Source organism: Armigeres subalbatus, chromosome 3 (assembly GCF_024139115.2).
Source record: "Armigeres subalbatus isolate Guangzhou_Male chromosome 3, GZ_Asu_2, whole genome shotgun sequence".
NCBI lineage: Eukaryota > Metazoa > Arthropoda > Insecta > Diptera > Culicidae > Armigeres > Armigeres subalbatus.
The window spans coordinates 402593612-403618611 of record NC_085141.1 but is presented as its reverse complement, the minus strand read 5'-3'; the positions used below and the strand labels follow the sequence as shown (position 1 = coordinate 403618611).

General features: G+C 40.9%; 6 protein-coding genes across 6 annotated transcripts; 1 reads left to right on the top strand and 5 right to left on the bottom strand.

Annotated features, from left to right (window-relative positions):
• Positions 1–38618: 38618 nt before the first annotated feature.
• Positions 38619–40740, bottom strand: LOC134224079 (esterase B1-like). Its single transcript, XM_062703312.1, is given in 5 exon segments — positions 38619–38898; positions 38960–39740; positions 39743–39965; positions 40023–40274; positions 40337–40740. Coding segments are annotated over 5 exon segments (1695 nt in total). The 5' UTR covers positions 40547–40740; the 3' UTR covers positions 38619–38669.
• Positions 40741–286456: 245716 nt separating this feature from the next.
• LOC134223042 (uncharacterized) lies at positions 286457–287410 on the bottom strand. The gene has a single exon (XM_062702180.1). It carries the CDS (start codon positions 287408–287410, stop codon positions 286457–286459), a length of 954 nt encoding a protein of 317 aa, XP_062558164.1.
• Positions 287411–287542: 132 nt separating this feature from the next.
• LOC134223041 (uncharacterized) lies at positions 287543–289533 on the bottom strand. Its single transcript, XM_062702179.1, has 4 exons — positions 288693–289533; positions 288251–288585; positions 287927–288138; positions 287543–287867 (listed from the first exon to the last, which is right to left on the bottom strand). Exons 1-4 carry the CDS (start codon positions 289531–289533, stop codon positions 287543–287545), a joined length of 1713 nt encoding a protein of 570 aa, XP_062558163.1.
• An 80-nt stretch (positions 289534–289613) lies between these two features.
• On the bottom strand, positions 289614–291120 carry LOC134223040 (uncharacterized). The gene is made up of 2 exons (XM_062702177.1): positions 290430–291120; positions 289614–290305 (listed from the first exon to the last, which is right to left on the bottom strand). Exons 1-2 carry the CDS (start codon positions 291118–291120, stop codon positions 289614–289616), a joined length of 1383 nt encoding a protein of 460 aa, XP_062558161.1.
• A 117293-nt stretch (positions 291121–408413) lies between these two features.
• Positions 408414–409097, top strand: LOC134223036 (uncharacterized protein K02A2.6-like). Its single transcript, XM_062702174.1, has one exon. It carries the CDS (start codon positions 408414–408416, stop codon positions 409095–409097), a length of 684 nt encoding a protein of 227 aa, XP_062558158.1.
• Positions 409098–485897: 76800 nt separating this feature from the next.
• LOC134223034 (peroxidasin homolog) lies at positions 485898–977766 on the bottom strand. Its single transcript, XM_062702172.1, has 11 exons — positions 977660–977766; positions 717954–718135; positions 649600–649746; positions 636791–636991; positions 636600–636721; positions 626302–626449; positions 584874–584971; positions 566797–566918; positions 554623–554803; positions 526960–527130; positions 485898–486125 (listed from the first exon to the last, which is right to left on the bottom strand). Exons 1-11 carry the CDS (start codon positions 977764–977766, stop codon positions 485898–485900), a joined length of 1707 nt encoding a protein of 568 aa, XP_062558156.1.
• Positions 977767–1025000: the final 47234 nt, after the last annotated feature.

Sequence of the window (1025000 nt, the reverse complement as noted above, 5' to 3'; positions counted from 1 at the left end):
TTTCAATACAAAACAATGGGACAAGATTCCGCATCGAATGCAACTTGATGGGAGCAAATCCGTTAAAAATAAGTGCCTGAAAATTGAGTGAGAATTTTGTATGTGTTTCTCATGTAAAAAATGAATTTTGGCCATAACTTTGAAACCCATAGTCCGATCTGTCCAATTTTCAATACGAAACAATTAAACAAGATTCTACGTCGAATGAAACTTATTGCGAGTAAATCAGCTAAGTGTAAGTGCCTAAAAAGTGAGTGAGATTTTTTCTTGTAAAAAAATATATTTTGGCCATAACTCCGAAGCCCATAGTCCGATTAGGCCAATTTTCAATACGAAACAATGGGACAAGATTCCGCGTCGAATGCAACTTGTTGCGAGCAAATCGGTTAAGGATAAGTGCCTGAAAAATGAGTGAGATTATTTTGCGCACACACATACACACACAGACATCACCTCAATTCGTCGAGCTGAGTCGATCGGTATATAACACTATGGGTCTCCGGGACTCCTATAAAAAGTTCATTTTTGGAGCGAACATATAGCCTTTACGTATACTTTGTATACGAGAAAGGCAAAAAGATGAATTTTAGGGAATTCCATTTCTAGCTATGCGAAACCGAATTAAGATTATTTGTCACGATTCATAAAACTTCTGTGTTGAATAGTGAAAACTTTTGAAATTCTCGGAAAACTTGGTGAGATCCATCCTTATATCCTTATTAACTATCAGTTGAATAAACCATGTATTGTTTTCTTGTTTCTGTTGATGAACGTTTGTTTACATTCATAATTGTCTCTCTTGACGATCTCTTGTGCCGTTTTAATTTAAACTAAGACGTTGATGAGTTAATCTTTCGCGTAATAGTATAATAATGTTTTAATACATGATAAGCATAATTGTAAGGCGGCAAATATCGCAGCACGTTTTGCAAGGTTTGGTTCGTGCCTAGATCATCTACGTGTGAAACTTGATACGCCCAAACTTAAGATGTCACCAAGACATTTGAAGATGAGCACTGGCGGAGACAGAGGTGGGGCACCACACGATGCAATCACACCATTGTTCTTGCGCCAAGTGGTGCCCCACCAAATAACAATAGCTGGCGACGCCAGTGGAGATGAGCTTAAAAATTCTGAGCTCATTGTACTGTACACTGATTTTGGAGTCAGTTTATAAAAAGTGTACGTGATGCCGGAATTGCCGCTTAAAATATTGTTCGCTGAATCAAGAAGCTATGACCAAAGAGCAGACAATGCACTCCCAGGATGAAGTTCGAATTGTCCTGCTTTCCCGTTGTTCACCCTAGCACCGGACAGACCTCAAACGGCAAGGAAATTTGGTGAGCTTATTCCAATTTGTCTTTTTGTTGGGTTATTACTTTTGACTATATAATCATTTGAATTTGAAATATTCAAATATGGTATGGACTGCGTTGCGGAAAGAATGACATAAGTCAATGTCTACCATTTCCAACCCTAAATCCTGGTTTTAATTTGAATAGTACTTGAAAGATCGTGTTAAAGTGCGCGTCTGTTCGGTTCAAGTTACGCAATTCTCGATATGCAAAAGTTACCAAGCTTGCATTGTGCGAGATTTTCTCTAAATTGCGGGACAATCCAGGTAGTAAATGAAAGTTGATCTTGAGTGTGCATCGGTTCGGTCGTAGAAGCGCGATCCTCAGTATGCACAATAGGACAGCCCCATATAAAGGAGTGGCCAAAACTACCAAAAGGCCAACTTTCGATTTGAGCGTGTAAAATGTGATGAAAACACAGCTTATAACATATATATATATTTTTAATAAGGACGGTTTTTATTTTTTAGATTTTTTGGGGATGGTGGGGGCGTTCAAACTAGCCCTCCTAGAAATGATATTTTACGTTTTTGGGAAAACGGCCAGCTTTGCCATATTTTCGTCTAAAACGTAACATATTTATATATCGTTACAAAGCTCTTAAACAGATCTATGCAATAGGCTTTATAATGTAATAATAGCTCCGTCCAGAATTTAGTTTTAAGTAGTTTTGTAAAAGCATATTTTATGCAGTTTTTAACGAACAAAACAGTTTGGTACCCCGCAATACCCCGCAGTAAAACATCATGCACTATACTATTGAACTCTTAAGCTTTGAGGACCATGAGTAAAATTCTGCCCAAATTCACAACTTTGTAAGATACATGATTTTTTAAAAATGCCTATTTTTGCCTTTCTCGTGTACTAAGTATACGTAGAAGCTATATGATTGCTCCAAAAGCATTAAAAAGAACGCCCAAACACTCATAGTGTTGTATACCGATCGACTCAGTTCGACGAATTGAGGTGATGTCTGTGTGTACGTGTATGTTAATGTCTCTATGTGTGTGAGCAAAAATTATCTTAACTATTTTTTAGGCACTTAGACTCAACCGATTTACTCGCAACGAGTTTCATTCGTCAGAGAACGTTGTTCCATTGCTCCCTATTAGAAATAGGCTGGATCGAACTATGGGCTCAAAAGTTATGGCCAAAATACATCTCGCGCTTAGTTTCATAGGGGCGTAACTGTATTGATCGATTTCTCTTAATCGATTTTATATTTTGCTTATAACTCAATTGTTTCAAAAGCTACAGCCGTGATTATTGATTCTGGTGCAAGATACCATCATCATTTATCACATCAAACCATTAAATCATCGACAAACTAGCGTAATTCGGTACAATAATAAAAAGAAAACATCGACGAAGAGAAATCGATCAATACAGTTACGCCCCTATGAAACTAAGCGCGAGACATTTTCTTATAATGTACGAGAAAGATAACATTACCGCTAGGGGGATTAATCAGGTGTTTTGGTAAACTTCTTCTTTTTCAATTTTCATCTGAGTTACTCAATAATGCCACTTCAATTGAAAATGGTGACGAACACAATTTACATAACATTTGAAAGGGGAGGGTTATGTCTTAACGTTGCGCCTAATTTAAGAAAAAAACAACTAACACATAAAAAGCGTCACGCAGTAGAAGGGAAGGGGTTCAAAATTTACAATTTTGACATTAGTACATAAAAGAAGCGAGTCGCATTATCTCTTATATTGTTCGTAATGATTGGTTTTCTAGGCGGCTTATTGGGCCTGCGCAAACCTCCTGTCTCGTCGGAGGGCCGTCGTGTCAGGGCTGTTTAGCGTCCCACCTAACACCAGGACTTGGGCTTGTGCGCTTTGAGCGGCACACGGTCGCTTTGGTGGGGCCTACTTGCGGATACATGCAGCTTTTTATAGAGGTTTAACAGGGCCCACTGTCAAACCCCACCACATCCTAGGCAAGCCCCACAACTCGCAGATGGCCTGGGGAGGGATCGTCAAGCCCTTGGACATAGCCCCTGCTGCCCGCCCGAGTTCGTGGGGCAGTACCAGGCGGGTTTTATGGGCGAACGCTCCACCACGGACCAGGTGTTCGCCATTCGCCAAGTACTGCAGAAATGCCGCGAATACAACGTGCCCACACATCATCTATTCATCGACTTCAAAGCCGCATATGATACAATCGATCGGGACCAGCTATGGCAGCTAATGCACGAACACGGTTTTCCGGATAAACTGACACGGTTGATCAAAGCGACGATGGATCGGGTGATGTGCGTAGTTCGAGTTTCAGGGGCATTCTCGAGTCCCTTCGAAACCCGCAGAGGGTTACGGCAAGGTGATGGTCTTTCGTGTCTGCTATTCAACATCGCTTTGGAAGGGGTAATACGAAGAGCAGGGATTAACACGAGTGGTACAATTTTCAATAAGTCCGTCCAGCTATTTGGTTTCGCCGACGACATAGATATTATGGCACGTAACTTTGAGAAGATGGAGGAAGCCTACATCAGACTGAAGAGGGAAGCTAAGCGGATCGGACTAGTCATCAACACGTCGAAGACGAAGTACATGATAGGCAGAGGTTCAAGAGAAGACAATGTGAGCCACCCACCGCGAGTTTGCATCGGTGGTGACGAAATCGAGGTGGTAGAAGAATTTGTGTTCTTGGGCTCACTGGTGACTGCCGAAAATGACACCAGCAGAGAAATTCGGAGACGCATAGTGGCTGGAAATCGTACGTACTTTGGACTCCGCAAGACGCTCCGATCGAATAGAGTTCGCCGCCGTACCAAACTGACAATCTACAAAACGCTAATTAGACCGGTAGTCCTCTACGGACACGAGACCTGGACGATGCTCGTGGAGGACCAACGCGCACTTGAGTTTTCGAAAGGAAAGTGCTGCGTACCATCTATGGTGGGGTGCAGATGGCGGACGGTACGTGGAGGAGGCGAATGAACCACGAATTGCATCAGCTGTTGGGAGAACCATCCATCGTTCACACCGCGAAAATCGGACGACTGCGATGGGCCGGACACGTAGCCAGAATGTCGGACAGTAATCCGGTGAAAATGGTTCTCGACAACGATCCGACGGGCACAAGAAGGCGAGGTGCGCAGCGGGCAAGGTGGATCGATCAGGTGGAAGATGACTTGCGGACCCTCCGTAGACTGCGTGGTTGGCGACGTGTAGCCATGGACCGAGCCGAATGGAGAAGACTCTTATATACCGCACAGGCCACTTCGGCCTTAGTCTGAATAAATAATAATAACATAAAAGAAGCGAATTATAGATTTAACCATAACGTGTCATAAAGTGGTGGATGAGTAGTTTGTTAAATAACTCCTTGTCACAATCCGTTTTTATATTTATGAAAGAAATCTTATGGAAATATCAAATTAATGAAATTCCATTTCGTTGATGTCACAATATGACGCCAATTGAATCTGTTCTATTCTCCTTTGCTGGTTTAATAAGTTTTATTCAGTGAATTTTCAACACCAGAAGCTAATAGTGCTTTTTTGATCATTTTAGGAAAACTTTGTTGCGTCCATTTGTCTGTGACACGAATATACAGTAAAACCCTTTATATGACCAGTAGTATTTTATCCAGCATCAAGCGGGCTTATTGCAAGCCAAAAAAAGTGACAAAATTCCGTTGGTTTTGTAGAATATGACTAAAATCTATACTATGCCAAAAATTGGTCCCATACCCCATTAAAGGCTCGAAAAAAATATTTTTCGTTTCTATCTATGTTTTTATGATTAATACCACCATTTATTGCAGGATTCATAATTTTGGCCAAAAATACCTTCTTTTTTCCTATTGTGGAATGCAGAAAACACCGAGCCTGCACTGTATTAGTTCTTCTTTGTCGCGATACCATGAAGGTAAAAGAGTTTTTAAAATAGTGTTCACTTATAAAGTGGAACGGTCTCGAGACCACAGATTTTTGTTCTGCTTTGTGCGGTAAGTTATTCAAATAATTGAGTGAGCGATCGGACGTGTTTGTTTAAAACAGAACGGTCTCGAGACTACGGAATTTTTGTTCTACTTAGTGCGGTCAGTAATTGAACTAATTAGTGCGCGATAGTCAAACTACACGTTATACACAGCATACCGTTTACCAAGACGAACCCCGCCACATGCCCTACCCTCTATTTTCCAACATCCCAGTGATTTCTCGTGGAAGTGCAGATGACTCGTCGGCTTCCATCAAAGCGAGTATCACGTCAACATTTTCCTACCCATTCCTTAATTGACCTACATTCCGACACGGTTGGCGCTGGTATTGCTTTATATTGGGTCACCAGTTTTTACACATTGAGGATGATGTTAGTCCCAAACATCATCTGTTGGTTCTCTGTGTAATTACAGCTAGCCTGGCAATAACGGAGTAGCAACCGTGGGCGGTCAATCATGCTCATGCTCATGCTCAGCATTAAGAATGGTCAGCTGGAGGTCTCACACTCCAACGTGTCGCCTTTTTTAATAAAACTCCATTATTCCACTGTTAGCTGTTCTGTTTTGTTCAGACAAATGATTAGCGTTTCCGGGCCCTTCTTGATGAGTTCATCTCCAATATGATCCTTTACCAGCTGCTTTATTGTTTTTGAGCTTCTGAATGGTATCCTTAACTTTTCTCAAAAGGTGACTGGTTGGGTACTATCGTGTAACGAACTGATATAGTCGTCTCTTCCGTTGCCTTAACACTCACTGCCTATACACTCAGCGACAGCGACAAGTGTTTCTCGTAATGCTGCTTCCATTTTCAACATTACGTTCGCCAAAAAAAATAGAGCTTTGCGGGATGCGTTGAGCTTCTTGTGAGTTTCTAAAGAAAGGTACAGTTGTTCCACCTCCTCGCCAGTGCACAGTGGTTCCATTCCCTTAGAAGGGCGGTCATAAATATAAATTACGGAAGTTATACGGTAAAATGGTGTACTTTTAGTATTTTTCGGGTTAAACAGCTTTTTTTAATAATTTGGTAGGCTCAGTCATTATCATACTTTACGGAGCCGATTTCAGTATTATATGCAAAAATCCAACAAACAACGTTCAATATACATTCTTGATGAAGATGCGTGGGTGAGAAGATGCCTGTCATTGTGAAAGTAGTAAACGAAAATAAACCTGATTAATCCACCTAGCCGGTGTTAATGCCTTTCTAGTGCATATGAAAAAATAGTATTTTGCCATAACTTTTAGACCCATTGTGCGATCAGTCCAATTCTTATTAGAAAACAAATGGATATGATTCCACGTCGAACGCAACTTGTTCCGAACAAATCGGTTAAGTCTAGATCAACATTTGAAAAGGGCGTAACAGCCAATTTTTTTTCTTCTGATTCTTTGTCCACATATATAGCTAAATATATAGACGAATAATCAGAAGGAATAAATCTAGACCAATATTTGAAAAGGGCGTAACAGCCAAAATTTATTCCTTCTGATGCTTCGTCTATATATATATAGCAATATATGTCGACCAAGAATCAGATGGAATAAATTTTGGCTGTTACGCCCTTTTCAAATGTTGGCCTTGAAATATTGGCTGTTACGCCCTTTCCAAATGTTGGTCTAGAAGTAAAAGTGCCTAAAATAAGTGAGTTTTTTTGCGCACATGCATACGCACTAGGGTGGTTCAAAAAATCGATTTTGCTCCACAGTGCTCATCTGATTCTTTACCATGTTCTGAGTGTCCTCTGAAAATTTGAGCTCATTTGGATTAAAACTGATTTAGCACAAGCCGTTTCAAGTTTGCATGCAAATTAGTATGGGGAAATTATTTTTTTCATTATACTGTTAATGACGTTTCCCCATTAAGCGCAGGCCAAAAGAAAACCTACATAGCTAAAAGGGATACTTAACAGCTTTCACCCAACGAAAACCGCATGTTGATTAATCATCCCAATAATTAGTAATCGATTTTAAGACAGGTTGCGAATCTTTAGTCATGATCGTTAAACTTCTTTGAGGGCATCACTGAAATGTGCAGTGCAACATAGTAGCCTGAATTTGTGTCTGCTATCTTTCGCGCCACGAGCAGCAATGTTGCCTGTTGAGTTATGCAATTAGCGCCAGAAAACCACGATATAGATTAAATTCGATTACTAATTATTGGAACGATTGATTGAGATGCGGTTTTCACTGAGTAAAAGCTGTTGAGGAATCCTTTAGCTATGTAGGTTTTCTTTTAACATGCGCTTGATGGGAAGCGTCATTAACAGTATAATGAAAAAATAAATTTCCCCATACTAATTTGCATGCAAACTTGAAACGGCTTGTGCTAAATCAGTTTTAATCCTCATTTGGATTTTCAGAGGACACTCAGAACATGGTAAAGAATCAGATGAGCACTGTGGAGCAAAATTGATTTTTTGAACCACCCTAATACGCACACATACACACGCACAGACATATATCATCCGGTATCTAATACTATTGGTCTCCGGGCATCTTATAACAGTTCGTTTTGGAACAAACGTAAAGCCTTTACGTATACTTAGTATATGAAAAAGGCAAAACGGTTTAATAGATCAATTTAAAGTTAAATATAATACTATTATACCACGATATACTATTTAATAATCTGCACCCAGATAGCTCTTGAATGACAGCTTAAAATTTAAATATCTTCTCAGAGATGTCTGAGAATGAAAATCGGGGGGAAATATGCTTTTCAGTCTCATAAAGTTGACCATGATAAAGAAAACTTAATACTCGTGTTCATCAATTTAAATAATTTTTTACCATCGATTATTTATTTCCAAGCTCAGTCATAGACTGTGGTAACTGAAATGCCATTTAGGCAGCAGCCAGAAATATGAATACACTTAAAGGATATTCAAAAAGAAATTGAAGCGGTACACGATTAAATTGAGCAAAAAATATGATATCTGTTAAACAAACATAATTTTGTTATTTGTTTACACTTAGCTTTCTCGTGGACGGTTACAGCTGAAATAGCCTTTAGATGAAAGATAGGAGTGTAAATATTTACTCAGAGGATGTTTCTGGAGGGGATTCGAAGGGGAAACATACTTTCTTAGTTGATGAAGAAGATAACAAAATTGAGTATAAAATTGTGTTTTCGTCAAAGAAACATAGTAAAGCTATTTGTTAACCATTTGCTTGGTCGCAGATGGTCGCAGCTGAAATAGCTTTTAGACGACAGATCAGAGTGTAAATATTTACTTAGAGGATGCTTCTGGAGGGGATTTGTAGGGGAAATATACTTTCTTGGAGGATAGAGACAACAAAATTTAGAAGAAATTTGTTTTTCCGTTGAAGAAACATAGAAAAGTAAGTTGTTTACCATTTGCTTGGTCGCAAACGGTTGCAACTGAATTAGCCTTTAGATGTCAGATTAGAGTGTAAATATTTGCTTAGAGGATGTTTGTGGATGGGATTTGAAGGGGAAACATACTTTTTTGGAGGGTAGAGATAACAAAATTTAGAAGAAAATTGTTTTACCGTCGAGGAAACATGAAAAAGTTATTTGCTTACCATTTGCTTGGTCGCAAACGGTCCCAGCTGAAATAGCATGTAGATGACAGATTAGAGTGTAAATATTTACTCACAGGATGTTTCTGGAGGGGATTTGAAGGGGAAACATATTTTCGTAAAGGATGAAGATATCAAAATTAAGAAGAAAATTGTTTTTCCGTCGAAGAAACATAGAAAAGTTATTTGTTTACCATTTGCTTGGTCGCAGATGGTCGCAGCTGAAATAGCCTTTAGATGATAGAGAATAGTGTAAATATTTACTCAGGAAATGTTTCTGGAGGGGATCTGAAGGGAAAACATATTTTATTGGTGGATGAAAATAATGAAATTCATAAGAAAATTGTGAATCTGTTCATCAAACACAGTAAAGTTTTTCGTTGACCATTTGCTTGGTTGCGGACGGTCCCAGCTGAAATAGCATGTAGATGACAGATTAGAGTGTAAATATTTACTCACAGGATGTTTCTGGAGGGGATTTGAAGGTAAAACGTAAGTTTCATGAGGTATGCCATCATTTTCACGTATATTCTATTTAACTGGATTATCTTCAATTCGAAGCCTTATACAGATCATATTAGCTCAAATTCTACAAAAATGACGATTGAATCTTATATAGTATACCATAAAGTAGCAGTTTAGGGAAAACTTGTTGAATTTCGATAAAGTCATGTTTTTGGATTTATGACCTATGGGGGAACCACTGTGCAGTGTTGGTAAAAACTCAAATTCTCAAATCTCATCCACGATTCAAATCAAGCGCGAGGCAACCCTCTCCCGATTCATGGCGCAGAGAATCGTCCATGATTCAACTCACGATTTGCATCATTGCGTGTTCTTATTTGTTAAATTCATCGGAATAACTTTCTTTGCTTAAAACAATGGATAACAAATCCATATATAAGCATAAAATGCGCTTCGATTGAGTATAGACACTTTTTTGGAACGAAATCAGTTTTCGGCAAATGAGCGAAACGATGCGATTCTGAGTGAAAAACTCATGCGCGATGCTCTCCATACAGTATCGCAAGCGAGTCAGCTCGCGCATGAGGCTTCGCTGAGTGAGATTTGAGCATGATTCTACCAACACTGCTTCTCGCATTTCGCTTCATCCAAGCGCCATTTCTACACCAAAAAGAAGTGAATATAGCGTTCCATGTTCTGCTGGGTCGCTTGCTGCAGCGCAACTTATCCTCCCTCAAAGTATGGCAGCGTAAGGGTATGCGGTAACACACTTTTTCCTAACGAAACAAAACGAAACGAAATTCAAAAATGTTAATTCGAAACGAAATATAGATTTACTTTCGAGACTTCGAAACGATACGAAATCAAGGTCTATTTAATTCGAAATTTGACGAAACGGAACGAATTTTTAATTAATTGGTTTTACATTATGTAAGGAATTCTGATTTCACTTTTCAAAGTCAAGTGACTATTTTGCAACCAATAGAGTTATAATAGCAAAATAAAAAAATTTGTGATGAATCGACGCGTTCCCGTTTATATACCATTAACAATAAGGCAATACCCCAGCATTTGTGCCACTTTCAGAGGAATTCATCGTTGAGTCTGTGATCCCCAATTTAATCAATCAGCTCAGTTTTATATTAGTAAGTATATACAAATATAGAAATTGTGTGATTTTCGTTTCAAATTTCGTTAAAAAGCTTAACTTACTTAAGAACTAGGTATGTGATTATATGGAAGCATAATTCATATTGTCTTATCAGCGCTGTTTTATGGCAGTGAGCTAACTCGAAATTAGAAAATAAATGAATGAATTTTTATTTTTATACAGCGGAATACTCTGCCGTGCGTATACGCAGATAGAGAATTGATAATAGCATGCATTTGCTCACTATCCTGTGAACCTTTCTAAAATGCATTTCAGTTTGTATTTCACAAATATGACGTAAAGTTTTACCAGCAGCAGTTTGCCAGATGTAAAATAATTTTTCATTTCTCATTCAAAAAGTTGTATTAGAAGGCTATCATTTCTTACAAACTAAAACTTTTTACTGGAGGCTCGGCCCATATAGTCTTATATACAATCAGCTCGACGAACTGTGTTATGGTCTGTTTGTTCTTGTGTATGTGCTTGTGTATATAAGGCTTCCAGATATTATTGCCAAAATTTTATCATCAACCGACTTCAATTAAGTGAAAGAAACAGCTACTATGGTCAGTATGAGTTGAAAGCAATCATGAGTGAAGAACTTTCAGCAATTTTAATGATCTTCTAACCCGTTCTGGATTTTCATGCAAAGATCTAGAAATGCCCACGAATCTGCAATGTTCCTTAAATTCTGTCTTAAATTCTTAAATGGTCAGAGAAGAGCTTAGCTTGATTAACTGTACACATTGTAGTTGCTAATCATGATTGACCGAGAAACAGCAAATAAGTTGGATAAAAAAAAGTTATTATCATTGTACTTGTATAATGATAATAACTTATAGAATAGAATAGTTAAAGATACTTTTTGTTTTCTGTTAAATGTTTCTAACCAAACACTGAAGACGTTTTTTCGCAAGCTCGAATCAGGCCAAGTTGAAACGCAGGCCAACTTTCCGTTGGAATGTAAAGCCATTGAAGAAGAAGAAGTAAGCGTTAAACTAAAAAGGTTTTCTTTTTTTGTGTCTTTATTAAGGAGACTTTCAGCCCTACGCTGGTTCGACGAAAAAGTTGTGTAACATAGTTTGTAAGTTTTGAAAACAGTTTTATGATTCAACTCAGCGACGAAGCTAACATTTTTGATATTATAAAGTATGGTTTAAGTTTAAATTTGTTTCAAAATTCCGTTAAATTTCGTTAGAAGCTAGTTTTTTTTAAGCGAAATTTTTGTTATTTTACGAAATGAAACGAAATCATGAAATCAGATTTCTCCATACTCAAATTCCGCGAAATTCTCCGGAATTTCGTTTCGGGCCACCTGAAACGAAATTTTTCGAAATACCGCATATGCTTAGCAGCGTGGTATATAAATATGCAATGCCTTAGCGTTTTAAGCAGAGAGCTAAATTTGGAGTCAAGACATGAGGAGAAAAAACTATATAGTAAAATCGGGTGAACGAATCCTGATTGTGCTAAATGAGAAAAACTCATAATAATAGTAATTTATTATCATTGTTATTATTTGTTTTTTTTTTGGGATAAGGCGAATTTGTGACCAAAATAGTGATCAAAATAGTTGCCAAACAGGATAAACCAAAAACTATCAGTGCCCAATATTTTCCATAATCAATGTGAATCATTGTTGAATTATCAACACCCATCAAATAATCTTGTGGAAGTGCTTTGTGCCTGCAATTGAAACTTTAATTTGAAATGCTTTGAAGTTTTCATACGTAGTTCATCTGCTGTTTTCGTTGTTATCATACGTACGTACAATGTAAGTGCACATAACTTTCTCAGCAGACATTCCCGATTTGTTTTCAAGTCACAACTTCCATCTATTTAACTGCCATTGACAGATAACTTCCTGGCATACTTCTCGCTGTCACTATCGGTTCAACAGTGTGTCGTCGTCCGTGGTGGAAAACCATCAGCACGTCCTTCTAAAGTGGAAAAATGGAACCACTGAACCGAAAAGAATGGAAGTTTCTCTTCTCCTTTGTCACAGTGGATTCCAATGTATTGTCTAATGCTCGCCCCCATAACAGTTCGTTCCCGTTCACAGTCACAAGTTGTTAAGTGAATTTTCAATTGAATAGTTGGCTAATCTGCGAAAGCAAACCACGAAACGATTCCGGTCCCGTCCCGTTCTCGCTCCAAAAAAATATAACAAGTACAGAAGCTGGGATCTCACTTGGATAGAAATTGTCTGCCCGTTGCATCATACCGCATGGTGGTGAAAGGATGTTGACCATATTAGCTATAGAGATTGAGGGCGGTGGCGAACAAATCAGTTCATTATTCTGCTTTTCCGCTTGCTCGCTTCTTCAAACGGCGTTAACTAGGCAAATGTTGGCTTTGTTCTGTGCGACCAGTTCAAGAACCGTCCTCGATGAATGAAACATAGAGCTGTTATCTGGGGTAATGATTTAACGTTTCTCGGATTTCAACAAAGTCCTCCAATTGAGCCACCGCTTGCGGTTCATCCCACACAGTATGTCCCACCCGATTTCGATTTCAGTTCCGTCCTCGTGAGAAGGCTGGCCTCTGTGTTCTGCCGGTCACATTACGACTAATAGTCATGTTATGGCCACGTTCTTGACTGGTTTCGGTACAGGAGTGCACCGTGAGTGGGTGGGCTTGGTAGACTAGTTTGTAGCTTCCTATAATAACAGAGCTATTCTGAAGTCGTTTAAAGACTGCACGGTCATAATGGAGAGCAGAACCGGCAAGCAACTATGTCCTGTTATCTTGCTCGGCTGTGCTCAAGTCATATTGTTGGGAAACGTGCTTTTGTGCGGAGGAGGGGAGCTCAAACTCGGTAGTTTGAATTAATTTCCCTTTTAGCAACAGCTATCCTACTACGATAGAAGTCGATCGAACGACAGGGAAATGTCCAAAAGCAATTTGAACGATATTAAAGACAAAGCCCGAAGTGATGAATGAATATATCCTGCTATCAGGAAGGATCAAGAATCAGATGAATTCTCAATTCTATCTGCAGGCGCCCCTGGAAATAAAAGCTGTTCCATATTCAATTTGCACAATTACATAAAGGCACAACCCTTTTGTACATGAAAAACTCATCAGCATGACTTTGGCACCCTAACATAAGCAAGCAAACTCTTCATTTTGTCCCACGGTTTTGTTGCTTAGTTTGTAAATATGTACGCTCTTGAAACTTTTGCTTGTTAAATGCTAAGCTGATTTCCGTCGTTTCCGCGCACACCTGCGGCATTTTGGTCTCTGCTAGTAGCAGACCATCAACATCGTCACAGAAGTATCTGCCCTGACAGTAAGGGATAACAAAATTAAAACTAAGAAAACAAATCGAGTCTAGTCACTGTCTACTGCTCAACAACAACTCCAATCCTGCTGATACTGTGGATTATGACGTTATTTTGGATTTAATAATGGAAGCAATAAAGAATCCTTTCTTACATATGAACACAGTTTTGCAATTGAAATAAAAGCCAGTGTTCGTATGTTTGTATTAATGTTCCTGTTCCCGCATAACTTCTCCTTTGATAAAATTCATTCGAATTTGGAATACGATTTCTATAACCTAAAAAAGAGAATCTTATAAGGCAAGACCCTTGGAGAAGAAAATGTCGTAGTGGGGAGGGCTACTTAATTGAAACTTATAACTACATGTCACTTCCGAACGTCTAGGTTGATTTCAATCAAAATTGAGACAGATTTTCCTGAGTGAGAGCTAAGAGGAATTAATCAAATTCAACCAAATTAGAAATATTTTTGCTGAAAAATCTCTAATAAGAACGTAGAAAGTGGGAGCGCTATTCTGATTTTTGGGGTGTTTAATTTTAGTCTGCAATCCTATAAGTAGATAAGGATTGATATTTAATTTAGTTTTAATTCACAGATGCACAGTTTTACTAAGTTAAGTGTTAAGGTCATGCAATTTTTGTCAGTATCAGACCACGACGCCTCGAAATAGAGTTAAAGATCTATCAACTAAACAGAAGACGTTTCAGAGCAATTGGTCTATATATGCTGATAGCTTTCGCCTACAAGCTCAGCAGAGAGCATTTTCGGTTCATTCATGAGGAATGTAGCATCAAATTGATACCAAAAAAAAGCTAAGAACTAAAACCAAAAAGCAAATTACAAAAATCATTACTCTGTTTACTTCCAAAGTACAAATAAAATCAAAATTACAAATAAATCAAAGGAGGCTTCCGAGGCCTCTTGAAAGGAGGCTTCCGAGGCCTCTTGAAAGGAGGCTTCCGAGGCCTTTTGAAAGGAGGCTTCCGAGGCCTCTTGAAAGGAGGCTTCCGAGGCCTCTTGAAAGGAGGCTTCCGAGGCCTCTTGAAAGGAGGCTTCCGAGGCCTCTTGAAAGGAGGCTTCCGAGGCCTCTTGAAAGGAGGCTTACGAGGCCTCTTGAAAGGAGGCTTCCGCGGCCTCTTGAAAGGAGGCTTCCGAGGCCTCTTGAAAGGAGGCTCCCAGGCCTCTTGAAAGGAGGCTTCTGAGGCCTCTTGAAAGAGGCTTCTGAGGCCCTCATGAAAGGAGGCTTACAAGCCTTTTGAAAGGAGGCTTCCGAGCCTCTTGAAAGGAGGCTTCCGAGGCCCCTTGAAAGGAGGATTCCGAGGCCTCTTGAAAAGAGGCTTCCGAGGCCTCTTGAAAGGAGGCTTCCGAGGCCTCTTGAAAGGAGGCTTCCGAGGCCTCTTGAAAGGAGGCTCCCGAGGCCTCTTGAAAGGAGGCTTCCGAGGCCTCTTGAAAGGAGGCTTCCGAGGCCTCTTGAAAGGAGGCTTCCGAGGCCTCTTGAAAAGAGGCTTCCGAGGCCTCATGAAAGGAGGCTTACAAGGCCTCTTGAAAGGAGGCTTCCGAGGCCTCTTGAAAGGAGGCTTCCGAGGCCTCTTGAAAGGAGGCTTCCGAGGCCTCTTGAAAGGAGGCTTCCGAGGCCTTTTGAAAGGAGCCTTCCGAGGCCTCTTGAAAGGAGGCTCCCGAGGCCTCTTGAAAGGAGGCTTCCGAGGCCTCTTGAAAGGAGGCTTCCGAGGCCTCTTGAAAGGAGGCTTCCGAGGCCTCTTGAAAGGAGGCTTCCGAGGCCTCTTGAAAGGAGGCCTGAGGCCTCTTGAAAAAGGGCTGAAGCCTCTTAAAAGGAGGCTTCAAGCCTCTTGGGAGGAGGCCTGAAGCCTCTTGGGAGGAGGCCTGAAGCCTCTTGGGAGGAGGCTTCCGGAGCCTCTTGGGAGGAGGCTTCCGAAGCCTCTCGAAAGGAGGCTTCCGAGCCTCTCGAAAGGAGGCTTCCGAAGCCTCTCGAAAGGAGGCTTCCGAAGCCTCTCGAAAGGAGGCTTCTGGGCCTCTTGAAAGGAGGCTTCCGGGCCTCTTGAAAGGAGGCTTCCGGGCCTCTTGAAAGGAGGCTTCCGAGGCCTCTTGAAAGGAGGCTTCCGAGGCCTCTTGAAAGGAGGCCTGAGGCCTCTTGAAAGGAGGCTTCCGAGGCCTCTTGAAAGGAGGCTTCCTGAGGCCTCTTGAAAGGAGGGCTTCCGAGGCCCTCTTGAAAGGAGGCCTGAGGCCTCTTGAAAGGAGGCTTCTGAGGCCTCTTGAAAGGAGGCCTGAGGCCTCTTGAAAGGAGGCCTGAGGCCTCTTGAAAGGAGGCTTGGAGGCCTCTTGAAAGGAGGCTTCCGAGGCCTCTTGAAAGGAGGCTCTGAGGCCTCTTGAAAGGAGGCTTCCTGAGGCCTCTTGAAAGGAGGCTTCCGAGGCCTCTTGAAAGGAGGCTTCCGAGGCCTCTTGAAAGGAGGCTTCCGAGGCCTCTTGAAAGGAGCCTTCCGAGGCCTCTTGAAAGGAGCCTTCCGAGGCCTCTTGAAAGGAGGCTTCCTCTTGAAAGGAGGCTTCCGAGGCCTCTTGAAAGGAGGCTTCCGAGGCCTCTTGAAAGGAGGCTTCCGAAGCCTCTTGAAAGGAGGCTTCCGAAGCCTCTTGGGAGGAGGCTTCCGAAGCCTCTTGGGAGGAGGCTTCCGGAGCCTCTTGGGAGGAGGCTTCCGAAGCCTCTCGAAAGGAGGCTTCCGAAGCCTCTTGAAAGGAGGCTTCTGGGCCTCTTGAAAGGAGGCTTCCGGGCCTCTTGAAAGGAGGCTTCCGAGGCCTCTTGAAAAGAGGCTTCCGAGGCCTCTTGAAAAAAGGCTTCCGAGGCCTCTTGAAAAGAGGCTTCCGAGGCCTCTTGAAAAGAGGCTTCCGCGGCCTCTTGAAAGGAAGATTTCGGGCCTCTTGAAAGGAGGCTTCCGGGCCTCTTGAAAGGAGGCTTCCGAGCCTCTTGAAAGGAGGCTTCCGAGCCTCTTGAAAGGAGGCTTCCGAGCCTCTTGAAAGGAGGCTTCCGAGCCTCTTGAAAGGAGGCTTCCGAGCCTCTTGAAAGGAGGCTTCCTAGCCACTTGAAAGGAGGCTTCCTTGCCTCTTGAAAAGAGGCTTCTGAGCTTCTTGAAAGGAGGCTTTTGAGCTTCTAGAAAGGAGGCTTCCGAACCTCTTGAAAGCAGGCTTCCGAGCCTCTTGAAAGGGGGCTTCCGAGCCTCTTGAAAGGAGGCTTCCGAGCCTCTTGAAAGGAGGCTTCCGAGCCTCTTGAAAGGAGGCTTCCGAGCCTCTTGAAAGGAGGCTTCCGAGCCTCTTGAAAGGAGGCTTCCGAGCCTCTTGAAAGGAGGCTTCCGAGCCTCTTGAAAGGAGGCTTCCGAAGCCTCTTGAAAGGAGGCTTCCGAAGCCTCTTGAAAGGAGGCTTCCGAAGCCTCTTGAAAGGAGGCTTCCGAGCCTCTTGAAAGGAGGCTTCCGAGCCTCTTGAAAGGAGGCTCTGAGCCTCTTGAAAGGAGGCTTCCCGAGCCTCTTGAAAGGAGGCTTCCCGAGCCTCTTGAAAGGAGGCTTCCGGGCCTCTTGAAAGGAGGCTTCCTGAGCCTCTTGAAAGGAGGCCTGAGCCTCTTGAAAGGAGGCTTCCTGAGCCTCTTGAAAGGAGGCTTCTGAGCCTCTTGAAAGGAGGCTCTGAGCCTCTTGAAAGGAGGCTTCCTGAGCCTCTTGAAAGGAGGCTCTGAGCCTCTTGAAAGGAGGCTCCGGGCCTCTTGAAAGGAGGCTCTGAGCCTCTTGAAAGGAGGCTTCCAGGCCTCTTGAAAGGAGGCTTCCTGAGCCTCTTGAAAGGAGGCTTCCAGCCTCTTGAAAGGAGGCTTCCTGAGCCTCTTGAAAGGAGGCTTCCGAGCCTCTTGAAAGGAGGCTTCCTGAGCCTCTTGAAAGGAGGCTCTGAGCCTCTTGAAAGGAGGCCTGAGCCTCTTGAAAGGAGGCTTCCTGAGGCCTCTTGAAGGAGGCTCTGAGGCCTCTTGAAAGGAGGCTTCCGAGGCCTCTTGAAAGGAGGCTTCCGAGGCCTCTTGAAAGGAGCCTTCCGAGGCCTCTTGAAAGGAGCCTTCCGAGGCCTCTTGAAAGGAGCCTTCCGAGGCCTCTTGAAAGGAGGCCTTCCGAGGCCTCTTGAAAGGAGGCCTTCCGAGGCCTCTTGAAAGGAGGCCTTCCGAGGCCTCTTGAAAGGAGGCTTCCGAGGCCTCTTGAAAGGAGGCTTACAAGGCCTCTTGAAAGGAGGCTTCCTGAGGCCTCTTGAAAGGAGGCTTCCAGGCCTCTTGAAAGGAGGCTTCCGAGGCCTCTTGAAAGGAGGCTTCTGAGGCCTCTTGAAAGGAGGCTTCCTGAGGCCTTTGAAAGGAGCCTTCCGAGGCCTCTTGAAAGGAGGCCCTGAGGCCTCTTGAAAGGAGGCTCTGAGGCCTCTTGAAAGGAGGCTTCCAGGGCCTCTGAAAGGAGGCCTGAGGCCTCTTGAAAGGAGGCCTGAGGCCTCTTGAAAGGAGGCTTCTGAGGCCTCTTGAAAAAGGCTTCCTGAAGCCTCTTGAAAGGAGGCTTCCAGAAGCCTCTTGGGAGGAGGCCTGAAGCCTCTTGGGAGGAGGCTTCCAAGCCTCTTGGGAGGAGGCTTCCAGGCCTCTTGGGAGGAGGCCTGAAGCCTCTTGAAAGGAGGCCTGAGCCTCTCGAAAGGAGGCTTCCGAAGCCTCTCGAAAGGAGGCTTCCGAAGCCTCTCGAAAGGAGGCTTCTGGGCCTCTTGAAAGGAGGCTTCCGGGCCTCTTGAAAGGAGGCTTCCGGGCCTCTTGAAAGGAGGCTTCCGAGGCCTCTTGAAAAGAGGCTTCCGAGGCCTCTTGAAAAAAGGCTTCCGAGGCCTCTTGAAAAGAGGCTTCCGAGGCCTCTTGAAAGAGGCTTCCAGGCCTCTTGAAAGGAGGCTTCAGGCCTCTTGAAAGGAGGCTTGGGCCTCTTGAAAGGAGGCTTCCAGGCCTCTTGAAGGAGGCTTCTGAGGCCTCTTGAAAGGAGGCTCTGAGCCTCTTGAAAGGAGGCTTCCGAGCCTCTTGAAAGGAGGCTTCCGAGCCTCTTGAAAGGAGGCTTCTGAGGCCTCTTGAAAGGAGGCTTCCTGAGCCTCTTGAAAGGAGGCTTCTGAGCCTCTTGAAAGGAGGCTTCCTGAGCCTCTTGAAAGGAGGCTTCTGAGCCTCTTGAAAGGAGGCCTTGAGCCTCTTGAAAGGAGGCTTCTGAGCCTCTTGAAAGGAGGCTTCTGAGGCCTCTTGAAAGGAGGCTCTGAGCCTCTTGAAAGGAGGCCTGAGCCTCTTGAAGGAGGCTTCTGAGCCTCTTGAAAGGAGGCTTCCGAGCCTCTTGAAAGGAGGCTTCCGGGCCTCTTGAAAGGAGGCTTCTGAGCCTCTTGAAAGGAGGCTTGAGCCTCTTGAAAGGAGGCTTCCTGAGCCTCTTGAAAGGAGGCTTCTGAGCTCTTGAAAGGAGGCCTGCTGAGCCTTCTTGAAAGGAGGCTTCTGAGCCTCTTGAAAGGAGGCTTCTGAGCCTCTTGAAAGGAGGCTTCTGAGCCTCTTGAAAGGAGGCTTCCAGAGCCTCTTGAAGGAGGCTTGAGGCCTCTTGAAAGGAGGCTTCTGAGCCTCTTGAAAGGAGGCTTGAGCCTCTTGAAAGGAGGCTTCCGAGCCTCTTGAAAGGAGGCTTCTGAGCCTCTTGAAAGGAGGCTCTGAGCCTCTTGAAGGAGGCCTGAGCCTCTTGAAAGGAGGCTTCCGAGCCTCTTGAAAGGAGGCTTCCGGGCCACGTGTGAGCTGCCGTCCCGGCCTCTCGAAAGGAGGCTCGCCAGCCTCTTGAAAAGAGGCTTCCGAGCCTCTTGAAAGGAGGCGTCCGAGCCTCTTGAAAGGAGGCTTGAGCCTCTTGAAAGGAGGCTTCGAGCCTTGAAAGGAGGCTCTGAGCCTCTTGAAAGGAGGCTTCCGAGCCTCTTGAAAGGAGGCTTCTGAGCCTCTTGAAAGGAGGCTTCTGAGCCTCTTGAAAGGAGGCTTCTGAGCCTCTTGAAGGAGGCCTGAGCCTCTTGAAAGGAGGCTTCTGAGCCTCTTGAAAGGAGGCTTCTGAGCCTCTTGAAAGGAGGCCTGAGCCTCTTGAAAGGAGGCTTCTGAGGCCTCTTGAAAGGAGGCTTCCTGAGGCCTGAGCCTCTTGAAAGGAGGCTTCGAGCCTCTTGAAAGGAGGCTTCCGAGCCTCTTGAAGGAGGCTTCCGAGCCTCTTGAAAGGAGGCCTGAGCCTCTTGAAAGGAGGCTTCCGAGGCCTCTTGAAAGGAGGCTTCAGCCTCTTGAAAGGAGGCTCTGAGCCTCTTGAAAGGAGGCTTCCGAGCCTCTTGAAAGGAGGCTTCTGAGGCCTCTTGAAAGGAGGCTGAGCCTCTTGAAAGGAGGCTCTGAGCTCTTGAAAGGAGGCTTGAGCCTCTTGAAAGGAGGCTTCCAGGCCTCTTGAAAGGAGGCTTCCGAGCCTCTTGAAAGGAGGCTCTGAGCCTCTTGAAGGAGGCTTCCGGGCCTCTTGAAAGGAGGCTTCCGAGCCTTGAAAGGAGGCTTCTGAGCCTCTTGAAAGGAGGCTTCTGAGCCTCTTGAAAGGAGGCTTCTGAGCCTCTTGAAAGGAGGCTTCCAGAGCCTCTTGAAAGGAGGCTTCTGAGCCTCTTGAAAGGAGCCTGAGCCTCTTGAAAGGAGCCTTCTGAGCCTCTTGAAAGGAGGCTTCCGAGCCTCTTGAAAGGAGGCCTGAGCCTCTTGAAAGGAGGCTTCCAGCCTCTTGAAAGGAGGCTTCCGGGCCTCTTGAAAGGAGGCTTCTGAGCCTCTTGAAAGGAGGCTTCTGAGCCTCTTGAAAGGAGGCTTTCCAGGCCTCTTGAAAGGAGGCTTCTGAGCCTCTTGAAAGGAGGCTTCCGAGCCTCTTGAAAGGAGGCTTCCGAGGCCTCTTGAAAGGAGGCCTGAGCCTCTTGAAATGAGGCTTCCGAGCCTCTTGAAAGGAGGCTTCCGGGCCTCTTGAAAGGAGGGTTCTGAGCCTCTTGAAAGGAGGCTTGAGCCTCTTGAAAGGAGGCTTCCAGGCCTCTTGAAAGGAGGCTTCTGAGCCTCTTGAAGGAGGCTTCCGGGCCTCTTGAAAGGAGGCTTCTGAGCCTCTTGAAAGGAGGCTTCCGAGCCTCTTGAAAGGAGGCTTCTGAGCCTCTTGAAAGGAGGCTTCTGAGCCTCTTGAAAGGAGGCTTCGAGCCTCTTGAAAGGAGGCTTCTGAGCCTCTTGAAGGAGGCTTCCGAGCCTCTTGAAAGGAGGCTTTGAGCCTCTTGAAAGGAGGCTTCTGAGCCTCTTGAAAGGAGGCCTGAGCCTCTTGAAAGGAGGCTTCCGAGCCTCTTGAATGGAGGCTTCCGAGCCTCTTGAAGGAGGCTTCCGAGCCTCTTGAAAGGAGGCTTCCGAGCCTCTTGAAAGGAGGCTTCCGAGCCTCTTGAAAGGAGGCTTCCGAGCCTCTTGAAAGGAGGCTTCCGAGCCTCTTGAAAGAAGGCTTCCGAGCCTCTAGAAAGGAAGCTTCCGAGCCTCTTGAAAGGGTCATCGTTAAAATGACGCAGGTATGCTTTAGGAAAAATCGGTAACGTAGTATACAGATACTATAATAAAAAACTTACTGCGAGGTGAAAAGAAATTTATCTGGACACCAAAAGCTTTCGAAGACATGAAACGAGCGGTGGTAAGTATCATACATTAAGGGTTCTTCAGTCTTAGTATCTACTATCATCTTGATTGTGAATGCTGGGGCAACGAGCCTGGGAGCCATTATATTGCATTAGGATAAGATAAGCTAAATTGTTAATATTTCAAGGAAAGTTCAGACACCTTACGATGCTTTTGGCCTTTCTCGTACAACAAAGTAGTACCGAAAGAAGGCTCAGAAACCCATAGTGTTATATACCGATCTACTCAGCTCGACGAATTGAGGCGATGTCTGTTTGTGTGTATGTGTTTGTGTGTATGTTTGTGTATGTGTGTGCGCAACGGATCGGACAATGCGCTCAAAAGTTATGGCCAAAATACGTTTTTTGTTCATACCAAAAGTGCGTAGAAATTATTCACTCGAAAAAACGAGAAAGGCACCATCACCGCTAGCTGGAAATATCTGGATTTTTTGCCTCATTTTCACTTCAAGGATCTGCAACAAATCCTATTTCTAATATTTATGAACAAAGATCTGTCAGTTTTTCCTAAAATATTAGAAGAAAATTTTAAGAAGTAAATCAAGCCGTATCTGGGAAAACATTCTTGATGTTCATCAACTATCGCTTCGCCATACAAACACGAGTACTTCTTCCACACGATAATGGAGACGCATGGTTGCTCAACATGGAGTTACACGAATCAATGACTTTTAATTATCAAAACGTTTTATCTTCAGATATACTTTTGTTGCGTTTCCCTGATCGGGCACGAGAAGTAGCACGATGGCAGCTCGACTTTTCCTGAGATTAATAGCGGAGCACGTTCCTACTCGCGCATACGAAAAAGTCGTCATCATCCCGGAAGGTCGCGTAAAATTCTTCTGCCTCGAGGTCGACCCCCGCTGCTGCTACCGCTGTGCTGCTACATGCAAATTGTTTCATATACAATGTGCATTAGCTAATTTGTATGCAAATGGAAGCTTGCCTGCACAGCAGACATCAGAAACTCCGGAATGATTATGATACGGGGAAAAGAATAACTTGAGCGAATTATTTCGTAGCTTAGCAAAAAGGATAATCTGATCAAAAGTTAAATTCATCTACTTGAAAACGGGTTGAAGGGGAAGCATTTTAACATTGTTTGAGGTTTACGAAGAATGAATTGCACTGCAGGTCATCAAATGACTGTTATTATGCATGTGCTTCAACTACCTCCTCAAAAACAATAATACGAAAATAATACATTTACCTGCTTCAAAACCATTTCACTAAATCTTTTTTCGAGTGAGTTTAAAGTTTCATAATACGTGCTTCACTGGCAACTGCACGATATAATATCAAACTCGACAAATCGTTACAGAATAGAAAATCATAACAGAATAATCAAATAGGAAAACACGAAACTTTTGTAGACCATAACGTTTGGAAAGTTTGTTATAGAATCGTCCTGGCATAGAAGCACATATTTTGCGATTCTTACCAACATTGTGTGCTTGGTTATTAATATTGTGTTTAAAATAATATAAGTGCTTCATTCAATATAGACCGCATAAGAAATACATGTTTGAAAACAATATCAGATAATCTGAAATGAAAAAAAAATCCCCGCTGTACAAACAGCTATGATTATATAAGTTCTTATTTTATTTCGCCTGCCTAGGTAAACAAATCGCGATCTAAACATTTCTGCGGCTTGTTTGAGTTTTTACAAAGTCGAATGACATTCGTTCTGCAAGCTATCAAGCATTCCAAAATAACGCAGATTTTTATGAGTAAAAGCGAGCACCATACATGTAACACGGCCCTGATCATAGTTTTGATCAAAATTGAAGCTATTCAGGTTCTATACTTGGTTGTTTATGCAGCATTGCAACCAGAGTCTATGTTTATCAACATCAACAGTCAAGAGCACTTGGTAGTATGCAGTAGAGGAGGTTGGACCAATATGCCCTGGTAAAGCTTTTTTGATAACAGACGTGCAGACGTGCAGACACACAATTCATAAAACTAATGAATAACAATGATCTTCTACGCAAAATAACTAGGTTCTTGTTGCTTTATAATGCGTTCAAAAATTGTTTAAATATTTAATCTGATGCAAAACCCATAAAAGGTGAGAAAAAATGCTGCATTCACTTGTGAAATAAACGGAGAACGCATAGTGCAAACAATTTTAGCGGATTAAGTGTCAATTTTTCGAGTAATGAAAAAGCAAGGGATTTTTCCCCAATCCTCTCGCAACAATTTCATAATAAAATACTAATATCGAATCGTAATAACAATCTTCGCTCAGAAATGTAGTATGGACGGTCATATGTGTTGGACCGGTTTGCCCCATGGGTGCATTTTGTAATATTGTCCCTTACTTGGTCTCGCGTGAGACTGCAAAAAGCTGCCCATTCATTCGTGATGCTGGGGTGATTTGTTTCCCTCGCGGCGGGTGGCATGTATTTCACCTTTCTCTAACGTCGCGGTATGCTGAAGGGTGTTGCTCAAATACATTGGCGCTCCACATAATGATTAATGCAGTAACGAAGTAACAAATAGGTTTACGTTACATGTTAATATTGATAATTATTCTTGAAAGAAAAATATGTAAGAAAATTAATAACAAATAGTCGAAAGATGAATTGATCCAAATTTTTCTTGTGGAACTGCATTCCAACGTGAAAAATGAGTGAATGTGAAATGTAAAATACCACTCGTTTTCACCGGATAAATTGCACCTGCACCAGCATTGACGCCAGACTGTAGAGATGGTGTGATAATGGCAGAAAGTTTATTCAATTCAATGAATGCGAGAATGTGAAGCTTACAGTTCAACATTTCCGTGAAATAAGGTCAAGCTCATTTAGAATGTTCTTCATTCGTTCTCAATTTAGTATATCTTTTCTAATGAACGAATGACACTAAAGTACGAGTGTTGAAAGAGAAGAAATAACTACACGACATTCTATTTAGCAACGAAAGCGTCCGTCAACTGACAGAAATTCAGACGAAAACTGCCACTCACTGCGTTCCATTAAGCAAAGCTTTTTTTTTTCTCTCTCTACTGTGCTCGGAAAATAATTGTTCGAAATGAGATGAATTCTTGCGAATCGTGACAACTCACAAGGATGAAGGAACACAAAAATAAAAGTAGTTCATTATAGGATAGAACTGCTTTACCTAATTGCTTTTTCTAACATAATTGGACGATGTTTCGAACACCTCCACAGAGTAAAAAGTATTAGAAACTATACGCTTAGTGAAAAGAAATCGTTAATGCAAAAAATATAATATCAATATAAAAATATACATGCTTTAAATGTGTATGGAAAAGTAAAAACTACTTTAATTAAATTATTGATTATATGTACGGCTATTTCTGAGTTTTTATATCAACAGTTTATCTACAGTTTATATCAACAGTTGTTAATCACTGGCTATTAATGGTATGCGATAACACAATTTTTCCTGGCGAAACGGAACAAAACGAAATTTAAAATGTCTATGCTGGTTCGAAACAATACGAAATATGGATTTTCGTTCGAGACCTCGAAACGCTATGAAATCAAGGCCATTTGATTAAAACATTTACGGAACGAAACAATTTTTGTTTGCGTTGAATTTTTATTGAACTGGTTTTACATTATGGACGCAATTTCGATTTTATATTTCAAATAACTGTTTTGCGTCCATCAAAACTTTGGAATCAGAAAAAATAGGCTATGATAAAACGCTGCGTTCTTGTTTATAAATCTAGACCAACATTTGAAAAGGGCGTAACAGCCAAAATGTATTCCTTCTGAATCTTTGTTCACATATAAAGCTATATACAGGGATGTCCAAAATAACTGGGATAGGCAAATTTTGGGCATAATTAGATGTGTTGTAACTATGTCAATTATTATCCGATTTTGGCAATTTAGGAATTCCTGAAATAGAAATTTAATGTAGCTTCATCATATGTCCATGGTCATCGGATACCGGAGATATTCCGGGTTTTTCGAAGGTAGGTTCAGAACCGTGAATTTGTGGTGGGTATTAGGATAAGTTGTGGTTAAAAACAGAATAATATTAGTAACCATAAATAAAGTAGGGCTCTTTCTGATTGGAACCATATGTTGAAATTCGAAATCGGACCAGGATCAAGTGAGATATGGCCATTTGTTTAGAATCGGTGCCGATCGGGAGTTTTAAAAGGGACCAGGCCACAAATTCATTTGAATCAAGCTTTTTGACCGATCTTCCATTATGATTACATTCCAAAAGTCTTCTGATACGTCAATAATGAAAAACCAATTAAAAAGACGAATCCTAAAGTCGCTGGGGTGCCCGCGGGGAACCTGTAGAGGGGGAGATTTCAGTTTTAGCGTCAAAACTGGCCATTCGACGGTTCGTTTTTCATGGTTTTCTATCAGGAAGCGAGGTATGAATATAAAATGGACCACTGACGGCTTTGACCGCTACCGGGACCTACGGATTGTCCCCGCGGAACCTGTAGAAGGGGACATTTTAGTTTTAGCGCCAAAACTGGTCATTCGACGGTTTGTTTTTCATGGTTTTCTATCAGGAAGCGAGGTATGAATATAAAAAGGACCATTGACGGCTTTAACCGCTACCGGGACCTACGGATTGTCCCCGGGGAACCTGTAGAAGGAGACATGTCAGTTTTAGCGCCAAGACTGGTCATTCGACGGTTTGTTTTTCAGGGTTTTCTATCATGAAGCAAGGTATGAATATAAAATGGACCACTGATGGCTTTGACCGATTCCGGGACCTACGGATTGTCCCCGGGGAACCTGTAGAAGGGGACATTTCAGTTTTAGCGTCAAAACTGGTCATTCGACGGTTCGTTTTTTATGGTTTTCTATCAGGAAGCGAGGTATGAATATAAAATGGACCACTAACGGCCTTGACCGGGACCTACGGATTGTTCCCGGGAAACCTGTAGAAGGGACATTTCAGTTTTAGTGCCAAAACCGGCCATTCGACGGTTCGTTTTTCATGGTTTTCTATCAGGAAGCGAGGTATGAATATAAAACGGACCAGTGACGGCTTTGACCGCTTCCGGGACCTACGGATTAAACTATGCTTGGAGAAGGCACTTCTTTTTAACTGGAATAAAACATCTACTACACTTGTTGAATGCTGTTCATCGAATCAATTTATTGAAACTTTGTTACAATTAGATTGGTTCTTAATTCTAAATACAGTTACAGTTTGTTCGATACTTAATTCTAGTACTATAGTAGGAGGCGGAGAGAAACCCGGAGCTTATTGACTAGTTGTCCAATCAGAGAAAAGAAGGGTACATAGTTAAATACCAATACGTGTACACTTAGTGTGACACTGGTATGTCTCCAAGCTATGTGCTGTTGGCATAGATCAGCACCGAAGAGGAGTTAATATGAAAGCATAAGAATGCATAGCTTATTGAGGGTTATGTAAATGCAATATGACACCATGGGACCGTTTGTCTGATGGTGCATTGCGGTACCGATTATGACTAACTCATTGGCTGGGAGGTAAGTGTTTTGAAAATGTTACAACGTTTGGAACAATGTAAGGAGTCAATTGCTACACTTGTGTTTTATGGAATGTGGGCAATAATTGATTAACTGTGACGACATGTCCCAGATTAATTCATGGAACATGTCTTGTAAAAGAAATATGAGTAAGCATAACCACACTTGCTTGGGATCATAAATGAGGTGGATTTGTTATGGTTTGAAAACATGTGAAACTTGAGAAAATATTAGAGTGACTAATTTATAGTCCTGGGAAAGTCTATTATAGTACAGGATTGACCCTGGGAACCTGTTGAGGGGACATTCCAGTTTTTGCACCAAAACTAGTCATTCAACGGCTCGTTGCTTATGATCTTCTATCAGGAAGCAAGGTATGAATATAAAATAAATCATTTACTACTTTGATTGCTTCCGGAACCAACAGATTACCCAAAGGATACCTGCAGAAAGATGGTTTTTTGTTTCTGCGTCAGAGCTAGTCATTCGACGTTTCTTTTTAATAGTTGTCTATCAAGAAGTGGGGTATGAATATGCTTCTTCCGGGACCAACTGATTGCTCCAGGGGAACCCGTAGAAGGAGACCTTTATGTTTTATCGCCATACGAAGTATGACTGCTAAAACTGAAATATCATTTTATACAAGTTTCCCTGGGTCAATCCATAAGTCGCGGAAGCGGTTAGAATCGTCAATGGTCCATTCTATATTCAAACCTCGCTTAATGATCAAACCATGAAAAAAAGATTCGTCGAATGACTAGTTTTGGCGTCAAAACTTTAATGTCTTCGTCTATAAGATCACCTGGAGCAATCCATAGGTTCCGGAAGTTATCAGAATCGCCAATAATATATTTTATGTTTATTCCTCGCTTCATGATCGCAAAGCATGAAAACACAGTAGTCGAATGACTTCTTTTGGCGCTCAAACTGAAATGTCCTCTTCTACAGTCTCTCCTGGAACAATCTGTAGGTTTCGGAAGCGGTCAGAATCGTCAGTAGTCCATCTTATATTCAAACATCGATTCCTGATCGAAAACCATGAAAAACAGCGTTCGAATGATCAGTTTTGGCGCAAAAACAGGAATGCTTTCTTCTATAGGTTGGGACAGTTGGTAGGTTGGTAGCTTCCTGATAGAAAACCATGAAAAAGAGCCGTCCAATGACTTGTTTTGACGCTTAAACTGAAATGTTTCCTTCAACAGATTTTCTTGATTTCCTTGGAGCAATGGAAGCGGTCAAAATCGTCAGTGGTCCATTTTATTTTCATACCTCGCTTCATGATAGAAAAATCATGAAAAACGAACCGTCGAATGACCAGTTTTGGCGCTAAAACTGAAATGTCCCCTTCTACAGGTTCCCCAGGGCATCCAGCGACTTTAGGATTCGTCTTTTTAATTGGTTTTCATTATTGACGTATCAGAAGACTTTTGGAATGTAATCATAATGGAAGATCGGTCAAAAGCTTGATTCAAATGAATTTGTGGCCTGGTCCCTTCAAAACTCCCGATCTGCATCGATTCTAAATAAATGGCCATATCTCACTTGATTCTGGTACGATTCCGAATTACACAATCAGAAAGAGTTTCACTTTATTTGTAGTTACTAATATTATTCTGTTTTTAACCAAAACCACAATTTTACGGTTCTGAAACTACCTTCGAAAAACCCGGAATATCTCCGGTATCCGATGACCATGGTCGGTTACATGAACATATGGTGAAACTAAAATAAATTTCTAGTTCAGGCATCCCTGAATTGTCAAAATCGGATAATAATTGACATGGTTACAACACATCTAATTATGCCCAAAATTTGCCTATCCCAGTTATTTTGGATATCCCCTGTATGTAGACGAAAAATCAGAAAGAACAAAATTTGGCTCTTACGCCCTTTTTAAATGTTGGTCTAGAAATCATTAACGATAAGACATTTTCACGCTGTGTGGAACAACATATCAAGACAAAATTTTCAAAACGACTTATCTGCTTTTGTAAACAATGATTCAAACGACGATTTGAGCTCTACCACGCAAACCAACACCATCAACAGGTAGCGGAAATCTTCAGCTACCTGTTGGTGGTGTTAATTTACGTGAAGCTTTCAATTATCAAATCGTCGTTTGAATCTTTGTTACAAAGCAAATAAATCATTGAAATTTATCTTGATAATATCAACATATTTTTCCTCTGTTCGGATCTTCCACTGCGAAGTTAAATATAAGTTACCTATAGATTGCTATAGTGTTCTGCTCAAATGAAATTTGTTTTCCTATTCCAATCATTCCAGTCCCATGTTAAATACTTCAACCAAGCGTGCAGTTGCCGTTCAATTGTGTGCTTCTTTTATTCCCTGGACGAAACAGAAGGATGTTTTAATTGGTGTAAAATCAAAGAGAAGAAATTTGTTTTTCTATTTGTAAGAAAACAGTGTTCAAAAGCTAGGCAGAGCTAATCTCAAATCGATGTATAATTGAACCGGTGCCAGTGAAAGTGGTAAATGTTACATTGAGTAAATTTTACAGAAGACGCATTTTCGCAAAAACTTCGAAAATAAAATTCAAATTTGCAATTTTCTGCATTTCAACTGCACCAACGTGTTATGAGTGATGTGTCTAAAGGTACTAATGAGAAATATGAAAAGTTTCTTACCGAATTGGTGGTACATGTACATTTATACAATTATTTTAAACGGCAGTAAACCATCTTGAAATTCAAAATAAAGGGTAAAATTTGAAGCGAAAACATCCATGTTGTCAAATTTTCTTATCAATAAGCTGATTTTAGTGGGTGGAACTACATGTACCACTTTTCCTGGCAACGGAATTGCCATTGTGATATATACCAGAAATTAAAAAGTGCATATCTCCAGATTTAGTTGTCGAAAATCACTTTTTCATTATTCCCTTACTAGATCTTTAGGTCGCTAACCGCACGACCACGAAGCCCAGTTAGTTGGACGAAAGCTCATAAATATACCTATCTATCAGTTTTTGGGGTTTGAGTAAGTTACGTGTCAATCGGTGATTAGTAAGCCATGACTCTGCCTCTTCTTGTCAGATCTTCGTGACATGCACACGCACCTACGGATAGCTGCACTGATCGCATTTTGCTCCGGTCATTTGCGGTCACATATTTTTGCGATCCTGCCACGTGATTTTTTTGCAGCTGTTCTTAACCTGGGGTACATGTACCTCTGGGGTACCTTCGCTGCCCCAGGGGGTACCTAGAACAAAAATGCGTAATGGCGGATGTACTACAATTCCAGTTAACACTTATTGATCAATTTTGATAATCGTGTATTTTTATTAAAAGCTTTCCATTGTACATAATATGCATGGCGATTAGTAAACAAAAACCTATCAGGGTGATCCCCAAGCGTCGGACATTTTCCAATGACAATACCCAATCATCAATGATCATATTTTGTGTATTCAAGTAAACATAATCCGAATAATCAGAGTTTTTTCGTTAAATAGCACATGTGTATTTTAATCCTCCTTCCAAGAGGCTCAGGCCTCCTTCCAAGAGCTCAGAAGCCTCCTTCCAAGAGGCTCAGAAGCCTCCTTCCAAGAGGCTCAGAGCCTCCTTCCAAGAGGCTCAGAGCCTCCTTCCAAGAGGCTCAGAAGCCTCCTTCAAGAGGCTCAGAAGCCTCCTTCCAAGAGGCTCAGAAGCCTCCTTCCAAGAGGCTCAGGCCTCCTTCCAAGAGGCTCAGAAGCCTCCTTCCAAGAGGCTCAGAGCCTCCTTCCAAAGGCTCAGAGCCTCCTTCCAAGAGGCTCAGGAAGCCTCCTTCCAAGAGGCTCAGAGCCTCCTTCCAAGAAGGCTCAAGCCTCCTTCCAAGAGGCTCAGAAGCCTCCTTCCAAGAGGCTCAGGAAGCCTCCTTCCAAGAGGCTCAAGGCCTCCTTCCAAGAGGCTCAGAAGCCTCCTTCCAAGAGGCTCAGAAGCCTCCTTCCAAGAGGCTCAGAAGCCTCCTTCCAAGAGGCTCAGGAAGCCTCCTTCCAAGAGGCTCAGAGCCTCCTTCCAAGAGGCTCAGGCCTCCTTCAAGAGCTCAGGCCTCCTTCAAGAGGCTCAAGCCTCCTTCCAAGAGGCTCAGAAGCCTCCTTCCAGAGGCTCAGGAAGCCTCCTTCCAAGAGCTCAGGCCTCCTTCCAAGAGGCTCAGAAGCCTCCTTCCAAGAGCTCAAGCCTCCTTCCAAGAGGCTCAGAAGCCTCCTTCCAAGAGGCTCAGAAGCCTCCTTCCAAGAGCTCGGAAGCCTCCTTCCAAGAGGCTCAGAAGCCTCCTTCCAAGAGGCTCAGAGCCTCCTTCCAAGAGGCTCAGAAGCCTCCTTCCAAGAGGCTCAGAAGCCTCCTTCCAAGAGGCTCAGAAGCCTCCTTCCAAGAGGCTCAGGCCTCCTTCCAAGAGGCTCGAAGCCTCCTTCCAAGAGGCTCATAAGCCTCCTTCCAAGAGGCTCAGCCTCCTTCCAAGAGGCTCAGAGCCTCCTTCCAAGAGGCTCAAGCCTCTTTCCAAGAGGCTCAGAGCCCCCTTCAAGAGGCTCAGAAGCCCCTTCCAAGAGCTCCTAACCTTCTTTTGAAAGGTTGATGATGATGGTTTGTTTTTGAGGGATATTAACTCAGGCGGTCATTCTTTTGAAAGGCTCGCAAGCAGTGTTGGGAAATGTACAGTAAAACACTGTGATTATGCGAATGTTTACATTTATCCGGTCAAATTTCACGCCCGCACAAACCGAAACGGTTTTCCAAAAAAAATTTACGCCTCATTGTGACATTTTTGTCGATGAGGCAAACTGTTTTTTGCTGCTGCGTGATAGTCGAGCCGTCGGTGCGGTCAGCATTTGCATGAGATTTTTTGTTTCGGTTCGTGCGCAGCGCGAGCAGAACAAAATCGAGTTTTATTGCCTGTGGTGCAAAGCCTAGAAAGAATGCTAGCCGTTGGTACTGATTCATTAGTTCTAGTCTCTAAAACGACCAAGGAATAATGAAATAATCATTTACCACCTAAAACAGTCATACGTCGTGAAATGAGCGTACAGAAACATTAATTATGGGGAGAGAAAATAATAAAAACATGGGCTGACTGTCGTTTGCTTGGTCGTGGCTGCTGCTGCGGCTGCCGTGGTTTTGTTTTTCTGTGACTGCGTGGCAGAATGAATGATAAAAAGAAATGTCAACCGTTCCCGTCTCTGCTCGCAAGCCTTCTTTCAGTAGCTTCGAAAACCTCCTTTATAAAAACTCGGAAGCCTCCCTTCAAGAGCCACTGATGCCTACTTTCAAGTGGCTCAGAGGCTTCCTTTTAAGAGCCTCATAAGCTTCCAAAAGTCCTCAAAATATGTATAAACCTAATTTGAATGGAAAAGTTGGAAAAGAATGGAAAAAATGGAAAAGTCACGGAACAGCGAAAATTTCAGTCAACTTTTTGGAGTGCACTATATCCCGTATGATGGGGTTCTTCTTCTTCTTATTGGCATTACATCCCCACACTGGGACAGCGCCGCCTCGCAGCTTAGTGTTCATCAAGCACTTCCACAGTTATTAACTACGAAGTTTCTAAGCCAGGTTACCATTTTTGCATTTGTATATCATGAGGCTAGCACGATGATACTTTTATTTCCAATCCGAAAATTGCCTAGACCGGCATCGGGATTCGAACCCAGCCACCCTCAGCATGGTCTTGCTTTGTAGCCGCGCGTCTTACCGCACTAACGAATGTAATATCTCGAAGGGGTACCTCTGAGTTGAGTTGAATTCAAGTGGTTAATAAGCGAAGAATAAAATATTTGATGGTTTAAAAAAATCACAAGGCAAGGTGGTTAGTATGGCCACAAGCGCGTCTGGAACACCGCTGGAAAATGGATTGTGGTTTGGGGAATGTTTTTTGGATTTGGAAAATCACAAAGCGCATCTAGAAAACCGCTGGAAAATGAGGCTTGAGACCGTTGCCCAACAAGGGATTACAGAAGTGAAGAAAACTTGAAAATCTATTAAAGTTGTTAGAGAAAAGTTAGAGAGTTAGGAAAATACCCGAATTTCCACTCCAAGGAAGAAGAAAGGAGATAGCAAAATGCAACCTTACGAAGTGGTCGACTATGTCAACTCAAAAGCAGAACAATTCGATAATTCTACCAACCAAGATGAGGATATGGGGTCCTGAAGTCGAAATCACATCCAATGAGACCATAAACAACACCAACACATAACTTGACGAACAGCGAAAATTGTCTGGTCTCTTGGAATGTAAGGGGACTACGGAGAAGAAGAACTGAAATAAAATTGTTTATGAATACAACCAACCCCCAAGTGGTACGCCTTCAAGAAACAATGTGTCAAAATAATTATCAATCTTGCATAAGCAAGCATAAAACATACCATCGACCAAAACCAGATGATGCGAGCTAAGCAGGCGGGGTAATAACAGCAGTATAAGAATACATTGATAGTGAATCCATCGATATAAACACAAGCTTATATACTGAATATATATCTACCTCCCGTAAAACGGATTCAAAAGAATGAGATTTTAGATCTGCTGTCTCAGATCTCTAAGCCTTTCATATTGGTAGGAGACCTCAATGTACATCATCCACTGCGTGGATCCAGCGAAATCGGTCAGCAAGGCAAAATATAGTCACATCAAAAATACAGAAACACTATCGAAATCTCTTACATAGATGACGTAACCGAGCAGATATAATGAATTATTGGCAGTAGCTGATTTTCTACCCGCCGCTGTCACATCCAGGCGCTATAGTATATGCGCAAAATAGCCAGCATGAGTTAACCACCAGAAATTTGTATGGCGAAAGACATCTAACGTGGGTTTTCTCTAAATTAGAAACATTTCATGAAAAATTATTTGGTTATGTAGTTATATAGGAAGGTGTCCGCTACTACGACGCCTACCAAATATTTGTTTGATTAAGGTGCTTAATTTTGAGAAATCGAACCTTAGATGCCTTTCGCCATACTATTCAAAGTTAACTCCTAATGTGCCGCTGTAAGCACGCTCAAAGCAGGCGATTCATTGATAACAAGACAGATAATAAAAGCAGCCGAACAATCAATTCTAAAAACGAAAGGGATTGTCAGGGAAAAACAGGTACTCTGGTGGGATAATGAACTTGAGCTTGAGCTAATGAGCTTAGCTTCTGCAGTGAAAGCGAGAAGAAAGGCCCTACGAAATTTGCAAAAGAAGTAATAGAGTATCTCCAAATCCCAATCATACACTAGACTTCCGGGAATCAAATATCAAAGCACAAGAGATTATCCTGAAGACAAAAAATAAATCATGGGACGACTTTGTTAAAAAATTTAACATGCATACACCAGTAAAAGAGTTGTGGAACAAGGAATTCAAGGAAAATATAAATCCTCACATATCAGAGGAGTCAAACTAAAAAACCAACGAGCAACTAACAACAAGAGCATCGTTGATAGCCTGGCTTAACATTTTGGACAAATATTCAGTTACAAATAATATACCATCGAAAAATCTCCGCCAAAAATCAACCAGGATGCCACGGCTGAATATAATACGGTATTTTCCAAAAATGAGTTGGAAGAAGCGATGGCAGCACTAAAAGGATCCGCCCTTGTTCCAGACGGAATCTATTATGTCATGATTACTAACCTCCTAATAGAATACAAAAATCTTCTTCTCAAAACTTATAACGGACTATTTGAAAGTTCAATTTATCCAGAAATCTGGACTAAATCAAAAGTAGATCCCATATACATACAAGGGAAAAGGAGAAAGGAACTGTCCAGGGAATTACAGCCCAATCTATTTGAATAGCTGTCTCGGAAAGATTTTTGAGACAATGATTAAAAGTCGGCTTATGCACATAATTGAAGAACGTTAGCTTATCAATGATCACCAACCGTCTAAGACGAATTAAGTACTCTCCATTTAATTCCACCAATTAATTTTCGATATCTTTGCAGATACATATTTTGACCTCGTACCTCCCGGGAATTGTTCTTCAATAATTTAAGGAAATGTTCGTAGAATACATTCGGATTATAATAGAATAATAGAATTCTTTTAGTCTGAAATTCAACAGGGCATGGAAAATTTGTTTACTGGACTGAAAACCTATCCGAAAATCGACTCAAAATTCTATCAATCCTCTGTAAATTTCTTCTAAAGATGATTTGGCAACTTGTTTTCAGTTTTTTTTTTTCAAGGATTGCTCCAGGAAGCCCTTTGGGAAAACCATCCTATTACATCATGGGAGAACTCTTGGCGAAATTGGGTCTGGAGGGGGGAAAGGGGGAATTGCCAATATAATTTCTCAAATAATTTCTGGGTTGATTCTAATTTCCGGAAAAAAAAAACTCTGTAGAATTTTCTGATGAATTTCTGGAGGAAGCGCCGGGGAAAAATTCTAGAGTAGCTCCTAGCGGAATTTTTAAACTCAAGAGAAGCTTTCAAATGAATTCCCGGAAAAACTTTCTGGAGTAGCATCAGGAAGGATTCCTGGAGGATCTTCTGGAAGAATTCCCGGAGGAAAATCAGGAAAATTTTCAGGAAAAACTTCCTAAGGAATATCCAGAGGAATTCCGGAATGAACAGCCAGAAGAATTCCCTGAGGAACTTCTGGAGGAATTCCGGAGAATTTCCGTTGCACGCGGCCCTTTCCGATGGATGGCTGAAAATAATCTTACACGCCACGGCCGCCGATGAAATTTCAATCGGGGCACAGGTCTAAGTATTCAAGTATTAGTTGCTCATGCAGCTTAGAGTAGAGTATTCGTATAGTTGGGCAAGTTGGTTAAAGCTGAGAGCAGAGCGGATAAATAAATCAATTAGTACTGAATGATGATGCGTTTTCTATGATAGAAAGAAGATTCTTAGTAATATTTCTGACTTTGATTCCAAGTGCTTAGTAGTAGACGATTTTCATATGTACTGTCTATTACTCTTTTAACACTTTTCACATGCTCTAGTATTCTGGCAAACGACAAAAAGACATTCTCGGTTAAATGGTGCTTCTGAAAAACAACCATTTCTGCCAAACGACATTTTCCGCCATAGGTTCGCCCAAATGGCCCTTTCTGGCAAACGACTATTTCGGGCGATCGACGTTTTCGGCTAAATGACCCATCGGCTAAACGGCTTCTTTGGCCAAATAACAAGTTCGGCCAAACGTGATTTTCGGCCGTATGTTCATTACGGCCAAATGACATTTTCTGTCAATTGAATTTTGACCAGAAGACCAGATTGGTTTCAGCCATTTTTCTAAAAAATTTCGGCCCATTGACCTTCAGCCAAATTACTTCTGGCCAAACAACCCTTCCACATGACAGACAAAATTTAACCAAATTGTTCAGTTCAATGCATTCGTTTATTTCAGAAAGTGGTTCTTCTGAATTCATTCATTGCCTCTATGGTATGGTATTTGCCATCAATTATTTCTCCGTACTGTACGCACACAGCCAAAATCACCACAAATCACAGTGGCTAAAACTGTATTCTAATAGTACCTTTATTATTCAATTTAGCGTAATGGTGTCTTCGAGACATTTTATCAGTAAGTTAATGCGCTTCTTTGAAGGTATTCAGCTTATTGATCAATCCCTCTAAAAGTGAGATGAAGAATTTAATTTTTCCACTACACAACATATAAGGTTTGATTTCTCATAAAAGTTGTAGCAAAAGTTCTTCTGAAACACCAAGTTCGTTATTCCGTTACTTTGGGATCTTTTACGTTTTATACAGTCAACCCCTTAGAAATGTTTTTTCACCATGTCTTTTTCACTTAAATTTATACATTTTGAGCTTGGTCTAGAAAGTTTTAGATAATATTAAAATACACTGTTTGATGGCTATTGTGACTTAAAAGCTTGAAAAATAGAAAAGTTATAACAGTTTTATTGGATTTATTGGTCATATTCGCTACTACGGGCGAATTGAATCAGTCAATCTCATATGCATAACAAAGTACAAGTAATGAACTTTAAATTAATACCTGAACTGTAGGTAGAGTTGTAAGCGGATGTAAGGAATGTTTCATCAAAAACCATTTCCTACTATGCAAGGTAGAAATCACAAGGAGTTGATGATCCAATGGTACTATTGAATAAACGCACTAAAAACACGATTTTTGCCACTGTGCAAAGGTAGGAAGTTTCGATGGAACAACACAGCGACAGAAATTCCGATGTAACAATTGCATTTGGAAAATCGAAGCAATGCCTTTCTAAAAATTAATACAAACTAAATAACATCAACCAAAAATGGCCATGAAGAAAAACGGTTCCTTTTTGCAGAGACACACATGTCCCAACATTTGAGAAACTTTTTCAACAATATTTCAGACTCTAAAATCAGATGATTTCATCTATTTGTTTTCACTTCCATAAATAATAAAGAGATTATGAAATATGTTTCACCATTATATTTGCTAATCTATCCATTCTCCTCTGGTCGAATTTTTGTAACAGGAGAAACTGGATTTTCAAGAATGATGTAGATGTTTGCACTTTAATTTCTATTGACGGTACTGCATAACATCAGTAACATCGATATGGTGGAGTACCGATATACTATAAAGAAATTGCTGAGTTTGATCGAACCACGGCTCCTCATTTCCTGAAGTACTCTTCTTTTATCTGTTCGGTAAATGAATTAATTATAATTTCACCCCTCTCCCCTTCCTAAGTTTTATTGAAAGGAATTCCGTGACGCATAAAATGCTTAGTTCAATAGCACATCATAACAGTTATCGTCTTGATCTATCCCAAAAGAGCAGCAACTTTGCTGCACGCCACATTTAATTTACCTTCCAACTGTCTGCAACTAAATTACCGGCACCAGCCCAACGGAGTATTTCGAAGTGTTAAACAAAATCAACTGGTCTCCGCCTTCATTGCATTCCAGCAATTTTCCTCTCCTCTGGACGGCAGCGTCACTTCTCTTCATTCGACCCAACGCTGGCCCATTTTCACTGGCACTTGAGCTAAGCAGCAGCAAACACCCGGACGACCGCTTCACCGAAACCAGCCGACAGCGCCCGCCATGAATAAAACAATTGCAAAAGTACGCGCGAAAATTGAAAATTGAATTTCAAACAAAAATGAGCAGCAAACTTCGCTTCGGCAATTTCATTTCCTTAGGGGCATACTTTTGGGGGAGAGGCAGCGAACAATACCCGCAGACAGTTTGAAGGCAGGGTGCTGCAGTTCGGTGGGAAGAGGGCGAATATATTCGTCAAACAATTATTTCTAATAATGCCCCAAACTGTTTGCTCCGCTCGCCTCGCGCCTCATTTTTATTGTTCGTACTCAACCGTCAGCAGCGGAACAAAATATGGATGACGGGTAATAAAGTGAAAAATTAATAAACCAGTCCAATCTACGGTTCATGGAATGGAATCTTGAGCGAAACTGGTGGAATTAAATCTTGTGCGAGAAATGCGACTTCAATATGCTTGTCTTATTCGATGAGGGAATTCCAACCAATCCGAGTGAAATATTCTTTTTCTCTAGTGTTCTGGAAGCTTATGCCTTTGGCAATAAACTTGTTGCCGACTTCCAACTAATTGTTTTGGATTCATTTTCAACGCAAAGCCAACGCATTCGGTGGAATTTATCCCCTTCTGGCTTGTGGAAAATTCCGCAAAGCAAAAAACCTCGTTTTGTTCTGTAAGCATTGGTTAGATACAATTGATTCGGACAAAAAGAAAATTATTCAAGTTTCCACATCTGGTTCATTAAGTTGATCATAAATACAATCTACATAATTTTATTCTTATTTAATTATTAGTTAATCGTTTATCTTTCTCAACTATCCTTAGCAGATCCTTGATATCATTGCAATTATAATGATACAAACACTGATATATTGCACCCCAAAACGAGTGATACAAACTCCACTGATCCGACCGTATTTCGAATGTCTTATCAATGTTCAAGTACTTTGGATTAGCTGAATTTCCGTCGTACGGAGGCCACAACGGCCTTGATCCAGGATTATTTGGAGTCCTACGACGAAAAATATTCTATTAAATATGTTCAATGTCATCAGATATCTATCTAAACCCACCCGAACTTGATGAAGTTTGTCACAAACTGGACCGTTTGCTCATGTATCCGCCACTCATCTCTGAAACTACTTCGGTTTGCCAACGCCTCTCTCACATTATGAGGAGTGAAGATGTAGCCCAACTCGTCGCCATGGACCGCACCGTAGTGCTTCACATCATATTCGTAAGCCTTCTTGTACCAGCCAAATTTTCCATCGAATTGAAATCGGAAGAAGTAGGTTTTATCTGGAACCCATTTGGAATACTCTCTCAGTAAATGCTTGTTCGGGAAGAACCAGTTTGCTGTATTCGCCAATTCCAAATAAAACACATTTTTGTCCAGCTCAATTCCTCCACGTTCCGCAAGTTCCGCAGCTCTGTCCACAATTGCATCGATGTAGCTTTTTAGCGTTTCATTTTGAAAATTGGGAAAGTTCTCACCTATCCAATAGTCATCAACATAGCTGAGAAACAGCTCAAACTCTTCAGAGGATTGACCAAACAGCAATGCCACGTCGTTGTGAGGCTTCGAGCGGATCAGCTCTTGCGGTGATCGCGTTACAACTGCATCCGCAGCGTCGAGTTCAGCGCTTGGCACACAAAATCCATAGTTGACGGTTGCAAATTTGTAAATAATATCTTTGTTCCAGAACGACTTGAAGTCGACCGATTTCATTTGCTCGATCGATGTGATATTTAATTCCTTAAAATACTGATGTGTGTAGAGGCCGGCATCGTAGAGAAAAGCCCACGGGGCCAGCATTGATCCTCCTAAGGCAAAAGCCTGTTTGAACAGTCCTTGGAGTTTTCCGAATACAGATGATAAGTAACTGAGGCGGCACCAGCACTGTGTCCCATGAGAGTAACTATTCGCGGATCGCCACCAAAATGACGAATGTATCTTTGAACCCATTGCAGGGCAGTTCGCTGATCTTTGAGCCCAAAATTTCCGCTAATGTTAAACTCATCTGATCGTAAGAATCCCAGCTGATCCAGTCGATACTGAATACTTACAATAATGATTTCCTGGAGCAATTGATATTAGTTAAAATATGAAAACTGTATTCTTGTATCTTGACTCACGTTATCAATAAGCAGGTCCACTCCGTGTAGGTCGCTGGTGGAGGACCCAACTGAAAAACTTCCTCCGTGGACGAACACCAACACGGGTAATAATCGCGAGCTATTCAGGCCATAAGGTCGATAGACATCCAAGAACAGGCAGTCCTCATCGCCCAAAACCTGCGTCGCGTTATTCAAATCGTCAACTTGTGGGCATACGCTTCCCAATGTGAGGTAGTTTTGTTCGCCACGAGGGGGAAGCAACACTGGATTCTACAAACAAGAACAGATTTGTGTCACATTCTCCAACAAGCATCTTCATTTGCATCCCATACCTCGAATCGAAGCGCACCCTTTGGAGGCTCTGCATAGCGAATCCCTAGGAATTCGCAGTACGGATTCCTGTTAAACGTTTGTCGGGGAATTCCCCGACCTCTGCTCTGTTCTCCAAATTCCACGATGCACCCATTTCTCGGAACCGATGCGCCACTTATTCCACAGAGAATCACAATCGTCACGAGCAGAGCACCCGTCTGCGATAACATTTCACACTAGTTTTGTTTGCTCGTTCAATCGGGCGAAAAGAAAAGATGAACGCGCGCGAGCCGAGATACACTATCGCATTAAATTACGATGCAAAACTCGTCAAACGCTATTCTGGAAGCGCGTAGTCGTCTTCTAATCGCTACTACTTCCGACCGCGGAACTGTACGAAGTGTGCACTGAATCAAAAACAACAAACTGCCCAATCTTGACCTTTTCTATGTGACCTGCATTTCATTCATTCAGCGGCAGCAGAATAAACTCTCAAGAATAAAACAGTAAATAAAATTCAACGGTCCTGTAAACAATTTATTTTTCACTTAATTTTATTTGAGGGCACTCTAATTTAATCTGACATACATGACTAAGGATGAGATAGGCATGGACTGGCCTTTAACACATTAATTGGGCCGGTTTCTGAAAGTACAAAACTACAAAAGAAAAAGCGGGGTTTAGTGTTCCAGTGTTTCAAGAATGGTCTTTTTGGGAAAACTACAACTACAAGAGACTTTTAGAACCTGGACAGTATACTGGCCTAGGAAACAAAATGTTATCGAATTCACTGAAAGACACAATCCTGAGGGGTGCCCCGTGGAACTCGATATTTTTTTTGCTGAAAGTTTCGTAAATAAGGACATAAAAAACATTTTTTTTCTCCCCATACTAAGCTGGGTCAGTATACTGGACAGTTGACCCAATTTTCTATACCGGATTCGGAACCCTGCCAGCTTCAGCATGTTGTTGCTGCGTAGCCCTTACTCGTATGATTTGAAAAAACTTAAAGGTGCAGCCCAATCGGGTTGTACGCAAGGTGACGTAGGACTACGTAGCTATACGAAATGGATGGTATTTGCCATTATGATTAGTATCTCTTTATTAACATTGAGCAAACTGCTCGGAGGTCAACTGAATCAAGAAGCCGAATAGTAGCCTCCCAGTTGGATGGACTTTGAGTCTCCAGCCGTGGAAGAGGGATTAACGCGTTAACAAGTTCTCCCAACAAACAATTTTAGTTGAATAAGCTAGTTTCCTAGCTGAAGAAAAACTATTTTTGGTTGAAAGAAGTGCTTTATTAGCTTTCAATGTTTGGATGACCGGTTTTTGCCCACGATGGGAAGCGCACGTGTATCGTTTTCTATGACGCCATAGATTAGCAAAATAAGAGGAACCTTCAAGACTTAATTACACACAGGAGTCAGGATTTGACCTATTTATCCAAGAAGAGGTATAGACCGTTGGGAAAAATCTTCATCCAGATAAAGCAGACTTAAGTTTTTCGAATTTATCCGTTTAAACTGACCACTGACGATTCTGTAGATATCATTAAGTACCATACTGCGCCATTTCAAACTTTAAAGCGGCTTAACGAGAATTTTCCACTAAGATGGCGTCTTCATCGATTTGGCTGTCGTCGGCGGAAAGTGCATTTTTCTGGCAATATTATTTGGTTTTGTTTCTGTTAGTCATTGGAAATGAAATCGATTCTTTTCCGGGCAACCATTTTATAGCAGAAGAGGTTAACTAACTACAACCAAACGCTTGTCGGAAAATTGCGTTGAAATTTCAGCATCACCACTGGTGGCGCGGGATCGCAACGGACGCCTGTTTGATAACAAAACACATTTTTCACATAAATGCTGGTCAGGGGTTGAATGATCTGCAGCAACCATTCCGACGACCACCACCAATGCGATGGTTTTCCATTGCAACTTCTACCATCGCATTCGTACTGCTGAGTCCGCGTGCGCCGGAAAGCAGCTTTCTTGTATTCAATGAATTAAACCCGTTAGCCCCGCCCCTTTGTAGTAAGTAGTAGTAGTAAAATTCTTCTTTATTTAAACAATTTTTGTTCTACAATTATTTTTAAACATGTACAGTGATCGGCCGGCTTGGCCCTCCAACTTCAATTTTAATTATTATTATTATTTTTATGTTGTTACTTAATTTTTAAAATATAATGTATCATGACGGCCTTCAGGAGGCGCTAGTGTGTGTGTGTTTTTTTTTTAATTTGATAACCTAACTACTATGTACACTAATATTTACAACTAGTTTATTTGTGGACGCAATAGCGCCCGTGGCAAGTGTTTTATTTTTTAATTTTTGAGAGTGATATGTTCTTTTTGCTTTAAAAAAATCCAAATTTTCAACGTCTATTGTCTGTGATTTTTCATCAAATGCTGTGTCTGGTTGTCTAAGGTTGTCGCTGGTTTTGTTTTCTACATCTGATAGTAAAGAAGAATTGAAGTGTCAAATATTTTATTTTTTTGTGAGAATTTCCCCGCGTACTCCGTCTGGTTTGCTAGTCACCGGACAGACAAACAGGGCTATTATATTTATGATAAAAATTTGATAACCTAGATTGGAACTAGCGCCCTAATTGGAGCCTGATCCGAATGCAAGTAACGGACCCTAAACTTTTCTTTACACTCACCAAAGCGTTCATGTAAGGTTTTATTCCGGCCAGACGGTGGACCTCGGATGTTCTTGTCCTGGGAGGGTGTTGAGGATCATCCTCAGGAATTTGTTTTGGACCCGTTGAAGTTTGAGGTGGTGGGTTTTAGCGCAGCTCTCCCAGACCGGCATGCCATATTCGACCACAGGGAGAATGATTTGCTTGTAAACAACAAGCTTATTGTTCAGAGACAATGACGACCGGCGGTTGATCAAAGGGTACAGTAGTTACACTTTGTCACCGTTTTGTCAACCTGTTGCCTGAAAATAAGCTTAGTGTCAAGGGTCAAGCCAAGGTAGTCGGCCTCATTCGCCCATTACACAGTCGTGCCATTGATTTTACAGTCCACAGGCGGAACAAGTTTAGGGGATTTAGAGTGGGGAAAAATGATGACCTGAGTTTTCGCCGCGTTGATACAGATCTTCCAGCTGGTGAGGTACTCTGTCAGTGCATCCAGGCCTCGTTGGAGTTTTGGCACAAGCGCTATGATCACTCTACCATTGTAGACGATGGAGGTGTCATATGCGAACAGAGACAGCATGCCACCTTCTGGAGGTTCTGGCATGTCGGAGGTGAACGGGTTGAACAACAGGGGCCCGAGGATACTGCCCTGGGGGACGCCTGCGACGATGTTGTGCGCATTGGAACTCGCTCCGCTGCTTGAGACCCGGAATGTCCTTGCCAACAGATAATTGTTGATGATTTTCACCAGGTAGCTGGGAAGATTGTAGCGTTGTAGTTTGTACACCAGGCCATCATGCCATACATTGTCAAATGCCTTCTCGACATCGAGATGTTTTTGAGACAAACTTTCGGAAGACTCAAGTAACCGGTGATGAATAGCTTTTTCGAATAGCTTGGATAACCCTGAGAGAAGGCTGATGGATCGATAACTTTTGGGGAGGAAGGATCCTTCCCAGGCTTCCGGATAGGGATGTCTTTCGCTGACTTCCAGGACGATGGGAAGTAGCTGAGCCGGAGACACTGATTAAAGATCAGCGAGAGGTGCTCAAAGGACGGAGCACTCATGTGTTTGAGCTCGAGATTCAGGATGCTTTCGACGCCTGGGGCCTTCATGTTCTTCGATGATTTGATATAGGCCGTCAATTCGCCAGTTGAGATCTCCAACTCCTCCGAGACGTCGTTGGGAATCAAATGGATGTTGTTAGCATGCTTGTTGACGGCTGCTTCGTGTGGACTGACGCTGTTCTGCCCAAGATTGTGTGAGCTGACGAAGTGACGACCTATTTCAGCGACCTTCGCTGCAGGATTTCAATTTCATTTAATCGTACATACATGACTAAGGATGAGATAGGCATGGACTGGTCTTTAACACATTAATTGGGCCGGTTTCTGAAAATACAAAACTACAAAAGAAAAAGCGAGGTTTAGTGTTCCAGTGTTTCAAGAATGGTCTTTTTGGGAAAACATAACCAAGAGACTTTTAGAACCTGGACAGTATACTGGCCTAGAACAAAATGTTATCGAATTCACTGAAAGACACAATCCTGAAGGGTGCCCGTGGAACCGATATTTTTTTGCTGAAAGTTTCGTAAAAGGACATAAAAACATTTTTTTTCTCCCATACCAAGCTGGGTCAGTATACTGGGCAGTTGACCCAATTTTCTATACCGGATTCGGAACCCTGCCACCTTCAGCATGTTGTTGCTGTGTAGCCCTTACTCGTAAGATTTGAAAAACTTAGAGCAGCCCAATTGGGTTGTAGCAAGGTGATAGGACTACGTGAGCATGAAATGGATGGTATTTGCCATTATGATTAGTATCTCTTTATTAACATTGAGCAAACTGCTCGGAGGTCAACTGAACAAAGAAGTCGAATAGTAGCCTCCCAGTTGGATGGACTTTGAGTCTCCAGCCGTGGAAGAGGGATTAAAGCGATATTTATTTGTAAGTTCTCCCAACAAACAATTTTAGTTGAATAAGCTAGTTTCCTAGCTGAAGAAAACTATTTTGTGAAAAGTGCTTTATTAGCTTTCAATGTTTGTTGAACGGTTTTTGCCCGCGATGGAAGCACACGTGTATCGTTTTCTATGACGCCGTTAGCAAAATAAGAGGAACTTCAAGACTTAATTACACACAGGAGTCAGGACTTGACCTATTTATCCAAGAAGAGGTATAGGATGCAGAATAAACTCCCACTAATAAAGCAGTAAATAACATTCAACGGTCCTGTAAAAAATTTATTTTTCACTTACTTTTATTTGAGGGCACTCTAAATATCTGACCAAGGATGTTATCGATCATTTAGTAATTTGCTTTCGATCATTTAGTAGTTTATCAATAACTCATTCCAAAATGTGTTGTATGGTGGACTTTTAGTGTAAAGGTTTTTCTACAACTTTGCCTAATGGTTCGTTGTTTGAACTCCACTAGTAACGGAGTTATAGCGCTAGTTGCAGTAACTTAGACTAAATGACAACAAAACTCCAATCATTTAGTTTAAGTTACTGCAACTAGCGCCATAACTCCGTCATTAGTTGAATTCTAACAACGTGCCATTAGGCAGAGTTGTAGAAAAACCTTCGCACTAGAAGTCCACCATACAACACATTTTGAAATTCAGCTTTTGGAATGAGTTATTGAAAAACCCTGAATCATCCACCTAGCGGTGTTGGTGCCTTTCTCATGCAAAAAAAATACTGAAAAATATGAGTGAGTGTTTTGTATAGCGTGTTTTGCGCATAGAAAATAGTATTTTGACCATAACTTCTGATCCCATATTCCCATCTGGCCAATTTTCAATAGCAAATAATGGATTCTCAGTCGAATGGAAATTGTTACGAGCAATTCGGCCAATGCTAAGTTCCAAAAAGTGTGTCTACAAAATTTTGTACACATACACACATATACACACACAAACACATACATACACACAAACAGACATCACCTTAATTCGTCGAACTGAGTCGATTGGTATATAATACTATGGGTGTCCGAGCCTTCTATCAAAAGTTTGGTTTTGGGAGTGATCATATAGCCTTTACGTATCCTTAGTATACGAGAAAGGCAAAAACTACTAAATGATCTAGCGCAAATTATTAAAATTACTAAATGATCGGTAACATCCTTGACCTGACATACATGATGAGATAGGCAAGGGCTGTCCTTTAACACATGAATAGGTCCGGTTCCTGAAAGTACGAAACTACAAAAGAAAAGGCGACCATTCTGTTGGGTTTAAGAGAGATCTTTTTGGGAAAACTACAACTACAAGAGACTTTTATAAACTGGACAGTTGATCAAATTTTCTATACCGGACACCTTCACTGCCGTAATCTGAAAAAGTGACGTATGCGCCAAATTACAAACTGCATGTTTCGCATTTTTCTGTTAATGAGATGTCAGAAGTACAAAGAAAGCTGTAAATGACCTGCATATAGACAACATCACGATCTCCCAAAATACCTCGAACTTCTCTGAAGGGTTGTTTACCTCGGGCCTCAAGGGTATCCAATGATTTCTCTCTGGAGGCGTCATTTTCCGAGCAGAACCAAACTACGTGATCGATGTCATCATAACCGGCTCCGCACATACAAAAGATGCTGTCGACAAGGTTTATTCTGTACATATGTCCGTTTAGTTATTGGACATTAGTCTCGACATCACGCGAATGAAATTAGGTGATTATCAAACTTATAGTGGCTGAACTACTTCTAGACCAACATTTGAAAAGGGCGGAACAGCCAAAATGTATTCTACAGGTCTACATAAAAAGGATAAAGAATCAGTAGGAATAAATTTTGGTTGTTACACCTTTCTAAATGTTTGTCTAGACTTAGTTTTTAAAGCTACTAAACATCAAGACGTAACAGCAACTAAACAATCTCAAAAACAATATATCCAGGGCAGATTTACAGTTCTGTTATTTTGAAAAGTATGGCGAAGCAATGATTGCTTTGTGATAAGGTAGTATTAATATTTTTCAATGTTTTTATCGATAAAACTTACTGTGTACCTTTTCCATTGGATATTTACCGTACTTTTTTAAAATCGGGTCGATAAAAACGTAAAAAAATATTTCGATCATTTTTAAAAAACCAACTAAAAAAAAAATTATAACTTTTTTGTCCAACATTTCTCCATTATGACTCATAGTGCAAAAAAATACATATATTATCTGCTACAACATATCAAAAAATAAAAAATATTGAAAAAATCGATTTTGGGAAATCGATTTTAAAGTTTTCTTTTCAATGTTCGAACAATTTTTTTCCACAGTTTATATTTTTTTCACATAGCCTCATTGATTACCTAAAACTTTGCGAAGACATCAAAACGATCGGACAAGCCGTTTTTAAGTTAATTTTTTAAAGTGTTCAAGGTGTTTTTGCCAAGGCCAATGCAAATGGCAAAGCAATGATGCAAATTTTGTTTTTGATCATAAAGAATGTATATGCAAAATTTCAAAGAAATCAAAAAATACAAAAATAAATCGACCCTTGATTTCACAGAGAATTGCTCTTCTTGCTTTTTCCTCCTCCCTTTTCCTATATCCGTCTTTCTTTTTCCTTCTTTCTTCATCCTTCTTCCTCCTTTCTTCTTTACTCTTTATTCATTATTCTTTATTTTGGATTTTTTGGCTTTCTCAGTCTTATGTATTCAATATGGTAAGTTTTACTAAATTAATGATTTCGTGTGTGTTACTTCTACGTGAAGTTAAACGATTTACAATGATATGGAAATGCTAATATCATCTTCCAAACTTGGACGTACATGTTCATGATAGAATTAGAGGCGAAAGTATAGAATTGATAGTTCCGTCAGGATACGGCAGGCATGAAGAATGTTTTTATAGAAGTCGATTTGAAAGCGAGCGGAGGGCAATATTTGTGACGGCACATATCACACGACCTTCCTTCTGCCAAGCTCCCGTATGAAGGGGGAGGGAAGAATATCAGTGTGGAAGCTGATATATCTCCACTGGCTCCATGTCCTTTCTACCAAATGTCATTCGACCAAATGTCATTCGACGAAATGTCTTTCGACGAAATGGTATAGATTCTTATGAGGGTGTCGCTAAGTCGGAGGCCTCTCGTTAAGTAAGTTCCACATCAACACTTCCTCCCTCTCACTAGTTACGGTGAAAATGGGCGTGGCCAGGAGTAGAAATCCTTATGCTTTTGTAATTTTTGTTTAAGACTGAAATCAAGGACCTCTTGATTTCTTATAACAGTCTAAATAAGGATCTCAAAAGTAAAACATGAGTATCACTAGTGTCTAATCTACAAGCTATGCCGTAACAATGCTTATGCTAATGTTATTGCATACTAGCTTTATGTACCCGGCCTTGCTCGGAGTTGCCAGTTTGGTTTGCAGTTTTTTTTTCACAATCTGAAAATAATTAACCAATTGCCTAACAGGGTAACTGTGTTTACTTGTTGATACTTTATCATTTGATTAAAAGAAGACTTTTGGAAATATTGACTGATTTTGAAGAAGGGATTGTGGGTTTGAATAGCCTTATTCCGGACAAACGTCTATTTCTAAAGAAGGGAAAAAATCCACCGATGTCACATTTCGGGCAAATGCATATTTTTAAAGAAGGGATCACACCCATCATTGCCTTATTCCAAGAAAATGCCTACTTTTAAAGGAGCAATCACATCCACCATCCAGAGGGAAACACATTATTCATTGCTTTTCACTGGGCAAACTATGATTCCGATAAAGGGTAACATTTATCATTGCTTTATACCCAGCAAATGCATGCTTTCTATGAAAGATTTTTCCGTTGCTGTTCAGTATTATCCCAAATTCACTTCATGTTGAATGACCTTATGCCAAATAGCGTTATGTTAATGACCTGCTTCATTCAGGGAAATGTTACTGTCGACGATTTTGAGGAATTGTTTTCGGAGCATTGTACAATGTCAAAGAACCTCGGATGAACTAAATAAGAGGGATTTTAAATTAAGTCGTTTTCTAAACAATATCCAACCCCAACATCCTCTCGCATTTCAAAAACTCCTCCCGGCCTCTCTAAAATAATTTCCTTTGGGTAAACAATACGTGTTTAAATATTTGATTTGAATTCACCCATGCGATAAAAAGGTATACTAAACTGTTCGTTTAATAAATATACCCTCTCTCGTTCAGCTATGACAGTCCTACCCAGTCTGACATAGTCTTCCTTAGACAAATTTGGTTAACATCGGTGAATGGGTTCAGAAGTTATGTTGAATTGATCGCTAACTAAACAATACCCCTCTCATAAAACCTCCCCATTTTAAAAGGACCTACCCATATCCACTAAAATCGTTTTCTTAGGACAGACAATATTTGATACAAATTTGGTTCAAATCGGTCATGGGGCTCAAGACTTACATTGAGTTGATCGATTGCTAAACAATACCCCTCCCCCCATACCATCTCTTATTTCCAAAGAGCATGCCTAACCTCCCTATCGTCGTTTCCTTAAGATAAAGAATGTGTGTTCCAAATTTGGAAGAAATCGGCTAAGGGGTTCAGAAGTTACACTGAGTTGATCGATAACCTAGCAATAAAAAAAGTTGACATTGACTGAAATACATTTACCTGTAGGACGCACTTGCCCCTTCAAACGGGGCAAGTGAGACCTATTCTGTTTTATACTGTCGAACGAAACTAATTTGAGGAATGTAGATATAATGTTCATATTATTTCTAAGTTGTAATATTTTCAAATCATGGATGGAAACAAGACAACAGTCGATTTACTTTTTAGTTGGCTGTTGTCTTGCTTTCCATTAGCTTACTTTTGTACCAAATGTTTTAGGTGGAAAGGATAAGCAAATCTTTATTCACTTTTCGAATGAATATTTCTCTGTTTAGAACACAAATTATTACATAAATCAGTACTTCAAAAGAAACGTTTTTATTCAGGCGATGCGCAGTGTTGTAAATTTGTAATAGAACGAAATTGCCAATTTATGTCTTAAGCAATTTATTTATCTGAAAATCTGTAAATCTGATGCGAAGTTTGAAAATATCAAATCACAAGACTGTTGACTTATTGTAAAATAAATAGATTATTTGCACTGTAAACGCATAGGTAGTTATAACCATTGATTTTTTTCATGCGGGAGATAATTTTCAGAATGTAAAATTCACATTTGGTAATCAACTGTACAATACTTTTTAACAACAAAACCTACGATATCAACTGAATCTGAATCAGGTCTATATGATATATGAGTGTCGAAGTTATTTTTCACTAGAAAACACTCTGAAAACAGCTAAAACCGGAAATATTGTTCAAATATGTTCCACTTGCCCCATGTATGTTCTAACTCAAGGGGAAATGAAAAAAGACAGATTTTGGCTTCAATCAAAACTTTTAAATCGTTTTCGATGCAAATTCATTGAATTAAAATAAAAGAAATAGCTTTCCCCGGTAGTTTGAAGTCATTTCATTTCATTTATTTAGTTAACATCTAAACAGATAACACTGAATCAACAATTTGACGCCACAATGCACGGTTCGAGGCCGCATCTCTCCATCCTCGGATACGCCCCACGCTCGCCAAGTCGTTCTGCACCTGGTCTGCCCATCTCGCTCGCTGCGCTCCACGCCGTCTCGTACCTGCCGGATCGGAAGCGAACACCATCTTTGCAGGGTTGCTGTCCGGCATTCTTGCAACATGTCCTGCCCATCGTACCCTTCCGGCTTTAACTACCTTCTGGATACTGGGTTCGCCGTAGAGTTGGGCGAGCTCATGGTTCATTCTTCGCCGCCACACACCGTCTTCTTGCACACCGCCAAAGATGGTCCTAAGCACCCGTCTCTCGAATACTCCGAGTGCTTCGGCCGACAATGTCCATGTCATCCGCGAAGCAAATAAATTGACTGGATCTGTTGAAAATAGTACCCGGCTGTTACACCCGGCTCTCCGCATGACACCTTCTAGCACAATGTTGAACAACAGGCACGAAAGTCCATCACCTTGTCTTAGTCCCCGGCGCGATTCGAACGAACTGGAGTGTTCGCCCGAAATCTTCACACAGTTTTGCACACCATCCACCGTTGCTAGTTTGAAGTCATGATCAAGCAATAGCATTAGTGTGGTGCCGTAAATGGTTTTGATTCCAAATTTTTGTGTCGGGTGAATTTGTTGATAGTTCTGCTTCATCTTTCTAGAACATTGTTACTGTTAAAAACGTTCATCGACTCATCGGCATCCATAGTACCTACTTACTCGCAGGACGCAGGACATTTGGTCGAAAGGACATTTAGTCGAAATAAGATTTTAGAATGAAGAATCTTCGTACATTTGGTCGAATGACGTTTGTTCAAAAGCGGATTTTCGAATTAAAAATCTTAGTATATTTAGTCTAATGACGTTCTGTCGAATGCCTATTTAAAAGAAGAACTTAAGTCAATAACAATTGAAAAATGAATGGTTTATTTTGGTGTTTATAAAAGTCACATCATTATTGCTCAAATATTGTCCAAAGAATGATAATCATAAAAAAAATAAATAATTTGAAAACGGTGACTTTGGTGAACCCCTCTAACCGACTACGAATTCAGTCGAATAAATGAAAAAAATAATAAATAAATTCTTCAATAGACATGACGTCAAATAGATTAGGTTATATGACCATTTGGTCTAAATTAAATTTTCGGCCAATAATAAACGAATTATGATTGAAATTTTATTCTGAACTAATTATTGTATAAATATTGAGTGGAAGAAAGAGTTTGAATGAAAAGAATAAGAAAACCATTTCCATTCTACTAACTAAACGTCCTTTCGACGAAATGTCATTTGACCAAATGTCATTTGACCAAATGTCATTAGACTAAATGTTCCAAAGCCGACTACGATGAAGTATTGGCAAAATAACATTGATATCATTGGTTTGTGGCCATGTTCAGAAAAATAGATCAGAGGATATTTCACCATCAGTATCTAAGATACTGAAGTTTCTGTTAGCCTAGGTGAAAAATCCTCATTGGTATCCGTATTCGTTTCTTCAGCTGCTGATTGAACTCCTCACTACCAATTTGACTAAAATGTCATTCGACGAGCTGTCCCAAAGCCCCTCATAAGTACCCTGGAGTTGGATAATGAGGAAGGTATTCGTTGGGTTGGGGGCCCTCCTTAGCCGTGCGGTAAGACGCGCGGCTACCAAGCAAGACCATGCTGAGGGTGGCTGGGTTCGACTTCCCTGGGCATAGAAGTATCATCGTGTTAGCCTCATGATATACGAATGCAAAAATAGTAACCTGGCTTAGAAACCTCGCAGTTAATAACTGTGAAAGTGCTTAATGAACACTAAGCTACGAGGCGGCTCTATCCCAGTGTGGGGATGTAATGCCAATAAGAAGAAGAAGAATTCGTTGGATCAGGATTTGCCTGTAGCTAACAATGTAACCGTGGTAGATCTTACCCCGTAACACACCGCGTAAGGGTGTCTACCCAGCGATACGGGTCAATGTTCTGTAATATGCAATATGAATTGAAAACCAAATGTTGCAAATATAATGCGGCCCGCTTCAACTGCTTAAAATTTCTTTGCGGCCCTTGATAGCAAGCATGCTGGGGACCATTGGTCTACTGTCATCCTTTAAAAATGCCCAAATAAAAGGCCGAAACGTCAGGCAAAACAAAACTCATCGTTCTGAATACATAAGACTGAGAAAGCCAAAAAATTTAAGAAGAAATCTTCCAGTCGATCTCTCTTCAATTATTTCTTATTTTATGTTAGCTGACCCGTCAAGCTTCGTTTCACTCTTAATTAGTTAGAAAAAACAAGTCGAGTTAAGTACGAGACACTGAAGACGACCACACAGTTTGGTCGAAATACGTATCTGCAAAGATATTAAAATAATTGGTGGAATTAAATGAAGAGTACTAAACTCGTCTTAGACGGTAGAAAAAACAGTTGTATTCGTTTTCACCCTTTACCTTGAGGGGAAAGGGGTCTCGAACCACAATAGAGAGCCACCATTTGCCTACACAATGTGTAGTACACATGCCAATTTGGTTCCATTTGCTCCAATAACAGAAAATAAAAATGTGGGTTCCGAACATTCGTTCTTCAGAAAAATATATAAAGCTCTTTTAGTGGAATGTATTCAACCGTCTAAGACGAATTAAGTACTCTCCATTTAAGTCGAGTCAAGTACGAGACACTGAAGACGACCACACAGTTGCGGTCGAAATACGTATCTGCAAAGATAACGAAAATTAACTGGTGGAATTAAATGGAGAGTACTTAATTCGTCTTAGACGGTTGATTCGTTCTTCGTTGCTACACCACTGAGCCGGAGTGATTCTTTCCACTTTTACAATGGTATCATCAAATAAACATCTACCTGAAAATCATCACAATCATTGCATGAAGCTGTTAACCACCTAAATCCTAAATTCACGCACTTCAATTTTTCTATTTGTTGGTATCACTAGAACTTATATAAACATATTAGAATACATTAAAAAATGTATCCTCAAACCGAACAAAAATTCACCTCGGCCTAAGAACTTCTAGCCGCACCGTGCTGCCAAATGGCCAAGATTCTTTTTAGTATGAAAATAATCCTTCATCGTTAATAGGAAAACTATCTAATACGTTGACGCTATCATGTCATTCATATTTCTCTCGATTTCAAAAATACAGTTTTTAAGTGTTTGAAAGGAAATTGGTTAAGTGAATATATCCTTTCAATCAAACAAAAATTATTATAAATAATACCATCTGGCATAATGTTCTCGTAGAGCGTGCATAATTTTGTTTACGTCGCATTTTCTACCGTCCCGAGAGAGAATGAGAGTGAGATGTTGAGAGATTGAGTGAAATTTTGTTTAGCCCGGAAACTAGTTTGAAGTGTGCCGGAAATGCGATAGCTATGACTGAAATGAGTGCTGCACCTCGTTAATTTAAATCAAATAAAATCTTTTTCAAACAATTTTTAGCAAGAATAGATATTTTAAGCAGAAGAGAACTCCATTGCAGTAATTCACGGAAAAGTTGCTTCGTGTCATAGATATCAATTAAATGATGCATTCGTATGCATGTTAGGCCGGGAATGGGGTAAGAAACCCTATTCATTTACGAGCGAAAATCGAACAAAAGCCCGCTCAATGAGAGTCCAACACGTTACTACACAGTTATCTTTGTTTCTTGAAAGAGGGGTGGTCGAAGTAAATCAGATTCCACGATTTGCACTGAACAAGTATTTCACTGCATCAAGTCATCAAGTAATTTCACGGCTTGTGCGCTAAGTGCATCGCACCGGGTGTTGTGCTTAGGTTCCGTGAAATGTAATTTTAAATCATCCGACATTGAAAAACGAGCAACGGGTAATGTTTTTAACATAACCGCGAGTAGACGTAGGACTTGTATGAACGTAACGTACTAACATTTAACTTATAACTTTTGGATCTATGGAGTCTTAAAGGTATTGATATTGGAACGACAACTTCCATGCTGTGTAGAATTATCAGCAATTTGTTTATTCAAAACTTCTGGAAACAAAATTAATAATCAAATAAATAATTAGATTTGCTTTGTTTCTAACTATTAAGCCCTTATTTATTCAAGCAAATGTAGGGCATATATAGATTTCTTAATTATGATAGTATTAAAAGCTTGAAATACTATCATAATTAAAAATGTTTACCTACACAGCATATAGTCGGCAGCTCTCCCGCTGGCGACTACATGCTGTGTAGGTGAACACAGCGAACGAACTATACGAAAAATGGGCGAGCAAAAAGAACGTCAGTTCACGCTGCTGTCACAAATTGTATTGACTCGCACACGGCAAGCACTGCTTCTTTTATACACAAAGAAAATCTTGCGGTGGACCCGAAGGCCCGTGACTCACAGCATTCTGATGTCCGTGCTAGGGATGCACGGGATTGGTTACATACATATGAAAATTTTGCTGGCTTTGACAAGAATTGAAATTTTCAATAGCTTATCGTTAATAATCTTAAGTTTCAATGAAATTGGCAAATTGCTGGAGAGTGTCCAAGTCGATTGATATATAAATAATCAAAATCTATCGAAAAATAAAGGCGCTAGTAATGTTCAAAATTTTCCCTTTCAGCTTAACGCTACACCTAAGGTGGCAGCCCCATCATCGCGATGTAGGTAACGCGACCCCGGTAAGGTAGCTTACTGAAGCCTCTCAAATACCACGAAAAATGGAGATAGAAAAAAAAGAGAACGTTATTTTTGGCAACCGACCCGGCAACGAAATAAGGACTATGATTGGAAACTCGGTACCTGGAATGTCAGGACCCTAAATGAACCTGGACGAGTGAGCCTTCTGGCTCGTGAACTGCAGAAGGTTGGAGTGAACGTGGCTGCTATTCAAGAAGTCCGATGGCCTAGATCCGGAGAACGTGAATTCCGAGCCGTGGACCCCACGACCAATACTGCATTCAAGTATAACATCTATCACAGCGGCGGTGAAAAAGCAGAGCATGGAGTTGGTTTCGTAGTGATGGGCAAGCAGATGAAGCGAGTGATGCGATGGAAACCCATTAGCGAACGAATCTGTGTGTTGAGGATACGGGGCAAATTCTTCAATTACAGCCTAATCAACGTTTACGCACCGACAAACGATAAATCCGACGACGTGAAGGACACGTTTTATGAATGTCTTGATAAAGCCTATGGAGAGTGCCCAAAGCATAACGTGAAAATTGTTATCGGAGACGCTAACGCTCAGGTCGGTAGAGAGGACTTTTCCGTCCCATAATCGGTAGGGAGAGCCTTCACTCCGCTACCAATGACAACGGCCTGCGGCTAGTAAATTTTGCTGCTGCCAGAGGGATGGCCATCAGTAGCACCTACTTTGCACGAAAGAACATCCGAAAGCACACCTGGAGACACCCAAATGGTGAAACTTGCAACCAGATAGACCATGTTCTGGTGGATGGGCGCCATTTCTCGGATGTTATCGATGTGCGGACATTCAGAGGTCCGAACATTGACACAGATCACTACCTCGTTGTCAGTAAAATTCGATCACGCTTGTCAACTATATAAAACGAACGATGCGTTACAATATCCAGCGATTGTCGGCGGAAGGAGTATCAGCTGAGTACCGCCAGAAGCTCGACGAACGGATAAGTGCAATCAACTTTAGCGACAACATCAACGATCTATGGGAGTCGATCCATGGAGCGGTGAGCACAACAGCACGAGAAGTGGTAGGCACTGCACAGAGGCGACCCAGGACGGATTGGTTCGATGTGGACTGTCAGAGAGTGACAGACGAGAAGAACGTTGCCAGAAGCCGGATGTTGGTGTCAGGTACCCGATCGAATAGAGATCGGTACAAGGAAGCAAGAACAGCCAAAAAACGAACCCACCGCAGGAAGAAAAAAGAGTACGAAGAATAAGTTATTAGTGAGGCGCAGGGAAAAATGGAGCAGAACGATATGCGGAGGTTTTATGAGTCTGTCAATGGCGTGCGGAGAAAGACAGCGCCATCTCCCGTCATGTGCAATGACCAACAAGGGAATTTGCTGACAGATAAAACTGAAGTGGCTGCCAGGTGGAAGCAACACTTCGAGACTTTGTTGAATGGAGGAAGTGACGGTGCATCGGTGAACAGAATAAATATTAGCGACGATGGACAAGCTGTGGAGTCACCTACACTAGATGATGTTAAAAAAGCTGTTAAAGAGCTGAAAAACAATAAGGCTGCGGAGAAGGACCAGCTCCCGGCTGAACTTCTCAAACATGGCAGTGAGCAGCTTTATGAAGTTCTGCACCATATTATGTCGAAAATATGGGAAGACGAGGAAATGCCTGCTAGCTGGTTGGACGGCCTCATTTGCCCTCTCTTTAAGAAAGGGCACAGACTGGAGTGCGCCAATTACCGAGGAATAACCCTCCTTAATTCGGCGTTCAAAATTATGTCCCGTATTCTGTTCAACAGATTGAGACCGCTTGAAGAGTCCTTCGTCGGCGAATACCAAGCGGGTTTTCGTGAGGGCCGATCAACGACGGATCAAATGTTTACCCTGAGACAAATCCTTGAAAAATTCCGGGAGTACAACTTGCAGACACATCATCTGTTTATTGATTTCAAGGCGGCGTACGACTCAGTGAAACGGAATGAATTATGGCAAATTATGCTTGAACATGGTTTTCCGACGAAACTGATACGGCTGATTCGTATAACGTTGGACGGATCGAAATCAAGTGTAAGGGTTGCGGATGAAATATCGACGTCATTTGTTACCTTAGATGGATTGAAGCAGGGTGATGCACTCTCGAACCTACTGTTCAATATAGCGCTCGAGGGAGCGATTAGGAGAGCTGGTGTGCAAAGAAGCGGTACCATTATCACAAAATCGCATATGCTCCTGGGATTTGCGGACGATATAGATATTATCGGAATTGATCGCCGTGCCGTGGAAGAGGCTTTTGCGCCTTTTAAGAGGGAGACAGCGAGGATTGGACTCACGATCAATACCAGCAAAACAAAGTACATGGTCGCTGGCAATCAACGTGGGTTCATTAGTGGTGGTGGTAGCGGAATAGTGCTGAATGGTGAAAAATTTGAAGTGGTAGAAGAATTTGTGTATCTTGGAACATTAGTGACGTACGATAATGATGTTACCCGCGAGGTGAAAAGGCGTATTGCAGCTGCAAATAGGGCTTATTACGGACTTCGTAACCAGCTTAAGTCCCGTAGTCTGCAAACGAAAACAAAACTCGTGCTGTATACTACTCTGATTCTTCCGGTGGCTTTATACGGCCATGAGACATGGACGTTAAAGGAGGCTGATCGGAGAGCTCTCGGAGTGTTTGAGCGTAAGGTGCTGCGGACAGGTAAACAGGAGAACGGTATCTGGTGGCGTCGCATGAATCACGAATTGTACCAGGTGTATAAAGGGCTGGATATTATTAAGCTTATACAACACGGCAGACTACGGTGGGCTGGTCACGTTGTTTGTATGCCAGAAGAACGTCAAGCGAAGATAATATTTAGTAGAGAACCCGGAAGAGGCCGCAGGCTTCGTGGAAGGCCGCGTACACGATGGCTAAGAGGTTAAAGAGGACCTGAGGGCGCTCAATGTTCAGGGTGACTGGAAGCGATTGGCCCAGGATCGAGTCCAGTGGAGAAGGATACTCCATTCGGCGTAGGTTCATCGAAGAGCTGTAGCCCATCAAGTCAAGTCATAGTAAAGAAAGACGTAAGTTCTACGTCAAAACGATTCAGATTTTTTTCATGTGGCTTTGTGTGATTTTATTCAGATACGTCACCTGTAATATTAATATTTTTTTGGTGTGTTGAAAATAATATCGAGGAAAATCCTTAAAACTTTCCAGCCAATCAAGTGCAATAAAATATTGGCACTCCGATTAACGCCGCCGCCGACGGTTAAAATAACTGCTGGCGTGCCACAACAGAGCAAAATCACGACTAACGCAGCCGCCGACGATTTCTGGACCGGTGCATACCTCTAGCGGTCTTAGTTATAGGTTTTATTTAAATTCAATATTTTGTTTTTAAAATTGTTTTCGGCCTAATGAAACTAGTTTAGCGCGATTTATTGAACCGTCTAAAACGAGTTTAGTACTCTCCATTTGATTCCACTACGTTTTGTTATCTTTCCAGATACGTATTTCGACCTCATCTGTGAGGTCGTTTTTAGTGTCTTGTACTTGAATCGACTTGGTCCACTAAAAAGAGCTTAAAATATTTTTTTCTGCGATTTATTACTTCATTTTTTACGTTGCCTTCGCTTTTTATTTTTTTTTTTCAACGAAGTTTACTAACATGTTAATGCGGGTTTTTATTTCTGGCGTCATAAAATAAGCGAATCGTTTGAAGCGTAGGCAGTTTGATTGAGTGCTTTGCTTTTGACAATGTGAAATAAGAACTCAGTACAAATCAGACGTTCTTCTTCTTCTTATTGGCATTACATCCCCCACTGGGACATTGCCGCCTCGCTGCTTTGTGCTCATTCAGCACTTCCACAATTATTAACCGCGAGGTTTCTAAGCTAAGTTACCATTTTTCCATTCGTACATCTTGAGGCTAACACGATGATACTTTTATGCCCAGGGAAGTCAAGACAATTTCCAAACCGAAAATTGCCAAGACCGGCCACCCTCAACATGGTCTTCCTATATAGCCGCGCATTTTACCGCACGGCTAAGGAGGGCCCCTCAGACGTTATACAATATTATGATTAGACTATCATTTTGGGGTTTTCCAATAGATACTTTTTGATTATCTTCAGTTGACTGAATATGTTTGGTTGATAATAGAATAATTCATAACATATAAGGTTGGACTTTCAACTTAAATTGGGTACGCAGTCTTTGAAGAATAAAACAATATTTTTATTTGTAAATAAAAATCTTGTTTCAATCTTTAAAGACTGTGTAGTCAGTTTAAGCTGAAATAATAATAAACAGTCGATCCTTCAAAAAGTTTAAGGTAGGATTTTTTTCTACATAGCACTTTATTATTACTGAAACTTAGCCGATCGACAATTTAAATGTTTGTCATTTCGTCCCTTAATATTGCACAGAAACTATACAATTTGTGATCTTTGAGTAAAAGTAAAGCGTCAATTATTATGTTATTTGAATAACTACTTCGTTCAACTGATATGACCAGCCGGAAAAATGTCATTCTAGTCACATGGACGGACATGGTATGAATCCGAAATACAAAATCAACGTTTAAATCATTAAGATGAAAATCGAGATCGTAGCTTTAAAATTTTAATTAAACACCATGTTTAAATTCCCTCTACTAATGCTAATCATTTAACCATTCAAGTAAGTTTATTTTTGAAATCCTGCTTAAGTTCTAACAGCTGTTGAAGCAGGAAAATCATTCTGGATAAGTAGCCAAATTTCAGTGATCAATTAGGTCAAGATGAATCATGTGTTGGTCAATTGCCTTTAATTTGCCCGGAAAAAAATTAAATCAATCTAACTTATTGCAAACTGACATAAGCCGTTGGAAAATATTAAACTTGAGCAGTTAACTGCTGTTGTCGTTCAACTTCAGAGGGTAACATCAATCGAATTATTTCACGGCTTTCATTTGTTCGACAGACGCAAACAACACGCGCTATCTTTCATAGGTGACGACATTTTTAATGAATATTTAACACGCGACAGCAATTCCTACCTCTACCGTGCAAGCACTCCGTGTTCACAGCAATCCAAATTTAATTAATTTCCCCCTAATCCAGTGCGCCATTATCGTGAGCCCGGAATGACGACGATAATGATCTCTAATATCCCATTTCTCCGCCGTTGGTGATGGAGCCCATCCTTGTAGAAGGAGAAGAATTGCTCCGCAGAACAAAAGAGACTCTGCTCGCAAAATATAAAGACCAAAAACAGCGAATTTGCTTAATCCTTCAATCTTTCTTATCGTGCATCGGGTGTTTTAGTGTTTTTCTTTGCTTTTTGTTCTACGCTAGTTCGAAGAAAGTCCTTTACTGTCAAAACGAGAGTGCTTTCGAGACGTTGATTTAGATGGGTACAATTATTCATATAGTGGTGTTAATAATTAAACAAGAGCAAAGTGACGCACCAGAAAATCCTAATCTATCTCAATCCCAATTTATTCACCTTCTCGGTGATCATTAATTTATATTACTACCAGTACCTGGTCCCTCGCGAAGAAGACATTGTTGTTGTTGTCATCATTCGCTGTCGCTTTCCGACCAAGCCACCCGACATCTGACGAGCAGCGCAGCTGAGCGTATTGCGTGAGCACAAACAATAATGGAATCAGCAGCGGTGCCAAGGATGAGCAGATATATTCCGTTTTGTGATAAAAAAAACTAAAGCTCACCCGCAAAACTTTATCTCGCCGAACAATTTTTAATTGACAAAAATAATTCCTGGCATTCATGGTTCTGTGATGGCACTTGAAATAGAAAATATTGAATGAAAAACAAATCCTTAAAATAATTTAATTAATATTCTTTCAAGGCCAACAAGGACAATGGTAGCCCTGATATTTTTCAGCTTCCTTAATATTAAAATACATCACCTAACTCTTTTGGGACGTCCAAAAGCATCGCCTGGCATCCCGGGGAATCAGCGACCCGGCGGCGACAGCAGGCAGCGTGACGACCAGGTGCTCGTGACAAACAAAAACAAAACCCGACAGCGGGAAGTGCGTTTCAGTATTCCACCCACCCATTCCTTCTTTTCGTATGGCCGCACCGCCCGGTTCCCATGGAAAGCTAATGGCAAAGCTCTTTCTTCATTATGGATGGCGGAGGACTCGGCCGTCTATCGCTGCCACTGTCTCTCGACGCACAATATCCTCCCAGTCAACTTATTTATCTTCCGACTGTATCGCCAACAAATGGCGGCTCTGCCCGAAAGCCCAAGTGGAAACGAAATTTCCCGCTCATGGGCACGGAACAACGGGGCTCTTTTATTTTCATTCGAGATCACAGAATCGGTGCGGTTATTTCGGAATCTGTGTACCGTTTCGAATCATAATTCGAGCATGAGTTTAATCCCAAAACGTTTGCTTTCAAACAGGCACTTCAAAATTTCCTTTTCATGTGACTTCGAATTAATTTGTGATCTCGATCTTTCATTTTCAATCTATGAAAAATGGTTTAATGATGCTCTAACGCCAATATTCGAAATTTGAGTCATGTTCGTGATTTGCGCCAGAACGGTATCCGTTGGCTTTTGCTACCTATGGCTACCAGTGTTTCAGAATCGCCGCCGTAATTTGGGACCGGCATGGCAGTTGTTGTTCCAGTTAGTGTCAGATTTGGCGAATAAAATTGATATAAAATAAACATCGGCACTAAAGCTTGGGATGGACGACACGGACTCGTTTCTTTGCAGCTGGGCCCAACAAGGGATGTGACTTTTATGCGAGATACACTTATTTATGTATCGTAAAACAGGACGTTCGGAAGGTGAATGGCCCCGTCGAATTAGGGCTCAGTTTTTTTGGTAGGGAAAAGATCAAATGACGCCTCTCGGAATTTCCTCATATTTATCGTGGTTTAGATGGACGTTATAAAACTTGACCTAAAATTATGCAGGCTGGGTGTAAAAATTGTCCAAATAATTGACAGGAAGGTATGTAAAAGTGAGATTTTCGGCATCAGGATGTAGAATGTAATATTTTTTTAGGGCAGAGCAAAACGACTTTGCGTCACTAATCTACGAGGCACCACGCGGCTCTGCTCTGTGTCCAAACCAGAATAAGAATATTAAACGCGTAGTGCGTTGTTTCCTAAGAGCATTGCATCCACGCGTTTTCTGACATCACCACTTTTTGCCTTTCTCGTACACCAAGGTGTACCGAATAAGCATATGCGGTATTTCGAAAAATTTCGTTTCAGGTGGTTCGAAACGAAATTCCGCGGAATTTCGCGGAATTTGAGCATGGCGAAATCACATTTCTTGATTTCGTTTCGTTTCGTAAAATTACAAAAATTTCGCTAGAAAAAACTAGCTTCTAACGAAATTTAACGGAATTCCGCGGAATTTCGGAACAAATTTAAACTTAAACCATTCTTTATATTATCAAAAGTTTTGGCTGCGCCGCTGAACAAAATCGTTAAGTTGTTTTCAAAACTTTAGGTTATGTATTTTTTTCTATGAACGCTTTCTACATAACCCCATTCTTAGTCGACAAATACGTATGTAGTTTTCTTCTATAAAACGTCCTCAGTGTTTCCAAGATTCAAATTTATATTTTGTGATATTTTTTACTATTTGTACAATGTGAATGCGGAATTGATCGTGTTGCTGCTGGTCATGGGACGGCAGCTAGTCCGGGAGAACGCAAAGTGAAAAAAAATCTACCTAGCGTAGCAGACATTTGTTTAACCAGTGTACAATCGATCTTGTAGATGCTGATCACGCCGCCAGCTAGTGTGGGAGAACGCAAAGTGATAAAACGAATGTCTGCATCGAAAAGCACAAAAATATTTAGTGCGGTTTCGATCGTATTGTAGAAGCTTATTAAACGAAGTACATTGATCTTGCGTTGGATTGATTTGGAACACAGTTTGCGTCTTCTTGTTTTCAAAATAACTTTGTTTACAATAAATATTTAGTCTGTTACCAAGGGGCTTCACATGAATTACCTTCTCTACTAACCAACGATTACTTTCCCGTTACACTCACGGAGATGCAGAACATTCTTCGGTCTTTTATAACAATGAGTGTTAAGGAATTATGTTAAGGAATGTTAAGGAATAAGTTTTGGCTGTTACGCCCTTTTCAAATTTCAATTCTCTATCTGTGTATGCGCTTGGCAGATGTGGATTAAGGGTATGCGATAACACACTTTTTCCTAACGAAACGAAACGAAACGAAATTTAAAATGTCTATGTTGATTTGGATCGAAACGAAACGAAATATGGATTTACTTTCGAAACTTCGAAACGAAACGAAATCAAGGTTCATTTGATTCGAAATTTTTCGAAAAGAAACGAAAATTCAATTTTTTTCCGCGGAATTTTGATTAAATTGGTTTTACATTATGTACGCAATTCGGATTTCACTTTTTCGAAGTCAAATAACTGTTTTACGACCAATAGAGTTATAATAACAGAAGAGGCAGTCTGTGATAAATCACCGCATTCTCGCCGCATATACCATTGGCGATAAGGCAATAACCCAGCATTTATGCCGCTTTCATATCAGAAAGTATAAAAAAAATATAGAAATTGTGGGATTTTTCATAAACGGAATCAAATTTCGTTTAAAACCTTAGTTCACTTAAGAATAATGTAATTATGCTGAAGCATACTTCATATTGTCTTGTCAGCGTGGTTTTATAGTATTGAGCTAATTCAAAATCAGAAAATTAATGCTTAAATTTATTTTTTTATTTAGTGGGATACTCAATTATGTATCCACATCTGCCAGGCGCATACACAGATAGAGAATTGATATTTGAAAAGTGTGTAACAGCCAAAACTTATTCCTTCTTATTATTCGTCTACATATATATATAGCATACATTTGCTCACTAGAAGAATCCTGTGCACCTTTCTAAAATGCACAAAGATATGTACTTCAGATTGAATTTCACAGACCCATAGTCTTATATACAATCAGCTCGAACTGAGCTATTGTCTGTGTGTCCTTGGCATATGAGAACAGTTGTTTTAGTCAGTATGAGCTAAAAGCAATCATAAGTAAATAACTTTCAGCAATTTTAATGATCTTTCAACTCGTCCTGGATTTTTTTTTTGCAAATTCCATGCGAAGAAATGCCCACAAATCTTTAATGCTCCTTACATATTGTGGAAATAGTTAAAGAAGAGCTTAGCTTGATTAACTGTACACATCGTATTTGCTAATCATTATTGTCCGAGAAACAGCAAATATGCATAGCTCACCAATTAAATAATATTCTTGGGATACAAAAAAGTTATTCTTATTGTATACTTGCTTCGGAGTTTCCAAATCATGACCGATAACGATGCTGGTCAACGAACACTCCAGTTCGTTCGAATCGCGCCGGGGACTAAAGACAAGGTGATGGACTTTCGTGCCTGTTGTTCAACATTGCGCTAGAAGGTGTCATGCGGAGAGCCGGGTGTAACAGCCGGGGTACGATTTTCAACAGATCCAGTCAATTTATTTGCTTCGCGGATGACATGGACATTGTCGGCCGAACATTTGCAAAGGTGGCAGAACTGTACACCCGCCTGAAACGTGAAGCAACAAAAGTTGGACTGGTGGTGAATGCGTCAAAGACAAAGTACATGCTTGTGGGCGGAACCGACCGCGACAGGGCCCGCCTGGGAAGCAGTGTTACGATAGACGGGGATACCTTCGAGGTGGTCGAGGAATTCGTCTACCTCGGATCCTTGCTAACGGCTGACAACAACGTTAGTCGTGAAATACGAAGGCGCATCATCTGTGGAAGTCGGGCCTACTACGGGCTCCAGAAGAAACTGCGGTCGAAAAAGATTCGCCACCGCACCAAATGTGTCATGTACAAGACGTTAATAAGCCCGGTAGTCCTCTACGGACATGAAACATGGACAATGCTCGAGGAGGACTTGCAAGCACTCGGAGTATTCGAGAGACGGGTGCTTAGGACCATCTTTGGCGGTGTGCAAGAAGACGGTGTGTGGCGGCGAAGAATGAACCATGAGCTCGCCCAGCTCTACGGCGAACCCAGTATCCAGAAGGTAGCTAAAGCCGGAAGGGTACGATGGGCAGGACACGTTGCAAGAATGCCGGACAGCAACCCTGCAAAGATGGTGTTCGCTTCCGATCCGGCAGGTACGAGAAGGCGTGGAGCGCAGCGAGCGAGATGGGCAGACCAGGTGCAGAACGACTTGGCGAGCGTGGGGCGTATCCGAGGATGGAGAGATGCGGCCTCGAACCGTGTATTGTGGCGTCAAATTGTTGATTCAGTGTTATCTGTTTAGATGTAGACTAAATAAATGAATGAAATGAACGATTCTGGTCAAGTCCTTACAGTCAATTTAGGATTAGGGGAGGAAAATTAGTTAACACTCATTGTTATAAAACAGCGGTTCTCAACATTTTTCTCGAGAGGTACCCTTCGAACTTTTGCATTAATTTAAGTACCCCCTATGATTTTTTTTTGCTGTTAATGAAAATAGTCGTAGCTCTTCAAGTATATCAAAAATGGACCTGAAATCTAACGGAATATATGGCTCTCAATAAACTTGTCTGAAATTTTCAATTTTTTAAACTTCCCAATTAAAATTAAGTTCTTACATCAGGGGACTGACTGTAGGAAATGTTTTGACTATTGAAGGCTTCCGAGCATATTGAAAATAGACTTTCGAGCCTCTTGAAAGGAGGCTTCCGAGCCTCTTGAAAGGAGGCTTCCGAGCCTCTTGAAAGGAGGCTTCCGAGCCTCTTGAAAGGAGGCTTCCGAGCCTCTTGAAAGGAGGCTTCCGAGCCTCTTGAAAGGAGGCTTCCGAGCCTCTTGAAAGGAGGCTTCTGAGCCTCTTGGAAGGAGGCTTGAGGCCTCTTGAAAGGAGGCTTCTGAGCCTCTTGAAAGGAGGCTGAGCCTCTTGAAAGGAGGCTTCTGAGCCTCTTGAAAGGAGGCTTCCTGAGGCCTCTTGAAAGGAGGCCTGAGCCTCTTGAAAGGAGGCTTCTGAGCCTCTTGAAAGGAGGCTTCTGAGCCTCTTGAAAGGAGGCTTCGAGCCTCTTGAAAGGAGGCTCTGAGCCTCTTGAAAGGAGGCCCTGAGCCTCTTGAAAGGAGGCTTCCGAGCCTCTTGAAAGGAGGCTTCCGAGCCTCTTGAAAGGAGGCTTGCGAGACAACGGTTCCAAGCATTGGGAAGAAGAATTCCGACGCTTCGAGCCTCTTGAAAGAGGCCTTCCAAGCCTTTTGAAAAGAGCTTTCCGAGCCTTTTAAAACAAGGAGAAAAGAAAAAAAAAGAAAGTTTAAAGAAGAAAGCTTAAAAGAAGATTTCCGGGCCTCTAGAAAGGAGGAGAGTAGGCTTCCGAGCCTTTTAAAATGAGGCTGTCGAGCCTGTTCAAAAATCCCTTCCGAGCGCCTTGAAAAGATCCGAGGCTTTTAAAAGAAGCAGAAATAAAAGGAAATTTCTAGAAAAAAAGCTTGGCTTCCGGGCCTCTTAAAAGAAAGTCCGGGTCACTTGAAAGGAGGCTTCCGAGCTGCTTGGAAAGAGGCTTCCGAGAAGCGAAGAAGGATGCTTCCAACTCTCTTGCAACGAAGCAATTGAGATTTGCGGGAAAAAGTCTTCATGTCTTTCAAATGGAGGCTTTCGAAACTGTAGACTCTAGAATCATATTCTTAACATATTATTCAACATTCTGTTTTGACCCGGTAGATTGCATAGAAGATTTTTAACATTTGCCCTTTTGATCTTTTGTCCCACATCTCTTCATCCATTGGACTGGTTGTGAAGGACAGGGTTCAATAGGCCATGATTTACTGATCGCCATGCATAGGATAAGGGAAGTATTTTGGACATTAAGCATTTCGTCCGTGGTACCCCCAGGGGTACATGTACCCCAGGTTGAGAACCGCTGTTATAAAAGACCGAGGAATGCTCTGCATCTCCGTGAGCGCTATGGGAAAGGAATCGTTGGTTAGTAGAGAAGGTAATTCATGTGAAGCCCCTAGGTAAGCGACTGAATATTTATTGTAAACAAAGTTATTTTGAAAACAAGAAGACGAAAACTGTGTTTCAAATCAATCCAATACAATTCAATGTGCTTCGTTTAATAAGCTTTTACAATACGATCGATTCCGCACTAAATAATTCTGTGCTCTTCGCTGCAGACATTAGTTTTTTCACTTCGTTCTCCCACACTAGCTGACGTGATCCGCATCTACAAGATGCCATCCCGTGACCAGCAGCAACACGATCGATTCCGCATTCATATTGTACAAATAGTAAAAAATATCACAAAATATAAATTTGAAACTTGGAAACACTACATACGTTTTATAGAAGAAAACTTCATACGTATTTGTCGACTAATAATGAGGTTATGTAGTAAGCGTTAATAGAAAAAAATGTATAACCTAAAGTTTTGAAAACAACTTAACGATTTTGTTTAGCGGCGCAGCCAAACTTTTTGATAATATAAAGAACGATTTAAGTTTAAATTTGTTTCGAAATTCCGCGGAATTCCGTTAAATTTCGTTAGAAGCTAGTTTTTTCGAACGAAATTTTTGTAATTTTACGAAACGAAACGAAATCATGAAATGCGATTTCGCCATGCTAAAATTCCGCGAAATTCCGCGGAATTTCGTTTCGAACCACCTAAAACGAAATTTTTCGAAATACCGCATATGCTTAATGTGGATACATAATTGAGAATCCAACTGAATAAAAAAATAAATTGAGGCATTCATTTTCTAATTTTGACTTAGCTCTTTGACTTAGTACTATAAAACCACGTCGACAAGACAATATTATGCATCTCGAGATAAAATAGAATACTGCGACTTCCTGCTGATTGCTTCTCAGGTAATCGCAACGGTCACTAAACACGACAGAGTTTATGAAAATCTTACCCACCGTATGCACTTGCCATTATAAACACTCTCCATGTACTCAGTGACTCCGGTTGCCTCTCACTAATACAATCGAACACTGCTGTCATTTGCCGAAAAGCACGTGGTTTTGTTTTGAGCGGGAAAATTTTGCCTATCTTTTAACACCAGGGGACTGAAGAGAAGGCTAATACGCCTACCCACCATTCATTCAATATGGCGTGCAATGTTTTTGTCTTAATTTCGTTTAAATCGTGATTAAAAAACCTCGGAAGTATCGACGGACTATTTCTCGACATGAGGAAGCCGTACAAACACAAAAAGCTCGATGTACCTCAACTAATTGTACTGTTTTAAAGATAATGTTTTGATGAAGTTTTCGCCAGGAGAAGTTAATTGCCGATAATTAACACTTACTGCGTATGAACCAATCACCCATAATGAACGTTGAATTCGGGTATACTACCCAGAAGTACCAAAACCGATGTTGGGTAGAGTGCCATTGTACCGCGGATGACAGGCGTTTCACCCTCCTGTTTAACACTGCGACTATCTTGACGTTTACCTTCGCAGTCAAGCCTGCGAGTGTAAGACCGCCGCAGCATTCTAATAAAAGATAAGCGCGACAATATGAAGTATACTTAAGAGCGGCACAAATGCTGGCTCTATCGCCAAAGATATGCGGCGAGAATTTAATGATGATTCATCATCGACTGCCTCTTCTGTTATTATAACTCTATTGTTCGCAAAACAGTTATTTTACTTCGAAAAAGTGAAATTGCGTACATAATGTAAAACCAATTTAATAAAAATTCCGCGGAAAAAATTAAAATTTCGTTTCGTTTCGAAAAATTTCGAATTAAATGAACCTTGATTTCGTATCGTTTCGAAGTCTCGAAAGTAAATCTATATTTCGTTTCGTTTCGATCCGAATCAACATAGACATTTTAAATTTCGTTTCGTTTCGTTTCGTTAGGAAAAATTGTGTTATCGCATACCATTAACCGAACCGTTTCGAGTATATCGGCTTTTTAAAATATAAATGTCTGGAACATTTGATCTTGCTAACGGATGCTTGTTTAAATCAATCGTAAAAGTCGCGTTAGAGTGCGATTAGCAAACCATTTTAATGTAGTTGATTGCGTTTCACGACCTTATTGTAATTTTTGGTTTACAACTTGTGCATCACACAAACTTATTAGCAGATGGACATCCGAACGGTTGAACAGTTCGGTTATTTGTGGCCGCAGATTTTATTTCTGGACTCTAACACGCTTGCGTATTCTTACACCAGCTACGGCAAACTCTACGAACTAGGGTTTCTGTTCCAGTCCAGTTCTTCACCTCATAGCTCCCAAATTTATTCTATGCAAAACAGGTATATTAAAAGCCATTTCGTACCGTTGGTACCTCACGTAACTGAAGGTTTTTATAACCCCTTTTCGAGGTCCTCTTACTCAGAAACTCCTATGGTACCTCTCCATGGTGCCAGTCTGGGTATTGGCACTATGGCTGATTGAAAACTATGGGCATATGCTGAAAGAGAAGGGCGGGTTTGCTCCTCTTCTGAGATGAAAATCTGATTGACGGCGTCTGTTCCCAATGTTGGGGGTGGCTGACCATCATTCGAGTGCCAGTAAGACTTTCTACGCAAAATTGTGCAGCACAGTAGTGTCAGCATCGAACAGGCAACCCCTTCAACACGATGTAGGTAGCGCACCACTAGTAAGGAGTTTCTACAGTTACCTAGAATAAATAAAGGAAAAAAATTGAAAGTCAAAGAACTTTGAATGTACTCGCACGTGATAAGCTCCTGGCTCGGGAACTGCAGAAGATTGGCGTAAGCGTGGCAGCAATCTAGGAAATACGGTGGCCCAAAACCGAAGAACGAGAATTCCAAGCGGCGGATACCTGGTACCGCCAGAAGCTGGCCGAGCGGATAGGAGATGCCAACGGATCTGGCGACGTAAATAGATTGGGGGAAGGGTCGTTTGCCGAAACCCATCCGGCCGAAAACCATTAGGTCGAGTGCCACTAGGCCGAACAAACCATTAGGCCGAAACCCATCTGACAGGAAATCATTTGGCCGAATAGGTTCTTTGGCCGAACAGGTCAATTGGCCAAATAGGTACGAATTGTTCGTTTGGCCGAATAGGTCATTTGACGTCTTACTTTTCAATCTTTCTTCGCTTTTCGTACTACGGCCAAATGTTCGGTTCAGCCAAATTACCTATTCAGGGCTTTGTTCACCATGCCGACACTGTTTGAAAGTCAATCGAATAGCACCTGCATCTAATTACATAAAGTAATCGGATCCTGAATCCCAAGCGGACAAAGGACAACCATCATTTTGATCATAAATGCCTGAGTCTGGCTAAAATGTTCTACGCTGTAGGACTTTTTAGTACAGGTGCTAAACGTATAATCAAAAACTTCGTTGCTTGTATAACAAAGCTTTTCGCTATGCATCTGACGTATTCATCAACAGTCCTATTTCGGCCATTATGTCTGAATGTGGTCAATTTCATTTGGAGCACTTGCTGGCGCTCAGCTTTGGTGGTCGTACGGAACTCCTTCCAATAGCTGTCCTACTCAGTGCTAAAAACAGATCATGAAATCAGTCTCCCCCTAAAATTGACCTATGCTTTCTCAAAAAGTAAAAACCGGTAGCCCCCTGCCATTATACAATCTCATTTCCACAAACTCTGAAGGAAAAATATTCCAACCTATAATACATCTACACTGACGGCTCAGTGTGCAATGGCCAAGGTTACGAAATATCCCTCCTCAACATCAGTTCTGCCCTCTCTCTCCATATTTAGTGATGAAACGCATGCTTCAATGATAGCCTCAAACCTAAACACCCACACTACCGACCCTCATACTATCGTTCTTAGTTACTCTGTCAGCTGTCATCAAGAGATGAACTCCTCCTCCTCAAAGCATCCCTGACTTCAGGAGGCTGAAAGACTGACTGTGGCCAATACCGTCGCGTTCTGCTGATTCCTCGAATACTCAGGTATCCATGGCAACGAGGAGGTCGATCGTTTGGCCGGTACCAGTTGGGAAGCCTGACATGACGCTATCTTTGTTCCCTCCATGGACGCCGTAAGATGGCTCAAGAGATCAATTCGAGAGCATTGGGGTTCCAAATGGTTCTTCAGAAGAGATGTTGCTTTGAGAAGAATAAAACCAATCACTCTATCCTGGCCAGACAATAAAAATCCGAAATATCGTCACACTCTCTCCTGTCTACGAATTGCCATGCCCGTGGCTACATACTTGATAAAAAACGAAGCCCCAATCTGTACCATTTGCAATACTTTCCTAACTGTCTCCCATATCCTATCAGAATGTTTCGCTTATGCAACGCAACGCTTGACTTTAAATTTGAGTAGCACACCTGAAGAGATTGCTATTCAACATCGCTTTGGAGAGAGTAATACGAAGGGCAGGGATTGACACGAGTGGTACGATTTTCACGAAGTCCATCCAGTTATTTGGTTTCGCCGACGACATTGATATCATGGCACGTAACTTTGAAAGGATGGAGGAAGCCTAGATCAGATTGAAAAGTGAAGCTAAACGGATTGGACTAGTCATCAACACGTCGAAGACGAAGTACATGATAGGAAGAGGCTCAAGAGAGGTCAATGCAAGACGCATCATGGCAGGAAATCGTACGTACTTTGGACTCCGCCAAAAGCTCCGATCGAATAGAGTTCGCCGCCATATCAAACTGACTATCTACAAAACGCTCATTAGACCGGTAGTTCTCTACGGATACGAGACCTGGGCGATGCTCGTGGAGGACCAACGCGCACTTGGAGTTTTCGAAAGGAAAGTGCTGCGTACCATCTATGGTGGAGTGCAGATGGCGGACGGTGCAGGAGGCGAATGAACCACGAGTTGCATCTGCTGTTGGGAGAACCATCCATCGTTCACAACCGCGAAAATTGGAAGACTGCGGTGGGCCGGGCACGTAGCCAGAATGTCGGACAGTAATCCGGTGAAAATGGCGAGGTGCACAGCGGGCAAGGTTGAGGTTGATCGATCAGGTGGAGGACGATTTGCGTACCCTCCGCAGAGTAAGCGGTTGGTGAAGCGGTATTGCAGAGGCCACTCCGGCCTTAGTCTGATGATAAATAAATAAACCTGAAGAGATTCTATATCGCCACCCAATGAAGATAAATTGATCGAATTCCTGAATTCCGACATGATCGACCAGCTGTGAGAATAAACTACTAGTGATGAATGACCTTCTGGATTAATATCCTTCAAAAACAAACTGGCAGATAGCGAGCCGAACACATCGTCTCCCAGCAGCAGCAAGTGTTGACCAATCGTTTTGAAAGTTGATGAAATAATTTTCCAAGGGCAGGGTTTGCAGAAATCGCTCTCAATAGATAACGAACAACGATAAAAGAGAAGCAAAAACCCCTTCGAATCATAACAACCCATGAAAACTAAACAAGTTGAAATGCATCATAAAAACCGGTGCCCCCACAATTGGGGCTTATTAAAAGAAATTTATCATGGGTTGTAGCCCCCCAAATTAGTTCAATATCATTACAGCTACCGAAAAACGTCTCTCACGGTATGCTGACATGACAGACATGATAAGTGAGAGATTTTCTCATTCTCCTCTGTATTCAAACCCTGTCTAAGGGTTTATTGATCGAGACTACCCAAGAGTTAATTTAAAATAATAATTCTTTGAACTGCTGTCTTCATCCAGTAATAAAAGCGACAGACATGAATAGCACTAAATCTGAATCTTCTCAGACATTGCGTCTTCTCAATTCCGTTTTTGTTTTTTTTTTTTCAGGCACTCTTCCTTTAATATCTTTGATACATGCCACTTTTCAAAATCCATTTGGTAAGAAATGTATAGAAGGTACTCCAAAAATCGCATCCATGCATGTAATGAAAATGTCCCTTAAACAAGTGTCCCTGTCTCTGGTGAACATCCCTTTTTTGAACTGCTAAAAAATTTACCTTCAGAAGTTTATTTCCTTGATATTGATAGTTTTTTTTTGTTCGGGATGGACCACCGCGTCTATTACATTGAACTTTTGTAGTATACCCGTGTCATTTGTTTAGTGCAAGATCCATTTCTATTAAGAAGAAAAGAAGTAGTAGTTTTTCATTCAGATATTTCTCAAACTTAATGTGAGGGCTCTTTAGATTGAGGTACCCTTCGAGAGGTTGCAACTCTCAAAGGCCGCCCCTTCATCAGTTTCGGCTTCAACAAAAAGTAGGATAATACTGATTTTGAACATGCATCGGTACTGAAGTTCAAACATATTTTCGCTTCTTCTTATGAGTTCCGAATTAATTTATGTACAGAGATCTGATTTCATTGCGTTTGGCATTTCAGAATCTCACCTTTACACATAATCACTCAGAGGGCATAGCAGATCCACCAAATTTGTATCCGCTTCTTGCCTAATTAATGAGCGCTCTGGAGATTGGAGATTCATGTCGTCGGCTTCGAAACCAGCCTAACATTGAGTTCCGTTTCTATAATTTACTGCATTGACTCCATCCAAAAGGAGCAAAAGGTGGGTCATCTAAAAGCAAATGATAGTCGTTCCATACTCCTCCGACCATCACGCATAAGTATCAACAAGAATAGTAAGAACTAGAGCACAGTTTGGTAGATCTTACTTCGTAATGTACCACGTAAAGGTGTCTACCCAGCATTACTTGATAGATAATGGGCACCTTCCTCTTGGTGGACCCACGCCTAATGGAGCTTCATTGGCCTCATATGCCCGATCTGTAAGAAAAGGACTAGAGTGTGCCAATTACAGAGGGATTATTCTTCTGAGCTCGACGTTCAAAATTCTGGCGCGTATTTTGTTTAACAGACTGAGATCGCTCGAGGTCCTTCGTCGGTTTTCATGAGGGTTGATTAACGAAGAATGAGATGTTCAACCTTGCGGATGAACTTTGTTCTTTTTTTTTTTTTTAGGTCTTTATTTGAGTGATTTTTTAAATTTGAATTAAGTTCATCACTATTAAAAGTAATAGAGTAGACCTTACGGGCCTACGACCCTACGGGCCCAACCTTGGGGTCCCGCCAATGAGTGATTGAAATTATCGATTATAATTCGTTTTCCGACTAAATAACACAGAGATCAGGATATTCGAATTTGACAACAGTTTTACTAATTTAACTGCAACCTTTACGATAGTTTACGCTATTGCCTACTAGAATAGCTGTGGAGCCACTGAACTAAAAAATATGCTTGCATGTGTTATCGCTCTTGATGGGTTGCCCTATTCTTATTTCTAACTATAATGAACTTGGGCATGTGCAGTGGTGGTGAGATCCTCGAGTATAGGATTTTGAGCTGTACGTACATATTAGTTGGTTTACTCTACTTTACAAATGCCCTGTCTAATAGATTTGCTTTTTCTCTGGTAGGCACGATTGGTGTGGGGAAAAATATAGAGGAGGTGTTTGTGTGGTGTTTTTTTACATTTTGTTTTGTGTGATTCCCTGCGGAGAACGGCTGGGAATAGTAGTTCTAGTTTTGATTTATTTATTTTACTTTGTTTCTTATAGATTCTTCCATGTAACCCCGTCAAAAACGTAATTGACCGAGGTAGAAAGTGTGGATCCAGAGTTGGCTGGCGAAGATCGACAGCATCCAGACATTTCGGCATCAAACGGCTAGGGCCGGGCTGGCTGCCTCCGGTTAAACTGTGATAGCAAGGGAGGTTGGAATTCGTTGACGTCCTTTACTCTCGTGTTGTGTTGTGCCGTTGATTAATAGATCGTTGCAGATTTTATTTCTTTTTCGACAGCGCGCCCGAAGTAACTCCTTGAGGTTTTATTTTCTTATGGTTGGGATTCGCATCGGTGTTGCTAAGACTGCTTTTCTGTCGTTTTGGTGGTTTATTGGACATCATATCGGAGGGGAAAGGCGTGTCAGACCTCTTTCCTTTTGATTGATTTGAGCTTTGCGGTATCCTGACAGGCCGTGGAGTAGCGATTATGATCTTATTGGGGCTTGAATCCGGAGAGGTATCACTGGAGTCGGTCATAAAAACTCCGACCATGCTAGGATTATTGTCTTTCGGGGTTGCAGATTCTACCACGATTTGGGATTGAGTTTCAATCAGTTGTGTTCCGATGGGAGCTATTATTGCGCTAGGGGTAGTGTTTTTAACGACGGAAATACTATTGGCGGGCATGACCGCAGTTAAGAAAGTATTGAGCTGTTTGGTCAGTTCCTGGATTTGATTTCCTTGTAATATGAGTTGGTCTCCTAGCTCTTCTACTGTACGATCCTTGCCGAATTCTGTAGTAGACGGATTTGCCGCTAATTGGCTTTGAGAAAGGAGGTGAGAGTTACGAAGCTCATTAATGAGAACGTCCTTTTCTTTCAGTTGATAAGTAAGAAAATCAATTTTGCTGCTCATTTGTTCCAGAATTTCTTCGTTTCCAGCTACAACTACATTAGCGTATGCACCAGATCCGTTCCTCACTTCATAAGCCCGTTTGGCATCGGGGTACGACAGCCCTTGATCAACCCTAATTCTTTGGATTTTATTCTCTTTCTCATAGATAGGACAGGACCTCTCAGACAGGGCATGTTCGCTTGTCTGACATCTTCCGCAGAATTTTTCAAGTTGGCAGTTACGATCACCAGCAATGATGTGTGCACCGGAGCACTTTCCGCAGACAGGATGCTTCGATTGGCACCTCTTACCCGTATGCCCGTACCCCCAGCAAGTGAAGCACTGCATCGGGGACGGGTAATAGGGCCTGGTTCGACAGCGAATGTAGCCGAAATCTACAAAACTGGGCATAATAGTGCCGCGAACGGTGAGAATAATCGAAGGTGTGTTTTGCCGATTTTCGCCATTTTTCGAGTTATCCTACGAACCTCTATAACTCTCTGTTCTTTTAACTCTTCCAGCAGGTCTTCTTCGGACATTGTGATGACATCGCGGCAACTGACAACGCACCGAGTTGTGTTTAGACTCAGGTGCTCGATAACAGTGATTCGGGTTCCATCAATCAGTTTTTCATTTGCAGAAGTAAGCCGTACTGCCGTAAGCTTCTAACCTTTAGTGCGTAGGTGGCACCCTGGGATTCGGGAAACGCTCCGTCGATTCTTCCGTTCAGGTATTGCTGAATAGACTTCCGAATGAGGAAAGGCGTATTTGGAAGTGATCCACTTTCCGCTGACATCCTTAGGACGTGTAACGCCCCATGCATATTCCCTCCGTCCATGAAGGGAGGAAGCGTGGGACCCGTGTGGCTACCATCAATGATGTTTGATCCACCAGGAGGTGGATCGTTCAGCCATGGGGATGCATTCCCCGCTATTGCTGCCATATGGCAGCGTTTATTTTGCGCTAATTGCAGTGAGCGCTAACTTTTGCGAGAAACGAAGAGAAAAATACCCTCAGTACACTTGTTTGGTGAGCGCATTCACTCCTTTTCCTCTTTAAGAGTACTGTAGATGAGCGACTAACCTTCACCCCTTAGTCTTTGGGCACTCCACTAACTCAATAGTTCCTCACGAGTGAAAGCTTTACGCTTTACGCCAACAAATCCCCTTTTACACTTTACGTTTTTTTCTTGTTTTCTTTTCTGTTTGCTTCGTATTACTCTCACTCTCACTGCTGCCCGAGCAGCACAAATAAGACAAAAATGGTTGCAGCAACTTGATTGTGACTAAATCTGGTCACATATTAGTTGCAGTAACTTATGTGGAACAAGTGTGCTGCTAGGGTGGATGTTTGTCTTGGACTAGTCAGCCCCACCGCCATAAGGCACAACACAACCGAAATCCTCAACTCTCTTCACTCTTTGACCACTTTTGCTTCTTGGTTGATTCTTGGCCACAAAAGCCGGCACTGGGCTCCCGTCTCACCAAGGGAGGTGAGTATTGGAGAGTAAGTATAATCTAGCAGTAGGTGGTAATTCTTACATTCTCACACTTTGATTCAGGGTCAATCCGGGTCAGCTTAGGTCACTGCCCTGACGCTAGACTTGGCGTCCTTCAAGGCACGCAATTTCACTGTTTCAGATTTTTTTTTTGCCGCAAACAAGCGGCTCCGATGTTAGGGAAAACCGGTTTTCCGATTCAAATTAACACGGGATAGTACATCACGAGACGATAACGATTTAAACTTTGGATGGACAAATTAACGACGATTTAAAATAGATAGGCGAACATACCAAACGAAATAAAATTACACTTAACGGCAAAAGCGCTGACGAAACACGTCCTGTCGCTCCAAAAGCTGACAAGATCTGAATGAACTTTGTTGAATTCATAATATGTTCATCGATTTCAAAGCAGCGTACGATTCAGTTAAAAGAAATGAGCTGTGACAGATAATGTCTGAACAAGGTTTTCCGGTGAAACTGATTAGGGGCTGTCCATATAGCACGTGGACAGGTTTGATCAGTTTCAGATAGTTTGATCAAGTTTTCGGATTGCATACGAAGTGTCATCCTCGTTTGTGACCTTGGCTGGAATGAAGGAGGGTGACGCACTTTCTAATTTATTATTCAACATTGCACTCGAAGGGACGATTAGGAGATTTGGCGTGCAGAGGAAAGGCATCTTCATCACACGGTCGCGTGTGCTGCTTTGCTATACGGGGCAAATTCTTCAATTACAGCCAAATCAACGATTACGCACCGACAAACGATCTCATTCCTCATTTCTCACTTTGAAAAGTGAGAAGCGCGAAGTGAGTAGTGATACATATCACTGAATGATATTTTCGGCCTAATGACCCTTTCGACCAAATGACCTTTTAGGCCAAACGACTTTTTCGGCCAAATGACCCTTTCGACCAAATGACCTTTTAGGCCAAACGACCTTTTCGGCCAAATGACCCTTTCGGCCTAATGACCCTTCCGGCTAAACGACCCTTTCGGCCAAATTACTTTTTCGGTCAAATGACCTTTTCATACACATGACCCTTTCGGACAATCGAGCGAGAAAGTGAAAGTTTGTCTCTTGTCCAGTCGTGTTTCTCCAGTAAACGGATCGTCCGATTGTCGAAATTTAGTTTTGCTTCGTGCGGAAAGCAAAACGATCGGCCGATCGCCGTAATTTTGTTCGGTGGCTCATGCGCATGTATTGCGCTTTGCTCCGGTCGAAACAAGCGCGATCTCCAATAGTTTGCTGTAGCCATCAAACAAGTGAGTACAGAGTGCTGCGCTTCCGTTCGGTCGTCCAAAACGCGAATCTCCCCTAGCAGCACACATACCACGTAGGTTACTGCAACTCATATGTGATCAGATTTGGTCAAAATCAAATTGCTGCATCCATTTATGTCTGACTTGTGCTGCTCAGGTTCTCAGTTTTTATTACCACCGGGCGGGCATGTTTTAACTTTTTCGTCGCGAAACATTTTTTTTTGTTTAAGCTTTATTTATGTGTTTTTTTTAATTCTCGTCGCGAAACAGCGTATTAGTGTTATTTCCCATCCCATAGATCGCATCGCTTACCGAAGTGAATACAAATAAATTATCCCGGTATACCCGGTCTCTAGTAGCAACAAGAGCCGGACTAACAATCCTTGCTTTTCTATATGACCGTTAGGACGTGGCCGGCGCCGTTATTGACTTTAAATATTTGAGCTCCCGAAACATGTACATTGAGAATGGGTAGCTAATCTCAAGCCTCATTCATTGTGTTCTCTGTACAATTTCGCAAGTTCAGTCAATCACGGAGTAGCAACTACGAATTGTGCGGTCATGATACTCATGCTCATGCTCATGTTCAAAATTTGAGTCATGAGGTCATTTAATGACCCTTTCTGCCAAATGACCCTTTCAGTCAAACGACCCTCTCGGCCAAACGACCCTTCCGGACAAATGACGCTTTCGGCCAAATGACCCTTTCGGCCAAACGACTATTTCGGTCTAATGACTCTTTCAGCCAAATGACATTTTCGGCCAAACGATCCTTTCGGTTTCGGCCAAATGACCCTTTCGGCCAAATGACCCTTTCGGCCAAACGACTTTCGGCCTAATGTTTGATTCGGCCTAGTAGCATTCGGCCAAATTGGTTTCGGCCAAACGACCCTTCCCCAAATGGTTATCGGAGACGCTAACGCTCAGGTCGGTAGAGAGGATTTTTTCGTCCTATAATCGGTAGAAGAGGCTTCACTCCGCTACCAATAACAACGGCCTACGGTTAGGAAATTTCGCTGCTGCCAGAGGGATGGCCATCAGTAGCACACCTGAAGACACCCAAATGGTGAAACTTGCAACCAGATAGACCATGGTGGATGGGCGCCATTTATCGGATGCCATCGATGTGCGAACATTCAGAAGTCCGAACATTGACTCTGATCACTCACATTATCAGTAAAATTTGATCACGGTTGTCAACTGTATCAAACGAAAGATCGCAGCGAACGATGCGTTACAATATCCTGCGATTGTCCGCGGAAGGAGTATCGGCTGAGTACCGCTAGAAGCTCGACGAACGGATAAGTGCAATCAACGTTAGCGACAACATCAACGATCTATGGGAGTCGATCCATGGAGCGGTGAGCACACACAGCAGGAGAAGTGGTAGGCACTGCACAGAGACGACCTAGGACGGATTGTTTCGATGTGGAGTGTCAGAGAGAACGTTGTCAGAAACCGGATGTTGATGTCAGGTTCCCGATCGTATAGAGATCGGTACAAGGAAGCAAGGGCATCCGAAAAACGAACTCACCGCAGGAAGAAAAAAGAGTATGAAGAGCAAGTAATTAATGAGGCGCAGGAAAGAATGGAGCAGAACGAACGATATGCGGAGGTTTTATAAGACTGTCAATGGCGTGCGGAGAAAGACAGCGCCATTTCCCGTCATGTGCAACGACCAAGAAGGGAATTTGCTGACAGATAAAACTGAAGTGGCTGCCAGTTGGAAGCAACACTTCGAGACTTTGTTGAATAGTGGAAGTGACGGTGCGTCAGTGAAAAGAATTAATATTAGCGATGATGGACAAGCTGGGGAGTCGTCTACACTAGATTGGGGTAAAAAAAGCTATTAAAGAGTTGAAAAATAAAAAGGCTGCGGGGAAGACCCGGTCGAACTTCGCAAACATGGCAGTGAGCAGCTCAATGAAGTCTAAAATATGGGAAGACGAGGAGTTGCCTGCTAGCTGGTTAGACGGCCTCATTTGCCCTCTCTTTAAGAAACGGCACAAACTGGAGTGCGCAAATTGCCGAGGAGTAACCCTCCTTAATTCGGCGTACAAAATGATGTCCCGTGTTCTGTTTAACATATTGAGACCGCTCAAAGAGTCCTGCGCCGAATACTAAGCAGGTTTTCGTGAGGGCCGATCAACGAAAGATCAAATGTTTACCCTGAGACAAATACTATATATAATAGCCCTGTTTGTCTGTCCGGTGACTAGCCAACCAGACGCAGCACGCGGGGAAATTCTAACAAAAAATAAAATATTTGACTCTTCAATTGTTTTTTACTATCAGATACAGAAAACAAAACCAGTGACAACCTTAGACAACCAGACAAAGCATTTGATGAAAAAAAATCACAGACAACAGACGTTGAAAATTTTGATTTTTTTAAATGCATGAATTAATGAACCATTAACATAAAAAAAAAAACACTTGCCTCGGGCGCTTCTGCGTCCACAAATAAACTAGTCCTTGATAAATTCCGGGAGTACAACTTGCAGACACATCATCTGTTTATTGATTTCAAGGCGGCGTACGATTCAGTGAAACGGAATGAATTATGGCAAATTATGCTAGAACATGGTTTTCCGGCGAACTGATGGAAATCGGACCGGACCGGATCGGATCGGACGGATCGAAATCAAGTGTAAGGGTTGCGGATGAAATATCGACGTCATTTGTTACCTTAGATGGATTGAAGCAGGGTGATGCACTCTCGAATCTACTGTTCAACATAAAACTCGAGGGAGCGATTAGGAGACAAGATCGCATATGCTCCTGGGCTATGCGCACGATATCGATATTATTGTGTCTTTTATGAGGGAGACAGCGAGGATTCGACTCATGATCAATACCAGCAAAACGAAGTACATGGTCGAAGTACAATCAACAATTTTCATGCTTGTTAGATTTATTTAATTCTTATAGCGGATTTATGACAGCAGTCACCATGGCTAGTTGCTCAGATTTATTGGCGATCTTATTGCTATCAATAAACCTCTAATAAATCTGCTCGAAAAGCTTCAAACGTCAAATGCCGACTGGTCTTGTTAGCAGCACAACGGTTGTAACGAAGAGCATAATAAGTTCAATTTTCAAAGCTTGATCAAAGCCATAATTTTGGGTCGTAATGTGGTCAAATGAATAACCCCAATAAGAATATTTACATTGAAATGTTACTTGGGATCATTAGTGGTGGTGGTAGCGGAATGGTGCTGGATGGTGAAATATTTGAAGTGGTAGAAGAATTTGGGTTTATTGCGGACTCCAGCCAGCTACGAACAATACTCGGTGGTAAAGAGGAAAACTGTATCTGGCGGCGTCGCATGAATCACGAGTTGTACCAGGTGTATAAGAGCTGGATATAGTTAAGCTTATACAACACGGCAGACTACGGTGGGCTGGACACGTTGTTTGTATGTCGGAAGAACGCCACGTGAAGATAATATTTAGTAGAGAACCCGGAAGAGGCCACAGGCTTAGTGAGGCCGCGTACACGATGGATTTTTGCAGTTGAAGATGAATTGAGGGCGCTCAACGTTCAGGGCGGCTGGAAGCAATTGGCCTAGGATCAAGTCCAGTGCAGAAGGATTCTTCATTCGACATAGCTTCATCGAAGAGCTGTAGCTGATCAAGTAAGTAGCAAACAATTATGCATGCATCTACTCATGACAATATTGTACGGAAATCAAGCTCATCTTTATATTTATTTCCAAAAAGTGTTTCATGTATTTGATACTTGTGGAAACCCTCGGATCGAGATCGATTATCATTGGCTGATAGCGTGAGCAATATCGTTCCCTGAAATACCATGCTGCCACGTCAACAAAATTGGATGATGGCGTTCGTAAGTTTCCTTACCGTAATACCGTTTGTGGGTTTTGCACAAGAATTATGTCCCGCAATTCCTTGCGAAAAAGTGATGTCAGAAGTAATAAAAATAGCAAGCAACCGACTTGGACAGTAAATTCTTCGAATTCTGCCGTCAATTAGGAGCCAATGAGATTTATGAAAGAGCAGCGATGTTTTATGATGCTTTGAAGTGCCGGCCTCGAAAAAAATAATTGGGTCAAACTGAAAAGTCTCGAGGTAATGAATAACCATTTTCTGTTCTGCGTCGGTAATTAAGGTCTAACGAGGCCATCAGCAGCAATTTCTTATCAAGACATTGCGAAAGTTTACATGAGATACGTTTGCGTTGATTTTAAAATACTAACTTCTTTCGTCTTTGTTTCCAAACAGTGAGGGAATCACACTGCCGTTCAAATGCGTATTCCAAACTTTAAACAATTACCTTATCGATTGGTAAAAGAAGCGTATTGTGGGAAGACAAAATCACAACAAAACACCCGAAAGAAGGAAATAGATTATCCCACGATGTTGTTTTACACCACGATTGAAAAAAAATCCTTCGGATCGCTGTTCCTTAACATTGATATCTTACGCCAATTTAACAAAAATGCAATTACTTTGAAAGCTTTAAACGAAATAAAACCACTCTCTGTATGACCACTGCTCGTCGGGCGTTTCGTGGTGGTGGGCGGAATCCTCGAGGGAACGTAGTCCATCATTTCCCAGAACCGTTCTGCCCGCAAGGCAGTGTACCGATTTTTGTTTCAATCCAGCTTGAAGCTGTTGTCGAAAATGGGATTGATTTATGGGGAATTGGATTCCCGTTCGCTTGCCTTTCCGAAATCATGTTTTCTGTGGAATCGTTTTCCCCTTTTTCCACTTGCAGACTGGATTGGCCGTTCGTACGTACTTTCCTCAGACGGAGAAAACATACAAGCAGCCTTTCGCATGGCAATTGGCGATACGTGCAACAGTCAGTGCATTTTATTTCAGATAACTTTCTCGTATTTCTTGACTCAAGTTAACTTGGTTTTGCTAAAGTGGGTTGGACGGTGAGTTCAGAAGGCGAAGTGATAGCACGGCATAATTATGGGGGTGATGGATACTTTTGAGATGCGATGCCATGCATCATGCGATTGATATTTCAATTTTAACAGTTTGGTCCGTTAGTTTTTTTTAATCGAATCTGCGATATCAATGATTATAAATTATGAATATAAATTTTAAAGAAATACCATTGGGATTTGTTTATAATGAACATCGGTGCTCTACTGCTTCATAGTTACGAGCCTGAAATACGTGGATTCTCTAAAAGCTAGAACTTCTTTCGGTAGGTAAAGAACTTGATTATTACCGCTGAAATGAACTAATAAAAACTCTGGGTGTCTGTGCGCTAAAGATGCCATTAATTTTTCAGGCACTTATCCTTATCCGATTTGTTTGCATCGAATTGAATTCGACGGGAAATCCATTGTTTCCTATTGAAAATGGACTAGATCAAACTATGGGATGAACTGAACAGTTTTGGCCAAAATACTATTTTATGATAATCCACGAGAAAGGCACTATTATCGTAAAGTGGAATAATCAGAGTTTTTTTTTTGCAAATATTCAGACATGTATCATACACAGAGGCTTTATTCCACGACACAAGGCTCAAAAGTCTGATGCCAATTTTTCCGTCCCAAAAAAACTCACATCTCTCGCAGGAATAATATTTTAGTGAAACATAAAATCTCGACAAGACGTACTCATTATAACACGAATCACAGTATTATCAACTTTAGCAAACCGTCGTCGACTCATAAATCGTCGACCTACATGTATGCCGCAGTAGACGGTGACGTTTTATGACGCTTGTGAACAAAAGATACAAAAAACCTCCTTTCCATGAATGCATTTCAACCTGTGCTACACGCTGTCGCAAATGACTGCATCATTTTCCATGTTCTGAAATGGAAGCGTGGGCTGGGGGTTTTGGTATGATATGAACTTTATCTACGTTTACATTTGTTCAAGACTTAAATTCGGAAGTTATGTTGAATTCCATATACCGGATTGAATTTACTTAACTTATTCTATTGTATATACTTTATTGATCTCACTTTTGAACTCCACACTATCGATGAGAGCCGCTTCGAACATACATATAATTCGCCATTTTTCGAACTCTTGATTAAACTTTTTTGGTTGTGCAGAAGCAGTCATTCCACATGCATAATTAATAAATTCCTGAAATATCGATATATTTCATCTGACATTGATATGTAATACAGTAGATCACAATCAACAAACACACATTCAACACCATCAAATCATGTGCCTATTATTATGATAAACTACATCAGGAATGCCATTCAGAAGCATGCACGATATTTGGATGTCCAAAACAGGCTCCGATTAACATTTTAATTTTCCACCGTTAATTAAAAGATCCAACCAACTGAACATACCGTCGGTGACGAAATTAACATTTCAATTGAATTTCCTCGAAGCGAAACTTTGATCCGATGCGCGCTGATGGTGCAGTGAGGTTTCATAGTGCGGCTTGAATGTTTTGGGTGTGACGGTATTGAAATTTTCGGATGAAAGAAAAAAAAATCGATGTTATGTTGAAAGGGTTTTCTAATTCGACAAAAATATCAATAAAATAGATTGAGATTCGATTCGCTGAACTTAAATTTCACTAAAAAGCGTAATCCAAATCCAATCCAAATCCAATCCAAATCCAATTCAAATCCAATCCAAATCCAATCAAAATCCAATCAAAATCCAATTCAAATCCAATCCAAATCCAATCCAATCCAATCCATTTCCAAACCGATCCAAATCAATCCAAACCAATCCAAATCCAATCCAACCAATCCAAACCAATCCAAACCGATCCAAAGCCAATCCAAATCCAATCCACATCCAAACCAAATCCAATCCAAATCCAAACCAATCCAAACCAATCCAAACCAAACCAATCCAAACCAATCCAAACCAATCCAAACCAATCCAATCCAAATCCAATCAAACCAATCCAAACCAACCAAACCAATCCAAACCAACCAATCCAAACCAACCAAACCAATCCAAACCAATCCAAACCAACCAAATCCAATCCAAACCAATCCAAACCAATCCAAACCAATCCAAACCAATCCAAACCAATCCAAACCAATCCAAACCAACCAAACCAATCCAAACCAATCCAAGTCCAATCCAAACCAATCCAAACCAATCCAAACCAATCCAAACCAACCAAACCAATCCAAACCAATCCAAACCAATCCAAATCCAACCAAACCAATCCAAACCAACCAAACCAAACCAAACCAAACCAATCCAAACCAACCAAACCAATCCAAACCAACCAAACCAATCCAAACCAATCCAAACCAATCCAAACCAATCCAAACCAATCCAAACCAATCCAAACCAATCCAAACCAATCCAAACCAATCCAAACCAACCAAACCAATCCAAACCAATCCAAACCAATCCAAACCAATCCAAACCAATCCAAACCAATCCAAACCAATCCAAACCAATCCAAACCAATCCAAACCAATCCAAACCAATCCAAACCAATCCAAACCAATCCAAACCAACCAAACCAATCCAAACCAAACCAATCCAAACCAATCCAAACCAATCCAAACCAATCCAAACCAATCCAAACCAATCCAAACCAATCCAAACCAATCCAAACCAATCCAAACCAATCCAAACCAATCCAAACCAATCCAAACCAACCAAACCAATCCAAACCAATCCAAACCAACCAAACCAATCCAAACCAATCCAAACCAATCCAAACCAATCCAAACCAATCCAAACCAATCCAAACCAATCCAAACCAACCAAACCAACCAAACCAATCCAAACCAATCCAAACCAATCCAAACCAATCCAAACCAATCCAAACCAACCAAACCAATCCAAACCAATCCAAACCAACCAAACCAATCCAAACCAATCCAAACCAATCCAAACCAATCCAAACCAATCCAAACCAATCCAAACCAATCCAAACCAATCCAAACCAATCCAAACCAATCCAAACCAATCCAAACCAACCAAACCAATCAAAACCAATCCAAACCAATCCAAACCAATCCCAAACCAATCCAACCAATCCAAACCAATCCAAACCAATCCAAACCAATCCAAACCAATCCAAACCAATCCAAACCAATCCAAACCAATCCAAACCAACCAAACCAATCCAAACCAACCAAACCAATCCAAACCAATCCAAACCAATCCAAACCAATCCAAACCAATCCAAACCAATCCAAACCAACCAAACCAATCCAAACCAATCCAAACCAATCCAAACCAATCCAAACCAATCCAACCAATCCAAACCAATCCAACCAATCCAAACCAATCCAAACCAATCCAAACCAATCCAAACCAATCCAAACCAATCCAAACCAATCCAAACCAACCAAACCAATCCAAACCAATCCAAACCAATCCAAACCAATCCAAACCAATCCAAACCAATCCAAACCAATCCAAACCAATCCAAACCAATCCAAACCAATCCAAATCCAATCCAAACCAATCCAAACCAATCCAAACCAATCCAAACCAATCCAAACCAATCCAAACCAATCCAAACCAATCCAAACCAACCAAACCAATCCAAACCAATCCAAACCAACCAATCCAACCAATCCAAACCGATCCAAACCAATCCAAACCAATCCACATCCAAACCAAACCAATCCACATCCAACCAATCCAAACCAATCCAAACCAATCCAAACCAATCCAAATCCAATCCAAACCAATCCAAACCAATCCAAACCAATCCAAACCAATCCAAACCAATCCCAATCCAATCCAATCCAAACCAACCAAACCAATCCAAACCAATCCAAACCAACCAAACCAATCCAAACCAATCCAAACCAATCCAAACCAATCCAAACCAATCCAAACCAATCCAAACCAATCCAATCCAAACCAACCAAACCAATCCAAACCAATCCAAACCAATCCAAACCAATCCAAACCAATCCAAACCAATCCAAACCAATCCAAACCAATCCAAACCAATCCAAACCAATCCAAACCAACCAAACCAATCCAAACCAATCCAAACCAATCCAAACCAATCCAAACCAATCCAAACCAATCCAAACCAATCCAAACCAATCCAAACCAACCAAACCAATCCAAACCAATCCAAACCAACCAAACCAATCCAAACCAATCCAAACCAATCCAAACCAATCCAAATCCAATCCAAACCAATCCAAACCAATCCAAACCAATCCAAATCCAATCCAAACCAATCCAAACCAATCCAAACCAATCCAAACCAATCCAAACCAATCCAACCAAACCAATCCAAACCAATCCAAACCAACCAAACCAATCCAAACCAACCAAACCAATCCAAACCAATCCAAACCAATCCAAACCAATCCAAACCAATCCAAACCAATCCAAACCAATCCAAACCAATCCAAACCAACCAAACCAATCCAAACCAATCCAAACCAATCCAAACCAATCCAAACCAATCCAAACCAACCAAACCAATCCAAACCAATCCAAATCCAATCCAAACCAATCCAAACCAATCCAAACCAATCCAAACCAATCCAAACCAATCCAAACCAATCCAAACCAATCCAAACCAATCCAAACCAACCAAACCAATCCAAACCAATCCAAACCAATCCAAACCAACCAAACCAATCCAAACCAACCAAACCAATCCAAACCAATCCAAACCAATCCAAACCAATCCAAACCAATCCAAACCAATCCAAACCAATCCAAACCAATCCAAACCAATCCAAACCAATCCAAACCAATCCAAACCAACCAAACCAATCCAAACCAATCCAAACCAACCAAACCAATCCAAACCAATCCAAACCAATCCAAACCAATCCAAACCAATCCAAACCAATCCAAACCAATCCAACCAATCCAAACCAATCCAAACCAATCCAAACCAACCAAACCAACCAAACCAATCCAAACCAATCCAAACCAATCCAAACCAATCCAAACCAACCAAACCAACCAAACCAATCCAACCAATCCAAACCAATCCAAATCCAATCCAAACCAATCCAAACCAATCCAAACCAATCCAAACCAATCCAACCAATCCAAACCAATCCAAACCAATCCAACCAACCAAACCAAATCCAATCAAACCATTTCAAACCGATCCAAACCAATCCAATCCAAACCAATCCAAACCAATCCAAACCAATCCAAACCAATCCAAACCAATCCAAATCCAATCCAAACCAATCCAAACCGATCCAAACCCAATCCAAACCAACCAATCCACATCCAAACCAAACCAATCCAAACCAAACCAATCCAAACCAATCCAAACCAATCCAAACCAATCCAAACCAATCCAAACCAATCCAAACCAATCCAAACCAATCCAAACCAATCCAAACCAATCCAAACCAATCCAAACCAATCCAAACCAATCCAAACCAACCAAACCAATCCAAACCAATCCAAACCAATCCAAACCAACCAAACCAATCCAAACCAATCCAAACCAATCCAAACCAATCCAAACCAATCCAAACCAATCCAAACCAATCCAAACCAATCCAATCCAAACCAATCCAAACCAATCCAAACCAATCCAAACCAATCCAAACCAATCCAAACCAATCCAAACCAATCCAAATCCAATCCAAACCAATCCAAACCAATCCAAACCAACCAAACCAATCCAAACCAATCCAAACCAATCCAAACCAACCAAACCAATCCAAACCAATCCAAACCAATCCAAACCAATCCAAACCAATCCAAACCAACCAAACCAATCCAAACCAATCCAAACCAATCCAAACCAATCCAAACCAATCCAAACCAATCCAAACCAACCACATCCAAACCAATCCAAACCAATCCAAACCAATCCAAACCAATCCAAACCAATCCAAACCAATCCAAACCAATCCAAACCAATCCAAACCAATCCAAACCAACCAAACCAATCCAAACCAATCCAAACCAATCCAACCAATCCAACCAACCAAACCAATCCAAATCCAATCCAAACCAATCCAAACCAATCCAAACCAATCCAAACCAACCAAACCAACCCAAACCAATCCAAACCAATCCAAACCAATCCAAACCAATCCAAACCAACCAAACCAATCCAAACCAATCCAAACCAATCCAAACCAATCCAAACCAATCCAAACCAAATCCAATCCAAACCAATCCAAACCAATCCAAATCCAATCCAAACCAATCCAAACCAATCCAAACCAATCCAAACCAAACCAATCCAAACCAATCCAAACCAATCCAAACCAACCAAACCAATCCAAACCAACCAAACCAATCCAAACCAATCCAAACCAATCCAAACCAATCCAAACCAATCCAAACCAATCCAAACCAATCCAAACCAATCCAAACCAACCAAACCAATCCAACCAATCCAAACCAATCCAAACCAATCCAACCAATCCAAACCAACCAAACCAATCCAAACCAATCCAAACCAACCAAACCAATCCAAACCAACCAAACCAATCCAAACCAACCAAACCAATCCAAACCAATCCAAACCAATCCAAACCAACCAAACCAATCCAAACCAATCCAAACCAACCAAACCAACCAAACCAACCCAAACCAATCCAAACCAATCCAAATCCAATCCAAACCAACCAAACCAATCCAAACCAATCCAAACCAATCCAAATCCAATCCCAAACCAACCAAACCAATCCAAACCAAACCAATCCAAACCAATCCAAACCAATCCAAACCAATCCAAACCAATCCAAACCAATCCAAATCCAACCAACCAAACCAATCCAAACCAATCCAAACCAATCCAAACCAATCCAAACCAACCAAACCAATCCAAACCAACCAAACCAATCCAAACCAATCCAAACCAAACCACATCCAAACCAATCCAAACCAACCAAACCAATCCAAACCAATCCAAACCAATCCAAACCAATCCAAACCAATCCAAACCAACCAACCAAACCAATCCAAACCAATCCAAACCAATCCAAACCAATCCAAACCAATCCAAACCAACCAAACCAATCCAAACCAATCCAAACCAATCCAACCAACCAAACCAATCCAACCAATCCAAACCAACCAAACCAATTCAAACCAATCCAAACCAATCCAAACCAACCAAACCAATCCAAACCAATCCAAACCAATCCAAACCAACCAACCAATCCAAACCAATCCAAACCAATCCAAACCAATCCAAATCCAATCCAAATCCAATCCAACCAATCCAAATCCAATCCAACCAATCCAATCCAAACCAATCCAAATCCAATCCAAACCAATCCAAACCAACCAAATCCAATCCAAATCCAATCCAAACCAACCAATCCAAATCCAATCCAAATCCAATATAATTCAAAATTTATGGAAAGCCATAAAATATAATAATTGGGAAAGTTTTTGATCACCGTACATGACTCAATCATTATTGATTTATTGGCATTTATCGGTGAGTACAACATCTAAAGCTCAAAGTAAGAGGGAGCGCAACAATGAAGAACAGTATGGATAGGTGTCACAAGCGAGCGACGAGTATGAAGCGAACAGAAATATAAATTTTTTAGCCTGTCTTGGTAAGAGTAGTCACCATGCTACTACCCAAGCCGTTCCTGGGTGGACGTTAGGCAGAATAACAGCGATTTCAACAATGCTGTTCTCACAACTGGCCCTCTACTAAAATTTCAATTTCTGTTCGCTTCATACTCGTCGCTCGCTTGTGACACCTATCCATACTGTTCTTCATTGTTGCGCTTCCTCTTACTTTGAGCTTTAGATGTTGTACTCACCGATAAATGCCAATAAATCAATAATGATTGATAAAATATAATAATATAAAGCCATAAAATATAATAATATAATAGAATTCAAAATCTTATGGAAAGAATTACATCAGTAAAGCCAAAATGGCCATTTAAAAGCGAGTGTTCGGAATATGAATTATGTTCGGAATTTGAGTCGAAACGGTAACTCGGATCTTGCAATTGTTCCGCACGTTCAATCGCACACTTACTCACCGATCGCTGAAAACCGAACCACCAACTCGGATTTCGCGAATGTTCTGCACCTCTCCCACGTCCGATCGCGAATCAAATAATTGACTCACTTTAGTGTCCGGGTTATTAAAATAAATAAATTAAATTAAATCTTTATTGGCAACTGTTATTAGAGGTGTGTTTTTTATAGGTGTCATTGTCAAAAATTATTTCCAGTTGACGAAATTAAGCTAATTTCTGTACTCATAAATGAATACAAAAGGGTCGACGACTAAAACTTTTAAACAATTTTAGGCTAAACACTGTGCTTAGGAAAATTTGGCAAGGGTGAAAAGCTCCGTCATTCAATAGCAAAAGATAATCAGTTTGAAACAAATTTCCATCTCAATTCTCCCACTCAAAACACCGTCATCATCTCCCATCATTTCCATAGAGACAAATCGTCAAACTCGTCACTTGCCTACAAAGTGTAGATACGAACGTGCGAGGACTCTTTCTGCCCAACACGCAGGATTATACAAAGCCAGCACCGGGAAACCATCCAAATTTTACAATCGTTGTGTCACTGTGTGCTCCTCCGTACCTATGTGAACGATTGTTTGTGTGCCCGTCAGCGCCCCATCATCGTGCCGGGTCTCTTCCTCCGTCCTACGAGCGACGCCGGCGACAACCAGTCAATCAACATTCTGTCACTCGTCGTTCATCCGGTTCGTTCGAGTGCCTCCGACAACTCAATTTGGCATTTCAAGCACCCACACCTGAACAGCCGGCTGTTGATCCCGGGGCAAACTGAGCTGACGCTGCCAAACTTCCGATTTGAGCCACAGCAAAGTTAATCCGTTAATTCTCCCATTGTTGGTGCATTCGAGTCGCGTGCGTGTTTAGAATTTGACACGTCTGCTGGTCGAGTGTATGATAACAGACCTTGGCATTCCGGGAGAACCGGTTGAATGGAATTAGCCAAAATTTGTCTGCTGTTTTGGTGATTCCAGACTCCGGGACTTGCGCTTGGTATGGGCATGGAGAAATCAATCAGCAAATTCGCAAAATTCATCAACCAAAGTGGCATCATATCACTGATGAGTGGCTGCTCATGACGGACGGTGATTATACCCCTTTTTGGACACCGGGCGGTGCCCGTTTGCAGTGAGTTTCACTGCCAAAGGCCGTTCTGATGGATTCTTAGGATCGTTAATTACCAAAATTAGCTTTTTGTAAAATCAATGCCTTCGTGGTTGGTTATGGCGTGTAAATGGGTTGAGTTTGCAAAACTTGCATAATAACTTCCAAAAAATATTCGAATAGCATAGTAAAAAAAAAAAACATCACATCAAAAGAAAACCACCAGACGTATTCCGATGAATTCGGGTTTTTTCTTGCTATTCATCGAAATAACATGAACGGTTGTACAGCACTTGCCGTTTCAAAAGACCAGCAAAACGAAAGGATTTTTCTCCTCTATTCGTTCCGATGGCTTCCGCTTATGAACCTTGTTCTGTGTTTGTTTCAGCAGTCATTCAATTCTTCACCAATGGTGTACAAAGTTGTCTGTATACCGCGGTCCCTATTGTTTGCAATAGTGTAGGCGACAGTGCGTGGTATTTCACGTTTGTTGGACACTATTTCATCGGACCGGATAGTATGCACACCGTATCGAATGACAACGGCCAACGATGCATAAACTTCGCAGCCTCCCGCGGAATGGTAGTCCGAAGCACCTTCTTTCCCCGCAAAAATATCCACAAGGCCACATGGAGATCAACTAACCAACTAAACTAAACCAAATCGACCACGTTCTAATCGACGGTAAATTCTTCTCCGACAACACGAACGTCCGCACTTACCGCAGTGCGAATATTGAATCCGACCACTACCTCGTTGCAGTATGCCTGCGCTCAAAACTCTCGACGGTGTACAACACGCGTCGAAGTCGGACGCCGCGACTTAACATTGGGCGGCTACAAGATGGTAGACTAGCCCAAGAATACGCGCAGCAGCTGGAAGTGGCACTTCCAACGGAAGAGCAGCTAGGCGCAGCGTCTCTTGAAGATGGCTGGAGAGATATTCGATCCGCCATTGGTAGCACCGCAACCGCTGCACTTGGCACGGTGCCCCCGGATCAGAGAAACGACTGGTATGACGGCGAATGTGAGCAGTTAGTGGAAGAGAAGAATGCAGCATGGGCGAGATTGCTGCAACACCGCACGAGGGCGAACGAGGCACGATATAAACAGGCGCGGAACAGACAAAACTCGATTTTCCGGAGGAAAAAGCGCCAGCAGGAAGATCGAGACCGTGAAGAAACGGAGCAACTGTACCGCGCTAATAACACACGAAAGTTCTATGAGAAGTTAAACCGTTCACGTAAGGGCCACGTGCCACAGCCTGATATGTGTAAGGACATAAACGGGAACCTTCTTACGAACGAGCGTGAGGTGATCCAAAGGTGGCGGCAGCACTACGAAGAACACCTGAATGGCGATGTGGCAGACGAAGATGGCGGTATGGTGATGGACCTGGGAGAACGCGCGCAGGACATAATTTTCCTGGCCCTGGATCTTCAGGAAGTCCAGGAGGAGATTGGCCGGCTGAATAACAACAAAGCCCTGGGGTTGACCAACTACCAGGAGAGCTTTTTAAACACGGTGGTGAGGCACTCGCTAGAGCGCTGCACTGGGTCATTACCAAGATTTGGGAGGAGGAAGTTTTGCCGCAGGAGTGGATGGAAGGTGTCGTGTGTCCCATCTAACAAAAGGGCAAAAGCTGGATTGTAGCAACTACCGCGCAATCACATTGCTGAACGCCGCCTACAAGGTACTCTCCCAAATTTTATGCCGTCGACTAGCACCAACTGCAAGGGAATTCGTGGGGCAGTACCAGGCGGGTTTTATGGGCGAACGCTCCACCACGGACCAGGTGTTCGCCATTCGCCAAGTACTGCAGAAATGCCGCGAATACAACGTGCCCACACATCATCTATTCATCGACTTCAAAGCCGCATATGATACAATCGATCGGGACCAGCTATGGCAGCTAATGCACGAACACGGTTTTCCGGATAAACTGACACGGTTGATCAAAGCGACGATGGATCGGGTGATGTGCGTAGTTCGAGTTTCAGGGGCATTCTCGAGTCCCTTCGAAACCCGCAGAGGGTTACGGCAAGGTGATGGTCTTTCGTGTTTGCTATTCAACATCGCTTTGGAAGGGTAATACGAAGAGCAGGGATTAACACGAGTGGTACAATTTTCAACAAGTCCGTCCAGCTATTTGGTTTCGCCGACGACATAGATATTATGGCACGTAACTTTGAGAAGATGGAGGAAGCCTACATCAGACTGAAGAGGGAAGCTAAGCGGATCGGACTAGTCATCAACACGTCGAAGACGAAGTACATGATAGGAAGAGGTTCAAGAGAAGACAATGTGAGCCACCCACCGCGATTTTGCATCGGTGGTGACGAAATCGAGGTGGTAGAAGAATTTGTGTACTTGGGCTCACTGGTGACTGCCGAAAATGACACCAGCAGAGAAATTCGGAGACGCATAGTGGCTGGAAATCGTACGTACTTTGAACTCCGCAAGACGCTCCGATCGAATAGAGTTCGCCGCCGTACCAAACTGACAATCTACAAAACGCTAATTAGACCGGTAGTCCTCTACGGACATGAGACCTGGACGATGCTCGTGGAGGACCAACGCGCACTTGGAGTTTTCGAAAGGAAAGTGCTGCGTACCATCTATGGTGGGGTGCAGATGGCGGACGGTACGTGGAGGAGGCGAATGAACCACGAATTGCATCAGCTGTTGGGAGAACCATCCATCGTTCACACCGCGAAAATCGGACGACTGCGATGGGCCGGGCACGTAGCCAGAATGTCGGACAGTAACCCGGTGAAAATGGTTCTCGACAACGATCCGACGGGCACAAGAAGGCGAGGTGCGCAGCGGGCAAGGTGGATCGATCAGGTGGAAGATGACTTGCGGACCCTCCGTAGACTGCGTGGTTGGCGACGTGTAGCCATGGACCGAGCCGAATGGAGAAGACTCTTATATACCGCACAGGCCACTTCGGCCTTAGTCTGATTAAATAATAATAATGGAGACTATTTAAGTTCGCTCTTTTATGGACGAAGCTTCCAGTACGTTTTTTACAAAAAAATGCATCGGTCGTTTCTTGCATCGTATCACGTTTTCACAACTAAGGATTAGGTATGCGAAAATGGAGATAGATCGACCACACATTACGAAAAAGTGGATACGAAATCTGTAAGCAAGCGTTGCAACGCGTTTGATTGGAATCCAGTAGAACATCGTATCGTATAGACTGCTGAGCCTTTGATTACACCAAAGCGCGTTGCAAAGCCACATAAGCCTATGTGAGAACTGCTCGAAAGACCATCCGATTGCTGTGGATAGGAAATGCGACAGGCAGAAGGTCTGCAGAAAATGCAACAGTGAGTAACACGTCTTTGGGCACCATTCCTATCCCTCTTATAAAGATGATAACGAAGTGCAGAGGAAACACCCGCTTAAAGGAGCAACTAGGCTATAGAAACACTCAAGAAGCTCCTACCTGAGTTCAAGATGCCCTCTGCATTGACAATACTCCCCTTATTATTCCCCAGACCGAAATTCAAAATTCAAAGAAGTCACCCAAATCTCAGGGTTAATGGGCGAAAAACCCACAAAATACAAATAACCAAGTTCCTCAGTTAACGCCATCTATGATTTCAGTATCCCACGCACTTCGAAACTTAACCAACACATCCCCGACTCAGAAGATGGCAACCCTTTTGTCAAGTAAAACCATCATTTTCCATTTCATGATCAGTAACCCAGTCTTCACAGCCTCCAATGCGCCAAAAACAACAACACTATCATCTTCCTTCAGTCAACACCTAATCGAGGCGCCTTTGGACAGGAAGCCATACCTCAACCGGAACCTACGGATCGTTTTCGGCACACGATGAAGGCCGTGGATGAAGAAGCGAAGTGTCGCATCCAGTGGACAAAGATAACATAAAGAGCTTGTCCAGATCTCCAGGAGGTCGAGACTCTCCCCACCCAGTGTAGACGTCCTACCTACTCTGGAACTGGGGAACACCCCTCAGCGTTGGGAAATAGACGGAAGAGAGACGCATTATAGCTCTGCCAGGCATATACTAAGCGCAAGGTATGAAGTCGCTTATTCTCCGGAAGACTTCCAGGGAATTGAGCGTAACCTGCCTGGAGTTATCGGGATGTTTTTCTCTTCCCCGACGGATGACGTAGGATACAAGCTTGCAAGTGACACCATTTCGTCCAAACAGATCTTACAGCTCCTGACTACGGTCGGAACACTGAACGCTGCGAATACCGCCAGCCATTCTGAGCACCCCAATTCAAGAATGATCCCTCCTCATTGGGCCGCTTTCCGGGAACCCCAACAGTCCAATCCGGATAATCAGTCCTGCTCTGCCGCGATTCGCATAAGAGTCCCATGTCGATTTTCGACAATTTTGATGTTCTTCCAGAAAAAAGCTTAAAATGACATCATCTTTAAGGTGACTCGGGGAAGCACTATACACCATGTTATTTTTCGTATCTTTTGTCACTTTCTAGCATTGTCACCTCGTAATTTTAGAGCGGCGTATTTCGGTTTTCAGTTGTTTCATGTAACTGTAAATGTATCAGCATGTAGATTGCGAGTAAGCACGAGCTGGTGATACTTTTTCAAAATTATATTTGTTGTGGAAAAAAAAATTAAGCATTCAATGATGAAAATGATGACGATTTTATGATTGTCCGTGCTTCCCGTGTCACCTTAAGAAAAACTGATGAAATAATAGGCTTTGTTCTAGAAATTTGAAAATCAAAACCCACTTCTATTGTCCTATCTTGCTATTTATTCGCACAACAGTCACATTCCAGATTTTGGAACACTTTTGCACAAAAATAAATATAATTATCGCCCATTTAATAGTTCATATGCTAAGCAAACAGATAACAAATATTGAGCATGAGCATTATGACCGCACAATTCGTAGTTGCTACTCCGTGATTGACTAGAACTTGCGAAATTGTACAGAGAACACAATAAATGGGGCTTGGGACTAGCTACCCATTCTCAATGTACACGTTTCGGGAGCTCAAATATCTAAAGTCAATAACGGCGCCGGCCACGTCCTTACGGTCATATAGGAAGGGTTAGTCCGACTCTCGTTGCTACTAGAGACCGAGAACACCTCTGCATCTCCACGATTGTCTTGGGATAGGATATCGTTTTAGTTACAAAGGATAATTTATCTGGATTCACTTCGGTAAGTGATGCGATCTATGGGATGGGAAATAACACTCTCGCTGTCTGAAACTTTCACTTTCTGATTTATTCACTCACCCGCGCAAACCAGAACAAAATTACGACGACCGGCCGATCGTTTTGCCTTCCGCACAAAGCAAAACTAAACTTCGACGACCGGCCGATCCGCTTACTGAAGAAACGCGACCGGATAAGAAACAAACTTTCACTTTCTGATTTATTTACTCACCCGCACAAAGCCAAACTAAACTTTGACGACCGGTCGATCCGCTGACTGGAGAAACACGACCGGACAAAAAACAAACTTTTACTTTCTGATTCATTTACTCACCCGCGCAAATCAGAGCAAAATTACGGCGACCGGCCGATCGTTTTGCCTTCCGCACAAAGCAAAACTAAACTTTGACGACCGGTCGATCCGCTGACTCGAAACAAGAGCCAACACGCACTGAACTAATTAACTTTACTACCGGCCGCGCAATGCAAATCTCAAAATTTCGACAAATCGCGCGATCGTACGGCCGTCCGAAACAAGAGCCAACACGCACTGAACTAATTAACTTTACTACCGGCCGCGCAATGCAAAACACAAAATTTCGGCAAATCGCGCGATCGTACGGCCGTCCGAAACAAGAGCCAACACGCACTCGCTAAGCAAACAGATAACAAATATTACGTAAAAAATTTCAGAGACATTGCACGTTTATTTTAATTTATTTTAAAAAAAATTGTACTTCTCTATGTGAAACGAGTTTGAAAAATTCAACGGCACATTACTCAAGTGGAAAAGAACTGACATGGCACGCTTATGCGAATATGGGCAGTGCTATGGCCAGCAGTTAACTCCTGATTCAACTCCGTTCGGTAACCCTATTCCAGGGCACAGATGTCACTGAAACTCGACCCCTTAAGGGACTTTCACTAATAGCAGCACCATCTTGGACACAACCGAGGGCCACAACGTTGATCCTCCAGATGGTCTCTAACCCTTGGACCACCACAACTCTATCAATACGTTGGCCAGTTTGCCCCTACCCTCAATCAGCTCGCTTCAAAATAGTCTATCAACATCCTATCCGACACCAGCCTTTCCATTGCAGGTCAAGCTTTGCCTATAACGGAATGTAAACGGCTATTGGAATAACTTGCCGAGCCTCGAGCTATTAATCAACAACAGACCCCCCTTCTTGGGTATAGGCTCACAGAAGGTTAACCATGCATCCTCCGGCTCTATCGATCGCACACTCGGAGGAAGATATAAGTGGGTTGCTAAGATATCGGCCTACATTCGGCATTCAGTGGCAATTGGGGCCCTTCAGCACATCCTTTTTGGCGTGCTAAAGTTCAACGAAGACATCCCAGTTGTTGGAGTTCGTTTCCAATGTAGCATGCGAATAAGCGTAGTCAACGTACCTGGCAACCTGCTACCAGACATCAAAAACAAGGCGATTAACATTATTGACAACTCTCTCTCCACTCTTTTTCTCTTTATAGACATAAACACGCACCACCCAGTGGCCTGGGGCGATCTAAGGTCCGCTCCCCGTGGTGTCGGCTTACTGGAAGCTTTTGAGTCTGCTGACCTGATGCCGCTCAATAATGGTTCAACAACTTTTTCCAACGGTAATTCGGCCATCGCCATCGACGTGACCACCGCCATCCTCCCCGTATTGGGATGTGTCTGCCGACCTTTTTAGGAGCAATCACTTTCCAATAATGGTCACTGCCCATCATCTCCCAGACTCCATAATGGGAATACAGTGCCGCCGACTTGGAAGCTAGTGAGCATGAGCACCACCTCTGACGCGTTCTTGAGAATTGAACTTTCTCGTCAAAAATTGTATCTCGTTTTATTGTCGCAGTCGATTCTTTGGCTTATTTAAGGTCAACTTTCCCAAGGAACTCATATTTTTTAAAGCCTCTATCTATTTTTAAAATCGAAAACAAAAATGGAAAAAGTGCTGTTTTTTTAGACTGACCCGATTTTGAACGAACATTTGGTGAATTTTTCAGGCCGGTTCACACAGCCAGCACTTTTTTGGTTTTTGTTTTCGATTTAAAATTAGTTAGAGGCTTAAAAAATATGGGTTCCTTGGGAAAGTTGACCTTAAATGAGCCAAAGAATCGAGCGAGCGAATAAAAAATTTTGACGGGAAAGGTCAATTGCCCTCCATGAACACTATTTGTATTCGCCCAGGTCGTCGTGGATGCTGCTGGGGCATCTATCAGCCGGCCTGGATGTAAAGCCCTTTGTTGATAGTCGGACGAAATGCTTTCTTCTTATTATTATTGGCATTACGTCCCCCACTGGAACATTGCCGCCTCGCTGCTTAGTGTTCATTCAGCACTGTGGAGCAAAGTAAATGCTCTTAGTGGCAAGCGTAGTTTTTCCCGCATCCATCTTGATATTGAAGATCACACCATATTCGATTCTCTGGAAGTAGCCAACGCACTCGGGGAGTTATTTGCCTCGCTTTTCACGGTAAGTGGGTACCCAGCCGAATTCCAGAGGTTCATCCCAACTAGATCCTGTTATCTCAAGATCTTTCAAGTCCCACGGGACTTGTCGAATTTCACATTCAACCAGCCTTTCTCTGCCACCGAGCTGTCATTCGCGATCGCCAGGAGTAACGAGAAATTCTCTGGTCCACATGGAATAGGGTACCCGATGATCAAAAACCCGCTGAAGCCTTATTCCTAAATTTGGTCAACCAAGCCTGGTAGGGCCAAATCCTTTCAGACGATTGGCGGCTCAGACACATCATCCCAATACCGAATGATAGCGGGAAGCCTTGAAATATCGCCCTAACTTGCTAAGCTTCGAAGACTAAACTGGAGAGACCCGCTGCATCTTCCTAGTTACGAGGATCGCTGTCGCTTGATTGCCGCGGGGATGTGGGCAGAGCCCTATGTGTAGCTGATGTACTTCAAGGAAGAAAAGATAGCGAAAGGTTTTTACAACAAGTCAACATGAACGTTCAACCAAGAACGCTACGAAAAAGTTCGATGCTGAGTCGCACTAACTACGGTCAGAAACTACAATCTACGGACTCCAGAGAACGTTTAATAGAGTTTCTTCCTTGTTCAACTTCTACTTAACGCGGAATGTTCTTCGTCGTAGATTTTCTGAATTTTTTCGTTGTTGATTGTATGTGATAAGTCTGCATTTTATTTGTTTTAATTTTTTATCCTGACAATGCTACTATGTTATATTTTCTTGACTATGTGCGTTTTTTTAGTATTAATTAATATTTACATACATCATTAGGGCCAATTGTAGTCTGTTGATGAAATCACACAATAAACAATAACCTCTTGCGTCTCTAAGGTTGTCTAAAGGTTAGTTAATCGTCGTCTATGCGAGAAACTCGAGGCCGACGGAATATTCGGCTTCCAACTACATGCCTTCCATCCTGGGTGTGTTACCGGGACCTACTTCGCCGTCCTAGAAAATTGTCTCGACTTCCCTGGGCATAAAAGTATCATCGTGTTTAGCTTCATGATATACGAATGCAAAAATGGTAACTTGGTTTAGAAACCTCGCAGTAAATAACTGTGGAAGTGCTTAATGAATACTAAGCTGCGAGGCGGCTCGGTCCCAGTGTGGGGATGTAATGTCAATAAGAAGAAGAAGACATCTTGAAGGTGTTCAATTGGACAAAGAAACCACAAATTTTGCAGCAACTTAGCGAATCGTCATTCTCGGGCAACATACTGGCATTTGCTAGGAATTTCTGAAAGGGTGATCATTTCAAGTCGTCATCTAAAACCAGTTTTCCGGAATCTACCAAAAGGAAACTGGCGTATCCCGAGGGTCGGTCCTGGCGGTCACCTTATTTTTGGTCGCCATGAACGGGGTCTTTCGCTGCTTACCACCCAATGTTTACGTCTTCATTTTCGCCGACGATATCTTATTGGTTGACGTCGTAGACACACCTATACACACTCGTATCACAGCGCAATCGGTCGCAAGCACCGTTCTGTGTTGGGCCATCTCGGTAGGATTTAGTATGATCGTGCGCAGTGACATATGTCGATGGAGGCATCAATTGTCAGGACCGTGCATCAAGTTGGAAAAGTAGTCACATTTCTGCCTCATCTCCGCTCCGCTAAAGTCAACTTCCGTACCAACTTAATCAAAACCCTTTCAAAGCCACACAGTACCAGTGATCGGGGTATTCGTCTCCGCATTGGAGAAGCCATTATAGACAGCCGGCGTCTGAACGATTTTGAACTCATTTGTAATGAATACCGTAACCTCCCCAACATACTGTCATCGACCTTCAACAGCTCTAGACTGTCTCCTTCGCCGCTTCTTTCACCGGATTTTTTTGCCTTTCTCGTACAACAAAGTTGTACCGAAAGGCCATAGGATTACTCAAAAAAAAAATCGATGGAAGGCCATTAGTGTTATATACCCATCGAATTAGCTCGACGAACTGAGGTGATATCTATATGTGTGCATGTGTGTATCGAAAAAAAAGTCACTTGCTGTTGAATTAAAAAAGCGGATGAGATGACAAAATATTTAAGATCAAATCTTTTATATTAAGAAATGTAAAAACAGTCAAGAATAGCAAATTCAATCGGCAAATGAAGAGGACGTAGTTCTTTGAAGTGGAAGAAATTCGAATTTAGTACAGGCAGCCGTTCAACATTACTCTAGTGAGTGACAATGCGTATAATGTAAGTGCTATATGATTGTGGGACAAAAGTATTAAGGCCCAAGTAGGGTAAGACAGTATAATATGCCCCGCCAACCCCCCCCCAGGCAACTCCTTGATAACTTTTTACTTTTCATCACAATTGATGCAAACTTTGTGTTATTTCGTAGTCCAGAGAGTTGCAAATGTATTGCCCATGAATAGCCATATAAAAATACAGTGTTGACCCGATTTTGTCACTCCCCGATTTTGTCTACCCCCGATTTTATCACGTTTTCGACCCGATTTTATCACGTCCCGATTTTGTCACCCCAAAAAATTTTGTCATTATTTTTATTTTCGAAAATAATACCGAAAACAACATTGATTTTCATGAAATAACTTTCACCGCCTGTAGTTTATTACGAACGACTTCTGAGTACCAGCAAAATATTCTGTAAGCAATTCCGACAAGAAAAAAACGGGTACCGTTCATGCATTTGGCCTTTCCAAGGCATAAAATGATTCATATTTGTGGAATGAATATAAAAAAAAGAAAATATTTTTTTCCGATTTTGTCACATACCCTGTTTTATCACCCCAAAATTTACCAGGGGGGATGATAAAATCGGGATATTACTGTATTACAGATAACACTTAATAAAGCTTTTTCGAAAAGTCCTTTGAGTATAGAACTAAGTTTTGAGAAACGTAGCTGCTCGAGGCTCAGGTAAGGCTTTTAAGAATAAATATGGGATGTGATGGTAATCACGATTTAGTGAGGTGCTATTTGGTGCGTATACGCCATTATACTTTCTTTTCTTTCGTTATGGATCTGACATCCTTCACGCGTATTGGTTCATGCCGATCCCAAGAACCGGAGTGTTGGAAGCTACAACTGCTCGAATGGCATGGGACAGCAATTTTTCTCGGATCTACTTTCTGTTGTATAAAATGTTGGCTTCGAAAAGAATCGATTCATTTTCAATAATGTGTTTTTTCAATCACTAACAGCAACAAAACAAAATCTAAATCTTAAGAGCAGTGTTGGTAGAATCACATTTAAATCTCAATCATCGAAGCTAACTCGCTTGCGATTCTGTAGGGAAAGCATCGCGCTTGAGTTTCTCGTCAAAATTGCATCGCTTCGCTCACTCGTCGAAAAATGATTTCGCTCTAAAAAGCGTCAAAACGCAATCGAGGCGTATGTTTTGTTAACATATGGGTTTATTAGCCATTGTTTTAAGCGAAAAAAGTTAATCCAATGTAATTAACAATGAAGAACACGTAAAAATCATGCAATGATGCAAAAGCGATTCTCCGATGAGATTTCAGTATTAGAGATTTTACCAACACTGCTTAAGAGAAAATTTCACCTGGCTGTCACTGACGCCAACATTAGCCACTCTATTATTTGTCGCTGAAACGGGACTGACGCTATTTTGCAGCGTCTCCTAAGTCCTAAGGACGAATACCGTTTTGCTTCGAATTGCCGGACGCTTCGAAAACCGGACACTTCAATTGTTATTTGACTTTATTTACCATCTCAACAAGTATTTTTTGGGTTATCAATGCAGGGAACGATTCTTAGACTTGAAACCATTTTAACAAATGTAAGTAATCCGTGATCTGTGGTCAAAACTTGAAAATTAGAGGTAAAAAATGAAGGCATGTCATAATTAACGGTGAATTTCGTTTTTCTTAGAATGCAGTTTTAGACTCAACATAAGAAAAACTGAGCTCATATTTTCTATATTCTATCATTTGCAACGGGTATTAGTATTTTATTAACATAGTATGATAGCACTTTTTGTCATGAATTAGAGAAATTGCTTGGGAATTCATGGATTTGTAATTTTTATTGCATTTTCTGTATGTCCGGACTTCGAGGCAAGTTTTTACAATTGCTTCGATTGCCGGACATTAGGGTGGCTCAAAAAACACTTTTTCAAATTTTTTGATGGGCCGCCCTCTTATTCGGTTCTATTTGATGCCCTGATGCTTTTGACAAATTTTCAGCCAAATCGGTCAACGTTTGGGCAGTGCTAAACTCGTTGGAAGTTTATATGAAAAAATGTATGCAGAAACATCCAAAAACTGTAATTTGCAATTGGACGGCACAATTTACGATCAAGAACCATGATACTCATTCAGTTCTTGTAAAATAAAATACAGAATGTTATGCTGAAAACCGCGAGAAGATTACAGTTCATTACGCAAAGATATTAGCATTTTACTGGAGTGTTGTAGGGGTGAATTTATTTCTTTTCAAAGGTAAAAGAAACGAAATTTGCTCAAACCCCACTGCAGAGAAATGCTAATAACTTAGCCGGGCAAGCTAAAATCTTCCCGCGGTTTTCTGCATAACATTCTGTGTTAAATTCTCCAAGATCTGAATAAGTATCATAGTTCTTCATCGTAAGTTGTGTAGTCCAGCTGCAATTTACTGTTTTTGGATGTTTCTGCATACATTTTTCCATATAAACTTCCAACGAGTTTAGCACCGCCCAAACGTTGACCGATTTGGCTGAAATTTTGTCCAGAGCATCAGGGCATCAAATAGAACCGAATAAGAAGGCGGCCCATCAAAAAAAATGAACAAAGTTTTTCCCATACTAATTTGAGCCACCCTACCGGACATGCTGAAATGATGTTAAATAACTGTTTATCAGTTAAGTTAAAGGAAATCAAATGATTCGTAATAAGCAAGCATAGTTACAATCTCGTTAGATTTGAGTTGCTGCACCCCAAAAGAAACATTGCTTGCTCTCAGCTTATCGATATATACTCATACACATATTGTAAATGGTATCACTTTATTAATTGCACACAAGTAGCAAAACTTGCCTTCAGTTTCTAGTGAAAGGTTGTCTTCAAAAGTATTTTTTTAGCCATTCACATTTTGTAGAAAAAAAATGAACAAGTTTGTAAAAATAGCTTTTTTAACAGAATTGTACAAAAAGACACGCTGTGAACGACACCCGTCAAATTAAAAAAACTCAACATTTCTCGGACACGCCCTGATTTATCAATAGCATTAGCATTAGCATTAGCATTGTTACGGTGTAATTCGTAGATTGGACACTAGTGATACTCATGTTTTACTTTTGAGATCCTTATCTAGAATGCTATCAGAAATCAAGAAGGGGAGTGGTCCTTGATTCCAGTCTTAAACAAAAATAACAAAAGCATGAGGATTACTACTCCTGGCCACGCCCATCTTCACCGTAACTAGGGAGAGGAAGGAAGTGTTGATGTAGTACTTACTTAACGAGAGGCCACCGACTTAGCGACACCCTCATAAGTACCACGGAGTTGGATAATGAGGAAGGTATTCGTTGGGTCAGGATTTGCCTGTAGCTGGCAATTTAACCGTGGTAGATCTTACCCCGTAACACACCACGTAAAGGTGTCTACCCAGCATTACGGGTAAAATGCCTAGCTCTGGATTCGAACTCGTGACCTCTGGAACGGGAAGCGGTTACTACACCACTGTACCATCGATACACATCTCGGACACGCCCGGATTTATCAATCCGCATGAATTCATTATTTCAATCGCTCCTTTCAATTCTTGATTTCTAATAGCAAACTGAAACGGATTTCAAAAGATACATAAATACCACTAACCTCTATATTTCGAAGTATATCTTAACAATGATAAGATAATGCATAATTTTAATTCTCCGATGTTCATCCCATCAAAAACAAAAAAAAAATTAAAAATTGTTTGATTTATTTCTTTTTTTGTGATTTTTTCCGCAGTAAGCACGCAGGTTGATAAAAAGAATCGACGAATTTGGTACCGTATTTCTTTGTTTCGCGATGCGATGAATATATATTCAGTGAGATGGAAATCGGCACATTTCCCCCTATCATATTTATTTCTCATTCATTTATATTCCTCCTATCATATTTATTTCTGGTATCATTGATGCGAATAGAATTTTGGTCATCTAATGATTCTCATGATCCATTGCAACTTATCCACGTTGAATTTGAGAGGTAGTTTTGAAGAAAATTTTTCATTACCCACAGACACGTCAAATTTCTAAAAAGCGCTCTACCTTAAAAAGGGGAGAGGGGGGAGATCGTATGAAATTATTAGATTCCCAATGTTGTATATTGCAGTTAAATGCTCCTGCTTGGTTTCAAATAATGTTTTTTTGGTAGTCCTGGTCAATCTCGGAACAGAAACTTCGGATGGTACACACAACGGGGGGATGCCAGATTCCATACAAATGTCTATAGAAACCTTACCTTACGGATTTATATTAATCGAGAAATATGAAGGCTATGTTCTAGTTGTCTTTGAACGGATTAAATTGGCTATTTGAGAATCAGTATAGGCCAAACTCGAAGTGTCCGGAAATTCGAAGCAAAATTGTCCGGTATTTGAAGCATGCCTCATACTGTGTCCGGATTTCGAAGCAAGCGATGTTCAATGTTTTTGATAATATTAGCTATTTTGTGCATACAAAATGTAATTTTCAGTACACAACAGCAAATTTGATAAGTTAATCTTGACAGGGTGTGTTATCACTCAGTGTCAAATACTTAATTACGTTTGAAATATTGAACTGAACATTCAGCAGTGCTTAGGTGTCCGGACTTCGAGTCAAAACGGTAATGCTTGCGTTGCTACCGAAGGAAAAAAAATTTCCAGCCGCGCTGACAGAAGAGAGGGGTTTTGACGAAGTTTTCGTACCGCGCATAAGCATTTTAAAAGAAAATTCCACTTCACCGCTACTGATTCCAACGTCACCTTCTCGAAGATTTACCGAAGCCTGATAGACGCCATCCATTCAAATATGTTTTTGCAGCGTATCCCTCGCTGTTACCAACGGAAAAATTCTGCCGTGCCGTCGCGAAGCGATTATGATTTGCACATTGAAACCTCAACCTTCTCTTGTGTACAATGGTGGTTCTAAAATGAACCAATTTGTTTTCAATAATGCGTCTTTCCAATCACAAACAGCGACAAATCCTAGATCAGAAGCTAGCGAAAATTTCACTTGACTGAAACTGACACTCGATGTTTTGAGACGTCATCGCTGCGAGTAAATTTTTGGCGCGTTTCCCTCCGCTGAGTGCTTGTGCTGCTACCAATGAAGAATTACTACCGCCACAGATGCCCCGGGACCACAACCAACGCCATTTTGTCCTGAAGAGAACCGATATTCGTTTCTCAATGCGCCTTTCTAATCACTCCTAACAACAACCAATCTAAGGTCCAAACATTGCTTGGAAATTTATCTTGAGTGTTGTTGCATTTGCCGACGTTCAATCGATGAATAATTTGCTATCTCCGCTAGGACTGCTCTCCTTGATGTCATGATTGAACTGAGGATTAGAATCCATTCCGTCTGTTCAATACTGCATGGAACCCTAAAAACCTGAAAAGTAAAAGAACCTGGAAATGAAAATTGAAATTGTATATAGATAGATAATGAATTTGTAAATAATTAACCTTACCTTTAAGCCCACTAATCGTAGAATTAAGGAAAATATTTGTATAGAATTTTTGTCATCGAATTACCCATAGCGCGCAAACATATATTGTAAATAGTTGAATTAGTAAAACTGGCAACCCAGTATGTTTATGCGCAACATAATACACAACAACGGTTGGAATAGAATTATCGTCGCGAGCGGTTTATCTCCCCCACGAAGTTGTTCGTTTTGTTGGTTTTCAAGTGGAAGAAAGGTTCCAAACAGTCGCCGTGTGTCTCCCTGCGTCAAAGGGGAATTACTTCTAAGTGGTTGAAAGTGCGGAAATTGATCGAAAGCAGCAAAAGTGATCGAACAGCGAAGAGGAAGAATTGCTATAGTTGAGAAAGTGAACGAATACAGTCCGAATAAATCGAAGCAATTACGCTAATTACTGTACATAATTTGGTCCTTCGAGCCGGATTTTGCGTGCGAAAGTGAACAAAAAGTGCAAAAAGCCGTTGAAGAGGCAATTAATTGCGAAGAAATCATTTTCCCGATAGTGACCGCAGTGCAATTTCGCCATCACAAAAAATAGCCACTCAGTGAGTGTGACACGCCGAGCCAAATAAAAGAGACTGTTGTCGCCGTGAGTGTTGGTGTGGAGCCCCACGGTTGTAACGTAGTTTACAAAATGTTGCTTTTCGTATGTGCACACTGAGTAAAGTGGACTCACGTTGGTCAAAATTGTGCTTAGACGAAAGCTTTGCGAAACCGGGAAAATTTAAGAAGTGCAAAGAAGTAGTGCCAAAAATGTCGGAGGAAGTGCTGAAGAAGAGGATGTGTGGAATTGTTGAGCCCAACAAAATGTCAGTACTCGTAAATTCCTCCACTCAATCGAATCCACCATTTCGCTGTGTTAAGGACACTCCTAACGGAGTCCAAGTTTCAAAGTGCTCGCGTTTTCGGGGGCACACCACTTGATACGGAGGCGGCGCACAACTGTCATTTTTGTTGATTTAGCTTTGCTGCGTCGCAGCATGCGTGAAATAATAAAAATGACAATTGTGCGTTGCTTCCGTATCGAGTGGTGTGCCCCCGAAAACGCAAGCACTTTGAAACTTGGATTCCGTGAGGAGTGACCTTAGCTTCCGGAGCTGAACCTGCCAAAGTTCTCCGGGAAGCTCGTAGACTGGTGCGCTTTTCGAGATTTGTTAGATTCAGCTGTAGGCTCCCGCGCGGACATTGGCTTGGTTGAAAAACTCCAGTATCTGAAGGGATCCGTTCAGGGTGAGCTGCACGTCTGCTGGAGCCGATCAAAACATCCGAGCAGGGGTATAGAGATGCCTGGAGAACCCTATGGCTGAGGTACGAGAATAAGCGGCAGCTGATCAAATGTCACATTAGGTTGCTTTTCGAAGTTCCGATGATGAAGAAGGAGTCTGCCGACGAGTTACTTGGTTTGGTCGATCGGTTCGAGCAACAAATCTCTGTGCTCAAATCTCTTGGTGAGCCAGCAGATAAATGGAGCTCGATCTTAATATACTTGCTATCTACTCAACTGGAGGCTTGCACACTTTGCACCTGGGAGAGCAACTGTACCAAGATGGATTCCGAAAACGTTGCTGCAGTACTTGGAGGAATCGCCTCCAAGCAAGAAGATGAGGACGCCGATGGAATGCCATCGTATGTGTCAATGGTGAACTTTCTGCAGAACCACGCACGACTTCTACAAGCTGCATCTCTTGATCCAGATCGCGAGGTACGAGGCAGAGGCGCAATCACCGCTTCTGCCGACGACGCCAGCTTACAGGAAGTGTTTCATGCAGTGTGATGCACCCCACTTCCTTTAACACTGTACCAAGTTCCAGAAGCTTGACTTTAAGGGAAGAATCAACGTTGTGAGACATCACAATCTGTGAATGAATTGTTTGCGCTCTACGTCTTACTATTCACGGGACTGTCCAGCGCAATGTTGTCATCGTTGCCAGCAGAGGCACCATACTATTCTCCACGTCACCAACCCCACTCAAAGAAACACCCCAATGGAAACAAGAGGAGAATCTTGTGATTCCTGCCCAATTCGGAAGCTGCCCAATTCGGAGGATCCTCCCAATAATCCGGAGACCCACATGTTACCCACTCTGACCACTATCTGGCAAAGGTTCAACTGCGCCCGAAACGGTTTAAAATACCTAAACCTCACAACATGAACAACGAACATCGCTACACCGACAGCTCCGTTTCGAGATTAAGGGTTTAGAAGTCATATATAGTAGCCTAACAGTGACAAAATAAAAGCCTTCCCAAATAATGCAGCATTTTTCGGTTGAATCTACCACTCTGTCGCTGCCACTACAACCTCCGTCAAACCGATCCTAGTCCTGATTGACTCCGCCAGTGCAATCGTTGCGCTTCAAAGCGATTACTCAAGACATTTATGGATTCAGTCCATTTAGCATGGATCCCGGGACATTGTAGGGTCCCAGGGAATGTTACAGCTGATAACATGGCTGGTGTCGGTCACCAAGGCCAGCGTTTTACTACTTCGGTTTCTTTGGCAGACGCCAAAAACTAGATTTCATTAGTCAGGATTGGAAGAAAATCATCAGTCAGGATTAAAAGAACCAGTCGGCGGCCTCCAACTCCACGCAGCTATGGAAGGTTAAGCGAACTGATTTTGTATAGAACAGGTTTTGTGAATTCCTTAAACATAATTGTAAAGAAATCTGGCAATATTGTTATTTATTATTCACTCTTTGAAATGAAATTGAAAAGCTGTAAGAAATCAGCCACCTGGAATTGCCTACGTGGATAAGCCTAATGACGCTTATGACAGAGTAAAGCCCACTTCGGATGCGTCCGTCCTCCATAGCACTGAAGCTCCGGGTCGCCGGCATTCACACCAGTTCTGAGTAGTGCTCTTTCATCCCTATCTATAGGTACACATCTCGTGTTTATCCTATTCCGCAACCAGCGTAGGAAAAAATCATGTCTTCCACAATTTTTTCGTATTCATTCATTCATTCTTTGGCAGCCTGTAGCGGCAGCTCTTAGTCCCCAGCACGGACTCCACGCCACACAGTTTCGGTTTAAGAGGATTTTCACTGTTAATGTTGTTTTTGCAATTATGATAATTACGCCCTTTCTGAGCGGTTTTTCCCCGCAACTTGGGATGAGGCAAACGAATTCAACTAGATAAGTTAGGGCCGTTCGCCTGCCGACCGCGGAAAGAACTTCCCTCGTAAATACTCCACGTGACAGATGATTGTGCATGGCGGAAGGAGGTCTGTGCTGTGTTGAATCCCCACAATGAGGTTGGGTTGTTGAATTTTGTTAGCAGTGATTTACATTTTGCTCATCCGCGTCGGCATACAGCTCGAGCGCGCAAGCATCTGAAGATGGTCTTTTGGTATTTATTTTTCCGTGAAGCATACGCATATCTTCGGGAGCCGGAAACGGAATCTACATGCATCTGACAGTTGCATGGGGCGGTTTTTTGTGTTTCTGAATTTCATAATTTACTTCTGTTTATTGTTGGCGGAGGGAAATTGTTTATATAAAGTTTTCAAGTTTTGTACGACAAATGAAGCAGTTTAAGGATGACAGGATATTCTTGCAGCTTAAAGCGATGTATTTTAATAATTTTGTTGATATTCAAGCTTGTGGCAAAGTTTCTATTCGTCATTGCAACGTGCTTTCCTTTCAACGTGACATACATTTATTAAACTTATTTAACTGCAGCAAAAAAGGATTTCGAATATATTCGTCTTTGTTCCAGAAGAAGCATCAAACCATCTTTGATAGAAATAAAAAATCCATCATGCCCTCTAGCGAATTCAAGACATAAAAAGCATCCTCGCTTTCCCGGAATCATTGCTGCGAAATTATTGATGTAGTGATTCATCCGTACCCATCATTTCCTTGTGCCAGCAATGAAGAATCGAGGAAGCTTAAAAAAAGAATTTTTCAAGATGAAAAAAACGGCGCGCGGGTGGTCGCGTTACGTGGAATTTACGATAGGAACGTGATTGAAATATTCCCGTTTCAACTTGGTTCGGTCAGGTCCAGGGTCGGTCCCCTGGCCCTATTTGGAACGAAAGCTACACCGCAGCACCGTAAATAGCGCAGTTGCATAATTCTTTTTTAAATATTAAAATTCATATCCAATCGGTTCTGGGACGTTGGGGTTTCATTTCGTGTCGAGCGATCCATTTGCAGCGCCCGAAGTTGTCCGTAATTATGGTTCGATACCGAAACGTTGTGACAGGATGATGGCTCACAGTTGTTCGAAGCGTGAAAGCATAATGGCTTCCACGTTTTCACAATTCGTTCGTTAGAATGTAGTTATCGAGCAATTTCTGCATACGTCTAGTTTCAGAAGCACTCGTTACCATCCATGACTGGGGATAAACAAACACAGGTATCCCCGCTCAATTGGACACGGCAAGTTCGCAGGAGGATGGGTTGATGAACGGCAGCAACTACTTCCCTTCTAATCATTTGTTCTGTTTTTGCTTCTTCCATGATTTAGCAGCACCATCCGGGTCCCGCCTGATGACGGTGGTACCGACAGAGACAGGGCAAGAACGTTTAGTGTAAATGACTGGTTTGTTTATTTGTTTGTCTGCTAGCTTATTCTGCCTTTTATTTGCGTTGCTGAGTTTCACGGCGATTGCTGTAATTATCCACTGGCTGTGAAGCGCTAATTGGCATCATTATAACTAAGTTGGAACTTCTAGAATGGTAAATGGAACTCAATTTCATTTGTTGTTGTAGCATGGTCAAATGGTGTAGTTGTTTTAGTATCCACGTAAAGTTGGAAATTCATTACATTTAGTACAAATCGAGATGATGTATGAATGTAAAAAAGGATTATGTTCGCTCATAGTGGCTGACTTCGGTTCTCGATTCTCCCTGTGAGATTCCCATTTCTAAAATGCCAAAATGCAATTTGACATATCCTCATATTATGTTTTATACTACTGCAAGTTTCGCGTATGCTCAAAAATGGATCACTACCAAAACATTATTGGAGTGGAAAGTCCGCAGATATGGCAACCTACAGTAGTAGATTGGTATAGCCACAAAGTCCAAAACTTTTTAGCTAGGGTGGGTGTACCAATTCTCGCCATACATAAGAACAACTATTAAAAAATAAGTAAAAGGCATGTGATTGGACGTTATATATCAAGCGAAAGATTTTACTTCCTGCTCCTTAGAACAGCTGTGAATACCACAATAAAATTTGTTATTATCTTCAAAATTGATTAATCCATAATAGGAACGCTTGCACCAGTTGTGGCACTATTCTTAATTTTGGTTCCTTATTTGGCAAATCCCAATGTTTTCTTATGGGACTGGCGAAATTGGGACCACTAGTGCGACAACTGGTGCAGAGGACGTCAAAAATAAAGCAAAATCAATTTTTACAATTATGTTTTGCTTCTTTTGGAGGAAATCAAAGGTGTTATCGTATCATATGAATATGCTTTATCGATCTGAACTTGGTTTGCGGTGATTTGATTGGCCATTTGGCATATAAAGCACTAGTGCGACAACTGGTGCTGGTAACCATCTAGCTCATGTCGATTATCTGTCTTGATTTTTAGTTCTTAACCGTGATTTGGCGCCTCTTCGGAGCCATTCGAATCATGGAATATACTGTTGGCGATCATGCTCAGGATAAGGTTTGCCTGTTTTTTAAATATCTTTTGGCCGAAAGGGTCATTACGGCGAAAGTGTGATTAGGCCGAAAGAATCATTTGACGGAAAGTGTCATTTGGCCGAAAGGGTCATTTGGCCGAATACGACATTCAGCCGAATAGGTAATTTGGTCGAATAGTTCATTTGAAAAGTGAGGGTTTCGTCTCACTTCTCACTCTTTATTTTTATCTTCTCACTGTAAAAAGTGAGTAGTGCGAAGCAGGTAGTGAGACGTCTCACTACTCATTTTGCGCTTCCCACTTTTTACAGGGAGAAGATAAAAATGAAGAGTGAGAAGTAGGGCGTCTCGCATCTCGCTCCTCATTTCTCACTTCTCGCTGTAAAAAGTGAGTAGTGAGATGTCTCACTACCCACTTCGTACTACTCACTTTTTACAGTTGAAAGATAAAAATGACAAGTGAGAGGTGAGACGTCTCACTTCTCACTCCTCATTTCTCACTTCCCACTGTAAAAAAAAGAGAGCGATGAGAGTAGTGAGACGACTTTGCGCTTCTCACTTTTTACAGCGAGAAGTGATATAAGAGGAGTGAGAAGTGAAACGTCTCACTTCTCTTTCTTCATTTTTCTCTTCTCACTGTGAAAAGTGAGAATCGCAAAATGAATAGTGAGACGTCTCACTACCCAATTCGCACTACTCACATTTTACAGTGAGAAATAAGAAGTGAGTAATGAAGAGTGAGAACTGAGACATCTCACTTCTCATTCTTCATTTTCTTCTTTTCACTTTAAAAAGTGAGAAGCGCAAAATGGATAGTGAGACGTCTCACTACCCACTTCACACTACTCACTTTTCGCAGTGCGAAATGAGAAGTGATAAATGAGGAGTGAGAAGTGATACGTCTCACTTCTTACCCCTCATTTATCACTTCTTATCACTTATACCCTTCCGGCTTAATGACCCTATTCGGCCAAATGGCTCTTTCGGCCAAACGACCCTTTTGGACAAAAGACCCTTTCGGTCAAATTACCCTTCCGGCCAAACGACCCATTCGGCCAAACGGCCCTTTCGACCGAACGACCCTTCCGGCTAAATGAGCCTTTCGGCTAAACTACTCTTTTGGCCAAATGACCCTTTCGGCCAAACGACTCTTGCGGCGAAATGACCCTTTCGGCCAAATGCGCCTTTCGGCCAAACGACCCTTTCGGTCTAATGACCCTTTCGATCTAATGATGACCCTTTCGGCTAAATGACCCTTTCGGCTAAATGACCCTTTCGGCTAAATGACCCTTTCGGCTAAATGACCCTTTCGGCCTTTCGACCCTTTTGGCACGGCAAATGCTGGGTAAAGCGTACCATTATTGGTACTTCGCGTACCTGAAGGAATAAAATAGACCCCATCTCGCGGTCCTTAGCCTCTTACCCAGCAACTCCTATCCCTACCTCCCCGCGGTGCTGGCCGGGATACGAGCAACCTTAGGGAAGATCGGGTAACCAACCCCGGTGGGAACTATGGTCGTATGCTGACAGGGAAGGGGGGGTTTGCTCCTCTCCGGAGGTGCAAATCTTATTGAGCGTCTGTTCTCCATGTCAGGATCGGCTCACAACAGCGTCTGTTCTCCATGTTAGGGCGGCTGATCATCGTCCGAGTGCCAGCGAGGGACTCTAGTGAAACTGTGCACCATGGTCCACCGGAAATAAGGAGGAATGGTCCTCCGGAAATTTAGGGGTTTGGTGTCAGGCCCTGCAAGCCAGCCTTTAAAAAATCATAAGCAACGAACAATCAGCAAGAGAGTACGGACCGTAACCATCGGCGAAGACCACTGCGACGAAAAGGGACTAGCGATTGGAAACTCGGTTCGTGGAACTGCAAATCTCTCAACTTCATCAGGAGCACACGCATACTCGCCGATGTGCTCAAGGACAAATGGATTCGGCATCGTAGCGCTGCAGGAGGTTTGTTGGAAGGGATCAATGGTGCGAACGTTTAGAGGTAATCGTACCATCTACCAGAGCTGCGGCAACACACACGAGCTGGGAACAGCTTTCATAGTGATGGGCGATATGCAAAGGCGCGTGATCGGGTGGTGGCCGATCAATGAAAGAATGTGCAGGTTGAGGATCAAAGGCCGGTTCTTCAACTTCAGCATAATCAACGTCCATAGCCCACACTCCGGAAGCACTGATGATGATAAGGACGCATTCTACGCGCAGCTGGAACGTGAGTACGACAACTGTCCAAGCCACGACGTCAAAATCATCATAGGAGATTTGAACGCTCAGGTTGGCCAAGAGGAGGAGTTTAGACCGACTATTGGAAAGTTCAGCGCTCACCGGCTGACGAACGAAAACGGCCTACGACTAATTGATTTCGCCGCTTCCAAGAATATGGCCATTCGTAGCACCTACTTCCAACACAGCCTCCCGTATCGGTACACCTGGAGATCACCACTGCAGACAGAATCACAAATCGACCACGTTCTGATTGATGGACGGCACTTCTCCGACATTATCGACGTCAGGACATATCGTGGCGCTAACATCGACTCTGACCACTATCTGGTGATGGTTAAACTACGCCCAAAACTATCCGTCATCAACAATGTTCGGTACCGACGACCGCCGCGGTACGACCTAGAGCGACTGAAGCAACCTGATGTCGCCACTGCATACGCGCAGCATCTCGAGGCAGCGTTGCCGGAAGAGGGTGAGCTCGATGGGACCCCTCTTGAGGACTGCTGGAATACAGTCAAAGCAGCCATTAACGACGCAGCGGAGAACAACGTCGGGTATATGGGTCGAAGTCGACGGAACGATTGGTTCGACGAAGAGTGCAGACAGATTCTGGAGGAGAAGGACGCAGTCGCGCTGCAGCAAGGTACCCGGCAGAACGTGGAACGTTATAGACGGAAGCGGAGACAGCAGACCCGCCTTTTTCAGGAGAAGAAACGCCGCCTGGAAGAAGCGGAGTGCGAGGAGATGGAACAGCTGTGCCGTTCTCAAGACACACGCAAGTTCTATCAGAAGCTCAACGCATCCCGCAAAGGCTTCGTGCCGCGAGCCGAAATGTGCCGGGATAAGGATGGGAGCATCTTGACGGACAAACGTGTGGTGATCGAAAGGTGGAAGCAGCACTACGAGGAACATCTGAATGGCGCTGAGAGTACAGGCAGTGAAAGTCAAGGCAGCGGAGGAGATGACTACGTCAGTTCAGCGGACGATGGAAGCCAACCAGCCCTCACCTTGAGGGAAGTTAAGGATGCCATTCAACAGCTAAAGACCAATAAAGCAGCTGGTAAGGATGGTATTGGAGCTGAGCTCATCAAGATGGGCCCGGAAAAGCTGGCCACTTGCCTGCACAAACTGATAGTCAGAATCTGGGAAACCGAACAGCTACCGGAGGAGTGGAAGGAAGGGGTTATATGCCCCATCTACAAGAAAGGCGACAAACTGGAGTGTGAGAACTTTCGAGCGATCACCATCCTTAATGCCGCCTATAAAGTGATATCCCAGATCATCTTCCGTCGTCTGTCACCATTAGTGAACGAGTTCGTGGGAAGTTATCAAGCCGGTTATGACTATGACGGCCGCTCGACAACGGTTATGACGGCCGCTCGACAACGGACCAGATCTTTACTGTACGGCAAATCCTTCAAAAATGCCGTGAATACCAGGTCCCAACGCACCATCTGTTCGTTGATTTCAAGGCGGCATACGACAGTATAGACCGCGTAGAGCTATGGAAAATTATGGACGAGAACAGCTCTCCTGGGAAGCTTACCAGACTGATCAAAGCAACGGTGGATGGTGTGCAAAACTGTGTGAAGATTTCGGGCGAACACTCCAGTTCGTTCGAATCGCGCCGGGGACTAAGACAAGGTGATGGACTTTCGTGCCTGTTGTTCAACATTGCGCTAGAAGGTGTCATGCGGAGAGCCGGGTGTAACAGCCGAGGTACGATTTTCAACAGATCCAGTCAATTTATTTGTTTCGCGGATGACATGGACATTGTCGGCCGAACATTTGCAAAGGTGGCAGAACTGTACACCCGCCTGAAACGTGAAGCAACAAAAGTTGGACTGGTGGTGAATGCGTCAAAGACAAAGTACATGCTTGTGGGCGGAACCGAGCGCGACAGGGCCCGCCTGGGAAGCAGTGTTACGATAGACGGGATACCTTCGAGGTGGTCGAGGAATTCGTCTACCTCGGATCCTTGCTAACGGCTGATAACAATGTCAGTCGTGAAATACGAAGGCGCATCATCTGTGGAAGTCGGGCCTACTACGGGCTCCAGAAGAAACTGCGGTTTTCGCCACCGCACCTAATGTGTCATGTACAAGACTTTAGTAAGACCGGTAGTCCTCTACGGACATGAAACATGGACACCCGAGTAGCATATTTGTCACATATCAGTAACTGTGACTCATATGCGACCAAATTCAGTCACATTGGAGTTGCTGCAGCCAAATCGATCTGAACTGTGCTACTAGGGCAATGCTCGAGGAGGACTTGCAAGCACTCGGAGTATTCGAGAGACGGGTGCTTAGGACCATCTTTGGCGGTGTGCAAGAAGACGGTGTGTGGCGGCGAAGAATGAACCATGAGCTCGCCCAACTCTACGGCGAACCCAGTATCCAGAAGGTAGCTAAAGCCGGAAGGGTACGATGGGCAGGACATGTTGCAAGAATGCCGGACAGCAACCCTGCAAAGATGGTGTTCGCTTCCGATCCGGCAGGTACGAGACGGCGTGGAGCGCAGCGAGCGAGATGGGCAGACCAGGTGCAGAACGACTTGGCGAGCGTGGGATGTATCCGAGGATGGAGAGATGCGGCCTCGAACCGTGCATTGTGGCGTCAAATTGTTGATTCAGTGTTATCTGTTTAGATGTTAACTAAATAAATGAAAAAATGAAATGAACCCTTTCGGCCAAATGACCCTTTCAGCTAAATGACCCTTTCGGCTAAATGATCATTTCGGCCAAATGACCCTTTAGGCTAAACGACTATTTTGGCCATATGACCCTTTCGGCCAAAAGACTCTTGCGGCTAAATGACCCTTTCGGCTAAATGACCCTTACGGCCAAATGACCCTTTCGGCCAAACGACTCTTGCAGCGAAATGATCCTTTCGGCCAAATGCGCCTTTCGGCCAAATGACCCTTTCGGTCTAATGATCCTTTCGATCTAATGATGACCCTTTCGGCCTAATGACCCTTTCGGCCAAATGACCCTTTCAGCTAAATGACCCTTTCGGCTAAATGATCATTTCGGCCTAAAGGTCATTTAGGCCTAATGGTCTTTACGGCCGAATGGTATATTCGGCCAAACAACTTTCGGCCTATTGGCATTCAGCCAAATGGCTTTCGGCCAAATGACCCTTCCCCTCCGATTTTATCACATTCCGACATGTTATTAACGGTAGTCACCTTATCTTAGGGAACGTCAAAAAATTACGTCACACTTTCAGTGGGAGGGAAAAGGTTTCTAAAAGTGTGACTACCCATATCAATTTTCTGAAAATTTCATACAAAAAGTGCGACAATGAAGCGAGCAGGGATTGAAAATGTTTAGTTTTTGCATGACATCATTCATGGACGTTCCCTTGATGTACTCTTTACTTGCCAGGAACCTCAACCACCGACGAACCGACGTGTCACTGGCGCTCTCTGATTGTCTCACACTTTTTAACGGTCATTCGGTTTTTCGGGCGATCGCTCCTGTCAAATGAGCTAAGACACAACTCCGCTGCAATGTTAATACACGTAGGTTGGCGGCTGAGCTACGAAAACTTCGCGAGCCATTATGCGGGTGGCGGTAGTGTTCGATGATTTATCATCATGGCGTCGTGGGCAGCAAATTTGAATTATTTTCCACGGGGTGACACGTCGGTTCGTCGGTGCCTCAACCATTGATTGATATAATTCCTATGTATATTATTTTGGCTTTTTTTATTAACCCTCACGTTCACGTAGAACCTAAAGATCAAACATTTTCCCAGCAAAGTTTTTTTTTTACTTAAATTCTAGCTAAAAAATCGCCAAAGAAAATTATTCCGATATTGTCACTGTTCCGATTTTATCAGCTGAAACTCACGGATCTTGTTGATAAAAACGGAACATATCTGTATTCATATACAGTCAAACCTTCATGAGTCGATATTAAAGTGACCATCGTCTAATGGAAATATCGAGGAGTGGAATGGAAAATCCTTGGAAAGTTGTTTCAAGGGACCATCACAGTAACCCAGAAACATTTTTTTAGTATGGCAGAATTTGCTTTCATGAGTCGATATCGAGTCATAGAACACCGACTCATGGAGGTTTGACTGTACGACCAAATTCAGTCATATATGCGTTACAGAAACCAAATCGGTGTATATTGTGCTGCTAGGCTGGCCAAAAATATGGTTTGATCGTGTGATCTCACTTCTCACTTCACATTTCGTACTTTTCACTATACACCTTGATCTTCTCACTTTTATCAGTGAAAAGTTAGTAGTGGGAAATGAAGAGTGAGACGTGAGAAGTTAGTCATGTCACTTCTCATTCATCAGGTCGTACTTTTCACTGCGAAAATTGACAAGTGCAAATAGGAGTGAGAAGGGAGGAGTAAGATGTCTCACCTTACACTTTTTACTCCTCGGTTCTTTCTTCTCAGTTTTTACTTCTCACTATGAAAAATTAGATGTGCAAAGTGAGAAATGAGAAATGAGACATCTTACTTCTCACTTTTTATTTCTTACTTCTTACTTTTTACAGTGAGAAGTGAGATATGAACGTCTCACGTACCACACCTTATTTCCTGCTACTTATTTCTCACTTTGCACTACTCACCACCCATTATGAATAGTGAGAAGTATAAAGTGAGAATTAAGAAGTATGGTGTGAAAAGTGCCACGTCTTACTTTTCGTTTCTCACTAATCATTTCTTGCTTTTCATTTCTCGCTTCAGAGTTCAGTGCGTGATCTCTCATGTTTCGGACAGCAGAACGATCGCGCGGTCGGCCGAATTATTGTGTTCTGCATTGCGCGGCCGGTAATAAAATTAATCAGTTCAGTGCCTGATACTTGTTTCGATGCGGGCTTGATAGTCATATGGCTACTGCTTCTGCCTCATACGCAGGAGGTCGTGAGTTAAATCCCAGGTCCGTTCCATTCTCCTACTTTGTATCTTTCTCTTTATTTCTCATGTTCTAACAATCGCTAGAACTGGAAATGGACTTCCATACCGTTTCCATTACTATTTCTATACCTTCAACTCGAGTATTCTAACAGTAATATGCTAGAATTGGAAATTAACTATAGAGCTCGTTTCCTACATCCAATTAGAAATTCCATCAGTAACCTTCTCCTATCCATCACATTGGCAGCTCGTTAACCAAGACGGACCTCTGCCTCTCCAACCTAACCCATAAATTCCAACAAATTCCGCATGAACTCGTGGCAAGTGCAGTGGTATATTCGGCTTGCAGTGGGCGAGTGATTGCATCATCATTTCCTCCCCCTTCCCTACATTGACTTGCATTCTGACGTGGCAGGCACCAGTATGACCTAACAAATGAGATCACCAGTACTTGTACATTGAAGATGTGTGCTAGTCCCAAGCAAACATCTGTTGGTTCCCTGTGCAAGAACAGCTGATCTGGTCATAATGGAGTAGCAACTACGAGCAGTCAATCAAGCTCAAGCTCAAGCTCAATCATTTCTTGCTTTTCATTTCTCGCTTCATTCATATGATGAATGAGAAGAGAGAACCCTAGCAGCACCATCCAGACCAATTTGGTTGCAGCAACTCAAATGTAACTGAATTTAGTAGCATGTTGGTCACATAAACTTTTGTGCATCATGTGTGCTGCTTGGGAAGTGAGGAATTACAAATAAGTTCAGCAAACGACATGTACGGTCGAATGATTCGTTAGTTCAAATGACATTTTCGGCCATATGACCCTTTTAGCATACAACGTTTCTGGCCAAATAGCTCTTTCTACTAAACGACCGTTTCGGCCAATCACTCTAAGCTAAGTTAAGCCAAATAACCTGTTCGAACAATCGACATCACGGCCAAACGACATTTTCGGTTAGATGATCAATTCGGGTGAATGACTTTTTCGGCCAAATATCCCTATCTGCCAAACGATAAAAACGATTTCTGTATGCGACAGTGCACTATGGTCCAGGATACAGATTTACGCGGAAAGATGAATTTTACGCCAAAACTATATTTTTTAGAAAAAACTGTTGTTCTACAAAATTGTTCGAAATAGTAAGGCCATCATTATGGTTCTACCGAAAAATAGGATGGCCCATCATATAAAAAATAGGAATTTTTTTTTTTATTTTTCGAAATATTGACATGTTATGTTCTACAAAGTTGGAGCGTAGCTTATTCCAATCAATTTTGCTGAAAAAACTTTTTCTGTAGCTCTTAAGTTGGCTGATTTAGAGCAATTTTACCTAATTGGATTAGGGTGTACCTCAAAAAAACAGTATTTTCGATATAATTTTTTTGTTTTAGATTTCTCGAAAAAGTCGTCTTCAGGTGACTTTTAGAGCTCAAAAAAATGCAACTTTTGATGGGTAAATATGCACAAAATCTTTTTCCAATCAAAAGTTATAATCGTTTTTCTGTCAAAATTACATTTTTTTCATAAGTTGATATCTCCGGTTAGGGCAGACCAAAAAAATATGTTTACACGGCATTTGAAAGATAAATTAATATTTTTTATTATGTCGAAAAATTGGGGATATGTTATTTTTTTATCTCAAGTTTCACCAATTTTACTAAAACCATGTTTTTTCAAATAAATTAATATAACTCGACAACGGAAAAAGATACAGACGATATTCTTATAGCAAAACACGCGTTATGAAAAGCCCCAAAAGTCTTCAGAAGATGACATTCGTGAGAAATGAAAAATAAGAAATCTACAGCTCTAACACTTTTTATAAGTTTTATCATTATCATCGTATTGCAAGATTTACGAGAAAAGATGCATTTTCGGTCTGAAGCATACTTTTAAGAAACAAAATTTGTTCTACAAAGTTGTTCTGGATACTTGGGCCCTTATTATAGAGTTACCGAAAAATAGGGTGGGCCATTTTATAAAAATGTAAAATTGAATATTGACGTAAAATGTTCTACAAAGTTGTAGCGCAGCTTTTCCAATCAACTTTGCTATATAAACTTTTTATGTAGCTCTTAAGCTCACTTGTTTAGAGTAATTTTACTTACCAGGATTAGGGTGTCCCTCAAAAAACAAGATTTATGATCTGCTCATTTCATTTTTTATTTTTCACGGATGTCATCTTCTGAAGACTTTTGGAGCTTTTCAAAACGCGTGTTTTGCTATAAGAATATCGTCTGTATCTTCTTCCGTTGTCGAGTTATATCAATTTATTTGAAAAAACATGATTTTAGTAAAATTGGTGAAACTTGAGATAAAAAAATAACATATCCCCAATTTTTTGACGTAATGAAGGATATTAATTTCTCTTTTAGATGCCGTGTAAACATATTTTTTTGGTCTGCCCTAACCGGAGATATCAAATTATGAAAAAAATGTAATTTTGAAAGAAAAATGATTATAACTTTTGATCGGAAAAAGATATTGTGCATATTTACCCATCAAAAGTTGCATTTTTTTGAGCTCTAAAAGTCGCCTGAAGACGACTTTTTCGAGAAACCTGAAACAAAAAAATTAGATCAAAAATACTGTTTTTTGAGGTACACCCTAATCCAATTAGGTAAAATTGCTCTAAATCAGCCAACTTAAGAGCTACAGAAAAAGTTTTTTCAGCAAAATTGATTGGAATGAGCTGCGCTACAACTTTGTAGAACATAACATGTCAATATTCTGAGAAATAAAAAAAAATATTTTCTAATTTTTTTTATATGATGGGCCACCCTATTTTTTGGTAGAACCATAATGATGGCCTTACTATTTCGAACAATTTTGTAGAACAACAGTTTTTTCTAAAAAATATAGTTTTGGCGTAAAATTCATCTTTCCGCGTAAATCTGTATCCTGGACCATAGTGCAGTGTATAAGCAAATCGCGCTACCTTTATTTTATTATTTTATTTTATTTATTTATTTTTATTGTGACAATTTATAAAAAAATTATTTTCGCTTCATTTTCGCTACAATCATTACAATAGTAGAACTAGTTAGTTCTACATTACACAATAGGTTAAATTTATACACTTAGTTTTATTATCCTGGAAAATTATCAAATATGCAAACGAGAAAGATTTTCACTGTATCTACATGAAAAGGTTATTTTCCTCCAATCATCCAAATTATATTATATCCCTCAGCTTTCATATCATCTGCAGGTGAGTATATTCACAAAAAAAAGTTTTCATCAATCTTATCAATTGTTTCTTCCATTCCACGGCGTAAAAGACATCTAACCAAGTTTACTAATCCAAGTGCGAAAGCTCATTATGCAGATTTCATTTGAAACTGTGCGATTTTCGAGTGAAAGCCATCAAATGAAAGCTGTAAGCACTCTCTAAAATCCTACAATCAAACGAACCGAATCTACGCCGCAGACGAAGTCACAGTCGAAAAGGTTTTTACCGAATAATCTAATCAAAAGTCAACATCTATCCTGTAGACATGGTAACGAGCAGACTGTCACTCTTATCACTTCTATTGATTGCTTTAGGGTTCCATGCACCACACCGCCATCAGGAGTCAACCGTCTCCATTCACGTTACTCATGAACCCATCAAGCAACATATTTCATGTCACAGCTACCTATGTATGTGCTTGTTTCGTGTTGCCTCCGACAAGATGTGATATTAGCACGTCTCCAACCTTGTCAACCATGTTTCCATGTGCTGCTGCTTGTAGGTAGGTAGGTACCTACCTAACCTGAAGTGAAGGAAAACAGTTGAAGTGTTGCTCGACAATCGCCACTTGCATGTGTTTGCCCCTGTCGACACCGATGAACTCCGATCGTTTCCCCTTTCAACCGACGACGACGTTATCCTTTCGTGGAATATTTGATAAAGTGTCTTTCCACTAGAGCTAGAGCGAACGCCATCGTTGAAGGCGCTCGTCTCTCTTTCAAGCCTTTGTCTTGAGTGCGAGCAAACTGGAAAATTGCTCCAAAAACAATATAAACTTGAATTTATTTGTTTTCTCTCCCGAAGGGCTGCCCCGGACGTGAGTTAGTTGGTTCTAACCAAATACTATTAAGAGTCAATTATCAACTTGGTCGCCTTCTGCTCGGGGCCGGGCATGAATATGCATTGTGGAAAGCCAAACGAGAGTGGTAGGATGTCAACAAGATCGATGGGTATGAAGCATGGACCATTATACTTCTGATCGGAAGTGCAAACAAGGAACTGCAACAGTGGCTTCGGCCACTGTTTCACTTTTGACGTATCATTTTCCGACATTGAAAGAAAATTGTTTGAAGAAATGCAATGGATGGTCAACTGAACTAGATGAGAATGGCGTTGATGATGATGATTTATTGTGGAATGTGGTTCAAACAGTCGATGGAACATATTTTCTTGTTTTGTGTGATGCACTTTTGATATTTGAATTGGAAACTTTACAAAATTACGGAATATCCAACTTTCATGAGTTTTGAAGCATCCGAAATGAGTTGCATGAAATATAATCAATGGCACTTCAAAAAGCAAAAATGGACTAGGGGTTATTAGGAAAGTTAGAAACCGAACAAATGACCATTCGTTCATAAGGCGAACGTGTAACCAACTACGCTACTACAACTACAACTGCAAAAAACGGAAAAATATACAGAAATCCCAATCCCAAATCAAATTATTAAATTTTTACAAATTCATCTCATCTCGAAATGAGGCACCAATTCCGTAACTTCCTTTTGCTATAGCAAGCGTGTACGTAGCTAAAATAAAACACAAAAATAAGAAACAAAACGAACTGCTTTTCATTTCTTTAGTTTGATTTTGAATACGGGAGCCGTGAGACGAGGAATAAAAACGGTTATCCTATCTGCCACCATAATTTCTTATAATGTCGATTCGGAGTAAGTGTTAATACGGTACCGACTGTTTACTTCGAGGAATTTGACTAAAATAAAAACTCCTCCTAAACATAAGAAATTAATTTTATTTATTTGTGGAAAATTTTATTATTTATTTGTGTGCTTTTTATTATTTATTTGTGGAAAATTTTCTTTTTTCATAGTAAAATTATTATATTTATTTTGTGGAAATTTTTGTAATTGTTCATTGCCAATATTGGTTTAGCAATGTATTTTTTTTAATGAAAAATTTTGATTTGTCTAAGGAATTTTTTTCTTAAAGTATTTTTCAAGTCAATTAAATCTATTTTGAGGTTCAGGGACGGTTGCCATCATAATTTTAGCACGAACGTTTTTATTCATGTTCAAAAAAGGCTGTGAAATTCGATTGTGGGCACTCTTATTGGTTTGGTTGAGGGCACCCTCATTTTATTGACAAATCGTTCATGAGCATTAAATGTCGCTGTAGTTGTCACATATCTAGGACTCGATATCTACAGCTGCAAAAAAGCTTTTTTTCGTTACTCAAAGTTTATTTGAGAATTAAACCGTGTTCATTACATCTTATAGAAGGTGATAAAAGCACCGCAAGGTAGTTCTGAGATATTCTGGGTTATCCAAACTATTCTTGAGTTCGGGGCTTGAGATGTAAAGCTGCTTTAGAAGCTTTTTTCGGTACTCAAAGCTTATCCATAATAATCTTGCGATATGAAACGTTTTTATTCAGGCGATGCGCAGTGCTGTAAATTTGTAATAGAACGAAATGGCCAATTTATGTCTTAAGCACTTTATTTATCTGAAAATCTGTTAATCTGATGCAAAGTTTAAAATAACAAAACACAAGAAAAAACCTGTTGATCTATTGTGGAATAAATAGATTGTTTCCACTGTAAACGGAAAATTTCGCATAGCTATAATCATTGCTCTTTTCCATGAGGAAGATAATTTTCAGAAAGTAAAATACACATTTGGTAAATCAACTGTACACTACTTCTTAACAACGAAACCAACCAAACGAAACCAACGATATCGACTGCATTTGATTCAGATCACTAGACAACAATCTAAAAACAGGTAAAATGGCTCTATCGAAAATGTTGTTCAAATATATCCCACTTGCCCCACGTATGTTAAAACTCAAGTGCAAGTTAAAATTGCTGTTTTTGACTTTAATCAACTTTTAAATCGTTTTAGAAGTCAAACAATTATTCAATTCCTCAAAATATTCACTTTCCACATCAATGATGAATTTAGAAACGACTATTTTGTTGGAAATTCATTGAATTAAAATAAAAGTAATAGATTTTGCCGGTAGTTTAAAGTCATGATTAAACAATACCATTAGTATGGTGACACAAATGGCTTTGATTACATTTTTTGTTGTGTCAGGCAAGTTGTTGATAATTCTGCTTCATTTTTCTAGAACATTGTTACCATTAAAAACGTTCACCGATTAATCGGCAGCCATTAGTACCCACTTACCCCGTATTTTCACTTGCCCCGGTGTACCTTACTCAATATTCATTCAATTATATCCATTACAACTCCCGGCAGGATATCGTAGGATAGTTATGAAATATTCTGCGTCATCTAAACTGTCCTTGAGTTCGGGATTTGCGACCTACAAGCTCTTTTCGAAACTTGAAGCTTCAATATGAATTCAACTATATCCAATACACCTCCCGGGAGGTCAACGAATATGATAAGATAGTTTTGAGATATTTTGGGCAATCCAAACTGTCCTTGAAGTTCGAGACTAGAGATCTACAGCTGCTTAGAAGCTCTTTTCGACACTCAAAGCTCCAATATGTATAAAACTATATACAGTACACCTTGGGAGGCTGATTGTTTGGATATACTGTAAGTCACCATTTTGGGGCTCTCCTTAGCCGTGCGGTAAGACGCGCGGCTACAAAGCAAGACCATGCTGAGGGTGGCTGGGTTCGATTCCCGGTGCCGGTCTAGGCAATTTTCGGGTTGGAAATTGTCTCGACTTTCCTGGGCATAAAAGTATCATCGTGTTAGCCTCATGATATACGAATGCAAAAATGGTACCTTGGCTTAGAAACCTCGCAGTTAATAACTGTGGAAGTGTTAAATGAACACTAAGCTGGGAGGCGGCTCTGTCCCCCAGTGTGGGGATGTAATGCCAATGAAGAAGAAGAAGAAGTAAGTCACCAAAACTGTCCTTGAGTTCGGGACTTCAGATCTGCTGCAACTAAAAAGTCCTTTTCGTCAAATTTTATTTTGTGATTTCAATAATGAGTATAACATTTCTTAAAAGGCTAACAGACACAGTTTTGGAATATTCTAGTTGATGCAAACTGTCTTTTAGCATAGAATCTACGATCTTAAGCTTTTAAAGTAACGTTTATTGTTATGGTAGTCCGAAGCACCTTCTTTCCCCGCAATAATATCCACAAGGCCACATGGAGATCACCTAACCAAGAAACGGAAAAACCAAATCGACCACGTTCTAATCGACGGTAAATTCTTCTCCAACATCACGAACGTCCGCACTTACCGCAGTGCGAATATTGAATCCGACCACAACCTCGTTGCAGTATGCCTACGCTCAAAACTCCGACGGTGTACAACACGCGTCGAAGTCGGACGCCGCGGCTTAACATTGGGCGGCTACAAGACGGTAGACAAGAATACGCGCAGCAGCTGGAAGTGGCACTCCCAACGGAAGAGCAGCTAGGCGTAGCGTCTCTTGAAGATGACTGGAGAGATATTCGATCCGCTATTGGTAGCACCGCAACCGCTGCACTTGGCACGGTGCCCTCGGATCAAAGAAACGACTGGTATGACGGCGAATGTGAGCAGTTAGTTAAAGAGAAGAATGCAGCATGGGCGAGATTGTTGCAACACCGCACGAGGGCGAACGAGGCACGATATAAACGCGCGGAACAGACAAAACTCGATTTACCGGAGGAAAAAGCGCAAGCAGGAAGATCGGGACCGTGAAGAGCAACTGTACCGCGCTAATAACACACGATAGTTCTATGAGAAGTTGAACCGTTCATGTAAGGGCCACGTGCCACAGCCTGATGTGTGTAGGGACATAACGGGAACCTTCTTCCGAGCGAGTGTGAGGTGATCCGAAGGTGGCGGCAGAACTCCGCAGCGCACTTGACAGACGATGAGGCAGACGAAGATGGCGGTATGGTGATGTCCTTGGGAGAACGCGTGCAGGACATGATTTTACCGGCTCCGGATGTCTAGGAAATCCAGGAGGAGATTGGCCGGCTAAAGAACAACAAAGCCACTGGGGTTGACCAACTACCAGGAGCAGGGACGGGAATGGTTGACATTAATTTTACCATTCATCGTTCCATGCAAAAAATAAAACAAAATCACGGCAGCCGCAGCAGCAGCACGCCAATGCTTTTTACTATTTTCTCCCCCCACGATTAATGTTATCGTACAATAATTTCACAGCGTATAACCGTTTTTGGTGAGAAAAAATCATTTCATTACTCCTTGCTCATTTTAGAGATAAGAAGGAATAAATCAGTACCTACGGATAGCACTCCTTCTAGGCTTTGCGCCACAGGTAATTAAACTCGATTCTGTGCAGTTTGCGCTGCGAACGAGCAGAAACCAAAAATCTCATGCAAATGCTGACCGCACGCCGACACGACTCTAACGTAGCAGCAAACAAATAGTTTGCTTCATCGGCAAAAAAATGTCACGATGTCGCGTACATTTTTTTTTGCAAACTATTTCGGCTTGTTTGGTGCATGAAATTTGACTGGATAAAATGTGAATATTCACATAATCAGAGTTTATTAACGTACATTTCCCAACACTGACCAGGAGAGCTATTTAAACACGGTGGTGAGGCGGTGGCTAGAGCGCTGCACTTGATCATCACCAAGATTTGGGAGGAGGAAGATTTGCCGCAGGAGTGGATGGAAGGTGTCGTGTGTCCCATCTACAAAAAGGGCGATAAGCTGGATTGTAGCAACTACCGCGCAATCACATTGCTGAACGCCGCCTACAAGGTACTCTCCCAAATTTTATGCCGTCGACTAGCACGAGTTGCAAGGAAGTTCGTGGGGCAGTACCAGGCGGGTTTTATGGGCGAACGTTACACCACGGACCAGGTGTTCACCATTCGCTAAGTACTGCAGAAATGCCGTGAATACAACGTGCTCACACATCATCTATTCATCGACTTCAAAGCCGCATATGATACAATCGATCGGGACCAGCTATAGCAGCTAATGCACGAATACGGATTTCCGGATAAACTGACACGGTTGATCAAAGCGACGATGGATCGGGTGATGTGCGTAGTTCAAGTTTCAGGGGCATTCTCGAGTCCCTTCGATACGCGCAGAGGGTTACGGCAAGGTGATGGTCTTTCATGTCTGCTATTCAACATCGCTTTGGAAGGGGTAATACGAAGAGCAAGGATTAACACGAGTGGTACAATTTTCCATAAGTCCGTCCAGCTATTTGGCTTCGCCGACGACATAGATATTATGGCACGTAACTTTGAGAAGATGGAGGAAGCCTACATCAGACTGAAGAGGGAAGCCAAGCGAATCGGACTAGTCATTAGCACGTCGAAGACGAAGTACATGATAGGAAGGGATTCAAGAGAAGACAATGTGAGCCACCCACCTCGAGTTTGCATCGGTGGTGACGAAATCGAGGTGGTAGAAGAATTTGTGTACTTGGGCTCATTGGTGACTGCCGAAAATGATACCAGCAGGGAAATTCGGAGACACATAGTGGCTGGAAATCGTACGTACTTTGGACTCCGCAAGCCGCTCCGATCGAATAGAGTTCTCCGCCGTACCAAACTGACAATTTACAAAACGCTCATTAGACTGCTAGTCCTCTACGGACACGAGACCTGGACGATGCTCGTGGAGGATCAACATTTGAAGTTTTCGAAAGGAAAGTGCTGCGTACCATCTATGGTGGGGTGCAGATGACGGACGGTACGTGGAGGAGGCGAATGAACCACGAGTTGGATGAGCTGCTGGGAGAACCATCCATAGTTCACACCGCGTAAATCGGATGACTACGGTGGGCCGGGCACGTAGCAAGAATGTCCGACAGTAACCTAGGGAAAATGGTTCTCAACAACGATCCGACGTGTACAACAAGGCGAGGTGCGCAGCGGGCAAGGTGGATCGATCAGGTGGACGATGACTTGCGGACCCTCCGTAGACTGCGTGGTTGGCGACGTGTAGCCATGGACCGAGCCGAATTGAGAAGACTTTTATATACCGCACAGGTCACTTCGGCCTTAGTCTGAATAAATGAAATGAAGAAACGCCGGTGTCGTCACCCAGCGAATCTATGACAAAAGGTTGAAAGGACAAAAGGTTGAAAGGACAAAAGGTCGAAAAGACAAAACGTCGAAATGGACAAAAGGTCGATCTAGAGCAAGTTCATATCAAGTTGCATGAATTCCAAAGGAATTTGTGAAATGTAGTTAAACTCAATAAAAGTGAAGGCATGAGTAATTACTATGATACAATGTTATGAATATGAAGATAATTCTGTTAGAAATAAATAAGATTGTTAATTTACGAAGTGAATGAAACTTGTATTGTGCGAGATTGATTTTTCTCCGTTTCAGTTTCTTGTCTATTTCGACATTTTGTCTCTTCGACTTTTTTCTTCTCGAAGTGTGTCTCTTTCGACCATTTGCCCCGTTAGGCGTTGTGTCCTCTAAATTTTTTGTCCCTTTCGACCATTTGTCCTTTACGACCATTTGCCCCTTAGACCTTTTGTCTTTCAACCTTTTATCCTTTCGATCTTTTGCCTCCTGTAAACTTGATGCTCGGTAGGCTTTTATTCGTTGTTGCTGCCAGCTAGAAGTGATTTTCATCGACATAAAAGTTGGTAACTTACTAACGCACAATAAGATGAGCCTCTTCCTCTAACACTGATTATCCTCTTTGTAGTTCGAGATTAAACAGAACAAACTCTCTGCTGTCCATCTTCCACCTACCTTTTAGCCGCAGGTCAAGCTTTGTATCCCGACATGTTTTGGAACAAGGCACACAATCTCGAACTGCTTACCAATGCGCGGATCGATCGGATTCAGAGTTGATAGTTTCTCTTTTGTGACCACCCTATTTAAATTTAGAAATGTTGTCATTGAACATAATAAAAATATATTTCACAAAATTGGTCACAAATGGGATACCCTAATGGCATCTAACACCAAAAATAGATCTATTCTTGTAGATTATTCCTTAAGAAACCGTCAAATCTCTAACACTGATTATTCTCGTGTTATCGAATTATGAGGTTGAAGTCGACGAATCCGGCCATTATTTACTATTTTGCAATGATAGTTTACCATGATTCATTAGACTTAAGGAGGTCAATCGCGTATTAAATTCTGTCTTCTGAATTTTTGAAAATTTTCACAATCCACTGAGACTATCAAATTACATAACAGCTAAATCTGTCCGCTTTATGTACCGCTTTCAGCATTCTATAATTCACGCCCAAGTTGATACAATGGAGTCAAATCAATTAAACATTGCCTACATATGTGTCCGAAATTTAACAACAGGCTTCTACCCAGGGCAGGGATCAAGTAGAATCATTTCTTCAATTACCCTTAGAGGGGGGTCCATGAATACTCACCCTGCCTGGGGCGGTTCAAGTGTCTGCACAGTTCACACACTTCCCCTCTTACTTTTATCAAGCATTATTGGTGGCACTTTGACAACTTTCGCAAATCACTTCCCTTTTCGAGCACCCTTAAATGGTCTTCATCCTCTCAAAGACAGTTCCATCGAAGTTAAACATTATTTTCAAAGATGCCAAGAAAAAACAGTGGGAGAAATTCCTCGAAGCGGTTAGCCCGGCCTAATTCGCTGTTGAACTCCTAAACTTTCAGTAGCTTCTGAAAATTCATTGACGCTTAATGCTGGTAAATCACAAGCTTGTTTTATCACACGCCAAAATTGGAACTATGGTAAACCAGAAATATATCTCAATAATGCTCCTATTTTTTACGGTGTGACTGTTGAACATAGCTTTGAATGGAACATTTTCATTTTGAAACAATGCGGAAAAATTTATTCGGTGCTGCGCACTTTGCGTTATAATGCCTATTTCTTACGAAAAGACACGAGATTAAAATTATTCAAGAGCTTGATTTACCCTCATTTCCTATTCTGTGATTTCATTACCTCCCAAGCATCCACAACTGTTTTAAATAAACTTAAAGTAGCTTTAAGCTGTTGCATAAGGTACGTATATGGCTTAAATCGATATGCTCGGGTTTCGCATCTGCAAAGTTCGTTGATTGGCTGCTCATGGAACGATTTCTCTCAAGTAAGATCCTTGCTTTTATTTTATATTATTTATTCTCTTGTAACGGTCCTCAATATCTACATTCAAAACGAGTTCGTTTGAGAAGTAAAAGAGGTATAAAGTTTTTAATGCCGAGATCTAGGACGGCATACTACTCGCGTTCTTTTTTGTCAGAAGTATTTATAATTGGAAGAGTTTACAATCAAGTGTACAAAATCTCGTTTCGATATCAGCATTCAAGAAAGTAGTTTATCAGCTAGTGAATTGATCCTGTTAAGATCAATGTAGAAGTCAATCAAAGAAGTAACTTATTTTCAAATCTTCTAAACGACGCACTTCATGTTATCATCATAAATCTTAAACATAAAAGACATTGTCTTAAGTTAATGGAAAGCAATAAATAAATAAATAAATAGCAAGCGGACAATTTGACGACACGCATTTTGCCCTAGTAACGGGACAACCTTCTTTTTCACCGACCTAGTGGATGTCCTTCAGCGCGCATTCGAGTAGGGTAAGCATAAGCAAGAAAAAACAATCTCCAGGGGATCTCGAAGGCGTTCAACCGCGCATGGACGCCGCTAAAAACAGTTGGGTACTGGGAATCTTCTAACCTTCATACGAAATTTCTTCTCTGAGCGTTCCTTTAGAGTGCTCATAAAGCTCCAAAACTTGAGTTCATACCAAAAAGAAGCAGATGTACACATAGGCCGACACTGGCGATCATAAACTTTTTTTTGTGTCTTTATTAAGGAGACTTTCAGCCCGAGGCTGGCTCGTCTCCGGCGATCATAAACTCTTTCTAGTTGTCATGATTGAGATTTTCCGTTTCTGCAGTTCTCGGTTGGGAAACTCCGATGAGGTTCTCCATGAAAGACAGCAAATATGTTTGCGGCTATGTCTATGGGCCTTATATCAAATTAGGTGAGCACCCTATCCCAACCGAAAGATCGTTGAAGCCTATCCAAGCCCTACAGATCTAACAACCGAGTGAGCTATGGACGAGCTGGCCAGTTGGGCTCAACCTGATTATTTCGGAAAGCCTTCCAAAGTATATTGCCGCATCTTATCCATCCTCATACTCACAGATTTTGCCAGCTATACTGCAGCTGATCCAAAATATCCTAGCTAATAAACACCAGCACACGACCTTTGTCTAGATCCCAGGACCAAAGACTAATTAGTCTTTACCAGGACCCTACAGAATACCAAGGAATGTGACTGTTGATCTCCTTGCGAAATTTGACTATCATTGGTTGCATCACTTCCGATAGCTGATGCCAAGGTCTGCATTGACAAGGCAGTTAGACAGAACTGGGAAAACAAATGAAAGGAACTACCAATCTTTGAGTCGATTTACCCACTCAGAAAAAGTCGCAGATAGTCTCTCGTTTACGAACATGAAAACATTATAAAACTTTGGAGGGGTACCTATTCCAATTTTCTTTTAAATCTTTGGGGCGCTCAACACTATGGAGCATATCCTATGTCTTAAATTTGAATGGTTTTGAATTGCATAAAGAAACATTGTAGATAATGAACTGGATAATGAAAACACAACTAGTGTGAAGTCAATTGAACATGCGATAAAATTAGAAGCAAGAACTTTTCAAAAGCTCCGAGATACATGGTTTGGAAATTAAAAACTTGTCCCGGGTATTTATACGCAATTTGAATAGATTTAATTGCAATACTTTAATGTGGTTGAAACTAGTTGTAAACATGTCATATACACTTTTCTCTAACAAAAGAATTCATCAACAAATCAATTTGGCACTATAACCGACCGACATGTAGAGCTGTTTGACTAACTAAATTATCAACTCGATTCGTCAAACAGGGCCAATGTCAATGGGCGTGTACTCAACGTTGGCCAAAAAGGCTCGACCGAGAGTTCTATCACGTTCTATCAACATCCACCATTCATTCATCAACATCAATCCATTAAACACCTCTCCGTCTCGCCATTCATCAAAACGATTCATCATTATTTTCCTTACGCTTCGGCATCGTCATCACGACCATCATTTTCGTCTCCGTTATTTCGACGTATTCTTTATCCAAGTGTCAGAGCAAAATTCGGTACATAGAGTCGGGAGCACCTGTTCCTCGTCCATTAATGCTCTGAGGACCTGCAGGGAATATCTGCTTCTTTCAATCTTGTTTACATGGCTTTACTTTCCTTTTGGAACTTGGACTACTTAGTACTCGAAAATTTTCGCAACCTGCCGTTATAAAATTATTTATCTTGTATGAATAGATCCTCCCCCGCCCGGAAAACGTAATTGACTTTACTGAGAATCCATCTCGTTGGCTGAAAATCCTACTCCTCTGATCACAAGGCTAACTAGAGACTGCACCTCAAATCAGCCAATGGAACCCTCCTTCGCTCACTTCCCAACTCTAGACGACATCTTTATCAATTGCCCTGACAACGATGGAAGACGTCGGCGGCGACGACGACGACGACGACCATGACGCCGGACGTCGCGCCGGTAACTATGGGGTTGACTGACGAGCGGCATCACGTTTCGTTCTCATTACGATAATGGCTGGCACAAAAGCGTCCTGCTTGGCTCACGCGAGGACACGAGAGATACCCACTTCCAAAGGCAGGCGTTCCCCGAAGCGAACGCTGCCAAACTTCTTTCGAAAGTGCCGGTTCACCTGTCAGCGGAAAATTACATATATTTTCTTGGTCTGTCCTACATGAAGTGGGGATTTGTCTCCACCGGTGTGGAGCTATCCTTGATTGTGAATGGATTGGGGTGTCACAATCTCGATTGAGCCGATTTTGATTTTCGATTTTGCTCGATTCTGTTTTTTTCAAGGGCCTCATACGCCTGTCACTGGCGAACAAAGTTCGTGTACTCTGCATCGAAGCTTAGAACCAGTGTTAGGGCGCAATCGTTAATGCGTGCATATTTATATTCGGTTAGTTACTGCAAATAAATTCTTTTTCGAGTCGCCATAATCAAGCAGGTATCTAAATAATACCACATCGTTACATTTCTACATGATTGAGTGGTTGGGTTTGATAAAATATCGAAAACAAAAGTGTGCATAAAAATTGCCTCGCCATAACAAAAAAGTGGTAGAGAATTAACACTGTTGTTTACATTTTAGAACCAAATCCAGATGTCGCACATGTCAGGGTAGGGCTTCAGTGCTCCGCCTTCTCCCCTGGTTTTTAATCACAGGGAGCTAGTCGATGTCAATAGTTGTTATGATAGTTTGTAATTCGGAAATTATATATTCATGATGTTCTGAAATTACTATTTAATCCGAACCAGTTTATGGACAAGCCTCCCGCAATCCAAATTTAAATCTACTCGCGTTTTCTAGTGCACACTATTTTATACAGAATACGCAGAACTGTCATTTTTATTATTTCAGCATGCGTGGAATAATAAAAATGACAGATCTGCATTGCTTCCGTATTGAGTGGTGTGCCCTTGAAAACGTTGCGAGGTTATTTAGTTTTGAATTACGAAAGACTTGTCCTTAAAGATTCAGTTGTTTGGATGCTGTAAGTGTTGTGAAAGGCTTCCGAGTGTTTAAAAGTAATTAAATGATTTCATCGACTTTTGTTCTAGAATCTACAGAAGCCTTGTAAGTTATGTATCCAGCACATGAAAATACGTACGAAGGGAGGGTGGTTCAAATTGCATCCCGAATGCTGTTCCAATATTTACTCAATATGGGTCACTGTTACAACTACTTAGAATGCTTGTAGAATAGGTTGAATGTGTCTGAAGGCAAGCATACTAAATTACAAGAGACTTTTTTGAACGATTTTGTTATCCGACCTCCACAATGTTAGTGAGCGCGACGAGTCATTCTCACCCCCAGACCCATTGTCACTCCCTATGGCGGTACTGTCAGTTTCTTTCTCGTAATTCCGAAACATTAGAAATACTTGAACAAAAATTATAAGGCTTTTTCAGTGGAATGTCTTCACCTGTCATAGCCGAGTTAGTACTATTTCATTTATAAATGTAATAAAACTAGCTCGCCTTATGACACTTAAAGATTGTGTATGCTGTTCGAATTTCCTCGATCACTTCACATTATTGAGAATCCTTGAAATATTGGTATTAAGATGTGGTTTTCATTGAAAATACTATTTGAATGATTCGCAAAATATTTTCCATTTGTTACTCTTCAAAGGTTCTATTGCAGCCCCAGTCATCCAACGTGTGTGATGGACAACGTGAGAAAAATTTAATTGATTGTTCGCGTGACGAGGAGCAATCCGGTATGGCAAAAAAAATGTGCGAAATGCCGGAAAATGTCGACCAGGCGTAATCAAGCATATTTCCATTCGGGTGAGCTTTCCACATTCTACACAAGCCGGTCAGGAAAGGGGTGTTTATTTTACCTTTGTTCCGCTTGTTGGATGCTAAAAGGGTTGCGGAATAAAAATAGCGCGGTGTGCCAGTGTAAGGAAAACACACTCTGTTTGACCCACCTTGCGAAGTTTGTATATTTTCCACACTAAAATACATTCAGCGAACTTCGACCCAGTGATTTAAAAAATAAGTCTTTTCGAGTATGATCATGATCAACCATGCTCAAATTTAGAGAAAAAAATATTTGTCACCGTCATTATCGTATGTATCGATGATCCACCAAAATATAATCGACGTTCTCAAAAAAGTCCAAAAAGAATCAAAGACTAGAATATAATATTCTATTCGTCAGTCACGAATGTCACAAAGCGTCTTTTTCTTGTAAAAAAAATGCCATAAACACACCGTTGACGAAAACCTCGACCCCACCATATTCGCATTGCTTCATCGTCAGTCGTCCCGGTTGTTCCCCGTTCGTTATTCGAGCAAAGGTGTTAGGAGGAAGTTTGTTTGTCTGGAAATCTGTTGGCTGGATAAAGTTTACGTCGGGTTATCAGTCACGCAATGGCGAAATAGAGGCGTTGGTGTGAATAAGAGTTAATGCAAAAAGGGGCTCAAAACTAGTGGGCTGCAAAATCTTGATTTGATCAAGCGGAAAAAAGCATTCAATATAGGGTACGGGATGATGTTTTCGTCCATAGCCAAATGATGAGTCGACAGTTCTCTCTCCATGCAAAGTATTTTATTCATTTATTATTATTATTATTTATTCAGACTAAGGCCGAAGTGGCCTGTGCGGTTTATAAGAGTCTTCTCCATTCGGCTCGGTCCATGGCTACACGTTGCCAACCACGCAGTCTACGGAGGGTCCGCAAGTCATCTTCCATATGATCGATGCACATTGTTCGTTGCACACCTCGCCGTTTTGTGCCCTTCGGATCGTTGTCGAGAACCATTTTCACCGGGTTACTGTCCGACATTCTGGCTACGTGCCCGGCCCACAGCAGTCGTCCGATTTTTGCAGTGTGAACTGCAGCTCATGCAACTCGTGGTTCATTCGCCTGCTCCACGTACCGTCCGCCATTTGCACCCTCCATAGATGGTACGCAGCACTTTCTCGAGCATCGTCCACGAGCATCGTCCACGAGCATCGTCCACGAGCATCGTCCAGGTATCGTGTCCACAGAGGACTACCGGTCTAATGAGCGTTTTGTAGATTGTCAGTTTGGTACAACGGCGAACTCTATTCGATCGGAGGAGGTTGGGTCTTGCGGAGTCCAAAGTACGTACGATTTCCAGCCACTATGCGTCTCCGAATTTCTCTGCTGGTATCATTTTCGGCAATCACCACTGAGCCCAAGTACACAGATTCTTCTACCACCTTAATTTCGTCACCACCGATGCAAACTTGCGGAGGGTGGCTCACAATGTCTTCTCTTGAACCTCTTCCCATCATGTACTTCGTCTTCGACGTGTTGATGATTAGTCCGGCGGCGGCGTTCAGCAATGTGATTGCGCGGTAGTTGCAACAATCCAGCTTATCGCCCTTTTTGTAGATAGGACACACGACACCTTCCACCTACTCCTGCGGCAAAACTTCCTCCTCCCAAATCTTGGTAATGATCCAGTGCAACGCTCCAGCCAGTGCGTCACCACCGTGTTTAAATAGCTCTCCTGGCAGTTGGTCAACCCCAGGGGCTTTGTTGTTCTTCAGCCGGCCAATCTCCTCCTGGATTTCGTGGAGATCCGGAGCTGGTAAAAGTATGTCCTGCGCGCGTTCTCCCACCATACTGCCAACTTCGTCGAGTTTTGTCTGTTCAGCGCCTGTTTATATCGTGCCTCGTTCGCCCTCGTGCGGTGTTGCAGCAATCTCGCTCATGCTGCATTCTTCTCTTCTACTAACCGCTCACATTCACCGTCATACCAGTCGTTTCTCTAATCCAGAGGTACCGTGCCAAGTGCAGCGGTTGCGGTGCTACCAATGGCGGATCGAATATCTCTCCAGCCATCTTCAAGAGACGCTGCGCCTAGCTGCTCTTCCGTTGGGAGTGCCACTTCCAGCTGCTGCGCGTATTCTTGGGCCAGTCTACCGTCTTGTAGCCGCCCAATGTTAGGCCGCGGCATCCGACTTCGACGCGTGTTGTACACCGTCGAGAGTTTTGAGCGCAGGCATACTGCAACGAGGTAGTGATCGAATTCAATATTCGCACTGCGGTAAGTGCGGACATTCATGATGGAGAAGAATTTACCGTTGATTAGTACGTGGTCGATTTGGTTTTCCGTTTCTTGATTAGGTGATCTTCATGTGACCTTGTGGATGGTTTTGCCGGAAAAGAAAGTGCTTCGGACTACCATTCCGCGGGAGGCTGCAAAGTTTATGCATCGTTGGTCGTTGTCATTCGATACGGTGTGCAGACTATCCGGTCCGATGACCGGTCTATACATTTCCTCCTTTCCTACCTGTGCGTTCATGTCACCGATGACGATTTTGACGTCCCGCAGTGGGCATCCATCGTATGTCTGCTCCAGCTAGGCGTAGAACGCTTCTTTCTCGTCGTCGGGTCTCCCTTCGTGTGGGCAGTGCACGTTGATGATGCTATAGTAGAAGAAACGGCCTTTAATCCTCAGCTTGCACATCCTTGCGTTGATTGGCTGCCACCCAATCACGCATTGGCGCATTTTTCCCAGCACTATGAAGCCGGTTCCCAGCTCGTTGGTGGTGCCACAGCTTTGGTAGAAGGTAGCCGCTCGATGCCCGCTTTTCCACACTTTCTGTCCTGTCCAGCAAATCTCCTGCAGCGCCACGACGTCGAAGTTGCGGGGATGTAATTCATCGTAGATCATCCTGTCGCAACCTGCGAAGCCTAGCGACTTGCAGTTCCATGTTCCAAGCTTCCAATCGTGATCCTTTATTCGTCGCCTAGGTCTTTGCCGATTATATCGAGTCGCATTATCTCTTATATTGTTCGTAATTATTGGTTTTCCAGGCGGCTTATTGGGCCTGCGCAAACCTCCTGTCTCGTTGGAGAGCCGTCGATTCAGGGCTGTTTAGCGTCCCACCTAACACCAGGACTTGGGCTTGCGCACTTTGAGCGGCACAAGGTAGCTTTGGTGGGGCCTATAGTATACTTGCGGATTCATGCAGCTTTTTAGAAAAGTTTAATAGAGCCCACTGTCAAACCCCACCACAACCTAGGCAAGCAGCACAACTCGCAGATGGAGAATTGATAATAGTAGGAGGTTGAGGGTTCAGTCCCTCCAAGGCAGATGGATTTTTTTTCTCAAATTTAGTATCACTTTGTTAATTTCGGATACATGTGCTGTGCATATGCGCAACCAAGTTATTTAACAAAAAAAATATTTTGTACGGCCGTTTGACCGAATAGATCATTTACCGGATAAGTGATTTGACCGAAAAGGTCATTTGCCGAATACGTCGTACGATCGAATAGGTTATTTGGCCGAAGAGGCCATTCGACCGAAAAGGGTGTTTGGAAGAAAATGTCGTTTCGCACAAAGGGCCATTTGGCCGAACGGGTGTTATGGCCAAAAGTGTCGTTTGAATAGGTCATTTGGCAGAGAACGCCGTTTGGCCTAAATGTTATTCCGCAAAATAGGCTGTTGTGAAAAATGAGAATGAGAAATGATAATTATGGAATGAGGAGGAGCAATAATATGTCTTACATATCACTTCGCTTTTTTCAATTTGAATTTTCTTACTTTTCAGTGAGAAGTAAGAAAGGAGGAGTGATAAGTTAGACGTGTGTGATATTGTTGGTTTAATGAATTGTGTATTCGGCCGCTGTTGGAAAACCATGGTGAATGCTTGTTTAAACGAGGGATGGAGTCAATGTTGACCAAACTGCAAAGAAGATGAGAATTAAAACACATGAAGAGAATTCTACCACTAAATTATAAAACAAACAAACACTTGGAATTACAAATTATTTATCAACACACAAAAACAAATCGGTCTAATGAAATTTGGCTATATGACTTTCGTCTTAACATGCTATTCAGCCAAATGACTTTCCGTCGACTAACGTTTGGCTGATTTGCGAAAATCACTTTCATTGAACAACGGACATCGATTAAAGAGAGGCAAAAACCTTTTCGAAAATCCAGAATCGGATAGGCAACGTAACGTAACGACGGCGTAACGACTAGTGAGACTAGCAACTTATCACAGGGTGCACCACATATCGTGAGTGTATACATACATGATAAGTGAGATACTTTTCCCTGCTTTCTGCCGTACGACGGGAAGAAGAAGAGGAACCAACTTTCCCCAGCAGATATAGCATTGCATGGGAGACGGGTAGAATGACCATTTGACATTTTTCCAAAGGAGGACAGTTCCTCCAAATCTTGCCGAAAAGGAGGACATTTAGTTGAAAAAGGAGGACATGAGAAACAAAATATCAAACACAAAACTTTTTGTATTTGACATTAAAATGACAGATTTTTCTGGATGTCGATTCAAATACGACATACGAATTTATTAAAATAAAAAATAAAACCAGATTAATCCACCTAGCGGTGATGGTGCCTTTCTCGTTTCTTTCGAGTGAGTAATTTCTACGCACTTTTGGTGAAAAAAAAGTATTTTGACCATAACTTCTGAGCCTATAGTCCGATACGGCCAATTTTCAACAGGAAACAATGGGACCGGATTCTGCATCGAATGCAACTTCTTGCGAGCAAATCGGCTGAGGGTACATGTGTGACTAAAATGAGTGAGATTTTGAAAAATGTATTTTGGCCATAACTCCATAGTCCGATTCCGCCAATTTTCAATACGAAACAATGGGACAAGATTCCGCGTCGAATGCAACTTGTTGCGAGAAAATCCGTTAAAGATAAGTGCCTGATAAATGAGTGAGAATTTTGTACGTGTGTCTTATGTGAAAAAAATAATTTTAGCCATAACTTCGACACCCACAGTCCGATTGGGCCAATTTTCAATACGAAACAATTGGACAATATTCTACGTCGAATGAAACTTGTTGCGAGTAAATCAGCTAAGAGTAAGTGCCTAAAAAGTGAGTGAGAATTTTTCTTATAAAAAATATGTTTTGGCCATAACCCCGAATCCCATAGTCCGATTCCGTCAATTTTCAATACGAAATAATGGGACAAGATTCTGCGTCGAATGAAACGTGTTGCGAGAAAATCAGCTAAGAGTAAGTGGCTAAAAAGTGAGTAAGAATTTATCTTATACATAGATATATTTTGGCCATAATTCCGAAGCCCATAATCCGATTGGGCCAATTTTCAATACGAAACAATGGGACAAGATTCTACGTCGAATGAAACTTGTTGCGAGCAAATCGGTTAAGGATAAGTGCCTGAAAAATGAGTGAGATTATTTTGCGCACACACATACACACACACATACACACAGACATCACTTCAATTCGTCGAGCTGAGTCGATCGGTATATAACACTATGGGTCTCCGGGACTCCTATAAGAAGTTCGTTTTTATATAGCATATAACATATAGCCTTTATGTATACTTTGTATACGAGAAAGGCAAAAAAAGCTTATGAGCGTAGACATATCAATCAATCCTACAAAAATCCAAATGTCTTCTAAATCTTTCGCATCTATATCCAGTTACCATTTTCTTGGGGAACCCCCATGATATTACCGCGGATACTATAGGACCTCTTTATGAAACTTAGTACGTATGTGCGCTATGAACGGGTAGCGTGACCAATCAACTATACCTCATGGTTACACTAGCGGGTAAGGACTTGGTCACTGTATTGACAGCATGGTTCTATTCTCGGCTACAGGTTACTCCAGCCCAGTGTATGAGATAGCTATATATGGTCTGAGTTATGCTAAATCGCACCAAGCGCCATTGAAAAGTTATTGTTTATTTCCGTTTGCTTTTACGGACTCTCTCTATCTTATTGGCATTACATCTCCACACTAGGACAGAGCCGCCTCGCGGCTTAGTGTTCATTAAGCACTTCCACAGTTATTAACTGCGAGGTTTCTAAGCCAGGTTACCATTTTTGCATTCGTATATCATGAGGCTAGCACCATGATACTTTTATGCCCAGGGAAGTCGAGACAATTTCCAATCCGAAAATTGCCTAGATCGGCACCGGAAATCGAACCCAGCCACCCTCAGCATGGTCTGGCTTTGTAGCAGCGCATCTTACCGCACGGCTAAGGAGGGCTTTTACGGACTAAGTATCGCAAATTCATCAAAAAGGTGTTTCACCGAACCATGACCATCGACCATTTGAAGCAGCGAGAGATCTCGGATTGCCTGGTTTGACGTTGTGCCATTTCTACGAGTGACAGCGCTTACAAAGAGTGATTACTCTGCAGAAAAGGACTGGGAAATTGGGGGTTACTTGAATGGATTTATTGACTCGGTAATACTGACGATGGACGCATAGTTGTCCTTAAATTGAAACGATATCAACATGTTATTAGTCTGTTTCGGAAGCTTGGAGTGATGGGTCAGTAAAGGTACAATGGAGTAACTTTGTTGCATTTTGTACTTCTGGCTAGATTCTTCTTCTTCTGATTGGCATTACATCCCCACACTGGGAAAGAGCCGCCTCTGGCTAGATTAATTGCCATAAATACCTGCTCTTGGATTACGTTGATAATTATTATTATTAATATCTTTATTAATGAGGTTTTCGGCCCTGGACAGGTTCGCCTCGTAAACGTTGATAATCTTCTATATAGACTAACGCAAAATGAACTCCCCCAAGAAATTATGACGTTTGAGCGGGTCGCATAATGAACTTTTGTTCGAGAAGACGAGCCGCTCAAATGTAAAAATCAGGCTACTGTCATGCTATTGTTTAGCCCATCGCCAAATCGTAGCCAGGATGTCCCGGGCTATATTTTTTTTCATACTACTTTTCAATGATGACAGCGGTCTATGTCTATTGATGATGATGAAACCGCGCTTGTTACAGGCTCAGTAAAAATCCATCGGGTGAGTGAATTCGAAAACAACTGTACAGGTCTATACATAAAAATGAATTTCTGTCTTTCTGACCATTATAGACTCCGAAACTACTAAGCCGATCAGCGTGAAAATTTGTATGCAGAGGTTTTTTTGGGACGGGGAAGGTTCTTAAGATGATTCGAGACCCATCCCCTTTAGGAACGGGGGCTTCCATACAAATGAAACATAAATTTCTGCATAACTCGAGAACTAATCAGAGAATAAATCAATTTTAGATGAATCGAAGTTCGTCGGGTCTAAATAACTGGAATAAATAACTGGTCTTTGATGATTCTGCGAGCGTTACGGCCCATACAAATTTTAGAACCCTTCCATACAAAACACATTACGAGGGGTGGGCTTTTCGGTAAATGACAGCCGATGTCACTGAGTACATCGAGAGTATTTCTCATGGCAAGTGGATACGGTGGGTAAGATTTTCATTGACTCTGTTTTGATTAGTGATTGTTGCGATTACCGGAGGGGCCAACAGGAAGCCGCAATATTCTATAATATTATTTTCTCGAGACACTCAAAAGGAAACCGAGAAGGAAACAATGGAACAGGATTCCGCGTCGAATGAAACTTGTTGCAAGCAAATCGGTTAAGAGTAAGTAAAAATATGTTTTGGCCATAACTCCGAAGCCCATAGTCTGATTAAACCAATATTCGATAAGAAACAATGAGACAAGATTCTGCATCGGGCAAATCGGCTAAGAGTAAGTGCCTAAAAAATGAAAAAAAAATGTATTTTGGCCATTACTTCAAATCCCATAGTTCGAATCGACCAATTTTCAATACGAAACAACGGGACAGGATTCCGCGTCGGATACAACATGTTGCGGGCTAATCGGTTAAGAATAAGTGCCTAAAATGAGTGAGAATTTTGTACGTGTTTCTCATGTGAAAAAAGGCAAACAAATAAACTTTGGCTATATCTGTTTAATACCGATCTGTTTAATTTTCAATACGAAACAATGGAACAAGATTCTGCGTCGAATGCAATTTGTTGCAGGCAAATCGGCTAAAAGTAAATGCCTAAAAATGAGTAAGAATTTTTCTTGTCAACAAATGTAGTTTGGCCATTACTTCGAATCCCATAGTTCGATTCGACCAATTTTCAATACGAAACAATGGGACAGGATTTCGCGTCGAACGAAACTTGTTGCGAGCAAATCGGTTAAGGATAAGTGCCTGAAAAATGAGTGAGAATTTTGTACGTGTTTATCATGTGAAAAAGTGGATTTTGGCCATAACTTCGAAACCCATAGTCCGATCTGTCCAATTTTCAATACGAAATAATGGGACAAGATTCTGCGTTGAATGAAACTTGTTGCGAGTAAATCAGCTAAGAGTAAGTGTCTAAAAAGTGAGTGAGAATTTTTGTTGTAAAAAAATATATTTTGGCCATAACTCCGAAGCCCATAGTCCGATTCGGCCAATTTTCAATACGAAACAATGGGACAAGATTCCGCGTCGAATGCAACTTGTTGCAAGCAAATCGGTTAATGATAAGTGCCTGAAAAATGAGTGAGATTATTTTGCGCACACACATACACACACATACACACACACACACACACATACACACACATACACACACACATACACACACACATGCACACACACACATACACACAGACATCACTTCAATTCGTCGAGCTGAGTCGATCGGTATATCACACTAAGGGTCTCCGGGGCTCCCATAAAAAGTTCGTTTTTGGAGCGAACATATAGCCTTTACGTATACTTTGTATACGAGAAAGGCAAAAAGAACGAACTATGTAGATGAGTTTGGGATTCAAATAAAAAAGCTACAACATATTTTAATAATAGTGGACAAATATTTGATACATCAACAAGCTGGCATTCAGGTCGGCATTGCACTGAATTTTAGCAAGAAAAACTGACATATTATTATTTTTTGATGACTTGACCGTCTCATGCAATTCGAAATGTTGAGAAATAGACAACTGACGGTATATTACACTGCACTGAGTTCTGCGCAGATTATTTCTTGAATATCAACAAGTTCATGGCGAATGAAGCTAGACGGCTTACACCGTTAACTGTATGTCCACGATGAGGCTGGCAAAAGTTGTTTGTAGAAATAAAAAAAATGTTTTCAGGGTTATCTTAATACCGGAGACTTTCATGGCGACTTTTCAGCTTGGTGGGATGTTTTTTTGAAATGGTTATAAGATAATGAATCCAAGAAAGATTACAATTCAATCAATTGCCTTATTGATAATATAAGGCTGTCTAAAATGTCTTATTGATAATAAATGTCAAGCATTGTTAATTGTTTCCTCATGATATACAAAAAGAAGTACAATTCAGGGCAAAAAGAAGGACATCCAATTTTTATCAAATAGAAGGGCATGTCCTCCTTTAGGATACCATATGGTCACCCTAGGGACGGGTAGTAGGGCCTCGTGCGGCAACAAATGTATCCAAAATCAATGTAAGGGGGGCATGACGGTGCCATGAACAGTAATAGCGATGAATGGGGTGTTTTCTCTTGTTGAGCCATTCTTGCGTGTGATTCGTCTCATCTCTTTTATTCCCTGGTCTTTCAGCTCACCTAATAATTTGGGCTCGGTCATGTTAGCTACGTCTGGGCGGCTGGTTCGGTTGCTCATCCATAGTAACTTTCATGCCATTAATCAGCTTCTTTATTTGCAATACGGAGTAACCGGATGCCGGATACTTCTGACCTTAAGGGCGTAAGAAGTCCCTTGGGTTCAGGGAACGTACTATCTATCTTCCCGCCTACATGTTGCTGTATGAATTTCTTGACTGAGAATGGGGACTTCGAAAGGGAACCATTAACCGCTGACATTTTTATGACGTAAAGAATACCGTGGTTATTGGTACCATCCATATACGAGGCAATAGTAGGACAGCTGCCGTCGTGTAACTCTTCCACTCGTTTTCCTTCGGTTCGTTTTTCCGACACTGAGACGAGATCTAATCACCAGAGAAATCGAAAAAATAACAAGCGCTCCATTTTCTTCGCCGCTCTCTTTCACGTAGCTTCAACGCCAATCGGATCGTCCGCCGATAGTACCGAATACGGTGGTTCTTGTTTTTCTTTTTCTATCCTGATCCACTTATAAACGCAATTTTCTCTCGTTCCATTTCCACTATTGTTTAAAATCAACCGATGACGATACCGAGGACCGAGGACGAGGGTGGGTATGTTACGATGAGCAACCCTCGAAAACTCGTGAAATGGACCCGGGGTCACCCGGATCAGCTACGGTGGATGTACTGACACTGACGTCAACTTAAAGTTACACGCCACGGAACAATAACGATAACAACTTTGACCGGAGTAATAATATTTAACGGACAAATATTTACCGACGAATACGAGTTAAAAGGCCACAATGCCGAACAAAATAGCGTACTGAATCCGAAAGCGGGAGCGCAGACAAAACACGTCTTGTCGCCCCAACTGCAAACGAGTTATAAGAAAACACGTACTTTTGTGAATTGATGGGTTTCACGAAAACTGGATGCGTTACAAAAAATCTAAAAACACATTTCTGAATTCAGTGAAAAAAAAACCTTTTAAGAACAATGGAAATGGTTGAAGCAGCGATGCCAGATTGTTTCAACATCAATTCCGTAGATTTACTCAAAAAATTTGGATGGCCCAATTCCGGTGATCAGTCACAAACCTTCCAGTTCCAGTACAAATATGAAGTGAGATCTGGCGTTAGTCGAGTTTTCTCTCGTTTTCAGATGTCACAATTGCCATGTGCGCCATCATGTGCATTACTCATAACAGTCGCGACAACCGAATATGGGAAAAATCGATCACAATTTGTACGCAATTGAACGAATGTTATGAACCAAGAACAAAAGTGTGCTGACAACCGATCACCGTTTTCTACTTTGATTACTTTGACTTTGTTGATGATTAGGTTCTTTCTATATTTTTTCCCAATCATTTGTAACTATTACAAATAAAGAAGTCAACAGAGTACCCTAAGTCTCTAAAGTATCAATTGTTGGACTTGAAGTAGTTCTAGGGCGAAAATATACTACTATTGCAATCGAAATAGTACAGACAAACAGACATAACACATTGAACATTTTCCGAAAAAAATAATAGCCACACAAACACTAACGACATCTGTTGTTTACACCGAATTTGGCAAATCAGGCAGGTGGCGGTAGTTGTCAAACTTTAAACTCGAACAAAACAAATTAGCTCGTCGCCGGCGATCAATTAGCTAGCTAATGATTATTAGAACTGACCAGTAAATCAGTGAACGATGAAATAATCTCGAGTGTTATGTTTGTTTTTCTGTGGAAATAGTGAGTTGACTCCCCGAAAAAACCGAAAAAACCAGGTGATATTTAGAAAGTTATTGAAATTAAAATGTTATTTCAGTAAAATGCATTTAATTCTATCGATATTTTGAATAACATGATGAAATGTGAGATTTTGTTCGGAAGAAATGCACTAAAATAGCAATCCAACGTGTCCCATATTGAATGTACCCGCATATCAGTTTCATTGTTCAACAGTAATTAATTAAACAAGGAATAGCTTATCAAAATTTCAACAAGATAAAAGTATGATTGAGACTTTTTGTTTGAAAAGTTTTACATGGAAAACCGATTTGGGACCATTGGCTACCATCCAGTATGCGAAAAACCAGTTTCGAATAAATACAACAAACGTTTAATTGAATATTTGGCTTTCTGGTGACTATATGTTTTATTTTGGTAGATTTTTGGCTTCGCAGTCTTGAAAGGAATTGAAAACTATGTTTTTATATTTTTCCCGACGTTTCGGTCCATTCAAAAGCAGAAAGCAATGCAATGGTAGAAATGGGCAAGTCCAGTCACCGAATTTCGGATAGCAGAATTTTATTCAAATTGTCCGATACTAAATTCGTCCGATACTAAATTCATTGAATCATATAGTTCACATGATATAGTACGTTACATAGAAACATATTTGACGAAGAAACTTAAAATCGACCCCCTGAAAAATGCCCTGAATGGACCGAAACGTCGGGAAAAGATTAAAAACATAATTTTCAATTCCCTTCAAGACTGCGTTAGGAAATCCTGCTAGGAGAGTTAGGGGCAGTTTTATGCAACGTGGTGCATCATTCCACGCCGCACTGCAAATCATGTGTTAGGCTGAGCAAAATGCGCAAGGTAAGCATTATTAATTTTATAGTAAGTCAAAAATCTACCAAAATAAGTTCAATAATACAGTCGAGTAGAAACAAAAAAAATTTTTTTTTTTCGAATGATTTATCAGGAAACGCACGTACAAAGTCAAAGCCGCAGAATATATTGTAGCTTGAATCACAACATCAACGAATGTTCATCGATGAATACATAAAATTGTATTCACTGGATACCCAACAAACATTCACTAGTTGAACTAACATCAGTGTGATGATTTAATTCAGCGCTGTGTTGAATTATGTCTGTACTATTTCTTATCACAACTTCTGTTCAAGCTTTGTTCACACAATTTTGGCGAAGTTATACAACTACAACATCTCATTTTGAAAAACAACTTTATTAACTGATTCGTTAAACCTTTAATATGCATTTTACTAAGCCTCTATTCAGCTACATGTGAATTCTTCGAAAATAATAACGCATAGAAGGTAACATCATCAAGATCTCCAATGAACGTATTTTGAAGCAATTGCTATTTTCATATAATCTTTTTAAAATTTTCCTAAATCGGGTCTCGAACTGCTGTCATTTGATCATCCGCCGGTAACGTTGTCATCCGCGCCATCCTTGATTTGTTAGATATGGCTCACTCAATGCATAACATAACTAATATTATTGCTGAATACGAATCATAATTGGACTCTTGTTCAATAAGTCGATCTGTCAAACCATAGTTTGTTAATAACTGAACAAGATTTTTATTTCAACCATTGTTCAGCCAGTCATAACCATCGCACACTAGGAAAAATACGTAAAAATAATGTCGATAAACGATAAATTAAAATCCATCCCCAATGCTATTTATGAATTTATGAAAATAAAATCAATGTATATTCGGCCTTCCTCAGAATCTCTTGATAAACGGTTGCGATATGATTGTCAAATGCTAAGATTATTCCAATTTCTCCGCAATAAAGATCATCATCCATGCGATAATAGTGGGATTCCACACATCAAAGATTAAATAATTTTCCGACGTTATTCAACGGGGTTATGTCCGGCTTTCAGTAAATTTATTTCCGCATGAATGCATGATTTTTTTATTGCTCCAGCAGTTTTGTTCGTTTATTTTTTTTTTGTCTTTATTAATGAGGTTTTCGGCATAGTTTTGTTCGTTATAATCTCCGACAGCTTATTAAATCACGAATATATAAAGCATGTCTTGAAAATAAATCATTATTTTATTGTCTTTTTATTGTCTACATTGATTTATTCATGTCTATTTGTATTATTCAGCATCCATTTTTCCTACAAATCAAATTTTCCAGATCTAGAATCCAGATTTGCTCTCAAACTGAAAAAGCATAATGTTTTTTTCCACTGTGCGATAGATCAGATAAATGTGAAATCCAATGGTTAAGAAGGACAAAGGTTAAGAAGGATGTCTAAATGCTTGCTTATCAACTTACTATTCAAACTCAATTCGACCACCCTTTCAGAGCATCACATCATAGTTGAACAGAGAACTTTAAAAATAATTAGTTCAGCACATTGCTAAACTTCCCCAATGTGCTGAAATATGATAAAACGAAAACGTTAGTTCGACTTCAAATAAAGGTAGTAAACAAATAGATAGGTCATGTCGAATATCAGTTAGATTAAATGGTGAAATGAAATCTGTCTAGCGAATTATTCAGCATCCATTTTATACAGCTACGAAGATCACAAATAAACAATAATTCAACCTAGATGCTTATTTGTAGCTTGTCGTTGTTTGTTGGGTAAACAGTACAGTGGATTTTGCTGCAAAATAAAATGTGCTGGAGTACTAATAAAATGTATGTGTATTGCTGAATAAATTGCTCAATTTTAGACATGGCCACGTTAATCTCTATTTAGGTCCCTATCCCTATTTCTGAGCCTTATATAAAGATCCACTTTTACACCGGCGGTCTAAACGGGAATGGAAAAACATAAAATAAAATTATCTGCTAGTTCCCAAATTTAGCGGTCTGGTTGGGATTTTGCCTGTTTGTGAATGTGAAGTTCTTCTATGAGTCCTCAAGAAGTTATTCTACGAGGTCATCTAAAAATTATTTTATGAGAGATGTGCCGGCAGTGTCCGTAGACTTTTAGGATTGTTTTCAGAAATATTTCCGGGACTTCGCATATAACCTTCCCTATGATTCGAGTTCTTCCATTAGTTGTTTTTGTTTCTGGTTGTTCTTACAGCAATTTCTCCGGGAATTCCTCCAGTAGAAATTTGTGGAAGAATTTCTGGAGGAAGTTCATGGATGGAACTCTTTTCAGTTAAAAAATCCTTAAAAAAATCCTGAAACATATTTCAGAATACATGCTTGAAGAAAATTCAAGACAAGCTCCAGTTATTTTGAAATATTGAAATGGTCCACAAAACAACAAGTGTTTGATTCGCTTTAAAAAATCAGTGCTTTTATACACCGCAATACATATGCTTATACGTCGCACAAAAAGGAACTACTCTAGCAATGCACGTTGTGAGCCCAATATATTTATGAAATTGCTAAACTTACGAGTACTCAAGGTTTTCAACAAAAATCATGAATAACGTGTCGTTGAATTTCTTGTAAGGGTGTGTGAACCAGTGTTGGTAAAACTCAAAATCTCAAAAGTCATGGATGATTCAAATCAAGCGTGAGTTGAAACGCACCCAACTCAGCACCAAAAACTCATGGATGAGTTGAATGAGTAGGTTTTCTTTTGTTCTCTTTCGTTAAAAACAATGAATTAACGTTTGTCGCATAAAATATTAGACACTCTTTTATGTAAAGCAATAGGTTGCCCCCAAATTGATTTCAAATGCGTTTTTAAACCAAAATGATTTTTCGGCAAATGAGTGAAATGACGCGTTTTATCATGAAAAGTTCAAGCGTGATGCATTCCTTTAAAATCGCAGACGATTTCGTTCGCTCGGGAGCGCTCGTTGATTGATGGACTGGTGTGAACAAGTCACCAGAAAGCCATTACAGACTAATATGAGACTATGTCCTCATGAATTAACGATAAAAATTAAAACTGAGAAAATAATCCGTAGATTTCCGCAGAAATTTTCGAATTTCCGTAGATTTTATCTACGGATCCGTAGATCCGTAGAAAGCATTCAATTCCGTAGATCTACGGAAATTTCCGTAGATCTGGCATCGCTGGGTTGAAGGGGGTGAAACACTGTTGACTGTAATGTTCATAATGTGGACATTATCGGTCGAAGGTGGTACACACTTAACTCATTTCACCGTATTCGGTAAGTTTTACCGAAATCTCAACAACAGAACTGTTCGGTAATTTATTTTACAGATTTTTGTAATTTTTCCATTGCTCAACTGTCAAAATCACCGAAAATCAGTTAAATTATTTACCGAACAGTTCTGAGGTTGTGATTTCAGTAAAATTTTACCGAATTCGACGATTTGTTTTAAGTGTGTAGATCTGATATTATCACCTGCAAAGCAAACAAATTGACTGAGTATATTGAAAACCATACCACGATTGCTACATCAGGCATTACACATAACACCATCCAGCGCATTTTAATTTTAGGAATCTCGTCAAAGTTCACAAGTTTTGTAGACAGTTCTCTTTTAGATTTGGCGGGGTTTCGGTCACCGTTAAACTTTATTTTTTCTGGTTTGTTGATTTTTATCGGTGATGAAAATACACAATTTCCGGTTTTAATAACGTTTCGGCTTACTCCATTCAGCGATCATCAGATCTGTGGTCAAATTTTATTAATTAGTTCAAAATATTCAAATTAGTTACAATTTTCTTTTCTCCCACTTACATTGAAAAACGTACACTTGCCACCAGTGTGGTTTAATAACTAATCCCCTGAGCCTAATACTATCGAATTCCTTCTATGTGTTGTACCATGTGCGTCGTGTCTACCGAGTTGCTGTTCGTTTGTATAACGATCGGAATTTGCACACTAGTGCGTAGAGATGTCGTAAAATCTCGATTAATCGATTAGTAACTAATCGATTACTCTCGATTCTTATCGATTATTGAATCGATTAATCGTTGGGTAGTAATCGATAAAAAATTAATCGATTATCACAACGATGAATCGATTAATCGAAGTAATCGCTTAATTTGCGACATCCTTATGATGTCGTAAAATCCCGATTAATCGATTAGTAACTAATCGATTACTGTTGATTCTTCTCGATTATTGAATCGATTAGTCGTTGGGTAATAATCGATTCAAAATTAATCGATTATCACAACGATTAATCGATTAATCGAAATAATCGATTAATTTGCGACATCTCTACTTGTGCGTTGTACGCCGAGTGAATGTCACCACATTCTCGTTGTAGGTTCACCGTTGCATCGTTTCCCATCATCTTTATGTGGAAGGCCTCTGCGATGATCCTGCTCCCCTGGTTTTCTATCCGTTCTAAAATTTCCGTATTTCCAAAATCAAAAGTGTGTCCTTCTGTCATATAATGTTGTGCAAGGCCAGTCTTTGCTTCCCTTATCCTAATGCTGGTTCTATGTTCATTGATTCGTGCGTCTGTTAATTTAATTGCTCGGTCTATCAATGCCATCGCGGTGTTTCGTTTATGTTGAAATGGGCTGTCAGAGTGAAAATCCAGATACCTCCCATTCGCCTGTTTTGGTGTCCAAGTTTTCTTAATGTGTTGAGATGTCCTGTGTAGTGTCATGTCCAGAAACTTGAGTTTGTGTTTCTCCTCTTTCTTTATCTCTTTTAGAACCTGAGCAACTAATATTTTCATAATTTCTTTGGGATCTAAATTCCAGCATTGTTTACAAGTTTACGTAAATGCACTTCTGTTCGATGGCACTTTGAAAATGAAGTCTGCATTCGTAATTCTCTTGTCATCTTGCAATTCATTCCAAAATAACAAAAGCAAAGGTAGCAAAACATATAAAGCGAGAATGTAATTGAGGAATGCATTCCTAGGATGATGAACCCAGTCAATTCCAAGTATTCAACATTTAAGAGCACGGCTTTTGTTCAAATTTACGTGGTTTCTGGACAACGAACTTTACCATCTTTGACTGTTAAAGAGGTTTTAAAATCTCTCCGAAAATCGGTTTATTTTTGCAGTCCCAAGCTCCCTGTTGAATATGAATCTGTTCATAATTACTTAACGAATAAATCAGTTTTGATATCCTCATTTTTTATTGGTTTCGGTGCTTGACTAGTACTTTTGACCAAAGCTTATGAGCTTACTGGAATTTATTCCAGACCGCAAACACTCGTCGCCGTCACAAAACTGCGTATTTCACATCTTCTAATCGCATAACTATCAGCGGAGAAATAAAAATCGATTCGCTCCAATTCCTCGCAAATCGACCGTTATCAAATTGTTCAGCAGAAAATCGAATCACCTCCCGGTTCGTGTCTGCATTCGAGACGTTCGCGTCAATGGATCCGAATCCGGTGCCATTTCTTGCTCGACAGCGTTCCGCAAGGAAAATAAAAACCAGTTTGTGTCCGAATCAGGATCTAATTTGAATATAAGGTTGGGAAGAAATCTGGGTAATATGGCTGTCCACCACTTGGATGCCGTTTACCGACCAACCGGCAGATATTGATCTCTCATACATTTTTATTTCGCACGGAGCCATAAACTGGAGACGACTGGATTTCTGTCGCCTCCGGGTGGCATTTTTCTCATATTGGAACAGATGATAACGGTAAAAAGGTCTGACAGGCGGAAATGGAGAATTATGATGCGAATGTTGGACACTTCCAGGAACGACGGCATCTTTGATGGCGTTCTAAAATGTGAAGGTGAAAATGATGATTGAGATGTTGAAGCAGGTATCTAATTCGGCATATGATAGAGAGACAGACCCGTCATATGATAGAAAGACAGAATCCCTTAGGTCACGTAGTTACAAATCCTGTCCTGACCATATTGGAGGTGGCGGGGTCCAAATTCCTATTGAGACTTATGCGAGTTAACTATTTCCTTGGCTTATCGATATAAATCGCACAGTAATATCATATGGTATTGAGTTAAAACAGGATAAGCATGGATGATGGAATGATCAAAATAGAATTGAAACTGAATAAAGGAATCTCGAAATGAGTTCCCGCTTTTCTAGACGTCTTCTCGATGCTCAGCATTAAAGCAGATTGTTTCTTAAATAATCAGTGAACCAGATTTTTCGCTGAAATTGCTGTTTTCCCCTTGTTGATTGTTCTTTGTGTTCTAACGAGTGACTACAACCTACTCAAAGTTCAAAAAGGTACAAACAATCACACCTACTAATTCTCCACGCTAACACACCATTTCGTTCACTTCCCAACCCGTGCAAAAATGCCATTATTATAATGTTCGATTTAATAGCAGAAAATTTAATGCTAGCGGAAAGCTTTTTCAATTTATAGTAAACGTTGGCACGCTACACTCGTTTCGTTCGCCATTCGTTCGGCCCATCGACTGCATACCAGGTGTATCGGTACTTCTGCTGTCTGAAGACGTCCACAGAACAAACTGACTGAATGGGTGGAAATTTCGCACCTTCAACCAGCCAGCAACCATCAGTCGTCCTCCGGGGTTACCTCGTGACAGCAGCAGTAGACGACGACGTCGGCGAGCGAGCGGTGCGGTGGCGGTGCCATTTTCCTTGCGGAACCGAACACGTCGAAAGCCGCGCCACACCGACTGCTTGACTTGACTTGACATGCCATCGTGGGATTGCTCGGCGAGGAAGAATGGAAAAGACTTTCCGTCGTTCAAGTGGGGTTTATGCTTTTTGCTGGGTGTTGCCTTTCGCGTGCCGTTTTTTATTTTATTTTATTGCATTTCAGTATCGGTGGGTGGGTGGGGGTGATACACAACGCAGCGGTGCAGGATTCCCTTTGCCTAGGCGCGCGTGTAGAGCCATCGAAGAGAGGCTCTTGGTCTCTTGGTAATGATTTTTCGTGTTGAAGTGGATCTTCACTTCTTGGTATTTATTTTCGACCCTTTTACGTTGGGTTTGATGGATACTTTCGCAAACGAGAAGGCTTTTTTTGGGGGCTTTATGGGGCTGAGTGTTTAATCAAATAAGATTGTGGAAGCCGTAATCTAAATGGGTTTGCTCTGCTCTCTACCTTTCTAATGGAGGTAACTGGAAGGATTTTAAGAATAAAAGTTCATTTAATTTTAGTCCCATTTCTGAGCTTGAAAGGTTATTAATGTATTACAATTAGGTAATGTGAGTAGTTCAAGGCGCTGCAATAAAGTGTTGCCTCTCAATTTGAATTGAAAATATTAAGCTCTCTGGATCGAGAGGACAGTAACACAAAAACCATTACCCGGAGAGAACAATTATCCAGAATGATATGGAAATGCTAATATCATCTTCCAAACTTAGACGTACATGTTCATGATAGAATTACTGAACCTAAGATGACTGATAGTTCTGAAGCAAGTTTAGTTTTGGTTCATTATGATGATGAGATGGAATTAGGCTGAAACATGGATGACTCCTTCCTATAAAGCTTCAATTTGCTCAGTTAAATAATTTGTTGGGGACTTTCTCGTTTGAAGCGCGTTTTGGCTCGGAATAAGGAGAAACTTTAGATGACTTCTATTTTAAAGCAAGCGTTTGTGTTTGAAATATGACATTGTAGATTATTCTTCTTTGACATCACAGGTTTTTAAATGGAATACGATGAATGTGTTTTGATTTTTTCTAAATTGACGATTCTTATTTCGAAGATTTTTTCCCGTTTTCAAAAAACAAGAAATGCTGCTTATCGTTGGAATCGGTGACCAAATTGCAGTATCGAAGTGATACAACGCAAAATATGGGCATGTTATTTGACCAATATGTCTACACCACAACCTTTTAAAAGCTTCTTCACAATATTCGATAAAGCCAAAAAGTAGAATACCACATGCCATCTAACGAAACGTCGTTTAAGTGATATTTTGCTTCTCACGCCTAAAATTGCGTATTAACAATAATCTAATGTTGGACATAGTTATGGCAATATTTAAGCGTTACAAGTTCGTCAAACATCATGCATCGATTTTCAGCTTCTGAAAAAAACTCGACGAGAACTTAACAAACAAAAGCCAATGGCATTCGACAAAGCTGCCTTCAACACTCAAAATAATTGTCACTTTAATTCCACTATAAAAAGTCATGTAGACTTTAAAAATTGAAACTTTCATCTGCTTTACTGGAATCAAATAAAACTTACTTAAATCACAAGTGCATCTTAATAAGAAATGTAGTGGAATTTATTAGAAAACATAGAAAATAATATCTATATACTCTTCCAGTGAATTCTACTCAAAATGAATGTATGAAAAATATATGAGTGGGGTTCTCAGAGCGAAATGTATGTTTATTAACAATCGCTAATATAACATTTTGCAGAAGCATTATGAGAACGATTTGCAAAAAAATACGTTCGAGTGTGAATTAATTTTCTACTCCATTTTTTGAGCTCGTCCACTTCTAGTGGACGGGATAACAACTACAGGGATACTATAGAAAAAAAATATCGAAGTTTCACTTAAAATTTAAGTATATGGTCAAACGAAAATTCACTTAAATTTTATTTTATTTTCTAGTGAATTAAGAATAATGAGTGCCATCACTAATGAATCATTTAACTTTTACACCTGAAACTACATGGAAAATATCTGCATATGTTTTCAAGTAGCTTCTAAGTGAAAATTATTTTGAGTGAATCAACATTATCAACTTCCACTTGTAGTGATGAACTTTGTACTACACTCAAAAATCACTTTAACAAAGAATTAAAAAAAAACTTCCACTTGTCCAACTCTTGTCACATTCATGATTATGACCCAATCAAAGTAGTAACATTCTTGGTGGTGGCATTCCCTCCAGGAATTCCGAAATATTTTCCTCTGGCAATTCTGAAGAACTTCCCCCCGGACATACCGAAGAATTTGCCAACGTAGATACCGAAAACTTTTCCCTCCGGTAATTCCAATGAACTTGACGACAGGACTTGTAAAGGACTTCCCCACCAGAATTTCCGAAAAATTTCGCGCCGCATATTCCGAAGAATCTCCACCAGAAATTCCGAAAATTTTCCTCGGGAATTTCTGAAAAATTTTCCTCCGGAAATTCAGGAGCACTTTCCACCACACATACTCAGAAGAATTTCCCACCGAAAATTCCGGAGAATTTTCCACCGGACAGACCAAAGAATTTCCCAACAGAAATTTAAAAGTTTTTTTCCGTAAAATTTCCAACCGCAAATTCCGAAGAATTTATCATCGGAAACTCAGAAGAGTCTTTGCCTGAAATTCCGAGAAACATCTAAAAGAATTTCCTTCGGAAATTGCGAAGAATTTCCAACCAAGATTTTACCACCGGAAATTCCACCGGAGAATTGCCCACCGAAAAATAAGAATAATTACCCACCGAAAAATCCGAAGAATTTTCCACCGTAAGACCCGAAGAATTTCCCAATGGAAATTCGGAAGAATTGCACACCGCAATTAATGAAGAATTCCCCGAAATTCCCACGAAAATCCAAACAACTTTTCAGATATTGCGAAGGAATTCTCACATTTCCATCCAACAATTTTCAAAGTGAATTCCTAAGATATTTCTACCGGAATGGGAAATGGGGATTCCGAAAAATTTCCCACCGGAAATTCCGAATTTTCCATCGGAAATTTCGAAGAATTCCCCATCGGAAATTCCGAATTCCGTAAAATTTCCCATTGGAAATTTCGGAAAATTTCCCTTCGGAAATTTCGGAAAATTTCCCTGCGGAAATTCCGAATAATTTCCCATCAAAATTTCCGAAAAATTTCCCATCGTAAATTCCGGATAATTTCCCATCGGAAATTCCAAAGAATTTCTCTTCGGAAATTGCGAAGAATTTCCCATTCGGAATTCTGAATAATTTCCAATCGGAAATTGCGAAGAATTTCCAACCAAGATTTTACCATCGGAAATTCCGGAGAATTGGCCACTGAAAAATATGAATAATTACCCACCGGAAAATCCGAAGAATTTTTCACCGTAAAACCCAAAGAATTTCCCAACGAAAATTCGGAAGAATTTCCTACCGCAATTAACGAAGAATTTCAAGAATTTCCCACGAAAATCCAAACATTTTTCCAGATATTGCGAAGGAATTCTCACTGGAAATGTCCAACAATTTTTAAAGTGAATTCCTAAGATATTTCTACCGGAATGGAGAATGGGGATTCCGAAGAATTTTCCATCGAAAATTCCGAATTTTCCATCGGAAATTCCGAAGAATTCCCCATCGGAAATTCCGAAGCCTTTCCCATCGAAAAATTCCGTAAAATTTCCCATCGGAAGTTTCGGAAGAATTTCCCATCGGAAATTGCGGAGAATTTCCCATCGGAAATTGCGAAGAATTTCCCATCGGAAATTGCGAAGAATTTCCCATCGGAAATTCCGAAGAATTTCCCATCGGAAATTCCGAAGAATTTCCCATCGGAAATTCCGAAGAATTTCCCATCGGAAATTCCGAAGAATTTCCCATCGGAAATTGCGAAAAATTTCCCTCGGAACTTCCGAAGAATTTCCCATCGGAAATCCGAAGAATTTCCCATCGGAAATTCCGAAGAATTTCCCATCGGAAATTCCGAAGAATTTCCCATCGGAAATTCCGAAGAATTTCCCATCGGAAATTCCGAAGAATTTCCCATCGGAAATTCCGAAGAATTTCCCATCGGAAATTCCGAAGAATTTCCCATCGGAAAATCCGAAGAATTTCCCATCGGAAATTCCGAAGAATTTCCCATCGGAAATTCCGAAGAATTTCCCATCGGAAATTCCAAAGAATTTACCATCGGAAATTCCGAAGAATTTCCCATCAGAAATTCCGAAGAATTGCACATCGGAAATTCCGAAGAATTTCCTTCGGAAATTGCGAAGAATTTCCAACCAAGATTTTACCACCGGAAATTCCACCGGAGAATTGCCCACCGAAAAATAAGAATAATTACCCACCGGAAAATCCGAAGAATTTTCCACAGTAAAATCCGAATAATTTCCCAACGGAAATTCGGAAGAATTTCCCACCGCAATTAATGAAGAATTCCCCGAATTTCTCACGAAAAACCAAACATTTTTCCAGATATTGCGAAGGAATTCTCACTGGAAATGTCCAACAATTTTCAAAGTGAATTCCTAAGATATTTCTACCGGAATGGGGAATGGGGATTCCGAAGAATTTCCCATCGGAAATTCCGAAGAATTTCCCATCGGAAATTCCGAAGAATTCCCCATCGGAAATTCCGAAGAATTTCCCCTCGGAAATACCGAACAATTTCCCCTCAGAAATTTCGGAAAATTTCCCATCGGAAATTCCGAATTTTCCATCGGAAATTCCGAATTTTCCATTGGAAATTCCGAAGAATTTCCCATCGGAAATTCCGAAGAATTTCCCATCGGAAATTCCGAAGAATTTCCCATCGGAAATTCCGAAGAATTTCCCATCGGAAATTCCGAAGAATTTCCCATCGGAAATTCCGAAGAATTTCCCATCGGAAATTCCGAAGAATTTCCCATCGGAAATTCCGAAGAATTTCCCTTCGGAAATTCCGAAGAATTTCCCTTCGGAAATTCCGAAGAATTTCCCTTCGGAAATTCCGAAGAATTTCTTCGAAATTCGAAGAATTTCCTTCGAAATTCGAAGAATTTCCTTCGAAATTCCGAAGAATTTCCTTCGAAATTCGAAGAATTTCCTTCGAAATTCCGAAGAATTTCCTTCGAAATTCCGAAGAATTTCCTTCGAAATTCCGAAGAATTTCCTTCGAAATTCCGAAGAATTTCCTTCGAAATTCGAAGAATTTCCTTCGAAATTCCGAAGAATTTCCCTTCGAAATTCCGAAGAATTTCCTTCGGAAATTCCGAAGAATTTCCTTCGAAATTCGAAGAATTTCCTTCGAAATTCGAAGAATTTCCTTCGAAATTCCGAAGAATTTCCTTCGGAAATTCCGAAGAATTTCCTTCGAAATTCCGAAGAATTTCTTCGAAATTCCGAAGAATTTCCTTCGAAATTCCGAAGAATTTCTTCGAAATTCCGAAGAATTTCCTTCGAAATTCCGAAGAATTTCTTCGAAATTCCGAAGAATTTCCTTCGAAATTCGAAGAATTTCCTTCGAAATTCCGAAGAATTTCCTTCGAAATTCCGAAGAATTTCCTTCGGAAATTCCGAAGAATTTCCTTCGAAATTCCGAAGAATTTCCTTCGAAATTCCGAAGAATTTCCTTCGAAATTCCGAAGAATTTCCTTCGAAATTCCGAAGAATTTCCTTCGAAATTCCGAAGAATTTCCTTCGAAATTCCGAAGAATTTCCTTCGAAATTCCGAAGAATTTCCTTCGAAATTCGAAGAATTTCCTTCGAAATTCCGAAGAATTTCCTTCGAAATTCCGAAGAATTTCCTTCGAAATTCCGAAGAATTTCCTTCGAAATTCGAAGAATTTCCTTCGAAATTCGAAGAATTTCCTTCGAAATTCCGAAGAATTTCCTTCGGAAATTCCGAAGAATTTCCTTCGAAATTCGAAGAATTTCCTTCGAAATTCCGAAGAATTTCCTTCGAAATTCCGAAGAATTTCCTTCGAAATTCCGAAGAATTTCCTTCGGAAATTCGAAGAATTTCCCTTCGGAAATTCGAAGAATTTCCTTCGAAATTCCGAAGAATTTCCTTCGAAATTCCGAAGAATTTCCTTCGAAATTCGAAGAATTTCCTTCGAAATTCCGAAGAATTTCCTTCGAAATTCCGAAGAATTTCCTTCGAAATTCGAAGAATTTCCTTCGGAAATTCCGAAGTTTATGATGGTCACTTGAACGTCGTGCGCAGTATTTCGATATTGTGCTGAAGTAGTTTTTTTTTAATTTGCAGTCTTCCATTAATAGCATTTGAATCTTATTCCCAATTCCAAAGAAAACAAAAGAAGTTCAGAAAGATGTCTTGTAAAAAGTGGAAACTATTCGTGCATTTAGTCTATTTTATTGTCATTTCTTTCTGAAGGTTGTCTCAGACGGGAGCGGGCTATTTGGCATAAAGTCATTTGGCATAACGCCATTTGGCATAAAGGCCATTTGGCATAACGGTCATTTGGCATAACGGACATTTGGCATAATTGTAAACAACGTCAAAAGTGAGGGTCTTTTGGCATAACGGACATTTGGCATAATTTTTCTTTGCGTTCGCTAAATGGTGACTAAGTGGTGCGGGGAACACCCCGGAATAGTAAATATAACACCCGTCGATAACAATATTAGAAAGACATTATCCTATCATGGAAATAATGCATTTGCAATGCAATGCAAAAGTAGGCGCATGCCCGGATTAGAGCAGTGGTGGATATAATCCCCTCTTTAAAAGAAGGCGTGTGGACGGATTATGGCAATGATGGATATGATCCCTTCTTTAGAACTAGGCGCTTGCCCGGATTAAGGTCATGGTGGATCCGATCCCTTCTTTAAAGGTAGGCGCTTGCATGGATTATGGCAATTGATGAAGTGATCCCTTCTTTAAAATTAGGCGCTTGGCCGGATTATTATAATGGTGGATGTGATTCCTTCTTTAAAGTAGGTGCTTGACCGGATGATGGCAATGGAGGATATGATCTCTTCTTTAAAAGTAAGCGCTTGCCCGGATTAAGGTCATGGTGGATACGATCCCTTCTTTAAAGGTAGGCGCTTGCATAGATTATGGCAATGAATGATGTGATCCCTTCTTTAAAAGTAGGCGCTTGTCCGGATTATGACAATGGTGGATGTGATGTCTTCTTTAAAAGAAGACGTTTGCCCGGATTAAGGCAATGGTGGAAGTGATCCCTTCTTTAAAAAATAGGCGCATGCCCGGATTAAGGCCATGGTGGATGCGATCCCTTCTCTAAAAGTAGGCGCTTGCATGGATTATGACAATGGAGGATGTGATCCCATTTTTTAAAGTATGCGCTTGCCCGGATTATGACAATTTTGGATGTGATTCCTTCTTTAAAAAAGGCGTTTGCCCGGATTGAGGCAATTGTGGAAGTGATCCCTTCTTTAAAAGTAGGCGCATGTCCGGATTAAGGCCATGGTGGATGCAATCCCTTCTTTAAAAGTAGGCGGTTGCATGGACTATGGCAATGGTGGATGTGATTCCTTCTTTAAAAGAAGGCGCTTGCCCGGATTGAGGCAATGGTGGATGTGATCCCTTCTTTAAAAGTAGGCACTTGTCCGGATTATGACAATGGTTGATGTGATTCCTTCTTTAAAAGAAGGTGCTTGCCGGATTGAGGCAATGGTGGATGTGATCCCTTCTTTAAAAATAGGCGCTTGCACGGATTATGGCAATGGAGGATTTGATTTGTTCTTCAAAAATAGGCGCTTGTCCGGATTGAAGCAATGGTGGATGTAATCCCTTCTTTAAAAGTAGGTGTGTGGCCTGAATTGTGGCAATGCAATGGTGGATGTGATCCCTTCTTTAAAAGTAGGCCCTGCCCGGATTATGGCAATGGTAGATGTGACTCCTTCTTTATAAGTAGGCGCTTGTCGGGAATAAATCAATGGCAGATGTGATCTATTCCTCGAAAAGCTCAATTCAGATTGATTTGGTTGCAATAACTCATATGTGACTGGATTGATTTTAGTAACTCGTCTACGACAAGTGAGTTGCTTGAGTTTTTAAAGTTAGGCGCTTACCCGCATTAAGGCAATGGTGGATTTGATCCGGTCTTACGGCCATGCTCGGATTGAAGCAATGGTGGGTGTAATCCCTACTTTAAAAGTAGGCATGTGGCCGGAATAAGTCATTGATGGATGTGATCCCTCTCTCGGATGTAATTCTGCCGTTTTGTTATTTCGTTCTCCCGGAAATGTCTACCATCAATCTAAATTTATCAGAAAACAGCCTCGACCTACTTTATCTACGCTAAACATTACATGAAATGGGCAGCAGGGACTATGTCCAAGGGCTTGACGATCCCTCCCCAGGCCATCTGCGAGTTGTGGGGCTTGCCTAGGATGTGGTGGGGTTTGACAGTGGGCCCTGTTAAACCTCTATAAAAAGCTGCATGTATCCGCAAGTAGGCCCCACCAAAGCGACCGTGTGCCGCTCAAAGCGCACAAGCCCAAGTCCTGGTGTTAGGTGGGACGCTAAACAGCCCTGACACGACGGCCCTCCGACGAGACAGGAGGTTTGCGCTGGCCCAATAAGCCGCCTAGAAAACCAATCATTACGAACAATATAAGAGATAATGCGACTCGATATAATCGGCAAAGACCTAGGCGACGAATACAGGATCACGATTGGAAGCTTGGAACATGGAATTGCAAGTCGCTAGGTTTCGCAGGTTGCGACAGGATGATCTACGATGAATTACATCCCCGCAACTTCGACGTCGTGGCGCTGCAGGAGATTTGCTGGACAGGACAAAAAGTGTGGAAAAGCGGGCATCGAGCGGCTACCTTCTACCAAAGCTGTGGCACCACCAACGAGCTGGGAACCGGCTTCATAGTGCTGGGTAAGATGCGCCAACGCGTGATTGGGTGGCAGCCAATCAACGCAAGGATGTGCAAGCTGAAGATTAAAGGCCGTTTCTTCAACTATAGCATCATCAACGTGCACTGCCCACACGAAGGGAGACCCGACGACGAGAAAGAAGCGTTCTACGCACAGCTGGAGCAGACATACGATGGATGCCCACTGCGGGACGTTAAAATCGTCATCGGTGACATGAACGCACAGGTAGGAAGGACCGGTCATCGGACCGGATAGTCTGCACACCGTATCGAATGACAACGGCCAACGATGCATAAACTTCGCAGCCTCCCGCGGAATGGTAGTCCGAAGCACCTTCTTTCCCCGCAAAAATATCCACAAGGCCACATGGAGATCACCTAACCAAGAAACAGAAAACCAAATCGACCACGTTCTAATTGACGGTAAATTCTTCTCCGACATCACGAACGTCCGCACTTACCGCAGTGCGAATATTGAATCGGACCACTACCTCGTTGCAGTATGCCTGCGCTCAAAACTCTCGACGGTGTACAACACGCGTCGAAGTCGGACGCCGCGGCTTAACATTGGGCGGCTACAAGATGGTAGACTAGCCCAAGAATACGCGCAGCAGCTGGAAGTGGCACTTCCAACGGAAGAGCAGCTAGGCGCAGCGTCTCTTGAAGATGGCTGGAGAGATATTCGATCCGCCATTGGTAGCACCGCAACCGCTGCACTTGGCACGGTGCCCCCGGATCAGAGAAACGACTGGTATGACGGCGAATGTGAGCAGTTAGTGGAAGAGAAGAATGCAGCATGGGCGAGATTGCTGCAACACCGCACGAGGGCGAACGAGGCACGATATAAACAGGCGCGGAACAGACAAACTCGATTTTCCGGAGGAAAAAGCGCCAGCAGGAAGATCGAGACCGTGAAGAAACGGAGCAACTGTACCGCGCTAATAACACACGAAAGTTCTATAAGAAGTTAAACAGTTCACGTAAGGGCAACGTGCCACAGCCCGATATGTGTAAGGACATAAACGGGAACCTTCTTACGAACGAGCGGGAGGTGATCCAAAGGTAGCGGTAGCAGAGTACCTGAATGGCGATATGGTAGACGAAGATGGCGGTATGGTGATGGTCCTGGGAGAACGCGCGTAGGACATAATTCTACCGGCTCCGGATCTCCAGCATATCCAGGAGGAGATTGGCCGGCTTAAAAACAACAAAGCCCCTGGGGTTGACCAACTACCAGGAGAGTTATTTAAACACGGTGGTGAGGCGCTGGCTAGAGCGCTGCACTGGGTCATTACCAAGATTTGGGAGGAGGAAGTTTTGCCGCAGGAGTGGATGGAAGGTACGATTAGCTGGATTGTAGCAACTACCGCGCAACCTCATTGCTGAATGCCGCCTACAAGGTACTCTCCCAAATTTTATGCCGTCGACTAGCACCAACTGCAAGGGAGTTCGTGGGGCAGTACCAGGCGGGTTTTATGGGCGAACGCTCCACCACGGACCAGGTGTTCGCCATTCGCCAAGTACTGCAGAAATGCCGCGAATACAACGTGCCCACACATCATCTATTCATCGACTTTCAAGCCGCATATGATACAATCGATCGGGACCAGCTATGGCAGCTAATGCACGAACACGGTTTTCCGGATAAACTGACACGGTTGATCAAAGCGACGATGGATCGGGTGATGTGCGTAGTTCGAGTTTCAGGGGCATTCACGAGTCCCTTCGAAACTCGCAGAGGCTTACGGCAAGGTGTTGGGTTTTCGTGTCTGCTATTCAACATCGCTTTGGAAGGGGTAATACGAAGAGCAGGGATTAACACGAGTGGTACAATTTTCAATAAGTCCGTCCAGCTATTTGGTTTCGCCGACGACATAGATATTATGGCACGTAACTTTGAGAAGATGGAGGAAGCCTACATCAGACTGAAGAGGGAAGCTAAGCGGATCGGACTAGTCATCAACACATCGAAGACGAAGTACATGATAGGAAGAGGTTCAAGAGAAGACAATGTGAGCCACCCACCGCGAGTTTGCATCGGTGGTGACGAAATCGAGGTGGTAGAAGAATTTGTGTACTTGGGCTCACTGGTGACTGCCGAAAATGACACCAGCAGAGAAATTCGGAGACGCATAGTGGCTGGAAATCGTACGTACTTTGGACTCCGCAAGACGCTCCGATCGAATAGAGTTCGCCGCCGTACCAAACTGACAATCTACAAAACGCTCATTAGACCGGTAGTCCTCTACGGACACGAGACCTGGACGATGCTCGTGGAGGACCAACGCGCACTTGGAGTTTTCGAAAGGAAAGTGCTGCGTACCATCTATGGTGGGGTGCAGATGGCGGACGGTACGTGGAGGAGGCGAATGAACCACGAATTGCATCAGTTGTTGGGAGAACCATCCATCGTTCACACCGCGAAAATCGGACGACTGCGATGGGCCGGGCACGTAGCCAGAATGTCGGACAGTAACCCGGTGAAAATGGTTCTCGACAACGATCCGACGGGCACAAAAAAAAAGAGGTGCGCAGCGGGCAAGGTGGATCGATCAGGTGGAAGATGACTTGCGGACCCTCCGTAGACTGCGTGGTTGGCGACGTGTAGCCATGGACCGAGCCGAATGGAGAAGACTCTTATATACCGCACAGGCCACTTCGGCCTTAGTCTGATTAAATAACATTACATGAAATATCTCTTTCGCTTTCACAGTTGGAATGAACCAAACCATGCCAAATGGCCCACTCTTTTCTTACAGTTCAAAATTATGCCAAATGTCCGTTATGCCAAATGACCATTATGCCAAATGGCCTTTATGCCAGATGACCTTATGCCAAATGACGTTATGCCAAATGACTTTATGCCAAATGACCCAGACCCGTCTCAGACTATTATTATGTTCTAACAAGTATCTTAACCGTTTCCAAACTATTAGGCATCAGGTATCAGAACATCGGCTCCAGGGGCACGTTCACCTCAATTTGGGAGATTTGTGCCATCGTCAATCACAGATAACAGACGTTGAAAATTTTGGTATTTTTAAATGCATGAATTAATGAAACGTTTATATTGAAAAAAAAAAAACACTTGTCACTTAAGATGGCGCCAGGTTCCTAGTTTTGATAAAACTTCTACTCATTGAATCCAACAGTCCATTCCCTAAGAATTACTCTCCGGGAATCCCAATATTTACCAGAAAATGCAAAGAGTTACCTTCTGGAAGTTGTCAAAAATCTCCCTCCGTATATTCCGAAGAATATTTTTACGGAAATCTAGCAAGTAAGTACAATGCGTCTTTAGTCGTTGCGAAGTGGTTAAGATATCAGATCAGTCTTCGGAAAAATACGTTGCACACTTAACTCATTCTACAGTATTCGGTAAATTTTACCGAAATCTCAACAGCAGAACTTTTCGGTAATTTTTTTTACAGATTTTTTGTAATTTTTTCCATTGCTCAACTGTCAAAATCACCGAAAATCAGTCAAATTATTTACCGAACAGTTCTGCTGTTGAGATTTCGGTAAAATTTGCGTGCGGTCAGCATTTGCATGAGATTTTTTGTTTCGGCTCGTGCGCAGCGCAAACATTACATAATCGAGTTTAATTACCTGTGGCGCAAAGCCTAGAAGGTGTGCTATTCGTAGGTACTTATTTATTAGTTCTTATCTCTAAAATGAGCAAAGAGTAATGAAATGAATATTTCCCACCAAAAACGGTTACGCGTTGTGAAATTATTGTACGAAAACATTAATTGTAGGGAGAGAAGATAGAAAAAAAACTTGAGCTGACTGTCGTCTCCTTGGCGTGGCTGCTGCTGCGGCTGCCGTGGTTTTGTTTGTCTGTTATTGCATGGAAGAATGCATGGTAAAAAATATGTCAACCATTCCCGTCCCTGTACGCGTTGTGTTTCCGTCTTTGTATCATCATGAATATGGCGTCGTTTAAAAGAAATAATTAGTCGCTCACCAAGAAGATTTCCAATAGATTTCCTTTCCTACTAATATATTATTTCTTTCCAGTGCGCTCATGGAGATGCAGAGGATTCCTCGGTCTTCTGCAGCAATGGGTGTCGAACTAATTTGCCTCCCCTTCCTGGAATATTCTATTTCCTCACATTTTTAAAATATTCCAAAATTAGTTAATTTTTGTCAATCAGGCCTAACCATTTTACTTGTCCGAGTAGCCAATATTGTTTGATTTGTCTTAGAACATGGAATACACCAGCGAGAAAATATAACCGTCGTTAGAAGTGATTTATTGCATTTTTGTGACTGCTTACAGATTAATATACCAAGTCGTTTGACAAATAATACTAAATTTTCAACAACTCTCGGAACATGACTCACAAATGACGATCAATGCTTTATGAATAAAATGAACGATGCAAATCACTTTACCACGTTCCACTGTAATAAATGACTCTACCACAGTCCGATTTCAATTACTTTATGGCCCGGCGAACAGATTTTGGCTTCGTTCCGTCCCATTTAGCGGCTACAACCCGATGCAACTGTCATGTAGCAATCATAAATTTCAATTCTAACCCTACTCCAGCGTGCCACAGCCCTCCCTAACTTCTGGGCGCCGTCGAACCAAGTTGTGCCACCGTGTCACGCTCCATATGAGCGGAAGTCATTCCTTCAAGATTATCCATCATAAACCATCCACTGGCAGCAACACCGAGCAGGGAAGCAGTCAATTCAAATAAAACTTGGAAACTGCAAACAAATAAAAACCCAAAATTGACATATTTCCTTGCGAAAATGTAGCAACGGAAAGTAAAACATCTCCATCCACCAAAGTCACCGAACGACGACGTCTTCACAAATCATTAATTATTTAATATTTCCTCCCCCTCGAACAGCCATCCCATAGTTAGTATGGTGCGACTTGCGAGAACGGGAATTCCGCCTTCAGGGCAATCCTGGCGCCATCATCGTCGTCGTCGTCGTCCTTTCTCGTTCTCAGTAAACAATCATAAAAATGAATCAACTTCATTTTCTCCCGTTCCCGGGCCGGTTTTCCCAAGTAGTTTTTAGTATCGTACCACGACGATAGGGTACGTGCTTCCAATGAAGACGAAGCGGCGGCAAGGCTGGTTCTGTGCCATGATGCCAGTACTGTTCGTACCCTACCGCTTCGATAAAGATCCCTCCGAGGAGGATGGAATGTAACGATTGGTTTCGGTTCGCCCCTTAGGTTGAATCACTGCTACTCGATGGACAGCGATTTCCAATTTGGGTATGGCACGTTTATTTAGTGCTTTGTTTATGTTATGTTGAGAAATGTTATATGACAATATTTTTTTATGTATCACAACATATTTTTGTGAAATTGCCTGAAAACAACAGAAATTCACGTAAAAAGAGGGCTTAATAATTCAAAAGAAAAACTAATTGCGATTTCTACACACGGTTGAGAAACTCTGATCTAGAAAATCACCATCTACTGCGGTCATGTCTTTCCGGAGGACGGACCCCCAGCAGTGCGCAACAATTCCACTTCACTTCATCTCTATCATGTTTACATTCACTGTTATGCATCTTTAATGCTGTTAATGATATAAGCGATCGTAAATTCATTATTTATTGCATGCTTTATTGGGCACTGGCCGGTGGTGGTGCGGTACGGTGTGGTGGCGCCAGCCACCGTCAGGCGAAACAACCGTTCGAATCCAATGAAAACAATTCCTCCGGTGGCAACATCAGAACTGCTTCATACTTGTGAGTTTTTCGTTCACATTAGTCGCCCAGAGCAAGTTATTGTCTCTTTGTGCTTCGTGATTGTGGGTTGCGTATTTTACGGCATGTTGAATGCGAAGCTAAATTTTTGTTATTGCTGCAGTTAAAAAGTTGGATCTGCTCATACTTTCTTGTTTATGTTATTGGGAGAAGTCAGTAAAAATATGAATTAGACTCAATAACTAGTCATTTCATTGCGGCAAGATGGCTATTTTGTGATTTATGATAGTGTTCGAACTGTTTTGCCATGCCTAATTTATTTCGATAATATTTCTTTCAATAACGTGTTTTACGAGTTTCGCATTAATTAGTTCACTTCGAGTGTCCTTCTCTGTTTGTCGTCGTTATGCTTCCTGGCCTCCCTCTACCACTTGATGAAAGAATGTTTCAAAATGCATTCGTAGTGTAGAATTGGTAGAACGACGTTTGTAGACTAAATATGTTTCCTATGGTTGATTGTGCAATGAAGATTAAAATTACGGAAGCATCAATATCTTATGGAATCCAAAACTAAATGCACTCGCGTTTTCAAGGGCACCCCATTCATAACGGAGGCGACGTAGGTGCAACTGTCACTTTTGTTATTTCACGCATGCTGCAACGCATCAAAGCTGGAATAATAAAACCATTTCCATTGGCCCTTTTTTTTGAGCTAGTCCGATCCGGCCAATTTTCAATAGGAAACAATGGGATAGAAGTCTGCGTCGAATGCAATTTGTTGCGAGTAAATCGGTTAAGTATAAGTGCCCGAAAAGGGCTTGGTGGTCATATGGCTACCGCTTCCGCCTCATACGCCAGAGGTCGTGGGTTCAATCCCAGGCCCGTTCCATTTCTCCTATTTTGTATCTTTTCATATATTTCTCATGTTCTAGCAATCGCTAGAACTGGAAATGGCGCTTTCATGACGTTTCCATTTCTAAACCTTCCTATACCTTCAACTTGACTATTCTAGCAGTAGTTGCTAAAATTGGAAATGCACTAAAAAAGCTCGTTTCCTACATACAATTAGAAATTCCATCAGTTGCTTTCTTCTTCAACTCGCCAGACATGCTGTTTTTGGAAGTTATACAGTTTTCCCCATCTGGTGTCAGTCATGGATCATGTATCTTGTTTATGTACTGTATAGTCTTCCATTTGCACCCCACCTTAGATGGCACGCCGCACTTTTCTTTCAAAAACACAAAGATGGCTTCAGGCTCCAGTATTTGGACAATGTACAACTTCGTCTGGGGGCCAATTCACTGCGAGGCTCGGAAGCCTCATTTCAAGAGGCTCGGAAGCCTCCTTTCAAGAGGCTCGGAAGCCTCCTTTCAAGAGGCTCGGAAGCCTCCTTTCAAGAGGCTCGGAAGCCTCCTTTCAAGAGGCTCGGAAGCCTCCTTTCAAGAGGCTCGGAAGCCTCCTTCCAAGAGGCTCAGGCCTCCTTTCAAGAGGCCTGGAAGCCTCCTTCAAGAGGCTCAGGAAGCCTCCTTTCAAGAGGCTCTGGAAGCCTCCTTTCAAGAGGCCTGGAAGCCTCCTTTCAAGAGGCTCGGAAGCCTCCTTTCAAGAGGCTCGGAAGCCTCCTTTCAAGAGGCTCGAAGCCTCCTTTCAAGAGGCTCAAGCCTCTCTTTCAAGAGGCTCAGAAGCCTTCTTTCAAGAGGCTCAAAGCCTCCTTTCAAGAGGCTCAGAAGCCTCCTTTCAAGAGGCTCAGGAAGCCTCCTTTCAAGAGGCTCAGGAAGCCAGCCTGCTTTCAAGAGGCTCAAGCCTGCTTTCAAGAGGCTCAGAAGCCTCCTTTCAAGAGGCTCGGAAGCCTCCTTTCAAGAGGCCCAGGAAGCCTCCTTTCAAGAGGCTCAGAGCCTCCTTTCAAGAGGCCAGGAAGCCTCCTTTCAAGAGGCTCAGAAGCCTCCTTTCAAGAGGCCCGGAAGCCTCCTTTCAAGAGGCCCGGAAGCCTCCTTTCAAGAGGCTCAGGCCTCCTTTCAAGAGGCTCGGAAGCCTCCTTTCAAGAGGCCTCAAAGCCTCCTTTCAAGAGGCTCAGAAGCCTCCTTTCAAGAGGCTCAGAGCCTCCTTTCAAGAGGCTCAGGCCTCCTTTCAAGAGGCTCGGAAGCCTCCTTTCAAGAGGCTCGGAAGCCTCCTTTCAAGAGGCTCAAGCCTCCTTTCAAGAGGCCCGGAAGCCTCCTTTCAAGAGGCTCGGAAGCCTCCTTTCAAGAGGCTCAGTAGCCTCCTTTCAAGAGGCTCAGAAGCCTCCTTTCAAGAGGCTCAGAAGCCTCCTTTCAAGAGGCTCAGAAGCCTCCTTTCAAGAGGCCCGGAAGCCTCCTTTCAAGAGGCTCAGGCCTCCTTTCAAGAGGCCCGGAAGCCTCCTTTCAAGAGGCTCAAGCCTCCTTTCAAGAGGCCTCAAGCCTCCTTCAAGAGGCTCAGGCCTCCTTTCAAGAGGCTCAGAGCCTCCTTTCAAGAGGCCCAGAAGCCTCCTTTCAAGAGGCCCGGAAGCCTCCTTTCAAGAGGCTCAGAGCCTCCTTTCAAGAGGCCCGGAAGCCTCCTTTCAAGAGGCTCTGGAAGCCTCCTTCAAGAGGCTCAGAGCCTCCTTTCAAGAGGCTCAGAGCCTCCTTTCAAGAGGCCTGGAAGCCTCCTTTCAAGAGGCCTCAGGCCTCCTTTCAAGAGGCTCAGAAGCCTCCTTTCAAGAGGCTCAGAAGCCTCCTTTCAAGAGGCCCGGAAGCCTCCTTTCAAGAGGCTCAGAGCCTCCTTTCAAGAGGCTCAGAGCCTCCTTTCAAGAGGCCTCGGAAGCCTCCTTCAAGAGGCTCAGAAGCCTCCTTTCAAGAGGCTCAGGAAGCCTCCTTTCAAGAGGCCCGGAAGCTCAGAGGCCTCCTTTCAAGAGGCTCGGAAGCCTCCTTTCAAGAGGCTCAGGCCTCCTTTCAAGAGGCTCAGGAAGCCTCCTTTCAAGAGGCTCAGGAAGCCTCCTTTCAAGAGGCCTGGAAGCCTCCTTTCAAGAGGCTCAGGAAGCCTCCTTTCAAGAGGCTCAAGCCTCCTTTCAAGAGGCTCAGAAGCCTCCTTTCAAGAGGCTCAGAGCCTCCTTTCAAGAGGCCTGGAAGCCTCCTTTCAAGAGGCTCAAGCCTCCTTTCAAGAGGCCCGGAAGCCTCCTTTCAAGAGGCTCAGAGCCTCCTTTCAAGAGGCTCAGAAGCCTCCTTTCAAGAGGCTCAGGAAGCCTCCTTTCAAGAGGCCCGGAAGCCTCCTTTCAAGAGGCTCAGAAGCCTCCTTTCAAGAGGCCTGGAAGCCTCCTTTCAAGAGGCTCAGAAGCCTCCCTTTCAAGAGGCCTGGAAGCCTCCTTCAAGAGGCTCAGAAGCCTCCTTTCAAGAGGCTCAGAGCCTCCTTTCAAGAGGCTCTGGAAGCCTCCTTTCAAGAGGCTCAGAAGCCTCCTTTCAAGAGGCTCAGAGCCTCCTTTCAAGAGGCTCAGAAGCCTCCTTTCAAGAGGCCTGGAAGCCTCCTTCAAGAGGCCCGGAAGCCTCCTTTCAAGAGGCCTCAGCCTCCTTTCAAGAGGCTCAAGCCTCCTTTCAGAGGCTCAGGAAGCCTCCTTTCAAGAGGCTCAGAAGCCTCCTTTCAAGAGGCCTGGAAGCCTCCTTCAAGAGGCTCTGGAAGCCTCCTTTCAAGAGGCTCGGAAGCCTCCTTCAAGAGGCTCAAAGCCTCCTTCAAGAGGCTGGAAGCCTCCTTCAAGAGGCCCGGAAGCCTCCTTTCAAGAGGCCTGGAAGCCTCCTTTCAAGAGGCTCAAGCCTCCTTTCAAGAGGCTGGAAGCCTCCTTTCAAGAGGCTCAGAAGCCTCCTTCAAGAGGCTCAGGAAGCCTCCTTTCAAGAGGCCCGGAAGCCTCCTTCAAGAGGCTCGGAAGCCTCCTTTCAAGAGGCTCGGAAGCCTCCTTTCAAGAGGCTCAGGCCTCCTTCAAGAGGCCCGGAAGCCTCCTTTCAAGAGGCCTGGAAGCCTCCTTTCAAGAGGCCTCAAGCCTCCTTCAAGAGGCCCGGAAGCCTCCTTTCAAGAGGCCTCGGAAGCCTCCTTCAAGAGGCTCGGAAGCCTCCTTTCAAGAGGCTCAGAAGCCTCCTTTCAAGAGCTCAGAAGCCTCCTTTCAAGAGGCTCAGAAGCCTCCTTTCAAGAGGCTCAGGAAGCCTCCTTTCAAGAGGCTCAAGCCTGCTTCAAGAGGCTCGGAAGCCTCCTTTCAAGAGGCCCGGAAGCCTCCTTTCAAGAGGCTCGGAAGCCTCCTTTCAAGAGGCCTGGAAGCCTCCTTCAAGAGGCCTGGAAGCCTCCTTCAAGAGGCCTGGAAGCCTCCTTTCAAGAGGCTCGGAAGCCTCCTTTCAAGAGGCCTGGAAGCCTCCTTTCAAGAGCTCTGGAAGCCTCCTTCAAGAGGCTCAAAGCCTCCTTCAAGAGGCCTCAGCCCTCCTTTCAAGAGGCTCGGAAGCCTCCTTCAAGAGGCTCAGAAGCCTCCTTTCAAGAGGCTCAAGCCTCCTTTCAAGAGGCCCGGAAGCCTCCTTTCAAGAGGCTCAGAAGCCTCCTTTCAAGAGGCTCGGAAGCCTCCTTTCAAGAGGCTCAGAAGCCTCCTTTCAAGAGGCCTCAAGCCTCCTTTCAAGAGGCTCAGAAGCCTCCTTTCAAGAGGCTCAGAAGCCTCCTTCAAGAGGCTCGGAAGCCTCCTTCAAGAGGCTCAGGAAGCCTCCTTTCAAGAGGCTCGGAAGCCTCCTTTCAAGAGGCTCGAAGCCTCCTTTCAAGAGGCTCAGAGCCTCCTTTCAAGAGGCTCAGAGCCTCCTTTCAAGAGGCCTCAGCCTCCTTTCAAGAGGCTCAGAAGCCTCCTTTCAAGAGGCCTCAAGCCTCCTTCAAGAGGCTCGGAAGCCTCCCTTTCAAGAGGCCTGGAAGCCTCCTTCAAGAGGCTCAGAAGCCTCCTTTCAAGAGGCTCAGAGCCTCCTTTCAAGAGGCTCAGAAGCCTCCTTTCAAGAGGCCCGGAAGCCTCCTTTCAAGAGGCTCAGAAGCCTCCTTTCAAGAGGCTCGGAAGCCTCCTTTCAAGAGGCCTCAGAAGCCTCCTTCAAGAGGCCTGGAAGCCTCCCTTCAAGAGGCCTGGAAGCCTCCTTTCAAGAGGCTCAGAAGCCTCCTTTCAAGAGGCTCGAAGCCTCCTTTCAAGAGGCTCAGAAGCCTCCTTTCAAGAGGCCCGGAAGCCTCCTTTCAAGAGGCCTCAGAAGCCTCCTTTCAAGAGGCTCAGAAGCCTCCTTTCAAGAGGCTCAGGAAGCCTCCTTTCAAGAGGCCTCAGAAGCCTCCTTTCAAGAGGCTCAAGCCTCCTTTCAAGAGGCCTGGAAGCCTCCTTCAAGAGGCCCGGAAGCCTCCCTTCAAGAGGCTCAGCCTCCTTTCAAGAGGCTCAGGAAGCCTCCTTTCAAGAGGCTCAGAAGCCTCCTTTCAAGGCCTGGAAGCCTCCTTTCAAGAGGCTCAGGCCTCCTTTCAAGAGGCTCAGGCCTCCTTTCAAGAGGCCTGGAAGCCTCCCTTTCAAGAGGCTCAGAAGCCTCCTTTCAAGAGGCTCAAGCCTCCTTTCAAGAGGCTCAGAAGCCTCCTTTCAAGAGGCTCAGGAAGCCTCCTTTCAAGAGGCTCAGAAGCCTCCTTTCAAGAGGCCTGGAAGCCTCCTTTCAAGAGGCCTGGAAGCCTCCTTCAAGAGGCTCGGAAGCCTCCTTTCAAGAGGCTCAGAAGCCTCCTTTCAAGAGGCTGGAAGCCTCCTTTCAAGAGGCCTGGAAGCCTCCTTTCAAGAGGCTCGGAAGCCTCCTTTCAAGAGGCCTGGAAGCCTCCTTCAAGAGGCCTCGGAAGCCTCCTTTCAAGAGGCTCGGAAGCCTCCTTTCAAGAGGCTCGGAAGCCTCCTTTCAAGAGGCTCGGAAGCCTCCTTTCAAGAGGCTCGGAAGCCTCCTTTCAAGAGGCTCGGAAGCCTCCTTCCAAGAGGCTCGGAAGCCTTCTTCCAAGAGGCTCGGAAGCCTCCTTCCAAAAGGCTCGGAAGCCTCTTTTCAAGAGGCTCGGAAGCCTCTTTTCAAGACTGACGCTGACGCCATGATTCTGCTACCGACGCCAAATAATTATGTTTCATTCTATGAACAAAGTTCGTCTAAAATCAATTTTCTCAATCACCAAAAGCACATAACCAAATAATCGCACCTTGAAAAATAAATTCAAAACCAATTTTATATGTCTAACTAAGAGCAACCATTTGACCGCCAACCGATGATTCAGCGCTACGGACACCGTCGATTGCCAGATTCGCAGACGATGCTGCTTGATACACGGACGTAAACGATGCGTTGCTGCACCACCGTATCGAAAAATGTTCTGCTGCAATACCACCGCTGTGACAGCCGTTCCCGCTGGGACCGCTTCTGGGCGCCCTGGTCCACTATCCGTGAGATTCTGTATGCAAATGACACGCGCACGCGAAACACGGGTCTTTTTATAAACAGTGAACATGAAGTAGTGGGCTAAAAGGCTCATACTTTACATCAAACTGATGTCCGTGTTTGGGATGCATGAACAGGATAGATTAATTTTGATTTTTTTACCGGAATTGGAAATAAATGAAATTGGAAATTGATGGACTGACTGGTCGGGGACTTAGGAATCTTACTCGATTTTTTTAATTTTGAAGCACTTTATGAAAACAAAAATCCGTGAAAACAAAACACTGTTATTTTGCAGCACGCTTAAACGCCGGGCACTTCGAACCCCCAATGGGGTGCTTGCTGTTCACAGCTTTGCTGGATCAAATCAAACAATTGGGAGGGTTCGTGCAGCGTTGTGCCTTATGTCCCTCCAATCCGCAGCGTCGGCAGAGATTGCTTCTGTCAGGGCCTTTGCAGTCCCATTGCTTGTACCCCGGTTCCCGGTTGAAGCAAACTTCGGGTTGCTCGTATATGCCCACAGGGCACACCGACCATCCCACCTTGACGCTCCCTAACTTGACTACCTTGGAGGCATCCGCTGCAGATAGCCGAACCAATGCTACCTGTGTCCCTGCCGGACCTTTCCGTAGCCGAACGGCTGCGGTGGGCGTCTCCACTTCACACTGTCGCCACAGTGCCGTGACGAGCTCTTCGACTTCGGTGATCTCGTCCAGGTCAGTTTCCTCTTGTTCTTGACCAGGGTCAGGGAGGAGTCATCCCCCTATATTTCCCTGGTCTGGGGCGGCTGACCCCCAGACGTGCCCGCGAATTCTTGGGCCTCAGTCTGGGTAGACCTCGACTCCACTGATTTCACGAGTTTGCACTTGGCCATCCCGACCGCCTTCTCCAGCTTGGCGTACAACATTGACTTTCGAAGTTTCAGCATGCTCCCCTTGAGGTCCTTGTTGATATTATGCTTCGATGACGCAAAGTCGATGATGGTGTCCAGCTGTTCCGTCGCCACCTGGAAGGCCGAAAGCCCATCGCGTTTACGGTTCATCGCCCTCACAAGCCATGGGCCGTCCATAATCTCTACTCTGCCGTAATCTGGAAAAGTGACGTATATGCCATTTTCCAAAAATAGTGTTAACGAATACTACTCATCGAGCTCTTTAACAGAAAAATGGAAATCATGCATGTTGTAAAATGGCTGTTACGTCACTTTTTCAGATTACAGTAGTACTGGCGTAGACGAACTGGCGTGAGATTGGAACTTGTGAGGACCAGAGCAGTGTAGGTCGCTCCTTTCCAGGCGTCAACTCACCATTTCGCAGCCCTGTCTGTGCCTGTGTGTCTGTGTCTGTGTGTGTGTTTTATTTTGTTCACTCACTTTTCGAAACTTTGCCTTGGCAGATTTTCTCGCATCAGGTTAGATCGGACAATGAGCTCAGAAGTTAAGGCTAAAATATTGTTGTTATACGCAAACCACGCTAAAACATCTCACTCATATTTTTGATTGATGCACGAGAAAGACACCGCTTAGGGGTCTTTTACTTGTGTTTATTAAATCTACAATAAGTATTCCATTATGAACGTTATTTTGAATAAGAAATTTCCACCCAATACACATTCACATAATCGAAACAAATCTAGCTTGCGACGGTCCTTCGGTAATTGTCGTACATTATCTTCCCAGAGAATCTCAGCGAACCAGAAATTACGATAATTTATTTATCCTCATAATTGTGTTGACTAACTGCGATGCAAACAATCTCCATCGTGTACGCGCAGCCCAGGCAGTTAGCGACTGTCGAAGCGAGAAAAGGAAACATTATTTCCACTTGTAAACACACGAGACACTGGCAGCAGCACCCAGAGCCCGGGGTGCGTAAACGATTCAATTTCGTCCCCTTCCAGACGCTGCAGCGGGATGTATATTACTATTCCCCTCTTCGCAATCTGTAGCGCGTTTACAAAATTCGCGTTCAAAGCAAAAATTGAATGAACTGAGAAACTTGTTTCGCCCAAACAGCAACTCAGTAACGAATGTCCTTTGGTCCCCTCCGAGACGTCTTTCGATATTTATTATATTGCCAGAAGGTATTTATTTTCGATTTTCTCTGGATTCGCTCCCTAAGGAACCGCGCGCCGGCTCGCCCCGTATTTTGAGCATGGAGCAAAAAGAAGGGATCAGTGTTATTTTTCGATTATCCCTCTGCTAAGGCCAGGTCTCAAGTGGCGGATATTTGCTTGTTGAACACATCGATATGATGTTTATTTTTGGAAAGTCGATCTACCGTTGTGATTCTTTTTATGGACATTCTATTCTGTTTTGGGGCCCTGGACATTATATTGTTTTCTGAACATATTTATTCAATGGCTAACATAAAAAATCTTTCAATTAATAAGCAATGAAATAACTGAAAATACTGAAAAAACACATGAAAGTTGAAAAGAGGATTTGAAATACACAGCCTATCAAGAAAGAACGCCTAGGTTTTTGCCTTTCTCATACACCAAAGGTGTAACAAAAAAGCTATATGTTAACTCCAAAAACGAATTTCTGATAGGAGGTCGGAGGGCCGACTGTTATATGCCAATCAACTCAGCTTGACGAATTAAGGTAATGTCCCGAGCAACACACTTGCTGTATAAGAGCTTCTGTGACTCAAATGCGACCAAATTGAGTTGGTGCAACCAAATTTGCCAGAACTCAATAGTTATGGTCCTAATACATTTTTTTTTTCAAAATGCACGAGAAAGGCATTATCATTGCTAAGTGGGTTAATCAGGATTTTTATGATTTAATCTTAATTTAAGAATAATAAAGCCATTCATAACTTGCTTTCCATTCAAAATCTAGTAATCAAAATTTAAAGATGCCGCAAATATGATTTAGAACGGTACAAAATAAAGCTAGAGTGCGACAATTGAGGATAGAGCGTAAACAGCGTGCCAACAAGAGTTACAAACTGTGAACTCCAAAGAAGCAGCACGCACTGCCGCCGGTGCGGTGGCAGACTTCGGTTCTGAATCCGGCTGTGCAGAATTGGTCGCCTCCCAAAAACAGGATTGGTTTGGTGCCACATTTGGGTTATTTGATTTTTATGTAAATTCGGTTCCACGGTCGAGAAGTGCCTTGTCGAATCTGCGGAAATATACGTGTAATTGATTTTTCACGGTGCACGAGCGGTTGGGGACCCTTGTAAAAATTCGTCGCCGTAAATCAAGAGCAAATGGTGCACAATGAGTGTCAGGCGGGATCGGTGAAATAGTGCTCTCCGTTCGGCAATAAACTGGAACTCACTATTCGCTATATTATATTTGCCACCATTGCATTGACTTTGGGTGTGTACGATATCGAAAACGAGGGTGCTCCGAACGTAAGTAAAATTGATTCTGTTTCCCAACCTTCCAATAACCTCAAGCTTAACCATACGTGTGAAAGATGTTGATGCTGTTTCCAGGAGACGAAATGCGGTTTTTCGTGTGAGCTCACAAGTGCCGTAGAGCAGCGAAGCTGTTTTGCATACAAGCATCGTCTCAGTATATCAAGGCTTGTGAGATAGATGAAAGCAGTCATGTTCTAGGGTGGGTCAAAATAATTCATTGCTGGAATAGTGCAATTCGGTTAAATATGAATAAAAGAAACCAATTTAAATACTTCAATACTAGATTACTAGTTTTGAATGCTGAACAGGCAGACATGTCAATGAATTATTAGCCGAATATGCATTACATCGACTCGAGTCAAGTCAAGTACGAAACACTGAAGACGGCCTTACAGTTGATATCGAAGTACGTATCTGTAAAGATTACAACGTGGTGGAATTAAATGGAATAATACTAAAGCTAGGATTATAACAGGTGAAAACATTCCACTAAAAAGAGCCTAATAATTCTCTCTTTGATCGGCGATCGAAGTGTTCCATGCGATGCTAAATACATACAACATTGAACCATCAATGCAATGAGAGCTTCGAGCGTAGTGCCACGGGAGATCAAATCGGGGGGGTTTTCGCCGGATGTAACATGGTGCCGGCAGGCTTTTGAAGTCAGCTCTTGTATTTCCACGGCGACGGCGTTGTTGGAAGACAGTTTTGGTTTAGGACGATCCTCGAAGCAGATCAAAGGCAAATCTTGTTGTTGATATCAACGCTTCTGGAGAACTTCGTAAGGACCAGCAGGAATGCAGCGCACAGTTCTAGTTTTAGATTGAATCCGCAGTTCAGCGTTCATTTCTACACCCAACCTAGGCTAGAATGTACCAATTAGTCATTAAAAATGGTACCGATTTCCTGCCATAATCGTACCGATTACTGATTGGAAGAAAATGACATTCGATAACTTAAATGACCTTTGCGGCTGGAGACGTCGCAAATTAATCGATTATTTCGATTAATCGATTCAAAAGATATTTTAGTTACTAGATAAAGATTGTCGCTGTCCGGAACATCTTTTGCTGGCGAGGATAGGAAAGCTAAATGTCAAAGAAGGAAAATCCATACGATTTGACAGCTTGGTACCCAACATGTTCCGGACAGCAGAACAAAGGGAACCGAAGCGACAATCTTTATCTAGTAACTAAAATATCTTTTATCGATTCATAGTTGTGACAATCGATTAATTTCGAATCGATTAATACCCAACGATTAATCGATTCAATAATCGACAAGAATCGAGAGTAATCGATTAGTTATTAATCGATTAATCGGAATCTTACAACATCTCAATCTGCGGCACTCTATACCACCCCCCTGAAATAAGATGTAGTTCTTGAAGCCGTCTACCGATTGGGTGGCGCTAGTGTTGCCTTTCCTATTTTAAGCTCTGTTCATACCGCCGAAGCAATTTAAGGCTCCCCCAGACCTAAGTGATTTCATCGCCGCGACGGCGACAACTGGTCGTCGCGATTCTATCGTTGGGTCGCTGCAGTCAATGTTCTATCTATGCTTCCATACCAACGGCGACAGAATCGCTGTCGCCAAGCGATAGAATCGCGTCGCGTGTGTTTGGGGGAGCCTTTAATTAAAAACGATAAGCAGTACGGGGTTAGTCTTGTTGTCTACTGCACAATATTTTAATTTCAATTTTTATTCTATGATATCATACTTAGTACACAATATAAGAAAAGTCCAACCCAGCACTGTTTACCGTTTTTAATTGAATTGCCTCTAGAATTTCAGAGAAGAGTTTCAAAAATATCCTCGTATGTTTCACCGTGCGAAATTTTTTAAATATCATCTTTCTGCTTCATGCAACATCAAAGCGCCAATTAATGACGTCCAAAATCACGCAGCAATGCAATACATCTCGTTGAATATAATTTAAATAACAATGCAACACATGCCGCTTACGCATCCGACTGATCTGACTTCGTGTGTTTATTGCTTAACCGGCAATGTTTCCATCCAGAACCAGGTTGCAGCACCATGTTTTTGGCTTCAAGCGAGTTGTTCGTGGATGACAGCCGTTTCATGGGGGTGCTCTATACAAAGGGCAGCCTATTTGTAGTGTAGCCGTCCTGCGTTTTTGGAAAAATATATTCAGCAAAAAAAGCTCAAATGTTTGTTTTCTGATCATTCTATGCAGCGCCGTAACGTATGGTTGGCTGGGTTGGCCCCCGCCAAGGGCGCCAGTCTTTAGAGGGGCGCCAAAATCAAGAGTTTTTTTTTTGTTTCTGAGTCCTGTAGGGGAAAGTAGGTAAAGACGGACACAGTGGTAAAGATGGGCACTTTTCATATTTAAAGGATAAAAGTTGTTTTGAAATATTCCAACAATGTAGGATCAAATTTGAACGTGTAACAAAACATTTGAGAACCACTGTTGACATCACAAACGCAATCTGTCAATTATGTCAACAAAACAAAAGTTTTCTTCGTGCCCGTGCTAGTGGATGTAATTTGGCTATTACGGATATCAAGCTCTACATTTTGCAGTGTTTTTATTTCCGGCAGATTTCCTACGCGAACGAGTTGTTTTGATTACAAAGCAGAAGCCTGGTAGAAGAACGGTAATTATTGCAATTAATTTTTTTGTATTCTGGTGGTTTAAATATCACGCACTAAAGTGGGAAAGACGGACATTCTGTCGTAGGGAAAGACAGACACAGAAGTGTTTAATCCGTTTTACTTATGTTATCGATTTTTTGTTCACAGATGCCAACAAATTACGTTCGCAAAAGCAACCGGAAGTCATGGACCTCTGTGCAGATGGAACAGGCATTGAAATCTGTGAGGAATGGGACACCAGTGAAAACAGCAGCCATAAATTATGCTGTTCCTCGAACGACGCTTATGAGGCACCTCACGAAACCCGATCTCTTGCCACGACTTGGACCTCTTGCTTCTGTGTTCAATCAACAACAAGAAGAGGAACTGGTGCGACACCTTTTAGATTTAGAAAAGAGGTTCTATGGGATTTCGATGATCGATGTTCGAAAGCTGGCTTTTGACTTGGCGGAAAAAATGGTTTGCAGCACCCATTCAACAAGTCCACCAAACTTGCTGGTGTCGCATGGTTGAGCAACTTCCTCAAGCGAAATCCTAAGTTGTCCTTCCGGAAGCCTGAAGCAACCTCAGCTGCCCGTGCCAGAGGTTTCAATAAGGTCTCAGTTTTTGCATTCTACGATTTGTTGGAAGTGGCGCTCACAAACCCTAAATTCACGGCGGATCGAATTTTCAACGCAGATGAGACAGGTGTCTGTACTGTGCGTTTTTACCTGCATTTTGTATTTTGTGAAAAACAAACTTTTAGTTTATCTATTCTTCAAAGGTCCCACGTAAGAAACGGAAGATTGCAGCTTTAAAAGTTATGAAGCAGGTTGGTGAAATTACGTTCGCTAAACGTGGGAAACAATAATGGCAGTAATCTGCATGTCAGCAGCAGGGCAACATATTTCTTCGATTCTAATTTTTGCTCGTATGCGGATGCAAGACGCTTTGAAAAAATGGTGCACCATGTGAAAGCAAATTTGCGTGCAATTTTTCGGGTTACATGACTGTGCATATCTTCAATGACTTGATCGTTCTTGGAACACGTGCAGCCATCTTATGATAAACCGGCCTTGCTCATTATAGACGGACATTCGTCCCACAAGAAGAACTTAGCATTTACTAAGAAGGTCAGAGCCAATTTCGTCACTGTCTTGGTGCAAGATGCAACCGCTGGACGTGTCCTTTATGGCACCTTTCAAGTCATACTACGCATCTGAAGTGGAGCGGTTTCTGCAACAGAACCCCGGGAGAGTCGTCGGTCAGTACGACATTGCAGAGTTGATAAAGCCTGCATTCATCAAGGCAGCCACCATGAGCGTAGCTGTAAATGGGTTCAATAAAACAGGTATCTGGCCTTGCAATCGTAATATCTTCGACGACGATGCTTTTGCTCCAGCTGAGGTAACCGATCAACCTGCTGGTGCTTACATAGACGAACTGCCTCAGCAAATTCAAGTAGATGCTGTTACTACACCAATCTGCTTCGAAGATAAGGAAGTTCAAGTTTCCCCTGAAGATATCTTAGAAACCTGCAACTCTGAAAATGAAAAGGATTCAACTGTCAAACCAGCGTTCCAAGTATCACCAGTGGCAATTCTTCCGTTGCCTAAGATGGTAGCCCCGAAAACCAGCAAACGAAAACGTCGAACAGAGAAAGCAGCTGACATAACCTCCGATCAGTACGCCGGTACCTTGAAGAAGGCAAAAGCTTCAAAAGATATCCAAGCCATAAAAAAGGAACGAAAGCGGTCTTCGAAGAAGACTAATCAAAAGCAATGCAACTCCAAAAATTAAACAATTTTCGAGTGTTTTATTAGCTGTAACAGGAGATACTTATATCCTTATATACTTATCTTATATCCTTATACTTGTATTCGCTGTAAAAATGATCGATAGTTTTTGCAAAATATGTATTTTTCAGGGTTGGCCAAATTAGGCACTAAGGTGGCCAAAACCGGTACACTTCCCCTATGGGTTTTGTGCAGATTCAAGATTCTTGTTGTCTTTATTAAAAAGGCTTGCAGCCCTAAGCTGGCTCATCTCTGATTCGAGATAAATTTGCTTGTTTTGTTCAAAAAATGTTCATGTGATCCAAAAAAGATCATTTCGGTCGCATTTAACCTAGCGACTTTTCGGATCTCAGCATGCCAGAAACTTGTACAAGCACAGTGGTGGAAAAACAAAACAAAGCCATTGAATATCTTCTTCTTCTTCTTATATATAAAAATGAAATGGTCTGTGTTCGTATCCGCATAACTCGAAAACGGCTGGATGGATTTTTTTCATTTCTTCAGCAGAAACATTCGTTATAGTTTCCGACGGGTTTATATGATATTTCCTCATGTGAAAATCATAAGTAAAGTTGAGTAAATCGTCAAAAACTAAAATAAAGATTCGTATGGGAATTTCGCATAGCCAGTTCACAACGCGCATTTTCGCCTACTATGCAGGACAACGTCTGCCGGGTCGACTAGTTATATGATAGAATTTGACTTCTTGAATCTATGAGGCTATGAGACTAAAAATATTTGTTTTGTAAAATTGGTTGACATTAGATGATTGGAGAAGAATGACCATAACGTCCCCAGTTTCCAAAAAAATACCAAATGTTGGTCCAAAGTTATATTTTTTCCAGTCCTGATGCTTTTGATAGCGACTACGACCATCATCGACCAACTCCCTGTAGAGTTGCATTTTATTTATTCAACAATTTACCGAGCTCAGTAGTGCCACCAATTTGCCACCAATTTGAATAGGACCAATGTCAATTTCGGTCACCAACCAATCTGCTCAAGAGTTGGGTTTTTTTATGCGACTAAGTCCAATAGCGATTTCGATCATCGATCAACCCTATTCTTAGCTGAATTTTATTGAACTTACTAGGTCCAATGGTGTCTTCAAACCATTGACATACTCCAGAGTTGAATTTATCTTGATCTTAGTCTTAACAAAATGCTAGTTTTTTGGCTGAAGAAGTCTATTTTGGACTAAATATGTCAGCGCATTACTGGCTTCCATTATTTTTTGGGGTTGATCCGATTTCGATTTGGGCCATTAATTAATCTATTCCAGAGCCGGGTAACAAATAGGGCTATGATTCCTATCATCGGTCTACTTACGTCAGGTTTTTTAATGTAACTAAGTCCAGTAGTATTCCTTCAAATCTCCGACCGGCTTTGGATTTTTCTTGATCCGAATATGTCCGATGGTGATTTCGGCCATAGGGCTTTTCGTTATCCAACTAGGTCCGACAACGACTCTTACCATTGACAATCTCACTTTAGCGTTTTAATGACCCAACTTAGTCTAGTAGTGCGTAGGTTCACAAAAAAAAAACATTTTCCTTTTGATTTGCATAAGCTTTTTCTATCTTTCGGAAATTTATTAGAATTTTAAGAGTTTTCTAGGAATGTTAATTTAATTTTAGGACCTTTGACCATACACGAACATAGATAACATATAGAATTAATTATAAAGTGCATTATTATGATTCCTGTCACTCTACTCAAATCACTCGGCATTGCTCTGCTAAGTGCCTTCCTTAGCCGTGCGATAAGATGCGCGGCTACAAAGAAGAATAAGGCTCTGCTAAATTCCCAGAATATTTTGGGAATAGTAAAAAAAATTCTTCGGAATTTCAAAAATTCTTAGGAGGATTTCCTTCAATATGCAATTCCTGAATTTCAAATTGTTATCCAAATGAAAAATATTGTAGATTTTTTTTCCTTAGTAGAAAAGAGGCGCCTAATGAATGGAATTCCACGCTACGGCTCTGATTCTGTGCTAAATTGATTAAAAACTTTTCACTGTTGTATGTACACTGTAAAATATAAACACACTTTAATTGGCAAAAATAAATTAATTTAATTTTGAATCATGATGATTATTAGTGCAAACATAACCACTCTCCACGCAAGTACAAATAGAATCTATATTCAAATGAAGTTTATGTGTGATCTGTAATATGCAGTTATTGAATTCATGTGTGGATTTATATTGAATATATTTGTGTCCCCAAATTGTAAAAAAATATGTGTGCGACACAAATATTCAATATGAAGAATTTTCTCAGTGTAGCATTTTTTATCATGTACGATGGAGAAAATGAACGAGAAGACTTCAAATCCTGATACTGAGGCTCTGTCTCATTTGGATAATTAAACTGAAATTAAACTTAAAAGTGACATCTCAATAATTATCGAATAACCCTGCTTGCAGAGCATGATTACTTTTGACAGATATCGAATCATTTTGCACCGATGTCTTATTAGAATTGCTGGGTAGCACCAGCCATTCTTATGACCGGGTTATTTGTTAATTTCCGAACTGTCACTTTTAAGTTTAATTCTCCAAATGAGACAGACCCTGAGTATTCGTCGGATTTTGCGACAAAATGTTTTGGCAGCACTGATGTTCTCCTCTTCTGAGCAACCGACCAAAGAAACAACAAGGAAGTCACATTTTAATTGTCACATCCTTGCACTAGAAGTGCACTAGCGATGCCAGAACTGCGGAAATTTCCGTAGATTTACGGAATGGAATGTTTTCTTCGGATCTACGGATCCGTAGTTGAAAACTACGGAAATTTGAAAATTTTCTGCGGAAATCTATGGATTTAAATTGAAGTATTTGTGAGTTAAATCATCAGTCATCAACATTGTACTGGGCCACTGTATTGAATCCGAATCTGAAATAGGCATTTCCTCAGCAAGCCGTACATGATTCATCTCTATAATAGGGTAACTGTACCTGGTTTGGCCATGTTTCTAAATTGGCCAGTTTCTCTCATAACTTTTAAAATTAGGAAACCAGATAATTCAAAATTGTCAAATATTATCACTTGATTTCAAATTTTAGTAAATTCCTGGTATATGGGTTTCTATTGGGAGGGAAAGGCCATTTCTGGAAATTTTATTGTCGCCCCTATAATCCATGGGTGGGATTTTTTTTAAATATTTGTATCGGCTTAGGGTCTCACTGATTGAAATCGAAAGAGGTAAGCCGGCTACCCAAAATTTTGTCCATCGAACCGCTTATTATCCCAATAACCCGACTCTAAGGGCCATTATGTTGGATTACCGGACCTTCTTCAACATAGAGATAATTGATAAGAAAATATTTTGAGCTTTTTAGTGGAATGTCTTCACTTGTCATCAGACGAGTTTATACAATCCCATTGAATTCCACCACTTAATTGTATCTTGACAGATTCGTATTTCGACCTCAACAATAAGGTCGTCTTCAGTGTCTGATACGTATCGAAATACGTATGTGTCGAAATACGTATCTGTCAAGATACAATTAAGTGGTGGAATTCAATGTGTGCGGTGCACAACGTCACGAATGGGACGGAAACGGACCCAACCTTCCGGGGGTGCAGTCAAAATTTTGCTACTGGCTAACACTCAACAGACCAGAGAACAACATGTAATCCATGTGCAAGGCGAACCGATATCCACAAAAGATTACCGGAAGGGTCTTATAATGGATCGGCTCGCTGGGATACAATGTTGTTTCTTGTTGAGGCTCCAGCAGCGGGGATCTTTACTGAGGAAAGCAACAGATTGTCCGTGTGCAGTCGAAACGGTGTCCACATTAGATTACCACTGGTGAGGTCTAATGTGGATCGTATCGAAGGGACAATTCTTGACTGTTTGATTCCTCCGACGATGCTCCGATGAGCGGCAGAACGGATGGACTGTATAATAGTGGATCAGCAGCAGCGATCGGTTCTCTTGCAGCGGCGCAGTAGAAACTGGATCTGGATGGTGGTCTGGTAGCAGAATTGACATATTCGTTGACAGTCAAATACAAAATTCAAATTCTGCACGAAAGTGCCTGGTTATTTATAGTTAAATTGTTTGAATGTGTGTGTATGTCAAATGGACATTAAACTAATCTCCAAGCTGGACATTAAACTAATCTCCAACCCATTACCATGGCAACGCCTATACAACAAAACCTAACTGTTCCTGGTGGGCAGAGCCTGCTTTGTTAATTGCAAGATTGAATTCAAATTTATTTTTTGTTTACGATTTAAGGGAAAGGTACTATTTCAATGTACATCTATAGACTAAACTAATCATAGGTACGAATCAATTATCGCAAATTTCATACATATAGATAACACACAAAAGTATAAACAAAATTACACGTTCGGAACCGAACACAATGGGATTGTATAAACTCGTCTGATGACAAGTGATAAAGATATTTTTTTTTGTTAAATATCTTGGCTGTGCATGTGGGCAGCACATGTTTCGAAATGGTCAAATTGATACTCTGTAAATAGGCGTGATAACTTCTACACAACAAGACCACTTAAAGGTCCGGTTTGCGGAAAAGCCATCAGAATCCGAGTACCAACCTCCACCGAGGTTAACTTTTTTTTTGCAAATTGAATATCACGCCTATCTAGAGAGTAGGAGGTTGAGGGTTCGAGTCCCTCCAAGACACGTGGATTCTTTTTCGCAAATTTTGTATCAATTTGTCCATTTCGAAACATGTGCTGCCCACATGCACAGCCAAGATATTTAACAAAAAATGATTTTCGTACGGCCAAGTTACCGAATAATATGCAATTAATAGAGAGGTAATTAGAGGGCGCTACCATAAACGTGATTGATTTCAAGGTTCAAGCAAATCCAACCGTCTGGATTTTTGACTGCACAATTCATAACACAGCTTACACATTTATCAAACAAGTTATTACATATGCCGTGGTAATCCGAACCAAGTAATTTATACTTTCAACTAGGGCATGAAAGAATTATTCGAAATTATTCTTTGGGCTTTTGAATGAACTTCCTAAAAAAGATCTGTATTTATTTTTGGAGCTGTTTCCTAATGATTGTTCAATAAAATACCTGGAAGATATTCCAAATGATGTCTTGAATGAATGTCCAAAGGAATTATTTAGAAAAAAATAAGAATGTCCTTTGTAATTTGTCCGGATGTTTCTATAGTTTCGTCCTATAAAATAAAGGAGGAAATTCCAAATAAGGTACTGGAAATTTTTTCAAAGAAATGGAATTTTCGCTGTAACGACTTCCCTAGGAATTAGGGTAATTCGCCAAATGTTGAACGGCTAATTTCTTCGCCTATTGTTGAACTCACGTGCATTTCTTATGGGAGTTCAACAATAGGCGACAAAATTAGGCGTTCAACATTTGGCGGTTTCCCCTAATTATATTATTTCGGAATGAAATCTTTTAAGAATTTCAGTAAATATTTCTAAAAGAATATTTGAAGGCATTTCCTGAGGAGAATTTCCGGACGAATTCCCTACGGAACTTACAAAGGTATTCGGTACAAAGTAAAATTCCAAAGAAATTCCTTTGGGAGTTTCCGAAGAAATTTCTGAATTTATTTGCAGAGGATTCTTTAAAAGAAGTCCTGTTGGAATATTAAAATGAATTCTTGGAATAATTTTCAATGGAATACCTAGAATTTATAAAATAATACCAGAATGAATATTCCAAGATTTTTATTGATGAATTTCTGTAGGAACTATTGAATCAAATAAGAGTTTGGTAATTGATGGATTATAATCTTGATTTTTTAGGGGGTTTCTTTGTTTCAATCTTAGTTTCAATGTCAAAAAAGGATTTTGTTGGGGAAGGGTCGTTTTGCCGAAACCCCCCATTCCCCGAAAGGGAAAGCCATTTGGTCGAATACAACTACACCGAACACACCATTAGGCCGAAACCTTCGAAACTTCAAAACCCACCGAAAGTCATTTAGCCGAAAGGGTCGTTTGGCCGAAAGGGTCGTTTGGCCGGAAGAGTCATTTGGCCGAAAGGGTTATTTGGCCGAAAGGGTTATTTGGCCGGAAGGCTCATTTGGCCGCAACGATCGTTTGGCCGAAAGGGTCATTTGGCCGAAAGGGTCATTTAGGCAAAAGGGTCATAAGGCCGAAAGGGTCATTTGGCCGAAAGGGTAATTTGGCCGGAAGGGTCATTTGGTCGAAAAGGCCATTTGGCTGAAAAGATCGTTTGGCCGAAAGGGTCATCAGGCCGAAAGGGTCATTTAGGCAAAAGGATCATAAGGTCGAAAGGGTAATTTCACCGAAAGGGTAATTTGGCCGGAGGAGTCATTTGGCCGAATAGGACATTTGGCTGAAAAGGTCATTTGAAAAGTGAGAAATTAGGAATGAGAAGAGAGACGTCTCACTTCTCACTCCTTATTTATCAGTTTTAGCTATAGAAAGTGAGTAATGCGAAATGAGTAGTGAAACGTCTCACTACCCACTTTGAACTACTCACTATCCACAGTGAGAAGTAAGAAAAAACTCAAAAGTTCAGCCCAATCGGGTTGTACGCAAAGGTGACGTTGAACTACGTAGCTGTATGTAATGTACAGGTTTTCGACTATTCTGTGCGATGAGACCAAAGCAAGCGTTTTTCAAGCCCATCCTGAATCTACTTTCGATGTTTATCCTATGCTCCTGAGATTGAGTGAGCATAACTGGTGATGAATATAATTTTTGGACTGGTGATGTATATAACATTTGAAAATGAGGATTAAAATAAAATTTTCAAATAATCGAGGATGAACAACACTCTCAAGCAGGGTTTCGACTTTTCGTTTCAATGAGACCAAAGCAAGCGTTTTTCGGGCCAAGGGAAAATCTTGTTTCGTTGTTTATGTTGAGGATCATCTTTCACCCATCAATCTTTTCTCTAGAATTATCATTGGAAGATGAACGAAAATCTTGCCTATTAGATGAAAATCCTTTTTCGTTTCATTACTTTCACCTCTCACTCACTTTTCGCGAGAATTATCGCAGAACAATTACAAAATTGTATGGCCGCGCCGGGATTCGAACCCAGAATAGTAACAATAATAGCTGTGGATATGCGCTTACTTTAGCCACACCACCACGCTATCTGTATGAAAGCGTTAAGTTATTTGTTGCACATAAGCTACAACCATTTGCATTGATGATGCCACGAAAAGACTCGAATATGAAAGAAAAAGAGCAAACCAACGTTTAGCGGCAATCGAAGTGAGCGAAAAATTGTTATCACTCTCCAGGCTGTTTTTCTTTCCCGAAAAGCGATTTCTCCCCGAAAACTTTCGTGAGGGGAAATTATGTGCTCCTGAGATTGAGTGAGCATTATGAACCCTGCTCTCAAGCGTTCACATATCCAAAATACCAATTGATAAAAACTCGCTAGAGAGTAAGAATCATTCGATAATTGTATCTCGATCCGAAGCATTGGTAACAATGCCAAACATCCGATTGAACTTCATTGTTGACATTAAATTGGTATTAATTAGGTTTAGGTTATTTTAAATGATAATCGATTACACAATTTGAAAAGCACAAGCCTGGCTGATAGTGTACAGCTGCAACCATCACCGACGCAAACTGCTACAGAGACATACCACTCGTCGCTAAGTCAGTCTAAGCCCCTGGTGGCTCATTACAGAAAAACCCATTGCAAAAGCTGGGCTGTCAACGGCGTTATTGATAATAATAATTATTCCTTCACGTGAATTGCGTCTTACTTAGCGTTTACTCCGGCAGACACCTACGAATCAGCAAAAACGAGCCAAAGAAAGTTTACCAGAACGCATTCACTGCAACAGCGAAGAAGATTCCGAGCCCCTCTACTGGCATCAACAGACGTAAGCAAGAAGCTACCGTCAAACGCCTCCAAGCTTTCCAAGGAAAACGCACGTTTAAGTTAGCATAAACGAACTGCACCAGCTAAAAGCCCTGCAATGGCGGACATAAAAAAAACTTTCAATGAATAACTAAAGAAATGCTAATAAATTACTAAGTTGAAAAGCAGGCCAAGTTCTAGTTGGAATGTAGTGCTATGGAAGAAGAAGCTTGCGATGCACTTACGAGATTGACTGATTCACCGAAACCAAGTGCTAAACTGTTAGCAAGTTTTTAATAGTAAATATTATCATACATAGATATTGTAACACACTAGAGTCGGTTTTTACGCGGAAGATATGGGCCGCGTAAATTAAAACAACGTAAAAACCGCGTAAATCCCGAAGTATGTCTGAAGGAACCGCGGAAATCCAGAAACCCGCGTGAAAAAAAAACGCATAAAAAACGATTCTTGTAAAAATAATTGCGTAACAAACGACTTCAGTGTTCATCACGTATGAAGCGTTGACTCTTCCTTGATCGAATGGTCCAAGAAAATTTAAAATCCATCGAAAAACGGCTGAGATATTAACGATCGAAGTCTATCATATTTTCGTGACGATTTTCAATTTTTTGCAATCGTAAAGTGTTCCCCAATATAGAAAAGACAGACGTAGTTTAACGTCAAAAGGAGTGAGAAGTGAGACGTCTCACTTCTCACTCCTTTTTTCTTACTTTTCACTGTGAAAAGTGAGTAGTGCAAAGTGAGACATCTCACTTCTCACTCCTCATTTATCACTTCTCACTGTAAAAAGTGAGAAGTGCAAAGTGGATAGTGAGACGTCTTACTACTCACTTCGCGCTCCTCTTTTTTCACAGAGAGAATTGAGATGTCTTTCTTCCTACTTTTGATTTCTCACTTTTCAAATGACCCTAATAACCCTTTCAGCCAAATGACCGTGGAGGTCAAACGACCCTTTCGGCCAAATTACCCTTTCGGCCAAATAACCCTTTCGGCCCAATAACCCTTTCGGCCCAATGACCCTTTCGGCCAAACGACCTTTTCGGCCAAATGACCCTTTCGTCCAAATGACCCTTTCGGCCAACCGACTCTTTCGGCCAAACAACCCTTTCGGCCAAACAACCCTTTCGGCCAAACGACCCTTACAGCCAAATGGTCTGTTTGGCCAAATGGTATATTCGGCCGAATAACTTTCGGCCTAGTGGCATTCGGCCGAATGGGTTTCGGCCAAACGACCCTTCCCCATTACGCCAAAATTTCTGATGAACCAACATTATCACAACTCTGGCACTGCCAGTGCTAATTTACAAGGGTCCAGAAGATCTATTATGTGATAAAAACATAATTATTTCCATAAGCTGAAAAGAGATCTGCATGAATTTGAGAAAACTAAACTACCAGTGACATAGTCAAATGGGCTCGCTCCAACAGGCGCAATCAATAGAAAGGATCAATAATATTTGTTTAATTCGTACAATTCCGCTGTCCTTGCTTATTTCGTAGTGACTGATTGTCATCGGATCGTTTCCATATGTAAAATAGGACGTTTCTCGGGAATGTTTCCATGCAGGGTAGTAACTGCATACGCGCAGCATCTCGAGGCAGCGTCGCCAGATGAGGGTGAGCTCGATTGAGGACTTCTGGAATGCATTAACGACACAGCAGAGAACAATGTCGGGTATTTAGGAAGAAGTCGACGAAACGATTGCATTGGTTCGACGAAGAGTGCAGACAAATTTTGCAGGAGAATGACGCAGCGCGGGTGGTCGCGCTGCAACAACGGACCCGACAGACCGTTGAACGCCATAGACGGAAGCGGGGTCTGTGAACCCACCTTTTCAGGAAAAACACCGCCTGGAAGAAGCGGAGTGCGAGGAGATGAAACAGCTGTGCCGTTTTCCGCAAGTTCTATCAGAAGCTCAATGCATCCCGCAAATGGTTCGTGCTGCGAGCCGAGATATGCAGGGATAAAGATGGGAGCATCCTGACGGATAAACGTGCGGTGATCGAAAGGTGGAAGCAGCACTACGAGGAACTGAATTCGTCTCCCTTGGATCCTTGCTAACGGCTGATAACAATGTTATTCTTGAAATACGACGGCGCATAAACTGTGGAAGTTGGTTCTACTACGGGCTCCAGAAGAAACTGCGGTCAAAAAAGATTCACCACCGCACCAAATGCTGATAAGACCGGTAGTCCGTTACGGACATGAAACTTGGACAATGCTTGAGGAGCACTTGCAAGCACTCGGGGTATTCGAGAGACGGGTGCTTAGGACCATCTTTGGCGGTGTGCAAGAAGATGGTGTATGGCGGCGAAGGATGAACCACGAGCTCGCCCAGCTCTATGGCGAACCCAGCATCCTGAAGGTAGCTAAAGGTTACGAAAAGGCCATGTTGGAGGAATGCCGGACAGCAACCTTGCAACGCTTCCAATTCGGCAGGTAGGAGCGGCATGGCATGGAGCGCAGCGCAGTACAGAACGACTTGGCGAGCGTGAGACGCATTCGAGGATGGAGAGATGCGACCTTGAACCGTGTATTGAGGCGTCAAATTGGTGATTCAGTGTTATCTGTGCAGATGTAAGCTAACTTCTTTTTAGGAAGAAATCAGTTTCAGATTCGCTCCTCCGCCAGCTTTTTGGTCCAAAGCGTCCTACCTAATCCTGAGGATGGCGATTCTTGCACCAGTCAGTGTTGTTCGCTCGGTCGCGTAGGCTGCAGTCGTTATAGCTACACGTAGTTTTTTTTTTACAAATAACTAATTCATTTGCTGAAGAGGGTGACGGTGGTATGATAGTAGGTACGCTGATTTCGGTGCATGCAACAGGAGTCCTTCGTCGAGAGATGGATATCAGCATGTTGATTCTGTAAGAAACAATCGCTCCGGACCAGATTAATGTGGCCATGCAAGTTCAGCCAACTGTCAACTGTGATACCCAGTCTTATAGTCTTTCAGGTGGGTATGAGAGTACCATCGATTGTAGATTTGGTGCTCGGTTCATGCGCATGTAGCCATCGAGCAAGTAAGTACAGAGTGCTGCGCATCCGTTCGGTCGTCCAAAACTTGTTTCTTCCCAATTTTCATAAGTCACCGGGCATGATTCAACTTTTTTCTCGTCGTCAGACAGCGAATTAGTGTTATTTCCCATCCCATAGATAGCATCGCTTACCGAAGTGAATCCAGATAAATTACCGTTTGCAACTGAAACGATATCCTAACCCAGGATAATCGTCGAGATGCAGATGTATACTCGGTCTCTAGCAGCAACGAGAGTCGGACTAGCAATCCTTTCCTTCCTATATGACCGTAAGGACGTGGCCGGCGCCATTATTAGCTTTAAATATTTGAGCTCCCGAAACGTGTATATTGAGAATGGGTAGCCCAAGTCCCATTTATTGTGTTCTTTGTACAATTTCGCAAGTTCTAGTCAATCACGAAGTAGCAACTACGAATTGTGCGGTCATTATGCTCATGCTATTAATGGTATGACAGTACCATCGATTGTAATGTGCTGAAGGGAAAGTTGGTGGTTTAAATCACAGACGTGCGTTCTGAAGCATGTTGCAGTACCTATGTAGAATAGAAGTTATTTTGGTACACCCTTTCACATAATCACGAAAGAGTGTACCAGACGAGCCCATAAATGCAACGCTAAAAGTGCAATTTTTGCCAGACAATGTAGAAATATGGGTGTGCATTGCTCCCAAGTTCAGCATATTGGTTAGTAAGACGAGAAAAGGAAAAAAAAGTGTTTTATAAATGCTTCCAAGGAGAAGTGTGGCTCGTTCGTTCACATGGCACAAAAAGCGTTTCCGGCATTTATCTTCCTGCCTCACGACCACAATGTCACTTGGTAGCCTTGGTTTACCATTTTGGTACGTTGGTTGGCGTTGGAACGACCGAGATTTGAATCGGCTGGCTGTCTCTTTTAGGAGATTTACTGAACTGGAGAATTATGGCCACGCTACAAAATTGATTGAAAATAGTGTTTCAATCAAATTTGACCGATGAGTTACACCATTTTCGAGATTTAAAGATATGATACGAAGATGAAGCAGAACGTTTTGCCAAATGTTTCAACTGGTGTTGAATTCCGGGTTCTGTTAGTAGTATTGAAGAATCTTAGAATAAAAAAAATGATAGAAACTTTCAACATTTTTGATAATAAAAATTCAACTGTCCCATAAGGAGTCCAGAAAGAAAAGATTTTAAACTGGACTTCCCGCTAAAAGTAACATAAATACTACATATTTGGATTCAGGATTTCCTTGACCTTGTGATAAGATGCGTAGCTACAGAGCCAAATCATGCTGCAGGTGGTTGTGTTCGGTCTAGGGAATTTTCGGGGTGGACTTCCCTGGGCGTTGGAGTATCAGCGTGTTAGCCTCATGATATACGAATGCAAAGATGATAACTTAGCTTAAAAACCTCGCAAAAGTGCTTAGAGAACGCTGCGAGGCGGCAATGGCCCAGTGGGGGATGTAATGCCAATAAGAAGAAGAAGTTGGATTCAGATCAGAGAGTAAAGGAATCATTCTAAATGCGTCTAACTTATTGCGATCGTTGTCGGGAATAACGATTCTTTCCCGGAAGCAAGTAATTTTCGTAAAATAACAATTTATTTATTCATCACCAAACATTCCTCGACAGCAGAGACCAGGGGCATTATCATAAGCTCTGAAAATAAAATCTCGAATTATCGACGCTCTGTCAGCAGGAATTTCCCCAAATATTCACCACTGCTTATCGCAATAAAAATAGGCAAACAAACTTTGTTTATAATCTTCCACGTTCCCCTCCTCCTCAAAATTTCCACCCCAAAAATCGAGAAAAATTTCCCGATGACAATGCAAACGACTCATGCCAATAAATGGGACAGAAAATTACATCCCCATTATCAGCAGTAATCAATCTTGGTGCTTTGGCATCTCTCCATATTTGGCCGCCCCTACTTTCCTCGTCATCATCCCTGATGGTTGCTTACTCTTCTTACCATTTCAATTTATCTCTTTGTTCGGTTGGTTGGCTTCAGTAGCGGTACGTGTATTCCATTTCTATCCTCCCGACGGCACTTTAGCAACGATACTGCTATTAACAGATTGTGATTCACCCCAACAGAAGCATCAGCAGCAGTGATGTCGAATACGTATGAAGAAAGGCTTCTTCGCTCCCTCTTGGGCACACTCGGTTTCCCGCAGTTCGACTCGCGTAATAGAATCGTTATCAGTAACAAATTAAATCGACGACGAGTTGTACAAATGTAGAAAATGAGAGGAAAAAAAGTTATGGCATTTCTTATTGCCGATGGCAATGGGAAATTGTGTAAAAGACAAGCCTATGTAGGAAAGTCTCAAAAATGAGTCCCATAGTCGTAATTGGATATAGGTACCATTGAATAAAGATATCGGACTGACCCAAAAGTCAACGATCAACTTTGATATTCCTATTTGTTAGAAAGTTTTATTCAGTGCTTTTACTTACGGACAGTTTCACCACAAACCCATATCTAGAGCTTGAGAAATCATTTACAAATTTACAAATTTTGAAGTAATTTATCGAGTTACATACTTCCCTATGGTCATCGACGAAGTACGTGCACGTGGAGACGTCAGCTATTTGGTTACCAACCAAAGGTTAGCCACAGGTACGCTGACGTTGCAGTAAACATCCGGCCATCGAGGTTGCATCAGCCGGGACCCAATTGACGAACCAGGAATTCCGCTGAAGCAGCAGTTTCCAGTTAGGCGGCCATAGCCAGGTAACTAGGTAGCTTCAGTCAGGGCGATCAGTTCAGTGCGGCATTCGATAGGGACAACACGTCCAAGTGTAGATAATTAAAATTTGTAAAACATCAAGTGTATAACGAATACGAATAAATAGTGAATGTGAATCGAACTTAGAATTATTTTTTAAAAACTTTATCACGTTCATGACAACGTAACTCTATATATGCAGTCCAGTAAGGTGTTCGGCAGTAAGAGATCCATCCCCTGCTATTGGTTCAGGAACAGGGACATAATCTTCTCAATCTCTACCGAACCACTATGAAATAGGTTTACCACAAATGTTCTATCAGGAATGATTCGGAGTATCAAACAATTTCACAAATGCCCAGCTCTTTCTCAAATCTTGGTATGCTCTGATGCAGAACTGTGAGAAAATTTGGATAATGAAGGTGTTCATAATATTCTTTTTGCGAGTTTAACTAAACTGCACACTCCCGAGGACAATCTTTAAACATCTGTTACAATACTTGATTATAGATTTTTTTCCGTCCGAGCACGCAAAAGTCCCAGTTCTGCACATATGTATGCACGCTGTTTTCTGCTTTTCTCACTGTCGGCTTTCATGCTTTTCAGGCTTGTCTCGCACGGGAGTTATTTAGTCACATTCATGCATGATTATTGTGCGCATACACCTGAATAAACCTGCATTATTCATGCCGTTCTCGAGAGCTGATTTAAAATGCGATTCCCGAGCTGCCGCTTCTGCTGCCATTCTATTTGGCAGCTGGGCTAATAACTCCGCTGCGCTCTCTTTCCAGCACACCGGGAATATGCATTGTGCTTTGTGCCGGTCCTCCCGGCACATGCTGGCTGTGCAAATTTAGTGTGCGGATCGACAAGCAAACGTGCCAACCGCCACGTGAGTTGTCAAACAAAAGCGTGCCATTGGAGACGCTGGGGATTCAGTTGTGCTTTTGAATGTTTTATTGGGATTGCACCGGATAGGGGAAAACGATTTCATCGATGATTTCCGCTCGAGGCAGTCTATTGAAAAATAAACTTGAAAACTTGTTCAATTAGTCATGGAAACAAGAGAAAAACTACGGTAATCGTATTTTCATGAGAGGATATGTTACTCATCAGAACCTAATCAACTTGGCGCAAACAAACAAAACTGTTCGAATGTAAAGCAACATCTGCTACTCGTGTTTTTCACAAGTTTGTACAGAATATCTCAAACCCGACAGGCGAAAGTGGTTAGCTTCTCGAATAAATCAACTTATGCACCGTCAACGGGGGTGAAAATGAATCCACGGGATAGAATTAGGGTGAGGAAACATAAGTTGCATCTCAAACGAATTGAATGTATTTTGCGGAAGGAAAATATGATACCATGTGATGACCCATTCTCATTCCTTGGATCCAGTGTCACCCACGGTGACGGTAACCCATCGTAAGCTCCGTCCGTCAGATAGACGAAGAACCTCAGCAGATACTTGTTTACGGCTTTGCACAAAGCAACATGTTCTCACCCTGGTTATTTGTCGGTCGTTGCTAGTAAGTGGCACTTGGTGCATTACATTGCATGGTGTGCAAAACAATTGCTTGGCGAAGAAAAACATTTTGCTGTCATATAGGAGGTTAACGGAGATTGTTGCCCTACTACTGGTGTAACAGTACAGAAAGTTGGTGCCCTACTACTGGAGTAAAAGTACATGAAGTTGGTAATTCTCATATTCATAATGTTTATCGGTACACGTTAACAACCAACATCACACGATGGTACATAATTATTGCAAATTTGTAATGAAAAATGTTATAACAACATAAAATACTTTGTATACGACATAACTACATAACAACATAAAATAATTTTTAACTTCAAAATAATATTAATAAAAACCCATGCAGTGGCATAGTTTGGTACAATAAAAGCAAATAGCTTGCTGATCGACGAATTAAAAAAAAAAACAAAAACAAAATACTCGGTAGGTAACTGCCGTAGGTACAATGCATCAGCTTGTGAGTAGAAAATAAGGATTGAAGTTAATCATGAAGCAATGTTTACTCTACAACATACCACAACCCTTACAGATGGCTGGAACATTTCCAACAGACTTTAGATTCGCCTAAAATTAGTTTTGCTATAAACAACATGAAAATTGTTTGAATTAGATTGTTTCCTCCGAATACACGAACTCTATGTTGACATATAAATAATAATAAATAATGAATCAACTGTTTAGAGAAGATTCTTGTTCTAAGAAAACCGTTTAAAATGACGTTATTGAGAAATCAAAACTCCTAATAGGGGCATATATTCAGTTTTCCATCCCACTGAACATATATTCATCTCGTCACGAAACATAGAAATCACAAAACACAGCACCAATTTTGTCACTTCTTTTTTCACTGCAAAAAAAACACACCTCCTTTCACTCGTTCGGCTTAATGGCCAGACAGGATAATCAGGGCTCCATTGAACATGAAGCCAGAATCATGGGACCATTCCCAACACCTCAATACAGCTCTGTGCCGTGGATAGCATAGGTGTTGGTCGTCTGAAGACCGCCAAAGCGATGAAATCGACCTAACCGTCCATCATGTAAAGTAGATGCCATTGGCGAAGGAATGAAGAATCCGTTGATACTCCGTGGTAGTTGCCTCCTCTCCTCACATTGTGAACGTTTTTTTGTACATCAGAACTGGTGAACAATACAGTTCTCTGCGGTAAAACAAAGCATCCAGCTTCTATGATTACCAATAATAATCAATACCAGTCCTGTCGTTTCCCCGATGGACACCGCGGATTGCAAGCGCACGCCAGCTGGTAGTATCGGGACACACATAACTTTTCGGCGATGAACACAATAGAACACTATTAACATTCTCCTGAGATGAAATCTGAAGACATATTTGAATAACCTCTTAGTATGAAGGCGGGGAAATCAACCTGGAGGGCTACTCCGAGAGATGTCATCTACCTGGAGTCTTGCTATACTACGACCTGACGTGGTACTTGGTACCTCGATCACCGGATGATGAGGTAGGAAACACCGCACAGTAGTGGTGCGTTTGGCGAAAATCGTGAACTTTTTTTACCACTTCAGGGTTTTATTTTTTGGCATCGGTGTCTTCGGGAATAAATTTTACAAAAATATGGCGCATCAAATGACGGAAAGTTGTAGTTCCAATTTTTGCCACAGGTGGCGCTGCAAAATGTAACTTCTTCAATAAACGATTTTTAAATATGGTGTCTTTGGCAAAGTTGAAGTGCAATTTATTATGAATTTCATCGATGAAGACACCGAGTGTTCATATATCATCGTTTTTGAAATACGGGGCGTTTTTTATGGACCGACCCTAAAATTACAGTTTTTAAAGATATTTTCGAAACTAACAGTTTCAGTTCAATACAATGTTCTACAAAAATGTACATATAATCAAAATGGACCACTTTCTGGAAGATACCAGGAATATTTTTTGCAAACATGACTTGTTATCGGCAATATAAGGTCAAAAATAGTGATATTTGAAGACTTCATATGCAATAGAGGGGCAAATTGGGGCAAGGAAATCCCCACAGGATTTAAAATATCTGGCCTGTAGTTTCATATGCGTATAATTATGTCTGTCTTCACGTGTATCCGAACAAGTATTTCTAAATTTCATAAATCGACATTTTCAAACTGATATTTATATAATAATTGAGATTTCGCCACACTGGATACCACGCTGAAGAATGTTAATGTAAAAAGAAGTGCAGCGGGAAGCTATTTTTCTGTTCTCTTCATCCAATCATTTCACACAATGCAAATCTGTCGTCATACGCTTCTAGAGATGTCGTAAAATCTCGAATAATCGATTAGTAACTAATCGATTACTCTTTATTTATGGGTGAACGCTCTACCACAGACCAGGTGTTCGCCATACGTCAGGTATTACAGAAATGCTGCGAATACAACGTGCCCACACATCATCTATTTATCGACTTCAAAGCCGCATATGATACAATCGATCGGGACCAGCTATGGCAGCTAATGCACGAAAACGGATTTCCGGATAAACTGATACGGTTGATCAAGGCGACGATGGATCGGGTGATGTGCGTAGTTCGAGTTTCAGGGGCATTCTCGAGTCCCTTCGAAACGCGTAGAGGGTTACGGCAAGGTGATGGTCTCTCGTGTCTGCTATTCAACATCGCTTTGAAGGGAGTAATACGAAGGGCAGGGATTGACACGAGTGGTACGATTTTCACGAAGTCCGTCTAGTTATTTGGTTTCGCCGACGACATAGATATTATGTTACGTAACTTTGAGAGGATGGAGGAAGCCTACATCAGACTGAAAAGCGAAGCTAAATGGATTGGACTAGTCATCAACACGTCGAAGACGAAGTACATGATAGGAAGAGGCTCAAGGGAGGTCAATGTAAGCCACCCACCACGAGTTTCTATCGGTGGTGACGAAATCGAGGTGGTTGAAGAATTCGTGTACATGGGCCATGGGTGACCGCCGATAACGATACCAGCAGAGAAATTCGGAGGCGCATAGTAGCTGGAAATCGTACGTACTTTGGAGTCCGTAAGACACTCCGATCGAATACCAAACTGACAATCTACAAAACGCTTATAAGACCGGTAGTTCTCTACGGACACGAGACCTGGACGATGCTCGTGGAGGACCAACGCGCACTGGGAGTTTTTGAAAAGAAAGTGTTGCGTACCATATATGGTGGGGTGCAGATGGCGGACGGTACGTGGAGGAGGCGAATGAACCACGAGTTGCATCAGCTGTTGGGAGAACCATCTATCGTTCTCACCGCGAAAATCGGACGACTGCGGTGGGCCGGGCACGTAGCCAGAATGTCGGACAGTAATCCGGTGAAAATGGTTCTCAACAACGATCCGACGGGAACAAGAAGGCGAGGTGCACAGCGGGCAAGGTGGATCGATCAGGTGGAGGACGATTTGCCATGGACCGACCATGGACCATGGACCATGGACCGATATTCCCAAAGACACCGATGTCATAAAAAAACACCCTGAAGAGGTAAAAAAAAAGTTCACGATTTTTGGTAAACGCACCACTGTGCACCGTTTGACCGTCATATCCTTAGCTTCGGCCGCCATGCGCACTTGACCAAGATCGAGATGCTCGGTCATGTTATCGTTGTACCGCAGCTTCTAATCAGGATCTTTCGTCAACCCTTGCTCTACAGCCACCCCAGTGTGATGTGTTTCAATTGACCAATTTTTGCCAATCCGTTTCCCACTTCACCGTGTTGTCGTATAGCTCTTCGCTGCAACCTTCTTTCAGTGAGTGTTTGTTTATTCACTCATCGCAGAATCAAAATCGTACTATTAGCATCTATTAGCTCCTCCAGACCGTCCGATACTGCCATGTTAAATAACAATCTAGTCGTCTGTCTCTCCGATCTCACTTCGTCTGTCACTACTGACCCCAAAAATGAGTACAAGTCGATTTTCGTCGATCGGAAAAACCCTGTTTTTTACATTTGCCCAAACGGTGGAGGTTAACTGGCTTTCTGTGTCCTTCGAAAAACAAGGAATTCCATCGATCGTGCGTACGACAAAATTTCAGACTTGACTTCTTGCGAGATGCCTTCATTCAGGACTGCCCGATGCGCAGAATCAAGATGTTGGTCTTCTGGAGTGAAATGAATCTAGAAGTGGTTATGCTGGATAGCGACACCCGATCACTACTCCAGCTGTAGTAGTCAAGAGAACGCCTGATGATACGCACTGCAGCGACCGATTCGACCGATGAAGCGTTCGCTGCCCTGGGACCTTGTTTGAATCAATTGAAACAGGGGGATTCTCCGTGCAAGATATGCTGGACAGCGATTTGTAAACGATAAATACTCGGGTCCAGACGAGAAGGTAAATATTTGACCATCAACAGATTTTTGTATTCGACTGGTTGTATGATCCGATTCAAGGTCAAGGCTCTCATATTGAGAACACCTCCAATAATACATAATCTCAGATTCCAAGCCAGCAGATGTGAGGGCGTGGAAATACAGCTCTAGTACTCAAAATTTAAACTTGGGCTGGACATTTACTGTTCGCCTTACCTATGCAGTAACAGCAGGTACCAGTAGTCGAGTAGGCAAAGGTTCATATCCTGTTCAATACCTCTAACCTAAGTGGTTGTTGATGCCCCATCGAAAATTCTAAATTTAACCCTCAATGAAGCATAATGTGATCAATTGCCTAATAAATGTAAAAGGGATGATAGAGCAAGAACTTTTTTTTCTATAACAAAGAAGGATATTGAGAATTTTGACTGCCAATTTTCATTTACAAGGCTCAAGCTCCTTTTTCTGTGCTATGAGTTTTACCTACAATGTTATCGATTCCAACTTTCTCTGCTATATCAGCAAATATTTAAAGAATAGAACTCAATGCATAACATCCCTGTTACACAACGCTGAGGAAATGCAACAAAAATCGCCCCCTTCAACATAGCTTCGATCCCATCGCCCGTTAATTGCATTGCTTCTTTCAATTTCGAACCACTCAACTTTCCGAACGATTTCCCCAGAAATGGTACTCGGATACCTAAACGTTTTTTTTCCTTCTTCATCAACTACCAACGCTCCAGTTCGCACAGGCCGATTGAAAGAAGCAACCACTTTGCGAGAAGATGGAAAATTGCTTCGCGCCTCAAACATGAAAGCGTTTTCGATTCGTTGCGTCGTCAGTCGGTTGCTTCCTCCCAAGATTATGCTGCAACTTTTCTCCTGATTGCATCTCAATTTGATTGTGCGGGCAGGGAAAAAAATCGTGAAACGAAAAACACTATCCCTGACGATGTCGCCTCTATTGGCATTTCCTCGTCGGGCAGAGCTGAAAAATGGGTGCTCTTCAAACAGCGAACAATTAAAAGGTAATTGAATAATTTGAAAGGAAGTGATGATTGTTGCAGGTTTTTTTTTTCGTTTGAAAATGGATGCCAGTGAAAGGATACCCGCGGCAAGTGGGTTACAATCCAAAATGAAACGAGAAAGTTTCGCCCACTACTGCAGCAGCTGAGCGATTGTTCGAGCTCGTGCTCATTGGCATAATGGATACAATTAGCAATTTGACTCTCAATTGTTGTAAATTGTTTTCCGACTTTTGTGAAGGTTAATTGAAATGGAATAGTAAATTTCACAAAGTGCACTCAGTTGAGTGGTTTATTGTGGTGGGAAAATTGTGCTTGCATTGGAATAATGATGTTCCGAGAAATGATCTATTAGTAGTGACGAACTGTGGTTGTTAACAGAGGGAGCCATTTGCTAACTTAAGTGAATCGAGTGGCGAAGTCATTAGGTCATCAGCAAGAAATCTGAATTGAAATTGAACAAATTTGACAATAAGCTCGGACAGTCAAATGTCCCAAATTAAGCAATTAGCTCACAAAAAGTAACAAGAGAAACCTGTTCCATCGAACAGGTTGTGTGCAGTTGAAGTGAACAACCTTTGGATTAGACTGGCCCAGGATACAAAAAGTCGTCGGATTCTACGGCGCACACCCCAGGATTTTGCCTTTGGGTAAGAAAATTATTCTCCGAAAATTTCAGCCTGATTATTGCATAAGCTGGCGCAATTGATTTTAATTTAATATGGGGATTTCAGCCGAAATATATGGGAAAATACACCTCTGTTACTATTTCGTACAGGAAATTGGATGGAAGAGCCCGATTGAGCCCAGATTTGCAGGAAATGAAGTTAACATGCCAGTGAACAATCCACATAAAATTCTACTATGGTTAAATAAACTTTAAATTAGTTTTTAGCTGATTAATTTGGAGTTGGGTTGAGCACTTTGGAATTCATTAATTGCCATGAAAACAAGCGCATGTAATCGAAGGTAGCTGCGATATGTGTTGTGACGCGCGTGCAGTTAGTTATGTTTCAGTGCGCGCGAAACCACGAATCGCAGACACCTTTGATTGCATGCGTATGTTTATGGCAATTACAGGCCTGAAGTGCTCAACCCAACTCAAACAAAATTAAAGTTAAAAATGAAATGGTTAAATCCAGCTGAAATTTTCGAAAATCGGCTGCAGAAAGAGGCATCTGAAACGATTATACTAGGCTGGGCCAATCTACTGTGGATACTGCAGCCTCACTTATCATAAATTTATCCGGCTGATCAATAACCGGTAGACTGGATGTGCTTCAATCTTTTAACGACATATAGGGTAACCGGCGGTTATGTTGGCCCTGGATGTAACATTGGCTCATCACGCAAGGTAATCAATATTTCAGCGATAATACGTCGATTTTTAGGGAGATATTAACCACTTTAGAAAAGTGTATCAAACATATATCTGCTTCATAACTCTAGATTTATACAGTTCCTAAACTATTAAAAGCAATTATCTTGCGTGAAAAATCACTTTGACTCGGTTTTTTAGCAGACATCTTTCGTTGACTTATGCAGGCTGACTGTGCTAGAGTTTTTCTTTTGCCCAATAAAAGAGTTTTCTGAATGAACATACCTGCTTTCGCACATCAGATAAATGGTTAACAACCACACTATGTCAGCTATCCATACAATTTCCATTAGTATAGCGACATAATTAACCAAAACTTTTTTGGACATTACTGGGGCACCCGTAGCCAAATGGTGGCATGTGTTTTCGATTTGTAGCACTACGTTAGTATAGGTGAACCTCTAAAATCAAAACATTCTCACCAATAACCCGTACTGGAGAAAATAACCGAAAGCTGTAGATAGAATATCCGATGCTTGCGATTAGGTTGCTAAGAATTTTTGTAAAAACAGGTTAATCCACTCAGCGGTTAAGTTTCATTCGCAAATTACATAACGCAAAACTCAACCCACACCAAGTCTCTAGTAATGCTTCATGTATGGTAGGGTTCTGAAATTTATAAAGTCCTTAACGCTCAAACAAGTACCCTCCCACAACCTAAAACGTCATGTAGTTTGTGAATGGGCCCTCATGATGCTTTTCTCGAATCACGATATAATCACTTTCATTCGCAGAACATACCAAACATAATTGCCTACCTTACGGCTTCCAAACGCGATTCAAGCAAAAGCGATTCAAGCATTAACCTTTCGTGGTTCGATACATCATTTTCATCATAATTTCGCAAATAAATTATTCAATTGGGGTAAATCACTACTTGGGCCTATGGACCCGGTTCCCGGCTCACTGCACAGAAAACTAATGATTTAAACTGTTTGGAAGTCGTAGGTTTATGGTTGATAATTTTTAATAAGTCTCCCATTTATTTTTAACAATACTGAATATTTTTCTATCACTTGTTTTACTCCCAATTGATTCAATTGCAGAAAATAAAAATGTAGAATTCAAAATTTCACTCTTCGATGCCACACCACTGAGCCGGAGTGATTCTTTCCACTTTCACAAAACGGTATTATCGAATAAACACCTACCTAAAAATCGTCACGGTGCTCGATACAACCATTGCATGAAGCTGTTAATCACCACACCACAATTCTAAACACCCGCACTTCAATTATTCTTATTTGTTCGTTTCACTAGAACTTATTTAAACATACTAGAATACATTTTAAATGTATTCACAAACCGAACAAAAATTCACCTTGGCCCAAGAACTTCTAGCCGCACCGTGCTGCCAAAAGGCCAGAATTATAAAAATGATCCTTCATCGTTAATAGGAAAATTGTCTAATACGTTGACGTTATCATGTTATTTATAGTTCTCTCGATTTTAAAAGGTGAAATAAATATTGTTTTAAGGTATTTGGAAGAAATTTTGATGAGTTTATATATCTTCTCAACCAAATAAAAATGATTATGAATAATACCATCTGGCATCTTGTTGTCGTGGAACGTGCATGTTTTTGTTTACATCGCATTTTCTACCGTCCCGAGAGAGAATGAGAGTAAAATGTTGAGAGATTGAGTGAAATTTTGCTTAGGCCGGGAACTGGTTTTTTGTATGCCGGATTGGGAATCGCTATGACTGAAATGAGTGCTGCACCTCGTTCATTTAAATCAAATAAAAGCTTCTTTGAACGATATTTAGCACGAATAGCTATGTTTTAAGCAGAAGTGAACCCCAATGCAGTATTATACAGCCTACAAATTTCAGAAAAAGTTGCTTCCTGTCATAAATATCAATTAAATAATGCAGTCGTACGCATGTTAGGCCGGGAATGGGGTAAGAAACCCTAGTTTAAGAATATTTAGTTTTATCATCTTTCGCCCGAATACTACAAACATTTTCTCATTTAATAATGGAAAGATACAATGGATCGTATGTTTCATTAGATAAACTTTCAACGTCATTTCATGTGAATAATTTCAAATAAAATTACTTGACAAATACATCATAATTTAGATTTATTATTGCTTGCAAAAAGTATTCTGATCTGTAAAATGATACCGAAAAAGTATTCTTTCAACTCGGGAAGTCGAAACACGTGAGAGTTTTGAGAGGATTCACAACAGCTGATTGATATAGAGAGGAGTGGAATCAAACGCACGTACTAATCATGAAACTTCAATGCAGGCAGAGCTAAAAACAAACATCCAATAATTGTATTTATGAATAATTGTGTAATAATATCAGGTAGCTGGCACACTTATAACTGTTTATGCACAGTACAAAGCAAGGAATTGCCTAGAATAAGTTTTACAATTGGCTTTCTTCAGTAGTGCGTTATGCATCATCCCCACCTAAAGCATTGTAAACGTTTTGGAAAAAAGTTTCTTTGAGAGTATCGCGACTAGCGAGAGCAACACAACTGTCATGGTTTCAATTAGCAGTAAATCTCAAAATTATGCGGCAGTCAATAATTAAGGTGGCACGGGAAGCACTAACAATCATCAAATCGTCATCATTTCCATCATTGAATGCTTAACTTTTTGACGTAGAACTACGTCTGTCTTTTCTATATTGGGGTACACTTTACGATTGCAAAAAATCGAAAAACGTCACGAAAATATGATAGACTTTGATCGTTAATATCTCAGCCGTTTCTCGATGGATTTTCAATTTTCTTGGACCATTCGATCAAGGAAGAGTCAACGCTTTATTCCCAATGTACACTGAAGTCGTTTTTTACGCGGTTTATTTTTACACGAATCGCTTTTTACGCATTTTTTCACTAGAATTTCGGGATAAACGCGGTTCATTTATACATATTTTAGAATTCATGCGGTTTTTTACATTGTTTTAGTTTACGCGGTCCATATCCTCTTCGTAAAAGCTGACTCCAGTGGGTTACAATATTTATGTATGATTATTTACTACTGAACACTTGCAGTTTAGCAATCGGGTTTGGTGAATCAGTCAATCTCGTAAGTGCGTCGCAAGCTTCTTCTTCCATAGCACTACATTCCAACTGCAACTTGGCCTGCTTTTCAACTTAGTGATCTATTAGCATTAGGAAAATATGTTTAAAAGTAGCATTTACCAATTCAATGCTTCGAATCGGGATACAATTATCGAACGACTTTTACTCTCTAGCGAATTTTTATCAATTGATAATTTGGATATGTGATCGCTTGAGAGTATTGTTCATCCTCGATTATTTGTAAATTTTATTTTTATCATCCTGTTCAAATTTTGGTCTAAAAATTATATGCATCACCAGGGTTCATAATGCTTACTCAATCTCAGCAGACAATCACAAAAACTACCAATACTGCCACGTAGTTCTACGTCACCTTTGCGTACAACCCGATTGGGCTGCACCTTTGAGTTTTTTCTACAACAAATATGTTCGGACAAGGAGTGAAACACGTCTAGATAGCAGCTAACAGCAGCTTCTTAGCTGAAATTATATTTTAGATGTTCATTTTTATAGTTCATAGTTTAATTTAGAAATCTTACATTTTCGTTTTCTTCTTCTCCGACTGTGTCCAAACTAACCCTTTGTTTCTGTTTTCTTTGCGTGTCCTAGGTTAAGTTGTATATAGTTAACAAATTGTTCGTACATGGTCTTAGTTCATACTCACTACTTAGAATATGGTTAAACAGCCAAATTTCACGTAGTTTAACACCTTTCGATCCCGTACTATTGGCGGCGTAAGTATCTGTAAGCTTTCGATTCTACACATTTCTTCGCATGTTATTTTAAGCTAGAGCATTTACCTTAGTTTCCCAATTATCGGCTAAACTTGATTTCATTAGAATATTTCAAATGATAGAAACTAATTTAGGTAGGAATTTTAACAAATTATAATAGTAATTTAGGTTTAGAAACTATTTTTCTCTAGGTAGATCAACTAATAATTGCACTGTGTCTTCTTGCCACGTTGAAGGTATGCTGCATTTGACAGTTGAAGTTTTAATGTCATGTTGCCTGTCATTTCTCGCGTTGATGTCTATGCTACTTTGACAGGTACGGGCGGTACTGAACTCACTCAGTTTCGTGCCCAGAGGTTCCGCAACAAAATATGATTTTGATAAAGTATCACCGGTCCGTGCTTACTCGCAATCTACATGCTGATACATTTACAGTTACATCAAACAACTGAAAACCGAAATACGGCGCTTTAAAGTTGCGAGGTGATAATGCTAGAAAGAGAGGTAGGATAGGAAAAATAACACGGTGTTTAGTGCCTCCCCGAGTCATCTTAACGTATGCAATTTGTTTGAAGGCACAACATGAGAGCTAGAACATGTAGCCTTTTTGCAATTGCAGTTTTTAATAGTTTTCATTTTTCTAACTTCTTCACTTGCTAATATGGTAAATATTTGGGAAATAAATGATTCATGTAAGAGTATTTTCGTAAGAATGTCCTTGGTAAGCGTGCTATTGGGGGAATCTGAAACGCACTAACTCTCACAATCAGTGTGGTAGTATTTTACATGCAACCAATTAGAATTCACGCTCAATAAGATGATTTGATTTTCTCTATTTTTTTGCATACTGCCTTTATTCAACGCAAGCAAAATGACTGGTACTGTAAACAGCAACCCATCTTTATCTCTCGTATGTTCGAAATCAACAATCACTCGTCTCAAGTGGGCTGAAAAATTATCCACCTGATAGGGACAAGGATGCCGACATTTTGTCAATTTCTCTCGAGACTTTCGCTGGTTTCAATGAGATATTGCGGACATTCATCGTCGTTTTTTGCTATTTGGGGTCAAAACCAAATGTAAGCAAGACGGCTGGTGAAATAATTCTGGTTGGAAATGCAATATATGGAGATTTATAACGATAAATGTGCTCAACCGTAGCATAATGGGCCAAGGTTTGAGCCGTTACCCCTGTATGTCGCTTCACTAAAGCCTTTATGGAACAACCAACTCCTACACAGTCAATGTGGTGGTATGGCTATAGTGACCGCATTCCATCGCCATTTTTGTTGATGTTCTAGGTTCGAATCCCGTTGCGTTCATAAAGTTTTTGTAATTGCTTGCCGTAAAAGTAAAAAAGTAAAAGTGATGAAACGAAAAAAGAAATTTATCAAGTATGCACGATTTTCGCTCTAGAGAAAAGAGAGGTGGGAGAAAGATGTTTTTCACTACAAACTCCGAAAAAAGATTCTTCTCCGACCCGAAAATCGCTTGATTTCGTCTCATCGCAACGAAAAGTACGAACCCTGAATATACGATGATTCGAGGCTACGATCGAGTTGTGTTTGCAGTCATGCCGAACAAGGCAACCAATCTATTGCATACGAAATGCTACGACCTTTTGTCGATAAAAATTATCGCTTAGCGATACGAATTGACATTAAAATGTATTTTTTTTATTGCAAGACTTCCTTCCACATGGACATCAGAAATGATGCATGCTTGACGGTAACTTTAAAACCAATGTACGATGATTGTTGGAATGAAACATCGTGGACTAAAGAACGTCGTCTTTTAGTTGGTTGGCGTCTTATATCTGTGGTTATGATCAAGGATCGCGCATTCGGAGATAACGGCGAAATAAATTAAAGGGGGACTTCCACATATGCTTAGTTTAGCTTAGACTGACTGTACATATCTGGTGCAAATTGCACTTCGATCCAAGCGAATAGTGGTTGGGATTTACCATCTATTCTCCAAGTGCACGTTTCAGCAGCTCGCAAATGTTGATCTATAACTACGCCAGCCAAGTCCTTACAGTCAGTTGGGAAAGGGAGGGAATGTTAGTGTGTGGTTATTGTTGCTACTAGAGACCGAGAATACCTCTGCATCTCCACAATTACCACGGGAAGGAAGTTTGGTTAGTTGGGTAGGGTAATCAGTAACATAGATCGGGATTCACCTTGGAAAGTGATGTGACCTATGCAACTTCTATACAACATTATTTATTTTTTATCTTGCTTAATTGTTAATCCTTCGCGAAAATAAACAAAGTGAGCGATTGTTCATTTGAATTTTAGTTTTATTTGAATTTCATTTCTTTAACGTAAGGAAAGTAGAAAAGAAGTGGGATTGAAATTGAAAACAAGGAGATATTCACACTGTTTAACCGCATTAATATTAATCGGAATGCTGATGTCAATCAGCAACCCTCATTTGCTAACCCAATTGTAATGCATTGTCCAAAAAGCATGAGCAGGGTTGATTGCCATTTACATAAAAGTAAAAGTGTGTTGTTGCAAAACCATAACTACAGCAACAGAAAGTTTTTCAATCTATTCTGGCGCCACTCTTAGAACAAACATGATCGGACGCGTACGCCAAAATACGATTTTATTGTGATGCACGAGAAATGCACTATTACCACTAAATGGTTTCTAGAGTGCTGGTAGATATCGAGAACTTCTGACAAGAATCTTCAAACCAAAAAACCATAGATGAAGAAATGTTAGTGAAACAAAAAAGAATATCTATTTTCTAGAAAATATCTTAACTTTGTTGACTTTTCTAAGTGAAAATTTCGAGAAAAATCATCAAACTTAATGTATAAAAGTTTACGGTAACCCAAACCTTACCAATTTTTTCTAGAATGTTCGGAATGTTCGGAATTAACAACAAACATTGATAAAAATTAATTCAATTCTGTTATCTAAGAGCACAATAGAATCAGTTTTGTTTCATTAGAATGATAGAACAAGTAAAGCAAACACATTGATGCTAAAGATGAATTGCAAGAGAATTCATGCTACCCTACCAAATGCGAGCATTGTTACTAAGTCGTTACTAACAAAGATCAGCAAGTTTGCTATCGACTTTGAGTCTCGGGATTGCAAGAAACGTCTATAACCTTATAGCGAGTAGGAGTGTAGGAATAACGACACAAACGCTTTGATTCTTAAATTACAAATCGCGTATTACACCTTGCTTTCATTCCATCATCAAAATTAAAACATGTTATCCATAGTAGTCCATTATTCTTATAATGCTTACATGCTCGATCGTTCGCTTGGTAGTTCAAATGCCCCTAGCCGTTCCTTACAAGGAGATGGTGTACGCAGATTAATTTTTGGTCAACGTTCATTTGGCGTGAAAATTATTTTCAGTCTCTCGAGTTAAACCATGGATTATGAGACATAATGAATGAGGAATCTTGGAAAATCTTATGATAAAACTACTGATCCCCAAATATATCGCAACTTACCTTCTGGGTCTCGAACAGCTGAAAAGCATCTTACCAATTTCCATTTGAAAAAGAACAGCAGCGTTACCGTCTACACCTACTCAGGTTGGCTTGAAAAGCTGCTCTTCTATCAAATTAAATGTCATCCAGTCTGCATTCCTGGAGCGGTTCATGCTGAAGCTCTATTGGTTGGACATCCTTCAGGGACATGGACCTCGGCAGTATCATTGAACTAGTTGGCAACGTTATTTTAGCCAGGCATGCTCCGACAGCTAGCAAGTGGGTTCACTCACTTTGTGGCCGTTCTGCTGGTTGCGCCAGATAGTATGCGTTAATACCAATACCAATTGAACCTTCCATATCATAAATTAAAGGGGGACTTCCACATAAGGCTGAAAACTCACAAGGCTGAACACAAAAGGCTGAAAAAGTTAAAAACTTACATAAGGCTAAAATAACAACCGGGTTAAATAGAAAGGCTGGAAATTCGCGAGAAAAAGATTTCAATGGAAAAATTCGCATTTGACGTAAACGGAGGCACAAACGGAAATAAACCAAACTCTTCTTGCGACTACTTTCTTTCAATTTTGATTCATAATTTTCATTTTTTTGTCCGTACTGCACAATTCATTTTGAGGTAGAGGGCTGTACAAAAGATATTTTAGTTACTAGATAAAGATTGTCGCTTCGGTTCCCTTTGTTCTGCTGTCCGAAACATGTGTGGTACATACCTGTCAAATCGTATGGATTTTCCTTCTTTGACATTTAGCTCCCCTATCCTCGCCAGCAAAAGATGTTCCGGGCAGCGACGACAGCGACAATCTTTATCTAGTAACTAAAATATCTTTTGGCTGTACGCACCATATAAATAAAAAATCATTTACTGATTATGGATCGACTGTACGTTTTAATTTAATTTATTGAACGGCTACTCAGTCTTGCACTTATTACAACGAGTTTTTTATTTACCTGACGTTTCGACACGGGGATTGTGTCTTTTTCAAGGTGAACCGTAATTTAATGAGTACTCTAATTGTCCTAATTTTATAGATAATAGTTAATTGAACTTACAATATTTTTGTTGTTTGTCGTCATATGTTTAGTCTAACTTGCACCGTCTGTTTGGTCTATTTCACCGTACATGCTGTGAATCGTTTATTTTATTTAATTTGTATGAAAATTTTGTTTTGGATATTTAGGAAAATTTGTTTAAATTCTTACACTTCGGAAGCACTGTTATCTATTTTCATTTTTTTCCTTAGCTAATGGCGCAAATTTTCTTTGTTCTACCTCCCCTAACATGAACATTCATTTTACCCCGTGTCGAAACGTCGGGTAAATGAAAAACTCATTGTAATAAGTGCAAGCCTGAGTAGCCGTTCAATAAATTAAAATAAAAAATCATTTGTATGAAAGAAATCTTACATGGGGGGAGGGGGGTTAGAAAAAACCAAAAAAAAACCTTATTTAATAAGTGTACGACCCCTAGCATAAAAAGGAACAAGATTAAATTTATTGTTGTTGGTACATGCATTCGGGTTTTTATTTATGCCAAGATTACTTCCATATTTTTTATTCTTTATGCTTCGCTCTCTCTCTCTTTTTATTTTTTATTCTAATTTCATTCGTCTTCTTCTTCCGTTCTTTCTCTTCTCTCTTCCTTCTTCCTACTTCCTTCTTTTTCTTTTTTCTTTCATCCTTCTTCTTTCAACCTGATTTCGTCTTTCTTTTTCCCTCTTCCTCTTTCTTCCTTCCTTCTTTGTTCTTATTTCTGTTCTTCCTTCTTCTTTCTTCAATCTTCTTTCTTTTGTCTTCCTTCTTCCTTCCTTTTACCTTCTGTCTTCTATCAATCTTCATGCTTCTTCTTTCTTCTTTCTTGTTTTCTATTATTTTTCTTTCTTTTTCCTTCTCCCTTTTCTTCATTCATTCTACATTCTGCTTTCTTTGTTCCTCCTTCTTCCTTCATTCTTAAACTTTTTTCTCTTTCTTCCTTCCTTATTCTTCTTGCTTCCTTGTTTCTTCATCCTTATTTCCTCCTGATTTCTTATTTCTAATTTATTTATCATTCTTCCTTTTTCTTTTATTCTTCTTCTCTATTAATTCTTTCTTCCCCTTTTCCTTCTTTGTTATTTCTTCTTTTTCGTCTTCCTTCTTCCATCTTTCAACTACCTTCTACATGCTTTCTTTCTTCTTCCTTCTTCCAATATTTTTTTTCTTCCTAATTCCTTCTTCCAACTAGAGGTGTGCGACGCCGCCGGCAGTTTTTTGTACGCCACCGCCGCCGACAGTTTTGAACCGGGGCGCCGCCGTTTAAAATTTGTCACGCCGCTAATCTACAATTTTCCACGCCGATTCAATATTGAAGAAGTCCGTAAATGTCCTGTTTGATCTCTTCGACATCTTATTGAAATTTCTAAAAACTGTCTGTAAAAACTAAGAAGTTCCGTGATTTTTTTTTAATTTTAAGTTTTGAGAATTCTTTGGAATTACCAAGTTTTTACATTAGAATCTCATCAGGATATTGTTGTTGAAGTCAGAAGTTGTTCAAAATTTCTACAGAAGAATATTATGAATATCCCCGGAAAGTTTTTGTTGAGTTTTTTTAAGTACTCTTCAAAATTTACACAAAATATGTTTCTTGTGATTGGAAGATGCTTTAACGTTGATTTTCTCAATCTAGATTAATGAAGATGACCACTTTGGTTTGGCATAGGCAACATTAGAACAGAAAATTCTTCGGAATATCCGCGGGAGAATCCCTGGAATTTTCAAAAATTCTTCAAGTCTGCCGCGGAAGATTATTGAGAATGTAAATAAAAAAACCCAGATTAATCCACCTAGCAGTGATGATGCCTTCCTCGTGCATTATAAAATATATTGAAAGAATCACATTAGAAAGGTCAAAAAAGCTCTTTAGGAGAATAGATCACATTTTTTCTATCATTTTGCAAGTTTTTGCATTAGTTAAAATGTATTGCCACCATTCTCGGAAAAAATTTTTTTTTCGTTTTTGGATTTTTTTTTCCAAGGGTGGACTCTTGGGAAAAAACAATGATTTTTCAATAATTCCGAAATGCAACGTCCGATCGGGCCAATTTTCAATAGCAAACAATGGGACCGAATTCCCTGTCGAATGCAACTTGTTGCGAGTAAATTGAATAATGCTAAGTTCCATAAAGTGTGTCTACAAAATTTGTACGCATACACACATTTACACACACATACATACATACACACATACAGACATCACTTCAATTCGTCGAGCTGAGTCGATTGGTATATGAAAATCGGCCCTCCGGGCCTCCTACTGACTCAACTGACGTTACTACCAGATAGGTCGCAATCTATTATTTCTGTTGGGTGCATGAGTTGATCAAAATGCCCTAGCGCTGCACGAACTGCTTTGTCTCTTTCTCGCTGCAAAAGAAATTAGAAAACAACAAGGCCAGTAAACGTCAAAATTTATGAAGAACGAATATCCGTGCAAAGCACAATAATTATTCCAAAAATCAAGGCCAGAATCAATTAGGTCCATTTAAAAAAGTTCCTAGATATGGTAAAAAATGGCCACTCGTCAGCGAAATTGTCAAATGACAGTTGAACACAATTCCGAAACCTTTCTATATAGCCAAAAGTCATCTAAGCAATTTCCATTTAGCGGAGCCGAAGTGAACGTTTATCTAAACTGATATCAGGTCGGAAATTGTTTGACCAGAAATGTAGTTTGGCTGAAAGCAACATACAGCCGAAAGGAACATTCGACTGAAAATGCCGTTCGGCCGAAAAAGTCGTATGACCAAATAGATCATTTGCCCAAAAATGCAATTTCGTAAGAATTCAATTTTGTAAGAAGTCGAGTAGGTCATTTGACGGAAAATTCCGTTTGGCCAAAAGGGTTGTTTTGCAGAAAGGACATTTTCGGGCCAAATGGCTTTTTCTGCCAAATGACCATTCCTACCAAACGGCATATTTTTGGTCAAATCTAGGAACTTTTTTCAAATAGGCGTAAAAGGCCCCCACGCAATACAGCGGAACGGCGACGGAAACGGCAGATTTGACAGTTAGCCCATATATTTTCTGTCAAATTTTCCGTTTCCGTCGCCGTTCCGCTGAATTGCGTTTGGGGCTTAACTGTATTTGACCATAAAATTTGAAAGGACGCATACTCTCTCTATTCTCCATATTTCGTTCAATTGACATTACTACCTGATAGATCGCAATCTATTCTTTCTGTTAGGTGTATTAGTTGTGCAAAATAGTTTGAATTCAGAGCACAATCGCCATTTCAAAAATCATGGACAGAACTAATTAGGCCTATTTGAAAAAGTTCCAGCTTTGCAGACTTTGTTTGAAATCGTTTTGATGTTCAGAGGTCCGATAACTGCAAAACTGTTGAAACTATCGAATTGCAGTCGAAAAGACTTGGAATTATCGAACGTCTGCTGTGCAATGAATTTTCCTTGGAAGTCCAACGAAATTCCTTAAAAACTCCTAGCAATTTTCCGTTGAAATCCAAATATTTTATTATTGAAATCTACATTTTGAACAACTTTGCGCGGAAATTATAAAGAACTAGTTGACCCGGCAGACGTTGTCCTGCATAATAGGCGAAAATGCGCGTTGTGAACTGCCTATGCGAAATTTCCATACGAATCTTAATTTTAGTTTTTCACGATTTACTCATCTTTATTAATAATTTTCGCATGAGGAAATATCATATAAAACCGTCGGAAACTATAACGAATGTAACTGCTGATGGAATGCATAAAATACATCCAGCCGTTTTCGAGTTATGTGGATACGAACACAGACCATTACATTGTTATTATATAGATTTTCCATTAAAATTCTGGAGAATTTCTCATGAAAATTTCAGAGAATTTCCCTTGAAAACTCCATAGAGTCTCCCCTCTGAAGATTTATCTGTTTTAACGATGTCCATGCCAAACTAGCCGTCTTATTTTTCTAGACACATTCTACTAGCCACGCTCTTCTACAATTATGAAAAAAATTTCCGAGTAAATTTCGAAAAATATTCAACAGGAACTCAACAGGAACTTTCGGCGGACATTTTTCTGTAGTAATTTGGAACAATTTCTTATGTAAACTCCAAAGAATCTCCTGCTGAAATTCAAAACAATTTTCTTTTGGATTACCAATCTGATCGTGCGACACAGTAAAATGAAGAAAAATCATTATCCGACACCTGGAGTGCATAATGAAGAAGAGAATAATATTCCACTGGAGAATAATCAGCAGATTACGAACATCTTTTCAAACGAATCGGTAAAGCTTCAGTTGGATCATTTGCAAAGGGAACACGCAATCAGGATAAAAGCGATATCCGACCGTGAAGCTATACACTGTGCCAGCAAAGTACTCTTTAATGGGTAAAAAAGTACCCATTTCGAAGTTAAATAGTTCAACTCATTAAAAGAGTAAACATCGTTTAGGGGCCGTCCAGAAACCACGTGGTCATATATGGGGGAGGTGTTTGGAAAATCACCACGATAAGCCACATGGGGGGAGGGGGGGTGTTGCTCTCGAACCACGTGGTTTTTTTACACGAAAAACTTTTGGTGAATAACAATAGCGGTGTAAAAAATACAAATCATTAAAAATTAATGATTCAGTCATTAAACGAAAAGCGCATCGTAGCGTCTTTTCAACTCAGCGTTAAAAAGACGTAGGTGTGCATCTAGAAAAATCGATAACGCAGCGTCAGTCGCAACGCCGATCCATATCTGCGTTATTGGACCATCTTAGCCTTTGATCCTATTTCCATAAAAAAATAAACGAAAAAACAGGTTGCGATTCAGTCTCAATTTCCACAAAAAAAATTTGGAAAGGAAAAACGGAAAAATATTTTAAAAAGTTCCGCCGCAGAGTGTTTTTGGCATCACGCCACCGACACTTTTGCATCAGCGGACTGCAGCTACAATTTTGAAAAATGTTCATGTTTTTACAATAATCCAAGATAAAAACTTAAGAAGAAAAATTCAAAAGAATTTCTTGTGGATATTCAGGAAAAATCAAGTAAAGAAATTCCCTGCAAAAACTTTGACATTACTTCATACAATCCTGATAAAGTGCTGGCATTCAGATTTTTTTTTAACAATTATCTCTGAAAAATTTTGCTACAAATTGATAATGAAAAAAAACAATACATCTCCAGTGTAAATTCCGAAAAAAATTCCTTAAAACTCCGAAAAAAAATTCCATGTGAATTCTGTCTGAAAATTAAAAACAGTCCCGTGGGAATTACATATCATTTTCGGTGGAAAAACATTCTAATGTATTTCTTCGACAAGTTCTTCCGAAATGCTAATAGAATATACTAAGTTGAAAAGCAGACTAACTTCCAGTTGGAATATGGAGCCAATGCCACATAAAACACTTTGATATTTCCGTTGATTTTTTTTTTTCAATTTTGGAATTTTGAAATGAAAATTTTTCGGAATACTTTTTTATGCTCTTTGTGAATTCTATCACTTTTTTTTTTAATTTTCCAAGAATTTTTTTATTCGAGGCATTATTTAGAATTTCCACGGAAGAGTCTATGGATTATCTTCAAAAAATTCTTTGGAATTCTCAAGGTTCATGTATTTTTAATTTGAACCAGAAATCATTTCAAAATTTCATCGGGAATTCATTCATCTTCGGGATGTCATTTTGATTTCTTTGTAGGTTCAGCTAAACATTGCTTTAATTCTTTACCATGCAAAGATGCACAGGAAATGATTTAGAAAATTTAAGAAATTTTCACATCAGAAAATCTTTAAAATTTTGATTTAATTTTTTAAGGAATTCCTACTGGAAATGCTTTAAAAGTACAACCTTTACAAGTACTACAAAAGTACATTATTTTTGTTATTTCCACTTGTAAAAACATCGGAATTTCCTCGGGAAATTCATTATTGGTGTTTCAGATGAAAAAATAGAAATTTTCCATAATAAAATAGGAAATTGGCAATTAAGAACAATAATACACACAATAATAATAAATTAGCACTTGTAAAAGCAAAAATTGCAATTATGAAATAAGAACTTTCCATAAAGAAATCAGAAAGAAAAAGAAAAAAAAAATTAAAAATCATAGGGATATTTTGGAAAATTTCTAAACCATTATAAATTTTTCTCGAAATTTTCATAAGATATTCGCGAGTCTACATTTTTTTTGTATCCTCCTAATGCATTGAAGGTGTGCGAGTTCTAGATATCCTAATAGGGGGAATGATGGCTTTGGCAGGTTTTGTTCTATTATTGTCAGGAGGGTTTTTTATGACTGATTATGCTCAAATTTGGCCTAAACATTCTTTGCGTATCAAAGAATATTGTGGCTAAATTTCATAAAATTTGGTCGACAAAAACCTCCCTGACAATAATAGAACAAAACCTGCCAAAGCCGTCTTTTCCCCTACCTGATACACATTACAACATGATAACATCATCAAAATTTTCGACTTCATGAAAATTTATAATTTCCATGCTGGGTTTAGTTTGATTTTTAATCAATTAAAATTGTCCATCTTCAAAATTGATCGGATTAACCATATGTTTTAGTTACACAAGGTTTTTTTTTTAATTTTTGTACTTGAAAAAAAACCACGTGGTCATAGGGGGGGGAGGGGGGGTCTGCCAAATGACCACGATAAGCCACATGGGGGGAGGGGGGGGTGAAAATCTTCAAAAATATGACCACGTGGTTTCTGGATGGCCCCTTACTCATTAATGAGTAAAAGGCATGTACGTCATATTCGGGCGTACTTTTTACCCATTATAGAAAAAAACATTTTTGGAGGAATGGGTATTTTTCACCCTTAATTATTTAAAAAAATGACCTAAATGTAATAATATTAATCGAAAAAGGGACGCAATTATGTACAAGGTATATGTAAAATAACTCTTTATTTTATTTATTATTTTCTCGTAAATACATAACAAGCCATCCCGAGCAGCACAAGTCTGACCAAAATGGTTACAGCAACTTGATTGTGACTGAATCCGGTCACATATAAGTTGCAATAACCTATGTGGAACATGTGTGCTGCTAGGGATAATATGTATTTAGAACAGCAACTTTGCTATTTTTGAACGCCAATCTGTTTTACCCGGTCGCATCGAGGAACGCATTGGAAGAACAGATTCCGCAATCAAGGACGCGTATTATGGGTGGGTTCTCCCACGGCGGCCGCCTCTGGAACCAGTCAACCAAATCGATGGCTATGTACTCCCGATCGCCGCAACAACGGAATCGCCAGGGGAATATGAATATATGAAGATGGCATGCTGCAGACCGTGCACTGCACTCACTTCCACAAAGTCCGATTTCCCGAGGTGGTAGAAGAATTTGTGTACTTGGGCTCACTGGTGACTGCCGAAAATGACACTGTAGGAAATAGTATAATAATACTGCGAATATAATAAAATCAATACATTGAAACAATAGGATAATATTTAGAAGAATAGTTTACTAATTAAATAGCAATTATTAATATCATTTGAATTGAATTAAATCATACATAGCGTTATTTGTTGAATTTGTTAGACAAATTATTAGAGTGCCATCGAATCATTGAATTGTGGTGAAATACGCGAGAGAGAAAAGAGAGTTAGAATGAGCATCGAACATAGACCCGCTGAGTGACAGCCTAAAGCGTTACCCCTTGGCTCTCTCCGCTTCTTACGTATTATTATACTATTCCCTACAGACACCAGCAGAGAAATTCGGAGACGCATAGTGGCTGGAAATCGTACGTACTTTGGACTCCGCAAGACGCTCCGATCGAATAGAGTTCGCCGCCGTACCAAACTGACAATCTACAAAACGCTCATTAGACCGGTAGTCCTCTACGGACACGAGACCTGGACGATGCTCGTGGAGGACCAACGCGCACTGGGAGTTTTCGAAAGGAAAGTGCTGCGTACCATCTATGGTGGGGTGCAGATGGCGGACGGTACGTGGAGGAGGCGAATGAACCACGAATTGCATCAGCTGTTGGGAGAACCATCCATCGTTCACACCGCGAAAATCGGACGACTGCGATGGGCCGGGCACGTAGCCAGAATGTCGGACAGTAACCCGGTGAAAATGGTTCTCGACAACGATCCGACGGGCACAAGAAGGCGAGGTGCGCAGCGGGCAAGGTGGATCGATCAGGTGGAAGATGACTTGCGGACCCTCCGTAGACTGCGTGGTTGGCGACGTGTAGCCATGGACCGAGTCGAATGGAGATGACTCTTATATACCGCATAGGCCACTTCGGCCTTAGTCTGATTAAATAATAATAATAAAGTCCGATTTCCCTGTGACGTTATCGGATGAATCTGGCTGAAATACAGCAGCATATCGTTGCATCATGAACATCAACAAATAATTACCGCAGTCCGATGATTCTATTCTGGAAATAAAAGTAAGATAAAAATGGAAAGGCTCTGCGCATCCAGCAACCAACTTACAATCCGTTGGCAATCCTTGTCTTGGGAATCCTCACATGATTTAACAGCTCCTAATTCCCGTTGGGTGCCGTTTTAGCCTTGCCATCCATGACGGAGTACCGCGCGTAATAGTATGGTAATATATTTCGTAATATTTTAAAATATTTACCTTACCAACAAACTAGCAAATATGCTAGAATCGACAAATCGTTTGTTTGAAAGTACATTTTGTTTTTCACTCATTAAAGGGTATAAACAAGGAACTTGAAAATGGGCATAAAAAACTCATTTTGCAAAAAAAATAATCACCCATTTTTTGACAGTTTCATATATCGCCAAAAAAGGGGTGATTTTTACTCTTTAAAGAGTATTGTCGGGTTTACAGTGTACATCTTATCATTGAGCGAAAACGGTACAATTTATTGCGATCGCTTTTAAAGTGGAACAAAGGAAACGAATCCCTCGAAGAACCATTGCATCAAAATTCTGATAAGGATGATGACAGGAGCAGATGTAGTAGTGTTTCCCACCCCAGTACCTTTGAATACAACCCGTCGTCAATTGTTCAGCCATCTAGACCAAATGGTGATCAACTGACTTCTGAACAAATACATGCTCGGCAGGTTATACCAACAGATTTGCCTGTTTTCGAAGGGGACCCAGAACATTGGCCTGTGTTCTATAGTCAATACAGGAATACTACGTTGGCTTGTGGGTAAAGTAATTCAGAGAATCTGGTGAGGCTACAGAGGTGTATCAAGGGGAAAGCATTGGAGTATGTGCGCAGTCGTTTCTCCTACCCGAACTAGTACCAAAAGTCATAGAAACGTTAAAAATGTTATACGGACGTCCAACTATAATAATAAATTCATTGATAAACAAAGTACGCTCTACGCTCTACGGAGACATCCCTGGCACAGTACGAAAGTGCAAACAATAGGTACTGTTTCGTTTGTCGGTCCCGGAATCATCGTGTGAAAGATTGCAGCGTATTTCAGTCGTTTGAAATTTGTCGAAGATGGAAAGCAGTAGGAGAACTAAAACTGTGTAGGTGCTGTCTTCATCGTCACACTAGTAAAGCATGCCAGGAAGCGTATGAATGTGGAGAAGATCGATGCCAACTACTACACCATCCACTCTTGCACCAATCGCGGAATCAATAGGGTAATCAATATGACGCGCTAGAAAAAAAAATGTTGTAAATCTCCATATAATACGTAGAGTTACGGGGGGGACTGTTGACGCGACCACGCCGCCGAACAAAATTCAAACCAACGCCGCCGCCGCTGAATATCGGACCGGCGCACACCTCTAGTTCCAACATTCTTCTACCTTCTTTCTTCTTTCTTCCTTTTACTTACTCACTTATTCTTTCCTCAATCTTTCTTCCTCCGTTTTTCATTCTTCCTACATCTATCATCCTTATTTCTAACGGGCTTGCTAGTCATATGGCTACTGCTTCTGCCTCATACTCGGGAGGTCGTGGGTTCAATCTCTGGGTTCAATCTGGGTTCGTTCTATTCTCCTACTTTGTATCTTTCTCTATATTTCTCATGTTCTAGCAATCGCTAGAACTGGAAATGGACTTCCATACCGTTTCCATCTGAATTCATATACCTTCAACTTGAATATTCTAACAGTAATCTGCTAGAATTGGAAATGAACTATAAAGCGCGTTTATAAACATCCAATTACAATTCCATCAGTTGCTTTCTCTTATCTATCACATTGGCAGCTCGTTAACCAAGACGAACCTCTGCCTCTCGAACCTAACCCAAAAACTCTAACAAATTTCACAAGAACTCGTGGCGAATGCATACCTCTGCATTCGGCTGGCAGTGGGCGAGTGATTGCATCATCATTCCATCCCGCTTCCCTACATTGACTTGCATTCTAACGTGGCAGGCGCCAGTATGACCTAACAAATGAGATCCCCTGTACTTGTACATTGAAGATGAGTGCTAGTCCCAAGCAAACATCTATGGCTTCTCTGTGCAAGAGCAGCTGTTCTGGTCATACTGGAGTAGCAACTACGAGCAGTCAATCAAGCTTAAGCTCAACCTTCCTACATCTATCATCCTTATTTTTTCTTACTTTTTTCCTCCGTCCTCTTTCTTCTGTCTTTCTGCTTCCTTCTTTCTCCTTCCTTGTTGCTTCTTTCCGCTTCCTTCTTTCTTTTTTCTTCATCCTTCTTCTGCTTTTTTCTTTTTTGTTCCTTGTTTTTATTTTTTACTTTTACCTCTTCCCTCTTTTCCTCTTCCTTCCTTCCTTCCGTCTTTCTTCTTCATTTTTTCTTCATTCTTTTTACCTAATTCCTTCTTTCCTCTTTATTCTTTGTACTTAATTTTTTATTCTTTATTTTTTAAATTAATATTTTTTAGTTTTTTATTCTTTATTTTTTGTTCTTTGGTCTTTAATCCTAATTTTTAATTCCTTTTTTGCATTATTCACTTTTCAATCACTCCACTTGTACTCCATCGTACGGTTGGGATTCATTGCATTCCACCAGTTTCAGCCTTCAGGGTACTTACAGTCTTTTGATACTTTTAGCCTTATGAGACTTTCAGGCTTTCAAGATTTCATCCTTATGAGTATTCAGCCTTTAGGTTTGTCGGTCTTACGTAGGACACCCACTAAAGTGCCTTTCTTTAGCTGTGTGGTAAGATGCGTGACTACATAGCAAGACCATTTTAAATGTGAGAAGATCCAATTCCCGGTCAGGTCTAGGAAATTTCCTCGACCTCCTTGCATCAGTCGTATTTTAGTCGGATCAGTATCATCGTGTTAACCTCATGATATACTTGATACTTGATACTTGATGAGCTACAGCTCGTCGATGAACCTACGTTGGCCAATCGCTCCCAGTGGCCCTGAACATTGAGCCTTAGGTCCTTTTCAACTGCAAAAAGCCATCGTGTACGCGGCCTTCCTCGAAGTCTTGCTCGGCCTCTTCCGGATTCTCTACTAAATGTTATCTTCGCTTGACGTTCATCCGAAATACGGACAACGTGACCAGCCCACCGTAGTCTGTCGTGATGAATAAGCTTAATAATATCCAGTTCTTCATACACCTGGTACAACTCGTGATTCTCCTGTTTACCGCCGAGTATTGTCCGCAGAACCTTACGCTCAAACACTCCGAAAGCTCTCCGATCAGCCTCCTTTAACGTTCATGTTTCATGGCCTTATAAAGCCACCGAAAGAATCAGAGTAGTATACAACGCGAGTTTTGTTTTCGTTTGCAGACTACGGGACTTAAGCTGGTTACGTAATAAGCCCTATTTGCAGCTGCAATACGCCTTTTCACCTCGCGGGTAACATCATTATCGCACGTCACTAATGTTCCAAGATACACAAATTCTTCTACCACTTCAAATTTTTCACCATCCAGCACCATTTCGCTAATGAACAGCACTAATGAACCCACGTTGATTGCCAGCGACCATGTATTTCGTTTTGCTGGTATTCATCCTGAGTCCAATCATCGCTGTCTCGCTCTTAAAAGGCACAAAAGCCTCTTCCACGGCACGGCGATCAATCCCGATAATATCGATATCGTCCGCAAATCGAAGGAGCACATGCGATCTTGTTATAATGATACCGCTTCTTTGCACGCCAGCTCTCTTAATCGCTCCCTGGAGCTCTATATTGAACAGTAGATTCGAGAGTGCATCACCCTGTTTTAATCCATCTAAGGTAACAAATGACGCCTATATTTCATCCGCAACCCTTACACTTGATTTCGATCCGTCCAAATCAGCCGTATCAGTTTCGCCGGAAAACCATGTTCAAGCATAATTTGCCATAATTCATTCCGTTTCACTGAATCGTACGCTGCCTTGAAATCAATGAACAGATGATGTGTCTGCAAGTTGTACTCCCGGAATTAATCAAGGATTTGCTTCAGGGTAAACATTTGATCCGTCCGTCGTGCGTAAACGTTGATTAGGCTGTAATTGAAGAATTGAAGAATTTTCGACAAATCAAATAATTTTGTTCGCCGAACTCCGGCGGGTTATTCCTCGGTCCTTGGTGCACCCCCCCCCGTGCCCTTTCTTACAGAAACGGCAAACTAGGCCGTCCAACCAGCTAGCAGGCATTTCCTCGTCTTCTCATATTTTCGACATAATATGGTGCAGAACTTCATAAAGCTGCTCACTGCCATGTTTGAGAAGTTCAGCCGGGAGCTGGTCCTTCCCCGCAGCCTTATTGTTTTTCAGCTCTTTATCAGCTTTTTAACTGTTCATCGATGCACCATCATTTTCTCTATTCAACAAAGTCTCAAAGTGTTGCTTCCATTTGGCAGCCACTTCGTTTTTATCTGTCAGCAAATTCCCTTGTTGGTCGTTGCTCATGACGGGAGATGGCGCTTTCATATTCTTTCTTCTTCCTGCGGTGGGTTCGTTTTTCGGTTGCTATTGCTTCCTTGTACCGATCTCCATTCGATCGGGTACACGACACCAACATCCGGCTTCTGGCAACGTTCTTCTCGTCTGTCACTCTCTACCACTCCACATCGTACTAACCCGCCCATTCACCAGAACATGGTCTATCTGGATGCAAATTTCACCACTTGGTTGTCTCCAGGTGTTCTTTCGGATGTTCTTTCGAGCAAAGTAGGTGCTACCGATGGCCATCCCTCTGGCAGCAGCGAAATTTACTAGCCGTAGGCCGTTGTCATTGGTAGTGGAGTGAAGGCTCTTCCTACCGATTATGTGACGGAAAAAGTCCTCTCTACCGACCTGAGCGTTAGCGTTTCCGACAACAATCTTTACGTCATGCTTTGGGCATTCTCCATAGGCTTTATCAAGGCATTCATAAAACGTGTCCTTTACGTCGTCGGATTTAACGTTTGTCGGTGAAGAATTGAAGAATTTTTGACGAATCCGTATTTCAGACTCTACGTCGACCCAGTCGACCAGACAGGGAAAATCTGACGGAATATGGCACAAATTTGGTTGATGCCCTGAACTGATTGCAAGATCTACTGCAAATTTTGAAGGACAATGATTACAAAGAAAATATAAATAGTTAAACCGTCTAAGACGAATTAAGTACTGTCCATTTAATTCCACCAGTTAATTTTCGTTATCTTTGCAGATACGTATTTCGACCACAACTGTGTGGTCGTCTTCAGACGACACTGAAGACGACCACACAGTTGTGGTCGAAATACGTATCTGCAAAGATAACGAAAATTAACTGGTGGAATTAAATGGACAGTACTTAATTCGTCTTAGACGGTTTAATACATTCCACTAAAAAGAGCTTAATATATTTTTCTATAAATAGTTACTTCCTTGACATATTCATACGTTGGCACTCAAACTTAAAAAAACACTCTTAGAACCGAATATGACTCCCTTCAACCGTTTCACACAACTAAGTGTAAACTAAAGCAAGCTTCTAGATTTCTGAAAACAGTGGAGGCGGGATTGATTCCGATGGAAAAGAATGAATTTTATTTCACATTTCACAAGTCACAATTCATCATGTAACGACGACAATGACAACAATGACTAACATGACGAACACAAATGTGAAAAATTTCATTTCGTTGTAGAAGACGGTTTTATGTTCATTCAGATACAATGACTGTTGAATACGGAGATCTGGGAAATTCTGTTGTGCAATCCAAATAAAAATGACTAAATCTACACCGCGAAAGTATAGCATTCGAACACCACCAATAGGATAAAAGAAGACTGTCGACATCTGACGATAAACATAGAATAGAAAGAAAAATTTTAAACATATCTCTATTTTAGAAGAATTAAGTGTTTTCGGTTTATTAGCTCTGTTTCTACGAGTAGGCTACCAAAACGGCTCTCAGGTGAGAATTATCTATTTCAGTGGGAATGGTGGAAATTGATGCTTTTCTCGTCACTTCACTCTTAGCAAAAGCCCATTTGTTAAAGGATAAGGGACAGAAAACTGCCCGTAGAATAATTCCACGCATTTGGTAAAGCTATAACGATTCATGTGTCACCAGCGATTTTCTATAATGTATTACTGCCCTTTTTAACCGTAATTTCCCCACAGGCATAATGAGCCTCAAAGTCTTTGCTGGCAGGTATTTGCAAATTTCAATTACCAAACCGACACAAATATACTTCTGGGATCAGCGGGAGATTGCTGCACAGAACGCCAGAAATATGAGTTCCAACAAACCGGAACTAAAGGCAGCTCTGACACGAACATGCCCTACCAACCAACCAACATCCAAATTGCTCACACCTCCTCGTCCACCGAGTATGTATTATGTAGGTATGTCAATTCTACGAAGAATGATTACGATCGCTGAGCCCCCTCAACAGGCTCTGCTTCCACGGCACGTACCGAAGTGATAATAAACTTCCAAGCAAAACGACACGACGGTTCAAAACGGGACTCTCTTCCGCCAAGCCATGTCACCGCTGTTGGTTGTCGGCGTCGTTTACCACCGTTCGATATAAATGGTTTTGCGTTGATGTCGGTTGACTCATGTGCCAGAGTGGAAGCGTTCGCGACATTCAAGCCACATATGCTTATGCGCTTACATAAACATGAACCGTCGGATCCCTTCGGGGGAAAATGTGGTGCTGGCAGGAGGAAAAATTAAAAATTTATTACCCTTATCGAAGTGCTGCGGCCGTTGATGTTGTTTGCTATGAAATGTCAGACGAGGGAAATAAAAGAGAATGACACCCCCTCACGTAAGCCTTGAGGCTTCCGCCGCTCAAGCCTTCTATCAGGATTGATACATCAGAAGCTGCTACACACGTCGGTACAAAACAATGACAAATCACATTCCATCATGTAACGACGACGATGACGACGACGACAAGCATGACGGACGCAAGTGTGAAAAATTCCATTCCGATGCAAAAGGGCAGTTTTCCTCTCTTTCCTAACAAGTCCTGAGTGACGCATCACATTCCCATGGATTCCGTACATTTCCCTCAGCTCGTTATATCTTCATACCTCCAGGACGGCCGCTGGATTCACTGTTCCGTTCGAGCTTTTTTTATGATCCAATGCCGTAACAACGTCCGCTTCGTGGAATAAAAAGCGATAAAAGCATCCCATTCAGTAAATTATAAACTGAATGAGAGATTACTACTGCTTCGTTTCCGGCTAGCTTAGGAGGTCCTCTAGAAAGTGCCCACTTCGCTCGCTCTCTCTGTCTGGTGTAGATTGCATGTCCAACGGATGATGATGATGTTGGAGGTTGATGTTTGGTTGTTTGGCTTCGTCCAATGGAGGAAGTTATTCAGTCAAAAGCATCTCCACATATCGTACCAACAGAAATGAGCTCTTGTAATCACACCTACCGGCATCGTTAAGGTCAGACAGCAGGGATTGGAAGTGGATTACTACAGTCGTCATAAAAAAGGGCTAGGATCGTGATCCTTATTGCCTTTTTTTGTTACGCCATGGTGAACCGAAAAGCTAGGAGAGCATGAGAAAAAATGTTTTTGATGGGCGAATTTTGTATCTATAACAAACGACTCGGCTTGACAGATTGTGACAATATTTTATTAGAATTTGTATGTACATAAACAAACAGTTAGGTTTGCTTGGTTGTGTCCAACATTTACTTGAACAGATCTTAACAAATCGATAGATATAACTTATATTTTATATCATATAAGTGTCTAAGTAATCAGAAAATCAGAACTTTTACAGCTTCGTGTCAAGGTTCCTATCGGTCATCCTTAGGGGGCCTTCTTAGCCATGCGGTAAGATGTGAAGCCACAAAGCTAGACCATGCTGAAGATGGCTGGGTTCGATACCCAGTCCGGTCTATGAATTTATCGGAAATTTTCTCGACTTCCCTGGGCATAGGAATATCATCGTGTTAGCCTTATGATATACGAATGCAAAAAAAATAGGAACTTGGGTAAGAAACTTCGCAGTTAATAACTGTGGAAGTGCTTAGAGAACAATAAGCTGTGAGGCGGCAATGTCCTATTGGGATATGTAACAGCAATAAGAAGAACAAGAAGAAGAAGGTCCGATTCCTCTTCGTGCAGCCAGCGTTCTCTGTTGAATATTATTTTCGCTATTTATTCTTCTGACAATCGCACTAATAGATCAGCCCACTGAAGTATGCCGTATTTTATACGATTCACAATATTTTCTTCTTTGTATACTTGATACAACTCATGATTCATGCGTCTGTGCCAAACACCATTTTCTATTTTTCTTCCGAGTATTGTACGCTGCACTTTTCGCTCGAAAACCCCGAAAGCTCTCCGGTTCGCCTCTTTTAACGCCCATGCTTCATGTCCATACAAGGCCACTGGTAGAATCAGAGTTTTGTATAAAGCAAATTTCGTTTCCGTCTGCATGTTGAGGGACCTAAGTTGTCTACGTAATCCTTAAAAGGCGATATTTACAGCAGCAATACATCTTTTCATTTCACGGCCATCCAGCGTTGTACGAATCAGTCTTATCAGTTTCGCCGGAAAACCATGTTCGGACATTATCAGCAACAGCTCATTTCTTTTCACTGAATCGTACGCTGCTTTGAAATCAATGAACAGATGGTAAATCTTCAAGTTGTACTCCCGGAATTTGTCAAGGATCATCCGCAGGCTAAACATTCGATCCGTCGTTGATCGGCCCTCACGAAAACCTGCCTGGTATTCGCCGACGAAGGACTCCTCAAGCGGTCTCAGTCTGTTAAACAGGATACGCGAAAGGGTTTATGTACGTCGAGTTCAGAAGGGTGATCCCACTCTAGTCTGTGCCCTTTCTTATAAATTGGGCATATGAAGCCATCCAACCAGCCGACAGGCAGTTCTTCATCCCCCCATATCTTCTCGATAATGTGGTGGAATGATAGATGCAGCTTCCCAACAGTTTTACTGTTCTCATCTCGTTTAGAGCCTTCTTCACCTCGTCCAGCGTTGGTGGTTCTACAGCTTGACCATCGCCGACTATGTCCATCCTGCTCCATAATACACCTTCATTTCCACCGTTCAACAAATCATCGAAGTGCTCCTTCCAACTGGCTGCCACCATAGTCTTGTCTGTCAGCAAATTCCCCTCTCGGTCATTGCACATGGTGGGCACTGGCGCAGTCTTATGCCACGCGCCATTGACAGTTGCGTAAAACCTCCGCATATCGTTTCTATCTATGTTCTCCTGCGCTTCAACTATCACACTCCTGTCGCGTTGCCTTTTTTTTGCGGTGGATTCGTTTCTCTTCTGCCCTTCCTACACTGTACCGTTCTCTGTTGGAGCGGGTACGAGCCACTAGCATTCACTCGTCACCCGACACTCGCTGGCACTCCTCATCAAACCAACTCTTTCGTTGGCGTCGCTGTGCAGTGCCTAACACTTCCTGCGCTGTTGTAGTCACAGCTTCGTGAATATTTTCCCACAATCTGTTGACGTCGCCAGATCTGGTGGCATCTCCTATCCGCTCGTCTAGCTTCTGGTGGTACGCTGAACAGTACCTTCAGTACCTCCTTCAACTGACAAGCGTTGTATATTGAAACACATCGTTCTGTTGAATTTTTGCAACTACAAGGTAGTGATCCGAGTCAATGTTCGAACCTCTGAAGGACCTTACATCTATCCAGCTTTTTACGCTAGCCATAAAAGAACAAGGGGTGATACAATTTTGACATATGCTGTGTACAAATTTTTATTATATGATCTAAGTAGACTTTGTTTTTTCTAAAGCCAATTGTTGTTGTAGTTGACAGTTTAAACAAATATCCCAAAAATACTAGAATGAATTCGTTGCAATTGCGGAGTTATGCCGATCGCTTTTCAATGAAAGTTCGTAGGCTATCTCCTGAGGATATGGAACGTTATCGTGAGAAGATTATGAAAGTTGGGGGCGTAGATCCATACACCATGGATTGTCGAGAAGATGTTCTACCGCTAACAGTTGATTATGATCGAATTTTCTGTTATTTGATAAGAAATTTATCATTCAGAAGCGGATTGCCAAATCGCAATAACAAATCCTTGAAAGCTTTCAAAGCCTTTCAGTCGGGATTCGTTAAGGCCGTAAATGGTTGTCAATATGAGGATGTCTACGTTGTACAAGGCAAGGTAATTGAGAATGAAATCATTTTAGCTGTGTTTTTTATATTTAAAATACACCCAAGCTACCAACTAGCTCACTTTTAGTCTCATCAGTATCATTGTTCTTTTAAGGTGTTGCATAGTATGAACCTTAGCGATCCACCAGCAGAGTGCTGGGTCATCATAAACAATTCTTGCGATGTAGATGACGTTGAAGATGTAGGATCCATCGAATCTGCCCACTGTGATTGTACTGCTGGTGCAGGGGAAACGTGTTCTCATGTCGCGGCAACTTTATATGCATTATCGTATGCTAGAGAGATTTGCCTTGGAAGACGGGTAAGATTGCTATTTTATTGCACGCTGAGTGGTGCCTCAGTTATCTGAATATCTCTCAAAAAATCCCGGCACTTTTTCGAGACTTTTCGGAAGAAAGACTTGTGTCTTTCCCCTCGATATTATCTGGAAGATAGCAGAGAATATTTGGTATATAGATGCTACCACTCACCGTGCAGTTGGGAACCGTAATTGAATATTTTTCTATGAATAGATTTCGACAAGTGTTTCTAAATGTATTTTAAATTAAAATATCGTATGAGTTACATAAAAAACTTATTTATAAAATGACGAGATCTGTTTTGTGATACATTATCTACAACATTATATGAAATTGCGTTTTTTTTCTGTTTGAATTCAATAGTTATCTGTAACTGAGCTACCGTGGGGCATCGAAATCCGTACACTTAAGCACCTTAGTGTATGAAAAAGTCATTAGAAAATAGGAATTAAATGTAAATAAAACGTTTGTCATTGACACAGGCGCATGAAGGCTTCTACTTTGAAGTGTTTCACATTTACTCATTAAAAACTACGAAAAACATGATAAAATAATGAATTAAATCAACTACTCCTGACTCGAAATCCGTTCACCGTGGACGGATTTCGAATCAAAGGATCAAAATCCGTACAGCTATTTCTTAACTAAATATTTAAATTGAAACAGTCTGATTGACTAAACTAGCACTGTGAATAGTTCGATAAGCACCTTGAGAAGCGATCCCTTCGATTTGCATTCCGTTGATCTTATGTAATGATTTGCAATTAGCAATTAAAACACAGTTACTTTTGGTGCAATTATGCTCTACCCGAAAACAAAATGGCGGCACAAACTCTGCGTTTGTGGGTGGAGATTTGTTTTTTATTTTTGTTGTTTTAATATCAAAGCCTTCTTCCGAATTCTATGCCCTAAAAGCTTACTGTCAAGTATCTGAACAGGATAAGATTGATTATTCCTACATTAATTACCTTTAACCTCCTTTAATTTATTGATATCTCATGAGGTGGACGGATTTCGGTACTGTACGGATTTCGGTCCCGCACGGTACCTGCTTATTGGATGCAGCCCGGAGGCAGTGGTGCTGATGAAAACCTGTATGCTACGGTTGATTCGATTTGATTTGGACGCAAGCGTGAAACTGAATCTGCGTTGCGTGACGTTAACTTGGATAAAACAGATAAAGATTACCAGGAGTTGATTCAATCAATCATCAACTCAGGTCATACAGTTGCTGCCAGCAGAGCATTCTTCCGAGAATTAAATGATGACGAAGACACTGAGCTCATCCTAAGAAGATCACAACTCGAGAAACTCTCATTCAAGCACTTTTTTGATGAACAAAACACAACTAAAACGTTAAACGAATTGATCGGTATGGTAGATCAAGTCAATTGGCAGATTTCAGAAGATGATCAAAACCTAATTGAGCAGCACACACGTGATCAAGCAGCTAATATTTTGTGGTTTCAATTAAGATATGGCAGAATAACCGCATCTATTTTTGCACGGTGTGTTAAGACAAGAAAGCAAACTCCATCAAAATCTCTGTTTTCTGCTATTTTTGGAGAAAATGTCTTTCAAAATATCCCAGCTACTATACATGGCAAACGGTGTGAGCATAAAGGCGTGGCCGAAGCTGTTAAATATTTTCGATCTCAAAATCATCGTAACGTAATCGATCGTAAATGTGGATTGATTGTGTCCGACAAGTTCTCGTTTTTTGCGGCATCGCCTGATCACTTGTTAAGTTGCGACTGCTGCGGAACCGTCGTGGTTGAAGTCAAGTGCCCCTTCAAATTCGATACACTTACACAAGAAGAGGGTCTCAACGTTTTACTTAACCGTCCGCAGCCGTATTTGATTAAGCTCCCGGATAATACCATCGTTCTAAATCAGTGCCATCAATATTATTTTCAAGTGCAAATGCAAATATTCATGGCCAGAGCTGCATACGGATTATTTGCAATATGGGCGCCAAGATTCTCAATATTCCTGAAGATTGAGAAAAACGAAGAGTTCTGGGTTCTTTTCAAAAATGTATCAAGTCCAGAAATACTAGGTCATTATTTTACCTTGAAATAATGCATTAATTATGTCAGTAATAAACAATGCAAAACAGAACCGTTTTTTTTACAAGATGTACAGGTCTCAAAACGTATTGAGATTGGCATTGTTCATAATCGTAAGCTCGTAACACTTGTGTAAGGAGCTGGTTCCCCGGATATTGGCAGGCATACGCGACGAATAGTAATCTTGCGTAGGTATATGGCTTCACCGACATAATAAAACGCGAATTGAAAATAAAGGTCTTTGAAAAGCAGAGGTACACTGTTCTAAACGGTAGACAAAGCTCACAGCACTTTTTTATTTGATTCACTTTTCCAATGAACAATTGATATTATGAGGATAAACAGTGAAACAAATCTGTGGGTGATTCGATGTCTAGTGTAGTTTGAAATTAGATGACGTACAATACAATATTTTTTTCCAATGTTTGAGAGTAAGCCTCCTAATTATGGTAATTTCTGAAAGCAAGTCTCAACAATTTGCTCTTTTTTTAATTTGATGTTAAGTTTATGAGTCATATCTTTAATTCTTTCAGCAAGTCAAATAAACATTGAAAGTTTGTTCATGATCACCATGATCATTTTTTTTATAGGTCAATGTTTCTTAGGTCCATTCAGGGTTAAAAAACAACTGTACAGAAGCTTGGTTTATTTGGTTGCATCCTCGCTTTCCCCATGGTGTTTGACGTTCCTATGGAAAAAAGTATGAGAAAATATAGATTTTTGTATTTTTGCTCCTAGAGGTTCCAAGGATAAAAAGAATGAGAAGAATAAGCTGCCGATGTTTTAGGTTTTTCGTGTATTGGATTTCGTTTATAAGATATGATTAGATAAAAGTTGAACAAATAACCGGAGTTACATTGATGTTACACGACAATAGATGGACATAAATTATACACCGCACTACAAACAGCGACGATCATGTCTAAAACAGCCTCTCCATTATGATTGTGATTTAATATAGTTATTGGTAAACGTTGAGACAAAACTCCGTATTTTTGTCTCAAACTTCCAATCGACCTCTCTACTTCATTCCTAACTGACGCCAATGCTCTGGTCCGTTCGATTGCGGATGAACTCATTTGATTTTTTCTACTTGATGAATCAGGAACTTTAAGCACCGCTTCCCTGTCATTGATTGCTTGTTTGATGGTAAATCCACGATCAGCAAGTACAAGATCACCATGAGTGAGATTGTCCAAAAAATCCAGAATTTTCTGTTACATATTTATCGGAGCTGCGACCAGAATAGGGCTTCGATATAAATGAAATCGATCCGAATGGTGTTATGCCGATCATTTTTTTAATGATTGCATCCTTCATTCCCGGTTTTTCGGTAAATATTTCAAAGCAGTCTACTATTACTGTGATATTACTGGAAAATATTCTTCTATACTTTTGAGGGCAGTTGACTTCTAAAAGTTCTTGAGTTGGCCATTTAACTAATCCTTTCAATTGCTTATATAAAGAGAAAAGCGTCGAATAGAAATATTTAGTAATAGTTGCAGCTGCAGGACAAACATCAAAAATAAAGGCTAAAGTGTTAAAACTCAATCCAAGCCTCAAGTACATCAACACAAGAATGAAGGATTGCTGTTTGCTTAGCACATTCGAAAAAGTAAGCAAACCTGAAAAAATAATAATTCTCGTTTAATTTATTGAGTTATAATAAAGCCGATACACTTTTATCTTAAAATTTTTGTCTTTTATCCCATTTTTTGTAAGTTCATAATAAATTTAGGGAGCACTTTAAGAAAAAAATAAAAAGATCAAAAACGTTCTTCAAAAATTAGTATTTTTACCTTCACCTCAAATATAATTTTTATTTAAAATTTGTATCGGCCTAAGGGAAGATCCATTAATTACGTAAAGCAAAAATAGGCCATTTTAAACCCCCTTCCTCCCCTATGTCACATTTTTTGTATGAATCATTGAACATTTTTGTATGGATTGACACAGTTCGGTGAATCCCCATCTCCCCTCTGAGCGTTACGTAATTAATGGAAGCTCCCTAAGAGTGCTTAAAAAAGAAACAAACCTTTTTCCACAAAGTTGAAGACAAGTGAAAGCACAACATATGATGGCAGTCCAGTGAAATGCTTAACTTTGGAATCATTGTTCTCAAAAGAGTCGAAATCGAATTTGAATAGTTTGATTATTTTGCGTTGGTCTTCAATGATTTTCTCTAATTTTTCAATATGACAATTCTTCTTCTCTAATTCCGCTTCGTATACTTTTCTCAATTGTTCATCAGTCATAACATCATCTAACCATTCCTCATTCATTTGAACTCTTTCATGCTGCAGGTTAAGAAACTGATTAAAACCTAATTTCAGGAAAATTACATCAAGGTATTTCGTCGAATGTTTAACGGTTAAAACGCTTGCTTATTGTCGAACACTCAGTGGAGTATTTACCAATATGTATGCGTTCTAGTTATTCAACATTTAGCGATATTTCATATTACACATAATAAAATTTAAATTTATTTAGCTACGTAGAAACATTCGATAACAGCACAACAAGAAATCTGTATTACCGTAAACCAACGCTCTGAATTCGAAGTATTCTCTGAACCAAGAAAATCCTCACCGTCTTCCACGTCCTCCAATATTATATCATTTTCTGTATCTATAAATGTAATATAGTACATATTATTATAAAATAAGGGAAAAGGCAGAAGCATAAACGTCTATCAGGAATAGCTCCTCAGTTCATGTACAATCCACAGTACAGTTCTTTCGGAGATTCCGCTGAGTTGTATACAACCTCATTTTCATCTTCCTCAATTATATCGTAGCCTGAATTAGAAACATTTTTAATGTTCTTATTTTATCTTATTTTGATTGATACGAACATTATTTTATGCTTTTAGTGGAATGTATTTACTTGTCATAAGACGATACTCGACTAAGTCAAGTACGAGACACTGAAGACGACCTTACTGTTGAGGTCGAAATACGTATCTGTCAAAAGTACAATGAAGTAGTGGAATTAAACGGAATTATACAAAATCGTCTTATGACAAGTTATTTTGATTGTTATTTATTAAGCAAAGAAAACACGAACCTGGATGTGTCTGATCTATGCATGGAGGTACATGACTCAAGCGAAGGGTGAGAATCCAATCTCGATCATTTGTGTTATTTGAGGATGCAGGTTTCCCTATATGAATGCGAAGAAAGTTATAAAATTTATGGGATTTATTACGTCCTAATGCCAGATACCTGTTTCAAAATGATGTCCACATATATGTTGTTCTGTATGATCTGCGATATTTCTGCCCACAGCTTCCACCCACAGTTTTCTTCGAATAGCATCACGGGCTGTTCGCGTAGTTGGAAAACGATGGAAACTTACTTTATCAATGCCATACTTGGCGTTGCAACTACCGACGCAACATTTTCGTGGCATTTTGTTAATAATATTAAATAGTGAATAATCAGGTGAATATGAACGATATTTTTCGTTTACGAATATAGCCTTGGTTACCAATGTTTATAAGTTATGATGGCCGGAGACGAGCCAGCCTCGGGCTGAAAGTCTCTTTAATAAAGACACACAAAAAAAAAAAGTTATGATGTTGTTATTTGTTAAATCAAAGCATACTAGATCCATGCCATAACTGTACAACTCATACGTCAAAAGGGGTGATTCACTTTTTTATGGCGGTTGAGCGTAAAAACCTGGATAACATCCGAGAAATGTCGTCCGTCGATCAGCACGTGGACGTGGCTCCACTCAGATGTTGCCAGGTGTGTTTGCGGATATTCTTACGTGCAAAGTAGGTACTGCTTATTGCCATCCCTCTAGTAGCAGCAAAGGTTACAAGTCGCAGACCATTATCGTTGGTAGCGGAATGAAGGCTTTCCGTACCAATGACAGTGCGAAAAAAAAATTCTCTTCCGATCTGCGCATTTGCATCTCCGATGACAATCTTTACATCATGTGTTGGGCACTCTCCGTAGGCCTTATAAAGGCTCTCATAAAACTCATCCTTCACGTCATCAGGCTTATCGTTCGTTGGGGCATAGATGCTGATCAGGCTATAGTTGAAGAATTTGCCCTTCACACGCAAATGCGGTCGCTTATCGGCTTCCACCGGATAACACGCTTCATCTGCTTCTCCAACTCCTCGTTCTGCTCTGTCATCGCCGCTATAGTAGATGTGGAACTTGAATGAAGTGTTCGCTATGAGATCCACCGCCCGGAATTCACGTTCTTCAGTTCTGGGTCACTGTATTTCCTGGATGGCTGCCACACTCACGCCGACCTTCTGCAGCTCACGAGCCAGGAGCCCAACACGTGCGGGTTCATTCAAAGTTCTCACGTTCCAAGATCCGACTTTCCAATCGTTGTCCTTTATTCGTTGCCGGATCTGTCGCCGTTGAATCAATCCGTTTGATCTACTTTTGCCTTTCTTGGTAGTTGAAGAATCTTCGGTAGTCTACCTTACCAGGGTTGCGCTATCTACATCGCGTTGAAGTTTAGTTTAGAGTCCCTCGCTGGCACTCGGACGATGATCAGCCGCCCCTAATATGGGGAACAGACGCTGTTGTGAGCCGCTCCTAACATGGAGGACAGACGCTCGATCAGATTTGCACCTCCGGAGAAGAGGAAATCCTCCCTTCCCTGTCACCATAAGATCAATGTTCCCACAGGGGTTAGTTACCCGATCTTCTCTAAAGTAGCTCGTATCCCGGCCAGCGCCACGAGGAGGTATGGATAGGAGTTGCTGGGTAAGAGGCTAAGGAACCTGTAAAAGGTACAATTAAGTAGTGGAATTAAATGAAAAAGTACAAACTCGTCCTATGAAAAGTACAATATAAACTTTTTTGTTCACTTGAAACAGCTCGTGAATCATGCATCTGCACCACACACCATTTTCCAGTTTCCCTTCGAATATTGTAGGCAGCACTTTTTATTCAGAAATCCCGAAAGCTCTTCGGTTCGCTTCTTTTAGCGTCCACGCTTCATGTACGTAAAGAGTAATTGGGAGAATAAAATTTGTATAAAGAACCAATTTTGTTTCCGTCTGCTGGTTGCGAGTGCTACGTAATCTGTAGAAGGCGTCACAAGCGTTCCAAGTTAAACAAATTCAAATTCAACTAGTTCAAACTCTAGCACTACCTCTGCACCAAAACCTCAAACGGCTATCTCTATCTTTACCCGCAACCATGTACTTTGTCCTGGTAGAGATAATGGTGATTTAGGTGATTTGCAGTTCCATGTTCCAATCGTGATCCTTTCGCGTAATCTGCTTGCGGATATATACAGCTATTTATGGAAGCGAAATTTTAGATTTTAATAATTCAGCTGCTCAACTTTTTTACGATTTATCCAAAGGTACTGGGCGCCAAATCAGAAGCTTAAGGTCACTCCTGACGGAATCCAAGCTCCAAAGTGCTCGCGTTTTCGGGGGCACACCACTCGATACGGAAACAACGGACAACTGTCATTTTTATTATTTCACGCATGCTGCGACGCAGCAAAGCTAAATTAACAAAAATGACAGTTGTGCGCCGCCTCTGAATCAAGTGATGTGCCCCCGAAAACGCGAGCACTGTGGAACTTGGATTCCGTCATGAGTGACCTTAAATTGTAAACCGTGACGATTTAATGTTAGATTTTGAACGTTATTGTAGTAGATAAGACAGAAGATGCTAGAATAAATAAAACATATTAAAAATAACTAATGATTTACTCACCGATTGCTTTGATTCTGCACCTGTTCTGCACTAATCAAAATGACAAACCATTTCCTAGATCAAAACAAACGCGAAATAGACTGACAGATACTTGAAAAATATACGCGTTCATAAATTGCTGAATAAATGGGAGTATTGGGCGCATATGTTTATTTATATCAAATCATTCAAAGTTTAATCTGAGAGGGGAAAATTGAAAGCTTTGAGGTGAAAGTTAGAAAGACGTTAGGAAAAGTTCTGTAGAGTTAAGTTTCTGATTTAGAGGATTAAATATGTATATAACTTGAATTGCGTTCAAATAAGAATGGATTCGTTCTGATAGTTTGTGTAACCGTATTGGTTGGATAACTTTAGGGTTGTGTGTGTGAAAAAACCAAGGGTTTGTGCAATTTGAGTTGGAATGTTGTCAATCAGTTCCGTGAATGAACCCTTACGATGTAACATTTTAAGAGCCGCAGTACGAACTTCCTTGCATCTTGCGTGATTTGCTACGGTGCCCATAATAGTTTCTGATTCTCTTTCCGTATCGTATTTACACAGCCGGGCTGTAGCACCAACTCTGGTTATGTACGCCGAGTCAGATTCCCCTTGCTTTTGGAACATAAGGGCTAGTTTTCGTCGCTGCAACATTATATCCGAGCCGGATCCGAAATAGGTTTTTAATCGGTACATCGCGTTCGAGAAAGGGTTTGAAACGACATCTGGTGCATTTTCGTCTGATTTGGTGTTCCTGAATATGTCCAGTAAGGGTCTGTTCACAAATTACGTAACGCTTTTGGGGGAGGTCTACCTTGCGTTATACTTTGTACCACTAAAATTTGGGGAGGGGTGGGTACTACCAAATTTTACGCGTAACGCGAATAAAAGTTTATCTCAAAGGGTTTTTAAATTATTGATTGAAGTAATTGCTAATCACGACGATGAATACGTACCAACCTTTCCTGTTTAGTACCATACTACGCATAATTGTCCCATGCTAGTCTTTGTAGTTTTGACTTTTTATCAGTGCAGGCTATTTTGATGTTTTTTGGGAATCCTAAAACACAGCGAATTTTGTTCGGATAATTGTTGCTAAATTTCGAGGCTTTTTTGTCTCACGATGAATGTTAACGATTTCTGCAGATTATAATATTTTATGGAACGACGCTTTTATTTGTATTGTATTTCATAATTAGATTTTCCAAACCAAGCCAAAGTTAATAGAGGCAATCCAGAGAGCTTTCATTATAACCAATCGAATTTTGGTTCAACCACTTAAAGTATATCGACAGAACAGTCCCGCTAAACAAAAATTTGAATGGTCGCAAATTCTATTTTAGTTTTTACAAGCTGCATTCTTGATATCCTTGGTTTTAATCATGTGCCGTACCTATTCTAACAGTTTTCAATAAATACCAAAACTCACATGCTTCAGAGAAAGAAAAAAATATATTTTAAAATTTTCTCAGTTACGCGTTATATGGGGGAGGGAGGGGGTGCGAAAAATGTTACTTTTTGTTACAAGGGGGAGGGAGGGGGTCAAAAACTCAGATTTTTGCGTTACGTAATTTGTGAACAAACCCTAATAGGATTACCGCCTTCACCTTGAAAATCATGTATTTAGTTGGTTCATCAGAAATACCAGCAAGCTGCATCGAATCCTCCAGCAAATACCTCCATTGGTCAAAAGCGTGTCGCTGTATCTCTCCATCATCACCGATAGGCTTGCACTCCGGGACATTAACAGATGAGATCGATAGCTGGTTTATCGAGGACATAAATCGAGAATCGTCAAAAGGAACCGACTTGTCACGCTGGGTACTATGTGGCCTGAAGTGAACACTAATGTCGTTCAAGCTCTGATCATCGACTTCACTGGTCGTCCCAGCTGTCACAGACGAAGGCTTGTTTGATGTTTCAAGCAGCTCTTTTTCCTTTCGAATTTTCTCCAACTCCTTACGTAGCTCAGCAGTTAGAGACTTTTCAGCTTCCAATTCACTTGCCATTGCATCAAAATCCTTGGAAACATGGTCGTCTGCCTGCTTTCTCTCGTCTTTCATCTTTAGCGCGCCACCTTTCGTTATCGGCACTTTCTTTTCTCCTCCCAAAAATGCGCACGCTTTAAACTTTTTTTTTCTTGTTTGTCATTTTCCTGTAGGAAAAAAAATATATAAGAACTTGCTCCCTACGCACATATGTTCATACTCGGTACAGTGTAATTTGCCGTTAATTTGCATTCATCCATTAACTTATCGCTATTCCAGTGAAATTTTTTTTTTGTAAAGTATATATCTCGCACATTTCTCGTAATGTTTTTTTATGCTCTAAACACAAAAGCATAGCAAGTTTGTCTTTCAAGCTTTTCATCACCACAACTGTGCCATGATGAGCAAACCTATTTTATGTTATTTTCTTAACTTTGTGTCATGTTAAGCCTACTGGTTATCCAGCCTACTCAACACCATCGCAACAGTATTTTTTTTATTATTATTACTCAACTACCAGCATGAAACTTGTTACAATAAGCGTCTTTTGTTTTTTTTTTTTTTTTTATAAGAGAAATATGACTGTCATAGCGAGTTGTTTTCCTTTTTTATGTCTAAATCGCTATCAATATGACATGATTAGCATCTTTCCATCGTTTTTTTATGCGTTGTGTCATGTTAAACCTTTATTCAGTCACTTAACACCACATTTACTTTACTATTTTAAATATTCAACTTTTCACCATATAGTCGCCATTGTTACTGCGATATATATATATATATATATATATATATATATATATATATATATATATATATATTTTTTTTTTTTTTTTTTTTTATAATTCGTAATAACTCTATGTTTAATGCAAATGTTTTTTTTTTTTTTTTTGTCTTTATTAAAGAGACTTTCAGCCCGAGGCTGGCTCGTCCCCGCAATGCAAATGTTCGTTAACTGTTACATGGCCGTAATACTTACAATGTGGGAGCGTACGCCGCGCCATTGTGGTGATTTTGTTCGGATTCGCCTTCCATTTTCACTCAATAAAACGTTGAACGTCGAGTACCGTCTTGTCTCTCCTAAACTAGTTTTCAGAATGACTGTACTCGTCCAACTCAAATTGCGCAAACCCTTGATTTTTTCACACACGCAACCCTAAAGTTATCCAACCAATACGGTTACACAAACTATCAGAACCAATCCATTTTTATTTGAACGCAATTCAAGTTATATACATATTTAATCTTCTAAATCAGAAACTTTACTCACAGAACTTTTTCTAACGTCTTTCTAACTTTCACCTCAAAGCTTTCAATTTTCCCCTCTCAGAATGATTCGATATAAATAACCATGAGCGCCCAATACTCCCATTTATTCAGCAATTTATGAACGCGCATATTTTTCTAGTATCTGTCAGTCTCTTTCGCGTTTGTTTTGATCTAGGAAATGGTTTGCCATTTTGATTAGTTCAGAACAGGTGCACTGGGGACCATGTCCAAGGGCTTGACGAACCCTCCCCAGCTGTCTGTGAGTCAGGGAGAACTGCCTAGGGCGTGGTGGGATTTAGCAGTGGGCTATGCTAAAATCCTTCCCAAAAAACCACAAGTGCCCGTAAGCAGACTCTATCAAAGCGACTGTGTACCGCTTCAAAAGCACAAGCCCAGGGAGTGCCATTGGTACATTAGGATTGATCCCAGTAAGATCCTGATTATGGTATACTGGCTGCATGTTATTGGTCTTGTTTTTGGATATTGAGATATTGTGAACGCGAGGGCTGGTAGTCTGGTTATTCTATTCTCTTAGTAAGGTCGGGTGACACCGACCTGAAACGGCGAATGGGCTAATGGCCAGGCTGTCTTCCGTCCCCTAAAACCGTGGCGGGCTTTGTACCACGCGATACAATCCTGTTGCTCAGCTGGCAGCTGAGTGGGAGTAGGCTCAGATGCTCTTTCCTGACTAGCGCTGGTCTGGCCCTGAACACGAAAGTGTCAGCCCTCGCATGGCCTCCCTGCATGACGCAAGGTATGTATAGATAACCATGGGATCGCGAAGGCGACTACACCAGCAGGATTTGACAGCAGCCGCAAGGGAACCCAACAGCGATGAATTCTAACAACACAAAACACAAAACGTCGAGGGATGCAGGTGAGGCGAATGGTGGTAAGGAGAACCCTTTCACCAGACGTAGCGGCCTTGAAAGGTCTCCCCAAAGATCGCCGGGGGAAGGCGATGGAGAAGCCCGTGGAGGGTCTGAGGAGGTGCCGGTTAAAGTAAAGATGGACGGCCCCACCCTGACCCGCGTCATCCAATCTGTGATGGTGAACCACGAAGAACGCGGTGGTCACACGATGGAGGTAGTCACGGAGGTATCCGACGTGATTATGTCGTTCCTAGACAACCGGGTTAAGTACAGCAAGGATCTGAAACTTGCTACCCTAGCAGCACACATATTTCACATAGGTTATTGCAACTCGTATGTGACCTGAATAAGTCACAACCAAGTTGCTGTAACCAATTTTGTCTAACTTGTGCTGCTCGGGTATGCAGGCACTCTGTGCCCTAGTAGTTGAGGCCAAATCGGAGTGGAGGTCCCTACTAGAGGCCAGCAAGAGTGCGGAGAGAGAGCTCCGCAAACTTGTCAAGGAGCGGAAGCAGGCGGATAAGGACAAAGAGGAGGCAGAATCGAAAATTCGTCTCCTGTCCGAGGGCAAACGACTGGCGGAGAGCCAGGTCGAGGAACTCCGCAAAAGGATGGCTGTAACAGGGGCGACCCCGAAGCTGAGTAAGGTTACGCAGGAGGCGAACCTGAAAGCAGCTGTCGAGAAGTCCGCAGCCCCGAAGCCAGAGAAAAGGAAGAAGGTCGAGCAAAAGGATGGCCATCCCAAGCCGGTGAACCCAGTGCCTCCACCATCGAGGACTACTGAAGCTCGCCGGGAGGAAGATCTACCGTGGAGGGAGGTCGTGAATCCCAAGAAGGCGAGAAGGCAACGGCAGCAGGCGGCAGAGAAAGCGGCAGGCGGAGCGATACGCGCCACTGTTAAGAAGGGTAGAGCCCAGAAGGAGACGGGTGCGCCTTCCAATGTCAGTGGTAAGCGTAAAGACAGAGGCGAGGCGATTATCGTAAGTACTGACGACAAGAGCTACGCCGAAGTCTTGAAGGCCATGAGAGTTAATGACAAACTCGCTGGCCTAGGAGAGGATGTCAACTGCATCCGAAGGACGCGGAGAGGCGAGATGATTCTCGTCTTGAAGCGGGATGCTGCTCAGAAGAGTACTGAGTACAAAAGTTGACGGAGGAAGTCCTGGGCGATGGGGTTCAAGTAAGAGCCCTATGTCCAGTTTCGAACATCCAGTGCAAGGGCCTGGATGAAGTAACCGAGGCTAGAGACCTGGTCGACGCACTGAGAGATCAGTGCAATGTCGAGATCCAGGAATCTACGGTTCGGTTACGCAAAGCTTCATGCGGAATGCAGGTTGCCTCATTCCAAGTACCTCAGGCTGAGGCCAAAAAGGTAATGGATAAGGCTAAACTGAAAGTGGGTTGGTCGGTATGTCCGCTAAGTATAAGCCAACCGCTTCAGACCTGTTTCAGGTGTCTTGGCAACGGTCATAAATATTATGACTGTAAAGGACCTGATCGCAGTAAGCTATGTCGTAGGTGTGGAGCTGAAGGCCACCAAGCTCGCACCTGTCAGGCTGCACCAAGGTGTCTGATCTGTCCCCCGGGTACAGACAACAGACACCTTACCGGTGTCCAAGCCTCTAGAAGGATCCAGACACGCAGGTAACACAGCTGAATCTGAACCACTGCAAGGCGGCTCAATTGCTGCTACAACAGTCGGTTACTGAGTGTAAAGCTGATGTAGCTTTGCTGTCCGATCCATACCGCATCCCTGCCGGTAACGGTAGTTGGATTGCGGATAAGTCTCAGATGGTGGCCATCTGGACTTGCGGGCGATATCTCATCCAGGAGATCGTATCATCACCTGATGATGAGGGTTTCGTTACAGCAAAGGTAAACGGTGTTTACTTTTGTAGCTGCTTCTGTCCTCCCATGTGGAGTATAGTGCAGTTTACTATGGTAGTCGACGTTCTTGCAGCGCTTAAAACTGTTAGTTGTAGCAGGCGATTTCACTGCGTGGGCAGTGGACTGGGGATCCTGGTCCCCCAACGCTAGGGATCATACCCTGCTAGAGTCGCTAGCGGTATTGAACGTAGTCCTGCTGAACGAAGGCCAAGTGTCAACGTACAGAGGACCGAACGGTGATTCATGCATCGATGTGACCTTCTGTAGCGCGGGATGGACGGTGGAGCCAGAACGGAAGGTTCATGAGGGGCATACCTCAAGCGATCATCAGGAAATTCGTTTTTATGGTCCCGAATACCCCCATCGCAACCACAAGGCGAATCGGCAAAACCGATCTAGGATGGCGCACCTCACAGTTCAACCCAGGAATCACTACGATGGGAAAGACGAACAACGGGCGACGAGTTAATCGATGTACTAATTCGTGCATGCGTTGTGACGATGCCCAGGAGGACTAAACCCCCCGGAAATCGACATCCAGCGTACTGGTGGACAGACACAATTGCAGACCTTCGTAGAACCTGTCTTCGAGCAAAGAGAAGGCTGCGACGTGCCAGAACAGACGCTGATAAGGTCGAGAGACGCAGGGTGTTCCAGACAGCGAGCAGAGCTCTGAACTACGAGATCAAATGTAGTAAGAGAGCCTGCTTCGAGCGGCTGTGCAGGATGGCAAACGACAATCCATGGGGAGATGCATACAGGATGGTGATGGCTAGGACCAATACCACGCCACCTGCGAAATATCCGGGGATGTTGGCCAAAATAGTCGACGGGTTGTTTCCGAGGCATGAATCATCGAATTGGCCCGCTACTCCGTACGAGTCAGTTGACGTGGTACCGCTAGTGACTAACGAAGAGCTTATCGTAGCCGCAAGAAAACTTAAGCTCAATAAGGCGCCAGGCCCGGATGGTATTCCAAACCTGGCCCTTAAACACGCCATTCTTGCCAATCCAGATATGTTCAGGAGCTGCCTCCAGAGATGCATGGACGAAGGAAACTTCCCATATCGATGGAAACGGCAGAAATTGGTGCTATTACCGAAGCCTGGCAAACAGCCGGGGGATCCTTCGGCATACAGACCAATTTGCCTACTCGACACAGCTGGAAAGCTGCTAGAGAGGGTCATTCTGAATAGATTGTCGGCTTATACCATCGAAGCAATTCGAGCGGTAACGGATACGGCCAAGATAGCGAGAGGTTTAAACAGAAGCGGTATTAGGTACTGCGCGTTGGTTACACTTGATGTAAAAAACGCGTTTAACAAAGCTTAGCTGGGCAGCAATTTCTGACTCCCTGCACCGATTGAGAGTTCCGGATTACCTGTGCAGGATACTGAAAAGCTATTTTCAGAATAGGGTGCTGATATACGACACGGATGCTGGTCAAAAGTCGATCGTAGTGTCTGCGGGTGTTCCACAGGGGTCGATCCTCGGACCGGTTCTGTGGAATATTATGTACGACGGAGTATTACGCTTAAGTCTCCCGGCCGGCGTGGAAATAGAAAGTTGCGCGGATGACGTAATGCTAGAGGTAACAGGAGACACTCTCGACGAAGTCGAACTGAAGGCTTCTTACGTGATTGGCAGAGTGGAGGAATGGCTCAACTCGAGGCGGTTGTCCCTTGCACATCACAAGACGGAAGTCGTGGTAGTGCATAACCGTCATGGGCTGCAACAGGCGAGGATAAGAGTAGGGACCTGCACAGTTAACTCCGTGAGGTCTCTCAAGCATCTGGGCGTGATGATCGATGATAAGCTCAATTTTACGAGTCACGTCGATTATGCATGTCAGCGGGCTTCATTGGCGATAAAATCTTTATCACGAATGATGTCCAACAGATCGGCGGTGCATAGTCAAGTGCGTAGGCTGATAGCTGGCGTAGCATTGTCTATCATCCGTTATGGCGTGCCGGCATGGGCCGTAGCACTAAAAGCCGAGTACAATGTAAAGAAATTGATCAGAGTACACCGGCTGATGTGTTTACGTGTCGCGAGCGCATATCGCACCATATCATATGAGGCGGTGTGCGTTATAGCTGGAATGATGCCGATCGACATACTCTTAGAGGAGGATGTGGAGTGCTACAACGAAAGGGACTCGGTGCAAGTGCGACGTGTCAAGAGAGCAGCTTCGTTGCTTAAATGGCAAAGAGCATGGGACACCGCAGTCAAAGGTCGTTGGACCCACAGACTGATTCCAGGGCCCTGTAGCATAATCAGACTAATAATATTAGCTACAAGTTACAAGTTACAAGTCAAAAAATTACAAGTACTTGTAGTTTGTGTTGCATAAAAGTGATTCGTCAACTAATAATATTAGTACTTGTATTATTAGTAAGGTTGAAATGACAAGTCTGTCAGGTTCATTTACCTGTCAAAATTCATCCGATAGTTCATTGCTAATGCGGAGATAAATTATTTGTTTATGTTTTTCTGCAAGTTTGTGCATGGAATACTGCGATAGGCTTACACGGAACACGAATTTATTTAATCTTTAATTTATTGATTCAATCCGATTTTGTGGTATTGGCATTTTTTACAAAGAAAAAGTAATGCACACTGGAGTGATTTTTTATGTGGTTTTTGAGATTGACATGGGTTTTAATTATTGCGATTTGTACTTTATGTGGGTTTCAATTTACGTGTTTTGCGGAACTTTTGCGGGTTTGGCTTGACTTCAACTTTAGGTAAACTAAAGTTACTAAACTTTGCTTTGGGTAATATGTTTTTACGTGGATTAATGTAAACTACGTGGTGTTAGAAAAGTTATTTTACACAAAAATGGGTTATTGGGCCAAAGTACGATTTGAGCGAAAACAGCCCACTTTTGAGTTAGCACCCCACCATTTGAATACTTGATGTCAGCACTCAAAGTATTTCTGCTTCCTCCAGAGTTATTTGAAAAATAAAAATCATAATTCTCAGTTTTGTATTGGAACGAGAAATTTATTCTTAGTCCATAGTATTTCACTGTATGGTAATTTAAAGCACTTTGAATAATAATTTCTTTCTCTGTTAAGTCGTTAAAAACAATAAAACGATGTATATTTACTTTGCACAGCTGAAATAATAAAATAAAAGCTACTTGTAAATTAAATTACAGCACCATTCATACTTGTAAAAGAAACTACAAGCCAACGCTAATAATTTGTACTTGTAATTTCTTTATGCAACAGTTACTTGTAAATTCTGCTAATATTATTAGTGCGCTTTACTTGTAATATTAGACTTGTAAATTGATACTTGTAGATTCATTATGCAACAGAAAAATACAAGTTACAAGTTATTCTACTAATATTATTAGTAAAATTTCGATTATGCTACAGGCCCCAGATGTGTCCAACTGGGTTGATAGGAAGCATGGTCAATTCAACTTCCACCTAACACAGGTGTTGTCTGAACATGGCTGCTTTAAGAAATTCCTACACAGGTTTGGCTTCGCAGATTCTGCGGAGTGTCCTGAATGTGTAGGTGAGGTAGAATCGGCAGAGCATGTGATGTTCGCATGCCCGCGATTCGAGATAGAACGCAATGCCATGCTGCTTATTAGTGGTATGGATACAACCCCGGACAACCTCGTCGAGAGGATGTGCCGGGAGGAAGCTATATGGAATGCGGTGAACACAGCATCTCAACATGTCGAAACTACAGCGGTGGTGGCGTCTTGAACAAAACCAACGTGTGCAGTAGGGGCACCTGTGATGCAGTGAACACTTTGCTCACCCCGACAACCAACATGTCGCGGGTGGGCTGCGGGGACCTCAGTATGTAGATATAGAGGTCATTGCGGTTCACGCGCGGGCTCGTCTCCAACGTGAGATTATGATACGGACCGTTAGGTTACTATCATAGCTTGCGATCGACGGGTGGTGAGGTAGCCACCCTTGAAGTCGATGTTGTGTGTATTGACGTCAAGTGCGTTAGCATAGGCGTGAGCGTTCTCAATAGTCCCCCCCTGATGTATTGCTTAATTGCGGGCCGGGGGTACGGACTGGCGAAAGGGTTTTGGTTTTAGTGGGTCGGGTAAGAGTTACATGACATACCCATCCCCACACTACCTGAGTACCTCCTCAGGTGTCTGGTTGCAGATTTCCGTTTACCCTTGCTCAAGGAAAAAAAAAAGAGAACAGGTGCAGAATCAAAGCAATCGGTGAGTAAATCATTAGTTCTTCTTCTTCTTATTGGCATTACATCCCCACACTGGGACAGAGCCGCCTGGCAGCTTAGTGTTCATTAAGCACTTCCACAGTTATTAACTGCGAGGTTTCTAAGCCAGGTTACCATTTTGCATTCGTAATATCATGAGGCTAACACGATGATACTTTTATGCCCAAGGAAGTCGAGACAATTTCCGAAAATCCAATCCGAAAATTGCCTAGACCGGCACCGGGAATCGAACCCAGCCACCCTCAGCTTGGTCTTGCTTTGTAGCCGCGCGTCTTACCGCACGGCTAAGGAGGGCCCCAATCATTAGTTATTTTTAATATGTTTTATTTATTCTAGCATCTTCTGTCTTATTTACTACAGTTATTAGTGCCATTTTATTACGATGTATTTGGCAGATTCATAATATAACCAATTTGCCAATTTCACTGTAACTTTGAAAATTTCAATTCTTGTCTCTGGAAATGAATTATAATTCTTTTGGAGGCGGATGTGGTGGGGGTAATTTTGTTTACAGACGGTTTCATGAATAATTGAATTTCAGTAAATAAAATTTGTTATTCAAAAGTTTTATGGTTGAGTGTTGCATAATGGTTCATCACCATAGTTTTGTTCAGGAGGATGTAATTCTGTGCTGGTACTAGTGGAGCTTAATTGGTACCCATCCAGATCGGTAGATGGAATAAAGTGGTGAAAATTTGGAAATTGCATTGAAGGTTCGTACTCTCCTACATGGTTTCCTGAATGACCAACAGGGCGCGTGCTACCGGTCGCGGATCGAAGCTATTCCCGAGCAGCACACATGTTGCACAAAAGTTTCTGTATCCCATATGTAACCAAATTAAGTCACATTTGAGTTGCTGCAACCAAATCGGTCTCGATTGTGCTGCTAGGGTTGGAGGTGGAGGATAATTCAACATACATGATTCCTATAACACGAGTGGGACAATTTTCAATAAGTCCGTCCAGCTATTTGGCTTCGCCGACGTCATAGATATTATGGCACGTAACTTTGAGAAGATGGAGGAAACCTACATCAGACTGAAGAGGGAAGCCAAGCGGATCGGACTAGTCATCAACACGTCGAAGACAAAGTACATGATAGGAAGAGGTTCAAGAGAAGACAATGTGAGCCACCCATCGCGAGTTTCATCGGTGGTGACGAAATCGAGGTGGTAGAAGAATTTGTGTATTTGGGCTCACTGGTGACTGCCGAAAATGATACCAGCAGAGAAATTCGGAGACGCATAGTGGCTGGAAATCGTACGTACTTTGGACTCCGCAAGACCCCACCTCCTCCGATTGAATAGAGTTTGCCGCCGTACCAAACTGACAATCTTCAGAACGCTCATTAGACCGGTAGTCCTCTACGGACAGGAGACCTGGACGATGCTCGTGGAGGACCAACGCGCACTTGGAGTTTTCGAAAGGAAAGTGCTGCATACCATCTATGGCGGGGTGCAGATGGCGGACGGTACGTGGAGGAGATGAATGAACCACGAGTTGCATGAGCTGCTGGGAGAACCATCCATCGTTCACACCGCGACAATCGGGCAACTGCGGTGGGCCGGGCACGTTGCTAGAATGTCGGACAGTAACCCGGTGAAAATGATTCTCGACAACGATCCGACAGGCACAAGAAGACTAGGTGCACAGAGGGCAAGGTGGATCGATCAGGTGGAATATGACTTGCAGACCCTCCGTGGATTGCGTGGTTGGTGACGTGTAGCCATGGACCGAGCCGAATGGAGAAGACTCTTATGTACTACACCGGCCACTTCGGCCTTAGTCTGAATAAATAATAATAATGTTTCCTATAAGGTTTACATTAAATTCAACAAGTTCACAGAAAACAACATGATTTAAAAAAAACTCAAAGGTGCAGCTCAATCGGGTTGTACGCAAAGGTGATGTAGGACTACGTAGCTATTCGAAATGGATGGTATTTGCAATCATAGTGCGTCTTTTTTATTAACATTGAACAAACTGCTCGGAGGTCAACTGAATCAAGAAGCCGAATAGTAGCTCCCAGTTGGATGGACTTCGAGTCACCAACCGTGAAAAAGGGAATAACACAAGAGGAAACATCGGCCGTATCGCCGCTGTAGCTACTCGACTGGCTTCCAGTGGATGACATCACAATCGTAGAAGACACCATACTCAAAAAAGTCCGAAATAAAGGAGAAATAAGCAGAAGTGGAAGTGGTGCGAAACCAAACGGAAATGTAATTATTTGCAACCTCCGGTTTCCGCCCGCGATGGAAACATACGTGTATCGTTTAAAAGAGGGGTCTTGGTGGGGCCTCTGAAATTCCCAGCTTTTGCACCAGACGTCCTAAGGTTCTCTGCCAAGAACTCCAAAGTGCCCAGCTAACTTAATTGTTCAACCCCACAGCAAGACCACACTTGAAGACTTATTTCCCAATTCACTGGTTCCCAAATTTCCGTATAATTTGATTGTGAAATCCTAATTCAATAAAATTGTTAACGACGTGTCAGAAGTTCATGGTAAAAGATTTATTCAAAAATAGTGCATATTTTTCATGCTAACACGATCGCGAATTAAGAACAAATTTTATTAATATTTTCAAGGCATTTCATTTTTCTATCGTTCCGTATCGATCTACAATTCTAGTTAACGATCGCTTTCGATCGGATCTCTAACCTATCTGTGACGTCACTGTTTGATTTCATCTTGGTATAAGTTGTAGACTATTAAACTTTCTCTCTATGGTGTTTTTTCTGGCTATATACGTTTTACTAGTGTGTATCCTTAACAATGTATGGTACTTACTGCCTCGTACCTACTTCACCGTACCCTCCTAGACTGATGATGGGCCTTGACGAGCTGCATGCAGGCGATGGCGATCGTTGACGAACGTCGGCGCCGATAGTGCGGTGGCCGCCAGCAAGCGACGAATGGTTGGACGCCGGCTTGGGTGATCGTAGTCAAAAGACGACGCCGATATTGTTGTGGTCGCCAGCAAGCGACGAATAGTTAATCGCCGGCGAGAAAGATTGTGGTGATCGATGCCGATGTAGCCGATCCTAAACCACGGTGGTGATTGCACAGGACGGCAGCGGCCGATCGGCGGCGCATATAGTCACCCCCAGGACAGTCGAATACGACCGGGTAGGATGCACTTAAACGAACTACGGTGGTCGCTACGGGTATCGCAGTTGTCGCTAGGAGATAGGAAGGCTGATAGCTAATCTCGATCTTGGGTGGACAGAAGCTTGCACAATCTTGGCGCTTGGAAGCACGTGAGCCAGTGATCAATCCTGCTGGCGTGGCAATCTTTCCCCGCTAGATCACTCGCAGGAAACCACCTTAACACTGTGGGAATGCGAGGCCGAGTTTTCGTATACGTTGGCCGACTTTTCTGTTTGTTTCACAAATTTTAGTTTCGTTTATTCGGAACTCAAACTGATTCTCAGTTCTGTTAAATAACATTTTTTCAAAATTAAGAATTTCTTTTTTTTTCACCAGATCATTGGACTTACAAAAATATTATATCGTTAATTTGTTGATATTTTTCGGTGAAAACTAAACACACACTTTGCATAACTTTGCATAACGTTTCGGCCTACTGCTTTTCAGCCATCATCAGATTCGCAATTAATCAAACGTTCACCACCAGTGTGGTTTTCATTTTTCAGTTTTCAGTTTGAAAACCACACTGGTGGTGAACGTTTGATTAATTGCAAATCTGATGATGGCTGAAAAGCAGTAGGTCGAAACGTTATGCAAAATTATGCAAAGTGTGTGTTTAGTTTTCACCGAAAAATATCAATAAATTAACGATATAAAAGTTCACGGTGACCAAAACCCTACCAAGTTACAAAAATATTGTCCATACTCTTCACGACTCACGATTTCGTAACTTTGGCTATTGTAGAATTGTAATACCTCTGAAAATATTAATAACTTTAATTATATCACTGTAAAGATTATCTTATTCTTATTTAAATACTTTTTAAAGGAAGAACTACGGCACGGTTTCATAAAACTTTTTTTTATATAACTTTCTGACTCGGCGGTCTAGCAGGGAAAGAACGAGTATGTATTTCGCCCCCACAGGAGACCTCGGTTTTTCTAGAATTTCGCATTTCCACAATTATTTCCGTTCTTTTGATTGGCATTAACCTTAGGGAAATTTTCTTGATAGTTCATCCAGTTACTAGTCACCCATTAAACGCTCATTTACACTATCATCAAAATCCGCACTACTCGAGTCGAGCACTACATAGTCTTATAGGACTTATCGTTTCTTATTTGAAACGAACGTTGTCCGTTTCACGTTTTCATGCGGGCGGTGGTAAAGTGAGGTAACTTCATCCACTATTTATCCAAGAAGAGGTATTGACCGCTGGGAAAACCCCAGACAAATAGGTTATTCGGCAAGATCCATTAGTTTTAATAATGCGCCATTTCAAATACTAGAGCATCTAGATGGCATCTTCATCAATTTGGTTGTCGTAGGCGGAAAGTGGAATTTATGGAAAGATTCTTTGGTTTTGTTCCTGTTTGCCATTGGAAATTAAATCGATTTTTCACGGGCCACCATTTTATATAAAAAAGGTCAATCCGAGATAAATTTTCTTCAAAGTGCAAAATTGAATCGACGATATGAATTTACCCTTCGGTAGCAGAATCTCAAGCGCTCGACGGAGGGGATGATGCAATAATACTTTTGTTTGAATAGATGGAAGCACTAACAGCAACCAAGCTACCACACCAAACGCCGATGCCACTGAAGCAATCAACCCTAGCTGTTGCTGGTACTGAGAAGAACCAATTTTTTTTTCCAATACGCCTTTCCAATAACTTACTGTAACCAAACGCTTGTCGGAACCTAGCGCCTAAATGTCACTTCGTACCGTTATTGTCTGACAGCCACTCCATGAGTTTTCGCTAAGGCGCCACCGCACCGTTTGGAAAAAAAATTTCAGCTTCACAACTGGTGGGACGGGATCGCTACAGACGCCACCACCAATGCGAGTTGAGTTCGACCACTCTCTGTGGAATCCCGATATAAAGGCTCGGGCGCGCCGGAAAGCAGCTTTCTTTTATTCAATAATTTATTTTGATCTAACATGGGTGTAAATATGATGTGCACGCATAACGATTAACGAAAGGTTGGGCTAATGGAATTACTTCATAAGATACACGAAAACTGCTTTCCGGCGTGCGCGCCATTTGATCGGGATTCTACAGAAAGTGGTCCCGGTCCTGGAAATTAAAAGCATCCTGTGAAATTTTCTCGTTAAATTCTGAATTTGGTTGTGAGCTGTTAATAAATCAAAATACGTTTTGTTGAAAACGGTAACATAATAAATTTTACCCAAGGCGAAATTTCTTCATCGAACAAAACATATTTGCTTGGCGTCTGTAGGTCTTAGTGACGGTCGCCCACTGGGTAGGTAGTTGCTGTAGAAATTTTCTTCTAAAGTAGCGTCTTTATCGATTTAGCTGTTGTCTGCAAATTCTTTGGTTTTGTTTCTGTTAGTCATCGGCAGGGAATCGATATTCGAGCAACGCTTTACAATATACCATTTGTCATCAACAGAAATTGTTACTGACGAACGCACCTCGCAACAAGCCTTCATCAGAATTCGTTGATTTACCTTTTATGGTCTGATATTTCTGAGAATACGATGCTAGTTTTGTAATCAGAGTTAGATTCTCGAATATTTCCATAAAAGCAGAAACTACGAAAGCATAAAACCGAAATTTACTTTAGAGATAATGCAAAATAACGGACTGAAAGTCAACAACAAAATTGGTTTCTTCTTTTTTGTTGCTGACAAAAAATTTCGGATCTTTGTCATTATTATCTTCGACAAAAACATAGTTTTGTTCCGGAGACGAGCCAGCCTAGGGCTGAAAGTCTCCTTAATAAAGAAAAAAAATAGCTTTGTTGTGGGTCCTCTTTTGTCGGTTGTTTCGCATGCGCATCCAAGAAAAGTTGATTCCCTGCAACCAACCTCGATGTCTTTTCGGTAAGACGTCACCATTTTGAATAAATTTTCAGCATCACGCGGGATTGCAATAAACGACATTTTTGTAATTAACCCTTCACATAAAATACTGGTTCGTTGAGGTTGAACGATGACCACCGATGCCGACGACCACCATCAATGCGATGATTTTCCGTTGACAATGGTACCAGTGTCATCGTGCTGCTGTTTCCGCTCCACTGCATGCGCTCTGCGTGAAATCTTGTTCGATTAGATTAGATCCAAACCCGCAAGTTGCTAGGTTTTGATGTCTGTGCTTGCGATGCATGGACGGGATTGGTTGTTTTACTATTTCTAAAATTGATTGCCAATTTACAATAATGAATAGTTGATCTGTATTTTTAGAACACTACTATGCAGCGTTGACTCATCCTTGATCAAATGATCCCAAAATATTGGAAATCCATCGAGGAACGGAACGGTTCACGACTTTCGTAATCGCAAATTGTACCCCAATATAGAAATGGCGTCAATAGTGGGAAGCGCGAAGTGCTATTCAGCCAAATAATTTAATTACGAAGCGCTATTCCGCCAAATATCCTATTCGGCCAAATGTCCTATTCGGCCGGATGACCCGTTCGACCAAAATACCTTCGGCCGAATGAGTTTCGGCCAAACGACCCTTCCCCAAAAAGATCCGTGTTTTGGCGCGCGAGATTTCACGGAGAGCGCACGAGGCATCCCATTTGCGGTTCCACCAGCAACAACTGCAGCAGCGATGCCGTTGTTGATGGCAGCACACAATTTTGCTACGATGGAATCTGTGTTGGTCATGACAGCAGCAGTGAAGAACAATTTCACAACAGTTGCGGTGGCAGGGAACCATCGTGAATTATTAATGGAAGCAGCCCTCAAGCCGCAATTTTCTCGCAAGCTTTTAATTATTGAATGATTACTGTAAATGATTGAAAAGGTGCATTATAAGAAAAAATAAATTAATCCTTAATAAAGTGTCTCCAGTTTTTTGACAGTGTTGTATTTTAGGATACTCGTTATCCTTTAAGAAATTCACATCTCAAATAAGAAACACTGAGAAGTCTAGTTTTCACGATGGTTGTCGATAATCTGTTCTTTATTAAGTTGCTTTGCTTACAGCTAACCTATCGGCTTAATCTAGTACGTTGCTTAACTAGAAGATAGGAACAACCCATTTTCCAATTTGTCCAATCAGAAGAATACTAACCAATACTAATAAGCATGCACAAACGCATTGCTAGTTCAACCTATGCGCTGTTGGGTTAGGTCAGCGAAGAACGGAAAAAGGAATGTTCTTGCGCTTTGCATGTTCTCATGAAATTCGATGCCACTAGACCGATTGTCAAGTGGTGCAATGTGTTGTCATTTGATGACTCAGTGTTACATGCATGGGAATGCAAGTGTTCTAGAATGTTGCCACCCATGATGGGTATTGAGCTGTAAAATATAAACAATTAGCTGTTAAGCGACATGACCCAGATTTGTTCATGGGAAAAGACTTTGTGAAGAAATATAGAAATGTACATCCAAGCGATGTAATGTTCGACCAACATGTAAGCATGTCGTAAATAACTTGAAAGCGTCAAAATACTTAATTTATGATATTCTGGAAATTATCATGTTACACCATCCCCCTTTAGGTGAATGATGTAATGAAATGGAATCATTCAAATATTGTCAACATATTTCGAATTAATGCTAAAAATAGGGTTTTGCTCCAATCTTCTTTACATATATTTTTTTGAATAAAAAGATAAAATAAACTAAAATTTATGTTTAATTACTGCTAAACCGAATTTCGCACTTCTTAGATGGTCTAAGAATTTTTACCTATCTCATTTTTGTTTATTATTTTTTTGAGTTTCATTATTTTTATGAGATTAGGCTCGGTATGTTTTAACACTTCTTAACTTCTAATTAGTCTATTTTTATGTACTAACAATTCTTGATTTGTTTGCAAATGGATAATTGCACAATTTGGTTCATATAAACTTTCAACTTTGTAAGGGCCTACGTAAAAAAAATCTAACTTTTTCTGTTCTCGTTTTAAGATAAACTATGTCTCCAATTTTATTTTAATAGGATTTGCTTCTCTATCTGCTATGTCTTTACGCAAGTGTTTTTGTTCTATTAATTTTCTTTTAGCTATTTTGTGTGACTTTTGTAACTTATATTTCAATTCATTACTGTACAAATCAAAATTATAGACAGGATCGATATCATTTATACAAGCCTCTTGTGGTAATTTTGCCTTAACACCAAACACTAATTCAAAAGGTGTAAACCCATGATCGGTATGAGGTGTTGTGTTGTACGAAAATGCGTAATATTGTAACCAATCATCCCAATCTGATTGATGTTCATTGACGAATGACCTCAAATACTCATTCAAACATCTGTGGTTTCGTTCCAACGAACCAATAGTTTGCGGATGATAGGCAGTTGAAAAAGTTTGTTTAATTTGTAGAAACTTACATATTGAATCAAGGATTTCGTTTTTGTATTCGGTCCCTTGATCTGATTTTAACTCTAAAAATATTCCATAAATAAGAATAAAATTATCAACTAAAGCTTTAGCTACCACATTAGCTTCTTTAGTTGGAATTGGTATTGCTACTATATACTTTGTGAGTTCACACTGTATTGTGATCCCATATCTGTTATTATTACTTGATTTAGGAAGTGGTCCTATCGTATCGATAGACACAACTTCAAAAGGTTTCGATGGTGTTTTTGTTATAATCATCTTCTCTTTCGTATGTTTGTTTACCTTGTTCAATTTGCACAATTCACAGGCCTTGATGAATTGAGCTATGGAACATTTCATATTCTTCCAGCAATAAACTTCTCGTAATTTCAGATACAGTCTGTGCTGACCTACATGTCCTCCAGTGGGTGTTTCATGATACTTTTTTAAAATAGTTTGGATTTCACCATGATCACTAATGAACATAGGTGGTTTATAAATAATTATCTGCAGATTTTTAATTGTTTTAAGAGCTAACTCTTTAAACATTTCCTTAGGTACCATTTCAAATATATTGTCATGACTTGATAGCGCAATTCTATTTATGTTTTTCATGGCCATTTCTTTCTCTAACACTGAAAGTGCAAACACTAATGTTTGTCTTATACTTTGTAATCGCGTCGTTATTCGTATTATTGTATCATTCTTTTGCGCTCCTTTATATATTTCAAATATCAAATTATTGTTTACTATAGTACTTCGAAGTTTTGGTAATTTTCTAGTCTCAGTTGGGTTTTCAGTCGTGTAAATAATGAGTTGATCAGGCTCACTATTGTCAGTCTTTTGTTCGTTAGTCTTATTATGCTGTTCTTTTCTCCTGCTTTCCTCATTCATTTTCTTCCGTGTCATTGCTCTAGTATTAACAACAAGCACGCTTGTTGCTTTAAGTTCCTCAGATGTTGTTATTATACGCGACAAAGCATCAGCTGAAACATTGCTCTTTCCTGCAATATATTCGATATTAAAATCAAAATCTTCCATATCCAGTCTCATTCGAGTTAATTTAGAAGTTGGGTTTTCATATTAAAAAGAAATACTAGTGGTCTATGATCTGTACGGACTGTAAATCTACGCCCATACAAATAAGCTTTGAAATAATCAATTGCCCAGTGAATTGCAGTCAGTTCTTTCAAAATTACTGATTTATTCTTTTCACCTGGCGTGAAACTTTTGCTAGCAAACGCTATAGGCAAATCGTTTCCTTCGAAATTTTGGGACAACACTGCACCGCATCCTACATCAGATGCGTCGGTTGTCAAAATAAAGGTCCTAGAAAATCAGGATATTGCAGTAATGTTGGTGACATCAAAAATGACTTAAGTGTTTTAAAAGCATCTTCGCACTGCGAAGTCCATGCAAATTTCACATTTTTCTTCAACATTTGGTTCAATGGATATGCTATTGTAGCAAAATTAGGTACAAATTTCCGGTAGTAGTTACAAAATGCTACAAACCTTCTCACATCATCACTGTTCAAAGGAACTGGATAATTTTTAATTGCTTCAAATTTATTACTATCTGGCAGAATACCTCTATCCGTTATTCTGTGACCAAGATAAGTAACCTCAATATTAAAAAATTTACATTTTGCTAGATTCAATTTTAAATTGTATTTTCTAATTCGTTCAAAAACAATAGATAAATTTTGTAAATGATGTCGCATTGAACATCCTACTACAATAATATCATCAATGTATACAAAGGCATATTCTGGTGTAAGTCCAGACATTGCGATTGTCATCATTCTTTGAAAACTGTTTGGGCTTATGTTTAAACCAAACGGTAATCTAGTAAACTGATAATGACCTGATTGGGTCGAAAAAGCTGTGAATTTTCTTGAGGTTTCATCTAATGGAATTTGATGAAATCCTGACATCAAGTCTAAAGTTGAAAAATATTTTGCTCTACCAAGCTGATCTAGTATAGAATCTATTCTCGGTAAAGGAAATTTGTCCGCTAGAATTTTTTTGTTTAGCTGCCTGAAATCAATGACAAGTCGCCATTTCTGACTACCTTCCATTGACTTTTTTGGTACTAACAGAATCGGGCTGTTGTAAGGAGATACTGAAGCCTCTATTATGTTATCCTTCAACATCTTATTAACTTGAGTTTGTATCTCTTCACTTTGCGAATGAATAGTTTTATAATTAGGTATATATGTTGGAATATTGTCATTCAAAGTAATACTTTGCTCATAAAAATTGTTTGTTGTAATTGGTTCTTCTGGCAATGCAAAAATATCTGAGAATTTAGTTATCAACTTTTCTAAATCCTTTTTAGCAAATTCAGGAACTTTTGTCATATCAATCTCTTCCAATATTTTCTTATCCCTGTCTCGGCTATTCTCTGATCTGTTTTTGCTTTAATATTTAAAATCTGAAAACTTTTCAAAGGTTCCATTTTGAATTTAAAATCATCATTTGAACAAGTAATTGGTTCCATAGAAGTATTCATAAGCTTTTATAAATTGACTTTCAGGTGAGATTATTGAACTTCCACAAAATAGACCAGGTTTAATTTCCTGAGAAAATAAAACCATGTCTTCTGTTATATCCAATTTTTAATTTTCCGAACCACTTCACATCTCTGTGGTATTAAGTATTTCTCATCCACTGTATCCTGAATTGGAATAGATACAGATCTGTTATTAACATTGAAATTTAATAACCAGAATTCATAATCTATGTTACATTTAAAATATGATAGGAAATCCCTTCCTAAAATTCCATCAGTTATTATCGGAAAATCTGGTTTGACAATATGAAAAATATGTTTTACCTGTATATTATCTCCGAAATCTAAATATGTTTCAGTTACTGCTAACGTTTCAATTTCTCCTTCGGTTATGCCTACTAGCTTTGTTCTGTGTTGCTGATTTATTTTTTGAAAGCTACTAATTTTATTTGATTTGAATATTGAAATATCGGCACCTGAATCAACAAGCAAGGTGCAAATTGAATTAGCCATACGTACACCAACTTTTATAAAATTGGCTGCACTTATGCTTATTGTTAATACTGACCTAAAAAATTTTGCTGTTGTTGTTGGTTTTGTTGAGGAGTCGGTCTATTGAGTCCTCTACTATTTGTTTCACGAATTAAATTCTGGTGTTGGTCAAGTTGTTGATCAACATTCGCTACATACATTCTATTCATGCCATCAAACCGAGGGCGATTGTAATTATATCGTCCTTGGTTATTGTATCCTCCGCGTGAATATCTACCCCGCTGCTGTTGATAATTGTTATTGGGTCGGTTTCTTGAATAGAAACCTCCTCTGTTAAAATTTCTGGTATTGCGATTTCTATTAAAATTGTTTCCACGAAAATTCTCCTTGCCAGTATAGTGTTTGTTACTGTGTTTATTGTGTAAATTGTATATGTTTGAAACTGGATTATCGTTGGCACACTCTTGTGCTTTCTGCAAGGCTTCCTTAATTGAAGAAAAAGTACCAGCCTTCAGAATTAATTTTGTTTCGCTTGTTTGAATGCCGTTAATAAGAGCATTCACACCGGCTTTAGTCGTCATAGTTTTAGCTACATTTTCAGGGACTTGCTGAACTATGTAACTATTCTCAAGTTTATTGCAGAGGTTTTCAATTTCCTCACAAAAACTTGTTAATTGCCCACGTTGCTTTGTAGAATTTAATTTCGCAATTATGGAGTCAGGAGTGGTGGTATCCCTACATTTGTTTATAATGTGATCGACAATTTGATCAATCGTATTAATTGTTTCAGGAAATCCATATCTAGCTTTTCCTTTCAACCGCGTTTTTATGAATTTTACTGCCAGTGGCATATGAGCTGGCTGAATGAGCTCCTTCAATAAATTAACAGAATCTATGAACGCATCAAACCCAGATGCCGTTCCATCATACGGCTGTATAATTGCCGTAGCTTGCTTTATATCGAAAGCAGTTTCATTTTCGGCACGAGCCATTGTGCTTGTTCTAATTTTCGCAACTTTGCAAGAGCTGTATGTGCTTCTTGTAGTAATCTGGTTTTTAAGATGAAGTTTCTCTAATTTGCATTTAATAATATTCTTAATTTCCAAATAAAATCTATTTACGTTTGATAGCAATAAATCAGAGTCCTCTTCAGAGAACTGATCAATATTCTGATAAAATTTTAACTCTAAGGCTTTGTATAAATCATCGCACTGTCTTAATTTTTCTCGTAAAGTACTCTCTTTTAAAGTAGTATTGATTGATTTTTTTATGTATTCATGCAATAGTTTCAATTTTTCATAATCATTCATTGAAAAGAATTTGTATAATAATCTTAAATTAAATGAAATTTAAATAATTTGATTGACACATATAAATCAGAATTTGAAATCTTTAACATATAAATCAAATTTAAGCATTCTAAAACATATAAATCAGATTTGTGTATTCATTCATTAGTACATTACCCATACTCTTCATCCATTGACTTAAACTGTGGTGTCCAATGCTGCTTCTTCACGCCGCACCGTCAATCTCGCTCCGTTGCACTCGTGGCTCCAATTTCATTCGCTCACTATCGGTCATATGCATCGCTTCCTTTGCAATGGCACGCGCACACCGGGTCCCGTTCCGCCGTATTCGTAGTTCCAATTCCATTCACCATTCATCACTTATGTTTATTTTTGCGACGTCCACTTTCGTTACCACATTAGCACCCTCACTGTTAACGTACGGCACATGTAGAGTGATGCTTCTTCTGTCCGAATCGCAAAAGCTCAAGTATAAATCACTGTTTCTAAATTCAGTCACTGTCGCATCAATAATACGTTCAACTCGAACTCGTTCGAGGACATCACTCCACCAGTCGTTGCTCATTTTCGTAATAGTTTTGTCGGTTTTTCAATTCTGTTATTGTCAATAATTATGAGGCACTAAACTTGCCGGAGTGTGTTCAATTGCACTTCTCTTCTTGCCATTTCGCTCATATTACTTCTCACGTATTTGGCGTACATCTTGGCGAAAATAAACACAATAATCACTAGCACTATAATCACTAGTGTTCCCGCTATCACTGTGCTTTCTGTCGTAGTGTTATTAGCAACAATCTCGTCGCTACTGAAGAATCCCATGGCTAATTTGACTATTCTCCAAACACTTTATTTTGAAACACACTTTAACAATTCAATTGGCACTAGGTTCACTTAGTCCGGTCGCCATTTAGGATACTCGTTATCCTTTAAGAAATTCACATCTCAAATAAGAAACACTGAGAAGTCTAGTTTTCACGATGGTTGTCGATAATCTGTTCTTTATTAAGTTGCTTTGCTTACAGCTAACCTATCGGCTTAATCTAGTACGTTGCTTAACTAGAAGATAGGAACAACCCATTTTCCAATTTGTCCAATCAGAAGAATACTAACCAATACTAATAAGCATGCACAAACGCATTGCTAGTTCAACCTATGCGCTGTTGGGTTAGGTCAGCGAAGAACGGAAAAAGGAATGTTCTTGCGCTTTGCATGTTCTCATGAAATTCGATGCCACTAGACCGATTGTCAAGTGGTGCAATGTGTTGTCATTTGATGACTCAGTGTTACATGCATGGGAATGCAAGTGTTCTAGAATGTTGCCACCCATGATGGGTATTGAGCTGTAAAATATAAACAATTAGCTGTTAAGTGACATGACCCAGATTTGTTCATGGGAAAAGACTTTGTGAAGAAATATAGAAATGTACATCCAAGCGATGTAATGTTCGACCAACATGTAAGCATGTCGTAAATAACTTGAAAGCGTCAAAATACTTAATTTATGATATTCTGGAAATTATCATGTTACAGTATCGAAAGACTATCGTCACAAAAAAAGTAAATTTTGCCGCGGGATTCTGACTTTAGTTCTGTTGCTATTAGTGATTGAAAATGCGCATGATTGAAAATAAATCAGATCTTTTCAGGACCCCAATTTTAAGCAAAAGAAGGTTAGGTCAAAATAAATTTTCTACAAAGTGCCAATCATAATAGCTTTGTGACGGCAGAAAGTTGTCGTCGGTAACGGAATCGAAAGCACGCGTAAGAGGAAGCCAATGCGAAAATTTATTCGCATGGATGGCGTTTTCAGCGTTTTAGTGACTGATACTGGCGCCTGTGGCAATCAATGACATTTTTTTTTCGCAAGGTTCTGATTCGGGTTTTGTTGCGGCAGGTGACTGGAATGGCGGGACCACATTTAAAAAAAATAAAATTCATCCGAAGAGACTTACATCGAGTGGCTGTGTTTGGCTTCAGCAGGGCTCAAGATAAATTTGATCACAAGATTCAGATTTTAATTTTGTCGCTGTTAGTGATTGGAAGTGCTTATTATTAAAAAGAAAGCAGATCCGAAAAGAATCTTCTTCAAAGATCAAAATGCAATCGCATGGTGGCCACAGAAGCATAAATCGCAGCGATTGCCATTTCCTTTTTTGCTCAAATTCAAATGTTGCTCAATTTTTTAAAACAATAAGAAATAAAGAAAATATCTACTACCAAACGAAAAAGATGTACATCATTCAAACTAGGTGTAGCATCGTTTATTTTGGTTAAATTAAAATTCGGATCCCTTCCCTGAAAAAACAATTTTTACATATTTTTTGTAACAGGAAACGAGTCTATAGAATATCCGACCATAAAGGCCTTCATTTATTTAATTATATCATTTCATCCAGAGGAGTCAAATTCATTCATTTTCAACATAGAATCCTAACTGAATCTGTTACACATTAACGCACTCCTAACTTTCTTCTTTCCAGTGCATGAACACCCACTCCCTTGTGTTGTACAGTTCATATTGCAACCACACACTTGACGAAGGCGCTGCTCTCACCACCACCCATTCCTGATAAAAGAGCGAGAATGCATAGGCCATAATGGCCTATCCCAACTATGGCTGCAGCATCGCATTGAAAACTCCGTTGACTAACTGCACTTGTTACCGAGAGTCACATTCACACGCACCTTCGTCGGTCGAGCAAGGACTCAGAAGCTTCGGGAGGCAAACGGTGCGGTGGACCAAGAACAGCGAGACGCATTGACTGAATTCTATCTAGCCTCGGTGCAGCAGCATGCATGTGCTCTCGCAACCAGATAAGGGAGGACCGCTCGTTGGTAGTTTATGAACAGTTTTTCTCGGTTTTATGCTTTTTGGGGCGAACCAGCTTGTGTGACTTGCTGTTTTTGTTGCATTCCGGCCAAACAGAGAGCTGCTGGAACTTTTTCAATGCATTCCAATTTTCGGGTATCGTCGTCACACATATGGGCATTAGTTCAACCTGAGTGATGCAAAAAGAATTTAGGTATTCGGAGAACCCGATATTACATTTTCTGTGTGTTAACTGTGTCTGACTAACTGGCACTCTATGACTATATTACTAACTTATTTTTCATCCATTCTTCCTTGTTAAGCACATATACCATTTCATGTGAAGGTTTGTTGTTTAAGTGGTCATATGCGTCCCCGGAAATAAGTATAATGCCAATGAAAATATGTCTCTCCCACATTTTTTTAAAATATTTATGTAGGTTTTAGGAACTAAAAAATACATAAATTTAAAAAACATTTCTTAAAAACTTCGCAACTTTTTCAATTTCCCTCTCTTTTCATTCTTCGTAAGGCACTAAGATGTGTAATACAACAATAAAATCATTACAGTACTTACATTGAACTGAAATAATAATCATCGGAATAAAATACATTATTTATAAAAACAAATAAATACTTAATGCTTTGATATTAGTATATTAATGCTCAGACATTTGGTTACAAAAGATCTTATTGACCAACATGGTTGAACAATTCCGATCAGCCAAATTGTTGAAATCCCCCACCATGAGTTCCATCGTCTATTCACACTACGACACGACGACAACGGTGCCTGATGCATCTGGAAGTTTATAACTGCCTGGCTTTGGAAGTGGTAAAAACTACGGCGACCGGAGTTTATATTTGTTTGGTATATTATATGATTATTATTGCTGTCACCGTACTGTTTTGCATTAGTTTTTTCTCCTCTTCTCCCGCCTTGTCCCACAGGAAAAAGTTTTCAATATTCATGCCAACGCCGAAAATAAACAGCGAGCTGAAACCAAGCGTACGTAATTTTGATAGATTTACCGACGCCCCAGAATGTGGTGTTTATTCTGGCTCTTTGATTTCCGATTGAAATTCAAACTCATTCTAAATTAACTGCTAACGAGTTTCATCATTCCGGTCCGATGCAGCTGCTTATTATCTGATTGGTTTTCGCGCGTGTTGCCCGCACGCATCCTCAACGCGACAGCCACGGCGATGAAGCCTCGTTGGGCGGATGGACACATTTTTCCGCTCAATCAATTTTTCCAATTCAATCAATATAGGTCGGCTCTGGGTGTAGAAGAGGGTGGTGTGAAATGCAAAATTGGAAGTTTTGATAGTTACTCTAATAAAGACTTAGAATTATTTAATAATGAATAATTTTATCATGTTTATGAAATGTTTATAATACTAGCCATGCTCATAGAAGTGCAAAAACTATCGTTTGTTTGCTTTGTATGTTTGTAAATAGATAACCTTAGCCATGACTAGCAGTTTCTCTGTTTTAACCACCCAATTATTAGAGTAGATCTTCCATTCGAGAGTCGGCCAAAGATTTTTTAACTTGCGTTGCTGGAAGACGATGGAAGTGTTGGTGGTTTTCGGTACAACTTTTACTTTTAAATGTTTTTCGCCAGAAACTTCAGCCGTTTCTTCTTGGTGATTGCCTGCTGCTCAGACGCGGATTTCTTCTACTGACACTAGTCCATCCGTTTGGCCAGTTGCTTCGAACTCCCAACTTATGACGGGGTACGATGAGCGCACAATGCCCTTGGATTTCCTTTTAAGCTTCTATTACATTTTCGAATGAACAATGTAACTTTTTTCAACGTCAATCTTTCGGTCGAGTCGAAGACACTGATTTTTCGATTTATTTCTAATGATGACCTGAAAGTGGAATCAAGGATATGACTTAACTATTTTTAATCTCATTTGATGCTCTTTCGTCGACGCTACCATTTTCAGTATGAAGAAACAACTGTCATTTGGCCGAAAGGGTCATCTGGATAAAAAAAAAATTTTTTTGGCCGATAGGGTCATTTGAACAAAGGGTCGTTTAGCCGAAAGGGTCATTTGGCCGAATAGGTAATTTCAAAAGTGACAAATGAGAAGTGAGAGTGGAGAAGTGAGTGCGACGTCTCAACTCGCACTCCTCATTTCTCACTTCTCTCTGTCAAAAGTGAGCAGTGGTTTTTACAGTGAGAAGAGAAAAATGGAGAGTGAGTGACGTCTAACTTCTTACTCCTTATTTGTCACTTCTCGCTGTAAAAAGTGAGAAGCGCAAAATGAGTAGCGAGACGTCTCACTATTCACTTCACGCTCCTCTTTTTTTACAGTGAGAAGTGAACAGTGATGAATGAGACTTGAGACGTCTCAAGACGTCTTGAGACGTTCTCACTTTTTAAATGACCTACCTAGGCACCAGCACAATTTGAACTGATTTGGTTGCAGAAACTCATATGTGGCTTGATTCAGTTATACAGAGGTTTTAATAACTGTTATATAACAAGTGTGCTATTAAGGTATTCGGCCAAATGACCGTTTAGGTCAGGGCTGACAATAGTCATCTTCGCAGCAAGAAAAGCCACAGTAGCGACGAGTTGTATTGTCTTCATTGCTACTCGACGCATCGTCAATGACGCGCACGACGATAGTTTTCGTCGTGCAACCAAATCGTCATGACGACATCGAAGAACAAAGACTTCGTACCACTATTCCTCAAACGGTGGCTGCCAAGCGAAAAATTTTATTAATTCTTTGAAATAATGAATTTGAAGTGACGTATGAAGACGATATAAATGTTATCGAAACATTTATATTACCAAAGATGGTAATGGTAACTTAGTACTCGTCAAAAGCTTTCTTTTCGTGTATTAAGATCCAAAATCGGACCATTTTCCATGAAGTTACACTAGTTACAAAAATATGGTGTCGCGTTACGCGAATTGAATGTGCTTCTGTGATAAGCGATAAAATGCTTTTGGTTTATTGATACAGTATCACAATGGTTTCTTTCAAGTAATTTAGGGCTTGTACATGAATAGCGTAACAAAATTGGGGGTGTAACGGGGTGTGTCATTTGGTAACTCTCCATACTACAAAAAATAGGTTACCATACAAAAATGTTACGGAGTGGTGGGAAATTACAAATGTTTGGTGTTTGGTGACCCCTTTGTTGTCATTCGTTAATAAGTCACATGAAACTGAGTTTTTTTTTTCGAATAAATTGTGAGGCTTTTTTAATCTTCTCTCTTTTCCACGCAATATCACCATGCCACTCATATGAGTAAACGTAACTAACAGTTTGCTGACGAACACGGTTTCCTGCTACCATGTAACGAACCGTCAAACTTGTTTGTGGATGCCAAGTATGCTTATATTTTTTTCAATAGTTCGTTTATTTGAAAGGCTCATATGACGTGAAGCGGTACGGAGCCGCAGTTATGTTTTTGCCTTTCTCGTTTAATACAAGTTTTATCTTGATTTTTAAACATATTTTTAACTTTGAAGAACCGAAAGACTCGTGTTTCCTTTTCTCCATTTAATTTGATGATTTTTAATATTTTAGTTAATTTTCCTTTCGTTCGCTCTCACTAGCTTGGCATTTTTTATTCTTTGACCAAGATCGTCACAGCCGAGTACGTCAGCGCTTAAAGAAGATGCCGTGAACATACGTCTATTTAGTCGATATTTCATCTTAAGAACTTTAGCAGAGATTTTCACAGTCAATATGTGAAATAATTTAAGAGTGTTGGTCACCGGTAGTCGAAAATATAATGAATAGCGTCAGGCAAAAAACTTCACTAAACCAATGCAAGAATAAGGGGGTATCGAAAAAGGTTAACAGAGAGTTGCTGAGTGATAAATTGAAAAAAAAATATTTCCATTTTATGTTAATCCAGATGAACCAGCATTAGGCAGGTTCGTTAATAAAGACATATTATATCAGGCATCCTAATGAACTTCGCTTTGACCTAAATGAATATACAATAATAAGACAATTATTTTACACCAGGATATAAACACTATTTTCAATATTGAGTATTTATTTTCTGAGTAGTGTTGATGATAGCGTAAAGATTGAAAATGTAGTTAAAAGTAGTGCACTCAGGGCACGACGCATACGTTCTTGTGATGAACATTGGTTGAGACATGAGACGTATTCCAATCTTTTCGGAAATAAATAAAAAGTTGAAAACAGACAACGTTCCTGTAGAAACGTAGAATAAAAAACGACAGAAATATTCCTCTTCAACATTGCTGAGCTTCTTGGGCCATCATCACTTTTCAAAATGGTTAACGTAGAAAAAAGGCAATATAGAACTTTTCAGTGTAAAAAAAAACTCACTTCTAGGCGGATCGATCGTCTGACCACGTACTTAAAAACCGATCCGGGTCATACTTGGGTGTAACATATATAAAATAAGGAAAACATTATTACCATTTTAATTTGTTTCTAAAACTGAATATATGATACGAATGGAATTGGTTCAGATCTATATTTGTGCCGGTTAGTCCCTCAAACTTTAATAACTGAAACTACAGATCGTAACCACCAACTCGAACTACATTCAACGATAGATAATGTGATAATATTCTGTGTCGAATATAACATGTCGCATCGAAATCGGCTGAAATTACGTATTCTATCAACGATAAACACGTTTGCGTAACGCGACACCATTTGCAGGAGACTGTTTGTCGATCAGCGTAACGCGGCGGTGTTCATATCAATTCAGTTATTTTCATTATAATTTCCGTTTTTTCCTGCGATTTTAATTCACAGCCTCATTTCTGTTGATGTATACGAGAAATGCTTAGAATAAGTCGAGACTCCAAACCGTATACCAGAGCTGAAAAACGCAATTGCATTTCAAAATGCGAAAAAGTGCAATTCAGCGATGGTGTCGCGTTACGAAATGCAGCGCGCTATATTTATCATATTCAAAGCGAAAAATCTCAAAATGAATATTCTATCAGAAAGGAAAATTAGTGAGGATAATTTTACACCTGTTTAATCATATGTCCCCGAGGCTAATTTTCGAATGCAGACCTAATTTCTCGCTGAAAGCCGGCTGCTCATGGTGTCGCGTTACGCTGGAATGTGTCCATTATGTTTTTAACCACTCCGTCTATAATGACGTGCAATCAATTATGAGAAGAAGCGACAACGGAAATCGTCATAACTTTTGACTGCGCGACTATCTTCGTCGTAGGTATGCGGTTCAACTATAGCATCATCAACGTGCACTGCCCACACGAAGGGAGACCCGATGACGAGAAAGAATTGTTCTATGCACAGCTGTAGCAGACATACGATGGATGCCCACTGCGGGACGTCAAAATCGTCATCGGTGACATGAACGCACAGGTAGGAAGGGAGGAGATGTATAGACCGGTCATCGGACCGGATAGTCTGCACACCGTATCGAATGACAACGGCCAACGATGCATAAACTTCGCAGCCTCCTGCGGAATGGTAGTCCGAAGCACCTTCATTCTCCGCAAATATATCCACAAGGCCACATGGAGATCACCTAGCCAAGAAACGGAAAACCAAAACGACCACGTTCTAATCTCTAATCGATGGTAAATTCTTCTCCGACATCACGAACGTCCGCACTTACCGCAGTGCGAATATTGAATCCGACCACTACCTCGTTGCAGTATGCCTGCGCTCAAAACTCTCGACGGTGTACAACACGCGTCGAAGTCGGACGCCGCGGCTTAACATTGGGCGGCTACAAGACGGTAGACTAGCCCAAGAATACGCGCAGCAACTGGAAGTGGCACTCCCAACGGAAGAGCAGCTAGACGCAGCGTTTCTTGAAGATAGCTGGAGAGATATTTGATCGATGGGAATCGTACGTGAAAATGGTTTTCGACAACGATCCAACGAGCACAAGAAGGCGAGGTGCGCAGCGGGCAAGGTGGATCTATCAGGTGGAAGATGACTTGCGTCCCTCCGTAGACTGCGTGGTTGGCGACGTGTAGCCATGGACGAATGGAGAAGTCTCTTCAATACCGCACAGGCCACTTCGCCCTTAGTCTGAATAAATAAATAAATTATTGTGGTGCGAAAAAATGGAAGTGTTGCGTCGTGCAATGTAATGACGAAGACTATATTTTTTTTCAATTCTCCATACAACGAGAATGACTATGACTGATGACCCTTTCGGCCAAATAGACTTTTCGGCCAAATTACTCTTTCGGCCAAACGACCCTTTCGGCCAAATGAGCCTTTGGGCCTCGAAATTCGAAACGACTGTTTCAAATATTCGGTCAGGGTTGGTATTATAGATTCACGTCAGTTTGTCGGTGGCATAACCGCCCTGTCCAACCTATAATTAGGAAGCATCATTGCTTCACGCAGAAGGGCGATCCTTCCACCAGCAACGGATTTGGTTACCGTACGGCCAATCACTCGCATTTGAGTCGCTTTCTCTCTAATCGGGAAACGCACAACGTCGTGGAGCCACATCGTCCACCGGTAGCCATTTTGGCCTATAGCGAAGAGCCGGCCCTGGGAAAAGAGATTGAGATTGTTGTAACTATAGACCTGTGCGCCGCCGCTACCACCTCCGTCAAAAATGAATAGGCGGGCCGCCGTATGAAGATTTACCGTGGCCGCCGAGTATTTTATTACCACGCCGATGGCTATTGAAGGACTATTGAAGCCTTAGGGTTTCGTACATTTTTTTTGACATTTAACAGGTGGGAATTGTTCTACAGAAATTTAAGAAATTACTTCTAGAACACCTTTGAACATTTTACTAGGAATCTGTCAGTATTTCGGTCTCAAATTATTTCAGAATTCCTAGTAAAAGTTGTTTCAGAATTCAATTAGATTTTTTTTAGAAACTCCTTATGAACTCCTTTGAAATTACTTCAAATTTTTGAATTTCTCCTACAAGTTTTCAGGATTTTTTTTTGGAATTTCTCCAGTAAGTCCGTGTGGTAATTACCACATTACATCAAAAATTCGCTCAAGAATTTATCCGAAACATTTTCAAAGCATTCAAACCAGAAATTCATCTAGTCATCTAGGAACTTCCGGGAGCTGGATGGGAGGTGAGTTTAAAGGAGTTCCTGAACGTTTATGGAGTGGAATTTTAGAAGGATTTTTGGGAGAAGTAGAAGAACGAATTTCTGACCTTATTTTAGACGATTTTCAGACAGAATTCTTGAAGGAAATTACGGAATAATTTCTGGTGTCTGGTGGGAGGTGAGTTTAGAAGAATTCCATGTGAATTTCGAAACGAAAAAAGACTCCAGGGAGAATTTGAATAGGAATTTCATAAGGACTTACCGGAGGAGTTTTTAGGGGAGTATTTGTGAAAAATAAATCTTAAGAATTTTTCTAGACGAACTTTCGGAAGAAGTTCTTAATAAACTTCCGGAGGAATTCCAGAACGAACTTTAAAAGAAAATCGGAACTTCCGGAAGAACATCCAGCGAAACTACTGGAGGAAGATTCCGAACAATAGCAGAAATGTTTCTCGTAATTCCAAGACATCTGGAATAACTTTCATAGGAAGGACACTCTGCGAAAGCCTAAGTCTCCCAAAACAGCCGAGCCATCGAATGCTGCCGTCTTCAAACTGTCAGGTCATCAATCGTTTGTCTCCTGCCGTCAAATTCGTTCTGTTCCTGTTTTTGTGGATAGGAGAAGGACTATCCGAACTCTAATCTCAGGCGAGTACTCATTCGATTCTCTTGTTCTCGTGCTTGATGTGCTTTCGGCTTACATTACATTACTTTTGAAGCAACCAATTCATCGAACGAGGATGAAGCTAATTCACCGTTTGTAAACTTTTGTGAAACATCTTCCTCACGACCAGGAAGCAAGCCTGCTCGCCTTAAGGAAGCCCCTAAGCCCTCCATCACAGTCGTGCATTTCCAGCCAGCGATTGACAGTCTTTCCGGCCTTGTGTATGGATGTGGTGAAGTGGCCTTTCAAAATCCGAATGCAGGCAACTAGATCCATGCTTTCAATAATTTCACTACCTGATGCAGTCATCATTCCTAGTCAACTATCATCGGCTCATTCGCTCAATATTCGACTTCCACCGGGATGCATGCCTGCCAGCCGAATAGAAGCACCAAAGCCCCCCATCACAGTCGTACATTCCCAGCTAGCGGCAGACAGTCATCCCGGACTTGTGTATGGGTGTGGTAGAGGGATCATGATCACATGATCCAAAATATGAATGCAGGCAAGTACACGGTGTCTTTGTTCGAAGAGGCTTATTTTAAAAAAAAATCAGTATCTCTAAAACACCCACACGGTTAGAAAAAAGTAGCTAATTTTAGGTACTTTTTTTCTCTTGCATCTCCCTCCCTCTTCCCTTTGTTGTCATAAAATGAAGAGCGAAACCACTCAACATGGGCATTAAAGTGTGGGAACCCAACGTTGAGTAATCTCATGTTTACAAAAGTTGAGTGAAATTTACCTAACTTTTGGTTAGTTTCTATTTAAAATTAAGTATATTTTGAAAAAATTACTTAATTTTGGGTTCCCACACTGAACCCCCGATTTGAGTGAAAAGTACCTAATATTAGGTACTTTTTTCTAACCGTGCACTATACGAAAGTATAAGTTTTCCTCTTTCGCGTAGGTGCATTTTTAAAATGTTTTATCGATTTTTCCATACGTTTTTGGGGGTATAACATCGCCTATCATTTGAGATTTCTATGGAGTTTGCACTAAAAATTGGGAAAAAATTAAAATTGTTCTTGATCCCCGATAGAACATTGTAGTTTACCCACTATATGAAAAAGAAGAGCATATACTTTCCCGTGGTGGGTATTTCGGAGATACTGATTTTAAAAAAATAAGATTTCCCCATAAAGACACCGTGAGTGCTTATCGGCAACTAGCAGTTGTGCTATTATTAAAAGAAGCTTTTCAATTGCCAGCAATTGTTATCGCTATTATCGATGTTTTGGCCACCCCTCTGTGCATACTATTCAACCTTTCACTTCGTCAGCAAAAATTTCCTATTAAATGGAAATGCTCTACCATGTTTCGTGTATTTAAAAAAGGAGACAAAAGCGACTCTAAGAAACTATCGGGGCATTACATCACTTGAGGTTCAATCGAAAGTGTTTGAGTCGTTGATCTATGAGAGATAAGTCGCGGCATGCAAGAATTATATCAGCCCGTTCCAACATGGTTTATTTCCTGGTCGATCTGTAGAAACGAATCTCGTAAGCTTCACATCGTTTTGTATGGACAACATGTCCAAAAACTTTAAAGTCGTTGCCGTGTATACAGATCTCAAATCAGCCTTTAACAAAGTTAATTACTGCTTGTTAAATTGGAAAAAATGGATGCTCTTCATGGTTCTGCAACTGGCTTCGTTCCTACCTAGCGCAACGACTAGTGTATTGTCCATAAGAAATTCTTGGGAAATTCCATTGGCTTAAAGCAAAATACTGGTGATTTGGCCAAAAAAGGTTGTGTTCCCTAACAGGTCGTTTGGCCGAAATGGTCATTTGGCCGAATAGGTCATCAGTCCGAAAATACCTTTTGGCCGAAAATGTCGAAAATTTCGTTCAATGGTCGTTTGACAAAAAGGCCAATTCGCTGTAAATAATATTTGGACAAATGGGTGGAAATTGTGGCCATATTATTAGTTCAGTAATTGACATTTGGCTGTATGACCCTCTGGGCCAAATGTCAAACACTGAACAAATAATATGGCCACAATTTCCACCCGTTGGCCAAATAATATTTACGGCGAATTGGCTTTTTTTTGTCAAACGACCATTGAACGAAATTTCGTAATCTCTCTACTTAATAAGTCGATTTAAGCAAAAAGTCATCTAACCAAATCCCATTAAGCCAAATTGAATGTATATCAGAAGCTGTTATCAGGTCGAAAAAGGTTTTTCAACAAATGTAGTTTGGCCGAAAGCGAGATATAGCCGAAAAGAACATTTACCGAACTGGTAATTTAGCTGAAAAAATCGGTAGACTGAATAGTTCATTTGACCGAAACTATTCAGCTAAACGACTTTTTGTCTTAAGGGTAGCCTCACATCTCTAGAATTTGGTCCGCGGTTTTTTTTCCTCATGCATTTTTACATATGCGATGTTTTCGGGATTTTGGCTCGGAAAATCAAATCCCGGCCCCATTTAAAATACACGGGGTCCAAAATCCGACGGAAAATTCTCCCGAGGTGTGCCCCAGTAGCATTTTGGTTTTATAATGGTTTTAGAGCACTCTTGTAGAGTAAATAAAAATCCTGTTGAAATCTAAAGAATTGCTTTAAGCAATTTTCCGTTGAAAACCAGTTTTTTTTTTCAATCTGCATTTCGAACAATCCCTATTTTGACCACAAATTCCGGAAAATTTCTAAGAAAAGTCCAGAGAGTCTCCCACGGAAATTCAGAAGAATTTTCTGTTTCAACGTCGGCTATGCCAAACTGGTCGTCTTAAATAATCTAGATTGAGAAAGTCAACGTTGAAGCATTCCTTCCACCAGTCCTGTGGAAATTTGAAACAACAATGTATAATCCGAAGAATTTTCCGATGAAACTCCAAACAATTGGGAAATCTAAAGAGCTGCTCTTGGTAATTCCATTCCGCGTAAAATCTTAAAATAATTTCCAAATGAATATACTGGAAAAACTTAAAGAATTTTCTGGGGAAGTTGATTAGATTTTTCCTATTCACCGAATTTTGGGCCGAATGTTCATTTCGGACAAATAGTGCTTCTGCCATACGACCATTTTGCCCAAAGGGCATATTCGACCAATTGAGTTATTCAGCCAACCGATATTTTTGGGCAAATGAGTTATTCGACCAAATGACATTTTCGGTCGAATAACTTTAGGCTAGATAATCTTCTACCAAATGGTCATTCCGGTCAAACGATATATTCTGCCAAACAATTCTCAGCCTTGTGATCTTCGGCCAAATGGCTTTTTTCCGGGCAACCTTTTTTCGTTCTAAAATTCAATTTCGATGAGAAATTCTTTGGTTTTCCACGGAATATCCTTCGCAATTGCCCAATTTACGGGCACTTCGTATGATGACTCATAAGTCTCAACTCCGAAGAGATTGGATACATTAGACCGGAATATTCATTTCGGCCAATCCAAGCATGCAAGTAAATAGCGAAAACGAAAAATGAAAATACGTTGTCAAAAAACAACACGACTGACCGCGCCCAAAGCCTACTTCGATATATCAAGAAAAGTATATTCATCCAATTGGATCAAAACCGCATCAAGTTTTAAGGCAATGAGCTCAAGTTTGGGATCAGTTTAGTCAATGACAGCGTTTCAGATCGTTTTCCCCTAAGCTGGAATGCTTTCATACACCCAGACCGGTGAAAGGGTGCTAGGTTTAAGAACCACCGATGATACCAGGTGATCAATAGAATTCTCAATAAATAACTACATGAGCTTTTTAAGAGTTTTAAACAAAATGGTATGGAGTTTCCAACAAGGTTTTCAACATATTTTACGATAATTTTATAAATTAGCATAAGACTTATTTTTCTTGGAAATAAAGATAGCCTGTTTTCACTTGCTGTTACTGTTGGTTTTTAATATTGCCATTTTGTTAACAGATAAAAACATATAGCACATAGCATTGTCGGTTATAACCAGGATTTCTTGCTCAACAGAAGAACAGATGCAATTGCAGTAGCCACACAGCATTATACCTATAATGGATAATAATATGACGCACTTCTGCTCAGATAGCAGCTATAAAAAATATTTCCTCAACAAACTCAAGGTCCAAAATTATTGCATCTCAGTTGTAATAGTAGAGTATAATCAGGTTCTCTTTAGGGTGACCCACTTTTTATTGTTTTGCTTTTATATCTCATTATGAAAAAACAGACAACAGCGAAAAGACTTTTTTGCGTTAGATCATCCATAGATTACTCATTTGTCATAAGACGAGTTTGTGCAATCCCATTGAATTCCACCACTTAGTTGTATCTTGACAGATACGTATTTTGACCTAAACAGTAAGACCGTCTTCAGTGTCTCGTACTTGACTCGACTATGACAAGTGAAGACATTCCACTAAAAAGCTCAAAATAATTTTCTTACATAGATTACTATTTTAGGGTATTTCCAATGGCTATTCATTGTTGTATGATGCAAATGCATTGATGCAAAGCTCCAATGGAACTATTGTGGCTCAGGAAAATGCTGCCATTTGCCAAACATAATTGTGCCTTACTTTTGATTAAATCATTCTCCGTATGAGAGTGGGCACTGGTATGCAGTTGATTTTTTAAATTTTATTAGAGCCACTAAATTGATTTTACGCATTTTCGAAAAAAAAATATTTCGTTAAACTCCCGGATATGCCCATGAGCTCGGTCACATGGAAAGTGTAAAAGCGAAAATCCAGCTTTTCGAACGTCAACCTCAAATCGGACTCGACAATGCATGTGCGAATAATTACTCGAGTGCCAACACAATATGTGACAATATTCGCGCGGGCCCTGGAGGCCGATGGACGTCATTCGAAACGGGCGATCGGGTCAATCAGCAACGGATGGGAGGGAAAGTGCCTTTACTTTGAAATGCGCATTTTTATCTCATTAACTCAATGAACTTTCGGTTGATTTAAAGCAACGTTCCAGCTCTTTTTGCCTTGATACATAGGGTAAAGGGAGGTAATGCACGGAATGAAGCTCCCTCCATTTAGCCTCAGAACGACATGTTGGACAACTCAAGATTTTTCATACCATATAATGCATTGATTTCTACAATTTACAAGACAAGATCTTATTCTGCAAGATTGTCTCCTGAACCTTGATTTATAAGAGTGTCCTCTAGGTGCCTCATGCTCTCCTACGTATGATGGTCTCCTCACTCTCCACCATGACCATTCAGCGCATTGCATTGGAGTTCTGTTGCTGCATTCCTCGAGGGTATTTTTAATTAGCTTGCGTGATTGATTATTTGATACGTATTCGATGACGTGATTGCATTTTTTTTTAATTTCTCTTCTCATTTCCGAGAGTTGAAAAAAATCCCGTTAATCGATTTTATTCATCCCTATTTATGTGGCAACCCCCGCAATCCTGTTGAGAGGTCATGTTGGCTTGCACGAGTTCCCATTTTCACTTTACCGAAAAAGCAATCCATTCAGGTAACAATAACATAAATAGCCTTCATTCAAAATGCCCAATGAAAATATTCGAAATTCGGCCAAAGCCGACCAACGAGGCACCGCCGTCGGCTGGAAAGCAATTTAACTAATGGAACATTTATATGGCTGCAGTGCGCTTGTCCATCTGACCCTATCGTGGATGGGCCGAATTAGCGGCCGTCAGGTATCAGAGAACGTACGGTCATGAGCGCGATAATGATCTGTCTACATAGGCAGTGCCTGCTGATAACAAGGAAACATTCGGCCCTTCTCCTTCCACCCGTTCCGCCTGTCCGATTTTTCCTTCGTTGTCGGTAATTGTACCGGAAGCACTCGTAAAGATGCCACCCAAGCGATAGAAATCCTGCTTATTGTTGTTCCCTGTAACAAGCTGGAACTGTTGCCGCCGACGGAGTAATGCGTTGTCAGAGCGCGTACCAATGGGACTACAAAGAAGAGTGTATACAAGAGAAAATGATATTTCCTAAGGGATGGTGAAAAGCGGGAAAAAAAAACCTTGAGACAACTGCTTCCGTCATATAGCGACCTTCCTACGCGTTGGAGCTTTATCAATTAGAGGGGGAGCACGTGTGGGTGGCACACAGTGATGGAATCGAAGTATCTTGAAAAGGAAAACTTTCTTAATCACATTAGGCGAATTCACTTTCGTGATCTTAAAACTAATTGAAAGTGAGAAGGATTATTCAATTTTCTGCAGTATCTTATCCTTAGCACACTAAATGGTTGATGGATAAATGAGGATGGTTTATTAGGACCTATAGTAAGAGCACAGTTGAAATTGTATTGCTTTTATTAGTTCTCGAACGATTTTATATCTGTTGCTTTATTTTATTACACCTTAAGACCAAATAGTAGTGCCAAAACTCGAATCTTCTGTCGAACTTATGAAAAGAAAAACCTCTTGCATGCTAAGCCAATCGCATGTCTTTTTATTATAATTTAAAACCTTAAGTTTGATTGATTTTTTTTAATTGAGAGCAATAAGTTTTTTGCAATTTGTAACTGCATGTTTTATTTGAAGTCACTCAAAGCTCACAACTATTAATTATTCGCATGACAACACAATCATAAAATACCTTACCTATATACAATATATGCAGCTTGTTCACCATAAACTGGTTTCAAAACACCTCAACGCCCATTTCTCTCTAGTGTGGACCACACGGAACGAGGAAAAGCCCCCTCAAGCGCTTTCAAGAAACGGAAGTAAAAAAATGTCACACTGCGTAACTCACCGATGACTTCTCCGAGTCAACATGGCATAAAGCCTTTCACCTTTGCAGAGAAAAATCCGCCGGTCGTCGTTTAGCACGTTGTTGGTATTTTTCACTTTGTCCCTTATCCGTCCATTTGCCGTGCCGTGCACTCTCGTTGGCCGGCCCATCAACCGGTCCTTAGTCATGACGGGAAGAACGAGGCACCAATCTTTCTACGAGAGAGCATTCGTCCATCACGAAATGGCCATAAACACGCCACGCTCCGGAGGACAAACGACACAACCGACACGGAATGTCCGGGTAGCCAGCTCGGAAGCGCCACAGTGGCCACAGTGATTTAAGGCGACATGTCTCGTTAGGGGATTTGCATTCCGGGCGAGAGGTAATGGCGAGCAAATTGATCCCGAGCGGCACCCTAATTGATCTACGGAAGGGAAAATTATCCACAATTTATTCAAATAACTATATGCGGTGTTGTGGAAGCAAAGGGAGTCGGGAAAATGCCAGGCAGGATATTGCTATCTTTATTATATTGCAGATTAGATTATGTTTCCGGAAGTTTTTCTAAACTAGTTTAGTTTTGAATTTATGATAACATATTTGGAAAAAGTTTGAGATTACAAAATCGATATAACTTTGTGTCAAATTTATGAACAGAGGAAGCACATTATAATCATTGTAGGTGGATAAGTTCACAACTTGAATATTCGTACTTCCCAAAACATGTGGTGACAATAGCCCTTCATTCATACGGTCAACCATGTGTGATGAATATTGACTCCGTTTCGGATAAACGGACAAGTCAACTCGTTGGGTCACCGTTTGTGGAGCTGTTCGACAAACCATGGTCTTTCATTCGATTTGTACGCGGCCAAGCACAGCATCATGTTGTCTGTGTCTCTTTGGGCAGTTTCTCTGTTCGTTGAATATGTTTGACCGTGTGTGAGGGAGATAACACGTACGACTATTCCCCACCACAAGTGCTGTATGTTTGGGTTAGACAGTAATCACGTTTTAGCACGCACTGGTTATAAAATATGAATGCAAAACATTGTGACCAAAAACTGAGTGGCTTGGAGCATTCTGATTTTTTTGGATGAGTGTTTCCTTTTGCTGATATCACGAATGCAACAAAATTGTATGGTTGTTTATTATTTCTATAATTTTTGCAATCGAGTTATACAAATGAATGATAATGACATCCTGCTGCAGAATTTATTCCACCAAAAACTTTTGAAAACATTTAGAGGTAACTAGTACAGTCCTTTCAACGTAACTTCAGATCCAATCATCATTTCACTTTTGTATAATTATTATATAAAGAAAAACATTCTTCTACAGTTTACTTTGTATAGGGGGAATGACGGCGTTGGCAGGTTTTGTTCTATAATTGTCAGGGGGGTTTTTATGACTGATTATGCTCAAATTTGGCAAAATATTCTTTGCATATCAAAGAATATTGTGGCCAAATTTAATAAAATTTGGTCGAAAAAAAACCCCCTGCCAATAACAGAACAAAACCTGCCAATACCGTATTTTCCCCTGTCAGCAAAATATGGCTTATTATCATTTTAAATTCATGCTAAAATACTTATTTCTTGCTCTTCATTCTTATTTATTCTTATATTTTTTATTTCAATACTTCTCGGATACCTAGGGGGAGATCCCACCGTGCCGGACACATAAGTTATTTAACAAAACACTCTCTTATTATTCGGATTCTGTTGCCTTGTATACCATATAGGGGAAAAAACGGCTTTGGCAGGCGAGTGAGCCTTCTGGCTCGTGAACTGCAGAAGGTTGGAGTGAACGTGGCTGGTATTCAAGAAGTCCGATGGCCTAGATCCGGAGAACGTGAATTCCGAACCGTGGACCCCACGACCAACACTGCATTCAAGTATAACATCTATCACAGCGGCGGTGAAAAAGCAGAGCATGTAGTTGGTTTCGTAGTGATGGGCAAGCAGATGAAGCGAGTGATGCGGTGGAAATGCATTAGCGAACGAATCTGTGTGTTGAGGATACGGGGCAAATTCTTCAATTACAGCCTAATCAACGTTTACGCACCGACATACGATAAATTCGACGACGTGAAGGACACGTTTTATAAATGTCTCGATAAAGCCTATGGAGAGTGCCCAAAGCATGAAGTGAAAATTGTTATCGCAGACGCTAACGCTCAGGTCGGTAGAGAGGACTTTTTTCGTCCCATAATCGGTAGGGAGAGCCTTCACTCCGCTACCAATGACAACGGCCTACGGCTAGTAAATTGTGCTGCTGCCTGAGGGATGGCCATCAGTAGCACCTACTTTGCACGAAAGAACATCGAAAGACACACCTGGAGACACTCAAATGGTGAAACTTGCATCCAGATAGACCATGTTCTGGTAGATGGGCGCCATTTCTCATGCGGACATTCAGAGGTCCGAACATTGACTCTGATCACTACCTCGTTGTCAGTAAAATTCGATTACGGTTGTCAACTGTATCGAACGAAAGATCACAGCGAACGATGCGTTGCAATATCCAGCGATTGTCGGCGGAAGGAGTATTGGCTGAGTACCGCCAGAAGCTCGACGAACGGATAAATGTAATCAACGTTAGCGACAACATCAACGATCTATGGAAGTCGATCCATGGAGCCGTGAGCACAACAGCACGAGAAGTGGTAGGCACTGCGCAGAGGCGACCCAGGACGGGTTGGTTCGATGTGGAGTGTCAGAGAGTGACAGACGAGAAGAACGTTGCCAGAAGCCGGATGTTGGTGTCGGGTACCCGATCGAATAGGGATCGGTACAAGGAAGCAAGAGCAGCCGAAAAACGAACCCACCGCAGGAAGAAAAAAGAGTACGAAGAACAAGTTATTAGTGAGGCGCAGTTATTATAATGGAGCAGAACAATATGCGGAGGTTTTATGAGTCTGTCAATGGCGTGCGGAGAAAGACAGCGCCATCTCCCGTTATGTGCAACGACCAACAAGGGAATTTGCTGACAGATAAAACTGAAGTGGCTGCCAGGTGGAAGCAACACGTCGATACTTTGTTGAATGGAGAAAGTGACGGTGCATCGGTGAACAGAATAAATATTAGCGGCGATGGACAAGCTGTGGAGTCACCTACACTAGATGAGGTTAAAAAAGCTGTTAAAGAGCTGAAAATCAATAAGGCTGCGGGGAAGGACCAGCTCCCGGCTGAACTTCTCAAACATGGCAGTGAGCATCTTTATGAAGTTCTGCACCATATTATGTCGAAAATATGGGAAGACGAGGAACTGCCTGCTAGCTGGTTGGACGGCCTCATTTGCCCTCTCTTTAAGAAAAGGCACAGACTGGAGTGCACCAATTACCGAGGAATAACCCTCCTTAATCGGCGTACAAAATTATGTCCCGTATTCTGTTCAACAGATTGAGACCGCTTGAAGAGTCCTTCGTCGGCGAATACCAATCAGGTTTTCGTAAGGGCCGATCAACGACGGATCAAATGTTTACCCTGAGACAAATCTTTGATAGATTCGGGGAGTACAACTTGCAGACACATCATCTGTTTATTGATTTCAAGGCGGCGTACGATTCAGTGAAACGGAATGTATTATGGCAAATTATGCTTGAACATGGTTTTCCGGCGAAACTGATACGGCTGATTCGTATAACGTTGGACGGATCGAAATCAAGTGTAAGGGTTGTGGATGAAATATCGACGTCATTTGTTACCTTAGATGGATTAAAGCAGGGTGATGCACTCTCGAATCTACTGTTCAATATAGCGCTCAAGGGAGCGATTAGGAGAGCTGGTGTGCAAAGAAGTGGTACCATTATCACAAAATCACATATGCTCCTGGGATTTGCGGACGATATCGATATTATCAGAATTGATCGCCGTTCCGTGGAAGAGGCTTTCGTGCCTTTTAAGAGGGAGACAGCGAGGATTGAACTCATGATCAATACCAGCAAAACGAAGTACATGGTCGCTGGCAATCAACGTGGGTTCAATAGTGGTGGTGGTAGCGAAATGGTGTTGGATGGTGAATAATTTGAAGTGGTTGAAGAATGTTTAAGAGTACAACGAACCCTACTTACTACAGCCCTGTCATCGTTAACGTTAATGTGATTTGAAGCCAACAAATTCCCACGCCACCGACGATGTGCACCGCTCCTTATTTCGCGTAGATCGCCACACAGCAATGTATCGGCTGTCCAACAGTACCTAGGCAGAAGCCAAATGATTGCCGAATAGTAGCTTCTCTGAGCACGATCATCATTACCATCGTCATGACCCTCATCATTGCCACCCGCTCTTTAAACCGATGGAAATATCATCGCATCAATGGTGGACAGGCTGACCGATAGCAGCTTACGAGCAGCAGCAGCAGTTCACATCATCCAGTTCACCACGAAGAACGCACGGGCAAAGGTCTCACGGTCGTTTATTTTATTAGATTTAGACTCCACTAGTGATAAGACCAATAAAGTTTGTGCATGTGACTGTTTCGTTTTATAGTTAAAAATAAAGTGTAGTTAATTTATTTAATCGACGCGAGTGTTATTCTAATTACTGGATAGAATACCAGAAGCATCTGGAAGGCTGAAGGGACCTAGGATTGAAGAAGACCGAGTGCATGCAACAAACTATCCCGTTGGTCTGGTTTCCAAGCATCATCGTCAATGTTGGGGTGGAAGATTTATTGCAATCCACTGTTGAGCTATCAAAATTAAGGTATTTGGACCTCCTCCCAACATTCTGGATAATCACCCACCCTGAAATTCCATTCTGGATCATCACTCACCCTGAAATTCGTCGGATTTCTGAAAATAGAAAATAACCCTCTTCGACGGGATGGGATGGTAGATAGGGAATTTTAACTATTGTATGGAATTGACTGAATGACTGTCATTTGCCTGGTCATAATTTTCTGGAAGCGGCAGGATACAAAGCTTTTCAACTGGTCTTGTCAAGGCGCCCGTGGCAGTTTTAAGTGTCACAACTCTCACAACTCCGTCGCTCCCAGGATGTAATTCGCTGATACGTCCCATTCTCCACTTCATGGGAGGCTGGTTTTCGTCCTTGATAATTACCAGCCTACCGACATCGATTTTAGCAGCTAGTTGCCAACGCTTGGTCGTAGCCTGTAGTTGGCAGAGACCTTTTCCAAAAATCCTGCAATCTCCTTTGAAAGATATTGAGACGATTGATTGGAAGATTTGATAAATCTGGTTCCGGAATCGACTGCAGAGATGAACCGATCAAAAAATGCGCCGGCGTCAATGGCTCAAGGTCGTTGGGATCATCAGAAAGAGGCGTTAGGGGGCGAGAGTTAAGGCAAGATTCTACCTGAGCAAGAAGTGTAATGTAGTCCTCGGGAGCCACCGGTGATTCACCCATTACGCGCAGTAAATGATGTTCGGTTGAACGAACGGCTGCCTCCCATAACCCTCCGAAATGGGGGGCACTCGGGGGTATGAAATGCCACTGGATTCCATTCGTGGCACACTCTCTGGATACAGCATGGTTATGGTCGTGGCTTTCAGCAGCTTCAGCAGGTCTTCCATTTTATTACGAGCACCAACGAAGTTCGTTCCATTATCGGAGAACATATTTGTACTTCGACCCCTTCGTGCTATAAATCGACGAAGCGCTTGTAGGAACCTGTCAGTGGATAGATCAGATACCAGCTCCAGATGAACTGCTTTTGTACACAGGCAGACAAAAACTGCCACATAAGCCTTAACTGTGGCACGTCGCGGAACGGGTCTGAGATACACAGGGCCAAAGTAATCAACCCCTGTTTCTGAAAACGGGCGTGATATGGTGACTCTTGAAGCCGGCAAATCTCCCATAAATTGTTGCACGGAAGTGGGCTTGCAACGGAAACATTTATGGCATCTGTGAACGATGTTCCGAACTACGCTCCCACCTCCTAGTGGCCAGAATCGAATTCTTAATACGCTCAGCATTAACTGTGGCCCCGCGTGGAAAAGACGTTCATGGTAATGTTGAAGAAGTAGTTGAGTAAACGGATGCCGGGCTGGGAGAACAACGGGATGCTTCGCATTTTCCGTCTCTAATGAGTGCTTGAGTCGTCCTCCAAGTTTGAGCAGCAGGTCCGTGGACAGAAAAGGATTGAACCAACGTAGCCGAGATTTATTTGAGACATTACATCCCGCCGAAATTGCCTTCAATTCAGCGGCGAATACTTCCTTCTGCACCAGACGAATCAACGTATCTTCTGCTTCCTTCAATTCAGCTGTGGTGAGGAATCCTGCTTCATTTCGTCTAGTTGGCGTTGTTCGAAGTAGCTTCATCAGACGCAACCAATAGGCAGTTCGGCGAATCATGTCAGTATACGAAGAAAACTTGCTAAAATACTAGTGGTTGAACTCGCGTACTGTAGAAGCAGCTGCTGTGACTACTGTTCGTCGTTTTTCTTCTTCCTCCTCCTCAGATATTACCGATCCTGGTGGTCGTGGCTATTGATCCGAGCTATCCTCCAACCAGGTGGGACCTCTCCACCAAAATTGGTTTTCCAGGATGTCCTGAGGTGGTATTCCTCGGGATATTAGGTCTGCCGGGTTTTGCGTTTCGGGAACATGCATCCATCGACAGCCTTCCGTGATTGTTTGGATTTTCGCCGTACGGTTGACGACAAACGTGGTCCACGTCGTTGGGGAAGCCTGCAACCATCGTAGATCGCATGTGGAATCCGTCCAGAAATAGCCGCTTACTGTTGTTTTGATAGACGTTCGGACCTTTTCGTAGAGCTGGGCAGCCACTACCGCTCCGCAAAGTTCGAGTCTAGGAAAGGTCTGACATTTTAACGGAGCAACCTTCGATTTGGAAGAAAGAAGTCGAACCTTGACCCTTCCGTCTGCATCAGTGCTCCGAACATACAGACATACAGACAAGCACCGTAAGCCTTCTCCGAGGCATCAGAGAAACAATGTAGTTCAACTGCAACCGCTTCCGGGATGATAACGCATCTTTTGACCTTGGCTTGATTGAGAAGATGTAGTTTCTCGTGGAACCTTCTCCTCACCCACCGTTGGAGGTAGTGGTTGATCCCATCCTAAAGGTTGATGATTTCCATCGCGTATTGTCCACAAAAGCTGCATAAAAATCTTCGCCGTAGTGATAACCGCTCCCAGGAGTCCTAGGGGATCGAATAAAGTTGCAATTACAGATAACACGCTGCGTTTCGTAAGAACCTTATCGCCATCCAGCGGAGGAATGGTGAACTGGAACCTTAGAATGTCCGAAGATGGAATCCAAGTCAATCCCAAGGTTTTTACCGATGGATCTGGGTCCAAGTTGATCCCATCGGAAGTGCGAATCGCTAAATTCTCCTCGGGTATTCCCAGTAGGGCTGCTGGACAGTTGGATGCCCATTTACGAAGTTGAAAACCTCCTCTTGAAAGCATCGCATTCAGTTGAATATGCATCTGCGTTTCTGTTCCAACATCGTTCGCGCCCGTGATGACGTCATCCACGGAGGTGTCTTCCATGGTTGCACGAGCTGCAAGAGGGAAACGTCCTTCCTCATCCACAGCGAGTTGTTGCACCGTCCAGCCAAAAACGGCGCGGGCTTTGTGCCGTACGTAACCGTATTCAACTCATACGTACGGACACTTTCCGATGGCGATTTTCTCCAGAGTATGCACTGTATAGGGCGGTCTTCGGGACGAACGATGACTTGGCGGAACATTTTATCCTCATCTAACACCAGCATGATCTGTTTGGTCCGGCATCGAAGCATTATGGACCGGAGATCTTCCTGTACTATCGGTCCCCCCAGTAGTACACCATTTAGCGACACTCCTGAAGACGTTTTACAGGAGGCATCAAAAACCACGTGAACTTTGGTTGTGGTTGAAACTTCTTTCACCACAGGGTGATGCGGTAAACAGCACCTTCGAATTAATATTTGGGAATCCTCATCCACCATCTCCATATGTCCGAGATTGAGGTATTCTTCCATAAAACCGACGTACTGTTCTCGAAGGGATGAGTCCCTTGCCAACCTTCTCTCGGTTCCTTGCAGCCGTCGAAATGCTATGTTTCTCGATTCACCCAACCTTGACACAGCGCCTTTCATCATTGGTAGAGCAACGGTATACCGACCATTATTCGTATTCCGCTGCACAGTACTGGAGAACCACTCCTCACATCGCTTCTCCTCAGGCGAATGAGCTGTGCCTGACTCTACCTCCTCGCAGGACCAAAACCGAGCAATTAAGGTATCCAAACCATCCAACGCGGAGACATTACAGCTTATGTGAAGAGAGGAAGTTGGTACCGAAATACCACCGCTGATAACCCAGCCAAACACGGATTCATTAAGGGTTGGAAGTTGTTCCCCCAAGGAAATCCTTTTGCCTGTTTCGAAAAAGTCGAAGAAGTACTCGATGCCAAGTACGATATCCACCCCATTCGACTCGAAGAATGTAGGATCCGCCAACTGCATTCCACTCGGCAGTGTCCAATCAGCCGTATTGATAGTGGTTGTTGGAAGGTTTACCGTGACCCTTGGAAGAACCAGCAATGCTAGCTCACGGGAATAGTCAGAAACTCGCGAATGAAGTACCGCTTGAATCCTTTGCCGAACCTTGGTCGCCGCCTGACGATGTCATCCTCAATCATCACAACTGCTGTTGCCAAAAGAACCCGTGTTGGATGTTGGTGAGCTGTAGCGGACACTACAGCTTCCGTGGCTGCCACGTTAGCCACTTGGGTGTTGGATAAATCCCTTTGATTCTTGGGTACCAATGGTTGGTTGCCCCCAGCAACTGCCGCCACCTTGGGTTCTTTCTCCTTTCCCTGCTTAAAACATACTAGGGTATGGTGCCGACCCTTGCAGTTCTTACAGGAGTATTTTGATTGGCATTCCTTGGCATGGTGCCCCGTCCTAAAGCAGTTCCGACAAAGTCCATGAGTTTTCAGTAGACTATCCCTGTCCGATACCGTCATTCGATGAAACTCGTTGCACTGGTAAAGAAAGTGATCTGATGAACAGACAACGCAGCGTCCCCTTGACGCTTGGGTAGAGCTATAGCTGGCCTTCACCGTTAATTGCTTCACCTTCGAGTACTGCTGTATTTGACCGGCACCCCTAGTGTCGGTAGATTTTGCCGGAAGGCTGTCCAAAACCTGGATTCGACGCCGCAGAAACTCGAATAAATCCTCCAAGGTGTCCTGCGGCTTCGCCGATGAGACCTCTTCCCACCCCCTTCGCGTTACTGGATCCAATCGTGATGTGAGGATGTTCACAAAGAGAAGACCCTTGTACTCGTCCGGCTGTACGACCTGGTCGAGTGTGTGCACGATTCGTTCGAAGCCTTCAACCAGGGTGTGAAGTTCTACACCTGATTCCTTCGAGTGTGGGCAGCTTGAAGAGAGCTTGTATCTGCCGCTTCCTTAGCTGCTTGCTGTTATTATAGCGCTTTAACAGCAAATCCCACGCCACTTGATAATTGGCTTTTGTGATGGGAAGTGGATCTATAAGAGCCTTGGGTTCTACTTGAAGACAGCCCTTCAAATAATGAAGTTTTTCCACTTCCGGTAGATCCACCTTCCAGTGGATGAGCGACGTGAATAGGTCGCGGAAACTCAGCCACTCATCGATGTCCCCGTTGAACGTCTGCAACTGGATCTGCGGCAAACGTACGTGATCGACAATTGTTGAAGCCCCATCTCCACCTCGATTGGGCTGTTCCAGAACCTGGGGTTTCTGGAACGATTTGATCTTGTCCATTAGGAAGGACTTGATCTCATAATATCGATCGCTGAATTCCGCACGTTCCTTCTCGAGCGACGTCTTTTCCTCGTTGTATTCTTCATGAGCGAAGATATCTACCATGGTAGCACTGTAGCTCTCCCACAACTCGTCCAGTTTTGCAATACATACTTCCACATCGGTAGCAGTATTGGCATCAGAAAATGCCTCGGTGAACCGCTGAATGTCGTTAAAGGACAGTTGAGCTGCCTTCAGCCTCGCAGTCAATGCCCTCATCGATGGCGCCTTGGAAGTTGATGCTCCAGCAGGTGGTGCCATGTTGCCGTCGTCACAATGGTGATAATTAGGAAGAGAGAGGTACGGTGTAGTATACTGCGAAAGGCCTAGCTTCGCCAGGCATATACTATGTTAAATTACCCGGAGAAACGAGTATGTTGCTCCAATCCAAAATCTACAACCGCAACCAGATGACGTCACACTTTCGGCTTCGAAAATGGCAACTCAGGAAATCTCCGGAATAACGAGGAATATTGAAGAGGAAATTTGATTGTGTAGTAGGCAGAGTGCAACCCTAGCTTCGCAAGGCATATACTGCTTAAATTTACCCGACAAAACAGGAAATGATGCTCCAAGTTACGAAATCCCAGCAATCAATCAGTCATACAAACAGCCTTGTGCTCAGTTCCACATAAATGTCACATCAAATCGTCATAACTCGAACAGAATCAGATATGTATGAAGAGGAGAGATATTGGTGTAGTATCCAAAAGAGATGGCTTCGGCCAGGCATATACTGCGGCAACTCACCACAGGGAACAATAACTGCACAAAATTAGCAAAATGTCCACCGAAATTCATAACCGCTCAAATACAAATCGATTGCAATTATTCTCAAAGATGGAGGAGCCTAAAGGGGCAAGCAGGGCTCAGCGGTCAGAGAGGGTTTCATCCAAATTAAAATGGTGCATTATCATTTGCCTTGCTTCGGCAGTACACTAATCTAAATTTACCTTGGCAAAAATAACCAAGGGCTCTCTCTCTGCGCTGGAAACGTTTTACTGTATCCACCGAATAACGTCTAATCTTATCCTTGGATGCCGTTCGATGGCATGGACGATGAGGCCCACTAGCTACGACGCCGTGCGACGAATTCTTCCACTAGCTTGACGATAACATTCGATTTCACTGGATTGTTCGATGTCCCAAAAGCCAGCGATTTCTTCACCCATGACCCTCTCCGATTGTTACCAGATGACTAATCCGAAGTAATCAGCTAGTTGACACAGTATCGTCGTCGGTCACACCGTTGTGACCAGATCTAGAACCACGAAATCACGGAGAGAAAAACCAGGTGTAAGTAGGATGCAATGACCTAGCTTAGCTGGACATATAACAGTAGCAGGAGTTCACTAACCTGCACAAAACTTCCCTTTGGCTTAAGTCCAAGCCAAGCTGATGATGGTCATCCGCGATGGCGATCGAGAAAACGCTAAATCCTAAAGCGTGCGGATTCCTTCAATGGAACAAAGCCTCTGATTGTTACCCGGTGTGATGGCGCTATTGACTCCTGTGTATTCCAAACGTTCAATGGAAACGATTGTTCTACGGTGTGATGGCGCCAACTATCCAAAGTTGATGGGTTTCTAATGGCCGGTCCTTGCCTTAATCCAGCATTAGGAGCATCCGTAGTTCCAATTCCTGGTGGTCCTCATCCGGTTCGAAGGACCAGAATGTTGGGAGGAGGTCCATATACCTTAATTTTGATAGCTCAACAATGGATTGCAATACATCTTACACCCCAACATTGACGATGATGCTTGGAAACCAGACCAACGGGATAGTTTGTTGCATGCACTCGGTCTTCTTCAATCCTAGGTCCCTTCAGCCTTCCAGATGCTTCTGGTATTCTATCCAGTAATTAGAATAACACTAGCGTCGATTAAATAAATTAACTACACTTTATTTTTAACTATAAAACGAAACAGTCACATGCACAAACTTTATTGGTCTTATCACTAGTGGAGTCTAAATCTAATAAAATAAACGACCGTGAGACTTCTGCCCGTGCGTTCTTCGTGGTGAACTGGATGATGTGAACTACTGCTGCTGCTCGTAAGCTGCTACCGGTCAGCCTGTCCACCGTTGATGCGATGATATTTCCATAGGGTTAAAGAGCGGGTGATATTCTCGCCGCTCTTATCAAGCATGCTGGTCATCCTTATCACTCCCTCACGTCGGGTGGCAATGATGATGGTCATGACGGTGGTAATGATGATCGTGCTCAGAGAAGCTACTACTCGGCAATCGTTAGGCTTCTGCCTAGGTACTGTTGGACAGCCGATACATTGCTGTGTGGCGATCTACGCGGAATAAGGAGCGGTGCACATCGTCGGTGGCGTGGGAATTTGTTGGCTTCAAATCACATTAACGTTTACGATGACAGGGCTGTAGTAAGTAGGGTTCGTTGTACACTTAATACTCTGTGTATCTTGGAACATTAGTGACGTGCAGTAATGATGTTACCCGCGAGGTGAAAAGGCGTATTGCAGCTGCAAATAGGGCTTATTACGTACTTCGTAACCAGCTTAAGTCCCGTAGTCTGCAAACGAAAACAAAACTCGCGCTGTATACTGCTCTGATTCTTCCGGTGGCTTTATACGGCCATGAGACATGGACGTTAATAGAGGCTGATCGGAGAGCTCTCGGAGTATTTGAGCGTAAGGTGCTGCGGACAGTACTTGGCGGTAAACAGGAGAACGGTATCTGGCGGCGTCGCATGAATCACGAATTGTACCAGGTGTATAAAGGGCTGGATATTATTAAACTTATTCAACACGGCAGACTACGGTGGGCTGGTCACGTTGTTCGTATGCCGGAAAAACGTCAAGCGAATATAATATTTAGTAGAGAGCCAGGAAGAGGCCGCGTACACGATGGCTTTTTGCAGCTGAAGAGGCCCTGAGGGCGCTCAATGTTCAGGGTGACTGGAAGCGATTGGCCCAGGATCGAGTCCAGTGGAGAAGGATACTCCATTCGGCGTAGGTTCATCGAAGAGCTGTAGCCCATCAATTCTTCAATTCTAAAAAACGACGATGTATTTTGATGTTAGATTTTGCATTTACGGTGCAGAAAAGTGTCCACAAGTACCGGACACTATTGCATAATGTTCAAATATGACCCAGTATGTGTTACACATGAGTAATCATTTAGAATAGTAATATTTTGCAGTTGCTTTGAAGTGTAGATATTAAAATGTGTTAGTAGAGCCACAACAATACAACCAAAGCAGCTCAAGGTATGATACACGGTCAATCGCACCCACCAAGATCTGTTCGATTACACTGAAAAGTAGCAGTGCAGATGAAATGCATCCTTGCCTCATATCAACGACTACCAGAATGAGGTCAGACAAAGCTCTGATCCTATTTGAAAATCCCTTGCATCCCTGGGCACTAAACAGATCTTTGTGATTCAGACAGACAAAATAGACAACATAGGGTCACCTCCGCCGACTGCCGATGGACCTTGGAGCCCCTTTAGATTTCCTGCATCGGAAAGCTGCTTTTCGGAGAACGCAGCTGAGACTATAAGAAGTTTTTCGAAGTGATCGAACCAACATTTCAGCTTTCTAAGTCAGTGAGTTATTGAGGCGAAATCTTCGGTTGTTGCAGACATCTTTTCTTTATCGGCCAGCAGCGATGGGAAATATCAAATTTTCAAAAAATCGAGGATGATCAAAACTCACCCGCGATCTTACTTTTAAATTATCAAGTGATAAAAACTCGCCAGCGAATAAGAATCATTTGGAAATCGTATCTTGATTGAAAGCATTTACCGTTATATTTTGAACTCTTTTTCCTTACTACCATGAAACCATAACGCCAAATAGAAGATATAACGAGACTTTTGACAATTGGCTGATATTAGTAAAGATTAATGTTTGAATGAAAATTATGTGTTTATTATCGTTTGAGTGCAAAGTTTGAGAAGTTGTCGCCAGCGACAACACGCCTACTGTTTTCGCGTGAAAATTTTTCGCATGAAAATTTCAATCATTATCGTCTGATAATGATTCAGCACAACACTGTCAGCCAGGATGTCCATCTCGCCAGCCTGTTCTGTCTGCAGCAACGCCCGACTCCCACTTACAGAGATATATACCGTAGACGGGACTCTCCTCTGATTCACTCCTCTGATTCTTCCCCTTGTTCAGCCTTTGATTCTATTCGCTTCTCAATCTCCAGTCGGGTTACATTTATAATCTATTCCATTCACTGAGTGCGCAGCTCATTCAAGGTGATGTCGTCGGTTTTGATAAAAGTATTCTTCGCCACCCACTTCTATTCTACGCTGCCACCTTCCAGAACATTCACTACTTGATTTCCATATTCTTCAACGAACGATCTCTTCACAGCTGGATCTTCTAGTCGATCTATGGTGAATCGACACCCGAGTGAATTCTCCTGCCGCTGAATTCTGGAAATGTGTGGTTGGATCTTTGCCCATTTAAAAGATGATAGTCCAACGCGATGTCATCGCTAGCGTTTACTACGGACTCGAGAAGGCACCGTCTACATTTTCAGGTGATCCATTTCCAGAAGAGCCAAATACTAGTCCTCACAACTAAAAGTGAGTCAAACGCGATAATCGCCTACTCCACAATATTTCACGCCGCCTGATTGGAGGAAGGACAAATCCGTGGGTGCCAGAGAAAGACGCGACATGTCAGTCACCAACTGATCAGGTGAAACGTTCGTTCAACCTCTTAGAACATTTTCTTCGAGTTTTGACGACTTATCCTAATTAATAATGGGGACAAGTTGACAATTCTCCGACGGCAGCAGGCAATGTGAGAACCATACTGTCATGCTTTGCATTATCCTGGAGCAGGTCAATGTATTTGAAAAGTCCCTCCATTTGGTTCTGATTGACCACGGAAAATCCTGCGATCGTCTGAATGACGCAAAACTGAGCGGCGTCTCTAGAAGCAAGGGAGGTCTAGACAAAGTGAGGCAAGGCTGGATGTATTATATCTCTGTTGCTTTTGCTCATAGTAATCGACGACATCATGGGCCGCTCTAGCAGCCCACCACTATAGAGCAATCGTACTACCTCGACCCTGATGATGATACTGTAGAACTATCGTGAAGTAAACTGAATGATCTGGTTGAACGCTCCCCTCATCAACATCAACATCAACAACACCGAATCATTGGATGTGAACAACTCCAACTCCACGGAGACGAGCCAGCCTCGGGCTGAAAGTCTCTTTAATAAAGACACAAAAAAAAAAAAAACTCCAACTCCACGGTAGCCGGACAAATAGTGAAGAAGTTCGAAAACCAAATTCAGTCAACGTTGGGCGGTGGTCTAGGCAATGCGCCAAATCCCGAATACTCATCTCTAACGTGGAATCTGTAATGTTATACGTCAGTGATACGTGGTGCGTATTAGCAGAGATCACATAGATTTGCAAGTATTCATCAACCGATGTCATTATTTTTCAGCTCGGACCTGGTGGCCACACAACTGGATTCTGAATGTTGAGTCCCATCGACGACGCCATCGAAATCCGATACCAACAGCAACTCCACAGTGTGACGTAGGTCTGCCACGTAAGAGCGGAGACGAAATCTGCAAGCAAGCGCTGGAATCCGTCCCAGTTTATAAATACCTCATGTACATGGGACTAAAAAGGAAACCAACATAGCCTATGCATTGTATTATATTTATTTAGCTATTTTTACAAAGCAATAGAGATTTATTTTGAAACTGTTTGGAAGAATGTTTTATTTTTCATAAATCAATTGGAACTGTAACTCTCAAAAAGCAGGGTTATTTTCAGTGTATTGTATCTTTACTTGGAGTAAGGTAAACGAAAATTTTCAACCAGACGCCTGAGAAGACATCTCAAATTGCGTGGGGGTCGGGAAGCGCCCCGGCAGTAATCGTCATCCATGAGCCATTGCATCCTCTCTATGGGTTTATTCGAGGTCGTATCTATGCTGCTAACAAGTAGCATGGCATTCCAATAACTTTAGGATCGTGGACATTAAAGTGATTCAAATTTTGACTTTTTTGCCCCCCGATGCTTAAACGATTGCATTTGCCTTTTAATCAACCCACCTAAATTTTTAGCTAATTTGGATGTAAATTAAGTGAGCACGCGCGGTTTGAACTTTGTATGAAAATTTCTATGAAAACAGTATCTTTCAGGGAAAACCGTTCCCCAACGCTTCCCTTTAAGCTCTAACAACATATAAGTACATCAATCAGTTTTCACAGTAATTTCCATACAAACTTCAAATGACGTGTGCACAGTCAAATTACATCCAAAATTGCTAAAAATTTAGGAGGATTATTGAAATGGCAAATGCAATCGCTTAAGCATCGGGGATCAAAAAAGTCAAAATTTGAATCACTCTAGTGGACATGCTGAATGACGCGCTTCACCGATTCTACTTCAGACGTCACCTAAGTATTCCGTAAAGTAGTCTGCAATTTCGAGCCTATGCAAGAACGTCATGATACAACTGTGTTCAAACAACACATACGTGTTTTCACAAGTACCTCTGACCATTGTCCCTATTGATTCAACCAGTTTGAGTTTCATACTTGACTTAAACAGAAGCTTATAATTCTAGCAGTACTTTGGTGTTATGGATTCAACAGTTTACACACTTAATTTTTTTTTACCGGGATCTCAGCTAAATGTTGAACTTTTACCAGGAATTGCACAGCCGTGCCCTAGTAAACATGTTTTTTGCCGAGATTTCTGTCAAAATTGCTGATAATCAGCAAATAATTTGCCGAAAATCAGCTAACAAACGCTATTTTTGCCGGAATACCAGTTATTTGTTTTGCTGGCGCACGGCTGTGCGGATTTTTGGCGAGCTGCAGAAATTAAAACTTAGTGTGTACTTAGAGTTTATCAGCAAAAATAGCCCTTTTCAAAAAGAGAAACAGAAATTTCTACAAAAATAAGGTCCAGTACTTTTCTAATTATATAAATTTTGTCCTAAATGCACTGCTGGATAAATATGATACATATATTCATATTCTTTGCTTTTCCTAAACATTCTTTGCTATCATTTTCCATAAAAATTTTAAATTTTCCATGGAATAATTGCATTTTTGAACTTTTTTTTTATTCTTTGTTATTTTTTTAATAGCACATTAAAGGTACATAATTTCTTCTACTTTATGAGGAAGTTGATAGTTGTCAGATTTATCGATTTATCGAATCTTACATTTTAGATACGGTTCAATCATAGTTTGTTTTATTTTTTTTCATCATCCATAATCCGAAGGACCTAAGGAATGGCCACTTCCCAAATTGAGTCGAAACATTTCGTATGACACTTTAAACTTAATGATTCAGCAAGGCAATGATCGGAATTTTAGTTTTAAGAATTGCTGGGTCAATTAGGTTCAAATAGCTGTTAAAGTTATAATCAAGTGGTGGAATTAAACTCCGCCGAACGAGCTATCCGTTGGTTTGATCGCTTGTATGCTATCTTATCGAGCGTTGATTGCCCGTCAATGTCGGCAGCCGAACCGTTCTACGGTTAATATTTGCATATCTGTAATCAATGCACGCTGGAAGCGGATTGTTCAATCTCTAATATATCATAGTACGAACTGGTCTTATGACAAGTGAGTACAAAAGGTTTTGTCCAACGAAAACAGCGATCATAACTGATTTTTTAGATTATGAAGTTTGAGGTGCCAAATGACCTGTTTTGTCTGAATTTTGCTAATTTTCTTCCGGTAGGTTATTCGAATCGCGGCCAATGTGACCTGATTGATTTCGAATAGTCAAGAAACTATGAAAGCACAGTATCTACCGTTGTTTCATGAAATCATGAAATTTGAGATGTCACACGACGTGCTTTGACTCAATTGTGGAAATGGTCATTCCGTTCCTTCGGATTGTAGCCGATGTGGCCGGATTGAATCCGAATGACCCAGGATAGTTCTGTGCACCATCGCCGCCGTAAAAAATGAACCTGCGCGCCACCGTATGAAAATTTACCACGCCGCCGAGTGTGTTTTTAGCACGCCAATGGTTATTGAAGAACTCTCGCTTAACTTTTCAAAAGGACCTAAGTAACATTTTTTTCATGAATAAATTTGAATAGCACAATCAAAAGCTTTCGTGTTTTTCTGTTGATTGCGCTATTCAAATTAATTCATGAAAAAAATGTTACTTAGGTCCTTTTGAAAAGTTAAGCGAGAACTATTTTAGCAGTAGGGTTTCGTATATGTTTTTTCTTGCCGAAAATACACATTTTCAGTAAAGTGTATATGGCATTTATCTATAATTAGGATAATCCGCACATATTTGTTGGTGAAAATCTATTAATTTTAATTTTAAGAATTATAAGTGCGCACATAACCATCCACTATTCCAGGATGCAATGCACTTAAAACAAATTAGTGTAATATATATCATGAGCATTTGCACATAAATTTCATTAGCGGAAAACGATTTGTATTAGCCAACTAAAAAAAAAGTGCTTAGTTAGCTGGTCAACTAGTGACCAGCGTTTCGGTGGGAGAGAGTTTTTAATTGGTTTCGGTGCCTGTCGAAGATGGATGGAGTACTTTGTTAATCAAATGTTAAGAAAAGTGATAAATAAATGTAATTTGTTCTAGATGGTAATTTCAATGTACGCGAGTGAATATACGAGGAAGAATTATTACTGAATAGATCTTACGGAAATTGTACCTTACCGTCGCGACGCTCGTTCCTCAAAGCCTAGGAAACAAACTACTCGGTCCCCAACCAATTGGAATTCAGCAAGAGAAAGTTGCACTAGCTGATAACGAAAGAGGGAAGCTGACAACATTCTATTCATTCTACTCATTCTATTAATTCTATTCATTTGATTCATTCTATTCATGCCTGTTGAAATTTCTTAAAGTTCTTCGTTTAAATTAAGAGATCCTTCGAGTGGAAATTCAGTAGGATCTCCCGTTGAAATCCAAAGAACTTCACATTAAATTTTTTTTTTCAACGGAGAAAAGTGGTTCAGCAGCAAGCCATTTGGCCGAAGGTCACTAAGCAGAAAGTTGCTTCACCATGTTAGAGAATCTTTTTTGCTGGGGACTTTCGTCTGCCCTTATCGTGACCTCAGGGTCGTTTTCTGGTAGCTCTCAGGAGAAATTGGAGGGGTGGTGGCGGAAATACTTCCCAAAAAAGAAACGAAGTGGACCAAGCAGAAATTATCTAAAATAATTAATTGTTCTCGGAGAAAGAACTATAAAATAATAGGCTACAAAGGTAATCTGATTTTATATTTTATAGTTATATTCAAGTTATTCTCATGATGTTATTAACATTCTCTTTGGAATGGAAAATGGAAGTCTTATGATGAGGAATTGAAAATAGGAATTTGCTCACATACCATATCATCACCTTGGTTTACGTTGGTCAATGCGATCTCGGCATGTTGACACACCAGACCTTCGGCTGTTTGGATTCGGCGAACTCGTTCTCCAACGGATGGTCTCAGATACCCGGGTTCGTTCGTCGGTCCGAATAGTAGGAACTTCTGGTCGGGTCCACGCTCTAATCACACCTCCCTCGGATTGCTCTTTCGGTTGTGATCTTCCCTTCAGCTTATTGTAGTTGTGCAGCACGTCCGTAATACCGCTGGATTCAGTATGCTTTTGGTCGGGTTACTCTTCTAGCGAATTCACATTCACAAAATGGCTTCCACCCGCTGCCGAAACAAAGGAATATGGTTCTCCGTAAACGGGCACGGTATCACCCCTGCAAAATGGCCTCGTTCCGAGCCAAGACTGCACTAAACGACAACGGTGATCGCCGAACCGGGCCACAGGGCAGTAGCACTCCGGTAGAAACTGGACGCAAAAGGTTCACTCGATGATAATCGGCACACACGTCTTACGCTGATGGTATCTTTCACTTTTAGACCCGAATGCAGTTCTTGCCCCGGCGGGCTGATCAAGCACTTTTTTTTTCGGCGGTTTCTATACGGATAGAAAATAACGAGAGAAACGTTTAGGTGAAAAACGCGGACTACCCTCCGGTTATGATGGTAGTTCACCTAATAGAGAGCTCATACCGCGTCGTTCCGCTCCTTTTTGCTCTTTTTTTCGGGCTTGTGTTGGTGAACGCTGCCGAAAGTGGTCGTTGATTGACGCTTGACAGCGCAGATGTCAGTGCTACGTTACGGTAGTTACGTTACGGTAATTGCGGGATAGGAATAGAGATGGGCAAGATGCTTTCCGTATTTTTATTTTCGATATTTGTTTAATATTTTGATTCATTTTATTTTAATTCCATTAGATTTAAGTTCATTCCTAGTTTTTAATTTTCATTGTATATAGCAATTATAAGTAGCAGTTTTATGTAAATAGTAAGTAGGATTTTATGAATCAATAATTAAATATAATATGTACAGTAAATTTAGGTAAATTTCTAATGTAAGCAATTTGGCAGGTTACAACCAAATATGTCGTTTTACCGAACATACCATTTGGCCGAAGCCCATTTAGCCTAAAGGGTCCTAAAGGCATTTGGTCGAAAATGTTATTTGGTCAAACAGTTCCTTTAGTTGAAAAAAATGGTTGGCCGAATAGCTCAATTGGCCGAAAATTCACATTGACCGAAATGATTGTTTGGCAGAAAGGGTCTTTTGGCCGAATGTTTCGTTTGGCTGAGTTAGGGTAGAGAACCATTTGGGCAGTACCCCCTATTCCCGTCAGCAACGTTTATTACTCGAGCGCATTACAACCGAATTACTTGTTTTTTAGTACATGGTTAGTTCCTGTCGATATCTAGTGATGTACAAACAATCAAGCCATTCGGTTGGAACGCGGTCGAGTTATTAATGTTGTAGACGGGAAAAGGGGGTGCTGCCCAAATGGTCCCGCTCCCTATGTTGTAAAAATTCGTTTAGCCGAATAAATCATTCGGCAGAAAATGTCGTTTGGTTGTTTTCCAAAAAAAACTGCTAAAAGACCATTTACATCAAATCGCATTTTCGGCCAAATGATTTATCGCGTTAATCGACTTTTCCGGCCAAACGGAATTTTCAGCCAATTGACCTGTTAGGTGTCGTACACATATTATGTAAGTATTTTTTCAGAGTTTTTCGACCACCCCTCCCCTCCCAAGGATGTTATCGATCATTTAGTAAACTGTCTTCGATCATTTAGTATTGTAGGGTGCTGTCAATACGACACACCGCGCGGCTGTTGTAATGTTTCCAAAAGCGCATTTGCACAAGATTCCACGCGGCGTTTCCCATTCGAATGGAACAACCGCACCCTAGGAAACGCCGCAATGTTATCTCCCCATAAGAATCGAGTATACGGGCTGCAAAAAGCGCGGTGCGTCGTTTCCTTTGGGGAGCGCCGCGTGTACTTTTGGGCAAATGCGTTAATAGTTTGTCAATAACTCATTCCAGAGGCTAAATTTCAAAATGTGTTGTATGGTGGACTTCTAGTGCAAAGGTGTATCTACAACTCTTCCTAATAGTTCGTTGTTTGAATTTCACTAATAACGGAGCTATATCGCTAGTAACAGTAACGAAGATTAAATGATTGCTTATTTTGTTATCATTTAGTATAAGTATATCAACTAGCACCGTAACTCCTTCAATAATGGAATTCGAACATCGACCTGTTAAGGAGATTTGTAGAAAAACCTTCGCACTAAAAGTCCACCATACAATACATTTTGAAATTGGGCCTATGGAATGGGTTATTGACAAAATATTAAATGATCGAACGCAGATTACTAAATGATCGATAACATCCTTGCTCCCCCCCTGTAAGATTTTTTTCATACAAAGGTTTTTTTTATTTATATGGTGCGTAAGAAAAGGACGGACCCCCTCCCTCCATAATTGCTTACGTAATATGCGTACGGCCCCTTAGAGCAAAACACTTTTTCGGTCAAATACCAGTTCGGCTGAATATCCCTTTTTGCTGTCGGTCGGTTTCGGTAAAACCATTTTCGGCCTAATAACCGTTTCGGACAAACATTCAATTGGGCCAAATGGATTTAGATGACTTTCGGCTTTATGCCTTATTCGGCCAAATGGAATTCAAATAAATGGCTTTTCACCGTATGACTTCCGGCCAAGCAATGGGAAGGCCGAAGGCCGAAATAACGAGAAATGTTTGGCCGAGCAAACCATAAAGCCAAAACTCATATGGCCAAAAATGTCATTTAGTCGAAATGGTCATACTGTCAAAATTTACATACGGTTGAACTTGTCATTTGGTCGAAAAAATGGTTTGGACAAATAGGCCAAATAGACAATTTGCCGAAATGGTGCTTTGCTCGAAAAGGTCATTTGGCAAAAGCCTTTTTTTCAAACGACCATTTCGGCCAAACGGCATATTTGTCCTGATGCTTCGGCCAAACCGTATGTTAGAAAAATATATAAAGCTCTTTTAGTGGAATGTATTCAGCCGTCTAAGACGAATTAAGCACTCTTCATTTAATTCCACTAGTTAATTTTCGTTATCTTTGCAGATACGTATTTCGACCACAACTGTGTGGTCGTCTTCAGTGTCTCGTACTTGACTCGCTTGACTCGCTTGACTTGACTCGATAAGTCGAGTCAAGTACGAGACACTGAAGACGACCACACAGTTGTGGTCGAAATACGTATCTGCAAAGATAACGAAAATTAACTAGTGGAATTAAATGGAGATTGCTTAATTCGTCTTAGACGGCCGTATGTTAGATCAAACGGCTTTTCGGCCTAATCATCAGTTCAGTTGTATGTTGAATTGGCCAAATGCAATTTTTGGGCAAACATTTTCCGATGTATAACTATGTTGCCCAAGCGTTAATTTCTGCCACATGCAATACGTCTAGATGACTTTCGGCTTAACGTGTTATTCGGTCAAATAGTTTTCTACCGAATGATTTTTGGCCAGACGCACTTTTCCTTTTTTAATAATTTCTCAAAGAATTTTCGAAGAATTTTCTATGGATAGTAATATGAATTTTCCGTAGAAATCCAAATAAATACTTTAAAATACCGAATAATTTTCTGTAAGTATGCCGGTAAGTAAGAACGGTTTTTCGCGAAAATTAATAAAATTTACGCGGAAATTTCGGAGAATTTTCCATTACATAATAAAAAAATCCGTGCAAATTCCAATGAATCGTACAATCTTTGGTTAAAATCCAAAGATTTTTTTTATTGAAATCCACATTTTGAGCAATTTATCGCGGAAACTCTCAATAATTTTGGAAATTCCGGAGAATATCTCGTAAATATTCAAGACAATTTTTTGTCTTGTGGACAGTGTTGGTAAAAACTCAAAATCTCAAGACTCATGGATGATTCAAATCAAGCATGAGTTGAAACGCACTCAACTCAGCACCTAAAAACTCATGGATGAGTTGAATCATCCATTTGAATCATCGTAGGTTTTCTTTTGTTCTCCTTCGTTAAAATCAGTTTGTCGCATAAAGTATTAGATGCTCTTTTATGTATAAGCAATAAATTGTCCCCAAATTAATTTCAAATGCGTTTTTAACCAAAATGATTTTTTGGCAAATGAGTGAAATGATGCGTTTTAGCATGAAAAAATCAAGCGTGATGCATTCCTTTAAAATCGCAGACGATTTCGTTCGCACGGGAGCGCTCGTTGATTGAGATTTATGAGTGATTTTACCAATACTGCTTGTGGATACTCCGCTTCCGCGGATACTTCGAAGCATTTTCAGTGTAAACTTCGACGAATATTCAGCAGAAACTCATCAGGATATTTCCATGAATATTCCGAACATTTTTTGTTGAAATTTGTAGCAAGATACCGAAACAAATATTAACAGCTAGTCATTTCTAATCGTTTTCCGCGGAAATTTCCAACAACTTTCTTGTGAATTCCATACAGCTTCTCTTGGAAATTCCGTGTAGAATCCAAAAATAATTACCAAATGAGTTCTTGAAAAAAAACTTGGGAAAAAAAGATTTTCCCGTTAGGCTCTAAATACAATTGAAGGGAATAATTGTAATTTGTAATTGTAATTTGACTTAATTTTCCGTAAACTCATTCCATAAGAGCAGCGTACTAGGCTTTAATGTCTTGAAAATATTCTAAAAAATGCAGAATTTGTTTTTAATCAACGATATAAAAAATTTGCCACGCCGATTCATGCCGCCGCCGCCGGCTTATTTTTTGACAAACGCCGCCACCGACTAGGTTTGGGCCGGCGCACACCTCTATTCATTGCATTTATTGCTTTTATTATATTCATTGCATACATTTAGAATTCGTTTGAATCATTTCATCATTCATCATCTATTTAGGCCGATACAAATATTAAAAAACCCAGATTAATCCACCTAGCGGTGATGGTGCCTTTCTCGACCTTCGTAAAATGTGTTTGCTTGAAAGTAGATGAGCTAGTAGCTAAGAATAAAAAGAAAAACTTCTAGGCCGGAAAAACTTGAAAATCGGATTATTTCAAGCAAAGATATTGTAGGTCCAGAACGCGAGATCTCGGTTCGGTTTTCAACTTGATCTACAATATGCTAATAAGAATTTCGACAATTTTTTTCCTTTTCCAATCTTTTTGATGTACGTACCCCTGTTTTATTTTACCCAGTTAGATATTTTAAGACGTATTGTTTTATTGGCTTAGCAGTCTTAATATTGTATCAAACGAACTATAATGTTCTTGTTCCGACGTTTCGGTCCGTAATACGGACCCAAATACGGACCGAAACGTCGGAACAAGAACATTATAGTTCGTTTGATACAATATTAAGACTGCTAAGCCAATAAAACAATACGTATTAAACAAAGTTCAGTCGAAACTCTACAACATATATATTTTAAGTACATCACATTTGGATGTTTGTTAAACTGAAGCTCTGACTACACAAAAAGAAAACGGAAATGTCATTCCCATCGAGCGAGCGGAGGGCAATATTTGTTATGATATAAATCTCATGACCGTCCTTCTGCCAAACTCCCGTATGAAGAGGGAGGGAAGTGTATCAGTGTGGAAGCATCCAATGGTTCGTTTCGGAGAGAAATAATAGCCTTTCGGTACAACTTTGTAGCACAAGAAAGGCAAAAAGTATTTTGGCCATATTTTCTAAGGTCCAAGCTGGCCAATTTTCAATAGAAAATAATAGAATAGGATTCCGCGTCCAATGCAATTTGTTGTGAGTAAATCGATTGAGGGTAAGTGCATTAAAAATGAGCTTTTTACGCGCTTTTTTATAACATAAAGCATTTTGGCCATAATTTTTGTGCCCATAGTCCGATCTTCCAAATTTTCAATAGAAAACAAAACGACAGGATCCCGCGTCGAATGGAATTTGTTGCAAGTGGATAAGTACCAAAAAAGTGAGCTAAACTTTTCGCACTTTTGGTGCGCGCACACACATACATACACACACAGAGACATCATCTCAGTTCATCGAGCTGAGTCGATTGGTATATAACACTATGGGTCTCCAGGTCTTCTGTAAAAGTTTGGTTTTTGGAGCGAACATTTAGCCTTTTTGTATACTTTGTAAACAAAAGGCAAAAATGGTGTTTCGGCCATAGCATCCGATCCCATATTTCGATCTGGCCAATTTTCAATAGAAAACAATGGGACAGGAATCTGCGTCGAATGCAACTTGTTGCGTGTAAATCGATCAAGGTTAGGTGTCCGAAAAATAGGTGACATTTTTCTTTTCTGATTTTTCTATTAAAAACCCGATTTAATCCACCTACAGTGAACGCAACCCTTCTTACACTTTTGAATGGTTGTGTGTGCCCAGTGCATATTACAATTTCTATGCATATGACTTTCAATTGAATATAAAATAACTGATATTATCATGCTTTTATCGATTTCAAAATAAAAAAAGGATATTTCTGGAAATTTAACAATTTTAAAAAATACAAAAAGACTGCAGATTTGATTTGCCGCCTTAAATGGCAATATTACAGCTTCTGTTTAAGCCCAAAAGAGTTCAAATCGGGTCATAGACGGCTGAGATATTGGTGTGACAATTTTTCATTAGTAGTCTGAAAATATGTCTCATATTCGTATTTCACAGATATCTCTGAAACCGAATTTCCGATTGCAGAAAAAAATTAATGAGTCCAATGACAAAAACATAGCTTTCGTTTAAAGATAACATCGCACAAATCGGTCCAAGGACGACTGAGATCTTGATGGGACATATTTTACCAATGTGTGAAGTTGATACGTCTAATGCTTTATGTTCGTATTTCAGAGATATCTCCGGAACCCAATGTCTAATTGCAAAAACAAAATACAATGGGTTCAATGGCAAAGTCATAGCTTTCGTTTAAAGATAAAATCATGCAAATTGGTTTACAGATGGCTGAGATATTCATGTGACAGTATTTTGTTAGTTTTCTGAAAATACACTTCATGTTCGTATTTCTCACATATCTCTGGAACCAAATGTCCGATTGCAAAAAAAATTGAACTTGTCCAATGACAAAGTCATAGCTTTCGTTTAGTGTTAAAATTGTGCAAATCGGTCCACGGACGGCTGAGATCTTGATGTGAGATTTTTGTAACGCACACACATACGCACACACGCACACACACACACACATACATACATGTGCTCAGGCTGTCGAGCTGAGTTGATTGGTATATACGACTTGGGTCTCCGAGCCTCAGATAAAAAGTCGATTTTTCAAGCGATCTTTATACCCTTCTTAGGATGTAAGAAGGGTAAAAGGTGGTTTGGTCATAACTTCCGATCCCATAGTCCGACCTGGTCAATTTTTGATAGGAAACAATGGGAAAGGATTCTGCGTGGAATGCAATTTGTTGCGAGCAAATCGGTTGAGGATAAGTGCCCGAAAAATGAGTGACATTTTTTACGCGATTTTTACGTATAAATTTGTATTTTGGCCATAACTTCCGATCCCATAGTTCGATCTGGCCAATTTCAAATAGGAAACAATGGGACAGGATTCTGCATCGAATGCAACTTGTTGCAAGCAAATCGGTTGAGGATAAGTGCCCGAAAAATGAGTGACATTTTTTACGCGATTTTTTCGTATGAATTTGTATTTTGGCCATAACTTCTGATTCCATAGTCCGATCTGACCAATTTTAAATAGGAAATAATGGGACAGGAATCTGCGTCGAATGCAACTTGTTGCGAGCAAATCGGTTGAGGATAAGTGCCCGATAAATGAGTGACATTTTTTACGCGATTTTTTCGTATGGATTTGTATTTTGGCCATAACTTTCGATCCCATAGTTCGATCTGGCCAATTTCAAATAGGAAACAATGGGACAGGATTCTGCGTCGAATGCAATTTGTTGCGAGCAAATCGTTTGAGGATGAGTGCCCGAAAAATGAGTGACATTTTTTACGCGATTTTTTCGTATGGATTTGTATTTTGGCCATAACTTTCGATCCCATAGTTCGATCTGGCCAATTTCAAATAGGAAACAATGGGACAGGATTCTGCGTCGAATGCAATTTGTTGCGAGCAAATCGGTTGAGGATAAGTGCCCGAAACATGAGTGACATTTTTTACGCGATTTTTACGTATAAATTTGTATTTTGGCCATAACTTCCAATCCCATAGTCCTACCTGCCCAATTTTCAATAGGAAACAATGGGACAGGATTCTGCATCGAATGCAAATTGTTGCAAGCAAATCGGTTGAGGATAAGTGCCCGAAAAATGAGTGACATTTTTTACGCGATTTTTTCGTATGAATTTGTATTTGGGCCATAACTTCTGATTCCATAGTCCGATCTGACCAATTTTAAATCGGAAATAATGGGACAGGAATCTGCGTCGAATGCAACTTGTTGCGAGCAAATCGGTTGAGGATAAGTGCCCGATAAATGAGTGACATTTTTTACGCGATTTTTTCGTATGGATTTATATTTTGGCCATAACTTTCGATCCCATAGTTCGATCTGGCCAATTTCAAATAGGAAACAATGGGACAGGATTCTGCGTCGAATGCAACTTGTTGCGAGCAAATCGGTTGAGGATAAGTGCCCGATAAATGAGTGACATTTTTTACGCGATTTTTTCGTATGGATTTGTATTTTGGCCATAACTTTCGATCCCATAGTTCGATCTGGCCAATTTCAAATAGGAAACAATGGGACAGGATTCTGCGTCGAATGCAACTTGTTGCGAGCAAATCGGTTGAGGATAAGTGCCCGATAAATGAGTGACATTTTTTACGCGATTTTTTCGTATGGATTTGTATTTTGGCCATAACTTTTGATCCCATAGTTCGATCTGGCCAATTTCAAATAGGAAACAATGGGACAGGATTCTGCGTCGAATGCAATTTGTTGCGAGCAAATCGGTTGAGGATAAGTGCCCGATAAATGAGTGACATTTTTTGAGTAGTTTTGCGCACACACACATACACACACACACACACATACAGACATCACCTCGATTCGTCAAACTGAGTCGATTGGTATATAACACTATAAGTCTCCGGGCCTTCTATAAAAAGTTTGTTTTTGGAGCGATCATATAGCCTTTACCGTATACTTAGTATACGAGAAAGGCAAAAACATTTATGTCTCCCCCCCTAGTATTTTTTTGTCAAAAATTTATATTTTGAGAGGGCAACAACAATTTGAATGATTTTGAGGATTTTCAAAACATTCTTTAACAAATCCAAGGAGTTTTATTGATTTTTTTCTATTTAAATATTTATTTTTTACTAGCAGAGCATGAGCATGAGCATGATTGACCGCCCACGGTTGCTACTCCGTTATTGCCAGGTCAGCTGTAATTACACAGAGAACCAACAGATGAAGTTTGGGACTAACATCATCTTCAATGTGTAAGAACTGGTGACCCAAACATAAGCAATACCAGCGACGGCCGTGTCCGAATGCAGGTCAATTAGGGAAAGGGGAGGAAATTGTTGACGTGATACTCGCTTTGATAGAAGCCGACGAGTCATCTGCACTTCCACGAGAAATCACTGGGATGTTGGATATTTGGGGTAGGGAGTGTGGCAGGGTTCGTTTTGGTAAACGGTATGCCGTGTATAGCGTGTAGTTTGATCGATGAAAACAAAACTTTTTTTATTAAAGGCCGCACAAAGCAGAACACAATTTCGGTGATCGGCTGGTCGTTCTGCTTACCGCACAAAGCAGAACAAAACTTTGATGACCAGCCGATCGTTCTGCTTACTGAAGAAAACATGTCTGGACGCAATTCAAACTTTAATTTTGTAATTAATTCACTCACACGCACGAATCAGAACAAAATTTCGGTTACCGGCCGATCGTTCTGCTTACCGCACAAAGCACAACAAAATTTTGATGACCGGCCGATCGTTCTGCTTACTGAAGAAAACACGTTTGGACGCGATCTCCGATCATTCTACGTTCAATACAAAACACGATCAAATCTGCACTGCACTGAACTGATTGTTTCACTTTTCAATTTACTCGCCCACACAGCAGAATATTTCAGTCACGTTTATGATAAGTGATCACAAAAACAACATTTAAAATACAATTTTGGAAGTATCATCATTCGTGTATAATCTAATGAAATATATAAAAAAAGATACCTAATGCATGTTTAAGTTCAAAACATTTTTTTAAATGTTAATAGAATGAACTATAGAAGATGGTGGGTAAAGTGTGGACATTAACATGTAATTCAATAAATACTCAAACACTGAAGACGATCTTACTGTTGTTACGTGAAATACGTACCTGTAAAACTACAATTCAAGACAAAATTTTCAAAACGACTTATCTGCTTTTGTAAACAAAGATTCAAACGACGATTTGACGAATCTGATAGCTCTCCCACGGAAACCAACACCATCAACAGGTAGCGGAATCCTTCACCTACCTAATGATGGTGTTGGTTTGCGTGGGAGAGCTATCAGATTCGTCAAATCGTCGTTTGAATCTTTGTTTACAAAAGCAGATAAGTCGTTTTGAAAATTTTGTCTTGAATTTAAGTATTAACTCGTTGTAAGACAAGTGAAGACATTCTACTAAGGGCTCAAAATATTTTTTAATCAGTAACAACTGTTATTTTTCCGCCTTTGAGGTTCCACAAATACGATTGAATGATCAATTCCTAGTGGAAAGGAAAATCCTAAACTGAACCACGAATTGAGTCTCGCGGATGAAGTATTCAAAGCCTCTAGCACGGAAGACAGCGCTCTGAAAAATTCTGCATAGATATGCATATGGCAGCAGTGCTCAGGAGAAATGACACTATTTTTTGGAAATTTATTGATGTTTTTACATACCTGTATGGGCCCACATAATCATATTGTTACCAAATTTCGGAAGCAGCGCAGGTATGCCATATATTATGTTTTGATACGCTATCATTGCAAATCCGCCGACGTCTACGCGTACTTTCATCTTGATAGGCACGAACAGTTGGATCCCGGTCGTTAATAAAATACTTGATTTCTTGATTTTTGTTGTCACTGTCGTTTTTTTTATTCACTTTATATCTCCCGGGGAACATCGTATTCGACTTTTTATGCTTATAACATAAAAGGATTTTTTTTTAATATTATTTAACTTCAGTTTGAAAATTGAAAATTGAAGGACGTCAAATTTTTACGTCCACTTCCATTCGCGACCTACTACGATTCCCTTAAATATTTATTTTTTACTAGCAGACCCGACAAACTTCGGAAATTGATTTATTCTCTGATTAGTTTTCGAGTTATTCAGAAATTTCTGTTTCATTTGTATGGGAGCCCTCCTTTCCAAAGGGGGGAGGGGTCTCGAACCATCTTAAGAACCTTCCCCGGCCCCAAAAACCTTTGCATACGATTATTCACCCTGATCGGTTCAGTAGTTTCCGAGTCTATAAGGTTCAGACAGACAGAAATTCATTTTTATGTACAGTATATTGAAAAAAACATGTGCAACTCAAATCGAGAAATCATAAAAAGCATCAGTAAACTTCAATATTTCTAAATCGAAATCGAAGAAATTACTGCTGTTGACGGTTCAAGAGTCTAGATGTATGCTACATGATTATTGCAGCAATCAGCTGTCAACCGACAGTTCACCGGCAGTGTTTTGTTGACGTGAGCCATTTTGCGTTGATCAAAACAAGTGCAATTTCTCGTTTTCATGGAATTATTTCTATAGAAGTGCTAAAAAAAGGGGGAAAAAGATTCGTTTGTTGACAAAAGTGATCTTACTTGCGTTATTGTACCATAACAAGGTAAATGATACATGATAGACATTGAAAATGTCAACACTCATGTTTTCAATATATTTATGTGATTAGGCACCAAAATGGCTCCTGACAGCCTTGGATTGGAATTACGAAAGAAAGTAATCGATTATTACAAGAGCGGAATGTCCCAAAAAACGATTTGCGACAAATACCAGCTCAATAAATGGACCGTTTCAAGACTGTGCTCAAAATTTCGTTCAACTGGGAAGATTTCTGTGGACAATAGAGGTGGAAGACCACGGTCCACCACGTCAAGAGAGGACTCTATGATCGCCAGATGTATTAAGAAGGATCCTTTTAAATCTTCCTTCAAGGTGCAAACGGATTTACAGTTATCTGTATCGGACCGGACAATCAGACGACGTGCCGTTGAAGCCGGATAATTCTCTCGCCGCCCTTCGAAAAAACCTCTGATTTCACTTAGGAACCAGAAGAAACGACTCCTGTTTGCTCAATCTCATATTGGCTGGAAATGGCGGACGGTTCTGTTCAGTGATGAATCGAAATTCAACATCTTCGGAAGCGACGGGATTTTCCGTGTACGTCGACCGACTGGAAAACGCTTAGATTCACGGTACTGTTAGAAGACGGTGAAGCATGGCGGAGGCAATGTGATGGTCTGGGGAAGTTTTTCTGCAAACGGCCTTGGTCCAATTCATCGAATCGATGGAACAATGAACCGTTACATGTATGTACAATAACATCCTGAAAGATGTTATACTGCCTTATGCTGAATGGAATATGCCATTAAATGGATATTCCAACAAGATAACGACCCCAAGCACACCGCCAAAGTGGTCAAACAGTGGTTTAATGGTAACCAAATAACTGTTGTGGACTGGCCGCCCCAATCTCCGGATCTGAACCCTATCGAAAACCTGTGGGAGATCGTAAATCAGCGAATTGATCGTGCAGGTGTGCGAAATAAGGATCAGTTGTTTGTACAAATTCAAAAGGCTTGGGCAGCAATTCCACAAAACTTCATTGACCACCTGATCGAGTCTATGCCTCGCAGATGCAAGACCGTAATTGAAAATAAAGGATTCGCTACGAAATATTAAAATCTAAACTGAATTCGGTAAACAACACGCGAAGTTGCACTTGTTTTGTCCAGGAGGAAAATATTGAATTTTTGGTTTTTAATTTTTTTTTCGTGAATTGTTATTTAAGAATGAGGATTTTTTGTTTGTTATAATAAACATGAAAAGTGCTGTTTCTACAAACTAAAAAACATTTTTCTTCACTTTTTATAAACCTTCAATGTAAAGTTTCATGATTGGGATTGACTGATTGCAAATGTTTTGTCCAATACTGTATATAGAAGAAGAAGATTATTCTTTTTACTTGTATCCCATTTTATTCATTTTACTATTACCCATTTTATATATTTTATTCATTTATATGATTCATTTGATTCATTTAATTATTTTCTTTCAGTTCATTCAGTTCATTCAGTTCATTCAGTTCATTCAGTTCATTCAGTTCATTCAGTTCATTCAGTTCATTCAGTTCATTCAGTTCATTCAGTTCATTCAGTTCATTCAGTTCATTCAGTTCATTCAGTTCATTCAGTTCATTCAGTTCATTCAGTTCATTCAGTTCATTCAGTTCATTCAGTTCATTCAGTTCATTCAGTTCATTCAGTTCATTCAGTTCATTAGTTTCATTTGTTTCATTCGAAAGTTCAACACAGAATCTAACATCGATTGAAACTAGTGGTGATCAAATCGTTAAAGGGTAAGGCTTGAGTGACCTTTCCGAATCCATAGTATGACTTGGCCAGATTTTTTTGGTGCCCAGTCATACACATACATACACAGACATTACTTCGACTCGGACTAATTCAATCGGTAATGTTTAACGGGCCTTCTATGAAGGATTTGTTTTTGAACCGAACATCTATGCTATAGACCGGTTCGATAATAATAAATACACTTTGTTTATTGAATGATTCCATTTTTTTTTCAAGTACTTTCATTTTTTATGGCTACATATGGCCCAAAATTTTATTTGCTTTCATATATCATCGAGTATTCGAGAATGTTTCGAATATTTATCATGTTCTATGAATTTTCAGGATTTTGCACGACATGTTTTTCGACTATTACTCAAAATTTTTCATAAATATTTCTACTTACTCCATATAATCTGTTTTTGGCACTAATTTATCAAGCATTACAGATTTTAAAAATTAAATAATTGCAATCGGACAAGAATTAGAACAAGTTCAAAGTTACAGCAACAAGCCAAAAAAACATTAAAAATTATTTCGAGTCTTCGTCACTAATGCAACCAGTTTTTTACTTTTTGGAGCAATGTGGTCTGTGTCATCAGTGTCCAGATCAATTCCCAAGATATACCGTACCTGAAAATCGTCTGATTCTAAAGCCATTATTTCATTTTAGAAATAATTTTTGAGGTTTTTCGAAATTTTCAGGTCATTGAAATCATTTTTATGTATCTGTATTGAAAATTATATTGATTTAACAGTTATACATGGTTATACGTTGTTTTCTAGGTCATTTACCAAAAAAAAAAAAACGTTCCAAAAATAATTATTTTTTTGCAAAATCGACATTTTCATGAAATATTATGCTCCACTTCAAATGCCGACTATTTATTAGTGTATTTATAATTATCGGAACGGTCTATATTGGCACACTTAGTTTATGAGAAAAGCAAAAAATCGATTCCAAAAAATAAGGTTTTTATCTTCCGGCATGTCAATATAAGCAATCACCAAATTTTCCTTCACTCCTGTCAACTGATGATTCATAATACAGCCAAATTGTTTAACGCAAAAAAAATACAACAACAAAAAATCTTTGATAGAATACTGATCAAGCCATAACTCCCCCACAAAGCAAACTGCACCACGCGGCAGGGAGATGGCGAAAATTTGTCACTTATCCGCACCGGGCGACGAGACGGTGTCAAACAGCCACCGGGGCTCAAGTGGTTTGATCAACACTTCATTAAAGCGCCGAACTCTCTCGCGCGCGCTTCAACAGCGCTAATCCTCGCCACGTGGCCGTTCGCCTGCAGACGGAATGGCCCATTAGTGCGATGGGATGCGGTCTGGCAGACATCGCAGGTCTTTCATTCAGTCGAAAATAATAGCATTCGTGAACCGGGCCGGAGTGTTTGCTTTAGTCCTTTCGTCGTTGTAATTTCCTGACTGCACTAAAGAGGGTAAACGGCTTTAATGGCGATTCCAATTCAATCGAAGTACGTCGATGATGTTGGTCTCCCATTTTGAATAAATTGATATTGTGTGAATGTATCCTGAGGGATGAACCAGCAATGGTGTCTTTTTGCAAGTGGGAAATTGAATTTTAAATGAACAGGACACTGCTCAGCCCAAGCGTACAAGGATTCAGCATTTTAAAACTCGTGTTTCCATTTGTCTTTCTCGCCGGTGCTGTGGTGTTTGAGTTTCTGTGCTCGGAGAGGAGATCAGCAAAATCAATTTCAGTTTTTTATCGTCCTGTACCAAGTCATACTCGGTCCTACTCGTCTGTTCTACTTTCCGTAATCCAGATTTTCTGCTTGAATATGTGCATAACACTGTCTCGAGCGAGCGACTATGCTATTCAGAGGAACATTGTTATCTTGATTTTTCTCGTCTTCTCTACAGTTTCGAACCCAGCACTAGTCAGTAACCCGAATGACACTCAAATTCCTGTTGAGCTTCGCTCACTATCAGCACCATCTTCCAGTTGCCGGTGTTCGTTGCACAAGCTATCAACCCCCACCACTTCCTTCCCTCAACTGCAACCGCTCTTCGATTTTGCGGTTTTTATCCTTCTAGGCCAGTGTTTTTCAATCCACATAGGGTATCTGTTCTTATATCAATAACAATAAGGCAATGCGCATATGGAATGCATTGATTTCTCACCCAATAATCAAGAAACATGAGAATAATTATGCTCAGCTCATGTAATTTTTAATTGAAAACAATTTGGTAACTCCAAAAATGAAATTTTCATCACATTATAGAAGTATTTAGTTAAAAAACATCATCACCGCCATGCACCTATTTCAATAACATTCAAAAACAGTTAATCCTATGCCTGTACCTATATCAATAATACTGTTTCCAACATAAAATACGCACACTATCACATGTGTGTATACGTCAGCCGGATGACACACAGCTATGCTTCTGGCTCCAGCATAAAATTCACGTTATTATTTTGCTATGGGCGTTATTTTCTGATACAATATTGTTACCAAATATTCAAATTTGTTTTGCACCGTACTAACCGTGTTGTGTTGAATGACGGTCTTATTACAATTAAATTGAAAATCGAACACATTTTTCACGGCACGGAATACGTGGTACATAACGATAATAGTAATAAATTCATTCAAATCGCTTAACAACAATTACTCCATCACAGAAAATTAGTCCTGAAATGATGTTTTTGTTTACTAATTTTGAATTGTCAGTGGGGCCCACCGCGCGCTAACCCCAGAGATGTTAGCCACCATTTTTTCCCATTGGAGAGATAGGCGATGACAGTAGGGTGGTATACGTTACGATATGATTGCAGTGATGCCGAACTCTTCAATATTTTGTATTTGAGTTGAAATATAAATATAATTACAAAATTGCTGTTCTTGTTGCAGTTTTCCATCTTATCAGTTCAATTTTGTGTTTGTCATAATTTATCTTTTCGATATAATTTATTTTACAAACATAAGAGTTGAATTTCACTGTGAAAGCTCATTCAAGCGCTTTGAAATGAAAATCTAGTTCGGCAACCCTTGAGAGTACTGCAAGCGATGTATACAGTTTGAAATACGGACAAGGATAACTTAGAAGTTGTTCGAAATAAACCTATATCAAACTATAGGAAATCGCGTTGGTTTTTCAAATATAATTATATTTATCGTGAAAATGTGATGTGCTTTATGTGCTGTGAAGTGAATTTTGAAGGGATAGAATTGTTTTAGCTCGAAATTGAGTGGAAAACAACGGCGTGAAAACAGATGAATCTGCTAGTAGCAATCGAGTAATGCATCAAACCATCTTTTAATAATTTGATTCTTGTGAATTAAAACATTACTCAAACAAAATTTTGAATAATATTCCAAACATCCAAGAATGTGTTCCATCCATTATTGTGTACATACGAAGTGAGAAATTGTAAATAAATTGATTTTTTATTTGGTTTATCGACGGTTGGGATTAATATACGGGCTGTTATTAATATGGGAACAGATACCCTATGACTTAACTATGCGGGTCACTTTTTTCAGGTTTGCTTCGTTAGGAATCGTTTGTAATTAACATTTTTGAGGGTAAAAAACCTTCCTCCGGATTTTATTATGTCAAACAATTTACTTCCGGGATTTTTTGTGAAACTTTGCTTATCTTTTATTTCACTTCAGTGACATGCGGAAGTAATGAAGTGATTCTGGATGAAGTTCTCTGCAGAATATGGATGTAACCAGTTGCTAGAAGATATTCTCCAGATGACAAGGAAGAATGACCAACAACCCTGGTTTAGCTGCTTACTTCCAATTTGAAAGCTTAACGGCATTCTGGAAAGTAAGTTAAGTTGTCCATATAAAGCTGATATTTCAAGTACAAGAGCTATATGTAAACAGCACTGTAAGCCTGGTTTTAGTCTAACTTTAAGTCTTTGTTTTAGGACACAGATTGGTGACCCCTGTTCTAGCCCCAAGAATAGAGTCTGGCACCCACTTGCGAGTCGATACATTCGTTTTCGAAGTCTTGTTTCCTACTCATCAGTCTATTCACTGCTGCTGTCAACTGGTTGTGGAATTCTGCCACAACCCACCTAGTTTTTTGGTACGGTCGGCGACGGTGGCAATTCAATGCCGCTTGCAGGAACGGTAATCCTTGTGGGGCGGATTTTGAACAACATCGACGTGGCGAACGAAAGAGGGGCGCTTTATCGTTGCGGTGTACCACGTCATGCGAAGGGTGGCTGCATTCCGGTGGTATGCATAGCGGAGGATGGGTTCCTTACTAACCGCTTGCTTTCCTTATCGACATCACATCGCTTCGTCGTTGTCGTCCTTTCGTCTCGCTGTTAGTTGGTTGCTGGCATTGGCGCGATGGCGTATCGTTAGATATAAAATGCATAGCAACGTTTGTTATCCGATCGTGAGTGTTGCTTTTACGGTGCTTCGCTCGTGTATATTGATGCAGTAATTTCCAATTTAAAGCAAATTACTGAAGTGGGATACTGGTTTAGAATAATGCTGCAAAATAAAGAAGCTGTTTGATGTTCAAAACTTTCTTTAGTTCAATTTATTCTTGGATCGCGACGGTCTTAAGTCTGAGAAAGGAGATGCAATTTTTTTACACCTTTTATCTAAGTTGTTCCAAATAGGAGCTCAACATAAGAAACAAAGTGGATGACACGGATAGCAACTCGGAGAATACGAAAATTCCTAAATGATAAATAATCGCAAAGAAGTCTATTTCATGTCGTTGAAACGTGTTTTTCTGTAACTTCACGTTGTTCTAAGTTTCCAAAGAAATTTATTTAGCCTTCGAACTGTTATAACAGCATTTCCATAGTTATGAACCATCCAGTTTATATTGATAGGGAGACAAGACCATCTTTTTTTCCTCGAAATGTTATCATTATCTTAAATTACGAAACAACACAAGCACAAAGCATGCAAAAAAAAGTGCGATAAACTCTCTGGCGTGTAGTTCACGGCATGTAGGTCGAGCATAGCCTACAATGACATTTTTCTTGTCTAGACGCTTGCAGGAGCGCCATTTTTCGCTGACCACACATGTGGTTGGTGGCCTTTGAGAACGTATAGCTACCTATGCTGGTGCCAGACGTCGTATAACCGAAAGATAAAATTCTAAAACAGGATGCAGTCATAGTAAAGTGCATTACTTTAGTATGCTGGATGGGTATATCATGCTGGTGTCTATTTAGCGAGTGCCGAGAATTGCTGTTAACGTGACACTTTGTCTCCGAGTTTTGAATTTTTTTTTCATCCTGGCACAGCATCGTAACTTGGTAGCTGAAAATCACTATAAAAAGGTGTGAATTTGATGTAGATTATTTATGAAATGCTAGTGGAAAAGTATCAGTAACAGCTAGAGGAATTTTTAGAAAGGTTCTCAAGAAAAAAAATGTTTCCTGCATGTCCTTCCATTTTTGAAACAATTTATATTTTATACTAAATGCAATTCTTCATTATGTTTGGGATGGAATTCAAATGTTACCGTAGCAATGAAGAATTTTTCTTACAGTCATTAATTAAATCTACATAAAGTGAGCAAAATTATTTAACATAGAAAAGTTTCCCCTTTACAATGGGTCGTATATATTTCTAGTCTAATCGTCCATGGCTAGCGCTCAGTCCGGAAACGGCGAGTTGTTTCCGTGGAAATGGTTGATGCACACTCTCTCAAGTGAACATTATGGTGGTTACATTGGCTGGCTAGAATTTTACTACCATCAGACAATCAAATTTATGAGTACTCTGAATTAAGCTACAGTGAGCCGTCCTGACAGTGTCTGTTGGTTTTTTATGAGCTTCACAGCTTGTAATTTTACACTTAAAAACTTCATGATCAAACCCATTGTTACGATTTAATAATATTGTATAACATTGGCTATTTCTGAACTCATGTGCTAAAATATTTCTATGCAAAGAAACGGAGAAATTGTGGTTTTTTGCTCGTTTTGTGACAGGAATAGATCTCGGGTACTTATTCAAAAGGACGCATGTGATTTTGTCAACAAAGATTCATACGTCGACTTATCCAATCTGATGGTACTCCTACGCAAATCAACACCACCAACAAGTAGCCGAAGCCCTCCCCCACATGTCAAGGTTTGCGTGTGTATGTCATCTTCTTCTTCTTCTTGGCATTACATCCCCACACTGGGACAGAGCCGCCTCGCAGCTTAGTGTTCATTAACCCTTTTGTTACCGACAAAAAAACACCCTTACGTTACCGACAGGGTACCCGGGCACTTGCATCATGACTAATAAACTTCGTTGGAAATTTAAAGAATATAACTTAGTTACGTTACAGGACCATCTCATGAATTAACCCGTTTCGGTCTGACTTAGAAATCAAAATTGAAATAACCCGTGTAGACTCATTTTTCGTCCGATTGCCTTGAAATTTTAAGGGAAGAAGCGTCATCATGTCTATTTTTTGGTACCTGACCTGATTTGACCATGGTGCCAATCCAGCCGGATTTATTAAGGGGGGGTCCTGGGTCAGATGCAGTCAAAAACGGGTCATTTTTTTTAAAACCATTGATAAATGAACGAAAGTGACCAGAATGCTGATGCAAACGTGGTCAATCATCATTGACCAGCATCAGAAGTTAGTTTTGATACATTTGAATCACCAGGACATGGTTCCAGATGTTCCGGGAACCTGGTTCCCTGGGGTATCCCTGGGGTGGTGGACACTTTTCAAGTGGACACAACCCAGTCTTGCGACATATCAAACTTCATGGTTTTGGAAGACAATGCTAATAGATGAGTTTTTGGGAGGTTTTGGACACATTGCCCACATCCGGAAGTGTTCCCGGGAACCTGGTTCCCTCAAGGAAGTGGACAAATCTCGATTAGCACCAAAACCCATCTTGCGACATATCAAACTCCATGATTTTGAAATACAAGCTCAATAGATGAGTTTTTGAGAGGTTTTGGACACAGTGGCCACGTTTGGAAGTGTTCCCGGGAGCCTGGTTCCCTCAGGGAAGTGGACAAATTTTAATTCGCACCGAAACCCATCTTGCGACATGTCAAACTCCATGATTTTGAAAGACAAGCTCAATAGATGAGTTTTTGAGAGCTTTTGGACACATTGGCCACGTCCGGAAGTGTTCCCGGGAATTTGGTTCCCCAAGAAAGTGGCCAAATCTTGCCTAGCACTAAAACCCATCTTGCGACATATCAAACTCCATGATTTTGAAAGACACGCACAACACATGATTTTTTAGAGGTTTTGGATACATTGGCCTCGTCCGTAAGTGTTCCCGGGAGCCTGGTTCCTTCAGGGAAGCGGACAAATTTCGATTAGCACCGAAACCCATCTTGCGACATATCAAACTCCATGATTTTGGAAGACAAGCTCAATAGATGAGTTTTTGAGACGTTTTGGACACATTGGCCACATCCGGAAGTGTTTCCGGGAACCTGGTTCCCTCAAGAAAGTGGACAAATCTCGATTAGCACCAAAACCCATCTTGCGACATATCAAACTCCATGATTTTGAAAAACAAGCTCAATAGATGAGTTCTTGTGGTGGTGCAAAGTGGTGGTGCAAAGGGCCGACTTGAAAGATCTCCATCCTGAGCGTTGCCCGGCTATCGCTTTAACCTGTTGCCACGTTAGATTTCGGTCGACTTCTTTTATTTCTTTATTGAGGCTTCGCCGCCATGAGCCTCTGGGTCTGCCTCTGCTGCGATGTCCCGCTGGGTTCCAGTCTAATGCTTGTTTACAAATTTCGTTTCCGCCCCTACGTAGAGTGTGGCCGACCCAGCCCCACTTCCGATCCCGAATTTCTGTTGCTATCGGCCTCTGGTGACAACGACGATGGAGCTCGTTGTTTGAGATCCAGTTGTGAGGCCACCAGGCCCGAATTATATACCGCAGGCATCTGTTGATGAACACCTGCAGCCGTTGAGTGTTCTCCACTGATACACACCATGTTTCGCTAGCGTATAACAGCACAGATTTCACGTTAGAGTTGAAAATTCGTATTTTGGTGCGTTCATTTATCTGCCTGTTTTTCCAGATATTTCTTAAACTCGCAAAGGCAGCCATTACTTTCTCGATCCGTGCGCCTATGTCGATCTTGGTACCTCCGTCTGACGCCATTTGGCTACCAAGATATTGGAAGCTTTCAATATTCTCCACTGGTTGCCCGGCTACTGTGAAACTGGAAGAAGTCACCGTGTTTACATCCAACGATTTGGTTTTGTTGACGTTGATGACTAAACCTGCCGAAGAGGAGCGCTCGGCAAGGTCGTTGAGCTTACTCTGCATATCAGAGCGCCGTTGCGCGAGGAGTGCAACATCATCCGCCAATTCGAAGTCATTTAGGTGCTCCATGGTTATAGGCTGCCATAACAGCCGGCAGTTTGGTTCACGGTCAATCGCATCTACCAGAATCTCGTCGATTACGATGAGGAACAGTAACGGTGATAGAATACATCCTTGCCTCACACCAGCTACGACCCGGATAGGGTCGGACAAGACCCCATTGTGCAGCACTCTACACGAGAAGGCCTCGTACTGTGCCTCGATGAGGCCGATGATTTTCTCAGGAACTCCCTTGCGTCTCAGGGCGCCCCACATATTCTCGTGATTGAGACGGTCGGAAGCTTTTTCGTAGTCAATGAATACCAAGTAAAGGGACTCTTGGAATTCGTTGACCTGCTCCAGAATGATGCGGAGCGTGACAATATGGTCCACACAGGATCTTCCGGTACGGAATCCGGCTTGCTGCCGCCGGAGAGTCGCATCGATCTTCTCCTGAATCCGGGCTAGGATAATTTTGCACAGAACTTTAAAACGGTACACAGCAACATAGTGCCCCACCAGTTATCGCATACAGTCAGGTCACCCTTTTTTTGACCGGGAAAATTGCGGTGTCCCAGATATTACGAAATAAACGATGCAGTAGTTGAGCGGATGTCATGGGGTCAGCTTGAGCATCTCGGCTGATATGCGATCGACCCCTGGAGCTTTATTCGATTTCATGCTTTGGATGGCTGTTTGAATCTCAAGCAGTGTTATACGTCGGATCCTAGGCAGATCATGCCGAGACGGTGGTGGCCTGGCAAGCACTTGAAAAAGTTGTTCGAAGTGCTCGAACCAGCGTTTCAGCTGGTCAGTTGGGTCGGTCAATAACTGATCATTCGCGTCTTTCACAGGCATCGTTGCATTCATCTTCGCCCCGCTTAAGCGTCGTGAGATATCGTAGAGGAGGCGAATGTCCCGGTTGCGGCGGCTCTCTTTCCTTCGTCGGCCAGAGAGTCTGCCCACGCTCGCTTGTCCCGTCGACATGAGCGTTTTACTTCCTTCTCAAGAGCCGCGTATCGTTGACGGGCTAAGACTTTGGCTCCTCTGGTTTTCGATCGCTCTATCGCGGCTTTGGCTTCTCTTCGCTCCTCTATCTTCCTCCAGGTCTCATCGGTGAGCCATTGTTTTCTCTGGGTGCGTAGTTCGCCCAGATTGTTCTCGCTGGTGGTGATGAAGGCATTCTTGATGGCGGTCCATTGGTCTTCCACGCTGCCACCTTCCGGAATATCTGCAGTACGCGTCTCCAGTTCTTCAACGAAGGACCGTTTCACCGTGACATCTTCCAGTCGGCGTGTGTTGAATCGTCGTACTCTTTCCTCCTGCCGACGAATCCGCGCAATGCGCAGACGTATCTCACCGATGAGGAGGTGATGATCAGACGCGATATCGGCACTACGTTTATTCCGTACATCAAGAAGGCTCCGTTTCCATTTTCGGCTGATGCAGATGTGGTCGATTTGATTTTCTGTAAAGCCGTCACGGGAGACCCACGTGACCTTGTGAACCGGTCGATGAGGGAAGAGCGATCCCCCGATCACCATGTCGTTATTACCACAAAATTCTGCGAACAGCTCTCCGTTTTCGCTCATTCCTCCGAGACCATGGCGTCCCATAATGCGCTCATGGTTCGAGTTGTCGGATCCGATCTTCGCATTGAAGTCGCCCAAACAGATCTTGATATCACCTTCGGAATTTCATCTACGACGGCATTGAGTTGACTGTAGAAGTTCTCTTTGTCTTGCAGATCGGCAGCATCGGTTGGCGCATAACATTGGATTATAGTAAGGTTTCGGACCCGTGTTCTTAATCTGGCAACGATTATCCTTTCACTTATAGGTTCCCACTTCATAAGCGCAGAGTGTGCCTGAGCGCTTAGTAGGAAGCCAACTCCGCGATGCCGGGGAGCGTGTTCACCTCGTAAACCAGAGTATAGCAGAACTTGTCCCGACGGCCGGTTTTGGCCAACGGACTTCACTCAGTCCCAGGATCTCAAGCTTCATGCGGCGTGCCTCATTGGCAAGTTGTGCCAATTTACCCTGCTGGGCTAGGGTTGAAACGTTCCATGTTCCTATTCGTGTCCGTTGTTTCGCGCTAAGAGTCGTCGCCGTAAAATCAGTCCGTATTCTTTCATTATCGGATTCTCGAACAAATTGATGTTTCGGGAACAGTAGGTTGTTGGCCCAACGTTCCCCATCTACCGGGATGGGGCTGCCATCTTAGGTATAGCTTCCGGGGAATAGCATTTCATACTCAGCTGCTGGATAGCATAACAGACGCTGTTGGAGCCGCACCTCCTTGGTGAACAGACGCTCGGTCAGTCGGGTCAAATTTGTTTAAAGTCCCACCCAACACCAGGACTAGGCTAGTGCGCTTTGAGCGGCACACGGTCGCTTTGATAGGACCTGCCTGGGGACACATGCAGCTTTTTATAGGAGTTCAACAGAGCCCACTGTCGAACCCCACCACATTCTAGGCAGACCCCACAGGACGAATCTCTCACTCTAGCTGATGTCAGAAGGACAACAGTGCCCAGGCTGCACTACCAGCTAAGTACGCAACCCTTAGCTGGCGGTCAATTGTCATCGGAAGACCCGTGGAAGCGTGAGTATTGGAACTTGTGAGGACCAGAGCTATGTTAGGCGCATCTTCTCGGATGTCAACTCACTATTTCGCAGCCCTGATTCCTTCAGGGAAGCGGACAAATTTCGATTAGCGCCGGAGCCCATCTTGCGGTATGCCAAACTCCATGATTTTGAAAAGACAAGCTCAATAGATGAATTTTTGAGAGATTTTGGACACATTAACCACGTCCGGAAGTGTTCCCGGGAGCCTGGTTCCCTCAGAGAAGCGGACAAATTTCGATTAGCACCGAAACCCATCTTGCTACAAATCAAACTCCATGATTTTGAAAGTCAAATTTAATACATGAATTATTTTTTGAGATTTTGGATACATTGGCCACGACCGGAAGTGGTCTTGGGACCTGGTTCCCTCAAGGAAGTAAACAAATTTAGATTAGTACCGAAACTTATCTTGTGACAAACTCCATGATTTTAAAAGTTAAGCAAAATAGTGAAGTTTGATATGTCGCAAGATGGGTTTTGGAGCCAATCGAAATTTGACCGCTTCGCTGAGAGAACCAGGCTCCCGGGAACACTCCCAGACGTGGCCAGTATGTCCAAAATCTCTCAAAAATTCATGTATTGTGCTTGTCTTTTAAAATCATGGAGTTTGACATGCCGCAAGATGGGTTTCGGTGCTAATCGAACTTTGTCCGGTCCCCTGAGGAAATCAGGCGCCCAAGAACACTTCCGGACGTGGCCAATGTGCTCAAAACCTCTCAAAATTTCATCTATTGAGCTTGTTTTTCAAAATCATGAAGTTTGATTTGTCGCAAGATGGGTTTCGGTGCAAATCGAAATTTGTCCGCTTCCCTGAAGGAATCAGGCTCCTGGGAACACTTTCGTATGTGATCAACGTGTCCAAAATTTCTCAAAAATCATGTATTGTGCTTGTTTTTCAAAATCATGGAGTTTGATATATCGCAAGATGGGTTTTGGTGCTTGGCAAGTTTTGTCCACTTTCTTGGGGGAACCAGGCTCCCGGGAACAGTTCCGGACGTGGCCAATTTGTCCAAAAGCTTTCAAAAACTCATCTATTGAGCTTGTCTTTCAAAATCACGGAGTTTGATATGTCGCAAGATGGGTTTCGGTGCTAATCAAAATATGTCCACTTCCCTGAGGCTCCTGGGAACACTTCCAAACGTGGCCACTGTGTCCAAAACCTCTCGAAAACTCATCTATTGAGCTTGTATTTCAAAATCATGAAGTTTGATATGTCGCAAAATGGGGTTCGGAGCTAATCGAAATTTATTCACTCTCCTGAAGGAACCAGGCTCCCGGAACATCTGGAACCATCCCCTGGTGATCCAATTGTATCAAAATAACTTCTGATCCTAGTCAATAATAACTGACGTTTGCATCAGCATACTGGTCACTTGTTCATTTATCAATGGTTTTAAAAAAAATGACCCGTTTTTGACTGCATCTGACCCAGGACCCCCCCTTAATAAATCCGGCTGGATTGGCACCATGGTCAAATCAAGTCAGGTACCGAAAAATAGACATGATGACGCTTCTTCCCTGAAAATTTCACGGCAATCGGACGTAAAATGAGTCTACACGGGTTATTTCAATTTTGATTTCTAGGTCAGACCGAAACGGGTTAATCCCGGAACGGTTATTCCGGAAACAGGTTCCCGTCGGGCCTAAAGTAGCCACAAACTCATTTTGAAGAAACCCTGGCAATATGGGTATCAAAATTCATGAAATTGTATCGGAAGCATGATCCGATAAGTAATTGGACCATAGGATGGTTTAACAATGGATGGGTATCAAAATTCATGAAATTGTCTCGGAAGCATGATCTTTTGGGTTATTAGGCCATAAGATGGTTTGACAATGGACCGGTCATTCTCAAACAGGTTTCCGAGGGGACCCTCATTTAGATAAAAAACACTTGCTATCTTCTTTTTCCGTTATTCCTTGTCAAAAAGACTTAAAAATTCTTGACAGGTACTCAGAAATGATTTATAATGAATCCCAGGCGCTGTAAGTATCATTGGTGCTTGCTGAATAATTTCCAAAATAAAAAAGAACGACTAAAATGTTCAAAATTTTTTGTAGTGACAAAATGGGTAAAAAAAAGTGACAAAAGCGGGACGTGATAAAATCGGGTCGAAAATGTGATAAAGTCGGAGGTAGATAAAATCGGGGAGTGACAAAATCGGGTCAACACTGTGTAACTTTTCACTTCTCTCTTCTCTCTTCTCATTTCTTTCATTTCACTTTTCACTTTTTACTTTCCACTTCTCATTGCCCACTTCTCACTATTCACTCATCATTTGTCATTCGACTTAATGACCATTCGGCCTAACAGCCATTCAGCCTGATGACCCAACATCAGTCCCATATTCTTGCAAAAACATGTTTCCGAAAATATTCCAAGAATTTTGATGCCAGGGTGTCTTCTAAATGAGTTCGTCGCCACTAAAGGCCTTTCGGGAACTTGTTCTGTTCTGGTTGATATTAATCCTATGGTTTCAACTTTATGGATAACATATTTCCGAAACAATGCCAAGAGTTTTGATACCCATATTGCCAGGGTTTATTTTAAATGAGTTTTTGGCCCCTACGAGCCCTCCGGGAACCTGTTCCATAATGACCGTTCCGGTTCATATCCATCCTAGGGTCTCAACTACATGAAAAACATGTTTCCGGAACAATTCCAAGAATATTGATACCCATATTGCCAGGGTTTCTACCAAATGAATTAATGGTCACTTTAGGCCCTCCGGGAACCTGTTCCAGAATGACCGTTCCGGGTCATATCCAATCTATGGTCTCAAGTACATGGAAAACATGTTTCCGGGACAATTCCAAAAAAAAATTATACCCATATTGCCAGGGTTTATTCCAAATGAATGTTTGGCCCTACGCACCCTCGAGGAACCTATTCCAGAATGACCGGTTGATATCCATCCTTTGGTCTTAACTACATGGAAAATATGTTTCCAGAACAATTTCAAGAATATTGATACTCATATTGCTAGGGTTTATTCTAAATGAGTTTTTGGCCACTACGGGCCCTCCGGGAACCTGTTCCAGAATGACCGTTCCGGTTCATATCCATCCTATGGTTTCAACTATACGAATAACATGTTCCCGAAACAATTTCAAGAATTTTGATACCCATATTGCCAGGAATGAATTTGCGGCCACTATAGGGCCCGCGGGAACCTATTCCGGGATGTCCGTTCCGAGTCCATATGATCACGTGATCCTAATACGTTGGGAAGTCATAATCCTCGAATTTTCTGCGAAACTGGTAACTCAGGGTACAAGAAATCATCATTTGGATTCTATAAAATCCACTTCTCCATTTTTGAGACATGGTCTAGCAAATCCGGAACTCCGGTAACCAGGTAATCCGGATCGGTCCTATGTGACATGGATCGGATAGAGGATGAATTTCTTAATCCATAGCAAACGGAATCGTCCAAATCGGTTGAAAACTGACAAAGTTATGGTCATACCAAAACGTGGGTACCCGGGTACCCTGTCGGTACGTTACGGGGTAAAAATATTCAGAAGCCCCTCCCCAAGCCCCCCCTTACTGGATTTTCATTTTCGTACCACCCAAACCTTAATTTTGCCGAGTTTGAAGATGTCACGGAGTTTCAATTTCCTGCGATGTTTAGAACCCTAAAAAAATTTCACTTGAAAACGAAAAAGGTACCCGGTAACAAAAGGGTTAAGGGTTGAGCGTACAACAATTTAAGGGAGATTTTTTCCACGCCTGTGAGACCAATGAATATTAATGAATATTAACACATGAAACCAAATCCAAACCAAATCGAAACAATAATGATTAAAACAATAATGGATTCAAAAATGCGTGATTTATTGCTCATCAGATATTTTTAAATAAAGTGAGAAAAATATTAACGAACTTAGTATTCAGAAAGAATATAAAATCGGCTATAACAATTATTATAAAAATCATGCATTCTTCCATAAGTTTAAGAAAACTAGAACCATACATCTGAATTTCTAAACAAATCCTCTCTGAAATAATATTTATTATAAAATAGGCAAAAAAATCAATATGCTAGCTTTCTCCAGGAATTCCTTCGACAATTGCTCCTGGCATTCTATCCGAAATTCTATCAGGAATTCTTTAGGAATGCCTCCAGCAACTTCTTCGGCAGTGTCTTCAGGAATTCCACCATAAATTTTTCCGGGAATTGATCCGAAAATTCCACCATTATTTACTCCAAGAAAATCTTCACGAACTTCTTTATAAGTTCTGCAGAATTCCCTGCAATAATTCAAATAATTTCGTGCTGTTTCCCATAATTTTTAAGAATAAGAATATTCCGTGGAAATTCCGCAGAGCTGCCAGTAAACATTCCTGAGAATTTCACGAAAAATCTTCTAATTTCTTGTGTAAATTCCATAAAATTTTCCGTGAATTGTTTCGAATAATTTCTTGTGAAAATTTCAAAGAATTTCTCCAGGAATTCCACCGGAAATTTATACAGAAATTATACCGAAAATGAAATCAACAATGGATTTTTCGGAGGAATTCCTAGAATAATTCGCAATGAAATCCTGAAAGAATTCCGGTGGAAACTTCAAGATTTCCACTGGGAGATCCTCCAGGAGTTTCTCCGAAAATTCCTCCTGGAATTCTTCCAGGAGTTACACCGGCATTTCCATCACGGCATTGAAAGCGACGATCGGCAGCGATAGACAACAACTTTGCCGTTGTCGCGAGAAAAAAAAGTACCGTGCGTGATTGACAGTGCGCCGTGAATAAAAGTATCTACGCGGGTGATAACCATTTCCCTAAACGGAAAAGATCTGCCTGATTTCTCCGGGTTTGGCGCTTGGCATCAAAACGCCAAATTAACCTCGCCACGAACGACTGCACCTGCGGAGGAAAGGCACGTGTGAGATTGTGAATCGTTCTCTACCACTCGCAATCGAGGCAAAAATCTGGGTGCGATCGGATCTCGCAGGCGAAGGCGGAAGTTTGGACAGTAAGCACTCAAAAAGCACAATACTCGAGGTGGTTCAACATCGACGCACGCTACAGTTCCGAAAAATTGCCGGAGAACAACACCAAAGGGCGATTCCGGATGGCAATTCGTTTCAGTACTGGAGCTTGACAAACATCAGCTGTTGCAGAAAACGGCTCGAAGACGAATCGCGTGAAATTGAAGGATTGTTTCGATTGACGGAGGCGACTAACGGATCTGCAGAATCCAGGCAGCGCAAAAAAATCCCCACGGACTGGGGTTTTTATGCCGGATTTTGTTATTCGTGCCGGATCGAATTCGTCCGCCGTCGGCGCGCGATCGTTGCTGTTTGGCTATCGGTGGGGACCGGCTTCGAAACCGTCGAGTGGTGTGCACTGGTGCAAGTTTGGTGACTGTGGTGTGTGGAGTCATCGTCATCTTCGAAGAGAGCATCGACTGCCTAGGAGGGACCCCATCCAGCAACCCGGTCGTACTGGACGGCCAGAGGGGTCTCCAGCAGAGGAGTATCGTCGGTGCGAACATCGAGAGTGGCAGGCGAGACTCGCGGCGGCGAGATGATCGCAGCACAGGCGAAACGTAGGGGGACGCCCCGTTAGGTGGTACCGTGAGTACTGAACAAATTAGTTTGTAAGATGGAAGAAGTAGAGAAGAGGAAGTAAGACGAAGAGAGTAAGATGGAAGATGTAGAGAAGAGGAAGTAAGACGAAGAGAGTAGGGATGAGAAGGCAGTGAGAGGAAGATTAGGGCAAATGCCCCAAATATATGTATTGATTTGAGATTTGTGGCTTTATTTGTCTTGTTGGTGCTTTAGCCCTCCAGTTTTGTTTGCTTTGTGTCCGCTTTGGTAGTTCTGCTCTACCCGCTACCGGAAGCTCGCAATAAACTTTCCGGAGGAATTCAGAAGTTCCCAGGGGAGCTTCTAGAAGGATTTCAAGGAGAATTTTTGAGCCCGAAATGTTTCGAGTTGTTTTGAACTTTCCTATATTATGGATCCTGGATGCCCTAATAAGTTTTGGGAATCTTTTGAATTTCAACCACCTATTTCTGTATATGATTGGATCGTAAAGTGCACATGTTTGAAGGAATTCATTTCAGTACCCGTTCAATCTTTCCACAATTTAGGGGGGGAGACGGCCCCCCCTGCCTCCCTCTGGCTACGCCCTACCATAACACGGACGCTTAGACCAATACCAAATTCTCAAAACGACTTATATCCTCTTGTTTACAAAGATTCAAACGTCGATTTGACGTATCTGATATCACGCAAACCAACGCCATCAACACGTAAGTGTAAGCATCTGCTACCGAGTAAACACTCGGGAACGCCGTCAGATTAGTCAAATCTGTGCGGTCTATTTCTGCCGAACGAGATATCACGGGGTGTGCTGTCTAATCGCGCGTGCGACTCCGTTTTTTGTCCCACGAGGAAAGGGGCAAAGTCATGGCCTGCTATTTACTAGTTAGTGTTGGCAACCAAACCGTTATACGATATTTGCATATCTGTCATCAATGCACTCTAAAAGTGGATTGCCCAACTCCTAATATATCTCACCCTCACAAAATCGACTGACGTGTTAATCTTATACAAAATCTGTATACAAAACAGATAAATCTCGCTTAACTTTTCAAAAGGACCTAAGAAACATTTTCATCATGAATTAATTTGAGTACTGCAATCAAAAGCTTTCATGTTGTTCTATTGATTGCGCTATTCAAATTAATTCAGTTAAGCGAGAAATCGTTTTGTAAATTTGGTAGTAGAACGATCCGATAAAGCCACATACATGTCTTTTAACCAAAGATCACCAAAGCTTCTTCTACTTTTTATACAGTCATTAATTGAGAGCTTTCGTCGAAAGCTAATGCATGAATTTGTAGAAGTAAAGAAAATGAGAATCTATATCATTTCGGCGAATGACATTTGATCAAAAGGACATTACGTCGAGCGGAAATTAGGTCGAAGGGACATTTAGTCGAATATGAATTCTAGTTCATTTTAATCGTAGGACATTTCATTTGGTCGAATTCAGATTTTAGAATGAAGAATCTTCGTACATTTGGTCGAAAGCGGATTTTCGAATAAATAATCTTATTACATTTAGTCGAATGACGTTCCATCGAATGGATATTTAAAATAAAGGAGCTTTAGTCAAAAATAATTAGAAAATAAGTGATTTATTGCGGTATTTCAAAAAGTCACATAATTATTGCTACAATATTGTCCAGGGTCTCCAGCAGCCTTGCGAACAAAGGCTTAGGATTGCCAATCCGGAGGTGGTGAGTTCGGTTCTCGGTCCGGTCTAGGAAGTTTTCGGGCTGGAAATATTCTCGACTTCCTGGGCGTAGTGCATCCATTGTACTTGCCACTAGATATATACTCATGCAATTGCGGGCATAGAAAAACTTTCAATTAATAACTGAGGAAATTCTAATAGAATACTAAGTTGAAAAGCAGACCAAGTTCCAGTTGAAATGTAGAACCATAGAAGAAGAAGATTGTTCAAAAAACGATAGGAAAACGGTAAATATTTCCGACAGGATATTGAATTTGGCGAACCCCTCTAACCGACTACGATGAATCTTTACCACCTGGTAAAAAAATATTGAATCGAATGATGTTTCGTAACTTGGTCGGACAGACATTACGTCGAATATACATTAGGTCATATGACAATTTGGTCGAAATAAAATTTTCAGCCAATAATAAAAAAAATATGATTGGAAGGAAATTTTATACTGAACTAGTTATCGAATAAATATTAAATGGAAGAAAGAGTATCAATGAAAAGAATAACAAAACCATTTAATTCGACCAAATGTTCCTTCGACTTTTCGTCCTTTAGATGAAATGTAATTTTTGCTCTTTGTCCAGAAATTTGTCCAGATATCACTCCTGTAAGATCTCCAGATATTTTTCAGGAATTCCTCTGGATAATCCTTCAGGAGTTGCTTCAAATATTCCTCCAGGAATTCGAGCGAATATTCTTCCAGAATTGCTTCCGGATATTTCACCAGAAATTCATCCGGATATTCCTCCAGGACTTCGTCCAGATATCCCTCTAGAAAATACTTCGGATATTCCTCCACGAATTTCTCCGCACATTCCTCCAGGAATTCCTCCGGATATTCCTCAAGGAATTCGTCCGGATATTCCTCCAAAAATTTGTCCAGATATTACTCCAGGAATTTCTCCTGATACTTCTCCAGGAATTCTTCTGGAATTTGTCCAGGTATTCTTCCAGGAATTGATCCTGACATTTCTCCAGGAATTCCTCCGGACATTACACCAGAAATTGCTCCGAATATTCCTGCAGGAATTCCCCCAGATATTCCTCCAGAAATTCGTCCGTATATTCCACTAGGAAGAATTCCTGGAGAAATATTCAAAGAAATTCCTGGGAGTTTTTTTATTATTGATATTGAATTCCGAAGAAATATTTGGAGGAATTTTCGGATGAATTCCTGGAGAAATATATAAACGCAAATTCAGTGGAAGTTCTGGAGGAATATGGTATTGGAAACGACTGGAAATAGTTTTTATGTAGAAATTTTGGCTATCTCAGTCTTTAAAACCATTAAACGATTATCGTTTTACTCTGCCCGACGTTTCGGCCATTGGATGTGGCCTTTTTCAAGGGAAAAACTATATTTTTTGAGAGAATGTTTTGTTACAATGTTGCACAGTTTCAGTTACTTAATCTAATCTTACTTGGTCAATCGTTTTGTCCTAATTTACATGTCGTTCTGGGTGTCGTATGGTCATAGTATTGGCTTCTAAATGTGTCAAATATTAGTATTTAGTTAATATACATTGTTTTATGAGGTAATTCTTACTTTTGCGGTGGTTTTGTTCTACAATTTGATATTTTATCAACGGTCACAGTGCTCGACATAACAACGACTGTTTTGAAAATGGTGAATTTATGTTCATTAGTTTTATCCCGGATTCAAACTCTGTGTGTTGCTAATCTCATCTGTTCGTCTGTGCTTTCTACTCTTATAGTTTTTGATAGTGTGTAGTATGCCAGCGTATGTTGTGTTGAGATTATCAACATCTGTACGGTAGTTGACAGTATTGGTGTGATTTGAGATGTGGCACATCTCTAAGATGGGGAGAGCTGAGGCTCTGCGAGAATGGTCTAGTATGCTTGTTTTAGTTAAGTCAAATTCATGGTCTTGATCAATAATGTGTTTCATCAGTGCTGTTGTTTCTCTTAGTCTAGCTATCTCATTATTTGTCTGTGTGGTGTTTACTTCTACGAGCTTTTGGTGTTTATTTATGTGTGTTTGATGTCCACTTAGTCGTGTTTTTAATTGGTTTCTAGTCATACCAATGTATGTGTTATCACAATTTTTGCATGGGATTTTGTAAATAACATTTGATTGATGTGTTATGGGGACTGGATCTTTTACCTGTTTTAAGATGTTTTAGTTGTTTTTATGGTTCGATATGCTAATTTTACCTGTGGATAGTCAATTTTAAGGCAGTGTGCGATGTTGGTGGTCAGCTGGGGGATGAACGGAATCGATTTGTAGGCGGTTTGTGTTGGCAGATGTGGATTTTGGATGCTGATGGAGTTTGGAGCGGAAGTCATGTTAGCTGTTGCTGAATTGATGCTGTTCGGATCCATTTGATGTTGTGGTGATGTGGTTGAGCTATGTTGATGGCATGATGATGGTTGCGAAACAGATGAAGATAGTTGGGTTGTGATGGGTGATTGGTCGTAGGTTTGGTTATTGTCCTGGGTGTTGATGTGACATAGGATTCTGTTGATTAATGCTGCAGGATAGTTGTTTTGGCGAAGATTTTGAAATATGATCTGCTTTAGGATGTTCCAGTTTGTAATGAGCGTGTCTAGAAACGGAAGCTTGTTGTTGGATTCTTTTTCTACGGTGAACTGGAGATGTGGGTTGTAGCCATTGAAGATATCCAGGACTTCATGGATTTTATCTTCTGGTAGTGCGAGTATCAAATCGTCAACATTTTTTAAATATAGTTTTTCCCTTGAAAAAGGCCACATCCAATGGCCGAAACGTCGGGCAGAGTAAAACGATAATCGTTTAATGGTTTTAAAGACTGAGATAGCCAAAATTTCTACATACGTTCTGGAGGAATTTTCGGAAACATTGTTATGAAATTCCCGTTACGGTAGAACAAGGTAAAGTAGCTACCTAAGTGGATTACTCACAAACACTGAGGGCTAAAGGCACCAATCAAATAAAAAACAACAGTCTCATGATTCATCACATTATCTAGATAAGAAAATTATTTTGAGCTTTTTAGTGGAATGTGTTCACTTGTCATAAGACGAGTTAATACAACCCCATTGAATTCCACCACATTAAGTGGTGGAATTCAATGGGGTTGTATTAACTCGTCTTATGACATTATCTAGACCAACATTTGAAAAGGGAGTAACAGCCAAAATTTATTCCTTCTGATTCTTCGTCCACATATATAGCTTTATATGTAGACGAAGAATCAGAAGGAATAAATTTTGGCTGTTACGCCCTTTTCAAATGTTGGTCTAGTTATATTCACAACGCTTTTCATTTTCCCCTGCTCTGGGCTCCTACTTCTCCTATTCTGTGAGTTTCTAATCTTATTTTAGGTGCACTGTCTCACGATTTGCTGCATCATAGTGGCTGCTCAGTGCCGTGCCTGACCGAGTGGCCTGGTCGTGCTCTCCTCAGTCCGCGCCACGCCTGTCACGCGTTGCCGCTCGAGCGGAGCCTTCGATGCCGAATGTTCGCACAGCCAGCTAGCCCTGCTATTCTCCTTCCGTCTCGCGCTAGGTTCACTTGCCGACAGAATCTCGAAATCGTCCAATCGTCGTGGCCTACTGCCGTCATTCCGTCACCACTCGCCCCGTTTCACCGCTTGGCTCCCGACACGAAAATCAAACCTGCGAAAGAAGCCCCTTGATGGGGCTTCTCTTCTTGCGGGCGATGCTAATCCAAACTCCACTGCCTTTTCGCGACTGGCGCGCTTGCGGGTATCCACTGTTTGACGGGGTTTCAAGCGCCGATGTGCTCCCTGCCTTGGCTGAATCGGGACCTACGCAGTGGCCTGAAACTGAAGCGACCGCTGACGTCACGTATCGGAGTTTTATTCGGTCAGATGACTATTACACTGCCCTCTAAACGGCTCCTATTCCAGACCACGCGCTCGTAGATTCGTCACATCAGATGACCCGATTCTGCTTCGAATTCCTTGCAAGGAATTATGCGACTTATCAATCATGCACAGGGCACCTCAAGTCCTACTTCCGGCTTTTCTTTCGTTTTCACGATTCTTGCTACCTCACGCTAGTAGTCCAAAATGTACAGTTGCAATGGATCAATCAATAAGCAAAAACTGCCGCTATGAAACGAACAGATCGAGCTACCGTAGACATGTTCTGTCAAAACAACACGAATAGAAATATGCGTATACAGTGTCGCCGATGTTTCGATGCGGTGAGTGCAAAATGAGTTACCTTGATTGATCCATTTTCTGTCGTGCAAATCGATGGACGTTCGATTTGTCGCGGGGCCTAGGTAGTACGAACTGTTTCTCTCGGTGCTCTGACATCCGTGCCGACCTGCGATCGGCGACGCCTGCTTCTAGTCGTCGGAGACTCACTTGAACTGCCTCAGTGTAGGTAGGCGTGAGAGTTCTCTGGCCACACGTTCTCTCACTTCCGTCTCTTGTGTTGGTTTCGCGAGCGGCGGTGGTGATGAACAACAGCCCAGCATCAACTCACAGGAATGTGTGCTTGTACCGGTGTCGTTTTAGCGATAAATGGTGTTGCATTTCGTTACTCTCGATGAACGCGCATCCGTGTGAGTTTGTGTGTGTTGCATCTATCGGTCATACTCAGGGATGCCAGACATACAGACATGTCTGTATTTATACAGACATTTGGTCTTGCATACAGACGTCATACAGATTACAGACATTATACAGACTTTTTATTTAAGTTACAGACTTTTGCAGACATTCGAATACTTTGGGCTGCCAATAGTTTCCTGTTGGGCTTTCCAATCAAACCATTTTAGGGTTTCAAACAAAATTGTTATGGGGATTTCGTAAAGATTTCTTTATAACCGGTATCATTTTGGAATTCCGAGAGCAACCTTTTAGGCTTCTGAACGGGATTCCTTTTGGGTTCCAAACAGAATCCTTTTAGAATTCCAAACAGAAAGATTTTTTGATTCCTTTTGGAAACCTAAAAAGATTCAATCCATTCTGAAACCCAAAATGATTTCGTTCGAAAGCGCAAAAGGAGTCCATTAGGGTGCCCAAAAGATATTCGTTCGTACGGATTTCCGTACAGAATTGTGTGAACTTCCGAACGCAATCCTACTGGATTTACTAACAGAATCCCTTCGAGTTTTCGAACGAAATTATGTTGGGCTTTCGAAAGGAATCACTCTGGGCTTCTCAAAGATATCCTCTTGGGTTTCCAAACAGAATTCTAATGGGATTCTGAACATATTCATTCTACAATCCCGAACGGAATACTTTGGTCGTCCGAACGGAATCTTTTTGGACTTTCTAAAGAAATACTTCTAGACTTTCGATTGGAGCGTTCTTGGCTTTTGAACGGAATATTTTTCTGCTTCTGGACAAGGGATTCCCATTAGAATACTTAAAGGATTTCCTACCGAAGCCCTAAAAGGATTTTGCTCGGTACTGCAAAAGGAATCGATTCGAAAACCCAGAAGAGTTCTTTCCGAAAGCCAAAAAGAACTCCGTTCAGAAAACAAACAAAAATCTCGGTTCGTAAAACCAAATAAGTCCTTTCTCTGGGTTTCCGAACGAAATTATTTGGGATTTTGGAACAAACTCTTATATTTCATGAACGAAATTCTTGTGAACTTCCAGAACAGAATTCTTTTGAGTTTCCTAACGGAACCTTGTTGGGCTGCTGAACGAAATTATTTTGGACTTTACTTTCATACGGATTCCTTTTAGACTTTTGAAGGAAATTCCGAGTGAATTTTAGATTTTTTTCTCATCCTGTACAAGGGTCTTTTGGAAGTCTTGGAAGATTCCGTTTGGGAGCCAAAAGTATTTTGTTCGAAAGCGCAAAAAGAGTTCCGCTCGGAAGCCAAAAAAAAATTTAAAAGACCCAATGTTCTCCGTATGTAAACCCAAAAGATGTCCTTTCCAAACGGATTTATTCCTTCTGTGCCTCTTTTTCGAACCAAACTCTTTCGAACTTCCCAACGGAAGTTTAGAAATTGCGTAAATATTATCAATTTATGCTAATGTAACAATATACATATTGATAAGAACATTATTCAAAGCTTTTTAGTGGAATATCTTCACTTGTCATAAGACGAGATAGTATTATCCCATTTAATTCCACCACTTGGTTGTAAACAGTCACTTCAAGAATACGTATTTCGCCCTCAACAGCAACCTTACTTGTCTTCAGTATCTCGTACTTGACTCGACTAAGACTTACACCGACTTTTTGATTATTGAAATCTCGATATTCTACGTTGTCAAAAGTGCATGGTTTTTGAATAATTTTCTTATTCCTGTACCTTCTAATCTCCATACAGACAAATACAGACATTTTGCTGAGATTGATACAGACTTATCAAAATTGTATCTGGCATCCCTGGTCATACTGTGGCGAGGCGATTGTGTTTCTGTGGCTAACTGACTGACTGGATTTCAGCAAAGTGTTCAACAGGGGTATCCGAACTGTGATACACGGGACAGTGCGTATTTTGATTTTACTTTGTTATTTTCTAATGTTTCATGAGACTATTTTATAACGTTTTTTACGTTAGCACATACGAATAAACTAAAACGTAACAACATGCATGGAGGAATTCTTGGAGGAGTATCCATAGGAATTCTAGGACGAACATTCGGATGAAATCCTGAAGGAATATCCGAAGAAATGTTTGAAGGAATATGGGAAAGAATTCCTGACGAATTATCTGGAAAAATTTCCGTAGAAGGCATTCCTGGAGGAATATTAGGAAGACATAAATTTCCGGATGAATTCCTAGAAGAAAGTACGAAGTAAATGCTGGTGTAATATCCGGAGAAGTTCCAGGAGGAATATTCGAAAGAATATCCGGAGGAATATTCAAAGGAATTCTTGGAAGAATATTTGGAAGAATTTCTGAATGAATATTCAGAGGAATTTAACGAAATTCTCACTATTTTACAATTATGATAAATATCTGTTTCAGAAAATGTTGTCAATTTTTCTTTTTTTCGTGCACCAAGGTGCAAAGAACGATGGGTTTACTTATTCACGATGTTTGGACACCGACAGGGCCAACCGTCATTTACCAATCGACTAAGCTCGGCGAATTTGGGTGATGGTGAATTACTGGACCAATACTACCATTAGCATTATTTTTAATAAATAATTATTAATGTTTCATATTATTAATTATTAATATTGGCAGCAGCTTCCAATATAAATAATTAATAATAAGAAACAATAATAATTGTTATGTAGGAGTTACCAATATTATTAATTAATAAAAAGAAACATTAATTGAAGAATTCCTAGAGAAATATCCAGAGGAACTTCTGGAGGAATATCTGGAGGAATTACTGGAGGAATATTTGAAAGAATTGCTGGGAAAATATTCTAAGAAATTCCTTGAAGAATTTCTGGAAGAATACCTGGAGGAATATTCAAAGGAACTCCTGTGACGAAATCAGGAGAAACTCCTGGAGGAAAATCCGAAGGAATTCTAGGACGAATATCTGGACAAATTGCTGGTGGAATATCCAGAGGAATTCCGGAATCCGGAAGAATGGCCGGAGAAACTCCTGGAGGAATATCCGAAGGAACTCTTGGGAAAATATCAGCAAGAATTCCTGAAAGAATATCTGGAAGAATTCCTGGAGGAATATCCGAAATAATTACTAAAGGAATATCCGGAGGAATTTCTGGGAGAATAACAGCTGGAACTGGAGGAATATCCGAAAGAATATCTAGAGGAATATTCGGAGGAATTCCTGTAGGAAAATCGGGAAGAATTCCTGAGAAATTTTTGGAATTATTCTTGGAGGAATATTCGGAAGAATACCTAAAGGTATATCCATACGAATCCCTGGGGCAGTACCTGGAGCAATTCGTGGAGAATATTCGAAGGAATTCTTGATGGAATATCCAGTGGTCTACTTCTTGAGGATTATCCGGAAAAATTCCTAGAGGAATATTCGAAGGAATGTCTGGAGGAATTATCCAAGGACTTCCTGGAAGAATATCTTAAAGAATGTCTGAAGGAATATCTGAAGAATTCTTGGACCTATAGCTGCAAGAATATCAGGAAAATACTATTTCTAGATTTGGTTTATGGTCTTGATGACCAGATGTCAGAAAGTTTAATAGTATTTGAACTTACCTACAACAAGTTATTTAAGTTTCAATATCAGAATGGGTACTCGGGTACCCCATCACTCACATAAGGGTTAACTACAGGATTGGTTAAAACATGCGACCTATTGTGAAGCATATAGGTGGTCACGTTACGGTTTGAGGTGCTTTTAGTTCATACGGTATCAAAAACATAACGTTTATCACTATTACTATGGCTCAAGTAATTCTCCTGGATATTTTGAAGGATAGCTTGTAGCAAGCGCCATGAAATCGGGTCTCAGATGCAATTTTTGATTAGTTCAAAACATCCTTCTAATTCACTCGTCAAAAATAGGCTGCTTTACAGAATTTAGGGGAAGAGGCCCCAAAACCGTAAGAAAACTAGATCTTAAATTATTTCGGTTGGGCGAAAAAAGTTTCAAAATAGTGTATGGGAAGGTCGGAAAAACCGAAAATTTCCACATTTTGAAGAAACATCTAACATTTTGGCGAGACAAAACGCCTACAATGTACTAGCGTCTCCACGCACTATCCATACCAGAATGCAAATTCGCCGACGCATGGTGCTTTGTTCCCTAGGAGCTGCCAGCTAAAAGGCGTTTTGCCTCATGAGTTTTCCGGCAACAGAATATCACCACTTTTTTGAAATTTGAATATTATCAATATAATTGAGATTTTTGACAATCTTTGAATGGCATCAACTAGCTATCTTGTTTAACTGTTGCATAATGTAAAAATACGCATGAATAGCGTTACAAATAAGACAATCAAGCAGTCTATGCTTAGCTAGGGAATATTGCCCCCCCCCCTTCCCCTATTCAATGCTCCCGCACCCTCCCCAGTCACCCTACATAAACCCGAAATAGTTTTAACTGGCTAGTGTTTGATAGTATGTAGGTAGATGCTAATATAGACGTTTGAATACACATCTGCTAATTTAAATCCCAAATGGTACTCAAAGCCAATTAATCATGGTTTGATGGGAAAGCATGCTACAGTTACAATTCTATTACCGTCACTAATTCGCCAATCTCCACCCCCGAACATGCGAAATTCTTTCAATGCTCTAATTACAATCGACGGTGAACTCCATACCCCCTGTGTAGAGCTCACCAAGCCATTCTTGCTCAATTGGAACAGTTTTGTTGTAACTCAATTACATCGACCATCCCGATTGTTGGCCCACGCGAATGAACAGGTCGCAATCGGTCCAATTAATTGTGAAAAACGACCATTCTGAACGGTCAATCCGTTTTTCCGTGAACCGCCAAACCTTCCGCGAACTGTGGACCACATGCGACGGTGCGGGCGACGGGGGTGCTTTCTGGCGGCATACCTGGATCAAATTTGGCTATCCCCCGTACCGTCGCAAACTGAGCAATCTCTCCCTTTCATCAGAGTTCAAATAATTAAAACGGGAATGCCAATGAATAAATAAAAATGGATCACCGATTGTCTGTTCGAGGGGTTCATCAACGGTGAAATCCTGTTTCATGTTTGCCGAATCGAACCCAGCACTCACTGGCATCAAACATTGAAACCATCCGAAGCACCACCGACCCTCCTCCTCTCCTGCACAAGGCCGCTATTCGTGGCCGTAGTAATTATGTTTCCGAGATAAAATCGGTTGAAATATTCATTTTATTGATCTGCACACTTTTCCACCCCGCTGCGCTTTCATCACGGGATCCGGTCCGGCACGAGCGCTGGCGCTGGTCTGCTGCCCGCTACCAAATTACGGATTCTGTTGCGGAAACATAGCGATTGGCAACGGGATGATGAACGCACGAAGGTGCAGAAGTGTGTAAATAGGTCACTCGTGGAAAAAGGTCCAGCTGGTGGGCCCTCATGTGTTCGGTGCAGTGCAGAAGGCTGGCATCAGTCTCCGTGGCGAGCGTGTTGCGTCGCTTCGCTGAGGGTGAGATTTCCACCACTGATTTTTGCGGCGAAAGCGCGCGTGATTCGGTGGAGGTGTATTACACTGGCATTCATTGCGTGCTCATTTTTCCCATTTTTACCGTCGAGGGCAACGTATGACAGGGTAGAGGGCGGTCGCACGCAGCACGGAACCACGCAGGTAATGGTCCTTGAATATGCGCTAATTACGATCACCACAAAAACCAAATAATTTCATCAACTCGGGAGATGATGAATCGCTGTGAAGTGAGTTGGTAAAGAGGAAACAACTTTGTTCAGTAAATGAAAGTTAATTTTGTACGGTTTGAAAAGAAATGGATCAGTAAGATTGCTTTGTTAGTGAAGTTAATCCTAAAAGTTTTAAACATTCCCAAAAAAATTAATCTAGAGTTTATTAAACATTGAAACAGTGAAACAATATTTTTAACCTCACTTTTGTTGAACAGAATTTTTAGAATATTATAATACAAACTGTCAGAAAACGTCAATATATGCATTAATTTATTTTTATTTGTATTTTTATTTTTCTTGAATTCATTTGGTCGAAAATTAAAGATGATGTCATTTTCTGATTGCATAGACAAAACAATATTTTCAATAGTTATAAACCAAAGAGACATCTCTGTACAAGTTCATATTTGAAAAGTTGAACTAAACAATAATTCAGTCAATTACCGAAAGTGTCCTACTTCATGAAATGTTTCACTGTTATCCTGCGAGTAAACTGTTTTACCGGCAGGATAACAGTGAAGGTACATTCCTTTTAGCGTGCCTCAGAACCTAATTGCGTCAGAGCTGTCATCTTGTGGAATGGTGCTGAAGTTGGCGGATATCTTGAATAGAACATGCGCAGAAGCTTCCTTCCCGAACAGATGTTTCATTGGTCTGGATAAACCTGCCGCGTACAGGATGGGGGAAGAAACCGGTAGAAGCACTGATGGTGTCACATGGGCATGATGCAAATGATAATAGTAACTAGCTTGTCATGAAGTGAAACGGGATTGACCGATTTGCAAGACGTCTGCTGTATTTATATCGTCTTACGCTCAGCAGTGTTTTTGTATTGGAAAACATTTCAATGGGAAAGTTACAATTGTGAAAACCGAAAAATTTTCTGAATTTCGAAAAATTTTAAGTTGAAATTCCGACTCCGCGAATGAGTTTTGATAACCTTGAAAGCTTCCAGGTAATACTCCAAAGAACTCTCCGTGATAATTCCGATGCTTTTCTTGAAAATTCCTTGCAATATCTTGCTGAATAATCATCTGTTGAAATCCCAAGATTTTTCTTCTTAATTCCAAAAGTTTCCCTGTAAAACCCCGAGGATTTTTCCTTGAGAATTTAGAATTATTTCTCGTGGAAATTTAGAATGGTTTTCTACGATATTTTTAAATGTCTCTTGCAAATGTGGAGCAATTTCTTGAGGAAATTTGAATAAATCTTATGGGCATTGCAAAGAATTTTCTGAATAATTATCGGTGGAAATTATGGAGAATTTTCAGTTGAAATTTTTGTGAACTTCTCGTAAAAAAATCTAATAAATTTTCATGAAAATTAGAAAGGCTCTTTTACAAAAATTGCATTTTTTTTGTGGAAACTCAAACTGTTTTTGGTGGGAAATTCAAATAATTTCTCGTGAAAGTTTTCAACAATTTATTTAGAAATTCCGAAAATTTTCCATCGATAATTCCAAAGAATTTGCATTAGAACTGCCGAAGAAAATTTCAAAGTTTTTTCACGGGAATTTCGTATTATTTTACTTATATGTATAAAGAACTCTTCGCGAAAATGCCGAAGAATTTCCGAAAGTAGGAAAAAAAAATTCGGAGACTTCCCAAAAAATCACCAGTGAATATTTTGAAGGGTTTCACGCGGAAATTTCGGAGAATTCCCTTTACAATTTCCAAAGAATATCTTTTGGACATCCCAAAGATATTTACTTAGATATTCCAAAATTAGTAAATTTAAAAAAAAAAATCCGTTGAATTACGACATAATTTCCAAAGTTTGCAAAAAAAACTCCTGCCGAAAATCAAAATAAATAGTAATAAAATCCAAGCGAAGATTTTGAAATTTTTTCGAAAGTTTTTATAGCATACGTTGGAGAATTTTCCTGCTCAACTCAACACAGAAGGATTTCCTGGTGAAAATCCATGATAGTTTTAAGCCGTAGTTCAGACTTTTACTTCAGTGATATTCATAACATTCTTATGGAGAAACGCAAGAGATTATTTCGGTAAAGTCATGCAAAAAAAAAACGAAAAATCCTTTAAAAAATCAAACTAGTGAACTCTGCACAAAACTGCTGTATAAATCGTCCTAAAAAAATAAAAATTAAAAAAACCCCGGTATACCCCCCCCGTCCCCCTTCGTAGACTATCGTAGACTTTTTCAAAACCCCTCCCCCCCCTCTCAAGAGTCTACGTGGTTTATGGACAGCCCATAAATAAACGCTTCAACTTTTATTCAGCTAGAGAAAACTCTAGTATTGTGTCCAGTTGCTGAAAGGTCGATTTTGATCACTGTGTACTAGGGCGCCAATGGAATGTAGGTATGGGAAAAAAAATGTCATCAAATTTCAAAAAACGACATTGCTCACAAGTTTTATTACCCCAATATATGACCCCATGCAAAATTTGAGCTCTATCAGACATGATTTAGGGGTGCCTAAACTGCCGCTAACCGCAGGTCGAGCACATCTGAACTTTTGGCAATTTTGAGTATTAATCATATTTCACTTCATTTTCACATGTACTATACGTTAGGCTGTTCTATTCGAGAAGTTTGTTCTAGAAAAGTGAAAAAAATACCAAGTCAAATTGTCCCATATGGAAAAGTAATCGCAAGTCAGTCACATCGAGTCACTTCGTAGAATGGCATACAAATTGATCATATTTGTTCAATACATGTGCTCAGAACACCTCTCAAAGACAAAAACAAATCATTTCGAAAGAAAAATAAGGAAGAAAATTGTGTAAACATTTGTAATTTTTTAGTTTATGTTGGGGTTGGAAGTTAGGTTGAATTTAAGATTGATGCAGAGAGGAATATATGTTGCATCAGTAAATTCCAATATAACGTGTTGAAACTTGCACGCTGCATATACACTAGACTGGCCCAGGATACAAAAAATTCGTCGGATTCCACGGGGCACCCTCCATGATTTTGCCTTTAGGTAAGAAAATCATTCTCTGAAAATTTCAGCCTGATCGGTTATTGCATGAGCTGGCGCAATTTATTTGAAGTTAATATGGGGGTTTCAGCCGAAATATATGGGAAAATACACCTCTGTTACTATTTCGTACAGGAAATTGGATGGAAAAGCCCGATTGAGCCCAGATTTGCAGGAAATGAAGTTAACATGCCAATGAACAATTCGACATAAAATTCTACTATGATTAAATAAACTTTAAATTAGTTTTTAGCTGATTTATTTGGAGTTTGGTTGAGCACTTTGAAATTCATTAATTGCCATGAAAACAAGCGCATGTAATCGAAGGTAGCTGCGATATGTGCTGTGGCGCGCGTGCAGTTACTTATGTTTCAGTGCGCGCGAAACCACGCATCGCAGGCACCTTTGATTGCATGCGTATGTTTTCATGGCAATTAATGATTTTCAAAGTGCTCAACCCAACACCAAATAAATCAGCCAAAAACTGATTTAAAGTTTATTTAGTAATAGTAGAATTTTATGTCAAATTGTTCATTGGCATGTTAACTTCATTTCCTGCAAATCTGGGCTCAATCGGGCTTTTCCATCCAATTTCCTGTACGAAATAGTAACAGAGGTGTATTTTCCCATATATTTCGGCTGAAACCCCCATATTAACTTCAAATCAATTGCGCCAGCTTATGCAATAACCGATCAGGCTGAAATTTTCAGACAATGTTTTTCTTACCTAAAGGTAAAATCCCGGAGAGTGCCCCGTAAAATTCGACGACTTTTTTTTCGTCAGATACTAGGCTGGGCCACTCTAATATACACTGACCCACAATCATGGGTCACACACTAATGTAAGTAATTTTCATTTAATCAACATGCAAATTTGAGTGACTAATTATTGTTACAAAGTGACCCATATATGTTGGGTCAGTGTAGCAAAAGTTCTTTGGAATATGTTTTAGTTTATGATAATGAAGACTTTTTAAGGTGACGTTCACTTCACATTTTACTTAATAAACAACGAACTTACTATTGAGAAATCATTCTAATTTCTCACTCAGAGAATGAGTTGGATTTTAAACTGATTTACTTCAGGGCTTTGATACATTTACGCCTTGTTTTTTACCATTTAATCAATAAAATTAAATGATGAGAATAAGGCGTAATCAACCTATTTCCGAATGTTATTCATATGAGTCGCGATGCTATCCTTCAAAATCACAAGCGAGGTTGCTCGGTGAGCGCATTTTTGAAATCTGAGAATGATTTTATCAACAGACTCATCAGCTAATAGAATCATTTACAATAAAATTGCTACTATTTGTATTCTCAGCAGGGTTCCCAATGAGTGCAAAAACCAATGATAGTCATGCTTACAGACACGTCCACATGCTAAAACATGGGTGGGCCTTGGGACAAAATGACGAGTAGCAGAAATGACGTAGCGGGATTCTTAAGAAGCATGAGATACATCCTACAAGCTATGAACCAGAGAAATTCAAAGCCACTAATTTCAAGCAATGATCATTAACTTTCAGAAATCCTCAGAAATGTATATGGATCGCTACGAATTACTTAAAAATCTTATGACCGTTCATGAATGTTCTAAAGTTCCGGTTCTTATTTCGGACAAGATATGTGGAATTAGGGATGATTATGGTTTTACAATGGACTTCCAACAATTTATCTAAACTTGGAATATTTTATAACTAAACTTGTAATTAATCATATTAGCGGATTTCAACAATCTTTATTTTCATCAATAAATCATATAGAATTTCAAACATTCTTTTGAGAATCCAGAAATATTTTTAAAAGAAATTATTGCGTACTTCCTGTAAATGTTTAATAACCTTGAGGAAAACCATAAAACCATCAAAACATTTAATTTCTTGGAAATCCTAAACATTCTTGATTCCTGAGCCTCTAGACATTCTTGGATTAAAAATACTTAGAAAACTTCTTGGATAAAAATCCTTCCGGACTGTCAGGAGACTTTTTGGAAAAGAAAACTTTAAAATTTTTTCTTTAAAATTCAGGATACCTTCACGATTATCAGTTTAATTTTAATTTAATTTTGAAATAATTAGTTTTAATAAAAATTTGTGGAAAAGTTTTTGTTCAAAGGTGTGTTCAAAGGTTGTTTCATACTTGTTAAGTCTTGATATCGATACTACATTACCGACATTATATTATGCCTAATAACGGACTACCATCACATCACGAAAATCTGCGATGTGAGCTTTCAAAGCATCCAAGAGTTTCAAAATGTTCAGATTGTATGCTTCACCATGTTTGTTATTAGAGCATTATTTTTGTTTTTTACAAATTTGAGTTTTGCAAAAACTTGCAAAAACTTTGCAAGCAGTTTTCTCATTTGTACGTTTTTCCAGATGTGCTCGAATTGCGGTTAGCGGCATCAAAGTTTTAAAATTTTTACCCATGAAAATTTTCCCAAGGGTGACCATTAGAGTGATTCAAATTTTGACTTTTTTGCCCCCCTATGCTTAAACGACGGCATTTGCCATTTTAATAATCGTCCTAAATTTTCAGCTAATTTGGATGTAATTTGACTGAGCACAAGCAGTTTGAAGCTTGTATGAAAATTACTATGAAAACAGTAACTTTTGTGAAAAACCGTTCCCCATCATTGTCCATTTAGCTCTAAAAATGTATGAATACGTTAGCAACATAGGAAATTTAACAAGGGAAAATATCGTCGCTGTTGCTAAACGATTTGATGCTGGCAATAAAAGTTATTATGGAAATACTGAATTGTGGGAAATTCAATTTAACACGTAAAAGAATAACATCAATATCAATAATGAGCATTTCTGTTTTCTCTATAATTTTGCTCACAAAATTCAGATTGCTTCGCAACAACAACTGACTTTCAGCTTAGGATCTATTCTGTGATGGTGATGCTTTAAATATATTCAAATAGATTCTGGGCTGCTTCACGAAACGATCCTTTACATAAGTGGCAATTCTCATAGTAATTTTCATATAACCTTCAAACGGCACGTGCACAACAAAATTACATCCAAATCAGCTAAAAATTGGGGAGGACTATTCAAATAGCAAAAACAATCGTTTAAGCACAGGGGAGCGAAAAAGTCAAAATTTGAATCACTCTAGTGACCATAGGAAATGTCGGAAATCGATTTTTTTTAAATATTATTATTAGAAATACTATAATAAGAGATCGGCGAAGACGCCATCTTGTTTTCAATCAAACCGTCGAAAACGGTTCCAATTCTACTTGTTTACATTTTGCATCCATAAGAAGCAAGCAAAAAGATCAAGTGCTGCCAGTATTATTTTCACGATTCCATGCATTTTCATACGTTGCCATTTCGTCAGTTTTTTACTCCGCTGGTCTCTGGTTATAGGTTTGCTAATTATTATTTTCGTCTTTATTAAAGAGATTTTCAGCCCTTGGATGGCTTACCTCTGGTATCTGATTTTTTTTTGTTTTTGATGCCAAATGACTTAAAAAAGCATGAAACGTCGAGATCTGATGGCATTAAAAAAAAAAAACAAATTAAAAATATCGATTTTTTTTTAGAATTTTAGAACATTTTTGGGACTTGGATTTTTTTTCAAATGATGAAAATTTATTTCATCGAATTTTAACACCGGACGATTCGTAGCCAAAAATATACCCCTATGCAAAATTTGAGCTAAATCGAAATCGGCTAAAAAGTAATCAAAACTTTATTTTTTTCCGTTCTAGGTTTTTCCTATTGTTTATTATTATTATTTCTCATAAAATGGAGGATATTCTGCTTGTTGATTTCTACGGTTTCTATGGAAGCTCCACCGGAAGTTTCTTCGGAAGCTCCTTCAGAAGTTTCTCCAAGTCTCTGCAGTAGTTTCTCCAAGTCTCTGCAGTAGTTCCTCCAAGTCTCTGCAGTAGTTCCTCCAGAACTTCCTCCAGGTTTCTCCGGAAATTCCTCAAGTTCCCCCAGAAGTGCCTCTGGAATTTATCCAGGAATTCTTCTGGAAGTTCCTCCGGGAATTAAACCGGGAATTCCTCCAGGAACTCGTCTGGTAGTTCCTCCAGGAATTCGTTTGGAAGTTCCTCCAAGAATTCCTCCGGAAGCTCCTCCAGGAGTTCGTCCAGGAATTTCTCCGGAGGAGCCTTCAGGAATTCTTTTGGTGGTTCCTTCAAAAACTGCTTCAGAAATTCCACCGAAAGTTACTTTTTGAATGCTTCAGGATGTTTGCTCAGGATATCCCCGGGTTCTTAAATAATTACTCATTTCAATTTCTCCCAACATTCTCTCTTGAGTGCCTCCATAAACTCATCGAAGAACACTTGATACATTGATTAATTATTAAATATTATATTAATTATTAAATATATTAAAAACTTGATACATTATTTCGCATACTTTACAGAGATTACCACGAGGGCTCTTAAGATATTTCTTCTGAATTCATTCCGAAATTCATATGGAATACCAGAACACCCACCTCCCGGGAATTCTCCCTGAAAATTGTCCAGGAACTCCCGAAGAACTTCTTATGGAAATTAAATGGCGAAATTTAGATCTAGAAAATCTTCAGCGCATTTCTCTGGTAATTTTCCTAGAAGTTCCTACCCTAAAATTCCTCCTGAGATTCTCCCGGAAAGTCGTTCACAAATAAAATTATCCTGGAAATTAATTCTCCGGAAGTTTGTTTAAGAATGTTTCCAAGAACTCCATCACAAATTCTTCCAAGAATCTCCTCGGCTATTCCCGCGGAAACTTCTGAAAAATTTGCCCAGGACATCCTACAGTTTTTTTTTCGGAAATTTCCTCCTTCCCACATATCACAAGGAAATTACTTATGAAATTCTCCTGTTTTTTTCTTCAGAGATTTCTTTAGAAATTTTCCAAGAAGTCTCTCAAAAATACCTACAAGAATATCCTTAAAATGTCTTTCAATGATGCTTCCAGAAATATCTCTATATGTTACCCTGGAAATTCCTTCTTCATGAACAATTTTTGACGGAATTTTTTGTGAGAATATCCGAAGGAGTTCATACAAGATTTTGATGATTAATTTTTTTTACTATCATTTATTTGGAAGGCTTACGGAGCCGAAATCATGTTTAAGAGTACAGTTTTTCATGATTCCTATACACTAATGTTAGTTTTGAGCAACCGAAAGACTCGCGGTTTGGTCGAGGTTAGGGAATACAATTATACAATAGGAAAGGAAGGGAATTTAGGGTGCCTAATTAATTACAATACTGATGTTTACACAGTTGAAATCCTTGGCAATATTTTGATGATTAATATATGAAGTATTTCTTGACGAAATTCGCAAAGGAATCCCTGGTTTAAAACTCAGGATTTTTTTATATAATTTTTTTTATATGAATTTCGTATGGATTACCCGATGGACTTACAGGAAAAATTTTCGAAGGAATTCCTAAAAGAAAATCTGAAATTTGGAAAAAAAATTCAGACCGAAATAATTTAGTACGTACTACCGAAGAAGATCTAGAAGCAATTCTTTGAATTCCTGAAGAACAATTCCCTGAATTTTCTGAATAATCAATGTCAGGTGCATTTTGTTTGAACAAATATTGTTTTGTTGACCGAGCATACGATGTACAACAAACAATTCATGCTGAATATGCTATTTTTAGCTAGAAAAGCCTGATTAAAATTATATAAGCCCTTCATCAACCTTCAATTTTGTTGGGTCTATACTTTATTGGACTTTATTGCTGCATAATTGTAAAGAAGATAATTGTCATATGAACTTGGTTGGAAATATTTTTTTCTAAAACATATAGATAAATCTGGAGTTTCTGGGAAAATGCCATTGGCATGGTAAAAAAACATTCGGCGGCGTGGGCAATTTTCATACGGCGGCGCACCGATTAATTTTTGACGGCGGCGGCGGCGTGAGAAAATCGTCGGCGGCGACGGCGTGGTGCGGCGGCGCACAGGTCTACTGTCTACATTAATAGTTTTCTTGATCTTTGCATTTTGCATCTAATTAGAATATAATTAGAATATAATAATTTTCTGAATAGAAACATTTTTAACAGAAAATCTGTTGGAATAACATGTGGCTGATTTTAAACAGCGGAAAAGTGTAGGTCATTTGGTATTACTCTAAATAGTGAAAAAGGAAAGTATCATTTGGTTTAAAACTCTTTATAAAATTCTTGCGTGAACATTGATGTTCTTATTAATTAAACATCCTATAAACTTAATATATACCGAGAAGATCAAAGACTTCTTACGGCAAAACTTAAATGTTTGGCAACTCGTCGCTCAAACAATTGCTCAATGATCAGTTAAATCGTGATAGGTTTTTAGAGACTAATTATGATTATTTCTATGACCTTTCATGAGTTGTTTGGTTTAACAAGAATCTTCACGAATTACCCGAGCTCTAACGAATTTTCACGAATATGCTTCTTGGAATGCCTATTTGAATTCTATAAGAAACCTTTTCGAATGCTCACAAGCAGCCAGAAATTTTCACAGACAACCAAAAATTATTTTGAACTATCCACTTGGTAATCTCACTTTTACAGATTACGGCTAATTATTTACTTGTATGACTGATATCAAAATATCTTCTTCATTGGCAGAACATCCCCCTCTGTGACATTGCCACCTCGCAGCGTAGTGTTCCAAATAATCAAATTACCATTTTTGCATTTGTATATAATGAGGCTAAAACGATGATACTTTTATGCCCAGAGGAATCGAGAAAATTTCCAACATGAAAATTTCCTAGACCGAACCAGGAATCGAACTCAGCCACCTTCAGCATGGTCTTGCTTTGTAGTCGCGCGTCTTACCGCCCCGCTAAGGAGGAAACGAAGGATATTTAATAATTAAAAATACCTCTACATACCAAAGAAGCTCCATATATCGAATCTCATAGAACATTTTGTTTTATTCTGATAAAGTTTCAAAAACCCTAAAGTGAAGGAAATGCATAATTTCTATTCCGCTTTCGCAGTTAATGTTCACTGCACTACTTTATAAGCGTATTTTTCATCTTCTCGCAAACTTACACAGTGTCCCACGAGATCTCATTTGAGATAAAATCATCAGCACCTCACAGGAAAAAACTCCCGAAACCATTCTAGAGCCAACAATAGTTCCTCAAGAATGACTCCTAAAGAATAAAATGAAACGTCATCAGAATAAAAGTTTCCCTTCTTCTAAAACCCAGCCGGGTTTCTAGCTCGGAGCCCAGCGAACTAGCAAGCAGCAAGTGCAGTTGAAAAATTTGATTCTTACATGACACAATTTTCTTTTCTTCTCCCCGGCGAGCGGGCGGCCGGGTGCGCGGTGCTGCGACGAATGGGTGGGACATTTTCCCTGCATGCCTTGGCAGCGCAGCCAAATGGGAGAAAATTGCTCTTCCAAACAGCTGATGCAATGCATTTCCTGTTCCGTTTCACTCCAACGTCGATTTAGTCGGGCGACAGTGAGTGTGGGATTAAAACTTCGTGCCACATTTAACGATGATTTCTTTTCGGGTTCCACCCTCGATGCAGAAGTGTGCAATCATTTTTCCGGCTCGCTTTCCTATTTGGTGGTTTATTTTTTCTCCCTTCTCACGCTCCGGAGGAGGTTTTTATCCATTGCATCGTCTTACTTTGGTCGGTAGCATGGCGGAACTGAGTAGTGAGCTCATTTTCCAGGAAACGAGTACAGTGTTTAGCGTTCCGGTGGATATGTGCACGCTGGAATACTAATGGCTTCTCTGGGGAAGAATTTTGATCGGTAAAAGACACCGCTTTTTCTTCTGATTCAACAGAAAGTCGTTAGAATTGTGGTATCTATATCACAAATTATCGTCATTGTTTTTTAATGAATGTTGTAAAATTGCTTGTGTGCTTTGATTAGTTGAGGATGAGGTTAGAAAAATGAAAAATGTACTTTCAATAACATAAAAAAATATTCGTAGCATACTAACATGATAAGCTATGTGATTTATTCGACTTAAATCATGCTGCTTTCATTTTTAATATGCAATCTAAGGATGTTACAAACAATGCCATTTTCATGGAAAAACTCTTAATTAAAATCAACATTCTTCTTCGCATCAGAACTGCCAAGCATCTCACCCTTTCAGCCACCTTCTGAGATTGGAAATTTACGATGAAAGTTATCGGGAAAAAAGAAGTCCTACACAGTGTGGATAAGGTTTCCTTTGAACAAAAACTTCGCTTTGTGCGAGAAAAATTCTTTCTATTTCTCTCCTTTCTTCCCGAATTTCCGTCAACTGACGCTACCTGATGCCCACGCTACTGTCGACGGGAGAAACGCCCATCAATTAAAGCGGCGAACAAAAAGTGCTACCGAAATTGATTCCCTCGCTGCATGGCATGGGCAGTGTAGTGTGTGCGGTCCCCGGCTTTGAAAACTATTGCACGCAGCTTGATGCAAAGATGGAGCCGACTGCCGTAGCGCGGAAAACTTTTTTCCCATTTCTTTTGTGGGCTGCATCGTTCGCTGGGAAACTTAGCTTCCCAATAGGAAGGTACGCTATTGCGGTGACGATATCTATTTACGACATAAAACAGAAAATGCAGGCTCTTCAATCAGTCTCTTAGACAGTAGTTTCGTTTCACAGCGGAAATAAGGACATTTTTTTTGTCTGCGCGTTGAGATGCACGGCCATGCTGAAGGTGGCTGGATTAGATTCCCAGTCCGATCCAAAAAAAAAATCGGGGTAGAAATACTTTCGACTTCTTTTGCCCATCAAAGTATCATCGTGTTACCCCTATGAAATACGAATGCAAAATTTTTAACTTGGCCCGCAGTTATTAACTTGGGAAAAGCTTTATGAACGTTAAGTTGCGAGGCGTCTTGTCCTAGTGGGTGATGCAATGACAACGAGAAGATGAAGAAGTTCCCTATTGAGACCCTTGCGGTGCGGTGTAGTGATCCTGTGAATCTTAATGTAGGATATTAGGACGCATAAGATACTTCCTCTTGTTGAAAACACTCCATTTTATTGAACATTGGCTGCGCTCGGAAATGACCCAATAACAAATAACGAATTAGCTTTGACTGACTACACATATCTATGGTTGCCACTCCTTGGTTGACTAAAATCAGTGAAATTGTACAAAGAATTAACTCAAGGATTGATTGGGATTGTTCAAACATTCTCACTGTGCAAGGTTCAGTGACGAAAATGTTCAGTTATTAATTTCAAAACTGTCCCATAACTGTGCCTATAAGCAAGTGGTTTTCCACAATTATGGAACATTCTCTTTTGAAGTATCGGTACCGTGAGGTACCGTTCGGAAGCCTTTTTTCAAGAAGCAAGGAAGCCTCCTTTCAAGAAGCCCGGGCCTCCTTTCAAGAAGCTCAGAAGCCTCCTTTCAAGAAGCTCAGAAGCCTTCTTTCAAGAAGCTCAGAAGCCTCCTTTCAAGAGACCCGGAAGCCTCCTTTCAAGAGGCCCGGAAGCCTCCTTTCAAGAGGCCCGGAAGCCTCCTTTCAAGAGGCCCGGAAGCCTCCTTTCAAGAGGCCCGGAAGCCTCCTTTCAAGAGGCCCGGAAGCCTCCTTTCAAGAGGCCCGGAAGCCTCCTTTCAAGAGGCCCGGAAGCCTCCTTTCAAGAGGCCAGGAAGCCTCCTTTCAAGAGGCCCGGAAGCCTCCTTTCAAGAGGCCCGGAAGCCTCCTTTCAAGAGGCCAGGAAGCCTCCTTTCAAGAGGCCCGAAGCCTCTTTTCAAGAGGCCCGGAAGCCTCCTTTCAAGAGGCCCGAAGCCTCCTTTCAAGAGGCCCGGAAGCCTCCTTTCAAGAGGCCCGGAAGCCTCCTTTCAAGAGGCCCGGAAGCCTCCTTTCAAGAGGCCCGGAAGCCTCCTTTCAAGAGGCCCGGAAGCCTCATTTCAAGAGGCCCGGAAGCTTCCTTTCAAGAGGCCCGGAAGCCTCCTTTCAAGAGGCCCGGCAGCCTCCTCAAGAGGCCCGCAAGCCTCCTTTCAAGAGGCCCGGAAGCCTCATTTCAAGAGGCCCGGAAGCCTCCTTTCAAGAGGCCCGGAAGCCTCCTTTCAAGAGGCCCGGAAGCCTCCTTTCAAGAGGCCCGGAAGCCTCCTTTCAAGAGGCCCGGAAGCCTCCTTTCAAGAGGCCCGGAAGCCTCCTTTCAAGAGGCCCGGAAGCCTCCTTTCAAGAGGCCCGGAAGCCTCCTTTCAAGAGGCCTGGAAGCCTCCTTTCAAGAGGCCCGGAGGCCTCCTTTCAAGAGGCCCGGAGGCCTCCTTTTCAAGATGCCTGGAGGCCTCCCTTTCAAGATGCCCGGAGACCTCTTTTCAAGAGGCGCGGAGGCCTCCTTTCAAGAGGCCCGGAGGCCTCCTTTCAAAATGCGTGGAAGCCTCCTTCCAAGAGGCCCGCAAGCCTCCTTTCAAGAGGCCCGGAAGCCTTATTTCAAGGGACCTGGTAGCCTCCGTTCAAGAGGCCCGGAATCTTCTTTCAATATGCTCAGAAGCCGCCTTTTAAATGGCTCGAAAACCGTTTTTAATAATGAAAATTTTAGCCAACTTTATGGAGAGTCATATAACCCGTAGGTCGAGAACCGCTACTATGGTCGAAGAAACGACCTTTTATCCTCAACTTGCAGTTCCATGTTCCAAGTTTCCAATCGTGATCCCTTATTCGTCGCCTGGGTCTTAGACGATTGTAACGAGTCGTATTATGTCTTATTTCGTTCGTAAGTTGTGGTTTCACAGACGACTTTTTGGGCCTGTGCAAACCTTCTGACTAGTCGGAAGGTCGTCGTGTAAGGTCTTGTTTAGTGTCTCGCCTCACCTGGATTATGGCTTGTGTGCTTTGACCGGCACACGGTCGCTTTGACGGAGCTGGCTTGCGGATACATGCAGCTTTTGATAGAAGTTTAAAATAAACCCATTGTCAAACTCCACCACATCCTAGGCAGGCATCACAACTCGTTGTCCCTGCTGCCCCTGTCGCAAACATATCTGCCCGAATTTTATCCAATGACCCTATACCAAACTAGTGCTCGTGACTGGTTGATTTTCTGCGAAAAGTTTGGTGAAAATACCTTTTTTCTGGTCTCTTAGCAGTGGCGCGTGTAGTTTTTTTCCTCCTTCCTCAGTGCTTTGTGCGTTTTGCGGAAAGTTGTCAGGGAGTTGTAGGTTTTTCTTCCTTCCCGCTCGTTATTCTTATCGTTCGTCATATCGGCCAAAAGCCGAACGGAGGCGCAGCGCAGTCAGTCGAACCCGATGGGGTTTCATCGAAGTTGAAAGGGGTTTTTCTCGCTGCGGGAGGGGGTTTTCCTGTTGGTGACGACTGTGGAAGGAAACGCCGATGCGAGAAGTTTTTCAAATGGAGTACATAGAAATGAAAATAGACGAGCAGAAAAATATGAAGCTGCGAGGATGAAAAGAATCACTAACGGGAGCTATTGGGAGTGGTGTATGGTTTCTGTTTCCTTGACTTCCTAGCAGTGACAATGGAGACGGAATACGGGGGTCATACAAATGAACAATTGAGAACAACTACAACTATTAATTACCTAATTTGTTGTGGACATTTGCAAAGTTATTGATTATGGCAATTATTCTATTGCTCATTCCGTAGCTACTAATTGAGGGCTGTCGATGCCCTCAATATTGCACAAATTAATCAATGCGTTGCTTCAGCTGTTAAATCCAAATACGCTCTATCTGTTTCGGATAATTATGAACTTGCTGTATATGTACGTGCTCCGAAGAATATGTCCAAGAAGATGAAGTAATTTCTCAACTGAACCGAACAAAAAATCACAACTGGTCTTAGGTCAGCCTGCGACTAGTCTAGGGATAGAGTGCTGCTGAAATAAGGAGGAAATACAGGATCAATCCCGTCGCTTCTTTTTGCTAACATGCGTGTTCACAAAAATAAGAAGCAAATAAAATTAGTTTTCATTGCTTTGTTTTCGAACGTAGGAGTGCAGAAGAAGTAAACCTGAATTGAGGTGTTTGACAATATGCAACAATACTTTCCTATTTATCCTCGAATGAACATCAGAACGGCATGAACCCACTTTGTCAAATAACGTCGGTATAATAATCTATTATTTTTCAACAATATCAATACCCGTCAACCGTTTGTCCAGAAACCGCTGGACCGTTCCACATATTACTCTGCCTTGGTCTCATGCCCGATGCAGTGCAAACTTTTTCAAATAAATTTCAACAAAATTGTTTTTGGCATTAACTTTGCAGAAATTATGACGGAAGTAAGGCACCGATGGACTCGTCGCTATTCACTTCACCCGGCGTTGGCACAAAAGCCGTTACGTCCAGGAGAACGACCAACGGAGAAAGAAAAAAAAAACTTTCGCCATACTATTGGAAGAAAATCTGAATAAAAGCGAAGGAAATTAACTCCAGTCCAACGACGAGGGCCAGCAAAAATTGGACTGAGAAAAATTTCTGAAGAAGTGGGATTATAAAAAAATCGACTGCAGTCGACAAAGCTTCATCGCCAACCGGGGCGGTCCCTCCCCGTAACTTTGCCACTTTCCTGTTTATTAAAAAGAAGATCCCCGGTATCATCGGCCGCAGAAAAAAAAGAAGACTCGAATCTGCCCGTTTGAGAAAAAGGTTTGTCTTGGAAAGTGCCAGGGAAAAGAGTGCGAATGGGCGGATTACCAGTACGAGGCAGTTTGGAAAAACTTTGTTTGTTGTTTGCTGCTCGGTCGTTTTGTTTCGTGTTGTGGGACACCTTCTTCCGACCTTCCGTGTCGGTTTTCTCAACCCTCGCGATAGCAATCTTAGGGTTCGGTGACAGCTCCAAAGAGGTGTAATAAATTTGAAGAAAACGTACCCAATAAAACTCGAAAGAGGTAAATTGAAATGGACCTAAAAGTTTCGGGACAAGTGGTTCGGATTTGAGGGAGGGATTGCAGTCAATCTTTTTTTCAGTTTTTTTTTTCTTTTTGGGTAGAGCTGAGCCAGGGCGGATGGTTAAATGGAAATGAATAGCAGGATAGCGGGGATTATCTAAAGCATGTTTGCGATTGTAATTACATGCTTAGGCGTTGGCTTGTCAACTTGATGGAGTGAGCTAAAAACTTTATAAATATAATAAATGTTGGGAGAAAAGAGTAGACAGCAGAGTCAGCGAATAATTCAAGACACTGTGATTTATTGTTAACTTCTTTTGTCCGTGTATTTCCATTTCATTCGCTGCACGTTGGTTTCTTATGAAATTAGTTATACATAGCTTTAATAATAATTTTTCCGAAGCGTAAGGCGTAGTAAGACCTGGAACAAATAATTTGGTAAACAAGTAAATATCACACTAACAGAATAAATCAGAAAAAGATAATTGAACTATGTTATTTAATGTAATGTACTTCTGTGCGTGAAGTCAAATGCTTTCACAATAATAAGGAAATGTTATTATTATATTCCAAACTAAGTCGAACATGTACATGTTCAAATGGTATGGAGAAGGATCGTTTAGCCGACACCCATTCGGCCGAAACCCATTTGGCAGAATGCCACTAGGCGAACAAACCATTAGGCCATCAGACAAACCGACCCATCAGGTCGAATGTCATTTGGCCGAAAGTCATTTTGTCGGAATGGTCATTTGATCGAAAAGACCATTCAGCCGAATAGGATATATGGCCCAATTGGACATTTTACCGAATAGGTCTTTTGGCCGAAAAGACCGTTTGGCCGAAAGAACACTTAGCCAAATAGGTCATTTGGCCGAATAGGAAATTTGGCCGAATCGGACATTTGGCCGAATAGGTTATTTGTCCAAACAGATCAATTGGCTGAATAGGTCATTTGGCCGAACATGTCATTTGGGCGAGCAGGACATTTAGCCGAATAGGTCATTTGGCAAGTGAGAAATGAGGTGTCAAAAGTGAGACATCTAAAATCTCACTCCTTATTTCTTGCTTCTCACTGTGAAAAGTGAAAAGTAAGACGTCTTACTTCTTATTTCGCACTAATCATCTTTTACAGTAGGAAGTGAGAAATTAGGAAAAAGAAGTGAGACTTCATACTTCTCACTTTTACAGTGAGAAGTGAGAAATGAGGAGTGAGAATTTGGGCGTCTTACTTCTCACTCCTTATTTACACTTCTCACTACGCACTACTAACTTTTCACAGTGAGAAGTGGGCCAAAAGACATGTTCGGTCGAATGATCTGTGCGCCAAAAAAATCTATTCGGCTAAATTTCTTGTTCGGCCTAATGTCCTATTCGGCCAAACAACTTTCGGCCTAGTGGCCTTCGGCCAAATGGCCCTTCCCTATAGAATTAGAGGCAAAAGTACGGATTTGATAGTTTTGTTAGGAAACAATGTGTGGGGGAGAAGAAATTTAAATGAATAAATGATGCACGATGAAAATGTGCGCGATTCGTCATTCATCTTAATTATTCAACTGGATTTTTTTCAATGAACGTAATTGTTCGCTTGATCTTCAGTTTCAAAATGTTAAGTACTCGGAGTTTTTGTTGTTCAGACCACTTATCTGAATATCAATGCAGATTGATTGCCATTTCTGCTATTACATATCTTCAATTTTCTCCCACGACATGTGTGCTAATAAACGATTGAAAGACAGTTATCATCGTAAAACTATTTTCGTTGCAAATGACTTTCACAAGTTTCTTTTCCGTGTTCTCCAAAAAGATCTATTCCTTCAGCATTTCAATGATCGTTTACATATTTAACAGGCTACTCCGACTTTACATTAATATATGATATGAACATATGAACACTGAACGGAAGTACGAGACAATTTAGTCTCTATCGTCCATTCATCGTGAAACACCATATCGGAAGCAATTTATGTTATATTCGCTCTCAATCGATTTTCTCCCGTGAAATACTCGCTTGTACCACTTTGAGTTTATTGCAACATCGGGTGCACTAATCGAGTGCTTACAATTGACACCCGGTCCCGGAAATGGACGTCTTTATCGAAGACCTACTGAAAACACGCTTGCAATCACCTATCTCTGAATGGCCCAGTGAGCAAGACGATGACAAATGATGTTCGGTTCGACTCAATTTCGATTCTAGCCCACCTGAAAATTTATTCACGACTTCATACAAGATCCTAAATCGAAATTCTACAAGTTAAAAGGTTGATCTATTTCCACTGTAGACGTAGTGTTGTAACGGTCAAGAAGACCACCTAAACATTGAACCAGCATGCGCCCATGCCCGTAATTTGCAAAGTCCAGTGAGGTAAAAATTGAAATCAAGCAATTTACGAAAACACCATTCCATAAAAGACACATGTTGAACAGCGAAGTGTAGTCGGGGGCCGATGCAGGCCCGTGGAATTTTGTTAGCCAAAACGAGAGGCGATTAATCATTTCAGGTGCCATTTATTATTCACACCTGACTCAGTTTGTTTTACAGAACGCTGGGGTGTTGTTTCCTGGTTGATCTGAAAATGGCACGTTCGCCACATCCGAAGCCATCCGATTCCAGCTTGCTGGCAATTTCGAAGGGATCAGCGAGGGAAAATCTCGGCGAAAATAAATTTCCATCCTGTTTCGTGTGCCTTTCCACTCCATCATCCAGTTTTCGCATTTGAGCGGCGGCTTGCTCCTTGGGGAGCGATGATGAAAGTCCGTGTTGGATTGGAAAATAAAATATTGGGAGAAACGAGTTTAGGCTTTAGAGGTGGCTGACAAGCGTGGAGAAGTGCGCGGAGGAACGAGCGACTGTAGAGAGGATGTTAAATATTTTCCGGTCGTTATCGCCGCTGGAGTAGGCTCACCTGGGGTGACTATTGGAGTGGGATGGGGGGAGGGTCTATTTGTTTGACTGAATGAAGTTTATTGAAACGAATGGTGGGAAAAGAGAAATTAAATGGCTCTGGTGCAGCGCTTTGACGAGGACATCATAGAAGACTGAGTGACTGCAATAATTCCCTAAATTGATTTATGTAGGCTGAGATTACTGGTCTGATGATTGTATTTTTGAATAGTCATTCGCTTTTTATTTATAGCAATAACCTTCATCCAAGGCACGGTGAACTCTGCATTACTCGATGCCAAAAGAATCATTCCGTAGAATAATAAAAAGTAGTTCCCGCAGAATTATCAAATATAGTTGCAATCCCTATTCTCTCATCATCTATGAAAATCCATGAGCCCACTAGGCTGACCTTTCAGCCGATCGACCGTTGGACATGGAAAAAGCTAAATTTTGAAAAATTTGGGATATCACAAGCTCCACTTGAATCAAAATCTGTGTACTTAAATGTCTTGCGAGGTTCAAATTAAGAATCATTAGAGGTGTGCGCCGGTCCGAAAACCATCGACAGCGGCGTTTGTCTCAGCTTTGGCCGGCGGCGGCGGCGATTTTAACGTCACACCGAAAGCCATTTAAGTTGGCGTGAACCGGCGTGGAAATTTTTTTATTACTTTCATTTTTTAAAAGTTTTTCTGCCTTTTTTTCGGATATTTTAAAGTTAACGGAAGAATCTTTAGAATTTCATGGGAAAAGTCTGAGGATCTTTCCCACAAAATTCTTTAAGTATTTCCAAAATATTGATTTGGAAACTATTTCCGAATTTTTCACGGGAACTACTATGAAGTTTTAAGAATTCTGTGTTATATTCAAGAAAAGCTCTTTAGAACTCGCAAGAAAAATTATTAGTGAAAAAGAACATTAAAATTTCTACAATAAATTTATTTAAATTTCCTAATGAAAATGTTCAGGATATCCGCGGAAAGTTTTTGGAATTTCTGTTTAATAATTTTCGAAATACAGTCGAACCTTCATGACTCGATGTTCTATGACTAGGGTTTGAATCCAAAAGAGAATGAGAAAGTCTCTCACTTATGATCGCTGTATACAAATACGATATGTTGAATTTTTTTACGCAGGCTGTCATGATTTGGACCTTTTTTTAGAGGCTGTACCTCATGATAAATTTCTTTAAAGGACTCTCCTCTGGAACAGGGACGGGAACGGTTGACATTTCTTTTTATCATTCAATCTGCCACGAAGTAAAAGAAAATCTAAAACACGGCAGCCGCAGCAGCAGCCACGACCAAGCAAACGACAGTCAGCACATGATTTTATTATTTTCTCACCCCACAATTAATGTTTCTGTACGCTTATTTCACGACGTATGACCGTTTTTGGTGGTAAATGATTATTTCTTTACTCCTTGCTCATTTTAGAGACTAGAACTAATGAATTAGTACCAACGGCTAGCATTCTTTCTAGGCTTTGCGCCACAGGCAATCAAACTCGATTCTGTTCTGTTTGCGCTGCGCACGAACCGAAACAAGAAATCTGCTGACTGCACCGACGGTTCGACTCTCACGCAGCAGCAGGCAGGAACATACAAACAGTTTGCATCATCGGTAAAAAAATGTCACAATGAGGCGTACATTTTTTTGGAAAACTGTTTCGGTTTGTGCGGTGCGTGAAATTTAACCGGATAAAATGTAAACATTCGCATAATGACAGTGTTTTACTGTACATTTCCCAACACTGCTCTGGAATCCATATTTAAAAGTAATCTGTGAGGAGTGGTCTTAAAAAGCTCCAAACGCGGGGAGCTCTAATTCTGATGATGCATTTCAACTTGTTCTACACAGCTGTGCGGTCCTCAACCCAAAAAGAGCAAGAACAAAGCGAGAATCATCACTTCTCTGTGGGGGCTGCCTATCCATTTTTTTTATAAATAACAATAATAAGTTTGAAAAATAATGTGTTTGATAAATAAAAAAAAGTTTGATACATTTGTTATCATGACATGTTATCTATTATGAGTGATTTATACAAACCCTGTCTATGATTAGATATTGACTCAGATATTGCCGTAATCTGAGAAAGCCAAAAAGTTTGTTCAATAATTTAATTTGGCTAGGGCGACAATGAGTCGGATAAGCTGTTGTCTCGAACAGAATGTTTGGCCAAAATGGTCGTTTGGCCGAATGAGTCAACATAAAATGTCGAAAGGGTCATTTGGCCGAATGATCATACGACCAAATGGCCTTTCAGTAAGACGGCCATTTCGGTCAAAGAACGTTTTCGGCAAACGGTATTTTGGTGAAACTACCTATTTGGCCAAACAAATTTTTCGGCCAAATGTCTAGGCCGGCTGAACGATATTTTCGGTCGTATATCCATTTCGGTTAAATGACATTTTCGGCCAGATGGGTCTAATGATTTATTCGGCCAAATACATTTCGGCCAAATTGCCCCTCCTGTCGTTTGGAAAAAAATCGGTAATCCGAAGGAATTAAACAATTGTAGGAGCATGAGCATGCATGAGCATGATTGACCGCTTTGGGACTAACATCATTATCAATGTGTAAGAACTGGTGACCCAAATATTAAGAAATACCAGCGCCGGCTGTGTCCGACTGCAGGTCAATTAAGGGATGGGTAGGAGAATGTTGACGTGATACTCGCTTTAATGGAAGCCGACAAGTCATCTGCACTTCCACGAGTTGGGCTGGGATGTTGGATACATGGGGTAGGTATTGTAGCAAGGGTTCATTTTGGTAAACGGTTTGCCGTGTAGAGCGTGAAGTTTGATGAAGCTTAAACAAAAAGACAATAGAAAGCGCACTAGTAAATCGACTTATCAACCGCACATAGCAGAACAAAATATTTCAATGATCTCGCGATCGCTCTGCGTACTAATACAAACACGACAGAAAACGCACTAAATTTTTATTTGTTATCCGCACAACGTAGAGCCAAATATCTCAATGATCACGCGATCGTTCTGCTTATTAGATGAAACACGATCGAACGCGCACTAATATTTCATTTGCTAATTAATTTATTCACCCATTTAAAGCAGAACAAAATATTTCGCAGATCGCGTGATCGTTTTGTATTCTTTAATTAATTTCCTTTTTAAAATAAAATTAAAAATAATAATAAATATAAATTATAATGTACTGTGGTTTCAGAGACAAATTAGTCTTTGATGACTATTAAAATCATCTTTCTACTAAAAATGTAACAAGTAACTGACTGAACTGATACTTGCTATCTAACATCCAATTCTGTATTGGTAGCATTGAGAGCTGGAAACAGAAATTCAATATGTTGTTATTGTAATATTTCTGAAAATTTAATATTTTTGTAATTCGGAAAATAATCTAAAAATTTCCAATGTTATTCCAATCCAATATTATATAAGAAATGATATAATAAATTTGGTAATTGTATTGCTGTGAATGTTAGGATTATCATGATACCATTAATATATTTTTTCTAGCTATATGTTTCAGGTCTTGCTCAGAATTGAAAAACAGAGTTTTGAAAACAAATGTTCAATTCTGAAGCTGAATGCAGCACTACATTTTTAAACATGGACAGATAGATAAATGCACTACAGATAAATATCTGTTAAGTACTCTTTAATCATTTTCTTCACAAGGTGACTGTCCCGTATTTGGCATAGTGTTTTACTTTGGCCACAGTTGTGAATAAAACAACAACACAATTTTCTGATGTATGCTGGGGTGTTTTTTTTTTCTCGGGCTAGTTGATTTAAAGGCAATATTTTTTTGTTTTTGATTACAATGGAGCTCGATGTGGAAAAACTGCACTAAACAAATTGTCAATCAGACATTAGACGTATTGCGTAGCATTATCTTGAATTTGAATTGTCTCGTCAATTCTAGCAGGCTTTCACAAAAACTTTCGTAATCCACGCACTGTTAGAAGTGGTAGGTGTGAGGTTTGAGTAAAATGCCTTCAGCGTGTGTTAATAGATTCACACATCAGCGTGTCAATCAGAGTGGCCTGAACTACCGATTTATCGGTAGCCCTACCGATTTTTGCCTCATCTACCGTATCACAGACAGCCGGGTCAAAACTACCGATTTTATCCTGTTCCTACCAGAAAATCACAGATTTTTATATATTTTCTTAGGCAATTAAGCATCACCGAAAAAGTGTGATTTTTTTTTCTAGTGTATACTGACTGATTTACAGTCCATTTGTTTCCCGTCGATGAAAACAAAATGTGATTGGCAGCATGGCAGCCCTGTTTTCGCTGTCAACATTGCGGTGTTTTTTTTTCAGTGGGACCCGCCAGCTCTTTTACATTTTCGCACTCTTTCACACTTCCCGCCCGTTCACGCTCTCGCGCTTATTTTCAAAAGTATTTTTCATTGTTCGATTCATCAACCCATAGCAGCAAGTACGACTTCCGACTAGAGCATAGAAGCAAGAAGTCATTTTTAAATTTCCCAAATTAAAATTCGGGTTTAAAATGAATAGCATTATTTTGAGAAAAGGCATACAATGCCAAAACCAACAAGGTAAGAATGAAATAATTTAGTTTGAACCAAAATTAGCAACATTTTTATTTCACAGCAGCCGAGACTCCAGCAGGATCGAGTCTGGGCGAATCTGGTTCCGGCGGTGCAATTTCCTGCGCAGATTCCAACCAACGGAAAATGATTCGGAAATTGTCATCAGAGGATACACTGAAAAAAAAAACTTTGTAGTAGAAATTACAATTTTATGGTCCTCCAGAGGTGAGCCAGCCGAGGGCTGAAAACCTCTTAAATAAAGACGATAATAATAATAATAATAATTTTATGGTAAAATTAAGAACAGTACCGACGTTTTTCAACTGAAGGGACAAATCGCTTAATTTTACCATAAACGTAGTTAATCTGATTGAAATTATTTTCAATTTCACCACAACAATTGTTATTTAGCATAGACTCAAACAAAATAGTTGATTTGACAATAACCATGTAAGCGGTTGAATATACTATGTTTATAGTAAGATAGACCATATTTTAGTTATTTTAAGACGATTGGCACTTCGGTTGAAAAACGTCGGAACTGTTCTCAATATTACCACTAAAATGGTAGTTTCTACTATAAAATTTTTCTCAGTTTAGGAGAAGTACTAGAGTATTTGAGAAAAACGTTGGTCAGAGTGAATGTAAATAAGAGTGGCGACACTGTCAGAATTGGAACAGAATTCATCTGTCATTCCCATACAAAATCGTGTTCCAAACGAGCAGGAGACCTGTCAAATGCGGCACATGTCGCCACTCTTAATTACATACACTCTGACGTTGGTGATACTCGGTTGAGCGCTGAGAGAGGGTACGCCACGGTTGGAACGGTGTCAACGTCTTCCGGTAAGAAATATTAAGAGTAATTCGACTAACCTTCTCAATAATTCATGCTGGGCTTATTTCAAAAAGCAAAAGAACTTAACGAAAAGAAACTTTCCTTTAAAATAAGTAGATGCAGTCGCAAAGAAGATTAGCCAACTATTAAATAGTTTTGTTTTTGCATTTACAGGTAGTCCAACTTCTAAAGGCGATGGTGAGCAAACATTGGTCGTCGACCGTATGTCCTATGATGACGGAAGTGACTGCGAGGATCCAGGTATGTCTCTTAGTTAATATAAGTGCTGTCCAATGAGAGCTTGAAGTAGCTCGAAGTTTCTCACTGTCCTGCTCATACCCTTTTGTTGACAAAAAAGAACGAGCAGAACGGGAACAACTTCATATTTTTCTTGCAAAATATGAAAGCATTCTAGTTTTACCAACCAAGTTTGTTACCGTTTTTCAAAATAATATTCCTGTCATTAAATTTTGTAATTTAAACTAGCAAGGAATGAAGCTTTTAATGAGAATATTTATAGTATCATCATATTCTTGAAACTTAAAAGTGCAGCTATGTCTATTTCATAGAAAGTCTTCTATCTTATGAATACTCATCCATACTCAATTTATTAGTGAAATCATTTATGTGTATAAAGTGAATTCAATCCGGCCACACCTTTTTTAAAAATCGACAGGGTGTCGGACCATATGGGCAGCACCTCCAATTCCCGTCCGCAATGTTTATAACTCGGGCGCATTACAACTAAATTACTTGGTTTTTAGTATATGGATAGAAACTACAGAATTCTTGTGATGTACGAACAAACAAGTCATGTGGTTGGAAGGCGGTCGAGTTATGAACGTTGCGAATGGGAATGGGAGGAGCTGCCCAAATGGTCCGATATCCTATTCATTCAAAGCAATCCGTTGTATTAAAACTCTTAGGGTCGATCTTACGACTTCCGACTTCCGCATACCTATCTATTACTTTTTCTTGGCTGATAAGAATGAACAGTTACTACTTACGCCCCATAATACATTAAACTATTTTCAATTTATTTTCTTTCAAGTGAAATTTTAAAACCTAGCCACGAAAAGGGTTTTTGGCTAAATTGCTAGGAAAATATAACACTTATTATTATTATACTTATTACATTCCTGTTGAATACATGTTCGACAGAAATTGTTGAACGGCTGAAATTCTTGCTGTTTCCAACTTAGAAAAGAGGGGACCCACTACTTTTGAACATTATTTCTGTTATCATTGTTTGCAATATTCAGCCCCCATATATACATATAAATTGAATTATAGCTTTTTGAACATACTTAATACTGACAAAATACTGTTCGAAAATACTTTGTTCTTTATTAGAACCAACTATGGTGAAGACGAAAGACAAAAAGAAATGGTCTCAGAAATACTTGACGGATTGGGAACAGAAGTTGCCATGGGTTTCCAGAAGCGAGAAAGGAAATTCTTTCGCTTATTGTAAAGTTTGTGACAAACATGTTCGAAGCACTGGTGGATTCACCGATCTAGAAAGGCATGGTAAAACAGCGAAACATCTACAATGGAATCTACAATGGTCGCTGAATTACAAATTTGTGCATGGGGAGCAGAGCATAATGTTTCGACAAGGGATGTCGAAAGTTTTGTCGATTTTTCAAAGCGAATTTTCAAGGATTCAATCGTTGCACAAAACCTGAAACTGGGAAGAACAAAAATTACAGCTATACAAACCAATGTCATAGGCAGAGCTAGCCTCAAAGAGTTGGCCGAGATTATGAGAACTAGTTTCTTCAGTTTACTCATCGATGAGTCAACGGATCTTTCTGGTTTAAAATCGCTCGCAATGGTTATCCGATCGAGCCAACAAAATGGTGATCAACTCTCAGTGCGCGATTATTTTTACCACATTGAATCTGTGGTCGATGCTACAGCAGATGGGCTGTATAGGATGATCGTCGATAAGTTCGAAGCCGACCAGGTTCCATTTAGAAACAATATGATAGGATTCGGATCCGATGGTGCTAATGTGATGATGGGAGCACATCACTCGGTGGCCAGCATGCTTAAAAAAGATTGCTCAAATATTTTCATCATGAAATGCATTTGCCATTCTTTAGCTTTGTGCTCTTCGTATGCTTGCAAACACATTCCATGTTATGTCGAACAGCTTTGTCGCGACGTTTATAACTTCCTTAGTTCTGGAGGACAAAGGGGTAGTCGGTTCAGGGAGCTACAAATTATCGTCGAGTTGAAACCGTTAAAAATGCTGCATCCGGCTGCCACGCGATGGCTATCATTGGAGTCCGTTGTGGAACGCATACTGAAACGATACAATGTACTGCTTATTTATTTTAGTTATGTTGATGTCCGTGCAGACAAATCGACTCGTGAAAAGATGGCTGCTATCCATAACAGTTTGAAAAATCCCGCCGTTATAATTTATTTGAAATTTCTGAAATACATTCTTCCCATCATAAACCAAATGAACAGATTGTTTCAGTCAGAAAAACCGGAGCTCTGTCGGTTACATACTGAAATATCAAGACTGTATCGCACAGTGCTTGATAATTTTATGAAAGCAGAATACATGGCAGAATTAAAATATTTAAGTAAAGTCACTTTCAATCAGCAGAATTTGAAAAAACTAGAAACGTTGTACATAGGTACCGAAGCGAGGCAGCTTTTGTAGGAGCATCATCATTCACGAACAATCGGTGTGGAATGTGCAACGGAAATTACTACTAACATGATGATCTTCTTCATAACAATATGTAATCAGATTAAATCCTGCATCGATCTTGGTGATCCAGTGTTTATTAATATCGCTGTGCTGGACCCAGAGAATATCATTAAAAGGAAGTTCGACACCATCATGCCGTTGCTCCAGTGCTTTCCTAATCTAGTGAAACCTGGCGATCTGCAGAAAGCCGATTCGGAATACAGGGCAGTTCGCAATATTGACCTGAATCAGTTTACAGCGGAAGAACGACAAAACAGCGTACTCTTTTGGAGTAAAGTGTTGGCAACGAAACGTGTGAACGATGAGATAGCTTTTCCGATTCTCAGTAAAATAATTCCGGCCTTACTGTCGTTGCCGCATTCATCAGCGTGCGTAGAACGATTGTTTTTGCAGTACAACCTCAATAACAACAAATTAAGGAATCGCTTATCACCAGAAACCATGGAGGGCATTTTGTCTACGAAAGAATATGTGAAGGCACATACATCCGAAGAAATACTGCGAATTACAGATGGTGTTAAAAAGCTGTTCAAGAGTGATATGTATAACATGAAAGATTAGTAAGAATTATTTTAACGTGTATAATAAAATAGATTATTTTTCCAATCATGGCGACATCGAAGCAACTAAAGTAAGTATGTTGCCCTTTATTTGTATTAAACATAGCCAAAAATAAACATGTGTAAACAATCATGTTGTAAATAGCATATGTCACCATTCTAAACATTTAAACTAACATATGCATACAAAAATATGCCCTACCAATAACTACCGATAAAATTCCAATGGATCCTACCGATTATTATGAAAACAATCTGGCCACCCTGGTGTCAATCGGTGAGCAGCAAGCCATGATTTTGCCCCCTTCTAGTCAGACCTCGGCGGCGTGCACACGCATCCACGGAGAGTTGCTGTCATAACTTCGTTCCGGCCATTTCAGGCAACACATTTTGGCGATCCTGCCAGTCTATTTTTTGGATCATGTCGCTGATTTCATGAGGTGAGTTGAATTGAAGTGGTTAAATTGTAACGAGTGATATATTTCAGTTTGCGCCATCTGGAAGACCGTGAGCAAATGGTTTGTAGTTTGCCAAATCACAAGACGCGTCTCGAAGACCGTCGGAAAATGGTTTGTGGTTTGCTAAATCACAAGACGCGTCTCGAAGACCGTCGGAAATTGGTTTGTGGTTTGCTAAATCACAAGACGCGTCTCGAAGACCATCGGAAATGGTTTGTGGTTTGCTAAATCACAAGACGCGTCTCGAAGACCGTCGGAAATTGGTTTGTGGTTTGCTAAATCACAAGACGCATCTCGAAGACCGTCGAAAAATGGTTTGTGGTTTCCTAAATCACAAGACGCGTCTCGAAGACCGTCGGAAAATGGTTTGTGGTTTGCTAAATCTCAAGACGCGTCTCGAAGACCGTCGGAAAATGGTTTGTGGTTTGCTAAATCACAAGACGCGTCTCGAAGACCATCGGAAAATGGTTTGTGGTTTGCCAAATCACAAGACGCGTCTCTAAGACCGTCGGAAAATGGTTCGAAGACCGTCGGAAAATGGTTTGTGGTTTGCTAAATCACAAGACGCGTCTCGAAGACCGTCGAAAAATGGTTTGTGATGGTGGAAGACCGTAAGAAATTGGTTTGTGGTTTGTAAAACTACAATGCGCGTCTGGAAGATCGGCGCAAATGTTTTGTGGTTTAGAAAACTATAAGGCGTGTTTGAACGGTGACCGAAAAAAATGTATTGTCGTTTGTGAAACTACAAGGTGCGTATGGAAAACCAACGGAAAATGATTTACGATCTAGAAAATTTCAAAGTCCTGCGTGCATTGATTTTGATTAAAACAAATTTAGATTTCATGAAGCCACTTGGCGACCTACATGAGACTACCAGTTGAGCTATTATATATATATATATATATATCAGTGGCGTAGCCAGAAAATTGGTCTGGGGAGAGGGTTTTCTGAACATTTTTTTCGAAAAAAAATTTCTTCTAAAAATTTTGTATCTTTATGCCAAAAACCACCCCCGTGGCTACGCCACTGATATATATATATATATATATATATATATATATATATATATATATATATATATATATATATATATATATATATATATATATAACGAAATCTGAGAGAAATGGAGAAATATTCAAATCTGTACTATTCGAAACTGTTCGGAAAGTCAAATATATTTTCTACTATCTATCTACAAATGTATCTTGAAATGTACTGACTTAGTAGCCATAGCGGGATTACCTGTAGGATCAAATATCTTGGAATTTGAAAAATTAATAAGGTTGCCGGATTTTACAAAGCTATTCGGAAGTTCAAATTTATTATGTGTAAGATTAGTTTGGAGTTATTGGCTGGCAGTACTTGTTGATGGCAAATGGTTGATGGTGTACTATACGAGAAACTCAAAGTTGTATTAAACTAGCTGACCCGGCGATCTTTGTCTCGCCAAAAATTGGTAAATTTTCTGATACAATTTTTTGCGTTCATAATTTATCTAGGAAATAAATTGATTCTTCAGAATGATCTCTCATTTTTTTTACAACTTTGTTTAATTATATACATAGTTGATCAAAATTTTAAAATTCCATGCAAATTGTACGAAAAACTATTACATCGAAAAGATTGAGTTTTGATTTTCAAAGCAGTTCCATTCCATCAAAACGTTTTTCCTCGTAAAAAGAAGAAGAAAACGAATATAAATTAGCAAAAATTGGGCTGTCTATTCCTGTATGATGCGCGGTCGTACAAATGCCAACTTTGTTTTATAGAGAGAAGATGTACGGATTTGAATTGGGTTTGGATTGGCTTTGTATTGGATTTGGATTTGGTTTGGATTTGGATTTGGATTGAATTTTAATTTGAATTGGATTAGGATTAAATTTGGATGGGATTGGGATTGGATTAGATTTGGATTGGATTTGAATTGGATTTGGATTGGATTTGGATTGGATTTAGATTGGCTTTGGATTGGATTTGGATTGGATTTGGATTGGATTTGGATTGGATTTGGATTGATTTTGGATTGGATTGGATTTAGATTGGATTTAAATTAGATTGGATTTGAATTAGATTTGGATTGAATTTGCATTGGATTTGATTTGGATTGAATTTAGATTAGCATGGATTTTCTTATCTTTATTCGGTTGTTTTTAAATCGTATTAGTAATGAAGTTCAACACCGCTTAGTTTTAGATTTCACTTGAGTAAGATTTGAAATGTTTTTTTGTTGAAATTGTTATTGTATCTGACAAACAAAAGACGGCCACTGGCTTCGTAAATTTGTTGTTCTCCAATCATCCAACGAAAATATGAATCACGTTTTATCTTTCACGTCCCACAGTTTGGGAACCCACACTCTGAATCATTGTTCTGGTAAAACCATGATGTTGAGTCAAGTTTATTTTGGTGTGCAGTTTTAAATGAAATTAACCGGTTGCTCAATTGCAACCGATGTTCACCTTCGTCTCATTTAAATAACTCATGAGAAAAACAAGCATTGTATTCTATGCTAGAAGATTTTCTTTGCGTTTTTTTAATGAGAGAAGAAGGGAAATGTGGGGTTAGTGTAAAATGCCTTCAGCGTGTGTTAATAGATTCACACATTAGCGTGTCAATCGGCGAGCAGCGAGCCATAATTTTGCCCCTTCAAGTCAGACCTCGGCGGCGTGCACACGCATCCACGGAGAGTTGCTGTCATAACTTCGTTCCGGCCATTTCAGGCCACACAGTAGGTGTAATGTCCTAGGAAATGTCCAATCTAGTGCATGTTTCAGTTTTCATTCAGCAACGGTGGAGGCAAAAAAGATATTTATAAAATTTTATCTCACTACAACAGCATTATTTACAAAATAGAGAACAAATGTTAGAAGCACCCTTAGAAGTATTTCGTGGTTAATGTTATTAATGTGCCAAGAGCAACCTATTTTTATGAATATGTATAACAAAAATGTTGAAAATAGCAAATATAAATTTTAGGCAGTACCACTTATCAGAAATGTTTTAAACAATTTGAGCACGGTGTAAGATTAATAAGAGATTGCCTTAACCTCTTTACGCTGCTACACGTTACATAACTATTTTCCTACCACCTTGCATTTTTGAAGGAGAAGACAAAAAGGCAAATCTAAAACCAAACTGAAAATGCATTTTTTTCTTCAATTTATGAAAGTAAATTAAAGTTAAGTAAATTGTACTCACCTTTCCTTATCCCGTGAAGGACTTAACACCATCTTATGGACTTACTGGTATTGCGCATTGCCTAAATAATCCCCACTCCGGACAAACGTTGGTTTGCTGAGCAACATGAGGCATCGACGAGAACACGTTATTCAAGGTCGCCGTCGTTTCCATTCTTGTTGTCTCAGGATTCAGGAACCATCGCCACCGCCGTTTTCCGTCTTCAGCGCTCTGTAGTCGTCATACTTCCACCAGAACTGCTGCAACCTTCCAAATTTCTGTCAGTATCCGTTATTGGTTATTGAAAGCCGTTATTGGTTTCCGCTACCATCAAAGCCTCCAATGGGTACTTCAAGCCGAGATTAAGGATTCGTTAGAAACGATTTTGATTTTTCTCTTGAATACAACTCCATATTATACTAAATCTTAATAATTATTGAGAAAGAAAAAATTTGACAAGAGAAAATTTGCACGCCCAATTTCTGGCTCAGCATACTGCGATCTTGAAGGAATTGAACATTTGTTGGGTTGAAAAAGGTTTGACCGAAAATCATATTTACCAGTAATAGACTTACATCCGGAGAAGGGTCATTTGGAGGAAACCCATTCGGCCGAAAGGGTCGTTTGGCCGAAAGGGTCATTTGACCGAAAGGTTCGTTTGGCTGGAAGGGTAATTTAGCCGAAAGGGTCGTTTGGCCGAAAGGGTCGTTTGGCCGAAAGGGTCGTATGGCCGAAAGGGTCGTTTGGTCGAAAGTGTCGTTTGGTCGAAAGAGTCGTTTGGTCGAAAGCGTTGTTTGGCCGAATGGGTGTCATTTAGTGTCATTAAAGTGTCAAAAGTGTCATTTAGCCGAAAGGGTGATTTGGCCGAAAGGGTCGTTTGGGCGAAAGGGTCATTTGGCCGAATAGGACATTTGGCCGAATAGGTCATTTAGCCGAATAGTTAATTTGAAAAGTGAGAAATTAGGAATGAGAAGAGAGACGTCTCGCTTCTCACTATTCATTTCTCACTAAGAAAAGTGAGTAGTGCGAAGTGGGTAGTGAGACATCTCACTACTCATTTCTCGCTTCTCACTTTCTACAGTGTGTCATTCCTAATTTCTCACTTTTCAAATGAACTATACGGCCAAATGACCCTTTCGGCCAAACGACCCTTTCGGCCAAACGACCCTTTCGGTCAAATGACCCTTTCGGCCTAATGACCCTTTCGGCCAAACGACCCTTTCGGTCAAATGACCCTTTCGGCCTAATGACCCTTTCGGCCAAACGACCCTTTCGGCCAAATGGTATATTCGGCCAAACAACTTTCGGCCAAATGGCTATCGGCCGAATGGGTTTCGGCCAAATAACCCTTCCCCAAAAGGGAAATTTGACCGAGCTCGTAATTTGGCCATCAAAGTTGTTTGCCCTAGCAGGCCTTTAGGTTGAAGCTGCTGTTTGACCGAAAATGTCGTTTTGCCCGATAGATCATTTAGCCGAAAATGGCGTCCTTATATTGTTATTTCTCGTCACTACCTCCCCGTGCCGGGATGCAGCACACACCTCTAAATTATAATTTGCACGATGCCTTTCAAAGCTTGTCTGCTGATACAGCTTTTGACAATCACCAACATGTTTAGAACAAACTTTTAGTGGGTGGCAAGCATTGTCTTACCTGGAGCCTTTTCCTTTCATGCAATTCATATTCTACGTGTTGATTACTATTCCGGTCCTCTTTGCTTCCCAGTTCATGTCGGCTTCCTCTATGTTCTCAAAGTAACTCAAAGTAATGTCGTCCAAGAAACCAAGTGATTGAGCAAAACTTGTGAAAGTCGTACAGCTCGTGTCTATCCCTGACCTTCGCGTAACCCCCTTCCGAGCGATGTTAAGTAGCAGGCATTAATCTGAGCCTTTTACAGGGATTCAAAAACATCCCTGTGAAAGTCTAACTACATACTGTAACCTTTGTGATATGGTTTAGAGTGGTTCGACATGTGAAGATTAAAATTCTGAAAAGAAAAATAGTAGAACGAAGGAAGGAAAATGAAGGAATCAAGAGAGACAAAGGCTAAAAGAAAGTATCAATAAGAAGAGAAATCCTATTAAAGGACATAATTGGAAGAGTACCACGATGGCAGTCAGTATAGCCGCTAACGGGTCTTTCCCACTCCTCTCCCGGCAATATTCGAATGCCATGGATAGCGTCGAACAAAAGTTCATTGTTCAAATTACTAACAGTGTTCATAGCTCATAAATTTACTTCCCGCCAAATAAACATATTACTTCATTGGATCCTATGTACTTCGGCAAACAGGAAAATAGGATGTGAGTACTTTGAATTTCAGCTACTCTATTTCAAATGATAAAGCTCTTAGTAGTGGTATAATAAGAAATTAAAATACATTATCTTGGCAAGTGATGGATTATCGGATTATGTCCTGGGATCATATGTAACGATGAAATTGAAGAAAATGAAATCGCTGTATTTCAATCAAATAATTCATTTGCAATCATTGATCAATACTGCATGATGTGTTGGTCGAATCAAATATTAATATTCTCATACCGTATACCCCTATAACTAACTGTTTCCCGAGTATTAAATATGCACGTATGATAGTAGCAAATGTGTCCGAGTTCATAAATACATGACTATTGTGAGAGCTGCCAAAACCGTCATCTTGTTCTTTTGGGTTTGCTCAAAAACAAACGAGCGGTTATGTGTTGCTGCTTGCTGGATTCCATCCACTGGTGCTGCCGACGACCACGGCGACAACACCCTGCAGAAGCGAGCGACCGGCCGGTCGTTGGTCGTAGGCCTGCCATCTCAAACTGTCACCCATCATCGTTCCGAAATCCGGCCCGGTTTCAAACAGACTACTCAGTTTAGTGAGGTACTCAGCTCCGGCCGGAGCGTAGGAGTGCCGGCTTGACAGTTTGTATGTGTGTCACCGAGCTAGTCTGGCGCGCACCGTGTGCCTTCTACCAAAATAACTAACCGTCAACATCGTTGCTGCTTGTTTGTTGCCGTGCCGTCGCTGATGGCGGCGACGACGCGACGTTGGCGCTGGTTGCCGGCTCGGCCACGGCTGCTGTTGATGGCCGGAAGGCGGAAGGAAGTCGATCGTCGGCGTGGGCTCGGGGATGTGGCGGGAAGAATAAATATCACTTCCACATTATGCTACTATACGTTCGAGTCGTTATTTATGATTATGTCATGCTTGTTTATAACTTTCGGTGTTCCATTACGTGCTCAACGATGCAGTTTGATGAATGTAGTGCATCCCTGAGTGGGTTTTCGCGAAGAAGGGTTGGGCACTTTGTAAGCGAGTATGGATGGTGTGTCTGATGTTTATCGTTTACTGTAAGGCTACTTTTTAATGACCCACTGCATCCTCTTTGAAGCTTGACCGTCTAGTTATGAGTACCTATCCAGCCGCAAATTCTCTGCCAATTTGTTTGCAGTAATTTTAGATAACTCATAATCGTTCAAAAGGATAACTTTTTGTTTGTCACGTTCATCAAAAAATAAAAATGTCTTTGTTTTCATTGCAAAAGCCACTGAAATCCTGGACAACAAATCAGCTTGGTAATCAATTTTCTATTTCTTTGTTGGCTTTACATTTTTGAAAAATTGAAAGCTGGACAACGTAGCCGTACCTAATAATATAATAGACTAGCCTAACTGGAATACCGCAAATCATGTTTAAAATCCTGGAGCACCAGCCAGAGACGAATCAAGTAAAAAGTTACACACAAATTATAGCAATAATAGTTAAGCAAATTTCATTTAATTCATGCTTTTTACCAAGACGAAAATGGGTTTCGAAGGTTCCGTGCGAAGCAGCGCGCTCTAATGTTCCTCCGCAATTAAGTTTAATTATCGCACATAATTTATTTATGCGAAAAGCAACAACGCCGGCTGAGGCAAGCCGACACAATCCAGATGCATTCCGAGAGCAACGGCGGATACCATTTCTGGCAACTGCAAGTTTCTGCCATTTCCCGTGTTCTTCCGTCCGCAAAACGCCGCGCCGCTGATGCCGTGCCGGGCCAGGTGCATGCGGGGCGTTGCGGTGGAATGACTTCGGGGATTGAAACTTCCAGGAGGTTTAATTTCTTATGCGCTTCGACGCTAATCCACCTTATTTCCAATGTCGGAATTCGTGGCTGATGCGAGCTGCAAGCTTCCATGCCATGCAGCCTGCGGGGGAAACTAAAATCCCGCTTCATCTTCTCGCACATTATCACCAGAGGAGCAACATCTTCTGGATGGGATGGAATTTTACGGAATGAGCTGAGCTGTGTGCAGCGCGCGCAGCGGAAAGTGGATTGTAACTTTACTGGTTCCACTTGTGAAACCGTCTATTTTCTGCCAACGCAACCCGGGCGATCGGTTCGGGCGTTAGGAGCGGTATGAGTAGACAGCATCCAGAAAATACGTAGCACGCTATTTAGCTAAATTGGATTCGATTAATTGTAAACCAATTTTTTACATTTTACACTCTCTGAAGGATTAGTATTCTGCGTAGTTTGTGAACCGTTGGATATGATCAGTGGCGCCGGGAGTTGGTGGGACAAGGAGGACATGTTCTATGCATGAATTTTCCTGGGTGGGACAGTCAAAGCATTGTCCTACCCATGATTATAATAAGATGAAATCATTGGCTGGCAGGAATCTGTATGTTAGCATATTGGGATTTCAAAGTAAATTGTTTAACAATAATCACAGAGATTTCTGGGATCAAGAATGCTTTCGTTCATTTAGTAGTTTGGGCTCGATAATTTGGTAGCACTCCAGAGGCTAAATTTTAAAATATTTTGTATGGTGGATCCGTTGTTTGAAGTGATGAATTCGATGTCTCTTTAAAAACAGTTTAATAAAGTTAAAAAACCGCTTATTGAATTCTAGTAAAACGGAGCTAAAGCGCTAGTTGCTGTCTCTTCTACTTAATGAGAACAAAATTTCAATCATATCATGGGCGTAGCCAGGATTTCGAGAAGGGGGGGCAACTTTTTTGGTCTTCGAAATCCTAGTTTTATAGTAGTTTTATAAAAACACATGAATATTAACACATGAAACCAAATCGAAATAATAATGATTTAAACAATAATGGATTTGAAAATGCGTGATTTATAGTGAGGAAAATATTAACGAACTTAGTATTCAGAAAGAATATAAAATTGGCTATAACAATTATTAAAAAAATCCTGCATTCTTTCATAAGTTTAAGAAAACTAGAACCATACATCTGAATTTCAAAACAAATCCTCTCTAAAATAATATTTATTATAAAATAGGCAGAAAAATCAATATGCAAGCTTTCTCCAGGAATTCCTTCGACAATTGCTCCTGGCATTCTATCCGAAATTCTATCAGGGATTCTTTAGGAATGCCTCCAGCAACTTCTTCGCCAGTGTCTTCAGGAATTCCACCATAAATTTTGCCGGGAATTGATCCGAAAATTCCACCATTATTTACACCAAGAAAATCTTCACGAACTTCTTTATAAGTTCTGCAGAATTCCCTGCAATAATTCAAATAATTTCGTGCTGTTTCCCATGATTTTTAAGAATTAGAATATTCCGTGAGAATTTCACGAAAAATCTTCGAATTTCTTGTGTAAATTCCATGAAATTTTCCGTAAATTGTTTCGCATAATTTCTTGTGAAAATTTCAAAGAATTTCTCCAGGAATTCCACCGGAAATTTATACAGAAATTATACCGAAAATGAAATCAACAAAGGAATTTTCGGAGGAATTCCTAGATTAACTCGCAATGAAATCCTGAAAGAATTCCGATGGAAACTTCAAGGTTTCCACTGGTAGATCCTCCAGGAGTTTCTCCGAAAATTCCTCCTGGAATTCTTCCAGGAGTTCCACCGGCGTTTCCACCAAGAATTTCTCTTGGATTTCCTTCGAGAATAATTCCAGTAGTTCTATCGGCAGTTCCTCTGAAAATTCTTCCGGGAATTTCGGCAAAATTGGAATTTATTTAGGCTTCTTCAGGAATTTGTATAGATTTTCCACCAGAAGCTCCTCCGAGAATTTCTCTGCTAGCTCCTCAGTGAATTCTCCGGGAGGTCCTCTGATGATGATGATGGTCCGGCTACAAACCCCAACAAAGGTTTCAGCTAGACGAGATTTGTCTATAAGATGAATTCTCTTGTTTCCGAGAATGCTTCTGGTAGTCTCCCCGGGGCTCCTTTGAAAATTCTCCCGGGAGTTTCTTCAGAAGTTCTTCCAGAAAATTCCTTCGAGAGTTCCTCCGGGAGTTCCACCAGCAATTCATCCGGGAGTTTCTCCAGAAATTCCTCCGGGAGTTCCACCAGAAGCATTCCAGGAAATTATTCAAGCTTTTTTCAGGAAATCATTTAGGATTTCTTCAGAAATTAAGCTGGAAATTCCTCCCGAAGTTCTTTCGATAGTTTCTCTGGGAGCTCATCCGGGAGGTCCTCTAGGAATTCTTCTAGGAGTTCCTCCTGAGATTCCACCGGGAGTTCTTACGGGAGATCTTACGGGAGCTCCTCCGGCAGTTCCTTCGGGAATTCCTCCGGGAGATCCACCAGCAGTTTCTACGAGAATCCCTCCGGAAGTTTCACCGGCAGTTTCTCCGGGTGTTTCTCTGAAAAGGAACTCCCGGAGGAACTCCCAGAGTAATTTCCGGAGGAACTCCCGGGGGATTTTCTATAGGAATTTCCGGAGAAATTATCAGAGGAATTCTCGGAGGAACTGCCTGTGGACCTTCTGGAGGAATTTATTGAAGAACTACAGGAAGAATTTCCGAAGGAAATCCTGGAGAAACTCTCGTAAAAATTCTAGGATGAACTCCCAAAGGAACTTCCGTAAGAATTCTTAAAAGAACCTCCTACAGAAATTCTCCAAGGAACCTCTGGAGGAATTTGTAGATAAATGCCTAAAGAAATGCTAAATGAATTCCTGAAAGAAATCCTGATTGAATTCCCGAAGGAACTACTGGTGGAACTTCAGAGGAACATCCGGTGGAATACCCTAGAGGAAGAGAAAAAATATTTCTGAAGGAACTTCCGAAATCCCATTTCCCGTGAAATTCCTGCCAAATATCGTCCAGGAATTCCCTGTAACGTTCCGGAGAACCGGAGAATTTCTTAGAAAAACTCCTAGAAGAACTCCCGGAGGAACTCCCACAAGCACTTCCGGAGGAATTCCCACATGGAAGTCCTGAAATAATTCTTAGAGAAGTTCCTAAAGGAATTTCCGAAAAAATATCTGAAGGAATTCCTAGAAAAATATCAGGAGAAATTAATGCAGAAATTCCCAGATGAAATCCTGAAAGTATTCCCGGATGAATTGCTGAAGAAAATCCCTGCGGATTGTTCCGAAGGAATTTCTGAAAGAACTCTTGGCAGATATCCGAGTAAATTCCGAGTGAAGTCCGGAAGGAATTCTAGTACACTTCCTCGGAAAATCTCCTGGAGAAATTCCTGAAGGAATTCCTGAAGAAGTACCTGAAGAAACTATCGAAAAAATACCTGTAAGAATTTCTGGGGAAATACTTGGACGAATTCCAGGAGAAATTCATGAAGATATTTCTAGAGGATTTCTTGAAGGATATTCTGAAGTAATTGCGAAAAGAATTCCAGATTGGAATGCTAGATGATTTCGCTATTGAATGTTTGGAGGTATTCCCGGAAAATTTCCTGGAAGTAATCCCGGAGGAATTAAAGGAAGAGTTCCGAGAGGAATGCCCGAAGAAATTCCTAGAAGAATTTCCGAAGGAATTTCTTATAGATTTACAAGTGAAATTATGGAGCTAAATTTTCCGTCTTATTATGGAGGATTTCCGTCATAAATTTTTTAAGAAACTTCTGGTAGAATTTTGGGAAGAAATTCCGTATGTATTCTTGACGGAACTCTCGAATGCATGCTTGAAGGAAATGCCGGATTCTTCCTGAAGAAAGAATACCCGAAGTAACATCTAGAAGTAAATCTTGAAGAGAAGAAAAAAAATCTTCAAGGAATTTCCTCGTGAATTTCCTTAAAAAAAATAGTGGGGGGTTTCTAGATAAAGAGGAATTACAATTACATGAGAAGGATTTTCGAACGATATTAAGAGGAATTTGTGGATAACTTTCCGGAGGAATTCAGAAGTTCCTTGGAGAGCTTCTAGAAGTATTTCAAGGAGAATTTTTGAGCCCGAAATGTTTCGAGTTGTTTTTAACTTTCATATATTATGGATCCTGGATGCCCTAATAAGTTTTGGGAATCTTTTGAATTTCAACCACCTATTTCTGTATATGATTGGATCGTAAAGTGCACATGTTCGAGGGAATTCATTTCAGTACCCGTTCAATCTTTCCACAATTTAGGGGGGGCAACGGCATCCCTCCGCCCCCCCCCCTTGGCTACGCCATTGAATCATTTAGTCTAAGTTACTGTAACTAGCGCTATAACTTCGTTACAAATGGCATTCAAACATAGAACTTTTAGATAAAGTTGTAACAAAACCTTCGCACAAGAAGTCCACCATAAAACATATTTCAGAATTTATCTAAAGGAATCACTTACTAATGCTGTCTAATGAGAACCTCGAAGTTGTTCCTGTCCTGCTCGCTCTTTTTGTTACAAATGGACATAAGAGGGATGAGATAAGCTTCGAGCTACTTCGAGCTGCTCATTGAACGGCATTATTGTCAAACTGCTAAATGATCGAACCCAGTTTACTAAATGATCGAACACATCCTTAGTCTATAGTTTAAGGTAAAATAGAAATTATAAAATTATACAATCCTCAAAAGATTTATTGAACCACAACATCCCAAATACCGGTTGAAGGATTCTGAGCTACCAAAAGGATTATTTGACAATCATGCGATTTCTTGGTAGTTTGCTTTGAATCGGTAGATCCATAACCATTTCAGAAAGTTAACATTAAATCCTAGCAGTTAGCAATAATTGATTGAAAGCATTGATCATTTATACAAATTTCTGTGATCCGTGATTTCTGCTGAAAGCTCGAGAGATTATCGAATATCATCTTAAGAATTCCTGTATGTCAGCTACTTGGAAGGCCTTAATAAACTTGGAAAAGCAATTTTTGTCATGAGAATTGAACAAAAAAAATCTCATCACAAGCATAACTGTTCCATATTGAAATGGATTTCATATCAATTTGCTGCCTCAGGGTCGGCTCGTCACATTCTCGTTATCTTTCGCGGGGCAAGGAATCTTCACACTCTAAGTAAGAATAACATAATCAGAAAATTTTCAATTTTGTCCACTTCGATCATTTACCAACAAAGCATACCTTGTAGAGCGAACAAATGGTTCTTATTAAATTAGTATTTTGTGTTGAAAATCCTAATAAAGTGTGTTTCATTGAACCTGCGTAATTGGTCCAGTATTGTGCGGAACTGGTGTGGATTTGTGAAAAAAAAATTCGGAAAAGTCGATCCGTGGAGTATTTTGTTTTGCGTCGCGTGTGATTGAAAATGGCCGATGAGAAAGTTTCTTTGGAGAAATTGAAAGACCAGAACTATTCGATCTGGAAATTCAAGATGGAACTTCTGCTTGTAAAGGAAAAATTGCCGACGCTTGTCACGGATACAAAGCCTGGTGAGCAGACAGCTGATTGGATCTTGATCGGTCTGGCAGTGGATGTCAGCCAGCTGGTTAATATAATCCGGAAGCAGACTGCTAAGGAGATGTGGGACTTGTTGAATCAGATTCGCGAAGCATCTTCTCTATCGACGATACTTCACGTCTTATGCAAGCTGTGTTCCCTACGGCTTTCGGAAGAAGGGGATCTTCCCGAACACCTGAACGAGATGACCGAATTTCAAAATCGTTTGGAGGTGATGAGCGAAAGTCTAAAGGATCGAGTTTTTATGGCGCTAATTTTGTCGAGCCTCCCGTCATCGTATCATCCTATGGAGAAGACGAAACCTAGTGGGTATAGATATTGTATGACGATGGTAGACGATTACAGTTGCTATACAGTGATTTACTTGTTGAAAACAAAATTGGACACTGAACAGAAGATTCGGGAGTATTGTGCAACGGTGAAGAATCAGTTTAGTTTGGGTGTGCTCCGAGGTTGATTCGTTCTACGGGAGGAAGCGAGTATTCCTATGCATCGTTTAAAAAGTTCCTGGGGAAAAATGACATTATATTACAGAAAACTGCTCCTTATTCAGCACGCAGCACGGGAAGGCGGAACGTAAAAACAGATACGAAATCAAAACGATGAGGGGTTTCTTGGTGGAGTCTGGTTTCGATAAGAAGTACTGGGACGATTTGTACTGCAAACTATTTGCTGAACCGTTTGCCGTCATCTGCAATCGAACAGACCCGGACGAACTGTGGCACGGGAAAATTCCGTCGTATGCTCAATTGAGGACCTTTGGATCAGAGGCATACGTTCATGTCCCAAAAGAGAAACGTTTGAAACTGGATAAAAAGGCGAAGATGGTGATTTTTGTCGGGTACTTAGTCTTACTCAAGTTGGTAAGACATCACTGAAGAAGCAAGCATCTTCTGAAGAGGTAGAGAAAAGAATGGCGGTGTTGTCGCTTGCGTCCACTGCAAAACAACCAGATGCGCCACCGGTTACTACTGATATAGTATCTGACGAGAAACGCCATGAGTCGGATGAAAATTCAGGTGACTCGTTATACGATAATGATTAATCATTTTATGGATACGCTTTAGACGAAATAGCAAACGTCCGTCGCGTCTGAATAATGGTGTTGCACTGAAAAAGCAGATCGAAGAGATTTTTGCTATTGGCGAAGTTTCACTGCAGGATCCGACGGAGCCGGCTAATTTCAAGGATGCAACGTCCGGTGCAAGACGTGGTGCATGGAAGAATGCCATGGATGCTGATATTGAATCTCATTAAGTGAATGGTACGTGGGATCTTGTTAAGCTACCTGACGGGTATAAAACTGTTGGATTCCGTTGGGTAAGGTACACCGGGGCAAGTTGAAACGTTTTTTTCAAAGTTGATCTTTGAAGTGTTGTACAAAAATCACCCTTTGCTAAATTTCGCATCCGTCTACGGTGTTTGCTAGTTCGGGCCAAAAATTATGCATAAAAAATAAACAACCTTACCAAACTTTTTTTTATAAATGTTTTGTAAACCCACATAAATAATTTGCCCAACGTATCGGGGTTAGTTGAAACACTGTGCTATATACAGACATAACCTAATTTTGCTGTATAAAAATAAAATATATGAATTACTAGTCGACCCGGCAGACGTTGTCCTGCATAGTAGGCGAGAAAGTGCGTTCTGAACTACGCACGCAAAATGTCGATTCCTTATTTTAGTTTTTCATGATTTAGTCAACTTTACCCGTGATTTTAGCAAAAAAAAAATCATATAAACCCGTCGGAAACTATAACGAATGTTTCTGCTGAAGAAATGAAAAAAATCCATCCAGCCGTTTTCGAGTTATGCGGATACGAACACAGACCATTTCATTTTTATATATAAGATTACTTTTAACTTTCAAAAAGGATTTTTAAAAAAGACAAGGGAATTTCAACTAAAGAACTAACTACCTCGAACGATCGGAACGGAATGATTTATTGTTGCTAAATTAAAATGAATCAAAGTCCCTACAGCATACAAAATGCTGACCTAGCTCCTAGCAAGTGTCAGTTGGCCTGAATTCCATCGGTGATGCGTCGTCTTCGTCGTCGTTGCCACATGTTGCGCTATCAGCAGATTCGGCTGTGTAACTTGTTGCTAAGTGCCGGGCTTCTGGAAGTTGGGATACAATCCGCTGATGATGAAGGATAATTATGGCTTATGGTAATCGTCTTCACTTAGATGTTCGATGGCTTTAGATCTATGGTTGAATCTAGATTGTGATCAATAACTACTCCCTCCTTTTGAAGAGAATCGTCTCGATTCGTCGAATGATTTGACTTGGCCGGTTTCCTTGATCCTTGGATGTATGAACGAAGTTTACGGGAAAACTTTCGCCAGGCTGTGAAAGCTATGATGCTAATTGCGAATATGAGGCTTATGATAGACATTGTGAATGATGAGTATGTCTTCAACTGGTGAGTTGCGGTAAAATCCTCCAAAAGTTTCCTGTTTTTAATGTTGACTTATTAGACACGTCGAACTGTCTCGATGCTACTTTCTGTTATGGAAAGGCCGTCAAGGGGTAGTATCATAGGAGATTCTGCTTCAACCATTTCGATATTCTCGAATTTAGATCCATTTAGATAAACTGAGCAATTATGAAATTCTACGAGGTATGATCCTGTTAAATTTCGGCTAGATATACCACAAGAAGAGTTTACTTCCATCGATTTGACTTGTTTTAACACAACCAAATTTCCTGTTACAAGTTTAGTTTCTGAAGGAATGGTGTATTCGGTGAACGAACAATTCGCCGATTGTCCTTGTAGTAGGTTGGGGATGCATTCATCCTGGGTAATATCGATCAAATCATCTTGGTTGCATAACTTCCGCTTTTGCACTTGTTTACAGCGTTTTGCTACGATGTAGGTGGACGTGTTGCTTCTCATGGCTTGGCTGTGACTGATTTGAATAATTTTGTTCCCTACTGGTAATGGTTCGATAATGAAGTTTTCATACAATTGGTTCTCTAGCAACGGCACTGAAATAGCAAAAACAATCTTTGTTTGATTATGATAAGCAGATTTTTCCAGAAAGTCGTAAATTTCTTCTGAGCTTTTTATAATTAAACCTTTTTCTTCTAACCTTTTGAAGCGAATTCCAATTCTAGTGATGACAATATGTTTTTCGAGAGAATCTGAAGTTTAGAAAGTTTTATGGCTTCGAAAATATCTTCAAGATGTGATTTTAAAAAGTCTAGATTTACGTTGATTTTGAACACTTCTTTAATTATAGTGAAATCTGTTGCTAATTTTTTATTCCTAACTGCAATTAAATTTTTAGTAATTTGATTTTGTTGAATTTCTAACTTCCTAATAATCTTATTGATTCTATCTTGAAATTGAGAGTTTATACGTCTTTGCTCATTATTCTCTGTAATCAAATTGCTTGATTTAGAAAATAATTCATCGATATTTTTGAGATCTTTATGAGATCATTGTCGTCCAAATTTCCAGTAATAACTTTGATTCCTGATCCTACAAAGTTGAATAATCCTCGTTTGTTACGGGACTTAGGTTGGAGTTCATTGACCAGTTCCAGAGTATTGCTTAACTTTGAGTTTAGAAGATCAGTTATTTCTGTGTGGTTTCCAAGAGAGTCCACACCAGCTATATTGGTTTCTAGGTTTCTGAAGATGGGTTCGTACCGTTTTAGGTCAATAACATGGAAAAGTTGATGATCACCCTTTTCAGAAAACTATAACCGTCCTGAAGGGTAAGAAGTCCGGGATTGAGGGCCAGGGTAGTGATTCGGATGATTTGAGAGGATATGGGGTTTCCGTTCAGGATGATGGTGAGGATGATGATTGTTCTGACGTTGTGGTTCCAACGAGTCATTCCTTGTGTTCCTTTTAAGAGTATCCAAAGCATAGTCCTTGCCTAAAATGGAAAAGAATTAGTATTTGCTTGAAGTTTCTTTTTTATTTACTCTATGTGAAATTATCAGAAGAGAGACCGGTTGCTCACTTTCTAATGCGGCGTAATTTAGATTTGTGTAATTTCCGTCGTTTAGAATCTACGTATGTTTGTTTCCGATCAGTTGCAACTATTGCTGATTTATATTGTCTCCTTATTTTTGATTTTACGCCTGGTAACTTTTCAAGGACTCTTGAGCCGGGTTCTAAAATCGGGGTGGTTCTTTATCTGCATTGTGGTAGCTAAGTTGGTTTTTCTGAGTTTTCGTAATTGCCAAAACAGTTTCATCGTAAATTTTATCTCTGTATTCTACAATAGCGTCAATGTTCAGAGGTCTTTCAACTCCGTCTTTTATTCCGTAAAATACTTCGCGGGCTTGAGTTTCGTAGAAGAATGAATAGTGTTGTTGTATAATGAGCAAGCGATGAAGAATTTTTCCTTGTTGGATAATTCTTCATATTTATGGCTATTGGTTCTAAAAATTTCGCTAATTGTAGAGTGGAAACGCTCTACGATTCCGTTAACTAGCTGCAATTTGAAGGTGTGAAATACTGTTGTACATTAAGATCAAATAACAGTCCTCTCACCTCAATTGATTGAAGTGCAGGTTCGTTATCTGACACAATCAATTTCGGTGTACCGTACATTGAGAAATATTTTAGTAACGCTTTTCTAACATCTGCAATACATCAGGATTTAATTGGAAGCATGGTGCCGAATCTTGATAATTTATCCACTACAGTTAGAAACAGATTTGGTTGAACTATATAAATGTCTACATGTATAATATCTAGAGGTTGTTTTGGAATTGGGGTTTCGGATAGCTGAATTTTATAGGGGTGTCGTTCATATTTTTGTTTATTACAAATCTTACAAAGAATAATGTACTTTCTCACCTTTTGTTTGAGATTTGGGAAATAGAACCGTCTGGAGATGGCGGTTTTATTTTCGAGAATTCCGCGATGTGCGGTTTCATGCGTATCTGCTATAATCGTATTTTGCTCTTCGGTTGTTCTTAAATCGGTTAACAACTTTTGAGTAATTAGAACTTTGAACGTTTTGCATCGGCTAAAGTAATTTTTATATGCTACTTGTAGTGATTGTATAATGTTTTCTGGACAAAGAATGCAGTTAACCTTACCAGGATTCATACAATCTCTGAATATTCGAATTAACGTTTCCATTCCGAAATTAATTTTAGTAATAGTCCGTCGATGTACTTTAGGAAAGACTTCTTCATAAGTTTCTGAATCTTCGTTTCCAATTCTCAAAATAATTTGATTATGGAACGCATTCAATGGTTTTTCGGTGCATTTAATGAATTCCGAGGAGTCTGTATCTGCAGAATGAACTGAACTGGAATCAGAGTCCTCTTCGTTTAAGTTTATTTCGGCGGGAATTCTGGAGAGCGTCAGCTACGACATTCTGTTTTCCAGGCCGATATTTTATGTCAAAATCGTATGCGGCTAACTGTAACCTCCATTTCACTAATCTAGTATTTGGTGTTTTAAGGTTAAGTGCATACGTAAGAGGTTGGTGGTCAGTATAAAGCATAAATTTTTGTCCAAAAAGGTATAGACGAAAGTATTTTGTAGCCCATACTATTGCAAGGAGTTCCTTTTCAATAGCGGAGTAATTCTCTTCGCTTTTTGTCAAAGTCCTCGATGCATATGCCACTGGTCTGTCCTTGCCAATTACTCCTTGGGAAAGGACCGCGCCGATAGCAAAGTTGCTAGCGTCTGTGGTCAGGATAAAAGGTTTTCGAGATCAGGGTATTGTAGGATGTCACTTTGCGTTAGAAGTGTCTTACAAAATTCGAATGTTTTTTGAACAAGGGAGTATGTTCTATAAGTTGGTCCTTACGCAATTGAGCCGTCAAAGGTTTTGTGATTTTGGCGAAATCACGGATGAACCTTCTACAGTACCCTAAAATTCCTGGGAATCCTTTCAATTCCTTTTGGGTTTTAGGTAATGGCCATTTTTTAATTGCCTCTATTTTATTGGGGTTGGGTTTCACTCCTTGATCGGTAACAATGTGTCCGAGAAAGGAAACTTCCTTACGTAAAAATTCACTCTTGTCGAGTTGAATCTTTAGATTAACTTTCTCTAGAGCTTTGAAGATCTTTTCCAGATTTTCTATATGCTCCTGTAAAGAGGTTGAAAAGACGATTATATCGTCCATGTACACTAAACAGCATTTGCCGATAAACTCTCTCAGCACGTTATCCATAACGCGTTGAAAGGTAGCGGGGCGTTTTTAAACCGAAAGGCATACGGAGATATTCATATAGCCCGTGGTCAACTGAGAAGGCTGTTTTAGGGACATCATTCGGGTGAACCTCTATCTGGTGGAACCCAGAGGCAAGGTCCAGTGTGGAAAAATATTGACATCTTCCGAGTTTATCGAGAATCTCGGTTATGTTAGGAAGTGGATATTTATCGCCACTTGTTTTTTCATTCAATTTACGATAGTCCACTACTAGACGCCTTTCTGTTTACCAGAGGAATCGACCTTCTTAGGGACTATCCAGATGGGTGAACACCATGAGGATGTGCTAGGCCTAATGATACCTTGGGATAACATTTTCGTTATCTGGTTTTCTACCTCTTGCTTATGGCAATATGGATACCGATAACTTTTAGCATGAGTGGGGATATCATCACTCGTTGCTATTCTGTGTTTTACGACATTGGTGAAAGTTAGATTATCGCCTTCGACGTAGAAAATATGCGGGTATTTTGAAATAAGTTTTGAAAGTTTGTTTTTCTCCTCCAAACTCAGATGATCCAATCGAAGTTGGTTCCTTAGCCTTGGATCAATCGTGCGGTTATCGAAGTTTAACTGATTACTAGAATTAAAACTGTTTATCTTTGATTGTGATATTTCCTCAAAATTATTTATTTCAGAAAGCATTTCCAGATTTGGATTGATATTCACGGGAAAGTTACAGTGTAAATGCCAGGTATGATCATCACATCCTGAGTCAAAGGAAGTGGATATTCAATGTAGAAGTCTCCGTTATCTAATTTAGTATTCAAAATGGTGGGGATTTCTTCCAAAGCGTTTAAGGTTATTGAGAAAGAATCTGGATATTTTCTGGACATTTGAACAGGCAATCTTAGAATATTTTCAGAAGTTATTATCTCTGCCTGTAGAGTACGAAGGGACTCGTAACCTAATAGTCCATCAAAGAATGAATGAAACTTGAAGAATCTGAATGTAAGTGGGGGTTTGTTTGTGAATACGGATAACTTAGTAGTTTGTGAAATTTCAAATTTTCCATTTACATTGGTGACAGCAGAGGCATGACAATTTTTAATTTTCGCCGGTTCAATTTTACTTGGATCTACGTAATTTCGATTTGCTCCTGTGTCAATAAGAAATTTCAATGGTCCAGAAGCTGTATTAACTTCGATGAAGGGTAAAAAATTATTGGGTTCTATGTTTCGGTATCTTCCTGCTAAGGAAGTTGAAAATTTAAATCTTCAGGGATTGGCTGAACTTCTAGGCTGAGGTCTTGATAACCTTCGTCTGTGGGTACTTGCTCTATATAAGTGCATTCGTCTGTTGAAGAAATTACTTGCTCATCATGTGTATTGATATGAGGGTGGTTGCGGATGTTGCATGTTGACGTAGCTTCTTGTTTAATGGCTGGAATTTGCCTTACAGCTGTTTGAGGATTTTGGTTTCGATTTGGGTTTTGAGGTTGGAAGGGTGTTGGTGTGTTGGATAGGGTATGTATATGGATAAGGGTTCCTATACTGGATTTGGGGTCGAGGGTTTATCAAATTTTGGGTTTGCGACGGTGGTCTAAAGTTTTGATTCAGGTTCCGTTGCGGTTAGGGATTGGTTTATACAGTTTGGGAGGTTCGGGGTTAACTTGAAAAACGTTTTATTTCTTTCTCTCTGTCGTTTAGCAGCATTATCTTGTTCTAATGCATGTTGATACGCAGCAAGCAAACTATTAGGTTTACTGGTACGTGTTAGAGAAGAAATGGGTTCATGTAACCCATCGACAAATGCGGTAGTCAATATGGCTTCATAGGATGCCATTACAACTTTAGCACAAGGTGCCAATGCATTGTCCAATATCACTTTTGCATTAACGTCGGATAATATTTCTGTACACTCGTCGTAATACGCATCTACAGATCTATTTCCTTGTTTTATATATGGAATTTTATTTAAAATTGACGCGAGATCTCTCTTGTCGCCAAATCTGTCGATCAACTGGGCTTTAATATCTGCCCAATTGCACGAAGTTTGATTGTTGAGCAAAATCTCGTTTGCTTTTCCCGAAATTTTATCACGAATGACTGATGTGTAGACAGCTTCCGCTCGGTCCTTTTCGTCATCCGGTACTTGTGATTTTGCGCAATTTAATTTTTGTTCCACAGAATTTATCCATGCGGGTAAACCTTTTGTATCTCCATCGTATCCAGGTATTACTTTAATAATATCTGGAACGCGGGTAATATCGAATCTCGCTGGAGCTGGTTGAGGTGCTAAATCAGCATCAGCTCGGCGGTTTATTAATCTGTCGATCTGGAGTCTCTGCCGCTCTAACAGCTGCTCGAGCTCCTCGACTCTATCATTTAATTCTTGCGACATTCCGCGTGTCAGCATAAATTACTTCAGTACACACTACACAACAACGCACTTTTAATTTTTTTTTTTGAACTAGCACTTATGAATTACACTAATAATAATTAATTATTCACTTAAAAACACTTGTTATTTTCTTTTTGATTTGAATGGTTTGATTTTATTACTTACGGTTAAGTAGCGATGTTACGTCGCTGGGTAGCCCGATGATCCGTCGGGGATTCCGTCTTCTCGTATCGATGAGCCAGGGAGGGTTTTTCCCGATCCGAAGGAGTATCTTCACTAGATGAGCCACAAAAACACGATATTCTCTCGCGCTTGGTACACTACCGGAACTCACTAATCGAACACTCGCGGATCCTACCGACTGCGCCAATTATTACTTTTAACTTTCAAAAGGGATTTTTAAAAAAGACAAGGGAATTTCAACTAAAGAACTAACTACCTCGAACGATCGGAACGGAATGATTTATTGTTGCTAAATTAAAATGAATCAAAGTCCCTACAGCATACAAAATGCTGACCTAGCTCCTAGCAAGTGTCAGTTGGCCTGAATTCCATCGGTGCTGCGTCGTCTTCGTCGTCGTTGCCACATGTTGCGCTATCAGCAGATTCGGCTGTGTAACTTGTTGCTAAGTGCCGGGCTTCTGGAAGTTGGGATACAATCCGCTGATGATGAAGGATAATTATGGCTTATGGTAATCGTCTTCACTTAGATGTTCGATGGCTTTAGATCTATGGTTGAATCTAGATTGTGGTCAATAACTTATGTACTAAGTGATACTCAAGATGCACGAGGTTGTAGAGGTGACTATACCGCCGGGATTCGCATAAGAGTCCCATGGAAATTTTTGACGGTTTTTATTTTTTTTCAGAAATGAGCTCAAAATTGTCTCCTGTTTAAGAAAAACTGGTAAAATAGTAAGCTTTGTTCAAGAAATTTGAAAATCAAATCTCACTTGGGTTGTCTCATTTTGATATTTTCTCGCATTCCAGATTTTGATACTATTTTACACAAAAAATAAACTTAATTAAATTTAATTTTCCTATAGCAATACAGATAAAGAATGTAATGTCATATTCTGTTTTTCAATTTTTAGATTTTTTTTGTATTTCTCCATGTAAAACAGGCATGAGACTCTGTTGGTTCACTGGCGTAAATGCGTGAGACACAAACTTCTCACTGAATGGTTCATGCTAACGGTCATAAATTAGACGAGTTAATTTTTCTATTTGGCATCACGGTATGCACATCATATTGCTCGGGGGTAGTCATGACCAATGTACTCGTTTAAGTTAGTTGTTAGTTCCAATCAATCCTCGACAGTAAGAACATCGAATAAACTGAGTAGGGGAAGCTCTAAATAATTGGACAATAAAAGTTAATTGCATGAGAAGCAGTGTAGTGTTTCAACGGTAGAATCGAATTCACCGCCCTCCCAACGGATAAATTAGTGCCAGTAAAGTAGTGTGGCGTGTAAGAAGAAGTCTGCATCGTTCTGTAGATGCTGAAACAAAATTGGAAGAAACACAACGTAGGGAAAGTGACGACATAATTTGGTGCCGTGACCAGGATTCGTCGGAATCTACACGTGCTGTGCTGTCAACTGGGCGCTGCCATTTTGGACACCAGTACATCGGAGGATCATCCGCCATCCTGCTTGCTGATCTTAATCATTTACAAGGCTTGAATAAACGGACGCAAGCTTGCTCAACAACATTCCTACTCAACCTGGAGTGCTAGTGGACTGGCGACAAAACGCCATCTTGAGCTGATTGTGAGGATAATTGGAGCTTCTACCATCGCAGTCGGTGTCCCTGGCCGTAGAAATTTGTGTAATATCATCGTGTCCTGTGTGATGCAATCATCGTTTAAAACAAACTACAACGGATAATTAAGTTTCTGACCGTGGCGAGGAGTTCTATTCGGGGTCGCTTTGTGGTGTGCCTAGCTGCAGCAATCCATGCTGCACAGCCACAATAGTGTGTGCGAACGAAATCGTCGAATCGAAACAATTCATCAGATCAGTACGGACGGTACTGCAACGTGTTCCTGTTGGCTGAAATTATAAATACAAGGCATTATCTTGCCTTGGACTAGGTGAGTACCTTTCCAAGAGCTTTATCGCACCTACCGTGGGTCTACTTGTGGTCTATTTGTTGACAGATCGATCGCTCGTTTGGGAGATTGGTAAATCGGATTCATCTTCCTGCTACGCATGATGACGGACGGTCAGCTGCATGTCCCGCCTCAACTAAGCCAGTCAAAGACTCAACTTATTGCACGAAGGGCGACGCTCCTGAAATCGTTGGGCCGGGCAGAGGCATTTTTGGGTGACTACGACGAACAACGGGACATTGCTCAGGTACCTCTGAGACTAGACTACTTGAATAGCATCTGGAATAATCTAGAGACAGTGCAGGCGCAGATCGAGGACATAGAAACAACGAATGAAGGTAGGGAAGAGCATGCTTCTGTTCGGGCTGAGTTCGAGCCGCGACTTTTCGAAATTAAAGCCAGTCTGATTTCTAAATTACCTCCGCCTACAGTTATTAACGCTCAAGTCCCTCCAACCCCTCAAATTTCCTCCACTCTCTCTGGGATAAAATTGCCGACAATCTCCCTGCCTGAGTTCGACGGGGATTATATGCAATGGCTTGCATTCCACGACACCTTTCTGGCACTGATTCACTCCAACATCGACCTGCCGGAGATTCAAAAGTTTCATTATTTAAGGGCAGCTGTCAAGGGGGAAGCTGCTCAATTGATTGAATCTATCGGTATTAGCTCAGCGAACTACGCTTTGGCTTGGCAGACCCTGGAGAACCGCTATTCGAACGACTACCTGTTGAAGAAAAGACACTTGCAGGCACTTTTCGGGCACACGAAGATCCTGCATCAAATGGGTGAACCAACCGATACATGGAGCACCATTTTGGAGCATTTACTGTGTACGCGTTTGCACAACGATACAATAAAGGCTTGGGAGGACCATGCGTCGACAGTGAATGACCCAAACTACGCTTGTCTCATCGATTTCCTCCAGCGACGAACGCGAGTCCTGGAGTCGATTTCCGTAAATCACCATACGTCGGACTCTCCGGCGTCTAGCTCGGCTCATCCATCAAAGAAAGGTTATCAGCATTCCCAGTTTCGGCTTTCTGCTTGTGCGACAACTGCAAGTTCGGGGGACAAATGCTTCGCTTGTGGACAGTCCCATTCTTTTCTAAAGTGCCAGAAGTTCAACAATCTTTTGCCTAACGAACGCCAGCAACTAGTAAGTTCCAAACGTTTATGCCACAACTGCCTGAGAGGCGGTCATTTTGCTCGTACTTGTTCATCCAGCTTCAACTGTCGAAAGTGTAATCGACGTCACCACACACTTCTCCACCCTGAACAACCGGAGGGTCCACGACGGACTAATAATCAAGGTTCAATGTCTAATTCAGTAGCACCAGTGCCTACTACCTCGTCGAATGTTTCATCAGTGATCATATCACCTACACAGTCCACAGATCAAGATGAATACACCACTAGGTGTTCCAATCTGCCAAATTCACGATTCAGCCATCTTGGATTTCAGTATGGGAGAGCCAGCCGGTTTGTTTATGTTTTGCACCGAAAATGAATTTTTCACCCCCGCCTTTTCTATTCCTCGCCGATCCGTCTTTCAACGAGAGCCAACCGATCGATATGTTGCTTGGAGCCAAGCACTTCTATTCGTTTTTCCCCAACGCTGCGCGTATTCATCTCGACGAAAACCTTCCTCTTTTAATCGACAGCGTCTTCGGCTGGATAGTCGTAGGTTCAACAAGCTCATTTTCCTCCGTTCATCGCCAATCTGCGGCTTGTGAAGCCGTCACTGTTTCAATGATCTCACTTGAGGATAGCCTCGAGCGATTTTGGAAGACGGAAGAATTAACCACCACCGATAACTACTCCGTGGAGGAACGACGATGTGAAACACTTTACGAAACCACAATTTCTCGAAACTCAGAAGGCAGATACGTAGTGCGGTATCCCCTAAAGCCTGATTTTACCCAGATGCTCGGTGAGTCAAAAAAAGGCGCTCGACAGCGGCTCGAATACTTGGAAAGACGTCTGGAACGGAACCCACAACTGAAGATCGAATATCACCAGTTCATGAGAGAGTATCTCTCCCTCGGCCACATGCGTCTGGTCGAAGAGGACGACGATGAAAGCTCTCCTGTCTTCTACCTACCACACCACCCCGTAATGAAAGAAGCAAGCACAACGTAGGGAAAGTGGCGACAGACTCTTATGCGAATAAGGGTAGTATACAACAAAGTCGTAAGCGTAATTTTCAGGGACCAAAATCGAGAGAACGAACTACGCTGAAAATTTATCAGATAGATAACGTCCTACTGGTGACCACTCGGATTACTTTTCCAGATGGTTAATTAATTGGTTCACTTGAATTGTGAGCTTGATTAATTCGGTTGTGGCTTCTCCATAAATTAACCAGCGTAACTCTCAAAGGGGCCCTCCTTAGCCGTGCGGTAAGACGCGCGGCTACAAAGCAAGACCATGCTGAGGGTGGCTGGGTTCGATTCCCGGTGCCGGTCTAGGCAATTTTCGGATTGGAAATTGTCTCGACTTCCCTGGGCATAAAAGTATCATCGTGTTAGCCTCATGATATACGAATGCAAAAATGGTAACTTGGCTTAAAAACCTCGCAGTTAATAACTGTGGAAGTGCTTAGTGAACACTAAGCTGCGAGGCGGCAATGTCCCAGTGGGGGATGTAATGTCAATGAAGAAGAAGAACTCTCAAAAACTCCTCGATTGGAGAAAAAGGGATTGGAGAGTGAAAGCTGGAGTTACCGGAATGTTTACATGTTCTATGTTTTATTTTACAAGTGCCAGTGCTCACTACGAGGAAAAGTAGATTAACAATCTCGATACTAGACCATGCAGTTTAATCATGACTCCTTTTCATTCTACTCTTTAGTAAAAATTTTAGGAGGGTTGCATTCATGACGGGATGAGCGGAAATTTATTTTTTTTTAAATTAAGAAGTTTGGACCTTTTTATAAATTTACATTCTCCAAACGTATTTACGGATCATGTTGAATTCTAGAAAAAAAAATTACTAGAGAGAAAATCTATTAAGCGCTGAAGAAGGAGTTTGAGATGACGAATCTTGGCGATCTAAACTATTTTCTGGGACTAGAGGTCACCAGGACAGCTGTAAATTACGGGATCTCTCTTGAAGACTACATTAATCGTTTGGTTGAACGTTGTAGATTTCGTGATGCTGAAGAAAGAAGACTTCACGAAAGCTGATTCTAAAAGTCCATTTCTGGAAGATGCAACGAAATACCAGAGCTAAGTAGTAGGAGCTTTGGGTAGTAGTATTAGTGCTCCGTTATTTGAAAACAACGAGATAGTTGTGTCTGCATCACGGAAATACGGCTGGCAAAATAATTGGGTATTCCGATGCAGATTGGGCTACTGACTGCAAAACCCAGAAATCAACAACCGGAAATATTTTCTTGTACACTGGTGCGGCTATATCTACTTCTTGAGCGAGTCGTCTATAGGGTTGCGTAATGGAGTCGGTGTACGTTGCTGTGAGCGAGGCTAGTCAAGAGGCAGTGTGGCTTCGAAAGTTGCTGGAAGATTTCGACAAACCGCAAGTTGAACCTTTGGAGATATGGGAAAATAACCATTGCTGCATTAAATTTGTCGTATCAGAGCGAACCAGTCGGTGATCTTAACACATTGTAACCAGGGAGTATTTTGTGAAACATTTGCGTGTCGAAAGAGTGCTGAAGCTCGTCTACTGTCCTACTGAAGAGATGTTAGCTGATGCTATGCACTGACCAAACCACTTGGCAGGATCAAGCTGCAAAAGTTTTCTTCTACTTCTTTTCTTCTAGTTTTTACACTGGATCGATCTCATTCTTCTTCGAAGATTATACTTGGACTCGCCTTGATTTAGTCTCATCCGGGCAAACAAACTTGGTGTGCGGTCTCCTTTATTGGAGTGGCGCTTAAGCCGCACATTTACTTAAGATCGCCAGTGTCAGCTACACAGTTCGCCCAGATTGTTCTCGTTGGTGCCGATGAAGGCATTCTTGATGGCGGTCTGTTGGTCTTCCACACTGCCACCTTCCGGAATATCTGCAGCACGCGTCTCCAGTTCTTCAACGAAGGACTCTTTCACCGTGGCATTTTCCAGTCGACGTGTGTTGAATCGTCGTCCAACTCTTTCCTCCCGCCGACGAATTTTTGTAAAGCCGTCACGGGAGACCCACGTGACCTTGTGAACCGGTCGATGAGGGAAGAGCGAGCCCCCGATCACCATGTCGTTATTACCACAAAATTCTGCGAACAGCTCTCCGTTTTCGCTTATTTCTCCGAAACCATGGCGTCCCATAATGCGCTCATGGTTCGAGTTGTCGGATCCGATCTTCGCATTGAAGTTGCCCAAACAGATCTTGATATCACCCATCGGAATTCTATCTACGACGGCATTGAGTTGACTGTAGAAGTTCTCTTTGTCTTGCAGATCGGCAGCATCGGTTGGAGCATAACATTGGATTATAGTAAGGTTTCGGACCCGTGTTCTAAATCTGGCAACGATTATCCTTTCAATCCTTTCATAGGTTCCTACTTCATAAGCGCAGAGTGTGCCTGAGCGCTTAGTAGGAAACTAACTCCGCGATGCCGTGGAGCGTGTTCTCCTCGTAAACCAGTAAACCACTCAGTCCCAGGATCTCAAGTTTCATGCGGCGTGCCTCATTGGCAAGTTGTGCCAATTTACCCTGCTGGGCTAGGGTTAAAACGTTCCATGTTCCTATTCGTGTCCGTTGTTTCGCGCTAAGAGTCGTCGCCGTCAAATTAGTCCGTATTCTTTGATTATCGGATTCTCGAACAAATTGATGTTTCGGGAACAGTAGGTTGTTGACCCAAGGTTCCCTATCCACCGAGATGGGGCTGTCATCTTAGGTATAGCTTCCGGGGAATAGCATTTCATACTCAGCCGCTGGATGCCAGAACAGACGCTGTTGGAGCCGCACCTCCTTGGTGGACAGACGCTGGATCAGTCGGGTCAAATTTGTTTAAAGTCCCACCCAACACCAGGACTAGGCTAGTGCGCTTTGATAGGGCCTGCTTGGGGACACATGCAGCTTTTTATAGAAGTTCAACAGAGCCCACTGCCGAACCCCGCCACATCCTGGGCAGACCCCACAGGACGCACCCTCTCACTCTAGCTGATGTCAGAAGGACAACATTGACCAGGCTACACTACCAGCTAAGTACGCAACCCTTAGCTGGCGGTCAATTGTCATCAGTAGACCCGTGGAAGCGTAAGTATAGGAACTTGTGAGGACCAAAGCTATGTTAGGCGCTCGTTTCAACCACTTAGAATGCTTGTAGAATAGATTGAATGTATCTGAGGGCAAGAAGACTAAAATATAAGAGACCTTTTTGAATGATTTTGCTCTACGACCTCCAGACTGCCGGTGAGAGCGATGACCCATTCTCACCCCCAGACCCATTGTCACCCCCGATGGCGGTACTAATGCTGATGCTAATACTACACGATCGCTAATACGAGTTCAACGAACAATTCTTTGGATTCAATATAGTCTTGTGGTTTTTGGACAGGGTTCGGACTAAATTGAAGCTGGTTTCACAGCTGATCTTAACACACGTAAGTGGGGAAGCAAGGTTTTACCCCGGTCGATAGGGGCACCAAGCTCTTTAACGATTTTGCAGTTGGGGATAGGGAGATCCACCAACTTTATGTTTCGGCCTGATAATTGATGACTTCCACAACATACGTGTCTACGGACGCTCTAGCTAGCCCAACCGAAATGACCCAACGAGAGATGGCGCAAAAAGTTCGTCCAGGGTAGCTCTGACGACGACCAAAGGGATATCGTAGGCCTATATAAAAATGTAGATTCTGGGCAGTAGGAATCGAAACACCCTGTCCCTGTGAAGGACAGCACGCAAACGAAAAAGGCTGGTTGATGGTGAAGGGAATTGGAAATTTCGCATATGCACATTTCTTTCGGCTATAAATTCTACAAATACGTCTACTTCGTTGATTTCTCCAGAACATGACATGCTAATAGCGCATACCTAAAGCTTGATAAACATATTTTGATATCATACTTAGTACTTCTACCTACGGCTTATGGTAAGGTTTGGAGTCCATGTTTTAAAACTGGCATCAATTATCTTGTTATTCCCATGTAGGCACTTTTTAACTTGGGTGCTTAGTAGGATGCTAGTTGGATGGTTGTTGCTAGTGGGATAGTATATGGAAGTCATCCAAATAGATGTTTCCTTCTTCATCTCAACTCAGATGGGAAATAATAGTTTCATACTCAACCAACGTTATTATCCGATTCGCGGAAACATTATTTGTGAGGACAACTAAGCAAAGTTAAAAGTATCTTCATATTGGGAACTTGCAATTTCAGCTGCAGTACGCCATTTATGGACGCCACCGTACAACAAGTGAGCATCCTCGGTTTTCACGATTTAAGACTCCTTGTCTTGTAGGTTTGCAACACCCGTCACTCGTTATGAGAAGCGCTTATAGTGAGCCGTGGGTGGTTTACTTCTCCATCCTGGCTTCCATAACTATCGTAGTTTCTGGCTCTCGCCCACCCGCCCAATCATACCCACTGGGAAGCAGTCCAGCTACGAGAACGGAAGCGTATGTGGTGGGGAGTTCTGAAAACAGTCTCGTTTTAAATTTATGATGATAAATTATTAACATAAATTCTAGCTCATGTTAATAGTTTTAATGCGAGTTTGCCTTTTAATAAACGTGTGTCACCCGTCTTGTAGTCTATGTAACAACATGACCTGAAAAAGGGTAAATAAATAAACTACCTTCAGTCACCGAAGAGGAAGAGTTACCACTTAATCGACTATAAAAGTGCTCCAATCGTAAAACAGTTTAATAGGGTAGGAGAATGACAAAACAAGCTATTTCGTTTAATTGCATAGGTTCCTTTTTGTTCGGTTGACCGAACAGTCAGTGCTAGGATGCGAATTAATTAAATCGCAATGTCTCAATTCCACGATCTGGGTTTGATTAGCATTTAATTCCATATATTCCAGCACAAAAACCGTCAAATGTCCGTACATACGGTCCCGTAACCATCATCGGTGGTAGTTTGTGAGCCGGGCTAAACCCCAAGCTTAGAAAGACAAATTAGAGGTTAGGGTCGCCGAGTAGCAGCTGAATATTTTACCGCATAGCTGAAATTTGTCGCCCGGGGACATAAATCAAAAACCCGCCAAAAGCAGAAGAACAATGCAAACAATGCAACTGCGAGACAGCCCTCCGAGGCGTCATACGGCAGCACCCTGAAGAGTAACAAAAGCCATCAGTCCCATCTGGGGATCTTTTGTACAATATTTGGCGCGTGAAATTCAAATGGGAAAAAGGGGGGATCTGACTGCTTAGTGCAGGTTCGTTCGGGCACACTCGAACTCCTGTGGAGGTGTGGAAACAGGGACGTTATGCGGATGTTACGTTTGTTTCGGGTGGTTTAAAATATGGTTGGCTGAGTGCATTTTAAATATGTTATTTCTCTAGAATCCTCTTATGTAAGAACACGTGAATCAATTATTTCATTTTGTCAAATAATATTTGGTTAAATATATTTAAAACGGCTCCAGCCCAATACCCCGAATGGCATTACCTCGAATTGCACACTACCCCAAACTCAATTACCCTGAATACATTTCGAATCTATAGTTTTCTATCATACACATACCGAAATCTTTGCAAAGAATGAAAATATATACTATTTACCGGATCATAACAAAATTATATCAATATGTAATACAAATAACAATAACTGAAATAATTTAGTTATAATTTTTTTTACAAAAAAGAAAAGGATGAAAAAGGATGAAAAAAAAAAGAAAATTCCATAATTGTCATAACATGATTATAGCACAATGTGATTTATGAATTATGAATAGCTTGACTTGTAAAACAACCAGTGATAACTTTGTTCTTTTCAATAACATAATTTGTAATAGTTTTAGTTATTTTTAACACTTTTCATGTACCACAGCAAGTTATATTTTTGTTCAATTGAAATCATGCTCAGTTACGTTTTTTCAACTAGCAGAAATTTTGTTACAATTTTTGTTATTTTAAGTACCAATGGTACAAGTTTGATAGCAACCTCTGTTATGAAACAAATACTGTAAGAGAATAACAAGTTCAGATATAAACCTGTTACCATCTACAGGTCGGTAACAGTCACTTAGAGAAACGCAATAGAGACTTTGTTTTTATTTGATTTTTTGTCAAATTAACTTCAACTGTCATTCTGTACGCTATTATTAGCTGGGAAAGCACTATTCTACAAAATGAAGAGAGGATAACGCCTTCTTTCAATAAATTCCTCTATACTTACTTGATACTGGATACTTGATGGGCTACAGCTCTTCGATGAACCTACGCCGAATGGAGTATCCTTCTCCACTGGACTCGATCCTAAGCCAATCGCTTCCAGTCGCCCTGAACATTGAGCGCCCTCAGGTCCTCTTCAACTGCAAAAAGCCATCGTGTACGCGGCCTTCCACGAAGCCTGCGGCCTCTTCCGGGTTCTCTACTAAATATTATCATCGCTTGACGTTCTTCCGGCATACGAACAACGTGACCAGCCCACCGTAGTCTGCCGTGTTGTATAAGCTTAATAATATCCAGCCCTTTATACACCTGGTACAATTCGTGATTCATACGACGACGCCAGATGCCGTTCTCCTGTCACCACCTTACGCTCAAACACTCCTAAAGCTCTCCGATCAGCCTCCTTTAACGTCCATGTTTCATGGCCGTATAAAGCCACCGGAAGAATCAGAGTAGTATACAGCGCGAATTTTGTCTTCATTTGCAGACAACGGGAGCTCAACTGGTTAGGAATTCCAAAATAAGCCCTATTTGCAGCTGCAATACGCCTTTTCACCTCGCGGGTAACATCATAATCGCACGTCACTAATGATCCAAGATACACAAATTCTTCTACCAACCAACCAACTTTTGATCCGTATCTGATCGGCCCTCACGAAAACCTGCTTGGTATTCACCGACGAAGGACTCTTTAAGCGGTCTCAGAATACAGAATACGAGACATAATTTTGTACGCGGAATTAAGAGGGCTATTCCTCGGTAATTGGCGCACTCTGTGCGCTTTCTTAAGGAGAGGGCAAATGAGGTCGTCCAACCAGCTAGCAAGCATTTCCTCGTCTTCCCATATTTTCGACATAATATGGTGCAGAACTTCCTAAAGATGCTCACTGCCATGTATGAGAAGTTCAGCCAGGAGCTGGTCCTCCTCCGCAGCCTTATTGTTTTTCAGCTCTTTAATAGCTTTTTTTTAACCTCATCTAGTGGCACGGCAAATTCTGGGTAAAGCGTACCAGAAGGAATAAAATAGATCCTATTTCGCGGTCTTTAGCCTCTTACCCAGCAACTCCTATCCCTATCTCCCCGTGGTGCTGTCCGTGATACGAGCAACCTTAGGGTAGGAAGATCGGATAACCAACCCCGGTGGGAACTATGGTCGTATGCTGCTTACCAGACTAATCAAAGCAACGGTGGATGGTGTGCAAAACTGTGTGAAGATTTCGGGCGAACACTCCAGTTCGTTCGAATCGCGCTGGGTACTAAGACAAGGTGATAGACTTTCGTGCCTGTTGTTCAACATTGCGCTAGAGGGTGTCATGCGGAGAGCCGGGTTGAACACCCGGGGTACGATTTTCAACAGATCCAGTCAATTTATTTGTTTCGCGGATGACATGGACATTGTCGGCCGAACATTTGCAAAGGTGGCAGAACTGTAACCCGCCTGAAACGTGAAGCAACAAACAGTTGGACTGGTGGTGAATGCGTCAAAGCCAAAGTACATGCTTGTGGGCGGAACCGAGCGCGACAGGGCCCGCCTGGGAAGCAGTGTTACGATAGACGGGGATACCTTCGAGGTGGTCGAGGAATTCGTCTACCTCGGATCCTTGCTAACGGCTGATAACAATGTTAGCAGAAATACGAAGGCGCATCATCTGTGGAAGTCGGGACTTCTACGGGCTCCAGAAAAACTGCGGTCAAAAAAGATTCGCCACCGCACCAAATGTGTCATGTACAAGACGCTAATAAGACCGGTTGTCCTCTACGGACAGGAAACATGGACAATGCTCGAGGAGGACTTGCAAGCACTCGGAGTATTCGAGAGACGGGAGCTTAGGACCATCTTTGGTGGTGTGCAAGAATACGGTGTGTGGCGGCGAAGAATAGACCACGAGCTCGCCCAACTCCTCGGCGAACCCAGTATCCAGAAGGTAGCTAAAGCCGGAAGGGTACGATGGGCAGGACATGTTGCAAGAATGCCGGACAGCAAACCTGCAAAGATGGTGTTCGCTTCTGATCCGGCTAGTACGAAACGGCGTGGAGCGCAGCGTGCGCGATGGGCAGACCAGGTGCAAAACGACTTGGCGAGCGTGGGGCGTATTCGAAGATGGAGAGATGCGGCCTCGAACCGTGTATTGTGGCGACAAATTGTATATTAAGTGTTATCTGTTTAGATGTAGACTAAATAAATGAAAATGAACCTCATCCAGTGTAGGCGACTCTACAGCTTGTCCATCACGGCTAATATTTATTCTGTTCACCGATACACCGTCACTTCCATTATTCAACAAAGTCTCGAAGTGTTGCATATCATTTTGCTCCATTTTTTCCTGCGCCTCGCTAATAGCTTGTTCTTCATACTCTTTCTTCTTCCTGCGGTGAGTTCGTTTTTTGGCTGCCCTTACTTCCTTGTACCGATCTCTATTCGATCGGCAGCCACATCCGGCTTCTGGAAATGTTCTTCTCGTCTGTCACTCTCTGACACTCCAGATCGTCCTGGATCGCCTCTGTGCAGTGCAGGTGAGCAGTGAAACGTCGCACTACTCACTCTTCACAGTGAGAAGTGAGAAATGAGTAGTGACAAGTGGAACGTCTCTCTTCTCCCTCCTAATTTCCCACTTTTCAAATGACTTATTCGGTCAAATGTCCTATTCGGCGTAATGACCCTTTCGGCCTAATGACCCTTTTGACCAAATAATCCTTTCGAGCAAATGACCCTTGCGGCCAAAACGACCCTTTCGGGCAAATGATCCTTTCGGCTAAATTACTCTTTCGGCCAAACGACCCTTTCGACCAAAATGACCCTTGGGGCCCTCCTTAGCCGTGCGGTAAGACGCGCGGCTACAAAGCAAGACCATGCTGAGGGTGGCTGGGTTCGGTTCCAGGTGCTAGTCTAGGCAATTTTCGGATTGGAAATCGTCTCGACTTCCCTGGGCATAAAAGTATCATCGTGCTAGCCTCATGATATACGAATGTAAAAATGGTAACTTGGCTTAGAAACCTCGCAGTTAATAACTGTGGAAGAGCTTAACTAAGCTGAAGAACTAAGCTGCGAGGCGGCTCTGTCCCAGTGTGGGGATGTAATGCCAATAAGAAGAAGAAGAGAATAAGAAGAAGAAGAAGAAGAAGAACCTCTTCGGACAAATGGTATATTCGGCAAAACAATTTTCGCCCTAGTGGCATACGGCCAAACGGCATTCGGTCGAACCGAAACGAATCTCGCAATTATCAATATACTGAAGCAGTATCTTCTACTGAATTTTTGTGTTGTCCCAGTTTGAACGAATATATAATTTTGAGTAGGTCTTAGAGTGTAAGTTTTCGTAATACGAATCAGAACAATATAACTTTTTCTAACAGGACATTGCTTTAAAACCGGCGTAAGAGCTGAAGTGACATTTAGAAGACATCATGTCAAATGACACGTGGGACAGAGGGATTTCGTGGGCTTCGTAGCCGTGCGGTTAGCGACGTCAATCGTCTAGACGCATGTGCTATGAAGTGTGGGTTAGATTCCCGCCCTGGTAAATTAGAAAACTTTTCGTAAAGCGCAAAAGTTCTCCACTGGTCCATTGGGTGTTGTGTGAATGTCCTGTCCGTTGTCTCATGCTAGATGTTAATAAATGTTCAGTCTGTGCGACCTTTGGCCGAAGACGGTGGTTCTGTCTCTAAAAATATTATTTTTATATAAAGTGGGTTTTTTATACAAAATGGAATCTTTCCCATTATTTCTGATTGAACATTTTCGGAACAGGACTCGATTATCCGGGGCTCGATTAACCGGAGAAAATGGCTCGATTATCCGGAGTAATATTTTTACCCATCTCACAAAAATAGAAATATTATCTCTGTGTATCCGTAAAGTATCCAATATGTGTAAGACACCTAGTAATGATAGTGACTTTCTCGCTTTCATAAGGGACTGTTCACAAATTACTAAACGCTTTAGGGGAAATAAGGAAGTCAGACCAAGCGTTATGATCCGTACAAAAAAAAAAACCGTCCATAACTTGCGAGAGGGAGGGTGGGGTATCAAAATTATCATACTCACTTACTTACGGATCCTGTACACCTCCGGTGGTGCAAAGGGCCGACTTGAAAGATCTCCATCCTGAGCGTTGCCCGGCTATCGCTTTAACCTGTTGCCAGGTTAGATTTCGGTCGACTTCTTTTATTTCTTTATTGAGGCTTCGCCGCCATGAGCCTCTGGGTCTGCCTCTGCTGCGATGTCCTGCTGGGTTCCAGTCTAATGCTTGTTTACAGATTTCGTTTCCGCCCCTACGTAGAGTGTGGCCGACCCAGCCCCACTTCCGATCCCGAATTTCTGTTGCTATCGGCCTCTGGTGACAACGACGATGGAGCTCATTGTTTGAGATCCAGTTGTGAGGCCACCAGGCCCGAATTATATACCGCAGGCATCTGTTAATGAACACCTGCAGCCGTTGAGTGTTCTCCACTGATACACACCATGTTTCGCTAGCGTATAACAGCACAGATTTCACGTTAGAGTTGAAAATTCGAATTTTGGTGCGTTCACTTATCTGCCTGTTTTTCCAAATATTTCTTAAACTCGCAAAGGCAGCCCTTGCTTTCTTGATCCGTGCGCCTATGTCGATCTTGGTACCGCCGTCCGACGCCATTTGGCTACCAAGATATTGGAAGCTTTCAACATTCTCCACTGGTTGCCCGGCTACTGTGAAACTGGAAGGGGTCGCCGTGTTTACATCCTACGATTTGGTTTTGTTGACGTTGATGACTAAACCTGCCGAAGAGGAGCGCTCGGCAAGGTCGTTGAGCTTACTCTGCATATCAGAGCGCCGTTGCGCGAGGAGTGCAACGTCATCAGCCAATTCGAAGTCGTTTAGATGCTCCATGGTTATAGGCTGCCATAACAGCCCGCGGTTTGGTTCACGGTCAATCGCACCTACCAGAATCTCATCGATTACGATGAGGAACAGTAACGGTGATAGGATACATCCTTGCCTCACGCCAGCTACGACCCGGATAGGGTCAGACAGGACCCCATTGTGCAGCACTCTACACGAAAAGGCCTCGTACTGTGCTTCGATGAGGCCGATGATTTTCTCAGGAACTCCCTTGCGTCTCAGGGCTATCATATTCAGCGTTACGGATTTTGTGAAAGAACCCTAAGAGAACGGAAATCAAGAACATTTATAATCGGCCATTTTATGAATTTCAATTTCATTCTGAGTACAGCATTGACATTGTGATTCATGCCACCAAATGGTCCTTCGGAATATCCGGAATGGATTCATTCACAAATAACGTAACGCTAAATTTGAAGATTTTGGACCTCCATCCTCCCCCTCGTAACGCTTTTCATATGGAAAGTTTAATTGGTATGTATGAATCGTAACGCACGGCTTGACCCCCTCCCTTCCAGCGTTACGTAATTTGTGAACAGCCTCAATATTTATATGAAAAAATAATAATTTCACCAACAGTGGTCCATGTATGGATTCAAACACCAGTCCTTTATTCATAGTAATAACAAATGGCGTTGAAAAATCCTTGTGTTTATGATGAACTGAGTCTTTTCATTTTCAAAAGAATCACTTGGTGGCTAAGGTGATCCGTACACAATGTCATGCTCAGAATGTCGAGCAACAACCCGGTAAAAATGGTTCCTGATGAGGATCCGCACTGCCGTAATCTGGAAAAGTGACGTAACAGCCATTTTACAACATGCATGTTTTCCATTTTTCTGTTATAGAGCTAGATGAGTAGTACTCGTTAACACCATTTTGGAAAATGGCGTATACGTCACTTTGCCAGATTACGGCAGCGCAGGGTACAAGAAGGCGAGATGCGCAGAGAGCAAGGTCGATCGATTTGTGGTCCTTCCGTGCACTACAAAGTTGGCGACCACACGGCGACCGTGGACAACCAAGTGAAATGAGTTCCGATGTTAGAATGTCAAATGGTGTTATGCGATGATATTCATTATATTGACGTAGAACTACGTCTGTCTGGGGTACACTTTACTATTGCAAAAAATCGAAAAACTTCACAAAAATATGATAAACTTTGATCGTTAATATCTCAGCCGTTTCTCGAAGGATTTCAATTTTCTTGGACCATTCGATCAAGGAACAGCCAACGTTTCATACCTGAAGTCGGTTTTTACGCGATTATTTTAACGATTGGCTTTCCATGTGATTTTTTTTCACTCGAATTTTGGGATTTTCGCGCATTTTCAGACATATTTTGGGATTTACGCGGTTTTTACGTTGTTTCAATTTACGCGGTAGAATCAAGCGATGGCGGAGCAAAACACCCGGCTGATGGAGATGATGGAACATTTAGGCAATCAAGAAAACGTTTCCAATCGGTCGGCGGGCAGCCCGGAGTTCATCATCGAATCTCTGGCCTCCAACATCCGGGAGTTCGTCTACGATACAGACAACGGGCTCGTTTTCGACCGGTGGTACCGGAAGTACGAAGACCTTTTCCTCAAGGACGGAGTGAAGTTTGACGATGCGGCGAAAGTGCGTTTGCTGTTGAGAAGCCTCAGCGTGACCCAAAGCACCCCCGTGAGTACTCGTTCGATTAGACGGCGAAGAAGCTGACAGAGCTGTTCAGCGTTCGAATCTCCCTGTTCAGCAAGCGGTACCAGTGCTTCCAGCTAACGAAGCACGACGCACGAAGACTTCGAGCTCAGCAACATCACGGCGGACTAATTCAAGAAGCGCCCAGTTCCTTTCACGTCCATGGAGAAGATCGGTGTGGAGCTGGACCGACTTCAATCACTGGGCATCATCACGCCTGTCGATTTCTCGCAGTGGGCGGCTCCGATCGTCGTAGTGAAGAAGCCGGGAGGAAAAGTACGAATCTGTTACTCAACTGGACTGAACGCTTTCCTGGAGCCCAACCATTACCCGCTACCGGTCCCTGATGACATCTTTACCAAGCTCAATGGGTGCCGGTATTTCAGCGTCATCGACCTGAGTGACGCCTATCTTCAAGTGGAAGTTGACGACGACTCGAAGCAGCTGCTCACAATCAACACGCATCGAGGTCTCTTCCGCTTCAACCGGCTCGCACCAGGAGTAAAATCCGCTCCCGGGGCCTTCCAGCAGTTGATGAACAGCATGGTTGCCGATCTCGAAGGAGTGGACACGTTTCTGGACGACATCTTCGTGGCCAGCAAAACCGAAGAGGAGCACCACAAGATGCTCAACGCACTGTTTCAACGCCTTCAGGTCTACGGTTTCGTTCTGAGGGAAGAAAAGTGCAACATTCTGCAGCCGGAGGTAAAGTATTTGGCGCACATCGTAGACGAGAACGGTCTCCGTCCAGACCCATCCAAGGTGGAAGCCATTGTCAAGATGCCACCGCCCAAAGATGTCACAACTCTACGCTCGTTCCTTGGTGCCCTGAATTTCTACGCGTAGTTTGTTCCGGAGATGCACCAACTGCGGCGGCCACTCGACGCGCTGCTGAAGAAGGATGCCAAATTCGTTTGGAACAGCGAGTGCCAGAAATCGTTCAGGCGCTTCAAGGAAGTACTCCAGTCGGATTTGCTTCTGACACACTACGATCCATCACTAGCATCATATTTGCTACCGACGCCTCGCAGTCCGGAATCGGTGCCTGCCTTCTACACAGGTTCCCCGATGGCTCACTCAAAGCTGTTACATACGCTTCCCGCTCACTCACCCCCGCGGAGGCAAATTACGGACAGATCGAGTAGGAAGGTCTTGCACTGGTGTTTGCCGTAACGAAATTCCATCGGATGCTGGTCGGAGGCAAGTTCACCCTCCAGACAGATCATCAGCCACTCCTGCGGATATTCGGACAGAAGAAGGGTATTCCAGCTCACACGGCCAACCGCCGTCAACGTTGGGCCCTGACGCTTCTGTGCTACAATTTCGACATCGAGTACGTGTCCACCACGCAGTTTAGATATGCCGACGCGACGTACTGTCTCGCCTCATCAACAGTTACGTCAAACCAGAGGAGGACTTCATCATCGCATTGATTCAACTGGAAGACGACATCGAGATTCCACTCCAGGAAGCCATCAGTTCGCTGCCAGTTACGGTCAAATCGGTGCGCGGTGCTACTCTCCAGTGCCCGGTTCTCCAACAAGTGATCCAGTACTGCACTGCCAGTACAACCAGCGTTGATGGCCCTCCAAAATCGATGACATCGCTAACCCTGAAGCTCGCCCTTTCTTCGCTCATCGAGACGCTCTATCGGTAGTGAAGGGGTGCGTCATGATGTCCATCATGAATCACCGTTTGTAGGCACGTAGTCACGTGTACTGGCCGAGGATCGATGACCACATTGCTGATTTTGTGAAGAGATGTGAAAGCTGTGTCACACATTCGAAGACACCGTCTAAGGTTCCGCTACAGTCGTGGCCACTCGCTTAATCTCCCTGGGAGCGTATCCACATCGACTTCGCCGGCCCAATCAACGGTCTGCACTTCCTCATAGTGGTGGACGCCTTCACCAAGCGGCCAGAAATTCGCATAGTTCGATCCCCGACAACATCAGCAGTGACCGAGATCCACGACGAGCTGTTTGCCCGTTTTGGCGATCCCAACAACATAGTCTCTGACAATGGAACGCAGTTCACGTCGGAACAGTTCGCGGTTTTGTGCAGGAAGAACGGCATTCAACATTTCCGGTCATCGCCGTATCACCCACCGTCCAATGGCCAGGCGGAGAGATTTGTGGACACCTTCAAGAGGTCGTTGCGCAAAATCAACGAAGGGGAAAGTATCTCGGAATCGCTCCAGACGTTCTACCGAACCACTCCCAGTCGTGTTCTGAATGGCAGAACTCCTTCGCAGCTGATGCTTGGTCGAAACATCAAGAAGCCAGTGGTTCTCAATCAACGCCAAGACGAACAGTTCAACCGGAAGCATGGCACAACTCCTCGTGGCTTCCGAAAAGGCGACATGGTCTACGCCAAGGTCTACCGCAGCAACAGCAAGTGGCAGTGGGCATCCGGCGTAATCATCGAGGTCATCGGACGGGTCAACCACAACGTGCTACTGGACGATTGGCATGGACGGAAGAAGCTCATCAGATCGCACTCCAACCAGCTCAAGCATCGTTCCAGTGAAGCAACAACCGGCGCAGCAGATTCCACACCACTGGTATCCTGGTGGACATGTTTGGAATTCAATCTCCTGGACCAGCAGTACAGCCCGCTCAACAAGGTCAAGCCGAGCAGGAACCACTTCCTGTTCCATCAACCTCCAACGTCCGATCCCAGGTCCAGCCACGAACCGAGGTGCAAGTAGTGCCAGCGGTTTCCAACCAAGAAGTCGAAGCAGGTTCCAGTCAACTCGATGATGTTCCCGAACGCGGTCGCATCCAGACCGACCAACCAGAACCGGAGCATGAAGAAGATAACCAGCCACCTATAGATCCCGTTCCAGAACCACCATCGGTCCGGCCACAGAGAGTGATCCGGATGCCGTCCAGATTCGAGCCGTACCTGTTCTGGAAATAAGAAGGGAGGAATGTTAGCCACGAACATAGTAGTCAATGATTACCACCAGTCGCGACCCTAGCGACTAGTTCAGCCATAGCAACTTGATAATCAACAAATGTGAAAATTGATGACTTTGTACCCAACCATCCTAGAATAAAGTCGTATTTAAAGTACAACAAGTTATTAATTGTGAATCAAAATCTAATTGTTATCTTCTTTTTCAATAGTTGGTTTAAAAATTATATACATCACCAGGGTTTGTAATGCTCAATCAATCTCAGGAGCACATGATAAACAACGAAAACGGATTCACCCTGGGCTTGAAAAACGTTTGCTTTGATCTCATCGAACAGAAAAATCGAAATCCTGTACATTACATACAGCTACGTAGTTCAACGTCACCTTTGCGAACAGCCCGATTGGGCTGTACCTTTGAGTTTTTGATTTATTTATTTCATGGATGTTCCGGAATTTTCGGAAGGCCACGACATGTATAAGCCACAACATCAAATGCATCTGAAAAATCTTGCTGCTTAACGATAAAATTTAGAAGTTTTCATTTTTTGGGATCCGCCAGATTTCCCGGAGGACCACACGATGGTTAGATGTGTTCGCCGTCGCCGCCGACAGTTTATAGCAATCCCGTTGAAACCCCAGAGGATTTCTAGTGACAAAAGCAATTTTTCTTTAAAATTCCATACAATTGTTCGTTGAAAATCGAAAAAGCTTTTCGTAAAACTAAGAACTTTCATTGGGAATTCTGAAGAATTTTCTTCGATATCTCGAAAATACTACCGTTGAAATTCTGAGTAAACTTTCTTAAGAATTTGGAACTGATAAATTGACCGAAAAAGGTCAAATGACTTTCCACCGAATGATTTTCAACCAAACGACCCTACTTCTTTTGAATTTTTTTTGTAGAATTTCGAAGAATTACCAATGGACAACATAAAAAATTTAAGTAGAAATCCAAAGAAAATCCGAAAAAATCCAGTTGAAATTCCGTTGGAAACAGTTTTTGTGAAACTTAAAAAAAGTCGCAAGGAAATTCTGTTTACTGGAAACTGCCGAAAATTTACATTTTCTTTATAAGTTTTAATATTTCGTCCTTCCAAGAGTGATTTTTAATCGAATTATTATATAGTCATCCATCGGCTTATTCGGTTTTTGCATTAGCACCTAATTAAATGATTAACTATCTACTAGAGAAATAACATTTGCTTCTATCAACTAAAAAGACTTAAATCGTTACGCTCAGTCGTTAGGAGCATCCAATACTCGCATTCGCATACGATCCCCAAGCACCTTTTCATATAGTTGATTGATTTTTTTTGTTCGCTGGTAATGATTTCGCAGAAAAAAAACAACTGTTGCTATTACCGGGATTATAAACGACGCCAATACATTGAATGTGATGAGTTTCCCCGGCTGATGAAATATTTAACGCTTCGGAATGATTACGCATGCAAGAAACGAAACCTTCGCAACTGCTCCTTCTCCGGTAGACCATTTCCGTTGTGCTCAATCAAACAAACGCTCCACCCATCCACGTGTAGCAGCCGGGTTTTTATTGCATCGAAGAGTGCTGTTTTAGAAGGAACTTGTGTTCCTGCGGGTTCCATCAGTGCTTTTATGCCCTCCCTGCGAACAACTCGATATTGCCGGTTGTGTAAAAAGCCCGCCCCACTAGTTGTGGGATTTCTCACGCCACGTATGTCTAATATACCTTTCATCGCCATTGTTCTCGTAAAGTCGTTATTTGATGGACTTGAAGTCAATAAAAAAAAGTACAGGACGTAGTGCCGCAGGTTTCAGCGACACCGGGGGAGACCGATGTGACATCATCAGCAATGTTCTGGAATTGCCAAGTCGTTTCTGGCGATGTGATAAATTTTGAAATGGAATGGCGGTACCTCGCTATGCGCTCGGCGATGGGCCCTGTGAAGTAATGACATCTGGTTTAGTATTGTTTCAATAATGGAGTTCACTTATTGCAGCTGGCTCCGGTTTTAGATGCCAGATAAGAACGACTGCTTTACTGTAATTTAATCAGAGGGTTATAACAGATTCAGCATCTTTCGCATTTTATTTCCTGATGGTTTTGAAGAGTTTTTTTTTTCAATCATAATAAAGTTCGAGAGTATTCGTGCTCTGTACTGAAACTTGTGCCGAGATTAGGGATTAATCCCATTTAACGTAGTGAGTGGTATGTATCACTTCCGGTCTCAAACTTTAATGTAATGTACATAAAAATGGTCTGCAAAAAGATCCTTATGTATGATTGCGCAAAAATGTTGATTTCCCAACCAATAACTTGCTATACCACAATCTTTTTTTTTTCACCACTAACATCGAAAAATAACTAGAACTACTGATCTGTTTTAATAGTAACACATAAACACACAACCTTTTTTTGGAACATTTCAAACACATTAAGTGATCGATAAACAAATTCGACAGGTATGACAGTTACCAATTTTGATGTTTCAAGTGGCATAGCCAGAAGGGCACGAGAGCAAACGTGTCATTGTCAGTAGTGAGCTTTGCCTTTTCAGACAATAAATTGAAACATCATCTCCATCTTCCGGTTTGGAAGTTTTCATATTCTTGCTCATATTTTTATGTTGATCCTCTTGGTTGAGCCATGACAGCTGTTTTTCAACCAGAGTGAAATGTTGCGCAAATTTCATATTCACGCCTCACAGTTTCGATGCCCTTATCATTGATTCAGCGATATGATTGAGATACAATCGGGGCTTCCTGTTCAACAACGGTGGTCGACAGCTGAGTGTGTAAGATATCCCGGTAAAAGCTGAAATGAACAGGCAGTTACTGAGGTGACATTCATAGGTTGGGATCTATTATTATCCCATACATATTTGAATGGTTTCTAAATTTAATGTCGCCGTCATGCAAGCAACACTCCGACAACTTGTTTCATCTTCCCCTCACCAGTTTATCTTGCCCTGGTGTACTTTACTTCTCTTCTGGAATCCGTGCGTATATACTACTATATGCATTTATGGAAACCGCAACTTCGATGTACAGCCGGGATGTGTCTCCAACTGCACTGAGTCCTGCTACGTGGTTTCCTGTATCATGGGTAATAACAAATGGGACTCAGGTTAATTAGAGGTGAATTTTTATTTCCTTTATTATAGCTGAAGACTAAATAATGCTATCTGACTCTTACACCTTTATAAGGTAAGTGTATTATTTGAGACACGATTGTACCATTGCCTTCCTTATAATTTCCTAGTGTGGAAGTAATCATGTAAACGTGAAGTTGTTACCCTCCAATCATTTTTCTAGTTGCTTATTCATAAGTCATATTTTTTCATGACTGCGAGCAATAATCTTTGTTTCAATTTTCTACTGAATAATTCTCCTAGTCTTTCAAACACATTAAGTGAGGTGTAAATGGTATTCAAGAAAGCAGACAAGAAAAAACTCATGCAGTGGATACCAATTAGTATTCAAAAATAATTTTCTCTTATTAGCATTATTGGCTTCATGACCAGCTTCACGATAGCTTATTTTTAGTCGCAATTCTGAACATTTGACATTTGCAATAATAATTAACGGGCTACTATATGATGACTTGACATCCGGGGAGGAGCGCCTAACATAGCTCTGGTTCTCACATGTTCCATTACTCACGCTTTCACGGTTTTTCCGATGACAATTGACCCTCAGCTATGGGTTGCGAACTTAGCTGGTAGTGTAGCCTGGACATCCTTCTGACATCAGCTAGAGTGAAAGGGTGCGTCATGTGGGGTCTGCCTAGGTGGGGTTCGACAGTGGGCTCTGTTGAACTTCTATAAAAAGCTGTATGTGTCCGCAAGCGGCCATATCGAAGCGACCGTGTACCGCTCAAAGCGCGCTAGCCTGGTCCTGTTGGTGGGTGGGACTTTAAACAAATTTGAACCGACTGATCGAGCGTCTGTTCACCAAGGAGGTGCGGAAAGGAACATGGATCGTTTTAACCCTAGCCCAGCAGGGTAAATTTGCACAACTTGCCAATGAGGCACGCCCCATGAAGCTTGAGATCCTGGGACTGAGTGAAGTCCGTTGGCCAAACATTGAAGAACACAGAACGCCGTCGGGACAAGTTCTGTTATACTCTGGTCTACGAGGTAAACACGCTCCCCGGTATCGCGGAGTTGGCTTCCTACTAAGCGCTCAAGCACGCTCTGCGCTTATGAAGTGGGAACCTATAAGTGAAAGGATAATCGTTGCCAGATTTAAAAAAAACCTGGATTAATCTACCTAGCGTTGATGGTGCCTTTCTCGCATTTAGTTAAGACACCAACCTTATATGGGGTTTATATGGTCCGATGTACCATTTTATTCATAACTTTTAAACGCAATGACCGATCGTTATAAAATTCAATAGTGATCATCAAGGCTTTGTCCCCTGTCGAATGAAACTTATTGCGAGAAAATCGGTTAAGGATTACTATACGAAAAGTTGTCTAATGTTTTTTATAGCTTTTGTGCACACACATACACACACACATACACACATACATACACACGGACAGACAGACATGTGCTCAGCTCGTCGAGCTGAGTCGATTGGTATATAATACTATGGGTCTCAGAGGCTTCTATAAAAAGTTCGTTTCCGGAGTGAAATGATAGCCTTTCGGTACAACTTAGTTGTATGAGAAAGGCAAAAACGAGTCCGAAACCTTACTATAATTCAATGTTATGCGCCAACCGATGCTGCCGATCTGCAAGACAAAGAGAACTTCTACAGTCAACTCAATGCCGTCGTAGATAGAATTTCGAAGAAGGATATCAAGATCTATTTGGGTAACTTCAATGCGAAGATCGGATCCGACAACTCGAGCCATGAGCGCATTATGGGACGCCATGGTCTAGGAGAAATGAGTGAAAACGGAGAGCTGTTCGCAGAATGTTGTAGTTAAAAACGACATGGTGATCGGAGGATCGCTCTTCCCTCATCGACCGGTTCACAAGGTCACGTGGGTCTCCCGTGACGGCTTTACAGAAAATCAAATCGACCACATCTGCATCAGCCGAAAATGGAAACGGAGCCTTCTTGATGTATGGAATAATCATCACCTCCTCATCGGCGAAATACGCCTACGCATTGCGCGGATTCGTCGGCAGGAGGAGACAGTTGGACTGCAGATATTTCGGAAGGTCGCAGCGTGGATGACCAATGGACTGCCATCAAGAATGCCTGGTGAGACCTGATAGTGGAGCGAAAAGAAGCCAAAGCCGCGATACCTATCTGGATACCTGGTTGGCTACAGCGTCGATACACCTATGCCTGGCATATTGTAGAGCTCCATAATCGTCGGTCTTGGGCGATGTTCCTCCAGTTTCCCCGAACGTTCAGGGTCGCCAGGTCCGATTCCACTGCGTGCAGCCAGCTTGTTCGTGGCCTTCCATGAAGTCGCCAGCCCCTATCTGGATCTCTGTTGAATATTGTTTTAGCTATTCTTTCTTCCGACATAAGTGACAAGCCCACTGAAGTCTGCCGTATTTTATACGAGTCACAATATTTTCTTCTTTGTATACTTGATACAGCTCATGATCGAAAACCCCGAAAGCTCTCCGGTCCGCCTCTTTTAAAGTTCATGCTTCATGTCCATAAAGGGCCACTGGTAGAATCAAAGTTTTGTATAGAGCAAATTTCGTTTCCGTCTGCATGTTGCGGGACCTAAGCTGGTTACGTAACAAACGAGGTTGACACTTCGTCTGCAATCCGAATACTTGATTTCGAGCCATCCAGCGTTACACGTATCAGTCTAATCAGTTTCGCCGGAAAACCATGTTCGGACATTATCTGCCACAGCTTATTTCTCTTCACTGAATCGTACGGTGCTTTGACATCAATGAACAGATGGTGAGTCTGCAAGTTGAACTCCCGGAATTTAGCAAGGATCATTCGCAGGCTAAACATCTGATCCGTCGTTGATCGGCCCTCACGAAAACCTGCCTAGTATTCGCCGACGAAGGACTCCTCAAGCGGTCTCAGCCTGTTAAACAGGATACGCGACAGGATTTTGTACACCGGGTTCAGAAGGGTGATCCCTCTGTAATTGGCAGACTCTAGTCTGTGCCCTTTTCTTATAGAAAGCCACGATAGAGCGATCAAAAACAGAGGAGCCAAAGTCTTAGCCCGTCAACGATACTCGGCTCTGGAGAACGAAGTAAAACGCTCTTGTCGACGGGACAAGCGAGCGTGGGCAGACTCTCTGGCCGACGAAGGAGAGAGAGCCGCAGCAACCGGGGACATTCGCCTCCTCTAAGATATCTCACGACGCTTAAGTGGGGCGAAGATGAATACAACGATGCCTGTGAAAGACGCGAATGGTCAGTTATTGACCGTCCCAACTGACCAGCTGAAATTCTGGTTCGAGCACTTTGAACAACTTTTTCAAGTGTCAGGATCCGACGTATAACACGCGCCAACACCGAAGCTCCATCACTGCTAGAGATTCAAACACCAATCCAAAGCATGAAATCGAATAAAGCCCCAGGAGTCGATCGCATATCAGCCGAAATGCTCAAAGCTGACCCCATGATATCCGCTCAACTACTGCATCGTTTATTGACGTAGGACTACGTTTGTCTTTTCTATATTGGAGTACACTTTACGATTGCGTTTCTCGATGCATTTTAAATCTTTTTGTACCATTCGATCAAGAACGAGTTTGTATTTATTTGAAAATACTGATTTTTAACTATTTACTATCGATAATTGAAAAAAAGTTTGGAAATATTTAAACCAACCAATCACGTACATGCATCACTAGCACGGACATCAAAAATCAATCACTTGCGGGTTTGGATCTAATCCTCAGTTTGAACAAGATTTCACGCAGAGCGGACGCATCACAGCGATCGCAGCGGAGTGGACACAGAATCACGGAAGCGATGGTAACATTTTCAACGGAAATCCATCGCATTGGTGGTGGTCCTCGGTGTGTTGCTGCAGATCATTCAACCTCAACGAACCAGCATTTTATATGAAGAAAGGGTTGACTATAAAAATAGCACTGTTGCGATCCCGCGCCGCCAGTGGCGATGCTGAAAATTTATTACAAATTGTGGTGTCAGTTAGTTGCTGGAAAGGCGCATTGGGGAAAGAAAATTGGTTCTTCTCAGGACTAGCATTTTCTGAACAGAAAGGTTTAATTGCGAAAATGGACTGTTTCGGTGGCATCGGCGTTTTGCGTGGATTCCATCCATTCAAATTTAAGGGCTTGATTTATTGAATACAAGAAAGCTGCTTCTCGGCACGCGAGCCATTTTGATCGGGAATCCGCAAAGGGCGGTTTAACCATTTATAAAGCAGTGGCAACTATATTGCCACCAACAAATTATATGGTTTTCTGTTTAATAACTCTACTTATTATTTCCGATGTAGTGACTATATTTACTACCTAGTAATCCCCCAGATGAATTTGAGCCATAAAAATTGAAATGTCAATTTGAGAGCAGTTTTTACGAACAGATCGTAAGTTTCGAGATGGATTTTCAGATTTTCATTTGACGAAATTGCTTGGGAAAAAAGAGCAAAACAATTTTTTTTCACTTATGATGCGTTTCCCAACTAGGACTCTTCGATTAAAATGTAACGTGCCTTGTTTTGAATTGTTTTACGTGAAACCTAATTTTTTGAAATCTTTCATTTATTTTTGTTGCATTTTCTCCCGCTTGCCACTGCCTTGGAAAATAACATTCTCCGAACGGTCGCTTGTCTGAGGAATCCCGATCAAAATGGCTCGCGCGCACCGAAAAGCAGCTTTCTTATATCTAATGAAGTAATTCCAATAGCCCCGCCCCTTCATTAATCGTTATGAGTGCACATTATATTTACACCCATATCAGATAACAAAGGGGCGGGGCTAACGGGCTTAATTTATAGAATACAAGAAAGCTGCTTTCCGGCGCGCGAGCCATTTTGATCGGGATTCCGCAAAAAGCGGTTCGACAAAATTTGATGCAGCGGACACAGCAGCACGAAGGCGTGGGTAACAGTGGTAGGCCATGCTGGAAATGGTGGAGGCTTAGCGAAAAATCATCGAGTGGCGGTCGGACAATTTCAACGCAAGGTGCCGACAAGCGTATGGATGCAGTAGATGGGAAAAAAAATTGGTTCTTCTCAGGACCAGTATTTTATGGAAAAAAGAATTAATAGCCGGGCAACCAGTGGATAATGTTGAAAGCTTCCAATATCGTGCTAGCCAAATGGGGTCAGACGGCGGTACCAAGAGCGACATAGGCGCACGGATCAAAAAAGCAAGGGCAGCCTTTGCCATTTTACAAAATATCTGGAAAAACAGGCGGATAAGTGAACCCACCAAAGTCCGAATTTTCAGTTCTAACATTAAATCTGTGCTGTTATGACGAATTTCGCGCCAAGCCTTCTATGGGGCTGGCAGCACCATCTCAGAATCGAATGAAACTTGGTGGGCATAAAGATATGGTATTTCTAAGCCACTCTGCATACTTGGTTTTTCAAAAATTGTCAAGAGTAACATTTGATGAGGGCCTAATTTTTTTTCATGGATTTTTTAGAAATCGATGTAACTCTAAAATGACAAGACCTACAAAAAAGTGTTGTATGGCGGACTGTCGTGAAATTCCTAGAAGTTTTTTGGAAAAATATCTAAAAAATAAAAAACCGATTTCTACACTGAAAAAAAAAATAGTTTTAAAAATTAAAATCGATATTACAAAAAAAAACTCATCTCAGAAATCGATGAAATTTTTTCTGCGGATAGGTATTTTAATTATCTAACTTTTTTGGGAATAATGTTCCTGTAACATTTTTCTAACAAAAACTTTTTTCATGTCCATATTGAGTGAAAATTCATCAGCGTGTTTCATGCCTACAGCGCCGATTATAGGTTCAGCAGCCTATCATCAAGCAACAACACATTTTGTACGTATAAAAACTGGTTTAGGAAGCAATTTAGCATAATCTAACATTAACGTGGACCAACATTTGAAAAGGGTTTATATTTTCTTCGACTTTTTGTATCGAAATAACTTAAAAACAATTACAAAAAAATTATTACTTTGAAAACGGGCAATGTTGCGGAAACGAAACTGAAGTGATATTTAATTGTAATAGTGGAAAAGAAGATGTTGTTTTTCAGCAAAGGCTAACCACTGGACGGTGTAATTTAGAAACCGTTATAAAGCCTGTAGATGATTTTGTATCGTATTTTATTGAAAAAATTGATAAACTTATATCTTATGACATTATTTGCAAACAGCAATACACTTGTACTCCGCCATCGGGGTGGCAATGGGTCTGGGGATGAGAATGGGTCATCGCTCTCACCGCGATCCTGGAGGGCGTAGAGCAAAATCGTTCAAAAAGGTCTCTTATGTTTTTGTCTTCTTGTCCTCAGATACATCCATTCTACAAGCATTCTAAGTAGTTGAAACAGTGATCCATTCTCACCCCCATTTGACCGATTGTCACCCCCGACGACGATACTCAACAAGAGTTTGATGAACTTTTCAAAAAAGCAAAACTATAATTGGCACACAAAAGCTTCATTCTTTTATACCAATCGCTCATAATAAAATCCTGGCTAAAAATATTCCAACTCAGATGAAGACCCAAAAGTCTTTGAATTGTTCGACTAAGTTTACAAATTAATGAGTATTCAAGTAGAAATAAGAATTAAATGTAGTAACAAATAAAATTGAAGAAAAAATTTAAAAAATGCGGAAAATTTATTATTCTTTAAATGTGCGTTTACCGGAAATCCCCCTAATGAAATTATCTACCGAGCTTCATTGTTTGGAATCAAAATGTTTATCTGTTAATCGACCTCCAATTTTTTCTTGCTCAACCAATTTTAATCTTTACATTCATTGATTTATTTTCTCGGTGAACGAAACGCTCTTTTATGTTTCAGACTTCATAGTTCAGACAAATTTACAATAGTCCATCAAACATCACAATTTTGTAAATCTGGTCATTTGTGTGTAACATTGATATAAGCAATCTAGGAAAATATACGCCCTTTCCAAATGTTGGTCCACATTAATGTTAGATTATGCTAAATTGCTTCCTAAACAAATTTTTATACTTCCAAAATGTGTCGTTGGTTGATGATAGGCTGCTGAACCTATAATTGGCGCTGTAGGCATAAAACACGCTGATAAATTTTCACTCAATATGGACATGAAAAAGTTTTTGTTAGAAAAACTTTTTTTCCTTAAATATGTCACAGGAACATTATTCCCAGAAAAGTTAGATAATTAAAATACCTATCTGCAGAAAAAATTTCATCGATTTCTGAGATGAGGTTTTTTTGTAATATCGATTTAAATTTTAAAACTAGTATTTTTCGGTGTAGAACTCGGTATTTGATTTTTTGGATATTTTCCAGAGAACTTCTAGGAATTTCACGACAGTCCGCCATACAACACTTTTTTGTAGGTCTTGTCATTTTAGAGTTACATCGATTTATAAAAAATCCATGAAAAAAAATAGGCCCTAATCAAATGTTACTCTTGACAATTTTTGAAAAACTAAGTATGCAGAGTGGCTTAGAAATACCATATCTTTATGCCCACCAAGTTTCATTCGATTCTGAGATGGTGCTGCCAACCGCTGGTCGAGTTGGCGCGAAATTCGTCTATACGCTAGCGAAACATGGTGTGCATCAGTGGAGAACTCTCAACGACTGCAGGTGTTCATTAACAAATACCTGCGGTATATAATTTGGGCCTGGTGGCCTCACAACTGGATCTCAAACAACGAGCTCCATCGTCGGTGTCACCAGAGGCCGATAGCAACAGAAATTCGGGATTGGAAGTGAGGCTGGGTCGGCCACACTCTACGTAGGGGCGGAAACGAAATCTGTAAACAGGCATTAGACTGGAACCCAGCGGGACATCGCTGCAGAGGCAGACCCAGAGGCTCATGGCGGCGAAGCCTCAATAAAGAAATAAAAGAAGTCGACCGAAATCTAACCTGGCTAACCTGGAGATCTTTCAAGTCGGCCCTTTGCACCACCGGAGGTGTACAGGATCCATAAGTAAAGTAAGTTACTGCGTAACGTGTCTCGTGTATAGTGTGTAGCAGTGATGACAATAATGATTGCAATTTCCATGTGAAAACTTTGAACGTAAAAACAGTAAGCCAGTTGTCGCCGGCGTCAACTTCTCAAATTTTGTACTCAAACGATAATAAACACAGAATTTTCATTCAAATATTAATCTTGACAAATAGATTTTCTATTTGGCGTTATGGGTTCATGGTAGTGAGGAAAAAGAGTTCAAAATGTGACGGTGAATGCGTCAAATCAAGATACGATTTTCAAACGATTAATAATCGCTGGCGAGTTCTAACCACTTGATAATTTAAAAGTAAGATCGTAGGTGAGAGTGATTGGCCGTACGGGAACCAAATCCGGCGTTGGTGGAAGGATTACGCTTCTATTCTAACCACTGATGGGTCCTAATAGAAACTTGGACAGTGCATTTAGGAAAGGGGTTATACTACTGGGTTTTAACTATTTTCTATACTTGACTCCAATGTATTGAGCAATCCGAATGCTCTTAATATATCCAAATAAACTGGATGTGGTTTCTTCCACTGTAAAGGCAGTGAAGCTTAAACTGGGTTCTTGAAAGATTTACTATAATAACTTTTGTAACTTTCACCAACTTTTGTGTAACATTAATCTGCTCACTAAGACGGTTGGAGTTGGAAAGAATGATCTTCTTACCCAGTAGCTAAGACCCTCCTAAGACCCCTCCTTTCCTCATGCAATCTTGGTTCCTTCCCTTCTCCTATATCCTTCCCGTTATTCCAATGCATACCCAATCCTTTGTCATTCCATTGATTATTGTGTCATGTGTTTAATGTGTGAAGTGTGCTTAACCTAATGCTTACACAATTTGATTTGACGGTTGGTTTATTGGAAGTGGCTAATTTAAATATTTATTTCAGCGGTTTACTCTCTTTGAGTTTCTACTGAACAGCAGTATGCTCTTCTGCTCTCTGCACTTTCTTGCTCTGGACTGGGGATATAGGGTGAAAGCACCAGGATGGTAACAAAAGTGACTTCTCGAGCGAAATTTTAAAATAATCCTATGATCAAAATATAAATATGGAGTAAATGCGAGGCTAATTTCAATAATCACATTATTTTTATTCCAACCCACTGTAACCGTTCGGGGAGTGTTCACGAGGATTTGCTAAACGGTGGCTTTAGCGCCACTCTCAAAGAGAGACCACCGGTCGTGTTCGATTTGCCCGACTTTTGGAGACCTTTTCGCTCAGGGAAATTCTCGAACGGTTCGCGGAATACTCGTAATCAATTTCGTAACGCATGCACTAACTATGACTCTTTATTCGTATGAATTTTAGGGAAGGCATAAGGAATGTTCACTCATTCGAGTAAGAAAACGAAACTAGAACTTAATTTGATTAGCGAGTATGCTTTATTTGCCAACTGGCGTTAAACGTAACGTTATTCATCCAATTAAAGAATTTAATCAAAACACTATATTTTAGATCATTCATTCGCATTGGACGCGTATTCAACGTACGGAATGGAAAAGAGCAAACATGGCCATGTAATAAAAATCTCTTCACGTACCTGCGCAGTATTTTGATGACTTGGTGCTGGCGGGAACGATGAGGCTTTCGTTGTCTCGATGATGGCGACGATTACTTCGAAGATGGCGGTAACACGATGGCGGTCACCGGCGTGTCCGTACTGCGAATTGGCCCGCAGCGATGAAGATGACCCGTGTGCGATATGGCCGATCTAAAGGTGCGGAGTGAGTGGCGGCTGGAACGGAAGCTTCCGATTTCGATCTGAGAGAGTGTTGTGGCACTTGGCCTGGAATTCCCCGGGACGATCGGCTCCGCCAAATAGAGGCACACGTACCCAAGCGACTCAGCTTCGCGTACCTTTCCGGTTCACCGAGCGGGGAGTGGTGTGTCCTCTATCCTTTGGTTAGGATCGAGGTTCGTGGCGTGCAATTTTCGACACGCAAAAGACGAACCCTACACTCTTTAAAACACTGGTCCGAAAATGTAACGGAATGGACCTTTCCGTCGGCAAAATTCGACGTGGAAAATTCGCTACGATGAACTAGCGACCTCACTCACCTCCATTTGGCTACCTGCTTGAGGCGGGCCTTCGCTGTGCACACGGGTCGGACGGTCCTCGGACGGTCGACGGACGAAGTCGTGGTGGAATACCACGAACGGAATCTCGATGAGATGATGAATGCCGCCGATTAGCGACAGAAAATCCAGCCGTACGAAAAAAGCGCAGGGCGCTGCGTGTCCATCACGAAATCACATTAAATTTAAGGAATTGCTCAACATAATTAAATTCGTATTAATTCACTTCTATAAAATTATCTGAGCAGAAAACGCAATCGATTGGACCTCGGTCCACTAAGCTAGGAAGAAAAACACAACACATTTAACACCACTTTTTTTTCCAAGTTCGTTTATTTGGTAGGCTCAGGCGTGTATAACACTTTACGGAGCCATATTTCTTTGTGATATATACAATCATTAACACCACTTATTTTTTTAAAACTCACTCACTAATCTTACCTTCAAATTAAACTCAAATTACTCAAGCAAAATCTAAACTTTTCAAGAACTGAACGTAAGTATTTTATTCGCGCACTTCTGCTCTCCAGCCGATTCGTAGACGAAATGAGCGAGTCTGAGTCGTACTTGCGCCAAGAAATTTTGAATCTTTTGAAATCATTTTACTATTCAACTATTCAAATCTGAGCTATCATTCAATTTGATACTAAAGCATATTCAAATAAAATTGCGCTAACCGATTAGCATGGCGATTGGAGGGATGGCGCCTGTTTGCCGCCTATTTGCAGCTCACATGCGTGCCATAATGAGTTGAGCTTTTATAACAAATACTATAAACTTGAAATTGATACAGGAACGAACAGATTTTACGAACGCAAACGAAACACGACACACGATCATAAATTAAAACAAAATTCAAAATTTATTTTTGTTTCATCGGTTCTAATCGAATATTTTTATTTAAATTTTAATCAAAATAAACGTAAAACGTTACACCACGGCATACAAAAACAAGACAGGCTCAGCACGCATGTAAACCTTCAGTTTGAATGTAAACATGTGACGACACTACTTCGGACAAGCTGAAGCGAGACGACGCTCTACGGTCCCAGCATGCTTACTTTTGTACTTCAGCATGTGGCGATACAATATGCGTAACTCTTGAAGTGTCATATTTCTTACGAGCCTACCTTGTTGTCTGTATACCGTGATTCCAACCAAACAATTTTCAAAGATTTAGATAGTAGACCCTTTTAAAACAATGACTGGAATCGGTTTTGTCGAATGGACAGCCTTGTGGCCACTTTGAACATGGATGCATGCGACGAGTAGTTTTTTGCCTCATCCATTGCAAAAGATTTCGTCATAAGTAAACAGAAACAATTTTCGTCTCACCCCATCAATCAAAATAGGCATTTTTCCGACTTTATGCGAATTTACGGAAATATTAGAATAAGTTTAGTTCCTACGTTAAAATGAACTTATAAACTTTGCACCTAATATTGGATATAATCGAAACAAAGATTGGAAAAATTTCCTTTGTAAATATCAGATTCCTGGAAATTGGTACGAATATTACTTCGGGAGCTTCTGCAAATTTCTTTGCGATTTTCAGCGGAAATACGTAAGGGAATTAGGTACACTTAGCTTTGAAGTAACAACGTTAGAGTATGTAATGGTTTTGCACTTAGTTCAAGAGAAGAGCGCAAGAAAAAAAGAAAATCGTCTTGCCTAGCCGAGAGTTGCCGCAACATTTCCTGAGCCAGCTCATAAATATCCTTTTGTCGTCGGTGAGGAGGCAGCGTCTAGCAACCACCTTACAACAAGACGGTGGGTGATTTATTTCGCCGCCGACCGTCGATCGTCGTCCGTAAAATAATAACCTGATCCAAACCACAATATACACACATTCTTCTCGCACAGAGTCCGCCTCCGTCCAGCCCGGTAAGTGATGGAGAGGTTCCTGGGAAGGAGCATTTTTGTTTAAATATCAATAAAAGATAATATGTTAAGGTCGGTGGTATTATTTATGACGAAAACGTTGCTCGCCGGCAGTTTGCGAGGTAATCGTTGCCGGATACGACCTCTACTCCTGCTTGGTATGGAGTGTGTCCAACGGTACTTTTTTTTTCGGAAATCGTTTACGGCACAAAGATTCTCCACAGTCGAACGCAGCACTAAAAAAACACTTCCATAACCGGATGAACGCCATAACGGCTGTATAGTCTCAGGGTTGTAGGCCGATGGCCAAATCGACGAGGAAAACTCCCAACAAATGGTCACTTCCTGCGGCATCGATTCTCCCGTCGAACGAAATGCAAAAGATTGTGGAATCAAGGTGAAATAAAGCCCTCAACCGGCGGATTTGATTGCGTGCGGTTTGGGTCGGTTCGGTAACTGTCTGCGCTTGGAGTCCTATGTGTAAGTGAGCGAGCGGGGGCAAATGAAATCGTTTTCAGATATATGATGCTATTATTCATTTTTATGAGGTTTTCCAGGGTTCCGTGTTTGGGTGTGGTGCGATATGTATCTTGGCCCGCAGCTACCCGTAAGGGGGAATGAATAATACTTTATTTCGGTTGAAATCATTTTTTCACGATGGTGCTGAAATGGCATATTTTCGGTGTAATATGAGGTCGTCTTCAGAATCGAATGTGATGTAGTTTCTTCAGAAGTTTTAAATAGAGAGCTGGAGAAAGTATTCTTATTACAATTTCATGAAACTTCTTGGGATTGTTGTTATATAAACAGTTCTACTAAATGGAATTCAATCAATTACATAATCGCTCAAATTAGTACATTTTAATGCGTACATTGACTGCAACCGATCGGATTACCAAGAATACAATTGCAAGGTGCAAGAAAAAATACATATAACTTTCTTCTTAATTACAAATTCCGTCCACAACTGAGACAAACCCGCTAGAACCCAAGTTTTCCAAAAAACAAATTCAATTTTAGCATTCAATAATTTCTAATTCGATAAGAGGTATGCCAGTCTTGGGCTGAAAACTTCTTTAATAAAGACAATGAATCAATCTAATTCTAATTCGACATGCTCTTATAACCATTCCAAACGTTTGAAAACTGTGATCCGATTGCCGTGCTTGAAAATGATGTACAATCCATTCCGCCTTGTCTGCTTGACAATATCTTTTTTAAGGCAAATGACTGATCAGTTGAAGTCTTTTGAGAATTCATGTGCACTCCGATTATTTTAATAAATTATGCCAGGATCAAAAATTGGCAACCCTATTTTTCGAAAAATACTCGTTGGTTTCCGGCACAGTTCAACATTCCTGAGCGAATGAGTACATTGATAGATGCCTTCAACCGATTCATTTTTTTTACAAATCAAGGTAGCTACGTCCAGCAAGAGTTAAGGGCGAACAGAATTTAATTTCAGTTGGAATGTTTATATTCCTGAGAAATAAAAAAATATCAAGAGTCAGCTCGAGGAGGACTTGCAAGCACTCGGAGTATTCGAGAGACGGGTGCTTAGGACCATCTTTGGCGGTGTGCAAGAAGACGGTGTGTGGCGGCGAAGAATGAACCATGAGCTCGCCCAACTCTACGGCGAACCCAGTATCCAGAAGGTAGCTAAAGCCGGAAGGGTACGATGGGCAGGACATGTTGCAAGAATGCCGGACAGCAACCCTGCAAAGATCGTGTTCGCTTCCGATCCATCAGGTACGAGACGGCGTGCAACGCAGCGAGCGAGATGGCCAGATCAGGTGCAAAACGACTCGGCGAGCGTGGGGCGTAGCCGAGGATGGAGAGATGCGGCCTCGAACCGTGCATTGGGGCGTCAAATTGTTGATTCAGTGTTATCTGTTTAGATGTTAACTAAATAAATGAAAATAAATGAAAAATCAAGGGTCATTTCCGTTTGGCTCACCACACCATCCTTCATTTGAACACTTATTTCGAAACTATCAAGCCATCATCATATATGTACGTACTCTTTTCACGAAAACGAGCATTTAGTAGAAGAAGATCCTTCAGTTAATAATGATTAATGTGAGCAGTTGCATCAGCTTGCAGATCCACCACCGTTTGCCATTTGATCGGTTTCTTACACACTTACTATTTGGAGATGATGTATCTTATTTGCAAGGTAATAATGGTACTCCTACTCTTCAACGTTTCTTCCTTAAAAGAGGTCTTAATAATTTGAAGTGGAAGTTCAGTATGAAGATGTTCTCTGGTCTAGTCATCAAACCGTGCGGAGTAGACTAATAATTCCACCTGAAAATATGTCAGATCAAAGCACAATCTCACATACATATATTGTGTGTAGAGGACAGCTTCCTAAAGCGCTCCATGAGCGCAATTTCCATTCCACATTTAACATACTGAAATTAATTGAACCTACATTTCCTTTGTTTTAAATTCGCCAGTAAGCTTTGAACTTTGTTGCTACTGTACTGGTTGTCAACTTTCTGTTTGATCCCGATGCCCGCACATTGTGTAAATGCAACAGTGCAGTGGATGCATTTGTCATCTGCTCTTGTCACAGTTTAATTTGCTTTGATTTCTCCTTCATCATTGCAATGAATATGAACTTTCGGCTGGTAGGAAAAAATGTATTGATTCAATAGGTTCACTGTAACTGTGCTAGTAATAAATTCTCCATTTTAAATAACATGTTTGCGCTGATAGATTTTTATGGATACACTTTTTTACTTTCCAATATTGATGATTTCATTAGTCTGTCACATGATGAACACGGTTGCCCTGGAAGCCGCTCCATCGATGTACGGACTCCGTAAGTAATTTATTGAAATTTAGAAATTTATGTCAGGAAACCAATCTAATAATAAAATTTCCTATCTGTGCCTACCTCAATTTTTCCCACCGAATGAATGCTTCCTTTCTCGAAAAAAAAGCGGAGAATTAGTGTTATTGGATATTGTATGACACATTACGAGCGGTAAATAATTTATTTATAGAAATAGTTTTTTCCAGAGCGCAACTGTCCTCTCGTCGTGCGGGAAGACCGCATCAGTTACGTTTAAAAGCTCTCACCATAGCAATTTAGGTGAATAATTAATAACGGAAGGTCGTTTTTCCGGACAGCGGAAGCGACTACACCATCAGCATACATCACCGCTCGGAAAAGACCGCTGAAAGCTCCAATGTTTTCGTTTCCCAACAACACATCCGATTTACCGATTTGATGGGTAAAATATTTATTCAAACGAACTTTTCCCATTTGGTCAATAGCCCGGAAAATCGCTCGTTCAGGATTGAGCACCGGACGGTGGGGGTGGGGTGGTGCCATCCCAACATAAAACACATCAAATCCGCCTTCCGAGCCATTTTAGGAGCAACATCAACAGGATCGATTGCCACAGGTAGGTATATGATGTCGAACATCTTCTGAAACAACATTGATCCTTTCCTAGAAGAAAAGGTACCAGACAGAGGCTGTTTCCTTTACCACATTTTGTCTTCCTGTCGTCAGGTGCCGCAAACGCTCTTACACACCCAACCAATGATTTATTGATACATTTTTACACTCGAATTAACCTGCAACCTTTGGATGTTACCGGGGATGCTTACTAACGTGCTACGCAGTTTGGCTATCTACTGCTGTTACAAATCAAATAATAATATATTATTTCATTTTATTTTTGCTTTTCTGGAAATAGAAATGTATGGAAAACGAAATGTATTGGAATCCTGAAAATCGAATTTCCAAAACAAGGATTGAGTTTGTTTTCTAATAAATCACTAAATGAAATAATGGTTGAGTGTGTATGAAAACAAACTGAATTCACTATTAAGTTCATTACTGTGCTACTGCTGTTACTGAACCGCTTGCCTTTGCTTTCAACAAATCGTTCGAAATTGGGGTTTTGTACATGTGCTGGAAACAGTCTTATTTGTTTCTGGTGCACAAAAGTGGAGATCGCCGCGATGTCAAAAATTATCGCGGAATTACTAAAGTTGGGGACAAAAGGTCGAAAGACAAAAGATCAAAGGGACAAAAGTTCGAAAAGAACGAAAGGCCGAAATAGACTAGAAACTGAAACGGTCGCACGATACAAGTTTTATTCTTTTATTAAATCAACCATCTTTTTTATCTCTAACATTAATATCTAGTTCTTCATAATATTGTTTCATAAGGGGACCAGGTTTAAAATGCACAAGTCAACTAATACGAGCCATTGCATTTTTTGGGGTAATGGGCTAAATTAAGATACAAAACTGATGGCAGCTGACGCCTAAACATGTTTTTAGATCAACAAATTAAAAATAATCAATCAAAACATCTATAATAAAATTTAAAAAAATAAATTTTAAAATTTGAATTTTAAAAATAAAAATAAAAAAATTGTTTTTTTTCGCCTTTTGATAAAATTTAAGCTTCCGTTCCCTTAAGGATTTTCCACTAGATAAAAACATTTTTTCAATAATCTTTGCACATGTCTGGAAAAACAAATTAGTAAAGATTGAACCAAGATACTAAAAGGTTAATTTTACTACATTTTTCATTGAAAAACACACATTTTATTAAAACTTCTGCATGCAGGATAGAACGCACCCATCTGATGTGCTTGACTATGGATGTCATAGTTTGAGAAGGGCGTGTGCCAATAATAATTTATTTTTAAATAATTATCAATTAAAAAGTAAAACAGTAAGAATTGAAAAGTGAGAAAATAAAAGTGGAAAGTGATGAGTAAGAAGTTGTGAGTGATGAGAAGTGAGAAGTGAGAAACAACAAGTGAGAAGTAGAAATTGAGAATGTTGATTATCTCCCCGATTCGCAGGTTGTAGAACTGATCAACTTTACTGAAACAATCTGGGTCAAACGACTATACATCAACTGTGTCCGGTTTCTAATTCTTTCAGAATATAGCCCAATTTACATTACTAAGGGTGGCACTAAGCTAGCCCCTCACTAGTATAGCACTTCTACTACGTTTGAAAGGTTATTTCACTTGCTCAATTAGTTCTTCCTTCCAGTGATGATCGTACCGTTTTTATAAGAAGATTACACTTTTATTTGCTGACGAAAAAATATACACTTTTTATTTTTAGTAATACGCGACGATTGAACAACTAGAACTTTATTCCAACGAGATCGGTTGGGTACTATTGGGCCGGTTGTTGTTGACTAGTTGAGGTACCTCTCTAGTTACTCACACAAGCTAACAATCTTCGTGCATGGTTTTAATGTGTTATCGTTTCTTATCTGCGTTATCAGTATTGCATGGATGTTGAGGTGTCTATTCTTCTCTTCTTCTTATTGGCATTACATCCCCACACTGGGACAGAGCCGCCTCGCAGCTTAGTGTTCATTAAGCACTTCCACAGTTATTAACTTCGAGGTTTCTAAGCCAAGTTACCATTTCTGCATTCGTATATCATGAGGCTAACACGATGATACTTGTATGCCCAGGGAAGTCGAGACAATTTCCAATCCGAAAATTGCCTAGACCGGCACCGGGAATCGAACCCAGCCACCCTCAGCATGGTCTTGCTTTGTAGCCGCGCGTCTTACCGCATGGCTAAGGATGGCCCCTTGTGGTGTCTATTAGAGGTGTTCAATTTCGTATTTGTGTATAACAGTTTATGTACTAATTTTATGCGACAATATTATTAAATTTTAACTTATTATACTGGTATTCTTTTAACTTGTTTTGATGCTTAAGTCTAACAAAAATTGTATATCGCTCTACATAACCGGCCCTCTTGAACTAGCTTCAGTTTACTTTAACAATAATTTAAATGGAATAGAATAGACGTCAACTGTTAACATAAATTCGAAACATTTAGCGGTACTGATGATCTAGTAGCTCGGCGCTCAGCCTCATCGATAGGTAGGAGAAACTGGGGTAATATGCACCCCCGGGGCAAAACGACCCTTTGACGTTTTTGAGAGCATTTTCAGCAATTTTTCGAGAGTATTTTCTACAGCGCATGTAGCTCGGATCTCGAACTACCAGTCCAGCAGTAAACATTCTTGAAAGTATGTCTGGAACACCGCCAAAAATGCCAAAAGGTCGTTTTGCCCCGGGGGTGCATTTCACCCCAGTTTACCCTAATGGGGAGACACGGTTGACTGCTCGTTTATACACACGAATGCCTGTTTTCACCGTCACAATACGAACTACTCCGTCGGAGCCAGGATGCAAGTCGATGATTCTCGCCAATGGCCAACACAGTGGTGGCATATTATCCTCTCGTAGCACGACGATATTACCGATCTTGATGGGGTTGTTCGGCAGGTACTTTGTTGTCATCTGCAGCTGCGGGAGGTACTGTCTGCTCCATCGTTGCCAAAAGCGTTGCATCATTTGCTGGGTTTGCTGGTAGTGATCAAGACGGTTTGTGGGGATTTTCGTTAGATTGGGTTCAGGTAGGGCTTTCATAGCCGACCCTATCAAGAAATGTGCGCCTCAAATGCAGTAGGGTCGTTCGTTAAAGGAGATAAGGGTCTTGAGTTCAGAGCGGCAGTGATCTGAACTAATAGCGTGGTGAAGTCGTTGTGGGTTAGCTGTTGCAGGCCGATTTCTTTCTGCAGTGTGGTTTCCACGGAACGCACTGTGGCTTTCCATAAGCCTCCAAAGTTGGGAGCCCGTGGAGGAAAAAACTTCCAAGTAATCCCTTGCTGTGAAAGCTCTTTGTTGATGGTAGTATAGCTAATCTGGTTGTTTAGTAGGTCATGTAGTGATTTGAGCTCATGGCGTGCGCCAGAAAAATTTGTGGCGTTATCCGAATGTATTTCGGATGGCATTCCATGGTGGCCGATGAACCTTCTCAGAACAGAAAGAAAACCAGCGGTAGATAAATCTTGTGCCATCTCTAGGTGCATTGTCTTCGTGGAAAAGCAGACAAAAAACAACTTTGGTTGGTGCTCCATTGCGACGTAGTGGCAGTTATCAAGAATGACCGCCCTGGACGTACACGACCAGCTGGTAATTGACCCATGGGCTGCTGAATCGGTACTGGATTGGTACGGAAGCATTGAATACATTTCCGAAGCACGGTGTTCAGCGTCAGTCGTTTGAGCGGAGCGACCCGTGATTTTGATGCCAGTAGTTCAAGTCGTACGTTTCCTTTCTCATCTGTCGTTTGTACATACAAGCAAGCACCGTACGCCAAACCAGAAGCATCGACAAAACAGTGGAATTGGATATCTACCCACTTGGAAACAAAAGCAAAGCGACTTATTCGAAGTTCTGACACTTGTCCCAGCTGTGAAAGAAAATCCTTCCACTTTCTTTCGATGTCAGCCGGAACAGGCGTATCCCATCCTTGTTTCAGCAAAGCGGGCTCGGAAACGTATCAGCAGACTTAGGAGTTCATCCTGAATGATTGGACCTTTCAGTAGCGCATCTTTCAAAGAATAACCAGTGTCGGTACAGGCTGAACCATCGAATACTATGCGTACCTTCGTTGTAGTGCTGGATTTCTTCAGCACAGCGGGATGTGGCAGGTAATATTCCTTTTTCGTGCTTACGACTAAAAGTTTTCACGAAGTGACGTTCGCAATCCTGCTCCTCCCTCGACCAAAGGGGTTTCTCTTCCACGCTCTCAACTTCCCAAAATTGCTTTAATTGTTCAACCAAGTCATCAGATGTAGCCGCCACACAACAGCTAACTGTTTTAGTTGACGTTTCTGAAACTTTCCCTGAGACGATCAATCCGAATACTGAGTTTATCAACATTGGCAGACCGGGACCCAACTTGATTCGCTTTATTTCCCGCTCGAACAGGAAACGATAAAAATGCTCCGCTCCGATAAGTAGATCCACCTGATTGCTGCTATTGAAGTTCGGATCAGCCAATTGAATATACTTCGGTATCTTCCAATGTGCCACAGGCAAGTTAGCCGATGGGAGTTCGGATATAACCCTCTGCAGCACTAGGAAATCCATGCCAATTGAAAAATCGTGAGCTCTCGAACTGACTGTCGCGTTTACCTTAAACCTTGCTCGCGTTTCCGCTTGCCCAATTCCGCTGATAGGTACGTTGATTGCACGCCGCTTTAGACTTAGTATCTGGCACAACCGTTCGCTCATGATGTTCGCCTGTGACCCGTTGTCAAGCAAGGCTCGAGCTAACTGGTTCCTTCCGTGATGATCCCGTATGACCAAAACAACCGTAGATAACAACACGATTGAAGTCCTGCCGTCCTTAGTCCCAACGTTGTATGATCCAACCGCTCCTTGATCGCTGATCTTCTTCTTCATCCTCCGCTTCATTAGCAGCTAGCGTCGCTGTTACCGGCTTCGTACTCCGTTTGCTTCCCGACTGTTGATTGTTACCGGATCCACTGCTGCTTAGAGGAAATCCTGGATGGATCAACGTATTATGCTTCTTCCCACAGTCACGACGAATTGCAATCCCGCACCCAATGCCCTGACTTCAAATAATTGCTGCATAACCGCTTCCCGTTAACGAACTGTAACCTTTCCTTCAGAGTGGAATTCAGAAATTTGTCGCACCGCCCCAAGAAGTGCGACTCTCCGCAGCAAGAGCAGATCAAACTACCCCTTTCACTATCGGTTGCGGAATGAACCCCCACTTTTGGTCGCCTAACATCCACTTTTTGTGAGCTGCACGACTCGATATTCGACGAAACTGCTTCCAAAACTCTCGTCCGTTTTTCCAAAAAAATCACCAGTGTCGAAAACGTTGGATCCTTCGTTGTTGCAGCATGGTCTTCCCACATTTAAAGCGTCTTCATGTCCAGTTTAGCACACATCCAATGGACTATCATTGCTCCCCAATGCACTGTCTTTTCTCCCAGCTGCTTCAAAATCTTCAATCGTTGCTCGAATTCATCCACCAGTGCGTGGATTGCCGATGCTGACTCCTTTTCCACCTTTGGATACTCCATTAGCGCTTGTAAATGCCTTTTATTAGATATTCGCTTGAATACCGCTTCGTGATGGTCTCCCAGGCGATGAGATAGTTATCGTTTGTGAGAGCGAGTTTCGCGGCTTCTCCTTTCAATGCCGACTTAAGGTAATGAAACTTTTGTACGTCACTCAGCTCGATCGATTCGTGGATAAGTGACACAAATGTCGATTTAAACGACAGCCATCCCTTGTAATCACCATCGACCTCCAGCAAGGAAATCTGCGGCAGACGTATTCCGGTATGCGCCCCAGGCGCCAGACCATTCCGCGTATTGTTTAATTCTGCAGGCCCAGGTACGGGTGCCAGCCTGGATAGGAATGCTGCCCGTAGACGATAATACAGCTTCTCGAATTCCTCGTACGCTTGGTTGCATTCCGCTTCATAGTTTCCCTCCGCATCTAGTTCAGCGATTTCCTCCTGTATTTCCTCGAATTCTTCGAACTTCACCTCGATTTTATCTATTCTCGATTGAAGTTCGCCCGCATAAATATCGGGGTTATAGCTTCCCAAAAACTGTTCATGTCACTGTAAAGTAGCAACTATGCGCTCACGCTTTTTGACCTTTTCCTTTATTTTTTCTCAGACATTATTCCCACGACCACTACCAGCACAGCAATCCGAAATTCGAGCGATGACGATCGAAAAAGAGAATGAAAACCACCCAAGAAGCACTGCAACTCACCAAGAAGGGTTGTTGGACAGGTACTCACCTGAGGCCTGTCTCAACAAGGCCTTGTATTCTAATAAATGCCGCTTCTGCCGGCCCCCGTGGACAAGCAAACCATGAGTTGATCGTCGTCGTACTTCGAATTGAGGCGTTTACAGCAAATGCAATCAGAAATTCAGTATGTGTTGCAGTAATAATTCTCCAAAATCCCAGCAATCGTCCAAAAAAAAAGGAGAGAAAATCCAAAATAGCACTGGCTTGAAATCTAAGCTTGATTGGAAAGGTACTAACCTTGCACCTGTCAATAACAGGCCTTGTATGTTGTTAAAACTCTCCTTCACTCCAATCAACCACCCAGCAAACTATAACTCCAACCCAGTAAATCGTATCACCATCCACGCAAATTATGACTTCCGTCCAGCAAATCAATTCGGTTTGATAGCACTAACCTCGAATACTCCTAGCTGACGCAGTCCCTTCTTGATAGTATCACCCAGTACGTAGTTTGTTGCACATTCCACCTATCAATATCGATCCTGATATCCGATCCGCTTACAAAGTTTCGCCGCTCGCAGCCAACGATCACGTGCACCAAAAAGGATAAAAAAAACCACCATATAGCACCACCCTGATGTGTTATTTTATTTGGACAGGCACTCACCTGAGGCCTGTCGACAATAGGCCTTATAGAAGAAATGTGTAATCTCCAAAACAGCAATATTTTTCTCCAGTACCAGTATTTTTCCACTTTCGCAAATCCTCTCGATCCAAAAGATGTGTGCACCAAAAAGTCCTTATCGTAGCACCGTTTATCCAGTATCTTAGATCCACAATATAAATTTCCAAGCCATGCGACGTTGCAAACAGCGGTCGAATCCAGCAAAAAAAAAACAAAACAAAACTCAAAAGTTCCAACAGATTGCTTGGCGATAGTTGGAAAGCCACTCACCTGTGGCCTGAGTCATGCAGGCCTTGTATTTCAAGTTACAACTGGTGCAACGGCAAGTTTTCCGACGGCTTGTCGCACGACAGTGCAGTGGATAGAACGACGATGTAATTTTGTTGTTGTTGTGTTGACCAATAGCTTTGCCTCAAAGATGTCTTCCTTGAAGGACTATTCTTCGCGCGAACAATACACTGCTGGATAATAGGCTTCTACAATCGCATAGATCCTGGTCACGGCACCATAAAATGTTGAGTATCTCCCCGATTCGTGGATTGTAGAACTGACCAACTTTGGGTTTCTCCAAACACACGCGATGCGACAATGGTGACGCGATTCTATAGCTTGACGACAGCCATTTTGTAGCCGTTGGAAGCGTAAATAGAACATTGCCTGCAGCAAGCCAATGATATAATCGCGACGACTATTTGTCGCCGTCGCGCCGATGAAATCGCTTCGGTCTGGGGGAGCCATTACTGAAACAATCTGGGTCAAACGACTATCCATCAACTATGCCCGGTTTCTAATTCTTTCAGAATATAGCCCAATTTACATTACTAAGGGTCGCACTAAGCTAGCCCCTCACTAGTATAGCACTTCTACTACGTTTGAACGGTTCTTTCACTTGCTCAATTAGTTCTTCCTTCCACTGAGAATCGTATTTTTTTTAAAAGAAGACTACAATTTTATTTGCCGACTAAAAAATATACACTTTTTATTTTTAGTTATACGCGACGATTGAACTTTATTCCAACGAGATCGATTGGCTACTATTGGGCCGGTTGTTTTTGACTAGTTTAGGTACCTCTCTAGTTACTTACACAAGCTAACAATCTTCGTGCATGGTTTTAATGTGTTATCGTTTCGTATCTGCGTTATCAGTATTGCATGGATGTTGAGGTGTTCAATTTCGTGTTTGTGTATAACAGTTTATGTACTAATTTTATGCGACAATATTATTAAATTTTAACTTATTATACTGGTATTCTTTTAACTTGTTTTGATGCTTAAGTCTAACACAAATTGTATATCGCTCTACAGAGAATTCCACTAAAAAGCCGTCAATAGTTTTATAATCAATCGTGAATTGTAAGCTGAGATTTAGGATAGGAGAACTGAGGAGTGTGGTGGGAGAAGCGAGAAAAAAGAATGAGAGATTGGAAGTGAGAAGCGATAGGCAAGCAGTAACAAAATGCGAAATAAGATGTGATCAGTGAAAAGCGAGAAGCAAGAAGCAGAAGGTGTGAAGCAATAAGCGAAATACTTTATGTGAGAAATGAGCAGTAAAAAAGCATGAAGAGGAATATGACAATTGATAAATGGGATGTCAGAAGTGGGAAACGAGACGTGAGAGGTACATGGTACAAGGAATTAAATTTCAGAATAGAGAAAAAAAGCCTGAAGAGAGGCGAAGGGAGAGAAGTAAATAGTGTGGAGATTACTCAGAATAGATTTTTTTTTCAGCATAGATTTTTGGGCATCCAAGAAATCCCTGGAGTAAGGGCCAAAGATCTACACGCGCTAATATAGATGTATCGGACTGTTTTAAATGTGGTACATGCCCTATTGGATGTGTAGAATAGAATAAGTCAGCGGCAGAGGTTCTTGATCATCCAAGAAATTCCTTTGAGATTGTCACACAGGTCTGCACGAGTAACCGAAGATAAGTCGATCGATTTTAAATCTAGACCAACATTTGAAAAGGGCGTAACAGTACTTTTACACCGTATCGAATGACAACGGCCAACGATGCATAAACTTCGCAATCTCCCGCGGAATGGTAGTCCGAAGCACCTTCTTTCCCCGCAAGAACATCCACAAGACCACATGGAGATCACCTAACCAAGAAACGGAAAACCAAATCGACTATGTTCTAATCGACGGTAAATTCTTCTCTGACATCACGAACGTCCGCACTTGCCGCAGTGCGAATATTGAATCCGACCACTACCTCGTTGCAGTATGCCTGCGCTCAAAACTCTCGACGGTGTACAACACGCGTCGAAGTCGAACGCCGCGGCTTAACATTGGGCGGCTACAAGGCGGTAGACTAGCCCAAGGATACGCGCAGCAGCTGGAAGTGGCACTCCCAACGGAAGAGCAGCTAGGCGCAGCGTCTCTTGAAGATGACTGGAAAGATATTGGATCCGCCATTGGTAGCACCGCAACCGCTGCACTTGGCACGGTGCCCCCGGATCAGAGAAAAGGCTATTATGACGGCGAATGTGAGCAGTTAGTGGAAGAGAAGAATGCAGCATGGGCGAGATTGCTGCAACACCCCCCGAAGGGCGAAGAAGGCACGATATAAACGGGCGCGAAACGGACAAAACTCGATTTTCCGGAGGAAAAAGCGCCAGCAGGAAGATCAAGACCGTGAATAGACGGAGCAACTGTACCGCGCTACTCTCTCAAATTGTATGCCGTCGACTAGCACCAATTGCAAGGGAGTTCGTGGGGCAGTACCAGGCGGGTTTTATGGGCGAATGCTCCACCACTGACCAGGTGTTCGCTATTCGCCAAGTACTGCAGAAATGGCGTGAATACAACGTGCCCACACATCATCTATTCATCGACTTCAAAGCCGCATATGATACAATCGATCGGGACCAGCTATGGCAGCTAATGCACGAAAACGGATTTCCGGATCAACTGACACGGTTGATCAAAGCGACGATGGATCGGGTGATGCTCGTAGTTCGAGTTTCAGGGGCATTCTCGAGTCCCTTCGAAACGCGCAGAGGGTTACGGAAAGGTGATAGTACGCGATGAACGCTTTCTCGGACACCAACATCCAGCAGCAAAGCCTGAAGGGGCGTGGTCTCGGCTCGCATATGTCGGTAGCCGTTGCAAACAAATCAATTATAAAATACATGTCCCATTCAGTTTCTGTTCATTCCAGTTCGAGACAGCAACACGTACGGACGTGTTTTTTGCTCGCGCATTTTTTCGAAGTGTTTTTCTCGTTCTTTCGCTGTTTACGTTTTCGCTTGTCGCGTTGGCGTTATTTTCTCCCGGACCCGTCATGGGAGACTCGGTGGCCGATTCGGTCGCTGGAAAAGTGCCTAAGCGCACTGACGCCGGCAATCCGCCGAAAAAGAGGAAGAAGCAGCAATCGCAGCTGCCGCAGGTGCAACCGGAGCGGAAGGAGAAGTGCCCGCCCGTGTTTGTGAAGGGCGATCCGCCGGATTTACGCCCAAAAATTCGCCAGCTGATCGCTAAGGGGCTGAAATGTACTTTTCGGCTCTGCAGCGAGGGCGTGAAAGTGATGCCGGCCAACAGGGACCATCATCAATCCGTCGTGGAGTTCCTCGAGGTCCACAAGTATGAGTACTACACTCATGACCACCCCGGCACGAAGCCGCTCAAGGCTTTGCTGCGAGGACTTCACGACATGAAGGAGGAAGAGCTCCAAGCAGAGCTTGAAAGTTGCGGACTGAAGCCAGTAGCCGTCTACAAGATCGCTCGTCACGACAAGGCGAGGAAATATCGCGACCAGCTTTACCTGATCCATCTGGAGCACGGCTCCACTACCTGGAAGGACCTGAAGCTGGTTGGCGTTATAAATTACACCGTCGTTGACTGGGAGCGATATCGGCCAGTGCACCGCGATGTCACGCAATGCACCAACTGCTTCAATTTCGGGCACGGCACCAGGAACTGCCGCATGAAGCCGCGCTGCAACAAGTGTGGCGAACCCCATCCGACTGACGAGTGCGACAAAATGGATGTGGCCGATCCCAAGTGCGCCAACTGTGGCGACAAACATCGGGCCACCACAAAGGGCTGCCCAAAGCGAGCCGAGTTCCTGGAAATCCGGAAGAAGGCTTCCACCAGGACCATTCCGAAGAAGAACCGTGTTCCTGTAATCAACGAGGTGAACTTTCCAGCTATCCCGGCTCCCCGTCGTGTGATTCCAATACTCCCACCGCTACAGCCGCACAAGCGACTGGCGGCGGCAGCTGCATCGGTCCAAGCTCCAGCATCGTCGGCACCATCCACCAGCGAATGGCCCCCGCTTCCTCCTCCTGGGTTCCGTCGGCAGTCGGAGAACGAAGCCGTCCCACCGGAAGAATCTGCCCCGCTGTACACTCCGGAGCAACTGATGCCGATCTTCGCGCAGCTCGCCACTCGACTGCGCGGCTGCAAAACCCGATTCGACCAGGTCTTCACACTTGGCATGTTCATCATTGAAAATGGCTGCTAGGGTGGGCCTGGTCAACTGGAACGCTTGCTCGCTAAAGAGCAAAACAATCGAGCTGAAGGATTTCCTTGAGGAGAAGGAAATAGACGTGGCGTTCATCACCGAAACGCACCTAAAACCGGAGGTGAACATCAACATCCCGGACTTCCGCATCGTGCGACTCGACCGGCCGACCAGGGAGGTGGTGTGGCCATCGCTCTTCGCTACAACATCAACTGTCGTCTGCTCCCAAGCTTCCAGCTCAGTGTCATCGAGGCCATCGGTGTCGAAATCACCACTTCTGTCGGCACAATCGCGCTCATCGCGGCGTACTGTCCAGCGCAAGTCAAAGCCGGCGATGGATCATCGGCTGCCCTTCGGAGGGACATCGTCAAGCTGACGCGGAGGCAAGGCCAGTATATCATTGCCGGCGACTTGAATGCCAAACATCAAGCCTGGGGCAACAGTCGCGGCAATCGAAACGGCACCATCTGGAGCAACGACATGGAGGAAGGCCACTACACGATCCTGAGCCCGGATTCCCCCACTCGGCTGAGTCGGTCCGGTGCCCACGCAACGCTCGACCTCTACGTAACAAACCTGAGTGACCACGTCTCGCAGCCGGTTGTATACCAGGAGCTCAGTTCGGATCACTATCCGGTGGTGGCGGAACTGGGCTCCTCGGTCAATCGGCACCAGCAGTTACGGCGGAACTACCACCGAGTGAACTGGCAGCGTTTCCAGCAGTGCGTCGATAACACCGTCGACTACGAGGTGCGTCCGGAGACGCCGGAAAGTATCGACCGCCAGCTGTGCGCTATCGAGGAGGCGATCACGGCGGCCCGAGAGCAACACGTACCGACGGCTCGGCAGGTAAGCAACTCCTTAAACATCGATACACTCACCAAAGATTTGATTCGATTGCGGAATGTCACTCGCAGGCAGTTTCAGCGTACTGGACTGCTCTGAGCTTAAGGCACGCTGCAATCGAATCACAAAATTATCAAGGCCAGAATGGTGGACCTCAAAAATAACGACTTCTCGAATAAGATCCGCACTCTCCCAGATTATGCTAAGCCGTTCTGGAAAATGACCAAAATTCTAAAATCCAAGCCTCGGCCCATTCCACCTTTGATCCCACTAGACAATAATGGCTCTAAGGATCGCTTGATAACTCCTGCAGAGAAGGTCGCTGAAATAGGTCGTCACTTCGTCAGCTCACACAATCTTGGGCAGAACATCGTCAGTCCACACTAAGCAGCCGTCAACGAGCATGCTAACAACATCCATTTGATTCCCAACGACTTCTCGGAGGAGTTGGAGATCTCAGCTGACGAATTGACGGCCTATTTCAAATCGTCGTCGAAGAACATGAAGGCCCCAGGCTTCGACAGCATCCTGAATCTCGAGCTCAAACACATGAGTGCTTCGTTCTTTGAGCACCTCTCGCTGATCTTTAATCAGTGTCTCCGGCTTAGCTACTTCCCATCGTCCTGGAAGTCAGCGAAAGTCATCCCCATCCGGAAGCCTGGGAAGGATCCTTCCTCACCCAAAAGTTATCGACCCATCAGCCTTCTCTCAGGGTTATCCAAGCTATTCGAAAAAGCTATTCATCATCGGTTACTTGAGTCTGCCGAAAATCTCAACATCTTGCTCGAGGAACAGTTTGGTTTCCGACGCGGTCGGTCAACTGTACACCAACTGACCCGAGTTACCAACGTCCTCAGACGGAACAAGTTTGTCTCGAAAACATCCGCCATGGCCTTACTCGATGTCGAGAAGGCATTTGACAATATATGGCATGATGGCCTGGTGTACAAACTACAACGCTACAATCTTCCCAGCTACCTGGTGAAAATCATCAACAATTACCTGTCGGCAAGGACATTCCGGGTCTCAATCAGCGGAGCGAGTTCCAATGCGCACAACATCGTCGCAGGCGTTCCACAGGGCAGTATCCTCGGGCCCCTGCTTTTCAATCTGTTCACCTCCGACATGCCAGAACCTCCAGAAGGCGGCATTCTGTCTCTGTTCGCAGATGACACATCCATCGTCTACAACGGTAGAGTGATCAGAGCGCTAGTGGCAAAACTCCAACGAGGCCTGGATGCCCTGACAGAGTACCTCACCAGCTGGAAGATCTGTATCAACGCGGCGAAGACCCAGGTCATCATTTTCCCCACTCCAAATCCCTAATCTTGTTCCGCCTGGGGACTGTAAAATCATCCTCAATGGCACGACTGTGGAATGGGCCAATGAGGCCGACTACCTTGGCTTGACCCTCGACAGCAAGCTTATTTTCAGGCAGCAGGTTGACAAAACGGTGACAAAGTGTAACGTCTTGTTGAAACTACTGTACCCTTTGATCAACCGCCGGTCGTCATTGTCCCTGACAAATAAGCTTGCTGTCTACAAGCAAATCATCCTCCCTGTGATCGAATACGGAATGCCGGTCTGGGAGAGCTGCGCTAAAACCCACCACCTCAAACTTCAACGGGTCCAAAACAAATTCCTGAGGATGATCCTCAACACCCTCCCAGGACAAGAACATCCGAGGTCCACCGTCTGGCCGGGATAAAAACCTTACATGAGCGCTTTGGTGAGTGTAAAGAAAAGTTTAGGGTCCGTTGCTTGCATTCGGATCAGGCTCCAATTAGGGCGCTAGTTCCAATCTAGGTTATCAAATTTTTATTGTAAATATTAGTGTACATAGTAGTTAGATTTTTAAATTTTCAAGTAACTAATGCCTCCTAAAGGCAAACATGATAAATTAGACAAACTATAAAAAAAAAAATTCCTTTTCAAATAATTATAACCAAATCATTCATAAAGCTGAAGGGCCAAAAGGCCAAACACTTAAACTGTAAGAAAATTGTCACACACTAAAGAAATGTAAATAAATTGAATTTAAGTTAAAAAAAAAAAAAAAAGTTTCTGTTCATTGTGTATTCAAACTTTGTTCAGTTAACATCAATAAACAGTAAAAGTTAAAAGCAATGTTTTCTTCAAAGAGAAGAAGATCCCCGAGAGGCAGCGAGTGGAAGCGAATCTGGTCAACAAGGCGACCAACGTCTTGATGCAAGCTTCGCCCCAGAGTCGGCGAACGTGTTGCATCTTGTCGCTTGCCGCGAATAGTCTCGAACATCGCGGAGCGGAGTGAGCATTGTCGGAGCGGGGCGAGTCGTGACGTGTGCGGTCGGCACCGGCATTTGTGTACGGTGTTGGCGGTGGATCGCTGGAGCGGATGCCAAAAAAAGAGTTAATATAATTTTCTGAAGCCATTTTGGCTTTCGGCATTGCTCCTGGCGCATTCATTGCACATTTCGTCTGGTGTGGCGTTTGCAGCAGTGGTGTGTGTCGGTACAGGAAGTGCCGTGGTCCTTCATGAAAGCCGATTGGTGGTGGTGGTTGTGTGGAGCACGACTGTCAGTGGGTGGTGGCTGGTGATCGTGTCAATGGTGGATACGACCGTCGGTCCGGATCATCGTTATCGGTGGCTGTGTTAGAGGAGAACATAGCTGTCGGTTGGAATTTCTGGTAGCTGTGGTGTGTGCGAGTACAGCTATCGATCATACGTCGTCCTACCGCTGGCGGTTTCGAGGTGGTTTGCAGCTGGTGGTATTTCCCGTCGCAGTCGGTGGCTCATCACAAAGTAAGCGTTCCCTCCTACTCAATATTGGGTGAATGTGCAATAGAGTGATTCAAATTTTGACTTTTTCGCTCCCCTATGCTTAAACAATTGGTTTTGTCATTTCAATAGACCTCCTAAAGTTTTAGCTAATTTGGAAGTAATTTGATTGTGCACGCGTCGTTTGAAGATTGTATGGAAATCGCCACTTACGTGAAAGAATGTCTCGTGAGGTGGCCCACAAACTATTTGAATATAATTTACACTTCAGCTTTTTAGAATACTTCTTAAGCTGAAAGTCAGTGATTGTTGCGAAACGATCTGACTGTTGTAAGCAAAGTTATAAAGAAAACTAAATTACTCATTATTGATATTGATGTTATTCTTTTACATGTTAAATTGAATTTTCCACTATTCGGTTTTTCCGTAATAACTTTTCATGCCAGCATCAAATCGTTTCGCAACAAAGACGATCTGTTTCCTTGCTAAATTTTCTATATTGGCAGTGCATTCATGTATTTTAGAACTTACTGAACAACGCTGCGGAACGGGTTTCCACAAAAAATAAAGTTTTTATAGTAATTTTCATACAAACTTCAAACTGCATGTGCTCAGTCAAATTACAACCAAATTAGCTAAAAATTTAGGAAGATTATTTTAATAGCAAATGCCATCGTTTAAGCATGGGGGAGCGAAAAAGTCAAAATTTGAATCACTCTAATGTGCAACGATAGGTGGTACTTAAGGTACGAGTGTGAGAGACTTGTATACCCAACAGTGATGGTCTTTCGTGTCTGCAACATCGCTTTGGAAGGGGTAATACGAACAGCAGGGATTAACACGAGTGGTACAATTTTCAATAAGTCCGTCCAGCTATTTGGCTTCGCCGACGACATAGATATTATGGCACGTAACTTTGAGAAGATGGAGGAAGCCTACATCAGACTGAAGAGGGAAGCTAAGTGGATCGGACTTGTCATTAACACGTTGAAGACGAAGTACATGATAGGAAGAGGTTCAAGAGAAGACAATGTGAGCCACCCACCGCGAGTGTGCATCGGTGGTGACGAAATCGAAATGGTAAAGAAATGATACCAGCAGAGAAATTCGGAGACGCATAGTGGCTGGAAATAGTACGTACTTTGGACTCCGCAAGACACTCCTATCGAATAGAGTTCGCCGCCGAACCAAACTGACAATCTACAAAACGCTCATTAGACCGGTAGTCCTCTACGGACACGAGACCTGGACAATGCTCGTGGAGGACCAAATGGTTCTCGACAACGATCCGACGGGTACAAAAAGGCGGGGGCTGTGTTAGAGTACTCTCTTCATGATTGTGGTCAATGGCTCTATGAATTCTGCTCTCTCGATGAACTTCAAGAAATCCTAACAATTATTAGGTCTCAAAGAAAAGGGATCTCAGCACCTACATCGTTCTAATAATTTTACTCGGCCCCGCAGATAACCTTCTTGAAGTTCAGAGCAATTCAATCCTAGAATTGTTGGTTTTCCGACCACGAGAAAAACAATAAGAACGCTATTGCAGAGCACTCATCCATCGTAGGTCCAAGGTTCTTGGCAAGCGCTTTCTACACAACTCCCGCTTCCAGGTAGCCGATGGAAGTCTATGAAGTCTTTTTTTGGTTATGTGTTAGATAAGTTGTGAAAGTAGTGTCAAATAAATGTAGTTTGAAGATTCATGTCATCTTATCTACGGCGCTGTTGAAATCAATTCAGTGATATTCCTTAGAACAGAGGTTCCCAAACTGTGGGTCGCGACCCCCAGGGGGGTCGTGGGCTGTTCAGTGGTGGGTCGCGAAAGACAAATCTTAATTCATAATTTTGTTACTATTTTGTCCCACAAATCTATTCCATATTTTGAATTAGGATCTAACTAATGATTGGATGAACAACAAACCTGACGAGGTCAACGGCTTTTTTTTGTTATACGATATTTGGGCAAGTAGAAAGAAGTCTTATACAGCTTGAGCTTGAGCTTGATTGACTGCTCGTAGTTGCTACTCCATTATGACCAGATCAGCTGTTCTTGCACAGGGAACCAACAGATGTTTGCTTGGGACTAGCACACATCTTCAATGTACAAGTACTGGTGATCTCATTTGTTAGGTCATACTGGCGCCTGCCACGTCAGAATGCAAGTCAATGTAGGGAAGGGGGAGGAAATGATGATGCAATCACTCGCCCACTGCAAGCCGAATATACCTCTGCACTTGCCACGAGTTCATGCGGAATTTGTTGGAATTTCTGGGTTAGGTTGGAGAGGCAGAGGTCCGTCTTGGTTAACGAGCTGCCAATGTGATAGATAGGAGAAGGTAACTGATGGAATTTCTAATGGGATGTAGGAAACGAGCTCTATAGTTCATTTCCAATTCTAGCAGATTACTGTTAGAATACTCAAGTTGAAGGTATAGGAATAGTAATGGAAACGGTATGGAAGTCCATTTCCAGTTCTAGCGATTGCTAGAACATGAGAAATGAAGAGAAAGATACAAAGTAGGAGAATGGAACGGACCTGGGATTGAACCCACGACCTCCTGCGTATGAGGCAGAAGCAGTAGCCATATGACTACCGAGCCCGCTTCAAGTAGAAAGAAGTCTTATACAATCCAAATATAAGCCCCGAACCCAATCCAAAACCAATCCTAATCCAATTCGAATCCGATCTAAATCAAATCCAAATCTATTTAAAATTCAATCCAAATCTATTTCAAATCCAATCCTCATCAAATCGAAATCCAATTCAATTTCATTTTGAATAAATTTCAAATCCAATCCAAATTCAATTCAAATTCTATTCAAATCCAATCTACATCCAATCCAAAAAAAATGGCGGATTTTTGACAAATACTATGATGGGATATAAAGCAATTTATTATAATTTGTCCAATCTAACGCGAACTCATTTTTATCCAATTTCACAAAATCAATGGATTTGGTACCTGCTGCTGGTGGGTCGCAAGCAATATGGGATTCTGCTAGGTGGGTCGTATATCCAAAAGTTTGGGAACCTCTGCCTTAGAACAAATCGATACTCCAAACCGTATACCAGAGGTAAAAAACGCACTTGCATTTCAAAACGCGAAAAAGTGCATTTCAGCGATGGATAATTTTACACCTTTTTAATCATATGTCCCCGAAGCCAATTTTCGAATGCAGACCTAATTTCTCGCTGACAGTCGGCTCCTCATGGTGTCGCGTTACGCTGGAATGTCATTAGCCTCAAGGATGCCATCCTACCACTCAATTCTCAAGTTTTGGCGAAAAACATCGATATTCTTGGGTTTTTCAGCTGGGAGTGGAACTACTGCTAGTAATACATGATATAAATTAAGCCAAGGATTGACATTTCCCCCACGAGAGACATATTATCATTATAGGTGGATTTATTTGGATTTTTTAATTTCACTGAGATTGAGTCATAAAAAACGTCTCTCTCCACCCAACTACACATTCCGATATTACAACGCACTTGGGCGCATCGCACACTTATCTTGATGCAATTTCAATAATTACATTTATTGCGCCAATAAAAATTAATAACCGTTAAGCTTTATTGGAAGCCGAAATTATGTCCACTCTGTGCCGAAGTCCTGACTGGATCACTGCAACTGTTGTGCTACGCCAATAATGGCGCACGGTAACGTTTGGTCGGATGTAGCTACAAAATAAGCTGTTTTTGAATAATTATACCCATATCTGTCCGGGGTTGTGCTAATTATCTTTTTGTCTGTTTTATTTTCGAACATCGATTTTCATTTATCTTATCAATGCAATTAAAGAGCGGGCCTGACTAAGGTCGGTGTTTGATTAATTATAATTCCGTGTAAGGATTGATACAATATTTCCGGTTTGAAAAGGATGAAAATGTGGTTGGAGAAATGGACTATTGGGTTTGTTTGTTATGTAATTTCAAGTTTTCAGCCGACTCCTACAGAATTGGACAGTTTCTGCTTTTTTATCTTAACCCCGAAGAGTAAATTTTTTGTATTGCTGCCATCTTCCAGACTTCATTTGCCAGAATAACAATCCATGACCTCGGACGGGAATTAAAATCAGACTCTCTTCCAAGGCCAGCATCCGACCATAAGCTCATCATCCCAGCTAATATGTCCTTTCTAAGCGTTTGCACCATGTACCCTTTCTAACATACCTTCCGCAAAAGCACAACATGCCTTCCGTATTGCGAAACAACCAGCACCTGATTATCAAATTGTTGAACATTCGAAGCACCAATTTCTCCTTATTCCGGTCATCCATCGGCATAATACCACAACATAAATTCGGATCAATGCACCAACACGATTCCAGAATCAACTTCCATTTCTCCCACGTGAGTGATGGCAGCATTTATAAGCGAACAAGCATTTTTGCGCACCGAACACGTGTACGCCTCAAAGCAGCCGATTCGACAAAAAAGCTTCATCGTTTCCTACTTTATGAGAAATAACCTTTACGACATGGCACATTGCAGTTGGCAAATATTACCGACCTGTCCCCGGCGCAGTGTGTGGCAATCGATGGAGTCTTACAAGAAGCGAGTGGAAATTTCTCATCGTCGATAGCGCCTCGGGAGGGTTTATGTTTCATCGCCCGAGTTTTTTTTTTGTTCTCCGACCCTGCGTCATCGTTTTCTCAAGTGTCCTTTCGACTTGTCTGAGTGAGAAAGTTTTCCCTGTTTTGTGCTGCCGCACTCTTTTTGACTTTTCGGATAACACAGCGAGCTGCGCGGGGGAAGTTCCAGCCAGGCAGGCAGGGCGAACACGACAGATATGAGACACTTTGATATGACACGTGATGATAAGGTAATTTTTTATTTTCCCAGATGCGAAACCGAACGAACGAACTCGAGCCTCCTGCTATGAAAAGGGGGAGGCGCTTTTGCAAAATGAATTTTTTATCATGCGTGAAATATTCAAATGGATTCTATTTTCTTGTTTGATGCTGGCGGGTGCCTTGTTTTGTTGGGGCCTCGAATCCAGCATATTCGAGGGGCTTCCGTTTAAAGCACACGGCTATGTTGGATTACCTACATGGTTGCCGATACAGTAAACGTTAGCGATTCTAACAAGATGTTTTGGCAGTTCTGCTTACCTATTTTGAATTCATGTTGAGTTGTTGCTGGTGAAGAATTGTGTTTTTTCGCAAAGATGATTCGTTTGAAATGATGTCATGTTCAAGTGAAATATTTTTATTGCGATAAATAATGCAGTGTGATGTTATGTGATTACTATTTCGTGAGGTGATATCATTCTTGGTTTTGATCTGCATATTGCTGATTACTTACCTCAGATCTCATTCATAAATTGTGAAACGTGGTAGAGAGATCTATTAGAAGTGGTAGATACTTATTCACTAACCTTTTCAAAATAGTTCTACATTCAAAGTGGAGCTTGGCCTTTCAATCAAGTGTTATATTGGAATTTCCACAATTATTCATTGTAAAAAATGTATGCCTGCCACTACGTGGATATGAATCTTATCTTGCGTGGCATGCACAATAATGGACACAGGGAATGGAGACTGTTCCCCACCCGAATAATTTTTTAACCGGACCGAGAATTGGAGAAGCTATCTTCTTCTTCTGCAATGGCTCTACATTCAAACTGGAACTTGGCCTGCTTTTCAACTTAGTATTCTATTAGGGGCTGTCCATATACCAAGTGAACAGTTTAGGGGGAGAGTGGGTATGGCGTTCATACAAATTTTTGAAAATTTATATGAGCGATTGTCCACGCTAGGGGAGGAGGGTATCTAAAACTGATCAGAACCTGTCCACACTTCCGCAGTTGTTAATTGAAAGCTTTCTATGCCCGCCATTGCATGAGTATATGTATCTTTTGTGGGAAGTACAATGGATATACTATGCCCAGGGGTCCTAGGGGGACCGAGAATCGAACTCGTCATCACCATGGCTACTGGACTCGCCATCTCAGAATTAAAAAAAAAGCATTTCGCTCTTTGAATGAAGCACTAGAAAGCGGATTGGCATTCAACGTCCATTGGCTCTGTCGAAATCGTAATTTTTTATACTGAGGTGGGAATTGAACCCACACTCCGCGGCATAATGCGATTCAATGCCTGTCGACACTAAACCCACTGTCACGAAGCCCTCTTAAAGGGAATGGACTGTTATTTGTGCAACGATTGTACAATGTTCTGTGAATATATTTACATTTTACATATAGATTCATTCAAGAACAAAACAACACATTTTTCCAGATCTAATGGCTTTTATCAATTTGTATTTCAGGCATCAACTTTTTTCGTTGCGTGAAGTTTCTCGCAATTATCCAGGTCTAAAAAATATCACCAAACGAGCACCTAATTGTTATTTAATATCACAAGTTGAAATCATTTCGGACACGAGCAAACCTCATTCTCAAGTAAATCACGTGTTTTTATCATTCCAAGCTTGCCTAATGCCTGTTTTACCTATTACTGGGCAAGGCTATTTTTTCTGAGTCTGCTTTCTTTCCACAACAAGACCGGAAAGCGGACCACTAAACGATGATGATTTTTATAGCTGTCATTATTCACACGCCCGCCGATCATCGGAAGGCTACTTCAGCAGCGGCTATTGCTTTGTTGGTGCTGTGAAAATTTACGGTAAAGAGGCTCTGGGATCCGAACAGATGGTTGTAAATGTGTGCTCAAAGTACCTACCAGCATCTCTGCAGGCATCTTCAACGGTAATGATATAAAGGGACCATTGAACCTTACTTAGAAAGATTGCGGCGATGAGGTGAGGGAATAACAACAAGCAATTTACTTTATGACCTGCAGTTAATCGAAAACTGATACATCAATAATTCTTTTCGCTTTCAGTATATATTTGGTACACTGACATGTTACTACAGTAGAAGCAGAAGTACAAATGGACAAGGTGCGGTTTTATCTAATTACATACGGTATTTTTAGATTTTTCCGGGAAAGGGTCATTCGTCCGAATGCCATTTGGCCGAAGGCCACTAAGCCGAAAGTTGTTGACCGAATATACCATTTGATCCAACAGACCATCAGACATTAGTCTTACAGCCGAGTAGGTCATCTGGCCGTGTAGATCAAATAGACGTTTCACTTTTCACTCTTAATTTCTCACTTCTCACGAAGTGTACGAAGTACGAAGTGAAAAGTGAGAAATGAGAAGTAATGAGTGATGACGTCTTACTTAGCACTTAGAAACTTCCTTGGAACAATAATAACAACAATTATGCGATTCCTAATAGTAAGGCGTTATCGAATCCAATCAGGACAAGGATGCTGTTCTTATTAGCATAACATATTGCTCCGAGTTGCTCCAATTCGCTAAGAAAGCGACTCGACGCTTGATAGCTTTTTCGCTCTATCGGCTCTACAGCGAACATAATGAGGCTTAACTATTAGCGTCATCTTCCTGTAGCGTTTTTATGGCATATCCCAGGCGATGGCATAGTTTACCGATGTCACCTCCATAGCCGCAACTTCCTGCAGTGCCTCACCCACTAACCGCACCGTTGTAAAAAGTGCAACACCACCGAAAAAAGCAAGCTTGTTATACACAACACGAGCGAGACTGTGTGCGTGATTCAGGATCATGCGAGTTCCGGAAGGTTAAAAATGTCCTGAAAAGTAATCCACTCCCGAAGACGACCGCTGAAGCTTGACAATCGTAATTCTGATCGATACTAATCTAAATTTATTGTCGATGTAGGAATAGCTACACCCAACCAGAGACTGCAACATTTTATTACATACATGCACCAATTCCACGTACAGTTTGCCATAATTTGCGACATATGCACAGCCTGTATGTAAGCATATGCGGTATTTCGAAAAAAATCGTTTTAGGGCATTCGAAACGAAATTCCGCGGAATTTGAGTATGGCGAAATCTGATATTCTGATTTCGTTTCGTATCGTTAAATTTCAAAACTTTCGGCTAAAAAATCATGCTTTTAACGAAATTAAACGGAGTTTCGTGGAATTTCGAAATGAATTTATAATATTTCATATTTTCATATCACAAAAAAATTCGACTGCGCCGCTGAATAAAGCATTTAAACTTCTATTCAAAAGTTTATACATGTAAATTCCTTCACTAAATCTTATAACGTAATACAATTCTGTGTCTTCAACAGAAATGCATTTAGCTTCCCGCTTGAAAATGTCTTCAATGTTTTAAAAGATAACAAAACGTAGTGGATTAAATGGAAAGTACTAAACTCGTCTTAGACGGTTAAATACATTCCGCTAAAAGAGCTTAAAGCCGTTCATGTAAGGGCCACGTGCCACAGCCTGATATGTGTAAGGACATAAACGGGAACCTTCTTACGAACGAGCGTGAGGTGATCCAAAGGTGGCGGCAGCACTACGAAGAACACCTGAATGGCGATGTGGCAGACGAAGATGGCGGTATGGCGATGGACCTGGGAGAACGCGCGCAGGACATAATTCTACCGGCTCCGGATCTCCAGGAAATCCAGGAGGAGATTGGCCGGCTGAAGAACAACAAAGCCCCTGGGGTTGACCAACTACCAGGAGAGCTATTTAAACACGGTGGTGAGGCACTGGCTAGAGCGCTGCACTGGGTCATTACCAAGATTTGGGAGGAGGAAGTTTTGCCGCAGGAGTGGATGGAAGGTGTCGTGTGTCCCATCTACAAATGGAATGTAGCAACTACCGCGCAATCACATTTCTAAACGCCGCCTACAAGGTACTATCATCCCAAATTTTATGCCGTCGACTAGCACCAACTGCAAGGGAGTTCGTGGGGCAGTACCAGGCGGGTTTTATGGGCGAACGCTCCACCACGGACCAGGTGTTTGCCATTCGCCAAGTACTGCAGAAATGCCGCGAATACAACGTGCCCACACATCATCTATTCATCGACTTCAAAGCCGCATATGATACAATCGATCGGGACCAGCTATGGCAGCTAATGCACGAACACGGTTTTCCGGATAAACTGACACGGTTGATCAAAGCGACGATGGATCGGGTGATGTGCGTAGTTCGAGTTTCAGGGCATTCTCGAGTCCCTTCGAAACCCGCAGAGGGTTACGGCAAGGTGATGGTCTTTCGTGTTTGCTATTCAACATCGCTTTGGAAGGGGTAATACGAAGAGCAGGGATTAACACGAGTGGTACAATTTTCAATAAGTCCGTCCAGCTATTTGGTTTCGCCGACGACATAGATATTATGGCACGTAACTTTGAGAAGATGGAGGAAGCCTACATCAGACTGAAGAGGGAAGCTAAGCGGATCGGACTAGTCATCAACACGTCGAAGACGAAGTACATGATAGGCAGAGGTTCAATAGAAGACAATGTGAGCCACCCACCGCGAGTTTGCATCGGTGGTGACGAAATCGAGGTGGTAGAAGAATTTGTGTACTTGGGCTCACTGGTGACTGCCGAAAATGACACCAGCAGAGAAATTCGGAGACGCATAGTGGCTGGAAATCGTACGTACTTTGGACTCCGCAAGACGCTCCGATCGAATAGAGTTCGCCGCCGTACCAAACTGACAATCTACAAAACGCTAATTAGACCGGTAGTCCTCTACGGACACGAGACCTGGACGATGCTCGTGGAGGACCAACGCGCACTGGAGTTTTCGAAAGGAAAGTGCTGCGTACCATCTATGGTGGGGTGCAGATGGCGGACGGTACGTGGAGGAGGCGAATGAACCACGAATTGCATCAGCTGTTGGGAGAACCATCCATCGTTCACACCGCGAAAATCGGACGACTGCGATGGGCCGGGCACGTATCCAGAATGTCGGACAGTAACCCGGTGAAAATGGTTCTCGACAACGATCCGACGGGCACAAGAAGGCGAGGTGCGCAGCGGGCAAGGTGGATCGATCAGGTGGAAGATGACTTGCGGACCCTCCGTAGACTGCGTGGTTGGCGACGTGTAGCCATGGACCGAGCCGAATGGAGAAGACTCTTATATACCGCACAGGCCACTTCGGCCTTAGTCTGATTAAATAATAAAATAATAATAAATAAATAATAAAAGAGCTTAAAATATTTTTTCTGTTCAATGATTTGTTGAAAGTGTTCAAGTATAAAACGTTATGCATATCTGATGATTTAAATAATATTGTTTAGTGACGTAAAAATAATTTGTATCGTTTTGGTATGTTCTATTTTTATTCAAGTTGATTGAGTTGTGTAAGTAAAATGTATTGTATTATGAGGCGATTGTTCGATCTGTGCTCTAGTTGTGGAAACTCTTCTATGAGCAAAATATTCCTCACTGGTCTACTGTGTATTGTCTGTTTTCCGTGTTCTTTTGATAGTATTCACTTTCAACAACCATTGTTTGAGAATAGTGAAATGGAGATGGTGATGTTACAGAAGTTTTCATGATTTAGTAGATTTTTAGTTGTTTGCAGATTTAAGAATGCTCCAGATTTGGGGCATTCTCATCTGATATCTCATCTATTTTAAATTTTGGAAATCATTCAGATCCTTCCGATGGAGACCATTGTCATGACCTAAACTTTATTTTCAGATAATTTTGATTCCGCATATCATTGAAATTTTCTCACATTCTCTAGATCCTGCAGATCCAGATGCTTCAAAATTGTGCCGATTTTCTGTCACAATCGTGCCGGTGCGGTGCGTCCTCCGTAGGGCAGTTTGTTGTTAGTTAGCAATAAACGTAAATGTCTGCATTTGAGTTTTATATTTATTAGCCAAAGACTTATACATTATTCTCAAGGTCTGCAAAGATTTATAAGTGCTGATATTATGCATTATATTTATTTTTTGTCATTTTTTTATCATATCATATATCATTAATATTTTTTCAAGGGATTTTTTTGTGTTTGAATCTTTCGCTTCTCTTACATAAATAATGGATAGGAGAAGGATAAACTTAGAGTTTTGAAACATATTTTATGGAAGATACAAAACGAAAATAATTTGGTTACACTGGCTACCGACTGAATAGTAACAAGACAGCATCATGTATTTGGGGAAGGGTCGTTTGACCGAAAACCATTTGGCCGAATGTCACTAGGCCGAAAATCATTTGGCCGAAAGAATCATTTGACCGAAAGGGTTCTCAATTTTTACAGTGAGAAGTGAGAAATGAGGAATGAACTACTCCTAATATCACACTTTCCAAATAATCCTTTCGTTCAAATTACCCTTTCGGCCTAATAACCCTTTCGGTCAAATGACCCTATCGGCCAAATGACCCTTTCGGCCAAACGTCCATTTCGGCCCAACTTCCCTTTTGACAAAATGACCTTTTTGGCCAAACGACTATTTCGGCAAAACGACCATTTCGGCAAAACTACCCTTTCGACCAAACGGCATTCGGCCTAACCCTAGTAACATTTTGGTTTTATTCTGGTTTTATGACACTCTTCTAGTGTAAATTATGCTCTTCAAGAGCGTCATAAAACTTGAAATTTTACTTGGGAATGGTCTGTTCGGCCAAACAACTTTCGGCCGTGTGGCATTCGGCCAAATGGCTTTCGGCCAAACGACTCTTCCCACTAGCTTTAAGCAAACACGTACTGTTTTGACTCAAATTTCGAACATTACTCATATTCCGAATACTCGCTTTCAAATGGCTATTTTGGCTATATTTATGAAATTTTCTCCATATGAGCTAGAATTGTTTTGAAATCTTTTGTAATCCTTAGTATTAAAAACCGATGAAAACTTTAGTTTTAGGGCGCTAAAACGAGCCGAGTTGTACTTGTACTTAGTTGGCATGTGTACAAAAACAAATGAGTTAGTTCTGAAAATGTATTGCGAGAGATCGGCTGGTACCTGGTGCTGGGAATTTGGTTTCATCAGTACCCGCTAAGCTGCGGTGGACGACGGAGGTCCTTCGTAGCTTAGTAGGGAAAGCACCTGTCATGCGAACTGGGGTCGTGGGATCAAACCCCACCGAAGGGGCGGTTACCCTCCAATACCTTTTCCGAACTAAATCTATCATATGTTGTACATATGCATAATCAAGTTTCAGACATAGTAAAAAAAAAACGGTTTTTAACTGATAAGATCTGTTGGAAAGACCATTTTCATGAATTTGGTCGACAATTTGCCTGGGAACTTTATTCAAGATGTTAAAAGAAATGGAGGGGTGGTACTTTGAATCTGTTGATTGCAGTTAAAAAATCATTTCATTTACTATTTTAAGACCTCAGCTGTTGGAAATATTATGCGATAAATATGTTTACGTTGTAAGGGGCATTCTTTTTTTTAATTCGTTTATTTGAGGCTCATTTGTTTTATATAAAACTTTTTTGCGAGCCGCGTACTTTGCTTTTTCTCTCAGATCCTCCTCTTTCTTCTTCCGTTGTTCCTCCGCAAATTCCCGCAACATTTTCTTTTTTTTCTCTGTGTAATTAAGAATTCCTTTGCGCTCGTACCACAACTGATCCGTTTTATTTTTAAATACTATTTTCGTTGGATCCTGTTCTTTTTCCTGTTCTTCTTCTTCTTCTTCTTCTTCTTCTCCCACAGATTGCTGCATCGCTTCATCCAGAATTTCGATCGTTTCTTCCTCAATGTCTTCCTCATCAATACCTTCTCCATTGTCCTGGCATCCGTTAACTATTCCGGCAAACGTGATTGCCGATTTCTTGGTCATCCGTTTATTTCGCAAAGGACATGCATCTTTGCGATGTCCTTCCTTTTGGCACTCGAAACATTTGTTCTTCAGATCATCATAAAAAATCTTCCCTTTATGATTGCCAATTTCCAGCGACGGCAGTGTTTCACTTTTCACGTCTATAAAGACACCTTGTACACCAGTGTACAAGTGGTCGAGGTCCAAATCCACGGGGGATTTTTCTCGCACTGAATACTCCACCGTACCGTATTGTTCGAGTACCGAAAATTGATCCTCATCTGGTATTTCTGGTGGAAGATCAAACACCCTAACATACCGTATGTTATTTTCCGCAACAATCATTTGGACTTCACAGTCTTTCCGCTCGAATAACAAAACCTCCGTGGTTCGCGATTTTTACGTAACGCGTCCTGCATGGCATACGTCGAGGTAAATTTCACGCACAAAGGGGGGGCATACTTTTGACAATATTTAACAGGTTCAAAGATGATCCTTTTCCTGTCCTTTTCCTTCCTGATGATCCTGTCCTTTTTTAAAATTAAGCTAGATTCTCCCTATAGATAAATTAATAATAAAATTGGTTTTCTCCGCGGATTTTTTATTCGTTTTTGCCTTATGTCATTAATGTAGAAAAAAACTATTCAACAAAATTTCCGAAAATGGTGTCAACGAGTTGTACTCATCGTACTTTATAACAGAAAAATGCAAAACACGTATGTTGTAAAATGCTAGGATAGGATGTGACAACTCAATTGAGACTGCCTTGTTGGTTTTTAGTCGGTTGCTCTGACGAGGTGGTCGCCAGTGCAGCCAAAGTAATTTGGTACAAAATCAACTTTACTTAATATCAACTTTACAAACCTGCAACACGGCCAAACTAACAATCGAAGTAATCGATTGTCATTTTCAACCAATCAACCAATCGGTTTTTACTGACTGCTTGGCGCATCCTATCCCAGGTAAAGTGGCGCATTACGGCAGTATGTATAATGAATTTATTTGTAACAGGGAGTGTATGAGTAAAAGTGAATAAGTGAGCAAGAATGACCGAGTGACAAAGAGTGAATGAGCGAGCTGGTGTGAGTAAGTGAGCGAGTTGGTGTGAGTAAGTGAGCGAGTTGGTGTGAGTAAGTGAGCGAGTTGGTGTGAGTAAGTGAGCGAGTTGGTGTGAGTAAGTGAGCGAGTTGGTATGAGTAAGTGAGCGAGTTGGTGTGAGTAAGTGAGCGAGTTGGTTTGAGTAAGTGAGCGAGTTGGTGTGGGTAAGTGTGCGAGTTGGTGTGAGTAAGTGAGCGAGTTGGTATGAGTAAGTGAGCGAGTAGGTGTGAGTAAGTGAGCGAGTTGGTGTGAGTAAATGAGCGAGTTGGTGTGAGTAAGTGAGCGAGTTGGTGTGAGTAAGTGAGCGAGTTGGTGTGAGTAAGTGAGCGAGTTGGTGTGGGTAAGTGTGCGAGTTGGTGTGAGTAAGTGAGCGAGTTGGTGTGAGTAAGTGAGCGAGTAGGTGTGAGTAAGTGAGCGAGTTGGTTTGAGTAAGTGAGCGAGTTGGTGTGAGTAAGTGAGCGAATTCGTTTGAGTAAGTGAGCGAGTTGGTGGGAGTAAGTGAGCGAGTTGGTGTGAGTAAGTGAGCGAGTTGGTATGAGTAAGTGAGCGAGTTGGTGTGAGTAATTGAGCGAGTTGGTGTGAGTAAGTGAGCGAGTTGGTGTGAGTAAGTGAGCGAGTTGGTGTGAGTAAGTGAGCGAGTTGGTGTGAGTAAGTGAGCGAGTAGGTGTGAGTAAGTGAGCGAGTTGGTTTGAGTAAGTGAGCGAGTTGGTATGAGTAAGTGAGCGAGTTGGTGTGAGTAAGTGAGCGAGTTGGTTTGAGTAAGTGAGCGAGTTGGTGTGGGTAAGTGTGCGAGTTGGTGTGAGTAAGTGAGCGAGTTGGTGTGAGTAAGTGAGCGAGTAGGTGTGAGTAAGTGAGCGAGTTGGTTTGAGTAAGTGAGCGAGTTGGTGTGAGTAAGTGAGCGAGTTGGTGTGAGTAAGTGAGCGAGTTGGTGTGAGTAAGTGAGCGAGTTGGTGTGAGTAAGTGAGCGAGTTGGTGTGAGTAAGTGAGCGAGTTGGTGTGAGTAAGTGAGCGAGTTGGTGTGAGTAAGTGAGCGAGTTGGTGTGGGTAAGTGTGCGAGTTGGTGTGAGTAAGTGAGCGAGTTGGTGTGAGTAAGTGAGCGAGTTGGTGTGAGTAAGTGAGCGAGTTGGTGTGAGTAAGTGAGCGAGTTGGTGTGAGTAAGTGAGCGAGTTGGTGTGAGTAAGTGAGCGAGTTGGTGTGAGTAAGTAGAGAGAGAGTGAATGAGAGAGAGAGAGAGAATTTTGAAATTTTGATTGAAATTTTGTTGTCATTTAGTATATGTCACTGCAAACAGCACTATAACTCCGCCACCATTGCAGTGAAACTCAAGCAAAGAACATTTAGGCAGAGTTGTGGAAAAACCCTAACACCCGAAGTGCACCATACAACACACTTCCAAATGCGGCATCTGCAACGAGCTACTGACAAACTACCAAATGATCCATAACATCCTTGATTTCTTGAATAGATAAATTTCGATTCACCGTATAACTGATACCACCTGAAGCCGATGGGCTCCGAAGACGCATAAAGCTGAGTGTCAGTCTATATCAATAGCCTAATCCATTCCGTTTAGAACGTTGTATAGTCAGGAGAGGATCGGTAGGTTATATGTATAGGGAGAAAACAAATTCTTAGCGTGAAATTAGATGGATCTTACTTGAATAGATTGATGATGTTGAAGGTTTGAGAATTTCGTAGGGAGGCATCAGGTCATCGGCCCTATCCATCAAGTTTGACTGGGTGGTACCTATGCTTGAGTAGTAGTGGAGAACACTCTAGACGCCTCATTCTGACGATCTCTGGTGTACATGGCTCGTTGATTTCTATTTCTTCCTGTTTAACATCCGGCGGCGAGCTTCAAAAATATTGCTGTTCCAGAGAAAACTTTCCGCTTTCCGGTTCAATTTAAAAGCTACCGCAGCTGTCACTTCATACTTTTTCTCTGCTGCTTGGCATGGCATTCTACGATGACAACGCCAAATATCAGATTTTTGTATCAGGCTTTTCAGGCTTGTGGTAGCACTTTGACAGCTGCGGAAGAACTTTACGGAATCAGCAAAACGGAAAAATTTGAAAAGATTCCGTACACTTTTAATTTTCACTTTTTTACATATTTTGAAGGGAGGAAAACAGTTTCGCGTCCGTATTTGGACATAGTTCACTACGATCTCCACATGAATGTTCGACAAATGATCCATAAAAAAACTGTATTTTGATCCATAGACAATAAAATTTGCGCATTTTTTATCGTGATGATGATCAATAACTTCAAACAATTGATCCATAATTTTGTTTATACGATCCATAATTTTAGTAATATGATCCATAACGCTTGGAAGGAGGCCAATGAAAATTGGTAAATTTTAGCGAAGTAATGGATCTTAAAATTATTCTTTATGGGGGTTCCCAAACTATTCTATGGATTTATGGTATTTCTTTACGAAACAACCAGGTATTATTTACAGATCGTTTTACATTTTTATGGATCATTCTTTACTGTTTATATGCAATAGTACGGTTTTCCTTTGTTGCAATTTTTATTTTTTTATGGAAAATTTCTAATTCTTTATGGAAATTTTATTCTGCTGCCATGGCAAACATTTCTTCGAATCGTAACAAGCCATGAAAACAAGTTTATCGAGCTTATATACAAGCGTGAGAAAAAAAACAGATTCGGATAGGCAGCCCCCACCGGGAGGTTATGATAAAACTTGTGATAAAACGCTTCTTTATAGCTCATTTTATGTCGGCAACAATATTTTTTTCACACAGCTGTGTAAAACAAGTTGAATTGCATCATCAGAACTGGTGCCCCCCGTAATTCGTGTTTTTTAAAAGGAATTTTTAATGGAGTATAGCCCCCCGAATCAGTTCATTATCGTGACAGCTTGCGAAAAACGTTTGTCACTGCATGCTACTTATCGAAAGTGCATACAGAGATGATAAGTGAGAGATTTTCTCATTCTTCTGTGGATTCAATACCAGCAAGACCATAATAAAGATGACTGGGTTCGATTCCCGGTGTAATTCTTAGTAAGCCCTAGTAAGAAATTATCATCAGAAATCTTGCATGGTGATATCCCTAGCCTGGATTTATAGTCTTATGTAGCTTTTGGTGCACTTCTCTGGTTATTCAAACATCATTGAAAAAATGGTAAAATGGTAAAAAAACTCTACAGTTTATACCTCTGGAAATGTTGAATGAGCTTAGCTTTAAAACTCGATCCGGCAATGTTTCAGGGTAATGTAATGGCAACAAAGAGAAAAAAGAATACCAACAGAACATTTCCAGGAATTCTGGAGAGTTTCCCATCCAGGAGATTTACCATTGCTTCGAATTCCTGTATTAGAAAATATTCAAAATTACCACAAAAGGATTTTAACAGCATTCCTGGAGAATGATTTAAAAAATGAAATCTTGAAGAAGAAATTTCTTAGAATTTTTCGATAATAGTTTCTCTGGAATCTTAGTGCTTAGAAGCTCTGCAGAAGGAATTTTCCTGAAAATGAATAAGATTTTCCTGCGGGATTTGAAAAATGTTTTTTTTTGAAAATTAAAGAGTTCGATGTGGAAACACTGAAGTTTGTTGTGTGAAAATTCAGAAGTATTCAGGTGTAGGTAAAGCATATCAACTGCCGCTACGTAACTCCATTACAATTTATTATTTTCGTCATTTGTTCAGGTGAATGATTTGTTTTTATCAACGATACTTACCCATTTCAGATCACAGACTTTCATCGCCATTCGTGCCGAAAATTGGGGCTGCCACCGTGTGCGGACATCAAAGGAAAATAGTTAAAATAGATCCAGCGAACACAAGGCCATCGGATGAAAATCAATACCACGACCAACACGAACCATTCCGTTCACGTTTCTCAACTCCACCAAGAGAGCTGTTGTTGCTTTTATTACCAGGATCGTAAATTTTACACATTTTTGCTTTTACCTCATATTACTGCTAGGCTGTTTGTTTTTACTTTTTTTCTTCTTCCTTTTCATTCGCGGATATTATTTACAGGTGATGTGTTATACTCTCCTCATACGTAATTATGTTCCTCGCTTGTTCGAACAACACCAGTGCGGTATGTTTAATGAGATGGGTGGTTGCATTTTTATTTTTATTCCTGTTGTTGTTTTGTTTTTCATTTTCACTGTACAGACAGACACCCAGTCGCAAGATAAACACACCCACACTGTTCATTTAGTGCGGGTGAAAATTAAAAAATTAATTACGTACGCTCATTCCTCACAATCTTTTTTTTTTTGTTTTACGTCCACTTTCATTGTTTAATTGTTTTATTTGGTTGCCCACTTCTCGATGATTGTGCACCAATTTGGGCAGCTTCCTGCGGCCGGTGTGTTGGGTGGAAAATTTTCGTTCGGTTTTGTTCTTTATGCTATTATTACTTTTTACGACCAATTTGTTCATTTCACACTGATGCTATTGTTTCTTTTTTTTGGTGAGGGCTCCTCATTATTTCAGGGTTTATTTTTTCGTTTCATGGTGGATACAAAAGAGGCAATATTCATTCATTACTACTGTTATGTATGTACAAATGTGTTTGAGCGTCTTTTTCGGGTCAGTCCGCTTGGTTTTGTATATGAGTGCTTTCGTCGGTATGCCGTCATTTTATGGAGTCATGTAAATAACTTATACGGTGCGATTTACAAAATGAAATGAAAACTTATTTAACGATGTTTACAATGTTGTGACAGTAGCAATCTTTTAGGATCTTGATTTGTGGTTCATTAGTCGGTTACTCGTATTCCAATCTACCGCTTTCAGATACATGGCAAGTGTCAGTTCCTCCAGAACAGGATAGTAGATAACATGGGCTTTTACCACTTCCTGTGGAATTGTGGGGTTTGATACCAGATATAAATCCAAAAAATGATGTTTTCTTCGAAAAATTCAATAATTTATTGTCAACGCCTATGCATGTTGTGTTGAGCCACGAGAAAGATAGCATACTCAATGGATCTTGAAGAAATATATTTCATATTTGCTCGGGTGTCTGAGTTATGGGTGGTATGGGCATCTGAGGCAAATCTGCAAATCCGAAGTTGAAATTCTTTGAGCTGTACGAAGCTTCTGAGAGGAGTGAATTTCATAACGCTAATAACGTTTGAAATGTAAACTAAATTCAGCTATTTCCATACAAAAACTATTATGATCAAACAAAATTGAACAAATGTGCTCAGACAGAGATGTCATAGTTTTATAGGCTCGAATTTTTTTTTCAGAAAATTTTCAGAGCACAGATGAATGTTTTGCTATTATTTGCAAACTAACTGCAGTATCGAGTAAACGATTTTTTTCTAAGTTCGTTTATTTGGTAGGATCAGGCGTGCATAACACTTTACGGAGCCACGTTTCTTTGTGATATGTACAAGCGACAGAATCTTATTATTAAATTAGTAAGAGAGGGAAATAATCCAACGTACTCGTGGTGACTCGAGGTTAGGTTTACAATGTTTAAGGATGGATGAGGACTAGGATTCGGGAAACATGGAATCATCATAATCAATACGTATCTGCACCATTATAGTTTCCAACCATAAGCAAGGTATAGCTTCAGGACCCAATTAAAGACCCAAACCAGAGGCACTTATGATAGGTCGTAGAGCTCACTGCATCTCTCTTAGGTAGGAGTCCAACTGACCATCTTTCCGCTTCCTCAGTATTCGCAAGGACCTAGCCATGACAGATCTCGACCGCTGGAAAGTGCCTTGCTTGCACCTAAGTAATAGTGATTAGTCCTAAATCAATATACGTGGTAACGAATGGAAATGATGCTACCATCATATGATAGTCTATGCTTATATCACCTATGATTTTTTTTGTGAATCGCTTAAGCACTAGCTAAGAAAAAACAAGCTGAGATTTCGGGACAAGAGAATTAGTATTTTTGCGTACAAATGCTTAAAAATTGATTCTTTATTATATCCACAAAATGACCACTCTGAATCAAATATTTGGCCGTAGAAGTCATTTAGCCGAAAACAAAGAGAGTTGGAACAAATCATTCGCCCAAAAATGTCGGTTGGCCGCAAATGATTCTGGGTAATTGGGATATATGTACGGCCGAAAAAGTTATTCCGCCAAACAAGTCATTTGGATGGATATAGCAGCGCTCATGCGTGCAGATCATTCTGTTGAAAATGTTGCTTTGCTGAACAGATCTTGCGGCACAAAAAGTCGTTTGGTTCAACAGGTTATACAGCTGAAAATGTTTTTTTTGCCAAACGGTTCACATAGCCAAAAATAACGTTTGGCCGAACGCGCCATTAGGCCGAAATTTTTGTTTGGCTGAAAAACTGGTTTAGCCGAAAATATCATTTGGCATATAATGTTATTTGGCCGAACATGCAGTCAAAAAGGTTATTTGGTAAGGTCGAAAGAGTCATTTGACCGAAGGTATCATTTAGTCCAGGGGTGCCCAACGTATGGCCCGCGTGCCGGATGTGGCCCTCTTCACAACCAACAACCTTCTCTATGTAGCTGAAGATAATCCTGAAGAGCAGGATTACTTTTGACAGATATCGAATAATTTTACATCGATGTATTATTGGAATTGCTGGGTAGCACCAGCCATCCTTATGAATGGGTGATTTTTTAATTTTCGAACTGCCACTTTTAAATTTTATTCTCCAAATGAGACAGACCGTAAAATGGCTGCATGATGGCTCAAGTGTCCTCACGAAACGAAAGGTCGATGGGGAACATCGCGTTTTCACGTTGATTAAAGGAAAGCCGGTTTGCTTAACTTGGTCGGAAAGTGTTGCTGTGTTGAAGAATTATCATCTGAAACGACATTACGAAATCTAGCATTCTACGAAATACGATATTTTTACTGAGCCAGGAAGAAAACAAATGTTGAAAGAGCATCAGAGGTAAGGTGCTCATTTAATTTAAATTTCCATTGTTGATTCAGATTATTGGTGAAACACTGAATTATCGAAGCAACAAACTCTCTTCACTTTGACTAACACGAAGCTGGAAAATGCAATACGGGTAAATTTGCTGATTTTGGCAAAACGAATGGAACTATTCCAGGAAAAAGATCTTGTTAAGAAATGCACATCGGCTATTGTCGGAATCGTGTGTCTCCTCTAAAAAATTGAGTGGCTTTACATCTGATGTACCCGGTACCGGCAATTACGGGAAACAATACTGGCTTTGTGACACTTTTAAGAAAGGAAAAGCAATCACAATTTTAACAAGACCAACATTTATTTCTTTTGATTCTTCGTCTACATATATAGCTACAGTCGCCTCTCTACATCTCGACATTGAAGGGACCATCGAAATAAGGAAAGATCGAGGAATGGAAGGGTAATTGAAATGGGTACTAGATTGGAAAAAGCTCGTTGCTATAAAAAACGACAACAAAACAAATGTCATCTCTTGTTGTTCATGGGTTTGTTATCGTCCAAAAGATGTCTAGTACCCTAGAAATATGAATACATCAACATAAGGAGAGAGATTCCTGAACAAAATAGACCAGTGCATGATGACGAAGGTTGACTGTTCACAGAGCTATTTTACCAGGACTTAGTCTCCGGCGAAGCTTCCGATAAAATAGTTTGGTAATTTTTTTCACATGTAGATGTCCTTTGCGGTTGATTTCATGCTGAATGCGAAGAATATCACTGAAATACTTGGATCCCGGCAATTTCAAACTAAAAATTTTAACTTTAATTTTCCCCTCATCGAACACCTTGTAAACAAGCTCTGTGAACTGTCAAAGTTAGGTTAAGGTTAAGTTAGAGTTTGCATTATTCTATATGACCAGAACGCATCGAGATAGACAGACATCGAGATAGGGAGGTTATCGAGATGTAGAATATCCAAATGTATGTAGATTGAAGGGACCAAGAAAACCATCGACATAGGGAGAGATATCGAGATATAGAACATCGAGATGTAGAGAGAGAGTCAACTGTATATATGTTTGGGGCCCTCCTTGGCCGTGCGGTAAGACGCGCGGCTACAAAGCAAGACCATGCTGAGGGTGGCTGGGTTCGATTCCCGGTGCCGGTCTAGGCAATTTTCGGAATGGAAATTGTCTCGACTTCCCTGGGCATTAAAAGTATCATCTCATGATATACGAATGCAAAAATGGTAACCTGGCTTAGAAACCTCGCAGTGAATGAACTCTAAGCTGCGAGGCGGCTCTGTCCCAGTGTGGGGATGTAATGCCAGTAAGAAGAAGAAGAAGATATGTGGACAAAGAACAAGAAGGAATAAATGTTGGCTATTAGGCCCTTTTCAAGTGTTGACCTAAATATTTCACCGCACATCGTATTATTCACCAAGATAATCTATGTGCGCAAACGATAAATATTCCTGAAGGACTGACGCTCGTCATTAAACCAATAAACTATATCGACGCGAGGGATCCACTACCAATACCTCTAAATAATGTTGACGGAAATGGAAGTAGAATACAAATATTTGATCTATTAAGGTTCCCCCAAACACGCGATGCGACAGTCGCGACGCGATTCTGTCGCCTTTGGTATCGAAACGTAAATAGAACGTTGCCTGCAGCGACCAAACGATAGAATCATGGCGACTAGTTGTCGCCGTCGAAGCGATGAAATCGCTTAGGTCTAAGGAAGCTTTAAGGCGAAGTTCGTTGACTAAGCCGTGGTACCAAGATTGAGAGTTGTTATCATCTTCGAAACGAAATTGCACTATTTTTACAAGATAAAGCAAAACAAATGCTCGAACTGAATGAAAAAATGTTTTTTGAACGCACAACCTTACAATCGTGTTCTCTGAAGATTTTTTTGGCCAATCTGTAAAAATGAGAAAAAACATTAATTATTTCGAAAAGATGAAAAAAATACTTCCCGAGTATTTTCTGGCTCGCAGTAGGCTTCAATTTTGAATATTGTTTAGTCAGATGGGTCTTAAAGAAAATAATGTCGTTTGTCCGATAATGTCGTTTGGTTGGACGGGTCATTTGACCGAAAATGTTGAACATTCCGTTCTGGAAAAAATAACATTTAGCCATCTGGGTCATGACTAGGGATATTCAGAGATATGCAAAAGCGGTCATCTTGAGCCAATCGAGCATTGAGAGATGTCTGAATCTGAGCCAAATGGACATTGTTATTGTTGCGGATTGACAGGTATTGCGATTGAAATGAAAAAGATTGCACAAAAGTTTTTTCGAATAAACTATTTGTTTTAGAATGGCAAGCAAGTAGAAGTAGTCTAGTTTATGAATGGTATTATGTTCATTTTTATTGCACTATTTTAGTGATAATGCATTGGTGGACGTGGATATCAATGGATAACAAAATCGAAAGGTGCCATCATGCGCAAAGTCATGTTCGAGCTCCAACATTTTGTGCCGCGGCAAGTGTTGGCAGCGTTTGTTTACGAAAGTAACAGCGTTTCTAAATCGTCCGGAAAAGTATTCGCACATCTCTTAATATAGGATCCCTAGTCATGATCACATAAAAACAGAGAAATCGACATTGGCGAGAGTCGCAAACGTAAACATTGACTTCTTCTTCTGATTTCAGGAAGATTCGAGACTTCTGGCGGTATTTTCCACAAATCCTGCAAAAAACATAGAGACCAGATGATGCTGTAATGCTTATGATCGCATGTCAGTCCCAAATAATTTTTCATTGTTATCTATTTAGAATCTGAAACGGTCATATTCATCATAACATTATCGAATGTAGTTGTTAAATAGGGGGAAGGGCCATTTGCCCGAATACCGAATGCCATTTGGCTGAAGGCCACTAGGCCGAATAAGACATTTGGCCGAATAGGTCATTTGAAAAGTGAGAAATAGGGTGTGAAAAGTGACACGTCTCATTTCTCACTACTTATTTCCCACTTCTCACTGTGAAAAGTGAGTAGTGCGAAACAATTCTTCATCTCACCACTCACTTTTCACAGACGTCTCACTTCTCACTCCTCACTGTACACTTCTCACTGTAAAAAATAAAAGTGCGGAGTGAGTAGCCGTCTCACTACTCACTTTTCGCTTCCAATTTTTTGCAGATAGAAGAGGGAAATGAGGAGAGATGTTCGGTCAAATGTTTTATTCGGCCAAATATCCTATTCGGCCAAATGTCCTATTCGACCAAGTCGAGTCAAGTACGAGACACTGAAGAGGATCACACAGTTGTGGTCAAAATACGTATCTGCAATCTGTAAGATATCAAAAATTAATTGGTGGAATTAAATGGAGAGTACTTAATTCGTCTTAGACGGTTGTAAAACGTGCTAAACGAGAAGGTGAGATGTCAGCAGTGAGAAATGAGTATGAGAAAACTCAAAAGTGCAGCCCTGTCAGATTAAACGCAAACGTGACGTTATTCTGCTACCGACAACAATTTTCTACCGTAATAAAATGGTGATCCAATTCATTCTCAATAATGCACCTCTTCTAATAGTAATAAAAATTAAATCAGAGTCAAGAGAGAAAATGTTGATTCACTGTTGCTGATGCCAACGTCAGCCGCTCGATGGTTTGCCGCTATCGCCATCCAAATGACATGCAGCATCTCCCTCTGACGAACGCTTGTTTTGCATATTGATGAAAAATCAAATCGTCTTAACCTTTTCTTGAATTTAATGATGGTTCTGATGTCTCTTCTTATTCCATGTAAAATGTTTGACCCAGAAAAGGATCGATTTTTCAAAAATTTAAATCATGCTTCTTTTCAACCACTAATTTAACAGCAGCCAACAATTAGTCCAAAACTTGCGAGCAATGTTGGTAAAATCACTCATAAATCTCAATCAACGAGCGCTCCCGTGCGAACGAAATCGTCTGCGATTTTAAAGGAATGCATCACGCTTGAATTTTTCATGCTAAAACACATCATTTCACTCATTTGCCAAAAAATCATTTTGGTTTAAAAACGCATTTGAAATCAATTTTGGGGCAATTTATTGCTTATACATAAAAGCGTGTCTAATATTTTATGCGACAAACAATTATTCAATGTTTTTAACGAAGGAGAACAAAAGAAAACCTACGATGATTCAAATGGATGATTCAACTCATCCATGAGTTTTTAGGTGCTGAGTTGGGTGCGTTTCAACTCACGCTTGATTTGAATCATCCATGAGTTTTGAGATTTTGAGTTTTTACCAACACTGCTTGCGAGAAAAGATTATTCGAGTGCTGCTGTTGGCCGATCAAACACAATTGTTGAGGTTCAATTCACAGCAGCAACCGCCGGAAGGCCTCTACCGATGATATTCCATTGCAACTGGTACGAGCGCCTTCATGGCAGTGCTGTTGTGTCCACTGTCCGCGAAATTCAGTTTGAACAAAGAATGGTAGCCAAACTCCCAAGTTGTTTTATTTTTATGCCTCTGTTATTTGAGGTTATGGCTTTCAGTCTTCTTATGCTCAAAAACGGGTTTTACGTTTTTATCCGACGTTTCGGTTACATATATTGTACCTTTATCAAGGAGTTAACTAAGTCCCGTTTTATTGTTACATTGTCATAGCATAGAACGTTTTGTCACAACTTTATGGGCTGCGAAATTTGAATTTTTCCAGGCACCAGGAACTATCGTGTAGTACGTTTTTAGCGTAACTTCTATTCTGTTTGTATCGAGCTCGATACCAAATTTGACGTCGAAACATCATTTTTTTTACCAGATGTAAACATAAATCCCCATTAAAGGTCCCGAGAGACTGAAAGTCACAGCCTCAAACGTCACTACCTTAGTTGATTGATTCAGGAAAAGTTAAACGAGAAGTATTGTGGAAAAAAGAAAAATATGGCACCTTTACTACATTTTTATTCTAGCGTAATTGGTTTGTATTTGTTTCTTGTCAGCTAAATAATACTTTCGACCAAACAACATGGCCTATTCTACCAAATGACCTATTCAGTAAATGTGTTTCTTGGCCGGGCAAACGACATTTTCGGCCATACGACCGGTTAGCCAGATGGCATTTGAGGACTTGTGATCCTCTCGACCATATGTACGATCAAACGGTGTTTTCGACCAAATAACACTTTCGAGCAAATGGCTCGTCCTGCCGAATGTTACTTTCAGCCAAATGACATTTTCGGCCATATGGTTCAACGTCCAAACATCATTTTTGCCGTATGGCCTGTTCGGTTGTATGACTTGTTTGTCCATTAGACCTATTAGGCTAAATGGCTTTTGACCATATGGGCTTCGGCATAATGGTTTGTGTGGCCAAATGACATATTCGGCCAAAAGGTTTTTCCTCACTTTGCTCAATGTTACAAAACAACTTAATATCAAAAGATCGTAATTGCATTGACAGATTTCTTTTTTATAGAAAATCTGAGGTTATTAGTGTGGCATTCTTTACAACGGAATCATTGCAAAATCCCATTAGTTTTTTTGTTTTTCAATGCTTTGAAGCCCAAAATCCAGAAGCTATATCCAAATGCTAACTTGCGGTAAGAACGAAATTCACGTATCGGTTGACAGTGAAGCAGCAGTTGATTTCCGAATATTTCGCGCCCATCGTGAAATTTTTGAGTGCATCGAGCAAAACCCTGAAACAACTTCGAGAGTGCTAGAAATTGATCACGTTTCAAACACAGCTTCCTTGTGATGATGTACGCAGAAAAGTCCTCAAAATTTGGTATGACCGAGGGTTTGTTCTTCACTGTGGATTCAGTTTTTGTAATTGATGCACGAAGAAATTAAATAAATTCCAAAAAATATGAAAGAATCAAAGCAATACAGTTCAAAGAGCATCATTTTAATCTATCAAAATATTATCGGACAGTTTTTTCCTAATTTGCACCAAAAAGGGTTTCAATTTCTGCCTAAGAATTATTAATTTTTATATGTAATAAAAAGTGACTCACTTATCAAATAAATAATATTCTCCATATTCAGTCGTCGTCTCATGTCTTATGTGTTAGTCCACTAAATCTAATTAGTTACATATTTTAACCTACGAATTACTAAACATGATTTACTACTTACAGATTTCAGTTTTCCGTTTTCCTTGTTGTGTGACAAGTTTATCGACTCGACATAGTAAAAATAACTTTCCTAAGTGGACATTTTTTTTTACCGTTCACTATTTCAACAGTACACAGATTCTCATCGTTCCGGCTGCGAACCGTGATTTCTCCTTCCAAGACCATCCACTATTTACAAACACGGTTTCTACTGTTGGCTTCTGATGCTGCTAGCCCAGCTACGCGAAAAGTGCCTCAACAACGGTAAAGGGGCACCGAACGAAACGAAGGGGAGGGGGTAAATGATCCATAAGGCACTTTATTTTAATCAAATATTTATCAAATGATCGCTTCACGGATTGTAAAACTACTTTACCAGCGGACGCTTTAGGGAGCGCATCGCTACCATCCAACGCTGGTGACCTCCTCCTCTACCGGATTTCTCATGCAGGGGGTGGACCGGGGAGAGTTTACTTCGGGTCTTAGCCGTTCCGCAAATGCACACACGCACATACATCTCCACAACAACATCAACAAACAGCGCACAATAAACGGAGGACCATTTTCTTCCTTCGTACAGGTTACGAGTTACAAGTGAAAGTTTCAACTTCTTTTCTGCAAAGTGTGGCAAAGAGCAGCCCACATGTTCGGGGCTTCCGATTTTCCGGTGCTGCCACCATTGACGACGCTGGGAAATCCGTAATAGTTTTCCGTTTACGAGCACGCTCGTGGACTATCCTCAGCTAAGGAAACTCGCTTGCGGCCGGCGAAGCCGAAGGGACAAAACTTTTCAGTTCCTCTGTGCACCTTCGGTGGGTCGGCTTTCCAGATTGCGAGCATGGCATAATGGAATCCGGATTTGATGGGAAAGGTGTAAAAGTTGTTTTGCTGCTCCCAAGGAAGTGGAACTTTGACGGGGAAGTTTCGTCTAGTACTGGGAGTTGCTGGAAGGAAAGTGTACCACTTCGAGCTAGTTTAGTATTCATGATCTCATGGGAGCTCTGAAGCACTACTGCGGAGTGAATCTAAGCCTCCGAAACATCCATTAGCTGTGTGGTTTTGTGATCGGATTTAAAGAAACTGATAGAACTTCGATACCATTGGAAATGTATCTTGCGGTGTAACTACGGAAGGGCTTAAAAGTAAAAACTTAGCAAGAAAGCTCTTTGTTTGATCAAGAATTAATCGGTTTGGAAAAGAAACTAATTCGATATATTTTTTTTATTAGATATGAATGTTATCTGTGACGAATGAATTTGTGTCTTGTTCGTCATGACACTAAGGAAATTGATAATGTTCGCAACTCAAAACCATTCTAGACTGGAAAGAGCGTCCAGCTGAACGTGCTGACGTCCTGCATTTTTGGCATCCTTCTGCGAACACCCAATACAAATATTATCCTTTGGGGTTCCAAAAAACATCAAAGCAAATTATCGACGAAGTTATGTTAAAATGGAACCGGCTGCTTAAAATTATGGTTCTGATTTAAACTCACAAAAACAGTTTACCATTCAATTACACAGTACTGCGAGTTTTTTTTTTATACCAAAATCCACTCTGAATAATCCCACCGCCAATTAATCACTTAAAACAATATTATTCCATCAACTAAGCCCACAGAAAAGCTCTTGATGATCATATATCATGGCAGCACAAGCACTTGAAATACCTGCGGTCATATTTATCCCATTTTTGAATTAACTGTTTGATGCTGATGTCGCTGATGACGAGGAATGGTTGTGTGCATTCACGAAAAAATCCGACCCACTTACTCGCACAATAATCAATAATGGCTCTATACAGTTACATACGGATACGCACGACGGGAGTAGAATTACAGACAACATACATACATACAGACACACATTGACACGAACATGGTGACGAACGGATATAGTCTAAATCACATTTTTACGGCTCTTCTGCTACAAAACATCAACCCTATCAGCTGTAGTAGTGTTTTAGTCGGTTCACTTTTTGCTCATATGAAGAGCAGAATGCTCTAGTTTTTTTCCCTCTTATTTATTATTTTTGCTCATTTAATGGACGCTTGTTTTTCGGAGTTTTTTTTCGCTCCACCTACGGCTAACAGACAAATGGAAGAGGCGGGAAACAGTTTTCCGCTTCCATGCCTGAATCTATGTACAAATATTTATAGTTGCGATTACTGCATAATTGCTGCGTGGCGTCACTTTCCTCTCGCGGATCATAATGTTTGAGATGAGTTTGACACGGTTCTGTGTTGAGTTTTTTTTTCAATGACATCAAGCGGATATGTTGAATAGAGTGTTCCTAGAATATGTCGATACCATGAAATGTGGCCCTTGAAACAAAAACACAGAAAAAAAACCAGAATACGTTACTGATTGGGACTGAAAGAAATTAATTCGAATTTTTGAAAGAAATAAATTCAAATTTCTGAAAGAAATTCATTCGAATTTCTGAAAGAAATTTATTCGAATTTCTGAAAGAAATTAATTCGAATTTCTAAAAGAAATTCATTCAAATTTCTGAAAGAAATTCATTCGAATTTCTGAAAGAAATTCATTTGAATTTCTGAAAGAAATTCATTCGAATTTCTGAAAGAAATTCATTCGAATTTCTGAAAGAAATTCATTCGAATTTCTGAAAGAAATTCATTCGAATTTCTGGAAGAAATTAATTCGAATTTCTGAAAGAAATTCATTCGAATTTCTGAAAGAAATTTATTCGAATTTCTGTACGAAATTCATTCGAATTTCTGAAAGACATTCATTCGAATTTCTGAAAGAAATTCATTCGAATTTCTGAAAGAAATTCATTCGAATTTCTGAAAGAAATTCATTCGAATTTCTGAAAGAAATTCATTCGAATTTCTGAAAGAAATTCATTCGAATTTCTGGAAGTAATTCATTCGAATTTTTGGAAGTAATTCATTCGAATTTCTGGAAGTAATTCATTCGAATTTCTGGAAGAAATTCATTCGAATTTCTGGAAGAAATTCATTCGAATTTCTGGAAGAAATTCATTCGAATTTCTGGAAGAAATTCATTTGAATTTCTGGAAGAAATTCATTCGAATTCCTGGAAGAAATTCATTCGAATTCCTGGAAGAAATTCATTCGAATTTCTGAAAGAAATTCATTCGAATTTCTGAAAGAAATTCATTCGAATTTCTGAAAGAAATTCATTCGAATTTCTGGAAGAAATTCATTCGAATTTCTGAGAGAAATTCATTCGAATTTCTGAAAGAAATTCATTCGAATTTCTGAAAGAAATTCATTCAATTCTGAGGAAATTCATTCGAATTTCTGAAAGAAATTCATTCGAATTTCTGGAAGAAATTCATTCGAATTTCTGAAAGAAATTCATTCGAATTTCTGAAAGAAATTCATTCGAATTTCTGAAAGAAATTCATTCGAATTTCTGAAAGAAATTCATTCGAATTTCTGAAAGAAATTCATTCGAATTTCTGAAAGAAATTCATTCGAATTTCTGAATAAAATTCATTTGAATTTCTGGAAGAAATTCATCCGAATTTCTGAAAGAAATTTATCCAAATTTTTGAAAGAAATTTATCCGAATTTCTGAAAGAAATTTATCCAAATTTCTGAAAGAAATTCATCCGAATTTCTGAAAAAAAAATCATCCGAATTTCTGAAAGAAATTCATCCGAATTTCTGAAAGAAATTTATCCAAATTTCTGAAAGAAATTCATCCGAATTTCTGAAAGAAATTCATCCGAATTTCTGAAAGAAATTCATCCGAATTTCTGAAAGAAATTCATCCGAATTTCTGAAAGAAATTCATCCGAATTTCTGAAAGAAATTCATCCGAATTTCTGAAAGAAATTCATCCGAATTTCTGAAAGAAATTCATCCGAATTTCTGAAAGAAATTCATTCGAATTTCTGAAAGAAATTCATTCGAATTTCTGAAAGAAATTAATTCGAATTTCTAAAAGAAATTCATTCAAATTTTTGAAAGAAATTCATTCGAATTTCTGAAGGAAATTCATTCGAATTTCTGAAAGAAATTCATTTGAATTTCTGAAAGAAATTCATTCGAATTTCTGAAAGAAATTCATTCGAATTTCTGAAAGAAATTCATTCAATTCTGAAAGAAATTCATTCAATTCTGAAAGAAATTCATTCGAATTTCTGAAAGAAATTCATTCGAATTTCTGGAAGAAATTAATTCAATTTCTGAAAGAAAATCATTCGAATTTCTGAAAGAAATTCATTCGAATTTCTGAAAGAAATTCATTCGAATTCCTGAAAGAAATTCATTCGAATTTCTGAAAAAATTCATTCGAATTTCTAAAAGAAATTCATTCGAATTTCTAAAAGAAATTCATTCGAATTTCTAAAAGAAATTCATTCGAATTTCTGAGAGAAATTCATTCGAATTTCTGAGAGAAATTCATTCGAATTTCTGAGAGAAATTCATTCGAGTTCCTGAAAGAAATTCATTCGAATTTCTGAAAGAAATTCCTTCGAATTTCTGAAAGAAATTCATTCGAATTTCTGGAAGTAATTCATTCGAATTTTTGGAAGTAATTCCTTCGAATTTCTGGAAGTAATTCATTCGAATTTCTGGAAGAAATTCATTCAAATTTCTGGAAGAAATTCATTCGAATTTCTGGAAGAAATTCATTCGAATTTCTGGAAGAAATTCATTTGAATTTCTGGAAGAAATTCATTCGAATTCCTGGAAGAAATTCATTCGAATTTCTGAAAGAAATGCATTCGAATTTCTGCAAGAAATTCATTCGAATTTCTGAAAGAAATTCATTCGAATTTCTGACAGAAATTCATTCGAATATCGAAAGAATTTCATTTAAATTTTGAAAGAAATTCATTCGAATTCTGAAATAAATTCATTCGAATTTCTGAGGAAATTCATTCGAATTTCTGAAGGAAATTCATTCCAATTTCTGAGGGAAATTCATTCGAATTTCTGAAAGAAATTCATTCTGAATTTCTGAAAGAAATTCATTCGAATTTCTGAAAGAAATTCATTCAAATTTCTGAAAGAAATTCATTCGAATTTCTTGAAGAAATTCATTCGAATTTCTGAAAGAAATTCACCCGAATTTCTGAAACAAATTCATCCGAATTTCTGAAACATATTCATTCGAATTTCTGAAAGAAATTCATTCGAATTTCTGAATAAAATTCATTTGAATTTCTGGAAGAAATTCATCCGAATTTCTGAAAAAAATCTCACCGAATTTTTGAAAAAAAAATATCCGAATTTCTGAAAAAAATCTCTCCGAATTTCTGAAAAAAAAATCTCTCCGAATTTCTGAAAAAAATTCTCCGAATTTCTGAAAAAAATTCATCCGAATTTCTGAAAAAAATTCTCTCCGAATTTCTGAAAAAAATTCTCCGAATTTCTGAAAGAAATTAGACCTGTGCGCCGCCGCGCCACGCCGCCGCCGCCGGTGGTTTTACTCGCGCCGCCGCCGCCGACGATTTTGGGTCGGCGCGCCGCCGATCATAATTTGGCCACGCCGGTGACTAATCGCAATAAAAAAATCAATTAACTTAAGTCGAGTTGAGCCAAGCACAAGATTCAGTGTCTCGGCCTAATAATTGAGATCGAAATACGTATCTGTGAAGAAATACAGCGTGGTAGAGTTAATTGGAATAGTACTAAACTAGTCTTATGGAAGTCAAAATTCAATTTCAAATCTACCTCAAGCTATGGTGTCCCTAGGTCAGTGTAGTGACATACATTGTCTTGGTTAATTAACAAGTTGGTTGATTAGTTTGAGAGTTTGAATGAGGATTTATCTAGTATAATAATACATAAATTGTTAAACTGATCTTTGGAATGCGTAAAGCCAAGGCCTCATTTAGTCGGGCACCTACACTTGTAAGAGACTCGCAAAATGGGTTTGTTGTGGAGCCTGGATACACGCCCAAAGCGTCCCCATTCTTGAAGGATCTGGCATTGGTGCAGGAAAGTTATTGCAGTTTAGAAATTTAAGTTGCACATTAGTTATTTTGACATTTTTTATTTATTTAAATCAACTTATTTAATCAGTTTTCTTTGTTTTAAGATTTGTGCTATTAGGATAGTTGGCTTGTAAGGCAAACTGATTTAGCAAAATAATTAAATCCCAACTCCAACTGTTCCGACTCCCGAGTAAGTAATTCATATTTTGAAATTAATTTCTGAACATAACTGACAAAACCACTTGCTGAGCATCAGCAAAGCAAATATTACGAGCATCAGTTAAAAACGCTACCCAGACGTAACCCAGAACTGGGGTGTTGTCGCCTCGCTGAATAGTATTTAATCAAATTATTTAGTTAAAACGTCAGGTATTTTCAAACATAACGAAAATTTAATTTAATTTTATTGTCTTGAAATTATTTAATACTGTATTATAAAAGCCTTATTGTGAAATTCCTGGAATTTCGGAGAATATTCGAAGAAGTATCGTTCAAACATTCATTTATGAATTCCTTCGAAAAATACTCCAGAAATTAGTTCGGAAATAAATCAAGAAATTTATTTGATAATTCCTTCAGATATTCCTCCGAAAAGTTCCTTTTGAAAAGCCTTAGAATATTATTTTAGGAATTCTTCCTATTTTTTGGGTATTCCTTCGGAGATTCCATACAATTTTTCCGAAAATTCCTCAAGAATTTTCATTACGGATTTCTTCAGAAAATTCTTTACGAATTTCTTTCGGAAATTTCTTAAGGAATGCTTTCGGATTTTTTTCCAAAAATTCCTACAATCTCCTTCGGAGACTCCTTGAGGAATTCGTTTGGTTGTTTCCTTAGCAATTCCTGTGAAAATTCCTTAAGGAATTCCTTAAAATATTCCATTTGTCCTTTTAAGAATTTCTTCGGAATTTTGTTGAGAATTTCTTCGAAAATTTTTCCTTTTGAAATTGTTTCGGCATTTATTTCATCAATCGCAGGAAAAAGTTTTTCTAGATATTCATAAGGAATTAATTCAAATTTTGCCTAAAGAATTTCTTCAGAACTCCTTCAAAAATTCTTCAGAATTCTTCCGGTACTTCCTGCAAAATGCCTTCATCTTGCCTAAAGTCTTTGTTTGTTTGTTGTTTGATTTTGGATTTTTTTCGATAATTCAATAAGTAACAACGTCGCAAACAATTTCATTTTCAATAAATTTGATAAAAAATCTGGAGAAATCTCGAAGGAAATCATGGAGGTTTTACGAATAATCTTTTAATGAAGTCCCTGGAGGAATATCCGAATGAATTCCGGCGGTTTTTTTTTGTTGTTTAAGAGATAAAATTATGGGGAATTCACAAATAAGTTTTTGGAGGCGTTTTTGAAGAAATTTGTACTGGGTTTAGTGCAGCAATTTCCAAATAAACTTTTGAAGGATTCCCAAAAGAGAACCTGAATGGATTTTCGAAAATAATTCCTAAAGGAACTTCTAAAAGAATTTTTGAATGTAAAATACTTCCCTAAAGAATCCCTAAAGGAATTTCAGAGGAATCGATAAAGATATTTTTGAAGGATTTTATGATGGAATTTCCGAAGGAGTTCTCAAAGAAAATTACGAAGAAATTCCTTATATAATTTCATAGAAAATGCCTACTGTTTTTTCTGATGTAATTCCTATGTTTCTTCAAGAATTCCTTTGGATTTTTTCCCAGTAATTTATTCACAATTTCCACCAAAGATTCCCTTGAAGATTCGTCTAGGAATTCCCTAGGAAATTGCCTCAAAAAGTTCTTCAAAAACTCCTCCGTAAACGAATTCCAGAAAGTTCTTCGAAAATTCTTTCGGATATTCCTTAAAATTTACCTCAAGAATTACGTCAGAATATCCTCCACGCATTCCTTTGTTTAAGAAAACCTTAGGAAATTCGTTAAGGTTCGTTCTTTTGGAAATTCCTTTGAAAATTTCTTAGAAAATTGCTTTAATAATTGCTTCATAAAATCCTTTAGGAATTCTTTTGGATATACCTGCCGAAAATCATTTGCAAATTCCTTTTGAAATATCGGCGGAAAATATTTTAGAATTCCTCCAAAATTCCTCCAGGAATTCATTTACAGATTCCTTCGGAAATATGTTTAGTCATTGAAAGTTTGCTTAGGAATTTCTTCGGAAATTAATACGAAGAATTATTTTAGGAATTCCTTCGGATTTTTTTTAGAATAAAAAACGTTGGAAATTTTATAGAAATTCCTCTAGGGGTTCCTTAGCAAGTTCTTTGACAACTTTTCCTGAAATTCCCATAGGAATACTTTCAGAACTACCTTGAACAATTCCTTGGGAATTTCTACGGGTAATCCTTTGAAAATTCTTTGGTAACTTTAGAAAGAAGTTCTTGGACATTTCCCTCAATAATTCCGTCACAACATTCTCCATTTCTTTTGCATTTTTTCGGGAATCACTTCATAAATAAATTCAAAGAAATTTCTTTGAAATTGCTTTTGGGAACCATTTGGAAATTGTTCTAAAAGTTCCCTAGAACATTTTTCGAAATTTACTGAAAAGATTCTTTCTGATTTTTCTGCGGCAATTCCTTCGGTTTCCTAATGTAAACTATTTTTAAAATCGGTGTTTCCGGGCAAAATTATAAAAAACCTATACATATAATAAGCAAGGCCTGCGTGCCCAAACCTTTGTTCCTTATTACGAATAAACGAGTCTACATTAAGCAAGGTTTTGTATTTTCTTGGTGTGATTTGTGGGAAATGAGTCGTGGGATCAATAGTGAATCTTACACTAAGTTCTTTCGAAAATTCCTTCAAAAATTTTGCAAGAAATGTCTATTCTCTCGGAGAGTGCTTTCTGAACCCCTCCGAAGATTTTTTCCGGCAATTTCTTCGGAAATTGTTTTAGGAATTCTTTCGGAAAATATTTATACTCTTTCGGAAACTAATTTTCGAATGAAATCCTGAAATAATATTCTACGGCAGCGGTTCTCAACCTTTTTCTTGAGAGGTACCCCTTCAAACTTTTGCATTAATTGAGGTACCCCCTCTTGAAAGTAGGCTTCCAAGCCTCTTGAAAGAATAATTCCGAGCCTTTTGAAGGGAGGCTTCAAAGCCTACAAAAAGAAGCTTCTTAATCTCTTGAAAGTAGGCTTCCGCAGCTCTTGATAATAGGCTTCTAAGCCTCTTGTAGACACGCTTTTTAGCCGCTTAAAAAGATGATTATTTTGCATCTTGAAAGGACGCTTCTGAGCCTCTTAAAAGTATGCTTCCAAGCTTCTTGAAAGAAGAATTCCGAGCCTCTTGAGGGGAGGCTTCCGATTCACTTAAAAATAGGCTTTCGAGCTCTTCTGAGCTTTTTGAAAGAAGGCTTCTAGCCCTCTTAAAAGGAGACTTCCGAGCCTGTTGAAAGGAGCTTCTGGAAGTATGCTTCCGCACCTCTTGATAAGAGGCTTCTGAGCCCCTTGTAAAGAGGCTATCGAGCATCTTGAATGGTGGCTTTTGAGCTACTTAAAAGGATGCTTCCTATGCATTTTTAAAGGATGCTTCTGAACCTCTTGAAAGTATGCTTCCAACCCACTTGGAAGAAGAGTTCCGAGCCTCTTGAAGGGAGGTATCCGGTGCTCTTGAAAGTAGGCTTCCGGGCTGCTTAAAACGAAGCTTCCAGGCCTCTTGAAAGGAGGCTTTCGAGCCTTTTGAAAGAAGGTTTTCGAGCTTCTTGAGAGGAGGCTTCCAAGCCTCTTGAAAAGAGCCTTTTGAAAAGAACCTTCCGAGCCTCTTGAATGAAGGCTTCCAAGTTTTTTGAAAAGGCTTCCGACCCTCTTGAAAGGATCCTTCAGAGATTTTTTGAAAGAAGGCTTCCGAAACTCTTAAAATGAGGCATCCGGGTCTCTTGGTAGAAAACAAAGGCCTCTTGAAAGGAGGGTTCCGAACCTTTTGGAAGAACCCAGTCAACACAAAATCATATATGATGCAGCATAAGATGCTAGAGTGGAGACGATATACGTACATGTTGTATGGGCCTCCACTTTAGCATCTTATTCGGCATTATATACAATCTTGTTGTGACTGGGAAGGCTTCTGAACATCTTGAAAGGAGGCATTCGAGCTGCTCTGAAGAAGGCTTCCGAGAAGCGTAGAAGAATGCTTCTTATTCTCTTGCCACAAAGCAACCAAGCTTTTCTGTAAAAAAAAGCCTTCATGCCTCTCAAACGGAGGCTTCCTAACCTTTAGATTCTAGATTTTGGTTCAAAACCATGTTTCTAACATATTTGTCAACATTTTGTTTAGATCAGGTAGATTGCAATAAATATTTTTTTAAATTTGCTTTTTGTCCGATTGTTTTTTTTTCGTTCAGCAACCCTTCATACGCTGTTCTGGTTTAGGAGGGCAGGGTTCAATAGGCTTTGGTTTACTGATTGCCATGCATATTATGTACAAGACAAAGTTTTGAAATAAAATATACACTATTATCAAAACTTTTTCAATAAGCTCCGATTGGAATTGAAATACGTCCGCCATTATGCATTTTTGCCCGAGGTACCCCCTAGGGCCAGTGAAGGTACATATACCCCAGGTTGAGAACCGCTGTTCTACGGTTTTACCTGTGGTTTTACTAAAGGCATTTCCCAACGGTTTTTGAAAAATGCCTTCATGAAGTTTCCGCAGAATTTCTTATAGGGTTTTACAAAGGAATTTCTAATGAAACTTAGAAAAAAATTGTAGTTTCCTCCGGAAATCCCTTCAGGAACTCCACGAAGAACTTTTGGCATATTTTACCAACTTTTGAGAAAAATATTCAAATATGGTTAGTCATCGTGCCAAAGTCTTATTCAGCCAGAGCTCATTTTAGTTATGTTGATCATCTATTAAGATTTGCGCATACAAAAACGCGAGGTGGGGAGTAAACTGTCCATTGTGGTTGTCATTAGTGGACTCCATCGTGAATGCCCTTCCAGGATCTAAGGGTCACAGCAGATGAACGAAGTAGCACTGCAAATTCTCTAAATATACTAGATACGCAGCCAATCAATTATTGCCCAATTGTATATGTAACTCAAAGAATAGTAGTTAGAATTTTTCTGAAATTTAGATATATTGAGAAATAAATCGACGGGAGTTTATCAAAATCCTAAATTGGGAAAACTTTTGGAAAACATATTAACAAATTAGTCCTATGACACCGAAGTCTAATCCTCAATACTGCTCAAGGGATACGAAAAGTGAAGCAGGATTCGTTGTTAAATTTTGATTCATCAAAATCAGAGAATGGTAAAATAATTTTAATTTGAGGTCAGGTACTTATTAGTGTCGCTGGTAATTTACTATGGAATGTGCTGTTTGATGATCGACAAATATAGAATATTTCAATTTTAATCCACTGAAGTCGATTTTTATACGGGCGATTCGTACGGTGTGAATCAAAACCACGTGAATTCAAAAATCCGCGTTAAAATTGATTTTTTTTGCCATTGATTTTTTCATCCACGCCGGTTCACGCCGCCGCCGCCGCCGCCGATAAAAGCCAACGGCGCGCCGCCGTGACGCCGCCGCCGCCGGGGCAAAAGTGACCACTACGCCGCCGCCGCCGATTATATGACCGGCGCACAGGTCTAAAAGAAATTCATCCGAATTTCTGAAAGAAATTCATCCGAATTTCAGAAAGAAATTCATCCAAATTTCTGAAACAAATTCATCCGATTTTCTGAAAGAAATTGATCCGAATTTCTGAAAGAAATTTATCCGAAATTCTGAAAGAAATTCATCCGAAATTCTGAAAGAAATGCATCCGAAATTCTGAAAGAAATTCATCCGAAATTCTGAAAGAAATGCATCCGAAATTCTGAAAGAAATTCATCCGAAATTCTGAAACAAATTCATTCGAATAACTGAAAGAAATTCATCCGAATTTTTGAAAGAAATTCATCCGAATTTCTGAAAGAAATTCTTCTGAATTTTTAGAAGAAATTCATTCGAATTTTTGAAAGAAATTCATCCGAATTTCTGAAAGAAATTCATCCAAATTTCTGAAAGAAATTCATCCAAATTTGTGAAAGAAATTCATCCGAATTTCTGAAAGAAATTCATCCGAATTTCGGAAAGAAATTCATCCGAATTTCGGAAAGAAATTCATCCGAATTTCGGAAAGAAATTCATCCGAATTTCGGAAAGAAATTCATCCGAATTTCGGAAAGAAATTCATCCGAATTTCTGAAAGAAATTCATCCGAATTTCTGAAAGAAATTCATCCGAATTTCTGAAAGAAATTCATCCAATTCTGAAAGAAATTCATCCGAATTTCTGAAAGAAATTCATCCGAATTTCTGAAAGAAATTCATGCGAATTCTAAAAGAAATTCATGCAATTTCTGAAAGAAATTCATCCGAATTCAGAAAGAAATTCATCCGAATTTCTGAAAGAAATTCATCCGAATTTCTGAAAGAAATTCATCCGAATTTATGAAACAAATTCATACGAATTTCTGAAAAAAATTCATCCGAATTTTTGATAGAAATGCATCCGAAATTCTGAAAGAAATTCATTAGAATTTCTGAAAGAAATTCATTAGAATTTCTGAAAGAAATCATCCGAATTTCTGAAAGAAATTCATCCGAATTTCTTTAAAAAATCATTTGAATTTCTAAACGAAATTCATTCAAATTTCTGAAAAAAATCATTCGAATTTCTGAAAAAAATTAATTCGAATTTTTGAAAGAAATTCATTCGAATTTTTGAAAGAAATTCATTCGAGGTTTTGAAAGAAATTTATTCGAATTCCTGAAAGAAATTCATCCGAATTTTTGAAAGAAATTCATCCGAATTTCTGAAAGAAATTTATCCGAATTTCTGAAAGAAATTGATCCGAATTTCTGAAAGAAATTCATCCGAAATTCTGAAAGAAATTCATCCGAAATTCTGAAAGAAATTCATCCGAATTTCTGAAAGAAATTCATCCAAATTTCTGAAAGAAATTCATCCAAATTTCTGAAAGAAATTCATCCGAATTTCTAAAAGAAATTCATCCGAATTTCTGGAAAAAAAAATTCATCCGAATTCATGAAAAATATCCGAATTTCTGAAAGAAATTCATCCGAAAATCTGAAAGAAATTCATCCGAATTTTTGAATGTAGTTTATGCAAATTTTGAGAGAAATTCATCAGAATTTCTTAAAGAAATTCATCAGAAAGAAAGAAATCCATCCGAATTTCTGAAAGAAATTCATCCGAATTACTCAAATTGAAAGAAATTCATCCGAATTTCTAAAAGAAATTCGCCTGAATTCTGAAAATTGGGTGAGAAAATTTGATTATTATACAGGTCTTTTTCTAAAAGTTATTCATCCGTATTTCCAAATGAAATTCTTCTGAATTTCTAGAAGAAATTAATTCAAATTTCTGAAAGGAGTTTATTCGAATTTCTGAATAAAATTAATTTGAATTTCTGAATGAAATTCATTCGGATTTCTGATAGAAATTCATCCGAATTTCTGAAAGAAATTCATCCGAATACATGGGTTCCAAAACTGATTTTTCGGGCCTGGTGAATTAGTAACTAACCATTCAAAAATTCATTGATAACCTGTTCCTGGAAATTAATGAAGAAATATTTCACATGAAGAAAAATTTTCAATATTTAAAAGTTATTTAAAGAGATATTATTGGTATACTTTATTACGAACAAGGAAGCCTTCGTTACCGCTGGTTTTCAATATCTAATGGCCAAACAGGCCCGTATTGGATTCCATGATATTGTAAAACAATTACAAAATATTGGTGGGACACTTTGAAGTTAGTAAAACGAATCCCAATAAGGAAGTACGATTTATCCGAATTATAACACCGCATGGGAAATCGTTTGCAGTGATAGCGATGACTTTACGCATCAACATGACAAAGTTACATCAAATGGGGCTGGGGCTCATACAATAACAGATCAAATAAACGGTGGCGATGATTTAAAACAAATTAAATTCCGTGATCCGCTGGTTTTCTTTTTCTATAGCTGCGATTTGAGAGTGTATTGCAATAGTGGTTTGCTTTGAAATTGAAGAAAATTAGATGAGTATGTACAATGTACATTTGTTCATTTCATGGAATCCTTCATCGATCGATGTCAAATAGAAATTTGAAAAGAAGTTAATTACTAAGTATTAAAAAAAACATAAAAGTATCCATTAACATATCTGGAACACCCTATTGAACAATTTTACGCGCCATTAATCAATAAACATTATTTCGAACGAGAGTTTTTTTGGTGACCCCAACATCACTCTGTTATGCACTGTTCTAATGCTACGCGCTTATCCTCCGTTTTCACTACTTTCCTTTTTCTACTGCGATTACTTATGCTATTATGCGTACAGTTTTGCGTCTAAAAACTACTTACGAGATTTTCAGTTCAGTTATCACTTGTTTACTTTTCCACTAGTCATCATACCGCCGTCGTAAAGCTCCGAATTTCCTTCTTCGAATGTGAGGGGCAAAAATTACAAAAAATCCTAACGCTATCCAATTTACAGTCCCCGTCGTTTCGCCGGCCGACTTACCGAATTTTCAAACGCGCTCTCCTGAGCGCATTCATATGTTTGCGTGTGTGTGTTTGTGTTTCAGTGTGCGTTCAAAAGCCAGTGGCGCCATCCGTTTTTCCCGTCGCGTCGCAAATTGCCTGGCTGGCCGCGGCGGTCCTTCAGTGTGGCGGCTCCGGAACAAGATGATCGCCGGCGATATCCGGCTTGCTTCGTGGCCCGGGCGGCAGCATCGCACGCGTTCTAGCGGATCATCGACTTAATAATTAATGAGCCACCAGCGCTCCACCGGCGGCGGCGGAGGCGGCACCACCACGGACAAGGGCACCGACTCCCGCAACGATAATAGCGAGTAAATTAATTATGACCGCCGTAGAGCCGTCCGCAGCCAGCACACGGACGGCGCCGCTGTTCGAGATCGAACTCATCACGAATTCCATCTCGTCCATCCGTAGGTCGTAGTTGCGCGTGTAGAACTGATGGATGTCGCTGATCTGGGAGGGGTGGGAAGAAAAACGAGAAGCGAAATCGGAAATGGAAATCGTTAGACTTGGTTCGAACGTTATGCGTGTTTGGTTGAGGGAGGATGAGTGAAATTGGTAAAAGGATTATTTAGGCTGTGATCTGATCAACGGGATGGTTCATTAATTTATTATCACGAGTTGTTAATGAGACAGCAACGGGGTAGATTGCAAAGGATTTGTATAGTTTATTAGGCTGATGGAACAGTTATTACGCTTTTAATTCTTCGGCGAGCAAAACACAGCAATTCAAGCGGAACTAGCTCGTTGAAACTGATAATTTAGTGGTAAATTATCCAATAAACTCTGATATTTAACGCATATTTTCACAGGATTAGTTTCATGATAAAAAAGTATATGCTTGAATTCACAAAATAATGATCAGATTGAGCATCATCAATGAGTTTTCAAATTAAAACAAATAACGATTGGTGCTACACTGACGTATTATGATTACATCTATATAGAGGTATATCGAACCAATGTTTCTTCCACTAATTACACAAACCCGCATATGAGCTAATTAATGAGTTTGTCTCCAAGGATTTGAAAATTTTACGGCTGATTATCTACTGACGTTATTGAAAAGTTACGGCACAACAGTGAGCAAAAATATGTTTCATTTCCTTTTTATGCCCTGTCGTTTGATGTTTAATTACCAACATGACATATGTATCCACACATCGACGTGTGCTGTAATACGACTATAGGACGTCAAAATTTTTCTCGCCTTTGCTCCGTTGTCAAAAATTTCAAGTTTCTTCAAAATATCAACGGCAAGTGAATCTTGATGGTTTACCGTCACTATCCACAGCGTGATAGTAGTCAAAATATTTACACCGGTGGGTAAGGGATGTCTGGGTGTTCAAAGGTCCAAGAATATGAAAAAAAGTTTTGCCGAAGCAGAGAGCTGAAATTGAGTGACTGATCATGAAAAAAATACGCAGAGCTGGTGCTGATTGCAGTCAAACTCATCACAGGCTAAAGAGTCATCTTTACACCATTCGCGCAGTCTACGGCAAGATGAATAAACTACTCGATGCTCAGTATATACTTTCATTCATCAAAATTACTTACAATAATATATGTATTATGGCCTCATTTTAATAAAATAAACTTGAACAATGCACATTTATTAAATGATAAACGGAATTCCTTTACTTCTTCGACAGCTTCATTTAGCTTTTTAAAACCTTTGGAATAATGAAATCTTTACAAGATTGTTGTATTCCTTTTGATTCCGTTTGGCGTTTTAGTTGATTAGTCAAACGAAATTATGGTTCTGACATTTCTTTCAGCTGCTTTTTAGTAAGAATCTTCATTCCATCATGAGAGTCATTTGAATACTTCATATTGAACGAGCTTTAGGTAAAGATGACATGCTTTATATTTGCCATTTTTGGTCAATTCTGAGCTTTGTCAAAACAAAACAGATTGCTTGAAATGGAAATTTACGTGTGGCATAGTTTTACCTCCGGAACTTTTGACGCAGTCTACGGAACTTTGCGAGAAGCATATTTCATTGTACGTAATATACGTAATATACGTAAATAAGTGTTTCCCGTTTCATGATACTTCAAATGAGTTTGAAATATTCCAATCGCCGACCAAAAAGCCAAAAAGTTATAACGGCTTTGTCCCCACTGGCGGCGCCAGAGTTCTAGTGATGGTGGGACACTAGCATTTCTGGCACATTTGGATCATTTCCAATTTTGGCGTCAAATTCTTTTGAAAATTTCTTCGGAAATACCTAAAGAAAATCTTTCGGATATTTCTTCAGGACTACCCACTTAAATTATTTTTGGAATACCTGCGGTATTCCTTTAGGATTAAGCCTTCGAAAATGTCTGTCTTTGGATATACCTTTAGAAATTTGTTCGGAAATTGATTAAGGAATATCTTCGGCATGTGTTTTAAAAAAATCTTCTTCTTCCAAGAATTTACATAAGGAATAATTTAGAAAATTATGTGTTTTATTGTGTTGATTTCTCGGCGTGTCGGCCTGTATTTTTGGCCTTTGTCAAGGGTGAATTAAAATAGAACATGGACCTTAGGAGGTACACAACATGATACATAAAACATATTCAACAGGTACGCGAAGCGTCTATTTTATTTTTTATTATTATTAGTTTGCTGTTGGTTTGTTGTTATTATTGCTCTTATTGTCATAGTTCAATTAAATAAAGAAACTTTCAATAGAATTCAAATATTTACCGAGTTCTATAAATCGAATCATTATGTTATATTCATACCAGCTAAGAAAACTCAAAAACCCGAATTACACCTGAAACTTAGGCAAACGGATGGACACGCTTTACCGCATTCGATTCGCGAAGTCAAGAAGCAAATTAATTAACGAGTCCGAAGGTTGAAATACTTTCGGAACTGATAACTCAGTTCGGGTCTTGTAAATAGGGAAATGAGAGGACATGACCCAACCGAAACTTGCCAAAGCAGGATGCCCTACATTGTTCGACGATTTCGCGTTTCCGGATAATCTAATTTCTTAGCTTTCCTATCTGAGGACAAATGTTAACTTGTTCATTTGCCTGGAGACTCGAAGTTGTTGGAAGTTGGAAGTGTGGCTCTGCCTGTGATCGCGATATTCGAAGTAGATATATTTGTTTAACCTAACAGTTAGCTAAAACAAGTCTAAAACCAATCCCGTTTAAATCAAGTGTGCAAAAGTTAAGAAGATAGAAAGGTATGGAATAATTATGTGCGTGCAAGTGCGTGTCTTAGGGGTCGTTCAATAATGATGTCACAGGTTTAAGGGGGGGAGGGGGTCTAAGATTTTGTGACCCCTTTAATCTCCATTGTCGTGCGTGCAGCTGTGAGACGGCTTTCTATTCTCAGCTTAAAAGCCAAGGATCGAACCGCTATCATTCAAGCCAGAGCTTTCCATCGGGTTCTCTAGTGCGCAAATCTGCTGGCCAACCATTCTGAGGCCAGAACCCACGCCAACGTCATTCACGTGGGTTAATCGCGGTAACTGCCCCCCCTTCCCCTTTTTTTTGGTGCGTTTATCCGCTGCACTAGGTGACTACTGATAGTCCTAGTAGCCAGCCAACCGAAGTCGACGAAGAAGAAGATCTCCCCTACACCATCCGGAGGCAGTCGATTGACCAAGAAGCCAGTTCAGTAAGAAGGTAGTCCACCTTTCCAACGTACCAGCCAGCGCGTGTTTGTACGTCACCGGACCCAAGCGGCAAAGCTGATCGCTGACCAGCGCAGCATGTAGCCGACGGAGGCAACACCGATCAACCACATAGAACAACGGTTCTCAACCTTTTTCTTGAGACCCTTAGAAATTTTGCATTAATTGAGGTACCCCTTCTCGGAGCCTCGGTTACTTCGGGTACGGGTCAGTACGACCAATCCTCTTAAAAAAATAATTCGGAGCCCCTTGAAAGGAGCTTTAAAAAAGGCTTCCGCGCCTTTTGATCAGTGACGTCTGATCCTCTCGTAGAGAGGCTTCCGAGCCCCATGAAGGTGATTTTCAAGTCACTTAAAGGAGGCTCCCTTTGCATCTTCTGAACCTACTAAAAGGAGGCTTTCGAGCTTCTTGAAAGGAGGCTTTCGAGCTTCTTGAAAGGAGGCTTCCGAGCCTCTTGAAAGGAGGTTTCCAAGCCTCTTGAAAGAAGGCTTCCGAGCCTCTTGAAAGGAGGCTTCCGAGCCTCTTGAAAGGAGGCTTCCGAGCCTCTTGAAAGGAGGCTTCTGAGCCTCTTGAAAGGAGGCTTCTGAGCCTCTTGAAAGGAGGCTCTGAGCCTCTTGAAAGGAGGCTTCTGAGCCTCTTGAAAGGAGGCTTCTGAGCCTCTTGAAAGGAGGCTTCTGAGCCTCTTGAAAAGAGGCTTCTGGAGCCTCTTGAAAGAGGCTTCTGAGCCTCTTGAAAGGAGGCTTCTGAGCCTCTTGAAAGGAGGCTTCTGAGCCTCTTGAAAGGAGGCTCTGAGCCTCTTGAAAGGAGGCTTCTGAGCCTCTTGAAAGGAGGCTTCTGAGCCTCTTGAAAGGAGGCTTCTGAGCCTCTTGAAAGGAGGCTTCTGAGCCTCTTGAAAGGAGGCTTCTGAGCCTCTTGAAAGGAGGCTTCTGAGCCTCTTGAAAAGAGGCTTCCTGGAGCTCTTGAAAGGAGGCTTGAGCCTCTTGAAAGGAGGCTTCTGAGCTCTAGAAAGGAGGCTTCTGAGCCTCTTGAAAGGAGGCTTCTGAGCCTCTTGAAAGGAGGCTCTGAGCCTCTTGAAAGGAGGCTTCTGAGCCTCTTGAAAGGAGGCTTCTGAGCCTCTTGAAAGGAGGCTTCTGAGCCTCTTGAAAGGAGGCTTCTGAGCCTCTTGAAAGGAGGCTTCCTGAGCCTCTTGAAAGGAGGCCTGAGCCTCTTGAAAGGAGGCTCTGAGCCTCTTGAAAGGGAGGCTTCTGAGCCTCTTGAAAGGAGGCCTGAGCCTCTTGAAAGGAGGCTCTGAGCCTCTTGAAAGGAGGCTTCTGAGCCTCTTGAAAGGAGGCCTGAGCCTCTTGAAAGGAGGCTCTGAGCCTCTTGAAAGGAGGCTCTGAGCCTCTTGAAAGGAGGCTCTGAGCCTCTTGAAAGGAGGCTCTGAGCCTCTTGAAAGGAGGCCTGAGCCTCTTGAAAGGAGGCTTCTGAGCCTCTTGAAAGGAGGCCTGAGCCTCTTGAAAGGAGGCTTCCTGAGGCTCTTGAAAGGAGGCTTCTGAGCCTCTTGAAAGGAGGCTTCCGAGCCTCTTGAAAGGAGGCCTGAGCCTCTTGAAAGGAGGCTTCCTGAGCCTCTTGAAAGGAGGCCTGAGCCTCTTGAAAGGAGGCTCTGAGCCTCTTGAAAGGAGGCTTCTGAGCCTCTTGAAAGGAGGCCTGAGCCTCTTGAAAGGAGGCTTCTGAGCCTCTTGAAAGGAGGCTTGAGCCTCTTGAAAGGAGGCTCTGAGCCTCTTGAAAGGAGGCTTCTGAGCCTCTTGAAAGGAGGCTCTGAGCTCTTGAAAGGAGGCTCTGAGCCTCTGAAAGGAGGCTTCTGAGCCTCTTGAAAGGAGGCTTCTGAGCCTCTTGAAAGGAGGCCTGGAGCCTCTTGAAAGGAGGCTTCTGAGCCTCTTGAAAGGAGGCTTCCTGAGCCTCTTGAAAGGAGGCTTCTGAGCCTCTTGAAAGGAGGCTTCTGAGCCTCTTGAAAGAGGCTTCTGAGCCTCTTGAAAAGAGGCTTCCTGAGCCTCTTGAAAGGAGGCCTGAGCCTCTAGAAAGGAGGCCTGAGCCTCTTGAAAGGAGGCTTCTGAGCCTCTTGAAAGGAGACTTTGAGCCTCTTGAAAGGAGACTCTGAGCCTCTTGAAAGGAGACTTCTGAGCCTCTTGAAAGGAGGCTGGAGCCTCTTGAAAGGAGGCTCTGAGCCTCTTGAAAGGAGGCCTGAGCCTCTTGAAAGGAGGCTTCTGAGCCTCTTGAAAGGAGGCTCTGAGCCTCTTGAAAGGAGGCTCTGAGCCTCTTGAAAGGAGGCTTCTGAGCCTCTTGAAAGGAGGCTTGAGCCTCTTGAAAGGAGGCTCTGAGCCTCTTGAAAGGAGGCTTCTGAGCCTCTTGAAAGGAGGCTTCTGGAGCCTCTTGAAAGGAGGCTTCTGAGCTCTTGAAAGGAGGCTTCCTGAGCCTCTTGAAAGGAGGCTGAGCCTCTTGAAAGGAGGCTTGAGCCTCTTGAAAGGAGGCTCTGAGCCTCTTGAAGGAGGCTTCTGAGCCTCTTGAAAGGAGGCTTCTGAGCTCTTGAAAGGAGGCTTCTGAGCCTCTTGAAAGGAGGCTCTGAGCCTCTTGAAAGGAGGCTCTGAGCCTCTTGAAAGGAGGCTCTGAGCCTCTTGAAAGGAGGCTTCTGAGCCTCTTGAAAGGAGGCTTCTGAGCCTCTTGAAAGGAGGCTTCTGAGCCTCTTGAAAGGAGGCTCTGAGCCTCTTGAAAGGAGGCTTCTGAGCCTCTTGAAAGGAGGCTTCTGAGCCTCTTGAAAGGAGGCTTGAGCCTCTTGAAAGGAGGCTCTGAGCCTCTTGAAAGGAGGCCTGAGCCTCTTGAAAGGAGGCTTCTGAGCCTCTTGAAAGGAGGCTTCCTGAGCCTCTTGAAAGGAGGCTTCTGAGCCTCTTGAAAGGAGGCTTCTGAGCCTCTTGAAAGGAGGCTTCTGAGCCTCTTGAAAGGAGGCCTTTTGAAAGGATCTTAAAAAGAGACTTTTGAGTCTCTAGAAAAGGCTTCCGAGCCTCTTGAAAGGAGGCTTTCGAGCCTCTTGAATGGAGGCTTCCGAGCCTCTTGAAAGGAGGCTTCCGAGCCTCTTGAAAGGAGGCTTCCGAGCCTCTTGAAAGGAGGCTTCCGAGCCTCTTGAAAGGAGGCTTCCGAGCCTCTTGAAAGGAGGCTTCCGAGCCTCTTGAAAGGAGGCTTCCTGAGCCTCTTGAAAGGAGGCTTCTGAGCCTCTTGAAAGGAGGCTTCTGAGCCTCTTGAAAGGAGGCTTCTGAGCCTCTTGAAAGGAGGCTTCCTGAGCCTCTTGAAAGGAGGCTCTGAGCCTCTTGAAAGGAGGCTCTGAGCCTCTTGAAAGGAGGCTTCTGAGCCTCTTGAAAGGAGGCCTGAGCCTCTTGAAAGGAGGCTTCTGAGCCTCTTGAAAGGAGGCTTGAGCCTCTTGAAAGGAGGCCTGAGCCTCTTGAAAGGAGGCTTCCTGAGCCTCTTGAAAGGAGGCCTGAGCCTCTTGAAAGGAGGCTTCTGAGCCTCTTGAAAGGAGGCTTCTGAGCCTCTTGAAAGGAGGCTTCTGAGCCTCTTGAAAGGAGGCTTCCGAGCCTCTTGAAAGGAGGCTTCCGAGCCTCTTGAAAGGAGGCTTCCGAGCCTCTTGAAAGGAGGCTTCCGAGCCTCTTGAAAGGAGGCTTCCGAGCCTCTTGAAAGGAGGCTTCCGAGCCTCTTGAAGGGAGGCTTAAAAATAAAAATAAAAATAGGGTAAAAAAGTACCGAATAGAGCTCTTTAAATTTTTGTCCGTGTCGAATATTTTGTTAATCAGCTTCAATTAGGGTAGAGTCGTTAGTTATGGTCGTTTGCTTGAGAAGAGTTCTAATAAGACTTGGTTAAAGATATTTAGGGACATCCGGACCGTTTTCTGATCCTTTTTAAAGGAATAAACTGAACACACCTGAGGTTAGGTCTCACACCGGGAAAATCATCTTGGCGAATAGTCCTCATACTGAGGTGGCGCATAAGCCATTCGCTTATTTCTTGAATGCGGAATGGTAATCCCATCGTGTAATTATTTGGAGATTTTCATTCTTTCTGGTAGTCTTTCACCTGTTCCAAAACGACGGAACAGCGGGCTACACATAGTAAAATAAAACCTACACAGTCTACCGTTTTTCGTTATTTGGTTTGACGTGTTTCATATAGGAGGGGCTTCTCGTAATCCTACAATTCTAACACATAAAAACATAATACGACCATAACATAATTCAAATAAAAATTGTCTTACAGTTTAAACATTTAGTGTGATCGTATGGACTTAGGAAAACACTGCTATTGCACAGACCAAACTGGGCGGCGATGATGTAGTGGGCAGCGGTGATGATGTGCTTTGTCAATGCTGTGCCGAATTAATGGAAACCCCGCTCATCAATGGATACAATACACTTCATCAATCGTAAGCATACAACACAATCTGTCTCAATCATCGTCTCCCAACATCCAAGCACCCAGATCACCTATTCTGATCATCTCGACACAACCTCATCAATAGCGACGTAAACACCAGCCAAACTTCAAGATCTCAACCATCCAGTCCACAGTGGCTAAAATTGTGTTTTTAGCACGTTTATTTAATAGTACCTTTACTATGCAATTGGGCGTAATGGTGTCTTTCAGACATTTCACTAGTAAGTTAATTCTCTTCTTTAGAGGTATTCAGCTTACTGATCAATCCCCCTAAAGTGAGATAAAAAATTATGTTCTGCACTTAACAACACATAAGTTTTTAGTCTTCATGAAAGTTGTAGCAAAAGTTCTCCTGCAAAACTTTGTCGAAGACACCAAGTTCATAATTCCGTTACTTTTGGAGATTTTTTATGTTTTATGCTGACAACCCCTTAAAAATGGGTTTTTCATCATATCTGTTTCATTTTTATTTCCACATTTTTTGCATGTTCTAGAATGTTTCAGATAATATTAAAATACGCCGTTTGGTGGCTATTGTGACTTAAAATCTTGAAAAATAAAAATATTCAATTTTTCAGTTATATTTGATTTAACTGCAACTTGAAAAAGGGCAAAATGGCAGTCAATCTCATACGCATAACAAAGTAATAAACTTTAAATTAATTTCTGAACTATAGAATTGTGAGCGAATGTAAGATATGTTTCATCAAAAAACATTTCCTACTATGCAAAGCAAAATCAATCTCCCATCACGAGGAGTTAATGAATCAGCGCACCATGCGTCTCCATATGCTTGTATGCTCGCTTATACGTCGACATTCATTTCATTTATTTAGTTTAGGGGAGAACGGTCCAAAATGCACCCCTGGGGCAAAATGGCCTCACTCATGAAATCACTCATATAATCTGTTGTAGTACATTTATGAACGAATATTACGATTACAATCCATAATTAGTTATCCATCTTTGAGCTCCATTGGAAATATTTAGCTAAATCCCTTCATATTCACTCAAATTTAACGATTTGCTATTCTTCCACCACATCCGTAAGATTGTAGTTTAATCCATTAAGAAAAAACAAACAACCATGCGTTCACCATCATTTTACATGCAATTGAGTCATTTTAGACCACCATTCGGGCGTTTTGCCCCAGGCCTATTTTTAAAAGATTTTTTAAATGCGTTAGAAAGTCATGAAAATTGTATTGTTTTGAATAGGAAATCATTGTGAAATGTAGCTGGGTTTGTAAATTTTGCACCTATACGTTGAAATGGTTAGGTATTTTTGTTTATATGGGCGAAAACTTCGAAAAAGCTTAAGGGGTGCATTTTGGACCGTTCTCCCCTACATCTAAACAGATAACACTGAATCAAAAATTTGACGCCACAATACACGGTTCGAGGCCGCATCTCTCCATCCTCGGATACGCCCCACGCTCGCCAAGTCGTTTTGCACCTGGTCTGCCCATCTCGCTCGCTGCGCTCCACGCCGTCTCGTACCTGCCGGATCGGAATCGAACACCATCTTTGCAGGGTTGCTGTCCGGCATTCTTGCAACATGCCCTGCCCATCGCACTCTTCCGGCTTCAGCTACCTTCTGGATACTGGGTTCGCCGTAGAGCTGGGCTCGTGGTTCATTCTTCGTCGCCACACACCGTCTTCTTGCACACCGCCAAAGATGGTCCTAAGCACCCGTCTCTCGAATACTCCGAGTGCTTGCAAGTCCTCCTCGAGCATTGTCCATGTTTCATGTCCGTAGAGGACAACCGGTCTTATAAGCGTCTTGTACATAACACATTTGGTGCGGTGGCCCGACTTCCACAGATGATGCGCCTTCGTATTTCACGACTAACGTTGTTGTCAGCCGTTAGCAAGGATCCGAGGTAGACGAATTCCTCGACCACCTCGAAGGTATCCCCGTCTATCGTAACACTGCTTCCCAGGCGGGCCCTGTCGCGCTCGGTTCCGCCCACAAGCATGTACTTTGTCTTTGACGCATTCGCCACCAGTCCAACTTTTGTTGCTTCACGTTTCAGGCGGGTGTACAGTTCTGCCACCTTTACAAATGTTCGGCCGACAATGTCCATGTCATCCGCGAAACAAATTAATTGACTGGATCTGTTGAAAATCGTACCCCGGCTGTTACACCCGGCTCTCCGCATGACACCTTCTAGCGCAATGTTGAACAACAGGCACGAAAGTCCATCACCTTGTCTTAGTCCCCGGCGCGATTCGAACGAACTGGAGTGTTCGCCCGAAATCTTCACACAGTTTTGCACACCATCCACCGTTGCTTTGATCAGTCTGGTAAGCTTCCCAGGGAAGCTGTTCTCGTCCATAATTTTCCATAGCTCTACGCGGTCTATACTGTCGTATGCCACCTTAAAATCAACGAACAGATGGTGTGTTGGGACCTGATATTCACGGCATTTTTGAAGGATCAGTTTACTGAGCAGAAATTATATTTCTTTTCTTCCCTTTCAGGTGCTGCCTAGTAAAGAAGGTTGATCCCGACTGAATCTAGCCGGAAGAAGAAACCGTCGTTGGTAAGTTTTAGATTTCAGCCGTAATTTTAATAAGCTCGGATTGCGTGGTTGGATTTCGTTTCTTTGATAAGCAACCTATTGTTTTTGGAGGTTTGATCCATTCCGTCGATCGAAGTCAGTTTTCTTGGAAGGAGAGGCGTTCCGTTCCCGGAGAGTACCGGCAGGGGTCCCCATTCCGATCCCATACAGCTTTCCGTTGGGGCCGTGCCAGCATCTCCGGGACCGCCACCACCCCGCCATTGATTCCGATATGTTTTGGCTGGTCTCTTGGATGTGACCTCATCGTTTCTCTTTGAAGCATTTTCGGACCATTTTTGTCCAGCTTTGGTGGATCTTGCACAGCTGAGTAACATGCTCTATGCAACCCATTTTTCCACTGGAAGAGCCCCACGATCCGGATTTGTGGGTGTTGTATTTGATTATTTCAGAGGCATCAGATCGCCAGAAAGGCATTCCCATTCCGGTAAGAGTGGCTTCCGGTTGGGGCCGTCTCAGACTATCCTATCCACCAGGTAATATCGAGTCAGAAGAATGAGAAGAATGAGGTGAAAATTTGTTTGTAGAAATTGCTGTTATGCTGAGCCGCTGCAGCTTGAAAGTTGGTTGAGAGGAGAGTAATAGACCTGGGAGAGCCAGTTGCCAGCTTCCGGTTAGGGGCGCCTCAGCCTCCGGTGTCGTTCCTTTTATGTTATCCTGATTTGTACCGATGCCGGTTTCTCGAGATTGAAGTTGGTCGGTTGAGGAGGGAAGTGCAAAGAACTGGGTGGCCATGGAGAATCCCCATTCCGGTTTTTCCAGCTTCCGGTTGGATGCGCCCCGGCCATTTCAGCCCCGCTCCCTCTATGTTGTCCTGCCAACATCCAGTGATGAATTTCATGAGCGCCATCAGTGTTTTCACATAAAGATGACTTAATTTGAGGTTTCCCAGTGTATTGGTAGCCTGTGATCGGTAGAAAACTGAATACCGGATTCTTTATCCAGACCCAGTTTTCTACCAGCTGCCCAATTTTCTGAATTTGTGGGTATAAATCGGCATATAGCGGCATATAGGAAACCTGACCAACAACGTTGCCAAAGCGAAACTGGTTTTTGGCTTGTTGGCGAAAAGCCAGCCAATCGTAATGTAGGGTAATGAGATGGCAGCAGGTTTTGAGTAGTTAACAGAGCGATGTACCACATCCAGAGAGGCTAGGAGGGATGCCCATGCCAGTTCGGCCAGCTTCCGGTTGAGGGCGTCCCAGCGTCCCCAGAAGGGTCCATCCCTTGTACGTTGCTTTCCGAGGTCCATAGTAGTTGAAGTTCCAGCTAGCTTTCGATGGTTCTGGTTCGATGTTTACTTTCTGAGGCTTGTTATAAAACACGTCATTGTTGCTGGTAGCGGTTAGTCGGGCGAAAACCCCAACGGTTTCTTTAGGTTAAAATTGGTAGGTTGAAGAGGGAATCCCCATTCCGGTTTTCCCAGCTTCTAGTTGGGGGCGCCCCGGCCATCCCAGCATCGGTCCTCCTCTGTTGTCCAGCAAAAGTCCAGTGATGAATCCCATGGATGCCACCAGTGTTTCCACATATCATGTCCAGAAAATCTTGCAGAAACTCCTCCAGGAATAATTTACAAAATTCTCCCAGTGGTTCATTCGAATACTCCTCCAGGGATAGCATGCGCTTTTGCTTTGTCTCAAGCTCGTTGTTCAGTAAAGCTTGACTACCACCGCCAGTTTCGCTAGTGTTTCTAAATAATGGAATGACCACATCAACGATGCATAATTGTTACACCATAAAAGAATATGGAGACGCATGGTACATTTGTGCGAAACTTTCCGTATGGAAATTTTATCACATCCGTTTTATTAAATAAATGAACAAGTGTGCAGGGATTCGTATGGAACTTGTATCAAGGGAAACTTGAACCTAACTGCATGTTGGGAAGTAGGGGAAGGTGATCGGTTGTCGGCTTCCTTTTGTTCTTGGATCATAACTTTTGCTCAATTGAACCTTTACTGCCGTAATCTAAAAAAGTGACGTATACGCCATTTTCCAAAAATGGTGTTAACGAGTACTACTCATCGAGCTCTTTAACAGAAAAATGGAAAACATACATGTTGTAAAATGGCTGTTACGCCACTTTTCCAGATTACGACAGTTTAGGCTTGGGCTAATAACTGGTTAAGAAATTTGATTTATTTTATTTTTATTTTTTATTAATAATTTTGTAAGGTTTTAATTTTATGCTGTTTAGTTGTCGACATCCAAAAAAAAACATGAGAACCGAAAATATGAACTGAGGACATTATGGATGAAAATATCAAGATTTGTTATGTACATGGCAATGAAATTCATTACATTCATGTACATATATGATCCGTTTTTTTTTTTCAAAACGGTCTGTGAGTTTCAGTTGATAAAATCGGAACAGTGACAAAATCGGAATAATTTTCCTAGACGATATTTTTTAGCTAAAATTTTAGTAAAAATGAGTAAGACGGTATAATATGCCCCCCCCCTAAGGCAATACCTTGATAACTTTTTACTTTTCAACGCAATTTATGCAAACTTTGTGTTATTTGGTAGTCCAGGAAGTCGCAAATGCATTGCCCGTGAGTAGTCATATAAAAATATTACAGATAACACGTAAAAAAGCTTTTTAGAAAAGTCGTGAAAAATGGATTTTAAAAAGTGCCTGGGTAAAACGCCCCGTCTTAGCCAAAGACGTTTCATAGCCCCACAGAAAAAAGTAATGAAAAATAAACAGCGCGTAAAATTTGACATGTGGAAATTTACGCTATTCTTCGCTAAAATGGTCCTCTTCCTAACAAGATTGCTTACAACTTGTATGCAATATTGACGATTCACGTCAAATATTGTATACATTTAGGCTAGATCCCGTGTGGAATTACGCTAATAATAGTGTTCCATTTATGTGCATCATTTTTATCAACTGATTTTGACCCTTAGTTAGTTATTATTTTCTAGAAATCGAAGGGGGGCGTTTTGGCCAGGTTGGGCGCATTATACCGTCTTACCCTATTATTTCAAGGTACTCCAAAACGTTTTCAAGTCCAGGTCAAAGTGTCTGTTAGATCAATCATGACTTTTGCAATGTCCTCATCGTCAGTATGTACCAAATCCAGTTCAAAAAGCATAGGATCCTAATTTCCATGAGCATAAGATGTCCAAGGGGTCGCCAGTTAGCCTTGCGAGCATAGGCTTAGGATTTCCAAGCCGGAGATGGTGATTTAGATCCGGTCTGGTCCAGAATGTTTTTGGGTTGGATTACCTGGGCGGGCATAGTGTTTCGTTTGTACTTGCCTCACAAGATACATACTCATGCAATAGCGGGCATAGAAAAACTTTCAATTAATAACTAAGGAAATGCTAATAAAATACTAAGCTGAAAAGCCGGCGAAGTTCCAGTAGGAAGTTGGAAGTCTGGTTATATTAGGCTTAATTAGGTATGGGCATGCCGAGTTGATTTTGGTTTGATACCAGGCGTTTTTGACCTGGTAGATTTATTGATCTGAACTACCAGGTGGAGTTGGCGTGGAAGACCGAACACCAGAACAATTTGGAGAACCTAGAACATGTCCAAGAGCTGAACTTGTCTGGATTGATGCTGGGTTGTTTTCGATTGGATATTAGACATAGTTGACCTTGTAGTCCAATTGATTTGAACTCCAGAACAATTTGGAGAACCTAGAATATCTGCATCGAACCAATATTATACTTCTTCTTCTTCTATGGCTCTACATTTCATCCGGAGCTTGGTCTGCTTTTCAACTAGGTTCCCACCCAAAAACATCCTAGACCGGACCGAGAATCGAACTCGCCATCTCCGGATTGGCAATCCTACGCCATTTCACGCAAGGCTAATTGGAGACCAATGTCATACGCAAGTGTTTTAGTGGATTGCATGGAGAAGTTAGGTTGATTTCCGTTATGATGTTCTACTGATTCGATTCGACAAATGCTTGCATACATGTTCATTTATTCAACAAAGCGGATGTGACGAAGTTTGCATACAAAGTTTTCCACCATGTGTCACCATGTATTTCCCATTTTTGGAAAAAAAAAACTCTTGGGGGCATTCAGATATAAAAAACACTCTTATACATATGAACATGCAAGTAACTTCAACGCCATTAAGGCGATGTACATTTTCCATCTTTATTAACAAATTATCTCGGAATTTTCCAAATCAAACAAGAATACGCCAGTAACCATTCGATTTTAGAGGTCGAGGACTATGAATGCAACACATGAGCATCACGAATACAAAAACTTTGTCTGATTTTGTCATTCAGTGCTATGTGGGCTCGGTGCTAAGTGTCCTTAAACGTTGGACGCGAAGCGTCAAAAGGAAATTCGTCATGGCTGCCACTCATTCGAGTAGATTGTGCAAGAGATGGCATTAGCGTCTACACATTCTACGAAGGCGAAATTTTTTGAACTAAATTTCAATAGGAGTTATGTCTGTTTGACTGTGCTGATACAGAAATATAAATTTTGTTTCTGTTTAAAACCCAAATTATTCCACAATTGGTGATACTGCAACATCGATACACTTCGTCATTTTTTTAACATGGCGGATCAGCATCAAATTCAATACCTTATTACCAACTAGGCTTCGTCAAATCGAATGCAGGAATTGAGAATTATTTTGGTTGATTGGTGGGTATAAAACACTATGCGTCTTCGAGCTCATTTTTGAGTTAAATTATAGCCGTTTGATGCAACTTTGTTGTACGAGAAGGACAAAAATATAAAACCATTGAACCCACCAATTTTTCCTAACTTCGCCTGTTTGTCCATCATTAAAGACTCCGTGAGATACTTAATGCGTTGGAGGACGAGCTAGCTTTGCCTGTAAAAATGTCAAAAAAAGATTGCCACATTCAATAACCAAAAGCTTATGAGTGACATCAAGAAAAAGATGCGGATATTTGGTTATGGCGAAAATAAGCAATACAAAATTAAGCAGAAACGCTCCATTTTCCTTCTTCTTCTTCTATGGCTTCACTGTTGTGAAACAGACAGCAGCGTAAATAATAATAGTTGATTGAGTTTGTTTTAGAGTGTAAGCCGAATGTCAAATTGTCCTACCTTTTATATGCACCATTCTTGAAATTCTGTTACCCGCCTTTTATCATTCTGAATAAAACTATCGGTGAGTAAACACGTGTTAGAGATCTTTATTTCGTCAGGTTATGGTCTCAGTCACGAGAATTTTTCCATAATCTTTTCGATTGGAAAATCGATGCGCGAAAAGTAGCGGAAAATAAAAGTGCTTTCGGTCGCAAGTGGAATCAAGAACGCGGGCGAAAAAAAAAAATTTCGGTGGAAACGGTTCGGCGGTAGTGTTTGCTGATTACGACGCCATTTTTTTCGTTCGGCAAAATGGAAGATGAACGTACACAGCGAGTGTATTTGTTCGACGGTAGAAATTACTCGACGTGGAGCTTTCGTATGCAAGCATACCTGGAAGAGTTGGAGTTGTTGCATTGTATCGAAAAGCGACTGGAAGAGGAAGTGTTTTATCTGGATGATCCGACTGATTCTGCGGCAGTGAAAGCGGAAAAAGAAGATAAGCGAGAAAAACGGAAGAAAGAAGAAGCAAAGTGTAAATCGGTGTTAATTCACAAAATTGCGGATTCACAACTGGAATATATTCGTGGAAAACGTCACCAAAGGCTATTTGGGCAGTGCTGAAGCAAACATTCGAGCAAAAAGGTGTTTCGGGAGTGTTTTTCTTGTTGAAGCAGTTGACCGGTGCAAAGTACAGTGATGGTCGTTCTATGGAAGAGCACATTTTGTCGTTTGAGAAAGTTGTGCGGGAGTTGGAATCGGCAAACATTAAGTTTGATGAGCCGGTTCTGGTATTTTTCTTGCTTCAATCAATGCCAAAGTCGTACGAACAGTTGATTACCGTACTGGAAACGCTTCCGGTACAGCAGTGCTCTATGGATTTTGTTAAATCGAGACTGCTCAGTGAAGATGTAAAACGGCAGTTCAGTGGAAATTCAAAAGTTTTGGATCCGGGAACGTCATTCATGCGGAAAACCGGGTCATAAGCGAGTGGACTGTCCTGAAAATAAATGGCCGGATCGAGAATGTAATGATCGCAAACAAGTGAAGAAGAAGAATAGGCCCGGAGCGCACAGGGCTGAAGTGGAAAACGATGATATCGCTTTTGTCGCGAGCCTAGAACAAGATGCTTTGCATAGTGCTGGTAGTGATTTTCGTTGGGTGCTCGATAGCGGTGCTTCGGAGCACATGGTAAATGACAGAAGCTGTCTCATAAATATGCGAAACTTGGGAGTACCGACAGTGATAAATGTTGCTAAGTCGGGTGTGTTACTGGTTAGTCGCACAGTCGGTGACGTCAAAATGAGTGCAATGGTGAACGGGAAGCAGCTATGCTGCACAGTGTACGACGTTTTGTTTGTTCCTGGCTTGTATACCAACTTGTTCTCCGTAAAAAGAGTTGCGGAACGCGGAATGGAGGTGGTTTTCGGAAGAGATAGTGCGCGAATCATGAAGAACGGAAAAGTGTTGTGTACTGCGGAACGAAAGGGTCGATTGTACGAGCTAAAAGTGGATGTTATGAAAGTGTCTTCTGCCATGATCGGTGATTCAGAAAGTCAACTTTCATTATGGCATCGTAGATTTGGTCACATTGGTAAGTCTGGCCTAATGAAACTGATCCGAAATGATATGATCGAAGGGATCGAAGGAAATTTGCAAGCTACTGACAATGTGAAAATCTGTGAACCGTGTATGATGGGTAAGCAGTCGAAGCTACCTTTCGAAGAGTGTGTTAGAGCTCGTTCGTCTCGTCCTTTGGAGTTAATTCACACGGACGTATGTGGTCCGTTCAAGCCGGAGTCATGGGACGCAAAGAAGATTTTTGTGACATTTATAGACGATTACACGCACTTTACGGCAGTGTACGTGCTAAAAGCAAAAAGTGATGTGGTAAGTGCGTTCAAAAAGTATGCTGCGATGGCTACTGCACATTTTGAGCGGAAGATCGCGAGACTTCGTAGTGACAACGGAACCGAGTATATAAACGAAGAACTGATGACGTATTGCAGTGAATCAGGAATCGTAATGGAACCAAGTGTACCTTATACGCCGCAACAAAACGGTGTTGCGGAGCGTATGAACAGAACGATTCTCGAACGCGCGCGTGCAATGTTGGATGAATCGGGCATTAATCGAATGTTGTGGTCGGAAGCGGTACAGGCGGCGGTTTACGTCATGAATCGGAGCCCGACTGGCGCGCTAGCGATTATGAAAACGCCGTATGAAATGTGGTACGGACGGAAGCCAAATGTATCATGACTACGAGTGTTCGGAAGCAAAATGTTTTGTCATATCCCGAAAGAAAAACGTTCCAAATTGGACGTCAAAAGTGGCGTGTGCTATTTGATCGGTTATGGTTTTCACGGTTACCGTGCGTGGGACCCGGAACAGCGAAAAGTTTTAGTTTGTCGTGATGTTGTGGTAGAAGAGCTTCCAGTGAAGCGAAGCATTCACCCGGAAGTGTACACGAACGATCATTTGGTTTCCGACCGCCTACTGGAACCGGAATCTGGACAAAGGTTTGAAGTCGTGGACGAAACGAAGAACCGAAGTGATGAAGACTCTGAGGAAGAACAAGATCAACATGAAGAATACGAAAGTGCGGAGGAAGAAAGTGAACCATTGAGAAGAAGTGATCGACAACACAGGCCTCCGAAACATCTTTCAGAATATGAAGTGTGCGTAGCTTTCGCGTTGAATGCTGAAAACTACGTGGAAGAGTTGCCGGACAACATTGAAGAATTGCGTAAGCGAGAGGATTGGGAAGAATGGAAAATGGCGATCAAGGACGAGATGCAGTCGTTGGAAAAGAACCACACGTGGGACCTTGTGGACCTTCCTGCTGGGAAGCGTGTCATTCCAAGTGAATGGGTATTTAAAATCAAATACAAGGCCGATGGAAGTATTGATAGATACAAGGCCCGTTTAGTGGCGAAAGGCTGCTCCCAACGCCATGGGTTTGATTACCAAGAAACGTACGCACCAGTTGTTCGCATAAGTACTGTGCGTACTTTATTAGCGGTGGCTGTTCAAAAGAACCTTCACGTACATCAAATGGACGTGCGTACTGCATTTTTAAACGGTAACCTCTCTGAAACCGTTTTCATGCGCCTACCTCCAGGATTTGAGAGGGGGAGAAAAGTATGTAGGCTAAACAAATCCCTGTACGGGTTAAAACAGGCACCTCGTAGCTGGAACGAAAGATTTAATAAATTTATGCTACATATTGGGTTCAATCGTTCTCAACACGACAGCTGCCTGTACGTTCGTAATAAAAATAGTTTGGTCTCCTATCTGATTTTGTATGTCGATGACATTATTTTGGCAACTAGTTCATTGGACGAACTGAAAGAGATCAAACGTAGCTTAACCCAAGAGTTTGAAATGGATGACATGAATGAACTCAACCATTTCCTTGGTTTGAAAGTTGAGAGAAACTTGGAAAAAGGCACATTGACTATAAACCAGACTCAGTACATCAGTGCCTTGTTGAAGCGATTCGGTATGAATAATTGTAGACCGGTGTCCACACCTTTGGAAATCAACCTCAAGTTGAAGAAGAACATGTCAGATCCGATGACGCAGCATCCATATCGGGAGCTTGTCGGATGTTTAACATACCTCATGCTTTCGTCGCGCCCCGATATCAGTTCAGCGGTAAATTTCCTCAGTCGTTTCCAAAACCGTGCAACAGACACTCACTGGACACATTTAAAAAGGGTATTACGCTACCTACGAGGAACGAAGGACTACAGTTTGGTCTACAGACGCAATGAGAACCCGGAGCCTCTAGTTGGATACGCCGATGCCGGAAGTTTGTTCCAGGTGTTTGGGAATTCAATACTGTGGACTACAAGGAAGCAGACGACCGTCGCATTGTCATCTACAGAGGTGGAGTACGTGTCGCTAAGTAACGCCGCCTGTGATGCAATATGGACAAGGAATATATTGAAGGATCTAGGAATTGATTGCCGCAATCCTACAAAGCTATATGAAGACAACCAGTCGTGTATCCACATCGCCAACGAACCATGTGACCAGAAAAGATTGAAGCATTTGGATATACGATACCACTTTATCCGTGAGTGTATTCAATCTGGTGAAATACGAGTGCAGTACATACCGACGCAGGAGCAGGTTGCAGATATGTTCACCAAGAGCCTTCCAGCTAGCTGTTTCAAGAAACATTGCTTCACGCTTGGTCTGAGAGGGGGTGTTGTGAAACAGACAGCAGCGTAAATAATAATAGTTGATTGAGTTTGTTTTAGAGTGTAAGCCGAATGTCAAATTGTCCTACCTTTTATATGCACCATTCTTGAAACTCTGTTACCCGCCTTTTTATCATTCTGAATAAAGCTATCGTTGAGTAAACACGTGTATTAGAGATCTTTATTTCGTCATTCACATTTTACCTTGATCTGCTTTTCAATTTACTGTTCTATTAGCATTTCATCAGTTATTAACTGATCTATGCCCGCCATTGCATGAATGTGTATCTTTTGTGGCAAATACAAGGGATACACTATGCCCAAATAGACGACAATGTTTCCCATAAAAACTCGAAACTAGAAACTCGAAAATGGTAAGCTAATTATTCTTTTGCAAAGCGAAACTATTTTGATTTTTTCATTCGGCGAAATTCTAAATATTGTTTTTGCAATTCCTGATCATAGCATCTGGTTTACAGTTCGTCTTTGAGTGATAAAACGGCTAACTTTTCCATACCAACGGAATGGGTGCTTTAATGAACATTATGCAACTCGAATGGGTTGCATAATATTCATTATAACACTCATTTGGGTGCCGTAATGGAAAACCATTATCAGAACAGTAGTTACATGCAAGGAAGTAGCCAGAGGGGGCAGAGGGGGCCGTCGCCCCACCCAAAATGGTGGAAAGATTAAACGGGTACTGAAATGAATTCCCTTAAGCATGTGCACTTTACGATCCAATAATATTCATAAATAGGTGGTTGAAATTCGGAAGATTCCCAAAAACTTATTAGGGTATCCAGGATCCATAATATATGATAGTTTAAAACAACTCGAAACATTTCGGACTCAAGAATTCTCCTTGAAATGCTCCCCTGGGAACTTCTAAATTTCTCCGGAAAGTTATCCACAAATTCCTTTGAAAATCATCGGCATTTCCTTCAGGAATGCATTCGAGAGTTCCTTCAAGAATACATACGGAATTTCCTCCCAAAATTCCACTAGAAGTTTCTACAGAAATTTATGACGGAAATCCTCCGATTTCGCTCCATATTTTCACTTGTAATCCATTAGAAAATCCTTCGGAAATTCTTCTTGGAACTTCTCCGGGCATACCTCCAGGAACTTTTCCCTTAATTCCTCCAGGATAACTTCCAGGATTTTTTCCGGGAATACCTCTATAAATTCAATAGTGAAATCCTCTAGGATTTCATTCTAGAATTCTTTCCGCAATTACTTCATAATATCTTTCAAGAATTCCTCTAGAAATTTCTTTAGGAATTTCTCCAGAAATTCGTCCAAATATTGCTCTGGAAATTCTTCCAGGTATTTTCCCGGGAATTCTTTCAGGTACTTTTCCTGGAATTACTTTAGGAATTTCTCCGCGGAATTGACCTAGAATTCTTTCCGGACTTCAATCAGAATTAAGAATTTCATTCGGAAATTAATTTGAAAGTTCCTCCTGGAGATTTTCCAAGAGCTCTTCCTGGAATTTCTTCAGAACAAACCTCCGGGAATTCATCCGGTAATTTCTTCAGCAATTCATCTGGGAATTCTTTCAGGATTTCATCTGAGAATTTCTGCATTGATTCCTCCTGGTATTTTCCTGGGAATTCGTTCAGATATTTCTCCAGAAATTGAACTTCTCCAAGAGGACTTCCTTGTGAGAATTCCTCTGGAAGTGTTAGTGGGAGTTCCTCCGGGAGCTCCTCCAGGAGTTTTTCCAAGAGTTCCTCCGAGAATCCCTCCAGAAACTTCACAGGGAATTCCTGGATGATATTTGAAAGGAATTTCACGGGGAATGGGATTTCGGAAGTTCATCGAGAAATTCAACTCCGTCTATTCCACCGGCTTTTCACTTGAAAATTCCTCCGGGAGTTCCACCAATAGTTCCTACGGAAATTCGTTCAGGCTTTCTTTCAGGAATTCATTTAGGCTTTCTTTGGAAATTTATCTACAAATTCCTCCAGAAGTTCATCGGAGAATTTCTCTGGGAATTCCTCCGGGAGGTCCTTTAAGATTCTTACGGAAGTTCATTTAAGAGTTCATCCAGGAGTTCTTACGAGATTTCTCCAGGATTTCTTCTGGAAATTCTTCCTGTAGTTCTTCATGAAATTCCTCCAGAAGCTCCACCGGTAGTTCCTCCAAATATCTCTGATAATTTCTCCGGGAATTCCTCCAGAAATTCCTCCGGAACACCCGGAGGAACTGCCGGTGAAACTCCCGGAGGAATGCTCATAGAAACTGCCGGTGGATCTCTTGGAGGAATTCCCGTAGGAACTGCCGGAGGAGCTCCCCTAAGAACTCCCTGAGGAATTTAAGGAGGGACTCCTAGAAACTTCCCAGAGGACCTCCCGGAGAAACTATCGGAATAACTTCGGTAGGAATTTCCAGCTAAATTTCTAAAGAAAGCCTTAATGTTTTTTTTTCTGAAAATAGCCTGAATGATTTCCTGGAAGAGCTACTGGTGGAACTCCCGGAGTTGCTAGTGGAATTCGCGGAGGAACTCTTGGAGAAATTCTCGAAGGAACCTCCTTGAGGAATTTCTGAAGAAATTCCCGGGAGAATTTTCAAAGGAACCCCCGGAGGAACTGCCAGTGAAACTAACAGAAGTGTTCTCGGAAAAAATCTTGGAGAATTAATCTTATGTAGGGGTATGTAGCTGGACCGTCATCATCATCAGAGGACCTCCCGGAGAATTTCTTGAGGAGCATCCAGAGAAATTCTCGGAGGAGCTTCTGAAGGAATTTCTATATAAATTCCTGAAGAAGCCTAGGAAGAAAGCCTGAATGAATTTCAGGAGCAAATTCTGGAGAAATTCCCGAAAGAATTTTCAGAGGAACCCCCGTAGGATCTGCCAATAGAACTACCGGAATAATTCTCGGAGGAAATCCTGGAAGAATTCTTGGAGGAACTGCCAGAATTTGGAGGAACTGGAAGAATTTCCGGAGGAACTCCCGGAGGAATTTAAGAGAAACTTCTGGAGGATCTCCAGTGGAAATCTTCGGAAAGAGTTTCCATCGGAATTCTTTCAGGATTTCTTTGGAAATTAATCTAGAAATTCCTCCGAAAATTCAGATTTTTTATGAGAAACGGTACGAACGAATTATCTGAAGAATTCCCTGCAGCACTTATAAAGGAGTTCGTGAAGGATTTCTTGGAGTAAATAATGGTGGAATTCTCGGATCCATTCCCGGCGAAATTGATGGAGGAATTCCTGAATACATTGCCGAAGAAGTTGCCTAAAGAATCCCTGAAAGAATTCCTGATGGAATGCCTGGAGTAAATGTCGAAGGAATTCCTGGAGAAAGCTTGCATATTGTTCTTTCTGCCTATTTTATAATAAATATTATTTAAGAGAGGATTTGTTTAGAAATTCAGATGTATGGTTCTAGTTTTATAATGATTGTTATAGCCTATTTTATATTCTTTATGAAAACTAAGCTCGTTAATAATGCTTTCACTTTATTTAAAAATATCTGATGAGCAATAAATCATGTATTTTTAAATCTATTATTGTTTTAATCATTATTGTTGTTAAATAAACGCACAACGCGAACGTTGTATTGTGGGCGTGAATGCGTCACGTTTATTGGCGTTGCGTTTTAGTACAAAACGCTGACTTCAACGCCAAGCGCGACGCGCCACGCCACGCGCTATTGTGATCCAGCCTTTACTGTTGGTTGTGGATTTAGTTTCAAAGTTTTGTGTTTTAATAAAGCTACTATAAAACTACGATTCAGAAGACCTAAAAAAGTTGCCTCCCCCTAATCGAAATCCTGGCTACGCCCATGGTTACATGACTAAATTTTGCTGAATTAGCTTGGGTAAGTGTTCAAATAGTGTATTCTCTGCGTCGCGTAATAAATTAAATTGTTTGATGGACATGACATCAAAAAATTCCCAAGGCAAGTACATCTATCGCTTCACGGCTTATCGAACTATGTAATGTGGCACGGTAACATGGAATCTGATTGTTCTCTGCAGAAACATAATTGATTGGCAAGAACGATCATGTGCCTCGGCAAGCCTCGTACAACTCGTGCTGAAAAAATCATCTTTTTGCAACTTGTTGCACAAACTACTATTACAGAACAAACATGAGAAAAAAATTATTCAATCAGTCAGTCATAAAATTATATTTCTTCGCCATATTTTACGCAGATCTGTTTTTTGGTCATGTCTCTTAAAATGAGAATAGTAGAGATGCTTGAAAATGAAAATTTGCTAGAGAGAAACTGACATCTTCCGGAAATGATTAATCACCTCCTATAATAGAACCAAATTGCTTTCGGAAAACGCTGCGAGAATATCAACACCTTCGATGCCAATTGTGACTTTAAGCTGAAGCGCTCTCTGCTGCTCGGAAGTAGGTATGAGGATTTCCCAAGACAGACCTATAGGTAGGCTCATTCATCCGTTCCGGTTTCCAGCGAAAAGCCATAACGGATGAATGGTGGAACCACCCATTTGGAAGCGGCAACAGCAGCAAACCTCGGTGTGGAACGTAACGTTAAATGATAATGAAGAGCAATTGGTTTGCGCCGGAATTAGTGTGGAATAATTAATTCAGTCGACGCGCCGCACCGCACCAGGTTTGCGCGTTTGTTTGCGAGCTGTCATCGTCGCAGGGTATTGGTTTGTAGGCTGAGGGCAAACAACGGCAACAATATGTTCCGCAGGAATACGGAAGGGAGGTCGCAATGTCAAATAGCGATAATTATAATTGCTTGCCGACAATAATGAGCACAATAACAAACGCAATAACAGCTCCTGATTGCTTGTTTCAACTGTTGTTTGCTTTAAATGCCGTAAGTTATTGGCATGGGGCCATCTCAACGCACAAATCGAATCGCATTATTCGGCCATCTCGGCGCACAAATCGAATCGCTCCATTCGGTTATCGATGGGTGAGGCGGTTAGCCTAACTGAAGAATGACTTAATTCCGCGCCGCCATGAAGGATCCGATAACGGATGTCTTATAATAATTCTTGGTAACGGCTCGGATGAATTCTCATTTCCCGGAAGACCTTTGGTCGTTCAATATTTTCCAGTCAGTTGCCTCTGGCGGTATCGAATCGTGAAGCAGTGCGGAAACGGATAATAAAAATCGATTTCATGTGGCAGGTGCGGAATCATAAGCTGAGCAAGCACTGATAGGAAAGGTATTGGGGTACAATGGCCACCTGAATCAAAAAGAAAACGCTTTCCATTTTGTTTCGGCAGAAAATGTAATTTTGCTAATACACAACAACGTGCTTTTCATATTGGGTTTTTGGTAATTATTTATATCTACACTTAATCTAGAACCATAAAAATAAATTTTCCAATATTGAAAAAAAAAACTAATAAATATCAACGAATGGCAAAAATTAAGCTGTAATCAAAGTTTGCTTAAATTACCCTAATCTCCCTGGTTCCCATATTCTTTTTCTATTGGCCATTCGTTCCACCAGAACGGAAATCATCCATTTTCATTCGGGTAGTTATGCCTGTCTTGAGCAGTGTTCAATGGCATCATTCGATTTTGATCTCTATATATTGAAAATTTCACAGCTAAATGCTCGGCTAGCCCAGACTGTTTGCAGCATTTGTCGCATGGACTTGTGAGCACCGCTATGGCACAGTATCACCGCCCGCTTTATCCCGGCGATATGTCTTCGTTAACCTACCTTAAAAGTGATAGAGAAGATTTTCTACTGCTTGCAAAAGGGACTAATCCAGTCCGGCGGTAATTGTAACTTGGTAACTAATCCCATGAACCGACAAACGATTGGAGGGGCGATAGAAAAAGCACACAGACTGGCTGCCTGATTCTTGACTGGGGTGGATGTCCGCTCAAAGTCAAGCGTCGAGACCGAGCAAACGTAGGCACCGTGTGATCCCGATGTCGTGTGTGTCAGGCCGGAGGAAATTAAAAATGGAAAATAATCGCCTCTCATCTGGTTTCCTTTTTAAAGCTTGTTTCACGGGAGTTTCACTTCTGCGAGATGGGGGGGTGTCGAAACCACGATGACGACGACGACGACGACCTGACGCAACGACCTGTTGGTCGGGAAGGATTTTAATTATTTATGATCATTTAATTTCCCCCAACTGCTACGGTATCAGTAGCTTGGCTGGATAGAGGATACAACTGTGAGCGGGACTTGGTTTAAATTTTTCAGCAGCACTTAAGAGTTTCGTTCCCCTGAGGTTTGCCAGGCCTGTTTGTGTTCACAAAGCGTGATCTGGCAATAAAATCGTGCGAAATGTGTACTGTCGACAAAAAAGCACCATCTGATTATCGAGCTGCTAAACTTTTGTATTAAATGGCTGGTTAGGGTAGATTCTTGTTTGGGGTGAAATGTAGACATGAAAGAATGTAAAAAAAAACAGAAAATTATAAGAAGTGTAGATTGTAGAAAACAATGTGATTATGTCTGCGGTTTGAAAATGGAGACGCATGGTACGAAAACTTTGACCAATCAAATTTCGTTGTGATCCTTTAAGAATATAAAGCTTCTACTCCTCGAACTTCTTCTTCTAAGCATCGAGATACTTAACAACTATTGTCTCATCGGACGCTGTTGGGGTCTTCTAGGTCCTCTGAGATTCCGTGGGAGGAATTTCTTCCACTGACATCTTACTTGAAAATGCACTCTTTGATGTCCACTAATGCTAGGACGAGACGCAATCTTTTTTCTGTCAACTCTGCCATTTTATTAGTCCAATGCCTTGCACAGTAGTTTACTAGAACCAAGCAGGAAGAATGAAGAAAACCAGGTATTGTCCTCCTACCAACGTCAGCACCTTAAATTTAAAAGTGGCAATGGAAATTTAAAGGAATTTGAATCGCCATTTATTATAGTGATGGTATGAACAATTTTTGGAAACGGTCAGATCTAATAATCTCATGTTGCCAGATATGTGTGTTTGGATTGGAAAGAATTTCAAAGCATAAATTTCTGTTTTAAATGTCAATTAACCGTCTATGGCGTCAAAAAAAATCACGAGGCAAGTGTTTTATTCTGTCTTTAAAGACCTGATACCAACCACAAACCAAACTTCTTTGACCCACTTCAAAGAGTCGAAAGAAATGCGTTTGGGAACGGTTATGATGAAAGCCACAAATGACTGACACGAAGTAGAAGTACAGACTGAGGAATGTCAATTGCGGGAGATGGTGATTAACCAAAAATATCTCGTCGGACGCCAATCGCCGAAGGTAAGGTTCCTTTTCGTCAATTTTCTGAACCGAAGCAACACAAGAGCATGGTTCGTTCCAGCGTGTTGCAAGTGTTTGATTTAGTTAACCCGTTTCGGTCTGACCTAGAAATCAAAATTGAAATAACCCGTGTAGGCTCATTTTTCGTCCGATTGCCATGAAATTTTCAGGGAAGAAGCGTCATCATGTCTATTTTATGGTACATGACTTGATTTGACCATGGTGCCAATCCGGCCGGATTTATTAAGGGGGGGTCCTGGGTCAGATGCAGTCAAAAACGGGTCATTTTTTAAAACCATTGATAAATGAACGAAAGTGACCAGAATGCTGATGCAAACGTGGTCAATCATCATTGACCAGTATCAGAAGTTAGTTTTGATACATTTGAATCACCAGGACATGGTTCCGGATGTTCCGGGAACCTGGTTCCCTGGGGTATCCCTGGGGTGGTGGACACTTTTCAAGTGGACACAACCCAGTCTTGCGACATATCAAACTTCATGGTTTTGGAAGAGAATCCTAATAGATGAGTTTTTGGGAGGTTTTGGACACATTGGCCACATCCGGAAGTGCTCCCGGGATCCTGGTTCCTTCAAGAAAGTGGACAAATCTCGATTAGCACCGAAACCCATCTTGCGACATGTCAAACTTCATGGTTTTGAAAGACAAGCTCAATTAATGGGTTTTTGAGAGATTTCGGACACATTGGCCACGTCCGGAAGTGTTCCCGGGAACCTGGTTCCCTCAGGGAAGCAAACAAATTTCGATTAGCACCGAAACCCATCTTGCGACACATCAAACTCCATGATTTTTAAAGACAACCTCAATAGATGGGTTTTCGAGAGGTTTTGGACACATTAACCACGTCCGGAAGTGTTCCCGGGAACCTGGTTCCTTCAGGGATGCGGACAAACTTCGATAAGCACCGAAACTCATCTTGCGACACATCAAACTCCATGGTTTTGAAATACAAGCTCAATAGATGAGTTTTTGAGAGGTTTTGGACACATTGACCACATCCTGAAGTGTTCCCGGGAGCCTGATTCCCTCAGGGGACCGTATAAATTTCGATTAGCAACGAAACCCATTTTGCGGCATGTCCAACTCCATGGTTTTGAAAGACAAGCACAATACATGAATTTTTGAGAGATTTTGGACACACTGGCCACATCCGGGAGTGTTCCCGGGAGCCTGGTTCTCTCAGCGAAGCGGTCAAATTTTGATTGGCTCCAAAACCCATCTTGCGACATATCAAACTTCATTATTTTGCTTGACTTTCAAAATCATGGAGTTTGTTACGTCACAAGATGAGTTTCGGTACTAATCTAAATTTGTTTACTTCCTTGAGGGAACCAGGTTCCCAAGAACACTTCCGGTCGTTGCCAATGTGTCCAAAATCTAAAAAAAAAATTCATGTATTCAATTTGTCTTTCAAAATCATGGAGTTTGATATGTCGCAAGATGGGTTTCGGTGCTAATCGAAATTTGTCCGCTTCCCTGAGGGAACCAGGCTCCCGGGAACACTTACGGACGAGGCCAATGTGTCCGAAACCTCTCAAAAAATCATGTGTTGTGCGTGTCTTTCAAAATCATGATAGTTTCGGTGCTAATCAAAATTTGTCCACTTCTCTGAGGGAACCAGGCTTCCGGGAACACTTCCGTAGCCAATGTGTCCAAAACCTCTCAGAAACTCATTTATTGAGCTTGTCTTTCAAAATCATGGAGTTTGGCATACCGCAAGATGGGTTCCGGCGCTAATCTAAATTTGTTCGCTTCCCTGAGGGAACCAGGCTCCCGGGAACACTTCCGAACGTGGCCAATGTGTCCAAAATCTCTCAAAAATTCATCTATTGAGCTTGTCTTCCAAAATTATGGAGTTTGACATGTCGCAAGATGAGTTTTGTTGGTAGGCGGGATTTGTCCAATTTCTTGAGGGAACCAGGTTCCTGGGAACATTTTCGGATGGGACCAATGTGTCCAAAATCTCTCAAAAACCCATCTATTGAGCATGTCTTTCAAAACCATGGAGTTTGATGTGTCGCAAGATGGGTTTCGGTGCTAATCGAAATTTGACCACTTCCCTGAGGGAACCAGGCTCCCGGGAACACTTCCGAACGTGGGCAATGTGTCCAAAATCTCTAAAAAAAACCCATCCTTTGAGCTTGTCTTTCAAAATCATGGAGTTTGGTGTGTCGCAAGATGGGTTTCGGTGCTAATCGAAATTTGCCAATTTCTTGAGGGAACCAGGTTCCCGGGAAAACTTCCGAACGTGGCCAATGTGTCCAAAATCTCTCAAAAACCCATTCATTGAGCGTGTCTTTCAAAATCATGGAGTTTGATATGTCGCAAGATGGGTTTCGGTGCTAATCAAGATTTGTCCACTTTCTTGAGGGAACCAGGATCCCGGGAACACTTCCGGATGTGGCCAATGTGTCCAAAACCTCCCAAAAACTCATCTATTAGGATTCTCTTCCAAAACCATGAAGTTTGATATGTCGCAAGACTGGGTTGTGTCCACTTGAAAAGTGTCCACCACCCCAGGGATACCCCAGGGAACCAGGTTCCCGGAACATCCGGAACCATGTCCTGGTGATTCAAATGTATCAAAACTAACTTCTGATACTGGTCAATGATGATTGACCACGTTTGCATCAGCATTCTGGTCACTTTCGTTCATTTATCAATGGTTTAAAAAAAATGACCCGTTTTTGACTGCATCTGACCCAGGACCCCCCCCTTAATTGGCACCATGGTCAAATCAAGTCATGTACCATAAAATAGATATGATGACGCTTCTTCCCTGAGAAGTTCCTCCTCCGGAAGTTCCTCCAGGAACTCCTCCGGAAGTTCCTCCAGGAACTCCTCCGGAAGTTCCTCCAGGAACTCCTCCGGAAGTTCCTCCAGGAACTCCTCCGGAAGTTCCTCCAGGAACTCCTCCGGAAGTTCCTCCAGGAACTCCTCCGGAAGTTCCTCCAGGAACTCCTCCGGAAGTTCCTCCAGGAACTCCTCCGGAAGTTCCTCCAGGAACTCCTCCGGAAGTTCCTCCAGGAACTCCTCCGGAAGTTCCTCCAGGCCCGCCTGCGGGAGCCCCGCCCGGAACTCCTCCGGAAGTTCCTCCAGGAACTCCTCCGGAAGTTCCTCCAGGAACTCCTCCGGAAGTTCCTCCAGGAACTCCTCCGGAAGTTCCTCCAGGAACTCCTCCGGAAGTTCCTCCAGGAACTCCGCCGGAAGTTCCTCCCGGAACTCCTCCGGAAGTTCCTCCAGGAACTCCTCCGGAAGTTCCTCCAGGAACTCCTCCGGAAGTTCCTCCAGGAACTCCTCCGGAAGTTCCTCCAGGAACTCCTCCGGAAGTTCCTCCAGGAACTCCTCCGGAAGTTCCTCCAGGAACTCCTCCGGAAGTTCCTCCAGGAACTCCTCCGGAAGTTCCTCCAGGAACTCCTCCGGAAGTTCCTCCAGGAACTCCTCCGGAAGTTCCTCCAGGAACTCCTCCGGAAGTTCCTCCAGGAACTCCTCCGGAAGTTCCTCCAGGAACTCCTCCGGAAGTTCCTCCAGGAACTCCTCCGGAAGTTCCTCCAGGAACTCCTCCGGAAGTTCCTCCAGGAACTCCTCCGGAAGTTCCTCCAGGAACTCCTCCGGAAGTTCCTCCAGGAACTCCTCCGGAAGTTCCTCCAGGAACTCCTCCGGAAGTTCCTCCAGGAACTCCTCCGGAAGTTCCTCCAGGAACTCCTCCGGAAGTTCCTCCAGGAACTCCTCCGGAAGTTCCTCCAGGAACTCCTCCGGAAGTTCCTCCAGGAACTCCTCCGGAAGTTCCTCCAGGAACTCCTCCGGAAGTTCCTCCAGGAACTCCTCCGGAAGTTCCTCCAGGAACTCCTCCGGAAGTTCCTCCAGGAACTCCTCCGGAAGTTCCTCCAGGAACTCCTCCGGAAGTTCCTTCAGGAACTCCTCCGGAAGTTCCTTCAGGAACTCCTCCGGAAGTTCCTCCAGGAACTCCTCCGGAAGTTCCTCCAGGAACTCCTCCGGAAGTTCCTCCAGGAACTCCTCCGGAAGTTCCTCCAGGAACTCCTCCGGAAGTTCCTCCAGGAACTCCTCCGGAAGTTCCTCCAGGAACTCCTCCAGGAACTACACCGGAAGTTCTTCCGGAAGTTCCTCCAGGAACTCCTCCGGAAGTTCCTCCAAAAATTCTTAAGGACACTTAATAAATTACTTCGCGAATTCTACATAAATAACCTCTAGGACTCTTCAGATATTTCTTCCGAATTCCTTCCGAAATTCACATACAAGTTCCTCCACTCCTCCGGAAGTTCCTCCAGGAACTCCTCCGGAAGTTCCTCCAGGAACTCCTCCGGAAGTTCCTCCAGGAACTCCTCCGGAAGTTCCTCCAGGAACTCCTCCGGAAGTTCCTCCAGGAACTCCTCCGGAAGTTCCTCCAGGAACTCCTCCGGAAGTTCCTCCAGGAACTCCTCCGGAAGATCCTCCAGGAACTCCTCCGGAAGTTCCTCTAGGAACTCCTCCAGGAACTCCTCCGGAAGTTCCTCTAGGAACTCCTCCAGGAACTCCTCCGGAAGTTCCTCCAGGAACTACACCGGAAGTTCTTCCGGAAGTTCCTCCAGGAACTCCTCCGGAAGTTCCTCCAAAAATTCTTAAGGACACTTAATAAATTACTTCGCGAATTCTACATAAATAACCTCTAGGACTCTTCAGATATTTCTTCCGAATTCCTTCCGAAATTCACATGCAATTCCGATAAGGCCACCTCCCGGGTATTCTTCCAGAAAATCGTCCAAGATTCCTTGAAGAACTCCTTATGGAAATTGAATTGCGAAATCTAGATCTAGAAATTACGTACCACGGAATGGTGAGGCAGGTGACATGTGCCTAGCTTATTAAAGAAGGTCAGATTTCTCTTTTTTTTAAGTACGAAAATTTCATGTCCTTGTTTAATTTACGAAAATGTGCAAATCCTTAGGTGGTTTGTGTATAAATGGTTTTGAGGACTTATGCTGATTTCAAACATTCAATTTGGAGTATATTTAACTAACTTTTGCCACTTTAAGTTTAAAACTCATCTTCTTCCATTCAAATACTATTTTAAAGAAAAATTATTTAGGCTCTTTTAGCGGAATGTCTTCCACTGTCTAAGACGAACTATTTTCTGTTAGTAATTATCAACGTTTGTCACAAATGATGGAATAGCTGGGCGAGGAATCATCAAATTTTGATGCAAAATATCTTAAGGATTTTTCACAAAATTAATTTGAAAGCCCTGGTGCTCGTCAAAGCAATCGATTGCAATCGATTGAAAATACAACAAGTCAGTCACAATTGGGGGAAGGGTCATTTGGCCGAAACCCATTCGGCCGAAAGCCATTAGACCGAATGCCACTAGGCCAAACAAGCCATTAGGCCGAAACCCATCTGGCCAAAAGTCAATTGGCCGAAAGTCTCACTTTTCACTCCTCATTTCTCACTTATCACTGTAAAAAGAGGAGCGCAAAGTGAGTAGTGAGACGTCTCACTACTCGCTTTGCGCTTCACACTTTTAGCGAAAAGCGATAAATAAGGAGTGAGAAGTGAGACTTCTCACTTCTTACTCCTCATATCTTACTTCTCGCTGTCAAAAGTGATAAGCGCGAAGTGAGTAGTGAGACGTTCCACTACTCACTCCGCACTATTCACTTTTCACAGTGAGAAGTGAGAAATAAGGAAAGAGAAATGAGGCGTCTCAGTACTCACTTCTCATTTATCACTTCTCGCTGTGAAAATGAGAAGTGAGTGTCTCACTACTCACTCCGCACTATTCACTTTTCACAGTGAAAAGTGACAAATAAGGAAAGAGAAATGAGGCGTCTATGTTCTCATTTCTCATTTATCACTACTGGCTAAGCATATGCGGTATTTCGAAAAATTTCGTTTCAGGTGGTTCGGAACGAAATTCCGCGGAATTTCGCGGAATTTGAGCGTGGCGAAATCTGATTTCTTGATTTCGTTTCGTTTCGTAAAATTACAAAAATTTCGCTAGAAAAAACTAGCTTCTAACGAAATTTAACGGAATTCCGCGGAATTTCGAAACGAATTTAAACTAATCCATACTTTATATTATAAAAAAAATTTGGCTGCGCCGCTGAACAAAATCTTTAAGTTGTTTTCAAAACTTTAGGTTATACAAATCTTTTTATTAACGCTTACTCACCCCATTCTTAGTCGACAAATACGTAAGTAGTTTTCTTCCATAAAACGTCTTCAGTGTTTCCATGATTAAAATTTTGTGATATTTTTTTACTGTTTGCACAGTATGAATGCGGAATGATCGCGTAGCAGAAATTTGTTTAACCAGTGTGCAATCGATCGTGTTGATGCTGATCACTCCAGCGAGTGTGGGAAAACGCTAAGTGATAAAAAAAACTAATGTCTGCATCAAAGAGCACAAAATTATTTAGTGCGGAATCGATCGTGTTGTAGAAGATTATTAAACGAAGCACATTGATCTTGCGTTGGATTGATTTGAAACACAGTTTTCATCTTCTTGTTTTCAAAATAACTTCGTTTATAATAAATATTTTGTCGCTTACCAAGGGGTTTCACATGAATTACCTTCTCAACTAAACAACGATTCCTTTTCCGTAGCGCTCATGGAGATACAGAGCATACCTAGGTCTCTTAAAACAATGAGTGTTACACTAATTTTCCTCTCCTAATACTAAATTGACTATAAGCACCGTTATTGACCAGCATCGTTATTGTTCATTAATTGGAAACTCCGAAGCAAGTATACAATAAGAATAACTTTTTTGGATCCCAAGAATATTATTTAATTGGTGAGCTATGCATATTTGCTGTTTCTCGGCCAATCATGATTAGCAACTACGACGTGTACAGTTAAGAAACGTTATTAAGCTCTTCTTCGACTATTTGCACAATATGTGAGGAACATTGCAGATTTGTGGGCATTTGCAAAAAAATCCAGAACGGGTTGAAAGATCATTAAAATTGCTGAAAATTCTTTGCTTATGATTGCTTTCAGCACATACTGACCATATCAGCCGTTCTCATCTGTCAAGGACACACATACAATAGATCAGTTTGTCGAGCTGATTGTATATAAGACTATCGGTCTGTGAAATGCACATGATTTTTCTAGTGAGCAAATGTATGCTATATATGTAGACGAGGAATAAGAAGGAATAAATTTTGGCAGACACACCCTTTTCAAATGTTGATCTAGTAATATAAATTTCATATCTGCGTATACGCCTGACAGATGTGGATACATAGTTAAGTATCCCACTAAATAAAAAAATAAATCTAAGCATTCGTTTTCAAATTTTGACTAAGTCAATACTGTAAAACCACGCTGACAAGATAATATGAAGTATGCTTCAGCATAATTACATAATTCTTAAGTGAACTAAGGTTTTAAACGAAATTTGAATCCGTATATGAAAAATTCCACAATTTCTTTATTTTTATATACTTTATATAAAACTGATATAAAATTGATCAGATTCAGGAGCACACGCTCCACGATGAATTTCTATGAAAGCGGCACAAATGCTGGGGTATTGCCTTATCGACAATGGTATATGCGGCGAGAATGTGGCGATTTATCACAGATTGCCTCTTCAGTTATTATAACTCTTTTGGTCGCAAAACAGTTATTCGACTTCGAAAAAGTGAAATCAGAATTGCGTACATAATGTAAAAACAATTCAATAAAAATTCCGCGGAAAAAAAAATCAAAATTTTCGTTTCGTTTCGAAAAATTTCGAATTAAATGAACCTCGATTTCGTATCGTTTCGAAATTTCGAAAGAAATCTATATTTCGTTTCGTTTCGATTCGGATCAACATAGACATTTTAAATTTCGTTTCGTTTCGTTTCGTTAGGAAAAAGTGTGTTATCGCATACCCTTACTACTGGCTATAAAAAGTGAGTAGAACGATCTTTTCGGCCAAACGACCCTTTTGGCCAAACGACCTTTTCGGCCAAATGACCCTTTTACCCAAATGATCCTTTCGACCAAATGAGACTTTCGGCCAAATGACTCTTTCGGCCAAATGACCCATTCGGCCAAACGACCCTTCACCAAACGACCGTTTCGGTCAAATGACCCTTTCGGCCAAACGACCCTTTCAGCCAAATGACCCTTTCGGCCAAACAACCCTTTCGGCCAAATGACCTTTTCGGCCAAACAACCCTTTCGGCCTAACGACCCTTTCGCCCAAATGATTTTTTGACAAAAAAAAAAGAATCGTATCTTCCTTTGTCATATGTCGGGAAAATTCATCCATGAATAAGGAAGCGTGTACTTTTTAGGCCTATGCACGACAAGATATGCTTTTAAAGAGATGATTATTTCTCCGGCAGAAATAACTAATAAAATAGTTCTTGCTCTCGAGCACTTACAATTTTGCTATTCCAGTTTCCTTCGTTTGAAGTTTGTCTTAGTCCATGACGATCTTGCTACTGACCCAGAGGTAAAAACAAGTTAAGTGGAAAGAGCAGATAATAAAAATTTAATCAATTCTACCACTGTTTTGATACAATCTTTATTTCAAAACAAAACAATGCAAAGCATCTCTCTCGTGATGTTCAAGCGATAAGAATTGTAAATAATTGATCATATTATGCATAAGTTCCAAAATAGGTGATTACACAACTATTATGCCAAACGGCCATTATGCTAAACGACCTTTATGTCAAACTGCCTTATGCAAAACGGCTTATACAAAACGGCCTTATGCCAAACGACCTTTGTGCCAAATGGCTTTATACCAAACTACTTTATGCCAAATGACCTACCACCAACGAGATAACTACCGGGCGAATCACGAGTGGTGGTAACGGAATAAAAATCTCCACAATAGGTTTCTTCAGTGTATAAAACTGGATTGGAATCGATAGCCTCCAGCACCCAGAACCGTAGTATCGCTTGTTCTAGGTTTAGATCAATCCAGCTTAGTGATGAAGTGACAGATGTACGGAACGTGTGGATGAGAGCTTTCCCTAAAATGGTCAACCCGAGTACTGTCTCGATCAACCGATATTCGTTTCAGCGATGTCGACTGTTTTGTAACGGATATTCAGGAAGTTGACAAGCTTCTTCACCATGAAGTTGCACAAGGATGCCGAGTCTAGTAGTGCTCATGTGGAGTGCTTCTTAATATTCTTGTCGAGAATCAAATGGTCAACCGATTCTAGTAGCACTGATGTGCTGCTGTTCGACTGAACCGGTAGACTCACTCACTTATGCCGGTTCCACCGCCGTGGGCGTGGATGGAATCGGTTGTTGGATTGGCTGCTGGCGCGTAATTTATGAAGTGGATGAAACCTTGGAAAGTACATCTTTATGCAACAGCGAATGGTGCTTGTCATGGCAAGTGCGACACGTAAACTTCGATGTGCAGCTCCTCGCTATGTGTCCAGATCTGAAGCAATTCTAGCATAGGTGCTTCTGGGATTCCAGTATGGGTCGTTGAGGGATCGACATCATCGCGAATACTGGACATAGGAAAAATAAATGCATCTCTGATAAATGAAGCTCTATGACGACAGGTTTCAGTATTCGAGCTCGATACAATCCTCTAATAGGAAACGTCTTTCATCATCTTATAGGTAACGTTGTATTTGCTGTTTTTTTTGTTCGGGATGAACTACTGCGTCCATTTCATTGAACTTTTGTAGTATACCCGTGTCATTTGTTTAGTGCATGGCTTTCTGCTCCATTTCTATTGAGAAGAAATGAAGTAGTTGTTTTTTATTCAGATTTTTCTCAAGCCTTTTGCTTCTTCTTATAAGTTACGAATTCGTTTTTAAATAGAGATCTGATTTCATTGCGTTTGGAATTTCTGAATCTCACCTTTACACAGAGCTCTAATCAGTCAGAGGGTTCAGCAGATCCACCAAATTCGTATTCGCTTCTTTTCTAATTAATCACTGCTCTGGAGCTTGAAGATTCATGTCGTCGGCTTCGAAACCAGCCTAAGATTGAGTTACGTTTTTATAATTATTCCATTGACTCCATCCAAAAGGAGCAAAAGATGGGTCATCTAAAAGCAAATTATAGTCGTTCCATACTCTTCCGACCATCACTCATAAGTATTAACAAGAATAGTAAGAACTAGAGCACAGTGTGGTAAATCTTACTCCGTAATGCACCATGAAAAAGTGTCTATCCAGCATTACAGGCTCCGTTAACTGCCTGGCTCATTATTTCACCCCCAGGCCCCCAGGGGATGAATCCTCGGCACGGGTCGCCTGACTCCTTGGGATTCGGGGTTAGGGACGTCATATTGTCAGCTTCAGTATTGTACCGAGCCTGGCGATATGGCCGGATTTACACCGTTACGCACTACTTCAGAGTATCCATATCCCAGCGTAACGGGAGTGATTTTGCTGTTGGTTGACTTCCTAAACGCGTAGCGTTGTAGGATCTAACCTGTAGGATAAGAGGTTGATTAGAGTCCTCCTCCTGCTGGGGCATATAACGCATGAGGACAGGCTGACCATTGAGAGCACGGAAGAGTTGACGCTTCAAGAATTGCTTATTATCATCTCGCTTCAGCAGTGCGTCCCTTGTCGTTCCGTGATTAAGCATCTGCTTCCACGTCTACTGACTTGAATGGCTTTTGAGATTCTCTCTTGAGCGACTGCAACAAATATTGCAGCTTAGCAACCGTGGGGATGTCCGCATGCACCATGAAAGTGGGCATAACTCGGAAAGATACCCAACGAGAGAAGTCATCGTTGAATTTGGGGTAATTGAACTTGGGTAATCGGAGGTGGAAAGCTGCATAGAATTGATGGTCAGAGTGCATTGTGCTGTTCATCAGCGTTTGGTTTTACTAAGCCGACCACTTCAACAGTAGGAAGTATCGGGTCTCGAAATCTGATTGTTCACCGAGATGAATGTCCAGTGTTTCCGGTTTGTCATAGCATTCGATATCGGATTGCACTTCGAGGGATTCCTTGTATATGCGATCCAAGGTCACCAGACGAGCAGAAATCTGGCACGTATTCTTCGCCGCAACAAACTTTGTCATACACTGAGCTAGCATTTTCTTCGATTTCGTTGCCATCTTGCTTGGGGACCATTGTAGTGCCTTCTGGTGCGGACGGACCGTTTCTACACGTCGCGGATAAAGAATGACAACAATTGCACGAATTACCTCTTTTGGCAGCTAGTATACGGTCTTCAGTATTTAGGGCATGATGTTGTTCCAATATACCAGGATGCCCTTTGTGTCTTGTTAACTATCCGGATATACTGGCAACACTGGAACCAGTTATAAAAGTCTTGGAGAGCAAAAATGGATTTCAATACCGTTATAAAACCTCAAATGTTACTTGGATTGGGGTTGCACGTTTTATTTTATCTCGACGATGTCGTAGTCGTAAAGACGACATTGAAGCAACACGTTCATTTGCTTCAGGAAATCGAGCTAAGCTGAATCAGAGCTAATCTTATGATTAACCTCTTGAGCTTGGAAGGTCTGCATGGAGATCCCGTCAAGATCATAAAAGCTGTAACGTATCAAAAGCAAGAGTCTCGATAGTCGGTGATCCGCTGACTCGATAAACGCTAGTTCCTTTGAATTTATGTTGCAAAACAAGATAAAGCAGAGGTTCCCAAACTTTTGGATATGCGACCCACCTAGCAGAACCCCATATTGCTTGCGACCCATCAGGTACCAAATGCATTGATTTTGTGAAATTAGATAAAAATGAGATCGCGTTAGATTGGACAAATCACAATTAATTGCTTTATATCCCATCATTGTCAAAACTACGTCAAGTTTTTGGATTGGATTTGGATGGGATTTGAATTGAATTTGGGTAGGATTTGGATTGGATTTGAAATTTATTCAGATTGGATTTCGATTTGATAAGGATTGGATTTAAATTGGATTTGAATTAGATTAGGATTAGGATTTTAAATGGATTTGGATTTGATTTAGATTGGATTCGAATTGGATTAGGATTGTTTTTGGATTGGGTTCGGGGTTTAGATTTGGATTGTATAAGACTTCGTTTTACTTGCCCAAATATCGTATAACAAAAAAAGTCCGTTGACCTCGTCAGGTTTGTTGTTCTTTAATCATCCAATTACTTAGATCCTAATTCTAAGTATGGAATAGATTTGTGGGACAAAATAGTAACAAAACCATTTGTCATAAGACGAGTTTGTACCATCCCATTTAATTCCACCACTTAATTGTACCTTGACAGATACGTATTTCGACCTTACTGCTGAGGTCGACATGCGTATCTAAAAACCCAAAATAATTTTCTTAACAGTAACAAAATTATGAATTAAAATTTGTCTTTCGCGACCCACCACTGAACAGCCCAGGACCCCCCTGGGGGTCGCGACCCACAGTTTGGGAACCTCTGAGATAAAGCATAAAATTTGATTTTCTTTGTTCTGCTCCCCAGTCTATTATTGAACATCTGTTCTTCCCAAACACGATTTGGTCCGTAACTTAATCAAATGGCAAGAAAAAAGTCATTGCCTCTTATACCATGAATCCTCCCCCAGGCTAACCCAAACCGAAAAGAACCTGATGCCATATGCAACCAAAGTCAACTCACGCCAGTGTCAATTCCAATGTTTTGATCCCAGCGGCAGAAAAGCACAATGATAAACTTCACACATGATTGCAAATAAAAATATCACTTCCAATGGGTGGCTTTCTCACGACGACTATGCGATGCTTGTCTGCCTGCCAGCCTGCCGGAGGGACGAAACACGAGACACAACAACCCGGGGTTCAAGTTCCTCTCCATAACAAAATTATCTTGCCTGAAGTCTGTGGAAAAGTGCCCCGTACTTGGAAGCAGATAACCTCCCACAGAGCACAGAGCAGGGCCAGGTACTTGTCGATGTCACACATTTCTATCAACTTCCCTCATCACACACCCACAAACGGCAACAATCTACTTTACTCCATCAAGCACCATCGTGGGAGGCACTTTCCCGAAACTCTATCCCGTGCACTTTCGCGCTCGAGTGGCGGGGTGATGTTATTTCGTGTCGTGGACCGTTTGTTGCGTTCCGAGTCGCGGCCGTGAACGCTGAAGGGTAGTTGATGACTAAATTTAGCGGCACGGGACGGGTGTGGAGTGGCGGAAAAAGGTATGGATCAACCGAACGACAGGCGGCTCATTTTTCACGACTTCCTGTTGATGTCAGCAGATGGATGAGCATTGAGCAATATATAGTACAAGGCCACCGATCCGGCGAAATTTATGTTGCACGATATTTCGAAGAATAAAGTCAGTTGATTTGATTTTAGTATTGGGTTCAATAAATGAAAGGTTATTCTTTTTTAAGTGTTTATTGTTCTGGAACTGTAAAGTGAGCCCAAGGCTTAACAATTACAATTTCCGGTACTTTAAAGGCCACAGGCAGAATAAATAAAACAACGAAAATGAAAAAAGGCGTCCTTTGTAGCGCTATATATGTTGATATTTGTTTGGTGTTTTTCACGAGTACGATTTGTTTTGTTTAATTTCACCAATTGTGTGTCCAACATATAATTCAAGGTCGTCCACGTCAAAATCAGATGAACACAAGGATTGGAATATAAAACTTATGCCCGAATTTTAATTATTAGGCATTTTTTATTGTTCCTTATAGCATGTTTCAAGTAATGACACATTTCGTATATTTTGTTATTACCTTGATGACACGAAGAATCATCTAGCTGACAAGTATAAATCTGCACACTTCCTCTGTTTTCGAGGATTAAATTACCATAAGTACAATCCATCATAATTAAAGCCCGTATATCCACTGTCACATAAAGCCAGAACAAATGAAATTTTCTTTTCCCTCATCACTCAACCCAGATTCTGCTTTTATCACCAGCCATTCCAAACACACGCGAATCGAGAATTCATCCCAGATTCCTCTGGCTGACTTGGCGAAGAAATAAACACACAATGGTATTTACCTATTCTGGGGAGATTGGTCCCAAATACGCCGATAACCAGGTCAATCCAAACCAACCCGAAATAATTCTCAATATTCAATAACACCGGGTTTTGTGTTTTTCACTCAAATGAATGTGTAGGATTCAGTAATTCAGCCAAGAGTTCATACTGCACCCACCTCCCGACAACCGAAAAGAATGGCAGCGTGGCAACGTTCTTACCTCATTCCAGCCGTGGGTATTCCGCGCCTGGATCATCACCTCGTAGACCGCGCCGGGCGATAATCCTTTTATCACATGTGACATAATAAAGTGCGTCGGATCGGAGCGGGTTAATGTTGGCACTAAAATCGTGTCCTCCCAGCTGCCCGGATGTTGATATGTTTCGTTCATCTGGATCGGTGGCATTTCGTGTTAATATGAGTGGGGTGGGATGTTTGTTTTTTGCGTTGATTGTTGTTGTTGTTGTTTTTATTGCGAAACGATGGCATCGTTTGGTAAGGTTTTAGCCGTTTGACATTGGACAATGATTTTATCGGTATCGATTCGGCACTCGAGTGTTTTGGAGTACGACACGTCGACACAATAGCCGATAGGCGACAGGCGGTTGGTTGCCGTTGATGGCCGTTGATCCGCCCCATTGTCATCGACGAAGTTGTAAATGACCATGTCGATTTTCCAGATTGGATCCGATGTGAAAAGGGTGGCAGCGCATAATGGTTGTTGTTGATGTTAATGTTCGTTACGAGGTTCCGGGAAGTTCATGAAAAGAGATAATACAATTCGATAATTAGATTGGGTGTGAATGATGCTGATTGGATGTAATCGGCTTCTTCAGAGTTAGTCGGTAGATAAAATCGATATGCGGTATATCAGATATGCATGCAGTTCAGTAGCTTTCTAATATGAAATTGGGTTTCATTAAGCCAAATTAAATGACAATAGTATGCAAACGCAGACTGCAAAAAAACTCAAATTTTTCTAGACGTAATGGGCGTGAATAATTTTGATCTTCTAATTTTGAACAGCGATTGTGTTCTTAAATCAAATTTTGTTTGTCAATTGAGGCTTTTCTACTTCTTATTTTCATTGGCCATATGTATTTTGGGTTTGGGTCTAATTAATATTAAAAAGCATACCTACAGTCAATAATTGTAAGCTTTTATGTATAGTTCGACCATCTTGAGCATTGTAAAAAAGTGTCCATCTTCGGATAAATTTTTGATGTTGTCTTTATTATAGCGATTTTTCAGTAATACGGTATATCACTTTGACGTAGTGTGTTACGGTATAAGATCTAACATACAGAGCCCTATAGCCTCATTCATTTTTCGAGTTAGGATAATTAGTTAAGGTGATAATTAATGTGTGCCATAAATTTATAGTTATTTGAATTCTCGTTTGCTAGTGTGCAGCGCCGTAGCGTGAGGTTGGCCAGGTTGGCCCCCGCCAAGGGCGCCAGTCTTTGGGGGGCGCTGAAATCAATAATAACGCTATGAGAAATTGGACAATTTCATTAGTTAATGCACCGATAAATAATAAATCGACCTATAAAGTTCAAAATTTGTGGGACAGATATTTTGGGTAGTTTTTAACAAACAAAAAACAATCTGTTCTTTCACATCAACTCGTCTCATGGATTGGTCTAGGCTCTGACAACTATCATCCTCTACATTTCTTAAAATAATGATCATCCATCCGAAGGTGACTCCAACCATCGACCAACCCACATTGGTGTTGGATTTTGTTGAACCAACTAGGTCCAGAAGTTTTTCAATCCAAATGGGTCTGATGTCGATTTCAGCCACCCAACAGCATATTCCAGAAATGATCCGACTAGATCTAATAAAGACTTAGATTATCGGTAAACATACTTCAGAGTTAGATTTCATTATCTGCACTATTAGAATGGTGTATTCAATGCACTGACAGACCCACTCCAGAGTTGGTTTTTTAAGTCCAGTGAATTTTTCTTGATCAGAATGGGTTCGATAGCGACTCCGACTATCAACCTATCTTAGCTTGATTGATTGTACACTTCTTAGTTGCTAGTCGCTAGATTGACCGAGAAACAGCAAATATGCACAGCACAGCTCACCAATTGAATAGCCTTCTTTGGATTAGAAAACCATTCTTACTTTACAAGCTTTGGAGTTTCATTAATTCAAGACTATGCCGGCCACGTCTTCACAGTTTGATTAAGGATTAAGAGAGGAAATTCAGTTTGACACCCACTGCTACAAGAGATCGAGGAATCCTCTGCATCTCCGTGAACGCCACGAGAACGGGATAGCTGGTTAAGAAGTCGCCTTGGTAAGCGAGGAAATAATTATTTTCCTCAAAAGTTTGTTCTTAAGACAAAGTTTTGATTTTCTGTTTATAAGTGGTTATAGACACTTAATATATTTGTTACATTACCTTCAAGGTTACAAGGCCTTCAAGCCAAATGTAACAAATATATTAAGTGCATATATCCACTTATAAACAGAAAATCAAAACTTTGTCTTAAGAAGAAACTTTTGATTAACAAACAAACTTTTAGACCTGCCATGTTGTATGCTGTGCCAATATGGACTAGTTGCTGCAATACCAGAAAGAAGGCACTCCAGAGGATTCAAAATAAAATTTTGAAAATGATTCTGAAGTTGCCTCCGTGGTATAGTACCAATGAACTTCATAGAATTTCTAATATTGAGACATTGCAACAAATGTCCAACAAAATAATTTCCAATTTTAGACAAAAATCGTTGCAATCTTCTATTGCAACGATTAACTCCTTGTACCCTTAGTATAAAATAGGTTAAGATTAGTTTAAGTAATTATTTTCCTCACCCGCAAAAAGCAGAACTAAGCATCTCGATCATTGAGCAATCATTCTACGCGAAAACACGAGAAAACGAGCAATGAAAACACGATCGATTACGAAGTGATTGATTTACTTTCCGACCGCACAGAGCAAAACATCCGGATTTCGCGAAAGTTCTGCGTTCAATACAAAAGATCGCTGCGGACAAAACGTTTGTTAGCGATTCAGACCAGAGCATTTGGGCCGAATATTGACAAACGTCGCATGACTATTCAAAACATAGAATGACTTACTCAGTTTTCTTCTTCACATATTCGTTCATTTGATTGGTACTGAGATTGGTCACTGCGTTCAAAGAAAACATAATCGGCCTTGACTATGTTGACTTTTGGCACTAAAATTGTCCCTCAGTTTAACGTCGGGGTCAGATCTTTGTGAGTAATTGTTGAAATCATCATTTAAATGTTCAGTTTTACAGTAATTTATTAGCTTACGAAATCTAACTTACTCACTGACTGATATTTGATCGGAAATTGTCAATGTTCAGCCGGATATGAATATGTACGAAGTGAGGGTGTCAAAGAAGGCTGATGGGCTTCACCAAAAACATTCGATTATTTAAAGCTCTGATTCAGAGTATAGATCGATGCATTTCAGATTTGACTTTCATTAACCCATTTAACTAAAAGGCATGAATAAATTCTTTATTGAGATTCGCGTAAGTTTATTAAATCTTCCAGAGATTTGTAAAATAAAAATAAAATGCTAGAAATTTTCTAGATATTTAGCAAGCATGTTTGAACAATCAAGCCTTTGAATCCTTCTTCTGTTGAAGGTAAGGTTCAAACTGTTCTCTAAATAAAACATACTGCACATATTTTATTTTTGTAAGTGAGGGGCGCCCAATAAAGGTTTCGCCAAGGGCGCTGAGCGTCCACGCTACGGCTCTGCTAGTGTGTAATATGCTTAATATCCTTTGCCGATATCTATCTTATCGATCTTACATCTCACGTGACTTGCCATACATAGAAAAAATCCAAAAAGACCAAAAAGGTAGTACCAAGTACCAAAAAAAGTTTAAACAACTCAACTTTGAGTACGAAGTTCTCAATAGCAGGTAGTTTTCTCACTCTCTCTCTCATGAATGATATTAAAAACAAGTAGAGCTGCATCGACTCAACGTGTGGTTCCGGATGAGTGAAAATAACATAAATTTGTATGTGTGTACAAACTAACCCCCACTGTCTGGCAGTGATGTTATGGAAGAAAGCTGTCCGTTAAAACAGTCAGATTTAATCCGGGAGTTAGAAAGTGGAGCTGCAATACTCCAGTGACACACTTCAGAGTGCCTGGTATTTCATGTCCACTCCGAGGTCACTATCACTAACAGTAAGCCCCGCCTGGTTATGCTACCGTTTATCAAATGGATAAAGGTATCATAATCAAACTTCCGGATTCAAAATATATATAATATATTTTGAATTCAGCGCGCATTTAGTTTAATTCATTAGCCCATCAATTCCGCTCATATCTTAGATGGAAAAGCATTTTCTCGTACGTTTATCGTAAGATATATACATTGGTTATCATACTGTAGTTCAAAACTTTTTAAGATATTTTTTTTTTATTTGAAGAGAATGTCGTTGAACAGAACTCTTTCTTTGCAGTCTAAGATGGAAAATGGAAAAAAGATGTGTAGTACTATCAGGGGAAGAAATGGCCCTATGTTCAGAAAAGGGAATATAGGTGCCTTCCGCTAAGAAGCAAAAGCGATAGCTATGAACATATTGGGTACGGTTAGTAAATTATTGTGTAAGATATGAGTGGCTGACAGTTGAAGAATGGAAGAATTGGTTTGATCTCACCGAATTTGATCCGTTATGAAGTTAGTATGAAGTATGAAGTTTGGCTGATGATGTCAGCCATGAAACCGCTCCTACACTGACGAAGAGGAAATCTGCTCAGGGTCCGTTTGTAGCCATCGTTCCTTAAAACATTCCAGATGGCTAGAAAACAGCCCAGTTTCTGGTAGAACGGTGCCGGAATACACATTTGGTGGAGTGTGCAGTTTTTTGAAGAAACTTGCAGTTTTTAATGGCAGCCCTTACTTTGCACCGTTCAATGTGGAAAAACGATCCATAAAAGAATGAAACTTACTTTTACTTATGGATCCTGTACACCTCCGATGGTGCAAAGGGCCGACTTGAAAGATCTCCATCCTGAGCGATGCCCGGCTATCGCTTTAACCTGTTGCCAGGTTAGATTTCGGTCGACTTCTTTTATTTCTTTATTGAGGCTTCGCCGCCATGAGCCTCTGGGTCTGCCTCTGCTGCGATATCCCGCTGGGTTCCAGTCTAATGCTTGTTTACAGATTTCGTTTCCGCCCCTACGTAGAGTGTGGCCGACCCGAATTTCTGTTGCTATCGGCCTCTGGTGACAACAACGATAGAGCTCGTTGTTTGAGATCCAGTTGTGAGGCCACCAGGCCCGAATTATATACCGCAGGCATCTGTTAATGAACACCTGCAGCCGTTGAGTGTTCTCCACTGATACACACCATGTTTCGCTAGCGTATAACAGCACAGATTTCACGTTAGTGTTGAAAATTCGTATTTTGGTGCGTTCACTTATCTGCCTGTTTTTCCAGATATTTCTTAAACTCGCAAAGGCAGCCCTTGCTTTCTTGATCCGTGCGCCTATGTCGATCTTGGTACCGCCGTCTGACGCCATTTGGCTACCAAGATATTGGAAGCTTTCAACATTCTCCACTGGTTGCCCGGCTACTGTGAAACTGGAAGGAGTCACCGTGTTTACATCCAACGATTTGGTTTTGTTGACGTTTATGACTAAACCTGCCGAGGAGGAGCGATCAGCAAGGTCGTTGAGCTTACTCTGCATATCAGAGCGCCGTTGCGCGAGTAGTGCAACGTCATCCGCCAATTCGAAGTCGTTTAGGTGCTCCATGGTTATAGGCTGCCATAACAGCCCGCGGTTTGGTTCACGGTCAATCGCATCTACCAGAATCTCATCGATTACGATGAGGAACAGTAACGGTGATAGAATACATCCTTGCCTGACACCAGCTACGACCCGGAAAGAATGAAAAACGGTCCATAAATAACATCTGAATGTTCCATAAAACGCTACCATAAATCCATAAAATAGTACGAGAGATTCCATAAAGAATATTTTTATGATCCATCCATCCATTTGAAAAATGATCCATCTTTATGGAATCTCATTAACTATTTTATGGATTTATGGTAGCATTTTAAGGAACATTCAGATGTTATTTATGGATCGTTTTCCAGTTTTTTATGGATCCGTCTTTATTGTTTATATGCAAAAGTATGTTTTGCCGTTTTTAATTGATGGTTTTCACTTAACTTGTAGCTCTTTTCTGTCTTGTTAAACTTCGGATATCCAAAACCAATTTTTTCACAAAATGATTGGCAAGGCATAAAATCTGAGTTGGTAAAACCTCATAGTAGGTGAAAATTCAATACGGGAGTAAAAGTAAAGTAATCACCGTATTCTACTTACTTATTGTCTCTTCCACGCAAGGGCGGATTTGAGTGAAAGGAATCATAAATTAAGTTGATTTTTGTTCCGCGTACGCAACCGCACCAACGCCGCATAATTTGAATTGAGCATCAGCAGACCATGGCTTACAAGACGTTTGCAAAGCAACCAGTTTTCCCCCCTGATTCTAATCTATAGCTACGAATGACACGTAAACATTATTTTGTCCCCGAAAATTACCTAACGAATTCGGCTGATCCCTTCCACGGATCCCATCCCGTGGCACGAGGCCACACAATTAAGGATTAATCATATTTAGTCCTCAATTAGTCCTCATTTGGTCCTCACAGCGGTCTCAGAAATAAAACATAATTAATGTTACCCTGCTGATGGTTGGAAGACTCGAATTTCAAACCACGTTTGAGGCTAAACTATATGCAGCGGAAGCAACTTTCCAACAATTAGTTTAAAAAACTTCGGTGGTCATCCTAGGCTAAACTGAAAAAAATCTAGTTAGGAATTTAAATACGTTAACATGAACTGTTAACAATGGCAGTAAGAGGAACACACGGAAATTTTTGGTAATGAACAAATTCTTTCGACTTATAAACTATAAAAACGGCTGGCTCATATCATGACAAAGGTCAGACAGAATACGGTTTTTACATGGCAGCCCACAGTCTTAGCATGATATGATCCACAGTTTCAGAAAAAAAATATTTAAGCTCTTTTTATTCATTAATTTTATTCTATTCTACTTCATCTGTCTGATACTTAATGAAGTGTTACGATGAAAAGCCAGTTTGAGTAGACTAACATCTTGCTCAAATTGCCTCATAAAAAACCTCATATCTTTTCAAAACTGTACAGTACATAAACAAGATTTAACGAACATACAAAAAAATGAGTCAAAGTGATACTAAAATTGATGTATAAACATTTGAGGTCATCCTGCCTTATCAAACGTTGTCGGGGTTCTTCGGGATCGAGAAAAAAGGCATCAAGTAGAACCATTCTGCTTCATGATAAACAATGGGCGGGACCCCCTGTTCAAGAATTGTGACGGACCCCGTTCTTGAAGTTTGCGTTGGAATGCAGATGGAGAGCAGTTGAAGTCGAAAAGATAAAACACTGCGTTGAACCTTGCAGACATGAATCGAATAGGATCGTGAAGACCATACACTGCGCGACGGGGCTGTAGCTGCAGAAAATCACGCTGCCGAGGATTGCCCTCTGGGGCATATAAGTTCAGCTGATTTAATATTTTCATCGAGTCTATATCTCCTAGCAAAATTTTTCCAACGAAGCTAACTTGGCTGATGAATCTTATGTATTCCAAAGTTTGCAATCCTAAGAGTCGACATCGATCTTCATACGGTGGCAGGTTCCTCGAGTCACGCCATGGGAATCTGCGAAGGGCTTTTTCATAAATTATCTTTGTATGGCTTCGATTCTGGTAATCCAGTTGGTATGATATGGGCACCAGACAACTGAATTAGTCTCCAAAATTGAACGGATAAGATACTTTTCTAAATATTTGTGGATTCTAGTAGAGGTGTGCGCTGCACGGAGGCTAAATTCGTGTTTTAATACTAAGTTGAAAAGCCGGCCAAGTTCCAGTTGGAATGTAGAGCCATTGAAGAAAAAGAAGACCTTTATTATGTGATTTAGTGTAATGGCGTCTTCGAGACATTTTGTCAGTAAGTTGATGCGCTTCTTTGTAGGTATTCAGCCTTATGATCAATCCCACTGAAAGCGAGATATTTTTTGTTTCAATTTATGCAAGGTATATGTCTTCGCGAGACTTGTAGCTAAATTTCTCTTGAAAAACTTTGTCGAAGACACGAAGCTCGTTATTCCATTACTCTTGGAGATTTATTGGTTTTCATGTCAATAAGCTTTGAACATGTTCGACGTATAAGTTTACAAACATATGGAAACAAACATATGATGGGCTTTTATCTCATTTAATCATCGTACAATGTTCTGTGATATTGTTCCTTAACATATCAACTGCCCTTTTTGCAATTCTGAGCTCAATCGAGCAATCAGAACCAATTTCCAGATTGAATGAGTGACAGAGGTGTATTTTCCTATATATTTTGGCTCAAATCCCCATACAAACTTCAAATCAAATGCGCCAGCTTATGCAAGAAGCGATTGAGCTGAAATTTTGAGAGATTGATTTTCTCACCAAAAGACACAATCCTGGGGGGTGCCCTGTGGAATTCGACAACATTTTTTTCTCCCCATGCTAAGCTGGCCCAGCCTAATGGGCATGTATTGCGCTTTGCTCCGGACGAAACAAGCGCGATAGCCATCGAGCAAGTAAGTACAGTGCGTGTTTTAGTCATCGCGAAGTAGTTAAGATATCGACTCAGTCTTCGGAAAAATACGTTAGACGTCTGTATCATCATAAATATGGCGTCGTTCAAAAGAAACAATTAGTCGCTTACCAAGGCGATTTCCAGGAGATTACCTTCCCAACTAACATACTATTCCTTTCCAGTGCGCTCATGGAGATGCAGAGGATTCCTCGGTCTCTTGTAGCAATGAGTGTCGAACAAATTTATTTCGGAAAGCTGACTACGACCCTGTTGATCATTGCTTGCTGCTTGCGAAAATGAGACACATGGGTGCTGCTGACTCTTTCATTACCTGGTTGGAGTCATACCTAACAAACCGCAGATTGTCCGTTATATTAGGCAGAGTTAAATCATATACTTTCTGTAACAAATCAGTTGTTTCTCAAGGTAGTGATCTAGGACCACTTTTGTTTTCCCTGTTTTCTTTCAATGATGTATGTCTTGTACTGCCCTCAGGATGCAGAATTCTCTATGCTGATGATCTTAAGATTTTCTTGGTAATCGAATGTATAGAAGATTGTCTGAAACTTCAAAAGCAAGCTGATATGTTTGAGAAATAGTGTGATAAGAATAATCTCGTTGTGTGTTCAAAAATGCGCGGTGATATCATTCACGCGTAGAAATTCCGCCATAACTTGGAGCTACTCCCTATGTAACGAAACATTGGAAAGGGTCGATTGTATACAGGGTCGATTGTATAAATTGTATACCTCGGTATCTTATTGGATTGAGATTTGACGTTCAAATCTCATTATTCTAGCATTATTGCGAAAGCAAACAGAAATCTTGGGTTTTTAATTAGATTTTCCAGTGAATTTCGTGATCCATATACCTTGCGAGACGAGAGCTAGGGTCCCACTTTCTTCAACAGAGTTGTTCATCAGGATGTTGGCTTTACAGAAAAAATATCGGATGTGTAGTTTGACTATGCTATACCGAAACGCTTCTGAAAACATGCAAATGAATCTGAAATGTTTGAATCCTGTTCCACATTGTTTGCTAATTCTGAACACTCAATTAAGTTTAGTCATCCTGAACTTCAAAGCAGTGATCAATTTGCAGGAATATAAGATGCTCAAGGTTCTCCAAAAGGTTCTAGAGTTCAGCCCACAGTATCTACCAGATCCAGTTCTCAAAGAGCATCATATTTATTTTGAAAATAATTCGAAAAAGCAAGCTTTAAAAAGGTGATTCACATAAGGATAGTTTTGTATTCTCGCATTTAATTGCTCCTTTGTACACTCCATTCCCGGGCAGCAGGGTCCAAGGGCTTGACGATCCCTCCCCAGGCCATCTGCGAGTTTTGGCGCCTGCCTAGGATGTGGTGGGGTTTGACAGTGTGCCCTGTTAAACTTCTATAAATAGCTGCATGTATCCGCAAGTAGGTTCCGCCAAAGCGACCGTGACAACGGCCAACGATGCATAAACTTCGCAGCCTCCCACGGAATGGTAGTCCGAAGCACCTTCTTTCCCCGCAAAAATATCCACAAGGCCACAAAGAGATCACCTAACCAAGAAACGGAAAACTAAATCGACCACGTTCTAATCGACGGTAAATTCTTCTCCGACATCACGAACGTCCGCACTTACCGCAGTGCGAATATTGAATCAGACCACTACCTCGTTGCAGTATGTCTGCGCTCAAAACTCCCGACGGTGTACATGACGCGTCGAAGTCGGATGCCGAGGCTTAACATTGGGTGGCTACAAGACGGTAGACTAGCCCAAGACTTCGCGCAGCAGCTGGAAGTGACACTCCCAACGTAAGAGCAACTAGGCGCAGCGTCTTTTGAAGATGGCTGGAGCAGTACTGAGATTTTCATTTTCATTGAGAGAGGTCACGCGATATTTACATTTTATTCTCTCCCGCTTTCATAGAAAACATAAACAATGAAAGGAATTCTGCCAAATTTTCACAGATTTTTATTTCATGAAAGCGCATCAAACTAGTGTAAACAAGCTGTTTCTTCTTCAATAATGTTACTTCTAACTCAAAAATAAAAAACAATACAATCATTGTATCGATTAGTCATCGTTATTTGCACAGATCTATTAAAACTATTTAGAAATTTAGATTTCAAAACAAAGCACTTTCCCATCATGACTGCTTGTAATGTGACAGGTGACCGGGAGACGGCTACATTTTCATTTGGTCTCTTGAAAATGAAAATGCAACTGTTTTCGCTTTCACACGACAGTCACGAAAACTAGCAGTACTGGGCTGGAGAGATATTCGATCCGCCATTGGTAGCACCGCAATCGCTGCACTTGGCACGGTGCCCCCGGATCAAAGAAACGACTGGTATGACGGCGAATGTGAGCAGTTAGTGGAAGAGAAGAATGCAGCATGGGCGAGATTGCTGCAACACCGCACGAGGGCGAACGAGGCACGATATAAACAGGCGCGGAACAGACAAAACTTGATTTTCCGGAGGAAAAAGCGCCAGCAGGAATATCGAGACCGCGAAGAGACGGAGGAACTGTACCGCGCTAATAACGTACGAAAGTTCTATGAGAAGTTGAACCGTTCACGTAAGGGTCACGTGCTACAGCCCGATATGTGTAAGGACATAAACGGGAATCTTCTTACAAACGAGCGTGAGGTGGCTGCAGCACTACGAAGAACACCTGAATGGCGATATGGCAGACAACGGTGGCGGTATGGTAATGAACCTAGGAGCACGCGCGCAGGACTGGAGACTTCCGGCTCCGAATCTCCAGGAAATCCAGGATGAGATCGGCCGGCTGAAAGACAACAAAGCCTCTGGAGTTGACCAACTACCAGGAGAGCTGTTTAAACACGGTGAGGCACTAGCTATAGCGCTGCACTGGGCCATTACCAAGGTTTGGGTGGATGAGGTTCTGCCGCAGGAGTGGGTGGATGGGGTCGTGTGTCCCATTTACAAAATAGGGCGATAAGCTGGATTGTAGCAACATCATCTATTTATCGACTTCAAAGCCGCATATGATACAATCGATCGAGACCAGCTATGGCAGCTGCACGAAAACGGATTTCCGGATAAACTGATACGGTTGATCAAGGCGACGATGGATCGGGTGATGTGCGTAATTCGAGTTTCAGGGGCATTCTCGGGTCCCTTCGAAACGCGTAGAGAGTTACGGCAAGATGATGGTTTTTGGTGTCTGCTATTCAACATCGCTTTGGAGGGAGTAATACGAAGGGCAGGGATTGACACTAGTGGTACGATTTTCACGAAGTCCGTCCAGTTATTTGGTTTCGCCGACGACCTTGATATCATGGCACGTAACTTTGAGAGGATGGAGGAAGCCTACATCAGACTGAAAAGAGAAGCTAAACAGATTGGACTAGTCATCAACACGTCGAAGACTAAGTACATGATAGGAAGAGGCTCAAGAAAGGTCAATGTAAGCCACCCACCACGAGTTTGTATCGGTGGTGACGAAAGGTGAACGAGGTGGTTGAAAAATTCGTGAACTTGGGCTCACTGGTGACCGCCGATAACGATACCAGCAGAGAAATTCGGAGACGCATAGTGGCTGGAAATCGTACGTCCTTTGGACGCCGCAAGACGCTCCGATCGAATAGAGTTCGCCGCCATACCAAACTGACTATCTACAAAACGCTTATAAGACCAGTAGTTCTCTACGGATACGAGACCTGAACGATGCTCGTGGAGGACCAACGCGTACTGGGAGTTTTCGAAAGGAAAGTGTTGCGTTCCATCTATGGTGGGGTGCAGATGGCGGACGATACGTGGAGGAGGCGAATGAACCACGAGTTGCATCAGCGAATAAGAGAAATGTGGTGGGCCAGGCACGTAGCCAGAATGTCAGACAGTAATCCGGTGAAAATGGTTCTCGACAACGATCCGACGCGAATAAGAAGGCGATGTGCACAGCGGGCAAGGTGGATCGATCAGGTGGAAGATGACTTGCGGACCCTCCGCAGATTGCGTGGTTGGCGAAGTGCAGCCATGGACCGAGCTGAATGGAGAAGACTTTTATGTGCAGCACAGGCCACTCCGGTCTTAGTCTGGTAATAAATAAATAAATGGGTCATCCAAAACGTCCAAAACGATTATACAATATCTGTCGATCTTCCGGAGGTGTATTGAATATAATTGAATGCATATTGAGGTTTTTAGAACTGAAAAAAAAATTTTTTTTGCAGCAGTAGTTCTCAAGTCACGAACTCAAAGACATTTTGGATTACCCAGAATATCTCAAAACTGTCTTATGATATGCGTTAATTTCCCAGGAGGTGTAATACTTTACTTACTTATGGATCCTGTACACCTCCGGTGGTGCAAAGGGCCGACTTGAAAGATCTCCATCCTGACCCGAGCAGCACAAATCAGACAAAACTGGTTGCAGCAACTTGATTGTGACTGAATCTGATCCCATATGAGTTGCAGTAACCTATGTGTAATATGTGTGCTGCTTGGGGAGCGATGCCCGGCTATCGCTTTAACCTGTTGCCAGGTTAGATTTCGGTCGACTTCTTTTATTTCTTTATTGAGGCTTCGCCGCCATGAGCCTCTGGGTCTGCCTCTGCTGCGATGTCCCGCTGGGTTCCAGTCTAATGCTTGCTTACAGATTTCGTTTCCGCCCCTACGTAGAGTGTGGCCGACCCAGTCCCACTTCCGATCCCGAATTTCTGTTGCTATCGGCCTCTGGTGACAATGACGATGGAGCTCGTTGTTTGAGATCCAGATGTGAGGCCACTTGGCCCGAATTATATACCGCAGGCATCTGTTAATGAACACCTGCAGCCGTTGAGTGTTCTCCACTGATACACACCATGTTTCGCTAGCGTATAACAGCACAAATTTCACGTTAGAGTTGAAAATTCGTATTTTGGTGCGTTCACTTATCTGCCTGTTTTCCAGATATTTCTTAAACTCGCAAAGGCAGCCCTTGCTTTCTTGATCCGTGCGCCTATGTCGATCTTGGTACCGCCGTCTGACGCCATTTGGCTACCAAGATATTGGAAGCTTTCAACATTCTCCACTGGTTGCCCGGCTACTGTGAAACTGGAAGGAGTCACCGTGTTTACATCCAACGATTTGGTTTTGTTGACGTTGATGACTAAACCTGCCGAGGAGGAGCGATCGGCAAGGTCGTTGAGCTTACTCTGCATATCAGAGCGCCGTTGCGCGAGTAGTGCAACGTCATCCGCCAATTAGAAGTCGTTTAGGTGCTCCATGGTTATAGGCTGCCATAACAGCCCGCGGTTTGGTTCACGGTCAATCGCATCTACCAGAATCTCATCGATTACGATGAGGAACAGTAACGGTGATAGAATACATCCTTGCATCACACCAGCTACGACCCGGATAGGGTCGGACAAGACCCCATTGTGCAGCACTCTACACGAATAGGCCTCGTACTGTGCCTCGATGAGGCCGAAGATTTTCTCGGGAAGCCCCTTGCGTCTCAGGGCGCCCCACATATTCTCGTGATTGAGACGGTCGAAAGCTTTTTCGTAGTCAATGAATACCAAGTAAAGGGACTCTTGGAATTCGTTGACCTGCTCCAAAATGATGCGGAGCGTGACAATATGGTCCACACAGGATCTTCCGGCACGGAATCCGGCTTGCTGCCGCCGGAGAGTCGCATCGATCTTCTCCTGAATCCGGGCTAGGATAATTTTGCACAGAACTTTGAGAACGGTACACAGCAACATAATGCCTCGCCAGTTATCGTATACAGTCAGGTCACCCTTTTTGGGCACCTTCACTAAGATACCTTGCATCCAGTCGACCGGGAAAGTTGCGGTGTCCCAGATATTACGAAATAAACGATGCAGTAGTTGAGCGGATGTCATGGGGTCAGCTTTGAGCATCTCGGCTGATATGCGGTCGACCCCTGGGGCTTTATTCGATTTCATGCTTTGGATGGCTGTTTGAATCTCTAGCAGTGATAGAGCTTCGGTATTGACACGTGTTATACGTCGGATCCTAGGCAGATCATGCCGAGGTGGTGATGGCCTGGTTGGCACTTGAAAAAGTTGTTCGAAGTGCTCGAACAAGCGTTTCAGCTGGTCAGTTGGGTCGGTCAATAACTGATCATTCGCGTCTTTCACAGGCATCGTTGCATTCATCTTCGCCCCGCTTAAGCGTCGTGAGATATCGTAGAGGAGGCGAATGTCCCCGGTTGCGGCGGCTCTCTCTCCTTCGTCGGCCAGAGAGTCTGCCCACGCTCGCTTGTCCCGTCGACATGAGCGTTTTACTTCCTTCTCAAGAGCCGTGTATCGTTGACGGGCTAAGACTTTGGCTTCTCTGGTTTTCGATCGCTCTATCGCGGCTTTGGCTTTTCTTCGCTCCTCTATCTTCCTCCAGGTCTCATCGGTGATCCATTGTTTTCTCTGGGTGCGTAGTTCGCCCACTGTAGAAGTTCTCTTTGTCTTGCAGATCGGCAGCATCGGTTGGCGCATAACATTGGATTCTAGTAAGGTTTCGGACCCATGTTCTAAATCTGGCAACGATTATCCTTTCACTTATAGGTTTCCACTTCATAAGCGCAGAGTGTGCCTGAGCGCTTAGTAGGAAGCCAACTCCGCGATGCCGGGGAGCGTGTTCACCTCGTAAACCAGAGTATAGCAGAACTTGTCCCGACGGCGTTCTGTGTTCTCCAAAGTTTAACCGACGGACTTCACTCAGTCCCAGGATTTCAAGCTTCATGCGGCGTGCCTCATTGGCAAGCTGTACCAATTTACCCTGCTGGGCTAGGTTTAAAACGTTCCATGTTCCTATTCGTGTCCGTTGTTTCGCGCTAAGAGTCGTCGCCGTAAAATCAGTCCGTATTCTTTCATTATCGGATTCTCGAACAAATTGATGTTTCGGGAACAGTAGGTTGTTGGCCCAAGGTTCCCTATCCACCGGGATGGGGCTGCCATCTTAGGTATAGCTTCCGGGGAATAGCATTTCATACTCAGCCGCTGGATGCCAGAACAGACGCTGTTGGAGCCGCACCTCCTTGGTGGACAGACGCTCGATCAGTCGGGTCAAATTTGTTTAAAGTCCCACCCAATACCAGGACTAGGCTAGTGCGCTTTGAGCGGCACACGGTCGCTTTGATAGGGCCTGCTTGGGGACACATGCAGCTTTTTATAGAAGTTCAACAGAGCCCACTGTCGAACCCCACCACATCCTAGGCAGACCCCACAGTACGCACCCTCTCACTCTAGCTGATGTTAGAAGCACAACATTGCTCAAGCTACACTACCAGCTAAGTACGCAACCCTTAGCTGGCGGTCAATTGTCATCGGAAGACCCGTGGAAGCGTGAGTATTGGAACTTGTGAGGACCAGAGCTATGTTAGGCGCCCCTTCCCGGATGTCAACTCACCATTTCGCAGCCCCAGGAGGTGTAATGGATATAATTAAATGCATATTGAAGCTTTGAGTACTGAACACGATTTTTGCATCTGTAAATCTCAAGACCCGAATTCAAGGACAGTTTGGATTACTCCAGAATACCCAAAAACGCTCCTTCGATATCTGTTGACCTCTCATGAAGTGTAATGGATATAACTGAATGCATATTTAATAGACCTCTTCATGTTTTCAAAAATTATCGAAAATTCACCCGGTCAGCCCAGAATCACAATTCTTATGCTAAAATAAGCCTCTTGTCAAATTTTCAGCTAATTCGGATAAAATTTCGAGGTGGCTCAAATCGATTTAGTGTTTTTGGGCTATTTTCAATTTTGAAAAAAAATCTAACAAGAGATACAAACGCCGAAAATCATCGCAACAACCTCTAAACGGAAGCTCAAATTTGGTTCATTGCACCATATGTCTGAATGTTTTTACCATTGAGTGCATCGTAGTAACAAGTGAAATCAAAGCTTCTTTGTTCGAACAACTTGTTTGAAGAAATCCTAACGTGCAAATTAAAGACAAAGTTTCAGCTTCTGATTTTTAAGAATTTAACGGTAAGTCGTACATTGGCAATTAAATTACTCAAATGTCCATGGAAAATAGAGGAATAATAATATAATAAATTAGATTGTAATAAATGATTTGCAATAAATTCAAGAATTTTGTAGAACAACCACTTTCAGAGGAAATAGTGTTTTTATGCACTTAAAAGCTTGAAAGTCACTTTAACATGGTCAAAACGTGAACGGAACGTATCGCAATGTTCACAAGACTTGTAGAGCGCACCAAAAGCTTCCATTTAGAGGTTGTTGCGATGATATCTGGCGTTTATATCTCTTGTGAGATTTTTTTCAAAATTGAAAACGGCCCAAAAACACTAAATCGATTTGAGCCACCTCGAATTTTTTTCCGAATCAGCTGAAAATTTGACAGGAGGCTTATTTTAGCATAAGAATTGTGATTCTGGGCTGACCGGGTGAGTTTTCGATACTTTTTGAAAACATGAAGAGGTCTAATATTTAAGCTTTGCGTGCTGAAAATAGATTTTATGTTTGTTTAGGAGATGAGCCAGCCTAGGGCTGAAAGTCTCCTTAATAAAGACAATAAAAAAAGATTTTTTTCCTGCAGTAGATCTCAAGTTCTGAGCTCAAGGGTAGTTTGGATTACCTAGAATATCCCAAAATGATCCTACGATATCTGTTGATCTCTCAGGATGTGTATTGGATATAACGGGTATTGAGGCTTTGAGCACCAAAAAATTTTTTTTCAAGGATAGTTTGGATCGCCTATGATGTCGAAGGAAGATTGAAAATAGTTTGTTAGTCGACTCTCTACATCTCGATGTTCTGTATCTCGATATCTCTCCCTATGTCGATGGTTTCCTCGGTCCCTTCAATCTACATATATTTAGGCATTCTACATCTCGATAACCTCCCTATCTCGATGTGATGTGATCATATTTTGTTCTGGATTCAATCTCCTTATGTCGATATGTTCAAATTTTTAGGCTACTAGACCATCTGTGGAGAACAACAAACATATCAACAAGAGGAAATGACATTTGTTTTGTTGTCGTTTTTCATGGCAACGAGCTTTTTTTGGATCTAGGGTAAAAGATCCAATAGTGGAGGAGCTAAGCACCTTCCAATGCTATTTGATCGATTGCACCAAACTTATACTTCATTTTGCATATCTTGAGGGTGTATCCGAAAGCCTTTTAATTTTTTCTTGCACGAAGAGTGTTTAAGATGAAACAAAATCAAGTTTTGCATCCTTAAACATGTTCCTCCAATTATTGGTGCTTTGTTCCAATAGTTGCGGTATTTTGTAATTCATGTTCCTATAGTTGCGAATCTCATTGGTTTCATACGGGATTTCGCAACTATTGGAACACTACTGCAACTATTGGTGCAAAGATAAAACAAAAATAAGTGATATGGAAATGCTAATATCATCTTCCAAACTTGGACGTACATGTTCATGATAGCATTAGAGGCGAAAGTATAGAATTGATAGTTCCGTTAGGATACGGCAGGCATGAAGAATGTTTTTATAGAAGTCGATTTGAAAGCGAGCGGAGGGCAATATTTGTGATGGCACATATCGCACGACCTTCCTTCTGCCAAGCTCCCGTATGAAGGTTTTTAGTAATACTTTACTGACATTGAGGGAATTTGCAAGCCGTTTTCTTTTCTTTCGTGTTGTGACATGTCAACTAATTGACCGACAATGCGGGTTGCTGCGATAAATTCGTATTTTCTCTAAAAACTATAGTACCGCAACTATAGGAACACCCACAACTATTGGATCATTTACCCTAGTACCCATTTCAATTTTCCTTCCATTGCTCGATCTCTTCCTATCTCGATGGTCCCTTCAATATCGAGATGTGGAGAGGCGACTGTATAACACAATAACACTGCGGATACGTTTGAATTAGAATCTTTTTTTAAACAGTACAACTTGCATAATTACCTAACTGCTAACACAGCTCAACAAGATTTTGTACCTAACACCAAATAATGTGTCCCTAATAGATTTTTGCTCGCTGAATCCGAATCTGACCTCAGATTAGCTCTAACACGTTGAGATCTCAATAAATGTCGTAAAATCAATGATTTTGAGCATTTTGGAACAGCCATCGTCAACCCTATAAAAAGAATTACTAGTTAATCAAGGTCCAAAATGGATCACAAACATCAAATCTTTCGAAATGTGATGCATTTTGAACAAGTTAAACATAATAAGTGTGATTTATCTATAATTTTATTAAGTAAAAGTTATTTAAAAATATGTTTTATGCAAGCCACCTTCGAAGGGTTGTATACAAGCCTGGTTATTTTCTGTGAACGGTTTTGAGAGGAGAGTAACAAGAATTCAATATAATAGTTTGTCCAAGCAAAAAAAAATTATATGTTTTCATTGGAGTAAGTTCTATTGAATGTAAATATGAAATTCCTCTGGCGCGATAAATTTTCAATAATTGCTCAAGTGATATGATGTATTTACTGTCAATTGAAGCTCCTTTATTATGTTCATTCGAATAAAGCAAGTACGAGAACTGTACGCAGTTCTATATATTTCGATTATTCCTGCTATTTATGATCATTCCAATGATAGAAATTTGGGCGGAAAACTATCATTTAGCAAAATCAATCAACGAATCGATAGGTTGCATTCGATCGTTCTTGTGTATGATTGCATACAAGCTGAAGCGACGTTGACGGCTACGCAACAGAAACCCGAAACCGTCAACCTACTGGTGCGTGGGGGACTTTTTATTTGATTCGCGTTGAAAATGCTGCGTGGATGTTGCAATAATCCCAATGCAATTTCTTTTAACTATGGTCAGTTTATAACAGTGAAACGGGAAAAAGTTCACTAGTTTTATCAAGCTTTGTTGTGTGCTAAGACGCAAAGTAATGCGCCAGAAAAAAAAACTTGGGCTCCGCTCCACTCGTGTGCTGTTCAACATGTTACAGTTACCCGAGCATATGGTTGGATGATCCGTCAATTCTGCACTCTGATATTTCTCTAATTTAACAAAACAACGGCATGAATGAGAAAATTTACGATGAAGTTACAAAATGTTTAAGTTTTAACTTATTTCCCGAGTGCTGGAATGTATTTTATTAGTCAATGTGACTTGAATGTTGTGGTAGAGGATCTAGTAGAGGATTTGAATTTGTTCAAATTGCAATCCGATCTGTTTCCTTGTTGATTAAAAGAAAGGAATTTTCTGGATCATCGCACTATATTCTAGCACAACACAATTGCAACATGATAACAGATTACGTGTGGTTATTGGAAGTTGGTCGATAAAAAAAAATCAACCAGAAATCGATCAGAATAACATTTTAGGACGAGGAGAAATGTTGAGGTCAAAATGAAATAAAAAATGATATTTTATTAAAAGTCGAATGAAACATATATTTACAAACTGACTAGTATCTCTATACTTCATTCAACATTCTCATATCCCAGTTCCTCTGGCCGCATGTTGTTGAATTTTTGGTGGCTTCGAACTGGTGGTGATGGCGTTTGCATGCGAGTTTTTGAAACGGACTTGAATGGAATATTTTCAAATTAAATTCACTGAACTTAAATTCAAAGAAAACCAAATAGAAAACAATTGTAAGGTGCAAATCTGATGGAAATTCATTGGATCAGATGTGCTTATAACGTTTCTGGTATTGATTGACCTAAAATCATGTTTATATACTTCATGAAAGTCCTTCGAAAAATGCCAATTTCTTCAATTTAGTGATATTAACACGTACGTCCCCAACCCCCATTTTACGACAAAACTCAAAATTCAAAACCACGCAGCTCTGCCAATTTCTAACGGATTTTCAAGCAATCTTCTGGAATCGATCACAAAATTCCTATAGTTTTAGGAACCGAGGTCAAGTTTTGTGCAATGGCCATGGTTCCGGATATATTCCGGGGAGTACTGGGGTTACCTCCCTCCCGGAAAAAATGGCCACTGGCAGATCGGCTTCGAAATCCATCGTGCGACATGTCAAACTTCATGATTTTGCAAAACAAGTACACTGGAGTACATTTCGGCGATTTTCGATCGAATTGGCCACCCTCCGGGTACTTCCAGGGCCTGGTTCCCTTGGGGAGGTGGCCAATTTTCATTCAATCTTGGAACCCATCTTGCGACATATCAAACTTCATGATTTTGTAAAACAAGTACAATGGAGTAAATTTTGGCGATTTTAGATCGAATTGACCACTATCCGGGTACTTGCAGGGCCTGGTTCCCTTGGGGAAGTGGCCAATTTTCATTCGATTTTGGAACCCATCTTGCGACATATAAAACTTCATGATTTTGCAAAACAAGTACACTGGAGTACATTTCGGCGATTTTCGATCGAATTGGCCACCCTCCGGGTACTTCCAGGGCCTGGTTCCCTTGGGGAGGTGGCCAATTTTTGTTCAATCTTGGAACCCATCTTGCGACATATCAAACTTTATGATTTTGCAAAACAAGTACACTGGAGTCCATTCCGGTGATTTTCGATCGAATTGGCCACCTTCCGTGTACTTACAGGTAGACCTGTGCGCTGATTGAAATTTTACCGGCAGTGGCGTGATAGATCATTTTTAGGCAGCGGCGGCGGCGTCACGCCGTTGGTGATCAGCGGTGGCGTGGATCGGCGTGAACCAGTTTCAAGCATCAAAATTTCTTCAGAAGTTCGTCGAAGAATTCTTCCAGAAACTCCTCCACTAGTTTTTTCAAAAGATCGTCAAGAAATTCCTTTGGACATTCCTCCGTAAGTGCCTCTGGAAAGTTCCTCCAGAAACTCCTCCCGGATTTCGCCTGGAAGTTCCTTCAGGACTTCCTTCGGAAGCTCCTCCAGGAATTCACCTGGAAGTTCCTCTAGGAATTCCTCCAGATGTTCCTCCGGGAATACCTCCGGAAGTTTCTCCAGGAATTCCTCCGGAAGTTTCTCCATGAACTCTTCCGGAAGTTCCTCCAGGAATTTCTCCGGAAGTTAATCTAGGAATTTCTCCGGAAGTTCCTCCAGGAATTCCTCCGAAAAACTGGAATTGGCCACCTGGATTTCCAGGAATTTCTGGAGGATTTCCTAGAGGAACTTCCGGAGGAATTCCTAGAGGAACTTCCGGAGGAATTCCTGGAGGAACTTCCGGAGGAATTCCTGGAGGAACTTCCGGAGGAATTCCTGGAGGAACTTCCGGAGGAATTCCTGGAGGAACTTCCGGAGGAATTCCTGGAGGAACTTCCGGAGGAATTCCTGGAGGAACTTCCGGAGGAATTCCTGGAGGAACTTCCGGAGGAATTCCTGGAGGAACTTCCGGAGGAATTCCTGGAGGAACTTCCGGAGGAATTCCTGGAGGAACTTCCGGAGGAATTCCTGGAGGAACTTCCGGAGGAATTCCTGGAGGAACTTCCGGAGGAATTCCTGGAGGAACTTCCGGAGGAATTCCTGGAGGAACTTCCGGAGGAATTCCTGGAGGAACTTCCGGAGGAATTCCTGGAGGAACTTCCGGAGGAATTCCTGGAGGAACTTCCGGAGGAATTCCTGGAGGAACTTCCGGAGGAATTCCTGGAGGAACTTCCGGAGGAATTCCTGGAGGAACTTCCGGAGGAATTCCTGGAGGAACTTCCGGAGGAATTCCTGGAGGAACTTCCGGAGGAATTCCTGGAGGAACTTCCGGAGGAATTTCTGGAGGAACTTCCGGAGGAATTCCTGGAGAAACTTCCGGAGGAATTCCTGGAGGAACTTCCGGAGGAATTCCTGGAGGAACTTCCGGAGGAATTCCTGGAGGAACTTCCGGAGGAATTCCTGGAGGAACTTCCGGAGGATTTCCTGGAGGAACTTTCGGAGGAATTCCTGGAGGAACTTCCGGAGGAATTCCTGGAGGAACTTCCGGAGGAATTCCTGGAGGAACTTCCAGAGGAATTCCTGGAGGAACTTCCGGAGGAATCCCTGGAGGAACTTCCGGAGGAGTTCCCGGAGGAACTTCCGGAGGAATTCCTGGAGGAACTTCCGGAGGAATTCCTGGAGGAACTTCCGGAGGAATTCCTGGAGGAACTTCCGGAGGAATTCCTGGAGGAACTTCGGAGGAAATCCTGGAGGAACTTCCGGAGGAATTCCTGGAGGAACTTCCGGAGGAATTCCTGGAGGAACTTCCGGAGGAATTCCTGGAGGAACTTCCGGAGGAATTCCTGGAGGAACTTCCGGAGGAATTCCTGGAGGAACTTCCGGAGGAATTCCTGGAGGAACTTCCGGAGGAATTCCTGGAGGAACTTCCGGAGGAATTCCTGGAGCAACTTCCGGAGGAATTCCTGGAGGAACTTCCGGAGGAATTCCTGGAGGAACTTCCGGAGGAATGCCTGGAGGAACTTCCGGAGGAATTCATGGAGGTACTTCCAGACGATATCCGGGAGGAGCATCTGGAAGAATTTCCCAGAGGCACTTATAGAGGAATATCTGGAGGAATGTCCAAAGGAATTTCCGATCTTTTGAAAAAACTCGTGGAGGAACTTCTGAAAGAATTCCGGGAGGAACTTCTGAATAAATTTTGGCGCTTGAAACTGGTTCACATCGTTCCACGCCACCGCCAATCATCAACGGCGTGACGCCGCCGGCTGAAAATGATCTATCGTGCCACCGCCGGTCAAATTTCACGCACAGGTCTACCTGGAAGTACCCGGAAGGTGGCCAATTCGATCGAAAATCACCGAAATGGACTCCTGTGTACTTGTTTTGCAAAATCATGAAGTTTGACATGCCGCAAGGTGGATTTCAAGAGTAAACGAAAATTGGCCACTTCCTCAAGGGAACCAGGCCCTGGAAGTACCCGGAGGGTGGCCAATTCGATCGAAAATCGCCGAAATGTACTCCAATGTACTTGTTTTGCAAAATCATGAAGTTTGACATGTCGCAAGATGGGTTTCAAGATTGAACGAAAATTGGCCACCTCCCCAAGGGAACCAGGCCCTGGAAGTTCCCGGAGGGTGGCCAATTCAATCAAAAATCGCCGAAATGTACTCCAATGTACTTGTTTTGCAAAATCATGAAGTTTGATATGTCGCAAGATGGGTTCCAGGATTGAATGAAAATTGGCCACTTCCCCAAGGGAACCAGGCCCTGGAAGTACCCGGAGGGTGGTCAATTCGATCGAAAATCGCCGAAATGTACTCCAATGTACTTGTTTTGCAAAATCATGAAGTTTGATATGTCGCAAGTTGGATTCCAAGATTGAACGAAAATTGGCCACCTCCCCAAGGGAACCAGGCCCTGGAAGTTCCCGGAGGGTGGCCAATTCGATCGAAAATCGCCGAAATGTACTCCAGTGTACTTGTTTTGCAAAATCATGAAGTTTGATATGTCGCAAGATGGGTTCCAGAATTGAATGAAAATTGGCCACTTCCCCAAGGGAACCAGGCCCTGGAAGTACCCGGAGGGTGGCCAATTCGATCGAAAATCGCCGAAATGTACTCCAGTGTACTTGTTTTGCAAAATCATGAAGTTTGACATGTCGCACGATGGATTTCGAAGCCGATCTGCCAGTGACCATTTTTTCCGGGAGGGAGGTAACCCCAGTACTCCCCGGAATATATCCGGAACCATGGCTATTGCACAAAAATTGACCTCGGTTCCTAAAACTATAGGAATTTTGTGATCGATTCCAGAAGATTGCTTGAAAATCCGTTAGAAATTGGCTGAGCTGCGTGGTTTTGAATTTTGAGTTTTGTCGTAAAATGGGGGTTGGGGACGTACGTGTTAATCTAGCTATATTTAAAAATTTGGACGTGTTAGAGCATATTCACCGTGTTCATGACGTTCTAGGTTGTCGTAGGGCCTTGACTGCCCATGCTTGATACTTTTCCCTGATGGGGGATGATGCTGAAGACAGTGTTCCATTTTAAAGAATAAGGCTTAAAGATTGATGTGTGGTTATATGCCAAGCGGCCTCGGTATCCGATAATGTCATTCACTAGCGTAAGAGGATCGAATACTCCGTCGGAGTTTTTTTTATGATACTCTGTCATGTGATTCAATTCAAGTTAAATGACTGCAGAGTGTGATTGATTCACAGTCTATACAAATCCGCCTAGCCCGTTGTTGGGAGCATAACGTGTGAAGTTCTCGATATAAAACAATGTGGGCTCACTTGACTATGAATATGAAACAGTAAAGCACATGTGATTGGGCAAATCAAGCATCCGAAAGATATCCAATTTGAAAAAAAAAATAGCGAACCGCGAACCTCCACCAGGTTGATACTCGGATTCGGATGGCTTTTCCGCAAACGGGACCTTTAAGTGGTCTTGTTGTGTATGGGATATCACGCCTATCCAGAGAGTAGGAGGTTGAGGGGTCCAAGTCCCTCCACGACACGCAAATTTCGTATCAATTTGTCCATTTTCGAAACATGTGTTGTTCATATGCACAGCCAAGATATTTAACAAAAAAATAAATCCATCAAATTTAATAAAATAAATCCAACCAAATCGTTCAGACGTTGTATATTATACATAGTTCATCAAGTCATCGGGAGTATGTGAGTGCTGTCGTAATTTCCGCAATAAACTGAACACCTCTGATAAACAAATGAGCGACGGATAAATAGACCAATAATTCTGGCAAATACGTGCAAACTATCGGAAGTTCTATTGAACTGGTCCTAAGAGATGCTCATATCTTCAAATCAATTTCGAGCACATAGCAGCAAATAAATACATCTCGTCCCATATCCCGTTAGTTTTCAGATTATAAACTCCCCTGGGGAAGGTGCAAATTATTACCTTTGCCGGAAAGCCATTCATCCCCGGAGCGTGACAAACCGTTCGAATTAGATTAGCTCTTCTCGGTTCCCATTTGTGTATGTGTGTGTTTGTGGAGGTGTTTGCATGTCTGCCGGCATGAGCTCCATTTTCAATTCCCTTCCAATCAGTATTCTCCAGCTCGAGTTGGCCCCATTCTGCTCGGGATCGAAAGCATCGCCGGAGTGCTCCCACCAGTTGGAAGCCAGTGGGGTGCAAAATAAAACGGCAATGAATGAAGCAAGACACGCCGCTGTCACTAAATCAAAGCTAAAGTGACTCTGCGGAACCGGACCGGGCGGGGAAGCGATGAAAAAGAATGATTGTGAGCTAAAGCCGCTGCCGTCACCGTTGTCATGCCGGGAAATTCGACTCGCGGAAGTACATTGAGACAACACTCCAGTTCAATGGTGGGCGGTCATGCTACGTGATATAACCAATTTTAACAAAAAGTACCGAAAGTTGAACCCACTGTGCATCACCATCATCGCATCGCTCGTCGCGTGTACGACGATCCGAGCTGTATGAACCTTCTAATGGTTATTCTGGGGGATAACAAACAGCAAAAAAAGACCATCGTAAAACGAATCACTGTGGTGGGACTGTCAACCCTTCCCTACTGCCAGTATCTTCTTATAACAAGTGATGCGACGCAGAGTGGTACACGTTTGAGCTAAAGTCGGCTCTATATCGAAAAAGGAATAAATATCTATTAACCAACCTAGCAGTGATGTCGCCTTTCTTGCTTCAAAGAACCCAGTCACCAGAATATCTACGCGCCACTTCAGCGTTTTAGGTAACATCATAAAGGATTTCATTCTGACTTTTGTTATGATGTTTAAATTATTCAATGCATGCGAATATTCACAGGAATCACCAGAACTTCACGTTCTAGAAACCCCAAAATGCTCGATCCCAATGTTAACTTTTGACCAACGATTTTCTAGCCTCCGGCTACCGCACCACGATATACCGAAAGCGATGAAAGTGTATAATACCAAAGAGTCATTGTGACTAATGAAACTGTGATAACATCCGCCACCGTCAGCGCTACGGCGAGGCTGCCGCTGCTGAGGTTCTCACTTGGCTTCGGTTGCTCCTTGGCTTAGTCCTTGGATGGTCATCGCTGTCGCAGCGAAAATCTTAAACCTGGGATCTTCTGACGTTTTCCGGCTTTCTGACCTGTTTGGTTAGTGAGCGAAGCGGGAAGGCGAGTGAGCAAGTTCAGGATGCACTCGGAGCTAAATCTCCTCGGAAAGCCAAGTCTCCACGGAAAAGCGGCGACCCCACCGTGGAAAAGGGCAATGGAAAAGTAATTAAAGATTAATAAAATGATAAATTGGGCAAATAGAGAGACGGACAGCCAGCTACCGAGTCGTCTGCGAAATGGAAGATGGCGCTGGTGACGACCATCCAGTACTACAGGAACAGAATGATGGCGGTTCCGAAATGGGGGCAAGCGATGAAATGAATGGTGGGAGATGGTGGTGAAATGTAATCATCGGATGAATTGCTTTCAGGACACAGAAACAACGACGAATAGGTAATAAGATTAGCAGTTGGAATGGATGGAATCCTTTTGCTTATTTTTATTGCTTGGTGAGATTGTTGTCTTTTGGACTAGCGTTGCGCATTCCGCTTTGAATGTCGGCACCAGTAAGGACTCACTCAGTGGGATTTAATTTGAATGCTTGATGATAATCGTGAAGACTTTATAAGTTGTTTGAACAATGAGAGCATGTCGCAGTTTTGTGAGAGACCATTCCGAATCTGAAATAATCACAGTATTGTGACAATCGGTGTTGTAAACAAGAAATATGCTTCTTTTTATTCCTAACTTTACATAGTATGGACATTAATAATTAATGATTAATGGATCTGATAATTCGATGGTTTTTCTTTTGCGGAACTAAGAGCACGGTTTCCATCGTGTTTATGCCCATATTCTGTCTCTTCTAAATCGAACGATGGAATTCAACCTCCATCACGCCACCAGACATGAGTGACGAAATCACTTCAGCACTAAAATTGTTCGAATCAATCATTCCGACCGCGTGAATCAAATCAAATGGATCATTAACTCCAGGCGCCTCTGCGGGGGTGGCATGCCTTTTCTTCACAACCTACAACGGAGCCAACCCCTCGTTCAAGATAGATATGGTTCATTTCGGTGGTTGAATGGGATTAAAGGCTTAATCGTAATTAATATATCACAATATATCGTCCCCTTCTTTCTTCCACATATCCTTGGCATTTTTCCGCAGATTCCATCACCACCAACTATTTTGGTATTGGTACTTCGGCGTGGATAAAACATCACCCCCAGCTACCGAATCTCGTAACTGGTGCCCCCCTCGAGGGTGATTGGCGTAGTTGATATCGACGGAACATAGCGTCTGATTATGATGATGCTGATGATTTTGATGGTTATTATTATTATTATGATCATTAGGCAGCGGTTGGTAAATATTTAGGTGCTACCCGAGAACGTGCTGCTGCTGGGGACAGCCAATCAACATACCATTAGCTTCCGGTACAGGAGTTTTATCTCGTCCAACGGTGGTATCGATTCGATCGTGTACGTCAGATTGTACCGATCGAGGTGGGAGCTGTAGGCGGGCGAGAGGAAGTTCGCCGGACCGGGCCGCCCCGACACTTCGATGTACTTTTTCGTCCGACCGAGGGCGTTGTCTGCCACGCAGCTGTAATGGGAAAGGAAGATAGACATGCCCGGGGTTAGTAGGTCGAGAGTGAAAATTGAGTTGTTGATAGTTGAAGCAATTATATGAGAATGCTATTGTTTGGTTTGTCACGGTATCGTGACCATATAATCGGTGCTTGATGTCGTAGTTTGGGATTGACGACATTGTCTAATATTGACACGAAATCCATATCAATATGGGACACGGGACAATTAAGCTACTAGCGGCAGTAGATGTAACTGTAGTTAAGGTTCAATTACTAGGACATTGCTGATAACATTTGAGGTAATATTACGACCATTCCGTTATTCTTATATTTAAATGAAAAGATGGAACTTTGATTAAAAAAGGGTAGGAGTCTACCGTATGACCTATAGTCATAAGACGTTAATGTGAATCATATCTAATAAATAGAGGCTTTAACTCGAGATTGTCGAGAATAGCATGGAATTTCGCAGAGGGGCATACAGCTGATAATGTCGTTTGTCGAACGGGTAATATGACGGAAGATGTTGTTTGGCCGAAAAGGTTTTACGAGTTTTACGAGAAACTGATTTGATTTCATTTTGTTCTATAAGTAACTTATCTCTGGAGCACAGTTGTTCAGTGTTTCGAATGTTTCTTGAGTGGCCTCAATATCAACAAGAAAGGAATTTTATTGGGACAATCACTAATATTCCGGGGTCATATGGTGGAGGTCCTTTTATTATTTTTGTTACAGACGACCGGCATTTGAAAAAACAGCCAGTTGTTTTCTTTCCAACATGAAGTCTCTTATGTACTACCTGTTCACCAGCCACATCATAACTGACACGAGACTTTCACATACATTTATTATCATACATAAATTAATATAGTGTTCTTTAATCTATTTTGAACTTGATTCAAAAGGATGAAATATAGAGAAGCGTAACGGAGCTACATTTCATCCTTTTGTAAAGCAATCCAAAAAAATGTTTTAAAATCGTAAAATATCGTTTCGCAAGGACAACTCTCCTAAATAACGTACTGTTATTTTTACTTATAGTATAAATGAGCCAAATTTGTAACAAATGATGAGAATTTCATATTTCATGTTTTTCATTCCAACGGACTTGGTTTGGTTTTAAGAGTATAGATCGTACCTGTAGGTTACAAACGACGCATTTTTCTGGGTTTTTCATCCCCCTCCCCCATATGAGATTTTTCCCATACAATTTTTTTATTTATATGAAGTTGTTATCGATCATTTAATAATCTGCGTTCGACCATTTAGTAGTTTGTCAATTACTCATTCCAGAGGCTAAATTTCAATAAGTGTTGTATGGTGGACTTCTAGTGCAAAGGTTTATATACAACTCTACCCAACAGTTCCATACATGAATTTCACTAATTATGGAGCTATAGTTCCAGTAGCAGTAACTTAAACTAAATGATTGAAATTTTGTTATCATTTAGTATGAACTACTAGTACTAGCGCTATAGCTCCTTTATAAGTTAAATTCAAAGATCGACCTGACAGGCAGAGTTGTAGAAAAACCTTCACACTAGCAGTCCACCATACAGAACATTTTTAAATTTACCCTCTGGAATGATTTACTGACAAACTACTTAATGATCGAACGCAGATTTCTAAATGATCGATAACATCCTTGGGTAGGTATGACAAATGTCCACGTGGACTTTTGCTCTTGGAAGCAGGGATTGAACTTATCATTTCATTATCATTTAGTATTCAGCCAATAACTCATTCCACAGGCGGAATTTCACTACGGACTAATATTCACAGCGTGAAACGCTATTATCACTCAATATACTAAATGATAATAAGTGTTATTATCATTTAGTATATTAAAAGATACTAGCGTTTCCCGCGGTGAATATTAGACATAGAGTAAAGTATCCTCAGACAAAGTTGTAGAGGAGAATCAGCGCTAGAAGTCCGCCATACAACACTTTTCGGAATTCCGCCTCTGGAATGAGTTGTTGGCTGAATACTAAATGATAATGAAATGAAAGTTCAATCCCTACTTGGAAGTCATATTCCGAAACAATTTTTAATCAAATTATTTTGAATAAATAAAAAATAATAGGAAATTTTCTTGTTTGGTTGGGCTTAATCTTGTTTTTTGGACAAATAATAAATATTTGAATTACATGTGTATACCAAAAAGTGAATTAGACATTTCTCACATCTCATAAGAAATAAGAAGTGAGAAATGGATAGAGAAAAGTGAAAAATAAATAATCAAAAGTACAAACTGAAAAATGAAAAGAGAAATGTGAGAATTGATGCTTGTGAAATGATAAGTAATAAGTGAGAAGTAAGACGTGAGGAGTGAAAAGTGTAAAGTGAGAAGAGACAAATAAAACGTGAGGAGTGATAAGTTAGTAGTGAGAAAATAGAAATGACAAGTGAGATGTGAAAAGTAAAAAGTGAGACGAGGAAAGCGAGAAGTGAGTACAAAGAAGTGAGAAGTGAAAAGCGAAAAATGAGAAGTAACCAGTGAAGAATGAGAAGTGAGAAGTGATAAGTAAGAAGTGAGATTTGAAAAGTGAGACGTGAAAGGTGATACGTAAGATGTAAGAATTGAAAATTATGAAAAAAATCCTCATTCCTTCCTGATTCCTTTTGCCTTCTTCCTTCTTTCTTAATATTCATTCCTTTTGACTTTCTTCTTCTTTTTAAGGGATAAAAAGAAGAAGAAAGTCAAAAGGAAAAAAATAATAAGGAAGAAGGAAGAAGAAAGAAGGAAGCAGGAAGGAATGAGGATTTATTTTACATTTTTCAATTCACACACATTTCTTCTTCGTTCTTTATTCTTCCGTCTTCCTTCTGTCTTAATTTATCTATATTTTCCCTTCTTTTTTCTTTCTGATTGTTTTCGGCTTTCTCTTACAACAAAGTTGCACCAAAAGATTATCATTCCACTACAATATCAAACTTTTTATAGAAGCCTCGGAGAACCATGATGTTATATACCAATTGACTCAGCTCGTCGAGCTAAACAAATATCTGGCTGTGTGTATGTGTGTGTGTGTGTGCACATAAAAACGGTGCGTATAATGGACCCACAAAATAAAAACCGAAAAGATTTTCTGCGAATTTCCACTGGGTAAAGTGGCTTTTCTTATTAGGATAGTAGTTCCGTACAACAGTTTTGGAATGGAATCAGGGATTGAATCCAGAAGAGAATGATAAAATTTTTCACTTATGGGCCATCCACAAAGAACGTTACGTTCCTAGGGGGAGGGGGGTTCCGAGCAGCGTGACGACTCATACAAAAATTTTGGAGTTTTAATAAAAAAAGTTTGACGAAGGGGGAGGGGGGGTTGAAAATCGCCAATTTTTGCGTGACGTACTTTATGGAACTTCCCTTATCATCTTTGTGTACATCTACGATATGTGGCATACCGTGAGATACTTTTTTCGCAAGCTGTCATAATAAAAAAAACTGATTCGGGAGGCTCTACCCCATTGTAAATTTGCTTTAAAAAGCTTCAAACACAGAGGGCACTGGCTGTGATGACGCATTTCATCTTGGTTTAAACAGCTGTGCGTAAAAAAGGTCACCAACACAAAATGAGCGTTCTATCATCACTTCTCGGTGGGGACTACCTATCCGGATCTGTTTTTTCGCACTTGTAGGGGAAGAGGTGGTAAAATGAACAGTTGGCTAAATTTAGATTAAAACACTATTCAGTCGTATGTTAACCCTGCACAAGTTTTCCTCGAAATAAAATAAGGTACCTGAGTTAATATTTTGGTTTTGCGACCGAACGAGTGACTTTTACTATGCAAAATATCAAACTAGGCCGTAAAAATAGGGCCTGATGTAATTTTCAACCATTTTTCCGTGAGCTTTAATTCATAATAAATTCATCATAACATAGGTTCAAACTACAGCAAATAGGAAAACCTTCACAAAGATGTTGCAGGGGCAAATAGTAAAATGTTTGGTTTGCATCGTTTTAGGAAGAGTTATGTATCACATGGCATGTATGCAGGTTAGGGTGGCTCAAATTAGTATGGGAAAAACTTTTTTCAATTTTTTTATGGGCCGCCCTCTTATTCGGCTCTGGGCAAAATTTCAGCCAAATTGGTCAACGTTTGAGCGGTGCTAAACTCGTTGGAAGTTTATATGCAAAAATGTATGCAGAAACATCCAAAAACAGTGAATTGCAGTTGGACGGCACAACTTACGATAAATAACTATGATACTCTTTCAGATCTTGAAGAATTTAATACAGAATGTTATGCAGAAAACCGCGAGAAGATTAAAGTTTGCCCGGCTAAGTTACTAGCATTTCTCTGAAGTGGGGTTTGAGCAAATTTCGTTTCTTTTACCTTTGAAAAGAAATAAATTCACCCCCACAACACTCCAGTGAAATACTAATATCTTTGTCTAATAAACTCTAATCTTCGCGCGGTTTCCAGCATAACATTCTGTATTCAATTCTACAAGAACTTAATGAGTATCATGCTTCTTGATCGTAAATTGTGTCGTCCAACTGCAAATCACTGTTTTTGGATGTTTCTGCATACATTTTTCCATATAAACTTTCAACGAGTTTAGCACCGCCCAAACGTTGACCGATTTGGCTGAAATTTTGTGCAGAGCTCCAGGGCATCAAATAGAACCGAATAAGAGAGCGGACCATCGAAAAATTTGAAAAAGTGTTTTTTGAGCCACCCTAATGCAGGTAAAATGAATGCTTGTATCAATCTTACAATAATTTATGATAGAAATTGTTGTGAAGCGGAAGTTCAAGACATAAACCATATCAAATAACCAAGATAAAACTTTGAATATCTAAATTTAATTTCAAAATAACTGATATTTCAATTTTTTTATTATTTTGATAATTAGGAGCTTTCCAAAAGGTGTACCAGATTTTTTTTGAAGGCTCTTGTAGTCTTAATTGATTATATTTACGGTGCTGGATAGTTAAAAAATGAAAATTAAATGTTTCAAAAGGGTTTTGGAAGCGATGTTCATTTTACCCGCACTATTATTGTACAAGTCTAGACCAACATTTGAAAAGGGCGTAACAGCCAAAATTTATTGCTTCTGATTCTTCATCCACATACATAGCTATATATGTAGACGAAGAATCAGAAGGAATCAAATTTGGCTGTTACGCTTTCAGTATTATTATACAAACGAAATTTCAATGTTTTTTATTCCGAAGAAAAATTATATAAAACAATGTTTGTTAGCAAAAAAATTGTTCAATGTAATAAGAATATAAATTAAATTGTTGGACTTAGTGGTAAAACTAGCAAATTATCCTCGTTTGAATATTTAATTCAACGCAAGGGCTTAACGCGTTCGTTTTACCACCTGTTCCCCTATACTTATTTGATAAACTTGTTTTTATGGCTAGTTATAACAGTTTTTGCCTCTCTTTTATCATTGTTCGTTATCTAATGAAAGCGATTTCTTCAAATCCTGGCTGGATACTGATATTTAATCTTATTAACTAATTCATAAATGTGAACACCCCAAAGGGTCCATTACCAGCACAAAATGAGGTTCATAATAGGCGCCTGGAACATGAGGAAATGGAATACGTAAATCAAATGGGGAATAATAATACGTACATAATAGCCATTCCATTATTTTAACATTTTCAGGCCCAAAATTCTCTAAGCGGTATTACCCAGCAAATTTGAGTTGCATTTGTTTTCGTGATTAATAATGGAGAAATGACAAAACAAGTTGAAAAATATATTTAAACTAGCATTGAATCCAGAACGTGCGATTTGCAGTTACCATGCGAGCTCTTTTCGTCACTCCAAGCTTGATTATGTATTCAAACATGTTTGTAACATATTCTTGACAATCACATGGTCAGATGGTTTTGGGACATGTCCTGAGCCATCCAAACCGTTCTTAGATTCAGAACTTGCGAACTTTAGCCAGCACTCTAGCTTTTTTCGTCGCTCCAATTTTAGATATGTATTCAACCATATTCATAACATATTCATGAAGATCAGAAGACATGGTCAGATGGTTTTGAAACATCCTGGGCCATCGAAACCATCTTTGAGTTAAGAATTTTTGATCTACAGCCACTAGCTTCTTCTCGGCACTAGAAGCTTGGATATGTATTCAGCCATGTCCATAACATATTTCAGAGGACAAGAAGACATGGTTAGATGGTTGTGGGACATACTGAGTTATCCAAACCACCCTTGAGTTCAGAGTTTGCGATCTACAGTCACCACTCTAGCTTTTTTCGTCGCTTCAAGCTTGGATATGCATTCAACTATATCCATAATCTATTTGTGGAGATCAGGAGACATGGTTAGATGGGTTTGGGATATCCTGTGTCATCCAAACTGTTCTTGACTTCAGAACTTGCGATCTACAGCCACGACACTAGCTTTTCTCGTCACTAGAAGTTTGGATATGAATTCGATCATATCCATAACATATTCATGAAGACCAGGAGAGTTCCGGAGACGAGTCAGCCTAGGGCTGAAAGTCTCCTTAATAAAGATAATAAAAAAAGACCAGGAGACATGGTAAGATAGTTTTGGGACATCCTGTTATCTAAACCGTCCTTGAGTACAGAACTTGTGGTCTACCGCCGCAGCAGTAGATTTTCCAGGTAACACTAAGCATTTAAAAAATTCGTAGGTGAGACTATAACGCTGTCACAGTGCAAACATGCTTTATACTGGCTCATATAGCGAAATATAATGCTGATGGTTACTTGGGGTTTCCGTCACTTAAAGCTCCAATATATCGGCACCAACATTTCAAAACGGCGAAACTGCTTTTGTAAACAAGAGCTTCTCACGTCACTGGTGTGCTAATTTGTGCCCACCCACGCAATCCAGCGCCATTTGATGAAAGAAGAGGATTCGGTGCTTGCATCAGTGGTGTTGGATTGTGGGGGGGGGGGGCTCAAATTACCCCACCAGCGATGTGACAAGCTCTTAGCATTAGCATTAGCATTAGCATTTAGCAGTTCGCACAAATTCGTAGGTGGTACAAGCCAAGATTATTGTATGAGAGTAGCATCACTTTCATCCGTTACCACAGATATTGATTTGGGACTAATCACTAACTCTTAGATGGAAGCAATGTACTCTCCAATAGTCGAGATCTGTCCTGGCCACGTCCTTGCGAATGCTGAGGAAAGGGAAGGATGGTTTGTGACGATGTGACAAGCTCTTGTTTACAAAATCATTTTAGTCCTTTTGAAATGTTAGTGCCGATATTCTTCCAACTGGAACTTGGTCTGCTTTTCAGTATTCTATTAGCATTTCCTGGGTTATTAATTGAAAGCTTGTCTATGCCCGCCATTGCATGAGTAATGAGTATGTATCTTGTGTCGCATTGATTGTTGCTTTCGACTGTGATGGATTATTGACGACGCTATTTTTCGGCTCTTTCGATAAGCTAAAACTTTTTTGAATTTGAGACGTAATTCGCAAGCTATCCAAACTCCCGGACAACTTTGAGATCTTACAACACCTCATATGCTTGATTTGAGACAAGTGAAAGACAAATACTCGGGGAATGTAATTGAGTTGATACCCCGACTGAAGACATCATGGAAGCCTTGGTTGATTTGGTAGACCATTTGATACAACATCTTACATGCTAAAAATTGAGACGCAAGTGAAAAACTAATACTCAAAAGACAAAATTGGGTTGACACCGCGGCTGGGGACAACGTAAAAGCCCTGTTTGATTCGGTTTGATTGACCGCCCACGGTTGCTACTCCGTTATTGCCAGGTCAGCTGTAATTACACAGAGAACCAACAGATGAAGTTTGGGACTAACATCATCTTCAATGTGTAAGAACTGGTGACCCAAAATTAAGCAATACCAGCGCCGGCCGTGTCCAAATGCAGGTCAAAAAAGAATAGGAAATTGTTGATGTGATACTCGCTTTGCTAGAAGCCGACGAGTTATCCGCACTTCCACGAGAAATCACTGGGATGTTGGATTTATGGGGAGGGGAGTATGGCAAGTAAACGGTCTGCCGTGTAAAGCGTGTAGTTGGATTGAAAACAAAAACAATCAAACGAACGCCAATTATTTTAATTATCGACCGCACTACACAACTGGATGCGAACTAAAATTTCACTTTCTGATTAACTTACTCACCCGCACAATGCAGAACAAAATTTCGGTGACCGGGCGATCGTTTTGCTATCCGCACCCTTGTTTGATTCGGTAGACAATTTGATTCAAACTCCAGAACAATTTGGACATCTTACAACACCTCATATGTTTTGTTTTGAGACGCAAGTGAAAGACAAATACTCGGAGAACATAATTGAGTTGATACCACGGCTTAGGACATCATGAAGGCTTTGGGTGATTCAATAGACCATTTGATTTAAACTGCAGGACAATTTGGAGATTCTATAACCTCTCATATGCCTGCATAAGTCTGAAGACAAAATTAAGTTAACACCGCGGCTGAGGACATCGTGGAAGCTTTGGTTGATTCGGTAGACCATTTGATTCAAACTCCATAACAATTGGGAGATTTTACAACATCTTGCATACTAAACTTTGAGCCGCAAGTGAAAGACTAATACTCAGACGAAAAAAATGGGTTGACGCCGCGGCTGTGGACATCATGGATGCCTTGGTTCTGATTGGTTCTGATTCAAACTCCAGGACAATTTGGAAATCTTAAAACATCTCATATGCCTGGATTTGAGACATAAATGAACGATAAATAATCGGAGGACATAATTGGGTTGATGCCGCGGCTGGGGCACCATGGAAGCCGTGGTTGATTCATTAGAACATTTGATTCAAACTCCAGGTCAATTTGGAGATCTTATAACATCTCATATGCCTGGATTTTGAGAGATCTTAAAATACCTGATGTGAAACGCAAATGTATTTAAAAGCATCCAACGATCAATTAATTAAGTGAAATACTAGACATTTTAGCAAAAAATCTTTTTACGTCATGACGTAAAAATAGAGTGTACTACAGAAGGTACAATGTTTTCTTACAGTGGTGATACCAATTTTACAGTGTCAAACAACCTGTAAAAAGGAAACTAGGCTTTGGATGAAAGAGAAAAAAATGAATATTGTATTGGTAAATACTTCGGCCTACGTATCTTGAACTAACAAAGTAAATTAAGTACCGAGCCCAAGACCGATCATCATTCTTACTGAAAGATTAGTTCACCCCTCTCCCACCAATGGCACATCCGGTAGCCCCGCTCAGGATTATAAGCTTCTTATCACTTGCGTGCAAACAGAAGACAACCTCTCCGAATGAGTTTATTATCCTACGTGTCTCAACTCTCAGTATAGTAAGTTGGCCTATCACAAATTCAGTGGTCTTGATAAAACCTCGGTTCCACTTGTCACACCTCGTGTACCTTTCGCAGCACTATCAACTATCCTGCGACGGCACAACGGACTGGATGGCAAACTTACTTCCACTTTTGTGTTCGCAACTTTCAATTTTCTTCACAATAAATCACACGGAAATAAGGATTTATTATCTTCTTATAGTTTGCCGGCTTCGGATGGATGAATGGTGCAGTCGTTTCGCCCTCACCCCCCCAGATTTCCCTTTATAATTCCCATCACGGAAGCCGATCCCGCTTGAGCTGGAGTTGTTGGCCGGAGCAGCAGGCATTATCATGATGGCTCGGTTCCGACAACCGGCTTTTTTGCTCCCCAACACGAACCGTCTTTATGATAGTACTTAGCGTAATCATGTAAATTTCAATTCAACTTTTTCTGCTCATAAATCATCCGCTGCCATTCATTGAAAGCCGTCTCCTAGGCGTAGAACACCATCCAGGACGCGAATCATCAGGATGTAGTGGTGCAGTCAAAGGCGCAAGCAAAACGGAACTCAATTGGCTTGGGGCTCGGAGGGTGTGTAAGCCGATCCTGAAAGGAAGCACGGGGCGTGAAATGAACTGGATTTACAGCACCATTCAAGTGTAATAAGTATCATTAACGTCGATATGAATTCTCAATTTGCGGATAATCCGGATCGGCCGCCGGAGTGAAGCATGCTGGAGCACGTCGTAAATCTCCGAGGTCGGGGTGGCGGATTTGCAGCCTGTCTGCGCGCTAGCCGTCGTGCTTTGCTGCTGCAATTGGAGGCGTGCGAAAATCGATAAATGGTAAATTTTGTCAGAATTGAATGGTTGGGGTGGGGTTCCGTGGTGATGTTATTAGATTTTGATGGCTAGTCAGCGATAACGAAATTTCAGGAAGACGTTGATTCCTTGGGAATGCCTTTTTTGTAACACAAGTTGAACGAATATTAAATCAATTTAATTTTTATAATTTCGTGACAGAACTACACATGATCGGGATCTACTCGATTTTTACAAACATCCGAAGTTCACTCAGTTTGTTAGCGTTTTGTTTACCGTTATTTTTTAGTACGTAGTATTTACAGGCTACGCATGACAATGCAACACATTTCACTAAAAAGCTATCAAATTTTTCAATCTTTCTTAAAACTAATGTAGATATGAATTATTTTAAAAACCATTTGATTATATTTCAAGTTTCTGTGCTTCCGTGCTACTGTTTGATTCACTTCTCTTAATCAAAACATCATCAAGCAAAACTTAGGTATATTCCATTTACTGTACTTCAGCGTCATATCTCCGAGGCACCATCAACACGGCAGCAAAAATCCTCCAGGGGAGAGAACAAATCTGTACACCCACCAATTTAGTCGCAAAGTCAGCACATAATAGCAGTCGGCCGTCCTTCTGTTCCATCCTCTAGCAAAAAGGGGGCACTCATCATTTCGCAGCAATTTCAAGAAAGCCAACACTAATTTTCCCTGCGGTTCAGATTTTACAGCAAACTTTTCCCAGGCTCTCTGCGGAAAAGTTTTAATGACGACGATGAAGATGGAGCAGTTGTACCTTCTGCCGCCGCCCCGTACCGGCCTTGAGCAGCACGGAAAGGCCGGATCATGATGAAGCACTGAAGTTGGCAGTACGGAAGGATGCCAAGATGATGGCGATGATAATGAGTGGATGAATTGAACCGTCGCTCAAGCAAAGCCGTAACGGAAACCGAAACCCAACCAGGAGTTGGGATTCTGGGAATGATGAGAATGTGGGAATTACATTTGACGAACGAAAGGGGGGAACCACCTCTGATAGGCGCTGGCAATCGACGACGATACGGTGGAAAGCGCTATTTAAGGAAGTTCATCTTTGTCGAAGAAGTTTGCTGGTAGGAGAAAATGAATCAGCATCTACGCAGGCGATATTGTCAACTGCGGGGGAAATGAGAAGCGTTCGTCAATTAGAATTGCTAGTTTAAATGATAGCAGAGGAGTCCCAAACGAACGAGAAAGTTTTACGGGATAAGGGAAGCAAACCGATCGTTTAAAATGTTTCTTGAAAAACTCATTTTCAACTGGCTGTTTGAATGGATACACATATTGGAAAACTTTTTTTTAAAGAGGATGTGCTTTTATTTTATTATTTTATTCTCAAACCATGTCTTTTTCCTCATAATTTTTGTTGAAGATGAATCTCATAATTAACAATGGAATTGCTGGACATTTCTTGACGCCTCTAGGCATGATGATTAAATACAAAAAAGGTTAGCCCAAGGCAAAGTTCTAAACCAAGCAAACCTTTTTCGCATTCATCCATCAGTGTTCAGAAATATTAAAGTACACAGTGAGCACAAAGCTGCAAAACTGAAGTGTACAAAAAGTAAACTGTTTAGCATTGTTAAATCACAAATCGATTGGTTCAAACCTCTGGTAATTAAAAAAGTCGACAATCAAAAATAGATTTATTCTAATCAGCTTCAAGTGTTCAAAAGTACATCTGTCAGGTGGTCTTTACAGCCACCCTCTAATCAGTCCTAGAAGCATAAGCTGGTCTCCACTTGAAAGTACGGGGCTGTCCAACCAGCAGCACATTATTTGATTGCAACTGTGGTAGCAGCTCGGCTGCAAATTAAGTCATGGCGACGATGAGTTTGATGAAAGCAGCAGGTGCTTCCGAAGCACTTACCTGTAGTTGCCAAAGTCGGACTGCTGAAAGTTGCGAATGTTCAGCGTGTATTTGTCGCCCTTGGAGTACATGGCACGCCGGTCGGTGGGATCCAAAAGGAACGAGTTCTGGTACCACAGCATCTGTATTGGATGGATATGGAAATGGGAGAACGTAATGAGAAGGATTAGCGTCGGATGGAAAAATATTGGTCGAGTTGATTTTGTAAGAGTAGATTAATTTTTTAACAGTATGGTAGAATAATAACATTGTTAAAATTACATCCACTTTTGATGATTTTTTAATTGTTTCGAATTTGCAGCTTGGTCGACATTCAAAGTGAAACCAAAACTCTACAATGGGGCTTATAGTTCGGTTCATAAGTTCTTTTCAATAATATTATCACTTCTGACAATGCTACCGCAGCATCAAAATTGTTTTCCATCGGTAACTCATGAATTTGGAATCGAGTACTTCTTGTCAAATTTACTAGTCCAGATGTTGGCTGTGGAATCTTTTCGGTACCGTCGTTCGGGGTGACATTGGGCCTAGGTGGTAAGATTGGGCCAAAAACGAAAAATGTTTCCACTCCTAATATCTCAGAAACTGTTACGATTTTCGATGACAACTTCAAACGGTTCGAAATTATATTAAATTTCATATCTAGGAAATCACAAAACAAATTCCAAGAACTAATTGTCCTCGTACGATAATGAATTTGAATGTAAAACTATTGAGCAAATGAATCCGTATTAAAATAGTTTCAGTAATGTCCCACAAATCTATTTCATAACTAATATTTAGATCGATGGATACCTGGTTGTCATGTTACGATAATCTGTTGTTGTTTTATAGAATTATATTAATATTTATATAACGGTTCTGGTTTTTCGTAGCAACGAGCAATGCACGCAAAAAAAGGGGTGAGATTGGGCCAAGCCTTCAGTTGATTTGCCATACATAGTTGGTAAGAGCCGTAATGTAGGCAATTATTTTGAATGAACGATTGAATCGTTCCATCGTCACCGCTGAACTATTTCATTTGGCCCAATGTCACCCCCTGTGCGGGGTGAGAATGGGCCAATTTTGAACAACATATAACTTTGAAGAATTTCCATAATTCATTATTTTTTTCCCACACAGCGGTAAATTTATTATTCAAGCTTGTACCAAACTAATAAAAACTTGATTCCAATGTTAACTACTAGAGCTTTGTAACATTTTCTTGGAGCATACTACATTTTGGCCCAATGACACCCCCGTTGGCGGTATTTACAATATTCAACGTTCCGAATGTCAAATTTTGAGTCCCGATCAAGAACATAACTCACAAAATCTGCACGTATTTTAAATTGCTGGGACAATCCTTATGAACGGTTCATATTTGAGGATCTTTTGGGAAAGCTAGTGAAGTAGGAACATAAGCCATAATTCTGTTTGATAGCTTTGAAATGCCAACCAGCTACTTTATTTGAACTTTCTGCCAAACAAGAACAGCGAATGTAAAACTAAACTATTGCCAACGACAACGAAAATGTCTTCTCTTATAAATATCAGAGTAAAGAATGATTCGTTTATCGGCTTTATCGGTCAGTTCTACTCAAAGTATGAGGGAGTTGATTATCGAAAGATAATTGAAAATCATCAGATTGAAAGCCGTATGAAGTATGGAACGATAGAGTGTGAAAGGTGGTTTCCATACGACTATCCAAGCCGTCCACGAACAGGACGTTAGTCAAAAAGATTCACGCTTCGATTGATGTGCTGTTCAATAGATGGTCTCCATGCCCCCTATTTACACTCTATCGTTTCATACTTGTTCGCTAGGGCGGTTTTCAATCTGATGATTTTCTATTATCGTCCGATTATCAGTAGAACTGACCAATAAAATATTTCAATTATCAGAGTAAACACAACTCGCAACAAGTTATTGTCCTAAACTCTAAGTGCTAGCAAGAATCATTATCAGGGTTCATGCGCAATAAGCTAAGAGGAATATCTCACTTACTCCTAGCACTTTCTATAAAGTGGCAAAGTGAATCCAAAGGGAAATATGAACATTGATAGACATTTTTCACAAGCTGTTACGATATAGAACTTATTCGGGAAGCTAAAGCGTAACCAACTTCATTTGGACTCCTTTTCTTGATTTCTGAACTAAAATCAATGTCGCTGTTACAATTCTCGGCGATTTATCAACACTTGAAGCCAATTTCAAATTTCTATTTCATAAATGAGACTTCCATCTACGAAGGTTTGATTTCCGCCTATATCAAACGTGCCATTTAATACATATAAGCAGGGGCCCTCCGCGATGCGACGCGACGCGACTCACGTAAAAGAATAACAATCATTATCAACAGGCTGTCAAATTGCACTGTCGCGTCGCGTCGCATCGCACGTCGCGTTTACTCTGGCTTCACCCTTAGCCGTGCGGTAAGACGCGCGGCTACAAAGCAAGACCATGCTGAGGGTGGCTGGGTTCGATTCCCGGTGCCGGTCTAGGGAATTTTCGGATTGGAAATTGCCTCGACTTCCTTGGGCATAAAAGTATCATCGTGTTAGCCTCATGATATACGAATGCAAAAATGGTAACCTGGCTTAGAAAGCTCGCAGTTAATAAACGCTAAACAGCCCTGACACGACGGCCCTCCGACGAGACAGGAGGTTTGCGCAGGCAGAATAAGCCGCCTAGAAAACCAATAATTACGAACAATATAAGAGATAATGCAACTCGATATAATCGGCAAAGACCTAGGCGACGAATAAAAAGACCAGCTATGGTAGCTAATGCACGAACACGGATTTTCGGATAAACTGACACGGTTGATCAAAGCGACGATGGATCGGGTGATGTGCGTAGTTCGAGTTTCAGGGGCATTCTCGAGTCCCTTCGAAACGCGCAGAGTATTAAGGCAAGGTGACGGTCTTTCGTTTCTGCTATTCAACATCGCTTTGGAACGGGGTAATACGAAGAGAAGGGATTACCACGAGTGGTACAATTTCCAATGAGTCCGTCCAGCTATTTGGCTTCGCCGACGACATAGTTATTATAACGGACAAGAGACCTGGACGATGCTCGTGGAGGACCAACGCGCACTTGGAGTCGAAAGGAAAGTGCTTCGTACCATCTATGGTGGGATGCAGATGGCGGACGGTACGTGGAGGAGGCGAATGAAACACGAGTTGCATGAGCTGCTGGGAGAACCATCCATCGTTCACACCACGAAAATCGGACGACTGCGGTGGGCCGGGCACGTAGCCAGAATGTCGGACAGTAACCCGGTGAAAATGGTTCTCGACAACGTTCCGACGGGCACAAGAAGGCGAGGTGCGCAGTGGGTGGAAGATGACTTGCGGACCCTCCGTAGACTGCGTGGTTGGCGACGTGTAGCCATGGACCGAGCCGAATGGAGGAGACTCTTATATACCGCACAGGCCAGTTTGGCCTTAGTCTGAATAAATAAATAATAATAACAGAAATATATTCAGAACTTTCGAAAGAAATGTTGTCGAACTCCCTCTTTTAATTTGTAGGGACACGGAGAGTATTTTCGTCTGTTCGTCATAGTCTCGAAAACCAATAAAAGAGACGCTTTTTTGTAATACTCGTACGTACCGAATCGTAAGCTCAGGAGAAACGTTCTGCTATAGTGGAGTTCTAGGAAATGTACGTTGCTTTCGTTGGTTTTAGCCCCTACGATGGACGGAAATACCTGCCGTGTCCCTACAGTAATTTTATTTAAACTTCCTTGGAAAAATCTTTGAAATTCCATGTTTTATGTTTTATGTTTTATGTTTTATGTTTTATGTTTTATGTTTTATGTTTTATGTTTTATGTTTTATGTTTTATGTTTTATGTTTTATGTTTTATGTTTTATGTTTTATGTTTTATGTTTTATGTTTTATGTTTTATGTTTTATGTTTTATGTTTTATGTTTTATGTTTTATGTTTTATGTTTTATGTTTTATGTTTTATGTTTTATGTTTTAGAATTAATGCGCGTTCGATGGTGAATGTGTGAGTGTTCATTAATGTTCATATGAATAATCAAAATGCTCTGACAGTCACATTGCCTAACCCGGCCCATCGGCACTAGAGGTGTGTGCCGATGCGCCACGTCGCCGCTGCCGACAGTTTTTGGCACGCCGCCGCCGCCAACATTCTTGCCTCGGCGCGCCGCCGTTTGAAATTCGTCACGCCAGTGGTCTATAATTTTTCACGCCGATTCAAATTTGAAGAAATCTGAAAAACTTTCAGTGAAAATTCCGTAGATTCAGTAGAATTTTCGTAAATTTTCCCGATTGATGCTTAGAGCATCACTATAGTACTCCAGATAATTTTTCGTTGTAATATCAATGATTTTCTTTAAGATTCCATACAATTTATCGTTGAAATTTCAAAAAAATAAAAAACTTCGAGTGTAAATTTCGAAGGATTTCCCATTGAAATCCATAAAAACAATCCAAACAAATCATCTGGCTGAAGCCCATCTAGTCTAAAATTATTTTGCCGAAAATGCAGGGCAGTTACAACAGGCACTTAACTTAACTTACTTATGGATCCTGTACACCTCCGGTGGTGCAAAGGGCCGACTTGAAAGATCTCCATCCTGAGCGATGCCCGGCTATCGCTTTAACCTGTTGCCAGGTTAGATTTCGGTCGACTTCTTTTATTTCTAGGCACGGATTTCGCGAATTTCGCGGAATTGTCGGGGATTATCTCGTCTAGTCGCCATATTCGCGGTTCCTTAAAATACTTAGCGAAAATCGCGGATGACTTTCTTAAATTTTTCCAAGAATTCCTTTGAACATTCCCCAGAAATTCCTTCAGGGATTCATTTGAAAATTCATTCACGTGTTCCTTTGGAAATCCCCTTGTTAACTATAATATTTCTGCAGTATTATTCTTTTGTAAATTCATTCAATTCGAAATTCCTTTGGAAATACTTTTGAAAATTTTTTTAGGAACTCCTTTGAAAACTTCTTTAACAATATATTCGGAAATTCCTTTTGGAACACCTTCGGGAATCAGAGATTCCTTTGGAAATTATTGTAGGTATTCCATTCTATAAAAATATTTTTTATCACGAGTTCTTTCGGAAATTCCTTAAGTAGTGATTCCATTGGAAATTGCTTCATGAGATATTTCTGTAATGCCTTAAGAAATTTCTACGAAATTTACTGAAAAACATCGCGAATTTCTGTAGAAGGTCTAACGAAAATGCATATAGAAACTCTTTCGGAATTTTTCCAAAAATTATAATATTCGCAAAAATTGGGTTTTTTTGCGGAGAAATTTTGGCGTATATATTTAAATTTTCTAAAAATATTCAATTGGCTGGTGGGTCTGGGTGGCATCGTGCATCCGCCAGTCCACAGTCATATTTATAATCATGGTACACCAGGCCAGGTAAAACTGCAACGTTTCAAACTCACATGCCGCGTAGCAGCTCAACACACCACGCGACCGCTTCGGATAGCAACAACGGCGAGCGGAATCGAACGAGGTTCATCGATCAGCGCATCATCAGCAGAATAGGTGAAATGCTTAATCGACAGGAATGAAGTGACCACTGGAAGCAGGGATCAGTTAGTTCTAGTTTGAAGTGAGGAGTAATAACGTGTAATTTAACTTAAGTGATTTTTATTGAGTAAATAAATTATATTTTTTTGACATTCGGTAAACGACTGCTATAATTGGCGTAGCCTTCGGGACCGGCTGAAGTGAAAGTGTGTTAAAACAGTGGTAGTAATTTGACAAATAGTCAATTACGTAGTGATCCCGCGATAGCTCGAGATAAGAACACTTGTGACTCTAGTGCTTATTGAAAGTGAAAGCATCCGCGACATCAAAGGTTAAACTGAAAACCGTCGTTCGGAGTTGAGCATCCCCCGCCACACTACACCTGGAGTACCAGCATCGTCAGCCCGGAACCTGCAATAAATCGTGAGTATACAATCTTTCCTTGCTTAATTTCAAAAGTGAAACAACGAAATTAGCGGAAAACTTTTGCTCACGTCCCAAAAGAGCACCACAAGATAGGTTTTTTTGGTAGAAAGGCTACATACTACAAGATAGGTGTACCTTTATACCGTTGTGAGGAAACTACTAGATAAACCAAACGACACATTTTTTTTTAAATCGTATAGTACAGGCTGAATGCCTAAATTTCCTAAAATAAGTCCGCCTTAAAGTCACTCCTGACAGAATCCAAGTTTCAAAGTGCTCGCGTTTTCGGGGGCACACCACTCGATACGGAAGCAACGCACAACTGTCATTTTTATTATTTCACGCATGCTACGACGCAGCAAAGCTGAATCAACAGAAATGACAGTTGTCCGCCGCCTCCGTATCGAGTGGTGTGCCCCCGAAAACGCGAGCACTTTGAAACTTGGATTCTATCAGGAGTGGCCTTAAGAGGACTAGGGAACTATTACTTCTGTCAGGGCAAAACTCAGAAACAGAGGAGGAAGTCTCATCCGACTGCTCTGAGGAATATTCACACATCCCTCTGCACACTGAAATCCCTCTGTTAAGTTCATTGTTCATCGACAATACGAACGCACCAGAGGAAAACATGGAGCAAGTCACCATGGACATTAATAGCTTGGTTCAAATGATGCACAACCTAGCGGAAACGCAAAAGAAACAACAAAACACACTCAAAGCCTTGTTACAGACAAACCAGAGTGGCAGTAACGGTGCTTCACCAGCACAACAAAACGTTGCGATGGGCAGTATTGAACATTTATTCAAAATTCCCGATCCTATTAAAGCTATTCCACGTTTTGACGGAAATCGCAAACAATTATCAGAGTGGTTATCTACAGCAGAAAACACGCTAAATGTTTTTAAAACGCTCGTCACAGATTGTCAATTAAATATTTATACGACCGCTGTGATTAACAAAATTGAGGGCAAGGACAAAAACATAATCTGCTTGACCGGCAATCCTCAGAAATTTGATGACATTAAAGTCATTTTAACTAGCGCACTGGGCGACCGTCAGGAGCTCACGTACTACAAAAGCCAGTTATGGCAAAATAAGATGAAAGAAAACATGACCGTGCACAAGTATTACAATCGATGTAAAGAGATAGTGCAAAATATTAAATCCTTAGCTAAGCAAAAACCCAAATACAGGGATAATTGGGATGCAATAAATGCATTTATTGAGGAGGATGCATTAGCAGCTTTTCTCGATGGCTTGAAAGAGCTACGCTCAGGCGGCAGGGCCTGAAGATATGGAGGCAGCATACGCCTTTGTATGCAAGTTTAAGAGCAAGGAAGAGACAGCTTCCCAAATGGAAAATTTCAAACAACCGAAATATTATCAAAACCGAGAATCGAAGGAAAACAGAAGTTACGAAAACAAGAATGAAAATACATTCAGGAAACCAGGATTATAAGAATAAAACAGAAAAATGGAATTAGGATCAACAAAATCACGAATTACTTTGAATAAGAAACAAATTCATAATAATGAACTCTCAGAAGATGAGAAATCATCACATTCTGAAAGCGAGGACAAAAATATCGACGTAAATTTTTGTTGGGTTCAACAGGGCGACAACAGAACCTAAACTATTTACCATTCCTAACCAGCCACAACCATAAAACTACTGATAGATACAGGGGCAAACAAGAACATTATCCGGCCAGGTATTCTTACAAATTGCAAGCAAAAGAAAAATACACAAATAAAAAACATCTCTGGGAATTACACTATTATTAGTAAAGGGAAAGTCAATCTCATTGACAAAAACATTCCAACCCAAACATACTATGAACACAGATTCCATGACTTCTTCGACGGGATTATTGGCTCACAATTTTTGGCAGAGAACAAAGCTAGAATAGATTACAACAAGGAGACCATAGAAATCGCTAATGTTATCCTATCTTTCAAAAAATATTTCCCCGCAAAAAAATTGAACGCCTTTCAGATGGAAATTAACACAAAATCTAATGGGGACAGGCTAGTTCCAACTTTTCAAAAACTCAGTAAATCGGCAATCATAGAACCAGGTCTGTACAGTTCTAAAAACAATAAAACAACTATTTAAATCTTAACCACAAATCAAAGTCTACCACGCTTGGGGGGAACTTTAGTGTTAATAATTTCGAAACCATCACCTCTATCCCTATTGGCACAGTTTCTAAGCTAGATGCAGCAACCATAAAACAACTAATAAGAATGGAACTAGAAGAATAAGAACTAGAAAAAGAGAAATTCTCGCTTAACTTTTCAAAAGGACCTAAGTAACATTTTTTCATGAATTAATTTGAATAGCGCAATCAACTAAACAACATGAAAGCTATTGATTGCAGTATTAAAATTAATTCATGAAAAAAAATGTTACTTAGGTCCTTTTGAAAAGTTAAGCGAGAATTAATAAAGACCATCATGAATAACCAGGGAGTACTTCTTAAAAGCGACGAACAACTCACGGCGACAACGGCGGTAAAACACCAAATACCCACCAAAGAAGATAGACCGACATACACAAAATCGTACAAATACCCATATCACTACAAGAAAGACGTTGAAGACCAAATAAACGACATGTTAGAAAACGGAATAATTTGCCACTCAACGAGCCCATACTCCTCTCCAATATGGGTCGTACCCAAAAAAATAGATGCGTCCGGAAAACGGAAAGTCAGAGTCGTCATTGATTATCGGAAACTCAATGAAAAGACTATTGACGACAAATTCCCCATTCCAAGGATCGAGGACATCCTAGACAGACTGGGAAAATCAGAGTATTTTACAACACTAGATCTAAAATTTGGATTTCACCATGTCGAAATGGATCCTTTACATAAATTCAAAACTGACTTTTCCACAGACCAGAATGCCCTTTGGCCTAAAAAATGCACCGGCAACGTGTCAACGTGCCATGAATAACATTCTTCACGATTTAATCGGCGAAATTTGCTACGTCTATTTAGACGACATTATTATCACTGGTTACAATCTCAAGAACCACTTAGAGAATGTTAGGAAAGTACTCAAAAGACTAGCGGAATTTAATCTCAAAATTCAACTTGATAAGTGTGAATTCCTGAGAAAAGAAACCGAGTTCCTGGGGCACGTAACAACACCGTAATATTGTAGGAATTCCATTATATAAACATATTTTTGGAAATCCTTTGGAAATCACGAGTTCTTCCGAAAATTCCTGAAGGAATTCCATTGGAAATTGCTTCATGAGATATTTCTGTAATGCCTTAAGGCTTAAGAAATTTCTACGAAATTTACTGAAAAACATAGAGGATTTCTCGAGAAGGTCTAACGAAAATGCATATATAAACACTTTCCGAATTTCTCCAGAAATTAATCATATTATAAAAAAATGTGTTTTATTGCGGAGCAATTTTGGCGTATATATTTGAATTTTTCAGAAAATATACAATTATTGGGTGGTGGGGGGCTGGTGGGTATGGGTGGCATCGTGCATCCGCCAGTCTACAGTCATCAGCCCTGTTTGTCTGTCCGGTGAAATTCACGCGGGGAAATTCTCACACAAAAAATAAAATATTTGACTCTTTTAATTTTTTTAATATCAGATGCAGAAAACAAAACCAGTTACAACCTTAGTCAACCAGACACAGCATTTTATGAAAAAAATCACAGACAACAGACGTTGAAAATTTTGATTTTTTTTTTAAATGCAGAAAAGAATATATCACTCTTAAAAATTGACAAAAAAAACACTTGCCACGGGCGCTATTGCGTCCACAAATAAACTAGTTTAACAATACTTCAGTATTCAAACACGTCATATTTAAATAACGTTTCAATAAACGTATGAATGTTTATCTTCACGATATTCCGTTATATTGACCGATCATATTGCAATTCTCGATCTGCGGAACGAATTTTACCTTAGTCTTTGGCTCCGAAGCTTTTGGCAGTGGATCCCTTCAATGTAGTAGCAAAAATTGAGGTTTATTAATACGTTTTGATTCAAAATATCTAGTATCTTCGTTTGCTTATGCTTATGCCTTATAGCAGCGGTTCTCAACCTGGGGTACATGTACCCCTGGGGGTACCTTCGCTGGTCTTAGGGGGTACCTCGGACAAAAATGCGTAATGGCGGACTATTATAATTACAATCGAAACTTATTAATAAAGTTTTGACAATTGTGTATTTTTCGTTTCAAAACTTTGTCTTTTACATAATATGAATTATTTATTTTTATTTTTTAGACTAAGGCCGGAGTGGTCTGTGTAGTGCATAAAAGTGTTCTCCATATTCCGTTCAGTCCATGGCTGCATATCATCAACCACGAAGGCTGCGGAGGTTCCGCAAATCGTCTGTCACCTGATCGATCCATATTGCTCGCTGCGCACCTTGGTTTCTTGTTCCCGTAGGATCGTTGTCAAGAACCATTTTCACCAGATTACTACCCGTCATTCTGGCTACGTGCTCGGTCTACCGCAGTCTTTCGATATTCGCGGAGTGAACGATGGATGGTTCTCCCAACAGCTGATGCAACTCGTGGTTCATTCGCCTTCTGCACCATCTGCACTCCAGCTAATGAGCGTTTTGTAGATAGTCAGTTTGGTAGGGCGGCGAAGTCCATTCGATCGGAGCGCTTTGCTTCACGGAAGGATTCACCCAGACAGCTTGAAGGCCTCCTTTCGAGATGTTCAGAAACCTTCTTTCGAGAGGCTTGGAAGCATCCTTTCAAGATGCTTGAAAATCTCCTTTCAAGAGGCCTGCAAGCCTTCTTTCAAGAGACTCGGAAGCCTCGCTTTGAGATACCCGGAATCCTCTTTTCAAGGCTTTTAAGAAGGTCGGAAGCCTTCTTTCAAATAGCTCGAAAGACTCCTTTCAAGAGGCTCGAAAGGCTCTTTTCGAAAGGCTTGGATAACTACCTTCAAGATGCCGGAAGCCTTGTTTTAAGATGCCCGGAAGTCGACTTTCAAGAGGCTCGGAAGTCGCCTTTTGAAAGAGTGGGAAGACTTCTTTCAAAAAGCTGAGATGGCTCCTTTCAAGGGGCGCGGGAAGCTACTTCAAAGAGGCTCGGAAGCCTCCTTTCGAGGGGCCTGGAAGCCTCGCTTTGAGAGACCCGGAATACTCAAAAGGCTCAAAAGCCTCCTTTCAAGAATGTCGGAAGCCTTCTTTCAAAAAGCTCAGAAGACTCCTTTCAAGAAACTCGGAAAGTTTTTTTTTTCAAAAGGCTTCAAAAACTTCTTTTAAGAGGCTCGGAACCCTCTTTACAATAGGCTCACAAGCTTTTGTCCAGTAGGCTCGGAAGCCTCCTTTCAAGAGGCCTGAAAGCCGTCTTCCAAGAAGCCCGGAAGCCTGTTTTCAAGAAGCTGAGAAGCTTCTTTTCAACAGGCAGGGAAGCCTCTTTTCAAGAGGCCGGAAGCCTTGTTTTAAGACGCTCGGAAGTCTACTTTCAAGAGGCTCGGAAGCCACGTTTCAAAAGGGTCGGAAGCTTGCTTTCAAAAAGTTCGGATGGCTCCTTTCAAGAGGTTCGGGAAGATCCTTTCAAAAGGCCTGTAAGCCTCCTTTTAACAAGCTCGGAAACCTCCTTTTAACAGGCTCAGAAGCTTATTTTCAATAGGATCGCAAGCCTATTTTCAAGAGGCTCGGAAGCTTATTTTCAATAGGCTCGAAAGCCTACTTTCAAGTGGCTTGAAAGCCTCCTTTCAAGAGGCTCGTCTTCCAAGAAGCCCGGAAGCCTGCTTTTAAAGAGGCCGGAAGCCTTGTTTTAAGGCGCCCGGAAGTCTACTTTCAAGAGGCTTGGAAGCCGCCTTTTAAAAGGGTAGGAATCCTTCTTTCAAAAAGCTCGGAAGCCTCCTTTCAAGAGGCTTGTAAGCCTCCTTTTAACAGGCTTGGAAGCCTATTTTCAAAAGGCTCACAAGCCAATTTCAAAGAGGCAATTTCAAAGAGGAAGCTTATTTTTCAAGATGCTCGAAAACCTAATTTCAAGTGGCTCGGAAGCCTATTTTCAAGAGGCTCGGAAGCCTCCTTTCAAGAGGCTCAGAAGCCTCTCTCCAATAGGCTTGGAAGCATACTTTCAAGAGGCTCAGAAGCGTCCTTTCGAGATGCAAAGGAAGCCTCCTTTTAAGTGGCTCTAAAGCCGCCATGCAAGAGGTTCGAAAGCTATGCAGGAGGCTCAGAAGCCTTTTATCAAGGTGCGGAAGCCTACTTTTAAGAGATTCAAGGGCTTGGAATTATCCTTTCAAGAGACCTGGAAGCCTACTTTCAGGAGGGGGTACCTCAATTAATGCAATAGTTTGAAGGGGTACCTCTCAAGAAAAAGGTTGAGAATCGCTGCCTTATAGTCATTACAGCAGGTGGGGAGTCCATGAGAAACCAATATTACAGTCGTTTCTGTCCGTCTCTGCATTCTTTTGTCAAAAGGTTCTTCAAGCTTTGTTGGGTAGGATTTTTGAATCTAAAGAGAATCGCACAAGGTTTAGAAGTACCTCAAAGAATCTGCTCCTTTTGATTTTGAAACAGATTTCAAATTCTAGCTAATCTTTCCCGGAGTAATGCAATGACCAATATAAATCATGTTCGTTCTACTTAACTGACATTTGAAAGTTCTAGTTACTTTTACTCTGAATTCCATTATTTTACTTTTCCAATTGTTCATTATGTCGTTAATGTCGACAAATTTAAAAGAAATATATTGAAGTTTCGCATGGAAATGTGTTTTTAAGTAATTTGACCGTTATTCATTCTGGTCGCGGTTTTGTTTTTGCAGTCGCGGATTTCGCGGATTGAAATTTGTTCAGTTTGTAACAGCCCTGAAAATGTCATTTGGTCGATTAGTTCCTTTGGCTGAACAAAAAAAAAGTTAGCGCAATAGCTCAATTGGGCGAAATGGTCGAGTGACAGAAAAAAGTCATTTGGTCGAAACGGGTATTCGGCCGACACGTTCGGCTAAATTGGTCATTTTGGTTGCCATGCAGAAAGGACATTTTCGGGACAAATGGCTCTTTCTACCAATCGACCATTTCTACCAAACGGCATTTTAGGCCAAATAATCTATTCGGTCAAATGACTTTTTCGGCCAAACGACCATTTCGGCCAAATGGCATTTTCAGCCAAACGAACTGTTAGGGCAAACAACTTTTTCAATCAAATTACCAATTCGGCCGAATGTGCCTTCCAGCTGTTTGTCGTTGTCGATGAAACGCCATTTTTGGTCAAACAATTTTCGACCTAATGCCGTTTTGGACAAACGTTTAATTCGGCTTAATGGAATTTGTTTAGATGACATTCGGCCTAACGTGTTATTTAACTAAGTGCCATTCAAACAAATGGCTATTCGCCGAATGACATTTGGCTAAATGACAGGTAGGGTGATTTGGCCAAAAGCCAGAATATGTCATTTGACCGAAACCCATCATGGCGACTATTTCATTTAGCCGAAATGGGCATACGGCCGAAAATGTCGTTCGTTCAACGAGCCATTTGGCCAACAAAGTTGTTCGACCGAAAAGGTTATTTGGCCGAAATGGTCGTTTGGCAGAAAGGTCACTTGGCCGAAAGGTTATATGGCCAAACGGTTAACCGTTTAATAATCAACATTTGGCCGTTGGACCAGATGTCCTTTGTCTATTGTCCTATTGTCTTCCTTTTACTTCCATTAATTCGTTTTTTGCTATCAACATCGGTATCGTCCTCTTCTTGAGATAACAGCACACTGAAGAAGTCCTCAAGTGGAGTACGAAATGCGTATCTGTGTAGATACCAAAAAAACTAATTAGTGGAAGTAAAAGGAAGACAATAGTTATTTAAACCATTTGGACCAAACAACATTTCCGGCCCTGTATCCTATTCGACCAAACACTATTTTAGACAAACGAGGTGTTAGTGCTATTTTTATTACCAACTAGTTGACCCGGCAGACGTTGTTCTGCATAGTAGGCGTAAATGCGCGTTGTGGACTGCCCATGCGAAATTTCCATATGAATCTTAATTTTAGCATTTCACGATTTACTCAACCTTATTCGTAATTTTCCCATTAGGAAATATCATATAAACCCGTCGGAAACTATAACGAAAGTTTCTGCTGAAGAAATGAAAAAATCCATCCAGCCGTTTTCGAGTTATGCGGATACGAACACAGACCATTTCATTTTTATATATAAGAAGATTCAGCCATACGTCGCTTTGGCTAAATTGAATTTTTGGTCAAACTGTTCTCCGTTGCATAACTGTTTCGCCCACACGTTTATTTCATCCAAATGCAATTCAATTTGATAATTTTCGACTTAACGTATTTTTCAGTCAAATGGCTTTCCGCCAAATGATTTTCGGCCAAACGACCCTTTGTCTTTTTTTCAATTTTTCATTGAACTTTCGAAGAATTTCTTATGGACAATATAAAGAATTATCTGTAGAAATCCACAGAAATTCCTTCAAAATTCCGAGTTTTTAATTGAAATACGGAACAATTTATCGTAAAAATAAAAAAATCACGTTTAAGTTCTGAACAATTTTAGTTTATTATTTAGTCAATAATTTTTTATGAAAATTTCGAACAACTTACCCTTTAAATAAATAATTTTGTTGATGTCCACATTTTGAACAATCTCCCCTGGAAAATCTGAAGAAGTTCCTGTGTAAATTTTAAAGAGTACTTAACAGTACTCTCCGAACATTTTCATGTAGAAATTTGGAACTGTTTTTCATGAAAATTCTGAAGAATTTTCCATCTAAATTCGGAAGAATTTCCCACGGAAATATCAAACAATTTTTCTGGGAAATTTTGAAGTGCTTCCTTAAAAATTCTAAAGAACTTTAAAAAATTCAAAGAAGTTGCCATGAAAAATACAATATTATTCTCAAAGGAGCAGCTCAGAGAATTTTCGGGTCATTTTTTTTCCGACGAAATTCAAAAGATTCGCCCGTTTTCGAAAACATCGTGATAAAATGCAGAAAAAATCTTCAAGAAAAAAACGAAAGAAAATGTCCACGCCGATTCACATCTCTGTGGAGCCACAGAGATAAACACGGCCAAATACAAAATATCGGCTATTAAAATTCCTTCTTACCTCTAGTTACCATAGATATGTAAAGTCAGTTAAAAGTATGCTATGCCATATTTTTTGTGTTATATTTTATGGTTTATTAATCATTAGGGATTTCAAATAATGTTATAAGATAACTTTCTAGAAGAATAAAAAAAATTCAACGAACGTACAATTATTTCCATTTTCGATATCAATATTTTGCACTAAAATATATTGAGGAGATCAAGTTATGCTATTTGTAATAAGGGATCAATTCAATATGCCATTAGTTTGTTCTTATCTATAGCATATCTTGATATTTTAATGATGTTTCGATGCTATTTTTTGATATTGCTGCCTGTTCTTTTATCTCATATATCAATCAAGTCCATATAATGTTTTGTTATTCTGTTCATGACTTTTGTTCAGGATGATATCCTATATAAAATATTACGCAATATTTTTGCATTATGATGAAGCCGGGCAGCTTGATATTAAACAGTTCGGAATATGTGTTTTTCCTGATATGAAAGTGATCCTGAAAGAAATTCATGAAATGAAAACATTTGTGCTAAGAGAATTGCGTAAACAACTCGTCTATACTTAATTATATGCCAACGTTCTTGAAGAAGGAAATATATCTGGTTCAAGTGTGCATAATTCCTAACATAGTATTCAATGGTTTGCCTCAGTTACAAAACTCGATTTCCGTCTCTTCGACCTTTGTCGGAGGAGGAACTTTGAAATAATTCAAGCAACCTCCGAAAAGCTTTACTCTGATGGAGCAATTACCTTGAACATTGAAGTCCATCAGATTTTCTAGACCCACTGCAAACTGCAAACCCAGTCTACGTTATCTCAATCTGACTTTGTAGTCAAACATCACAGTTATCCCAGGGAATTGTTCTATTTTCAATTTCATTAAAAATAATCTCATTTCGAAGAGAAAGAATACTCAACGCAATAGGTTCGTCAGTACTGTACTATTGAAAGACCACGAAAGGAACGAATAACCAATTAGCCTTTAATTCCATTAATAGGATGATATGAGAGCTTTGAAGAACTAGAAAAGTAACCCGCTACGAATAAAAGACCTTTCATATACGGAATATCCCTATTTTTAAGATGTATTAACTTTTTCTTTCATTTTGTCTCTTCATGTTCGGTTCACGGACTTCCCACAAAAGACGAGATTAAAAGACAATTAAATTAAGTTTTAATTCAAAATCTGCACACCGCAGAGTGGGTCCGATCTCACTTTGCATATCTACACTTTTAATTAGGTCCCTTTCGTTCTTTCATTTACCCCGAGAACAATCCATTATCTTTTTTTGCAACCCCTCGAATCGAGCATAATTTTAGCCACGAGCACCGACCATCCATGGTTGGTTTTAATGCAGTGCTAATTCCATTCCATTCACACCTTCCTGGGTAGAAGTTAAACTCTCCTGCTCGGTGAAGTTGATTTTTGCACTCTTCGTAATGGAAAATGTGGAAAACGCAGGAGAAAGAAATCGCTTCATACATCTCCTAGGATACTCATCAGATTGGAATAGTTGAGAACATACGCACCGATGCCTTAAAACAAACTACACTGCACTGCTCCGAGCACAACGCAACGAGTTAAATAAATTTTCGCTAGTTATTCTGTAAAAAACTTGTGTTTCCCAGAGTTGAGCTCCCCTCGTTGCCTGTGTGCACCCTCGTTTCTTCCCACGTGCATTCGGAGAAGAGTAAACCATCGCTAGGAAGAAGTTTTTAATTAATGTATGACATAGAGTAACACAAAGAGAGGAAGTCCTTATTGGGAAAGCGTTTGGGAAAAAGTTGAGAAAAGTTTATCCTGAATCGAGGTGTCTTTCAAGTCTTTAGGGAGGACATTTCAGATGGATTTAAAATAGTGGCTGAAATTTCATTTGAAAATGTCATTTCAAATGAAAATGTCTATCCATCTAACTATCGAGCATATTAGACATGCTTTAGATGTCACATAGCTTTGCTTACACATCAATTCTGCTTCAGTCTACTGCAGCAGAAAAACCGTCATCGAAATCAATTCAAATTCTACTTCGGTGACTTACATCTTAAAATTCTCGGTCTTGTATATCTTCTTCTTCTTATTGGCATTACATCCCACACTGGGACAGAGCCGCCTCGCAACTTAGTGTTCATTAAGCACTTCCACAGTTATTAACTGCGAGGTTTCTTAGCCAGGTTACCATTTTTGCATTCGTTATATCATGAGGCTAACACGATGATACTTTTATGCCCAGGGAAGTCGAGACAATTTCCAATCCGAAAATTGCCTAGACCGGCACCGGGAATCGAACCCAGCCACCCTCAGCATGGTCTTGCTTTGTAGCCGCGCGTCTTACCGCACACACATTGTATATAATACACAATAATAATGAAAATATTCGAAAACAAGCAATACTTTTGAACTTTAACCTTCAAACTAACTATGAAGTGAAGCTATATTTCGTTTTACTTATTCTCGCAAACAGCTTTATGGTGCCACGCCATTCGGTCGTCGCTTGAACTGACGTCGTGTCGTCTGAACTAGGAAAACATTTTCAACTCGTCATACGCCAGCATCGGCGGAGGTCCTACGTGATGAAAGACTAACTTTCTGCAAGACTTCGTTATACAGTCTCCTCCCACCTTCCGGCATGTCCAAAAGCTGCTCGTCACCTCAGAGTCTGCCGAGAAACCAGTAACTAACAAACATAACTTTTTCACCTGATATAAATATATCCACTCCCAGACTTAGTGAACCACCTACAGGGCTCGAAAAGACGATAGTTATGCGGCAGTAATTTCAGCAACATACCAGCAAAGTGGTTTCACCTCAACTTAACTAACCTAACAAAACGATGCAAGATGAAAGCAGTTCACTACCACGGAGCTGCAGCATCATAAACACAATCAAGCCAATTGTGAACGCTGCAGGTTCAGTCTCCGAGAGCGCAAAGTTGGATGAGTGATGTTTTAGAGTGGTACCCAAACTCAAATTGATTCAGTTGAACCCGATGAATGCCAGCTACTGCTGTTCGGGAAATGGGAAAAGCGTCAACTATAGTCTACCGGCTTCGGTGCACCAACTTACCTCCGAGTTGACATCTCCGTGCACCGTGCACACAAGATCGATATCGAATCCTTCACTGGCATGCACCCACGTCTTCTCCACGGTTATGTCCGGAGGGGCTGGAAAGATAATGACAGTTTTCATTAGGAGCGTGTCAATTCGGTGTTGCAAGGTTTATTCGACATTTATTTGATCTCGGGTAGTATTCTTATTAAAGGCGATTGCTGTATTCCATACATTTCGAAATATTACCCAATATTTAAAAAGCCATAAGAGAATGATGGCTATTAGATGGCGAAGACAGGCCGATGTTGTGAAAAGATGTTGTGGTGAAAAATAAAAACAATCTTACGAAGAGACCGCTACCGCAAAATAATTGTATGGTCTTCAAAGGCCTAATTATATGTCCCAGAAAAATGGTTGTTGGATCAGGTCAGGCACCAGAGCAACTGAATCTATGAAAGAAAAGTTGTTAGAGCGAGGATGAATTGAATCAAAAGGGGTCGACCTTTCAATAAGCGCGCGGAGTTGGAACACTCATGCAGGCTTGTTCATTCTGTGTATCGCCAGTTCTATTTTTCATTATTGTTGTACGAAATACAGTAGCACGCCTCCACGAGTGTTAAAACGTAGGACGAAAAGGTATTGGTGATAAAAAGTAATGTGTGGGCTACAGCAAGATTTTTTTATGTACAGGTTATCCGACTTGTCAATATCCCCAACTCAGCCATCTTGGATTTTTGTATGGAATTTATGCTCGTTTGTTTACGTTTTGCACTGAAAATGTATGTTTCAATGTTTCCCCCCCGCGCTGGTTATTCCCATCTACTGACGAAGTCGGATAACCTGTACATAAAAAAATCTTGGGCTACAGACTGGGGCTTTAAAGACGTCGCGCTGTGTAATGACGGCACCCGAGGTACCTTCCAGTGAAATGCAGTGGAATCGATAATCGACATAACGTTCTGCAATCCAAGTCAATCTATAATATAAAATAACAAAAAGTCGAATTATCGGCCTGTAGAGGAGAAAGGACGATACAGCGTCTATTTGAATAAAAATGTAGGAAGCTACTCTTGTGGGCTTTATGGCTATGCGTTTGGCGACGTCAATTGTCAAAACGCATGTGTTGTGAATTGTGGGTTCGATTCCCGCAATGGTCAAGCGGAATTTTTCCGTGAAGCAAAAAATCCTCCACTGGTCTACTGGGTGTTGTGTAAATGTCCGTTGTCAGTAAAGCAATCCGGACATGTTCTGTTCAGTCATGCAGAGGTGACTGGACGAGCAGACATTCCCGGATATTAGGAAGTGACAGCATTTAGTCCTGTTGCTGTATCCTGGAAATCGACCTGGCGACCCCACGACCAAACTATCTGTTAGACACCTAAGGAAAAATTGGTTGAAAGGATTTTACTACTGCTTGACAAGATCCTATTTCAATTTATTATTTATTGATCTATCATTTTCAACCAATTTTTGAAACGGTCTTGACAATATGCATCATAAACCACAACATCTCGTGAAAATATCATTCATATACATACATTCTTCCCATTCAACCCTACCTTCTTACTCGTACTATTATTTTGAAACTTAACCAAGTATTCCAGCCAAATTTACTGGTATTCTTTTATAATTGTTGATCAGTGACGTTTTGTGCCTTATCTTCGAGACCGTCGACCATGAGGGATTTCAGAGTTTCTTTCCCAACAGTTTCCTTTTCCACGGTGTCTCTATGGGGAAACATTATTTTAAAAAAAATAGTACCTCTAAAACACCCACCGCGCGAAAGTATATGATCTCCTCTTTCATATCGTGGGTAAACTAAAATGTTCTATTGGGGGATTGAGAAAAAAAATTACTTTTATCACTATTTTTGTTGCAAGCTCCATAGAAATCTCAAATGAAAGTCGATTTAACCTTCCCCCAAATGTATGAAAAATTGACCCCCGATAGAACATTTTAAAAATGCACCTACGTGAAAGAGGAAAGCCTATATTTTCGTGTAGTGGATGTTTTAGAGATACTAAGATTTTTTGAAGCTTAGCCTCTTCGGACATAGACACCGTGTTTCGCGGAGTCGAAGCAAATTCTGCTCTTCCATCCTATGGGAAACCCCATTGCTATCTGTCAGAGTTTGAGTGAAACATGGCCGCCATCTCCTCCTCTCTGTTGCTCTACCGTAAAAACCCATAAAGAACTGTCATTGGTTGTGTGAAGAATTTTGCTTCGACTTCGCGATTTAAATCTCTCACTGTTGTGGGGTTTGGCTAAGAAACTTTTAGCGTGTATTTATAGATTCACACCTCAGCATGTCAATCGGCAGCAAGCCATGACTCGGCCTCTTCTTGTCAGATCTCCATGGCGTGCACACGCATTCACGGAGAGCTACTGTCATCCTATTTCGCTCCGAGCATTTGGCGCCCCACATTTTGGCGATCCTGACAGGTTTTCTTTCGGATCCTGAAGCTGATTTCATAAGGTGAGTTGAATTCATGTGGGTAAAATACGAAGAATAAAATGGGCAACAACATTTTTCGTCTTATGACAAGTGAAGACATTTCACTTAAAAGCTCAAAATAATTTTCTTATCAAAATGGCATCCAAGCGGAACGAGCGTAGTACTTTTATAGATTTGAAGAGGAGGATCGCAGGTATTCTTAAGGACGTGGCCTTCCTTAAGAAGTGCCAAAAGGAGTGGCTGACTCCTGTCAGCCATAGGATTAAGATGGGAGCTCACATCCCAAAATCTATCAGTAAGAGCGGAATCGGATTTGTTGAAGTTGTCAATCGAGGGACACTATGCCAAGCTAGAGAGGTTGAGCTTGGAGTGCTACAACCTGCACCTCAAGCTGGCAAAGGAGAACCAAGACTCTTTCGACATATTCCTAAAGAAGGTACAGCGGGCCGAAGAGTGTGAAGTGGACAGGAAGAGGAGATTGCACAAGAAGAAATTGACCATTCTACGAGGGAAATCAGCGACGGAAGGTAGAACGACTAAACCCACAGTACAAATGATCGAGGGATTCGTGGTTAACCGTTCGACACAGCAGTTTACGGAGGAACAATTAGCACACCTCAACAAGGGGTTAAGGTATGCGACAACCCAGAAAGCGGACCTAGATCAGATAATCGTGGATACTGAGACAGCGATTTCACGAAATGTTGATCAACGGGACCAGAATAGTGTGAGAAACATCGTAGTAGACGCCATCAAAGCAGAACATCATGGGACATCGAACAAAGACGAGAGGAGGATTTTAAAGGAGTTGGAGGAGAAACCAGTTTACTACATGAAGGCGGACAAATGAAACGCAGTGGTGATAATGTACAAAGAGGACTACGATGGACAGATGACGACAAAAATCAACGGAGGACCATTCAGGCATTTGAGAGTGGACCCACTACCCGGACTAATCCAACTTACGGATAAAACAATAAAGGAATGCAAGACGATTATCGGAGAAGCCCGGGTTAAAATGACGAACCCTGTGTTACCAAGGATCAAAGGACTACCAAAGATACATAAGCCAGGTACAGAGATGCGAGAAATAGTTTCATCAGTGGGATCCCCTACACAAAACCTGGCCAAGTGGTTAGTCAAGTAGTTCCAGAGTATGCCGAAGCCGTTCCCCAGCAGATCAGTTGTAAACACCCAGGAGTTCACCAAGAGGATATTGGAATCAGGAAACATCGGAGAAGAGGACATCATGGTATCATTCGACGTAGCGGCATTGTTCCCAGGTGTTCCAGTGAAGGATGCTCTGAACCTTTTGGAGGATTGGCTACTAGAACAACGGACGGATGCAGCATGGCGAGGAAAAGTAAAGATGTATCTCAAGCTTACAAGATTATGCATGAATGAGAACTACTTTACATTCCGTGGAAGCTTCTACATACAAACGAAGGGTGCACCTATGGGAAATCCGCTATCACCGTTTTTATGCGAATTATTCATGGCGAATTTGGAGGGCAACCTAGAGGAACAAGGAGAACTACCCGAGAAATGGTGGAGGTACGTGGACGACATTTTCAGCATTATCAACCGGAAAGATCTACCCAGGATTTTGGAAGCGATAAAAAAACGTGCATAAAGACATCAAATTCACCCACGAGGAGAAAAAGGAAGGTAAATTACCTTTCTTGGATCTACTGGTTATCAAGGGAACAAATGCAACCTTAGACTTCGAAATCTACAGGAAGCCCACCAACACCATGAGAGTCGTCCCATACACATCAAATTATTCGTATCAGCATAAAATGGCAGCTTTTCATCACATGATGAAGGAGCTACAACACATCATGGAAACAACGAAGATCGACGGATACAAGGAAAGAACAATACAAGCAATCATCAACAAGATGCAGAGGAACCTACGGAAAAACGAACTGACAACACTGGCACCGATCGATGAACCGCTGAAGAGTGTATCGGTCCCCTATGATCGACACATCACCCACCAGCTACGCCATCGACTGAGGAAAATCGGCATCGATTTAGTATTCTCCAGCAGAAGCAATCAACTGAAGACACTGTTGGGCTCCACAAAGGATAGAGTAGAAATGTTAAATAAGGCCGGGGTTTATCAAATTAATTGTTCACAGTGTGATAAAGTATATGTAGGTCAAACAAGAAGATCGTTAGATGTAAGGTTCAAAGAACATATTGCAGAAGTAAGTAAGGCTAAGAGGGAAACTGATAAGGGATTAAATTGTGAGTTAAGGTCTAAGGTAGCTGAACATGTATATCAGGAAAATCATTCAATTACGACATCAAACATTAAAATTTTAAGAAATGTCTCTTCTCCGTGGAAACTTGATGTTGCTGAGAGCTTGGAAATCTACCGACAGGTACAAACGCGGTTGTTGAATAAAGATCAAGGAAATGGTAGCTCCTGGCTCTTCAAGTTTATACCTAAGCATTAAGCGCATCAAGCGAGTAGAAGTAAGCACCGTAGTTAATGTACCTAGATAAATCATGAAGACGGCCTAACTGTTGAGGTCGAAATACGTATCTGTCAAGATACAATTAAGTGGTGGAATTCAAGGGGATTGTACAAACTCGCCTTATGACAAGTGAAGACATTCCACTCAAAATAATTTTCTTAACATTTTTCTGGCACAGTTGGTTGCTATTGATTTTTGTTTGAATCGCGTGAATAAATCATGCGGTATTCAAAAGCTAATTAAAATTTTCGTATAGTACGAAAATGATTTCCATCAAAATAATTGCTGTCTCGGCAATCATTTCATGACACTTCTATCGTTAATACAAAATAAACGCCAACAGATGACGCCAGGGAGCTTTTCGCCGATTGTACCACAAAAATCACGCCGCAAACCGTTTGCTTGTTTAGCGTAGCTTATATAAAATAACGCTTCAAAAGCTTAATCGTTCAACGAAAAAGCACAAATAGAACGCGCACGCTAATATTACTTCATAACGTATGTGAAGACACAGCCGCATATTAAATTATTTCATTATTTTCCGATGATGCATTTGAATAACAATCCACTTATTGTTTAATAATGCATGCATAAAGGCACAATCACTGGTAGGTGGACTAATTTGGATTTTTAAATGTGAATATCACCAGTATGATTAAGATTTTCTTAAATTTTCAGATAGCATCGGCTAGCTATATAGTTTAACTGCTGCATGAGTTAAAAATACCCATGAAAATCGTTACAGCTAAGACATTAGAGCAGTCTTTGCTTCGGTATGGCATTGCCCCTAAACAAAATGCTCCAGCAAAGCGCATCCAGCGCTTCTAGCGGGCAGCAGTAGAACATGACTGCATTTTCAAGTTCAAACCATGATACATTTTAGTTCAAATCATGATCAGTTTTTACCTTGTACAAATGATACTATGTTAACTATTTAAAACTGTTTCTCAATTACAGTTTCTCGATTACAGATGAAAATGGCTTTCTTTTAATATATTGATATCACGAAATGCGTCCTTTACGAGCTTTTTCAAATTTTCCACTGGTGGGGGAATTTAGCGCAACTTCAGGACGTTTTTAAATCGCTCCATTTTACTATCTAAGCAATACATACGAAAGTTTAAATGAACTCTATCACTTCCAGTATACCTAAATATGCCATGCATACTGTTCTAGGTTTATTTCCTGCCAATGAGATAATAATTTCGACTGGTTTTGAAATATTTTAAACCATGATACGCTTTTCACTAATTCAAACCATGGATACCCTATCTTGAAGTTTATTTTGGAAATCACCGACTTAGCATTCATAGCGGAAATGCCCGTTGGGTCAGATATCTCTTAAATAAATGTCAATTTTCACAAAGTTATTTGGAAGTACGAATCTTTTATGCGTAGCCCACAAATTGTGTTAGAAATTATATGTAAAGAATAGTATATAGTAGAATATCAAATATTCCTTTCAATCTAATACTCAATCAACAAATAAAAACGGTTCGTTATAGTGTACGGTATACATTTATTTAAAAAAATGTTACGCAAGATATGAGAGTTAAAATTCATTCAATTAGTTGGGCAATTTTTAATAGTGTTTATGGCTGGAAAGACATTCCGTGTATAATAATGATCAGTTTTGTGACGAACGTTGCACAGTGGGCCACGTCGTGGAATTAGGAAGAAAAAAATATTTTCACCATAATGATAATTTTTAGGATAAAGTGTCTTCAGCAAAGTCAAAGCTTATTATTTAAGCTTTATTTTGAAGTTTGTTGCAATAGGGTGGCCCCACTACATTTTAAGATAAAATTTTAATTTCTATATTTCCATTTTAGCATTGTACGATGTTCTAGGAAGTTCCTTATTTCTTTTGAGGCACTTTGCTGAAGAAACCATTGTTGTACGTAACTTGTATCATTTGCTATGATAATTTCAAATAGTAATGTTAGGGTGACCATAAAAAATATATTTTGATTATAACTTTTCAGTTTTAATTTTTATCGAATTTATGTCTTCTACAAAGTTTTAGAGCATAACAAAATGCACGTTTTGGTTACATAATCAAGTAAATTCATTGGTGGATTGCAGAGATATCACCGTTTTTCTTGAGAAAATCCGTTTTTTCAAATGTCTGTATTTTTGAATGGGGGAAAAAGGTGGATCTATTTTTCCCTGGGTTAGACAGAGGAAGGGCTAAGAATTGCTCTGCATATTTTGGTATTGGGGAATTTGAGGTTTTTCTATCATTTAAAAAAGGCTTTATGTACGAGGAAATCAAAATCATCAGTTCTAGAAGTGTTATAAAACCGAAAATTCCGCCCAATTCGTCAAAAACAAAATGTTTATAGTAACCATAACTTCCTTATATATTTCCAGCGCATCTTCACTCAATATACCGATTGGTAGGATAACATGTTCAATAATATCAACGCTTATCAACGTGACAACTTCACTGAACAGACTGTAATCGTAGGTTGTTTACATCACTCGTGGTATTAGGTTTTTCTAGGTACGGAAAATTAGGTTTTTCTTAGTGTATTTTTTATTTAATTTTTATCTAGATATATTAGGGTGGTTCAAAAATTCTATTTTTCTCCACACCGATCACTCAATTCTGTCCCATGTTCTGAGTGTCCTCCGCGATTTGATTTAGCACGAGCCGTTTAAATTTGCTTGGGAATTAGTATGGGCAAAGTGAGCTTATCGGAGCTTATTGGAGCTTATCGCGAAACTACTTCACAGGCAACATTGCTGCTCTTGGCGCGAAAGATAGCACTGACAAAAGAAGAAGTTCAATAACCATAACCAAAGATTCGCAAGCTGGATTAAAACCGATAACTAATTATTGGAACGATTAATCAACATGCGATTTTTGCCATGTGGGTTCTTTTTTCGCTGTATGGGGAAGCGCCATAATCAGTAGGATGAAAAATCCACTTCCCCATACTAATTCCCATGCAAACTTGAAACAGCTCGTGCTAAATCAGTTGTTATCCAATTTCGCTCAAATTCGCGGAGGACACTAAGAACATGGGACAGAATTGAGTGATCGGTGTGGAGAAAAATCGAACTTTTGAACCACCCTAATAATAGATAAAAGTAAAATAAAAAAACTACGCTCGAAAAACCTTATTTTCCATACCACCCTAACGATTTTAAAGTAAAATCGATTGAACAAGTGATGTAAACAATCTACGATTACGGTCTGTACAGTGAAGTTGTCACGTTTATAAGCGTTGATATTATTGAACATGTTATTCTACCAATCGGTATATTGAGTGAAGATGCGCTGGAAATATATAAGGAAGCTATGATTACTATAAACATTTTGTTTTTGACGAATTGGGCGGAATTTTCGGTTTTATAACACTTCTAGAACTGATGATTTTGATTTCCTCGTACATAAAGCCATTTTTTCAAATGATGGAAAAACCTCAAATTCCCTCAAATTTCCCAAAACCAAAATATAAAGAGCAATCCTTAGCACTTCCTCTGTCTTAACCTGGGGAAAATTCATCCCCCTTTTTCCCCCATTCAAAAATACAGGCATTTGAAATCAACGGATTTTTTCAAGAAAAACAGTGATATCTCTGCAATCCACCAATGAATTTACTTGGTTATGTAACCAAAACGTGCATTTTTTATGCTCTAAAACTTTGTAGAAGACGTCAATTCGATAAAAATTAAAACTAAAAGTTACACTCAAAATATTTATTTTTAGGGTCACCCTAACATAATTATTTAAAATTATTATAACAAATGATACAAACGACATACAACAATGGTTTCTTCAGCGAAGTGCCTCGAAATTAAATAAGGAACAACTTTCTAAAACATCGTACAATGCTAAAATTAGAAATATAGAAGTTAAAAATTATATCTTAAAATGTAGTGAGGCCACCCTATTGCAAAAAACTTTAAAATAAAGGTTAAATAATAAGCTTTGACTTTGCTACAGACACAATTAGACACTTTGTTCCTAAAATATCATCTTTATGGTGAAAATAATTTTTTCCTCCTAATTTTACGACGTGGCCCAATGTGCGTTGTTGGCAGCAGATGTGATAAGTATTGGGAGAAAAAAAATGAGAAAAAAATTGAAAAAAGGAATATTCAAATTGAATTTTGTGTTTTGTTGTGTTTGACCTATACAAAAAAGAGAGAAAATCCGACAATGCAATGGCCAGGTCGGTAGTGGAACTACGCTCCCTAGTTACAATGTATGTTTGTTTTCGTTTCAAATGATGTAGTGAACAGTGTTTTCATCCGGAAGCCATTTTCAGTTTCTTTGGCCGACGCCCCGAGAAGTGACAATATTAATTTTTCCGAATTATGGGAACACAGGGTTGTAGAAGCATTTTATTGTAGTGTTCGTTGAAGAATTTTATTGTGGTATTCGTATTCCTTTAATATTGTATTGATGTAATCATATGATCAAAGAGAACAGCCGTTATCCCCAGTTTTTTGATAACACATTAAATTATTAAATGTTATTGAGTCAATTTGGATGTCTGATAAATGTGGGAAATCTGTAAAAAAAAAAAGAAAAATTAATCCGTGAGCTGGTTAATGCGTCTGAGTGGACGTTGAACTCGGTTGGGTCCGTTGGAAGAAAATCCAAACCCTTGAGCGGGTTGGTGCGTCTGAGTGGACGTTGAACCCGGTTGGGTCCGTTGGAAGAAAATCCAAACCCTTGATCGGGTTGGTGCGACTCTAATGTCTTCTACATTCGAGTGGAAGTTGGACCCGGTTGGGTCCGTTCGAAGAAAATCCAAACCCTTGAGCGGGTTGGTGCGTCTCTAATGTCTTCTATATTCGACTGGAGGTTGGACCCGGTTGAGTCATTGGAAGAAAATCCAAACCCTTGAGCGGGTTGGTGCGTCCAAAATAATTCTACATTCGAGTAGACGTTGGTTCCATTTGGACCCGTTGGAAGAAAATCCAAAACGGAACGATGTTTCTGAGTGAAAGTTGGACCTTCTACAACCTGGTAAGCTCTTTTCATGAATGCATGACTAGGATCAGCTGTGGCTTGTGTGTAGAGTTAGAACATGTATGGTACGAAATGAGCAAAAATTTGTAGACAGTTTCCTGATTTTGATGTAAAATCAGGCTTCTACAGCCTGGTAAGCTCTCCTCAGCAGTACTATTTACCATAAGTCTTCTATTTAAGTATGATATATCTGCGAAATTTTAGATGGATGCCATTTTCTAAGCGGTTGTTCGGAAGTTCAAGTTCAAGTCATTCAAGTCAGCTTGATGGTGCTACTATACACGAGGCTAATCGTTGGATTAAATGGACGCAATCAGGTATTTAGCTTATTGCTGCAATTTATAATGTTTCTCCAGAGCTCAATATCATGACACCAATTATCAATTTAGATTAAAAACCACGATGTTAGCGCCAGTACTCGTCGATAGAAACCCTTTCAAGCTACCTCCCTTTTCCCAGTGAAGAGATTTCAGTTTCCAAGCTGATACTCTTCCCTTCCCCTTCATAAAGAAGCTTGGCAGTCAGTCACTTTTGGTACAATTATGGTAACTGATTCCAGTCGAAATACGAATCAAAAATTGAGACCTACTCGGATAGAATGCAATTTTTTGCGTAGAAATTGGCCAAGAAATGTTGTTTTACAGCAGTTTTTATGGTTGAATGTGAGAGCCTTCAGCAAATTTTGCTTTGAATGCTTTACGTGATATGCATTTAAAACGTTTGTTTTGAATTACTGATGTATCGTCGTTGAAATTGATAGAAGTCGACATTCATCAAACAATATGTTTGAACTGAACAAGCTTGTTTTGAAGCCCTTCTCTTCAACTGAACAATACCCACGAAACTCCATTTATTCCTTTATTTTGTCAAATAAAAAAAGTCGTTGACTAAATAGTGCCATAAAATATGCACTTCCCAGTTCGAATCGTTTCTGTATTAAAATACACTAAAAGCCACTCCCGCTTCGGCAGTCCGTCTTTCTTTTCTGCAAAATCGTTGCCCAAACGCGACCGGCAAGGAGCCAACTACGAAACACAAAAAGTCTACGTACGGATAACTCGACATCGGAAAGAACCTATCTTCCGTACCGGACTTGAAACTAAAACGTTTTTTTTCGCCTCTTTCGCCAAACCATATCCAATCGATCGAAATATGCTGATGTTGGCCTTTTTCGAGCTTCCACTGCCTGTTGGTTCCCACCCGAATGCCCACAACTCACAGATTCGCCTGGTGCTAATGGGATCCCCGAAAGAGTTTGCTCGCTGAAAGCGTCCAAAAGGCAGTGGGATGGGGTTACGATGCTACTGCTGATGCTGCTGTGGATTTATGCCCCCTTTTCGGTTGGGACGACATCTCCGCCGACGACGACGGCGAGATGGTGGTTGGGCCCTGCTGCATATTTGTTCGAGAGAGAATATGAGCTTCCAAATCTATTTCCACTACAAATTGGAGTCTATTGCGCCTGTCGGAGTGGCACGGAACGGGGTTGACGTTAGCTCGAAGTATGAAAAATCGACGAAACATATATTCACAATAAATTGCTTCCAATTCGGTCTTATTATTTCTGTTGCATGGTAAATTGGTCGGATAGGTATATTTCTCGTGAATATGTAAAAATATTTATGTTAGGAAGTGTAAAATTGATTGAAAAACTCTTACCAATAACAAAAAATACTCAACAAAACAATGTGCATTTTTAATGACAATTTTTGAAAGAATACTACCGTTTTTGAAAATTGATTTCTTGAGGAATTTAATGTTACTGCAGGAATATTTCCAGATGTTTATCCGTAAGTTATTCTAAGCTTTTCATTATGAGTATAACCCATCATTTTATGTAGTTTCTTCTATAACTTTACCATGAAGGAATTCTCTGACAAATATGTTGCGAGTTCCAAGATGTGTCTGGTTTTGAATTGGGAATGCAAGGTTCTAATAGAATACAATAAGACTTCACTGAGTTTTGAATAAACCCTACCTTGAATTATTCAGGATACGATTTTCGAAAATTAATTGAGAATGCAATTTCGACATCCCATTGCCACATTGTGATTTTTTCTTTTATTGTATTTTTGAAGTTTTAATTGGAGACGGATGAATTTTTTTGAGGAATTCATAGAATTGTGAACGTATTTCCATTATTTAGAACGGAATTCATTATTTGGAACTGTATCCCGAGTGTATTCAAAAAACTATTATGAGCGGTTTTTTAAAGACTTTTTAAAAATGCACCTCACGTTTTTGATGGTACAAACAGCATCAAATAGTTAGTTAGAGTTGAAGTGATGCTCTTCGTTGTTGATTGTTTTGCTTTGCTTCTGACGTGATTCTCATCATTGTGGAATTTCTCACAATAATGATACGCTTTTATTTTCCAGATTTTAAATATTGCTTTATGTACAATGCTTTTACAAAGATGCATTGTTACACTGATGCAAAGATTTGCAATGCTCGCTGTCTAATTTTTGTCTAATTTTATAAAGTCTTCTTACTAAGCGCCAACACCTGAGCAGAAATCCTCAATCTGAATAATAGTGCTCGTGATTATGCTCGCATTAACCAGCATTCGAAGAGTATAACAAAATAGACATGGGAAATGTACAACGAATAGCATTCACGTCCCAAATTAAAACACATTTCTGCTACAGTTCTGGCTTCCATCCATAACAAGATACATGCATCATAGCAGATCTTCTGTGAAGCTCTATTCAATAGTTGCATTGATGTTTATTTCTCCCCGACACTTCCCAACAATTGCGGGACAATAAAAGCTTTCAGGGATGTTAGTCGCAATCCCGGGGGCCCTTGAGGATGTGTAAATGATTGCGGAAAGCATCTTCCGTGATGGCATGCTGCACCGCTGTTTCTACAATCCTTGTTGTAGCGATGCGTCCCATCGGTGAAAATACCGGGTTTGCATTCCCGATGCAAAAGCGCACAAATATCCAATATATATGCATGTTTCGATTGGGTGGTGTAGAATGGCAATGAATCAGCACGGAGCGCATCGCACTTGGACGGGAATAAAACATTTCAAGGTCTATTTAGAAAATAAATATTCGCTTCTGTGAAAACATTTGTTCCATTGGTCCATTCTCTGGAACGTATAGTCAGCTCTCTATGGTGCGAGCTGCTCTTCAATCGAAAAGTGGCCAACTCGAGATATGAAAAGTTGACTGTGCAAACACACAGAACAAGTCAGAATGCTGTTGATTTAAACTTGTGTGTTTGGCTTTGCAGTGCAGTGCGGAAGATTCTGACAAAACATAGGTAACATGAATCGAATTTTAATACATTTGTGATGCTGTAAACCATGGTTAGCCAGATGAATTTTTGTTATATTTTTAGCTTAACTTAGCCTAGTGTTGACTGATTATACATATCTATGGTCGCTACTCTGCAATTTTGATCAGAATCAGTGAAAATGTACATTTATCATCGATATTACCCTGGAATAATTTTTGTGTGCCCTCGACGAAGGGCGAAGTGCAGCTGCTAGTCCTGATTGGATCGCTTACCCTTAGCTGCAACGTTTCCTGCCATCCGTAAAAACGCTACTCAAACTGCTAAACAATATCTGGTGCAGTGGCGGAAAGCCATCGTCGTTCCAATGATTCCGAACTGCCACGATTCCGGACCGAATATCTTCCAGTCAATCTCGCTCACCAGCTGCATGACAATGCTTCTCGAGTGGATTACTGAACTGGAACCGTGTGGACGGCTCAACAAGCGCTGGAAAGTCGCTGCCTAATACCGAGGAGCACAGTCTGATAGCATACCTGGATCTATTGAACCATTATCTACGACACTACCTGGCAAAACGGCATATTGCCAACTCTAAAATCTTGGCGATTACGTAGTTGGATGCTGAATTTGCTGCAGTTTTCGGAACGTCTATAGGGGGACGCATAAGTACCTCAGGGTTCCTTCCTGTCCGTGACACAGTTTCTCTTCGCGATGCAGATAGACTGCTCTGGGGAACCGTCGACTTAGGTACCGAAGAGTACCTGATTCCATGGACCGATCGATGGAACCGAACCGGATATTGTCCGGGTAAGAGAGAGAGAGAAGTTGAGCGAGTAGATGAGCCAGTCCTCTGATAAAAAAAATCTTGGTCCAATAGGCAGCACCAATGAGGCGTGGTCGTGCTGGAAGGCCAGCGGCCTTTGGACGAAATGGCTATGAGGACGAAACATTCCTTGAGTTTTTTTTTAAAGTTTTATACAACTGGTGTGCGGAAGCTGGCTGGCTGCACCTCGTAGGAGGAGACCTAATTCTCCTCTGTTGTGTGGGGATGCTCGTTGTCTTCGATGGGCAAGTTACAGATCTTTGAAATCACCCGCACAAGGCTCTCGTTTGTTGTCCGAATTACGTACGACGTACTCTTGAGCCCTTTGCCATCTGGACAACCTATTCTCAAGAACTTCTTGCTAACAAAGCTCGGCCATCGCCGCCAGCGTTCGTTGGATTAGGAAGTGTCCAGGAGTGAGCGTGTTGAAAAAAAATTTGGTCACTGCTCATCTGAGTCAGTGGCCTAGAATTCCAGCAAGCTTCAATTTGCGTTAACACCGTAGTCAACTGAATTTTATTCCGATGTCCGCCACGCTTGCTGCGATGGATTGTTGGGATTTTGACCTTTGAATAAGCCAGCAAACTCATCATGGCGCTCATGAAATCGGGCCCATAGTCGCACATGATAACAGATACCTTTCCACGTCTGCCCACAAACCTTTCAAGAGCGGCCAGAAATCCTTGAGTGGTGAGATCGACCCCCATTTCTATATGGACCGCCTTGGTAACCAAATATACAAGTATTTCAGCGTAGTGCTTCACGGGGACTTTTCGTCGATAAGGATAGCACAATGGCCCACAGTAGTCGACCCTAACTCGTAGGGCTAGTGGAGCTGGTGTGACACGCTCCGCTGGTAGATCAGCCATCAGTTGATCCAGTACCACCGGTTTATTGCGGAAGCCGGTAATGCATCTGTGAACTATTTTCCTAGCGAGGCTACGCACACTAAGCGATCACAATCGTTCTCGGCCACTGCACTATGGTCCAGGATACAGATTTACACGGAAAGATGAATTTTACGCCAAAACTATATTTTTTAGAAAAAACTGTTGTTCTACAAAATTGTTCGAAATAGTAACCAAAAAATAGGGTTGCCCATCATATAAAAAAATAGAAAATATTTTTGTTATTTCTCGGAATATTGACATGTTATGTTCTACAAAGTTGTAGCGCAGCTTATTCCAATCAGTTTTGCTAAAAAAAACCTTTTCTGTAGCTCTTAAGTTGGCTGATTTAGAGCAATTTTACCTAATTGGATTAGGGTGTACCTCAAAAAAACAGTATTATTTATCTACTTTCTTTGTTTTATATTTCTCGAAAAAGTCGTCTTCAGGTGACTTTTAGAGCTAAAAAAATGCAACTTTTGATGGGTAAATACGCTCAATATCTTTTTCCGATCAAAAGTTATAATCTTTTTTTTGTCAAGATTTCATTTTTTTAAAAAGTTGATATCTCCGGTTAGGACGGACCAAAAAAATTTATTCACACGGCATCTGAAAGAGAAATTAATATTCTTTATTATGTCAAAAAATCGAGGATATGTTATTTTTTTATCTCAAGTTTCACTAATTTTACTAAAATCATGTTTTTTCAAATAAATTGATATAACTCGACAACGGAAAAAGAAACAGACGATATTCTTTTAGCAAAACACGTGTTTTAAAAAGCCCCAAAGGTCTTCAGAAGGTGACATCCGTGAAAAATAAAAAATGAAATGAGCAGATCATAAATATTCTTTTTTGAGGGACACCCTAATCCTGGTAAGTAAGATTACTCTAAACAAGTTTAAGCTACATAAAAAGTTTATATAGCAAAGTTGATTAGAAAAAGCTGCGCTACAACTTTGTAGAACATGTTATGCCAATATTCCGCAAAATAAAAAAATAAAATTTAACATTTTTATAAAATGGCCCACCCTATTTTTCGCTTACTCTATAATAAGGACCCAAGTATCCAGAACAACTTTGTAGAACAAATTTTTTTTCTTAAAAGTATGCTTCAGACCGAAAATGCATCTTTTCTTGTAAATCTTGCAATACGATGATAATGATAAAATTTATAAAAAGTGTTTAAGCTGTAGTTTTTTTATTTTCCATTTCTCACGAATGTCCAAACGCGTGTTTTGCTATAAGAATATCGTCTGTATCTTCTTTCGTTGTTGAGTTATATTAATTTATTTGAAAAAACATGATTTTAGTAAAATTGAAAAACTTGAGATAAAAAAATAACATATCCCCGATTTTTTGACATAATAAAGAATATTAATTTCTGTAAGCAGTAAAAGTCACCTGAAGACGACTTTTTCGAGAAATCTAAAACAAAAAAAGTAGATCAAAAATGCTGTTTTTTTAGGTACACCCTAATCCAATTAGGTAAAATTGCTCTAAATCAGCCAACTTAAGAGCTACAGGAAAAGTTTTTTTAGCAAAATTGATTGGAATAAGCTACGCTACAACTTTGTAGAACAAAACATGTCAATATTCCGAGAAATAAAAAAAATATTTTCTATTTTTTTTATATGATGGGTCACCCTATTTTTTGGTAGAACCATAACGATGGCCTTACTATTTCGAACAATTTTGTAGAACAACAGTTTTTTTCTAAAAAATATAGTTTTGGCGTAAAATGCATCTTTCCGCGTAAGTCTGCAACTAGAAGCCGCGGGCCAGCATTATAAGTGATCATAGTGATATTTACGCATAACCAACGTTACACGTAATATGCCTTTTGACAACTGTGGACGTTTTGACGCGAGAGGTGGCACTGACCTCCCCTGACCTGACCTCGTTGAAGGTCAATTTTTTCTTGAGCGAAACATTCATGTTGCGATAATTTCACCAACTTGAGTCATGTTTCTTCTCGTTCCTTGAGGGGGACCCGTTTTCTTTACGTTTTCCCCACGATTCCGAAGAGCATTGTGCTTGAACCGCAGAGGCATCACCACCAGCTTCTCAAGATGATGCAAGGTTGACCGAAGGTTGAAGACTTCGCTCGCCGGAGATAGTATAGCTGTGGTAACTACTACTGATCCTTCTTCGAGATGTGGTTTGTCCAAATCCTCCAGTTTCACTTCTTGGGTTTCAGGCCAACAACTCTTTTCTTCACTTGTCATAAGACGAGTTTGCACAATCCCATTCAATTTCTTTAGTTTTAATTTCTTTTCTCAAGCAGGCCCATGCCACCACAGCGGATTCTGTACAAGATCTACAGGCAGAATACCACAAGATAGCGCATCTCCAGGGTTCTCCGTTCCGGCAACATTTATCCACGTTCCGGCTCTTGTAAGGTGTAGAGGTGTGCGCCGGTCCAAAAATCGACGGCGGCGGCGTTTGCCAGAATTTTGGTAGGCGGCGGCGGCGTTTTCGGCGTTGTTCGGAGATGTTTTACATTCGTTTCTTGAAGATTTCTTTTCTGTATTTTTTCAGGATCTTTTCAAGACTTCAATGGAAGAATCTTCTGAATTACGACGGAAAACTGGTATACTCCCGAAAATTTTTTGAGCTTTTCCAAAATATTCATTTGAAAATTATTTTCAGATTTTCCGTAGCTACTACTTTGAAATTTTGAGAATTCTTTGGAATTTTCAAGTCAGCACTTTGCAATTTCTAAGGAAAATTGTTTTAAGTTTCCACTGGAAAATGTTCGGAAAATCCACAGCAAGTTTTTTAAATTTACAATTAACACAGATTTTTTTTTAATTTTCCGCCGGAAAATGTTAAAAATGTGAACAATAACATAAAAATTGGATTTCAACGCAAATAGTTCGAAATTTTCATAGGAAATTCATTGGAATTTGCATGGGATTTTTTTAATTTTCAATGGAAAATTCTTTTGAAATTCCACGGTGAATTTTACGAAATTTTAATTTACGTTATTCAGAACTTGACGCGAATTTATTTACGGTATTTCAACGAAAAAATCGGATTTTTGAAGGAATTTATTTGGTTTGTCCATAAGAAATTTTTCGGAAATTTAATGGAAAATTATTAAAAAAGAGGAAAACGTGTGTCCGAAAAATCATTTGGCGAAATCATCAAGCCGGATTGTATTGGACCGAAATGAACGTTTGGGCAAAACGTTTATACAACGGAAAACAGTTTGACCAAAAACTTACTTTGCCAAAACGACATACGGCCGAATTGGTAATTTTGCCGAAAAAGCGTTCTTCTCTAACACGTCGTTTGGCTGAAATGGTCGTTTGGCCGAATAGGTTATAAGGCCGAAAATATCGTTCGGTCGAAATGGTTGTTTGACAGAAAGGGCCATTTGGTCCAACGGCCAAATGTTGATTACTGAACGGGTAATATGGTCAAAAACATCCACCCGTCTGGTCAAATAAAATTTTCGGCCAAATGGCCTTTCTGACAAACTACCACTTCGGCCAAACAACTTTTTGACCAGACGACTTTTGCCAAATGACCAGTCGGCCGAACGACATTTTCGACCGTATGTCCATTTCAGCTAAATAAAATTGTCGCCCAGATGTGTTTTGGCCTAATGGTTTGTTCGGCCAAATTGTCGGGGTTCTGCCAAAACGCACCAAGCGGCTTATTGACTGAGTTGAAATATTTTGGTTGTAAAAGTGAAACGGAAATCATTTCATATCAATTCATCCACACATTTGTTGTAGCAAATCCTTAGTTATGTTTTTTTTTATTTTTATTCAAATAAATCTGCTAAGCGAAGGCTTAAGCAGAAAAATGGGTTTTGTTTTTTTGTTGGCGCTTGGTTCGATTTGACAGAACCCCGGCCAAACACCTTTCGGCCTTGTGTTGATTGGCCAAATGGCCCTACCTGTCGTTAGGCCGCAAGTCAGCCAGATTCCATTAGGCCGAATTTTGACATTTGTCCGAAACGGTATCAGGTCGAAAATGGTTTGACCGAAAATAACATTTGGCGGAGAGCGACAAATAGCCGAAAGGCTCATTCGGCCGAATTGGTAATTTGACCTAAAAGTTGTTTGCCCCAACCCAACAGTTTATTTGCTGAAATTGTCATTTGGTCGAAATGGAGAAAATGAAAGTTTGTTTCTTGTCTAGTCATGTTCCTCCAATCTCCAGTAAGCGGATCGGCCGGTCGTCGAAATTTAGTTTTTCTTTGTTAGCCCTCCCTAGAAAAAATAGCCCCCTCTCTAGGAATTGAAAAGTTAGATAGCAGTGATATAAATTTTCAACATATAGCATAATGATATACTAAAACCCTGATTAAACCACCTAGCGGTGATGATGCCTTTCTCGCTCGTTCAAAAGGGTTGACAAACATATTTTTCACATTTGTTTATGGCAGCCTTACTTTGTACCGTTAAATGCACAAATCGATCCAGAAAAATGAAAAACGATCCATAAATAACATCTGAATGTTCCATAAAACGCTACCTTAAATCCAAAAAATAGCTCAGGCGTATCCATAAAGATTAATTTTAAGATCCATAACTAAGCATAACTAAGCTAAAAAAATAAACCAAATAATTGGAAAATAAGTATGTACCTTTAAACATGATCAAGAAAAACAATATCATTCCTGCTATTTTCCCATCATCCATTTGGAAAATGATCCATAGAAAACTACATTTTGATCCATAAAAATACAATTTTGCGCAATTTTTATCGTGATTATGATCCAAAACTTCGGTAATATGATCCATAGTTTTGGATATATGATCCATAATGTTGATCATTTGACAAACTTTCGAGTGTTTCTTGTTTTGAAGTCAGAATCCAGCTTAGGCTTCTGGCACCCATCAATAAGTTAGCCTTTTTAAAATTATTGTTTTGAATAGTATGATTCTTCATATAGATAAGAATTCATTTTTTACTGATAGCAGTTCAGTTTTGTCATTGACATTCAACCACTTTTAACTAAGATTTACGAATTTGATCCGACTTGATAAAATTTGAAGGGAATTCTACATGGTTGCTTTTCTTCATATGGAGAGCATTTCGGAGTGATTAACGGAAGGTTTTATTAAAATTAATTCGTATTAATTTGTTTTGTATATATTATAATGAACTGATCTAAAATTATTTATCAGATCAGACAGGTAAACTATCACTGTACAAAATCTGATAGATTACTCGTGACAGAGCTGGTGTTACCGAAATCAGCATACTTGGGCCAATAATGTCTAATACTTTATATCATACTGATTGCATACCTGATATTATTCTATCAGGAAATCAAAAATCGTTGATTGCCTTGAGTAATTTGTTAAGGAATATAGCAAGGATGTTTTCGATCATTTAGTAATATAGGTTTGATACTTTAGTAGTTTGTCAATAACTCATTCCAGAGGATAAATGTCGAAAAATATCCGCACCAGAAGTCCACCATAAAACACGTTTAAAATTTAACTTCTGGTATGAGTAATCGACAAACTAAATAATCGAACTTAGATTACTACATGATCCAAAACATGCTTGGATTGTAGAAAAGTTTGGATACATTTTCCATTGACTTGCCAAAAGAAATTTTTCTTCAAATCCTATCGAATCTCAGCTTCTCCCACATAATCCGAGTGCTATTTGAAATCTTCAAACAGATGTGTTGTCACTATGAATGGGGTTCCAATTGGTCTAGCGAAGTCCAAGATTTGGGACTTAAGTATAGCATGAATTAATTAACAATCAAAAACCACACTGAAGGTATGCAAGCGAAAAAGTACGAATATAGTAAGTATTTATAGAAAATCAAAACCATTTACTAAAATAAATTGTTTTATTTACAAACTAATTGTTAGACCAGCCATGTTTTACATATACTGTGCCAATATGAATTATTTGCTGCAACGCCAGGAAAAATGCATTATAGTGGATTCAAAATAAATGTTGAAATTGATTCTGAAGTTGCTTCCCTGCACACCAAAACATTATGAATATTAGGTGACATATTTGAATGAATTGACACAAAAGCACATGACGTAAACTCAATCGTATATGTTTTTCAACGTCAGATGATTTAAATATGCCACGGAACCTAAAAACATAGCACCAGGTGCGTTGCCGCACGAATGCACAAGCAGCCGATGATAAGTGCAAATTGCATATAACCTGTTATACTTCGATCACCACTCATCTAAGATGTAAAGATAGCTGAGGGGTAACGTTCTAGCCTCTCACTCAAAGAATCTGTGTTCGACGCTCGTTCGATTCTCATTTTTTTTCAAAAACATTTATAAACAATTTTTATTTTCTATAACTCAATACCACATTTTTAACATCGTTAACATTAAAACATCGATTCGTCAAATCTGAGAGGCGAGAGCACTCCCACGCAATCCAACACCACCAACAGGTAGCCGAAGTATTTAGGTAGCCGAAGTATAACATATATATGTTAGACTACATATCTACACATGTCTTTTAATCGAAATAATTAGACTTTCATGTTGCCAATCTAAAAGAAAATTAAATTTCAAACCCGAAAAATCTAACTATTTTCGGCTAAAATGTGTTTTAACATTTTAACAATCATTTTAAAATTGACGCCCTTCACCCTTGCCGGGGTGATTTGCCAATGGGGCGTGTTGGTGATGCTTTCTTCTGCAATATTCATCCAACGGCAAGCGACTGAAGCGAATGCAGTGACGTTTTATTTTAGTATTACAAAAAATCCGGGATATAGAACAAAAATGTTTCCAGTTGGCAAACAGTCGAGTACTTCCCAGTTTGAAGTCAGAATCCAGCTTAGGCTGCTGTCGCCCAATCAATAAGCTAGCCTTTTTAAAATTATTGTTTTAAATTGTATGATTGGTAAGAATTTATTTTTTGCTGATAGCAGCTTCGTTTTTGTCATTGACATTCAACCATTTTTCAACTAAAATTAACGAATTAGATCCGACCTTATAAAATCTGAAGATAATTCTACTATGGTTGCTTTTTTTCATATGGAGAGCATTTCACAGTGATGGTACGAAGGTTGAATTAGAACTAATTAATTTTAATTTGCTTTTGTATCCAAAATCCAAAAGATCCAAAATTATTTACCAGTTCACTCCATACAGGTAAACTATCCATGTACACAATCTGATAGATTACTCGTGACAGAGCTGGTGTTACCTAAATCAGCATACTTGGGCCAATAATGTATAATACTTTATATCATACTGATTGCATACCTAATATTATACTTAATTAATTTAATAATTATCAAACCTATACATTTAGTAGTTTGTCAATAACTCATTCCAAAGGTTGAATTTCAAACGTGATGTCCACCATTTCTAGTGCGAAGGTTTATACAACTCTGCCTCATTGTTGTTTCTTTTGCACTAATAACAAAATGATAGCGCTAGTTGCAGTAACTTATACTGACTAATAATAACTAATTCAGTATAAGTTATTACAAACTAGTGCTTTAAATCGATTATTAGTTAAATTAAAACAACAAACTGTAGGGCAGAGCTGTCGAAAAATGTTCGCACCAGAAGTCCACCATAAGACACGTTTTGAAATTTAACCTCCGGGATGAGTAATCGACAAACTAAATGATCGAACTGAGTTTACTACATGATCCAAAAACATGCTTGGATTGTAGAAAAGTTTGGATACATTTTCCGTTGACTTGCAAGAATGGAACATTTTCTCCGAATCCTTCCAAAACTCAGCTTCTCCCACATAATCCGAGTGCTATTTGAAATCTTCAAACAGATGTGTTGTCACTATGAATGGGGTTCCAATTAATTGGTCTAGCGAAGTCCAAGATTTAGGACTTATGTATAGCATGAATTAATTAACTATCAAAACCTCACAGAAGATATGCAAGCGAAAAGGTAGGAATATAGTAGGTTAATATTTGTAGAAAATCAAAACCATTTACTAAAATAAATTGTTTTATTTACAAACTAATTGTTAGAAAAGCCATGTTCTACATATACTGTGCCAATATAGATTATTTGCTGTAACGGCAGGAAGAATGCATTACAGAGGATTCAAATTAAACGTTGAAAGTGATGTTGCTTCCCTGCACATCAAAACACTATGAATATTAGGTGACATATCTGAATGAATTGACACAAAAGCACATGACGTAGACTCAATCGTATATGTTTTTCAATGTCAGATGATTTAAATATGCCACGGAACCTAAACACAGCATCCGGTGGGTTGCCGCACGAATGCACAAGCAGCCGATGATCAGTGCAAATTGCGTATAACCTGTTATACTTCGATCACCGCTCATCTAAGGAGTAAAGATAGTTGAGGGGTAACGTTCTAGCCTCTCACTCAGAGAGTCTAAGTTCGACGCTCGTTCGATTCTCATTTTTTTCGAAAATATATTTATAAACAATTTTTCTTTTCTATAACTCAATACTAAATTTTTAAAACGACTTCTCTGCGTTTAAGATTAAAACATCGATTTGTCAAATCTGAGAGCCGAGAGCACTCCCACGCAATCCAACACCAGCAGATAGCCGAAATCTTCACCTATATGTTAGGCTACATATCTACACATGTTGTTTAATCGAAATAATTAGACTTTCATGTTGCCAATCTAAAAGTAAATTAAATTTCGAACCCGAAAAATCTAACTATTTTCGGCTAAAATGTGTTTTAACGTTTTAACAATCATTTTGAAATTGACGCCTTATATCCCTTACCGGGTGAAATAAAAAGCATCACCCGGCCCCCATTTTGTTTACTCGCTTCCGTCAGGGCCAAAGCGGTGTGTTGGTGATGCTTCCTTTTGCGATATTCATCCGACGGCAAGCGACTGAAGCGAATGCAGTGCCGTTCGCTCCCGCCGAAATGTGCTTGCATAGCGTCCTCACGTACACCAGCTGCGCTACCATACGCTGATTGAACGCCACAAAAATAGCTGCCACGTGAGAAGTTCACTCGTATATAGGGTATGCGAGCGCATGATAGCAAAATATAGAAAAAATGGGCCTGATTACATTTAGTAAAGAGAAACGTTATTAATTATTGAACAGTTTTTTCTTCGTTAGAGGTTACCCAAATAAACACTTATAGGATCATGCCTTCAGTGAAGACAATGGGTTCTTAATATTGTTCATCATTGCATTCCTCAACGTTTGCTTTACTTGAAGCAACACGTTGTAATTATGCCATTATAAATACTAATTGAAAACAATAATTTCCCCAACAAATTGGCTTTCCTACCTATATATACTGCCGCCGCAAGCGTAACTGTTCCATATTTTCTTCCATGCAAAATCAATATTGGACGATTATGCTTGCGACGGCAGTATAGTGGAGTTCATTTTACCTCCAAGAAAATTTAGATTAATTATCAAGGCGAAATGAATCCAATTCATTTCTAGCAAATTCAAAGTTTGTCTATCAGTTAATGCATTAAAACTATCAATTTAGAACCACTATTGATTTTATCAAATATATTTTCTTTCATTGATTCAATAATACTTCCAATATTGGTACCGTTACCCTAGCAGAGTGAACTCTGTGGCTTTGAAAAGAAATGAACGTATACCAATTTGATGAATACTGTACAACTTATATTTACTCATACCATGTGTGTCTCGATGGTTTTGTGGTATGGTAAGCGCCTTCCACCCAAGAGGTCAGCAGTTCGAATCTAGGAAAATTCAGCGTAGAACATTTTGCTATTTTTTTATACGCAAAAACAGTTTTTTGGCCATAACTCCAGATTGCGATGAGCTATGGATCTAATTTTCAATAGCAAACAATGGGACTGAATTCCGCGTCGACTGCAACTTGTTGCGAGCAAATCGGACAATGGGAAGTTCAAAAAAGTGTGTCTACAAAATTTGTACACATACACACATACACACATACACACATACACACACACACACATACATCCACACATACAGACATCACCTCAATTCGTCGAGCTGAGTCGATCGGTATATAAAAATCGGCCCTCCGGGCCTCCTATCAAAATTTTGTTTTTGAAGCAGTATTATAGCCTTTACGTACACTTAGTGTACGAGAAAGGCAAAAAGACATATTCATAATGAAATGAGTGGAAGACAAATAAACTTTTGACGTTGGACAACGTCTTACCCGAAGGTACTGGGTGTCAAATCAGAATCTAAAATTGGAGACCGTCACGAAATCATGTAAGATTTTGAACGATAATACAGCCTTTATCCTTCGATGGATTTTTGAGATTTATATATCAATCGACTCGGAAATTCTCCAGCAATTTGTCAATTTCATTGAATCTTTTAATCATTCACGATAAGCTATTAAAAATTTCAATTTTTTGTTCTACCCAGTAAAAATATCAGAATCAACCAATCCCGTTCATGCATTCCCAACACGGACATCAGAATGATATAAGTCACGGGCCTTTTGACCCACCGTTTCATTTTCTCTGGGTATGAATAGACCTGTGTTTCGCGCCCGCGCGTCATTTCGGTTCGAGGTTCTACGGAGAGTGGACAGAACGAGAAACGGCAGGGACAGCGGCTCAACGGCAAACAGACTATCGTCGGCGTCATCGGCACTCCAGTGAAAATTTCTCGCATGGTTCGGGATCTTGATTTGTTGCAGTTCATTGGGAAGGCGCATTATTGTAAATCAATCGGTTCTTTTCAGAACCTCAATTTTCCTAAAGAAAAGGTTGAGCAGAATACATTTTCATCAAAGACAAATCATCATCGCTTGGCCACAGCGGAAATTGACTTCGGTAGTAGAATCACAAGCGCGTGTCGGACTGTTGAGTGGTTGCTGTTAGTGGCGCATTAATTATTTACATATATTATTCGGTTCTTCTCATGACCCAACTTTCTATAAGAGGGGAGGTTAAGGATGAATTTGGTTCAAAGTGAAAATTAATTGCTTGGCAATCGCAGAGAGTTTCCGTCCGTAGCACGCGTCGGAGGGAGATGCTGCCGCATGGATGACATCAGTATCAGAAATGTGAAATTTTATTTCAAGATACTGATTTGGTTTTGTTGCCTATTAGTGTTCGGAAAGGCGCTTCATGGAGAATAATTCGGTTCTTTTCAGAACTAAAATTTTACAAAAGAGAAGGTTGAGCCAAGAAAATTTGTCTTCAAAGTGCATATCATGATCGATTTGTGATGACAGAACATTTCCATCTGTAACAGACTCACAAGCATGCGTCAGAGGGAGAGACTGTAAAAATGTATTCGCATGCAGAAATGTACTCCACCCACCGCGCTGCTTCCACAATCACCACAAACGACAGCGGAACAAGCATGTTGCGAACGAAATGGCTCGCGCGCGCGAGAAAGCAGCTTTCTTGTAGTCAATAATGTAAGCCCTCTAGCCCCGCCCCTTTGGCGACTGTTTGAACTCATCCCGATTGACAAAGAGGCGGGACTAATGCGCCGTCTTACTTGATTACAAGAAAGTTGCTTTCCCGCGCGCGCGATCCATTTCGTTCGATATGGCGAGGAAAGCGGCAAGCGCTCTCAGCACCTGGATCTGGATTTGTTGCAGTTTATTGGGAAGGCGCATTATTGTATATCAATCGGTTCTTTTCAGAACCTCAATTTTCCTGAAGAAAAGGTTGAGCAGAATACATTTTCATCAAAGACAAATCATCATCGCTTGGCCACAGCGGAAATTGACTTCGGTAGTAGAATCACAAGCGCGTGTCGGACTGTTGAGTGGTTGCTGTTAGTGATTCGGAAGGCGCATTATTTACATATATTATGCGGTTCTTCTCAGGACCTAACATTCTATAAGAGGGAAGGTGAAGGATGAATTTGGTTCAAAGTGAAAATTAATTGCTTGGCAATCGCAGAAAGTTTCCGTCCGTAGCACGCGTCGGAGGGAGATGCTGCCACATGAATGGCATCAGTATCAGAAATGTGAAATTTTATTTCAAGATACTGATTTGGTTTTGTTGCCTATTAGTAAAGGCGCTTCATGGAGAATAATTCGGTTCTTTTCAGAACTAAAATTTTACAAAAGAGAAGGTTGAGCCAAGAAAATTTGTCTTCAAAGTGCATATCATGATCGATTTGTGATGACAGAACATTTCCATCTGTAACAGACTCACAAGCATGCGTCAGAGGGAGAGACTGTAAAAATGTATTCGCATGCAGAAATGTACTCCACCGCACTGCTTCTACGATCGCCACAAACGCCAGCGGAAAAAGCTTGTTGCGAACGAAATAGCGCGCGCACGCGAAAAAGCAACCTTCTTGTAGTCAAGAATGTAAGCCCTCTAGCTCCGCCCCTTTGGTGAGTGTTCGCACTCATGCCGATTAACAAAGAGGCGGGACTAATGCGCCGTCTTACTTGATTACAAGAAAGTTGCTTTCCCGCGCGCGCGATCCATTTCGTTCGATATGGCGAGGAAAGCGGCAAGCGCTCTCAGCACCTGGATCTGGATTTGTTGCAGTTTATTGGGAGGGCGCATTATTGTATATCAATCGGTTCTTTTCAGAACCTCAATTTTCCTGAAGAAATCGCAGAAAGTTTCCGTCCGTAGCACGCGTCGGAGGGAGATGCTGCCACATGAATGACATCAGTATCAGAAATGTGAAATTTTATTTCAAGATACTGATTTGGTTTTGTTGCCTATTATTGTTCGGAAAGGCGCTTCATGGAGAATAATTCGGTTCTTTTCAGAACTACAATTTTACAAAAGAGAAGGTTGAGCCAAGATAATTTTCCTTCAAAATGCATATCATGATCGATTTGTGATGACAGAAGCCCCTGAAACCGTTTACTGTTGATGCACTTCCCTAACACAAACATCAATATTCATTAACAAAGTGTTAATAGAGAGACAATTACCTTTCTAAACCCCATAGTGCGTATGTGCTTTTCAGTGTTTAACGAGTTTCGGTCTACTGAGTAGAAAATAAGTGAGAAATTAGTGAAGTTAGGAGTGAAAGAAGTCATGTCACAACACATGAATTCAACGTATGTGCGTAACTACCGTAAACGCACGCAGGAACAACGGGAGGATGACCCTCCCAAGCAGCCAAGAACCGCTGCTGAACGAGCTCAGGAATATCGAGCGAAGAAGAAGGCAGCCAAAGGTGAAGCGTCATCCACTGCTGGGTGGGACGCTGGAGAAGGCCCTTCAACTCGAGGTAGGAAATCTTAAAAAATTGAAAATTTTCACTATAAATATCTCACAATGAAAACAATCACATTTAATTAATAAAATATCACAGTCACTTTATGTTATTCCTATAATAAATAATCAATAGTTTATTTTATTTATATTTCATAAATAATCAACTAGCATGGGATTTCAATTGCATTTCAATAATTCTTGAAATGTTATACCATGTTTTCAACATGAGTTTAATTTTCACTGTGAAATATGCTGAAATTTCTACTCTCCTCGTTCTAATTTTATAGCAGCAAGAATAATCAATTTTGAACAAATGCCTTTTTACCTGGTAAATGGTGAATTTTCATAATACGTCAAATATTAAATTTTACATGTTTGGAGTAAAATACTTCAATACTACTACTATTTAAAAATTTATTATATTTTCGAAACCATTTGAATCATTCAAAACTTATTTAACAGAATAATAATTTGCCATTTGTAAGCGGCATTTTGTCACATTTTCATCAGTATTAAAGTTTGAAAAGTAGAAAGGACTGAACATATCTCAAGAACCTTTGATGACTGAATAATAAACTTGTTTAAATACTTTGAATTGTCAATTGAATATCAGCTATCCAAACTTTTCACTTTTATCACAAACATTTAATTTACATCGGTTCACTGAATATTATGAGACACACCGAGGCACCAAATATCACAGACAATTTGCGAGATTGAATATTGTGTCATTAAATATATCAGATAGGTATTATATTTTCGACGAAGAGGTAGGTGTTATTATAGTGAAATAATTCGTTTATTGCCAATAACTTATATTGTCATTCATATTCACACTAAGAAAATTATTTTACTATAAACGTGGTCTCCAACATTGTAACAATTTCACGAATAATGAATCTGTCAAAATGTATTGCGTATTGTAGTATTTCCACCGATGCGCTTTCTTCCCGAAGAAGCCATCTTCCGCGATAATCTCAGCGATGGCGACGTTTCGTTGTGTGATTCACAACCATCTATTGCTGTTCGTGCCACACCGGTACCTATAATGCATAGAGGAGAAGAGGACATCTCTTTTGCTGAGCATGCTAGCCAGGGTTAGTTAGAACAAATTTAAATTCAAATCAAAGTGTTGATAACTCTTATATCCGGTAGAACCATTCGATCCGAATCTAGAAGGAGCATCAGCAGAGTTCAACAAACGTTTTGTTGAAAATCGTTTTGGTTTCCCATGTGGTGTTTGTGACCGGTTGTGGTTTGTAAATGACCTAAAGCCGCTTAACAACGCCGAAGTGGCTGTGTTGGCAACAGCAAACAACACTGTCGGAACTATTCCAGCATGTAAGACATGCCATGCCAACTTGAAACGCGGTCATGTACCGTCACTTGCCGTTTCGAATGGTTTTCGGTTCCCGGAATTTCCTACGAATCCACCACTTCCACAACTCGATCCGATTGCAGAGCGTTTGATCTCGCCACGGTTGCCTTTCATGCAAATTCGGCGACTGCGTTTTGCCGCAGGTAAATTTTACGTAGTTTCTTGTAATGCAAATATTTTCACTAACAATTGATAACATTTTTAGGGAGCTATGGCATAATCGGACAGGTCATTAATGTACCTGTAGATGTGGATCAAATGGTCAAGGAGCTTCCCCGCCAGCTGGACGATGCCCTGTCAATGTTTCCATTAAGAAGCATTTGATACACAAGTCCGCCTATCTGTCAGGATTTGTGAAGAAGGGGACGATCAAAGCCTGGCTGCAGTACCTGGAGAATACGCCACTGTATCGTCGATACGGTATAACTTTCAACGAGGACCAGTTGAATGCCATCGATTCTGCAGCACAAACTACGGAAGATGTAATTGACACGGTCGAAAATAGCAATGATGTCGAATTGCTTATAGGACAGCAGCAAACACTCCTCTGGAATGAGGATAAGTGTCTGGAGATTGCTCCGGCACAGAACAGAGTTCCGCTGTCGATCATCTACGATGAGCATGCCGAAGAATTATCATTCCCGGATGTATATTTGGGGCAACCGAGGACGACCGACGAGCTGCCAAGCCCAGGCATGTATTATACGTTGCTATGAAGATTCTGCGTTTGCGGGTATCTGAGGGGCTGCAATGTACGTTCAAGTGTATGGGAACAGCCAATATCACACGGGCCATGCTTGATGATAAGGTGTTCCTGGAGCAGTGCGTCGATCGGAATTTATCATTCCTAAAATCGATTCCAAATTCCGTACAGTACTGGCAACAGCGTAAGAACGATTTGTTCGCCATGATCCGGCAATTAGGGAAGCCAACTATGTTCCTCACCCTGAGTGCCAGTGAGACCAAATGGCCACACCTGTTGCGAACTTTACAAAGCTTGTTCGGTGGGAATAATGTCATCGACGTTCAGAATCTATCGGCATTGCAGCGAGCCACTCTGGTGAACGAGGATCCGGTGACATGCTGCATATATTTCAACAAGCTTGTAGACGTCATTATGCAGCTGCTTCAGTCGTCCAGATACAGCCCGTTTGGGAAGTTTCGCGTTGTCGATTACTTCAAGCGGATTGAATTTCAACATCGTGGCAGTCCTCACGCCCATGTTCTAATCTGGCTGAACAAGGATCCAAGTGAACTGATCTCGGAGAACATGCCAAAAACAGTAGAACTGATTGACAGTCTATGCTCCGTTGATTCGACTGATTTGCCAGACACGTACGCTAACCAGGTGCACAAGCATACGTTCACGTGCTTCAAGCGTAACGATAAGAGCTGTCGGTTCAATATTCCATACGCTAGATTCCATTTGCCACTTACGGGGGACGATGGACGCAGGGCACAACTTAGAGCACGATCCATCACGATGCGTAATGTTCTGGAGACGAAATTGTTCGACACGCTCGATCAATTCCTCGTAGAGTGCAACTGTTCACACGAGTACTACCTTGACGTCATTCGCAGCTCGATAAGTCGACCTACAGTGTTTCTGAAACGAGCGATGATGGAATTATGGACGAACCCGTTTAACCCATGGATAGCAAATATCCTGCGGTCAAACATGGACCTCCAGTTTATCCTTGAGGAGTATTCGTGTGCTGCGTACGTTGTCGAGTACGTGAACAAGACCAATCGTGGCATAAGTAGTTTGCATCGGGACCTTGTGAAGCTGCAGGAAGAGTTTCCGGATCAGGATTACAGGTCGCTGCTGAAGAAAGTGAGCCTTAAAATGCTGAATTCGGTAGAAATGTCAGCGCAAGAGGCCGCATGGTATCTGCTCCGCCAGCCGATGTCCGAGGCCAGCCGAAAAGTCGTATTTATTCCCACCATGTGGCCACATGAGAGGACCAAAACCAGGAAGCGTAAGCAACAGATGGATGATGAAGGAATTCCCGATGATTCTGAAGATATATGGACGTCAAATATAATTCAGAAATACGAAGATCGCAGGGATCTTGAGGACGTCTGTTTGGCTGAATTCGCTGCTTACTACACGAAAGCGCAAAAGTCGGCAAACACCTACAATCGCCGTAACATTGCACGCGTATTGCGGTGGCGTGCGTACGCTATGACAGAGCTCGACGATTACAAGCGTGAGATGGTGTTACTATTCCTTCCATTCCGTAGCGAGATGTGTGATGTGCTCGATTGCAACAAGTTTCTACAGTTGTACGATGAGCATGAAACCGTCTTGATGCAGAAAGAAAGATATACGACTGCGAGTTGAACCTGGAACACACTGTCGAACAATATTTGCGTATGTGTGGTATGGAGGCTGATCAGGATCAGGAAGCCACCACGGACAAGCACGACGAGTACATCCGGGCGATAAACATGAATCCGAACGACGACGACATACAGAACCTGCCAATTCATGCATTGAACGCCGTGGTTAAACAGCGGTCCAATGTCATGAGCAAGCAGGCTTACTGTGAACTGGTTCGAGCCACGAATCCTGAACAGCGTTCGTTGATTCTGCACGTCATCCACACAATGCATAGCTTCGACGATAACGACAAGCCGATGCAAATCTTCTTCACGGGTCCGGCTGGTAGCGGCAAAACGTTCACCTTGCGAATACTGATGGAGACATACAACAGGTTCAGTCAAGCACATAATGCACAGAACAACGCATATGTTGCTTGTGCTTCGACTGGCAAAGCTGCTGTTGCTATTGGCGGAACAACGGTCCATTCGGCTTTTCGTTTAACCATGTCCCGCAGACAAAACTCCAAGCTGAGTTTTGAAACGCTCCAGCTGTACCGAAATGCGTTTGCACATGTTCAGGCAATCATCGTCGATGAAGTCAGCATGATCGGTGCCAATGTGTTAGATACTGTTCACGCCCGGCTGCAAGATATTAAGGCGGAATATGACGATCCATTCGGTGGCATGAACATGATTCTCGTTGGAGACTTCCGGCAACTTCCGCCGGTGAACGCTAGATTTGTTTGGAAACCACCAGCAAATTCTATGCACGGTGCCGTACTCTGGCAATCGTTACGATACTTCCCTCTCGTCCGAGTCATGAGGCAGAGTGACGAGCAGTTTTCTGCCGTACTGACGAAGATTGGAAATGGTGAACGATTGACAGGTAAAATTTAAACTAATTATATTCTTGACATTATTTCTAAACAGCTAATCTAATTTTCAGATGAAGAAACCAAGCTGATTGAGAGTCGTTTCCGGACAGTGCAATGGTGCAGAGAAAACGTCCCGAATGCTGTACGTCTTTTCCACCGTAACATCGACGTCGACCAGTACAATAGCGAGGTACTGATGGAAACGGACGGCGTGGACTGTATAGCTGAAGATGTGTTCTCTGGATACCGGAACAATGAGCAGCTAGTAAGTGCCAGGAACAAGCTTCATAAGATGAGTGTTGTGGAGGCTGGTGGCATGCCTTATCTGCTGCGTCTTACTCTCGGCATGCCGTACATGGTTACGACAAACGTTGAGGTAGATGATGGTATCGTTAACGGTGCGATCGGCCAACTCATGCACATCGAGCTGAATGAAGATGAACCAGAACAGCGAATGGTTCGGCTTTGGTTCATGTTCGAGAACGAAGCTATAGGAGCGACACGAAGGGTAAAATCCAGGCCCTTAGTGTGTTCAAAGCCAGGCGTCTTGCAGCCACAATGGACACCGATTACCAGGCGGTCCGCGAACATCACCCTCGGTAGCATGAAGTGCAAACGAGTTCAATTCCTGATAGTTCCGGCGTGCGCTCTAACGGTACATAAATCACAAGGTGGTACATTTCCCCAAATTGTGTACCGTTATGACAGAGGACAGGAGCAACAACTTGTATATGTTGGCCTCTCTAGAGTGTCGTCTCTGGAGGGATTGTTTCTGACTAATGCCAAAGATGAATTCAAATTCCACCATGCAAAGGGAAGCGATTCTCCGAAGATGAAGGAACTTCGCACCGAAATGCAGCGTTTGTCAAACCACCGACTAAGCACAATTGCCGATGACATGATGCAATTCGTAGCTGGTAAAGGTACTGGTGTTGTACTAGTGTCAATGAATGTGCAGAGTCTTGGTGCTCATTCACTTGACATCGCTACGGACCATGTACTCACTTCTGGCGATCTTCTGGCGCTTAGCGAAACCTGGCAGGAGGATAATGGAGCATTGTCCGGAATCGCATGATACACATGTGTTGCCCAAGCCAAGCGCTCTGGAATGCGGGCAGCAGGAGTGGCCATCTTCCAACGCGATGCGGGATCCACTTGTGCGATTGCCCACACAATGAAGAAGCTCAGTGATAGTTACGACGAGCAACTTGGGCTTGCCGACGAATACGGTGACGTGTGCGCTGCGGAGGTGCATGTTATGGGTAGTTTGACGCTCTTGATTTCGCTGTATATTTCACCAGGTAGGCTATAAAATACTTTCGTAAAGTTTGACTTTCTCTAAAATGCCAACTTTTATTCAATAGGTACGACAACCAAGCAGAAGAAATTCTTTTGGCGCGGAACCTTATAATGTACGCGACAATGAGCATGCCCATAGTTGTTACCGGCGACTTCAACATTGATGTATCAAAAGAGGAGAATGCTGAGTTCATCGACTTCATGAAGCAGTACCTCTTCTTGGATTTGGTATCGGACCCTTCGCAATCAACCACTCTTGGTGGAACATGCTTGGATCTTACATTCACGCGAAATATTGGTGCGGACTGTAGGAGATATTGTTCTTACTTTTCATATCATCGACCAATACTTTCGATACTTGCTGCGCCGTCTGGTTAGTTTAACGATATTATAGAAGTAATGACCGTTATACTAATTACCCGTATATTTTCTTTCAACTTTCATTAGAATCTCAGTTAGAATGAGATGTGGTCGTCATCATCAACTATCCGCAGCCAATCCCATGCCAAATTCGTTTGTTGGGTTCCTTCTGATAGCTCGATCCATATCGGTAATCTTCATCTATGGCCCGGGTCTGACGATAGCGTTTCGTTCGCATCACAACCATTTTCTGCTGCCGGGGTATCTCTGCCGGTTGAGGGTCTCGGCCTTCCTCCGGTTGAGCTCTGCCTTGTTCTAGCTAGACGTGACGCTGTCAACTCGGCGCTAAATTTCGGCAATGTCCGATCACCTGGAAGCTGTTCTATCAGGGTGTCGACTACCTGGAAAAACCTGGAAAGTCAGGGAAAGTCAGGGAATTGAATTTTGGACCTGGAATGTCAGGGAAAGTCAGGGAATTTTGATTGAGGTCAGGGAAAAAAACCACAAAACCCGTTATTGAAAATTTATAGAGATTTTTTTTTATTTCGAGCAATATATATTTATTTCGAAAACTAAACTAAGGACACTTATGACAATGAAACTCTGAAACCAATTTTAATCCATTGAAAAGGGATTAATAAAATTACTGAAACGTCGGATCAGAATTAATATTGCGCTTCAGACTGCATAGCCGATAAACAATACTCCGAGGCAGTTAAAAGCTTGTTTTTGTGGCTGTTGACAGTCTCTAGACTAAAAGTCTACTCTGGGCCCTTTTCATGTTCCCCATGGTAATCAAGTTTGTTTCTATTAATCTCTAAGCAAAAACAAAGGTTCAAAGCCACGTTGCTCAAATGGTCACTGTTGATTTTTTTAAAGTCCCCTCCAATAGTTTAGATTATTTAGTTTGAGTGGTTTTGTGTCGGAGTCGTTTTGAATTGTTTGCAGTTTCCTCATTAGTAGCGTTTGAGTCATGTTCCCATCAAGCAAAATAAGTTTTGAAAATTTGTTCAAATACTTAATCATCAATCGCCAGAGTCATTCCTTATAAAATTATGTTGATGTACTTATGATATAGGAAAATTTCATATAATGCGATCTATCCTGATGAATTTAAATTGCTGACTAGTAACCAACTCTAATTAGAAACCTAATATACCACATTACTTTCTGATGAAAATGTAACGCCCAAATGTTCGAAAACTATCTCGTGAAAGCAGTCGAAACTGAATGAAATGACTGAAATAGTTCATAGTTCAGAACCGTTCAACCGATCAATTAGGAAGCTTGTTAAAAGAAAACGACGAATAGTATCTCTGAAGACCTGTAACAGCACTCCACAGCATCGACATCATCTCTAAACAGGATTCTGTAGCTAATGTTTTAAAAACATTTCGGGAACTGGTCGATCCTCACGTTCTAAGGTGGTCATGTAGAGAGAATGACAGTGGATAAAAGCATCATATGGTCTACTAAGTGACGAAGGTCCCAATTAAACGTTACTCGATACTCCATAATTATGCTTGGACGCAAGAGACGGATAATGTTGTTATCAATGGTAATGTTTCTGTTTTACATTTGCTGCTGATGTTTATAAAACAATTTAATCAGGAAATATTCTGGTTGATCTATGATAATTTTGTCCAGAAATTACCTCAGAATTTTCACTGATAAGTAAAAAATCCCAAGGGATTTTAAAAAGCTGTTTCGATAGTTTTTATCCTTGAACTCCTCGATAGATGTTCAGTAGATTTTTTTCAAAAGATCTGCTCCAAAAACTTGGTAGATTGTATGGCATTTACTCAAATTTGAATTGAATGTCTTCGTGAAGGAATCTATAAATTGAAGACGGTGTTCAAATAAATAATTCAGACCAAATTATTTAAAGTATTGCAGTGGTTAGAATGTTTTGCTGGGCTTACTGTAAGTGATGCATAGATTTATGTGAGCTTGTAGAGATTGATCCGTAATTAATTTTAGAAGTCTATAAATTCCACAGTGAATAAGAATGTTTACTCCGTAATCATACTTGAGAGCCTATGGAGGTTTCTCGATGTTCTCGAAAATACCTAATCCGTACGATTTTTTTAACGGCATTAGAAGGGTTTCTAGAATCTTCTCCGACTGTTTGGAAGTTCAAAAGTCGTGTCAAAAGATACAAGAGTTCACACAAATTTCCAGTAAGAAAATGAAAACTTCAACGGTTTGAAGAAGTCCATCAGTAGTCTTGGATGTCTATATTGCGATTCCAGGGAGTCCGTGAGAATTCTTAATGGTGGATGAAGGCACCAGAAAACTTATAACATTAATTGGAGCCAATTTTAGAAACCTGTAAAATCTAAGTAAAATCTAAAATCTAATCGGGCCCTCCTTAGTCGTGCGGTAAGATGCGCGGCTACAATGCAAAACCATACTGAGGGTGGCTGGGTTCGATTCCCGGTGCCGGCAATTTTCGGTTTGGAAACTGTCTCGACTTTCCTGGGCATAACGTATCATCGTGTTAGCCTCATGATATACGAATGCAGAAATGGTAACTTGGCTAAGAAACCTCGCAGTTAATAATTGTGAAAGTGCTGAATGAACACTAAGCTGCGAGGCGGCAATGTCTCAGTGGGGGATGTAGTGCCAATAAGAAGAAGAAGAAATCTAATTTTGGGCTGTTACGCCCTTTTTAAATGTTGGTCTAGAAATATAAAAATCCTTCAGAAGTTATGCGCATTTACTTAAAGCTCTGTGAACGACCAGAATTACCTACGATATTCTACAAATCCTTAATGTTCTGTTTCTAGAAGTGATTAGGCTTCCAGTAGCTCAGGAACTCATATGGACTTCAATGACTCACACTTGCAAAGATTTTCATACGTTCCTAGGAATAAAAAAAAACATTTTTCATATCTGAAATTTTTTGAGGAACGGTCTGGAAAGTCAGGGAAAGTCAGGGAATTTTATTCTCAAATTTGAGTCGACACCCTGTCTATTCAACACAGTGTATATGGTATGTTTATTAAAACAAGCAATTTCACAACAATCTATTTCAATTATTCAATTTCATAAACCTCTTTACAGATATAACAATGTCAATGTTGTAGCTAAATTTCCGGTGCTGCGGTCAACATCGCCTTCAAACCACTAGTACAACAAACGACCCTTCGAAGAAGCACCATCCTCAGAGAACATCCATTCGCAACACTTAAAATGGCTTCATACAAACACAAACCAACGGTCCTTTTCAGGGCCACCAAAATTTTTGACGATAGAGAGAATGTGGCGTACCTGAGTTTATGATAACCTGTTTTGTGTCGCGTATGTGAAGTCCACAAAATTTGTGCAAAACCATGTATTCGGAGGATTTTGCTTGATTTTGCACACATTTTGTGAACTACTCTGGTCAGTTCAATCGAGATTGATACTCTGCGTATTAGATTGTACTTGGTTGTTTCCCCAACACAGACTGAAGTCTGAATGTTATGAGTTAAGAAAATCCCCTCAATTTGGATTGCGATATCCCTATGCTTGTTGTAGAACGCCTTTCCTCGAACAGTCCGAGCAGTTATCCTATTGCGATATTGAAGAAGTGCCTTTCACTCAAGGTAATCGAATCCGGAGCTAGTGTCTCATATACTCATACTTTAATTATACTCATGTTCTAACCAACAAAACCATAATACTTTAGCTAGCACTAATCTCAGAACCATAATCATTTCCAATGCGTATTATGTTATAATAATATCCTTACGTTGTCCAACGTCTACCTTGCGGTCGTGTCTTGTACACAACCCTTCTGATTTTTTTTATTACTGAGAAAGATTCCTGTGTGGCAGTGAAATTGCACTTGTTGATAGTTATGAAAAGGCAATATCTAATTGATTTGACAGCATCAAAGTAAGCTTGATATGAACAACAACGGAGAGCTACCAAAATATTATTCAAAGCAAACGTCAGTCAAAAACATGTGGTCAACCATCACGGACTAGAGTGACTGTTTTCCAGCAGACTTCCGCTTGCTTAGCAGCATGATAATTTCCACAGATCCCATCAGCATCCAAGAAGAATTCTCATTGGCATCTCTAAAGAATTCCTTTGAGACTCATCGAAGTTCTCCAACTGGAATCCAAAAGAATTCACATTACTCACTTGTCACTTCTCACTTTTTACAGTGAGAAGTAAGAAATGAGAAGTGAGTAGTGAGACGTCTCACTTCTCACTCCTCATTTCTTACGTCTCAAACGACATGTTTGATCAAATGTCCTATTTTCTCAAATGTCATATTCTGCCAAATGTCACTTTCGGCAAAAGTTTTATTCGACCAAATGTCCTATTCGGCCAAATGTCCCTTTGGGCCAAATGACCCTTTCGGCCAAATGACTCTTCCGGCCGAATGACCCTTTCGGGCAAATGACCCTTTCTACCAAATGACCCTTTCGGCCTAATGGTCTGTTCGGCCAAATTGTATTTTCGACCAAACAACTTTCGGCCTAGTCATTCGGCCAAACGGTCCTTCCCCGTTGAGAACCACTGTCCAAAGTGCCCTGGCTTTTCTAATATTCCCAAATTGGTCTTCAAGAACCACGATCGCAGTTGCTAGGAATGTCTGTGGACAGTGACGAAAAAAGTAAATTAACAGATGCCTGCGGTATATAATTCGGGCCTGGTGGCCTCACAACTGGATCTCAAACAACGAGCTCCATCGTCGTTGTCACCAGAGGCCAACAGCAACTGAAATTCGGGATCGGAATTTGGGCTAGGTCGGTCACACCTTACGTAGGGGCGGAAACGAAATCTTTAAACAAGCATTGAACTGTAACCCAGTGGGACATCGCAGCAGAGGGAGACCCAGAGGCTCATGGCCGCGCAGCCTCAATAAAGACATAAAAGAAGTCGATCGAAATCTAACCTGGCAACAGGTTAAAGCGATAGCCGGGCAACGCTCAGGATGGAGATCTTTCAAGTCGGCCCTTTGCACCACCGGAGGTGCACAGGATCCATAAGTAAGTAAAAAGTGGCGAAAAACTTTGCGTATTTAGAATTGCTGGATTGGAGATTGAGAATGGGACGTTTGAGGAATGCTGGGGAGTATTATGTGCTTGCTTATTGACTGTGTCACCTGTGGGTTCCGTTGAAAGCGCTTGTTTGACGGTGGATTTGACCGGTAGTCAGACGATTCATTCGTCTTTAAGTGCAACATAGAGTGATGCCGCTGTCCACAAACACGACAGGTAACTCGAGTACAGGTCCTTGCAATGTGGCCTCGTGATAAATAGTTAAAGCAAAGCTGAGATGACTTCACTGTGCTTATTCTGTCGTCCACCTTCATGGATCTGAACCACTTACACTAGAACAGCGGATGCTGTCCCTCTCCGCACAACAAACATGAAGACTGCACACCGACGTAGCTATTGCTTACCTTTGTTGCCTTCTTCTGTTCCGGCTGGCCGAACGATTCTTCGATGAGTGAGCACAAAACCGTGCAATGATTTCTCAGGAAATCCATCAGCTTGTCGAATTTAGGAACCTCCTTTGAACGACCCGAGTAGCACAATTTCGACCGATTTGGTTGCAGCAACTCATATATGACTGGTGTTTTGTTGCTTGGGGATCGAGCCTCGACATGGGACTTCACCAGAAACTTTTTTATTGTCGTAGCGTGATTCCAACGAATTTCACGCTATTGAGTAATTGTTAGCCGTCAGATCGTTGGAAGCAATCTGTCGCAGTGCTTCTCCTGCCAAAGAGGTTCGCAGATACGTGAACCTCTCGATGTCCGAAAGATGGGGCTTGTCCACAATTAGATTGTGAAACGTATCTTTGAATGTGTCCCATTCCATCAACGAAGCACGGATAATCGGCAACTTGAATTCTGGCAATTTTATTCGCATAGTTTTGATGGGAAAGTGCTGCATTACCCGGTGTTCCGGTTTCGTTCGCTGGATACCCTGTAGTATGAGCCGGTCACGCCCTTACAGTCAATTCATGATTAGGAGGGGTAAATTAGTTCGACACTCATTATTATAAGATACCAAGGAATGCTCTGCATCTCCTTGAGCGCCACGGGAAAGGAATGTTTGGTTTGTTGAAAAATTAATTCAAGATATGCCACCTTGGTAAGCGACTAAATATTTATTGCAAACGAAGTTATTTTGAAAACTCGAAGACAAAAACCGTGTTTCAAAACAATCCAACGCAAAATCATGTGCTTCGTTTAAGGCTCTATGAACCGTAATCAATCCGATAATGACGTTGATTTTATTTGAATGCAGTTTTGCATTAATTTCAATATTTTGGGGCTGTTTACTGACTTACTCCCATCGTAGCATATTCATGACATTTTCATATTAATTTTTCACTCATCTAAACTAACAATTACTGAGGAATTGCTGGAAAACGCATACAAACTCCGAACGTTCGGATCAAACACATACACACACTAAGAGGTGAAGAAGTTGGACTTTAATAAGAAATAGGTGCTCTAAAAATACTTCGCAAGGGCCTCAGGAATATACGCCATGGCTTTACCTCTTTGTCAAAGTTATACTGACCTGATTCATATCGGATTACATTTACACTCTGAGTCTGACGTCCTAAATATTGAGTCGGATCACTTCACTTTGGATCAGTCAATAAACAACAATCAACATTCTTTTATGGAAAGTGCGTGGAGGCGCGTGGTTCATAGTAGGCTATTGCCACCAGGACCGTTTTTTTTGCGCCAAGATGTTAAACGTTTTGAAACATACATCTCAACCGCTATAAATATGAGCAAATGAACTAAAAGGTGTTTTTCACGAATTTTATGAAATCGAAACATTGATCAAAATGGCAATTACCTTAACGTACATAGATTCATAAATTAAGTCGTTAAAACCGTACACATTGTTATTTAAAATCGTTAAAGACGAAAACCCTTTCAAGACATCAATGCACTCATTCAAGTACTACAAGTCAATTATTCATAATTCATAGCTATTCTGAATTGGCAAGCCCCACGGCAAAGTTCGAAACCACTGGAATCGATTCCCCCTGAACTGTCCACTCCACATCCCCGCATTGTCGTGGACCAGACGCTTCCAGATGCAGTCTAGCTGTGGGTTATGGTTTGTTTGCTCAATGGAGCCTCTCAATATCGTATCTACCCTAGTCTCCCTCACCATGACATGGGACTTACTGCAAGAAGGGAGAGGAGAAAAAAAAGTACTTACACAGCACCGTTACATCAATATCGGCATGCACTGCTTCCCGAACGCCGTTGTCCGCTGTGCACTGGTAAATTCCGGCGTGGTGCCGATCAACACGTTCCAGCAGCAGCGTCGGACTTTCCGACAGATGCGATGCACCGGCGAATGAATCCTGTGGACGAGCAGACAGAGAGAGAAAAAAAAAGTTGAATGAAACGGAAGAAAGGCAACGAAAGCCAGAATGAGTCCAATGACGCGGGGAAGGCGCATAAAAGGATCGACGTCGACAACGGCGATGTTTGCTCATTCGGGTTGTTGTCGGTATGGATGAGTGCTATTATGCAAGTGGCCCAACTACCTACCGAGGCTGACTATGGCTAAACGAACAAATATAGCGACGGACGGCGACGGCGTTGTCGGTTGCGAGCCCCGTGGGCAGGTTGGGGAAGTTTCAAGAGACTCTCGATCGGGGATTGAATGTGAACCAAATGCGATTAAATGTTTGTGCTTCGAAGAGTACGGGAGCTCGCATCATAGGTTTTCATGGTTCTTTCGAGTCGATTGTGTGGCTCTAAGCTGATGGTCAGGGTTGGGTTAGTTGGGCAGTCGGCTCAATATATAGAGAAAAATATTTTATTTAAGTATTAACTAAGAAACATGATTGTTTTTTGTTTTCAATTTTTACTTGAACTTTCCGCTAAATAAACACGTTTCATTAAAGGCAATAAATGAGTGGTTAGAATTATGTGAAGTGAATTTAATATTCTAAGTCAAACATCCCCAGGCCAACCCTGACTGCACGGCATTGCACAGCAGCGGCCAAACTGATGTGGGAAGGAAATCTATGCACACAACATCCCACTCCTGATGAAGACGGATCGCTGAAACAAAAGCATCTCCGAGTGATTACTTGTCTTGGTTGCGTGTTTCCCAGACTACCGTCAGTTTGAAACTGATGTGCGGAACTGCGGACTAGGGTTGCTCTTTTCTGTCTCTTTTCACGAGTGCACTGCACGTATCAGAATCGGATCAACCCTCGGGTACCTCAATATTATCCCAAAGGAAACAGAAAAATGCATAAAAGTGTCTGATGAGGATACCTTCACATTGATTGGCTTCTCCCGGAGTGGGCGCTCGGTAGTCTATACCACCATTGCGGGGAGCTTCCTGGATCGACATGCAGGATAAAGGAATATGTATGTGGATTTTCCCTGACAGTATCTCAATCTGCTTCTGCCAGTCAATTCAAAGCGCCCTTCGGTGAAAGAATGCACAAGAAAATGTACCATCAAAGGAAACGAAGGAGACATTCCTTCCTAAGGGTTAAGCGTGGTGCACCGTACGTATGTGTCCCCTGCATTTCCCTCTGCTGATCAGAGAATCAAGTTTGCCAAAGCTATAAAGAAAGGTACTTGACGCACTCAGCTGATGCTCTGCTCAATTCCGGAGTAGAAGTGTTGATAAAAGGAAAAATGTACCAGGTAGCAACCTAGTTAAGGATGTATTACTCTATTATTCAACAGTGTAATCGATTGTGAAATTATAGATATCTGATAAATTGATATGGAAATTGAACTCCAACTCACCGACTAGGACTATAAAACCTTTGGCATAGCATATTTTTATAAGATAGAAAAACGATAAAAACTCGCGATAAATTAAATTTTGATAGGCGATTGAAAATGTATAATTTTTCACATTTTATCATTTACCCAAACAATCAATTTATTGTGTATAGGGTAAACGATCCGATAGTTGTGGGTGTTCCTATAGTTGCGGTACTATAGTTCTTAAAGAAAATACGAATTTAACGCAGCAACCCGCATTGTCAGTCAATTAGTTGACATGTCACAACACAAAAGAAAAGAAAACGTCTTGCAAATTCCCTCAATATCGGTAAAGTAAAAACGAAAAAATCCTTATTTTTGTTTTACCTTTGCACCAATAGTTGCGGTAGTGTTCCAATAGTTGCGAATCTCGTATGAAACCAATGAGATTCGCAACAAAAGGAACATGAATTACAAAATACCGCAACTATAGGAACAAAACACCAATTATTGGAAGAACGTTTTCAGGAAGCAAAACTGGATTCTGTTGCAACTTAAACACTCTTCGTTCAAGGTAAAACAAAAGAGCTTTCGGATACACCCCAGGTAAGCAAAATAAAGTATAAATTGTGTGCAATCGATCAAATAGCATTGTAAGGTGCTAAGCTCCTCCACTATTGGATTTTTCACCCTATTGACCATTAAACTGTAATCTTCTTCTTGTTCTTGTTCGATGGCTCTACATTCCATCTGGAACATGGCCTGCTTTTCAACAACCATGGTTGTTCTATTAGCATTCTCACAGATATTGATTGAAAGCTTTTCTATGCCTGCCTGCGGAAGCCTTCTTTCAAGAGGCTCGGAAGCCTCCTTTCAAGAGGCTCGGAAGCCTCCTTTCGAAAGAGGCTCGGAAGCCTCCTTTCGAAAGAGGCTCGGAAGCCTCCTTTCAAGAGGCTCGGAAGCCTCCTTTCAAGAGGCTCGGAAGCCTCCTTTCGAAAGAGGCTCGGAAGCCTCCTTTCAAGAGGCTCGCAAGCCTCCTTTCGAAAAAGGCCCGGAAGCCTCCTTTCGAAAGAGGCTCGGAAGCCTCCTTTCAAGAGGCCCGGAAGCCTCCTTCAAGAGGCTCAGAAGCCTCCTTTCAAGAGGCTCAGGAAGCCTCCTTTCAAGAGGCTCAGGAAGCCTCCTTTCAAGAGGCCTGGAAGCCTCCTTTCAAGAGGCCTGGAAGCCTCCTTCAAGAGGCCTGGAAGCCTCCTTTCAAGAGGCCTCGGAAGCCTCCTTTCAAGAGGCCTCAAGCCTCCTTTCAAGAGGCTCGAAGCCTCCTTCAAGAGGCCTGGATGCCTCCTTCAAGAGGCTCGGAAGCCTCCTTTCAAGAGGTTCGGAAGCCTTTTTTCAAGATGCTCGGAAGCCTCCTTTCAAGAGGCTCGGACGCCTCCTTTCAAGAGGCTCGGACGCCTCCTTTCAAGATGCTCGGAAGCCTCCTTTAAATAGGCTCGGAAGCCTCCTTCAAGAAGCTCGGAAGCGTCCTTTCAAGAGGCTCGGAAGCCTCCTTCAAGAGGCCCCAGCCTCCTTCAAGAGGCTCAGAAGCCTCCTTTCAAGAGGCTCAGAAGCCTCCTTTCAAGAGGCTCAGAAGCCTCCTTTCAAGAGGCTCAGGAAGCCTCCTTTCAAGAGGCTCAGAAGCCTCCTTTCAAGAGGCTCAGAAGCCTCCTTCAAGAGGCTCAGAAGCCTCCTTTCAAGAGGCTCAGAGCCTCCTTTCAAGAGGCCTGGAAGCCTCCTTTCAAGAGGCTCAGAAGCCTCCTTTCAAGAGGCCCGGAAGCCTCCTTTCAAGAGGCCTGGAAGCCTCCTTTCAAGAGGCTCGGAAGCCTCCTTTCAAGAGGCTCCAGCCTCCTTTCAAGAGGCTCGAAGCCTCCTTTCAAGAGGCTCAGGAAGCCTCCTTCAAGAGGCTCAGGAAGCCTCCTTTCAAGAGGCCTGGAAGCCTCCTTTCAAGAGGCTCAAGCCTCCTTCAAGAGGCTCAAGCCTCCTTCAAGAGGCCTGGAAGCCTCCTTTCAAGAGGCCTGGAAGCCTCCTTCAAGAGGCTCAAGCCTCCTTTCCAAGAGGCTCAGAGCCTCCTTTCAAGAGGCCTGGAAGCCTCCTTTCAAGAGGCTCAAGCCTCCTTTCAAGAGGCCTGGAAGCCTCCTTCAAGAGGCTGGAAGCCTCCTTTCAAGAGGCTCAAGCCTCCTTTCAAGAGGCCTGGAAGCCTCCTTTCAAGAGGCTCGGAAGCCTCCTTTCAAGAGGCCTGGAAGCCTCCTTTCAAGAGGCCGGCAGAACCCCTTCCAAGAGGCCAGGAATCTTCCTCTCAATAGGCCCTGAATCCTCCTTACAAGATGCCTGGAAGCCTCCTTTCTACAGGCCTGGAAGCCTCCTTTCTAGAAGCCTGTAAGCCTCCTTTCAAGAGGCCTCGGAAGCCTCCTTTCAAGAGGCCTGGAAGCCTCCTTTAAATAGGCCTGAAGCCTCCTTTCAAGAGGCTCAGAGACCATCTTCAAGAGGCCTGGAAGCCTCCTTTCAAGATGCCTGGAAGCCTCCTTTCTAGAGGCTGGAAGCTTCCTTTCTAGAGGCTCGGACGCCTCCTTCAAGAGGCTCAGGAAGCCTCCTTTCAAGAGGCCTGGAAGCTTCCTTTCAAGAGGCCTGAAGCCTCCTTTCAAGAGGCCTGGAAGCCTCCTTTCAAGAGGCCTGAAGCCTCCTTCAAGAGGCCTCAGAAGCCTCCTTTCAAGAGGCCTCAGAAGCCTCCTTTAAATAGGTCTGGAAGCCTCCTCTCAAGAGGCCCAGAAGCCTCCTTTCAAGAGGCTCAAGCCTCCTTTCAAGAGGCTCAGAAGCCTCCTTCCAAGAGGCTCAGAAGCCTCCTTCCAAGAGGCCCAGAAGCCTCCTCCAAGAGGCTCAGCCTCCTTTCAAGAGGCTCAGAAGCCTCCTTTCAAGAGGCTCAGAAGCCTCCTTTCAAGAGGCCTCAAGCCTCCTTTCAAGAGGCTCAGAATCCTCCTTTCAAGAGGCCCAGAAGCCTCCTTTCAAGAGGCTCAGAAGCCTCCTTTCAAGAGGCTCAAGCCTCCTTTCAAGAGGCTCAAGCCTCCTTTCAAGAGGCTCAGAAGCCTCCTTTCAAGAGGCCTCAAGCCTCCTTTCAAGAGGCTCAAGCCTCCTTTCAAGAGGCCTCAGAAGCCTCCTTTCAAGAGGCTCAGAAGCCTGCTTTCAAGAGGCCTGGAAGCCTCCATTCAAGAGGCTCGGAAGCCTCTGTTCAAAAGGCTTGGAAGCCTACTTTCAAGATGCTCGGACGCCTCCTTTCAAGAGGCTCAGACGCCTCCTTTCAAGAGGCTCAGACGCCTCCTTCAAGAGGCCTGGACGCCTCCTTTCAAGAGGCTCAGACGCCTCCTTTCAAGAGGCCTGGACGCCTCCTTTCAAGAGGCCTCAGACGCCTCCTTTCAAGAGGCCTGGACGCCTCCTTTCGAGGGGCGTGGACGCCCCCTTTCAAGAGGCCTGGACGCCTCCTTTCAAGAGGCCTGACGCCTCCTTCAAGAGGCTCAGACGCCTCCTTTCAAGAGGCCTGGACGCCTCCTTCAAGAGGCTCGGACGCCTCCTTTCAGGAGGCGTGGGCGCCTCGTTTCCAGAGGTCTGGACGCCCCCTTTGACGGGGCCTGGACGCCTCCTTTGAAGAGGCGACCACGCCTCCTTTCAAGAGGCCTGGACGCCTCCTTTCAAGGGGCTCGGAAGCCTCCTTTCAAGAGGCTCAGACGCCTCCTTCAAGAGGCCTCAGACGCCTCCTTTCAAGAGGCCTGGACGCCTCCTTTCAAGAGGCTCGGACGCCTCCTTTCAAGAGGCTCTGACGCCTCCTTTCAAGAGGCCTGGACGCCTCCTTTCAAGAGGCTCAGACGCCTCCTTTCAAGAGGCTCAGACGCCTCCTTTCAAGAAGGCTCAGACGCCTCCTTTCAAGAGGCTCAGACGCCTCCTTTCAAGAGGCCTGGACGCCTCCTTTCAAGAGGCTCAGACGCCTCCTTTCAAGAGGCTCGGACGCCTCCTTCAAGAGGCTCTGACGCCTCCTTCAAGAGGCTCAGACGCCTCCTTTCAAGAGGCCTGGACGCCTCCTTTCAAGAGGCTCAGACGCCTCCTTTCAAGAGGCCTGGACGCCTCCTTCAAGAGGCCTCGGACGCCTCCTTTCAAGAGGCTCAGACGCCTCCTTTCAAGAGGCTCAGACGCCTCCTTTCAAGAGGCCTGGACGCCTCCTTTCAAGAGGCCTGGACGCCTCCTTTCAAGAGGCTCAGACGCCTCCTTTCAAGAGGCTCAGACACCTCCTTTCAAGAGGCCTCAGACGCCTCCCTTTCAAGAGGCCTGGACGCCTCCTTCAAGAGGCCTCGGACGCCTCCTTTCAAGAGGCCTGGACGCCTCCTTTCAAGAGGCTCAGACGCCTCCTTTCAAGAGGCCTGGACGCCTCCTTTCAAGAGGCCTGGACGCCTCCTTTCAAGAGGCTCAGACGCCTCCTTTCAAGAGGCCTGGACGCCTCCTTTCAAGAGGCTCAGACGCCTCCTTTCAAGAGGCCTGGACGCCTCCTTTCAAGAGGCTCAGACGCCTCCTTTCAAGAGGCCTGGACGCCTCCTTTCAAGAGGCCTCAGACGCCTCCTTTCAAGAGGCCTGGACGCCTCCTTTCAAGAGGCCTGGACGCCTCCTTTCAAGAGGCTCAAACGCCTCCTTTCAAGAGGCCTGGACGCCTCCTTTCAAGAGGCTCGGACGCCTCCTTTCAAGAGCTCAGACGCCTCCTTTCAAGAGGCTCAGACGCCTCCTTTCAAGAGGCTCAGACGCCTCCTTTCAAGAGGCTCAGACGCCTCCTTTCAAGAGGCTCAGACGCCTCCTTTCAAGAGGCTCAGACGCCTCCTTTCAAGAGGCCTGGACGCCTCCTTCAAGAGGCCTGGACGCCTCCCTTTCAAGAGGCTCGGACGCCTCCTTTCAAGAGGCCTCAGACGCCTCCTTTCAAGAGTCTTGGACGCCTCCTTTTCAAGAGGCTTAGACGCCTCCTATCAAGAGGCTTGGACGTCTCCTTTCAAGAGGCTTGAACGCCTCCTTTTCAAGAGGCTTGGACTCCTTCTTTCAAGAGCCTCGGGCGCCTCCTTTCAAGAGGCTTGAACGCCTCCTTTCAAGAGGCTCGGAGGCCTCCTTTCAAGATGCTCGGAGGCCTCCTTTCAAGAGGCTTGGAGGCCTCCTTTCAAGAGGCTTAGACGCCTCCTATCAAGAGGCTTGGACGTCTCCTTTCAAGAGGCTTGAACGCCTCCTTTCAAGAGGCTCGGAGGCCTCCTTTCAAGATGCTCGGAGGCCTCCTTTCAAGAGGCTTGGAGGCCTCCTTTCAAGAGGCCTGGACGCCTCCTTTCAAGAGGCTCAGACGCCTCCTTTCAAGAGGCTCGGACGCCTCCTTTCAAGAGGCCTGACGCCTCCTTTCAAGAGGCTTGGACGCCTCCTTTCAAGAGGCTTGGACGCCTCCTTCAAGAGGCTTGACGCCTCCTTTCAAGAGGCTCAGACGCCTCCTTTCAAGAGGCTCAGACGCCTCCTTTCAAGAGGCTCAGACGCCTCCTTCAAGAGGCTGGACGCCTCCTTTCAAGAGGCCTGGAAGCCTCGTTTCAAGAGGCTCTAACGCCTCCTTTCAAGAGGCTCTAACGCCTCCTTTAAAGAAGCTCTAACGCCTCCTTTATAGAGGCTCTAACGCCTCCTTTAAAGAGGCTCGGACGCCTCCTATCAAGAGGCTCGGACGCCTCCTTTCAAGAGGCTCGGGCGCCTCCTTTCAAGAGGCTCGGACGCCTCCTTTCAAGAGGCTCGGACGCCTCCTTTCAAGAGGCTCGGACGCCTCCTTTCAAGAGGCTCGGACGCCTCCTTTCAAGAGGCTCGGACGCCTCCTTTCAAGAGGCTCAGACGCCTCCTTTCAAGAGGCCGGGACGCCTCCTTTCAAGAGGCTCAGACGCCTCCCTTTCAAGAGGCCTGGACGCCTCCTTTCAAGAGGCCTGGACGCCTCCTTTCAAGAGGCTCAGACGCCTCCTTTCAAGAGGCTCAGACGCCTCCTTTCAAGAGGCTCAGACGCCTCCTTTCAAGAGGCCTGGACGCCTCCTTTCAAGAGGCTCAGACGCCTCCTTCAAGAGGCTCAGACGCCTCCTTTCAAGAGGCTCAGACGCCTCCTTTCAAGAGGCTCAGACGCCTCCTTTCAAGAGGCTCAGACGCCTCCTTTCAAGAGGCTCAGACGCCTCCTTTCAAGATGCTCAGACACCTCCTTTCAAGAGGCTCGGACGCCTCCTTTCAAGAGGCTCGGACGCCTCCTTTCAAGAGGCTCAGACGCCTCCTTTCAAGAGGCTCAGACGCCTCCTTTCAAGAGGCCTGGACGCCTCCTTTCAAGAGGCCTCAGACGCCTCCTTTCAAGAGGCCAGACGCCTCCTTTCAAGAGGCTCGGACGCCTCCTTTCAAGAGGCCTGACGCCTCCTTTCAAGAGGCTCAGACGCCTCCTTTCAAGAGGCCTGGACGCCTCCTTTCAAGAGGCTCAGACGCGTCCTTTCAAGAGGCTCGGACGCCTCCTTTCAAGAGGCTCAGACGCATCCTTTCAAGAGGCTCAGACGCCTCCTTTCACGAAGCTGGAACGCCTCCTTTCAAGAGGCTCGGACGCCTCCTTTCAAGAGGCTCGGACGCCTCCTTTCAAGAGGCTCGGACGCCTCCTTTCAAGAGGCTCAGACGCCTCCTTTCAAGAGGCTCAGACGCCTCCTTTCAAGAGGCTCGGACGCCTCCTTTCAAGAGGCTCGGACGCCTCCTTTCAAGAGGCTCGGACGCCTCCTTTCAAGAGGCTCGGACGCCTCCTTTCAAGAGGCTCGGACGCCTCCGTTCAAGAGGCTCGGACGCCTCCTTTCAAGAGGCTCAGCATCCTCCTGTCAAGTTAACGGAACGGTAGACATTGGATTGGTTTCTGACAATCTTGAAAAGTCGTCGTACCACCTGCTAGACGTCCGTTCTGTTCATACAGTGGAAACCGCGGTCACATTCCAATCCATGGACCAACCTAGAAAAAGACACATAATAATCGCCAACGAAATAGTATACTTATATGTTTTATGTTGAAGGTTGATATTGTCGGTAAACATCAATTCAATTGTACAACAATGCAAAATTGTTCTCGCTATCACGCGGACTACGAGAAGTTTTTCATTTCAATCAATTAATCACCCATCCACTTTCTGTTATGTAATTGACTAAGCTCAGCATCTCCATTATAGTCGTGCTCCCTTCAGCAAGCACCGCTTTCAAAGATCAACTTTCATTTTAATAAATGTAATGCAAGATCACAGACTAACGAGCAAAATATTGCTCGGACCATGTACACCAGGTACCTACATTCACATAATATCTTAATACCTCCAGCCAGATATAATGAATAAAAAACCACTCTCGTCCCTGTAAACCACACCCCAGCTCCTCCAAAGCAGGAAGCACCAGGCGTTTGCGATGAGTTCTAGATTGGAACAAAAAAGTCGATGGATGCTCTTTATGTCAGGTAAACGATTCACAGACTGGGACAAACAAATAGTAATAAGCTCGGAACCTGGATGGCAATGGGAGATTTTTTCAACTAGCTGCTGGGTGTATATCAACTGGCCCTTGAAGTGTTTCCTCGCAAAGGGGTCAGCAGCGCCATCAGGAAATGGATGTTCCATGAAAAAGTTAAACCGAATGCAAAACAGGGGGGCAAAAAACGCAAATAAGACGAAGAAGGTGATGAGGAATGGAGTACCGGGAAAAAGTTTCTAATGAAGCGCCCATCCGTTGCTGCTGCCGTCGGTGTCGTGGGGAAGTCTGAAAGCGATACCTTGAAAGCTGGAGAACCAACAACCGGTTGTTGGTAGTATGGAGTTTTCACAGTCAGAGGAATGTGCGCGGAACCGTTTCGTTGCACCGTCATACGGGGTCACTTCCTTATTTTACAGATTAATGAATTAACCCATTTTAATTGATTTTTCTATAAATAAATATGAATAACAGCTTAAATTATTCATCATTACAGATATTTGAATCAAGCTACTAAAACCTCAAATGTGGACCGATTATTGGGTTTTAGTTTAATCCATGGTCTGTAGAAGAATGTCACAATATCAATTAAACTATTATAATTATTCAAGAATCTGAAAAAAAAATGTTCAAATCGATTTGAATCCAGTGGATTCATATGTTTACACATATCCCTATTTGACGGTACTGTGCAAGGCATTCATGCTGTAAACGGGTGTTCGAATGAAAAACTATGCAACTTAGTGAAATGGTTTCTAGTGCTCAACGTGAAAATTTGCTCATTAGCGGGAATGGACGTAAGTTTTTACCAGGAACAATCACTGAAACTAAAATGTTTTATAGCTCAACGCACATTCCTAGAGAACGATCCATGAAGCTATGGCTCTGCAAATATAAATAATTCAATCATTTTCCTAAAGCTTACTTTGCGATGCTTTACATTCAATCAGATTGGTGCCAGAAAGCAGGTTTACATCGCTGAAGGAATTGTCCGACTGGTCAATCCAGTGATGTTGGTGATTACTTATCAAAGCACATCAAGGTGATTCATACCACCAATTTGGACTAATGTGACAGGAGACTGCCCAACACTGGTGCGCTATACGTCACATGTTCTGGCTTGAGGTTTCTGTATTTCATTCCAATTTAAACAATTAAAACCGACGCGTCCAAAACCAGCTAATTGAAGTTGTTATCCATGATTCGGAATGGCCCACCAAAACCCTCCGTACTCACCTTTTTGTGCCAATAGATCGCCGGCACAGGATTTCCCGAGGCTTTGCACTCGAGCGTCACCGTGCTTCCCTTCCGGGCTGTGATTTGTCGATTCTGGGGCACTACTCGTATCGTTGGCGGCACTGTGGAACAAAAGAGGTCGAAACAAGATTGGTTACTCGAACGCTACTCCCGCGGCCGTCTCGACTTACCCAAAATTTCCAACGTGTGCACCTGGTCCCGGCTCTCGTTATCGCCGATCTGGCAAATGTAATCACCGGCGTCCTGGATTTTCACGTTCGCTATTTGTAGGTTGTAGCCCTCGACTAGCTTGAAGCGCGGATCACGGGTCACCATGAGGCTGGCCGCCGTTAGCACTGACGTACCTCTACGCCACAGAAGCACGTAGGATCCTGTGGAAAGATACGGAAAACCATAGTTAGGACCAAGTAGTGGCATTAAAAACGGATCAAAAACCGGTCAGCTAGAAGAGCATCGTTTCGTCGTTGTCATCGTCAATATTAACTGTTTGGTAGCCGCCAAACCTGGGAACCATGCGGGTAGTTTGCGCCAAATAAATACAACCGTTATCCAACCGGCATGCGAACTTATTAAAATATAACTCCCGTCGCATTCCATTGCAAATATTTTCAACCATTTCCGGCCACAAATGGAAAATCCTACAGACAAACCAGTACACGACTCTGCCGGGCTAATATTCGACGGCACGATGAAAGCGCCGCTGCGTTTACCCAGATTTTCCAGAGTGCACAGTGTCCGGGAACTGGACTGTTTTTTTTATCTATTTGTTTGTTTTCGCATTTTTTGCTCGCAACAAAGTTTCAGTTCAAAACGGAACCATCCAAAAGCAAACTTTCATATGAAATTCATTAAGTTTGATCAATTGATCTGAAGTTTGTGCGTGTATGTGAATATATCTGTACGTAGATTGTATTTTTTTGAACTCTTGACATCAAATACTGTGAACTCTCCCTCTCCCTCAAACACATAGAGTAAACTCAAGAAGCAAGCGTATTGCTGCTTGGTTTTTTAAAGAATCATATGTAAATATGTATTAAGGTTTTATGATGGGAACAAAGGAAAGCCTGTTGTTTTAATTTAAATCAAAAACGGTTTTTAAATCATTCTTGAGTTGTCTATAAAGTACTAATGTTTTAAAACTGAACCATTTATTACCCAAGCGGTGTGCTAAAGGTCTAAGTCATGCAAGAGGTGGAGCCTGTTTGCAACATTTTGCGGTTACATTGAAAATATAAGCACAAAATCAAACGGGAATCGAACCATGGACCTTCAGATTTGCAACCTTTTTTTTTAATCTTTATTAAAGTGATTTTTCTTGTTCGAATTCATCACTGCGATTTGCAGCCTTCTACTATAACCATCACACGATCTATTCTATTAGGAGATTCTACTACAAGTGTACTATAAAAAGCAAAGTCATTTGTAACTTCATTGTACCTCATACGGAACATGCAGGGGACTGTCAAAAATAAATTATTGATCAGCTGAGCTCAGAGTGTTTTGCAACATATCAGAAACATTGTCGTAACAGCATTGAACCGAAGTGTTATTAATTCTGCAACTTATCTGTTTTTTTTTAATATGAAACACATTGAATTTCAGATCACCCAAGAAGTCAGATGTTTGGCATATTGCGATGCCACTAAAACGAAAATGCAACATTGTGTGTTTCTGAAACTGGATAGTGGCTTTAATGTTACTCAATGTATTGCTACTGTCTTCAATAGTTGGAAAAGCCTCCAAAGAAGTATGAAAATTTGGCTTCCTTTAACATTAGCTTGAAAACATGTAATTAGGGTTGTGCCCTATTTTTTACTGCTCACTTATTGTGTGAAATAAACTTATCGAAAATCTTCAGCCGTCGGTTACTCTAAAATGAGTAACATGGCAGTTACTCATAATATGTGTTGTTCCAGGAGACCCCCGTTTTGTGCGAATGGATCACAAAATTGTGTTAATCACTTTAAGCGTGCATAAGTGAGACAATACACAGCGCCTCTCTCACACAACATTTTCACTTAGTGAGAGATTCGGCCAAGGCGTCGCCGTGATATGTAAAAATCATTCATGCGATGTGTGCTTGACTTTTAACGTGTCCGTATGAAGAACAGCTAAGGTAACTCACTTATCTGAGGAAGAGTGACTCTAGCTATGTTTTGTTATTTCTGAGATATCCATGCAACCACAATCGAACTTGAGGAAGGCGCACTTATTGTTGGTCGTAAACTGTACAAAACGTGACGTGTACGGTTTACGATAAACTGTGAATATGCTCTTGGTCATTCGATTTCCATCGCACATTAGATTAATTTTCTCTAATTCTCCTGTTCAGACAATTTAAATAATATTTCAGAAAATTGTATGTTTATTACATTTCGTTCAACTCCAAAAGTAGATCCCGTTTGAAGTTCGCAAACTGATGAAATATTTTTGATTTGCAAGGGAAATAAAAAGCCCCCACGAATTGTGATCTGCCATATTACCTAGAAGACTTCTAGTTTGTTTGTTCCTACAAGGATTAAGTTAACAGTAAAAATAGTAAACAGGAAAAACTTTGGAAAGTATGACAACATGATCTAACTTTATAGAACTGATCGAAAGAATTACAGTGAACTCTCCCTAACTCGATGTTCTGTAATTCGATATTTTCTTTTACTCGATGAAATTGAATCTAGCACACTGCGTTCCCTCCATAAGTCGATACCTCCCTTACTCGATAATCTCTAAGTCGAAGTAATTTTCAAATGTATTTTTACCTCGCTAACTCGATGTTGCCAGAAACATGCATGATATACATGGTCTCGGGACATTTGGCTGAATAGTTAAAAATATACTTAGATTGTGAATAGTGAAAAGTGAGTAATGAAAAGTTAGAAGTTGAAGTGAGAAATTCGAAATGAAAAGTGCAAAATTAGAAGTGAGAAGTAGAAAATAAGTAACAAAAAGCGAACAATGAGAAATGGGAAGAGGAAAGTGAGAAGTATGAAGCAAGAAGTGAGAAGTGAGAAGTAAGAAGTGAGAATTAAAAATTGAGAAGTGAGTAGTGAGCAGTGCGAAGAGAGAAGTGAAAAATGAGGAATGAGAAATGAGAAATTCGAAGCGAAAATTCAAAAGTAAGAATTAAGTAACTCCTTCTAATTACTTCTCACTTTCACAGAGAAGAAAGATGTGAGAAGTAAGAAGTGAAAAGTTAGAAAGGAAAAGAAATAATTGAAAAGTGAGAAGTGTTAAGTTAGCTTTCATCTTCCTTATTCCCTCTTCCTTCTACTTCCTCTCTGTTTCCTTTTCCTTTATATTTTTCCTTATTTCTTCTTCTTTCTTCCCTCTTCATTCTACTTACTTCCGTTTCCGCTAGTAGGAAGTTCTATCATCGTTATAAAGAAGTAAGAAGTGAACAGAAACAAGTGAGAAGTAGGAATTGAGAATTGAAAAGTGAATAGTGATTAGCTAGCAGTGAGAAGAGAGAAGTGAAAATTGATAAATGGGAAACGAGAAATTCGAAGCGAAGAGTGAGAAATGAATAGTGAAAGTGGGAAGTGAATTATGAGAAGAAAAAAGGAAGAAGTGAGAAGTAAGAAATGAGATGTGAGAAGTGAAAAGTATGAAGTGAGAAGTAAGATTTGAGAAAAGAGAAATGAGAAGTGCTGTGATAGTTTAGTAGTGAGTAGTAAGAAGTAAGAGGTGAAAAATTAGGATTGAGAGGTGAGCGATGAGATGTGAAAAGAGAAAAGCGCGAAGTAATAAATGAGAAGTGAGATTCCTTATTCTTTCCAGTTTCCTTCACTCATCTTTTTGCTAACATTTTGCTTCTTATTTCTTCTTCTTTTACCTATTTCCCTCTTTCTTCATCGTTTTTCCTTATACTTACTTCCTTCTCTTTTTGTCCTTCCCCTTATTTCTTCCTTTTTTTTCCTCTTCCTTCTACTTTTTTTCCGTTTTCACCCACCCTTCTACTTCTATTTTCCTTATTCTTTCATTCTTCTTCCTTTCTCTTCCTTTCTTTCGTTATTCCTTCGTCCCTTTTCCTTTTTCCTTTTTTCTTTTCCTTCTTCTTTCTTTCTTCTATCTCCTTCCTTCTTCCTTCGTCTTTTTTCTTCTTCCTTCTTCTTCTTCTTCTTATTGGCATTACATCCCCACACTGGGACAGAGCCGCCTCGCAACTTAGTGTTCATTAAGCACTTCCACAGTTATTAACTGCGAGGTTTCTAAGTGTTACCATTTTTGCATTCGTATATCATGAGGCTAACACGATGATACTTTTGTGCCCAGGAAAATCGAGACAATTTCCAAACCGAAAATTGTCTAGACCGGCGCCGGAAATCGAACCCAGCCACTCTCAGCATGGTCTTGCTTTGTAGCCGCGCGTCATACCGCACGGCTGAGGAAGGCCCCTTTCTTCTTCCTTATTATTTGATCTATCCTTCATCCTTCTTCTTTCTGTTTTATATCTTTCCACTCACTTTCCGCTTCTCAATTCCTCACAACTTAATTTTCACTTCGCAACTATCTCATCTCACTGCTCACCACTCACTTCTCACTTTTTATTTCTCACTTCCTACTACATGTTTTGTTGTCGTTTTTTCTAGCAACGACCTTTTTTTCAATCTAGTACCCATTTCAATTTTCATTCCTCCCATTCCTTCCTTCAATACCAATTCCTCGATCTCTCCTTATCTCGATGGTCCCTTCAATATCGAGATGTGGAGAGGCGACTGTATTTCTCATTACTTTGAGCTCAGTTCCAGCATCTTATTTCTCACTTCCTAGTTCTCATTTTTAATTGTTCACTTCGAAAATCCCACTTCTCTCTTCACTTGATAAGGAAACAATTTTAACTATTCGACCAAATGGCATTCGACCAAATGAAGCTCGGCGAAATGCCCTGTTCTTCCAAAAATAACCTATTCAGCCTAATGACCTTAAACCATATTTTAAAGAATATCAAAAACAAATCGGGTGCATGATTCAGTGCTAAATCCAGCTTTCTACGTTCGCCATAATGGCGGATGCTATAAATTTTTTGACACTAACTGTTTACCGACACTGAACTGAATTTTTTGTCTAAGTAAACATTGAAGTTTCCGTTACCAATAACAGCAAATGCGTTGTTTGTTTATTGTCATCAAGAAAAAAATGGTGTTGAATGTGCTTCGACAAATAATATTTATATATTTTATACTACTTTTATGACTAATTTTTGCTTTGTTCTAGTTATTGAGATATCCTGCTTATAAGGCCCACACATTTATAGAATGCCCATCAAAATCCTCAACGCCGTCAGCCCTTCAAACCCAAGGGACGATGATTGTTATTCCAAGTTCAAACAGATTAATATTTAAATGAAGATTTTATCTTTTGACATGAAAGATAGTTAAGCAGGAAAGGAGCCGAATTATGTATTATAGACTTGGAAAAAATACCCAGATTTCGGTGTGCTAAGCCACTCATTGCTCATCTAAATTTTATTTGCCCCACATCCCAGGTCATTTGTTCTTCGCAGCATGTGACACGACTAGGATTTCGTAGATGAATTTCTCACAACCTAATCCATACAACTAAATATTCCAAAAACTTATTTCCTATGTATGCGACAAATATTTGAACCGATGAAAAGAAAGCAAATTGCAAATCGGGGGCTACTTTGGATATTTCGATACAAGAGTTATAATTTAAATTACTATTGAATGGCCATTATTAACATTCAGGTGTGTTGTTGGTAGTTGGATGGAATCTCTCTGTTTCAAATTTGGTATTTTTCTCGTTTTAATATTTTAGAAAATCAAAAGTCCAAAGTAGCCTCCGGAGTAAAAAGAAGCCCCACACGACGGTATATGGTTAAGTTATTAAGGAGGTGCTCAAAATCATATTTGAAATTGAGTAGGTAATGAAACGGTTCAATAATCCGGACAAGGTACTTCTTGGCATACAACTAATTCTACTAAATTAACTAAAAAATTATGTTACCAAAATGCAAACTTTTGCTGATGATGAAAAAATGCAAACGATGAGCTGCGAGTGCTCCCGCACACTGAAATCTGTGTCTTTTGGAAGTCCATAATAATTCGGCTCAGCGTATCTATCTCGATCCCTTTGAATGCCTCTATCAATAATTGTACTTCTGTTCTAAAGATACATTTTCATGTGGTTTAACGAATCCTTTTGAAGTTTGAGCTACGTCCACTTCAACATAAGAAATATCGTATCACTGAATCATCATTCGCCATCCCTAGAGGTATGATTTGCTAGCGAGTTTGAATGTCCATTTAATAAATGTGTGAGCCTCATGAATAAGTGTTATTAGGATATCTCAATATCTAGAATAAAGCAAATATTAGTAATATTAATAGTATCAGAAATATAAATAGTATTTTTCGAATGATATTCGTCACCATTTTTCCTTGTTAACGATAAACAAACAACGCATTGGCTGTTATTGACAAAGAAAAACAGCAATGTTTGCTCAGCCAAAAATTTCAGTTCAGTGTCGGGAAGCAGTTATTGTCATTTTTTTATAGCATCCGCCATTATGGCAAACGTGGTAAGCTGGATATACTCGTAACTTTTTATTAGAACTTGCTGAAGCATTCATGTAAATGAAGTCGTTCTCCCTATCACTGAACATATATTCAACTTATCGTGAAACAAAGAAATACAATGCCAATTTCTTCGCTAACTGCTGAAAAAAAAATCAAGGAACAAATCTAATTCCTTTTCATTGCTTTGTTTTTGATGGGATGAACATAGGAGTTATGAGATGAACACCAGGAGCGGTAACCATCAAAATGAATACACCACTAGGTGTTCCAATCTGAAAAATTCACGATTCAGCCATCTTGGATTTTAGTATGAGAGAGCCAGCCGGTTTGTTATCGTTTTGCACAGAAAATGAATGTTTCACCCCCGCCTTCTTCTCTTCCACAAACTTGGCAGTACTGTATTCATCTTGGTAACCATAATTTTCTTCAAAAAGTAATGGAAAAAGTAGTCGAATCGAATTTCAATTGATAACTGAGGAAATGCTAATAGAATACTAATAGTTAAAAAGCAGGCCAAGTTCTAGTTGGGATGAAGAGCCATTGAAGAAGAAGAAAATAAAATGAGGACTCTTGAGCAATTTAAACAGTTTAAGCACAGACAAACAGACGTAACAGCTTGAACATTTTTCTGAAAAATCCATCGCTCAACTTCTCTATCACCATGTTACACGAAAGGCTCCACCCCACTACTCCGAATGCCAGTACCCCGAATGACATTACCCCGAAGGCCACTACCCCGAATGGAACAGTACCCCGAAAGCCAATTACCCCGAAAACATTTAGAATCTATAGTATTCTATTATTATGTTTAACACCAACGTATATCGATGAATCGCAACAGTTTGTAACCAACCAGTTTAACCAACAGTTTTGATTTTTCTTCTAATTAGCTTTAATTGTCATTCATGTCATTATGGCCTGGAAAAGTACTATTCTACGAAATGGAGTAAGAGATCCTTTTTTTCCAACAGAACGCGATTTCCCGGTATAAGGTAAACAGAGAAGATGATGCCTTGTTTGAATGAACGCGTTCGCCCGGTATAAGGCAGAAAGAGGAGATGATGCCTTCTTTAAATGGACACGTTTGCCCGGTATAAGGCAGGCAGAGGAGATGACGCCTTCTTTAAATAGACGTGTTTGCTCGGTATAAGACAGACAGAGGAGAGAATGCCTTCTTTAAACGGACGTGTTTGTCCGGTATAAGGCACACAGAGGAAATTATGCTTTGCTTGAATGAACGAGTTTATTAGGTACGAGTTTGCCCGGTATAAGGCAGACAGAGAAGATGATGCCTTTTTTAAATGGACGGGTTTGCCCGGTATGAGACAGACATTTTTTTTTAATTTTTTTTTTATTCTTTATTAAAGTGTTTTTTATGAGACAGACAGAGGAGAGGATGCCTTTTTTAAATGGACGTGTTTGTCCGGTATAAGGCACACAGAGGAACTTATGCTTTGTTTGAATGAACGCGTTTGCACGGTATAAGGTAGACAGAGGAGATGATGCCTTCTTTAAATGGACGGGTTTGCCCGGTATAAGACAGACAGAGAAGATAATACATCCTTTAAATGAACGTGCTTATACCTCGATAAGGCACACAGAGGATATACTGTCTTTTTAAAAGTAACGTCTGATCGATAGAAGGCGAAACGATATGATGCATTCTTTAAGTCAACGCTACTTCTCGAAGACAAACAAGATCTCCCTTTCTCTCACTCTCATACACAAACCCCCTTACTCACTCACTTCCTCTGTCTCACTAATTATTACTCATTCACCCACTCTCATTCATTCACTCACTCTTACTTACTTAACTACTCTTACTCACTCATCCACTTTTACTCACTCATTTACTCTGAATCATTCGCTCTCTCTTTCTCGCTCACTCTTTCTCACTCACTTTTACTCGATTACTCTTACTCGCTCGCTCACTAACTCTTACTCGCTCACTCACTCTTACTTACTCACTTAATCACTCACTCACTCTTACTCACCCATTCACCCCCTCGTCGATTCTGAGATTTAGATGCCTTGAATGAATGTTTGAATTTTTTCATTGAAATGAAGTATAAACTTGAAATAATGAATAATTCGGGGTACTGGCTCATTCGGGGTAGTGTCCCATTAGGGGTAATGGCATTCGGGATAGTGACTCATTCGGGGTTGTGGCGTTCGGGGTAGTGGCCTTCGGGGTAATGGCATTATGGGTAATGGAATTATGGGTAGTGTCGTAGAGTCTACACGAAACAATGTTTCGTATGACATTGTCACCTGAGTGAAATGTCAAACTGGAAGGATTACGATGCTAGCGCCTCTAGTTGTGAAACGTTCAATCAATAAAATTCAAATTGATTGTTGAAGTCATGGTCGATGGTAATTTCTTTAGTGTTTGTTTGTCTGTGGTTTAAGCTTAGTTTAACTGTTCAGATGCTTAGCTACAAAAGAAAGATGTTTGAATGTACTTATGGCGATAGAGTAGAGTGGGGCAAGAGTACGCACTTAGTTTTCAATCGATCATGTGGCCCTTATAAAGCAAGCTTCTGCATATCAAATCAGTGTTGATGATTCATATACTCTTCCTTTATGTTACCCAGTGGAAAAAAATATTGAAACTATTGAGATACGTTTTAGTAGAACCCTTATTGCAAGACAAGTGAAAAACGCACTCTTACCCCACTGGTGGGGTAAAAGTGCGCATCGGGTGGGGTAAGAGTACGCATTTATCCAATCATGTGCTTTAAGTATATATTAACACAAATAAGAGTTAATAACATTTAATTGATGTTTAATGAGCATATATTAGGGAATGTTTAAAGATTACGTAACTCTTAAAGAGGAAGGGGTCCTAAAAATGTGCACTTTCACTCGAAAAACCATTGTTTTTTTATATATACAAAAAACTACAGAGGTAAAAATATATATCAGGTTTCGCGTGGCGTATACAAAGGAATTTTCCTTAAAGAAAGTCCACCAATCACGTAACGTAAAATTTGGCTATTTCATTACCCCTCCCCCCCCCCTATCTTACACTATTTGTATGAATCCTCTAAAAATTATATGGATCGTCACACATCTCACAACCCCTACCAGCTAAACGTTGCGTAATTTATGAATGTTTCTTTTGATTAAATGAAATTATCATTTAGATGAAATTGTGTTTTCGTACCATGTTTAGGTGTACAACAAGTCCTAATACAAATTCATTATTTCGCTTCAGTGCTTTGTTCGCTAAGGGGTCGTACACTAATTACGTAAGCACTTATGGGGGGAGGGGGGTCTGCCATTTTCTTACGTTCCATATAAATAAAAAAATATTTGTATGGGAAAAATCTTACATGGTGGGAGGGGGGTTGAAAAACCCAGAAAAATGCTTACGTAATTAGTGTACGGCCCCTAAGTCCTTTCTAACACCGAATTACTTCAACTTATCCTAAAAACTTGTGATAATTTCAAATTCTGTCCCTTTTTTGTTAGTTGTGGATATGTACGCTTTGGAAGAAGTTTTATTTCGGCCGGAGATACGGGTTTGACATCATAACTTGAAGATTCTTATGCGTACTCTTACCCCACCGGTTCCTGCGTACTTTTACCCCACAGTCCCAAAGATTATTCAAGTAATGGTTTTGACTTCTTGGAAAACTAACCGGATTGGTATTCTGTACCATAACGTACTCTTTACAATAGGTTATCGAAATAGTATAATGTTCACCTGATTGAACGTATATATGGTAATGAAATACTAGTTGCGGAAATCCAATTATTTTTAGCAAAACGACCAAAAAGTTATCTAACTCCATATCTCCCTTGTTGTTTATTCAAATCGTTTACAATTACACATGATAATAGTTGGCCAGAATACCTGTCAAACTGATGCAGTGCTGCTAGTTTATCTTTTTTATTACTTCAAAAAATCGAAAACGTACTCTTACCCCACGCGCACTCTTGCCCCACTCTACTCTAATGAATTTCTATGACAGTGTTGACCCGATTTTGTCACACCCCGGCTTTTTTTATACCCCTAGTTTTATCACTTATTCCGATTTTATGAAATATGAGTTTTCCTATAGTAGGCTGCCACCTAAAAAAACTCGAGAAAAAGTAGAAGCATAGTAATTTGACATGGCATTATATAGGAAATGAGAAATAAAATGCCTCTGGAACGTTTAAAAAAGTAGCCAACCATTGTTTAGTTCATGTGGTTAGAAATTCGTCAATCATTAGAATTAACTTCTTATTCGAAACAAATTCAAATATCGAGATATCATATTTATTTCGTGTGCTTTTGAAATTCTAACCCCTTGAACCAACATTTTGTTGAAAAACATCTTTAATTTTTGTTTTATAACAAAAATATCCTTCATTTCACCAAACCACGTGAAAATTCAATGATTCTACTTTTTTCTCTCGGTGGCGGTCTTCCGCATCATAGCAAGCCATGAGCTGGTTAGCGATATTGCCCAGCGATCATCCTCTTCCTTTGGACGTCTGTCACCGAGTGTACATGTGTAGGTAAGATTCTCTACGGTGCAGAAGAACAATCCAGCCGATTATTCGGCCGTCCATTTCGTTCGAATAAGTGGCTGCTGCATATAGGTTTTACCATGAGGGACCGAAATCCGTCCGCCTTATGATTAAATTCAAAGGCTTTGGAATTGATTCATTGCCAATTTGTTACCTTATCATGTGTAAATGTTTGGTGTAATGTTTTTTAACTCGGGAAATAGGAAATAGGTAAGACATCAAGTTATTGAAAAGGTGCTCGAATTTAGATTTCATGAATCGAAATCCGTACACTGTAAACAGATTTAGAATCAAGAATGAACTCAGTATTTAAACAACTTTGCATAACTAATAGTTGATGGTTAATCTTATATATAAAAATGAAATGGTCTGTGTTCGTATCCGCATAACTCGAAAACGACTGGATGGATTTTTTTCATTTCTTCAGCAGAAACATTCGTTTTCGTTTCCGACGGGTTTATATGATATTTCCTAATGCGAAAATTACGAGTAAAATTGAGCAAATCGTGAAAAACTAAAATTGTGATTCCTGTCCGAACTTTGCATGGGCAGTTCGGAACGCACATTCTCGCCTACTATGCAGGACAACGTCTGCCGGGTCGACTAGTCTATATAATAAAAATGAAATGGTCTGTGTTCGTATCCGCATAACTCGAAAACGGCTGGATGGATTTTATTCATTCCTTCAGCAGTTACATTCGTTATAGTTTCCGACGGGTTTAATGATATTTCCTTAGTCGAAAATCATTAGTGAAGTTGAGTAAATCGTGAAAAACTAAGATAAAGATTCGTATGGGATGCATGGGCAGTTCACAACGCGCATTTTCGCCTACTATGCAGGACAACGTCTGCCGGGTCAACTAGTAACTAATAATAACTAATAGTTGATGGAATAGTGTCACATGAAGAGATAAGAGACCCGTGTGATACAGAACCTATAATATACTTGTTAGTTAGATAACAATATGACCGTACAGTTCGTAGTTGCTACTCCGTGATGGACTAGAATTTGCGAAATTGCACAGGAAACCAATTGAATGGAGCTTAGATTTCAGCTATAATTTTTAATGTGCGTATTTCGGAAATTCATTGCATTTCACAATGTCAATTACGCCGTCGTCCTTACGGTCATCAAGGAAAGGAAGGATTATTAGCTCAACTCGCGTTGTTACTAGAGACCGAGTATACCTCTGCATCTCCATGATCGTCTCAGGATAAGATATTGTGTTAGTATGAAGGATACATTATCTGGATCGAGATCTGGATTCACTTTGATAAGTGATGCGATTTATGGGATGAGAATATATGAATGCGAGTTAGAAGTGAGAAAAGCGAGTTAAAGTGGGATGAAATTTCCACAATTGGAATTTGAATGCTATTGGATTCTGAAACCACGCACACGGCTACCACACCACTGCTCACTGTGCCACAACCTCACACATTCGTACCTTTATGAGGCCTGCATGAGCATGCTGCCGGTACATATGAATACCAGTCTACTTTTACATTTTATTTTACTGCCACTAAACAATATTTGATTTCCAAATAGATTGAGGCTTATGATTAACGAAATTATCTAATATGAAATGGAAAAGGGCCAGAGATCGAACCCTTGATCTTCTGCTTATGAGGCAGAAACAGTGACACAAGGCCACCAATCACATTTTAACTTGTTAATTTGATAAGTATAGTATATTATAGTGGCTGATTGCAAGAATGAATTTCGGTGCCCCATGGTATCCAGTTGATGACTCAATTTTGGCAATCCGTATTTTCCGGCCATTCTTTCTATTCTTTTGTTATATAATATATATTTCTTCGAACGGCCCCCCACTGTGCGGCGGCGTTTCGGACGCCATAAACAGATAGGTGGTTATGTGCCTACGTGGGAATATCTAAAACACCATAAATACCACACTCACCGAGGTCTTTCACTTTGCACGGCAGCTCGATGGAGTCGCCGATGATGGCCTTGTAGAGGTGGCCCCGGGTCATAAATTTCGGTGCCACCGTCGGTGCGTCGATATCCATGGTCGAGATGTACGGCTCCGGTCGCCCGCTGCATAATCCTGCACATTAAATTTTGGCGCAACCGAGAAAGAGAGTAAGGGGAAAACATTCGGTCAGAGTGCTGTTCGGTGGAAATTTAATCAATAATTGTTGGATCAGTGGCGAAATTGAGCTATAGAATGTGTTATGTGTGAGAGCGGGATCCGACGGCATACTTTATGACGGTTGATGCGGTTTTATAGCGACCCGAGCCTCAGTGATTGCAATTTCAGTCTGCTCCGTTTATTGACGGAAACGAACCGAGCCCATCAACGTAAATCACATGGCAGAAACCTTTGTTCAGCCTGAATGTAACGCCGGGCGATAATCTTAAACGACGATTAGTTTTGATTATCGGCACAGTCGAGTGAAGCGCAATCTTATTGGCCAGGTGATAATTACCAGCATCAATTCATAAAGAGCGATGAGTGACGAAACAATTCATCTTGTGAGTAATTGCTTCGAGAAGATATATTAGACATGTAAATTGTATCAGTTTCCTTCTCTGCTGCCACTTTCACGCCATAAGATTCTATTCATTTGTTCTTGGGTGAATTACGGAATGATATTGATGCAATAGCATGGGTCAGAGATCTTCTACGTAAATGGCTGTGTTATGCCGTTTTCAATGTTTCTCAAATTGTCAATCTGTGTTTGATTTTGATTCAGTGTTACATTGCTTCGTGGAATATTTTTGCTGGGATTATTTGTAATGTTTTTTGAGCGTAACTGAACACAGAATTTCTTGCTTGCCTTCTCATTTCTGAAAAAAGTTTTGAATGGGTTTTCTCACAAAACTTTCTCCGGAAAATAAAATGGAAAAAGCAAGCAAAGAAGTAATAGTCTTGGATAAAGTTGTTCTTTTAGTGCAGTAAAATTACTGGTGTCTGGTATATTAAGGTTCTCAACTAAAGCTCACGGCTCCAAAGTAAAATAAACTGAACACCACCAAACGTTAAAAACAATTGCGTCGCAATACAATGGGCGATGATGCTTAGTTCGAAGTTTTAACTTTTGATAAATTTTTGAAACGCAATCGAGGATTGACGTTGAGTTTCCAACGTATTGTAATATACATAGATGCATCTGAACACCCGCAGTATGCCCAACCTTAATAAAAACTGAGAATTTTCACTTTCAGTATTATCATGAGTAATTCGAGAAACACTGATTTAAATTGTTCTAATGAGAATGTAGCAATGAATTGTTGCATCACTTTAAGGAGCCATTCATTGATAGACCCACGTGTGCCACATATTGCTCAGCTTCCATTCTGCATTAAACATCTTTGACCGCATTCTCATGGTTCCGTAATGGGATGTCACACTGATGAGGACGACCATGCGAATTATTTACAGCACCCTAAACCTTCCGAGTATTGAGAAATTGTGAACATATGAGGCGGCTTAGGTGTTGAAATGAATATTCCGTGGAGGTTGAATGCTTTGTCGCCATCGTTCACCATTGACGTAGGATAGAACCACCGGAAAGGTATTCAGTCGGCCAACCACGTAAATTACGGCACCAGTCAGTGATGCGTGAAAGTACGAATGAGGCACGGTATGCGGCGAGCATTTCTCGCCAGGTGCTTCCAACATGCCAACCTCCTGCTACAAAGTTAGATCGAAGATTAACTATTGCTTATTCATGCGAAAGAACAACTACTCTCAGGCTGAGCCACTCCTGGCGGCTGTACGAAGAGGCACTGCGAGAAGCAGCACAGGAACTTATGAATATTCTGGATACGGCTCACCGGAGCACAAGTAGCTCTTCCAGCAGCTCAGACGCACCGGCAGCAGACGCGGTGGGAAGTTTTGCAACTTTGTAGTTTGTTCACTCAGCCTTCGTTCGTTCGTCCGTCCATCCATCCGCTCGTGACGCAACCGCCCGAGGTATAAACTAGGGTTAATTTTTGGCTTCCCTTTGCCTAGAGAAGTAACTAAACTTTCATTAGGAGCTAGTTGTTGGGCTTCATTTATGCTTCCCGGGAAAGGCTTATGCCAATGATGATGATGCTGCTGCTACCGCTGCGGACTGTCAGAATTAGTTTCAGCTGTGTTTGCGTTCAACGCGCCGGAAAACACGTGACGACGAAGATGAAGAGTCGGAAAACGGCAAGGAGTGAGAAAAAAGCCCTTCGCCGGAAGAACCTGTTTGTGATAGACGACAAACTTGATTATGGTGCGGAATGTCACCCCCATTACGGCTACAAGGGTACAGCGTGAACCATGATTAAATTGGATATGAAAAGGTGAAGAGCTTCAACCAGCGCAGCGTTGCCTTAGGTAAATTGCGTTAGGATTCAGAACTACGGTAGCCATCGAACAATTAGAGAATATTTCAATCAAATTCGATAGGTTTTAACGCGAAAAAAAACTTAGTTTTTATTTGTTAGAATACTGTTCATAGTGTAGGTGAACAAATACGATATCCTTTAAATTGTTAAATCGGAAATACAATCATTATTTAACATTATTTATTTATTTATCATCAGACTAAGGCCGAAGTGGCCTGTGCTGCACATAAAAGACTTCTCCATTCAGCTCGGTTCATAGCTGCACTTCGCCAACCACGCAGTCTGCGGAGGGTCCGCAAGTCGTCCTCCACCTGATCGATCCACCTTGCCCGCTGTGCACCTCGCCTTCTTGTTCCCGTCGGATCGTTGTCGAGAACCATTTTTACCGTATTACTGTCCGACATTCTGGCTACGTGCCCGGCCCACCGCAGCCTTCCGATTTTCGCGGTGTGAACGATGGATGGTTCTCACAACATCTGATGCAATTCGTGGTTCATTCGCCTCCTTCGCGTACCGTCCGCCATCTGCAATCCACCATAGATGGTACGCAACACTTTCCTTTCGAAAACTCCCAGTGCGCGTTGGTCCTCCACGAGCATCGTCCAGGTCTCGTGTCCGTAGAGAGCTACCGGTCTTATAAGCGTTTTGTAGATAGTCAGTTTGGTACGGCGGCGAACTCTATTCGATCGAAGCGTCTTGCGGAGACCAAAGTACGTACGATTTCCAGCCACTATGCGTCTCCGAATTTATCTGCTGGTATCGTTATCGGCGGTCACCAGTGAGCCCAAGTACACGAATTCTTCAACCACCTCGATTTCGTCACCACCGATAGAAACTCGTGGCTCACATTGACCTCTCTTGAGCCTCTTCCTATCATGTACTTCGTCTTCGACGTGTTGATGACTAGTCCAATCCGTTTAGCTTCGCACGTTTCGCTACGTGCCATGATATCAATGTCGTCGGCGAAACCAAATAACTGGACGGACTTCGTGAAAATCGTACCACTCGTGTCAATCCCTGCCCTTCGTATTACTCCCTCCCGATGTTGAATAGCAGACACGAAAGACCATCACCTTGCCGTATTCCTCTGCGCGTTTCGAAGGGACTCGAGAATGCCCCTGAAACTCGAACTACGCACATCACCCGATCCATCGTCGCCTTGATCAATTGTATCAGTTTATCCGGAAATCCGTTTTCGTGCATTAGCTGCCATAGCTGGTCCCGATCGATTGTATCATATGCGGCTTTGAAGTCGATAAATAGATGATGTGTGGGCACGTTGTATTCGCGGCATGTCTGCAATAGGTACCTGACGTATGGCGAACACCTGGTATGTGGTAGAGCGTTCACCCATAAATCCCGCCTGGTACTGCCCCACGAACTCTCTTGCAATTGGTGTTAGTCAGCGGCATAAAATTTGGGAGAGTATCTTGTAGGCGGCGTTCAGGAATGTGATTACGTGGTAATTGCTACAATCCAGCTTATCGTCCAGCATCCTCCCAAACCTTGGTAATCACCCAGTGCAGCGTTCTAGCCAGTGCCTCACCACCGTGTTTAAACAGCTCTCCTGGTAATTCGTCAACTCCTGGGGCTTGGTTGTTTTTCAGCTGGCCGATCTCTTCCTGGATTTCCTGGAGATTCGGAGCCGAAAGTCGCATGTCCTGCGCGCGTGCTCCTAGGTTCATTTCCATACCGCCACAGTTGTCCGCGATATTTCCATTCAGGTGCTCTTCGTAGTGCTGTCGCCACCTTTGGATAACCTCACGCTCGTTTGTAAGAAGGTTCCCGTTTATGTCCTTACACATATCGGGCTGTGGCACGTGGCCCTTAGTGGACGGCTCAACTTCTCATAAAACTTTCGTGCGTTTTTGGCGCGGTACAGTTCCTCCGTCTCTTCAAGGTCTCGATCTTCCTGCTGGAGCTTTTTCCTCCGAAAAATCGAGTTTTATCTGTTGCGCGCCCGTTTGTATCGTGCCTCGTTCGCCCTTGTGCGGTGTTGCAGCAATCTCGCCCATGCTGCATTCTTCTCCTCAACTAACTGCTCACATTCGCCATCATACCATTCGTTTCTCTGATCCGGAGCCATCGTGCCTAGTGCAGCGGTTGCGGTGCTTCCAATGGCGGGTCGAATATCTCTCCAATTATCTTCAAGAAATGCTGCGCATAGCTGCTCTTCCGTTGGGAGTTCCACTTCCAGCTGCTGCGCGTAGTCTTAAGCTAGTCTACCGTCTTGTAGCCGCCCAATGTTTAGCCGTGGCGGACGACTCCGGCGCGTGTTGTACACCGTCGGGAGTTTTGAGCGCAGACATACTGCAACAAGGTAGTGGTCGGATTCAATATTCGCACTGCGGTAAGTGCGTACGTTCGTGATGTCGGAGAAGAATTTACCGTCGATTAGAACGTGGTCGATTTGGTTTTTGATTAGGTGATTTCCATGTGACCTTGTGGATATTCTTGCGGGGGAAAAAAGTGCTTCGAACTACCATTTCGCGGGAGGCTGCGAAGTTTATGCATCGTTGGCTGTTGTAGTTCGATACGGTGTGCAGACCCCGACCAGTAGATGGTAACAGATTTATATCAGAGCTTGTTATTCTGTTACAGCATTTTTTAATAACAGCGGTTGTTATAAAACATGTACCATTAGTAGTTAAAATAACAAAAATTGTAACAAAATCTCTTCTAGTTTTAACAAAAATATTACTAAATGTGTTATTTATTGAACAAAAATATAACTCGTTGTGTTACATAAATAGAGGTGAAAATCGCATATTCTGTAACAAATTATGTTCTTGGAAAGATTATGATTACCCATAATGTAGGCAATTAACTTTGAATGTAGGTTCAAGTTATACTGATGGTGGTACCTTCGTTTTTTTCCGATTCCTATCTACCAAAAATGTAGGCAATTTTTTTTTCAGCCAAAATAAACATAACACAATATGTTATAATCATGTTATGGCGATCTTGAAACTCTCTTTCCTCCATCTTGGACAGAGAATTTATAACAAAATTATTGCAAGTTTTGTTATTTATAACACATTTTGATATAATTGTGATAAAATTTTGTTATAACTAACTGGTCGGGACTATCCGGTCCGATGACCGGTCTATACATTTCCTCCCTTCCTACCTGTGCGTTCATGTCACCGATGACGATTTTGACGTCGCGCAGTGGGCATCCATCGTATGTCTGCTCCAGCTGTGCGTAGAACGCTTCTTTCTCGTCGTCGGGTCTCCCTTCGTGTGGGCAGTGCACGTTGATGATGCTATAGTCGAAGAAACGGCCTTTTATCCTCAGCTTGCACATCCTTGCCACCCAATCACGCGTTGGCACATCTTTTCCAGCACTATGAAGCTGGTTCCCAGCTTCCCAATTGGTGGTGCCACAGCTTTGGTAGAAGGTAGCCGCTCGATGCCCGCCAGACAGTTCCTATCCTGAGATTGGGTCCGAATGCAGCGGTTAGAATTCGATCGTATATTGTCGAGCTTGATAAAGCTGAGGTTGGAAGCATGTAGGGTAGGCTAGGATGTTCATGGGCTCCTGGCTTGATTGTGGGTTTATGGCGGTAAAAACTGGGTGAGCTTTCTTTGCATCGGGACTAGACACTGTGATGGATGTGTGGGGAATCGATTGGTGAATGGGTGTGAGCATGAAATCCGTTGTTTATGGTTATTGCTTCTTCTTGGCGGTAACACCGCCAGTATTTTGTTGCTTGGTCTTTTTCTGTGAAGGGTTGGCATCAGTGGCGTTGATAGAGCTATTTTGACGTTTGGGGGTTTTGGCATTTTCCTGAGGGATGAATACAGTGGGCCTTGCGGAGTTGGAAGCTGTGGTTGGTCGTTGAGGTCTTGGCGTGCGATCCGGATCCTTGTTGGGGGAGGTTTCGTCGGAGTCGGTGAAGACACCGTCGAAGAAATCGAGAACTTGTGAGGTGGTTTTTGGTGGTGAAGTGGTCGGGATGACAGTAGTGTCCTGTGCTGGTGCAAGTTGCTGGGCTGTTGATTTGGTATTAGCAGTACTAGCAGGCATAACTAAGCTGAGGAATTTGTTTAATTGTTGAGTAAGGGAGGCAATTTGCTCAGATTGACTTGCGATGATAGCTTTGAGCTCGATTATTACCGGTGATTCGCTGGAAATGCTTGGTTGTGGTCTGGTTGCTAGTGAGGCTTTGAGTTCGGCTATTTCGGCATCTTTTTGGGATATGATCCGGGTGAAATCTTTTGCTCTGTTGTTGTTCTGTGGGTTTTCAGTGGATGCTTTGGTTGCGTAGGCGCTATTCCCAATTCTTGCCTCATAGGCTTTCCTAGCAGCCGGATAGGATAGGCCTTGATCAATTTTAATGCGTTGTATGTCGTTCTCTTTTTTATAGGCCGGACAGGACCTTTCGGAAAGGGCATGGCCGTTGAGTTTGGCACCTAGTGCAGTATTTGTCGGCAACACAGCTACGGTCATCAGCGATTGCATGAGATTTGGAACACTTGCCGCATATGGGATCCTTCGCTTGGCAACGTTTGGCCGTATGTCCAAACGCCCAGCAAGTAAAGCATTGCATGGGCGAGGGATAGTAGGGCCGAGTTCTGCACCGTATATAGCCAAAGTCGATAAAATTTGGCATCACGGTACCTTTGCAGGTAAGGATTATGGTCGCTGTATTTTCACGGGACTCTCCGTTTTTTCTAGTTATCCTTCGTACTTCCCTGATTCCTTGATCTTTTAACTCTTCTAGCAGTTCGTCATCGGACATGTGGATTACGTCGCTGCAAATAACTACGCACCTGGTGGTGTTAAGGACAGGATGTTCGGTGATGGTGATCGGAGTTCCGTCAATTAGAGCTTTCATGGACAGGAGGGCTTTGCATTGTTGTTGATTCCGGACTTTTAAGGCGTAGGTGGACCCACGCGATTCGGGGAAAGCACCATCGATTCGACCGTTGATGTATTGTTGGATTTATTTTCGAATAGTAAAAGGCGCTTTGGGGAGCGACCCACTTACCGCAGATAGACGTAGTATGTGCAAGGATCCATGCATATTCCTTTCATCCATGAATGAAGGGAGTGTGGGACCAGTGTGGCTACCATTTATTAGGCGCGATCCACCAGGTGGTGGGTCGTTGCACCATGGAGATTCGTTCCCGAACATTGCCGCCCAAGTGGCAGCCGCTACGAGCGGCTAGCAATGCCGAGAACTTTACGAGTTCTAATCAAGAGACCGAAAATGCCACTATTCAAGACAAAATTTTCAAAACGACTTATCTGTTTTGTAAACAAAGATTCAAACGACGATATGACGAATCTGATAGCTTTCACGCAAACTAACACCATAAACAGGTAGCGGAAGCCTCCATCTACCTATTGATGGTGTTAGTTTGCGTGGAGAGCTATCAGATTCGTCAAATCGTCGTTTGAATCTTTGTTTACAAAAGCAGATAAGTCGATTTGAAAATTTTGTCTTGTATTCTCTTAACTAAAACCTTTTCTTCTCAGTTGATCGTGGGATCAGACACTCGTTTTTAGTCCGCTTTGTGCGGGTATTCCGCTCAGCATTTTTGGTTCTTCGCTTTACTGCACTGTAGAAAGTACACCAGCCTGTTTGTTTACCACTGTGTGAGGAAAAAAATAATAAATGAGAGAAATTCTTCAAAGTTATATGTTGTTTAAAATGGCAGCCCGGTGGCATCCCTATCTCACACAATATGTTTGTTTTGCAGCCAACATTGCGCGACCGTATCCCACTGACAGTTTTGTTACCTAATAAGAATCAAATGTGATGTTTGTAAACAAAACACATACTATCATGAATTTTACACTGAGATGTTGGCTGCAAAAACATGGCGTCGTGCCACCCACCTGAAAATTGGCTCATTCTCACACCTCACAGGGGGTGACATTGGGCCACATACAAAAAAGTTCAGCGGTGACGATGCAACGATTCAATCGTTCAACAAAATAATTGCCTACATTACGGCTTTTATCAACTATGTATGGCAAATCAACCAAAGGCTTGGCCCAATCTCACCCCTTTTTAGCATGCATTGCTCGTTGCTACGAAAAAGCAAGACTGCTAAATAAATATTCATAAAATTCGATAAAACAACAAACAGATTATCGTAACATGATCACCAGGTCCATGATCCATCGATCTAAAATTTAGTCATGTAATAGATTTGTTGGGCATTACTGACACTATTTTAATACCGGTTCATTCGATCAATAGTTTTACATTCGAATTCCAAGCATTATGGTACGAGCACAATTAATCCTTGGAATTTGTTTTGTGATTTCCTAGACGTGAATTTTAATATATTTTCGAACCGTTTGAAGTTTTCATCAAAATTCGTAACAGTTTCTGAGATATTAGAAGTTGAAACATTTTTCGTTTTTGGCCCAATCTTACCCCCTAGGCCCAATGTCACCCCGAACGACGGTACTAATGTTCACTCACACAATTTGGTGACACCGATGTCCCGGGCGACTGCCCCACCGTTGGAGGTAAGTGAATGGTGAGTATAAACCACTGAACTCTTTCTGCTTTTATGGTCCGGGTCAAGCCAGGTCAGATGGCGAGCAATGACCTGACGCCAGGCACGCTTGGCTTCACTTTTAGCAATATGTCCGCTATGGGACTTTGAGATAACTTTCACTGGCACTAAACTTCTGGCTTACGGAAATAGTGGCCAGTCCTTTGCACTTCTAGGCCCCCTCCGACAAAGCTCCTCAGGGGGCTCAAGCCTCCGAAGGCTTCACACTTCCGAAGGCTTTGAACTTTCACTGGTTAAAAGTCCTTTGTCCAGCACTTCCTTTGTCTGCACTTCAAGGCAGGAACAAACCGGCCAATTTTGGCCGGGAAATCCGGAATTCTGATTAGAATCACCCACGGTTCGTCACGGAAACGTGACACGTAACGAATTACGACACTACAATTTAAAACTAACGGGCAAGACGAAATTTAGAATTTGTTACACGGGACGCACAGCGAACAAATTAAAATGCTTCAACCGAGAGAGCTAACGACAAACGCGTCTGTTCAGCTCGACTGCAAGCTTGATGACATATTTCCGACTCGTCAGTGCACACAAGCCGCGTTTTTCATTTGAAAGTGTGCTTCAACCGCCCATGCCGGCTGGTGGCGCGTGTGCGGTTTCGCGGAGATGGCCACGGGCCACTCCTTCGGCCTAGGGGACCCAGGGGGCCCCGAGAATGGCAAAATAGTGAGCAGAATCGATGGTCAATCGACTGGACGCAGGCTTCCGCGTTTTATGGATCCTGACAACACGTCCGGCCCTCTGCAAGTCTTGCGAATGCAAGGAATTAACGGACCTCTCCCAACCAATCCGTTTCTGCTGCGTCGCTCAGTCGAAGCCTTCCTCGGAGGATCAATCGAAAGCGCCAGCAAAGAAAACCGTGGTGCAACCTACAACCTGAAGGTAAGGAATCCAGTCCACTTCGCACGTCTGCTAACAATGGACAAGCTAAGCGACGGCACACCAGTGTCCATCGTCGAGCACCCATCCCTCAACTCGGTTAAATGCGTGGTTTCCAACGTCGACACTGTCTCCCTCCTCGACGAGTACCTTCTCAGCCAATTGCAAGATCAAGGCGTGCGCGACATCTATCGCATTAAAAAAAGGCTCCCCGACGGCAACCTGGTCAACACCCCGACCATGGTATTGACGATTTCCGGCACCGTCATTCCGGAATTTGTCAATTTATTGTCCTGTCCAGCAGATTCCCTGCAGCGCTACGACGTCGAAGTTGCGAGGATGTAATTCATCGTAGATCATCCTGTCGCAACCTGCGACTTGCAGTTCCATGTTCCAAGCTTCCAATCGTGGTCCTTTATTCGTCGCCTAGGTCGTTGCCGATTGAATCGAGTCGTATTATCTTCTATGTCGTTCTTAATGGTTGTTTTAAAGGCGGCTTATTGGGCCTGCGCAAACCTCCTGTCTCGTCGGAGGGCCGTCGTGTCAGGGCTGTTTATCGTCCCACCTAACACCAGGACTTGGGCCTAAGAGCCCATGCAAATGCTTTATCGTTCAAATAAGTATAACGCAGATGTTCTTGGCTCTCCAAATTGTCCCGGAACCTAGAACATCTGCTTTGGACGTTTTAAATGGTGAACCATTCGCGTGAGCTTTAAGGTCTTATATGGACAGACTGGGTAGCTATCGTATTGATACCTGTCGAAGTTAACCTAATAGACCAATTGAACTTCCGAACAATTTGTAGACCCTAGAACGTCTGAGTTGGACTTATTTGAATGGTGAAGCATTCGCATGGGCTCTAGGGACTTATATGGACTTGTTGGATTACTATAGGTTCATGCTTCAGACACATAACATTTTATTTTTTCAGAGAAACTTCACCACAATCTGCTCAAGAATATTTTTGTTACATTATTTGAACAAATCCCATACAAATGAATCACATTGGACGCATCGTCGAATCACTTACAATCCATTTGTCAAGCAAACACACGGTACACGTCCACATTAGAGGAGCGTGAGTATTTAGAATGTCTGTCTGTTACACACATTCGCATTTTATGACCATCTTCCTGCTGCTTCTTCTTCTTTGGCTCTACATTCCAACTATACCTTGGGTTCCTTTTCAACTTAGTATTCTATTAGCATTTCATCCGTTATTAATTCAAAGCTTAGAGTGGGACATCATGGCCATTTTTTTCAAATCAATGGTTTTCGAAGCCATTCTGGGTTCTAAAGAACTGTACAGAATTTGGGCCAGATCGCGTTTGCAGTTTGTACGAAAACTTCTAGAGGTTTCAGTTTATCGCGTTAAAGTATAAACCAAAGATAGCTGAAAAACTTTGAAAAACGAAAAAAGTTATAACGCTTTGAAGATTGATGGTTCAAACAAACCATATGCAAAGAAATCGTTTATTCTGCCAGCACTGCCGAGCTATGTGGACCTGGGTGCTGCGGATAGAGCCGCTTTTCTGCTCTCAAGCGAGTAGCGGGATATTTTGAAATCAATCCCATAAGCAGAATTATTTTGCAGTTACTCGGCTGTCAAACATTTCCCGCTCTTCGAATTTCTCTTTCCATGCTGCATGAAGGCACACAAATGCGCGAGACTCTACATGACTTTACGATGGTTTACATGCATTCCTGCTCCAATCAGCTGCTGAATTCCGTGAAATCTCGTAACGAGTGCTTTTTAGTTGCATTCCTACTAATTATCTACTCGAAATATAATGTGAATATATTTGTTACAAAGAATTCAAAACTCAAACTAAGTTTATTTTTATTTTTTCCCCAAATAATAACAATACTTCTCAATATAAGATCTAAAACGAACATAACCACAATCTTCAATGTTTGGCTCCGGTACAATAGAAAATTTTGGCTTCAGTTTGACAACCAAATCGATTCTATCCGCACCACCCAGATGTGGACCAATAATTTACCTGAGCGTTATTTCAAAATTATTGATCCTATAGGGCCTTGGAGCTAATGAGAGTTATTCGGATTAATTTCACAAAGTAAAAATTCCGACAAGAAGGAAGATGGGATTTGCTCTCTGACAACCATAGGTTGTCCGGTAGTGCTGGCAGAAGTATTGATTTCCTGCATATGGTTTGAACAATCAATTTTCAAAGCATTATAACATTTCTTGTAAATCTTCCAGCTACGTACCTTCTTCGACATCTTTCAGACTAGGTATATGCTAACATATTTAGTCAGGTGATTGACGATAAATTGAAGACCAAGAATCGAACTCGCCATCTCCGGATTGGCAATCCTACATCCTTGCTCCTTGGTAAAAATAAATGTCAGTTTCAGTCAGCCATCTTACTTCCCGGACCAAATTTAAAAACTGAGCCTTCTTCCCCTGAAAGGTCTCAACGGTCGGGCAACCCAAATATTGGTGGATGGTCTCCCTCGGGAGTGGCGCTTAAGCCATCTCACTTTTAAGCCGGGAAGGTCAGAAAGGCTAACGGTTATAACTGGCTCTGGTCATGAACATGAAAAAACTCCCGTCGTTCATGACCAACGCGATAGTGTTGATTTATGCCGACGACGTAAAAATTTGTATGCCACTAAAAGTACTTGATGACTGTGTCTTGCTGCAAAAACATCTTTGCAATTTTGAAAGATTTGTTAGAGGGAATGGACTTAGCGTCAATGCAAGCAAATGCTCGGTCATTACCTACACCAGAAGATATCAGCCGATATCATTTACCTACAGTTTAGGTCATGCAATCCTGCAACGAGTAGATAGTGTTCGAGATTTGGGCGTATCAATGGATCAGTCACTGACATTTAACGAACACATAAACATACTCATTAAGGACAAATTGCAACTTTTTGATCTCACCCGACGGTTTGGACGTGAGCTTACTGATCCACATGCAATTCTCACAATTAATGTTAGCCTCGTTAGGACTTAACTGGATTTTGCGAGTGTGGTGTGGCGGCCACAATATGAAGTTCATATTCAATGGTTGGAGGCAGTACAGCGAAAGTTTTAAGATTTGCTGTGAGAAACCTTGGATGGAGAGAAGAGTTACCAGTGTATGAGAATCTCTGCTCGTTATTTAACCTCGACACCATCAGTAGCAGACACAAGATTGATGACATCGTCTTTTTCTGTAACGTCTTGAGAGGGCGAATTAGTAGTCCATATCTCTACAACTGGCTCAACTTCAGCATTAGCCCGGTTACTGTTCGTCGTCGGAGGGTCTTCGATCCTCCATTTATATCAAGGAACTTCACGCAGCACGAACCCACCAGCAGGTTCATGAATGAATTTAACAGACTACACGATGTAATTTCTACAAACATGACAACAGAAGTAATTCGTGATAGATTAAGACTATTTTTAAGAGTACAATTGTATATGTGACAATAATAATGTGTATAATGTATGAGTAGGGTAACGGGCTTACATCATATAGTCCAATAAATCAAATCAAATCAACCGAAATGTCAACCATTCTCATTCCTGCCACGGAGGGTCCGTAAATCATTAAACCATCTGACCGATCCACCCCCGCGTTAAAATCTTTAAACTCCGTTGACCGACAACACGCAACTTTCACCTTTCTTCGAACGGCTTTGCCATGTTACAACAGCTGTTGAAACGACTTATTATATTATATAAATCGATTGTAATAATAAAATGCATCAACATGCGAAAATCATATGCAAGGAAGTTTTACAATTTTCTTTAAGAAAATAAAACTCAATTTTGAACTGTTTGAAAATTTCACAAAATATCATTAATTCTCCAACAGCACCGCCACGAGCTTCCAAGGAATGAGGCTGTTAATTTTCGTTGCCATTATAAGCTGTGTTAATTGCAATAACAATTACGAAACGGTTTTTCAAAAAGGGGGAGCAACATTAACTGTTGTGGTTGCTGGGCGCTCTTTATGCCATTGTTCCAATAATGTATATCTATTATTTTTAATTATTGACGGCTTTTTTTCTCCTAGAACGGCATAATACAAGCCAATTAACCTAATGAAAGCACAATAATTCCTCGTTTACTGACAACAATTCCGATATTCATGATTCTGTTCATTTCGTAACTGCTGCCTTTCAGTCGGCCATGTCCAATCAATTTCTGAGAACATCGATGCGAATCGCTTTGAATGTTCAATTCCTGGGTATTCCCCTAACATGTCGTATTGTTATGGTATGGACATCAAACGAAAGTACCGTACCTTTCATCGCCCATCAAAAATGATATATTGAAAACTGAGCCATCAACGTCAACCCGGCATCGAGAACTAGAAGTTGGAACATCACATGGTGCCGCCGCCGTCACCCACTCGATAACGCTCGCCCTGCTCTGATGTGTAATTGATTACTTGCGTGGTAGCATTCAATTTGTGGAAGTTGAATTAATAATAATTTGTCCGGAATATTATCACTAATTATTTTTACTATGTTACGGTCGTTAGCGGTGGTAGTGTAAAACTTTCTCCGGTTTCATGCGCCCGGCCTTCGGGAATCACTTTGTACGCATTTATGGCACATCAAAGTTTTCCAATCATATGAAAATGCGTGATAATTAAAAAAAACTTGGCTATAATTATCCGACTAAAATATTCACATACGTGGGGGAATATGTTTTCTCAAACAAAGCAAGTAATTTAGGTAACAATCACTTCCCAACAATAACTCAGCTTTCTTGAGAAAACTTCCCTCAAAAGACCGCTTCTCGGAAGTGTCGGCTGCATGGGGTCGTATCTTTCTGGAAGGTGCTGATTTCCATTTCGGTTGGCCTCGCTTACTTTTCAAGGGAAAAAAAGCTAGAAGCTATCCAAAGTTTGAAACTCGATCTTGAAACCATTTGGAAAGCCAAACAAGAAGTAATAAAAGTAAGTCTGTTCGGGTACCCAACATTGCCAGTGCTGAGTGCTTAGTCTGCATTCTTGTTTCCAGCTTCTTCGTTGGAACAGACGAAATGGAAGTGATGTGGCATGGGGGTACGACTAATATTTCTGAGCGGGGTTTAATTCTTCTAAGAATAAGGGCGGAATATCAGCAAGAGAAATTCTTTTGTCTTGGACGAGTTCGCGCACGTATACGCGACAGTATGCCATCTGCCTAATACTTCTAAAACGGCGTTGGGATACAGTTGGGTTATATGGAGTCTACTTCAATACTGAAAATTATTCTTCTTATTGGCATAATATTCTTTTCAAAAACATTGCTGTCTTACAGCTTAGCGTTCATTCAGTACTTCCAAAGTTATTATCTGCGAGGTGTCTAAGAAAAGCTATCATTTTTGTATTCGTATATTATGAGGCCCTCCTTAGCCGTGTGGTAAGACGCGCGGCTACAAAGCAAGACCATGCTGAGGGTGGCTGGGTTCGATTCCCGGCGCCGGTCCAGGCATTTTTCGTTTTGGAAATTGTCTCGACTTCCTGGGCATAACAGTATCATCTTGTTAGCCTCATGATATAAGAATGCACAAATGGTAACTTGGTTTAGAAACCTCGCAGTTAATAACTGTGGAAGTGCTTAATGAACACTAAGCTGCGAGGCGGCTCTGTCCCAGTGTGGGGATGTAATGCCAATAAGAGGAAGAAGATATCATGAGGCCAACGCGATGATACTTTATGCCCAGGGAAGTCGAGACAATTTCCAATCCGAAAATTCCCTAGACCGGATTCTTCGTCGATAAAAAATCGGTCAAGTGGAAAGTGTGAGAGAGACTTTATTTTACACGGTTTTTTTTTTGTAAAAACATGTATTTTAGCCATAACTTTTGATCCCGATCCGGCCAATTTTCAACAGCAAACAGCAAACGTCGGTGTCCTTCCAGTGGTGCGAATCTACTATCATGGAGCGAGAAGCTGACAGTCTTCAAAAGTCAACATTAACAGCTCTATGGCACACAATTTCCGAAGGAGTAACAACTCCTTGGCTCTCTGAAGGTCGGTGGCCGAGCTTATAAACAGAAAATTAAACAATTACGAACACAGGTATATGGATAGGTCCGTTTCAGGCCTTGAAGTAGGCATTGAAATCCAAGGCTTCCTAGCAAATATGCTCCCGAATACGGCCTTTGCCTGGATCCCGGACACTGTGGAGTGCCTTGCAACACCACGGCAGACCACCTTGCCGGAATCGGTTATCATGACCATGTCGGTCCGGACGGACCTGACCAACCTGGGCAGGGACTAGCAAATCGTCTAACTGTGGAACATTATGTATTCCACTGTCCCAAATTCCTGGTTTGTTGGGATCCCCATGGGATACATGCTAGCATCAGGAACGCGTTTCAAATGTTGCAGCCAGCATCACTGCCCTCATCTGTTTCCTTGAAGATGGGGGCTTATACAGGAGCATATAATCCAAACGGCTTCATGGGCATCCCGAGAATAAGCTCGGTATAAGACCCTCTGCTCGAGACGCTCGGGCTGTACCAAGGTGTAAGTCCCCACACTCCAGTGACCAGGTAACCCGGGAACATTCACCCGCATTCTCAGCCCTCTTCTTCACCCTTAACCATGGTTTCCAATAAGGTCAGCTGGATGGGCCTCACACCTCCTCCATTCCGTCAACGTCGCCCAATCCGCTCAATCTATCTCCTGGTAGTCTCTTGTGCTGCCTTCGAAAACTTCAATGAAGTGCTCCAGCTGAATAACAGCGTTCTGATTTTATATTGTTTTCGTCTGTCACCAGGCGTTCTGTTCAGTCTAGTTAAATGTTGGATATACCTGCAGTCACAAGTTTTCGGAAATCTCGTACTGAGATTATCTTTCGATCAGAGGAAATCAAGGGTTAGATTGGCGACTTCTGGGGTATGGTCCTCGCCTTAAGCCAACTTTAGCACATCTCCGGAGGGCAGCGCACTCAACGACAACAGGTCCAGGTCCAGGACTGGTTCCGGGTTTCTGGATCAACATACAAAAACATTGTTCATCTATGTGTCGTCCATGTTACCTTCGCCGATCAGTTTTTAACTTCTGACCAAATACTACTTAAATTTTTGATTATTAGTTCTTAGTTTTGAGGGGGTCCCGTAGCGTAGTTGGCTACACGTTCGCCTTACAAGCGAATGGTCATGGGTTCGATTCCCAGTCCCTCCACCAAACCCTCGTCAGTCGTCGCATGCGCAGCCTATACGGTAGCGTATTGGGAGACGCGCCTTATCGTCACGGCTGCCTGATGACGACTGACAACTTGTTCTTCTCGGAGGCATTCCTCCAACGTACCCGGATAAATGGCAACCGAACAATGCAACGATCATTGGATGCTCGAAATGTACAAACGGACACAATGGACTCACGATGAGATGGACGATAATATTAATGGAAATCTAAAAATAGACTCTGTGTGGATTCTGTACAGCAGAATACCACAGTAGATCTCGGCACAGTAGCGGTTAAGTAACACAGAGTGCCTAACAAATAAAGGAATGAATAAAAAAAAAGTTCTTAGTTTTATCAATTTTAGTCTTAATATTCATTCTTTAATTAAACTTTACCTGTGGATGGTCCCAATACTGAGCCTAAGGGTGTCCGTCTCCTACCAAGTACCAGGGATTGAACTTATCATTTCATTATCATTTAGTATTCAGCCAATAACTCATTCCACAGGCGGAATTCCGAAAAGTGTTGTATGGCGAACTTCTAGCGCTGATTCCCCTCTACAACTTTGTCTAAGGGTACTTTGCTCTATGTCTAATATTCACCGCGGGAAACGCTAGTATCTTTTAATATACTAAATGATAATAACACTTATTATCATTTAGTATATTGAGTGATAATAGCGTTTCACGCTGTGAATATTAGACATAGAGCAATGTACCCTTAGACAAAGTTGTAGAGGGGAATCAGCGCTAGAAGTTCGCCATACAACACTTTTCGGAATTCCGCCTGTGGAATGAGTTATTGGCTGAATACTAAATGATAATGAAATGATAAGTTCAATCCCTGCCAAGTACCCCTGGTAATAACGACAGTGAAGAAATACAAATACAAATATCAAAAATCACATAAATAAAGAAAAAATAAATAAAAAATTAAAACTACTTTGACCACAAGCTCTGATTCCATAATCCGACAGGATTCTGCGTCGAAAACAAATTGTTGTGAGTGAATTGCTTAGAAATTCGAAGTAGTTGCTAGTCGTAATTGGCCGAAAAACAACAAATATCCCTTCTCGGGAGAAGGGTCGTTTTGGCGTAACCCATTCGGCCGAAAACCATTTGGCCGAATTGGTCATTTGACCGAACAGGTCATTTGGCCGAATAGGTTATTGTTATTTGGTCAAATAGATAATTTGACGATTCACTTCTCATTTCTCACTGTTCACTGCAAAAGTGAAAAATAGAGAGTTAGAAATGAAAAGTGAAAAGAGATGCGTTTCACTTCCTACTTCGCCTTAATTTTCACAGTGAGAAGTGAGACATCTTTTCTCACTTCTCATTAATCATTTCTCACTTCTCACTTCACTCACTGATTTTTCATACAATAGACGTTTCACTTCTCAATTCGTACTATTCACTTTTCACAGTGAGAAGTATAAAATGAGAAATGGTTAATGAGAAGTAAGAAGTGAGACGTCTCACTTCTCACTAATTAGGTCTCACTTCTCACTGTGAAAAGTGAATAGTGCGAAGTGAGAAGTGGGACGTCTCACTACATACTCAATACGCACTTCTCATTTTCACAGTGAAAAGTGAGAAGTGAGAAATGATTAGTGAGAAGTAAGACGTTTCTCTGTCTAACTGTCTCACTGTGAAAAATGAGAAGTGCAAAGTGAGTAGTGGAACGTCTCACTTCTAACTTCACACTACTCACTATTCACAGTAAGAAATGAGAAGAGAGAAATTATTAATGAGAAGTGCAACGTCTTACTTCTCAGTTCACACTAATCATTGCACACTTTTCACTTTGAAAAAAGAGATGTGAGAAATTATTAGTGAGAAACGAAACGTCTCTTTCACACTTCGCACTACTCACTTTTCACAATTCTCACTTCTGATTGTGAAAAATTAGTAGGCTAGGTGTACCAGTTGTGGCTATAGCACCAGTTGTCGCACTAGTGCTTTATATGCGAAATGACCAATAAAATCACTGCGAACCAAGTTCATATCGATAAAGCATATTCATATGACACGATAACACCTTTGATTTCCTCCAAAACAATTTATTTATTTATCATCAGCCTAAGGCCGGAGTGGCCTGTGCTGCACATAAAAGACTTCTCCATTCAGCTCGGTTCATGGCTGCACTTCGCCAACCACGCAGTCTGCGGAGGGTCCGCAAGTCGTCCTCCACCTGATCGATCCACCTTGCCCGCTGTGCACCACGCCTTCTTGTTCCCGTCGGATCGTTGTCGAGAACCATTTTCACCGGATTACTGTCCGACATTCTGGCTACGTGCCCGGCCCACCGCAGTCTTCCGATTTTCGCGGTGTGAACGATGGATGGTTCTCCCAACAGCTGATGCAACTCGTGGTTCATTCGCCTCCTCCACGTACCGTCCGCCATCTGCAACCCACCATAGATGGTACGCAGCACTTTCCTTTCGAAAACTCCAAGTGCGCGTTGGTCCTCCACGAGCATCGTCCAGGTCTCGTGTCCCTGGAGGACTACCGGTTTAATGAGCGTTTTGTAGATTGTCAGTTTGGTACGGCGGCGAACTCTATTCGATCGGAGCGTCTTGCGGAGTCCAAAGTATGTACGATTTCCAGCCACTATGCGTCTCCGAATTTCTCTGCTGGTGTCATTTTCGGCAGTCACCAGTGAGCCCAAGTACACAAATTCTTCTACCACCTCGATTTCGTCACCACCGATGCAAACTCGTGGTGGGTGGCTCACATTGACCTCTCTTGAGCCTCTTCCTATCATGTACTTCGTCTTCGACGTGTTGATGACTAGTCCAATCCGTTTAGCTTCGCTTCCTCCAAAACAAGCAAAGCATAATTGTAAAAATTGATTTTGCTTAATTTTTAACGTTCTTTGCACCAGTTGTGGCACTAGTGGTCCCTATTTGGCCAGTCCCATAAGAAAACAATGGAATTTGCCAAATAAGGAACCAAAATTAAGAATAGTGCCACAACTGGTGCATGCGTTCCTATTATGGATTAATCAATTTTGAAGGTAATAACAAATTTTATTGTGTTTTTCACAGCTGTTCTAAGGAGCATGAAGTAAAACCTTTCGCTTGATATATAAAGTCCACCCACATGCCTTTTACTTATTTTTTAAAAAATAGTTGTTCTTAAGTATGGCGACAATTGGTACACCGACCCTATTGCGAAATGAGACGTCTCACATATTACTCATACAGTAATATCCCGATTTTATCAGCCCCTGGTGAATTTTGGGGTGATAAAACAGGGTATGTGACAAAATCGGGAAAAAAATTATTTTAAATTTTTTAATTCATTTCACAAATATGAATCATTTTATGCCTTGAAAAGGAACGTGTGAACGGTACCCGTTATTTCATGTCAAAAATGCTTACAGAATCCTTCCCAGGTACTCAGAAGTCATTTATTATAAACTACAGGCGGTGAAAGATATTGCATGGGAAAGGGTTGTTTGCGGTATTATTCACGAAAATAAAAAAAAATGATTAAAAGTTTCAAATTTTTTTTGGGGTGACAAAATCGGGTCGAAAACGTGACAAAATCGGGGGTAGACAAAATCGGGTCATTGGGCCACGTTGGGCGCCAATGAAACAAGCGGGGAAGCTCACTAAACTAACTTTGCTTCCGCGCCAGGCAGCGAAGCCGCCGCAGAGCCGCGATGTAACAAATGAACGATGAGACTCTGATAGGTTCACTTCCGAAACACACAAGCCACTAACAACCCATTAAAGAACCAACACTTTCCGAAATTATTTCTAGGAATTCATAGAATAAAAATTTAACGACCGAAATAAATTTAAAATGATATCATGAACCAGTTTATTTAGCCACTACTAGTTGCTTTTTCGCCTGAATTTATTCAACCCTTCTCCTAGTATACTAGTACTTCGATCTTGCATAAGGCATTTATCACCATTTATTCCTATTAATCTACTTAATCTAGTACATCACCTTGTCTTAGGTTGCAGTGTAACGTCTTACGATCGAAGAAACGGGCGGCTGGGAAGATGCTGACGATGACGTTGCGTACCGGTACGATGCGACCCGATGAATTTAATGCCAAAAGCTTCTTGGCACGCTTTTCCACCCCACTAGGTGTATGCTGGCAGCAGGTGGTTTTCTCGGCCTGAATTACCGTACTTGGCCGTGATACTGTACGACAACCAGCTTGATGGGGTCGATGGGAAATCACCTCGTGTGCTTTGGTCTCACCTGGAGTGGAAATCATCCGCCGGTGGTAGCGATAAAGGAGGAAATTCTTCTCACTGCTTGTTTGCTCCTGGTCTAGTGTCCGGATCAGAGTGTAAAATAATCGAAAATTTTTAGTGAAGTCCATTTTTCTTCATTTGTCAGTTCACTTCCGACACATTCATAGTCAGCTCTGGACAGTCAATATTCAGTTGAATATTAGTTATTGAATATTTATGCACATTTTACAAATTGATAAATTATCTGAAATCTGAACACGTTTCAAATGAGTAAAGTGATTTATCACACAGAACTGAATCCGATTTTCATCCGCGAGGCACTTTCAGCGGTAAACATCAACATAAACAATGATAATTATGTTTTTTCTGCACATAGTAAACACATTCAGTGACAGTCGAATGAATGAGTTCGTGGAGTAGTCGTCTGACTATGTCATTCTATGTTTTGAATATTCATGCGATGTTTGTCAAAATTCGGACCGAAGTTGCTTCATGAAGATGAATATTTTAGGCTCTGGTCCGGATGACAAATGGACGGGTTTCAGACCGATCTATATCACGGGAACTATTTCGAGGTTGGATTCCACGATGTTGGACCCGGGCGCTATGATATGACGTGATTGCGCCCCTGTGGTTCTCTCCGGTTGGTGTGTCGGTGTTCTTGCCGGAGGGCGTTCTAGGGCTTAAGCCCGACCCGGCGACCTTCGTTTGAAGGAATCTTCAAACGTAGAATACAATTCGTTATACAATGTAACTTGTTATATGATAGGCGAATAACTAATTTACCTGATTTACGGTTTTTTAATCGTTCATAGTATATTTTCCTAACGGAATACTGCGAGCGACGACCCTAGTTAAGGAACTTATTAAGTTAGAGTTACAATTTTGTTTTTAATTGTTTTTAGCTTACTTTACAACTTAGCGACTATTTCACGTACTCGCTTACAATTCTTTCCTTTGTTCACAATCGCTTCTATAGGTTTCACTAATCACACCGACCACAGCTATCTATAAGAATGGCTAAACTGGACTGAGATCGATGCTAGCATTTAATTTCTCTACCTCCTGATTTTTGGAAGCAATCTTTTGTCAATCGGACGCGGCGACGTGTTGGTTTTTCATTGGTTGCTTGTGAGCTCCTTTGAAACTGCATGAATTTTTTTATAGCTCACAGCTATTCGCTACCAAAGAATACGAGGGGACTTGTTTCATTTGTCCAGTTAATTTGAATTCAATTTTCTTTTTTTTTCGTGATTATTCATTAAGATTTTTTTGATAGCTAATAATATTGTAACATCGTTACAACTGTATCTCATTCAAAAGTGGGAAGAGCGAAGAAAGAAGAGAGTTGTCTCTCTTCGCAGTGAGAAGTGAGAAATGATGTTTAAGAAGTGAGAAGTGAGACGTCAAATGTCCTATTCGGCCAAATATCCTATTCGGCCAAATGTCCTATTCGGCCAAATGTCCTATTCGGCCAAATGTGCCATTCGGCCAAATGTCCTATTCGGCCAAATGTCCCATTGAGCCAAATGTCCTACTCGGCCAAATGTGCTACTCGGCCAAATGTCCTACTTGGCCAAATGTCCAATTCGGCCAAATGTTATTTTGAGCAAAATGTCTTATGCAGCCAAATGTCCTATTCGGACAAATGTCCTATTCGGGCAAACAACCTATTCAGTTAAATTACCTATTTGGCCAAATGATTTGTTTGGTCAAATGACCTATTCGGACAGATGACCTGTTCTGCCTAATGGCCTAATGACCGAAATGTCCTATTCGGCCAAATGTTCTTTTGAGCAAAATGTCCTATTCAGCCAAATGTCCTATTCGACCAAATGTCCTATTCAGCCAAATGTCCTATTCGGCTAAATGTCATCTTCGGCCAAATGTCCTATTCGGCCAAATGACCCATTCGGCCAAATGTTCTTTTGAGCAAAATGTCCTATTCAGCCAAATGTCCTATTCGACCAAATGTCCAAATGCCGGCCACGTCCTCGCAATCAATGTAGGATTATGAAAGGAAATTTAGTTCGCTCCCAACAAGAAACCGAGAAATTCTCTGCATCTCCGTGAGTGCCACGGGAAAGGATAGTTGATTAAAAAAGAATGTAATTTTTAGGAAATCGCCTTGGCAAGCGGCTAAATAATTATTTTGTCAAAGTCAATGCAATGTACTTACCGCACAAAGCAGAACTAAGCATTTTGATGATCACGCGATCGTTCTCCGCCCAAAGGAAAAGACGAGCAAACGCACACTCTAAACACGATCACTCGCGCAGTGATTGATTCACTCTCCGATGTCCTGTTTTTTTTCCTACTGCACAAATCAAAACTAATCACCCGGATATCGCGGAAGTTCTACGTACGATGCGAAACCCGTTTGAGAACAAATCGGTTAAGGATAAGTGCCTAAAAATTAATACAGCTTGTTGCAAGTATATGAGGTCTAGAAGTTTCCTATTGAAAATTGGCTCGTTCGACCATAGCCTTCTTTGTTTTTTCCAAGGGTTCAGAGATGTCCTACACAGTTGGCAAAAAATATGCTCATTTATTTTCCCAATTTTTAACAATCAAATGAAGGTTGTTCAGTGAGTGCAACTAATAGATATTTAGGCTTTCTAAATGACACTTCGATCTGTCAAAATAATAATACACACGTGTAATACACGCCGGTGTATTTGCTGTGCGTACGCCCGCGTTTATTTGGCGTGCACCATTTTGACAGATTGAAGTGACATTTTGAAAACTCAAATATCCATCTAGGTATTAGTTGCACTAACTGAATGATTTTTATTTGATTGTTAAAAATTGTGAAAAATAAATGAGCAGATTTTTTGCCAACTGTGTAGGAAATCTTTGCAAGGGTCCCCCATTGGAAAAAAACAGCATTAAAATAAGGTACATGAAGGTATGAGGTATGAATTGACGGGAATAGTAATACCTATCCCCCTGAAGTGCTATTTTGATCTATTTTATGTGTTTTTCTTATTCTTAAAATGCGCGAGAAAGGCTAGGTGGAGTAACCAGTTTTTAATTTTCTTCAAGGCGATTTATTTTTTGCTTTAACTTTATGCCTATTTGCTGTTATCTTCCCAAATCACTTTGCTTTGGGTTTTCGATTTGTTGCATACCATGCGTTCAAGACACAATATGGTAGCATCGTTTCGATGTGGCACCATTGCTTCGCAGTACAATTTATACGATCCAAGTCAGGACCATCACTATTACCCAGTAGTTTATGTATTCAAGCTGGAAGCAAATTTCAATTCATATCTAAAAGTCGCTTTCGCAGCTCGTTTCCGTTTTGTTGAAGACTTCCGTCCCGGCACGGTTGCGCCACGGAAGCCAAGACAAACAAACAACGCGTGAATGCTGCTTTCTATGGAACATAGCGTGCGGACCCCGCCGAAGAACGCCCGGCACGGGCTGCTTTCGGGTGACGCTAAGAAAGTATAACTTCCTTATCGCGCTCCGAACAACTTTTGTGCGGCGAGAAAGTCAACCGGAGGACCGAAAAAAAAGAAAAAGAATGTGCGTGGAATCGAAGCGAATATGATTATGTTTATCTTCTCAATGGCGTCTCCCACGGCTCCCTATGGCGAGTTTTAGACGCTTGATAGTCGGTACCGAGAAGGTTGCGTGCGAATTGAATAGCAGCCATAAAGACATCAAGTGATGGGTTCCGTGCTGTCATTGTCGGGTGCTTGAAACGGGTGTGGACGAAGTGCGGCGATATTGCAAAACTTTTCCGATTCAAGATTGAGAGACACGTTTGCTGTAGGGGAAATTGTTCGGTCGTACGCAAATGTGTTGAGTGATTCGTATGAGGTTTCAGTTGTTTTCCTACTGGTGGAAAGAGATAGTCATTTATGCATTCAAACAGTATTTTAGCTTTTTTTGCAGATTATTTAATCATTTCATATCGTAGAAAAATAATTACATGACATTTACCGTTGGCTGAAAGATCAATAGCAAAATCAAAGTTTTGTTATGGTTCCCTGTCTCAACCGATCTATCGGATAGCGACGAGTGATCTGAATGAGGATCATTGCTGGTTGTGAGTATTGTCGTTTTCTAACCATGCTGAGAAGCGACCATGACCAACAATGCTACCAAATAAGTAAAATATTTACGCAATTATAGACGGTGAAAGTTAAAAAATTAAACCAGTCTTTGTCTTATTGTTTCATGTACCATGAAGCTCTGGCCATCCAAAAGATGCTCCCTGACGAACAACAACTCGGGCACGACGCTGCGTAATACCGCTAATGACGTCAAATACCCGGATGAGCAGCTGTAATACTTGCAATACTTAACAAACCTAAATTCTAATCTCGTCCGTCCTGTAGTTAGGTTAGATTACGGTCGACTTCTTTTATTTTTTTTATTGAAGCTTCGCCGCCATGAGCCTCTGGGTCTGCCTCTGCTGCGATGTCCCGCTGGGTTCCAGTCTAATGCTTGTTTACCGATTTCGTTTCCGCCCCTACGTAGAGTGTGGCCGACCCAGCCCCATTTCCGATCCCGAATTTCTGTTGCTATCGGCCTCTGGTGACAACGACGATGGAGCTCGTTGTTTGAGATCCAGTTGTGAGGCCACCAGACCCGAATTATATAACGCAGGCATCTGATAATGAACACCTGCAGCCGTTGAGTGTTCTCCACTGATACACACCATGTTTCGCTAGCGTATAAAAGCACAGATTTCACGTTAGAGTTGAAAATTCGTATTTTGGTGCGTTCACTTATCTGCCTGTTTTCCAGATATTTTTTAAACTCGCAAAGGTAGCCCTTGCTTTCTTGATCCATGCGCCTATGTCGAACTTGGTACCGCCGTCTGAAGCCATTTGGCTACCAAGATATTGGAAGCTTTCAACATTCTTCACTGGTTACCCGGCTACTGTGAAACTGGAAGGAGTCACCGTGTTTACATCCAACGATTTGGTTTTGTTGACGTTGATGACTAAACCTGCCGAAGAGGAGCTTTTGAGACCACTAAGTTAAAGGGCAGGCCATGTACCAGTTAAAATGCAATGTCATAAGTCAGAAGAATAGAAGTAAAAAATTCTCCAAATGAGCAAAAGATAAAAATCAATTATAAAATAGAGCTGATAAAAAGCACTTCTGTAAATCACTCGTCGAACCCTGCACCATACCATATTACCCCTTCAACAAAAACTACGCTTGCACAAATCAAAAAGTTGCGAAGCAAGGAAAAATGGAAATCAATTTCGCCACCAACAACGATAACTCCTCACTCGGCCTTGACCTCGCCAGGAACCGTCCCGTCGCCAGCTTGTAACTCAAACGAGTTTACTCCTTTCCAGTCGTTCTTTCCGTGTGGGTTGGTGAAAAACTCATCTCTTCATTCTACGACCACCCTCACACATATACTGAGGAATATGGCCCCAGGAGAGCGGCGAACAGTTGTCGCGAGTTCTGCGACTTGGTTTGTTTTGGTGTTGTCGAAAATAAACTGGCGTCGACAGTGCCCCATATTCCCACGGGATATTCGGCATGGCTGTCGTCCTCGTTCGTCGGCGGAGTCGGTAGCTTTTCAATAAACAGCAGCAATTTATCAATTTCAATTTAAATGGAGTCAAATTTATCAGTGGAGTCCCTAACAACTCCGTAGAGCGTGAAAATATAAAAGCTCCATAATAATCAGGAATTTTCTACGATGAAAATTAAAATAATTTCCCTTGCCACCAATAAAGAAGACAGCATGTAAATAGGTAATAGGTTCGGTAGCAGTTCAAGTTTCTCTGGGTATATCATAACATTTGTTGCCGGCGAATGGTGAGGAGAATAATATTGAGTTTGAAAAATAATGAAGATAGAATCGACAAGTTTTAGTATCCTAATTACATCATACCCAAAGCAAAATCCCCCAGTCACAACACATAGGGTGGTATCAATCTCAATTTTCCACTTTAGTATGGGAAGTTCATTAAGCTGCCATAAGCATACAAGTCGGTTCGCCGTTCTGTGAAGAAAAACAAAACTGGAGCACCTTCCGCACGGTTTCGGAAGGAGGTACGAAATTCTCGAAGAAACCCTGTTTTATTTTTATTTGCGGAACCTAGGACAGACATCGCAATTCGCCGCACCGAAACGGGTCCGAAGAAGGAAAAGATTGGCAATAAACATAAATACAGTATTTCATTATCATGATAAAAGCTTTTTCATTATTTGTGATTATGTGCTTGGCGGCGGCGCGGTCGGTGGTCTACAGCGCTGGCAAAATTATACCTCCGCCCAATCGGTCGCATGCTTGGCGGCCGGAAACGGAGACATTTCCGGGCCCGAGGCTACTCCTGCAGGCTTGACATCTTGAGTGCAAAGGAGGACCGCACCGAACCGTTCGAAGAATAACAAAAATACTGTCATAACGGGTGGAACGTGACATCCGGAGAAAAGACGGTCTGAGGGGGGGATGTGCAATTTGAATGTAGCGACGGAAAACCTACTTTAAGATGTCGAATTCGAATCGTTATCGTAGACAAAGGCGTTGCCCTGATCAGTGGGCTGACACACCTGTCATATTGCGATGCATTGGCAGTTTTTCTTTCATCGATTTTGTGTTTCTGAATAAGGTACAGACTATAGACCCCATTCAATTTTGTCAACATTTGATTTTGGCAACACAATTTTTTTTTTAATTTTTGAAATTGCTTATAAACCGCGTAAATCTCATAATCCGCGTAAGGAAGCTAGTTAGACCCCTAAACCGACGTAATAAAAACAAAAAAAAAAATCGGATAATAACAAATCGTCACAATGTCACAATAAGTGAAGAAATATGAAGTATTATGAGAAAATAAAATCCCTTCGATTCTGGTAACATTACGGGGTACACTAACCCTACAATCGTGGGTCACGCGCTAATATGAGTCATTTCCATTTAACCAACATGCAAATGGGAGTGATAAATTATTGTTACAAAGTCAGCCATATATGGGAGGTCATTGTATTTAATATACTAATAAAGGATAGCGTCTTTGTATTGGTGCAAATAAAAGAGGAGCGATTTTCTCCGACACTTATTGAAACCCATTTCTTCATGACTTTTTAAAATCTTTATAACGTGTTCTCTGATGCATATCCATATGACAACTCACAGGCAATGCATTCAAGGTCGAACGATTGGTGGTCGAATGTCTATGAATCGGTCGAAGGTTGTCGTCATCATCGTTAGCCTCAGCAGGTGTAGATGGAAGAAGTCCGGAGGCTATGCGGAGGTACTGGTTGAAAACTGGGGAAGTATGTTGTAAGCTTCCGATGTGCTACACAACTCAGTTCCAGCCCCTAAAGCAGTCTGCTGTCAATCAACGCTTGTCCAATACAGTGTCGAGTAGCAATGTTGTTTGTCCTAAGGTTTGATAAGGTTTTAACAAGGTTAATCCTCGATTTTCAGTCGGTTTTGACCGCTTGGAAATTTTGGACAAAAGACAGTCTCGGTCGAGGATCTTGACGAGTTTCCGGTTTGGGATCGGCTGCCCATAAATCACTCCATTTCAAAGCGCTTCAAAAGGGGGGACAACACGGAAGCTCTACGGAGATCGGTCGCCGAGCTGCTAAGCACCGCGTTTAGGAACCATGAGCACCACTTCACTGATGCTTCCCTTTCGAGACAAGACGTCGGCTTAGGCGTTACTATGAACAACTTAACGGTATCAGATAGCCTTCCTGAACAATGCCGCTACCACACCCTCCAACAAACCGGTCCTAGTGCAGACTGATTCGGCCAGTGCTGCGCTGCAAAGCGATCATCCATAACACCCATGGATCCAGGCCATTCTCGCTTGTGAACCACAGTCGACAACCTTCGCGTGGGTCCCGGGCATTGTGGAGTGCCATGGGGACGTCACTGCGGGCGCTCTTGCTGGAGTCGGGTATAAAGGCCGGCGTTTCACGACATCGGTTCCCAATGCTGACGTTAAATTTAACAGGCTTAAGCTTGCCCTATCAGCACAGATCTGGCTGATTTGGTTGCAGCAACTGCTATGTGACTCGATTTGGTCGTATATAAGTCACAGTAACTCTTCTGTGACAAGTGTGCTGCTCGGGTGGATTAAAAAGATCGTCCGTCAGTCAGGATTGGGAGAACCAATATACGAGATGCCTTTGCTAACGATACCGCAAGCCTATCAGCCCCAATCTGCTTCCTCAAAGATGGAGGGTTATTCAGCTGAAAGACATTTGGCCGAAAGTTACTAGGCCGGAAGTTTTTTGGCCGATTATGCCATTCGGACGAGCAAACCATTAGGCCGAGAATCATCTGACCAAAAGCTATTTGGCCGATAATACCATTTGGTAAGCATATGCGGTATTTCGAAAAATTTCGTTTCAAGTGGTTCGAAACGAAATTCCGCGGAATTTCGCGGAATTTAAGCATGGCGAAATCTGTTTTCTCGATTTCGTTTCGTTTCGTAAAATTACAAAAATTTCGCTAGAAAAAACTAGCTTCTAACGAAATTTAACGGAATTCCGCGAAATTTCGAAACAAATTTAAACTAATCCATACTTTACATTATTAAAATTTTTGGCTGCGCCGCTGAAGAAAACCATTAAGTTGTTATCAAAATTTAGGTTATACATTTTTTCTATTGCTCGGAGACGAGCCAGCCATGGGCTGCAAGTCTCTCAAATAAAGACAAGAAAAAATTGTTTTTTCTATTAACGCTTACTACATAACCCCATTCTTAGTCGACAAATACGTAAGTAGTTTTCTTCTATAAAACGTCATCAGTGTTTCCATGATTAAAATTGTGTGATATTTTTTTTTACTATTTGTACAATATGAATGCGGAATCGATCGTGTTGCTGCTTGTCATAGGACGGCAGCTAGTCCGGGAGAACGCAAAGTGAAAAAAATCTACCTCGCGTAGCAGAAATTTGTTTAACCAGTGTGCAATCGATCGTGTTGATGCTGATCACGCCAGCTAGTGTGGGAGAACGCGAAGTGATAAAACTAATGTTTGCATCGAAGAGCACAAAATTATTTAGTGCGGAATCGATCGTGTTGTAGAAGATTATTAAACGAAGCACATTGATCTTGCGTTGGATTGATTTGAAACACAGTTTTCATCTTCTTGCTTTCAAAATAACTTCGTTTACAATAAATATTTTGTCGCTCAACAAGGGGTTTCACATGAATTACCTTCTCAACCAACGATTCCTTTTCCGTAGCGGTCACGGAGATGCAAAGCATTCCTCGGTCTCTTAAAACAATGAGTGTTAAACTAATTTTCCTCTCCTAATCCTAATTTGACTATAAGCACGTGACCAGCATCGTTATTGGTCATGAATTGGAAACTCCGAAGCAAGTATACAATAAGAATAACTTTTTTGTATCCCAAGAATATTATTTAATTGGTGAGCTGGGCATATTTGCTGTTTCTCGATCAATCATGATAAGCAACTATGATGTGTATAGTTAATTAAGGCTCAAGACTCCATCACAATGTTTTGAGAATTAATGACTGAATCGCTTGTTTGTAATAGTGAGGCGATTGGTACGGAAAAGTGCAGCAGCGATAGATAAATTTTGTTTACAACTGGGGTGGGTGAAAATGGGGTGTTAAAACCATGCCAGCTGATGCATAATGTTGCCAGACTTGACAAAATGTATATTCTGTATCATAACACATGTTCACGGTGTATCAAATATATTTATATATTTTTCGGTTTAAAATTTGTTATTCACCACTTGGAATTTAACAGAATCTTACATAACATGTTTGAATATTTATTTCTGGTATATTTGTTCAATCCAAACAAACAGCAATGATTTTTTCCAATAAACAAATCTGGCAACGGGGAAGAGATGATTATTTTCTTGTGTATGCACACCTTTGTTTGCGTGTTGGCTGGCGTATACGTTGTATTGTTCGGATTGAATGAAGTTGCATCGCGTAGATTTTGTACTCACCATTTCACTTATTGCGCTAGTGAATTTGAGTCATCCGCGTTTTATTGCATTCACAATACGGTCGCCAAATTTGTCTCTCACTTCGATTTTTGGAAAGCAGTTTTCAACAGTTTTGGACGCGAAGTGAATTAATTGGTAGCCAATAATGAAGAAAATGTGAAACTCAGTTAGTGAATATGTTTTAGGAGTGATTAAATCAAGAAAACAGTGGGAAAAGATCAAGTGAAAAATCAAGTGCGTGTGTATGTGTTTGCTCCGAACGTTTGGAGTTAGTATGCGTTCGATAAAAATACGAATGCCGGCCCAGGAAAAAAGGCAGTTTTCAGCGTTTTTCCTGCAATTCCTCAGTAATTGTTAATTTGGATAAGTGAAAAATTTATATGAAAATGTAATGAATATGCAATGATGGAGGTAAGTCGGCAAATAGCCCCAAAATATTGAATTTAGTTCAAAACTTTATTAGTATTAGTGCGGATTCGAATAAAATCATCGTCATTGTCGGATTGATTACGGTTTATAGAGCCTTAAGCTAATAAGTTTTTTTTGACTATTTGCACAATATGTGAGTAACATTGCAGATTTGTAGGCATTTCTAGATCTTCGCACGGAACTTGCAAAAAAAAAATAAATAAATCAGAGCGGGTTGAAAGATCACTTATTAAATTGTGCTGAGAATTCTTTACTTATGATTGCTTTCAGCACATACTGACCATAACAGCTGTTCACATATTCCAAGGACACACAAACACACACAATAGCTCAGTTTGTCGAGCTGATTGTATATAAGACTATGCTGCCACTAACCGCAAGTCGAGCACATCTGTATATGGATGCCCATGCGGTTAGCGGCAGTATGGGTCTGTGAAATTCAATCTGAAATACATATCTCTATGCATTAGGGTGGCTCAAAAACACTTTTTCATTTTTTTTGACGGGCCGCCCTCTTATTCGGTTCTATTTGATGCCCTGATGCTCTGGACAAAATTTCAGCCAAATCGGTCAACGTTTGGACGGTGCTAAACTCGTTGGAAGTTTATATGGAACAATGTATGCAGAAACATCCAAAAACAGTGATTTGCAGTTAAACGGCACAATTTACGATGAAGAGCTATGCTACTCATTCAGTTTTTAGAGAATTGAATACAGAATGTGCTGAAAACCGCGAGAAGATTAGAGTTTCTTAGGCAAAGATATTAGCATTTTACTGGAGTGTTGTAGGGGTGAATTTATTTCTTTTCAAAGGTAAAAGAAACGAAATTTGCTCAAACCCCACGTCAGAGAAATGCTAATAACTTCGCCGGACAAACTCTAATCTTTTTGCGGTTTTCAGCATAACATTCTGTATTAAATTCTTCACGATCTGTATGAGTATCATAATTCTTCATCGTAAATTGTGCCGTCTAACTGCAAATCACTATTTTTGGATGTTTCTGGATACATTTTTCCATATAAACTTCCAACGAGTTTAGCACCGCCCAAACTTTGACCGATTTGGCAGAAATTTTGTCCAGAGCATCAGGGCATCAAATAGAACCGAATAAGAGGGCGGCCCACCAAAAAATTTAAAAAAGGTTTTTCCATACTAATTTGAGCCACGCTACTATGCATTTTAGAAAGTTGCACAGGATTCTTCTAGTGAGCAAATGTATGCTATATATGTAGACGAAGAATAAGAAGGAATAAATTTTGGCAGATACGTTCTTTTCAAATATTGATTTAGTAATATCAATTCTATACCTGCGTATACGCCTGGCAGATGTGGATACATAATTAAGTATCCCACTAAATAAAAATAAATCTAAGCATTCTTTTATCGTCAATACTGTAAAACCACGCTGACAAGACAATATGTATTAAGCTTCAGCATAATTACATAAGGTGAACTAAGGTTTTAAACGAGATTTGAATCCGTATATGAAAAATCCCACAATTTCTTTATTTTTATATAGGGGGAGATCCCCCAGTGCCGGACACATAAGCCATTTATCAAAAAACTTTCTAATTATCCGGATTATGTTTACTTGTATACCATACTAGCTTTATGTACCCGGCCTTGCTCGGAATTGCCAGTTTGATTCGCAGTTTTTTTTTCACAATCGGAAAATGAATAAACCAATTGGTCAACAGGATAATTGCGTTATCTTATCGATACTTCATCATTTGATCAAAAGAAGGCAGATTTCATTTGAAAACATTGACTGATTTTGGAAAAGGAGCGAACCCATAATCGCCATATTCCGGGCAAACGTCTATTTCTAAAGAAGGACAAACATCCACCGATGCCTTATTCCGAGCAAACGTCTATTTTAAAGAAGGGATCACATTCACCATCCAGAAGGAAACACATTAATCATTGCTTTTTACGTTGGGCAAACCATGATTTCGATAAATGGTTGAATTGATCGATAACTAAACAATACAATAATGGGTTCAGAAGTTAGGCTGGAGCACACACACAAACATACAAACATTGAGTTTTATATATCTCGGCAACTTATTCAAAACGACGTATGTGATTTTGTAAACAAAGATGCATACGTCGATTTGTCAAATATGATGACACTCCCACGCAAACCAATACAACGAACATGTAGCCGAAACCTCCCCTACCTGTATGTGGCGATAGTTTGCGTGGGAGTGCTATCAGATTGCAGAAATCAACGTTTAAATTTTTGTTTACAAAATCACATACGTCACATACGTTGAATAAGTATCCGAGATATATAGATAGCTAATAGCTATATGTATCCGGCTTTGCTAGGGACTGAAAAGTAAATTATAGAATTAAAATGTCCAATGCTGTAGCACGAAACCCACAGAGGTAGATCTACCGCTCATAGAATTGAACCTTTGTATCAATATATTTTTATATCTTTGTTTGGCCCTACCTTTTCAATAAACATCTTCCAAAAATAGAGAATAAGTGTACCAAATCTGGTTGGAATTTATCCTGGGAGTTACACTGAATTGCTCATTTTTAAAGACAACCCTTCCCCCATAACTTTCCTTTTCCAAAATGACCCTCCCACCTTCTTTGTTATCTTCTCCTTAGAATAGAAAATGTGTGCACCAAATTTGGCTGAAATTGGTCCTGGGAGTTGGGTGTTACACTGAATTGCTCTTTTCTAAAGACAACCCTTCCCCTTACCCTCCCTTTTCCCAATGATCATCCCACCCCTTTGTTATTTTCTCCTTAGGATAGAGAATGTGTGTACCAAATTTGGATGAAAGCGGTCCAGGGGTTCAAAAGAAACACTGAATTGCCTGTTTTCTGAACAATACCCTCCCCCAGACCCCTCCCTCTTTCCCAAATTACACTTCCATGTGATCGACTTCTCTTAGTGAATATGTGTACAATATTTGGTTGATATGGGTACTGGAAGTTGGGAGTAACACTGAATTGCTCGTTTTATAAAGACAACCCCTCCCCCATACCCTCCCTCTTTTTACAATGACCGCCCCACCCCCATTTGTTATCTTTTTCTTTAGGGTAGAGAATGTGTGTATCAAATTTGGTTGAAATCGGTGCAGGGGTTCAGAATTTACTCTAAATTACCCGTTTTCTGAACAATACCCCTCCTCCAGACCCTCCCCTTTCCCAAAATCTCTCATATGATTGTTTCCTTATAGTGAATATGTGTACAAAATTTGGTTGAAATCGGTCCTGGGAGATGAAAGTTACACATAATTGTTCGTTTTCTAAACAAAACCCTCCTTTCCTAAATGACCATCCCACCTCTTTGTTAACTTCCCCTGAGGATAGAGAATGTGTGTACCAAATTTGGTTGAAATCGGCCAAGTGGTTCAGAAGTAGTTAGCGAACATACATACATAGATTGGTTTTTATATATATAGATAGAAGATACACAAAATATGATCATTGATGATTCATACACACTATATTTGATCATTTAGACACGTTTTTGCACGATCACGATGTATTTTGATGATGAATTTTGGAGCAAATTGTCATTGTTCCGAAAAGTGTCCCCGAGTACCGGACACTATTGCATCATGTTCAAATATGACCAAGTTCCTATTATATGAGTAAAGACATTATTTAGAATAGTAATGTTTTTACTTGCTTCACGTTGTAGATATTAACACGTGTTAGTAGAGCTTATTTGACTCTCCAGCTCAATTTCTTACATCCTACTCAAAATCCTTTCCATTTTCAATGACATTTTCAATTTTTTGCTTTTTTCTGTGGCTTTCTGATACATCATCAAAAAAAATGTGCAGAGAATGGCTATTTGATCACATGAAAAAAACTCACTGTCCGGACCCGGGGGACAGCTACCGAATAAGGAAATTGATTCTGTACCATAAATACATTGTATATCTAACAAATCATGATCGCTATTTGAAATATGACTAATATTGATCATCTCGTCATAATCAGAATACATTCGATTGATTTTAATATTGTTGATTCAAACCTTCTAAAATAAGACGAAACATGAATGGGGATCTGATATCCCATACAGGTGAAGGACTTTTCATAGCTTTCTTTTGTACTATATAAGATGATGGAGGGATTTCTGATTTCAGAAGTGTCTGGTATTGGGAATTGTCCGGCGCTGGGGGATCTCCCCCTACTTACTGATATAAAATTGATCAGATTCGGGAGCACACGCTCCACGATGAATTCCTTTGAAAGCGGCACAAATGCTGGGGTATTGCCTTATCACCAATGGTATATGTGGCGAGAATGTGACGATTTATCAGAGATTGCCTCTTCAGCAGAGCCTAAAATATTCATCTTCATGAAGCAACTTCGGTCCGAATTTTGACAAACATCGCATGAATATTCAAAACATAGAATGACATAGTCAGACGACTACTCCACGAACTCATTCATTCGACTGTCACTGAATGTGTTTACTATGTGCAGAAAAAACATAATTATCATTGTTTATGTTGATGTTTACCGCTGAAAGTGCCTCGCGGATGAAAATCGGATTCAGTTCTGTGTGATAAATCACTTTACTCATTTGAAACGTGTTCAGATTTCAGATAATTTATCAATTTGTAAAAGGTGCATAAATATTCAATAACTAATATTCAACTGAATATTGACTGTCCAGAGCTGACTATGAATGTGTCGGAAGTGAACTGACAAATGAAGAAAATGGACTTCACTAAAATTTTCGATTATTTTACACTCTGCTCTTCTGTTATTATAACTCTTCTGGCCCCAAAACAGTTATTCGACTTCGAAAAGTGGAATCAGAATTGCGTACATAATGTAAAACCAATTCAATAAAAATTCCGCGGAAAAAAAAACCAAAATTCGTTTCGTTCCGAAAAATTTCGAATTAAATGAACCTTGATTTCGTATCGTTTCGAAGTCTCGAAAGAAATCTATATTTCGTTTCGTTTCGATCCGAATCAACATAGACATTTTAAATTTCGTTTCGTTTCGTTTCGTTAGAAAAAAGTGTGTTATCGCATACCCTTACCATTTGGCCAACGACCAAAAATATCGTTTGCCGAAATGGTCGTTTGGCAGAAAAGCCATTTGGCTAGAAATGTCACATACAAAGGTCCGGAAATCATTGTCGGTATGGGGTTTGAGTAAGTTACTTTACGCGTGTGATTATACATTACGACCTCAGCGTGTCAATTGGTGATCAGCAAGCCATGACTCGCCCTCTTCTTGTCAGACCTCCGTGGCGTGCACACGCACCGACGGATTGCTGCTGTCATCGCATTTCGTTCCGGCTATTTGGAGCCACACACATTTTGGCGATCGTGCCAGTTTATTTTTTTGATCTTGACGCTGATTTCAATAGGTGAGTTGCATTCGGATGTTAATGTGCTAATTAGTAAAATATTGGATGGCTTAAAAAAAAACACAAGACAAGGTGGTTTGTATTATTTGATTGTAGTTTGAAAAATCATTAAGCGCGTTGGGAAGACCGCTGGAAAACGGATTGTGGTTGGGAAATAACAAAGGGAGTCGGGAAGACCGCTGGAAAACGGATTGTGGTATGGAAAACCACAACGCACGTCTGGAGCACCGATAAAAAAAACGAATTGTGGTTTGGAAAATCGAAAAGCGTGTCTGGAAGACCACTGGAAAGTTTGTTGTTGCATGGAAAATCACAAAGCGCGTTTGGAAGACTGCTGGAAAATGGTTTGGGGTGTGGAAATTCACAAAGCGCGTTTTGGAGACCGCTGAAAATTGATTGTGGTTTGGAATACAAGAGGCGTCTGGGAGACTCCCAAGGTGAGTGCTGATTTTGGTTAAAATAAATTTAGTTTGATATTTATACACTTGGCGGCTTTAGTGTACATGAGACTACCAGTTAAGCTAGTTCTAACGAAATCTGAGAGATATGGAGAACTATCGTATGCTACAAAGTTGTTTGGAAGGCAAAATATATTATCTTGAAGTTTATTTTGGAATTCACTGACTTAGTAGTCATAGCGGAATTACCCGTTGGATCTGATTTAAGTGTGATATCTCATTCAAATATAATATATCGACGAAAATTTAGATAAATATCTTTTTCTTGGCCATTGTTCGGAAGTTCAACATTGATAGATTGAAGGTCAGCTTGATGGTGTTGCTATACACGAGGATGATAGTTGAATTTTATGACGGAATAAGATATTTAGATTATTGCTGCAATGTATATGTGGTTGAGCCCATAATGTGACACCCTTTGCGACGCCAATGGATGCTTCATTGTTAGTACCGAGATCTGATCACTACTGGCGAACATTAAATTGGTGTACAGCGAGATGGTGAAGAGAGCTGTATATGAACATAACCCAGCCGGCTCTAAGAGGTATAAGCTGAGTTGATATACTCATCACTGTCACTAGCTTCTACTGTAAGTAGAAAATTACCCAAAAAACCGTTTGATCGTTGATTAATAGTCTTGTTGTCGCAGTGAACCAAATGAGGTCCGTTGAAAATAAAGGTACTAGGGAATCAGTCCAATGTGCAAGGAGTAAACTAAATGTAAGGTAAATTGTGGCATAAGTTAGTCAATGAAATTAATCAAAATAAAATTTCAGCTTGAAGCTGCGCTTACACTAAGCTGCTTTGCAGGTGTTTGCATTTTCTGGTATCGTAGGTACTGAACATTTAAACGATACAGTCTTTTTACTTCCATACCGTGGTTACGCGATTAAAAATCACGATGTTAAGAGAAGTTTATTTTGGAGTTCAGTTTTCAAAGTCAATGTTCATCTTCGTCTCGCGCATATAACTTAGAAGAAAATCATTGCGTCCTATGCTAGAGGATTTTTTTGCCTTTTTATGAGAGATTAAGGGGAATATGGGGTTTGAGTAAATTACTTCCCGCCTATGATTATACATTACCACCTCAGCGTGTCAATTTTGAGCCAAGCCATGCAAGCCATGACTCGCCCCCTTCTTGTCAGACCTCTGTGGCGTGCACACGCACCGATGGAGAGCTGCTGTCATTGCATTTCGTTCCGGCCATTCGGAGCCACACAGTCGGCGGCGTTTGTTACAGTTTTGTTTGGTGGCGGCGGTATTTTCAGTGTCACGCCGAATATCATTTAAGCCAGTAGTAGTGGCGGCGTGAATCAGCCTGACGTTTTTTTTTTTTTGATTTTATTTTCTTTTTTTTAGAGAGGGGAAATTAAATGTAGTTCTACGAGAAAATATACCAAGCTTGTTTAGGAAGTTTTGCATGATTTCCCAGAAAAATTCTCAATTTCAACCGAAGTGAAAAATTGCAGATCAGCGGAGCAACATAGATTCTAAATGGCAGTGCTCCGATGCAAAAATGTCGGCAGCAGCATGATGCTTAAAACTGACGCTGGTAGCTTGGTGTGGCAGCGCACATCTCTAATCATACGACCGGTTGGAAACGCCGTTTGAGGTCATTTGGTCAGAAACGACCTTCGGTCGAAATGGTCGTTTGGTAAAAAGGGCAGTTTACTCGATAATTTCGTTCGGTCCAAAAGACCGTTTGAACGAAAAGTCTTTAGGCTGAAATAGCCGTTTGACAAAAAAGGGCCATTTGGCGGGAAATACTATTTGGTCGAACATATCTTATGGCAGAAAATGTCGTTTGAACGAACAATGATGCGAAAAGTATGAAGTGACAAGTGATTTCAGCTTTGAGATTGAAAAATCAGGGGTGAGAAGTAAGACTTTTCATTTCCCACTGTAAAAAGTGAGTAGTATGAAGTGAGAAGTTAGTAGTTAGACGTCTCATTTTGTGATTCTCCCACTTCTCATTTCAGACTTCTCACAAAATGAGGAAGAAGAAGTGAAAAGGGCAACTTCTTCCCACTTCGTGCTTCTCATATCCACCTTTACACTTCTCAATTATCCTTGATCACTTCACACTTTTCGCATTCCCTATTATTCTGCCAATAGACATTTGAGGTCATATGACCTGTTCGGCAACACGATATTTCCAGCCGTAATGACCACCTCAAGCTTTCTTGTATTTATAATGCAATTGCTATTGTTAGCAATAGAAACGCTTCATTGTCAACCAGATATTTACGTTGAAAGCTGTTGATTTATTGTTGACATTTTTTGTTTGTATATAGTTTTCAGTACAAAACATCATTCATACGAACACTCGTCTCGCTAGCTGGTATACGTATCAATGAGACTTCTAAATAGTACTGAAGCAATAAAAATAGACCCTTAGCATCTCTGCAAACACACTTGGCAACACCCAAATTGCCACATTTTCTTACAAATAGATCACGTGCTGGACATGATGTTCGTATGCCGAAAGAGCGTCATGTGACGATAATATTCAGTGGAGAGCCCGGAAGAGGCCGTAGGCTTCGTGAAAGGCCGCATACGAGATGACTTTTCGTAGTTAAAGAGGGACTAAAGGCGCTAAACGTTAAGAGCGACTGGAAGCAATTGCCCTAAGAGCGATTCCAGTGGAGGATGATACTTCGTCCGACGTAGCTAGGTTCATCTAGGAGCTGTAGCCCATCAAAGGTATATAAAAAGGTACAAAACTCATTTGAGGAGTTCCTCGCTCCTCTTTGATAGATCACTTTGCAACATCACCATCTGTTCATTGATTTCAAAGCAGCATATGTTCTAGTAAAAAAATATTTTGTGGCAGATAACAGACATGGTTTTCCGACCAAACTTATTATGCTGATACGAGTAACAGTATTATCAGAATATCTACGACAATTCAAACTGTCCTCCTGTTTAGATCTTGGAATTCTTAATAATCTTAATTAAGATATGCGATGTCCTCACCATTGTTATAACCATTGTAGTAACGCTTGATGGGATGGCTCGAAATCAAGTTTTCAAATTTCAGACAAAGTTTCAACTTCATTTGCAGCTTTAGATGGATTGAAGCAAGATAATGAACTTTCGAATGTATTGTTCACCATAGCACTCAAGGATGCGATGACGAGATCTGATGTGCAGAGGAACATCACTGTAATCACTTGGTCGGGCTTTGTGGACGACATCAACATTATTCGCGAAGTCGAAGCAAAATTCTTCACACAACCAATGACAGTTCTTTATGGGTTTTTACAGTAGGGCAACATAGAGAAGGAGATGGCGGCCATGTTTCACTCAAACTCTGACAGATAGCAATGGGGTTTCCCATAGGAGGGAAGAGCAGAATTTGCTTCGACTTCGCGAATTGCAATCGATCACATGATAGTAGTGGAGGCTTTTGTACCACTGAAGAGGGAGACGACAAGGATAGGCCTAACTCGTATCGGACTTAATGGAAGAAAAAAAAATCAAAATGCTGTCATTTTTCGCCCTATTGGTCTGGTTTTATAACCTGTCTGCTCTTATGGATCCCAGAAATTGGAGGATACCTCAAATCCTTTGAAATTGTTCCCCGGGAAGCCAATATCCCCAGGAACATGGTTTGAAGCAAACATTTACTTTATTTCTACAAACGCTGAAGTTTGATATTCATATTGCTAATATGGAGTGAAAGTATTGAAGTGGCTTTTCTAGGACCCGTTTCCATTTCGGCAATAAATGTCACAGTTCAGTTTTGGTTCGAATATAATAACTTCATACAAAATACCAAAATGGTATGATTAGAGATAAAAGAAGTGATATTTTGTTAGACTTAATTTGCCCAAAACAAAAAGTTATGGGGAAAATTTACCATATCTAACCCAAAGGCCCATCGGAATAACTCCGGATAGGAGGATCACATCAACATGTGTTCCTCACATTTGAATCATTGCACAGATTTTGATGAATTTTGGTTAATTCGACGAAATCTGAATCACAGAATGGTTCGGTAATTATTTGAACGATTTGCTTTTGCATTTTTTTTCTTTATTTAACTATCAAAACCACCAGAATACTGTTAAATTATTAATCGAACAGTTCTGTTGATGATACCTCGGCTAAATTTTACAGAAACGTGCGATCCATTATTTATTCATTATGCAAACTCTGGAAAAAATGACAGCATTTTGATTTTTTTTCGCTGAGGCCGACTTATGGGTTGCAAAATAAACCAAAATTCGCGAAATTTGGACCTTAACGGATATAAAGTGTAGTCGATAAAAGAGGCGGTCCGGAAAGATTTCAGGGAGACGAAGCGCAAAGTGCTGCGCACAATAATCTGCGGGAAACTAGATAATGGTGTGTAGGGCAGACGCATGAATCACGAGAGCTGTATCAAATGTACAAATAAGGAAATATTGTAAAGTATGACTGAATTGTGAGGGCTGGTCACTTTGTGTAAATGTTGGAAGATAAAATTGCGAGAACAATGTTCAACAGAGAACCCGATGGAGGCCTGTGATTTCGTGGTAGGCCACCGACACCCTGACTGCAAGCGATGGGAAAAGACGTGGGTACCCTAAACGTTCAGGGAAACTGGTTGAAGATTAAACAGCTTGCCAGACACTGTAGCCAACCAAATTAGTTAAGTATATAGACAGTAAGCTTTTAGGACATTGAAATGGAAAGTAACTAGGCTTTGAAATTGAAAACAATAAGATCAAAAACAAATCGCCAGCCAGCAAACGCGGATTTTCAGGTGTCACTAGCTCGAGTGTTGACCATTTGTGTATCACAAGTGACTGTGCTTAAATCGGAAATTGCACTAAATAAAATTAGATTACTGGAATAAAAATCAAAGGGATTAATAGGTGGCCACGGCCAGGGTATTTTTGCCTTTCTCGTACAACAAAGTTGTACCGAAAGGCTATCATTTCACTCTGAAAAGGAACTTTTTATAGAACCCTCGGAGCTACGAAAAACATCGTCGTAAGATCGTTGAGGACTAAATTCCAAGACATATTCCTTGCATTGGTCGACTGTAATTACGACGTGATCATTCTAACGGAAACCGGTTTGAATGAGCATCAATTTGCTGCAGGTGTTTGGTACTTCTTTCAACGTCTATCGGTGAGATTGGAGTCCACCGAATAGTGATATGCATTGTGTTGTACTGATAGCTGTTGTAAAACGACAATGCAGTTTACGCATTGTTTGTGTAATGTGAGTATGCTGGAACAGGTGTATGTTTCTGCCAATGTTAGCGATACTGTATCGATACTTATTTCCCGTAATGCGCAATCTACGTTCCTCCGGTCAAAAGCCGAAATGCTGTCTTGATGAATGAGTATATCTCTACCGTCCGTGTGCTTTTAACAATGCATCCGATGAAGACATCGTGTTCGTGTATAGTGATTACAATCAACATCAAGTGGCTTGATGTGTTGATGAGAATGGAATCCGTCGACGACTCATCCTCAGTGAATCAATTTTCGACTTTGAATCTTTTACATCCCAGTTTGTGAACCGATTGAAAAGACAGATCCTTATTTAAGACAATATTCACGTTATTTCTTCACGACTGTTTAATGTCAGACGAATTTTAAATAAATAAACAAATAAACTAATAAATAAATTGACTTTCATTTAGTGAAGGAATATAATGGTTTGATTTATTTCCTAAAAGGAGCAAATAAATTTCATAGCTCAATATTTTATTATTTATTTTGAAAATTGAAATATGTCAAACTTCACAGTATAGATCGTCTGCCCTTCAATTACTTCACTCAAGCACAGCTGCTCCACTGCCATGCCAGCGCACCATAAGCGATAACCTTTTGCTTTCCACAACCCTTTTCTTGCTGGTAGCCGGCATTCACATCGCATCGGAGGCGTAGTCATTTGAGTGACCTTCTCCAACCCAAACGAACACGGCGTCGTCGTTGCCAAAAACGCGGCTCTTTTTGCATGACTCATAACTATGGTGCGGTTTCATCCCCTTTTCTACCGAATGTTGAACTGCTGAGCTGAGCGAGCGGGCCCAGTTGCTTGCCGGTACCAGAACCCAACTAGTGTTACAAATATAGAGCAAATAAAATTTTACGATTATTGTTCGTGTTACAAACAGAGCGAAAGAAAAGAACTTGAACCCATCATGCGAACACAAGCCATAAACCCTCCCCCACCATGGGTGTGGGTGGTGCTACGGCTATTGCCACTGTTGCGGTACAGAATCAAGTCCGAAAGTGAAAGACTCGTTTTTCTTCCTTCCGATCCGCAGTTGTGCCAAAACCGGTCAGAGTGGCCTAATCTTATCTCGAAACCAGTTTCCACTTCGTGCAAGACCGACTCGGCCCTTCTGAAGCGAAAATAATATATATGGGAAAATGTGTGTTTTTTAGGTGTGAACGGATCCCAATTGTGGCAGGATACAAGCTTTCTCGTTCTCGTTTCGGGGGCTCTAAGTAGTGGTCAAGTGACACGATAGCTCCATTTTCGCTTGTTTGCAGCTATGCGAGCCGGAGGACGGTATCGAGAAATGGAACGCAACACCGAAAATACCGAAGGCTATCATTAGGGACTGTGTGCTGGCCGTATCCTTCAGCGAAGGAAAATCGCCACTTGGAACGCTAGAAATAGGTGAACGTTGCTGGCTGTGTGTAGTTTCGAGATTCTCGGTTGATTTTTTACGATTCCTGAAGAGTGGGATGGCCACCGAGCTGGAGGATGACCACGTTTCTGTAGTAATAATAGATCATTATCGTGAATTACGCCCCAAATGGGATTGGTCGTTTGGTTTAGGTGGTCAAAGCCGAAGAACAACAAGATTTTGAGCTATGTGTAACAGGGGGATTCCAAAAACGGAGCTCAATTTATTGGTGGTATTATGGAGCCGGTGTTGGAAGAAAAATTGCACAAATGGAATGATTGTCTTTCACATCACATACTATATTGACAAAGTGTGTTCGCCTTGCCATTGGATTGACCAAATAATTTTACAAAATATAAAAATTTAAGCGTTTGTGTCTCTAGGCATAGATCCAGAACTGTAGTCGGCTTGTTGAAACCTTCATTAGACAATCCTCATCGGTGTATTTCATAGTGTGTCTAATATATATACCATCTTATTTATTTGGCTGTTTACATGTTCGTTGAAGTAGAGGTTGTATTATTTAATTCTACATATTGACTGAAGCTTTGCAGATACGTATTTCCGTTTCAGAAGCCAGGCCGTCATCATCTTCTCCTTCTTCTTCTTCTTATTGGCATTACATCCCCACACTGGGACAGAGCCGCCTCGCAGATTAGTGTTCATTAAGCACTTGCACAGCTATTAACTGCGTAGGTTTATAAGCCAGGTTACCATTTTTGCATTCGTATATCATGAGGCTAACACGATGATACTTTTATGCCCAGAGAAGTCGAGACAATTTCCAATCCGAAAATTGACTAGACCGGCACCGGGAATCGAACCCAGCCACCCTCAGCATGGTCTTGCTTTGTAGCAGCGCGTCTTACCGCACGGCTAAGGAGGCCGTCATCACTGTTTCGTATTTATCTCAATTTTGTTTTGCACCATTTCGCAGTGTCTCAAATCGTGTTTCAAGCACGTTTAAGTAATAAGTAGTAGCTTTATTCTGTGACTTAGCGCAATGCTATCTCCTATACATTATAAGAGTAAGTTAAAGCGCTTCTTTGTTCCTTCACAAAAGTTCTTCTAAAGACCTTAATTTGGTAATTTCATTACTTTTTGCGATTTGCTACGATTTATGGCTCCCCTAGACCTCTGCGATTTCACCGCTGCGACGGTGACAACTGATCGCCACGAGTGTATTGTTGGGTCGCTACAGGCATTACTCCATTTATGCTTCTATAACAACGGCGACAGAATCGCAGTCGCCAAATGATAGAATCGCGTCGGGTTTTATAAGGCTGTTCATCATATAACAATACAAGCATATGAAGACGCATGATGCATTGGTTCATCTACTCGTTAGCAAAACGTTTTAGCATTTAGCATTAGCATTGAGCAATTCGCACTAATACGTAGATGGTACAAGCTTCGACTCATGTATGAAAGTACTAACACTTTATACTGATTTGGAACTAATCACTATCTCTTAGCTGGAAGCAATGCACTCTCCAATAGCCGAGATCTATCTTGTCCGTGTCCTTTTGAAAGGTGAGAAAGGGGGAGGATGGTTAGTTGAACACCTACTTAAGAAAGACGCAGAGAACTCTACGAGCTCTCATAGGTGCCACGGGAGGCTTTGGAAATGTTACTGTAGAAGGTTTTAACAGTAGGACGTGAAACACAAAAAAAAACTATCATAGAAATACAAAGTAGGAAAGGAACGAACCTTGAATTGAACCCACGACCTCCTTCTTATAAGGCAGATGCGGTAGCCGCTAGACCACCAAGCTTATCTCAATTTCTAAGCTATGCTATGCTTCTCAGTCTGAGGATAATCAAAACAGCTAGATTTTGAAATTACCCGACGTTTCGGCCGAATGTATTTGGCCTTTTTCAAGGGAAATTTCTGGAAACATATTGCACAATTATGTAACATAACATTAAACAGATTTTGAACATAGACCTACTTTGTCAACCGTTTTTCGTTCGCGAATTAATGCCTGTTTCATGTTTTGGGCTTTTTGTATGCTACCTAATGAACATAAATAATTATAGGGCGAACTACGGAACATTATTACATCGGACTCACAATTATACACATTAAAAAACATTAATTATGATAATAGCATAGCATAGCATATGTGATTGTACAAATCGTGGGTGGCTATACAATGCTCAACTCAAGCTCCATCTGGAATAAGGGCGAATGTCGCAAGAGAAGACTCTCCCCGTCGACCCCCCTCACCCTTAAACAAAAGTGACAAGCAGCAGATCTCTCTATGGTTTATCACTTCAGAACGAAAGAAAACAATGCGAACTTGCATTCTGAGGTGATAAACTGCAAAGAAACTCCCTGCCCGTCACTTTCATTCAAATGAGGGGAAGTCGACGAAGAGAACCCTCTCCCGCGACACCCGCCCCCTTACCAGACAGAGCTTGAATTGAGCAATCTACTGTATATTGTCGCAAATTGGTACTTGGGATTAGTACCTTTTCCTATACAGTAGCAGTTGTATACCTGGCCACGTCCTTACAATCACGGATGGAAGGGAAGGAATGTTAGTTCAACATCTACTAGTGAAGATGCAGGGAACCCATACTACCTTCATAGATGTCTCGGGAAGGAAAATTTGTGTTAGTGGGTAAGGTGAATAATAGGGAGCTCTATTCGACAATATAGAGCGTTTGTCAATAACAGTATATGCTGTAAAAATAATAAGATATATTCATCAATTTACTTACGAACCGTCCTAAGGGAAAAACAAAACAAAACACAAAATTTCGGCAAATCGCGCGATCGTTCTGCCGTCCGAAACAAGAGCCAACACGCACTGAACTAATTAATTTTATTACCGGCCGCGCAATGCAAAACACAAAATTTCGGCAAATCGCGCGATCGTTCTGCCGTCCGAAACAAGAGCCAACACGCCAAAAAAACATTAATTATGATAATATACGAAAAAACACTACAACACTGTACGATACTAAACGGCTATTTCAAAGATGGTGGTGGACGAAAATAGTCGATCGCACATTCCGATCGTCTGCTCTACCGATGTTAGAACTGCGTCATATACACCATACCACACGGTCAACTATCGTACAGATGTAGATGGGTTAAACAGTACTTATGCTGGTATTTTACATACTGCTAAAAAACTCTCTCGCACTCAAAAAGTAAGAAGTAATACACAGAACATCACAACAGCAGTCGACATAAATGAATAGTCGACAAACAGATTAAAATCCACCACCATCTTTGAAATAGCCGTTTAGTATCGTACAGTGTTGTAGTGTTTTTTCGTATATTATCATAATTAATGTTTTTAATGTGTATAATTGTGAGTCCAATGTAATAATGTTCCGTAGTTCGCCCTATAATTATTTATGTTCATTAGGTAACATACAAGAAGCCCAAAACATGAAACAGGCATTAATTCGCGAACGAAAAACGGTTGACAAAGTAGGTCTATGTTCAATATCTGTTTAATGTTAAGTTACATAATTGTGCAATATGTTTCCAGTAATTTCCCTAGAAAAAGGCCAAATACATTCTGCCGAAAAGTCGGGTAATTTCAAAATCTAGACGTTTTGATTATCCTCAGACTGAGAAAGCCACATCCATGAGTAACTTTAATTCCAGTCGACAATTAACAATTTCTAAACAATTTTTTTTTTGTTTTTAACTAAAGGTAACCGCGCAGCTTCTTCCAAAGCTCTTTGGATGGCAAGTTGATATCCAAATGACTGTTATAATATTCTCGTTTTTCCTTAAAGATAAGAGTATTCGTTGCATTCCTCAGTCGTTTGAAAATTCTAAAATCATTATCGTTTTTAGTATATTTCCATTTTTTATACGCACGATAACGATTTATTTTTGTTTTTTAAATTTGAGGTTAAACCATACATTGCGTTGTCCAAAACGATTCCTACTGTTATAACCTTCCACACAATCCCAAAACCTCCGTGGCACCTATGAGAGGTCGTAGTTCTCTGCATCTTTCTTAAGTAGGTGTCCAACTAACCATCTTTCCCCTTCCTCAGCATTCGCAAAGACGTGGCCAGGACAGATCTCTACTATTGGAGAGTGCATTGCTTACATCTAAGAGTAAGTGATTAGTCCTAAATTAATATCTGTGGTAACGGATGAAAGTGATGCTACTCTTATACAATAGTCTTGGCTTGTACCACCTACGAATTTGTGCGAATTGCTCAATGCTAATGCTAATGCTAATGCTAAACCATACATTGCGTTGTCCTTCGATATGTCTTATTTTTCGTAAAGGAATGCATTGATCGTGTAGTGATTTAATATACTGGTTGAACAAATTGATTAGGAAGTCAGGGTTATCATTCATGTGCTCCAGTCTAATCTTTTGTACTTATCAATGTGGTTGGGATCGACATGTTTGTAGTCACGATAGTAAATTTCATGAGCTAAAGATATATTTGTGAGGTCAAGAGACATAAATATTAAATCACGATGAGAAATATTGGGAACACTGATCTGTACAAATTTAGGAATGTTCTCGATACTATTCGTAATAACCAAGTCAAGCTGAGAGCAGCCTTGCGAATGGAAAAATGTCGGCTCTTGTCCAACGTTTTTTTAAACCATGTTTCCAAAAACCGCTCAGTTTTCAAGCTTTTCCTGCAAAGGTTGGTGTTAAAACGTCTAGCAATAAAAATTCATCATAGTTATATAGAACCATATTCAATCATTTTTTCGTCTAAAACAGAGGAGCAATCCAAATCAGAATGATTGTAGAAGCAGCCTATTAGCAGTCGTTTATCCTGAATCACTAATTCTTAGAACATGAATTCGGTCGAATGGTCATTAATTATGACACAAGATGTTTCTATAATCTTGTATGTAAAACTCTTTTTCAAATAAATTAGCAAACCACCTCCTATTTGTTCAATCCGATCACTCCTTATTGTGTGGTAGCATGTAATTTAAACAGTGTTTGTATCGATCCTGTTATTTAACCTAGTTTTGTTCCACATGCATCATCGACTTTCGAAACATTCATAATCTGATTCAACTCGTCAAACTTTACTATATTTCTCGCACGCAAACTCTGCACAGTGAGATACAATACGAATATCTTCTCAGCCACGAATGCAGATCTCAAGACTATACCTGGTAAACAAATATTCGTAAGGGCGTCTAAACTACTTCGATCAGCCATAATCAATAGAAAAAATGTTCTAAAAAAATGCAAAGTATTGAAGCTAACTATAAACAAAAACATATTGAAAAGGAAACAAAAAAAAATTGATGCAAATAATAACTCAAAAGTGCTTATATGACATAACAGTCTTCTGATAATTTACATTAGCGACGTTCCGATATATCGGAATATCAATATTTTTGTTTCAATATCCGATATTTTTGTATCGATATTTTGCTTTCAATATATCGGTCATATCGATATTTTTGCTTTCGATATCGATATATTGAATCAGAACAAAGAAACACAAAAATAACAATTTCGTTGTATTTTGTGAAAGAAAATACTTAGAAATAAATCCGAAATGCAGCATTTTTAATGGTTTAGAGGATTTTTCTCGGTAGCGAGGATGGTGTGAGGTGTGCACTACCATTACAAATAGTTTTGGCAACTCGACACTTTGTAGGGACAACATCTGTCATGCCGCTGGTCCTTGAATCCTTAGGCGAATTCAATCATATATTTGACGTGTTCCTATAGGAACGATCATATATGATAAATTAGATAAATTAACTTAAAGCATTATAATCCTATATCCTATAGGAAGGTATTTGTGGAAATGGAAATATAGAAGAATTGAAAAACAAACAAAAATTTCCTTCAAAATAATGCCCCGTAGGAGTTAAAGAGAATTTCCTTAAAATATTTCTACGGGGTTTCAGATGAAAGTTTTGATTTTTTTTCTGATGTTCATTTTAAAGAATGCCTGTAAAAATCGAAGACAATTTCCTGCCGAAATTCAAGGGAGTTTTATGTGAAACAAAACGATAATTTCTCGTGAAAGTTTAAGAGAGTTTCCTTTTTTAGTTAAGCATATTTTAATGGATTTTCTGAAAGTTCTAAATTTCTTTTGAAAAATTAATTCAATATATTCTAAAAAAAATCATTTTCTAAATATAATATGATTTTCCGATATATCGATATTTTCATTCCAAAATATCGGTGATATTACGCATTGCAAGAGAAATTTGTAACCCTGGAAAATCCAAAGCGCCTGCAATGAATGTTTTCCAGGCTAGTGATCAAAGCAGCTAATGCTAGATTTGTGATGTTTTGTTTATATTTATAATTATGACATTCCAAGAAAATATGCATTACTGAACAAAAAACACATAATTCAATGAAATGTTGAAAAGATTTGAAATGTTGTGTGTCTCAGGGTTCAGCAGAATCACTGCGATTTGCGGCGGGATTTGACTGCGGGCTCTGGTACCCTTTGGCAAGGTGTTTCTGTATGTATCTGAAAACTGGTTCAACTAAAGCGATACCGTTTCGCTTAGAACCTAGCTCAGAACGCACTAGTCCAAATCTCGGTATTGGTGATCTCTCAACAGACCCGACACGAAGACTACTGGGGGATACAGTGACTATAATAACAGTGTCGTCAAGTCAAGAATTGGAACAGAATCGTCTGTCAGTTCCATACAAATGCGCGTTCCAAACGAGCAGGAGACCTGTCAAACGTGGCACATGACGTTACTCTTCTTGTAGGACTCTATTGGGGAAATGGAAGGACAACTCAGGTTCAATAGGCCGCCGATCAAACCAATTATTACGAACAGTGTAAGCGTTTTGGGACGAGTAATATGGAAGCATTCTTTCTAATTTGATATGAAGTCGAGGTTATGTAAAATATTCCATTGATTAGCTTCCCTAAGTAACTGATCCACTGAAAATTAAATTTCTGTGGAGAAAACATCAATAAAGAACTAAACTGCGGTGAAATTGATATTGATGTGAAGATTTTCGTAATACATTGGTGCCTCAAAGGATCAATCCTTTCCATTTCGGATTAGTTTACGGATTAGTTAATTGATCTTTCCATGTTTATGGGCACGCCATTCAAATGATTGGATTGCATGACAGTTGATTTGTTTTAATAATTTGAGCTAAATTCAACGCACACTATGCATGATTTGTTCTATGCGGGGATTGCCCTCTGCGCGTTATTTCCGCGGAGCTATCCAAATTTTTCTTTTTCTCCGTAATATCGATACTTTGATTTGGTTATCGTATCGAATCAAATATCGATATTTTGAAGTATCGGAACGTCCCTAATTTACATAGAAATATAAAACGATTTGATGTAAATTAAATTATATAAATAAAGGTAATCATCTAGTAGTACACATCTTCAGCCAGCAGTAGCCCAGTCAGCAACAACAATAGCAACAGTGTCGTAGCCAAGATGAATACACCACTAGGTGTTCCAATCTGCCAAATTCACGATTCAGCCATCTTGGATTTTAGTATTTTAGTTTATTTATGTTTTGCACCGAAAATTAATTTTTCACCCCCGCCTTCTTCTCGTCTATAAATTGAGCACATTGAAACTCCTAGCTGTGTATTCATCTTGGTCGTAGCTGCATCGAATCCGATGATAACTTTCAGGAGAGGGATGCATTGGATAACCGACAGGATGAATTGGACGGATAGAGAGCGCTTATTAGGAAAGGCATACAAACAGAAAGAAGTCAAGGGATGAACGAGGATGGATTGGAAGGAAAAGAGATGCTTTTAAGGTAATGTTGAACTATGTTGACTAATTGTTTCTCAGGCGATATGACTATCGGTTCGCCTCCCACGGGTCCTTTGACAAATATCTCTCCATTTTTCGAAAACACAGTGTTGAGCTTTCCTTCTCTTTTAGCGGAGAGAGTCTTCGCCTTGATTCCCCTTGCAAGTGCTGTAAGATTCTCATTGATGAAAATCCTATCGGTACATTGAAATCCAATCTGGTCCAGTGCAAGTGAACGCGTACTCAGGTACTTGCGGTAGAAATCACATCGTTGATTCGTTATCGCGAACTGCAGCAATATTTTGTAATTTTTACCCACATCCATTGGTAGCTTGGAGAGACGACGAATATCGACGAGGGGCACTGATGCATATCCGAGATGTTTGCACCACACATCGAAATAGGAGGACAAATTTTCGTCTTTAATATACGGAGTGCCGTCAAATCACTATCAAATCATTAGTGTTCTGGCAACTAAAGAGTGCTGCAGCATTAGCCTGTATCGATTCCTTGTTAGTGTAAACGGTCTTGACAAGATCACCTATCGACTTTTCAAATTGAGTGCGCATATGATCCACCTCGGTTTTGATATCAGCTTTTACACTCTGCATCTGCTCATCAATTTTGGTCACCAGTACTTCCTTCGTATAGTCGAGTTTGGAAAAAATCCACTAAGCCAGTTCGGATACAGACATATCCTCACTGTTGCGGACAGCATCCTCTGGCTTGTTACGTCTGCTGCTTAGATCTCTCCTGGTACTCATTTCACGGAATTTCACCGCCACCGCCGATTCGTACAGTTTAACAAATGGTGGAGATTGATAGCATCAATCAACGCAGGGGAATAGACCACTTATTGTTAGATAATGACCAGATTTGTCTTCAAATCACACTTTTGACGGGTATATTGGCACTTATACAACGGTTAACGACTGCACTACGGATTTCTGGAGAATTACATTAGGAACTTTCGAGTATATTCCCGCCAGCACTACGTTACTACAACTGCTCCATACGACAGTGTTTCTCATCGTATTCACTTAAAGTTAAGCGTACGAGAGCCTCGCCTATTTATGATCATTATTCGAATCCTAAACAGTCCTTTTCAGTACTATCAATTATAATTCCAAAAGAGTTCTCAACCGCTGAACATCGTCCCCCAGTGTTACAGAACTATCCGGTTCTGTATGTATTGTTATGGTTCTGAAAAGGTTCGAATTACATATATTCAATTACGCGTTTTCCGATGAGTAAGATCGGACAAACAAAAATCTGAATCTTGCGTGAAAATTTCGCTGATAATTTTCCTCCAATTATTCGCTGCAGACGCCACCAATGCAAATACATCTTCCGCTGAGAACGGTGATTGTTTTGTGCTGCTGAAGTCAACGGCAAAAATGAATTTCCGCTAGAATCGCTATCAATGCGAATCTACTTTTTGCAGTCATTTGCAGTCATCTCTGCAAATGTCACCTATGCTAATAATCTTTACGCAGGATACACCGCCGATAAACGTCACTAATATCACAGAGATATTTACGATCGAAAAATCACCTTCGATGAATTTTTCACATTGATTCATCAAGAAACCTTGAACAGCTGGCAACAGAAATGGACAAATGGGGAGTTGGGTAGATGGCTGTATTCAATTCGCCTGTAGGTGTCGAAGCGTCCATGGTTAAAAAAATTTAATATGGGACGAGTCTTCATTCGAACCATCAGTCATCTAATGTCCAATCACTACACTTTAAATGCACATCTTTTTAGAGTGCTCTCGGAAGACAATCTCTGTGTTTGCGGCGAGGATTATCAGGACATCGATCATGTCGCACAGAGAAAAAATAAATTGTGTTTTTAAAAATATTGTACTTTTATTTTAAAAGTAGATCAGTTTTGGTATTTTCGAGTAGCGAAACTTCCGCTTCCTGAAGAAAATTTAGTATTTTAGCTCGAACTCAAACTATAGTTTTCTTCCGTATTCAAAACGGCAGCCGCATCAAAACATCAAAACTTCTCCAATGTGCAGTTCCTTCCTCCGTAAGAAAAGGTAAGTCAACATAAAAAACAAAAACGGGCCTTCGACGTGATTGATTAATAACGGATTTCCCAATCGAATAATCTTATATTTTTATTGTCTCAACAGTTACTCCAAACCCTCACTGGCACTCCCATTCTAACTTTCGGTCTTGTATTGATCGTTGAATGCTAGTATTTTTGCTAGTATGGAACTCCATTTATGGTAAGACTACACTTTCACTAGTTTTAAAATCAGCAGTAATTGATAAGTAATATATTTTTCAGCTCCGGAACAAGTTTCCCATCACTTGCCTGAAACGGTGGTAGGAAAGGCGTGGGGAAAGGCGAGGGGGATGGCTCATCGGATTTCATTACTAACAGCAACAGCACCAAACCAAAAAACATACCGGAGCGCAAGCCGGAGCGTAAAGGTTGAAGCTATCCATTGAACCTGCTGCGAGGTGCCGAGTATCAACGTTTTCATTGGGACTCAAGGAATCGTCTACCTTTTACGGCATATGTTACCACTGTTACCGCAGGAGCACCGGACATTCTTTATTTGTTAAGGTAAAAATTTGATCAGTAGGAATGTAGATGCTATCTTGTTTGAATTCCGTTTACGACTATCTTAGGGCCGATGCCCACGTAGCGGTTTTTCAAGCTGCGTGCACGTAGCGTAAAAAACCGCTACATGGACATCGGCCCTTAAGCAATCTGCTTAAGATAATCATAAACGGTTCTTATTGCTTGCTCCCCGAAGTACTGATCACGATCGATTAAATTTGCTATTATTATATTATCTTTTAGGTGATCCAGGTGAAAGTGTGAGGTAAAACCGCCGATACGACGCAAACGATATTCACTAATTCGATTAAGACTACCAAATGCAATCGAGATGAATCCAAACTACGGTCCTGCATACCGGCACAAGGACAACACAAAAATGGAACGGAACTAGCTCGATGCAATCGGTGCAGGAAGTAACTTTTAAAGGAGAAGCGTGGCTGCCCGGTAGAAGAATGCACTTCAAGTTCCAAAAATGTGGCTGCGCTTTGTAGGATTTTTAATTTTTTTTCAATCATGTTTCATCTTACTTGCTATTTATTTTCAGGAGAAAACTCATAAATAAATATTTGTTTCAAATGCTTATTCATTGTTCGTGCAGTTCCATTTAATTTCGTTATACTTGAATTCAAGTATATTGAAATTAATTGGAACAGTGGATTCGTTTTATAAATTAAACATTTTTGATTGAAAAGAAAACTATTAACCCAAATATGCCCATAACTTTTGTTTTGAAAGCGACAATATTCAATCTGAATAGCGAAAAACACACTTAATTTTAAGAAGATAACTTGTAATTTGCTCATCGTAGGACAACAATTTTTTATTGGTAAATTTAACAGTCGATTACTTTCTACTGAAAATCACTAACTCAAATTCTTAATTTTACCTATGTTTCTTTTATTTCTACCAACGATTTTTTTTTGTGCGTGTGATATCGAGTACATGTCCCTGGTCAACCAATTTTTGAAAGTTGCTGATGTAAGACTGTAATCATTGTCTGCCCATTCCCTTGTCTGTCGTACCCCATTACGAATGTCTCCCTCTTGTTGTACATTTCAATGTCTGTCGTTAATCTCTTCCGTATGTCTTCCTCTCGTCGTTGTCTCCCAAAAAAAGTTTGTTTGTCCCGTTACAGATGTAAAAATGCGAGAAATGTCAACCTTGTGAACATCAGCATTGTAATTACCTAAGCACACTAAAATCCTTTCCTTTCCTGTTGTATTATTGTATTCCCTAACCTCGACTAAACCGCGAGTCTTTGGGTTCCCCAAAACTAACACTATATATAAGAATCGAGAAATGTATTGTTAAACTTGATTTCGGATCCGTAACGCTTCACGGAAAATGAGCCTTCCAAATAAACGAAAGATTAAAAAAAAATATCACAGCGAAGCCATTATCGGGTTTACCAGCAGTTTTGATGTAGTCGTAGCTGCGTTGCCGTTTCAGCTCGTGTCTAAATATTGATCAAGTGCGACATCTTACTTCTCACTCCTCATTTCTCACTTTTCGAATGACCTATTCGGCCAAATGTCCTATTCGACCAAATGTCCTATTCCGTCAAATGGCTTTCGGCCAGATGGATTTCGTTCGGCCAAACGGCTCTTCCCCGTTTTCTATAATAGTTGCTTGACTAAGTTATGCTGAAAAAAAAATATATATTCGTGGAAAGCATGCATGAGCTGAGTATAAAGCAATGATAAACGTTATCCCTCTATTGCACGGTGGCTAAAATCGTGTTTTTAGCGCGTTTATTTAAGTACATGTGATTTAGCGTAATGTCGGCTTCGAGACATTTTATCAGTGAGTCTATGCGCTTTTTTGCAGGTATTCAGCCTTATGATCAATCCCCCCAAAAGTGAAATGAAACGTTTTTTTGTTTCAACCTACACCATGCAAGGTATATGTTTTCGCGAGAGTTGTAGCTAATGTTATTCTAAAAAACTTTGACGAAGACATCAAGCTTTGAACATGCTCGACGTATTATAAGCATACAAGCATATGGAGACGCATGGTGCATTGGTTCATCAACTCCGTGTGATGGGAGATTGGTTTTTGCTGTGCATAGTAGGAAATAGTTTTCGATGGAACAATCCTTAGATTCTCTTACAACTCTACAGTTCAGGTTTTAATTTGAAGTTCATTACTTGTACTTTGATGTGCGTATGAGATTGACTGCCATAGCTTAGCCGTTGTCAAGTTGAAGTTAAATTAAATATTAGCATTAGCATTAGCATTAGCATTGAGCAATTCGCACAAATTCGTAGGTGGTACAAGCCAAGACTATTGTATGAGAGTAGCATCACTTTCATCCGTTACCATAGATAATGATTTGGGACTAATCACTATCTCTTAGGTGGAAGCAGTGCATTCTCCAATAGTCGAGATCTGTTCTAGCCACGTCCTTGCGAATGCTGAGGAAGAGGAAGGATGGTTAGTGTAGTACATATAGTGAAACACGTCTTCTTGCCTTCGTAGCGTAATCGATAATGGTTTATTGTGCTAACATCATTGATTGAAATAGTATAACCAGACTGCTTAGATTTGTATAGATTGCTAAGATCCTACAGTTAGTTGAACACCTACGTAAGAAAGATGCAGAGAACTCTACGACCTCTCATAGGTGCCACGGGAGGTTTTGGGATTTTTTGGAGGTTATAACAGTAGGAATCGTTTTGGTAGAAGGTGAAACACAGAAAGAACTAAGATGGAAATACAAAGTAGTAATGGGACGAGCTTGGAATCGAACCCACGACCTCCTGCTTATAAGGCAGAAGCGGTAGCCACTAGACCACCGAGCTCGTTCAAGTTGAAGTTAAATTAAATATGACTAAAAAATCTAATAAAACTATTATAACTTTTTAAGCTTTCAAGTCGCAATAGCCAGCAAACGGCTTATTTTGATATTATCTGAAACTTTCTAGAACATCCAAAAAACGTAGAAATGGAAATATAAAAGATATGATGAAAAAAACATTTTTTAAGGAGTGGTCAGCATAAATGTAGAAAATCTCTAAAAGTAACGGAATTATAAGCTTGGTGCCTTTGACAAAGCTTTTCAAGAGATCTTTTGCTACAACTTTTATGAAGAATCAAACCTTAGGTATATGTTGGAAGTGGAAAAACTATTTTTTTCATCACAATCCTCCTAATTGATTAGTAAGCTGAATACCTCCAAAGAAACGCATTAACTTACTGATAAAATGTCACCATTGCGCTAAATTGCATAATAAAAGTACTATTGGTACTATAAACACGATTTAGCACTAGATTCATGATTTGCCCAGTGAAAAGCAATGAATAATGTGTTTTCTTCTTAAAAATGCATCTATTGGGTTGCGTTTGCCCGGCTCAAGGCAATACCGTGGGGGACCGAAATCCGTACAGCACCGAATTCCGTCCACTTCGTGGGATATCACTAAACTACAGGGGGTTCAAGGGAATACATTTATAAATCATTTATCTTATCCCTATATTATGCTTGACAGTTAGCTTTAAGGCCGTTGAAATGAAAAATATTCTCTGAAATTGAAATATCACAATTGAAAAACAATTCGGCACCATTTTGTTGTGATCTGGATACAATTGTATGGAAAGTGACTGTGTTTAAATTGCAAATGAAGATCAGCAGAATAAAAATCAAAGGGATCGTTTTTCAAGATGCGTATTGAACTATTTACAGTGGTAGCCTGGTCAATCGGTCTGCTTTAAATTAAATATTTAGTTAGAAAATAGCTGTACGGATTATGATCCTATGATTCGAAATCCGTTCACGGTGGATCATAATTTTCTTTGTTTCCAGTGCAATACAGTGGAGCACATCAAAAATAGAGGCCTCGGGCACCTGTTTCAATAACGAACATTCTATTTAAATTCAATTCATTTTTTCTAGAGCCTTTTTACTAAAATTAAGTACTTAGGTGTACGGACTTCGATGCACCATGGTAGTGGATGTAATTCCTTCTTGAAATGTAGGCGTTAGCTCGAAATATGGCAATGGAGCATATGATCCCTTCTTTGGAAGTAGGTATTTGTCCAGATTAAAGCAATGGCGGATGTAATCGCCTGTTTAAAAGAAGGCCTTTGCCCGGTTTATAATAATGGTGGATGTTATCCTTTGTTAAAAGCAGGCGCATACTCGGATCAAGACAATGCTAGATACGAACCCTTCTTTAATTAAGACCATGGTGAATGTGATCCTTTCTAAAAAGTAGGCACTTCCCAGATTAAGGCAGTAGTAGATGTGGTCCCTTCTTTAAAAGTTGACGCTTGTGCATATGAGGGAAATAGTGAATGTGAGCCCTTCTTTAACAGTAAGCGTTTTTCCGGATTAAGGCAATGGTGGATGAGATTCCTTCTTTCAAAGCAGGCGCTTGCCCGGTTAAGGACAATGATGGATTTAAACCAGTGATCCCCAAAGTGCGGCCCGCGGGCCGCATGCGGCCCTTGAAGCCTTTTGCTGCGGCCCGTGAAGGACTTCAGAATATACACTTCATGTGGCCCGTTGATACCCATTAGATGTTACCAAATGCTTTTCATCATGCCCAATTGTTTGTGCTTTTCAGGGAATCTGGCAAGTTCACATCATTATGATGTTTAAGAATCATTCATCATTCATCACTTCATATGTTACGTAGGACAACAATAAACAACTGTGATGGAATTGCCCCGGGCTATGAAAATATTTTTTTTCCACATATTCAAACGAACAAAATGTTGATCGAAGTATGTCACGGACTGACTTGCGGGTCCTACCCAATATAAGAACATCGGATCTTTTATGTCTACTAAAGGCAGATCAAATTAAGAAGGAAGGAGCGATGCTATTCGTTAAGACTGAAGATTTGGTCACATCAATCCTGTTCCATTGTACTTATGCTAGTACTCCACTATAGCAGAACGTATCTCCTGAGCTTACGATCTGATACCGATGAGTTTGTCAAAAAGGTTTCTCGTTTTTGGTTTTTGAGACTATGACGAAAAGACGAAAATACCTGCTTTAACCCTATACAGGTTCGTAAAAAATGACCCTGTTCCAAACACATCTGAATTTGTTTTAGGCATTTATCATATAACTAAGCATTGCTAGAGCTTAGAAGCATCGCATTGTAGAATTGCTTAATGTGAGCGTCAATGTTCATGTTGTGATGCGATATGGGAAAGAAAGAGTTTGGCAAATTTTCCAAAAAATCTGAATAATTTCAACGTATAAGGTTACAAAATCCACGCTCTCAATCCCAATCCATTCTAAATCATCTACAAATATTTATAGTTGACATAAACTGGTAAACCAAATTACGCTTCAAAGCAAGCTGCTCGTACACAATTTTAGCAAATGTGTAGGTGATATTATGATCTACTAGCAGACCCGACGAACTTCGTTTCGCCTAAAATTGATTTATTTTCTGAGCAATTCTCGAGTTATGAAGAAATTTATGTATCATTTGTATGGGAGCCCCCCTTTACAAAGGGGGTAGGGGTCTCGAACCATCTTAAGAACCTTCCCCGGCCCCAAAAACCTCTGCATACAAATTTTCACGCCGATCGGTTCAGTATTTTCGGAGTCTATAATGTTCCGACAGACAGAAATTCATTTTTATGTATATAGATTTTCTGGCTATTTTTTGGCTGAGTCAACTAAAAATGAACTGAGTATCCAGACATGAAAAGTCGATCCTCTCTCCTACTAAATTATACTTCGTCTAAGTAAATTTCGTGACTACCAATTATGAAATCCCTTTGATTCTTAGATTCTCGTGCCAAGTCCACTACCTTAAAAGTATCTGTCAGTATCAAATAAAAGTCAGCTACCAGAATAAAACTCGTAGAATAAAATGTGCTTACTAGTATGTTATTTGAAGAAGATTCATCGCAACAAGTTTTATTCAAATGTGAAACAGGTGTATTAAAAAAAAGTTTTATTAAGCTTAAAAATTCTACATGAAACACAAATCAAATATTGCATATGTAATGCGGCCCGCTTCAGCAGTTCAAAATTGCTATGAGGCCTTTAATTGTAAGCATGCTGGGGACCACTGATTTAAACCCTTCTTAAAAAGTGGACGTTTGCCCAAAATAAGGTACATTGGATTCTACTCAAGCGTTGCGATTTGCCATGTACTGTACATAGCCGCAGCTTGCTACTGTTTTTTGCCTTTCGCGTATACTAAGTATACGTAAAGTGGACAAAGGATAACATCCACCTTTATTATAAACCGGGCAAAGGCTTACTTTTTCAAACGGTGTCAATTCGACCAATGACGACGGTAATTGGTTCTGGAGGCCTCACCTCAGTATTTCTTGTGAAACTTTGCGTTCAATTACATGTACTTTTCTATGTTCTGGAGGAATCTGTTCTTACGTTTTGATACGCCATCCTGTTGTGGGTAATACTCTCGCTCATAAAACTCTTTCAGCTTCTCCTTCAACCCCATTATCTGAACATATTGCATCGGCCGCTCGACCAAATTGATTTTTCACAAGCGATAGGGTAGTGAGCTAATTCCCGTCGTAGTAGGTAGTGCTTGGTTTTCAAATCTAATTTATACGCCAACCCAACTACTTACTCTAACTAAGTTGTATGTAACACGTATTTTAGAGTTCCTAGTTTTCATTGTGTACTATTAGCGCATTGAACAAATCATAGTTTATTGAGAATCGGCAATCAAAAATACCCTTCAAATTTTTCAAATTTGTCTTATGAAAATCTGTTTACGTCCATGAGAATTTTCATTCGTCCAGTCTAAAACTCGATGGATTGCTGTCAAATAAATCTGTTGGTATTGGTGTGCGATTTCTACAAGTACACCAAATTAGTTTTTATGCGGTATCATACCGTGTTAAATAAAAATAACATAAATTCAATTAATATTGGCCTGTTCTGAATATGATATGTGTACATTGTGAAACATTGAATAGAATATGTGTACGGAGGATGTTCGCGGCTATCCAAGAAATACCTGAAGTGGAGGTCTTCAGGTCTACACGCGTAACCAATGATCTACAGGCCTGTTTTGTGTACCCATTGTAGTACATATAACATATATATGTTATGTACCCATTGTAGTACATATAACAGAATCGGCGTATGGAAGACGTTCGCGGTTATCCAATAAATACCGGAAGTGAAAGCCTTCAGATCTACACGCCCAACCAATGATCTACAGGCCTATTTTGTAAATGTAATGTACCCATTGTGGTACATATAACAGAATATGCGTATCGAAGACGTTCGCGGTTATCCAAGAAATACCAGAAGTGGAGGTCTTCAGATCTACACGCGTAACCAATGATCTACAGGCCTGTTTTGTAAATGTAATGTACCCATTGTAGTACATATAACAGAATCTGCTTATGGAAGACGTTCGCGGTTATCCAAGAAATACCTGAAGTGCATGCCTTCAGATCTACACGCGTAACCAATGATCTACAGGCCTGTTTTGTAAATGTAATATATCCATTGTGGTACATATGATATAATCTGCGTATGGAAGATCTTCACGGTTATCCAAGAAATACCTGAAGTTAAGACCTTTAGGTCTACACGCGTATCCAATGATCTACAGGCCTGTTTTGTTCATGTAATGTACCCATTGTAGTACATATAACAGAATATGCCTATCGAAGACGTTCGCGCTTATCCAAGAAATACCTGAAGTGCATGCCTTCAGATCTACACGCGTAACCAATGATCTACAGGCCTGTTTTGTAAATGTAATATACCCATTGTGGTACATATGATAGAATCTGCGTATGGAAGATCTTCACGGTTATCCAAGAAATCCCTGAAGTGAAGGCCTTCAGGTCTACACGCGTTACCAATGATCTACAGGCCTGTTTTGTAAATGTAATATATCCATTGGGGTACATATGATAGAATCTGCGTATGGAAGATCTTCACGGTTATCCAAGAAAACCGTGAAGTGAAGGCCTTCAGGTCTACACGCGTAACTAATGATCTACAGGCCTGTTTTGTTAATGTAATGTATCCATTGTAGTACATATAACATAATCTGCGTATCGAAGACGTTTGCGGTTATCCAAGAAATACCTGAAGTGCATGCCTTCAGATCTACGTGCGTAACCAATGATCTACAGGCCTGTTTTGTAAATGTAATATACCCATTGTGGTACATATGATAGAATCTGCGTATGGAAGATCTTCACGGTTATCCAAGAAATCCCTGAAGTGAAGGCCTTCAGGTTTACACGCGTAACCAATGACCTACAGGTCTGTTTTTTAAATGTTATGTACCCATTGTAGTACATAAAACAGAATCTGCGTATCGAAGACGTTCGCGGATATCCAAGAAATACCTGAAGTCGAGGTGTTCAGATCTACGCGTGTAACCAATGTTCTACAGGCCTGTTTTGTAAATGCAATATACCCATTAGAGTGGCCCAGCCTAGTATGGGGAGAAAAAAAAGTCGTCGGATTCTACGGGGCACCCTCCAGGATTTTGCCTTTGGGTAAGAAAAAACATTCTCTGAAAATTTCAGCCTGATCGGTCATTGCATAAGCTGGCGCAATTGATTTGAAGTTAATATGAGAATTTCAGTCGAAATATGGGAAAATACACCTCTGTTACTATTTCGTACAGGAAATTGGATGGAAGAGCCGATTGAGCCCAGATTTGCAGGAAATGAAGTTAACATTCCATGAACAACTCGACATAAAATTCTTGTATTACTAAATAAACTTTAAATCAGTTTTGGCTGATTTATTTGGAGTTGGGTTGAGCACTTTGAAATTCATTAATTGCCATGAAAACATACGCATGCAATCAAAGGTGCCTGCGATGCGTGATTTCGCGCGCACTGAAACATAAGTAACTGCACGCGCGCCACAACACATATCGCAGCTACCTTCGATTACATGCGCTTGTTTTCAAGGCAATTAATGAATTTCAACGTGCCCAACCAAACTCCAAATAAATCAGCTAAAAACTAATTTAAAGTTTATTTAATCATAGTAGAATTTTATGTCGAATTGTTCATTGGCATGTCAACTTCATTTCCTGCAAATCTGGGCTCAATCGGGCTTTTCCATCCAATTTCCTGTACGAAATAGTAACAGAGGTGTATTTTCCCATATATTTCGGCTGAAACCCTCATATTAACTTCAAATCAATTGCGCCAGCTTATGCAATAACCGATCAGGCTGAAATTTTCAGAGAATGATTTTCTTACCCAAAGGCAAAATCCTGGGGTGCCCTGCAGAATCGGACGACTTTTGTATCCTGGGCCAGTCTAATACCCATGGTGGTACCTATGATAGAATCTGCGTATGGAAGATCTTCACGGTTATCCAAAAAAATCCCTGAAGTGAAGGCCTTCAGGTTTACACGCGTAACCAATGACCTACAGGTCTGTTTTTTAAATGTTATGTACCCATTGTAGTACATATAACAGAATCTGCGTGTCAAAGACGTTCGCGGTTATCCAAGAAATACCGGAAGTGAAGGCCATCCGATCTACACGCGTAACCAATGATCTACAGGCCTATTTTGTTAATGTAATGTACCCATTGTGGTACATATAACAGAATCTGCGTATGGAAGATCATTACGGTTATCCAAGAAATCCCTGAAGTGAAGGCCTCCAGGTCTACACGCGTAACCAATGATCTACAGGCCTATTTTGTAAATGTAATATATCCATTGTGGTACATATGATAGAATCAAATTTTTATAATCAGAAAATATTTGAAACCGGAAAATTGATCTTCAGTTACGCGTGTAGATCGAAAGGCCTTACTTCAGGGATTTCTTGGATGACCAAGAACATACGCAGTGAACGCATTCTGTTCTTTGTACTACAGAGAGCATGTACCATATTTGAAACCGGAAAATTGATCTTCAGTTACGCGTGTAGATCGGAAGGCCTTACTCCAGGAATTTCTTGGATGACCAAGAACATATGCAGTGAACGCATTCTGTTCTTTGTACTACAGAGAGCCTGTACCATATTTGAAACCGGAAAATTGATCTTCAGTTACGCGTGTAGATCGAAAGGCCTTACTCCAGGGATTTCTTGGATGACCAAGAACATATGCAGTGAATGCATTCTGTTCTTTGTACTACAGAGAGCATGTACCATATTTGAAACCGGAAAATTGATCTTCAGTTACGCGTGTAGATCGAAAGGCCTTACTTCAGGGATTTCTTGGATGACCAAGAACATATGCAGTGAACGCATTCTGTTCTTTGTACTATAGAGAGCATGTACCATATTTGAAACCGGAAAATTGATCTTCAGTTACGCGTGTAGATCGGAAGGCCTTACTCCAGGGATTTCTTGGATGACCAAGAACATATGCACTGAATGCATTCTGTTCTTTGGACCACAGAGAGCATGTACCATATTTGAAACCGGAAAATTGATCTTCAGTTACGCGTCTAGATCGAAAGGCCGTACTCCAGGGATTTCTTGAATGACCAAGAACATATGCACTGAATGCATTCTGTTCTTTGTACTACAGAGAGCATGTACCATATTTGAAACCGGAAAATTGATCTTCAGTTACGCGTGTAGATCGAAAGGCCGTAATCCAGGGATTTCTTGAATGACCAAGAACATATGCACTGAATGCATTCTGTTCTTTGGACCACAGAGAGCATGTACCATATTTGAAACCGGAAAATTGATCTTCAGTTACGCGTCTAGATCGAAAGGCCGTACTCCAGGGATTTCTTGGATGACCAAGAACATATGCAGTGAACGCATTCTGTTCTTTGTACTACAGAGAGCATGTACCATATTTGAAACCGGAAAATTGATCATCTACGTATTCTTTCTCTGTACCACAAGGAGCATGTACCATACTTAAAACAGGACTGGGAATCTTTGTTCCTGAGCTCAAGCCATTTCTTGGATAACTGGACGACTTATTTGTGACTTTATGCAGAATAACTATCATTTCGGTCAATTTTGAGAGTCAAATTTGAAAGTTTATTTCGGTTCCAGTTAACAAAAATTTCCTAGTGCAATCCCATTTCGACCGCATAAAAATGGTTTTGATTGTGCTGCCATTCAGTGCCTCAGCCTGTCAAACAACTAACACACATGCTTTACATGTACGTGGGTAGTGCTGCCATCAGATTTCTGTTATGAAATTATTTCTCCTGTTTCAAACTTTTGGAATAGTGGAAAATTTTAGTGTGAATGACGAGTGTGTATGAAAAATATTTATTTGGAAGACTTTTCTTTTATTACACTAGCGGAAAATAATTGAAAACCCCACTTTTATTGACTGCATGATGTATTATCAGATGTGTAACATAAGATTATTTCAGTTCAAACCGCCAGTTTGGCAACGCGTTTTTCGACTATAAACAAGGCGACGAAGAAAATAAATTTCAAACGCTCTAAAGTTTGAAAAAACAGATCATTTGAACGCCTTCCGGTAGTTATTTTCAATTAGTTTTCACTTCAGCAATAAACATTGCTTTTATTTAGTGCGCAGTGAGAAATTTATGTGAAAAAGTGCGGTGAAAATCAGTGAATTACGTTGATTTTGGTGACGGTGTTGCACGTCTTCTACAGCAGTGAACGAACTGGATTTTCCTTCGTCGCACGGATAACGTAGGAAATTATGCAAAAGTCAGAGCCGCAAAGTTAAATTTAACTGTATTTCAAGTAAGTAACACCGGAATGTAATTTAAATGAATGCAGATCGTAGTGCACACTTTTTCTATCTCGCCAGATGATTAGTTCATTATTTTAGTTTACGATTCGCGAGTATTTAGTGATTTAGAATTTGATATGACGAATGCTAGCGCCATGGACGAATTAGCGCATAACCCTACCTAACGCTTAATACCTACCACCCGCTGCGTTCGATTTTTGTCAGAGCAGGCAGCAGAGTAACGTCCGTAACCGTCAAAGAGGGTCATCAAGTACCAGCACCCTCCCGGCGTGACGGTCTGAGTGGAATGGCTTCACCTGACACCTGAGTTTAGTGCTATCCAATCGAATTCCAGCACGTTGTAGTTTTAACAGATACGTATTTCGACCTCAACTGAAGACAGCGTAACAGTTGAGGTCGAGATTCGTATATGTAAAAATTACAACGTGAAGGAGTTGAATGGAATAGTAGGTACTTAACTCGTTTTATGACAGGTGGTATTTTTCTATCAATTTCGATATAAATCAATGTTATTTGAATTTCATCTATTTTCACTTCAAAATAAATTCATCATTATTTCTATGATAAATGCGATTCATCCGAAAAGATTAAATAACGATAAATCTTTGCTTATAAATCTGATCATTGTTCTTTGCTGAAAGCATTATACGGCACCCGAAAGAAGTTTGCCTCGAGCGGCCATATCGCATCAATGATTAAAACCATCATAATAGAGGATGATGATGAATTCGCGCCTTTTAAATGGACAAACTACGGCACGCCTTTATAAGTGTTAGCCAGCCTCCAACCGACCTTGTGTCGATTAATTATTCACTTTTCAAATCCATCTTCCACCGTCATCAGTCATCGTTGGGGGACGCCCACACTTGAGCATTCCGAAAGTAGGTATGTTACAACAGACCCCCAAAGCTATGTCTCCTTTGCGCCCGAAACAGGTCCGAGATTATATGAGCAGTTTATTTGAGAAACTGCTTAAGTGACACTTTTGGAATAAAAAAAATTTACCTCCTGTACCACATCTTTTACAAAATAAGTTTTCTGAGAAAATGCCAAAGGAGTGCATTTTGATGAGCAACTTTAGAAAACTTACTAATTTAAAGAGTTCAAAACTTACAACTTACTGTTTTCTGGAAATTGATAAAAATGGACTTATGCTGTTCCGCAAACAAACGATTCGCAGTGTCTTCAGAGTCCAGTGTCGTCGACGACGACGACACACATAGAAAACACACAACCTCCGAAGATCGTTTTTTGTCCCTAAATCCGGGTTACTCCCAAAGGATTCCCCTCCGTTTGTCACTGGATAGCAACCCACCAGCCAACACCATCAAATCCGAAATGCATAATAAAATTCCTTGTCGCCTCCGGCCTCCTTTCGGAGAAGGCTGCAGCAAAAAACGAAGCTAATGTTTCATCGAACAAAGACCAGACGAGCAGCAATTCACTATTAGGAGAAGGGACCTTGACAACGAATTCATCCCGTGTGTTTGGTAATAATTCATGATCTGGGTTCGGAGTGTTCGGCAGACTAGAACGCGTGAGAAAAACGACAAAGCTTTGAAGCTTTTCGAAAGGGAAAGGGTCGAATTAGAAGCTTCTCCTGTCCCAGCAGCTACAGTGTTGTGAAACCAGCACGGAATTAGCTATTAAGGAAATTAAAAGGCTATGATTTATGACCCACTTTTGAGTCAACAGCTGTATTGATTCTCTTTTTCCTCGGATAAGGAGATGTACAAGAAAGTTTAAATCGGTGAGAAATCAAATCGTCATGAAGAGAATCAAACCTTCCTTCTCTTAAATAAATATTTCAAGTATTTATTCCAACCTATGAGTATTGAGAATAGTTATTTCTTTATTTGTTTCAAATTTATCTGTGACCTTCTTCGTAGACACACTCATGCAAAAAGGGTCGAGCCCTACAGCTAACAGACGAATCCGCCTATCCTCAGACAAACGTCTCCACCAAGTCATCTCAAATATTTGTTTTGCCCGTTCCGTTGGCGATGGCAAAATGCTAATGCAAAGCTCCACCCGTGATGCTGTTGTCCCCAATCAGCCGGCGCTTACACAAAATGTTTAACTGTTTAACACAGAAATTCGTGACAAACAGTTTAAGTAAACAGCCGAACGTTTACCATCATCATAATTGCCACAAAACGTCTAATGGTCACCGTCGTTATCAGCAACTGAATCAAGTTAATGCTGCTGCAAACAGCCAAGTGAGGTCGAATATAACTACTTCAGACACATGTGAGGCACTCGATATCCACTCGAGAAACATTAATCTCCTGATCCCATTCATAATTCATCCGCAAGAAACAGAAACGACCAGCGCAAAATACCACACTCACCATAACTCATGATGAAAACTAGCAGAAATATCACGAAACACGTCATCGATCTCATATTTTTCCTCATTTTCGGCCTTTTCTTCGCTTCCGTCGTCGTCGTCGTCGTCCTCGTCGTCGCCGTCGTTTCAGTAGTCGTTGCTCCACAGCGGAAGGGACTCCCGTTTGGTTCCGAATCGGATATCCTGCCAAGAACAAACGCGAGAAAAGAAAAAAAAAGCACACCATTAATGATGGGAATGAATTGCGCCCTGCAGCACACAGGTTGTGCGACCGGGTAGTGTTTGGTGGGCAAACCGAAATAAGAAGTCTTTTTCGGTAAAAGAAATTATCAATACAGTGAGGCTCCTCCTCTGGGATGCTCTGGAGGGGATTTAACGGGAAGATATATTTTATTAATGGTTGGAGAGAAATAGTGAAGTTAACTCCGATAAAATGACCCGCAAGTAATCTGAGGAGGCAACTAGAGTAATGCCTAGCAGTGATTTGGGTGTTGATGGAGTTGAGTATTCGACCGGTTTTGTCTGATAAGGATTTGCTTTACTCGGTTGTAGCTTTGTTATCAGAATATCTAATTATGGGTAATGACGGTTGATGAGGATTTGACAGGATGGCTAAAGCGGAGCATTATTAACTTATTCATTATGTAGCGTAGTTTAGCTATTTTCGAATAGGTGATTAGTATGTAGCAACCAAACGTGTACTGTGTGTCTTTAATCAGTTTAACTATAATCGAAATGATTCCATTTTGATCATTATCGGTAACAGTTCAATCAGTTTTGTCTTCCTCCTGCATAAAGTTTCGACTAGCAATTTATTCACTTCGACAATTGAGATGATTCCTGTGTACAATATTAAAGCATGGGCAAGGGCACTTTTCAGTTATAAGTTTCGAATAGCATAGCATAGCATAGCATATCTGACCGCACACTATCCTGGGTTGGCTGTCGATAGGGACGTTAGATGCGCCAGAAAAACAGCCTGGGGCTTGGCATGTTTTTCATTCAACGATCCCTTTGTTCAACACCTGGCCAGGTCCTTACGATCAGTGGGGATTTGGGTGGGAAGTGTTGATTAGATACCTACTTAAGAAGATGCGGAGAACTCGCGCGACCTTCATAGGTATCTGGAGTTGGAGTTTGGATGGGTTATTAAGGGGTGCTTTTCTTGGCGAAAAAGCGTAAATATTATATATTTATTGGTATTGGTATTGTAAAAGTGATGCTTTGTACTTGAATGTAATATGAATAAATAGATTTTGGCAATACAATTGCATTGATTTTCTGAATTTTCTGCAGCATATTTCTGAAATAATGAATTGTAGTAATATTAGACTTTGTAGTGTGATGCTGGTTCAGAATCTTCGTCAGCACCCAATGTTTCTAAAAGTGAAGATCAATAATTGTCATTTGGTTAGGTAAATCGTTTATGACAAGATGATTGCTTATAAATGTTTATGCGAGATTATTTAAAATATATGGAGCTTCGTGGTAATTTAAGAAAATCTATGGAAATATTAAGAATAAGTGTAGAAAAAACGTTGAAATTTATAAAAATCAATGGAGAGCAAATTGATCCTAGGTGCGAAACAAACTTCACCAGCAACACTTGGTTTAGCTGAAATAGGAAATATAAATATTTAGATTGGGATTACATTATTTGAAAAATAGATTACAGTGTCCCTGGCCAAAGGACCTCAGCTTCGAAAAATCATCTGGTGACGCTCCACTAATCGAGTCTAATTTATATCCGCGAAATGAGCATAGATAGTTGAATTAAAAAGTGCTTGAAAAAAATAAAATGATAAAATGTGAAGCATTTAATTATAAGGTTATGATAACTACGGATAAATGGAAATATCAAGTTATGAGAAAAAAAAATGGAAATATATAAATATATAAAATTATACATATCTGTGTAAATAAGACATAGAAAATATAAATTTATGTATAAAGGGGAATTTGAAAATATAAAAAAAAACTAAAACAGAAATTAAAAAGCGTATCCAATCCTTCCGATCTCAAACTTCTGTGCTGAACGAAACTGAACGCAAACAAAAATGCAAAATTTGCCGCTATGAAACGAGTAGATAGCGCCACCGTAGACCAGTTCCTTCAAAACCTCTCACATGTTAACCTACATATACAGTAGCGACTTTGTTTTGATGCGGTGAGTGCAAAATGAGTTTACCTAAAATAATCCATTAAACACATGACAAAAAACATCAAAACACCTGGTGGTTGGAATCAGAATTAAGAACGCTTGGAAAACTTTCAACGAATATGGCAGAAAGCTTTTGACGAAACGTTTGCAAATAGTCTGCAGTGTTGCTATAAAAACATAAAATCAGCTATTCAACGAATTACAAATAATAATTAAATAATAAATCAGAGTTTTATATGTTTGTAGAAAAATAGGTAAACAATTTGTTAATTGAAGAAATCGGAAGTATTCCATGCAATATGTAGTTGTTATTGTTAATGATAGGATAGTCACTATGGAACATCCTCACCGGTATTCATTTAATCCGTTTTCATTTTTGGCAACAAATGAGCTTTTTCGAACTAAAACTGAGAGCTTTTACGCTTCCAAAGCAAAAACTCTTCGTTGTGTTGAGGTTAATATGTTTCCATGTTTTGAATCTTCACTTATCACTTTAAAAATTCTTCTCAATAGCCCGTTTTCCGATCGAAATTCACTTCTACACCAATATATTTAGCACAAGGAAGTTGTTACTCAAAAAATTCTTAATATTTTCCACTTTCTACACTATTAAATTAAGTATTTTATGTTCAGCGCGTGAAACAAACACCCGACGGCAAGAAGTGCTCAACTTTTCAGTTATAAGTTTCGAATGCGTAAAATCTAGCTCTAACATTATCACGCTTAGTGTACTGTGTTTCCTTTGCATATAATCTTTATAATGGGTTTGGAACTAAGGCTCCCGGTAATCAAGCTGAATTGAAAAAAAAAAAACATTTTCGAATACTGCGTCTGTCGAGCCAACTTGTAGCGGTTTAATAAGATTCAAATAAAATTCTTCATCTACAAAGAACTAATGTTTACATTTTGACTGTTTCGATCTTTCCAAATGTTGGTCTGGAAATCATATACATAAGTCACTGCATAATGCTCAAAGTGTCAGTCTGATAAAACCGTACACAGCGTTATTATTATTAGGGCAATTATGGACGTATCATATAGATATTGTGGAAAAAGTAATTTTCATGCTGTTCAGAATCTATCACAACACTTATCTATAATTTCGAGGGAACAACGCTAGGAGTTGATACGTTGCTTGGCGCTCAGACACAGGCTACGTACATCGAGTGAGAACCGATAATGAGAGAATAATTCGACATTGTTGTTTCATAAGGCCGAAAGACGAAAACGTAAACATTGACTTCTTCTACTGATTTCATGAAGATCAGATACTTTTGGCGGTATTTTCCACTTACGTTCGGTAGGCGTGGAGCTCCACCAATTCCAAATAATTGTTAGCTGCGAGCGGTCCTAGTTGTTGAGGAATTTGCAGGAAAAAGCATTGTTTACGTTTGCGACATTCGCCCTTATGAAACAACAGCGTCAAATTATTGCTAGTGTAGCATGTGCATCACACATGTCATCGAACCAGGCTCAATTCCAGCAGCTCGCATTTGTTGCGTCATGCTGAGTATAATTCTAGACTCCGTAAGTCGAGTCGATGGCCCTTGCATTGTATATTCGCTTTCCCATGAAACTGTCATTTTGCAGAGTTATTGCTTTATGGCTGTATTCAGGCCGAGCTGTTTCCAAGCTACCCATCGCATGTCAGTGCTGACCATGTGGTCTTACTTTTACTATCTATCTTTCTCCCGATCAGTGCATTGATCACTGATTGGTTGACTTGTATCAAATGACTTCAGGTACTTCCAAAATGTGAGGGGCAAGATTTTTCTAAAATAAATATGAGAAAGGTCAGTTTACTTAATATCATCGGTAGATTCCTCACGACAAGCAAACATATTTATAGAACTGAGTGAGAAGGTGGCTCAAAAGTTTCCTAAATTAGATACGAAAAGTATAAGGATGATAGCTAGTTTTTTTTACTGATCACCAACCTAGTATTTGGTAAAAATTTGTTAAATTCGAACTTAAGGTGTTGTTTCAGCCAGCTAGAAAAGAAACTGCGAAGTATCTGCTCTGTGATTGTGCTGCTTTAATGAGGATCAGACACCGTGTATTAGGAAAAGGGCTTCTACAGCCCTATGAAGCCTGGCTTATACGACCCAGCAAAGTAAAAGACTTCATTAAGTATGTCGAGCCTAACTGGGATTGAAAGCGAAATCATACATTGCCCATCACACCTCAATAATGATGGGCAAATTGTATCGCTATAGAAATTTGGGCCATACCATAATACACTCAACCCTCTTTTTACGTCACTTATTGGGAGGACGTAAACCGAATGGGACTTAATTTATTGATCGTTGGTTACTTTCAAATACATTCACATGCGTCTTACATGAGGTATTGTAAGATCACTCCAAATTCAGGCATATGAGATGTTATAAGATCTTCAAATTGTCCTGGAGTTTGAATCAAATGCTCTACCGAATCAACCAAGGCATCCACGATGTCCCAAGCCGCGGCGTCAACCCAATTTCGTCTACTTAATATTGGTCTTTCACTAACATCTCAAATACAGGCATATTCGATGTTGTACGATCTCCAAATTGTCCTGGAATTTAAATCAAATGGTCTATCGAATCACCCAAAGCCTTCATGATGTCCCAAGTCGTGGTCTCTACTCAATCATGTACTCCGAAGATTTGTCTTTTCCTTGCGTTTCAAAACAAGACATATGAGGTGTTGAAGGATCTCCAAATTGTCCTGGAGTTTAAATCAAATGGTCTAATGAATCAATCAAGGCTTCCATGGTGCCCCCAACCGCGGTATCAACCCAATTATGTCCTCTGATTATTTGTCTTTCACTTACGTCTCAAATCCAGACATATGAGAAGTTTTAAGATCTCCAAATTGTCTTGGAGTTTGAATCAAATGGTCTACGGAATCAAACAAGGCTTTAGCGATGTCCCCGGCCGTGATGTTAATCCAATTTTGTCTCCTGAGTATTAGTATTTCATTTACGTCTCACACTTTGGCATGTAAGATGTTGTAAGAACTCCAAATTGTCCTGGAGTTTGAATCAAATAATCTACAAAATCAACCAAGGATTCTATAATGACTTCAGTCGGAGATTTGGAGATCTTACAACATCTCATATGTCTGGATTTGAGACGCAAGTGAAAGAAAAATACCCGGAAGACATAATTGGGTTGATACCGCGGCTAGGGACATCATGGAAGCCTTGGTCGATCTGGCAAACCATTTGATTCAAACTCCAGGACGATTGGGAGATGTTACTATATCTCATCATATGTGTGGATTTAAGACGCAAGTGGAAAAATATACGCGAGTGAACGACACATACTCGGAGGACATAATTGGGATGTTACCACGGCGGAGGACACCATGTAAGCTATTGCTGATTCGGTAGAGCATTTCATTCAAACTTCAAAAAAATATGGAGATCTTACAACAGCTCATATGACTGGATTTGAGACGCAAGTGAAAGGCAAATACTCGGAGGACATAATTGGGTTGTTACCGCCGCTGGGGACATCACGCAAACCTCAGTTGATTCGGTAGACCATTTGATTCAAACTCCAGAGCAATTTGGAGACCTTACAATATCTCATATGCCTAGATTTGAGATGCAAGTGAAAGACAAATACTTGGAGGACATAATTGGGTGGTTACCGTGGCTGGGGACTTCAGAAAAAAACTTGGTTGATTCGGTAGACCATTTGATTCAAACTCCAGGACAATTTGGAGATCTTAGAACAACTCATATGCCTACATTTAAGACGCAAGTGAAAGACAAATACTCGGAGGACATATTTGGGATGAAACCGCGGCTGAGGAGTCTAGGGAATTCTTGGATGACCAGGAAAAGAACGGCTGCTTAAGGCATATTGAGTTTGGTTTAATAGATCTTATAGGGCATGAACCATTTTGAAGGCAAATGATGAATATACAAAGCATCTACTTTGTTCTTTGGGTTTCTAAGTGTGCCTTCTTATAGGCTTAATTTTGGATGTCAATAATGTTTCAAATTCTTGTTACGTCACGTGCCGCAAAAAGGAGGCCGTAAAACGAAGTGACGTATAAAAAACTGCCGTAAAAAGAGGGTTGAGTGTATTCCGATAATTGGTAGTACAGTACAGTACAGTGGTGTACAGCCTCTTCAAAAAAAATTTCACGTCCTGTAAAGAATCCGAAATTCATACGTTTGTGTACTAAATTCATAACGGAAGAATTTCGGAAGCGTTTGCGGGCATCACATATATTTAATTAACTGTTAAGTATAATTATATTTAGTACTGGTCGAACCGGCAGACGTTGTCCTGCATAGTAGGTGCAAAATGCGCGTTCCATGCAAAATTTCCATACGAATCTTTATTTTACTTTTCCATGATTTACTCAAACCCACTCGTGATTTTCGCATGAGGAAGATCATATAAACCCATCGGAAACGTAAATGAACATATTTGCTGAAGGAATGGAGAAAATCCATCCAGCCGTTTTCGAGTTATGCGGATACGAACACAGACCATTTCATTTTTATTATATAGATAGAATAATACAGCGGTGCTCAACCTGGGGTACATGTACTCCTGAGGTACATTCGCTGGTCTCTAACAAATGCAAAAATGCGTAACGGCATATTATGTAATAACAAATGCGTAATGGTAGATGATGTATTAATCAAAAAAATACAAATTTTACGAGCTTTTTCGAAATATACATACAGTGGACTCTCCCTAACTCGATGTTCTGTAACTCGATATTTTCCCCTACTCGATGAAATTCAAAGTCCCTTGAATCTAGCATACTGCATTCCCTCCGTAAGTCGATATCTCCCTTACTCGATATTCTCTAAGTCGAAGTAATTCCTCAATGCATTTTGACCTCGCTAACTCGGTGTTGTCAGAATCAGTTCATATGCACGATATAGTTGGTAAAAGAGACCTGAAAAGCTAAAGTGAGTAATGAAAAGTGAGAAGTGAAAATGAGAAGTGAAAAGTAAGAAGTGGAAAGTAAAAAGTGATAAGAGAGGAATGAGAAGTTAGTGAGATATAAGAAGTTATAAGTGAGAAGTGAGAAGTGAGACGTGAAAATTGAAAAATGAGAAGTGAGCGAAGTAAAATGAAAAGTTATAAGTAAGAAGTGAGAAATTCGAAGTGAGAAATGAGAAGTGAGAAGTGAGAAGTAAGAAGTGAGAAATGAGTAGAAGAGACTGAGGAATAAAAAATGAGAAGCTTGAATTGAGAAATTCAAAGTCAAAGGTGTTAATTTTGAGATGAAAAAAAACCTACATAAAGTGTAAAAAAAATCAAAATGAGAAGTGAAAAGTTAGAAGTTATAAGTGAGAAGTGAATAGTGAAAAATGAGAAGTCAGAAGAGCGAAGTGTGAAGTGAGAAGTGAGAAGTGAATAGTGTGAAGTGAGAAGTGAAGAGAGAAGTAAGAAGTAAGTAGTAAAAGTGAGAAGTAAGTTGTGAGAAGGGAGTAGTAAGAGAAGTGAGGACCGAGGAACGATAGGTAATAAACGAGAATATTTCTCTTTCCTCCTTTTTTTCTTCTTCCTTCTTCTATCTTCCTTCTTCTTTCTGGCTTATATCTCTCCACTTACTTCTCACTACTCAACATCTCGCTTCTCACTTCCCAATAATCATCTATCACTTCTCACCACTTCCTTCTGTTTATTTCACTACTCTCATCGTACTTTTCACTTTTCACTATTCATTTCTCACCACTCATTTTATTTTCACTATCCACTATCCACGTGTTACTGCATGCATCTCACAACTCAATACTCACTTCCATTTCCCAGTACTCACTTCTCACTACTCTGTACTAATTTTGAACATCTCATTTCTCACTACTCTCTATTCACTATTCCCTTCGAACAACTCACTTCTCACTTCACTTAATAAGAAAACCAATTTGACCAATTTGTTCTCTTTCTCGATACCTCCCTAACTCGATGGTCCCATCAATATCGAGTAATGGAGAGTTTACTGTATAGTGTATATGTGTAGTCAGTCAAAGCTAAGCTAAATATATTACATTGCCACAGATCTTATATTTGGTGTAATGTACTGTACAATGTCCATTCATAGATTTGCCAGAAAATTTAAATCCAAAGATTAGACTTAGGAAATAAGGTATAATTTATCATAATAACATAATAAATAACATTAAATAGGACTGAACATCAAAAAATGCTGAAACCAAGGACAATTCACCTCGCGCTTACTTCCCCATGTAATTAGCTACTTAGAGGGGTTCGTACTTTTCGTTTCGGTAAACGAAAACAAGCGACTTTTCGGCACGAAGGAGAATCTTTTTCTAAGTATGTAGGGAAGATACATCTTTCACTTGCTACTTTGTTCTCTAGAAAGATAAACGAAAATAGTGCCTACTTGATGAAATTCTTTTTTCGTTTCATCATTCTTACACCTCAATAATTTTTTGCAAGAATTTTAAGTTTGCATTTTTTTAAATTTCATAACCGCAACGGGATTCGAACCCAGAACACCAACCACATCAACTGCTTATTTGGGATAAGTTATTTGTTCCATAAAAGCTACTCTTGTTTACATTAGTGAAGGCACGAAAAGGATGAAAGAAGTGAGAAAACGAGCAAATTAACTTTTCGCGGCACTGATAGTGAGGGAGAAATAGTTATCTCTCTTCAAGTCTTTTTTCCTTCCCGCCAATTTCTCGGCGAAAGTGAGTGAGCGTGAGTGAACATCCTCTGCACGTGACAATGAGGGAGCATTACGATCCCTGCTACTTAGTTATAAAAATGGGGTCCAGGAACATTTTATGTCCCAATTCAAATATATGAAGGGGCATATTCATCAGTTTGTATGAAAAAAAATCTTATACCAATTTGAATATTGAATGGAATTTTCACGGATTTAAAGAGCACGATTAAAAAAAACAGCCAATTAAAACGACCAACCTTTACCGCAGTAGAGGCAGACTTAGAGGCTCGTTGCTATGTACCCTCAATAACGGAACAAGGAGCTAAAGACACATGTTTGAATGAGTGAGAATTACTAAGCAAATTTCAAAAGAAATTCCACAAACAATTTTCGAAAGAATATTATAAGAAAATCCTAGAACAATTTCTGTAAGTATTCCCTAAGGAATGAAGGATTTTTCGTAGGTATTTCCGAAAGAATTTCTAATAGAATGCGTAAAGGTATTTCCGCAGAAATTTGTAAAGACATTTTCAATGAAAATTTCTTACGGAATTTTCAAAGGTTTTACTGATTTCTGATTACTAATAACTGAATTCATTAGAAATTTTCTGATGGAATTCCATAGGGATTCTTAGAATTCCGTACTTTAATTTTTAAAAATATAGCTTGAGCAACTTCCAAAGGAATTTCTGGATTTATCTCCAAAGTAATTCTCAGAGGATTTTTCGAAGGAATCTGTGCAGGAAAAACCGAAAAAAAAAATCATTGAGGAATGTCGAGATAAACTCTGGAGTTTCTCTAGAAATTCTTTTATTAATTCGTTTGGAAAACCCAAGGAATCCTATTTCCGATGGAATACCTGGAAAGTTTAACGGAAGAATGAATGAAATAATTTCCGAAGGAATTCCTAAAATTACTCACAAAACAATTTCAGAATTAATCCGTGGAGGAAATTCTGAAAATATTTGTGTGGAAAATTCCAAAGAAATTCGAATTTTAATTTACACCAGTGATGTTATGTGATAACCTAGTTTAATCATCTGATTGCTTCACGCCGTCACGTCGATGCAGTGAATAATGCAGTCATCTATTCATTCCACGGTTATTTTACACCCTGCGGTAATATGCAAGTTGCCGATTTCTAGTATAATACGCTGGAACGTCTAAGATGGTTCTGAGCTGTCGGTTCTAGACAGTTTATGTTTGTGAATTATTTTGAAACATGTGCGCCAAACTTCTATGGCGTTTGGAACGTTTTTTTGCGATTTGGGCGTACATTTTCCGTAAACAAACATTGTTTTATCGACTACACAGGATTTTGTTTTTACACGATTTTTTTTCGCTCGTATTTTTGATCGTGTGACTTCAATTTGCCACCAAACTCTTGGCAACATGTTTCAAAAAATCCAGAATAAATCAAAGAAAAATCACATGATAATTAATATACGATTAACATTTAGAATGAGTGGAAAATTGAGAAAATGTAAATCGCGTAAAAACAGAATCCAGTGTATTTGATTTCATAGAATATAAACCTGGAGATGCTCCTTAGCCTAGCGGTAAGATGCGTGGCTACAAAGCAAAACCGTGGCTGGGTTCGATTGTTGGTCTAGGCAATTTTCGGTTCGGTGTTAGTCTCATGACATATGAAAGCAGAAATAGTAATTGGCTTAGAAACCTCGCAGTTTATAACTATGGAAGTGCTTTTTTTACAGTGTTTATTTATAAGGCTCAGCTGTTTCATTAAATCTCTGCGGAGCCGAGAACAAAATAAATTTTATCAATGTTACATAAAATATACTTAATAATATGACCTACCAACGCATTTCTTTTTCGGGTGTGTTGTTGATCCGGTACTTGAACCAGAGCCCGAAGCAGAAAATTGAGTTCGTTGCTGCATCGCTGGTGGATGAGCCAAAGCTTCTCTTATGACGATTGCCGCCCCCTCCAAAGTAACATCGTCTTTCTTCCTTCGATTGTTTTTCTCCGGATGTGTATTTTCACGAACCACCGATTCCGAAAATCTCTGGCTTTCTGATTTCGGATTTTCTTTTGGAACTTCGATGAAGTTACCATCCAAGGCTTTCGACGATTCTTGCTTTTTTGCAAGCGTATGAAGTACACTGTATTTGTTTTTCTGACTTTTTCCGCTTTTGCTGGGGGCAACAACCCCTCCAATGATATACTGCTGACGAAGGAAGCATGTGTCCTTAAGTCCAGAGAAAGATCACCCTGCTGGATAGTTACTCATCAGTTTGGTAAATCGTGAGGTATTGAAAGGCGTTGGCTTGTACTAGTTTGAGTGCAAGGCAATTATGTCAAAGGTTGACAACGGTCATTCCGATGTCTATAGAAGCATGATTGTTGTGCTGTATGACCCTGATTGGTTTCTGGTAGAATTCTCCTAACGGAAGCCAAATTGGTCAAGTGGACGAGTCACTCAAAAAGATCACTAACTGTCGACAGTAGTTTGATTGGTAGGAAACTTGATAGGACAGTGGTCTCGAGCAAAGGAAAATAGCTCAATAATATCTAATCTTGATAAGACAGCAAAATGAGGTATGGACATGATTGATATAAGAGATAAAAGATAAGGGCAAAAATATCAATATTTTGCACTAAAATATCATGAGGAAATCATATTATGTTATTTGTATGAAGTTATAAATATCAAGTGCTATTGGCTTGTTCTTATGCACAGCATATTTTGATATTTAAATGATGTTTCGGGGGAAATTCATGATATTGTTGCCTGCTCTTTTATCTCTTATATCAATCAAGTTCATATCATGTTTTGTTATGCTGTTCATGGCTTCTGCCCGGGGTGTCCTAGCCAGGTTTCCGAAAAGGTATAACCTTATTCTATTTGATCGGGTATTTCATTTGGAGACAGCTGTTGATAATTTCTACCAGAAATCTGTACGACAATTTCTCCAAAAGTAGGTTGAAGATACCGCCGATGCCAGGATCCTTCATGTTTTATAGTTTACATACCTCGTCTTCTGTCAAGTAGCTATGAAATGAGTTAAGTTTGTTGATTGTCTGCTGCACCACATTTTCGAGAGGACGGGTTTGGTAGTCATATGGCTACTGCTTCTACCTCAAACGCAGGAGGTCGTGGGCTCAATCCCAGATCCGTTCCATTCTCCTACTTTGTATCTTTCTCTACGATTTTCATGGTCTAGTAATCGCTAGTATTGAAAATGAATACCGTTTCCATTTCTATGTTATACCTTCAACTTGACTATGCTAGCAGTAGCTACTTGAATTAGAAAAGAACGAAACAGTTCGTTTCCAGTAAGAAATTCTATCAGTTGCTTCCTCCCATCTATCACATTGGCAGTTCGTTAACCAAGACGACTCTCTGACCCTCGAACCTAACCCAAAAATTCCAACAAACACCGCATGGACTCGTGACGAGTGCAGGGGTATATTCGGCTTGCAGTGGGCGAGTGATTGCATCATCATTTTCACTCCTTCCCTACATTGACTTGCAATCTGGCGTGGCAAGCACCATCCTCTCCATAGGATCTTGAATTCATTTGTAATCTTGATCATCAGAACTGAAAACCGATGTAATAATTTTTAGTTTTAGGGTGCCAAAACGCCAGAGTTCGGAATATGAGTCATGTTCGGGATCTAAGCCAAAATGGTAGTAGGCTTTGATATAAAAATGCTTGGAAAAATGTTAATATTCGAGGAACGTTCAGTTGTGGACAGCAAAGTTGGATCATCCGGAAGGTGAATATCGCATGTTCTAAAGCCAAGGTGATCTACAAGCATATAGTCGTTCTTGATGTTTCTCCATTTCTGTCGCAAAGAGTTCAGAGCATTCACAACGCTGCGCATTGGTAAGCCTTTGGAGATCATCTATGAAAAGTTTTGAGGAGATTGCATTCGCGCATTGTCGTGAGATGTAGATGGCAAATACTGCATATGTCTTGAACGGCAGAAACATTACACTGCTTAACTCCATTTTAGTTTTGGAGTGCGGTAGAGTCTCGTAGCGAATATCCATAATAGTAGCGAGTTAAGGCGGTCCAGGTGATGATAAATACACCACTAGGTGTTCCAATCTGCCAAATTCACGATTAAGTCATCTTGGTTTTTAGTATGGGAGGGCCAGCTACACGCAAAAAAAGCTTTCCCGAATTCATGAACCAGCAAAAATACACCGTGATTTAATTCAGGAATTCGGGAACACCAGTCACCTTTTCCAGAACGTTCCCGAAAACGTGACTGTATTCCCGAATCCGTGACTGTTGTTCCCGAAAAATACACCGTAAACTCGTTAGTTCACGAATTCATTGACGCTTTTTTTGTGTGTAGATTCTTCTCTTCCATGAACTTGGCAGATATGAGCACCAGTGGAGGTCGTAGGATCAATCCCAGATCCGTTCCATTCTCCTACTTTGTATCTTTCTCTATGATTTTCATATTCTAGTAATCGCTAGTATTGAAAATGAACTTCTATACGGTTTCCATTTCTATGTTATACCTTCAACTTGACTATGCTAGCAGTAACTACTTGAATTAGAAAAGAACGAAACAGCCCGTTTCCAGTAAGAAATTCTATCAGTTGCTTCCTCCCACCTATCACATTGGCAGTTCGTTAACCAAGACGACTCTCTGACCCTCTCTCTCATCTTGGCCCAGGTGGACTACAGTCTGATCTTGGCCCAGGTGGACTACAGTCTGATTAGGGAGCGAAAAACTTATCGTCGTACAAAGCCTGCTCTCAGTATTAACTCCTACGTCGATATTTTGCTGGGCTAAGAAGTGAACTTTTTCTTTCACCCTGACAGAGAGTGCGTTCCAGCCGCTATGTGATTTTTGCGGGGTTCATTGACCCCATATTGGTACACCACTTAGTCGGATCAGGTCTTGCAGTCTTTTATCCTGCTGAATTGTACAGCAGCGCTTGTTGCTTCCCACGGGTGCTGGTTGAGCGTAGCCGACGTTGAGAGGTTGTGGCTGGTTTTCGAATCCGTATCCGAATCCGGCTTGCTTGGCAGTTGATACACCAACAGTTCAGTGGAAACTCTCGTTACTAATGATGAAGTTTTATTAATTTATGCAAGAATTTATGCTATTCAGTTACTAGGCATTGGGTTTGCATCGGCTCATTGTTATATATCATTGTTATAACACAAAATGTTCGTCACTGTCAGTGCAGCTCTCCAATCAACTCACTATTTGAAATTTCAACCGCATAATCTAATTCGAGCACGGTCAAATAAATTCATCTAGCTTAAGCACTTGTCTTAGGTAACTATTTAATTTGGTAGGAAGAACTCTATTTGTATTCACGATCACGCTCCACTAACAAATAACCAATGACCGAAGTCAAGCAGCTCCAATGTTGCATATAATGCACAGCCTTCAACGATGCAGAAAGCTACATCTGTTCATACATCTCAACAGCCCTCTTACCGTACACACACACTTGACATGATATTATGAATTGATGGGAGGTATTTTCACATTTTCCCATCGAGCCAGCAACTTGTGATACATCTTGCCGATTGCCAGCCAAGGTGCGCTGGGACCTGGGCCAACGTAAACGAACCAACAGTTCCAGTGCCACTCCTCATCCGCTTTTCAAAATTCAAGTGGCAACTTCATCGGGTCACATTCCTCTGGATTTTACACACGAATAAAATCAGCACCGGCGAGGAGCTGCTGCTGCTGATGCTACTGCTGCCGAAGTATCATCCGAGTGGACCTTGGGTGGAAACAGCAACGTCGTCCCGGTGGAGAGCAAGCGCATCCACACCCAACATGAAATAACAAGCTCATTAAATAGTAAAATTTATTCTGAACATTCGGAAAACTTGCGCCGGAGGTGCTCCTGCAGTAATGTGATTATTGTATTCGTTACTGCTGCTGCTGCTGATGATGATGATGATACTGATGCTGATGGTGATGATCAGTATGCAATTCCCTCGTCAAGGCATCCGTTGTTTCTGCCTCCATTTCATTCATCCAATTAACTTGTCCCAAATACACAAATCCATACGATGTTTCCCAGTCGATGCTCCGGGGAAAACTCACTGGAGATAAAGCGGAACTACAACCGGACAGGGATTACACAACATATGTACGTAGAAAGCTCCAGGAAAGCTGGAAGAGATTGTGCTAATAATTTCCCCTGGTGATGTGCGGAATACGATGAAGGGCACGCGCATTATAAGATACTGTGGGATTGGAATGAAATATAAAATATTCCTCGTTGATATTAATTCTTCTTCCATCGACCTTTTTACAAATCTGATTTTAGACTTCTACGTTATTTATCAATTTTCTCATTTTCTACTTAGTGTGTACGCAAATATAAAAAATCTCTAGAACTGCATTTATTTTCCATAAAATTAAGATGCTTTTTCGCTCGAATTCGTCGCATAACTTGGACTGTAATTATATTAAGAGGTCTGTTTTGATATTTCATGCCAAATAAGTATTTACACCGCATACCCTTACATAATGTTGTGTACATCTCGGAAGCTTGTTAGATACAAAATTGAAAAGAAACACTACTGGGTTTTGTAATGGGCAGATCTAGCCCGGAGACGAATTCCAAGAACAAGTTTTCCATCTTCATTTGGATTTCAGAAAGCATGTTTCTGCAAATTATAATTAACCGAACGCATTCCACCCAACTGTGAATTTGTTTCGGTTCCCAGCGAGAGTTTGTGGAGGACAGTAAATTCGGGGGAAGAAGGTTATTTTGCAAGCGAGTAAGCAAATTGGATAAACTGTTTCCTTGCATGTTCAACATATTAAATCAACGAAAAATTGAATTGAAAAGGGAAGTCCTTGAAGAGGCAGAGGGACGAATAGCCGTAGGGAGCAAATCGAGTCCGTTTACAGAATACATTGTAGTGCTACAAGGTTGAAGCATGCTTACGTAGAGCACATTTACGTGTATATGCATACGTGTGTTAGCTGCCGGGCGGAATGACATATATGTAGCCAAAGCAGGAACGATTACGTCGAAAGTGTTTGCCGTCAGCTGCAGAAACAAAGGAAAAATGCATGAAACATACCGGATGGGAAAATAAAATCAATTTCTACAGATGCTCCCCACATAAGACAATAGTTTGATCACATTTTCTTTGTAATTTCAATGAAGCATTACTATATTGGAAGCCTCTTAACTACTGGAATTGCTTATTTTGAATTTATAAAGTTAGGTTCTGTATCTAGATGTAAGATTCTGAAATAAAGATAATCGGGTGCATCTGTTTTGTTTATTAGAAGTGTAATTTTAGCAATGCAATAAAAATCTGGGATAATGTGTCAGCAATTTTTCATTCTGCATTTTTTATCTTTGGATAACATCTCACGAAAATCATACCTTATTTAAGACAAAATTTGAATAACTATTTAATTAGTTTCGTTTTTCAATTCTTGCTCTCAAGGATAACTTAATTAAGTTTCTGTTTGTTGAGGGATTTCCATCACCCCCCTTTTTCCCCCACAGACAATTGCTACAAGAGTCATAAAAACTTGGAACACGAAGCGAGCATGAATTATTTATGTTTTATTCAATTTAACGTTTTAATTTGCACTCTTTCCCCGAGCAGCGCGGAAAATATGGAATCTTCAAAAGATTACTGCCATCAGGAGCGGGTGGTGAAGGTTTGTTCGTCGGTCGCGATTGTGCTTTCGAAACAATGGACGGACTAGGAATAGGGTGACAGCGACGACGCGACGTGGACGGATGACGAGATCAAAGCTAAAAGTTCAGCTGATTCGAGGAACAACCGTGGGACGACTTGATGGGCGAGATCGGGTATGCGGCGTCCGGCCATCCGTAGGAAAGTAATTTTACGCTTGTTATGATTTCAATTCTGTATTAACCGGCACGGGCGGCGATAACTGTGCATTTCTGCTTAGATGGACTGATATAGGGAAGATTTGCGATAACGAATAATTATAGTTTCTCAGGAAAAAATGCCACTGAAAAGTTGTGGGAATATGCAGTGAATGACTGGTTTTCCTGCTAACAAGTAAAGTGAATTATTTCAAAATATAACACACTGCAACTTAGCAATTAGGCAGGAAAAATATTGGAGGTCCAGTTTGATTACACCCTGAACAACCATATCTTTTTTATATCTCTTTCTTTCCCAAGGCTGGCTCGTCTCGTAGGGAAAATCTGAACAACCAGTTATCCGAGACCTTCAAAAGATTTCGCGTCTGAGAGAATTTATATGAATCTGAAATATTTAAATTCTTCACCATATTGTGTGGTAATTCTCACTCAATCAAATTTAGTTGTCTTGTATGCTAAGATAGTGATTAATTTTCATAAATACGGAATAAGCGTTCTCGTGCTCAACCCAAAGTATCTACCACAACACACCGTCATACATCCAATTCGGTTCAATAAGCATAAACCTGAATAAAAAGTGCCGTTCAAAGCGTGCAGCGATTATTCGGGAGCGGAAAATCATTTAGACAAGCAGCTACGAATTATTTGAAAATTCTAATTCCACCGCTGAATGACTGACTATAGACGCTACCGTGACAAATAAATTTTCTGCCCCGACTATTGCCGACGGCTATCACTGCTACCGACGCCATCATTTTCATAATATTTCCCGTCACTTTAAGGGAAATTCGTCTAGAATTAACTCTCTTCCTTTTAAAATGATGGTCCTAAAAAGAAGCTATTTATGTTCCACGTTTCTTGACAACTGCTAACGGCAACTAATCGATTGTACAAATCTTGCGAAAATATTTCACTTACTGCCCAATGGCCAGTCGATGATTTACCCCATTATTCAGAAAATTTGCCAAAGATGCCAATTATAGCCACATGATGATTTGCAGCAAAGCCCAGCAGACCCCCGCGTTGAGGTTTAATTCTCTGCCTCAACCATCCATTTAATTATTAAATTTTCTGCATCAATCACATTGACAAACACCACCGATGCAGATGCTGTGACCACTATTTGCGGAATCTTGAACAAAATGACTCGCACGTGCTGGAAAGCAGTTTTCTTGTTTCCTGCCAATTCAATACCAAATTTTCAAAACGACTTATCTGTTTTTGTAAACAAAGACTCAAACATCGATTTGTCGAATCTGAGAGCTCTCCCACGCAACTCAAGTACGCGCTTAATTCGTTCTGTTCTTCTCCTGAAAGGATTCCCGATTCCAGCCGACACACAGCAATGCTTCATCCAGCTGTAAATCACTTCAATTGGACACCGGGACGTACATTTACCTCTAGCCTTGCGGAAGGTCCTTATTCCCTCATTACAGTCGAGCCACTCCAGCCAGCGATCATCAGCCGTCGCGGCCCTGTGTTGGAGACAGGTGAAGGGACCTTCCAACAACGATTATCAGGCAAGAACGATCTCAATACGACCAGTTCAACTCGTGTAAAAATCCCGATTCCAGCCAAAATGCCGCAACGCTTCATCAAGCTCAAAATTGTTGTAACGTCATTGCTCGAAATGATGCGCAATTCTTGTGCGTCTACTACCAGAATGTCAGGGGCCTAAGCACGAAAACGACGGATTTGAAACTACGATTGTCGGCTTGTGATTACGTCATAGTAGTTTTAACCGAAACGTGGCTACGGTCTTATATATGCAATTCAGAACTCTCGTCGGACTACACGATATTTCGTTGTGATCGTAGTGAGTCCACCAGCAACCTTTGTAGAGGTGGGGATGTGCTAATTGCTGTGAAACATGGACTGAATTGTTTCGAGGTGACCCTCGATGGCTGCATCGAACTCGAGCAAGTCGTATTATGCGTGAAACTTCCAAATCGATCCGTATATATCTTCGGAATTTACGTGCGTCCAAAATATATGATCAACGAGTTTCAGACATGTCTTTGGACAACGATATCATTCTACTGCTGAAATGCGTCTAGCCAGCAAGAAATTTCTCTAACCGAATCAATCTTCGCCAGCGGCCTGGTGCAAATCATCTCCATTTCGAATCGTAACAGTAGAGTGCTTGATCTTGTGTTCACGAGCTCGTCGGACATCTTAGAAGTTTCTCACTCCTTTCAACACATGATCATCACCCGCCAGTGCTAATACAAATGGATGTTTGCAGTTTCGTACCCGCTCAAACTGAACGCGATCCAGATGCTATAGATTTCGATTTCCGGCGAAGCGATTGTTTCTCTATCATTTCTGAGCTTCTGAGCTGAGCTACGATCAATTGGAATCAATATCTCCAGGCGCCTTCTATCGATGGTAATGTTGGCTTGTTCTATGACAAACTGTATGAAGTGGTTTCAATTGATGGTACCTCGTCGCCGAAGTAATAATCACGACATTGGCAGAAAGCCCTGGTGGAATGCTGAACTTCGTAACCAGCGAAACAAATTGAGAAAAGCGCGCAAAAGATTCTTCGCTAACAAAACCGACGAGAACAGGAATGCACTCCGACTGGTGGAATCTTCCTATAACGAGCTTCTTGACTCTTGCTACCGTAGACACCTGAACAACTTGCAGTTGAATTTAAAGAACAACCCCTCCATGTTTTGGAAGCTTGTGAAATCTCAGAAGACAAGTAACCAAATTCCGAAAACACTGAATTACGGTAACGCAACTGCAACTACATCTGACGAGGCTGCGAACCTTTTTGCTGCATTCTTTCAAAGCGTATTCAATGCAACATCTCTGCCTCCAGCCCACGCAGCAGGCTTCCGGAACGTCCCAGTTCATGAAATACGTCTTCCACGCTTACAGTTCTCCCATCGTGAAGTGCTAAAGGCTCTTTGTGACCTTGACGTGTTCAAAGGTGCAGGAGTGGACGGCTTAACGTTCTATCTTCTAAAAAGCTGTGCTGAATCTTTTACGACTCCACTGCTACTGCTTTTCAATCAATCTCTAAAAGACAAAACGTTCCCAGAATTATGGAAAACTGCAAAAATGATCCTTGTCCACAAATCAGGAAGTATTGCGAGAAGATAGAAAAATTCGAACGAGGGTCCGACGGTCGACCGTCGGAAAGCTGTTTCGCAAACATCAAATCACTTGATGCACGAAAAATTATGTTGGTTGATTTTTTCGGAGTGAATGTTAATTATTGAAATCAAAGAAAATATGTAACTTTAAACAAGTTTTGCATACCGCTATATATTTCAAATAAGTTTTATGATACTTTAAAGGCATTTTGGAACGTATTTATGCGATTTTGAAACATTTTAAACTTCTCGAATATTCTTGATATCAAGGAATATCAACACTTTTTGCACAGTGCATGTCATTTGAAGTTTCCGACACTCAGTCTTCTTCTTCTTCTTCTATGCTCCGCAAAATTAGAAGTTTTTTCTGTTCTTGCAATAGGCGCAATGTTGAAAACTACCGCGGTATATCGATACTATGTTGTCTTGGCAAACTCTTTGAATCTATGATCCACAAAGTCATATTATCAGCAACTAAACATGTAATATCGGAACACCAGCATGGTTTCGTTCCACGTCGCTCTACTACGACCAACCTGTTATGTTACTCTAACGTGATGTTCCGTGAAATCAAACGGCGAAATCAGGTGGATTCGATTTACTTCGACTTTTCGAAAGCGTTCGACTGCATACCACATCATCATGCCGGCTTTCCAGACTGGGTAGCGGACTGGATTTTATTCTATTTGACTGGCAGAAAAGCTTACGTTGAAACAAACTCTTCCCGATCCGAGGCCTTCAGCATTCCTTCGGGTGTTCCCAGGGCCAGATTTAGCTGGAAGGGGGCCCCGGAGCCGACAGCATGTGGGGGCCAAAAAATGTACAAAAAAAGTTGGTTTTGGTACATAAGATTTGTGGGGGCCACGGCCCCAAAGGTCCCTCTCTAAATCTTGCCTTGGGTGTTCCGCAAGGCAGTGTGCTAGGGCCTTTAATTTTCGTTCTCTACATAAACGACCTAAGCCTTCGAATCTCATCTGCAAAACTACTGTATGCCGACGATCTCAAAACCTACAGAGTGATCAAATTATTATACTAGACTGTGTTGCTCTGCTTTGTACAAACTGCTTTTTAAAAACGAATTCGACATAAGTATATAAAAAATATAGGAATTGGGGAATTTTTTTAGTATTCTGATTCAAGTTCTGTTAAAAATCTTATTTCATTTAGGAATTATGTGATAATGCTGAAGTATGCTTTATATTGACATATCAGCGTGGTTTTATGGCATTGAGCTATCTCGAAACCAGAAAATTAATGCACAGATTTTATTTGTTATCTAGTGTGTAATAATTGGGTAAGTATGACCTGAGCTATGCTGAGACTCCCTGAACCAATGGCCTCAGGGTCGGCACGCTCACCTCAAGCTACTCGCGGGCAGGGAACTCTCGCAATCAAAATGTAGGGAAAACCACAGAGCTTCACAATGCGACGCTTTATTTCCTCCACTCTTTCACTTTCTTAAGTCTAGCTAACCTGTCTTCCTCAGGGCCGCTCTTCATGGCAGCACTCCACCACTTCACTTCTTCTTCTTTCAACTCCTGTCCTTCCTCGTCCTCTGCCTAGCTCTTCTTCCGTCCTTCCTTGTCTTCAACCTTCGATGCAAGGGGCGTTTACGCCGGCGACGGCGGCTTTCTTCCTCCTCGGTACGGGATCTTTACTTCCTTCGCCCTTCAACGGCCTACGTAGCGTCGGTGGCTGACACTTTCCTTCTTCTGTTGCCGACGACTCGGCTCGCTGCGGCTTACCGGTGGTAACGCCGGGTGGCTTGGGGATCTCCCTCGCTTGCCGCGGTCAAAAATGACCAATAAGATGGCCGAACGGCTATCGGCGGAACAATGCCGACAATGGAACCTGGGAACGATGGCGGTTCTCGATGGGGGTTAACCAAGGGTTTAACCTTAAAAACGGCGGGGTTCTGGGAAGGAGAAAATGCTGGGATCAGCTTCTGTCTCCGGAAGCAGCCACTTTTAGTTACCTGACGTCCTCTACGCCCGGTCTTCTTCCACAAACTCTCTTACTTCAACTTCTTCTAATTCGGTAGCTTTCGCTAGCTTTATAACTTTATTCCGTTCGCTTCGAATTGCGTTGGATAAGTGACCGGTTTTAGGCTTGACTCACGCATTCTAGGGTCATGACCTCCTTTTTTAGGTCAGTCACCTCGCATCATTCCATCAACCCAATTACGCCACCCCTTCATGGCTGCTCGACGATGGTGCTTCTGGCCCTCTGGTGTTGGGTTGGAAGACTATGGTGAGTGTTTGGCTGCGGTCTTCTAGGGTGCTGCAGTCGCTACTGTTCATGGAAAACCTACATATAAAGGCGAGTTTTACCCGCCATTCACAAACAATTCACGCATAACACTAAAATTCCACGAATTTCTCGGCAACACTCATCACATAACATAACCAACACTTACAAGTGGGAGACGCATTTATATATTTGTCAGGCGTATACATATAGAGAATTGTAATAACATATTTGCTTGCTAGACGAATCCTCTGCACCTTTCCAAAATGCACAAAGATTTGTATTTCAGATTGTGTTTCAGAAATGTGATCGCAAAGTTTTAAAGACTGCAGTTTGCCAGGTAAGAAGAAATATTGTTTCCTTTCTCGTACAAAAACTTGTAACAAAAGGATATCATTTCCTTCCAAATTTATCCTTAGGAGGCTCGGAGTCCCACAGTCTTATATACAATCAACTAGACCAACCAAGCGTTTGTCTGTTTGTACTTGTATATGTGTTTGTGCACATGAGGCATGCAACTTCAATTGAGTGCAAGAAACAGCTGCTATGGACAGTATGCTATGAGCCGTTAATTAAGTCAATTAAGGATAAGAAGAGGAAAATTAGTATGACACTTCTTATTATTAGAGACCAACGAATGCTCTGCATCTCCGTGAGCGCCACGGGAAAAGAATCTTTGGTTTGTTGAAAAGGTAATATTCATGCGCAGCCACCTTGGTAAGTGACTAAATATGGTTTGAGGCATAAGAGGTGGAGAAGCTGGCCTTTAATAGGAAAGAGCCGCTTTAAATTAATTCACAAGAGCCTCAGGAATCCACGCCACGGCTACGCCTATTTGACAAAGTTGTACTGATCTGATTCATATATGATTACATTAACACTCTGAGCCTGACGTTAAGTCGGATCACTTTTGAAAAAACCCAGATTGATCCACCTATCAGTGATTGTGCCTTTCTCGTGCATTATTAAACAACCCAATCAAACAATCAAATGCATTATCGGGAAATTCGTTAAAATGCTGAATAATTTGCTATATTGATTTTGAAATCACTAAGTAAAGTATTATTAGCGTGCGCGTTTTATGCAAGATTTTTATTAAACCAGAAAGCTGCAGAACATTATGCGTTATTCGTCGTAGCTTGCATGCAATCAAACCTTGCGTTGCAATTGTTGCACTAAAGTCGTTGTACTATGTTTCATGACTATCTTAATATTTTGATTTTTTTTGGAATGCGCAATCGTTATGAAATTCAATAATGATCAACTAGGGTTTGCCCCCGTAGAATACAACTTGTTGCGAGAAAATCGGTTAAGAATTATAATAAGGCAAATAACACAGCTTTTCTTTATTAAATCTGTGTTATTTGCCTGTGTCATCTATGTTAAAAATAAGTGTTTCCAAAATAATGTACCACAAATTTCCAAACCTGACAGTTATTGTAAGACTAAACATTAGACAAGGAACAAACATAATATTTTTCCCCTGATGAAGACACCAACCTCGTGTCGAAACGTTGGACAAATATAAATCTTGTTTTAATCCTTAAAGACTGCGTAGCCGTTTTAAGTTAAAATTCGAAAATACTTTTGTAGTTATTTCCATTGAAGAGAAAAAATAAATAAAGAAGCTTAGAATATGCTGAGTCCACCTTTGTGGCCTCAGACGAATGTTCTCAGTAGGTGAAGAATTTAGAGTGTAGACTAATGAACACTTAGAGTGAACTCCAGATAATCTCCAGTGTATGAGCACAGAATTCAATATAGACAGTATAAGCTTGAACTCGCAACCGAACGGTCTTTTCTCTATACTATCCGAAAGCCACCCATTCGCAGTCGAATTAAAGTCGTAACAATTGGCGACGAGGATAAAACCGGCGCGGAGTGACGGGACGTTTGTGCGGGTCGTGACATATACCCAGTGTTTCACGGAATAAGTGAAATTCTAGTAGTTCCACATGGCTACAGGAAGTGATAGTAAAGATGCCATACCCCAGACGGTATCGGTGACACCGGTAGTGGAAAAGAGAACAAAGGGAAAGTTCCCAATGTACGTGGCTGGTCTCAATGTGAGTTCGTATTTGCAGACTGTGGACATTTTCTTTGCATTAAACAAAACCCCAGCTGAAGAAAAAGCACTGGAATTTATTACGAGTGTTGGGCAAGAAACAGCAAACCGCATTATAGGAAGTTTCAAACCTGAAAAAATAGTTAATAAAACGTATGATCAAATCATCGAACAGTTTAAGAAACTACATGAAGAAAACAAAAACGTGTTCGCCGATCGTTATCGTTTGATTACTCGCAAACAGGCAATAGGTGAGACTCTCGATGATTTTGCTATTGATTTGCAAGATATTGTAGAGCACTGTAGTGTGAGTGTGGAAACCGAAGCTACCTTAGTACAATCCGTATTTGTAGCAGGACTGAGAAACGATAATACCCGCGAGACCATTTTACGTGAAGCAAGTGATAGACTTAGTTTGGCACAATTATTGGAAAAAGCGAAAATGATTGAGATTGCGGTTCACGAATCTAGAAAAATGGCCCGTAGTGAAATAAGCGAGGTGAACTATTTTGACCGTCGTGGTTCGTACAGTCAATCTCGTAACGTAGTGCAGAAAGGGAAGTTTGGCGAAGCAAGCAACTCATGGAGAGGGCAAGGTGTTTCAACAAGTCATGGTGGAACATTCAAACCCAATAACCAAACCGTTTGTTACAATTGTTATAACAAGGGCCACCTGTCGTACGACTGCATGCTACCGAAGGCCAAAAACCTAGATATAGTGCTCCAACACAAAGAAGCTATGGGAATAGAAAACGTGCTTTCGAACAACGGATTAATCAACTGACGGCTGCCATGGAGAAACTCAAATCTTCGTTTAATCATGAGGATCAGCAGTGTGACAAGCAATCCAGTGGAGGATCTGACGACGACGAAGACGACGAGCAGTCAGCTAACTGGGTAAATAATGTATTGCTCGGTAAGTCAAGTAATATAACACCAGCTATTGTGGAAATAATCGTGAATAACAGAAAATTGGCAATGGAATGTGATACCGGTGCGTGTGCTACGATATGTTCACTTAAAACTTACAAAGCTCAATTTAGCAACATAGAACTAATACCTATAAAAAGAAGCTTTTTCGTTATATCCGGGGATAAGGTTTCGGTGTTAGGAACAATACAGGTACAAGTTCAGTTGAGTGAAGTTATAAAAAACCTAACAATGAACAATCAAATCTGCACGTGATTTTGTCCCTCTGTTAGGAAGGGATTGGCTGAATATAATTTTTCCAAACTGGAGACACAACTTTACACTTAATTCACTCCATACAACAGTACACGCAACACACCATCAATGGATTCAACAACTCGTACAAAATTTGAAGAGTTCATTTCCAAAAGCTTTCGATGATGATTTGACCGAACCTATCAAGAATGTAGTGGTAGACATAAAGATCGATCCACTCGCAAAACCAATAATACACAAACCTTATACTGTGGCCTTCAAACATAGAGAGAAGGTAGCTAAATACTTAGATGACCTCGAGGCAAAAGGGATTATCGAGAAAGTGCAATATGCTGAGTGGGCCTCTCCTATCGTTGTGGTGGTAAAATCAAATAAGGTTGACATTCGAATTTGCATGGACGGCTCAAAAACAGTTAATCCACACATTATAACTCATCACTACCCTCTACCTCTAATTGAGGAACTAATCACTAATAAAAGCGGTGCAAAGAAATTTGCTCTAATTGATTTACGAGGAGCGTACCAGCAATTAGAAGTGTCTGCAGTGACAAAAAAATTATTAGTTTTTTTTTTTTTTTTTTAACTAATTTTATTTGCTAATTATGTAATACATGCATTCATCTCTTAGACTAGGTGTTCCGTGTTTTCTTAACACTATCATCCTTATTTGCTATGTTATATTTTTAGTTATTATTAATACATTTCAATTGCCTCTGGCAGTTAGAATTTTTCCTCTGGTTGAATTGAACCATGTAGGAATTACAATGTTTTCAACTTAAACTAATCTTAACCTATTTTATACTAAGGGTACAAGGAGCTAATCGTTGCAATAGAAGATTGCAACCATTTTTGTCTAACATTGGAAATTATTTTTTTGGACATTTGTTGCAATGTCTCAATATTAGAAATTCTATGAAGTTCATTGGTACTATACCACGGAGGCAACTTCAGAATCATTTTCAAAATTTTATTTTGAATCCTCTGGAGTGCCTTCTTTCTGGTATTGCAGCAACTAGCCCATATTGGCACAGCATACAACATGGCAGGTCTAAAAATTTGTTTGTAAATCAAAAGTTTGTTCTTAAGACAAAGTTTTGATTTTCTGTTTATGAGTGGATATAGGCACTTAATATATTTGTTACATTTGGCTTGAAGGCCTTCAATGTGATTTTTAAAAGTTAATTTTTGATCTAGCAGAAGTCCTAAATATTTAGCTTCGCTAGACCAATTAATTGGAACCCCATTCATAGTGACAATATGTCTGCTAGAAGGTTTCAAATAAGAAGCTCTCGGCTTATGTGGGAAAATTATAAGCTGAGTTTTGGAAGCATTCGGGAAATTTTCCATTTTTGCAAGTAAGTGGAGAAAATATCCAAACTTTTTTGCAATCTACTACAAATGACACGAAGGCTTCGCCCTTTGGCTGAAAGGCCCGTGTCATCTGCAAACAAAGATTTTTGACACCCTGGTGGTAAATCAGGTAAGTCAGAAGTAAAAATGTTATACAAAATGGGCCCCAGTATGCTGCCTTGGGGGACACCAGCCCTTACAGGTAATCTATCAGATTTGGAATTCTGATAGTTTACCTGCAGTGAGCGATCTGATAAATAATTTTGGATCAGTTTAATAATGTACAGAGGAAAATTAAAATTCATCAATTTTACAATCAAACCTTCATGCCACCAATAACCAAAAAGGATAAAGAGCTCTCAGGAAGCTTTTGATAAGTATGTAGAAAATACCATCATCACCTGGGCTTTCATATTTTTAAATTTTCTAGTAATAGATCTCACTTCATCCAAACTAGTTCCCAACGAAGGGTCAAAACATTATCTTGATCGAGAATGTCTTCGAAGCTTCGTGTAACCTGATCCTCAATTGGACTAGTGAGACCTAGACTAAAATTATGGGCACTCTCGAACTGCTGAGCAAGTTTTTGAGCCTTTTCGCCATTTGTTAATAAAATTTTAAAAATTTGATTAATACACATAAAGGCCTATATGCTTTTAAACGATTGCCCTTCGGTGTTAAACCAGCAGCCACTCTTTTCCAATCAGCTATGGATACAATTTTGATGGGAATTCCTGGTGTCCAAGTCTATATTGACGACATCCTTATATGGGCAGAAAACGATGAAGAACTTCTTGCAAAAATCAAAACAGTTTTGGAGAGATTGGAAAAACACAATGCTAAAATCAATGCCGAAAAATGTCAGGGGTTCGTTTCCCATGTGAAGTATTTGGGCCATATTCTTTCGGAGGCAGGGGTATCGCCAAACCCGGAGAAAGTGGAAGCAATTATGGCCGTGCCAGCGCCAAAAACGAAGACGCAACTCAAGTCATTTCTCGGCATGATTACATTTTATGCCAAATTCATACCAAAACTGAATATTTTGCTTTCTCCATTATATAATTTATTAACAAAAGATGCTATATGGTGTTGGGACGAATCGTGCCAAAAAGCCTTAGAAAACAGCAAAAAGGCTATTTGTAGTGCGCATGTCCTCACACATTTCGATCCTTCCAAACCAATAACGATTACGTGTGATGCAAGCGATGATGGTATATCAGGAGTTCTTAGTCGTAGAATTGACGAGTTTGAAAAACCAGTGTTTTTCGTTTCTCGTAGACTTTCCAAAGCTGAAAGGAAATACCCTATTTTACACAGGGAAGCGCTAACTATAGTTTTCTCTATGGAAAAGTTTTATAAATATATTTTAGGTCAAAAAGTGAACATAGTTACGGATCATAAGCCGTTGGTGGGGCTATTTAAAGGCAAGAAGAATGGCCCTACTATTATTGCAAGTCGTTTAGAACGTTATTTTTCTAGATTATCAATATTTGATTTTACCATGACGTATAAACCCGGTAGAGATAATCACACAGCAGATTGTCTTTCAAGATTACCAATACAGCAAAACTTAAGTGACGCCGATCTAAAGGAAAGTCTAAGAAGTACTCTGAATGGCGCACACTACTTGATAGAAAATAATAAAGTCATTCTCAATGCTAAGGTGATATCGGCGGAAACCAAACGCGACCTAGTTCTCTCCTCGATTATTAAATACGTTGAAGGTGGCTGGCCAAGTCAGGCTAGGAAAAACCATTTAAAGAATTTTTATGCTAAGCGACATGAATTGAGTGTAGAGTCCGGCTGCCTTATATTTCAATGCAAGACTGTTATACCAACAAGTTTAAAACAAAATGCTTTGCTTCTTTTGCATGCGAATCATAGGGGCATACAAAAAATGAAACAAATAGCTCGGGAATTCATGTACTGGGAAAAAATGGGTCAAGATATTGAAAGTTATGCGAAATCGTGTAAAACATGCCAGTTAAAAGGCATTGACCGAACACCTCGAATCTATGGTAATTGGCCAGCGACTTCCACTCCGTTTGAACGGGTGCACATTGATTTTTTTCAAAAATTTAATCGTACTTTTCTGATTTTGATAGATGCGTACTCACGATGGATAGAAATAAAAGCAATGAGCAAAACAACTTCCAATGACGTAGCAATAGAATTAGACAATATTTTTTCTACATTTGGTCTAGCGTCAATTATCGTAAGCGACAACGGGCCTTCTTTCAATAGTCACAATTTAGCTCATTATTGTAACACTAGGAACATAAAGCACATGTTTTCTCCACCAGCCAGTAACGGGTTGGCAGAAAGAGCCGTTCAAACCACAAAAGCGGTGTTAGATAAAATTATAAGCGAGAAAGATTTGCTCTCATCATTACAGATCGCGAATAAAATACGAACGTTCTTGTATCATCATCATCAAACCCCGTCGACAGGCGATAAAATCATACCGAATGAACGAGTTTTCTCATTTGTCCCACGTTCTGAATTATCTAATTTAAGACAAATAGATTTCACCCGTAAGCCAAACGAAACTGAACCTTTACAAAGCATGAAGTGGAAACCAACAGACAAAGTCATTTATACATATAAAGCAAATGGTAAAAGATTCAAACATGAAGCAAAAATTATCAAACCTTTGTCTAAATTAGTCTATTTAATCGAGATAGGAGGTTCAACTAGAAGAGCACATGTAAATCAACTAAAACTTATACCTCAAACACCGCTTATCTTGAACAAGGACATAGAATTTAATAGTTCCCCAAACGATATCATAGATAACAGTTCTTGCACAAGCAGTTCAGATGAAGATTCAATCCAAGAGAAAGATTTAACTCCCCAAAAATCATAGACCAGAATGCAACACAATCAACACGCCGTTCAAATAGAAATAAAATCTCCAGATACAGCAACTTGAACTTAGAGAAGTTGGCTAAAAAGAATGTATAATGGTGTATAAATATCAAGTAGGAAAAGAATATTGGTGAAGTGGAGAGATGTGAGGTGAAGAATTTAGAGTGTAGACTAATGAACACTTAGAGTGAACTCCAGATAATTTCCAGTGTATGAGCACAGAATTCAATATATCAGGTCCTAAGCCCTGGTAAAGGAGGAAGGTTGCGATGGCTGTTATTCATGGCCATCGTGTAAAGCAAAATGGATAAACCCCAATGCCAGGGTGTTATGCGACCCGTGCCGAGGGCTGAATGGTTCAGGGGTTCTAAACATGCTCAATCATGAACGGAGCCTGGGGTGCACCAGGGCGAACACCCCAGTAAGCAGCCCTTACTGCACTACGGCGGGGCACTGGTGCAGCGGACATTTATTTCCCTAGCTACTCGTGGGACCAAAATGAGTACAAATTCGACAAGCAACCCTCAAGGTGACGACTGCCTCTCTCAGTCGTGTGAGAGCGAAGTGGAGAATACTCTGAGTCAGCTTGGCCTTACCGAAGACCAGCTACTCAGTAGTTCGCAGGAGAAGATGGAAATATCCTGCCCCTCAACGCCTATCTCCCGGAGCAGCACATGTTTCGACAAAGCTGATCCAGATCTACAACCCCCTCATCGACCGACTCCAACCTGTTGGACATGGAAGATAACGAAGATGATGGTATAAGGATCATCATCAACCCCAAAAATCTTTAGCAAGTAGCAAAGGATCCGAAGATAACAAGGGTTCTACGGAAGCCAAGGGTGCTCCGAGAAAGAAAATCCCCACACTCACACGCTCGCAGAGGAAGCAGCTTAGAACTCTCCGGGAGAAGGAAAAGACCGGAATGAGGCCTTGTCCATAATCCTGAATAAGGAGAGCGAGCCCACTTCCTCAAAACGCTCGAGAAACGACCTAGAGAAATCCGCCACAGAGGGCCCCAAACAAAAAGGGTGAAGCACCATCTGGATCCGAGAGAGCGCGCCCAACAGTCCTCAAACCGCGCGCCTCAGAAAAACGTGTCTGGACAACAAAACCCACCCATGAGGAAAACAGCTGGTATCAGCTACAGTGATATGGCCAAAAGCGTGAAGGTCGGGATAATACCCAAAGACTTTCCCACCGTCCAACTCACTACAGCCCAGCTAGACCTTCTACAAGAAGCACTCCTGCTCAGAGTAGTTCAACAGCGAAACGAGCCAATAAAACCCAAATTCAACAACCTCATCTACAAGTCCGGTTACATGGTTCTAATCTGTAAGGATCAAGAGACTGCTGAGTGGTTAAAGAGAATATCCCCATCCATGAAACCCTGGGAAGGTGCAGAGCTGATGGCAATGGACGAAGTGGCGATTCCACGTCCAGAGATGATCCGAGCATTCTTCCCACAAAGCTCCAGCTATGATGACGACCGAATAAAGGCTCTCATAGAAAGCCAAAATGACATCACAACAACTAATTGGCGTATTGTGAAACGATCCATTCTGAAAGATATTCATGTTGAATGGATCTTCACAGTAGAGGGTGCGTCGATGGAAAAGTTGAAGAAGTCCAAATACACCCTCAACTACCGATTTGGTGAAATCCAACTAAGGAAGATTACAGATCAACCGACTGCCGCTACCGCCAATCCGACTGGAAGGCCGACCAAGAGCAATCTGAGGAGGCCTCCTGTTCGGGCGAGGTTCGGCTAACTGGAAGGCCGACCCAAGAGAAATCTGAGGAAGCCTCCGGTTCGGGCGAGGTTAGTAAATCTCACCCCAAAAGCACCATAAAGGCTAGTCTGTCCGCCTCTAAAGAAAAAGCTCGAAGCTTACATGCGACCCCCTGCTCTAGTGGTACCAAACCAAAGGTATCTAAACAGGGCAAAGGGGTGCAAAAAGCGACAGTTTGACCACAGAGGCGAAACTGGCGGGCCAGGTTGCTACAGGGAAGAGAGAAACCCAGACTGTAATACCAAACGACATCCTGATGATCCGCAACATCCAAAGCCGGACAGTCGTCGTCCGGAAAAAAGCAGGAACCCGGAAATGGCGACTAAAGTTCTGCAAGTGAACCTCCACCATGCTGAGAGCGCCACGGGTGTGCTCTGTCGGAGGTTCACCAAAGAGAATTTAACCGTGGCCCTCATTCAAGAGCCATGGGTCAATAAATCCAGAATACAAGGTATTCCACAACACTCATGTAAGTTGGTATATGATGACAGCCAGCTTTCTCCTAGAGCGGCTATTTTATTACATAACAACTGTAAATACTTTCCAATCTCAGAATTCATAAAAGGGACATCGTAGCGGTCAGGATGGAGGTACCTTCCGCCAGAGGGAGTAGAGATCTTGGTGGTCTCGGCATACTTCCCAGGTGACGTGGACGAAATCCTCCTCCAGAAATAGCTGCGCTCGTAGCCTACAGCCACCGACACAACATCCCCTTCGTCATAGGGTGCGACGCAAATGCACATCACACCGTATGGGGAAGTACCAATATAAACACCAGAGGTGAGTACCTGTTACAGTTTCTCTCTTCCAAGAACATTGACATTTGTAATGTTGGTGACAAGCCCACGTTTGAAAACTCCATTCGTCAGGAAGTTTTGGACTTGACTCTAAGTAGTCGGTCTATCGCTTATAATGTAAAAAAAACGGGCAGGTTTCTGAAGAAATATCAATGGCGGACCATAAACACATCATCTTCGAATGGGAAGGGGTCTAACGATGGAAAAAACGTTTAAAGATCCTAAGAAAACTGATTGGGAATCCTACTCAGCTATCCTACGATCCGAAGAGTACATCATAGAAAGTCACATCAAGTCCATAACACAATTGGAAGATGCGTCCAAATCCATTAAAACAAAAAATCCTTAACGCCTACCAAGAGAGCTGTCCAACTAAATCAACTAGTTCGAGTAGAGACGTTCCATGGTGGAATAAAACTCTTGAGAAGCTTAGGAAAACTGCGCGTAGGGAGTTCAATCGTGCTAAGCGAACCGGCGATTGGAGCCTATACAGAAAGGCCCTGACGAACTACAACAAAGAAATAAGGTCAGCCAAACGGAAATCGTGGATTCTAATGTGTGAAAGCATAGAGAATACACCCGTAGTGGCCAGACTCCAAAAACTCTTTCAAAAGACCACTCCAATGGTGTGGGTAGCCTGAAAGACGGATGGTTCGCTCACTGTAGAGCCTAGCGATACACTGAGCGAATTGTTAAAGATCCACTTCCTGATTCAATCCCTGAGTCGAGCATCGGCGACCAAGGCACTGGAATTGCTGTCTCAGATCCACAAGAGATCCAATCATGGGTTTCTGGGTCTAAAAAGACGCAATAAAGGTTGCAAAGGAAGCTTTCACTCGTGCCAGGGGTTGAGAGGGCTGAGAGCCCTTTCGAGCCATTTAAGTCTCCTGGCATGGATGGAATATTCCCAGCGTTGATCCAAAAAGAGGAGAAAACACTGGTTCCACCCTTGGTTGAGATTTTTAAGGCGAGTCTGATTTTGGGGCACATACCTAACGATTGGCGTCAAATCCGGGCTGTCTTCATTCCGAAGGCAGGCAAGAGAGATAAAACCAACCCCAAAGCATTCAGGCCGATAAGTTTATCCTCTGTAATGCTCAAAATTATGGAAAAGGTACTATGCAAGTACATAAATCACAAATTTATGAAAGCAATGCCTTTGTCAAAAAACCAATTCGCTTATCAAAGTGGAAAATCTACGATCTCGGCACTACATACGGTAGTTCAAAAATCGAAAAACACTTAATGCAAAAGAAATTGCTCTTGTAGCATTTCTTGATATTGAGGGCGCATTCGATAACGCTTCTTATTCGTCTATAGGGTCAGCAATGTTGAGGAGAAAATTCGACCCATGCATTGTTACCTGGGTACATGCTATGCTAGCTAATCGGAAAATCTCCTCTGAGCTTAGCGGTTCATACATCACTGTTAAAGCAACAAGGGGTGTCCGCAAGGCGGAGTGCTTTCTCCTTTGTTGTGGTCACTGGTGGTGGATGAGCTTCTAGACAGCTTAGAGAGAAGAGGCTTCGAAGTGGTTGGATATGCTGATGACGTTGTCATTATTGTACGAGGCAAATTCGAAAGTGTTATCGTGGAAAGAATGCAATCTGCCCTAAATCACACTTTTTCCTGGTGTCAAAAGTATCAACTAGGCATAAATCCTACAAAAACTTCCATTATCCCTTTCACCAAACGGAGAAAGGTACAACTGAAACCCCTTTTCTTGAATCAAACACAATTAGTTTATTCAAGTGAAGTAAAAACTAGGTGTCATACTCGACGCAAAGCTTAATTGGAACTCTCATCTCCAATCAGTTGTGCAGAAAGGTCTCAATACACTTTGGGTTTGTTCAAAAACCCTTGGTAAAAGATGGGGCCTAAAACCAAGTATGATCATGTGGATATATAAAACCATTGTCCGTCCCAGGACAACTTACGCTTCCCTTGTCTGGTGGCCTAAAACTAATGAGGCTGCTGCAAGGGCTAAGCTCAACAAAATCCAACGCACCGCTTGCATAGCCATCACTGGTGCAGTTCGTAGTACACCCACTTTGGCCCTAGACGCAATGCTTCACCTGCCCCGGTTAGATCAATTCATAAAGCTGGAAGCGGAAAAAGTGCTCTAAGGTTAAAGAAAACAAAAACACTGCTGTCGGGAGACCTTACGGGTCACCTCAGCATATTAAATGAATTTGCCATAAATCCCGCAATCGGAATTTGTAGTGACTGGATGGAAACGGTAGTCAATTATGACTTACCTTACGATGTGTTCATTCCTTCCCGCCAGGAGTGGGAAGGAGGTGGACCCAGCGTTCCAACAGGCTCTATAAATTTCTTCACAGATGGTTCGAAAATGAATAATCTGACAGGATCCGGAATCTATGGCCCTACAACAAAAATTTCTGTCCACTTAGGACAGTGGCCCACAGTATTTCAGGCGGAAATATATGCAATATTAGAATGCGTGTTATTATGCCTGAGGAGAAAGTATAGATTTGCAAAAATATGTATTTTCTCTGACAGCCAAGCGGCACTTAAGTCGCTTAATAACTACACTTGTAACTCAAAGCTAGTGTGGGAATGCATTCTGGCTTTGAAAAACTTATCCATACGCAATCGAGTCTACCTATATTGGATCCCAGGACATACGGGTCTAGAGGGAAACGAGATTGCTGATGAGCTAGCCAGGAATGGATCTAATGAAAGGTTCATTGGCCCTGAGCCCTTCTGCGGGATCTCAGACTGCTCTGTAAAAATGGAACTGAACAAATATATGGTCAGTCAAATCACATCAAACTGGAATGCACTTCCCCATACGAGCCAATCCAAAAGGCTCGTAACGATTAACCCCAAGAAAACCCAACAACTATTAGGTCTCAACAAAAGGGATCTCAACATCTACACCGGTCTAATAACTGGACACTGCCCTGCAGATACCATCTACAAAAGATCGGAGCAATCCAAACATCAAATTGCCGCTTCTGTGACGAGTAGAGAGAAACATCAGAAACACATCCTCTGCTATTGCAGTGCACTCACCCAACGTAGGTTCAAAGCTCTCAGCAAGCCCTTTTTAGGGCCTGCTGACATATGGATCTTATCCCCCAAGGACGTGGTTGGCTTCATAAAGCTAGTCTCGCCAGAATGGGGGAGTCACATACTGTAACTCAGGATCTCTATTTATCAATAATAGATGGTCTTGAGTTCAGTCGATACCAAGGTATCTCAGTGACAAACATGTTACTGAGATAACTTGCGTATTTCACAGTAAAAGGGTATATTACAATAGTCCTAAAATCTGGACGCAGTGATCTTCACCCGACAAACGAGGAGAATATAGACAGTATAAGCTTGAACTCGCAACCGAACGGTATTTTCTCTATACTATCCGAAAGCAACCCATTCCCAGTCGAATTAAAGTCGTAACAGCACATACGAAGGTGCATCATTCGTGGAAGCCAGTCTTATAACACGCTTCAAAAAGAACTGAGGTTAAATGTATCATATACAAAACGCTGACCGGTGGTACTCTATGAACATGACACTTGGATGATGCCAGAAAAGGACTTGCAATTTGGCGAGCGTGTGCCGCAAACGATGATGGAGAGATGTGGTCTCGAACCGTGTACTGTGGCATCATATTATTGATTAAGTGTTACCCGTTTAGATGAAAAATATATAAGTGGAAAAATTAATGATGTATTAACTTCCAAACTTAGATGTGCATGTTCATGATAGAATTAGAGGTGAAAGTATATAATTCATAGTTCCTTTAGAATACAGAAGGCATGTTTAATGCTGTATCCTAACGGAACTATCAATTCATATCATTGTAAATCTTTTAACTTCACGTAGAAGTTATACACTCAAATCATTTATTAGTAATTATGCATGCTATTATGTGTCAACATTTACTCCCATTTTCTCGTGTAAGAGCATACTTTCAGGTTTTCGTATAGATTCTATCACAATCGCCCGAATTCCATTCGCCCGAATGACAAACGCCCGAATGTAACAGTCGCTCGAAAAGACCAAACGCCTGAAGACCATTCGCTTGAATGGATCATTCGCCCGAATAGGTATAATGGACGTTAGACGTTAGGTATAATGGACGTTACGCATTACAGACGTTAGGGATAATGTACGTTAGGCATAATGGTCGTTTGGCATAATTCTGCCTTCTTTATGTCATGGGCTGTTATTTGAGTCATTTATGTATAACATCCATTATGCCTAAGCGGTACACCCCATTCACATAATACTTGCTTACATAAAAAAATACGTTTCTTTGGGCAAGATTTTCGATATCCTTGAATGCCGTTGTTATATCTTAACATGAAAAAAGTGCTAAGGTAACAAACTTTTTATAGGCAAGTTGAAGTCTGTAATCCTTCCCGTATGCCGATTGTAATCCCAATCGCTGATGTTTTCTAAAAACAAAACTTTGGTTGAGGAGAAAGAAACATCCTTGAAACTTGAATTTGGGAAGACACGTTCCTCAGCATTAATCTCAGCCATCTTAAAATCCAATAGTATATACTCTGGATCTAACGTATACTGATAAATTTCGTTCCATCAATGAACAAAAGGCTGTATCATACGTTCCCCTGATGGTTATAAGAGTTCATCACGTCGTCACCGGCGTTACATTATACGACGTGGCTCGTTTTTGCTTATCTTTTGCTTAGAAATCATGCCTTCAATACATTTAGAAAGAACAATGTATGAAGAAAAGAAGGGTGAATTCCTATTTGCGCCTCTTTTTTTTGACGATTGATTTAAATAAATACGCTTGCAACGTTATTTTTCGCTACAGCTCTAATTATTCCGTCAGGTTTTGATTCATTTCAGGATGTTTGTGGACCGATATAAGTGACCAGCATACATAAAACATATTTCAATATCTGATTCTCTCAGCAATGCTGAGCGATTGAATCTAACTGTTTTTTCTATGTGAAAGACAGTGACTCAATGTTAAATGGGGCTTTACACCTCGGGTAAGTTTTCCGCCGGATTTTTGTCCCTGTGCCCTAGAGAAAAATATGCAGACCAAATTCTCGAGGTGTGAAGCTACCTTAAAGGACTTTATGCATACGTATATAAAGAAATCAAGCCATTATTTGAATATTATGAAAAAGAAAGTACATAACGTCGCTATCTCGTCGTTTTATTATTTCACACATAAACAAAACTAATATTTAGATACATGTGGGAGCCGTGTACAACAAAATATGAGATAAATAGAAAAGCAAATATACTATTTTTTTATTAGTCACAAAAAATCTTTTCATCAAGTAAGGTGAAGAGTTTATTCGGGCGAATGGTCTTTTCGGGCGTTTGGTCTTTTCGGGCGTTTGTCATTCGGGCGAATGGAATTCGGGCGAGTGTCATTCGGGCGTTTGTGATAGAACCTTCGTATATAATCATAAATGTTCTTGCAATTTTACGTGATGGATTGTGTTTATTTTCTGCATTGGAAATTGCATCCTTCAGATTTTTTTGCTTTTATTATTGGAGCAGGGAAAAGCCCCTGGGAGTGTTGTTCCAAGTGAACCACTTCTCCCAAAGGCATAAAACCTACCCTTCTTTTCAAATTATTGGTACAATTCAGATGCACTACCAGTGAGAAAAAGATCCCTTTAAAGGAAGTGCGATAAAGATTCAATTTTATTTGTAGTTAATTTTTACTGTTACAGGTTTATGGAAACGTTGTTGTGTTTTTGATTTGTTAAAATCTTTTATGAGTTTGATTCATCAATCTATTATTTTCATCACAATTTCATTCGAAGCTCCAGCATTTTTATCATGACGTGCATTATTCAAGCCATAATACTGCCTATCTAATTGAAGCCCTGACCAAATCTAACCTTCCCATCCCTCTGAGTGCATCTTGTAATTACAAACATGTTCCAAGCATTTAATAGTATGTTGCTTATCTGACCGGACGCATATGTTATCAAATGCCGACTCTTCGGAATAACCATTGAATTATGCCTCCTTTCTATCACCTGAACCCGGACCTGAATGCCACCTTTGACAAACGACTGCGGTTAATGTGCCCTCATCTACCACCTTCCCTGGCACGCTGTCACCTCGGGTCACGTTTGTAATGTTTGATATCACCTTCCATTCACCCTGCGATGACACATCCCATCTCGTTTCCAGTGAAGCCAAGAGAGAAATACGCAGCCTTGCTCCAGCAGTCACCCGAGAGCATGTCTGCTTTTATATGCTAAATGGATGCCACCTTCTAAGCGTTTCGCCTTTGATGCGTGCAAAGAAAACCTCACATTCCCACTCCGTACCGCAGAGTGGGCTCATATTGCCATCGTACTCAGCCTACCTACCTAGCCGATCATCGTCAAGCAGAGATCTGCTTTGCGTAATGGAAAATGCTTGTTGAAGCGATTTCTTTTCCAATTTGCGTAATGCCTTCTCTTCAACCGGCTTGACATCAACATCCATGTACATATTGCTGGAAGGTGTTCACAGGCGCACTTCGTTTGAAAAAAGTCATATTACGGGTAGACAGCTCCATAAGAACGTCACTCGGCGAGAAAGGATTTCGCTGAACTGATGAAGTTGTATCATTGCTCAAAAGTGACAATCCACCTCCGCTGATCCCAGCGTAGGAAATACATGGCCTGAAATTGATTTCATTACACCACCGAATCGAACGAGTGGTTATTGAAAAGTGTAAATTCAATTTGCCACAACCAGTCATCTTTTGTCCACCCCAACGTATATTTGACACCGCATTCCATCATCGTCATCGAAATACAATCGCTGTGGGCAGTGTTGTGGGTGGACTTTTCCATTTCCAAGGGTCCAAGAGTACCCACCCACGGTCCAGTTCCTTCTCTTCTTGATCCGATGCTTGGAAAAAGTTGCACCGAGTCAGTAATTTGATTCAGTTTCTCTTCTTCTTACACTGCACCACCTGGTCCTTCAGAAAGTAGCTTTTTGCGGGCGGCGATCATTTTGCTGCCACCAAACGATGACATGGGTCATTAAGGGTGTACGATAGGGAAAATTCGACTTTCTAGTACGGTTAGGCGGCATTTGAAAATTTGTTTGACACTTGATCCAAGCTTTCTGGATTCCTCTCAATACCAGTGTCTGTGCATACATAAGACTTACTTTTGTTTAGTCCTGCGTCTCGCATAATGGTAAATAGCACAATAAAAGAACATTTGTAATTATTTCAATGTACAAAGTTCTACTAAGTTTCGCGGAATGCTGTTAGAAATTACTCCACACGAACTCTTTTGAAGTATTGCATACCCTTTTTGACCACACAGCTTTATGTAAGAACATTCCTACACACATCGAAAACGAGAGAAAATAAAAATAATCCATCGACAGCTTGAGGGCAATTCGAGGAACTTGTTCCGGCAACAAACAAGCTTCAAATTGAAAAACGTTAGAAAATGAAAAATAAAGAGAGATCTTCCGCAGTCCCGGTCACGGAAGGTTGGGACGGAAGCCGGTCCCAGCTGGGAGGCAGCACGGACCAAAGATGGAGTCAAAAAGATTAAAGGCGATGCTTCATTCCGGGCTCAAATCTTATTTGTGAAGCCCAAATTGGATCCAAATCCCATCACGTTAACACCGTTTCTCACTGACGGTACCGTCGTGAATCTCATCGCTTGCGATGCGGGTGATGTAATATCGTTCTGCGTAAGGAGTGGATGTTACAAAAAGCATCCACTAGGACTAGGATTACTTTTATTAAATGCAGATAGAAAATTTTATTGAAATTTACGTTGAAAATCAAATCATCATCGTTTTCACTATTATTTCTGTGAATACAAACTTGAAACATTATTTCAAAATGTTGATTTAATATTTACGAGGATGCTACTCATCATAACATCGTTGTGATAGTTTTCAAAAGCATTGAAACTGTGTCGGGCCTGATGAATGAGGTTCAGGTTTGAAAAAAAATAGCATTCAAACATAAGAATTTGATTCCATATGTTGGGCCATTGGAGACCATTTTCCCTTAAACCCCATCCGTACATAATCCCGTGCTGACATGACTGTAACGCTTTTAATAGGCACTCCTGTACGAAATCGAATCATATTAAATGGAAAAGTAGCTTTCGCTCACTATCGACCCACAATAAGGTGTACAGATGGAGAAGTAGTGTACCGGAGTACATCATCACATTATCGCGCTGCAAATTGCTGCCAATTATTTAGCTGCTATCGATATCAGTTGATGCGTTGTTCTCACCTACTTGTAGTCTATGCATAATAAAAATTGACAAATTGTGTGGCTTTGGCAAGTTGATATTCGGGAAATGAAACAAGACATATATTATACAAAAAACTAAATTATGAGAAACCGTGCTCCACCAATTTTGAATATAATTTTGCTTCATACAAATGAATGACATTTATCTCGTTTTACAGATTTTTGTGAAAGTAACTGATTCAGCAAAACGGGTTGCAAAATCATTGTTTCTGCGATTTTTGAAATGTGCTTTGGTGAATTATGAACGCGATAGTAACATCCAGAAAGCCAAGATTTTTCGAAGGATAAAATTGTCAATTGAAAAATTCATAAATATGTTCACTATCAACCGATTTATGTAAATTTTTGAGACAAAGTCTCCGTTAGAGGTGTGAGACGGCGACAGTTTTTGGCGTCACGCAACCGCCGACATTTTTTCATCCGCGCCGCTGTTTAAAATCTGTCACGCCGCTGATTTATAATTGAAATATTTCACGAAGAAATTTCAAAGAAATTCGAGGAAATTTCGAAGCGTTTCTCGAAGATATTCCGAAAAGTTTCCTGATATTAAGGGTATGCGATAAAACACTTTTTCCTAACGAAACGAAATGAAGTGAAATTTAAACGAAACGATATAAATTTACTTTCGAGACTTCGAAACGATACGAGACCGAGACCATCCATTTAATTCGAAATTTCAGAAACGAAACAACATTTTTGACGTAGGACTTACGTCTCTCTTTACTATACCGGGTGTCATTCCAAAATATTCAAATCGACCGCGTTACGCTGTGTTGAAAGATTTTAAACGTTAATAGCGTTCGTCTCAATGGACAGATTTCAAGTATGCCTTTCATGTCCATGCTTGATAAGACCCGAAAAACTTGTTTCAATAGGCATGAAACTGTTTTCAATGAAAATCATTGAGATCAAGGGAACCTATAAATATGGGTACCGCATAATTCTTGCATCATTCCATTACCACGTTCTGATTGGTGCAGACACCAGCGAATGAGCAGCCGCTGGGTCTGCCGAGAAGCCATAAAATAGCGCAACGCGATTTTTTCCTTTCATTCTGACCGGGACAAGCGAAGCAACCACATCATCGATTGAACAGCACTCACACCAGGGAATGAAGTCTGCACCGACCGCTTTTTCGGCTCGACACCATCGAAGCCACCATCATCAGCCGAAACCTAGCCAGTACAGCAGCAGTCCACCCTACAGACTCGCCAAAGCAGCAATGCTGAGCAGATACCGGCAGCAGCAGCAGAGTCGAGCCGAGACCGGCCGGCATCGGTGATGAGCCGAGACAGGCTGAAGAAAAGCCACATGATGCAGCATGTGTCCAAAAAACAAACGGTTCTTCAGAAAACCAATAATAGAGATCAATATCAAAGCTTTCAATATCCTTCGCGATAGAAATTGTACTCCAATATTCAATATTCTAGTGATAAAATTTTATGCGTGATTTTCATAAATAGCGACTTCGCTTGACCATGCCTAAAAAAAAACATAAGATGTCCAAATCTCTCACATAATATTTGGATATTTGGATTAAAGAAAAACAGCTCTAACATTAATAAACTATCAATCGATTTTTAATCAAATGTTGGATTTTTTGGCATTGATCAAGGAATATCTAGATAAACATTGTTTGATTGACTGACCGCACACAAAGCGAACGTGACTGAATGATCGTCCCATGTCACCAATTCTAAATCTTATCACCCGAAATCCCATGTCCGGGTGTTTCCTTCCATCTACTACTAACAATGTTGTCTCAGAAAAGAACACGAACTTCTCACCTGAACTGCAATTCTAAGCTCGCTTGCCCGGCTTATTGGCCTGTATCAAGCGAAAAGTCCCGTTAGGAAATAGACGCCAGCAGCGAACAACAAGCGTAAAAAAGAAGAAGCCCTTCTCGAACGCGTTGATGATGATGACGCTTTGGCTGACAAAGAAGCGGGATACAAGACACTAGCTGATTGGCCCACCAATTGGGAAGCAGAGAAGAAGATTCAAAATTAAGTAGTATAAAAGAAAAGTGCATATGCTCGCAGAGCATTCAGTCTTTTATATCACCACTAGAAATGCGCGGTTATTTGAAAAGATCGTTTTCTTACTTTTTGGACTTAGCCGAAGCAAACAGCCTTTTACAATGGTCTAAGAGTTAAAAATAATGTTCTCCTTTAGTCGCTATCGCACGGATTAGGAGGCCCTACATTCCCTGCTGGGCCAACTTGTGGCTTATTTCAGGCAGTCCTTCAGTGGGAAGGTTGCCACTGTCGAGGCTAATATTCCGTGACCGGACAGATACTTCCTGAATTGTTTTTATGATTCTTGTTCGAGGTAGATTTGATTTCTGTGTCGGTTTGATGAGAAGATTTTGCCAAGGAATGGTATGCAACGCAGATTATTTATCCAAAATAGTTGATGTGAGAAATTTGGACATATTATGTATCTTAAAGGCATGGTCAAGTCAAGTCCTACGTCCACTTAGCGGTTATGTCACAGACATTACCCACTGTTCCTTTTTTTTTTCAGCGAAATTTTAATTGAATTGGCAATTTTGGTTTCATTTTTTGGAAGTTAATTAACTGTTTTGCGATCAATAGAGTTATTAATAGAATTATTATGAACAGAAGAAGCAGTCTGTGATAAATCGCCACCTTCCCGTTTACATATCATTGGCGTTAAGGTAATGCACCAGTTTTTGTAGCACTTTCAAAGGAATTCATCGTGGAGCATGTGCTCCCGAATCTGATAAATTTTTCATATCTGAATACTTTAACGTAATAAGCCTGACGTCTTAAATACTGAGTCGGATAACTTTTGTTTAAAATAGGAAATCCTAAAAAATGAGTTTAAGATACTTTTCGTTTTCTGTTAAACATTTCTAACAAAACACTACAGTGCAAACAGTGCACTGAAGACGTTTGATAGACGAAAACTATACAAATACGTATTTGTCGGGGTTATGTAGTAGGCTTTAACAGTAAAAATTGTATAATATAAAATTTTGAAAACAGCTTCTGAAATTAATTAAAAAGTCTAAGAAGTTTGGAATCATTTCTTGAAACCATTAAAGACTTGGAGAAAATTGTGGCATCCGTGTTAAAAGACTGTAAACATTTTCGAAAATCAGAGGCAAGGATGGGCTGTATGTTGCAAGATCGAAGGACAAAAAGTCAAAAACAAGATGTCGAATGGATAGAAGGTAGAACAGTAAATAGTTCGGACGAACAAAATAAAAAAAAAAATAAAATATTGTGTGTGCATGATGATTGGGACAATATTTTCAGCGATAATTTTTAGAAAGAAGCTTCTAAAGCAAAATCTAGTTCATAAAATTTCTCAGATATTTCTCTTTCTTTATTAATTTAATGGTCAGTTTTTCAACAAATTTACAGTGATCGTGCAACAGCTACCCGTCATGCAATGTGTTTTATTTTTTTTCTATCTAGTCGCGAAGTAATGAAGTTTAATAATTCATTTTTGATGGTTCGCGCACTTTTAGTACGCGTCATTATTGTCGAAATAAGCTCTTCACAAGCCACTGGAGTGCGAGGGTACGTGATGGAATGTGCAATCGCCTATCAGGCGACGCGAAACAAATTAAGTGCGCGCCTTATTTTCTTAGCGCATTGAGTTAAACTCGGTTTTTGTCTTTATGTCTTTAAAGTACTGCCGTTCAATGAAATTTTCTTTATTTTTCCAAGGCGACTTCCTGTACACTACCATCCTAGCTAAACTATTACCATTATCTTTCTTTATCTAACATTGATTGTGATCATTATCGTATTGACGAAAAGAGCAAGCACGAAATGAGCATGCATTCTAGTTGGAAATGCAATGACTGTCGTGAAAATCGATTGAAAAAATCACTAATTACGTGAGGATTCTGTCTTGAAGGTCTTTTGAAGTACAAATATTTTTGATTTGCACGGTTTTCTTAACATCCGATTTTTGCCCAAATTGGCGTTTTTTCTATTTGTCCTACCCATGACTTGGAACGTTGATGCGCCTCTGCCCGGATTTGTATATTTTCAAACAGCTAGGCGGCTATGAATGCATTAAAACCATTCAAATGCCAGTCTTAATTGTTTTGGGAATGTATAAAATTGTTGAAACAGCTAGCTATATGGACTGGGTGCCAGGCCATTGTGACATCGAAGGAAATGAAAAAGCGGATTTACTCACAAGATAAAGTTCAAGTGTCCATCTCAAAGGACCCGAACCTTTCAGCAGAGTTTCTAAATGTGTTGTACAAATTTAGGTTTTATAAGGGGAAGGACATGATACAATCGAGTTGGATTGTTACAAAGGCCTTATGACAATCTAGACAGTTCATCGCTCCAAACAAGAAAATTTCAAATAAATTGTTAAATCTGAACAAAAGTTCTCTGAATACAATTATTGGTCTGCTCACAAACCAAACTCATATCTGTCGCTTTTGTGACTCAAGATCTGTTGTGTGATTGTTCAGCACTATTCGTCCGAAGAAACAAGCACTATGCGAAGGGCATATTGAGTCCTACCAATATCTGGAAAGCAAACCCCAATATGATGGTAAAGTTTATTAATTTCCAGATTGGGTCAGATTGCGTATTTTCGCAAAATTGGTCAGATCGGACTATAGGATCAAAATGCCTGGCCAAAATATGCATATTTTTACAATATGCAAGAAAAGCCACGACTGCTAGGGTGATTATTCAGAGTTTTGTTTAATGCAATAAACGTAAATCAATGGGAAAAATGAAATCCATTTACCTTAAGTGCAATTTTAGACTTTTCTTATGTACTTGTTTTCAATATACTACCTAATGCACGAGAAAGGCATCATCACTACTAGGTGGATTGATCTGAGTTGTTTAGTGCCTCCTGGCTGTTATAATAAATAAATGATTCCTTTTCTTTAAATTTGGGTGGTTTTAATTCTTTCTTTTTTATTTTTAGCCGAATTTTATTGGGTGCCCACAACCGAACCACAAAATTGAAATGTCAAAAAAAGTCTAATTTACGAAATTGTAAATAAAATTTCCCAAGTTGACGAAATCAATATAATTTCTTCGCTAGTAGTAGGGTTATTTGTCTAACTTTCCATTGGTATACAAATGTCGACATAACATTAACCAGGGCCAAAGTTATAGACCAAAGACAAAAGGGTGCCCACAACCGAACCTCCTTCCCTATTATAAATGAAATACCACAAAATAAAATTATGTTTTATTATTTATATAACTTGAATACATTCGATAGTCCATCTACCGAGGCGGAAATCGAACCGACACTCCGTAGCATTCAGACGATTGACGTCGCTACCCGCATGACCACGAAGCCCAAAATGGGTATCTTCTTTCCTACACTGCAAAAATTCCACACATTTTTATTGGCAAAAATCCATTAATTTAATTCATGATTCTAATTAGTGCACACATAACCTCTCTCCACGCAAAGTACAAATATAATCTATAATCAAATAAAATGTATGGGTGGTCTCTAATATGCAGTGATTGAATTTATGTGTGGGTACAAATTGCATATATTTGGGTCGTCAAATTGCAAAAATTTATGTGTGCGACAAATATATTCAATATAAAGAATTTTCTCGGTGTATGTAGTTTTTCTATCAATGACAGACACTGGTTCTCTATCATTCACTTCATCTGACTGATAGAACAGTGTGCAATATCAGTGCAGAATTGGTAGCTAGTTTCGTTATCTCAATACCAAATTTCCAAAACGACTTATCTGTTTTTGTAAACAAAGATTCAAACTTCGATTTGACGAATCTGATAGCACTCCCACGCAAATCAACACCATCAACACGTAGTTGGAGGCTTCTGCTATCTGTTGATGGTGTTGGATTGCGTGGGAGCTCTATCAGATTCGTAAAATCGAAGTTTGAATCTTTGTTTACAAAAGCAGATAAGTCGTTTTGAAAATTTGGTATTGAACCGATATGTGACAGATGTAAAAACTCACATATCAGCCTTCATTTTTGATATTGTGCAACTCTGGCCGAAAGTCATTAAGCCGCATAGAATATTTGGCCGAATAGGACATTTGACCTAATAGGTCATTTGGTCAAATAGGACATTTCGCCGAATAAGACATTTGGCTGAACATGTCATTTGAAAAGTGAGAATTAAGAAGACGTCTCACTTCTCGCTTCTCATTTCTCACTCATCACTTCTCATTTATTTTTTCTCACCCTTGTCTCACTTCTCGCTTGTCATTTCTTACTTCACACTGTAAAAAGTGAGAAGCGCGAAGTGAGTAGAGGAACGTCTCACTACTCACCTCGCGCTTCTAACTTTTCACAGTGAGAATCCCAATTTTTCATTGGTCACTGTGAAAAGTGAGTAGTGCCAAGTGAGAAGTGAGACGTCTCACTACACACTTCTCACTTTTTACAGTGAGCAGTGAGAAATGAGAAGTAAGTAGTGAGACATTTCACTTCTGACTCCTCATTTCTCACATGACTGTTCGGTCATATGTCTCATTCGGCCAAATGTCCTATAGGACCCAATGTCCTATTCGGCAGGATGACCCGTTCGGTAAAGTGATGGGTTTCGGACTAATGGTTTGTTCGGCTTAGTGGCATTCGGTCAAATGGGTTTCGGCCAAACGGCCCTTCCTCTCGTAAAAAAATCAAACGATCATAACTGTTTAATACTAAGCTACGAAAAGCTGATGGCTGCATCTGACAGTTCGTGACAGCAGTTGACTGGCAGCAGATCTGCCGTAGACTGGAAAAGTGACGTAACAGCCATTCTACAACAGGCAGCACATTTTTCTGTTAAAGAGATCGATGAGTAGTACTCGTTAACACCATTTTTGGAAAATGGCGTATACCGTCAACTAGGGGGAAGATGATCATTTTTAAGACAAAACATGCAATAACAATGTGTGTTTACATTTTAAATCGAAACAAATATTTTAGAAACATGTACTGTTATACGTTGCAATAATCACCAACTTTAGTTTTCTGAAATGCGTTCGCATTTATTAAAATAAATTAAATTATCACACATTTTTTGAGTAATCTGGTTTGGGGTGAAGTTGATCAAGACAGCTCTACTAAAATCATTATGACCTCCTAGTAGTCAAAATACACTAGGTTATTTGTATGAATGTTGAATTTACTACGTAAAGAAGTCTACGAAGTCAATATTTGAAACGAAAATAGCGTCATTTATGACTATCTCTCTTTCTTCCACAAAATACATTTTCATGATTATAATCGAAAACTCGGATTTTCTACCAAGCGGTAACATTACTTGAACGGAGAATATTGTTGACTACCGTTTCATAAGAAAATTTGGCACTTTTGACTGACACATCAAATGATCATCTTCACCTCAATGATCATCTTCCCCCAGTTGACGGTACGTCACTTTTTTTAGATTACGGCAGAGATGACGTTACATTTTTTCCTCAGTGCAAGTCCCGTCCCAGGTGCTTGTTATTCAACATCGCATTGTAAGGTGAAATACGAAGGGCAGATATTTACACGGGTTGTATGATTTTACGAATAATTTGGAGGAAGCTTACACTAGTTATCAACACGTCCAACACGAACCACATGGCAGAAAGAGACCCAGGAGAATAAAGCAAACAATATCGGCCGTTGGAAAAGCTTCGAACGATCTACGTGCATCACAGCAAGCAATAACACATCACAGTAGGCCACTTGCAACTTGGTTAACGGCTACGAGAGTTCGCCTTCCTTACCATACGGATAGTCTAAACCCACAGAAGTGTGGACGATTATCTCCTAGGCTTCTAAAGAGTCTGTGGAAGTCGAGTGACCTCATTGGTCACTATCGAATGCTTCAAGGATACATTTCCACGATGATTTCCCATGAGTACACCTGTAATGAGTTCGTTGAAGTTTGGCTTTGGCTTCATAGCCATGACGAGCGAAATGTTGTTGATCATATTTTTTCATGTATAAGCTTTTGATGAATCTAAGAGCGCTTTCGTCGGGAAACTATTTTGGAATTATTATATATATATATATTATTATATACTATTGGAATTTGCGTGGAAAATGTATCAAAGTTCAAGGGTTTTCCAAGAGTACTTGCGAACCACTGCTTATCAATAGGGCACTGCACGGAAACATCTCTTTCTCTTTCGTTCCTCATGAATTTTGACGTTTACTGGCCTTGTTGTTTTCTAATTTCTTTGCAGCGAGAAAGAGACAAAGTAGTCCGTGCAGTGCCCTATAGGTTCCTCATAAATTTTGACGTTTACTGGCCTTGTTGTTTTCTAATTTCTTTGCATCGAGAAAGGGACAAAGCAGTCCGTGCAGTGCCCTATACTGTCGCTCAAGTCGGGGAATTCAATTATCGCTGGCCCGCCGTGCATCGAATGTAAAAAAAAATCACCGTTTTGTATTCATTGTGTTGTATTTGAACTGTTTCGTACTTTCAAATATTTGTTTGGCTGGACCGAGCGACTTTCCTAATTTGCAGTTGTATGCGATTCACCATCCTCGTTATCGCACCGTCAGTTTGCTGAACTTTGTACAAAAATGGAATGCTGCCAAATATGTTCAAGCTCCTTAGACTTTGGAAAAAGCATCGTCTGCAGCGGAACGTGTGGAACAATTATCCAATACTCCTGCGTTGGTTTACACAAGTCGCACTATGCCTCCTGGACTGCCAAAGTAGGAATTCTTTTGTTTTGCGAGACTTGTCGCCTAAATTTTGAGCCATCCGTATACGACCGTGAAAAAAACCATAATGAAGGAATTACGCGAATTACTGCAATCCTGCAATGAAACTTCTTTTTTCGAAGTGTTGGATGAAGTCTACAGCTCAATCGGCTATCTTCCGGAGAAGTTCATCATCGGAGCTAACAAACGCGTTCACATAATTGATAATCCACCCAAGACCTCAAACAACCTCAACCTACCTAGAATGAATATCTCAACCCCAGCAGCTTCATCTCATAAATCAATGCGACCGTCCACCAGCGCAGATTTAGTCAGCACGCGATTTGGTCGAAGCAATATTGGCACCAATAATCTCGAAGCGTCAGGTGATTCTTCGGCGCAAGCCAACGGAAGTAAAACTAAACCTAGAAATTCGGGTTTGAAAGTTGTCAATAGTGATCAATAGGGGCTTCCAGTTCGCGTTGCCAGGCAAGTACGAGCTAATCAACGACATCTCTCGCTCTGAAGACGTTTCCTCAACAGCTCAACAACCGGGACGCCTGATAATAAGCTCTTTGGAAGTCCCGGAACCCCCCATCACAGTCCTTACCATCCAGCCAGCGTTCAACAGTCGTACTGGTCCTGTGAATGGGTCGGGTGGTAAGGGCTTCCACCCTGCAGAATTTGGCAAGTACGGTTTAAATGATAACACCGCCCGCACTGAAAACATAATATCCTTACCCAGCAGCACTTACATTTCCAACTCAACACGTCACAACACCACCGAAGCTCGTCATCCACGGCGCGCAATCCCATCCCATGCAAATAATGCAACAACTTCCTCAAACGTTTTGCTGTACAACCAAAACGTTGGTGGAATCAACAGTTCACTTGCCGATTATAAGATGGCAGTCAGCGATGGGTGTTATGACATTTATACGAAACCTTACTCAACGAGAAAACCACATCGAGTTTGTTATTTGATGCATCATACTCCGTGTACAGACAAGATCGCTCGCCGTCAAACAGCCGTAAACTCACCGTGGGCGGCGTCCTGCTAGCTGTTCGTTCAGGAATTAAGTCCCGTAAGCTGGATCCTCCATCCGGCTTAGAAGTTGAGCAAATATGGATCGTTTCGCAGCTGACACCAAGAGATAGCATCAATGTTTTAGGGGATTTCAATTTAAGTACAATTTCCTGGAAAATGAAATTTTTATGGTTCCCTTTTCCCGGTTTTCTCTCGATCCTTCATCAGTCAAACATCACGCGTGTTACTTAATGCATTCAGTACTGCTGGTCTCGGACAAATGATGGACATCGAAAATGAGAACAATCGCATTCAACAATCGATCCATGCTTTGTTAGCAATGAACTTTGTACGGCTGGCACAGCTCAACAAGCCCCATCGCCGCTTGTTAAAATCAGCAGACATCATGCTCCTGCCATGATTAGTTTGAATATTAGCCCTTGTCAGCATAATGCTCATCAGGATGATCTGCAACGTCGCTTAAAAGCCAACCTTAAAAGTTTTTGGCGTTACGTCAACGATCAACGAAAAAAATCCGGATTGCCTTCTACGATGATTAACGATTCGATAGAAGCCAACCCTACCGAAAGTATTGCAGACATATTGCGTCTACAATTTAGCAACGTTTTCAACAATTTCGGATGGATTCTCACTGCATGGATTTTGCTTTTAAATAATCGTGTCACATCTTAAAGAAGACCACCAGAGACCTCACTATCAGTTTGCTCGATTCTTTTTGGAGCTAAGCCTGACGTTACAGATCCTTGTATGCACAAAGATCACGTATTCGGTAAAAAATCGCCAAAATAATTATTATCTCCTTTGATAGCAACTGAGTCATGCTGGTAGAACAGCTTTAATTCTTCGTGATGCTCACATGTCTGTAGAATGGATGTCCAAACGCGTCCCAACTAGCTTACCGGGACAGTGTCAATGTATTTATTTTGAAGAATGTTGACTGAATATGGTTAAACTACACCCAGGTTTTTTTTTACGCGGTTGGAATTCATTAATTTCTCTGTTAACCTGAACTTTTACAGCATTTCAAATACCCCCTGAATTTTCTTTGATTTTTTGTGAATTTTTTGGTGGGGTTAACTCATTGCTTCATTGACCCTGAAGGTCTTAAACGACCAAAACCAAACCGTGTAAAAAAAAACCTGGGTGTACACCTATCCGGCGGTGGCAGATTTTTATTCAATTCTGCATTAGGAATCTGACAGAAACTGTGTAAAATTTTGGCATATGCAATTGTGGAGGATTTTGATCAATCATTAAATGTGAACCTTACAATTTTGTATAATTTTCATAAAATGCTTACATTTCTTGTATTAAAACCTTGCAGATTTGTATATGCCAAGTTTTTAAACACTATTTGTAAAATTTCTGTTTTGTCTTTAACAGTAAACTGTCTCTCGGATACAATGAACACCTTTCATGAGCGTTCGTTAATCTTTAAACAAATCTCCAATGTTGAAATTTTTGCGCTACATGTCCGTTCTCTGTACCCACCCTCTCAATAGATCTATTGCTTTGTTTATTTTATTTCATTCGGTATCCCTTACTAAAAATAACTACAGGACAGAAAATTCTTTGAAAACAACTTTGTTCTATTCATCCGTGTCTCCAGAGCAAAGCTGCACAGCAAGCTCCCAGCAATCAGCATATTCGTAACACTCTGTGCATAATACTCCAACAGCTCCATCTCTGAACGAGACATCAGAAACCCTGCAGGTTTCATGCCCACATTTTCTAATAATCTACATCCTTTAATTTGAAATGAATTATATCAGTTTTCCTACACCTCACTCCATCCCCTGCTACCGCAATCTTCCCCTGTACTCACTGCTCACCGGAATGCATCCGAGATTTGTACATTCAAATGGAAAACACATGTGCTGTTGCTCTAGCTGCCGGTCCAAGCAACTATCCACACTATCCCGACCACTCCAATATACCATATTGCGCTCGGGAAAAGTTTGCCTTCCAAAGTTAATCAGCAAGGTACCCTGTGTTCAGCAGTTAGCTGAAAATTAAATTGAAATTTATTCAAATGCACCCAAGTTAACCGTCCCGGATGGGAAAACTTAGCCTAACGTAGGTCTTCGCACGGCTTGCCTCCGTCCGCACACAGACCGTGTGTACTTGAAAGTAAAAACAAACAGAAAACTTCTGCTCCATCGGCACAGTCCGGAAACTCCGACTGTGAGTCACACTCCCGGATCCGGGACGTAGTCCCCTGGAGCGGCCGCCCAGCCTCGGTATGAACTTTGCCAAATCGCAATCAAGTGGAAGGAAACAGTTTATGGGGCGGCCGGAATCCACCGTCCTGGTCCCACTCTCGAGTCCAAACTCTGAGCTCCAGCTGCGATCGGATGGGTTTGTTTCAGAAAATTTCCCACTTGGTACATATCGAATGGCTGTAGCCGTAATGATGAGGGAGTGCGATATGGAGTTGGGTTCTGGGGGATCAAACACCAAGTTATTGTTTTCGCAAAGGCTCTGTACCCGAAAATTATTGAGTACTTTATCAATTTGATCGTCAAAATTTTCTGTTTTATTCATGAACATTTTGTATTTTTTTCCATGGGATATTTTTTGGATTCGAAAATGAATTTTGTCAAAGATAGGAGAGAATTGTCAATATCACATTTGGTTATCTACAACGAAATGGCTTTAAATGTACGTTTAAAATAAATCCTTATCAGCTCTATGATAATTATATATTGATCTGATTGGATTATGAATGGCTTCTAGTGAGATTTCAAAGTTCACAAGAAGGTGATCATTATCAATTATATGATTTGAATCAGTTGAAACTAAATCAACTGTCGGGGCATTTTGAGGAGAGGATGGCAGGTTGGGATTTTTAAATGTATTATATCCCGCAGAACAGTCTTCAAGTAAAGTCTTACTGAAAGGCTTTGAGTATTATTCCATGAACACTGTTTGACTTTGAAGTAACCAATTATGAAACATTGTTGTTTAAAATTTGGATATCACATTTCATTTTTTTTTGCTACTCAGCGCGTTGAAAAGTTAAATAGATGAAGAAGATTTCCTCAATGGGACGAACATCCGTTCAACTCGAAAGATTTATATTCTTTGGCAACTTTAGCTTATACATTTAACACTAATTTTATAATCTCCGAAGGACTTTTCTATATCTCATTTATCGCTCATAAAACTCCTATTATAAACCCACTCACGATCCTGTTGTCAGACGGCAGGGGTGTGTGCAAAACCAGGACGGTACTGCTTCCTCATAGGCTTGAGGGTTCACGCTTCGTCGCTCTTTCTACTTCTCTCGATCGGACACACGCTTGCTGGCTGTGGAGGCAACTACAACGTCAGTGGGGTAGGACAGCCGAAGAAGCAAGTTGCAGTTCCACCCACCCGACACTAACGAAGGCATCGTGCCATAGACAGAAAACATCATGAAAATGGTACATAAATATGGCAAGTTGTTAATATGAAAACTTTCCAAAGTATATAATTGCTGTGTTATTATTAATATTTCAAGATTGCACGCTGTGAGCAGGGAGTGAGGTCGGGTTTGGTTGAAGAACGACATTGAGAGCGTTGTGAAGAGCAGACTCAAATCGATGGGTGGCAAAAGCAGTTCGCCGATTCGCCTCCGGTGCGGAGGTAGCGCTCCGCTCATCCGAGCGAGGCGACCTTTGGAAAAGTTCAAGTCTTCAGGGACCTGGATGGAGTTGGGGGAAATTATGGCAAACGGAAAACAAAGTAGCGTGGAAATCACACCATGTCAGTGGCATTTATTTTGCTTCCAGGAGATTTGCTTGGAAGACAAATGAAGCGACCTTTAAGGGCGAGTTGCGTTATTCGAATCATTACACCATACTTAGAATACAGTTTCGTGTTTGGATTTTACTCTTGAACTATACTGAGGTAGCTTTTTACGCGGATAGATTTAATTAATTTCTCGAACTATTTCAGTATTCATAACTTTTGACGATTGAATAATTCTTGCAAATCGATTAACTCGTTCGTGAGTTAAATCGTGAGTTGCTTCGTTGAGAAACAAAATGTCCTTACCGTCAGATAGGGGGAAAAGACGGCTTTGGCAGGTTTTGTTCTATTATTGGCAGGGGGTTTTTGTCGACCGAATTTTATGAAATTTGGCCACAATATTCTTTGATATGCAAAGAATGTTTAGGCCAAATTTGAGCCTAGTCAGTCATAAAACCCCCCTGCCAATAATAGAACAAAACCTGCCAAAGCCGTCATTCCCCCTAGTTGTTTATTACTTTCGATAAGTTGCTGAAAAGATCGTTGTTTTTTTTAATACCAGCACCAGAACACAACACATTCATGATCAAAGAATTGGAGGTGTGTATCACGAGAGAACACCCAAGAACAGCAGCACTATACACGCGAGGAAATTCGGATTTGAAATTCAAGGCGCTGATCAAGAAGAATCTCACGAATGCATGCTGCAATTGACCGGACAAGTTCGTCAGCAATATGAAGTCGAATGGACTCTGCATTAGCGGGCTTGGTAGTCATGTGGCTACTACTTCTGCCTCATACGCAGGAGGTCGTGGGTTCAATCCCAGGTCCGTTCCATTCTCCTACTTTGTATCTTTCTCTTTATTTCTCATGTTCTAGCAATCGCTAGAACGGGAAATGGACTTCCATACCGTTTCCATTACTATTCCTATACCTTCAACTTGAGTATTCTAACAGTAATCTGCTAGAATTGGAAATGAACTATAGAGCTCGTTTCCTACATCCAATTAGAAATTCCATCAGTTACCTTCTCCTATCTATCACATTGGCAGCTCGTTAACCAAGACGGACCTCTGCCTCTCCAACCTAACCCAGAAATTCCAACAAATTCCGCATGAACTCGTGGCAAGTGCAGAGGTATATTCGGCTTGCAGTGGGCGAGTGATTGCATCATCATTTCCTCCCCTTCCCTACATTGACTTGCATTCTGACGTGGCAGGCGCCAGTATGACCTAACAAATGAGATCACCAGTACTTGTACATTGAAGATGTGTGCTAGTCCCAAGCAAACATCTGTTGGTTCCCTGTGCAAGAACAGCTGATCTGGTCATAATGGAGTAGCAACTACGAGCAGTCAATCAAGCTCAAGCTCAAGCTCAATATGAAGTCGAATGGACTCTGCAGTATTTACAAATAAAAGTTAAAACAGGTCGTGTGGCGCCTTAAACTTTATGATTCCATGGAGCAATGCTGGGAATAATATTTTTAGAGTTCCTTGGCCACTTGGGTTGAATCCGACAACGGTCACAATCTGGGGATCTACGGAATGGGTATGTCCTGAATTGAATTGAAATAGGTCGTGTGGCTCCTCAAACTTCATGATATCACAATGCAATGACATTTGATATTTTTACGGTTCCTGGGCCACTTAAGTTTAATTTGGCTATATCAACCTCAATTCGAAGGCCGTACGAAAAAAAATCCCTAAATTCGTGTGACACTTCAAACATTATGATTTCACGAAACAATGATAGGGATAAATATTGTGTTTCCATAGTTTCTTGGCTACGTATTGGTTTATCTCGTCGGTGGCCAAATCAAATACCCAGACAACACAAATTAAAAGCACGAATGATCATCTTGGGCTACACATTAAAACCTGCCGCTGGAATCATTTCTGTTTGAAGCGCCTCGCTACTCGCAAGCGTCGAGCGTCCGTCGTTCCTTTCCAACACGCAAAACCTTGCGCGCTTGAGGCTGCGTTAACTCGGTGATTACACTGTCTCTAAACCATAGGGGAAGGTGAGGAGATCGAGAACCAAAGTAGTTTTGCTCTAGGATATTTTTATTATAGATCCTTTAGACAAATGATCGTTATGTTGTGAGTTATTTTTTGGATTGACAACCGTGTTTATTCTGCATGACAGCTTATGTGTTTTGACCATCCTAAAGATAAACAAAATCTTAGTCACTGAAAATTAGAACAACTTCTCCTAACAATGACCAAGTGCTTTAATTTTTTCACAGCACGTGAAAGCCATAAATATACTGAATGATCTGTAGCTTAGCTTGGCTCAGTTTTGACTGACAACACAATACACATATCTATGGTTGCTACTCCGTGATTGACCAGAATAAGTGAAATTGCACAAAGAATCTACTGAATGATCGACTGAGATTGTTCAAGCATTCTCAGTGTGTAAGTTTCAGTGACTCAAATGATCAAATGATCAATAACGGTGTTACTTTATAGCCAGTTATGAAGAGGGAAGGTATATGAGCAGGTGGTTTTGATATTTGAAGACCGTGTTTACCTCTGCGTCTCCACAAAAACCACAGGAAGGATTATCTTCTCACCCGCACAAAGAACAACGATACACGATCATTCGACGTGCACATGAACTGAGCGAGGACACTACTCACCATGCATGCTCGGTGGCATATGCAAACTGTAGAGGAATTCTGCTTAGGGCCCTCCTTAGCCGTGCGGTAAGACGCGCGGCTACAAAGCAAGATCATGCTGAGAGTGGCTGGGTTCGATTCCCGGTGCCGGTCTAGGCAATTTTCGGATTGGAAATTGTCTCGACTTCCCTGGGCATAAAAGTATCATCGTGCTAGCCTCATGATATACAAATGCAAGAATGGTACCTTGGCTTAGAAACCTCGCAGTTAATAACTGTGGAAGTGCTTAATGAACACTAAGCTGCGAGGCGGCTCTGTCCCAGTGTGGGAATGTAATGCCAATAAGAAGAAGAGGAATGTTCTGTACTGATAAAATAGTCCAACATTTCCACACAATTTTAGGATATTTGAATTTTAAGCCACTTGATCCCTCATTATTCATCCATACAAAAATTCGGCGAAAAAATTCAAAGAAATATAATTTTTTTCTCAGGCGGCTATTCATTTCATTTATTTAGTTAACATCTAAACAGATAACACTGAATCAACAATTTGACGCCACAATGCACGGTTCGAGGCCGCATCTCTCCATCCTCGGATACGCCCCACGCTCGCCAAGTCGTTCTGCACCTGGTCTGCCCATCTCGCTCGCTGCGCTCCACGCCGTCTCGTACCTGCCGGATCGGAAGCGAACACCATCTTTGCAGGGTTGCTGTCCGGCATTCTTGCAACATGTCCTGCCCATCGTACCCTTCCGGCTTTAGCTACCTTCTGGATACTGGGTTCGCCGTAGAGTTGGGCGAGCTCATGGTTCATTCTTCGCCGCCACACACCGTCTTCTTGCACACCGCCAAAGATGGTCCTAGGCACCCGTCTCTCGAATACTCCGAGTGCTTGCAAGTCCTCCTCGAGCATTGTCCATGTTTCATGTCCGTAGAGGACAACCGGTCTTATTAGCGTCTTGTACATGACAGATTTGGTGCGGTGGCGAATCTTTTTCGACCGCAATTTCTTCTGGAGCCCGTAGTAGGCCCGACTTCCACAGATGATGCGCCTTCGTATTTCACGACTAACGTTGTTGTCAGCCGTTAGCAAGGATCCGAGGTAGACGAATTCCTCGACCACCTCGAAGGTATCCCCGTCTATCGTAACACTGCTTCCCAGGCGGGCCCTGTCGCGCTCGGTTCCGCCCACAAGCATGTACTTTGTCTTTGACGCATTCACCACCAGTCCAAACTTTTGTTGCTTCACGTTTCAGGCGGGTGTACAGTTCTGCCACCTTTGCAAATGTTCGGCCGACAATGTCCATGTCATCCGCAAAGCAAATAAATTGACTGGATCTGTTGAAAATCGTACCCCGGCTGTTACACCCAGCTCTCCGCATGATACCTTCTAGCACAATGTTGAACAACAGGCACGAAAGTCCATCACCTTGTCTTAGTCCCCGGCGCGATTCGAACGAACTGGAGTGGTCGCCCGAAATCTTCACACAGTTTTGCACACCATCCACCGTTGCTTTGATCAGTCTGGTAAGCTTCCCAGGGAAGCTGTTCTCGTCCATAATTTTCCATAGCTCTACGTGGTCTATACTGTCGTATGCCGCCTTGAAATCAACGAACAGATGGTGCGTTGGGACCTGGTATTCACGGCATTTTTGAAGGATTTTCCGTACAGTAAAGATCTGGTCCGGTGTCGAGCGGCTGTCAACAAAGCCGGCTAGATAACTTCCCACGAACTCGTTCACTAATGGTGACAGACGACGGAAGATGATCTGGGATATCACTTTGTAGGCGGCATTAAGGATGGTGATCGCTCGAAAGTTCTCACACTCCAGTTTGTCGCCTTTCTTGTAGATGGGGCATATAACCCCTTCCTTCCACTCCTCCGGTAGCTGTTCGGTTTCCCAGATTCTGACTATCAGTTTGTGCAGGCAAGTGGCCAGCTTTTCCGGGCCCAACTTGATGAGCTCAGCTCCGATACCATCCTTACCAGCTGCTTTATTGGTCTTTAGCTGTTGAATGGCATCCTTAACTTCCCTCAAGGTGGGGGCTGGTTGGCTTCCATCGTCCGCTGAACTGACGTAGTCATCTCCTCCGCTGCCTTGACTTTCACTGCCTGTACTCTCAGCGCCATTCAGATGTTCCTCGTAGTGCTGCTTCAACCTTTCGATCACCACACGTTCGTCCGTCAAGATGCTCCCATCCTTATCCCGGCACATTTCGGCTCGCGGCACGAAGCCTTTGCGGGATGCGTTGAGCTTCTGATAGAACTTGCGTGTATCTTGAGAACGGCACAGCTGTTCCATCTCCTCGCACTCCGCTTCTTCCAGGCGGCGTTTCTTCTCCTGAAAAAGGCGGGTCTGCTGTCTCCGCTTCCGTCTATAACGTTCCACGTTCTGCCGGGTACCTGCCGGCGACCGCCCGCGCTGCGTCCTTCTCCTCCAGAATCTGTCTGCACTCTTCGTCGAACCAATCGTTCCGTCGACTTCGACCCATATACCCGACGTTGTTCTCCGCTGCGTCGTTAATGGCTGCTTTAACTGTACTCCAGCAGTCCTCAAGAGGGGCCCCATCGAGCTCACCCTCTTCCGGCAACGCTGCCTCGAGATGCTGCGCGTATGCAGTGGCGACATCAGGTTGCTTCAGTCGCTCTAGGTCGTACCGCGGCGGTCGTCGGTACCGAACATTGTTGATGACGGATAGTTTTGGGCGCAGTTTAACCATCACCAGATAGTGGTCAGAGTCGATGTTAGCGCCACGATATGTCCTGACGTCGATAATGTCGGAGAAGTGCCGTCCATCAATCAGAACGTGGTCGATTTGTGATTCTGTCTGCAGTGGTGATCTCCAGGTGTACCGATACGGGAGGCTGTGTTGGAAGTAGGTGCTACGAATGGCCATATTCTTGGAGGCGGCGAAATCAATTAGTCGTAGGCCGTTTTCGTTCGTCAGCCGGTGAGCGCTGAACTTTCCAATAGTCGGTCTAAACTCCTCCTCTTGGCCAACCTGAGCGTTCAAATCTCCTATGATGATTTTGACGTCGTGGCTTGGGCAGCTGTCGTACTCACGTACCAGCTGCGCGTAGAATGCGTCCTTATCATCATCAGTGCTTCCCACTATAGGATTTCGGGCGGTCATTAATCGAAAATGTCATGTCTTCCGAATTATTTTAAAATATTTTCTCTCCATTGTCAATACTCTAATTAAGAGAAATTCTGAATTTGAAGTCTCTAGGTGCACTAGTTCCAAAAGATATAAGGTGGCAAAGTCAGAAATGGGTAAAAAGTTAGCAAATTTTCTGAAAAATATTTTATTTTCAACTATTTATTGAAATATTTTTTAAATGTTTTTTCTTCAATGTTAATACATCATTACAAAGGTTATTGTATAAGCTTTTAAATGGTGTGCAAAAACTAATGGTTACACTGTGAAAAAAATTGAAAAAAATGCGGAAGCAATATTTTTTCCAAAACGACGCTATTTTCAACTTTGATAGTGAAGAACTTTTTTCCTCAGGAATCCCCAGGTTCTTTTATGATACACATCAAGGACAAAGCTTCGACTAAAATGTCCTGAAAGAATTTCTTGCCAGTATTTGCAATTAACAGAGTTAAGTCACTCTGATTTTTTTCATTTGTTTTTTACCGTGTTTTGCCTCTCTCGTACTCCAAGGTTAATGCTCATTCCAAAAACGAATGTTTGATAGAAGGCCCGGAGACCCCTAGTGGTATATATCAACTAACTCAGCGCGAAGAATTGAGGTGATGTCTGTATGTGTGTGCATGCGCGTCTGTATGTATGTGCGCAAAAGAACGCAATCGCCATTTAGACACTTATTTGTGTCCGATTTTCTCGCAACAAGTTTCATTCGACGGGAAATCTAGTCCCATCGTTTCCTATTGAAAATGGGTCAGACTGAACTATGCGCTCAAAGGGTATGGTCAAAAATACATTTATTGGTAATAACTTCGACTTTATTTATAACCATTTGAGCTCATTTAATTAACTTTTCAAAGGAGTAAATGAATAAAACCCCCAATGCAATGCAGCACAACGGTAACGGAAGGATTTAACAGTTCGCTCATATATTTCCTGTCAAATTTTACCGTTTCCGTCGCCATTCCGCTGAAATGCGTTTGGGGCTTGAGTGGTTTGAGTCATTCTCTAAACCTAATTTTCTGAGCTATTCATTAGCTACTGATGGAGAACTAAATATGAGATTTCATAATATGTAAATATTTATAAATCTCCTGGAATCAATAATTCCCGACATGTTTATTGCAAAAGTAAAGACGAACAATATCTTAGTTAGAACGGAGCGTATGAAATTCCTGCTAGTGTTCATGAATGTCTGGCTAATGGTAGGGAAATATTTATTCACTCATCTACACTTTGAGGTTCACTGGCTGAACAACCAGCGGAAAGTCAATATAAACAGTTGAAGAAATTTAGAACTCATAATGCAAGAAAATGATCAAGAGAGGCAAATGTTGACATTTTCCTTCGTGCCTTACATGAATCAGATCCATTTTAAGCTCGATTTGGATAACGAGGAGACGTTGGAAAAAATTTTCACTTAGTTATTCTTATGCCATGCGTAATTTTGTAATATTTGAAGATTTTCAAAAGTTCTTTATCTTCTAATACTTTAGATGAATTTATCTCATCTTCCATCGTTGATGGAATTGAAGAAAATATCATTGAAGACTTAAACCTTGACACAGAAAAAGAGTGATGCTGTATATAACTTGTAGAAATCATGAAAACAAATCAAAAGTAATTCAAATAGTGTTGTTATTTAAATTAAAAGAATTTTGCTTTTCGGAAGAATGGAGCATTCTTACATTCCACAATGAATGTCCACATTTTTGAGAATATATTAATCTCATTTTTGAATAACTTGTACACGTAAAAATGTCATGGGATTGCGATTTCTAATTTGCTAATACCCTTTTTCAAAAGTTATTTTCAATGCTGATTATTTGATTAACATTTAATGCTTTATGATCCTTCAGATCCTAGTACTTTGTCAAACAAATTGTTCTAAATACAAATTGTGAGGCATGAGAGTGAGAACAAATAAATATCACGGAATGTCATGAAATTAATGTCATTTAACATGATCGCCGCCATAATGTCCATAAATTGCTGAACTTAGTTTTTGTACAGCCCCCTTTCTTCTCCTTAAGAAAACGCACGAAATTTCAACTTCCCAAATAGGTTTGCTTTGTCACGTTAATCGAACCTATGAAAAAAATAATTACGTAATTCATAGACGATCCCCAAAGGGGGGGGGGTTGGAAATTGTATATTCATGCTATTTCGACCATACACAGCTAAAACTAAGTGGAAAATCACTTTAAAAGTCCAATTTTATTTTTGACCGCTCGCTTGTATGGGGATCCCCCATAGTGCTTCCGGAGTGTGGGCTATGGACGTTGATTATGCTGAAGTTGAAGAACCGGCCTTTGATCCTCAACCTGCACATTCTTTCATTGATCGGCCACCACCCGATCACGCGCCTTTGCATATCGCCCATCACTATGAAAGCTGTTCCCAGCTCATGTGTGTTGCCGCAGCTCTGGTAGATGGTATGATTACCTCTAAACGTTCGCACCATTGATCCCTTCCAACAAACCTCCTGCAGCGCTACGATGCCGAATCCACGGTCCTTGAGCACATTGGCGAGTATGCGTGTGCTCCCGATGAAGTTGAGAGATTTGCAGTTCCACGAACTGAGTTTTCAATCGCCAGTCCCTTTTCGTCGCAGTGGTCTTTGCCGATGGTTCCGGTCCGTACTCTCTTGTTGATTGTTCGTTGCTTATGATTTTTTAAAGGCTGGCTTGCAGGGCCTGACACCAAACCCCCTAAATTTCCGGAGGACCATTCCTCCTTATTTCCAGTGGACCATGGTGCACAGTTTCACTTAGAGTCCCTCGCTGGCACTCGGACAATGATCAGCTGCCCCTAACATGGAGAACAGACGCTGTTGTGAGCCGATCCTGACATGGACAATAGACGCTCAGTAAGATTTGCACCTCCGGAGAGGAGCAAACCCCCCTTCCCTGTCAACATACGAGCATAGTTCCCACCGAGGTTGGTTACCCGATCTTTCCTAAGGTTGCTCGTATCCCGGCCAGCACCATGGGGAGGTAGGGATAGGAGTTGCTGGGTAAGAGGCTAAGGACCGCGAGATGGGGTCTATTTTATTCCTTCAGGTACGCGAAGTACCAATGGTACGCTTTACCCAGCATTTGCCGTGCCAAATGCTCAGGCGGCTAATTTTAAGTAGATTCGACAGATAAAATGTAGGGTTTACTCGAAAAAATATTTATTAAATTCCATAACTAAAATCGTTTGCATGCGTTGTTCAATTCCATAACTAAAATCGTTTATTGATACGCACAGCAAGTCGGAAAGTAAACTTATTTCGGAAATGCTTATAAAATCAGAGAACACCTTTTGACGTTGGACAACGTCTTACCCGAAGGAACTGGGTGTCATCACGAAATCATGTAAGATTTTGAACGTTAATAGACCCTTTATCTTTCGGTGGATTTTGGAGACTTACATATCAATCGATTCGGAAACTCTCGAGCAATTTGTCAATTTCATTAAAACTTTTGATTATTGACGATAACGTAATGAAAATTTTAATTAAATGTGTGACCAAATTAAAAATGTCTTGTCAGTAAGAGAGACCAGAAGTGCAGTGCATCGAGCTATCGTTGGTAAAGTTTTCTCTTTGGTTTTGTCACATGGTTTTTCTGTATGAAAGTGACAAATCCCAGGCCTGTTCTCTAGATTCTGGTTTGGTTTTGTTGCTGTTAGTGACACAATTTTATAAAAGAAAAATTTTCTTCAAAGTGCAAATGATAATCGCTTGGTAACGGTAGAAAGCTTCCATGAGTATCAGAATTACAAGCGCGTGCCAGAGTTAGAGTCTGCAAAAATTTATTCGTATGCGGAAATGTACTCCACCGCGCTGCTGCCATGGCCGCCACAGACACCATCGCAAACTGGTTCAGGAGCCCCCAAAACGTGCGTTTTTAGTTTTCGACCTGAAAACTACATTTTAGAGTCATGATGTCTTCAGAAGAGTTGAAGGATGTTTCTTGGGCTTTCTTTTGATAAGAAAATATCAATGATCTATCCACCTTGAAGGGCGGTATGAAATAAAAAATTTAAGCAGATGTACAAAAGCAGTGGTTGTTCTCTGCAATGTTGTAAAGAATGTGAATTGGAACATCTTTTCTGAAGACACAATATTTGACAAACGGTTTTGTAAGGAATTAGAGCACGTTTTGTATGAATGACCCCCAAAAATCATATTTTGAGCATAACTTTTTTGGAACTGATTTTAGCACTATGGTTTATTCTAGAAAGTTGTGCATAATGACAAAAAACATGTTTGTCTAGAAGACTACTTTGATCTATCTTGAAACCTGTCAAAGTTATTAAGGAATCTTTAGAAAAATAGTCAATTTTCACAGCAAAACACCGTGAAAAGCGGCAAGAAGCGGCAAGCCAAACAGCCACCATCTGAAAGATTCGGTTTTAAGCTACCGAATGCACAATGTTTTGTTTTGTTCCATCGTGTTCCACTATTGTTTTGAATCAAATTAAAATAGTCCTTAATGTACGTTTTTCAGTACAATTGTTACGTAAACAATGAATTATTGGCAGTGGCTGATTTTCTACCCGCCGCTGCCACATACAGGCGCTATCGTATATGCGCAAATAACCAGCATGAGTTAACCACCAGAATTTTGTATGGCGAAAGGCATCTAAGGCGTGATTTTTCAAAAGTAGGTAATGATTTGTATGTTTTATTTGTTTAGTTGTCTTCACCTTCGCTATCGATATAACACACGTGTAATTTCGTGTAAACATAAGTTTCAATCACTAGAGAAAAGTAGAAGAACAGTAGTTTCTGAATCCTAAAAAGTTTTGTGGGCCATTTTGCGCCGGAACAGGCTATTTGATTTCTGAACACCCCTAGAAAAAACACCTTTTTCATTATAACTTTTAAGCTTTAAGAGATAGCGCTTCGCAATGTTCCACCAAAACGTGTAGTTTTGTTTGACAAATAACTTTGTAGAAGGTTGGAAAAGTCTTGGAAAAATAGAAAAAGTTATGATAAAAATGTGATTTTAGGATCTTCCATTGAAAAAGTCACATATTTTTAAAGTATAATAGTTAGACATGGGGTGTCTTTGGCAATATGGCTCAAAATACTATCCGCTACAGCTTTCCTGAAGACACTATGTGTATATCTAGTCTTAATAAAAAGTCTTTTAGTTTCGCACCTAGTGTACGAGAAAGGCAAAAAGGTGTCTTTTAAATGTCTACACATACACACATACACGCACACACACATACAGACATCAGCTCAGTTTATCGAATTTCTATATAAAACTATGGGCTTATGGGCCACCATCAAATATTGGTTTTAGTGCGATCCTATAGCCTATACATAATCTTAGTGTACGAGTAAGGCCAAAAACAAGAAAATTTAAAATCTATATAACTCGTTTGTAATTTCGTGTAAACACAAGCTTCAATCGCTAGGCAAGAGTCAACATACAGCAGCTTCAGAGAACTAAAAAGTTGTCTGCGCCATTTTGCGCCGGACCAAGTTATACGATTCTCAAATACCCCTAGAAAAACATATTTTCTCAAATAACTTATCAATTTTAAGAGATAGAGCTTCGCAATGTTCTACAAAAACGTGTATTTTTATTAGCCAAACAACTTTGTAGAAGGGTGTAAAAGTGCCTGAAACATATAAAAAAAGTTATGCTAAAGATTTTAGGGGCCTTCCACGGTAAATGTCACATATCTAGTAAAGTATAAGTCACAGATACATGATTTTTGGCAAAGTGGCCTAAAATACCATCCGCTACAACTTTCTCGAAGACACTAGGCGCATATACGGTTTAGGTGAAAAAGTAAAATTTTTATCTCACTTTTAGGTGGATTAATCATTTCACAGATTTTCTCAAAAAGAGCAATTTATGATATCTCCCGTTTCCTCCAAACAAACTACAGCGAAAAATCAACAGAAACGATGCTATTAAAAAAGCGCACGAAATCGACAAAAAGCAACACTGTGCAATCTCGACAAATGACAGCCGTTTGTCTTAAATGTGGCTGTTTCATCTTGATGGAGATTGTTACTATGCAATAAATAACCAATCATGTTAGCCACTTTTTAATTGTTTACATAACAGTTGTACTGAAAAACGTACATTAAGGACTATTTTAAGTTGATTCAAAACAATAGTGGAACACGACGGAACAAAACAAAACATTGTGCATTCGGTAGCTTAAAACCAAATCTTTCAGATGGTGGCTGTTTGGCTTGCCGCCTCTTGCCGCTTTTCATGGTGTGTTGATGTGAAAATTGACTATTTTTTCAAAGATTCCTTAATAACTTTGACAGGTTTCAAGATAGATCAAAGTAGTCTTCTAGACAAACATGTTTTTTGTCATTATGCACAACTTTCTAGAATAAACCATAGTGCTAAAATCATTTTCTAAAAAGTTATGCTCAAAATATGATTGTTGGGGGTCATTCATACAAAACGTGCTCTAATTCCTTACAAAACCGTTTGTCCAATATTGTGCCTTCAGAAAAGATGTTCCAATTCACATTCTTAATAACATTGCAGAGAACAACCACTGCTTTTGTACATCTGCGTAAATTTTTATTTCATACCGCCCATCACGGTGGATAGATCATTGATATTTTCTTATTAAAAGAAAGCCCAAGAAATATCATTCAACTCTTCTGAAGACATAATGACTCTAAAATGTAGTTTTCAGATCGAAAACTAAAAAAACGCACGTTTTAGGGGCTTCTGAACCAGTGTGCATCGTAGATGCATCGTAGCGAAACAAGTAACCGATAGACCGTATGTTGCGATCGAAATGCCGCGCGCGGGAGGGCAGCTCTCTTATAATCAGGAAAGGAGATTCTGAGATTCTTATTAGGTTGTGCTGCTGTTTGTGATTAGGAAGACGCATTATTGAAAATAAATCAAGACCAACTTAAAATATATACAAAAGAAAGCTGATCCGAGAAGGAATTTCTCGATGTACAAAGCACAATCGCTTAGTTCCGGCAGTAAATTCAATCGCAACGCTGTCCTCACGTTGGCCAACGTCTACCTTGCGGTCGTGCATTGTACACAGCTCTTCTGCTTTTATTTTAAACGCAAAAACAACATAGTTGGAAAAACTTCTAAAGTTCCGACGAAATTTGATTCAAAATGGTATAAATTGACTACAAGTGGTTCGGTCTCTTGGACCTTGGTATGGAATGACCCATATCTTGTAAATTCTAGGATGGAAATTTAACCCTAGCAAGGTTCTCCGTAAATCGTAACCAGTAGCCACAAAAACAGAATTGTAACACGTCAAAATAATTCAATTTAAAAAATGGCATTCCGTAGGTCCCCCGCATTGTGGCCGATGAGACCGGATTTAACACTAGTGGCCCAGGAGCCCTTAAAATACCATTACCAACATTAATATTGTGTGGCATTGAAACAGTACTTGCCGTTAATTACATAAATCATATATATTCAATTGCTTTGAAACCATCGAAGTAGGCCTAATGTGAACCACAATCGGGGAAGGTGTCGTCCATCACATTGAGTGAACAAACAGTGCGATAAGGTGTTGCAAGTGGCTCCCGCTTGCCAACAGTCAGGCTGAGCTTCACAAATATGTAAAATCATGAAGTTTGAGGTGCCACACGACCTGTTTTAATTTAATTTGTAAATAATAACTTTTCTGTAGACAGAGACCTTGCCAGATCACTTTAACGTAGTGTGTTACGATGTAAGATCTACACTGGCTTAATCCATTTTTCTAGCTAGGGAATAAGTTTTGGTAATATCATTTAAAAAAGTTTATATAATTTAGCATGATAACATCATGAGGCATTGGTTAATTTACAAAATTTGATAACCTAACTATAATGTGACCAGCAAGCGTCTTGCGAAACTCGGGACGGCTATCTGTATTACGATACTAGGAAATTTACACGAAAAAAAGGCATTCCGCATAGATTTCGGCCCAAAAAAAAAAATTTAAAAATATTCTTGAGTCCGCATTAGTTGGTATAACTTTGGAAAATGAAGATGAAAAATGCAGACGTCTGGTCACATGACCTAAGTACTATGTACACTATTATCTACAAAATAATTTGATAACCTAAATTGGAACTAGGGCCCTAATTTGAGCCTGATCCGAGTGCAAACAACGGACCCTGAACTTCTCTTTACACTCACCAAAACGTTCATTTAAGGTTTTTATCCCAGCCAGACGGTGGACCTCAAATGTTTTTGTCCTAGGAGCAGTGTTGAGGATCATCCTCAGGAACTTGTTTTGAACTCGTTGGAGTTTTTGCGCAGCTCTCCTAGACCGGCATGCCGTGAGAACGATGGCGCGATCTTCAGAAATATTGTGTTCTGCATAGTGCGGTCGGTAATAATGTTAATCAGTGCGCGTTTTTCCATGTTACAAACAGCAGAACGATCGCGCGCGTTCGGCCTAAATAAATAAATATTCGCTCACCAAGGTGACTTCCTATAGATTACCTTATCATCTAGTAAAATATCCCTTTCCCGTGGCACTCACGTGGCACTCTTGTAGCAATAAGTGTTGGACTAATTTTCCTCTCCTCATCCTAAATTGACTGTGAGGACGTGGCCGGCATCGTCATAGGTCTTAAATTATTGAAACTCCAAATCATGTACAGTGAGAATGGTTTTTTAATCCTCAGGAAAGCTATTAATTTGGTGACCTGCGTAAATTTTATGTTTCTCGGCCAATCACGACTTTTGTGGTTCAAAATTAAGTTTATTTAGTCAATTCATGTTAATATTTACAAAATTGTTGTATAGTTCAAAAATCTATGTTAAGTTGGAGCTCTAAAGCGTCAACATCAATATCATTATTATTATTAACGAAGCAGATGCAGTTTATTAGCAGTTTCAGAATTTGTACACGAGTCGCTCTCCATATGCCTGGAAAAGCGGGCTTCGCGAGGTCTTCAAACGAAAGTCATCTCCATCCATCCATTACTTCCGCCAGCTTCTGCTACAGGTCCGTCCATGCCGGGCAAACACGAGCACAAGAAGAAAACATATGTTGAAGTGTTTCTGGTGTTTGATTGGTGTCAGTGTTGGCACTTCTCATCAGCTCATAAATGCATCACATGCAGCAGTTTGCGGTGCTTGGTTTTCCCGTTGACGAAGAGATACAGTTGAGATCGTTGCGCTGACGAGAGCTCTTTCATACGGATGTTACGCCACGCGCGTGACCAGTCAACTGCCAGACTGTTGCGTTCCACATTTGGTAGCTCAGTTTGCAGTTCGAAGTGTTGATGGATTTGATCGGTGGAGGGGTTTTGTTGGATTGGCGAGGAATGTGGGATAAATTTGAAAAGATTAGTTTTAAGTCAGGATTATCCATTGGAGTTGCTGGGCCAGAATTTGCGTGGAAAATAAAGGATTTGTAGTGAGGAAGGGAATCGATCTTGGTTATATGCCGATTAATTGCTAAACTTTTAGCTTTGAGCGCCGGGACTTGTAAGCCTAAGTCTAAGAACGCGGGCGACAATTCCTCTCCATAGGAAAGTTCCCATCGACGACGTGATTTTGGCAGTATGTACGCCAAAATAAGACAGCATCGAAGAAAGGTACCACAATTTTGACGTGCCGAAAGTGTTCAACATGATAACCTTCTTATGCAGTGTGAGCTTACGTAAATATTGCAGCCACATTTTCCGTGCAAACATTCCCACCATCACATTCCAGTTCAGCGTTGTCATCAGCCGTATAGAGTTTGCGAAGGAAATACCCAGAATTTAGACTACATGGGTAGTTTGTAGCCACTGCGTGTCAAACATATTCTCTTCGCAAAACCCCACATTCACCGAGCAAGACCAAAACGACGAAAGACTTCCCTTATCGCCTCGATCTGCCACAGTGACGTTACGATCACGCTGATGTCGTCGGCGTAGGCAACAAGCAAATCCTCCCCACACACTGGCTCGAGCCGGCACACCAGAGGATAAAGGTAGATGACGAAAAGGTGCGGTTCCCCTTGCCGCACAGAACATGCAATCTCGAACGAACGAGATGGGTGTTGAGTATCCGGGATGTAGACCTACTGGCAATGCGCGCGAGAAGAGCGATGAGCTCCTCTTTGAAGCCGAGCGAGCGACCGCATGGTGTCGAAAAGGAATGAATGGCGCACCCGATCGAAGGCGATCTCCAGATCGAAGCTGATGAGCTTACCGGCGCGACGGTGATGACGGAGATTGGCGATCCGATGTTTCAGTGCGAGTTCGCTCTGAGTTCGAACAAACAGGGGGGGATCATGTGTCCCCGGAGTTCACGTGTGTCCAGTTTCCCCTACGGCTGTTTTGAGAGACGGGCTTGTATTCGGGCTGGACGAGTTGCAAGCTCGCAGCACACAGTTGAAATCGTCAGCGAGGATGATGTTGTCAGTGGGGTGACGAACGTAGTAGGCCAGGGTGCCATTGAAGAATTCTTCTCTAGCAGCGCGCTGTGCAGTACCGGCGGGAGCATAAATGTTGCAAATTGTAGTGTCGTGCACTCTCAACGCGATCAGTCGGCTGTCGAGGCTTTTCTCGACGCGAGTGACCTGGATGTGCTTTTTCAATGCAACAGCGGTGTCTCTCCTCGTGTGATCTACATTAGCAAAACAACAAAGCCAGGCAAGGAAAGCTGAGTTTGTTCTCGACTTTTTGCAGGCACACGATATTGAGGCTATGGGTACTGATGAAGGTTTGGAGCGCGTGGAGTTTCGTGGGGTTCGTGATAGTTCCCCATAGTTCCGATGTTGATGGACCCGAGGTTGTACGACGTGAGAGCCATTTATGGAAGAGAATTTACGCCCTGCTCGTCGTCACCGTCGTCTCATCGTTGCTTTTTGCCATGTGGACGTCCTCGGCTTCACCCGCTTCTTGTGGATCGTGGATGTTGACGAGTCATTTCGATTTTTAGAGGGGAAAAATGATGATCTGGGCCTATGCCGCGTTGATACAGATCTTCCAGCTGGTGAGGTACTCTGTCAGGGCATCCAGACCTTGTTGGAGTTTTGCCGCTACTTAGGGAGATTAGGAAGAAGTGTTGTGTAGTAGCTCGCGACTCCCACCCTCGCGACAGTTACCCCTAGTTTACCTGGTTGTTCTTAGCAGCCTTATTTGTTACTTTTAATAAACAGTATTAGTATTCCCACTTCCACGACATTTGATTCAAGCACTGCTAGCTAATTTGTTTGTTTACTGTTGCATTGTTTTGCGTTTTTCCTCTGCTGTTAATTTTAAATTAGTACGTGTAATACCGGTCTTTAAGTGGCGTGTTTTAGCTTTATCGCTAACGATTACGTGGTGCATACTAGTGCAGTGAAGAATCACGCGTAGTGAATTTGGAAATTGAGAAAATTCATCAACAATCGACGGGCGAGAAAAGTTTTTTTTTGCTTTTGCATATACTGCGATCACGGTACAAGTGATCCGAAGTCGACTCGATTGTGCGAATTGTTTACTCTCGATCATAGTAGTTTCTGTATGTACGGTTGTCGGGAGTGCGAAAGTTCAAGCGCAAAATACGACAAGGTCCGCGTCCTCGAACACAATGTCTCTAGTATGCAGTTCCTGCGCAAATGAGATCGGTGACATTCAAGTTGAGTGCCAAGGCTTCTGTAAAGCCATTTTTCATCCCCGTTGTTGTGGTATTGCTGCTGATGCGTTTGAGGAAGTTATGAAAAACAAGCAAATTTTCTGGATGTGCTATTCGTGTACTAAACTGATGGATGACTTACGCTTCCGAAATACGACACGGGCGGCTTATGAGGTCCGACAAGTGCATGCGCTGAATTCTCATAGCGATATTATGCAAAACCTGAAGTTGGAGATTATGGATGAACTGAAAACCGAGATTAAGACGAACTTTGCCAAGCTGATAAACTCTAGCTCATTCACTCCGAAGTCTTTTAAGCCCACCGACATCCATCCTAGGTTTACCAAGGGCAGGAGACTGTTTAGAACGATCGATAACGCTGAACCTACTCCGAAGCCCTCGCTACAAGTTGGAACTGGAAGCACTCCGTCTCCGTCAATGGGGATAGCTACTGTTCCGCCTAATCAACCGAAGTTTTGGCTGTATTTATCCCGTATCGCCAGAGATGTGTCCACAGACCAAGTTCGCGCTCTCGCCATGAAACGCCTTGCGTCAGATGACATTCAAGTAATTCGACTGGTTGCTAAAGGAAGGGATATAAATACTTTGTCGTTTGTCTCGTTCAAAGTCGGTATGAACCTGGACCTGAAGTCCAAGGCTCTATCGACTTCTACGTGGCCGAGAGGAGTAGTTTATCGGGAGTTCACCGACAACAGATCCGGAGCAAATTTTTGGCGACCAGGACCTGCTGCAGTATGCGACGATCCATTGAGCACATCAATGGACGAAGTTATATTGATGGAATAAGTGATATGATAGATGGCTTCAGCTCTGCTCCGGGACGCACACTTGCCTCTACCCTCAAGGAAGTCCCTATCCCCCTCATCGTAGTCGCGCCTTTCCCGCCAGCGGCCAGCAGTCGTCCCGGCCCTACGCTTGAGATGGGAGACGGGATCTTCCGAACTCCTTCTACAGGCAAGTATAGTTCATCACCGAGCATTTCGCACCCTGATTTTTCCAACGTTTCCAGCGTTTCTCCAGCTAAATTCCAGTCTTTGCATTCAGTCAACAAGATACTACAAAACGATGTACGCGTTCCAGGACGCACAAGTGCCACAAGCATAGAGGAAGCCCCTAATCCACTCAACACAGTCGTGCCCTTTCTGCCTACGATCATCAGCCGTCCTGGTCCTGTGTTTGAGATTGGAAACGGGGGCTTCCGCACTCCTCTTTCTGGCAAGTATCAACCATCAATGAACGCTTTTCTGTCTGAAAGTTCTCCGGTTTTTAGTGAAGCCATGGATGATTCCACTTTCCCGTCCGAACTGCCGTTTAACTACACATCTAGGATCCAAATAATCAACCGTTCACCGGGATGCACGCCTGCTAGCTCAATGGAAGCCCTCAATCCGCTCATTGCAGTCGAGCCACTCCAGCCAGCGCTCCGCAGTCATCCCGGTCCTGTAATTGAGTCTGGTCCGGTGGGCTTCTAAACCGTTATTGCAGGCAAGTACAATATCGTCCAGAACAATTCTCTTCCGGTAACATATGTTACTTCCAGTATCCAGCCAGTAGACGCTGATTCCAACCCCGAGCAGCCTGCCATATCATCCAACGTATCTAACAATTGCCTGCCGGTCAGAGGATCCATTTCGTCTGGTGAATTACCTGCTCATGCCTTGCGCATCTACTACCAGAATGTGCGCGGCCTCCGTACTAAGGTGGACTCTTTCTTTCTGGCTGCTAGTGAATGTGACTACGACGTAATTGTTTTGACGGAAACTTGGCTAGACGAACACATCCTCGGCATACAGCTATTCGGTCCTAAGTTTGCTGTTTACCGTACAGATCGTAATTCAGCTAACAGTACTAAGTCTCGCGGAGGAGGAGTCTTGATAGCAGTCTCAACACGCTGGAATAGCTACGTTGACTCTACATTGACAAGCATTGCATTGGAGCAGTTATGGATTAGAATTTCTACGGCCGATCGATTGGTTAGCATAGGAGTATTATATCTACCTCCAGACCGGCGTAGCGACATAAATTGTATTCGGGATCACATGAACTCTTTAGCTCTATTAGTTCCAACTTGGACTTCAATGACTTCGTCTTGCAACTAGGAGGCTATAATCAACCGAACTAGGAATGGGTTGCATCGGAAGACGGGTTTATGCATTTGGACCCTCAATCTGTTTTGTCCACCAGTAGCTCCGCATTGGTCGATGGTTTTCGTTCAATTGCTTGACTCAGCTTAATGGAGTGGCTAACAGAAATGGTCGGTTTCTGGATCTCGTCTTCGCCAACGATGCAGCTAAATCTACTTGCACCGTTTCCGAAGCCATCGAACCTCTCATCTACCTGGATGCTGACCATCCCGCTCTGGACATAGTCGTCAACCTTCCGGGCCTGTTTACGTTTGACGATGCTTCTGACGTGCACCAAATGTACGACTACCGCCGAGCTGATTATGATAGTATTTGTGATGCTATCTCATGTATTGACTGGTCACCCATCGAGATTGACGTATGTGTAGATGATGCTGTTAATTATTTCACTCGCCAAATTCATCGTATAATTGCGGAGCACGTGCCCCTGTGTCGCCCGAAGCCTAAACCTCCCTGGTCGAACAGTCGTCTGCGTCAGCTAAAGCGAAGTAGGGCAAAAGCATTGCGACAGTACTGCAAGAATCGCACGCTGATTACGAAGCAGGAGTTCAACCGTTCCAGTACTGCATATCGTGTATACAATCGATTCCTTTATCGTCGTTACGTGCTTCGAACACAATCATCACTCCGTAGAAACCCCAAACGTTTTTGGTCGTTTGTTAACTCCAAACGAAAGGAAGTTGGTCTGCCTTCGTGCTTGCATCTGGGTGAAAAAATCGTCAGTTCAGAGCTGGAAAAATGTAATTTGTTCGTTCGACATTTCCCAAGTACCTTAAATACCACCAGGGCTACCGCCGATCAAATAGCTATTGCAAATCAGTTCACGTCTAGAAATGCTTTAGATTTACATGCATTTATAATCGATGAGCAGACCGTTCTGTCAGCCATCAGAGAATTGAAAAACTGCCGGCCTAGATGGTATTCCGTCTTCTGTGCTCAAGATTTATTTGTACTCGCTGGCTCCCCACTTAGCCAGGATTTTCTCACTGTCGCTCCAGGCGGGAAAGTTTCCTGATGAATGGAAGATGTCACACATGTTTCCCGTTACAAAAAGGTGACAAATGGAATGTACAAAATTACCGAGGCATCACATCCTTATGTTCTTGCTCCAAAGTATTCGAGATAATCATGAATGACGTTTTATTCAGTGCCAGTAAAGCGTACATCTCTACTGCACAGCACGGCTTCTATCCAAAGCGATCTGTAGAAACGAATTTAATAGAGTTTGTTTCGCTGTGTGTTCGCACCATGGACTCCGGTGGTCAAGTTGATGCAGTTTATACGGATTTGAAAGCAGCGTTCGACCGCGTCGACCATGGAATATTGCTTGCAAAGTTAGAACAACTTGGAGTTAGTCGCCATCTAGTGTGCTGGTTCAAATCATATCTGTCGAACCGATTGCTTTCTGTGAAAATCGGTTCTTCACAGTCTGAATACTTCTCCAATACTTCTGGTGTACCACAAGGAAGTAATCTGGGGCCTCTCTTGTTCACGCTGTTTATCAACGAACTCTCCAGACTCCTACCTCCAGGTTGTTGTTTGTATTATGCGGATGATGTTAAAATGTTTAAGATTATCAACAGCATCGAGGATTGTGAAGAACTGCAATCGCATGTGGATAGAATGGCGAACTGGTGTTCTGCTAATCTCCTGACGCTCAGTATTCAAAATGTAATGCCATTTCCTATTATCGGAAACACAAGCCGATAGTTTTTGACTATTGTATCTCTGGTACTACCCTCGAAAGAGTGAATAGGATTAAGGATTTAGGAGTCACACTGGATCAAGACATGACATTCAAGCCGCACTATAACGACATCATCGCAAAAGCTAATCGGCAACTCGGATTCATTTTCAAACTATCTGAAGACTTCCGGGATCCTCATTGCCTAAAATCTCTGTACTGCTCTTTAGTTCGTTCTATCCTTGAATTTTGTGCTGTAGTTTGGAGCCCTTATCATAGCGTCTGGATCTCAAGGCTAGAAACCGTGCAGCGTAGATTCGTGCGTTATGCACTTCGGCACCTTCCATGGAGGGATCCCGTTCATCTTCCCGCATATGAGGATCGATGTAGACTACTTGGTATTGACACTCTTCAAATGAGAAGGAATAGATCGCAGGTTGCCTTCGTGGCCAAAATCGTGACTGGTGAAATTGACGCTCCGGAACTTCTCATGAGGTTAAATCTTTATGCTCCGGAACGAACAATGCGTCAACGAGATTTCCTGCACCTTTCTCCGCGTAATCGAATATATGGCATGAATGAACCTTTCCGTGCTGCTGCGGCTGCTTTTAACAACATTTATAGGCTATTTGATTTTAACTTACCATTGACCACTTTTTTAAGAAGATTGTAATCGTTTAATGTATATTTGTTTAAATTTACTATATTCATTAAGACTACCAAATGTCAGATGAATCAATACAATAAACATAAACATAAACATAAACAAAAGAGCTTCGCGAGGAAATTAAAAAAATCACTCGTGGAAACTTAGAAGAATTTTACATGGAAAATCAGAAAGCAAAGAGTATTTCTCGTAGAAACTCAGAAAAAAATCTCCTCAAATTCAGAAAATTTTCTCTTCCGAAATGCATATAAATATTACGTAGTACGTTTTCGATCATGTTCTCTTTAGCACGATCATCAGAATGTTTTGCTCTGCTTTGTGCGATCGGTAAGTCAGTTAAATAGTGCGCGTTTGATTCTGTTTTCGTAAGCCTCGATCAAACTACACGCTTTAACTGGCAATCTGAACCCTGCTATACTCCCTACACTACATATCAAACACCGAAGTGATTTCTCGTGGAAGTGCAGAAGACTCGTCGGTTTACATAGCAGTAGCGTGAGAAATAGAACGCTAGTGGCGCTGTAGTCATTAAAATTATTTTGACAAATTATACTCCAACAAGCTTAAATTAGCCATGATTTATATATCATGTTGTAGAGCAGTTGTTTAGTTTCATCACCAACATCGGTTTGATACTTGTAGTACCGTTACTTTGGCTGCCAGGTCGAAGTAATCTAGATATTAGTCACGCGAACAGGAACGACATTAGCAATCTTATACTTTTGAATCAACTGTTTCCATCAAAGCGAGTATCACATCAACATTTTACTACCGATTACCTAGTTGACCAGCATGCGTACAAGGCTGGCGTTGGTATTGCTTATTATTGAGTCACCATTTCTTGCACATTGAAGATAATGTAATTAATCGAAGAATGTAAACGTCCCTGCGAATACGCTGCAGAAATGTGGTTATTGAAATGTCAACCGTCTAAGGCGAGTTTAGTACTTTCCATTAAATTCCACTAAGATTTCTTAGTGAAATTAAATGGAAAGTACTAAACTCGTCTTAGACGGTTGAATACATTCCACTAAAAAGAGCCTAAAATATTGTTTCTATTGAAATGTGTAAAGCTATTCCTTTGAGGTCTCCAGCTTCCACATTTGAATACTTCATTCGCCTACACCTCATCATTCTAGAATAAGAAACAAATTACTGTATTGTGCAAACAAATGTTTCCTCCGCCTTCGGAACGCACCATTTTTGGGAAACCTCTCCAATGACCAACAACAAAATTCAAAGAATTCCTTGGCACAGTGTTTACCATCGCGGTGCTGTGATCACCTCAAAGATAAATCCAGATTATTCCATGCTTCTATGTCATTAACCCAGTAAACCTACTTATTCGCCGAAGACACCAGCACACCGCTGCAATCGAAGCAAGGCGTCCCCCTTCCCTGACATGTTTGGGTGCTTGTCGAGTGAACTCTGTGCAGTGGAGCTGTCCTAGTCCTTTGCAGGAATTCCCCTGCGAGCTCTCTATCATAACACGCCGCAACCTCGCACGAACGTAATCATCCATGCAGGCAGGCAGGCGTGCAGATGAAAGTGATACGGGCGGAAAGATGGGAAGGGACAGCAGCCGCGCGGAGTGGATGTTTGCGAGCGAGCTTTTCCAGGCTACCGTGTAATCGCATAATTGAATTAAAGTTGATATTACGAGAAAATATATGAATGCAGCATGGTGATGAGATCCTGAAACGATTATGGCGGGTCGGTCGGGTGCCATCCATGAATAGCATTTGAGTTTCAGGTTTTGTGATAAATAATAAATAAGTTTTTGATTGAGGTTTTTGCAACCAGCGGCGTTCTGGTTTTTAGCATTACCTTTTGATGCAAAATTCGGGGTCAAGTTTTGTACCTTTGAAGACGACATACGCATATCTGTTTAGACGGAATCTAGTAAAATAATTTTCTCTTAAATTCTAGAGAAATTCGTTTAATTCACTCGAAGGTATACTTACAATCATTGGCAAAAACTGTAGCGTCATCTATGGGTTGCCCTTGGGTAGGTTGTCTGAATGTCGGTGAATGAAGGGAAACGGAATAAACGAGTCCGAAATGAGAGGAAATGAAATTTCAGCCGAAAAGGGCACCCATGTAGGGATAACAACAACGCGAATTCGTTTGGTTTTCCGCTGCACCGGCGGTCCGCATTCCAGAGCTTTGCTAAGCGGCACGCTTCACACTTTAGGACCATTTATCGAGCGTAAAACGGTGCTGCCACACTGGCGAACACGCGTTGCCCTTTTTCGCTTCAGCACCACCATCATCAGCACGAAGCGCCAGGTCAGATGGGAGACGACGGTGGAAACAAGAGGTCAAATGTTTGCTGGTTATGGGACGGATGAGCGAACATGTTTTATTTTTTATACGGAGCGGATGATGAGTAAACGCCATGATGAAGCTCCCTCGTTTGTCGTTGCTGTGATGATTTTTTTTCTAACTTTGTTAAATTTAATTTTATGATACCGCATATCTTTTCCATCGGATGGAAGCCTCAATTTGGTTTCTGAGAAAGAACTTCAATTTGTCAGAGATAATTTGATTTAATAGAAACAACATTTCCCTCTCGAGAATGAAAATACGAAAAGGGGCCGTCTCAGCGAAACTCTAGCTTTGTGATGAAATAAGAGCACCTGCAGATGTTTGTTCAGGAATATGCAATTTAACAAGAGCTGCTGTACTAGTACCCAAGATGACGTTCTAGATGACTGACCTATATCCGATTACTGCTTAGGTTCTTCATTTCGTATGTCACATATTCGTCCTATCGAAAACAAGACAACTAGATGCAATTTTATATTCTCTTAGTTTTGTATTTTTTTTAAACGTTGAGCAACCATGTTAGCAAAAACAATCAACGAAATGCGTTTTCCAAAGTACCCTCAACCCTAAGCCTCTATCGTTGAAATACATGTGGACAAATTTGGTAGATTTTTTTTCAAACATCTGCTTGTAGGATTAGGTTGGTCTTATTCTGCCAAAGACACGGTTCAGACTCCGCTAAAATGTCTTTGAGACATACACAGATAGAAAAATCCACTGAAATTTATGCCAAAAATTAACACCATGACACGGGATATAGCCTAAATGTATACAATATTTGACGTGAATCGTCGATTTGGTATACAAGTTGTTAGCAATATTGATAGGAAAAAGACCATTTCAACGTGGAATAGCATAAATTTCCGCATGTCAAGTTTTACGCACATTTTATTTTTCATTATTTTTTTCTGTGTATATAAAAAAGTCCAAGTAACAAATATGAAGAGAGAGATCGACTGGAAGATTTGTTCGGGAATTTTTTTGGATTTCTCAGTCTTATGTATTCAAAACGATGAGTTTTGTTTTGCCCGACGTTTCGGCCTTTTATTTTGGCCTTTTTCAAGGGTGAAACTGTCCACCGTTTTTCCACCGTTACGATTTAAACGGCACACTAAAAACGAAAAAAAAGGTAGACAGTTTCACCCTTGACAAAGGCCAAAATAAAAGGCCTAAACGTCAGGCAAAACAAAACTCATCGTTTTGAATAGATAAGACTAAGAAAGCCAAAAAAATCCGGAACAAATATGGTTTTATAATGCTCTTGGAGGCATCGATTTATGATAAGTCCATAAGTATGCTATAAAACCGCAAGAAGTCCTGATAACAAACGTCCGAAGAGTGGCATTGATACGCGATGCTTACTTCTCAAGCGTGGGACGCGTGGGCATTGTTATATGAAGAAGTAATTGATCAAGACGAAGCGTGCAGAAATAGAGTTTCAAGCGCAAATTCATCATGGCTAAAGTGACCAGACGTCCCGCGTTTCGCGGGACAGTCCCGCATTTTCACCATTTGTCCCGCGCTGAAAAATGTCCCGCGAAATGTCCCGCGTTTCACTTATTTTAAGATAATGTCCCGCGAAATAAAGAAATATTGTAAAAATAGCAGTCATTTAGTAAACGTTTTTCAAGAACTGGATTGGATTGGATTTTGGATTTGGATTTTGATAATTTATTAAGTATATTGCTTAAATGCATGCGTTTTGAAAGAATATATTTTGGATTCGAAGCAGAGACGTTGAAATTAGAAGACACGTCTGTGTCTCATAACTTAGGTTTGCTATTGACTTTTCGCCGAGTGGAAAATGGGCGATTTTGAGAAGCAGATATTAGCATCAAAGCTCACAACTATGAGCATCATAAAACCCGAGTTTGTGCGTCGCAAAACAAGAGCAAATTTGTCGTTCTTCTTTTTATTGTGGTGCGCCACTCACTCTCACTTATACTCAAAACCGAATCAAAATAGCCTCCACGATTTTTGTCACATAGGGTAAATCACTACTTGGGCCTATGGACCCGGTTCCCGGCTCACTGCACAGAAAACTAATGATTTAAACTGTTTGGAAGTCGTAGGTTTATGGTTGATAGTTTTTAAAAAGTCTCCCATTTATTTTTCACAATACTCAATATTTTTCTATCACTTGCTTTACTCCTAATTGATTCAATTGTAGAAAATAAAAATGTAGAATTCAAAATTTCACTCTCAGATGCCACACCACTGAGCCGGAGTGATTCTTTCCACTATTACCAAACGGTATTATCGAATAAACACCTACCTGAAAATCGTCACAGTGCTCGATACAACCATTGCATGAAGCTGTTGATCACCACACCATAATTCTAAACACCCGCACTTCAATTGTTCTTATTTGTTCGTTTCACTAGAACTTATTTAAACATACTAGAATACATTTTAAAATGTATTCACAAACCGAACAAAAATTCACCTCGGCCCAAGAGCTTCTAGCCGCACCGTGCTGCCAAAAGGCCAGGATTATAAAAATGATCCTTCACCGTTAATAGGAAAATTGTCTAATATGTTGACGTTATCATGTTATTTATAGTTCTCTCGATTTTAAAAGGTGAAATAAATATTGTTTTAAAGTATTTGGAAGAAATTTGGATGAGTTAATATATTTTCTCAACCAAATAAAAATCATGAATAATACCATCTGGCATCTTGTTGTCGGGGAACGTGCATATTTTTGTTTACATCGCATTTTCTACCGTCCCGAGAGAGAATGAGAGTAAAATGTTGAGAGATTGAGTGAAATTTTGCTTAGGCCGGGAACTGGTTTTTCGTATGCCGGATTGGGAATCGCTATGACTGAAATGAGTGCTGCACCTCGTTAATTTAAATCAAATAAAAGCTTCTTTGAAAGATATTTAGCACGAATAGCTATTTTTTAAGCAGAAGTGAACCCCAATGCAGTATTATACAGCCTACAAATTTCAGAAAAAGTTGCTTCCTGTCATAAATATCAATTAAATAATGCAGTCGTACGCATGTTAGGCCGGGAATGGGGTAAGAAACCCTACAAAGCATCGCTCTGGAGCCTTAATGATGATCTGTGGCTTAATGAAAATGAATATTTTTTCTGATATTATGCTAGAATCATTCAGAACGGTTGTCAGAAAAGAATTATTTCAACTGTCAGAAGTAATAAGTGCGGCTAGCTTTACAGCGCTGGTTTTTCGGATTGTGCTGAATGCATAATAATTTAATAAAAGGTACTAGAAAAATAATTATTGAACGAAGGAAAGTGGTTTCTAACCACCATCGACAGTGTGTCATTTGTCTCTTTCCGTCTCTCGCAAAATTTTACCTGCAACACCGAGCGGCAGCACACGTGTTTGATGGTTTCCAATTTAATTTCCTCCCTAACTCAAGCGAGTTTGAGGAATTTTGACAAGCCTGCGCTTAAGCAATATGAACGCTTTGATATATTCTAGTGATCCTAGTCAAGTCCTTATGGACACGAGAACGATGTTTAATTGGATACCCACTAAAAGAGCTACAATAAGTGAAATGGGAAGTTTGAACGTGCTATTGAGAAACATTCCACTAAAATCGCATCCGCTCAATCTGCAACAATAAAAATGCTTTCAAAGTGAAGAACTGAAGGCATTTCAAAATTCATAGAAATATAGAAAATAACAATGCTCATTTGGCTCAGATTTTGATAGTTTTCAATGCTCGATTGGCTCAAGATCTCTGAATGTAGGATCCCTAGTTCAACAATTTCAACTTACATCGTGTTCTTATGTCGTTATTATTTCAGTAAAAACTTCACTTGATATCTAAGCACGTTCGATGAGTTTTAATCCGAGCTTTTTTGCTTCAATAAATCGTCTGTCAGTTCGCAGGTAAAAATTTAAACCGAATTGTATCTCATAAGAAATGAAACTTGAATTAGCTCAGCGTAGTTGATTTTTGTAATAAAAAAACCTAAGTAAGATAAAGGAATTTCAAGTAAATTTGAGCCTAATTGAGCTGCCTAATTGCATAAAACGAAAAATACGATCACTTTGAAAGTTAACAGAATGAATCATGTATCCAATTAAAATGAGTTTAACCTTCAGGGACTGAACTGTTAAAAAAAATAAACAATTTCAAGAAAACCTCGCTCTTTATGCACACCAGGGGCGGGATTACGTGATTGATCCAAGACCAAGCGAGTCCCAGAGAGTTGACTTTAGCACGTTTCTGAATAGAAACAAGGATATCATTTTTTTTGTCCCGCGCTGGCACAAAATATTTCTGGTCACTTTAATCATGGCTGCCATTCATTTGAGTAGATCATGTAACAGATGACGCTATAGAAGTTTTCTCGGTTTCATTGATGACAAATTATGAACAAATTTTCACTAAGAGTTACGTCTGTTTCTTTATGGTCTTATGTTGATATGCGGCCACATAACGACAGTGGGTATGGCTTTTTACTCATACAGCCAAAGAGCACTTAGCTCACTAAATTTATCAACTTACATGCAACATAGAGATGAAAATAGTTTACTTAACACATGATTTTCCGAACATATCAAGTGACTTTTGCTCTAATCTGTGCTGTTTTCTGTTAATCACCATCAACAACGTAGCAGTTGTTTACGGTATGGTGCCTATGGAGACCTTTCATCGCTTTTTCACTATTTACGCTACGGATAAAATCTATTCAGCTATTCACTAACATTTCTAAACTAATAACGAACGCGTACTAGTGGAAATAAAGTGAGAAATACCCATTGACGTAAATATGGGGGGGAGGTCAGGTGGCGTGGCTCTCCCAGACCTACTTGTGCACTCCCCTCCCTCCCAATCAAATTTAGAAAAAAAAATCCAACTTGACTTGTCATAAGACGAGTTTGTACAATCCCATTTAATTGTACCTTCACAGATACGTATTTCGACCTCAACAGTAAGGTCGTCTTCAGTGTCTCGTACTTGACTCGACTTTAAATGGGATTGTACAAACTCGTCACAAAAGACATTCAACTAAAAAGCTCAAAATAATTTTTTTAACACAATTCCAACTTGGTCAATTTTATTTTTCAATGACATATTTCTTAATTTTGATTATGAATTCTAAAAAATATGTTTTGCGCGTTAAATTATATTACATCTATGATCATTTGTTCAGCAAAGCGATGGAACTGTTGTTGCAGAATGTAAAATCCAAATAAGGTAACCAAATTGAGTTTGAACCCCTGGCAAATTTTTCTCGATTTTTAAACTAAAATCAATGCCGCTGCTAATTCCGTCGCTGGTTTCAAAAATAAATTTGTTCTGTACTTGTTTGACTAGTTTCTTTGTCGAATAAACTGATATTTAAATGAAATTTGAATGGGATGCATTTGTTCAAGAAGGTAAGCAATACAATGCGTTAATTTTCAAATCGTGATTCGTCAAAACTGATGCAAATTTCAAATTACTATTTTATAAATAAAAAAAACTTCATTTCAAGAATTTCGGATTCCCATGCATTTTGGAAATGCATGAGTACTTATATTGATTATGACGAAATTTTATGGAATTTGTTATTATTAAAGCCTAGTACCGTTTTGTCTCAAATTCCGAAAATGGCTCATATCTCGAAAACCCGCTTTTAAATGGTCATTTTGGCGTTATTTATGTAATTTTCTCCATAGAAGGAGTTCTTTTGTAATCTTGATCAGTATGGAAAACCAATGAAAACTTTAGTTTTATGGCGCTAAAACGCCAGTGTTTGGGATAAGACCCATGTTCGGAATTTGAGCTAAAACTACGCTGCTGATATTAAAAGGGTATACGGAAAATTTGATCAAATTACCAAAGTAAATTTAACAGCTGATTCAGTATGGGAGAAATATCACCTTTCCTCATGGAATAATGGTACGGAATATTTTTCCGTAAGGAAACACGACGGCTTATTAGTTGTCAGCTTTTTCCGGCATATAACAAAATAACATACGACTCTTTTTTATTTTTATAATGCATTTTTCAGGCATAACACAGGGAGAATATGTATGGTTTGTATTCTCAATGTATGCAATATTCAGTTTTACGAAAGGAAAGATATAATTCCTTCTTTCAAAGGATGCATTTTCTCGACGAAGGCAAGGGAATATTTTATTCATTTGTTCAATAAAGGCATTTGCTTGGCTTAAGGCAAACGAGGATATGATCCCTTCTTTCAAAGGATGCATCTTCCCGACAGTTGCATCAAAGAAGATATGGTTTCATTTTTCAAAAAATACATTTGACCGGTAGATGGCGAAATACGATAGCTTCCTTCTTACAAATCAGGCATTTTCTAGGTTTAATGCGAGGGAAGATATAATCCTTTCTTTCAGAGGATGGCTGAAGGTCCAGTAGAAGGCAGAAGATGGCATGCAGAGTGTAAAATAGTCGATTTTTTTTGGTGACGTCCACCTCTCTTCACTTGTCAGCTTTCTTCCAGAGACATTCATAGTCGGCTCTGGACTGTCAATATTCGATTAAATATTAGTCAATGAATATTTATGTACGTTCTACAAATCGATAAATTATCTGAAATCTGAACAAGTTACAAATGAGTAAAGTAGTTTATCACAAAGAACTATATCCAATTTTCATCCTCGAGGCACTTTCAACGGTAAACATCAATATAAACAATGCTAATTATGTTTTTTTCTGCACATAGTAAGCACATTCAGTGACAGCCGAATGAATGAGTTGGTGGAGTAGTCGTTTGACTATGTCATTCTATGTTTTGAATAATCATGCAATATTTGTCAAAATTCGGACTGAAATTGCTTCATGAAGATGAATATTTCATGCCATGGACATGGGGGGCTGCGAAATGGTTAGTTGACATCCGGGAAGGGTCACCAAACATAGCTCTGGTCCTAACAAGTTCCAATACTCACGCTTCCACGGGTCTTCCGGTGACAATTGACCGCCATAGCTAAGGGTTGCGTACTTAGCTGGTAGTGCAACCTGGGCACTGTTGTCCTTCTGACATCAGCTAGAGTGAGAGGGTGCGTCCTGTGGGGTCTGCCTAGGATGTGGTGGGGTTTGACAGTGGGCTCTGTTGAACTTCTATAAAAAGCTGCATGTGTCCCCAAGAAGGCCCTATCAAAGCGACCGTATGCCGCTCAAAGCGACTAGCCTAGTCCTGTTGTTGGGTGGGTGACTTTAAACAAATTTGACCCGACTGACCGAGCGTCTGTTCACCAAGGAGGTGCGGCTCCAACAGCGTCTGTTCTGGCATCCAGCGGCTGAGTATGAAATGCTATTCCCCGGAAGCTATACCCAAGATGGCAGCCCCATCCCGGTGGATAGGGAACCTTGGGCCAACAACCTACTGTTCCCGACACATCAATTTGTTTGAGAATCCGATAATGAAAGAATACGGACTGATTTTACGGCGACGACTCTTAGCGCGAAACAACGGACACGAATAGCAACATGGAACGTTTTAACCCTAGCCCAGCAGGGTAAATTGGCACAACTTACCAATGAGGCACGCCGCATGAAGCTTGAGATCCTGGGACTGGGTGAAGTCCGTTGGCCAAACTTTGGAGAACACAGGATGGGACAAGTTCTGCTATACTCTGGTTTACGAGGTGAACACGCTCCCCGGCATCGCGGAGTTGGCTTCCTTCCAAGCGCTCAGGCACACTCTGCGCTTATGAAGTGGGAACCTATAAAGTGAAAGGATAATCGTTGCCAGATTTAGAACACGGGTCCGAAACCTTACTATAATCCAATGTTATGCGCCAACCGATGCTGCCGATCTGCAAGACAAAGAGAACTTCTACAGTAGACTGGCCCAGGAAACAAAAAGTTGTCTAATTCCATGGGGCACCCCCCAGGATTGTGTCTTTGGGTGAGAAAATCAATCTCTGAAAATTTCAGCTCAATCGCTTGTTGCATAAGCTGGCGCATTTGATTTGAAATTTGTATGGGGATTTCAGCCAAAATGTATAGGAAAATACACCTCCGTCACTCATTTGATCTGGAAATTGGTTCTGATTGCTCGATTGACCTCAGAATTGCAAAAACGGCAGTTGGTATGCTACAGAACAATTTCACAGAACATTGTATGATGATTAAATGAACTTTTATATAGGTTTCGGCTGATGCGATTCGATCAAAAAACCCAAAAATACACAAATCAGCTCCTAATAAATCAGCCGAAAATTATGTAAAAGTTCATTTGATCATCTTGCAATGTTCTGTAAAATTGTTCTGTAGCATACCAACTGCCGTTTTTGCAATTCTGAGGTCAATCGAGCAATCAGAACCAATTTCCAGATCGAATGAGTGACGGAGGTGTATTTTCCTATACATTTTGGCTGAAATCCCCATACAAACTTCAAATCAAATGCGCCAGCTTATGCAACAAGCGATTGAGCTGAAATTTTCAGAGATTGATTTTCTCACCCAAAGACACAATTTTGGGGGGTGCCCCGTGGAATTCGACAACATTTTTTTCTCCCCATACTTAGCTGGGCCAGTCTATTCTACAGTCAACTCAATGCCGTCGTAGATAGAATTCCGAAGGGTGATATCAAGATCTGTTTGGGCGACTTCAATTCAAAGATCGGATCCGACAACTCGAACCATGAGCGCATTATGGGACGCCATGGTCTCGGAGAAATCAGCGAAAACGGAGAGCTGTTCGCAGAATTTTGTGGTAATAACGACATGATGAGGGGGGGATCGCTCTTCCCTCATCGACCGGTTCACAAGGTCACGTGGGTCTCCCGTGACGGCTTTACAGAAAATCAAATCGACCGCATCTGCATCAGCCGAAAATGGAAACGGAGCCTTCTTGATGTACGGAATAAACGTAGTGCCGATATTGCGTCTGATCATCACCTCCTCATCGGCGAAATACGCCTGCGCATTGCGCGGATTCGTCGGCAGGAGGAAAGAGTTGGACGACGATTCAACACACGCCGACTGGAAGATGCCACGGTGAAACGGTCCTTCGTTGAAGAACTGGAGACGCGTGCTGCAGATATTCCGGAAGGTGGCAGCGTGGAAGACCAATGGACCGCCATCAAGAATGCCTTCATCGCCACCAGCGAGAACAATCTGGGCGAACTGCGCACCCAGAGAAAACAATGGATCACCGATGAGACCTGGAGAAAGATAGAGGAGCGAAGAGAAGCCAAAGCCGCGATAGAGCGATCGAAAACCAGAGGAGCCAAAGTCTTAGCCCGTCAACGATACGCGGCTCTTGAGAAGGAAGTAAAACGCTCATGTCGACGGGACAAGCGAGCGAGGGCAGACTCTCTGGCCGACGAAGGAGAGAGAGCCGCCGCAACCGGGGACATTCGCCTCCTCTACGATATCTCACGACGCTTAAGCGGGGTGAAGATGAATGCAACGATGCCTGTGAAAGACGCGAATGATCAGTTATTGACCTACCCAACTGATCAGCCGAAACGCTGGTTCGAGCACTTCGTTGCCAGCCAGGCCATCACCACCTCGGCATGATCTGCCTAGGATCCGACGTATAACACGCGTCAATACCGAAGCTCCATCACTGCTAGAGATTCAAACAGCCATCCAAAGCATGAAATCGAATAAAGCCCGCATATCAGCCGAGATGCTCAAAGCTGACCCCATGACATCCGCTCAACTACTGCATCGTTTATTTCGTAATATCTGGGACACCGCAACTTTCCCGGTCGACTGGATGCAAGGTATCTTAGTGAAGGTGCCCAAAAAGGGTGACCTGACTGTATGCGATAACTGGCGAGGCATTATGTTGCTTTGTACCGTTCTCAAAGTTCTGTGCAAAATTATCCTATTCCGGATTCAGGAGAAGATCGATGCGACTCTCCGGCGGCAGCAAGCCGGATTCCGTGCCGGAAGATCCTGTGTGGATCATATTGTCACGCATCATTCTGGAGCAGGTCAACGAATTCCAAGAGTTCCTTTACTTGGTATTCATTGACTACGAAAAAGCTTTCGACCGTCTCAATCACGAGAATATGTGGGGCGCCCTGAGACGCAAGGGAGTTCCTGAGAAAATCATCGGCCTCATCGAGGCACAGTACGAGGCCTTCTCGTGTAGAGTGCTGCACAATGGGGTCTTGTCCGACCCTATCCGGGTCGTAGCTGGTGTGAGGCAAGGATGTATTCTATCACCGTTACTGTTCCTCATCGTAATCGACGAGACTCTGGTAGATGCGATTGACCGTGAACCAAACCGCGGGCTGTTATGGCAGCCTATAACCATGGAGCACCTAAATGACTTCGAATTGGCGCATGATGTTGCACTCCTCGCGCAACGGCGCTCTGATATGCAGAGTAAGCTCAACGACCTTGCTGAGCGCTCCTCTTCGGCAAGATTAGTCATCAACGTCAACAAAACCAGATCGTTGGATGTAAACACGGTGACTCCTTCCAGTTTCACAGTAGCCGGGCAACCAGTGGAGCATGTTGAAAGCTTCCAATATCTTGGTAGCCAAATGGCGTCAGACGGCGGTACCAAGCAAGATGAATACACAGCTAGGTGTTACAATCTGCCCAATTTATGGACGAGAAGAAGGCGGGGGTGAAAAATTCATTTTCGGTGAAAAAAATAAACAAACCGGCTGGCTCTCCCATACTAAAATCCAAGATGGCTGAATCGTGAATTTGGCAGATTGGAACACCTAGTGGTGTATTCATCTTGGTACCAAGATCGACATAGGCGCACGGATCAAGAAAGCAAGGGCTGCCTTTGCGAGTTTAAGAAATATCTGGAAAAACAGGCAGATAAGTGAACTGGTGGCCTCACAACTGGATCTCAAACAACGAGCTCCATCGTCGTTGTCACCAGAGGCCGATAGCAACAGAAATTCGGGATCGGAATTGGGGCTGGGTCGGCCACACTCTACGTAGGGGCGGAAACGAAATCTGTAAACAAGCATTAGACTGGAACCCAGCGGGACATCGCAGCAGTGGCAGACCCAGAGGCTCATGGCGGCGAAGCCTCAATAAAGAAATAAAACAAGTCGACCGAAATCTAACCTGGCTGGCAACAGGTTAAAGCGATAGCCGGGCAACGCTCAGGATGGAGATCTTTCAAGTCGGCCCACCGGAGGTGTACAGGATCCATAAGTAAGTAAGTTAATGGACATGGTTCCTTCTTTCAATTTGAGCAGTTACTCAGTTAGAGGAAAGGGATGATGAGATTCCTTCATTCATAGGATGCATTTGCTCGGCAAACGGTAAAAGCCGACATATTTCCTTTATTCAATTCAGGCGTTTGCTGGGATTAAGGCAAATGAATATCCCTCCCTTCATTCAGAAAATACATTCGCCCGGCAGAAGTCAAGAGAGGAAATGGTGACCCCACCCTTGTACCCCGAATGCCATTACCCCGAATGGGATGTCAAGTTGACGCATCATTTCTATTTAGAGCAATTGCATTAGGGGAAGTGGGGGTAGCACGCCCATAGGGGTTAAAACGCGCCACCCCTGAATAAGGTTAAATATCCCCATTTTGATTATTTTCAATAGTCTATACGATAAAGCAATGAAAAATATTGCCATTTAATACACATATTTCATGATTTTTCTCTAGTTATACATGAAAAACTCGAAAAAACGTTTTTTGCGTGTTTTGATGCAATTCTAGCTCGGTGGAATTTAGTCTTTCTGTCGCTGTTATACATTGATAAATTAACAATTGAGCCATGAGTCATGCTGCTTACACGTGTTCTTTATGTTCCACACGAAATCGTCGTCAAAAATGGTTTTAAAACGATTTTATGGGCCTTCAAACTTCTGAGGTCGGTGTGGGGCATTACGCCCATGCTTATTTCGTATGACCGAAACAGCTGAAACATTCGGTTAATTGCCTTAATGTAGGCAATTAAAATGAAAATCAGTACGATAAGCACATGCGCGTTTTAACCCATCCACTGGCGCATCTCACCCCGCATGCTTTCAAAATCATTTTTTTTCGGGTGCTTTTTAAAAATCAAATTTCTGTGCAATAAAATGAACAATTAGATATCTGTTATCGGTAGTCAGTCGCAGATATGCTGTTCTTCAGTATGCGCTGATGAAAACTGGCTGAAATGGTGGTTTTCATTGATAAAAATGGCATTTTCCTTAACGTGGGCGTCCTACCCCCAGTTCCCCTACCTTGACTACCAGCGTTATCCCAATGCGGTATTATGGTTCTGATGAATCGTACTACCATATTGGGACTTGTTCTCCAAACTTCTGAGGGTTCTGTCAGCCTTTTGTTGAAGAACTGTTATCTCTTTCTAGAAATTGCCGGATAATGGCATAACAGATGTTTCGAGTCTTCTACATGTATGTCGCAGAAACGACATATATCGTCTTGAAGTTTTCCTAGAAGTTTCAAGTGATATCGGCTCGGGCAATGGCCTGTGTATGTGTTTAGATCTTTTTTTGAAAGATCTAAAATTTTGCGAGTGATAAATACGTTTGGTGTGATGAAACGTTTTGACTGCCTCGCAATCAAGGTGTTTTTCCAGATGTCCTCTATTTTAGAATGTTCCCAAGATTTGAGTTTCATTCGAAGAGAACACGCAGATACTCCTCAAAATGGTTCGGGACCTATGAATTGTCGAGGTGGCCAGCATATCAGCTTGTTCATTGCCTTCAATGCCACAATGACCAGGAACCCAATACAGGTTCACTTTGTTACGACTACCCAAGGTTTGCAGTGAATCGAAATATTTATCCCTGGGCCAGTCACGATCGCTCCAACCGACCGACATTTATTTTACGTTTTTTTGGAGCGGCATCCTGTGGAATTTAAATTCCTCTAATTCTCTTTCTATTTTACTATTTTAATTCTATTACAATATTTTTAGCTTTTAAACTTGTAATGCTTGGTAACTAAGTATAATGACCAAATACAACGTCAAATGACGTTTGTTCAAAAGGACATTTGGTCGAATGGACATTTGGTCGAAAGCGGATTTTTGACACTTGGTCGGAAAAACATTAGTCAAATTGAATTTTGGCCAGTAATTATTGAATTATTGTTGGAAGTGAATTTTATACTGAACTAACTATTGTATAAATATTGAGTGTGAGAAAAAGGATCAATGAAAAGAAAAAGAAAACAATTCACATTCGACCAAATGTCCCGGCTAAACGTCCTTTGGACGAAATGTCATTTGACTAAATGTCATTCGACTCGTCTTGTCGACTTGAAGTCGAGTCAAGTACGAGACACTGAAGACGACCACACAGTTATGGTCGAAATACGTATCTGCAGAGATATCGAAAATAATTGGTGGAATTAAATGGAGAGTACTTAATTCGTCTTAGACGGTTGAATACATTCCACTAAAAGAGCTTAATATATTTTTCTGAAAATAGTCTAGTCAGTCAAATATCTACATATCTCCAACAAAACAAGACTTTATCTTTTTAGCTAAATGAATTATAGTTTTGAGTAGGATCGAGCCAGTCTAGTTAAATGTTGTTCATAGGAAGTTTTTGTGATCCTGTTCGTTTTGGAAGAATCATTTCAATAGAAAAAATAGATGTGACAATTCGATAATATCTCTCACCTAATTATAGAATAGTCCTCGCTTGGGATGTTACCTAGAAAAAATAAAAACAATATTGTTAGAACATTATAACTATATCTGTGGCAAAAATAACACAATATTTAATATATGTAAGATAATAGTAATAAAAGAGATATGCAATACATAGTACAATAATAGAACAATTTACATTAATTCCTTTCACATTTATATGTCTCTAGACACTTCGGATTCGTTCACAATATCCGGAATCCGAATAACGTGTCCAATCTAATCAATTCTAAGCCAAAGAAGCACATGTTTGGCTTCAAAACTTCCCTCCGCGTCATCGTCCTACGTGATCTGTCTTATCCCCCGCAGCTCCCAGCTCTCGGTGATGGTGTGAAATGTGAAAAGCCAAGCGAATATTAGAAATTTCGACAGCGGCAAATAGCAGATAGGATGATGAAGCATCAGTACCGACCTCGGCCGCTATAAATCTTTCACAGCTGACTTGTGTCGAAGCTCGGAAAATATGTACATATTTCCAGCCACAGTACCTGATGCCTTCTAACCTACACGGTACGATCCCGGCATAAAAGCCCCAAAGCAGAAAAGCCAAAAAGCCGTCGTCCAGGCGAACTGGCATTGGTTTTCCGGAGTCGAAAATCCGGCTCCAACGGTGACGACGACCTTTAAGACACAAGTCTCCCTCCACTAGTGCTGTGTACAACCTTGTCGCTTGCTCAGGCATGAATATTTATGTCTATATTGAGAAAATATTTTCTCTCCTCTGATTAAATTAGATTCGTTATTCCGAGCGTGAAAGGAATTGCGTTATTGCTGCGGAAGAGCAGCAGCGGATAACGGGCACGGGATGGCCCTGTTTCTACGCAACGGCAGCACCTCCTCGAACCGAGACCACTTTATGAACACTACGGGGAATTATCACACGATTGAAAGGTTTCGACGGTTCTCGGTACCAGTCACAACTTCGCTTGCAGCCAGATAAAATGGCGAGACGGCGGCATCAGCGGAGGGGCGGGCGTTGTTGACAACGGATGAACAACAATCAAATATTCATCGGGGCTGCCACCACACCGCCATCGGGCTAAGTAGATTTATATTCTGACACTACGCGGCGCGATACGGCACAGCGGATCGGGACCGGATCAGACTTGAGCTTTGGCCACACAGCTTCAGGGGTAGATAAAGTCACACTTTGTGTTTATGTGTCATTCGCTTGATAGCGTCATCAATAGCGATGCTAAACAAGTGGTGTATGAGGTGCATTATGATTCGATGTGGATTTAGATATGAAATGAGCGCAGGAGGGAATATTCTCGTGAAATGCCATTTCCTTCTGAGGGTGTTATCAAAATAGTTTTCGGAGGAAGCGTTTCTAATTTGGTTGATAGGTAAAACGAATAACACAACAAGCCGATTCGGCGAACACCACTTATTGCGTTAATATCAACGGAGATGTTTCATAACACATTGGATTCCGCATGCAACATAGGGTAAACTGGGGTAAAATGCACCCCCGGGGCAAAACGACCTTTTGGCATTTTTGGCGATGTTTCAAACCTATTTCCAAGAATGTTTACTTCTAGATTCGTAGTTCAAGATCCGAACTACATGCGCTGTAGTAAATATTCTCAAAAAATTACCGAGAATGTCCTCAAAACCGTTAAAGGGTCGTTTTGCCCCGGGGTGCATATTACCTCAGTTTCCCCTATCAGGATTGTGCAAAATCCTGTCATTATCATGCTCAATTCTTGTCATCATTCTGCGCGAATTCCGATTTTCCTCGACTAGAAGGCTTCTGCTCGAATCCTTTCAGGATTCTACTTGAATCCTAGCAGGATTCTACTTGAATCCTAGCAGGATTCTACTTGAATCCTAGCAGGATTCTACTCGAATCCTAGCAGGATTCTACTCGAATCCTAGCAGGATTCTACTCGAATCCTAGCAGGATTCTACTCGAATCCCAGCAGGATTCTCACTCGAATCCTAGCATGATTCTACTCGAATCCCAGCAGGATCTCACTCGAATCCCAGCAGGATTCTACTCGAATCCCAGCAGGATTCTACTCGAATCCCAGCAGGATTCTCACTCGAATCCCAGCAGGATTCTACTCGAATCCCAGCAGGATCTCTACTCGAATCCTAGCAGGATCTCACTCGAATCCCAGCAGGATTCTACTCGAATCCTAGCAGGATCTCACTCGAATCCCAGCAGGATTCTACTCGAATCCTAGCAGGATTCTCACTCGAATCCCAGCAGGATTCTACTCGAATCCCAGCAGGATTCTCACTCGAATCCTAGCAGGATTCCACTCGAATCCCAGCAGGATTCTCACCGAATCCCAGCAGGATTCTACTCGAATCCCAGCAGGATTCTCACTCGAATCCCAGCAGGATTCTACTCGAACCCAGCAGGATTCTCCACTCGAATCCCAGCAGGATTCTCACCGAACTAGCAGGATCTCCACTCGAATCCCAGCAGGATTCCACTCGAATCCCAGCAGGATCTCCACTCGAATCCCAGCAGGATTCTGCTCGAATCCCAGCAGGATCTCCACCGAATCCCAGCAGGATTCTCACTCGAATCCCAGCAGGATTCCACTCGAATCCCAGCAGGATTCTCACTCGAATCCCAGCAGGATTCTCCACTCGAATCCCAGCAGGATTCTACTCGAATCCCAGCAGGATTCTCACTCGAATCCCAGCAGGATTCCACTCGAATCCCAGCAGGATTCTCACTCGAATCCCAGCAGGATTCTACTCGAATCCTAGCAGGATTCTACTCGAATCCCAGCAGGATTCCACTCGAATCCCAGCAGGATTCTCACTCGAATCCTAGCAGGATCTCACTCGAATCCCAGCAGGATTCTACTCGAATCCCAGCAGGATTCTCCACTCGAATCCCAGCAGGATTCTACTCGAATCCCAGCAGGATCTCACTCGAATCCCAGCAGGATTCTACTCGAATCCTAGCAGGATTCTGCTCGAATCCCAGCAGGATCTCACTGAATCCCAGCAGGATTCTCCACTCGAATCCTAGCAGGATTCTACTCGAATCCCAGCAGGATTCTACTCGAATCCCAGCAAGATTCTACTCGAATCCCAGCAGGATTCTACTCGAATCCCAGCAGGATCTCTACTCGAATCCCAGCAGGATTCCACTCGAATCCTAACAGGATTCTACTCGAATCCTAGCAGGATTCTACTCGAATCCTAGCAGGATTCTACTCGAATCCTAGCAGGATTCTACTCGAATCCTAGCAGGATTCTACTCGAATCCTAGCAGGATTCTACTCGAATCCTAGCAGGATTCTACTCGAATCCTAGCAGGATTCTACTCGAATCCTAGCAGGATTCTACTCGAATCCTAGCAGGATTCTACTCGAATCCTAGCAGGATTCTACTCGAATCCTAGCAGGATTCTACTCGAATCCTAGCAGGATTCTACTCGAATCCTAGCAGGATTCTGTTTGAATTCTAGTTGGATTCTACTCGAATCCTAGTTGGATTCTACTCGAATCCTAGTTGGATTCTACTCGAATCCTAGTTGGATTCTGCTCGAATCCTAACAGATCCTCTATTTTATTCCTCGAATCATGTTAAGATTCTGCTCGAATCCTGTCAGGTTTCTGCTTAAATCTTGTCAGGGCTCTGCTCGCATCCTGTAGGACTTGTACCCTAACAGGATTCTGCCCGAAACCTGGAGGAGTTCTGCTAGAATCCTGTCTTGATTATGCTCGAATCCTGGCAGTATTCTGGTCCAATCTTGGCATAATTCTGCACGAATCTTGGCATAATTCTGCACGAATCTTAGCAGGATTCTCTTCGAACCGGTCGCTCGAATACGGATACTCTTCGAATCCTGTCAGGATTCTGCACAAATCCTGCGAAGACTCTGCTCAAATGATGGTAGGATTCTGCTTGAATCCTGGCAGAATCTTGTTCAAATCTTAGTATGGCTCTGCTGGACTTCTGGCACAATTCTGCTCGAATCCTACCCGAATATCGTTATGATTCTGCTTGAATCCTGGCATAATTCTGCTCGATTCTGGGAGGATCTCTGAACGAATACTGTTTTGATTTTACTAGAATACTGTCATGATTCCGCTTAAATCCTCTTCTACTCGAATACGGACAGGTTCCTGCTCGAATTATTGAAGAACTCCGTACGAAGCCTGTCATTATTTTGCTGGAGAATAGTATTGTTTGTGCTTTAAAACTGTCATGATTTTGCTCGAATACTGTCAGGATGCTGCTCAAATTTCGTCAGAATTCTGCTGGAATCTTATTTGGTTAAACTCCTGTTGGCATTTTTTTCGATTCTGCTCGAATTCTATCAGAATCCTGCTCAAATTCCGTCAGAGTCCTGATCAACTCATGTCAGCATTTTGCTCGAATCTTGCCATCTTGTCTGATTGCATCTTGCCATATACAATATAAAAATGTTATAACTTACAACATATAAAATTTGTCAAAACGGAACCTATTAGATCCTTCTCATTTTACCTTTCTCGTATACTAAGAATACGTAAAGGCTATACATATCTTCAATAGTTTAATAGAAAGCCCGAAGACCCATAGTGTTCTTTCCATTACTTTTTAATAATAAATTAAAATTTAGAGCGAGTAAGATATTCGAAATGTGTAATTTTCTTCTTGAGTTCCATAAGGATTCTTTTTCAATTATGTAGAGATTGTGCTTGTAGAAAAAATTAGCTATCAATATTTTCATTGTTTTGCATTAAATTAAGATATCAGAACTCAACGCCAAACATTTCCCCTCCGCATATGCATACTCAAATTATCACTTCGTTAGCAACTTCATCGATATTATCACGTGATTGAGGAGAGGAAAATTTTGAAATGACTTCTTAATTGAGACCAACCAACCCATGCCCGTCACACATGCCAACAAGTATTTGGCAGCATCACTCGCCTTGCAGCTTCGGTGCTTCGGAAAGGGCGTTGAAGTCGGCCATAACATCTAACGGTATCGTCTCAATTTGATCTTAAATATCCGCCTGCTATCCCGCATCTCCTGCCACGAATCTCGAAAAGTATCACTCCTTTTCCCGAAATGGAGCATATTTTCCGAGAAAGAAACTCTATGAAAATTTTACCGAGAATATCTTGTTCGCTCGGTTGCTATACGAAGCTCACACACTCAGCACTACAAATTCACTCCCGTAATGGTTACGGTATCGCACTGTGCTACTGCTGGCTGATGATCTTTTAAGAGCGATAAGAAATTTGATACGTTTCGAGGGCACTTTTCTTCTCTTCGGTTTGCCGGTTGCCAACCACCGAAAGGATGCAGCTTCAAGATGTGCTGATTACGTGCTCTTGCAGTGTTTTCATCATTGGAATAGGGTTTCCAGAACCTGAATAAATTTCGCAAGTCGGAACGAAACCGTAAGCTGGAAAGACTGTCAGCATTTAGGTTTCCCCTCAACGAAAGTGTATGTGAGAATCTCGCTTCGGATGCTGCCATTTTATGATGAATAATTAAACGCTTAGGACGCAGTAATCAAATTACAGACAAATTTATTTCCAATTAACGAAAAGGAAACCAGAGCCGTAGTCCCTCAAAGGCGGTGTTCTTATTCTTATCCCACTTTTTCTCCATCGAATCTCATACCTCTTCAATACTTAATAATAGTTAGAATCTCATCCATCCTTTCAGGCGAAAATTCAATTTCCCAACCCACTTTTCAACGATGGGAACTGCAAACCTGGTTTACGAGCACAAACCTAGTGATTATCCGAATCCATTCCTGAGCATGGACCCATCCAGTCGTATCATGTAGGTATGTCGGCAGCTCAAACAATCGATCCCTTACAAAGAGTGCTTTTCCGACAGTGGCTAAGCAAACACCTTTTTTCCATACTGTCTTCATCGACTGGCGACAACAGGTGAAACCAGACGCCATGCAAGATATGTAGAGAAGCCTAATCTCCTGGCCATAATGGATAGATTGATGCGGTTTTCTGTGTGTACGGATCAGATCGGTTTTTCCAATCCAGACGACGACGAGAAGCAGTCCTATTCCATTGTATTATCTGTACTTCGGCCTTACTGCAATACCGAAAGAGTAAAAGTACCAGCAGCTCAACAGCTTTCCGGCATTCGACTGTGGGAAAAGGAGGGTCGGTTTTGAATAAAACATTATGGTAATGACGCCCTTTTACCCAGCCATCAGCGAGAGTGCGGGTGACGAGGGCGGCCCAATCGGAAAACCGTCTAAGCAGCAAGCACCATCGACGGAATTGGCTAATACGGGAAGCCCTGTTCAATCGTTACTTCGTACGTTCTTTCACTTTGTGCGATGGGGATGATGACGATGATGAAGTAGCTGCATGAAAAGTGAAATGATGGCTTTCAAATTTATGCGGCGTCGAAATTGAATTAGGGATCTAATCTTATTTCAGACAAAGCGTTGAGACGGGTCCGAGCTGAGATTCCATCTAAATCGATTCTTTACCCTTTGATGTGCCGGAGCAGGGCTGGTGTCTGCATATTAATAATTTACATACCGAAATACGATTACCGGAATGGATGGGTCTGGCGCATGGGTTGAAGTTGGTGCCTTCAGTACCGTGGGTTCGGGGTCATCTCCGACCAATCGCTTCAAGGTCGAGCAATTTCTTTGTTTAACTAGATTTTCATTTGAATTATGATTTGTGTATGAATCGGGATTAATCTTAATGTTGATGAGCTTTGAAAAGATTTCGGAATCTGTTTGGTTCTGGCTTAGTTAGCATTGGAAATGACTGGATTTTCTTCGAAATGGTTTTATATTGGTTTGATTTGGCTTTGAACTTGCTTTGGATCAGCGTTGAATGAATTGGATTTGAAATGGCTTTCATTGGCTCTAGTTGCAATTCGGTATAGTATGATTTTGGAACGACTTAAAATTTGTGTTGGATTTAAAAGGGGTTTGAGTTGATTTTAGATAAGCGTTGAATCTGATTGAGATGAGCCAACTATGGAAAATATGAATATGACTTTGGATTTCTTAAGGATTGGCGTTAGAGTAAGGAGTTGATTTAGATTTGAACTGGTCTTTGATTATACTTAAATTGACTTTGAATTAGCAACAGAACCTTACATTAGTGCTTTTAGGTATGACTATTCATGTATGATATCTGTTCGGCAATTAGGCGATTTTCAGTTAACACGTACGTCCCCAACCTCCATTTTACGACAAAACTCAAAATTCAAAATCACGCAGCTCAGCCAATTTCTGACGGATTTTCAAGCAATCTTCTGGAATCGATCACAAAATTCCTATAGTTTTAGGAACCGAAATCAATTTTTGTCCAATGGCCATGGTTCCGGATATATTCCGGGGAGTACTGGGGTTACCTCCCTCCCGGAAAAAATGGTCACTGGCAGATCGGCTTCGAAATCCATCGTGCGACATGTCAAACTTCATGATTTTGCAAAACAAGTACACTGGAGTACATTTAGGTGATTTTCGATCGAATTGGCCAACCTCCGGGTACTTCCAGGGCCAGGTTCCCTTGGGGAAGTGGCCAATTTTCATTCGCTCTTGGAACCCATCTTGCGACATATCAAACTTCATGATTTTGCAAAACAAGTACACTGGAGTACATTTCGGCGATTTTCGATCGAATTCGACACCCTCCGGGTACTTCCAGGGCCAGGTTCCCTTGAGGAAGTGGCCAATTTTCATTCAATCTTGGAACCCATCTTGCGACATATCAAACTTCATGATTTTGCAAAACAAGTACACTGGAGTACATTTCGGTGATTTTCGATCGAATTGGCCTCCCTCCGGGTACTTCCAGGGCCTGGTTCCCTTGGAGAAGTGGCCAATTTTCGTTCAATCTTGGAATCCATCTTGCGACATATCAAACTTCATGATTTTGCAAAACAAGTACACTGGAGTACATTTCGGTGATTTTCGATCGAATTGGCCACCCTCCGGGTACTTCCAGGGCCTGGTTCCCTTGGAGAAGTGGCCAATTTTCGTTCAATCTTGGAATCCATCTTGCGACATATCAAACTTCATGATTTTGCAAAACAAGTACACTGGAGTACATTTCGGCGATTTTCGATCGAATTGGCCACCCTCCAGGTACTTCCAGGGCCTGGTTCCCTTGGGGAAGTGGCCAATTTTCATTCGCTCTTGGAACCCATCTTGCGACATATCAAACTTCATGATTTTGCAAAACAAGTACACTGGAGTACATTTCGGTGATTTTCGATCGAATTGGCCACCCTCCGGGTACTTCCAGGGCCTGGTTCCCTTGGGGAAGTGGCCAATTTTCGTTCAATCTTGTGACATATCAAACTTCATGATTTTGCAAAACAAGTACACTGGAGTACATTTCGGCGATTTTCGATCGAATTGGCCTCCCTCCGGGTACTTCCAGGGCCTGATTTCCTTGGGGAAGTGGCCAATTTTTATTTAATCTCGGAACCCATCTTGCGACATGTCAAACTTCATGATTTTGCAAAACAAGTACACTGGAGTACATTTCGGTGATTTTCGATCGAATTGGCCACCCTCCGGGTACCAGGGTCTGGTTCTCTTGGGAAAGTGGCCAATTTTCGTTCAATCTTGTGACATATCAAACCTCATTATTTTGCAAATCAAGTACACTGGAGTCCATTTCGGCGATTTTCGATCGAATTGGCCTCCTCCGGTACTTCCAGGGCCTGATTCCCCTGGGGAAGTGGCCACTTTTTATTTAATCTTGGAACCCTACTTGCGACATGTCGAACTTCATGATTTTGTAAAACAAGTACACTGGAGTACGTTTCGGCGATTTTCGATCGATTTGACCACCCTCCGGGAAGTACCCGAAGGAAGCAGGACCTGGTTCCCTTGGGGAAGTAGCCAATTTTCGTTTACTCTTGAAATCCACCTTGCGGCATGTCAAACTTCATGATTTTGCAGAACAAGTACAATGGAGTACATTTCGGTGATTTTCGATCGAATTGGCTACCATCCGGGTACTTCCAGGTAGACCTGTGCGTTGATTGAAATTTTACCGGCGGTGGCGTGATAGATCATTTGGATCGGCGTGGATCGGCGTAAACCAAATGTTTCAAGCTTTAAAATTTCTTCAGAAGTTCCTCAAACATATCTTCCAGAAGTTCCTCCACAAGTTTATTGAAAAGATCGCCAAGAAATTCCTATGGACATTCTTCCAGATATTCCTCTATAAGTGCCTATGGGAAATTCTTCCAGAAACTCCTCCCGGATATCGTCTGGAAGTTCCTTCAGGAAGCTTCTCCAAGAATTACTCCGGGAATTTCTCCGGAAGTTCCTCCAGGAATTTCTCCGGAAGTTCCTCCAGGAATTCCTCCGGAAATTCCTCCAGGAATTCCCCCGGAAATTCCTCCAGGAATTCCTCCGGAAGTTCCTCTAGGAATTCTTCCGGAAGTTCCTCCAGGAATTCCTCCGGAAGTTCCTCCAGGAATTCCTCCGGAAGTTCGTCCAGGAATTCCTCCGGAAGTTCCTCCAGGAATTCCTCCGGAAGTTCCTCCAGGAATTCCTCCGGAAGTTCCTCCAGGAATTCCTCCGGAAGTTCCTCCAGGAATTATTCCGGAAGCTTCTCTAGGAAATCCTCCAGAAATTCCTGGAATTCCAGGTGGCCAATTCCAGTTTTACGGAGGAATTCCTGGAGGAACTTCCGGAGGAACTTCCATAGAAATTCCTGGAGGAACTTCCGGAGGAACTTCCATAGAAATTCCTGGAGGAACTTCCGGAAGAGTTCATGGAGAAACTTCCGAAGGAATTCCTGGAGAAACTTCCGGAAGAATTCCTGGAGGAACCTTCGGAGGAATTCCTGGAGAAACTTCCGGAGGAATTCCTGGAGGAACTTCCAGATGAATTCCTGGAGGAATTCCTGAAGGAACTTCCAGGCGATATCCGGGAGGAGTTTCTGGAGCAACTTCCCAGAGGCACGGAGGAATGTCCAAAGGAATTTCTTGACGATCTTTTAAAAAATCTAGTGGAGGAACTTCTGGAAGAATTCCTTGACGAACTTTTGAAGAAATTTTGGCGCTTGAAACTGGTTCACGCCGATCCACGCCACCGCTGATCACCAACGGCGTGACGCTGCCGCCGCTGCCTGAAAACGATCTATCACGCCACTGCCGGTAAAATTTCAATCAGCGCACAGGCCTACCTGGAAGTACCCAGTGGGTGGCCAATTCGATCGAGAATCACCGAAATGGACCCCAGTGTACTTGTTTTGCAAAATCATGAAGTTTGATATGTCGCAAGATGGGCTCCAAGAGCGAATAAGAATTGGCCACTTCCTCAAGGGAACCAGGCCCTGGAAGTACCCGGAGGGTGGCCAATTTGATCGAAAATCGCTGAAATGTACTCCAGTGTACTTAATTTGCAAAATAATGAAGTTTAATATGTCGCAAGATGGGTTCCAAGAGCGAATGAAAATTGGCCACTTCCCCAAGGGAACCAGGCCCTGGAAGTACCCGGAGGGTGGCCAATTCGATCGAAAATCGCCGAAATGTCCTCCAGTGTACTTGTTTCGCAAAATCATGAAGTTTGATATGTCGCAAGATGGGTTCCAAGAGCGAATAAAAATTGGCCACTTCCCCAAGGGAACCAAGCCCTGGAAGTACCCGGAGGGTGGCCAATTCGATCGAAAATCGCCGAAATGTACTCCAGTGTACTTAATTTGCAAAATCATGAAGTTTGATATGTCGCAAGATGGGTTCCAAGAGCGAATGAAAATTGGCCACTTCCCCAAGGGAACCAGGCCCTGGAAGTACCCGGAGGGTGGCCAATTCGATCGAAAATCGCCGAAATGTCCTCCAGTGTACTTATTTTGCAAAATAATGAAGTTTAATATGTCGCAAGATGGGTTCCAAGAGCGAATGAAAATTGGCCATTTCCCCAAGGGAACCAGGCCCTGGAAGTACCCGGAGGGTGGCCAATTCGATCGAAAATTGCCGAACTGTCCTCCAGTGTACTTGTTTTGCAAAATCATGAAGTTTGATATGTCGCAAGATGGGTTCCAAGAGCGAATAAAATTGGCCACTTCCCCAAGGGAACCAAGCCCTGGAAGTACCGGAGGGTGGCCAATTCGATCGAAAATCGCCGAAATGTACTCCAGTGTACTTAATTTGCAAAATCATGAAGTTTGATATGTCGCAAGATGGGTTCCAAGAGCGAATGAAAATTGGCCACTTCCCCAAGGGAACCAGGCCCTGGAAGTACCCGGAGGGTGGCCAATTCGATCGAAAATCGCCGAAATGTCCTCCAGTGTACTTGTTTTGCAAAATCATGAAGTTTGATATGTCGCAAGATGGGTTCCAAGAGCAAATGGAAATTGGCCACTTCCCCAAGGGAACCAGGCCCTGGAAGTACCCGGAGGGTGGCCAATTCGATCGCCGAAATGTCCTCCAGTGTACTTGTTTTGCAAAATCATGAAGTTTGATATGTCGCATGGGTTCCAAGAGCGAATAAAAATTGGCCACTTCCCCAAGGGAACCAAGCCCTGGAAGTACCCGGAGGGAGGCCAATTCGATCGAAAATCATTCGCCGAAATGTACTCCAGTGTACTTAATTTGCAAAATCATGAAGTTTGATATGTCGCAAGATGGATTCCAAGATTGAACGAAAATTGGCCACTTCTCCAAGGGAACCAGGCCCTGGAAGTACCCGGAGGGTGGCCAATTCGATCGAAAATCGCCGAAATGTCCTCCAGTGTACTTATTTTGCAAAATAATGAAGTTTAATATGTCGCAAGATGGGTTCCAAGAGCGAATGAAAATTGGCCATTTCCCCAAGGGAACCAGGCCCAGGAAGTACCCGGAGGGTGACCAATTCGATCGAAAATTGTCGAAATGTCCTCCAGTGTACTTGTTTTGCAAAATCATGAAGTTTGATATGTCGCAAGATGGGTTCCAAGAGCGAATGAAAATTGGCCACTTCCCCAAGGGAACCAAGCCCTGGAAGTAACCGGAGGGTGACCAATTCGATCAAAAATCGCCGAAATGTACTCCAGTGTACTTAATTTGCAAAATCATGAAGTTTGATATGTCGCAAGATGGGTTCCAAGATTTAACGAAAATTGGCCACTTCCCCAAGGGAACCTGGCCCTGGAAGTACCCGGAGGGGTGCCAATTCGAGCGAAAATCGCCGAAATGTCCTCCAGTGTACTTGTTTTGAAAAATAACGCAGTTCGACGCGTCGCAAGACGGGTTCCAAGAGCGAATGAAAATTGGACACTTCCCCAAGGGAACCAGGCCCTGTAAGTACCCGGAGGGTGGCCAATTCGATCGAAAATCGCCGAAATGTACTCCAGTGTACTTGTTTTGCAAAATCATGAAGTTTGATATGTCGCAAGATGGGTTCCAAGAGCGAATAAAAATTGGCCACTTTCCCAAGGGAACCAAGCCCTGGAAGTACCCGGAGGGTGGCCAATTTGATCGAAAATCGCTGAAATGTACTCCAGTGTACTTATTTTGCAAAATAATGAAGTTTAATATGTCGCAAGATGGGTTCCAAGAGCGAATGAAAATTGGCCATTTCCCTAAGGGAACCAGGCCTTGGAAGTACCCGGAGGGTGGCCAATTCGATCGAAAATCGCCGAAATGTCCTCCAGTGTACTTGTTTTGCAAAATCATGAAGTTTGATATGTCGCAAGATGGGTTCCAAGAGCGAATAAAAATTGGCCACTTCCCCAAGGGAACCAGGCCCTGGAAGTACCCGGAGGGTGGCCAATTCGATCGAAAATCGCCGAAATGTCCTCCAGTGTACTTGTTTTGCAAAATAATGAAGTTTGATATGTCGCAAGATGGGTTCCAAGAGCGAATGAAAATTGGCCACTTCCCCAAGGGAACCAGGCCCTGGAAGTACCCGGAGGGTGGCCAATTCGATCGAAAATCACCGAAATGTCCTCCAGTGCACTTGTTTTGCCAAATCATGAAGTTTGATAGGTCGCAAGATGGGTTCCAAGAGCGAATGAAAATTGGCCACTTCCCCAAGGGAACCAGGCCCTGGAAGTACCCGGAGGGCGGCCAATTCGATCGAAAATCGCCGAAATGTACTCCAGTGTACTTGTTTTGCAAAATCATAAAGTTTGATATGTCGCAAGATGGGTTCCAAGAGCGAAAGAAAATTGGCCACTTCCCCAAGGGAACCTGGCCCTGGAAGTACCCGGAGGGTGGCCAATTCGATCGAAAATCGCCGAAATGTACTCCAGTGTACTTGTTTTGCAAAATCATGAAGTTTGACATGTCGCACGATGGATTTCGAAGCCGATCTGCCAGTGACCATTTTTTCCGGGAGGGAGGTAACCCCAGTACTCCCCGGAATATATCCGGAACCATGGCCATTGCACAAAAATTGATCTCGGTTCCTAAAACTATAGGAATTTTGTGATCGATTCCAGAAGATTGCTTGAAAATCCGTTAGAAATTGGCTGAGCTGCATGGTTTTGAATTTTGAGTTTTGTCGTAAAATGGGGGTTGGGGACGTACGTGTTAACATGCGAGAGGTTTTGAAGGAACTGGTCTACGGTAGCGCTATCTATTCATTTCATAGCGGCAAATTTTGCTTTTTCATTAATCCATTGGAAAGAATCGTAAAAATATTATTCGAAGAAAATGGATCCAAAGAATTGCTTCTTTAATCACTGTTGGGAGCCACTTAATATGTAGTTTGACTTTTGCGAGAAAATCTGACTTAAGAACTGCTTCCATTAAAGATGACCACTCGGTTCTGCAGACGCCATTGTTGCGAAAGAAATCACTTGAGTGATGCTGCCGGCGCGACCACCATCGGATGATTCACCGCTCCACCATCGATGACCGCCACTGCACTGATGCCGCTGCTACCGATGGAGCGTCGTGTCCGCTCTCCGAGAATACTCGAACGAAAATGAAGCGCGTCTGAAACACGGGTCTTTTTATGTAAGAACTCCTTACTAAGGAATATACTCATAGGGTTTGCAGAAATCGCTCTCAATCAGGGTTCGTACTTTTCGATTTTCGGAAAGGAGAAAAGATTATCCTTTTCTCATAGTTTGTGGTGAAACACATCTTTCCCTCACACCTGCAGAAAAAAAGTGATCGTAGCAATCGACGGGCGCGGTTGGTTCCATTCTTTTTCCTGTCACGTTTTTTCTCCAGTTCTCCCGAATTTGCTCAAATGTTTTCATAAAAGACGCGTTTCAAGTGAAGAAAATAATATGATGGTGAACAGAATTTTGTACTACAGTGGAGGAAACAAGTATAATGGCTTGTCAAATTCTTGTGTTTTCCAAACAACGCCAAAATATTACAATTCGGCTGGTGTTCTGGTTATGGCGAACTATGAAGATATTGTGATCGATGTTGTGACTCTCAAGTGCTACGGTGTTAAGTTTTGAAGATCCATGATGAAGAGTTGCGCTTGACGGATCGATTCCCATCAGAAAAAGAAGACCACCGGGAACGAAGTTGCAGCATCCATTGGGTTGATTGGACAGTTAGCGTTCGGATGTCCAATTAGTCGGATTTTTCATCCCTGCAAATTACCAGTGCGAAGTCCTTTGCTATTTATTCGTCATAAAATTAAAATTGATCCATGACTGTATGTTGCCAGCAATGAAGTCGACAGTACAGGGCATCGTTTGTTGCTATTGCCGCGGATATTGTTGGGGTCCCAGATATTCGGATCACGCTTTAGTTAGCAACGGTGGCTCTTCTCGACCTTTTATTCCCTGAGTAGTTAGTACGAATAAGGGCGTCCTTGTGAAGTTTTGCTGTACCTTGGTTATGAAAGACTAGTACATCCTGTTCCCTTCATTTCCTGGAAAATCCTCTTTTGCTTCAGAAGTGTTTTTGCCTTTCTCGTATACAAAGTATACGTAAAGGCTATATGTTCGCTCCAAAAATGAACTTTTTATAGGAGGCCCGGAGACCCATAGTGCTGTATACCAATCGACTCAGTTCGACGAATTGAGGTGATGTCTGTGTGTGTATGTGTGTGTGTCTGTGCGCACCCGCCCAAAAAAATGTCACTCATTTTTCAGGCGCTTATCCTTAAAAGATTTACTCGCAACAAGTTGCATTCGACGCAGAACACTCTCCCATTGTTTCCTATTAAAATTGGCCAGATCGGACTATGGGCTCAAGAGTAATGGTCAAAATAATATTTTAATAATGCACGAGACACGCACCATCACCGCTAGGTGGAATAATCAGGGTTTTTTTTGTAGTACTCATTTTCATAACAAAAAGGGCACCATTACGGAGCATGAAATCTGATCAAATTATTCGTAGTACTACTTGGCCAACACGCCCAGCTGGGTGAGGGAAAGAGGATGACAAACACACACAAAAAACACATCTTTCCCTCACACCTCTTTTCTCTAGAACGAACTTGAAAGATAAACGGATCTTGTGCCTACTTGATGATTTTTTTTTCATTTCATCATTTTTATGCCTCGCTCACTTATCATGAGAATTTTCGGGAACCAATTCTAAAAATGTTATGACAGGAATGGGATTCGAATCAAGACGATCGACAAAAATGGCGTTGGGATGCGGTCATTCTAGCCATGCCACCACGTCGACTAGGATGTTTGTTCAATAAAGGCTACTCTTTTTGCAATAGGTGCGGGTACGAAAAGGATGCAAGAAGTGAGAAAACTAGCAAATCAACTTTTCGCGGCTTGAGTAGTGAGGATAAAATGGTTATCTCTCGTCAGATCTTTACTTTTTTTCTTTCCCACAAATCGATTTCTCAGCAAAAATCTGCGTGAGCGAGGATTCTCTGCTCGTGAGAATGAGTCAGAAATACGATCCATGCTCTCAATAGAAAACGAACAACAATAAAAGACGAAAACTGTTCCGAATCATAACAAACTATGATTACAAATTTACCAAACTAGTATACAAGTGCGAAAAAAATTGAACCGGATAGGCAGCCCCACAACGAAAAGATGATTTTCGCTTTGTTCTCGCTTATTTTGTGTTGAGGCCCGCACAGCTGTCTAGAACAAGTTAAAATGCATAATCAGAACTAGTGCTCCCTGCTTTTGGAGCTTTAAAAAAAATTATCATGAGGTACAGCCTCCCGAATCAGTTCTTCATCATGACAGATTGCGAAAAAAAAGTCTTCAGTATTTTGTTAGAATAGATATTTAGATAGATAGATATCAGAAAACAAAAAGCATCTTTAACTATTCTATCCTATTTTAATGTAATCAGCATGAATTCCAAGGGCCGTCGTGAAGTCTTTGTTGAGCGCCTCTTTCTCAATAAAGATCGATTTCTCCACCTTCGCTTAGGCCTCAAACCAGGTTTAAGTACATGGGTTAGCGCCGCAAGAGTTAAGAAGACCCTAAGAGATAAATTGACTGCAAGCACGTAACCGGCATCGTTATTGGTCATGAATTGGAAACTCCGAAGCAAGTACAATGATAATAAACAATTGGTGAGCTGTGCATATTTGCTATTTCTCGACCAATCATGATTAGCAACTACGATGTGTACAGTTAATCAAGCTAAGCTCTTCTTTGACTATTTGCACAATATGTAAGGGGCGATTCAAATATGACGTCCACTACTTATTCAGATTTATAGACCCCCCCCCCCTCCGCCCTCTGTCACGCTTATACTGACCATAACAGCTGTTTCTTGCATTTAATTAAAGTCGGTTGATGATGAAATTTTGGCAAAAAATATTGTATTGTTAAAACACAAATACAAGGACACACAGACAATAGCTCAGTTCGTCGAGTTGATTGTATATAAGACTATGGGCCGAGCCTTCAGTAAAAAAAAACTTTTTACTGAAAAGAAATGATAGCCTTCTAATACAACTTTTTGAATGAGAAATGAAAAATTATTTTACATCTGGCAAACTGCTACCGTAAAAACTTTGCGGCCACATTTGTGAAATACACTCTGAAATGCATTTTAGAAAGTTTCACAGGATAGTGAGCAAATGTATGCTATTATCAATTCTCTATCTGCGTATACGCACGGCAGAGTATTCCGCTGTATAAAAATTAAAATCTACGCTTTTATTTTCTAATTTCGAGTTAGCTCACGGTGATAAGACAATATGAAGTATGCTTCTGTACAATCACATCTGAAGTGAGATAACATTTTTAACGAAATTTGAAACGAAATCACACAATTTCTATATTTTTATAAACTTACTAATATAAAACTGAACTGACTGATCAGATTTGGGATCACACGCTCAACGAAAGTGGCACAAATGCTGGGAAATTGCCTTATCGCTAATGGTATATAGACGGGAACGCGGCGATTTATCACAAATTGCTTCTAGTGTTATTACACCCGATTCTTTTTTAACCGGGGGATGCGTCCCGTGTAAAAAAAATCAGCTCAAAATTTGAAAATCCGTGTAAAAAAAGTTTTATGATTTCTCGACGAATCATGAAAAATGGAGCAACTTTGCAAAAATTTTGTATGGGATTTTTTTACACGGCCGTGTAAAAAAAAATCCGTGTAAAAACAGAATCGGGTATATTGATTGCAACACAGTTACTTGACTTTGAAAAGTAAAATCAGAATTCTGTACATAATGTAAAACCAATTAATTAAAAATAGCGAGAAAATATAAAGTAAATAACAATAATAAATCCGAAGTATTTACGAATTTTTGAGTTGTTATCGAAGAATTTTAACTCAAAGAATTAGTATTCGACGGAATTCAATGACGCCACTTGAGCTCAAAAAATTTTCAATTAGAAAAAAAAAAATCAGGAAAATAAGAATTACACAGAAAGCTGTACATATGTTTCAGTTTTGAACCTGGGTTACAATTAATTTGTAACTTTAAATATTTTGTGGCAAATTTTGTTTAGAACTAGTATACGGAATCTACGTTTGAGCATAAATTCGAAGATAGAAAATTTATCTAAATTTGAACATTTTGTTTGCATTTGGCATTGATCTCACGAATGATTCATTCTATTGAACTGATTCAAAGTCAGATTGTTTTTACCTTTCTCGAACACTAAGTCGAGGACAAATATCCAAAGCGACTGAATTGCATTTATTTAAAAAAAAAAGTGTCAAAAGTCGAGTCAAGTACGAGACACTGAAGACGACCACAGCCTTGCGTTCGAAATACGTATCTGCAAAGATGACAAAACGTAGTACTAAACTCGTTTTAGACGGTTGAATACATTCCACTAAAAAGAGCTTAAAACATTTTTTCTGTCATAAGTAGATTTATTGGTGTTGGCTGTGTGGACTGTGGGAACATGCTCCACAGTCCACACAGACCAACACCAACACCTCAGCAGCAATTCAACATTTGGATCTTTGTTCACTATATCAGATAAAAGTCGTTTTGACAACTGCTCAATCGAAATTTTCTAGAGTATTCATGGCTGTCATATGGCCGTCATATGGTCGTCATATGCACTCTTTGAGTTAAAGTTAATGAATAAGTAACAATATTTTGTGAATCACCTAAAATAAATAACGTAAAACAGTATATTGCCACAATGCTTGGAAATCAAAGCATGTTTTTGTTTGCCATCAGAAATTTCCTTTTCTATTGTGAATTAATTCCATTTTTTCATTCATTTTTCCGATTGTTTTTCTGGATTCGCACTCTATTTTGAACGTTAAATGCGACATCAATCCTACTAAACGTAATAATTGTTTAGAATAAATTCCTCAAACTTGCTTCTTGCAAACGAATACACATTAATTTTAATTTGATTTTCACTAAGCAAACAACTTTCCCACCCACTTGGCATTATATTTATTCATATCTAATAAACATCTCATTTTGAAATAATTCGAATACTGTGTTTGAAATTTGCTTGACAAAATTTCTGCTAACATCCCAATGAATTTTCTTTCGTCACTCGAATATGTTACTAATGTAAGCTAAGTGCCTTTTCAAATAAAATTGAACCAAGTTAATTGATTGGAAGGTTACGATAATAATTGAAGCTGTCTAAAACTTGCATGTGCCACATATCGATTGGTCTCAATTAAAAAGTCATTGGAATCTTGCCCCTCTCCGCCCTTTCTCGATGAATGCAGATGAGGAACAAAAGTGGTGCAAACGAAGCGATTATTTGACGATGTAGATCCTACCGGTTCCGGTTCCCGCGATGTCGCTCCGGAGCTTTGGAGCGCGTGAATGCCAGCGCAGGCAGCCGAAAGGGCACGGGAAGGGTCGAAGAATTTTCAATATGCAAATTTCGCCGCCTGTCAGCAGTTGGTTTGACAGCCAATTTAATCATCAAAATAAATTGAGCTCTGCAGAAAATCGCGCGCACCGCAAGTTGGAGCCGGGGAGCTTTCAAAGTGCTGTCTGATTCAATTTCACACGTTCTTCGGGTTTGATTGACGCACCATTGTGCTGGGCAAAGCAAAGGGCGTGACGTGACTATTTTACTGATAGCAGCGGAACCGGAGTGCGGTTTCGCCGGAAAACCACATCAAAAGGGGCCATGCGGAGAGAATATCATTATCACTTTGAATGCCAGCTTCGTTACAATAAAAACGTTTCCGCTGGATTGTTCTCCAGATTATCATGTGATGGTTCGTCGATTTTTCAGCAAGCTTTTTCCATATTTTGGGCAAACGATGGACCTATTTTCTTTATTACAATCTCAAACATTTGAGATAAAAGCAATTTAGACTTTAGTCACAATAGTTTCTACTAATGCTCAATATCATTAGAAACCTTTTCTGCCCGAAGCACGAATTAATATTTGCTTTTGTTTCGAAGACTCTAATCTCTTCGAATACCCTTCGGATCCGATTAAAACTATCTCAAGAATGGAGACACCTGCGTCAAATAAAAGCACCAGACTGGCTCAAATTCAATTAAAAAGAGATTGTTTGAGGTTAAAATCGATAAATATAAGAAATAAGAAGCATTTTTAAAATTTGATGTTGGTTTTGGAATGGTTTCTAGCTGGTTATTTTGAAATTTAGCAAGATAATTGTATTTTGTTCAATAAAAATAAAATGCAATTCCCAATCAAGAGAGAATTTATATCCAAGCAAATATTTGAAAATATAAACTCTATTCATATGAACCAACCTAATCCAGAGCTTCAGCCCGATCCAAACGTGTCTTGGAATGTCTTAATGTTATAGCCCACAACTAACTCCCACGAACAAAGGGGGATGGAAGACAACCCGAGCTGGGAAACTATTGGCAATAGACAGGCATTTGGCATTATTGGCAGTGGCTGCGGCTGCTGCTGGCTGACAGCCATCTCCGAGCACGCAATCAAAGAGAGAAAACGGAATTGTGGCATCATGAGTTGGGATCAAAATGAAGGTCTAGCAATGTTGACGATGGCTCGCTACACAGCAAGACGATGACAACACGGATGTTGTTTTCTGAGTGTTTTGCGCTACGTGCCAGGCAACGAATTAACCGCAGGGAAAATACTTGTTCAAACATTACGAAAGTGGGGATACAAATCCCTTTCGGTGGAAAATTGGCTTCATTATGAGGCAAGAGAGTTGGGAACGGGCGTTCATTTTCCTGCTAGATGAAAAGAGGAGCAATGTGAGAAAGCGTGTGGTAGGTAAATAATATTTTGAAGTGACTGGAGTAAATTTAATTTTACAAGTCAAGCAGAAAGGATGATGAAAATTTGGTGAGATTGTAACCAACTGTGACTTCATCCAGTTTGATGGGCAGAAATAAAAGTTAAATGAGAAAAAGTCTTGACATCCATAGAACATCTGAAAGAAAGGTTATTATGCGGCCCACTTAATTATTTAACCTTTCTAAACGACATAATTTCCAAGGCATTCTTTGAGCGCCAATCGAAAAAAGTCAAAAGCACAATATGGATAGGTATCGAACAGCTCTAAACACCTTATGTTTATATCGTCGCGGGTCTCCTTTCAAGTGTGACTAATCCTTGAACTTGAGCCTATGCTACGCCACCTCTCCGCCATTCGTCCTTATCGGCCGGCAAAAAAAAAATGGCGAAGCGAAGGCCATCATCGCCAACTTTCGATCTAACAATGTCATGAAGGCTATCTCGTAAGCCCGTCTCATCTCAATGGCAACCAATAATCGGTCGAGCCTATTGTTCACCCTAACGACCGAACCGATGACGGCGACGACGACCGGACTGGACCGGACCACTGAACCCAACATCAATGGCGATGGTGATCCCTTGCTTAGTTGTGTTCCATTTTTATTCTCGTTTGAACGAGAGCTCCTTTCAGCTGTAATCGAAATGGGCTTTCTAAAATGCGGCGATACCGTGGGAATATTGGTGCCGTTAAAAATAATGCATTGAATTGGGCTTTAAGTAAGTTGTAACAAGTTCTTAAAAAGTTTGCTACACTGAAATGTAGGGCAGAAATTGAAGGAAAGGTTTGCTGAATGAATCTTGTTGCATATCTTCCGCGGTAGTCTTGAGGAATGTATTCTTAGATGCAATAACAAGGTTTCAAGGTTTATTGAAAATTCTCGGGGATAATTGGAAAATGATCATCAAATATGTTATATTACCAATATAGTTCACTCTGCGGGGAGGGGGGGGGTGCTTCCAAGCCTCTTGAAAGGAGGCTTCCGAGCCTCTTGAAAGGAGGCTTCCGAGCCTCTTGAAAGGAGGCTTCCGAGCCTCTTGAAAGGAGGCTTCCGAGCCTCTTGAAAGGAGGCTTCCGAGCCTCTTGAAAGGAGGCTTCCGAGCCTCTTGAAAGGAGGCTTCTGAGCCTCTTGAAAGGAGGCTTCTGAGCCTCTTGAAAGGAGGCTTCTGAGCCTCTTGAAAGGAGGCTTCTGAGCCTCTTGAAAGGAGGCTTCTGAGCCTCTTGAAAGGAGGCTTGGAGCCTCTTGAAAGGAGGCCTGAGCCTCTTGAAAGGAGGCTCTGAGCCTCTTGAAAGGAGGCTTCCAGGCCTCTTGAAAGGAGGCTTCTGAGGCCTCTTGAAAGGAGGCTCTGAGCCTCTTGAAAGGAGGCTTCTGAGCCTCTTGAAAGGAGGCTTCTGAGCTGCTTGAAAGGAGGCTTGAGCTGCTTGAAAGGAGGCTTCCTGAGCCGCTTGAAAGGAGGCTTGAGCTGCTTGAAAGGAGGCTTCTGAGCTGCTTGAAAGGAGGCTTCTGAGCCTCTTGAAAGGGAGGCTTCTGAGCCTCTTGAAAGGAGGCTTCTGAGCCTCTTGAAAGGAGGCTTCTGAGCCTCTTGAAAGGAGGCTGAGGCCTCTTGAAAGGAGGCTTCCAGGCCTCTTGAAAGGAGGCTCTGAGGCCTCTTGAAAGGAGGCTCTGAGCCTCTTGAAAGGAGGCTCTGAGGCCTCTTGAAAGGAGGCTTCTGAGCCTCTTGAAAGGAGGCTTCCAGGCCTCTTGAAAGGAGGCTTCCAGGCCTCTTGAAAGGAGGCTTGAGAGCCTCTTGAAGGAGGCCTGAGCCTCTTGAAAGGAGGCTCTGAGGCCTCTTGAAAGGAGGCTTGAGGCCTCTTGAAGGAGGCTTCTGAGCCTCTTGAAGAAAGGAGGCTTCTGAGCCTCTTGAAAGGAGGCCTGAGCCTCTCTTGAAAGGAGGCTTCTGAGCCTCTTGAAAGGAGGCTTCTGAGCCTCTTGAAAGGAGGCTTCTGAGCCTCTTGAAAGGAGGCTTCTGAGCCTCTTGAAAGGAGGCTCTGAGCCTCTTGAAAGGAGGCTTCCGAGCCTCTTGAAAGGAGGCTTCCGAGCCTCTTGAAAGGAGGCTTCCGAGCCTCTTGAAAGGAGGCTTCCGAGCCTCTTGAAAGGAGGCTTCCGAGCCTCTTGAAAGGAGGCTTCCGAGCCTCTTGAAAGGAGGCTTCCCAACTAGTTAGTCATAACAAAATTTTATCACAATTATATCAATATGTGTTACAAATAACAAAACTTGCAATAATTTTGTTATAAATTCTCTGCCAAAGATGGAGGAAATAAAATTTAATGATCGTCATAACATGATTATAACATAATGTGTTATGTTTATTTCTACCGAAAAAAAATTGCCTACATTTTTGGTAGATAGGAATTGGAAAAAAAGTGAGGTACCAACTGCAGTATAACTTGAATCTACATCCAAAGTTGAACCAGCTGGACAAACTTAATTGCCTACATTATGGATAATCATAATCTTTTCAGGAACATAATTTGATATAGTACAAGCTATTTTCACCACTTTTCATGTACCACAACGAGTTATATTTTTGTTTAAAGAATAACATATTTAGTAATAATTTTGTTAAAACTAGAAGAGATTTTGTTACAATTTTTGTTATTTTAACTACTAATGGTACATGTTTTATAACAACCGCTGTTATAAAATACTGCTGTAACAGAATAACATGGTCTGATATAAATCTGTTACTATCTACTGGTCGGGTTCCGAGCCTCTTGAAAGGAGGCTTCTGAGCCTCTTGAAAGGAGGCTTCCGAGCCTCTTGAAAGGAGGCTTCCGAGCCTCTTGAAAGGAGGCTTCCGAGCCTCTTGAAAGGAGGCTTCCGAGCCTCTTGAAAGGAGGCTTCCGAGCCTCTTGAAAGGAGGCTTCCGAGCCTCTTGAAAGGAGGCTTGAGGCCTCTTGAAAGGAGGCTCTGAGCCTCTTGAAAGGAGGCTTCTGAGCCTCTTGAAAGAAGGCTTCTGAGCCTCTTGAAAGGAGGCTTCTGAGCCTCTTGAAAGGAGGCTCTGAGGCCTGCTTGAAAGGAGGCTTCCAGGCCTCTTGAAAGGAAGCTTCTGAGCCTCTTGAAAGGAGGCTTCTGAGCCTCTTGAAAGGAGGCTTCCAGGCCTCTTGAAAGGAGGCTTCTGAGCCTCTTGAAAGGAGGCTTGAGGCCTCTTGAAAGGAGGCTTCCAGGCCTCTTGAAAGGAGGCTTCCAGGCCTCTTGAAAGGAGGCTTCCAGGCCTCTTGAAAGGAGGCTCTGAGCCTCTTGAAAGGAGGCTGGAGCCTCTTGAAAGGAGGCCTGAGGCCTCTTGAAAGGAGGCTTCCTGAGCCTCTTGAAAGGAGGCTTCCAGAGCCTCTTGAAAGGAGGCTTGAGCCTCTTGAAAGGAGGCTTCTGAGCTCTTGAAAGGGGAGGCTGAGCCTCTTGAAAGGAGGCTTCCGGGCCTCTTGAAAGGAGGCTTGAGGCCTCTTGAAAGGAGGCCTGAGCCTCTTGAAAGGAGGCTTCTGAGCCTCTTGAAAGGAGGCCTGAGCCTCTTGAAAGGAGGCTTCCAGGCCTCTTGAAAGGAGGCTTCTGAGCCTCTTGAAAGGAGGCTCTGAGCCTCTTGAAAGGAGGCTTCCTGAGCCTCTTGAAAGGAGGCTTCTGAGCTCTTGAAAGGAGGCTTGAGCCTCTTGAAAGGAGGCTTCTGAGCCTCTTGAAAGGAGGCTCTGAGCTCTTGAAAGGAGGCTTCTGAGCCTCTTGAAAGGAGGCTTCTGAGCCTCTTGAAAGGAGGCTGAGCCTCTTGAAAGGAGGCTCTGAGCCTCTTGAAAGGAGGCTTCTGAGCCTCTTGAAGGAGGCTTGAGCCTCTTGAAAGGAGGCTTCTGAGCCTCTTGAAAGGAGGCTTGGAGCCTCTTGAAAGGAGGCTTGAGCCTCTTGAAAGGAGGCTTGGGCCTCTTGAAAGGAGGCTTCTGAGCCTCTTGAAAGGAGGCTCGAGCCTCTTGAAAGGAGGCTCTGAGCCTCTTGAAAGGAGGCTTCTGAGCCTCTTGAAAGGAGGCTTCTGAGCCTCTTGAAAGGAGGCTCTGAGCCTCTTGAAAGGAGGCTTCCAGGAGCCTCTTGAAAGGAGGCTTGAGCCTCTTGAAAGGAGGCCTGAGCCTCTTGAAAGGAGGCTTGAGCCTCTTGAAAGGAGGCCTGAGCCTCTTGAAAGGAGGCTGAGCCTCTTGAAAGGAGGCTTCCAGGCCCTCTTGAAGGAGGCTCTGAGCTGCTTGAAAGGAGGCTTCTGAGCTGCTTGAAAGGAGGCTCTGAGCCGCTTGAAAGGAGGCTTCCAGGCTGCTTGAAAGGAGGCTCTGAGCTGCTTGAAAGGAGGCTTCCTGAGCTGCTTGAAAGGAGGCTCTGAGCTGCTTGAAAGGAGGCTCTGGAGCTGCTTGAAAGGAGGCTTCCTGAGCTGCTTGAAAGGAGGCTTCCAGAGCCGCTTGAAAGGAGGCTGAGCTGCTTGAAGGAGGCTTCCAGGCCGCTTGAAGGAGGCTTGAGCCGCTTGAAAGGAGGCTCTGAGCTGCTTGAAAGGAGGCTTGAGCCTCTTGAAAGGAGGCTTCTGAGCCTCTTGAAAGGAGGCTCTGAGGCCTCTTGAAAGGAGGCTTCTGAGCCTCTTGAAAGGAGGCTTCTGAGCCTCTTGAAAGGAGGCTTCTGAGCCTCTTGAAAGGAGGCTCTGAGCCTCTTGAAAGGAGGCTTGAGGCCTCTTGAAAGGAGGCTTCTGAGCCTCTTGAAAGGGAGGCCTGAGCTCTTGAAAGGAGGCTCTGAGCCTCTTGAAAGGAGGCTTCTGAGCCTCTTGAAAGGAGGCTTCTGAGCCTCTTGAAAGGAGGCTTCTGAGCCTCTTGAAAGGAGGCCTGAGCCTCTTGAAAGGAGGCTTCCTGAGCCTCTTGAAAGGAGGCCTGAGCCTCTTGAAAGGAGGCTTCCTGAGCTGCTTGAAAGGAGGCCTGAGCTGCTTGAAAGGAGGCTTCTGAGCTGCTTGAAAGGAGGCTCTGAGCTGCTTGAAAGGAGGCTTCTGAGCCTCTTGAAAGGAGGCTTCCGGGCCTCTTGAAAGGAGGCTTCTGAGGCCTCTTGAAAGGAGGCTTGAGGCCTCTTGAAAGGAGGCCTGAGCCTCTTGAAAGGGAGGCTTCCAGGCCTCTTGAAAGGAGGCTGAGGCCTCTTGAAAGGAGGCTCTGAGCCTCTTGAAAGGAGGCTTCAGGCCTCTTGAAAGGAGGCTTCTGAGCCTCTTGAAAGGAGGCTTCTGAGCTCTTGAAAGGAGGCTCTGAGCCTCTTGAAAGGAGGCTTCCTGAGCCTCTTGAAAGGAGGCTTCTGAGCCTCTTGAAAGGAGGCTTGAGCCTCTTGAAAGGAGGCTTCTGAGCCTCTTGAAAGGAGGCTTCTGGAGCCTCTTGAAAGGAGGCCTGAGCCTCTTGAAAGGAGGCTTGAGCCTCTTGAAAGGAGGCTTCTGAGCCTCTTGAAAGGAGGCTTCCAGGCCTCTTGAAAGGAGGCTCTGAGCCTCTTGAAAGGAGGCTTCTGAGCCTCTTGAAAGGAGGCTTCTGAGCCTCTTGAAAGGAGGCCTGAGCCTCTTGAAAGGAGGCTTCTGAGCCTCTTGAAAGGAGGCTTCCTGAGCCTCTTGAAAGGAGGCTTCCAGGCCTCTTGAAAGGAGGCTTCTGAGCCTCTTGAAAGGAGGCTTCTGAGCCTCTTGAAAGGAGGCTTCGAGGCCTCTTGAAAGGAGGCTCTGAGCCTCTTGAAAGGAGGCTTCTGAGCCTCTTGAAAGGAGGCTTCCAGGCCTCTTGAAAGGGAGGCTTCTGGAGCCTCTTGAAAGGAGGCTTCGAGGCCTCTTGAAAGGAGGCTTCTGAGCCTCTTGAAAGGAGGCCTGAGGCCTCTTGAAAGGAGGCTTCTGAGCCTCTTGAAAGGAGGCCTGAGCCTCTTGAAAGGAGGCTTGAGCCTCTTGAAAGGGAGCTTCCAGGCCTCTTGAAAGGAGGCTTCTGAGCCTCTTGAAAGGAGGCTTCTGAGCCTCTTGAAAGGAGGCCTGAGCCTCTTGAAAGGAGGCTCTGAGCTGCTTGAAAGGAGGCTTCTGAGCTGCTTGAAAGGAGGCTTCTGAGCTGCTTGAAAGGAGGCTCTGAGCCTCTTGAAAGGAGGCTTTGAGCCTTCTTGAAAGGAGGCTTCTGAGCCTCTTGAAAGGAGGCTTGAGAGCCTCTTGAAAGGAGGCTTCTGAGCTCTCTTGAAAGGAGGCTTCTGAGCCTCTTGAAAGGAGGCTCTGAGCCTCTTGAAAGGAGGCTTCCAGGCCTCTTGAAAGGAGGCTTCTGAGCCTCTTGAAAGGAGGCTTCCAGGCCTCTTGAAAGGGAGGCTTGAGCCTCTTGAAAGGAGGCCTGAGCCTCTTGAAAGGAGGCTTCTGAGCCTCTTGAAAGGAGGCTTCTGAGCCTCTTGAAAGGAGGCCTGAGCCTCTTGAAAGGAGGCTTGAGCCTCTTGAAAGGAGGCTTCTGAGCCTCTTGAAAGGAGGCTTCTGAGCCTCTTGAAAGGAGGCTTCCAGGCCTCTTGAAAGGAGGCTTCTGAGCCTCTTGAAAGGAGGCTGGAGCCTCTTGAAGGAGGCTTCCAGGCCTCTTGAAAGGAGGCTTGAGCCTCTTGAAAGGAGGCCTGAGGCCTCTTGAAAGGAGGCTGAGCCTCTTGAAAGGAGGCTTCTGAGCCTCTTGAAAGGAGGCTCTGAGCCTCTTGAAAGGAGGCTCTGAGCCTCTTGAAAGGAGGCTTCTGAGCCTCTTGAAAGGAGGCTCTGAGGCCTCTTGAAAGGAGGCTCTGAGCCTCTTGAAAGGAGGCTTCCAGGCCTCTTGAAAGGAGGCTGAGGCCTCTTGAAAGGAGGCTTCTGAGCCTCTTGAAAGGAGGCTTCTGAGCCTCTTGAAAGGAGGCCTGAGCCTCTTGAAAGGAGGCTTCTGAGCCTCTTGAAAGGAGGCTCTGAGCCTCTTGAAAGGAGGCTTGAGGCCTCTTGAAGGAGGCTTCCTGAGCCTCTTGAAAGGAGGCTTCTGAGCCTCTTGAAAGGAGGCTTCCGAGCCTCTTGAAAGGAGGCTTCCGAGCCTCTTGAAAGGAAGCTTCCGAGCCTCTTGGAAGGAGGCTTCCGAGCCTCTTGAAAGGAGGCTTCCGAGCCTCTTGAAAGAAGGCTTCCGAGCCTCTTGAAAGGAGGCTTTCGAGCCTCTTGAAGGGAGCCTTCCGAGGCTTTCGGGAGGGCTTCGAGGCTCTTGAAAGAGGCCTTCCGAACCTTTTGAAAAGAGACTTCTGAACCTTTTAAAAGAAGGAGAAAAGAAAAAAGAGTTTGAAGAAGAAAGCCTAAAAGAAGATTTCCGGGCCTCTAGAAAGGAGGATTCCAACCCTCTTTGTAGGCTTCCGAGATTTTTAAAATTAGACTGTCGAGCCTGTTCAAAAAGCCTTGAAAAGATCCGAGGCTTTTAAAAGAAGCAAAAAAAAAGTAAATTTATAGAAAAACAGCTTGGCTTCCAGGCCTCTTAAAAGAAAGTGTTCGAACCTCTTGAAATGATGCTTCCGAGTCACTTGAAAGGAGACTTCGAGCTTCTTGGATGGAGGATTCCGAGAAGCGTAGAAGTATGCTTCCTATTCTCTTGCAACTGAGCAACTGAGCTTTTCGGGAAAAAGTCTTCATGTTCTTCAAATGGAGGCTTTCGAATCTGTAGACTCTAGATTTTAGTTAAGAATCATATTATTAACATATTATTCAACATTATGTTTTGACCCGGAAGATTGCATAGAAGATTTTTAAAATTTGTTCATTCGAAGTTTTGCCCTTTTGATCTTTTGTCCCACATCTCTTCATCCATTGTACTGGTTGTGGAGGACAGGATTCTAAGGGCCATGATTTACTGATCGCCATGCATAGGGTAAGGGAGGTATTTTGGACCAACAGTTCGAAGCCTCATATTTTGGACCACTGGAGCAAATGCCTCTTGGTGGTTCAAAAAAAGAGCCCCGTAAGGGTGGTCCAAAATACATCCTTTACCCTATTATGTACAAAACAAAGTTAAGAAATAAAAAAAATACAAAGCTTTATCAATAAGTTTGGATTAAAATTGTAATTCATTCGCCATTAAGCATTTCGTCCGAGGTACCCCTGGGCCCGGCGGAAGTACCCCCAGCGGTACATGTACACCAGGTTGAGAATCGCTGTTATAAAAGACCGAGGAATGCTCTGCATCTCCGTGAGCGCTACGGGAAAAGAATCGTTGGTTAGTAGAAAAAGGAATTCATGTGAAGCCCCTTGGTAAGCGACTAAATATTTATTGTAAACTAATTTTGAAAACAAGAAGACGAAAACTGTGTTTGAAATCAATCCAACACAATTCGATGTGCTTCGTTTATTAAGCTTCTACAATACGATAGATTCCGCACTAAATAATTCTGTGCTCTTCGATGCAGACATTAGTTTTATCACTTCGCGTTCTCCCACACTAGCTGGCGTGATCAGCATCTACAAGATCGATTGTACACTGGTAAACAAATTTCTGCTACGCGAGGTAGTTTTTTTGTTCACTTCGCGTTCTCCCGGACTAGCTGCCGTCCCATGACCAGCAGCAACACGATAGATTCCGCATTCATATTGTACAAATAGTAAAAAATATCACTAAATATAAATTTGAAACTTGGAAACACTGAAGACGTTTCATAGAAGAAAACTACATACGTATTTGTCGACTAAGAATAGGGTTATGTAGTAAGCATTATTAGAAAAAAAAATGTATAACCTAAAGTTTTAAAAACAATTTAACGATTTTGTTCAGCGGCGCATCCAAAATTTTTGATAATATGAAGAATGGTTTAAGTTTAAATTTGTTTCGAAATTCCGCGGAATTCCGTTTAATGTCGCTAGAAGCTAGCGAAATTTTTGTAATTTTACGAAACGAAACGAAATCAAGAAATGCGATTTCGCCATGCTAAAGTTCCACGAAATTCCGCGGAATTTCGTTTCGAACCACCTGAAACGAAATTTTTCAAAATACCGCATATGCTTAACAATAATGGTAATGGAAATCTAAAAATAGATTCTGTGTGGATTCTGCTCAGCAAAATGATGCGATGTGCAGTATGGAATTTAAATAATATTCTAGAAATCATCATCAAACCCTATTCTGTCTGATATCTGAAAATGAAAATAAAATATTGAAAAATGTAATACATATAGTCAAACGTTGTAAAAGTGTCAATAATCGCACCCCTTTGCTATCGTTTTCAGGCATTAGTTAACATTTGTGATGCAAGATGGTGTGATTGCGCTTGTGATGAACTACAAGAACAGCAAGGAATCCGTTCAAGAGCTTAACGACGCCTCCACAGGTCATTGTGAGTTGTGGCACTTAAGGCTCAAGGCTCCATAACTCTGTTTTGAAAATTAATGACGTTATTGCTTGTTAGTATTGGTGAGGCAACTTGTACGAAAAAGTGACGAAAATTTGAGGTGGGTGGAAATGGGGTGGTAAAAGCTTGTCAGCTGCTACATAATGTTGCCAGATGCAACCAAATGTTTACTTTTGAGCATTTATGAAATATTTTTTATATGGAAACTTATTTTAAAATTCTTCATACACCACTGGGTTTTCAACATACAAGTGTTGGGGAAAGCAGAGTGTATGTAATTAAGAGTGGCGACATGTGCCGCATTTGACAAGTCTCCTGCTCGTTTGGAACACGATTTTGTATGGGAATGACAGATGAATTTTGTTCCAATTCTTACAGTGTCGCCACTCTTAATTACATACACTCTGGGGTAAAGTACAGTAAAACACTTTGATTCTCCGAATATTTACATTTTATCCCTTAAAATTTCGTGCACCGAGCACACTGAGACAGTTTCCCATATTAATGTATGACGAAATTAAGTCTTTTTATTCTTCATCCGCAGACTGTTTGTTTGCTGCTGCGTGAGTCTCGTGCCATCCATCCACACTTTCTTGTGCGCAGTGCAAATAGAACAGAATCGAGTTGAATTAGGCTGTGGCACACAGCCTTGAAAGAGTGCTAGCCACAGATACTGATTTATTAGTTCTAATCTGTAAAATGAGTAAGATATAATGAAATGTATATTTGCCACCAAAACCGATTATACGTTGAGAAATTATTCTACGAAAACATTGATTGTGGGGGGAGAAAATAGTAAAAGTATGCGCTGTCGTCTGCTTGGTCAAGGCTGCTCGGCTGCCGTAGTTTTGTTTTATTTTTGACTGCATGGTAGGATGAATGGTTCGGTTAAATTAATGTCAACCATTCTCCACCCTGCCAACAGAAGCTTGCATAATCTTTTCTTTTTTTCTGGTTGATTTGATTAATTCGACAAATCGCAATAATTATTTGATTAAATAAATCTGGCAACGATGAAATGATGATTCTTTTCTTGTATATGCATAAAGTTGTTTGCGTGTCGACTAGCATATTCGATGTATTGTTTTGATATTTCTAAGTTGCTTTGCCGAGATTTTGTGCGCACTATTTCACCTAATGCGGTAGTGAATTTGGGTGTTCCGAATTTTACAACATTCACAATACGGCCGTCAAATTTGTCTCTCACTTCAAATTTTTTAAAGCAGTTTTCGTTGGTTTTTCGACATGAAGTGAAGAAATTGGTGTTCAACATCAAAGACAAAAGTGAAAGTTAGGTAGTGAATTATGTTTAGTTATGATAAAATCAAGAAAACGGCGAGAAAAGAACAAGTGAAAAACTGAGTGCATGTTCAAAATAAGTGTATGGGTGTGTTTCGATCGTTCGGAGTTGGTGTGTACAATTAGTATACGAAAATTTGTTTAGGAAAAAAGCAGTTTTAAGCGCTTTTCAGTCAAATAATTAATAATTAATTTGCTAGGTGAGTGAAAAATTCATATAAAAATACTATGAATATACGTTGACAGAGGTAAGTTGGTGAATAGCAGTGAAATATTGAATTTTGGCTAAAATTGCGTTAGTATTAGTGCGAATGAGAACAAAATCATCTTCATCATCAAATTGATTACGGTTTATAGAGCCTTAACCAATATATGGGGGAATTTGACAGTGGGCTGTGGGGTCGTTCAATAATGACGTCACAGGTTTTAGGGGGGGTCTAAGATTTTGTGACAGTGCATACATATACTACGTATGCATAAAAGTGCGATAGAGGGGGAGGGGAGGTTTAGTACATTTCGTCGAATGACGCTTAGTCGAATGACATTGCGTCGAAAGGATAATCGGTCGAAGGAACATTTGGTCGAATAGACATTTGGTTGAATGGGAATATCTAATGTTGAAAGTGAATTTCAGTTGGTAAAAAATAATTTAGTAAAATAGATAATTTGTCAATGGATTTTTGGTTAAATTTAAATAAATAATTCACAAGATAGATAGATGAACTGATTAGAGGAATTCAATGAACGCGAGGAAGTTCAATCAACAGGGAAAGAAACGAATACGGAAGCACCTGAGCTGACCGGAAACTTCTAAAGACTCTGGTGGACTACATAAAAATTGAAAACCCACAGAAATAGTTGATTTCAAATACATAGTCAGCTTCGTTGATTGACGTTTAGTCTAATTGCAATTTCGTCGAAAGGACGTTTAGTCGAAGGAACATTTAATCGAATGGAAATGGTTTTCTAATTCTTTTCATTTATATTTTTTCACTCAATATTTTTACAATAATTAGTTCAGTTTTGAATTCATTTCCAACCATAATATGGTAACTATTACCGAAATCTTTAAATTACATGGCATTATTCTATTTCAAGTTCATATCATCAGACAAGGTTGCCAAATTCTATACTTCATCGTCAACACCTAACGTATTTATGAGTAACATACAAATGTTTAACTGTATAATGCAGGGTAGAACGCACTGTTGCTGCATATGAAACAAGTTTTTTTCAGTAAATTACTGTTTCATGAATATTGTAGATATACACTCATGGGTTAACAGAATACTGATACAATTCATCTCACGTCTACGAACACCAAGATTGGCGTAAATTTTCAGCAATAACAGAAATCCTAATGATGATGCACTTTCGTGGAAAACCCTGCTCGATTCAGGTGTGATCCTGTACCAGATGCTGCACGCGTGTTTATGATTTCCAAATGACCTGCGAATGTGAGCAGGGATTCACTGAAAGCCTCATCATCACCTCCCCGGTTGCGCGCCCAAACTGCGACATAAGCGGAATGGTCACGCTGCATTCTAATCATGTTGATTGAGCCTGAGGTTTGAGAATAAATCAGTTGTGTATGGAAGCTAACGTCACGCACAGTGAAGGTAGGATGCTTTCAATTTCGCGAAAGCAATTACCAGACATGGAGGTAACCATCATTGCCAGCAAAACAGCAATCAGTGGTCATTTCCGGCTTTTATTTGATTCATTTGCACATTAACGGGTGCAACTCTCCGACAGGAATCAACTGGCCGATTGTGAAATAGAGGTACAATATGTGTTTTGAAAATATTCAGTTTTTTGAAATTCAAAAACTAGCCCACATATGTATTCGATGTTTTAATTGTTATGTTGTATGGAAACATTTCTGTTAACAATTTAGCAAGCGTTCTAAGATGTGATGATAGCAAAAAAGAATTATATTAATATAAACAAAGGATTAAAAAAAACAACACATTTTGTTTATTTTTTTGCAATATATTTCCTCACTTACTGTATTTTCCTGTTTCAAATATTTGAGAATGACATAATGGGCGAACCAGGGTGCCGTTGGGCACAAAATGCAATACACTGGATGACGCAGTTCCGACTTGACCACGTTGCGATTGAAAATCTAGTCAATCAAAACTAATTTCATTTGCGTCGGAAACGTGGGCCGCAGTTAAATTTTCCTGTTGGATTGAACATGCTACAGATGCAGCAGTGACTGTGCACATCATTTACAGCGGAATAAGCAATCGCACAAAGGCATTGCCACTTCCGACTGAAATAGCATTATCTTCCGCTTCGAAAACGGCACGATAGACAGAGTCATCACTGCAGTGTCTCGGAAATGGAAACCCCAGAAGAAAATCTATCCATAGAATTCCGTAAGGGCATGCACAAAGCCCAATCCTTAACCCAATTAAGGATGTTACCATCATCATCGTACATTTGCCTTGGCCTTACTATCCTTACCATCGCACAGCTCCGTTGTGGTAGGTCAGATTGATAAAAAAAAGTTTTTCCTTCCGTCCGTTAGTCTCTTTCTCACAATTCCCTCCATCATCGTCGGTCCCATAAAAGCGTTTATTCAACCTCAAGATGCCAAATTTTGTGTCCATCATCAACGAGCAGCAAGGCGCTTGCGATGAGTCAGGGTGGCGACATTCGTTTGTCCCAAAACATCAAACCATTGTATCAATCGAGCATGATGCCGCAGGGTAGAGTGATGGAAAATGAGATTGTTTTACAAGTTTAGGAATCTACATTTTGTTCACTAGTTTTGTGAGAACATTGCACAAGGCGAGTATCGATAGAATTTGATATACTCAATGGAAGAAACATAAAAATGTATTTATAGTATTCACATACCATAAAACCATTCTGGTACATATTTATTCACTTCATTCATTTCAAATAAACCATTTTGTTCGACTTGCACATCCCTCGTGTTTTGTAATCTCTAGCACCACTGCCAAAAAAGCAAGCTGCTTTTTTGGCGACGATATGACAATTTTGTCATCCTCGCCGGAAGGAAAAGATAAACACAATTCTATATTTTGTCGCCCAAAGTGGCACGATTCTATCGAAGGGCCATTTCTCTTTTTTTGATCCTCCCATCACGCCCAGCGATCTTCTGTACAGCTTCTGAGAAGTCACAAAAGTGCCTCGGAGAAAATGAAATCTTTAACGTCCGCTTCATCCGGGGGTCTTTTTCTTTCAGTTCTATTTTAACGCCGCCCAATTGCGATGCCTTTTTGGATTGCATATAGCTGTGGGTCGGATCATTATGCGAAGATGAGTGGAACTCGGATATGTTGCTTATAGCTTCTGATTGAACCCAAAATCTCATAGGATACAAAAGTAAAATGTTTAACTGAATTTTGTTTGTTGCGGCACTGTGACCAGCTTTTAGATTTATTGTAGGATTGTTGTCTTATGAGCGTTTTGTAGATGATACATTTGGTACGGTTGTGAATCTTTTTAGGTCGCAGTTCTTCTGGGGCCTATCACTTTGTAGGCGACATTAAGGATGGTGATCGCTTGAAAATTCCCGCACTTCAACTTGTCGCATGTCTTGTAGATACGACCCTTTCCTGCCAATCCTGTAGCTACGTTCAGTTTCTTAGATTCTGGTTATCAGTGAACGATCACAGCTCACTGTGTATAGACGTGTTTTTTAACTCGCAGGTTCCATATCGATGCTATTCCGTTCGTACGTTAATTAGGTACATACCTAGTGGTGGCAATGTGAGCCTTCCAAATAAACGAAAGATTATAAAAAAACCTAGTGGTGGCAATGTCGTACGACGTAGCAGTCAAAAATACATTGACTTTTCTGTTTCCGAACAATGCCATACAGCCAACTCTGGCTGACATGGTACGATTCGTGAAATCATTGGGTGATCAGCGCATGATGGAGACAGCGTATAAGATTTCCGATGAGTAATCTGTGTTTATTCGCTTTAGAACACAAGACGCAATGAAGTTTACTCTAGTAAACAACGATAGCTCATTACCGTTCTTCTATACAAATGGAGAAAAGGTCATGGTTCACATGTCGGTTTCAGGTGCCAACACTACGTATATAAGGATTTTCGATCTGCCGCCGGAAATATCAGACAGCGATTTGTCATCCGTGATGGAAAAATTCGGGAAAGTGAAGCGCACAGTTCGTGAACGGTTTCCGGCTGAGTATCAACTCGATATGTATACAGGAATCCGTGGGCTCCACATGGAAGCAGAAAGGATAATTCCGAAGATACTTTATTTCCGTAATAAGAAAGGACGAGTCTATTATGATGGACTAAAGCTAAAGTGCATTGGATGCAAGTCGGACACGCATCTGAAGAAAGTCTGTCCGATAGTAGTAGCACGCGGCAACGCTGTAAAGCCAGTAAAGCCAGTGAAGTGAACAATAGCGATCGCCGATAATTCTAATGCAGACTATATAGAACAGTGGTGCTCAGCATTTTGTGCGATTTTTGTCTTAATTTGCTTGTCACACAATAAAAATAAGCTTTCAACTTACAAATTAGTACTTGGACGAAAGCTTTCAAATATATCTATCAGCTGAGGGTAATAAAACAAATAATGGTGTGAAAATCACTCCGTACGACTTGATCAAAGTAAAATTAACCAGCGGCCCGCGGGCCGCACCTTTGTTTTGCTTTGATCGTTTCGTACGGAGTGAATTTAACATCAATATCCGTTTTATTACCCTCAGCAGATAGATATATTTGAAAGCTTTCGACCAAGTACTAATTTGTATGGTTAAAGCTCATTTTTATTGTGTGAGAAGTAAATTAAGGAATAAAACGCTCAAAGTGCTGAGCACCACTTTTATAGAACAAACCATTATAGAACAAGCAGATGAAACTGACTCCAGTAGCAGTGAAGAGAAGAAGGATAAATCGAGGGTGAAGAAAGTGAAGAAAAATGATAGAGTTCGACATCCGATGTCTACAGAATCGACAGGCACGCTGTAGAATCGCATCGTACGACTGAATCGAGGATGAAAACAAACGACGAGAAATAATCGCAGAAGATAAGATCAGAATAGCATTTGCTATGAAAACTTTTTTAGATGATACTGATTTTTTAATTGATAATTCATAATTATGTTAAATTGTATAATTTGAACGTTCGTGGCTCCGCAAAGTGTTATACACGACTGAGCCTTTTAAATAAATGAGTTGAGAAAAAAAGATTCTGGTTATCAGTTTGTGCAGACAAGTGCACCCATTTTGATGAGGAGATCGAAGTAGGTTGCGTTACAAAAAGGACGTGAAAAATTCCGTTGTGTCATTTTTCGGACAAATATTGGATTCGATTTTTCAAGTTTACCCTTCAAATACCCGTTGCAATTCGCTTTTTCCACCATCATCAAGGAGATTTTCAGTGGCTGCGTCATTTCCTCTTTTTCTTACCTGATCATGTGAAGTTAAATAAATGTTTGGACTGAGGACGTCGGCTCCCCTCACGAAGCCACTTGAAACAGTCATGGACGGCAGTAGTTCGACTTGCTTCCAGACTTCCAAGCAGGTGGAATCTTCGTCACCTCCAACCGGGGACTCGGTAACGGCGCTAACAGCAACGGGAACGGATCAGGAAACAGTTCAAATCACTGCTCATTTTTTCGTTTGGGAACGAGAATGCTGCTTCAACTAGTTCGAACAACACAAATAATGCAGCAAATCAAAACCGGAGATGCGGATCACTTAAGTATCATTTTACTTTTATTTATTTATTCATAACCCTATTTTTTTTACACTTTTTTAATGGGATGTATGGATAGGCACATATTTGTGGTGGGGTATAAATAAGTCAAGTGTTGCATCGATGTCGGTAATAATATAAGTGCTTTGTTATGGCGACCAAGGAACGCTGAATCAACGGAGAAGATCTGATCATGCTTGAAAGCATGTTCTATTGAACTGTATTGTCAGCACCGGTCCTCCGCGTTTTTGTGCAATATATAACATCGTTAGCGCTGAAACTCCATAAGCTCTGAATGGCTTTTCAAAATTTTAATACGGAATTGCGGGAACAAGTGTCTTGGTTTATTTTTTGCAATAGACTACATATACGATAAAAGATTGTGTGTTACATTTAGGGCATTTTTGTTTTCAGAAAGTTGTAGTCTTTACATGTTGTTTAAAATAAAATTGTACAATTATCTCGCTAAGCCCAATCTATTATGCGCTCAATCCGGTAAATGTCAGCCTTGAATATTACTTTCTTTCACTCAGTTTGTACATTAGTACGCATGTTCGCGGTGATGTGACGTTCATGATGCACTACGTGTCTAGTTACATGTTTGAATCTCGCTCATTACAAAAACATAACAATTTCAATTAGAAACAAAGGGATTTAAATATTTAACTTTCTTTCTCGTTTCTGAGAGGGAGCAATGGTGCGTAAACCTAGGCTGATTATCCAGGGCAAGGTTAATAGTTTCGCCCCATCCCAGCAAAATCATCAATGGTGTGACATAAATTTCTAAGCATGGCCATTCCCAACGTGTATTCAATCTTATCATTTCATTTGCTTATGATGATACTCCTAAACTATATTCCCTTCCAACCATCCAACTCCTTGACATCTATGAGGGCGTCGGTGAGTCGCTGGCCTCTCTTTAAGTAGATGTCATATCATCATTTCCTTCCCTTCCCTAGTAACGGAGAAGAAGGGCATGGCCTGCAATGCTAGCTTTCATGCTTTGTCATTTTATGCCTCCCAATTGGATTGCTATTAATTCCCAAATAGTAATCCATAAGCAGTTGGGGTAAGAAAGATAAAGAATATACATGACAGCTATCAGTATGCAATCTACGAAATACTCCGTTACAACGCAACGCAACGCAACGCAACAACTGCACCCATTTTGATGAGTTCAGCTCTCCGATATCAACATTATCAGCTATTTCATTATTCTTCTGTGGCCATCTTCTCCTCTGTCTTGACCACCACTGCCTGTTTCTCAGAGCCATCCAAGTATTCTTGTAGTACTGTGGCGACCTTTCGATCACCTCACGTTAGTCAGCTAATCCTGCTATCATTATCTGCACATATCTTGGATCACGTCATAAATCCTTTGCGGGACGCGTTGAAGTTTTGAAAGAACTTGTTTCTTGCGTATTTCTTGAGAAAGGCACAGCTGTTCCATTTTCTCGCACTCCGCTCCTTCCAGGCGGCGTTTCTTCTCGTTGATGGTCTGCTGTCTCCGTTTTCTTCTATAACGTAGAGCAAAATCGTTCAAAAAGGTCTCTTATATTTTAGTCTTCTTGCCTTCAGATACATTCAATCTATTGTACAAGCATTCTAAGTAGTTGAAACAGTGACCCATTCTCATCCCCATTTGACCCATTGTCACCCACGACCACGGTACTACAAGTGTCAAACCGATATTGGTGATGAAACAAAACATGTACTAAAACATTATGCATAAATTAGGGCCAATTGAAGCTTGATGATGCATAATTTGGCAAAATAATTTGAATGACTATAGCGCTACTAGCGTTCTAGTACTCTAGTACTCCAGTAAAGCGCATTAAGAATTGTCACTGCTACTGTGCATCGATTGCGGTCCTAAAAAATGCGTCAAACGTTTGCCACTTGAGTTACTATTGCGATTTCGCTCCATCGACTAACTGTGCAAGATTGTGGAAAACGACTTTCAACATAGAATCCTACTGTCGATACAGACAAGGTTAAAACATCGATCGGTATAACAGCGGTTGTTCCAAATGAATCGCTCCATTAAGGGTATGCGATAACATATTTTTTCCTGACGAAACGAAACGAAACGAAATTTGAAATGCTATTGTTGGTTCGGAACGAAACGAAACGAAATTCAGATTTACTTCCGATACTTCGAAACGAAACGAATTTGAGGTCCATTTGATTCGAAATTTTTCGAAACGAAACGAAATTTAAAAAAATTCCGCGGAATTTTTATTAAACAGTTTTTTTTGCATTATACACATAATGCAAAAAACTAATAGAAAGAATACGAATAAAAGCAAATTAATTTTGTTTAATATTGTTAAAGAAAAATATTGTTACCCAAATTCCATAGGTAGAATCTAGCTTAATTTTACAAAAGGACATAAGTAACAGATCACTTTTGTACATGTTAACCATTTTCAAAAGTATGCTTCTCTACCATAAACAACGTAAAATATTCATCGCTTAATATTTCCAACAGTAAACATAAATTAAAGCTGATTTTTTAACTGCAATCAACAGATTTCATATTTATTGGATCTGTTCATCATTTTGAAAAGTATTACAGATTCAAAGTGCCACCCTTCCATTTCAATCGACATCTTGAATAAAGTCTCCAGGCAAATTTCCAACCAAATTCATGAAGATTTATTGAATCTGTGAGACTTTCCAAACAGCTGTTGGTTGCAGTAGTACACACTTAATTTTTTTTACCGGGATGTCAGCAAAATGGTCAACTTTTACCGAGATTCGCACAGCCGTGCCCCAGCAAACATGTTTTTTGCCGAGACTTCTGTCAAAATTGCTGGAAATCAGCAAATAATTTGCCGAAAATGAGCTAACAAACATCATTTTTGCCGGAATATCAGTTATTTATTTTGCTGGCGCACGGCTATGCGGATTTTTACCGAGCTGCAGAAATAAAAACTAAGTGTGTGAACTCGACTTTTTCTAAATTTTTACTGAGGTCTGAAGGAAATATTAAGCGAGCATTTTTTTTTGGTTATGGTGAGGGGCATTTTTCATCCATCATTTTTTCTCGGCCTCGAAAATCGTGACTGCTAGACGAAAACCTTTTTCGTTTAATCACTTCACCTCTCACTCACTTTTTGTGAGAACGATTAGAAAAATTCTATGATGCGCTGATGGGAGTCGGACCTTAACAATAATAGCTGTGAGATGCTCTTACTCTAGCAACACCATTACGCTATCTGCATGTAGGCATTAGGTTACAAACGTCCCGGATTATGCGGGACAGTTCCGGGTTCAGCGTACATTGCGGCACATTGCCAGGCGCCCCGGAAAACGTTCTCCATTCCATGATGAATCTGTAAAGCCTGAAAATTCAAACCATTGGAAATAGAATGTAAAAACTATAACAGATCTGAATAATTAAGAGAATATAGGGAACTTGAACCTACTGAAGTTGAGGGTCTTGAGGGTCTACTGAAGTTATATGATGAAGGTAATTTTGAGTATCTAAACAATTTTCGCAATATTAAAAATACACAATCAGTTTTTATTTCTGCAGCTCAGCATAATAAAGAACAGACTTCCGTACAAAATACGGTTATTTGCTGATTTCCAATAAACTATTTGCTGTGTTTTAGCAATAAAAAATAGGCATACGTGTTTGCTGAAAGCTAGGACATGATGTGATAATTCAATCGTGTCTGCCTTGTTACTATTCAGTCGGTAGCTCTGATGAGGTGGTCGACAGTGTAACCAAAAAGATTTGGTACAGAACCTTCCATACAATATGTTTCAAAAATCGATGTTTATCTTCCTCGATAGAAACTATCTAAACTCGATAGAAATATCCATTATTTATGTAAGAGAAGCGAAAGTTACAAGCTCAAAAGATTTCACTTGAAAAAATATAACTGCTAGATTGGAAAAAAAATGAATTTAATGCTTAAAATCAACAATTATAAATCTTTTCAGATCTTGAGAACAATGTATAAGCCTTTAGCTATTAAATGTTAACTAATTTTATGCCATCAAACTAGAATGCAGACATTTACGTTTATTGCTAAATATTAGGCCCGAGCAACACACTTGTTATCAGTGTTGTGAAATGTCATTTGCATTCGGTTGTATAATTTTCCCAGAACTTTTTTCTAAAGGTAGCCATCATTCCTGAGGTATGACGAACTTATAGCGCTTAAATGTGCCTACAACTTTGTCTAACAAGACATTGCTGTAAATATGTAATCTGAGGCGTGGGAGGCAAAATGTCATTCAAATGACATTATGTCAAATGACACGTGACATTTTGGAGAGCTTTCACTATCCAGCCTCATATGTAATATTTAGAGTAATGTACCCTTGGACAAAAATATAGCCCTACTCAAGCGTTATGAGTACATCTAAAATTATGGAATAAATTTGGCTTCTGAAGAAAGTTATAAACAAATTAGTCAAATAACATGCAGATGACATTTTACAAGCCTGCTTGTTATAGAGGAGTTTCTGTGATTCATATGCGACCAAATTGGGTCATATAAGAGTTGCTGCAACCAGATCTGCCAGAACTGTGCTACTAGGGGGGAGAGTGCTAGTAATGGACCCCCTGAACAAAAACCAAAAGTTAACGCTGGAATCAACGATTTCCTGCTAATTTCCATTGGAGAAAGTTGCTTCACATATCATGGTAGTTGTTTTTGGCGTGATAATGAAATAAGCCTAAAAATGGTGTTTGTAAGAGTTTTTTTTTCCATAAAATTTTCACGGTAGGTAATCATCCAATCTACATAGGGGTCGTACACTAATTACGTAAGCACTTATGGAGGGAGGGGGGGTCCACCATTTCCTTACGTTCCATATAAATAAAAACATATTTGCATGGAAAAAATCTTACATGGGGGGAGGGGGTGTTGAAAACCCCAGAAAAAATGCTTACGTAATTAGTGTACGGCCCCATACATAAAAATGAATTTCTGTCTGTTTGAACCTTATAGATTTCGAAACTACTGAGCGCGAGTCTGACTTGGGTGCTCACTCTATCGCACCCTCAAACACACCCTACATACTCTGTTGCACCTCTGTCATGCCGTGTGGGTCTGACTTGTGTGCCCACCCTTCTCATGCCATGTGGGTCTGAATTGTATGCTCACCTCTCTCGTACCGTGTGAGTCTGACTTGTATGCTCACCCAAACACTTGATTCACGCTCATGCACTCCATGCTTGCACTCACGCTAACGCTCCTATGAGTCTGACTTGTGTGCTCACCTCTATCATGCCGTGTGGGTCGGGTCTGCTAGTGTCGAATAAGCATAATGATTATAAAAAATCGATGAAAGACCCGGTAAATTTTCGTATTTTTGTCGTTTGAAATTGCTCCGCATTTTCAACCCATTGGTCAAGTTGAAACAACGGTTCAAAACGTCACCCTCGCCATTTAAAATGATTTTTTTTTTCAGAATTCACATTGGTCCGTAAATACATTCGGATAATATAAATTTATAAAAAGGTCCAAGCTTCTGAAAATAAATTTAATAAATTTTCGCCCATCCCGTCATGAATGCAACCCACCTGCAATTTCCACTCAAGAATTAAAAGGGGTCATGTTCAAACTGCATGGTCTTGTTTTGAGATTCTTAATCTTCCTCATAGTAAGTACTGGCTTTCAAAAAAAATAAAACAGAGCATGTCACCATTTTGTAAACTCCACCTTTCACTTCCCTAGTCCCCTATTTCTTCAATCGAGGGGTTTGTGAGAGATATGCTGGTTAATTAATGTGAATTTACGAAGAAGCCACAAACGAATTTCTCAAGCGCACAATTCAAGCGAACCAAATAATTAATCATCTTGAAAAGTAATCCGAGTAAATATCAAGATGGACAATACAAGAAGGATTTGATTTTCAAAATTCTAGAACAAAGTCTACTATTTTATCACTTTTCCTTAACAGGAGACAATTTTGAGCTAACGTCTGAAAGATATTCAAAATCATCAGAAGTTTACATCAACATTTACATGGGACTCTTAAGAGTGTCCTGGCAGTACAGTCACCATACCAACCTTGTGCATCTTGAGTTTCACTGAGTACTATATTTTGTTTTTGATACGGCAAAATTGGCTAATGTCTGTATATAGCGCAATGTTTCAACTTGCCCCGATACGTGGGGAATAATTTAAGTAAGAATAATTTATTTAAGTATACTAACTATTTATAAGAAAGTTTGGTAAGGTTGCTAATTTTGTATGTATAATCTTTGCCCCGAACTAGCAAATGCCGCAAACGATCTCAAAATTTATCAAAGAATGATTTTTTATAGCACTACAAAGTTCAACTTTGAAAAAACCGTTTCAAATTGCCCCGATGTACCTTATGGAATTTAAAATAGAGTTTGAATGTCTTTATTCAGCGGCGCAGCCAAATTTTTTTACGATGTGAAAATTTTAAATATTAAAAATTTATTTCGAAATTCCGCGAAATTCCGTTTAATTTCGTTAAAAGCATGATTTTTCCGTCTAAATTTTTGAAATTAATCGATACGAAACGAAATCATAAAATCAGATTTCGCCATACTAATATTCCGCGAAATTCCGCGGAATTTCTTTTCGAATGCCCTTAAACGAAATTTTTCGAAATACCGCATATGCTTACGCTCCATAACTCAGCACTGTAAAACATATTGTACGACGAAGTGTTGGGACTGAAGCACGCATTTGGAGCTTGTTGCCGACTAAAGCTCTATCGGAAAAGCAGAACAGAGATAGGTTTAGCATTCAGCACAGCAGAGGATTGGCTCACTAGCGCATCACAATACAGAAGTGGTTGTAGTGTACAACATGCTTGTATTGCAGTAGACAATAATATTAGGGTAGGCGAAAGTGGTTGCAGGACAAAAGGTCGAAGGTCAAAAGGTCGAAGGTCAAAAGGTCGAAGGTCAAAAGGTCTTAAGGACAAAAGGTCGAAGGGACAAAAGGTCGAAACAAAAAAAACTGCGTCAAAAGGTCGAAGGACAAAAGGTCGTAAGGACGAAAGGTCTTTTTTTTCATTCCTTCTTTATTATTTCTTCTTCTCTTTTCCTTTTATTTTCTTCTTCCTTTTTCCTACTTACTTCATATGTTTCCTTCCTTCAATTCTTTTTCCTCCTTTCTTCTTCCTTACTTCTTTCTTTCTTCTTCCTTCCATATTTCATCTTCTTTATTTCTAACTTCTTTCGTTTTTCTTTTTTTCCTTTTTTCTTCCTTCCTTCCTTCATCTTGCTTCCTTCTTTCTACCTTTTTTCTTCCTTATTTCTTCCTTCTCCCTACTTTCTTCCTACTTGCTTTCTTCGTTCTTCCTTCTTTCTTCCTTATTTCTTCTCTCTTTCTTCTTTCTCTCCTCCCCCTTTTTTTCTTCCTTTTTGTTTCCTGTTTTTCTTCCTTCTTTCTTTTTACTTTCTTCCTTTTTTCCTTCTTTACTCTTTCTTTTTTGCTTCTCTCTTTCTTTTTTTCTTCCTTCTTTCATCCTTCTTTCATCCTTCTTTCTTCCTTTTTTCTTCCTTTCTTCTTTCTGTTTTCCTACTTTTTTCCTTGTTTCTTTTTTCTTCCTTCCATCCTTCTTTTTTTCTTCTTTCTTTCCTCTTTCTTTCTTCTTTTCTTCTTCGTTCTTCTTTCTTCCTTTTTTTTCCGTCTTTATTCCTGTGAAAGAGAGTGGAACTCTCTTTGTTTCTTTTTTTTCTTTCTCTTTGCCTTCTTTCTTCCTACTTTCTTTTCTTCTTTTTTCTCCTTTCTTCCTTCTTTCTTCTCTCTTTCTTCTCACTTTCTTCCTTTCTTTTCCCTTCTTTTATTCTTCATCCTTCTTGTTTCATGTTTTTCTTCCTATTTTCTTTTTTCTTCCTTCCTTCTTTTTTTCTTTCATCCTTCTTTCTTCTTTCTTTCTTCTTTTTTTATACTTTCATCCTTCTTTCTGTCTTCTTCCTTCCTTATTTCTCTCTTTATTCCTTGTTTCTTTCATCTTTCTTCCTTCATTCTTCCTTATTTCTCTCTTCTTTTTTCCTTATTTCTTCCATCTTTCTTCTCTTCTACTGTTACTTATTTCTCCTTTTTTCTTTTGTTTTGCTTCATTGTGTCTTCTCTCTTTTTTCTTTCTTCCTCCATTTTTACTTTTTTATTCCTTCTTCCTTCTTTTTTCTTCTTTCATCTTCCTTCTTCTTCCGTTCTTTGTTCTTTTTACCTCTTCTGTTTTTTTCTTTCTTCCTTTCTTTTCCTACTATATATGTTTCCTCCTTTCTTCATTTTTCCTTTCTTTTTCTTACTTCTCCGTTCCTCACTTTTCACATCATACTTTTCACTTGTCACTTTGTACTTCTTATTTCTTCCTTTCCACTTCTCACTTTTTCCTTCTCACTTCTTATTTATCTATGCTCACTACTTCAATCTTGCATCTCACTCACAACTCCCATCTCATTTCTTGTCTTTTTGTTCCTTCGACCTTTTGACCTTCGACGTTATGACACATATTCGACCGTTTGTCCTTCCGATATTCTGACCCTTCGACCTTTTGTCCTTCGACCTTTTGACCTTCGACATTTCGACACAGATTCGCGATAGTACCGTTTTATTAATTTGGACGCTTCATGGAGTGCTATTCGACGAGTTCAAATTTATGAGTAGTGGAGAGAATAGAACTCATTCTGTTTCAAGTGAATACATTCCGAATGTTTTATTCCATCAAGTTTTTGTATCTAATGTCATAAGATTTCTAATAGATGTTCCGGACAGCAGAACGATCGCGCGGTCGGCCGAATTATTGTGTTCTGCATTGCGCGGCCGGTAATAAAATTAATCAGTTCAGTGCGTGATCTCTCTTGTTTCAAAGCGGGCTACTGGTTCTGCCATACGCAGGAGTTCGTGGGTTCAATCCCAGGTCCGTTCCATTCTCCTACTTTGTATCTTTCTCTTTATTTCTCATATTCTAGCAATCGCTAGAACTGGAAATGGACTTCCATACCGTTTCTATTACTATTCCTATACCTTCAACTTGAGTATTCTATCAGTCATCTGCTAGAATTGGAAATGAACTATAGAGCTCGTTTCCTACATCCAATTAGAAATTCAAATTCATTCCTTCTCCTATCTATCACATTGGCAGCTCGTTAACCAAGACGGACCCCTGCCTCTTCAACCTAACCCAGAAATTCCAAAAAAAATCCGCATGAACTCGTGGCAAGTGCAGAGGTATATTCGGCTTGCAGTGGGCGAGTGATTGCATCATCATTTCCTCCCGCTTCCCTACATTGACTTGCATTCTGACGTGGCAGGCGCCAGTATGAACTAACAAATAAGATCACCAGTACTTGTACATTGAAGATGTGTGCTAGTCCCAAGCAAACATCTGTTGGTTCCCTGTGCAAGAACAGCTGATCTGGTCATAATGGAGTAGCAACTACGCAGTCAATCAAGCTCAAGCTCAAGCTCAAGCTAATGTCATAAGATTTCTAATATTTTAAATGCAAACGTTTAGCTCATGCTGTATATGAACACTGTGTAGCCTATAACAAAATATCGTAAGAATTATATAATTACTAGCAGACCCGACGAACTTCGTTTCGCCTAAAATTGATTTATTTTCTGATTAATTCTCGAGTTATGAAGAAATTTATGTTTCATTTATATGGGAGCCCCCTTTTCCTAAGGGGGAAGGGTATCGAACCATCTTAAGAACCTTCCCCGGCCCCAAAAACCTCAGCATACAAATTTTCCCGCCGATCGGTTCAGTACTTTCGGAGTCTATAAGGTTCAGACAGACAGAAATTCATTTTATGTATATAGATATTATATTATTCATCATAATTTGATTGTGAGAGAATTATGTCTTTCTTTTATTATCTATCATTATTAACTCTCTATAAAGCAGACGAATCTAAACAATAGATCAACAAAAACATAAGACACAATGTTTACATGGTATTAGGGGCCTCATACACGCTCCGACATGTTGTTCAACTTTGACTCCGCCCCCATGAAATTTAGTTGGGTCGGAGTAAATACTTTTGAACAGTACAACTTGCGGGCAGCAGGGACTATGTCCAAGGGCTTGACGATCCCTCCCCAGGCCATCTGCGAGTTGTGGGGCCTGCCTAGGATGTGGTGGGGTTTGACAGTGGGCCCTGTTAAACCTCTATAAAAGCTGCATGTATCCGCAAGTAAGCTACGCCAAAGCGACCGTGTGCCGCTCCAGCGCACAAGCCCAAGTCCTGGTGTTAGGTGGGACGCTAAACAGCCCTGACACGACAGCCCTGCGACGAGACAGAAGGGTTTGCGCAGGCCAAATACGCCGCCTGGAAAACCAATAATTACGAACAACATAAGAGATAATGCGACTCGATATAATCGGCAAAGACCTAGGCGAATAAAGGATCACGAATGGAAGCTTGGAACATGGAACTGCAAGTCGCTAGGTTTCGCAGGTTGCGACAGGATGATCTACGATGAATTACATCCCCGCAACTTCGACGTCGTGGCGCTGCAGGAGATTTGCTGGACAGGACAGAGAGTGTGGAAAAGCGGGCATCGAGCGGCTACCTTCTACCAAAGCTGTGGCACCACCAACGAGCTGGGAACCGGCTTCATAGTGCTGGGTAAGATGCGCCATCGTGTGGTTGGGTGGCAGCCTGGCAGATGTGCAAGCAGAGGATTAAAGGCCGTTTCTTCAACTATAGCATCATCAACGTGCACTGCCCACACGAAGGGAGACCCGACGACGAGAAAGAAGCGTTCTACGCACAGCTGTAGCAGACATACGATGGATGCCCACTGCGGGACGTCATGGAGATCACCTAACCAAGAAACGGAAAACCAAATCGACCACGTTCTAATCGACGGTAAATTCTTCTCCGACATCACGAACGTCCGCACTTACCGCAGTGCGAATATTGAATCCCACCACTGCCGTAATCTGGAAAAGTGACGTAACAGCCATTTTACAACATGCATGTTTTCCATTTTTCTGTTAAAGAGCTCGATGAGTAGTACTCGCTAACACCATTTTTGGAAAATGGCGTATACGTCACTTTTTTAGATTACGGCAGACCACTACCTCGTTGCAGTATGCCTGCTCTCAAAACTCTCGATGGTGTACAACATGCGCCAAAGTCGGACGCCGCGGCTTAACATTGGACGGCTACAAGACGGTGGACTAGCTCAAGAATACGCGCAGCAGCTGGAAGTGGCACTCTCAACGGAAGAGCAGCTAGACGCAGCGTCTCTTGAAGATGGCTTGAGAGATATTCGATCTACCATTGGTAGCACCGCAACCGCTGCATTTGGCACGGTGTCCCCGGATCAGAGAATCGACTGGTATGACGGCGAATGTGAGCAGTTAGTAGAGAAGAAGAATGCAGCATGTGCGAGATTGCCGAACACCGCAACATCAACATCATATATTCATCGACTTCAAAGCCGCATATGATACAATCGATCGGGACCAGCTATGGCAGCTAATGCACGAACACGGATTTCCGGATAAACTGACACGGTTGATCAAAGCGACGATGGATCGGGTGATGTGCGTAGTTCGAGTTTCAGGGGCATTCTCGAGTCCCTTCGAAACCCGCAGAGGGTTACGGCAAGGTGATGGTCTTTCGTGTTTGTTATTCAACATCGCTTTGGAAGGGGTAATACGAAGAGCACACGAGTGGTACAATTTTCAATAAGTCCGTCCAGCTATTTGGCTTTGCCGACGACCTTTGCCTTTGAGAAGATGAAAGAAGCCTACATCAGACTGAAGAGGGAAACCAAGCGGATCGGACTAGTCATTAACACGTCGAAGACGAAGTACATGATAGGAAGAGGTTCAAGAGAAGACAATGTGAGCCACCCACCGCGAGTTTGCATCGGTGGTGACGAAGTCGAGGTGGTAGAAGAATTTGTGTACTTGGACTCACTGGTGACTGCCAAAAATGATACCAGCAGAGAAATTCGGAGACGCATAGTGGCTGGAAATCGTACGTACTTTGGACTCCGCAAGACGCTCCGATCGAATAGAGTTCGCCGCCGTACCAAATTGACAATCTATAAAACGCTCATTAGACCGGTAGTCCTCTACGGACACGAGACCTGGGCGATGCCCGTGGAGGACCAACGCGCACTCGGAGTTTTCGAAAGGAAAGTGCTGCGTACCATCTATGTTGGGGTGCAGATCGCGGACGGTACGTGGAGGAGGCGAATGAACCACGAGTTGCATGAGCTGCGGGGAGAACCATCCATCGTTCACACCGCGAAAATTTGACGACTGCTGTGGGCCGGGCACGTAGCCAGAATGTCGGACAGTAACCCGGTGAAAATGGTTCTCGACAACGATCCGACGGGCACAAGAAGGCGAGGTGCGCAGCGGGCAAGGTGGATAGATCAGGTGGAAGATGACTTGCGGACCCTCCGTAGACTGCGTGGTTGGCGACGTGTAGCCATGGACCGAGCCGAAAGGAGAATACTCTTATATACCGCACATGCCACTTCGGCCTTAGTCTGAATAAATAAATAAATAAACAGTACAACTTGTCCAAAGACGGTCCGACTTTACTCCGACCGAACCAAAGTTTTTTTTCTCAAAATTCATCTCATCGTTTTTTTTTTCAAATTTCCAAAGTCCTAATTGTAAACGTTTGCTGTATAGAACTTACGCTAAAGTATGATCAATATTCTCCAAGTTTCAGTAAGTATTATTGAATACACCATCTTTAAACATATAGAGCCTGTGGTAGACATGTAAAGTATTGACCCGCATGTTGTAACGAGGCTTAGATCGAAAGCTATTAAATTTGAAAATCTAAAATTTTTTTCTGTTCAATTTCAAAACGAAAAACATGGACCAACGCCCACGTGGACATGGTTCAGAATTTCATCATCCTAGTGAGAATCTTTCATAGCATTCTGAATCAATGCCTATCCAGTCATCCCGCTCCAACACCAAAATTTTCCACACCGTTGACACAACACTTACCGATGGAGTACGTTCACGTTCACGCTTTCACCCAACACCCCTACGAGGAGTACAGGTCCCATATCGCACACTGCCACATATTGTTGCGTCAACCGTCAAGATCCTTCTGACTTTGGCCTGTGCGGTGTGCAGCCGTGTGGCAGCTATTTACAGGAGCCTGGTGCGGCCTACGATTGGCATCGGCAGGAAGCTCATGTTCTACACTCTGTAATTTTTTTCTGCTCTTTTCCCTCGCCCCAACCAGCCAACCAACCAACCATCCGACCCGACTGTTTGCGCTTTCATGGCACGCTCTTGGCCACGGTTCAGCAAAGGAATAAAAAAACGGTATCGCGGCCAGCAGTACCTACCAGCAAACATCATCACGACAAGTCGATTATTTTGCGATATGTATACTGAACAGAGCGTCTGTGGCGGCAGCAGCGGCGTGGCATAACGAGCCTCCTCTTCCTGTGAATGGGTGGGAACCCTGGCACTAGGGGAATCTAAATGGCCAAAGAAATTCCGAACTAGAGTGATTCAGCTTGCAATTTTAGTTTACTAATTGTTTCTCCAAGATAATCGAGAATTAATTAAACCATGGAAATCAACTGAAGTTTTTAGTTCTCTTGTTATTAGGTATTGCGATCACTGCGACAATTTGTTAGATCTAGGTATTGTGATAAATCAATTGGTGTGCACACATCCTGATAAAATTTCAATTCCTTTCTCCATGGTTCTAGTATGCGCTATTTAAGTATTTATTATATTATTGTATATTCGATTCAAGTTATAAATCCAAAGAGCAGAGGTTTTGCGCTTACGAACTGCCCGTTTAGCAAGTGAAGAACTTTTGATCATTTTTGAATACCCCTTCCCCAGCGTGGAAAACTTATCAACAAAGTTTTCAAAATTTCGTATGAATCATTGACTCATTGTTAAAAATAGTTATTCTAAAATGCTATCCAAATTTGGCCACATTCTGGAACGGGAGCTTTCCATAGTGGCACAACCCTCAAACGGCCGCGTATCGTGCTGGGCAGAAATGAATGTTGGCAGTGTAGTTATATGTTGTTTAAATCAATTTTTAAGCCAGTCCGTTGTGTTTATGCCAACCATCCCACCGCCCCGGTCCAGTCAGCAGCAAAGAGAAAAAGTAAGTGTAATTGATTTAAAGTACTTTAAGTCATGTCTGGTGTCACGAAATGTTTACACCCTGCTGCACTGAACGGAGGGTTCCCGACCACCTATGGTGGTATGATGGGGCCGTTGAGCAGAGTTATGTTAAAGTGTTATGATTTATTCGTTTTTATCGCACGGTTGGCATGCACACTTACATGTACCAGGGAAAGGGTTTCGTGCGGTTTGGATCTGTGTTTGGTCAACAGCAACAATAACAACCGCATGTAGTAGCAACAACTGTAAACGGGTGTTATAGGAAACTAGTGATTTTGTAGTCGTGTCTCGTTTGTTTGCCCGATTTGTGTTTCCAGTCCTTTGGCAGTTAATGATAGTGTAAGTTCCCGGATAAAAATTAACAGTAACTTGTATGACATAACTCATTGAAATACAATAGATTATGTGGCAAACAATACAAACTATTGTATTGCTTATTGTAAAATTTTCACGGTTGTTCAAGATCTTTATTGTACTTACATTAGCAGTACAATATATTTAAATGTTACCGATACATTCTATTATATTTTTATTGTTTGTTTATGTTTAGCATTGCTCATCCAAAAACTAAACAAATTATGAAAGTATTCTATCTGGATGATCAGGAAATCCGTCTTAAAGAAAAAAATAATATAATTTTAGAATCTTTCATGGATTTATTATATGGATGAAATAACAATTGAAAACAATAAAATAACAATAGCTTTGCTTATTCAATGAAAAAAAAATATATCGATTCTCAAGAATATATTTTCATATTGCAGGTTATATTGTTATGTAATGAAAATTTGAATTAAAAAAATGAAAGAGAATAAAAACTTTTGCTTATCATTTCACTCGGAGAATGGATGGATTTATTTTAGCGTGTACAGTTTTGTTTATCAATAGTAGAAAGACAAAAATAATGAAACTGTATGGTGCAGGAAGTGTCTTTTTCATTGCTGTTTTTGGTGCTGGGCAAGCGGTAGATCACTGGCTTCTGAATCGAGGTAAATATCTGAAGTGTTATATTCCGTGTATAGTAGAAAATCGAAAATTTGTTTTCAATAAAATGAAATATCTGCAGTTATCAGACGTCGCAACTCATTTCTGATTAGTGCGCATGATAGTGCATCCATGCGTGCATGATGCGCACTACTAATGAAATATTTCAAATTTTCGCGACTCGCGTCGCAGCGCGAGTGCTCAATCGCGCGGTCCGGTTTGGTGGCGGCCCGACAATACTACAAAAATTCAATGGACAGTCGCGCTTCGCTGCTTGAGTCACAAACTCGACCCAATTAACGAATTCTGTTATCAATTTGAACTCGTGCATTTCAACTTGAACATCGCAAATGATGTCCAATGACGTCAAAACCCATTTTCGTCGTTTGCATTGAATTTTGATGTATGAATGCTTTTTAGATGGGCCATGGCCCAACCAGCACACATGTATTATAATCCCAACCAGCGAATCACGACTGTAAAGAGCCCTGCACATAGCATACGTTTACGTTGCGTTTGACACATTTTTCGTGGGAAAACTGTCAAACGCAACGCAGACATCCTATGTGCGCGCAGTGGCTCATCCCGAACAAAAAAAATAAGTGTTATCATCATAATACCTGATGATATTGATGCGGGACAAATCTTTAAAGTACCTTCAAGAGCGTCCTTGATGTCCATCGTCGAAGTAATTCGGAACATTTTTGATAACATGTATCTTTGTTCTCTTTCAGAAATGAAGCTTATGATAAAATACTGCTGCTCGGTGCCTTCACTGATTCAGGAGCGTTAGTGGCTATCATCGGCCAATCCCACCAAAGGGATATAATAAGAACTGATGCAAGTTTTTTTTTTCTCTTTTGTTCTCGACGTACTTTTTACTGACTTAAAACTGACATAATTTACATTTTCACAGGTTTATATGTATGTGTTCAAGAATAACTCCGATCCTTCGATTCGTATAGCGGGCTGCGTCTTTGCCGATTTTCAGCGTTTATGCACCCGTGTCCAAATAACAGCAAAGCGAGTCAAAATGAGAGAAAAAAAATGGACTGAATTAAAATTATATTAAAAACAAAATAATTTGTAAAATAATTTATTGTATTGTATTTTTATTGTAATATTGAATTATAATGTTTTCTAAATCCTGTTGTTTTTCTACTGTAAAACAATAGAAAACGTAATTGAAAACCTTTAAAACACAATGTTTTCTATTGTTTTGTCGCTCGAAGTCTTTTACCCTACCAATCCAGTTGTAAACATTCTTGAAAACATTCCCGGAACACCGCTGAAAATGTTAAAAGGTCGTATGTGCACTGAGACAAATTGAGATCTCTTCTCATGTATGTGCACTGGGATGCATTGATCACTCTAAGTTGCCCGCCAGAAAAAAATGCGACGTGCGATACGACGCGACGCGACTCACGCAAAGGAATAACAGTTATTATCAATGAACTGTCAAATTGTACTGTCGCATCGCGTGGTCGCGTTAACTATGGCTTCACCTTAAGGGGTAAGCCATAGTAAACGTGATATGCGATGCAACGTGACGTGACTCACGTAAAAGTATAACAATCATTATCAACAGGCTGTCAAATTGCACTGTCGCATCGCACGTCGCGTTTACTCTGGCTTGCCTCTAAGGCGAATTCAATAGATGGAATCAAGAAGGCATCATCACCACTGGAAATGCCAACCATTTTCATATTACGATTTACGCCTGTTTGCAACACCAAACTGTTTTAGGGTAAGACGGTATAATGCGCCCCACCTGGCCAAAACGCCCCTCTTTGATTTCTAGAAAACTATAACTAACTAAGGGTCAAAATCAGTTGGTACCTATAAATATTTGTAAATCCATCGTACTATGTGAATGTGGAAGTATTTTTGTATTACATAATGAAAATAATAGCAAAATACAAAAAGTGACAGTTTTGATGTAACTTTTCGTGTTTGTTTGCTCAACATTCTGGAGCGACGCTAGCATACTGTCCGCAAAACTTGCACGGGAACACTCAGTTGGGCAACAAAATAACTTTTCTCAGTGGTTAATATGATATAAAATTGCTTCCATCTTCAAAAACGTAACGATTTTCGAAAATATGTTTTACTGGCCAAAACGCCCCAGTGTAGGCAGGACGATATGCCCTTACCAACTGGACACAAGCGCAGCGAGCTTGCAGCAGTTGCTCTCAAATTGTATGGAAATTATTGAAATGTAATTAAAACCTGATTGAATGGACTTATGTCGGTTTTTTAATGTCGAGCACATAAGGATTTGAAACCTTTTTATTATGGGATTGATGAAATACTAATGAAGGGCTATGGAACGTCTTTGGCTAAGGTGGGGCGTATTGCCCAGGCACCTTTTGAAAACCATTTTTTCACGACTTTTCAAAAAAGCATTATTACGTGTTATCTGTAATATTTTTATATGACTACTCACGGGCAATGCATTTGCGACTTCTTGCACTACCAAATAACACAAAGTTTGCATAAATTGCGATGAAAAGTAAAAAGTTATCAAGGTTTTGCCTTAGGGGGGGCATATTATACCGTCTTACCCTACGTAGCTTACGTCGGGCGGTCGTGTCTTGTTCATAACCTTTCTGATTTTTGAACAAATTTAGAGCATTCGTTGTCAAACTACAGCTTACGATTTTTATTTGAAGTAGCACATTATAACTACCTACCTTACGGTTTGTACAAACGATATCTAGTGAATAATGCACTTAAACCTTTCATGAGTCGTAAAAGCATCCACCACCAGAGATTAGGCTAATATTAGGGTATTACCGAACATAAAGAACATTTCACTCGAAACTTTTGATAGCTTAAATAAGGGATTGTGCACAATTATTGTTGTGTTTAATTACCACTTAACGTAATGTGTAAGGCTCAACAATGGGCCACTTCTAGTGTTTTCTCTGGAATCATTCGAGGGCCGCACTTTGGGGATCAAGAGTCTAAAACCTCGTCATATTCCGTAATGTGCGCATCCTTGACGCTTTTTCTCGGGGCACAAACAGAGGGAACGTCTATTATAATAATTTGTTCAATGCCATGATTATTTTTGTTTGTTTGTCAAAATATTGTAATATAGGATACATCACTACTTGGGCCTATGGACGCGATTCCCGGTTCACTGTACAGAAAACAAATGATTTACATTGTTTGGAAGCCGTAGGTTTATGATTGATAATTTTAAGATAGTCTCCCATTTATCTCGCCCAAAACTCAATATTTTCAAACAACTAGTTGATCCAACTATAGAAAAAATGTAGATTTCAAACATTCACTCTTCGTTGCAACACCACGTGAGTCTTTCCACTTTTACAAAACGATATCATCAAATAAACACCTACCAGAAAATCTTCACAGAGCTCGATACAATCATTGCTTGAAGCTGTTGATCACCACACATTAATTCTAAACTCACGCACTTCAATACTTTCTAATTGTTCGTTTCACTAATACTAAGCGTGATTACATTTTTTGTAGACGTCCCAGCAACGTACCTTCTTCAGAATATTCTTTCGGCATATTTCAGACTACATGCTAACGTATTGTGACCAACGAGAATAGTAGTTCTAGAAAGTAGACGGGTAAGATGCTCAGGAAGACCCTTCCTCTTTTAGAGGGGAGAGTTTTGAAATGTGGCATAAGTAAGTTTTTGAGCAAATGTTCAGTATTTTGAAATTTTAACGTCATAACAGATAAAGGTCAATATAAATGGTTGACAAAAATAGCCAAATGGACATAAATTGACCTCCAAGACCACCGACCAGGCCCTGAAACCCGAATTATCCGGTATCAAAGCTCCTTTGTAATTGTATCGATTCTTCTACTCGATGCAAGAGCGAATGCTGGTTACCATTACATCTCTGCACCATTCATCGGATCATCGAATTTCAGCGTCCACCACCATGTTTATTCAAGCAGACTTTGCTCTATAACCTTAATTTCTTTGAATTTTGAGCAAGCTCGGATCGAATGATCTGAACTTCTGCAAATCCATCATTACCGGACGACTTCTCTACCTCTTGACTCTTAACCACATGAGTCTTTACTTTGCTCGGGGGCTGAATCACGTACACACTTATTTTTTTTTACCGGGATCTCAGCAAAATGATCAACTTTTACCGAGATTCACACAGCCGTGCCCCAGCAAACATATTTTTTGCCGAGATTTCTGTCAAAGTTGCCGAAAATCAGCAAATAATTTGCCGAAAATCAGCTAACAAACGCCATTTTTGCCGGAATATCAGTTTTTTATTTTGCTGGCGCACGGCTGTGCGGATTTTTGCCGAGCTGCAGAAATAAAAACTGAGTGTGTACATGCAAAAACTCCATTCTGATTTTTTTCTATTTCAACCCGCGATCTCTTGTCTATTGACAGTAAAGAAAAATCCGCAACTTCGCACGTCAGAGACAATGTCTGTTGCGAGGTTCTTGAACATCCTCAGAGGAATGCCCACTTTTCCACGTATATACCGGACCCAATCCAGTTTGAAACTCGGTGGAAGCTTACAGACTAACTCCTGTACCAGCATCGAATTGTTCAGGTGATCTCCTAATCATGCAGCTTCCAGATGATCGCATAACTGCTTCACCGGGATTCTGAAGTTGATGAAAATTTCCAGTCTGTTAGCATTCGGAGGGGGAGTATTACTATCCTTTACCTGCAATGTCTTAAGAAGTTCCTCCGACCTGCGAAATAGGTTTCGAAGATCGCAAATCGCATCTGGAACCAAATCAGGCAAAATAAGCCAACTTCTTACCGCTTCAAGCGCATTTCCCTGTAGACGTTTCATATCCTCATGGTTTGAAAATCCACAAGCAGCTGTATTGTACTCGAAGCTCTTAACGAACAACGGCGAGACTTCTGCTTCGCCGCGAAACGTCGAAAGGCGCTGTAACAGTGCGTTCCGAATGGCTAGCTGATTTTGCGTTATTCGTCATACTCGCCCGAGCTATCACGAGCTTCGCTGCTACGTACACTCAGGCAAATTGACTATCGAATATCATAATTCAGCCTTTTGGAAATTTGCCACAAGTTTTTAACTTGAAATTCAAAATAACTCCTTATGAATAAGATTTTTATGGCTAATACAAAACATAATATTTTCTTAAGGCGCCTTTATGAAATCCCAATGAAGCATCATGAACGCTGTACGCTAGACATTAATCAATTCATATCCATACCTTATGAATTGCAAAAGTAGTGTTTAGAGGCCATAATCATGCCTTATGAATTTCGTAATTCCAATAAAACATCTTAACGAATTCATAATGCAGATTAATGAATTTATTATTCCGTTTTCCTATATATTATTCGATTCATAATGCCGCATTATGAGTTTCTAATTCGAGCATATTGAAAATTTTCTCGAATAATGACCATGTGCTTAATGGCAGAAAATAATTAAAATGTTTGATTCATTTATGATTACGCATACATGTGATTTCCAAATCGTTTTTCGGTTGTAACGAGGACATCGAGGGAGTATGAAAAAATCAAGTGGTGTCGAACGCATTCTATAATGTCTTCGAATCTAGAAAAAAGTTGCTCAAACACTTATTATTCACAGTTAACACTTGAGAAATCTTCCACTCAATATTCTCTTCAGACTCCTCGATGAAAAATTCAACCGCACGACTTGAAGAACTTTACAGTTTGTGAGAACATAATTCTCTTGGCTGAAGCTCTTCCTTCCAATTAAGGTAACTTAAAATGAACATGATATGTTTCATAAAATGCCTTATGATTTCCTTCAAATCAACTTTGAACAAAACATGAAATGTGTCTTATGAAATTCGTTACACGCAACTAATGAACGACATACGTCCCAATAATGAAATATGAAGAGCTCAGGATGAAAAGCATAAGAGACTTATGTTTCAATGATTTTCAATAATCTTGTAGATTCATAATTTCTGCCTTATGTATTTCTTATGTTCATTTGCCTGAGTGTAGATTGCCATGTTGGCTCCGATTGCTTTTCACCTGGTCCTTTCGTTCTTCGTTTGTCTCACTTTCTTCGTCCGATTTGTCTTCCCTCTCGGAAGGTATCGGCAATTTTTTTTTTTCGGATTTGGCTTTTCACCAACTTTGCTAAGACCTGCTCACGCTGCCAAAGAATCTGTTCTCTTCGGAAACGCTCCTCGCAAGTCGACGGTTGACGACTGCTGGACTGCTTTCTTGGTGTGGTTTTCAAGCCAATTATCCACTTTCCGCTTGAGATTGTCTTTCTTCGTCCGGGAAACAACACTTTCTTGATCCTTCAAAGCTTTGACTCTACACAGCAAATAGTTTTGAAAATTCAACGACGTGGAAAATTGCATCTGATCTCAACAAACGAATAAACATTCGATATTCAATAAAATTTGATTGAATGTTACAAGCAAGCACAGTTTAAATTTCTTTTGATTTGAAAGAGCAGTAATATCGCATAGATAACACACTTTTTCCTAACGAAACGAAACGAAATTTAAAATGTCTATGTTGATTCGAAACGAAACGAAACGAAATACAGATTTACTTTCGAGTCTTCGAAACGATACGAAATCAGGGTCTATTTAATTCGAAATTTTTCGAAACGAAACGAAATTTAATTTTTTTTCCGCGGAATTTTTATTAAATTAGTTTTATATTATGTACGGAATTTCGTTAAAAACCTAATTTCACCTGAATTTTCTCATAGTTTCATTGACGCCAAAGGTCGTAATCGAGCAAAAACCAACAGTGTAGAAAAAGAACTGATTGTAATCTACTCTGGATAAAAACAAGTTATTCACTTGCTTCGGAGTTTCCAATTCATGACCAATAATGATGTGCTTACAGTCAATTCATCCCTTAGAGCCTTCTCAACTCTTAAGCGGTGCTTACCCATGTTCTTAAACCTGGTTTGAAGCCGAAGTGGAGGTGAATAAATCGGTTATTAATAAGAGGCGCTGAAAAATGACTTCAAAAGGGCCCTTGGAATCCACGACACGACTTTGCATATTTGACAAAGTTATACTGATTCATAGCTGGTTACGTTAACACAAATAGGATAGAATAGTTAAAGATACTTTTTGTTTTCTGTTAGATATTTGTAACAAAACACTGAAGATGTTTTATAGAAGTAAACTAAATACGTATTTTTCAACTCAGAATGGGGCTATGTAGTAAGCATCTCAAATAGCTATGCGAGCAAAAGCGTAGGATTGCCAATCCAGAGATGGCGAGCTTGATTCTCGGTCTGGTCAAAGATGTTTTCAGGTTGGAAACTTTCTCGACACCCTGGACATAGTGTATCCAGTGTCTTGCCACACAAGATACATACTAATGACTGATGAAGTGCTAATAGAATACTAAGTTGAAAAGCAGATCAAGTTCCAGTTGGAATGTAAAACCATTAAAGAAGAAGAAGTAAGCGTTAATATAAAAAAATGTATAGACTTAATCATTTATTTGTTTATTTTTTATATGATACATCAACAGGCTGTATTGGCCCCATGATGCTTACTTATAATAAATTACTTTCGAATGATCGACTGTTTATTGTTATTTTAACTTCAAACGGCTACGCAGTCTTTAAGGATTAAAAAAAGATTTATATTTGACCCCGTGTCGAAGCGTTGGACAAATATAAATCTTGTTTTAATCCTTAGAGACTGCGTAGCCGTTTTGAGTTAAAATAATAAATTACAAAATGCAAAATTACTTTCATTATCAACTATTCCTAAAAAAAGAACTGAACCTTTCGCGAATAAGTTGACGGGACAAGTTAAAATCGAAAAGAGATGCAACTCTGTTGAATAGTCTTTGAAGACCGCCGATAGCACCGAACATACCGTAGTTCGTTCGATGCATAGGAGCCCTGAACATCGAACTATTCCTAAGGGATCGGGGTTGCACGTGGTAGTTAATTTGTTCCAGAAGAGAAGGGCAGTTTTGTCGTCCATGTAGTAGATCTGCTATCAGTAATGCCCTCGTTGTGCTTCGGCGGACGGAAAGGGGTTCCAGATCAATCAAACGGCAATGGCTTTCATAGCTTGGAAGACGGAAGGGGTTTTGCCACGGTAATCTGCGCAATGCGAATCTCAAAAAACGACGCTGGACGGATTCAATTCTTTCGGCGCCATTATTATAGTGTGGAGACGGAACGGAACGAGTCAGGCAACAGTACAACGACTTTAGACAGTAAATGTCCGTGAATTCTCTGGCAATCCTGAAGATGAAACCTAAAACCATTGATGCTTTGCTGACAACGTAGGAAACATGCTGCTTAAAGGTGAGTTTTGAGTCTAGAATAACTCCCAGATTCTTAACTTGATTGACTCGTTCAAGTTCTGTGTCATACAAGATATACTTGTGAATTATTGTTTCCCTTTTCCGCGAGAAAAAGATTACCGAACATTTAGATGGGTTAACATCCATTCGGTTAAGCACGCACCAACTTGCAAAGGCTTCCAGTTGGCGTTGGAGAGAGTGACAGTCTTCAGTGGAACAAATTCGGAGATACAGTTTGAGGTCGTCTGCATAGCAGAGTCGTGGTCCTTTGATTGTTAGAATGGCATCGCTGAAATAGATCAGAAATATCAGTGGTCCCAGGTGACTACCCTGAGGAATGCCTGAGGTAGCGGCAAAATGGTTCGACTGATGATCTCCGATAACCACGGTAAGGCTGCGACCGGTTAAATACGACTGGAACCATCGCAAGAGAGAACCATTGATTCCGAGGCGATCCAGTTCAGCAATAGCTATGCGGTGATTCAATTTGTCAAAGGCTGCTGTTAGGTCGGTATAGATAACGTTCGTTTGACTGCGATCCACCATGCTGCTATTGATATAGGAGTTAAGGCACAAAAGAGTTATAGCCGTGGAACGTCCGGGCATAAATCCATGTTGGTCGTCACTAATGTATGATTTACAATGGGCGAGTAGAGGTTCCATGATGACTAGCTCGAACAACTTGGCAACAGCAGACAATGAGGTGATACCACGGTAATTTGCAACGTCCCGTCTGTTACCTTTCTTATGAGCAGGGAACATGTGCGCTATCTTCCAACAAGACGGAAAAAATCCTGACGTAATCGAAATTTGGAAAACATGGACTAACGGAGTAATAATGCCATCGATGTGCGTTTTCAGAAATACGTAAGGAATTCCATCTGGTCCGGGGTTGTAGGATGCTTTCAGTTTCAATGCAGCTTCGCGAACTATTTCAACATTGATATCAAGCATGCTCATAGCTTGGCCGGAGATAGGAACGGAGCTCATAGCATTTCGTATTTGGTCTTCTGAAAATCTTTCATTGCTGAAAACACTGGCGAATTTTTCTGCAAACAGTCTGCTGATGTCCTGAGAATTAGACTCCAAAATTCCGTTAAGCGTCATTCGCGAAGGAAGGCCAGATTCATTACGTTGCTCTTTTACGTACTTCCAGAACTTTTTAGGATGTGTTTTCAGCTTCCTTTGCAGTTCACGCTGATACTGCGAGAAGCAACTTCTGGCAGTCCGTTTGTATTCGTGATTGATGTGTACATAGTGCGGAGTGCCGTTTCAGTGACAGTGTACGATACTTTGAGAACTTCTTTAACGCTACTCTTTTATACGACTTCAGTCGTCGCAGACCACTTGTTTGCCAAGGTGCGTGGGGAGGGTTATGCTTCACTATTTTGGGAACATGTCTGTCAACGATATATGACAGTACATGAGAGAACGTTTCAGCTGCTTGGTTGACGTCGTCATTGTCCAGAATATTACCCCAGTCTAAACTAGATATGAGATTTGAAATACTGCGATGCTGAAGTCATAGAAGAATACAGCGGAGGAGGTATCGACTTAGTTTTCTAGTTTTCGGTGTAGAGAAACCAGCAGAGGAGGATGGTGGTTAACTAGTTTTACCAGTGGCGATGGAGCCTCGCATATGAACGGCACTACATCTTGCACGCTGACAAAACATAGGTCTAAGCTACGTCCATTCTGGTTAGTCACGTGATTTATTTGCGAGAGCGTGGCAGAGCTGTAATTGTCTAGAAGGTACGAGGTGTTCTGATGAATGGCAGAGTGGCGCACATCCGTAAAGAGAAATCCATTGGAAGAATTCACCCAAGAAATTCTTGGGAGGTTGAAATCGCCGATCACAATCATTTCATCGGAGGCTTCCGCTTTTTCCAGAATAGTGGAAACAGATTGACAATGAGTTTCAATAACGCTACGTTCGCGAATTTTGTCGGGTGGAATATACAGCGCGCAGAGGAACAATGTATGATTTTCGAATTCGATTGAAGCCCACAACTGTTCCATTCCTGATTCTCGATTGAGTTGGAGTGAAGTTTTTTATTAACAGCAACTAATACGCTGCCGCCTGTAGCTTTTTGACTATTATCCGCAGACCGGTCACATCGGAAAACCTCATAATCGTTATCATTATCAAAACCTCATAAATATCTGGCTGGAGAGCGTGCGTGAGTCCAACCATGTTCAGTGAGAATGATGATGTCGTAAGAAAGGTCAGAAATTGCTAACATAAAGTTCTGAAGATAGTTTTATGATTTTGTTTAGCGGCGCAGCCAAAATTTTTGATAATATAAAGTATGGTTTAAGTTTAAATTTGTTTCGAAATTCCGCGGAATTCCGTTAAATTTCGCGAGAAGATGGTTTTTTGTAGCGAAATTTTTGTAATTTTACGAAACGAAACGAAATGAATAAATCAGATTTCGCCATGCTCAAATTCCGCGAAATTCCGCGGAATTTCGTTTCGAACCACCTGAAACGAAATTTTTCGAAATACCGCATACCTATGCTTAGTAATATCGATTGAAATTTGCGTTTATTTGCATGCTCCAAATATGTGCATGAAAATACATTTAAAATCACAACATATTTTTATCTGTGTATTAATGCTTCTCTCGAACTGGCTCCGGGAGGCCTTTCGCTTCTCGACAAACTCCTGCTCCGCGGCAAGTTGAGCATCTTGCATCTTCTGCTCGTGCTCTAGCTGCCTGTCCTCCATCTCGCGCTGAACCTGGAGTTCCAATTCCTGCATCTCCCGTTCTTGCTTCAGCTGTTCTTCCATCCATACTTTCTGTCTAACGAGTAGCTTCTTCCCCGCTTCCATTCGCTTTGTAAAGGCCTTCCCCTTGGCGAGTTGTTCTTTTTATAATTGCTTCTCCGTCGGATCGGAATCGGAATCAACTACCTGGTCGGACCTTACATCGCCCTTTTGGCTGCTTCTCGTGTCCGGAACCTTCAACTGATAATCACTAGCGGAAACAAACACTTGACACCGCCAATCGGCTTTCACCACCTCCTGGTCTACAACAGCGCAGGAGAAATGAGCCTAATGCCTGCATTTCCCACATTGGATCCAATCCACATCGTCTGACATCGATTCTGTCATGGAGCAGAATAAACATTGCTCTATCTTGGAAGGAGAAAACGCCATGTTGAAGTAATTCGACAAAAAATCCTTTTATTTTGTTTGAGATTAAATCAATACAAACTGTCTTTGACTATCGGCCTTTATTAACGGCAGATCAAAGTTGCAATTGCGATAAAATTTAATTGTTATATTGTATACTAACTAATTGCCTTTCAATTTTGGAATAATGATTTTAGTTTGCCTTCTTTTCCTTGGCTACCCTTCGTTCCTACGACTGTGAACTACGGTTTATTCTATTTCCAGCAATTAAATCAATTAATTTGATATTCAAATTTTATATGTATGTACACAGCAAATAGTTTTGAAAATTCCACGACGTGGAAAATTGCATCTGATCTCAACAAACGAATAAACATTCGATATTCAATAAAATTTGATTGAATGTTACAAGCAAGCACAGTTTAAATTTCTTTTGATTTGAAAGAGCAGTAATATCGATTGAAATTTGCTTTTATTTACATGCTCCAAATATGTGCATGAAAACACATTTAAAATCACAACATATTTTTATCTGTGTATATGTTAGCGACATACTCACAAATTCCTATTGAGTTTTTAAATAAATTATATGCTGTGAGTCGTCGAGTATCGTTCGAAACCCCTGTACCGCAGCACTATACTATCTGAGTGAAATAAATAAATTTGAACACTCGTTTCTTCTCGCTTTTTTATCCTACTTACGATTTGTTAGTACCCAACCAGATTGTTAGTACAATAACTAAAACAAATACAACCTATTGTATAGATATTGATCTTCACTTCGAAACTAACGCACTTCATTTTCCTTTGCCAAACTTGCAAACCTGAACTGAATTAAATTTTTCGTTTGTTTACGTTCTCCCGGATGACAATGTTTCCCTTTCATTTTTTTCCTAATTCTTCTGGTATCGATACATACGTTTATATTGTAGATCCAGATGAATCCGAATTGAGCTCCCGCGACGTCGCAACTGCATCGGGAGTGGTTCGCATGATGGCGCACGACTATGAAAATGTGAGAAAATGCAACTGTTGCGAGACCTCAGTTCGGTTTTCATCTGGATCTACAATATGATAGAAAGGACCATTAACACGACCGTACGAGGTATTTTTGTTGCTGTTTAACTTTTCCTCATCTAAGTGTTGTTCTAAAAAGGCCCGTTTTGTGTGAATGGAACACAAAATTGTTTAAATCGTTATAAGCGTTTAGCAAGATGCATCTTTCCTGTTTGTTGGCATTACATTCTCCATTGGAACATTGTCGCTTCGCAGTTTAGTGTTCATTATGCACTTCCACAGTTATTAACTGCTAGGTTTCTAAGCCAATAACCATTTTAGGAGTCGTCCCAGTAAACTACATATTGTATAACAAACAGCAAATAAATTCGCAGTTGCGTCAATAAAAAGTCTAAATTGCCCTGCATATCAAACTTTGTCAGATTATTGTTGAAAAATGTTTTATTAAATGTATCAAATACGATAATTTTTACCATAGCGAAAATCAATAGTTATTGTGTGAATAAAAAACTGGTTATGACTCATATTCCAATATCCTATATCAGTGCAAATGAATGTCTATGTTAATCGTGATAACATCAAAACACTTCAGTCAAAATGGCTTGTAGAAGTTTCAAGCAGTTGTAAAGATATAAATTGTGTAGTTTATGTTGGACTAAAATCCGAATTATTTCAAGATATACAGTATGTACAGTAAAGTCTCCTTAATAAAGACAATAAAAAAAGTTATAGGTACCAACATGTTGACTGGGGTATATCATGAGGCTAACACGATGATAATTTTATGCCCAGTTATGGAAGTCGAGACAATTTCCAGACCGACATTGGGGATCGAACCCAGCCACCCAAAGTATGATCTTGCTTTGTAGCCGCGCGACTTACTGAAATGCTTTGAAGGATCAAGAGGCCATTCCCTTTGAGAAAACTGAGACAGCGACTAACGTGCACAAGGTTTTTATTGTTCGTTGGGTTACACACATCGGAGTGTTCATCGGCGTCACCACCGACTTATGCAGTTGAATCCGATCTACTTCACACACTCAAAATTGACTATCTATCATCTTCATGCGATTGTACAATTCTGTAGAACGCTTCGAAAGTTAATGGACATGAACAGGTGTCTAGTGGGATCACTACTAGAAAAGCTGCAAGCAGCATCAGCCAAAGCTTCATAGGTACGAGATATCGATTCATTTGTCAAAGGAACTCTTCGCTGAAGTTCCCACTAAACCACATATATCAGAAGTGGTTGTGGTTGTGGATCATGATCACGGCGAAACTTCAGCCGGCACCCATGAGCAATGATCCGAAAAAAAAACTTGCAGGCTTTCGTTCGAATTGTCGCAAAACTATGCCGAATTCTACAATGCAAGAATAAATCATTTATAGTCGACATTATAAGACCTACTTTTGACCAGGGATTGAACTTATCATTTTATTATCATTTAGTATTCAGCCAATAACTCATTCCAGAGGCGGAATTCCGAAAAGTGTTGTATGGCGGACTTCTAGCGCTGATTACCCTCTACAACTTTGTCTAAGGGTACATTACTCTATGTCTAATATTCATCGCTGGAAACGCTAGTATCATTTTATATACTAAATGATAATAACACTTATTATCATTTAGTATATTGAGTGTTCCTAGCGTTTCACGCTGTTAATATTAGACGTAGAGCAATGTACCCTTAGACAAAGTTGTAGAGGGGAATCAGCGCTAGAAGTCCGCCATACAACACTTTTCGGAATTCCGCCTCTGGAATGAGTTATTGGCTGAATACTAAATGATAATGAAATGATAAGTTCAATCCCTGCTTTTGACCCCGGAGCCACAAAGCTCGGTTTCCGAGGGAGATAAATTTACCGGCAGTAAACCCCAGACTACTGGTCTAGAGCCAACGGCAGTCTTTGGAGTTGGAAGACCTCTTTTGGGCTTCCGGGTCTCAGGGCGTAAAGACGTAGGAAAGTTTTCGGATCACGGGAACCTAACTAACGCAAATTACGCACTGTTAGTCGGCTGTTCCGCTTTATACACTGGTTCTTCCTGGGCTTCCGCCGGTTGACAACGGGACGGAGCGGCGTCGATATAAGCGCCGGGGAAAACTGGGGCCTTTCACAAATTACGTAACGCTATAGGGGGAGGGAGGGGGTCATGTCGAGTGTTACGACCCATACAAAAAAATTAAACCTTCCATACAACAAGTGTTACGAGGGAGAGGGTGGGGGTCCAAAATCACCAAATTTAGCGTTACGTAATTTTAGAAAGAACCCACTTCGGTTACTTGCGGTTTCGGGTGTTGTCTCGCAGGTAGGCGAGGTGGGAGGCTTGGATGGGGTCGCGCCATGGCGATTGACAAATGTAGCGTAAACTTGAGGCGGTATTCCGGAGAGGTCACGAGGAAGTCGACCTTGATGGGGTCACGTTTCCTGGACGCCGAAGCTGCGCGACAGCGATGTTGTCGGAGCATGTTGATTCCCAATGGAATTGGTGGAAGCCGGGGAAAACTGCGTTGACGTCTTCTTACAAAAAGAATGGCGGCCGAGCGGAGGGTTAACGGGGTTGAAATCCGCGTGATTCAGTTGGAGAACACCGGGAGCGGGCGTGGTGATCTCGAAGGGTTACTGCAACAGTGGCGGTTCCATGGAATGGCCCTCGGCGGCGTCGCAGGACGTAGGTTAGTTGGCCACCTTTTTGGCATTCCACTAGCCCATTTCAGTGGAGCTCGACACCCACTCGGAACCCAGATAAATCGCACGCCTTGGTGCGCCTCGAGCATGCATCGGCTACCCAGAGCCCATGCGCATCCAATACAAATTGACAGTTTGAGATCCAAAATTAAATTTACAAAGTTTGTCCCTATTTTCCCGTAATCGGAATTCGGATTAATTATCAATTGATATCCGCCGGTAACTACATCCAAGGCTAGAAGCAGGCTGTATAGTGTATACGTTGACTGCTTCAAAACTGGGCACATCGTATCTATCGAATCAGTCTTCCAGCATAACGTTTGTGGAGGCGACCGAAATTGGATGGATCTAAAGAGTGCGTGATCTATTGTGTTGCTGTTGGGGACGACCGTTTGATAGATCGTACTTCTAAAATACGCGATGTTTCGATCGGAAAAAACGCGATCATGTTCAGTATTCAGAAGCCATCAGGCAAGCATTGTGTAGAATACGTGTTAAGTAAAAGCTTATTAAACGTAGCGCATTGGTTTCGCTATGGATTGATTTCAACACGGTTTTAGTTTTCGTCTTTTTCAAATAACTTCGTACATAATAAATATTTATTCGCTTTATAAGGTAACTTCCCATGAGTTACCTTCTCAACTAACCAACTATTCCTTTCCCGTGACACTCACGGAGATGCAGAGAATTGCTCGGAAGTATACTGAATTGTCAAGCTTTGCATATTTGTTGTTTTATGTCGTTCGTAATAGTTGTTTTTAAAGGCGGCTTATTGGGCCTGCGCAAACCTCCTGTCTCGTCGGAGGGCCGTCGTGTCAGGGCTGTTTAGCGTCCCACCTAACACCAGGACTTGGGCTTTTGAGTTCGCCGCCGTACCAAACTGACTATCTACAAAACGCTTATAAGACCGGTAGTTCTCTACGGACACGAGACCTGGACGATGCTCGTGGAGGACCAACGCGCACTGGGAGTCTTCGAAAGGAAAGTGTTGCGTACCATCTATGGTGGGTTGCAGATGGCGGACGGTACGTGGAGGAGGCGAATGAACCACGAGTTGCATCAGCTGTTGGGAGAACCATCCATCGTTCACACCGCGAAAATCGGAAGACTGCGGTGGGCCGGGCACGTAGCCAGAATGTCGGACAGTAATCCGGTAAAATGGTTCTCGACAACGATCCGACGGGAACAAGAAGGCGAGGTGCACAGCGGGCAAGGTGGATCGATCAGGTGGAGGACGACTTGCGGACCCTCCGCAGACTGCGTGGTTGGCGAAGTGCAGCCTTGAACCGAGCTGAATGGAGAAGTCTTTTATGTGCAGCACAGGCCACTCCGGCCTTAGTCTGATGATAAATAAATAAAAAATATTTGTTGTTTCTCTGCCAATCACGACTATCAACTACAAAGTGTGCAATCAATCAAGCTAAGCTAAGCGACCGAAATGCGATAGATCTAAAGCTTTATAACATCAAACTTGAACACACTGCATCAAATTGATTCGTTACATTTGCTATGAAGCTTAACAGAATCAATCTCTTGTGAAATATAGTTACAAGTTCACTGATTAACTCATATCACATGTACATGCTCAAGGAAGACATTACATAAATTTCCCTCCAAACGCGAATACCAATAACCAACATCCCGGATGCATAATTCCGAATACGAACAACTAGAATTTATTGTCTTTCTTTCACAGCACACACCTCCCAATGCAATGGCTGAAACCCAGAAACTCGAAGCAGCAACCAATTCATAACTTCACACACGTGGGATCCGCTCGGATATTCCGCCGGTTGCATTCCAAGTTCCCCGAACTTTTCTCGTATATATTCACACAAAAGAAACATGTGGCTCGGCTGTTGCATTCGCTTCGAACATCCGCCCGTTCCCATCCGGATGGAAGGGCGAAAGGAAATCTGTTTTTAAAAATCGCAAGCTATCCGGGTTCGGGAAGCGATGCGATGAGGCATGCACCGACCACCCCATCCACCCGTTTGCATCCATGCAATCGAAGAAACGAATCGTTCGCCAGCTGCAAGATTTGGCTAAAGGTACGCGGCATAGGATTTGTGGGATTCAAGATGAAATTGAATATCATTGCCAACCAACCGATACCGAGGTTCAAAAAGCTTGTTTTTGACTTGTTATAAATTAAAGGTAAAAATTATCTATTAAAGAAATTTCTAAGATTTGTTTTGTAAAAAAAAACAAAATATCAACGAATTTCAAATGATTCAAAATCCTCGAAGTACCGCAGAACCCTAAACACAATAGAGCCGGCTCTCTTTTGTATTTTTACATGGAAGGGTGTAGCTGGTGGCAGGCGCTAGGCGGTGCATAATGCTCCTACGTTTAGGAAACTCGCGCGGACGCGTGCTTGGGCTATAAAAACCGTACTGAAATTGTTTTCCTTTCTTGGAAGAACGAAGTCCCGCGCTGCGCTGGCGGAACGACTGCTATAAGGCAGCAGAGTGCTGGCTGTGAAAGTAGAAAAACAACCGAGGTAAATGTTTATGTATGAAGAAAAGCTTTCGCAACGAGCAGCACGGGTACGGTGGCTTAGAAGGAAATGAATTTGAAATTAATTAGTAGAGCCTCGGTGCATTAAAAGTGGTTTTTGATAGGAGAGAATGGAACGGAAAAGCACATCCGTTCTTCGTTGGGATTTAAATGTGGCAATTGCTGGGCTTATCGTTCACGATACACTAGCAAAACCACTACGAACACAGTTGACGGTAGTTTCTTTTTGAAGATGCAAGGTCAGTGAAGAAGTAAACAAATAAAAATGTTATTTTCACGTTGCCGGCCAAATTGAAAATATCTTACTTGCTTGCAGCCATTTTGTTTTCTCGCATACCTGTAACGAAAAAAGGAAAATATTGTTACTCATATTGTAGAAAATATAATTTGTCAATGATTATAATTGTAATGCCTATGGGTTGTTGCAAAATGAAGGTTTTGTAAAAGAAATTTCAAAGCGATTTCTTAATTTCTCTATTCTTATCAAAAACTATTCTTAGAATTTTAAATAAATCTAGATTGTTTTGTCATTTTGCACAGCAAATAGTTTTCAAAGCTCTTCGATGTGTCATGTTGCAGCTAATCACAACAACAGAATTACCAATCGATGTTTAATTAAATTTTACTAAATTTAACAAGCTAGCACAGTTTAAATTTATTTCAATTGTGTACAGTAAGATCGATTGAATGTTGCGTTTACTTCTATGCTTCAAATATGTGCAAGAAAATACATTTTTATTCACCATAAGCTTCAAACATTTTTCTGAAATTACTTCATATGAACCACATCATTTTAAAAAGAGAAACATACTACTTTTCAAACTAATTCCGAGATTTGTCCGCATACCCACGAGCGCAGGAAATTAAACATGCAAAGCTCGTAATACTATTTTTCTATCCCCGTGAAAGCCGTTTTGCTATGAATTGCAAATGTGATGGAATTTAGTTTTTACCCTCAATTACATCAATATGTAAAATCATAGAAGAATACATTTGTTTTTGAAAATAATCCTCTTACTTCACCACTCCCATCTGCCCAGCGATCTGTTTCACTCTACTCGACAACATTAGTAAATTGATTGGAAAAATTGCATGCGTTTCTGTCTACCGCAAAAACAAGCAAATATGGAAAAAGGTAACAAAAAAGCTCCACAATCCGTACCAAATGGCTCGTGAAAAATCCACCAGTCGGAACGAATCGCCTGGAAAGCAATGTAGATCTCCGTGCTCCCACATGCTGTTCAGCGATATCTCCCGCATCACTGACATACACAGCGCACTCCTCCCGGAATGGAAATAAAAAGTTTGCTCGGCGAAGTACTACTTCTGCCCGGGATGAGCACAGCAAAAGGCGCACACGAAACAAATTTATTTAAATATGATTAAAATTTAATTCAATTAAGTACGCGTACGCACGTTGCCACCGGTTTGCCCAACTACCCGAAAGGGAAGGCTGAGTCGACTCAAGCCCAGGACAGCAGCGCGCAGTTCTCACCGCTTCCGCCAGAATGAAACGGAAGGATGCGCGCCGTGAAACATGAGTGAAACTTCACGCCTGCTGTCCCCATCCTGTCGGTGCCATTCTTACTCGGCTCTGGCACCTCATCTATTTCAACACCCGTCATAAGCGGCGTTGGCTGCCGACGACGACGTCGTCCTCGTCGTCATCGCCGCCTTGAAGAATATGTTTAGTGTTTGTTTTTCCTGTTATTTAATTTTCAAATTTATTAAATTCCATCACGGAGAAAACAGCGAAACTCCGCTAATACATGGGATAATTTTTAATTCAATTTAACCTGATTGCTTCTAGATAGTGGCTTCTATGGGCATTAATTTTGGCACCAATCCCAATGAACGAATCAGATGGGTTATATCTTCTTTTAACAGTTTTACCTTTGTAATCACAAATTGAACTTCGCATTTAACATTTAACAAGCCCGAGAATTCAAGTAAGAACAACAAATATGTCTGGCAGTGGTAAATTGTTTTTTAGCCAGTGAAGATTTTAAGAAGAGACCTAATTTGACCTGTTTTTCAATCAACTGAACATGTGAAGCTTAACGTATTTGCAATATCTCAAACGATTGCGTTAGTTTCGTTCGGTACCTCGAAGAAATTAAAAAAAAGAAAGAGATCCTATAGTCTTTGTTAAGTAATTAGAGGCACCCTAATGAAACTATATCTGAGATCGACAGTTGATATTTTATCCCACACCATTCCGATCACTAACCTACACTGCCGTGAATCGCATATCTGTCCCATCTTTGCTGGGATGCATATGGGACAAATATGCGATTCACGGCAGTACACTACAGGTAGATAGTACTCGGCAAAAGCTGCCCAAAATTGTTCGTTTCTCTACACACGATCTCTGTACTGATCCTATACGTAAATATAAGACAGCAATAACCTCGCAATAGTCAGTCGAATATAAACCACAGTCAAAATCGCATCTACTGTGTTATCTATTATTATCGAGTGAGCCAGCGGTTCTCAACCTGGAGTACATGTACCCCTAGTGGTACCATTGCTGGCCCTAGGGAGTACCTCGGAAAAAAAGCGTAATGGTGGATAAATTACAATTCCCATCCAAACTTATTGATGAATTTTTGATGCATGGCAATCAGTAAATCAAAAGCTATTGAATCCTGTCCTCCATAACCAGCACAGTGTGACAAAAAATCAAAAGAACAAAATGTCTAATGCACAAATTTAAAAAATGTTCAATGCAATCTTCCTATTCGAAACAAAATGTTGAACAATATGTTAGGAATATGCTTCGTAACTAAGTCTAAAGGTACGGAAGTCTTCACTTGAGAAGCATGAAGGTTTTTTTTTCGAAAAGCTCAGTTGCTGCGTTGCAAGAGAATTGGAAGCATCCTTCTACGCTTCTAGCAAGCCTCCTTCCAAGCATTTCGGAGACCTCCTTTTAAGAGGTTAGGAAGCCTCTTTTCAAAAGGCTCGGCAACCTTCTTCCAAGAGGCTCGGAGGATTCCTTTCAAGCAGATCTGAGGACTTCTTTCAAGATGTTCGGATGTTTCCTTTCAAGATGCTCATAGAAGCCTCCTTTCAAGTGGCCTGGAAACCACGGTAGGCTTGGTAGGATTTTTCAAGAGGCTCGGAAGGCTCCTTTCAAAAGGTTCGGAAGACGTAGTTCGTGGCTCGAAAGCTGCCTTTCAAGAGGCTCGGAAAACTCTTTCAGAAGACTCGGAATTCTCCTTTCAAGAGGCTCGTAAGCCTCCTTTCAAGATGCTTAAAAAGGACTTGGAATTTTTCTTCCAAAAGTATTGGAAGCGTATTTTCAAGAGGCTCGGAAGCCGTTTTCTAAATTGCTCGGAAGCCACATTTCAAGAGGCTCGGAATCCTCGCTTTAAGAAGCTCGGAAGCCTCCTTTCAAAGTATGTGGAAACCTACTTTCAAGAGATTCGGAAGCCTCATTTCAAAAGGTTTGAAGCCTCTTTCCAAGAGGCTCGGAAGGCTCTTTCAAAACGCTCGGAAGGCTCTTTTTGAAACGCTCAGAAAACACCTTTCAATAGGCTCCAATAGTCATAAGTCATGTAGAAATATTGATGTATAAACTTAATAAAAAAACAATATTTTGAGCTCTAGAGCGGCGTCTGAATGCCAACTCGCAGTTGAAGCGTACACGGAGTTCATTGAGGAGTACCATCGACTTGGTCACATGGAAGACATCACGGACTCAACAGACGTAGAAACGCACGCTATCTCGTATTATCGGCCCCACCATTGTGTCATGTGACCAGACAGCCTGACTACCAAACTCCGGGTAGTCTTCGATGCCTCGTGTGCTTCCAGCACAGGAGTTTCGCTGAATGACGGACTAATGGTAGGTCTCGTCGTCCAAGATGACCTAGTGTCGATTTTCTTACGCTTCCGGATGTCTCGGTACGCGATTGTGTCGGACATCGAAAAAATGTACCGGCAAATTTTGCTTTCGCGGACCAGCGATTTCAGAAGATACTCTGGCGGACTTCTCCATCCGAACCAATACGCACATTCCAACTTTCAACCGTGTGCTCAACAATGTGCTCCGTACCTTGCCGTAAGTCTTATGGAACTCTCCAAGATCGGAGAAATTTCTCACCCACAAGCAGCAGGGGTAGTTGCCAAGAACTTTTATATGGACGACCTATTAACCGGCGTCAGCGAAATCCCGGAAGGTCAGCAGTTAAGTATTCAGATGTTGGATCTCCTCCGATCAGCTGGACTTTGCCTTCGCAAGTGGTCATCGAACTGTCAAGCTATTCTCGCTCCACTGCCACCCGATATGCGAGACGAAAGAACGATTTTCGATTTGGAATCCTCGGCTCCGATCAAAACATTTGGGTTGAAATGGCAGACAACCACCGATGAATTTCTCTTCGACGTTCCTGAATGGAACGAATCTCCCTTTATTACCACTATCGGACGCGGCTAAACTTTTTGATCTATTGGGATTAGTTGGTCCTGTAATTGTGCAGTCCAAAATCTTCCTCCAGGATGTCTGGACCAGCCAAAAGGGATGGGATGAAACCCTGGACGATATATTACAACAAAGGTTCCGGGTTCCGAATTCCGGGAGAACCTTCTCACCCTCCGGAATCACTCGGTGCTTCGCTGGGTAGTTCCTGTAGTCCAACCCTCCTCGATTAAAATTCACGAATTCTGCGATGCTTCACTGAAAGCATATGGTGCTTGCCATCCATTCCAGGAAGTGCAAGTTGCAATCAACCTCGAAGCTCAAATGTTTTTTTGTGGTCAGACTCCACCATAGTCTTGCATTGGTTATCCGCTACTCCGTCCCGTTGGAAAACCTTTGTTGCCAATCGAGTGTCGGAGGTTCAACATGCAGCCATTGACGGACGATGGGCTCATGTTGCTGCCTGCGAAAACCCAGCGGACATAATTTCGCGGCGAATGGACCCCGAACAACTGAAGGCTACCAACTCGTGGTGGCACGGACCAGATTGGTTGGCGAAACCGTCACGGTTTTGGCTTTCCTACACCAATGACGAAAACTTCAACCCAAAAGAACTCGCTCTCGCTATCCGATCCGTACTATCCTATTTTCGCGCTGCGGTCCTCGTACAATGCTCTTCTGCGAACAGTTACATTTATAGAAAGGTTCCAATTCAACTTGAATCCCAATAACCGAACACGACGGCGATCGGGTGGTCTATCTACTGTGGCTTGCCGTGCCTCGTTCGAATCGCTCAACGTGAATCTTTTCAAAATGATTTTTCTTCGGTGTCCAACTCTGGACAAGTCAATCCCTCGACTAAACTGAATATCAGACCGTTTCTCGATTATGGTATCTTGCGGGTCGGTGGTCGACTTCGTCATGTTTCGATCCCTGCTGACCGGAAAAACCCATTATTTTACCATCGAACCACCCTTTCACACGATATTACCACCTAAAAATGCTGCATGCAGAACACCAGCAGCTCATCTCAAGCCTCAGGGAGAAATTCTGGCCATTACGTGTCCGAAACATAGCGCGAAAGATCGTTGATTCGTGCATTAACTACTACCGTTCCGTACCAAATCATGGCCGACTTACCAATCGAACGTGTCTCGCAAACGATGCTTTTCTTGAGTACCGGAGTAAATTTGTGTGGACCTGTTTACTACAGCCGTCCCGATCTTAAATGCAAGCCAGTGAAGGCGTATGTCGCCTTGTTTGTTTGCCTGTCGATAAAGGCAGATCACATCGAGCTCGTTGGGGATCTTTCAACGGAGTCCTTCCTAGATACCCTCCGGCATTTTGCAGCTCGATAACGTAAAGAATTTTCTCGGAGCGTATCGGTAGTTGGCAGAACTAGCAAGGAAATTTCGAAGTCAGGAGATGCAATCCACTATTACCCGCGCATGTGCTGAAGACGGAATAAGTTTCAAATTCATCCCTCCTTGCTGCTCCTTCGGTGGCTGTGGGAGGCGGGAATCAAATCACTGAAGACCCACCTCAAAGCCACACTGGGAAACGACATCTTGACTGCCGAACAACTAACCACATTTTTGACTCAACTCAAGAGCTGCACAAATTCGCCAGGACATTTTTTGATACACCGTCCGCTAACAGCAATTGTGGAACATTCGCTGGGAGATGTACCTCCGAATCGACTCGATAAATGGCAGGAAGTCCAAAAGTTTCTCCGCAGGCTTTGGAAGCGATAGACCTAGACCCTAGCAACCTAGATCCAAATGGTCCCGCGAGTAGGACAACATCGTCATCCCTATTTCTGGTAAAAGAAGACGGACTTCCATCCCTCAATTGGCGCTACGGCAGAGTGATCCACATCTTTAGGGGAGATGACGGGAACATTCGCGTCGTCGTTGTGAAGACGAAGGACGGAGAGTACCGGCGCGCAATTTCTAAAATATGCGTGCTGCCGATATACCATCCATCGTCGCTCGTAAGCCATGAGCTCGCTGATGACAACTGATGACATCGCACAAGCGCTACAACCCACAACCACAGCGCTGGAAATTCGATCGACGATGACGTGAAGGAAGGATGGAAGAACGAACGACGCAGACCTGAGCGATGAGCAAGCACTCTGATGCCTCATTCATTGAATCGGAGCCAGCGCTGGCTGATCGAGTAAGGTCGACAGCCGAAGTAATGTTTGTCAACAGCTGATCGTAAGACTTCAGTGTATATGAAAAACGAGTAGTCACGTGTTAAAACCGAATGGTATTGTATTATTGTAGATCTAAAAAAGGCAATTAACTTCGATAGAATAGCGTTATGTAAATAACATCTCGTCAAATACATATTTCTCAACAGAGTGGAAGTCAAGGCTAGTAGTCCCCATTCCGAGCGGGTACAGACCTTTAGCGTTCACCAACGTTTCTGCCAAACTAATGGGGCTTCGGAGATTCACCTTCTTCCTCGAAGGCAACGGATTACTCGACAATCGTAACATGCCTTTTGATCGGGGCGCGGAACGAGCACCTACTTCGCAGCACTCAGTCAAATACTGGAATTCGCAAGGAGAAAAGACCACCACGTAGAGCTAGCATCCATGGATTTATCCAAAGCTTATACATGGGGGATCTCCGGCAATTTGCTCATTTTCATAAAGATTTTCCGACGACATTTTGCTGTTGACAACAGGTAAGATGCCAAAATCGACACTTAGAAAGCTCCAAGCTGCTGTGCGATGCGTACCGAACTAGGTTAAATCCGCCGGCTATTAGATGGCAGCGGAAAAATGCGTCAGATCACACATCTGTGACTCTAACTACGTAGCCCATCACAATCGACAACGTTCCAATCCCAACCAAGAAAACAGTACGAATCCTTGGTGTTACCATCGACCGGAAACTAACTTTCCGTGAAAACTGCAACCGGGTCCGGATGGATTGCGCAACCAGGGTAAATATGCTCAAAAGCATTTCGAGACAGCGACCGGCGCACGCGACTTCGAGTAATCAGCAGTCGACTCCTTTACGGCCTCGATCTATCCAGCTTCAACCTCCCAGACTTCATCACCACACTTGGCCCTACTTACAACAGAGCTATCTACGAGAATGGGCAAACGAGGCATTCTACAAAATCTCCATCAATCAGCTCCCTCGAATAGCCGTCCTCCTCCGTCTGAGGGTAAGAAGATGGAATCATCGCGGTCCTAGAGTGGACCTGACCTCTTCTTCCTGGCTCTTCAAAGAACGTATCGAATCTAAGTATCCGCAGGCAGTAATCCGTTGCACGGATGGCTCGATACCCGAAGGCAAAGTCTGCGTGGGAATCTCAGCGGAAAACATCGACGAGTCATATCGACTCCCAGACCAATGTTCGGTCTTCTCGGCCGAAGCTGCAAGGCTCAGCAATACCCAAGACAAAAAAAAAGTTATAATAGCAAACGACTCGGCTAGCGTACTAGCCGCCTTATCATCGCCCACAAACAAACATTCATGGATTCAAGCCATCGAGACCACAGCCGACTACGACACCACCCTGATATGGGTTTCGGGCCACTCCGGAATCAGCAGACACCCTGGCAAACCCGGGAAGAACCAGCAACCTCCTCAGCCGTGAAGTACCAGCTGGCGACGCCAGGAACTGAACAAAAACGGACATACAAACTTCTCCCACAAACTGGGAAGCAATAACTACCACAACACTTGCGAGGCATGCAACCGTCGTCTGTCGGTTGGACACATTTTCAATAGTTGCCCGGTTTTCCAAGCGGCCCGAGAAGTCAATAACGCTAAGAATTCATGCTACGCCCTGAGAAAAACCCGACAAGCAAACGCAACACTATCAATTTCTTGCACAAAAAAAAATAATGAAAACTTTTAAGAGCGTAAAAAATAAAGACGTGGAAAATTACACTATTCTGGGCGTACAAGGATCTTTTCCAGCAAGTTCGTCCTAAATGTATGCAATGTCTATAGAATTATGTCAATTTCTATAACATTAATCATATCAGAAGTGGCATAATGCAATAGAAATTGCATACATTCAGGCGAAAATATCGTTTAAATTTACGCTCTTTTTGGCATTCCCTTTATGTGCATTATTTTCGTGTAAAGTTCAACAACTTTTTCTATCTGTGTGAAGGACGCCCGTTGTTTTCGCGTCGACCTAATTTTCAACGATGAAAGCTGTAGGTCCCGGGTCTAGGAATCACTGGTACTGGCAACGGTTCACGGCTACAGAGTCATGACTTCGAATTAGAACACTTGATTTACGATTTGGAGAGAGAATATTGAATATTGGGAATATTGGTATCTGGGACGATATTTATACTGTTTCCCTTCCCATGGACTCATATGGCATCATTTTGTCTCTATTGATTTTTTTCATTGCATGTCGTATTCAGTTTGAGATGATTTTCAATATTTTTTTGTCCCTTAATTATTTGAATATTTGTACATAAGGAACTTTAAAGGTTGACGAGTCATCTTCTTAGCACTATATTCCAAATCGGATCTGGCAAAGCGGCCGCCCACTCTGAGGAGACAGATATCGATGAATGGACTGAAAGCGAGAATCTTGTTCCGGTGTGGTGTCTGTAGTCCCTTTCCAATGCCGTTATTTCAGCAGCATAAGCTTGGTGCTGCGTATATCGGTCTAATAGTTTTCGCGTTGCTAGCACCTCTGCTACTGATAGAGGCCCGGCTGTCCGTTGATTGCGCAGTTTTCCCCGAATCTGATTATCCATGCTGTCATTCGGATTAGCTTGTAGTAATCGGAAAGGTGAGAGTGTCAGTGAAAACTATCCAATCGGGTCCATGCCACCGAAGTTTGGACGTTGCTAACACACATGGAGCTACTCCGTGCGTAAGAAGATCGGCTGGGTTTAACTTTGTCGGTACATGTCTCCAATCCGATGTTGGGATGACGGAGTTAATTGCTGCTACTCGGTTGGCCACATATATATTCCACCGATCGGTGTCAACGGCAATCCATTCCAGTGTTGTTCTTGAATCGCTAAATCCTATTATACGCTGGATTGGAACTCGAAGTGAACTTTTCATCGCCTTCACCAGTCAGCCAACAACGCTGCAGAACAAAATTCCAATCGAGGAAGAGAAGGCCGGTTTATTGGTGCCACCCGAGACTTCGAACCGAGTGGATGGGAGCTGTAGTTACCATTTACGTTGATCGCCATAAGATATACAGCCACGCCATAGACTTCGAGCGGAGCATCACAGAAGCAAAGCAGATGCAATTTCACCGGGTCGTTGGTGCTGATGCAGCGGCGGGGTATCCTGATCCACCAGACGTCTTGAAGGTGCATTAAATACGTTCGCCACCGGTAGTTAAACTGTTTCGGCAACGGCTCCGACCAATCGACTTTGATCTTCCACAGTTCCTGCATCAGCTTTTTTGTTATGACGACTACAAGACCAATTAGTCGAAGGGGGTCGCAAATTTTGGCAATAGTTGAGAGTACCTCACGTTTTGTGAAATATCCCTTGATGGAGTCGCACGCTGCCTTAAAGGTGAGGAGATCTTCCCGATACTGCCACTAAATGCCAAAAGTCTTGATGGTGTCTTGACAGTCGACTATGTGGAAAGGATTCACTGCCTGGTCCTCTGGAGGTATCTACGCCAGTACTTCCTTTTCGTTGGAGGCCCATTTTCGGATGACGAAGCCTACTCGTTGCAGCATGGCGGGATGTTGACGACGCTTTTCGATCGCTTCTTCGCGTGTGGCAGCACCGGATAGTAGATCGTCGACGTAAAAATCTTCGATCCCTGTCCTTTGCTAGCGGAAACTCATGGCTTTCATCCTCTGCTACCCAAGCAGCACGCGCAACATCTTTCAAATAGGTGTTTCTTCCTAATAAATTGCATTGAAGGCACTGGCTATACATCGAGTCACATTAAAGCCACTTCCCAGTTTCAGAAAATCACAATGTTTCATTTCCGTTGAAGTGGCGTCGCAGTATTCTACCCATCTGACTGGTTTAAAATTTGATGTGTTTCATATCAGAAACAAAACAGATAAGGTGCAGAATTAATAACACTTCGGTTCATTGCTGTTACGACAATGTTTCTAATATATTGCAGAACACTTTGAGCTCAGCTTAGCAGTATTTTATTTTTGACAGTCCCCTGCATGTTCTATGTAAGGTACAATGAAGTTACAAATGACTTTGTTGTTTATGTAGTGCTCTTGTAGCAGAATCTCCAAATAGAATGATTGGTGTGATGATTATAGTAGAAGGTTGAAAATCGCAAGGTCCATAGTTAGATTCCCGGTTGGTTTTTGTGTTTTTATTTTCATTATAGCCGCAAGATGTTGCCAATAGGCTCCACCTCTTGCGCTTTTTGTGTCACAAAGAAGTTCCAGATACGACGCGTTGTGCATAAGTCAATTCTTTAGTAAGTCACACCACAGTTGTTATAACTCACTGAGAAACAAGAGGTGTTGCTTGTGTAGCTGGTATAATTTTGTGGTAGCTAGCCATATCTAGCTAGCACAAGACATTTCAAAAGTGACAGTGTTGACAGCGGTTGTCCTGCCTCCTGCCATAGCATTCGGATGAGCTTGCTATCGTCCTCGGTTACACGTATCTGCAGAAACATCTTCTCAATATCTCCCGTATTCACAACGGCATGCAAATGGAAGTTAATCAGCAGGTAGTAAAGTGTGTTCTGCACTATGGGACCGGTTGCCAGCAGATGACCATTGGATGACTTTTGGGCAGTGTTGACCACTACACGAAGCTTCGTAGTGCTGATGTCTGCCTTGACGACTCCATGGTGTGCCGTAGATGATTTGAATCCGGGGGAATCCTTGAAATGTGGTTGGCTGCCGGATCCTTTTGTAACTGCCGTTGCATCGCAGTGAATTGCGCCAATACGGCGTAACCGGTATCCCCGATTGTCGCTGGATCTTGTTTAAAAGGAAGCCTTACCATATAGCGTCCGGTTGCGTCACGGACTGCAGTCTGGTTGTAATGCTCTTCGCAAAACTTCTCCTTCTTCGTCAGGTGTTTGCTTGGTTCAAAATCTTCCATCTCCCAGAATTTTGCAATTTGCTTGTTTTGACTGTTCTGCAGAGTCGATGCTGGACACAAAGCACATTGAAGCCTTCTGATTGAAATTGTCGACTCAATGAATAGGGCGGTCTCTTGTATGATCGGCTTATTGGGTCCCAGTAATACGCGTTCGGCACGAAGCAGGTCGTAGAACACGCTGGCTCCAATCAGCATGTCAATATCGTCAGGGATGTTGAACCTTTCGTCCGCCAACGGTCTGCCAGGATGTAGCGCCCAGTCCGAAATGTCGGCGAATTGGTGCGGAATAGGATCCGAAATCTTTGATAGTACCGCACAGCCGATTCCGATGTTATATTCGGAAATTCGTAATTTCAGGTTCACCTTCAGGACGGCTTCGGTGATCTTGGTCATCAGTCCGGAAATTCCTTTGTGGCTTCAACCCCAGCTTCTTCAAGAGATTTGTCGTGATGAAGTTTGCTTGCGACGCAGAGTGTAGTAGAGCACGGGCGGTGACTTGTTGATCATTTGCGTCGACAAGAATGACGACGACGTTGGCAAGAAACACAAAGGTAAAATAATGTACGAGAGTTGACTGGTAACTGAAAATGAGAGCTGACTGCCCTGTGGCGTGATAGATCCTAGCGGCGGTCTTACATGGAGAAGAGTGTGATGTCATTTCTTGCACTTACGGCAGTCTCCAGCAGTGCAGGAGTTTTTGCCGTGGGATGCACAGAGGCAATTTTTGCAAAGGCCTAGCTGGTTGACCAAATGGATCCGTTCAGCAACCGGGATTTCTCTGAAACGTTTGCAATAGTACAACAAGCTGACGAAGCTTGAGCTCCGCGGTTGCGGCTTAGCGGAATGCTTTCGTGTTGGCTTTGAGGTCGGAGTTTGAGCCGTTTCCAACGAATAGGTTCGTTGCTTCAGAAACTTCAGAAATTCCTCCGGCTTAGGAGGCGTCTGCTTTGAAGCGATCTTATCCGACCACTGCTGTCGGGTTTCAGAATCTACCTTAGCCAGGAGCTTAGGGGCCGTTCAAAAATTACGTCCAAGGTTTGAGGGGGGGAGGGGGGTCAGAGTTTTGTGACAGTTTGTGACAGGGGAGGAGGGGGTTCGTCTTATGTGACGTCCGTCCAATACTGAAAGCATTTTAGAAACAACTTGCATTTTAAAAACATTCAAACTGTTAGTAAGGGACATAACTCACTATGTTAATGTGAAAATAGTGTACGAAAAAGATAAACCACAGTAATCGCTAAAATATAAATGAGACATGTACGTACAGGGGGAAGGGTTGGTCAATTATTTGTGACAGTTTGTGACAGGAGGGGGGGAGGGGGGTTGAAAATCCCAAAAAACGATGGACGTAATTTTTGAACGATCCCTTAGTCGTTGGCCGTTTTGTGAAGATTGCGTAGGCCGCACACCGAAGGAATAACGATGCTCGGAAATTCGCAGAATCGTTCAATATGAAGACTAAAGATTCACTTCGGAAGGTGTAGCTCGGGGGAAACTATCGTAGCATTCGGTTCCGGACTGGTAATCGAATTCGAAACTCCTGGCGATTATCCTGGCAGATTGTCTCGGGATAATCGCCAGGAGTTTCGCGGTCACTGGTATAGAGTAAAGTTAATTAGTTCAGTGCGTGTTGGCTCTTGTTTCGAGTCAGCGGATCGACCGGTCGTCAAAGTTTAGTTTTGCTTTGTGTGGGTGAGTAAATAAATCAGAAAGTGAAAGTTTGTTTCTTATCCGGTCGTGTTTCTCCAGTAAGCGGATCGGCCGGTCGTCGAAGTTTAGTTTTGCTTTGTGCGGAAGGCAAAACGATCGGCCGGTCGCCGTAATTTTGCTCTGATTTGCGCGGGTGAGTAAATGAATCAAAAAGTGAAAGTTTGTTTCTTGTCCGGTCGTGTTTCTCCAGTCAGCGGATCGACCGGTCGCCAAAGTTTAGTTTTGCTTTGTGCGGGTGAGTAAATAAATCAGAAAGTGAAAGTTTGTTTCTTATCCGGTCGTGTTTCTCCAGTAAGCGGATCGGCCGGTCGTCGAAGTTTAGTTTTGCTTTGTGCGGAAGGCAAAACGATCGGCCGGTCGCCGTAATTTTGCTCTGATTTGCGCGGGTGAGTGAATGAATCGAAAAGTGAAAGTTTGTTTCTTATGCGGTCGTGTTTCTCCAGTCAGCGGATCGGCCGGTCGTCGAAGTTTAGTTTTGCTTTGTGCGGAAGGCAAAACAATCGGCCGGTCGTCGTGGGTGAGTGAATAAATCAGAAAGTGAAAGCTTCAGACAGCGAGAGTGTTATTTCCCATCCCATAGATCGCATCACTTACCAAAGTGAATCCAGATAAATTATCCTTTGTAACTAAAACGATAGCCTATCCCAAGACAATCGTGGAGATGCAGAGGTGTTCTCGGTCTCTAGTAGCAACGGAGTCGGACCGTAAGGACGTGGCCGGCGCCGTTATTGACTTTAGATATTTGAGCTCCCGAAACGTGTACATTGAGAATGGGTAGCTAGTCCCAAGCCCCATTTATTGTGTTCTCTGTACAATTTCGCAAGTTCTAGTCAATCACGGAGTAGCAACTACGAATTGTGCGGTCATAATGCTCATGCTCATGCTCATGCTCAGGAGTTTCGCGGTCACTGGTATAAACTGCGTGACGGTGGATTCTAGCGAGATATACCGCCTTACGAGCTCGGCTTCAGAATCCAGGTGGGTTTCGATGGCCTCGGCGTCCTCACAGAGGCCGAGAATAAAGAGTCTGCAGGTCTCGAAAGTCACCAAAGGAGATGCAAGTTATCGAGCTCAGCGTTGAGTTCGTTGATGTAAACTGTGACCGTTTTGAGCTTGCTCACTCGTGTCGTGGACCGCTTCAACTTTCCTTCCACTGCGGAGCGTCGCAGCACTAGCTGCTCCATGGTGAATGTCGAAGGCATCCTGTCTACAGCGCCAAAGTTTTCGCGTCGACCTAATTTTCAACGATGAAAGTTTTAGGTCCCGGGTCGTTAAGGCTTAATTTCGCGTATCACCTTTCGCACTACTTTTCGTCCCGAACTGGCTAGGAATCACTGGTACTGGCAACGGTTTACTACTACCGGCAACGGTTCACGGCTACAGAGTCACGGCTTCGAATTAGAACACTTGATTTACGATTTGGAGAGATAGTATATTTCACTTTTGATCACGATTTGAAACTGATTTTACATTGGCATCTGGGACGATATACATTCCCTTCCCATTTACTCATATGGCATCATTTTGTCTCTATTGATTATTCTTTTCATTGCATGTCGTATTCAGTTTGAGATGATTTTCTAAATTATTTGAATTTTTGTTCATAAGGAACTATAAAAGTTGACGAGTCATCTTCTTAGGCGTACGATTTGTGTACATATTAACACTTCTGTCTACATTACTATCTCCGTTTTATTTCTTGTATGCAACTTTTGATTGCATACATATAAGCAGAACAGAGCATTAACTATTGATAGAATACATCTTTCTCATGTAAAGGTTCCCCCAAACACACGCGACGCGACAGTCGCGACGCGATTCTATCGCTTGGCGACAGCGATTCCATCGCCGTAAATAGAATACCGCCTGCAGCGACCCAACGATAGAATCGCGGCGACTAGTTGTCACCGTCGCGGCGATCAAATTGCTTAGGTTTGGGGGAGCCTTAACTTATGCGTAAGTGCTCATCCAGATTTCAACATTTTCACACGTATTTCTCATACAGATGAGTATCTATAGAACAAAACATTTGAATCATTTGTTTGAGAAACTGCATATATTCATTTTAAACAATTCAGAGAAACAACAAAAATCTGTTTTGAACAAATTGGCACCGAATCTTAGGATTTCTTCGGTACAGATCAATAGTTTTTGGCAAAACTCAACACCCTGGGGCATTTCCAGTGCGAAAACTGTAAGCAGTGCCCCATAATAGCTTTTCAAAGTGCGTGCACATATGTAGTTTATCGAACAAACGAAAAAAAAAATTACATAGGGTAACCGGCGGTAATGTTGGCCCTGGATGTAACATTTGCTCATCACGCAAGGTAATCAATATTTCAGCGATAATACGCCGAATTGTAGGGAGATATTAACCACTGCTTCTTTAGAAAAGTGTATCAAACGTATATCTGCTTCATAACTCTAGATTTATACACTTCTGAAACTATTAAAAGCTATTATCTTGCGTGAAAAATCACTTTGACTCGGTTTTTTAGCAACCATGTTTCGTTGACTTATGTAGGCTGGCTGTGCTAGAGTTTTTCTTTTGCCCAATAATGAACTGAATGAACATACCTGCTTTCGCACATCAGATGAATGGATAACAACCACACTATGTCAGCTATCATTTTTATATCACAATTTCCATTAGTATAGCGACATAATTAACCAAAACTTTTTTGGACAATACTGGGGGCATCCGTAGCCAAATGGTGGCATGCGCTTTCGATTTGTAGCACTACGTTAGTATAGGTGAAACTCAAAAAACAAAACATTCTCACCAATAACCCGTACTGGAGAAAATAACCGAAAGCTGCAGATAGAATATCCGATGCTTGCGATTAGGTTGCTAAGATTTTTTGTAAAAACAGGTTAATCCACTCAGCGGTTAAGTTTCATTCGCAAATTACATAACGCTAAACTCAACCCACACCAAGCCTCTAGTAATGCTTCATGTATGGTAGGGTTCTGAAATTTATTGAAATTGGGTTATTCAAATTTATAGCGTTAAGGACTTTTAACGCTCAGACCTTCCCACAACCTAAAACGTCATGTAGTTTGTAAATGGGCCCTCATGATGCTTTTCCCGAATCACGATATAATCGCTTTCATTCGCAGAACATAGGGACACGGCAGGTATTTTCGTCTGTTCGTCATAGTCTCGAAAACCAATAAAAGAGCCGCTTTTTTGTATAACTCATACGTACCAAATCGTAGGCTCAGGAGAAGCGTTCTGCTATAGTGGAGTTCTAGCAAATGTACGTTGCTTTCGTTGGTTTTAGACCCTATGACGATGGACGGAAATACCTGCCGTGTGCCTACCAAAAATAATTGCCTACCTTACGGGTTCCAAACACGATTCAAGCAAAAGCGATTCAAGCATCAACCTTTCGTGGTTCGATACACCATTTTCTTCATAATTTTGGAAATAAATTATTCAATTAGTGTAAAAATATTTAGTTTTATCATCTTTCGCACGAATCCTACAAACATTTTCTCATTTAATAACGAAACGATACAATGCAATGGATCGTATGTTTCATTAGATAAACTTTCAACGTCATTTCATGTGAATAATTTCAAGTCAAATTACTTGACAATGATTATTGCTTGCAAAAAGTATTTTGATCTGTAAAATGATACCGAAAAAGTATTCTTTCAACTCGGGAAGTCGAAACACGTGAGAGTTTTGAGAGGATTCACAACAGCTGATCGATATAGAGAGGAGTGGAATCAAACGCACGTACCAATCATGAAACTTCAATGCAGGCAGAGTTAAAAACAAGCATCCAATAATTGTATTTATGAATAATTGTGTAATAATATCAGGTAGTTGGCACAGTTATAACTGTTTATGCCCAGTACAAAGCAAGAAATTGCCTAGAATAAGTTTTACAATTGGCTTTCTTCAGTAGTGCGTTATGCATCATCCCCACCTAAAGCATTGTTTACGTTTTGGAAAAAAGTTTCTTTGAGAGTATCGCGAGAGCGAGAGCTACACAGCTGCCATGGTTTCAACTAGCAGTAAATCTCAAAATTATGCGGCCGCCAATAATTAACGTATGCAATTTGTTTGAAGGCACAACATGAGGGCTTGAACATGTAGCCTTTTTGCAATTGCAGTTTTTAATACAGTTTTCATTTGTCTAAACTTCTTCACTTGCAAATATGGTAAATATTTGGGAAATAAATGATTCATATAATAGTATTTTCGTTAGCATGTCCTTGGTAAGCGTGCTATTGGAGGAATCAAAAACGCACTCTCACAATCCGTGTGGTAGTATTTTACATGCAACCAATTAGAATTCACGCTCAATAAGATGATTTGATTTTCTCTATTTGTTTGCATGCTGCCTTTATTCAACGCAAGCAAAATGACTGGTACTATGAACAGCAACCCATCTTTATCTCTCGTATGTTCGAAATCAACAATCACTCGTCCCAAGTGGGCTGAAAAATTATCCACCTGATAGGGACAAGGATGCCGACATTTTGTCCATTTCTCTCGAGACTTTCGCTGGTTTTAATGAGATATTGCGGACACTCATCGTCGTTTTTTGCTATTTGGCGTCAAAACCAAATGTTAGCAAGCCGGCTGGTGGAATAATTCTGGTTGGAAATGCAATATATGAAGATTTATAACGATAAATGTGCTCAACCGTAGCATAATGGGCCAAGGTTTGAGCCGTTACCCCTACATTCTTTAACAAAATTTTTTTTTTGTTTTTTTTTTCAGGATACGTATTTTTGAAAGAGGATTCAGAATATGTAAAAATCTCATTTTGATTCCTCTAAGTTTCTCAAACAAACGGTTCATTTATCCATAATAAAGTTGTAATAAACTAACTACATAGTTTAGACTACCAGGAAGTACCTCACGTGTGAACACTGAGAACTCCGTCAATTATCAACATAATTTGTAATTTAATTTCTGATGATTACTCTTAGGTTGCAAATTCAAAGCAACCGGCACAGATGGAAGATGGCATTAATTCTCGATTGGAAACTTAACAGATCAGCTTTCCAGTGTGCAGACCTTTGAATAACTAATCGAGCCACTTTGGCTACCCAACATGAAATGTGGTGCCATTGCAGTGAGCTGGGGCTCTGTAACCAATCATGAACGAATCTATTTAATTAACTTGATTGAATCTTGAGAGCTGCTCGTCGTCGGTTGATTTGCTCGTCTTCTCGATAGTTGTCGTCGTCACTGTTGATGTAGGTGGTGGGGTGATGATGCTGACGATGATGACTATGTGATACGACAAAAGTATCTGCTCCGTGCGATGTTGTGAGTGCTGTGCGTCGCCGGTAATCTGTCTGGAAAGTGGAAACCTAACCAAACTCTTAACTACCGCAGTCGTTGAAGATTTCTCATCACATCATCGTCTTCCGGTTTGGCACGGTTCTGCTGAGAACACCATCATCCAACCAAGAACCATGCGTCTGTTTGCCTTTGTGGCTATTACTGCAGCACAGTCGGGATGCGGTAGGACGATTTTAATAATTGATAAGATGCATTCGACATCACTTGACAGCGTCAAGTGGGAAGTCAAAGAAGCCCCACTTAAATCAGCACCCAAGATTCACCAAATGAAAGGCGAAGTGCTCTCCGGGGAAATTTAATCTCGAAGGATTATAGCTACAACACGTCTCCGTTTGCGGTACGCACAGGAAACACTAGGAACTAGTTTTCGGGGAACGAAAGCTGTTCGGTTTCAGCTAGTTAGAGATGACAATCTTCTCAAGGAGCAGCGGTGCGTAAGCTGATTTCTTGGTACAAGTTAATTAACGTTAAGACATTGAATGAAGCTCACTACTGCTGTGAGACGGCAAGCTGCCTGTTCTTTGATCAAGTAAGAGAATAACTAAGGGCCTCAATATCATTGAAACTGTTCGGTTTCATCACTGGCGTATATAGTAACAGTTGAAAGAACAATATTTCATAACAAAATAAGCTAGTAAGTACAAATGACAAATAAACGTTTTCAAAAAAAGAACGCTGTTCTACAATTCGAATCGGTGATTTAAAATAATCTCTATGTAATTAAATTGATTGATTTGAGATACTGAACGTTATTAGTAAGACTAATAGAATCAATTGTATGACCAACGTCACAGGTCCTTGCGATAGTTAAATAACGTTTCATGCCTATCTAACTCAAACGATAATTCCCATTATAAGCTTCAGATGAAAGATGAAAGGTTGAGCTATTCAATGGAGCCAATCTTTTCTCGTAACGAAAATTGCAGTACATGCCCTGTTAAGAGCATTCCCAATTTACAATCACAACCATGTCTGACCGCATTTTCGTATTGTGATCCACCATCAACGGACAAAGCACCATTCAGAATTGCCAACCATTTTGAAGTGGATCATTCAATCCTTCTTTCCCAGCTCTACGCTTTGATTTGGCATGACACAGGGAATTCAAAGTCTATTTTCTGAAATTTACATAACCATATTTATTCACCATTCGTCAGAGCCGGTGTCACTGTGACGACAACGGCGGCGCGGGTGTGTCCGACCGGGGAGGAATCTCGTTTTCATCTCCTCACCAAAGCTTACTCGTAGTCAGTCAGTTGGTTGGTTGAAGCTCGGTAAAACGATGGACATGTGTGACAGGCGACAAGCCAATCCATCTGTCTACTAGACCGTCCGAGCATCATCCGTCCGTCCGATGCGTCGACCGACGCTGGCGGTTGAATTCCAGTAGAAAATTTCTGTTCGGTTCTTCTTCTGTGCCGTGTGATGGCTCTTCGGAGTTCAGTTCATAAAAGCCATTCACAATAACTTTTATGGGATGTGTGACAGTTGGAAGGTGGTAGCTGGGAAATCGGAGGTCAATATGTGTGTTTGCTTTTTCCTGGGTGGGGATTGTGTATGATTAATAGAAAGAAACGGTACGCTGTCAAACTTATATGGACCATGGAGTAACTATTGCTAACTATTGGACTATTCAAGATTAGATATGCAAATAGAGCCAAGTAGTCCAATCATGTTTTTGTTTTGAGAATCCCATGACCTAACATTCTCACGTATTATCGGGGTTTCTACTTTTCGTTTTGATGATCAGGCAACTTTCGGACCAAGTGAGAATTGTTTATAGCAGCACATCTTTCAATAATCCCTCTTTTCTCTAGAGGTAACCTGGATACTTTTGTCTCCCTTTTATAACTCACTAATTTTTTCCGATAATTATCGTTGAGCAGCTAAATATAAAAATAATACAAAAGAGTTACGACTGGAAGATTTATTGTATGGCTTTCTCAGTCTGATTCAATACGAATAATTTTGTTTTGCCCGACGTTTCGACCTATTTATTTGGCCTTTTTCAAGGGTGATAGACGGAGTGTCGGGCAAAACAAAACTAATCGTTTTGACTCAAACAGGCAGAGAAAGCCATACAATAAAGTTTTAGAAATATATGGTCGCGGCAAGATTCAATCCTTGAACATTAACAATAATATGTCATAGCCATGCACTCATAAAACTGTAGCAAATACTGACATCTTAATGTGAGCAGATAGAAATGATAATTCTGATGTTTGTATCAAATCGTAATCATAATTTGTTTTCATATTATTGTGTCTTTCAACAAAATGACAACTTTGGTGATCATTTTCCAAGGCTCTCATAGATGTGTATAATCTATCCGCAGTAAAAATAACACGTGCTATCAAATCATTCATAGCCACAATTCACCACATGGCGCCCAATTTTTAAAAAATATCAAAGCAGCTTTTCTTTCTGGAGGCATGTTATTTCCTGGTGCGATTAAAAATAAGCGGAGATAGGTTATACGCGGTACAATATAATCCTCATGATTGATTACTTATTTTTACCTAATTTTTCTGAAGATTTCTAATTTTTCTTCGAAGTAACTATATTGTTCAAATGAGGAAGGGTCGTTGCCAGGTTAGATTTCGGTCAACTTCTTTTATTTCTTTATTGAGGCTTCGCCGCCATGAGCCTTTGGGTCTGCCTCTGCTGCAACGCCCCGCTGGGTTCCAGTCTAATGCTTGCTTGCAGATTTCGTTTCCGCCCCACTTCCGATCCCGAATTTCTGTTGCTATCGGCCGAACAAACCATTAGGCCAAAACCCATCTGGTTGAAAGTCATTTGTCCTAACGGGTCATATTGTCAAATAGGTCATTTGGCCGAAAAGGACATTTGGCCGAATAGGTCATTTGGATGAATAGGTCATTTGGATTATTAGGCCATTTGACCGAAAAGATCATTTGGCTGAAAAGGCATTTGACCGAAAATGACATTTGGCCGAATAGGTCATTTGGATGAAAAGGTCAATTGTCTGAATAGGTCATTTGGCCGAATAGAACATTTGGCCGCAAAGATCCTTTTGCCGAAAAGGATATTTGGCCGTTAAGGTCAATTGACCGAAAAGGTCATTTGGCCGAATAGGTCATTTTTTCGAATAAGTAATTTGGACGAAAAGATCATTTGGTCGAAAACAACATTTGGTTGAATAGGTTATTTGGCCGCAAAGGTTATTTGGGCAAATGAGTCATATGGCTGAATAGGCCATTTGGCTGAAAAGATCACTTAGCCGAAAAGAACATTTGGCCGAAAATGTCATTTTGCCAAAAAGGTCATTTGGCCGAATAGGTCATTTGGCAGATTAGGTAATTTGACCGAAAAGCAAATTTGGCCGAAAAGGTCATTTGACTAAAAATGTAATCTGGCCAATAAGGTCATTTGACCAGAATGGTCATTTAGCTGAAACAGTCATTTGGTAGAAAAGTTTATTTGGCCGAATAGGTCATTTGGCCAAATAGGTCAATTAGCCGAATAGATCATTTGGCCAAAAAGGTTATTTGGCCAAATAGATCGAATATGGTATTTGGCCAAATAGGTCATTTGAAGTCTCACTTCTCACTACGCAATCATCATTTCTCACTTCTCACTGCAAAAGTTAGAAATTAGAAGTTGAAAATGATGAGTGAGAAGAGAGGGTGTCCACTCTGGAACCTACCTCCGATTCTGGCTAGGAAATTCCTACGTCTAGCCTAGCCTTGCCTCCCAAACGACACCAAAATTAATCCCACCACTGGATCAAATTGCCACCATTCAGAGCGCGAACAATATTTCCACCCGGGCAATATCAGCGAGAAACACTCCCCTTTGCAATCGTTCACTCCTTAAAACCACCCGCAGTCAAGGATTATCCCAGGGCACAATTCTTCCGTTAGTGAAATTATTTCGAACACCGACCGTTTCTCGTTAAAACACTATATTAATCTAAACTTAACTGCTACAAAAAACTTGAATAAAATACGGTATCCAAAATAACCGACCAAACCGATTTAATTTATAGTGTGTACTGGTCACTGGTATCTTCATCAGAGCAATCCAACCTTCCTCCGTTCTCTGATGAAGATATCAGTGACGTCATCGTTCTGATCATAGTCCGACAGTGAGAGCTTATCTCCGTCGGTTGCTCTGTTGTCCACTATGGCATCTCTAGGCACCCGTCGGCTGGTCAGCTGCTATCGTCATATAAAGAAGGCACAGCAGCAACGATCGTCCAACAGCGTAAAGCATTGTTTGCCTCTCCGTCCCATCCTTGTCGCCTTGAAAATGATTAGGCTTCGCCGGCAGAGCACAAGCAGAACAACGTCGATTGCTCACCGGGCGATAGATCCTCTGCAGATTAAAAGCGGTCTGGCTGCTGTTGGAGATCGCAAGCAAAACCACTGATGTACACAGGGGGCGAGCCCAAACAGAGGGGTCTCCCTTCTTACTTCGCTCTTCCCATTTTTCACAGTGAGAAGTGAGAAATGACTAGTAAGAAGTGAGAAATGACTAGAGAAGAGAAGTAAGATGACTAGCGAGAAGTGAGAAATGACTAGTGAGAAATGACTAGTGAAAAGTGAATAGTTCGGAACGAGAAGTCAGACGTCTCATTACTTACTTCGCACTTCTCACTTTCCACAGTGAGAAGAAAGAAATTGTTAGAAGTGAGAAGTGAGGCGTTTCACTTATCTTTTCGTACTACTCATTTATCAATTCTTATTGTTCAAAGTGAGAGGTGCGAAGTGAGTAGTGAGACGTATCACTTCTTACTTCGCACTACTAGAGGTGTGCACCGGTCCGAAAATTGTCGGCGGCGGTGTTTGTCAGCATTTTGGCCGGCGGCGGCGGCGTTTCCGGCATCACGCCGAAAGCCATTTCTGTTATCGAGGTCGTCGCTCCTGCTCGGGTAACGAGAAAATTTTTAAAATTTCTCGGGAAAAGTCCGAGGAACTTTCTCACAAAATTCATTAAGTTTTTTTTTCAAAAAATATTTTGGAAATTATTTTCGAATTATTCACGGGAACCGCTTTGAAGTTTCGAGAATTCTTGTGAATTTTCAAGGGAAGCCCTTTAGAACTCACAAGAAAAATTCTAAGTGAAACATTTTCAAAATTTCTATGAAAAAATGATCCAAATTGTAACAGGAGAATGTTCAGAAAATTCAAGGTAAGTTCTTTTTCCTGTTCAATAATTTTCGAAGTATACTCAGCGAATTCTGCGGAATATGCGCGAGAAACTTTAAGGAGTTTTCACGGGAAAATCATTGAGAGATGCTCCGGAGTTTTCAAGGAAAATTCTTCAGAGCTTCCGCGGAAAACTGTTGGGAAGTTCCATAGGAAATTTAATGGAATTTGCATTTTTTTCAATTTTTACACGGAGAAAAAAGTGTTAGAATCAACCGTATTCTGCAACAATAACTAAATGTATTGTTGATACAACCATGGATAGGGTTGAATCAACCATACGCGATATTTCACTCACAGACAAACAGACGTAACAGCTTGAACATTTTTATAAAGAATTCATCACTCAACAAGACACCATCTCACCATCTCAGGAATCTCACTCAACACCATCTTGCGAGAATGTTACACGAAACAATGTTTCGTATGACATTGTCACCAGAAGGCGCTGGAGTAAAATGTCAAACTTGAATAATTACGATGCTGGAGCCTCTAGTTGTGAAACGCGAAATCAATCAAATTCAAATTGATCGTTGAAGTCAAGGTCGATGGTAATTTCTCTAGTGTAACGTCTGTTTGTCTGTGGTTCACTGGTTTATTTATACACCAACAGGCTAGACAGTCTAGTTGATTCAATTCTCATATGTATATATTTGTTTTAACCATGCCCAGCTATCACTGTCAAATAATCAGGGATTGTGCTCCTGACTCAATCTCACGAGCAGAGGATGCTCGCTCACGCAGATTTTCACCGAGAAATCATTTTGCGGAAAAGAAAAAAAAATCCAGAAAAGAAATAGTTACTTTTCCCTCACTGTCAGAGCCGCTAAACCTTTTCAGAATTTGAACATTTAATTTTTTGATCTTTACGAAAACTGTTTCGTTTTTCGGAATTTTGAACGATTTTTTTGGATTTCTACAAGACATTTTTTGTTTTGCTCATAGGAAATTCTTCGAAAATTATTTAGAAAACTACTGAAAAATGGGAAAGGGTCTTTTGGTCGAAAATCGTATGACGGAAAGATAATTCGTGCGAAACGGTTATAAATGAAAAACGGCTTGACCAAAAATTTCATTTGGCCAAAACAACGATTTCCGGAAAACCGTTGTCTCTAACAGGTTGTTTTGGCCGAAATAGTCGTTTTGCGAATGAGTCAACAGGCCGAAAATGCCGTTTGGTCGTAATGGTCGTTTGACAGAAAGGGATATTTGGCCGATTAAATGGCCTTTCAACCAGACAGCCATTTCGGCCAAATGACCTTTTAGGCAAAATGACCTTTTCGGCAAACGGTATTTTATGTCAATTGACCTATTTGGTCAACGACTTTTTCGGCCAAACGACCTAACGATGCATTTTGGCTAAATGACATTTTCGGCCAAATGGGTCTAATGATTTATTTGGCCAAACACCTTTCGGCCAAATGGCCCAGTCAAGATCAATTCGGCGAAAAGCCCTTTGTTCGAATGCCGCTTGGCCGAATATCACGGTAAGACGAATTCCATTTAGCGGAAACGTTTGTCCGTTGTTTCGTTGGGAGAAAAATGGTTTGACCGAAAATGTAATTTGGCCAAAAGCGACATAGAGTAGAGTGGGGCAAGAGTGCGCGTGGGGTAAGAGTACGTTTTCGATTTTTTGAAGTAATAAAAAAAGATAAACTAGCAGCACTGCATCAGTTTGACAGGTATTCTGGCCAACTATTATCATGTGTAATTGTAAACGATTTGAATAAACAACAAGGGAGATATGGAGTTAAATAACTTTTTGGTCATTTTGCTAAAAATAATTGGGTTTCCGCAACTAGTATTTTATTACCATATATACGTTCAATCAGGTGAACATTATACCATTTCGATAACCTATTGTATAGAGTACTTTATGGTACAGAACACCAATCCGGTTGGTTTTCCAAAAAATCAAAACAATTACTTGAATATTTTTTGGGACTGTGGGGTAAAAGTACGCAGGAACCGGTGGGGCAAGAGTACGCATATGAATCTTCAAGTTATGATGTCAAACCCGTATCTCCGGCCGAAATAAGACTTCTTCCAAAGCGTAAAGATCCACAACTAAGAAAAAAGGGACAAAATTTGAAATTATCACAAGTTTTTAGGAAAAGTTGAAGTAATTCGGTGTTAGAAAGGACTTAGAGAACAAAACACTGAAGCGAAATAATGAAACTGTATTAGGACTTGTTGTACACCTAAACATAGTACGAAAACACAATTTCATCAAAATGATAATTTCATTTAATCAAAAGAAACATTCATAAATTACGCAACGTTTAGCTGGGAGGGGTTGCGAGATGTGTGACGATCCATATAATTTTTAGAGGATTCATGCATATAGTGTAAGATAGGGGGGAGGGGTGATGAAATAGCCACATTTTACGTTACGTGATTGGTGGACTTTCTTTAAGGAAAATGCCTTTGTATACGCCACGCAAAACCTGATATATATTTTTACCTCTATAGTTTTTTGTATATATAAAAAACAATGGTTTTTCGTATGAAAGTGCACATTTTTAGGACCCCCTCCCCTTTTAAAAGTTACGTAATCTTTAAACATTCCCTAATATATGCTCATTAAACATCAATAAAATGTTATTAACTCTTATCTGTGTTAATATATACTTCAAGCACATGATTGGATGAATGCGTACTCTTACCCCACCCGATGCGCACTTTTACCCCACCGGTGGGGTAAGAGTGCGTTTTTCACTTGTCTTGCAATAAGGGTTCTACTAAAACGAATCTCAATAATTTCAATATTTTTTCCACTGGGTAACATAAAGGAAGAGTATATGAATCATCGACACTGATTTGATATGCAGAAGCTTGCTTCATAAGGGCCACATGATCGATTGAAAACTAAGTGCGTACTCTTGCCCACTCTACTCTACAGCGAAAAGGGACATTCGGCCGAGCTCGTAATTCGGGCAACAAAATTGTTTGCCCTAGCAACTCTTTAGGCTCGGGGGCCCTCCTTAGCCTAGGGGTAAGATGCGTGGCTAAAAAGCAAGACCATTGTGGAATTACTTTTCAGTTCGTTACTATGTTTCTTCCATTGGGTGTGATATCGAGTAAAAAGGACTATTCCACTTGGTAGTTAAAACAAGTTTAACAAGTTCTTAGTTTAACCTAGCTCTTATTTACTGGAGGTATCTGAAAGCCAATGTATTTTGTGACCAATCAGGGATCGATGCACTGATCGGGAGAGAGAGATTATGCTAAAGAGAATCCGCATACTCGGAGCTGTCACGCCACACGCGGCGTGGAACAGCCTTGCCTTGAAACAGTCATAAAGTAATGACCCTTGTAAAATGACACTTTCTTATGGAGCCGGAGCCAGGGTCATCGACTTAATGGGGTGCTGAATAACAAAGGTTTAGAGTTCTGTTGGATTTATGCATGGTTCGATGACATGTGTGATGTATATGCCACACCACTATCCTTTTGGGAAAAAATGATTGAAGATCATTTTTGTTTACTGGTTTCAAAGAACTCTCACAATGTTTCGTGTTCATAAGCTAGTCATGTTACAACATTTATTTTCTTATAGGCTATTTGATATTTGTATGGTTTATTTAATTATTCTGTTCTTATGTACAGTTTGCTGTTCTTTTGAAATCAGATTTTCTATCGTTACATTCGGGTGATCTATTTTTATTATTTTAAACGGTCCTGAGTACACCGAATCAAGTTTTCTTCGATTTTCTACTTTAAGCCAGACTGTATCTCCTACTTCGGTTTCTAATGGGTTTGATGTTTGGGATTGATTTTTAATTCTCACTATTTTTGAGTTATCTAATAAAGCTTTCGCTTTGGCACATGCTGTTTGAATTCGGTATTTCAACTTTGTAACATATGAATCTGTGTTGTATACTGGATCGATTTTATTAGTTAGGCTGTTTGGAAATTGAAACTGTCTTCCATATACTAATTCGAATGGTGAAAACTTGTGTTCCGTATGAGGTGTGGTGTTGTAGTAAATAGTATAATAAGGCAACCATGAATCCCAGTCGTCATGTTGATCATTTACAAAGTGTCTCAAGTATTCGTTAAGACATCTGTGGTTTCGTTCTAAGCTTGCTATTGTCTCGGGGTGATATGCCGTTGAGAAATTTTGGTTTATCTGAAGTAAATTACATATATTGCGGAATATTTCGTTTTTATATTCCGTTCCCATATCTGTTTTAATAACAGATGGGCATCCATATTTTAAAACTAAATTTTCAACAAACGCTTTTGCAAGCGTATTTGCCTGTTTATCAACTATTGGGGTTACTATAACGTATTTTGAAAGCTCGCATTGAATAGTCAATGCATATCTATTTCCTTTAGTGGATCTCGTAAATGGTCCGATTGTATCCATCGAGATAGTTTGGAAAGTTTGGTTTGGAGTTGTTGTATGAATGAAAGTTTCTTTCGTCTTTACCGTGTGTTTATTCTGCTTACAGAAAAGACAGGATCTGACATATTGAGTGATAGTGGATTTCATATTAATCCAGTAATAATTCCGTCGTAGTTTTTGTATCAGTTTGTTTATACCTACATGTCCTCCAAAGGGTGTCACGTGGTTTTCTTCAATGATTTGCATTATTTCATTTTCATCTTTTATAATTTGCGCAGGATTATACAATATCAATTGTACATCTTTCAATTGTGCATTACATGCCTGTTTAAAGTTTTCAGGTGTAAATTTTGTGAATACTATATCTGTTCTTGCAATTGCAAGTTTTTCAACTTCAGTTTTCTTGGCCATATCATTTATAACGTTTAGGTACCTTTTAAGATTTCTTGATTTCGATGCAATGGGAAATTGCGCTTGAGCAATGATCCTTTTCACATTTTTATTGTAAATTGTCGCATACAAGTCATTCTGATGGTTTGTAAAGATAAGTTTTGGCATATTAAATGCGTCAATATTATTTATAGAATCATAAGCTTTGAGGTGATCAATCTCGTTAGCGATCTGATTACTATTTGAAATTGGTTGTGACTGTTGAGCCATAGATCTTGTTTGGACTGGCAATATATGTAGATTTTTGAGTTCTTCCGAATCGATGATGATACGCGATAGTGCGTCGGGCCCGACATTTTCCTTTCCTTTCACGTATTCAACCTCGAAGACGAATTCTTCTAAATCTACTCTCATTCGAGTTAGTCTTGAAGAGGGATTAGTCATAGAAAATAGGTGTACAAGTGGGCGATGGTCAGTTCTGACCACGAATTTTCTACCATAAAGATATGGTCTGAAATACGTAATAGCCCAATAAATAGCAGTAAGCTCCTGCTCAATGGTAGACTTATTACTTTCGCCTTTTGTAAATGTACGACTTGCGTAAGCAACTGGTAAATCTATATCACCGTTCATTTGGGACAAGACAGCACCGCATGCTATTTTAGATGCATCTGTGCTGAGTATAAACGTTTTGTTAAAATCAGGAAATTTCAAAATTTGGGGGGAAAGAAGCTTACTTTTGAGAGTTTTGAAAGCTTGTTTACAATTTTCTGTCCAATCAAATTTAACGTTTTTGCGTAGTAATGAGTTTAAAGGGGCTGCTATTTCAGCGAAATAAGGGATGAAGCGTCTGTAATAATTACAGAACGCTACAAATCTTCTTACATCATCTGCTGATTTTGGCTCGGGATAATTTTGAATTGAAGAGTATTTACTTTTGTCTGGTTGTATTCCGTGTTCAGAAATGTGATGTCCTAAATAAGTAACATCAGCGCAGAAAAAACTACATTTAGATGGATTCAATTTCAAATTGAATTGTCTCAGTCTTTCAAAAACCTTTTCGATGTTAGCTAGGTGATGATTAATTGAGCATCCAACTACAATTATATCATCAATGTAAAGGAATGCACACTCGGGTGGCAATCCACTGAGGGCAATTGTCATCATTCTCTGGAAACTGTTTGGTGAAATGTTTAAACCAAACGGTAACCTGTTGAATTCAAAATGCCCTGATGTTGTGGAGAAGGCAGTGTACTTTTTAGAATGTTCATCGAGTTCAACTTGATGAAAGCCAGACATTAAGTCTAAGGTGCTGAAATATTTCGCTCTACCTAGGTTATCGAGAATATCGTCTATCCTAGGTAGTGGAAATTTATCCGCAACTATCTTCTTATTGAGTTGTCTAAAGTCTACCACGAGACGCCATTTTTTGGTGTCTGATGAGGACTTTTTAGGGACTAGGAGTATAGGTGAGTTATATGGTGAGACAGAGGGACGTATAATATTGTCATTTAAAAGTTTATCAACTTGTTTATTGATTTCCTGTCGATGGACTTCTGGTGATCGGTAATTTTTTATATAAACTGGAGAGTTATCAGACAAATTTATCAATTGATTGTAAAAATTGTTACTCGATAATTTGTCTCCTTCTAGAGCAAATATATCGTTAAATTTTGCGCACAAGTCTAGAAGTTTTTGTTTGTGCGTTCCTGTTAAGTTGTTCGGTTCCAATTCTTCAAAGAGTTTATTAATTCTGTTGTCAGTATTTGATTTTTCGTAACCGAGAATATTGTAATTTTGAAGAGGTACGTAAGTCCTTTCAAAATCTTTGCTGATACGTATAGGTTCGTCAGTAGTATTTATTAACTTCACGATATGATTTTGAGAATTTACAATTGCGTTAGCACAGAAAACTCCATATTTGATTTCCCTGGAAAGTAAAACGTGATCATTTTTAACTTCTTCTGTAAAAATATTTTTGAAAACCTCACTCCTTGGTGGTAGAATAAAATCTCCGTTTAAGTTGTCTTCGATTGGTATATCCGTTGTTTCTCCGTTATGCACAATAGTTAAAACCCATGAATCATAATTTATTGAACAGTGAAATTTTGCAAAGAAATCTCTACCGAGAATTCCATCTGTTGGTATCGGAAAATGTTGGTCAACTAATTGGAATTTATGTTGCACAAGTGTGCCATTTGGTAGTAAAATATGTGTTGAAGCAGTTCCAATAGTCTCTGTAGGATGATTATTAATGCCAGTTATTTGACATTTTTCTGAATAATTTATCGGATGGGATTGTTCTAGCGAATTTGATTTGAAGATAGAGACCTCGGCACCAGAATCAACTAATAACGTTGCTTCTGTTGCTGAAAATTTTAATTTCAGATATACAAAATTGCTGCATGACGTATTTATTTGAAAACATTGTTCAGTAATTAGTTTCTGGTTATATGATGAATGACCTGGCCTTGCGATTGTTGGTTGTGTTGGGTGCTGTTCAGGGGTTGGCCTTGGAATGCTCTTTGGCCCACAACTTGGCCCAGTTGGGGAGCCGGTTGGTTTCCCGATTGTGCCACAAATACGCGAGAAGCATGGGAATGAGACCTGTTTCGCTGATTGCGTTCATAGTGTTGGTTATTTTGCCTTTGGTAACCATTAGTATTATTACCATTTCATTTCTCCCGTAATTAAAATGGCGATTTCCATTTCCACGACCTCTATGATAATTGTTTGAAAAGCGTGTACCGTTGGAAGAAGTATTTCTAAAATTTTGTGTGCGGTAGTGTAGGACACTATTCGCCGTATTTCCAGCTGACTCATTTTTAGTTACTCTTTCTACTGCTGCTGAAAGAGTGGCAAATTGTCCAGCCTTCAGGAGAAGTCTGGTTTCGTTATTTTTGACACCCGTGGCAAGGGCTTTTACTCCTGCTCTCACAGACATTTTTGTGGCAGTTTCCACCGGAACATCTTCGCTTATATAGGCGCGTTCCAACTCTAATGTAAGCTTTTCTATTTGCTCGGTAAATTTTCCCACTTCACCATTCTGCCTTGTGGCATTTAGTTTTGCAACCACAGTTTCTGGAGAAACTCTAGTTTTACACTTCTCCTCAAGTTTTTGAATAATTGTATCCACATTTTGGGGGTTATCCCCCACTGCTGCTCTTGCTTTTCCTTCCAGGCGGGAAAGTATGACCTGTATAGCTACAATTTGATTGTCGTTATTGATAAGCGTTTTGCACGCATTAAGAGCGGCAATTGTGCAATTCAACCTCTCACCTTCACCATTGTATAACGGAATTAGTATAGGAATTGTTCTGATCAAATCTAAAACTTGAGCCATTTTTGCGAATTTTTTCAATTTATTAGCAAATATTATCGCGGTTGCTGTACCCTTGAAGGAAACTGTTCCACTCTTTCTCTTAATATCAACTAATGATTCTATAGCCTGTTGTACCTTTTTAGCTTTTTCGAAAACTACCTGACTTTCTGTTGAATCCTCAATTTGTGCTAGATTATTTAGTTGTTCAATTAAATCATTTGCTGTATTTAACCTTCGAAGTAAAATTCTCTCTGATGATCTAACGTTAATTTTTTGCTTCAATTCATTATAAATTTGTTTTAGTTGATCGTATTTCGCCTTCATTTCGCACTATTAAATTAGAATAAAAAACATTTTGAACTCACTCATAGCCGGATGGCTTCCGATTTCGTTGTTTGGTTTATAGTTGCCTTCATCGTCGGCGTGCGTGGGTCAGTTTACTGCGCAGCTATAGGGTGGCCTCGCCAAGCGGTATTGCTTCGGGCTTTTGTGATTGAATTTAATGAAGATGATGATGATGTTGGCACTCGGTTTCCAATACGTTCTCTGATTCGTTCGTGTTCGAGCACTATCGTAAAGATCAGGGGTCGCTGCTAATCGTTGAAATCTGGGGTCCTGCATTCGTTGGCTTCCGTTTGAATAAAATCCTTTATCTGCACTGGTTCACTGCACTTCGTTGGTGAATAGTTTATACAATATTTAATGCTGCGATTGACTTCGCTGCCTTCAATGCTATTCTCTTCTCGCGCTTTTTGTGGGCACTATGGAGCGTGATGAATAATTGCACTCCCACAGCGATTAGAATTAACCACAGTAACAGGGTTTGCAAACCATGGTCGTCATCGTGGATTTGTTGGTTTTCCACTATAGTTGTAAGTTGCACGTCGCCGTTCTGGTTTGCTTGTTTTGACAGTTTTTTACCCATAACTGGATTTGTCACTTTTTTGTAAGGTGAATCACTTTGTAGCACTAATTAGCTGTAACTGTTGTACTTGAACTCACTAAACTTTTGCCAACTTGTGGCTAAAACTATTCTAAGTCTTAAACAGACTTAGACTCTGCACGTGTCGCCATGTGGAATTACTTTTCGGTTCGTTATTATGTTTCTTCCTATGGGTGTGATATCGAGTAAAAGGACTATTCCACTCGGTAGTTAAAACATCAATCCTCGTTTATTCAAGTTCTTAGTTTAACCTAGCTCTTATTTACTGGAGGTATCTGAAAGCCTATGTATTGTGTAACCAATCAGTGATCGATGCACTGATCGGGAGAGAGAGTATGCTAAAGAGAATCCGCATACTCGGCGCTGTCACGCCACACGCGGCGTGGGAACAGCCTTGCCTGGAAACAGTCATAAAGTAATGACCCTTGTAAAATGACACTTTCTTATGGAAAGTGCTTATGTAGTGCCGGGGCCAGGGCCATCGACTTAATGGGGTGCTGACTAACAAAGGTTTAGAGTTCTGTTGGACTAAGGCATGGTTCGATGACATGTGTGATGTACATGCCACACCATGCTGAGGGTGGCTGGGTTCGATTCCCGGTGCCGGTCTAGGAAATTTTTGGTTTGGAAATTGTCTCGACTTCCCTGGGCATAGAAGTATGTTAGCCTTATGATATACGAATGCAGAAACGGTAACTATGGTTAGAAACCTCGCGGTTAATAACTGTGGAAGTGCTGAATGAACACTAAGCAGCGAGGCGGAAGTATACCAGTGGGGGATGTAATGCCAATAAGAAGAAGAAGAACCCTTTAGGCTTAAACTGCCGTTTGGCCGAAAATGTCGTTATGCTTAATAGATCATTCAGCCGAAAATGCCCTTTGGTCGTTTTGCAGAAAGAGCCATTTGGCCTTTCTGCAAAACAATGCGACAGTTTAGGGCAGATGTCCATTTCGGCCAAATGGCTAAATGTCAAACGACCATTTTGGTAAATTGAGCTCATGGGCCAACGGATTTTTTCAGCCAAAGAAACTTTTCGGCTGACCGGCATTTTCGATAGTATGTACCTTTCGCCCAAATGACATTTTCGGCGAAATAACTTCAGGCTAGATGGGCTTCGGTTAAATGATTTGTTCGGTCAAATGTCATATTTGGCAAATGACATTTGGCTTTCGGTCAAATAGTGTTCTGTCAAACGACCCTTCTTCGTTCAAAAATTCTAATTCGACGAGAAATTCATTGGATTTCAGCGGAAATCTTAAAACACGATAATAAAGTTAAAGAACATTATTGGTATTTTCACGAAAAATTCAGTTTCAACGTGATCGAAAAATTCTGCTAACTTTTTCGAGTTTTAATCGGCGTGGAAAATCATAGTTAAGCGGCGTGACATTTTTCAAACGGAGGCACGCCGATGTAAAATTGTCGGCGGCGGCGGCTTGGCGCGGCGGCGCACACCTCTACGCACTACTCACTTTTCACAGTGGGAAATGAGAAATAAGAAAAGATTGGTGAGAAGTGAGTCGTCTTACTTCTCACTACGCACTACATACTCATTTCTCACTTCGTACTGTAAAAAGTGAGAGATGTGAAGTGAGTAGTGAGACGTCTCACTTCTCACTAATCACTTTTCACAGTAAGAAGTGAGAAATGAGAATTGATTAGTAAAAATTGAGAAAAGAGATATCTTACTTATTACTAATGATTTCTCACTTCGCACTAATGTTTTCTCACTTATCACTGTGGAAAGTCTCACTACTCACTTCTCACTTTTCACAGTAAGAGGAGTTTTCAAACTCGAAAAATCGTGATAGTGCCCAGAATTGCTTGATCCAAGAAGAAAATTCAATATTTTTTTTAGAGATTTAGCTTTTAAAATAAAGTAACTTGGGCTAGTTTTTGGCTAAATGTTGTATTTATAATATTTCAAGCACTAGCGGTAAGAAGACCGTAATTAACATCGAAATAAAAAAGATTAGTTGCGGGTTTGATTGTACTTTATAATTTCAGGGCGAAGGATTACATTGTTATCTGGCGTTCTGATATATCTGAAAAAGCGTCGAAATATTTTTTTTCGGATGTTCTAGGCCATCCTAACTGTTCTCGAGTGCATATCCTCAGATGTATAAAGAAATATCAATCTACAATCAAAATGTCCGAAGCTGAGATATATGTCCAAAAATGTCTATGGGATCATAAGACATAAATTGATCAAGTTTTAAATAAACGTAAACTATTTCAGGGTCTCCTTAACGGCCTGGAGTTCAAAAAAACGATCTACCCGATCAACCAAGCCTTAAACGAGATATTCGTGCAAAAATGAACATCTTAGCAGGTTCATTGAGCCGATATAATATCACCTATTACTTTTACACGCAATTACAGGCTTTTTCGTTTCTTCGAAACGTCGTTGAGTTCAAAACACTTCAGAACATGTGATCTACCCGATCAACCAAGCCCTGAACGACTTATTCCTGCATCTTTAAACATGCCAGTAGGTATATCGAGCCGATAGGATTTCACTAATCATTTCTACATGCTACTACAGGCTTTTTCAGTTCAACCTTCTCTCCTCTCTTAAGTTCAGAACATTTGTACTAGCTGCTCAACCAAAGTCCTGAAACGATGTACCTGTGTATCGCTAGAAACCGTAGAAGGTCCGTCGAGCGGATAGAATGGTACTCATTACTTTTACAAGCTACTACAGCCCTGTTTTGTTCTCCAAAACGTCCTGGGGTTCCGAACATGCGGTCTACCAGATTGATTCAAGATCATTTTGGAGGACCTTGGACATTTTCCTCTTTTTTTATATGGCTATACATACCAACTGGAACATAGCCGGCTTTTCAACTAAGTTTTTTTTTACTAATTTTATTTGCTAATTATCTAATACATATTATCTAATAATTATCTAATGCATTCATCTCTAAGACTAGGTGTTCCGTGTTTTCTTAACACTATCATCCTTATTTGCTATGTTACATTTTTAGCTATCTATATATATAAAACAAAGTTGGCATATGTACGACCACGCATCACTCAAGAATAGACAACCCAATTTTTGCTAATTTATATCCCTTTTCTTCTTCTATTCACGAGGAAAAATGTTAAGATGAAATGGAATACTTTGCAGATCAATGCCCAATCTTTACGTTCAAATGGTTTTTCGTACAATTTGCATAATTTTTTTTTTCAATTTTGGTCATCTCTTCTCTTCTTCTTCTTCTTCTTCTATATATATAAAACAAAGTTGGCATTTGTACGATCGCGCATGACTCAAGAACAGACAGCTCATTTTTTGCTAATTTATATCCCTTTCTTTTTGCCTTTCTCGTACAACAAAGTTGTACCTGAAAGGCTTTCATTTCACTCCCAAAACGTACTTTTTATAGAGCGCTTGTAGACCCATAGTATTATATACCATTCGATTCAGCTCGACAAACTGAGCAAATGTCTGTCTGTCCGTGTGTGTGTCCGTGTGTGTGTGTGTGCGTATGTGTGTGCACATTGAAACATTAGACAATTTTTCTAGTACTAAACCTGAATCGATTTTGCTACAACAAGTTGCATTCGATGGGGAATGTTTTCTTCTTGTTCGCTATTGAATTTCATAATGATGGCACGGCTAAAAAAATAGTAAATATTCAAAGAGTTATGAGACATCATTATTTCGTAACAAATAAGCTATCGATTTTCTAGGTTATGTTCTCCCAAGACACAATTTATTCGAAACCGGCACACTGACAGCATAGAATACACAGCTTACACGGAAGAAAAAAAAACTTCACAAAGAAACATAGAAACCCATTAATGAGTTAAAAAGTACCTATTTTAAGATTTCATGTATACACTGAAAATTCTTTTCAAAATGACCTAATTTTTTCAAAATGACCTAAGAAACATATTTTCATGAATGAATTTTAATATTGTGATCAACAGACCAATATGATAGCTTTTGATTGCGGTACACAAATTAATTCATGAAAAAAAGGTGACATATGTTCTTTTTAAAAGTTAAGCGTCATTTCTGCCATTTCTTTCCCATGGGCCGATGTGAGCAGTGAGAAGTGAAAAGTGAGACGTGAGAAGTGCGAAGTGATGAGTGAAAAGTAAGAAGTAAGAAATGAAAAATGAGAAATGAAAAATCACCAGATGATCCGAAATGAAAAACAAAATGTTTTTCCAAATTTAATCTAGACTATCCTTTGAAAAGAGCTGAAATTTTTTTGCTAATATTTTCAAATGGATATAATAGAAAAACGACGCATCCCACAAAAAGTGTTGTATGGGTGACCATCGCAAAATCAGTCAAAATTTCTAGTGAAAATATCGGAAACAATCCAAATTGAGCCCTACACTGAAAAAAATCAGTTTAAAAATTTTAAAGTCGATTTGCGAAAAATGCTCTTTTTATTTAAATGAAATTTTGTCTCAAGATAGGTGATTATGTTCCCTACCAACCGTCCATACATCGCAAGCTGGGCACTCTTAAGAAAAAAAGTTTTTCTAACAAAAACTTTTTCTTGTCGGAATTATTTTCAGTGTATTTTCATCTGAAACTAAGCCAATGAAAGCCCTCGTTATAGAACCCCAAGCAAATCTATTTTATAATACATTGTCTAATTTAGTCACTAAACATAGTTTGTTTTCAAATTAAGAGTAATATTAAAAGGGTTTATATCTTCAAAAAATATTATATTCCATTATTAGCTTCTTTAGTTGCGACCAGTTACGACCAAAACATTGTACTCTGCCTGACTGTACAGGAATAGTTAATATGAGTATATATGTATACATATGTTAAATCCACCCTTAAAGACACTGAAAAATCAATTCCGTCAAGAAAAAGTTTTTGTTAGAAAAACTTTTTTCCCTTAAAAGTGCCCGGCTTGCGATGTATGGACGGTTGGTAGGAATATAATCACCTATCTTGAGACAAAATTTCCTCCAAATCAAAAGAGCGTTTTTTGCAAATTGACTTTTATTTTTTTAAATTGATTTTTTTAGTGTAGGGTTCTATTTAGAGTTTTTCAAAAAGTTTTATTAGAAAGTTTGAATGATTTTGCGACAGTCACCCATACAACACTTTTTTGTAGGAAGCGTCGTTTATCGATTATATCCATTTGAAAAAATCATTAAAAACAAGTTTGACCCTTTTCAAAAGATAGTCTGCATCAGATTTGGAAAACCTAAGCATGCACATTTCTTTTTACAGCACCTTTTAAGTATTGACCAATAAATTGACAAAAAGTCAACTTAACAATAAGAACACTTGCAAGTTCCCAAAAAGTCCTACATATTTGGCTTCATGCATTTCTATTACATTTCTCGCATAACTTTTCAAAAGGACCTAAGTAACATTTTTTCATGAATTCTCGCTTAACTTTTCAAAAGCACCTAAGTAACATTTTTTTCATGAATTAATTTGAATACTGCAATCAATAGTTTTCATGTTGTTCTGTTGATTGCAGTACTCAAATTAATTCATTAACAAAATGTTACTTAGGCCCTTTTGAAAAGTTATGCGAGATTTATAGTACAGCAAAAAGCCATCTAGTAGAAAATCTAGATGGATTATTCCATTGCTGACAAACGTTCATTTCGAACCAAACACCGCAAGTTGCTGGTTGATTTTTTTGTCATATACTCTGTCTCGCTCAAACCAACAGCGAATAATCTAACGACTACTTTCACGAACACTTTATTGTCAGATTTTCTGGATATGATACACTGCGCGGCGTTTGTAATGTTCCCAAATGGGTACTTGCACAAAACTTCACGCGGCGAATGACTGTCGAAAGGTACGGCCGCGACAAACGATACACCGCAATGCTATTCATCCATAAGAATCAAGTAAACGGGGTGCAGAAAGCGCGGCGGTACCTTTCATGAAAGGTTCGCCGCGTGCAATTTTGAGAAAATCAGGCAATAAGGACCAGCCACTTTAACCGACCGTGTCCATTTAGCATGGTGTTGAATATAATCTGTAGATTAAAAAAAACAGTTTAATAAAGTAAAAAAAACTCAGCAAGTAACTGCACAATATTGAGTAAAACAAATTAAGTGTGTAGCATTTCCACATTCAATGAATAAATTTCGCGCCGTGTATACTGACAGCATTAAAGTTTGTGTTGCTTCTTTCGTGCTTTATTGATGATGCTAACCTCTCAAGCAAAGCTTTCCAAAGCTTCAAATGTGGAACACGAAAACTAACACACGCGCTATAGAGACCGAAGCCGATGACTTTATCCGCTCGCATCAACACAGTTGTAAAAATTTCATCGTTGGAAATAAAAATCGCATTCGTACATGCTTTCTCGTGCGCTCGTTACGTTTGCTGCCATTTTTTCCTGCTTTGGAAGGAAAGAAGAGGCGTGTCATTGAGGCTAACTGCTTATTGGGTTGGGTGGTTTGGGTGGAATGATGGTGTAGTTTGGGCATTTGGGTGATTTGAACATAACGTTCGTTTTCATACACCTCATTATTTCCATATTATGCGGCTTTTTTCCATTGATATTTATGTGAATTGTGTTGTTGATTTTCACAAATGTACTTGTACAATTATTACACAAAGGCATGCAAAATCAATGTATGACATACAACTAGTTTTATTGAACTTTAATATTACATTGGTGAAAAAACACTACGTAGGAATCGGCCCTAAAACAATTGTAGACGCGCTGTCTGGACAGTTAATCCATATTGTATTTTATAATGTATTTTTTAAAACGTGAAGGGTGCTTGGTGGCCTTGTGTCACTGCTTCTGCCTCATAAGCAGGAGATTAAGGGTTTGATCCCTGGCCCTTTCCAATTTCCTATTAGATAATTTCGTTAATCATTTAACTCAATCTCTTTGCAAATCAAATTCTCATTGCTAGCAAGTATGATTCTAAATATAGAATTGCTATAACAAGCTGTTTGTTACTTAGTAACAGTAAATAAAAAAATGTAAAAATAGATTGGTATGCATTTGTACCCGCATACGAACGCTATATACAGTCGCTATGCTCGTGCAGGCCTCATACAAGTAAGAATGTGTGAGGTTGATGTGCGGGTAGCGATGGTGTGGTAGACGTGTGCGTGGTATTAGAATCCAATAGCATTTATTGTAGGGTGCTGTCAATACGATACACCGCGCGGCTGTTGTAATGTTTCCAAAAGCGCATTTGCACAAGATTCCACACGGCGTTTCACATTCTAAAAGAACAACCGCACTTCAGGAAACGCCGCAATGTTATTTCCCCATAAGAACCGGGTATACGGGCAGCAAAAAACGCGGTGCGTCGTTTCCTGTGGGGAGCGCCGCGTGTACTTTTGGGCAAATGCGTTAAAAAAAAAAAAAAAAATTAATTGTAAAAAAAATGAATCCCATTAGAATTCACTTTAATACTTTCTCTTTACTCTAGTACTTCTAATTCTCATTCATATATTCCTATCCCATAGATCGCATCACTTACCAAAGTGAATCCAGATAATATATCCCTTCGTACTAACACAATATCCTATCCTAAGACTATCGTGGAGATGCAGAGGTATACTCGGTCTCTAGTAGCAACGAGAGCTGAACTAATAATCCTCCCTTCCCTTGATGACCGTAAGGACGTGGCCGGCGCCGTTATTGACTTAGTAAAATGCATTGAATTTCCGAAATTTGCACATTGAGAATGATAGCTAAACCCAAGCTCCATTCAATTGGTTCCCTGTGCAATTTCGCAAGTTCTAGTCAATCACGGAGTAGCAACTACGAATTGTACGGTTATCCTGCTCATGCTCATGCTCATTGTATTTTATAATGTTTTTTTTAAAACGTGCCGCTGCGCTAATTATTGTACTATTTACCCACGATCGCATATTTGTAACATATGCATTTTTTCCTTTCTCGTACAACAAATTTGTACCGAAAGGCTATATGATTGCTCCAAAAAAACTTTTGATAGAAGGCCCGGAGACCCATAGTGTTATATACCGATCTACTCAGCTCGACAAACTGAGGTGACGTCTGTTTTTTTTTGTGTATGTATGTGTATGTGTACAAATTTTGTAGACACACGTTTTAGAACTTAGAATTATCCGATTTACTCGCAACAAGTTGCATTCGACAGGGAATTGTTTGCTATTGAAAATGGGCCCGATCATTGCTTTTCGGAATTATTGAAAAATCATTGTTTTTCCCACAGGTCCCCCGTGGAAAAAAATCAAAAAACAATTGTTTTTGAATGGTGGCGAGGCAAAAATATTAAAAATGATCGAAAAATGTGATCCATTCACCCAAAGAGCTTTTTGACCTTTTAAAGTGATTTTTTCAATATATTTTATAATGCACGAGAAAGGCATCATCACTGCTAGGTGAATTAATCTGGGTTTTTATTTATGATGAAGTTGAAAAAAATTGACAATCGAAATAAAATTTCTCCCTTGAAATGGTTTGTCGTGCATTTTGTATGATAATTTCAAATCATGTCATCTAAGTTGACATTATCATCAGATAACGGAAAGATCAATTTTTGTTAATTTTGGTTTGGCTACTAAATTAATTCGAAAAGTGTCATGATAAAATAATGTCAAAAAATGGAAAAATTATTTTGAAAAACCGGTTTGTTTTTTAGATAAATTGTGTACGTAAAAAATATATCAGCAAAATTATCAGTTTTGGGCGAGACAAAGTTCGCCGGGTCAGCTAGTTATTAATACGTTTCAATTGCCTCTGGCAGTTAGGATTTTTCTCTGGTTGAATTGAACAATGTAGAAATTTCAATGTTTTTAATTTAAACTAAACCTAATCTAATTTATACTTAGGGTACAAAGAGCTAATCGTTGCAATGGAAGATTCAACTAAGTATTCTTTTAGCATTACCTCAGTTATTGATTGAAAGCTTTTCTTTGCCCTCCATTGCATGAATACGTGTCTTGTGGGGCAAATATAAAGAATACGCTATGTATAGGGAATCTAGAATGTTTTCCACCCGAAAACATCCTAGACCGGACCAGATCTAACTCACCATTTCCGGATTGGCAATCCTACGCCTATGCTCGCAAGACTAACTGGAGATCCCTTGGATATCTTGTGTTCTTGGATCTTATGCTTTTTGCACTAGATTTCCCAAAGCATTTAAAAATTTTAGAAGCTGAAAATCTGACATTTTCTCAACAATATATCAGTTCTATTCTTTAATTACCCGGTGGAAACAACAGATGTATTAATATTTTCATTCATGTGCCATAATGACCTCCGAAGTGAAAAATGTGCTTAAGTATTCAGAATATGAGTCGACCCGGACACAGGACACATTACCACCGTACGAAATTAAGCATCTATATAAATGCTTATAAGACAGATGATTCTTAGCGGACAAGAGCTTATAAAAAAACAATGCACAATTGCATTTCTATGACAGCGCTGAGTATCATCTATGAAGGAGGCAGATGAAAGTCCTTTGAGGAACCACTACTCCCATGAGGTATTTGTAGTAGACCCGACTGTAGTTTCTGTTTCTGTATGCTGATGAGCAGCACGTCGTTCATCCATCTTCTATTCAACTCAATCAAAATCTGACGCTTCAGGTTTCAACTCCATCAACGAAACGGATTGATTCGTGAGGCGGTGATTACCGAGCAAGAAAAAAAAGTGAAACATATTTCCATCGTCTATCAGTTCGATTCTATGCTACTTCAGCAGTCCCTTGCTTAGCCAAATTATGCAGGCAAAATTGTCGCATCATTCTATCCTTCGTTTGAAATACAGTATCCCGAACAACTCCCAAAAAGACCGCCTCCAAGGGATCACTAAAAGCCATCCACCAGCAATGGCCATTCGTCGAAAATTGCCCATGTCTCCGGTTTCTTGCTCCGGTACTCAATGTCTGGACTCTTAACACGGGAAAAAAAATGTTGCCCGAAACGTAAAAGTGATCTATCAATCAAGTTCCGTTGTCGCCACACATACCTACACAAGTAACAACCGACCAGCAGAGCAGAGAGCGAACGAATGACTGTCCCTGTTCCCTAAATCCTTTCGTCGCTCTCCAAAGCTGATTCGTTAGGTTTCATTTTTTTTTTCACTTTTTGCACTGCAGTAGGATGTGAGTGGACAAGCACCAGTTGGTCAGAAAATCCCATTTCTAGTGGCAGCCGGGGGCCTATTATGCATCATTTCCGCTTGATGGAATTTGCTTCTCATGTTTCGACTTCCATCATTGTCGCTTTGGGTTCCAGTTGTACAAATTGTAAAGGAAAAGATTAGAAGGAGTAAATCATTTTTCTAGAATCACCTCCCGGGTTATCTGCAGATGGAATTTTTTTTTGATGATGAGGGAAAATGTTTGATTGATCTATCTGGCGGTGATGGTGCCTTTCTTGGGATTTGCCAGAACAGGAACCACTTTTATCACATTTTTCAACAATCGATGAAGAATAAATATAACTCCACCGCAATCCGATATTCGGTACCAAAATTAAATATCGAATTTATCCTGCGCTGCTAAAAGTGAGAAATTCTGTGCACTAACATACATACACAGATTGACATACAGACGCCCAATTTGTAGAGCTAATCGAATTGTACGGAAGATTTTGCAAAACGCACCCACCCGGAATATGGGAAAAAATGGATCAACTCATATAATCCTTTGTAGTACATTTCTCAGTGATGTTCGTCATTACAGTTCAATATTCCATAATAATTTTCGAGTTGTACCACAAATATTGAGAAAAACCCTTTGGTTTTTACCGGAAATCAACAAAGTGTGATTCTTTCAACTTATCCAATCTTACGGGTTTCGTTTAATCAAATAAGGTTTTACGAATAAACATGCGTACACTCTCTGTTTTACATGCAAGTGTACCATTCTACGCGATCTCTAGAGCGTTTTTCCCAAGACTCAATATTCAAACAAATTGCAAATGCTAGTTATTTTGTGTAGAAGATGAACGTCATGGGTAGCTAGTTTTGGAAACCACGCGTCTGCACGCTGAAATGATTCGAAATTTTGGTTTACATTGAAAAAAAAAATATTGAAAAAGCCCAAGGGAGGCGTTTTGAGCCATCCTCCCCTACGAGTATCCTTACGAAACATAGTTTCTGGAATCAAATTATAACTTTCCGACATATTTATCAACTTTTCAACATTTGTTTTCTACATTTCTATGCAACACAATCGTCTGTGTGCAAATATACAGTTGTACACGAACATCTCAGCGTTGCTCGTTGATGTTTTGTTGAACTAAACATTGGCTGTTCTAGACGCCCCGGTATAGATTTTTTATTATGTAATAAATTTCAGATAAACTCAATTCAAATCTGTACTAGAACTCTCAATTCTTACCCCGTATACAATCGATGTATCCTAGTTCTATAATAATCATGTATTTGGGACAATTCTATTCTAATACGATGATTCAATATGAAATTTCTGCGAATGCATGCCAACTACTCAATGCTTCGATTCTAACTTAGGCAAGTATAACGAATATGCTTCCATAAATAATCAGCTGAATGATCCAATGCAATGCACTGTAGCATGGTTAACAACCTGTGCTAATTGAACAGGACAAAAAAAAATATCCCAACCCGTTCGCACAAAAACATGACACGACCATTGTTTGCAGTTTTTCTCTGCCGCGTTCGTGTTGTGATTTCCCAGCCATCCTTTCCCATCGCAAAGGATGGCTTCCGCCCGGCCCGGTGACGATAGTTTTTTCTCGCCCATTGCCATCGTAGAGTCCCACAAAAGCGATCCCCCTAATGGAATAGTTTCCACTCAGTCAGTCACTCGCCGTTGATATAAAAGCAAATAAAACTGACCGGGCAAAAACTGTCTCCCCATTATTTCGGTCACGCAACCCTAATCCGGGAGTGTTCCGCGTCAGTTCCGATGCTGAGTGGAGAACAACTGCCAAGGCACTGGACTAGCACGGCGCAGCATAAACGAAGCCATGGTGAAATGAATGTCCTCCCAGATATGGTAGGTACGTACACTGCCGGTTGGAGTGTGGCTCTCGCCGGGAAGGCATAGGATTTTATTTGATTAAGGCTCTTCTTTCTCAGCTCGGCTATTCCGGTTGCTTGTTTGTAAAGAATTTTCTATACTACTAGTCACCTTTCTCCACCAACAACTGTCTGATTCACACCGAAGCGACATGAGCAATATGTTGGTCAAAATGATAATAGTCGTTATTCAAGGATTCCAGTCCGCACTACAAATACCTCTATTTAGCTCTGATGTTCAATAATGAATTGTTTAAAACTTAAGATTAAGGCAATTATTTGTCGGTTAAATCAATTCGTCAGTAGATCTACTAGTTCCTTGATGCCCATCTTTCGTTGCTCCAAGTGCAGCCCATGGAACTATCATCGCTACTACCAATTCTTATTTGTAATTTGATGGGAGATTGTCAGAATATGATCGGTGATGGGTCACAACTCATGCTCGTTCAACAATCTCTTGCGCTAGAGTATACTCTTAAGGTTCAATAAGGAATTTCATTTGCGACAAAAATATTTCAAGCATATGCGCTAACGTGAAAAACTTGTCTCTGTATCAAAATTCACAAAAATAAAGAGAACAAAAAGCATCTAGGCTCGAGGATGATTGCACTCAGAATCTCAAAAGCGTGAAATTGCTCGACTAAATCCGAAAAAGGTGTATCCATAAATTGATCGATGATTATGTGAAGCAATCACGCGGGTGGTATTTACCAAATTTTTCAGTTTATGGCCGAAAAAAATATAAAGACTTTTGTTTGGATAGTAGCGCAATGGCATACTTATTCCGGTATATCTCGGAGCAAAAGATGAAAACGAAGCAACGAATTGATGATGATGGCCCAACAAAGGCAACTAACTTCCTATATCAACTGACCTAAATTTACGATTACGCATATAAACTTCCTATTTTTTTTTGGTAATCACCTGGCAGAGATAAAAATCTTTCCCTAAAACAATTCTTTCCATCACATTTTGTGCCTCTCTCGATAAACCTTTATTTTTGTATATTCCACGCTTGAAGTATTTTCTTAACTTGAGGAGTGGGCTAGAAGTGGCCAAACTTAGAGTTTTGCGAGATTTTTTAGCTTAATTTTGGGTTGAAGCTAAACTCAAGACGGCTTTCCAGTTTATTGGTTGTGTTGTTAAAGTCTTGGTTATATTGAGATTTTCTTTGGAGTGTTTAACTTTGACGACCCTTTCATTTCGGCGGTGAAACCATGGATGCGCTCAAGTTTGTAAGGCAACATACCAGGAAAATTGTCGGAAATATTTTTTAATTTGTTATGATAATAACTGAGGAAATACGGAAAGTTTTGATTTGGTAGGATCATAGACCAGGTTGAATGTGCTTATATGTAACGATGGTCCGAGTAGGATACTTGGAGCACTAGGAACTGGTTCTACACATCCAACGGTGTGGATGGACGAACAAACAAAGCTAGTGATCCTAGACCGAGAGCGACTAGACTATTCCCGCCCCAAGAATCCCAGTACAGTGGACGATTCTTCCTAAGACGTGGCCGAACTTATCACCGGGAGCGCCCTCCATTGATTTTGACTCTAACTATGCTTTTCCCGTTGACCTAACGGAGATGCAGAGTATTCCTCTGTTGTAACAATGAACTAATGTTCCTTCTCTAATCCTAAATTGACTGTAAGGTAGTGGCCGTCATTATTATTGGTTTTGAATAAATTAGACTCCAAAGCATGTACAATGAGAAGAGTTTCCTATATAATTGTCTCCTTTTAAAAAAAATATGTGACCAAAATTTGGTGGAAGCCATTCAAACGCTTTTGAAAGGAAGCACCCGGGCCTCTTGGAAGGAGGCTTCCGAGCCTCTTGGAAGGAAGCATCCGAACCTCTTAGAAAGAGGCTTCCGAGTCTCTTGAGAGGAAACTTCCAGGCCTCTTGAAAGAAGGCTTCCAGGCCTCTTGAAAGGAAGCTTCCGGGCCTCTTGAAAGGAGGCTTCCGGGCCTCTTGAAAGGAGGCTTCCGGGCCTCTTGAAAGGAGGCTTCCGGGCCTCTTGAAAGGAGGCTTCCGGGCCTCTTGAAAGGAGGCTTCCGGGCCTCTTGAAAGGAGGCTTCCGGGCCTCTTGAAAGGAGGCTTGGGCCTCTTGAAAGGAGGCTTCCGGGCCTCTTGAAAGGAGGCTTCCGGGCCTCTTGAAAGGAGGCTTCCGGGCCTCTTGAATGGAGATTTTCGGGCCTCTTGAAAGGAGGCTTCCGGGCCTCTTGAAAGGAGGCTTCCGGGCCTCTTGAAAGGAGGCTTCCGGGCCTCTTGAAAGGAGGCTTCCGGGCCTCTTGAAAGGAGGCTTCCGGGCCTCTTGAAAGGAGGCTTCCGGGCCTCTTGAAAGGAGGCTTCCTCTTGAAAGGAGGCTTCCGGGCCTCTTGAAAGGAGGCTTCCGGGCCTCTTGAAAGGAGGCTTCCGGGCCTCTCGAAAGGAGGCTTCCGGGCCTCTTGAAAGGAGGCTTCTGGGGCCTCTTGAAAGGAGGCTTCTGGGGCCTCTTGAAAGGAGGCTTCCGAGCCTCTTGAAAGGAGGCTTCCGGGCCTCTTGAAAGGAGGCTTCCGGGCCTCTTGAAAGGAGGCTTGGGCCTCTTGTACGGAGGCTTCCGGGCCTCTTGAAAGGAGGCTTTCGGGCCTCTTGAAAGGAGGCTGGGCCTCTTGAAAGGAGGCTTCCGGGCCTCTTGAAAGGAGGCTTCGGGCCTCTTGAAAGGAGGCTTCAGGGCCTCTTGAAAGGAGGCTTCCGGGCCTCTTGAAAGGAGGCTTCCGGGCCTCCTGAAAGGAGGATTCTGGCCTCTTGAAAGGAGGCCTGGGCCTCTTGAAAGGAGGCTTCCGGGCCTCTTGAAAGGAGGCCTGGGCCTCTTGAAAGGAGGCTTCCGGGCCTCTTGAAAGGAGGCTTCCGGGCGTCTAGAAAGGAGGCTTCCGGGCCTCTTGAAAGGAGGCTTCCAGGCCGCGTGAAAGGGGGCTTCCAGGCCTCTTGAAAGGAGGCTTCCAGGCCTCTTGAAAGGAGGCTTCCAGGCCTCTTGAAAGGAGGCTTCCGGGCCTCTTGAAAGGAGGCTTCCGGGCCTCTTGAAAGGAGGCTTCCGGGCCTCTTGAAAGGAGGCTTCCTGGGCCTCTTGAAAGGAGGCTTCCGGGCCTCTTGAAAGGAGGCTTCCGGGCCTCTTGAAAGGAGGCTTCCGGGCCTCTTGAAAGGAGGCTTCCGGGCCTCTTGAAAGCAGGCTTCCGGGCCTCTTGAAAGTAGGGCCTTTCGAAAGGAGGCTTCCAAGCTTTTTGAAAGGAAGCGTTCGGGCCTCTTGAAAGGAAGCTCCCGAGCCTAATGAAAGTGGGCTTCCAAGCCATCTTGAAAGGAGGCTTCCAAGCCTTTTAAAAGGAGGCTTGAGGCCTCTTGAAAGGAGGCTTCCAGGCCTCTTGAAGGAGGCTTCCAGGCCTCTTGGAAGGAGGCTTCCGGGCCTCTTGGAAGGAGGCTTGAGCCTCTTGGAAGGAGGCCTGAGGCCTCTTGGAAGGAGGCTTGAGCCTCTTGGAAGGAGGCTTCCAGGCCTCTTGGAAGGAGGCTTCCAGGCCTCTTGGAAGGAGGCTTCCAGGCCTCTTGGAAGGAGGCTTCTGAGCCTCTTGGAAGGAGGCTTCCAGGCCTCTTGGAAGGAGGCTCTGAGCCTCTTGGAAGGAGGCTCTGAGCCTCTTGGAGGAGGCTTCCGAGCCTCTTGGAAGGAGGCTTCCAGGCCTCTTGGAAGGAGGCTTCTGAGCCTCTTGGAAGGAGGCTTCCAGGCCTCTTGGAAGGAGGCTTCCAGGCCTCTTGGAAGGAGGCTTCCGAGCCTCTTGGAAGGAGGCTTCTGAGCCTCTTGGAAGGAGGCTTCCTGAGCCTCTTGGAAGGAGGCTTCCAGAGCCTCTTGAAGGAGGCTTCCGAGCCTCTTGGAAGGAGGCTTCCGAGCCTCTTGGAAGGAGGCTTTCGAGCCTCTTGGAAGGAGGCTTTCGAGCCTCTTGGAAGGAGGCTTTTGAGCCTCTTGGAAGGAGGCTTTTGAGCCTCTTGGAAGGAGGCTTTTGAGCCTCTTGGAAGGAGGCTTCCGAGCCTTTTGGAAGGAGGCTTCCGAGCCTCTTGGAAGGAGGCTTCCGAGCCTCTTGGAAGGAGGCCTGAGCCTCTTGAAGGAGGCTTCCAGGCCTCTTGGAAGGAGGCTTCCAGGCCTCTTGGAAGGAGGCCTGAGCCTCTTGGAAGGAGGCTTCTGAGCCTCTTGGAAGGAGGCTTCCTGAGCCTCTTGGAAGGAGGCTTGAGCCTCTTGGAAGGAGGCTTTGAGGCCTCTTGGAAGGAGGCTTCCAGGCCTCTTGGAAGGAGGCTTGAGCCTCTTGGAAGGAGGCTTCCAGGCCTCTTGGAAGGAGGCTTCCAGGCCTCTTGGAAGGAGGCTTCCGAGCCTCTTGGAAGGAGGCTCTGAGGCCTCTTGGAAGGAGGCTTCTGAGCCTCTTGGAAGGAGGCTTCCAGGCCTCTTGGAAGGAGGCTTCCGGGCCTCTTGGAAGGAGGCTTCCAGGCCTCTTGGAAGGAGGCTTCCGAGCCTCTTGGAAGGAGGCTTGAGGCCTCTTGGAAGGAGGCTTCCAGGCCTCTTGGAAGGAGGCTTGAGCCTCTTGAAGGAGGCTCGAGCCTCTTGAAGGAGGCTTCCAGGCCTCTTGGAAGGAGGCTCTGAGCTTCTCTGAAGGAGGCTTCCTGAGCCTCTTGGAAGGAGGCTTCCAGGCCTCTTGAAGGAGGCTTCCAGGCCTCTTGGAAGGAGGCTTCCGAGCCTCTTGGAAGGAGGCTTGAGCCTCTTGGAAGGAGGCTTCCAGGCCTCTTGGAAGGAGGCTTGAGCCTCTTGGAAGGAGGCTTGAGGCCTCTTGGAAGGAGGCTTGAGCCTCTTGGAAGGAGGCTTGAGGCCTCTTGGAAGGAGGCTCTGAGCCTCTTGGAAGGAGGCTTCCAGGCCTCTTGGAGGGCTTCCAGGCCTCTTGGAAGGAGGCTGAGGCCTCTTGGAAGGAGGCTTCCAGGCCTCTTGGAAGGAGGCTCTGAGCCTCTTGGAAGGAGGCTCTGAGCCTCTTGGAGGAGGCTCTGAGCCTCTTGGAAGGAGGCTTCCGAGCCTCTTGGAAGGAGGCTTCTGAGCCTCTTGGAAGGAGGCCTGAGCCTCTTGGAAGGAGGCTTGAGGCCTCTTGGAAGGAGGCTTCCAGGCCTCTTGGAAGGAGGCTTCTGAGCCTCTTGGAGGAGGCTTCCAGGCCTCTTGGAAGGAGGCTTCCGAGCCTCTTGGAAGGAGGCTTCCAGGCCTCTTGGAAGGAGGCTTGAGCCTCTTGGAAGGAGGCTTCCGAGGCCTCTTGGAAGGAGGCTTGAGGCCCTCTTGGAAGGAGGCTTCCAGGCCTCTTGAAAGGAGGCTTCCGGGCCTCTTGAAGGAGGCTTCCGGGCCTCTTGGAAGGAGGCTTCCGGGCCTCTTGAAGGGAGGCTTCCGGGCCTCTTGAAAGGAGGCTTGGGCCTCTTGAAAGGAGGCTTCCGGGCCTCTTGAAAGGAGGCTTCCGGGCCTCTTGAAAGGAGGCTTGGGCCTCTTGAAAGGAGGCTTCCGGGCCTCTTGAAAGGAGGCTTCCGGGCCTCTTGAAAGGAGGCTTCCGGGCCTCTTGAAAGGAGGCTTGGGCCTCTTGAAAGGAGGCTTCCGGGCCTCTTGAAAGGAGGCTGGGCCTCTTGAAAGGAGGCTTCCAGGCCTCTTGGAAAGGAGGCTTCCAGGCCTCTTGGAAGGAGGCTGAGCCTCTTGGAAGGAGGCTTCTGAGCCTCTTGGAAGGAGGCTTCCAGGCCTCTTGGAAGGAGGCCTGAGCCTCTTGGAAGGAGGCTTCCAGGCCTCTTGGAAGGAGGCTTCCAGGCCTCTTGGAAGGAGGCTCTGAGCCTCTTGGAAGGAGGCTTCTGAGGCCTCTTGGAAGGAGGCTTGAGCCTCTTGGAAGGAGGCCTGAGCCTCTTGGAAGGAGGCTCTGAGGCCTCTTGGAAGGAGGCTTCCTGAGCCTCTTGAAAGAAGGCTTCCTGAGCCTGTTGAAAGGAGACTTCCAGGCCTATTGAAAGGAGGCTTTCGGGCCTATTGAAGGGAGGCTTCCGGGCCTTTGAAAGGAGACTACCGGGCCTCTTGAAAGGAGCCTTCCGGGCCTCTTGAAAGAAGACTGCCGGGCCTCTTGAAAGTAGGCTTCCGGACCTCTTAAAAGGAGACTTCCGAGCCTCTTGAAAGGAGGCTTCCGAGCCTCTTGATCAACTTCTTTGTGGCGCGGAGGATCTCTTGGAGCGATAAGTGTCGAAATAATGTTCCTCTCCTAATCCTAAATTGACTGTGAGAACGTGGCCGGCATCATTACTGGTCTTGAATAAACGAAACTCCAAAGCATGTACTGTGAAGTTTTCTAACGCCAATAAAGCTACTCAATTGAAGAGCTTTGCATTTTTGTTGTTTCTCAGCAAATCACGACTTGCAACTACGAAGTATACAGTCAATCAAGCTAAACAAATTTGGTTGAAATCTACTCATACGTTCAGAAGTTAAGCTAAATCGATCGTTTCTAAAAAAAACCTCCCCCGCGATAATGAGTTATGCCAAATGACTTTATACCAAATGATCTTATGCCAAATTATTTTGTGTCAAACTACGCAGAATCTTTTTCTATGTTTTGTTTATACCCGGATAACGTACAGTAATAGAGGTATTCCCCAATAACAAATACGGAAAAACTGCATTCGGGAAATTGTTGTATAATCATTTCGAAGATTTTTTCAATCTTCGTATATTTTGTGTGAAGCATAAAAAAATCAATGTAAAGTAAAGCAATAAGAGTTCATATTCATTGTTGAATGATGATTCTTTATGGCTAATTCATCCGACCAGCAACATATTTTCCTTGTAACCAGGAGGATGGGGGTATGTCCCAAAGATTTTAAACTTTAAACCAAAATATTTGTTCTATCTAAGCTTTCCGTTCTAAAAAACGTTACATACCGCAAGGTTAAAATACTTCAAACTTCCATTTACTTCCGCTATATTCACTTATGTATCAACAGTAGGGTGGCCCAAAAAATCGATGTCGAAAAGTCATGGTGCTCAACCCTGAAATGAAAGATATACCTGTCTGGATGATTTTTGTAGAACAAACCGAATTTCTAAAAAATCGTTTAGAGGTCGCGCCAGATCGATTTTTGAAAAATGAGCTTTTTTAGGTCAAAAATCAAATATTGGGTCCTTTCACAATTTTTTTGAGGGTCACCCATTCGTTTTATATTTTTTTATTTTTCTGTGGATCTTTGCCCATATTCTCCATGGATTAGTTTTTGATATTATACCTGTTTACAGTCTGCAGAACTTTTTAAATATCGAAAAAAGCACATTTTTTTGACTAATTTTCGAAGTTATTTCATCCTCACACAAAAAATATTTTTTTTCGTTCAGAAAAACATGCATACTACAAATAGTTATTTATAAGGAGTATTTTCATAAAAAAAGATCCAAGAAATGTTGTTCTGGGGCTGAGATATTGCAGTTTTAGTAAAAAGTCAAAAAGTGTACAAATTCGGTACTTTTTCTTCACATGTTATAATTTCTTCAAGTTGCACGAATGTTTTAATTTAAATTAAAAACAATTCAAAAGCAAATAAATGGGAATATTTTCTAGGTAACATAGTTTTTATTTCCGATGGAGTTGGTTACCTGAATTACAGGATTTGGTCGGAGTATATGGATGGAGCCAGTTATAAAATGATATCACACCCAACAGTTAATATGTAGCAATATACAAGTAATCAGGTTTACTATGATCTCTTTATTAGTTTTGATTCAATCATAGGATGCTTTTCACGGTATACAAAAAACAAGGCAAGCTCAGCACGTATGTAAACATTCAGTTTGAACATGTGTCCTTACTATTATCTTCGCACAAGCTGAACTGAGGCGATGCTCTACGGTCTCATCACTCTTGACGTGTCACTTTTCTTACGAGCCTACCTTGTTGTCTGTATACCGTGATGCTTTTGATATGTCATATGACTTTCAAACAATTTTTTTCGTCGTATCAGTTCGACAGCTTTTCCATGAGTTCACTTGAGATATTGGAAAAGTAAAAACGGAATAAACGTAAAGTAAAAACGGAAAAAATACACTTCAAGTGAGACGCATATTCTAACGCCACATGTACAAAAGTAAGCATGCTGAGACCGTAGAGCATCGCCTCAGTTCAGCTGGTGTGAAGATAGTAGTGAGGACACATGTTTACATTCAAATTGAATGTTTACATACGTGCTGAGCCTGCCTTGTTTTTTGTATACCGTGAAAAGCATCCTATGATTGAATCAAAACTAATAAAGAGATCATAGTAAACCTGATTGCTTGTATATTGCTACATATTAACTGTTGGGTGTGATATCATTTTATAACTGGCTCCATCCATATACTCCGACCAAATCCTGTAATTCAGGTAACCAACTCCATCGGAAATAAAAGCTATGTTACCTAGAAAATATTCCCATTTATTTGCTTTTGAATTGTTTTTAATTTAAATTAAAATATTCGTGCAACTTGATGAAATTATAACATGTAAAGAAAAAGTACCGAATTTGTACACTTTTTGACTATTTACTAAAACTGCAATATCTCAGCCCCAGAACAACATTTCTTGGATCTTTTTTTATGAAAATACTCCTTACAAATAGCTCTTTGTAGTATGCATGTTTTCCTGAACGAGAAAAAAAATATTTTTTGTGTAAGGATGAAATAACTTCGAAAATTAGTCAAAAAATGTGCTTTTTCGATATTTAAAAAGTTCTGCAGACTGTAAATAGGTATAATATCAAAAACTAATCCATGGAGAATATGGGCAAAGATCCACAGAAAAATAAAAAAATATAAAACGAATAGGTGACCCTGAAAACAAATTGTGAAAGGACCAAATATTTGATTTTTGACCTAAAAAAAGCTCATTTTTCAAAAATCGATCTGGCGCGACCTCTAAACGATTTTTTAGAAATTCAGTTTGTTCTACAAAAATCATCCAGACAGGTATATCTTTCATTTCAGGGTTGAGCACCATGACTTTTCGAACATCGATTTTTTTTGGGACACCCTAATCAACAAACTTCTTCAGTGTTTTGTTATCGACCAGTCGATATAGCGGAAGTAAATGGAAGTTTAAAGTATTTTAACCTTGTAACATTTTCCTCAAAGACGCTCAATATTAATTATTTCGTTACATACCGGTTAAACACTGATTTTAAACAGTAGTCTTGTAATGGACAGTGAGTGGAGACGCGCGGTATGTTATAAATGAGTGCCGCAAGGTTTTGTTCAAACAAAATGTGGAAAAAGGACACTTTTTCCACCTAATCTACGTATTTGTAGGTCTAGTTTTGTTACGTTCTTCTCTGGCACTACGATAAAGGGAATAACCAAAGTGCGTTTTGCCTCAGTAACTACGTTCCGGGGCCTCTACTATATGCAATATGCATCCCATTGAAGTTTCAATTTCATGTTAGTTAGCTTATTAGTAACATTTGCGATGACGAAGAGCTGCTCAGAGATGGGAACACGAGGCAATAACTACATTATGTGGGTCAAGGCTACTGTATTGAAAACAGGACACATTTAAAGTGCTGTTCGTGGTTTCGACTTTGCGTAGACCGTCAATCATCTTAGAATCTATATAGCCCCCTTGTTCATAGAAACACAACATTTTGGGATTAGTCTTGAGACGATATTGAACCGTGTTTAGAGAGGCGTTAATAATAACAATTACTTGTTTTGAAAATTACAATTCGAGATCCCAAAATTACGATCCTTAACATGAACAGTGTGAAAAAAAAATATAGTGAATAAATGAGATATCATTTGCTTAAAAAAATCAGAAACAATTTTTAGAATTTGGTCTTGGCTCAATTCAATGTGCGACGGAGAACGACGACGACGGCTTTATATCAGAACGAAGATAAACGATTTCATTTCCACGTCGTGTGTCCTACATTCTTAACAACAAACTGCTGCTGCTTCGAGTCCTCGGAAGCCGCGTCGTCGTGGTCGGTCCGTATCCAATTTCAAGCAGCGCGGGACGAAGAGGCATAGAAAAGGCCCCGCCGACACTTCACACGAGAATCGTTGCGGCTACTGGATTTCCAGTTCCAGCAGCAAGATTGGTGTCCTTTGAAAACAGATTTCGCAGACTTTCTCACCTTTTGTTTGATCAGTGCCGTCCGTGTGTCCGGTCCCGGTGGGGGGAGCCACATGTGCGAAACGGCACTAACGAACAGAACCAAACGAACCGGCGAATGGACGAACGAATCTGTCTGTTTGGTCCGGTTCGGATATGGGGCATCCGCTGACTGGGTCGTTTCCATTCTGCAATAAATATCGAGCGCCCTCCCGTGGAAACGTGTCGGAAAATCAAAGAAAGGATTGAGCCGAGCCGAGGAAAATGACCGAGGCGGGCTTGGTTTTTCTACGAATCAGTGCGAAGTGCAGACACCCGGAAACGTGGCACGTTCCGCTGAAGGGGAGGAAATGTTGACCTCCACGTTCTATCTGGCTTGGATTGTGGGTTCAAGATTCATTCTCGGATTTGTGATATGTGCAGCACATTTCCAGGTGATTGAGTTTGAAATGGCTTCGAGTCGAAACGTTGACAGCTTGTTTGAAATCAATATTTCATGCTATTAATCGGATGGAAGAATTTGTAGTTGCAATCAGATCCAACTGGTGGGATATAGAAATTCAAACACAGATATACTTTGGATAAAAACATGTATTTGGAAAAAGTTTTTGCATATTTTTTTTTCTACAACCTTCATCGCACTAATTAACAAGTATTTTCGGTAAAAGTTCTATAATCATAATAAATAGATGATTTTTCATTTGTTGAGTTAAAATGTCAAAAATTGAATCATGTTTGTTGGAAATACATTCACTACGTTCTTTGGATAAGACCCAAGGTTATATTTTTAGTTAAGTTATACAAATGCATGGTCCATTTCGCTCATTAGAGCACGATAACGAGAACAAAACTTGCAGTGAGGATTTGTGTATTGAGAAAGTCGTCTTTCTTTCGCACACTTAGGAAACAAATTCCAAATCACCGACATCAGACAGACTTGTATATTCCAATCAGGTGGTTTCTAACGAAAGCTTGAGCTGTATGAACTGCAGGTCATCCGCTTACTGAAAAAAGTAACATGTTAGAAATGTACAACAAATTGCCTTAACTTCCCTTTGGTTCCGAAACAATAACAAAACCAATCCATAAATTCCCCGCTAAAGTCGTCAGTAAGCTCGTAATCTGTGCCAAAAGAACCTCAACCAGCCCGAACTCCAATCCAAATTCGACGAAACAAGAGCACCGGAAAGAGCCATTATCGAACCACTTTACCGAACAACAATCCAATAAAACTTTAATTCCATTTGTTTAACCTCGTTCCGCCGGGTAACCGGCAGCCAAAACTATCACTAGGTAATGCCTCGGCAAGAAGACGAAGTCCGACCGAGATCGCTCCCCGGAATAATGCTCGTTAATCTCGTCGGTCTTCGGTCGTCGTCTTGATGAAGCTTCCGGTACTCCTTCCCAGAGCAACAGAACCACCAGCAGAGACTTTGATTGTTGTCTGAGTACATATTCCCATTTGTTTTCTCACTTCAGGCCCGAACCGAACGTTTGATACATATGCGGAGGGGAACTGGAAGCACTGCCGTCTACCCGCACATGCACATAATCAGAACAGTCCACTTAGTGGCCCGGGGCCACACGGGGAAGCATCGTCTGGAATTGAGGCGGGGGTGGTTGACTGGAAACACACATCCCAACTCAAATGAATTGGAATTTATTACCTCCGGTTGGACTTGATCCTCTTCGGTCTCGTTTGGGATACCTACTTCAAAACGGGATAAAGTTGCGGAACGGTTGGGATCAGTTTAAATTTCGACCCCCACTCTCGTTCTGATTCGGAAACGGCGGAGTTCCTTGCAGTGAGCAATTAGAAAAACCGACATCCGCTTTGCATTCGTTGTTCGATTTGTTGGAAGGAGGACGGTTTTTCAATGCGGGTGGTGACCATGGGGAGCAATGAGTTTGAGAATATCGTTTTCAACGGTTTGATTGTTAGAATATAGTACAAAGTAAGGACTGCCATGAGCATGCAACTAAGTAAATTCTGAAAACAGGAATGCCAGATTTGAGGAAATCGCCAAAGCTATGCGAAATAGCTACAGAATCAATAATGCCAATTAAAAACCCAAAATAGTCCACCTAGCAGTGATGGTGCCTTTCTCGTTTATTATAAAATCTATCAAGAAAAGCACATAAGAGAGGTCAAATTTGAACTTTAGGGAGATGGAATGAGTTATTTCCATCAATTCACATTTATTTGCGTTCATTTGAATAAATTGCAGCAGTTCTTGAAAAAAAAATTTCGGGAAAAATGGGGAAAAAACAATGTTTTTTTAATAACTCCGGAATGCAATGGCCGATTGGCCCACAAAATTTAGCAAAAAATTAGGAAGGACTCCGCGTCGAATGCAACCTGTTGCAAGCAAATCGGATAAGGCTAAGTACAAAAAAGTGTGTCTCACATTTTTTTGTACACACACATACAGACATCACCTCAATTCGTCGAGCTGAGTCGATTGGTATATAACACTATGGGTCTCCGAGCCTTCTATCAAAAGTTCGGTTTTGGAATGATCCTATAGCCTTTACGTATACTTAGTATACGCGAAAGCAAAAACTTGAAAAATTTCAAATGTGAACAGTTGGTTATCAAGGTCTCCTTCAATTTACTTCAAAAGTTTTTTTTTATAAAGGTGAATAATAGGTATGTACCCAAATTGCATTTGTTAGAAACCTATAACAATAAACATTAATTTGTCGTTCAATTGAAACTAACGAGGAAATGTAAACAATCATTTGAATACAATTTTAGGTCAACTATTGAGGAAACCAAACAAACGCACGGAAATTGATCTAGAGTGCGGTGCTTCAAAACTAGGGTTTCGCCGACATTTCTCACCAACACGAACGTACGGTTTGTGGTTGCAAACAATCCTATTAGATTTTGCCATGACAGCTGCTCGTGGTTGCAAACAAATTGAGTAAAAGTGTGAGTGAAATGTGCGTGTGCGTACACGCTCGCAGAAAGCCTAATAGTTCATTGTGAGATTTGCAACACCCGGGCCCCGGCATACAAAAAACAAGGCAGGCTCAGCACGTATGTAAACATTCAGTTTGAATGTAAACATGTTACGTCACTACTATCTTCAACCAAGTTGAACCGAGATGACGCTCTACGGTCTCAGCATACTTACTTTTGTACTCCAACATGAGGCGATAAAATATGCGTCACTCTTGAAGTGTCATTTTTCTTACGAGCCTACCTTGTTGTATGTATACCGTGACCCGGGCAAAGCTGTTTTTTTAGCTAGTAAGCAACAATGCGCGTTGTGAACTGCTCGTGCGAAATTTCTATTATGCAACAATTAATATTTATCTTAGCTACAACATAACAAAATGCAATTATACCAAATAACACGTTAGGCCAAAAGTCATCTAGCCAAATTATATTTGCCTGAATTAAACGTTAAGCCGAAACAGTTGTTACATAGAAAACGGTTTGGCCGTAAAGGACATGCGACCGAAAATAACATTCGGTTAAATTGGTCAATTCACCTTTCAACAATCGTATCTCGTTTTATTGTCTCAGTATATTTTTCGGCTTATTTAAGGTCAACTTTCCCAAAGAACCCATATTTTTTAAGCCTCTACCCGAGCAGGAGCGACGACCTCGATAATAGAAATTGGTATGATCTAGCCTTGCATAAGAGGTAACTATTTAAAAAATCAAAAACAAAAACCTAAAAAGTGCTGCACGTGTTAACTAGCCTGAAAAATTCACCCGATGTTCGTTCAAAATCGGGCAAAAGTTGGGACAATTTTCAAAAACAGCACTGTTTTAAATTTTAAAAATACTTAGAGGCGTAAAAAAATATGGGTTCTTCGGGAAAGTTGACCTGACAAAAAAAAAAGAATCGATCGATCGAATAAAAAATTTTGACGAGAAAGGTCAATTTGCCGAAAATGTCGATTTTTTTAAGTGTTTATTTATTAGGCTCAGCAGTTTCATTAAAACTGTACGGAGCCGACAACATAAGAAATTATATAAATGTTACATAAAATATAATAAATAGTTTTGTTTGTGAAAATGAGACACAAAAAGTAGGAAATTAATTAAGGAGTGAGAAGTAAAAAGTGAAAAGTGGGAAGTGAGGAATGAGAAGTATTATGCAAGGAGTGAGAAGCGAGTAGTGGAAAAAGGAAAGTAGAAAGTGAAATGTGTGAATTAAAAGTTGAGAAATCAATTCATATTCCTTTGTCCATCTCCTTTTTCCATCTATTTACTTTCACCCTCTACCCTCTTCCTTTCTTGATCTTTATTCCTCCTCTTCTTCCTTCATTCTTCTTTCTTTTTTCTTCCTTCTTCCATATTCCTTTTTCTTTCTTCTCTTTCTTCCTTTTTTCTTACTTCATCATTCTTACGTCATTAGTATGACGTCTCACTTCGCATTTCTTATTCCTTGCTTCTCATTATTAAATAATTATTATTAAAAATATTATTAATAACTTCACACTTTACAATGAAATGGTCGAAGGTCAAAAGGTAGTTCGCCAGTCATTCTCAAACGACTCAATTGCGGGCTACAGTCAAAAGGTCGAAAGGACAAACAATTGAAACAAAAAAACTGTACCCAAAAGGTTGAAAGGACGAAAGGTCGAAATAACAAAAGATAGAAATTATGGTTGTAGGACAAAGGGTCGAAGATATAAAGATAGAAGGTTAAAATTTCGAAATTACAAAAAATGAGGCAAAATGTCGAGCGTTAATAAACCATTATTTTCCATATTATTTTTCTTTGTGCTTCATCTGATAATCTTTTATAGTTGAATTCTTCCTTGTGTTAATCATAGTTTGTTCTTTCGAGCTTCGCATATAATATTTATTGGTATTTTAACTGATAATATTTCATTCTAGAATATTCCCGTTTTTTTACAATGCGGGTAGTATTGCGCCTCAAATCCCTTGAATCCACATACTAGACACACCATGCCCTTCTGAACTCGTGGTCGGGCTATGGTTGGGCTGTCGACAATTCAGACATTCAAAACTCCTTGAGGTGTATAACCATTCACTAAGAACTCCAGTGTTCTGGAGTTCTTAGTGAATGGTTAGGGTCTCTCTGTTCAACGGGCTTATTATGGAAATGTTAGGATTTGGATTAATTTTGGTGGTTTTTCTCCTTAAATAAATGGAACGCAGAATCGATAAACTCCTGTTCCCATACGTTTTCAGATAATGCAAATTGAGAGACCAGATGCAGGAACTTATTAACCATCCATCTAGAGACCGGTAGTGACTGTCTACCATACGGTCGTCTCTGAACATAATTAATGATGGGTAGGGACACTTGAGCCTGATTACCTATTCCCATGGTTGCTTCCAGGGAAGTGAATATTCTCCATTGAAACATAAGGATTAATTTTTTCACATTTCCTGGACACTATCGGAAGAAAATGATGGTGGCTGGGTTTGGTTAAGGTATTCATTGCCTCCCAAGGCCTCCCAAGTATCCACAGTTAGCTGTGAACATGAAAGAAACCCCGCTTGGAGGTTCCGTAATACACGATTGTCTATCCGATCTCCCAGTACCTGATATTGAAATTTTAGGAATGATGTCTGTACAGGTGGTTTGATGTATCACCCAATAACTTCCTCATTACGCTTGCTGTAAAAATACTTTCCCAAGTATTCTATTACCTTTACCAAAATGGAATTCAGAGGTAGTTTTTTCTTTGGTTCCAATAAACTTTTTACTAAACATACACGGTACCCCAGATGCAGCAAGAACGATGGACATCTGGGTGGCATATCCCTTCCCGAGTTCCACACCGTGTTTTCAATCATTCGGAATTATTTTCGCAAACCATAATCTCATTCCTAGAGTCTGGTTTCATCGCATATCCGCTCACATTTCCTTCCACCCTTTACTTCTTTAACCTTTCGTTTTGGGGACATTGATTCGTCCTTTTCAAAAATAATGTCTTGAATTTCCAATTTAAAATCAAGTTCATCGTCGTTGAGATGGTCAACTCGGATGTCATAGACAAATTTCATATGATCATCTCCTCTCAGCACCTGCTCAGCACTAAGGTTTGGCCTCCTTCTGCCATCTTCAATCCTAACCAAATAATTCAATTCAATATACGAAATTCAAACCCTAAACTAACTTATTTCCAAACAACAATTTTTATTATTCAGTGTGGTTTGAGTTCAATACCTATAATAGCGAAGAATATTAAGAATGTAAAAATAAAACCTAGAGGTGGAAAATACATCGCGGGCCAAGTCACAAAAGTTCAAGTGATCGCAGGGTGTGACTCGAACCAGCAAGAGCTAAGCAAAAGCTCAAACATTCCTTAACCTTCTCCCGAAACAGTTCTTTCCACACCACCAAGATTTTTCGATAGACCAACGAAAATAGATTTCGTGGCACTCCCCAAGCAGGTGTAGAATATACGAAAAAAAGTGAGAATATTTTAATTTCGCGCGATCGCGAAAATTGTAACAATCTCCTTGGACGTCCTCACGTCTATGAAATAGACGTCCTTACGTCCTCCTAACTAGCTGTTCTTGCTCTTAAGTTCTCAGGTTCGACACGACACCTGATTGGGGAACACATGCCACCTAAACCTTGCAGAGGCGGACCAGACAAGAGGGTCAACGGACTGGCATACCTACCTAGGGCTGAGCTGTTAATTTAAAAGAGTTTTTTTTTGTACATTTGGTCTGTTTATTGTTTGTTCATTTTGGTATGATTAGTTTTGGAAGGATTCATATTGGTGCGGCCATTTGCTGATGTTTGGTACCTGGTGTTTTCATGCTAAGAAGAAGATGCGCTGGTCACATACCTTTCTTGATGGCGTTGATACGCCCGGAACGGAGGAATGAATTCGACGGCTTGGCTGGCCGGGATGAGAGGCAGGATGGATGCGACGGCGAACACATGGCGTCACTATGTTGGTCATCGGAGACGTCCGATGATTTCTTTTCCCCCATTTGCCGGAGCGGAGGTTGGATTTGACGACTTACACGTGGCTTGGTTGGCGTCCGATTGATTTTGTTGGCCCGTCCCTCCAAGTGGAGGTTGAACTCGAAGACTTTTCGTGGCTTGGTTGTGGTCCACGGGTTCGTTGGCCCGTTCCTGGAAGTGAAGGTTGGACTCGAAGGCTTTTTCTTGGGTTGGTTGGTGTCCGACGGGTTCGTAGGCCCCTTTTTCCATGGAGCGGAGATTGAACAGTTTAAGCGTAGAGATCAAAAAGTATAGTCTTCGTATTACACTTTTTGTTCTCTACGCTTCCACTGTCCACGACTGACTTCTCGATTCACCCTCTTTTTTCATTTCTCCTCAATCCCACTTTCCTTCAGATTCGGGTTGTCGCCTTTTCGCCAGTGGTGGAAATCTGCGAACCTTACTCATTGGCGTAACTAACGAAAAAATCTAGGGAGAACTAATTTTTGACTTTGCAAAGATATGGAGGTAATTCTGCATATTCAAATTTGAGACCTTCACGAAAAGTACTGATTTTCGAGATTTTGGTATCAATCGATCGACCAACTCTTTAAGATTTTCCCCAGCTATTAAAACTATGGATTAGAATGCGCTGGCCGTCGCCGAAAATAGCAGTACTCAAGAGAAATATCCACGCAATGCTCAGACTATCGTTTCGATTCTACTAGTGATTAGAAAATCGCTTTGTGGAAAAAAAAATTTTTTTCTAGGCGTCGATTGCGGTGTCGGGATATCAGTGGCGATGCTGAACTTTTATTCTCAACGGAAAATCATCGAGCGGCCGTCGGACAGCAGCAGCAGTGAATTTTTAACGCAAGGTTCGGATTAACGTTTGATTCCTGTGAGTGATTCGAAAGAATCACGAATGCTCGTCGGAGAGCAACGCTGCAGAAACGTTGGCGTCAGTAGCAATCAAGTGATATTTTCTTTCAAAATTCAGATTTTATTTCTGTTTGTAATTGGAAAGGAAAGTTATTGAAAACAAATCGGTTTTTCTTAGATACACTAGGAGGAGGTAAATCCGAGACGAACATACTTCAAAGTGCAAATCATAATCACTTGGCGACGCTGCAGAAGTTTTTTCTCCATGGATGGCAAATCATCTGACGTTGATGTCAGAGTAGACAAAAGAAATTTTCTTTCAAAATTCTGATTTTGCCTGTGACTGGAAAGGCGCATTGTCCGTTCGTCACAGAACCATCATTTCACATGAGTAACGAATTTTCTGTCTTCAAATTCCAGAAAAACTTTATGCGTTTAGAAAGACATATAAGCTTACCTAACAAGCATTGGAGGCTGATAAAGAGCTTATTTCGTCACAATGTGGCTTGTTCAGCTAAAAAACTAGCTTATTCAACTTAAAATGTTTGTTGGGTAGAAAGAAGCCTGTGGAGTTTTATCCATCCGAAAGAATTCCAATTTCTTTCTCATATAAATTGTTGTTACCTCTTCTTGAAAACTCAAGATTTTGCCTTTCTGGAATCTCTTAATTGATTTTCTGGAAATAGCAGAAAAATCCCCCAAATTACCATTCAAAGCTACAGAAAGAAATGCTTTCAAAATATCTGGATCGATACAGACATATGATATGTAGTATTTGGCTCTCACTTTTCGGAAGGATTCTTTTGATAATTCTTTCAGAAAGGCCATGCATCTTTAAGAACTATGAACACGCTAGGTTCAATTAAATATACTCGCAAAACTCGTGGACAGTTGAACATTTAAAGATTAAATACTTACTGAGAAAACTAATTTTAAATCAGGATTTTTTTGAAATATGCCGATAAGCTAAGCATCTTGTGTTCCTTAAACAATTAAATTTTGTCCAACATGTTATGCTGTGTCAATATTAAAACCATACAGATAGTTCAGTATGTCACTAGAACTTTCTTTATCCAATCAAAATTTTAGAAATTGTGTTTGTTTTCTTAGTCTGTTGCTTCTATTATTAATTCAATCCGCATTGCATCAGCATGGAATCACTGTTCCTACTCCAGTCTCCTAAAGTGATGATATCTGGCAAAAGATATTTTAGTTACTAGATAAAGATTGTCGCTGTCGTCGCTGTCCGGAACATCTTTTGCTGGCGAGGATAAGGGAGCTAAATGTCAAAGAAGGAAAATCCATACGATTTGACAGGTATGTACCACACATGTTTCGGACAGCAGAACAAAGGGAACCGAAGCGACAATCTTTATCTAGTAACTAAAATATCTTTTTATCTGGCGCTGGAGAATCAAGGGAGCGTACTATTTTTTTTGCTTAGCATTCCTATCGTAAGATATAAAAATTGTTCGAAGAGCGAAAATTTGTTAAAATAGATTCAATGTTTCGTAGAGAAAGATGTGAATGAAGAGAACTCATTCCTGGCAGTTACGTCTATATATGATTAGAGAGCTAGATAAGTACAATATTCATGCAAAGTGGCAAAAATTCTAGGGGGGCTAATTTAGTTCTAGGTGGGGCTATAGCCCCCTCTAGCCCCCCTGTAGTTACGCCAATGACCTTACTCACAAAACGAGAAGTAGGCACTACAAAAGACTCGCGAACATTTGTTTTGCCTTTTTCTTGCCTACCTACTACTCGCAGAGAAAACAATAAAAAGAACCCCGAAAAATGTTCGTGAAGCTTCACAAGTCATTTGGGGTAATTTGCTAAAAGTCATAAAACAACCTCGGAACTTGTTTCTCACTGGTGTTCGAGTAAGAACACAATTGTTTATTGTTATTGTGTTTATTTCAAGTCAAATATATCCATTGTATATGAAGTAATTACAAATGCTCGCGACCGTGATTTTTACTCCCGAACAAAATACTAGGGTAAAACGTCCTATCGTTGTGGTATGCCCTAATGTTGCGGTACACCCAACCGGCGCGGCGGTTGTTAGATTTTCTAACAATTCTGTATAAGAATCTACCAAAACCTGTATAAGAACTGGGCATATGCGAAATTGCTAGATTCTTATACAAATATTGTATAAGAATCTAACAATATTGTAAGCTTTTCTTACATTTTTTGTATAAGAATCTAACAATATGCATATGCCCAGTTCTTATACAGGTGTTGGTAGATTCTTATACAGAATTGTTAGAAAATCTAACAACCGCCGGTTGGGTGTAGTGTTAAAGTAGTCCATTCTGGATATAATACCATCGAAAACAATTGTGGGTACGCTAAAACTCTTCGGAAAAACGACTAAAACAGTTTGACTGAAGTAGTTTGTTTTTATTGTGATAAAAACAAAACAACATAAGTTCAGCACAATTGACGTAATATTTACTCTGCCCGTACTCGCGAACAAAGCAAGCACCAGAAAAATGCAGGCAGTAGGTTCACGCGAGTGCGCCCATTTACTCTTTTTTTCTTACTCGTGAAGCGAGTATTCCTCACCCCCCTGAAATGAGATGTAGTTCTTGAAGCCGTCTACCGATTGGGTGGCCCTAGTGTTGCATTTCCTATTTTAAGCTCCGTTCATACCGCCATTGACAATTGGCGCTTTGATGTTGCATGAAGAAAAAGAAGCAGAAAGATGATAATCAAAAATATTCGCACGGGAAAACATACGAAGAAATTTTTGAAACACTAAGATACGATAAGCAGTACGGGGTTAGTCTTGTTTTGTACTGCACAATAAACACAATATTTCAATTTCAATTTTTATTCCGTGATATCATACTTAATACACAGTATAAGAAAAGTCCAACCCCGTACTGTTTACCGTTTTTAATTAAATTACCTCTAGAATTTCAGAGATAAGAGTTTCAAAAACATCCTCGTATGTTTTACCGTGCGAAATTTTTTAAATATCATCTTTCTGCTTCTTTTTCTTCATGCAACATCAAAGCGCCAATTAATAACGTCGAAAATCACACAGCAATGCAATACATCTCGTTGAATATAATTTAAATAACACATGCCGCTTTCGCATCCGACTGTTCTGACTTCGTGTGTTTATTGCTTAACCGGCAATGTTTACATCCAGCACCATGTTGCAGCACCATGTTTTTGGCTTCACGCGAGTTGTTCGTGGATGACAGCCGTTTCATGGGGGTGGTATTCCCAAGGGCCTTATACGCCTGTCACTGGCGAACAAAGCTCGTGTACTCTGCATCGAAGCTTAGAACCGGTGTTAGGGCGCAATCGTTAATGTGAACATTTTTATATTCGGTTAGTTACTGCAAATAAATTCATTTCGAGTCCCTATAATCAAGCAGGTATCTCAAGCATTAAGGGTATGCGATAACACATTTTTTCCTAACGAAACGAAACGAAAAGAAATTTAAAATGTCTGTGTTGATTCGGATCGAAACGAAACGAAATATACATTTACTTTCGAGACTTCGAAACGATACGAAATCAAGGCTCATTAATTTCGAAATTTATCGAAACGAAACGAAATTTTATTTTTTGTTCAGCGGAATTTTTATTAAATTGGTTTTACATTATGTACGCAATTCTGATTTCACTTTTTCGAAGTTAAATAACTGTTTTGCGATCAATAGAGTTATAATAACAGAAAAGACAGTCTGTGATAAATCGCCGCATTCTCGTCACATGTGATAAATCGGCGACAAGGCAACACCCCAGCATTTGTGCCGCTTTCAAAGGAATTCATCGTGGAGCGTGTGCTCCCGAATCTCAATTCAATTTTATATCAGTAAGTATATAAAAATTTAGAAATTGTGGGATAAATAAAAATAAAACCTTAGTTCACTTAAGAATTATGTAATTATGCTGAAGCATACTACATATTGTCTTGTCAGCGTGGTTTTATAGTATTGAGCTAAGTCAAAATTAGAAAATGAATGCATAGGTTTATTTTTTATTTAGTGGGATACTCAATTATATATCCACATCTGCCAGGCGTATACGCAGATAGAGAACTGATATTACTAGACCAACATTTGAAAAGAGCGTAACAGTTAAACCTTATTCCTTCTTATTCGTCCACATATATATAACATACTTTTGCTCATTAGAAGAATCCTTTGCACCTTTTTAAAATGCATAAAAATATGTATTTCAGATTGAATTTCACAGACCCACAGTCTTATGTACAATCAACTCGACGAAAGCTATTGTATGTGTGTCCTTGGCATATGAGAACAGCTGTTATGGTCAGTATGAGCTGTAAGCTTTCAGCTTTCAGCAATTTGAATGATTTTTCGACCCGTTTTGGAATTTTTTTTTGCAAATTCCATGCGAAGATCTAGAAATGCCCACAAATATGCAATGTTCCTTACATTTTGTGCAAATAGTCAAAGAAGAGCTTAGCTTGATTAACTGTACACATCGTAGTTGCCAATCATGAATGGCCGAAAAACAGCAAATATGCACAGCTCACCAATTAAATAATATTCTTGGGAAATGAAATTATTAATTTATTAACTATCAATTAAAAAAGTTATTCTTATTGTATACTTGCTTCAGAGTTTCCAATTCATGATCAATACCTAACGATGCTCCATACTGTCAATTTAGGATTAGGAGTGGAAAATTAGTTTAACACTTGTTGTTTTAAGAGACAGAGGAATGCTCTGCATCTCCGTGAGCGCTACGGGAAAGGAATCTTTGGTTAGTTGAGAAGGCAATTCAACTTGAAGCCCCTTCAAGGGAAGTGACTAAATATTGTAAACGAAGTTATATTGAAAACAAGAAGACGAAAACTGTGTTTCATATCAATTTAACGCACGATCAATGTGCTTCGTTTGATAAGTTTTTACAACACTATCGATTACGCACTAAATAATTTTGTGCTCTTCAATGCAGACATTAGTTTTATCACTTCGCGTTCTCCAACACTAGTTGGCGTGATCAACATCAACACGATCGATTGCACACTGGTTAAACAAATTTCACCTACGCGCGGTAGATTTTAGCTGCCGTCCCACGATCGATTCCGCATTCATATTGTGCAAATAGTAAAAAATATCACTAAATTTAAATTTGAATCTTGGAAACACTGAAGACGTTTTATAGAAGAAAAAAAACTACATACGTATTTGTCGACTAAGAATGGGGTTATGTAGTAAACGTTAATAAAAAAAATTGTATAACCTAAAGTTTTGAAAACAACTTTACGATTTTGTTCAGCGGCGCAGCCAAAAATTTTAATAATATAAAGTCAAGTTCAAGTATAAATTTGTTTCGAATTTTCGCGGAATTCCGTTATATTTCGATAGAAGCTAGTTTTTTTACAGCGAAATTTTTGCAATTTTACGAAACGAAACGAAATTGAAAAATCAGATTTCGCCTTGCTCAAATTCCGCGAAATTTCGCGGAATTTCGTGTCGAACCACCTGAAACGAAATTTTTAGAAACACCGCATATGCTTATCAAGCATACCTCATCATCATATTGCTGCATGATTGAGTGTTTAATTTTGATAAAATATCGAAAACAAAAATGTGCATAAAAATTGCCTCGCCATAACAAAAAGGTGGTAGAGAATTAACACTGTTGTTTACAGTTTAGAACCAAATCCAGATGTCGCACATGTTGGGGTAGGGATTCAGTGCTCCACCTTCTCCCCCTGGGTATTCCTACCACTGCTTTTCGCATGTTTCTCACGGAGCAAACTCACATTTCAAGACAAAATTTTCAAAACGACTTATCTGCTTTTGTAAACATAGATTCAAACGACGATTTGACAAATCTGATAGCTCTCCCACGCAAACTAACACAATCAAAAGGTAGATGAAGGCTTCCGCTACCTGGTGATGGTGTTGGTTTGCGTGGGAGAGCTATCAGATTCGACAAATCGTCGTTTGAATCTTTGTTTACGAAAGCAGATAAGTCGTTTTGAAAAATTTGTCTTGATTTGTTTGTTGTTATTATGTTTGTTCCGAGTGAAATTTATTGTTTCTTTTCGAATAAATAACAAAATATCGCGACCGTGATTTTTACTCGGTAACAAAATACCATACTTTTTGCCTTTGCACTGCCCATACTCGCGAACGAAGCAAGCACCAGAAAATTTCCACTACTGTGACGCTCGATTTGGATTCATCCAGCGTCGTACGAAGCAGCCTAATAAGTTTTGCCGGAAAGTCAGTGCATTAAATATTACGTTCCGTTCCACGTACGCTGCTTCAAAATCTACGAACAGATGATGTTTCTGTAAGTTGTATTCTTGAAATGCATCAAAAATTTGTCACTGACTGAACATCTGGTCCGTTTCTGATCGTCCTTCTCGAAAACCGCTTTGATATTCGCCGACAAAGGCCTCCGCAAACGGACGCAGTCTGCTAAACAGAATTCGGAAGATTACCAGCCATGAAGCCAGCTCAAATGCATTTTTTCTCCCACTTGGTGATGTTTTTTTTTTCGAATCTCGGCCGGGATTCCTTCTTGCGTTGGGGGTTCCACTGCTTCTTCATCATCCTCAATCCTGATCCCGTTTGTGCCCCCTCTGTCCGATTGTTTCCATTTCCATTCAACAATACCTCAAATTGGTCCTCCCACCTAGCAGCCCCCCCCCCCCTGTTCGGTCGGTCAACAGATTTCTGGATCTGTTATTGACCATAACTGGCGCCGGTGCGCTTTTCTTGTGAATGTTGTTGATCTAACTAACGTTTATTTCCTTACGAAAACCGTTTTTTATAAATATATTTTTATGTATTGACTTTTGAGGGATACTTTGTATGGACCACATTTAGAACTTCTAAAGGCACATCTTTTTGTTGAAGACCCATGGACCTATCTCGTTTATTTATCAAGTTATAGCCGTTTTTCGATTGAAAACATATTTTTTTCAAAATCAAATAGAATGCTTTAAACAAAAAACGCTCTCTCAGTTTTCCCACCATAAACGAAGAAAAGTGCGAGCTTTCGAATAGAATCAATAGATTGAAAATCGGTTTGCTCCATTTTGAAATATACGCATATAAAAAAAACATGTTTTTCATACAAAAACTCGAATAACTTTTTTGTTATAAGAGATAGATCCATGGTTCTTTAACAAAAATGTGCGTCTTCAAAAGTCCTAAAAGTGCTCGGAACAAAGTGTATGCGAGAAATGAATGTATAAAAAGTTATGTGAAGAATACCGATTTTTAGGGACCGCCCTAACGTATTTATTAAAAAGCTCATAACTTGTGAACCGTAAGTGATAGAAAAATGGTTTCTTCGGCAAATTTGCTCAAAATTAATTGCTCTACAACTTTGTGGAACATTGCATAAGTCTTTATCAAAAAATTAAAAAGTTGATATTATGAACTTCTGAAATATAGGTACCACCCTAATTTCACTACATGGAAAAAAATCGTCAAAAAATATGAAATTTTTTTTCCCAAAGACACTATATATCTAAAACTAATAGTTTTGGCGCAAACATTTTTGTCTTGCTAGATTCGACTCTGGGACCATTGTGCAATGATTTCAAATTTTCTCCATTCGAGTGTCCTTCGATTCTTTCAACGAGCTATGAGTGAATTGCTCTGCAACGCCCTCCCCCGGCAGTCACCCATGCCATCGATAGCCCACTGGAGATTATTTCTCATCCACGTCTACAGATGCATCAGTTTGATAGTGTACCAGAAAGATTTTCCATCACAGGCACGACGACGACACCAACACATGCCAAGTTAGTTATTAAGAATATGCATTTTTGAAAATAAATCAGTTCTTTCCAGAACCACCATTTCATAGAAAAGAAGGTTGAGCAGAGACAAATTTTGATCAAAGTGCCAATCATAAATACTCGCTTGGCGACGGTAGAAAGTTACCGTCGGTAGAAAAATCACAAGCGTCAGAGGAAGACGCTGTAAAAACAAAAATTGATTCGCATGAATGGCATCCAGTAGCAGCCAAGTAAAATTTTTTGTCAAGATTGTGATTTGGTTTTGTTGCTGTTTGTGATTGGAAAGGCACTTTATTTTAAATAAATCGGCTCTTCTCAAGATCAGTTTTCTTTACACCCAGGTTTTTTTTACACGGTTGGAATTCATTAATTTCTCGGTTAACCTGAACTTTCACAGCTTTTTAAATACCCCCTGAATTATCTTTGATTTTTTGTGAATTTTTTCGTGGGGTTAACTCATTGTTAAATTGACGCTGAAGGTCTTGAACGACTAAAACCAAACCGTGTAAAAAAAACCTGGGTGTACAAAAAAAAGCTGATCCAAGAAGAAATTTCTTAGAAATACTAAACGGCAGAAAGATAATCGTAACGATGGACTTACGTTGTCCAACGTTTACCTTGCGTGTCTTGTACACAACCCTTCTGATTTTCATTGACTGAAACTATTTTCTTCGAGTAATGAACTTTTGACCTAATGGGATTATGAATTTTTTAGATGTTTAAAGAGTTCCACAGTGAAATAGGCCAAACTAGAAACAATTCTAACGATTATCCGTTATTTTCAATACATGCTCCCGAAATTTACCGTAGACAGGTTTTACCTTCAGATAATATTATCATGACAAATAAAATGATGGTTCGTTTTAAAGTGTTTCTGTGAACTAATAACTTTGAGAGGATGATAAGTGATTAACATTGTTAATGGACTAAGCGGAAATAAAGCAATAGGCCCTGAGTGAAACAAGTCTTATTACAAAAAGTCGAACTTTGATTAAACATTTCAAAATATTCAATGACATTCATGAGTCCTTTTCTTGTAAATACATCTGACATCCCTACTTTCACAGCCGTACAGCCCCGATTAACCATCGTTGACGTCGTTAGTCTAGATGAAAACCGAGAGGGATAGTTTTATTTGTGGCTTTCGAGATTGTTTGGAGCGCCATTCGACCGCCCCCACTTCCGGCAAACGATATATACTTTATTTTAATCGTATACATTTAATGCCCGGTGGAACTTTTCCGACCGAAAAAAGATCCCAAAGCCACCGGTCCGAGGAGTGGGGCGAGATGGTGACCAACTTTGTCTGGAGCCAATGGCAACCTGGGTCCCATCCGACTTGGGGTGCTTTAGAAAAAGGCAGCCAGGGGAAAACTAAATGTACCGTCCTTAGTCAGAAATCTTTCTCTCACCGAAAAGCGTTGCCTTTCAGGATAGATGGGTGATTATTTCCTGCTTAAAGTTTGCAGCCAGAGCGGTGGGAGTTTGGGAAACGGGAAACTGAAATCGCTTTCTCCTGGTAAATGGATGGGATTTGGACGAACCAGTTGCAGCAATTAGAATAAAGAGAATGTTCCGGTGCGGTCAGGGTACGGCAGTGGGAGGTTCAGCCCAAGCACAGAGAGATTAAAGCTGGCGAAAGGTAGGAGTTGGTCAATTGAGAACAAGGAAAGGGGATTCGAAGCTTATTTTGTTAATGAGATTTTGATTGTAACGCAGTAAAATCCACATTTTTATGTTGGCTTCTAGGGATTTGCGGTGAAAAGAATGTCACTAGAGAAACATTATGCACTGATTCGGTCCATATTAAATTAATTAAGTATTTAAAAGATCATTAGCGCTAAGTGACGTATTCTGTGTCCCTGTCATTAAACAAGAATGAAATGAGGTGCTGCTTTTGTCTCATTATTCATTACAGATAATTAATATTTAAATTGCAGCACTGTATTTTGCATACAACTTTGTTATACAGTGTGTTGTTAAAATTTTATTCGAAGACACTGGTTACACTAATCCATACAAAACATGCTCACCTTGTCTTGAGGATAATCCTTACATTATGTGAATAAAAACATCATAGGCTAAATTCCATAGCATCCGACATCCCAACTCCTAATTCTATCAGCAATTGTTTCATGTCCCACTTCAGACGATTAATTGTGTAACCCGTGACGATTGTAAATAATTTCAGTTCTCGTTCTTGAAGTGCGACTCTCATCTGGTGGAAAGATGATCGTGAAAGATTTTAATCAAAATGTCATGTAAAGTACGAACTACCTCTTGGCAGACTCATTACGGAAATAACTTTTCTTTTTTAATTGAACATGTTTCCATCGGATAGCTCGAGGCAGCTCGCGTTTCTTCAACAGTAGCATTTTTCTAGCAAACTTCAGCCAAGAAGAGCAGAATAAATCTTTGCTGTGAAAATTTCAGTGCCGCCGTGTTCGTTGACGTCCAGTTATGACAAGTAGAAGATTATTTTCTGCGTCTTTGCACCCGGAGGGTCTTGGAAATCCGTCAGCATGGGCAGAGAGTATAGAACGCAAACGCTGATAAAAGTAAGTTGATTAAATAAACACACCACGCGACTCGTCCCCGTGCCTCGCCTGCCACCAGAGTGATCTGGTGGTCCAGAAGAGAAGGAAAAAAAGTACGGAAATCCGTCACTGGTTTCGCGTGGACGTGAAATGGTAGCCCACCAGCACTCCCGGATGGGATGAAAATTCACACGATGGAGCACAGTGCTTGAGAGTCCGGTCAAAATTTCCTTTTTATCAACGTTATGCCTGAACCAAAAATTGTATATATAATTAATGAATGGAATGGCAAAACATGAAACAACAAATGCCACAGAATATGTTTATAGTACATACAATAAACCCACAGATTAATCTACCTAGCGGTGATGATGTCTTTCTTGTTTAATACGAAGTGTATCGAGAAAAGCACAATAGAAAAATCATAATAGCTCATTATATAGTGATATATTTCTATTTATATTTCTATTCTATTTCTATTTATATATCTATTTTATCTATATTCTATTTCTATATATATATTCTATTTATATTTCTATTTATATTTCTATTTCTATCTATTTCTATTTCTATTTATATTTTGATATATTTCATTATTTCTATGGCATTTATTTGCACGCACTGCCATTGTTCCTGAATTATTTCACTCGATTTTTTCCGAAGGGGAGCTTAAGAACACCAAAAAAACCGCATTTTTCGTCAAATGTAACTTGTTGCAATGTTCCAAAAAGCATGCTCACACATATATTATATCAATTGGTCATTTGAGGCGATTAGTATAAACACTATAGATTTTTGAGTGATCATATAGCTAATATACGGAAAAGTTCAAACAATCTTGAAATGCATGAAAATCCAACTTTTTCCAATACTCCAGAATCCACTGTACATTGCAATTTCGAAAACACCACATTTCTGATTAGCCTTATTTTTTTAGAATTAATGCCAGATGCCAATAAAAACATTGACAAATATCTTGGAAATTTGCTCTGGGATGGCCAGTTTGTTTGCAACCGGTAGAAACTGTGAATGCGTCGTCATATTCCAACCGTGCATCACAAAAACTTTCACCGGAAATTTATATAATTTTCTATTTCATTCTCAAATTTATTGAAACATATGAACTTTTTTTCACGTCCCAACAAACTATATTTTAGACAGGAGGAAGTGTACAAAAGGGGTAAGTGTACAAATCGATCCAAAAAAATGTAAATGTACTTATTTCTACGTTTTCACTATGATAACTTGTTTGATGTAAACTACGTCTAAGGAAAAGATTCGGATACAGAGTGTAGAATAAAAATTTAAATTTACAAATTCGAGACCGTCACGAAATTAAGCGAGATTTCAAACGCTGGTAGAATGAAATCATGTAAGATTTTAAAAGTCAATAGCCCCTTTAATTTTTAATGAGTTTTAAAAACTTATATATCAATAGACTCGGAAACTCGCCACCAATTTGCCAGTTAAATTAATAAAATAATTATCAACTGTAAACAAGGTTATCTTATCATTTGGGCATCATCCCTTTAAACAACACTTCAAAACATTTAACCACCATCTAATAGACAATTAACTTGCATTAACCACCCTAAGTCGAATAACCATCGGTGGGGAAGAAATTTGGGTTTTTAAATGAAAATTTTTAATTGTCGTATCCAACCATTTTCATATTTTGATTTATGCTAATTTTGTTTCGAAACCAGTGGCATAGGTAATAAAAGAATTGGTGCGCGATCGAACATGATTTTTATGTACTGAGCAGTCTCAAGACTCGTGTTATTTTGTTCTGCTGTGTGCGGTCCAAAAGTTAAATAATAAGATCGAACAAGATCGAACTTGGATTATCCCATTTAAGTCCACCACTTGTTAACATTAACACGTATTTCGTCATCAACAGATGGGTCGTCTTCAGAGTCTTGTTCTTATTAGTACTTAAATAATACGAACTCATCTTATGACAAGTAAAGATATTCAACTAAAAGTTCGAAATAATGGATGTACAAAACAGTTTCGAGGATCGAGTTATTTTGGTTCTGTTGTGTAAGGTCGAAAATTTAATTACAGACGCCTCTCCACATCTCGATACCTATTGAAAAGACCATCGATCTCGGAATGGAAGGAAATTGAAATGGGTAATAGATAGAAACATAGCTTGATGCTATGAAAAACGCCAAAAAAACAAATATCATTTCATGTTTTTGATGTGTTTATTATTACCCCAAGGTTGTCTAGTAGCCTTGAAATTTGAACATAGAGAGAGTGAATCCTTAACAAAATATGATCAGAACACATCGAAAGATATATAGCGAGGTAAGGAGGTTATTGTTAGAAATAGAAGGTTATATTTAAATGTTGAAAGCATAAATGTATGCACATTCGACTCTCTACATCTCGATGTTCTATATCTCGATATCTTTCCCTATGTCGAAGGTTTCCTTGGTCCCTTCAATCTACTCTACATGCATTCAAGCATTCTACTCGATAACCTCCTTACCTCGATATATCTTTATCTCTAAGTGTTCTGATCATATTTTGTTCTGGATTCACTCTCCTTATGTCAGTATATTCAAATTTCGTCGTACACATATTACGTAAGCACTTATGGGGGTACACGCAAAACAAAAAAGTTGTGACATTCTTTGCATTAATCATTTTGTATCAAATCTCGCATGCAAACCACTCACAGAATTTTAAATTTGTTACGTCAACTCAATGCATTAAATCGGTTTATTTGGTTTCGATCAACACATCTAAACGAGTCTCGTTAGCTCCTCCAGCAACAAATATATGCATGCATCGTGTACAGCAGTATAGCTTCGACTCACACAATCTTTCCGACTCCGTTCAACTTGATGGTGGACAAGGACGCAGAACCAATTCCACTTTCATCACCCTTTGCTATCTCTATTACCCTTCTATTTCATTCACATAGAACAGAACGAGGATTATAATAGTCTTCTATCACTGCTTCTCTCATCTAGTGTATAGCCAAGATGGCTAGCGCGTCAGTCGGATAGCGCTAGGCTTGGTGGACGGCATAGGTTATATTCTCGTTTTCGGTCAAATTTTTTTGTAAGCAAATAAGGTTGCCGAAGTATGTATAAAGAATTCGTTCCTCGACGGAAGTTCAAAAATAGATTCTATGTAGACACAAACACAAACCTAGTTCTTTTTTCTCGTGACCAGAGACCTAATGCAATGGCTTGCTATATTGACTTAATGCAATATGTGCATGGGCCTCAGCTTAATGCGATCTGTGCATGGAATTCATGCACGATTGTCATGAAATCATGCATTCTATGGTTGGGTGCAGGGGGGCTGTCGTTTTCTTACGCACCATATAAATAAAAAATCATTTGTATGAACAAAATCTTACATGGGGGTAGGAAGGTCGAAAATTCAAGAAAAATTGCTTACGTAATAGGTGTACGACCCCCTACTAGACCATATTTCAAGACAAAATTTTCAAAACGACTTATCTGCTTTTGTAAACAAAGATTTAAACGACGATTTGACGAATCTGATAGCTCTCCCACGCAAACCAATACCATCAATAGGTAGGTGAAGGATTCCGCTACCTGTTGGTGGTGTTGGTTTCCGTGGTAGAGCTATCAGATTCGTCAAATCGTCGTTTGAATCTTTGTTTACAAAAGCAGATAAGTCGTTTTGAAAATTTTGTCTTGATTTGTACAATAACAAACATATCAATAACAAGAAATGACATTTGTTTTTTCGCTTTTCAAAGCAACGAGTTTTTTGGGTCTAGTGACCATTTCAATTTTCCTTCCATTCCTCGATCCCTCCATATCTCGATGGTCTCTTCGATAGCGAGATGTAGAGAGGTGACTGTATAGTTCGAAGGGACCGAGAAAACTACTGGCATAGGGAGAGATATCGAGACATACCCACGGAAATAATTATAAATCATTTGCTGAATTTCCTAGAAAATGGTCATGTTTGAGCTTAGCTTAGCTTGATGTAATGTACACATCGTAGTTGCTAGTCGTGATCGGCTGCGAACCAACAAATATGACCAGCTCACCATTTGAATAGTTTTCTCGGGACTAGAAAGCTGTATATGCTATGGAGTTTCTTTAATTCAAGACCAATAACGATGCCGGCCACGTACTCACAGTCAATTAGGATAAGGGGAGGAAAATTAGTTCAACACTCATTGCTACAATAGACCGAGGAATCCTCTGCACCTCCATAAGCGTACTGGAAAGGAATAGTATGTTGGTTGGGAAGGAAATATATTGGAAATCGCCTTAGTAATCGACTAATTCATACGCCATATTCATTATGATACAAAAACGGAAAAGCAACGCGTGTCTTATCTATTTTCCCGCAGACTGATTTGCTATCTTAACTACTTCGCGACGACTAAAACACGCACTGCACATCGCTCGCACGATGGCTACTGCAAACCATTGAAGATTGCGCTTGTTTAAACCGGAGCAAAGTGCAATACATGCACATAAGCCACCGAACACCAGATAGATAGTTCATCATATTCGCATCGATTGATCGAATAGAGTTCGCCGCTGTACCAAACTGACTATCTACAAAATGCTTATAAGACCTGTAGTTCTCTACGGACACGAGACCTGGACGATGCTCGTGGAGGACCAACGCGCACTTGGAGTTTTCGAAAGGAAAGTGTTGCGTACCATCTATGGTGGGTTGCAGATGGCGGACGGTACGTGGAGGAGGCGAATGAACCACGAGTTGCATCAGCTGTTGGGAGAACCATCCATCGTTCACACCGCGAAAATCGGAAGACTGCGGTGGGCCGGGCACGTAGCCAGAATGTCGGACAGTAATCCGGTGAAAATGGTTCTCGACAACGATCCGACGGGAACAAGAAGGCGAGGTGCACAGCGGGCAAGGTGGATCGATCAGGTGGAGAACGATTTGCGGACCCTCCGCAGACTGCGTGGTTGGCGAAGTGCAGCCATGGACCGAGATGAATGGAGAAGACTTTTATGAGCAGCACAGGCCACTCCGGCCTTAGTCTGATAATAAATAAAAAAGAAGTTGAAGAAAGGCGTGTGCTTTAACAAGAGGTATTGATTTGTTAAGAATTTGGCCTCTAGGTGGTGATATTTATTAAATCATCATTTTAGACTACGGAAGATATTCCAAAGGTTTTTACTCCAGGGATTTTCTGAATGGCCAGACCATATTCTGTGCACGCATTCTGTTCTTTGTATCACTTAGAGCATGTACCATATTTGAAACAGGCTGGTTGATCTTTGAAAACGCGTGTTGACAGAAAGGCCCTTAATCCCAGGGATTTCTTTGCATTTTTTTGCCTTTCTCGTATACTAAGTATACGGTAAAGGCTATATGATCACTCCAAAAACAAACGTTTTATAGAAGGCCCGGAGACCCATAGTGTTATGTACCGATCGACTCAGCTCGACGAATTGAGGTGATGTCTGTGTGTATGTGTGTGTGTGTGTGTGTGTGTGTGTGTGTGTGTGTGTGTGTGTGTGTGTGTGTGTGTGTGTGTGTGTGTGTGTGTGTGTGTGTGTGTGTGTGTGTGTGTGTGTGTGTGTGTGTGTGTGTGTGTGTATGTGTGTGTGTCTGTGCGCAACCAACCAAAAAAAATGTCACTCATTTTTCGGGTACTTATCCTTAACCGATTTACTCGCAACAAGTTGCATTCGACGCAGGATGCTTCACCATTGTTTCCTATTGAAAATTGGTCAGATCGAACTATGGGCTCGGAAGTTATGGCCAAAAAACCACTTTTTTTATAGAAAAAAATAGTAAAAAAATGTCACTCATTTTTCAGGCACTTATCCTTAACCGATTTACTCGCAACAAGTTGTATTCGACGCAGGATACTCTCCCATTGTTTCCTATTGAAAATTGGCCAGATCGGACTATGGGCTCAAGAGTAATGGCCAAAATACTATTTTTATAATGCACGAGAAAGGCACCATCACCGCTAGGTGGATTAATCAGGGTTTTCTTTGAATCACTACAGCAGGTTGATTGCGAAGAAAACTTTGGAAAGACCCTACTACTGTAACGGGGAGTTGGAGTTGGAACCGTTCTTGGACTTCCGTTTTACTGGCTTCACTTAAGCGCCAAGCAAGACGACCTGGATCTCTTCCTTGTGAAGCAGCAAGATAAGATACCTGGTGTATCATTAGAAAGAACCGATCAAATCGCTTATAACCTTTACGAACAAACCTTTCCTTAAATTCAATCTCCGCGTTCGTTAATTGGAATCTACTTTTCGTTACATGCAAGTTCTTCTATAAGCTTATGCATCCGCATGGCCGTGCTTCTCTCAGTCCCTCAGTCGGTCGAAATATGACAAAATCGACGGCCTGACTGTTTTTGTTTTTTTTTCAATATTGGGATACATTTTGCGATTGCACAAAATCGAAAAAACGTCACGAAAATATGATAGACTTTGATCGATAATATCTCAGCCGTTTCTCGATGGATTTTTTTTATTTTCTTGGACCATTCAATCAAGGAAGAGTCAACGCTTCATACCCGATGTACACTGAAGTCGTTTTTTACGCGGTTATTTTTAAGCAAATCGCTTTTTATGCTACTTTTTTCACACAAATTTCGGGAGTTCCGCGGTTTATTCAGATTTATTATGGTTTATTCAGTTTATTATGAGCTTTAACCAGTTTTTTAACGTTGTTTTAATTCACGCGGCCCATATCCTCCGCGTAAAAACCGACTCCAGTGTGTTACAATATTTATGTAAGATAATATTTACTATTGAAAACTTGCTAACAGTTTAGCAATCGGTTTCGGTGAATTAGTTAATCTTGTAAGTGCAGCGCATGCTTCTTCTTCCATAGCACTACATTCCAACTGGAACTTGGCCTGCTTTTAAACTTAGTAATCTATTAGAATTTCTTTAGTTATTAATTGAATGCTTTCTATGCCCACCATTGCATTAGTATGCATCTTGTGTGGCAAATACAATGGATACACTATGCCAAGGGTGTCGAGAATCTTCCTCACCCGAAAACATCCTAGATCTGATCGAGAATCGAACCCGCCATCTCCATATTATGCGCCTATGTTCGCAAGGCTAAATGGAGACCTCAAGCCAGCTTAAATGTCAAATAATGCAACTTACAGGGTTTTTAGCTGGTGCAGTTCGTTTCAGCTAGCTTACACGCACATTTTCTCTCGGAAGTTTGGGGGCGTTTGACGGCATCTTCCGGCTTACGTCTATTTATGCCATTAGATGGGCTCGTAATCTTTTTCGCTGCTGCAGTGAATGCGTTCTGGGAAACTTTTGTAACCAAGTGTTACAAGATTTTTAGTTTTTAAAATGTGCTAAATGTATTTTATTATTGTCACGTTCCTAAGGTTTTTAGTGTTGGGTTAGTAATGTTAATAAATTCAAAAAATAAAATTATTGTTAGTAGCGTTAGTGTTTTTGTAAATTTGAATTGTAATTGAATTGTATAACAGTAGTGTGGGTACAAGGAGACATGTTGAACATCAGTGGGTGCAATAACACGACATGCAGGCGCGCGCAAATCCTGAAACAAAAGGGGGTGGTGATAAAGAAAAACTTCATCTTATGATGGATTGAGGCGCAATGAGAATCCGCCATCCATCACTTTAGTTCTGGCGTTCGTGTGCTTCGGATCGAAAGAAGTAGATTGTTAAAGTGTCCTAGTGATAGAGTGAGTGGTTGAAATACGGGTGTGTGATTAAGTTCGATCAGGTACGTGCATGGTTTAGTGCAACCCGACTTAAATTAACTTAAAACTAACGTAAAACTAATGACTAGTTGCGTTCAGTACGGCATTTGATGAAAGCTTTCCCGTTACCCTCACAGGACCTTTTCTGGTACCTCACGGTACAACGCCATTTTGTATGCCAACCTACGGTTGGCGAAGCACACGGTCGGCCTAGTGGTCCCTAGCTGGCCACTACGCCTAAACCGTAAAGGACATCGAAACGCTCTAGCCGTGCGCGGCTATAATTCGTCAAAGAGCGATTCCTCGGGCCCGAATCGGTGCCCTAACCGTAAAAAAGGACCCCACTCGGCAGAGCCATTCCGGTATCGTCCTGGGCCCTGTCGATGTAAGCCAAAGAGGGAAGACGCCAGTGTGAGAAGCAGATCGCACCGTCAAGCCAAGACGATCTGCTATCCGATCCACCAGATACTCCTTCCGACTAGTACCACCACCCCGCCGGAGGCCCAACCAGACGGCCACAAGATCTTCGGCGAGCGCTCGTCCATCGTCACCGAAAACACCAGCAACGCGACTTCAACAGCAGCAGTACCGGTACGTCCCTCACCCCCACAACTTCCAATAAAACACCCACTGTACACATAATCAATAGTTCGTTCAAATTAATTTCCACCCACACTTCAGAAATAGTATATTTAATAAAAACCATAGTTTCCACCCAAATAGCTAGTTTAAAAATAACCTGAGTAAGGTGACAATAAGGTGCACGTTGTTCGCGAAGCCCCTCCGATTGCCCAGTAGTAAGCCGACCTTGAGACCCAGTTCGAGGGGTCACTTGCTATTGAAAAGTTTACCGCGAGCTAGAGAAGGGTAAAACTTTCTTCAGCTCGTTTATGCTAATTCCTAGGTGTCTGCCGGAGTAAACGCAAAGCCCGACGCAACTCACGTGAAGGAATAATAATTCTTATGAATAAACTGTCAAATTTCTTTGACGCGTCTACTCTGTCTTCCTCCAAAGGGTGACCATCAAACGCCGTTGGCAGTCCAGCTTTCAAGATGTGCTTTTCTGTAATGAGCCACGGGGTGTTTAGACAGACTTAGTGGCGGGTGCTTAGTCTGAGTATCCGCCCCAGTTAGCGTCGGTTATGATTGCAGCGGTACACTATTGTGGTGGATAATTAACTACTCCTTTTTCCAACCGGAACAGGCTCTCCTGGCAGGATCGCCATGTTTTGACCTTCTTTGGGGGTGATGTCTTAAACAGAGTGTAGTGTACTCATGCACGGTTCAGAGGAGAGTGTCCCCATATATTTTTATTTAACTTCTCGTCGTACAACTAACGCGCTGCCTACGTGACGCTTTATGCTAGGATCAGCATAAAGGGCAATCGCCGTCCGTTCGTGGAACTTTGGACGGTTGCGCATTTATGCTGATCGTGTTTATCAAAGTGGCAGTAAGGCTGGTATGCACCACACTATAAGCCAGGGTTGTGCAGAATCATTCTCATACGATAATTATTGGAATCATCATTTGATAACTTCTCAGGTGTGAAACATAGGCGAGTTGTTATCGGCGATAACTTTTCAAATTTTGGAATCGATTCATTTTAATGTAAACTTAACTAACAAAAATTTAATGTGAACAATGAAGTTCATCGGAATCGGATGATTGGCAATGTGTTTTTGTGTTATGTAGGAAAATAAATTCAAAAGTAGCATATACCAATGTTTCGAATCGAAGTGTTTATCAATCGATAATTTGGATATGTGATCGCTTGAAAGTGTTTCTCATCCTCAATTATTTGAAAATTTTATTTTTATCATCTTTTTCAAATGTTGTTTTAAAAATTGTATACATCATCAAGGTTCGTAATGCTCACTCAATCTCAGGAGCACAGGATAAACAACGAAAACAGATTCACCCAGGGCTTGAAAAATACTTGCTTTGGTCTCATCGAACGGAAGAGTCGGAAACCTGTACATTACACATAGCTACGTAGTTCAACGTCACCTTTGCGTATAACCCGATTGGGCTGGACCTTGGAGTTTTTCTTCTAATTTCGTATTTAGAACATTATTTACAAAAAAAAAACATATCCAGCTTTTCGCGCACGGTAATGGCGGCTCTGTTGATTTAAAAGTGTATCCGTCCCCGTACTTCTTTGACATCTGACTTGGGTTTGACAATTCGATTACCCTCTCCCCTCATCCTGGAACAGGAGGAAAACGGAATGTCAAACCCAAGCCAGCTGGGAACCCACACTACCCGATCATAATGCATAACTAAATTATAACAAGGGGAGTTATTTATTTCAGAAAAATATTGTAACAAAATATGTTATAAATGTTGCTGGTTAGTTGTTAAAATAACAAAAATTATATCAAAAATACCTCTAGCCGTAACATAATTAAAACAGAGGTTGATACCTTCATATCAACATTATAACAAACGTTGATATGATTTTTCTGTACAAAAAGCTACTTTCAAGGTAATTGCCTACATCACGGATAGAAATCTGGTACGCTACCACGCCGGATTTCCATCCATAATGTAGGCAATTAGCTTTGTTTCAGCTATGTATTAATATCGAGCGGGTTCAAGTTATACTGAAGGTGATTACCTCCGATTTTTTTTCCAATGTCTACAAAAAATGTAGGCAATTATTTTGTGAAAATATTCATAACTAATGTTGTTATAATTTTGATATGAAATAAAACTGGCCGAAGACACATTTTTATCGAATTATCTAATTACAGTAGCCGTTCGATAACTGCAAAATGTTTACTTTTCAGTTAACGAATGCCGTTCGATAACTGCAATGCATTCTAGACGTCAAACGGTTGTCAATCGACGTCAGATGCAATGAAAGTGCATCTAAATGTGCATCGCAATGCAGCTGTCATTGAGTCTGACATCAGTTTGAAGTTTAGCGGTCCGATAACTGCAAAACTGTTGCAACTATCGAATTGCAGTTAAATGACTTGCAGTTATCGAACGTCTACTGTATAACACACGTTGTTTTAAATAACAACAATTGATAGAATTGAGTTATAATTTTGTTATGCATTCCGGATCGGGTATCCGGTCAGTTTCGTTGCCCAAATAGACAGCTTACTCGAGGCCATCGAGAATGGGTTTTAACCGACAATTCGCTTCCAGCGACGATTGTGGAGTTGTAGAAGCCGTCCCTGGCCTATAGGTGCCAATGTGGTTCACTGGCCACAAATTGTTCATCAAGCTTTTTCTTCTACATCTACGATTTCTTACATCGGAAATTCTTGTTTCTGCGCACTTGGGCCTAATAACTTTTTTCCGCCAATTTTCGAGATTGTGATAGTTAGAAACAACATGGAAATTCTTTACAATTATAATATAATACGTAATTATAATATAATACAATTTGCCTCACTAAAGCTCGATAGAACTTTTGTGTCGTTTACTTATTGTAACAAACTTCCACCTTCTCAGCGACTACGTCCTTTTCGAATGTCGTTCAACTCAGAAAAGAGCTATTGATTGGCGGTTCGTTTCTTTATGACCTTTGGAATCTTAAAGGTGAACAGATTTTTTGAAGTTCAAAGTTCTCTCGTCATCTCATCAGCTATAATTCTGAAAAGAAAAACGACGAGTGGCAAAAATTTGGCGTATTTTACTTTTTAGCACTATTGTTCATTCAGAATTGTCACTAGATGGCAGTATCACTTTGTTACTGTTACTGTTGGCAATATAGAAGTCAGACGGCATTGCCCGTGATCATAAATTGTAATAACGACTTATTTTTCGTATGGTTTCTATAAATTCTAACTCACTTGCTCGTATATCCACTTCATTTCCTCATTCAGCTGCGTAGTGTCATAGCTTAGTTCATCTGATGCTTCCCGTATCCTAGCATATTCGTCTCCAGTAATTTCTACCGTGGTTAACGGAGTGAAATCTGTGGACTCATGTGCGGCTGCCCGTATAGCCATATAGTAATTCGCTGTCCCATTCAAGAGCAAAAGAAATGGAGCTGACTGATTTATTTTAGGAAAAGGAAAATTACGAGGCGTTCATAACTGAAACGCACCTAAAACATCCCGGACTTTCGAATCCTGCGACACGACCGATCGACCAAGGTCAGGCCATCCTTTTCCGCTACAACACCAACTGTCGCCTGTTGCCAAACATTCAGCTGAGTGTCATCGAAGTAACCACTTCTGTCGGCACAATCCCGCTAATCGCGGCGTACTGTCCAACTCAAGCCAAAGGGAAGGACATCGGGAAGACATCAACCGGCCACTGAGTGCCTTCGAGGAGGCAATCTCGGCAGCCCAGGAAAAACACGTACCAACGACTCGTCAGGTAAGCAGCAACCTAACGATTGCTACACTCACCAAAGATTTAATTCGTCTGCAAATGTCGCAAATCTGAGATGATCCAGAGGATGGATATGATTAGGACTTTAAGAACTTTAAGCAGATTGTGCTGAGCTTCTGGGACTTGGTCGTAGACTCGAAGTTCCTGCTGGTGTCCAATGAGGACGCTGGGAGAAAACTTCGCTTCCTTATTGAGTAGCCAGGCTGAAGAGGTGTGACGACGCATGGTGCAACTACTAAGTTAGGTAAAGTTGTACAGGTTGCTAACCCAAATCAGAGGTGAAAGCCAGTATCATCCGCAGGTAAAGGTACTGAAGTTTTCCTGGAGGAGAATATACCCAGGTGGAAGGTCGCAAGTCCCAAGAGAACGAAAGCGATAAAGTTGCAAAAAAGGTGACTGAGAATGCGGCTGCAGCCAAGAAGGAAAATAAGGCATATCTTCCAGTGGACGGTAAGAGCTATGCTGATGTCTTGAAGGTCATGGAAAGGCAAACAAAAGTGTGGAGTCGAAATCCAGGATATTGTAATTCAGTTACAGAGGAGCTTTCCTGGAACGCAGTTTGCCTCGAACGAAGTACCCCTTGCGAATGCTGAGAGGCTGCCGGATAAGGCCAAGCAGAAGAAATGGTGGTCAATAAGCATACACCAACCACTTTCGCCCTGTTTTTGAGTACTTCGATTACTGACATAAGTCCATTGTATGTAAGAGACCGGACCGCAAGCTAAGCAGGAGGTTTGCAGCTAAATTACACAAAGCTCGCAACTGCCTGGCTACACAAAAATGTTTGATCTGCGCCGAAGTCCACGACAACAAATAATCAATTCTAAGAATATCAATAGCAATGTCTATTTAGTCTGTTATTTTACATGTTTTATGATGAAATTGGTAGGAAGGAGAGAATGGTCTGCACACATATTTCAAAATAGAACAGCGCATAAAATAACTCGTATAATCGTTTATAGGGGAGATACGTATGAAATGCGCCGGTCGGGTAAAATGCGCCACCACGTTTTCTTGGTTATTAACCCAAATTTTGTCTCAAAATCGTGAGCGGCTGAAGCCAAAAAACATTCGTAAGCCGTTACCCAAAAAAACTTTGTCAAAAACTCTGCGTTTAAATTTTTAAAAATATTTTTTTTTTGCTCTTTCCGATGCAATTTCGGTGTTTACGTCAACAATGGTTTTTCTTCAAATACAAAAAATATTTTCTCCTCTTTTTTATTAATCTAAAATATTGACTACCTTAAGGTATAAGACTGACACTTATCTTTTCCAAAATAGTGTGACTATTTCAGTGAAAAATATCGAAATATTTTGATTATCATTTGTGGGTGGTGCATATTACCCAGCGTCGTCCATTTTAAATGAAAATGCAGTATTTTGGAATAAAATCGTTTTCTTGTAATACTGTTGGTTTTTCTTGAAAATGGTTGGACCATATAATGACTGATATGCTAGATTATTGATGAACACTTCGAAATTACACTATTTCGGATGAAATCACAATTTAATTAAGAGATTAGCTTAGGGGCCGCATATTGACCGCATCTCCCCTATCACTTTCCTTGGTCATTTAAAGTCTAAGTTTTGTATTAGCTTTGTCCGGTTTCTGCTTCAAAATCGTCCACTGTGTATCGTGAAGCTTGAACAAGCACTCGTAGCACAAAAAAGTGAAAAGTATAAACATCATCACGGCGGAATTTCCAGCTGGCTACATTGGGGGATATTCTCATTTGCTGGTTGATCCAGCACCTGCTGAGCTTTTTTTGCAACTGCGGTTTCTGTCGCCACTATAGGGAAGCACCCAACCGCTATTGTGTCCCAGGTTGTGACCCGAGGTCCACCATTCTCGTCGTCGTCAGATTCGAAAAACCGTGCTCCGTCAACCGGATGCTGCTGTTCAGCTGCTGTGCTGATTTTTCCGAAACAAAAGTGAAGCGCAACGTCATCGGTCCGGCAAGTGAGGAATCCCACCGAGCATAAGCAGTAACGAGCCAAAACTAATATGGCATGCCACGCACGGAGGCGAGCGAACGATGATTTACATACATAGCGTCATTTCGAGTGAACGTATGTTCTCGGAAATGACTGACTGTATTCTTGGGTCTTTTTGAACCGAGGGGAAAAAAGTACGATGGAGATACAAACCGTGCCATGTGTGCACGGGAGTGGATAATACCAGTAACAAGCTGCCGAAAAAAGAACACCATTTACGGGTTTTATCATTGGAGTGGCGAAAAGAGGACTTGAATATGATTCGCGGCACAAAAAACTGATGGAAATTCTTCTATAAATTACATTCATCATTCATTGCTATTTTCCGAAAACACCGCTGCGACCTTCCATCAGTCTCGTGATATTGATGGTGATAAAGTCCCAGAACCATGCATTCTACATACTGTAAATGTGTAAAAGTGTAAAATCATAAACATCTATGTAGTATATGTTTTATTTTGTCGATCATACAAGACATACAACATAGTTTTATTTATTATTGATCAAATTAAAACAATTTTTTTTTATTTAAATCAAAATTATTGAATTTATTTGTAAATAAAATTATTAGTCAATAATTCCAGGAATGCTTCGCATTATTAGACTAATAATAATAAGTTTTACATGGTTAACCAATTTGTAAGATATACCATTTGTAAGTTGAACTTTTGCACTTCTTAAGGATAATTACTCAATTGTAATAAAAATAAATGAATGATGCGGTGCGGTTGAAATTCATTTAATCACAACCACGCTCAAGAGGGGCGGATCAGTCAAGAATTTGTATTTTAAAATACGAGTTTGGTAGTTTAGTACGAAGCTGGATAAATGCAGTGGGCTATTGCTCCCATATAAACTAAATATCAAAAGCGTCAACGCATATCACAACCAAATATACTGATGAGTTAAAGCAGTATTGACCGCTCAGCCCTTGCCTATACAAAAACCAACACAGAAACCACAATCATTAAAACATTTCCGTTACACTTAACAATCCGCATCCGGTTGTTGCCTCAATGCGTCATAAACCAACGGCTCAACATAAACGCTGCAGTGCTTACCCTTCTTTAGCACGCACATTTAAAAGGGCGCCATTAAAGAAAGCGTTTCAGCAAAGTTCCCCATTAATTCGAATGCCGGAAAGTGCATTAAAATTTTACTACCCATGTGCCATTAAAGCGCTCATCCGGGTGCACGAATTTTTACTGGAAATGTGAGCGAAAGGACATATAAGCTTAATTTGGCATTCTGAATGCCGGTAGTACCTTCGGGTGCGAATGGGTACGGTCCATAGTCCCTCGACTGAACTAATCAATACTCTCAGACACACAGCACAACGTACACACGTAGAAGCTGGGTAGCTGCTCTGTTGTAGTTCCGTAGCAAGGAGAGTTTTGTTTGCAAAAGTGACTTGCAGTCCAATGTTGTTTGAACGTGCTGTGTGCGATAACACTTTTTGGATATGGCAACTGTAAGTGCCACATACCAACGATTCTCAATGTGAACGCATTTTCACGTAGAACTAAGAACTCATAAGAAAGTAGGTACACAAAAATAAAGTCTTCAGTAGTTCGTTTGTTTGTTATTTGGATATGAAACTCATGTAAGTCGTCTGTAATTAGAGAAAGTGTAGTTTGCTTGTCGGAGTTGTCTCCGGGGATTCATTGATAACTTTTAGCTCATTAAAAGTTTAATTATGTATCATTTGATAATCTCTTTTTCATAGTGATCTCGCTAGAACTAAAGATGGTACGCAGTGGCTTCGGATGACATGACTTACGATCGGAAAGCTTGGATCATGTAACAACAAGTCACCAACCGCCGCTAACCGCACGGTCGTAAAGCATGGCCACTACACCCACAAATGCTATCAATTTGAGGTAAAAGGTACCCCGGGATAAGTGAAAATACGGGGTAAGTGGGTACTATGGCTGCCGATGAATCGATGAACGTTTTTAATGGTAGCAATGTTCTAGAAAGATGAAGCAGAACTTTCGACAAATTCACCCGACACAAACATATTTGGAGTCAAAACCATTTGAGGCACCTAATGCTTTTACTTGATCATGACTTTGAACTACCCGGAAATGCTTTTACATTTATTATAATTCAATGCATTCCAACAAAATAGTCGTTTCTAAATTTATCATTGATGTGGAAAGAGAAAATTTTGAGCAATTAAATAACTGTGTGACATCGAAAACGGTTTAAAAGTTTTAATTAATGACAAAATCTACAATTTTTACTTATCCTTATGTTTTAACAAACGTGGGGCAAGTGGGACATATTTGAAAAAAAAATCGATAGAGGCTTTTTAACTGTGTTTAGGTTGTTGTTTAGGAAAGAATAGCTTCGACACTCATATATCATATGAATTTGAATCAGTTGCAGTTTGATGTGTATTTTACATTCTGAAAACTTTCTCCCGCATAAAAAAACCATTCGTTATAACTATGCGATAATTTTCCATTTACAATGCAAATAATCTATTCATTCTACAATAGGTCAACAGGGTATGTCTTGTGTTTTGTTATTTTCAAACTTTGCATCAGATTTACTGATTTCCAGATTGTCACAGATTGGCAATTTCGTTCTGTTATAAATTTACAACACTGCGCATCGCCTGAATAAAAACGTTTCTTTTGAAGTAGGGGGAGATCCCTGAAATAAAAATTAAAGATGACATCGAAAAGTGTGGGAATTTGGAGTAGGATGTAAGGAATTTAGCTGGAGGGATCAGCTCTACGGTTGAAACGAAGAGCGTAATAATACCTACTTTAAAAGCTCGATCAAAGCCACAACTTTTGGTCGTAATGTGGTCATGTGGTCATTTATGTGGTCAAATGAATAATCCCAATGGCAGAGATGTCCTACACAGTTGGCATAAAATCTGATCTTTCATTTTTCACAATTTAATTGGCACAAAATAAATTTCATTCAGCGAGTGCTATTAGTTGATTGAAGTGACATTTCGAAAACTCAAATATCCATCTATTAGTTGTACTTACTAAATGTATTTTATTTGATGGTCAAAAATTGTGAAAAATAAATAGATTTTTTGCCAACTGTGTAGGACATCTCTGCCCAATGGGAAGATTCATTAATTACGTAACACAAAAATTTAGCATTTTTAACACCCACCCCACTCCGCCCTATGTCACACTTTTTGTATGAAACATTCAAGAATTTTGTATGGGTTTTCACACTTCGTGTCCGGCACTGGGGATCTCCCCCTACTGATTTATGTAATAATTTGTGTTCTAAGCAGAGAAATATTCATTCGAAAAGTGAATGAAGATTTGCTAATCCTTTCCACCTAAAACATTTGGTACAAAAGTAAGCTAATGGAAAGTAAAAGAACAGCCAGTTTAACAGTAAATTGCCTGTAGTCTTATTTGCATAACATTATAATTCCTTTCTTGTTGTAAAAATAAAAGTTCGACAAGCAACCAAACTCCATCCATGATCTGAAAAAACTACGACTCAGAAATGATATGAACAATATCTACATATACATTCTTTAAATAAGTTTCGTTCGACAGTATAGAGCAGCGGTTCTCAACCTGGGGTACATGCCTCCTTTCAAGATGTTCAGAAGCCTTCTTTCGAAAGGTTCGAAAGCTTCCTTTCAAGAGGCTTAGAAGGTTCTTCCAAAAGGCTCCTTTCAAGAGGCTCGGAAGCCTCCTTTCAAGAGGCTCGGAAGCCTCCTTTCAAGAGGCTCGGAAGCCTCCTTTCAAGAGGCTCGGAAGCCTCCTTTCAAGAGGCTCGGAAGCCTCCTTTCAAGAGGCTCGGAAGCCTCCTTTCAAGAGGCTCGGAAGCCTCCTTTCAAGAGGCTCAGAGCCTCCTTTCAAGAGGCTCAGGAAGCCTCCTTTCAAGAGGCTCAGAAGCCTCCTTTCAAGAGGCTCAGAAGCCTCCTTTCAAGAGGCTCAGGAAGCCTCCTTTCAAGAGGCTCAGAAGCCTCCTTTCAAGAGGCTCAGAAGCCTCCTTTCAAGAGGCTCAGAAGCCTCCTTTCAAGAGGCTCAGAAGCCTCCTTTCAAGAGGCTCAGAAGCCTCCTTTCAAGAGGCTCAGAAGCCTCCTTCCAAGAGGCTCAGAAGCCTCCTTCCAAGAGGCTCAGGAAGCCTCCTTCCAGGAGGCTCAGAAGCCTCCTTCCAAGAGGCTCAGAAGCCTCCTTTCAAGAGGCTCAGAAGCCTCCTTTCAAGAGGCTCAGAAGCCTCCTTTCAAGAGGCTCAGGAAGCCTCCTTTCAAGAGGCTCAGGAAGCCTCCTTTCAAGAGGCTCAGAAGCCTCCTTTCAAGAGGCTCAGGAAGCCTCCTTCCAAGAGGCTCAGAAGCCTCCTTCCAAGAGGCTCAGAAGCCTCCTTCCAAGAGGCTCAGAAGCCTCCTTCCAAGAGGCTCAGGAGCCTCCTTCCAAGAGGCTCAGAAGCCTCCTTCCAAGAGGCTCAGAAGCCCCCTTCCAAGAGGCTCAGAAGCCTCCTTCCAAGAGGCTCAGAAGCCTCCTTCCAAGAGGCTCAAGCCTCCTTCCAAGAGGCTCAGAAGCCTCCTTCCAAGAGGCTCAGGAAGCCTCCTTCCAAGAGGCTCAGAGCCTCCTTCCAAGAGGCTCGGAAGCCTCCTTTCAAGAGGCTCGGAAGCCTCCTTTCAAGAGGCTCGGAAGCCTCCTTTCAAGAGGCTCGGAAGCCTCCTTTCAAGAGGCTCGGAAGCCACCTTTGAAGAGGTTCGGAAGCCTCCTTGGAAGAGGCTCGGAAGCCTCCTTTGAAGAGGTTCGGAAGCCTCCTTTCAAGAGGCTCGGAAGCCTCCTTTCAAGAGGCTCGGAAGCCTCCTTTCAAGAGGCTCGGAAGCCTCCTTTGAAGAGGTTCGGAAGCCTCCTTTGAAGAGGTTCGGAAGCCTTTTTTAATAGGGCAGAAAGCCTTTTTTCAGAAAGCTAGAGTCTCGAAAACCTACTTTCAAGTGAATCGGGAGGTCCTTTTAAGAGGCTCAGAAGCCTCGTTTTAAGAAGAACAGAAGCCTTCTTTCAAAATGCTCGGAAAACTCATTTCATAAGGCTCGAAAGCCTTCTTTCCAGAACCTCAGAAGCCTTCCTTCAAGAAGCTCGGAATTCTTCTTTAAACAGGCTCAGAAGCATCCTTTCAAGATGCAAAGGAAGCCTCCTTTTAAGTGACTCAAAAGTCTACTTTCAAGAGATTCAGAAATCTGCTTTCAAGAGGCGCGGAAGCCTTCCTTGAAAGGCTCGAAATTATTCTTTCAAGAGACTTGAAGCCTACTTTCAAGAGGGGGTACTTCAATTAATGCAAAAGTTTGATGCGGTACCCCTCAAGAAAAAGGTTGAGAACCGCTGGTATAGACCAAAATAGGTCCCACTTGCCCCGTTTGAAGTGGTATATGGGTCCTATTGGTAAATTTATTTTTGCCACTACCAATATTTTTTGTAATTGACTAAATGGCTTCCAACACGTCTACACTTCAACAACGGAAGCATGTAATGATGTATCCGTGGTTAATATTCTGAAATACCCTGTTCTCTAAGTATCAGTTAACAAATTTGCTGAACTAGCGTTTTTTAGGTCCCACTTGCCGCGGGGTACCTTATATGAATGTGTGCAGCAGGGCACATGCAAGGGCTTGACTTTAATTGATCCAATTAAAGTGACGATCAAACGACAAGAGGCTCTCATAACCTTCAATGTGATACTCATATAGCATGGTGTGGATTAGTTCGAACCTTAATGTTTTTAAACAGTGATGCCTAACTAATCACGAACTAATTGGGTAATAATTCATATTCTAGCATCTGTCAGTTCATTCCATCGAGGACTACATGGGAGAACGACCGGGCTGGATGCTCGGTATAGTCAGATTTGAAACTTGTGGTAGTCCGAAAATTCATGAATATGGTCGCATTAGAATCAGTAATAGGAAATTACTTCAACATATCCCTAATCCAGAAACGAGTAAATTTGGTGAAAACCGAAACAATGAACGCAGTAACATTTTGATTAAGAGTTTTGGTGCGATATGGTGATATGGCAATGAGAACAGTACTCCTACTTTATGTAAGGAGAAACCCAGATTCGGTTGATCTTGTTGTTAAAGTTCGTTGTTGAGCGTACTTCGAAGTTCGGACAATGAAAGTTAAGGCCGAAAGTTAAGGCTGAACGGATTTCAAAATGGATGTTGAAGACAAGAATTGGGTTTTCAATTGAACCAATATGAATATTCCGGATGAAGATTTTGTTAGAAGAGCGGAATTAGATAGACTGCGTGGCTCAATTAACGATGAACCTTTTGAAAAAAATAGAAAACCGATACTGAGGAAGTTCGCAAACAAAAGACTGCAAAGCGCGAAGAGTGGCTTCAGAAAAATCGGAAAAGCAAGGCTGCAATTGTACACAGGATCGCTGAGCGTCATCTGGAATATGTTAATGATAAACTTACTGCCAAGCATATGTGGGATACGCTCCTGAAGGTGTTTCAACGCAAACGTTTTGGCAGTCAAATTTTCTTAAGGAGGAACCTGTCATAAGACGAGTTTGTACAATCCCATTTAATTCCTTCACTTAATTGTACCTTGACAGATACGTATTTCGACATCAACCAGTAAGGTCGTCTTCAGTGTCTCGTACTTGTCGTCGTCGTTGAAGAGGAAGCTTTTAACGATGAAGTTGTCTGACGGAGTTGACATATAAAGTCATTTTCTGTCATCTGAAAGCAAGTGGAGCGTAGATTGACGAGCAAGATGTAATTTGTTACCTTTTGTTAACTTCACCGTCATTATACGACGCGCTAGTTATGGCACTGGATACAGTGGAGTTGGAATGATTGACCTTGGGATTGGTACGTACACGCTACCAACGTACACGTACACGACAGATGCTAGATGATGAAACTAGACGAGCGAACAAGAATTCAAGTGAAGCTTTAGGAAATACAGAATCGGCTTTCGTTATCAAGAAATGGAATTTCAAGTGCTACAACTGTGGAAAAATAGCCCATAAGCGATCGGAATGTAGAGAAAAATCAACGGATGAGAGGAATCGTAATCAAGTAAAGAGACCAAACAATCTACGACAGAGATTTGATGCCAGAGGCAAAGCAAATGTAGTTATTGAAGAATATATTTTGTTTCTGGCGAATACGACGAATCATCTTCTTCTTCTTCTTCTTGGCATTACATCCCCACACTGGGACAGAGCCGCCTCGCAGCTTAGTGTTCATTAAACACTTCCACAGTTATTAACTGTGAGGTTTCAAAGCCAGGTTACCATTTTTGCATTCGTATATTATGAGGCTAACACTTTTATGCCGAGAGAAGTCGAGACAATTTCCAATCCGAAAACTGCCTAGACCGGCACCGGGAATCGAACCCAGCCACCCTCAGCATGGTCTTGCTTTGTAGCCGCGCGTCTTACCGCATGGCTAAGGAGGGCCCCAATAAACGGCGAATCATACTTTGCAAAAATGTACAAGCTGCCAGAAACTGTTCGTATTGCTTTAGCGAAAAGTGGTGAAACCATGGAAACAAATATGGCAGGGACTATACGAGTTGAAATGTTGGTTAACGGAAAAACGACTGAAAGCTAAAATGGATGGAGTATTATATGTTCCCAAGCTGGGTTGCAATTTGTTTTCTGTAAGACGAGTGGAGCAAGAAGGAATGAAAGTCACTTTTATTAACGGCAAGTTAGTGATGAAGAAAGATAATCGAGTTGTTGCATCTGGTAGAAGAGGAAAATCTTTGTACAAGCTGGACGTTTGTCTTGAAAGTAGCGAGAACTGATGACTTTGTACTTTGGCGCATACATTTTGGTGAAGTTGGGGAAGGTAATCTTCGGAAGTTGTGGAAGCTTGACATGGTGAAAACTTAAGCAAAACACCTTAGCAGTTCAAGTAATGGTATTTTTGAAGTTTGTATTGTTGGAAATCAGACAAAGAAACCGTTCGAAGAGGTGCATGAAGTGAAATCTCGAAGGCCACCGGAACTCATTCACAGTGACGTTTGCGGCCCGTTTGTTCCTCAGACTTGGAATCAGAAGCGTTACTTCGTTACCTTTACGGATGAATATACGTACTTCACGGGGCTGTACCTGCTACAATCGAAGGATGAGGTGCTTTGCAAACTGCCGATCAAAACAGGAACAAATTCTAGCTCTTTTTGAGCTTTCGACAAAATACGTTTAGAATGTCTAATCAAGATTCGCTTCGTTTTGCCAACTGGAATGGACGTTCTGTTCTGGGAAAGAAATTGGATTTTTTTGATTTTCTGAACCGACATAAAGTGGATGTGGGAATTATAACCGAAACATGGCTACAACAAAAACACACATTTTCGCACCCAGATTTCTCTTGCGTCCGCCTCGATTGTATGTCTTCTTCTTCTTCTTATTGGCATTACATCCCCACACTGGGACAGAGCCGCCTCGCAGCTTAGTGTTCATTGAGCACTTCCACAGTTATTAACTGCGAGGTTTCTAAGCCAGTTTACCATTTTTGCATTCGTATATCATGAGGCTAACACGATGATACTTTTATGCCCAGGGAAGTCGAGACAATTTCCAATCCGAAAATTGCCTAGACCGGCACCGGGAATCGAACCCAGCCACCCTCAGCATGGTCTTGCTTTGTAGCCGCGCGTCTTACCGCACGGCTAAGGAGGGCCCACGGATCGTATGTCTAGTGAAGCTGAAAGAGGAGGTGGTGTTCTGATTGCAGTCCGTAAAAGCATCGATTATTCACAAATCGATATTTCTACAAAAACCATTGAAAGTGTTGGCATCTCAATCAACACTGTCGATACGAAAGTAAACATAATAGCTGCCTATTTTCCTGGAGCAAGGAGGCGATCGATCTGGACTCAGTTTCGCCGAGACATTGCAACCCTAACAAGAAGTGATGAACCTTTTTTCATAGTGGGTGATCTGAACTCACGCCACCGTTACTGGAACTGTTCTAAAGCTAATAAGGCCGGAACGCTGCTATACCAGGAGGCAGCTAATCGTAACTTTTTCATTCACTTCCCTGACTCCCACACGCATCACCCAACCGGACGTGGATCACCATCAACATTGGACTTAGTACTTTCAAATAACTTGCTTGATATGACTAAACCGATAACATTAAACGACCTTTCATCAGATCACCTTCCAGTGATCTTTAACATCAGCCTATCAGCTCCTACCGTAGAACACACACACCTGAAATACGCTGCTACGCGCGTGCGGATTGGCTCCGCTTTCAACATAACATCGACGCAAAAATCGATCGGTTACATCTAGCGAACATTAGCCTTAATAACGAAGCCGAGATTGATGCAGCTATCGAATTCCTATCTCCAACTATAACAGAAGCTGAAACTGATTAGATCCCCGAAGCTCGCCAACGAACATATCAAACTGCACAGATTCCAGTAAATAGGTACTCGACGACTGATTGCTTTACGTAATAAAAGGCGCCGCCAGTGGTACACAAAAAGGGATCCCATCTACCACGACATCGTACTATCGCTGAATCGTCGTATTCGGGAAGAATGTGACCAAGCTAACTTCAGCAGATTCCAACAAACGTTACAGACCTTGAGTGCAGACCGTAACACACTCTGGAGAATCTCTAAAGCATTGCGGAAGTAAACGAAATACAGCCCCCCCTTGCTTCAAGGCAATAATTTCGTCGCTTCCTCTTCCGATAAGGCTCAACTACTGGCAATAGGATTTGCGCAGGCACACACTAATCAAATGCCAGCCGATCCTGAAATTGTTACGGCGGTGGATGGTTCGGTTGATCTCATTGATCGCACGAATCTGGGAGATGTTCACTCTTGGCTGATCCGCCCGAAGGAAGTTTCTCAATTAATTCGGAATCTGAAAACAAAGAAGTCTCCCGGACAAGACAATATTCGGAACTCCGTGGTCAAGAAGCTACCCCGGAAAGCTCAAATTTTGTTGGCAAAAATCTTTTCCGCTTGCATTCGACTTGGGTACTTCCCAACATGCTGGAAACACGCAGTGGTAATTGCTATCCCAAATCCGAATTAGGATTCCAGGAATCCATCAAATTATAGGCCGATAAGTTTATTAACTACATTGAGCAAACTCCTGGAACGCATAATATCGAAGCGTATTTAACAACATCTGGAAAACGCTCGAATAGTACCTGATGTGCAATTCGGTTTTAAAAGAGGACACTCTACCAACCACCAACTCGTCCGGCTTGTGAGAGAGGTTCGTGAAAACTTTGTCCGAGGAAAATCTTCTGGCATGGTGCTGTTAGACGTTGAGAAGGCATATGATTCTGTGTGGCAGGAAGCAATTCTGCATAAAATGTATCAAGGACATTTTCCTATGTTCATTTTGAAAATTATCCGCTCTTTTCTGAGGAATCGCTCTTTTCACGTTCTCGTAAAGGGCCAAAGTTCAGATCAGTCCTATACTGTACAACATTTTCACTTCCGACTTGGTAATGGTCGACGGCGTTCAATACTTCCTTTTTGCTGACGACACTGCTTATATCGCATCGGATTCCGACCCCGCTTCTATAGTCTCCAAACTTCAGGCCGCACAGAACGCTATAGAGATAACTGTCTGCGGGCGTCGAAATGCATGGTCAGACGATGTGGGATACCTAGGTTTGTCACTGGACCGGAAACTAACCTTCGCCGCACACATCAAGAGTACTCTACTGAAATGTGACAAGCTGTCTACACGGCCGTCCTCAAGCCATCTATTACCTATGGATTTCCGGCATGGTACAACTGCGCTGCCACCCATAGAAAGAAACTCCAAGTGAAGCAAAACCGGTTGCTGAAAATGATGCTGAATTTGGACCCATATCATCCAACTGAGGACGTCCACAGGATGGCTAAAATGGAAGAACTCAACGACTGGTTCCATCGAGTTTTACCAAAGTTTTGGAATAGTTGCATAGCTTCAGCAAACCCTTTGCTTGAGCACTTAGCTGTTCAACCTGTGATATTAGAATAAGTCCTTTAGTAATTTTAATTTAGGGTTTTTTTTTAACATTTTCCCTTGTATCGCTCAATATTTGTATTGAAAAGACCAATTATTTTTCTTTAAGCATTAGGCAGCTGTTGAAAGTTTACCCATATCTCAGCTTTTGATCATAGCTTCACTAATGTAATCGTCAAAACAATGAAATAAATGAAATGAAATAAAATAAACACAGAAGAGCCCAAAACGATTCGATTGATGAGTGAATCTTGCAAATCGGTCAGCCCGTTCGTGAGATATATTGCCTCAAAGGAAATGCAAACTCATTTTTATATATGGAGAAGAGAAGATATATAGAAAGAAGAAGATACAAAATACCAAATTTCATCTTGCACTTTTCATTCTAAAAAGGCTTTTGTACCTCATTTTCAACAATTTCTTTTCTACGGTCAATGCTTGTCACAACATTGTCGAAAAAACTGAGAATTGTCCACTACTTGTCTACTCATTCTGCAAATAAGTCTAAGCAAATAACCATAAACCTTTTAAGCAAAAGTACTTCTTCATTCTATCCCTCTTACACGTTCCTGCTTTAAATCCCCAAGCCCACGAAGGCTGCCCCGGTTGGGCTCCCAAAATTTCATACCTAAGAGCACTTTCTCATTCGGCAAAAATAATTTCCCTCCTACCCATCAAGCATACGACTAAGCGGAAAATACAGGAAATTAGATATACCGTACCTTGTTTTTGCTATTTCTGGTGCTGCTCCGGATGCTGACCGAAAGCTTCTGTTTCTGCTACCACCACCGCTGCTGCTGGTGCTGCTCGACGACGAGATGACGATCATACCACAACACATGAGCAGAACTTTGTGCACTTTGCACCGGAATGAAGCCCGGGTCCGTTCGGAAAAAATAATTATTATTCCAGTTTTTGCTACTCTACCGGACGGATGCTCCAGTGCGGCAACGTGAAAAACATTTTCTTAAGTTTCTGATTTCAAATCCGGATATCAAATCGAATAAGAGGAGATATGTTTCTTTGTGTGATTTCTGGATTCCGTTAGTCCGCTTTCGCTCTCTTCATAAATCAGGCTCAGGTATTTTCCACTCGATTTAACCGCAATTTTGTCTGGCTGCGGCGAGTCTCACTGCTAAATCACGCACTATAGCACGAGGCTGCACTCGGGGGAAAACATCTATGGCACACTCTGTCAAATTGGTGGTTCAACAATTTCACAAACAAACTTCGGAGCGGGCGGTAGGGATGAAATTCCAACACGCGCACACAACTACACACGTCAGGCTTTGAATTTTTCCTGCAGTAGAGCAATTCAATTACTAGAACCAATTTCCGGTGCACTTTTTCACCACCCCCTCCAAATCACTTTATTTTCATTTTTTACATAGCTATTCAATTTCCCTCCTTCCCGATCCGTGCCCCGGTGATGCTTTAGCGGGTTATGTTTGTTCGGCTGACACACTTCACTTGCACTCGATTGATATGAGGTTTATTTGCTCTGCCCTGTGCGGGAGGGAATTTTGATTCGAGATCCCTTTTGAAAAGTAGGTATTCAGTAATTGATTTGGTTTTGGAGAGTGCGAGCAATAGATCTGTTTTTCTCACTTCACCATTGATTGAAAGAGTGCTATCGACGCGTTATGCTGGATTACAAAACAGTTCAACTAGCAGATTGAATGTTTCATTTATACTCAGTTATCAGTTTTACACGGTTTAGGTTTGTTTTTCGTTTCTGTAAAGAGAAATGCGTTGAATTAGACCTATTGTATAGCTTTGTCACTATGTCAATACCATGATTATTATAAAACTTGCATGTACCAGGGAATATTATGAATCCATTTTTATTCTACGTTTCTGGAGTAAGTAATGAGCTGAAAAAGTGAAAAGGTATCATTTGCATACGATCATACGATGGTACAAATGGTACGCAATAAATATAGCTTTTCAAGTTTGATCGGATACAGTTTTCAATCATGACTTCATTTACACCACGACGGATCTTTTCAAAACATAAAAATGCATAGTTTCCACTCTATGCAGTTGTCTGAAGAAAGCCCAAAACGCGACCAACGAGCAGAAAACTCACCCATAGATATTGTTATAGAATTGTTTCGTGATCCGCTACACATTTGACTATACATCTGTACATCTGTTATTTGAGGTTATGGCTTTCAGTCTTCTTATGCTCAAAAACGGGTTTTACGTTTTTAACCGACGTGTCGGTTACATATATTGTATCTTTATCAAGGAGTTAACTAAGCCCCGTTTTATTGTTACATTGTCTTAGCATAGAACGTTTTGTTTCAACTTAGCAACTTAGATAACCCCTTGATAAAGGTACAATATATGTAACCGAAACGTCGAATAAAAACGTAAAACCCGTTTTTAAGCATAGGAAGACTGAAAGCCATAACCTCAAATATCACTATCATAGTCGATCTCTCCTAGAAAGTTCTGTACATCTGTACACCTCTAAAGACGGCAGAGCTTTTTACGTTTGAAATGTTTGAGGAGGATCAGTACACTGGTAGAATTGAAAGCAACAATCAATTCTGCAAGATGGAAAGCAATTATACACAACGTAGGGAACGGAACCATTTGGGCAGCACCCCTTATTCCCGTCCGCAACGTTAATAACTCGACCGCGTTCCAACCAAATGGCTTGATTTTCTGTACATCACTAGATATCGACAGAAACTAACTATGTACCAAGAAACAAGTAATTTGGTTGTAATGCGCTCGAGTAATGACCGTTGTGGACGGGAATGGGGGGTGCTACCCAAATGGTTCTCTACCCTAATACTTTCTCAAGCGGTAATAAATGGGATTTGGCAACGATGTTCCTTTTGTGCTACACATAGTTCAGCAAGAAAGTGGGCACTGTTGTCATTGAAAAAATGACGTATATGGTATTCTGCAACTTTTTGCCTTTCTCGTATACTAAGTATACGTAAAGGCTATAATTTCACTCCAAAACCAAAATTTTGATAGAAGGCTCGGAGACCCATAGTGTTATATACCAATCGACTCAGCTCGACGAATTGAGGTGATGTCTGTTTGTGTGTATGTATGTATGTGTGTGTGTGTATGTGTGTATGTGTACAAATTTTGTAGACACATTTTTTGGAACTTAGCATTACCCGATTTACTCGCAACAGGTTGCATTCGACGGGGAATGCGGTCCCATTGTTTGCTATTGAAAATTGGCCTGATCGGATATTGCATTTCGGAATTATTAAAAAATCATTGTTTTTTCCCAAGGGTCCCCCCTTGGAAAAAAAATTTCAAAAGCGAAAAAAAAATTTTTTTTTAAGAATGGTGGAAATGCATAGTAATGAATGCAAAAACATGCAAAATGATGGAAAATATGCGATCTATCCCCCTAAAGTGCTTTTTTGACCTTTCCTATGTGTTTTGCCTTTCTCGTATACTAAGTATACGTAAAGGCTATAATTTCACTCCAAAACCAAACTTTTGATAGAAGGCTCGGAGACCCATAGTGTTATATACCAATCGACTCAGCTCGACGAATTGAGGTGATGTCTGTTTGTGTGTATGTATGTATGTGTGTGTGTGTGTGTGTGTGTGTGTGTATGTGTACAAATTTTGTAGACACACTTTTTGAACTTAGCATTACCCGATTTACTCGCAACAAGTTGCATTCGACGGGGAATGCGGTCCCATTGTTTGCTATTGAAAATTGGCCTGATCGGACATTGCATTTCGGAATTATTGAAAAATTATTGTTTTTTTCCAAGGGTCCCCCCTTGGAAAAAAATTTCAAAACCGAAAAAATTTTTTTTTTCAAGAATGGTGGCAATGCATAGTAATTAATGCAAAAACATGCAAAATGATGGAAAACATGCGATCTATCCCCGTAAAGTGCTTTTTTGACCTCTCTAATGGCATTTTTTCAATACATTTTATGGTGCACGAAAGGCATCATCGCCGCTAGGTGGATTAATCTGGGTTTTATATTTATGAATAGCTTCTAGAAAGATAAATATTAAAAAAAAGTTAACAAAAAACCAGCAACTTTATCTCTAACTTAGTACCTCAAGAGCTACTTCTTCACTTGACTCCTGATCGGTGATTGGTCATGCGTTTATTTATGGTTTGAAATCTGAACAAGCTGAAGAAAATAGCTTTCTGATGTTCCATAATGTTTACATTACTGAACCTACAGTCAAATTTCTAAAAATATTGGAAAAATTACTATTCACGTAACACGTGAAAAACAATCAAATGTGTAACGGTCATTTGACATTTTTTTACAAAACTGTTCGTCTGTCAGGCTTTGCAGAAATCGCTCTCAATAGATAACGAACAACGATTGATGAAAGGCAAAAACTGTTCCGAATCATAACAAGCCATGATAACATATTTATCAAACTTGTATAAAAGTACGTAAAAACAGAATCAGAAAGGCAGCCCCCCACAGAGAAGGGATGATTTTCGCTTTGTTCTCGCTCATTTTGTGTTGGAGACCGCACAACTGTGTAGAACAATTTGAAATGCATCATCAGAACCAGTGCTCCCCGCGTTTGGAGCTTTTTAAAACACATTTATCATGTAGTATAGGCCTCCGAATCAGTGCTTTATCATGACATCTTGCGAAAAAAAAGTCTTTTAGGGTATGCTACATACCCGAGCACTAATAAATAACTAATTGATAGCAAATTCTGTTAACCGGTTATCGGACATATTGATAACTGAACTTGTTATCATTTTGGCTGACTTAACAACCAACATAACAAAAATGATACCAGAATTTTATTCGTGAAATAACTACATGAAAACAAATTAAGTTATCACTGATACCAAATTGATAACACATTTTGTTATTTACTCAAATAACTAATTTAGTTATTGTTTAGTAATCAGCCATCACTGTTTTATCGACCAAAATAGTTGAATCTTCTTTGCCGACTTCGTTACGCATTGAAAAAAATGTTGCCATTCACTGGGATTCGAACTCGAATCGAGTGATTGCACGGCGTCGTCTCTAGGCACTCACCCAATTACGCTTTCTTGAGCAGCTGAAGAGAAGAGCAATACGCTTTCTACAATCTTGCATTTACTAAAAACTATTTATAATCAAATCATGATGCCATATGACCATTTTATGTAAATAACAGTCAGCTGTACAGAGTTGAGAGCAGAATAACTTATTAATAACAAACTTTATTATCCAGTTATATTGATAACTAGAATTGTTATCGTTTTGGTTGAATTACCAGTCAATATAACAAAAATGATAACCGAATTTAATTCAAAATAGCGAACCAGCAATCAATTAGAATAAATACGGTTTATCGTACTTTTATTGATTTTATTGATTTTTTCCAGTATAATAGGTTTATACATAATAGGCCAAATAATAGGCTTAGGTTAGTTTTTCTCTCTAATTGTCAATCATTAGGTTACTAGCAGCGCCATGCTGTAGATCGATTTCGGTTCTAGTTTTATTCTAACTAAACCACAACCTTGTAATTCGCAGTGAAACGTTTCATGTTTTCATATGCATATATAAACAGCAAAACTGCTGATCCCAGCAAGAATTAATCCGTGAAAAATTTTGCCATTTGGCGAATCCAGGGTCGGGGTCGACAGTTTTCGGGAGCCCCTAAATGTACGAAAAAGGTTGATTTTGGAACATACGGTTAAATGAGGGCCCGGGGCCATGACTCAAAGCCCCCCCCCCCTCTTCCTCAATCCGGCCATGAGTGAATCCTCTCGCTAGTCAAATCAACCTCAAGTAGTTTTTATTTATATAAAGTCAAATCTATCAGTTCAGTCAAAGTTCTATGACTTAATTCCTTCTCCAGATATGTTTTTATCGTTGCCGGCGGGTTTATATGATATTTGCTCATGCGAAAATCACGAGTAAGGTTGAGTAAATTGTGGAAAACTAAATTAGGATTCGTATGGGTACCGAGTCCACAACGTGCATTTTAACCTACAATGTCTGCCAGGTTTGCCGGGTCGACTAGTTAAAACATATTTTTTTGGGTTGCTGTGAAAAAACACCTTCCAAAGGATTTTCTATTTCACATCTCAATATTCCCATGCATCGTCCGTCCTTTCAACATCGACTATTGAAGGTTTGGCTGCAGTTGATCTAGCTCTGGTGTGTCTTTTGCGTCCAAACCTAGGTTTAAACTGTCAATAGTTGAGCCCATTGCTAGATCGACTAAAGTGCGAGCATGATTGTTTTCTCCACAACAGACCAGATCGTTGCAATTTCTTGATTATCCGACATTTCCAGTTAAAATTTCCGCTTCTCCATATATATAAGCACTGTGGATCCCAAGATGAAATATGTTGCAGTTAGCTTGGCGGTTAGTCAAGATTATTCACCGTTCCTGAATGAGCACATGCCCTTGGATCATATGTTCCGGGAGCTGCAAGCCATTTTAAGCACTTAATAAACTACAACGCTTAATTGGTTCTCAGATACATATTTCATTATTCAACGACACCTGAAATGAAAGTAAAGTTAATAAGAATAGCATAAAACAAATAAGAAAATTTCAACTCTTGTGTAAATTCCTTTGTTGACAGAGAAATAAACAAATAATAAATAAACAAAATAGATATCGAGGGTAACGGGGAAAATCACTCTCTGCTTAGACGAAAATTTCAGTTCAGTGTTTGGAAACAGTTCTTGTCACAATATTCATAGCATAGGCCGGCTACATTTAACAGAAGTAGTATGTTGGCAAGGGTAGAATGCTTAGCCCCATTTCTGAACGACGCGAAATTTAGAAGAAAATTTGTATTGATAATAAAATTTGTTATTATTCAGTTATCAGTTAATCACATGATTGATAACTAAATATCAAAATGATAATAAGGATAACTAATCGTGTTATCAGTTTGATATCATTTCAGTTATCTGCCTTTGCTCGGGTATCGCATACACAGCAAATAATTTTGAAAATTCAACGACGTGTAAAATTGCAACTTATCTCATCAAACGAATTAGCATTCGATATTCAATTAAATTTTACTGAATTTTACAAGCAAACACAGTTTAAATTTATTTCGATTCATAAGAATAGTGAGATCAATTGAATGTTACGTTTATTTACATGCTCCAAATATGTGCATGAGAATACATTCAAAATCACAACATATTTTTATCTGTGTATGTATACAGTAATGATAGGCGAGAGACTTTTTCTTTCTATTTTGGATTCAATCCCTGTCGTCTGTAGCTAAGAAAAATTCCACAAACTCCAAAATTCTGAATTAAATGCGTGGATGATGCATACACTCTTCGGCATTTCTCTGTACTTGTAATAAACGTTTACTTCCGCGTAACGCAGAGACACAAAGGGTTCCAAGCGTGGAAGCATCGGTAGATTAGATTGGCCGAAAGAGTCATTTGGCCGAAAGGGTCATTTGGCCGAAAGGGTAATTTGGTCGAAAAAGTCATCTGACCAATATTAAGACATTTGACCGACATTAGGACAATTGGCCGAATAGAACATTGGCAGAATAAATCATTTGAAAAGTGCGAAATAAGGAGTGGGGAGTGAAAAATTAGAAGCGCGAAGTGAGTAGTGAGACGTCTCACTTACCACTCGAAGCTCGAAGTGAGTAGAAATGACGTCTCACTTCTCATTTCCCACTTCTCGCTGTAAAAAGTGAAAAGCGCGAAGTGAGTAGTGAGACGTCTCACTACCCACTCCGCACTACTCACTTTTTACAGTGAGAAGTGAGAAATGAGGAGTGAGAAGTGAGACGTTTCACTTTTCTTTTCTCATTTTTAACTACTCACTGTAAAAATGAGTAGTGCAACGTGGGTAGTGAGAAGTCTCTCTACTCGATGAGGGGAAAAATCTTGCAAATCGGTCAACCCGTTCGCGAGTTAAATCATCTGGAAAAAAATCTTAACGGATTTTTATTATATAGAGAAGAAGATTGCTCACTGGGGCAAGGAAATAAACGGAGATCTTCTTACGAACCAGCATGAGTTGATCCAAAGGTGGTGTCAGCACTACGAAGAGTACACAAATAGCGATGTGGCAGGAAACGATGGCGGTATGGTGACGAACCTGGGAGTACGCACCATACCGCCATCCAGCTCTTTCCAGCTCCGGATCTCTAGAAAATCCAGGATGAGATTGGCCGGCTGTTAAAGTCAAAAAAGTCCCTTGGGTTGACCAACTACCAGGATAGTTATTTTAATACGCAGGGAGATGCACTGGCTAGAGCGCTGCACTGGATAATAACCAAACTTTTTGAAGGAAGAGGTTCTGCCGCAGGAGTAAATGGAAGGTGTCGTGTGCCCCATCTTCACAAAGGGCGATAAGCTGGATTGTGGCAACTACCGTGCAATCACAGTGCTATGCCTACAAGGTACTCTCCCAAATGTTATGCTGTCGACTAACACCAATTCCAAGAGAGTTCGTGGGGCAGTACCAGGCGGGTTTTATGGGCGAACGCTCCTCCACGGACCAGGTGTTCACCGTATGCCAGATATTGTAGAAATGCCGCGAATACCACATATCATATATTCATCGACTTCAATGCCGCATGTAATACAATCCATAGGCATCAGCTATGGAAGCTAATGCACGAATTCGGATTTCCGGATAAACTGATGCGGTTGGTCAAGGCAACGATGGATCGGGTGATGTGCGTAGTTCGAGTTTCAGGGGCATTCTCGAGTCGCTTCGAAACACGCAGAGGGTTACGGCAAGGTGACGGTCTTTCGTGTCTGGCATGCAACATCACTTTGGAGGGAGTTATACGAAGGGCATGGATTGACAGGAGTGGTACGATTTTCACGAAGTTCGTTCAGCTATTTGGTCTCGCCGACGACAATGATATTGTGGCATGTAACTTTGAGAAGATGATTGAAACCTTCATTAGACTGAAAAGGAGCAAACGGATCGCACTAGTCATCAATACGTCGAAAATGAAGTACATGATAGGAAGAGGCTCTAAGGCCATCCACCACGAATTTGGATTGGTGGTGACGAAATCGAGGTAGTTGAAGAATTCGTGTACTTGGGCTCCGATAATAATACTAAAAGAGAAATTCGGAGATGCATTATGGTAGGAAATCGTACGTACTTTTGACTCCACAAAACGCTCGGATTGAACACTGATTGTAGTTGTACCAAACTGACTATCTACCAAACGCTCATTAGACCGGTAGTTCTCTACGGACACGAGACCTGGACGATGTTGCACTTGGAGTTTTCGAGAAAAAAGTGCTGCGTACCATCTATGGTTGGGTGCAGATGGCGAACTGTACGTGGAGAAGGCGGATTAGCCACGAGTTGCATCAGCTGTTGGGATAACGAACCATCGTTCACACCGCGAGAGCTTTTGGAGAACTTGGAACATTCAATTTATACATAAAGAAATCGTAAATCACATGCATGGCTTCTGAAGACCTGTATGAACATCATGGGTTGATTTCTGCTTTGTATCGAAGCCCAGTTGATTTGGTAGACCAATTGGTAATCTATGAGTAGTATTTGGCACATTTTTTCAGAAAATAAAACAGTAATAAAATCGTTCTTGCGTGCAATTTTTGTCCATATAAAAGTGGCCAACTGACGATGCTTCCTCCGACGATTACAGAATGTAGGTGTAGTTGATCAACAATCTGAAGTCAGCCTCGAAAAATTCATGAACTGACGATTGTTTTGGGTTTATAAACATGTGGCTAAGAAATGCGTAATAGCTCTTTATCATATTAATTATCGTGTAAAATATGAGAAAGAAAAATGAATGTATGTAAATTGGCATAAAGTTTCTCTTTATCATGATATTTATTATCATAAATGGCGTAATACAAGATATTGTTAAGTTAAATTCGGATAACCTGAACACCTTAGGTACAGAGAAACAGACATCTCACTTAGAACAAAATGCAATCAAAATCAACGTCACGGAAACATTATCGCCCTATGTGGCCCTATGCTTAATATACTGTAAGTGGACAATCGATATCGATATCGATATATAAGTGGTCATTTTTTATGTGATCTGAAATCTACCTTGCGACGTTTCAAACTTCATGATTTAGCGAAACGAGCTCAATAGAGTCTTTTTGAGGTACCTGGTCAGGCATATCGGGAACCTGATTTCTCCGGGAAAGTGGCCACTTTTTTAAGTGATATGAAACCCATCTTGTATCGTATTCAGAATACACAAGGAATGTAAAATAACAACATTGCCAATGACAACAACATTGTCTTCTCTAGTAAATGTTGAGACAAACTAAACTCGCAATAAACGTTTGTCCCAAACTGCAACAGAATAGGACAGAATAGAAATGATCGCCTGCCGCGTATTTAACGAGGTAGTCGGTTTTCGGTGATATTTTTGGTTGAATAAGTATCAGTTATCAATGTTTAGATATAAACTTAAACATCTGTTGACATGATTTGTGTTTTACTTCAGAAATATACAAGTTATCGCAGTTTGAAAAGTTCACAACAATTCCCGATCAGGAATACATAACAAAATTATAACTCAATTCTATCAATGGTTGTTATTTAAAACAACGTGTGTTATAATTAGATAATTCGATAAAAATGTGTCTTCGGCCAGATTTATTTCATATCAAAATTATAACAACATTAGTTATGTATATTTACTCAAAATAATTGCCTACATTTTTTGATATTGGAAAAAGCGGAGGTAATCACCTCCAGTATAACTTGAATCAATGTTCGATGTTAATAGCTAGTACAAAGTTAATTGCCTACGTTATGGATGGAAATCCGGCGTTGTAGCGTACCTAGAGATGTCGCAAATTAATCGATTACTTCGATTAATCAATCCATCGTTGTGATAATCGATTAATTTTGAATCGATTATTACCCAACGATTAATCGATTCAATAATCGAGATGAATCGTGAGTAATCGATTAGTTACTAATCGATTAATCAGAATTTTACGACATCATAAGGATGTATTGATTATTTCGATTAATCGATTCATCGTTGTGATAATCGATTAATTTTGAATCGATTACTATACAATGATTAATCGATTCAATAATCGACAAGAATCAAGAGTAATCGATTAGTAACTAATCGATTAATCAGGATTTTACGACATCTCTAAGCGTACCACATTTTTATACGTGATGTAGGCAATTACCATGAAAGTAGATTTTTGTACCTCATAATCATATCAACGGTTGTTATAATGTTGAAATGAAGGTAACAACCTCTGATATAATTATGTTACGGCTAGAGGGAATTTTGATATATTTTTTGTTATTTTAACAACTAACCAGCCAATTTTATAACACATTTTGTTACATTATTTTTCTGAAATAAATAACTCCCCTTGTTATAATTTTGTTATGCATTCTTGATCGGGTTACCTCTCCATGTTTGTTGCAAATAAAATGGAACGCAACATTGTCTTTATTCTCTGCAGATGAGGACAAAGAGTTATCGCTATTCTCTTTTGTTTTGTTGTATTCAGATTCAAATTCTGTTCAAAACCTTATTTGATTATGCTGAAGCATAGGTACTTCATATTAACGTATGAGCGTGGTGTTATGGTATTGAGCTAACTCAAAACAGAAAATTAATGCAATTTTGTTTATATCTAGTGGGATACTCACTTATATATCTGCCAGATAGATAGGACGCAGATAGAGAATTTGTTAAAAGCATACATTTGGTCGCCAGTCGAATCCTCTACACCTCTCAGATCTCTCTGCACTTCTCAAACCACCGCACCTCTCTAAAATGCACAAAGATATGTATTTCAGAAATGTGATCGCCAAGGATTGCCTTTTTCATACAAAAACTTGCTACAAAAGAATATCTTTTCCTTCCCATTTCAACCTTTTTATAGGAAGCTCGGAGACCAATAGCCTTTTACATAATCAACTCGACGAACCAAGATGTTGTCTGTTTGTCCTTGTATATGTGTTTGTGCATATGAGGCATGCACAAATTGTTGTCAAATTTTCATCCTCAACCGACTTCAATTGAGTGCAAGAAACAGCTACAGTATGTGCCGGTTACACCTTTACAGTCAATTCAGGATTAGGAGAAAAATTAGTTTGACACTCATTATTATGAGAGACAGAGGAATGCTCTGCATCTCCGTGAGCGCCACGGGAAAGGAATCTTTGTTTTGTTGAAAAGGTAATTCATGCGAAGCCACCTTGGTAAGCGTATATTTATTATAAACGAAGTTATTTTGAAAACTCGAATACAAAATCCGTGTTTCAAATCAATCCAACGCAAAATAACTTTTATGGACCCCTCGATTTTTGTTAATTTGTGACTCACCAAAATTGTCATAACTCCAACATTTCTCAACCGATATCAGAGTTGAACATATCGTCAATTTGTAATAATAAGAATTGAAGCAGCCGTATTGAATTTGGCCGCCATCTTGGATTTATTTTTAAAACTAGTTTTTCGCTAGGTTCGCAACCACCGATTTTGAATACTAATACATCGTTGGAAAGCTAAGCCTATATTGTGCTTCGTGTCCAAAAATCTCAGGTGTATAATTGCTCTTTCAAAAGTTATGTGCGATTTGCCATATTATCCTGGTTTGAGGCATAAGAGGTGAAGAAGTTGGCCTTTAATAAGAAAGATGTGCTCAATACTTCACAAGGCCCTCATGAATTTACGCCACGGCTTTGCCTCTTTTACAAAGTTGTACTGATCTAATTCATATCTGATTACATTTACACTCTGAGCCTGACGTTTAATATTTAATTGAGTTGAAAAAAATAGGATAGAATAGTTGAAGATATTTTTCGTTTTCTGTTGGACATTTCTAACAAAACAGTGCATAAGAAAATTATTTTGAGTTTTTAGTGGAATGTTTTCACCTGTCATAAGACGAGTTTATACAATCCCATTGAATTTCACCACTTAATTGTAACTTGACAGCACGAGACACTGAAGACGGCCTTACTGTTGAGGTCGAAATACGTATCTGTCAAGATAGAATTAAGTGGTGGAATTCAATGGGATTGTATAAACTCGTCTTATGACAGGTGAAAACAGTGCAGATGTTTTGTAGAAAAAAAATTGAATACGTATTTGTCGACTCAGAATGGGATTATGTAGTAAGTTTTGATAGAAAAATTTGTATTACATTAAGTTTTGGAAATAACTTTATGATTTCGTTCAGCGGCGCAGCCAAATTGTTTTGATAATACACGACCGTACGAGATAGTATGGTTTAAGTCTAAATATGTTTCGTAATTCCGTTAAATTTCGTTAAAAGCTAGTTTTTCTAGCGAAATTTTTGTAATTTTACGAAACGAAACGAAATCAGGAAATCAGATTTCGCCATGCCCAAATTCCGCGGAATTTCGTTTCGAACCACTTGAAACGAAATTTTTCAAAATACCGCATATGCTTAATTTTTTGGGCGACTATTACATTCCTTGAGAATACATCAAAAACACAGGGGAAAATGTCGCTGGAATTCTGCGAAATGTGAACAGGACATCCCAAGTGCCTTGAAATATGCCAAAATTGCTATGCTTTGTGAAATCATGAAGTGTGACACGCCGTGAGATGAGTTTCAGATCACATCAAAAAGTGGCCACAAAGAGGAACCCAGGCTCCCGGAATGCCACGGAACCTGACCAACACCTCAAAATAGACTCTATATTAAGCATGTTTCGAGAAATCATGAAGTTTAAGACGTTGCAAGATGGATTTCAGATCGCATCAGAAAGTGGCCAGTTATCTGAATGACACGAAACCTGTCCAAACCCACCAAGGATCATTGGAATAGGCTTTCAAAAATGTCTGGTGATTTAATAAAGTGGGACACATAAAAAAAATGAATTTCAACACTTTTTGGCGATTTAAAAAAAACATACCTCTCCCAGAATTATTCCGGAACCAGGTGGCCAATGCCAATTTTCTTTCTTTTAAAAACCAGATAACTAAGCGATTCGTTTGGTAGGTGAATCGTCAAAATCGGTTAAGAATCAAAGGAATTACGATTTATAGTGTCTAATAAGTATCAAGGGAGGTTGAGGGTTAAGAAAATGAAACAAAATTTTGCATAAGGAGGTGTTTGCTGGCAAGAAATGTTTCATCTGCCTTTGGAAGTGAAAGGCTCTCAAATGAAATAGAGATTTTTTCCTATCATAAGACGAGTTTAGAATTATTCCATTTAATTCTACCACGTTGTAATCTTTACAGATTCGCATTTCGACCCCAACTGTAAGGTCTACAGTGTCTCGTACTTAACTCAAGAACTAATCGAGCAAATTCGCATAAGCATTGAGCAATTCTCACAAATTCTTAGGTGGTACAAGCCTGGACTATTGTATGATCCCAGGTAACCATAAGCATTTAAATATACCGTGCGTGCGACTATAACGCTGCCACAGAGCTATAAAACTTTATACTGGCTCTATAATAGGTCTATATAGTAAGCATATGCGGTATTTCGAAAAAATTCGTTTTAAAGCATTCGAAACGAAATTCCGCAGAATTTGAGTATGGCGAAATCTGATTTTCTGATTTCGTTTCGTTTCGATAAATTACAAAATTTCGCTGGAAAAAAAAACTAGCGTTTAACGAAATTTAACGGAATTCCGCGAAAATTCGAAGCAAATCCAAATTCTAGCTTGCTTTATATTATCCAAAATTTTGGTTGCGCCGCTTAACAAAATCATAAAGCTGTTTTCAAAATTTTGAATTATAGAAATTTGTCTTATAACGCCTACTACATAGCCTCATTCTGAGTCGATAAATACGTATTAAGTTTTCTTCTATAAAACGACTGAAAACTTCATGAGGTTATGTATTAGGCGCTAACAGTTTGCGCTCACCCTTTGAGCTAAGTGGACGTTCTGTATCGAGTTTCCCGTGATAATTGATACTACGTTTAGTCGTCGCGTTTTTCCGAAGTTTTGGTGCCTCAGGCACATATTCGGGCGTTTTAATCGTTAATTGATCGCTCCGCGCGAAAAACCGCGATGAAGCGCCGTGAAAACACGTTTTGCATAGACTATTCCGCAGTGACAAAGAAGCCATCTTACGAAGAACTTCACCAATTCATCGGAACCCAATTAGGGTTAAAGCGAGAAGAGGTACAACGAATACAGTGTAGTAGGAGTACTGGCTGTGCTTTCGTAAAAGTTGTCGACTTGGAGTTGGCACAAAAAATCGTGACAGAGCACGATAACAAGCACGAAATCGTAGCCGATGGACAAGTTTTCGCATTGAGACTACGGATGGAAGACGGAGCAGTGTCTGTTAAACTTTTTGATCTCACAGAAGGTACAACATCTGAGCAGATTGTTGAGTATCTGAGTGCATATGGAGAGGTGATCACAATCCAACCCGAAGTATGGAGCGAAAAGTTCATGTTCGGCGGCTTAGCCACTGGAGTGTGGGTTGTCAAAATGATGGTAACAAGGAACATCCCGTCGTATGTTACCATCGATGGAGATACCACTTACCTGTCTTATTTTGGCCAGCGCCAAACTTGCCGCCATTGCGGTGAATACGTACATAACGGAACGTCTTGTGTACAGAATAAGAAGCTTTTGATGCAGAAAATATCTGTTGATTCAGCAAAACCCACGTATGCAAATGTGACGAAAGCACCTACATCATCGGCATCTTCAACCTACACCAAGAAACCACCAGGCGGTGGTCCATCGACGCGCTCAACAGGCAACAGTCAACCTACATTTGTAGCACAAACATCAACTTCAACAAACACAACCACCACTGAACGACCAGCTGACACCGAGCAGTTTTCCGGCCAATCCATGCCCAGGAGGCATGTACCGAGTCAAGCAGACTCTTCTATTTCGAATTCAACACAAACATCCGAGTTACAAACTTTGGCACTCCCGGTAACAGCTCCGACGTATGCATTCAGAACACCAAGACTTCCAAATGTGATCGAAGATAGAACTAAGAAATCCACTAAGATCAACGATGAAGATACCGATGATTCCTCTACATCTAACAACAGCCGCCGCTCACATGGCCGGCCACCCGGCAAGAAACAGAAACATGGCACTGGCGTCGATTTGTTCGGAGACACTAAAAACACGTAGATATGGATTTCTCAAGCTATAATATAGGCACTGTAAATATAAATACAATCACAAACTCAAACAAACTAGATTCTCTTCGTACGTTCATTCGATCTATGGAACTCGATATTGTTTTCATGCAGGAAGTTGAAAACGAGCAACTATCTATTCCGGGTTTCAATGTCTTGTGCAATGTTGACAACAGAGACCGAGGAACTGCAATCGCTTTAAAAAGTCACATTAGTTTCACACACGTTGAAAAAAGCCTGGATGGACGGTTGATCGCAGTCAGAGTAAACAACGTTACTCTCTGCTGTGTTTACGCGCACTCAGGGAACCACATGCGAAACGAAAGGAGAGGTTCCTGAACAACACTGTTTCGTACTACCTACGGCACAGCACACCACACATAATCCTAGCCGGAGACTTTAATTGCATTCTTCGTCAGTGTGATGGAACGGGATCAAACTTCAGCCCATCACTCCAAGCTACAACTAACCAACTACAATTGAAAGATGTATGGATGCACCTCAAACCTCGAATACCTGGCTACACGCACATCACCCATCACTCGGCATCCAGATTGGACCGTATATATGTATCCACAAGGCCTGACAAATCAGCTTCAAACTATAGATACACACGTATGCGCTTTCTCTGACCACAAGGCGGTCACTTCCCGAATACTGCTGCCGTCCCTCGGTAGGGAACCAGGTCGTGGATTTTGGACTCTCCGCACACATCTACTCACTGTCGAAAATATAGAAGAGCTGCAAAGCCGGTGGCAATACTGGACACGCCAGCGGCATCACTATAGGTCTTGGATGCAGTGGTGGATCTCTTTCGCGAAGCCAAGAATACAATCATTCTTTCGATGGAAGTCTAAAGCTGAGTATGACCGCTACCATTACAAGTATCAACGTTTGTATGCTACACTACGTCAAGCATATGATGATCTTCCAGGTCACCCAGAGATACTCGTGACTATAAATCGGCTTAAAAGCGAACTACTAATACTACAGCGACATTTCACTCGAACATTCGTCCGTGCAAATGAGTCTTTTCTGGCAGGAGAACCTATATCATCGTTCCAGCTGGGCGACAGGAAGAGAAAGAAGACAACGATTACCACACTGATGGATGAGCAAGGTATTAACATCGAGAGACCAGAAGAGATTGAGCGACACATACTAGCTTATTTCCAAGACCTCTACACCGATGAAGAAATGGATGCTGCTGCGGAGGAGGAGTTCTTGAGTGACCAAGTTATTCCGAATGATGATAAGCGAACATTGCGTGTAAGAACGAGATCACCACCGCGGATATTTGGCAGGCGATTAAAACAAGTGCTGCAAATAAATCTCCTGGACCAGATGGAATTCCGAGAGAGTTTTATCTGAGAGCTTTTGACGTAATACACAGGGAGATGAACCTAGTTTTGAACGAAGCACTGCACGGGAATTTCACTTCGGAGTTCCTGACCGGCGTTATAGTGTTAGTCAAGAAGAAGGGAGCGGGAGATACTATCAAGGCCTACCGGCCTATATCTTTGCTAAATGTCGACTATAAGGTTCTATCTCGCATTTTGAAAACGAGACTCGAGGCCGTTATGAGAGAACACAGAGTCATAGGGGAAGTTCAAAAATGCGGCAATGTTGGAAAAAACATATTCCAGGCTACTCTCTCAATTAAAGACAAAATTGCTCAAATGATACAGCGAAAGCAGAAAGGTAAACTGGTTTCGTTTGATTTGGAAAATGCTTTCGATAGAGTTTCTCGACGATTTCTCTCAAAAACTATGACATCTCTCGGCTTCAACCGGCAGCTGATAACTCTACTTGATAACATTGCAGCACTATCAACATCACAGATAATGATCAATGGTAAGCTATCCCAGTCGTTTCCCATTCAAAGATCGGTTCGACAAGGCGATCCCCTGTCAATGACTCTGTTCGTGCTTTATTTACATCCACTCCTTCGTAAGCTGGAACAAGTATGCGGTACAGATCTCATCGTAGCTTACGCTGACGATATCAGTGTATTGGCAACGTCAGCTGATAAATTGGAACGCATGATGATTCTCTTCCAACGTTTTGGATGTGCTGGGGCGCCAGGTTAAACTTAATGAAGACATCAGCAATTGATGTGGGCTTTATAGATGATGGTGTACTACCAGTACCGTGGCTAAATACCGACCACAAAATTAAAATTCTTGGTGTGTTTTTTGCAAACTCAATCCGTGTGATGATAAAGCTCAATTGGGACTCTGTAATTGCAAATCTCTCCAGGCTAACGTGGCTGCATTCGCTTCGCTCCTTGACACTACATCAGAAAGTATCGTTATTGAATACCTATATCACATCAAAGATATGGTATATATCATCAATACTCCCAGCTTACTCCAAACACACAGCAAAGATAACGGCTATAATTGGTAGTTTCCTTTGGAATAGAAGCCCTTTTCGGGTTCCTTTGCAACAGTTAGCTCGGAAACAGGAAGATGGTGGCCTTAAACTACAACTTCCACTCCTGAAAAGCAAGGCACTACTGATAAATAGACACATCCAAGAAAAAGAGTCCATACCATTCTACACAACATAATCCGATGGAGGAACCAATCAGCCAGCAACCATACCAGCTGATCTACAGTGTTTAAAAGTTCTTCGTCAGTATTTGGAGATTATACCAGATCATATTCGACAAAACCCTTGCTCCAGCAGCATACATGATGTATTCGTCAACCAAACTGATATCCCTAAAGTGGAAAGAAACAATCCAGTCCAAAATTGGAAAAGAATATGGAAAAACGTCAATGATTCACACATTGCAACAAAAACAAGAAGTAAGCTTTACTTGATCACAAATGAAAAGTAGCAACAAGGAAGCTGTTATATGTAACTGGACGAGCTGATGGAGAAAACTGCAATCACTGTGGTGCAACAGTGGAAACTATTCAGCATAAATACAGTGAATGCCGGCGGGCAACTGAAGCATGGAATCTAACCCAAAGAAGAATCTCCGCTATTTCTGGGGGCTGGAGAAGGTTTTCGTTCAACGACTTATTACAACCAACCTTGAATGGAGTTAGTAGACGGTATAGAAATAAGATGTTAGAATTATTCACGATACATTTTGCTTTTGTTGATTCATGTGAAAACATAATAGACATAAATGAACTAGAATCTGCTTTACAATATGGAATGTAAATAGGCATAGTTTTGAATTTTACAAATAAACAAAACAGTATTTTATAAAATAAAAAAAAAAAAAAAAAAAAAAAAAAATGGACAAATCGACCTTTTGTCCCGTCGACCTTTTGTCCCGTCGACCTTTTGCCCTTTCGACCTTTTTTCCCTTCTGCCTTTTATCCATTCGACCTTTTGCCTCTTTGACCTTTTGTCCGTCGACCTTTTGTCCTTCGACCTTTTGTCTTTCGACGTTCTGTCCCAAAGCCGGTACCTCATTAAGGTATTTTCAGGAACTTAGATGGCCATTACAAACAAATCATACTTGTCGAATAACTTAACTTAGATGAGGTATTGATTTGGTATTCAATATCGCTCGAATACCTGATGTGGTTATTTTCATCAATGACTACTATTTTAGTATTATTATGATAAAATTCATCATTCATTTGTTTGCGTAGTATATTCTTGGGTTATTATTATACCTATGGTGAAGGTGGAAAACTCTATACAATATTGTATGGTAAAGAGCATTGTCTAACTCCCTGGTCATTATCAGAAATTATTTAGAAGAAAAATATTGGGCTAGGACGAACTGTACAAAACGACCATTTTCACGGACGTCCCAGATTTGCGGAAAGGATGTCTGGTAGCCACCTGCGTTCGTAGCAGTGTAAGAACTGTACATAAGCTCAAATATCACCATCAGAAATGGCTTAGAACAAATTGCGTTACTCTAGGACAAACTTCTCAAAATGACCATTTTTCGGTCGTTCCGGATTATCCGGAAAGCCATCTCTTGGTCACCGGCGGTCATAGCAGAGTAAGAATTATGTTTTAACTTCAAGGTTGTTGTCAGAAATGGTTTAGAAGAAAATGCGCTACTCTAAGCCAAACATTCCATAATGACCATTTTTACGGTCGCTCCGGATTATTCGGAAGACGTCTGTTGGCCCCACAATCACCGTCAGAGATGGTTTAGAAAACATTGCGCTGCTCTAGGACAAACTTCCTTAAATGACCATTTTTACGGACTCTGGTGGTCACCTGCGGTCATAGCAGAGTAAGAACTGTGTATTAACTCATGGTCAGAAATTGTTTAGAAAAAAAATCGCTGCTGTAGGATGAACTTTCCTAATTTACCATTTTTACAAACGTTCCGGGTTTTCCGGAAGGCCGCCTAGTGGCTACCTACGGTCATAGGTGAGTGGGAACTGCGAATAAACTCCAAGGTTATTCACTTGTCATAAGACGAGTTAGTACAATCCCATTGACTCGTACTAACTCGTCTTATGACAAGTGAAGACATTCCACTAAAAAAGCTCAAAATAATTTTCTTATCCAAGGTTATTGTCAGAAATAATATAGAAAAAATCGCGCTACTTTAGGATGAATTTTTGTTGAAAAAATAAGATAATTCATTACTGGTCACTCTAACGAATCACTTCTATTATTTTCTCATCAATTGAGCTAATTTTTTAAAGGAATACATGGTGGTTTGGTGCAAATTGGTCAACTGACTAAAAAGACATTTAATTTTTACTCAATGTGTTGTAAATTTTACAACAGTCCCGGAAGGGTAACTCAATTTTTGGGATATCCTATTTTGTACAAAATGATCCAACTCAAAATTGAAGAAGTCGGGCTTAGAGTGTTAATGTAATCAGACATGAAAAATTGATCAGATTCTGGAGCACATGCTCCACGATGAATTCCTTTGGAAGCACTACAAATGCTGGTGTATTGCCTTATCGTCAATAGCATATAAACGGAAACGCGGCGATTTATCATTCCTTTCTTCTTCTTTTTCTATAACTCTATTGGTCGCAAAACAGTTATTTCTCGCTTAACTTTTCAAAAGGACCTAAGTAACATTTTTTTCATGAATTAATCTGAATAGCGCAATCAACAGAACAACATGAAAGCTTTCGATTGCGCTATTCAAATTAATTCATGAAAAAAATGTTACTTAGGTCCTTTTGAAAAGTTAAGCGAGATTTGACTTCGAAAAAATGATATCAGAAACTTTATGTAACACCAATTCAAATTTCGTTTCGTTTCGAAATATTTCGAATTGATTGAACCTTGATTTCTTATCGTTTCGAAGTATCGAAAGTAAATCTATTTCACGATTCGTTTCGTTTCGAATTAACATAAACATTTTTAATTTCGTTTCGTTTCGTGACGTTAAGAAAAAGTGTGTTATCGCATACCCTTAACCCATTCAAACTCTATTCCAAACTTTATACATATTTATTTTTTCTCTAAATCACATTACATAATACAATTATGTATCTTTACCAGAGACGCATTTAGCTTTCAAATTGAAAATGCCTTCAATGTTTTTTTTAATGTCTAAGTATAAAACGTAATGCATAACAAATGTTGATTTAAATAATATTTTTTTGTTAAATATCTTGGCTCATTGGCTGTGCATATGCACAGCACATGTTTCGAAATGGACAAATTGATATGAAATTTGCAAAAAAGAATCCACGTGTCTTGGAGGGACTCGAACCCTCAACCTCCTACTCTCTAGATTGGCGTGATAACCCCTACACAACAAGACCACTTAAAGTTCACGTTTGCGGAAAAGCCATCAGAATCCGAGTACCAACATCCACCGCGGTTAGCTCTATTTTACAAATTGAATATCTATGTATAGAGTTGGCGGATTTGTGTAGAGTGCGAATCTATCACACTTTTTTTTACGCTCTTTTTACATAAATAATGGATAGGAACATCGAGTTTTGAAACACATTGTTTAGAAGATTCTGTACCAAATTATTTTGATTACACTGGCGACCACCTCGTCAGAGCTACCGACTGAATAGTAACAAGGTTGTCTCGATTGATTGTCACATTATGTCCTAGCTTTGCAAACATGTATTTTGCCGAGAATTGTGACGTTTTTTTGGTAGTCTGTTATTTATTTTGCTGAACTGTAGAAATTAAAACTGACTGTGCATTTTCGATTATTGCGAAAATTATTTAGATACTCAAAATTACCTTCATCCTATAACTTTAGTAAACCCTCAAGACCCTCAACTTCAGTAGGCTCAAGCTCTCTGTTTTCTCTTAATTATTCAGATCTGTTGCAGATTTCTTTACATTTTTACATTTCTTTACATTTTCATGTGTAATTAGGCTGAACCCAGGACAGTCCCGCAGGATACGAGACGTTTGGCCACTATAAGATAATTCCTGCATACAGATAGCGTGATGGTAAGCGCATTCCACAGCTGTTATTGTTAAGGTTAAGGTTAAGGTCCCACCGCGCATAATTTTTCTATTTTCCGCCACAGAATTTTTCTAATTGTTCTCGCAAAAAGTGAGTGAGAAGTGAAGTGATGAAACGAAAAAAGGTTTTCATCTAGCAGTCACAATTTTCGTCGAAAAGTCAAGTTTTGAACTGCAATCAACAGCTTTCATACTGCTGTGATCTGTTGAGAAGATTATTCTGGTAAGTTTCACAGATTCATTAATTTAGTTTAAAATTTGCTAGGAAACTTTATTCAAGATGTTAATTGCAATGAATGGGTGGCACTTTAAATCTGTAATACTTTTCAAAATGGCGAGCAGATTAATATAAAATTTGTTGATTGCAGTTAAAAATTATGTCCTAATCGAAAAACTCGTCGGATTTAAACCGTCTAAGACGAATTAAGTACTGTCCATTTAATTCCACCAGTTAATTTTCGTTATCTTTGCAGATACGTATTTCGACCACAACTGTGTGGTCGTCTTCAGTGTCTTGTACTAGTCGAGTCAAGTACAAGACACTGAAGACGACACAGTTGGGGTCGAAATACGTATCTGCAAAGATAACGAAAATTAACTGGTAATTAATGGACAATACTTAATTCGTCTTAGATGGTTTAATACATTCCACTAAACGAGCTTAATATATTTTTCGTCGGATTTGTTTAAGAATGTTTTCGAAATCTTTATAATTTTCCGATTTTTTTTAGCCGCCCAAAAACATTATTTTAGTGCAAAACAAATCCGAGGGGGGTGGGGGTGATTCATAATTAATTTTGAAAATTTGTATCGGCCTCATTTAAAAAATATTAAACAACATTAATTTTCTCCGCGGATTTTTTGTATTTGTTTTTTGCATTATGTTTATAATGCAAAAAAAAACTATTCAATAAAAATTCCGCGAAAAAAAAAATTCGTTTCGTTTCGTAAAATTTTGAATCAAATGGACCTCGATGTCGTTTCGTTTAGAATCAACAATAACATTTCCAATTTCGTTTCGTTTCGTTTCGTCAGGAAAAACCCTTACTATATAGCCGAAAAGGCAAAATATAGTGCTAATGTTTACCTGGGGAGTACCATCATTTTCATCTATTACCACAGATATTGATTTGGGATGGAAGAAATGCAGTATCCAATAGTCGAGATCTGTCCTGTCCACTCCCTTGCGAATGCTGAGTCGACCTCTCATAGGTGCCACGGGAGGTTTCGGAATTGTTAGTGTAGAAGATTATAACGTAGTAGAATGTGAAATATAGAAAGAAATAAGATAGAAATACAAAGTAGGAAAGGGACGAGCATGACCGAGAACTAATCAAACAAATGGAACCAAATTTAGCATGTGAATAAGTAAAAAAAAATTAACGTTTCCTTTGCAATTACTTTGCCCCTTCAGCCTATTTTGTCGTCTCTCTCAAGAAATAGGTTTCTAAGGGGTTAAATAAAAACGAATAGCAGGGCAAACAACCCGTAACGCTGGGTGGACACTAGGGTGGTTCAAAAAATCGATTTTGCTCCACAGTGCTCATCTGATCCTTTACCATGTTCTGAGTGTCCTCTTAAAATTTGAGCTCATTTGGATTAAAACTGATTTAGCACAAGCCGTTGCAAGTTTGCATGCAAATTAGTATGGGGAAATTTATTTTTTCATTATACTGTTAATGACGTTTCCACATTAGGCGCATGTTAAAAGAGAACCTATAAAGCTAAAAGCAATACTCAAGAGCTTTCACTCAGCGAAAACCGCGTCTTGATTAATCGTCCCAATAATTAGTATTCGATTTTAAGAAAGGATGCGAATCTTTAGTTATGATCATTGAACTTTTTTGAGGGCATCACTGAAATGTGCAGTGCAACATAGTAGCCTGAATTTGTGTGTGCTATCTTTCGCGCCACGAGCAGCAATGTTGCCTGTTGATGAGTTATGCAATAAGCTCCAGGAAACCAAGGTATAGATTAAATTCGATTACTAATTATTGGAACGATTAATTGAGACGCGGTTTTCACTGAGTGAAAGCTGTTGAGTATTCCTTTTAGCTATGTAGGTTTTCTTTTAACATGCGCTTGATGGGGAAGCGTCATTAACAGTATAATGAAAAAAATAAATTTCCCCATACTAATTTGCATGCAAACTTGCAACGGCTTGTGCTAAATCAGTTTTAATCCAAATGAGCTCAAATTTTCAGAGGACACTCAGAACATGGTAAAGAATCAGATGAGCACTGTGGAGCAAAATCTATTTTTTGAACCACCCTAGTGGACACTTTTGCGTGGTGTGTTACGGTGTAAGATCTATCCTGATCACAAAGTTAGCTACAGGCAAATCCTGACCCAACGAATACCTTCCCATATATCCAGCTCCGTGGCTATATCACCACTTCCTTCCCCTCCCAAGTTACGGTGAAGATGGGCATGGTCAGGAGCAGTAATCCTCGTTTTTCTGATTTTTATCCTAGATTGAAATCCATGACCCAGCTACCTTGATTTCTGATAACAATCAGAATAAGGATTTCAAAAGAAAAACACAAGTATCACCAATGTCCTATCTACGAAGCACACCGTAATTATGCTTTGCCAAATGAAAACGAATACCAGAGCAAACATCAACACTCATATTGTGAAAAGAAAAATGTGTGTGCGAACTAATTCTAGCATGATTTTAGAAAACGTCGTATGTCCAAATTGGAGACTCTTTTCTATTGCGCTCTCTTTTGCTAATATAGAAGCTAGTTTGGCATTTGTTGCAATCTTTACACCTGAGTACACTGGACAAAGCTATTTCCATCAGATCTGTGCTGAAAAATCCGAAGTAAATTTTTCGCATGGCTTTGTAATAATCAAAAGAAAAGTAAACAAACGCCTCTCGTTTGGACGTTCGACGAGGCGAGAATTCATTTAAAATGACACGAAGTTTAATTTGTGAGCTAGTTGATGTTTTGGACAGCCCGTAGCTAACCAACAAGCTAAGAGTCCTAAAATGACTGCCACAATTGCCTATCCCTTACATACTTCTAAAGTTATTTGCGCCTGAAGTCGTGATGTAGTTTAGAATCTGAATTCGACCCCGATGCACCTTAAATGTATCGTTTGGTAACAACCGCATGATGCAAGGCAATGATATCGTTGATATGAGGATGATCGAATTGATAATTCAGAGCGACATTTATCGCTACTCATTCGTTTTGAATAATAAAAATGACATCTAATTCTAAAAAAGAATTCAAAAGTCTTTCAATTTTGGTACTCATGTAGCGTAATCCGAAAATAGTCCCAAACCCCCTCAGTTTCTAACCCCCTCAGTTATTAACAGCGAGGTGTTGAAGCCAAGTTATTATGTTTGCATTTGTGTGTAATGAGGCTAAAACGATGATATAGTTATGCCAAGGGAAGTTGAGAAAATTTCCAGCGCGAAAATTTCCTTGACCGGACCGGGAATCGAACCCAGCCATCATCAGTATGGTCTTCCTTTCTAGCCACGCATCTTACCGCACGACTAAGGAAGGCCCCCTGGGCTTGACCGCCTGAGGTGATTAATACATGCTGGAACAATTTTGGCTGAGTAAAATAGTCAATTCACAGTTCATCTAACTAAGCACTATTTCAGCGTTCGAATAACATTCTGATTCAGATTCTTGAAACAAGTATACGGAGAAATAAAATAGTAAATGCCTACTGAATGACATGTGTAGTATTTAAATTCTGCTGAACAAGTGCTATTCATAGAATAAATTTGGGGTTGCAATAGTATACAATTGCGTATCAGCAACTTATCGCTTAAATTTCACACCGGTACACGCGCATCCTATAATAATTATGTTTTTGACATACTTTTTTTCACTCACTGCAAGTGTCAGATGTTATGTTTGCACCAACTCCGTTGACCGGCTTTCGATGTTGAGAAACGAAAACTAACAGTTCTCCTTCCCTTGCTTCCTTCTGTTGATGGCAGAGCTCGAAGAACACTCAACCGAGAGTATGAATTGTAAGGAGCAGCCAAGAATGGTTGTGACTCGTCCTGGAACCGATCTGCACAGAGTCTTAATTAAAATGTCATCTTCTGGGGCTGTCCAAATTAATCCATAAATTTATTCCAACAGACTGAGCTCGATGGAAATGTTATCGGAAACCATTCACAATTTTTTGCCGACCTTGCACTACCCCCCTTGAAGGATATCGCCTTCGAACCGGCTCTATGAAATGTCGAATTTGTATAACATCAACCGAATTACACTACCTTCCGTGTAAACAGCGCCGTTCAGGAAATTCCCACCACATCCACCTGAGCTGCTTCTCCTTTATAATGCTAATGCGTAAGCACCCGTTTTCCACCTTATAAAAAGCACGTGCCGCACGATTCACTCGAACGCGTCAACTCGCGCTCAAAGTCCTTCCTTGTGTCAAACTTGCTTTCACGTGCCCGCACCTCTCCGCAGGAGGGCGCCCGTAATCCTCGCTCGGATATAATGCGCCTAATCTTTGCACTAAATCACCATCAACCACCGCCGAAACCGAGCGCAGTTTATGGCATTGTTGACAGGCACCTCAGAGACCTACACATAATTAGAAGCCGACACTTCGCCCTCCCGCACACCAACTGCTCGCCAGCTCAGAAGCAGGCCGAAGCGCCGTCTCGCGCGATAACTATCCACGCAGCTAATTCCCGGAAAACCGTTTTTATTAGAACCTCGCAAACGTTTCGTATTGCCTTCTCTGCTGGTGGATAGAAAAAAAGCTTTATTCATACATCACACCCGCCGACGATTTATAGAATCGATGAATTTCCCAACAACCGACACGATCGCCACTCGCCACGAGACTGAAGTGGTCTTGCTCGAGTGCGATGCTGTTTATGCCAGACGCTCATTTTCCACGGTTGACCTGAAAGCTCGTCGGGTGCACCACTCTGTACTTCTCGGGAAAACTGTTGAGGGTCGGAAAATAGAAAGGACCATAACCAGGAACTCATTCTCTCGAAGCGTGGGAATTTCACGCTCACCACGTCCACGACGACGTCAGCAGCGGCGCGGTGCCGTTTAGCTTATGTCTACTGTTTGTGTCTACGCTCGTATCTCCATTACGGGAGGTGTGAAAGCACGCGGCGATATCAAGGAAGGGTGTTCGCGAAGGATAATAATGATGATGATGACGATGATGATGCATCTGTTTTGACGCGTCAACTGCTCCGGACCAGCTGAGCCGGGGCCGAAGTGGCTTGTTTTGGGATGGTGATTTTGGGGCGAGCTCCGAAGCCAAGCAGAAGAGTACGGTACTCAAATAATAAAACTCGACGATGAGGATTGATGCTCCAGCGAGCATAAATGGGATGCAAGTGGATGGTCACAGTGGGTTTGTTTGGTAAGGAAGTGAATTTTTTGGAATTAATGACATAAAATGGATTAATTAATTGATTAAGAAATCGTGGATAGTTTTAATATTTCACCTGAATTATCCTTCCAGTTTCCATTTTTCATAATCCTTATTGATTTTCCCTTTTTTCCTGCTTTTCCTTTTTTGTTCCTTAATCTTCTTCTTTCTTTTCATTTATCCTCTTCTACATTCATCATTCTTCCTTCTTTTATGAATATTCAACATTAATGTTCCTTTTCTTCATAACTTCTTTCACGATCGAGTGAAAAATTTACAATATTCTAAGAAGAATATCCATTAGCAATCAATAAGGAGAAAAATGATTGCATTTTGCCCATGTTCGAATCATATAATTGGTCGTTTACCCTATACCACTTGCCATCATCTACCTCGTGCTGCTCACCACTCAACTCCCAACAGCACTCCTCTCGCAGTAGCAGGACTTCACTCTCGCCAATGTTCTCGTCGTGCCGTCATGCGCATCACCTTCCGAGTCACGTTTTTGTTCCGAATCCTATCCGGTTTTCCCGGGAGCACTCACGTCCAAACACATCATCATCATCTGAAGCAACACGAGCAAAGCTTCCGCACTCGCCATCAACAGCAGCCAGCCAGGAGGTCTAGCGTCCGTCGTCGTCGTTGTCGTCGTCATCATAGTGGACGTGCTGGCATGCACCTTCCAAACCGACTGCTCGTAGTTCTCGAACGGGGTGATGGAGGTCTTTATTGCCATTGCTGCTACAGATGAGCGCAGATAACAGAATGGGCGAGGGGACGGAAGATAAGCTCTGCTTTGCATGCCTCATCCTCAACTTCTGTTGGTGCAACGATGAAGAGCCCACCAAAAAGAACTCTTACAGAGTGCTGTCAAAACTGCGATTAAAACATGATTGTCTTTCGGGGAACGGTTTCCTTCACGTTAGGATCCAATCTAACTCTTTTCGCCAAGCGAGACAAAGCGAGCCGGCTCTACTGATGACGAGGGTTGATTGTTTGTTGGCATAACGAGAGAAGAATAATTTTAGAATTCGTTTGGTCGGAGCTATTCAGCTGGAAATTACGCCCATTGAAGGAAGTCGCAATCACTGATGGACACTTCCGAATGCTTTAAAAAGATATTTTTAGCTTTATTTCAACGATTATGCCTTTATTAGCTAGCTTTCATTCTGTGGGCGTTCATTTCTAGATGTGCAGATAGTCTTTTTTCGTCTTTCTTCAACTTATTGTTTTCGTTCTATTGAAATTGTAATGGCAATAAAGTACATGGCAGTCCTCTCAATTCCGTTTAATTCATCCTAGATGTTAAATAGCTCAGATCACCATAAGGTGTAAACTTGACGTGCATTATGAAAAATCCCAACTACACACACGCTCTGCTCTAAGAATGGAAAACATGAAGCTTAGTGACATTCAAAACGTCTTGAAGGCTAACGTGAGAAATTCAGTCAGCGTTTGCTCCTTCTTCTTTATTGGCATTACATACCCCACTGGGACATTGCCCCCTTAGTGTTCATTCAGCTCTCACACAGTAATTAACTGCAAGATTTCTAAGCCAAGTTATCTTTTTTGCATTCGAATATCATAAGGCTAACCCAATGATATTTTGATGCCCAGGGAAGTCGAGAAAATTTCCAATCAGAAAGCTCCCTGGCCCGACCGGGAATCGAACTCAACCACTTACAGCGTGGTCTTGCTTTGTAGAAGTGCATCTTACCGCACGGCTAAGGAGGGTCCCATTTGCTATGCTGCCGTTATCTAAAAAAGTGACGTATGCGCAATCTTCATCTTATAAAACTAAATTTTACTATTAAATAACCATCATTTTACAACTCATTAACAATAGTTCTTAGATAATTGAGCATTTGTGTCAAGAAAGACAAAGGAAGAAAGGATGACACGACACTGAGGCATTGGCGCAATAGTCGTTCTAAAGCAGCAGTTGGCATCCAAATCAAACAAAACGGAAAGCGATTGGATTTGGATTTGGATTGGATTTGGATTGGATTTGGATTGGATTTGGATTTGGTTGGATTTGGTTGGTTGGATTTGGATTGGATTTGGATTGGTTTGGATTGGATTGGTTGGATTTGGATTGGTTGGATTGGATTTTGGATTGGATTTGGTTGGTTTGGATTGGTTTGGATTGGATTGGATTGGTTTGGTTGGTTGGATTGGTTTGGATTGGTTTGGATTGGTTTGGATTGGTTTGGATTGGTTTGGATTGGTTTGGATTGGTTTGGATTGGTTTGGATTGGTTTGGATTGGTTTGGTTGGTTTGGATTGGTTTGGATTGGTTTGGTTGGTTTGGATTGGTTTGGATTGGTTTGGATTGGTTTGGATTGGTTTGGATTGGTTTGGTTGGTTTGGATTGGTTTGGATTGGTTTGGGTTGGTTTGGTTGGTTTGGATTGGTTTGGATTGGTTTGGTTGGTTTGGATTGGTTTGGATTGGTTTGGATTGGTTTGGATTGGTTTGGATTGGTTTGGATTGGTTTGGATTGGTTTGGTTGGTTTGGATTGGTTTGGTTGGTTTGGATTGGTTTGGATTGGTTTGGATTGGTTTGGATTGGTTTGGATTGGTTTGGATTGGTTTGGTTGGTTTGGATTGGTTTGGATTGGTTTGGATTGGTTTGGATTGGTTTGGATTGGTTTGGATTGGTTTGGATTGGATTGGTTTGGTTGGTTTGGATTGGTTTGGATTGGTTTGGATTGGTTTGGTTGGTTTGGATTGGTTTGGATTGGTTTGGTTGGTTTGGATTGGTTTGGATTGGTTTGGATTGGTTTGGATTGGTTTGGATTGGTTTGGATTGGTTTGGTTGGTTTGGTTGGTTTGGATTGGTTTGGATTGGTTGGATTGGTTTGGATTGGTTTGGATTGGTTTGGATTGGTTTGGATTGGTTTGGATTGGTTTGGTTGGTTTGGATTGGTTTGGTTGGTTTGGATTGGTTTGGATTGGTTTGGATTGGTTTGGATTGGTTTGGATTGGTTTGGATTGGTTTGGATTGGTTTGGATTGGTTTGGATTGGTTTGGATTGGTTTGGATTGGTTTGGGATTGGTTTGGATTGGTTTGGATTGGTTTGGATTGGTTTGGATTGGTTTGGATTGGTTTGGATTGGTTTGGATTGGTTTGGATTGGTTTGGATTGGTTTGGTTGGTTTGGATTGGTTTGGTTGGTTTGGATTGGTTTGGTTGGTTTGGATTGGTTTGGATTGGTTTGGATTGGTTTGGATTGGTTGGGATTGGATTTGGATTGGTTTGGATTGGTTTGGATTGGTTTGGTTGGTTTGGATTGGTTTGGATTGGTTTGGATTGGTTTGGATTGGTTTGGATTGGTTTGGATTGGTTTGGTTGGTTTGGTTGGTTTGGATTGGTTTGGATTGGTTTGGATTGGTTTGGATTGGTTTGGTTGGTTTGGATTGGTTTGGATTGGTTTGGATTGGTTTGGATTGGTTTGGATTGGTTTGGTTGGTTTGGATTGGTTTGGATTGGTTTGGTTGGTTTGGTTGGTTTGGATTGGTTTGGTTGGTTTGGATTGGTTTGGATTGGTTTGGATTGGTTTGGATTGGTTTGGATTGGTTTGGATTGGTTTGGATTGGTTTGGGTTGGTTTGGATTGGTTTGGATTGGTTTGGATTGGTTTGGATTGGTTTGGTTGGTTTGGATTGGTTTGGGATTGGTTTGGATTGGTTTGGGATTGGTTTGGATTGGTTTGGATTGGTTTGGATTGGTTTGGATTGGTTTGGATTGGTTTGGATTGGTTTGGATTGGTTTGGTTGGTTTGGATTGGTTTGGATTGGTTTGGATTGGTTTGGATTGGTTTGGATTGGTTTGGATTGGTTTGGTTGGTTTGGATTGGTTTGGTTGGTTTGGATTGGTTTGGGATTGGTTTGGATTGGTTTGGATTGGTTTGGATTGGTTTGGATTGGTTTGGATTGGTTTGGATTGGTTTGGATTGGTTTGGATTGGTTTGGATTGGTTTGGATTGGTTTGGATTGGTTTGGATTGGTTTGGTTGGTTTGGATTGGTTTGGATTGGTTTGGTTGGTTTGGATTGGTTTGGATTGGTTTGGTTGGTTTGGTTGGTTTGGATTGGTTTGGATTGGTTTGGATTGGTTTGGATTGGTTTGGTTGGTTTGGATTGGTTTGGATTGGTTTGGATTGGTTTGGTTGGTTTGGATTGGTTTGGATTGGTTTGGATTGGTTTGGTTGGTTTGGATTGGTTTGGATTGGTTTGGTTGGTTTGGATTGGTTTGGATTGGTTTGGATTGGTTTGGTTGGTTTGGATTGGTTTGGGATTGGTTTGGATTGGTTTGGATTGGTTTGGATTGGTTTGGTTGGTTTGGATTGGTTTGGATTGGTTTGGATTGGTTTGGTTGGTTTGGATTGGTTTGGATTGGTTTGGATTGGTTTGGATTGGTTTGGTTTGGATTTGGATTGGTTGGGTTTGGATTGGTTTGGATTGGTTTGGACTGGTTTGGATTGGTTTGGATTGGTTTGGATTGGTTTGGTTGTGTTTGGATTGGTTTGGATTGGTTTGGATTGGTTTGGATTGGTTTGGATTGGTTTGGATTGGTTGGATTGGTTTGGTTGGTTTGGTTGGTTTGGATTGGTTTGGATTGGTTTGGTTGGTTTGGATTGGTTTGGTTGGTTTGGATTGGTTTGGATTGGTTTGGATTGGTTTGGTTGGTTTGGATTGGTTTGGATTGGTTTGGATTGGTTTGGATTGGTTTGGATTGGTTTGGATTGGTTTGGTTGGTTTGGATTGGTTTGGATTGGTTTGGATTGGTTTGGATTGGTTTGGATTGGTTTGGTTGGTTTGGATTGGATTTGGATTGGTTTGGATTGGATTGGTTGGATTGGTTTGGATTGGTTTGGATTGGTTTGGATTGGTTTGGATTGGTTTGATTGGTTTGGATTGGTTTGGATTGGTTTGGATTGGTTTGGATTGGTTTGGATTGGTTTGATTGGTTTGGATTGGTTTGGATTGGTTTGGATTGGTTTGGATTGGTTTGGATTGGTTTGGATTTGGTTGGTTTGATTGGTTTGGATTGGTTTGGATTGGTTTGGATTGGTTTGGATTGGTTTGGATTGGTTTGGATTGGTTTGGATTGGTTTGGTTGGTTTGGATTGGTTTGGTTTGGATTGGTTTGGATTGGTTTGGATTGGTTTGGATTGAATTTGGATTTGGATTGGATTTGGATTTGGTTTGGATTGGGTTTGGATTGGTTTGGGTTTGGATTGGATTTGGATTGGATTTGGATTGGATTTGGATTGGATTTGGATTAGATTTGGATTGGATTTGGATTAGATTTGGATTGGATCAAATATAGGTAGGCAATTATTGAAGTGATCATATTTAAATGATCATAGTAATTTGTACTGAGAATGACCTAATCAGTTAATAAAATTAAGCGTGTCCTCCCATCACAAAAATCATTTTCGTCCAATGCATTGTCTACATTCCAACTAACGTACAACGACTTTCACTTCCGAAATAGCTTGATGTCAACGCCGTGTTCTGTTCTGCATCAAATTGGTTGTTTCCAGAGGATAAAAACTTTGTTTCGCGCGCACTAAAATTCCCAAACTCAAGGACTCGAAAGTGCTCGCTCGAGTAGTGGTAATATTGTCATAATGAAAGTAGCTATTCGCCGAAAGGATGACTCAATAACCCGAACGAACGGATGATGACGATGCCGTCTCCTACTGACGACGGCGAAGCCGGCGTTGACGACGCTAATGACGAACGACGATATCGCAGCAGCGAGCAGCGGAATGCGCCCAGTCGGACGACGATGGACACGCTCTTCGCCGGGACTGGAATATAAATTTGTTGATGTTTTGTTGCTATTTTCAAATGACCTCATTTTCCATCTTGTCGACAGTTTTCGTGACTTGACTCGCCGGGAGCTTTCAAGTGGAACACAAATGTTGTGGCAAGTTGGAGGAAAGACAATGCGAACACGCCGGCGGGGAGGGTTTGGTGCCGGACACGAAGCGAAGAGTCTGCAGAAGTGGAAAAGTTTCACTAGCTATAGGTTCCGAGGGATTTGGTGAAATTTTGCTGTGGCGCACCGCAGCACACAACAACCAAATAGGCAGCAGTAGGTAGGAGTAGTTCTGGTAGTGGAAGTGCCGAAGCTGTGTTGTTTCTATCCTAATGAAGTTTTTAGAGCCCGTGTTCGCAGATAGGCTGTCCGAGCAAGCCGAGATGGGTGATTCGACCGACCATGAGGAAGAAGTGGCTGAGGTTTTTATGGCGGTGAACTGACTGAGAATAATTGGAACAGATTCTTGGTTTAGGGAAGATAATTTAAATCAGCTTGTGATAGGCATGCTAATTCTGGTACCGGTTGGTTCGGGCTTGGTTGTGATCATGATTTAGTACTAAACTAGAGAGGCGGTATCATAATTGCTCATTTAAACATTCTTTCAAAATTTCAGTATCTTCTAGTTTCGCTACATTATTGCTGCTATTAATCTCTGACCGGACCACAAATGTCTGTCAATATACATTCACATATATACAACGATTTTTTACAACTATGGTTGAGCAGTTGGGGCGCTTCACCCATTCTATGACAATGACCTTCAGATATCCATCTGAAATAGAAGGGGTGGCGGTGAGAACCAGGACTCGTCAATACGGGTCGCAGAGACTAACGATGCATTTGGCACACGAGATCAGTTTTGATGATGAATTGACCATTATTTTGTTCAAAACATGGTTGTGTTGGGATATTGGAGAATGGTGAACTGTGCCTTTAACTAACGCGCTAGATTTCATACAAAAACATAAAATAAAAAAGACTACTGCCCAAAAAAGCTAACATAACTCTCTACAACCCAAATTTTTGTTTTGGCTCAAAATCACTATTTTGCTTTCTAAAATAGATCTAAGCACGGTTTGGGCATTGTAATTTTTTATTTCGCAATTTTATCAATTTCACACCTTGATTTTTGAGAATTTCGTTTTTCTAGTTTTTATCCAATAAAATAATTTCAAAAAATCCCTCTGTTTTGGCTTTTCTGGTCATAGAATTTATAAAGCGGAGTGATTCTACAACATCCGACGTTTCGACCCTTGGTTTGGGCCTTCTTCAGGGAGGTCTACAAGATTTTTATTTAAATATTTAATTTTATGTTGGCATACATTTTTTAATAGAAAAATCTTACTATAGGGGTGCCGCTATGTGTCTATCGCCTATTGCTGGTTTTTTAGCTAGAGCTGTAATACGTGTCTGTTATTTTGTGTGTTGGAAACATATGGGTTATCATTTTTTGTAAATACCTTGTGATGGATATTTGTGGGTATGGTTTGAGGGTGTAATTCACTAAAATATTATTTGCCACTTCACCAAACACAAACATGGTGGCCAGACACTGTATACTAGTATTCGTGTTATTTTAGAGATAAGATTTGAGTCAGCTCTCCTATTTGGTTGGAAGTTTATGTGTTTGTGTCATGCTTTCTGTTGTAGTGTCTGTGTCATATTTATTTTATTATTTATGTTATTCTACCGAAGATGAGTTGGTCGGGTCCAGAGTGGTTGATTCTTGAGGAGATGGTTTCGTTTGGATTTGTCGGTTTTGTTTTGATGCGATCGTTCGTAGTAATCCAGAGTATATTGTGCTGAGTCCTTCAACGTCCGTTCGGTGATTTACTGTTTGGGGTGTGTTGTATATATGGAAGCATTCCAGTAGCGGTAGTATTGATCTATTGTATGTCCGATCTATAATTTTGGTTCCCTGTTGAAATTGTGGTCTTCTTGTGATCGGTGAGAGCTGTTTTTGAGCATTGTTGGATAATCGCATGGCCGATGTGGGTGTAGCCTAATTTCCGCAATCGATTAATCTGATTAATATTAGATTGGTGTCAACTTAATAGTTTCTTCAACTTGTTTGTGGTTATTCCTATATATGTGTGTTGACAATCATTGCATGGTATTTGGTATACTACATTGTGTTGCAACATTGGATCCAATGGATCTTTAACTTTCGTGTGTAGCTGACCGACTGTATTAACCTTTCGATGTGCTATTTGTATTAAGGAGTATTCCTGGCGGAGGCATTTGTCTATTTTTTGACTGAGCTGTGGTATATATGGAAGACTAACATATTCTATCTTTTTGTTCCCTTGATTCCAAAAAAACCTGAGACATCTGGGATTTAAAAGGTTCCCGATGGCAGTGAAAGGTCTCGATTTTCCTGACGTGAATACAGACAAGTTGGACTTTTTTTGAACATTTTTGAACAATTTCGAGAAAGTTGTCGATCTTCCTTCGATAGGTACCGGCTTTGTTTTACTCGTATTCTTGTTATCTTTTTGAAAAAAAAAAAAAAATCATAAGGGTTGTGTACAAGACACGACCGCCCGACGTAAACTACGTAAAACAGTTTGGTGAAATGAAGAATCTAGTGCCAGTGCAAGAATACATATTTGCAGCAGCTATCTACAATACGCGCTCGTTATTCTGCTACGAACGGCAACGTAATTCGGCTACGACGTCGTACTTTGAACAAATTCGTCTCGCCTCAATCTTCTTATGTTTAAAATGGTGTCCATGAGAAGAATCGATTAATTCCCAATAATACATATTTCGAATCACTAACGACCACACGACCCACGCCATAGGCTGGAATAACAAAACCAAATAAAAATCTTGAAAGAATTAAACTTTACTGCCACTGAAGCCATTCATGCGAATACATATTTGTAGCATCTCCCTCCGACGCGCGCTCGTGGTTCTGCTACGGACGCCAGGCAACTTTATGGCGTCTCCAAGCGGTTTATTTGCACGTTGAAAAAGTTCGCCTCGCCTCAATCTTCCTTTGCATAGAATGAGAAGAACCGATTTTCCAATTATACCATATGTATTTGGAATAAAATTTGCTCAGCAACTCCGCCGATGCTTAGAGATGTCGTAAAATCTCGATTAATCGATTAGTAACTAATCGATTACTCTCGATTCTTGACGATTATTGAATCGATTCATCGTTGAGTAGTAATCGAATCAAAATTAATCGATTATCATAACGATGAATCGATTAATTGAAGTAATCGAAATCTAATAGTTGTCGTAAAATCCCGATTAATCGATTACTCTCGATTCTTGTCGATTATTGAATCGATTAATCGTTGGGAAGTAATCGATTTAAAAATTTATCGATTATCACAACAAATAATCTATTATTCGAAGTAACCGATTAATTTGCGACATCTCTACCGATGCTGGGACCGCTCTCCGCGATATTTCAAATGAAATGCCACGCGCGCGGGGTAGAGCAGTTTTCTTACAATTAATAAAGAAGGCCCATTAGTCCCGCCTCTTTGTTATCCGGTATGACTGCAAATATTGTGTACCCGTCACACACTTACTAAAGGGGCGTGACTACAGGTTTAACTTTATTGATTACAAGAAACCAGCTCTTCCACGCGCGCGAGCCATTTCGTTCGAGATGTCGCGAAAAGCAGATCGTAGTCCCACCATCGGCTTCGGCGGAGCTGCTACCGGAAATTTCATCGATGGTGTGGTTCATGCGGTCGTTCGCGCTCAGATTAAATTTTCTTGTCTGAAGTACTAATGATTGGCTACCATCAGAGAAAGTAGCTCTTAAGTCACAACTTGAGGCGAGATGAATTTTGTTCAAAGTAAAACTTAATTGCTTGGTGATGGCAGATTGTTTTCCATCGGTAGCAGAATCACAAGCGCGCGTTATAAAAAGACGCTGCCGATAATTATTCGCGTGGATAGCAGTAACAGTCAAGTGAAATTTCCCCTCAAGATTATAATTCTAGTAGGTAGCCTGCTACTTGTTTAAGGTTTTATTTCCGCCCATGCAAATACATATTTGCAGCTTCTTCTTCTGACGCGTGCCCGGACCGGCAGTAATGCTATGATTCCGCTACCGATACCAAACAATTATGCTTTGTTCTATGAAAAAAGTTCGTCTTATATCAGCTTTCTCAATCACTTGTCAATTACTGAATCATTGTTCAAAATTAAATCCACAGCAAGAAGAGTAGTTAAGTACTAGATAAACATCATATAATTGAGCTCAGAATCACGCTAGAATATTTCACTGAAGAGCGTTTGCACTATAGACAAATTATTTCAACTTAACCTTCCTCCCAAACATAATGGTGGTTCTGAAAAGATCCGATTCATTCCCAATTATGTGCCTCACCAACAACAACTACTGGACTGCACGACAGCCATCTGATGATTCGGCTCTACGCACGCCGTTAATTGCCAGATCCAAAAATGCTGCTTGTAACACGGATGTAAAGACGTACTGCTCTTCATCCGCACCACCACAGCCGTTGTCGCTAGGACCGCTTCTGGACGCCTTGGTCCGCTTTCCATGAAATCCAGAATGAAAATGACGCGCGCACGTGAAACACGGGGCTTTGTATACACAGGAAAAACGAAGCAGTGGATCAAAAGGCCCGTACCTTACTGCAATCTGATGTCCGTGTTGGGGATATATGAACGGGATTGATTATTTTTGAATTTTTCACCTGGTTTGGAAAGAAATAACATTTTTAATAGTTTGCCGTTGATAATGAATAGTTTTAATACAATTAGCAAATTGGTGGAAAGTTTCCAAATCTATTAACAACAAAATCTCGAAAATCCGTCGAAAGATAAAGTCGCCATTACCGCTTGAAATCTTACATGATTTCGTGACGGTCCCCAATTTGGAAATTTTCATTTTGCACCCTGTATCCGAGGCTTCCCCTTAGACGTAGTTGTCAAAATGCGCGAACAATAAAGACGTCCGTACGTGCTGCTGTCTCGAACTCGAATGGGCAACGCGCGCGCGGAGAGCAGTTTTCTTATAATCAATAAAGATGGCTCATTAGTCCCGCCTCTTTGTTGTCCGATATGACTGCAAATATTGTGTAACCGTCACACACTCACCAAAGGGGGGTGGCTACAGGTTCAACTTTATTGATTATAAAAAAGGAGCTCTTCCGCGCGCGCGAGCTATTTAGTTCGAGATGTCGCGGAGAGTAGACCGTGGTACCACCTTCGGCATCGGCGGAGCTCCTACTATTCGGGGGGGTCGAGGGGGTTTTTGTTGACCAAATTTTATGAAATTTGGCCACAATATTCTTTGCTATGTTATGATATGATATTTGATATGAAGTACTAACGATCGGCTACCATCAATGAAAGTGGCTCTAAAGGTGACTCGGGGAGGCACGTGTTATTTTTCCTATCTTCTGTCTCTTTTTAACATTGTCACCTCGTAATTTTGGAGTGGCGTATTTCGGTTTTCAGTTGTTTGATGTAACTGTAAATGTATCAGCATGTAGATTGCGAGTAAGCACGCGCCGGTGATACTTTTTCAAAATCATATTTGTTGTAGAAAATATTAAGCATTAATGATAATCAATAGTATCAATAGAATTGGCAAATTGCTGAAGGGTTTCCGAATCGATTGATAAGCAAATGTCGAAAATAAGTTAAAGACGCTATTAGCGTTTGAAATCTATCCTAATTTTTGTGACAGTCTCGAATTTGGAAATTTCCGTTTTAAACCCTGTATCTGAGTCTTCCCATTAGACGAAGTTTACGTCAAAAAATCTGTAGCAAACATCAATACTGATGCCATACAATGTTTTCAGTCATAATGCGAATCAATGTTTTGCATGGTCTCCTTCCGATACTTGCTTGGGATTCAACTACCGACGTTAGCGTTGCGCTTTGAATAAAGTTCATCTCGGAACCGATTTCTTTTTCAATCAACAGGAAAAATACAAAATTAGTCTCGCAGGAAAATTTCATGTTGTGCCGACAACATCCAAATCGTTGCAAACGCCACGTTAGTGAATAAATTGCTGTAGCAATCTTCCGATGACAGCCTATGCTCGGACTGGCACTAATGCTATGATTCCGCTACCGATGCCAAACAATTATGCTTTGTTCTATTTAGAAAGTTCGTCTAATATCAACATTCTCAATCACTAAAATCATACAACTCCGAATTACGCTAGAAAATTTCACCGAAGAATTTTCCAGTTCCTAACGGTTGCACTTTATGAAAATTATTTCAACTTAACCTTCCTCCCAAATATAATGATGGTCCTGAAAAGAACCGATTAATTGCCACTTATGTGCAGCCACTGGGCTGCGCGACCGCCATCCGATGATTCGGCTCAACGAACGCCGTCGATTGCCAGTTCCGCCGAAGATGGGACACGGATGAAAATGATGTGCTTCTGCTTCCACGACCGCCACCACCACCGACCGAAAAAATTTCATCCGCACCACCACACCGCTGCCCTGGTCCGTTCTCCGTGACCTCCAGAATGAAAATGAGCGCACGCGAAACACGGGACTTTTTATACACAAGGAAAACGAAGCAGTGGATCAAAAGGCCCGTACCTTACTGCAATCTGATGTCCGTGTTGGGGATTTATGAACGGAATTAAATTTTTCACCTGGTTTGGAAAGAAATAACATTTTCAATAGTTTAACGTTGATAATCAATAGTATCAATAGAATTAGCAAATTGCTGAAGAGTTTCCGAATCTATTGATAAGCAAATCTCGAAAATCTATCGAAAGATAAAGACGCTATTAGTGTTTGAAATTTATCCTAATTTCGTGACGGTCTCGAATTTGGAAATTTCGGTTTTACACACTGTATCTGAGTCTTCCCCTTAGACGTAGTTTACGTCAAAAACGTCTGACGGGCAAATGTGATCACTCTGAATAAACACCCCAAGTAACATTTTTAGTTTTATAACGCTCTTGAAGACCATTATTTGCCAAGAGTGCCTTAAAACCATTATAAAACGTTACGGTTAAACAGCTTTTGGCCAAATGACGTTCGACCAAATGACCTAAACCTGGAAAAGCAGGAGAAAGACGATGTTGGAAACATGAAAATTTCCAGCGTGTTTCCATAATCAAATGAATTGGACTAAGTAGGGACACGGCAGGTGTTTCCGTCCATCGTCGTAGGGGCTAAAACTAACGAAAGCAACGTCCATTTGCAAGAACTTTACTAGTGTCTCTTTTGTTTGTTTTCGTGTCTTTGAGGAAAAAAACGAAAATGCCTGCCTTAACCCTGGTGAAATACGAGAAGTCAGAAGCTAGTTGGAGAAGGCTAGAACTGAGATGAGCTTAAGTATTGCATTTGTAGTTTTCGACCTCTAAAATCAACTGGTTATTGGCGTTTGTTGTTTGATTGGGAAAGTTCTGAGATAATAAGTCACTAAGTAGAAAAGGGTTCATCGCTTCAACGTCGATGAAGTTTCTTGCAAGTATACATGATTGCATGTTCTTATCAGTTAAAATACTAAGCTATTACGATAATCTTAGTTATTACAATATCCAATTGTCCCAATGAGTGTTTTTCAGGCAAAATGGGCCTCCCAGGGGAAACTATGGGTAAGAATTTTGAAAACTGTTCAGCAGGACATAAGCGTAAGAGAATATGGAGACGCATGGTACATTTGTGCGATGATCCATCTTGTAACTAAACTTTTTATGTAAATGTCAACACATCCGTTTAGTTGAATTAATGAACAAGTTTGCAAGCATTTGTATGAAACTTGTGTTAAGGGAAACCTGAACAAAAACTGCATGTTGGGAAATACATATTCTTATTTAAAATTCGAGCGCTGCGATTAAGAAATCATTAGAATCATGATTTCAAACAGCAGGTTCTCTGGCGTCTTCTAAGCTATTTTTACAACTCTTCCACGGTCGTATCATTTAGTCGTCATTTAGTTTGCTGTAGTATGCTAGTTTGTTATGTTTATAAGGCTTCTCATTTTTTTTGCATGATCATTCAGATTTTTAGATTTTTTGCTGTCATTTGTAGAAAATTTCGATCTACCAAATTCAATATGAATAAAATTTACCGTTTCAGAAGAACTTCATAACTGAAATCAACCCAGCTTGTCCATGCGTGTCCCTAAAATCCTACCGTACTATGCAGATATTCCAGGTTCTCCAAATTGTTCTGGAGATCAGATCAATTAGTCTACCAGGTCAATTACTCCTGGCATCCAACCGAAAGCAACCCAGCATACCTAACAAACAGTGTTGAAAAAAGTACGGTAAAACACCAATCATAGCCGAAACGTTGTACAACATATTTGAAACAATTTTTCTCGAAATTTTCCGAATCAAACTACAAACGCCATTAACCGATTTAAAATGAGGTTGAGAACTATAAATGTAACACATGCGCCTCGCGAACACAAATTTACCGTCAACTAGTTCAAGTGTAAAAAGAAAACTGTAGAAAGTGGCAAGTATAAAGGATAAGTCTAAAAAGAGAAGTGATTATTGCGTGTTAGAAGGTAACAGCGACAAATAAGAAGTTAGATGCAAGAAGTGAAATGTGATAAGGGAAAAGTTGGAAACGAGAATTACAAATAGAGAAGAACAAGTGGTGAGATACATACCAGAAAAGCCAGACGAAAAGGCGAAAAGTGATAATAAAGTTTGATTTGTGCGATTCTCCAGGGAGATCCGAAGCAAGATCTGCGGTTTTGTGATCTCTCCACGAAATAAAGAATGGTGTAATCATCACTGCGCAGTTCAGGAGTGGAATATGCAAGAGTTGCGTCTGCCAAGTAACGAACAATCGAACTTTGGACCAAAACAAAAGAGAAGCGCTTGAAATGAATAGCTGAGTAATCAATGATCGGAATAACTGACAGCACAAAGGACTATGTTGCGAAGAATTCGAATGAACAACCTGAAAATTAATAAAAGCTAGATGCAGCAAATGTTCCAGAAGATGAAGAACCTCTCTATCCCTCAACATAATGCACAGAGTTCATCACTTAAACAATCAATGCATTTACGTGCGACATCAGCACAGCCCCACGGTGGTCCTAGGTACAAATTTCATATCGAATCAAATCGATTTTACCTTCAACCTTTTGAGAACAAGATACGAAAACAATGACTAAGCTCTACGTACAAATCCGCGTTTTGGCAATACCGAATTGTAATATGATCAGTTTGTTCAACAGATAGTCTGCCAAATATCGTGTAGATAAAAAAACAAAACAAAAAGGTAATTGAAGCTTTATTCGAATATAATATGTTGTGAGCCCAAAGTATTTACTGTAGTATTTATTTTTTTAACATTAGGATTTATTTATTGGAATTTATCCAATCAATTTCGAAAATTCCGCGATTTTTGCGACAACAATCAAAAGAATCGTGTTTTTCGCGACTGGAAGAGAAAATCCGTGACATTTCCGAGAAATTCGCGAGAATCGCGAAATCCCCGACTATTGCATCAGCCCTGCATTTAATCATTTTCCAATCTGATTTAAATAGATATTTAAATAACTTGATTTAAACATATTTGGATCGAACGATCTTACGAACGAGCGTGAGGTGATCCAAAGGTGGCGGCAGCACTACGAAGAGCACCTGAATGGCGATATGGCAGACAATGGTGGCGGCATGGTAATGAACCTAGGAGCACGCGCGCAGGACATGCGACTTCCGGCTGCGATTTTTCAGGAAATCCAGGAGGAGATCGGCCGGCTGAAAAACAACAAAGCCCCTGGAGTTGACCAACTACCAGGAGAGCTGTTTAAACACGGTGGTGAAGCACTGGCTAGAGCGCTGCACTGGGTGAATACCAAGGTTTGGGAGGATGAGGTTCTGCCGCAGGAGTGGACGGAAGGTGTCGTGTGTCCCATCTACAAAAATGGCGATAAGCTAGATTGTAGAAACTACCGCGCAATCACATTGCTGAACGCCGCCTACAAGGTACTCTCCCAAATTTTATGCCGCCGACTAACACCAATTGCAAGAGAGTTCGTGGGGCAGTACCAGGCGGGATTTATGGGTGAACGCTCTACCACAGACCAGGTGTTCGCCATACGTCAGGTATTGCAGAAATGCCGCGAATACAACGTGCCCACACATCATCTATTTATCGACTTCGAAGCCGCATATGATACAATCGATCGGGACCAGTTATGGCAACGGAAACGGATTTCCGAATAAACTGATACGGTTGATCAAGGCAACGATGGATCGGGTGATGTGCGTAGTTTGAGTTTCCGGGGCATTCTCGAGTCCCTTTGAAACGCGCAGAGATCTTTCGTGTCTGCTATTCAACATCGCTTTGGAGGGAGTAATACAAAGGGCAGGGATTGACACGAGTGGTACCATTTTCACGAAGTCCGTCCAGTTATTTGGTTTCGCTGACGACATTGATAGAATGGCACGTAACTTTGAGAAGATGGAGGAAGCCTACATCAGACTGAAAAGCGATGCTAAACGGATTGGACTAGTCATCAACACGTCGAAGACGAAGTACATGATAGGAAGAGGCTCAATAGAGGTCAATGTGAGCCACCCACCACGAGTTTCTATCGGTGGTGACGAAATCGAGGTGGTTGAAGAATTCGTGTACTTGGGCTCACTGGTGACCGCCGATAACGATACCAGCAGAGAAATTCGGAGACGCATAGTGGCTGGAAATCGCACGTACTTTGGACTCCGCAAGACGCTCCGATCGAATAGATTTCGCCGCCGTACCAAACTGACTATCTACAAAACGCTTATAAGACCGGTAGTTCTCTACGGACACGAGACCTGGACGATGCTCGTGGAGGACCAACGCGCACTGGGAGTTTTCGATAGGAAAGTGTTGCGTACCATCTATGGTGGGTTGCAGATGGCGGACGGTACGTGGAGGAGGCGAATGAACCACGAGTTGCATCAGCTGTTGGGAGAACCATCCATCGTTCACACCGCGAAAATCGGAAGACTGCGGTGGGCCGGGCACGTAGCCAGAATGTCGGACAGTAATCCGGTGAAATGGTTCTCGATAACGATCCGACGGGAACAAGAAGGCGAGGTGCACAGCGGGCAAGGTGGATCGATCAGGTGGAGGACGACTTGCGGACCCTCCGCAGACTGCGTGGTTGGCGAAGTGCAGCCATGAACCGAGCTGAATGGAGAAGTCTTTTATGTGCAGCACATACCACTCCGGCCTTAGTCTGATGATAAATAAATATTTGGATCATGCATCATACACAAGGCTTCTATGATCCTGACTGGACCTTTATCCGTTGTTGTCGGTTTTGCACCAAGCACAGTTGATTTGAACTCCAGGACAATATGGAAAACTTAGAACATCCTTTTTGAGCATATCTGGATGATAAATTATACGTATGGCCACTGGTCCTGTCTGGACAGTATGCCTTGTAATCAATTTTGCATCATGCGTTGTTGTTTTGGTATACGAATAGGGTGAACTCTAGACTGACTGCATCATGGCTTCCACCTGTAGACATCACCTGAAATAGTTTTAAACAAATTTCTGCAAAAAGGAGAATCAAAATCGTTATTGCTCAGTGTTTCTATTCTAGTTCTGTACATTTAAAAATGGCCTACTTTCGGTCCTTCCAGACCCGATTACAGAACGTAGGTGTGGTCAATCGTCAATCTATGGCCGGTTTCAAAAAATGTATGAGCTGATGATTATTTTTGGGTTTATGGCCAGGTACATTTGGATAAGAAATATCTGAGATATTGTCGAGTCAAATCCGGGTCAATATGACCGGAACACTTTAAATAAGTGTGAGTTTTTTTTTTAGCCCTTCAGGAACGTCCTACAAAGTTGGTCAATGTTTAGGAATCTAGTTTTCCACTAAAAAGGAAAAGCCAAGAAGTTGCAGACCTTCACTTCGTAGCGTTAACAATGTATTGCCAGTTGAAAGTGCAAATCGGGTTATATCAACCCGAACACTGGAGGAAGGTTAAGAATGGAATTCATCTTCTTCTTCTTATAGGCATTACATCCCCACACTGGGACAGAGCCTCCTCGCAGCTTAGTGTTCATTAAGCACTTCCACAGTTATTAAATGCGAGGTTTCTAAGCCAAGTTACCATTTTTGCATTCGTATGTCATGAGGCTAACACGATGATACTTTTATGCCCAGGGAAGTCGAGAAAATTTTCAATCCGAAAATTGCCTAGACTGAACCAGGAATCGAACCCAGCCACCCAGCATGGTCTTGCTTTGTAGCCGCGCGTCTTACCGCCAGTGTTGGTAAAAACTCAAAATCTCAAAACTCATGGATGATTCAAATCAAGCGTGAGTTGAAACGCACCCAACTCAGCACCTAAAAACTCATGGATGAGTTGAATCATCCATTTGAATCATCTTAGGTTTTCCTTCGTTAAAAACAGTAAATTGACGTTCGTTGCATAAAATAATTGACACTCTTTTATGTATAAGCAATAAATTACCCCCAAATTGATTTCAAATGCGTTTTTAATCAAAATGATTTTTTGGCAAATGAGTGAAATGATGCGTTTTAGCATGAAAAATTCAAGCGTGATGCATTTCTTTAAAATCGCAGACGATTTCGTTCGCACGGGAGCGCTCGTTGATTGAGATTTATGAGTGATTTTACCAACACTGCTTACCGCACGGCTAAGGAGGGCCCCTAAGAATGGAATTAGGGTTTATAAATAAAATAAAGATATCTTGGTGATAGGCTATCCGTTTGATTGTAGAAAGGCTGTTGTAGAAAACACGTTTCATTGAAACAAAAATCAAATGTTTATCTCGACATTTTATTTATTCGTGATTTTGAAGCAAACTGACTTGGTTCAAAGCTCTGTCCAATCTAAGAAAATTTTAAGGATGATGATAATACACTCAGATTTTATTTCGGTGAAAATCGGCACAGTCGTGTACTCAACAAAATACAAACTAATATCCTAGCAAAAACAACGTTTGTTAGCTGATTTTTGGCAAATGATTTGTTCCCCGTAACGCTGGGTAGACACCTTTCCGTGGTGTGTTACGGTGTAAGATCTACCACGGTCATACTGTCAGCTACAGGCAAATCCTGACCCAGTGAATACCTTTCCCAATATCCAACTCCGTGGAACTTATGAGGGTGTCGCTGATTCGGGGGCCTCTCGTTAAGTAAGTACTACATCAACACTTCCTTCCCCTTTCAAGTTACGGTAAAGATGGGTCCTCATACTTTTGTGATTTTTATCCTAGATTTAAATCAAGGACCACACCCACCTTGATTTCTGATAGCAATCTGGATAAGAATTTCAAAAGAAAAACATGAGTATCACTAGTATCCAATCTACGAAGTACACCGTAACTTTTCTATGCTATGCTATGCTATGATTTTCGGCAAATGATTTGTTGATTTTTCGCAACTTTGACAAAAATCCCTGGGGCTCGGCTATGTGAATGTCAGTAAAAGTTTAACAAATTTCTGAGATCCTGGCAAAAAATAAGTGCGTGGCTTCGTATTAAATCTTCAGTACTTCATGCTTGCATAAATATTAATCTAATCATAGCATTTAACTACGGATGTTCTTATCAAAAACTAAGAAATATCCCAATTGACCTTTCCCGTAAAACAAAATGTATTCGCTCAATCGGTTTTAAAGGTTGGTCAGTTTACCCAAACAACCTAGATTTTTTCACGCCTCTAAATATTCCTAAAATAGAAAAAAAAACAAAAAAAGTGCTGTTTTTCAAAGCATGGCCTAACAAATTTGAACCAACATCAGCTCGATCATTCAGGCCGGTTAACACGTGTAGCACTTTTAAATATTTTTTGCGGATTTTAAAATAGTTAGAGGTTTTGAAAATATGAGTTTCTTGGGAAAGTTTACCTCAAATGAGTCAAAGAATAGACTGGGACAATAAAACGAAATAAATTTTTTGACGAGAAAGGTCGATTATTAGATTCGATTCCTGCACAGCAACTACTTACAGGGTGTCTGCAAATTATCCGAACAGATTCTGACAGTTTATTTCTACAGAGCAAAAACAAACAATAATTTATTGAATCAGTAGATAGCTCTGTGGGCATAACAACTCAGCAGACTATAACAGATGTAGATTCTGAGAATACTGGGAGTCATCTCATGTACAAAAACGACTTTAGCCTTCGTGAATGCTTTTTTCAAGGTTTTTTGAACAAAAAGAAGTGATCTTCCAACTCACCAGATTTAAATTGAATTTATCATTAAATCTGGTCCAGCTTGATAACAATAGCCAGCAAAATACCGAATATATCACTGAGACATTTCAAATCATGTCAAAATCGTCAAGAATGTCTTATAAGTGTCTGTATAACAACATGCGGCCATCGTTATTATTTTCCGACACGGTCGATGGCGTATAACTCATGATACAGGGGTCATTTTGAAATGAACAAATGAAGCTTGGTTC

What these genes read in the sequence shown, in the direction of transcription:
- LOC134223042 (XM_062702180.1), bottom strand. Translation starts at nt 287,410, where the DNA reads ATGATTCGCCGAACTGCCTATTGGTTGCGTCTGATGAAGCTACTTCGA.
- LOC134223041 (XM_062702179.1), bottom strand. Translation starts at nt 289,533, where the DNA reads ATGCAGTTGGCGGATCCTACATTCTTCGAGTCGAATGGGGTGGATATC. An exon ending in ATCGCCATCGGAAAGTGTCC is followed by an intron (nt 288,586 to 288,692) that starts GTACGTATGAGT and finishes TCCCTCTTGCAG; the next exon opens with CTCGTGCAACCATGGAAGAC. An exon ending in CGAAACGCAGCGTGTTATCT is followed by an intron (nt 288,139 to 288,250) that starts GTAATTGCAACT and finishes ATCAACCTTTAG; the next exon opens with GATGGGATCAACCACTACCT.
- LOC134223040 (XM_062702177.1), bottom strand. Translation starts at nt 291,120, where the DNA reads ATGGCACCACCTGCTGGAGCATCAACTTCCAAGGCGCCATCGATGAGG. An exon ending in CACACTCGAAGGAATCAGGT is followed by an intron (nt 290,306 to 290,429) that starts GTAGAACTTCAC and finishes GATTGGATCCAG; the next exon opens with TAACGCGAAGGGGGTGGGAA.
- LOC134223036 (XM_062702174.1), top strand. Translation starts at nt 408,414, where the DNA reads ATGGAGAAGATCGGTGTGGAGCTGGACCGACTTCAATCACTGGGCATC.
- LOC134223034 (XM_062702172.1), bottom strand. Translation starts at nt 977,766, where the DNA reads ATGATCGTCATCTCGTCGTCGAGCAGCACCAGCAGCAGCGGTGGTGGT. An exon ending in CGATCTATTGGCACAAAAAG is followed by an intron (nt 626,450 to 636,599) that starts GTGAGTACGGAG and finishes GCTCGTCCACAG; the next exon opens with GATTCATTCGCCGGTGCATC. An exon ending in ACGGAGATGTCAACTCGGAG is followed by an intron (nt 566,919 to 584,873) that starts GTAAGTTGGTGC and finishes CATCCAATACAG; the next exon opens with ATGCTGTGGTACCAGAACTC.